We start from the raw sequence: 1,153,433 nt of genomic DNA on the forward strand, positions 1-1,153,433 counted from the left end.
TCAGAACATGGTTTTATAAAATAATAAAATAATCCTGACAGTTTCTTTAATTTTTTGTGTCCCTTTGTTCCCTCCTTCCCCTGTCATTTGTTCTTGAGCCCAATAGACAGACTGTGAAACATTTATATGAACCTATTTGACACATCTTAGTTTTAACCTTCTTTACCAAGACTTTTTGTAAATATAAGCCATAAATGTTCCAAACATTGTATTCAGTTTAGAGCAATTTACTGGTAATTACTCAGACATATCTTCTCTTAGAAATTAAAAATGGAAAGAAGGAAGTGTTGCCAGGTAGAATTACAATTCATTGGTAAAACAATTAACATTTGTAAGGTGCAAACACACAGTTAAATTTCATATAGACTAATCATTTCTATTTCACTGTTTTGACTTTTCAAACAAATTTACCTAACTTTTAAAACAAAATTGAAAAAGTTAGCAGCCTTAACTCATTTAAAATCAGGTTAGGGCTTCCTGGTGGCGCAGTGGTTAAGAATCCGCCTGCCAGTGCAGGGGACACAGGTTCGAGCCCTGGTCTGGGAAGATCCCACATGCCACGGAGCAACTAAGCCCATGTGCCACAACTACTGAGCCTGCACTTTAGAGCCCACGAGCCACAACTGCTGAGCCCACCTGCCACAACTACTGAAGCCCGTATGCCTAGAGCCCACGCTCCGCAACAAGAGGAGCCACTGCACTGAGAAGCCCACACACCGTGACAAAGAGTAGCCCCCACTCGCCACAACTAGAGAAAGCCCGTGCACAGCAACCAAGACCCAACACAGCCAAAAATAAATAAATTTATTATTTTTAAAAAAAGCATGTTAAATGTGCCATGATTAAATGGGGTAAGTCTTTAATGGATAATTCAGAGAAATACTTATATACACCATAGGGCTGTTAAAACTTAACTTGTACTTATTGTGCTCAAACTAATCACCCTATTATCTTCATTTTACAATTCTCTACACTTAGTTAACAACATGGCTCACAATATATTAAAGAATGATGCCTGAAAATAAGAATTAGATAAGCTTATGATATGATCAGTAAATCAAATTAAGTTGACTCTAGATTAAAGATAATAGGAGAAAAACTATTCTTACAAAGAGATAATGAATCAAGAATGTTAAGTACTGGGACTTCCCTGGTGGCACAGTGGTTAAGACACCACACTCCCAATGCAGGGGGCCTGGGTTCAATCCCTGGCCTGGGAACTAGATCCCACATGCATGCCACAACTAAGGAGCCCACAAGCCACAACTAATGAGCCCACATGCTGCAACTAAGGAGCCCACCTGCCACAACTAAGGAGCCCACCTGCCGTAACTAAGACCCAATGCAACCAAATAAATAAATATTTTTTAAAAAAAGAATGTTAAGCACTTAATACTTTCTGTGTTGTTATTTATGGAGTATTTGTACCCTACAAGTAAGGCTGAGATTGCCCCTTGACCTTGGCTGTAGTTACAGGTTACTCAAACCTTTGCTCCTCCTGACTTGTTTTAGAAACAGAGAAAGGTTTGTGTGTTGGGCTGCTAGGAGGTATCTTGCTGGGTCCCCCTTCTGCCCGATGAATTGATTTCCCTGGCACAGTGGTGGATCCGGGCATGAGGGCACTATTTGTGCCACCTTATTCCAGGAGATGGACAAATGACTCAAGGTGAACTCATTGAAACTTCCTCATGATCTGAGATTTCCTTTCTCCTGATAATATAAATAATTTTAAACAACCTGAGTCATGGGTCAAAGAAGAGCTATAAACTGAAGTTGCAGAATTTCTAAAATGCAATGATAATGAAAACTATATATCAGTGCTCAAAAATGTCATAGCCCTAAATATCTACATTACTTAAAAAAGAAGGAATAAAAATAAATCAATTAAGCTATTAACTTAGAATAAGTTAATTTTCATTTTGTAAATGGCTGTCAGCCATGAGTCATTCTCAATTCTCAACCTTGAGAGACCCCTGCAGTTCCTTGCTATGTTGCCCCCTTAGAGGACCTCTAACAACAGAGAGTTTTGCTTCCTTAAGGTCAGCAGAAGACTCTCTGACATCTAAACCCCTTATTAAAGCACTCAACTGATTAGGTCAGACCCATTCAGGACAATCTTCCTCTTGATTAATTTAAAGTCAACTGATTAGAGACCTTAATCACATCTACAAATCTATTCACTTTTCCCATGTAATCTAATCTAATCACAGCAGTGAAACCCATCATATTCACAGGTCCTGTCCACAATCAAGTGTAGGGGATTATACAGGAAGTGTATGTTGAAAGGCAGGAATCTTGGGGGTCATCTTAGAATTCTTCCTAATTCCATTTGAAGTTAAGTGAAGTATCTCACTTAATTTTATCCAGAAAGCACCGCATTTTTTCCAACACCACTCACTGAATAATTCTTTTTTTAACAGGTTTCAGATGACACATTTATCATATATTAATTTATAATATGTTTCTCAGTATCTATTTGGCTGTATTTCTGGAATTTTTATTCTGATTTATTGGTTTGTCTGAAGACCTTGTAATATTTTAATATCTGGTAGGGCTAGTTCTACACCACTATTTTTTTTTTTTTAAAGAATTTTAACGTTTTATTCTTGCTTTTTAATTTCCTAAGTAAAATTTAGGAACAACTTGTATAGAAAAAAATAAATTTGTTGTATTTTTACTAGGACCACATTAAATTAGCAAATTAACTTAGCAGAAACTAATTTGAATCCTAATCAAGCATATGATATGTCTTTCCATTAATTCAAGTGCTCTATATGTGTCTTTCCTTTGTATTTAAATGTTTTATTCATAGAGGACTTGCAAACTTATGAAAAAAATAGGTTTGGGATTTTACTTTTTTCCATTCTTGGAATAGTTCCAATAGCATTGGAGTTACCTTTTTTTAAGATTTTATGAAATTCTTGTAAAATTGCCTGGGTCTGGTAATGTTTTTAGACGATCATGCTTTGACAGCTGCTATTTCTTTTTGAAAATTGGTCTGTTTATATATTCATTATTTTTTATGGTAATTTATTCATTCCATCCAGGTTTTTCAGTTTGTTTGCATAGAGTTAAGCAGAGTAATCTCAGAATTCTTGAAAGTCCTCCTTTCTGTGGTTACTTTCCTACTGTCATTTATCAATCTATATAGTTATATTTTCCTTATATTTTTCCTTAACTCATTTATGTACTCTGTTATTTTCCACAAAGACTGAGGTTTTAAATTATTTATCACTTCAATTTTCTATTTTTTAAATTCATTAATTCTGCTTTTATCTTTACTAATACATCCTTCTGTTTTCTTAAGTTTATTTTGTTTTTACTTTTCAAACCTTTTTAAGTTAATAGCTTAATTGATTTATTTTTATTCCTTCTTTTTTAAGTAATGTAGATATTTAGGGCTATGACATTTTTGAGCACTGATATATAGTTTTCATTATCATTGCATTTTAGAAATTCTGCAACTTCAGTTTATAGCTCTTCTTTGACCCATGACTCAGGTTGTTTAAAATTATTTATATTATCAGGAGAAAGGAAATCTCAGATCATGAGGAAGTTTCAATGAGTTCACCTTGAGTCATTTGTCCATCTCCTGGAATAAGGTGGCACAAATAGTGCCCTCATGCCCGGATCCACCACTGTGCCAGGGAAATCAATTCATCGGGCAGAAGGGGGACCCAGCAAGATACCTCCTAGCAGCCCAACACACAAACCTTTCTCTGTTTCTAAAACAAGTCAGGAGGAGCAAAGGTTTGAGTAACCTGTAACTACAGCCAAGGTCAAGGGGCAATCTCAGCCTTACTTGTAGGGTACAAATACTCCATAAATAACAACACAGAAAGTATTAAGTGCTTAACATTTTTTAAAAAAAATATTTATTTATTTATTGTTCTAATTCTGTGAAGAATGTCATTGGTAATTTGATAGGGATTGCACTGAATCTGTAGATTGCTTTGGGTAGTATAGTCATTTTCACAATATTGATTCTTCTAATCCAAGAACATGGTATATTTCTCCATCTGTTTATGTCATCTTTGATTTCTTTCATCAGTGTTTTATAGTTTTCTGAGTACAGGTCTTTTGCCTCCTTAGGTAGGCTTATCCCCAGGTATTTTATTCTTTTTGTTGCAATGGTAAATGGGAGTGTTTCCATAATTTGTCTTTCTGCTCTTTCATTGTTAGTGTATAGGAATGTAAGAGATTTCTGTGCATTAATTTTGTATCCTGCAACCTTACCAAATTCATTGATTAGTTCTAGTAGTTTTCTGGTGGCATCTTTAGGATTTTCTATGTATAGTATCATGTCATTTGCAAAGAGTGACAGTTTTACTTCTTCTTTTCCAATTTGGATTCCTTTTATTTCATTTTCTTCTGTGATTGCTGTGGCTAGGACTTCCAAAACTATGTTGAATAAGAGTGGCAAGAGTGGACATCCTTGTCTTGTTCCTGATCTTAGCGGAAATGCTTTCAGTTTTTCACCGTTGAGAATGATGTTTGCTGTGGGTTTGTCATATGTGGCCTTTATTATGTTGAGGTAGGTTTCCTCTATGCTCATTTTCTGGAGAGTTTTAATCATAAATGGGTGTTGAATTTTGTCAAAAGCCTTTTCTGCATCCATTGAGATGATCATATGGTTTTTATTCCTTAATTTGTTAATATGGTGTATCACACTGATTGATTTGCATATACTGAAGAATCTTTGTGTTCCTGGGATAAAAATCACTTGATCATGTGTGATCCTTTTAATGTGCTGTTGGATTCTGTTTGCTAGTATTTAGTTGAGGATTTTTGCGTTTATGTTCATCAGTGATATTGGTCTGTAATTTTCCTTTTTTTTTTGATATCTTTGTCCGGTTTTGGTATCAGAGTGATGGTGGCCTTGTAGAAAGAATTTGGGAGTGTTCCTCCCTCTGCAATTTTTTGGAAGAGTTTGAGAGGGATAGGTGTTAGCTCTTCTCTAAATGTTTGAAAGAATTCACCTGTGAAACCATCTGGTCTAATATTTTTAAATTTATTTATTTTATTTTTAATTTATTTTTGGCTCCATTGGGTCTTCATTGCTGTGCGTGGGTTCTCTCTAGTTGCGGCAAGAGAGGGTTACTCTTTGTTGCACTGCATGGGTCTCTTTTTGCGGAGCACGGGCTCTAGGCACACGGGCTTCAGTAGTTGTGGCTCACGAGCTCTAGAGTGCAGGCTCAGTAGTTCTGGTGCACGGGCTTAGTTGCTCTGCAGCATGTGGGATTTTCCAGGACCAGGGCTCAAACCCATGTCCCCTGCATTGACAGATGGATTCTTAACCACTGTGCCACCAGGGAAGACCCATTTCTAATTTTATTGATTTGCGTCCTCTCCCTTTTTTTCTTGATGAGTCTGGCTAAAGGTTTATCAATTTTGTTTACCTTCTTAAAGAACCAGGTTTTAGTTTTATTGTCCTTTGCTACAGTTTTCTTCATTTCTATTTTATTTATTTCTGCTCTGATCTTTATGATTTCTTTCCTTCTCCTGGCTTTGGGTTTCCTTTGTTCTTCTTTCAGTAGTTACTTTAGGTGTAAGGTTGGATTGTTTATTTGAGATTTTTCTTGTTTCTTGAAGTGAGACTGAATTGCTATAAACTTCCCTCTTAGAACTGCTTTTGCTGCATCCCATAGGTGTTGGGTCATCATTAATTTCTATGTATTTTTTTATTTCCTCTTTCATTTCTTCAGTGATCTCTTATTTAGTAGCACACTGTTTAGCCTCCATGTATTTGTGTTTTTTATGGTTTTATTCCTGTAATTGATTTCTAGTCTCATAGTGTTGTGATCAGAAAAGATGCTTGATACGATTTCAGTTTTTTAAAATTTACAAAGTCTTGATTTGTGACCCAGTATATGATCTATCCTGGAGAATGTTCCATGTGCACTTGAGAAGAATGTGTATTCTGCCACTTTGGGGTGGGATGACCTATAAATATCAATTAAATGTATCTAGTCTTTTGTGTCATTTAAATCTGCATTTCCTTATTTATTTTCTGTTTGGATGATCTGTCCATTGTTGTAAGTGGGCTGTTAAAGTCCCCTACTATTATTGTGTTACTGTCAATTTCCCCTTTTATGGCTGTTAGCATTTGCCTTATGTATTGAGGTGCTCCTATGTTGGGTATATATATATTTATAATTATATATATTTACATATATATATTGGATTGATCCCTTGATCATTATGTAGTGTCCTTCCTTATCTCTTGTAACAGTCTTTATTTTGAAGTTTATTTTAACTGATATGAGTATTGCTACTCCAGCTTTCTTTTGATTTCCATTTGCATGGAACATCTTTTTCCATTCCCTCACTTTCAGTCTGTATGTGTCCCTAGGTCTGAAGTGGGTCTCTTGTAGACAACATGTATATGGGTCTTGTTTTTGCATCCATTCAGGCAGTCTGTGGCTTTTGGTTGGGTCATTTCATCCATTTACATTTAAGGTAATTTTCGATATGTATGTTCCTATTACCATTTTCTTAATTATTTTAGGGTTTTTTGGGGGGGTCTTTTTCTTCTCTTGTGTTTCCCACCTAGGGAAGTTCCTTTAGCATTCGTTGTAAAGCTGGTTTGCTGGTGCTGAATTCTCTTAGCTTTTGCTTGTCTGTAAAGCTTTTGATTTCTCCATTGAATCTGAATGAGATCCTTGCTGCATAGAGTAATCTTGGTTGTAGGTTTTTCTCTTTCATCACTTTAAGTGTATCCTGCCACTCCCTTCTGGCCTGCAGAGTTTCTGCTGAAAAATCAGCTGATAACCTTATGGGGATTACCTTGTATGTTATTTTTTGCTTTTCCCTTGTTGCTTTTAATATTTTTCTATAAATTTAATTTTTGTTAGTTTGATTAATATGTGTCTTGGTGTGTTTCTCCTAGGGTTTATCCTGTATGAACTCTCTGTGCTTCCTGGACTTGGGTGGCTATTTCCTTTCCCATGTTAGGGAAGTTTTCAACTATAATCTCTTCAAATATTTTCTCAGATCCTTTCTTTTTCTCTTCTTCTTCTGGGACCCCTATAATTCGAATGTTGGTGCATTTAGTGTTGTCCCAGAGGTCTCTGAGATTGTCTTCAATTCTTTTCATTCTTTTTTCTTTATTCTGTTCCTCAGCAGTTATTTCCACCATTCTGTCTTCCAGCTCACTTATGCATTCTTCTGTCCCAGTAATTCTGTTACTGATTCCTTCTAGTGTATTTTTCATTTCAGTTATTGTGTTGTTCATCTCTGTTTGTTCTTTAGTTCTTCTAGGTCTTTGTTAAGCACCTGTTGAATTTTCTCGATCCATGCCTCCATTCTATTTCCGAGATTCTAGGTCACCTTTACTATCATTACTCTGAATTCTTTTTCAGGTAGGTTGCCTGTTTCCTCTTCATTTATTTAGTCTTGTAGGTTTTTACCTTGCTCCTTCATCTATAACATTTTTTTTTGTCATCCCTTTTTTTTTTTTTTTTTTTGATGGGTGGGATTGTGTTCCTGTCTTACTGGTTGTTTGGCCTGAGGCTTCCAGCACTAGAGTTTGTAGGCTGTTGGGTAGAGATGGGTCTTGGTGCCGAGATGTGGACCTCTGGGAGACCTCACTCTGATGAATAGTCCCTGGTCTGAAGTTCTGTGTTAGTTCAGTGGTTCAGACTTGGAGCTCCCACCACAGTAGCTCAGGCCTGATTCCTGGCTCATGAATCAAGATCCTGCAAGCTGTGCAGGGCAGCAAAAAAAAAAAAAAAAAAAAGAAAGGGAAAAAAGAAAAAAAGGAGGAGAACAATAACAAAGAGTAAAAAATAAAATAAGATTAGAAAATTAACAGATAGGTTAGAAAAAATAAAAATATAGAGGAAACAACAACCAGAAGGTAAAACAAAACCAAATAGCAAAAAGGAGAAAAAAAAAAAAAACAGAAAAGGCCTTGGCTGTTGGGGGCATGGTTTAGGCAGCAGGTAGGGTCTAGGCTTAGAACCCATGCCACTAGAAAAGGCCCTGGAGGCGCTGAGGGGCAGCGCTTAGGCTCAGCATGGCCGGAGGGGCCCCAGAGTGCCTCCAGCCTCAGTGGGTGGAGGACCAGGCCCAGGACCCCAGCAGGCTTCCGGGGGCCTGAGTGGGTGGGGGAAACTAGGCACATCTCCCCTGATCCTCCTATCCTGGAGGGTCCCTCCCCATCTGCCTCTTCTCTTCTTATCCCCCTCCCTCTCTCCCACACCCTTAGGACTCATGCGGCTGGAGCGGGCCTTGAAGGGCATTGGACCTGCCTTTGGAGCCAGCAGGCTTCCCGGGGCCCAAGTGGGCAGGGGAAACACCAGCTACACTTCCCCTGATCCTCCAGTCCTGGAGGGTCCCTCCCATCCATCTCTCTTCCTCTTCCCCCCTCCTCCCTCCCTCCTATGCCCCTAGGACCCACACGGCCAGAGGGGGCCTTGGAGGGTGGAGGACCATGCCTGGGAGTCCAGCAGGCTGCCCAGGGCCTGAGTGCACAAGGGAAGTGCTAGGTGCATTCCCCCCGATCCTCCAAACCCTCAAAGATCCCTCCAGGTATGGGAACTCCACTTCCCCAGCCACCCCTCAGGATCTGGCCTCCACTTCTCCTCCCCCCTCATTCCCCCCACATCCTACCCAGTTGCTCAGGGTTTCCTCCCAACCCCTTGGGTGTCAAGGTCCCCCACCAGGGTCTGGTAGGTGCCCTAGTTGTGGGGAGACACCTATTTTATACATAATAGTTTGTACCTCTTAATCCCCTTCTCCTATCTTGCTCCTCCCCCTTCCCTCTTCCCAATGGTAACCACTAGTTTTTTCCTTATGTCTGTGAGTCTGTTTCTGTTTTATGATATTAATCCCTTTGTTTTATTTTTTAAATTCCACATATAAGTGATAACATAGAGTATTTGTCTTTCTCTGTCCGAATTATCTCACTAAGCATAATATCGTCCAGGTCCATCCATGTTGTTGCATGTGGAACCAGGTCCTGGGCCCTCTGGTGGACAGGGCCATGTCCTGGGGTGGCTGTGGGCTTAGGGTGTCTTTAGGCAGCCTGCCTGCTGGTAGGTGGCTCTGTGTCTCCACCTCACTAGTTGCTTGGCCTGAGGCATTCTCAATACTGGTGCCAACAAGCTGATGGAAGGGGCTGGGTCCCAGTGCTAATAAGCTAGAGGGAGGATTCCAAAATGGCCCTTGCCAGCACCAGTGTCCGTCTGGTAGAACAAGCTCCCAGAATGGCTGCCTCCAGCATCTGTGTCCCCTAGGTGAGCTCCAGTTGCCTCCTGCCTCTATGGGAGACTCTCCAAGATCAGCAGGTGAGTCTGACCCTTTCAAATTACTGCTTCTACCTTGTCTCCCAGAACATTTGAGAATTTGTGTGTGCCCTTTAAGAGTGAAGTTTCTATTTCCAACAACCCTCTGGCTCTCCTGAAAGTAAGCCCTCCTGACCATCAAAGCCAAAGTGCTGGGGGCTCATCTTCCTGGTTCAGGACCCCTGGGCTGGGGAATTTCATGTGAGGCTTGGACCCATTGCTCCTTTGGGAGAACTTCTGAAATTGTAATTATCCTCTCATTGTAGGTTTCCCACTTGGGAGTATAGGTATTTACTATACTGTGGCTCCACCCTTCTTACCCATTTCATTTTGGTTCCTTCTTTATACTTCTTTATAGTTGTAGAAGATCTTTTCTGCTGGATTTTGGTCTTTCTCATCAATAGTTGCTCTGTAAATAGTTGTAATTTTGGTGTGCCTGTGGGGAGAGGGGGGCTCAGGGTCTCCATTTTGTACTCACCAACTTAGCTAAGTTCAATTCTTTGCGGTTTATTTCACAGAAATAATTATTTCTTTTACCATTTAAAAAATATTTATTATGAAGTGCTTAGTACCAAATATCAACTATTCCATGGCATTATTTTTGGAGAGTATTCTGTTCTTGATATTGCTAATCACTTTTATCTTTTTCTATAGTATCGTTTTATCAATTCTGTGTCAGTTTCTTTTCTGTCAGTTTTAATGAGTGAGATTTCCCTGTACTGGTTATTTGCAGTTGTTTCCTATGGAAGGGTTCAGAGCATTGCTATTAAATCTACACTGCCAAGGATACCTTAATTTAACACCATGCAATTAAAAAAGCACTTTGACACATGCTCTTATTTTTATTTTCATCCTACTACAACCTGGTGAACCAGATAGGATAATTATTATATATTTTTCAGAGGTGGATGTTTGAGATCAAACAGATTGCAAAATGTTTCCAAGTAGTAAGTGATTAAAACCTAGTCTCCAAGTCTAGACTTCACTACCAAGTATATGGAAATTAATACCTCTCTTTGTACTTAGCATAAGTATCCTTCTTCTAGGTGCTTTTAGCCCATCTTAAAATTGGCAGTGAGGGGGCTTCCCTGGTGGCGAGGTGGTTGAGAGTCTGCCTGCTAATGCAGGGGACACGGGTTCGAGCCCTGGTCTGGGAGGATCCCATATGCCGCGGAGCGACTAGGCCCGTGAGCCACAACTGCTAAGCCTGCGCATCTGGAGCCTGTGCTCCACAACAAGAGAGGCCACGATAATGAAGAGGCCCGTGCACCGCGATGAAGAGTGGCCCCCGCTTGCCGCAACTGGAGAGGGCCCTTGCACAGAAACGAAGACCCAACACAGCCAAAAATGAATATAAAAATAAATTAATTAATTAATTAAAAAAAAATTGGCAGTGAGACATAACTTTTGTTATTGTTATGAAATGACTCAATAAAAGAGTAAATTTATCTATTGTTCATTTCCTTCTTATATGAACTTTAAATTATATAGAATTTGGGATTATCTAAAGGAAATATTTGCTTAATTGACATTAATAGGATCTATTTCCTATTCAGTGGATAATTAGCTGGTTATTCAACTTCATGGATCTCAGTTTCTTTACCTTTATAAGGCCTAGGTTTAAACCCAAATATCTAAAACTAATATTCAATGAGACTAATTCTCAATACGTACTGAACTGAGACAAAACCATGGCATCTTGAATCAAACACAAGATTGAAACACAAGATGAGACTCTCATAACCCTACCTTTCTGCAAGTATAACTGGACATTCTATGGACCACCCCCACTGTGTCATTCTCAGCCTTAGTTCTCCTCCCTGCACAAAAGGGAGCATCTCAAGGTAAGACAAATTGAAACCAATGTCCGAGGTAATTCCATGGGGCAGAGAATGCGAAATCCTCTTCTTCCTTTTTTCCCCACCATTTTATTCTTACCTCTCTGTCTCTCTCCTCATTGCCTTTCTTTGATGTAACGTTGAATACTGTTGCACTTCTTTGACTCAACAAACAAGTAGTTTATGCCTACCACATGCCAACACGGTGTTAAGTACTGGAGTTCGTGATTGAAAACAACTCTTATTGAAAGTTATAAGACTTTGAAGCCTCTTACATAGCCTCATCTACCAGAGAGCAGACAGCAGAAACAAGAAGAACTACAATCCTGCAGCCTGTGGAACGAAAACCACATTCACAGAAAGATAGCCAAAATGAAAAGGCAGAGGACTATGTACCAGATGAAGGAACAAGATAAAACCCCAGAAAAAGAACTAAATGAAGTGGAGATAGGCAGCCTTCCAGAAAAAGAATTCAGAGTAATGATAGTGAAGATGATCCAGGACCTCGGAAAAAGAATGGAGGCAAAGATCGAGAAGATGCAAGAAATGTTTCACAAAGACCTAGAAGAATTAAAGAACAGAGACAACTGTTTGAATACAATAACTGAAATGAAAAATACACTGGAAAGAATCAATAGCAGAATAACTGAGGCAGAAGAACGGATAAGTGACCTGGAAGACAGAAAGGTGGAAGTCACTGCTGCAGAACAGAATAAAGAAAAAAGAAAGAAAAGAAATGGAGACAACCTAAGAGACCTCTGGGAAAACATTAAACACACCAACATTCGCATTATAGGGGTCCCAGAAGGAGAAGAGAGAGAATGGACACAAGAAAATATTTGAAGAGATTATAGTTCAAAACTTCCCTAACATGGGAAAGGAAATAGCCACTCAAGTCCAGGAAGTGCAGAGAGTCCCAGGCAGGATAAATCCAAGGAGAAACACACCGAGACGCATAGTAATCAAATTGACAAAAATTAAAGAGAAGGAAAAATTATTAAAAGCAACAAGGGAAAAACAACAAATAACTTGCAAGGGAACTCCCATAAGGTTAACAGCTAATTTCTCAGCAGAAACTCTACAAGCCAGAAGGGAGTGGCACAATATATTTGAAGTGAAGAAAAAGAAGAACTTACAGTCAAGATTACTCTACCCAGCAAGGATGTCATTCAGATTCAATGGAGAAATTAAAAGCTTTACAGACAGGCAAAAGCTAAGAGAATTCAGCACCACTAAACCAGTTCTACAACAAATGCTAAAGGAATTTCTCTAAGTGGGAAACACAAGAAGAAAAGGACCTGCAAAAACAAACCCAAAACAATTAAGAAAATGGTTATAGGAACATATATATCAATAATTACCTTAAATGTGAATGGATTAAATCTCCCAACCAAAAGACACAGGCTTGCTGAATGGTTGCAAAAACAAGACCCATATATATGCTGTCTACAAGAGACCCACTTCAGACCTAGGGACACATACAGGCTGAAAGTGAGGAGGTGGAAAAAGATGTTCCATGCAAATGGAAATCAAAAGAAAGCTGGAGTAGCAATATTCATATCAGATAAAATAGACTTTAAAATAAAGAATGCTATGAGAGACAAGGAAGGACACTACATAATGATCAACAGATCAATTCAAGAAGATGACATAAAAATTAGAAATATATATGCACCCAACATAGGAGAACCTCAATACATAAGGCAAATGCTAACAGCTATAAAAGAGGAAATCAACAGTAACATAATAATAGTGGGGGACTTTAACACCTCACTTACAACAGTGGACAAATCATCCATACCGAAAATTAAGAAAACAAAAGCTTTAAATGACACAATAGACCAGATAGACTTAATTGATATTTATAGGACATTCCATCTGAAAACAGCAGATTACACTTTCTTCTCAAGTGCACATGAAACATTCTCCAGGATAAATCATATCTTGGGTCACAAAGCAAGCCTCAGTAAATTCACAAAAGTTGAAAATGTATCAAGCATCTTTTCTGACCACAACGCTATGAGATTAGAAATAAATTACAGGGAAAAAAATGTAAAAAACACAAACACATGGAGGCTAAACAATACATTACTATATTACCAAGAGATCACTAAAGAGATCAAAGAGGAAATCAAAAAATACCTAGAGACAAATGAAAATGAATTCACGATGATCCAAAACCTATGAGATGCAGCAAAAGCAGTTCTAAGAGGGAAGTTTATAGCAATACAATCCTACCTCAAGAAACAGAAAAATAAACAATTTAACCTTACACCTAAAGGAACTAGAGAAAGAAGAGCAAACAAAACCTAAAGTTAGTAGAAGGAAAGAAATCATAAAGATCAGACCAGAAATAAATGAAATGGAAACAAAGAAAACAATTGCAAAGATCAATAAAACTAAAAGCTCGTTCTTTGAGAAGATAAACAAAATTGAGAAACCATTAGCCAGACTTATCAAGAAAAAGAGGGAGAGGACTCAAATCAATAAAATTAGAAATGAAAAGGGAGATGTTACAACCGACACCGCAGAAATACAAAGCATAAGAGACTACTACAAGTAACTCTATGCCAATAAAATGGACAACCTGGAAGAAATGGACTAATTCTTAGAAAGGTATAACCTTCCAAGACTGAACCAGGAAGGAACAGAAAATATGAACAGACCAATCACAAATAATGAAATTGAAACTGTGATTAAAATCTTCCAACAAAGAAAAGTCCAGGGCCAAATGGCTTCACAGGTGAATTCTATCAAACATTTAGAGAAGAGCTAACACCCATCCTTCTCAAACTCTTCCAAAAAATTGCAGAGGAAGGAACACTCCCAAACTCATTCTATGAGGCCACCATCACCCTGATACTAAAACCAGACAAAGATATTACAAAAAAAGAAAATTACAGAACAATATCACTGATGAATATAGATGCAAAAATCCTCAACAAAATACTAGCAAACAGAATCCAACAGCACATTAAAAAGATCATACACCATGATCAAGTGGGATTTATCCCAGGGATGCAAGGATTCTTCACTACATGCAAATCATTCAATGTGATATACCATATTAACAAATTGAAGAATAAAAACCATATGATCATCTCAATAGATGCAGAGAAAGCTTTTGACAAAATTCAACAACTATTTATGATAAAAAACTCTCCAGAAAGTGGGCATAGAGGGAACCTACCTCAACATAATAAAGGTCATATATGACAAACCCACAGCAAACATCATTCTCAATGGTGAAAAACTGAAACCATTTCCACTAAGATAAGGAAAAAGACAAGGATGTCCACTCTCGCCACTATTATTCAACATAGTTTTGGAAGTCCTAGCCACAGCAATCAGAGAAGAAAAAGAAATAGAGGAATCCAAATTGGAAAAGAAAAAGTAAAACCGTCACTGTTTGCAGATGACATGATACTATACATAGAGAATCCTAAAGATGCCACCAGAAAACTACTAGAACTGATCAATGAATTTGGTAAGATTGCAGGATACAAAATTAATACACAGAAATCTCTTGCATTCCTATACACTAACAATGAAAGATCAGAAAGAGAAATTAAGGAAACAATCCCATTCACCATTGCAACAAAAAGAATAAAATACCTAGGAATAAACCTACCTAAGGAGGTAAAAGACCTGTACTCAGAAAACTATAAAACACTGATGAAAGAAATCAAAGATGACACAAACAGATGGAGAGTTATACCATGTTCTTGGATTAGAAGAATCAATACTGTGAAAATGACTATACTACCCAAAGCAACCTACAGATTCAATGCAATCCCTATCAAATTACCAATGGCATTTTTTTACAGAACTAGGACAAAAAATCTTAAAATTTGTATGGAGACACAAAAGACCCTGAATAGCCAGAGCAATCTTGAGGGGGAAAAAACAGAGCTGGAGTAATCACACTCCCTGGCTGCAGAATATACTACAAAGCTACAGTAATGAAGACAATATGGTACTGGCACAAAAACAGAAATATAGATCAATGGAACAGGATAGAAAGCCCAGAGATAAACCCACACATCTATGGTCAACTAATCTTTGAGAAAGGATGCAAGAATATACAGTGGAGAAGACAGTCTCTTCAATAAGTGGTGCTGGGAAAACTGGACAGCTACATGTAAAAGAGTGAAATTAGAACACTCCCTAACACCATACAGAAGAATAAACTCAAAATGGATTAAAGACTTTAATGTAAGACCAGACACTATAAAACTCTTAGAGGAAAACATAGGCAGAACAGTCTTTGACATAAATCACAGCAAGATCTTTTTTGACCCACCTCCTAGAGAAGTTGAAATAAAAAGAAAAATAAACAAATGGGACCTAATGAAACTTAAAAGCTTTTGCACAGCAAAGGAAACTATAAACAAGATGAAAGACAACCCTCAGAATGGGAGAAAATATTTGCAAACTAATCAACAGACAAAGGATTAATCTCCAAAATATATAAATAGCTCATGCAGCTCCATATATAAAAAAAAAACAAACAACCCTATCAATAAATGAGTAGAAGACCTAAATAGACATTTCTCCAAAGAAGTCATACAGATGGCCAAGAGGCACATGAAAAGCTGCTCAACATCACTAATTATTAGAGAAATGGAAATCAAAACTACAATGAGGTATCACCTCACACCGGTTAGAATGGTTGGGCATCATCAGAAAATTTACAAATAAATGCTGGAGAGGGTGTGAAGAAAAGAGATCCCTCTTGCACTGTTGGTGGGAATGTAAACTGATACAGCCACTATGGAGAACAGTATGGAGGTTCCTGAAAAAACTAAAAATAGAATTACCATATGATCCAGCAACCCCACTCTGGGCATATACCCAGAGAAACCCGTAATTCAAAAAGACACATGCACCCCAATGTTCATTGCAGCACTATTTACAATAGCCGAGTCATGGAAGCAACCTAAATGCCCATCAACAGATGAATGGATAAAGAAGTTTTGGTACATATATACAATGGAACATTACTCAGCCATAAAAAGGAAAGAAACTGGGTCGTTTGTAGAGATGTGGATGGACCTAGAGACTGTCATACTGAGTGAAGTAAGTCAGAAAGAGAAAAACAAATATCGTATATTAATGTATATATGTGGAATCTAGAAAATGGTACAGTGAACCAGTTTGCAAGGCAGAAATAGAGACACAGATGTAGAGCACAAACGTATGGACGCCAAGGATGGAAACTGGGGTGGGGTTGTGGTGGTGGGAGGAACTGGGAGATTGGGATTGACATATATACACTAATATGTATAAAATAGATAACTAATAAGAACCTGCTGTATAAAATAAAATAAAATAAAATTCGAAAAAAAGTTATAAAACTTTGATCTACATATTCTGAAGAAAAAGCTATGGAAATTTAATCAATAAAGTAGGGAGGCTGTTGTACTATAGCTTATTGTTATCTCCAATCTGCAAATGTAACAACAAACATACTTTGTGGCTTTTATTTATTACATATCATTTTCTCCTTCAGCCAGATTTGTCGCTTATAAAAATAACCAAATATTTGCTTACAAATTGTTATAATGAAAATCTGTAGTCTGTTGCAGTAAGATTCATGATCACAATAACTTTGAACGCATTCATTTGCTTTTGGAGTGTGGGGGAATAATTTAAATTTAGATTTTTTGCATAAATTATATATATGTTGAGTCCAAGATGCAGTGCAATTATGACAACATTTTTTAGAAGTTTAAAATTTATAAATACCTCTTTACATTTTGGTGGCACTAGATATTGTTTTCTAGAAAGCTATATTTTTTGTTGTTTGAATAGCAGTCAGCTGTTTTCACTTTCTCTAACAGATGGAACCAAAGCATTGTGAACATTTTTATTAAAACAACAAATGAAGCTATGAAAGAAGTGTCACATTGCCAAGTATTCATCTTGCAAATTAAATTCTACAACTTAGCAGGTGGTTTAAGTTCCCTTTAGAAATTTAAAATCAGCTTATTTCATTTATCTGTGGTTTAACAGGGACACAGGTTCACTGCTGTATTCAGTTTCACAGAATCTCTTTGCCTGTTTCTTAGAATTGACAGTTGGGAAAATATTTGCCAACTCTCACTCAAAACAGCTCACAAACGCCACACTCAGATGGCTGAGTCTTTGATTTCTTTCACTGTTAAAGTCTACTATTTGTCTCTGTAATCAGTTTCAAGGCCCGGATGGATCCAAAAATTTAAAGCCCACACTCGGTATGTTTTTTGGTTTTTTTTTCTATCATTTTGATAAACATTATCATTCAGGCACTGGCACTATACTATCCAATACAGAAAATTCCAATATTAGATAGTAATTGCTATAGACAGAAAATTTGTGTCTCCCCAAAATTCATATGTTGAAAACTTAATTCCCAGTGTGATGGTATCAGAAGTTGGAGCCCTTGAGAAGTGATTAAGTCATGAGGATGGAGCCCTCATGAATGGGATTAGTGCCCATATAAAAGAGACTCCAGAGAGTCTCCTCTCTCCTTCTGCCATGTGAGGACACAGTGAGAAGGCATCATCTATGAACCAGGATCTGAGCTCTCACCAGACACTGAATCTTCTGGCACCTTGATCTTGAACTTCCCAGCCTCTAGAACTTTGAGAAATAAAATTTCTGTTGTTTATTAGCCACCCAGTCTACAGTATTCTGTTAGAGTAGCCTGAACTGATTCTAGCTTAGAGAACAACAGTGAAGCAATTGACACTTCCAAGTCTCTACAGGGCTGTACTGATGAACTATCATAAATTAGATATATTAAAGTACTGCTTTCTGCAGTCATTTCAGAGGTGATGAAGTAAACCTACCTTTTCTGCTTCTAAGTCAGTGCCATAAGATTAATTTCACAAAAACATCATTTTTCCTCCAAAAAAGTTTTTAATGTTTTCCCACTACCTACAGAATAAAACTTAGATTCATCATTCACAGACTTCAATTTTGCCTCCAAACTCTTTTTACAACTACCTCTCAAAAGATCTTCTTGTTCCAGATAAACTGGTCTATTTATTAATTATCTCCCAAGCAAGTTGGTACTACTTTGCCTGCCCCTCTTTTCACTTTTTATATACCTTCCTCCTCCTCTTTGATTGTCTAAATCATTCTTTTCCCTGCAGGCACAACTTAAATCACAACACAATGAAATCCTTCTTAACCACACTAGATTATATTTGTTTCTTCTTTAAACCTCTCTAGCATCACTTATTACATGATAGCTTGTATGGTTCTTTATATTCCATGTATACATTCTACCTCCCAATTAGAATGTAAGATCCTGAGGGTAGAGATGCCATTTTACACACCAGTACCTAGGACATAGTAATCAATAATATGTGTTGATGTTGGCAGGCTACATCAAAAATATAAAACATACTTATTGGTAGCTCATAGCCCTTGGGGTTTAAAATTATAGCTGAAGTTTTGCTTGTCTAGCATGCTTTCTCACTTCCTTTCTTCAGGCTTTTTTGGGGACTTCACCCTCACTCTATGTGGAGTTGTCAATTTTAGTGTTGAATTTTTAAGAACAGGCTAGTACATGAATTTGGATATGAGTAAATTCAAGCAAAAGTTGAATTCTCACTCACACTGTGCCCAGAGTGCTTTGGTTCTGAGCTTTTCTCCACATTATCCTTACTGTGGAACCCAGGCTAAGATTTCAGTCCCTATCTGGAACAATGAAGAAGCAAAGAAATAAAGTGTGGCAAATTGTGCACTGGCTCTTAAAACTTGCTAAGGAAGTGACACACATGCACTGGCAGAAGGCTAAACATCAATGAAATAGAATTGAGAACCCAGAATTAAATCTTCACATTTATCATCAATTGATTGTTGACAAGGATACAGAGAAAATTCAATGGGAGAAAAATAGTCCTTCTAACAGATGGTGTTGGGGCAATTAGATATCTGCATAAAAAAGAATAAAGTTGAACCACTACCTCACACCATATAGAAAAATTAATTCAAAATGGATCATAGACCTAAATATAAAAGCTAAATGTGAAATATGAAATAAAAGGTAAATGTAAAATGTAAAGTTAAATGTAAAAGCTGAAATTATGAAACTCTTAAAAACAGGACTAAATCTTCAAGACCTCAGGTTTCCTATATATGATACAAACAAAAATGTTTCCTTATATATGGCACAAACAAAAGAAAAAAAATAAATTAAACTTCATTAAAATGAAAAACTTTGAGCTTTAAAAGACTCTATCAAGAAAGTGAAAAGACAACCGAAGGAATGGGGAAACGTATTTGCAAACCATATATCTGACAAGGGACCTATATCCAGAATATATAAAAAGTCTTACACTCGACAATAAAAAGACAATCCAGTTTAAAATGGGCAAAAGATTTAAATAGATGTTTCTCCAAAGAAGATGTACAAGTGACCAATAAGCACATGAAAAGATAGATATTCAACATCGTTAGTCATTAAAGAAATGCAAACCAAAATCACAACAAAGTACCCTCAAGAACAGTTAAATTTAAACGATAGAAAATAAGAAGTGTTGGTAGAGAAACTGAAACCCTTATACATTGCTGGTAGGAATGTAAAATAGTTCAGCTTCTTTAGAAAACAGCTTAGCAGTCCCTCAAAAAGATAAACATAGAGTTACCACATGACCCAGCAGTCTCACTCTTAAGTATATATGCAAAAGAAATAAAAAGAAACAAAAGCCTGTAAACAAATGTTCGTAGCAACATTATTCATAATAGCCAAAATGTGGAGACAACCAAAATTTCCATCAATGGGTGAACGGATAAACAAAATGTAATAGTAAATCTATACATTGAAATATTACCCAACCATAAAAAGGAATGAAATACTGATTCTGCTACAACTTGGATGAACCTTGAAAATATTATGTTAAGTGAAAGAAGCCAGTTATGAAAGGCCACACATTGTATGAAACATCCAGAATAGGAAAATCTGTAAAGACAGAAAATAGGTTAGCAATGTGCAGGGGCTGGTGGGAGAGGAAAATGGGGAGTGACTGCTAATGAATATGGGGTTTCATTTTGGAGTGATGAAAACTTTCTGGCATTCGATAGAGGTGACAGATGTACAACTCTGTGAATATACTGAAAACCACTGAATCATACAATTGAAGATGGTGGATTTTATGGTTTGTGAATTATTCCTCAATAAGGCTGTTATTTTTTAAAGTGATATCCATTACTTCTGCTCCCTTTCATTGGTCAAAGTCACATGGTCATAAGTTACCCCCAGTGAAACAGGGAAGTGCAATCCTACATTGTGATGGAAGGAAAGTGGAAATATCTGGTGAACTGTATTAATGTCTATAAGCAATGCCCTCAGCCTTTAGTTATACAGGTAAGCATGAGTCTCAGGGTAGGCCAATCATGACCCTACAACCTCCTGGACACAGTGATTGGTCCTGTAGTGGGCATGTAGCATAAGCAAGGACAACAAGTCCTTTTATGGCATGGATGTATGTTACAGACAGAAAAACTGAGGTATTACTAAACAGGAGGATGGGAGTTGGGGAGTATCAGAAGCCATATATAAGATATCAGCCTTGTGGAGAGAACGTTCATCCAGCTATGACTTTTCACCCCCTGGATTTTCAAGACGCAGAAGAATTCTGATTAATGAGTCATTAACAAAAAATCAGGATTCTAATTTTATAATTCTTTGCTCAACAGATGTGTCACATGTTTCCTGAGAAATTCTGACAGTGTTTCTTCTTTGCCACCTTCTGGGATCTGCTCTCTTCCCCTCACTGTTTCCAATGCCTTAAGGGAAGGATTCTCCTTCTACCCAGGCTCTCATGCTCCCCCTTGCCTACAACCTCAGAATCCATTTTTGATGTTGCCCCAGATTGAAAGATTTTTAATGGGGCTCATTCCTTCTGTGTTTTACTGCCTTTGCTGAACAGCTTCTAAAATGGCTCCCAATGATCCCCAACTCTTCGCATATGTATGTGTGAGGGTGGGCTGGACCCTTGAGAGTAGGCTGGACCTGGTGACCTGCTGCTAGCAAATAGAATGCCGCAAAAGTGATGGGATGCCACTTCCAAGATCAGGTTATAAATGACTCCAATTTCTGATTCGCTTGCCCTCTCTTGCTCTCTCTCTTGCTCACTCCGATAGATGGAAACACCTTGTTGTCAGTTGCCCTGTGGAGAGGCCCACGTGGCAAGGAACTGAGGGCTGCCTCCAGCCAAAAATCCACAAGAAACTAAATCCTGTCACCATCACTTGGGTGAATATGGGAGTGGACATTCCCCAGTTGAGCCTTGAGATTTCTGCAGCCCAGCTGATACCTCGATTACAGCCTGTGAGAGACCTTGAAACAGAGGCCCCAACTAAGCCATGTCCAAGTTTCTGACGCATACAAACTGTGAGATCATAAATATTGTTTTAAGTCACTAAGTTTTGGTGTAATTTGTTATGCAGTGATAGATAACCAATATAGTGCCCCTTCCTCAAAATCTTGCCACAAAATTGGGAGTCCTTATGTCTAACTTTGTCCTAAACTACTCTCAAAAATTATCCCTTCCAGGATTCCCTGGTGGTCCAGCGGTTAGGACTTGGCACTTTCACTGCCTGGGCCTAGGTTCAATCCCTGGTTGGGGAACTAAGATCCTGCAAGCCACGCAGCAAGGCCAAAAAAAAAAAAAATATCCATTCTCGTTGACTCCTTACTCAAAGCCCTGAACCAATCAGATTTACCCTGCTTCTCTTCCTTTGAGTGAACTGCTTCCTCACCTCAGTATGCTGCCTGGGGAGATTAAAATGGGCCTCATGCCTCCTTCCTTGCTTGGTGGCCTTAACCCAGAGTTTCAGCCCAATGTGCCCCATAGTTTATTTTCCCAGATGCCACAAGGCTGCTTTCATACTACTAGAGCCTCATTGCTCCTGGACACTCTCCAAAATGCTCCAATTTGCAGTGAGCATGTAGCTAATTACCCATTATAGGAATCTCATAATAATAAGTTTTGGGACTGGATAGAATCAGGATAGTAGTAAAGTACAGAATAGGCTTAAGTAGGCTTCTTATATGAGCAAGTGTTGGTTCTACAATAAGCATGTGATGTCATGGCTACTTTCAATCCTCTGGTGGCCCATCCATCTCTACAGTAATGCCCCAGCTACTCAGCATTCTCCCTCTCATGCTGCCCCCACCATCCCTCCTCACATCCTGGGTCCAACCATGCTGCATTCCTTGGCAATCCCTAGACTTGCTAGGCTCTCTCATGTCGGGTGTCTGGCATATGGTTCCTTCTGTCAAGAATACTCATTTCTAGATTACCTTGTGCTTCAAAACTTAGCTCATACAGCACTCTCACACTCTCCAGGAATGTCAAGGCTCCTCTCCACCCTGTCCTTCCTCCACAAACTCTCCCCCAGGGTAGAGCAATATTGTTAAGATTGGTCATTTAAAGGCATTTTACTGATCACCATGAAAGGAAAGGAGCTTTTCCTTGGGCTGAGCAAAGGGGTCAAAAGGTGAATCCACATAAGGCAGTACTGTGGTCTCCTGATGTATTGTGAAGAGGTGCAGAGAACTCAGAACCTGCTCCTGCAGCCTTAGCCTGCAATGGCCTGAGCTAGGTGGGAGCCAGGGTGAAGGATAGAAGGAGGCAAAGGAGGACTTTGAGGCCACTTTCGTTCTGAGCAACTTGGCTTATGTAATTCCCATGGTCTGTCCTAATTCATTATTTCAACTGATTTAGGGCCAAATCTGATCATTAGTTTCTGTGCATACATTTCTCTGTGGAACATTGAAATGAGGGACTACTGATTAAAAAAGGATTGGGTAATCCAGGTCCCAGCTATCTGTGTCTTTCTATATAAATGTATATGACATCCCATTTGATGGGACTTTCTTCCTCTGGGAGGCTCTCTGTGGCTCCCAGGCTGAGTTGGGTTTGTTCCCTGGCTCCTGTAAGACTTCGTACTTACATCTGATATAACACATTACACTTTGATTATTCTTTAACTCATGTGTTTCTCCACCAGATGGGGAGGTTCTTGAGAGAAGTGATCATGTCATTTAACTTTGTGTCCTCAGTATCTTGTATGGTTCTTGTCCCATGGTATTTTCTCAACATTTAAAATATTTAATATATGAATTATACATATATGAATATATAGATGTGAATATATTTAATATAGGAATCAATGCTATATGATTCCTTAGTTCTTTTTTAATTTTTAATTAATTAATTAATTTATTTATTTATTTATTTATTTACTTACTTATTTTTATTTTTTTATTGGGGTATAGTTGTTTTACAATGTTGTGTTAGTTTCTACCGTACAGTGAAGTGGAATTCCCTGTGCTATACGGCAGGTTCTTATTAGTTATCTATTTTATACATATTAGTGTATATATGTCAATCCCAATCTCCCAATTCATCCCCCCCACCCCGGATGCCTTAGTTCTTATCCCATCTTTGTCACATGATAACAATTGATCATTACAGTATCTTGACTTGTTCTGTTATTAGTTAGCATTTTCAAGTCTCATCCCTCCATTCAGAAATCACATTCTGTCCATTTCCATTTGATGTCAATTCCTGTTCCTGTCTTATCCCCTTTTTAGGTGGTCTTGATGACTCCTCATGTCTACAGTCTGCTTTGTGCTGCTTCAAAATTAAATGATATGATATTGAATCTGTATATCAATTTTTTCATCCAAGGAATCAATAGAGTGTGAAATATTCAAGCCTGAGACAGGGTTGGTAAGTGAGCCCATGAATCTATCTAGGAGAACCCTGTAAATAATTGGGGTTGAGGCTGCTTAACTGGCTCCTTCTGCTTGGGTTTCTAGGACTCCTCTATCTTGGCCAACCCCTCCCACACATGGATACCCACTCACACATTCAAGTTGAACCACAGTGGTCAGAGCCCTGGCTCCCCAGGGAAGCTCAGCCAATGTGTCCTGCCAGCAGCTGGGATCTGCCCATTACCTTGCTCCTGCCAGCCCTACCCCAAGAGGATTGGGCCCAGCCTGTCCTCTCTTGATTTGGTGTTACTAGTAACATAAAAGACTTAGCCAGTGTCTAAAATATAGTAGACAGTTATCATTTCACTTCTCTCATGTAACAAAGTGGTCACCTGGGGCCGCTTCCCCTCAGACAGTGGAAAGTCCTGTCCACAGGCCAGTGCCCATCTGGACCCTCCCTGTGGTTCCCCACAGCCTCCTTCCCTCAACTCCTCTCAGAAGGCTGAACATCCATCTCTACACTTACACCAGTTTCTACAAGAAATCCAACCAAATGAAATAGGCTGTGATTGTCTGTGGATTTTTATTCAAGCTGGGAGGCTCTGGGAGCATGAGGGTCTCCAATGCAGCCTTTACAGTCTGAATCCATCTGCCTTTTTCACCCCCTGGTGTCCTCCCAGGTGACCTAACATGCTGAACACACCCCCAGGGACATGTGTCTGGCCCTTGTACTCACAGCAGTGCCTCTGCCAGGAGTTTCCTCCTTCTCATTATACTTGTTTTGGATGCACTTTCGAGTATGATTTGGCACTGTGTCTGATAACAGTTCCTTTTCTCACCTATTCAACCACCTTCCTCCCTTTTTTCTGATGCTGGTTCTAGAATTAGGCTGCATTTGCCATGCCTTGGGTGTGTTGGCCTGTTCCCCGGCATTTCGCATCCCCTTCCCCAGCTGATCCTGCGTTGTTTACCACTAAACCCCTGCTTTGGGAAAACCCTAACAATTGACTGGGACAGCAAAGCTTTTTCCATTTCATTGATGTGCGTGCTGAGCCCGAGGCAGTGTTTTCTCCTAGATCTGCATGCAGGAAGGCAGATTAATCAAAAAGATCTTAAGCAGGCACTGTTTGTTTTGCATGAACAAACAGCAATTGTTCTTTGTTTAAATTTAATAGTTAAAAATGAACAGTTCCGGTGATAATTACCACATATTTATATTGGTATTTTACTTTTTAATCTCTAGAAGAACAGCAGTTTAACTCAATTGAATCACATTTATCAAGCCAAAGGTTAAGTACTACTACTGCCTTTTAACACTAGAGAAGACAGAGAATTTAGTAAGAAAATGCCCAATAATTATGCACAATATACATCTCTTTTGTGGGGGAGGGAGTGAAGCGAGAGCTAAGAGGAACTAACAGTAGATCAAAGGAAATAAGTATAACATTTATCTATTAATATTGGGGAACATACATAGGAAATCATCTTTGTTGCCCACATTTGCATATGGCTAACTTCTGTCATTGGATGGATGAAGCACGTTTGTCTTAAAAGACACCAGTACAAACCAAATACTAAGCACTTCACACCACAAAACTAATCCTGCTGATGCAGCCCTTATCACGCTGTAAGTGAGAATGTCGACAATGGCATTTTTAATAAGAATATTGTTAATGATAATCTCATGATTTATGAAATACATTGCTGGTTTTAGAGTCATGCTTAATTTTAATCCTGTTTCTAGGCACCAGAAAGAGGAAAGTTTCTTTTTTCATTGTGACAGTCTATTTGCACCTCTCTTTAAAATATGTCTTTCCAGTGCATGGCACACAGGTATTTAATTAAAACTCATCCATATGAAAGCTTTCTACCTGCTCCTAGTAAATAATTACAAATAGAAATGTTTGAAAGAGACTGAGTTATGAAAAGAAAACAATTACCAATTTGGAATTAGAAATAGTAGATTACATAGAACACGTTTATAAAAATGTGCCTTTAGTTATTTTCACTTTAGAGATTTAAGATAACAACTTAAATTATAGAATTACGGAACTGGAAGAACTTTACAGGTTACCAAGATCAACCTCTCCTCATTCTCCTTAGATAAGGTAACAAGAGGTTAATTATGTATCTGAGACTACCGACCTGGTGGGAAGGGTGGAACTAATTCAAAAAGCTCCTGATTTCTAGATGAACATTCTTTCTACAACCTCCACTAGTGTTCCAGTAGTAAATAAAATTAATTTGAAGTATTAAGTTTCATTGTATTTTAGTAGATCGATTTTCTCAATGAAATTAAGATATCAATATTTCAACCAGTCAAACCATTGACTTTGTGTGCATATATTTCATGTTTATAGTATTTTGCATATTTAAAATTCAAGATGTTCTTTTCCTAGACCTAATTTTCAATCCCTACAATTACTCAAGGTGGAGAGGGATAAGGCATAGACTTTCAATATTTGCATTTTTTCTGCCAAATGAGAGTTTAAAAAATTAGTTCCACTGAGGTTTTAATAAATGTGACTTGATGTTTTAATAAATGTTTTAATAAAATATGACTTGAATTGTAGAATACATTAAAAGGAAATATATATCCATTCTAAGGTAAGTAAAATGTTTAATCAGTTATTCCTAAGCTGATTTCTTTGTTGTTGTCTTATAAGATTAGGTTGTAGATTTCCTTTTATTAGAAAAGTGCTTTACAACACTGGTTGAAGAATACTTCACACAAATAATCTTTCTTGAGAATTTGTAACAAATCGGTGACTGTCTGACAATTAAAAATAGAAATCGCCTTCATATTTCACTGTATCAGATAAGCTGCTTCCAGCTACAAGTAACAGAAATCCTAAATTAAACTGATGAAATAAGGAAATGTATTAGCTCACAAACAGAAAGTTTGCTTTGGTTGATTTTGCAGCTCAGCCGTGTCATCAAGGGCTTTAGTTCCTTTAATCTCTTTGCATGAGTGTCCAAAGAGCCACCTTCATCCTCTGTGAGGTAGGTACTAGCATTATCCCCATTTTACAAATAAGGAAATTTATGGCCTTAAAATTATGACATCATGGTCCTTTGTGGTCATGATATGACCTCCAGTAACAACAAGGGCTATATTATTTCCATCCAGTGGGAGAGACAGACACTAGCTTCCTATTGTTCTCTATCAAAAGAAAAGAAGGATGTTCACGTAAGTCACTAGTACACTTCTAGGATCTTATTGGCCAGAACTGGCCTCACATTCATTCTTGTAGCAAACATTGCTGGCAGGGGGTGGAGGACGTGGGGAGGGTTACTTTAACTCAGTCAGACCCACCCTTGAGTTAGGGTCAGTTGTTCAACAAGGCATTGCTGCTACTCAATGAGGAGGGGAGAGGTTCTGCATTGAGCAGAGGGGCCCCAACTTCCCCTCTGAAACACTCTACCCTCTTAATTTCCATGACCTCACTCTTAGCTTGCTTTCTGCCTCTCTCGTTCCCACTTCTCAGATTCCTTTTCAGGCTCCTCTTCCCCTTCCCTTTCTCTAAATGTTGGAGCTACCCATGCCCCAATCCTCAGTCTTCTTCTCCTCCTTTCTCTGACTCTCTCCCTTGGTTATCTCAAGTATTCCTGTGGCTTTGAATAGCACCCTAAATTGATAATCTCCCACCCACAACTTTCTCCTGAGCTCCAGATTCATATGTCCAGCTTTATGCCATGTGAACATTCAGGTACTTGGGTTTCTTCCTTTTATGTCTCCTCTTTCACCTAAAATAGTGTTTCTCAAACTTGAGCATGCATCAGAATCACTTGGACTAAAACACAAATTTCTTGCCCCCATCCTCAGAATTTCTGATTCAGTAGGTCTGTGTTGGGACTAGAGAGTATGTATTTCTGACAAGCTTCTGAGTGATGCTGACGCTGCCCACCTGGGACAACACTTTGAGAGCAAGTGTCCTAGAGTGTTGTCCTCATACAACTGTCCAAAGCTGAGTCACTGCCACAAAGAGGGTGCAGCCGGTGGGAAGGGATAAAAAGAGAGGATAAAGGAAGCACATCCATTGTCTGAGGCATTGTCTCTAAAGGATTATCCATCATGCCTACTGACATTCTATTGGCCCCACATAAGTGAAAGGAACCTGGGAAACACAAAGCAGTTGGGCATTCGTTTACCCAGCTACATTGTAGTGCTGTAAAAGAAGAGGAGAATGGGTTCTGGTAGACAGCCATAAGTCTTCACCTTCTCCAATCTTGTAATACCAACTAGTCAACAGCCACACTTGCTTTCTTTTATTTTCTCCAGTGTTCATCAAGTGTATTTGCACTTGCTTCCACACTGCTTAGTGTCCAGGTGTTAATTTATGAAGGTAGCTAAGTGACAACATGGAGAAGTTAATGCCATTGAAAGAAGATTTTTATTACTTACATTTCCCAAGAGAGAGGGGCACATGCACCACAGCACTGAAGGCAAAGGGAAAGTGCTAGGCTTTGGTCAGGCGGCAGAAGACAGGAGCCAGAGGAAAGCCTAGACCAAAGCCTTTATTGACGTTTCCACAGGAAAGACAAGGCAGGGCAGAGTAAAGAGTTGAGGATCGGCTAGTTTGGCAGGCTTTGAGCTAGAGGAGTGGTCTCTAGTTGCCTAGTACCTGGCCCTGGGATGATTTAGAGCAGGGGAAATATTGACTTGGTGTGTGAGAACTAGATAAAGGGGGTGTTTGGGTGTACAGATTGAGGTTGGTTGCTTGGTTTGCATATGAAAGTCATGCTCCAGCCCAGCCCTTTGCTGTCTCTAAGAATTGGCCAGCCTTGGGAGGGGCAGCCTTTCCCTGGATCTGTAAGAACCCAGAATGTGAAAACATCCTAAGACGCAAAAAATATAAAACATGATTAACACACACACACACACACACACACACAAACACACATTCCTCTGTGCTCTGCATGTAGTTGATTCATTCTCATCTTTGGTCTTAATTTATATGTCACCTCAATAGAGAGGTCTTTCCAGAAACACCTTGCTTTAAGTAGACATCAGTCTACTTCACAGATCCTTGTTTATTTCTTTCTCATCATTCATAGCAATGTATAATTTTACTTTTTAAAAAATTTTACTATCTTGCCAGGGGTCAGCTTCATCAGGACAGGATTTATGCCCCTTTTATTCATCTCTGTATTACTCATTTGGAAAAACAATTTTTGTTGGTGACTGAAAACCATTTCCCTTCCCCTCTTTCTTACATAGCAGACTCTCAATTTAGCTCAGGTTTCAAGAGATTCTTGATCTCAGGGAAGGTGGGACTAGTGGTCTAGGAGCAGGTAAGTCATCCAATTCTAACCATTGAGATACAACAAGAAATTTGGAAAATCTTCTGTAAGTTATATGAAGATGTGATATCTGGAGTTGCAGCAGCAGATTGTAATCATGAGGGAAAGTTCTAGCAAATTGCAGAGATACCAATCCGGAGACCCAACATCATTAAGCTGCTGCACATACCTAGCAAACACCAACCAATTGTTAAGGGAGATAATAAAGACCACTGTAGTTTAAGCTGCTTTCTATCACAGTGGTTAGATGGAGCCCAAAGTATTATGATTTAGCACCCTGCTTGACACATGCAAGCAATATGTGCTCAGTTAATACAGGTATTTGTTTTTGTTGAATGAATAAAAGACTACATAGCTAAGGCAAAATGAGAAAGGTTGTGGGAGGTATCCAGATAATATTATCTATATTAAAAACACAATTTTGTTTCTCGGGGTTAATCTTAGGGGGGAGAGAAGCAGGTGCAGGGCACATATTATGCAGACTGGTGATATTTATTAGCCAACTTATACAAATATTCTTTCATTCATTTAAATAAAAATGTAATGAGGACTTACTGCTTTGAAAAGTATTACATTAAGGAGGCACACAGTATACTGTTTGAAAATACAGGCCACTAAATACTTAAACACAACCGCTTAAAGTCTGGTGACCTTAAGTTGTCACTAAATCTCATTTAACTTCAGTTTACTCCTCATCATAAAGGAAATATTCACACTTTTAAAAGGTTAGTGTGATGAGATGATACATGTAAAGTGCTCAAAATGTCCTACATGCCCATCAAATAGTAAATAATAAAGTTTTATAATTGTTATTATAATTATCAAGCATAGCTGACAGAAGTGGGACATAAAGGTGAAAAATATATCACCTCTTTCCATAATAAAAATAGCACAGAATATTTAAGTAACATAAAACAACATGAGGGGGACTTCCCTGGTGGCCCAGTGGTTAAGAATCCGCCTGCCAATGCAAGGGACGTGGGTTCGAGCCCTGCTCCGGGAAGATCCCACATCCCACATGCTGCAGAGCAACTAAGCCCATGCGCCACAACTGCTGAGCCCGCGCTCTGGAGCCTGTGAGCCACAACTACTGAAGCCCTCGCGCCTAGAGCCCGTGCTCCGCAACAGGAGAAGCCGCCGCAATGAGAAGCCCGCACACCACAACGAAGAGTAGCCCCTGCTCGCCGCAACTAGAGAAAGCCTGCGCGCAGCAACGAAGACCCAACGCAGGCAAAAATACATAAAATTAAAAAACAACAACAACATGAGGAATGTGAAGGAAGGAAAGGTCTTTCTGCTCTGGAGGATAAGACAAGTTTTCAGTAGAAGAGAAGGCATTTGATCTGGACCTTTAAGAAAAGGTTGAATTTTTACATGCAGAGATGAGCAGGGAAGCATGTATGTCACGGTGGTTGGAAAGGGAGAACTGACAAACATATTACAGGCAATAAGACATGGGGAGAGGAGGGCAGGAAAATACAAGGCAGTGTACGTCATGGCTGATAGGATGGCTTGGAACCAGAATAGACTTAAGGAAGAGGCCCATGGAGGTGAACCCATGGAGAAAATGGAAGGGCCGCATCTCATGGAGGAGTCTCAATACCTAACTAAGAAGGCTAGAGCTTTTTTGGCAGGCAATGAGGTGCCATGAAAAGGTTTTAAAGCAGGGCAAGAAAGTGACTTGATGAAAGTGTGGCAGACACTATTAATACCTCCCCACCTCCATCCTTCCTTTGGTTTGCCCAGCCTCAAGGGATGAAGACCACCAGCTCTGACAATGTAACCCAAGTCTGAGCAATGAGTTGTGAGGAAAATCTACTGAGTGCTTCTGGAAAATAAAATTTTTTAAAAGAGAAAGATATACAAAGGGAAAATCATTTTTGTTCTCTCCTCCATCTTGTTCCCCTTGCTGAACTCATCCTGTGAATTCTGTTGTGTACAGATACCGTGCTTAGAGCTTCAGCAGCAATCTTGAAGAAAGATCTCTAACATACTGAGGATTTGAGAAGCCTGGGTCTTTGATGACATTATTGAACTGTTGAATCAATTCCTGGACTGCCTACTCCCAGATGACCAGTTAAGTAAACAGTAGATACATTATAGTTTAAGCCGCTACTGGTTAGGTTTCCTGTTATTTGTGGCCACACCATTCTAACTAATGCTGAGAGAGGTGTTTTAGGAAGATTCATAAGGGATCAATGGGATGAATTGATGCAGTGATGAAAATAAGGACAGTCAGTAGAAAAACAATTATTGAGCACATCTTGTGTGCATTTTTTAAATTAAGAAACACATGCATAACACTTACAATGCACCAAACACTATGAAGCACTTTGCTCATTTAATTCTCATTAAACCTTTACGAGGTAAATACTATCATTATCACCATTTTTCAAATAAGAAGACTGAGTCATGGACTGGTGATACAGTTTGCCTAAGGACACAGAGCTAGCAGCAGTGGAGCATTTACCCAAGCAGTTCAGCTCCAGAATCTGTGCTCCTAGCCACTAGTATACATTTAATTTACACACAAGCACTATCCTATCCCTATGTGACAATTCTATGAGGGAAAATGCCACCATTATTGCCATTTTTCAAATGAGGAAACTGAAGCAGAGAGGGTAAGTAATTTAGGGTCATGCATATAACAAGGAATGGAGCAGGAAGTCAAGGCCAGTTCCACCCGACACCAGAGACACAACCTTGGTGCCAAATTTCCAGCACTGAGACTGTTCCAGACTTCTGAATCAGAGGAGTGCCTCTACAAAAGTAAAAGGAGAAACTTATGCAAGACAGAGATTAGGCAAGAATTAAGGGTAGATTTTATGTTAGGGGAAAGGATGAAAGGTGATTCTGGTTTTTCAAAGCTAAGTTAAAACACAGGGATACTTTAAAAAAAATTTTTTTTATTGAAGTATAGTTGATTTACAGTGTTTACAATGTTGTTAGTTTCAGGTGGACAGCAAAGTGATTCAGATAGATAGATATATATTTTCAGATTATTTTCCCATATAGGTTATTACAAAATATTGAGTATAGTTCCCTATGCTATACAGTAGGTCCTTGTTGTTTATATATAATAGCAGGTCTATGTTACTCCCAAATTCCTAATTAGGGATACTGTTTTTAAAAAGGAAGCCTGGAAAATGAACATTTTAAATTTATATTTTGAGAGAACACTTCAAAATCCTTGTCAGCACACCCCAGTGAGTTAGGTTCAACTCCAAAAGCAGATATTAAGATGAACTATCTTGTTTAAGCAGCAATTTCTACGTGCATCTAAAAATGTGGTCCAGGAGGAACAGGTTAGGGGCCTCTTCCACTTAATCCTTTTGCAATTTCAGATCCCTGAGGCAATTCTCTAAACAAAGCTCCCTGACAACCTCCCTCCTCTAGAAGTAGTGCGGGATTGCCTGTCCCCCACTCAGGCCTCTGCCACTACCACACATGGTCTCCCTCAGTGTAGGACACAAGGAATCATTTGTTTTAAGAACATAATACATGTAGTGCTGTGGAAGGAGTCTCATGATAGGAGCTATATTCACAGGGTCTCTGTGGGCTATTTCCTGGGCTTCGCTCACAGGGCCACTTGCATCCCAGCTCCAATCCTCTATTTTTCCTCTTACAGAACCTTATTTCTACCCCTTGGACAAGGCAGATGAATTTTTTTAGTTTCTGTAGTCACTGTAGAAGTTTAGCTCTAGGTGAAGGCTTTGGTTTGGCGTTAAAATGCCATTTTCCATCTCCACCTGAAACTCTGTTTGGTGGCCTCCAGGAATTCAACTTAATTCATTCAATAAACTTCCATTAAGCATTGACTAAGTGCCAGGCACCATGCTAGAAGCTTAAAGTTTAGGAAAGCAGTGCTTCTCAAACTGACTGCATAAGAAATACCTGGGCATTTGTTAAAACTGCAGGTGCAATAGGTCAGAGGTGGGGTTGAGATTCTGCATTTCTAAAAGTCTCCCAGGTGAGTCCATTTTGAATAGCCATAGAGGAAGATTGAAATATAAACAAATAATAAAGAGTTACAGATGCTATGATAAATATGTGAGAAACTGAGAATGGAAAGAGGTTTCCCAAATTTCTCTGGTCTGCACTGCTTCCTCAGTAACCTCCCTTAGACTGCTCCTGATTCATTTCAGTATTTCTGGTCCTGCTTTAAACCTCTGCCATCAACTCCTACTCTAAGCATTTGCTACACACCTACTCCAACTAATATTCTCCTATGTCTACAAAAGCATCTTTCTGCACCACTATTTCCCTCATACTTCTCTTTTGTTTCACTTAAACCTTTGCAGAATTCCTTCATCCTGGCTTCTAATTTCTCATCCATGGTTATCAGTCACCCTCAGGAAATTCAATTTTCCAGGCATACAATGCCAGATTCTATGATCTCATCCTTATGAACACTAGTAGTATATAAACATATACATGTTACACATTTACACTTATATGTTGATTTTTTGTATATAATCATAATAATAGTTAACATGCATGAAAAGCTTAAAATATGCCAAGCACTGTGATAGCTCATAAAAGCCTATGAAATGGGTACTCATATTATCCCATTTGAATAGAACTGAAACAGAGAGATTGAAGTCACATTACCATTAACTGGTGGAACCATAGTTTAAATATTGTATCAGCAGTTAGGTCTTCAGAGGATGGTGCCATTTAAAATGAAACTAGTTACAGCTAAATCTACTCACTACTGTGGTAAGTTTGGGAAGGTGTGTTAGCCATTCCTGTGGTGTGGGAAATCTTCTCCATGAGGTGGAAGGAACTGGACATTTTCTCCTCTGCCTATGAGTAGAAGGAGATCTGGTGTCTATCAAATGTGCTTTCAAATCTGGTTAAATGGCGTGTCATGGCAACTTATGGCTCTAGATGAGTCAAACTCTTAAATTCAGCTCTGCCTTATGTAGATGAAAGATTCACTTTTATTTGATGCTTTATGTTCTGATCAAGCCTTTCAGTCGAGTGTCTCAAAATGCAAATACAAATCTTGGTTTTATAAAATCATCTGGGTTTAGCAGAAGATCTGATCTCACTAGAGAATTGTATCATGTTGGGTTCCTTTTATGCTGTCTCTATAATTGAATCGCCTTTTCACCAGAAAGATTATTTTGAACTCATGGAAAACTTCTTAAAAAAATAAATGACAATGAAAGCCCAGAGGACATTCAATATGAAACCAAATTATTATAGCATTAAAGGATCTAAGTTAAATCCATGAAGGCAAGAAAATTCAAAGCAAGTTTTTAGGAATAAAATTCCTTCAGTTTCATGCCTCACTGCATGTGCAGGACCACTTCCTTAAACATATAGGAGGGAGTGGAGGCAGTGAAATTATTTATCTGACAACTCCCATGGGCCTTCAAATCAGTGAAGGAACTCAAAATATTGGCAATAGGAGCAGGATCAGAAGGAAATAATCCAATTTTGTTTTTCAAATGAAGTCTTTCATTATTACTATTCTCTCGTCTTTTCTTTATCCTTGGTGTTTTCTTCAGCATACTTCCCAGAAGCTATCTTTTGGCCGTAAAAATGATACCACAAAAGTGAGATTCCATTTTGAGTGCTATTACCACCCGTTCACCTGACCTAATCACCTCCCACCTCTGACCCTCACTGCTTCCCAGATTCTGTCTTCTCGTCTTCATTTTCTTTCTCTCTGTTGGCCCATCCTAACAAGAACAATTGTAAGCAGCTTTTGATAGGAAAGAGCTCTTTCTCTACAGGAGGCCCCTTCTGCTTTGTCACTAACCTTAAACCAGGTGCCCCTACACTCTACTCATCTTCCGCTGAGCACACCTTTCAAATGTTTTGGTCACACAATACCTTGCCTAACCTGTTGGCTCTTCCCACAGATAAAAGAAGTAGAAGTAAAGAATAAGTAACTAACAGATGACCAGATCTCTTCCCTAGCTTTCCCTTCAGTAATCTTGCCAACTGTGTGAACAAACTGAGTGAACAAGAGAGCATCTAAAGAAAAATAACAAGAAGTCAATAAGCCTGCAAACAAGCCTGCACACAGTGGGGGATGGCAATGACTCTGACCCCCATCTCAATGATTAACTGAGATTACTTCCCCTTTTCCCTTTAAATCTTTCATGGCCAAGCATAATCTTCGAAGGTGTTTTTGGGGGACACTGAGTCCACCATCTCCCCAGATTGCCTGCATTCAATTGAAAGCAACTTTCCTATCTACCAACATTTGCCTCTCTCGAGTGTTGATCTTTGAGCAGCGAGCAGCCAGATCTGATTCGGCAGCACAATCTTTCTTTGTTCTTTCCCTTTAGCCCCCTGTTGAACCTCAAATTCAAATCCTTCTCCAGATCTCTGCACCACCCAATGACAATGTCCAGCTGTTTCAACATGCATGCATGTGGGGGGTTCTAATATAAGCAGGCAAGAAGAGTGCTCCAGAATCAGCGGGCAAGTAGCAGTTTGTATCTATTGTATCAAATCATTCAAAGGCCCTGGAACTTAGCGTGCTTCATATTGAGCCTAAAAACAAATATTTCCTGGCTCTTCCTGTAACAAAGTAAATATTCTGGAGTCACTTTTATTCATATAGGATAACTCTTTTCTGTAAGTTACAATAACCTCTGTCAGCTCCCCAGATTTCTTTTCTATGACAAGTAGAGGGTGTCCCTGCCTCATATAGGCTCTGGTGTGTACACAGTGCGGGCGTTTATCCAGAGCAATTCTCTCTTCTCTCAATTGTGTTTAGCAACCACTTTGGTTCAATCATGTACACAGCTTTGCAATTCAGAGCATCAGGCATAATTTATTTCTCTTCTTCTTTCTCCCTTTGGAATCAAAATGGTCTGAAATTTGGTAAGTCCTCTTGCATGGTTTCAATTCAGTACGTTAACCTTTCCTCTTTGGCTATTATCCATGCTGCAGAAAAATCTGGGAGGGTGGAAAACCCACCTACATTCTATTTCTTTTAACATTAAGTCTAGCTAAGTTAACAGAAATATGCTGATTAATCTTTATTATACACAATTCTAGCTCTATAGCCCTTTCTCTACCTATTTCAATTTAGTCAAATAAGGTAATACAATGCAGTTCTGCATCTTTTTCACAAGATGGCACTATAACTTTCTGTATTTATTATTGAGCAAGGAAATACAATAGAATTCTAAAATTTATAGTTTAAATTACATAAATTGTAGTTGAATACTAAAGAGAATATAATGGCACAAAACTATATTATAATCTATTTTTCTTTAAGGTATTTTAACTCCCTTTAAAAAAGTAACAAGTGAAAATCAGAACTCTTTTTAAAAAATTTCTCCCTTGTTTTTAATATCTATTAAATCAGGAAAGCCTTTTTTTCTTTTAGAATAATATGATATGGTATTTCCACTGAACAGAGATGCTAGACCTTTACTTAGTTTCTGCTTTCTTGGTTCAATTTTTCTAATACTGTAATAAATTCTTATCTGAAGTTCCATTGTCATTAATATACAAAGTGTCAGATTTTATTTTTTCCCAGAAATTTAGGCTGGGGAGAAATCAGAACTATCAATTCAAATTGGGATCTTATTACCATCTATAAGCACAACCCTATAAAGGGTAGACATTTTTCTAAAGAAGATAGAGATAATGGAAGTGATAGGGGAAATAAAAGAGAAAGTAAAGAATGCATAATTACTTAAATTCTTCTGTGTCCGTGCCCTGAGGTGTGCATTATATGCAACTCTATGCAATATAATAGAGAACATTTATTGAGCTCTTATTCTATGCTAAACATTATGTTGGATTCTTTACAAGGATGAGCTCACTTGATTCTCAAAGCCCTATAAGGTGGTTACTATTATTATTCATATTTTAATTGGGGCAAACTGATATTCAGTAAGATCATGCATTCATTCATTTCGTCTTTCAGCAAGTGATTATTGAGTGCCTATTATGTGACCTGAACATTTGAACATGGCACAGTTAGAGTTAAACCCAGAATCTACTGAGACCAAAGCCCAAGACTACTTCACTTAATTACAGAACTATAAAGAATCAATTTCTCAGATAAGCCTAACAGGCAATTAAGTGGTGAAAAAGAGAAAAAGAAATTCCACTATAAAATGAGTAAGCAAATTGACACACCACCAAATCAGCACTGGTTTCTTGCTCTATGTGTTTTTCATAATGTTGATTTGAAGCTCCTTTATACAAGGTTCAAATTGGCCAGAATACAGTGTATACATTAATTATAGAACAATTTGAGAACCATTTCTTGCACACCAAATCTCTCTCAGAGTATAAAACATTTGGGGCAGAAAAAAAGGCCTGGAATGACTTCCAGTTAAAATGGTAGGCTACACAGAAGAGGAAAACCCCTCTATTTCTCCAACAAAAACGAAAATACAAACATCTGAATAAAACGTTTTACATTACTTTAATAGTATGTAGCCAACCTCAACTCTAGAAAAAAAATCTCCAGGCTACATAAATGAAGAAGGAATTGAAAGGCTTAGAGTAAAAAGAAATAAAGTTGCACTGTCCACGAGGCACCAGGATACCGTAATCAGGGTCTTGATGCTTTGTGGACATGAGACTCAAAGTGCAGATCCTTGCACAGCAAGAACTCCATTCCCTGCCTAAAGGTAGAAGGTGAGAAAGAATTGTCCTGCCACGGGTCTGACAGCCCCGAGACAGCCATCTGCCTGGGATCAGGAGGAAATAGTCCACACGGAGGAATCAAATCTATGCTCAAGTGAAAGGATCTAAATTCACTCTACCCACAATATGCAAAAAAACTAAAAAACATGATAATTAGTTCAGAACCTCAGTCCAGGCAATGTGAAACCACCCCTGAGGAATGACTTCCAGGCCCATGTGAAACTGCCAGGAAAAATGAGTCTTATGAGTCTAAAATTACAGTTGTTCAAGACACACCAGAAATACTGCATGTTAAAGAAAATCAAAAGAATTCCAGCTCGGTTTTATATAAAGAAGATGTCTCACCAGGAACGGCGATTGGAAAGACACCTGAGATGATGAGAGTGAAGCAAACCCAGGACCATATTAGCTCGGTGAAGTATAAGGAGGCGGTTGGACAAGGAACCCCCATCCCAGACCTGCCTGAAGTGAAGCGCGTGTCAAGGAGACACAGAAGCACATCAGCTCAGTTTTGCACAAAGAAAACTTGGGAACAAGCATTCCAACCCCTGTCACTCCAGAGGTTGAGAGAGTCAAACACAATCAAGAGAACTTTAGCTCGGTGCTTTATTCTGATAGCTTCCAGAAACAAATACAAGGCAAAGCTGCCTATGTCTTGGACATGCCAGAGATGAGACAGGTGAGGGAGATCCAACGCCACATCTCAACAGTGAAATATCATGAAGACTTTGAGAAACACAAGGGTTGCTTCACACCAGTTGTGATAGACCCCATCACTGAACGAGTAAAGAAGAACACACAGGACTTCAGTGACATTAACTACCGAGGTATTCAGAGAAAAGTGGTAGAAATGGAACAAAAACGGAATGACCAGGATCAGGAAACTACTACAGGTTTACGTGTCTGGCGTACAAATCCTGGCTCAATTTTTGACTATGATCCAGCAGAAGACAACATTCAGTCCCGAAGCTTACACATGATTAATGCACAAGCTCAGCGCCAGAGCCGGGAGCAGTCTCGATCTGCCAGTGCACTGAGCGTCAGCAGCGGCAAGGAGAAGTCCGAGCATTCAGAAGATGCCCACCTCTCCACCTACAGTGACGGGGGCGTCTTCTTCTCTGCAACCTCACCAACTTACAAACATGCAAAAACCACAGACCTCCCACAGCAACGATCATCTTCAGTTGCTACCCAGCAGACAACGGTATCCTCCATCCCATCTCATCCATCTACTGCTGGAAAAATCTTCCGTGCCATGTATGACTATATGGCTGCAGATGCAGATGAGGTGTCCTTCAGAGATGGAGATGCCATTGTAAACGTTCAAGTTGTTGATGAAGGTTGGACGTATGGCACCGTGCAGAGGACTGGCAGGACCGTCATGCTCCCAGCCAACTATGTTGAAGCTATTTAGGAACTTCAAAGCACTGCACCTGTCTACAGCATCTACAATCTTGCCGTCAGTATTTCAGTTTAGACTCTCCACTATTCCCCGAGTTCTGAAGCTGCCTAGTGGTTTTTGTGTCAATATGATTCATGGTTGTACCATCCCTTAACTTGTTTCTATATGTACCCCAATAATTCACCAGTAAAACAAAGGTTAGTACAACTAATTTGTCCAATTATTAAACTAGACTTCTATCTTCTGGACTTGCACATAAAACTTGAGACAACATTAAACCCATAGGTCTTTTAATTGCCATTATTAAATTTTCCTTTGGGTTTTAAAATGTTTAATTTCAGAATAGACATTTTTAAAGTTTCTGTATTGTTGTTATATTATTGCTGCATCAACCCAGAATCTTTCTCCATTATGAAATGTTTAACAGTATTTCTTTTCTAAATCAAGAGTTCTAAACATGTTAAACACATTTTTTTTAAAAATGGCAGGTATTCACCTTTTCCTTGCTGACTGCTGACAATCTTATTTCTAATCCAGTTCTGAAGTTAGTTATAAAGCTGATAGTCAATATAAACTGGTGTTAAGCTAGTAACTAATAAAATCTGCAACAAACAAACAAACAAAAAATGAGTCTTATGGAAAAATGAGTCTTATAAGCAGTAATTATATGAGAAATTTAGTGGCCAAAAAGAGAAGCCGAAGGGGATAAACCAAAGCCCCACCAAAAACTGGAGATTTCACAAATATGACAATAAAGAAATCTAAAGGGGACTTTAATATAAACAATTTAAAAATGCTCAAAAATATAGTGTGTGTGTGTGTGTGTGTATATATATATATATATATATATATTTCAATGAGCAGTTCATTAACACTGAAACAAGTTAGACTATTAAAAAAATGATAAAAAGGAAAGAACAGAGTCACTTAAAAAAATCAATAGATGCTAAATAATAATTTAGATCTCTTTAGATAGAAGAAAAATTTAGTGAATTGAAAGATAAATCTATGGAGATAACTCAGAACACAGCACAGAGAAATAAAAAGATATATGATATTAAAGAAGAGTTAGAAGAAGTAATAGATAGAATAAAAAGATCTGGGCATGAAGACAGATGGCTAAGAGATCTTTCCAGAAGTGAGTAAAGGAGCACACATTATTCTGAACAAGATAAATAAAAATAAATTACTCTTAAACATGTAGTAAAATTGCAGGATAAAGTAACCAAACATAAGAACCCTGTGAAAATCTTAGAAGTAAACAGAGAAAAGACAGATTAACTTCCAAAATGGGCATTAACTTAAGCACTGACTTTTCAGCAGCATGAGAAGATGCATTGAAAAAAAGAAAAAGTGCCAACATGAAAGATGCTCATCACTGCTAATTATCAGGGAAATGCAAATCAAAACTACAGTGAGATACCACCTCACATGGGTCAGAATCATATAAAGTCTACAAATAATAAATGCTGGAGAGGGTGTGGAGAAAAGGGAGCTCTCCTACGCTGTTGGTGGGAATTTAAATTGGTGCAGCCACTATGAAGAACAGTATGGAGGTTCCTCAAAAAACTAAAAATAGAACTAACATATGACCCAGCAATTCCACTACTGAGCATATATCCACACAAAACTATAACTTGTAAAGATACATGCACTCCTATATTTACAGCAGCACTAGTTACATAGCCAAGACTTAAAAACAACCTAAAAGTCCATCGACAGATGAATGGATAAAGATGTGGTATCAATATATATACACAGTGGAATACTATTCTGCCATAAAAATAGAATGAAATAATGCCATTTGCAGCAACATAGATTGACCGAGAGATTGTCATACTAAGCGAAGTAAGACAAACAGAGAAAGACAAATACCATAAAATATCACTTGTATGCAGAATCTAAAATATGACACAAATGAACTTATCTGCGAAACAGAAACAGACTCACAGATCTAGAGAACAGACCTGTGGTTGCCAATGGGGAGGAGGAATAGGGGGAGGGATGGATTGGGAGTTTGGGATTATCAGATGTAAACTCTTATACATAGAATGGATAAACAACAAGGTCCTACTGCATAGCACAGGGAACTACATTCAGTATCCTGTAATAAACCATAATGGAAAAGAATAATATATATATGTATATATATGTATAACTGATCACTTTGCTGTACAGCAGAAATTAACACATCATAAATCAACTATACTTTAATAAAATAAATAATTTTTTTAAAGTGCCAAGAAACAATAACTGTACTGAGCTAAATTTTATCCTAAAGTGAGGGCAAATTAAAGACACTTCCAGATTTATTTATAACATCTAAAAGAAGTGTAAGTTGACCAACATTTTCCTCTTGCACAACCATGGTTTTCTTTTCAATGGAAAACTTGCCCAAAGTGGAGATAACTGACAAGTACATACAGTAAAGCCACTTGTGGTTAAGGGAATGTGTATTGTCTGTCTTGCTAAAAGAGGTTGTTAGTTGCCTTCTTAAGAAACCTCCTGTTACATGAGTGAAAAGTAAACTAAAAAAAAAATTTGTTTCAGTGAGAAAGAGGGTTAGAGAGCCATAGACTTTCAGGCTTCAAAATATCCCCAATAAAGGTCTTCCTTGAAGAATTTTGTGTATAGCTACAAACCCAATACATTGCTTTTTCTCCAGGTGCCATATCTATCCTTTGGGCAGGAGTAGACTGTGGACATGTAACTTTTGGTGTTTAAATTTGAAGCAAGCCAATTCTTCCTTGTGTAGATCTGTTCTGTGCATTGCAGTGAGTTTGGCATCCCTGGTCTCCACCCACTAATTGCCAGTAATTCTCTCACACCACACCAGTTATTTTGACAACTAAAATCTCCCCCATATTTTTGGAAACCCAGTTCCACTGCACCACAGGACTAATTGCTTTTCTTTACCAGAGCTACCATCAGCACAGTGCTTATCTAAAGACCTTCTTTAGAAGGTCTTATCACCTTCATCATCCATTGTCTTACCACCTAAGCATTTAAACAATGCTGGCTGCAACCAGAGCAGCAGTTTGGTTCTGACTGATGCTAATTCCCAGTCTCGGCCCAATTATAGCCAATGCAATCTATAAATGTAAATAATGTTCCCTAATTAATCAATCATACTGAAGTCAATACAAGTTATGAAAACTCAGGTTGTAGCTGAGAGGTTTGCACCCTTGTCACCTCTGCACTGTTTCTGTTCCCCTGTCCTTTGACAACAAGTCCTTCAGCTTGTCTTAATTCTGAGCCCTGAGTACAAAGCCTTTCAACTTCTTACACCCTGTTTGCACCTAGAAATTCAGCCTCAGATTCATATTGTGTAGAATACATTAGGTCAAGAGTCTGGAGAAATCAGTATGTAAGCCATTTGAAAGTCGGTGAGAACATTTGGGAAGAGTAGCATTACCTCGCTCCTAGGGTAAGAGAGCATTTTCAAAATCTTAAATAAATAACAGGCAGAAAGGAGGAAACGTTTCCTGCTGACCCCCACCCCCGCTCCATTCCAGGCATAACTGAGCCATGCAAGTAAGGATATGATAAAGATTCTCAGATAGAAAACCAATCTGTCCTTTTATAACAATCTTTCCTCATGCAGATAAACATTCTCTCCGGTTAAAGAATAGAGTGAGAAAAATGCTATTGGTGAAATCAGTAACAAAGTGATGAGGTTGGCTTACTTCAGCAGACAGGGTCTTTTTGAGGCCTGTTGAGACTGTGGAGCCTTGGTATTGGAGACAGATAACACAGAGAGACCTATGTAAATAAAGGGAGAGGAAATGCAGCCAAGTGTCAGACTGAGCCGAAGCTTAGGAAGAAGCCTGCAAGGGGATGACGGTGGGCAAAGTAACAGCCCCTCCATTCTGTGCTACACAGGTAAGGCGAGTATCCAGGACAAAACATGCAGGAAGACTAAGCTGCCGAAGGAAAAAGAAAGAGGAAACAAAATTGTGCCTACATCCAGGACATGTATACCTAGGACATCAAGGATTAGGTAATATCAAATGATTCATTCTTTCACCCAACCATTCATTTATTCATTCAGCAAGTTTTTATGGCGCTGTTATTACATGCCTGGCACTGTGCAAGGTGCTGCACAAAGATGAGCATAATAAAATCCCTGTCCTTCAGGTTTTAGTGAGGAAGACTGACAAACAAGCAGGTACAAAACAATGTGATCAAATGCTTTAGCAGAATACAGGATGCCATGGGAACTTAGAGGAGAGTATGACTCTTTACTGGAGTCATAGAGAAGGCTGGAAAATACTTCAGAGACCATGTCTTTAAAGGGTGAATAGAAAAGCATACGACAGAATGCTGAGATGTAGGAGCTGCAGTTGATCCATGATGATCAGAAGCCAAATTGCCTGTGAGACAAGGTAGGGAATGAGGCTAGAGAGGTGGGCAGAGGAGGTCTTTCATGAAAGACTTGTGCCATGATGAGGAGTCTTGATTTTATGTTGTAAGAAATCCAGAGAAAGTAAAGGATTTCAAACAAGGAGTAATATGGCCAACACTTATTAAAGAACTAACCAACAGTCATTCCTAACTTCCTCCTTCCTTGCCCAATTCTCTCTCTCTAGAAGCTGAAAAAAACTATATATTTTCCTGGTCTCTCTTGCAGCTTACACAGCCATAGGACCCAGTTCTGGTCAATGTGACATTAGTGGAGGTCTCATGGGTAGGCTTCTAGGAAAGATTTGCCTCCCTGGCAGAAGCAGACAGGCATGTGCGAGGAGCTCTCTCACCACAATGGCCACTCTGTTGCTTCTTAGTTCTGAGGCCTGGGGACATGATGCTTGTGCTGTGGGGAAGAAACATCAACTAAGTGCCCTAAAATTTGAAGCTGCTGATCTAATCCCCAAACCATGTGCATCCAGGTTTTTATTACATAAACAATATTCTTATGGCTTAAGCCATTTAAGCTTAACTCCAACTTAAGCTAGAGTTTTCTGTAATGTGCAGCCCAAAACATTCTCCTTACAGATAATTACTAAAACGTGGTAATTCATAAACTAAATTAAATGTATTCTAGAATTTACTGAGCACTCTAAATCAGTATTCTAGTGGCTCTTATCTTCTCAAAGTGTGTTGCAGATACCTGAAATTCCTCCTACTTTCTGAAAGTATCCTTTATTGTCAGTGTGTCAACTGTGTGATGTTGGGTTGGTCCCAGTTCTCATTCACTACTACTCTTACTCTTTAATTATAGGCATATCTTGAGGATATTGCAGGTTTGGTTCCAGACCACTACAATAAAGTGAATATCACAGCGAACACACGGAGATTTGGGGAGAACAGCAGCCTGGAAAGGGCGTGGGAGCTACGAGCCCTCTCCTTATACCTTGCCCTCTGCATCTCTCCCACCTGGCAGTTCCTGAGTTTTATCTTTCGTAATGAGCCAGTGATCTAGGTATAAATGGACCCTCTTTAAAACCATTTCTATGGGAGAGGACCTTCATGATGGCGGAAGAGTAAGACGTGGAGATCACCTTCCTCCCCACAAATACATCAGAAATACATCTACATGTGGAACAACTCCTACAGAACACCTACTGAACGCTGGCAGAAGACCTCAAACCTCCCAAAAGGCAAGAAACTCCCCACGTACCTGGGTAGGGCAAAAGAAGAAAGAAAAAACAGACAAAAGAATAGGGATGGGACCCACACCAATGGGAGGGAGCTGTGGAGGAGGAAAAGTTTCCACACACTAGGAAGCCCCTTCACTGGAGGAGACGGGGGTAGGTGGGGGGGGAAGCTTCGGAGCCACGGAGGAGAGCGCAGCAACAGGGGTGCAGAGGGCAAAGAGGAGAGATTCCCGCAGAGAGGATCGGTGCAGACCACACTCACCAGCCCGAGAGGCTTGTCTGCTCACCTGCCAGGGCGGGTGGGGGCTGGGAGCTGAGGTTCGGGCTTTGGAGGTCAGATCCCAGGGAGAGGACTGGGGTTGGCTGCGTGAACGCAGCCTGAAGGGGGCTAGTGCATCACAGCTAGCTGGAAGGGAGTCCAGGAAAAAGTCTGGAACTGCCTAAGAGGCAAGAGACCATTGTTTCGGGGTGCGTGAAGAGAGGGGATTCAGAGCACCGCCTAAACGAGCTCCAGAGATGGGGGCGAGCTGCGGCTATCAGCACGGACCCCAGAGATGGGCATGAGACGCTAAGGCTGCTGCTGAAGCCACCAAGAAGCCTGTGTGCAAGCACAGGTCAGTATCCACACCTCTCCCCAGGGAGCCTGTGCAGCCTGCCACTGCCAGGGTCCCATGATCCAGGGACAACGTCCCCAGGAGAACACGTGGCGCACGTCACACTATTGCAACATCACATTCTGCCGCTGCAGGCTCGCCCCGCATTCTGTACCCCTCCTTTCCCCCACCCTGAGTGAGCCAGAGCCCCCTAATCAGCTGCTACTTTAACCCCATCCTGACTGGGCAGGAACAGAAACCCTCAGGCTTCTTGGTTATTTACTAGTGTATTGTTTAGCATCCACGTGTTCTTAGTTTTACAGTTTTTTTCCTGTAATTGATATCTAGTCTCATAACGTTGTGATCGGAAAAGATACTTGATACGATTTTAATTTTCTTAAATTTACCAAGGCTTGATTTGTGACCCAAGAAATGATCTATCTTGGAGTATGTTCCATGAGCACTTGAGAAGAAAGTGTATTCTGTTGATTTTGGACGGAATGTCCTGTAAATATCAGTTAAGTCCATCTTGTTTAATGTATCATTTAAAGCTTATGTTTCCTTATTTATTTTCATTGTGGATGATCTGTCCATTGGTGAAAGTGGGGTTTTAAAGTCCCCTACTATGATTGTGTTACTGTCGATTTCCCCTTTTATGGCTGTTAGCATTTGCCTTGTGTATTGACGTGCTCCTATGTTGAGTGCATAAATATTTACAATTGTTATAGCTTCTTCTTGGACTGATCCCTTGATCATTATGTAGTGCCCTTCTTTGTCTCTTGTAATAGTCTTTATTTTAAAGTCTATTTTGTCTGTTATGAGAATTGTTACTCCAGCTTTCTTTTGATTTCCATTTGCATGGAATATCTTTTTCCAACCCCTCACTTTCAGTCTGTATGTGTCCCTAGGTCTGAAGTGGGTCTCTTGTAGACAGCATATATACAGGTCTGATTTTTGTATCCATTCAACCAGCCTATGTCTTTTGGTTGGAGCATTTAATCCATTTACATTTAAGATAATTATCGATATGTATGTTCCTATTACCATTTTCTTAATTGTTTTGGGTTTGTTTTTGTAGGTCTTTTCCTTCTGGTGTTTCCTGCCTAGAGAAGTTCCTTTAGCATTTGTTGTAAAGCTTGTTTGGTGATGCTGAATTCTCTTAGCTTTTGCTTGTCTGTAAAGGTTTTAATTTCTCTGTCAAATCTGAATGAGATCCTTGCTGGGTAGAGTAGTCCTTGTTGTAGGTTTTTCCTTTTCATCACTTTAAATATGTCCTTATACTCCCTTCTGGCTTGCAGAGTTTCTGCTGAAAGATCAGCTGTTAACCTTATGGGGATTCCCTTGTACGTTATTTGTTGTTTTTCAGTTGTTCGTTTTAATATTTTTTCTTTGTATTTAATTTTTGATAGTTTGATTTATATGTGTCTTGGTGTGTTTCTCCTTGGATTTTTCCTGTATGGGAATCTCTGCACTTCCTGGACTTGACTGACGGTTTCCTTTCCCATATTAGGGAAGTTTTCAACTATACTCTCTTCAAATATTTTCTCAGTCCCTTTCTTTTTCCCTTCCTCTGCTGGCACCCCTATAATTCCAATGTTGGTGCATTTAATGTTGTCCCAGAGGTCTCTGAAACTGTCCTCAATTCTCTTCATTCTTTTTACTTTATTCTGCTCTGTGGTAGTTATTTCCACTATTTTTTCTTCCAGGTTACTTATCTGTTCTTCTGCCTCAGTTATTCTGCTATTGATTCCTTCTAGAGAATTTTCAATTTCATTTATTGTGTTGTTCATCATTGTTTTTTTGCTCTTTAGTTCTTCCAGGTCCTTGTTAAACGTTTCTTGTATTTTCTCCATTCTATTTCCAAGATTTTGGATCATCTTTACTATCATTATTCTGAATTGTTTTTCAGGTAGACTGCCTATTTCCTCTTCATTTGTTTGGTTTGGTAGGTTTTTACTTTGCTCCTTCATCTGCTGCATATTTCTCTGTCTTCTCATTTTGCTTAACTTACTGTGTTTGGGGTCTCCTTTTTTGCAGGCTGCAGGTTTCATAGTTCCCATTGTTTCTGGTGTCCACCCCCAGTGGGTAAGGTTGGTTCAGTGGGTTTTGTAGGCTTCCTGGTGGAGGGAACTGGTGCCTGTGTTCTGGTGGATGAGGCTGGATCTTGTCTTTATGGTGGGCAGGACCACATCCGGTGGTGTGTTTTGGTGTGTCTGTGAACTTATTATGATTTTAGGCAACCTCTCTGCTAATGAGTGGGGTTGTGTTCCTGCCTTGCTAGTTGTTTGGCATGGGATGTCCAGCACTGGAACTTGCTGGTTGTTGACTGGAGCTGGGTCTTAGCGTTGAGATGGAGATCTCTGGGAGAACTCTCACTGATTGGTATTATGTGGAGCTGGGAGGTCTCTGGTGGACCAATGTCCTGAACTTGGCTTTCCCACATCAGAGGCACAGACCTGACACCTGGCCAGAGCACAAAGACCCTGTCAGCCACACAGCTCAGAAGAAAAGGGAGAAAAAAAAAGAAAGAAAGAAAATAATAAATAAATAAAATAAAATAAAGTTATTAAAATAAAAAAAATTATTAAAATAAAAAAATTAAAAAGTAATTAAAAAAAAAAAGGAGAGCGCAACCAAACCAATAAACAAATCTACCAGTGAAAACAAGTCCTAAAAACTATACTAAGATAAACATAAAAATCAGAAACTGGTCAGTCACATACAGCAAACCCCAAGTCTACACTTGCTCCCAATGTCCACTGCCTCAATTTTGGGATGATTCCTTGTCTAGTCAGGTATTCCACAGATGCAGGGTACATCAAGTTGATTGTGGAGATTTAAGACCCTGCTCCTGAGGCTGCGCTGAGAAATTTCCCTTTGTCTTTTTTGTTCACACAGCTCCTGGGGTTCAGCTTTGGATTTGGCCCTGCCTCTGCGTGTAGGTTGCCTTCTGGCATCTGTTCTTCACCCAGAGAGGAGGGGGTTAAAGGAGTGGCTGATTAGGGGGCTCTGGCTCATTCAGGCCATGGGGAAGGAGGGGTTTGGAATGTGGGGCAAGCCTGCGGTGGCAGAGGCCAGCATGATGTTGCAACTGCCTAAGGCATGCCGTCTGTTCTCCCGGGGAAGTTGTCCCTGGATCATGGGACCCTGGCAGTGGCGGGTTGCACAGGCTCCCGGGAGGGGAGGTGTGGATAGTGACCTGTGCTTGCACACAGGCTTCTTGGTGGCTGCAGCAGCAGCCTTAGCGTCTCATGCCCATCTCTGGTGTCCGCGCTGATAGATGCCGCTTGCGCCCATCTCTGGAGTTTGTTCAGGCGGTGCTCTGATTCCCCTCTCCTCACGCACACCGAAACAATGATCTCTTGCCTCTTAGGCAGTTCCAGACGTTTTCCCCGGACTCCCTCCTGGCTAGCCCCCTTCAGGCTGTGTTCACACAGCCAACCCCAATCCTCTCCCTGGGATCTGACTTCCGAAGCCCAAGCCTCAGCTCCCAGCCCCTGCCCGCCCCAGCGGGTGATCAGACAATCCTCTCAGGCTGGTGAGTGCTGGTCGGCACCGATCCTCTGTGCGGGAATCTCTCCACTTTGCCCTCTGCACCCCTGTTGCTACGCTCTCCTCCGTGGCTCTGAAGCTTCTCCCTCACCACCCCCAGTCTCCGCCAGTGAAAGGGCTTCCTAGTGTGTGGAAACCTTTCCTCCTTCACAGCTCCCTCCCACTGGTGCAGGTCCTGTCCCTATTCTTTGTCTCTTTTTTTCTTTTTTCTTTTGCCCTACCCAGGTACGCGGGGGTTTCTTGCCTTTTGGGAGGTCTGAGGTCTTCTGCCAGCGTTCAGTAGGTGTTCTATAGGAGTTGTTCCACATGTAGATGTATTTTTGATGTATTTGTGGGGAGGAAGGTGATCTCCATGTCTTACTCCTCTGCCATCTTGAAGGTCCTCCAAAGCTACAGAATCTTGAGAAAGTTACTTAACCTCTCTGACTCTAGGTTCACTCATTTAAAAATGAGGTACGTTATGCTTCATAGGATTATCAGGGAGATAAATGTGAAAATATGAAAAGCATCTAGTACAGTACTAGATATACACTAGGTGCTCAATAGATATAACTTCTTCTTTTTAGTGATACTTTATATAGCAATATGAGATTATTTAATCTTTTTTCTTTTCTTTTGTGCTTCGTCTAGTTTCACTTGCTCACAGGGAGCCGTGGGCAGAGGCCTCATGCCAACCCTTCAGACCAGAGTTCCTGGTGCAGAACTGCATTGCCAACACCTCAGCTCATGGGAAAACTTTTTAGAAAAATTCTTTGTGGTCTTGCCCAATTTGAGCACTGGTCTTATGTTAATTTTTTTTTTTTTTTTTTTGCCCCTTATATTTCATCTCAACTGGCACAAATACTGATTGACAGCTTAAAATCCGTGTCCTTCTCTTGGAGCGAGAATTGATATAGGGATTTTGAAACCCCAGCACAGGGTTAGAAATCCACTGGCTGCTACGAATTTGAAGTCCAACAGAACACCTGGGCCAGATGGTTTAAACATGTCTATTTACTAATCACTCAGTACAAAGAAGAAAATAACTCCCTAGCTAGATAGCATGTTTCAAATGGTTTTAGAGATGGAATTAAGGTAATGAAAACCAGGTGAATAAACCAATTTTTCTCCTTAAAAATGCAGGTGGTACTTTCCAGTGCAGCTGCTATGTCTTAGGGGAAGATAATAGTAATGTACTTTTCTTATTTTACTATTTTGAAACTTGATTTTTCTTTGGGAAAGTTTGAAACATTACACAAATACAGCAAGTTATGACAGTTATTAATGTTATTAACATTGACATTATCATTTGTATTAGTTATCAATTGCTGTGTGACAAATTATTCCCCAACTTGGTACTTAAAACAACAATACTTATGATATCATCGTCTCTGTACGTCAGGAACCTGGGCATGGCTTAACTAGTTCTGCTCAGTCTCTCACAGGCTGCAATCAAGATGTCAACTTGTTTGCAGAAATCTCAAGGCTCACGTGGGGAAGGAGCCACTTCCATGCTCACTCATGTGGTTATTGGTGGGAATCAGCTCCACATGAGCTGCTGGTCGGAGGCCACCCTTTGTTCCCTGCACTGTGGGCCTCTCCATAGCATAGCTCACAACATGGCAGCTTGCTCCATCAGAGCACGTGAGCAAAGGGGTAGGAAAGAGCGCCAGCAAGCAAGAGTGTTATTAAGACTGAAGTCACAATCTTGCATAATCTAACGTCAGAGCGGCATCCCATCACTTTTGCCATATCTTGTTTGTTAGAAGCAAGTCACTAGGTCCATCCTATACACAAGGGAAAGGGATTACATACAGGAGTGAACAACAGGAGGCCAGGAACGTTGGAACCACTTTAGAAGCTGTCAGTCTACCATACCATTATTGCTGTAGGTATGCTGAGGCAATGTCCTACTGCCCATAAGATCACAACCTTTGAAGTTGGAGAGAAGAAATTGAGGCCCAGATCTGTTATTTATTAGCCATGTGACTGGACACTTCACTTGACCTCTGTAAATTTTCATTTTCTAATCTCTAAAAATCATAATACTCCATAGGATCAGAAGGAGGATTAAATGAAACATCAAAGTAGAGCACTTAGCACAGTACTTGTCACCTAGTAGGTGCCAAAAATTAATAGTATAAATTATTATTGTTATAATATGAGACCATACAAGTGGCAAGGCCATCAATATTTAGAAGGGATTTGTGTGTGAAAAGCCCAAGAGCCTGGATGATGTTGATCTCAATATGCCCTATGTTGGCAGCTGAATCAACAATCCATCATTAGGTCCCATGAATTCTACGTCCAAAAATATACCTTCATCTATAGGTTTCTTCCTCTCTCCTTGGACACATTCTCCTACCTGGATGACAGTGATATCCTCCTAATTGGTCTCCCCTATTCCTCTGTTTAAGACCCTACTGTGAAACTTCCATACAGCAATCAAGGTAATCTTTAAAATATTTCAAAAGATCAAATCACTCTCCAGCTTTAACACCTTTCAGTGGCTTCTCATTTTATATGAGATTCAAGTATTTTACTATGACCTACAAGGCTCTGCCTATCTTTCCAACCTCATCTTCTCCCACTTCACATTGTCCTTTTGACTCAGCTTGAGTCCTTGACCTTGTTGAGTTCCTGCATGCCTCAGGAGCTTTACATGTGCTCTTTTCTTTTCCTCAAATGCTTCATCTTGCTGACTCCAGCCATCCTTCAGGTCACAGCATACATCATTCCCTCACTATGGGCTTCTGTCACCTTCCTCTTCCAATTCAATTGGGGCTTTTCCATTATTATTTCTTACAGCATCTTACTCCTCTCCTTCGCAGTTTCTAACTTTATTTAGGAGGATTATATGTTTAATGTTTATCTCTTCTGAGAGGGCTGAGCCTATGTCTGTTTTAGTCCCCATTATATGTTCGAGTCAAACACAATCCCTACTCATAGTGTTTTTTTTTTTTTAACGTTAGTTCTATATATTTTGAGAGACACTTAAGTACACAAGGAAGTGTGGAATGTTAAACAATAATAAGGGCTTGTCTAATGGAGAATCCAGTGTCCTTTCAAGATACTGAAGATACTCAAAAGTCACTCCCCAATTTCTATAAACAACCTTCTAATAATGAACCTCTCCATTTGATACAAATATACAAATTTAAAATAAGTGTGTAGTTCAGAAAAGCCTTCCATTTTCAGATTGCTTATGTCCCAGAAAATATACAGTTAAAAAATACCAGAGATGTAGAGCCAAAGGCTCTCTAGATCTATACAGCAAAAATAAACATCACTTCAGTAGGTAGCAATTTGTGGAGAACGTGGCATCCTCGGAAACTAGTAGCACTGAAAGATGGAAGATCACAAATCTTCCAAAGATAAGATGTATATTAAGGTCCATTTTCCCCAGAATGATATTCAAGGACAAAATCTCAATACTTGAATTGCAGTGTATATCCTAATACAAAACTTCTCTCCTTAGTTGTAGCACCTCACCCTACCTTCGGCGTTATATCTCCCATTAAAATAGGCACCTAGGCTTTCCACGTCTCAGAAATGCCTATGGGCACTAGAGAACAGCTTTCTCCTATTTCATTCCACTTTATGAGAATAGTATTTGATACTTTCTAAAAGTACTTAAAGAATCAGAATAGCCTAATTTTAAAATTTTATTTTATATTTTATCTATTAGCTGAAATAATAATATTGAGGGATTTTCATAGAGTCAGATCTTTCAGCGATATATACAATACTTATAGATGAAATGACACAATGTCTGGGAATTACTTCAAGTGATTTAGGGCATTGGTGGGGGCTACAAGTTCACATGAAACAAGACTGATAATTTTTGAAGTTGAGTGATGACACGAGAATGCTCATTACGTAACAGCGAAGAGCCAGTTTTGACTCCATGTTGGATCTGTTTCTTTGACGTTAACTTTTGCTTTTCGTTGCTTTTGTTATTATAATCACATATAATGGCCTGCCCAGGGAACCCTGCCCCTCTGCCTGAATGTTAAACTAAAGTGCCTTTGTTCAGCTCACAGGGAGACAATCTGACCCTGCCCACCTGTGAATGGCTGCAGAAAAGAAGAAATTAACACTTCCCCTCCCTGATGCTGGCCAAGCCAGGAAAAACTAATGGCCTTCTTACTTTACTTCCTCACCTCCTCCCCTATTCTATAAAAGAAACTGGCATCCAGACCCCGATAAGATGGTTTTCTGGGGGACCCTAGCCAGCCATCTTCTCGGACGCCTGGCTTTCCGAATAAAGTCGCTATTCCTTGCCTTAGCACCTCGTCTCCTGATTTATTGGCCTGTCGTGCGGCGAACAGACCGAGCTTGGACTTGGTAACAATTATACCATTCTCTTTATTTTTTTATTTGAAATATTAATAATAAAAAATTTAGAAGAATTCTTACAAAATATCATTAAAAGCTCCTAGATTCTATACGCCTGCTTTTCTTTTCCCAGCCCCACCTTAGGTCACAATGCTGGCCATATGGATTTAAAACCCTAGTGACTGAGAGTACAGTCTGGTCAAAACTGCTACAGTTCCAAACCTGGCTCCACCACTTACTACATGTCATATTGGTACATGCTGAAAGAGGCAGCATACCCTTTCTGTGGCTCAGTTTCCTTTTCTGTAAAGTGGGGAGAAAAGTATCAATCTCAAATTATTTTGAAGATAAATAAAATAATGAATGTTAAATGCAGAGTCTAGCAGATAGTAAGTGCTTATTCAGCTAATAATGACAATCATCTACAAATTAATTCAGTTGATTATTTATTGAGTACTTTTTGTGGAGCACTGTTCTAAAGGTAGCTATTATTATTCTCAGACTTAGCTATCAGCTATAAATACACAGGAACACTGAATAAGAGGAGAAATTTGCAGAAACTCTAGAGTTGGACTGAAAAAGGAAAGGCATTGAAGAATCAGAATGAGGGAAAAGAAAATAAAGTCATGGGTGCTAGTTTGACTATGTTTTCCTCCTTTGTCCCTGTGTCTTTATACAATGAAGGAAAGATAAGAGGACATCTTTGGTTTTTGAAGGACTTAAAACTTCATGGGCAGAAGATGTCCTTTGAGGGTCCTCTTTATAATGGATAGGAACACAATTAAAGCCTGGTTAAAAAAATACATCTATTCACTGGGGACCCTTATCCAATCTGTAAGAACAAACCCAGGAGAATTTTTATCTCAAATTCAAATCCTTAGGGGAAAAGATTCATGAGGATTTGATATGCATTTCTTTTTCAGGCTGCATCTAAGGAAAAAGCCCCTCACCTCAGTCATGTGTCTGTGTTGCTTATTTATCCCACAGCCACCCTGGCTTGAGAGAGACTCAGAAGCAAGGCAGACAGGAAGTTTTTTCCAAGGATAGAGCTACTCTGATGTGGTGAGTTCCTCCCTTCTCCATCTGCAGTTGCCCAGTCCTGTCCCTGTGCACTAATTCTCCCCAACTTCCACCTCTGGTCAGGGGCCTCAGATCCCAAGGTGTCTGAGCCCGTCTTCTGCTGCCTGCCTGTCCCTGGCCTGCCTGCTCTGGCCCTGCAGCCCTCCCACCTGGCACTGTCCACCTCTCTGCCCTCCAGGTCAGCAGTTCTGTGCACCTGCTGCCACCTTGGGCTATGCTGCTGTCAAGAGAAAGTGAGAGCAAGAATCATAGCCTTGGAGAGTAAGACTCTTAACAATAGCAGAGTTATTTGGAGTTGTATTACAGTCAACAAGTACAAAAGAAAAACTTTTAAAATAGCATATCAGTTTCTTAAAATGCGGAAATTTTGTTTAGGAAAATAATTCTTTTAGAATTCTTTCAGAGTGCATTTGAAAGAATACACTCTCAGAAAATATAAACTTTTACAGTAAGTCTCAACTACATTACTTAATTCGGGGTGAATGCAGGGCAGCTTTGCTTTTCATGGAGTCAGGCCTCCTCTCACCTCACCATATGGTATCTGACAAAAGAAGTTGACTACTGTATTCTTTTAAAAGTCATTTCCTCCTTTTTGATATGTGTCAAGATCTGAATTAAAGACTTTTTATTTCTTTTAATTTCTTCTTTTCTTTCTTTGATTTCTTAAGTCAACAGTTAGGGAGAGAAGGAGAATCATCCCATAGTACTGAACAGTGACACTTGTTAGCAGTTACAGGGGAGAAATTGAAACTCAGTTTGGCTGGTGTGATCTTTCAAACGTTGCTTGGAATTTTCTAGAATAAATGATGCTTTCAATGACATCTTTCCTAATTTGGGTGTAGGGGAGTAGTGGGAGTTAGTAAAATGCCCACTTTTAGAATCTTGGGGGAAATGGAAGAATTCAGTGGTCTACAGGCTCAGTGTTGGTCAGTTAATATCCATCCCATGTTGATTTCCTGTTGACATCACCATTGCAGCCACTGTGGATATTGCCAACTCTCCTTAACACTCCCAAGTCCCCCTACTCCTTCCACTCTCTGCTGCTAATATCACCACTTTTCTGGAGAAATCCGGTCTCTAGAAAGTGAGCTTTCTCAGCTTTCTTCCCCTCCACTGTGATTTTCAATGTCTATATCATCTCAGTGAAGATTAAAATGTATGTGTGTTGGGGAAGACAGGTGAGAATTTTTCAAAAATACCAGCAGTGATATTCTCTAGTGGGGATATTAATAAGGGATTGCTACTTCTTAAAATTTCCATCCCTTGCAAATTGTCAAGGAAGGCAGTTAATAATATTCTGATCAGAAAAAAACTCTGTTTTGCAAATGACCTGAAGAAATACTTTTTCTCTTCTCTTCAGTATCTCTCCCCTTTTACCTCTTCTGGCAATCCCTTCATCCCTTAAAAGAGAGCCAGTATCAATTTCAGAGCAACGGGGGGTGGGTGGGGAGGGAACGTTTATTTTGGAGACCTCAGAAGAAACCGTCCTTTCCCCTTGGCTCAGTTGTCACAATTTCCAGGGGCCCAATTTCCATGTATAGTCACAAGACTACCTTCCCTCCAATTTTATCCCTCGTCCCCTGGTCTTGTTCTCAGTCCCTTTTCCAGACTCTCTCCCTCATACAACGCTGATCTTGCCCAGTCCCTCACTTTTCCTGTTCTCTCTCAGCCCTTCATATGCCCTGAGGAATTCTAGAGCCATGCTCAGCAAACTCCTCTCTGCCTCTAACTTCTTGAATATACCTTGCACTTCTGGTCTAATGAAACCTGGCTGTTCCCTGAGGACACCACTCCTGGCAACCCTCACACTCTTTTTATCTCAGGGCTAGAAGTAAAGCATAGAGTGCTCTTCATTTCCATACGCAAGCCTTTTTTCTTCCTTCAAAGCCCAGATCCTTTGATTCTCCTACCTTCCATTTTGCTACATTTTCTTCACTCCTTTGGCTGTCATCTACTGACCCCCTTCCTAGGCTCCTCTCTTTGAAGATTTTTGCTCACTGTCTTCTGATGCCTACAATTGTCACCACTCTCACTTATTCTTGACATCCACAAGGATGACACATCCTGGCCTTCTGGGCCTTGGCCTCCCAGCTCCAGTAAGCATTACCTTTACCCCACCTCAGAGACCCACACCCAAGGTCAGAGTCTAGTCCTTGACCTCACAGTAATGGCACCAAAAATCAAACTTGAATATGCTTCTTCTTAAATACCACCTCCTACCTTTCCAGCTCACTGTTCCGCTACATACACTGTAGTAATACTTTGACACTCTTAACATTTTTAAGTGATCACTTTCTACTGTTCATCGTTCCTCTTCTGTTTTCATGTCCCTGCTTCCCAGTTTAGATTTCACGGTCTGTCACTCCCAACAACCACCTTACACACACTTGCCCCTCTCTTCTTCCATCACATTCACCTGTCAAAACCCTAACCTGCTTAAACACATATCAGCACCAAAGTTGCTAATGGCTGCTAGGAAAATGATGCAGAGGACTTACGCGGTGACTGGTGGCATCCAAATCATGATTACAAACCCCTGTTGAAATAATTTTCTAGGCCAAAGATGGAGCCACTTCTGCCTGGGGTGCACATCAGCAAACTGAAACTTAGATAACTTCTGTTTTCTTGTAAATCCTCCCCCTGACCAGAAACACAGTCTATTCAGTCAGCCAATCCCTAGACACCAAGCTGACTCTGGGCCTTCTCACCCCAGAGTTGACAATATGGGCTCAGCCAATCAGATATTTCATTTGTCTCTTCCTTAGTCTTTATTCTTTATCCTATACAAGCTTCCTGCCTTCCACCCCATCTTGCAGTTGTCCGAAAGGGGACTGTCCACATCATGTAGTGTTACATAGTTTGTTTGCATCATCTAAATTGTCTTTTTAAACCATTTTTTAACACCCTAACGGGCATCCAATTGCACCCAACAATCCCACTACATTTCCCCGGTGAGTTTGCTGCCCCGATATCTGAAACCGCTCTTTAGTTCACACCTTCCCCTCTCTTTCCACACTTTCTTACTCCCTCACTCCAGGATGACCTTTCCTGATTCTTCATGGATAAAATAGAAATAAGAACTCTCCCTTCTTTCATGTTCTTTGCCTTCCTCATTTCCTCTTCCTCTTACTACCTTCCTCTGTGTCTTGGCCACCATCTCTCTTTTTCTCAGACTTTGTTCCTTTGACTATTTCCTCTCACTGCAGCATCATCAGTCTCTCCCTTTCTACTGGCTAGTTCCCATCAGCACAACAGACACGCTCTGGTGTGTCCTTTTTAAAACATCAACCTTCCTTTACCCAACATTTCTCTCCAGCTTTCTCCTTATTTCTCTTTTGCTTTTCACTGCAAAATACCCCCAAACATGTTCTACACTTACTTTTTCTCACTTCTTACTTCTTTTTCACTTCTTCATTCCCATTTTCTCTTCAAGTAATTTCACTCTGGTATCTGCCTCCACCATTCTTTCTACTTCAATGTCTACTGTGCATCTAAAAACTGACTTGTTCAAAGCCATCCCCATCCCTTGAAATCATCTACCTTCTGGTCTTCCACAGTTTGGACAATGGAACCACCATCTGCCCAGATGCTCAAGCCAGAAATCTAAGGGACATTTTGTTTCATCCTGTTTTCTCCTCCTCAATCCAATCCATTAGCAAATCCTGTCATTTCTTCCTCCAAATATATCTAGAATCTGCCCATTCCTCTTCCTATTTACAATTGCCACTGTCTTCCAGGATAATGCTTTCTTTCTTTTCTTTTCTTTTCTTTTATTTCATTTTTGCCTGTGTTGGGTCTTCATTGCTGTGCACAGGCTTTCTCTAGTTGTGGCGAGCAGAGGTTACTCTTTGTTGCGGTGCGTGGGCTTCTCATTGCAGTGGCTTCTCTTGTTGTGGAGCATGGGCTCTAGGTGCACAGGTTTCAGTAGTTGTGGCATGTGGGCTCAGTAGTTATGGCTCACAAGTTCTAGAGTGCAGGCTCAGTAGTTGTGGCTCATGGGCTTAGTTGCTCCACAGCATGTGGGATCTTCCCGGACCAGGTGGATTCTTAACCACTGTGCCACAGGGAAGTCCTGATAATGCTTTCTTAAGTGGTCTTTTGCTTCCACTCCTCCCCTTCTTCAATCTATTTTGCACAAAGCATCCAGGAAGAGTGATCTGTTTAAATGCAAATTGGATCTTTTAGCACATCCTTTAATGGCACCCATTATACACATACAATACACTCCAAATCACCTTACCTCTTACTCTTCCCTTAGGGCACAGCCCAGATGTCACTTTCTCCAGACCTGTCTTCTTTCACTCCACCCCAAGTCTGAATCAGTTGCCCCTCCCAGAGTCACAGAGCAGCCTTCCCTCCTCCCATGGCTCTTCCCCAACCACTCTATCCTACTATTTTTTCTTCTTTTCTGCCTCTCTCATTATGCTACAAATTCTTTTAGATCTGGGAATATGCTTATTTGCTCATGATTACATTGAAATCTTTTAGTAGAGTGTCTAGCAGACAGGATGTCCTTGGTAAATAATCAGAATATGAACAGATAAATGTCCCGGACTTTCCTGGTGATGCAGTGGTTAAGAATCCACCTGCCAATGCAGGGGACACAGGTTTGATCCCTGGTCCGGGAAGATCCCACATGCTGCAGAACAACTAAGTCCGTGTTCCACAACTACTGAGCCCGTGCTCTAGAGCCCACGAGCTACAACTACTGAGCCTGCATGCCGCAACTACTGAGCCCGCGTGCCGCAACTACTGAGCCTGCATGCTGCAACTACTGAGATTGCATGCTGCAACTACTGAAGCTCACACACCTAGAGCCTGTGCTCCGCAACAAGAGAAGCCGCCACAATGAGAAGCCCACACACCACAACAAAGAGTAACCCCTGCTCACTGCAACTAGAGAAAGCCCACAAACGGCTATGAAGACCCAGTGCAGCCAAAAAGAAAATAAATAGATAAATGTCCCTCCCTACTATGTATGTCTCTCCCCTGTAACCACTGAAGTTCACCTATAAAAGTCACTCTGGTAGGTGCTTCTCCTCATGTTGTCCAACCCAATGATGAAATAAACTTCATATTTTATGGCAAGACAAGAAAATTTTAAACATAAAATTTTAACCATAAAATTTTTCTCTGCCCGTTTAGGCCTCCGCCCTCCCTTTTAGTGTGTGTTGTGCATCTGCACAACATCCATCTTAGGAGATAATCTTCCTTCTGAATCTTGTAAGGGCCCATGAAGACACATGCCCCACTACTTGCTTTGTACATGTAGACCTGAGTTGTGTAAACTGTCAATGTCATTTAGTGTACAGCCCTCTTGTTTCAAAAACTCATATAACTGTGCTTTGACCACTAATGGGCAAACAGTTCTTGGAGCTTTCTGAGAGGCTGTTCCTGGGTTATAACCCAGGCTCAAATAAAATTTTCCATTTCTCTCTTAGATCTACTGATTAATTTTTTTGTTGACACCAAGTCCATGTGCCAGACTTGTGAGGTCAAACAAACCAAAACATTGGAGTTTGGAGCAGAGAAATGTTCATTGCAGGGCCAACAAAAGAGAATGGTTGGCTCCTGCTCAAAAAACCCAAGCTCCTCAATGGTTTTTGTGGAAGAGTTTTTAAAGGCAACATTTGGGGAAGGGCTGCAGGGTACATGACTTTCTTCTGATTGGTTGGTGGTGAGGTAACAGGGTAGAGTTCCAGGAATTTCAATCATCCACCTTCTGGTTGCAAACAGTCTAGAGTCTCAGCATGTGGTTACCATCCTCCACCTGGGTGGGGGTCTTTTAGTTCCTGCAGAATAACTCAAAGATGTGTGTCAGATTGTTACATATATACATACATACCTCCCTTGAGGAAGAACTAGGACTCTTTTATCACTGAACTAGTGCTTCTTAACTGTTTTTCCTTTGTTTCTGCATTCCCTCACTTCCCTAATGAGTAACTACTTGAATCCACTCTTTGGAACCAAGGGAAGGTCTAGGAGACTAAAGTCTTTTACTACAAACAAGAAATGTAGGACACAGAAAGGCTTTTGTAGCTGGGAGGGCCTTGTAGGGTCCTGCTTGGTTTCACTCACATGTAATTGATAAATAATCTCGTTACTGATTTAAGAGAATGTTTAGTCAATATAAATTTATTGACCTTTATTTGTTGAACATAAGGCAAAAAACAGAAGCAAACAATTTTTGCAGTCTGTATAAGATTTGGAGACATGAAGGGTTCTGTGAGGGAATTTTCTCCTGTAGTGCCAGCTGCCATAATTAAAAGTGAAATGGTGACAAATATTTAGGACTTTTAGCTTTATGTTGCTAATCACACAAAGATCTATGGGCCTACATCCAGGAAAGAGAATCAGTGAAAAAAATAAAATTATAGTCACAACTACAAGAAAAAACTTTCAGCTTGACAGTTTTTCTTCTAGGTGTTGAAAAGAAAACCACAAACCCAAAATGGCATCATTCGTGCTGAAAGCCCAAGATACCAAACCTAGATTTAATACCTGATCTAATTGCAGTTTCAACCTCTCCCAGAAATGTAATCTTAATTGACCAGTCTGGAATTGTCTAATCAAGCACCAGTAAGGTAATCAGTCATGTGGGCCCTCTCCATCCCCCAGAGAAAGAAGAGGTAATCTGCATGATAAAACCCTTGCCATTCCTTTCCCCCAAAAAAGAAGATGTCCTGGCCTAAAAATAATCCTTTCTTTTCTTTCACTAAAATCTCCCTTGGGTTCACCCTTCTTCCTATAAAACCTTCCATTTTGTACAACTGAAACAGGAAGGAAGAAGGCAGGAAACAACCTTTGAAAGAATGACATAGCCTAAGGACACAACATAAACTGATTAGAACCAAATAGGTCCAAGATGGCAGATAATTGACTTCCACTAGACCTTGAGCCTCAGTATGTGCTCATTGTAACACATCATCAAGCTAAATGACACACCCACAGGCGCCATGATATTTCCAAGTCCGACCATAAGGATCAAAAAGTGGGCAGTGGCCCAATTCCTGGAAATCCCCACCCCTTCCCGAAATAGCTGGAATACTCCTCCCACTCATTAGCCTATGAAATTACCCACCCCTATAAAAATTATCAACCCCATACCCTGGTATGGGCTCTCGCCTTCTGAGATGGCCCACACTCTGTCTGTGGAGTGTGTTTCTCTCTAAATAAATCCACTTCTTACCTACACTTTGTCTCACTGAATTCTTTCTGTGATGAGACATCAAGAACTTGAGCTTCATTAAGTCCTGAAACCAGGTGTGTGATCTCAGTTGGAAGACCGTAGGTTATGGCCAGGTTCAAGTCCTGGATGCTTGGGTTCAAGTCCCAATCTGAGATGCATGTTTTCACAACCCCTTGGATCATCCTTCCAGTTGCTCTTTGGGATGCTTCTGGATTCATGAATCTTTGAACAAGCCAATTAGGTCTTTAAATTTACTCTATTTAATTTTGTTTTTTAACATAGGTATAGCTTAAAATTAATCCAAAGCTCAATGAAAAGTACATTTGAGTTCTTTTGAACTCATTTGAGATCTTTTGAAGTTTAATTTTTTAAAGACACCTACAATATATATTAAAGAAGAAATAGTTTATTGTTTTAATCCATTCATTCATTTATACAATCAAGAAATATTTAATGAGAGCTTCTACATGTCAGGCATTGGGCCAGGTACCAGTAATAAGCAGAGAAAAAGACCTAAAGTGTATCTGCCCTCAAGGAGTTTACATTCGAATAGAAAGATAGATGCTAAACAACTAATTATATAATTCATTTTTTAGCTTTAATTGTGACAAGTGCTATAAATAAGAAACCAAGAAACTATGAGTGCACATGGGGGTGAACAATCTCTCTTTGCCTTTCATATGAGTCCTCTCCCTGTTACCACAGCTGTTGTTCCAGAATCATACCCCTGCCTCTCCCTCCAATAGAAACCAGTTACTCTTATCTGAGTTTCAGGAGGAAGCTGCAAAGAGAAAAAAACAAGAACTGGTTAGAACCAACTGGGCCCAAAATGGCAGAAGATTCGACTTCCAGTAGACCATGAGCCTTATTATACCCTCATTGTAATCCATTAGCTAAATGACACACCCACCAGTGCCATGAAAGTTGATGATTGTCATGACAACAATAGGAAAAGCCCAGACAAGGACTGGAAAGGAGAGTTGCCTCAGTTCTAGGTCCAAACCACACCCCTGTTCTCAGAAAACTCATGAATATTCCTCCCACTCTTTCCAAATCCCTCCCTTTTACTTTGACCCTCCTATATATTTGGTGTCTCTGCCCAAATTGGGTTGAGGAGTTGATTTGTGAACTAGGTTCCAGCTTCTCCATTCTTTGGCCAGTGAATAAGCTTGTGCTGTTCTAGTCTCAGCATTGGTTTCATAATTGGCTGTGTGAATCTGATCGGAAAAAGAACCTCCCTGGAGGAGACAAGGGTCTTGGCCTGGGCTAGGACCCCAGCATGGGTCCACTTGACCAATTCAGTAACATCCCTTCTCTGCTCTGCTCTGGCCTGGGAGGCTGACCTCTTTGGGCTACACCCATGATTCCTTGCTCTCTGGCTTCCCTTTGTGTTCATGAGGATATAGGAGAGCAGAAGGGGATCAAGGTCAGGGTAACTACCTCCCAGGCCCCCCTCTCAGTCCAACCCTGGCATGGCAGTAGTTATACTGCTCTCTTTAGGTCTTGGGAACCACTTCCTTCCCTTGTCACCCAGGCCTAGCCATGGGCACAGCTCCCACGTGACAGTCTGGCTGTCCTCACTGTACCGTAACCCTGCGTGCACGTGGTGAATCATCTTCTTCTTGAGCTCATCAGTTTTCCACGTTGAGTGTGCCACCTATTTCCTGTTAGGCTCCCGAGAACTCGGAGCAGATAGCTGGGGAATCTGACCAAATTTATTTATTTATTTATTTTTCAAAATTTAGATAGAAAGGGTGAGGACAAAGATGGCTTCCTTGAGGAAGTCATGCTTAAGCTGCCGGCTAAAGGGTGTTGCTCTCCTGGTTGGTTCTTCTTACACCTCCTCTCCTCTCCACATTAACATCCACGAGACCAAAGAAAAGTAATGGCGTCCGTCATCGATTGTTCTTTATCCCTTTGATTCCACTGCCCTCCCTCAACCCCAGCAGTAAACACTTTCTCTTTCTGTTTTCACTAGAATGACCCCTCCTGGGACAGGTTATCATGCGCTCTGAGATCTTTCCCCCTCCTTACTCTTTCTCCTTAATCCTCCATCTTTCCTGTCCTGTCAAAATCCCTAAAATATGTGCCCTCCATGTGACCATGCTGTGACATGTATGCCTTCTCTCACTGCTCCTGTGTATTCAGTCACACTAGACAGTTTGCTGTTCAATGCCTTTGTTCACAGTTTTTCTTCTGGATCACCCTAACCTCATCTGTCTCTTCTGTTGAAATCCCTTCCAGTTTAAATGCCACCACTGTGCAAAGCCTTCCTAAAGGTCTCAGTAGGAAGTATTCACGTCCATTATTTTTTGTTCCCATAAAGACTCTTTTTTTTTTTTTACCTTTTTTGTTCTTCTCACATGATTTATAGTTTTGATATTTGTGAAAATGTCTTATTTCTCTCCCATGATTTTCAGCTCTGAGAAGGCAGGGACTAGTTTGCCTATGGAACATTTACAACACTACATCTAATACAATGCCCAGCACTTAGTAAGAGACTCTGGCTTTTAGTATCCATTGATACATATTATTTACCCTCTGTTGTAGAAAATCATAATGGAATCATTCCCTTACACAACAAAATAAATGAAAATGTTAGTGTGCTCTCTTTGTTTGTGGCCCCTGGCATGGTTACTTGCATAGTGTGCTTTTTATTGCAATGTAATTAAATCGTACAGTTAAAACAAACATAACTAAGGGAAATAGAGCTAAGAATATTGCCTCCAGTTACAACTTGGAAGGCCTGATTTTATCCCACCATTTCCAATCTTCTAACATTCAAGAATCAGTTATGTCACAGTATTTATCATCTCAGGAAAAAATAAAATAAAAATCTTTTAAAACCCTCCAGATACCATATAGCTCCATAGAGCTGGATAAATAGGGACAAGGCATAGACAGATTAATTCAGGGGAAATAAAAATATGTTTCCCTTAGATTCATGTTCCACACTTCAAACTGAGATTTCTAAAAGTTCTCCCCTAGGAGGCTTTTGTTATGTCTATTGTTTGGTTTGATAATGTTGGAAGATGAGGAATTTGGGAATTTTAACTCCAAAAAGACTTTTCAGTTCTATGTATTCTGTGAAATTGAACTTGGTTTTAAATGGTAGTTTCTATACGTTAAAGATATATTTAAAATAAAGTAATAATACTAACTACCATTTATTAATCATCCAATAACTCTTTTAACCTTATAACTAGCTCCAATGCAGATATTATTGTCCCCATTACATAGATGAGGAAACCGAGACTCAAGATGTTCACTGCCCTGTTCCAGGGCACAGTTTTCAGGTGACAGCTCTTCCTTGGTCCAATGCTCATGTTCTTAAATACTACTGTCTACCTCCTCCTGGCAATATCACTGGGGTGATGCACATTTGTTTGGCCATCCTCTGTGTATGGTACAAATGTTCTACAACCTTCTGAAACTTGTATGATCTCAGAAAGCATCTTGCTTAGGGAGCAGAGCTGCACAAAGAGCTGGAGAAGTGATGGCCTGGAGGAAACATGACAGGGAAATGGACCAGCCCTATTCAGAGTACTGCTAGGGCTTCCTTTGTCTTTTAAACCAATAACAGCTGGGAAATGAGCCTGTTAATCTGCTGGGAAAGAGAGTCTCTGGAAGGACGAGGAAGGACTTTCTGCCCTGCACACATAGGTAAGCATGCTCTGAGAGCATATATCATCTTCTATTTTAAAAATCACTCCCGAGAATGTGTGTTTTAAAGTGGTTGGGTGGTAGATTTTTTACGTTGCTTTCTGTGCATATTTAAATACATTTTTTGGAGAATACAAAGGAGAAAAGATAGTCTTTTCAATAAGTGGTGCTGGGAAAACTGGACAGCTACATGTAAAAGAATGAAATTAGAACACTTCCTAATACCATACACAAAAATAAACTCAAAATGGACTAAAGACCTAAATGTAAGACCAGACACTATAAAATCTTAGAGGAAAACATAGGAAGAATACTCTTTGACATAAATCACAGCAAGATCTTTCTTGAACCACCTCCTAGAGTAATGAAAATAAAAACAAAAATAAACAAATGGGACCTAATGAAACTTAAAAGCTTTTGCACAGAAAAGGAAACCATAAACAATATGAAAAGACAACCCTCAGAATGGGACAAAATATTTGCAAACGAAGCAATGAACAAGGGATTAATCTCCAAAATATACAAGCAGCTCATGGAGTGAAATATCAAAAAACAAACAACACAATCCAAAAATGAGCAGAAGACCTAAATAGGCATTTCTCCAAAGAAGACATACAGATGTCCAAGAGGCACATGACAAGATTCTTAACATCACTAATTATTAGAGAAATACAAATCAAAACTACAATGAGTTATCACCTCACAACAGTCAGAATGGCCATCATCAAAAAATCTACAAATAATAAATGCTCTAGAGGGTGTGGAGAAAAAGGAACCCTCCTACACTGTTGGCAGGAATGTCAATTGATATAGTCACTATGGAGAACAGTATGGAGGTTCCTTATAAAACTAAAAATACAATTACCATATGAGCCAGCAATCCCACTACTGGGCATATACCCTGAGAAAACCATAATTCAAAAAGACACATGCACCCCAATGTTCATTGCAGCACTATTTACAATAGCCAGGTCATGGAAGCAATGTAAATGTCCATCGACACATGAATGGATAAAGAAGATGTGGTACATATATACAATGGAATATTACTCAGCCATAAAAAGGAATGGAATTGGGTCATTTGTAGAGACATGGATGGACCTATATACTGTCATACAGAAAGAAGTAAGTCAGAAAGAGAAAAACAAATATCGTATATTAACGCATATATGTGGAATCTAGAAAAATGGTAGAGATGAACTGGTTTGCAAGGCAAAAATAGAGACACAGAAGTAGAGAACAAACCTATGGACACCAAGGGGGGAAAGTAAGGTGGGGGGGATGATGGGATGAATTGGGAGATTGGGACTGACATATTTACACTAATATGTATAAAATAGATAACTAATAAGAACCTGCTGTATAAAAAAAATAAATAGATAAAATTAAATTAAAAAAAGTGAAGTGGTTGGGTGGTAGATTTTTTACATTGCTTTCTATGCATATTTAAATACATTTTTCTCCAGCTGTTAACGAAAGTTGTTTAAACATCAAAAGCTTCAAAGACATAGAGACCCAAGAAAAACATTTTTTATTGAATTGAAGCTATATTTTTTTCATCGAGAAAGCAGTCATCTAAATGGTTTTTTCTATTTTCTATCTCACATATAACACCTCAATAGTAATATGAGAGACAGTATTCAGAAAGCAATTCCAAACACATTAAAAAAGCTGCTTTGGAAAAATGAGTCAAGTGAGTTTTTTCCCTCTAAAGGCCACAAAAAGAAACACCCTCCTCACAGGGCAATAGGTTGTAAAGCGGATAAGTGCTAGGACTCAATAGCTCATCTAAAATCTTGCAGGAAAGAACGTTTATTACTGCAGGAAGCAGAAGGTGAGCCTAGATTATAAATGAGATCCTGCAGACAAGGGAGATGTATCTTGCTGAAGTATTACTGTACAGAACGAACCTTTAAAGCTTGGACTCTGAAGGCATAAACCATTGTCAAATAAATCTAAACTGATGTATTCATTTTTAATAAAAGAAAATGCAACATAGCATGGCCACAATAATACGTAATTTCATCCTTGCATTTCAGTTCTCAAGGGTTATTTAATTTTCCTTAAAAATTACAGAAAATACAAGGAGTTAGATGAAAATAAATATTCTCACCTAGAATGATAATTATTTCATCAGCATTTTCCCCACCAATGAGAAACAATAGTAGAATACGCATATAGGAAGGCCTGTCTATAGTTTATCTATACAATAATTTCAAATATCCCGATTGACATATAAATAGTTAAGAGAAGGGATGGCTAATTTTTTTCTTTTAAAATTATTTAAAGGTCTTTTATTTGAATATTTAAATTCTCTATAAAGAAGGTAAGTCCCACAGGAAATACAAATATTAATTGTGAAAAATAAAGAGAACCGAACTGGTATAGGAGTATTCTATTAAAAATGGTTCTCATGTGAAGAATCCATGGGGTTAATTGCAGCCATGAGACAAATGACTGCCAAAGCTGTTTTTAAAAAATGTTTTCATGGGCTTCCCTGGTGGCGCAGTGGTTGAGAGTCTGCCTGCTAGTGCGGGGGACGAGGGTTCGAGCCCTGGTCTGGGAGGATCCCGCATGCCGCGGAGCAGCTGGGCCCGTGAGCCACGGCTGCTGAGCCTGCGCGTCTGTAGCCTGTGCTCCGCAACAAGAGGGGCCGTGATGGTGAAGAGGCCCGCGCGCCACGATTGGGAGTGGCCCCCGCTTGCCACAGCTGGGGAGGGCCCTCGCGCGGAAGCGAGGACCCAACACAGCCAAAAATAAATATTAAAATAAATAAATAAATAGAATTTATTAAAAAATAGAAAATCTCACTCTTAAAAAAAAAATGTTTTCTTAATGTGACATTGCGTTTTTGATCTCAGTTTTTTCTCTCTCTCTCCTTTTTCCTCTTCACTGTTTTCCTTCTTGCATTCTTCTGCTGTTTTTAAAGTAGGGCTTAAATTAGTTATATTAAAAACACATAAAGAAGGTGGTAAATAAAATAGAAATAAAAGTTACCGGAAACTAATGACTTTACTACAATCTTCTACAAAGATTGTAGAATCTTTCTGTGTAACAGACAATGCAGCTGAGTGAGTTTTATGGTGACCCAGGTAGATGTTAGGCATTCTTTTTTTTTTTTTTAATTGAGGTATAGTTGATGTACAATACTATGTATCAGGTGTATGACACAGTGATTTACAACTTTTAAATTTATAGTTATTATAAAATATTGGCTATATTCTGTGTTCTGTACAATATATCCTTGTAGCTTATTTTATACATAGTAGTTTGTAGTTAATCCCCTACCCTTATGTTGCCCCTCCCCTCTCCCCACTGGTAACACTAATTTGTTCTCTATATCTGTGAGTCTGTTTCTTTTTTCTTATTTTCACTAGTTTGTTGTATTAATAATGCTGCTATGAACATTGGGGTGCATGTATCTTTTTGAATTAGTGTTTTCCTTTTTTTCAGACATATACCCAGGAGTGAAATTGCTGGGTCATATGATAGTCCTATTTGTAATTTTATGAGAAACATCCATACTGTTTTCCACAGTGGCTGCACTAATTTACATTCCCACCAACGGTGTACCAGGGTTCCCTTTTCTCTACATCCTTGCCAACATTTGTTATTTGCGTTTTTTTGATGATAGCCATTCTGACAGGTGTGAGGTGGTATGTCACTGTGGTTTTAATTTGCATTTAGATATTCTTTTTTAATGACCAGAATCATCAGTTACTTCCTCTTCACCAGTGCCCAACATATCAGGGGAAATTCTGTTATATAATCATATTTAATGTAAGGATGTCTTTCTGGAAGCTTGTATCATGTGTCACTCAAAGGAACAGATATAATTAATCAAATAATGATTTTGATTCCAAAAATCTGGATGCAATTCAAGGGATACTGACTTTCAGGGATATAGTGTCCACAACTTTAGTTTTTATGTTGAATAGAACCTTAAAAAGTTAAAGAGGAAAACAGCTTGGCAGCTTCTCAAAAAGTTAAACATAGAATTACCATACCACATAGGAATCCCACTCTTCAGAGTATATCCAAAGGAACTGAAAACAAGTACTCCAACAAATACATGTACATGCATGTCCATATCAGCACTATTCCTAATAGCCAAAGGTGGAAACAGCTCAAATGTCCATCAATAGATGAATGGATAAACAAATTGTGGTATATAAATACAATGGAATATTATCCAGCCACAAAAAGGAATGAAGTACTGATACATGCTATGGCAAGGACGAACCTTGAAAGCATTGTGCAAAGAGAAAGAAGCTAGACACAGAGGTCACATATTGTATGATTCCATTTATGTGAAATAGCCAGAAGAGGTAAATCCATATAAAGACAGATGCAAACCGGTGGTTGTCAGGGGCTGGGAATGGGGAGCAGCTGCTTAATAGGTGCAATGTGATAAAAATGTTTCAGAACTAGATAGAGGTGGTGGTTTCACAATATTGTATGTGTTCTAAATGTCACTGAAATGTTCACTTTAAAAAGGTTAAATGTTATGTTGTATTAATTTCATCTCCAAAAAAAAAGAAAACCTTCCAGAAAAATAAGGAATGAAAACTCAAAGTCACTGAAACTTAAATTATAGCTCAGAAAAATATGGACAGGAGGCATTGGACATTCAGAATTTGATGTAAATGAACATGTGATAATATCAGGAGACAGAGAAGAAAAGTGAGCCCAATAGCAAGTATATTATGAACAAAAAACTTCAATAGAAAGACATAGTCAAACAAAAGCAAACCCTCTCTAAAGCAAACTTAGGAAAAGCTCTTTTTAAATGAGTGAAACATAAATAGTAAATACGTTTTTAAATTTTATATTATTGAATCAATTACATAGTTAAAGTCCAAAGTTGATTTTTGTAGTAGTTAATAGATAACTCATTTATAGTTTATTAAATTACATAATTATTATCAAATGTATAGTGTAATTCAATGAGTTGAAATATGCTCCCTCAATCTATTTTTTTTGAAGTATAGTTGATTTACAATGTTGTGTTTCATGTGTACAGCAAAGTGATTCATATATATATATGATATTATAAGAATATATAATACATATATTCTTTTTCAGATTCTTTTCCATTATAGGTTATTACAAAATATTAAATATAGCTCCTTGTGCTATACAGTAGATCCTTGTTGTTTATTTTATATATAGTAGTATGTACCTGTTATTTCCACATTCCTAATTTATTCCTCTTCCTTTTTTCCTCCCTTCATCTTATTTACAGTAGAGTTTTGCTTCATATGGCTTATTTTCAGAGAGTAACGCAAAGGAAATTTTCAGTCTGTCTTTGGTCTGTTGTCAAAAAAAAAAAAATCTGAGTAAGTTATGTTTAAATATTTATAGCATGCAAAACAAAGGACTGTATCAGAATAAAAGATGTAGAGCAACTCTTAAATACAAAAAGAGGACTATAAAAGCCCACATGTTGGGTCTGAGTTATAGAGATAGTATGATATAGTTATTTCAAATAATTTTAATGATTAGGGTAAGTTAATACGAAAAAAGGAGAAAAACAATTTGAAAAACTGGAGACCATGTTGAGTACAATACAGAAGGATAAGAGAGCAAATGGGGAAAGGAAATGGAAGTGTTCAGGAAGCAATTACTCGCTATCCCAGGGTTCTGTGAATGACCTAGCAGTAGGTGCCCAGGAGTGGAAAGGGGCCACTGTGAGTGAATAGGACCTGAAGGAAGTAATCAGAGATAAGAATACGAGTATCAGAGGCACAGATACAGAATTGAGAGAGAGGATGACAAAGTTTACAGCCTGAACTTAAAGACATTGCACAATAAGAAAGAAAGCAAAAGCTGAGAATGGAATGAGGGGTCTGCTCACAAATATTATGAAAACTTAAGATGATGGAATACAAGCTCACTGAAGGAGGCAGTAAGGGCATGTGAGAGAAGCCAGAATGAGGGGCAAAAAGCAGTAGCATTATCAAAAGCATAAATGAATTTTTAGATTTCATGTTCAAATGCGTAGACAGGAAAGGTGAATAGGTGCTGTGGTTCAGAATATAATTCTCAGAAGAAACAATTTTGGAAAACCACAGTCTCATTTTAACTGAAAAATAGAAAATTAGTCACGGGCAATCAGGGACATACTGGGGCCAGAGTTTCTGTTCTAGAAGTTTCACAGAGATGCAGTTAACAGAAACTAAAACAGAAAAACTTAGAGCCTTTCCCAAACACCGACTCTGTATTTGGGAAAATATGAACAAATAGCACCAAGTAAATATTGGGAAGCTAATAACTAATAAAAATTCCATTAGAAATCATTTATTATCACATATCACATTTATAAACAAATGTGAAAATCAAGGAGCATATTTAACTATTTGAATTATACCAGAAACAGTTCTACCACCTCACAACCCCTTCAAAAATATTTATCTATGTTTTACTGTTTTAAATGTCAAATGATATGGTCTTACATACAACCTTGTCTCTTTCCAGCTGTGTCCCTAATATTCCTAAGTCTCAGTTTTCCTATGTGTGGAGAGGAGGTAACAACACCTGCATAAATGAACGTCACTTGTCATCGAAAAAATGGCATGAGATAATGTCAAGATGCACTCTGCAACTTGAGAAAACACTACATCACTATTAATTTTTTTGTCACTCATCACTAATGGTCATATTGCCAGTATGCCTCAGTCAAATAACATGGAAAGGGAAAAAGGAGGTTATGGCCAAAAACAATATAAGTCTATTTATTGTAGACTTAACATGATACTAAAGAAAATAAAAGCTCACTTTTTTTACAGAATTTTTAATTAAATGTTATATTTTTATTAATAACCATATTTTGGCATAAAAGAGGAAAGCTGCACATTAAAAAAATGCTTCAAAGAGAAATTAGTCCAGTGTAATTACTCTGAATTGTTGAAATACCAGCATATAAGAGTATATGTGCCCTATTATAAAAACCAGGTGTTTAAATAAGATAAAATTGCCTCCTGAAACAATAGGGGACTAGAGTTGAGTTGTGCTTTTCAAATATAGAAAAGATTGTTTCTAATTTCTTTCTCCATAGGTACCAAATTTGTGCATTTTATAAAAATGTTTCAAAAAGAAGTTATCAATGCGATTGTGAACATTTGTACGCATTCAGTCACTCTGGATGTATCTTTGGCCCTAAGAAAGAGAATTTAAATATCAATCTAGTATAGAATAATAGATAGAAAAATGCTAAACAAAATAGACGGGAAAAAATTTCTCCCAGAATCTTGAATTTAGCATAGAAATTTCTTCATAGTTTTGAATCTTAGGAAGGACATGTAAAGATGGAACAAGGTCCTGAAAGAGACAGAAAGTGACTGGCTCAAGAGGCAGGTGGTGGTTTTGGCCTTATAAAAGGAGAAGGAAAGACAGGAGCCTCTGAGACAGGCTGAAAGGAACTGAGTGCAGGTGTGAATGCAAATAGTTTATACATAGCAGGTCAGGATTTAAGAAAGGTCATGCTCAATGGCCTCAATTTTCTTGATTAATTGGGAGGCAAGATTGTCTTTTTGAGAGTGGAGCAGGCAGGGGCAAGTGGGGGAGGCTAAAACCAAAAGCAAAATGAAATGAAGCATTAGTCATTGTCACAGATCCAGGACTGGGATTAACCCCAAGACATGGTAAACTTTCTTTTCCCTTTTACATCTTTGCCCAAAGATGTAAAAGATCACACTCTTGACTAACTTTTTTAGTCCTTTAACTGTCTCTGTAGATTTCACATACTTTCTCTCATATATATTCTTCACTAAACTGCTAGAGATACACATAGTTTGTATCCTGCTCTGGTGGAAAAACCAATGCATTCATCTCCAGTTCTGCTGTGTTATCCATTCTTGCAAAAATTGTTCACCTCAGATTGATAACAGAGGTCATTCCCAGGGCCCCATATATGCATGAGGCTGTCTCTCAGCAATCACATCATTATGAAACCTTGTTTCCTCCTGAATGTCTTAGTCTCTGAAGATAATATTCTGGGGAAAATGCCTGCAATTTCTACTCTAATTACTGCAGTACTCCAAAGGAAACTCTGTTTGAAGGTGAAGTCAATTGCCCTCCTCTTTCAGTTTGCCAGGAAACAACTTAAGGATCTTGTCCCTTCTATTTTTACCAAAAAAAATTGTAAGATAAAGAGATGTTTTAAGTATCCTGCCAACAAAACTTACCTGTTTATTTAGCAATAATAAGCATCTTTTCACCCCTCAAACACTGACAAAGATTCTCTTCTTGAGCAAACTCTAGTCAGGCTCCTCTGAGCTCTATTTCAACTAGGTCTCGACTTTTAGAATTCTCTGTTCATCTCTGCAATGTCCAGTTTTAACAAGAATCCTGCTAAGTCCAAGTTTAGCCAGAATCCCTCATTCTCCATATCTGATCAGCCTCAATATCTAATCTCATCCTCCCCCATTCAGGTGATGTCTGATCACTCTGACGCACCTTCAGTAAGAATCCTGTTAGGTCGGTTTAGTCAGAATTCCCCTTTACTCCTGATGTTTCCTCATAGCAATTTTCCACCCACTGACCCCCACCCTGCTCCTTGACTCTAAATTCCCACTTTTTGTTGTTGTATTTGGAGTTGAGCCAATCTCTCTCCCCCACTGCAAGACCCCATTGCAGTGGTCCTTGCATCTATCACTATAGTCCCCCTGAATCAAGTCTGCCTTACCATTCTTTAGTGTCATCCATTTTTTTCTTTAATAATATCAACAGTTAAATGTGGATTTATAAAGTGATCCAAGCCTCAGTCCACATAACATAAACTGGACAAACCACAGTGAAGTGCGACCCATGATACTGTGACACCAGGTGAAATAATTGTCTTACTTTTGGACAAGTCCTTTAGGTGGATCCAAGATATTTCTATCAGTTTATGGCTACATTCAAGGCAAACAAGATGTTGAACCCTCCAGGAGAAAATGTGCCACTTCTACAAGGGAGCCCCCTTGAGTCTTTGCTTAATCTTCATGAAGTCCTGGAAGAGTTGTTCAAAACAGCAGGTGCAAGAAAGCTTTTGGACTTCAGGGGCTGTAATGTATGTGAAACTATTAAACTTAAATATTATACATATGTGAGGAAGACAGGAGAATATATACCGCCTGAGTCTAACCCATACTGAAAGCACAATTTTATCACCCACCTCCATCTATAGCCAGTTCACATGGAAATCAAATTTGTGGGTTGTATAGACTGCAATCATAAAGCCTAGATGGATGGTTAAGAGAAAGGAAATGATGAAGCTGCATGATGTCCTAGAAATAGCTGGGGCTGATTCAAAGCAATGGAAGCTCCATTAGTTAGAGCACAGCTTGTTCTTTACTAACAATCAGCCCATGAAAGACTTGCTGTGGTTGGTCTGACACATGTCTGAGCCTGGGACTCTGTGGTTTGATAGTGAGCATTGACTTGAAAATCACGCATGCATCTCGGAGATCAAGAAAAACCCAACCAAACGGGAACACCCAAGGAGAAGCAAAATGGGATGCCATAATTGGGTTTAAGCACATTTGCTAACTCACCTTCCAACCATCCTTTTTTTTTTTTTTTTTAATTTAGTAAGAGAGGAAAATGCAGAAAAGAGCCTGCAGCTCAGAGGCCCTTTGTTTTACCCTAGGCAAAAACAAGTGTAATCTACGATGGAAGTTCTTCCTTTTTCCTTATAAAATAAGATCCTTCTGTCTGTTAATAGTAGTCTATCAGTGTCAACTTCTTGATTTTAATAATGTATTATGTTTATGAAAGAGGCTATTGCCAGGGGAAACTGGGTGGAGGATACACAGAAACTCTTTTCCAACTTCTTATGAGTCTTGTATAAAAAGGTTTTAAAAACCAACCAAACAAAACAAAAAGATCTTTCTGCATACAAATTAGTCTCAATCTGTCCCCAGTGACCTATTAGTCAGAAAAAGATTATCTACATTATCAGCAGAGGAAGTGATTCTCTTTCTGTCCTCCTTCTAGGAGATTTCCACCTTATTTATTTTCTCAAGATGACATAAAAGAGGTGTGAGGAAAAGGACTGGTCTATGTGGGTGCAGCTTTGGGACAGAAATGTATTAGGGCTTTTATGTAGTTGTCATCTGTGGGGAAACAAAGTTCACAAAGCCCATGGCACAGCTGGGCCCGGACTGAGCACAAAATATATGTCCCATACCAGGGACTGGCATCCCTCTCCAGGGTCAAGGAGAGAGGGAAGGCCAACCTGTCAGCCCTTCTACCTTTTTCATTTCAGCCCTTCTACCTTTTTCATTTCAGCCCTTCTACCTTTTTCATTTACGTCCCTGTCCTCCCCACACACCCCTGCTCAACCTCCCCAGCTAGACAAAACCAGCCCAGGACTCAGTGGCTCACCCCATTGCCCAGAGGCTGGCAAGAAAGTGTCCTTCTCTGACTGGGAAATGCAGACCCATTAGGCTCCTGTGGAATCCCCACTGCTCAGTACTCCAGCCCCACCCCATGGCCAAGCCCTTCTCCAATTTCCCACCAGGCCAAAGCAAGGCCCTGTTATTAGTCAGGATCTAGCTGCACAATTTTTTTTTTTTAATTTGGCCTGTCTTGTCTGTGATTACTGCATTTGAAAGGACTGTACTACAGCTACTTGGATCACCTGGTACACATGATCAGTTCATCAAAGTATGTAGAAGAAAACATTAACACTGTGCTGGTTAGCTGGCTATGTGGTTTGGCCAATGTAGACACTGGTCCTGAGTCTCCAGGAATATGCAAGAGAGATCACTGGTAGAAGTAGGGGTCTTCATCTCCATATGCATCTGACTCCCACAATATTTTTACTGCTTAGTTTCCATGTGTGGCTGGTGTGGGAAAGATCTCAGAAAGGCCATGACTAAAGCATTGGAAGAGAGTATCAGGAAGCACACTGACCAAGCCAGTTCTTCACTGAGATGATGGTATTGAAAAGTGTTGGGTGAGTATGAGGAATACAAACCAGAAATGATACAAGATGTGAGAAGACAGAAGGAGGCAACAGATAAGAAACAGAAGGGTGATGTAGACATAAAGTTGAACCATATAAAATAGCCATTTGTGTAGGTCAAAAACAGAATATCAGCAATTTCAGTGTTCAGCCTAATAAAAAGAGGCTTGGTATGGTCTCAATTATGATTTACTTCAAGAAATAAATAAGCTATGTCATGTCATTGATTAGCTCATTTATTTTGTCATTCATTTAACAATGATTTATTGAGCTTCTACTATGTTCCATGTAACATTCCAGGCACTGGGATTCAGCAGCAAGTAGGACATCCAAATACCTCTGCCCTCACAGAGATGACATTCTGGTAAAGAAAGACATGCAATAAATAAATTATACATATACATATACATACACACTCAAAAGCATTAAATATACAATATGGTATGTTGGTAATATATATGTACACCTATGTATGGTTAGGCCACTCAAGATGGCTGCTCTCTTGCTCTCTGTACATCCCCTGCTTGACCAATGCCTGCCTCACCTACACCCTGCTCACCTGACTGACCTTCCTACATACTTGCCCCAGGCCCCAGCTAGTGATTGTTCTTATCAAAGGGGCGGTGAGGGCAGTGCCCCTCTGCTGGTTTCCCTGGTAACCGATGAGCCAACCTGATGTCAATTCCCCCTATAACAGCAATCTCCCCTTCCCTCAGAAGTGAAGACTGCCATGTGCTGCCCACCATCTGCTGCACATGGTGGGTGTCGCTCCAGGACCTTGCTTCAGACGTGTAAGATCCCTTTATCCATTAAACCATTGATGTCTCTGTTGCTGACTCTGGGCTCTTTCTTTGGTCTTGAAGCTGGGCAAGCAGAGGTCTTGTAGGCCTGTGGGTTGCAGCCCAACAATATAATATTACTATCTATCATAGCATTATTATCTAACATAAATCTAACATTTTATATAGCATACATATGTATATGTACATATATTTATGTATATATAAATATATATATATATATATATATATATATATATATATGCACAGATAGTAAAATGTACTATAAAGAAAAATAAATAGGAAAGGAAGATACAGAGTGACAGGAGGTTATACAACTGTATGCAATTGTAAATAAGGTGATTAACAAAGGCTTTATTGATAAGTTGACCTTTGAGCAAAGATCTAAAGGAGATAATAGAGTAAACAATGAGGATGTTTGGAAGAAGAACTTCCAGGAAGAGGGAACAGCAAAAACACTAGGTGACTCCAGTGCAATGAGCAAAGGGGAGAGTAATAGGAAGTGAGTTCAAAGAAGTAAAGGGAGCCTATCCTGTGGGGCGCTGTAAAGCTTTTGTCTGTTGCTCCGAGAGACAAGGGAGTCATTGGAGGGTTTTGAGCAGAAAAGAACGATGCTCTGACTTATATTTTTAAAGAATTCTGGCTATTCTGTTGAAGAGACTCTTTAGGAGCAAGGGTGGGAGCAGAAAGAGGAGTTAGAAACTGTTATGGTGATCGAGGGGAGGGAGTGAGTGGTGGTGATGGAGATGGTGAGAAGTGGTCAGGCTCGAGGCATATTTTGAGGGTTGAATGAATAGTGTTTGCTGTAAGATTGGACATGGGATGTGGGAGGAAAGAGGGTCAAAGAAGACTGAAGATTTTTGTCTGAACAGCTGAAAGTGATGCCGAAAGTCAGCCTCTGTGCCCTGGTGCTGAATCAAATCTTGGAGACAGAATTTTGGGTGAAGTAGAAAAGAATAGCTTTATTGCTTTGCCAGGTAAAGGGGGACACAGTGGGCCCATGCCCCTCAAAACTGTGTGCCCCAACCTAGGAGTATTTGATGAGAAGTTTTTTGGGTTATTTTTTGGCTGCGTTGGGTCTTTGTTGCTGCACGCGGGCTTTCTCTAGTTGCGGCGAGCATGGGCTACTCTTCGTTGCGGTGCATGGGCTTCTCATTGCGGTGGCTTCTCTTGTTGTGGAGCATGGGCTCTAGGCACGTGGGCTTCAGTAGTTGTGGCACGCAGGCTCAGTAGTTGTGGCACACGGGCTCTAGAGAGCAGGCTCAGTAATTGTGGTGCCCTGGTTTAGTTGCTTCACAGCATGTGGGATCTTCCCGGACCAGGGATCGAACCCATGTCCCCTGCATTGGCAGGCAGATTCTTAACCACTGCACCACCAGGGAAGTCCCTGATGAGGAGTTTTATAGCAATGGTGCAAGGGTGGGGTTGCTGATAAATATCAGGGTGTGTGCAGAGCCTGCATTCCTTTAATCGGGCCTCAGGTGGTCTCCTGCTGAGTTTCTGTGGTTCTCAAGGTTATAAAACTCAGCAGGACATTCTCTCTGGAATGAAGAATGCTTCATCAAGTAGTTAACATCTTCCATTTGTTGGGGGTTTTAGTTCTGCAGAAGAGCTCGAAGATATTGTTATGTGTATCCCTTGAGGCAGGACCAAGATCCTGTCCCAAGGCTGCACTATTGTTTCTTAACTGCTCTTCCCTTGTCTCTGCATCCCCTCCCTTCCCTGATTAGCAACTGTTTGAACCAGCCCTTTGGAACTCAGGGAAGGACATGGAGGCTGAAAGCCTATTCCCTGAACAAGATACGGGGAACACAGAAAGGCTTTCATGCCCAGGTGCTCCACAGGATCCTGCTCAGTTTCAAAAGCATGAAAAACTGAAAGAGTAATGTGGGGAAAACTGCCATAGAAGTGAAACTGCACACCTCAGATGGGACTTGAACCCACGTCTAGGACTCAAACCCAGCCAAAACTCAGATTGGGACTTGAACCCATGGGCTGAGAATTTTACTCAGCCAAAATGTAGACTGGGACCCATGATCTTTTAACTGAAATCACACACCTGGTCTCAGGACTTAATGAAGCTCAGGTTCTTTATGTCTCCTCACAGAATGAATTCAGCAAGAGGCAAAGTGATTGGTAGATTTATTGAGAGAGATACACACTCCATAAACAGAGTGTGGCCATCTCAGAAGGTGAGAGACCCCCAAATATGGGGCGATTAGTTTTTATGGGCTGGGTAATTTCATAGGCTAATGAATGGGAGGATTATTCCAACTATTTTGGGGAAGAGGCAGGCATTTCCAGGAGTTGGGCCACTGCTCAGTTTTTGGCCATTTATGGTCGGCCTTGGAACTGTCATGGCACTTGTGGGCATGTCATTTAGCATATGCTAATGTATTACAATGAACATATAATGAGGCTCAAGGTCTACTGGAAGTCAAATTTTTGGCCATCTTGGACCTAGTTGGTTCTAACCAGTTTATGTTGTATCCTCAATGGCTATGTCATTCTTTTAAACGTTGTACCCTGCCCCCTTCTCTTCTGTTTCAGAAGCCTTTCGAGGCAGGGTGAGGGGAAATAAACTATGAAGAGTTCAGTTTAGATTGTGTTGAATTTGAGGCATCTATTAGATATCTAAGTGTTACCAAACACTAATGGCCAGTGAAGCCAAACAAACTGAAACATCAGAGTTTGGAGCAGATACGTTTATTGCACGCCCAAGCAAGAAGAAAGGGTGGCTCATGCTCAAAAACCTCAAACTCCCTGATAATTCTGGGGGAAAAGTTTTATAGGAAAAATTTGGGATGAGGACTGCAAGGTGTGTGACTTTCTTCTGATTGGTTGGTGGTGAGGTAACAGGATGATGTTCCAGGAATTTTGTGCTCAGTCTGAAGTTACCATCCTCCACCTAGGTGGAGGCCTTAGTTCCTCCAGAAGAACTCAAAAGTATTGTTATGTATATTTCTTCAGGAGGAACTAGAACCCTGCTCCAAGGCTGCAGTATTGTTTGTTGACTGCTACTCCTTGTTTCTGCATTCTCTCCCTTCCCTGATCAACAACTGTTTGAATGTGCCCTTTGGAACTAGGGGAAGATCAAGGCAGCTGAATGAAGCCTATTTTGTACAAACAAGAAACTGGGAACATTGAAAGGTCTCCCTGTCCCAAACAGGGTCCTTCTGGGTTTCATAAGGGTCATAATATTGCTACCCCAAATCTGGATGTGCCTCTTGGTGGGTGTCAAGCCAAAAGACACAACCAAGCCAAAGATGGGGAGAAGGAAGGATGTATTACTTGCAGCAAGTAAGGGGAACACCGGGGATCTTTCCCAAAGCTGTGTCTCCCTGAACAGCAAAATTGGGGAAGTTTTAAGCTAAGGGCACATGCGTATTCATGAAGGGGCTTGAGCAGAGGAGAATTCAGCATAGAATTGGGGCAAATGTTGACATAGTCCAAGCTTTAGTTGATTGAAGTCACAAGGGTCAGAAAGGGTCAACATCATCATTCCTAAGGTTCGACCAGTCTGGGGTCTCAGCAAGTAGTTACCATCCTCCACCTGGGTGGGGCCTTAGTTCCTGCAGAACTCAAAGATATGTATCAGATTGTGATGCATATCCCTTGAGGAGGAACTAGGACTCTGTTTTATATCACTGAACCATTGTTTCGTGACTGCTTTTCCTTTGTTACTGCATTCTCTTAAGATCATTAATTACTGAGACCTGTTCAAGGGCAAGCATTGTGGCCAGGCTTAGATCACAAAATGACTTAGGCCAAAAATGGCTTCTCTTATGTTAGGAAAACCATTCCTGGTTCTTTCTCAGGGGACCTACTAACCTAGACAGAATAACCTACTATTACAAAATGATAGTATTCATTCCAGAGCCAGGTCCACAAACATTTTCATATATTCATAATTTTTAAGCCCCCTCTAATGATTGCTTATATGGTTATATAAATATCTGGTGGTTTAAAATTAACTTTATTTTCATGTTAGCCCATAAGTTAACATATTCTTTTCCCAAATGAATAGGAATTATAACAACTGACTGCAAAGAGTGTTTACAAGAATAAGAAAAGGTAGAATTTGATCCAACTTATTTTGCATACTAATCACATAATTTGGAAATCTTTGCATTAAAAAAAAAAACAACACATTCTTCCATTCTGACTAATGTCGATTTCACTTCCAAAGTCATCTGTGTTGTCAAGACTATGAAAATTGAAAACTATCGATCCTAGTTTATCCACATGTACTTGAGAAATAAAATCTGGCTCATTTCTAATTTTTTTTAAAATTCATGAGCTTATATCTGGCGTTCAGTCATGCAGGACTGTAATTTGCTACTCTTATATTCTCTTCACTTTAAAGTCAGCTTATTTGACTCTCTGGTGTCAGAACAAATGTGTCCAGAGTTCCAAAGCATGTACATCATCCCTTTCATTTCACAGAGTCCCAGAGAAGTCTGGATCTGAAGCTACTAAGAAAACAGATTGTGCTGACCCCAGGCCAGTGGGTCATGGTAACCCTCATGCCTGTGGATCAGAGACAAATGGATCTGTAAAGCAGAAATACAATTATATTCATGTCATTATTTCTGTGATTCAACTGATTTAACTTGGGCATTTTATCACATTTTTCATTTGTTTCAACAGCCTTTAGGTAAACAACAGAAGAACCTTGGATTTCAATTAGCAGGAGAAATTCTTAGATGGCAAAAAGAATGAAGAGAGAAATGAGGGAAGGATGCAGTTCAGGATAAGGATAGAATATTTTTAAAAGAAAAGAATGAAGGAAGGTGGGAGGGAGGGAGGAAGGAAGGAAGGGAGGAAGGAAGGAAGGAAGGAAGGAAGGAAGGAAGGAAGGAAGGAAGGAAGGAAGGAAGAAAGGAAGGAAGGAAGGAAGGAAAGAAGGAAACCAAGGACTCCTGCAAAACCAGCTTTGTGTTTATTACATTTTCCCATTTTTTGCTGCCTCTCATTTCCTAGCCACTACTGTGCTAGGTAGTTTTCAGACTCTGACTAGGCTGACTTTGTGATTTCTGTCCATTTAATCATTCCCTTTTTTTCCTATTAACCCTCCGAAAGCTTTGAAACAGATAAGTTTGCCTATTGACCTAAACATAACATTTTGATCTAAGCAAAAATCCAGAGTGAATAGCTGATTATACAATTAACAGCATACACCATTTTAACCTCAAGATTACCAGGGGTTCCTTCCCAACCTCCTAAAGAAGAAACAGGTTCCTCCTAGTCAGCAAGAACAACAATAAATCTGCAATCTTATGCTTGGGCTGCTATATGAGAATAAAATGTGTTTGAACAGGGAATGCTGCAGACTGGTATTTTTAAACTAAATTATCCAGATAATTGCACAATTCTTCATATCATTACGCTATTAGCAGCTTAAGCTGATATAAGCATCAACCAAGCTAAAGGCTTGTCTGCAATGCTAACTTTTTATTCTGCTTAGGTACAATCATTGAGCTTTCCTATGTTCTTTTTTAGTCACTAGACTTAAAAGTAAGGAAGAAAAAAAAAGCTAGAAAGAAGAAGGAAAGATGAGTGATTTGATCATCACAAACCCCAGAACCCTGTTAAAAAGTATTTGTACTTTAAAAAGTCTTTTTTGCTGAAAGCTTTTTCAGGAGAAATAAATTATACTGACTCTATATAAATAAAAGCAGAAAGAGCAAAGACGAACATGAACATATATTACCAATGCCATTCATCAAATATAGTTGACACTTGAATCTAATCCAGCAAATGAAAACACAGAAGTTTATAGAGTCATAGGAAGTAAGCAATTTAAACATACCAGGGCATGAGGTCATCTAACAACACAAGAAGGAAGATGATCCTTTTTCTATTCTGTTTTTCTCTCTTGCATCCTTCCACTTCTCTCAGATACTGATTGATATCCATGTTTCTTGCAGGGTAAGGTGATCTTCAAATCAAATAATAATAGCAGTCCAAATGTTCCTGAACAATCCACCTTCCTCTAATGTCATAAAATAAAAGGACTTTTCATGCATTTCACACCATCATTATGGTGCAAGGTTTCTCTCTCCATAATAAAGTAATACATTTCTTAACTAATTAGGTCACTAATTTTAAATGTGATTCCCAGTAAAAACTCTTTGAGATAGTTAATCTTTCTTAAAAGTGTGTGAGGTTGTAAAAAGTTCCCCAAGCACTGTCACCACCAATCATTAATGGTCTGAATAGGTGAGGAAATACAGAGCTGCGAAAACACATCTCATTTGTTTTTGAAAGCAAACTTCCAAGGCCACTTTATAACCAGAAATCACATCCATGTCATGAAGAGGCTGTGGTAAACTTTACAGTTCCAATTAGGAACGGACAGTTTTCAATGCACTGTTCAAACGCTTTGCTAGTCTATATGTAAATACTTCACTAAAACCACTGAACAGTGATGGTGTTTAATATTAATATCACAAATTAAAGATGACATCTGAATGCCTACTATCCAGAAGAGTGATCAGAGCTCATGGCAAGGCAATAATCAGCGGCTTAAGCAACTTTCAGGCACAAAGGGGGAAAAAACAAATGTGATGGAACTTGGAAATTCCACTGGTGCATGAAGAACATACCATATTAAGAGCAACTGCCGATTGACCTGGTGATGAAGTGGAGGATACGACCATATGTTGCCATAAAGGACATTTGGAAACAGCTTCGAGATTGTCCCCCGAGAGCTCATGACTATTACCTGGTGGATTCCCATTAATTGACAATGTAAACTTTATCTGTAACTGTGAAATAAGCTGTCAAAATAACTGCCTGTCCTCCTGGGAGGAAAAAATTGCCTGAATAATTATCACGCCCAACACATTTTCCCGACAGAAATACTGAAGGTTTATGATGTCTGGATTTACCTTAAGTTCTGTAATCATTGCCTTGGAGAGAGAAATGGTTTCCACTTCTGTACTCAGATAAACTGGATGGGGAAAATAGGTATGTTAACATGGAAATAGAAATATAAAGTCATAAGAGAGGTAAGACACGATCAATGAAATTTTATAATCCCAAGCATGAGACCCTTTGCCATATGCTAAGGATACTACTCTGGGCCTGCTTCCTTTGGTAAATCATATTTTACTTATAGAAACCAATCATACAAAGCAAGTAAGGGAGTAGGCACTGATGGTCCCAGGCATGAGGCCTAAATCCAAGAATCTCCCCAAAGGAAGCTATGAATCTCCCAAGACACTGCTCCCCCATTTCGTCCTTCATGTTGGGAAAATGTCAAGAAGTGAAAGTGAGCACAAATGTAAATAGACATTATTTTCTCATGACAGTGTGTGCTAGGGTCACAAGAACAGACTCTGCGGGAAAGGCTGCTGGAGTTCAAATCCTGGCCCTGCTACCTCCCAGCTGTGTGGCCTTGGGCAGGTTACTTAATCTCTCTGTGTCTCAGCTTTCCTCTGTAAAATGTGGCTACCTCACAGACCAGGGCCTGTTCTATGTCCTATAGCTACTACCTCTTATTATTGTCTTCCTGAACCTAGAACAGTGTAGGGACATGTTGAGAGAGCAAATAAAGGATCAAAGTTTGTTCTGGCCTCAGTTCATCCTCTCTCTGCTTCAAAAATGAGAAGGGGAAATTTTTTTTTAATGTCCAATGGATGAGTTGGGTTTTTTTCTTTTTTTAACTCTTATTGTTGGATTCCAAATTCCATTTATTTATTTACATACTTACTTACTTATTTTTGGCCACACTGCAGCATGCGGGGATCTTAGTTCCCTGACCAGGGATCAAACCTGTGCCTCCTGCAGTGGAAGCGCAGAGTCTTAACCACTGACCGCCAGGGAGGTCCCAAGAAGGGGAATTCTGAGGCTCTCTCATGATCCCCTTTGGCTGTGTCTACTGGAAAATCCTCACCCTGGCTGCTGAACCTGGACCCAGGCAGGGATGTTCCTCCACAATACCCTCTCCACCTGGGCAGAGACCTGGATGGCAGGCCAGGACCACAGTCACCTCTTCTCCTGCTGCCCTTCTCTGCACTCTGTCTTCCCACGACTCCTCTACTCCCAAGAAGGGGGAGACAGATCCAGCACCATGTGGAAAGTGGGGCCATCCCACCACTGACACCTGTTTCCCCCATGTCCCCTACCACTATGGGAAGCTCGAGTCGTCGGATCCCGAATGGCACCACCTCCCCTGGCTTCCTGGGGAAATTTGCATTAGAATCCTTGTCTCAGGGTCTTCTTCTGGGGAAACCCAAACTAAGACCCTCAGTGGGTGTCTTCTGGTGCTGTCACTAGAGTGTGAAATAGGTTAGGGAACTCCAGTGGTTACACTGATTTGGGTCAGCAGCAACCACAAAGCAGGCACCTGTGAGCAGGTGAACAAAGTAGGAAATGACCATAAACACTGGCATGCTATACTAATCCTCATGACTTTTATTTGTGGCCTACTCTTTTTCTGAATATTCTTTTGTTCTAAGAGGCTTTCAACTAGGAGTATGAAAAGAAAAGAAATGGGATACGGAAACAGTACCAAGAGAACGCTGCTTTATGCTATAATTGCTGTGAGCAGAGAGGTTACGAAGAACAGATGCCATGTCGGGTTGAGATTCTCTCACCTGCACCTTTTCCAGGAGGCTGATGCAAATGGGAGGATGTGACATGAGAGCAGTGTCCCTGTAATAACAATCTACCATGACTGTACAATCCATAATAGATGTAATAGAGAAAGCAACAGTAATAAAGGCACATACCTTGCCTCTGTGAGATCAAACAATGCTCAGATTGATGGAGGGTACACTTTAATGTGTCCTGAAAAGTCCATATTTCTGGATATCACTGAACTACCAAAGCTTTTCCTAAGGTAAGGTTAAAAAAATAATTGTGGTTTAGGCTTCTGTTTCAAAAGGAGAACAAACTGCTATTTAAGTTCTGTGTAAGAACAACAGAGACCCCGAATACAGGCAGTGTCTCTGACCCGCTGTACAGCAGAAGAAAAATAAAACTGGGCCATCCATTAATACCTGCCTTGAATTCAGGAGTAGTTGGAGTGGATAGAACAGGCAGGAGGTATTATTACTTCTTAATGGCTACTTTACCAGAGATGTACACATGAGCATTCTTCTTGGGGAAAAAGCTTCTATTCTCTAAGACACTTGTCACTCTTCAATTAAAAACATATTTATCATCAAGGGGTAGTAGAATATTGGTTTCCTTCCACCTGTATTTTGTCTATTGTTGAAAATCTTACATAAAGAAAAAGTTAGATGCCCAGATGAGCTTTTTCTAAGTCCAGAGTGGGGAAATACTGCCACTTAAAAAATACCATTTCTGAAAGAAAGCAGAGGTGTCAGAGACAAAGAGAAAAAGGGGGAGATGTGTCAGTCAGTCAATAGTCTTTATTGAACACTCACTGTGTGGGGAGAACACAAAGGGCATAATATACACCGTGCTTATTCTCCAGGAGCTTGGGACCAGATGGAAGGACAAGCATTAACACGAGGAAACACGCTTAAAGCATACAACTAATTGCAACTTTAAAGAGCTGTGTGTGAGTGAATGAGTGTGTGTGTGTGTGTGTGTGTGTTTAAAAGGAGCTTGAAAATAACACACAGACATAGTAATGAAATCAGAGAATAAACACCATTGAACATAGGAGAAATGATACAAGAATACAAATTATCCTGTAGTACTTTTGTCTTTCAGTTGACTCTTCCCTGAGTGTAAATCAGAAGTAGAAATATAACACAGGATACCTTTCTTGTCATTGGGATGTCAAGTAACTGGCATCCTCCCATGTCTGATAGCTAACGCTTCAAAGATATGCATCACATGTATTACTGTTCCACCTCATGGAAGTGACTTGACTTGAAAATGCAATGACAGGGAGCCATATTGGGGAACAGAAATTGTTTACATAATTGCTCGGTCTGTTGGTGAATACAAGCCTTCATTTAGAATTCATTATTTTATAAACTGCACAAAGGGATTTCCAAGTTGTCAAGCTTGGTTTGTAAAAAATAAAATAAAAAGATATGATAAAATGTCTGGCACCAGCTTTTCTGACTTTAATTTTTTTTCCTCCGTACTATTCGTCTTCCCAGTTATAGCGGGTACTCCATCAGCTGTGATAGCTGCTATTTTCTCTGGATTTAGATCAAACAACCTCAGAACATCCATCAGGGCCATTTTTACATCCTTTCTCCTTTGATGCCAAACCCCAAAGATTCCCCATCACGTAGAGTCTGAAAGTTGTTGGACTGACAAGCATTAGTAACCTTCGAATGTCACCCAGACACCAGCTTTCATACTGGAGAAGGCTAATGAATTTTGCTGCAACCAACTTGGTCTTGAAATGATTTTTCTTTAGGTCACCTTTCATAGTTAAAATAGTTTGCTTTCTCATAGTTTACTTTTTGTCTGCCAAGTGAAGGTGGCAGAGAGGACTGAGCTGGAGGACAAGAGTCTGGAGCACAAAATTCTGCTAACATGCTTTTAACACTGTATATTTTTAAATCATCTCCGCAAAACCCTAATTTCTTACACACATATATCAAAATTATATTAAATGTATGTATATTGTATGCTTTTATTTTTAAAGATCTTATGCTTAAAATATTGAAAACTCTAAAGTGTGGACTATACTTTTATAATCATATTTAGCAGATGAGGACCATCTAAGAAATTTAAGTTTTGTCCAGATGATTAAAAAATACAGTGTTAATAGCACATATCAGAATTTTGTGCCCCAGACTCTTTTGTTCTGGGGCTCAGTCCTCTCTGCCACCCTTACTCAGCAGACAAAAAAAAAACTAGAAGAAAAGAAAATGATTTTAAGTGTGAAAAATGACCTAAAGAAAAATCATTTTACACACACGCACGCACCCCTACACACACACACACACACACACACACGAGACTTTTGTCAATGCAATTTTGGCATGCATAAAAATTGGCTTGTCCTTCAAAATAACTGAGTTCCCCGGGTTTGAGAACCACTGGTCCAGGGCTATAATATGCAAAACTATTTCTGGTCTATAATGTGCTCACATAGAGAAAAGTGCCCATGTGGCCAAGTCAAGAGTTGAAACTCAGGATTCACTCTTTTATGTAATTAATAATATTTGTTGAAGACTAACCACATGCATTTCATCCACCATTGCTCAGGGCAGAAGAGGAGCTCAAAATTTCAATCAAAATAAATTAAAGAGTATATGTAACTTAAGTTTTCTTCTCTCTCTCCAGTTTCTAGCTACTAGCCAAACTACCGGAATAACGGGTTCCTGCCCTCACAAGCGTATAGCAGGCCTCGGGCCACTTGAAAGACCCACCCACCGGCTCTGTCTTTCTGCGCCTGCGCCCTGCGAGGGGCTCCCACGCGGAGTCCGGCCCTTGTCTCCCTCAGTGGCCCCCCCGGATCCACTGGAGGGCGCCAACGCGCTCCATCAGAAGGCGCACTCGCCCGGCTTCCAAAGCCGCAGACTGGTTATCTCAGAGGATTGTCGCATTCTTTGCGTCACACTTTATCCGCTAGGCATCCGAGGAGATGTCTCACCTAACCCCGCGTGAACGCGGCTCCCACAGCTTTGCCTGCAGCCACTCCCACGAGCGCATGAGGAATATCTGAGGAACCCAGATCTGAAACTCTCCGGAACTCTCCTCCCTATGCTCACCCCCTCCCCCTGCTGCCGCTTCTGGGACAACTACAGCAGGGGCTCGGAAGCTTTTATGCATCTCCATCACCTGGGGATCTCGTTAAAAAGCAAATTCTGATTTAGTAAGACTGGCCTGGGCCTGCATCTATCAGGGCTGGGACTAGGCACAAAATTTAAGGGAGTGACAAAAAAACTTAGTAATCAAGATAGATAATATTTTAATGCAATAGTAATAGTATTTAATGCAATACTTTGAAATATATTTATTAAAATTAAATATTTCTATTTACTAAATTATATTAATATTTATTAATAATTAAATAGTAATATAATAAACATGTATATAAATGTTTAATTACTGCAATACTGATAATATTTAATGCAATATTTTGAAAAATACAAATTTTACCCAAAAATCCATGATGAGCAAAATATCCAAATTTTTTTTTTTTTACTTTAATGACACCCCTGCCATGTTTGCAACACTCTTCTGGGCTCTGGGATTCGTCTTTTTTTTTTTTTTTTTCTTATTAGTCATCAATTTTATACACATCAATGTATACATGTCAATCCCAATCTCCCAATTCATCACACCACCACCACCACCCCCCCCCGCCGCTTTCCCCCCTTGATGCCCATACGTTTGTTCTCTACATCTGTGTCTCAATTTCTGCTCTGCAAACCGGTTCATCTGTACAATTTTCTAGGTTCCACATATATGCATTAATATACGATATTTGTTTTTCTCTTTCTGACTTAACTTCACTCTGTATGACAGTCTCTAGATCCATCCACGTCTCTAAAAATGACCCAGGGGCTTCCCTGGTGGTGCAGTGGTTGGGAGTCTGCCTGCTAATGCAGGGGACACGGGTTCGAGCCCTGGTCTGGGAGGATCCCACATGCCGCGGAGCAACTGGGCCCGTGAGCCACAGCTGCTGAGCCTGCGCGTCTGGAGCCTGTGCCCCGCAACGGGAGGGGCTGCGATAGTGAAAGGCCCGCGCACCGCGATGAAGAGTGGCCCCTGCTCGCCGCAACTAGAGAAAGCCCTCGCACAGAAACAAAGACCCAACACAGCCAAAGATAAATAAAAATAAATAAAAAAGAAAAAAATTAAAAAAAAAAAAAAAAAATGACCCAATCTCGTTCCTTTTAATGGCTGAGTAATATTCCATTGTATATATGTGCCACATCTTCTTTATCCATTCCTCTGTCAATGGACACTTAGGTTGCTTCCAAGACCTGGCTATTGTAAATAGTGCTGCAATGAACATTGGAGTGCATGTGTCTTTTTGAATTATGGTTTTCTCTGGGTATATGCGAGGCAATATTGATCTGACCACATTTTTAGCAGCAAGGCCCCATAGTCAAAAACATGTTGATTTCCTCCAAGAGGTAACACCCACCCCCCATTTTACCGTGTACCAATCTGCTTAATTTGAGCCCATGCTAGGACCACTGATACCTATACAACATCTGTCTCACCCTTACAACAACCTTGTGAAGTGGTAACTACAATTAGCTGAGGAAATACACTCTAGAGCAGTGGTTCTCAACTGGGGCAGATTTAGCAGTGCCTGGGAACATTTTGGGTTGTCACAGATCTGAAGGGTCTACTGGCATCTGGTAGGGAGATGCCAGGGATGCTACTGAGCAACATACAATGCACAGGACAGCCCCCCACAGCAAAGAATAACCTGGCCTCAAATATCAGCCCTGCCACGGCTGAGAAACCCTGCTATAAAAACAGTATACCACATGTAGATTATACCCCAGATAATAGAGGGCATAACTGAGCTTGAACTCAATTTTCTGACTTTTAAATGTTTTTCTGCTCATCATCTCCCCTCTCCAGAAAGAAAGCATTTCTACTTCTGACACTGGGCATTGAGTCAATAAATAACACCTCTTTATGTATAGACGGACAATGTAAGAAAATACTCTGGAAGTTTTAGGGGAACAGCCCATTGGATGAAAAATAGAAGAGGTTAGGAAGAGTTGCTACATGTTACTGATTTAGAGCCAATTGAGGATGCAAGCTCATTGTGGTCCTGTAGAAAGTTGGCTTCAATGATGCTTAATGAAAGTAAATCTTGAACCAAGTTCTCTGGTGTGGAATTTGGAAAGCTTAACCCTTCCTGAAATTTTGTAGCATGTTATATTTGAATCCAATAGAAACTCATCTAACTTTCTAAAATGTTGTTGTATCTGTCAGCTGACTCATAAGATCAGTTACAAAAAAAAAGTTTAGAAACATAATTTAATATATATGATATATAAATATTATATGTATTATTGCATAATATATAGTTATATATACTAATTTATATCTAATACATAACCTTATTTATAATGTTAACAGAGTATTTTCATCTCATAATAATCTTTTAGGAGTATTACAAATGATGGATTCAACCTTACTCTGTACCCTTGTGATCCCAAAGCTCCAAGGCATAAAACAACTACAAATGGTTTTAAAGAGTCTTAAAGTAAATTTTGTCTGCTCTGTACAAAAATCTAAGCACACAGGTACTATATTAATTAGTGATTATTGCAGAGCTCTGGACTGGTGATTTGCATACTGTCTCTCAGCTCCAAAGCCACCTTTCTGTGACCGGCTCTGTGATGCTGGGGCAGAGATTCTATGAACGGCACTTCCCAGGCTACTCTGGGTCCACCTTCTGTTAGGTTCCCTAATGGAGGCAGGAGGAAGGGAGAAGGTATCTATCTCGTTCTCCAGCTCCAACAGCCCCCAGTCCAGCCCCAGGCTTTTTTGGCACTCCCAGCACCTCAGGAGACCAACACCAGCTGTAGGGTGAAGTGGAGGCCCCCCTGAGGTCCTAGGTCCTGATGATCCCCTTCCCCTCTCTTTGGTTCCCCCAGGCCTAGGGATGGTAACTGCTTCCAGAAGTTACTAACACTAGGGCTACTTCAGCATTTTCTCTCTGCTCTTTTAGACTTCAAACTCGTGTAAATAATTCCCTGTATGAAATTCCTCTGCTTGAAATACTTATTCTGGCGTCTATTTTCCTGACTAAAAACTAGCTGATATAGGCTATTTTAACAATAAAAATAGAGACTATATAAGACACAACAACAAAATGCATGCAAGTGTGACTACACCTTTTCAGATACAGCTTATCAATTGTGCATTTCTCAGTGACCCTACTAGAAATAACACATGTAAAACATTACATTGCATGCTTGGAACAGAAGTGCTCATAAAAGGGGTATATTTCTTTGCCATTTGTACTGTCTTTTTTCTCCACCAGAGGAAGCTGAAGATTAGGCAGATCAAAAGTATTAAGAAAAAAAAAAAAGATTCCAGCTGTTTGACCAAAAAAAGCAATGTCTGGAATGTATTTCAATAATGTACCTCAACCAGATGTGAACTAGAGTTTTCTCCTTTTTAAAGAGCAACGATGCCTGTCCAAGAGGAAACACTTTAATCATCCCACTCTCCCTTTGGGACTGTGGGAAATTGTTGCTTGCAGATGCCACAGGCCTCATTGATCATGTGTGGGTATATGTAAGTGACTGTGTATAACTTCCATTACTCTATTTCTGACTTGCCTGTTTATTTTTAACAAATTTTCTATACTTTTCTATACATCCTAGATGTTTTCTATACACTTTTCTATACATCCTAGATGTTCTTAAGTCTCAAGGAAACTTGAATATTTTGGCAGCCTGGCTTCAGTCACTATGCACAACTGTGAATGTTTTTCCTAAAATACAGAATCCTAGGAAAGTTGAAATTTTATGAATATTCTGACAACCATTTTATTCTATACAAACACAGCAGTTAGTGATTTTTATACCACTCCAATGACACTTGGTAAGTAGGTAGAAGATAAATAAATAACTGCATCTTTATAAAGCCAGTTAGACATCTTAAAAAATATAATACCCATTGTTTGTAATATTCCTGTTAGAGGAAAATGGTTTTTTGCCCCCATCCACATTGACTGAATTCAGTGAAGTCTACAGTTCTATTTATATGGCCACTTTCTGCAGGTTACCAGTGGTCCAACACCATAAACTATCCAGTGAATGTAAAACAACATCTTGGATGCTAGTAGGAGTACCAAAGGGACATAAGATATGGGCCCCGCTTTCTTAATCAATAGTCTCCAGCAGGCAGTGATGGGATAATCGTGTGTCTTTATATCAGTGTGGTAAACTTTGTAAATATATGCACATGCAGAGGGCTCTTTGTGCTGCACTGAGACATGCTTAAGTGATAGATAATTCATGGAAGAGAGGCCATGTGGAACTTAGGGGAATAATTGCAGTGACCTGGGATGTTTGCCTGTAGTCTTAACCCAAGTTCCTCCTAGGAAAACAAAGCCTGAGCCCTAGGCTTTTGTGCAGGTAGTTTATTCTGGTAAGTGATCCTAGGGACCAAGAGTGAAGAACAAGGGAGAGTGAAAGCAGGAAGGAGGAGAGGACAAATCAAGTGTTCATGACTGAGTTGGCCACAACTCTGGAGTACTACCCTGCGGGCACCTCCTGAGTGGCTGAGTGGAACGGTCCACTGAAGGATCACAGCCTTTATCCACTGGCTCTAGGATCTCCCTTGGCACTCCTTTGGTTGAGAGTTTCCCACTGGGAGTTAACTCCTTCCCACTCCCGAGGCCATAGATGTCCCACACCACAGGCAGGGAGCCCAGAGCAGGTGAAAGAAGCAATTCTTTCAGCATAAGATGAGTCAGAGCTTGTGCAGACCTGTCCACAGTAGCCATGGCTTCAGTGGGAAGCAAGACAGAGGACACGGGGCCGCGCTCAAGGGGGAGTCTGATAGGGCCAAGGAAGTCTTCTACAAAAGAGATTTCACCCTCTATGCTACAGTAAGTGTTTTCATCATAAGTGCCTATCAGTAGGTCCTGATTTATATTTTCTTTTTTTTGTAAAACATTTTATTTTCCCAGACATTTCACTACTAAGAATTAATTTACTTCTTAGCTCCTGTGTAAGTGATATCTCATCAACTTTGAAGAAAGGGAACCATCCTTGTCTTCTTTTAATCTGGCTAGAATTTTAATTCTTGTTGTTTACCACAAGGCCATCCCTACCTTGGGATAGGGGGAGGCAAATATTTTTTCAAAGAGAAGCTGTCTATATAAACAACTTGATTTATCCAAAATCAGCCTGGCAGCATCATTCTGGTAACCCATACATTCCTTTGACAGAAAGACTGAACTTTTTGCAAGAACAATTTGCTCACGTGGCTGCCCTCCAGGAATGGGCAACCAGCCTCAGGGCCCCAGGACAAGCCCCACTAACGTGAGTCCAGCAGTTCCCCAGAGCATCTGGCTGACCCCACACTTGGGGGCTGGGAGGTGAGGATTGGAGAGCACCCCAAAGAGGAGCGATGGAGCCTGGGGCCCACACAGAGGGGTCTGGGGCAGGGCACCCTGCTGGGATGGCACTGCCATTTGGGCTGGTCACAGCCACTGGAGGAGGACTTAGATCGTTTGAGGAGGTGCTCCAAACACAAGGGGGAAGGAGGAGGGAGGAACCGAGGTCCCCTGGCCCAAAGTCCAGAGCTTTTTGTCCAGGTCTAAGGGCAGAACTAGTTCTCCTAGTCACCTGCTTTTTCAAAAGTATCTTTTCTTGGGACCAAATCACTGTTATCCTGGCAGTCTAAACACTTGGAGAAATGGACTTTTCCTTTGTGTGCTAATGCCAAGTGTTTATAAATTGGGCTTCATGCAGTACAGAAATATGTATATATATCGGGAGCCCATTTTTATCTGCAATACAACCAAGGAAAACTCATTAGCAGTATTGAAGCACCATCTTCATGCTTTATATATTACTCTCCAGGATTCACATTACACTTAGAAGACATTCCTGGTTTGAACAGAATGGAATGTATCTCATTTTCATTTGATCTGTAACAGAATCTATAGGTAACACTGTATATTTTCTTCTTTAAAAGATGCCTCTTTGTTATTTTAACACTTGGTTAATATTTCTTACAACCTATATTTATATCACAGATTCTACAGAAAACACCATTATCAACGTCAGGCAGTGCAGATATTATCACATACACCCTTTCTTAAGAAGACAGCATTAATGCTGCTGTTATTGTTGAACTGTTTCCGATTCATGAGGTTAACATATAAAAATGTATTATTCATGAGAGAAAATGCATTACATATATTTGCCAATTGTTACTATTGTTCTAGAGGGGGAAATAAATGAAAATGGTAGTAGTTGTAGAACTGCATCCTTATTAGGAACTTAATATACAATACCAATTTAGACTACTTACCTTCTTCAACTTTACATCTTCCATTAAACTGCAAAACTTGATGTCAGCTAAACTCTAAATGTTAATTTAAGGTCAAGGTGCTCCTGGGAAGCACTTGAATGCTTAGAGCAAGGCCCAAGAAAACTTCTTTTCAAAGATTTATGGGATGATATGGCTCCTTTCTGAAAAATAGGAACTCTATTTCTACTTTTTCTAATCACTTTCTATTTCAGGCTCTAGGAGACACTTTCTTTTATGGACCTTTCTGAGATGTTTAATAGCATTCTGGAGATGTTAAAATGCAAATATTTTCCCATGTGTAAGGTATAGAGTCTCTCCAATTTAATCTTCATTTAGTAATGGCAAATGCTCTGTATAGTGAGGAATGAATCATCCAAAACTTGGGAGCCCCTTCGTCCATAAAGTAGCCAAGACACAAGTGCATCATTTTCAATATCTAAATTATCATGAGGTAGGGTTTTTAGCCAGTAGTCTCTTTTTCTGAAACTAAATCACATACCAAAATGCATTTAAGGTTTGGTTCAAAGAGGCCCAGGGTCCATTTTTCTTTGTTGCCTAAGTTACTAAATGAAATAAAGTTGGGCACACAGGAATCTATACATGTTCCCCCTTTTTAGCCTACCGAAGTTTCTTTCAACAGGGATCCGGAATCTTTCTGGGGGGTGGTCAGGGGGAGCAGAACGGTTTATTATTTGCCTGGAAGCCATGAGGTCACTCCGTTCCATGCGTGAATGCAGGCTGCTGAGAGCGAGGGGACGCAACATCGCCTCATCCACACGACTCTTTGGGATTCGGACCAGACAGGCCACGTTCACTGCTCTCCTAGGAACCACACACACACCTCCCCCCCCCCCCGGCGCCCCGCCCCAGCCACCCAGCTGCTGGTCAAGGAAGGCAAGTCTCGATGGTCTCTTAAGCATTTTATGTGACATTTTATGTAGCACACCATCTCCTAGAGCAAGTGATGGAAGGCCAGCAAATATATAGGTTCCCCAGAGGTTTATTAGGTGGTTTGACACAACAGCTTTCTCCAAAAAGGGATAAAGCAGGGCAATGAGATTTTTCTCTCAGAAATTTGAAAGTGAAAAAAGCAAAACCCAGAACTGAGCGATTAGCAGAGGGGTTGGAGGTGAAAGGATACACAGAGAAGGCTGTTTGGAGAGGCCATGAGGGCAGTAAAGGTTGTAAATAAGCAGAAGCTCTAATAATGCCAGAGTCATAAAGCAGAAAATGGACATTGGAGAGAAATTCCTACAAAATACCAGAATACAAACCGTCTCCATGAGGCCTAGTTGTAAACCTTTTCTTAATTCCCTGAAATACTTGTTGTCCTCATTCCCTGTCTTTCTTGTTAATTGAGATGACCTGAATTTTTTGCTCAGGACCAACAAAAGGGGGCATGCAGATAGCTTAGGGAGCTTCCAGGTAAAGCTTGGAAATTAACTAAGGAATCTTTATCTTCTGATGGGGGACTCTTGGAATCACATGACTGACAAGAGTTTGAATCATGCAGACTTAACAATAGTCAGTACATTCCTGAGGAAAGTTCTGTCTAAATAGCACCTCTTTTCTTGGTGGGGCTGGGGGCAGCTGGGGGTTGGCATGGATGTGACTGCCCACAGCAGCTACAGGAATCTGGAGGCGGCAGATTAACCAATACCCTGCGGGCCTGGGGAAAGGAGGCCATCCTAGACACACCCTAGTTGACACTATGAGGCCTGGCTTTCTAGATAAGAGCACATCTTGCAGCCTCTCTTGGTTATCTGAGAGTGGAAGAAAGACTCCAAAATGAAACCATCTCTTGGAGGCCTTGACACTAAAAATTTGCTGCAACCTGCGTGGGCTGCCCATTAGGAACTTGTTCTCTCAGGGAAAATCTGGTCTATGATCAGAATCAAGAGGGTAGGAGTGAAATTCCGGTGACTCATCGAGCCTTGTTTCTGAGGTTGTGGGATGCGGTGGAAAGAGCACTGGGGCGAGAACTGGGAACCCGCTTGGAACTGAGAGCGCCTCACTGCACTTCTTGGGCCTCAGCTTCATCACAGGTACACTGGGTGGTGGGATTAGATAAACATTAAGATCCCAGTTCTGAGGTCTCTGATTTGACGCTGACACCTCCGCAGGTTTTAGAGTTCTGTTCACTCTCCCTGGCACATGCTCAGGGCTGGAAAGGAATATTTTTCTGCTAAGAGCTTTGTAATTGCCGGCTTTCATTACCATACGGTAACTTCCGAGGTTGTAGACAGGTATGTAAATATTGATCCATAGTCAGCTCAGACTCTACAGTATTTTGGCCTAATCAAATTTGAAAGATGCATGAATATGAGAAAGGGTAGAGTTCTCTTTAGTAGGCAACATAAACGGCTGATCATCACACAGGCTAGAAGAGCCAGGGAATTGACTCCCCTCTTGAACCCTCAAGCAAAGTCTGACCAGAGCTGGTATATAACTGCCCCTCAGATAGGATAACTTTAAGGCACATGTCCTGCCCTGGGTCCCAGAGTTTTCCTAGTGGAATTTGGCTCCAGCTGCCCACAGTTTAACCACTTCTGTAAACCTGGCCTGCTGAGCCAGGGTCCACCCCCCAATCTCCTGCCTGCCCAATATATCTGTATGTGTGAAATCTGAGGGCAGGTTAGTTAGTTTCAGAGAGAGAATGCACATGTGCAGAGACCCAAGGCACAGAAAGCAATGGTGAGTTAGGAAAATGGTAAGTAGATCATTGTAACTGGAGCTTAAGGTGGGAAGCAGTGAGAGACGAGATTAGATATGGAAGCAATGGCCAGTTATGCCTAATAAGCCAGACTGAGGGTTTGGATTTTAGTATGTGGTAATGGGGAGTGACTTTTTAGGGGGGAAATGACATGACCAATTTTCCTTTTTGGAAAATTCCTCTGGCTGCAATATGGATAAACAAGAGGAAGCAGCAAATGGGAGACAGGAAGACCAGCCCTGAGTCAGCTGGAGAAGTTTAGATGAGAGACCCTGGGGTTTTGGATGAAGTGGTGGCAGTGGGAATGGAGAAGAGTAGACTGTTAGTCAAGCTTTCCTTGTCACCCCCAAGCAGATACAGGCGGGTTTCCTCTATTCTCTCTTTGAAAACTATTCATCTCCCTGTGGTTACATTTAACATGACCAGTTATAATTGTTTGCTTGAATGTCTATTTCTTCACCAGACAGTAATTTCCTTGAGGTGAATAAATGCTTATTTTCATCTTGTGTCCAGTCTGCCCACTCTCTGCCTGGTACAGAGTAGTTTCCTAGATGTTTGTTGAAGGAGAAATGTGTATCCCTTATACATTCCACCCATTTTTCTAGTTCTACCACTAGGCAACTGTAAGGAATACATTTAAACCCGTTTTGAAAGATACATGCACCCGCTATGTTCATAGCAGTACTATTCACAGTAGCCAAAACATGGAAACAACCTAAATGTCCATTGACAGATGAATGAATAAAGAAGATGTGGTATATATAGACAAAGGAATATTACTCAGCCATAAAAAAGAATGAAATAATGCCATTTGCAGCAACATGGATGCAACTAGAGATTATCATACTAAGTGAAGTAAGCCAGAAAGAGAAAGACAAATACCATATGTTATCACTTATATGTGGAATCTAAATATAGCACAAATGCACCTATCTATGAAACGAAAACAAAATCACAGACATGGAAATCAGACTTGTGGTTGCCAGTGGGGGTCGGAAGGGAGGAGAGGAATGGATTTGGAGTTTGGGGTTGGTAGATGCAAACTGTTATATTTAGAATGGATAAACAAAAAGGTCCTATTGTATAGCACAGGGAATTATATTCAATCTCCTGGGATAAACCATACCTATTTGCAGGGTAGGAATAGAGACGTAGACATAGAGAACGGACATGTGGACACAGTGGGGGAAGGGGAGGGTGGGACGACTTGGGAGATTAGGTTTGACATAAATACACTACCATGTGTAAAATAGATGGCTAGTGGGAACCTGCTGTATAGCACAGGGAGCTCAGCTCCATGCTCTGTGATGACCTAGGTGGAGAGGGAAGAGAGGGGCGGGAGGTCCAAGAGGGAAGGGATATAGGTGTACATATAGCTGATTCACTTCACTGTACAGCAGAAACTAACACAACATTGTAAAGCAATTTTACTCCAATAAAAAAAAATGGGACACACTAGCCATTTTTCAAGTGCCACTTTTCAAGTGCCACTAGCCACACATTGGAGGCGCAGATAAAAAACATTATCCCAGAGCCCTGAACCAACCAATGATGGAGTAGAAGGATGTGCTCTCACTCCCTCTTGTGAGAACACCAGAATCAAAACTAGCTGCTGGGCAATCATCGACAGGAGGACACTGGAACTCACTAAAAAAGATACAGCCCATCCAAAGACAAAGGAGAAGCCACAAGGAGACGGTAGGAGGGGCCCAATCACAGTAAAATCAAATCCCATAACTGCTGGGTGGGTGACTCGCAGACTGGAGAACAGTTATACCACAGAAGTCCACCCACTGGAGTGAAGTTTCTGAGCCCCACGTCAGCCTTCCCAACCTGGGAGTCTGGCAACAGGAGGAGGAATTCCTAGAGAATCAGACTTTGAAGGCTAGCAGGATTTGACTGCGGGACTTTGACAGGACTGGGGGAAACAGAGACTTCACTCTTGGAGGGCACAACAAAGTAGTGTGTGCATCGGGACCCAGGGGAAGGAGCAGTGACCCCAGGGGTGACTGAACCAGACCTACCTGCTAGTGTTGGAGGGTCTCCTGCAGAGGTGGGGGGTGGCTGTGGCTCATTGTGGGGACAAGGACACTGGCAGCGGAAGTTCGGGGAAGTACTCCTTAGCATGAGCCCTCCCTGAGTCCGGCATTAGCCCCACCAAAGAGTTCAGGTAGGCTCCAGTGTTGGGTTGCCTCAGGCCAAAAAAACAACAGGGAGGGAACCCAGCCCCACCCATCAGCAATCAAGCAGATTAAAGTTTTACTGAGCTCTGCCCACCAGAGCAACAGTCAGCTCTACCCACCACCAGTCCCTCCCATCAGGAAACTTGCACAAGCCTCTTAGATAGCCCCATCCACAGAGGGCAGAGAGCACAAGCAAGAAGAACTACAATCCTGCAGCCTGTGGAACAAAAACCACATTCACAAAAAGACAGACAAGAAGAAAAGGCAGAGGGCTATGTACCAGATGAAGGAACAAGATAAAACCCCAGAAAAACAACTAAATGAAGTGGAGATAGGCAACCTTCCAGAAAAAGAATTCAGAATAATGATAGTGAAGATGATCCAGGACCTCAGAAAAAGAATGGAGGCAAAGATCGAGAAGATGAGAGAAATGTTTAACAAAGACATAGAAGAATTAAAGAACAAAAAAACAGAGATGAACAATACAATCACTGAAATGAAAACTACACTAGAAGGAATCAATAGCAGAATAACTGAGTCAGAAGAACGGATAAGTGACCTGGAAGACAGAATGGTGGAATTCACTGCTGCGGAACAGAATAAAGAAAAAAGAATGAAAAGAAATGAAGGTAGCCTAAGAGACCTCTGGGACAACATTAAACACAACAACATTCGCATTATAGGGGTCCCAGAAGGAGAAGAGAGAGAGAAAGGACCCGAGAAAATATTTGAAGAGATTATAGTCAAAAACTTCCCTAACAACAGGGGAAAGGAAATAACCACCCAAGTCCAGGAAGCACAGAGAGTCCCATACAGGATAAACCCAAGGAGAAACACGCCAAGACACATAGTAATCAAATTGGCAAAAATTAAAGACAAAGAAAAATTATTGACAGCAGCAAGGGAAAAATGACAAATAACATACAAGGGAACTCCCATAAGGTTAACAGCTAATTTCTCAGCAAAAACTCTACAAACCAGAAGGGAGTGGCATGATATACTTAAATTGATGAAAGGGAAGAACCTACAACCAAGATTACTCTACCCCACAAGGATCTCATTCAGAGTCTATGGAGAAATCAAAAGCTTTATAGACAAGCAAAAGTTAAGAGAATTCAGCACCACCAAACCAGTTCTACAACAAATGCTAAAGGAACTTTTCTAAGTGGGAAACACAAGACAAAAAAAGGACCTACAAAAACAAACATATAACTATTAACAAAATGGTAATAGGGACGTACATATTAATAATTACCTTAAGCGTCACTGGATAAAATGCTCCAACCAAAAGACACAGGCTTGCTGAATAGATACAAAAACAAGACCCATATATATGCTGTCTACAAGAGACCCACTTCAGACCTAGGGACACATTCAGACTGAAAGTGGGGGATGGAAAAAGATATTCCATGCAAATGGAAATCAAAAGAAAGCTGGAGTAGCAATACTCATATCAGATAAAATAGACTTAAAAATAAAGAATGTTACAAGAGACAAGGAAGGACACTACATAATGATCAAGGGATCAATCCAAGAAGAAGATATAACAATTATAAATATATATGCACCCAACATAGGAGCACCTCAATACATAAGTCAACTGCTAACAGCTATAAAAGAGGAAATTGACAGTAACACAATAATAGTGGGGGACTTTAACACCTCACTTACACCAATGGACAGATCATCCAAAATGAAAATAAATAAGGAAACAGAAGCTTTAAATGACACAATAGACCAGATAGATTTAACTGATATTTACAGGCCATTCCATCCAAAACCAGTAGATTACACTTTCTTCTCAAGTGGGCATGGAACATTCTCCAGGATAGATCACATCTTGGGTCACAAGTCAAGCCTCAGTAAACTTACTAAAATTGAAATCATATCAAGCATCTTTTCTGACCACAATGCTATGAGATTAGAAATGAATTACGGGGAAAAAAACGTAAAAAACAAAAACACATGGAGGCTAAACAATACATTACTAAATAACCAAGAGATCACTGAAGAAATCAAAGAGGAAATCAAAAAATACCTAGAGACAAATGACAATGAAAACATGACAATCCAAAACCTATGGGATGCAGCAAAACCAGTTCTAAGAGGGAAGTTTATAGTTATACAAGCCTACCTCAAGAAACAAGAAAAATCTCAAATAAACCATCTAACCTCACACCTAAAGGAACTAGAGAAAGAAGAATAAACAAAACCCAAAGTTAGCAGAAGGAAAGAAATCATAAAGATCAGAGCAGAAATAAATGAAATAGAAACAAAGAAAACAATAACAAAGATCAATAAAACTAAAAGCTGGTTCTTTAAGAAGATAAACAAAATTGATAAACCATTAGCCAAACTCATCAAGAAAAAGAGGGAGAGGACTCAAATCAATAAAATTGGAAATGAAAAAGGAGAAGTTACAACAGACACTGCAGAAATACAAAACATCCTAAGAGACTACTACAAGCAACTCTATGCCAATAAAATGGACAACCTGGAAGAAATGGACAGATTCTTAGAAAGGTATAACCTTCCAAGACTGAACCAGGAAGAAACAGAAAATACGAACAGACCAATCACAAGTAATGAAATTGAAACTGTGACTAAAAATCTTCCAACAAACAAAAGTCCAGGACCAGGTGGTTTCACAGGTGAATTCTATCAAACATTTAGAGAAGAGCTAACACCCATCCTTCTCAAACTCTTCCAAAAAATTGCAGAGGAAGGAACACTTCCAAACTCATTCTATGAGGCCACCATCACTCTGACACCAAAACCAGACAAAGATACTACCAAAAAAAAAAAATTACAGAACAATATCACTGATGGATATACATGCAAAAATCCTCAACAAAACACCAACAAACAGAATCCAACAACACATTAAAAGGATCATACACCATGACCAAGTGAGATTTATCCCAGGGATGCAAGGATTCTTCAATATACGCAAATCAATCAATGTGATATACCATATTAACAGATTGAAGAATAAAAACCATATGATCATCTCAATAGATGCAGAAAAAGCTTTCGACAAAATTCAACACCCATTTATGATAAAAACTCTCCAGAAAGTGGGCATAGAGGGAACCTTCCTCAATATAATATAGGCCATATACGACAAACCCACAGCAAACATCATTCTCAACGGCGAAAAACTGAAAGCATTTCCTCTAACATCACGAACAAGACAAGGATGTCCACTCTCACCACTATTATGCAACATAGTTTTGGAAGTCCTACCACAGCAATCAGAGAAGAAAAAGAAATAAAAGGAATACAAATTGGAAAAGGAGAAGTAAAACTGTCACTGTTTGCAGATGACATGATAGTATACATAGAGAATCCTAAAGATGCCACCAGAAAACTACTAGAGCTAATCAATGAATTTGGGAAAGTTGCAAGATCGAAAATTAATGCACAGAAATCTCTTGCATTCCTATATACTAATGATGAAAAATCTGAAAGATAAATTAAGGCAACACTCCCATTTACCATTGCAACAAAAAGAATAAAATACCTAGGAATAAACCTACCTAGGGAGACAAAAGACCTGTATGCAGAAAACTATAAGACACTGATGAAAGAAATTAAAGATGATACCAACAGATGGAGAGATATACCATGTTCTTGGATTGGAAGAATCAATATTGTTAAAATGACTATAGTAACCAAAGCAATCTACAGATTCAATGCAATCCCTATCAAATTACCAATGGCATTTTTTACAGAACTAGAACAAAAAATCTTAAAATTTGTATGGAGACACAAAAGACCCTGAATAGCCAAAGCAGTCTTGAGGGAAAAAAACAGAGCTGGAGGAATCAGACTCCCTGACTTCAGACTATACTACAAAGCTACAGTAATCAAGACAATATGGTACTGGCACAAAAACAGAAACATAGATCAATGGAACAAGATAGAAAGCCCAGAGATAAACCCACGCACCTGTGGTCAACTAATGTATGACAAAGGAGGCAAGAATATACAATGGAGAAAAGACAGTCTCTTCAATAAGTAGTGTTGGGAAAACTGGACAGTTACATGTAAAAGAGTGAAATTAGAACACTCCCTAACACCATACACAAAAATAAACTCAAAATGGATTAGAGACCTAAATGTAAGACCGGACACCATCAAACTCTTAGAGGAAAACATAGGAAGAACAGTCTTTGACATAAATCACAGCAAGATCTTTTTTGATCCACCTCCTAGAATAATGCAAATAAAAACAAAAATAAACAAATGGGACCTAATGAAACTTCAAAGCTTTTGCACAGCAAAGGAAACCATAAACAAGACGAAAAGACAACCCTCAGAATGGGAGAAAATATTTGCTAATGAATCATTGGACAAAGGATTAATCTCCAAAATATATAAACAGCTCCTGCAGCTCAATATTAAAAAAACAAACAACTCAATCCAAAAATGGGCAGAAGACCTAAACAGACATTTCTCCAAAGAAGACATACAGATGGCCAAGAAGCACATGAAAAGCTGCTCAACATCACTAATTATTGGAGAAATGCAAATCAAAACTACAATGAGTTACCACCTCACACCAGTTAGAATGGGCATCATCAGAAAATCTGCAAACAACAAATGCTGGAGAGGGTGTGTAGAAAGGGGAACCCTCTTACTCTGTTGGTGGGAATGTAAATTGATACAGCCACTATGGTGAACAGTATGGAGGTTCTTTAAAAAATTAAAAATAAAATTACCATATGATCCACCAATCCCACTACTGGGCATATACCCAGAGAAAGCCATAATTCAGAAAGACACATGCACCCCAATGTTCATTGCAGCACTATTTACAATAGCCAGGTCATGGAAGCAACCTAAATGCCCATCAACAGACGAATGGATAAAGAAGTTGTGGTACATATATACAATGGAATATTACTCAGCCATAGAAAGGAACGAAATTGGGTCATTAGTTGAGACATGGATGGATCTAGAGACTATCATACAGGATGAAGTAAGTCAGAAAAAGAAAAATAAATGTCGTATATTAACGCTTATGTGTGGAACCTAGAAAAATGGTACAGATGAGCTGGTTTGTAGGGCAGAAATTGAGACACAGATGTAGAGAACAAACGTACGGACACCAAGGGGGGAGAGTAGTGGGGGGGTGGGGGGGGGGGTGGGGGGGGTGGTGTGATGAATTGGGCGATTGGGATTGACATGTATACAGTGTTGTGTATAAAATTGATGACTAATAAGAACCTGCTGTATAAAAAAATAAGTAAAATTCAAAAATTAAGAAAAAAAAAACATTATCCCAGAAAGCCCTGTTAGATAGCACTGATGCTTCACATGTTTGTCTATTTCATCAGTGAAGGCAGTGCTCTCTGTGATTGGATTTTTCAAGTAAGTTATTCCAACTTTATGTTAAAAAAAAAAGGAATAAAAAACCATAATGAAAAAGAATATTAAAATAGAATGTCTGTATGTGTATAACTGAGTCACTTTGCTGTACAGCAGAGATTGGCACAACACTGTAAATCAACTATACTCCAATTAAAAAAAAAATTTTTTTTAATAACCCATTTTGTATTTAAAGTCTCTTCAGAGTTCCCCTTTCCTCTTCCAGGTTCAACAACCTAATGCTTTCAATGGTTCAGTGTCTGACTTGGTAGTGAATCCTTCACCATCCTAGTTCACCTAATTATGCTAAACTCCTAGGACTGGGCATTGCACTTCTGGAAACTTGAAAGAGAAAAGTCATGCTCCAGAAGATGAGACTGAAGACTCCACCCAGTACTGCCTTGTTGATCACTGTCTATTTGCTCCCTGCATGATCATTTTCTCCAAGGGCCAAGCTAGAGACTAAAGTGAAAAGGAAGTGAACTTCCCCGGGGAAGTGCTCCCCAGGGAAGTGAACAATTTCCCCATGTATTCCACAGTACTGTCCTTCATGTAAAGATTGGGGAGGGGTGGGGAGACTGTAGAGGAAGGGCCAGATGGGCAAGAGTGGATCTAGCCCCTAGCAAAGAGGACAAGGACAAACAGCCAGTTGAAATAAGAACCCCAGGGAGTCTGTGTTGCAGTTCATCCCTTTGAGGCCAAAGCACAGAGTATCAACTTCAATCCCATTCACAAGTTACCAATCCTCTCCTTCCTACAAAACTAAAGTATTTAACATTCCTTGTCATTTTCCTTTAGATATACATGTATAAGCACATACTTTTGACAGGAGCAAGAGGGAGACAGCAATATTGAAGAAGAAAAGTTCCATTGTTCTGTTGCTTCTAAAGTAAATGATGGAAAATTATAAGCTAATTTACATATGGGAGATTAGCAGAGTATCCCTTTATTCCTATTAATATATTTTCTCTTCCTAATTATAAAGATTTGAATCTTTTTAAAACAACTTTATACAAAACATTTGTGTGGATATAAGAACTGCATGTTAAATGCTAATTCTGGATGAGTTATTTGCATAATCTCACAAAAGAGCTAAATTGCTTGTATTTAATAATAAATAGAGAGTTTAAAAGGATTGTGGATATCTTGAGAGAATGTGAAACAGAGAAAAAGTTTGCTTCTATTTTAAGATATCTACTGTTTTTTTACCACTTTGAATTTAAAACTACTCGCTGCCCTCTAGGGAAAACTTGTCCTAACTTTTCGATAAGCTTAATATTTCAAGGTTCCGACAACATAACAATTCAAATACATTGAAGGTGAAGAGCTAATATGTTTTAAAATGAATATGGATAGTTTTCAAAAGATAATAAACTGCATCTAAAATAGTTCTACATTTGGAAAGTGGAGACTTTTGAAGACTGTAGATTCTGTGTATGACAACAAAATGGAGAGAATTGTAGAAGTTATCCAGAGAATTCAGGGAGAATCAAAATTCATGAAGAAAGAATAGACAGGAGACTTTTCTTAAGAATGTGATTTGACAGTGTTATGACTCAGCAGTTGTTATTTCTGCAAGTGAGCAGGAAAATCATGCTAGCAGGTAAAACACATGAAATAACAGATGCTAAATATATCTAATTTTGATTTGATGTTTATGCTTTTTGAAGTCAGGAACCAGTCTCGGTGGCATTCAATACAGCAGACCCTTCACCTTTCTCCTTCTCCTCCCCTCAACTCTTTGCTTTCTTGGTTTTCCTTCTGTCTCTTTGCCAATTCCTCTTCGGACTCTTTTGCAGACGCCTCTCTCTCTCTCTCTTTGACCTCTAACTGTTGACCTCTCATTCAGTCCTAAACCCTCTTTCCTTTTCTCTTATCCCCCTCTCTCTCGGTGATCTTTTCAGTTTCCATGGCTTTAAATTCTATCTCTATGCCTCAAATACCAAATTTACATCCTAAAACCTGTCCTCTGAGTCCTGGTTTACAGATGCTTGTCAGCCTCCTCGTTCAGATGTCTGCCAGCATCTCAAATGCAACAAATCAGTTTAAAACTACACTCTTGATGTGACCCACCACCCATGTCTCCCCAATCTTCTCCACTTCAGCAACTAGCACCACATGCACCCAGTCTAGCTGCTTGATATCAACACACTTCCTCTGTCATTTCATTGAAAAAACATGTCAAATCCTTTCACTGGTCTTCATTTGCACCACTGTCACCATAGTCTAAGTCACCATCTCACATAGACTATTTTGTTGGCTTCTCTGCTGGCTACTGACACTCATGTCTCCTCCAACCAGTTTTTTCTCCAACGAGTTTTTCCCACAACAACAACAAAAAGTAATTATATGTCATTAATTATTATCAGCTGCCTTTCCTTAGAATTAACAAGCAGATTCTATAGCTACTGTAAAATAGCTACTCTGGGTTGCCACAAGTCTGACCTGGTCTATGAACATGTCACTTTTCTATTAAAAAGCTGTCAGTGGCTTCCTATTACATAAGAATAAAATATAAACTCCTGACAATGGTGTTATATACCGAATGTTTGTATCCCCCCAAAATTCATATATTGAAATCCTAACCCCTAACATGATGGTGTTAGGAGGTGGGGACTTTGGGAGGTAATTAGGTCATGAGGTTGGAACCCTCATGAATGGGATTAGAGCCCTTCTAAAAGAGACCCCAAAAGCTTCCTCACCCCCTTCTGCCATGTGAAGACACAGCGAGAAGATGGCCATTTGTCATTCAAGAAGCTGACCCTCACCAGACACTAAACCTTCTGGCACCTTGATCTTGGTCTTTCCAGCCTCCAGAACCATGAGAAATAAATGTTTGTTGTTTAAGCCACCCAGTCTATGGTATTCTGTTATAGCAGCCCAAATGGACTAAGACAAATGGTCTACAAAGACCCCACGTGATCTAGCCCTTGCCTATCTGACAAAATTCATCTCCTGCCCATCCACTTTTCTCACTTTCCTCCACCCACACTGACCTTTCAACCCCTCAGATGTTCTGTGTTTTTTCCAGTCTCAGAGACTTTACACATGATGTTCCTTTACTGAGAATACCCTGTCCCCTACTTTTTATGTAACTGACACTTTCAATTCTCAGCTTAAATGGCACTCCCTCAGAGGTCTTCCCTGCCTACCAGTCCCGAGTAAGCCCTTCTCTACAATGTACCGTGTATCACTCTACCCTCTTTGTTTCTTTCAAAGCACTGATCATAATTTGTATTTTATATTTTTTTATTTACTTGTGTATTGACAACCTCTTCTACTACACTGCTAATACGCTAAGGACAGAGATTATATTTGTTTTATTATCTAAAGAGCTTAGTACAGTACCTATCACATCCTAGGCCTTCAATAAATATTTGTAGAATGACTGAAGAGTAAATCAGTGAGCTGAGGGCAATTACAGAGATAATGTTTTCTATAAAACTTTTTGGTGAGTGAGCAAAACTAGTCAGCTGCTCAGTATCTGAAAACTCAGTGGTGGATGGCTGTAGTTTGCTACCTGAAAACTTGATATATAGTTTCGACAGCGATCTTTCCATGTCTGGAGAATATTAAAAGTTTTGGAAAGTAGCCTTTCAAAATGTCAAGTGCCTATTGTATTGAGGTTTTTAATGTTTTCAAATGATTTAAGCTAATTTGCATTCTCATTATTTATTCCCCAAACACTTGCATGGCCTGAAGGAGTAGAGTCAAGCCCAACAAATGAAGACAGGGACAGCACACAGAGACTGAAGTGGGCCGTCTGTGCCAGTCTCAGATTTCCCTGATAGGAGACGTAGAAACACCACGGCCAGGTGACTCTGGAGTATAATTACTCACCAGTGTGGGTTCAGACCAAGTGGCTTGAACTCTGAGAGTATGCGATTCAATGACTCTCAACATAGTCAACGAGTTGATATAGCTCCTTGGGCTTCTATGCTATTTTCTCTGTTCCAGTACAGTTTTTCCTTGAGTTTTAAATATTGCTTCTGTAGTTATCTAATAATTAGCTATGCAAGGATGATGTAAAATCCTTGGCCATTCAAAAAAAATGTTTTGCAACCTGCCAGGGAATAGCCTCTGCCCTGCTGATTCCACTGAGTGACATTTCAAAGCTGATTACTTAGTCCTATTCAGACAGATATCCCACTGCAATCAACATCCTTCTTGTGTTTACCTCAATAGGGATTTTGCCTTAATAAGAAATATAGAATTGGGTTCTTAGTGATAATTATGATAATAATTTTCAAAGGACAAGTCTTTCCCTTAATAAATAATCTTTCTCTAAGAGCAAGCATCCTTGAATCTTATCTCTGCTGTTTTTCAAATGAACATTCTTAAAAATCAATTTTGATACTTGAGACTTATGCAAGGATAAGTGGAACTCAGAAATGACAGATTCTGTTTTCATGTGGCTATAGATGTTTTTCTAATGCCAACAGTAGGGGAAAAATAAATAAATTTGTTTATTAAGGTCCTCTTTAATCTTCCATTGCCAAAGATAACCTCAGATTCATATTAAATAAATATTCCACCATTGTCCTAAATTAATTAATTAAAATCAACAGAGGCTGCCATATCAGCATATTGTTATCATTGGAGTTTAATACAAGGCAGGCAATGTTTGGATGGCTTGAGGCTATTTAGCACCTCCTATTTCCATCCATTATCCCCATCCACCTCCAATAATATTTAATTAAGTAAAAAGAGAGCATTTGTTAGTGTTTAATCCCTCAGCCCTCCCTTAAATTCACACTGCTGCCTCTAAGCTGCTCATATGTGGGAATTCTGGACCCATCAGTGAAGACAGCAATATAGTAAGTTAGCTAAGACTGTGTAAATGTTCAGAAGGAATACGTGTAAAGTAAAATACGTGGCCAGGAGGCAGTGGGAGTCTGTACAGGATTCTCATAACACTGTCTCTGCACCATCACAGTTCAAGGCAGAAGCCTGCATTTCATTGTCACAATGGTGAGAACACTGAACAAAGAGTTGAGCAAGCAGGAATCGAATTCAGTCATTCCACTAGTAGCTGTGGATCCTTACCCAAGACTTCAATTTCCTCATTTTAAAATTGAATGTATTGGATTTCTGCTCCTGGGAACATAGAGTAAACATCATTTCCCTGTTTGTCATATAAAATAAAACTTTAAAACCCTGAACATTTTATATAAATCACATAGGAAGTCACTGAAAGGTGGAGAGAAAAAGGCAGACAAACAAGAGACTTTGGGACATGAGACAAAACATGGTGGTGGGTTCTCTAAGTTTTCTTTTAACTTCATATATCCAGACTTGGAGCTGAAGAAGCCAACAATATGGGAATGCCAATGGAGGCAAGGAAAAAAGCCACAACAAAACCTGCTTTCTCTAGCCAAGCAATAAAAAAAGGGCAACCCAACAAGACAGAAAACAATAAAAGCCAAGCACCCTAGAAAAGTCTGTGGCCCTACTCCACCCATGCTGGCAAAGACTGAGTGGAGTGAGGAGCTGGGACTTCCACTCACACACACTATAGCAAAGTGCCCCAACACCCCGACTAAGGTGATGTCTGAGAAGGCCAAGCAGGAAGATGGAACATTTACCTCTGCTGACCAGTAATGAGCCCCCTCTCTTACACAATATCCCTGGAGACCATGTGAGAGTCTGTAGTTCCACCCCGATCCAGCAATAATTAGGCACTCCTCCTCCTCCTGTTAGGGCAGTGTCAGAAGAAGTCTAAGGAAGTGTGAGGACTTTCACCATCAACCAGCAGTAACAAGGCCATCTCCACTGTGGTATCAGTGGAGATCGCAGCTGAGCTGAAAGTCCCACTCATCCAGTGAAATGAGGATCCCTCTGACCAGGTATCAATGGAGCCTGGATGGCCACAGAGGCCACCTCTATCTGGCATTAACAAGGAAGTGCCCTCCTCTTTCCCCAAAAGAACAAGTGTCAGAGAAAGAGAGTTAGAATAAAAGGAGTAAATAAGATCCAGAGTCTTATAACAAAACACAAAAATATTCAGTTTTCCATTGAAAATTACTCATCATACCAAGAACAAGGAAGATCTTAAAATGAATTTTAAAAGACTATCGATAAATGTCAACGCTGAAATGGCAGAGATGTTAGAACTATCTGACAAAGATTTTAAAGTAGCCATCGAAAAATGCTTCAGTGAATGATTACAAACACTCTTGAAACTTTTGAAAAATAGAAAGTCTCAGCAAAGAACTAGAAGATATAAAAAAGACCCAAATGGAAATTTTAGAACTGCAAAATACAATCACTGAAATAAAGTGGAAAAAACAGCAGAAAAGAGGTGACAGAGTAAAGAATCAATGAACTGGAAGATAGAACAATAAAAAATTACCCAATTTGAACAAACAGAGAGGAAATAAGCTAAAAAATAAAATGAACAGAGCCTCAGATACCTGGGGGACAATAAAAAAAGATCTAACATTTGAGTCATCCAAGTCCTGGAACAGAGAAGAAAATGATGAGATTAAAAAAGTACTCAAAGGAATAATTATTGGAAACTGCCTAAATTTGGCAAGAGACATAAAACTACAGATTGAAGAAGCTGGGTAAAGCCCAAACTGGAAAAACTCTATGAAATCCATGATAAGACACATCATCATTAAACTTCTAAAAGCTAAAGACAAAGACAAAATCCTGAAAGCAGCCAGATAAAATAGCACATTATCAATGAGGGAAAATAATTCAATGACAGTGGATTGCTCATCAGAAATCATGAAGGTCAGAGGAAAGTGGAAATCAAAAAATACAATGAACAGAATGAAAAGGAAAACACAACATAAAAGTTTTATGTGACACTCCTAAAGCAATGCTGAAAGGGAAATTTATAACACTAAAATCTCTGTTAATAAAGAAGAACATTCTCAAATCAGTAATTTAACATCCCACCTCAAGAACCTGGAATAAAGAGAGCAAAGTAAATCCGAAGCAAGCAGAAGGAAAGAAATAATAAAGAACATAAGTTGGTGAAATTCAAAACAGAAAAACAATAGAGAAAATCAATGCAACAAAGAGCTGGTTCTTTAGAAAGATCAATAACATTGATGAACCTTTATTATGACTGAGACAGAGAAAGACAAATACTGTGTGATATCACTTATATGTAGAATAACAAACTAATGAATATAACAAAAAAGAAACAGACTCACAGATATAGAAAACAAACTGGTGGTTACCAGTGGGGAGAGGGTAAGGGGAGGGGAAAGATAGGTGTAGGGGATTAAGAGGTGCAAACTACTATGTATAAAATAAACAAGCTACAAGGATATATTGTACAGCACAGGGAATATAGCTAATGTTTTATAATAACTATAAATGGAGTATAACCTTTAAAAATTGTGAATTACTATGTTGTACACCTGAAACATATAATATTGTAAATCAACTACACCTCAATAAAAAAAGAGAAAAGAAAAATAAATAAATAAATAAACATTTACCACCTCCACCCTGAAAAATAGTTCACCCTTGAACAACATGGGTTTGAAGTGTGCAGGTCCACTTATGCATGGAATTGTTTCAATTGTAAATACTACAGTACTACACAATACACAACAGGTTGAATATGCTGATGTGGAATCATGGATATGGAGGACCAACTATAGGTTATACATGGACTTTTGACGCATGGAGAGTTGGTGCTCCTAACCCCCATGCTGTTCACAGGTCAACTGTACTAAAAACAACTCTACACAAATAAATTTGACAACTTAGAGAAATGGACAGATTCCTCAAAAAACACAGATTACTACAAGTCATCCAATATGAAATAGATAATGTGAATAGCCCTAAAGCTATTAAGGATATTGAATTCATAATTTTTTAAATTACCAAAAAAGAACTCTGATCTTAGATGATTCTACTGGAGAATTCTACCAAATGCTTAAAAAAAAATTATCACCAATTCTACACACAAGCTCCTCCAGAAAATAGAATACCAAAGGATAGCTCCCAATTCATTTTATGAACTAGTACTACTCTGATACCAAAGCCAGACAAAGACAGTAAAAAACAAGAAAACTGTACAACAGTACAACAATATGCCTCATGAATATAGATGCAAAGTCTTTAACAAAATATTGGCAAATAGAATTCAGCAATATATTTTTTTAAAAAAAGAATTATATACCATGAGCAAGTGAGATTTATTCCATGGATGCAAGACAGTTCCAATATTTGAAAACCATTCAATGTAATCAATTTGACATAATCTACTATATTTAAAAAAGAAGAAAAAATAACATGATCAAATCAATCAATGCAGAGCAACCATTCAAAAAACTTCATGAAAAATAAGAATAAGGGGGAATTTACACAACTTGATAAAGAACATCTACAAAAAAACCCTACAGCTAACATTATGCTTAATGATACATGGCAAGGATATCTGCTTTCACCAATGTTATTCAACGTAGTGCTGTAATTTCTAGCCAGTTCAATAAGGCAGGGAAAGGAAATAAAAGACATACAGATCAGAAAAGAAGAAATAGAACTGTCCCTATGACAGAAGACACAATTGCCTTTGTAGAAAATTTCAAATTCTACCAAAAAATCTCATAGAACAGATAGGTGAATGCAGCAATGTGGTAAGATACAAGATCTACATACGAAACTTGATTTTTTTTATATACTAGCAATGAACATATGAATACTGAAAAACACAATACTTGTACAATAGCTTTAAAAAATCCTTATGTGTAAATCTAACAAGACATGCATAGGATTTGTATGCTAAAACTACACAATGCTGATATAAGACATTAAGGATTTAAATAAGTCAATAGAAATACAGTGTTCAAAATCAAAAAAAAGAAAAAGAAAAGACCAGGTACATAATAGAAACTATCTTATTAACATCCATGAACAGTAGTTTGATTCCTATAAAATAATTGCATAAAAAAAAAGAGGGACTTCCCTTGTGGTCCAGTGGCTAAGACTTCACCTTCCAATGCAGAGGGTGCGGGTTCAATCCCTGGTGGGGGGCTAAGATCCCACATGCCTCGTGGCCAAAAAACCAAAACATAAAACAGAAGCAATATTGTAACAAATTCAATAAGGCTTTAAAAATTGTCCACATCAAAAAAAATTCTTTAAAAAAAAAAAAAAGGACAAGGAAAACAGTGTTCATGGATTAGAAGAGTCAACATAGTAAAGATATCAATTTTCTCTAAAGTGATATACAGGTTTGACACAACTCCTATAAAAATTCTAACAAGATTTTTTGTGAGGAGATATATATATGTGTGTATATATGTATATACACACACACGTATATATCTCCTAACTTTTATATGGAAAGGCAGAGGAACTAGAATAGCTAAAACTTTTTTGAAAAAAGAAGAATAAAGTTGGAGGAATCAGTCTACTCAGTTTCAAGATGTATTACATAGCTACATCAATCAAGACTTTGTGGTATTGATGGAGGCGTAGACAAACAGAATAGAGAGCCCAGAAATAGATCCACAAAAATATGTCCTATAGATTTTTGACAAAGGTGCAAAAGTAACACAATGGGAGACAGAGTCCATTCAACAAATAGTGCTAAGGAAAGTGGACATCATCTGTAGAAAAAAAAAAAAAAAGACCCTTGACCTAAGTATCACACCTTGTTCAAAAACATTAACTCAAAAGGTATAACAGACAAATTTGAAGCTATAAAACTTTTAAGGAAAAAACTGAAAAATCTTGGATAACTAAGACTAAGCATAGACTTCTTTGAGTTGATGCCAAAATCATGATCCATAAAAGGAAAAATTGATACATTAGGCTTCATCAAGGTTTTTAAATGTTTGCTTTGTGAAAGACCCTGTTAAGAAGATGAAAGGACATATTACAGCCTGGCAGAAAATATTTTCAAATCACATATTCAACAGAGGGTTAGTATCTAAAATATATAAAGCACTCTCAAAACCAAAGAGCAAAAATCCTATTAGAAAATTGACAAAAGACATGGAGAGACATTTCACCAAAAAGGATATAATGTGGCAAATAAACACATGAAGAGATGTTCAACCTCATCTGCCATTAGGGAAATGCAAATTAAATCACAATTAGATATCACTATATACCTATCAGAATCCCTAAAATAAAGAATAGTGATAACACCAAATGCTGGTGAAGATATGGAGAAACTGAGTCACTCATATATTACTAGTGGGAATGTAAAATGGTACAATCACTGTGGAAAACAGCTTAGCAGTTTCTTAATAAAGTAAAATAAATATGCAACTACCATATGTTCTCTAGTGGAGAACAGATTAGTGGTTGGCAGCCGATAAGGAGGGGGTGATAGTGGAGGGGAGGAGCAGTGAACCTATACAGAAGCAACATGTAGAATACTTGTGGCAATAGAAGGGTTCAGCATCTTAGTATTTTGATCATGACATTGCATTATAGTTTTATAAGATGTTACAATGGGGAGAAACTGGATAAAGGGTACACAGGATTTCTCTGCATTTTTTCTTACAATGTGAATTTACATTTATTCTGCATGTGAATAAACTGCATGTGAATTTACAATTATTTCAAAATAAAAAGTTTAATTTAAAAAAAGAAGGTATCAGCTGGGTAGTTTCTCATATAACTTCTCCTGAGAGACTGTCTCTCAGTTATCATTTTAGTTGAAAGACTGTAAATACACAGAAGTGTAAACGTAAGACACAAAGCTAATTTAAGCTAATACATTTTTGGCATTTATGATTGAAGTAGAAATAGGTCACTAAGTTGAAAATTAATAGACTATATTCAGAATGGTAAATTCTTGCATATTTATCTCAGGTTGAGAATAGCAAATATAGGGTCAGCTTGTGAAATACTATTTGGAATAACGCAAAAAATCTCATGTTCATTTCATATAATCCTGCAAAAAGCCTGTAGAAAAAAATTCTATCACAGGCATGTGGCCTAGGGTTAGACTAAGAAAGAGTGAAATGACAATTTCCCATTCTCCACAAAATGTCATTCTAAAGAAACACAAGGTTATATAAATACTGTGTTAATGTGGCAAAAGCAAAGAGAAAACAAACTCTATACATCAAAACAATATAAAAATAAAACAAAAAACAACGACCTATTTCCACAGTATAGCTTTCCCTAAACATAATTCATCCACTCCTGACTGCACTCTTCTCTTTCATTAGCCCAGTTTGACTAGAGGGACTGAGGACCGAGGAGCTCCCGGTGCTCTGTCTAGTGCTGAACTGAGGTCAAGAATCGGCACTCAGGGTCAAGATTAATAGAAAGTCAGGCAGGCAGTCTAACTGGTTTCAGTCCCAGGACCCAAAATGAGAAGCCAAGTCCAGATGTGAGGCAGCAGGTAAGAAACCAGGGGGAGCAGAAATTCCATCCAGAACAGAAGCCTGGAGAGACTCTCCACATCATTGGGGCAAAACCAAAGACACGTTTACAGGGTGCCTGCGATTTCACTACAAGTGAGAGAACTGCTAAAGGTTCAGGTCAGTTCAGACACATTTATTCGACAGCTATTTACTAGGAACCTGCCTGTGTGCCGGGCTTTGTGCTAAGTATTGAGGGAGCAAAGGCCATTAAGTGCTTACCGTTCAGTCGAAGAGAGGGATAAGGTAACAATGACCAGGACCTGTGAAAAGATGGAGTAAGCACTGGGTGAGGTGGGTGCCCCCAAAGAGGCATTTCTGTTGATCTGTGGGTTTGTGATGGTAGAGGGATGGAGAGGGGGGCAGGCCAGAGAAACTGTTCCTGAGATCATACCACCTGAACCGGGTCTTGAAAGGACAAATGTGAAGGAGAGAAGGATTGGGAAAGAAATTTCAGGCAGAGGAAAGGAGAAGGAAGCTGTGTGAGACACTGAGGCTTGAAAAACTATGATGCCTCAAGAAATTTCATTTCTGAAGAAATCGACCACGTTGGGGACTTGGGGGACACTAGACAGAGACCCTGATGAGGGTGAGGCACAGAACCAAAAGCAAGGGCATTACACTGCACAAAGAAAGGTGGATCTTCCAGCCCTACTCTTCATGCAGAATGCCAGCCTCCAGGCTCTTTCGCCCGAGGCGGAGGTTCACTCAAACGTTAACGACATATGATTCTCTAGGGGATCTTGCTGAAACGCAGACTCTGATGCAGTAGATTTGAGGATGGGCTTGAGATGCTGCATTTCTAACAGGCTCCTGGGATGATGCTGATTCTGCTAGCCCATAAACCACACTATGAGCAGCAAGGGTTTAGAGTGCACTAGTCTCCAGAGTGGACATGGAAATGTTCTACTGGAGTGAGGGAAGGAAATGTTAAGACATATCTATAGTCTTTATCAAAAAAGGAGGAAATTAGGAGAAGGCTGAGGTGGCGGCAGCTCTGGAGGCCACAGTTGCGGTGCTGGCTTCAGCCCCAGCAGCACCATGGTGCTCGTGCACCAGGAGCTCGTGCTCCTGGCCGCCCTCCTAGCCACGGTCTCAGGCTACTTCGTCAGCATCTATGTGCATGCAGAGGAGTGCTTCTTCAAACGGGTCACCTCGGGCACCAAGATGGGCCTCATCTTCGAGGTAGCTGAGGCGGCTTCCTGGACATCAACATGGAGGCTACAGGGCCTGAAAATAAAGGAATTTATAAAGCAGACAGGGAGTCCAGTGGGAAATACACATTTGCTGCTCACATGGATGGAACATATAAGTTTTGTTTTAGCAATAGGGTGTCCACCGTGACTCCAAAGATAGTGATGTACACCATTGATAATGGGGAGACCCCCTAAGGACAAGACGTGGAAACAGAAGCTCACCAGAACAAGCTAGAAGAAATGATTAATGAGCTCGCAGTGGCAATGACAGCTGTAAAGCATGAACAGGACAACAGGGGAGTTCGGGAGAGAACACACAGAGCAATCAATGACAACACAAACAGCAGAGTGGTCCTTTGGTCCTTCTTTGAAGCTCTCGTTCTAGTTGCCATGACATTGGGACAGATCTACTACCTGAAGAGATTTTTTTTGCAGTCCAGAGGGTTGTTTAAAAAGCCTTTTCCTGATGATCCCAAACTCATAATTCACTGTTTACCAAACATCTTGGTCATAATAATGTCATTAGTTTCTACGTTTTTATTTTCTGAACTGTACATTCACAGCTTCTGTTTCTTTGTGATTAACAGATATTGGGGGAAAACACTTTTTTAGGAAAGTTATAGTGAAATTTAACATGTGATTGGCATGATTTCATATTTGAATTCTGCCTTCATTATACAGGTCCTTCCAGAACTCAAGCACTGTAAGTGGAATATAGGTGTATAGTCCTTATTATACCTTCTTTCCTTTTGTTTTCATCATAAAATACAGTTTGTTCAGGATAGTACTTTACTAAAATGACTGCATTCTTGGGATCCCTTATCCTGCAGTTCGAGTCATTAAAGATTCATTTTGTTGAGTCCTTATGAGAAACAACAATCTGAATCTTGACATTTTCTTCCCAGCCTAATGGCAGAGCTCTGTGACTAGAATATGCTACCAGGTTGGTACTTCTCTACCTTGTCTATCTTGTTTTTGCTTTAAAGATAAGACTTAAACCAACAACCTTTTTCCCCTTATAGTTTTACTTTGAACCCTAGAACTCAATCACCTCCACTTAAAATTGTTGACACAAGCAGCTAATAACCATTTTTTTGGTTTCTGCCTAACCTGGTAAGAAGTCTCTATTAAAGCCAATTCTCTGGGTGTTTCAGTGAACGATAGTTCTTTTTCTTTCTATGCTGGCACATCCACTTTCTCTACTCTTGGCACATAGGAGGTATGCATTCAAGTAATTGGAAAAATCTGGATTTCTGATGCCAAAGGGTTAAAAGCCTCTTGGATTTCTTTGCAGTGATATACAGCCACTGTTTTATTTTTGATCAGTGGCATTTTGGCCACGGTTTAATTAGAGTACTGAACATTACTGGGTTTTTGTTTTTGTTTTTCTTGGGTCTTTCTTTTATGGCACATGTGAATTTTGTTTTGTATAAAATAAAATGACTTTCTCTTGGTCTCTGATGATGGGTTTAAAATTAAAGAAGCATCTGGTTTTGGTGTGGATTTGATTTGGTGTGAAACCAGGATTATGTTGTAACTGATGTATATTAGTTACCTGTACATTTTTTTTTATCTTTGCAAGGGGAAAACTACAAGTAACGAGTTTTATATGACTAATTTAAATTTATTAAAAGTTTTTATGTTCAGGATAAGCAATTTTTCAACCTTGGGTGAAAATACTTGCAACAGTTTAAGGTGACTGTGTTTTACCTTAGGACAACCGTTGCATGCCAATTTGTGTGCGTGTGTGTGTGAAAACACTTCAAAACTGAGTTAAAAGATGTAAATTTAAAATTGGTTGTGTATCTAATCTGCCCGAGGTTCAGTAAATAAACAATTATTTTTAAAAACAAAAAACAACAAAAAGAACAAAAGTAGGAAATTAAATGTTGTAAAGTAATATATAGATCAAATCTGGTACCTTCACTCACTCTGTCTGCTGGACAATGGCATGTGTAATATGTAAGAAATCCTGTGGGGGGGTGGACATTCTGTAACTTGGAGGAATTGACAATGGCACCTTGTCTCCTATGTCAAATTTCAACTTATAGTCACATACTGCAATTGTATTACGCAGTGGATTTCTGGATTATATTACCTAATGTTAACTGAGCTTCCTAAAATGGACAAGCGGCTTAAAAGGATTCCTACACACAAACTACTGATCAAGAATTACACTAGGAATATAAATACAGGTGAACAATCAAGTGGCAGTGATAATGTTTCTACTGTTCCTGGAATGAGGTCTTGGTAGCTACACAGTAACATCAAAATAATGGTTCCAAGATCTGACTCCAAGTTTGTTAAAAATAAATCCAAATTATGAATAAAACTATTTGCACTATGTGTTTACATGTACAAGTATTAACAATTAACCCCACTATGACTGTATCTTGTTCCTTGGGATATTAGTGAAGCCATCATGATTAGCAGGACTTTTCAAAACAAAGCATTTCCATGCAGCAAACCTGTACTATTTTTCAGCTGCATTTAAAGACATGCAACTCTCAATCTGGGACAAAATTTTATTAAATTTGATGTTACATTTTTAGAAACCACTTTAGCATTTTCTTACATAATAGCGGAGACAAAAAGTCATGCACTGGGGAGTGACTTAGTCTTTCTGGTGTATTTTACCACCAAAAATGTACATGAAAAACAGTATGGTAACCAACACATAGAATACCAACAGCGACTCAAGGACTCCCCATCCTCTAGGTGCCAGGGTCATCTCCATTCAGCTAAAAGTTGAGAATAGTACACAGGATATTTCTGATGGGCCTAAAAATTGGCTTACATCACTTTTGCTCAGCTTACATTGACCTGAACTCAAAACTTGACTGCAACTAACTGCAAGAGAGACTGGGAAGTATTGTCTACCAAAATTTTTAAAAGAGCTGTGTTTGAAGCCAGTATCTCTGGTGAGTAAGTAAAGCTGAGAAGAAGTGGGCCAAAGAACTATTGTATATCATTATACTTGATGGTTAAACTGTGTGCATGTTGGCGTTTTGAAAATTATTTCAAAAAATAAATTAAAAACAATAATAAAAGTATAAAATAAATGGGCATCCAGTCAGACATTTAGGACTAGCAGCCAATCTGATTTGTGTATGTGATTTTCTTTTTCAGAGTTTTGTTTTGTTTTTGAGGATATAGCAGTGTCTAGCCCTATTTGAAAAATGTACATAAAGAAACAAACAGGGAAAAAATGCTTAAGGTCAGCTAGCATCTTACTCAAAATACATATAAATGACTTTTTACCAGATTCCTACAAAACTAATGACACATTAATAGATATTAGGGTGTATTATGAAGACTAAACATCAAAATCTATGAATCTAGATGGGTTTACTTTCTTTTAAAATTAGTCTACAAACTAGTATATAAAACATACATTTCTGAATGCTTAATTGGTATCTAATAATATTCTCTAGAATTTAGGGAATTAATCTAATTAATTTTGCTAGGCTGACAACAAAATCACAGAAAACAACTCAAGAAATGCAGACCATATAACAGATGACTGTTCTTATTATCTCTGGATATAATCGTCCCAGGGAAGATAAAACATTCATCATACTGTTGTAAAATGAATGAAAGCTGCAAATTAAAATTCCAAATCCTGATAACATAACCATACAAGAGGGAAAAAAGTGAAATTTACAAGGAACAATTAGAAAAATTATAAATACTTAGGTTTTCTAAAATTATTTTATAATGTATTTGATTGCTGAACTATTAAGATTTTTCTCTCATAAAATTACAATAAATTCTAGGCAGTCTGAAAATCCTATCAGCAGGAAGCATGTGTCTTTTTTTTTAATTCAATGTGGCTTTAAAATGAGCAATTCCCAATTATTAACCTTAAAGCATCCCAACAGACAGAAATAGAGATAAATGCTTTGTTTTTCTAGAGCCTCACACCATGCATTTTCATCCTCTCCTTCCTTCATAGGAAGCAATTAAATCTTTGCATAGAAGATTTACAAGTCTTTAGAAAAGCAAAATCATTAGAACAAAACAGTGTGGCCATTTGAAAAGCATATCAGGGTAGGTAATAACAACTGAACTTTCAGTTATTAAGGCAATAAATTTTTTAATCAATTTGGGAAGTGTGAGTATCTGAAATCTTTACTTGGCATTAAATGATTTTTCTCTCCTAAGACAATCATTCTGAGACTGACCTCTTAAGGTTTCTTCAAGACCTAACTCAATTATTATTTTTTTCCTCAGACTTTCTAAAGAAATAATGTACTTTTGAAAATCAGTATGGAACAGAGTAGTAGTTACCAGAGGGGGAAGGGTGTGGAGGGAGGGCAAAATGAGTAAAGGAGGTCAACTGTATGGTGATGGATGAAAGCTAAACTTTTGGTGGCGAGCATGCTGTAGTGTATACAGAAGTCAAAGTATAATGTGGTACACATGAAACATATAATGTTATAAACCAGTGTTACCTCAACATACTCATTATGGTATTTGTTTTATTTTGTATAATTCTTTTTTTTCTTTTTTTTTTTTTTTTGGCCGTGCCTTGTGGCATGTGGGGATCTTAGTTCCCCAACCAGGGGTTGAACTCATGCCCCTTGCAGTGGAAGTGTGGAGTCTCAACTACTGGACCTCCAGGGAAGTCCTTATTTTGTGTAATTTTTATAGAAGTTAGCTATCATATAAGTCTTAGGATATTTATAAAAACACTTCTCCTTTTTAACCTGATGCAACGTTTAGAGTTGCTAGAAGCAAGAGCACCATCACTTATTGTTCTAAGTAGAGTTAAGGTTAATACATGATGATGTTTGACAGGTCATAGTTGATGACATTATGGTGAGATGGTCCCAAAAACAAAGGAATGAAGCAAGGCACTTCAAAGGCCCAGTTTTAAAGTAAGCATACTTGAGGATGCAGACAGGAGCTCAGAAACCAAGACTGGAATTTGTTTCAAGTCTCTTGGGAAACTCTTTCAGCTAAAGAGGGTGCAAACGTACACACACACACACACACAAACACACACACACACACACACACACAAATCTTTCAGTTGTTGGACAGCTGAGTGCTGATGAATGTACACCTGAAGGGCTCACACCAGCAGATTTGCTGGATATGGTACTGTTTGGGGGAGTCAGCACAATACTATGTACTTACAACCCACCAGAGTCTAAGGATGGGCCATAGCCCAAAGATATAGACAGCAAAAGACACAGTTCAGAAACACACGACTATGAGTCAAGACCAATTCAAAAATGCCCCAAAATATTTTCAAACGGATAGAACCATTTATTTCATGGTTACTTTTAGGAAACAAATAAAAATCCTGAAAATACTGCCTCTATCTTTGGCCTGACCTGTATTGGTCTAATTTGTGTTTTGTTTTGTTTTTTAATTTATTCATTTATTTATTTTTGGCTGCGTTGGGTCTTTGTTGCTGCGTGTGGGCTTTCTCTAGTTGCAGCGAGTGGGAACTACTCTTTGTTGTGGTGCACGGGCTTCTCAATGTGGTGGCTTCTCTTGTTGCGGAGCACAGGTTCTAGGCACACAGGCTTCAGTAGTTGCAGCATGCAGGCTCAGTAGTTGTGGCACACGGGCTTAGTTGCTCCACGGCATGTGGGATCACCCCGGACCAGAGCTCGAACCCGTGTCCCCTGCATTGGAAGGCGGATTCTTACCCCCTGCGCCACCAGGGAAGTCCCGTCTGATTTGTTTTTATCCCCCCAAGCTCATATTTTGAAATCCAAACCTCCAAAGGTGATGGTACTAGGAGGTAGTCCCTTTGGGAGGTGCTTAAGTCATTAGCTGGAGCCCTCATAAATGGGATTAAAGCTCTTATAAAAGAAACACCACAGAGTCCCTAGCCCCCTTCCACCACATCAGGACACAACGAGAAGGCACTGGCCGTGACCAGGAAGAGGGCCTTCACCAGAACATGACCAAGCAGGTGCCTCTAGAACTGTAAGATATAAATTTCTGTTGTTTATTAGCCGCCCAGTCTGTGGTTCTTTGTTATAGCAGCCCAAACAAAGACAAACCCCTTATACCTCTTACTAGGATTATTGATGCAGCCCTTTATCTCCTTCAGTCTCTTCCATGACTTCTCAAATTTCAGTGTGAGCTCGTGCCAAGCTAGTCTTCCTAAAAATATTATTTCCCTGTTTCCTTATCTTTTCACAACATCTGTACCTCAGTGAGGTTGACCCATGTGGAAAACTGTTTACAAAAATGTCCACTCCTTGTGGTCCACACCCTTTGCCCAGTGATTTTGTAGCTCTTCCTATTAAGAGGAGTGTAATTCCCCACCACTTTAGTCTGGCTTTGTGATTTGCATTGACCAACAGAACGTGGCAAAAATGATAGTGTGCCAGGTGTGAGTCTGGGCCTTGGCATACTTCTGCTCTTCTCTTCTCCCCTGTACCCCTACCAGGTGAGGAAGAGCACAGACTAGCCAGCCGGAGTATGAGAGACCAACATGTGGAGACCAGCCATAGCCCTTCAGCCAACAGCCAGCAAGCCTAACATGTGAGTTTTTCTAGACTAGCCAGGCTCTAGCTGACCTCTTAGCAGACTACAAGCCTAAGTGAGATCCACTAGGCCTGGCCCAGATCAGTAGAACAATAGGCAACAGCAAATGGCCTTTAAGTTGGGAGGTGATTTGTTACATAAGCAACAATGGATGAATGTAGCCCCCACACATCCATGCTTATTTCCACCTCTTTGATTCTATCCTCACATTGTTCTTCCTAGAATGCCTCCTTCCCTCTCCTCCACCTTCATCTGTCCAAACACTTCTAAGACCCATGTCAAGTGCTATCTCGCAAAGCCTTCTCTGACTACTTCAATCTATACACATATCTCCCTTTAGTTTAGTAAAAAAAAAAATTTTTTTTCTCTGTAATATTTCATGTATCCCATATTCGATTATACAGACCCTGAGTTGCCCCAGTCCCTAACACAGAGCTAGCTCATATTGAATGCTTAATAAAAATTCACTAGCTGAAAGCAAACAGATCTGATAGTCTTTCCACCCATCCAACCTGTGGCCTGGTTTAGGCATCAATACAATTCCCTCAACTGACTGTGTCTTGGAACTGATTAACAGGTACAAAACTTTCCCTGTTGAAGCTCTTTATAAAGAGAATTGATGGCTATATAACTACAGTTTACTTAAACCATCAATTTCCTTTAAATAAGAGAACTGTGTTTTCATATATATGTATATAAAAGCTTAAGGGAATTCCTCCTTTATTAGGGCTATCAGTTTCTGTTTCTGCTTATTAAGGATGCACTTCATATTCACTTTACTTGACACTACAGGAAATTGTGCATGTCTCAGGCTACATAATTCTGAGCTTACTTCTGAAATGCTTTGTCTATTATTTCAAACTGTCACAAGGCCAGTTGACTCTTAACATGTGTCAGGTAAAATAAGAAATATGTATATACATACTAATTTAAATTCCATAATAAATTCCTATATTCAGTATTATCCATCACCAACTCATGTTGTAACATCACTTTTTTTTCAGAATGTATGATACTTATACAAGATACTGCAAAAGTTACAACATTGGAGTTTTAGTGCAATAAACAATTATAGCATATTTACCACTTTGGATTCATTCGTTACCTCAATACAATTCCAACAGTGAGACTGAGTAATTTAACTATTTAAAAACTAATTTCTTTCAGTGTAGTTTTTCTTTTACTGGCTTTTTCTTAGAAATCAAGAAATGCATGCTCATTTCTTTTTTTTTTTTAATAAATTTATTTATTTTATTTATTTATTTTTGGCTGCGTTGGGTCTTCATTGCTGCATATGGACTTCCTCTAGTCGTGGTGAGCGGGGTCTACTCTTTGTTGCAGTGCACAGGCTTCTTGTTGCAGTGGCTTCTCTTGTTGTGGAGCACAGGCTCTAGATGCATGGGCTTCAGTAGTTGTGGCACGTGGGCTCAGTAGTTGTGGCGCATGGGCTTAGTTTCTCTGCGGCATGTGGGATCTTCCCAGACCAGGGCTCAAGCCTGTGTCGTCTGCATTGACAGGTGGATTCTTAACCCCTGCACCACGAGAGAAGCCCAAGAAGTGCATGCTCATTTCTAAAAAACTTTTCTCAGCTCAAAACTCTTATGATAAGATTAGTGTTAAATAATGATATCACTGAATATTATATAAAGGCCCCTCAAGAAGTCAATCTAAGCCAATTTACAGTTTACAACTTGGCTCATGCAGAAATAGTCATCTGTTAGAAGTAGTACTAGTTAGAAAGAGTAAGAGTAGCTCTTTCTAATTTGTGGCAACAATTTACTGAGTATTTACTATGCGTCAGGTACATGGAAAGAACTTTAGCTTTATAATCTGATACAATTCTCACAATAATCCCACAAATAATATTAGTCTCACTTTCGCCAATAAGGAAACTGAGGTTCTGAGAAGTTAAGTCGCTTACCCATAATCACACGGATAATGAACCATGTTTTTAATATTGCATTCCTCCCAAGTTGCTCTTGTTTTCCAGAAGTCCAGTACTATCTTTAATATTCCTCTTGATCACACGGATAATGAACCATGTTTTTAATATTGCATTCCTCCCAAGTTGCTCTTGTTTTCCAGAAGTCCAGTACTATCTTTAATATTCCTCTTGAGATCACTGTGATGGCAAGTCTTCTTCCTGTTTTCACACTGTATCCCCTTTATCCAGGTAAGTGCTGCCTTCTGTGCACAACCAGCCCATGAGAGTGGGTGTGCTGCACATGTAGTTTCTTTACATATATAATTTTAATTCTTATGTCTTGATATGAGTCTGCTAAACTCAGTGCTAAATTATTAGAAACTTGAGTATTAAATTTTGAAAAATACTTATGTTTCAAAAGAAGGTATTCAAAGAGGAATTGCTTATCCAAAGGAAGCAGTTACTAGTAGTAGAACTTTAGGCAGCTGTGAAGATGTAGGAATAGATCAGTGGTTCTCAGTCTTGGCAGCACATTAGATCACTTGTAGAGATTTTTAAAAAATCTTTATCCAGTAATCCCCAGAGGTCTGATTGAATTGTTTTGTATGGTAGATTACTAGATAGCAGTCTGTTTTATAAAAGCTTCAAAGGTAATGATAATGGTGAACCAGGGCAGAAAACCAATAGTTCATATAAAGAGATCACAAAATACCTACATATCTAAAAATTTGGATTTGGCCTTGGTTTTTCTCAAATGGTGTGTCATTCTGTGGCACTCAGCTTGCTCTCCCAATGAAACACAGATTTTTTTACCAACATGTGGGTAGGTGCACTTCAAGATTTAAAAAAAACTTTTTCTATAGTGCTAGAAAAAAACATGGGGAGAAATGTTTGTAATGCTGAAGTGTGAAATATCTGAGTTAGACATAAATCCCAGAAACCAAGACAAAAAATTTATAAAGCTACAATACAAGCAATTATTTTTGCATAGGCAAAATAACCATAAATAAAGTCAAAAGAAAAACCTCAAACTAAGATAAGGTATTTGCCACATGTTGACAAATGGATAATTTCTCAAAATATAGAGCTTGAAAGAGCTGAGAGGGCTGTGAGCAACAACACCCCAACAGCAACGAGCACACTTGGAAACCAAATCTTGGTTTCTAAATACCATCCTCCATTAAAAGGAACTAGGCTCCTTAGAGAAATGGCTGATTCCAGCACTAGAGCAGCAAAAGGATGAGGTAAGCCTGGAACATTTTTATGCCAGAAAGTGAGGAAATGTTAAAAGAACATTGATAAGATGTCAAAAGGACAGAGGAACCAGCTTCAAGAAGATCCCACTGGCTAAATCTGGGACAATTTGAGTATCAAAATAAATACAGTAACTTATTATAATCCATTTAATAAAATAGGAGTCCACAAGTCCATGCTGAAATGAATGAATGAGTGAATGAATAAATAAATAAATAAATAGAAACTTAGATGAGGAACAGGATATTTTTGTAATCTTAAATTATCTCCCCACAAAATACTTATTAATTAAAAAGGGAACCTGTAACTTTACAGACACCACTGTAATCAAATGATCTAAGTTAACATCTTCAGTAATGAGATAAATCAAAATCACATTCCATCTGCTAGAATGCAAGGAGAACACACCTCAGTTCTCTGGTATTACTGCCAAAGATGTGTAACATCAATCTTATCATGGGGAAACAAAATGAAGGGGATTCTGTTTAAAAAAATTAAAACAACAACAACAAAAAAAAAACCCCACAAAAATCTACTGGATTGTAATCTTCATAAGTGTCAGGATCATGAAAGTCAAGAAAAGACTGAGAAACTGTTCTAAACTAAAGGAAACCATGGATACATAACAACTAAATGCCACACTTCATTTCATACCAGATCCTTTTTCTATAAAGGACATCATTGGGACAGTTGGCAAAACTTGAACAGGGTCTGAGGACTAGATGGTAGTAAAATATCAATTTTGATCTCCTGACTTGGGTACTTGTTGTTATATAGGAATATAACCCCTAAAGTATTTTGGGGATTTTAGGACATCAGGTCAGCAACTTAAGCTCAATGGTTCAGAAAAAAATCTTTGTACTGTATTTGCAATTTTTCTGTAAGTTTGAAATTGTTTCCAAAAAAATCCAGTGCACTGAGATTTATTAGGAAACTCAACGAGGTAGAGATGTGAATCTACATATTTCCCCCAAGAAAAGCAGGAATAATAACAACTCTCTAGATACTAGTTACGGCTAAACTATAGAGAATTTTCTGGTATCAAAAATCCTACCTTGAGGTTCCACCAGTGATCTTACCTTGCCTTCTAACATTTAGGACTGCTGGGAGTAGAGGGATTTCTTGTAAAGGAAATGACTTTTATGTCCTTCTCAAAATTCAGTGGAAGAAGGAAGGAATCTATAAAGAGAAATATATATAAATAAATAAAGCCCCAAAGTTCCATAGTCTGAACATTTATGTAACTGTGGTTTTTAAAAAATGTTTTTTTAAGTACAGACACTTACGAAGTTTCAACAAATATTTCGCCAGTACAGTTTTTTTTTTCAGAAGTACACTAAGTTTTTTTAGAATGCTACCTCTTATCAGAGATAAGAAAAACATACTGTTCATTGAATTAGACCTTAAAGAGACCTCTGGAGCTCATCTGACCCAAATACCTCCTGCTGGATTATAACCCCCATCCCTTTGCTCTGTCCTGGTAAGAGAACAGATAGAAGTCATCCTTTGATCCTGTGAGCTCTGGGGTCTGCAGACAGAGAGCCTGCCCCCTGTGCAGACCTGTGCAGGCTGCAACCATGCCTGATTCCCCACGGATCTCCTCCAGCCAATGTCGATATTGATGTTTCATGGTTCACAAGCTCCACGGGCAGCAACCTCTTCAGGACAGCAATGCTTACCTCCCAGCTGGTGTTGTTAATCTTCTTGAACTGTGTGGCTTGTGGACCAAGCTAAATGCAAAAGGGCAGAAACTGCCTTTCATTAGACTCTGAGGATATCTATGGGACACAAAATGGTCATATTTCACCCCTTCCCAGAGTGTAATCATCTTTCAAACAAGATTGCTTCTTAAAGTTACCTGTCCAGCTTCTCTTCCCAGACTTCACATACCCTGCAAAGAGGACATGCATTCAATCTCATGCTCCTCCTTCCTTACCTATCCTTCTGTAAGATGTATCAACCAGTCACCCATCAAGTGGACTGACTGAATTACCCCTACATTTTTTCCTGTCACCTGATAGGAGATGAGGGCCCAATGTGGAGAGCGCCACAGGAGAGGGAAGCCAAAGACAGAGATAATGCTAAAAATAGAGAAATAACTGGGGAAATCTGTCCCTGGGAAATCTGAATTCAAATGTTTTATACCTGAAATAAACCACAGGAAATCAATGAACCTTCATAAAACCACAGAGTGGGAAAAGACTTTATAGTCACTTGTTCTGGCTGAATCCTGTTCACCATGGATATTTACAGTTCTTGAGCTATAATCCACACTCTTCATTAGCAAAAGCTTTTTTCTTTCCTCCTTAGATCCAGAAGAAGCAAGTTTGTGTAGTGTGGCCTGGTCCCTATAATTTATTAAGTCCTTAACTTATGCCTGGATAAGGATGTATAGATTCTATATTTCCTAAGCCTCTCAACCTCCTTATGAATTAGGAGCTACTATTTTCCCCTCTTTCTCAGATGAGAAAATTGATTCTTAGAAAGGTGAAGTGATTTATCCAGGGCCACACAGCCTGAGTGGCAAGTCCAGGATTTGAAGCCAGAACTGTCTGATTCTGACAAGTTATTTTAGTAATCTCATTTTGAAAAGTAATTGTACTATATGATATGTATAGAAGAATATATGTGACATATTTATAATATTCTGGTTATTTATTGCAAACCATGTGGCTTAAAACAGCAATTTATTACTATGGCTCACAATTCTGTGCATTGATTCAGCTCAGCAGGGCAGTTCCCACTTGGGGTTCTGTATGTAGTTGCAGTCAGGTGGTGCCTGGGGCTGGTGTCATCTGCAAGCTTACCTGTGCTGGACACCCATGATGATTTCTTCACTCATATATCTGGTGCCTCAGCTGGGACAGCTAGTCAGACATCACCCTGTCTCTATGCAGCCTCTCCTGTGGCTAACTTGGGCTTCCTCACAATATGGTGGTCTTGGGGTAGTTGGACTTCCTACATGGTGGTTTGCTTTCCCAGTGTGTGTGCTCTAAGAGGCCAAGAAGGCAGATACAAAGTTTCTTATGACTTAGGCTTATAAGTCACATAGTGTCACTTCTGCTGCATCCTCTTGATTACAACCCCAGGTTCAATGTGGGAGGGGATTATACAAGAGCATGAATATTGGGAAGCATGGTGCATTGGAGGTTCATCTTTGGAGACTAGTTACCAAATATAAGTCATAATGCATAATCAAAACACCAACAGCCGTCAAGCCACCCTTCAAATAAAGAAGCAAAACATTACTAACACCATTGAAGCTATTGTTTGTTTCCACCTAATGCATCCTTGCGCTCTGCAAGTGGTAAATACTATCCTAAATTGTGTGTTTTTATTCTCTTGCTTGTTAAAAACAAAACAAAACAAAAAAACAGTGTGTGTATACAAACTGTTTAATAGTGTTCATTTTAAAACTATTTGAATGGTATCATATAATGTGTAGTCTTCAGTTACTTGCTTTTTTAGTCTCAGAACTCTATCTTTAAGTTTCACCTATTCTGCTGAATGTAGACAATACTCACTCATTTTTACTGTTGTAGACTATTCTGTTTTTTGAAAGATATCACAATTCATCCATTCTCTTGTTAGTGGATATCTGGGTTGTTCCTGTTTTTTGCTACCACACACACCACAGTTATGAACATTCTTGTGCTTGTCTCCTGAGGTACATATATTGGATGTTTTCTCAGACACATACACAGGAAGGGATACTGGGTCATGGATCACTGGAAAGATAGTCTTTCAATCATTTTCTCTGTCCCCAGACTCACACCCCTCTAGTCCATTCTCTACACACATGGTACAGTGATCTTTCTAAAATACATATCTGGTGTTATTCCCTTATTTCAGGACCTTCAGTGGATGCCCACTGATGATACCAGTTATTCTCAAATTTTGTGTATGTTGGACGCAAACTTTGTGTATGTTGTCAAAAACATTAGCGTCCTGGTCCTGCCACTGAAGATTCTGATGCCATTACTAAAGGGAGACATGTGTGTTTTAACAAGCTCCCCATATAATTCTGTTGCATATCAAAATTTGAGACTCCCTGGATACATGATAAAGTCCCAACTCTTTACTATAATGTTAAAACCACTCCACAATTTATTTCCTGCCTATGACTCCAGATTTATCTTTACCCCACCTTGTCAAACTCTCTCAAAGTCAGCCAGACCAAAGGGCTTAAAGTTCTCGAAATGTCTCCTCTTGCCCCAATCCCCATCCCATCTATTTCATATTGTTGCATCTGTAATTCTACAGTATGATTATTTTTACAGTCTCTCTTTACTAAGGTGAAAGAACTTGGAAATCAAGGAATCTTTCCTATTGCCAAAGTATCTCCAACACTGTGTATAGTATCTGGGTGCTTAAGGAATATTTGTCAAATTCATTGATTTTCTCAAGGTCACAAAACCAGTTAATGGTGCATCTGGAACAAGAACCTAGAGGTCTTCATTTCTAGTCCAACGATATTTCTACACCATGTAGTCAATCTTAATGACCAAACTGCACATTATCATAGTGTTCCTGGTATCTGGACTAAAAGAATGGTGACCTTCATCCCCATTCTTAAGAAAGGACTGCATATTCACTCCTGAAGGAGTATATTGAAAAGAGTATGGGAATCTATGTAAATCCTCAGACCTCAATTTCTTCCCCATAGACTAAATTATGATTCTCCAAATCATAGGAAAGTTTGGTTCTATTAGCTTTGGTAAATATTTTACTTTTGAAAATTTATCAGTGCTTTTAAGGTTGCCTTTAGAAAGGTCCTATCTGCTTATTTTATCACCTTATACATTTTTCTGTATTATTTATGGTTGTTTCCATTGTTTTAATAAAAACCCAAGCAGACATGTAGGACCTATACAAAACTGCTCATATTTAATAATGCATTTCAGGGAGATGCTTTTTGGAGATTCCCCATAGAGCAGAATGTGAATGGAGTTGTTGATGTTGTTGTTGTGTTGTTATTGATTTGGCTTCTAGCTTTAGGGTTCTCTCCAAATGCTTTCTCAGTCAGACTTCTCGGTTCTTCTATAATTTAGTGTTTTCATGTTTCTGAATTGCTGCTTTGTAGAAAAGCCATGCTGTATGCAACTTCAAAAAATATATAAACAACAAAAAGATTTTTCTGAAAAATCAGTTAAGGTGATTAACTGGTTAAATGAGGTTAATTCCACGCTGAAATAAGCCAAGATATTTCCCTTTATCGACAGATCCTATTTTACTAATATGAATTCTTGCCCTGACAGTGAGCCACAGAAGACAATTTGAGACAAGAATAATTAATTAAAAGATACATTTCACGAAGCAGATGACATTGACAGAGTAAGAAATGAACAAAGCAGAATTCACAATCTGAAGATGAGGCACTAAAAAAAATTCAGCCCCTTCAAGTGGTATAGGTATTTTCTTCTGATGCACAAAAATGCAGAAGGCATTTCAACCCTTTAGAGGTCTGTTTTTCATCAGCTTTGATCTTAAAATTGAGACAAGTGTTTGGAGTACTGTCGCTGATAAGGAGCAAAGTGAGGGCTGGAAGCACACTCGAACAGAATGTGGTTACTCACACCCGGAACGATTAAACACTCACGCATTTTTTTAAAAGCGAATTCCACAAGTCACACAGTTTCAGAAATCATTACTGAGAAAAAGAACACCACACACAGTACTTTCATAAGAGCAAAAACTGTCATGACCACAGAATACCAAAGCATAAGCTCTGCACATATTCCCAGTTTCAGCTTTAGTTTTTCTTATTTGTTTCTAGACACTGTTTTCTCTGCCACTGACAGTGTTTACCGTCCCTGCCTGTCACATAATGAAACAGAAGCAGAAAGCCTTACTATGGGGCTAGTAAGGCTTTAGAAAGATACCAACATAGCTGGGTATTGGATTTCCTTTGTTTTATTTTATTATTTTTTAAATTCTCTCTCCTGGGACATGCTATTTTCTTGATCTGAGGATTCTGAGGAATCCTAGGTCAGCAGGGTTTTGGTAACTGAAAGATCACGTTCATAGCCAGTTGCATGGTTGAGATGGAATCCAGTGAGACCTAAAGTATTAGTTTGTCCCCTAGAAGAGGAAGAGACATCCCATAAGCCAACCCCTCCTTGCAGTTCTAAAACCTTAGCGACCAGGCAAGGGGTAGATTGATACAGAGTGGAACTTCCTCAACTGTCCATTTCATTCAGTGCCCCTCTCCATTTCAGGGAGGCAATACTTCACACTCCACAGCTGAAAAACAGAAACTTCTCACTTAGCTATTGGGCTTTAGTTTCCCGTCTTGCATTAGCAGAATGTGTGAAATCTCTTAGTCGTTGCACCTTTTCGATATTTGTGCTAAATGTGCATGTGAGACAAAGTATAATTCATGAAATCATTTAAACATTACTCAGCACCCACCATGCAGCAGATACTGCAAAGCCGTGGAAGCACAAAGGGGAATACGACATAACATGCCAGGCCTCAAGCAGTCAAGGTCTAGTCAGGGAGACAGAACGGCAAACACCTAATTACAACATAATAACAGAAAGTGGGAAATGCTATCATAGGGCCTATGTGGGGAGATGGAGGAGCAGAGAGAAGCATGAACTCATTCTGCTGAGTTTCAGGGAAAAAGGAGCCCAGGACACTGTGACAGAGGAAGAGATGTCTTTATCACCTGAGCTGAGCTCTCCAGGAAGAGAAGGCATAGAAAGCCATTCCAGAAACAGCAACCTACAAAAGCCAAGGCTAGTTGAGTGTTTGAAAAGGTGTGTGGGAAACAATTCGTTTGGAAAGTTTGTTATCAAGTGACCTTCTCGGATAAGGGGAAACCTTGGAGAAAAGAACTAATTCCCGTCTCTAACACTGGCATCCAGAGGAAAGCAGACAAAATTGACATTAGAGTTGCTTTGAAAGGGGAAAGAAGAGGTAGAGATGGTGCAAAGAGGCAACAGGCGGTGTGGGAAGGAGGGAGGGAGGAGTGTAAGAGGATGTGAAGCTGGCCCCTGGCCAGTGCCCTTCTGTTTACATACTGTTTCCATGTCCAGACCTTTATCTAGTGGATTCTTAAATTTATTTATTTATTTATTTATTTATTTATTTATTTTTGGCTGCGTTGGGTCTTCATTGCTGTGCGGGCTTTCTCCAGTTGCGGCGAGTGGGAGCTACTCTTGGTTACGGTGCGCTGACTTCTCATTGCGGTGGCTTCTCTTGTTGCGGAGCACGGGCTCTAGGCGCATGGGCTTCAGTAGTTGCGGCACGTGGGTCCAGTAGTTGTGGCTCGCAGGCTCTAGAGCACAGGCTCAGTAGTTATGGCACACGGGCCTAGTTGCTCCCCGACATGTGGGATCCTCCCGGACCAGGGCTCGAACCCGTGTCCCTTGCATTGGCAGGCGTGTCCCTTGCATTGTCCCTATGCACCACCAGGGAAGCCCTATCTGGTGGATTCTTTTTCATTTCTCCACACATTACCCTAGTGATGTGGCCTCTGAAGCAGCACTGACCCCATGAGTGACTGGAATCAGAGATGTTCCTGGCTTTGCCATATCCTAAGGACAGTGCTGTCTAAATCCCAAGAGAGACATGCAGGCTTGAGGTCTCTTCAGAAGAACAAAAATAGAAGAGAGACAAACACTACCTCCATAAAGTTGGGATCCTGAGGAGATCAACTCCTTGGAAGAACTGAGCCTTTGACAGCAGTGAAATTGGGGAGAAAAGCAGAAGCCTATTACCTGAATGACCAGGAACACTCGGCCAGACTTACTACTGATGATGGGAGGAGTGACTGAGGAGAAAGAATTTCTAATCCAATGGGGACTTGCTGAAAACATTCAGGACAGATTGAAATTTGAAAGGAAGAAAGACACGTTCTCACTCATCTCCAGGTCTTGTTACTCCTTCTACCCCAACTGACACTGTATCACTGGTTTTTGTAAATTTAAGTTGTATTGAAACACAGCCATGCTCATTCATTTAAACATTGTCTACTGCTGCTTTTTCGCTACAGTGGCAGAGTCGAATAGTTGTGACAGAGCTTTGTAGCCCATAAAGCCTAAAATGTTTACTATCTGGCCCTTTCCAGAAGAAGTTTGCCAACCCCTGCTCCAGATCTATCTTACAATTTTCAGGAAATACAGTGGATATAAGATCAAGTTAAAATGGTACAACAATGATGCAATCAGCCAAATCCAGAATGTGGCACATTCTACCCAAGTTTCTTCAAGAAATCAACTGCATTAAAAAGAGGGGAGGGATATTGTAGTATACAAAAGACTTAATGAACACAAGTGCTTACAAGGGGCCAAGGAGATAAGTAAATGGGTAAAATTTGCCAAATGTAAACAAGAAGGAATGAGTGGCAGGACCTAAGTGAATTCAAATGCAGTTTTCTAAAAAATGTAATGGACCCAACAAAACATGTTGACTGAATTGACCAGGCACAACTTGTGAGCTGTTTGTGTAGGTGATGAATGCTCCTTAATGCAGCTGATTATTATTATTCTTTTATTTCTCAAGCTTCTTCAACTTAAATATCTGTGATTTTACGGTATTAGTTATTATGAGGTCTATTTGTCACTCCCAAGCCCTGTAGAATTTTATCCTCTTGGATTTCTTTTGACTTGAAATACTAATGTTTTCCCCCAATGAACATTAGTTGGTGTTTTCCCAAGATTAATCACGTCATGATTGTTTACCCACACATTTCTAACCTTGTTAGTTCCATATGTACCATGTTTCTATTCTTTCCTCTGTTGAAAACACCTCATTTAGTATAATCTGCAAAGTTTAATAAATTCTTTATTTATTCTCTCATAGAACTAATAAGAATATTAAATGAAACCTTTTAAATAGTAACCAGAATTTGCACAGCTCAGTCTTTGACTCTGTATGCGATCTTAGTAAAGCTGTTTAATCTCTAGGTACTTCTCCATTTTGGTACTTTTCACCATTGCTTCATTTTTTCCACTTATTTTATTTATTACCTTGAGTGCAATGACTTCTAAGGCTTTCTCCTGCTTTTTATAAGAATGAGTGTCAGAATTATAGAAGGGACAAGTTGATATACCTTCTTCCTTAAAAATATTTTTTCGTTTGTTCTCACAAAGTAAATATCTCATGAAGGTGTTGCATGAGGGAGTCATGCATGAATTTGTTTCTTTGATTCTGCTGTTGTCATTTAGCCACATTGTGATCAAAATGTGTTTGTAAAATGCAAGCAATATAACTACAAAAAAATATGCAAAGTGCTGTTCTAAATTCCTTCTAAGGGAAATATGGATGATATAAGTTAAATGAAACTATATAAGATAATTGAAAATTTATCACATAAGCATCAGAATATGTACAGAATTTCAAATGACACACCTATAGAAAGAAGCCTAAATTGCCCTATTGAAAATTGAGGAATAAAGGACTAAGAACTTTGTAGAAAAATGGAGAAAAGACACAAACACAATTCACCAAAAAGATATAAAAATGGTTCATAGTATATGAAAGTAAGTTCAATAAAAATATATTATAAATATTAATTAAGTGTTTTACTCATAATTAGAGAAATTCAAATTAAAACAACACTTGAGATACAAGTTCTCGCTTATGTAATTGGTGATATTAAAAAGTATGACAAAAAAATAAAATTAAATTTAAAAAAAAAAAGTATGACAACATATTCTGTTGGCCAAGCTATGGAGAAATAGGAACTCTCATACATCGCTGGGAGAATGTAAACTAGTACAACCATTTTGGGGAGAAGTTGGCAATTTCTAACAAATTCATATATATGCTTACTTTTTGACCTGATAATCCCACATCTAGGAATTTACCCTGGTGATATATCTCCAATAATATGAATAAGTACACTCACACAGCTATTAACTTCAGCATTATTTATAACTGCAAAATATTTGAAACAACTTATGTGCCCCCACATCAAAGGGTGGTTGAATAAGTATGGTATAGCCACACAGTGAAGTACTATGCAGCTGTAAAAAAAAAAATGAGGAGGATCTTTATTGACTGATATGGATTAATTTCCAGGATATACTTTTTTTTTGAATTTTATTTTATTTATTTTTTTATACAGCAGGTTCTTATTAGTCACCCATTTTATACACATCAGTGTATACATGTCAATCCCAATCTCCCAATTCATGACACCACCACCACCACCCGCCACTGCTTTTCCCCCTTAGTGTCCATACATTTGTTCTCTACATCTGTGTCTCCATTTTTGCCCTGCAAACTGGTTCATCTGTACCATTTTTCTAGGTTCCACATATATGCGTTAATATGCGATATTTGTTTTTCTCTTTCTGACTTACTTCACTCTGTATGACAATCTCTAGATTCATCCACATCTCTACAAATGACCCAATTTTGTTCATTTTTATGGCTGAGTAATATTCCATTGTATATACATACCACATCTTCTTTCTCCATTCGTCTGTCAATGGGCATTTAGATTGCTTCCATGACCTGGCTATTGTAAATAGTGCTGCAATGAATATTGGGGTGCATGTGTCTTTTTGAATTATGGTTTTCTCAGGGTATATGCCCAGTAGTGGGATTGCTGGGTCATATGGTAATTCTATTTTCAGTTTTTTAAGGAACCTCCATACTATTCTCCATAGTGGCTGTATCAATTTACATTCCCACCAACAGTGCAAGAGGGTTCCCTTTTCTCCACACCCTCTCCAGCACTTGTTGTTTGTAGATTTTCTGATGATGCCCATTCTAACTGAGGTGAGGGGGTACCTCATTGTAGTTTTTTTTTTTTAATTAATTTATGTATTTTTATTTGTGGCTGTGTTGAGTCTTCGTTTCTGTGCAAGGGCTTTCTCTAGTTGCGGCAAGCGGGGGCCACTCTTCATCGGGGTGCGCGGGCCTCTCACTATCGTCGCCTCTCTTGTTGCAGAGCACAGGTTCCAGATGTGCACGCTTGGTAGTTGTGGCTCACGGGCCTAGTGGCAACGTGGCATGTGGGATCTTCCCAGACCAGGGCTCGAACCCGTGTCCCCTGCATTAACAGGCAGATTCTCAACCACTGTGTCACCAGGGAAGCCCCCTCATTGTAGTTTTGATTTGCATTTCTCTAATAATTAGTGATGTTGAGCAGCTTTTCATGTGCTTCTTGGCCATTTGTATATCCTCTTTGGAGAAATGTCTATTTAGGTTTTCAGCCCATTTTTGGATTGGGTTGTTTGTTTTTTTAATATTGAGCTGCATGAGCTGTTAATATATTTTGGAGATTAATCCTTTGTCCGCTGATTTGTTTGCAAATACTTTTTCCCATACTAAGGGTTGTATTTTCGTCTTGTGTGTAGTTTCCTTTGCTTTGAAAAAGCTTTGAAGTTTCATTAGGACCCATTTGTTTATTTTTGTTTTTATTTCCATTACTCTAGGAGGTGGATCAAAAAGGATCTGGCTGTGATTTATGTCAAAGAGTGCTCTTCCTATGTTTTCCTCTAAGAGTTTGATGGTGTCCAGTCTTACATTTAGGTCTCTAATCCATTTTGAGTTTATTTTTGTGTATAGTGTTACGGAGTGTTCTAATTTCATTCTTTTACATGTAGCTGTCCAGTTTTCCCAGCACCACTTATTGAAGAGGCTGTCTTTTCTCCATTGTATATCCTTGCCTCCTTTGTCGTAGATTAGTTGACCATAGGTGCGTGGGTGTATCCCTGGGCTTTCTATTCTGTTCCATTGATTTATATTTCTGTTTTTGTTCCAGTACCATATTGTCTTAATTACTGTAGCTTTGTAGTATAGTCTGAAGTCAGGGAGTCTGATTCCTCCAGCTCCATTTTTTTCTCTCAAGACTGCTTTGGCTATTCAGGGTCTTTTGTGTCCCCATACAAATTTTAAGATTTTTTGTTCTAGTTCTGTAAAAAATGCCATTGGTAATTTCATAGGGATTACATTGAATCTGTAAATTGCTTTGGGTAGTATAGTCATTTTCACAATATTGATTGTTCCAATCCAAGAACATGGTATATCTCTCCATCTGTTGTTACCATCTGTAATTTCTTTCAACAGTGTCTTATAGTTTTCTGCATACAGGTCTTTTGTCTCCCTCGGTAGGTTTATTCCTAGGTATTTTATTCTTTTTGTTGCAATGGTAAATGGTGTTTCCTTAATTCCTCTGTGAGATTTTTCATCATTAGTGTATAGGAATACAAGAGATTTCTGTGCATTAATTTTGTATCCTGCAACTTTACCACATTCATCGATTAGCTCTATTAGTTTTCTGGTGGCATTTGTAGGATTCTCTATGTATAGTATCATGTCATCTGCAAACAGTGACAGTTTTACTTCTTCTTTTCCAGTTTGTATTCCTTTTATTTCTTTTTCTTCTCTGATTGCGTGGCTAGGACTTCCAAAACTATGTTGAATAATAGTGGCGAGAGTGGACATCCTTGTCTTGTTCCTGATCTTAGAGGAAATGCTTTCAGTTTTTCACCATTGAGAATGATGTTTGCTGTGGGTTTGTCATATATGACCTTTATTATGTTGAGGTAGGTTCCCTCTCTGCCCACTCTCTGGAGAGTTTTTATCATAAATAGGTGTTGAATATTTTCAAAAGATTTTTCTGCATCTATTGAGATGATCATATGGTTTTTATTCTTCAATTTGTTAATATGGTATATCACATTAATTGATTTGTGTATATTGAAGAATCCTTGCATCCCTGGGATAAATCCCACTTGATCATGGTGTATGATCCTTTTAATGTGTTGTGGGATTCTGTTTGCTAGTATTTTGTTGAGGATTTTTGCATCTATATTCATCAGTGATATTGGTCTGTAATTTTCTTTTTTTGTAGTATCTTTGTCTGGTTTTGGTATCAGGGTGATGGTGGCCTCATAGGATGAGTTTGGGAGTGTTCCTCCCTCTGCAATATTTTGGAAGAGTTTGAGAAGGTTGGGTGTTAGCTCTTCTCTAAATGTTTGATAGAATTCACCTGTGAAGCCATCTGGTCCTGGACTTTTGTTTGTTGGAAGACTTTTTTTTTAACATCTTTATTGGAGTATAATTGCTTTACAATGGTGTGTTAGTTTCTGCTTTATAACAAAGTGAATCAGTTATACATATACATATGTTCCCATATCTCTTCCCTCTTGCCTCTCCCTCCCTCCCACCCTCCATATCCCACCCTTCTCAATTTCATTACTTGTGATTGGTCTGTGCATATTTTCTATTTCTTCCTGGTTCAGTCTTGGAAGGTTATAACGTTCTAAGAATTTGTCCATTTCTTCCAGGTTTTCCATTTTATTGGCATAGAGTTGCTTGTAGTAGTCTCTTAGGATGTTTTGTATTTCTGCAGTGTCTGTTGTAACTTCTCCTTTTTCATTTCCAATTTTATTGATTTGAGTCCTCTCCCTCTTTTTCTTGATGAGTCTGGCTAATGGTTTATCAATTTTGTTTATCTTCTCAAAGAACCAGCTTTTAGTTTTATTGATCTTTGCAATTGTTTTCTTTGTTTCTATTTCATCTATTTCTGCTCTGAGCTTTATGATTTCTTTCCTTCTGCTAACTTTGGGTTTTGTTTGTTCTTCTTTCTCTAGTTCCTTTAGGTGTAAGGTTAGATGGTTTATTTGAGGTTTTTCTTGTTTCTTGAGGTAGGCTTGTATAGCTATAGACTTCCCTCTTAGAACTGCTTTTGCTGCATCCCATAGGTTTTGGATCATCGTGTTTTCATTGTCATTTGTTTCTAGGTATTTTTTTATTTCTTCTTTGATTTCTTCAGTGATCTCTTGGTTATTTAGTAATGTATTGTTTAGCCTCCATGTATTTGTGTTTTTTAGGTTTTTTTCCCTGTAATTCATTTCTAATCTCATAGCATTGTGGTCAGAAAAGATGCTTGATATGATTTCAATTTTCTTAAATTTACTGAGGCTTGATGTGTGACCCAAGATGTGATCTACCCTGGAGAATGTTCCATGAGCACTTGAGAAGAAAGTGTAACCTGCTGGTTTTGGAAGGAATGTCCGTAAATATCAATTAAATCTATCTGGTCTATTGTGCCATTTAAAGCTTCTGTTTCCTTATTTATTTTCATTTTGGATGATCTGTCCATTGGTGTAAGTGAGGTGTTAAAGTCCCCCACTATTATTGTGTTACTGTCGATTTCCTCTTTTATAGCTGTTAGCAGTTGCCTTATGTATTGAGGTTCTCCTATGTTGGGTGCATATGTATTTACAATTGTTATATCTTCTTCTTGGATTGATCCCTTGATCATTATGTAGTGTCCTTCCTTGTCTCTTGTAACATTCTTTATTTTAAAGTCTATTTTATCTGATATGAGTAGTGCTGCTCCAGCTTTCTTTAGATCTCCATTTGCATGGAATATCTTTTTCCATCCCCTCACTTTCAGTCTGTATGTGTCCCTAGGTCTGAAGTGGGTCTCTTGTAGACAGCATATATATGGGTCTTGTTTTTGTATCCATTCAGCAAGCCTGTGTCTTTTGGTTGGAGCATTTAATCCATTCACGTTTAAGGTGATTATTGATATGTATGTTCCTATGACCAGTTTCTTAATTGTTTTGGGTTTGTTTTTGTAGGTCCTTTTCTTCTCTTGTGTTTCCCACTTAGAAAAGTTCCTTTAGCATTTGTTGTAGAACTGGTTTGGTGGTGCTGAATTCTCTTAGCTTTTGCTTGTCTGTAAAGCTTTTGATTTCTCCATCAAATCTGAATGAGATCCTTGCTGGGTAGAGTAATCTTGGTTGTAGGTTCTTCCTTTTCATCACTTTAAGTATATCATGCCACTCCCTTCTGGCTTGTAGAGTTTCTGCTGAGAAATCAGCTGTAAACCTTATGGGAGTTCCCTTGTATGTTATTTGTCATTTTTCCCTTGCTGCTTTCAATAATTTTTCTTTGTCTTTAATTTTTGCCACTTTGATTACTATGTGTCTCGGTATGTTTCTCCTTGGGTTTATCCTGTATGGGACTCTCTGCGTTTCCTGGACTTGGGTGGCTATTTCCTTTCCCATGTTAGGGAAGTTTTCGACTATAATCTCTTCAAATAGTTTCTCTGGTCCTTTCTCTCTCTCTTCTCCTTCTGTGACCCCTATATTGCGAATGTTGTTGCATTTAGTGTTGTCCTGGAGGTCTCTTAGGCTGTCTTCATTTCTTTTCATTCTTTTGTCTTTATTCTGTTCCGCAGCAGTGAATTCCACCATTCTGTCTTCCAAGTCACTTATCCGTTCTTCTGCCTCAGTTATTCTGCTATTGATTCCTTCTAGTGTAGTTTTCATTTCAGTTATTATATTGTTCATCTCTGTTTGTTTGTTCTTTAATTCTTCTAGGTCATTGTTAAACATTTCTTGCATTTTCTCGATCTTTGCCTCCATTCTTTTTTTGAGGTCCCGGATCATCTTCACTATCATTATTCTGAATTCTTTTTTCTGGAAGGTTGCCTATCTCCACTTCATTTAGTTGTTTTTCTGGGGTTTTATCTTGTTCCTTCATCTTGTACATAGTCCTCTGCCTTTTCATCTTGTCTATCTTTCTGTGAATGTGGTTTTTGTTCCACAGGCTGCAGGATTGTAGCTCTTCTTGCTTCTGCTGTCTGCCATCTCCAGGATATACTTTTAACTGAAAAGGCCAGGTGCAAAAGAGTGTCATAGTATGTATAATATAGTATGAGAAATATTCCCATATCATCTCATTTGTGCAAACAGAAACACAGGAAGGATAAACCAAAACTAATGAGTTTGGTCACCTAAAGGAGGTGGGTGGGCCTAGATGCAAAGAACAGGAAAATGGGGACAGGGGAAAGGCTGAGGGAAGAATGACACTGCTCTGAGTGTACCTTTTTTTTTTTTTAAATAGCTTTGACTTTTGGAATCATGATAATTCTAAATGTAAGTTATACTCAATAAATAGTTAAAATGAATCAGGGAGTAGAGGAAACTCAAAGTACACACAGCAAAAATTTGGAAAACAGTGTTTGGACTATGTATTGTAAGGCTAACTACAAAGAACTGAACAATAGTAAATATTGTTACTAAATTTGTTTTTCACTGGGGTATTGGTTAGCAATTCAATAACTTCTTTATGTGCCTTCTAGAATTGATTAAATAAATAAATATATTGTGGATAATGAGAGTCTGGTTTCTCACTGCTGGAGAAAGAAATGAGGCAGGTTAGGGATTTGGAATCAGAGGTATCAGTGTGAATTCACAGTTTTTAATATATTTAGAGAGAGAGAGAGGTAGAGGGGTGTGTGGGGAATGTATGTGTTAGGCACACATGTATTTCTTATCTTTTTTCCCTACAAGAGCCTAGAAACAGTGACATCTCAGCATTGAGGCCACCTGGCACTCAGATCTTGGTTTTGTTTTTAAACCATTGTCCAATAAAAGCAGAGTGCATATTCTTGGCTGATTCCAGGACTGAGGCAAGAAAGATGCAAGAGGAGTCTGAAGTATATATTGTGGTGCCAGAGAGTGAGGAAGTGCTCCAAAACTGATGGGGGCATGTGAAAAAGACACAAGAGTTCACCTGAGGGAGCTCCCCTGGCCAAAGTTTGGGAAAGCCACAAAATAAATAATGAGACTAATAGAATATAACCTATAGAAGAAAATAAAATACCGTGATCCATACTGAGAGAAAGAAATCATTAATATTTTTATGTGGACCTATTTTCCCCACAGTATCTTCTTCTATAAAAATAGGGCTAGAAATATTTATCTTGCAATATTGTTGTGAGGACTAATTGAGGGACAGGGTTTGAAAGAACAGTTCAAAATACATGAAAGGTGCCTATAAATTATTTTTCTGCGTCATTTTCTTTTTACATAGAAAACCAGAATATCACAATTTTGAAGTTGAAAAACTGTAGTTTTGATTTAGTTTTAGAAACATGGTCTTAGTCTTTTTTTTTTTTAGCAGCTTCCTTCAAAATGGAAGCATCTGGGCTTCCCTGGTGGCGCAGTGGTTGAGGGTCTACCTGCCAATGCAGGGGACACGGGTTCGAGACCTGGTCTGGGAAGATCCCACATGCAGCGGAGCAACTAGGCCCGTGAGCCACAACTACTGAGCCTGCGCGTCTGCAGCCTGTGCTCCACAACAAGAGAGGCCGCGATAGTGAGAGGTCTGCGCACCGCGATGAAGAGTGGCCCCCACTTGCCGCAACTAGAGAAAGCCCTCGCACAGAAACGAAGACCCAACATAGCCATAAATAAATAAATAAATAAATAAATAAAATTTTAAAAAAACAAATGGAAGCATCTACCTATTGACTTGTCAGTGATAGTTAACCTATTGTAGAATAGTCTTTAGGAATTCATCATCATTTCCCTGTGCATTCTGCTCCAGCTGCTTCTTCCCTTCAGGTGAATTGTGGAAGTGATGCTGAGACTTGAACGGTCAGAATGCTGTGATTCTGCGGCATGCCCTGGACAGCTGGCCGTTAGGGAGCACTGCAGGCTTGGAAGAGGCAACTTGTTCCCTCCTTGGAGTTCCGCTCACTACGTAGGCAGCTGTCATCTGAACAAAGACACTGATCTCCCATGGAAGGAGTTTTAGCTTGGCTGGAAGAGGCCTTTTTCTGTCCTAATATTTGGGTCGTCCTACTTTTAGGGTTGTTAAAAGGAGTTTGATGAACATATATTTTCTATGCATGTCGTCCTCTCCTTAAAGTAATATAATTCTTGAAGGCAGAGAATGTTTCTACTTTTCTTTGATAATCCCTTAACATCTAATTTAATAATCTGCACACTGGACTTGATGCTATCCATCCAGTTTTGGGTGCAAACTAATCCTAAGAAACAGATATAAATCCAATCTTCCTCTGTTAGAGGGAGATAACACTACTTGCTTTTTACCTATTATATAGAGGTGTGTGGTAGCATCATTTCTAAAGTTAGACAAACACACTGTGATTTGTGAATAAGTGCTTTGGACTCTGGCATAAAGGCAAATAACTCATTGAATACACTATTACTTCACTTATTCAACAAATATTTACCAAGCTTTCATGATACCCCTGGCACTGTGTTAAGTAGTGAGGATGAATAAGACTTAGGGACAAATAAATGATAGCATCTGCCCTCAATGGGCTTGCAGTCAAGTAGAGTGTGATGGTTGTGTAAATACGTGTAGCAAAGTGCTGTGGTATATGTATCATGATAACCACCTGTACAAGATACACTGGGACACAGGGAAGGTCCAGCAATTCCCCTGAAATTATTGAAAAACTTTCACCGAGAAACTATCAATTTGAGCTATGTTGGAAAGATAATCTAGCAACAGCATGATGAACAGGTAAAAGGGAGGCTTGACTGCAAGCAAGGAGACTAGTGAGGGGAAAATTGCAATAGTCCAGACCAGAGAGAGTGAGGTCTGGAGCAGCAGATGGGTGAGCACCAGCACTGTGCAAGGCTCAGACGAGGGCCTGAGTCAACATTTATAGAATGTGTGAAAGAGGAAACTAATAGATACAATACATGTTAAAGTAGATGTGACAGCAATTAATCATTCATTTATTTAACAAATATTTACTATGCATCTACTAAATGTCAGACACTTCTAGGTGATAAGGATATAGAGTTTATAAAACACACTCTGCTCTCAGGAAATGTACATTCTGATGGGGAAGGTACAGTAAACAGACAAATAAGTATAAGTCAGGTGTGTATAAGTGGTATGATGAAAAATGAAGCAGGATAGGGCACTAGAGGATAGCAGGGGAGTGAGTTGATGATTTTATGTCAAGTGGACAGGGATGGCCTTTCTGATGATTTTTGTATCGGCAGAGAGCTGAAGGAAGGAAGGTAGGGAGTCATGTGAGTATCTGGGGGCAGAAAGGTCTGGTGGAAATAAGAAGGCTAGTATTTCTGGCACAGAGGGAGTGAGGTGGAGAGAGGCAGCAGATGAGGGCAGAGAGGAAGAGTGGGATGACCTGGGCAGATCATGGTGGGATGTCCTTCCAGGAGCACAGGTGTTCTATGGGTCTGTGCGCAGATATTGAAGGGGAGCCCTGGGGGCCTCCGCTGGCAGCTCCATTGATGGTGGAGGTGGCGTCTCCTAAAGAACATGGGGCTCCAGAGCCCTAGACCATTGAAAGGGAAGACTCAAGGGTGACTTCACCTTCTTTGTTGGATTTTAGTGCCATTCAACCAGATATATAATATAGGAAAAGCAGACTGGGAATATGGCAAATGATTTCAATTTGGATATGTTGAGTTTGAGGTTTCTAGGGGACAGCCAAGAGAGTGAGTGGGTGGTTTACGTAGGAATCTGTAGCTCAGGAAAGACTTCAGAGCTGGAAAGGAGAGTCATGTGCTTATTAGTGATAGTGATCTCAGGGGAGTTATGTGGTCACCGAGGGAGGGAGGAGAGGACAGTGCAGGTGTCAGAACTCGAGGATTATCAACATTTTAAGACAGGGCAGAAATAAATGAGCCTGCAAACAAGTCTGAGAAGGAAAGTTGGAAAGCAGGAGGGGAATTGTGGCATCATAGAAGTCAAAGGAGAAGACATTCCTCAAGAAGACAGGAATAATCAACATTGTCCAGTGAGCAAATGCCAATGGGAGGTGAGAACACAAAGACATTGAGCATAGACTGTTTTTCAAGAAACTTTGGTATAGGGACTTCCCTGGTGACACAGTGAATAAAACCCTGCACTCCCAATACAGGGGGCCCTGCATTGGGTTTGATCCCTGGTCGGGGAACTAGATCCCACATGCATGCCACAACTAAGAGTTCACATGCTGCAGCTAAGGAACCCGCCTGCCACAATTAAGACCCGGTGCAACCAAATAAATAAATAAATATTAAAAAAAGAAAAAAGAGTTTCAAAATCAATATTCAAAAAGAAAAAGAAACTTTGGTGTAAAGGGAAGATCAGGGAGGTGCCAGCTGTTGCGGAGTCAAGGCAATTGAGGTGAGGCAGTCTTAGCTTTGTTTTTATTTTAAAGGTAGTTGCCACTTAAGCAGTTTGTTGGCTTTGGGGAACAAATCTTCCTTAAGAGGAAGCTGAAGATCTAGGAGAGAGAGGAAATAGCTAACTGGGCAAATTCTCACCAGAGACATGAAAATGGGAACAAGAGCTGTCCACTTGGAAGACTGGTTTACAAGTGAGAACACCCACTCTTCTTACTAAACTATAATGCTGTCATTATTTAAAATTTGGATATTTCATAAATTATGGATTTTTGCATTAATTTTGATATCTTGAAACATTGCATTAAAATATTATTTATCTTGATTATGAAGTTTTTTGAAGTTTTTTCTTGCCCCTTAAATTTTGCACCAGAAGCAAGTCCACTTGCCTCAGCCTAGTTCCAGCCCTATTTGAAACAGACACACACCTTATCTACCAAGGAAAATGTTGTTAGGATTAATCATCCAGGAAAGAAGTTAATTCTAGAAAAGCACTGGGAAATAGGGATACATTATGGACTTAAGCAGAGATGGACACTGTCTGGGATTCAGAGGTGTGAAGAGCTTGGATTCCAGGAAAGCAGAAACACTCGATTCCATCCCTAGAAGGACACTATACAGAAAGGCACCCACAAAGAACCCATCCCCCCACACACAAATGGGCCTGGCTTTGAATGTGAGCACATATGATAACAGCCATTAGATGTCCACTAAGTCATTCTTTTATGATCTAACCCCTCTAACTTCAGTAAAGTCTTCTTTCTACCAATGACAAACTGTTTACTGCCCAGCAAAAATATCCCAGACTCTAGCTAATGAGTTCACATTATTACCAAATTATGAACCCATGCAGTACATTTCTTTCTTTTAATACATTCCTTTCCTTTCACACAACACAATTTATGTCCTTCCTCTTGTGATAGCTTCTTCTCCATCTCTGTCTGATATATTCATGCAACAGATTTATGAGTTTCATATCTTTACCACTTTTCTAACAGTATAAGGTGTTACCACACAGTTGGTTGACGTAGTTTTTATTTCTTGTTGAAACCTAACTTAATTCTTTACTGCTACTGATTTACAGTGTTCATTGGTGAAAAAGAGAGAACAAGAGACTCCACTTGTGATTATCGGAGTTCACAGCATTATAAAAATAGCTAGTTAATAGTGAAATGTCCCACTAGCCAGTCATGTAAACTTAACTCAGTGTTTTGTTGGGCATCTGCAAAGGAATAGACATCCATTCATACTGTCTTTGCCAAGAATGTGATGGTAAACATTTAACAACTAGCTCTCCAGAAAATTAAAAAAGCCCTAAGTTTGTTGTGTTCAACAATTTCCATGGCATAAATGTTCTTACCATGATTGATTTCAAGTTGCCAACCTGAAATCACTGAATGTAGAATGGGAACGAGTCACAAAATAACATAACTGTCTATGAAATTTCCACCATACGCATACAATGAATGCATAAAAGTACAGGTAGTTGTAAAATAACTAGGAAGTGATGAATTTTGAGTGTTTATTAGTTTAAAAAAATTGCTTAGTTCTAAGTTTACACAATTTAATTTTTAAGAGTGGCTTGCAAAATTTTTGAAAATTTAACAGTCAGCCCTAATGAGCCTTTGTGACAGAGCTCCAGGACAACCCTACTCCTTACTACCCTTAGTGAAAAGGAGTAGGTTATGAGGAGACAGACCTGAAGCAAAACTTCCTTGTTGATAGGACTAGCAGCAGCTTGGAGGGATGGTGGCTGCCTGCATTGAAGGAACAATGGCAGAGGAAGTACAAGACTGAGGAAAAGGAGCTTTTTGATGCAAGGGTTCAAGAGTAAGATATATTATCATGATTGTCTTACCCTCGGAAAAATTCTTGATGCTTTGACATATCGAGTTTTGTGCTGCACAAGTAGGACCATGCTACTGTATCTGCCCTACTCCACTAGTCTGCTGGGTAACTTTGTTTAGAAACTTGAAAAGTTTTCCCCTCTAGGTTTGTAAAAACCAAGGATCCCACTCTGGAGTTGGAAAATGGGAGCTCATCATAAAGATGGTTAATTTTCTCAAAAATAATACAGGGGGTTGTTATTATAAAGTAATGCCTCTAGGATCAAAGCTCCTTTTAACGAAATAAGATTTAGCATCCTTGGGTTGAGGAAAAGTTCCATTCTCCCCAGTTTTATGTCAAAGTCAGAGCAGTTTAGGAGAATGTCTTTGTGCCATCTCTGCTAGAGGTTCCTTCCAGATGGGCCATATTCTGGAACCACATTTCCAGTGATCAGTCACCAGGATTGAAAGGCCTGGACCTAGGACATGTACAAATTCTAATTACTGGGGGGATGCTTACTCAGGAGAGAGGCAAGAGAGCCGACTGCTTATCATGGGTTGTTCCAGAGCTCCAGCCCATCACACCTGAGGGAAAGTAGAGAATGCAGACTTGAAAATGCAGTCTTGAACCTGCAGCCATTTCTATTCCTAGTGGCAAGGCATAATACTGTAATGCAACTTTTTCACAAATGTAGCTATTATACTTTATTATTTTCTATTTATGTGCTACTTAACAAATTTCCATACTTTGAGCAAATTACATTTTGATTGCTTCTCTATTCTGGCTATGAAATCTGCCAGTCAAACAAAGCATTCTTAGCATAGGGCAGTGGTTTTCCAATGATCTTCCTGATAGCAGACACTTCCTGAGCAGTTCCTTTCTGCTGTTGAGTTCTGAGTAGGGTTTTATTTGATAAAATAGTTTCCTCAGCTCAAAAGTCAAGTCAGAAACCACTGGTAAGCACGAAAAGAGTCTGTACCTGTGTTACATGACAAAAGTAACAAAGAATTAATCTGGAAGCATTGGAACGTCATTGTTGGAATTTAGACTATGATACAAGCCAGTTGGTTTAAAGCTAAAAGAGATGTGGAAAAAGCCCTCAATATTAAATTGAAGATTGTTGTCCTGATAGCATTCTTACTCTAGGACTATTGACTTTTTTAAAAATCAAGCTGTTTAAAAATGTTGTGCTAAGGATGAGACCATATTCAATGACAAATGGACTGCATAAACTGTCTTCCTGGGGCCTTATCAAAGTTTTTCACATGGTGCTTGGATGGTTTGTTTTTTGATGGGCAGAATCTGAGTCATTCACCCTTATCTGGCTTCATTATTATGGATATGAACATGGTTCCCGAGACTCTCACTGATTCCACAAAAGGAGATTTTTTTAAAAGGCAGCCTGATAAATTCCCCATTCAATGAGAGCTGAGAACCGTTTTATTCCACTGTACTGCAGTTTAAAGGCATGTGACCTGAGTTTCTGCAGGAAGTTGTTTTCATAGGGAGAATATTTAGGTTACAAACCTTGACTATTACTCTCCTCTCCTTCTCCTCCAAACCTGGTTTAAGTGCTTTTTCCCCCACATTTATTTATGCAGGAGAACCTGGAATGAAAGAAAGGGATCAGGAAAGAAGGAATTGAGAGCCCTTTCAAACACCTGGAAAAGCATTTTAGAGGAATATCCAGCTCACTTCATCGCTGTATGAATTCAGATCCATCCAACTCACTTTGAAAAAAGATTAGTTTTTGATCTGAAGCCCCAGAGGACCACATTTTCTACTGTTGATGCTCCCCAGTTTGTGCCATTGATCTCTTATGTTTTTTTCATGACTCAGAAGTTGAAAAGGACTTAACTTGTAGGTCAGGAAAGAAAGAAGCCTGTTACTGGGGTGAGTAATATCAGGCAAGGATATTCACTACAGGCTGGGCATTATGCTAAGGTTATCTGATTTGTTTCTTATAACAACTCCAAGGAAGGAAACCTTATTATCTCTACTTTGTAGATTAGGAAATTGAGATTTAGAGAGATTATATGATTTACCCAAGGTCACTCAGCTAAAAGAAGGATGTGACAGCCCTAGCAGTGGGATTCCAGTTCTGAGCACTTCACTGCAGATCCTACCACAGTGGAGTCAAAGGAGATGGAGGAGCAGTGTGACTCCATCAATGCAGGGATTAAGAGACAGCAGAAGGGGAAGAGCAGTTGCCCTTTTCCTCGTAGGGGCTATTTTAGGCCTTGCTTCTTAGCATTCATCTATACACTAGAATACTTTTCATTTCCACACATAATGCAAAATTTTCTGTGTCTCTAAAATTTTATTATGTGTCTTATGTAATAATTTGTATAAGGTCAAATTTGCATAAGTTGAGTGTTGAGCAACCCAGTGAACATCTGTACATCATTATGTGTAACTAAATAGAAAGGGAAAGGAGAAAGATGGGTAGAATAAGTTTTTTATTCGGAGGCTGAGAGAGAAAGGATTATAGGGAATAAAGAAGTAGGGTTGGAGAGGAAAACAGAGACTATGAGAAAGGAACCCGGTTGAAGGGGAGAACTAAACTCTTACTCAATTATAAAAATGCACGTGCTAGCCTTGATCCTGCTCACTTCTTTCTCTCTTTCTTTCTCCCTCCCTCCCTCCCTCCCTCCCTCCCTCCCTCCCTTCCTTCCTTCCTTCCTTGTTTTGTTATTAAGCTCTTTCAGATTCTCAGGAACATAAACGTGCTCAGGGCATCTTAACTATGGTAGTTACTTGTAAGAATACTGGAGAAAATAAGGAAACAAGGAAAAACGGGAAAAGTCCAGCATTTAAACTACCAGGTCTTGGGAATAATAGCCCTCCGTTCACAGAGTCAGACCTTGAGGAGAACGGGAACAGCGCTCATCTGCTCACTGGGTCGCATCTCATCATCTGCCCTCCCCCACATCAGCAAAGCCTCTGGAGTCTCTGTCTCAGCTTCTACTTCTCTTGCAACCACGGATTCTACTTACTCTCTTCCTACCTCATGGCTTTTTCTTACTCTTGACTTTGACTGCCTCATGGCTTTGTCTTCCTTCTGTATATATCACAGCTTTTGACAAACCATACAAGAAAGTCTAGTTTACTCATTCTTTTATTCAAAGAATATTTAGCATGGATTAGACACCTCTCTTATATGTTCCCTTGACACCCATTTCTTCCCTGTATTAAATACTTTTTAGAACATCTGACCAGTTCACAAGAATCCCCTTAACTATCCCATCTACCCCCTTGTGGACCCAACAGTCATTTTGTACATGCCTATCAGACAGACCAGTCCCAAGATCAGCCAATCAGAGTTTCTTTTCTGGCAACATGAAATAGGAGCAAAGAGAATGAGTCTCTCCAGGTGGCTGGGCCACTAACTTGTGTAACTTGGATGTCTTCCTCTTGCTTATTCATGGACTGTCTCATTTTGCTCCAACCCAGACAGAACTCAGCTCTCTATCACCATTTCCATTACAAATATCTGGTCATTGAGTATCTTTTAACTTTTGTAGTCTTTGTTGTTAATGAGGTGAAGGGTAGAGAGGTCAATCAGTCTCTTCTCTCCTCCCTCTCCTTCCTAACTGTCTCTCCTGGGTCACACCCATTCTTCTTGTTTTATGCATAGAGTTGACAGCAATCAGCTTGTGCAATTCAAGCATGCCCTGAGGGCTCACCCACTCAGCCTACTTATCCAAGGATTACTTCAAACTAGATATTCCTCCTCAGAGGAATTCTGGTCAGTTTGATTATCTTCCACAGACAGGTTTGTTCTTGGAAGCTGTGACCAGCTTTATAACTGTGACCAGTGCTTTAGAGCAGCACTCAGACTGGGGAGCAGTCTTTGGGAAAAGATAAAGAGAAGCAGAGAGGAGAGTCAGAAAGAACACTTCTGGGTGGACAATGTCTCTCCAGTTCTTGTCCCTGTCCTCTCTAAGGTTAGGCTGCATTCTTCCCCTTGGGTTCTGTGAAATAGCCCGTTAGTTAGTAATTCCCTTCTTTGTGTAGATTAGCTATGCTATCTATTTGTCACCCAATAACCCTAATTAAATACTCCTCTATCAAGCATCACTTTTTATTACCATTGCCGGTTATGTCTGTGCTCTCTCTTGATTGAAAGCTTCTTAAGGGCAAGGACTGCAATTGTCTTGCTCACTGTTTTATTCCCAGCACTTAGCATGTTTCCTGGATACTTAATAAATGTATTTGGAATGACTCTACAGTTATTGATTACAAACTGTACCAAGCACTACTTCATGCACTGCGATTATAAAGATGAAAGACATGATCCTTGACCTCACATTGCTCAGAGTCTAGTTACTTCCAAATCAGTCCAGTTCTACTTCTACTTTAAGTGTCTCTTGTATTAGTTAGGACTCTTTGAGCTTTGGTGAAGGGGGCAGGGTTGGCTCAAGTGACCAAATCTCACAAGGGCCAAGGATAAAACTGGGCCATGGGAACAGCTAGAACCAGGGACAAATGTGGTCAGGACTTTTCTCCCTCTCTTGTTTCTATCTGTGGGTTGACTTTTCCACGTCAGACTTATTTCCTCCTGAGTATGGAAGAGTAACAACCAGCAGTTTTCACTCTTACATTCTTCCAGCTTTACCATGATTTTCCATGTTTCCAATTTGAAAAATCCTGGGGAGGCCTTCCAATTGGCGCAGATTTTGTTAAGGGTACTTCTCTGGGCCAATCACTGTGGAGAGAAGGCACCAGGATTATTTTACCTTGGGTTTCCATCACTACACCTATCAGAACCAGCAGGACCTGTCAGATGGTGGCATGTTCCAATCTTAGCCACATGAATGGGGCCTGGCCAGAAAGGGGGTGGGAACTCTTCTGGGAAGACAAACTAATAGATGTCTGCCTACTCCATCTCCTTAGCCTCACATGCATCAACTCCTTTCCCTGACTTTAACAAATATCTATTAAATGTTCATTTAGTGCAAAGCATTGTGCTAGGCTCTTAGACTAAGCATTTACGTTTTATGTATCAAAATTAATTTTTTTAAAGGAAAGCAAACATCTTTCCTTAATCCCCGCAGTCATAACCCAATCTTTCCTGCATTTATTTTTCAGAGTCACAGTATAGCAAAACCTTCAAGCACTGGTTTATTTGGACCAATTCCAGTGCACATGAATCAGGTGATTTTTATCTTTTGTTCCTATCCTTGCCATCCCTAATCTGTCAGGCAGTCCTGAATCTATACCATCGGGCTTGTTTGTTCTACTTCTCTATCCTTTTATCATGGTTCCATTAACTCACATCCAAGGATGTCAAGAGAATAAATAGCCCAATAAAACAAAAGAATATACTTCCAGATTTGAAAAGAAAGAAACATAAGAAATACATAAATCATACTGTATGACAATAGCCTAGAAGATTGCATGGGAGGATTTTCATGTTTTCTGTAGACGAAAAGAAAAATGGAATTTTCATGCCTTGCATCAGCACTTGACAGCTGTATATTGGACACTAAAAGGAGGGATGGGCATTAGGAATAATTTTGCCTAAAATAAGCACAATTCCATGGAGGATGACTGCACATTTTCTCTGGTGGTCATCTCATAACTCAGGAAAATTTAAACATGAGCCTAATTTTGCCTAAGAAATTCTGAATCATGAACATTTCCTTCTCATAAAACACGGTCCCTTACAACATGGGCTTGGCATGCCAACTTCCTATCACTTAATGTCACACCTACGTAATGGACATTCTTGTCTCAATGAACTCTTCCCAGATAAGCAGAAGGCTCTTGTCCAAGAGTAATAAACACCTGGTACACAGGTTGCTAAGAGCACAAGTAAAGATAAATTTGTTAGTCTGACCTAAATGTTCTCTGGATCTCAAATTAATCTAATGTTATCTGACATTTGGCACTTTCTCTATCTATCCCAAAAAGACCACTCTATTGTCAGGGTCTCATCACTCTTTTTCAAGAAGTAATTGTTCTTTTGCCTCCTGGTGCTTCTCTGCCGCTTCAGTGAGATACATTGTGAGCTCCAAATGTAGCACCCAGATTCAAGCAGAATATAATTCAAAGTTATTCAGAATCAAATGTTTGGTTCCTGGAGTCAATGCTGTTGTAAGGCTAAGCTTAACATCTAAGGGGAATTTTTTTTCTTTTTTGAGATTCTCTATATGGCTTGAATTAGAAATAAATTATATCAGCATTTAAACATGCGCTTTAGCGTTCTCAATTTAAAATCATAGTTTTACAGTTGAGGAAACTAGACTCCAAGATCTAATTTCCCCAAGGTCACACAGACCTTAGTGAGTGCCAACTTATGCTGGAACATTCAAAATATGTTCTATACATCTTAATATGTTTAGTTATGACAAACAAAGAAATTTTCTCTGTCAATAGAAAGCTGGATTGGTGAGCAGCCAACAAGCTTACCTGCCAGCTTCTATAGATTCACAAGTCAATAATTACTTTACCTTTCTAGGAAATAAAGATTCCGTACACCAAGTTCTGAGAAGAAGACAATGCAGAGGCGAGAGGAACCACTGAGAAGGTCACCAGCTGTAGGTACAGAAAACACATGCCCCAATCTCCCCATTAAATAAGAACAGACTTACACACTAATATTATTACTACTATTACTATTTAACATAATCTAACCTCTGATGTCCTCCCAGAGCAAGCTCTGAAATGTGGTTTATAGCTCTTAGGAATTGATTCTCCTTTTCCAACCTAAGTCTGTTAGCTGTGGTCTGGAAGCCTGGTGTTTGAAAACAGCAGCTTACTGACAGCTAATACTGAAATGAAACCTTTTCCTCATCACTTCTACTTGAACCTAATCTAATCTTCTGCCTGAAACAGGCAAGATGGCTGTACAATAAGACAGAACAGACCACTGGAGTCACACTGCATGTGCCTCAAACCCACAACTCCAAAGGGCCGTGTGATCACTATGTGCTCCCTGCAAACCTTCCTGGACTTGCAAATTTCCCTTGTTTACCACTTTGGCCAGCTGGTCAATCCCTCTACTTCATGGCTCTGCCTACCCTCTCCACAGGATTATCATACAATGCTACAGATTTTCCCAAACATCTGCCCGTTTTATTTATTCAGGAGCAACAGCTCTCCAGCTGACTACATCTGACGTCTTATCAAGACCAAATACTCTTAGGGAAATTCTTTTTTTATTATTTTAAACTTCCTCCTCTTAAGATAGTTTACTTAATCATGCATGTGTTTAACATCAGAGTGAAATTTAAATAAAAGGAAATTCGTTAGTCTTTCTACATTCTGCAGGAGACAGATTACAGGAATTGTAAATCCACATTGTAAATTGACAATACTACACAGCACTGAAACAGAACGGATTCCAGATACATGCATACCATGGAGGAATCTCCCAGATGTAATACTGAGCAAGAGAAGGGGGCACAAAAGAGTACATGTTGAATAATCCCATATTTGTCAAGTTCAAAAGCAGCAAACCTAAGTCTATGGTGATACAGGTCCGATAGTCGTTGCCTTTGGCTGGGTTATCAACTGTGAGTGGGCACCAAGAGCTTGCTGGTACTGCCAGAAAAGTTCTGTCTTGATCTGGGCAGTGGCAAAATTAACTTATACTTATGTAAATATCCACCTAGTTGTAGGCTTGAATTGTGTACTTTACTATATGTAAATATGTATGCAACATGCTGTAATATTAAAAATTGTAAAAACATGTTATATCTTAAAAACTTCTGTTTAACTTCCGTTTAAAGATCCAGTGATGTGCTCCAGTCTCTGATTCATATAAGAAGCATTCCTCAAGGTCACCATTCTTGTAATTATAAATTTCCTTTTCATAGTACACAGTCTGTTGTCCTAGCCTTGGTCAGTGGGAAGGCCCACATCTCACCCCCCCGGCCTGGCTGCACCTCCAGGAGACAATCTTGGCCAGGCTGCTCTGCAGAGGATGTAGGCACCCCACCTCACTGCACTTGGCTACATCTTCCAGTTTTGCTATGATCCTTGTCAGGATCATTTTCTAGACTGAGTACCCACACATCTTTCTGGATATGCTAGACATATCCAAAAGAACACTCAGAAATCCTCCTTCAAGTATTTTCAAAATATTTTAAATATAACGGCATCACAATACTAAAGAACATTGTGGTTGATTCATAATCTTCATAATTAATGCAATTATGAGGAGGAGTGGGATACCAACGATTATAGCATGCTAGTGAATCACTTGGTTTCCTGTGTCCATGTTCTTTGTCCATCCTTGTATATATATATAAATAATTTAAAAGATATAATCATATCATATTGTCATTAAAAATAGGCACATAGATCAATAGAACAGAATAGAGAGCCTTTCCAATTTGGATTACTTTTATTTCATTTTCTTGCCTACTTGCTCTAACTAGTACTTCTAGTACAATATTGAGTAGATGTGGTAAAAGCAGATATTCTTGTATTATTCCTGATCTTGGGGGATTTAGTTTTCCATCATTAAGTATGATGTTAGCTGTGGATTTTTAGAGATAGCCTGTATTAGGTTGAGGGAGTTCCCTTCTACTTTCAGTTTATTGAGTGTTTTTTTTCATGAAAGGGTATTGGATTTCACCAAATGCTTTTTCTGCGTCTATTGAGATGATATGTTGTTTTTTCCCTTCATTGCATTAATGTGGTATATTATATTTACCAATGCTTTTTTGAGATAAATCCTACTTGGTCATGGTGTATTATATTTTTATATGTTGCAGGATGTAGTTTGCTAGTATTTTGTTGAAGATTTTTGCATCTGTATTTATAAAAGATATTGGTCTGTAGTTTTCTTGTGATGTTTTTGTCTGATTTTGGTATCAGGGTCATACTGGCCTCATAGAATGAGTCAGAAAGGGTTCCCTCCTCTTCTAGTTTTTAGAAGGGTTTGTAAAGGATTGATGTTAATTCTCCTTTAAATGTTTGGTAGAATCCACCAGTATATAATTTCCTTGACACATTTAAATGGTATGGTATTAACACAATGTTATTTTAACTTGAATTTCTTTGGTAACTAGCAAGGTTAAACATTTTCCCATATGTTTGCTTGCTAATTATCTCTGTTGGTATGTACTGTTTGTTCATATCCTTTGCTCATTTTTATATTGGGGTCTCAGTGTTTTTCTTATCAATTTTAATGAGCTTTTTAGAGTAGTAACCCTCAGAACATTATATTTTAATCTAGTAATTTTTCATCATCCAGAAATGTTAATGTATTTTAGGCATAGGGAGGATAAATCAGGTTTTAGAAGCACTTCTGCTTACAATAATTTTCTCACAACTTTATCCTGTTGGCATGCAAAAATATTCCATATTTAATGGGGGAAACAGGAGGTCTCAAATCTAATTAAAAATAAATTTAGATTCCTTGATGTCCAGGCCAATTTTTTAAAATTTATTTTCTTGAATATTTATTTGTTTTTACTATGCCAAGCCAGGCACATATATCAGACATACCCAACCCATAAGGTTTTATCCTCCCTCTGAATTCTTGCTGATGGTTCCATTTAGTGAGTCTGACTTACTGAGTATCATGCCTACATGCTCAGTTCAGCATCTAATTCAACTTCCCCAACTTTTTTTACCCTAGGAAAACATCAAAATGGGAACCAATTTAACCAATAAGTACCTTGAAAAATTAATTCTGTTCACTATTCTAATGAAAAACTAATGAAGAGGATTTGATGAGTCTTCTATAGTGTCAAGCATTTGTTTAAGAAGGCCAGTTGGCATAAGGTCTGCTTAAAGGATTTTTAGCTAAAATATCATTCCCTACAAGCCTATCACAATGCCTGGACATCCCCCATTAGAACTGTATTATTTGTGATTAGATTTGGAAAAGACTTAATCCATATATATTTTGTGTGGGTTATGTGAGTGTGTCTGAGGGTGAGTGGATTGTAGGTGTGTGAGTTTAAATGAAGGAAAAGGGAATAAAACACACAGAGGCACAAAGGTGTATTTTTGCTAGCACAAAGTAGGAATCAAATCACTCTTAAAGTCAGCCTCAAGAAAGTAATTTAAACTACCTAGTGTAGATTTTGCTTGGCTCTTTGCACTGTCATTAGAAACAAAACTGCTGTTTGTGTTAGGAGATTTTTATCTCCTACTTTCTTGTCATTTTAGATAGTACACAGTTATACAATGTCTTTTCATTCCAAACCTATAGAAATAATAAACATGCTGAATGTATGGAAGGTGTTTTAATCATTCTAGTGTTTTTCACTCCTCTTTGGTCTATTTCTTGTGATCATAAATTGATGCTATTCCTATACATTTTATTCCTTTAAGAAGTATCCCCACATATTTTTATGTGTAATTTAATAAAGTATAGCTATCTCTAGAAGCTTGCTAGACAATGTATTAAATAAAATTCTACTTTTTCTCCCTAAGTTATCATTCTCATTCCATTTTTTGAACTATACAAGGCTGCAAGCTCTATCATTTACGTCTATGTGATCCTTGTACAAAGTACCTAACCTCTCTGGGTCTCAGTTTCCCCATTCGTAGTAGGATGATAACCCTTTCAAGGTTGTTGAGAGGTTCTACCAAACTTTTGCTACAGCCATCTTAGCAGATGTTGCAAGAAGAGAGGCCACTGTCCAAAGGGCAGCAGCATAGGACCAAGGAACATCATCAAGGACAAAACCCTGTCCTCTCTGCTGTCCAGATGATTCATAGCCCTTGCCCATTAACTGAAAAATCACCCTGGGTGAAGGGAAGGAGAAAAGAGAGAAAAAAAATCCTGAAGTGCTATGTCTATGGCAAACCATGAGTAACCAAGAAAACACTGGACTGACTGAGTCCACCATGAATTGCCCAGATTGACTTTTCTACATTAACCTGCAGTTGTGAGGCTCCTTCCTTGGAGACCAATAAATACCAGCAGTCTATTCTCTTCATTCACAGCTGGATCTAGTTTGACAGAATGGTTGGAAGATTTGGGGAGGAGCGTTTAAAGACTGTTTCTGTAGCCTTTCTCCTTATTATTATATCTTTCATGGATATCCTATCCATTACTAGATCCTAAGTGTTGACATCAATACATAGACACCCGCTTCTTTTTGAAGCAGCCAAGTGTGTGAGTCACTGCTGAAAAACTTTTCTCCAACCTTAAGTCACGAGGAGCTTCAAGATGGCGGAAGAGTAAGACTCAGAGATCACCTTCCTCTCCACAAATACAACAGAAACACATCTACATGTGGAACAGCTCCTACAGAACACCTACTGAACGCTGGCAGAAGACCTCAGACCTCCCAAAAGGCAAGAAACTCCCCACGTACCTGGGTAGGCCAAAAGAAAAAAGAAAAACAGAGACAAAAGAATAGAGACGGGACCTGCACCAGTGGGAGGGAGCTGTGAAGGAGGAAAGGTTTCCACACACTAGGAAGCCCCTTCGCGGGCGGAGACTGCTGGTGGCAGAGTGGGGGAGCTTCTGAGCCACGGAGGAGAGTGCAGCAACAGGGGTGCGGAGGGCAAAGCGGAGAGATTCCCTCACAGACGATCGGTGCTGACCAGCACTCACCAGCCCAAGAGGCTTGTCTGCTCCCCTGCTGGGGCAGGCGGGGGCTGGGACCTGAGGCTTGGGCTTCGGTTGGATCGCAGGGAGAGGACTGGGGTTGGCGGCGTGAACACAGCCTGAAGGGGTTAGTGCACCACAGCTAGCCGGGAGGGAGTCCAGGAAAAGGTCTGGACCTGCCGAAGAGACAAGAGACTTTTTCTTGCCTCTTTGTTTCCTGGTGCGCGCGGAGAAGGGATTAAGAGCGCCGCTTAAAGGAGCTCCAGAGACGGGCGCGAGCCGCGGCTATCAGCGCGGACCCCAGAGACAGCCATGGGACGCTAAGGCTGCTGCTGCCGCCACCAAGAAGCCTGTGTGCAAGCACAGGTCACTATCCACACCTCCCCTCCCGGGAGCCTATGCAGCCCGCAACTGCCAGAGTCCCGTGATCCAGGGACAACTTCCCCAGGAGAACGCATGGCGTGTCTCAGGCTGCTGCAACGTCACGGCAGCCTCTGCCGCCGCAGACTCACCCCGCATCCGTACCCCCACCCCGGCCTGACTGAGCCAGAGCCCCCGAATCAGCTGCTCCTTTAACCCCGTCCTGTCTGAGCGAAGAACAGACGCCCTCAGGCGACCTACACGCAGAGGCAGGGCCAAATCCAAAGCTGAAACCCAGGAGCTGTGGGAACAAAGAAGAGAAAGGGAAATCTCTCCCAGCAGCCTCAGGAGCAGCAGATTAAATCTCCACAGACAACTTGATGTACCCTGCATCTGTGGAATACCTGAATAGACAACGAATCATCCCAAATTGAAGAGGTGGACTTTGGGAGCAAAGATATATATATTTTTTTCCCTTTTTCTCTTTTTGTGAGTGTGTATGTGTATGCTTCTGGGTGTGATTTTGTCTGTATAGCTTTGCTTACACCATTTGTCCTAGGGTTCTGTCCGTCCGTTTTTTTGTTTTGTTTTGTTTTGTTTTACTTAAAAAAACTTTTTTTCTTAATAATTATTTTTTATTTTAATAACTTTATTTTATTTTATTTTACTTTATTTTATTTTATTTTATCTTCTTTCTTTCTTTCTATTTTTTCTCCCTTTTATTCTGAGCCGTGTGGATGAAAGCTCTTGGTGCTCCAGCTAGGCATCAGGGCTGTGCCTCTGAGGTGGGAGAGCCAACTTCTGGACACTGGTCCACAAGAGACCTCCCAGCTCCAGGTAATACCAAACAGCGAAAATCTCCCAGAGATCTCCATCTCAACACCAAGACCCAGCTTCACTGAACGACCAGCAAGCTACAGTGCTGGACACCCTATGCCAAAAAACTAGCAAGACAGGAACACAACCCCATCCATTAGCAGAGAGGCTGCCTAAAATCATAATAAGGCCACAGACACCCCAAAACACACCACCAGATGTGGACCTGCCCACCAGAAAGACAAGATCCAGCCTCATCCACCAGAACACAGGCACTAGTCCCCTCCACCAGGAAGCCTACACAACCCACTGAACCAACCTTAGCCACTGGGGACAGACACCAAAAACAACGGGAACTACAAACCTGCAGCCTGCAAAAAGGAGACCCCAAACACAGTAAGTTAAGCAAAATGAGAAGACAGAGAAACACACAGCAGATGAAGGAGCAAGGTAAAAACCCACCAGACCTAACAAATGAAGAGGAAATAGGCAGTCTACCAGAAAAAGAATTTAGAATAATGATGTAAAGATGATCCAAAATCTTGGAAATAGAGAAAATACAAGAAACATTTAACAGGGACGTAGAAGAACTAAAGAGCAAACAAACAATGATGAACAACACAATAAATGAAATTTAAAATTCTCTAGAAGGGATCAATAGCAGAATAACTGAGGCAGAAGAACGGATAAGTGACCTGGAAGATAAAATAGTGGAAATAACTACTGCAGAGCAGAATAAAGAAAAAAGAATGAAAAGAACTGAGGACAGTCTCAGAGACCTCTGGGACAACATTAAACACACCAACGTTCAAATTATAGGGGTCCCAGAAGAAGAAGAGAAAAAGAAAGGGACTGAGAAAATATTTGAAGAGATTATAGTTGAAAACTTCCCTAATATGGGAAAGGAGATAGTTAATCAAGTCCAGGAAGCACAGAGAGTCCCATACAGGATAAATCCAAGGAGAAACATGCCAAGACACATATTAATCAACCTATCAAAAATTAAATACAAAGAAAAAATATTAAAAGCAGCAAGGGAAAAACAACAAATAACACACAAGGGAATCCCTATAAGGTTAACAGCTGATCTTTCAGCAGAAACTCTGCAAGCCAGAAGGGAGTGGCAGGACATATTTAAAGTGATGAAGGAGAAAAACCTACAACCAAGATTACTCTACCCAGCAAGGATCTCATTCAGATTTGATGGAGAAATCAAAAGCTTTACAGACAAGCAAAAGCTAAGAGAATTCAGCACCACCAAACCAGCTTTACAAAAAATGCTAAAGGAACTTCCCTAGGCAGGAAACACAAGAGGAAGAAAAGACGTACAATAACAAACCCAAAACAATTAAGAATAATGGGAATAGGAACATACATATTGATAATTACCTTAAATGTAAATGGATCAAAGGCTCCAACCAAAAGACATAGACTGACTGAATGGATACAGAAACAAGACCTGTATATACACTGTCTACAAGAGACCCACTTCAGACTTAGGGACACATACAGACTGAAAGTGAGGGGATGGAAAAAGATATTCCATGCAAATGGAAATCAAAAGAAAGCTGGAGTAGCAATTCTCACATCAGACAAAATAGACTTTAAAACAAAGACTATTACAATAGACAAAGAAGGACACTACATAGTGATCAAGGCATCGACCCAAGAAGAAGATACAACAATTGTAAATATTTATGCACCCAACATAGGAGCACCTCAATACATAAGGCAAATACTAACAGCCATAAAAGGGGAAATCGACAGTAACACAATCATAGTAGGGGACTTTAACACCCCACTTTCACCAATGGACAGATCATCCAAAATGAAAATAAATAAGGAAACACAAGCTTTAAATGATACATTAAACAAGATGGACTTAATTGATATTTATAGGACATTCCATCCAAAAACAACAGAATACACATTCTTCTCAAGTGCTCATGGAACATTCTCTAGGGTAGATCATATCTTGGGTCACAAATCAAGCCTTGGTAAATTTAAGAAAATTGAAATCGTATCAAATATCTTTTCCGACCACAACGCTATGAGACTAGATATCAATTACAGGAAAAAATCTGCAAAAAATACAAGCACATGGAGGCTAAACAATACACTACTTAATAACCAAGAGATCACTGAAGAAATCAAAGAGGAAATCAAAAAATACCTAGAAACAAATGACAATGAAAACACAACGACCCAAAAGCTATGGGATGCAGCAAAAGCAGTTCTAAGAGGGAAGTTTATAGCAATACAATCCTACCTTAAGAAAGAAGAAACATCTCAAAGAAACAACCTAACCTTACATCTAAAGCAATTAGAGAAAGAAGAACAAAAGAACCCCAAAGTTAGCAGAAGGAAAGAAATCATAAAGATCAGATCAGAAATAAATGAAAAAGAAATGAAGGAAACGATAGCAAAGATCAATAAAACTAAAAGCTGTTTCTTTGAGAAGATAAACAAAATTGATAAACCATTGGCCAGATTCATCAAGAAAAAAAGGGAGAAGACTCAAATCAATAAAATTAGAACTGAAAAAGAAGAAGTAACAACTGACACTGCAGAAATACAAAGGATCATGAGAGATTACTACAAGCAACTCTATGCCAATAAAATGGACAACCTGGAAGAAATGGACAAATTCTTAGAAGTGCACAACCTGCCAAGACTGAACTAGGAAGAAATAGAAAATATAAACAGACCAATCACAAGCACTGAAATTGAAACTGTGATTAAAAATCTTCCAACAAACAAAAGCCCAGGACCAGATGGCTCCACAGACGAATTCTATCAAACATTTAGAGAAGAGTTAACAGCTATCCTTCTCAAACTCTTCCAAAATATAGCAGAGGGAGGAACACTCCCAAACTCATTCTACAAGGCCACCATCACCCTGATACCAAAACCAGACAAAGATGTCACAAAGAAAGAAAACTACAGGCCAATATCACTGATGAACATAGATGCAAAAATCCTCAACAAAATACTAGCAAACAGAATCCAACAGCACATTAAAAGGATCATACACCATGATCAAGTGGGGTTTATCCCAGGAATGCAAGGATTCCTCAATATATGCAAATCAATCAATGTGATACACCATATTAACAAATTGAAGGAGAAAAACCATATGATCATCTCAATAGATGCAGAGAAAGCTTTTGACAAAATTCAACACTCATTTATGTCAAAAACCCTGCAGAAAGTAGGCATAGAGGGAACTTTCCTCAACCTTAAGTCACCATTTATGTTTGACCTATTGCTAATGGAAATATTCTACCCAAAGTCCAGGAAAAATATACTCTTTACTCACCTTACTCACATAATCATGAAATTTTGAAAGTATCTACAGTCCTAAGCATATCAACATTGCCAATAACTGCAACTAGGTCGTCAGAACTTGAAATAGATAATAAGCATTATCACTGGCAAGAGCCCATAAAACAGAGGTCAAGAGTTAGTTAGGTTTTCATACAAACTAAAGCTTTCTAAAATCTTTAACATAAGAAACTGTTTTTCAGCTCTTTCCATCCAGTGACATGGATATGTTTTATTCATCTATGGAGTACACATTGATGCTGTGAAGCAAGCACTTCCTTCCCTATAGACAACTTTCTTATCACCATTAGTGATGAAGCTTCCGATAAGAGTTAACACAGTGTCTTCACATTATCTCTTTCTACAACTGTGAGCCCTTCTCAGCACATCAGCAAGAGCAGGCAAATGAAGAGCAAATGAAAACCTGAAAACAAGTTGGAAATGGAAGCACCTCATTTAATTGAACTGAAAAGTTTTTCCTAAGCTTGCTGCAAACTCACTTGGCAGCAAAGCCTGAACTGATATAAGACTGTTTAAGGACTATTTATCCTACTTATAGTATGAGTATTCATTCAGTTTTCTGCAGAAATAACAATATGCTTGATTATAGGGCACAGACCTGTTGGGGCTGTTATATTACATATCAGCACATTACATAAGTTATATGCATTTAATTACCTTCTGAAACTCAAAAATCTCTGAATTCTAAAATACTTGTAACCTCAAAGCTTTTAGATAAGGAAGTATGAATTTGTACTCATTTTTCTAATTAGGTTATATAGAATTATTCTAGACACTTTTATTTCATATGGCAATATATTTGGTCCACATTCCTGATTCTAGTTTCCTCATCTGTATCCATAACTTATATCTCATCTTAACTGGAGTACTAGGTAATTAATGATAGCTAAGCACTTAACATGATAATATGTGTATATACATATATAAAACAGATATATGTTTATGTGTATACAAATACACACACAGAACTGCTATGGAAAACACTTCAAATTTAGTTAACACAGGTTTATAATTGATACTTTCAATCAACAATCTATTTCTCAGAAGCAAAGCTTAAATCAAGAACCCTGGCAGTGATAGCGTACCACTGAAATGTCTGGTTTTAAAGAGGCTATCTTCAGGCGGAGAACTCCCAGATCTCTCTTCAAATTGCTGAATACCTTAAAGGAATTTGATAGTCATACTGGAAATCAATCTATCTGTATATTGTTTAAAGAGCTTCTATGTGACATCCACATCTACACTTAGCACTGCAAGCATTTCTTCTTGATTATATTGCAGGAATAGCTTAGGTTTATATTATGTTTTTCAAAGAACTGTAATATGTATTTTCTATATTCAATTTTGTATAATGAGGATAATAATAGCCACATCAAGAGTTGTTTTGAGGGTTAGATAACACATTAAATGTCAAGCCCAATGCATTCCACATGGTACCAATGTGAGGTAGTATAGCTAGCATCATTGTCCCCAGTTTTCAGATGGGGCCCAGAAACTGTAGGTGGCTTGTTCAAGGTCACATGACTAGCACACTGGAAAACTGACACTTGATCTCATTTTGCCAGCAGCAAGTTCAGTGTTCTATCCACACCATCTCACTATCTAAAATAAATGATAGTATTTTTACCATAGCTTTTTGCAAAATGGAAACAGCTTTGTTATTTTTGCTGATTATTCAAATAATACATACGCATTGCATAAACAATTACACAGATCTAAAATTGGATAGGTGTAAAGAAAAAGAGTACAGAAAAATCACATCCTCCAATCAGCCAGAAAGACCCAAGTTTAATTAGGAGCATAAACTTTACACGTTTTTCTATGCATAAACACATGTAAATACAATATAGCAATTAAAATAGGATAACACATATTTTCATAGTGTGTTTTTTCATATAATAAATTATAGCTATATTTACATATTAATAAATGTAAGTTTTAGTTATTAATTTCAAAATATTTACTAAAGTGTATGAAACTTACAGTAAAATACTGCTTAATTTATTCTGAAGACCCACAGATAGTAGAAGAGTCAACCTCGGCAATTCATGGTGGACTCAGTCCACTGTTTTCTTGGTTACTCATGGTTTGACATAGTCACAGAACTTCAGGGTTTTTTTTTTTTTTCTCCTTCGCTTCACCCAGGGTGATTTTTCGGTTAATGGTCAAGGGCTATGAATCATCTTGGCAGAAGAAAAACCAAGGTTAGATCCTTAATGATGCTCCTCTGTCTTATGCTGCCTTTTATCTGCCCTTTAGGCAGCAGTTTTCATTCTTGTCACATCTGGTCAGAGGGTTGGAATCATTCCTTGACATCTGGCTGTCAGATTGTACATTCTCCATCCACTTTACACCAAACACAAGGTCTCTTCAAGTCTGCCCACCAACCCATCTGCCTTAGCCTGCTATAACTGAATATACTATAGACTGAGTGGCTTAAACAATAAACATTTATTTTTCGCAGTTCTGGAGGCCGGGAAGTCCAAGATCAAGGTGCCAGTAGATTCAGTGTCTGTCGAGAGCCCACTTCTTGTTCATAGACAGCTGTCTTCTCACTGTGTCCTCACAGGGTAGAAGGGGCAAGGCAGCTTTCTGGAACTTTCTTTATAAGGGCACTAATACCATTTATGAGGGCTCCACCTTCATAACCTAATTACCTCCCAAAGGCCCCACCTCCTAATACTATCACCTTTCGGGATTATGATTTCACAGACGAATTTTGAAGGGACACAAACATCCACTGTTTAACATCACCTGTGCCCTCTCAGCTGTTTTTCCAATGCCAAACTGAGGTTACCCTTGGGACCACCTGCTGACACATCTAATACAGTCATTTCTATTCTACTGCTAGTGTACCATGTTATAATGGCCCCCAAAGATATTCACATTCTCATCATCAGAACTTGTTATTATGTTACTTTACATGGTAAATAGGACTTCACAGATGTGATTAAGTTAAAGATCTTTATAAACAGAGATGATATTGGATTATCTTGGTAGGCCCAACATAATCATAAGACCCTTATAAAAGGGAAGCAGGAAGATCAGAAGCTGAAAAGGAGATATAATAATAGAAGCAGAGAGAGGGAGAGGCTGGAAGATGCTACACTGCTGGCTTTAGAGATGAGAAAGGGGTCTTGAGCAAATGAATGTAGGTAGCCTCTAGAAGCTAGAAGAGGCAAGAGATAGATTCTCCCTTAAAGACTTCAGAAGGAATGTAGCCTTCCCAACAACCTTGATTTTAGCACACTGAACTAATTTTGTTCTTCTGACCTCTAGAATTATGAGGTAATAAATTGTATTGTTTTAAGTCACCAAGTTTGTGGTAATTTGTTATAGCAGCAATTTGAAACTAATACACATACTAAACATAGAGTTTCTTTAAAAGACCTGCAGTGTCCCTGGGCTGTACTTAGAGAAGTAAAACCTAGGTACCCTCTTCATTGGTGCACCTTAATTGAAATTGGATTTCTATTCTCCTCACTCATCCCACTTTTAAAGCTTAGCCAACAGGAATGCAGAGAACTATATTCCTTCTCAGAGACCACTGATAGCAGCCAAGTTTATTACTTTACTCATGTCTGTGAAAAATAAACTTGTTTCTTTGCCCAGAAAGGAGAAGAAACTCACCAGACAATCATCCAAATCTATCATTTGTTTTAACACTTCAGAGCTTTGGCTTCTAATATGCAAAGCCAAACTTTTCAAACTAAACATCTTTCTCTCACAAACTCCAGCTCTTAAAAACCTAAACTTTTTTTTTTTGCCTTTTATTTTATTTTATTTTTATTTTTTAACATCTTTATTGGAGTATAATTGCTTTACAATGGTGTGTTAGTTTCTGCTGTATAACAAAGTGAATCAGCTATACATAAACATATATCCCCATATCTCCTCCCTTTTGCGTCTCCCTCCCATCCTCCCTATCCCACCCGTCAGGGTGGATACAAAGCACCGAGCTGATCTCCCTGTGCTATGTAGCTGCTTCCCACTAGCTATCTATTTTACATTTGGTAGTATATGTAAGTCCATGCCACTCTCTCACTTCGTCCCAGCTTCCCCTTCCCCTTCCCGTGTCCTCAAATCCATTCTCTACGTCTGCATCTTTATTCCTGTCCTGCCCCTAGGTTCTTCAGCACCACTTTTTTTTTTTTTTTTTAGATTCCATATATATGTGTTAGCATATGGTATTTGTTTTTCTCTTTCTGACTTACTTCACTCTGTATGACAGCCTCTAGGTCCATCCTCCGCACTACAAATAACTCAATTTCGTTTCTTTTTATGGCTGAGTAATATTCCATTGTATATGTGTACCACATCTTCTAAAACCTAAACTTTTTGATTTAAGTTTAAAATTTCATTCACATACATATGTATTATGTTATATTTGCCTTCCTCCTGAGCCACTAAATGCATTGATTCAATGATAGGTGGAGAGAGAACCTGGGTTAATATCATCACAATTTAACTCTGTTCATATAAACCTCCATCAACATTTTTTTTTATTGAAGTATAGTTGATTTACAATGTTGTGTTAATTACTGCCATACAGCAAAGTGATTCAGTTTATATATATATATATATTATATATATATATATATATATATATATATATAATATATATAGTATATATATTCTTTTTTAAAATATTCTTTTCCATTATGGTTTATCATAGGATATTGAATATAGTTATCTGTGTTATACAGTAGGAACTTGATGTTTATCCATTCTATATATAAAAGCTTACATCTGCTAACCACAGCCTCCCACTGCATCCCTCCCCTAACCCCCTCCCCCTTCACAACCACCAGTCTGTTCTCTATGTCTGTGATTCTGTTCCTGTTTCATAGATAGGCTCGTTTGTGTCATATTTTAGATTCCACATGTAAGTGATAGAATAAGGTACCTGTCTTTCTCTTTCTGACGTACTTCACTTAGTATGATAATCTCTAGGTGCATCCTTGTTGCTGCAAATGGCATTATTTCATTCTTTTTTATGGCTGAGTAGTATTCCATTGTATATATGTACCACATCTTCTTTATCCATTCATCTGTCATCCATGAATATTTTTAATGATAGTAGAATATTCTATTATATGGTTACTCTGGAATTTATTTACCTAATTCCCTTTTGATGGACATTTTGATTGTTGCCAAGTGTTTACTAATATAAAAATGCAGGGACTTCCCTGGTGGTCCGGTGGCTAAAACTCTGTGCTCCCAATGCAGGGGGCCCGGGTTCGGTCCCTGGTCAGGGAAATAGGCCCCACATGCCACAACTAAGAGTTAGCATGCTGCAACTAAAGGTCCCGCATGCCTCAACTAAAGATCCCACATGCCGCAACTAAAGATCCTGCATGCTGCAACTAAGATTGAAGATCCCACGTTCCACGACTAAGACGCAGCACAGCCAAATAAATAAATAAATATATTTTTTAAATGCAGAAATGAATTCTGATCAGTTATGAAATCGTTTATTTAAAAAAGAAAGCCTTAGGAACAGTTTTTCTAGGTCAAAGTGTATGCACATTTTACACTTGGAAACTTGTTACCAAATCTATTTTCTTTTATGGTGGAAGTAAAAATGAATTGTCCCTTTCATTGTACCAATTTTTCTTTTGTGTATACCCAAGTGTATGAGAGTCCTAGTTTATCCACACTCCGTCCAATCATAGGAGTTAATAATTTTTCTTTATCCACAATGGATCAACAATAATATCAAATTGTTATTTTACTTTTTATGTCTTTGATTATTAGATTAAATGTTTTCTGGTCATTTTTATTCCTTCTCTAGATTCATCAATCATATCCTCGGTCCAGTTTTTTACATTGCCTTCTTCATATAAGCCTTTACATGCCATCACAACATTTTTCCCCATGCTTGTCGCTTATCTTTTTCTTTTTATTTTTTACTTTTCATTTTACTTTTATGGTTTCTCTGCCCCCATGAGATTGTCAAGTATGTCAATCATTCTTTTAAATGTTCTGATTTAGCTAGTACTTCAGCTTTTAATTTTAGTACTGTTTGTGATTTGTGGAATGTGATATCTGAATGGATTAAGCAGGAACATTTAGAAATAAAAACTTTTCCTTTTTTTCCCCCCAGAGAATATTTATTTATTTGTTTGTTTGTTTGTTTGTTTGTTTGTTTGTTTATCTGACATGGTTGCATTTAGGTCTCCAATCTTACTATTACTTACTTTTAAAAATTGAATTATAATTGACATACAATATTATATTAGTGTCAGGTATACAACAGAATGATTTGATATTTTCATATATTTCTAAAATGATCACCATGCTAATGTTCAGTTACCATGTTGCCATACAAAATTATTACAATACCATTGACTATATTCCCTATGCTGTATACTATATCCCTATGACTTATTTATTTTATAGCTGGAAGTTTGTACCTCTTAATATCTCTCACCTATTTCACTCAACCCCTTACCCTTCTCCCCTCTAACAGTTTGTTCTCTGTATCTATGAGTCTGGTTCTGTTTTGATTCACTTGTTCATTTGTTTTGCTTTTTAGATTCCTCATAGAAGTGAAATCATATGGTATTTGTCTTTCTCTGCCTGACTTACTTCACTTGGCATAATATTATCTACATCCACCCATGTTGTTACAAGTGACAAGATTTCATTCTTTTTTATGCTGAGTGAAATATTACATATATATGGAATATTATTTATTTATTATATATATATATACACCACATTTTTTTTTCCATAGTGGCTGTACCAATTTACATTCACACTAAAAGTGCATGAGGGTTCCCTTTTCTCCACATCCTCTCCAACACTTGTTATTCATTGTCTTTTTGATAATAGCTATTCTGAAAGGTGTGAGGTGATATCTCATTGTGGTTTTGATTTGCCTTTCTCTGATAATGAGTGATGTTGAGCATCTTTTCATGTGTCTGTTGGCCACCTGTTTGTTTTCTTTGGAAAAATGTCTATCCGGATCTTCTCCCCATTTTTTAATCAGGTTGCTTGTTTTTTTTTTTTTATGTTGAGTTATAAGAGTTCTTTGTATATTTTGGATATTAACCCATTATCAGATATATTGTTTGCAAATGTCTTCTTCCATTCAGTAGGTGGCCTTTTTGTTTTGTTGAGAGTTTCCTTCATTGTACAAAAGCTTCTTAGTTTGATACAGTTCCATTTGGGTTTTTCATTTCTTTTTCTGTCTTTTGGGGTTTTGTGTCTGTGTGTGTGTGTATATATGTGTGTGTGTGAGTTTGCTTTTCTTTCCTTTGCCTGAGGACATAGACTGAAAAAAACTTGCTAAGACCAATGTCAAAGAGCATACAGCCTATATTTTCTTCCAAGAGATTTATAGTTTCAAGCCTTACATTTAATTCTTTCATTCATTTTGAGTTTATTTTTGGATATGGCATGAGAAAGTAATCCAGTTTGATTCTTTTGCTTGTAGCTATCCAGTTTTACCAACGTCATTATTGAAGAGGTTGTCTTTTCCACATTGTATATTCCTGCCTCCTTTGTCATAGACTAATTGACCATATAAGCATTGGTTTATTTCTGGGCTCTCTATCCTGTTCCATTGTTCTAGGTGTCTATTTTTATGGCAGCACCATACTGTTTTGACTACTGTATCTTTGTACAATAGTTTAAAATCAGGAAGCATGATTCCTCTAGCTTCGTTCTTCTTTCTCAAGATTGTTTTATCTATTCTTGTTTCCATAAAATTTTAGAATTATTTGTTCTAGTTCTGTGAAAAAATGAGTTTGGTATTTTGAGAGATATTGCATTGAATCTGTATATTGCTTTAGGGAGTATGGTCAATTTAAAAATATTAATTCTTCCAACCCATGAACACATTATGTCTTTCCATTTGTTTGTAGTTTTTTCAATTTCTTTTTTCAACATCTTACAGTTTTCCAAGTATATGTCTGTTACCCCTTTGGTTAGATTTATTCTTAGGTATTTTATTCTACTTCATGCAATTGTAAATGGGATTGCTTTCCTAATTTCTCTTTCTGATAATTCATTGTTAGTGTATAGAATGCAATAGATTTCTGTATATTAATTTTATATCCTGCAAATTTGGTGAATTCATTTATTAGTTCTAATAGTTTTTGGTGGTGTCTGTAGGAATTTCTATATATAGTATCATGTCATCTGCAAACAGTGACAGTTTTACTTCTTCCTTTCCAATTTGGATTCCTTTTATTTCCTTTTCTTATCTGATTGCTGTGGCTAGGACTTCCAAAGCTACATTGAATAAAAGCTGTGAGAGTGGCCATCTTTGCCTTGTTTCTGATCTTAGAGAAAATGCTTTCAGCTTTTCCCTATTGAGTATGATGTTAGCTGTGGCCTTTATTATTTTGAAATGTGTTCCCTCTATACTCACTTTGTTGAGAATTTTTGAGAAATTTTGAATTTTGTCAAAAGCTTTCTCTGCATCTACTGAAATGATCATATGATTATTATCCTTCAGTTTGTTAATTTGGTGTATCACATCAATCAATATGTAGATGTTGAACTATACCTGCATCCCTGTGATAAATCCCCACCTGATTATGGTATATGATTCTTTTAATATATTGTTGAATTCAGTTTGCTAATATTTTGTTGAGGATTTTTCATCTGTATTTATCAGTGATGTTGGCCTGTAATTTGTGTGTGTGGGTGTGTGGGTGTGGTGTCTTTGTCTGGTTTTGTTATCAGATAAGATGTAAATTCTGGCCTGGTAGAATGAGTTCAGAAGTTTTCCTTCCTCTGCAATTTTTTTGGAATAGTTTGAGAAGGATAAGTGTTAACTTTTCTTTAAATGTTTGGTAGAATTCACCTGTGATGCTTTCTGGTCCTGGGCTTTCATTTGTTGGGAGGTTTTATTGTTTTGTTTTGCTTTCTAACTCAATTTAATTCTGTTCATATTGTGTATTTATTACTGATTCAGTCTTAGTAGATTGGGCATTTGTAAGAATTTATCTATTTCTTCTTGGTTATCCACTTTATTGGCATATAATTGTTTGTCATAATCTCTTATGATACTTTGTATTTCTGTGGTGTTGGTTGTAACTTCTCCTCTTTCATTTCTAATTGTATTAGGGTTCTCAATCTTTTTTTCTTGATGAGTCTGGCTAAAAGTTTATCAGTTTTGTTCATCTTTTCAAAGAAACAGCTATTAGTTTCCTTGATCTTTTCTATTTTTTTAAGTATTTATTGAATTTGTTACAATATTGCTTCTGTTTTATGCTTTGGTTTTTTTGGCCACAAGGCATGTGGGACCTTAGCTCCCCAATCAGGGATTGAACCCACACCCCCTGTATTGGAAAGCAAAGTCTCAACAACTGGACTTCCAGGGAAGTCCCTCTATTTTTTTTTTAGTTGCTATTCCATTTAATTCTGCTCTGATCTTTATGACTTCTTTCCTTCTACTAACTTATATTTGGTTTGTTCTTAATTTTCTAGTTCCTTTAGGTGTAAGCTTAGGTAGTTTATTTGAGATTTTTCTTGTTTCTTGTGGTAGGCCTGTATTACAATAACCTTCTCTCTTAGACGTGCTTTTGCTGCATCCCACAGATTTTGGATCATTATGTTTTTGTTTTTATTCATCTCTAAGTATCTTTTATTTCCTTTTTGATTTCTTCAGTGACTGGTTGTTTAGTCATGTATTATTTAGCCTGCAAAAGTATATATATATATATATATATATATATATATATATATATATATATAACATTGTTCATTATATATATGTAAAACAGTTAAGATTATGTAATGTCTTTTGTGTCTTATCATAATCTTTCTTTTTTAAAGTCTATTTTGCCTAATATCAATATTCCTACCCTAGCTTTCTTTCCTTTCATTTTGCATGGAATACCATTTTCCATCCCTCACTTTCAGTCTGTGTGTCTTTTTTTTTTTCCTTTGGTCATGCCACATGGCAGGTAGGATCTTAGTTCCCCAACCAGGGATCGAACCCGTGCTTTCTGCATTGGAAGTGTAGCGTCTTAACCACTGGATGGCCAGGGAAGTCTCCTGTGTGTCTTTAGAATGAAGAGAGTCTCTGGTAGCACATATATGGGTCTAGTTTTTGTAGCCATTCAGCTACCCTATATCTTTGGATTGGAGTAATTAATCCATTTACATTTAATTATTCATTAGGTATGTACTTATTTTCATTTTGTTACTTGCTTTCTGGTTGTTTTTGTAGTTCTTCTCTGTTTCTAGCTTCTCTTGTTCTCTCCCCTTGTGATTTGATGACTTTCTTTAGTGCTCTGTTTGTATTCTTTTTTCTGTATTTTTTTGTTTATCTGTTATAGGTTTTTGGTTTGTGGTTACCATGAGACTCATATATACAAGCATATATGTGTGTGTGTGTATGTATATCATCAACTTAAAATAATTATGTATATATATACATATTGTATTATACAATTATATATAATTATGTTTATATATATTATATATAATATATATAATATAATACATAATATATATTAAGCATATATAATGTCAATATTATTATGTACATAATATATTATGTACATATATTATGTATATTATATATGTATATTTTACATATACATATATAATACACATATATGATATTTATATATTATATATATTAATTTATAATATTTAATTATATTTTTATTATATATAATTATATATGATATAGTATATGAATAATACACTACATATTATTTATAATATATTATTATAATATATTATTTATAATTATAATTATATACTATACTATATATACTAAAATAATAGTATAGTATATATACGAAAATAATACTATTTTAATTGCATAATTATATATATTATAAATATTATATTTATTATATAAAACATTAGATATTTCATATAATATATGATTATATATTATTATATGTTATACAATATAATTATATTATTTTATGTATAATTATATATCATATTATATTATATATTAAATATAATATATAATTTTAATGATATATAATATATATAGCATAATATTTAATATATATTACACATACATAAAATAATATTTTATATATAATGTATATTTATATATAAATATATATACAATATGTTTTATATAATATATTATATATATACTATATTATACTTTATTATGTATTATATATAATATATTGTAGGTAATATAGTTTTTAAAATATATAGTATCATATAAATATTATATATTATATATTATGTATATTATTTATTAATATATTATTATATAATATATTATAAATATAATGTTTACATATTATATTTCATAATATACAATATCATATAATATTAGTATGTTATATATTATCATATATATTATATATATTACAATATATAATTATATATAATATATATAATATATGTTATAGTATATATAATATCTATTAATATATAATATATAATTTTAGTGTGTATTTAATTTTTATTATTTTTATTATTAATATTTATAATATAATATATATTAATATATAATATAATTATTACATTATAATGTACATAATATATAACATATATGACATTATGCAACATGTATAATATACATAATATATATTATTACATTAAAATATATATTACATATAGTTATATGTAATATTTTATATTATTTATAATATATTATTATGTTAAATTATAGTATAATATGTAATTTACTTTATTATATATAATTTATATATAAAATTTATAAATGATTCATAAATTATATATATAATTTATATATATAATTATATATATAGATTATATATAGAAATATATAAATTATGTATATAAATTATATACAATTTACTCAATATATATAATTATATATGTAAATTATATATATAATTATATATACTTGATTATTTTCAGGTAATTATTTCTTAAGGTTGAACAAACTCTAACAACCCTGCATTTTTACTCTCCACCTCCCTATGTTTAATGTTTTTTACTTCGTATTTTAATGTTTTGTGTCTCCCTTAACTACTTATTATGGATTTAGATGATTTTGCTGTTAATACTTTGTCTTTTAACTTTCTTACTAGCTTCCTAAGTGGTTTTTCTACTACCTTTACTATATGTTTGCCAATGAGATTTTTTTCTTTTCATAATTTTCACATTTCTAGTTGCAGTCATTTACGCTTAGCGAAGTTGCTTTAACATCTCTTGTCAATCCATTTTAATGGAGCTGAGCTGTTTTAACTTTTGTTTGTCTGTAAAATTCTTTCTTTTCTTCAGAGCTGTATGATGTCCTTGCTGAGTAGAACATTCTTCTTATAGATTTTTTTTTTCTTTCATTACTTTTATTATATTATTCCACTGCCTTCTGGCCTGCAAAATTTCTCCTGAAAAGTCAGCTGATAGCCTTATGGGAGTTCCACTTTACCAAAATAGTTGCTTTCTCTTGCTGCTTTTAAGATTCTCTCTTGATCTTTAACTTTTGCCATTTTAATTAGAATGTCTTGTTGTGGACTTCTTTGGGTTTATCTTGTTTGGGATTCTCTGTGCTTCTTGGACCTGGATGTTGTTTCCTTTCCCAGTTTAGGAAAGTTTTCAGCTATTGTTTCTTCAAATAATTTCTCTGCCCTTTTCTCTTTCTCTTTCTATTTTTTGATATTTTAACACACTGTTGCCCTTGGTTCTCTGAGGTGTGTGTGTGTGAGTGAGTTTATGTGTGTCTGTGTGTATGTTGGGGAGATGTAAGTAGTAAAGAGAGAAATCCATGCATGTAATTGTTTTATAGATAAAAGTGTTTTGACATGGGATTTTTTATTCAAATATCAGTAACTCCTTCAAAGACAGTCTTGATGAACTGATATGAATAAACAATTATCTAAATAAACACTACTATAATTACATTCCAGATAACTTACATGTTCCTACTTAAAATAACTAAGTAAACAATACTGTAGAATATTACATAGCTATTAAAAAGAATGAACATAAATTTAAAATTCATACTTGTTGAACTTTTTCCCTCATGTACGTCTAACAATTGAAACTTACTTCAGCCAACTGATAAACATATTCAAGAATTGTCAAACTATGAATGGAAACAAATGCACTTATTTTTTAAAAAATAACATTGACTCAAAAACTATTATATTGAATATTTCTAATTCAATCTAATTGAATTTCTAATCTAATTTCTATCTTCAAAACTAGATATCTTTAATTTAATTTTGCTAAAACAGCTTGGTTAAAAGTTGAGTACTATGTTTTTTCCGCTGATAAATTTAAATAGCTTGTATGAAAAATATGATATATTTTCATCTTATAATCTTTACTACAGACATTCAGAAAGCTTTGATTTCTCTTGACCACATTCCATCTAAATCAAATTTATTTTGTCCAATAAAATGTTCAGGAAGGCTGCATGGAAATACTATGAATGTTGAGATACCAGACATTTTCTAGATAATTCTATAGAAAAGATAATTCTGAATAGGATTTTTTTATCTTGATAATGTGCTGTTATTCATTTTTCTTGGAACCATTTTTTTCTAATACATAGTCTTTCTCCTGTAGTGGTGAAACCATTATTTTGCTAATAGTTAACAATATATCTCCCAGATGGTCATTTCCTCTGCTTTGGTTCCTTGACCTTTCTCTTCAGCAGTGAAAAATTCTTTTCAACAAATTCTTTCCAAAGATATCCACTAGCTTTTAACAATGAGGTTTGCGAGGAACCCAACAAACTCTGTCTAATTGCTTTTCACCTCTGACCAGCCAGGCATTTTTGGCTACTGATTTATATGTGTCCAGAATACCTAAATTCCTTATCATGCTTGTTATCACTTGTTACTTTGGCAAGATCTTCATTATTTCTAAATTGCAAAAATTCCTCTTCACTTTCCTTGTTAAAGAAAAATAAAAAAAAAAAACAATTTCAGTGTCATAGGACATAATTGATTTCATGCTTGTTCTCATTTATTAGTAAGCTTGCTTCCTTTCTTTGTAATTCCTTCCCCTGATATATTTGTTAACACCCTGCTGATTAGTGTTAATCCTTTATATTACTAGAATATTTTGCTTACTTGCAAACATATATCTTTTCAACTAAAGTTGTCTCCTTATCTGATGTGTTTACTTTGCTTCCTTGTCATCTCATTTCCCAAATACATTTCATTTGTCAAAATCTTTTAGTGGTATGTGCTCAAGCCACTTGTTCTATAGAGTTCTCATTCCTTAAGGAGTTAAAAACTATGCTGGGTTTTCATTAAAATCTCTTAGATTGAACATTTCCTTCACACCTCTTGATTTTAACATATTTTTTCTCTTCACTTGGATTAGTTGGGTATTTTTTTCATGAATTATTATATAATCAATTCTCTACTGTTATACTGGAGTCATTAATTTTCTCTACTCATATCTGCTTTTATATCCATAATGTTGCATAAAATACTTATTTATATTTCAACAACAGTATATCTTTTAAAATTCCTAAAAAGACAGGCATTGTCCTCCATTTCTTCTGCAACACCTTAAGAATCTAACATTTAAGATAAAGAACTAATTTAAGAACATAATGATTCATCTGAGGATTATTTGGATTTAACTTGTTGAAATAGAAAAATCACAAAATCTATTTTAAAAAAATGTTTGAGTCTTAGTACTGCAATTTACTAACTATTATCTTGGTTGGGTTACATAAGTGATCTGTGTCTAGTCCTCATCTATAAATGTTAATATGAAGTAATTTTGAGAATAAAATAAGCACATGTTATTGAAAGAGCTATGTAAGTTGCAACACATTCTACATAAATTAAGTTTTATTAACACTCCCTCGTTGTTTATGTAAGGGATCAGGAAATCTGATATTAATTGATTTATAGGTAAAGGTTTGACCTGGGGGAAAGTGTACACATTAAAATAAGATTAGGTGTTGGAGGGAGGGGCAAGATGGCGGAAGAGTAAGACGCGGAGATCACCTTCCTTCCCACAGATACATGAGAAATACATCTACACGTGGAACTGCTCCTACAGAACACCCACTGAACGCTGGCAGAAGACGTCAGACCTCCCAAAAGACAAGAAAATCCCCACGTACTTAGGTAGGGCAAAAGAAAAAAGAAATAACAGAGACAAAAGAATAGGGATGGGACCTGCACCAGTGGGAGGGAGCTGTGAAGGAGGAAAGGTTTCCACACACTGGGAAGCCCCTTCGTGGGCAGAGACTGTGGGTGGCAGAGGGGGGAAGCTTCAGAGCCACGGAGGAGAGCGCAGCCACAGTGGTGCGGAGGGCAAAGCGGAGAGATTCCTGCACAGAGGAGCGGTGCCGACCAGCACTCACCAGCCCGAGAGGCTTGTCTGCTCAGCCGCCGGGGCGGGCGGGGGCTGGGAGCTGAGGCTCCGGCTTCGGTGCTAGCTGGGAGGGAGTCCGGGAAAGAGACTGCAGCTGCCGAAGAGGCAAGAGACTTTTTCTTGCCTCTTTGTTTCGCGGCGCGCAAGGAGAGGGGATTCAGAGCGCCGCCTAAACGAGCTCCAGAGACGGGCGCGAGCCACGGCTATCAGCGCGGATCCCACAGCAACAGGGACGCAGAGGGAAAAACGGAGAGATTCCTGCACAGAGGCTCGGCGCCGAGCAGCACTCACCAGCCCGAGAGGCTTGTCTGCTCACCCGCCGGGGCAGGCGGGGGCTGGGAGCTGAGGCGCGGGCTTCGGTCGGATCCCAGGGAGAGGACTGGGGTTGGCTGCGTGAACACAGCCTGAAGGGGCTAGCGCACCACAGCTAGCCGGGAGGGAGCCCGAGAAAAAGTCTGCAGCTGCTGAAGAGGCAAGAGACTTTTTCTTGCCTCTTTGTTTCGCAGCGTGCAAGGAGAGGGGATTCAGAGCGCCACTTAAACGAACTCCAGAGACGGGCGCGAGCCGCGGTTATCAGCGCGGACCCCGGAGACGGGCGTGGGACGCTAGGGCTGCTGCTGCCGCCACCAGGGGGCCTGTGGGCGAGCACAGGTCATTCTCCACACCGCCCCTCCCAGGAGCCTGTGCAGCCCGCCACAGCCAGGCTCCCGTAATCCGGGGACAACTTCCCCGGGAGAGCGCACGGCGCGCCTCAGGCTGCTGCAACGTCACGCCGGCTTCTGCCGCCGCAGGCTCGCCCCGCCTCCTCCGTACCGCTCCCTCCCCCCCCCCCCGCCTGACTGAGCCAGAGCCCCCGAATCAGCTGCTCCTTTAACCCCGTTCTGTCTGGGCGGGGAACAGACGCCCTCAGGCGACCTACATGCAGAGGCGGGTCCAAATCCAAAGCTGAACCCCGGGAGCTGTACGAACAAAGAAGAGAAAGGGCAATCTCTCCCAGCAGCCTCAGAAGCAGCGGATTAAAGCTCCACAAACAACTTGATGTGCCTGCATCTGTTGAATACCTGAATAGACAACGAATCATCCCAAATTTAGGAGGTGGACTTTGGGAGCAGGATATATTAACTTTTCCCCTTTTCCTTTTTTTGTGAGTGTGTATGTGTATGCTTCTGGGTGAGATTTTGTCTGTATAGCTTTGCTCTCACCGTTAGTCCTAGGGTTAGGTCCGTCCGTTTTTTGTTTTTTTTTTTACTTAAAAAAATTTTTTTCCCTAATAAATGTTTTCTTAATAATTTTCCCTTATTTTCTATTTTTAAAAAATTAAAAAAAAATTTTTTTTAATAAGTTTTTTCTTATTTTTTATTAAAAAAAATTTTTTTTCTTAATAAATTTTTTCTTAATAATTTTTTCTTATTTTTAGTATAAAAAATTAATAAATCTATTTTATAAAAATTAAAAAAAAATTTTTTTCTTAATAAATTTATTCTTAATAATTTTTTTCTTATTTTTTATTATAATTGCTTTATTTTATTTTATTTTATCCTCTTTCTTTCTTTCTTTCCATTTTTTCTCCCTTTTATTCTGAGCCGTGTGGATGAAAGGCTCTTGGTGCTCCAGCCAGGCATCAGGGCTGTGCCTCTGAGGTGGGAGAGCCAACTTCAGGACACTGGTCCACAAGAGACCTCCCAGCTCCACGTAATACCAAATGGCGAAACTCTCTCAGAGATCTCCATCTCAACATCAAGACCCAGCTTCACTCAACGACCAGCAAGCTACAGTGCTGGACACCCTATGCCAAACAACTAGCAAGACAGGAACACAGCCCCATCCATTAACAGAGAGGCTGCCTAAAATCATAATAAGGCCACAGACACCCCAAAACACACCACCAGATGTGGACGAGCCCACCAGAAAGACAACATCCAGCCTCATCCACCAGAACACAGGCACTAGTTCCCTCCACCAGGAAACCTACACAACCCACTGAACCAACCTTAGCCACTGGGGACAGATACCAAAAACAACGGGAACTACGAACCTGCAGCCTGTGAAAAGGAGACCCCAAACACAGTAAGATAAGCAAAATGAGAAGACAGAAAAACACACAGCAGATGAAGGAGCAGGGTCAAAACACACCAGACCTAACAAATGAAGAGGAAATAGGCAGTCTACCTGAAAAAGAATTCAGAATAATGATAGTAAGGATGATCCAAAATCTTGGAAATAGAATAGACAAAATGCAAGAAACATTTAACAAGGACGTAGAAGAACTAAAGAGGAAGCAAGCAATGATGAAAAGCACAATAAATGAAATTAAAAATACTCTAGATGGGATCAATAGCAGAATAACTGAGGCAGAAGAACGGATAAGTGACCTGGAAGATAAAATGGTGGAAATAACTACTGCAGAGCAGAATAAAGAAAAAAGAATGAAAAGAACTGAGGACAGTCTCAGAGACCTCTGGGACAACATTAAATGCACCAACATTCGAATTATAGGGGTCCCAGAAGAAGAAGAGAAAAGGAAAGGGACTGAGAAAATATTTGAAGCGATTATAGTTGAAAACTTCCCGAATATGGGAAAGGAAATAGTTAATCAAGTCCTGGAAGCACAGAGAGTCCCATACAGGATAAATCCAAGGAGAAACACATCAAGACACATATTAATCAAACTATCAAAAATTAAATACAAAGAAAACATATTAAAAGCAGCAAGGGAAAAACAACAAATAACACACAAGGGCATCCCCATAAGGTTAACAGCTGATCTTTCAGCAGAAACTCTGCAAGCCAGAAGGGAGTGGCAGGATATACTTAAAGTGATGAAGGAGAAAAACCTACAACCAAGATTACTCTACGCAGCAAGGATCTCATTCAGATTTGATGGAGAAATTAAAATCTTTACAGACAAGCAAAAGCTAAGAGAATTCAGCACCACCAAACCAGCTTTACAACAAATGTTAAAGGAACTTCTCTAGGCAAGAAACACAAGAGAAGGAAAAGACCTACAATAACAAACCCAAAACATTTAAGAAAATGGGAATAGGAACATACATATCAATAATTACCTTAAATGTAAATGGATTAAATGCTCCCACCAAAAGACACAGACTGGCTGAATGGATACAAAAACAAGGCCCATATATATGCTGTCTACAAGAGACCCACTTCAGACCTAGAGACACATACAGACTGAAAGTGAGGGGATGGAAAAAGATATTCCATGCAAATGGAAATCAAAAGAAAGCTGGAGTAGCAATTCTCATATCAGACAAAATAGACTTTAAAATAAAGACAATTACAAGAGACAAAGACGGACACTATATAATGATCGAGGGATCGATCCAAGAGGAAGGTATAACAATTGTAAATATTTATGCACCCAATATAGGAGCACCTCAATACATAAGGCAAATACTAACAGCCATAAAAGGGGAAATCGACAGTAACACAATCATAGTAGGGGACTTTAACACCCCACTTTCACCAATGGACAGATCATCCAAAATGAAAATAAATAAGGAAACACAAGCTTTAAATGATACATTAAACAAGATGGACTTAATTGATATTTATAGGACATTCCACCCAAAAACAACAGAATACACATTTTTCTCAAGTGCTCATGGAACATTCTCCAGGATAGATCATATCTTGGGTCACAAATCAAGCCTTGGTAAATTTAAGGAAATTGAAATCGTATCAAGTATCTTTTCCGACCACAACGCTATGAGACTAGATATCAATTACAGGAAAAGATCTGTAAAAAATACAAACACATGGAGACTACACAATACACTACTTAATAACGAAGTGATCACTGAAGAAATCAAAGGGGAAATCAAAAAATACCTAGAAACAAATGACAATGGAGACACGACGATCCAAAACCTATGGGATGCAGCACAAGCAGTTCTAAGAGGGAAGTTTATAGCAATACAAGCCTACATCAAGAAACAGGAAACATCTCGAATAAACAACCTAACCTTGCACCTAAAGCAATTAGAGAAAGAAGAACAAAAAAACCCCAAAGCTAGCAGAAGGAAAGAAATCATAAAGATCAGATCAGAAATAAATGAAAAAGAAATGAAGGAAACAATAGCAAAAATCAATGAAACTAAAAGCTGGTTCTTTGAGAAGATAAACAAAATTGATAAACCATTAGCCAGACTCATCAAGAGAAAAAGGGAGAAGACTCAAATTAATAGAATTAGAAATGAAAAAGAAGAAGTAACCACTGACACTAGAGAAATACAAACGATCATGAGAGATTACTACAAGCAACTCTATGCCAATAAAATGGACAACCTGGAAGAAATGGACAGATTCTTAGAAATGCACAACCTGCCAAGACTGAACCAGGAAGAAATAGAAAATATGAACAGACCAATCACAAGCACTGAAATTGAAACTGTGATTAAAAATCTTCCAACACATAAAAGCCCAGGACCAGATGGCTTCCCAGGCGAATTCTACCAAACATTTAGAGAAGAGCTAACACCTATCCTTCTCAAACTCTTCCAAAATATTGCACAGGGAGGAACACTCCCCAACTCATTCTACGAGGCCACCATCACCCTGATACCAAAACCAGACAAAGATGTCACAAAGAAAGAAAACTACAGGCCAATATCACTGATGAACATAGATGCAAAAATCCTCAACAAAATACTAGCAAACAGAATCCAACAGCACATTAAAAGGATTATACACCATGATCAAGTGGGGTTTATTCCAGGAATGCAAGGATTCTTCAATATACGCAAATCAATCAACGTGATACATCATATTAACAAATTGAAGGAGAAAAACCATATGATCATCTCAATAGATGCAGAGAAAGCTTTCGACAAAATTCAACACCCATTTATGATAAAAGTCCTGCAGAAAGTAGGCGTAGAGGGAACTTTCCTCAACATAATAAAGGCCGTATATGACAAACCCACAGCCAACATTGTCCTCAATGGTGAAAAACTGAAACCATTTCCACTAAGATCAGGAACAAGACAAGGTTGCCCACTCTCACCACTATTATTCAACATAGTTTTGGAAGTGTTAGCCACAGCAATCAGAGACCAAAAAGAAATAAAAGGAATCCAAATCGGAAAAGAAGAAGTAAAGCTGTCACTGTTTGCAGATGACATGATACTATACATAGAGAATCCAAAAGATGCTACCAGAAAACTACTAGAGCTAATCAATGAATTTGGTAAAGTAGCAGGATACAAAATTAATGCACAGAAATCTCTTGCATTCCTGTATACTAATGATGAAAAATCTGAAAGTGAAATTAAGAAAACACTCCCGTTTACCATTGCAACAAAAAGAATAAAATATCTAGGAATAAACCTACCTAAGGAGACAAAAGACCTGTATGCAGAAAATTATAGGACACTGATGAAAGAAATTAAAGATGATACAAATAGATGGAGAGATACACCATGTTCTTGGATTGGAAGAATCAACATTGTGAAAATGACTCTGCTACCCAAAGCAATCTACAGATTCAATGCAATCCCTATCAAACTACCACTGGCATTTTTCACAGAACTAGAACAAAAAATTTCACAATTTGTATGGAAACACAAAAGACGCCGAATAGCCAAAGCAATCTTGAGAACGAAAAATGGAGCTGGAGGAATCAGGCTCCCTGACTTCAGACTATATTACAAAGCTACAGTAATCAAGACAGTTTGGTACTGGCACAAAAACAGAAATATAGATCAATGGAACAGGATAGAAAGCCCAGAGATAAGCCCACACACATATGGTCACCTTATCTTTGATAAAGGAGGCAAGCATATACAGTGGAGAAAAGATAGCCTCTTCAATAAGTGGTGCTGGGAAAATTGGACAGGTACATGTAAAAGTATGAAATTAGAACACTCCCTGACACCATACACAAAAATAAACTCAAAATGGATTAAAGACCTAAGTGTAAGGCCAGACACTATCAAACTCTTAGAGGAAAACATAGGCAGAACTCTGTATGACATAAATCACAGCAAGATCCTTTTTGACCCAGCTCCTAGAGAAATGGAAATAAAAACACAAATAAACAAATGGGACCTAATGAAACTTAAAAGCTTTTGCACAGCAAAGGAAACCATAAACAAGACCAAAAGACAACCCTCAGAATGGGAGAAAATATTTGCAAATGAAGCAACTGACAAAGGGTTAATCTCCAAGATTTACAAGCAGCTCATGCAGCTCAATAACAAAAAAACAAACAACCCAATCCAAAAATGGGCAGAAGACCTAAATAGACATTTCTCCAAAGAAGATATACAGATTGCCAACAGACACATGAAAGAATGCTCAACATCATTAATCATTAGAGAAATGCAAATCAAAACTACAATGAGGTATCATCTCACACCAGTCAGAATGGCCATCATCAAAAAATCTAGAAACAATAAATGCTGGAGAGGGTGTGGAGAAAAGGGAACACTCTTGCACTGTTGGTGGGAATGTAAATTGATACAGCCACTATGGAGAACAGTATGGAGGTTCCTTAAAAAACTAAAAATAGAACTACCATACGACCCAGCAATCCCACTACTGGGCATATACCCTGAGAAAACCATAATTCAGAAAGAGTCATGTACCAAAATATTCATTGCAGCTCTGTTTACAATAGCCAGGACATGGAAGCAACCTAGGTGTCCATCATCGGATGAATGGATAAAGAAGATGTGGCACATATATACAATGGAATATTACTCAGCCATAAAAAGAAATGAAATGGAGGTATTTGTAATGAGGTGGATGGAGTTAGAGTCTGTCATACAGAGTGAAGTAAGTCAGAAAGAGAAAAAGAAATACAGTATGCTAACACATATATATGGAATCTAAGGGGAAAAAAAGGTCATGAAGAACCTAGTGGCAAATGGGAATAAAGACACAGACCTACTAGAGAATGGACTTGAGGATATGGGGAGGGGGAGGGGTGAGATGTGGCAGGGTGGGAGAGTGTCATGGACATATATACACTACCAAATGTAAAATAGATAGCTAGTGGGAAGCAGCCGCATAGCACAGGGAGATCAGCTCTGTGCTTTGTGACCACCTAGAGGGGTGGGATAGGGAGGGTGGGAGGGAGGGAGATGCAAGAGGGAAGAGATATGGGAACATATGTATATGTATAACTGATTCACTTTGTTATAAAGCAGAAGCTAACACACCATTGTAAAGCAATTATACTTCAAAAAAGATGTTTAAAAAAGAAAAAGATTAGGTATTATTTACTGAGGTTAGAGAAACAAGGAAAAAGAGAGGCCTTCCCATTCTTCTTTTGAAGACTTAGTTCTCTTTTTTTCTCTTCTGAGTGGTTAAAGTTAATTAAGAGAGCTTCTCTATTCTCTCCCACTATCTCTCTTTTCTACCTAGCCCATGTCTCAGAACAGCTGTTACCTCGAGCTGGAGAATGCAGCCAGGGTATACTGACTGTATAGGACAGGGTGTCACTTTCCCTGCCCCAAAGATCCTTTACATACATTTTATACCTAATCACTTCTCCCACATGAAAGTTTAGTAGTACAGATTTAGTGTATATCTGTTTCTGTACTGTGGCCCTTTAGACAACCACAAACCATTGTAACTAGCTAAATATGTTTTTGCCCTTATGTACCAATTTTCACCCTCTACAAGGTTATTATTTCCTCTGTGGAGAATATGTGCTATGGGGGACACATGGGAGGATTGGTATTTCAAGCTCATCCTCCCCCTCTGTCCATTCTCACAGTAAATCTCCCCTTAGCTGAAAACAACTGAAAGCCAGGGGACAGAGGAGTTCACAGATATAGTTTATTCAGGTCACCCTCTTAGGGCACAGGGCTGGGTAGAGAAGGGTGATGAGTAGACCTGGATGGGTGAATAGAAGATATTAACACAGACAACACACCAGTAGCCATGAAATACATCTTCTATGTGTGGTGGCTTTGAGAACAGGCAAAGTCAAAAGTCAGAGGAGGTGTGTTCTGAAGGAGACAGAGCAGAAAGGCAGTCAGAGTAATAAAAAGAGAGCTTAACACACAAAAAAAGCTAACAGCAATGGCTAGGATATTTCAAGACCTAGTTCTTCTTCCCAAACTTTAAATGCATGAGTCCTTAAGTCTCATGCTAGGATTGACACTCTCCTGCTCTTGTCTTGATGGGCTCTTAGTTCATTAAGGTTCTGTCAGGGATGTGGTACAAATGGGTTGAGTACAACATTTCATTTAATGAAAGGATTAATGAGGCTTAAGAGAAGACGTGATGTGGAAGAATTAGAACTTTTGTCTAATCTCTAATAGACCCCAGGACCTTCCTGGTATATCACATTATACCACTACATTTCTCTGACTGACCCAAATTTCCCAGCTCGCTCCCTTCTACTTAATTCTTTCCCATTTCACTTGAATTCTCTTTAGATTTTACAAATAGTATTAACAGTTATAAACTTTTATGTTGGGAAATTACACCTAATAAATTATTCTCAAGCATTCACACATTTGACTTTTTCAATTATCACTAATTATGAATGACCCCAAATTTGCATGTCATATAATAATTTGTCATTTTGCTAAGGGTGTTATTTTTAGTTCTTTGTCTTACAATGTAGCTGTCCCTTAGAGAGTAAGTAAGGCTAGCTTACCAACCCACATACACATTTAAATGAGCCTTGTGTTTAGCAACTTTCAGGGCCACCCATAAAGTGACTCATAAACACAAAACATTTGTGTGCAGTGATTTATATATCCATTTTCTGGTGCAAATTATGCATAAAGATGGTTTTTAGAAATAGAGCAATTTGCAAAGATATAGTGAGGGTCCACTATAGTTGAAAATCTAAGGTTATAAAACAAAAAAGAATGAGATTTCTAACAGGATTTTAATTCTGTTATTTTTTTTAGATGGCACATAAGAGAAGTCTTCAAAAAATGCAGGTAGAAAGAAAAAAGGAGAGAGTCTTAGTCATTATTCTCTTCCTGATAAAGTCCTAGAACAAACAGAGTTTTCTCAATTTATCTAACACTCTTTATAAGAGGCACAAAAGTGAAACAAATGGTAATTTTAAGAGAATAAATACTGACTCTGTTCTGCTTAAAATAAAATTACATATTCCCTTGTAAAAGAAAAGATGTCAGAGTTAGCAAAGAAGAATGAATTCATGTTATTAAGGATTCACAATTAAAATATTAAAATTCTGACATTATAAAAATGCTCATAAACCCACAACCATCTTTTGATGTCAGGATGATATTATAGTCATTAAAAAATAATATTACCTAGAAATTCCATCTGAACAAAGAAATTACACAGAAGAATTTTATTAAATAAAATTAGCATTCCTAAAGATGTTTGAAATCTACTTTGAGTAACTTTTATGATTGTGAACTGTAAAAATGAGCATTAAGTACATATTTCAACCTGGTGAGGTACAATCACTTTTTATTTTGATTACATCTTGAGATCTGCAATTTGTAGGAAATACTAGCAAATTTATATTCAGATAAGCTTTCAATGTTTTTGAGTGTATTTAAACATGTTAAAGGTACATTTCTTAGCAACGTGACACCTCAATAGGCACTATATATAGTGAATTTAGCACTATGGGTGAATTGTATTCACCTATATGCTCATCAGTAAAATACAGAACATGCTTATTTATTTGTTTTTGTCTGCATGGTACAGTAGCATTGGCAGATGGTCAACCTTTAAATGAAAGTCTGAACCTATCCTTTAGCTTTACTTTATCTGGCATTAGAAGCAAGAATTGATTAGTGAAACAGTTTATACAGAGTTGGAAATATGTAATATAACTGCAAACTTATTTACTAACACAAATGATAGTATAACAATAATAAATGGACATTTTAAAATTATATTTTTCCCTATGCCATGTAAAATAGAAAAATTCTTCTACAGACCATTATGAAATTTCATTTGCCAAGTTTCCTTCTATTCTGTGCTGTATGTATTAGCAATGAAATTCTCAAAATTTGTTAATGGAGGTATTTTTCTGTGGAAAAATGTCTTTTTCCCTTACGATGGAGAAAATGATATTCACCACTTCACAGAATATGACACTTGGCTTTATCATACTGCAAATGTGGAAATAAGGATTTTATGATTTTAGGGGATGGTTAAATTTTGTATAACAAAATTATCATTTTCAATATACTCCAGTAAACTGTTATTTTCACTATCTTCATACATATATTGACTCTCTAAGGAAACATATTTGAAATCTCAGGGTTCATATATTCAGTTCAACCAGAAATATCTTTGCAAAGCTTACCAAATTAATTTTTTCCATGCCTACTTTTAGTCCTAGTAGTATACATTTCTTTGAGGTAACTATCTGCCTTAATTTGTAAATGAGACAAATTTATAAATTCTGCTATAAGAATATTTTAGTTACTTATAAGTAAAATATCTGAGACATAGGACATCCTGTCCCCAGTTATTTATTCTACCTCTATGATTAAGAATTAATGTTCTATGCTTTCATTTTCATTGCCACCTACATAATACCTTGCTCTGCTTGGTCAAGTATATTCCTCACATTCTTCACCACCTTACTGAAATCCTACTGAGGCAGGAGATAGATGGGCCCCAAGTTAGACATTTACAACTGCCCTTCTGCTTACATTTCATGGGGCAGAAAAAAGTGGGCTTCAGGCCAGACACTTACAACTAGTCCCCTGTTTGCGTTTCCTGAGACAGGAGATAGATGGTCTCCAGGTTAAACATTTAAAATCAGCCTCCAGTTTACTCTCTGAAATGGAAGCAACAACAGAGACAGGGTAAATAGCCAGGCTTTGTCTCTTATGGATGCCTTAATATAACAGTCATGGCAAGAACAAAGAGGGGGCAAAACCTTGTTTGAGTAAAGGATCAAGGGCTCTCCTCTTCCCCCCTCCTTGGGGCAAGGGAAGCACTACACATGCGCAGAAAGGCTCCTCGGGGATCAAAAGTCAGGGTACAACACCAGGCCATAACGAGTCTTGCTTTCCCCAGACTCCTTTGCATCGAGATCCATCTTGGCTGAGAAGTGCATGTGCACCTAAGGGAAGTGTCCTGAGACAGACTAGCCAGGGGGGACAAAGCAAGATGATTGGCCAGAAGGAAGACAAAGACCCGGAAAACTGCCCCCTTATAAAGGATTTAAACTCCCCAAAGGCGCGACTCTCTGAGTTCGCCTGTGTGTCTTTCCGCATGTACTTTGCTTTTCCAATAAACTTTTTACTTTTCTCTTTACCTTCTGCTTCCTTGCCTGAATTTTTTCTTGACAAGGCAGGCAAGAACTGGGGATCCGGGTCCTAGCCGCTGGCCTCTGTGGTCTAGTGGTTAGGATTCCTGGTCCGGGAACTAAGATCTTGTTTCCAGCTACTGCTCCCTGTTGCTTGTGTGCATACGAAATCACTATCACCCTTCCATAAACTTTTTCCAAAACTGTAGAATTGTACAATTGCCTTTCCTGCTAAATGGCAATGGGTATTGACCACTGTGGAAGGCAGAATAATGGCCCCACAAAGATGTCAATGTCCTAATCTCTGGAATCTGTGAATATGTAAATTTACAGGGCAAAAGAAAATTCAGGGTGCAGATGAAATTAAAGTTGCTAATCAGCTGACCTTAAAATAATGAGATTATACTTAATAATTGGGGTGAATCCTTAAAAACAGAGGACAAGACTAAAGAGTCAGTGAGAGATATGATGACACATGAAGAGGCAGGTGAGATTTGAAGCATGAGTGGGATTTGATCTGCAGTTACTGGGTTTAAGATGGAGGGAGAGGGCCATGAGCTGAGGCATGTGAGTGGTCTCTAGAAGCTGGGACCAGCCTTCAGTTGACAGCCAGGAAGAAATGGGAATCTCAGTCTGCAACAGAAAGACATGGATTTTGCCAACAACTTGCATGAGTCTAGACATGCCTTCTCCCCTAGAGCCTCCAGAAAAGAATGGGCTCTATTGACACCTTAATTTCAGCCTAGTGAGACCTATTTTGAACTGACTTCCAGAACTGTAAGATAATAAATTTCCGTTGTTTTAAGCGTAGTTTGTGGTAATTTGTGTGACGATAGGAAACTAATACAATCACATTCACCTCCAACCATTAATGTATTAATTAATTTAGTTATTCTACAAGCATCCATTAACTGTCTTGTAGATAGATTGGGTTGGTTCTGTTCCACTGTGACCAACTGGGTGAAGGGATTTAGCTCCTATTCTTCCCAGAATTCTATTGAAATATTAGTAAAGAGGCAAATAGGAGAATACATTCATTAAAGAATCAGAAAGAAGAGTGGGAACATCAACAGATAAGAGACTTTAGAAGATAGAGAGTAGTTTGGAGCATATTTATGAGTAATCTGGACTGGAAGAATGTACAGACCAAAACCTGCACAGGAAATCTTATAGGGGGAATGAGTATGGTTATTTCCTGCCAAGTCCTGGGAGACTTCAGATTCTGTATTGGACAGTTTAAAAATAGAGTGAGATGGAAATCAAGGTGATTATGTGAAGCAAAGTCTATAGATCAGCTGTGCAATTTTCCTCATTTGCATCTCTAGGTTAAAAATAAATGGGGTAACCTGCCAGAGGAGGGCTAAGGATCTAGTGTGGGGATTATCCACCAGAATAAGCCTCCCTCAGACTGAAAGATGGGAGAGAAGAGGACTCCCTGCCTATTCCTTCCCTTAAAGTGAAGAGAGTCAATAGATGTAATTATATTTGTCAGGTAAATGTTATAAATGTTGACAATGTAAAGACAGTAATCTAAATGATAGAAATGGCGGGGGGGCGCTGCTGAGAGAGGTGGAAGGAACTAATTTCCCCATTTTATGGTAGTTGAGAGATGTCATCTAAAGATGTTGAAATAAGAAACAAGATTTAAGTATGCATATTATTTAAAATTATGAATGTAATATATTGTGGTAGGCAGCCTCTAAGTAGCCCCAGTAATCCCTATTTCCTGGTATTCACATCTTTGTGTTATCTCCTCACCTTGAGTGTGGGCTAGGGTTATTGATTAACTTCTAATAGAATACAGCAGTAATGACAGGATGTGAATTTGAGATAGGTTATTAAAAAAAGACAGTGACTTTAACCCTGAGTGCTTCCTTGGATTGCTCAGCTGCCAGGTTGTGAGACAGTGTGGTGGAAAGGGCTGCAAGTGATCCTTTCCCCATCAGTGAACCTTCAGACAACACTGATGTCCTGGTTGGTAATTTGACTGCAACCACAGGAAAAATTTTAATTTTTGTACAGTCAAATATATCTCATCCTTTTTGCCAGAAATTTTATTTTCCTATCCATAGATTATACATAGAGTATCAAAGATTTTTGTGTAAGAATGTTTTTTCAGTTTTACAGCTCTAACTTTAATGCATATGAAATTTATTTTTTGTCTAGAAGAGTTTCCAATTTGACTTTTCCTGTATGCCTAGTCAGTTTTACCAGAAAAATTTATTAAATAATCCATCATTTTGCCACTTATGTAAACAAATAAAATAAATTTAGTCAATTATCATATGTACTTGGATTTGTTTTTGAAGGCTATTCTGTTATACAGATCTATTTGTTTCTTCCTATACCAACCAATATCTTACTGATATGCTGAATGCACATTCTAGCTAATTAGAAAAGCAAGTTCTCACCCCATCCAAATTGCTTTTCTTTCTACATTTATTGGCTAGTCAAACTATAATGTACAAAGAGCTCAAGATGGACAAGAAAAAGACACCTCAATTTTTTAAATGACCAAAGAACACACAAAAAGATTATTTACAAAATAGCAAATTCAAATGACCAACAAACATAAAACTCTCCAATATTCAAAAATAGTCAATTAAATTAACAATAAGATATAACCTTACCCTATCTGACTGACAACAATTTAAGAGTTCTAATTTCTATTTCCAGTGAGAATGCAAAGTAAAAGGATACTTACCTTAGTGACAAGGGACTGAAATATGCATTGTTACGGCCTTTGGTGAAGCTATCTTGATATCTAAGAGTATACATTTGACCTAGCAGTTCCACTCTTGGGAATCTATATCATAGAAATAAATCAAATAGTACTTAAGACTATTTCTATAGAATGTTTATTCAGCAATGATCATTGTGGCACAAAGCTAAAAACGTTTTTCATGACCATTAGTAAAAGCATAGTTCAAGAAATCATAGTACATGTATATTATGAAATTTTCAACTATTTAAAAAGAATCTCTTACAATTATACTAGTCAATTTAAAGATATTTCCCCAAAATATGAGTGAGAAGATGAAAATGCAGAAAAGTGTAGGTAACATGATCTCAATTTTGTAAAATAAACAATGACCAAAAGAACTTCTACAGGTATCATCTCTTTGCATGTAGAGTAAGACCATAAAAAATGACTGTGCAAGCTGAAACCATACACATTGGTTTAATAATCAATAGAGAAAACTAAGATTTTTCTGAAACCCTTAACAAGTTTAGTCAAAACATTAAAATTGCTCTTACTATCAATTAGGTATAAATGTATAGAGAAATTAGCAAATGTAAAATGATATACTTAGTGCACTGTAAGTTAAAACATTAGGAGCATTAAGAATTAAATCGTTTTTGGAGTTAGAGTCTGTCATACAGAGTGAAGTAAGTCAGAAAGAGAAAAACAAATACAGTATGCTAACACATGTATATGGAATCTAAGGGAAAAAAAAAAAAGGTCATGAAGAACCTAGTGGCAAGATGGGAATAAAGACACAGACCTACTAGAGAATGGACTTGAGGATATGGGGAGGGGGAAGGGTAAGATGTGACAAAGTGAGAGAGTTGCATGGACATATATACACTACCAAACGTAAAATAGATAGCTAGTGGGAAGCAGCCGCATAGCACAGGGAGATCAGCTCTGTGCTTTGTGACCACCTAGAGGGGTGGGATAGGGAGGGTGGGAGGGAGGGAGACGCAAGAGGGAAGAGATATGGGAACATATGTATATGTATAACTGATTCACTTTGTTATAAAGCAGAAACTAACACACTATTGTAAAGCAATTATACTCCAATAAAGATGTTAAAAAAAAAGAATTAAATAGTTTTATTTCATTGTAAAAAACTTATTAAAACAAACTTATCAAGGATGATTGGAAGACTACTGCCTTCTCCATTGGATAACTTACTATATGGAGTAAGTATCTTTTCTATGCCTTGGCAAATTATCATTCTTCTTTTTTTTGAATTTTTTTTTTTGGCTGTGCCATGCTGCTTGCCCTATCTCAGTTCCCTAAACAGGGATTGAACCCGGGCCATGCCAGTAGGCCACCAGGGAACTCACGTCATTCTTCTTTTTAAGATTGATTCAGCTTCTGACATTTTATCCTTTCAGTGTTGTGAAATATCTCCAGAAATGCTTTTAACGTGAAGTTTTTTTTATTGGCATCACTTCCTCAGGGACATCATTCTTTTTATTACAATCACTTTCCTTATTTATGTTGATAAGTTCACCTTCACTAAGTCCTTCTGGTTGCATAGCTAGAGTCTCTCGAATGGCAGCAGTGTCAGCATCCCCATGGCCAGTTATTTCTTTCATAACTCGATTTATGTTCAGTTGGAATTTCACTACCAGCATTATGACTTTTCCTTTTTTTGCTGCACTTTGATCTTTGTTGCCCATTTCCATTTTTGATTGTTCATTTTGTAAAATGTCGTGTAGTTTTATCACGGGGAGACAAGGAAACAACACACTACATGCTTTGCTGTCTGTACATGACCTGAATAAGAAATGTGCAGTGACCAATCAATCACCAACAGATTTTGAAAAAAGTACCATGATTGGTTATGATCATGATGTACATTTGTTATTTACGAGATGGTTTGTAGACTGACAAGTTAGCAGTGAACTTTGTACTTTTTTTATATATAAAATTATTTATTTTTGGCTGCATTAGGTCTTCATTGCTGCTCGCGGGCTTTCTCTAGTTGCGGCAAGAGGGGGCTACTCTTTGTTGCGGTGTGCAGGCTTCTCATTGTGGTGGCTTCTCTTGTTGCAGAGCATGGGCTCTAGGCGTGCGGGCTTCAGTAGTCGTGGCATGCAGGCTCAGTAGTTGTGGCTCATGGGCTCTAGAGCGCAGGCTCAGTAGTTGCAGCACACGGGCTTAGTTGCTCCCTGGCATGTGAGGTCTTCCCGTACCAGGGCTCGAACCTGTGTCCCCTGCATTGGCAGGCGGATTCTTAACCACTGCACCACCAGGGAAGTCCTGAAGTTTGTACTTTATGCAATCATTCACAGTTAATATACTGTGGCAACTGAAATTCAAACCATGTTCTTGGGAGACTGGTGCTATTCAACTGAACTGTGGTAAGTGAAATTTGTTTATGTAGGAACTGTGCAAAGTGAAGACTTCCTATATATGAACATATGTGTATGATTATATAATCAAGTATTTTTAAAATTTCTAAATTTTGGTAAAAACACATAACATAAAATTTACTCATTCCAACCATTTAAAGTGTGTAGTTCAGTAGTGTTAAGCACATCCACATTATTATACAATAGATCTCCAGAAATTTTTCTTCTTGCAAAACTGAAACTCTATATCCATTGAGCAATGTGTATGTTTTACATGATTATAAAATCATGAAGAAATATCAAAAGATTCTTTATAGGCTGTAAACATTTGTTAATGGAAAGGGACTGTGTTTCTGAATTAAGGGAGGGAAAATTAGGCAAAAAAAAAAAAAAGAAAGAAAAAACTGCACTAAGATAGAACATATACCATATTATCACATTTATGTATTTATTATAAATGTAAAAAAAATTTGTGTATATATGCAAATAAAAATAAAGGTAACTAATTAAACAGAAATGAAAGTTAAATTAGCAAACCTTGGAGTGAGGAGATAGCAGAAGGAGTAGGGGTAAGCTAATTTTCTCATCTTTCATGATAGAGTCAGTTGATACTGTTGAGTACTAATAAATTGCAAAAACAAGACGTAAGTGTAATATTCAGTATTACAGAAGTAATGACCAAAGGAACTTGAAATAAAAACAGTTAAATGTGGTTATCTCTGCTAAACAGATGTAGGAGTAAAGAATGGGAGATTTTTGCTTTGTGCTTTATAATCTTCTGTAAACTGGATTTTTTTATTACCATATTTATTTTATTTTTATAACTTAAAAAAATGGTAAACTTAGTACATGTTCTCTGGGTGATTACCATCAAGTTACACACCACATAAGAATTAAAGTACCACACATGGCAGTAATCATTCAACTGCATAATTATCTGTTTTGAAATATGTATATAATATAATCATTTTTCCTTAAGAAGTGAAGTTTAGTAGCAGCATTAATGAGGAGAGAGGAGGCACTACATCTAAAACTTCTGTGATCATTATGCAGACAGTGATGTCCAACGCCATAAAATACTAAGATAAATTAAGGTAAGTAGCAGGACAGCAGTAAGAACATTAACCTAACATTTGAAACCAATTTAAATATTCTATGGTCAGCTCTACTATATAATGGAAAACCGTGTCAGTTTCCTCATTAAGTGGCTCAAGGAACTTTAGCATTACTACTATCAGGCAGACATAACAGAAAAATGGATCCTGATCTAAAAGGTTTTCTAAAACATGCTTGATGTTGAGTAATTTTAGTAGAAGTCATTCATTTCCTTCAAAACTAGTCACATTTAAATCATGGCTTTAAACATAATTGTGGGCAAATTTCCAGACTTCCAGAGAATGTGTGAATATGCATGAATATGGCGGGGGTTGGAGGAGTGACTGAATTTGCCAGAATTTGTGAGTAAAGATAAGATAAACTTTTATAGATGTTAAATACCTTGGAGAGCATGATAGTGTGATAGCAGCTGTGTTTGTTTGCTTTCCTGCTGCTGTTCTTTGAAGAGTGTGTGTTGGTATTTTTGTATGGAGCTGAAGAATAAAGATTTTTTATTTGTGCATGATATAAAGTTGTGGTTGGTAACAAACATTCTTCTCTCTAAGTTTTGGCATTGAAAGATGACATATTAATGTGAGAAATTAGATTTTGTTTTTCAAGGGGAGCAGAAGATTCAATTACATTTTCTCAATACTCATTTTCAGAATGGATCATGTAAATGGACAGAAAGAATGAAATAAATTAGCAAACCACATGTAAGAAAACATCTGTTGTCTAATCTTATACATGACAATTAAGGCAAATAGACTATTTGCTTGGTCCCAGCTATCTCTGAATGCATGTGAAAATCCATCTTGCAGCTATGACTGTTGCTTTTCCAGAACTATTACAAAAGCGTTGACTCCTCAGAGTTTGAGAGAGAGAGAGATTGGTTATATATTTAACATTTAGCATGATTTCTTCATGAAAAAATAAAGGATTAAATATATACAGAGGAGGTTCCATGAATCAGTGCATATAAAACTATATTTTCAATTATATGATTTATTTTGCAACCACACACACACAAACCTACTAATCACCTACCATGATTGAAATTTTTTTTCCTTCTTACTTTAGTTCTCAAGATATAGTCCATATTAACAAAAGTAAAGCAGAGAAAAGAAGCAAGTTAGTTAAATCGATAATTTTCAAAATGTTTAGCTTTTAAGATGACTGGCTATTTACATTAGTGATTGTGCAGTTCTCCTTGTTATCCTGACTATGTAACAAAAACAAAATGTTGATTCTACCTTTATGTTTTTCTTTTACCAATTCTCTTGTCTATAATAAATTCCCTATTCAGCTCTTCCTAGAAATTAAACTTAATTCCTTTCTCTCTGAGAGTGTGAAGAGCCTCTTTCTATTCTTCATAAACTTTCAATAATGCATGGGCTAAGGTGTAGCCAGTATACCCATGTGTAAAAGAAAGGAAACTCTATATAGTTCAAAAGCTGACTGAAAAAGGCAAAGAAATAAAACAGTCTGGATACCTGAATAGGTAATGGCAGGTAGGGAACGTCTATAAAAGGGATACTTAGGAAAGTTATACTTGGTAAATTTTAAAAATTCCCTCTTGTTATTTCCAAATCTTCAGAAGAGATTTGTTTATCATGGCAGACTGTCCATCTGTACTGAGGGGAATTAAGGGACAGATCAAATCTTTACAAATAATGTGCACTGGCTCTACTTATGAAACCTGCTCTGGAGAAGAGTCATAGTCTTCACATTGTAAACACAAGTTTCTTGTCACTGCCCTTCCACTTGTCCTCTAGCTTCCTCTCAACCGTTTCTTATGTGAGTTCTGCAGAAAAGGTTTAGAGCCAGCCAGACTCACTGTGCAGTTTATCTTTTATATATAAATCCAAAAACTGTACCACTATCCCAAATTAATGATGACATTTTTTATACCCTGTGATGCACACTAACATTAGAGAATGTAAAATAAACTAATATTTACTGAATGTCCATACTATAGTATTAATCATCTCACATAATCTTTACACTGTGGATCAGAAAGATTAAAAAACTACAAACAATAAGGATGACAAGTCAAACCCAATGGGTTTTATGTGGATATTTCAGTTTTGCCTACTCAGGATACTGTTCCATCTCATCTTTATTAGTGCGAGCATCCCAATTTTCTTTAAGGAACTCCACAACAATTCCTTGTGATTTAAATGCATCTGCCCACCCCATTCTCTCACTTGGGTAACTCCACCTCTCCCCTGCTGGGTCCCCTCAACAAACCTAGGCATTTCACTCAGATATGACCATTTGGAGCCCTCTCTAAACTTTATTTGCTTGAATTAGCAAAGAAGACTGGCTCAGCCATTGCAGTAGGAAAGAATGAGGAAAACATGAAAAAAGAAACAGAGAAAAGTGAATGTGAGAGATGTCAGGGAGAAAGAGAGAAGGAAGGTCCTGGTTGACTTGAATCTCTAGCACACCATCTTCATGGGCATACAACCTGCATGTCACACAGGATTCTGAACTTGGAAGGGCTTCACACATAATGTTGACTGCTCTGCTGTAGTCATCTTGAAATTCTTAATAATTTTTAAACAAGGCATCTTGCTTTTTCATTATGCAAATTATGTAGCCAATCCTGATCTCCAGGCCCAGCTTCTGAGATCTAGTTCTTTTTATTATGTGAACTTCCTTAGTATTTTTTTGTTATACGAAAAGACATGCCCTTCTGTGCTTCAGCTAGTCTGAGCTGAGAATTTGTGACTTGCAATGGAAACAGTTGTGACAAACATACCTTCAAACCTGCACTTTCTATCAGTCTTCAGGTTGTGATACCATCATCACTTGATCATATGTGAAGGATAAGGTATTCACTTATGAATGATTTATGACACAGTTTTAACACCAAGTGCTGTTTTCCGGCCATCTGTCATGCTTTCAGCTAGCTTCACAACATCAATTTGATAGTCCATGGAATGAAAACTAATGTTAACAACTCCTAAAAATATATATGTTTCATTTATATAAAATATAAATACTTAAAATATATTAAAAAAAATAAAAGCATATCTGATACCTATATAGCAGGTGGCAAATACATGCCAGGGAAAATTATAATATATATACTTTAGAGTGATTTTCAGTTTATAAAATGTTTATACATACAACATATTACTATAAGAAGTTCTCTATTTTGAATAGAGCTACTGGGCCTATTGATAGGTAAACTATTTTGCATTTTAGTATTTTAAAAACAAATGAAAATTGTATCCACTGCCTTACAGAAGCATGGTTTACCTACATCTGAAATTCATTTTGTGGTACTGGTAATTATAAGTTAGTAAAGATTTGGACAAGTAGGGAAAAATCCATCTATGATCAACCAAAACAGCTGAAGGGGTTGGGTGCTGCTGTACTGAGACAAGAACTCAAAGACAGGAATTCTTTCAAGTGGAAGAGAGAAAACTAAGAGAGGACATGGTCAAAATACACGAAATCATATATATGAATTAGATCAAAAAGAACATGTGCTTTACATTCTGAAATATTAAAATGAGGTCCTGTCTTCTAAAACCTCAGTTTAGAAAGTTAGGTTGAACTAGAAGTACTACTTAATTTCAAAAAGCATTTGAGCAAATTTATTAAGCACAGAGAAACATGTGGTTACTAAAAGTAAACAGACTAAGACTGAACACTAAGGTTTAACACAGGTTTGATGGAGGGCTAATACATGTTTCCATAGCCTTGTGGTTTTATCTGTCAAAAATATAAAAATTAGGAAAAAAAAATTCTGGGCTAGAGTCCCCTGTGTGTCCATCCCACCTGAAGACTTTAACAGGGCCTGGTGTACCCAGCTGTCTGTTCAGCCTCCTTCTGAGCTCTCCTCATTTCTTCCTTTGCCAGCCTAGTTTGTCCTTGCTCAAGACCACTTTTCAGGAAATGGGTGAGGTGCAGCTCTTCCTTGTCATAGTGTAAATGAAGAGAGGATGTTTTATTTTGCTTACAACAGTTCACTCCCTCCTGGTAGTAAGAAGTGAAAATTAGGTCTAGGGAATCACATAACTGAGAGAGGTGAAAATAGAGTTAGAGAAATGGCAGGACCTTAAAATGAATTCAGGATTTAGTAACCATCTGAAGGACAACAACAGATGGTAAGTTTAGAGGTGTACAAATATAATGGGAAGAGGTCAGATGAATTTCGATAGCAATCGCAGGAGAACTGCGTGATAGTTTTGAGGAATAAAGAAGAGAAGAGAAACCATACGGTGAGATGATAATTAGGCTCCAGCATTTGCCTTTAAGAAAAGAAAATTCTTGGAAACTTATTTATGAAGACGTAACCTGAGGTAAAGGTAAAGATTTATTGGAAAATAGAAGAAAGAGAGATGACATTATGGGTCTAAATTGCAGAATCTTGAAGAGATTTTACAGTAAAATTAAAACTAGGAAAATGAGTAAAGGAAAAATAGTAATTTAAACAACACAGAACTATGAATCAGGCTTCCTAATGACAGGAAGAGTAGAAATAGTACTGAGAAATTGAACAGAGTTCCCCAAGAAATTTTTTATAAAACTAACCCAAACCATTTTGACACTGAAAATAAACTTAGTGAATTATCTGCTTATTAAAATACAGATCTCTTCTTCATGTCCAGGAAGAAAAGCAAACATCTTTTCAGTGCAGAGAAAAGTCTCTGCGGAGTGTGGGTGACTGGTTAAACGTATTAAGAGCTTGCTAAACTCGGGGATCACTCCATTCCCTAGGTTAGGCCCAAGTTTTCTTTTAAGGTCAAGAGAAGGTAGATGTTTCATATCAGGAAACTAGTTAAAATGTTTTTCCGCTGCCCATTCTCCAGTCAAGGCAATGCGTATGCCACATTGGTTTATGGCAGTTTCTGCTTGAGAGGTTTCCAGTCTTATTCTTCTGAGGTATCAGAGAGTTGTGATAGCTGGAGGAGCTGGATTTTAAACCTGAGGAGAAACTAGGCAATCAGATAACCTTTTCAGAGAGAGCTCTGTGGCAGCAGCCTCTAGGATGCACTGGTGGTACCAGAGCGGAGTCTGAGAAGGCAGTCAGAGGCTGCTTCAGCCGTGCAGGAGAACAGTGTCTGACGCAGGGCAATGGTGTGGAGAGAATGGATTTGAGGCGTGTTAAGGACTAGGAATTGACAGGATTTAGAGACTGGATGCAAAAGGGAGCAGGTTTCTGCTAAGGTAAGTGGGTAGGCCATGTTGCTATCTGCTGAGGTGACTTGACTGGGTGAGAGGCAGGTAAAGAGACAGAGATGTTGATTTCACTTTTGTATGTGTTGGATTTTAGGTGTCTATGGGATAGTCTCATTTTTTCCCCTCTCCACTTCTGACTGCCCGCCTTCTGATGAATATTTTTCTTTACATGGATTAATATACTCATGAAGTCAAAGTTATCAGTCCTTTAACCTAGGAAAAAACCCAACAGCTTCTGATTATATGTTAATTTAATTAGTTTGATTATCAGAAGGGCAAACATTCCTCCTTTTCAGATTTTGGGGTGGTGCTCACTGTTCACCCTGTACCACCTTGACTTGGGTGTAATTTGTCAAAGAGAAGAAACGTCAAAGAGAACTTTCAGGATTGCTGTCTGGAATATTGAAGAACAGCGGTGGTGCTGGCAAACATTAACAATTGGGGTGGAGATTGTGAGAGGTTCAGTTTTGTTATATGCCTAAATTGGGAATATACTAGAATTGCGATATCATAGAATGTCAACATGGATGGGACTTTCAAGGAGAAGGAAAAATAACATTGAGCATATAATATGTACCCAGCACTTTGCTAAAACACTTTCATATATGTTACTTCAATTAATCTTGATAATATGCTTGTAAATTATTTCTCCTGTTTTGTAAATGGAAACAGAGATTCTCAGAGGATAGTAAGTAGCTCAAAGTCACCCAGTTAGTTATGTAGTGGATTATTTAGAGCATTTAGAGGATGGGAAGGGAGCCGATATCACCCTTGGTACCTCATGCCAAAGGTATGAAAACTGGTTCTTAGGGGACAAAAAAAGGTCTCTTTTTATTTCTAAAGCACTGATAAATACATGGTATATCTAAAGTATTAAAATTTTACAGGGAGGCAATTAGGAAAAATGTCTACAAAGTCTCCTTAAGGGAATGATAATAAAAAGAAAGATTGAGAAAAACTGATTTAGACTCCATTTCATTTAATAATTTTTTTACTTTTTTCCAAATCCTTTTTTGTTCCACATGAAACCTCATGTTGAAGAATTCTATGTACAACAAGTAAAAGCAGTGTTGGTTTAAATGTCTCTTGGGAGAGGGCCCAGAATCATTCCATTTCCTTTTCCCTCCCCTTCAGTGGTGGCCCTGGAGGTATTGATATGAAAGATTAGAGCTCTGAGCATCTTAGTTGGAATATCTGAAGAACAATTTAACCTCTTCATTTTGCAGATGAGTAAACTGAGGCATGCATGTGCCGCAGAAGCATGAACTCCGCCAGTCATTTGTTATTCGGAGGCCCTGCAAAAAGTGGAACTGAATCAGGTTTTCTACCTTGAGGCATACTATAGGGTGAGATGCTATCCCGAGCAAAGGTCAGGGAAAGAATGTTTAGAGAGATGTTGAGAGAAATAAGCGAGTAGAGATGTTGAAGAAGGATACTCATCACAAGAAAAAAATTTTTTTTGTAACTGTATAAAGTGACAGATGTTAAGTAGACTTATTGTGGAATCATTTCAAAATATATACAGGGGATTCCCTGATGGTCAGTGGTTAGGACTCTGTGCTCTCACTGCCAAGGGCCCGGGTTCAATCCTTGGTTAGGGAACTAAGATCCCACAAGCCACGTGGCACAGCCAAAAAAAGAAAAAAAAATATATATATGTACAAAATCAAATCATTATATTGTATACCTGAAACTAATACAATGTTATATGTCAAAAAAAAAAAAATTAAGAGAATGCTGTTATCAATGGCAGCAAATGGAGAGGTGATCAAGGATTGAGACCTGACAGCATAAAATTTTCTGGTCACTTGTGACTGCAGTTTCAGAACAGTGTGCAGGCAGAGCTTGATTTCACAGGAAATTGTAAATATTTCAGACATCATAGGCAAAAAACCTAAGGATGCTAACTTTGTTAACCATTGCAACTAATTATACAATACCCTCTCATGACTGGATAGAGACATCAATAGATTAATCACGGCAAACTGACAAAACTGTATTTATTCTATTGTATTAGGATGGGCTCAGCTAAAGAATTAGAACCAAAGCAAATAATGCACACAAAAGAATGCCTTCAGAAGAGAGCTCAATAAAGACAGGCTTTATGTACATTTGATTTTACAGAATGTCCAAAACACAGAAATTCATCTGAGGTTAAAAAAAGAAAAACATATATGGTGATGAGAAAGAGACATTAATGAAAGAAAAAGAATATTTGAAAATCTCTATACGGTACCATAGAATTCTAGCTTATTTTACATGTATTTTTAGCTTTGAGTTACGTAGTTACTATTTGCTATTGTTAGACAAATTATTATCCAAGTGACTCAACAAATTATATCTGGGCGTTAGTAATTGTGTTTTAATATGAAAGAATTAAACTGTAATCTTACAACAGTCTTAATGATTTCTTAATTCCTTTTTGCTACTTATTTCAAATATTGGGAGTACGATCTGGTAGTGACATCTAACACTTTCAACTGAACCTTAGTTAAATGTTAATATTAGTTAATGTAAGTTAGTTAATATTAAGGAATACTCCTGTTCCCTTTTAAACAGCTCTATCATCTACAAACATGGGCAAATTAATTTTCTAATCAAAACATCCTGGTAAACTATTAAGCATGACATTAAACTGTGTTAATATGTTAACTATATTCCCTATGAAAAATTTCTATCTGAACTTACAGCATAAGGCCCTGGAGAAAACTTAGCAGAGCACAAATTACTTAAATGTGTTTTAAGAAGAATCACATATCTATATAATAATTTTCCTTTTCACACCTACCTTGAATCAACTGTTCTCCACAGTGACTCATTATGGTAGCAAGATCTTCTTGGCCTTGCTAAACAGACTTAAAAAAAACTGTTAAAGCCTGTGTAAGTGTGTAATACAGCAAAGGGAAGAACTTGGCTCTATCATGAACATTTGTCTAAAATTAATATTTGCTTTTTACTGGAATACTACTCTCATTGAAGAAAAAGAAATAACCAAACCAAACAAATTGTGATACACCAAGGGGGAAAAATAATTTAGCAGGGGTCAGAAAATATTTTTCTGTAAAGGGCCAGATAGTAAACATTTTAGGCTTTGCAGGCCATATGGTCTCTGTCCCAAGTACGCTACAGTTGTAGAGCAAAAGCAGCTACAGACAATACGTAAAAGAACAAGCATAGCTGTATTTCAATAACATTTTCTTTACAAAAAATAAGCAGCATATCAAAATTACAATGAGATACCATTCCACACACACTAGCATGGCTAAGTTCAAAAAGTCAGGTAAAAAAAAAATTGTTGGCAAGGATGTGAGGAAATTGGAACCATCCCTGCTGATGGGAATGTAGGATGGTGCAGCTACTTTGGAAAAGTCTGACAGTTCCTTAAACTGTTAGCATATGACCCAGCGATTTCTCTCCTGTGCGTGTATCCAAGAGAAGAAATACTTATGTCCACAGAAAAACTTGTACATGAATATTTATAGCAGCATTATTCATAATAGTCAAAAGGTAGAAGAAAATCCAAATGACCATCAACTGATGAATGGATAAACAAAACGTGCTATATCCATACAGTGAAATATTACTCAGCCCTTCAGGGATACTTGGCCATGCTTGGGGAAATTTTTGGTGACAACTAGTGGGTAAAAGTCAGGAATGCTACTACACATCCTACAGTATATAGGACAGTCCCTCCCATAACAAGGAGTTATCCAGCTCCAGAAGTTAATGTGACGAGGCTGAGAAACACTGGTGTAGACACATACGTTATATAACTGTATCAGTGGTCATTCTGTGGATGTGATTTGCTTTTTTCTCACCTAACATTCTATTGTAAAACAGCAGCAATTTTAACCAAGACGGACAAGCATGTGGAAAGTGTGGAAGAAGCCATGCCTCATATCCTGTCCGGGAGGCAACACTGTTTTATCTTGTCATTGAGGGTTCGGAATGAAAGCGCAAAGTCCGTGCCTAACGGCCAATTATCTGAACACACCGTCATTAAGCACAAAATGCTACAGAATTTATGTACAGTGAGGCATTCCTCCACTGTAGTCAGGTGGTAAAGCAATGATGAAAATGATAAAGTTAAATTACTTAAGCTTGAATTAGGCTTGTTATTAAGTGGTTCTTGTTTTAATGCACTGACCACTTGGAAAGTACTCATGGCAAAGAACTGAATTTGTAGTTTAACTGAAAGAGGGAAATGTAGCGGTTTTCCTTGTTTCCTAGCTCTCCACCTCTGTGCTAATTTAAGGGAGAGAAGGGAAATGCATGTGAGAAGAGAGGACAGAAAAAAAAGTGGAAAGGCAGGTGGAGGAGGAAATATGACTGATTACTCAAAATTAAAAAAAAATTAAAGTCATCCTAAAAGGAAATTAATTATTTCATTTTTCCTTACATGAACTTAATAGCTCATTGTGGTCTCAATGCCATCAAACTAAAATTTTCTGAAGGAATGGGAAGAGTTAAGGGAGCTATTTCTAAAGTTACTTTATTTCTGTTAGCTTATGTATTTTGTTAAAAACCTTATATATAAAAAACTTATTTTCAAACCCCCAAAAAACCCTTAATATGAAACATTTCCAATAAACAGAAAATTACAGAAAATAATAAAAAATAAAATAGACACAAATATACCCACCAGTGAGATTAAATATGTGTTAACATTCTGCTAGATTTACTTCAGATCTTTCACTTTTAATAGATAAAAACATTTACCGATACTTCAGCTATAACATTTCAGCTTTAATTCCTTCCTTCTTCTTCCTTTCCTCTTTGGAACTAGATGACGTTGTTGTGTTTATTTCCCTCATGTTTTTGCAGTGTTATCACACACATACACATTACATTTATATATATATGTATATATATATATATATTTTGCCACTTGATTTTCCTCTTTATTTTTGAGATTTATCCACATATTCCCTGACTGCAGGATGGCTAAATGCTTTAACCTTTTTTGCTCTTACAAATGTTCAGGAAATACCTTTGTACGGCATCTTTGGCCTTCTCCAGGTAGACTTCAGACATGGAATTGCTGGGTCATAGGTACATGTACCTTCACCATTACTAGGTGTTTCCAAGTTGCTGCCCAAACTGGCTGTACCAGTTTTGCACTCTTATCATCTACGAAGAAATCCCTACATCTTGGTCAAAACTTGATGTGGTGATGTGGAACTTTGTAATATTTGCCAGTCTGATGAGGGTAAAATGGTATCTCATAAAATTGTTTGTCACTAAAAAAAAATTTTGAATGGGAATGATCCATCCCTTCCCTCAACTTTTCACAACTTTCTCTCTTATATAGTCATTAAGAGTGAACCCTCACAAGGACTGCATTACTAATTGTCTAGATGTTTAGAATGAACAGATATGATAAAGGAAAGAAACATATTCCTGGATTCCAAGCTTCTCCAGGTCTGCCTTTGGTTCCATTCAACTTTGTCCTAGCCCTGGGTACCAAGGCTGGCACAAGGTTGCACTTCCAAAATTGTTGACTCAGTAGGGTATATCATATCCTTCTTGTTGGGGCATCAGAATGAGGGGCAGTGCATGCTGTTGTGATGTTTAAATAATAAACACATATAAAATGTACTTTAAAAATGTGAAATTTAGACAAATGTATTATTTTCACAGGTGCATTGTGGTTGCAAAGAATTTCTATGAGAAGAATGTCAGAGAGCTCTATGCAAAGCCTGAAAATAAATTATAAGAGCTCCTGCTTATTTATATTTAGTACCATCTACATGCCAAGGACCTGAGAATGAAAAAAGCAGCCCTTGACATCAGGGAACTAGTTGCCACTTCCAGCTGGGCCTCAGTGTTTTTAGAAGCTGGCCTGACACTCACAGATAGGCCCTGTTGTTCTTCTCAAGGAAATAACCAATCTTACAGAATAAGGTCAATGGGCAAATCACTAAATACCAAACCTCCCGAGACTATCAATGACTGTTCCTCCTTTGTCAGTTACAGCTTTAGCCTCATTCTTTAGCCTGCCATCCTTCTAGATAAGATTTACTAAGATGCACACTCATCGAACTGTCCCCAATCCCTGACAGCGCTGAAATTCAGAGTAACCCTTCTCATTCTTTTTCTGGAGTCTTCCAAAATCACATAACCGAAGTCCAAATCCTTTAAGTCCTTTCTAACACCCTCTTACTGAGAAACCCCATCCCATAGTGCATGTCCCATTCTTTATGAGTAACAAACTCCACTGGTTCAACTACACACGTTCCTCCTGGTGGTCTGTGGTGGGAGAGGCTTTCACAGACATTTCTAAGAACTTTACATATGCTATCTCATTTAAGCCTGACAACACTGCTTGTTAGGTATTATCATCATCCCCTTTTGCATATGGAAAGGTAAAAGAAAGAAATTTTAACATCACTTCCAACATCACATAGCTAGTAAATAACAGGCATAAAATTTGCATCTGGGTCTAACGGTAACCAATACATAGGAACTACTTGCAGTTCTCCTGAACTTTCTGTTCTCCTCAACTTTCCCCTAAAAATAAGGTGCTTTCTGAGGACAGAGACTGGCACAGAAATTTTGGTACAGTAAACAAATATAAAAACAAATAAACATAGAACAAACAACCCCCCGCCAAAAAAAAAACAACAACAAAAAACTGTAGTGTGAAGACTTACTTGAAACTAAGGCCCATTTTCTCAACCTCTGTGCTAATCTCCTGAGTTCTTAGAGTTGTTTCTTGTACCCAAATCAGTTCTGCATGTTTACCCACACCACCTCCATGGGTAGCAGATGGGTAGCTTAAGGAAACAGTTCAAAGGGAGAGGCTGCTTTTAAAGGGGAAAGAAAGCACGCTTATGTGTGGGAAAACCGCTTTGGCCTTGTATCTCGACTTTGGCTATACACAATAAACTCTTCGGAATGGTTTCAGCTCGAGGCCCTTCATTACATGCCCTTGAAGTTTTTTCAACTCTTTGTTCTTCACTCCTCTTGGCCTTGCTCCTGCCTGGAACGTCTTTCATCTGAAAGTCCTGCCACTCTTTTCTGTTCAGAGAAAACCTAGGCATCCTTTCTTTCGCCTTTCCAAATGCCCTCCTTCAGATTTAATATCAATTCCTCTCACTTTTGTTCTCAATGAACTTTTAAATTAACTGCTGTAACATTTACATTATTTTGTTATTTGTGTAAGGATTTGTGAAGCACATTAGACTGTGAGCTCCTTAAGGGCGTTGCCCAGCGCTGATTTTTGGTGGCCGTCTCTGCCACCCTGAGCGGGCTCGCAGCACTCCGGCACTCAGCAGGCGTTTTGACAATCTGTCGAGAAAGCACCTTATGGAGCGCCGTGGGCGCTGTGGTTCTCTCCCGCTTAGCACCCCTTCAAGTACGGGTCCCAGAACTACTTTTCCCAGTGGCCATCGCACCGAGACCTCCCGAGACGTGCAGAGAAGGTTAGCAGATGATTTCACATCCCAGCGCTGCTCAAATGGTGGTGTAGGGCGGGTCTCGCCAGACTCCCAGGTTAGCAGGAACCCATTCTCCAAATTCCAAATACACCCAGACAAGAGACTTGCCCGTAAATCCTCCACGCTTCCCCAAACCCGATCCCACCCAGTCCTCTTAAGGTGGGCTGCCTGGACCAACAGAAGCTTGAGCAGCGAAAGGAACGGGCGGAACAGCCAATCACGTTTCTTTTTGCCCGGAAGGGGCGGCTCCCGGGAGCGTCACTGACCGCGCAGCGCGGGATTGGCGGGTCCCGGGCGGTCAGCGGCGGCGGGAATTTTCGGATGTGTTGGCTGCGGCGCGGGATTGGCGGGTCCTGTGCGGTCAGCGGCGGCGGGAATTTTCGGACGTGTTGGCTGCGGCCCGGGAGGCAGCGGTTGGGCTGAACCTAACTGGCGGCGTGGGCGGCGGAACCGGGAAGGCGAGTGCGCCGCAGACCCCTGGGCTCCCGCCTGTGGCTTGTAGAGCTGCCGCCTTCTTTCCTCTTCTACTCCCCCGGAGCTGCCTGGAAGCATGGATCGGTACCGGCCACGGCTGCATTCCGCGGCGCAGGGCTCGGCCGCCGGGGCTCCCTATCCCTCCTCCGCCTCGTTCCGCAGCTGCCGGGACAGCAAGATGCCGCGCAGGAAGGGCCCCCAGCACCCTCCGCCGCCCGGAGGCCCCGAGGAGCCTGGAGAGAAACGCCCTAAGTTTGTAAGTTAGGCCTGAAGCTGGGGTGGGGCAGCTCCCACAGTGCCCGTAGGCTGCGGCTCGGTCCCGGGTCCTTCAATGTCATTCAGCTCTGACCTGACTGACAGCGTGGGTGGGCCCACAGGGCCTAACTGGGGGCTACATTTTGTTCTAGATTGTCAGAGCTGCCAATCTCTTCATAGATTTACGACGGCAGGGTCCAACTCTATTTGGATCCTTTGACAAATACCCTGATCAGTGTGTTGCCCCAAATTTTTTAAGGCTGACGTGAGAAGCAGTTCAAATGTCTGAGTACTGACGTCACTATGGACTTTGCATTTTTTTAAGTTAAACTTTTCCTTTCCCCCCCAGCATCTGAGGGTATGAGATATATCAAAGTGAACTTTTAGGTGATAGTATTTCTTTTTCTGCTTAATATTTAAATCCCAAGAAGAATTTTTAAAAGTAGATTATGGTTTTCCAAGTTGAAACAGCTCGTTTAAAAATTGGCGGGTCATGTGGTCACTGCTAAAGAATGTTTTGTTTAGTTTGGAAAGAAGTCTAAGTATTTGAAACCTGCTGTTCTGGTTGCTTCTCTTACTTCAACAGTCAAAGGAAGTGTCATGATTAGCGCCTTGTAAATCCTTCTGTTGGCATCAACTAGTGAAAGAATAGACAATGAAGATTGTTTTTGTTGTGTGTGTGTAAATAAATCACAAATTAATCACATAGAGAGTGGATACATTTGGGGTGAGACCAGTGGAATTGAAAATTTAATACTAACCCCTCCATTTTACGTAGGAATATGGAAAAACATTTTAGTCATAGGTGAAATTTTACAGCACAGCATGTGCCTTCTGTGAACAAATGAAAGTTGTTAGGAATGTAAGTCAGGATACACAAATTAAGGAAATAAAGTCTTCTGGAGGAGGAGTGAGTAGCTACATATAACAATTAAAAATGATCGATGAATAAAACTGAGAGCAGAGCTAAGAGATGTATCAGAATACTGAAAATGAGGGACAACATGGATTAATTACACAAAATTAAGTATCAAGATGGCCATAGGAATGGTGAAATTTTGCAGAAGGATCAACTATGTTGTTGATTGTTATCTTGACAGAGCTGAGGAATAAATAAGATAGGGTTAGATTGGCAATGAAAGATTCTATCCCATATGAGAAGAATCCACTGGGCAATGACTTTTCTTCCTTTTACAGTTTACTCTCTGGGTTAATGTTGTCATTCCATTTTGTCTCCGACTTCTGTGCTCCAGAATACATGAGGTGTAATTTTCTGTGACTCATTCCAGCACGGAGGTCATGAAAACAGAACCTAAGATAATATTTAAGTTTAGTTTCCTTGAGAAAAGTATCAGGTGATGTGAGTTCTAGGGTCTGTGCTGTTTTTCATTTCTTAGGTATGTTGTAAAGATGAAAAAATGTCTGAAGACACTTTTAAGCCTTAAATTTAATAAGCATCTAAAATACTGTGTGTGTTTTTAGATAGGGGTCTGATTTGAATCAAAACTTTAAATTAATTTAGAAGTAATTTGGATTCTTTGTAATCTCGCAAACTAATTTAGATTCTTGCTTACATGGTAATTTCTTGGTATTTTACATTTCACTAATTTTGTTATCAGCTATGTCTAATCTATTTAACTTGTGAATATGTGCGTTATCAATTATTTTTTTATTTCTGTAAGTTCCATTTGTTTCTTTTTCAAATCTGCCTGGTTACTGTATTCCTGATATTCCTTGTTTCTTATTCTTTTATTTCTTTAGACAATTCCTACTTTACTCTTTTTATTTGGCAGTTCTGGTATGTGCATCTTTGGACTGTCTGACATTGACTTGCACCTATGGTATCTTGGTCTCTCCCTCTGCACTTGTTAAACTTTGTATTTCAATAATTGCAAATTCAGTAATTTCATTGCTTTGTCTTAACCTGTCTTCTAGGAGGCCTAACTGGGGAGGCTTTTCTCTGGAGACGATCTGAGTCTGTTTCCACCAGGAGCCTGGGGTGCCACCTCCCTATTGAACTGGGCTCTTAGAGGGCCTGGGGTTCCAGGCTTAGCTCTAACTCTGTCCTGGCCTAGGCTCAGTATCCCAATCTCAAGGTTACCTTCTGAGCAGCCCTTCCCAGTCTGCCTACTTCTCACTGTTCTCAGTCCCATTCCAGTAACACTTGTTAATGGGTTGGAGGGTGATCTTTGGAGACCACCTCTTCCTCACGAGATCTCTGCAATGCCTCAAAAAATGATTGTTCAGTTGTTCAGTCTGCTGTACTGTCAGACATCAAGTTGGTTCTTGGCTTTCTCTTGATTTGGGATGAAGTGATGCTAGCTAGCCTGAATCTCTTCAGGTCACCTAGTCATTAGGTCACGTAGTTGCCTGGGGCAGCTGCTTTTGACTGGAACAAGTAATACAGGTTGGTGATGGGACAGGAGTAGGGATAATGTAGGTACTTGGTGTTTGCAACCACAAAGCTACAAACTGGTAGTGGAACTCAGGGCTAACCTGGCCACTGGCTCCTGTCTTAGTGTAAGAAGGCAGGAGCTCTGGTCCCCACTGAAGTCCTGTTTTACTTTGAACCTGGATAAAGCAGACAAACAAATCCTTGTCTTCTACTGCATGTTTGGTTGTGGGCCTCAGGTTACTTCTGAATTATGTATAAACATCTCTAGCATAGAACTTCTCCCCATAGATGTGTGTAAATAGTAGAAGTTTGTCTATTATAAATGTAGGATAGTTTGGCTGCGTAATGAATCAACTTCTTTTGGGCTGCTTGCGAACTAACCAACTTGGTTTCAGCAGAGAATATGGCAAGCAGTGTGTGTGTATTAAGGTACTGGGATAGTTACTGGGAGATGGCTTGCAAGTAGTGGAGGCTGGAAGGACAATGCAGGAACCTGGGTGAAGACTGTGAAGGGGAATAGAATTCAGTAGGATCATTAAACTTGTACCTGCCCTAGGTCACACCGTCAGTACCTGGATCCGAGTCCTATTTCCCTTCTAGAACAAAACAAAACAGTTTCTTACTTGTTGTGAAAAGCCTGTCAGTGATTCTGGGCATTCCATTCTTACCTCCCACTATTAGAAACACACAGTACGCACAGTGGTGGCCACCAGATCCAGAGTGAGAGCAGGACGTGTGGCTTCTGGAGAAGTTTCCATCTCTAGGATGTGTGCCAGCCCTTTGAAAGGGGGCCAGTAAATTCCATGATTCAAGCTGGAAGAGTAGCTCTTCTTTTTCAATTAGGAATATCCTTTAAGTTCTCACAGACTTTAGTGTAAATCTGGCATCTGTCTAATCATGGTTTCCATTGTATAGATTGTTATTGTCCAGTTATGTCATTACAGTACCATCAGTTTGGGTTGTGAGAGGTTTTTCACCATGTCCATTAATATCTGTATGTCTGCTGTGTTTGGTCATTGTTAGCAATGACAGTTAACCTTAGGGAGCCGAGCACTGTTCTAGGTGCTTCATAGCTTTCAAATGCTTTAATCCTTATAACAACCCTATGAGGTAGATAGTATTAATTAGCCTTGTTTGCTAGAAGGGGAAACTGAGGTACAGAGGTTAAATTGCCTTTGGTTGCACAGCTGCCAGTGGGCGAGGCTGGGATTTGAACCTAGGCAAGCTGGCTCCAGAGTACACATCCTTAGTCACTATCCTGTATTGCTCTCCCATGCTGGTGGGAGTTTTACTTTTACTGCTTTACTGCTTCTTTTTTCATTCAGGAACCATTAACAGTAGTTAGTAATGCCTTTAATGAATATAGAATTAGTGATTTCCTGATTATAGGCAGATTGTGAGGTGGGAAGAGGTATTAGGTTGGAGAACTTTTGCTTATTGTACTGGGAACTTGAGAGTTGAAATCGGAGTGGGCTTGGTGAGAATAGTGCCTGCTCGCCTTATTTCCTTGGGCTTATTTGGAGGCAGGTGTGGTAGGCTGAATAATGATCCCCCAAAGTTATTCACGTCTTAACATTCACGTTAATTCCTGGAACCTGTGAATGTTACCTTATGACAAAAAAAGGACATTGTAGGCATGATTAAGTTAAGTTTTAAAAAATGGGGATATTTTCCTGGATTATCAGGGTGGACCCTAAATGCAAACACACTTCCTTATGAGAAGGAGGCAGAGGAAGATTTGACTACAGAAAGGGAGAAGGTGAGGTGACTACAAGGCAGAGATTGGGGATGCAGCCACATGCCGAAGAATGCTGGCAGCCATCAGAAACTGGAACAGGCAAGGAACCCTTCTCCCATATTGGGAGATCGGCCCTGCTGACACCTTGATTTTAGCCCAGTTGAACACATTTCTGCTGTTTTAAGCCATCAGGTTTGTGGTAATTTGTTACGGCAGCCACAGGAAACTAACAGCAGTTATGAGGATGACCACATTGAAAGTTTTGGTTTCACAGTTTATAAATGTATGTTTTAGGAGAACCATCAGATTCATTTAAATCTCTTCCTGTGGTATCGTTTATTTTGGAAGATTTGTTATTTGAGCGAATATTAGATAACCACAGTTTGGTTTCCTGGAATAATGACTAGAAGCTTCATTCATCTTGCTGTGCTGTATCATTATCATAAAGCAACTATGATAATGACACCGGTGATTTCTGTGTGCTCTTTTTGAATTTATTTCTTCATTGAGTCCTCAGCTAAAGTGATGCTCTCAGTTGTCCTAGAGTTGCACTGTCAAGAATTGGAGATGGTGTTCTTAGTTGAAGGCTTTAGGCACCTGAGTTTTATTCATGTCAAAATTCCACCTAACCTAGCAGGCACTGAAACCTTCATAAGGTAAAAATCACTTTATTCAGTCCAGTCTTCTAAGTATAGTCGTCCTTCGGTATCCATGGGGGGGTTGGCTCCAGGACCCTCCTTGGATACTGAAATCCATGGATGCTCAAGTCCCCTACATAAAATGGCATAGTGTTCGCATATAACCTATGCACATTCTCCAGTAAATCATTTCTAGATTACTTATAATACCTAATACAATGTAAATGCTATGTATATAGTTGTAAATACAATGTAAATGCTATGTAAATAGTTGCTAGCGTGTGGCAAATTCAAGTTTTGCTTTGCGGAACTGTCTGGAACTTTTTTTCCCCAAATATTTTTGATCTGTGTTTGGTTGACTAGTCAGATTCAGAACCTGCGGATACAGAGCGTTGAATGTAAATTGCTCTGAATCATCGCAGACTTTCTTTTCTTCTATCCTTCTAACAGGAAAAATAAGTTTACTTTTGTTTGTTAATAGATGATTTATCAAGAAAACAAAATATATCAAGTGGCTTTTGGGGAGTATATTTAGCTGCTGAAAATGGATAATATATGGTATTTATTACTTCTGGATCACTCTGGATCTTTTCTTTGTGAGTAAAAAGGGGTGGGAGCAGGGATAATTGTCTTAGATTTAGAGCAAGGCTTAATTGCTTTTTTCAAAGACTTGGGTCTTTAATTATGAAGAAGCAAACTGACATACATTTATTGCACTGTGAAACCTTGCATCTCATCTAGTCTGTCTTGTAACAATTGCTTCTGAACAGATGTTACCTGAAACACCTTTGTGCAGTTGGTAGAATGCTAAAATTTGTCATGCTTTTATTATTGTTGTCTTAAATTAACTCTACTTTATGGCATAACTTTATTGCTGTGTCCTAGAATCTTTATATATTTATTGCCTTATAGATTGGATTTAAAATTGGCTTTTTACATAGAATGTAAATTAACCTGTGTATAACTTGTTTATGCTTGCAGAATAATACAAGAAAAAACTGCTGTGTATTACACTAACGTAATTGTCTTTAACTCAGCACATAGTATCCTCCAAACTAGGAATGAAATGAATGCTACAGAATATGCTTACCATCACACTCTGCTTGTTTATCCCAGAAACTAATTTGACTTTTAGATCTATAAAATATAGATTAAGCATAACCTTTTACTTCATGAGATATTAAGGATCAAAGCACGAGCTTTCTTTGAACAGGATCTACAAAGGTAACTTTCTCTCAATAGCAGGAGGGTGGCATTGAAATACCTTACCATTGGGAGTAATTTTCTCAAATAGCAAATCACATAATCATTATTAACTTAGAGGAGAATTTAAGAGTTTCAGTAAGTTAAGTTTTGGTGCTGGAGTATTCAAGTTTCTATCTAATTAATGAAAAGTACTCGGAAATGCTTTGCCATAGATTTTATTCTTCAAAAGACCCACTGCCAACCTTTCTCACAGTTTTTTGTAGAAGAGGCATTATGAATAATGTTTATGAGCAGTGACTTGTACCATTTTTAGGGCTTCGATTCCAGCTATGTCACATATTAGCTGTGTGAACTTGGGTGAGTTATTTAGCCTCTCTATGTGCCTGTTTCCTCATGTGTAAAATGGGGTTGTTGGGAAGATTAAAAGTTAATGTCATGGGCCGAGAACAGGACCTGTAACAGCACTGTAACCTCTAAATATTTACCATTTATAGGTTTGTTGTTGTCATCATTAGCAGTAATAGTAGTAGTAGTAGAATTTTGGTCTAGATTTTAGGGCATTGGGGATGTTACATTGGATATATGAATAACTTTCTTATACTGGGAAATCTTAATTGGACCAGACTTTTTCCTCATGTTGAGGCGGAGGCATTCTGTTCCCAGGTCTTATCCTGGCAGGTCAGGTGACATGTGCATTGATGCAGACTTCTGATTCTTATGGCTGAAAGGTCAGAGCAAGTTTCTGAAGCTTTCTGAGGGGTATGTTCTTATTTGTAAAACGAGTTTTATGCAACTATGAAACTTAGGTACCAACGAAACCTACAAAAAGAAACTTGCAAAGGAAACGACCTCAAACTTAGGAAAAAAAATTCTTGTGATACTCCATTGTGGATTGAGTGATAGTAAAAATAATGTTACTTATCTATGTACAGATATAAAACCAAGTATAACTCTTTATGCTTATGGCTCTTTTACAAAACAGATTTACACATAAAATCCAAAACAAAACTATAAAACCCATAAAATTTAAATTAACAACATTAATTTAATGTGATTGATAATTATTTTTGTTGAAATTAAGTCATCATTGTTGGATTTAATAGTGGAAAGATATGTGTGAGGTTTGCTGTTTTCCTTTTTGTCAACTTGACTCTTGGATAGAAATGGAATTCCAGAGCTGAGGAGGCTAAGCACAGACTGATGGCTCCAAAGATCTGGCTCCACACTGTTGGTGGAGGCCTGTTATCTAACATCCCTGTTTTTTTCACAAGGTCTGGACTTGAGGTTCTGGGTGAAGTAATGAACTCTTATGATAAAAAGAAAAGAGCCATATGTAAATTTTTTTGTTTTGTTTTTTTTAAGTAAATTATATGAAACTGTTGAAAAAGAGCAGAAAGAATTGGAGCCAAGACCACCAGCCTCTATATTCATTTTTCTCTTGAAATTTAAGTTTCCATAGCTTTGGGTATATCGTTCCTTGAATAGTGTCATTTTGGAATTATTAGAGCTTTTCGAAACTGAATTCTTCTTAAGTGCAGGAGCTTGTGAACCGTACGTGGCATGATGTCTATGTTGTTGGGCCTGCTGATACCATATTGGTAGAGCACACAGATGCAGGCATGGTCACCAAAAGTGCCTGATGGAACGTGGTTCTAGAGGGGTCATTCAGATTGTACAGAACGTGCTTGCTTTATTTCTAACGTTTAATATAATCTTGGAAAAATACAAAGTTTCAAAAGTCTGATAGAATTGGAGAGTCTGTGGAAGGGCCCTGCAGACCTCAGTTGGAGGAACCTGGAGATGACTTAAGAGGACGTTAGGAGAGTCCTTGAACAGGCAAAGGTTTTGCACCTTTGTTTAGTCTTTTGTTTCATGATGAGCGAAAAGTGATTAGCAAGTGTTTATCAGTAGTGAAGGATGCATACAATGTGCTTTAAAACAGTTTACCTCTAAGTGCTTTTCTAAGGGTCAACATTTCCCTTGCAATCTTTAAACAATATACTTTATCATACAAAAGAGGTATAGAACACCATGTAACTGCTCACCAGTAAGCTTCAGAAATGAAACATCATAAATTCTATTGAAATGTTCATTTCTTCCCTTTCTATTTATATCTCCTTATAATGTTTACTCTTCATTTCTTTGAAGTAAGGGCTTACAGGATTTCAATTTTTAAAAAATTTTGATTAATATTTTTGTTGTTGTTGTGGGGGGTTCCAATTTATATCTCTCTCTTTTCCCTGAAAATAGATCCATGAATGGAATTACTACCTAATAACTTTCTAATTCCTCCATCTTTGAGCATCATAGCCCATCTTAAATACCAGAAAAAAAGGGTATTTTTCCCTAAAAATAGATCCATAAATGGAATTAATACCCAATAACTTTCTAATCTCTCCATCTTTGAGCATCATAGCCCATCTTAAATACCAGAAAAAAAGGGGCCACTGGGATTTAATGTATCAAACATGTACTAAGAGCATCCTGTGAGCTGAGGGCCTTGGGGTATACCCAAATAGCTGTGGTCCACGTCAAACCTTCATGGATTAAAGATGGCTAAATATCCTGCTCAAAGCTCTCCAAGGAAATTATTGCCAATTCTAGGTCATTCTAGATGTTAAAAAAAAAAAAAAAGTATATGCGTTTTTTTGGGTTAAGGTGTAGAATTTCTTGAAACTCTCAGTAAGATACATGGATTAATCTAATTGTAAGATCTGTAATGTTACATTTCTTTAGCTAATTTTATTGTGAGGTGTCTTCCCAAGATGCGGGGGAGTTTACCCTGTAATTGCTGCATTTTCCTGAGGCAGGCTGTTTATTTGGGTGTCATAAAAATGAAACTTTGTAACATTCAATTTTTAACCGGGATTTACAAATTGGTGACATTGATTATGGACTGTACTGTAGTATTAAACTGTTTTTGTTTATCAAAACATTGGATAGAATGCAATTCATAATGACAGTTACAATTCATTTCTAATGAAAAATTGACAGCCCGAGAAATGAACATGAAAAATAGAGTGCACATAATCTACATTCAGAAACTCAGTATGACAGTTTCATTTCTTTATAAAAGGTGATGGTCTTCATTAAAACCATGTTCTAACTGCACTCATCCTATCTTCTGAGGGTATCATTTTGCTCTTATTGATATGTTATCTCGAGCCTGCTTTCAGCTGCTGTATGCATATGTTTGTAAGCTTTTGGAAGTCACTTTCTCTCTTGGTGGTGCCTGATACAGGCTTGAGCTTATGATGTGAACACTTGGCTAATTGAAAATCTATGCAAAACTACTCTTGTAACCTTACACCACCTGGTTCATTAATCTATTCATGATTAATTTTAATTTAAATAATATTGATATACCCTAAATGTCTATTTTCTTTTTATAAAAGATTGCAGTGGTGGTGGGTGAGGACATGTAAAGACTACCAGAAACATATCTGGGTCACTGGAGAACTGAGCCTGCCGACTCAAGCTCCTCCAGGGGCCTGGCAGCGTGGCTTTAGAACACCCCCTCCAACCCTCCAACCGCTGTGATAAAGAGGGCTTGGGCTGGATTCAAATATGGCTGTATGTCCTTGGGCAAATTAACTTCTGTGCCTCAGTTATCCTATCTGTAAAATGGAATAGATAATCGTAGTATTGTGATGATTAGTTGAGGTAATGCATGTTACAATAGCTTGGGCACAGAGCCTAGTAGTTAATACATGACAGCTGTTATTCCAGATCTTTCTGGATTTACCATGCGGCTGGGGCCCGATAAACCTGTTGTAAGTTGAAAATATAATAAGTCACAAATGCATGAAATATGCCTAACTTACTGAACATTATAGCTTAGCCTAGGCTACTTTAAACGTGCTTGGAAAACTTACATTGGCCTATGGTCAAGCAAACTCATCTAACACAAAGCCTATTTTATAATAAAGTGTTGAATATCTCATGTATTGAATACTGTACTGAGAGTGAAAAACAGACTGGTTGTGTGGGTCCAGACTGATTGTTTCTCTCGTGATCGCATGGCTGATGGGAGCTGTGGCTGCCGTCCGCCCAGCATCACAAAGGAGTATCCTACCACCTATCACTAGCCTAGGAAAGGATCAAAATTTAAAATTTGAAGTACAGTTTCTATTGAATGAGTATAGTTTTCACATCGTCGTAAAGTTGCAACTTTGTAAGTGGGAGACTGTAGTTTTTATTCTTTTGGTTCCCGAACCCCAAAATAGGGGAGATTCCACCTCTGTAGTGTTGAATTCTCTCAGGCTGGTCATCTTGAAGGGCATGTTACATGATCTCAGTTATTGACAGCATTTTGACCTTTCTTCTGCTTCCCACCTCCCTCCCTCCTCCTTCCTCCGTTCCTGCTGGACACCTGCATTGTGTCCAGGGACCTGACCTTAATTCCAGTGGGGAACATGCCAAGAGGCTTGGTCCCTGGACATATATCCCCTCCTTTCTGTTTCATCTAGACCTCCATTCCCTTGACCTTGCCTCTCTTTCTTTCTCTGTCAGCCTCCTGCTGACAACATTTGCTCTACACTAAACCCATACCCTATGAAAGTAACCCAGGGCTTCCTTTTGAACTAGGATGCCTTCACGTTCCTCGCCTCCTCAAACCTGACATAAGGTAGAATATAAACAAATAAAGCAGCTCTGGCCTTCTTGTCCACTTGCTTCCTATCTCCAAGACTGGAACAACCTGATAGGCTTCTCTGTGGCTGACCCGTGCTGCTGCATCCTGGTGGAAACCTCTCCAGCTCTGTGAACTGATGCCCTTAGACATCAGGAATCTATAGACTCACTGATGAGCGGGGTCTTCAGAGATGTTGATCACAGTCATCATCATGATAGATAGCTATGCTTATTCAGCTCTCTTGGTGGGCTGGGCACTCTTTTAATCACTTAATCCTAATACAATGCTTTGAAGTAGGTACTCTCACTACCCTTGTGTTACACTTGATGGAACTGAGGCAGGGAGAGAGGTTTGGGGATGGTCCCGAGGTGCTGCAACTGGGAACAGGGAATGATGGATGTGAATGCAGCCAGGCTGGGCCAGAGCCCTGGCTTTGAACTAGCTTTTAAAAAAAAATTTATTTATTTATTTATTTATTTTTGGGTGTTGGGTCTTCGTTTCTGTGCGAGGGCTTTCTCCAGTTGCGGCAAGCGGGGGCCACTCTTCATCGCGGTGCGCGGGCCTCTCACTGTCGCGGTCTCTCTTGTTGAGGAGCACAGGCTCCAGACGCGCAGGCTCAGTAGTTGTGGCTCACAGGCCTAGTTGCTCCGCGGCATATGGGATCCTCCCAGACCAGGGCTCGAACCCCTGACCCCTGCATTGGCAGGCAGATTCTCAACCACTGCGCCACCAGGGAAGCCCTGAACTAGCTTTTTGGTTACGTCCTTTTTTATTTCTCTCAGCATTTATGCTGAGACTGTATTCACTCTTTTTACCTTCTCTATGGGCCTGATTCCTTTTTGTTGTAAATAGTTTTTTAAATTGAAAAAGTAATGTATGAAACTCTTAAAAAGCCCAACAGTGTAAGAGTTCAGAGTGAAATTCACTAAGACTCCCTTACATCCCAGACCACCAGTTCAGATTTTCCCCATACAGAGGCAATGATGACTTTTATTATTTTCTTTTGGATCCTTTAATGATATTCTCTGTGTGTGTGAAGCTCCCACTTGGTACTGCACAGGAACGTGCCACAGCATTTGCTGAAATGATCTTAGAGATGGTTTCTCCTGACTCTTCACACTCACCTTGACACCTTCTTCAGAGAGAAAATAAGGGCCGTACTGCTTGAACTGGCTCAATTTCCTGCTATTGCTGCTGTAATCTTCTATATCTGCAACTCTTCATCCTTTCTCTTCCAATATCCACAGAAGAAGTGTCTGTTTTTCTATTCAAGGTTAATCCCTTTGCCACTGATCTTGACCCAGTCCCATTCCATGAAGCTGTTTCACTCTTCACAGGCTCCATCCTGTAAGAATGCTCAAATATCTTCCATTCTGAAAGAAAAAGCAGAAGCAAAACCAAACAACCTCCCTCTCCAACTTTCCCATGACCCTGTGACCTTCCCAATACCATGCTGTTTCCTTCCCTTATAGCCAAATTCTGTGAATTAGCTGTTTTCATTTATTCTGTAAATATTTGAATGGCCTTTAATACCAAGCATAGCACAGGTGGGCACAGTTTGGTTCTTGACTTCAAGAGGCTCCCATTCAGTCTGGCATGGAGAATAGTGGTACAGACCAAGTGTGTGGTATTACCAGGGAGTCCATATTGTGTAATTTTAAAGAACTCGGGCCCTGAAGTTAACCTGGGTTTAAGTCCTGGCTCTGAAATTGGTAGCTGTGTGACCTTGGGAAATTACTTTTGTTGTTGTTGTTTGTTTCTTCATCTATGATGTGGGAACAGTAGTACCCGTATTATAGGTTAGACATGATGTTTCAATGTGTTATAATGGGGGTTAACATGTAAGTACTAAACAGCTCTTAGCTTGTTGCTGCTGTCATGATGGCATCGGCCAAGGGTAGAGTGTGCTCATAAGGGAGGGATTCAGACACCTCCCATAGGCTCCTCAACCTTGTCTTTGCTTCTGTCATTCCACTGAAATTGCTTTGGCAGATCAACAACTGCCAACCCAGTGGCCGAGTTTCAAGCTTCGTCTTACTATACTTCATGGTATTAGCACTGATCCCTCACTTCTTCAAACCTTTGCTGTAACTTATTCTTCTCTTCTAATCTTTGCTCATCCCTCTTCCTACCCTGTTAGTGTTCCCAAGTACTATCTCTTTGATCTTTTACTTTTTTTACTTGATACCTCCTTCTAGCATGAGCTCATTCATTTCATTAGCTTTTACTACCACCTAGATCAGCGCTGTTAAGTACAACTTTCTGTGATGATGGAAATGTTCTGTTCTGCTGTGTCCGATTTGATATTCACTAGTCATATGTGGCTAATGCTACCAAAGGGCTGACTTTTTAATTTGAATTAACTTTTGAAATAGCCATATGTGGCTAGTGGCTAATGCTAGACTTTGGCCCACATTCATGTTTAAATGGACTGCCTGTGGCCTCAGGCACAGGCCATCTACAGGTCAGACTGCCTTCCAATGATGTGACAGTTTATTCCTGCTGGATAACTTGCACATCTTGTTCAAGCAAAGATGATATACTTTCTTAGCCTCTGAAGCTACCCTCAATGATGGGTTTATGAGCAAAACGACATCAACGATGACAGAAACAGGCATGGGATCACACCTGTTAGAATGGCTGTCATCAAGAAGAGAGAACAAGTATTGGTGAGAATGTGGAGAAAAGGCAACCCCTGTGCACTGTTGGTGGGAATGTAAACTGGTTCAGCCACTATGGAAAACAGTATGGAGGTTTTTCAGAAATTAAAAATAGAACTATCATATGACTCATCAATCCCAGTTCTGGGTATATATCCAAAGGAAATGAAAACTGGACCTCAAAAAGGTATCTGGACTCCCATGTTTATTGCAGTATTATTCACAATAGCCAAGATATGGAAGCAACCTAAGTGTCCATCAACAGTTGAATGGGTAAAGAAGATATGGTATATATATATATATATATATATGTATATATACACACACACAATGGAATGTTTATTCACCTGTGAGAAAGAAGGACATTCTGCCATTTGTGACAACATGGTTGGACCTTGAGGGCATTATGCTAAGTGAGATAAGCCAGAGGGAGAAAGACAAATACTCTATGATATTACCTATATGTGGAATCTGAAAAAGAAGGGTGGGGGAATGTGTTAAGGGAGATAAACTTTGGGGAGATGAGTTAAAGGGTATAAACTTAAAATTAGAAGATAAGTTCTGGAGATCTAATGTACAGCGTAGTGATTATAGTCAACCATACTGTATCATAAACTTCAGAGTTGCTAAGAGACTAGATCTTAAGTGTTCTCCACACAAAAAAGAAATGATAATTATGTGAAGTGATAGAGGTGGTTAGCTAAAGCTACTGTGGCAATCATATTGCAAAATATAAATGTATCAGATCAATACACTGTATGCCTTTAACTTACACAATGTTATATGTAAGTTATACCCGCAGTCCTTGGTCATTTGCACTAGGTTATTAGGATCACTGGGGGCCTTCCTGTGCCTGTGGCTGTCAGCTGCTGACTTCCCCATAACCCTTGTTTACTCGTTTTATTAGTGTGCTTGAATCGTGTGATGATCAATATGAAATGTGAAATTATGAATATGAATCAATATGAAACTATGTGCTTTCAGAAGTCCTTTACAAATATACTTGGGTTATTACTAGAGAGTCATCGTTGAAGTCTCCTTGGTATTGTTGGAAGATTGCCAAGGGCAGTTTAGGCTGTAGTTGCTTGAGCCTGCAGCTTGACTACAGAAATTGGTGTGTTCAAAACCTAAGTTGTGACATAGAATTTTATGTGTTGGAATTTCACTATGTCATCGTGTGACATAGTGTAAGTTTGATACAGTATTGGACTGCTCTGTATGTAACCCCATTCAAGGATTTCTCTCTCCAAATTCCCCAAATTTCTTTGGATGAGAAGTGCAATGAAAAGTATTAAGGTGAGGAACCCATGTATTTCTGCGTGTGTAGCACTGGCACGATGGTTACTTATGTTATATTATTTTTTGAATCACTGAAAAGGGAAAATAAGTGACCCAGGTTATTTATTTTTTCCTCTAGAACCTATTGAATTGTAAACTCCTTCAGGGCAGGTGCTGTGTTTTATAGTTCTTTATATACCAGGGCGGGCATGATGTTTTGTTAGCTTAGATGCTCAATAATGATATCTAGCTTGGTTAGTATTTCTAAAAGAGATGTAAAACATAACCACATTTTATGTATAGTACTGGGACTGCATGTAAGAGCTGGAATTGTGCTCTTTTTCCTCCTTTTTCAGATATTAAATGTGTAAATATGCAATCATCTTTTTGACTCATTTTAAGTGACAAAACAATTTAGAGGGTAGTAATAAAAAGTAGTAATCAAATTATGCAGGAAAACTTAGTGGTGATTTAGTTATTTAAAAAAGAGTTTAAACTTATCAATAATTTAAAAATTAAATTTAATTAGCTTTTGCCCTGTAATTAATTTCTGACAAGTATGTGTGTGTGTTTTTTTGAATGATATTTTGAAATGTGGATGCTTTTGTGGCTTATGTTTAGTCTGATTTGGAAGGACATGGTGTATAAGGCTTGCGGCATGTACTAACGCGTAAATTCTACAAATAACAATATAAAAACTATTGATTACATTTCTATTTTACACTTAAGCAACTTTAAAAAAAATAAAAGGGGAAACTCCCTAGCAAAACATATATTTTTGTGTTAGTCAGTTTTCAGAAATTACAATCCCCCCAGCTTCTTATCACCTCAACTTTTAAGATAAGACTTTGTACTCAGTGTTATAACACTTAATAACCGTCCAATTGGAATTATACTTATTTTTCTTTTTATTTATTTATTTTATTATTTTATTTTATTTATTTTTTTTGGCTGTGTTGGGTCTTCACTGCTGCGTGTGGCGAGTGGGGGCTACTCTTCGTTGCGGTGTGTGGGCTTCTCATTGTGGTGGCTTCTCTTGTTGCGGAGCATGGGCTCTAGGTGCGTAGGCTTCAGTAGTTGTGGCACGTGGGCTCAGTAGTTGTGGCTTATGGGCTATAGAGCACAGGCTCAGTAGTTGTGGCTCACGGGCTTAGTTGCTCCGTGGCATGTGGCATCTTCCCGGACCAGGGCTTGAACCTGTGTCCCCTGCATTGGCAGGTGGCTTCTTAACCACTGCGCCACCAGGGAAGCCCTATGCTTATCTTTCTTGTTAAGATTTCATTTCCAATTTCTTTGCCTCATAAACAACTCAGAAACTGCTTCATTTCTACTGTAAGTCTTCCTCCCTAGGTTTGAAACAGCTGCTGTCCCATGGAGCAGCGAGGACTGAGGGAAGGGAAGGGAAGGGAAGGGAAGGGGAGGAAATTGAGCCTGGGTTTGGGGTCACAGTGACCAAGGTTCCATTCCCAGCCTGGCCACTCATCCGCTCTGGCAGATCACTTTTGTGACACTCAACTTACTGATCGCTAAGATGGGATAATGGCTGATTTATAGGATTGTTGGGTGTATTAGTAACTATGGTAATGCTCAGTAGGTGATGGTGGAAATGGTAATGAGGTGGGCTATATCATATGGGTACCTAGGGATCCATTTTGCAGTCTTGGGTTCTGTCTCAGTCAAGGCCTCTTTTGGCTTAAAGGAACATAACAATATCTAGTTTAAGCTTAGAAAGGGCAGTTGTAAAGATGCACAGGGCTATCTCCTGGGATCAAGCACAGTGAGTTCAGCTGCCTCCCTTGGATTGGAGCTGAGAACTGAAAACGGGCAGCTTGTCTCATTCCCTTTCCTGGGATCATACATTTTTGTGGTGCTTCTTACCAGGCATTGCTCCACTGTTGTATCTCTGCATTGTATTGCTTCTGCTGCCTTGATTTTCACACAGCCAAGCCCAGAGCCTCACAGTTCCAGGTATACATATATGTTCTTGGTCCTGATTCTCTTCTCTGAATCCCAAGTCCACATTTCTGGGAGAGTGAGGATTTAATTGGCTTTGCTTGGATTTAAGTGTTGAGCTCTGCTCACCTCAACTGTGGCAGGGCTGGCTCACAAAGAACAATGAAGATTGCTGGTCCCACCCCTATGACATAGAGAAGGGATTGTGTGCACGAGACAGATAAACCCAACAGGTGTCTGCCATATCTGCACATGTGGGACTTTGGTGATGCTAGGCACTAGAAGACTGAGCTTGCCCAATTTAGTGGTTTCTACCCCTGGCTGTACATTAGAGACACCTTGTGGGTAGCTTAAGTACTTATGGCAGGCCCTATCTTTGGGTATTCTGATTCAGTTGGTTTGGGATATTACTCAGGTATTTGTATTAGGAAAAGAAAACAAAAACTCTTCAGGTGATTCTCATATTCAGATTGAAAAACCACTGGCCTAAATGTTCCCTGCGCTATGGTATGTCTAGGAGTTCAAAGATAAGGGAAACAAGGTCCCTGCCACTTCTAAAAAAAAGGAAAGAAGAAAAAAAGACAAACCCACAAACTGCAAGACAGTGAATGATCAATGACCCAAAGGAATTTTTTTTTTTTTAATATACACAGAACATTTTTATTACAGGATAAGGATATAGCACAGCAATAGCAGAAGGATATGCAGTGAAAGGGGTCTGGCGATCTCAGGCATAGGCTGACACACAGGACACGTGCTGTCCGCAGGTCTTGAACCACCACCAGCATACATGCAAAGCATTTTGGTACCAGGATGCCCCGTCTGTTCATGCCGGGGGTCTCTTACCTACATGACCAGCTTCCCCATCACCACCTGAAAGGAATAAGAGGGACTCAGTGGGTCAACCTCTTTTTTTTGGTAAGTCAACTATTTTATTTATTTATTTATTTTATTTTTGGCTGCGTTGGATCTTCGTTGCTGCACGCTGGCTTTCTCTAGTTGCGGCGAGCGGGGGCTACTCTTCGTTGCGGTGCGCGGGCTTCTCATTGCGGTGGCTTCTCTTGTTGTGGAGCACGGGCTCCAGAGTGCAGGCTCAGTAGTTGTGGCGCACGGGCTCAGTTGCTCCGCGGGAAGATCATGTGGGATCTACCAGGGCCAAGGAATTGTAAACAAAAGGGCTATGGGCGACAGAGGTGGGATCATCATTCCTTGATGATACTGAAGGTTCACCCACCCTTACTGTAAATTTATATGTGCAATACCTACTCAGTCTGTTTTCTTCCCTCACATTGTATTCTCCCCTTTAGCTGTCAGTCTCCTGAGGCCCAGGCAACATGCTGGCTGTAGGGATGGTGCTGGGAGACTGCCACTGCTTGGAGTTCTCAGCCCCAAAGAAAAATCACAGCATGTGAGAGGCCCCAGCAGCTGAAAGGAGGGTGGTCCAATACAACTGACACCCAGCAAAGCAGAGCTGCTGGCAAAGTGGTTTCAACTGTTATTTACTATTTAAGTTGATTACTTATAACATGTTTTTATACTTAAACATTTGTGACTGTTCTGTTAGGGAATAAAAGCCCATGTCCTTAAGATGGCCTGGGACGGATCTGCCCCTCCTTCCTCTTTGATTTGTTTCATGTTGCTGTTGCCACGCTGGCTCCCTCCTTCCCTGAACCCTAGAGGTGCTCTTTCCTAATGGCCTTTGTTCTCGCTGCTCTTTTATCTGAAACACTTTCCCTGATTATCCACACAGCTACCTCCTTAGTCCACTCCAGTCTGCTCAGATGCCACCTTCCCATTCAGACTTATGCCTACCCCAATTCCCACGTTTAAAATTGCAACCCTGCTTTCTGGGCCTGCCTTACTTTGCGCTACTTTTCATTTTTAGCAGAGCTCTCATCACCTTCTAACATCCTCTATAACTTATTAATGTGTTTGTTGTCTGTTCCCCAATAGAAGGTAAGCTTCTTTAGGACAGGAATCTTTGTTTTATTTACTGATGGTTCCCTTGTCAATAACATAGAAACGTTTAATAAATATTTGTTGAATGAATGAATGTTTTAGGAATCTCTCATTGTGTAAGAAGGACAAATTCTGTACTACCAGTTTTACCTAAATCATGGCTAAAACTTAATTTGACTTTAGTTTTAGATCATTGCTATAATGTTTGCATGTTCATTAGCAAGTATTTACGCACATATGATTAACAATGCTGCCTTTTCTTCCTGTCAGCATTAAATACCTCTGTTATGGTGCTTATCCCACTGTCTTGCATTTTGTTTATTCAGCTACTCGTCTTGCTGCTCCTTTGGTTGTAAGCTCATAAGGGCAGGGACTGGGTCCTCTTTATTTATATATACACACACACATATATATATATATATATATGTGTGTGTGTATATATACATATACATTTTTTTTTTTGGCCCTAGACACCCCCCATCCCTTATGTCTCTGACTCCACCTCCTAGCACTCTTCTTCTTCTTCGTTGTTTTAAAAAAATTTTTTTTTAATTTATTTATTTTTTGGCTGCAGTGGGTCTTAGTTCTGGCACGTGGGATTTTTCGTTGCGGTGCATGGACTCTTTGTTGTGGCGTGCGGGCTTCTCTCTAGTTGTGGCGCTCAAACTCCAGAGCGCATGGGCTCAGTAGTTACGGCATGTGAGCTTTCTAGTTGTGGCACATGGCTTCTCTCTAGTTGTGGTGCACAGCCTCTTTGTTGCAGCATGCGGGCTTGTCTCTAGTTGTGGCACGTGGCTTTTCTCTAGTTGTGGTGCATGGGCTTCTCTCTAGTTGTGGTGCATGGGCTTCTCTCTAGTTGTGGTGTGTGGGCTTCTCTCTAGTTATGGTGCTCAGGCTCCAGAGCGCACGGCCTCAGTAGTTGTGGCGCATGAGCTCTCTAGTTGTGGCGTGTGGCTTCTCTCTAGTTGTGGTGTGCAGGCTCTTTGTTGCGGCGTGTGGGCTTCTCTCTAGTTGTGGCGTGTGGCTTATCTCTAGTTGTGGTGCACAGGCTTCTCTCTAGTTGTGGTGCTCGGGCTCCAGAGCACACAGGCTCAGTAGTTGCAGCGCATGAGCTCTCTAGCTGTGGCACGTGGGCTCCAGAGTGCATAGGCTCAGTAGTTGTGGCGTGTAGGCTCCAGAGCGATTGGGCTCTGTAGTTGCAGCATGTGGACTCTCTAGTTGTGGCACGCAGGCTCAGTAGTTGCAGCACGTGGGCTTAGTTGCCCCGCGGCATGTGGGATCTTAGTTCCCTGACCAGGGATCGAACCTGCGTCCCCTGCATTGGAAGGCAGATTCTTAACCACTGGGTGGGTCTTCTGTGTATTTAATATAGTGTCTTGCACATGTTGGCAGCCTAATTGTATTGTGTAGTAGAAAAATAGGGTTATGAGGGACTTCTCTGGTGGTCCAGTGGTTAAGAATCCACCTTCCAATGCAGGGGACGTGGGTTTGATCCCTGGTCGGGGAACTAAGATTCCACATGCCGCAGGGCAACTAAGCCTGTGTGCTGCAACTGCTGTGCCCCCGCACCACAACTAGAGAGAAGCCCACGTGCCGCAACGAAAGAGCCCGCGTACCACAACTAAGACCCAACGCAGCCAAATAAACAAACAAACAAACAAATAAATAAATAGAAGAAAAAAGAAAAAAAGGATTATGAGACTAGGTCTTACTTGAAAAATCATGTCTTATTTCTTATGCTTTGGTATCATGTCTTCATTTGCATTGAGTTATCAAGTGAGTGGTATTTACCTTAGCTTTCTTAAGATGGCATGAGATAGTTTACATTTACAATAAGGAAAAATGATAGATTTTTTTTTATTTCTGACATTAATAAGTGTCAAAGTAGAAAAATAAAGCTAAGTCATTATATTATTGTTGCCACAGAAATTGAATTTGTGTCAAAAGGATTTGTGCTTGTGATGTAGTGATTCATATAGTTTTCTTGGAATTAAGTCTCTAGCAGGTGACAACATCAATAATTCACAAAACCAAGGAGCCTTTTGAGATTGGTTAATTTATATATGTGGATTAGAAAACAAATGAATAATGTGCTTAATGTATTCTGATGTATTTGAAAATATGCATTAAAAATCCAGCCTATTAAAAAGTCTCTGTTTACAGTATTTATTAGATTTTTTAGATTTTTATTTTTATTTCTTTTACTGTCTCATACATACATTTTTATTTGAAAAGGAACAAATCTATATTTTCTGCTTAGCGTGAAAAGTATTATCCATAGTAATTAAAAAAAACTTTTCTCATTATAAAAATAAATATGCTCATTCCAGACAGCTAAGAAAATACAGAAAAATGTAAAAAAAATTGTTTCAAATCCCACAATCCAGATATATAAAATTAACAATGGTTCCTGTCTGATTTTTTTCCATAAATGTGTATATTAATGAAGTTAGAATTATATTGCAAATGCAATTTTAAATACAACTTTGTTTCATGTAACATTATATTGTAAGCATTTTCACTATGGTAGGACTGTAATTTAATCTTTCACATATTCTGGGAAGTTTTAGGTTGATTACAATTCTAGCTATTTAAAATAATGCTGTAGTGATATATATCTATGTATAAGAATACTTGATTGTATTTCTTATTTCCTAAGTATAGATTCTACAAATAGAATTACTAGGTTAAAGAGTAATTACTAGTAGAATTACTAGGTTGAACATAGGATTTGTTTCACCAAATTGTTCTCTCAGAAGGTTTAACCAAATTTATTTCCTTATGGTGATGCTAAAATGTAAACAAATAAAATCCTTCTCAAATATAGAGCAGTGTGATGCGTGGTACTATATAAGTCTCAGGAATATCCAGTCTAAATTCGTGTCTTAGACATGACATCTAAGAGGCTGAGGCACTCTCAGAAATAACATAGTAATTAGAAAGCTTCAGGGTGATTCTGGAAGCTCTGGGACCATTTAAAATCCTTCTACAGCTTGTATCTTACTTTTCAGCCTTCTCCAGATAATGAAAAAGGTCTTGGGTTCTGATGACCTCGAACCAGACCTAACTTGTAAAGGGGTTCAGGGATTTGAATTGTCTTTTCCTGGACCCATTGGAGAAGAGTTTTTGGTCTGGTAATTTAGGTGAAAGATACTGGAACAGCTGAAGAGAATATCTTAAAATAGGTATGAAGGCTGTGTTACTAGGATTAGTCATTATGTTTTCTCTTTGAAGGAAAAGGAACACTAGAGTTCTGCTAGAATAAAAAATGACTTATTAGGTGTTCAGCCCCTGTGATGTGTAATTCAGGTGAGAGTTACAAGTAGCAATTTGAGAATTGGTTTTTCTGGAGAGGTGGTTGTTTTCGAGCAGTTATGTGGCAGACTTTTGATCCTTTTGAAAACCTTGTGCCCTCTTAGAAATGAATCTTTTCTTTTCATGTCTGTAAATGGTTGAATGATGCCTCCTTCTGAAACCTGGTCTTTCACAAAGAAGGAGTTATGGAGAAGGCAGGTCTGGATTCTTGGATGCTAAGAGCGCATAAGCCTTGGAAAATGGGCAGTGGACAGGTGTTTATCATCCTAAGATGGGCAGGATTACAGTTTTGAGTAAATGAACAGATTAAAAGATGCTGGTGAGCTTTTTCTGATTCTCACCTGTTCGTAACATCTCCTCTCTCACTTTTCTCCACCTCAAACTAAAAAAATGACCACATGAAGAGCGAGGCAGCTTAAAAGCTTTACTTTATAGTATCAAAGAGCCAGCTCTACTCTTGTCCTCAGTGCTGGGAAAGCTTCAGTATTATTTTTGGACCCTCCTGAGCTGTTAAATCTGGGGCCCTTGAAAAACAATATTTTCACATCTAGGTGTGTCTTGTAGTTGCTAGGGAGATACCTCTTAGACCCATCCACAGGTGTGTTTAGTGTCACAGTTGCTGGTAGTATTATTTCACATTGCTACAATCTTTATAATTGGCATTGATATTAAAATAAAGACAGGTGTGTGGACAAGAAATGTTACTAGATTAAAATACATATTTATAAGTGTATTAGTGGAAGGGAATAAGCTGGACTTTAAAACAAAACTTTGAGCAGATTATAATTATGATTAAACAGATTACGATTAAGAGAGGACTGAGCCTGGCCCTTTCCCCTTAAGGTGTAACTGTGTTCTGTTGATCAGAACCTGTCACCCATTTTTTCAAGCAAATAGTGTCATGTCGTGGTTTGATATAATGAACAATTTTTGATACTTAAGTACTAAATATATGCTTATGAGATTGAATTATTGTACCTTAGAGACTAAGTATTTGAATAAGTGATGCAATTGGTGATTCATCCTGCACTCAGAGATTGTTGAATTTTCTTAAATCAGTGCTAATTGGTGCCAGTCACTTCAGGGCACTAAAGCCTGTCCCAACTGTACCAGCTCCCTGTCTCTCACTTCTTTAAAATCCTCTGTGCTTCCTGTCTGCACCCTTTTTTTCATTTGTTTCAGGGACATAGATTTTAAATGAGGCACGTGACAGACATTGGTCTGTGTGCAGCCCAGGGGATGTTTAATGCTGATAGTGGTGGAGTGTGGTCCCAGGCTCGCTGCAGCAGCAGTGCCCTCGAGCCCCTTAAGTGTACAGGTTCCTAAGCCCCACTTTAGACCTACTGCACCAGGATCTTGGGAAGCTGAGGTCCTGCCATCTACTTTTACAAAGAAAGTCTTGGTGTTTTTCTTGTGCACACTAACAAGCTGAAAACCACTTGGTCTGGAGGGTCTAGTTTATGAGAATTGGGTCCAAGTCACTTGTGTTCGGAGGCTTTAATCTTTTTAATTTTTCCTCTTGTTGGTAATTTCTCATAATGACCCAGTTAAGTGGTGTAAACTTAATAGAATTAAATTGCAACAGCTAAAGATTATTCTGAAATATTACTGTGTATTGCCTCTGCTGACAGTGATCCGAGCCTGCTAGCTTGATGCCCGGTGGGCCTTCACGTGTCTAAGGACATCAGTGGACAGAGCCTTTGCTGTCTGCTAATCCATATGTGCCAACCAATGAAAGAAAATGTAAAATTTGCTAAAACCCTTAGGTTACAGCTTTGAATCTTTTTTTCATTGCATGTGAACCTCAGGGGTTTGTATGTTGCTTTGTATTACATAATTTATTTGGTCTTTGTTACTTATTTGTCAACTAAGTTGGTGGTGGTGTTCTCCATACCTCGATATTGACAGCATGTTGCACAGTGCTCTGAAAGCTCTGGATCTATTTTTTGACATCATGTACTGTCTTCAATAAAGGTTTTGATGCCTTGCTTAAATGGGAATATAGAGGCCTATGTTCTGTGTTTCTGTCAAAACTGCCCCCACCCTCTTTTTGATTCTATGTTCTTTTGAAGAAAAATCTATAAAGACTTGTTCTCTCTTTCAATTCCAGAGTGATCCTCTTGACCATTCATCCTAGGAACTGTCATTAGCAGAAAACCTGTCTACATGTAGAGCTGCTTTCTTTTTAGGGAGACATAGAATTAGCAGTTTGAGAAACATAGGACCACAGGAAGAAGGGTGAGGTTTGGCTTCGGAAAAGAGCCCCAGTGTGCTTTAGTACCACACTGTAACCAATTACCAGTGGTCCTGTGTTCAGAGTTGTTTATATTTTGATATTATCACCACTTTTATTCTATCTCATTGTCATAAAGCATTATTAACACTATAGAGTCATAGGCTAGATAATGTAACTAAAGGTCACAAAGTCACATCTAGGTGTAAGTGTTTTAATATGTCTAAAATTGTATGCTTTTAACTTTTTTCCCCCCTGGCAAATATAACCCTAATGTTGCTATCAGGTTGTTATTTTTAAAAGTGTTCCTATTTGATTCCATTTAATAGTGGTTTTATGTTTCTGTTTCCTACTTGTTGTGAATATTAGCAGATTCTACTCATGAACTGGATTGATACGGGCAGTTCCTGTTTTCCCCAACCAGACCATATAGTAAAGAGCATGCTGGTAGCTATAAAACAGACATACTTCTTCATTTTTTAAAATAATTAATTAATTAATTAATTTATTTTTGGCTGTGATGGGTCTTCGTTTCTGTGCGAGGGCTTTCTCCAGTTGCGGCAAGCGGGGGCCACTCCTCATCGCGGTGCGCGGGCCTCTCGCTATTGTGGCCTCTCGCTATCGTGGCCTCTCTTGTTGTGGAGCACAGGCTCCAGACGCGCAGGCTCAGTGATTGTGGCTCACGGGCCTAGTTGCTCCGCGCTATGTGGGATCTTCCCAGACCAGGGCTCGAACCCGTGTCCCCTGCACTAGCAGGCAGACTCTCAACCACTGCGCCACCAGGGAAGCCCCTCATTTTTTTAAGTGTCTTAGTTAACCAGACATTTGAGCAGTACTTCAAGTACTAGTATAAAAGCAATAATTTTTTATAATAAAGTTTTTTTTCTTTTATACATTAAGGATGTCACCCTTGTAGTTTTGTATCTCCAAAAGCAAGGCCAAAACCCCACAGAGTCATCTGAGGATTTTATGCCAGTCGTTCTCTTCTCCCTCTCCCTCCACTTTTTAGAAGTCTGTAATCTAAACAGGTAGGACTTTGAGATAATGTAAACTTTACGATAAACTTGAATTAATGTTAGCATTCAAAGATCCTACAAAAGGATGCCACTTGATCTAACCTTTACATCTTTTCACTAAATATTTAGTGTTTCTTTCTTTTTTTCCCCCAATCATACTGGAAGTGGACTGTGATTAGACATTTAAGTTTTTAGGGGAAATTACTCACACTTAGATCTACTCAAATTTTTTAATGCTAGCTTGTGTTTAGTGGTTTCTTTCAGATTGCATGTGGGTAAACAAATACCTATGTAATCTCTGTTTTCTGAAAGCTGAATCTTGAATTGAAACTTATTCTGTCTCTACTGTTTGGATATAGAAACCAACATTTTTAGATGAGTTTTCCAGGTGTTTACTCTGTTAGTCAACATCTCTAGTCCTGTCATGGGCCCTTGAATTTGCTGTCATCCTGCCCTACTGGCTTCTCTTGCTGATGGTGAGAATTGATAGGTAAGTGTTTCCCAGAAGAGAAGGAATAGTGAACCTGACCTTAACTTCTTGCTTGTCTCTCAGACTGTTAAACTTCCCACGCTTACATCCCTTTGAGTTTTCTTATTTTTCTATGTAAGCATTATAATTCTGTTGTAATTCATTGCGTGTTCTTTTTTGTGAAAGATTGTGTATAATAATATAGTTTGTAATTGGACTTACATGCATGCCTGTGTAGTTTTTAAAAAACAGGCGGAGCATTTAACAAATTAATTGAGTTGCTAGATCCTCAATGAAATAGTTTAAGGATATTAAAAAAAAAATTAAAAAAAAACTATGACCAAAAAACTGAATCCTTATGTGTCTTGTTTCTACTCAAGAGTGACTACTCTTTTTCTGAAAGTTATGAGTCCAACTCTAAATTAAAGCCTGTCCTATTTTAGGCCGTTGAAGGTAAATAAAAACGTTCCTCTTGGTTATTTACATCTTCTGAATTTTACATCATGTAACCTACATTCCCTACGTTTTCTGTATAATACTTTCTGTTATCTTCTGTGCAGTTTTTAGTTCATAAACCTTACATAGGCCCTAGTCTCATTTCTCTTAAAATTGTTTGTCTGCTTTCATTGTTTCTTCTCTTCTTTAACATCACTTTATGGCATTTTCCTCAAAGCAACTCAAACTGGCATTTTGGAATATTTCATTTGTGTAAGTACATGTTTTCGCTTTATTGTGGCATCCTATTCCAAGTAGGATTTCTGCATGATACTCTTTCATTAGCCTTACTTTTCAAGCATTAGGCCACTTAGAATGCTGTTGTGTCAGAAGTTGGCTCTATTCCTTTTTTCTTGTCAGAGGAACTTGAAATGATCCCTTTCAGGTGTGATGTGAGTTGTGACTGGGGTGATACCTCTGGTTGGAGAGTGAGAGAGCCATGTGGTTAACCAAATGCAGTGGGCTGGAAATCTCTACTGGTGGGAAAGCACACATACAGTAGGCATGTGGATTTGGGTTCAATTCTAGTCATGGTCTCTGGGATGAGATTGTGACCCTAAGTGCCTCAGGATCACACCCACTCTCACGGGCCTCTGTGCATACTTGTTAATTTCAACTGCTGAAGTTAATAGTGATTAAAAGTAAATTTTACAGTGCAGGATTCAACATTAAACTTTTGTTAATCCAGTATTATTACTTCGTTGCTCCTAGGTCAACATATGTGGTCTCCTGATCACATAGGTCAGTCTAGAACTGGCATGGTCACTTATCCAGCTGCATTCTCTTTGGTATAAGCAAAGCTCAAGCTGTGTCCATCCAGTTACTGTTTTTCCTGCCCTAGAAGAAGGAACATCTTCTCTGAAAGGGTGGAGAATCTGGAATAGTGATTTACACTGTACAGATTTTTAACCTGGATCAACATCGAGGTAGATTCATTAGCATAAAAGTGCCATCATCAAAAAAATCTACAAACAATAAATGCTGGAGAGGGTGTGGAGAAAAGGGAACCCTCATACACTGTTGATGGGAATGTAAATTGATACAGCCACTATGGAGAACAGTGTGGAGGTTCCTTAAAAAACTAAAAATAGAACTGCCATACGACCCAGGAATCCCACTACTGGGCATATACCCTGAGAAAACCATAATTCAGAAAGAGTCATGTACCAAAATATTCATTGCAGCTCTGTTTACAATAGCCAGGACATGGAAGCAACCTAGGTGTCCATCATCGGATGAATGGATAAAGAAGATGTGGCACATATATACAATGGAATATTACTCAGCCATAAAAAGAAATGAAATGGAGGTGTTTGTAATGAGGTGGATGGAGTTAGAGTCTGTCATACAGAGTGAAGTAAGTCAGAAAGAGAAAAACAAATACAGTATGCTAACACATATATATGGAATCTAAGGGAAAAAAAAAAAAAGAGGTCATGAAGAACCTAGTGGCAAGATGGGAATAAAGACACAGACCTACTGGAGAATGGACTTGAGGATATGGGGAGGGGGAGGGGTGAGATGTGACAGGGTGAGAGAGTGTCATGGACATGTATACACTACCAAATGTAAAATAGATAGCTAGTGGGAAGCAGCCGCATAGCACAGGGAGATCAGCTCGGTGCTTTGTGACCACCTGGAGGGGTGGGGTGGGGAGGGTGGGAGGGAGGGAGATGCAGGAGGGAGGACATATGGCAACATGTGTATATGTGTAGCTGATTCACTTTGTTGTAGAGCAGAAGCTAGCACACCATTGTAGAGCAATTATACTTCAATAAAGATGTTTAAAAAAAAAAAAAAAGAGTCATGTACTGCAATGTTCATTGCAGCTGTATTTACAATAGCCAGGACATGGAAGCAACCTAAGTGTCCATCAACAGATGAATGGATAAAGAAGATGTGGCACATATATACAATGGAATATTACTTAGCCATAAAAAGAAACGAAATTGAGTTATTTGTAGTGAGGTGGATGGACCTAGAGTCTGTCATACAGAGTGAAGTAAGTCAGAAAGAGAAAAACAAATACAGTATGCTAACACATATATATGGAATCTAAGAAAAAAGAAAAAAAAAGGTCATGAAGAACCCAGGGGGAAGACGGGAATAAAGACGCAGACTTACTAGAGAATGGACTTGAGGATACGGGGAGGGGGAAGGGTAAGATGGGACAAAGTGAGAGAGTGGCATGGACATATATACACTACCAAATGTAGAATAGATAGCTAGTGGGAAGCAGCCGCATAGCACAGGGAGATCAGCTCGGTGTTTGTGACCACCTAGAGGGGTGGGGTAGGGAGGGTGGGAGGGAGGGAAACGCAAGAGGGAAGAGATATGGGGATATATGTATATGTATAACTGATTCATTTTGTTATAAAGCAGAAACTAACACACCAGTGTAAAGCAATTATACTCCAGTAAAGATGTTAAAAAAAAAAAGTGCATTCTAGTTACAAGCATGAGTGATAAATTTCATTCTGTCAATAAATATTGAATTTATTGATACCTATTTGCCACTTATTCCGTTAGATGATGATTGCTAACACATGTCCTTTTATACTTTTTGTAGACCTGACCTGATTTCCTGTTTAGGAAATGTGCTTGACACTTTCTTTGCCCTTTTAAAGGTCTAATGCTACAATGAATAAGAAGAAGGAGAATTGGAAATTGATTCCAGCTACTTAAATACAAAATCTTCCCCAACTCCAGAATTTATAAAACTTGGATTGTTTTTTCCCCCTAAATGCTTAATTTTGCTTTTGAACTCCACTTTGCAGGAAACTAATTTATTCACTTTCTAAAGTGGCCTTGTGTTTGTCTAGCAAGGAAATTGGCAAAAGGGTTCTCAAAGAAGTAGCAATGAAATTGAAAAGTGTCTACTGTCACCAACTGGTGATAAATCAAACCGATGTTAAAGATGCAAATAGTCATTCCAGTACTCTCTTCTCTTTTATTAGAATTAAGTTAATTAGCCAGCAGAGTACTTCATTATCTATTATGCTGCATGCTAATGGCAGATTTAAAGTTTCACTTTTATAATTTGAAAAATTTTCTGAAAATCGTATTTAAACCCCTATATCCATTGCGTTCTAAGTCTGTATGGTAGCTAATACTAATACTATTATTTGGGAGAATATATTTATTGTACTACAGTGAGGTTTCTAGTTTGTGAGGTTTACAAAGACAAGAAATTTTAGGAGACTATCACATTCAAGGTAACTTTTGTCCATCTATTTGAGAAAGTGATTAAAACAATATATAATGCATTTTTATTAGACTGTCAGAAATTGAATTACATTCAACTTAGCGTTGTAGAATTTTAAATGTACTCTATTAACTAAAATTAAAAAAGCTGTTACAAATTACTGATATGATTGGTTTCTTTCATTTGCAGCATTTAAATATTAGGACACTGACGGATGATATGGTAAGATTATCCTTGTTGTTTCCTTTGTTGTGAATCTTAACTAACCATGTAATGTTGATGGTGTGCTGCATTAACACCTTTGAAATTGCTACAAACTGCATGTTTTGGAAATGGACTCTTTTTATAGTGCTAAAGTAAGAGGTAGAACTGGTGAAATACATTAGATTGTTGCTTTCAAATAGTAAAAGGGACTAGTCAATATGTTCATTTAAAAATTTTGTTTAATCACAAGTTGTTAGTCAACTTGGAATCATTCAAATCACCTCTCTTTCTTTGGGGGTGAATCGCACACTTCAAAAAGAGGTACAAAGGATAGCTAAAGACATGTCAGCTTTTCAAAAATATGTAGTTGCTAATTAAAGTAAACCAGACTAAAATATCACACATATATTTTTAAAAAGTTTTGTTTAAAAACGAGAGAACTAAGCATGCCTTATCCTATATTCTGCATGCTGAAAATAATCAGCTTTCTTATAAGTACTTAACATTTTATATCACCGTTACAGATTCTTATATATTCAAATGAATTTTTCTGAGAAGTATATTTTTGAATGTAACTCTTGGTTAACGGTAAAAAATAACAATGAGAATAACAACAAGACCCAAATAAACAGTAGCACCAAAAATACAGAAGCATGATATAGAGGACCAAGCACAGCACTTCGATAACTAGGATTTGAATTCAGCTTCACTTTATGTCAAATAATAAACAGTGCCTAGAACACACTGAGCACTCAAAAAGTGTTTAGCACCCCCGATATCCAAAGTACCATCTTAGGCACATGGTTTAGGTGGGCATACAAAGATGAATGAGATGTAGATCTGGACACGCACGATTTAAAAAATTGAATCAGAATGCTATGTTTTATTCCTCTGGATAGTATCTAAGAAAAGGATATTTATGTAAACTTTTCTGGGTAACATTTATTTCTCATAGGATAATATGCAGAAACGGTAGTAATATTGAGCACTTATGCAGATTATGTATATAACTTCTCACCCTGCAAGGTGGGTGATGTACTTACTTTAGTGCTGAGTGCATCGGGGCTCAGGCAGCCTAAGTAGGTAGCTTGCCCAAGTATGCACAGCTCTCAGGTGGTGTAGCTGTGGCTTGAGTCTTGTTCCATGTAGCTCCAAACCCACACACTTGCTGTGCTGACTTAGCCTTCAGATGGCTCCTAAGGCCAATAATAAAACCATGTGCAATTATTAAGTATGAACTTTTATGAGAATCTACAGTGGTATATTTGCAAAGCCTTATTGAGGTATAATTTACATAGCATGTAGTTCACCCATTTAAAGTGTATGATTCAATGGTTTTTAGTATATTTGCAGAGTTGTAAAACCATCACCACAATCAATTTAAGAACATTTTCATTACCCAAAAAGAATATATATATTCTTTTTATATAGAATGTACTATATAGAATTTTTATATAAAATATACTATACCTGTGAATAGTCTCTCCCGAATTATTCCCAACTCGCTCAACCCTAGGCAATGGCCAGTCTACTTTCTGTCTATAGATTTGCCTCTTCTGGACATTTTATATAAATGGAGTCTTACGTGCTCTTTTGTGACTGAATTCTTCCACTTGGCATAATGTTTTCAAGGTTCATCCATGTTGTGGTGTGTGTGAGTGCTTCCTTTCTGTTGCTGAATAGTATTCTATGTTATGATATTCTTGAGGTTTGTTCATATTTTATGGGCACTCTACATTTTTTTTTTCCTCTTTTCATTCAGACCCCACCCTTACCTTTGTTTCATGACTCTGTCTTTGCACTTTGCCAACCCATAATCTCTATCCCAAGTTCTAGAAACAGAGTCATGTTGTGGAGTGGCTTCAGTGGGCCACTCTGGAAGCTATCGTACTCTGATCTTACATTAGTAAATGGGTTCCTCCTCAGTGAAGACTTTCTCTCTCCATCCTGTCTCCATTCCTTGCCTCTCCCCTCATCCTTGCCCCTGGGCTTGGTAGGGTCAGAACTTTTGGGTTTTACCATAGTCCCCTGTGCATATTTTTATCAAAGCAGTACATGATTTATGGTGTGTCTGTCTTTTTTTTTTTTAATTTTTATTGGAGTATAGGTGACTTACAATGTGTTAATTTCAGATATACAGCAAAGTGAATCAGTTATACATATACATATATCCATTCTTTTTCAGATTCTTTTCCCATATAGGTTATTACAGAATATTGAGTAGAGTTCCCTGTGCTATACAGTAGGTCCTTATTAGTTATCTATTTTATATATAGTAGTGTGTATATGTTAATCCCAATCTCCTAATTTATCGCTTCCTGCCATATTTCCCCTTTGGTAACCATAAGTTTGATTTCCAGATCTGTGAGTCAGTTTCTGTTTTGTAAATAAGTTCCTTTGTATCATTTTTTATTAGATTCCACGTGTAATGATATCATATGATATTTGTCTTTCTCTGTCTGACTTACTTCACTTAGTATGATAATCTCCAGGTCCAACCATGTTGCTGCAAATGTCATTATTTAGTTCTTCTTTATGGCTGAGTAAAATTCCATTGTATATATGTACCACGTCTTCTTTATCCTTTCCTCTGTTGATGGATATTTAGGTTGCTTCCATGTCTTGGCTATTGTGAATAGTACTGCAGTGAACTTTGGGGTGCATGTATCTTTTCGGATTATGGTTTTCTCCAGATATATGCCCAAGAGTTGGATTGCTAGATCATATGGTAACTCTATATTTAGTTTTTTAAGGAACTTCCATACTGGTCTCCATAATGGTTATACCAATTTACATTCCCAGTTTACAGTGTAGGAGGGTTCCCTTTTCTCCATACCCTTTCCAGCATCTATTTGTTTGTAGATTTTTTTGATGATGGCCTATGGTCTGTCTTTCTCACTGCTTTAAACCTTTTGAACCCAGAGACAATGTGTTGTTATTAATACTTCCAGGCATGTTGTCAGGCACATGTTAAGCATTTTCATAAATTTGTTCAACAAATGAAACAACATGTCTCTCTTTTGATAACCTGCCTGGTATTGTGGTTTCCTGGGATCTGGGCCTGTCTTGGTCCTGGTCAAGCTTCCTGGAGATGGAGTCTTGCCTTTGCACAGAGTAGAGAAGCTTTGTCCAGGACCTGTTGTCAGCCTTTCTGACCACCTGGCTGGATTTCTGACTGTGGCCTTGACCTACCTTCATCTTAGATGTTCACATGATTGACTGTCCTGGATTTCTTGCTACCCTCTCCTTCCAGGGAAGGATTGAGCAGGCAGTCTAGTTTAGGCAGCTGGCCCATTGTTGTGGAGGTCAGAGAATAATCATGGCTGTCTTGTACAGGAGACACTGACAACTCAGTTCTTTCTTGGCCATTGTTGATTGATGCTGTGTGGAAAAAGATTTGGACTTGGAATCAGAAGACTCTCGTTAGAAGACAGAACTTCACCACTTCTTAGCTCTGTGACCTTGGCAGATCAATTATTAGATTGTTCACTTATCAGTAAAGCAGGACTAATTTTATACCTTCTCTGCCTTCCTCACAGGGTTTTGGTGAGTCTCATTTAAGCTCAAGTATCTTGACTACTGCATTCAGTTCTGTCCATTTTTACCCCCTTTAAAAAATACTTCCCAATGTGTGGACAGAGGGGTGGTGTGACTGACTTATTTGCAGTTGACCCTTACAGGGTATGTGTGTTACAGAGCAATGCAGAGCTTTGAGGAGGGAGAGGATAGCTGGATATTTTGAGGGCTCTTTTTAAACTATTTCTGGTGAGTCAGAGTGCAGGGAAACATTTGCCATGATGCTTTGATGTGTGCTAGTGATATGTTTTGTAATTAAAGTTTGCCATCCCTGCAACATGTGTTGCATGTGTGCTTTTAATTTAGAACTTCCTAATGTGAATAGCCTTTTTTTGGCAGGACTTGAGAGAAGAAATATAAGAGTGGCGTCTGCTGTAGTCATATGTTTGAATAACAGTATTTTAAAAACATTAAATTGAAACATCCTGGGAAACATTAATGTTAGAAACCCATCTCTTTAGGTTGCTTTTTGTTTAAAGGCCTGCAAAAGTACTTCACATTTCAAGGTTATTTCTTAAATTACTATCAGAATTTAATTTCATAGGACACTGTTGGGTTAAAGGAATGAAGTATTACTGTAGCCTTGAGGCCCCTAGGCAGATTTAATATACTTTAAACAGCGTTTGCTCTACGAATATTTGGGCACCCACTATGTACAAAGTGCTGTCCAAGGTGCTAGGGTAATATAAAGGTGAAAAAAAGCATTTAGCTTACAACACTTCATTGTTTATACCTGGGTTGAAAGGAAAGCTTTCCTTGTAGAGGCAAAAAGGTTGGGAGGAGGACAGTGAAGGGGGGCACGTGTGAAAAGGTAAGCTGGACGAAACTGAATGTGGATGTCACAATGCTGAGTTTTCCATCCAAGTGTCCACTGGGTGTTTTTGTGGGGTAGGCGTTATTTTTGACCTGCTTTTTTCTCCCTTGTCCCTCAACAACTATTTATCTAAACTACAGTGCTCCTGCTGGTCTTCATCTCTCCTTTCATCTCTCTGCAGCCAACATTACTATTGTAATCCCTTGTGTGGCCTGCAGCAATGGTTTTCAAGCTTTTTTGACTAGGACCCACAGTAGGAAACACACTTTATTTTGTAGCCCAGCACACATACAGAAATTCTCTCTGTCGAAACAGAAGTTTTTTTAAGAACCAATATTTAATGTTTCTAAGCATAATGAACTCTAATCATTTTCTTTTCCTTCCTTTCTACTCCTTTTTACTCCTCTCCATTCCATGAAAAAAAAGAAAGGTGATCCATTCCACTAAATTGACTTCAAGACACCAGATAGTCCACAATTACAGCTAGCAAAACAGACATCGTCCTGTACAGCAACTAGAGGAAGTTCTGAGATCTCCATTAGTGTCTGCTCTTCATTACATGTAGGTGAATGTAGGGGAGCGGGGTTCGGGTGCCAGCTCTGCCATGTACTAGCTTTGAATGTCATTTAGCTTTTGAGCCTTGGCATCCTTGTTTATAGGGGTTTTTATAAGAGCTAAATTAAGTAATATATACTAAAATGCTTGGTAAACCATGCATTCACAATATTAGTGATTAGTAATGTGCACTTTTAAAAATTGAGATATGATTTACATATAATATAATGTATTTTTAAAAGTGCAGTCTGAATTTTGACAAATGTATACAATCATGCATACACTACAGTTATATAAAACATTTCCATCACCTCAAAAAGTTTCTGCTGTGTCCTTTGCAGTCAATTCTCTTCCCCCTTCCCAACTCTTGGAAAATACTGATCAGTTTTCTGAACTATACTATTCATTTTCTAGAATTTCATATAAATGGCATTACATTGTATTTTGCCATTGTGTCTGGCTTCTTTTACTTAGCATAATGCTTTTGAGACTCATCTAGTGATTGGGTGTATCAGAAATTTGTTCTTTTTATTACTGAATAGTATTCCCTTGTTTGGTAATACTAAAGTTGGTTTGTATATTCAACAGTTTGGGTTGTTTCCAGTTTTTGGCTGTTAGGAAAAACTGCTGTGAACATTTGAGTGCAATTGTTTTTGGACATATGTTTTCATTTTGGAGGGCAAGTCATGTGGTTTTAACTTTATAAGACACTGACAAATTGTTTCCTCCAGTGACTAGTGATGTTGGACATCTTTTCTCCTGCTTATTTGCCATTCCTATCTTGTTTGAAATGAAATGTCTATTACTAAATATAGGACTATTCAAATTTTCTATTTCTTCCTGAGTGAGACCTGGTAGTTTGTCTTTTAAGGAATTTTTTTTCATATTATCTATGTTGTTGAATTATGAATTATTTGTGATATTTCCTTATCTTTTTAATGTAGGATCTGTATTTATTTCCCTCTTTTCCAATTCTGATATTGATAATTTGTCTTCTGTTTTTTCCCTGATTAGTTTGTCTAGAGGTTTGTCAATTTTATTGATCTTTTCAAAGAACCAGGTTTGGTTTCACTAATTTTCTTTATTTTATTTTCATTTATTTGTTAATCTTTATCATTTCTATACTTTTGCTTTATTCTTTTTCTGGCTTCTTAAGGTGGAAGCTTAAATAATTGATTTGAGAACTTTGTTTTCTAATAAGAATTTTATGCTATAAATTTCCTTCTGAGAGCTGCTTTAGCTGCTAGTCTTCTGAATATTCAAAATAGTTTTAAATTTCCTGTTGATTTCTTCTTTTACCCATTGATTATTTAGATATATGTTGTTTAATTTTCAAATATTTGAAGATTTTCCTGATATCTTTCTGTTACTGATTTGTAATTTAATTCCCTTGTGGCCAGTGACCATACTTTGTGTGATTTCAGTCTTTTTCAATTTGAGTCTTGCTTTCTGTCCCAGAATGTGGTCTGTCCTGGTGGATGTTCCGTGTGTATTCTGCTTTTGTTAGAATTGGTCCATAAATAGCTAATAGGCCAAGTTGGTTGATAGTGTTGTTCACATCTTGTATATTCTGATTTTCCGTCTGCTTTTTCTAAAAATTATTGAGGAGTGTTGAAATCTCCAAGTATAATTTTGGATTTTTTAATTTTTCTTTTTAGTTCTTTCAGCTTTTGCTTCATGTTTTATGAAGCTCTGCAACTGAGTGCATATACATTTTGGATTGTTGTTTCAGTTTATCATTATAAAATAATCCTTTTTATCCCCAGTGATATTCATTACTTTTTAGTCTTTGGAAATTTAATGGATTTCTCTGCTCTGCCTGATACAGTTATTTCCTTCCTCTTTGAAAAACAAAGATTTCTTGGCTTCTGTGGCACCAAACTTTATAGGTTTTCATATCCCTCTGATTTTTCCTTTTCTGTCTCTATTGTGTGTGTTTTTCCTTTGCCTATTTTAAAACTATTGTCATTTCTCAGGTTGCTTTCCTGAAGCCATTGCTCCTCTCCTGTGTGTATAGTACTTGACTTAGTATATCTTTGTGTATATCTTTGTGTATATCTCTGTCTATGATCTTTCCCTCAAGTTGAGACATTCATGCATTGACCTAGAATACCTTCACATGGATGTCTTATTTTTACTTGAAACTCTGTGTGCCCCAAATTAAACGCTTTACTTCCCTCTTAAACACATTTCTATTCCTATATTTTCATAGACGGTAACTTCACCCTTCCAGTGTTTCTGATTATTTCTTGAATATATTCTCTTCTCTCAAGTCTTCTATGAGAGCACTAGTCCCTTTATTATCTCGTCAGGGCTCTTCACAACTTTCTATTGCTTCCTAAAAAGCCAACTTCCTGCACAGCAACCAGAGTGACCTATCTAAATTGCATGTCTGACCATATTTTATCCTATCTGAAACTGCTTAATTGCACCTGTTATCTATAGGTCAAGCCTAAAGCTTTTTGACGTGGCACATAAGGCCTCCATGGTAGGACCCTGCTTCTCTAACTTGGTATACGTCTCTCAGTCAACATGCAGGAATCTTCCAGGGAATAGAAAGATGTAAGATAAGTTGCTGGAGAATTTACTTAGAGAACGTAGAAACACAGCTGCTGATTGGAAAAAGGAGTGTTATGTGATAGTAAGGACAATTAATTACTAGCTATGTGCCAAGTAGCGTTCCATATGTTAGCTTTATAAACACATTCAGTTTTCACAACAAGCCTCTGAGTGGGCATTATTATTATTCCCTTTTTCAAACACAGAGAAACTGAGGCAAGAGATAGTATAAGTAACTTGTTCAAAGTCACATGAGGCAGCCAGGAAAACTGGCAGACTGTCCCCAGAGAACATGATCTTTACCAAGAGAGTTATACTGCCACTTAAGTCCTATCCCTTTCTCTACTCAGAGTGCCAGTGTAAAATCTAGACGTATTCAATACATCTCCTTATTTTCTGCTTTTCTCTTGCAGCCACCCATATGAGACTACTGACCTTGAAACTGACAAGGAAAAGTTGTATCATAGCCATCGATCTTAATCCTGAGAAAATTATAATTGTAAAGACATATTGTATCTAAGAATTTTTCTGTGATAAGAAATGAACTGTTTTGAATATTTCTAGTGAACAAAACTGAAAAAGGTCTGTCCCAAAGGAATAATGATGTGTGTGACTGAGAGATGGCAACAGGTAAAGGATATAAGTTTTCTTAATTGCAAAGGACGTAGAAAAACTTCTGTATGGAAATCACAGATCTAGCAACAACGGCAGCCTGCTGCCAGGTATACGTGCAGGGTTTCCCGGTTCCCCTCCAAGTTCCCCACGGGAATGGGGTCTTAGAGATGCTGAGGGGTTCATGGTCTGGGTGTGCATTCTGATGAGTGCTTTGAGAAGCTTTCCGTGTTCTCCATGGGCCTTCAGACTCACTCAGTATAACTAACTGCTGCCAGACCACTCCAGCATATTCCTGGGTGTTTTCTGTGAGACTGGTTCACTCGAAGATGAGTTTCCAGATGGATGTGCCTGACACGCCTGGATTTTGTCTACCTGCAGACTATTCCTGTGCCTACCTAGATGTGCTGTGTCTTGTGAGATATATGTTAACTTAGATGTCATACTTATGAAAGAAAATAAAATGATTTTGATTATCTGAATTTGTGTCTAACTCGCAAGTGCGGTCACGGGACCTAAATCATTGACTTTAAAAAAAAGCTCAATGGAAAAGAATAATTTAAAATAATTTTATCATATTGGCCTAGTAAGATATAAAGCTTTCTGTACTGTAATTTGTTTATTTTGCACTTTTATTCTTATTTTTCCTTTTTAAGTTAAAAACGAATGATAAAGCAAAAAGTATGATAATATATTCCATAGCTTTTCTGTAAAACTGTATATTCAGTATATTCTGTGTAAAGTAGATATACCAGCATGGACTGGGACAACTGAATAAACGTGAAAATAAGTTCTATAAAACTTAAACTGTTTACTAAGTTGGGTGGGCCTTTCTGAGTCCATTAATATGAGTTAATTAGAGCTTCCTGTACTTAGATTTTCAGTAGTAATACTTAAGTGCTATCTTGGACTTTTTAAATATTTATGGGCTGGTTTAGAGAGCTCCTCTTCAAATCAGTAGAAACTTGGGAATAAGATCAAGAGCTCTCAGAGTTGAATATGCTAAGATGTAGTAGGGTATGCAGACTTGTTTATTCATCCTTTTATCCATTCATTCATGAAGCCTTTATTGAGGGCTTAGTACTATTATAGGAATACAGAAATGAATAATCTGTCTCTGCCCTCTGGGAACAGTGGGGAAACAGATGTGTACACAACCAGTATACAGTTGTAGTGCAGTGATATGGGCTGGAATGGCACAGTGGTAAGGTCAACTTTGGTCTTTGAGAAGACTTCATAGAGTAGGTGACTTTTCAGCTGAGTTTTAAAGGACAGGTTGGAATACAGGCTGGCAGGAGTGGTAGTAATTTTTTTACCCTGTAATAATTTTACTTCCTGGATATCAGTGGAATGGATTCCTAGTGGAAGTGTCAGGTTGGCAAGTAGAAAGCCATTGTTGATGTCTTCAGATAATTTTTGTGTATGGGTAGTATTGGTCTGTATCTTAAAAATAGTCTGATACTTATTTACAGAGCTAATTTATATTTCCTTTCAAGCATATAGTATTATAATGTTTGAATATATGCAATTAGAAACTGTATTTGAGTAGATGTGGGTATATATAACTTTGAGGTATTTTGAATATTAAATTCTTTTAAAATGTATTTGTGCTCTTTTCCTTTGAGTGGGTATTTTCCTTACTATCTTATACCATGGTATTAAATTACAGAAATTCATACTTGTTTTTAGTGTAGGGGACCGCTCTTTGAAATAACATTGTTGGGAAGAGTCTGGGTTTTTAAATTTAATATATAAAAGGCATAATGTCTGGCATTCTCCGTGATACGCTGTGTTAATTATTCCTTATTTAAAATATAGTTGAGAAGGATTTAGAAGTGCAAGATGCAGTAGCTTGTGTCCTGGGCATGGAAGGTAGGAAGCTATTCATTAATTAACTCAGTTAACAAATATTAATAGAACACCCACTACATGCTTAGGACCATGCCAAGTTCCAGGAACATTTAGTAAATAAAATAACAATTCTTGTTCTCAAGGACTTAAAGGTTTGTTGAGTAAACATATGTATGATGAAAGGCAGTTTCAGAGTAGTATACATACAATATAATGGAAAGCACTAGGTCTGTGGGCATCTAATCCAGTCTTGAGGTGTCAGAAAGGCTCCTATGTGAGATGTAGTTCAAACTGAAAGCTAAGGATTGAGTTGAAATTAGCCAGATAAAGGGGATGGGATAGGAGTTGTGGGTGTGGATAGATTCTAGGCACGAGGGATAGCTTGTGCATGTGTAGAAGACTCTAGGTTATTCATTACATCTAGATCATATAAGGGTAGTGGAGTAGTGAAGAGATTGTCTGGAGAGGAAGTAAGATTTAGATTAAAGTGGACCTTTGAGCCATGGTAAGATATCTGAGGGTCATCCTCTGAGTAATGGGGTTACAAAGGCTGAAGGTTTTAAGCACAGGAGTGAGGGACATGATTTGATTTGCATTTCAGTAAGATCAAATTGACATCTGTGCAGAGAGTAGCCTGGGGAGGGGTAGAGGTAGGGGGCAGTGAAGACACAGGGGCAAGTTAGGAGGCTGCAGCAATTGTCCAGGTGGCCTGAACTAGGGTAGTGGCAGTAGGGGCAGAGGGCAGAGAGAAGATAAATTGAGAAGATACAGTCCATATGGTTTGATTTACGTTTCCTAGTTAATTTTCATTAAAGTTATTACAATTAAAATCACTTTTCTACTGACCAGAGTCAACATCAGAAGTCATAATCAATCCACATCTTCATTAAGCACCTATGTGCTTCTCCCCCATCCAGGTCTGTTTATTTTTCAAATCTGACAGTATCTCCCAACTTCTCCAGCCTTCGAAAACCCTCCTACTGTGCTCTTTGGAACTCAAAGCCTGTTATCTTTGAATGTTTGCTTTCCTCTTGCTCTACTTGAAACCTAGGGGTTATTTGAGGACTTTATTTTCCTGGTAGCTCTTCATTCAAAAGCTTCCAGCTCTTCTTGAGCATTTTTATTTCATTTCTCCATGTTGGTCTCAACTGTAGGTCATCTAGTCCCTCCCATTGATTCACTGCAAGCATTAGAACTTGAGTTACTTTCTTTTCCACCACTATTTCTGTTATTATTCCATATCTACCTACCAGGAACTCTTAACCTGTGGTCCATGGACCACCAAGGGGTCTGTGGTAGAATTCATGGTGTTATTGAACTTAATGGGAAAGGATTAAATCTTTTTAATTAACCTTTAAGTGAAACTTAGTATTTAAAAAAATTATAAACATAGGCAAAACAAAAAAACAAATGAGCAACCGAACACATGCACGGTAGGATTGGACATGTGACTTTATCACAGATAAAGAAAGACTGAGGCCTTCGTTCTTCCCTACGTGGGCATTTCCATTGGCTGCTCTGCACATGGCACTTGGCTGTGGAATACATATTGCATGTGGTAACTTATTTTCAAGCAATTTAAAGGAATTTCAATAATATAAGTATGTTTCTCATTTAATAATATTAAAATACTATATGAAATCTAAATGTGAGCAAATCATTGTAAGTGGTTAATTTTTTTTGGGGGGGTGGTACTTTTTCATCTTTTCAGAGAAGCGTCTGGCTAAAGAACTTTTCATAAATTTCAATAATACAAGTTAAAAGTGGGAAATGCCCATTTGTAATATTTAGGAACATTGAAGGTAGAATGAGGTAGTTGGTGGGTTTGTGGGAATTGTTATTGGGTGATTGTACCTATGACTGGTGTGGTTAGCTTATCACACCTGAAACAATGAACGGCCAGTTTTCCTCCCCACAACGATGTCTCTTTGTAACAGTGATGTCACTAGCATTTTAGTAAAGACCATGGAACAACACAGGTACACTGCTTAGCTTGTAACATGCACCATCTCCTGTAATTCTCATATCAGCCTCACCAGGTTCCCTGTGTATCCCCTTTCCAAAGCCTCTCTTGAGGTTCCTTCTCAACCCCAGAATTAATCGCTGGTCTCTATCTGTTGCTAATTTACTTAAGATTTTCTTGAGGGCATTTACAATACTTTATTTATAATTTGTTATTATATTTTTCCCTTAAGTGGTAAACATTTGTGGGATGGCACTATGTTTTATTTGTTTTATCTCCAGTAATTGCTTATTTATCCATACCTTCAAGTACTTATTGACTGCTAGCTTTCTGCCAGCAACTGTTCCATAGGCTGAACACACAACAGTGGCTGTAACAGTTACCTGCTGCTGTGTAACAAACAAAGCCAAAACAGCAAACATTTATTATCTCATATTGTTTCTGTGGTTCAGGAGTTTGGAATTTGCTTAGCTGGGTGGTTCTGACTTGGTGTCTCAGGAGGTTGCGGTGAAGATGTTGTCTAGAGCTCTCATATCTGAAGGTTTGACTGGGGCTTCCGGGATGGCTTAAGCACATGGCTGTCGGCAAGATGCCTCCCTGCTTCTCTAGCTTCTTTAGCTCAGTTCTTTGCCCTTTGGGCCTCCCCCTAGGTCTTCTTGAGTGTCCTCATGATCTGGCAGCTGGCATATCCTAGAGTGAGTGATCCAAGAGGGAGCAAGACAAAAGCTGTAATGTCTCTTATGACCTAGTCTTGGAAATGACACTCCATAATTTTCACAGTGTGCTGTTGGTTACACAAGTCAGGGGATCATTGGGGGCTGTCCTAGAGACTGGCCACCACAACTAAGACAGTTGATAGTTTGCCTAGCATGGAACTTACATTTTGGTGGGAAAGAGGCAAAGTCAACAATTACAAAATATATGAAAATTATAGGTTTTCGTAAGTCATATGTCAGGACGTGTGAAGGAAATAAACCGTGTGCTGTGACAGAGAAAGGGGAGTGGGTGAGCTCATGTTCTACTTTAGATAGAGTGGTCAGCCTTTTAACCTGAAGCTGAAAGGTGAGAAGTAGTTTTATTTCCTATTAACAACTCACTGCCATATTAATTAAGTGTGGTGTACCACCTCCAAATAGCACTATAATAGAATTCCCTCAGTCTTCTGTGTATTTAACCAGTTCTTCACCAAAGATACTGTCGTGGAAATTTTAAGTAGTTTGGTTAGGGTAACCCAGCAAGCGAGGGACTGGGCAGGATTCAGAAGTCAGATTCTGGAGCCATGTTTTTAATCAGCAAGTTGCTTGGTTAGTAATAAAGCTAATTAAAAAGCCAACTTATTTTAGCTGTTAAGTTTTTTCCTTCTCTTAAATGTAGTAAAGATTGCATGAAAATTGATAATTTTAAGCGATATATTTTTCTGGATTTCAGGTATATGTGTTCAAATAGAATTAAAAGAAAAAAATTTTATTTATTTATTTATTTACTTGGTTGTACCAGGTCTTAGTTGCGGCTCGCCGGCTCCTTAGTTGCAGCATGTGGGCTCCTTAGTTGTGGCATGCGAACTCTTAGTTGAGGCATGCATGTGGGATCTAGTTTCCTGACCAGGGATTGAACCCGGGCCCCCTGCATTGGGAGCACAGGGTCTTAACCACTGTGCCACCAGGGAAGTCCCTCAAATAGAATTAATTCATTACTTAAAATGAACTTTTATTTGCTTAATAATTCTCCTGGGTTGCATGAAAATACTCCCTTCTGGGTTCCAAGGAAGTACGTTAATGATCACAAATAGTTTTTCTGACTTTTCAAATTCTAAGATGACTAATAATTACATTTCTTCCTTTTTTTTTAAACATCTTTATTAGAGTATAATTGCTTTACAATGGTGTGTTAGTTTCTGCTTTATAACAAAGTGAATCAGTTATACATATACATATGTCCACATATCTCTTCCCTCTTGCATCTCCCTCCCTCCCACCCTCCCTACCCCACCCCTCTAGGTGGTCACAAAGCACCGAGCTGATCTCCCTGTGCTATGCGGCTGCTTCCCACTAGCTATCTATTTTATGTTTGGTAGTGTATATGTGTCCATGCCACTCTCTTACTTTGTCCCAGCTTACCCTTCCCCCTCGCCATATACTCAAGTCCATTCTCTAGTAGGTCTGCATCTTTATTCCCGTCTTGCCCCTAGGTTCTTCTGACCATTTTTTTTTTTTTTTTTTTAGATTCTATATATATGTGTTAGCATACGGTATTTGTTTTCCTCTTTCTGACCTACTTCACTGTGTATGACAGTCTCTAGGTCCATCCACCTCACTACAAATAACTCAGTATTGTTCCATTTTATGGCTGAGTAATATTCCATTGTATATATGTGCCACGTCTTCTTTATCCATTCATCTGTTGATGGACACCTAGGTTGCTTCCATGTCCTGGCTATTGTAAATAGAACTGCAATGAACATTGAGGTACATGACTCTTTTTGAATTATGGTTTTCTCAGGGTATATGACCAGTAGTGGGATTGCTGGGTCGTATGGTAGTTCTATTTACAGTTTTTTAAGGAACCTCCATACTGTTCTCCATAGTGGCTGTATCAATTTACGTTCCCACAACAGTGCAAGTGCAAATGCACACCCTCTCCAGCATTTATTGTTTGTAGATTTTTTGATGATGGCCATTCTGACCGGTGTGAGATGATATCTCATTGTAGTTTTGATTTGCATTTCTCTAATGATTAATGATGTTGAGCATTCTTTCATGTGTTTGTTGACAATCTGTATATCTTTGGAGAAATGTCTATTTAGGTCTTCTGCCCATTTTTGGATTGGGTTGTTTGTTTTTTTGATATTGAGCTGCATGAGGTGCTTGGATGTTTTGGAGATTAATCCTTTGTCAGTTGCTTCATTTGCAAATATTTTCTCCCATTCTGAGGGTTGTCTTTTGGTCTTGTTTATGGTTTCCTTTGCTGTGCAAAAGCTTTTAAGTTTCATTAGGTCCCATTTGTTTATTTTTGTTTTTATTTCCATTTCTCTAGGAGCTGGGTCAAAAAGGATCTTGCTGTGATTTATGTCATAGAGTGTTCTGCCTATGTTTTCCTCTAAGAGTTTGATGGTGTCTGGCCTTACATTAAGATCTTTAATCCATTTTGAATTTATTTTTGTGTATGGTGTTAGGGAGTGTTCTAATTTCATTCTTTTACATGTAGCTGTCCAGTTTTCCCAGCACCACTTATTGAAGAGGCTGTCTTTTCTCCACTGTACACTCTTGCCTCCTTTATCAAAGATAAGGTGACCATATGTGCGTGGGTTTATCTCTGGGCTTTCTATCCTGTTCCATTGATCTATATTTCTGTTTTTGTGCCAGTACCATACTGTCTTGATTACTGCAGCTTTGTAGTATAGTCTAAAGTCAGGGAGCCTGATTCCCCCAGCTCCATTTTTCTTTGTCATGATTGCTTTGGTTATTCGGGGTCTTTTGTGTTTCCATACAAATTGTGAAATTTTTTGTTCTAGTTCTGTGAAAAATGCCAGTGGTAGTTTGATAGGGATTGCATTGAATCTGTAGATTGCTTTGGGTAGTAGAGTCATTTTCTCAATCTTGATTCTTCCAATCCAAGAACATGTTATATTTCTCCATCTATTTGTATCATCTTTAATTTCTTTCATCAGTGTCTTATAATTTTCTGCATACAGGTCTTTTGTCTCCTTAGGTAGGTTTATTCCTAGATATTTTATTCTTTTTGTTGCAATGGTAAACGGGAGTGTTTTCTTAATTTCACTTTCAGATTTTTCATCAGTAGTGTATAGGAATGCAAGAGATTTCTGTGCATTAATTTTGTATCCTGCTACTTTACCAACTTCATTGATTAGCTCTAGTAGTTTTCTGGTAGCATCTTTAGGATTCTCTATGTATAGTATCATGTCATCTGCAAACAGTGACAGCTTTACTTCTTCCTTTCCGATTTGTATTCCTTTTATTTCTTTTTCTTCTCTGATTGCTGTGGCTAACACTTCCAAAACTATGTTGAATAATAGTGGTGAGAGTGGGCAACCTTGTCTTGTTCCTGATCTTAGTGGAAATGATTTCAGTTTTTCACCATTGAGGACAATGTTGGCTGTGGGTTTGTCATATATGGCCTTTATTATGTTGAGGAAAGTTCCCTCTATGCCTACTTTCTGCAGGGCTTTTATCATAAATGGGTGTTGAATTTTGTCGAAAGCTTTCTCTGCATCTATTGAGATGATCATATGGTTTTTCTCCTTCAATTTGTTAATATGATGTATCACATTGACTGATTTGCGTATATTGAAGAATCCTTGCATTCCTGGAATAAATCCCACTTGATCATGGTGTATGATCCTTTTAACGTGCTGTTGGATTCTGTTTGCTAGTATTTTGTTGAGGATTTTTGCATCTATGTTCATCAGTGATATTGGCCTGTAGTTTTCTTTCTTTGTGACATCTTTGTCTGGTTTTGGTATCAGGGTGATGATGGACTCGTAGAATGAGTTGGGGAGTGTTCCTCCCTCTGCAATATTTTGGAAGAGTTTGAGAAGGATAGGTGTTAGCTCTTCTCTAAATGTTTGGTAGAATTCGCCTGTGAAGCCATCTGGTCCTGGGCTTTTGTTTGTTGGAAGACTTTTAATCACAGTTTCAATTTCAGTGCTTGTGATTGGTCTGTTCATATTTTGTATTTCTTCCTGGTTCAGTCTCGGCAGGTTGTGCATTTCTAAGAATCTGTCCATTTCTTCCAGGTTGTCCATTTTATTGGCATAGAGTTTCTTGTAGTAATCTCTCATGATCGTTTGTATTTCTGCAGTGTCAGTGGTTACTTCTCCTTTTCATTTCTAATTCTATTAATTTGAGTCTTCTCCCTTTTTCTCTTGATGAGTCTGGCTAATGGTTTATCAATTTTGTTTATCTTCTCAAAAAAACAGCTTTTAGTTTTATTGATCTTTGCTATTGTTTCCTTCATTTCTTTTTCATTTATTTCTGATCTGATCTTTATGATTTCTTCCCTTCTGCTAGCTTTGGGGTTTTTTTGTTCTTCTTTCTCTAATTGCTTTAGGTGCAAGGTTAGGTTGTTTATTCGAGATGTTTCCTGTTTGTTGATGTAGTTTTGTATTGCTATAAACTTCCCTCTTAGAACTGCTTTTGCTGCATCCCATAGGTTTTGGGTCGTCGTGTCTCCATTGTCATTTGTTTCTAGGTATTTTTTGATTTCCCCTTTGATTTCTTCAGTGATCACTTCTTTATTAAGTAGTGTATTGTGTAGCCTCCATGTGTTTGTATTTTTTACAGATCTTTTCCTGTAATTGATATCTAGTCTCATAGCGTTGTGGTCGGAAAAGATACTTGATATGATTTCAATTTCCTTAAATTTACCAAGGCTTGATTTGTGACCCAAGATATGATCTATCCTGGAGAATGTTCCATGAGCACTTGAGGAAAATGTGTATTCTGTTGTTTTAGGGTGGAATGTCCTATAAATATCAATTAAGTCCATCTTGTTTAATGTATCATTTAAAGCTTGTGTTTCTTTATTTATTTTCATTTTGGATGATCTGTCCATTGGTGAAAGTGGGGTGTTAAAGTCCCCTACTATGATTGTGTTACTGTCGATTTCCCCTTTTATGGCTGTTAGTATTTGCCTTATGTATTGAGGTGCTCCTATGTTGGGTGCATAAATATTTACAATTGTTATACCTTCTTCTTGGATCGATCCCTTGATCATTATATAGTGTCCTTCTTTGTCTCTTGTAATAGTCTTTATTTTAAAGTCCATTTTGTCTGATATGAGAATTGCTACTCCAGCTTTCTTTTGATTTCCATTTGCATGGAATATCTTTTTCCATCCCCTCACTTTCAGTCTGTATGTGTCCCTAGGTCTGAAGTGGGTCTCTTGTAGACAGCATATATATGGGTCTTGTTTTTGTATCCATTCAGCCAGTCTGTGTCTTTTGGTGGGAGCATTTAATCCATTTACATTTAAGGTTATTATCGATATGTATGTTCCTATTCCCATTTTCTTAAATGTTTTGGGTTTGTTATTGTAGGTCTTTTCCTTCTCTTGTGTTTCTTGCCTAGAGAAGTTCCTTTAACATTTGTTGTAAAGCTGGTTTGGTTGTGCTGAACTCTCTCAGCTTTTGCTTGTCTGTAAAGCTTTTAATTTCTCCTTCAAATCTGAATGAGATCCTTGCTGGGTAGAGTAATCTTGGTTGTAGGTTTTTCTCCTTCATCACTTTAAGTATATCCTGCCACTCCCTTCTGGCTTGCAGAGTTTCTGCTGAAAGATCAGCTGTTAACCTTATGGGGATTCCCTTGCGTGTTATTTGTTGTTTTTCCCTTGCTGCTTTTAATATTTTTTCTTTGTATTTAATTTTTGATAGTTTGATTAATATGTGTCTTGGTGTGTTTCTCCTTGGATTTATCCTTTATGGGACTCTCTGTGCTTCCAGGACTTGATTAACTATTTCCTTTCCCATATTTGGGAAGTTTTCAACTATAATCTCTTCAAATATTTTCTCAGTCCCTTTCTTTTTCTCTTCTTCTTCTGGGACTCCTATAATTGGAATGTTGGTGCGTTTAATGTTGTCCCAGAGGTCTCTGAGACTGTCCTCAGTTCTTTTCATTCTTTTTTCTTTATTCTGCTCTGCAGTAGTTATTTCCACTATTTTATCTTCCAGGTCACTTACCCGTTCTTCTGCCTCAGTTATTCTGCTATTGATCCCTTGTAGAGTATTTTTAATTTCATTTATTGTGTTTTTCATCGTTGCTTGGTTCCTCTTTAGTTCTTCTAGGTCCTTGTTAAGTGTTTCTTGCATTTTGTCTATTCTATTTCCAAGATTTTGGATCATCTTTACTATCATTATTCTGAATTCTTTTTCAGGTAGACTGCCTATTTCCTCTTCATTTGTTAGGTCTGGTGTGTTTTGACCCTGCTCCTTCATCTGCTGTGTGTTTTTCTGTCTTCTCATTTTGCTTATCTTACTGTGTTTGGGGTCTCCTTTTCGCAGGCTGCAGGTTCGTAGTTCCCGTTGTTTTTGGTATCTGTCCCCAGTGGCTAAGGTTGGTTCAGTGGGTTGTGTAGGCTTCCTGGTGGAGGAGACTATTGCCTGTGTTCTGGTGGATGAGGCTGGATCTTGTCTTTCTGGTTGGCACGTCCACGTCTCGTGGTGTGATTTGGGGTGTCTGTGGCCTTATTATGATTTTAGGCAGCCTCTCTGCTAATAGATGGGGTTGTGTTCCTGTCTTGCTAGTTGTTTGGCATAGGGTGTCCAGCACTGTGGCTTGCTGGTTGTTGAGTGAAGCTGGGTCTTGTTGTTGAGATGGAGATTTCTGAGAGAGTTTCGCCATTTGGTATTACGTGGAGCTGGGAGGTCTCTTGTGGACCAGTGTCCTGAAGTTGGCTCTCCCACCTCAGAGGCACAGCCCTGACGCCTGGCTGGAGGACCAAGAGCCTTTCATCCACACGGCTCAGAATAAAAAGGAGAGAAAATAGAAAGAAAGAAAGCAAGAGGATAAAATAAAATAAAATAAAGCTATTATAATAAAAAATAAGAAAAAAATTATTAAGAAAAAATTTATTAAGAAAAAAAATTTTTTTTGATTTTTACAAATAAATTTATTAATTTTTATAATAATAAATAAGAAAAAATTATTAAGAAAAAATTTTATTAAGAAAAAAATTTCTTATTTTTTAAAATAAAAAATAAAAAAATTATTAAGAAAAAAATTTTTTAATTTTTTAAAATAAAAATAAGGAAAAATTATTAAGATGAAATTTATTAAGAAAAAAAGTTTTTAAGTAGAAAACAAAAGAAAACAGAAAAAAAAACGGACGGACTGAACCCTAGGACAAATGGTGAAAGCAAAGCTGTACAGACAAAATCTCACCCAGAAGCACACACATATACACTCACAAAAAAAGGAAAAGGGGAAAAATTAATATATCCTGCTCTCAAAGTCCACCTCCTGAATTTGGGATGATTCGTTGTCTATTCAGGTATTCAACAGATGCAGGTACATCAAGTTGTTTGTGGAGCTTTAATCCGCTGCTTCTGAGGCTGCTGGGAGAAATTTCCCTTTCTCTTTGTTCGTACAGCTCCTGGGGTTCAGGTATTTGGACCCGCCTCTGCGTGTAGGTCGCCTGAAGGCGTCTGTTCTTCGCTCAGACAGGACGGGGTTAAAGGAGCAGCTGCTTCGGGGGCTCTGGCTCACTCAGGCCGCGGGGAGGGAGGGGTATGGGTGCGGGGCGAGCCTGCGGTGGCAGAGACCGGCGTGACGTTGCAGCAGCCTGAGGCGCGCCGTGCGTTCTCCCGGGGAAGTTGTCCCTGGATCACGGGAGCCTGGCGGTGGCGGGCTGCACAGGCTCTCAGTAGGGGCAGTGTGGAGAGTGACCTGTGCTCGCACACAGGCTTCTTGGTGGCTGCAGGAGCAGCCTTAGCGTCTCATGCCCGTCTCTTGGGTCTGCGCTGATAGCCGCGGCTCGCGCCTGTCTGTGGAGCTCGTTTAGGCGGCGCTCTGAATCCCCTCTCCTTGTGCACCGCGAAACAAAGAGGCAAGAAAAAGTCTCTTGCTTCTTCGGCAGCTGCAGACTTTTTCCTGGACTCCCTCCTGGGTAGCTGTAGTGCGCTAACCCCTTCAGGCTGTATTCACACAGCCAACCCCAGTCCTCTCCCTGGGATCCCACCGAAGCCCGAGCCTCAGCTCCCAGCCCCCGCCCGCCCCGGTGGGTGAGCAGACAAGCCTCTTGGGCTGGCGAGCGCTGGTCGGCACCGATCCTCTGTGCGGGAATCTCTCCGCTTTGCCCTCCGCACCCCTGTGGCTGTGCTCTCCTCCGTGGCTCCGAAGCTTCCCCCCTCCGCCACGCGCAGTCTCCGCCCGCGAAGGGGCTTCCTAGTGTGTGGAAACCTTTCCTCCTTCACAGCTCCCTCCCACTGGTGCAGGTCCCATCCCTATTCTTTTGTCTCTGTTATTTCTGTTTTCTTTTTTCCTACCCAGGTACGTGGGGAGTTTCTTGCCTTTTGGGAGGTCTGATGTCTTCTGCCAGCGTTCAGTGGGTGTTCTGTAGGAGCAGTTCCACGTGTAGATGTATGTCTAATGTATCTGTGGGAAGGAAGGTGATCTCCGCGTCTTACTCTTCCGCCATCTTGCCCAGCGCCCTTTATGACTTTTAGAGATTTTTATTTAAAAAAAATTTGACTTTTGGTGAAAACTAAAATTTTGATTTCTTCTACCACTGTTGGAAGTTAAGTATTCACAAATTAGCTTGTGGATTGCTTAAACTTACTATTCCCATTCATTGACATTTTTACATTTATAATATTGATGTTGTATTAATGATGTTTTGCTTAATTTCACTTCATTATAAGTTTAGCATATTAATTAACTTTGTGTGTGTGTGTGTGTGTGTGGTGTGTGAAGAGGAGTTAGCATAGTTTCTACACTCAAGAATTGATATTACATGTATAGAAATGATGGCAATGAAGTAGTGATTCAGAAGACAGACAGAGGAACCAGCCCCATTTCTTAAAACAGCTGTTGGGTGTCCCTAGTTTTTAAAAACAAGTATCAAGGATTGGAGTACTGATGTACATAGAGACATAACTTCTGGACATATATTCATGTGGAGATAATTTTATGTTTCTGGGTTATTTCAAAGCAGGGAAAGTTTATGTTGGTGAGTTAGATGCCCCTCTTCTTTGCTACTGTGATACACTGTATACACTTCTTGCTACATTGTCTACATAGCTTTATAATTACCTGTCTAGGTGCTTGTCTCCTCCACTGGATTGTTATTTGTTATTTACGTTCTAAATAGCTCATTTATCTTTGTATCACCAGCTTCTAATAAAGCAACCTCTCCATTGCTCTTCATTCCTTTTTGTAAATATGGGATTCCGTATTCCATATTGATTCCATCAATTCTGCCTGAAAAGCTTCTTTTGGCACTTTTTGTAGAGGAGATCTGCTGCAGACAGATTCTTTAGCTTTCGTCTGTCTGGAAATGTCTTTCTTTTGCTTCTATTTATGAAAAGTATTTTTACTAAACATAGAATTCTAGGATAAGGGTATTTTTCTTTCAGTACCTCAAAGATGCCATTCCATTGTCTTTTGCTGGCATTGTTTCTGGTGAGAAATTTTCATTTGTATCATTTTTGTTCTATGTATAATGTCTTCTTTTCTCTGGCTGTACTTTTGTGGTTTGCCATTTATTTTTAATTTTCAGCAGTTTGACTATGAGGCTTGTAGGTGTTTTTTTGTTTGTTTGTTTTTTGTTTGTTATTTTGGTATTCTTTCTGGGGTTTGCTGAGCTTCTTGGATCTGTGAATTGATATATGTATATGTCTATCTATCTATCCTCTCTTCTGCTTCTGGACCCCAGTTACCCTTGTGTTACATTTCATATTGTATCATGGATTGTGGTTACTCTATTCTTTTTTTCCCCTTTTCCCGTTTTTTTTTCCTTTTTCTTTCAGTTTAGATACTTTCTATTGATATGTGTTTAGGTTCACCAATTCTTTCCTCAGCAATGTTCAGGTTCTGTTAAGGCCATCTAATGAATTCTTCATTTCTGATACATTTTTCATTCTAATAGATTAAAAATAAATAGTATCCATGGTTTGCTGCTGAAATTCTCCATCCTTCATGCATGATGGCCACTCTTCATTATATCCTTTAGCATATTTTTATAAATCTTATTTTAAATAGTCTGTTTAGTAATTCTACCCTCTGGGCCATCTCTAGGTGATTTCTTTTGACTATGGGCCACATTTCTTGCCCCTTTGTGTGTCTAGCAATATTTGATTGTATGGTGGACATTGTATTTAATTACATTAGAAATTAAATAATATTTGCTTCCAAGAAAGGGCATGCATGCCCTTCTTTCAGGCTGTTGGAATGGGGTCTGAGTCACTGTGATCTCTAGTTGAGCTGGATTTGGTTTCCTGCTGCTTCAGTTTTTTATTCAGCTCACCTGTGGCCTCAGATGTTTTGAGGGCTTAGGATCTGAGTGCTAATGAGATTCTGGCAATCTGCTTTTTGACATTACAACTGAACTTTAGCTCTGAAAACCGTGGAATATTTCTTTCTGCTTTAAAGTCCTGATGCCCATTTTTAGGGTTACTGTAGCATTCTCTTTTTTGTTTTCAGTTCCATTGCTGGCTCTCTGTTTCTTCAGAGAGACCTGTTATCCTACTCCCAGCCTTCGTGTGCTCTCTGTCAGCTGTGCTCAGCTGTTGTGTGCTCTCTGAAGGCCTGGATTTCTCTCAGGTCTTCTGTCTGGTCCAGAGCCTTCGGAGAGCAGCTGCTTTGCATTGGGAGAGACCTCTTATGCCTCAGGGAGCAAGCATCCTGCTCAGCTTTCCAGCTCTGCCCCCAGGCATTGGCCTCCTACCCCATGTAGCTGGTGAAGACTTGAGGGAAAGAGTTGGTAGGAGGGTGCAGACTTGCTCCATGGTTGGGGCTTCATGACCGAGGCCCTTGGAATTCTAATCTCTCATGCCAGTACCCATGCAGCTGTCAAAGTTCATAAAAAAAAACTTGGCTGGTTTTTCTTTACCTTTATTTTTCTTCAGCTGTTCGTCAGGGATAAAAGCAGGTTGTCACGTCCCAGTATTTAGTTCTTACAGGTTTTCTTGTTTCCTCAGCTTCCTGATGGGTTGAAAACAGTAGCAAGTACAATTTTGTAGGGTATCTGGCTTCTTTTGTTGTTAGGATGAGAGCAGTGGTGTTTTGTGACTACTTTGTAATCCTGCCAGAAGCTGTCATATTGTTAGTACTTTAATGTTTACTTCATGTTAGATGGACCATGTGTGAGTGTATAGTAAATGGTGTTTTTCCTAGGGATTATCTCCAAAGTGAACTTAAAGACCTATTTTGAAAGATAAACATTATTAACTTTGCATATCATTATTTGAAAAAAGTCCTATTTCTTTAGTGAAGTGAACAATCAATACTGTGACTTACTGTCCTTTTAAACAGAGAATTTTAAGTGTTTTATTTCTTTAATGGGCTCTAGTAGCCCTATCCAGTAGAACCTTCTGTCATGATAGAAATGTACTTTGTGTGCTTTGGCCAATATGGGAGCCACTAGTCTCTTGTGGTTCTTGAGCACTTGGTATGTGACTAGGGCAACTGAGGAACTGAATTTAAAAATTTAATTTACATTTAAATAACCACACGTAGCCAGTAGCTGCTACAATGAATAGTACAGGACTATGTACTACACGTATATATGGCGAAAATAGTAGCTTAATGTGTGCACAGTTATGCTGAACAATTCCAGAATCATTGTGCTTTTTAAGTACACACTTCTTTACCTTTTTTGCTGGTTACCACTTGAAACACTGTATGTGTCTGGGTTCTCTATTAGGAGTAGAACTTGTGAAATTCAATCAATTTTCAATGAATGAACAATTAACTTTGTAAACTAATCTATGCATTTTCAAATATCCGTGGACTATTTGATGATATAATTGTAGAAGAAATCTCATTGCAGCCAAAATCCACTGTTATTTCCTGAGGCTTTAGCTACTCTATAGTTGTTCATGAAGTTCAAATACAGACCAACCTGAATAAAGAGAAATGTGATGTCTATCAGGCCAACAAGTTATGGAGGTGTAAGTAAAAGTCAATTTTTAAAATGCCTAAATCATGCCCTGCTCCCCCACCTCCCCACCCCATAGTCTGTACTATGAAAAGGACACTGGATGAGGGGCTGGGGGGCAGGACACTGAGTACTAGTTAGATTGCCAACCACTAAATTAGCTAAGTTACCTTTGTAAAAATGCTTAATTTGTTAATCTGTAAAGCAAACGTCACTTATTAGACTCTTAATTCTATAATCTTAAGATTAGAAGGAATCTTTTGAGGTTGTGTATCTCTTCTGCCTTTAGACAGGATGGTTATGAAGACTCTTATTATTATATTTATTATTTCTTTTAATTTTAAAGATTAAGTGCTGAATTAATTGAATGCCTCCTGATGAAATCACAGTGATAATGTAATTGACCCTGTTTGTTTTTTCATTTTGGGAATTAGGTAAATATTGTTAGAGAAGGGAATACTTACGTGTGCTATTTATTTTATCTTTCTTCATAGCTGGACAGATTTGCCAGCATAAGAATTCCAGGGAGCAAGAAAGAAAGGACTCCACTTTCCAACCTGAAGACTGCATTTTCAAGCAATGATTGCTCTTCAGAGATGAATGAAAACATTCCAAAGCCACTGTCCGAGAAGGAACTCTTAGAGCTTTTTGAAAAGATGATGGTAAGAATTTTGATTCCTTATAAAACGTTTGATGTAAAAAAAAGCCTTTGCTTTGACTCATGTTAATGGAACCACACATGTCTGAAACTCAGGTTCCATAGGTGATTTCTGATGTCATTAAGATAGTACTTAAGGCATAGAGAGTTTTAGGATTACAAAAATAAGAATCCGAAGAAAAATGTCATACCAGTTGTTTTACACAGAAATACATAAAAACATAAACCTCTAAAGTATCAAATGATACACTTTTGCCTTAAATAGATTATCTAAGTGGTCTGTCTGGGTCGGTTGCATTTGAGAATGACGGTCACAGCTCTCTGCTGTGTGCATTGTTAAGTGTGCTGATTTTTGGACCTTGTTTGAGTCCTTTCTCAGTTCTCATGATAACCAGGTTTGCATAGTCCTGCAACAGTTAAATCTGCACTTGAACTCACTGAATTTGCGGTGTGCCTTTGTAATTCTTTTATCACCACAAGTTGATATAATTTCAATCTAGAACAAAAGAATGTAACCATGTTTGCTAGCCTTTGCATCTGTCAATGAGACTTGTATAAGGTAGATTTCTTCAAGACTACCTTTGAGGACTCAAGATAATAAAGTGCCCCCTCATTCACGTATCATATGTGGAACCACTACCTAAATTATCCGTGAGATTCTGGAATGGTACTTTTTTGGTTCACTTGTGACTACCTTGTTAAGAAAAATTTTTCTTTTGGCTCATAATTGCTGGTGTCATCTGAGTAAGTAAAGCAAGTAGGCCAGTGATGTTAGACATTTATGGAGGCTTACAGCAGCTAGTAGTTGTTAAAGTACAACTACCTAGGAAGTACAGAACATAGTTGATCGTATTCTGTTCTGAACATGATGACTTTAGAAGTATTTTTCTGTTAGTCTTTCTTACCCTTCTCCTAGCTAAGAGTATCAATTTTAATTGTATGAACAGGGCAGATGGATTTTGGCATTTTTGAAGTGTTTACACATTTAATAACTGGGCCAGATCACTTGTTAAATCTTTTTTTTTTTAATTTTAAATTAATTAATTAATTAATTTTATTTATTTATTTTTGGCTGTGTTGGGTCTTCGTTGCTGCCTGCGGGCTTTCTCTAGTTGCGGCGAGCGGGGGCACTCCTCTTTGCAGTGTGCGGGCTTTTCATTGCGGTGGCTTCTCTTGTTGTGGAGCACAGGCTCTAGGCGCGCGGGCTTCAGTAGTTGTGGCTCGCGGGCTCTAGAGCGCAGGCTCAGTAGTTGTGGTGCACGGGCTTAGTTGCTCCGCGGCATGTGGGATCTTCCTGGACCAGGGCTTGAACCCGTGTCCCCTGCACTGACAGGCGGATTCCTAACCACTGTGCTACCAGGGAAGCCCCACTTGTTAAATTTTAAACAGGTCTCCTTGTTGGCAGAAGATCTTTTGCATTCAAGCTCACTTTACTCAGCAGAAGTAAAATGAATTATTGCTTTCTCAGGGCTGCCCAATTTGCTAATGAGTGAGTTTGTCACAACTACAGGCTTTAAAAAAAATAAAGAATAGGTTTTTTTTTTTTTTTTTTCTCCTTTTCTGTTACCTTGACCATATCACAGTGGTCAATGCAGGGAAAACCTGCTGGAGATTCTAAAGCTGAGAAGGGTCTTTCTCCTTTAAATGCGGACTAGTGATATTTCTCAGGCTTGTCAGGTGGGATACCACATCTTTGACAAATTTAAAGCTGTTTTTGTGTCTGGGGAGGATGCTAGATTAGGTTGGGTTTTATTTTTGGCTTGCACCTATCCATACCATTTTTATTAATAAAAATTCTTTTGAGGAAGCAACATTGAATAATCTGCCATATTCATTTTTTGGCATTTGCCAAAAAGAGGTTTCATTTAGAGGTTGTACCTAGATTCTTTGTTTTGGCATTGTACAGTTTAAAAAAATCTTGTTTAACGTTATCAAAGGTACTTAGATGATTTTTTTCATGAAGTAAAATCTTTGTTTTGAAGAGCACCTCTTTTCCCTCCTCAAGACGGTCCTTTGAAAGACAGTGTGTTGACTTGATTACTTAATGAATGCGAAGTACAGTGTAATCCTTCCACATTTGTACTCATTTCACTTTTATTTAGGAAATTAATTTAGTTGGTCGCTGGGTAACATTTTCAGTGCACTTTTTAAAAGTAGTGATGAATTTTTAGTTATGCTACTTCTTAAGGGCTTTTTTTCCTGTTTGCCATCCAGTGAAAGCAGAATTTTTATCTGAAAGCTCATCTTGGTTTCTCTTTAGATCTTAGATATGTGAAATAGTTGTGTGAGCATTGCTGTGTATACAGCTTTGATTTATGGACGTCAAATTTCAGTGGTTGCTCTTGAACTCACAGTAGATCTGTGTAGCTGGCTTTTTGACCAAGGTGAACATGGTAGGTACAGATTGAAAGTGACTTGTTTGTTCCAGCCATTGCCCCTTTAAACCAGCTCTTTCAGCTTATTCTTTCCTGCCCCTGGATAAAATTCACCGCAGGTCCCAGAGTTTTCTGTTTGCTTTCAGATAATGAAAACCCTAGTTTAATTTAAATAAGTTAACTTTTATCCAGAGAAAGCCTTTCACCTTCCCTCTTTCAAGGCTGCTCCACTTAAAGCCTCCAGTGCAGGCTGTGGTCGTGGCTGTGCTTGGGGCCGTGGTCGTGGCCGTGGTCGTGGTTGTGCTTGGGGCCGTGGTCAGGCCCATGCTTGGGGCTGTGCTTGGGGCCGTGGTTGTGGCCGTGGTCGTGGCCGTGCTTGGGGCCATGGTCAGGCCCCTGCTTGGGGCTGTGCTTGGGGCTGTGGTCGTGGCCGTGCTTGGGGCCATGCTTGGGGCTGTGGTCAGGGCTGTGCTTGGGGCCGTGGTTGTGGCTGTGGTTGGGGTCGTGGTCATGGCCGTGCTTGTGGCCATGCTTGTGGCTGTGCCTGGGGCCGTGGTCAGGCCCGTGCTTGGGGCCGTGGTCGTGGCTGTGCTTGGGGCTGTGCTTGGGGCTGTGGTCGTGGCCATGCTTGAGGCCGTGCTTGGGGCTCTGGTGGGCTCTGCTCTGTTTCCCCACACTGCGTTTCCCTTCTTTCCTGCTCTCCAGACTGAACCTATCTCCTCCAGGATGACATTGGAGATGAGGGGAGGAGGAATAAAAATACTTTGCTGGCCGAGGGTATTTATAATCTGGCACTGGTGCCGTGGGGTGTTGTGTTAGTTTTATTGCTGGCCATGACAAATTGCCACAGATTTGGTGGCTTAAAACCACACCACTGTATTGTCTCATAGTTCTGTAAGCTGAAGTCCAGGTCGACTCAGCTGGTTTCTGTAGGCTGACAAGGCTGAAATCGGTGTCAGATGGCTGGGCTCTTCTCAGAGGCTTTGGGGAGAATCCTCTTCTGATTTCATTTTGTTGGCAGAGTTCCCTGATGTTGTAGGACTGAGGTCCCAGTTTTCTCCCTGATTGTCCTCTGGGGGCTGCCTTAGCTTTGAGAGGCCTCTTTCCTATCCTTCACATGGGCCCTTACATCTCAGATACATCAAATCCATCTCACACTTAGAATTTCTCTGAATTCCCCTTCTGTGGCATCTCTTGCCTCCATCTGGAGGAAGTCCTCTGCTTTTTAGGGTTCATGTATTAGCTTGGGCTCACCCAGAAAATCCAAAATAATTTCTCTGTTTTAAAGTTTGTAACCTTAATTACATCTGCAGAGTCCCTTCTGCCATGTCATTCGACATATTTACAGAAGCCAGGGATTAGGGCATGGATATCTTTGGGGGACCATTTTGCCTGTCAGAGGTATTGGGGATTACAAATGTGGATTCCTTTCTCCTGTGGTATTTTCATGGCTCCCCTGCTCCCAGTCTCACCTATAATTCCCTTGTCACTGGTGACGTCTCCTTTGGCCTTCTGCCCCAGGCTTCCATGAGACCATTCCTCTGGTGGGGTCACCTTTGGGATGCAGTATCTCTTAGATGGCCCGGGCCTGCTTCTCTCTGGGATCCATATCCTGTCCATGGGAAGCTCATGTGTCCTTTGCCACAGCTCCTGTCCTTTATCTTGTTCCATTCAGAGCCTGTCCTCCACAAAGAATAGTTTACTCTGGCTCTTTCTACCAGTAGCTTTTCATTTTTGCTGTTGTTTTGCTGTAGATGTTTACCCCTCTAACTGTAAATGGCTTTCCAATCATCAGATCCTGTTTGCAACATGTAACACAGCACGGCTGTCCTCTTGTTTGTGTTTCTCTTTTTCCTTTGGGTACCGTGACACTTTTTTCCTTTTCCTGATTTTTCTCCTCTCTAGCCAATTCATACCAGTTTACTTTCCATGCCTCCTCTTCTTTTTGTTTCCTCTGAGTGTTGCCTCTGTCCCTCTTGTCCTTTCTTTATCAGTTGTTCCCTACACACTCCTTCTAGGGGATTGGAGCCCTTTCATACTGTAGAATATTCCCTATATTCTGACCCTTTGCTGTGTCTTCTACAAAGAGCAGCTGTAATCGAGCTCTCTAAGAGATGTTAAACCTCAACAAGCCAGAAACTGAATTTATTTTCTTATTTTTTTCCAGTTTTATTGAGATAAAATTGACATTTAACATTGTGTAAACTTAAAGTATACAATGTGGTGATTTGATAGAGGTATATTTTTTAAAATGATTGCCACAATAAGGTCAGTTAACACGTCCATCACCTCACATAATTATCATTCTTTTCCCTGTGGTGAGAACTTTAAGGTTTACTCTGAGCAACTTTCAACTATATAATATTTTTTTAGACTAGAGTCACCATTCTGTACAATACATCCTGAGAATTTATTCATTTTATAACTGTAAATTTGTATCCTTTGACTACCTTCACCCACTTTCCCCACCCCTCAGTCCCTGGCAACCACCAATGAACCCTGTTTCTATTAGTTTGGTATTTTTAGATTCCACATACAAGTGATAACACACAGCATTTTTCTTTCTCTGCCTGATTTATTTCACTTAGCATAGTGCCCTCAGGGCCTATCCGTGTTGTCACAAATGACAGGACTTCCTTTTTTACGGCTGGATAGTATTCATATGTATATGTATATATAGGAATGCACACACGCACACCACAGTTTCTTTATCCATTCATTTCTCAACAGACACTTAGGTTGTTTCTCTATCTTGGCTATTGTAAATAATACTGCAGTGAACATAGGCATGAAGGTATCTTTTCAAGTAAGTGTTTTTGCTTTCTTCGAATAAATACCCAGAAGTGGAATTGTTGAATCATATGATAGTTCTATTTTTAATTTTTTGAGGAACCTCCATACTGTTTTCCATAGTGGTTATAACAATTTACACTCCACCAGCAATGCATAAGTGTTCTTTTCTTTCACATCCTCCCCAGCACTTGATATTTTTTTTTTTGAAAACAGCCATTCTGACTGTGTGAGGTGATATAATCATTGTGGTTCTGATTTGCATTTCCCTGAATGATTAATGATGTTGAGTCCCTTTTCATGTACTTGTTGGCCATGTGTTTAACCTTTTTGGAAAAATGTTTATTTAGTTCTTCCCATTTTTAATCAGATTTTGTTTCTTTGCTTTTGAGTTATATGTGTTCCTTATGTATTTTGGATATTAACTTCTTACCAGATATGTGGTTTGCAAATATTTTCTCCCATTTCATAAGTTGCCTTTTAATTTTGTTGATGGTTTTTTTTTTGCTGTGCAGAAGCTGTTTAATTTGATGAAATCCTTCACGTTTATTTTTGTTTTTGTTGCTTGTGCTTTTGGTGTCATGTTCAGAAAACTCATTGCCAAAACCAACATGAAGGAGCTTTTCCTCTATGTTTTCTTCTAGGAGTTTTAGAGTTTCAGGTCTTAAATTTAAGTCTTTAATCCATTTTGAGTTAATTTTTGTGAGTGGTATAAGGTGGAGTCCAGTTTCTTTCTTTTCTTTCTTTCTTTTTTTTTTTTGCATGTGATTATCCAGTTTTTCCTCCTTTACTGAGGAGACTATCTCTCCCCATTGAGTATTGTTGGCTCCCATTTCAAATATTGGTTGACCATATATGCATGGGTTTATTTCTGGACTCTTGATTCTGTTCTGTTGTTCTTTATGTTTGTTTTCACACCAGTACCATAATGTTTTGATTACTATAGCTTTGTAATATAGTTTGAAATTGAGAAGTGTGATGTCTCCAACTTTGTTCTTTTTCAAGATTGCTTTGGTTATTCATGGTTTTTGGTGGTTCCATACAAATTGTAGGACTGTTTCTATAAAAATGCCATTGGAATCTTGATAGAGATTGCATTGAATATATAGATGGCTTTGAGTAGGATGAACATTATAACAATACTAATTCTTCCAACCCAAGAACACAGAACATTTTTCCATTTATTTGTGTCTTTTGCAGCTTTTTTCATCAGTGACTTACAGTGTTCAGTGTACAGACATTTCACCCCTCAGAGCTGCTTGTGTATAAGTCCCTTGTGTAATTTATCCTTTATTTATTATTATTATTATTATTATTTTAATCAGTCATCAATTTTATACACATCAGTGTATACATGTCAATCCCAATCGCCCAATTCAGCACACCACCATACCCACCCCACCGCGGTTTTCCCCCCTTGGTGTCCATACGTTTGTTCTCTACATCTGTGTCTCAACTTCTGCCCTGCAAACTGGTTCATCTGTACCATTTTTCTAAGTTCCACATACATGCGTTAATATACGATATTTGTTTTTCTCCTTCTGACTTACTTCACTCTGTATGACAGTCTCTAGATCCATCCACATCTCAACAAATGACTCAATTTCGTTCCTTTTTATGGCTGAGTAATATTCCATTGTATATATGTACCACATCTTCTTTATCCATTTGTCTGTCGACGGGCATTTAGGTTGCTTCCATGACCTGGCTATTGTAAATAGTGCTGCAATGAACATTGGGGTGCATGTGCCTTTTTGAATTACGGTTTTCTCTGGGTATATGCCCAGTAGTGGGATTGCTGGATCATATGGTAATTCTATTTTTAGTTTTTTAAGGAACCTCCATATTCTCCATAGTGGCTGTATCAATTTACATTCCCACCAACAGTGCAAGAGGGTTCCCTTTTCTCCACACCCTCTCCAGCATTTGTTGTTTGTAGATTTTCTGATGATGCCCATTCTAACTGGTGTGAGGTGATACCTCATTGTAGTTTTGATTTGCATTTCTCTAATAATTAGTGATGTTGAGCATCTTTTCATGTGCTTCTTGGCCATCTGTATGTCTTCTTTGGAGAAATGTCTGTTTAGGTCTTCTGCCCATTTTTGGATTGGGGTGTTTGTTTCTTTAATATTGAGCTGCATGAGCTGTTTATATATTTTGGAGATTAATCCTTTGTCCGTTGATTTGTTTGCAAATATTCTCTCCCATTCTGAGGGTCGTCTTTTCGTCTTGTTTATGGTTTCGTCTGCTGTGCAAAAGCTTTGAAGTTTCATTACGTCCCATTTGTTTATTTTTGTTTTTATTTCCATTACTCTAGGAGGTGGATCGAAAAAGATCTTGCTGTGATTTATGTCAAAGAGTGTTCTTCCTATGTTTTCCTCTAAGAGTTTTATAGTGTCCCGTCTTACATTTAAGTCTCGAATCCATTTTGAGTTTATTTTTGTGTGTGGTGTTAGGGAGTATTCTAATTTCATTCTTTTACATGTAGCTGTCCAGTTTTCCCAGCACCACTTATTGAAGAGACTGTCTTTTCTCCATTGTATATCTCTGCCTCCTTTGTCATATATTAGTTGACCATAGGTGCGTGGGTTTATCTCTGGGCTTTCTATCTTGCTCCATTGATCTATGTTTCTGTTTTTGTGCCAGTACCATATTGTCTTGATTACTGTAGCTTTGTAGTATAGTCTGAAGTCAGGGAGTCTGATTCCTCCAGCTCCGTTTTTTTCCCTCAAGACTGCTTTGGCTATTCGGGATCTTTTGTGTCTCCATACAAATTTTAAGATGATTTGTTCTAGCTCCGTAAAAAATGCCATTAGTAATTTGATAGGGATTGCATTGAATCTGTAGATTGCTTTGGGTAGTATAGTCATTTTCACAATGTTGATTCTTCCAATCCAAGAACATGGTATATCTCTCCATCTGTTGGTATCATCTTTAATTTCTTTCATCAGTGTCTTATAGTTTTCTGCATACAGGTCTTTTGTCTCGTTAGGTAGGTTTATTCCTAGGTATTTTATTCTTTTTGTTGCAATGGTAAATGGGAGTGTTTCCATAATTTCTCTTTCAGATTTTTCATCATTCGTGTATAGGAATGCAAGAGATTTCTGTGCATTAATTTTGTATCCTGCAACTTTACCAAATTCATTGATAAATTCTAGTAGTTTTCTGGTAGCATTTTTAGGATTCTCTATGTATAGTATCATGTCATCTGCAAACAGTGACAGTTTTACTTCTTCTTTTCCAATTTGTATTCCTTTTATTTCTTTTTCTTCTCTGATTGCCATGGCTAGGACTTCCAAAACTATGTTGAATAAGAGTGGTGAGAGTGGACATCCTTGTCTCGTTCCTGATCTTAGAGGAAATGCTTTCAGTTTTTCACTGTTGAGAATGATGTTTGCTGTGGGTTTGTCATATATGGCCTTTATTATGTTGAGGTATGTTCCCTCTATGCCCACTTTCTGGAGAGTTTTTATCATAAATGAGTATTGAATTTTGTCAAAAGCTTTTTCTGCATCTATTGAGATGATCATATGGTTTTTATTCTTCAATTTGTTAATATGGTGTATCACATTGATTGATTTGCATATATTGAAGAATCCTTGCATCCCTGGGATAAATCCCACTTGATCGTGGTGTATGATCCTTTTAATGTATTGTTGGATTCTTTTTGCTAGTATTTTGTTGAGAATTTTTGCATCTATATTCATCAGTGATATTGGTCTGTAATTTTCTTTTTTTGTAGTATCTTTGTCTGGTTTTGGCATAAGGGTGATGGTGGACTCTTAGAATGAGTTTGGGAGTGTTCCTTCCTCCGCAGTTTTTTGGAAGAGTTTGGGAAGGATGGGTGTTAGCTCTTCTCTAAATGTTTGATAGAATTCACCTGTGAAGCCATCTGGTCCTGGACTTTTGTTTGTTGGAAGATTTTTAATCACAGTTTCAATTTCATTACTTGTGATTGGTCTGTTCATATTTTCTGTTTCTTCCTGCTTCAGTCTTGGAAGGTTATACCTTTCTAAGAATTTGTCCATTTCTTCCAGGTTGTCCATTTTATTGGCATAGAGTTGCTTGTAGTAGTCTCTTAGGATGCTTTGTATTTCTGCGGTGTCTGTTGTAACTTCTCCTTTTTCATTTCTAATTTTATTGATTTGAGTCCTCTCCCTCTTTTTCTTGATGAGTCTGGCTCATGGCTTATCAATTTTGTTTTTCTCAAAGAACCAGCTTTTAGTTTTATTGATCTTTGCTATTGTTTTCTTTGTTTCTATTTCATTTATTTCCACTCTGATCTTTATGATTTCTTTCCTTCTGCTAACTTTGGGTTTTGCTTGTTCTTCTTTCTCTAGTTCCTTTAGGTGTAAGGTTAGATTGTTTATTTGAGATTTTTCTTGTTTCTTTAGGTTGGCTTGTGTAACTATAAACTTCCCTCTTAGAACTGCTTGTGCTGCATCCCATAGGTTTTGGATCGTCGTGTTTTCATTGTCCTTTGACTCTAGGTATTTTTTGATGTCCTCTTTGATTTTTTCAGTGATCTCTTGGTTATTAAGTAGTGTATTGTTTAGCCTCCATGTGTTTGTGCTTTTCACTTTTTTTTCCCTGTAATTCATTTCTAATCTCATAGCATTGTGGTCAGAAAAGATGCTTGATATGATTTCAATGTTCTTAAATTTACTGAGGCTTGATTTGTGACCCAAGATGTGATCTATCCTGGAGAATGTTCCGTGCGCACTTGAGAAGAAAGTGTAATCTGCTGTTTTTGGATGGAATGTCCTGTAAATATCAATTAAATCTATCTGGTCTATTGTGTCATTTAAAGCTTCTCTTTCCTTAGTGATTTTCATTTTGGATGATCTGTCCATTGGTGTAACTGAGGTGTTAAAGTCCCCCACTATTATTGTGTTACTGTCAATTTCCTCTTTTATAGCTGTTAGCAGTTGCCTTATGTATTGAGGTGATCCTATGTTGGGTGCATATATATTTATAATTGTTATATCTTCTTCTTGGATTGATCCCTTGATCATTATGTAGTGTCCTTCCTTGTCTCTTGCAACATTCTTTATTTTAAAGTCTATTTTATCTGATATGAGTACAGCTACTCCAGCTTTCTTTTGATTTCCATTTGCATGGAATATCTTTTTCCATCCCCTCACTTTCAGTCTGTATGTGTCCTTAGGTCTGAAGTGGGTCTCTTGTAGGCAGCATATATATGGGTCTTGTTTTTGTATCCATTCAGCAAGCCTGTGTCTTTTGGTTGGAGCATTTAATCCATTCACGTTTAAGGTAATTATCGATATGTATGTTCCTATGACCATTTTCTTAATTGTTTTGGGTTTGTTTTTGTAGGTCCTTTTCTTCTCTTGTGTTTCCCACTTAGAGAAGTTCCTTTAGCATTTGTTGTAGAGCTGGTTTGGTGGTGCTGAATTCTCTTAGCTTTTGCTTGTCTGTAAAGCTTTTGATTTCTCCATTAAACCTGAATGAGATCCTTGCTGGGTAGAGTAATCTTGGTTGTAGGTTCTTCCCTTTCATCACTTTAAGTATATCCTGCCGCTCCCTTCTGGCTTGTAGAGTTTCTGCTGAGAAATCAGCTGTTAACCTTATGGGAGTTCCCTTGTATGTTATTTGTCGTTTTTCCCTTGCTGCTTTCAATAATTTTTCTTTGTCTTTAATGTTTGCCAATTTGATTACTATGTGTCTCGGCGTGTTTCTCCTTGGGTTTATCCTGTATGGGACTCGCTGTGCTTCCTGTACTTGGGTGGCTATTTCCTTTCTGATGTTAGGGAAGTTTTCGACTATAATCTCTTCAAATATTTTCTCTGGTCCTTTCTCTCTCTCTTCTCCTTCTGGGACCCCTATAATGCGAATGTTGTTGCGTTTAATGTTGTCCCAGAGGTCTCTTAGGCTGTCTTCATTTCCTTTCATTCTTTTTTCTTTAGTCTGTTCCGCAGCATTGAACTCCACCATTCTGTCTTCCAGGTTACTTATCCAGTCTTCTGCCTCAGTTATTCTGCTATTGATTCCTTCTAGTGTAGTTTTCATTTCAGTTATTGTATTGTTCATCTGTGTTTGTTTGCTCTTTAATTATTCTAGGTCTTTGTTAAACATTTCTTGCATTTTCTCGATCTTTGCCTCCATTCTTATTCCGAGGTCCTGGATCATCTTCACTATCATTATTCTGAATTCTTTTTCTGGAAGGTTGCTTATCTCCACTTCATTTAATTGTTTTTCTGGGGTTTTATCTTGTTCCTTCATCTGGTTTATAGCCCTCTGCCTTTTCATCTTGTCTATCTTTCTGTGAATGTGGTTTTTGTTCCACAGGCTGCAGGATTGTAGTTTTTCTTGCTTCTGCTGTCTGCCCTCTGGTGCTTGAGGCTATCTAAGAGGCTTGATTGGTGCCTTTATTTATTATTTTGATATGTCTCTCTGCTAGATTAAATCCATGCAGCATCATCCAACTGGTTTATCATCCCAAATAACTGCCTGTTGAATTAGGTGCATCTTTCTAACTTTTAAGTTTTCTAAGACTTTACATTTCTTTTCACCTTCAGTACTGTGTTTAGGTGGAAATTAGCTTTAATTGCCAGTTTGCTAAATAATACAAAAATGTTAAAATAATGAATAGGAAGATAGATTTCACGCATTCATATCTTTTTTTTTGTTTTCTCACTTTCACTATCTGTTGAGAGAACGAAAGCTGCAAGAAAGGTCATCTATCAAGATGTGATCGTCAACAGGCATTAAATAAATGCCAATGATGACAGAATTACTCTGACAAAAATTATTTAATTTCTGGACTTCCTGTCATCATTTGTAAGCATGGAAGAAATGGTCTAATAAAGTTGCACAAAGTACTTAAGTATGAATAGTAATGCTCTAATCTTTTCTTGGGAAGATGTTTACTAGGCTGTATTGTAATGTAGGAGGGAGCACATTTATAAAATGCCATCAGCATTATCTCTTAAGCATGTGTTTGAAGTGTTTATTGGCGTTAAGAACTTAGATGACCTTCTATTTAATACATATTTTAGCTTTTAGTGTGGGGAAACATAGTATAGATAATACTAAAGGCATTCAAAAGTTAATTTTGAAGCAATTTTCAGGATGTACTGTCAAGTTGAATCTATTTTTGTTCAGTGGTGTTTTTAAATAGGATATGTGAGGTATACAAAAAAGGATAGAACATAGATAATTAATTGAAATACTTCGTGTACTCCTTTCAGTCACATTCTTCTTTAATTCCCAAAGGTGAACAATACCCTGAATCTGTTGGTTTTATTCCTATATGTTAAAAAAAAAGTTTTCTGTGTCTTTAATGATAAATGTACAGGAAAAAAACTTTTTTTCTGAACTACTTGCTGGTAAGTTGCTGACTCAATGCCTCATAATACCTTAATATTTTAGTATTAGTCTACAAAAAAGGACATCCTCCTACTCAACCACAATAGAACCACCACCATCAGGAGGCTAACACTGATCAATTTCTGTCAACTAATCCTCACACTCTTAAGTTTTACCAGTAGTACCAGCAGTGCTCTTTATAGCAAAAGAATCCTGTTCAGAACTGTGTGTTGTATTCAGTTGTCATGTTTTAAAATCTCCTCAGTCTAGAAGAGGTCCTTAATCTTGTATCTTATGAATTTGACACTTGAAGATTCCACCTGATTAATTTGTAGAATGTCACTGAGTTTGCATTGGTATAATAAGGCTTTTTAAGTTTTGAAAGTCTGTTGGATATAAACAGGTTACCTAATACTTTAAACAATTTTTTTTTTCTTTGATCATAAGTGAGGTTGAACATTTCTTCACACAGTTATTGGCCCTTTGGTTTACTCTTCTGTGAATTTCTTGTTCATATCTTTTGCCAGTTTTTTCCATTGAGGTTTTTTTCTTTTTCCTATTGATTTGTAGAATTCATCGCATATCCTTAATGGTCGTGTCAGTTTATGTGAGTTGTAAGTATCTTGTCCCAGTCTGAGTCTTGTCTTTTTACTTCCTTTTGGGGGTGGTAGGATGGATGAAAGTACAGAAATGTAAAAATCAATGTGGCCAGATTTATAAATCTTTTTATGGTTTCTGCTTTTTGTATTGTTAACCAAAATTTCAGAAACAGAGACCTGATTGAATAAATAGGTGTTTATTTAGGGTTTGTTAGGATTGCAGCCCAGGAGATAAAGATTCAAGGACCATTTGAATTGTGTTCCTTTGGACTACAAAATGGGGGAGGGTTATAAAGGCAAAAAAACTGCAAGGTTATTTACATAAGTTGTTTGTCAAGAATTAGGACTGGAGTTGGAAAGAAGTAAGGGTGCTTGTTAATCAGGGATTGGCTGGGGTCTGAACTGATTACATAGCAGTGAAGGGGGACGGACTTTGAAACTGCTACGGAGTCCAAGGTGCTAACTTGCTCCTTGCATGACAGGCCAGTAAATGGAGAGACTGAGACGTTGGGGCAAAGAATAGTGACTTTATTCAGAAAGCCAGCAGACCTAGAAGATGGTGGACTAGGGTCCCAAAGAACAATCTTACCCGAGTTAGAATTCAGGCTTTTATACTAAAAGAGGTGGAGGTGTGGCTGGCTGTTGCAGACTTCTTGGTGCAGGAATCCCTTGTTCTTGCAGCTGTCCACTTAGGTCTGATCACAATGTTCCTGTAAATCCTCAACAACACAAATGTTATTTCTGTTCCGGAACTTTTTATCTCTATAGGAATGAAAGTTTTATACCTTAAAGGTCAAGCCTGGGAGGCAGACCCTCAAGAATGGGCTATCATGTATATTTCAGGCTATAGACAACTTCTTTTACAAAGGTGCAAAGTCAACATGACTAAGCAAGGCAACAGAGCACAAAGGTTAGAGCTAAAGGAATAGATACAATATGGAGTCAGGTTTGTTCTTCTCTGTTAGAAAACTACAAGGGTGCAGCTAGCAGATACTAGGAGATATTGTTTTGAAATGACTGGTCCTGTTCTTGAGTTTGATACAGTTCAGAGAAAATTCAAGTTCTTACAGATGCAGGAATGTATCTGAAACCACATCAACAATGGTCTGGCTCCATTTTGGATGCCTGAGCCATAGTTGCTCCATTTTGATTTTTAAACAGTCTTAAATATGTCATAAGTATATTATTTAAGAAATCCTTCTCTATCCTGACATCATAGATCTGTTCTTCTATATTCCTAAAATTGTTAGAATTATGATATCTTTATGTCTGACGTGAGAGATTGGATCCAGTACTTTTCCTACATGGATAACTAGTTTTTCTAGCAGCATTTATTGAATAGCCATTCTTGTCCATCATTTGTAATATCTCCACTGTTATACATCAGGGTATTGCTCATATGTGGGTTTGTTTCTGAGGTTTGATTTTGTCCATTGGTCTGTTTGTCTAGCTCTGCATTTATATCCATTGTCTTAATTAATATAACTGTATAATAAGCCTTCATATCTAGGACCCCCTTCCCTTCTTCAAAATTGTCCTGGCTCTTCTTGGCCCCTTTGTGATTTTATATTAATTTTACAATCAATTAGTTAAGTTTTATTATAAACCCTGTTGGGATCTTGATTGGAATTGCAATAAATTTATTGATTTAGACAGGATAAATGCCTTTGTAATATTAAATTTTTCTGTGAACATTGGATATCTTATATCTATCTGTTTATTTATTTCGATTTTCTCTGTTCCTGAACTGTATAAGTTTATAATTTTCTCCCTAGAGGTCGTGTACATCTTTTATGAGCTTTATTCCTTGGTTTATTTCTAAAATGTAACTAGTATTTTTAAAAAATTAACATTTTTACTAAGATTATTAATTTGTGTGTTGCTTTTGGTATTCAGTAATCTTATTGAATTCTCAGTTTTTATTATTTGTAGAGTTCCTCATATTTTTCTATGTATGTAATCAGAATATCTGTGACTAACTTTTGTATCTTTTCCTATTCTTATTCCTTTCTTTTTCCTTTCATTGCACGGAGTAGAAAGCCCCAGAAAAGAGTTAATTTTTTTTTTTCTTTCCTGTTCCTAAAGTATTTGGTAAAGGCCTTTTTTTCATTTTACATTTCAGTTATTTGAATTAAGTTGGCTAGCCCTTCACTACATTCGCCTTCCAATGAGGTAGACATGTAGTTCTGCTAATTTTTATCCTTTAAACTGAGTATATCCTCCATTACTGATTAAATGAGTGACTATGTATGATACATTTCTGTTTTCTTTTATTTATTATGTCATTAGATCAGTTTTCTAATCTTTTCATAAGAACTCTATTTTATTGAACTATGAACATTTAACTTTATTCATCTTTGTTCCCTTCGTGTCTTCACAGTGCATACTTCATGTATTGTTGAATGAGTTAGTCTGTTTCTTCCGCTTTGGTGAATACCATGTCTAAGCAAGAAAATATATAAATTAGTACACATAGAGTTAAATACTGAGATGTCTTTGTGTTCTTAGCTTTGTAGTCAACTCAGATATCTTTGAAACTAAGGTCCAGAGGAAGAAAGAAGAGCTCAAGTGAACAGATAAAATTGAATTTGATATTTTTTGGTACAGTTGGTGGGAGGAGGGTTCTTATTGCTATCTTTATTCCACATTGCCACTCTCTGGGTACACGCTAAAGATAATTTTTCTTTTTTCATTTTTAATCTTTTTTTCCGCTTTCATTGTTGGTGTTAAAGATTTATGCATAGCTATTTCTTCAGTCAGACAAATGAACACCTATTGGGTTGGATGTGTAAGTGATGTCTTAAGGGTCACCAGGAGTCTGAATGAAACACCAAGGAAAACTCATTTGTGTTAGTTCTTTAAGTGCTAATTGACTGCTATAGATTCCTACTAGCAGTTCGCTTATTTCAAGTATTAGCATTTTTTACAAATCTAATTTTCTGTTTCATGGGTGTTTTTTATTTCTTATAAGCTATAAAAGTATATTTTGGGTTGACCAGATAAAACGAGAGAGGTTCTATGGTAATGCTTTGTTCTGATCTATTAGTTGTCACCCATCTTCCTCTCCTTCAGGTAGAAATTGAAAAATTCAGGGAGAGGTTGTTTAAAAGCAATCCAAATAATAATCCAAATGGGAGGAGGAGGAAGAGAGGGTAGAAGTGTAAGGCTATTGTCAACTTGATTCATGGGTTGTGTTTGTCAGGGGGATAATGTCAGTGCCTCGTTGTTTCTTCTAGATCCAGATAAATGAGAAAATAAATGATTTAGGAGCCTTAGATTTTGCCTGGTGGGAGTTCGTGGAACCAGTCAAATGGTTAGAAAGGAGAGTTTTAAAAGGATAAAGGTTATGTTAATGTTTAAGCTTGCTCTTTCACTAATTAGGAAGTGTGCAGGTGCAGCCTTTCCGAACGATGAAGGCTTTTTTTTTTTTTTTCTGCCCGACAACCTTTTATTACATCAGAAAAGCAACACTAGGCACTAGATCTTGCAAAATGTTCTGACCAACTCTAAACTTTCTGAAATTAAATATGCGTAACCACTGTAAGGTTTTTAATGAACAAAACAGTTAAATACAAATTTCATAGGCAAAATAGACTACTGTATAACTGGCAACCTCAGAGCCAAGTACTAAATTTTCTTGCACAGATTTCAGTGGCGGTGGAATGGGGAAATGTAAATACTAATGAGTACAAAACTTAATTTTGGCTTTATATATAGAAAAAGAAACTTTGAGGAAAATAGCTTTAAACTGAATAGTATCTTTTGAAATACACATCTCAGGCCAGCCCTTACATATCTGAGGCTTATACTCAGCCAGATCTGGGATGAAAATGAAGATTTAGGGTTTACAGTGACTTCAAATCCAGTTTCAAGAGTAGCCAAGTCACCTCATTTCCAGAAAGGGAAGTCTCTTTAGGATGACCACGACAGTCTTCTGAAGACAGTTGGATAGCCAGAGTTCCTTGGCCACAGTTCCACTTTTCCACGACACCGTGCCAATGCTGTAGTGTGGAACTTCCTCTGAAAGGCAACCAAAGCCCTACACCACAGCGCTTCTCCTGGCATTTTCAAGCCTCAAAAGAAAGAAGACCTCCTGCTTCAAGTCGGCAGTTACTGCTCCAGCTAGAGAAGTTAATTAACCCTTCCTCCCCCCACTGCTTTCCCTCCTGATCTTCAGCAGGGAGTGGCAGCTTAACATTCCTTTCAGAAATAAATAGTTCAAATGAGAAATTTAGAGTTAACTTTAAAAGAGCAGCAGAAAACAGCCACTGCCCATTATGTTTGCAAATGAGTGAGTGAATGAATACATGTGAACACACAGAAAAAACAAATCATAGAATAAATCCTGCATTTCCCACATTCATAGGGAAAAAAAAAAATCTTAAAAAAAGTATTAATTAGCGTTTGTTCTTGTGTGGGTTGACAGTCCAGGGCTCTGAGCAGGCACGGCCTTATAAACAGGGTTGCAAGCAGCCCTCCACACACCAAGTCAGGACTAGGGTGCAGAGAGGGGCCTTCATGCACTTCTAACAGCTCAGTACCTGTGAGAGAACAGAGGTGATGCAGGGACTTTTTAACCCACAATGCATGAGGTATATGGAAACGTCCATCCGTGAAAGAACCACCAGCAGCGGGAGGGACTGTGGCAGGGCGTTCTCACAGCAACTGCTGATGAAGGATTTCCCACACCATCTTCTTCCGGAACAGAGGCATCTGGTGCTGAGTAAATGTGATAGGTTTGTCCCTAGAGATATAATCTGCATATTTACAAGTAAACATTCCACAATCACTCCCATTCAACTGTTGAGGAATCTCATGTGGCTTCATGCTGTAGTGGGTCCACTCTAAAACATTCAGGTCAATATTTCTTTTGGTCTTACTTTCATCCTGTAAATACTGAAGGAGAATCTCACAGATCCTGTGGCCCTTTTGTCCCATAGAATCCAGATATTTAAGACACTTTTTTCTTAGGTCTATCACCACCAGGCTCCAATGTACCTTACGATGAATAGGCACCAGAATAAGTTCCTGTTCAAAGAGATTGACCCCTTTGGTCCATCTTTTCACTGCTTGGTAACCCCCAGACTTTAATTTCGGATAGAAGAAAGTACTGAATGCATAAAGTGCTGGATACCCTTGTTTTTTATTTCTTTCCACCAGGAGATTCATGTAAAAATTAATGACTTCATCATTGAGCCAGTGATAGTTCTTCAAGGTCTGGATATCTCCTCGAGTGATTCGTAATTTGAAAGCACTACTTAGGATCTCATCCTGTGGGCCATGGCCTAGAGCATTACTGATTTCCTTTTCCATGTCCTCTGTAAGTTCAAGAAGATCATCTGTCCTTTTATCCCTCTCTTTGCTTGAGCAATTTTTTTCTTTTGTCTCAAGTATTGACATCTTCCTGCTGAGTAAGCCGTTGCTTCCACTGCCCAGGTGGAGTCGGGCTGACACTTCTTCAGATAAGTCAGGTTCCAGCTGGAGTCCCCTCCTACCTTCATTTTCTAGTCTGATTCCAACTGTCTTCTCTGTATCAGAAAGTTTCCCCTTTGAACACCTCTTTTCACTTCTCACTGAACATAGAGGTCCCCTTGTTTCAACAATTCTATATTGTTTTGGAACAAACTGAGTTGTTTTGACTCCATGACTTTGCTCTTGCCCCCAGCCTTTGGTCTTTAATGTGTCCATCTGACTTCTTTGAGAACTATGATGAGTTGAAGTTACAGGAGGAACAGAGTTTCCATGACCACCTTCTTTAAGTCGCTCCAATAACCTTCTGTATTTCTCTCTTTCCTCTTTTTGAACACCCTTTTCCTAATATGATTCCTTTTTCTTTCTTTTACCTGAAAATTGACTCCTCCACAGTACAGTGGGGACGCCTCAGACCCTTGCCACCCTCTTCAGAAATCATCTCTGTTACAACCTGTTCCTGAGGCTTCCACATTAAGGAACTCTCCAGATTGCCTTTGCTATGGCGACGGCCACCTGGTCTTCTATTATAGGCTTCTGAGCTCAAAGTAAAACCAAAGGAAGGCAGGACTCTGCGTGGCTGATCTCGAGTTACTGTCACTCTGATCTTTGGATAGTCACTTATTCCATTAGGAGATTTATTACCCAGTTTCAGCATGTTGTTCCAGGATCCGGAATCTGTCAGTTCAGAAGATGAAGAGTTCGAAAATACCTCTCCTGAAGGGACCACATTCCGTGTTCCATTACAAGCAGAAGTCACTATGGGCTTTGTGGTCAGCTGGAATGGGAATCCAAATAAGCTGGCAGCATTGTAGAGACTGTTTTTCACTTGGTGAATAAAGCAACCTAATCTCGGTCTTTTGGCTGGTATTTCATCAGTGTCCACTGTAGAAAGCAGAGTGCTGTTCGAGCGCCGCCTCTTCAGGAGGGCCCGGGCAGGGGGCACCGGCCGATCACAGAAACGGAAAATGGTGCCGAGAATCCTAACCAGCCATTTGTACATACCAGGCCCAAGCAGCAGCGGCGGCCGACACACCCCGAGACGCAAACCCCAGAGCTGTCGCCGCCGCTGCCGCCTTCGCTGCCTCGGCCACCAACGCCAAAGCTCCAAGGCTTTTTTTTAGTCTTATTTTCTTCTCTAGAAAAGCCAGCCTTTGTGCTTTGTGAAATAACCATTTTATCCTTTATGTAATTTACGAAGAAATGGCCATTTGTTTAGAAAAGTTGAAAAGCAAATAAGTGAATGAAACCCTTTTTATAAGTAGCAGTGTTCTTTTCTGCTGGATTACATAACAGTTGCCTGTGATTGTAGGTGCTTATGCATAAGCTTGAACAGTTTCAGCCAGATTATATTCCAAAGTAGAGTTGTGCAGCATGCTGTATATTCATCTCATTTCTTGTCTATTCTGCTAAAATTTATAGCATGTGAGAAAAAAAGTGATATTTAAGTTTCTTCTGTGTTTGTTTATTCCCTGATACTGGCATTAGGTTAAATTGTAATTTGGTTTCAAATTGAAATAGTTTGCACTCTTTCTGTAAACTCCAGTTAGAATATTTGGTTGAATAACAACGTTTATGAGTTTGTTGTCAATCTCTGGGTAAATGCTATTTTCTGGCTGCTGTCCTGTTAATGAGCTAGCTGTCTGATTTCCTTTTAATTTTAATTGGGATTAAGTAAGGACATTGTGGATAGAAGAGTGAATCCAACTCCACTATTGGTGAAACCAAAAAATCTGACCTCTTTATAATCACAGTTATGTAAAAAAATGAAAGGATTATATAAAGGTTATAAAACCTTATATAAAGGTTTATATAAGAACGTAGTAAAAATGATGGACAAAGAAAGATAAGCTGTTTTATAGCTTTAGCATATTTATGGGCCTCTTCAATATAAAGTAGTAATAAAGTTAATTCCAAGTTTCAGGGTTTTGGTTGTATTTATCTTTTACAGGTTTTCTAATTTTACTTAAGCCTAATCTAAGAATATAATATATTAAATTGCAGAACTACATGAGATTCAGTTAATGTGCACTATTTGGGAGTATATAATTACCTGGAATGAGATCATGAAATCTTTGATGTTTTTCATTTGGCACTAAACCACTCATGGTAGTAAGAACATTCCTCAGTAGGGATAAACATCAGCAAGACCTTTTGACATTGTGTGATATGGAAGATGAATTCCAATGTGGTGAAGAACAGAATTATACTTTTAGAACAAGTATGGGTAAAATTGCTCTTGTAGGATGTTGAGCTCTGAGGTCTCAGGAGAAGTAATTAGGGGATCACTGTGGACCTCTTAAAACGTAGAACCAATTTGTGGCTGTAGTGAAAAAAAACATTAGCAAAACTGCTACCAAGAACAATTATTTTGACTTTAACCCATGAAACAAAGCATTGAACACTACTGAAATGAGATGATAGCTGTTGACTTAATGAGAATGTTTGGTTTTGATATTGCTGTGCTTCCAATTTTTACCTTTTAATATTATGCTTATTGATCCTTATGAATGTTTTGATCCGTTATTGTACTGTTTTTCCAGGATTGATTTCATAACTCTAGTCATGCTTCTGCCTGTCTGTAGTGTTTTTCCTCTCTGGGTAAATTTCCTCACACCTGACCATCTTCAATTTGCTGCTTGTATATTCACTTAATTCTCCAAATAAGTCAATCATTTTAAATTTAGTCTAACTCTCCATGGCGTTAACTATCCCACTCAACTTGATGTATGTAAATTTAATGAACATGCTGTCTTGTAAAATCCACATCCATGAATGAACATAGTGAGTCTAATGTTTGTAATTCAGTTGAAAAAATGTCCACTCTCTGTTTGCCATTCTCTGCTTGATTACTCCTTGGTGCTCACTAGTTGCATGTATGTGCATGAGTATTAAGATTACATCTTTTTTTCTCTCTCAGTTTTGCCAGAGAAGACGTAGAAGGTATTTCTTTTGTGTTGGTGTTTTATCAGCCTAGGATGGAGTCAAGGTGTCTAAAGACAGTAGCAAACTTGGATTTTCCTGGTTTGTGGGAACTTCTGGCCCCATCTGACACATAGGAAAAATCCTTTGGAGCATCTTAAAAGCTGCTGGCTTGACTACATGTCACTGACCTGGTTTCCAGGTCAGGGCCACAACTACCCATTTGGTGTCCTTGTGCAAGTTAGAAAAATGTGTACACCTTCTTTCCTCTGAGAGGACACAGCACCACACAAAGTCACACAGCCTGGTGAGTGAAGTCTTGGTAGGATCTCAGCGCTATTCACCTCTCAAGCAGGTGCTGCTTTGCACAGCTCAACCACACATTGACGGTTCCAGGTCACAGAGGTTGTGTGTGGTTCTGCTAGTGCTCCCTGAAGACATGATGGATTTTAGCTTGGCCAGTTTTACCTGTGCCAGTACCACTGCCTGGAGACCCTGCCTCTGGAGCTGGACTTTGTTTCCATTACTGTTCAAGGCTGGGGCTGTGAGTATTATCTCTGGCTCCAGCTCCATTTCCCAGAAAATTACCTGCATGTCATGTTTGTCCCAAAATAGGATTAGCAAATTCTATTTGGGAAGTTTTATTATATCTCATTTGACAAATATCTAAAAAGTATATGCAATATAAAAGAGACAGCAAGTGTAGAAAAAAGTTCTTTTAAAAATTATCTGTGGGGGCTTCCCTGGTGGCGCAGTGGTTGAGAATCTGCCTGCCAATGCAGAGGACACGGGTTCGAGCCCTGGTCTGGGAAGATCCCACATGCCGCGGAGCAACTGGGCCTGTGAGCCACAACTACTGAGCCTGCACGTCTGGAGCTTGTGCTCCGCAACAAGAGAGGCCGCGATAGTGACAGGCCCGCGCACCGCGATGAAGAGTGGCCCCCGCTCGCTGCAACTAGAGAAAGCCCTCTCACAGAAACGAAGACCCAACCCAGCCAAAAATAAATAAATAAATTAAAAAAAAATTATCTGTGAAGGCGGAAAAAAAAAGGCATATACAAAGGAGAGCTAGGTTTGAGGGGAGGCTTTTTTCTTTTAATTTTTAATCCATTAAGGATTAACATGTTTATATACTGAGACCCAACCAACTGAGAAGAATTTAGTGAAACGGGATTAAAACAGGGTAATTGATGTGCAGTGCCCTTTTAGGAGGTGAGAGGAAAGAGGATCCAGAGCATAAATGAATGGGATTATCTTTGGACAGAGGCAAGAGTTGGCACAGAAAAATTAGTGTGCAAATAAATTGGTAATAGAGGAAAGAGGAAATTGAATTATAGGTTCCTTTTCATGGAGGAAATTAAAATTTGCTTACCGAAAATGGTAGGTAGAAGCAATGGTTTCATAGCTCCTGGAGAATGGCAAGTTTGAAATGAGTACTCTAGGGAATGTGAGGAGAGACTACTAGGATTTCCCATCAATGTTGTAGGAAGTGATGGACCATAAGAGCCTAATTGGGAGAAAATGGAGGGGGTCACGACACTGGAGGTTTTATTGAGGTCAAAAAATAGGTGGCTTGGGAGTGGGAGAAGTGAAAAGATAGAAGATTGAGGTCAGAGAAAAGGATCTTGGAGATTATGATGACACTAGAGGTGGAACAGTTTTTAGCTAATGAAAAGGCCCAGGTGTGGTCATGAAGACCGTGGCTGAGGAAAGTGGAAATGAAGATTGCTTGTTGTGGGTGTGAAGGCATGGGCTGGCAGAGGAGTCAACACAAGGTGTTGGCTGCCGAGCATGTCAGATGGCATTAGCCCCAGAGGAAGTGGGATTTTAGATAATGAAGATAAATAATATGGAAATAAGAATGGAGAGACAAATCTAAGCTACAGGACTGTGGCCAACTTACAGGATTTCCCTAAGTTTCAGTTCTCTCATCAATAAAGAGAGGATAGTACATACCTCAAAGTTATTACTGAGTATTAAATAAATTGTGCTTATAAGTGTTTAGCACAGTGCCTGGCTCAGACTTAACCGTTATTTAAGATTATAGAAACACCAGGTCCTTGTGAAAAGGTATAGCAAGTGTTGCTGGGAGAATGAGTGAGAAGGATGGTTCAGAGAGCAGATTTGGAATGAAAATGGGAAGACATGTGAGCAACTTGAACTTTGTGTTTTGGAAAATTCCGAAGGATGCCTGACCTTTAGGTTTTGAATGGACTTCTGTTACCTGTGTCTTAACTCTTCCTCTCGGTAGCCTCAGATTTGTCTTGATAGTGGTTTCTTTACTTCCCTCTCCTCCATCAAGTTTGTGTGTATTTATTGTGGCCAGTACACTACAAACTTTTATTTAGTGGAGGTTTAAAAAACTACTGTATTTTTAAAGAATGTAGGATGTTCCATTTTTCTTGTTCTTTTCAAATTATTTTTTAAAGCAGAATTTTTATGAATATTTTAATTTAGTTTTTAAAAAACTTCATTTTGAAATAAACTTAGACTTACAGAAGAGTTGCAAAAGTAGTACAGAGAATTCTTTTATACCCTTCACCCAACTTCCTCTAATGCCAGCATCTTATATAACTTTAGTGCCATTATTAATACTAAGAAATTAATGTTGGTACAGTAGTTACCAAACCACAGACTTTATTCAGATTTTAGCAGTTTTCTCACTCATGTGCTTTTCCTGTTCTAGGTTCCAGCCCAGCATCACATCTTATGTTTGGTTTGCCATGTCTCTTTCATCTCCTGATCAGTGGTACTTCCTTATCGCTCATGACCTTGACACTATCCAAGAATCCTGCTTATTTTTTAGCATGCCCCTTAATTTTTTTCTTCAGTATTTCTTCCCTGTATTTCTGAAATCTGCCCCTAGTGCCAGTCAGACTCACATAGTGAAGTAGCACAGTGATTCAATTTAAGTATAGTTTTTAATTAGAAAGTAATTAACTAGAGGAAAATTACTTTTTGATGCTGCAACTCCCAATTTCCCCAGGCAAAAAACTGTGTTTAAGCATGTATATGAAGGTAGTGCTATAAGTGAGTTAATTCATAATGTACGTTGCTAAGGTATTAATAGAACTTTCACAACAAAACCTCTTCAGATTGACAGACACTAAAGTTTTGATTGATGACTACTCAAAAAATATTTTTAAATGAGCTATATTCAGTTAAATAGCCAACTGATAAGGTTTTTCCATTTAAAGAAATAGATATTTATCTCATATCCACTGAAATATTAGCCTCATTCAAATCATTCCTCAGGCCTTGTACAATTATGTGTTCTATGTATTTCCTGTTTATTATTTTATTTATTATAGATATTTATTGAGTTACATATATATCAATATATAGATATATATTGAAGTAAACTGTTTTTCAGGGCTGTTATAAAATCTGTAGCTACAGTATCATTTTGTATCTATACAGTGTACTGCATGTCCTGACCTATGTTTGAATGGAAGAATTGGTTAACACACAGAGGTTTATATTGCTTGTGTAGGCCATAAATGTGGGTTTCTGTATTATTCAGTTCTGCTTAGAAAGAAGTCTTATTATAATATAAAGTAAGTTATTTTCAAATGGTGTAGTGGACACTGTTGGTGCCCCTCCAAGACCCCCTTCACCAGGCTGGTTGCGGGCGTACCCAGGTGTGAGTGTTGGCTCCTGGTGGTTCCCAGCTGCCCTCTTAATCCAGAGATTTGGCCTCAGGGAACTGGGGTCCTGCAGCTAATGGCTGACTGACTTGGGTGGTGTCAAGGCTGGCCTCTCCCTCCAGGTACTATCTACTGCTGTGCATTTCAGGCTGAAGCGAGAATCCAGCTGAGGCCACATTTTCGAATGTCCCTGTCTCAGTCCCCTTTTCCTGAGAGCATCCCCCTCATTAATCACCTGCACCTGCATCCCTGTCCCAGGTCTGCCTCTAGGGAACGTGACCTAAGACAACGGAAATGCGATATGATCATACTAACCAGCTGTGAACTCACTAATGTGAAAACTGATGACTTGCTCACACGAGACCCTTTACAGTTATCTGGAAACTGTACTAGACTGGGTGTCTGGGCTCCAGTTCTCAAGCTTCTAACAACCAGATAGCTCTGAAAAGTCATTTCATTTCTATGGGCCTGTATTTTCTGTTGTGTAATACATACATGGAGTTTAGACTATGTGATATTCAAAATCTCATGCTGAAGGTTTTGCCTTACGGCAGGGGCTTATTAAATAGAGGTACTTGGCTCCCCCATTGCCTCCCACCTCCAGGTTCTTGGATAGCTTTGGAAGATGTTCAGCTTAACTTGAATTGGAACTGTAACATAAAATATGGATGTGCATTTTCTAGGAAGAAGCTTCCAATACATTTCACTAGGACTCTGTGACCCTCAGAGGTTCAGTGTCAGTGTCTTGTAGAGTTTTCTTCTTTTTTAGCCCTGTTCTCCACTGATAAAGATTCAAAATCTATTCTAAAAATCCTGTACCCTATTCCATAGATACATACATATTTTTTTTCTTTCCATCACGCCCTTATTTCTCTTTTTCCTTTTGTAAAGGGCAGAACTTTTCTTACTCTTTCGAGTGCCATTTCTTCTGGATGTAAAGAGAAGGACCATCTGTTAGATGAAGTTACGTACCTAGTGAGCGATCCTGGAAGGTTTGTGCGATTATGTAGTTGATTCCAAACTTCTCTGTAGTGTCATTTCTTCTTTGTTTCCTCTTGTTTTTAAGCAGGCACTGTCATCAAACTTTTGTTATGGAGTTGAGTGTCATATTTAGACAAGAGAGGTGGGGTAAGCCAGAGGAAAGAAGTTGGGAGAACTCTGGGTTTCTTCCTTAATTCCAAACATACAACTTTTGTGTATAAGCTCATGTCATCTTGAAGATGCCTTTGCAGAAAGAAAGCAGTAGCCTTTTCTTTCTTACAACCCTCCACCTTAAAATTTTATTTTGATTTCAGCCACAGCTAATGGGTTTTCTGTTTTTTAGTTTTCTATATCTATTAAGTATTTTAATTTGCTGGTTAAAGAGGCTGGGTCACATTTGGCCATTAGACAGAAAATAAAAAATTCAGTGAATAATTTAAAACAGATGTTCTCAGTGCTCTTAGGTGCCCCCCACACACAACTTTTATAACAATTGCTCCTTAACTTCCTCATTACTTTTTCTTAGTTAAATTCTTTATAGATTATATAAGCTGTCTCCACTCATAATTTAAAAAAAATCAACATATAATGCCTTACTGTACTATATAATAAAACAGTATGTATTTCAGTGTAAACAGTTGGCCATCGACTACTCAAGAAGGCACAATAAAGTCACATTCTGGAGTCTTTGCCTCATGTCACTGTGGGTACAACAGCTACGATGTAGGTTGATGTAGGTGTGCTGTTCTGTTGATTCAGAAACCACAAGCAGCAAAAGGTGAAGGTTGAGTAAGCTAGATCCTTCACCTTTTGCTAGGATTGTCCTGGGATACCTAAATTTCAGAAATGGAACACAAATGATGGTAAAGCTTAAAACAAAAACAGTGTAACTATAATTTACAGAGTAGTTGGATTCTTGGAAAATTCAATGTATATTAAGTTACATAATATATGAAGTATTAAATATGTAACAATTTACATATTAATTCTGTTGTACATCTAATTTCATTGAATTAGAGTCTAGGCGTAGATAATTATAATTTTCCCTCTCTTGTTCTCTCTGTGTATCTCTCTGTGGGATGCAGGACAGTTTCTTATTGTGTAGGATTAGCTCATGTGTAGCAGAATGTCTAGCACACCTTTCCCCTGTAAATGCCGGTAGCGGCACCTCAGTCACCATGACAACCAAAATGCCCCGAGACATTTCTAGAATGCTTCCTAAGTGGTGTTAAGGCGTATTGAAAATCACTGGCTTAGAGAAAAAAAAAAAGAAACAAAATAAACCATTATTCACATAATAGGATATTTCTAACCAGAGTAGCCAAGAGTGACATTACTAATTGCTACCTTTTATTGGAGTGTCAAATGGGACAACTTCTAAGATCTTAAATTTTATATCAAGGTGAAATGAAGGGAATTTTGACTTTTAATTGCTTCAAAGTTTTGGTAGCCAAAAACTGAGTCAGCTAAATGCATAAACTACAGTGTCTGAATTGTAGGACCCTTGTAAAACTTAGAAGAAATTTAACTTTCTGGGCTCCCTAGGTGATCCAAAGTCCTAATTTTTATGGGCACTTTTCTGAGTGGATATGTAGTTTATATACATTAAGATGTCCTACATTGCACACAGATGACCCAAGGCTAAGATCAGGAGGAAATCCAGTTGAGCTGCCCTCTCCTTCAGCCATTTCTGTCTTACCTCAGCCTCCCTTCCTTTGTCAGCTGAGCTGATAGATTCTGGTCGCAATTCATATCTTTATGTGGATATTCTTGACTTGTATTTTTAGTCAGAATTAAGCCTGTAGCAAGATCTAGCTTACTTAAACCTTTATTTTGATTGGTGCTGTTGAGAAATGTTAGGTTTTTAGGTGGTACTTCTTTTTATGAGTGCCACTTTTATGTGATTTAGAACATGCAATAAATTAATTAATGAATATTTTTGATAGGGGTGGAGAAGAGACAGTTAAAACTGTAGGATGCTTCACCTTTTGCTAGGATCAGTATTAGGTATTTGGTATGTGCTTGTAGCTTATCAGAATCTGGAAAGGGATTGGCTTATTTACCTTTTAATTCTTATGATATATGGAGCAGCGCTTTCAGAATGGTGCAAGATGGCTTCAGGTACAGCTGTTGTAAAAATATGTTTATATTTTAAAATATATTTATCTATATAAATTATAAATATTATATATTACATATAATACATAATATTTATAATTTATATAAATATATTTTTATATGTAATATATACATTTCACAATTATATATAAATTGTGAATTCTAATAAGCTTATGGAAGGCAGAAATCTTTAACTGTCTAATTATCTATAGTGATGTGAATGTAATTTTACTAGCCTGCTGTGAATTTAAAAAGTTTTTCTGGTAAGTGTTTTACCTGCTAAAATGATCTAGAATACTCTGTTCTCTGTGTCTCCAGGTCCTTTCTCTTTTTTTCTCCTGGCAGAGCTACATGTAAATCATTCCAAAACAGTTAATGCTGCTTTAGTCACAAATTATTGATTTTCTGTTCATTGTGTATGTAGAATTGTTGCTCTACTTAGATTCTAAAACGAGGCTTTTTAATTGTGTTTTCCAGGAAGATATGAATTTAAATGAAGATAAAAAGGCACCATTGCGGGAAAAGGACTTCAGTACCAAAAAAGAAATGGTGATGCAGTACATTAATACTGCTTCCAAGACAGTAAGTAAAACTGTCAAGTTGAGAAGTACTGCTGAAGCATGTTGTGGTATGGAAAACAATACATTTGTCTAATGAAGTGCCTAAGTTTGCGGGCAACTGTAATCATAGAGCTTTTGTATGTATAATTAAAGGTACAAGTATTATAATAAGTTTGTTTAATTTGAAAGTATTTCTTACCTTATAACTTTTAAACTGCTTTTGCTTTTTGGCCACTCACACTGTTAAGAAGCACTGTGGTTGCTTGGTCCACTCACTCTAGGACACCCCTCCATGTTAGTGAATTAAGATGGGTATTGATTTCTAATGTCACTTATAAACTGGGATAATACTTGTATTGTAGAAAAGTGAGACTGATTTTACTCTAACTACCTAAATCAGGATACATAATAGTGGCTTAGAGGCATATCTTTAATGTGAGTTTCCCTGTGGATAAAATTAGCTTGTAACAAATTATAAATGTAGACACTGAAAGGAGCATTAAGAATCCACGTGGCTGCCACTTTTCTAGGGAAACATGAAATATGTGAGCGGAAGTAATAACTAAATGTCTGAGAAACATGACCGGCACACAGAATCAATTATATTTATTTCATGGAACAACAAATGAGCTTTGTTGTCATAAAAAAAATTGCGACTAAGTGGATTGGATGAAAAATATAAAATGGAAGCTAATGAAGAAGAAAAGGCTTGGTAGAAAGACAGTAGAAAATGCTTTTGGCTGAACGTAAAATAGAATTGGATTGGAGAAAAATAACTAAACACACTGTAGTTTTCACTGGATACTTTAACCCAAGGCCAGCTTACAAGAATATAAGTTATTTATACTTTAACTCCATTTATCTACTAGACTAGTCAGTGATTCTGAGGTATTTCTTTTGGAAGAAAGACTCAAGTGATGTTTAATTTTTAAACATGTCTCATATTTTGGCTGCCTGATGTTCAGATGTAGAATTCACTGAGTACTATGCTTTTCCCAGTTCTTTCTATGGGCTCTGTATCTTGCCATTGAGATGTGAATTGCTTTTGTCCCTTGATGGTACTTGGCCATCACAAATTAACAGTGGGGATTTAGGAGTCAGAGCTCCGTGATTTGGATTGACTATCCTCTGTTTGGTCTTGGACATCTTATTTTATCTTTCTGATCCTCAATCCCCTCCATAAGATGGGGCTAATACCTACACCATAGGCTTGTTGTTAGAATTAAATTGTTTATTCTGTGATTAGAACGTAACAGATTTTTTTTAAAAATTCTTATTTATTTATATTTATTTTTGGCTGTGTTGGGTCTTTGTTTCTGTGCGAGGGCTTTCTCTAGTTGCAGCAAGCGGGGGCCACTCTTCATCGCGGAGCGCGGGCCTCTCACTGTCGCGGCCTCTCTTGTTGCGGAGCACAAGCTCCAGACGAGCAGGCTCAGTAGTTGTGGCTCACGGGCCTAGTTGCTCCGCGGCATGTGGGATCCTCCCAGACAGGGCTCGAAACCGTGTCCCCTGCATTGGCAGGCAGACCCTCAACCTCTGCGCCACCAGGGAAGCCCCCGTAACAGATTTTTAACTGGTGGCTGCCTCTTGTGGTAGCAGTGGTTGTAGTAGCAATTGTTTGTTTTTTATTTTTCTTTGTGATTTACTGTCGAAATTCTTACTGTTGAAATCATTACACCACAATTAAAAATATAAGTAAATGTACCTCAGTAAAAATACAAATTTCTTATTAGTGAGTCTACATTTCTAAGAAGTTCATTTGTTCACTCAACACATTTATTAAGCATCTGTATGTCAGGCACTTAATAAAAGTGTCTGTATTTAAGGCCCTGGCGATTGAGCACCAAGATAGTGTGTCATTGTATCCTATGGAGCAATGAGACACAAATGACAGAAACACACAAACACATGTAATGGGAGGTGAAATGTGATGTGGGGAAAAAAATGCAGGGGGAGTGGAGATGGTGTACCTGTTTTATGTAGAGTCATCAGGGCAGAGTCTCCTGTTAGGGAATTTAAAATCCAACAAGCATGAATCCACTTAATATAATTACAAGAGATAATACATTAGTTAGAACTGGTATAGAAAACCCTAGCATAATAGTGCAGTTTAATTCTGGAATTTCAGATAAACAGACTTTTTAATAGAATAAACCATTTTGAACTTCACAGTGGATCTGTTTCAGCTTACATTCACTGATTTTAAAGTTTAATCCTCTAATTATTTTGGACTTGGGCTGGAATTTATTTACCAGAATTAAGTAATTAGATTATCAGGATTGAAATAGATTAGTTATCTAAAGTATGATTAAAGCATTTAATTGGTGTGTGGAGAGTCATGGCTTTTCCTAGGAGGGTTCTGAATAATTCAGCAAATGGTTAACATTGTAGAAGGTTCAAGCTGACCAGTCATCTATTTTTGCTCTGGAAGTAAAAACACATTTTATTAACTCTAGGATATGGACTTTGTTACGCCAGTATATTTAGGTTAATGAGTACTGAAAAAGTTTCTCTGAGAAAAACAAAGTTCCTAGATAGGTTGTTCTAGGGAGGATGTGGAGACTTTGTCAGGTGTTAACATTTTAGCCTTAGAATTTGCTTTGAGATTCTCTTTTGTGGGTAAGCATTAACATTATTTTTTGGAAAATAGTATTGATGCCTACAGTTGATTTTTGAAAACGCTTTTGAAATGTTAACACTCAAACTAGCCCTAAAGTAGATCAGCTTGGTTTTAAAATAGGAAAAAACAAAAAAACAATAAAAACCATTGATCAAACTAGGTTGTTTCCAAGATCTTAGTAGGTTTCAGTTTAGGTGGCCAAATAGTAAGACTGAATTTCTTCAGTTAGGAAAGATTATTAAAATTTACTAAGCAAATATTATATTTGAGGCTAAAAATGCCAGATTGACGTGTTTCTAATTTCCTAGGGCATGGGTATGTGATCCAGGTTTGGCCAGTACAGTCTGATGGCTAGGTCTGGTGGGGGCTTCTGAGAAAGGTTTCTCTCCCTCATAAAAGGGTCCAGAGCAGGAAAGCTGCCTTTCCCTGCTACTTGTCATGGCTGTGAGGGTGTGTGGGGTGCTTGACGCCTGACGTCATGGAGCTGCTGCTCTGGCCCAGTGCAGTCCTGCCTCCAAACTCTTCTATTATGTGAGGTGATGCCAGTTCTTATTGAAGCTGCTTTCAGCTGGGTTTTTGCTTTGCTGCTGTAAACATCCTGATAGACCATCCAGATACACTTTGGCCTATGTGGGCTATCTCTTTAATTCACTCTGGAAATTTCTCTTTCCATCCAAAGGAGTATCTTAAAAGATCTTCCCCTCACCCAGTATACTCAGAGCATAGATGGGGAGGCACTACAAGGCCAGGTGCCCATCCCTTGGTAAATGACTTGTGCTTAGCAGCAAGTTTATTGGAGAAAACTTCTTTCAAAAAAGAACGGTACAGATTTTACCTATGTACGATTACTTGCTGGAGGGTAGGACTATTCTGCAATTAGTGGTAAGGACCTTATAAGTAGGATGTGACACAATAGTCCAAATGGAAGAGAAACCACAGTTCCTGAACAAGGTAGGATGAAGAAAATTCTAGAACAAGAGAGGATCTCTTAAACCACAGTTGCCAAAGAATTTTCCTATTTTCTAAATGGAAGTGAGCTAGAATTTAAAATACAAGTCTACCACATAAATGTATTTAATTATGCTTAACCCAACTGTGAGTATAATTTTCTTTTATTATGTGTGGTTCAATTATTTTTAATCCTTTTTTTCCTTAAACATTTTTTAAAGCCCCCTTCAGATATTAAGTTATGATTTTTGTAGTCAAGATTCTTGTGCTTTGAGTGGAACCAACCAGGCTTGGGAGATATATCCTAATAGAGTTGCTGCCTTCACCAAGTTTTCCTTTTCTTATTTCTTTTTTGTTTAGGTATATCATACCCTTTATCTGTGACATCAGTGTATATGTTGTGTTTATTTTCTGGGTGTATTTTGTCTGGGTAATATGGAAGTCTCCCATGACAGGGTTAACAGAAAACCATGGATTAATTTATATGCAACTAAAGAATGTGTTAAAGAGGATAGCTGTAGAGAGTAGGATTTAGATCAATGAGTTGCCTACATCCCCCTACTCCCACCCCAACCCGTTGCAAAGGATTAGTAAAAATAAAATCTCTTTTCTATTTGTTGAGAAGAAAGAATTTGCTGTTCCACTTTTAGGCTTTTTCAGGGTGATGCGTGGCAATTCAAAACTAGAGACAACTTAGAGAGGCCAAAACCTATATCCCAGAAAGTGAAAGGAGGAAGAGGAGAATCAGCCAGGCGTGTTTAAGCGATAGGACAGGAGAACCAGAAAGATGTCTGGTCCTCTGTGGGGAGGTGGAGTTTCAGGGGGGGAGAGAGAGAGACATTTAAAGAGTTTTGAGGGACATTTTGTTTTATGCTGTGTAGTATAACACCTTTATGATGTCTTTAAGAACGATTATGTCTCTAAGAACCATTCATCTTGTTTTTCTTTTTTTCCTAATCTATTTTTATATATTGAGATGACGACACTGTCCAGGCAGTTTACTTCTATACAGACTACAACCACTACAACTACGACCTATCAGCACATGGTCTTTTTTGGCTGTACCATTAGGTGTGGATATAATGCTTTAAAAATCTCTCTTCAAAATGTATACTTCTAGTTCCTGAGGATTGCACTAGGTTGGAATCCAAAGTTCTTACAGGCTCCTTGACATCCCCCGCCGCCCCCCAATATGTCATTGGAAACTGTATCCCAGCTGCAAGTAACAAGCTCATTTTAGGTGGGCTGACATGAAATAAAAAGGGCCTAATCTCACATTTCTAAGGTGCATAATTATAACATCCATCCTTTATTCCCTATTTGTATTTAGTTTTTTCCTTTCTGATTTCTTTTTCCAGGGAATGAAGCAGAAATCCTCTTTTATAAGTGCTCCTGGAAGTTTACTAGCTTCCTTTGACTTTGTTTCTAATTTTTTTCTTTCCTAGTCAATCTAGACTGCAGTCAAGTGACTGCAAGGGCTCCTCCAAGGCATTTGTTAGAAAAGTTTGGATGGCGTTTAGCTTTACTCCTTGAATCCTTTCTGAAGTATTTCTGTAGTTCTTGCTTAGTCTTCTTTGATAAAAAATAAAGTTAAATAACAAGTATTATAGAACATAATTTTAAAAGGCACATAGAAAGATTGTAACAAAAGTTTCTCAAAAAGCATGATGAAATGACTGAGTGTAAATTGAGTTCGTAAGCGCAGGATTATAGACTTTCACGTATGTGTATGTATAGAGGTGTGTATATGTAGTGTTCAAAAGTATTTTGAAAGGTATTATCACTTGTTCTAGCTCAGTAGGTCATGGTGTTCTCAAACATGGAGGACAGAGTTTTCTGCAGTATCAGCCTTCTAGGCATATTTTGATCAGAAGAGAACTATGTTTTGAGAAAATATTAGTTGTGTGTTCATTTGTATGTATGAATGTTTTCTCCAAGTAGAAAATCTAGACTTGATTGAGGGTGTTTTCATAACTTTCAGTGTGTATTTTATGTTTTAGATTTCAGTTTCATATGTACATTTTGGAAACATTGTCAGATACAGGTAAATCAAGTTGTTGTTGTCCTTGTTTTATTTCCTCTATTTTTTGTCATCGTTGTTATTTAAAAAGCTTATATTTTAACCACTAGAAACTTAGATGAACCATAAATAGTTATACATTCTTGGTAAAATAAACATGGGTTATTTTTTGGCTTACGTTTCAGGTTAGGGATTTGATCAAAGCATCCCTGCCACACAAAAGCTTGGTAAAAGTGGCTGGTACTCAGTATTAGACACTTACCTGTTTATCATCAGTACCCTTACAATACTTTGCCTGTTTGTCTCCAGGTCTTGCTTGCTGACTAGGAGAAAATTTCAGAGCCTCAGGGCATGAACCAACTTCTTCTTAAGAGTATTTCCTAATCTGTCTGGCATTTTAATTTCCATTTGTGCCTATATAGGACAGGTTTTATTTGTGTACAATTAAAATTATCTTCTAACAGCTCAGATTCATCCAGCTTTCTTACAAGTTGTTCTGAGCAGCACCAGTGGTTATAGTGTTCTCTGCTGTTACTGCATTGTGTTTTTGTTTAGGCAGGAGATGAATATGAAGAAAACAGTCATCTTTTCTTTTTTTTTTATAGGATGAAATTATATTAGGTTCAAACTAGAACTGTGTATTTTTGGTCTTTTAAAAATCTTATGGCTCGTTAAGACATCTTTTCTTTCATTACAGCACTTTTTAAAAGATTCGCCAGATACAGAAACATTGTTATTTACTAGTAAAATTTACTAGAATTTTAGAGCCTGACAGGGCCAATGGTGCTTATACCAGTTGTGGCATTAGAGGTCATCTGAGGTTGTTTTCATCTTGGTTATTGAGTTGTTTCTTGATCTAAGATATTTTTCTATGTTCATGATTACTTTTTAGACTTTAATGAATATAATTAAGCTTATGTCTGATAACTGCAAAAGTAGTGAAAACTTTGAAAGTGCCAGAAAGAAGAGGCATGTGATTATAATGGAGATGAAAGTGAAGAGCAAATATCCATATGGAATGAACCTTTTGAAAGAAGGAACAGTTCTGAAGGAATAAGTGAAAAATTGAGAAAAATGCTATGTATTATGTACAATTGTTTTTCAGTGAATGAAGGGAAAAGGTATGTCAGTGCAAATAATCAATAAATGATCTATAATGGGAATAGAAAAGAGTTTTATTTGAGCCAAACTGAAGACTATAGCTTGGGAGACAGCCTCTCAGATGACTCTGAGGAACTGCTCTGGAGAAGCACGGTTTTCAGCACAGTTTTATGTCTTGTCAGAACAAAGAACATCAAACAAGTCAGGGATACATTCCTTCAGGGTTTCGAAAAAATACCCAAAACACAGATCAGCATGTACACAGTATGGCCTTGGCATCTGGGAAGGGAGTCTTATCATTTAAGGAGTATCAGCATTGGCCTCCGAGGAAGGGAGGCATTTAATCTTTATTTTTAACATGGACATTCTTTACTCCTGGTCAGTGCACACTTTTCTTTAATGATTAAAGCAGATGTACAGTGTATGTTTGATAGGCCACAAACAGGCTGTTTTAGTCAGCATAGAATACAAATTAACTCACGTATAAGCCAGAACAATGTCCCCATACCTCAATATGTGAAAATTTCTTCTATTAGGTAATTGAAGAAATAGGAAAAAAAGTTGCCAGGTACAGTGGCGCTCAACATTGATATCCATTAGAATCATCTGGGGAGCTTTAAAAATCTTGATATCTGGGTCCTGTCATTTACAATTAAGTCAGGTGGGCCCCAGGCATCAGTATTTAGTAATGTTCTCTCAGTGTTTCTAGGGTACAGTCAGGGATGAGAACTACTGGGCTGGACAAGATGAGAGTCTTTTAGTGTAACGTTAATTCAGCCAAAGACTAGAATTTAATAGGATTGAAAGGCTGAACATGGTGAACATGACTCATAAAACTGTTATCAAGCCATTGTGGGTTCCACGCTAGTTTGCGCATGCATAACGTCAAAATGAATGTTCAAAGGGCATACTGTAGTTATGAAGAAATTCTCCGACCCTTGGCCTCTTGTAAAAGTCATCAAAGGGGGGAAGGTTATCTACTGTAACAGATGGAAGAACTTGGTCTTTTTTGGAAAAGGATGCCCAGTAGAACAGGTATGAGCAAGGAGGAGAAGAGTGTGTCTGGTTTTAAAGCTTCAAAGGTGGCAGTAAACTTAAACCCCTCTTTATTTTGGTTTGTACTTGAGAGACATCCTTTCAGTTCTTACTTATTCCTAAAGAGAATAAATTCTATACATACTTTAAAAATCCATAATGGGTTAATCATCTTGATATACAAAAGGCATTCATTCCTAATTTCATGCTTCCCTGATTTACTACCATTTCCTAACTGGTACAATATAACGGTTTTTCCCCACCCTCAAGAAAATAAGTGTGGTTGGTATAGCTTCTTACCCTCAATGTAAAAATTATTTCAAATTCTTTTACTGTCAGAAGTTTTCCAGGGTAGGTTACATAAACTGGGAACTCTGCCCTTGGGATTCTTTGAGGTATGAAAATAAAATTGTCTGAAAGAAAATTCAGACAATCTTAGGTTTTATCTACTCCTTGTATATTATTACTGTTATGCTAGATTTTTCTCTCTTTTTTTTTCCTTTGGTAGCCTTTGGGAAAGCTGTATTGCATTGTTTTGGTGAGTTAAAAATCATCTTCTGCCCCTTTTTTTTTTGTTAAGGATGGCTTTGTTATACTCTTTCATTTAGTAGAGATTTTTGTAGTTACTGAGGTGGTTTTTTATTTACATTACGTCTGGAATTATCTTAGAGCATCTCTACATTTTGCAAATGAAGTGTGCGACAGCCCCCAGTTAGTAGCTAGGACTAGAAACCAGGGTTTCTGATTTTTTTAACTTTTGATTTATAAAATAAAACACAGTTATAGAAAACACCAACAAATAAATATGTAGCTTAATAAGTTATCATAAGAACACCACCCAGATCAATAAAAAGAACCTTGTCAGGCACCTTAGAAAGCCCTCCATCTACCCTGTCTCAAATCTTGCTTTTTTTCCTAAATCACTACCTTGACTTCTATAGGAACTACTTCCTTGACTTTCTTTAATTTTATCTCCCAAAATTATACCACCAGACACCATAGTTTATTGTTGCTTATATTTTAAAATTGGAATATCTTTAACTTTTTTTAATCTTCAAGTTCCCTTTATTTTATCTAAGGCAGTCTGTATTTTGCCGATTGCATACTCGTGGTAAAGTTAACATGTTTCTCTTTCCTTTGTATTTCCTGCAAAGTCGCAGCTAGATCCAGAGGCTTGATCAGACTCAGGTTTGATCCCTTTGGTAAGACTGTAGGAGGTACGTTCTGTATTAGGGAGTACTTCATGTCCAGTTTATCATTAAAATTCTGTAATTTTATTTTCATTTATTAGTTGGAATATATTTATAAAGAGACATTTTCTCTCAAATACTGATTGCCTTATGATATAGGAAATTTAGGATAAATGCTTGATTCTTTTATTTGCCAGTTTTCAAGATATTGAATTGGTTCCCTATCATCCTCTAAAGGTGGTATATTATTTTTAATGTTATTATTCTTAGTGAAGCTGAAATTGTCCCATCTTCAACCAGTGGGACCTTGTCCAGTTGGCTTCTAGTCATTTTGGTTGGCATGGCCCTGTTATTTTACATTGTTTCATTTCTATCTGGTAAGGTAAGATTACTGCAGACTCCCCTCTTTTCCCACACTAGACCTGGAATCTGTCATTTCTTTTAGTGGGAAATGATATTTCAAGAACAATCTGGGGGTCAAGGATACTTATTGCTAGCGGGTTAATCACTGTTTGTAGGCCTTTTCAGTGGAGAGAGAGCAAAGGAAAAAAGTATGCGTATGTATTTATGTGTATGTATTTAAAATTTTTTTCTTTCGCATGTGCTGCCCACATCTCCAGCTGTTGTTTTTCTTGTTGTACTATATCTACATGGAGCATATAGCCATTACATTTTATACTCCTTTAGCATTTACTAACTGTATTTAACCCCTAGTTAGTCTTTAATTCTGTGAGTAACTATATTTTAATGCTCACAACCAGTCCTTTTTTTAATATTTCTCTTAGTCATTTTGTTTGTCTGAAGTTTGTTCTTTAGTAGATTTGTCTGAAGAGGTCATGGAAACAGTATTCCCTGAGTTTTTCATGTTGATAACAGTATTTGCCCTTTATTGTTTAGTCAGTTTTACTGGATATAAAATCTTTGGCTCACATGTTTTTTTCCTGCAAGATCTTAAATTTACAATTTTTTTCTTTTTTCTTTTTTTTTTAATTTAATTTTTATTTTTGGCCTCGTGGCATGTGGGACCTTAGTTCCCCGACCAGGGATTGAACACATGCCCCCTGCAGTGGAAGCACAGATTCTTAACCACTGGACCACCAGGGAAGTCCCACAATTTAAAAATTTTTCTAGCATAAAGCATGACAGCATTGCTCTTAAAAGGTCTGCAGATAACTAATTTTCATTCCCTATAGATTACTAGCTCTCTTTATTTATATGTCTGACTTGGGATTATAAAATATGCAGATACCCTTTCATTATGTACTTGCTTTGGTTTTCTTCTTCATGGATCCTATTATCAGTATGTTGGATTTTTATATATCTTCAATATGCCACTTTTTCCCAAATACTTTTACCTTATTCATTTCTTTTTGATTTTTTTTGAAAAAAAATTCTGTATTTCATTTCTGAATCTCTTATAATATGATTTATTATTTTTTGTTCTTATATTTCTTCTAGTTCAGGCTTCATTTCTGAAGTGATTTATTTCCATTCTTTTTCCTGAGTTTTCTCACCTCACTTGTCTGAGTTTTTCTAATTCTGCTTTAGGTATTTTTTTTCATGTTTTATATATTTTTTAAATGTCTCTTAGTTCATTTTGAAATCGTAAGTTGCAGTTTGCCGTGTTTTATGGTTATGTTTTTGTGGTCAGTAGGAATGTTTAGCTCCGTGTTGATTTCACTCTCAACACTTTCTCCACATTGTGGGGTCCTGTCCTGGAAGGGAGCCCTGACCTCAGTGTTGGGACTCAGAGGACATTGACAGCTCCAGCCTCTTCAACTCTTTTCTGCTTCCTACACTCACCCACAGCTGGCGTGGGCCAAACCCCACTCATTTTCAGCTGCTGTTCTCAAATTGCTAAAGAATACCTCTGGGCTACTTTAGAATTCTCCTGTTTTCACATCATCAGACATCTTGTTTATTTCTCTGCTTCTTTCCACACAGACCTTGATGCTGTGCAGATCGTGTGACTGTTAGTGGTTTCTCTCCAGCTGCTTGTATTTTGAGGATCATGGAGATAACCTTATTGCTCGATATTGTTGGGTTTTTGGTTTTGCTATTTAGTTGTTTTGTTTCTTTTTCTGTGGAGATCCAGGCACTTTCAAAAACTATGCTGCTGCTGCTGCCATCTGCCCAGGTCCTCTAGTCTTCTGATTTTTGAATTTTGTATTCTTTTCCTTATTTTAGGTCAGTTTATGTGTTTGGTTAAAAAACCATTTCTGGATTGTTAGTATTCTTCCTCTTGCTCGCCCCCAGCCCCTCTTGACTTTCAGGGTAGAAAATGATGATATATTAATGCATGACTTTTTCCTATGTAATGTCAACTGATAGCTCTAGATTTTGCTGTTTATTTCACCGGTAAACTGTCATCAAACCTCTTAATGGTCCATGACCTACAAATAGAATTAAATAAAACACTAGTTTTAGTCTTAATTTCTATATTGTTTGTGCAGTGCTATCATCTTATATAATTTAAGTAAGTTATGCAAAATGCATTCTTTTTTATATCCCACTGATAGTTGGGAAATTCAGACTGCCCTTCAGTACTTTAACCACACCCCTGGAAAAATAGGTCTCATCTGCTTGTGTGTGTCTATAAATTAGTGAGTGTGTTAAATCTATCACAGCATGAAATCACTTCAAGTGCTGAAAGACTATCTTAAAGAATTTAAATTGATTGCAGATGTTGGTGCAATTAAGCAGGCCTGATGAGCCTCAGAATCATGTTTCTCAGATTTGAATATGAATGCATTTAAAAAATTATAGTGATGTACTCCATGTAAATGGAGTTCATAGGCATCTGAGAGTTTCTATCACCTTGTGCTTTAAAATGGTTTAGCAATGTGAGAAGTGATGTGTGACCCCTTATGCAGATACCTGTATTACTTAGAATGAAAATGTATTATTCATCTTACGTATGTAGTTCCGTGCCATCCTTAACCAACTAGAATTGACTTTGACTGATTATTTTCCTTCGTTATTTCATTTGTCTACCAACTTTTTCTACCTTTTATGCCTGTAATTCATTTGAAAATTATTCTATAGACAGAGAAGGAAGTATAATGTTACTTCATTCCCATTTTTAAAAAGAAAAAGAGTATAACAAACAAGCCAGATGTGTTGGTTTAGATAATAAAAGCATAGGACTTTTTTTCCCCTTGAGGTCTGATCTTTTGACTAGTAGGACTCTTCTTACCTTTAGTTGCTTTGGCTTTAAACTGCTGAGATGTAAAAGAAAGTTTTCTATTTATTATTTTAAAATATAACCTACTGGGTTGCAAATTAGGAAGTGAATTTTGAAACAAGTTTGTAACAAGATTAAGTAGAGTGTACGACGTGCTCATTTTCAATTTATTTCAAATTGATCTGTGAACATTAAGTAATTAAACTCATCAATTTCTGTAACACATTGTAAAATGTTATGGACATTAGGACTTTATTATATATATAGTAGTAAAATAAATTACAAAAATGGTGAGTATATTTAGATACTATTTTTAAATACTAAGAAAATTACTGAAATAGTATAGTAATATTAATGATTTGAAATAGGAACAAAGAATACATTATATTGTTTTCTGGATGGTGTGAATTAAAGCTGTGTTCTGCAATATTTTATAAAAGGTTATTTTATTCATCACGGCAGACTATACTTTGTTTTTAGGAGTAGAGAATCCAGCTTTGTTACTTTTAACTTTGTGATTTCAGAAAATTCATTATGCCTCTTGAAAACTTAGTTTACTAAATAATACAATTTAGGAGTGTTTGTATGGGAATTATGGGATGAGAAGTAGGGCAATGATTAAATAAAGTCTCTTATGTTATCTTTATCTTAAGTCTCTTGATAAGTCATCTTATCAATGTTTAAAGTGTAAAATGGGACTGTGTGAATGCTACAGATGAAGCATTCTTAAGTCTGATTATATTGGAATAAAAAGTTGAGTACAAATTATTAAAACTGTCATCATAAAAAAATACATAGTCTTCTTTCTACTTAGAACCTAAAATTATATATTCACATCTCAGTATTTGAATACAGAGCCAAGCCCTTTTCTTTGAGTAGGAGTTGTTCCTACTTTGATTTTTCCTACATAAAGCATGAAGCATCATCTGTGATCTCCGCTTGTGTATTTTAATTCAGCCAAGAATTTATATTTGTAAAAACAGTCTAAGTTCAGACCTATGAGAATTTGTATGATTTTTACAGTGAGATCTTTTCAGTTCTCTTGATCATACCTAATTTGAAAACAAGTTTTTTTAAAGCAACTCAGCCTAATCTTGATGTTTCTAAGCATTAATTTGTCACAGAAACAACTCTTTTCATTCTCGTATATTATTACCTTAACAAGAACAATATTATCATACATCATAAACAGTTTGGGGTTTATTTAAAAAAATCACCTCTTGGTATTTACAGAATTTGATTCATAGGAGTAACTGTGTCACCTACAGCATACTTCGGGCATCAATCACTCTGTTACAGACTAGTGGAGAGCCTGATACTGGAAGTCTGTCTCTAGCACCTTAAACAATTCACACTCTGGTGAACTTTATTTTTTTCTTTCCTTTCTCTCTCCAGTGGGGTCGTAAAAATACAGTTTTCTGTAACTTGTTTTATTTGTTACCCTATGTGAATGTTCTACCCTCTGTTAGAAGTGACCGACTCAACTCCAAGTGACTCAGAAAAACAGGAACATGTTGGTTCCTGCATCTGGGAAGCCCTGGGATATGCTGGCTTCAGGCAGGCCTGGATCTGAGTTCTCAGGTGACGTAAGGACTCGGTCTTCCGTATCTCTTAGCACAGTTTCGCTGTGTCTTGGCTGCATTCATGCAGGTTCTTTCCATGGTATATCTAGATGGTTAACAGAAGCTTCTGGCTCGTTTCCTGTATTTTAGGTCAGTAGTCTCCAAAAATTTTTGATCACTTACCCTATCAATTTAAAAAAAGCTGATCATATATGCCACTAAGCCAATAAACGTTTATTATAAACATGTCCATTGTATTAATACTTCATATATATTACAGGAAGTCCCCTACATACGATCGAGTTCTGTTTGGAGGGTGCATTCATAAGAGTCCAATTTGTTTGTAAGTCGAACAAAGTTAGCCTAGGTACCCAGCTAACACAATCGGCTATATAGTACTCTACTATAGTAGGCTTATAATACTTTCCACACAAATAATACATTAAAAAACAAACACAACAAATAAAGAAAACATTTTTAATCTTACAGTACAGTACCTTGAAAAGTACAGTAGTACAGTACAACAGCTGGCATACAGGGGCTGGCATGAAGTGAACAGGCAAGAAGATTTACTGACTAGAGGAGGGGAGGGAGGTGGGAGATGGTAGAGCTGAAGGATCGTCAGAATAGGAGACGGAGGGCAAGCTGCAGTTTCACTCACACCTTACATGATTGGACATGCGAACGCACGTTTGCATCTTTGAAAGTTCTCAACTTGAAGGTTCGTATGTAGGGGACTTACTGTAATATAAATTAATGTGTTAATATTTTATCCCTAATATATAATATGAATTGAAGATATCATTAAGATATAAATAAAAGTTTTAATAATTCATTACAAAATTTTGCCTCATTCACAAACCCATTTGGTTTTTCTTTTTTTGTTTAGTTTTTATCACACTTTAACTATGCTAGATTCATGGCAAACAGATAAATATGCCTTTTTTCCCTACTCACATATTTTTGCACAACCTACAAATTACTCGATGACTTCTTATTTTCAAGAACTATACAACTTTCTGGGCTTGGTGCCTTTTTAAAAGTAAACTTTTAACTTAAAAATTTTTTTTTATCAGTTTTCCTCTAAAAATTATACTCTAACCCCCAATTTTAAATCTCCTTTTAACTTTAATTACCCATTATATTCATCCTCTTATAACGGAATCTATCATACCCATTCAGGAATGTTCTGGGAGCATGTCCAAACCTGCAATAACCTTTGTTCATGGGGAAACCTTTGTTCCCTGAAGTTCCTGTTGACTTCCATCTTGTCCACATCAACTCTTTCTTGTTCTTGCCTGTACTAGTTCCTCTATTCTTGTACCGCTATCTAGCTCCCATCCTCCACTTAGCCACATTTAATTAAAGACTCAGTTTGTGCTGTTTTGACCTCAGTACTGCCACTCTCTTTGCCAATTTGGTTAGTGCTTGAGGGCCCAGAGAAGGTACAACGTGCCCTGGCTCTGCCTTTGTGTACTGTACTTGGAGGAAAAAGACAGAAGAAAGACATGCATCGACCTAATGTGTTATCTGGACGAGATAGATTCCTTTGTGACAGTATTACCTTTGTGAATTCATGACTGTCTACAGGTGATGGATTTTGAAGCCTCACAAACTTGACCGGTCAGCATTCTAAGACTCAGTATGTATTTTGTGGGCAGGTATACAATCTAAGCTAATAGGGACTGATGTATTAAAATCCAAATATCACTTTAACAATCCGTAATCAGAAATACTATTATTAAGGAGAAAATGCTTATATTTTCTTCTCTCTTTTTAGGCTAGTCTATATTAGATGCCAAATGGCAGAGAGTTGCTTACTTGGTTTGTCGGATGATCCACTATGAAGATAATGGGGTGTGTGCCCATAGCATCATATGCTTTTCCTGTCTGAACTGTCCTCATACTTCATGTATGAATTAAATTAGTTGAGTTAATGTGATGGACTAGAAACCCCATGAAGGCAGGGAATACCTGATGCAGCACAAATTAGATGATTGTGTTAATATTTCTGGCACCCCTTTTCCTGGGGAGTCTTAGTGGGGCACTCTGAAGAACTCTGGGTCTCTGGACATGTCTGCAGGTAGGCCTGCAGACTGCTTCCTCTTATAGCACATACTCACCACTGTTAGAGTACCCTGCAATTCTGGAGGCCATACTTTTTATTGTAATTAAAATAAATTCATTTTATCTTGAGGTCATACTTGATCTTGGTGCACATGTGTAATCTCTTGGGTCATTTTAATAGGAGGCTAATTATCGGTTATATTTTGATTTTCCTAATTCATTATCTGAAGTCAGTTGTAATTTAAGATATGGGGGTATCTTAACAGTTGGTAAAATGTACCTCCCTTGAGGTTCACTTCTTAACTCCTTTTAGAGGAGAATGTGACAGGAACTGGTGTCCTCATTTTACTCTTTCACTAAGAATTTTTATTTTTATAGCTTGTGATCTTTATATATTTCCCCCTGTCATTTTAAAAAATTTTCTTAGGAGACAAAGGCTGTTTAAATAATCAAAATGATTAGAAATTCTAAGATCAACTTATTTAGTAATCAAGTAACATTCTAAGTGTCATTCATTTATTCAGATGCTCAAATTTTAAATTATTAAAATCAAAGATACATCTTAAAAAGCTAGAGTATCACTTAATGAGGTGGTCTTTAACCCATATGGTATAATTTCTTACTATCCTGTTGTTTTGTCTGTTCTTCCTTACTGAGAAAAGTATATGATTTCTAAATACTTTTCACATTAAAAGTTCTGTAGAGGCCTGGTTTTCTTGTAAGATATGATCAGAATTCAAATATCATCTTAATACAAAATAGAAATAAAAAAATGAATGAATGGAATGGCTGTAAGCAATTATTTACTTTTGTATAAAGCTTATTTAAAGTTAATAACAAAATCTAAGTTAAGAATGTGACTAATGGGGAATGGACTGAATAAAGGTACTTAAACTGTAACAATTCTAACAATCTTTTTTTTTTCTTATTTCAAAAAAAATGCATTGTTACAGAAAATTTAGGAAGTATAAGACATCATAAAGAAGGAAAGAAAAAAAATCTATCAACCCAAAATAAGGCATTCAGCTACGGTATTAAGGCTGTTTTGATTCTGAAAAAGTCTAAAAAGGAATTATTATAACAGTAAAACTAAGGTTTCTACAGCAGAAATATTAAATGTGACTTCTCCTACTGTGTTAGCATTTTGGTAGAAGTACAAAGGCCAAGGATAGCAAGTGGGATAATGATAGCAGATACCAGAGCAATGTGACCATGAAAAGTGATTGTGAGATGGATTGTGCTACCATTAGCTCATTCAATTCCAGGCTCAATAAGAATAGGTTAACAAATATGTAAAAAATAGAAGAATGATAGAGAGGCTTTCTTTGGAGATACAGGTGTCAGCTATGGCATTATCTCCAACACCTTTTAAGGGAGTAGAACCAAATGAGTGGACATTTGAGAGAACCACTGAGAAGCTGACTGTATCCTTTCCAATTTAAGGACATAGGAATTAGAAACTGACTCTATTTGTGAATGGTGGCTCTAAAGGTAAGGGCTATGTGAACTGCTTTGGTGGCAGAGCAAGGAGAAAGGCTTAGACCTATTGTTGGAACAAGTTGGACTTGTACCAGAACATTGACTGGATGTGGACCTCTCCGAAGGGAGTTGACTTTGAGTTGTCTTGGAAGGAGTTTTGCCCAAGGGGCCCACCTGCACGTGCAATGACCCCCAACAGAGAGAGTCTAGGTGGGGTGGACTGCCAAGTCTCAGCAAGGGAGTCTGAGTAACCCACATGCGCATCCCACAGAAGGAGGCAGCATTTGCCTATCAGCCATATCCAGAGGACAGTGGCACCCGAGTGTGACAGTGATACCTGATTACAGCCGTTTTCTACATCTTAACTTTCTTTCCTCCCTACTCTCTCTCTTTTCAGCCCTGAAGGTGTTGGAGGAAACCTGGTGAGTAGGGATGATGGAATTGAAGGACAAGGTGGAAAGATAGTGAAGATCCACAGCCCTGTTCAACATTATAGATTTCCTAGTCCGAGTGAGGGCCTCACTGAGGAAAGGGGAACTTTAAGTTAGTTAAGATTGAAGTTTTAAGATTAGGCCTATCTCTTCAGTAAGGAAAACTCATCTTTGCTAGGCTGGGTAAGTTATATGAAATGTAGAATATCATTCTGGGGTGATATTACTAAAAATAATTTTGGAGTGAGACAGTGTTTTTAAGCAAGTTTAAATCCAGAAATTGTAAAGGAAAAGATGGATACGTTTGTTAATATAATAACTCAAAACTTCTATATGGGCAGTGACAGGGAGAGAGAGGGAGTAAACAAAGTTAGAAGACATAAAAAACTGGAAGAAAATAGTTGCAAACGTATCACTAACGTGTAAAGAACACCTACAAATCATTAGGATAAAGATGAATAACCCAATAGGAAATTTTTTACTTAGTATGAGTAAGCAATTTGCCCAAGAAAAATACAAATGGCAAACAGCCACTTGAAACGATGTTCAATCTCAATATGTAAATTAAAATAGGTATGGAGAGCATTTTTCATCTGTCAAAATAGAAAAGCTAAAAAAGAGTGCTGACAGTAAGTGTTTGGTGAGGGTGTAGAAATATAAAGCAATTCAACCTTTTGGGAGTATAATTTGGCAGTATCTTTCAAAATAAAAAACTTGCATACCCTACTGATCTAACAGTCCCAGATTTTGAATCTATTTTTATCAATAGCTTTAATATATAAAGATCTATGTATGAGGTTGTCCCTTGTAGCACTGGGTAAAATGTCAAAGAAATTTAAAATAACCAAAATAACCATCAATGGAGAAATGATTAAGTAATTTACAGCACCTTCATGTAGTGATCGATAATACAGCTATTAAAATGAATGAGTTTATGATTTGGAAAGTTAGCTGATATAGAAAATGATATAGAAGCACATGTATAGTATGAACCACTTTTTGTTTAAAGGAAGTTGTTGTGTGAGGATGTACATGTATATGTGAATGAGTTGGTACCTGTGTGTATTTATTCATTTAAAGGAAAACTCTTTATGTATTCTAATCAAACTTGTTAAAAGCACTCACAGTCGTCTGTCATTTTGGCCTAGAATTGGAGAAACTGAGGCAAGAATTCCCATTTTGTCTCATCCTCAAACAAAAAGGAGTAGTGGGATTATGGGTGACCTACTTTTTGATGTTTTTGTGTATTTCTCAAGATGAACAGGGTTGTTTTTGGACAAAAAGCAAAGAGGATGATGTGGGGGGAAGAGCGGGACAACCATCTACCAGATTATATCAGACTTTTGCATGTTGCCAGGTGCTTGCTGCTTGATTTTAAGCTGTAGTAATCTGGTCTTTCTTCTACTACATGCGAGAAACTTGGGGAAGCTAATGTCAGTTAAGACAAGGTCTCAAGTACATCAAGGAGCTCACAGTTTAGTAGAGACAAAATGTATTGGCAGGTGAAACGAGTACAGTGGAATACATGGGCCCTAAGTGCATGTTAAAGTGCTGGATTGTTGCCTGCAGCCATGTTGAGAAAGCCTCATACTCTGTCTTGGGGGGGTTAGTGGGGAGACCCTGGACTCTCCGCAGTCTCCTACAGGCTGCTCCTACTTCGGCTTCCTTTATCCAAGTTTTCGGTATTGGTACCAGAAACTGTCTTTTTAGAATAATATTTTCTTGGCAGAAACAAAATCTGATGTTGTTGCTAACAGAAAATACCATTTTTATCTTGTTTACCAAGTCATTTTGCCATGGCGCAGATGGCCTGATAACACGGACCACATTTCAATTAGGAAAATAAAAACAAATCAGCAGAGCTAATAGTATGCTGTTTGCAGAGCTTTTAAATGTAACTTGGAATAGTACACAGATTCATTTTACATTCTTGTAGTAAATTGGCACTCATTTAATAATCACTTTTATTTACAGAACTTAAGTTTTGGAAACATCTGGATAAATCTATGAATAATTTAAATGTTCAGTTTGTGATCATTGCCAAATAGTGTTTATTAAGCACTTACCTATGCGTGACAATGCTGGATGATGCAAATACCATAATAAATGAAAAATATAGGAAACCTTGGAGACTTGACTCATAAGAGGTGTATTACTACATTAACATATATGAAAAGAATTATTTATACTTGAAGTATTTCATGTGATTTTTCTGTCTGCCTTAGAATTTATTAAGTATTACTAAAATTGATTTTTTTTCAATATGAAAAATTAGGGGGCTAGATCTGATAACATCTAAGTTGCTTTTCATTTCTGAAAATTCTTTGATTCCTTCCTTTACCAGGAAATGTTTCTCAGTTAGATTTCCTGCTTTCAAACACTTGATGTCTTCATCTTAATATGTTTTCAAAAGTAATATATAATCATTGCAGAAAATACATATAAACCAAAAAGAAAAAAATGAAAACCATCCACAATTTCTTCACCAGAGATAACTGTTGTTAAACATTTTTGGTTACTTTTATTCAGAATGGAAAATGTGGTTGAGAATACCAACCTCAAGATGTAGTTGTGGAAAGAATGAAATACGGAGTGTTATTACCACACACATGGTGTCTGGCATATATGTTAGGTAAAGCATCTAGTAGTACTAATGAAAGGTATATTCTTTGTTTTTTAAAGTGTCAGCATTATTTCTGATGTTTTTCTTTTTTTTCTTTTAATGTTGTCCTAATTATGTTACAACTCCTTTTGTTCTGAGACTGGTTAGAGACCCTTAGTAACTGTAATTTATAGTAAGTAGTATAAGATACTCTTTGTAAAAAATACATTTGTCCTCTAAGTGTTTTTTGGCATTATCCAATGTCCCATTTCAAGAAAATTTTAGTGTTTGTGTATATAAAAGTTCGAGAAGTATGTATTTTTTCCTGAAATTCAAGAAATTGGTCATGGCATGTCAGAAATTGGTCATGCCGGAGATTAGTTTTCATGTTCCTTGGTATAAAGACATGGTTGAAAACTTCTCAATAAAGTTAACTTAGCAAGAAGAGAGAAATGATGGAACCATTGTGAAAGCTTCTGTTAAGTGGATAGAGGAGGAGATTCTGGAAAGGTGCTACAGCTGTATCTTCATCTAGAGATATGATATAGATAGCTAGAGAAGAATTAGAAGGGATAGTCTAGGGAGAGGAGGCTCAGGTGGAAAAATACAAAAAAACGTTTTGCTTCGGGGAGACTAGGAGAGGGGGACCGAGAAGAGACATGGGTTAGGAGTTCCCTGATGGTCATTTGTAAGAGAAACTCTGGGAGAGGGCTGATGAGGGCAGAGGTAACCAAATCTATGAAGGCTTAAGAAGTGAATGTATATTGAGGAAGGGGGGAATAGTGAATACACACCATACTTGTCAGTGTTTTAGTGGTGATAGAAAAAAAGAAATAAATTAGTAGCCTGAGGGGAAGCAGAATTGAGGGAGGTTTGGGTGAGAGGGTGGGTCTGGTTGAAAGGTTTGTAGAAAAGGACTCACTACAGAGACAGAGGGAAATAAGGACTGGGATTAGACTGATGGTTTAATGTTAAAAGTCATAAGAATAAAGAAGCACACATGTTTTTCTGGGCAGGGAGTCTGGTAAAGATAGAAGAAAACTGGTTTCCTTGATGGAAGAGGAAAGTTGAGTCAACTGCCTAGTTTCACTGTTCTTAGTGAATTAAGGGGCAAAGTCATAACGCTAAGAATAGGGCAGAGATAGGGATAGAGCTTTGAAAAGAGCCGATGGGATTTAAACAAGTATTGAAGGAATGGAATATGAATAAAAATATCTGAAAACTTCTTGAGGGCCCATGTGAGGTTGGAAAATATAAACAACTACTAATGAAAATTCTCTTTAGTGTAAGAACCTTTTTGTAACTATATAGTCTTATATAGCGCCCTCCCTACTCCCCCATCATATCTCAAAGATAAAAGTGGATCTGTTCTGTTGAAAAAGAGTAGTGGGCCTTAGAGGCCATGGTTAACCCTCCTGTGGTCAACTCTGACCACGTCTACAGAAGCCTAGAGTTCCAGGGGATACAGTACAGACTGATACAGCCTGTCCTGATAGGGGACAAGTAGAAGGCACAGTAAAGGAAGATGATAAATTAGAACCTTGATATCATCTTCCCTTTGACTACAAATAGGCCAGAACAATTCTGATCTGGCAAATAGCACCAATTCAAGTGACTCCGAGGTTAAGGCCAGGCTGAGGAGCAAGTAAATACCAGAAGGTCAAGTAAGAAGCTAGAATACATGCCTAGGAAATCATCCAAAGAAGGAAACAACATGTGGTTCTGAGGGGTTCATGTTAAGCAAGTGCTTCCATGAGTCTGGGAGTCAAAGAGAAGTAGTGCAGAAACAGTATAACGGATGAGGTCAGTACCAAGTGATTGGCCGTCATCCCATCTTCGTGATACCACTGGGTATGGATAAGTCTGAGTGTGGTGTGTGTGTTGGGAATGAGGTCTGGGGACTAAAGACAAATGTTGCTTCTGGATTTATGTTTGGCCATTGTTGGGAGGAGGTGTCTGGAGGCTTCCTCAAGATCCCATTGCGTGGGTGCTGCAAACAGCACTCAGTGCTTCCGTGAGTCTGCTGCCGCCTTGAAGTGTGGCTTGTAAAGCTCAGGGAAGGCGTTGCAATAGCCCATCAAGTTGTGTAAATGCAGTGTGAGCTTTATGAAAACTTCCTAGAGATCTTGATAGGGGTTCGTGGCTCTGTTTTTGCCCAGATTCAGAGCTCCTGTGTGCTGAGCCTGCGTGTCTGAATTCTCACTCCTTTCCTCCCAGCATGAGATGATCTCAGCACTGGGTATTTGGGGCAGGAAAATGTTGACATAAATTTTGCCTTATGTGGTTGTTATTAAATGGTTATTATGTAGCCCAACTTTCTTTTCTCATCTTCCTCTAATTGTGAAGAGGAAGAATGGTAGAATTATATATATAGGAACAAAGCCTTCAGGAATCTAAGTTTTAAAATGAGAACAACCATGTAAAATTGTACTTTCTAAAACTAAGGATTAGCCATCATATCCATAACTTTCTAGCCCAGTATCTGGAAATGAAGCTTGCCTCACTTATGGTATAAAAAGATAGAAAATTCAAAGGATAAAAATTGTGTGAAATTGTGTGCTAAGAAAAAGACACATTTGTCAAATGGAAACTCTGAGTGTACTATTACTGTAGTTCTTAAGGGTAATTTAAATAATACTGTCAATTATACATAAGTTTCAAAAGCTTTAGCTGTTGTGCATTAAGAAATAATTTGATTCATTTTTCTTAAACCATGTAGTGATATTTTCTCTTTATAAACATGTGGAGACTTAGGAACATTGACATGGGTAATGAGAATAGGAAATAATTTATATAGTACTGATTTTCTGGTACTGTCATAAAACCCACCTTGTATCAAACTTAGCAATTCATTTGGATAAGAACATTGCAGTATCAATCAAATCTCTTTTAGTTGTCAGTGATAGAAGCCTACCTTGAACTAACTTGAGCAGAAAAGGCAATTTATTGATTTATTGACTCCTACCTGGAAGAGAAGGGATAGCTAAAAGGAAGATCTAATGCCAGGACCTTCTCTCCCCTTTCCCCTTGGCCTCTGAACATTGGTGTTGTCTTCTGACTACAGAACATCTTTCTCCCAGAAATGGAAACCTTGAAACTGTAAAAGAAAACATAGGCATAATCAAGTGTTCAAAGAAGAATTTGTATAGCAAACTAAGCATAGGTAAAAGACAATAGATGTAGTAAAAAATATTACTAATGATTTTGACAAAGGACTAATATCTGTTACCCTATGGTGAGCTTTCATGAGTTGACTAGAAAAAAAATCCAATAGAAAAATGGGCTAAGGACAATTTAAGAAGAAAAAATCCAAGAAGATAAATACATATGTAAAGATTTGTAGTTATGGATATTCAAATTAAAGTAACTGTATCCATCAGATATTTTTACTGTTTAAGTGGGAATGTGGGGAAAAAGTACCTTCATATGTTGCTGGTGGAGCTGTAAAATGAATACAGCATTTTTGGAAAGCTATCTTAAATGTTTATGAAAAAGGCAAATATACATGCTCTTTGACCCAGGGATTCCACTCCTGGGAATCTGTGAGGAAGGAGCAAAAGCACTAATAGATGAGGACATATGCACAAGGATGCTTCTTTCATTATTATTTACTAAGTTAAAAACTTGGAAACAAAAGGCAATGGCTAAATAAATTATGGGTAGCCATACCGGGGAGTATTATGCCAATATTAAAAAGAATGAATTAGAGTTATACTAGATAATTTGAGAAACTTCCATGAGGTGTGAATCAGAGAAAAGCAAGATGCAGAAAATTATGTAAGACGAGGCGCGGATAGCTCTCCCTACTAGGAAATCTGTCAGTGGGTGCTGGGACCTGCCCTGCTGGCCCAGGAGGGTGCAGATAGGTGCCCCCACTAGGAATTTTGCCCAGAGGAGGGGCTGAAACCACAGCTGAGCCCCAGGGGCCATGTGACTAAGGAAAAAGAGCTGAAATCTCTCCTTGTGGCTGCATGAACTGCAGAGTTACACCCCTGCTGATGACTTCCAAAATTCAGCGCCTGCGAAACATCCGAAAGGACAACAAGTGCTCCTGCAGCTGGGACGGGTCTGGCTTTAGCAGCCGTGGGCTCTGTGGGCACTTACACGTGGGGGTTGGGCCAGGCCAGAGTTCAAGCGGCCTCCATAGCTCCCACAGCGGGTCCAGGTGCATGACTAGTGCAGCTCTGGGACCTGATCTCAGTGGACCTGTGCTGGTGGCCGAGTGAAAACAACGCCTGAGGGTCACCAGGGCCAATTGCTGGCATAACCCCAGTTAAGGCAGGACTGAGAGCAGTGCCAACAGCAGTGTACTTTGTGTACCCGCACAACAGGTGAAAGGGGATGCAACAGAGCACATTCACAGGTGAACAGCTCCAAAGGAAGAAAACTCAGTGGCTTCTCTCCTAGTGGGAGTGCTCCAGTCCCACTTACCTTGCACCATAGATCAGAATCACAGCTGAGAAACAGATCCAGGGGCCTCAACTGCAACAACTAGGGAGCAGCCCCCGCCCCTGACAGTGACAACCACAGAACAAAGGGGAGGCCCCACTCAATCTCTAGGGCAGGCCCTGGTCACCACAACAAAACCCCCCTATCAAGGGGATAACAGCACAAGCCTCTGGATCAACCTCACCCACTAGGGGGCAGACACCAGAAGCAAGAGGAACTTCAATCCTGCAGCCTGTGGAAAGGAGACCACAAACACAGTAAAGTTTGACAAAATGAGATGATAAAGAAATATGTTGCAGACAAAGGAGTAAGATAAAAACCTACAAGAACAACTAAATGAAGAGGAGATAAACAATCTATCTGAAAAAGAATTCCGAGTAATGATAGTAAAGATGATTCAAGATCTTGGAAAAAGAATGGAGGCACGGATTGAGAAGATAACAAGAAAAGTTTAACAAGGACCTAGAAGAACTAAAGAACAAACAAACAGAGATGAACAAGACAATAACCGAAAAGAAAACTATGTAAGATGATAACATTAAAAAATAAACTTTCTACCTGTATAGTTGTGTGTGTGTGTGTGTATGTATGTATGTATGTATATATGTATGAAATTATGTGAGCATGGGTTAAAATATGGAAGGCTATATATACCAGGCTTTTTGCATGGGTTACCTTACAATGGGAAGGTGGGGAAAGAGCAGCTAGGTAAAAAATTTCACTTTTATGGATTTATGAGAAGTTTTATATGTATATGTATACACACACACATGAATAAAGAAATTAAGAGTTTTAAAAATTACAAAAACCTTATCAAGACTGCAATACAGGTTTGGTTATACTCAGAAATTATACTAAAGGATTACAGAATGTCACATGTATCAATAACGTTTTACATTGAAATATAGTTGATGTACAATATTGTATTTCAAGTATACTACAAAATGACTTGACATTTGCATACATTATGAAATGATCACCATGATAAGTCTAATAACCATCTGTACCCATGCAAAGTTATTACAAATTATTGTCCATATTCTTTATGCTGTGTATTGCATCCCCATGACTTATTTATTATATAATAATAACACTGGAGGTTTGTACTCCTAATCCCCTTCACATACCCACCCCCACCCCCCAGTTCCTTCTGAGAATGCTATGTTTTAAATCCCACTGCTCACATTAAAGAAGTTGAGAAACATTGAAGACCCTGATCTTTGGGCATAAATTGAAGATGACTAATAGATTTACTGTGAAGGAAATAAACTTGAGGCAATGACATATCTTAATCACTTTTGTATCTTCTCATCCTAGCAAGGGGTCTGCTATCAGTATATATATGTATATCTGGCATTTAATAAATGTTGAATAAAGAAATGTATATGCCTAATGAATCTCTGTCTCTCTCTCTCTCTCTCTCTCACACACACACACACACCAGGCATGCTCGTGCCCCCCCCCCATATATAAAATGCTTAATAATATTGGTTGAGTAAATGTATTGGAAGATGCAGATTAAAAGAGAATCAGACTTTTAGCAAGAAAATAATTTAAAAAAATATAATTTAGAGTACTGATTACATACATGTAATAAGCATAAAACTCTTAGGAAGAAATGTTTAATTCATTGTCACTTTGCTATATTTAGGTTAACTTGTTACTTAATATTGAGACAGGATGAAGTGAGATTGGTGGTTGAGCAACCTAAAATGAATATTAGCTGTTGCAAATGTGAAGATGAAAGAAATATGTTTGTTTTAGATTTTTAAGTAATTTGAAATTCACATGCCATTGTGCCATTCCAATTTTCACAAGAACTCTAATTTCACTGAAGGCAGGAATTGTGTAATTTTTATCATGCCTCCATCCAACCCTCAATGTAGCGTATGTACAGTAAGTTACGGATGAATAAATCCATGATTTGTAAGTACAGTATGTGCCAAACACAAATTAGTCTAGCACAGTGTATTTTTCACTGGTGGTGTAGAGCCAGTTTCTCTGTCACATTTAGTGACATTGCATTTGTTGCTTGTAATCGGCCATTTGGGAGTATTTACATCCCATACATTGGCAAATACTACCAGTAAGTTGTTTTTCTTTCCCTGAGAGATGGTTGTAAAACATTTACCAGCAACGCCACTGTATTTAATTATAAATCATGACCTGTGAGGTGGTAGCTGTAAAAAAGGGGAAACCAATTATATATCCCAGAATTTAGTTTTTTTAATCAGGAATTCAAGTGTAACATATTTATAACATATAGGATATTTGCTTTTCTTATACTTAAAGCTTTATAATTTTGTTTTATGCATTCTTACTTAAAAATTCAAGTGTGAATTTATTGCTTTTCCGTTATTACATTTGGGTGTGGTAGTACTTCAATGACAAACCCAGTTTATGCTTAGTAAGTGGCCTATGCTTATGATACATATCAGTGAATGGAAATGGCATTAAAATTATATTCCTGTAAATTAATATTATCTACTTGAATTTTCTTAGCCTATTTATCAAGAAATATGTTTTATTAAAAGTCATTTTATTTTGCTATTTAGTAATAATTTGTAGGGAATGTGTAAGTTTCTGCAGATCATGAGCATTATTCATCATTCTGGAATATATCAATCAAAGCAGTGATTAAATAATGCCTTTTCAGGACCACTGTATTTTCTCATTGGTTTTCTGTTGACAAATTAGATACTTAATTACCTTATCTCCTTCCTATACCCGAATGTGTACAGTTCTTTATGGAGCACTGTGTTTTGTTGCTCAAAGCTATGATGAGTGGATTTACCCTCCTCTTGTGTTAGCAGTGATGACAGTACAAGTTAATGACAGGGGCTGGGAAGGTAGCCTATTTATAAACTACCCAGGGGATTTTTTGAAAAAAATTTTTAAAAAAAATTTATTTATTTAATTTATTTATTTTTGGCTGCATCGGGTCTTCGTTGCTGTGCGGGCTTTCTCTAGTTTCAGCGAGCAGGGGCTATTCTTTGTTGCGGTGCCTATGGGCTTCTCATTGTGGTGGCTTCTCCCGTTGCGGAGCATGGGCTCTAGATGCGTGGGCCTCAGTAGTTGTGGCATGCGGGCTCAGTAGTTGTGGCTCGCGGGCTCTAGAGCACAGGCTCAGTAGTTGTGGCATGTGGGCTTAGTTGCACCACGGCATGTGGGATCTTCCCGGACCAGGGATCGAACCCGTGTCCCTGCATTGGCAGGCGGATTCTTAACCACTGTGCCACCAGGGAAGCCCCGAAAATTGTTTTTTAAGATCCAGTCCAGAGATGAAAAATGTTGATGGATTGACACAGGGCTGGTCTCCAAGTCATGATCTTTATTTTGAGTCATTATAGTAGCAGTGTATCTCTTAGAATAATAGAGATGTTTAACTCTCATTCATTCGTCCATTCATTCATTCATTTTTTTTTTTTTCTTTAAAGAAATATTGCTCTGTGCCTGGCAGTGTTCTAGGCAGTAGGGTTATTGTGATGAACAAAGCTGACCATATCCCTGCTCTCATGTAGCCTGTACTTTAACAGAGGAGACAGATAATCAATAAATATGTAATATAAGGTTGGGTCTGAGAACGCGAGGAACTTGTATTAATTATTTTTTACTAGTAGTACTTTTGTTCATGTTCTTCCAGAGTACCACAGAGTTTGAGAATCTGACATGTTCATCCTTTCTACCAGGACAGATATTCTTATTTATCCATAAGGTTCATGAGGGGCAGTGCTTGGTAGATACCTGAAGGAAAGGTTTAGGAGGTAATTGAAAGGAAATATACTGAATCACTGTCTAAGTAGTAGTGATACTGGAACTACTCTGGGAAGGAAAGAATTACCTACCAAATAGGTAAAAATCTCAAGAGTATATTTCCAAAACTTAATAGGAATTTTTGATGGTTTTGTTCATTTCACTATTTTTAACATATAGAACACTGCCTGCATGTAATAGATGCTCTGCAAATATTTTTGAATGAATGAATGAGTGTAACTATTGTTTTAACCAACTGCCCTAATGTATTAATAGTTTTGATGAAGGTAAGATTTTTAAATTTCTTAAATGGTTTGAGTTCCTGTTTTCTGGGATGCATATAAACATATAAACCCAACATTTATCTTATTCCCAAGGAGTTTTTAATCTGGTAGAAGTCATAAAATGTATAAATATGTTAATGAAACCAGGCAGAATAATTAAAGTACAATAGGAGAAATAAGTGAATAAGAAAGTGGGAATTTGGAGGTTTTCATGGGAAGGTGGCATGAGTAAGAATGAAGGACAGGTAAGATTTAAACATTTGGAGGTGCAGGGATGTGGAAGTATAGCAGGCTGTAGGAAGCACACGCGCAAAGATGCATGTATGTGGGGAAAACTGTGATGTGCACATGTGGATGGGAATTTGTTCTTTTGTCTGCAGTGAAGTTCCTATGAAAGAGAACAGTGGGATATGGGGTTGAAAAGGTAGGCTTGGAAAAAGATTTTTTTTTTGGTAGAGCATTGAATATTTTTGAGAAGAGTGGGATGTTTAGAGAGAGAGTCCTTTGTGTCTAATTACAGGAGAAACGATTCTTCCTGTATTTTGTCTCTTAAGTGCCTTGGAGACAGAACGTGTTAGGTTTCCGTAATGTGAGGTGAACCCACTTTCGTGACCAACTCTAGTAACTCATTTGTTCATCCCTCCCTCCTTCCCTCTCTCACCTTCTCTCTGCTTTTCTGTCTGTCTGCCTCTTCCTTTCTTTTTAAGGTTATAATAGAGCTGAGAAGATGAATTCTTTCTTACAAGTTCTGAACTGGCCTTGTCTCTCTAACCTTATGAGCGTTCTAGAGGCTCACGTTTCTGCCTTCCTCACTATTGCCAGAGTATCTGTCTAACATACAGCTTATTGTATTTTATTTCCAATTCTGCAGCGACTTCCTATTATATGTGGGTGAAAGTCTACTTTCCTTGGTGTGAAGTAGGCACCTTGTGTGTTCTGGTTCCTGTGTATTTTCTGACTGCATTCTCTCTCCTCCCTACACCACCAGTGATGTATGTAGACATGTAGTTCCTGAAAGGCACTGGCTCTTTCACCTAACTGTTGTCTGTGTTATTCTACTTTGCATTCCCCATCCTGTAAGACTTGGTTCTTGAATTATCTCTAATGGGCAGCCTTCCCCGATTATCCAGATGACAGTTGGGACATCCTCCCTTCTGCTCATTGAGAATGGATTCATATCCAGCCTCCCCTATCTTATAACTGTTTAGATGCTCTTTCTCGCCTGATGATGAGCACCTCATGGACAGGATTTTCTCCTAACTTGATTTTGAGTCTCAGTGTTCATAATAATGGTTGGTACATAAAAGATACAGATGGTTATTATTGAATCAATTCTTAGATGGATAGATAGGTTTTATAGAACATCCTAGAAATTATAAACTTATAAAATTGTTACCGTGCTACTATCAAAGTTTTTAACCTTTTTTGGATGTTGTTAGCAGGAGAACAGTAGTTGCTCAGTCAATTCAGATCCATTACCCTCTTTACTTTCTCATTCATTTAAGAAGCATTTATATAGTATCTGCTTAGAACATAATAAGGCCAGGGATTCTGGGAAATACTAAGAAATTTGGGACAGTTTCAGCCTTTTCATATCTATATACTTAGTTTCAAGGAGGGTGAACATCTAACCCCTTTTGGACTTGAGTTGCTTCTCATTTTGATGAATTCATTAGTTCATGTGGCTCCTTCTCTCACCCACCCTACAGACTGTGAGTCCTTCCTTCCTTTGCTTTGATCTGTATACTGCACAGCTTTAAAACCTAATTTAAGAGAAGGGAATATTTGTTTATTATGACAAAATCAGATAATACAGGTATATTTCAAGTGTATTTCAGTTGCACAGCTTCCTCCACTCTATAAGCACTGTAAATATTTTACACCGAGGAAATCATAGGTCAGAGTGGAATGAGATTCTGATGCAAAGATCTTGTTTCTTCCTCTCTGCTATTTATTTTTGTTCTATATATAGCTGTTAATGTTATTTATAAGAAGAATAATCTCAGAAGTGTAATAGATTTTTTTTTTGACATCTTTATTAGAGTATAATTGCTTTACAATGGTGTGTTAGTTTCTGCTTCATAACAAAGTGAATCAGTTATACATATACATATGTTCCCATATCTCTTCCATCTTGCATCTCCCTCCCTCCCACCCTCCCTATCCCACCCCTCTAGGTGGTCACAAAGCACCGAGCTGATCTCCCTGTGCTATGCGGTTGCTTCCCACTAGCTATCTATTTTACGTTTGGTAGTGTATGTATGTCCATGCCACTCTCTCACTTTGTCACAGCTTACCCTTCCCCCTCCCCATATCCTCAAGTCCATTCTCTAGTAGGCCTGTGTCTTTATTCCCGTCTTACCACTAGGTTCTTCATTACCTTTTTTTTTTCCCTTAGATTCCATATATATGTGTTAGCATACTGTATTTGTTTTTCTCTTTCTGACTTACTTCACTCTGTATGACAGACTCTAACTCCATCCACCTCAAAACAAATAACTCAATTTAGTTTCTTTTTATGGCTGAGTAATATTCCATTGTATATATGTGCCACATCTTCTTTATCCATTCATCCGATGATGGACACGTAGGTTGCTTCCATGTCCTGGCTATTGTAAATAGAACTGCAATGAACATTTTGGTACATGACTCTTTTTGAATTATGGTTTTCTCAGGGTATATGCCCAGTAGTGGGATTGCTGGGTCATATGGTAGTTCTATTTACAGTTTTTTAAGGAACCTCCATACTGTTCTCCATAGTGGCTGTATCAATTTACATTCCCACAAACAGTGCAAGAGGGTTCCCTTTTCTCCACAACCTCTCCAGCATTTATTGTTTCTAGATTTTTTGATGATGGCCATTCTGACCGGTGTGAGATGATATCTCATTGTAGTTTTGATTTGCATTTCTCTAATGATTAATGATGTTGAGCATTCTTTCATATGTTTGTTGGCAATCTGTATATCTTTTTTGGAGAAATGTCTATTTAGTTTTCTGCCCATTTTTGGATTGGGTTGTTTGTTTTTTTGTTATTGAGCTGCATGAGCTGCTTGTAAATCTTGGAGATTAATCCTTTGTCAGTTGCTTCATTTGCAAATATTTTCTCCCATTCTGAGGGTTGTCTTTTGGTCTTGTTTATGGTTTCCTTTGCTGTGCAAAAGCTTTTAAGTTTCATTAGGTCCCATTTGTTTATTTTTGTTTTTATTTCCATTTCTCTAGGAGCTGGGTCAAAAAGGATCTTGCTGTGATTTATGTCATAGAGTGTTCTGCCTGTGTTTTCCTCTAAGAGTTTGATAGTGTCTGGCCTTACATTTAGGTTTTTAATCCATTTTGAGTTTACTTTTGTGCATGGTGTTAGGGAGTGTTCTAATTTCATACTTTTACATGTACCTGTCCAGTTTTCCCAGCACCACTTATTGAAGAGGCTGTCTTTTCTCTACTGTATATGCTTGCCTCCTTTATCAAAGATAAGGTGACCATATGTGCATGGGTTTATCGCTGGGTTTTCTATCGTGTTCTGTTGATCTATATTTCTGTTTTTGTGCCAGTACCATACTGTCTTGATTATTGTAGCTTTGTAGTATAGTCTGAAGTCAGGGAGCCTGATTCCTCCAGCTCCATTTTTCATTCTCAAGATTGCTTTGGCTATTCGGGGTCTTTTGTGTTTCCATACAAATTGTGAAATTTTTTGTTCTAGTTCTGTGAAAAATGCCAGTGGTAGTTTGATAGGGATTGCATTGAATCTGTAGATTGCTTTGGGTAGTAGAGTCATTTTCACAATGTTGATTCTTCCAATCCAAGAACATGGTATATCTCTCCATCTATTTGTATCATCTTTAATTTCTTTCATCAGTGTCTTATAATTTTCTGCATACAGGTCTTTTGTCTCCCTAGGTAGGTTTATTCCTAGGTATTTTATTCTTTTTGTTGCAATGGTAAATGGGAGTGTTTTCTTAATTTCACTTTCAGATTTTTCATCATTCGTGTATAGGAATGCAAGAGATTTCTTTGCATGAATTTTGTATCCTGCTACTTTACTAAATTCATTGATTATCTCTAGTAGTTTTCTGGTAGCATCTTTAGGATTCTCTATGTATAGTATCATGCCATCTGCAAACAGTGACAGCTTTAGAAGTGTGTTAGATTTTGTGCTGTTATATCTTTTTGAGATTTTTACTAACATAAAGAGATTAGATTTGTAGGCTAGCATGTATATATGAAGAGGCAGGGTGGTTTTCTTCTATAAATCAAGAAAAAGAAAGAAGAAACAAAGGAAGATGGGCTTACACTATAAATGTGACAGTGACACTTGAAAGTAGTATTCAGAATTGTGGAGGCAAATAATTGTGTAATTACCTTGAGGGGTGGAAAAACAAATTGCCTAATTTTAAAGACTGGAACAGCTGGTGTTTTCTAACCCCTCACCCCACCACAACCTTTTTCGGTAAATGCCCAATGAAGTTTTGTTGTGTTTTTTCTTTCTACATAAACATAATCAACACAGTGAAGAAGATAAGGAACCAATGACTTAAAGCATCAGCACATTTTGTTCTATCTGTTCAGATATGCCAAATAAATCTTTATCCTTCATTGAACCATCAAATAGAGACTGGCAAATTAGAACATCCATGTTTATTTAATCAGCTCCCTCCACCCCCAAATTTGGGCTTTTTTCCCCCCAGTTCCAAAAAATATACTGAAGATGCTAAACAAAAACAAGTTGGCCTTATTTGACTTAGTGTAACTTTTTTCATTTAATTTGATGTTTTAGCAAGGAAATATACAATATTCTGTATAAAATATTTTAAATGGCATTTTTTTTTAACATCTTTATTGGAGTAAAATTGCTTTACAATGGTGTGTTAGTACCTGCTTTATAACAAAATTAATCAGCTATACATATACATATGTCCCCAAATCTCTAACCTCTTGCATCTCCCTCCCTCCTACCCTCCCTTTCCCTCCCCTCTAGGTGATCACAAAGCACCGAGCTGATCTCCCTGTGCTATGTGGCTGCTTCCCACTAGCTATCTATTTTACGTTTGGTAGTGTATATATATCCATGCCACTCTCTCACTTTGTCCCAGCTTGCCCTTCCCCCTCCCCGTATCCTCAAGTCCATTCTCTAGTAGGTCTGTGTCTTTATTCCCATCTTGCCCCTAGGCTCTTCATGACCATTATTATTATTTTTTTTAGATTCCACATATATGTGTTAGCATACGGTATTTGTTTTTCTCTTTCTGGCTTCACTCTGTATGACAGTCTCTAGGTCCATCCACCTTACTATAAATAACTCAATTTCGTTTCTCTTCATGGCTGAGTAATATTCCATTGTATATATGTGCCACATCTTCTTTATCCATTCATCTGTTGATGGACACTTAGGTTGCTTCCATGTCCTGGCTATTGTAAATAGAACTGCAATGAACATTTTGGTACATGACTCTTTTTGAATTATGGTTTTCTCAGGGTATATGCCCAGTAGTGGGATTGCTGGGTCGTATGGTAGTTCTATTTTTAGTTTTTTAAGGAACCTCCATACTGTTCTCCATAGTGGCTGTATCAATTTACATTCCCACCAACAGTGCAAGAGTGTTCCCTTTTCTCCACACCCTCTCCAGCATTTATTGTTTGTAGATTTTTTGATGATGGCCATTCTGACCGGTGTGAGATGATATCTCATTGTAGTTTTGACTTGCATTTCTCTAATGATTAATGATGTTGAGCATTCTTTCATGTGTCTGTTGGCAATCTGTATGTCTTCTTTGGAGAAATGTCTATTTAGGTCTCCTGCCCATTTTTGGATTGGGTTGTTTGTTTTTTTGTTATTGAGCTGCATGAGCTGCTTGTAAATCTTGGAGATTAATCCTTTGTCAGTTGCTTCATTTGCAAATATTTTCTCCCATTCTGAGGGTTGTCTTTTGGTCTTGTTTATGGTTTCCTTTGCTGTGCAAAAGCTTTTAAGTTTCATTAGGTCCCATTTGTTTATTTTTGTTTTTATTTCCATTTCTCTAGGAGCTGGGTCAAAAAGGATCTTGCTGTGATTTATGTCATAGAGTGTTCTGCCTGTGTTTTCCTCTAAGAGTTTGATAGTGTCTGGCCTTACATTTAGGTTTTTAATCCATTTTGAGTTTACTTTTGTGCATGGTGTTAGGGAGTGTTCTAATTTCATACTTTTACATGTACCTGTCCAGTTTTCCCAGCACCACTTATTGAAGAGGCTGTCTCAACTCCACTGTATATTCTTGCCTTCTTTATGAAAGATAAAGTGCCCATATGTGCGTGGGTTTATCTCTGGGCTTTTCATCCTGTTCCACGGATCTAAATTTCTGTTTTTGTGCCAGTACCATACTGTCTTGATTACTGTAGCTTTGTAGTATAGTCTGAAGTCAGGGAGCCTGATTCCTCCAGCTCCATTTTTCGTTCTCAAGATTGCTTTGGATATTCGGGGTCTTTTGTGTTTCCATACAAATTATGAAATTTTTTGTTTTAGTTCTGTGAAAAATGCCAGTGGTAGTTTGATAGGGATTGCATTGAATCTGTAGATTGCTTTGGGTAGTAGAGTCATTTTCACAATGTTGATTCTTCCAATCCAAGAACATGGTGTATCTCTCTATCTATTTGTATCATCTTTAATTTCTTTCATCAGTGTCTTATAATTTTCTGCATACAGGTCTTTTGTCTCCTTAGGTAGGTTTATTTCTAGGTATTTTATTCTTTTTGTTGCAATGGTAAATGGGAGTGTTTTCTTAATTTCACTTTCAGATTTTTCATCATTCGTGTATAGGAATGCAAGAGATTTCTTTGCATTAATTTTGTATCCTGCTACTTTACTAAATTCATTGATTAGCTCTAGTAGTTTTCTGGTAGCATCTTTAGGATTCTCTCTATATAGTATCGTGTCATCTGCAAACAGTGACAGCTTTACTTCTTCTTTTCCGATTTGGATTCCTTTTATTTCTTTTTCTTCTCTGATTGCTGTGGCTAAAACTTCTCAAACTCTGTTGAATAATATTGGTGAGAGTGGGCAACCTTGTCTTGTTCCTGATCTTAGTGGAAATCGTTTCACTTTTTCACCATTGAGGATGATGTTGGCTGGGGGTTTGTCATATATGGCCTTTATTATGTTGAGGAAAGTTCCCTCTATGCCTACTTTCTGGAGAGTTTTTATAACAAACGGGTGTTGAATTTTGTCGAAAGCTTTCTCTGCATCTGTTGAGATGATCATATGGTTTTTCTCCTTCAATTTGTTAATATGGTGTATCACATTGTTTGATTTGCGTATATTGAAGAATCCTTGCATTCCTGGGGTAAACCCCACTTGATCATGGTGTATGATCCTTTTAATGTGCTGTTGGATTCTGTTTGCTAGTATTTTGTTGAGGATTTTGCATCTATGTTCATCAGTGATATTGGCCTGTAGTTTTCTTTCTTTGTGACATCTTCGTCTGGTTTTGGTATCAGGGTGATGGTGGCCTCATAGAATGAATTTGGGAGTGTTCCTCCCTCTGCTATATTTTGGAAGAGTTTGAGAAGGATAGGTGTTAGCTCTTCTCTAAATGTTTGATAGAATTCGCCTGTGAAGCCATCTGGTCCTGGGCTTTTGTTTGTTGGAAGATTTTTAATCACAGTTTCAATTTCATTGCTTGTGATTGGTCTGTTCATATTTTCTGTTGTTTCCTGGTTCAGTCACGGAAGGTTGTGCTTTCTAAGAATTTGTCCATTTCTTCCAGGTTGTCCATTTTATTGGCATAGAGTTGCTTGTAGTAATCTCTCATGATCCTTTATATTTCTGCCATGTCAGTTGTTACTTCTCCTTTTTCATTTCTAATTCTATTGATTTGAGTCTTCTCCCTTTTTTTCTTGATGAATCTGGCTAATGGTTTATCAATGTTGTTTATGTTCTCGAAGAACCAGCTTTTAGTTTTATTGATCTTTGCTATCGTTTCCTTCATTTCTTTTTCATTTATTTCTGATCTGATCTTTATGATTTCTTTCCTTCTGCTAACTTTGGGGTTTTTGGTTCTTCTTTCTCTAATTGCTTTAGGTGTAAGGTTAGGTTGTTTATTTGAGATGTTTCTTGTTTCTTAAGGTAGGATTGTATTGCTATAAACTTCCCTCTTAGAACTGCGTTTGCTGCATCCCATAGGTTTTGGGTCGTCGTTTTTTCATTGTCGTTTGTTTCTAGGTATTTTTTGATTTCCTCTTTGATTTCTTCAGTGATCTATTGGTTATTAAGTAGTGTATTGTGTAACCTCCATGTGTTTGTATTTTTTACAGATCTTTTCCTGTAATTGATATCTAGTCTCATAGCGTTGTGGCCGGAAAAGATACTTGATACGATTTCAACTTTCTTAAATTTACCAAGGCTTGATTTGTGACCCAAGATATGATCTATCCTGGAGAATGTTTCATGAGCACTTGACAAGAATGTGTATTCTGTTGTTTTTGGATGGAATGTCCTATAAATATCAATTAAGTCCATCTTGTTTAATGTATCATTTTAAGCTTGTGTTTCCTTATTTATTTTCATTTTGGATGATCTGTCCATTGGTGAAAGTGGGGTGTTAAAGTCCCCTACTATGATTGTGTTAGTGTCGATTTCACCTTTTATGGCTGTTAGTAGTTACCTTATGTATTGAGGTGCTCCTATGTTGGGTGCATAAATATTTACAATTGTTATATCTTCTTCTTGCATTGATCCCTAGATCATTATGTAGTGTCCTTCTGTGTCTGTTGTAATAGTCTTGTTTTAAAGTCTATTTTGTCTGATATAAGAATTGCTACTCCAGCTTTCTTTTAATTTCCATTTGCATGCAATATCTTTTTCCATCCCCTCACTTTCAGTCTGTATGTGTCCCTAGGGCTGAAGTGGGTCTCTGGTAGACAGCATATATACCCGTTTTGTGTTTGTATCCATTCAGCCAGTCTATGTCTTTTGGTTGGAGCATTTGATCCATTTACATTTAAGGTAATTATTGATATGTATGTTCCTTTTACCAGTTTCTTAATCGTTTTGGGTTTGTTATTGTAGGTCTTTTCCTTCTGTTGTGTTTCCTGCCTAGAGAAGTTCCTTTAGCATTTGTTGTAAAGTTGGTTTGGTGGTGCTGAATTCTCTTAGCTTTTGCTTGTATGTAAAGGTTTTAATTTCTCCGTCAAATCTGAATGAGATCCTTGCTGGGTAAAGTAATCTTGGTTGTAGGTTTTTCTCCTTCATCGCTTTAAATATGTCTTGCCACTCCCTTCTGGCTTGCAGAGTTTCTGCTGAAAGATCAGCTGTTAACCTTATGGGGATTCCCTTATGTGTAATTTGTTGTTTTTCCCTTGCTGCTTTGAATATTTTTTCCTTGTATTTCATTTTTGATAGTTTGATTAATATGTGTCTTGGCATGTTTCTCCTTGGTTTATCCTGTATGGGAATCTCTGTGCTTCCTGGAGTTGATTAACTGTTTCCTTTCCCATATTAGGGAAGGTTTCAACTATAATCTCTTCAAATATTTTCTCAGTCCCTTTCTTTTTCTCTTCTTCTTTTGGAACCCCTGTAATTCGAATGTTGGTGTGTTTAATGTTGTCCCAGAGGTCTCTGAGACTGTCCTCAATTCTTTTCATTCTTTTTTCTTTATTCTGCTGTGCAGTAGTTATTTCCACTATTTTATCTTCCAGGTCACTTATCCGTTCTTCTGCCTCAGTTATTCTGCTATTGATCCCTTCTAGAGAATTTTTAATTTCATTTATTGTGTTGTTCATCACTGTTTGTTTGCTGTTTAGTTCTTCTAGGTCCTTGTTAAACGTTTCTTGTATGTTCTCCATTCTATTTCCAAGATTTTGGATCATCTTTCCTGTCATTATTCTGAATTCTTTTTCAGGTAGACTGCCTATTTCCTCTTCATTTGTTAGGTCTGGTGGGTTTTTGCCTTGCTCCTTCGTCTGCTGTGTGTTTCTCTGTCTTCTCATTTTGCTTAACTTACTGTGTTTGGGGTCTCCTTTTCACAGGCTGCAGGTTTGTAGTTCCCGTTGTTTTTGGTGTCTGTCCCTAGTAGGTTTATTTGGTTCAGTGGATTGTGTAGGCTTCCTGGTGGAGGGGACTAGTGCCTGTTTTCTGGTGGATGAGGGTGGATCTTGTCTTTCTGGTGGCAGGTCCACGTCTGGTGGTGTGTTTGGGGGTGTCTGTGGCCTTATTATGATTTTAGGCAGCCTCTCTGCTAATGGATGGGGTTGTGTTCATGCCTTGCTAGTTGTTTGGCATGGGGTGTCCAGCACTGTAGCTTGCTGGTTGTTGAGTGGAGCTGGGTCTTGGCATTGAGATGGAGATCTCTGGGAGATTTTCACCATTTGGTATTATGTGGAGGTGGGATGTCTTTTGTGGACCAGTGTCCTGAACTTGGCTCTGCCACCTCAGAGGCACAGCCCTGATGCCTGGCTGGAGCAGCAGGAGCCTGTCATCCCCACGGCTCAGAATAAAAGGGAGAAAAAAAAAAGAAAGCAAGAAAGAAGAAGATAAAATAAAATAAAGTTATTAAAGTAAAAAGAATAATTATTAAAAAAATATTTTTAAAAAGTAATTAAAAAAAAAAACGGAGAGACAGAACCCTAGGAGAAATGGTAATACCAAGCTATACAGACAAAATTACACACAGAAGCATACACATACACACTCACAAAAAGAGGAAAAGGGAAAAAAAAATATATATCGTTGCTCCCGAGGTCCACCTCCTCAATTTGGGATGATTCGTTGTCTATTCAGGTATTCCACAGATGCAGGGTCCGTCAAGTTGATTCTGGAGATTTAATCCGCTGCTCCTGATGCTGCTGGGAGAGATTTCCCTTTCTCTTCTTTGTTCGCACAGCTCCTGAGGTTCAGCTTTGGATTTGGACCCGCCTCTGCGTGCAGGTCGCCTGAGGGCGTCTGTTCTTCACTCAGACAGGACGGGGTTAAAGGAGCAGTTGTTTCGGGGGCTCTGGCTCACTCAGGCCATGGGGAGGGAAGGGTACGGAGTGCGGGGCGAGCCTGCAGCGGCAGAGGCCAGCGTGACGTTGCACCAGCGTGAGGCGCACTGTGAGTTCTCCCGGGAAGTTGTCCCTGGATCACGGGACCCTGGCATTTGTGGGCTGCTCATGCTCCTGGGAGGGGAGGTGTGGGGAGTGACCTCTGCTTGCACACAGGCTTCTTGGTGGCGGCAGCAGCAGCCTTAGCGTCTCATGCCCGTCTCTGGGGTCTGCGCTGATAGCCGCGGCTCGCGCCCATCTCTGGAGCTCGTTTAGGCGGCGCTCTTAATCCCCTCTCCGCTCGCACCAGGAAACAAAGAGGCAGGAAAAAGTCTCTTGCCTCTTTGGCAGCTCCAGACTTTTTCCCGGACTCCCTCCCGGCTAGCTGTGGCACACTAGCCCCCTTCAGGCTGTGTTCACGCCGCCAACCCCAGTCCTCTCCCTGGGATCCGACCGAAGCCCGAGCCTCAGCTCCCAGCCCCCGCCCGCCCCGGCGGGTGAGCAGACAAGCCTCTCGGGCTGGTGAGTGCTGGTCGGCACTGATCCTCTATGCGGGAATCTCTCCGCTTTGCCCTCTGCACCCCTGTTGTTGCGCTCTCCTCCGTGGCTCTGAAGCTTCCCACCTCCGCCACCGCAGTCTCCGCCTGCAAAGTGCCTTCCTAGTGTGTAGAAACCTTTCCTTTTTCACAGCTCCCTCCCACTGGTGCAGGTCCTGTCCCTATTCTTTTGTCTCTGTTTTTTCTTTTGCCCTACCCAGGTATGTGGGGAGTTTCTTGCCTTTTGGGAGGTCTGAGGTCTTCTGCCAGCATTCAGTAGGTGTTTTGTAGGAGTTGTTCCACATGTAGATGTATTTTTGATGTATTTGTGGGGAGGAAGGTGATCTCCACATCTTACTCTTCCGCCATCTTGAAGCTCCTCCTAAATGGCATGTTTTTTAAATGTAATTTAAAGATTTAAAAGGAATTCCATTTGCATGTACCTATCTAACCTTAGGAATAGCATAAGGCATCAAAATTAGCAAATTTAAAAATGGATTTTTAGTACTTTACATTCATAAAGTCCACATATCTTTAGTGTAGTGCTAGATAAACTATTACAGAGTAAGTGCACCCATGTAATCAGGACTCAGCTGGAGAACTAGGACAGCGCTAGGAAGCTCCAGTGTCCCAGTCATTCCCCTTCCTCCTCCCCAAGATATTTCCTGTTCTGACTTCTAACACTAAAAATTTATTTTTTTCTGTTTTATAAATTTTTTTTAAAGTTTCTTGTGGTAATATAAAATTCATCATTTTAACCATTTTAAAGTGTACAATTCATTGGCATTTATTATCTTCACAGTGTTGTGCAACCATTGCTACCATCTAGTTCAAGAACGTTTTCATCAACCCCAAAGGGGACCACATGTCCTTTAAGCAGTCATTCTACATCCCCTATCCCCCTGTATATTTGACTAATAGAAACCCTTTCAAGCTGGTCTTTTGTCCTTCGGCATATCCCCTTCATTCTTTGAGCACTTCCTTACTGTCTTGCATAAAATCTTCCAAGATCATCTTGTTCTGTCCTAGCCCTTATCCTTTTTGTGGAGAATGCAATTTAAACATCATTATCTGGGTGCTAGGTCTTCTACTAATAGAATGGCTTTACTTCTAGGCCCTTCAGACAGAGCTAGGACATAAACATGTGTATGTATGTGCATGTAGACAGACATACATACATGTATATGCTTGTATGTATGACACATATATATACTTTTGTGCATATTTGGATATTGCATATATGTATGTATAATGTATACATATATAATATATGTATATCCATATGTGGAAAACACATGATATGTGTATACAGACACCCATCTTACATATATTTCTTTCCCTATCTTTATCTATCTATGTATCTCTCTGTCTATCTATCTATCTAAATACCCCCACCTCCCAAAACCACACCTTCAAATTTCATATTCTGGCTTATTTCTCTGCCATTACTATCCATTTGAAATCCATTTGTATTTGGATTCATTTCATTTTAGGATTTCCTTCCCATTGTTCTTGATTTTTTTTCTTTTTGAGTATATGAAACATCAGCATAGTTCCAAAAATCTGAACTATACAAAAAGGTATATTCTGAGACTTGTCACTTACCGTCCTTTCTCTTAGGTGTCCTACTCCCCCATCTTATCTACCATGTTCCCTTTCACCTCTGGAAGGGATAGTCTCATTAGTTCCTGGTTATTCCTTCCTGTGTCTTCCTGTACAAATAAACAGATATATGTATATTTTCTTATTTCTCTTTTATAATATACAAAGTATTATACTATAGATGTTCTTTTATAATTTTTCCACTTCAAAATATGTCCTGATAAGCCTGCCATGTCAGTTCGTAGTGATATCTTCATTCTTTATAACTGCATGTTGTATTTCATGCTATGTGTTCATGGTGTGTGGTGCTATAGTTTTTGCACTGTGTCTGTTGGGTGTGGCTCACTGTGGTTTATTCAGTAACTATCCTCTGGTAGAAGCAGCTGACTGTTAACTGTTATGGTATATCCTTTTTGAGGCTTAAAAGCTAAAGAACACCTTAGTTCTGGTCATGGTAAGCAGGTGGAAATGTTATAATGCATTCAGCAGTTGGAGCAACACTTTTTAAATACATAAAATTGTCTAAATAGTCAAGTGTCTTTTGAAGGCAATGGGCCAGCAAAGGAAAGCTTTCCTGTGAATGGAAGGGAAATCGATGCTAGTTTAGGTATTGATGGATAATAAGAGAAATATAGTGTGTTGAATTTCTTTTATTATTTATTCAAGTTAACTTCTTAGTGACTAAAATTAATATGGGGTCAATCAGTTTCTTTTTTTTCTCTATAAAGATGTTTTAGAAACTGAAAGGGGAAAGAGCAGTAGATTTTCTGTATTTTGTCATGTTTCTTTGTAAAATGTACTTGGTAATTCTAAACTTTTAACATATGGTATTTTTACTGTACACTAAAAGCAGCCTTCAAAATTATAGGCAGAATTTTTGGTTCATAATGGTGTTCATTAAATGCTTATGGAAAAAATAACTCTTTAAGGGAGTTCTTTGCTAAACTTAATTTTGTTAGTGAATGCTCCTTTCTGCAGTACTTTTCATCGCTCGTTGTTTCTACTATGAAACAATATCGTAATATCATAATATAATATAGCATAATAGCATAATATCATCTCTGAATGACAGGTTTTATTGGCAGTGGAGATCTATTGGGATCACAAATGTTCTGAAAACAAGTAATTCATACTGCAATGACACAGGTTGGTGTTTCTTTTGATCAGTAACATTGGAGATGCTAAAAATCATTTGAAAAATGCAAGGAAATTGTCACAATGCATTTTAATAGCAATACACATGATAGTAATTTAGATTTTAATTACCCCCTTGGCAGCAACTGTGCTACCCCTTTTTTGTACAGTGCTGACTCTGCTGTTTTCTTAAAATGTTGTCATTATCAATGCAAACTTTTTCTTTAAATAGTCTCCATATTTCATATCATCTTATTTATCTTCACAAGTCTCATTATCTGAATAGGGACCAAGAATTTGGGAATTGCAATGCTAAAGAGAATCTGAGGCAGTTAATTTGTTACTGACATAAATAGACAGACATAGAGATAGACATATACACACCCATGCAAGAGTACACATACTCATTACTATGAGAACTTAGGTGTTTTGGCTAGTTTGGCTTTATGTTGATGGAATTTTTCTGTATTCTGAAGTTAACCTGCTGAAAATTACAAAGTGAATGTCATGGAGAAGGATCTTGAGTCTAGTAACTCTTCATATCTTCATACAAAAAGCGCTTAAATCTGCAATCTATTCTTACAGTCCCCCAATATTTTAAGTTTTTAATCTCTAGAGGCTATATTTTGGGTCTTCATGTTAAGAAATGCTGATTTTTCTTGATAGGTTTAGGTATAATAAAAAAACTAAACAATTCCCTGCAGTTGGAGATGCTGCACGGTGAATTTTGGCATAGGCTACCTACTTTCTGAGAGGAATAAGATACGATTTAACAAGTTGAGTGATAGTTTACAGTGATTGGAGTAGTATTTTAAGGATACAGTTTCTGAATTCTGTGATGTCTCAGATAATGTAGGCAAAGTTTTGCTTAAAGCAACCTACCGTGTGTTAAACACTCTACTAGGGACTAAAAGGCCATTGTCCTCACCCACATGGGCATTATGCTGTGTCGGCTTCCTGCAGAGCATGCAGACTTTCTAGATTTAGCTTTTTACTTTTATTATTTTAAAAATCAGGTCATCATTAAGTGGTGGATTCTCCATGGTTGTATAGAAATAATTCAGTTATTTGAAAAAGGAAAGAAAGTCAGCTCTTTAGTACTTTTCACTAGTAACTCGGAAATAAAACAAAACAAAATACAGTATTTTTAATTTGTCATAGAAATGGTATTCCAAAATACTCTGCAAACAAATAAATGAGACAGAATAATGAAGAAATATGCTGAATAAGTCTTACACCTAAACCGAGATGAAACGCAGGCATCGAGGCAGGTACAAATGAATCTGCTCTAAGACAGGTCAAAGGAAAAAATGGTTACTATTACCTTTAATAGTTACATAGCAAAAGAATGAATGTTGATTTTAGAGAAATAGAACAGGTAAGGGAAATAAGTTGTGAAAGGGTATATTACTTTTTGTACCTTAGGATATTTTTAAATAAAAAATATGACAAGAGCAGTGTATGTACTTTTCTTTTTATCCTGCATATGGTATTTTAGAGTAAAATTTACTAAGGGATTAAAAAAGGTTTAAAAACTATGTTGGATAAATATCATTCTAATTTTTGTGATGTCAGGCGGACATCCTTCTCTCGCTAATGTGTTTTGATACCACAGGGGATAAAGCTTTCTAAGTATTTTCGTCTTCATGGCTAATGGACTTAGAGGTACGCAGACATGAGTATCCTCCTCCTCTTCCTGGCTGCTTCCTTTGAAGTTATGTAAAATGAAAGAAATACTGGAAGGGCTGTGTTTAAAAGGAATATTTCTGATTATTCATGTAACATAATATTTTCTCCCCTCAATTTCCTTTCTTTTGTACCTGTATTTTGATAGTAATATAATAAAAGGGGGGAAATGGTGCTGAAAACTAATCTCCCAATTATCTGGTCTATTTCCTATGTCTTTAAATTGAAATAGCCCTTTCTAGCTAAGCATTCATTCTTCAGAATTTTTTTTTGGTGTGACTTATCTGCCTCTCCTTTCTTGTTGTAATCCTTAGTCCATGTGTGCCTTCCATTTTATAACCTCATTCATTCATTCATTGAATGCTAGGCACTTTACCAGGGACTGGTGATGCAGTGCTGAATTAGGCTCCCAGAAGCAGACGCTGCCCTAGTAGATGTGTTCTAATGGAGAAGATGATACCACACAGAGGTGCTGACTATTCCCAGGAGGTTTGCTGACCTAGCTTATTGCTTTTCTTCCTGCTCCCTCCACTGTCATCATCCTTCCTGACTTGATCATTCACATAGATGATCAATCTAATATTCCATCCTCTTATTTCCTTGACTTTATCACTCCCAACAATCTTTGTTTTTCCACCCAATCTCACCCACCCATTACCTTGGATAATATTGATAAAATACCACCTCTAAATATGGTTTACAAACTTCCTTTCCTTTCCTGACCTACTTACTTACTTAATATTCCCACTTTAAGACTTCTATAACCCTTTTAGAACTGCTAATCTATTGACTCTACCATTTTTTCATGTCCATCTCCTCCCCACCCTCACCATGCTCTTCTTGTCTTATTGACCTTAGACACACAGTCCTTTATTATCTTACATAAATCTTCAGTTCATTTGCCTCTCTGTTCATATAAACTCTGCCCTTGGTTAAATGGAACTTCCCACCTCCTCTGCATTTGCACATCAGCACAACATACATCTGGGAGGGAGCACACAGCCACACTGACTAGTGTTTTCTGAATGACCACAGTTGACAAAGTGAGCCTTTAACAGATACGTTAACAGATATTCTACCACATGGCCTTTGTCAGCGTGCTTTTTTACTTTCTGAAAATGATTTCATATCTCCTCTCATACCTTTAGCTCTGCATCCTCACTTTTAGCTGATTATATTGCTGCTTCTATCACCGAGACTGTTGACATAATCAGAATAGAACTGCCACACCTTACTTCCTAGTCACCAGATCTAACAAGCTACCTGAATCTGTTCCCTTAGATTCTGCTTTTGCTCTTCTTAGAATGATCTACTTTCCCTGCAATTGTGTAAGGTCAATCCTTCCTCTTGTATAGTAGGTCACATCCTCTGTCACCTACTCAAGGGTTTTTTGTTGTTGTTCACTTGTTTGTTTTCCTGCATCTATACCTACCCTTTGCATCATCAATTTCTTCCTCTTTGCTTGGTTATTCCCATCAGCATGCAAACATGTTGTGGTTTTCCCCCCAACACCCCAAATCACACCGCAGGTTCCTTTCTAGCTACTGCCCTTGTTCTTTGCTCCCATTTACAGAATCTTCTCAAAAGAGTTGTCCATTCTTCTTCTTGCTTTCTCCCTTGAATTTCTGATCAGGCTTATCTCCAATCCACCATTCAAGCTGCTCTTGTCAGGGTCACAGTAATCAGTAGATGGTGACACCATTCCCTTAGTTGTTGAGACCAAAAGCTTTGTCATCATCTTTGAATTTTAATTCTTTCACACCTCACCCCTCACACCCAAACTATCAGTAAGTCTGATCTGATCTTCCTTCATATTGAGCAAATCTATGCCTTCCATCACTGGCATCATATACTAGGCTGCTGTCAACTCTTCACCAGACAATGTAGAAGGCTTCTAATTTGTTTCCTTGTTTCATGTTTTGCCACTTAGAGTCTGGTGCCACACAGTAGTTAGAATAATCTTCTAAAAATGTTTGTTCTGTCTTATAATTTCTATGCATGTTTTTCCATCCACTTAGAATAAAACCTAAAGTCTCTACCAAAGTCTCTACCATGGTTTTTAAGACCTTATCAGGGGCCAGTAAACTTTTTCTTAAATGGCCAGATCCTAAGCATTTTAGGCTAGGGTGTTATGTATGCTTTTAGTTGTTTCTGCTGTTGTTTCTTTCTCTTCTTTCTCCATCTTCTCCTCCTCTTCCTCTTCTTTTTTACAAGCTTTCAAAATGTGAAAACCATTCTTAGCTCAAGTCATACAAAAACATTTGGCTGTGGTTTATCAGTCCCCTGCTTCCAGGATTAGATGTCTGCCTGTCTTATCTGTCCTTGTCATCTATAACTCTTTGTCACACTCACTGGGATTTAGTTGAATCTTCTTGCTGTCCTTCAAATATGCCGAGTTCATTCCTACCTTAGGGCTTTGTATTTGCTCTTCTGTTTGCTTGAAATACCCTTCTTCCAGAATGCCCATGTTCCCTGCTTTTCTTTATTCTGGTCTCTGCTCAGATTTTATTTTCTTAGACAGAAAAAAATGTCATTTGATCAAACTTATGACTTTTAAATAGCTGCTTCCTCTATTACTCATTCTTTTTCTTCCACCTTTTCCATTTAAGTAGTTAGCACTACATTTTGGCTTAAGCCCCAAACCTAGGAGTCATCTTTGACTTTTATTTCACCAGTGTAGCCACATCATATAAACAATGTCGGCACACAGTAGGTACTCAATATATCCTTTAAGCAATAAATAGCAATTAAAGTTATTACAATACAGAGTGGTGAGTGTTTTGAAAAAGGAATCCATAGATGGGGTGGGGGGACTCAGTTTGTGTGGCTTATAAAAAAGTCCTCCCGGGAAGTTAGTTTTGGCCCAGATCTAACTGATGTCTGGGAGTAGCCAGTGTGAGGAGCCTGCATAGTAGTGATGCTGAGGGTTTGGGTAAGAGGGGAGGGTGTCAAGGCAGGAATCTCAGATGAAAATGCAGAGGCCTTTACACAGTAAATGTTTCAAACTGGAAAAACCTAATATGGTTGAAATAAAGAATTATTTTTTCCCAGTAAGTTTATTCTGTTTTTCCCAGTGTTCATTGGGAAAGTCTACTTGCTGCCCCATTTAAGATGTTGTCTGCCTTTACCTTCATTGTCTAATCAAACACACTGATAATTAACAGCTCAGCTTCTATGTCTTGAACCAGAGTGGCCCCAGAGAAAAGATTGACAGATTGGCCTCGGTCTTTCCTATAAAGGGAACCAAACATTATGTTCTCTTTTTTTTGTTTGACTTCTTTAACTCAGCATAGTTTTTTGGATTCATATATCTTGTTGCATTATCAGTAGTGAAATTTTTTTATTGTTGCATAGTATTCCATTGTATGGATATAGAACAACTTGTTGATGAATGCTTGCATTGTTCCCAGTCTTTGGCTTTTATGAATAAAGCTGTTCTGAATGTTGTATGGATTTTTTCCCCTCCTGCTTAACACCTAGTTGTGCACTTGCTGAGTCAGTGTCTATTTAACTTTAAAAGAAATCTCTAAACTCTTTTATAAGTGGTGGTACTGTTTTACATCTCCACTAGTTGTGTAGGAGAGTTCCAGGTGCTTCACACCATCACCATTCCAGGAGGTATGTAGCATTATTTTGTTTTTGGTTTTATTTTGCATTTCCCTGATGACAAATGATCTTGAACATCATTTCATGTGCTTATTGACCATTCATACATCTTCTTTTGCAAAGTCTGTTATTCATGTTTTTAAATGGACTGTTTGTCTTATTACTATTGAATTGTAGGAGTTCATTAAATGGTTTGAATAGAAATCCTTTATGACAGGGGTCCCCAACCCCAGGGCTGTTAGGAACCGGGCCACACAGCAGGAGGTGAACGGCAGGCAAGCGAGTGAAGCTTCGTCTGCCGCTTCCCATCATTCGCATTACTGCCTGAACCATCCCCCCAAGCCCCTCTGTCTGTGGAAAAATTGTCTTCCACGAAACTGGTCCCTGGCGCCAAAAAGGTTGGGGACTGCTGTTTATGAGATATATTTATCGTTGGGAGAGACAGTCTACCATGGGCCCTGGATATCCCTGTATATTCTTTCTGGTTATGCCAACATGCAAGGCCTGACCATTCTTTATCCAGGTCATTTCTCAGGACTGCGTTTACAGTGAAGCAACTTTAGAGATGAAGTTATATCTCTGTGGATAATGAGTGGGTTTGTTACTGTTCACTATGAAAGTGGTGATTCCCCCAAGCTCAGTGTTCTTCCCTTGTTATACAGTCCACTGCATGTGTAGGTATCCATCATTCATCAGGGACCTCTGCATCATCCCTGTGGGTTGGTGGGTTAGGGAACCAACATGTATAATAGAGTCCTTTTGTCTCTAACTGAGGAGTCTTGTGTTTTCTGTCAGAATTCATGAAATAGTAACAGGCTAACTTAGCTTGTATGTAGGGTAAAATCTCAGCCTCTGCACAGTTCTTGACAGGTATTGCAATGTTTTCTCAGTCTGTGGCTTACCTTTCATTTTCTTAATGAAGCTATCTTAATAAAAAAAGAGGCTTTTGAAACGTGGAAGGTTTACATTTTGATGAAATCCAACTTTATAGTTAGTGCTTTTGTATCCTAAGAAACTTTTGCCTTCCTCAGGGTAGTGAAGATTTTCACTATGTGTTCTTCTAGACATTTTATAATTTTAGCTTTTACAGTTAGGTCTAGAACTTAGGTCCACATTCGTTCATGTGAATGTTCAATTATTCTAACACCAGTTGTTGAAAAGATTCTTCTTACCCCATTGAATTACATTGAGATCTTTGTTGAGAATCATTGACTGCATAGATTCAAGTATATTTCTGTACTCTCTTCTGTTCTGTTAATGTTCCATTAATTCTACTTTGATTACTGTAGCTTTTCAGTAAATCTTGAAATCAGATAAAGTAAGCCCCCAACTTTATTCTTTTTCAAAATTGTTCTATTGTAGGTTCTCTGCATTTCCATATTAATTTTAAAACCTGCTTCTCAGTTTCTTCAAAAAAGCTTGCTGGAACATTGATGGTGATTATATTGAATCTATAAATTATTATTTTTTAAATGTATTTATTAATGGATTTCTTGATATTGAGTCATCTGATCCAGGAACATGGTATAGCATCTTCATTTATTTAGGTCTTCTTTCTCTCCACAGTGTTTTATAGTTTTCAGTGTATAGATATTTCCCTTCTTTTGTTAAAAATTTTCCTAATGATTTTGTATTTTTTTGATGCTGTTAGAAAATGATATATTTAAAAGTTTTATTTTCTAATTGCTGGTAGTAGTTAGGAAAAAAAAATGTTTTTCTGTATTGAATTTTATTCTGTGAGTTTGCTAAATTCATGTAGATAATCATCTCATTTGCTAATAGACATATCTACTTCTTCCTTTCTAATCTGTGTGTCTGTTGTTGTTACTGCCTTACTGCACTATCTAGGACCTTCACTACAATACTGAATAGGAATGGTGAGAGCTGACATTTCTTCTCTTGTTCCCAATTTTAGGGGGACCAACATGTTGATTTGACCAACATGGAAGTTATAACAGCTGGAAGACTTTATTAATGGGGACATTCTGTTCATTAAGTGCCCTATTCTGGGTCATTAAAGCAAATTAAAGCATTGTTCGGGTTTTTGGATGCCTGAACTCATCTCTTTAGGAACTTTGCTGTAAGGACCCCATAGAATGTGGATTCAGTTAGCTCCCATTTCATGGAATGGCATATTTTTCTTTAGTAAATTATGACTTGCTATTGATGAAAATCACCTGTTTCCCAGGGCTAATTTGTTTTGCATTATTGGGAATGTTTCCTTGTGCAACATTGTAGCAAATTAATAAAAATAAAAAGAAATGAAAAAATACATCTAATTTCCTACCATCCCAACTTAGCTGCTTTTGGGCATGTACAGTTCCTTTTCTTCCCATTAGATTTGTAATCTGTAATTTAAATAGATATTATTCTGGAGTTTATTATTAGTTGGGCATCCTCATCATTTCCCATATGGACTACACACATACCTTCTCAACAGGCCTTTCTGCTTCTGATGCTTCTGATCTCAGAGTAAAAGTCAAGTTCTTTGGTGGCCTGTAAGGTCTACAGTCCCCTCCATCACAAATTTTTTCCAGATATCTGCATGTTTAGAGCGCTCACCTCCTTCAAACCTTTATTCTAACATTCAGGTTTGAGGCCTTCAGAGTCTTTTCTGTGAAGCTTTCTTTTTTCTTTGACCACCCTGTTTGAAATTGCATCCCACCTCCTAATGCTGCTTATTCCTCCTCCTGTTTTTATTTTTCTCTATAGCACTTAACACTACAGTGAGATGTATGTTAATTATTTTACATTTATTGTCTGTCATTCTTTATTCTTCCCCGTGGAGAATAAAGCTCCGTGCAGGTAGGTATCTTTGTCTCTTGTTCACTGGTCTTTTTTCAGCACTTAGCACAGCGACAGGCACTTAGTAGGGAATTAATGTTTGTTGAATAATGAATGAACTCCAGCTCTTCTCATATGTATTTCATACTGCTGCCTGTGTGATGCTTCCAAACCCCCTGGAAAAGCTGTTTGTGTGGCGGTGCTCTACCACTCCAGGACCTGGCGTCTATCTTCAGTTGTGTGTGCTATGTGCTTTTGTTTTTCTTTTTGGGTGTGTGCTTTTGTGTGATGTTTTAGTCTGAAAGGTATTCTTGTCTAAGTCTTTGCCTCCCTAACTCTTACATACCTTCCCTTTGGCTTCCCTTGTCCGTTCTGCCAAGTTGGGTGTTCCTCCTTTGGTCCCTTGGTGGCATGTTAGAGGAATTAGACTGCACTGAATAGTCCTGTTTCCTTGCTTGGGTTTCTCCTTCCATACTTAGGTTTTGATAATCTCTGTGTCTGTATTGCCTTGAACTAGATGCTTAATGATTTACAGCTTTTTCTGTGTTGCTTGGAATATTAATTTTAATAGGGTCATTCTTGTATTAAGTTTTGGTTTTTATTTTGCATGTGCCTAAAACACATTGGTATATTTTCAGATATTTCCTATGTAGTCTGGATTTGACAAAGCAATTATTTTAATTTGAAAACCTTTTGATATTATGTTGCTATCTTTTGTGGATACCATGGATTATAGATTTATGGGCAGAAGTAAGGAAATCATCCTCTCAAAATAATGCTACTCAGAGTAGTTGTGTGCCACTGTTAATATGAAAGGTGGGATTAATGTAGTTACTATTTTAATGGATAATCTTCACACAACATGAATTAAATTTTTTTAACTTATTTTACAGGGAAGTGTTAAGAGTAGTCGACAGATCTCACCTCAGGAGTTCATCCATGAACTGAAGATGGAGTCTGCAGATGAGAGGCTCTTCACGTGCCTGGAGTCCCTCCGTGTGTCTTTGACGAGTAATCCCGTGAGGTAATTGTCTATCTGAATATGAGGGCATATTACTGAATTAAACAGATGCCATGATCTGCCACTTTTATGCAGTACTTCATGGTGCCTGTGAGTAAATAGGTGGTCTATCTCAACAACTTCTCAAGGTAAAAATTGAATACATAATTTTTATATGCATGTGGAAATACAGTCTCAATAGTACCTTTTGTGTTTATTACTGAGTGATATATAGCCTGTGGACTTTTAAAAAAGTCATTCTTTTTTTTTTTGCTTAGAATTTTTAAAAGCTTAAGGTGTTTTTCAAAAGAGAACAGTCATCAGAAACTGTCAATTTAATGGGGCTGAGTTTCACTCTGAATTTTGGTATTATACATATATATTGGCTCATTCCTGTTTGATATAGCAAGAAATACTATTAATTTATTATTTCCTTTATTAGAATTGGTATCTTTATAGGAGCCCATAGGTTAGCGTTGTCAGACTTAGCAAATAAAAATATAGGACGCCCAGTAAAATCTGGGTTTTAGACGTAGTTACGTTAAAAAATTATTTGTTGTTTTTCCAGAATTCCAAATTTGACTGGGTGCCCTGTATCTAGCTACTGTAACTACAATAGGTGTCTTGATAAATCAGTTTTTAGACCTTTTAGTCCAGCATATTCTTGAAAAATTTTAAGTAGGAATTGTTATAAAATGTCTGAACAGTCATAGAATCAGAATTTCTGAGCTGCAAGAGTCTAAGGTAGATTAGTTTTGATTTCTTATTGTATAATGAATGCTTATTTCTGCATAAATATATATAAATATTTTCTAGCCCTCGCTCTATATACATATATATGTATATATATATGTATGCATATATGTGTGTGTGTGTGTATAAAGTATAGACAAAGGGCTAGAGGGCCAGAATGAAAAACTATGATTGGAGGTTAATGATATATATAAGAATTTTTTTGATATTCTGATATTCCGGATGTTTCTGAAGTTTGGCTACAGTATGATAAAGATCCTTGACAGTATAAGTGTTTAAAATAAAAAGACCCTACCTGCTGAGAGACATGAAAGTGAGGTTTAACTAAGGAGTATGAAGAGTGAACAAAGAATCTCTATTATTTCAATTTTATCTTTATTTTTCCATATTTTACCACTTTCAGTGTGTTCTCTAGGCTGTAAATTAATGGTGGGCATGAGACCAGGGATTTCATATGTCTTATATACCTCTCTTTACCAGGCACAGTGCTTTTAGCACATAGAAAGTGCTAAGTGGAGATTTGTTGATTGAAACAATTTTAACCTTCTTCAGTCTTATGTTGGCTATTGCTAGAAACTAAGTTGAATTAGGAGTTTATTTATTTGACAGGTATAGTCATACATGAAGAGCTCTGGTCTCCAGCTTAATCTTTACCTGTTAAATGTTTTCATTTAAAAAATGGTTATTGAGCACCTGCTGGTTTCCAAGTACCAATGTTTTGTTTCCAAGTACCATCTTAGATGTGGGGCTTGAGTAAATAGCAAAGCAGGTCCAGGCCCTATTCCTGTGGAGTTTAAATGTAGGAAGAGGGTATTTTTGGGTCAACTGGGGAGCTACAGTCATATTTCAGTTTATCTGGCAGCTACTGGGCACTGGAAATAACCATGGAATTTCAGTATAATAAGAAATAGGCCCTGCCATTACCTCTTCTAATTTTTCATATTTTGAGTAGATGAACATGATAGTGAAAGAATAACTGTGAGAGGATTTTATGTATGAATTCAGGCATATTACAATGGATACAATTATTTATTGTGATTCCATATAAAGACACTGGGAAATAATGCTGTATGTTTCTTTCATTTGAAAGAATAAATATTTTAAAAATAAAAATTTGTGGAATTATTTCCCTGAGAGTGGCCAGTTCTATTGAGCCAATATACATACAATAGAATATATTATCAGCAATTCACAAGTGTTGCTGTTTCCTACGAAGTAGTCTTTTTAATTGGAGAGAATAGAAAACCATATCATTGGAGAAATTTTTCTGAAATCATGGCACTTTACGTAGATGGAAAATTGAGACACTCACGAGTATTTCTGTGCCCAGTGCTCCAGTCAGAGGAATGACTTAGCTGAACATGTAAAACTTGAAGCTATTTCTGATCAAATCTTTGGACTTTGCAGTTAGTTATGATGTGTCTGCTGATAAAGTCAGTTTTTCATATTTTCTTTTTTATGTACAGTATGTGACTAAATTTCAAGAGAGAAGGAATTCCAACTTTTTGTAAGCTTTTGAGATTATTATTAGATCTGTAGTATTATTGAGAAAATCAGAGTGAAATTCTTTAATGTCTGTGAATACAATTGAAAAAGAAGCAAGTGAACTAATTAATGACAGTTCTCCAATGCTGGTTTGGGATCAGGATTTATTTAAATAAAAAATCAAGGAAAAAGTAGACCACCCCTGCACCACCCCATCCCTGATATGCAGTATTTTAGAGCCACTCACCAACCTCTGAAACTCTGCGTAGCAATTATGAGACATGTCATCCTTTGACTATCTGCATAGTGAATTATGTGAAAACCAGCACTTTAAATACCAAATTATTGGCCTTGTTTTATAAAGAGTTGATTTGAAGATCACATAGTTCTTCTGTTTGAAGTTTTATTGATTATTCAACATCAAGGACAGTTTTGAGCTTAAAGACATAGTAGCTTTATTTTTGGAACACAAGTGAAAAGACCAATTTCTTCAAATTATCAAACATAACTTTTAGTGGATCTCAACATAGTCAACAATTATGTTTGAGCTTTCAAATACGTGGTGGTAGAAACATAAAAAGGTAGACACTAACATCATTATGATTGATATTAAGCGTTTTAGTCCGTACTCATCTTTGCATATAGCAAATTAGTTATAGAACGCATCTTCATTTGCTCAAGTTGATGTGGCCATCAAGGATAAGGTTTCTGTCTCAGAAATACCAGTCTTCTTAGATCTTTGTGTTTTGTGATTTTAGGCATTATCTTCCTTTACTCATGCTTAACGTGTGCATTTTGAAGTTTACAAGAAATATTTTACAATTTATCATTTTGTTAGAAGATTTCTAAGGAGGTTTTGGAACTAGATTTGATTAAGTTAATAACTGTAACTTCGAGAAGATCACTTTAGAAAATTTTGCAGTAAAATATATGTTTACTGCAGAGCAAGTAAGCAGCCTGTATGTGTCATTATTCCATTTAATCAGTGCTATGTTTGGAGTGTAGTTTTCCTGCATTTCTGGGCTTGAAAACATAAAGCTGGTAGGAGAGCTTATCTTTGGAGTTGCTGAATGTTTTGTGCCACGTACTGCACGTGAGGATAGAGACAGGAGGCTTGTGGCAAGCAACGAGATCACTGTATTCCTTGGTGTCAACCTGATCTGAAGAGAAAAAGTCAAGACAAAAATTTGAAGTTACTAATAGTTTGACTTACTATAAAAGTTATTTTTATAAAATGTTAAACATATAAAAAAAGGCTGTTTGTCATTACAGTGAAATAAGTGCCCACTCACCTACTAATGAGGCTAGCATATAGATTACAGCCTATAACTTTGAAGCTTCTATGCCTCCCTCCTTAATTCAGTGTCCCTTTTTTGCACTATTCCGTGGTGACCACTGTCCTGAATTTTGGATTTCTTTGCATTATAGATTACCATATATGTATTCCTAATATATTGCTTGGTTTTACATCTTTTGAACATTATTTAAATGGCATCATCTTCCATGTACTCTTTGAAGACTTGCATTTTCCTCTCAGTATTTCATATATTTATGTATGCTGTGTGCAGCTACTCACATTTTATCACAATTAATCATTGTTCATACCTTGTTCTTATATTTTAGGAACATCCATTGTAAATAGTACATGGATGCTTTTTTAAAAAAATCTTGTCTGATAATCTTTGTTCATATCAATTGTAGAAATATATTGGGATTTATATGACATTTCATTTTGAATTTTCAGTTTATGCTGCTTTTTCCATGTTCCTCTTCCTCCTCCTCCTGCTCACCCCTCCCCCATTCTTTTCTGTATTCTTCTTCTTCCTTCTTCCTCAAATTCTTTTGATAGGTTTTAAATTTCTCATTTCATTTTTCCTCATTTACTAATTTGGAAGACATTCTCTTCGATCTTAAAACAGAAGAGAAATTTAACATGCACACACTTAAAAAGGAAACTGTACATGTGTGTACTTAAAAGGGACACGAAAAAGCAGTCTCTCTTCATCTGAACCTAAAATACGTTAACACCAATCATCCTCTCTTGATTTGTATGCTAGTTCTGTGTGATATTTTAATTTTCTCTTTTTTCTTTTTTTGTATTGTAAGTTAGCTATTGTTACTACTGAGATATTCTACAAATGTGCATTTATGTATATATGTTTATACACATACGTACTCATCATTCCTTTTTGGTTCTTGCGCATTTTTTTCTGATTTTACTTTTGCTCAAGTATATCATTACATTCCTCTAGTGAGAGTCCTTTGATGGTAAAACTTTCTTTTATTTGTTTGAAAGTGACTTTATTTGCCTTTACTTTTGAAGAATAGTTTTCCTCAGGGCATGAAATTGAGGTTTTTTGATATCTTTTCTTAGTCCATTGAAGATATTATTTTTTCTTCTGCCTTACATTGCTGTTTTTGAGAGGTAGGCTCTTTTATCTAAAACTCGTGCTCTTCTAGGTAATCTGCCTTTTCTCTCTGGTTTTGTTATGTTTTGTTTTTGGTGTTCTATAGTTTGTTCTATGTGTCTAGGTGGAATTTCTTTCTTATTTGTTTTTACTAGGGATTTTTTTGGGCTTCCTGAATATGATTGGTGTCTTTCATAAGTTCTGTGAAAATTTCAGCCATTAACTCTTTGAATATTGATTCCCCCCTCCCCCAGTTTTGTATGTGTTAGAGCTTCTTACTCCATACGCCATTATTTCCTAATCTCTTTGAAGTTTCCATCTGTTTGTCTCTCTGTACTGTATTCTGGAAATACTTTGTAATATCTTCTGGTTTCCTAATTATTTCTTCACCATTGTCTAATCTGCTATTTAATTTATAAGTTGTATTTTAAATTTCCATTATTATAATTTCATCCTCATAATATTTTTGGCTGTTTCAGAACTCCTTATCTTTTTTCATAATTTTTCATAATGCTCCTTGCTTATTTTTATCCTGTTTATTATTTCTCTAAACATATTAAATATTTTATATTCTCTGTAATTTTAGTAAATAAAGGTTTCCTAGGCTTACTTCTGGTGTTGGTTATTTGTTTATTTATTTTTTCACCTTTACTCATTTCTTATTTCTTTGTGTGTTTTGTAATTTTAGAGTGTAACCTCCTATTCCTTGGAACTTTTTCTTTGAGATTTATTTTGAAGATATTTTGCTAGAATGAATTAATATTTTTCTACTACTGGGAACGTAATGATCCAGGGCCGCCTTAAACTAAAATGACCAGCTTGAGGTTTTTGTTTTTTGGTTTTTTTTTCCTCCACATATATGTGTGACTGGGTTATGAATTATCAGAAGAAATTTGCCTTGATGTCCCCCTTTACTGGGCAGGTTTGTTGCTAGGTCACCTTCTTACTTAAGGTGTGGCCCTTTGAGAGCCTTGCTTTTTGCCGGTGTTTCTCAGGCTTGATGGTGGGCTTGAGGCTGTAACACTTGTTCCATTCGCTCTGCTCAGCCACCACAAAGGAGATGTTGGGTTTCCAGGGCTTCCTGTTTTTCCCCCTGAGCAGATGAGGCTTGAGGCAGGCTTACCTGTCTAAATTCCTCTCTCTTTCTCTCTCTTTAAATTTTGCTTTTGAGGAGACTGTACTTTCTTGTCACCTCAGACACAATTTTAAAATCATGTCTCAGTGACTGTTGTTGGGAGGGTGGTTGTGGATATTTAGTTTAATACCAGGAAAAAAAAAGCTGGATAAGAAATTTTAAATTATAAAGGCATTATATTCTTATGTCAAAAATCTGAATTTCTTAGACGGGTATAACCAGAAAAGAAAAAGTCTTCATCTCTTTTGTCATTTGATTATCAAAGCCTGCTGCTCAGTGGTGAACTGTTAATAGGGTCTTGTGTGCCTTTGCCCTAAATTTTTAATGCATATGTTAGTATTATGTTATTTTACCTTACTGTTGCTTGCTTTTTTAATTTTTATTTTTTAAAGATAAACCCCAGAAGTTGCAGGTTTATTGCCCTGCAGGATGTTAATTAGTTTTATATTTAAATTGTTGTTCTTCTTCTACTATCCTTTCGTTAACTCACTATATATCTTGTGATGTTTTTCCAATTCTTTTTGAACCAGCCTCACCATCTTGCTGGTTCTCTCATTAATGTGGTAAGTATTTGACACTGCTGACTTTATTTGGGTGAGCAATGTTTTTATCTTTTTGAAAATCATACTTTGACATTAGACATCTGTGGGTGTGTTAATATTCCTCAGAAACATCCAAGAAATTCATGGAGAGAGTGAACCCGGTAAAAGCCTGGGTTTCCTACATCCTCTCTCCCTCCCATAGTTGGGGGAAGGGACAATGAATATGATGTAGAGATTGGGTATTACTTGAGTGAGGAAGGCTTCTTGTCCCTCCTTTATTATCACTGCCAATCCCCCCAGGCCTTCATCCTTCAACCGTGCCTGCAGAGTCCCTCCTCTTGGTCAGTGGATTCTATCAATGACATTGTGGTGGGGTAAGGGTGGTGCAGGCTCTTTAAAGCACTCAAACTAAAACATCTACAAGTCAAACGTTTCTCTTCTTAAAGCTTTATTATACCATATTATGATTCTTAAAGTTTCTGTTCCTTTCCTTGGTCTTACCAAAGATGCTTTCCTAGGAAGAAGTTGGAGATGAAATCAGAATCAAACTGTAATGCACATATATGTATATGTGTGTATTATACATGTTGTCAGGGTCCTAAGAGGAAAACAGGAACCAGAGTGCATGCTATATGCTTTTTAAAAAAGAAGTTAATGCCAGAAATTGGTTAAATAGGTGATGGAAAGACTGAGAAACCAAATAGGGAGCAGTGAGGTAGTGGAGGTTAGCAACAGCCGGAAGTTGCTCCACCCCTGTGCTGGAGGGAAAGGCAATGCTCTGGAAGCTCACAGCCTGGTGTTGAGTGGAAGAAACTGGATCCATGGGGAAGATGCAACTGTTGCAGAGAAACTGCCAAGGGAGAGAGAGAGGGAGAGAAACATCCTTGTTGTTCTTTCTTCACCTTCCCTCTGGTCAAACCTAGCAGAGAGCAGTTGATTACAAAGCCTGGGAACTGCAGCCTGCAGGTTCAGCCCCTTTGAGACAAGAACAGAACAGAATAGAAGTGGGGAAGGGGAGTGAGAAGAAATGGGCTGAGTACCAGTGCATTATTTATTGGGATACATAATAGGTCAATAAGTGTTAAATTTTTGTGTTTTCCAGTTTTTAGTTTCATTGGACATTTAGGTTCTTTATTTTAGTATTAGAATATATAAACAAAAGTGCTTTTATAATGTGCCTCAGGACTTGAATCAGGTCAAAAACTTTCTAAGATACAAAGGGTTACCCTGCTCTGAATTTCTTGAAACGACCTCTATTTAAGCACAGTCAACTTGGTCAAGTGAAATAAACAGTCATCTCTCAGGTCCTGCATTTGCTTCAGCACTTTTTCAGTATCTGTCTTTTGCTTGGCCTCCCAAAGTCTTCTTTCTCTGTGACTCACCTCTAAATCCCACAAAAAGAGACCTGTTACCATTTATTCAGTTTCCTGTAATTCAACTGCTGTCCAGTTTGACACATACACATGCAAAATACTGGGTTTTATGATGATGCTAATTACACCGTCTTTTTGCTTTTGCATTCTGAAATACATTTAAAAAGTAGATACAGAAGCAGGGTAAGAAACAAAATCAGCTGTACTGCCGGAAAAGCTAGAGTGAAAAGCAAAACTGGGGCTTGAAGGTTAAATATACCTCTTACTTCTTCCCACTGAATCACTTACCATGTAGTCATAGGTAGAGAGAATAGGTAACTGCAGGCCAGGTTCCTATGCAGGTAGGAGCATTCTGTTTTTTTCTCCACTTTCACCAATTTGATAAAGTAATTTTTCTTGGGGGATATTCCAATAAGGAGGTAGAGGGAGTGACCAGAAGTAACGCCCAATGTTGCTTTATGGGGAATATAGTAGAAGACCTCTCCCTTTGTAGAAATGAGGGAAGGAGGATAATGTTCTTTAATAATATGCTCCAGTTTATTTTTATTCTCATGGTGTTTTGGAATTTAAATAAAGACATGAGATAAAAAGTTTTTTTTAAAAATCAGGCTTAGAAAAACTAGCAGTTTATACAGATTTACAGTGACAATTTCTGAATGGGCAAGAGGAGTAAAGGTGTTCCTTGGTAATGTACATTCTTGTAGTTTTCCTGTCTTTCCTTTTCCTTTCCTTTCTTTCTCTTTCTTTCTCTTCAGTAATGATGTCAGGAAGGTAAGTAATGTAGATGACTCTGTGTTTTCTTTCCTGTGCTGTTCAATACAGTAGCTACTAGTCACTTGTGGCTATTTAAATTTAATTAATTAAAGTTTAATGAAAAAAAGGGCAACATTTCACGTGCTCAGTAGACACATGTGGCTGTGGCTACCATATTGGACAACACATACATACCATTTCTGTTATATTTTATTATACAGTGCTGCTTAAATGCCTTGGTTCTTCTGAGTAGCTGCATATTTCTTTGATATATTTATTGCATGATTATTATATTCTCAAAGTTATGTTCAAGACTATGGGAATACATATGAAGTTAAAGTCTTAAAGATTAAAGCTTATTTTTTAAAACCTCCAAGGATGAGTAGACATTCATATCAAGAGAATCAAAGAGTGATTAAGGGAGGCTGCCTACAGCAGGGACTATAGTCTTGGTGGGATAAGGCTAAGGGAGTGGGCTTCATACCAACTATAAAAAGTAGGAAAGGAAAGGAGAGGCTGGTCTGACACGCAGTGCTATAGCTATGGTCCATGGTGGCCTTCACTTTGGCTACCTGTGGTCAGGATGAGGAAATTGGCAGTATGGCACATCATAGAAGTCATAGAAACATCCCCTTTGGTAGATTAAAAATATTAGTGAGGTTCATGTTTTTTTTAAACAGAAATTTCCTCAGAGATGTGCTTACTTTTACCTCTTACAAGCATTTTTTCCAGGTTGTTTTCCAGTAAGAAGTCAAAGCGTAAGGTAGGATGTTAATATTCTTCTTTACCTCTTTAGACATTGCCATATATCTTGGGATATGCCTTGCATTATTTATGTGTAAATTATCATTCAGGATTTGTAACTTTTATGACAGTATTGCTTATTAAAGAAATATTTGTTGAGAATTACCTCTAATTTTAGACCATTTTGCTTGCTGTTCTTTCCAAAGTGCTTTAAATGAATGAAATATTAATGAAAAATGCCCTGGAAGAAAATAGTTAATAATGTTTTCAAGTGAATACTAACTTGACATTTTTGAAGGGCAAGCCATTACTTTCCAATGCATTTTTCACAGCAGCTCCAAAGCTGGTGTCATTTTTCTGAGAGACTCTCTAGAAGGTTGAATGTTCCCCACTAGTTGGGAGTCTTTCTCCTTTGTGTATTGTCATTCATACTGTAGCTTGGTTTTGGCTTATAGATATATTAAAATGTATTATAATTATTTGGTTTCAAAGTTAACTTTACCTGTATCTTAAAGCTTTGACTTTGAATGCAAGGTTAACAATAAAAATAGAGTACATCGAAAATAGAGTAATTGCTTTTAAAAGAGAAATACATATTTTCTGCAAATGGTGAATACGAGCTATATAGCTCAATTTATACTTGACATGAAAAGTCCTAGAATTCTAAAGTGCTGCCAATCTATTTTAAAATATATGTCTCCCAGTCTATTCAAAGTGAAATATAAATTGCTGTTTGAATAGCCAAGATTAATTAAAAAAATCCTATTCAAATATAAAGTCAGTTACAATGTAACATAGGGTCTCAAATTTTTGCTTTTAAAATAGAGTAGTTTGATATTCAGGCATAAAAGGGAGAATATATGAATGAAAACTAATTATTTGAAAAGATTCGATTACTGCAATTTGGGAAAAAAAACTGCTGTTAATCTTAAACAATTTCTTATGGATGTAAAGGCAAAATATAAGAAACTTTCTTCTTTTCGGTGATAATTGTCTGCGTTTCAGAAACGTAAACCTTCTGTGTTCAAATCTATAATAGCTATCAGTATGATGTTATTTACTGAATACTTTGGTTTCTTTGGTAAAGATAAATATTTTCAGTGGAAAAATTATTTGTACTGCAGGCACTAAAGCTTCTAGTTATTTGGTATCCTACAAACGAAAATTTATATAGTTTAGTTCTGAGACTAATTTTTTGGTCTTGACATTGTGTGTTGAGTATATTGCTGAGTGGGTTAAGTAAAGAATTTAAATAAGATGATCCTTGTCTTGATATTCTCTGACATAACTATACATAGAGAAATATATAACTATAAATAAAGGCCTTAATATTAAAGGAGGCACAATATATTGGCAATAGAAGGAAGTTTTAATTTCTTTGATTCAGAAAATCGTGTAGAGTAAAACTCAATTTTATACTGGCTACAGACTTCTGTTTATTTTGTTACAGGGGTAATGTACATCAGAAAGAAATAGGTATACTTTTCATATGTTAAACATCTTTTGTATGTTAAAATTTATAAAAGGTAACAGAAAAGAAACACTCACATTAAGGTTAGAACTAGTAAGGTCACCTGGAGTGTCTCTGCAGGGCCAAAGAGAAATTAAGCTCATTTGAACAGAAGTCCAGTAACTTTGTACAGTGATGGAAATGCTCTTTGTCTGTGGTGTTTCGAACTCATCACAGGTGGCTATCAAGCACTTGAAATGTGGCTACTGTGACTGAGCAATCAAATTTTAATTAATTTAAATTTAAGTATCCACATGTCACTAGTGGCTACCTATTGGACAACACAGTTGTAGAGATCAGAAATTCATGTAGTTTTCCTTGTGCATTTGTTTTGAGCCTTGGCACTCTTGAGTCTAGGTATGGCTGCTTCCTCTGTCATGCTGTGAATTTCTGAGGAGGGGGACAAAATGTTCTATTGTTGTAGAACCTTAACATGGGGCTCAGAAGAGAAGATCAGAGTGCAGGTTAAATGAACTTGAATAGTAAGGAGAGAACAGGGAAATTAAAGCATGAAATGAAGTGATATGCATGAGCCTGTCTTGCTCATTCTTCAGGATAGAAGGCCAGGTATTTGAGTGTCTATATGGACCTCCCTGTTACAAAACTAGAAGAGGTGCAAGCACTTCTCCTGGTCCTCACATTGCTAAGATTCCACTTGGAGAGAAATGTCTAACAAACATTAAAGAATAAATGTACCACCAGCTCTTATCTAATTAAGTCCTTAAGTATGTGACATGGATAACATGCCACTAGAGTACAGCCGAGGGTGTAATATTCTACCTGTTTGAGGTACCACAGTAACAAGAGGCATACTGGGGAAAGTCATAGAAAATAGAAGTAAATAAAAGATATCATCAGTTCAGTCAAGAAAAAGTATGGGACCAACAGTAAAGCATAGAGAGCTTTTAGATGCAAGCTGGTCAGAGAAAGTCTTTCTGAGATGGTGAAGTTTAAGAGATCAGAAGGACAAGGAACTAGATAAGAGAAGCTTAGGCATTGGTGCTCGGCCTGGAGCATCTCTTGGGCAGCAGAGACCTGAGGTGGAGAAACAGTGGCAGGCAGATGGGACCGTCAGAGAGGGGGGCAGTGGCCAGGTCATGAGGGTCTTAAAGTCATGGTAGGGAAATTGGATTTTTATTCTAAGTAAGTGGGAGGCTCTTAAGGAGTTTAAAGCAGGAAATGATGTATTCTAACTTACCTGTTTAAAAAGATCACTCCTGCTCCTGTGGAGAGAATAGATTCAAGATGGGAGAGAGTGGACAGGGAGAGCAGAAGGGAGGCTGTGGAAGTAGCCACAGGAGGGATGAAGGGGGCTTGGATAAGGATGGTAGTAGTGGGCGAGGAGCTGGGTAGATTTTGCAGATAAAGTGAAGTAGAAACAGTAGGACATGTTGATGGATTGGATGTGGGCTGTGAATGAAAAGGAGAACCCAAAAACGGTACCTGGATTTTTGACTTGAGCAAAGAGGTCGATAGTAGTGTTGTTAACTGGTGTTGACTGAAAAAAAATTGCACAACCTAAAAGTTGAGAATTATGTTTTATTTAGCAGACTTACTGAGGACTTAAGCCCAGAAGACAGCCTCTCAGATAGCTCTGAGGGACTGTTCCGAAGAGGTGAGGGAGGAGCCAGGATATATAGGCGTTTTTGTAAAAAAAAAACCCCCAGGTAGTCAGAATATCAAAAAATAACTGCTAATTAAAGAAAACCAGACATCTCAAGTTAATAAATTTAGCAGTTTTCTGTGTATGGGAAGATGCAAGAGTCTGGGCTTGTTGAAATTGTTCCTTTGATATACACCTTAACAATCCAGGGCCAGTATCATGTTTTTCTCCATCTTGAATCCCCTCAAGGTGCCCCATTGGGGGTGGCTACAGAGGCTGATGTCTACAACATCCTTTGTGCATGGCAGGCGACATTCGTCATCCATGCTGGGAGAGAGGAAAATGATTATTACTGATTCCATGCATTTTGGAGAAGAAAATCAAATATCTCTTTTAAACATGTTAAGTTTGATATGTCCAAGAGTTTCACAATTTGAGATATTGGGCAAGGAGCCAGATATGTGAGTCTGCAGCTCAGTGGAGAAATGTGGAGTGGAGATATGTACTGTTGTTTATATGTGGATTGTACATAAAGCTCTGAGAGTGGCAGAGATCCAGGGTTGGGGTGTGTGTATGTGTGCACATGCATCCAGAAAGAGCAAGGTACAGAAGAGTTCCTGGAAGAAGCTCTGAGGAGCTCAGCAATTATTCATGGCCCAGAAAGGGAGGAGAAGCCAGGAAAACAGATTGAGCTCTGGCTGGTGGGGAGGAGGAAAAACCAGGAGGCTGGTTTCCTGAACCTAAGAGAGGAAGAGTGTTTCAAAAGAAGGGGGTGGCAAACCACATAGAATGCTGCTGAGGTGGGGCGAGGTAATACAGTGGGAATTAGCAACGGGAGGGCTCTTAGTGACCTTTGAGAAAAGTAATTTTGTGGAGTCTGCGTGGCAGAAGCCAGATTGAAGTGAGATGGAGTGAATGGATGAAGATGTACTGATTACACTTGTGATGAAATCATTTGAGACCTTCTGCTATAAAAGAAAGGAGAGAAATAAATGAGCAGTAACTGGAGGAATATCTGGGGTCACGGGAATGAAACCCTTTGAGCAAATGGAGAAACTTAAATTAATGAGAGTTCAAACAAGGAGGAAACTTGAACTGGCCCTTGAAAAATGAAATCGTTTCATTGGTTAGAGAAGAGGTAATTCAGTGGAGGGGAGCATTATGAGTGAAGCTAGGAATGAACTTGACAGAATCAAGGGCAGATTATGGACTTAATAATTAAATTTATGGACTGATCTGATCTATTGGACTAGTATTGGGCAGTAGTAGCAAGTATTTAGGGTGGGAACAGGTGGTGGAAGGCCTGAAGTGTGATGACAATTTTTCTTTCCCCATTTGTTGGCTGTCAAATTAGTTTGTATTTAAAATGAATAATTCAGTTAATGCTTTCCTAAAGTAATGATACATTTGATACTAAGAAATTTGCTTACTAATACTTAAACTATTTAATAGTTTTAAACTATTTCAGTTTCTGCAATATGTTACTTTTAATAGTAGGCTTAAGTTTTCATTAGAGAGCATAGTGATATATGTTATTTTAAATCTGTAGTTCTCCTACTATCTTTTCATCTAAAGATAAAGAACTCATGTTTCTTGTATAAGGTGCTTTGTTTTTCATCATTGCAGTTCATCTGGTTTTCTTTACGTTTTATTTGGAATACTTTCTCTAGACATTTTATCCCCTTGAATATGTTGTAGCTAAAAAGTAACTATGAGAATGGATTATTCAGTTTGTTACTTCATTATTTCATCTAATATTAGAGGGGGGAATAAACAGCTAGTTTTAAATACATAATTTCTTTAAAAGTCAATTCCTAGAAAATATACATGTTAATGGTTGTATTTTGAAGTTTGACAGATTTTACAATCAGAACATTACATAGTTCCTGAATTCCCTGTCCGCCTGTATAATTTAGTGTCATTTTTGTGGATGGACTGTTGAATGGGATGTAGATGTATGTTTGTTTTGCCTTACAGGGCATGTTAATTGCTTTGTACTCTCCCCAGAACTCTTCATCTTAAGTAATTAGTCAGCTTGCTAAGAGTAGGTAAAAATGAAAGCTTAAAATAAGCTATAATTATATTCAGCATTGGTGATATATTGCTCTGACATAGGAATGTAAATTGGATCTGGACATTATACGTATTAAAGCTGACCTTCTAAGTTTAAGGTCTGAAATTTGTTACTTTGTCGCATGTGACCAGTGATGTATTTTTTCGTCTTTCAAGAAGCTCCTTATGTTGATTTTTAGCAAAATAACTTTGTGGTTCCCTAGGCGTTCATGTAAAATTATTGTTTTTGGTAATTAAAAAATGCTGTCTTACTATTAAAAATATAAATTTATGACAGGACAATAAACAATACACAAAAGCAAAATGAAGGAGAAATGAATAGCATCACCTACTTGGACACTGTAACTTCTTGGGTAGGAGTGGGTGTGTGTGAGGAGGTTCTCTTGTTTACCTCTATTGCTGTTTATTTGAAAAAAGTTGGTTAAAGCAGGGAATCATAAACTAAATGATTCACATATACCCTTTTTTTAAAAAAATTCAAACATAAACATCCATTTTTTTCTGTAGATATTCGATGTGGAACCCAGAGCTTTTCTTGGAGGAGACAAAGGCTGACTGCATAAACCATAGTCATGATGCATTGTCGCCCTCATGATGGTGTTTTACTGGGGAACAGGAAAGTGGGGGCTCTACAAAGTAACCTGAGGATAGAATTCTTACTCTTTAAAAAAAAGTCTTTTTGATGATCTCTCAATATATTTATGCTTGCGTCTACATCTACTTCTATAGCACTGTTTAAATGTCATCTTTTTAAAAATGTTTCCAAAGCATTAGACTTAATTTTCATAGAAACAACTCTTTTCCCAATGATACGTTGTCTGTTTATGTAATTTAAATTACATAATTATAGTAATAAGTACAACTGGCAAAAATGGATTTGGAAACCAATCCAGCTGATTCTTGGTGGGAGCAGAAGCATGTGGATGTATGAGAGAGTAGAACACTTGCCTGGAATGCTCACTTTGCCATGGACGTTAGCCAGTGTTTCACACATGGAATGGAAACCGGCAGGTGAATGAGTGAGCTGATTAGGTAGGAGATAATTAAGAATGTGTCTGTATAGCTCCGCATACGTGACACATTTCCTATATATGAACAAAAACACATATTTTTGAAAAAAAGTAGAAATTACCGTATTACCATATCTGCTTTTTAAACTGAAGATATGTTAGCATCTTTCCATGCGAAGATTGTAGGCATAAAATTTTCTTTGATTGAGGATTTTTTTCTAGCCCCTGCCACGTTAGGTAGTTACCTTACCTGCTTCTTTAGCATCCTTTGCTTACATTTGTCCTAATGCTTGTTATACCCTATTTTAATTATTTGTTTGTTTACCTCTTCTTGTTTCTCCTTCAGATTTTTCCCATCAAATCTTTATCCCCTATTACGTTTATTATGTCTATTCTAACCACCCTTTTTCTTTTTCTAATTCTTCTGCAATCAGGATTTTACTAATACAGAGTTATTTATAAACTGGTCTTGAATTCAGCTTTTAATGGTTCTTTTCAGTTTTTATTTGACCTCACTTCAGCAGTTGACCCTTGACTCTTATCTATTTTCTCTCTTCTTATGATTTGTTTTTTTAAAAAAATTTATTTATTTGTGAAGTATTGATTTACAGTGTTGTATTAGTTTCTGGTGCATTCCTTAAGATTTGTTATATCATCTTCACTGCCTTTTCTCAGGTGCCTTGGTTGGGAGTTTCTGCCGATTCTCACATGTTAACTGTAGATGTTTCAAACTTGTGTTTCTAAGAAGATGGAGTAGATGTACTTTTACCTATTCCTCACTAAGCACAACTAAAAAAATAAGACATTGTATATGAAATAAATACAAAATGGCACATAGGCTAGGAAACTTGGGACCCAAGGAACAACATGGTGGTGAGTTCTGTGAATTTTCTTTTTGCCTCTTCTATCCCAGATTTGGACCTAAAGAAGCCAGCAACCTAGAAATACTAATGAGCATAGACAAAATCCCAATAAAAGGCTACTACTACTCTTAAGCCAGGGGACCATGAAAGGGGCAGCCAGCAAGACAGAAAACTATGACAGTAACCAGTGTGTGCCTACCAAATACCACAGAAGAAAAATAGTGCCCCATCCCCACCCCCACCATCAAAGCCTAGTAGGGAGCCTGGACTTAGACCCCCAGACAGCAGTAGCGAGGAGCTCTTCCCTTGCCCCACTGCGATGGTGTCATAGGGCACCAAGTAGAGAGTCAAAACTTGCACCACAATCCATGGGTAACAAGATAACCCTCCTCCCTACCTCCCTTGTTGGTGTCAGTGGAAGTTCCATGGAGAGAATAATGAGGCAGTCCTATCTTTCCCTGCCAGGGAGGTACCATGGAGGCCAGGTGGGGATCCCACACACCCACCATGTCCACAGTAACAGGGAACCTCTCTTCAGAGATGTGAGTGGAGGCCAGGTGCAGAACCTGGACTTCTGTTCCCACCTTGCAGTCTTGATGTGCTGCCTCTCCCTCCTCTACTGGAGCAGTATCACAAGAAGCCAGCTTAAAAATAAGAGATTTAAATAGGTCCAAAGTCTCCTAGCTTAGTACCCCAAATTTCCAGGATTCAATATAAAAACCTGTCATCCCAAGAAGCAGGAAGATCTCAAACTGATAAGATAAAATAGATAATTAATAGATGCCAATACTGAGATGACATAGATATTAGAATTATCTGACAAGGATTTTTAAAGCAGCCATCATAAAACTATTCTAATGAGCAATTATGCATATGCTGAAACAAAAGAAAAAATAGAAAGCTTCAGCAAGGAAATAGGAGAAACTTTATTCTTCTTTAAAGGTCCAAATGGAAATTGTAGAATTGAAAAATATGATAACTGAAATTAAAAAAAAAACAAACTTACTGGAGGGGGCTCAATAGCAAAATGTAGGAATGAGAGGAAAGGATTGGTGAACTGCAGTATAGGATAATAAAAATTAAAAATTACCTAATCTGAACAATAGAGAGAACATTAAAAGAAAAATAAGAACAGAGCCTTAGGGGCCTATGGTACTATAACTAAAGATCTAACATTGCTGTCTTCAGAGTCTTGGAAGGATTTGAGAAAGAGAGCAGGATAAAAAATTACTTGAAGAAACAATGGCTGCACACTCCCCAAATTTGGCAAAAGACATCAACCTACAGATTCAAAAAACTGAATGAACCACAAACAGGATAAACCCAAAGAAATTCACGCTAAGACAAATCATAGTAAAACTTCTGAAAACTAAGATTTTTTAGAGAGAAAAATCTTGAAAGCAGCAAGAAATGACACTTTAGTTATGTGAAAAAGCAATTTGAATGACATTGGATTTCTCATCAAACTGTGGAGGCCAAAAGCAAGTGGTAAAAGTTTTCAAATGAAGAAAGAAAAGAACAGTCAGCTCAGAATCTTACATACTGTGAAAATATCCTTCAGGAATGAAGGGAAAATCAAGGCATACTTAGACGAAAGAAAACCAAGAGAATTTGTAGCCAGTAAACTTAGCCTAATAGAATGACTAAAGGACATTTTCTAAACAGAGGAAAAGATAAAAGAAGGAACCTTGGAATATCAGGAAGAAAAAAAAGAACGCTGTAAGTAAAGATAAGGGTATATACAATATACTTTCCTTCTCGTGATTTCTGTAAATTATGTTTGATGGTGGAAGCAAAATTTATAATGCTGTCTGATGTAGTTCTGAATCCATGTAGAAGAAATACTTAAAAAACAATGATTCTATAAATGGGAAGAGTAAAGGGAGAGCTGTCATAACAATATACTACAGAATGGATGACTTAAACAACAGAAATTTATTTTCTCACAGTTCTGGAGGCTTGAAACCTTAAGATCAAGGTGCCAGCAGGGTTGTTTTCTTCTGAGGCCTCTTTCCTAGACGTGTAGATGGCCACTGTCTTACTGTGTCCACACTTGGCCTTTCCTCTGCATCCCTGGTGTCTCCTGCTCTTGTAAGGACACTAGTCATACTGGATCAGGGCCCTACCATTATGACCTCAATTAACCTTAATTACCACTTTAAAGGCCGTATCTACAAATATAGTCACATTGTGGGTTTGGGTTTTGACATATGAATTTTGAGGGACACTTTTCAGTCCGTAACAGGAGGGAAGATTTCTATAATTCACTCAAACTTGTGAAATGGTGACACCAATAAACTGTGATATATTATGACATGATGTCTAGAGCAAACACTGAAAAGGCCATACAAAGAGATATACATAAAAAACACATTAGGTAAATCAAAATGGAATGCTAAAACATGTTCAAGTAAACCATGGGAAGTCAGGAAAAAGAAGATAAAACGAACAAACAAAAACCAAAAAATAAGTGGTAGGCTGAAGCCTTAACGTATCAATAATTACATTAGGTGTAAATGCTTATATGCTAATTAAAGGAGATTTGCAGAGTGGATTAAAAATATCACTAGTTATATATTTTCTATTAGAAATTTACTTCAAATATATTGATATAGGCAAATGGAAAGTGAAAGGATAATAGACATATATACAAATGTTAATCAAAAGAAAGCAGTTGTGGCTATTTTTAATATAATTTAGACCTCAGAGTAAAGAAGTAAAAGAGATTGATTCTATATAATAAGAGTCAAACCACCAAAAGCTCAATCCTAAACGTGTATGTGTCAAATCACAGATGTGCAAAACACACGAAGCAAGAAATAATAGAACTGAAAGGAAAAATAGATAAATCCACAATTAGATATGGCGACTTAACAACTAAGTCAACAATTGATACAACATGTGGACAGAAAATCACTAAGGGTATATAAAAAATTCAACACCACCATCAAGTAAAAGTATATATTTATAGAAGACTCCATCCAATGATAAAAGAATACACATTGTTTTCTTATTACCACAGAACATATACCGAGACAGACCATATCCTGGGCTACAGAGCAAACCTCATCAAATTTAAAAGAATTGAAATCATACTAAATGTGTTCTCTCACCAAAATGGACTCAAACTAGAAATCACTAACAGAAAGATAACAGGAAGACTTCTGAACATTTGGAAAGTAAACAACGCACTTCTGTATAGTCCTTGGGTCAAAGAAGAAGTCTTGAAGGAAATAAAAAATATACCAAACATAATGAAAATGAGAATACCACATTTCAAAATTTGTGGGACACATCTAAAGCATTACTGTAGCACTAAACACATACATTAGAAAAAAGGAAAAGGCTCACATTAATAATTTTAGTTATCACCTTAAGAATCTAAAAAAAATAGGGAATTCCCTGGCTGTCCAGTGGTTAGGACTCCGTGCTCTCACTGCCAAGGCCTTGGGTTCAATCCCTGGTCAGGGAACTAAGATCCCGCAAGCTGTGTGGTGCTACCAAAAAAAAAAAAAAAAAAAAGAATCTTAAAAAAAAAGAAAAGCAAGTAAGCCCAAAGCAAGCAGGAGGGAAATAATAAACAGCAGAAATCAATTAAATTTAAACCAGAAAAACAATAGAGTAAATCAATGAAGCAAGGAGCTGGTTCTTTGGAGAGATTAATAAAATTGACAAGCCTTTGTTAATACTGATGACGAAAAAAAAGGAAGACACAAATTACCAATATCAGGAATGAAACAGAGAATATCACTATAGACCCTACATCAAGAGGGTAATAAGGGAATGCTACAAACAACTGTAAACACACAAAATTGACAACTTAGTTGAAAAAGACCAATTCTTTGAAAAGCATAAAGTACTACAACATTCCCAATATGAGATAGAAAATTTGAATAGTCCTTTATTAAGGAAGTTGAATTACTAATTTGAAACTCCTTGAAAGATCAAGTACAGATGATTTCACTAGAGAATTCTACCAAATATTTGAAGAAAAATAATATCAATTCTACACAGTCTCTTCCAGAAAATACAAGAGCAGGGAACAGTTTGCAATTTATGAAGTTGGTACAGATAGTAAACCAGACAAAAACAATAACAAGACAAAACAAAAACAAACCTGAAACCTCCACCTTTACAGAGCAATGTCCATCATGAATAGAGACACAAAAATCCTTATTGTAATATACTATATGGACAAGGCTAGAGAAGAACAGTTGCATGATCATATCAATTGATGCAGACAAAGCATTTGATAAAACTTAACCCCTATTTCATGATAAAAACTGTCAGAAAAATAAGAATAGATGTTATGGATTGGATTGTGTTCCCCAGAAAGATATGTTTAAGTCCTAACTTGCACCTTAGAAATGTGACTTTATTGCAGATTAATTAAGATGGGATCATAGGGAGTAGAATGGACTCTTAATCTGATATAACAGGTGTCCTTATAAGAAGAAAAGAGACATCGAGAGCACACAACGTGATGACAGAGGTATGGGAATCCTAGGTTAACAGCTACCACCAGAAGCTAAGAGGAGGCAAAGAAGGATTCTATCCATAGCCTCAGTGGGAGCCTGATTCTGCTGAGAATTTAATTTTGAGCTTCCAGCCTCCAGAACTATGAGAATAAGTTTGTTGTTTTAAGTCACCCACTGTGTGATACTTTGTTATAACAACCCTAGGAAACTAATACAGAGGGGTACTTTAACTTGATAACATGAATCTACAAAAATCCTGTAGCTACTATAGTATATAGTGGTGAAACACTGAATGCTTTTCCCCTCTGACTGGGAACAAAGCAGGGACTTCCCCTCTTAACACTCTTGACACAGTGCTAGAAGTTCTCGCCAGAGCAATGAGGCCACAATGAAATAAAACGCATATGAATCAGAAAGGAGGAAATAAAACTGTCCCTATTTACAGGTGACATAGTTGTTTACACAGAAAAGTTCTTTTTGAACTAGAACTAATCACTGAGTTCAGCAAGATTGCAGGATTCAAGATAAACAAAAATCAATTGTGCTTCACAAGAGGAAAAGTTTTAGAGCTCTGTTGTACAACAGTGGAAATGCAGTTGACAGTACTGTACTGAACACTTAAATATTCAGAGGGTAAATTTATATTATCTGTTTTTTACCTGAACAAAACGATCAATTGTGCTTCTATATTCTAGCAATGACTTTTGGAAAACAACACTATTACCACTGCTCCAAAAAAAGCAAACAAAAAAAATACTCTGGTGTAAGTCTAAACAAATTGTGTACAGGACTTTTATGCAGAAAACTACGAAATCATGGTGAAGGAAATCAAAGAAGGTCTTAATAAATGGAGACATATTGTGTGTTCAAGAATGAGGAGACTCAGCCCTGTTTGCTTGATCATTTGGGTTATTAGCAGAATTCAATTCCCTGCATTCATGAGACTGGCATCCCTGTTTCCTTGCTAGCTGTCAGTTTAGGTTTGTCTCAGCTTTTTAGATTCCACCCACATTCCTTGGTTCATATTCCCCTTCCTCCATCTTTAAAGCCTGTAAAGGCACGTTGAGTCCATCTCATGCTTTGAATCTCTTCTTTCTTCCATTTCATCTCTCTAACCCACCTGGGAAAGGGTCTCAGCTTTAATGAATTACGTAATTAGATTTGGTCCATATGGATAATCTAGAGTAATCTCCCTATTTTAAAATCATCTGGTAGCAACTTTAATTCCGTTTTTAATTCCTCCTTTGCTATGTAGGGTATTCATAGGTTCTGATGTTAGGACATGGCCATCTTTGAGGGGTAGGGGTGGGATTACTCTGTCTACCACGTATGCCTAACCCTGTAGTGGCTTCTTATTGCCCATGGCATTGTTTAGTCATCCCTTGGTATCTGCGGGGGATCAGTACCAAAATCTGAGGGTGCACAAGTTCCTTACATAAAATAGTATAGTATTTGCATATAACCTAGGTACATTCTCCTGTATACTTTAAATCATCTCTAGATTACTTATAATACCTAATAATGTAAAGGCTAGGCAAATAGTTGTAAATGCAACAGAAATGCTACGTAAATAGTTGCTGGTGTGTGGCAAGTTCAACTTTTGCCTTTTGAATTTTTTTGATTTTTCTTTTTTTCAAATGTTTTCGATCTGCAATTTGTTGATCCCATGGATATGGAGTGCTGACTGTATATAGGTTTTTCACAAGCTCCTTCCTACCTGTTTGGTTTTATCTCAGATACAGCCACTTGTGCTTAGGACAGGCCATGCCTTTCATATTTAATGTTTTTGCATGTATTCCCTCTGGCTTAGCGACTTCTCTTTCTTTCTGTGTCTTATCCTTCAAGACTCAGGGCAGACATCAGCTGCTTTGTTCCCAGGAGAGGTAGATGCTGCACCTTCTTTCTGTTCCCTTAGCACCATGATCATAGCACGTCTTACATTATGGAAATAATTTTGCTCGACATTTGTTTCAACCAATAGTCTGTGAATTTTTTTAAAGGGCAGAGAACATGTTTTATTCAGCTTTGTATTTCTCACCCCTAGTGCAGTATCGAGCACACAGTGAGCCCCTACTAAAGGCTGACTGACTTAGTTAATGAGCATTTGTTTTAGTAGTGGTGAAACATCATCCTTTGAGCAGCAGTCAGTCAAGTCCTAAAGTGTGATGTAGGACAAGGACTCAGATTTATCCTCCTTGGTTAAGTATGTATAAGTACCAGTTCTAGAATCAGAATTGATGTTTCTGGCATGAAGATTGAAACAGTGTCAGTGATGCTGTGTGGAATGCGTCATCACTTGGTGCCTTTTTCTAAATATATAAAGTTAAGGTCATGAGCCAGGGCATGCATCGGCAGACTTAGTGCTATTTCTAAGCGACCTGAACTTCTCTCTGTGTCCCTTTCCTTATACAGTTGACCCTTGAACAACATAGGTTTGAACTACATGGGTCCACTTATAAGCAGATTTTTTTCAATTGTATATACTACTACACTACACAATCTGAGGTTGGTTGAATCTGCGGATGCTGAACCGCGGATATGGAGGTACTGCAGATGCAGATGTGGAGGGCTGACCATAAGTTATACACCGATTTTTTGACTAAATAGAGGGTCAGTGACCTTAAGCCCTGTGTTGTTCAAGGGTCAACTGTATATAAAAGTGGAAGGAGTTTCACTTTCATTCCAAAACTATTTTAGTGCTTAATCTGTGCTAGGTGCTGGGATTTAAAGACAAATAAGAAATAGTCCCTATCCTGCAGGTGTATGTAACAGGTGAGGTTGCCCTTATTATCTGGTAGGTTTATTCCACCTCTGACAATCCATGATGCATTTGTCTTTCTCTTCCTTAGAGCACACTTGGGAAGAGAGGTAATAACTTTAACTTTAGTCTATGGGAAACATATATAGATAGTGATTTGTTCCTTTGGCCAGGAAGTAAATTTGAGACCTGATTACCATTTCTGCTTTATGAGGTGACTGTATTTGCTTTATAAACCCAAAATTACACTGGAAACCACTCTGCACTTTTGATTTCATCCTCTGTCTCTGGAAGCAATAACAATTTCCAAGCCTAAGCTGCTTTGAACATTTGAAGGTTGTTTGAACATTTAATCCTAGAGACCAGTTGCCCCTCTCCCTCCTCTTTTTAATTCTTCTGCTACCTTTTCACCTCTTCTTTTCTCCTACATTGAGACCCCTACTAGGAAGTGCTAAATGGAAATACACTTAGAAGTTTTTCTTGAAGCAATTAAAAGAGAAGAGTTTGGTATTTCCAGTTATGGAACTTTTTTTTTTTTTAACATCTTTATTGGAGTATAATTGCTTTACACTAGTGTGTTAGTTTCTGCTGTATAACAAAGTGAATCAGCTATATGTGTACATATATCCCCATATCCCCTCCCTCTTGCGTCTCCCTCCCACCCTCCCTATCCCACCTTTATAGGGGGTCACAAAGCACCGAGCTGATCTCCCTGTGCGATGCGGCTGCTTCCCACTAGCTATCTATTTTACGTTTGGTAGTGTATATATGTCAGTGCTGCTCTCTCACTTCGTCCCAGCTTACCCTTCCTCCTCCCCGTGTCCTCATGTCCATCCTCTACGTCTGCATCTTTATTCCTGTCCTGCCCCTAGGTTTGTTAGAACCATGTTTTTTTTTTTAGATTCCACATATATGTGTTAGCATATGGTATTTGATTTTCTCTTTCTGACTTACTTTACTCTGTATGACAGACTCTAGGTCCCTCCACCTCACTACAAATAACTGAATTTCATTTCTTTTTATGGCTGAGTAATATTCCATTGTATATGTGTGCCACATCTTCTTTATCCATTCGTCTGTCGAGAGACACTTAGGTTGCTTCCATGTCCTGGCTATTGTAAACAGTGCTGCAATGAACATTGTGGTACTTGACTCTTTTAGAACTATGGTTTTCTCAGGGTATATGCCCAGTAGTGGGATTGGTGGGTCATATGGTAGTTCTATTTTTAGTTTTTTAAGGAACCTCCATACTGTTCTCCATAGTGGCTGTATCAATTTACATTCCCACCAACAGTGCAAGAAGGTTCCCTTTTCTCCACACCCTCTCCAGCATTTATTCTTTGTAGATTTTTTGATGATGGACATTCTGACTGGTGTGAGGTGATACTTCATTGTAGTTTTGATTTGCATTTCTCTAATGATTAGTGATGTTGAGCATTCTTTCATGTGTTTGTTGGCAATCTGTATATCTTTTTTGGAGAAATGTCTATGTAGATCTTCTGCCCATTTTTGGATTGGGTTGTTTGTTTTTTTGATACTGAGCTGCATGAGCTGCTTTTATATTTTGGAGATTAATCCTTTGTCAGTTGCTTCTTTTGCAAATACTTTCTCCCATTCTGAGAGTTGTCTTTTCATCTTGTTTATGGTTTCCTTTGCTGTGCAAAAGCTTTTAAGTTTCATTAGGTCCCATTTGTTTACTTTTGTTTTTATTTCCATTTCTCTAGGAGCTGGGTCAAAAAGGATCTTGCTGTGATTTATGTCAAAGAGTGTTCTTCCTAACTTTTTCTCTAAGAGTTTGATAGTGTCTGGCCTTACATTTAGGTCTTTAATCCATTTTGAGTTTATTTTTGTATATGGTGTTAGGAAGTGTTCTAATTTTATTCTTTTATATGTAGCTGTCCAGTTTTCCCAGCACCACTTATTAAAGGGGCTGTCTTTTCTCCATTGCATTTTGCTGCCTCCTTTATCAAAGATAAGGTGACCGCATGTGCATGAGTTTATGTCTGGACTTTCTATCCTGTTCCATTGATCTGTATTTCTGTTTTTGTGCCAGTACCATACTGTCTTGATTACTGTAGCTTTGTAGTATAGTCTGAATTCAGAGAGCCTGATTCCTCCAGCTCCGTTTTTCTTTCTCAGTAATGCTTTGGCTATTCAGGGTATTTTGTGTTTCCATACTAATTGTGAAAGTTTTTGTTCTAGTTCTGTGAAAAATGCCAGTGGTAGTTTGATAGGGATTGCATTGAATCTGTAGATTGCTTTGGGTAATAGAGTCATTTTCACAATGTTGATTCTTCCAATCCAAGAACATGGTATATCTCTCCATCTGTTTGTATCATGTTTGGTTTCATTAATCAGTGTCTTATAGTTTTCTGCATAGAGGTCTTTTGTCTCCTTAGGTAGGTTTATTCCTTGGTATTTTTTCTTTCTGTTGCAATGGTAAATGGGAGTGTTTCCTTAATTTCTTTTCAGATTTTTTCCTCATTAGTATATAGGAATGCAAGGGATTTCTGTGCATTAATTTTGTATCCTGCTACTTTACCAAATTCATTGATTAGCTCTAGTAGTTTCCTGGTAGCATCTTTAGGTTTCTCTATGTATAGTATCATGTCATCTGCAAACAGTGACAGTTTTACTTCTTCTTTTCCAATTTGGATTCCTTTTATTTCTTTTTCTTCTCTGATTGCTGTGGCTAAAACTCCCAAAACTATGTTGAATAATAATGGTGAGAGTGGGCAGCCTTTTCTTGTTCCCGATGTTAGAGGAAATGGTTTCAGTTTTTCACCATTGAGAATGATGTTGACTGTGGGTTTGCCATATATGGCCTTTATTATGTTGAAGTAAGTTCCCTCTGCCTACTTTCTGGAGAGTTTTTATCATAAATGGGTGTTGAATTTCGTCAAGAGCTTTTTCTGCATCTATTGAGATTATTGTATGGTTTTTATCCTTCAGTTTGTTAATATGGTGTATCACATTGATTGATTTGCGTATATTGTAGAATCCTCTCATCCCTGTGATAAACCCCACTTGGTCATGGTGTATGATCCTTTTAATGTGCTGTTGGATTCTGTTTGCCTCTATTTTGTTGAGGACTTTTGCATCTATGCTCATCAGTGATATTGGTTTGTAGTTTTCTTTTCTTGTGACATCTTTGTCTGGTTTTGGTATCAGGGTGATGGTGGCCTCGTAGAATGAGTTTGGGAGTGTTCCTCCCTCTGCTATATTTTGGAAGAGTTTGAGAAGGATAGCTGTTAGTGCTTCTCTAAAAGTTTGATAGAATTTGCCTGTGAAGGCATCTGGTCCTGGGCTTTTGTTTTTTGGAAGTTTTTTTTTTAATAAATTTATTTATTTTATTTATTTATTTTTGGCTGTTTTGGGTCTTTGGTGCTGCCTGCAGGCTTCTTGTTGCGGTGGCTTCTCTTGCTGCGGGGCACGGGTTCTAGGTTCGCAGGCTCAGTAGTTGTGGCTGACGGGCTCTAGAGCATAGGCTTAGTAGTTGTGGCATACGAGTTAGTTGCTCCGTGGCATGTGAGATCTCCCGAGACCAGGGATCGAACCCATGTCCCCTGCATTGGCAGGCGGCTTCTCACCCACTGCGCCACTAGGGAAGCCCTGTTGGAAGAGTTTTAATCACAGTTTCAATTTCATTACTTGTGATTGGTCTGTCCATATTTTCCATTTCTTCCTGGTTCAGTTTTGGAAGGTTGTACTTTGCTAAGAATTTGTCCATTTCTTCCAGGTTGTCCATTTTGTTGGCATAGAGTTGCTTGTAGTAATCTCTCATGATCCTTTGTATTTCTGCAGTGTCAGTTGTTACTTCTCTCTTTTCATTTCTAATTCTGTTGATTTGAGTCTTCTCCCTTTTTGTCTTGATGAGTCTGGCTAGTGGCTTATCAATTTTTTTTATCTTCTCAAAGAACCAGGTTTTAGTTTTATTGATCTTTGCTATTGTGTCCTTTATTTCTTTTTCATTTATTTCTGATCTGATCTTTATGATTTCTTTCCTTCTGCTAACTTTGGGTTTTCTTTTGTTCTTGTTTCTCTAATTGCTTTTGTTGTAAGGTTAGGATGTTTCTTTGTTTCTAGGTATTTTTTGATGTCCTCTTTGATTTCTTCAGTGATCTCTTGGTTATTTAGTACTGTATTGTTTACCCTCCATGTGTTTATATTTTTTACAATTTTTTTCCTGTAATTGATATCTAGTCTCATGGAGTTGTGGTCAGAAAAGATACTTGATATGATTTCAGTTTTCTTAAATTTACCAAGGCTTGATCTGTGACCGAAGATATGATCTATCCTGGAGAATATTCCTTGAGCACTTGAGAAGAAAGTGTATTCTGTTGTTTTTGGATGGAATGTCCTACAAATATCAGTTAAGTCCATCTTGTTTAGTGTGTCTTTTAAAGGTTGTGTTTCCCTACCATACGACCCAGCAATCCCACTACTGGGCATATACCCTGAGAAAACCATAATTCAGAAAGAGTCATGTACCAAAATATTCATTGCAGCTCTGTTTACAATAGCCAGGACATGGAAGCAACCTAGGTGTCCATCATCGGATGAATGGATAAAGAAGATGTGGCACATATATACAATGGAATATTACTCAGCCATAAAAAGAAATGAAATGGAGGTATTTGTAAGGAGGTGGATGGAGTTAGAGTCTGTCATACAGAGTGAAGTAAGTCAGAAAGAGAAAAACAAATACAGTACGCTAACACATATATATGGAATCTAAGGAAAAAAAAAAAAAGGTCATGAAGAACCTAGTGGCAAGATGGGAATAAAGACAGAGACCTACTAGAGAATGGACTTGAGGATATGGGGAGGGGGAGGGGTGAGATGCGACAGGGTGAGAGAGTGTCATGGACATATATACACTACCAAATGTAAAATAGATAGCTAGTGGGAAGCAGCCGCATAGCACAGGGAGATCAGCTCGGTGCTTTGTGACCACCTAGAGGGGTGGGATAGGGAGGGTGGGAGGGAGGGAGATGCAAGAGGGAAGAGATATGGGAACATATGTATATGTATAACTGATTCACTTTGTTATAAAGCAGAAAGTAACACACCATTGTAAAGCAATTATACTTCAATAAAGATGTTTAAAAAAAAAAAAAAGGTTGTGTTTCCTTATTTATTTTCATTTTGGATGATGTGTCCATTGGTGAAAGTGTGGTGTTAAAGTCCCCTACTATGATTGTGTTAGTGTCAATTTCCCCTTTTATGGCTGTTAGTATTTGCCTTATGTATTGAGGTGCTCCTATGTTGAGTGCATAAATATTTACATTTTTTATATCTCCTTGGATTGATCCCTTGATCATTATGTAGTGTCCTTCTTTGTCTCTTGTAATAGTGTTTATTTTAAAGTCTATTTTGTCTGATATGAGAATTGCTACTCCAGCTTTCTTTTGATTTCCATTTCATGGAATATCTTTTTCCATCCTCTCACTTTCAGTCTGTATATGTCCCTAGGTCTGAAGTGGGTCTCTTGTACACAGCATATATATGGGTCTTGTTTTTGCATTCATTCAGCCAGTCTATGTCTTTTGATTGGAGCATTTAATCCATTTACATTTAAGGTAATTATCAATATGTATGTTCCTATTACCACTTTCTTAATTGTTTTGGGTTTGTTTTTGTAGGTCTTTTCCTTCTTTTGTGCTTCCTGCCTAGAGAAGTTCCTTTAGCATTTGTTGTAAAGCTGCTTTGGTGGTGTTGAATTCTCTTCGCTTTTGCTTGTCTGTAAAGGTTTTAATTTCTCTGTTGAATCTGAATGAGATCCTTGCTGGGTAGAGTCATCTTGGTTGTAGTTTTTTCTCCTTCATCACTTTAAATATGTCCTGCCACTCCCTTCTGGCTTGCAGAGTTTCTGCTGAAAGATCAGTTTTTAACCTTAAACCTTATGGGGATTCCCTTGTATGTTATTTGTTGCTTTTCCCTTGCTGCTTTTAATATTTTTTCTTTGTACTTAATTTTTGACAGTTTGATTAATGTGTGTCTTGGCGTGTTTCTCCTTGGATTTATCTTGTATGGGACTCTCTGCGCTTCCTGGACTTGACTGACTATTTCCTTTCCCACGTTAGGGAAGTTTTCAACTATAATCTCTTCAAATATTTTCTCAGACCCTTTCTTTTTCTCTTCTTCTTCTTGGACCCCTATAATTCGAATGTTGGTGCATTTAATGTTGTCCCAGAAGTCTCTGAGACTGTCCTCAATTCTTTTCATTCTTATTTCTTTATTCTGCTCTGTGGTAGTTATTTCCGCTATTTTATCTTCCACGTCACTTATCCATTTTTCTGCCTCAGTTATTCTTCTGTTGGTTCCTTTTAGAGAATTTTTAATTTCATTTATTATGTTGTTCATCATTGTTTGTTTGCTCTTTAGTTCTTCTACGTCCTTGTTGAATGTTTCTTGTATTTTCTCCATTCTATTTCCAAGATTTTGGATCATCTTTACTATCATTACTCTGAATTCTTTTTCAGGTAGACTGCCTATTTCCTCTTCATTTGTTTGGTCTGGTGAGTTTTTACCTTGCTCCTTCATCTGCTGCATATTTCTCTGTCTTCCCGTTTTGCTTAACTTACTGTGTTTGGGGTCTCCTTTTTGCAGGCTGCAGGTTCGTAGTTCCCGTTGGTTTTGGTGTCTGCCCCCAGTGGGTAAGGTTGTTTCAGTGGCTTGTGTAGGCTTCCTAGTGGAGGGGACTGGTGCCTGTGTTCTGGTGGGTGGGGCTGCATCTTGTCTTTCTGGTGGGCAGGGCTGTGTGAAATGGTGTGTTTTGTGGTGTCTGTCAACTTATTATGACTTTAGGCAGCCTCTCTGCCTAAAGGGTTGTTTTCTTGTCTTGCTAGTCATTTGGCATGGGGCGTCCAGCACTGGAGCTTGCTGGCCATTGGGTGGAGCTGGGTCTTAGGTCTCTGGGAGAGCTCTCGGCGATTGATATTACATGAGGCCAGGAGTTCTCTGGTGGTCCAGTGTCCTGAACTCTGCTCTCCCACTTCAGAGGCTCAGGCCTGACACCAGACCGGAGCACCAAGACCCTGTCAGCCACATGGCCAGGTACGTGGGGATTTTCTTGCCCTTTGGGACATTTGAGGTCCTCTGCCAGCATTCAGTAGGTGTTCTGTAGGAGTTGTTCCACACATAGATGTATTTTTGATGTACTTGTGGGGAGGAAGTTGATCTCCACATCTTACTCCTCCACCATCTTGAAGGTCCACCCTAGCAGTAGTTTCTTAAAGGATAGTTGCATTGTGAAATCTCTAGAAAATACAGGTTGCTCACAAACCACAGGATAAACATCTGAATGTCCTCTCTGTGATCACCCTGTCTGAGGAATGGGGACAGTAAGCATCCCTCTCTCTTCAAAAAGAGGGCTTCTAATAGTAGCTGCTGTCCGGTTAAGGTGCCCGAGAGAGTTGTTGTCACTTTTCATTTCCCAGATTCATCCTTGATGGAATCAAGACATAAAGTTTCCTTCTAATTTGCTGCAACGTTCTTCCAAAGTCAACACTTTCTGCCGATCCTCTTCCTGTGAAAGAAGTTGTCTCTGATGTACTGCACCCATATCATTGAGCTCTCTATCTCGATCTTTCAATTCTCCAGTGAGCAGCTGCAGCTCTTTTCCATTGTTTCTCGACAGTGGAAATCTCACCTTCTGTTATGAAATTTTAAGAGGTAGATTTTGTGTTAAATTAGTACTTAGCACATTACTTTCTGCTGTTTTAAAGCGTTTTTTTTTTTTCCTTTACACATGTCATACTAATCTGTGTCATTTCTATTCACAAATAAAAAACATTTGCCCAGTGCTTATTCATCCATGAATGCAGGTTTTAGTTAAACCACATAATGCCCTATGGCACTATGCTGACAGGCACAGAGTAAATAGCACAGATTTTGTTTCCTGAATATTGATCATTTATAGATCAGTTGATAATTTTTTTCCAGGTTGCTTCTTACATTGATGATGAGAAATTTTTCACTTCTGTAGAAAGCTATTGATTTTAATAAACCTCTGTCAGCACTGCAGACCTGCCTACTCAATATCACTTTTTTATCTTGAACATCTTTTCCAGAAGAGATAGGCAGTGATATTTGCTCCTATTCTTAAAAATAGCATTGCTGAAAATAGCAGGGGTGAGGGCAAGGGTTTTGAGAGAATGGGTTTGTGAATGATAACTTGTTAATACAACAATATGTTGGCCTTGCAAATTTTTAAGAAAAACATGGAAACTTTTTATGCACATTTAGTTTGTATTATAATATTACCTTTTCAATAAGTACTTTCATCAGCTTTCTTTTTATGTTTACATATTAGTGTTTCTTTTGTTATCAAGCATCTTGTCTTCCTTTCCCTGCACCCTGTCTGACTTTCCTTGTTATTGATATGTTTTATGATGTAAAGTATAGTCTGGCTTTCAGAAGGCTGTTGCCAATCTCTCTGATTTTATCATTGTCAAGAAATTAATTCCCACCGTGAGTTAAAAGGTTGTAATGTAAAGTAATTGGGTATAATGCTTCTTTACATTCAACCTTAGTAAGTTTCTTTTATAATTAGTTCATATGTAATATGCATGAGTGGACGTAAGTTTTACTTTAATGACTCATGTTCTACATTGTAGAAGAGAGTTATTTAGTGGGTTCAGAAATAGTTGATTTGAGAAATTCTGTGGGTCCCAGTATTCTATAGTTAAATAGTTGTTATAATAGGGGTGATACATCTTCAAAATAGCTGTGTTCTATTATTTATTACTCAGACTTGATTTACCTGGATTGATATGCTTCCTGAATTTTATAGTGGGCTCCAACATGAGCATATCATGTGCAAGAAAATCTTTTTGTTACATTAACATAATTTTAAAATACTTTGTATATTTTGTTATAAGGCAGTTTTAGGAATAGTAACTTTATTCTCTATGATGATTGAAGATGATAGCAGCATGAAGAATCCTAAACCATTTATATTAGCTTTACGATATCTTTATGGATATACTTTTGAATATAGAGATTGTTGAAACACTTCAAACAAAATACTGAAGTCTTACTGTGAGGTACTAAGACAGGAGGGTCTGATGAACAGAGTTTGTCCACACATCTCAGTGCCAGTCCAAGCAAAACCCTCAAATTACTCCTTGTGTGTTTGATTTCAAGCTTCCCTGCTGCAAGTGAAATAAGAATAAATACAGAATTGGATGTCAACAAGGCATACAGTTAAGTGGGATGCTATAGGCGTTTTCATGAAATATGAAAGCAAGATTTGAAATGCCTACAAGTAATCTGTGCGATGCTGATAGCGGAGAGTAAACTCTTAACTTTTGAAGTAGCATCCTGGTTTGAAAACACCAACTTATATTGAACTTTTTTTCTTCACCTTAGCTATAATAGTGATCTTCAGTCTTTTCTTTTACACGGGAGTATCTTTCCTGTTTAAGTGCATTCTTGAATTAGTTATTCTGTGGTTTTCATAGAGAAGAGATGAGTAAAATAGTCTGAGATGAGTCTGCCAATCTAAATGGCAAATTCTTTTCTTGGGGGCGGGGTGGTTAAAATCAGAAACTCTGACTATTTGTAGGTGATTAAGCCATGTTCACAGAAGTGTACAAGTGAAGAAGAGGGAATTTTTTAAAAAAATTTTTGGCCGCACAATGCCAAAAATGTGGGATCTTAGTTCCACAATAAGGGATCGAACCTGCGCCCCCTGCAGTGGAAGCGCCGAGTCTTAACCTCTGGACCGCCAGGGAAGTCCCTGGAATTTTTAAAATAATATTTTTATTTTTCATGCAAATATATTACATTTGGTGTTTACTCTTATTTTCTAAGGAATGTAATACTGTTTCTTAAGTAAGAAAATGGTATTATATTCTGGTATGTGACTTAAATTTTTTATTCTTTATAACATCCTGCTTTTGATTATTGGATGAAAGTTTGTTATTAATATTCCATTTTTCAAAGGCTACACACAGACACACATACACACATAAAATCATACATACAAACAAATATGTATACAAGCACATATATACAAAGAAATACACATATATATCATATTATATCTTTTTCTTTCCCCCACTTTTTGGAAGACGGATTGTTAACATTATTTTATTTATTGTGCTAGGCTTTCCAAATCAACACTGATTTCTCCTAAGGTAGTTTTTCTATAATCAAGGTGAGCTGTTGTCTATTGGCAGTGCTATCCTAATTACATACATACTTTGATTATATTAATGGGTTTAATGGAATAGAGGTGGTTGGGTCAAGATGAAAATATTCATTTAAAAATAATGATAAAGCTCTTTTTAAAAATACAACTGAACTTTGAAATTTAAGAAATTGTTAACATTTATAAAGATGTATTTTAGTGGTTTGGAAAATTCTCCTAGAACATGCTTTTACAATATTTTGACTAATTTTTTTCAGTAATCTTTTTCTTTATGTAGACCGGAATCTTTTCTCTTTAAATATTGCTCACTTGCCCAATTTCTGCTCTTTGGAATAGTCCAGAGTGAGGCTTGTCCAGTGGTGTGCTGTTAAATGTTTAACAACCAGCTCTGGGTGAAGGGATGCTCTGATTGGCAGCATTTGCTGATTTCTGTAGTGTCAATACTTCCAACATGGCAGGTTTTAAGCTACTAACATGATGTCAATGGACATGGGGCATGGAAGAGCTGGGCACACTCAGCTCTCACAAGCCAAGTGCAAGCTGGGTTCAGCACATCACTGGCTTATCACATCATCGCTCCTTTTTTCACAAAGAGTATGAATCATAAATGATTTTATACATAGTGTTATTCTTTTATTGTATTTATGACTAGAATATAACAAGTGCAAAATATTTGTGAGTATATAGCATTATTGTGATATTCCAAACTAGAATACTGACTTAATATATGACTACCCTTTCTTCTGTTTTTCAGTTGGGTGGAGAGCTTTGAACATGAGGGGCTTGGATTATTACTGGACATTTTGGAAAAGCTGATTAGTGGCAAAATGTAAGTATTGCTAATCATTATTTTTAATTAAGCTACATTTGCATGTCCAATGATGATTCCAACATTGATATCTTTTATGCAGACAAGAAAAAATTATAAAGAAGAATCAGCACAAAGTCATACAGTGTCTAAAGGCCTTGATGAACACCCAGGTATGTACATAGGTAATTGTATTGTAGTTGTTCTTTACCAGTTCTTACAGAAGTTCTTATGAAAGAAGAGTTATGTAATATAGAATTTGCACTAAAGTGATACATTGTTTTGATAAGCTCTTCAGTATATAATTGCAAAAATATTGAAATATTGATTTCTAGTTTTCTGTCAAATCAACTGTCTCTCAACAGGAGAAACTTGGGGATGAATAGATCCTCTTCTGGTGCTTAACCCTTCATGTGCAGATTAATTTTCTTTTCCTCCTGTCCTTCCTCCTTACCTCTCTACCTCCCTGTCTGTCCTCTTTTTTCTTCCCTTCTCTTCCTCCCTTCCTTCTTCTCTTTTAATTTTCAGAAGTATAGCATGAATCAGCTTTGAAATCATACACGATTATTAAATGTGGTCTGCAGTAATACTTATTACCAAAGAATTAAGTTGGAAAGACTTAGTTTTTATAGTCTAGAGATTTGAATTTTTAATGAAATTAATGTGAACAGATATGAACAGGTCCCAGAGGTGGAGGAGCAATGATGCTTAATGCAAGTACAGTTGGCCCTTGAACAATATGTGTTTGAACTGCACTGGTTCACTTATATGTGGATTTTAAAAAATTAATATATATTTGTACTGTAAGTGTATTTTTTCTTCCTTCTGCTTTTTAAAAATAACATGTTCTTTTCTCTACCTTACTTTATTGTAAGAATATAGTATATAATACATATAACATACAAAATATGTGTTAATCAACTCTGTGTTATTGGTAAGACTTCTGGTCAAGAGTAGGCTATTAGTAGTTAAGTTTTGGGGGAGTCAGAAATTATACTCGGATTTTTGACTGCATGAGGAGTTGGTGCCCCTAACCCCTGTGATGTTCAAGAGTCAACCGTAATATTGAAACCAAATATAATATGGCAGGTCTGCAGTTTGAATATTTAAAGAGGATACATAGGAAGAGAGAAATGGTTTATGCTCTGTACTGAAGCTGGGTTTATCTAACTGTGTTTCCTTTTTTTCATACTGTTAATTGCAGAAATTAGCTTTATTCCATGCCATGTCTCTAGCTCTAACATCTAAACATATCTACCTCATGATGCGTGCAGTAATGATAGGTGTTTTCATTCATTAGACAGCGGGAGAGGAAATTTTACCTATGTTGGGTGATTTGTGTTTTATAGCAAAACTGTGTATTTCTGATTAATTTTAATTTTTAATATTTTTGCCTTATCCTCATTTTTAAAATAAACTTTTAGAGAACTTTGTACTTAAGTACTTGTACTTAAATTATTAACATTTACATTTCTTTTTATTAAATGCAGCAAATATTTATATTTTCTAATTATTTTTTAAATTGAATTATTTATGGATTTTTCATCATTTTCTGGAGTTAAGTTTTCTATTTTTAACCAATGAAATATTTTTCACCTCCCTGCTTCCTCCAATCAGATACGATTTTCAGGGAAAATATCTGATGTAGAAACCACAAGTACTTTCTGTACTGAACTCACTGTTCTGTGAGAATTCGATTTTAGATATATTATGTAGCCTTTGTAGAGTATGTTTTAAGAGTGAGTGAATAAAGGAATCAAATTGCTCATAGGGAGACATCTTTTCACACTGAGTGTATAACACTTGCTTTCAGGCGGGGTGGGGGGGCTTCTAAAATAAGAATATAGAAACTGGAAATTTCATTGGTGATGGGAAGGCTAAGAGTAGCGAAAACCCAGGAATGTTTTTCCAAAACAAAGGGGCACGGGGCATTTGGATCATAATTTGAATTTAAGAATGTCATGGTTAAAGTGAAGTGGTATATAGAAGATAATATTCCTACTTGGTTTAAGACTGAATTGGAAAGGGAGTAAACTATGTATTTATATTCTAATTAATATAATGTGATTTATTGTTATAATAATGGATTATTTTGTTTATAGTTTATGTGGAGCTGGAATATATTGTCATTTGCATTTATTACTGTCATGCTGATACGAATAAAAAGTTACTGATACTTGGAATTATAATGTCTGAATTCTAAACATAATTATATGTGAAATTTTTTGGTAAATATTTTTTTTTTCCAAGATTGGTTGATGCTTTTTCCTCTACCTTACTGTGCAGTCTTTATAAAGTTCATTGAATGATGAAAAATATAGGCTTTAAGAGAAAAAATGTATGTACTAATACCTTATTTGGTACTAGTAATTAATTATATAATTGATATTATGAGTGAATCTGATATCATTGTATGAAATTGAATTTTTTTAAAATACTAAATTGAACTTTATGGTAGTGTTTAAATAGAAGACGATTTTGAATATTTATTAGGAAGAAAATAAAAGTCAAGATGAAAAGTTAAATACCTTTAAATTAAGAGGTAGTCAGAACAGGGGTTTCATTTTTGTCAGTTAACTTTTTGTGTTAAGGTGTGTACCCCCAACGAGGGTGCCTTGTTCCTGAAGCCAGCCCCCTCCCTACGTTATCTCTGCTGCTGGTATTAACTCACCGTGGGTAGTCATTCAGCACCAGTGTTCATGTAGGGCATCTGACACAGGGATTTAGGGTATTCGCCTTCCCCTGCCTAACACACCGTCGGTGGCCTGCAGTTCCACCTATTAGGTAATAATAGGCCTCAAGTAGAATGCAAAGGGAACCTGGCACTGGTCCTCAGTTTAGAACATGTGAGTTTTCCTAAAATCTGGAGTGGATCCTTGACATTCAATGGAGAGACATTCTTAGACCTTCCAAAATTTGTCACCATCTCTCTAACCTTGTAATAGCCTTCATTTAATGCACTTTAAGTGCCAGCACTGGTAAGTTGACTATTTCTCTCACAGAGTCAACGGGTTTAGTTTTGCTTTGTTTTTTTAAATAATTGAATGAGAGTAATTTTATACAAGTAGGCAGCAGTTCAGTCTTTAATTCTAGATACTCAGTAGTGGTAATCTGGCCTCATTCCAGTCTCAAAATGAGCACCGTACAATTTTCCATTAGCGAAGTCAGAGAATATTGCCAGTGATGCAGCTTTGAGTTCACAGGACACTGGTCGAAACTAGGAGATCAGAGAATGCTCCTATTCCACTCTTGACACATGGTTTAGAGTAAGAGGGCCTGACAGAGAAGGTAGGTGGTATCCCTTAGAGGAAATCAGTATGAGGGCAGGTGCTGGCTCAGGCCAGCCCAGAGTGGGGGAAGTGAAGGAGGAAGTGCTGAAGGCAAGCTTTACTCAGTCTCAGGTTTATTAGGACAGAGCCAGCCCTTTGGTACTTGGTAATCATTGGCTGATTGACTTTTTGAATTGGGTCTAAGTGGTACATTACAAAACTCTGACAATTCCCTGGAATGATTGTCGAGGCATATTGTAGTCTCTGGCCCCATGCCTACTTTTCTTTGTTTCCAGTTATGAAACAGCCCAGGGTATCACAAAAGTGAGCATTTCCTGGCTGGTTTAGCTGTTTCCTGGTAAATGTTTCCCTGTCACCAATAGGACAGAGAAGTCCCTTCAAAAATCATACCCTGGGGCCCTTGACCCTTCTGTTTGTACTTCCTTCTTTGTACCTGTGTTCTTTAGATAGTGGTTTCAAGCAAGTGCAATATTTCACCACAGTGTGAAGCTTCTTTACGTAAATGCGATATACAAGACAGGAAACTTATAAATAAGTTTTCATAACATTCATAACGTTCAAAGCATTTGGATCTAAGCTTGTTATAGATTTTACTTTGATACCAATACCTCGTGCTAATTTTGAGTTCATAGGTCTGTAATTGGGCTTAAGTTCCTTTTTAGTGCTTAGTAGTAATTCTAATCAACTAAATTCTCACTCTTTAAAAGGATCCTCTGGGATGTATGGTAGATAAATAGTACTGTTTTATTGCTTCTCTTCATCCTCTGTTATTTGATACTTATCTTCCATAGATTGTAAGTGGACCCTAAGAGATGTATACATCCTTAAATCAAAACACTAAGTCGTTAACATAACTCCTTATCTTCCAATTGAATGTGACATCCTGGCAGTAGCAAACTTTGGCCTCATTCTAAATCATTCCGTTTATATAATGTGTTTACAACTGCATTGTCTTTCTGATAACAAAATATCGTTCAGATCAGAATACACATGTTCTTATGGCAGTTTCTACATGGTATCAGCCCGAATCACCCTTCAGCTTTTGCCTGTTTATGAACTAAGTGTTACTATCTAGGCCCACACTGTGTAATGTGGTTGCCACATGTGGCTACTGAGCCCTTGAAATGTGGCTAGTCTGAACTGAGATGCACTGTAAGTGTACAATACACACTAGATTTTGAACACTTAGGAAGAAAAAAAAGTAAAAATATCTCATCAATCAATGTTTTATATTGATTATATGTTAAAATGATAATATTTTGGGTATATTGGAATAATTCTATTAAAATCAGTTTTACTTTTTGTTTGAAATTTTACATTGCACATGTGGTTCACATTATGTTTCTCTGGGACAGCGATCTGTGCATTTATTTGTGGTACCTCTTACCAACCTTCCTTCCCAGGAGAGCTCCTCACGGCCTCAATGTCTGGTTCAGTATCAGTCTGTTCATTTTGTATGTTCCTGTTGGGAAATCTCAGTATTCCTCACTGCTTCTCTCTTTCTCTAGTTGGCCACTTATCTATCTTAGTAATTATCAGTCATATTGCTGTAAAATTACCTTTGAGGGGTTATCTGTATTTGATTGATTCTCATAGTTCTTAATGTAAAGGGAATACTTCTATGAATTTTTTTAGGATGTTATGCATTCTTTATATTTTCTGGCTTTACTACATGTACACATATATTATCTTATAAACATTTTAAAAATAACTACATTTCCTTCAGGGCACTATTTTTTCAACTAACCACTAAAATTTAACCTCTTATTTCCAAAATGTTGTAGTATGGCTTGGAAAGAATTATGAGTGAAGAGAGGAGTCTTTCTTTGTTAGCCAGAGCCATTGATCCTGAGAAGCCCAGTATGATGACGGATGTGGTTAAACTCCTTTCTGCAATGTGCATTGTAGGGGAGGAAAGCATGTAAGTCTTCTCAACTTATTTCTCTCATTACATAATAATTTAATACAGTTTCAGTCACATAATGTTTTCATTATTCTATTTTAGTCTAGAATTTACTTTAAGAAAATGAACTATACTTAAGCAGGTGATTTAGATTTATATTGGCTGAACAGAAATGTTTGAGTAGTAATTTTTTTCTCTTAATCAATACAGTAGTTATGGGCTAACATGTTTCCATGAAAAATGGATTTCTTCATTATATTTAAACTATTCTGAACTCAAAACCTAAATAAACATCCTAAATGAAGACTGAAAAATATACAAATTGGTTCTGTTTCTTATGATTTTTTTTTTTTTTAGATAGAATTAATTCAATAATAAGTGAGTAATTGATAATGTAATGGTTGAGGGTGCAAGGTCCTTGACAGTAAAGTACATACTAAAGTTTTAACTTTAAAGACATTATCCACAATTGCTAGAGCTGTAACTAAAAGACCATTACATACATATTAAAAGATAAATAAAAATAAACCTGTTTTTCTTTTTAAGGAAGATTAGTGTTCTTATTACAAGAAAGCATTTAAAAATTATTTAAAATACTTTTTATAAATGATAAAGATATACAAACTGAACAACCAAAAGAACAAACAGAAATGGCCCTTCCTTCTATAAGGGTAGGCAGAGCCCTGTAAGTGAAACCTCCTGCACGCATTTAAAAATTGTCCATGTAGAGGTCCTGTGGGGCTGATGACTGTTGCGCCGCTCAGTTTGGACTTAGTTGGAGAGTCAACAGGCACCACTCAGCCCTGGCCCTCTGCCCCCATATGTAGCTATAGTGTGTATCCCTGGATGAGGCCGTGCCTGCTGCAGTCCCAGCTGCAAAGCCAGGCGTACAGCTTCTGCACTTTCCCATTTTAAAAAGGCCATGTTAATTTTGGTGCAGAAACCTAAGTGTGAATTTAATGTTGACACATAAGATACTTCCTGTTCTCCCCCAACTCCTTTCTGCTCCTCCTCCATCCTCCTCCCTTGGCTTCCCTCCTTCTTCTTTCACCCTCCCTCCCTTACTTCTTGTTTCTTCTATCTCTTTTCTCTTCTTCCCTTTTCCTTCCCTATCCCTTCCTCCCTCCTTTCCTCTCTTCTTGTCCTTCTCCTTTACCTTCTCTTTCTTAATCCTCTTCCTCTTTTTCCTCCTCCCTCTTCTACTCCTCTTCCTCCACTTCCATATTATTTTTATTATTTCTTGACTTCAGGATAGGTCATCAAAATGAGTAAATAACTCTTAGGACTAAAATGTCTACGTCCACAAACTGTGTGAGTTTTTACAGTATGCTGGGTACTGTTAGCATAAGCATTCTTTAAAGAAGTAGCAAGTATACTCTTGCATAACCATTATTCTTTATATTTGACTGTAATTCCTTAGTACTATATGTTTTTGGGCACCAGAGCTTCATTTATTTATACTCAAGACAGAGTAGGGTTGTAGTGGTTAAGAGCATTTATATAGTGCTCACTACACAGGTGGTCTGGTTTCAGATCCTTGCTCCACCACTCTACCATTTAGTAGACGTGAGACCTAGACAAATGGCTTAACCTTTTTCTTCCTCAGTTTCCTAACCTATAATATGGGATAAAAATAATTATCCCATATTATAGAGTTCATAGAATTATATACATTAAAAATGGTTAATGTTTGTAACCCGGTTTAAATAGTGCCTGATGTGTAGTAAGTACTATATAAATGCTTGATAAATAAACATGATCATAGGGTTATTATGAGGAATAAATGAATTAAAACATGTAACATAGTTCATGCTTGATATGTGCTATATGATTAGTAAGCTACTTTTAAAATGTTATTGGTTGCCTAGGAGTAGTGACTCTGGAGTTTAGTAGATTAAGCTGTTGTATTGGGTTATTTGGGTTATTTGCTGTTTGCAATTTACTTTATAATTTCAAATTTTCCAATAGCCTTGAAGAAGTTTTAGAAGCTTTAACATCAGCTGGAGAAGAAAGAAAAATTGACAGATTTTCTTCTATTGTGGAAGGTCTTCGGCACAATTCAGTTCAATTGCAAGTAGGTTTCATGTTTATCATTCATACTGTGTTTTGTAACTGTTTCCTGACTGACTTACATTTAATACTGTAGTATGAAACCCCACATGCCATTTAATATTTTATAGCATTTTTAATAAATACAGAATTCTAACATATCATAATTTATCTTATAGATACAAATTTATGTACACCTATAATTATTTCCTTAGGTTCCTAGAAGTTGACTTACTAGATTTCTCTGTGAAATATATAATCATAGTCCATGAATTGTTATCTCAATTGTTGACTTTTATAATTTTTTAAGAAGTCTAGGCAATTGAGTGAATTGTGGCTTCTCGTTGTGTTAGTTTTATATCTGAAAAGTTGAGAGTGTTCATGAGTAAAAACACCAAGATACACTTAGAAAAATCCTTTCAAAGATTTTTAAGTGCTCCCAAAAAGTCACATTTAGACTTGAAACATTATAGTACCCAAGCTGCATGTCTAATATTCATTTAATTTCTCCCTTTTTTTAAAGACACAAGAATTTTATTGCTGTAACTATTGTTACAGTCATTGCTAATCAAACCTAAGTATTTTTAAGGAATTATTGATGCCTGATTCCTACCTTCAAATTTTAAAAAATTTAATTGGTGTGGTTGGGACCTGGCTATTGGGAATTTTGAAAGATCCTCAGGTGATTCTAATGTGCAATAAAATTTGGAAACCAAGGTGCTAATAGCTATGAAGTAAATCTGTTTCACACTTAATAGTAAAATATTATAGTTTTAATTTTTACTTGAAAGCTCTGTGTACCTTAGCCATTTAATTGTTTCTCATTGTGGTAGGAATAGAAAAGCCAGATCTTAGTGTTAAATTAATAAAAAATAAACATGGTATTTGATGAAAAATCAGAAAATGTTAGGGACTGTCAAATTAATAATTCATTATGACATTTCTGAAGACGGTATTTTGTGAATCTGCTTCTGGTGACAGTGTTTGTGAATGGTGGTGAGCAACCCTGTGTGACTGGTTTCTCGGGACAGTATGCAGACTTGAAGATCTGAGTACGTGTATGGTCACTGTTGCGTGGGTCCAGTTCCTGGAGCTTCTGGAAAAGAGCTCCTCCTTCCACATCTGGGAGTGGGGGCATGGGCTTTGTGTCCACCGCTGACCTCAACCCTGCTCCTTCAGTTGCTCCGTGGGCTGGGGCCTATTAATCCATATACCATTACCCTCATTTCCCTTTCCTTCTCATTTCTCATTGGCCCCAGATTTCCTGTTCACCACAGGACTAATGAAGAGTGAGCCTAAAAGAAACTGTGTAGAGAAAAGCTGAACAATTACTTTATCTGGGTTTTCCTCTAGTACTCATGTAACTTTTACTTGCACAGTGTTTGTGCAACTACCAGTAGGTTATTAGATTAATTTTGGTAATTTGTGCAGCTTATTAGAAATTATGTCTAGTTTAAAAATCTCACTATGAAATGTAATAGTCCCTTGTAAAGTTTATCCCCTAAGTAAAGACCTTTTGGTCCTAATACATACTTTTTGTATTTAATGACACACGTGTTACAGGAATGATGAAAACAATAGAGTTCTGAGTCAGGCAGGCTTGAATTTGAGTCCCAGCTCTTCACATCATAGCTTTAGTGACTCTGGATCAGTTCCCAAATCTTTTCTATACTTCAGTTTTCTCAGTTGCAAGATGGCAATAATCTCAGTACCTAGCTCATTGTTGATGCAAGGATTACATAGGATATAGGTTTAAATGCTTAGTACGCTGCTTGGTTCATTAGCAGAAGCATTCAGTAAATGCTAGCTTTAAAAAGTAATTTTGGTAAATTAAAAAAATAAAGTCAGTGGAGATTAAATGTGATATTCATTTTTTAAAGAAACATTACCAGTGTTGATATTAAAATTGATACTTAACTATACAACCCAGCATTTAATGAAAACTTGCTAATGAAAACTTATTTTCACACAAAAATGCATGCACAAATTTTTATAGCAGGTTTATTTGTCATAGCCCCACACTGGGAACAACCCCGGTGTCCCTCAACAGGTGAATGGTTACACTGTGGTACACCGTACATATAATACTATTCCGCATCCAAGAGGAATGAACTACTGACTTACGCAACTTGCATGAATCTTCAGAGAATTATGCAGATTGAAAAATGCCAGTCCTAAAAGGTTACACACTGTGTGATTTCATTTATATAACATTCTTGAAATAACCAAATTATAGAGAACAGTTCTCTAAGAACAGTTTACTGCTTTACTGGTTGCCAAAGATTTGGAATGGGGTCCGGGAAAGTATTGGGTGTGGCTGTAAATAAATAGCAGGAAGGAGTGTCATGCAATTAAAGCAGTTCTGTATCTTGATTGTGGTGATGGTTACACAAATCTGTACACGTGATGAAATTGCATAGAACTGTACACGCATACACAGATGCGTGTAAAGCTGGTAAAATCTGAAAGAGCTCTGTGGATTGTACCAATTTCAACTTCTTGGTTTTGGTATTGTACTATAATGATGCAGGATGTTACCAATGGGAGGAATTGTGTGAAGAGTACTCAGGACCAACCTGTACGTGGTTTTTTTTTTTTTTTTTTTTTTGCAACTTCCAATGAATCTATAATTACTTCAAAATAAAAGGTTTAAAAAAATCTTGATAAAATTGGGGTTCCAACTTTTTTCACAACAGTATTACATCATTTGATGTTTGAAAGCTGTGAGGGAAAGGATAAAGAAGGGCTCGTTAAGAACAAAGTCAAGTTTTGCCTAGGTAAATGACATGATTGACTCATTAATTGGAAAGTTTGACTATTGCGACCTTAAAATTCTTGGTTATTTGGCATATTAGATTTGTTTTGGCTACCAGACATTAAACTAAATCTATCTGGTCTTTTAAAATCCTGATTACTGTATGAACTTGAAGGCAAACTACATGAATCAAAAAAATTCTTGGGTAAATTTATTCATTTGTATTATGGGTAGTTACTCTGATTTTACTGAAGGTGCTAAGTTATAGAAAAAAAATTTTATAGTTACGATAAAATATGATAAAGAGAACTATTAATTAAAAACTGAAAATTAAGATTACTATTCCATAGAAGACAGTAAGACTTGAAGAAATGAAAATATATTCGTCTAGAGAATTGATATAATTTTGAAATGATTTTTTTTAACAGTTTTATTGAGATAAAATTTATTCATTTAAAGTGTGCAATTCCATGTTTTTTTAATGTATATTCAGAACGGTGCAGTTTTCACCACAATCAATTTTAGTACATTTTCATCATCCCCAAAAGAAAGCCCTCATGCCCTGGCCGTCACCCCACGGTGCCCTCATTATTTCTAGCTGTAGGCAGCCAGTACTCTACTTTCTCCCTCTATAGAGTTTCGTATTCCAGATGTTTGGTATCAGTGAAATCACAGAGTATGTGGTCTTTTCTTCCTTCTTTCACTTAGCATAGTATTTTCAAGGTTCATCCATGCTGTAGGATGTATCAGAGCCTCATTTTGTTGTGGTTGTTGTTGGTGCCATATATGATGCTGCTGTATGGTATCCCGCATTTCGTTTATCAGTTGTCAGGTGGTGGGCATGTGGGCTGTTTTAAACTTTTTGGTTATTATGAACAATGCTACTGTGAATATTTGTGGGGATGATTTCTTTCTTAATGACGGCTTATTTGCCATATTTAGTGTTAAGGCATTAAGGATAGAGAGGAGGGGCTAGCAGCAACCTCTTTCTGGACAGCTGTGGAAATTGCCTGAGGAATTTTTATCAGGATACAGGTGGCTGATTATATTAGCTTTTATGAAACTAATTGCTTAAGTTGTAATTAAGTATATTTTCTGTTACACTTAGTAGTGTTGTTATTTTTTGATGTCCTATAAACACTAAAATTTCTTGATATAATTTTTAAAGTTTAATTTTCAGTGAGAAGTGAAAGGTCATTTTAGCATCATTTAATTTCATTTCTTTCTTATTTTTCTGATAAGTTCAGGTTAAATTTGTGTGGTCTTGATTAAGAATAGACAATGGAAAGAATTGTTCTCAATTCTAATATTCCCTGCTAAACCATTTTGTTGTGCGTTTATACTCTAATGGATGTTTCTTCTTCCTATTAAGCCAAATGTATGAAATAGCTAGCAGGTAGCAAGCTTAAGTTAAGAGTAAAGTTATTGTTTTCCTGATAGCTAACGTAGGGGGAAAAAAGTAAGTAGATTCTCTTTTCTGGGGTTGCTAATTGTGTTTTATTTCCTTTAAAATGATCAAGCAGTACTTTAGTAATATCTAAATACTTTTCTCTCTGGGTGTTTCTAAAGTTAACCAAAATAAAAAATATTTTAGAACTAGCTGGTTATCAATTTTCCCATAAAGCTATTGCTCTAAGTACCGATTTTATTCCATTAGCTATTTAAGTTGCATTTATTAAAATGTACTAGTCAGGGGTGATATTAGCAAATCAAATTAAAAATAAAACTTGTTTGTCTCTGAATAAAATAGAAACCAATTGTTTGCTTTTAAATTGGAGAAAATAGGAGATAGTAAAATTTTAAAAATCCTCATTGTTCTTTTAGTGCAAAGTATATTTATTCCAAAGTACTTTTTAAGGGAGGATTGTTACATTTACTTAAGTCTGCTAATAATAATGATGAAGATAACGTGACTACCTCTGATTCTGATAGGGTCCAGTCTTCATGTGTGTGATTAGCTCCTTGTGTTGGCTGGGTCTTAGAAGAAGGTTGGAATAATGTGAGTGCACCAATCTCTAGTATCTGTCACACTTTGATTTTCATTGTTATTTTCATTTCTCTCCACTTATTATTATTTTTTCTTTCCATGTGTGTCTTCTTTCTTCTCTTGTTAGAGCCATACTTTGCTCGAGTGTCCGCAGCATTATCTAGATCCTAAAGAGTTTGTTCAAACCCATGTTGTTGGGCATAGGGCTGATGGAATTGTGGTAGATTTTTGTCAGGAAAGGAATCAAAGTGTGGGAATCCTGGAGTTTTTGGGGTTGGCTATTTGACTTTTCCTCTGCATCTGTGTCCTCAGTGACGGCACGCTGTACCTTCCCTTCCTATGGTGTCTTCCTGGACTTCTGGAGTGTCAAGAACACAAAGGAGCTGAGCTTTTATGCCACTTTTAAACTACCGTGTTAGTCTGCCACACTTGTATGGGTGCTGCTGTCAAAAGACACGAACTCCTAGGTCAAAAACAAAGGACTTCAGTTACCCACAGCCATAGCAGTAGCTCAAGTATCAGCTTTGTCAACCCCAGTTTCCAGTTGCAGTGGGTTGTGTTATAGGGACGACACCCTGACCTTAGAGGATCCAAGTCTGCTATCATGGGCAGCAGTTACTCTGACTGATACAGGCTGTGATGAGATCCATTCCATTTGTCTCCTAGAGTATTTAATTAAGCCTGCTGGTCAGCAGTGCTTCAAGCAGCAGGTTGAGGCTGCCCTGCAGTACTGACCTCAGGCATGCCTTCCAGGTCCCAGATCCCGTCAGCTGAACAAATCCCGTAAACCATCAGGGTCTATCTTAGGACACCAGGAGGCTTTCTTATCTTCTTCTGTTGCTCTTTCACTCGGCCTGAGGTATTAATGATTGCACAGACTTCCCTTTGTTCAGCAAGGAGGACATCTGGGGCAACTCTTTCATCCGTAACAACCCTGCCAGTGAGTTAAAGCTGACCTGAGTGCCTTGCAGGGCTGACGCAGTGTCACTGATCACTTCAGCTAAAACCAGGGACACATTTCGTATCATCTGTTCTAATTCGGTGACTCATTGTAGGGATAACTGTCTGCAGGTGCATGTATGTAATGATCAGTGTTCTCTCCAGGAAACTGCCCAGAGTAACCAAAGTTGGCCTGGGTGTGGAGAGATGGCCACAGTTGTCTGAGGCTGCACGTGTGCTGGTACTGTTTCCTCACACACCTGAGCATCTCTTATGAGCACCTCTGAGGTGTAAGTCATGGTGTTTTTGGAGAGAGAGGCAAGTTAATGCCTGGCTTTCCCACAAGATACATAGTTTTGAAGGTGCACATGGTGTTCCTGGAAGGAACATATTGTTTATAGTTGTTGGGGACACCCAATTGGGATCTCTGTCGGTTGGGGGGCTACCAGGTGACAGTGCTTTCAACAAGGCCTCCCAGCCAGCTGATAAACTTTTGGGTTCTCAGTTCAGGAAATAATTGAGTCCAGTCTTTATTTTGGAGGGACTGTCTGAAGACATGGCTGCAATGGCAGGTTGTGTTACAGGAGCTTGGAGAACACAGATCTTTCAGAATGGGCTGTGGGTCTGCCTGCCCTTTTGCTCTGGAGGGGAGATGCTGTCTCTGTCTTCCAAGGTGGTTTGCTATACAGACATCCTTGTCAAGGTCTTGCAGAAGAAAAGCCATCTGTACCTCTACTTGCAATACATGCAGAGACACAGAGAGAATTGCCTGGCAGCAGAGAGCAGACCTTTGCACCTCCTTCTGTAACCTTTTTGGCTTCTTTTCCTTCAGCCTGATGCTCCTGGTGTTGTTCCTGTATACACAAAGGTGTGCATTTGTTGTACCTTGATGTTGAGTGAATGGAACAAAACCTTCACTAATTTTGGTTCATGTGATACTATGGAGTACTTATTTTCCCTACACTAGTTACTGACTAAAGGGAAAACATGTTTTCTAAAGTTTCTTAATCAGAGAGGAGAAGAACGAGTTCTGTCAGAGACCAAACATGAATAAGGGGAGAGCTGGGGATGCTTGTTTCAGAGGGGCAAAATTCTTGTTCTTTTGTCTTTGGTGCTTTGATGTCGACCTGCAGCAAGCTTAGTTTCTGAGCTTGATCACTTAAAATATACTTAAATCCTTTTATGTAATTGCCTCCTGGTTTCTCAAAATTTGACTTAGTATATTCTTTAGATACTTATAGTTAGCTGGATTTTTGCTGTATTTCTGCAGACCACTTATTTTTATTATTACCTAGTAAAAATAACCCAAGTCTTGTAATTTCTTTACCCACTACTGAAACACATAGCCATTATTCTTTTTAGGATTTTTTTTTTTAATTTTTTTTTATTGTGGTACAATATACATAACATTAAATTTACCATTTAAACCATTTTTAAGTTTACAGTTCAGTGACATTAAGTACATTCACATTATTGTGCAACATCATATCTTTGGGCTTTTAAAAAAAATGTTTATTTATTTATTTATTTATCTTTGGCTGCATTGGGTCTTCGTTGCTGCACACGGGCTTTCTCTAGTTGCAGCGAGCGGGGGCTACTCTTTGTTGCGGTGCACGGGCTTCTCATTGTGGTGGCTTCTCTTGTTGTGGAGCACGGGCTCTAGGTGCACAGGCTCAGCAGTTGTGGCGCACGGGCCTAGTTGCTCCACGGCATGTGGGATCTTCCCGGACCAGGGCTTGAACCTGTGTTCCCTGCATTGGCAGGCGGATTCCCAACCACTGCGCCATCCAGAGAAGCCCCTCTTTGGGCTTTTTAAGATCTAGTGAAGATGTTAATGAAACAGTGGACAAGGATGGTAGATATATCCTTCTAAGATTCAGTGGACAGGAGTGGTTGGTAGATCCTTTTAGGATTCCTATGGTAGATATTTCTCTATTCTGGAATGTATTTTCCAAAGAAGCAAAAACTAGGAATATAATCCAAGTCTTCGGCGTCTCTGGAACTGTTACTAGAGGAAAATTATGTTATAGACACATTCAGGTCTTAACAAGTATCTTATGGTTACATATGAAAGTGCAGAGGGTGGTCACATTTAGAGAACAATAAGAAAAATTGAAAGTGTTCTGCTAAATATGAACTTCATTTATAATACTTATGAGTTAGACAATTTGAAAATGATACTCTTGCTGAAACTTTTTTTATGGAACCAAGACTGTTCATCTGGGTCCCTTGAGAAGCAAGGGATTTGATGTGCAAGGGACTAAGGGAAATGCCTTTAAGGGAACCTGAAGAGGGAGTTGGGGGAAGCTGGGGGATGTCAAACTCAATGCGGATCTGACCCCAGGTGAAGGAGAGAGGGAAGGAAGAAGCGTTGGGTGGAAGTGTCATAGGTTGCTGTGCGTTTCTATGAGGACTTGGCAAGGTGGTTGGGGAATCCTCCAGCCAAAGTCGTGGGCATCCCAGGATCAGGCACATTTTAGTATTCTTGCTGTGATCAGAAGTTGGCTGGGGGAGCCCATGGGAAGTGCGGCTCCAGCTCACCTGTTGTGATGGATGTCATAGGGCAGCAGCCAGGGCTGTTGGTCATTTATACTCACTGCAGTCAAAGACTGAAAGTGCATTCTCATGGCTGCCGTAAAGACAAAGTTTTCTTAACTTAAAAACGAAACAAAACAAAACAAAAACCCCAAAAAACCTCTTCACTCTCTGTGGATTTCATTGAGTTCAATTACAGAATAGATCTTTGAAAATTTGATTGGATCGAATTTCTTCCATGATAGTAGGAAAAAATGGTGTTTTTTTAATATTAAAAAATTGAGATATTTCCCCCATTATATAAGTAGTTTAGGTTCATTAAAATGTTAAAACCAGAGTAGGAAAAAAAATCACTCTTAGTTCAATTATCACTGTACTTTGAAATATGTTACTTGGCAATAATCGACAAATATGACATTGAAACAAATAAGTTACAATGCCTTTTTGAATTTAGCCAAGTTTATTAGCTTCTGTTGTTTCCCTTACCCCTTAAATGCTCAAAACGTACCCAAGTTTAATTTTGCACGAGACCAAATGAAGGTCTTCTTATAATGAATAGTCATATCTTGATTTACTGTTTCTTTTTGTATCAAGTATCTCCTACCCCCTCAAAAAAGTCAATGTTAACTAGAGTTATTTTTAATATCAAGTAAGTCGTTCGCACATTTAATGAAGGACCAAATGAAGAATACAGAGTATAGTAGAACGTTTATCTTTAGGATCATTGTTGGGGCATTCCAGAAGGATGCAGAGATCAATTTATTTTAATTCCTCTCTTTTTTTTACCACTACTTTTATTGAGGTTTGCAGCATTTTGGTTAGTGTATCTGTATGAATCAAAATGTTAAACATATTAAAATGGACTAGTAAATAATATGCCATTAAGCTAATAAACATTAAAGAAACAGAGTAAAATAATATAATAACGTGAACTCATATTGTCATGTGGAGCACACACCTACTAAACTAAAAAAAACATTTTTTTCCTAGAGTATACTGCCAATTTTCTGAGTCTGTGTAATACATTTTTTCACTTATGCTACAATAGACCACCAAAAAGATACACTTAATTCACGACTCAAGGTAACTGCAAAGTTTCATAATTAACCAGTCAATTAGTTAATTATTCAGAGATTACCGTTCAGGGTTCTGCTAGATATTAGAACTATAAAGATGAATGAAATACACTGCTTAAGTCCTTAAGAAGCTTATACTCAGGAATTTATAGCTGGCTAATGTTTCATATGAAAATTGCGATACTAGGAGTTTCAACAAAATGGGAGAACACAGAGGAAATTCATGATGTCTCAGGGGGAGTGTCTGAATAAACATTTAAAAATCCAAGTTCTGTCTTGAATCCAACTGTTCCTGTTCATATAAATTAGGGCCTCTTGAATCCTTCAGTTTATTTCTCTGCATCTGTATGAGATATATGCAGTTACCTCAAGCTCTGACTTGTCCTCTTACTGTGTCTATCATTTACCGAATATTTAATTGGAAACATAAGTAAAATTATAGGACTTTACATATGCTAATATACTTCACTCTTTCTGTGTTTGTCTACATAATGTAGTAGTCTATTTTAGTTTATATTCTGAATTAGCACATGAGATTTTAAAATTCTTTGGAGTTTCTTTAGTTGCACTGGAGGCAAGATATTTCTCTATAAGCATCATTTACTCATTTTAACTTGATAATGTAGAATTTGATTGTGCAAAGAGAGACAGATGATTTCTGCTATGGGGTAGAGAAGATGAATAGCAGTCTAACCTGTGTCTTCCAGGCCCAGATAGTAAGTATTCACAGATTCTGATAGAATTTTTATTTAAGTACTTTACTGGTGCTTGTTTCCAGTATGAATTTAGCTTAGGAAGCTGATATGTTTTCATTGTAGTATAGCCATCATTTTACATGTGAAAACATGTTATATTCAGGATGAATATGTTGACCAAGTGTGAACGAATGTTTGCTTTTGCTGTTTGTTGGATACCTTTTCAATTCCTTCCACATAATCATGGAGAAAGCATCTGTGCTGGTGGCCTTTGAAAAACCTGGACAGGCCTGTGTTTGAGGCTCAAGAATCACTGCTGTTAGTATACCTGGAATTTTGTGCTTAAACTTGTTTGTCTGAAAAGGGTTGGGAACCAAAGGTTAAAGATGCATAAAGTATTTATTTTTTCTCCTGTTTGTGTTGCACATAGTGATAGCAGTAAATTAAATTGTGTACTAGAAGAAATTTAGGTGATACATATTCACACATGAAGAAACCTTCTCACTTCATTTTCAAGGGCAGAAAGCTGCTTTGCTGATTAAGTGATGTAAATTCCGGCATGTGTCTTTGTCTTGCTGTTTAACCTCTTTCTACTTCTAATGATTTTCCTTTGATCATTTGCCTTGTTCTTAAGATTGCCTTTGACAAGCTCTATCCCTCATATTGAATATCTTTGAGATTTTTGCTTACAGTTTATCTACTTCGTCCCCTGTTATATGTCTTTACCCCTCTAGTTTACAACATTGCTGACATTTGTCCCACTATTTGTAATTACTGTTTTGGCTGCTTATTTTCCTAATCCTTGGCTCTGTGGGGTTTGCTGGTCTCAGCTTTTGTAGGACATTTTCAGTCTGTTGCTGCTCTTGAGGAAATCCTCAACTGTCCTGAATTCTAGCTGGATATGTGCGTGCCTGTGTGTGCAGACACATCTTTACAGCTAGAAGTTATGTTAAAAATACCTTTTCTCATGTGAGCCTCCTTTTTATAATTGGGGCAAGAGTAACAAATGAGTTTATAGCATTTACTTTCCAAATCATTAGAACTGAGTACATATCTAACACCTAAAGATATGTCTTACTTATAAGCCTTGTTTAAACCAAAGGTTAATAAGCAGTATTTCTAAAGTATAAAGGTACATATGGAGCAAGGAGAATATTTTAGAGCCAATTTTAATTGTATGCTTTCATTTACTGGTTGCATATGGTACATGTGAGAAGGAAAATGTTTTCCATGTGCAACGGCAGTTCTGTCCCTTTGTAGAAACTTCTCTTCAAGTCACCAATTTGCCGGATGCAGTGGTAATTATCTTCTTTGACCTATTAGAGCATTTGACACAGTTGATCACTCTCCCTGTTGACACACTTTTCTCCCATTCTTCCAGGACACCACAGTGTCTTCATTTATCTTCTACCACGTTGATAGCTTTTTACTTTTCTTTAAGTCATTTCCTCAACCTTCAAATCAAAACCTACAATTGAAATGTCCCAACCAGTTCTTGTACCTCCTCTTCTCTCTCTCTTTACTACTCTCTCGATGATTCCATCTAAGATCTTGGTTTTTACATACAAATGCTATGGTAATCTCTTTCTCCAACTGGAGTCTCCTATATCCAATTTCCTTTTCTAGTTTTTTCGATGAGGATCAATAATAGACAATATTTCCAACTTAACATCTCCAAAACTTAAGTCCTGATCTTTCTTCCCAAGCCTGTTTCCTCTGTTTATGCTGATTTTTTTTCTATCTTAATAAATGTCAGCCTTTGAATTGCCCAGGCAATTCAAACTGTGGATTCAATCTTGCCTCCTCTCTTTCTATAGTAGTGATTTCTGTCTTTTTCATTTCATAGCTGCATCCCTAGCACCAAGAAGTGCTTAGTAGACATCATTAACAGGCTTGGAAGGAATGAAATGCATGAGCTAGTAAACAGAGAAGGTCTGGTACCCAAAGATAGAACCTTCAGATAACTTAGGATGCTCCCAGAAGGGCAGAAACTCTTGTTTTCTTACCCTCGTCAGTTCCAGAGGAAGGTAGCTTTTGCCTGCTGTTGCAACTGTTAGTATGGCATAATTAATGCATATTAATGGAGATCATATATGCTACATTTTTGGAACATCAAACAGAACATAGTGATTAATTCTTTATGATGAATATCACAATTTCATTATTTCCTTGAGCTTCTGTTAATATTCCAGCATTCACTAACTAATTTCTTAAATGAATGTATGATTCCTAATGTACATTTCAATCTCAGAATTTTAAAAGCAGGATTTATCCTATTCTCCTGTGAAATTTGTTTCTTTCCTTGCATTTTATGTCTCTGTTAATGGTCCCACGTCCTATCTAGTTGAACAACAAAGGTGGGAGGACTTGTAAATTCTTTTCTTTTGCCTCAACCGCATGTTCACCCAGCCATCAAATGTTTTTCAAATGTTGTTCAAGACCTCCTCATTGCTCAACGAAGCTACTTCTATGGTAGCTTCTTAACTTGAATCTATTACCTCTATTATCGCCGTTCCTCTGCATAAAATCCTTTACGATTTCCCCTATTTCCACCTGAGTCAGAAAGTTCTGACTCGGCACATGAAGCTGTGCCTCATCTGTCTGGCTTCATCTTTATTGAGTCCTTCCCCTGCTCTCCCACTTCCCGCCTTACAAATTGCTCAGGAAATCTGAATTCCTTGTAATTCAGCAAAAGAGCCCAAGTCTTTGAACATGTAAATTGCTCTGCTTTAAACATCTTGGTCCTCCTTTTCATCTGGCTGTCTCCCTATTAATCCTTAAGAGTCAGTACTGTTCCTCAGCTGTCCTTGTTTTTATTTACTGTCTCCACATTCTCATCATATACTGAGCACATCTCTTACAGTACATAGTATATTTGTGTTACTGAACCTACTTATCTTCGCTAGGGTAGGCAACATGTCCTATTTTACCTTTTTAGTTCCTGAGCCTTTTCTACTGTCTCTAGGAATTGAGTTATATGGGATAGATGCCAGATTGGCTCTCACTTATGCTGGTATGCTCTACCAGTGTGAAATCATGTGATAAAAAATGTCTAAATGTCTCAATATATGTATTAGAAACCTAGAAGGAACTCTTTGGTCTTTACCTTGATTATAGAATTTTTTTATCTGTAAGGACATAAATCAATACATTTTACTGTATGTAGACATATGTTTACATGATATAAATTAATCAAAGAGTGGTTGTAGGTCATGATAGTGGCAAATTACTGTTACAATTCGGAAGGGATCCGAAAGAATTAAATTCATTATTTCAGCTTAAGTCAGTTCCTAGTTTTCCTTTTGTGAAAAATTGCCTTTTAAAACGTTTCCTGGGAGTAATTTGGATGATTCTTTTCCCTTCTTTTTCCTCAATTTCATGCTAATATTATTCTACACATGTCAACTTTCCATTTAGGTGATATTTGCTGCTAATTTTTATGTTGTTTATTTTTGCTGCTTTCTTTGAGTTGTCTATAATTTGCATCTTTTCCTGGAAACCTGGTGACTAATACTAATTTAATTTCTCTGAACGTAGAGAAATTAAATTAGTATGCTAATTTAATTATTTGTATGCTGTTTGAGATCTTTCAAAATGCTGAAGAAAACATTTGTGGGTATTGGGTAATGACTGGCAAGGAAGTGGAAAGAAAGCATTTTAAACTTGACTTTTTGACATGAACTGGTTACAGCTGAGTGAACGTGTACTGGAAAGGTAGACGCCGTTTTAAGTTTTTTCTTTTTTTCTTTTAAATATGTTTTCCTTTTCCCTCTTTTTCAAGTTTTGACAGTAGAGGCATGCTGGCCAGATTTTAGTGCTTAGATATCAAATAGAACAATTACAGTATATTTCAACCAGCAGGAACTGAGACCCCTGTTGGTGTCTTAATCCCAAAATGGCATTTTAAATTCATATAAACCTTGCCTTAAGGGATGGAGAAAGGACAATTTAGGGAACAGCATGAGGTTAAACACATTGATCAGTAAGCTGGTCTTTCTTGTTAGATTTTGGTAGAATGTGGACTTAGAAAAATAACATCATCAACAACAGCAAAGAATTCTTTGCTTCTCTAGAAGCAACCTCTTTTGCTTCCATTATATAGATTTTGGATAATGAAAAGATATAATTAAGCCAGGGATTTAAAAAAAAGGAGATCCAGGTTGAAAGTTGGAGTGTTAAATATGAATGGGAAAATACAGCGATTTTTAATTTTCATCATTTAAGTTATATACTAAAGCATTTAGTTAGCTATGTTATTCCTTTATGTCTTCTCAATAAGCATAACACACAGTAAGCTGAATTTTTGTCAAAGTGTAGGAACCATTGCCTGATAAGTTAACGTCTAGTAATTGGCTGTGCAATGTTCATAATATAATTTTTGGTTATAACAACCCCATTAACTAGTTTCAGGCCTTTGTTAACTCTTGTTGACTTAAAGTCTTTGGGTTCCTCTTGATGAATGGGAAATTATTTTATTATCCTATTTTAGGATGGGATCTATCTATGGATATTTATAGTTTTTCAACTAGTGTGTGTTCAGTTTACGTCTTATGTGTATGGAATGATATTTTTGGACAAGAACTTAACTTTTGGTTGGAGTGAATTAAAAATTCCACTGCAACTATATTTCTTGTCTAATTTATAATTGACTAAAATATTTTACATACAAATTATCGTTTTTATAGACTCACCTGTGAAGGAAGATATTTGATAATACTTGGAACACAGCCTTGATGTTTCAGTTCTATTACTCCTTCTTTAATGTCAGAATCCAAGTCTAAGTCTTGCTGTGTAATTTATTGTAGGTAGCATGTATGCAGCTTATCAATGCTCTTGTTACATCTCCTGATGATTTGGACTTCAGGCTTCACATCAGAAATGAATTTATGCGTTGTGGATTGAAAGAGATATTGCCAGTAAGTGTCCTGCAGTCTCCTTATTAATATTTAAATTAGAGAATTACTTGAGTAGGGGGAAATTTAGATAAATTACCTTCAAGAATAATTTATCTGTGGGAAAAAAGGCTTGAGTATAAAATCTATTTTTGAAATAGATGATAAGGTTTGAGTATTATTTAACACTTTAAGTGTTTGAATGCTGTAAATCAAGTTGAATGGTTGGTTTATTGTTTATGTTTTTCATTAATTTTTTGCATTGTTAAAAACAAAACCGTTCCTTATAATTCCTATTTAATATTTCTAGAATTTAAAACGTATTAAGAATGATGGCCTGGATATACAACTTAAAGTCTTTGACGAGCATAAGGAAGAAGATTTGATTGAGTTCTTCCATCGCCTCGAAGATATTAGAGCTGAACTTGAATATCCTTTTGTTCTGAAGTCTAATCAAATATGTAAAATTACTGCTAACCCTTAAACAGCCCCCACCCCATAAAATATTAAACTTCTGAAGCCATTTCTAGATAAATGATATAAAATCAAACCTTTATTGAATCAGAAGGATGTTTGTATAAACCTTTTTTATTTTATTAGTTTATGTGTGTTTTTGTGAATACATGCATATGCAAATGGATGTTACAATCTACAAATGGATGCTTTTTAGAGAAGCCTCTTATGTATACATGTACAATCTGTTCTTTTTGTTTGGCACCTCCCCTCCCCCTAGTGCCTTCATCGTTAGGAATAGGTGCCCTTAGCCTGCTGGTTAGTTCCTACCCCGTACCTTGGGTGTATCCTCATATGGGCCTTTGTTAATTCTGTGCATCTGCACCTGTCTGTGCTTGTCCAGGGATCTGCCACCTTTCTGTCTTCCACTGGGGCTGCCCCATGGTAGGTAATGCCTAGCACCAGCCCTCTTGGTCAGGGCTCCCCCAGAACCCAAAGACTTCGTTCACAACCAGCTGCCCACTACTCTTTCTGCCAGCAGTATCTTGGCTCAAGAGAGGAATATTGGTTGGAGTTGATTGTGGAGGAGAAGCCAGGAAGTGTCAGGTCAAGTTGTCATTTGCACATAGTTTTCCCTCTATTCTCATTCCTAACTACATGTGTTTTATTATATGCTGAGTATATATGATGCCTATTTTAGGTTAAGATACACAATAATCTTTTGAAGCCTTACAGAGCAGATTCCGTGTCACATTATTGCAGTTGTTCGGTATAGAGGATAAATAAATCCACATATTCCTTAATCAGTTTACTGAAGCGAATGATCTTCACAACATGGTGTGGAACACAGTTAAGGAAACCAGAGCAGAGGGATATTTCATTTCAATTCTGCAGCATCTTTTGCTGATTCGAAATGATTATTTTATAAGGTAAGAGAAAGCTATATTCTAATATTTTCTTTCACTAATAAAACTATTTTAATTGTGAAATTTACCTGATGTTTGATTTGGGCAAGCAGATATTTTTAAGTTTTGTATTTCTTTCATAATATTGATTCATAGAATGCACTGTTTCATCTGGGCATATATTTAGGTAGAAGATGGTATAAAATGATACTACTATTACTTTCTAAGCTCCAGCAGATTCTTGGTTACAACTTTTCAGCTGAATAAAAATGCAAACTAGCAACAAATTACTAGTTTACTGCATGATGAATAATGTTTTCTGGTTAGTCCCTAGGCAGTAGGAATGGCAGATACTAAACATCACTTTTATTAGTGTTTAAGTAGCTAGCAAGTTCCTTAATAATGCAGTTGTGTTTAATGTTGCTAATGTATCAGAAAGCTAGACAAATGACTTTTCAAGTTTGATTATATCCTAGGCATCTTGAGCGTAACAAATTGTTTACAGAAAATAATTGTTTATCCATGTCTATCTGTAGTTATATATGGATAGTAACACTTAAGCTGCTGGATTGTTATGAAGATTAAAATGGTAACATGCGTGAGACTCCTAGCCAAATATCTGGCATATGGTGTATGCTCAATAAATGTTCTCTATACCCTCTTAACTCTTTTATTACTGTTTTATGAAGGAAGCTGAGATCTTTGAATATAAAACCATTTTGGCCACCTTTAATTTAATTTTGCTGAAATTTTATTCTCAAATACTATGGGTAGTATGTCTTTTCTTACTCTAATTTCAAGTAGAAGGAGTTGCTAGACAGTCTCATTCAGGCTGTGTCCTCTAGGTGATGTCAGAGGGTGTAATTTAGGTTTTTGATGTACCTAACAAGTGAATAGAATAAAAGTCTAAACACGGTAAAACTTTAGGTTCTTCGAGATGAGTACAGATCATCCACCCTACCTCTTTCCTTTGTAGAATTGGGAAATCCCAATGGTATTCTAAAATAGAGTTCAGGAAGCTGTTTTGAGACTTCATTTGCTTCTTTCTCATATTTTATTAAAATAAGACACTTTAAATATTTAACCACTTTATAAATGCTAGGTAAAAAATACTAATACTTGATTAATAATATTTTTAAGTATCATAGGTACCCCACTAATTGTAATACTGTACTCTCCTGAAGACTTACCTAAAAATAAACTTGGAACTTCCATTTATTCTAAAGTAGCCCCATCCTTTTCTTGATACCTGTGTGGTTGGTCCTGTCAACCTCTGACTTTTTGCCGCTTGAATTTCCAAGAATTTAAGACTGCTGTTTGCTTTCGAAGCATTGAATGTGTCTATAGTGTTACAAAGGGGGTTATTTAATCCCTTCGTCTGTGTTCCGGGGGGCATGTGGTTGTGTCTAACTTCAAAGCAGATTAAAAAGCACAACTGTAGTGGGGCACGCTCAGGCGAGCCTTTCACTTTAGTGGAATCAAGAGTCTAAAGAAATATTACATTGTAGCATTACCAAAGTGACATTAGTGAGGCATAGAAGTTCATCTAGTTTGGTCATTTTTTGAGCAGCACCTTTTAAGTTTGATACTCCTCTATGTTGCCTTCTTTCTTGGCTCTTTAAGCCCGAGGCCCTTGGTCTTTGTTCCAGATATGGTTGCTATGAAGGCAGAATTCTTCGCATGACTGCTGTAGTGAAGATGATCCCATCGATTCTTTCCTATGTTCCAAAATTCTCAGTTATTTATTACTATTATTGTTGTTGTTGATTCTTAGAGTGAGTATACATTTATTACAAGATAGAGTCAGAATTGTGGTCACTTACATAATATTTTTATTATAAATTCATCCTTTTAATTAACATACTGTAAATTTTACTCTTTTTGCTGTGCAGTCCAAGATTCATAAATCTTGTTCTTTTGGATTTACCTTCATTTTTCAGTTTTACTATCTCGAATGGACCTAGATTTCACCTTTCAGAAATATTCAGTTATCTGAACATTTTCGATTGATGAACATTTAAAATTAATATTGACATTAATAAGTACAATTTTTGAAGTTTTTTATAAGTTAATTTTCATTGTAGAATGCAAAATATTCTCATTTAGAAGAATTAGTGGATAGGAAAATTAAAATCTTTGCTTATTTTCACATCTGGAACGAAAGGAAATTTTACTGAAATGGAACTCGATTGGAGAATGTACATCAAAGGTCCCCAAGAAAAATCAAATGCAGTAAGATAATTGGAAGGTGGATAGAAGATCAAATTCAATTCTGTAACAAATTATTAATGGCTTATTGTGTGCAAAATAGCATGTTAGTTGAATGTGCATGGGAGATAATTTCTGATATTTGGTAAAAAAAAAAAAACTGCAGAGAAAGTGAAGGTGATTTCAAAATATTCTCCAACAAAAATGACTTTTATTAATGAAGTAATGACATTTATGTTTATCCCTTAATTAGGTTGTTTACATATTCCTCTGACATATTCACTACCTTATCAATATCACTCATAGAGATTATTTTCTAGATTTACATTTCTGGAATCCAGAAGTACATTGTTCTTTACTAGTATTGCCTTACTGAAAGAGTTTTTGCATGAATTTTCAGCTACATTATAAATGAGCTCATAATTTAGGGTGGTGGAAGTGAGAAAACACTTAATGACATTATGTTTTTTTAAAAAATTACACACAATAACTTGTGTTAATTTAAGCCTTGTTTTTATTAAAACAACATCAAGATAACATTAAATAAGAGTAAAAAAGGGACAGAGTGCATCATCTCAGTTTTTAAATGTGATAGATAGAAACATGTGTGCAATTTATGTACCTCAAGTGTAAATGTGGTTATTATAGCTAAAATATTAGGGAATGGGAGATTATTTCATTGAAAGAAGTTGAGAAAATTGAGGAAAGCATTGATAATACCTTCTTGCTTTAATTTGTATCCAAGAATACTATGTCTTGAATATTTTTACTCTATGACAGTTAATGAACATTGTCTTATTTGCTAATGTTAAGCTGTAGTGAATTTTATTCAGCATAATGGATGGTTTATTAGGTACCAGGTAAATAGGTCCAGGGCAGTAGGTCATAGTATACAGGGAAGGAAATCTCAAGTAGCTGGAGGCATCATCTCATACGTGGTGAGAAGGGGTTGGAGAGGAAAACTGTGCAAAAAGTCACTGAGAAGAAATAGTCCTAAGTGGTGGTTTGGATGGAGGACTGTACTCATTAGAATATTACCCACCCTCTCTATCACTCTCTCTATCACTGTAGTTTGGTTTTGTTTGTAAAATCTTCTGGATATTTCTATCACATTTGTTGGCTTGAGTTTTAAGCGATGTTTTTTAGCTTATTACTAACACAGGTGGATTGAACTTAATTGTACTAACACATGAAGCCTATTTGGGGATTTTAATTAAATTTAAATTTTGGACAAAAATTGTTATACTGAATTTTTCTAGCTTTCTTTTGAGTAAGGAACGTTCATTTGATATTGTTTATAATTCACAGTATCACAAACATTCTAAAAACAGTGAACTGTATGGTTTTAAGAACCTTCCAGATAATTTTTTAGAAAATATATCTTTTGGTTTGTATTAATAAAATGAATTAATGGTAGCTCTTTCAGTATGGCACAGTGATAGGTTGATGGTCTCTGCTGAGGACTGCTTTTAAGTACATATCACTTCATTTTAATATTCTCTTTCTTACTGCCTACTAATTAAGTCAAGATTCTGACTTTTGTAAGAAAATGATCTTTAAAGCACACTGTATTTATAGCTAAAAGATCATAAAAAATATAATGTGTTAAAATCATTAGAAGAAAAGTGGCAATTGTATTTACTCTCACTCCCATGTTAAATCTATATGTCAACTGTTGAAACTATACAATTGTATATTATTGAACTAGAAATCAAGCTACTGAAATATTTTGTTTTGATGTAAAGCTACACTAATAGAGTGTACATTTATTCTTTTCCTTGGTTCTAGGCAGCAGTACTTCAAGTTAATTGATGAGTGTGTATCCCAGATTGTACTGCATAGAGATGGGATGGATCCAGACTTCACATATCGAAAAAGACTAGACTTAGATTTAAGTCAGTTTGTTGGTGAGTGTTTCTCTGTTACTTAAATGGAAATACCTTATGCCCCTTACCCATGGGTTAGTGCTAGAGTGTTGTTTCTCACAGTGTGGCCTGTAGACTCCAGAGGGTCCTGGATACCTTTTCAGGAGGTCCTAATAGTCAAAGCTATTTTCATAACAATACTGAGACAGTTATTTGCCATTTTTATTCTGTTGATATTTTCAGAGCAATATTGGGAAAACTGCTGGTACTTTGTTGTGAATCAAGACAGTGGCACCAAACTGTATTGGTAGCCATGGGATTCTTTATTCTCAGTAAAACAAAAGAAATGAAACAAAAAAAGTGCCATTTTTTATTTAAGAATGTCCTTGATAAAGAACTAAAAAAAGTTAATTTTATTAAATATTTACCTTTGCACACACATCATTTCAATATTCTGTGTGAATATATTCAATATTCAATATATAGTGTGTGTGAATCACTTGTGCTGCAAACCAGAGTCCAATAGGAAATACTTGTGTAATTGTCTGAGTTGCCAGCTGAAATGCCTGCTTTTTTTTTTTTGAACTTTGAAAAAAGGGTTGTCATACAAATTCTGGCTACTCAGATGTGAGTGTTTGGCACACGCTTTCCTACAAATGAAATGAAATGTGTCTGTAACTTCAATGAAAATGATAGAATATGTTACCAATGATAAAATTGGAATAGTCAAGTAAATATTTGAGTTTTGGAAAACTTGTACTTGCTGCCATCATCTTGGCAGCTTTGCAGTTCTAAATTTTTTTCTGATGAGATCAGTGGTGGTATTACCCTATCTGATTATTTTGATATTGTATGATGAGATGTGTCACCATTTGGAGGATCTGCATGACTCTGCAAACCACTCTTTCCCAAATGACCAGGGCTTGATGTGTCTAAATGATTTAAAAGTAACAGAGTACAAAATGGTCATTGACATCATACCCGATTCTACATTGTAACTAATGTTTAAGAAGTTACCATATGTCAAATCTTGGTTTAGCATTAAAAAGGAATATCTATTATTTGCTTGAAGTTGTTTTTTCTTCATATAATATTTGAGTTCAGGAAGAAGTGTGGAATGTATAGAATGAGAAAGGAGTAGATAATACTAGTGAGACTGATAAAGTGAATACTTGTTTCTCTCTGCAGGAGAGAAGAAATTAGGAGTTCCTGGGGGTGGGAGGGACATAGAAATGAAGAAAAATATGCTCTAAATATGTAGCAAACTAAAATGTGGAATGATTCTGAACAGTGTCTGAAGAGAAAACTTTTTCTACCTGGACATTAGGAATATTTTTTCTTGAGTAGGTGAGAGGTTTTGACATTGAATTCTTGAGAAGGAACTACTATATAATCTTTGAATACTTCTTGGCTACATAAGTGAAACATGTTACATAGTTATAATAAGTTCATTGTGTTTATTGATTGTAAATGTTTAGAATAAACTTATAGACACAATGCAGAAGACTTAAATACAGAAGAGAGTGTCCCTGTATTTACACGCTTAGGTGAGAGAAGACAGTAGGGGAGACATGTTGGAAAGTATAGGGCACAGATAACTCCATATATTAAAGAGGGATTCAAGAGATGCTGTCTGTGCAACAGGAATCAGAGGATTAAGTATTAATTTAGTGCTACAGAGCCAGCCAAATGAAAGTAAAAAATTATCAAAAATTGGGATTAGATAGGAAACAGTGTTTTCTTATTTCATAGTAGGAAGTTATCTATAATGTCCTAAATAGTTAAATCAGAAAATAATGGTGTACACACTTTATTTAGAGTTAGGAAGCTAACCACCAGAGCTGTAAGAGGAAGCATTTAGGAAGCGGGACTGAGTTTTGGACACAATGATTTGGTTGACTCTTGCTTCTCCTAACTTGTTCTGTGGTATGTTTTCTTAAACCATGTTCATTATTACTTTCATTAAAAAAAGAAAGAAGGGATACAGTACATTCATGAGACATCCATAATGAATTCATTCATAATATGAATTACTTCTCCTGCAAAGTATCCCATCATGTGGATACATATCAGAGCTTATTAGTCAATCTATTATTGGTGGACATTTAAGTTATTTGCAGTTTTTTGCTAACATAATATTTTAATGAATATTCTTGCTTAAAGGCAAAGTCCTAGAAATACATTACTGGGTGAAAGAAAATACTAATTTTAAGTTTTAGTACATATTGCATAGTTTCTCATCAGCAAAGTTCCTTAATTATACTTCCACTGTTTTTAGGAGAGTAGGGTTCCCTGTGCTATCTCCAATACTTGACATTAGGGATCATTTAATCTTTGCTTATTTCTCATTAAAAATTTTTATATTTTCATATTACTAGGGAAAATCAAGTATCTGTTCTTACGATTTAGCAATTTTTAATTTTTTTATTCCTAATTTTCTGCTCATTACTATTGCACATTTTCCTAGTTGGTATTGACTATCCTCTTCTCCTCTTTTTTCAAAATATTTATGAATTGAGGATAGCAACCTTTCAGTATTGTATGTTACAGTTGAACTCCCTCCTCCTTTTGCCTAATACAAGGTTAGAATTGTAATTGGGTTTATCTTTCTCCTTATATTTTGTGACCTTGGTATCATGCTTAGAAAATCCTTCTCCATTCCAACATTATATGTTTCACCATTTTGTTTATTTTGTTACTGACACTATTTCTAATTTTTCTCTGCGATTTTTTTCTTTCTCAACTTTTAAAGTAACAATGAATTTAAGAAAAATTTTGTCATTGCAATTTTAGATATTTGCATAGATCAGGTGAAACTAGAAGAGTTTGAAGAGAAAGCATCAGAACTTAACAAGAAAGTAAGTAATTTGACTAACTTCGCAAGACTATATGGGGGCTCCTGCAGCTCTGCTTCTGCCTCATGGCCTCTGTGCCTTCTACTCACTTCCTTCTTTACCTCCTTCAGGTATTTGCACAAATGCCATTCTCTGAGGAGGACTTCCTGGACCATTATATTTAAACATTTAAACTCCCCACTCCCAACTCTGACCCTCCCTGTGCTTCTTTTCTTGTTTTTCTACTGTTGTATTTATCACCATCTGACATGTTGCATCATTTAGGTATCTGTGTGTGTATATGCAAATGTCTTGTCTATTTCTCCCTCTGGAATAAACTTTATGAGGGATTTGTGTTTGCTTTATTCACTATCCTGGCACCTAGAACAATCCCTGGACTGAGAACTAAAACATATTCTTTGAATGAGTTGAATGAATAAATGATTGACAATGTATAGAGTCAGCATTTTAAGATTGGAGTATTTCTCAAGACATCATATAATTCAGGCCCTTAAGATTGAAATTATGTCTAAAAATTTTAAGAGAAAAAGTTTAACTTGCTTTCTGTTTTGATTAAAGTTACTTCATTAGACTAAGTGGAACCACGTAAAATTGTCATTTTCATAGATAAAAAGTATTGGATGTCAGCAGTTTCATTTGTTTCTGGCCAATAGTATTGCTGACCATCTAGCCATTCCCCACTTTTCTTTAAGGTAGTGTTTTGTGCTTTTATCTCTACTTAATGGGTATCTATTAGACTTTTTCTCTGTTTTTTAAATTTTACTTTTAAATTTTATTATTTTTTTGTTGTTGTTGGATTCTTTACATTTTAAGTAGTCACTCTGATTTGAATTCTTAGGGCTGGTTCCTCACATTTGAGGAATCATGGTAATTACTGCTACCACCACCTCAATGAACACATATGAAAGGAACATTTACACTGAGTTAGGCACTATGCCAGAGACTACATTTTTGATGTGTCAGGCCCTAAATGAATCTTGAGAGAATTGTACATTTTTTATAGACTTTTAAGATAAAACATAACTTGCAAATGGTAGACACTTTCATGAGTTATTTGTAACTTATGAAAAACTTTGTTAAGTGTCCTGTCCAAGAAGTCCTAAGTTTCACCAAATACTTGGTGAGAGGATATTATCTCCCAGGCCTTTGGCTGCAGGCTTGGATTACAGCTGTGGATATGATATCGCCATTGCTGCGAAGCAAATTTGTTTACAGGGGGAAACAAATTAATAGATCCTTTAAATTAAGTGTCGTAAGTGTTCCAGTTGATAGATGTTTGTGTTGTATGGTGACCTTTCACCCCACTGACTCTGTATTCCAAGCTCAGTAAATACTTCAATTCATCGTGGGAAAGTAGTAGCAAACTTTCAAGTGTTTGATTTGAATTCATCCCAGACAGTTTAAATTTGCTTTCTTTTTTTTAATATCTTTATGGAGTATAATTCCTTTACAATGGTGTGTTAGTTTCTGCTTTATAACAAAGTGAATCAACTATACATATACATATATCCCCATATCTCCTGCCTCTTGTGTCTCCCTCCCACCCTCCCTATCCCACCCCTCTAGGTGGTCACAAAGCGCCGAGCTGATCTCCCTGTGCTATGCGGCTGCTTCCCACTAGCTATCTATTTTACATTTGGTAGTATATGTAAGTCCATGCCAATCTCTCACTTCATCCCAGCTTACCCATCCCCCTCCCTGTGTCCTCAAGTCCATTCTCTACAACTGCGTCTTTATTCCTGTCCTGCCCCTAGGTTCTTCAGAACCATTTTTTTTTTTTTTAAGATTCCATATATATATGTTAGCATACGGTATTTGTTTTTCTCTGTCTGACTTACTTCACTCTGTAGGACTGTCTCTAGGTCCATCCACCTCACTACAAATAACTCAGTTTCATTTCATTTTATGGCTGAGTAATATTCCATTGTATATATGTGCCACATCTTCTTTATCCATTCATCTGTCGATGGACACTTAGGTTGCTTCTGTGTCCTGGCTATTGTAAATAGAACTGCAGTGAACACTCTGGTACATGACTCTTTTTGAATTATGGTTTTCTCAGGGTATATGCCCAGGAGTGGGATTGCTGGGTCATATGGTAGTTCTATTTTTAGTTTTTTAAGGAACCTCCATACTGTTCTCCATAGTGGCTGTATCAATTTACATTCCCACCAACAGTGCAAGAGTGTTCCCTTTTCTCCACACCCTCTCCAGCATTTGTTGTTTGTAGATTTTCTGATGATAGCCATTCTGACCAGTGTGAGGTGATACCTCATTGTAGTTTTGATTCGCATTTCTCTAATGATTAGTGATGTTGAGCATTCTTTCACGTGTTTGTTGGCAATCTGTATATCTTTTTTGGAGAAATGTCTATTTAGGTCTTCTGCCCATTTTTGGATTGGGTTGTTCGTTTTTTTTGATATTGAGCTCCGTGAGCTGCTTGTGTATTTTGGAGATTAATCCTTTGTCAGTTGCTTCATTTGCAAATATTTTCTCCCATTCTGAGGGTTGTCTTTTTGTCTTGTTTATGGTTTCCTTTGCTGTGCAAAAGCTTTTAAGTTTCATTAGGTCCCATTTGTTTATTTTTGTTTGTATTTCCATTTCTGTAGGAGGCGCGTCAAAAAGGATCTTGCTGTGATTTATTTATGTAACAGAGTGTTCTGCCTATGTTTTCCTCTAAGAGTTTTATAGCGTTTGGCCTTACATTTACGTCTTTAATCCATTTTGAGTTTATTTTTGTGTATGGTGTTAGGGAGTGTTCTAATTTCATTCTTTTACATGTAGCTGTCCAGTTTTCCCAGCAGCACTTATTGAAGAGGCCGTCTTTTCTCCATTGTATATTCTTGCCTCCTTTATCAAAAATAAGGTGACCATATGGCCGGGAGTTTATGTCTGGGCTTTCTACCCTGTTCCATTGATCTATATTTCTGTTTTTGTGCCAGCACCATACTGTCTTGATTACTGTAGCTTTGTAGTAGAGTCTAAAGTCAGGGAGCCTGATTCCTCCAGCTCCATTTTTCGTTCTCAAGATTGCTTTGGCTATTCGGGGACTTTTGTGTTTCCATATAAATTGTGAAATTTTTTGTTGTAGTTCTGTGAAAAATACCATTGGTAGTTTGATAGGGATTGCATTGAACCTGTATATTGCTTTGGGTAGTATAGTCATTTTCACAATGTTGATTCTCCCAATCCAACAACATAGTATATCTCTCCATCTGTTTGTATCATCTTTAATTTCTTTCATCAGTGTCTTATAGTTTTCTGCATACAAGTCTTTTGTCTCCTTAGGTAGGTTTATTCCTAGGTATTTTATTCTTAATGTTGCAGTGGTAAATGGGAGTGTTTCCTTAATTTCACTTTCTGATTTTTCGTTGTAGGTGTTTAGGAATGCCAGAGATTTTGTGCATTAATTCTGTATCCTGCAACCTTACCAAATTCATTAATTAGTTCTAGTAGTTTTCTGGTGGCTGCTTTAGGATTCTCTATGTATAGTATCATGTCATCTGCAAACAGTGACAGTTTTACTTCTTCTTTTCCAATTTGTATTCCTTTTATTTCTTTTTCTTCTCTGATTGCCATGGCTATGACTTCCAAAACTATGTTGAATAATAGTGGCGAGAGTGGACATCCTTGTCTTGTTCCTGATCTTAGAGAAAATGCTTTCAGTTTTTCACCATTGAGTATGATGCTTGCAGTGGGTTTGTCATATATGGTGTTTATTATGTTGAGGTAGGTTCCCTCTGTGCCTACTTTCTGGAGAGTTTTTATCATAAATGGGTGTTGAATTTTGTCAAAAGCTTTATGTGCATCTGTTGCGATGATCATATGGTTTTCCTCCTTCAGTTTGTTAATATGTTTTATCACATTGATTGATTTGCATATATTGAAGAATCCTTGCATTCCTGGGATAAACCCCACTTGATCATGGTGTATGATCCTTTTAACATGCTGTTGGATTCTGTTTGCTAGTATTTTGTTGAGGATTTTTGCATCTATGTTCATCAAAGATATTGGCCTATAGTTTTCTTTCTTTGTGACATCTTTGTCTGACTTTGATATCAGGGTGATGGTGGCCTCGTAGAATGAGTTTGGGAGTGTTCCTCCCTCTGCTGTATTTTGGAAGAGTTTGAAAAGGATAGGTGTTAGCTCTCTAAATGCTTGATAGAATTCACCTGTGAAGCCCTCTGGTTGTGAGCTTTTGTTTGTTGGAAGATTTTTAATCACAGTCTCAATTTCAATGCTTGTGACTGGTGTGTTTATATTTTCTATTTCTTCCTGGTTCAGTCTCGGAAAGTTGTACTTTTCTAAGAATTTGTCCATTTCTTCCAGGTTGTCCATTTTATTGGCATAGAGTTGCTCGTAGTAAGCTCTCATGATCTTTTGTATTTCTGCATTGTGAGTTGTAACTTCTCCTTTTTCTTTCTAATTCTATTGATTTGAGTCTTCTCCCTTTTTTTCTTGATGAGTCTGGCTAATGGTTTATCAATTTTTTTATCTTCTCAAAGAACCAGCTTTTAGTTTTATTGATCTATTTTATTGTTTCTTTCATTTCTTTTTCATTTATTTCTGATCTGATCCTTATGATTTCTTTCCTTCTGCTAACTTTGAGGTTTTTTTGTTCTTCTTTCTCTAATTGCTTTAGGTGTAAGGTTAGGTTACTTATTTGAGATATTTCTTGTTTCTTGAGGGAGGATTGTATTGCTGTAAACTTCCCTCTTAGAACTGCGTTTGCTGCATCCCATAGGTATTGGGTTGTCGTGTTTTCATTGCCATTTGTTTCTAGGTATTTTTGATTTCCTTTTTGATTTCTTCAGTGATCTCTTGGTTATTATTAAGGAGTGTATTGTTTAGCCTCCATGTGTTTGTATTTTTTACAGATTTTTTCCTGTAGTTGATATCTAGTCTCATAGCGTTGTGACTGGAAAAGATACTTGATATGATTTCAATTTTCTTAAGTTTACCAAGGCTTGATTTGTGACCCAAGCTATGATCTATCCTGGAAAATGTTCCATGAGCACTTGAGAAGAAAGTGTATTCTGTTGTTTTTGGATGGAATGTCCTATAAATATCAATTAAGTCCATCTTGTTTAATGTATCGTATAAAGCTTGTGTTTCTTTATTTTCATTTTGGATGATCTGTCCATTGGTGAAAGTGGGGTGTTAACTTCCCTACTATGATTGTGTTACTGTCGATTTCTCCTTTTATGGCTGTTAGCGTTTGCCTTATGTATTGAGGTGCTTTTATTTTGGGTGCATAAATATTTACAATTGTTATATCCTTCTTGGATTGATCACTTGATCATTATGTAATGTCCTTCTTTGTCTCGTGTAATAGTCTTTATTTTAAAGTCCATTTTGTCTGATATGAAAATTGCTACTCCAGTTTTCTTTTGATTTCCATTTGCATGGAATATCTTTTCCATCCCCTCACTTTCAGTCTGTATGTGTCCCTAGGTCTGAAGTGGGTCTCTTTTAGACAGCATATATACGGGTCTTGTTTTGTATCCATTCAGCCAGTCTGTGTCTTTTGGTTGGAGCATTTAGTCCATTTACATTTAAGGTAATTATCGATATGTATGTTCCTATTATCATTTTCTTAGTTGATTTGGGTTTGTTATTCTAGGTCTTTTCCTTCTCTTGTGTTTCCTGCCTAGAGAAGTTCTTGTAGCATTTGTTGTAAAGCTGGTTTGGTGGTGCTGAATTCTCTTAGCTTTCGCTTGTCTGTAAAGGTTTTAATTTCTCCATCAAATCTGAATGAGATCTTTGCTGAATAGAGTAATCTTGGTTGTAGGTTTTTCCCTTTTATCACTTTAAATATGTTCTGCCACTCCCTTCTGGCTTGCAGAGTTTCTGCTGAAAGATCAGCTGTTAACCTTATGGGCATTCCCTTGTGTGTTATTTGTTGTTTTTCCCTTGCTGCTTTTAATATTTGTTCTTTGTATTTAATATTTGAGAGTTTAATTAGTATGTGTCTTGGCATGTTTCTCCTTGGATTTATCCTGTATGGGACTCTCTGTGCTTCCTGGACTTGATTGACTATTTCCTTTCCCTTATTAGTGAAAATTTCAACTATAATCTCTTCAAATATTTTCTCAGACCCTTTCTTTTTCTCTTCTTTTTCTTGGACCCCTATAATTCGAATGTTGGTGCATTTAATGTTGTCCCAGAGGTCTCTGAGATTGTCCTCAATTCTTTTCATTCTTTTTTCTTTATTCTGCTTTTCAGGTTATTTACCCTATTTCGTATTCCAGGTCACTTCTGCGTTTTTCTGCCTCAGTTATTCTGCTATTGATTCCTTCTAGAGAATTTTTCATTTCATTTATTGTGTTTTTCATCATTGTTTGTTTGCTCTTTAATTCTTCTAGGTCCTTGTTAAATGTTTATTGTATTTTCTCCATTCTATTTCCAAGATTTTGAATCATCTTTACTATCATTACTCTGAATTCTTTTTCAGGTAGACTGCCTATTTCCTCTTCATTTGTATGGTCTGATGGATTTTTACCTTGCTCCTTCTTCTGCTGTGTGTTTCTCTGTCTTCTCATTTTGCTTAACTTACTGTGTTTGGGGTCTGCTTTTTGCAGGCTGCAGGTTCATAGTTCCCATTGTTTTTGGTTTCTGACCCCAGGGGCTAAGGTTGTTTCAGTGGGTTGTGGAGGGGACTAGTGCCTGTGTTCTGGTGGATGAGGCTGGATCTTGTCTTTTTGGTTGAGAAGACTGCGTCTGGTGGTGTGTTTTGGGGTGTCTGTGACCTTATGATTTTAGGCAGCCTCTCTGCTAATGAGTGGGGTTGTATTCCTGTCTTGCTAGTTGTTTGGCATAGGGTGTCCCGCACTGTAGCTTGCTGGTCGTTGAGTGGAGCTGGGTTTTAGCGTTCAGATGGAGATCTCTTGGAGAGGTTTCGCCATTTGATATTACATGGAGCCGGGAGGTCCCTGGTGGACCAATGTCATGAACTCAGCTTTCCCACCTTTGAGGCGCAGTCCTGACACCCGGCCGGAGCACCAAGACCCTGTCATCCACACGGCTCAGAAGAAAAAGGAGGAAAAAAAAGAAAGAGAAAAATAAAATTAAATTAAATAATTTAAAAAAATTATTAAAAATAAAAAAAGTTAAAAAGTAATAAAAAGAAGAAAGAAAGAAGAGAGTAACGAAACTCAAAAACAAATCCACCAATGATAACAAGCACTAAAAAACTATACTTAAAAAAAAAAAAATGGACAGACAGAACTCTGGGACAAATGGTAAAAGCAAAGCTATACAGACAAAATCACACAAAGAAGCATACACATACACACTAAAAAAAAGAGAAAAAGGAAAAAAATATATATCTTTATATAAAAAAAGAAAAAGGAGGAAGAGAGCAACCAAATTAATAAACAAATCTACCAATGATAATAAACTCTAAATGCTAAACTAAGATAAACGTAAATCCAGGAACAAATTAGATGCAGAAAGCAAACCCCAAGTCTACAGTTGCTCCCAAAGTTCACCGCCTCAATTTTGGGATGATTCGTTGTCTATTCAGGTATTCCACCGATGCAGACTACATCAAGTTGATTGTGAAGGTATAATCCGCTGGTCCTGAGGCTGCTGGGAGAAATTTCCCTTTCTCTTCTTTGTTTGCACAGCTCCTGGGGTTCAGCTTTGGATTAGCTCCGCCTCTGCATGTAGGTCACCCTCTGGCGTCTGTTCTTCGCTCAGACAGGAAGTGTTAAAGTAGCAGCTGATTCGTGGGCTCTGGCTCACTGAAGCCGGGAGGAGGGAGGGGTATGGAATGCGGGGGGAGCCTGCAGCGGCAGAGGCCGGCGGATGTTGCAACAGCCTGAGGCGAGCCGTGTGTTCTCCTGGGGAAGTGTCCCTGGATCACCGGACCCTGGCAGTGGCGGGCTGCACAGGCTCCCGGGAGGGGAGGTGTGGATAGTGACCTGTGCGTGCACACAGCCTTCTTGGTGGCTGCAGCAGCAGCCTTAGCGTTTCATGCTCGTCTCTGGTGTCCACGCTGATAGCCGTGGCTTGTGCCTGTCTCTGGAGCTCGTTTAGGTTGTGCTCTGAATCCCCTCTCCTCACCCACCTGGAAACAATGTCTTGCCTCTTAGATATGTCCAGACTATTTCCCGGACTCCCTCCTGGCTCGCTGTGGCCCACTAGCCCCCTTCAGGCTGTGTTCACACAGACAACCCCAGTCCTCTCCCTGGGATCTGACCTCCAAAGCCCGACCCTCAGCTCCCAGCCCACACCCGCCCCGGCGGGTGAGCAAACAAGCCTCTTGGGCTGGTGAGTGCTGGTCGGCACCGATCCTCTGTGCGGGAATCTCTCCGCTTTGCCTTCTGTACCCCTGTTGCTGCGCTCTCCTCTGTGGCTCCGAAGCTTCCCCCCCGCCACTCCCCGTCTCCACCAGTGAAGGGGCTTCCTAGTGTGTGGAAACTTTTCCTCCTTCACAGCTCCCTCCCAGAGGTGCAGGTACTGTCCCTATTCTTTTGTCTCTGTTTTTTCTTTTTTCTTTTGCCCTACCCAGGTACGTGGGGAGTTTCTTGCCTTTGGGATGTCTGAGGTCTTCTGAACAGATCTTCTGTTCAGTTAGGTGTTCTGTAGGAGTTGTTTCACATGTAGATGTATTTCTGATGTATTTGTGGGGAGGAAGGTGATCTCCACGTCTTACTCCTCTGCCATCTTGAAGGTCTCCCCTACATTTGCTTTTATAATCATTTTTAGGTATACAGTATTCATATATGACTGGTGTTAAACTTGATAACTTTCTTAAGACATTGTTTTAAAATTGTAAGCTTTTCATGTAAATAGAAGAAAGACCTTGTTCAAGGTTAGTTTTCTCCATTTAGTCAGCAGTTATATGTCTTAGGTATATTCAGAAAATATTGTTTGCTCCATAGAAGATTTCTATTGCATACCATTTTGTATGTGTCAGCAAGAATTTTTTTCTGATAGCTTTATAAGGACACATGTAAATACTTTGCTTTAGGCAGGAAGCTATCATGGTTGCTAGACACATTCTTTATTTTAGTGCATAAATTTGAAAAATGAAGACCAGAAATGTCAGAAAGTACATAGAGAATATTGAGTTATCCACCTTCTTGTACAGATGCACTAATACATTTACCCTAGGGAATGAAATTAAGCAGAGCTTCAACCTTAACTGTGTTTCTTGACATTTTTGCGTGTAATTTTGTAAGCATAATACTGCTCTGCTAACTCTTTTGGAGAAGAAGTCTATCATATCAGTTTTTATAAAGTACGTCTTTAATGGAGATTCATTTTATCCCCAAGGCTACTGTGATTTGACTATAGATATAAAAATGCTAAAGCACACTTTATATTTCGTCTGATCCTTTTATAGGGGAAGTTGTAGAAATTTATCTCTTTGATAAGTAATACGGATACTCTCAGTATGGTCAAGTTAATTTAATAAGTTTTCTTTGAGTGTACTAATTATGACCAGTTGTTTTGATAGTTTTATTTTTATTCCTATAAATAATTCTTTTTCCATTTGCATCTTATTCTAAGGCCTATAAGATAGGATAGTGTACATATTGATATTGTAAAAAAGACTTCTTCATTCTTACTCTCATAAGAATTTAGTTTTTTATTTCTTGCTAAGTAGCAGGAAACATTGGCTGAGCAGTTGTATAAAGGAGAGTAGAGAAAATGACCTGTCAAAGATTTTTGAGGCTGGGAGATTGAGGACCTTTACTATATGATATTGACATGGTTATACAACATATAAAGGAAGGTGTGACAGAAACAGGCTCATGACTTCACTCAACAAATACTTATTGAGTTTAATTATAAGTATAAAGCTTTGGAAAGGTGATGAATAAAATAGAAAAGGTTCTCGCTATTAGTGAGCTTCCAGGTTGGTGGGTGTTATTGAGGTGTGTGATACTACCTTTTGATAATTTTGTATTACAGTGTGATAATTGTTGTGGTAGGAAAACCCTATGTGGTTTGTAAGCCTATAGATCTTGTGTGGCCAAGGAAGACTTACCCAAGGAAGTAAGAGCTAATGTGAGCCCTGATGGATTAGTGTGAGGCAACAAGGTGAGATGGCCGAGGAGGAGGCATATATAAATTTTTTTTTTAAATAAATTTATTTATTTTTTATTTTTATTTTTGGCTGCATTGGGTCTTTGTTGCTGTGCGCGGGCTTTCTCTAGTTGTGAGCGGCGGCTGCTCTTCGTTGTGGTGCGCAGCCTTCTCATTGCAGTGTCTTCTCTTGTTGCAGAGCACGGGCTCTAGGTGCGTGGACTTCAGTAGTTGTGGCACGTGGGCTCAGTAGTTGTGGCATGCAAGCTCTAGAGCGCAGGCTCAGTAGTTGTGGCACATGGGCTTAGTTGCTCTGTGGCATGTGGGATCTTCCTGGACCAGGGCTCGAACCCATGTCCCCTGCATTCGCAGGTGGATTCTTAACAACTGCGCCACCAAGGAAGTCCTGGAGGCATATATAAATTTATTTTGAATTTCCCAAAGGTACCTGAAGCTTAATACCTCCAAAACCAAATTCATCGTTCTTGCCCATAAATATGTCATTCCCTCAAATTATAATACTTTGTTGCCAGCTTGCAAAGCAACAGAACAATGTTGTGATCTTAGATATATTCCCCTCACTCATTTCCTTTGTTCAGTCAGACATTAATATTTTGGATTGTGTTAATATATATATATATATATATATATTTCTTTCCATTACCCTATTTTCTACCTTCATTTAGGAAGGGCTTCAGTTCTTGCTTGGATAACTTCAGTAGCTCTACACTCATTTCTATGCCTCTAGTATTTATCTTTCAGTCCATTGTCCACACTGCTCCTGGTTGGGTTTTCCAAAGTGCAAATTTGATTATGTTGTTTTCTTATGATAAATACTCTAATAGCTCTCTATAGTTTTTAGTTTTTACAAAAAAGAAGAAAGCTTCTTGGTTTATTGTGAAATTTCTTTCCACAGTTGCACTCCTATGTACCTCCAGCTTCATCCTGTGCAGTTTGTTCTCATACCTCCTTTTGTGCCCCTTACAGGGGATGGCTTGTCATTCATGTACACTCTGTGCTAATCACTCTATTTGAAATGCAAGCTACACTTCTCAGTTAATGACTCAAGTTCTTTAAACCTGAGATCAAGCATCATTCCTCCAGGAATGATGCACATGCCTCCAGTCTTTCTCTCTTTATTGCTGGTAATTTTCATAGATTTTGGGTGGTTAGTTTGCTTTGACTTTGCCACCAGACACTATGCTTACTAAACACAGTGATCATACTCTCCTAAACTCTGTACCCCTAGTCCCTGCTACTCTGAGAAACACATAATAGTCATGCTATTAGATATTTATTGAATAAAGGAAAATGATGGTATGGGACCAGTTATCAGGGTGTACTTAGATATTAGGTTAATGAGTGTGGCTTTTATAATGAAGCCACTAAAGGTTTAAGAGCAAAGGAGTCATGATATATGTGGTATCTTTTAGATGGAACAGCAGTATTCAAAAAACAAAGTTTGTAGAGAAGAAGATAATATTGGCTTTGAAAATACTGGAATGCTTTCTTAGTCTTGAAAAATGTTCATTAAGTTGGAAATATATTTATAGACTGGCTTACAGTCTGGAATGCAGATGTGAAGCTGAGCTGGTGATAGGGACTTGGAAGCCATCAGTGTATGGAGCCCCTAACCCTAATCCTAACCCTGAGCCCAACCCTAACTCTCTCAAGGCTACATTTGTGAAATATTTGTATTTTTTTAAATGATTATTTTTTTATTTTATTTTTAAAAGGCAGTCAAATACTTGTTCTTGATTATGAGACAGTACTCTATTTGAATTCACCTCTGCTAGTAGAGGTTTTTAGTCATGATGATGGCAAGGTGGAGCTGTTTGAATACAGGATGGTGACTTGTGATGAGTGACTGTATCAATTAGATAACTCATTGGATTCACCAAATTTTATTATTTGCCTTCCTCCCACAAAGTGTTGCACTAAGGACTTGAAAGACTAACTTATCATTAATTTCCCAAAGATTAATGATAAATAAAATGGACTTTATCCTCTTAAACTGTTGTTGAAGGTTAGAGCCTGCATCAGGTCCTTAACCCTCATGATGTTGTAGTAAGAAAAAAGAAAGTAATTGATGCATTTACAAAGTGGAGTTATTTATTAATAAAATATTAAAGTGGAATTCTTTTAAATCATGTTGATAAACTTAAGACAAGTTTCAAGTATAAGTTTTTGCAGGTAGGGGTCAGGGAATTCAGTACAATGCCTAGCTCTCTATTATTTTACACAAAGTTGCAATGATATTTAGGGACTTTTAAGAAAAATGCCAGGGTTCTGGATAACTGTGGGCCCAGTTTGTTCTGCTGAGAGGAGATGGTCACAGATTTCATTTCTGGCTTTGTCTGCTCCTTTGCAAATGAATGATTTTGGTGGGACCTGGAGGGACCTAGAGAAAAGCTGTGGGTGACTTAGCAAAAACCTACCACTCCTTTCATAAAAGTTTATGTTCTACCAACAGATCATTAGAATCAAATTTCTAGATGAAGAATAGTGCTTTTTATTTTCATCTTTCTCTCTTTCTTGTGTGTTTTTGTTTTTTTTTCTTTTTTCCTTTTCAGTTTGAAAAAGAGTTTACCGACCACCAAGAAACTCAGGCTCAATTGCAGAAAAAAGAGGCAAAGATTAACGAGCTTCAAGCAGAGTTACAAGCTTTTAAATCACAGGTAAAATACCATCAACCTGGAGTGAATTTGGGTATTGAAAGCTCACCAGGGGAACAAAGGTCGTATCATATCTTCATAGCATCAAAATGTTGAAACTTTAATTTCCCTTGTATGTTTTCATATTATTGTTTATATGTATTTCTATTCTGCTGTGTTTATTTTTAAAATTATTTTGCCCCTTTTTTTCTGTTTGCATTTTTAAGAATGTCTAAACTTTTACTAATCTGCTTCCTTATGTTTCGTTTGGGTTTTGTACCTGATGTCATGTGTTTGCTAGGTAATTAAGCATTAAGGGTAAGAAAGTCTTTTATTCTTAGATTTGTCATTCATCACTGATCTTTATCCCACTACAGAAAATTATTGCTCAAGCTATTTATTTTTCAAAACCTTCAGCCTATGGGTACCTTGCAGTGAAAGATAACCTCTAGCTGAATGAGAACATTTTCTGATAATTTTTCAATTTCCAAAAGTAAACAGATTTAAAACATGACAAAAAGAGCAAATCTGGATTATGGAGCAGATAATACATACACTCACATACGCTCTCTACACATAAAGCATTTAGGTAGCAAGAAATACATCATCTGCATGTTTTAAATGGATGAAAGTAAGGAAGTAGAATTTTCACAGCTAAATTTTTTCATGTAGATTTACACATAAGATGATGAGCAATAAGTATAGTTTTGCTGTTTTCCTTTCATCCTAATTTATGGTTATGTTGAAAAAGTCTTAGGTATACTATTTCCTATGTTATTTTGAGAGTTTGTTTTCTTTTATACTTTAGTGTATAGTTTTGTTGCAGAGTCTGTCTGAAGATACCCTAAGAGCTATCTGTTAGTGTTCAGTTTTGGAAAAAAACAAAATTAGAATCTATCTACAAGAAAATTCTCAATGATCATCTTTCTTTAGTGCTGCAAGAGAAGGTACCACAATTTATTGAAAGTTTTCATCTTTCTTATGTGGCTCTTTGTCTCTCATATTAAAGAATCATTTGTGTTTTTAAATTTCAGATTGAGTTATAGACAATGGCTGAAATATTCATGAAAAGTTTTTCCTGGTCTGGGCTAGTATAAATTTAGACTTTCCTTTCTTTTTAATTTTTCCCAGTTGAAGCATTACTCGTAAATCTACTCTAGAAAATTTCAGTTTATAGAAAACATATTCACCATCCTTGGATATGTTATTGCTGCATGTGCTTTTATATAAAATGGGAATATATTTACATTTTGAAACAGATTAAATCAAGGAATCTCCTGTGTTGTTTTAAATTGTGTACAATGATGACCTTTGTTTATGTCTATTAGAGGAAAGCCTGTAATTAGAGACTTGACACTGGACACAATATTCATTTTTGAATAACAACTGACAAATACTTCCTTTGGATAAGTTTGTATTTCTCATGAAATCTATGCATTTGTCTCAATATACTTCTCTTTGATCAAAGCTATGCTGATTATAAAGGTTATGAATAAAATATGTTTTATTATCTGTGACTTCATTCCTTCAGTCACTTAACAGCCAAGTACTGTTAGGTGCTGGGGATAGAATGGGGGGCAAGGTGGTCACAGTGTCTGGCCCCCTCAGTGATAAGTCTGTCACACCCATCAAAATCTAGAGCAGAAATTCAACCATACCTTTGTTTTAAGACATTAATTGTTAACCATAAATGTATACTGAGTGTGAGTATAATGTACATACATCCTTAACATTGAGAGGGCTGTGCTATTCATGATCACAGCAACCCAGCATAACACTAAAGTGATTCTTCTTTATACTTAATGTTTTTTGATAAGGCATGTTTTTTGACTGTGGTCTCAACTTCTCTTAAATACTTTTTCTTTGTGCTGACCTTGGATATCGATTTCAAGCCTTTATACATGATCTATTTTCCATAATTGTGCCATAAAACTTTTAAATGATTTATTAATACTCCTATAGCTATATGGCTCAGAGTTGAAGTTAGTAATTTCAGGAAATAACCATATCACAAAAAATTATTTATCAACCCAGATCACCTTTATGATAGTAAAAATGCATCTATTGTTATTATGCCATGGAAACATAAGGACAGAAGTGCCTAGTGGTCACAGGGACCAGATCGTGACATGCTCTTGCAGGTCCTACTAAGAATCTTAGATTTTTTTTCTCAAGGGCAAAGGCACGATGTGGCAATATTATTTACCTCTCCTTTTCTGGATCTTATTTTTTTTCACTTACCACTTAAATGCTGGTGTCCTGTAGAATTCTGTATATAAACCTTTCCTCATGCTACATACTCTGGGTGAACATATCTACACCCATGGCTTCTTCAGCTGTCCTATAGAGACTGCTGACTTTCAGATCTTTTAGGCCCATATTGCCATTTGCCTCCTGGACATCTCCACCTGGTTGGCCATAACTACCTCAAAACGGGGAGTAATATTTCTGACAATTACATTTTTATGGAAACAAAAGCTATAATATTCTTAAATTGGGAAAAAATATCTTTGAAATTTTGTTTTTAGGTTAAACCACATGATGTTACTGAAATTCAGTTGTTTTTGGTTTAAAATAATACCTTATTTTTGAGAAAAGTGTACTTCAGCGTGTTTTGTAGAGAGTTCTTTGTCATATTTCTTCTTTTTCCTTCCCCTATAGTTTGGTGCCTTGCCACCTGGTACCTATTTGCCTTCTTCAAAAGAAAATGAAACTGGCAACGCAGCACTTCCTCCACCACCACCACTGTCCTCTTGTGGAGGTGTGCCCCCTCCACCCCCACCTGCACCCCCTCCCCTTCCAGGAATGCCCATGCCATTTGGTGGTGGTCCTGTGCCTCCACCACCGCCCCTGGGATTTCTCAGTGGACGAAACTCTCCCCCACCACCAACCCTGCCTTTTGGGTTAAAACCAAAGAAAGAATTTAAACCGGAGACCAACATGAGAAGATTGAATTGGTTAAAGGTAAAATGGAAATAAATAGAGAAATAATACTGTTACCTAGATTAAAACTTAAATATAATTGTATATAGTTTCCAATGGGAACCCTATTCAAAATGACATTAAATAAACAGGCATTATTTTAAATAAAAATGTGGAGTCAAAGCCCTTTGCTATTGACTAAAGCTCTCTGGTTTATAAATTGGGTAGGAGTTGATGTTAGTTGTTACAATGGGATTTGATTGTAATTAAATTGGCAGTTCAACATTATTGTGGTTATACTCTGTATTTTGAAGTGTTTTTCAAAAGTACAAAAAAATTAGTATTCTTAGGAACTTTTTTATGTTGGTAGCATTGGGAAAAGTATTACTACTTGTCAGAAGTGGATAGTTAGTCGAAACATAGGAATTCTGAATCCTGCAGAATGATGGTTTCATGGTCACATAAATTGAGCATTGCTAAAGACTAGGAGAAGTATAATTGAGAAGAAACAAACTTCATTTCATTCAACTTCAAATCCCCAAGTATTTGAGAGTGGAACCTTTTTTTTCCCTAATAACACCTTAACTTCCTGCAGAACTTGTATTTCACTGAACATACTTTGGGAGAAAATCTTACAGAGATTACTTCATAAATATCTGCTGGCAGCTCTGGGGCACTGGGTGTATACATGGTGATTGGGTGTGGGAGACAGATGAAACACTCAACTGTTTGTGAATCTGTCTTCTCTCTGGCTGCAGATCAGACCTCAGGAAATGACTGAAGACTGTTTCTGGGTAAAAGCAAATGAAAATAAGTATGAAAATATGGATTTGCTTTGTAAACTTGAGAATACGTTTTGTTGCCAACCAAAAGGTAAGTTTAATATCTTGGTTATTTGTTACTCTTAGTATTTTAATATTGTAACTTTTTATATGCTTACCTTTAGAAAGTATTATTTGTGTCATATAAATGGTATTTTTATGTTACTAATGGATAAATGAATAATCCAATGAATAATCTGAAGTTAATTTTTTATATAGAGTATCACTTGAACAATTTTTAAAATACAAATGATTTAATACAAAACTTAAAAAAATTTCTTTATAATACCTTCTTTGAAGATATTCTAAATTAGACTTTCATAAAGGAGGGTATTTTCAGAGAAAATTTTGGTGTGAAAATTCCCTGTAGTCAATGAGAAATAGAAAAATGAAAACAAAATGTAAGTCTTCCTCTAGTCAGAATTGTCCCACCCTTTAATGTTACAGTGACTATCACATAATTAATTAGTATGACTCACATGGGATAGAAATATCAAATTTATAGAGTATCTTGAAAATTAGTTTGAAATAGAGTCTATGAGTAGATTATAACATCTTTTCATTAAATGCAATGGAATTCACTTTCAAAAGCTATCACAGATAGCTTTTACCTGTACAATGTGATTTTTCTCTTTTTAACAATTATATTTAGGAATTACTCTTGTCTGAAATTTGATTTTGTCTCATCCAGTGTCATGGGCCTACCACTTATGTTTCAGGGCTGATATGCACATACACTGTTCAGTTCATTTTTAAGTAACACATTTTAGGTTTGTAGTACAAGGCACTTAGGTCAGTCATTATCTTTTTTTGTTTGTTTTAATTATTTTTAAAAATTATTATTATTATTTTTTTAATTTTTGGCTGCGTTGGGTCTTCGTTGCTGTGCACGGGCTTTTCTCCATCTGGATGGAGATGGGAAGGCTTGGTGTAGACAGAAGAATTGACTTCTTAAAGTGCCCACTGTGTACTAGGCACCATGCTAGATGCTTTATATACGTGATTTAACTTGATCATCACAGCAACCAAAGGATGTTGGCAGATAGCAAAAAAATCATTTGCTTTCCTTTGAAATGCTTTCTAAAATATAAATTAAAAACTTTTAAAAAAATAATTGTAAGTTAGAAACTCTAAAAGGTAATTGTAAATTAGATTTCTAGAATTTGTGTTAAATCCAAAGCCTTTATCAGATATTTTGGAACACCATTGGTCTTGACCAAAATAGTAAAAATGATATATTTTGATCTTTGAAAACCAGGGGCATTTTCTTAGCAAGCTTATTATAGGAAAACTTGTGAAGTAAGCAGATCTTAATTTTATCTTTTGATTATGGAGAATCAAAATTTTCTTTGAATAAGATTAGTGCACTCTTCAGGCAATCAAGGAAAATATATGGCAGTTAAAATGTGTATTTACATGTAAAACACTTCAGAATTTCAGATTTCATAATCTGGAATTGATTAGTTTTCCCTCTGCTTTTCTAGTAGGTAGAAAGGGTGGTACCTAAAAGCTATTTAAGTAATTCTGCGATCCAGCTTCTCTCTTTTTTTTCCCTCTTTACTCTGATTACTTTCTTAATTAATGAGGCTCAAAAGGGAAACTTGTTAGCATGTCTTTGATTTAGCTGTAGTGTTAGCCCTAAATGAAATAATTGGACCTTTAAAAAATTCTTGTCATCTAACTTTACTCTGACGATTTAAGGTTGAAAAAAATCAACATATTTGCTCAATCTAATACTAGTTGTAAAGGTTAAGGTGAGGAAATAATGATCCTTTTCTGAATATTCCATATATCAGTGCCTCTCTGGCTTGGTGCATGCATCCACGCTGCCCTGAATCTCTCTTTGGTTTGACTTAGAGGCTGGCAGAGGCTATGACTTCTTTTCTCTCAGCTCAAATGCTGCTTCCTCTTTTCTGGGACAGTAGACGATATTTCCATGATCAACAGAAAGATGGGGAAGCCCAGGGTTGTAACACGGGACAGTGCCAACATTTCACAATGCCAACAGGTGGTGAGCTGAGAAGGTGACTATTTTTTGGTTTGGATTTTAAAGAATAATTCCTAGAAAGCATTATTTGAGGAGCCTTAAGTGTTCTTTTTGGAATTATTAGTATTTCATTAGAAAAGGCTATTAACTGCTGCTTTCAGAAAGACAGGACTTCAGTAGATATTTTATAGGAAAGGTCAGAAAGGAAGGCAAGAGAAAGGTGCCTAGAAAATTTTGACAAGACAGAGGGCTGGTGGATAGGTTGCTCCTTGTCTCTTTATTCGTGGCCTGGCTGCTAATATTTGCCTGTTTCACGTGACACCAAAGGTTACTTTGAATCAATTTTGTCATTTCTGCAGAATTCAAAATTAAACCTATTATTCATTGTTGAGTTCCAGGTAGAAATATAGTTGCTCTCCACTCTCTAGCAGGCAGGGGGAGATAGAGGCATGGGCTGCTAGTTGATTGTCATCATTGGCTTGCATCACAACTTGGCAGGGAAGGACAAAGAATTCAGATTACTGAAGAATTGTGGATTTTTAGAGAAAAGATTTTTTTTTTTTTTTTTTTTAATTGAAGTACCTGTTTGGACTAAGAACCAGGGCTCTTTCTCTGACATAGTTGAATGTTCCATTCCAGGCATTTTAAATGGTAGATGCCAATCTTTGTGCTTCCTAAGCATTTGAAATTGGCAGAAAGGAAAAAAAAAAAAAAAAAAAGGAACTGAATCCAATAATCTAAAAAGAACCTTGGGATTTTCTCTCATGTTCTTTATTTTTTGTCACTAAGTATGGCTATTTATTTTACACTGCTTTAGGTTTATGAGACATTTAGGTTAAGATTGTTGGGTTTCAGAGGTCTCATACCCTGGGAGTTGGAAAAGGAAGAGGAACTAATAACCCCTACTGAGTACCTGTGGTATACCAGCCCTGAGCTGGGTCTTCTTCATGTGACATTGTTTAATCTTTACCACATCTCTGCTGAGGTTTTTCTCTTGGTCTACGATTGCAAAACAGTTCTAACTCCCCACAATAGCACCCTGCCCCACTGTCTCATAGATGGAGCAAGGTGTTCTTGGTAAGCGAGTTGGACATTTCCTCTTAACTCATGTTGCCCTTTATTATAGTTCTTCTTTTTTTTCCAGTTAGATTTTACTTACTTTGCTTTCTAAACTAACCCCCTCCCTGTGACTTTTATAGCATTGCTTCAATGGGGCATGTCTTGTGTCATATCTGAAGGAGTACGGAAACCCCCGTCTAAGCCATTTCCTATGAAATCAACATTTTTTTTTCTGATTCAGTAGTATCATTTTCTTTTTTTTTTTTAATTCATTATATTTGTTTATTTATTTATTTATTTTGGCTGCATTGGGTCTTTGTTGCTGGGCTTTCTCTAGTTGCGGCAAGCATGGGCTACTCTTTTGTTGCGGTGCGTGGGCTTCTCATTGCAGTGGCTTCTCTTGCTGCGGAGCACGGGCTCTAAGCGCACGGGCTTCAGTAGTTGTGGCTTGTGGGCTCAGTAGTTGTGGCACATGGGCTTAGTTGCTCCGTGGCATGTGGGATCTTCCCGGACCAGGGCTCGAACCCATGTCCCCTGCATTGGCAGGCGGATTCTTAACCACTGCGCCACCAGGGAAGCCCATCATTTTCTTTTTTATACTTTATTTCCCTATTAAGTATCTCACTTTGTTTTCCTTGCTTCTCTCCATCCTAAACTTCTGAGATACATCTTAACTTTCCATAGTTTAGATTCTTTTGAAAATAGCATGTAGGCATTTTTCCTGATCATCTTTTTCTTTTCTTTTTCTCATCTGCCTCTTTAATTTCTTCTGCTTTTTCTCTTTATCCTATTTGGCTACCGTTGTTCAAGTCGGCAAGTATTTACAGGGAACACGTTGTATGTGAGGGCTTGTGTTTAGCACTGAGGACGCTGTGGTGAGGGGCCCTGTACTCATGTTACTCTGTGGCCTCGGTGAAGTGCAGTCAAGTTCGCAGGTGAAGTCTAAGAACAAGGAGTGGGACAACCAGTGCTAATCTTGATTGTAGAAAAGACTGCCATGTTTTACTGTCTCTGGCTTCTGTTAAGACTTAACAAGGTTATAAAAAACATTGTTTGTATATCTCTCAGAAATTTAATCACAGTGTTCATATACTATATTGAACATTTGGTATCATCAAAATAATGCTAATGACCTGCATATTTTTTACCAGAGTGGAAGCATCTGTTGGTTAATTTTTACAGGCTGTTGGAAAATGGATTAACGTATACTAACAGGTTATTGGTGTTGGATTTATCGACTAAAATTAATATTAATTACTTTCATTATTCACAAACTGTTAACTTAATAGGGATTAAAGGGCTTTCTGAAAGTATATGAATAGTCTAATTCTCGTAGACTGATTTATTATGAAAATGTGATTCCACAATTGTTAACTTTCTGAAGTAATCAAATTTTATAACAGGTGCATCATATTTGCCAGATAGGGCCAATAAACTGGTTTATAAATAATTTCTCAACTGAACAGTTATGGCATATGGAAACAGTTAATGGATTATGTACTTAAAAACAAATCAAGCTTAGATTTCTGACATCATAGTTCAGTGGACAAAGTATTGAGGTAGGGAGTGATAAACCATGGAGTATCCCAGTGACTTGGCTGTGTTCAGTTTGTTGCTTTGTATCTGAAACACAATTTATTCCTCTGTATGAACCAAAGTGTATAAAAAATCCTGAACTACCTCAGAAGCCTACATTAAGATGAACAATATAATTTATAACAGAAATATGATTCTTGGGAGCATGTTAATACAGAGATGATGCCAAAATGAATGTAACATATCTTCAACATCTTAAAGGTTTCTGAAAAGACATTTGACAAACACTAATTTGAGAAGATTGGGGAGGAAGTCAGTGGCGAATTAAATATTTTCTCTAGGGATTTATTTTGGTTCTTGTCTGTGGCTGAATCTCAAAAGAACTTAAGGAAATTATGAGATAGGTCAGGAATGTCTTGCTTGTTTCACCATTAGAGAGTATCTCATTGTTAGCAATTATATTCTCTGTTGGGTTGCAAAAGAAACAGAAATTTATTCTGAAAGCCTTAGAGAAATAAAACCTAAAGAGAGAGCGTAAAGAAAGGGGTTATTTAGGTTGGAGCCACAGGCAACTTTCAAGTCCACAAAATGCTTCAGTTACACACTTAGTTACCCAGCATATCTTTGGCATGGTGTGATAGAAGGTTTAAGGGTCCCTGTAAATAGACATGTTTCTTATATATTGTACTGATGCTATAAACAGAAAAGGAGGAGGCTTGGAATTGTGTGTACTGTATTGGGGGGGGTATGCGCATAAACATGGCTTTTTTTCTTTCCTTTTTTTTATTCTCTTTTTTTCTTCTTCCACTGGAGAAAGGAATGGTATTAGGGCACTGGATTCAACTAGTGTCACTTGACTAGTGGTAGATTGGGGGATGCTGTCTCCCTTCCGTATTACAAGTAGCTCATCTTGGTATTTTAATTCTGGTAGCAGTTTTCAGTGGTGCGCCTGTAGCTGTCAAACCTTAACAAAATTGTAAAGTCATTACATTCCATTGTCATCGCTTAGGATTTTGTCTCTTAGGATTTCTCTTCCATTTCCTGCATCTTCTGTCTTCTTCCCCATTTACCCTGGCATCTCTTGTTGCCCTCTGATTGCTCAAAGTGCATTTTTCGATTGCCTTGTCTGCAGTCTGTTCTATCACTCAGGACTCCCACTCATAGTTAGTGCACACCATTACTCTCCTGAAAATATAAATGAAGCTCCTCCTTCTGAATGTGCTATTTTAATCTTAAAATAATATTTTGTAAATCTAGCCATTCACTTCCTCTCTTCTCTACTCTCTCTGACCCCCATGCCCTCCTCCACACACACCACTTGCCAGGCTTGGAAGAGAGAGAATCACATGGAGTTAGCACTGTACCTGGATCCATCCCTGGAGCACAAGGAGGGAGTGGGATCGTGGTAGGAGAGTCATAAGGAGATAAGCGCTTCTTGCTGGATTCCATGCTATAGGAATTCGATATTAAATAAACAGTGTAGAGGGCAGACAGCAGAAGCAAGAAAAACTATAATCCTGCAGCCTGTGGAACACAAACCACATTCACAGAAAGATAGACAAGATGAAAAGGCAAAAGGGCTATATACCAGATGAAGGAAAAAGATAAAACCCCAGAAAAACAACTAAATGAAGTGGAGATAGGCAACCTTCCAGAAAAAGAATTCAGAATAATGATAGTGAAGATGATCCAGGACCTCAGAATAAGAATGGAGGCAAAGATCGAGAAGATGCCAGAAATGTTTAACAAAGACCTAGAAGAATTAAAGAACAAACAAACAGAGATGAACAACACAATAACTGAAATGAAAACTACACTAGAAGGAATCAATAGCAGAATAACTGAGGCAGAAGAACGGATAAGTGACCTGGAAGACAGAATGGTGGAATTCACTGCTGCGGAACAGACTAAAGAAAAAAGAATGAAAAGAAATGAAGACAGCGTAAGAGACCTCTGGGACAACATTAAACGCAGCAACATTCGCATTATAGGGGTCCCAGAAGGAGAAGAGAGAGAGGAAGGACCAGAGAAAATATTTCAAGAGATTATAGTCGAAAACTTCCCTAACATGGGAAAGGAAATAGCCACCCAAGTCCAGGAGGTGCAGCGAGTCCCATACAGGATAAACCCAAGGAGAAACACGCCAAGACACATAGTAATCAAATTGGCAAAAATTAAAGACAAAGAAAAATTATTGAAAGCAACAAGGGAAAAAATGACAAATAACATACAAGGGAACTCCCATAAGGTTAACAGCTGGTTTCTCAGCAGAAACTCTACAAGCCAGAAGGGAGTGACATGATATACTTAAAGTGATGAAAGGGAAGAACCTACAACCAAGATTACTCTACCCGACAAGGATCTCATTTAGATTTGATGGAGAAATCAAAAGCTTTACAGACAAGCAAAAGCTAAGAGAATTCAGCACCACCAAACCAGGTCTACAACAAATGCTAAAGGAACTTCTCTAAGTGGGAAACACAAGAGAAGAAAAGGACCTACAAAAACAAACCCAAAACAATTAAGAAAATGGTCATAGGAACATACATATCGATAATTACCTTAAACGTGAATGAATTAAATGCTCCAACCAAAAGACACAGGCTGGCTGAATGGATACAAAAACAAGACCCATATATATGCTATCTACAAGAGATCCACTTCAGATCTAGGGACACATACAGACTGAAAGTGAGGGGATGGAAAAAGATATTCCATGCAAATGGAAATCAAAAGAAAGCTGGAGTAACTATACTCATATCAGAAAAAATAGACTTAAAAATAAAGAATGTTACAAGAGACAAGGAAGGACACTACATAATGATCAAGGGATCAATCCAAGAAGAAGATATAACAATTATAAATATATATGCACCCAACATAGGAGCACCTCAATACATAAGGCAACTGCTAACAGCTATAAAAGAGGAAATCGAGAGTAACACAATAATAGTGGGGGACTTTAACACCTCACTTACACCAATGGACAGATCATCCAAAATGAAAATAAATAAGGAAACAGAAGCTTTAAATGACACAATAGACCAGATAGATTTAATTGATATTTATAGGACATTCCATCCCAAAACAGCAGATTACACTTTCTTCTCAAGTGCTCACGGAACATTCTCTAGGATAGATCACATCTTGGGTCACAAATCAAGCCTCAGTAAATTTAAGAAAATTGAAATCATATCAAGCATCTTTTCTGACCACAACGCTATGAGATTAGAAATGAATTACAGGGGAAAAAAACGTAAAAAACACAAACACATGGAGGCTAAACAATACGTTACTAAATAACCAAGAGATCACTGAAGAAATCAAAGAGGAAATCAAAAAAAAGTAAAAAATAAAAAATAAACAGTGTAGTAAATTCTTTTGTAACAGAATAAAAAACTTTCTGTGGAAATAACTTTATTGTAATTTTATAACTTTGAATTTCATAAGTTAGGTTTGGAGGTGATTATATATTCATGTGTTTAGGTAAGCTGGGTGTTGTTGTTGTTTTTTTTTTGGTCCCTTAAGGTTAGGTCATTTGAGCATATGCTCTGATACCTTGAACATTTTCTATGTTTACCACAAGCTTTCTTGGCTGTCATCGCATCTGAGGAGAATGCCAGTTTAGAGACCTTTGCTTATCACAGCTCTGACTTGTCTAAGTAGGTGTCTGTGCCTTAAAAGAATGGATATTTCAAAGTCAGACACACACTACGCCAGGAGTTCTTAACTTGTGGCCTATGAACTTGGATAAGAAAAAAAAAAAATAGCATCATCACTTTCATTAACCTCTAACTGAAATTTAGTTTTTCGTTCAATGATAAATATAGGCAACAAACACAGCAGTACCTATGTCGTTTTTACCTGTAAGGTTCATAGGTACTTTCATATCACATGAGAATTGCTTCAGGTACATTGAAATATCATTGAAACTCATCACTACTTCAAAATTAGAGTAGTTATTAGACCTGCAGCTAGACCTTGTTACTTAAGACATTAATAAAGAAGCATATTTTGTCTGTTGGGTCCTCCAGGAAGCAGATGCTGAGACGTTGAAGTGCAGGAGGGTTTTTTTAAGGGGCAAGGGATGGGTAATGCATGTGAAAGGTAAAAGGTGGTTGAGAGCAGGACTAGGCAGGAAGAACCTGGGACTATGATGCAAATCTGAGAAATTCTCAGCCAACGCAGCTGGGAGGGAGTGCTGGAGCCCAGAATGCCTGCCAGAGGAATCCCAGGTTGGGCCCTGATGGCCAGGCCTGGCTACTTCTGCCATGCTCAGTCCTTGGCTGGGGCTCCAAAATTGAGGAGGGTCCTGAGGGTGCTCACGGCTTGGAGCCTGTCAGCTAAGTGTGCTCCTTTGTAACCGAGTGGAAAGTTCTTTCCTAAAGGGAGATCTGAGCAGTCCATCTCCATGGTTGCCAGACATGTTTGTTACCAGTCCATAAACAATGCATTTTAATAACTGCGTTCGAGAACAATTTGCTTCCTTTGAAATCTTATGTACTTAAATTATGCATTTAAAAATTATTCTGAGAAGGGGTCTACTTCTCTGATTGCCAGTGGGCCTCCATGGCAAAAAAGGTTATGGACCCTGCTGCAGCATGTAGAGGTGGGAGTGAGGTGGAGGTCAGGGGCCTCGCCTCAACTGCTGCCTATTCACAGGTATGTGGTTTTTAGGTTTGTTTGTTTTGTAATTGAAAGGGCTAGTGTGTTATTTGTAATGAGATATTTCATCCAACTTAGAATAATTTTTTATGGTGGTTCCAACATCTGACCATCCATTTTTTAAATCCATGTTAATAGACCATAATGCATTTGTTAATAAAAGCATATATCAAAAATGGAAAAAAAAATAGAAACTTATTCCCTAATTAGACAGTAATAAAACAACAGTATTAATAATGTGTCTTTCTTTTTAGCAGTTATGTTTACTTCATTTATATCATTTTATTTGCTCCCCAAAACAATCCTGCGAAGGGGCCCAGGCAAATGTTGTATACATACATTTTATCGGTTAGAAAAAGTTGTGCTCTTCAAGTGAAGTTCAGCTAAAAGGAGCCGCCTCTGTGAATGGAATACAGATCTGAGTGTAAAGCCATCTCTCCTTCTGCTATGCCATGCTGCTTCTCTGATTAAAAGAAATCCTATTATGTTTTATTTAAAGTGCTCTTCTTTGATTTAAAATAATTTTCCTCTCATCTCCTGCCACCTTACCACTTGCCCCACAGCGGTTCATCCTCATCCTGCAATTTATATTAAAGGCTTTAAAAACCTGCCGTTTTTTATTAAGACCATCTTTCATCATTTGGTACCTCTCTTCACTTCTGTAAGTATTTGAACTGTAAATACTAACATCACGCTGTGGAGTCTGCAGGAGAAGTGAGGCACTGTGGAGTCCACCTACAAGTGTGCGACCCCAGCCCTTACAGCTGTAGCTCTTTCCTCTCTAAAATGGGGGAGATAAGATCTAGCTCATAAGTTTATTGTGAGGATTATATAATGAATATTTTAAAACATCTTTTGCAATGCCCAGTTCATTGTAGTTGCTCAGGAAATTTTAGCTGAACTTAAATTCTGAGAATGCAGGCTCACTTTTACTTGTAATGTTTTGTGTATCATCTCTGAATCTTCCATAATGGTAACAAGTTAAATGACCTCCCTCCAGCTTGGCCTCACTTCCTTTTTTTTTTTTTTTAAATAAATTTATTTATTTATTTTTGGCTGTGTTGGGTCTTCGTTGCTGTGCGCGGGCTTCTTCTAGTTGCGGAGAGCTGGGGCTACTCTTCCTTGCAGTGCGTGGGCTTCTCATTCTGGTGGCTTCTCTTGTTGCGGAGCACGGGCTCTAGGCGCGTGGACTTCAGTAGTTGCAGCATGCAGGATCAGTAGTTGTGGCTCGCGGGCTCTAGAGCGCAGGCTCAGTAGTTGTGGCGCACGGGGTTAGTTGCTCTGTGGCATGTGGGATCTTCCCAGACCAGGGCTCAAACCCTTGTCGTCTTCATTGGCAGGCGGATTCTTAACCACTGCGCCACCAGGGAAGTTCCTGGCCTCATTTCCATATGAAGCTTTCTAAACCATGAAACTGCTCTGTTAACGGACCTATGTTAATAGCCACTTATGAAGACTTTTAGAATACTGGTCTGTACCTCTTGTTTCTTTCATTTTTGTGTACATCTTAACTGTCAAATGCTTTATTAAGTTTCTGTAGAGAAGGATCTGTTGAATCAGGAATAAATGTAAAGACCTGTTTGGGATTTTATTTCCCTCTTTTTTTAAAAGTTTTTCTGTGATTTTTTTTTTTTTTCTTTCAGTTTATGTCGTTAATGGAGCTGGTGCCCATTAATGGAGCTGGTGTGTAATTTCATGAACTTTAAAAATTGAAAAATTTAACTTTGTTTTTCTTGGTGTGATTCTGTTTTAGAGCATTGAGCTGATGATTCGAGAGTGATCTTGGAAAGCTCATTCAGTTCTTTATAAAACCTTACTGGATCGTGTTAATAATTCATTATTTTTGACACTTATTTACAGTTTCAACCTAACGAGGATGGTACGGACAGCTTAATGTCATTGTGGAACTGGGGCGCATTAAGGCGTAGGGAACCTTTAGTTGATAGGCAAATAAGAGTACCAAGTAGAACTGATGGCCTAAATTCCCCCCAGGGTTTGCAGGAAGGATGATAACTGTTCATCTTCTTCGTTTCATAGAGTCATGATGTTCACAGGAGTGATAATTTCTCAAGAATAGGTTACTCCTCCAGCTCTGTGATGTAAGCTAAAGAAATTATTTAGGTCACCTGTATACAGTTGTATTTTATACATATGGTTTAGCCTAACTCTTGTTTCCTGAACTGGTGACAAATTAAGGAAATACATGAACAGATGTCTGGAACTTAACTGAAAATGGGTGTTGGTATTTCTTCTTCTCTGACAGCCTGTCTAGTAATAGATAGAGGAGGCAAAACTCTTGAAGTGAAAAGTGTTTATCTCAGAATGACTCACAGCCCCCAAATCTAAGATTGGATGATGAACTTAGAAACTTACATGCTGCATTAGTGTATGTAAATTGATCTTTTCTGGTGACTCTGTGAGAAAGTTTGCCTGCGGGAGACAGTACCCAGTTAAAAGTGACTTAAAAGGGAAGTCGGGTGGTTGGTAGTCCCAGAGTTAGTAAATTCAGTATCCCAATGATGTCAGGACTCTAGGTTAGCTTCTCATCCGTTTTCTTCTCTTTCCCTCCAGTTTCAGCATAGTTTAGCTGGCAAAGGTGGGAGGAATTATTATGCTCACAGGTGGGGCTTTGTCTTAGTTTTTTATTGCTGCTCTAACAAATTACTCCAAATTTAGCAGCTTAAATAACGCAAATTTACCATCTTACAGTTCTGTAGGTTAGTCTCACTGGGCTAAAATCAAGGGCTATGTTCTGGAGGCTCTCAGGGAGAATCTGTCCCTTGCCTTTTCCAGCTTCCAGAGGCTGCCCACATTCCTCAGTTTGTGGCCTCCTTCTAGATTCTTCAAAACCAGCAGCAGTGAGATGAGTCTTCTTCACCTGATTTCCTTGAGTACATGTTTCTCAGACTCTGACCTATGTCGGGAGAGGTTCTTTAAAGACTCATGTGATTAAATTGGGCCCATCTGGATCGTCCAGGAGACTCTCCTAATCTTAGGGTCTTTAACCTTAACCACACTGGCAAAGTTCCCTTTTCCATGTAAGGTAAGATGTTCACAGACTTCAAGGATTAGGACGTGGACACCTCTGACAGAGGAGGACGGGGGTTGGGATAACTGGATGCCATAAAATTGCTGCATTTCACAAGGTACTTGGCCCTGTTGATTCCGCTCATTAAACTTATGTCAGTCTCCTTTAGCCCTGCATTCCCTTTATAGGAATGTCATTTTTGGGTCCTGGGGCATTTTGGCTTAACTGTTTAAATCATTTGTTCTGTTCACTAAATGTTTATTGAGCTTTGGATCTTTACTAATTACACCAACACATGTTTTTGTTACCACAGCCAAGTGCCTTTCCGGAGTTTTAGGAAAAATCCTCATATCATGTCTAAGTGCCAGGAATGATTTTTCCTCTTCTTTATTTAAATATACTATATTTAATTAATGTGAACATGTATCACAGCCTACTGTATATTTTCCAGTTTGTAATGTATACTATTAATTTCATTTTTTCTAAGATGTTAGTAAATTCTGTATATATGTTTTTACTTAATTTTTTTTTTTTCCAAGCCAGAAATACCCTTCAAAAAGCTAGGGTAAAGAACCACTAGTATTTAAAAACAAATTGGTTCTTGACTTTCACTTGTTACTATATAAGGAAGAAAGAAAGACTGGTTCTAATTTAGAAAAAGAAATGTGTTACATTTTATACATTATAAACTTTTGGGAGATGACTGTTTCTATATTGCTTTGTTGAAAAACTTAATTCCCTCACCTTAAAGTTTAATTATATTTTAAAGTACAGATTGTTACTCTTGTTTTACGATGTTTCACAACATATTTTTATCTGAATAATATTTATTATATTTATGTAACATTTATATATTTATAAATATTTATATAATATTTATATAATAGGGACTTCTGGAAGAGGGACCTTTTCCTAGTCCAAATATTACTCAGACCTAATATGAACATACAGTTTCATTACAGGCTGGGAAATATGTTATTATAATTGCATATTTCACTGGATAATTTAAATACAATATATAAAAAGTTTATTTTAATTGGAAAAATTTCACCACTGAGGGAAATCACATTTATCAAAAGATCTAATACAACCACATTTCACACAAAGTAAGCAATTTATTTTAATTTAATTGTTGGCTCAGTTACTTGCCAGTCTACTCTTCTGTCATCATCTTGCCTGAGACTCATTCCTCCTGAAGCAGAGGAAGGGCTCTTCTCCCTTCTTTAATCTTCTTTTCTTTTTCAATTAGAGAACCAATTATTTTTGAGGGTTTCACAGGTCACAGTGGGATAGTTTGGCGTTCTTGGTCCCGTTAGTGTGAGATTCAACCCAGAAGCGTTGAAATAGCCAGTGGGATAATTGTGTTTGTTTTTAAATGATGGACATTAGTTTTTAGAGCTTTTAAGTTTTTGTTTAAAAACTATCCGTTTTCTGAATAATATTTTTTAATTTTCCCAAGTTTTATTTAACTTCATTTAAAATCTTATCTATCTGTAAAAGTGAATATGAGCTTTTAAAATTGACCAGTCATTTGTATTTCCATTAAACTTATCTGCTTTCAGTACCAATAGCAAGGAAAACAGCAGTTTGTGTCAACTTCAGTGTGGTGACAGTACTTTTGTAATAGAATTTACTCTATATGTGTGTATATGTACATATATGTATATATACACATATATGTATATATCTGAAAGAATACTGTTCCGTAGACTAGGCAATCCAAAAATGACTAATCAGTGGATTACTGGTTTTTTTTTTTTTTTTAGCTATCATTTTTCCTCAGCAAGATTGTTGAGTGCAGAGAACGAAACTGACATGATAGTCCCATGCCCACTTTTGTACCTCTGAGGTGTGCTTTGTCAAAAGAGCCATTTTCGTCAGTGTGTTCTTGATGAATAAGTATAACCTACAATCTCAATAAATCAAAATTTCTCATTATTCTTGATTATTCTAGAGTTATAAGAAGGCCAGAACAGCTGGTGGAAGCAAAAAAGAATGAGAGAAAGGAACTGACTTACAAAGTAAAGGGGAAGTGGGTGCTTGCTCAGCTCCTAACCAGGCTTGGTCCTCACATTATAAGAATTAGTGTGAGAAGCTGTTGCCTGGAGAAGTTAAAAATCTAATCCTCAAGGTCGCATCATTAGAAAGAAGTTGAAAGTCAAGGGTTTACTTCTTCTTAACTTCATGCCTTGTGTTCGTTCCTCTCTCTCCTGTTGGGACACTAGAGAAAAGGAGGGAGGGAAAGGCGCGGGAGCATATTGGGGGGAGCCTGGGTGGAAGTCGATACGCATTGGTGTGGAAATGACCTTGAGACCAGCTACCTTGACTAACAGTGCAGCATAATGACATATCTTCTGTTTTGGTCCTTTAAACTTTAGAAGCCATGATAGCCATTTCACTCATTATGTACTTTCTTCAAACCTTTTTTTCGTATTGTTTTCTCATAGTCTTTCTGTTTTTAAGACAGTAATATAAACTGTCTTCAGATTTATCGTCCCTACTGATCTCCCATATGTGCACTCATTCTAAGGGATTAAAAGAAAAAAGGCCTTCCCTGTCTGGCATTTGTAGCCTTCTGCATTCAGGTCCAAATTGTATTTTTAGCTGTATACTTCTTGCTATTTTTCTATTCTACACACCATTCTCCAGTAAATTTGGTCTACTTTTTCCATTAAATTTGGCCATGCATTGCATTGCCTCTCTCTGTGTCCTCATCACTTACTCTGAATGTTTTAATTTGCAGTCCCTACCCATTCTTTATCTCCTAGGAAAATTCCCCATGGGAGCCGCTGCTGCCTTGTTGCCAATGTGTCATTCACCAGGTTAGCACTGGAGAGCCTGCCTGGCCTCCACCTCCGTGCAGCTGTCCTGTCTGCCGTTACGTGGGCCAGCCCTTTCTGCTGGGAGAGGGCTGAAGCTTTGGAAACTATTCTCGCTCCTGCTCCTCTGCTTTCTCACTTCCTCTGCTGCAACCTTCGTCTCAGTTCTTTCACTGCAGTCACACTGGAGAGCCTCTGTGGTTCACCTCAGACATACCAGGTAGACTCCTGCCTTGGGCTCTTTCCTGCCTGGAACACTGTTATTCCAGGTATCTGCTCGAGTCAGCCCCTTACCACCTCCAAGTCTTGATTTAAATGTCACCTTCTCAATGAGGCTCCTGTACTTACCCCCAGTTTAGTACTGCCACACTGCCTGTGTTCGCCCCGAACCTCTCCAACCCAATTCTCCCTACCTTGTTTTTCTTTTTTTTAAATGTCATTTATCACCTTCTAACATATTGTTTATTACTTATTTAGCAGGTATACATTTGTCTTTTTCTCTCTCCGCGCCAATTGGAATTTAAACCCCTTAGGAGAGGGATCTTTGTTTCGTTTACTGATGTAAACGAAATGTTACTTAGTCCCTAAGTACCTAGGGGACTGCCTGGCACCTAGTGGGCACCAAATTAATGCTGGGTGAAATTCATGTTTTTTTATTCCTTTAAAGCAGAAATATAATAATTTCAACCTCTTCAGGCAAACTGTCTTTTTTCATTTTAAGCAAATAGGAATTTTGGAAGGAAAGTAGAATTATTTAAATGATCTCGATTCTCGATCACATCCTTGCTAATATTTATTTTTCTTTTTTTTTTTTTTTTGATAAGTATTGATTTTGAGCTTTAAAAAAAAAATTCAAAGTTTACTGAAAACCATCCTTTTATAAAGATTTGGGCACAATAAAAAAAATGAAGTATGTTAACTCCTTTTCTTATAGACGCTAATAAAAGCTTTAACCAAGCAGAGAAACCTCAAGATACAAATAATATTTAAATATAACAAATTTATTGAGTGAAATGTGGTATAGGATTCAAAGGTATTATAACTGGGAAGCTTGCAATTTTACATGAAAGATAAATGTTATATGGGTTATTCTGTATTATAACTATAAAGTATTATATGTGTGTTAGTAATCAACAAAATATTACTTATGTTTTTATTAAAATTATGTAAAGATAATTCACTTAACTATTTAAACTGCTATAAAACTATTATGTTAGAGAAAATTTAGAAGTGGCTGAAAGAAAAAATACTACCCTAAACTCTACTACCTTACTTGAATTAATTATAGGATTTGACTGTTTTTCCTTTTATCCTTTCAAGATTTGTATATGCAGTATAATTTTTTGTTACTTTCATACATACTTTCTATGCTAAGTAGCTTTTATCATATCTTGACTGACCATATTACATCAAGTCATTATATCACACTATTAGACATATTTAAAAATCTGTTGATTTACACTGGGGTAATTAGAAAAGACCTTGTGAAGGAGGTAGCTTCACCTTGCTGACCCCATACATAATTCATTTCTTGGCTTATGTGTCATTTTCTTAGAGAAATGCCTTCTCTAACGTCCCAGATTAGGGTAGATCCCTTTGTAATTCAGTCCCACATTGCCCTTTGTTTTTCATTCATCACACTGGTTTGTGATTCAAGTAAAATTCATGTCTGTTTGTTTATTTAATGTTCCTTTTCCTATTAGATTGTAATCTTTCCATGCACAGATACATGTCTTCTCCCTACTGCATTCCCTTCACTCAGGCCAGTACCTGATGTTAATTGTGCTTTATAAGCCAGTTGGATGGATGAGTGAATGAACACACAAAGAGAGGGAGCTGAAACTGTGAACATGTTTGCTGGGCATGTTTGGCAAATATGTAGGCTTGGAAGTTAAGGGTACTGATGGAGTGTACTTCAGTCTCTGTGGAGATGGGGAGATGGATAGGGCAATGATGAACCTGGAAGATGAACCTGGAAAGAGTCGTGTTAATATTATGGAGGTCTTTATGTGCAAAATTCAGGATTTAAATTTTGTTCTGTCACTCATTTATATATATTAAGTTAATAATTTAAAATATTAAATTCTATCACAAAGGTTGGACTGTTTTGAATAAATGTATAACATGATATAATCTACGCTTCGGCATGAAAATTCAGTATCAAGATGCTCTGTGACATAGTAGAAAGTCCAGGGGCTGGAATATCAGTTAAGAGACTAATTTAATTACCAGGGGATTGGTGATGAAGTCCTGAATCTAGGATACTTCCATGGGAATGCATACATATGAGAGAGATCTGTGGATGTATAATCAACCAAGTTTAGATAATCATCAGCTGATGGACTTTGGAAAGAATTGTAGAACCACGGGGTAATTTAGGTTTATAGCATGAATTAGGCTGGTGTCTGCAGATTCTAGGCTGAAGACAAATGGGTTTTTATCCAGTTGACTTGAAATGCTGTTATGGATCTCCAGCATAGGGTGGCAAAGCTTTTCTATAAAAGGTGAAATAGTAACTATTTTAGTCTTTGTGGGCTTATAGCTTCTGTCATACTTATGCCCCTGTGCTGTTGTAGTACAAAAGTAGCCACAGACTCTATTTTAACTATTGGTCATGGCTGTGTTCCAGTTAATACTTTGTTTACAAAACAGGTGGCAGATGGGCCTATAGTTTGCTGACCCCTGGGTTATGTTACTGAGGTCTTATTTTAGATTATATTGAATATTATTAAAGCATAGTGGATCCCAATGTAGGTTATGTGATTTCCTTCAACAATGATCACTAATTGGAAATAGGACTGCAGAGAAACGGACATTGTATTTACTTAGGTTTGGTGATCCACCTCCCAGACATTTGTGGTTAAATGTCAAATAAGCAAGATGGAAAAGACATAGTAGGAGATACCTTAAGAAGTTTGATCTGGAAATCTAAGGTGGGTGGTGAAAGAAATGAAGGCTGGTGAAGTGTGAGAGGGAAACTAGGTAGAAGTACAGGGTTAGAGATTTTGTGAATGCTAAGAGCAGGTTTCTTGGACATGAGAAGAGCAAACTGTGGAACATTAAGTGCTGTGTCTTGGAATGCAGTAAGTCCCCTACATACGAACCTTAACGTTGTGAACTTTCAAAGATGTGAACGTGCATCTTGTTCCAGCAAGGAACCAGAACCTGTGCCATCAATGTCAGGCGTGAGTGAAATTGCAGCTTGCTCTCTGCCTCCTATTGCTGATGATCCTTCAGCTCTACCATCTCCCACCTCCTCTTCCTCCTCCAGTCAGTCACTCTTCTTGCCTGTTCGCTCAATGCCAGCTCCCGTATGCCAGCTGTTGTACTGTACTACTGTACTTTTCAAGGTACTGTAAGATTAAAAATGTTTTCTTTATTTTTTGTGTTTGTTTTTTTATGTATTATTTGTATGAAAAGTATTGTAAACCTATTACAATACAGTACTGTGTAGCCAATTGTGTTAGTTGGGTACCTAGGCCAGCTTTGTTGGACTTACGAACAAATTGGACTTATGAATGAGCTCTCGGAACGGAGCTCGTTCATATGTAGGGGACTTACTATAAAAATCTTGCGGAGATAGGTCTAATTCTAACAATTGTGCAGCCAGAATATTAGAATGAAATAATGGAAATAGAAACAAGAGTCTAATGCAGAAATTACCAGTGAAAACCTTCAGCTTTGGAATCAGACTGCCTGATTGGTATCCTGTCTCTCTGGTTTTTTTTTTTTTCTGTTTGTTTGGGTTTTTTTTGACTTTGGATAAATTTTCACTCTTTTTCAGATTAACTTCAATTTTCTCATTTGAAAAAAGGTTAATAGCTTCTTAAAGTATTATTAAGAGACTATGTCTATTGAATACCTAGCATGATACCTGATTCACATTACTTCGTAAATGGCAACTAATTTATCATTATCATATTAATTTCATTTTATTTGTATTGCATCATGGCAAAGAAGTAGCGTAGCTGTTGAAGCTTTTATTAATGGGACATTGGACTGGATATTCTCTAAGTTCCCTTCTATATCTAGGATTTCTTTTTTATTGATAACATTCCAGGTTTCTTCAGTGGTATTAATTTCTCTGAATTCACATTTTTAAAGTATAGTATTTAGTCCCACTTTTTTTAATAAACAATAATCTTATGAGATTTATTACAAAACAATGTTATTAGAAAGATGTGAAACTCTCCCTTCCCTCTTGGTAGTCTTTAAATTAGATTATAGGTTTAGATTATGTCTGATGGTACTGCATCAAAATTATTGCTTCTATTAATGCAATGGTGCAGTAACTGGGGTTGATGGTTGCCATTGGTTTATTTCAAAACAGTAAAGTGTTAAAAGAACCAGACAGTGGGCCATGCAGAGTTAAAGTTAGGATTGCTGTTTTTGCTAATGACATTTTCTTAACTTTTTTTGAAAAGTATTGAACATGAGCATATGAGTTTTTATACTAATTGTAATGCATTACTGTACCCCATAATCTATGAGAGTGTTCACCTCTGCACTCTGCCTGTCCAGCTGTTGTCTTGAACAATTATCAGCGAATTATTATTCTGGTATGAGCTGTGTCATGCTTGAAAGTGGTATGAAAAAAATGTTAATGAGTGTGCATGAATGTTGGTTGATGAAGGTTAAGTGGTTGCAGATATGCTCTCTGCATTCTTTCCTGTGAATGTTCAGACTGAGGCAATGGGTTCTGATGAGGGATTACAAACAAATGGTGCTGATTGACAGTTTTTGATTGAACATTATAGTGGTATCTAAAGGCAGATTGTGTGTTTCAGCTGAACAATAGACACAGTGTTGTTGACCCCCAGTGCAGCACCACACTTCAGCCATCAGTTTTATTTTACAATTTCCATTTTTTTCTATTGTACTAGATTTTCACATTCTCTCATTTTATATTACACATTATTTTAAAGATGTGCCTGTCAGTGGTGGTGTCGTTTAACGGATTTTTCAACATGTCTATTATGTACTTATTTTTTTAGACTAATAACTGCAATTTTAATTATGATCAAATTATTGTATCCAGTAGCTGTTCATGTTGATAAGCCTGGGCCAATATTCATCAGCAACATGTCCTTTCCTTTGTGTCTGTTTGCCTGTATTTTGTTATTTGTATACTAATTAAAATTAGCTGTGTATATATTCTTTTAGAATCTTTTGGGTTGATTTTTGCGAACATTGCATTTCATGTGCTATATATTGAACAAGAACTGTACAGTTTTTTTGTTTTGTTTTTTTTGAAGAAATGACAGTATAAGGAACAGTATGAAGTAGTGTTGATAGGGCTTTTTTTTCCTCATCATTTTCTTCATTACTGATAAACTAGAACTTGGTGTTCCAACTGGAAACTATGCTTTGTAAAGTGTAAAACGTTATACAGATACTTGTTTTTAACCTTTTTAGCCGAAAGGACCACCCATAACGATCATAGTGCTTTGCATCTTGTAACAGAAAAAGTAGGAATGTTTGTTAAATAAACATTAACTGGTAAAGTTAGTAGGATGTATAGTGATCATTTTATCATTTAATAGGTGAAAAATTTGATGGCTAAACGTAGTAGACTTAAAGCCTTTGCCAATAGAACCATCATTGGATGCATTTGGGTTATTTGTTGATCATTGAGAAATATTTTCTTTCTTTTTATATTCCCTATAATTCATTGCCTATTTAATGTAAGAGTTTTTAATAATAACCCAAAAGGTTATTCTTAATTTTTTTATGTAAGCATATTTTTAATGTGTAAAGCTTGCTTTTAAAAATTTAATTTATAGGTTTAAATAAAAATTAATTCATAATTATTATAGAAAATGCTCATGCACACACCCTGAGTTCTGAAAGAAACAGGACAGGAATACCCACCCGTTCCTCTTGGCACTGGTTCCCACATCTATTCTGCGGATCGATACTCCTCTGCAGAAGAGGGGCCTTCTTATCTCTAGCCCAGTAGCTTTGTGCTTAAGGACTATTTCTCCTCAGAGCTCTGTAATCCCTATTGTATTAAGTGCTTAAGTTTTCGTGCTCCTGTGGCTTTTTTTCTGTCAGTGAGTGAAATTGGATATACAAATCATACTCCCTCAGGGCTAGCTACTTCTTAATTCTATGACTAGGATTGCAGTTATCTGCCATCAGCAAGCAATGGCTCTGGTTTTGGTTATTGAATAAATCATGGCAAATCATGCAGCTCAGTCGACCAGCCAGCTGACCAAACAACCAGTCAGCCAAACAACAAATAATATTGGATGTCTCCCCTATAAAAGGTACTGTGCTATCTCCTGAGATGCAGTGCTGAGCAAGACAGATACAGATCCTGCCTTCGTGTAGTGTATTTTCAAATGGAGAAGATAGAAAATGAATAGGTAGATAAAGAAAAATAACCATAGTTTTTGAATGTGCTCTGAAAGTAATGAGCAAGTTGTGATAGGTGCTGGATTGGAGAGGATGGTCATGGAAAGCCTCTGAGGTCATGACATTTAAATGGAGACTCAAAAAGAAGTAGGAATTTGCCAGGCAAGGGATCAAGGGACAAGATCTCCAGATGTAGGAAATCGCATGTTCAAAGTTCCTCAGGTTGGAAAGAATCTGTAACCTAGGATCCATCAAGTTCAGTATGGCTTGGGCATATTATGTGAAACAGAGAATGGCAGGAGATGAAGTCTGAAGCCTGGACTGTTTGGAAAATCTGAGTTGTTCTGAAGAATGACTATGATTTTTGAAAGCAGGGAGGAAGGAGAACGCTGTTCCTGCAGAAGGAATGGTGGGGGCAGAGGAAGAATTGACACACTATTGAAATGCCTGCTAACTTAGGCATAGGAAGGTAGATGGTGATGATGATGGCATTGCTGGCCAGGTGGGGTGGTGGTGGTGTTACAAAGCTAGGAAGTGGCCTGCTACGAGCCTAGAAAGATTGATGCTAACGGCGAGTTCTTTTTAGAGGCTTTGCCTCGCTTCTCTTGAAAGAGGTGAAAAGGTCTATAGCCCCTTTATTTCTAACACACAGAAAAGTTTGGTTGAAACTAATTAGTTTTTGACTCAACTCTGCATTAATAAATAAATATATTTAAATAAATAAACTATCAAAAATCCCATTGCATACAAATCATGGTGTCCATTGCTTTAATTCTGCTTCCCTGTAAGGATTGGTTTCTCTTTTGTCTCAGAGATTCACGAGGAGTTCATGTGTGATAATAATTCTTAAATTAAACCCTCTTGTTCTGCAGCTGCCTTAAGTGGAATAAGACTGGAAACAACCGAAGCTCTTGCCCTTTGGATTTGTTTCTTACTCAACTTTCCTTCTACATTCTATAGAAAACTTATTCAGGAGTATATTTTACTATATTGTGTGTGTATACAAATTCATATATTTATATACAGAAAGCGACTCTTTATGGGGGTGAGAGAAAATGAATGCATTCTAGTCCTGTCTATTCATTTTTTTAAAAAAATTAATTAATTAATTTTTTTATTTATGGCTGTGTTGGGTCTTCGTTTCTGTGCGAGGGCTTTCTCTAGTTGCGGCAAGTGGGGGCCACTCTTCATCGCGGTGCGTGGGCCTCTCATTATCGTGGCCTCTCTTGTTGCGGAGCACGGGCTCCAGACGCGCAGGCTCAGTAATTGTGGCTCACGGGCCTAGTTGCTCCGTGGCATGTGGGATCTTCCCAGACCAGGGCTCGAACCCGTGTCCCCTGCATTGGCAGGCAGATTCTCAACCACTGCACCACCAGGGAAGCCCACTGTCTATTCATCTTTTAAGGCCCACATCCGATACCCCTTACTCCATAAAGATTTCCCTGATCAATCTGGCCATATGTTATTCTTTTTGCTTCTCTGAACCTCCATGCATCGTTTTTCTTGATTGGCCTCATTTCTTTTAGTCATTCAAAATTTTACTAATTTTTCAATAAACTCTTTTACTGGGCTTTTGATTGGATATGTATCAAATGATCCTGAAGTCTCTAAAACTTTCCACTTTATGTAAGTGATTGTATTATTCTATAATTTTATCTCTGCCTATCTTATTGCTCCAACTTTAACTAGAATTCTTTAAGGACAGAGACTGTTTTACTTTCTCAGTTCTTCTGTGGATAGCCTCAGTGCCTTCTGAGTGAATGAGTGAGTGAGTGAGTGAGTGAGTGAGTGAGTGAAACTTAAGATTGTCTTTATAGTGGCAAAGGCATCCTTGGGGAGCTCCATACTGACAACCATTACAGGTCCAGTTGTTATCACTGCTCTAACAGGGCTCTCTGCCCTGGATGTCCTCTTCCAGGAAGTGGAGTATGGTACAGTGAGAATGGCCTAGAATCAAGCTGGATTCTAGTCTTGAATCTACCACTAGGTAGTTGTATGGTCTTAGAGAGGTTAGTTCTCCTGGCCTCAGTTACATATCAGTAAAATCAGAGTTCATTTTAGTTTAACATTTATAAGCTACCAAAATAAATTTTTAAAATCTGTTTTATCCAGGTAGTAGAAGAACTGTGCTAATAGTGATAAATTGATCATACTTCTTTTTTTCTTATAAGGGAACGAGATTATCACTTAGGCACAGTTAAAAGTAGACACAACAAAGCTTATACACATAGGAAAAAATATATGTATAAGGATGTTCACTGTAATGACATTTTTGATAGCAAAAGTTTAGAAACAACTTAAATACTCACCAATAAGGAAAATAGTTAAATTATCATATTGTTGAATTACGGTACCTAGGAGATATACTATGAAGCTGTTAAAAAGAATGTGGTCAATCCATAAATATGAATACGGAAAAATGTTAAGGGTTTATTGCTTTGTGAAACAAGTAAAATATAAAATATTATATGTGGTAAAAGCTAATTTGGTTAAAAAGAAAAAAAAACCTAAAATGTAGTTTGGTATGCACATAATATACATCTGTTTGTGTTTATACTCATAGCCATTTTATGTGTAGCCTTTTAGAAGACTACCAGTAGCAGTTTTTTTTACCAGTATCTATCATTACCAGTACTAATTTTCTTTGGGGAATATTTATAGTAACGTGTAAAGGAACCTTCACTTTATGTACTTTTATACTGTTTGAATTGTCTTATAATGAATTTTAAAATTAATTTCTTTTTCCTAGAGAACAATTCCAGAATAATTTGGCAATTAGCTGGAATAGTATGTTCAGTCTTTTTTAAAAAAAATTCTTATATATTTTATATGTGTATTGTTTAACCAGAAGGTAAAAGGGTGACTTTGCCTTAGTCAATGTAAATGAATCCCCAAAATTGTAACAAGATATGTAAGTCATTTGTTTTATTTTTAAACAGTCACAGCTTAGGAATGACCTTAGCTTTCTGAAGTGGAAGAAATTTTTGTCAAGTATATTACATACACAAGGTTCCATTAATTCAGTAAACTGCATTCAGAAGGCAATATATTTGATAGTTAATTATTCCAAATGGTGCCAGTGATCAAAAGAGACGCCCATTTGTAATACAGAGAATCTGTGTAATGTTTATTCCTGAAGAATGTTTGCTCAACTGTGAGGACAGAAGTAATTGATGAAGTGAAAAGTTGCATATATCTTCCTCAGGCTTAGAAGGAGCAGCTTGTGAAAAGCTGAGAAAGTATTGTGAGTATTCAAGTAACCTAGGAGGACTAAGTATTGGGATAAGATTTTAAATTTGATAATTTGAGGTCAAGTTTTATATGTCAATAGTAAAGTATATTTTATATGTTACTTTTCTTTGGGGCATTTGTATGTACATATTGGGAAGAAACATTTTTTTGCAGTTCCTCTCACCGACTTAGTCTTTAAAGTTTAGAATATAATATTTGCTGCTAGTATAGATTGTTTTCCTATTAGAATTGCAGGGGAATTTACATCCAGTGTGAATTTCTCATTGTTTGAGAAGTCTAATGTAGTATAGCACACATTTCTGAAAATATGTCTACTGATGCTTTAGCACTTGCACGCCCCCATTTACAGAGCCAGATACTCTTACAGGTGCCCTCACTGTCTAAATGTGCGGGCGCCATTCTTCTCCAGAGCTTGCCCTGTGTTGGTAAAAGGCCACTGAGAGACAGTCTGCTCTGAGGTTTCCAAACCCTCTTTGGTGTCTCTTTACTCCCCAGGCCTCTCCCCCAGCCCACTTCCATCGGTGGGAGGAGGAGGGGAGCACACCCTCTACAGTGGGTCTAAAATCTGATCCCCTACAAATTCTCCATTGGCCCAAGAAGGGCTTTTTTGTCTTTCCTGTGTCTAAGACTTTGTGCTTCCCTTACATTCTGCATCTTTCCTTTCCACTGCTCATGGGATCCTGTCCTCAGTTTTATGTAGTTAAAGGAAAATTCTGCAAATGCATTAAAATTTTTTTCCCTCTAAGTACTCAGTTCTTGCAGTTGAACCACATAGCTTTCAAGACTTTTGTCTCACTGTAGATATTAACAGTAATCTAATTTTATACTCAGTGTTGAGGGATGATGACCTCTTATTCTAAGTGTTATCTTTCCCCCAGAGGAAATAAATGCCATTGATCCTGAAATGGCAAGGCTGTGGGAAAAATCTCAGCAAAGAAAAAAAATTAATCTTCAGTTATCATCTCCACTTATTATCTGGCTCTACTTTCTCTGCAGGGTAGGATGACTCTCCGCCTTTAATTCTGTTCACTTCTCACATCATCACATTTGCAGTTTCTACTGATAGGTAGACTAGATAGGTTTCAAATGTCCAGGATAGTAAAATTTCCAGTGGAATAAGTACAAGAACAGGAGTCTGGAATCCTGATGTGCATTTGTCAGACTCTTAGCCTCACTCTGCTTTAGTTTTCTTATTGTAAATTGAGATTTTTATTAGATGATTTTTTTACTATCCATTTTAATTGGGGAAAAACGGATTTGAAGCTTTCAGAAATTCAAGTAATCATTTGATATATGGAGTTGCTGTTTCTAACATGAAGTGAAATAGTCTTAAGAATAGAAATACAATATATTAAAACATTTTAAAGATTAGGAATTTTGACATGCACCAGAGAGTCCCAATTAATAGGTGTTCCTAGATGTCAAAATTGTTGTTTTGTTTAATATTTCATTTCCTGCTCTGCATTGGCTTGTTGGTATATGTCTTTTGATCATTAACTTTTAATGTCTGAGATTTTCATGCAGCATTTAAACTAGAGATAGTTTTTAATTAGTAAGGTTAGATGGTTTACAGTAAGTGATGTTTCAGTTCCTGTAAAGATTCTTCTCCACTAAGATGTTAATGCTTCTCTGCTCAAGTGTCAGGTGGCCCAACATAATTGTGAAGTAATTGAGTTTAAAGTGAGATTCTCTAATAAGATTTAAGCCACTGCATTCCCATTAATGAAAGATTTCTTCCCTTCCCCTTTCACAGAATGGTCTGTTAAGTACTTTCTTTTTTCCTTTTAATAGCACATTTGGTTAGTCCACTAAAGGTAAGATGGTTTTCAGGAGGCAGGCTGGAAGACATTGGGAAATTATGATTTAAAAACCAGTAACTCTAAATATAGACATTAGGAAGGAGGTGGAAATTATGTTCCTCTTAAATTCTTAGGAATTTTTATTGGGCTTGGAGATTATAAAGCATCAGGGGTTTCTGAATCCAGTCTTGGATCAGCTCTCCTTTTTCCTTGGTAAGACATACCCATAGGGATCCACACACAGCACAGGAAGATAAAACCATTTTATTACAGTGGCTCTTGTCTGAATATGCTAAATAGGACTCTCTGGCCTCAGGTAAGTGGTTTGAGGCTAAGAACCCATGTAGCAGCTGCCTAGATGGAGCAGCAAGCAAGGAGATGAGAGGGTCAATTCCAGTGCTGGAAAATGTCAGGCTCTCTTACCTGTGCCAACTCTTAAGCAAGGAAGGAATTAAAAGGCAGGAGGACTATACTCTGTGCCTAACCTCTTAAAGTGGAGGGATAAGAAGAAGTGAGAAGAGGAATTAGATCTCCTTTTGTATAAAAATCCACCCTTGTTTTCTCACTTGTCATCTCTAATTGCAGAGTAGTTGACGTAGGCTACCATATTCTTAGAAATCTGAGAGCTGGGTTGTGACATTCAAGAAAATGGAAATATGATTAGGTACTTAAAACACTGAATCGCCTAAGAATTAAATTCCTTGTGCAATTTGAAGAGATAATCCAGGGTGAGGGGTAAGAGAGGAAGGATTCTTTTGTAACAGTATTTTCTGTGTCATCAGAGAAGTAGTCAAACCACTGTATATGTGTGGGGGTATTGTGCAGAGTAAGTACCATCTTGGCCTCACCACTTCTTGGGAAAGTGGGAAAAACCATACGCATTTTAAGTGATCCCAGCTTGGTCTGGTTGAAGAATTTTGGAATCACTTAGATTTCTGTTTCTTCTTTTAAAAAAAAAAGTTTGTACTCATTCCTACATATATTTCCAAATCAAGAAGAGGTCAAATTAATATTATTTTAAAAATGGTTTGAAATCCAGCCTTAATAAATAGTTTTCCTATTTTTGAAAATTGTGGTTAATTTACATAACAGAATTTTACAATTTAAATTATTTTGAAACACAGTTCTATGGCATTAAATACATTCACATTGTTGCACAGCCGTTACCACCATCCATCACTAGAACTTTTTTGTCTTCTCCAACTGACACTCTGTACCCATCAAGCACTAACTCCCCAATTTCTTGTCTGCCAAATAAAGATCATTTTTAGAACATTTCCCCAGTCACAGTATAACATGTACCCTCCTAGTGCTCCCTTAACCACTTCCCTATAGTGGAAAGGTATATATGGAACATTTGGGTTGCATCAAAGGAAGGTGATGCACTGGAAAACAGGTGTGTACATGAGCCAAAGTTCAGGTGGTTATGGGAAGGAAATTAGCACGTAATAGTTGATTCTAGAAAATAGCCCAGACAAATAATGGAGCTCCATTTAGGTAGAGCACCTGGAGACCAGAATGATCTAGAACATGGGCAGTATCCTGGAACACAGAGGAATAAAGATTCAATAACTGAGAAATCAGGGCAATAACTTGAATTTTCAACTGAGCTATCAGAGACAGGAATATAAAATCAGAGGGACAGGATAACTACTTATCAGAAAGGCTGTATAATTAAGGTTGAATTGAATTGAATAAACATCCAGGCATTGTCTCCATCTCTTCCTCCCTATACTGGCTCCCGTGCGCGCGCGCACACACACACACACACACACACACACACACACACACACTACGGCATTTTTTTGATCAGAGACGACATATATACCCCCTTCCCAGGGCAATGCCAAGCCCATAGTTGGAGACAAGTCCAAGGTTTTTATGATAGAGTACCAGAGCTTCATTTTTCTTTTCCTAACACTAAAATGTTAATGTGAAATTTGTGTGTATCCTCCACACTCTGATTAGTTTTTTGCAAAAATACAAGATCCTGAAGAATGTAAGCATGCTGTCATTGAATAGAATTATGTTCATTGTAAAATTCTGCTTCTTAAACCTGAAATTCTTTCTCAGTATTTTGGAATAATGGTCATTTTTATGTCTGATCACATTTCTCGTACCAAGTTTTGGATAGTCTTGCAGGCCACTTTGATGAAACTCTGTGTTGTTTTCCCTGCACACTGATACATCAGGGATGACCTGCTCCCTATTTATTTATTTATTTATATTACTGGTTTTCTTTTTTTTTTATGTTTGCTTTTAATTTTTTTTTTCTTATTAGTCATCCATTTTATACACATCAGTGTATACATGTCAATCCCAATCTCCCAATTCATCACACCCCCCCGCGACCCCCTGCCTCTTTCCCCCCTTGGTGTCCATATGTTTGTTCTCTACATCTGTGTCTCAATTTCTGCTTGGCAAACCGGTTCATCTGTTCCATTTTCTAGGTTCCACATATATGCGTTAATATACGATATTTGTTTTTCTCTTTCTGACTTACTTCACTCTGTATGACAGTCTCTAGGTCCATCCACATCTCTACAAATGACCCAATTTCGTTCATTTTTATGGCTGAGTAATATTCCATTGTATATATGCACCACATCTTCTTTATCCATTTGTCTGTCGATGGGCATTTAGGTTGCTTCCATGACCTGGCTATTGTAAATTGTGCTGCAGTGAACATTGGCGTGCATGTGTCTTTTTGAATTATGGTTTTCTCTGGGTATATGCCCAGTAGTGGGATTGCTGGGTCATATGGTAATTTTACTTTTAGTTTTTTAAGGAACCTCCATACTGTTCTCCATAGTGGCTGTATCAATTTACATTCCCACCAACAGTGCAAGAGGGTTCCCTGTTCTCCACACCCTCTCCATCATTTGTTGTTTGTAGATTTTCTGATGATGCCCAGTTAAGTGTGAGGTGATACCTCATTGTAGTTTTGATTTGCATTTCTCTAAAAATTAGTGATGTTGAGCAGCTTTTCATGTGCTTCTTGGCCATCTGTATGTCTTCTTTAGAGAAATGTCTATTTAGGTCTTCTGCCCATTTCTGGATTGGGTTGCTTGGTTTTTTAATATTGAGCTGCATGAGCTGTTTATATATTTTGGAGATTAACCCTTTGTCCGATGATTCATTGGCAAATATTTTCTCCCAGTCTGAGGGTTGTCTTTTCGTCTTGTTTATGGTTTCCTTTGCTGTGCAAAAGCTTTTAAGTTGCATTAGGTCCCATTTGTTTATTTTTGTTTTTATTTCCATTACTCTAGGAGGTGGATCAAAAAAATATCTTGCTGTGATTTATGTCAAAGAGTGTTTTTCCTATGTTTTCCTCTAAGAGTTTTATAGTGCCCGATCTTACATTTAGGTCTCAAATCCATTTTGAGTTTATTTTTGTGTGTGGTGTTAGGGGGTGTTCTAATTTCATTCTTTTACATGTAGCTGTCCAGTTTTCCCAGCACCACTTATTGAAGAGACTGTCTTTTCTCCATTGTATATCCTTGCCTCCTTTGTCATACATTAGTTGACCATAGGTGCGTGGATTTATCTCTGGGCTTTCTGTCCTGTTCCATTGATCTATGTTTCTGTTTTTGTGCCATTACCATATTGTCTTGATTACTGTAGCTCTGTAGTATAGTCTGAATTCAGGGAGTCTGATTCCTCTAGCTCTGTTTTTTTCCCTCAAGACTGCTTTGGCTATTCAGGGTCTTTTGTGTCTCCATACAAATTTTAAGACTTTTTGTTCTAGTTCTGTAAAAAATGCCATTGGTAATTTGATAGGGATTACATTGAATCTGTAGATTGCTTTGGGTAGTATAGTCATTTTCACAATATTGATTCTTCCAATCCAAGAACATGGTATATATCTCATCTGTTGGTATCATCCTTAATTTCTTTCATCAGTGTCTTATAGTTTTCTGCATACAGGTCTTTTGTCTCCCTAGGTAGGTTTATTCCTAGGAGGTATTTTATTCTTTTTGTTGCAGTGGTAAATGGGAGTGTTTCCTTAATTTCTCTTTCAGATTTTTCATCATTAGTATATAGGAATGCAAGAGATTTCTGTGCATTAATTTTGTATCCTGCAACATTACCAAATTCATTGATTAGCTCTAGTAGTTTTCTGGTGGCATCTTTAGGATTCTCTATGTATAGTATCATGTCATCTGCAAACAGTGACAGTTTTACTTCTTCTTTTCCAATTTGTATTCCTTTTATTTCTTTTTCTTCTCTGATTGCCATGGCTAGGACTTCCAAAACTATGTTGAATAATAGTGGTGAGAGTGGGCATCCTTGTCTTGTTTCTGATCTTAGAGGAAATGCTTTCAGTTTTTCGCCATTGACAATGATATTTGCTGTGGGTTTGTCGTATATGACCTCTATTATGTTGAAATAGGTTCCCTCTATGCCCACTTTCTGGAGAGTTTTTATGTTAAATGGGTGTTGAATTTTGTCAAAAGCTTTTTCTGCATCTATTGAGATGAGCATATGGTTTTTATTTTTCAGTTTGTTAATATGGTGTATCACATTGATTGATTTAAGTATATTGAAGAATCCTTGCATCTCTGGGATAAATCCCACTTGATCATGGTGTATGATCCTTTTAACGTGTTGTTGGATTCTGTTTGCTAGTATTTTGCTGAGGATTTTTGCATGTATATTCATCAGTGATATTGGTCTGTAATTTTCTTTTTTTGTAGTATCTTTTTCTGGTTTTGGTATCAGGGTGATGGTGGCCTCATAGAATGAGTTTGGGAGTGTTCCTTCCTCTGCAGTTTATTGGAAGAGTTTGAGAAGGATGGGTGTTAGCTCTTCTTTAAATGTTTGATAGAATTCACCTGTGAAGCCATCTTGTCCTGGACTTTTGTTTGTTGGAAGATTATTTTTTTAAATTTATTTATTTATTATTTTTGGCTGTGTTGGGTCTTCGTTTCTGTGCGAGGGCTTTCTCTAGTTGTGGCAAGCGGGGGCCACTCTTCATCGCGGTGCGTGGGCCTCTCACTATCGCGGGCCTCTCTTGTTGCGGAGCACAGGCTCCAGACGCGCAGGCTCAGTAGTTGTGGCTCACGGGCCTAGTTGCTCCGTGGCATGTGGGATCTTCCCAGACCAGGGCTCAAACCCGTGTCCCCTGCGTTAGCAGGCAGATTCTCAACCACTGTGCCACCAGGGAAGCCCCACAAAGGTTATCTTATGTCATCTTCTCAACAACTGTGCCAAGTGGGATTGGTATAGGTCATTCTGTCTTCTGCAGCTGGGTCACCAATAGGCTGTAAGGCGCCATTTTGTGCACTGACAAAGATGAGGTCGCTTGTTGGAAAATCTTTAATCACAGTTTCAATTTCATTACGTGTGATTGGTCTGTTCATATTTTCTATTTCTTCCTGGTTCAGTCTTGGAAGGTTATAACGTTCTAAGAATTTGTCCATTTCTCCAGGTTGTCCATTTTATTGGCATAGAGTTGTTTGTAGTAGTCTCTTAGGATGCTTTGTATTTCTGTGGTGTCTGTTGTAACTTCTCCTTTTTCATTTCTAATTTTATTGATTTGAGTCCTCTCCCTCTCTTTCCTATGAGTCTGGCTAATGGTTTATCAATTTTGTTTATCTTCTCAAAGACCCAGCTTTTAGTTTTATTGATCTTTGCTATTGTTTTCTTTGTTTCTATTTCATTTATTTCTGCTCTGATCTTTATGATTTCTTTCCTTCTGCTAACTTTGGGTTTTGTTTGTTCTTCTTTCTCTAGTTCCTTTAGGTGTAAGGTTAGATTGTTTATTTGAGATGTTTCTTTTTTCTTGAGGTAGGCTTGTATAGCTATAAACGTCCCTCTTAAAACTGCTTTTGCTGCATCCCATAGGTTTTGGATCGTCGTGTTTTCATTGTCATTTGTCTCTAGGTATTTTTTGATTTCCTCTTTGATTTCTTCAGTGATCTCTTGGTTATTTAGTAACGTATTGTTTAGCCTCCATGTGTTTGTGTATTTTACGTTTTTTTCCCTGTAATCGATATCTAATCTCATAGCATTGTGGTCAGAAAAGATGCTTGATATGATTTCAATTTTCTTACATTTACTGAGACTTGATTTGTGACCCAAGATGTGATCTATCCTGGAGAATGTTCCATGTGCACTTGAGAAGAAAGTGTAATCTGCTGTTTTGGGATGGCATGTTCTATACATATCAATTAAATATATCTGGTCTATTGTGTCATTTAAAGCTTGTGTTTCCTTGTTAATTTTCTGTTTTGATGATCTGTCCATTGGTGTAAGTGAGGTGTTAAAGTCCCGCACTATTATTGTGTGACTGTCGATTTCCTCTTTTAGAGCTGTTAGCAGTTGCCTTATGTATTGAGGTGATCCTATGTTGGGTGCATATATATTTATAATTGTTATATCTTCTTCTTGGATTGATCTCTTGATCATTACATAGTGTCCTTCCTTGTCTCTTGTAAGATTCTTTATTTTAGAGTCTATTTTGTCTGATATGAGTATAGCTACCCCAGCTTTCTTTTGATTTCCATTTGCATGGAATATCTTTTTCCATCCCCTCACTTTCAGTCTGTATGTGTCCCTAGGTCTGAAGTGTGTCTCTTGTAGACAGCATATATAGGGGTCTTGTTTTTGTATCCATTCAGCAAGCCTGTGTCTTTTGGTTGGAGCATTTAATCCATTCACGTTTAAGGTAATTATTGATATGTATGTTCCTATGGCCATTTTCTTAATTGTTTTGGGTTTGTTTTTGTAGGTCCTTTTCTTCTCTTGTGTTTCCCACTTAGAGAATTTCCTTTAGCATTTGTTGTAGAGCTGGTTTGGTGGTGCTGAATTCTCTTAGCTTTTGCTTGTCTGTAAAGCTTTTGATTTCTCCATCGAATCTGAATGAGATCCTTGCCGGGTAGAGTAATCTTGGTTGTAGGTTCTTCCCTTTCATCACTTTAAGTATATCATGCCACTCCCTTCTGGCTTGTAGAGTTTCTGCTGAGAAATCAGCTGTTAACCTTATGGGAGTTCCCTTGTATGTTATTTGTCATTTTTCCCTTGCTGCTTTCCATAATTTTTCTTTGTCTTTAAATTTTGCCAATTTGATTACTATGTGTCTCGGCGTGGTTTCTCCTTGTGTTTAACCTGTATGGGACTCTCTGCGCTTCGTGGACTTGGGTGGCTATTTCCTTTCCCAGGTTAGCAAAGTTTTTGACTATAATGTCTTCAAATATTTTCTTGGGTCCTTTCTCTCTTTCTTCTCCTTCTGGGACCCCTATAATGCTAATGTTGTTGCGTTTAATGTTGTCCCAGAGATCTCTTAGGCTGTCTTCATTTCTTTTCATTGTTTTTTCTTTATTCTGTTCTGCAGCAGTGAATTCCACCATTCTCTTTCAGGTCACTTATCCATTCTTCTGCCTCAGTTATTCTGCTATTGATTCCTTCTACGGTATTTTTCATTTCAGTTATTGTATTGTTCATCTGTGTTTGTTTGTTCTTTAATTCTTCTAGATCTTTGTTAAACAATTCTTGCAACTTCTCAATCTTTGCCTCCATTCTTTTCCCGAGGTCCTGGATCATCTTCACTGTCATTATTCTGAATTCTTTTTCTGGAATATTGCCTATCTCCATTTCATTTAGTTGTTTTTCTTGGGTTTTATCTTGTTCCTTCATCTGGTACATAACCCTCTCCCTTTTCATCATGTCTATCTTTCTGTGAATGTGGTTTTTCTTCCACAGGCTGCTGGGTTGTAGTTCTTCTTCTGCTGTCTGCTCTCTGGTGGATGAGGCTCTCTAAGAGACTTTTGGAAGTTTCCTGATGGGAGGGACTGGTGGTGGGTAGAGCTGGCTGTTGCTCTGGTGGGCAGAGCTCAGTAAAACTGTAATCCGCTTGTCTGCTGATGGGTGGGGCTGGGTCCCCTCCCTGTTGGTTGTTTGCCCTGAGGCAACCCAGCACTGGAGCCTACCCGGGCTGTTTGTTGAGGCTAATGGCGGACTCTGGGAGAGCTCACGCCAAGGAGTATTTTCCAGAACTTCTGCTGCCAGTGTTCTTGTCCCTTGGTGAGCCACAGCCGCCCCCCACCTCTGCAGGAGACCCTCCAACACTAGCAGGTAGGTCTGGTTCAGTCTCCTATGGGGTCACTGCTCCTTCCTCTGGGTCCTGATGCACACACTACATTTTGTTTGCCCTGAGTGGAGTCTCTGTTTCCCCTAGTCGTGCGGAAGTCCTGCAATCAAATCCCGCTAGCCTTCAAAGTCTGATTCTCTAAGAATTCCTCCTCCCGTTGCCAGACCCCCAGGTTGGGAAGCATGACGTGTGGCTCAGAACCTTCACTCCAGTGGGTGGACTTCTGTGGCATATGTTTTCTCCATTTTGTGAGTCACACACCAAGCAGTTATGGGATTTGACTTTATTGTGATAGCGCCCTTCCTACTGTCTCATTGCGGCTTCTCCTTTGTCTTTCCACGTGAGGTGTCTTTTTTGGTGAGTTCCACTGTCTTCCTGTCAATGATTGTTCAGCAGTTAGTTGTGATTCTGGTGTTCTCGAAAGAGGGAGTGAGAGCATCGACCTTCTCCCTATTTAATATGGCATTGCTTTATATCTGTCAGTTAATATAATTTATTGTTACTTTTTCTATTCCAAGGTTACTTAGCACTGTGTGTACAAATACTAATAAGTTGGCTTATTAAGTCTTTCCATTCTACGGCATGCTAGATATCCTGAATTACCTGTGTCCTCATTTGGACTTAATCCTTCTTTTAAATTAGGAATGTACACTGAGTTCTCATTCTTTTCATAATAGGGTTCTTTTCCCCTTCAGTTGATTCTCTTGTGTATGCATTAGCATGTCATACATTAACTTTTAGCCTTTGCTTTGTAATTTCTTTAGCAGAGGTATATTTCTACTTTCTAATATCATCAAAGGAAATATGGGAGTAGCTTGTGCTGGCAAAAACAATAGTTAGAAAAATTATTTTTTATGAATACACATATTATTCCATGACCGGGAAACAGCAACATTCAGAAATAATTCATAGGGGTAGGTTCTAGAAACATTCCTTATAGTGGGGAGATATTGAGGATACAATTTAGGGATGTTTTTATAAGAAGTTGTGATGAGCCAAGATAGATCATGTGAGAATGGGCTTCATTCTCTGGTAGCTGAGTGTTTAACTTTTTCATGATTCCTTTTACTTTCTTCCCTCATACCTATGGTTTATTGAATCAAAACTCATCTCAATTTGTAACTAATTTAATTAAAACAATTAACACTAAGATATACATGATAAATAGGCTTAACTGTCCTAGGTTTATTTTTCACCCCAGCAAAGCTTGTTAAGTTAAAAAAAGTTGTTGAATATGTGATTTTGAAGGGTGTTGATAATTTTATTTGGTTTGAACTCCTGTTTTTCTGCTATCTAAGTCTTTGGTCACGAAGGGGTGTTTACACACAAGGGAACCTGAAGAAAGTGGTTCTTTTAGTTTGTAGTGGTAATACTTTTGAGATGAGCGATATTGCTAATTTCTGTGGTTGCAAAGGTCCTTAGAGATCAAGTAGTTTCCATAACAGTTTGTTTTGATCAGCTTGTTTTTTCATATAGGAAAAAGAGATGTAGAAAACAAATGCTTTTAGTTAAGTATGTAGAAATCATGTGATCATTTTGAGTATATGTTTTAAGTTTTTTATAAAGTATATTCTCAATGCCTTAACAATCCTTTTGTACATCATTTAAAAAAAAAATCTAGCTACACCTCTAGTTCAAGGCTTGTTAAGTAGTGAAATCCTTCTCCCTTATCCATATAGAACTTGAGTTATAGCGAAAAAATCCTTCAAGAAAAGTTGTTTTATACCCTTGTCTTCTAATCGTATAGAGAAATGTGCATTTATTTGCTATACTTTTGATCGTTACTGGTGTTGAAATCATCTATTCCATAAGATTTTATTTAGTGCTTCAACTAGTCTTCTTATATCCTATATAATTCTTAGCCTTGGGTTGCCAAACAGACATCTTTTTGCTAGTAAAATGCTCTGATTAGTTATGGCAGTCATATATTAATATTTGAGTAAAAAAATAATTTGTTTCTGCCCTAATTATTTTCTTTGCAGTTAGGCACATAGCCATTTATTTTTGTGCCTAGAAATATTAAAACTGGGTTTGACAGATCAGATGTGAGTAAAGCTATTTATACAATTATCGTTTTCAGTACCAAAGTATTTACTTTGATATTTTGCCAAGGGGATAGTGCCAACTTAAAAAATGCTAATTTATTCCAAGTTTTCACTTTTTTCTATGTATTTTGTATCTTCTGTCTTCGAGCTGCCTAAATCTTCCTTGAAGCCATATCGTCCTATCACAACTCCAACAGTACTAACTCTAAGAAATCTGCTTTCTTTTCTCAGCCATTCACCTGTTCTCAATACCACCCCTAAGACTCCCAGGTCCATTCCGTTCACCCCATGTAGCTGAATAACTGATCCTCGTCCAAAAGGAGCCACCATGTGAGAGTAGTGATGGGTGAATTCTCGACTTTCCCTTTGGAAGTATAGTTTTTTCCCATAACTTTAAATTCTGCTCATTGTGTTCAGGAGACCAAGCATTTCTCTTCCTTCCCCAGGTCCACTCACTGCCTTACCTACTCTCCCAGTGAACATGTGCAGCATGGGAAAATTCCATTACCTGAAAAAGCAACGCTTGGGGAGTTAACTTCCTCTTATGTGATTGGTTGCAGACTGTTTTCCTGCTGCAGAGTCCCTGCCCCAGAGCTTCTCTGGGCCTGTGATGCAGTGGTCAGTGTTCTTGTCTGGGATCTGGTGACAGCCGAGGCCTTTGTGTGACCTCGGGCAAGTAACTCATATTTTCTCTACTTAGGTTTCCTCACTGATAGATGAGGTAGTTAAACTTCATATTCAAGGTCTGTTTGCTTCTAAATTTCAGCCCAATAAATTTTTGATACTCTTTATTGGCCTCCTAGAACCTCAGTAGTTAGAAAAGTCAGGAAGAAAAACAACCACAACTGTGCAAATAATCTCTAGTTTATAGCTCTCTCTCTGCCCCCACCTTTCACCCCATTTGAAGATTGTGGTAGGCCTCAGTTTTCATTTCCTAATCATATGATTTATGTTCGCTTTATTTCTGTAGTTGAGATGATTTTTATTGGCTTCTCTCAGTGTCATAGAGAATGGTTATTTAATCATTCAGTCACTTCCTTTTATCCTCTGAAGGCTAGTGCTATAATAATCTAATGAACAAAAAAAAGGTAATTTATTTTAAACATACAACATGTAAAATTTAATAGCACTTGTACTAAATGAAAACCAGAAAAAAATTAAAATGCTTAGTATTTTAAAGACATTGTCATAAGATAGTTACCCAGGAAGCTCTGACAAAAATAGAATAAAAAATTATTAGTCACATTTACTGATTTAAAATACTCAACTGTGGAAAGAGAAACTATAGTATTTATTACATTTTGTGCCTCTACTAGCTACTCACACATTTAGAATTGTGAGAATTGTGCATATTCTAGAATTGTGCATATTCTAGAATTGTTTGCAGTGGTTAAATAATATACTGTAAAATTTATGTGGAATCCTATTCCTAGAAAAAGGTCACATTTTTAATCAATCTGATTAGAAAATAATGGAAAATGAACTAGAATAAGATGTATAACCATGTACCATGGAACTGTGATATTTAATGGAAAATTTAGTATGAAAGAAAAGATTTTGAAAGAAGATTCTTTATATAATTTTGCTGCTATTTTTGAAACTTTGAAAATAGGAAAAGAATAAAGAGAAAATATAATTAAAAAAGACTTTTTCAGTTCATGGCTCTCGGCAACATAGAGTTTTGTCATCTTTGACTTCTTTCTGACATAAAACCCTCATGAAATGCGGCATATGCTGTGTTAGTGATCAGAACCATTCTTGAACAGGATTAATCTTCTCTCGGAAAAATGTAGCCTTACTCAACATCTCTAGGAAGTAAGGTTAAACACGGACTTATAATGGCAGAAAAGCTAGATAACAAGTACAGATGGCACTAATAATCTGACTTTATGGCTCATACTTGAAGAGAGCTAGTCTTTTAGTGAAAATGTATTGGTACTGGGTTTAGAATAGGAGCTCCACCAGTGGATGGGATGAGTCTAAAATGTGCTCGCCTCTGGGCTCCTGAGCTGTGGTCAGGCACTCTGTTTCTTATCCCTTATTTCTCTGTCACTGCAGAGGTAGGGGATGGTTTCAGGAAGGTAATGATCATTTCACTTCATTCTCACAAGTCCTTAGAGGTCCAGTGTCTCCAGGTGAGGGATGTAACCCGCAGTGGACTGTGTCTGGTACTCTGTGGGGCCAGGATGCAGAACGTGGCATTGAGATTCCAAGCCTGAGTTCCCTGCAGAACCCTGCACTCTCCTGGCTAGTATTCCACAGAGATACTGTCAGCATGGGAAACTGAAATAGGATTTTGTGAAAAAATTTCATTCCCGCTAAACAGCCTCCTTTATTCTTATTCCTCTTTAATGCATCCCTGTTGTTGTCAACATGTATATCCTGCTTTATCAGTGACCTTTGCATAAACATTTTCACTGGTTTTACTCTGATTTGAGGCAGTCCATTATCTGGCTGTATTTTTTTCCCCAGCAGTACTTTTCATTATTTCTCAGTATGAAAGATTTTAACCAAATCAGTCTGTTTGGATAATAAACTGATTATCTGGTTTCATATCTACATAAGCATATTTCTACCTTTTTTTTTTTTTTTGAATCTTGTTTTCTATCTTAGAAAACTCTGCTTCTTCCTCCCTTTACCCTATTTCCATTCCATCTTTCCCCAGCCATCCTTTGACTATATGGAGCAGAGAAGAGAGGAGAAAGCCATGATTTCATTGCATTATGGGTATGCTGATACATTAAACTCAATGAGTCTAATTTGTCGTTTTTATAAAAAAGCAGAATTGGTTAAAATTGCTTCAGTTTCTGATTTGCAGGTTAAAGTGGTCAACATTGCTAGATAAACTTTTTTCTTTTTTTAATGTGACACCTAACATATTTTACAACTAGTGGAAAGAATATTGGAGTCAAAGTGTAGTGACCCTTATTCTTTTATCAGATCTGTTGCTTTTAAAGCTACTTACCTTAAGCATTATCTTTCTCATCATGATTATGATGATGATGATAGTAGTCACAGAAATAGTATTACTCTTATGAGAATTATATAAGCAAGTGCAACAGAAAGTGTTCAGTGCAATGCCTAGTAGATGTTCAGTCAATATTATTTAAAATTTAAGGTTATTCATTTCTTTGACTTTTTTCTTTATGTAGACCAGAAAGTGTTTCAGAATGTGACAGGTTACTGCTGTTGAGAGATAAACTGATTTTTAAAAACTTAGAATCAGCCTTTTTCTTGAGGATAAAGATAGGAAAATAAAATGTATACATTTTCTAAAGAGTAAAGGATTGCCATTTGGTCAGGTTAAGGAAAGGAAGTTCACTAATAAAATTTTTACTCGCCTTCATCTGAAAATTTTAACCAATATAACAAGACAAGGAAAAGATTTCAATACTAGCAATAAGGAGACAAATGTATCATTATTTGCTGAAACCTGGAGAACTTGTGATAGTCAGTAGAATAATTATTAGGACTGATACGTGTATCACTGTTTCAGGTTTCTCTTCTGTACATTCAGCTGCCTCTTGTACGTGACCGTGTGGAGGTAAAAGAGCTCCTCAAACTACACATGTTTAAAACTGGACTCGGTCAAAACTGTTCCTCATTTGTTGCTGAATTAAATAAACAGCACCATCATCATCTGCCTGGTTGCTTAAACCCTTCTTTCTCCTTTAGTCTGCAGGTACATACATACCTACATACATACATCCAACAGACATTTACTGAGCTTCTGCTATGTTCCAGGCTTGGTGCTCAGTATACAACGGTGAACAAAGTTCCTGCCTCTAACAACTTGCTTTCTAATAGGGGAAGAGAGACAGTATCAGATTTATGATATGTGAGGAGTAAGTCCTTTGGAGGAGAAAAAAGGCAGAGTGATGGTGATAGAGAGTACTGGGCGGGGGTCGGGGTGCTATTCTGTATAAGGAAGTAAGAGAAGTAAACCTTTTCTGTTAAGGTTTAACAGGAGTCTTTTGCTGCGTTGTGGTGAAGAGACTGCAGTTGGTCAAGCTTGGAAATGGGGAGACTAGTTAGAAAGCAATTGCGATCCAGGTGAGAAAGGACGGTAGCCACAAGCAGGGGAGTATAGTAGCCCCCACTTATTTTAGTGAATATTAAATTTTAAATTTAATATTAAACATTAAATTTTAGTGAATATTTTAGAGTTAGAATTGATGGGGTTCACTGATGGACTAAATGTAGTTTTGGGTTAATGGAAAGAGGATGACTTCAAGCTTTGTGACTTGAGCAATTGCAATAAGAGCATTCCCATTTCTAAGATGAGGAAAATTCCAGGAAGAGCAGCATGGAGGTGTGTGAATGTGGGTTTTGGACACGTGAAGTTGAAGGTGCCCATTAGACATCCAAGTAGAGGTGTGAGAGTAGGCAGTTGGATAGTCAAGTTGAAACTCAGGAGATGGGTCTGGACTGGATTCTGCTTTGAGGGCTCATCCATTCTCTCCATCCTGGTGGTCTGGATGAGGTCCCATTTTTTTCTCATTTGGATTACTACAACTCCCTTCTGTTTTGCCCTTCTACCATTATTTTTGCCACTCTTTCAATTCACCTTCAGTAGGCTGAGTTTTTTCTAAAATGCAGTTCTTTTGATGTTTCTCTCATACTTAAGCCTTCACTGGCTCCACATTGCTCTGAGGATAAAAGCCAGAATTCTTATCATGGCTTAAAAGGTCTTGCATGATCTGGTGTCTGATTAATTTCTGGTGTCATTTATTTACACCCAATATTCTTTGCTCTTCTTCTTTTTCTAAAAAAATTAATTAATTAATTAACTTTTGGCTGCGTTGGGTCTTCGTTGCTGTACGCGGGCTTTCTCTAGTTGCAGTGAACTGGTGCTACTCTTCGTTGTGGCGTGCAGGCTTCTTATTGCTGTGGCTTCTCTTATTGTGGAGCACGGGCTCAGTAGTTGTGACACGCAGGCTCAGTAGTTGTGGCTTGCGGGCTCTAGAGCACAGGCTCAGTAGCTGTGGCACATGCACTTAGTTGCTCCGTGGCATGTGGGATCTTCCTGGACCAGGGATCGAACCCTTGTCCCCTGCATTGGTAGGCAGATTCTTAACCACTGCGCCACCAGGGAAGTCCAGCTCTTATTATTCTTAATTCTTTCTGTGCCCTTCAAGTTCTTGCAGAACCTGAAACACTATCCTTCCATTATCTGTCTGTGTCCTTCCTTCCCGCACCCTAAAACTTTCTCACCTGGCTAACTTCTTTTTGCTTTCTAGCTTTTACTTAGATATCATTCATTCCATGAAGACTATCCCTGGCAAGTATGGGTTAATTTTCTTTAGTATCCTGTGGTTCTTACCCAAACACTGAAGATATATCTATGTACTGTAATTGCCATTTACTTTGCAGTCCTCTCGATTGGTCCTTAAATTCTTTGAGACCAAGACATCTCCATTTTGTCTAGCATGGTCTCTTTTAGTTGGTGCTTAATAAATACTTCTTATTTGAATGAAAGAATAAATAAGTAAAGTGCATGATTATAAAACATATATGCAAAATTCAGCAGTTTCTGTATTCCAGCAGTAACTAGTTGCAAAGTATAGTGGGGAAATGTAGAATTAACCAGTACCCCCTAGGAGTATAATAGGAGTGTAATAGACATACTTAGGATACCTAACACTAACAATAAATATACAGGATGCCTATGCAGAGTGCTGTGTTAAGTTGAAAAATTATAGACACATGTCATGTTCATGATTAGGAAGTTTAGAAATTGTCAACATATCAAATTTGCCTGAATCTGTTTACAAATACCTTGCAATTCAAATACAATTCAAGTGGATTTTATTTTTGGAACTTCGGAATTACTCTAAGGTTCCTGTGGAAAAATAAATGAGAAAAGTGAAGCAAGTTTAGAAAAGGAAGAAAAGTAATTTGAACAGCCAATTATATAGTAAGATATATCATAAATCCTATAGTGCTTAAGACAGAATGATAATAGCACAAGAGTAGTACATGGAACAATGGAGCAGAATTAGAAGTCCAGGAAAACACATAGAATAAAAGTGTAATATAAAATCAGTTGAGAAAGATGGCTGATTATTCATAAAATGATAGAGATAATTAGTTAATAAATATTTTGAAAAATATAAAATTTGATCCCTATTTCACACTATGTACCCAAACATGTAATTATAATGCTTTTCTGATATACAAAGAATTTAATTATAATGTGCTATCTTGTATATGAAGATTGTTTTCGAAGTTATTCTTCCTCAACATTAGTGATTTATTTGTACATATCTAACTAAACAATTTGATCCGTTGTTCTTTGTTATCAAGATCCTAATTTTGTAAAGATGACTTACTTTCATCAGAAGTGCTGTCAATGTATGCAAAAGAGGGGAAAGATGACAGGTTCACTTTATTGGTTACAGCTGTTAACCTTGACTGTCAGGTGCTGTGCTATAATCACAGTTCATATATTGTTGTTTAGCATGATGTATTTATTCTCTTACTTATTTTTTAGCAAGGACAGAGAGGTTAAATGCATTTGCTGATTTTTAAAAGCTCAGATAAAGTAGGTTGAGTATCAAAATTTGAATATTTTTCAAAGATTTGGAAAACAAATTGTAAACATTCTACTCTTCGAGTTTTATATGAGCTGTCTTTTTAAATGAACAAGGTATATCAAACGTAAAACAGTTAGGTGTTTGTCTTTGTTTAGCACTCTTAGAGCTAACTTCTTAACCTATCCTAAGTGTAATACATTTACTTTTATAATTGTGTACTGTACATTGTTCAAAGGAGCTAACTGTACTTATTCTTCACCTGATAGCATTGGTTTCCATAGTGCACATCAGCTTTGTTTTTGTTTTTGCTGTTTAGACCTCTAAATATTTACTCTTAGTAGTTTTTCTAGAGAAAGAGCCGCCACTCCCCATCTGAAATAGTTTAGGTCTTTGGATATCTATTATTCTATTATTTTTATAACTGATTGAAACGATTTATATCTTTTTTTAGATTCTTTTATGACAAAGTTCATATCCTGTCTTTTGGCAATTGAGTGCCTACCACCCTTAACATGGATCTATCCTTGGTTTTACAGAGAGAAGAGAAGAGGAAGATTTTGAAGAGAAGAAAGCTATTAAGAAAAGAATTAAAGAACTTAAATTTCTAGATTCTAAAGTTGCCCAGAACCTTTGTAAGTATCAGATTTCAATACAATTAAATTAGCAAAACACACCACTGAACACACTGGTTCCTTTAAATTATTTCATTTTCTTTTTGACTTGCTTTTCATTTTATGTTAATTTTATTATTATCATTTATAATAAATTCAAAGATAATTTTCCTTTCCTTTAGGTAAATTATGAGTTAAATTCTTCAAAAGATTAATGCATATTAGAAGATAAAACTAAGAAAGGGAAGTATATTTCCCGTAACTGAAAAGACACCTACCCTTTAAAGTCTTTCTTTTAAGTATAACAGTAAAGAATTATGGAATTTAGGTGATGACATAATATTTTGAAAAAAATTGGTAGTGGATTATTTCTTCTATACCGCTGAATCTCTATTATTTGTGATACTTGATCACACACAAAGGAGGTTGGAATGTTAATGGAAATAAGGATGATGATTAAAATGAATTCTGTTATCCCATCTGAGCAGTTCAAAGCCTTTCCTCAAAAGTACTAACTGGAAATATTTTAGATTTAATTATTGTTACAGGAGCTAAATTCTTAGTATTGAATTGTTTTCCTGACTGAATTATTGTGGGAGAAGAGGGCAAATAGTTTTGCTTCTGACTGATTTCTAACTGCATCTTAAATGCATCAAAGATAGTTCTATTTGGAACTGAGATAGTATGATCTGGATATATTACTTTTCTGTTGCGATAAGAGGGATAAAATGTGGAGAGTCTAGAGGCATGAAGAGCTAACATGGCTTTTAGTCTGCTTTTCAATTATTACATGCCTCAAGTGAGCTTTTTGCAAGTATTGGGACAAAACAATTCTTGATGAGAGGATAAAGATCCATGCTATTGATTAAAGAGGGAGTTAAGTTAGTGTACAGAGAAGGCAGAGTTGACATTTCTTTTGTGAAAGCTTTGGAACCCTCTTGCTTTGCAACTCACTATGGCAGAGGGCCATCTCTTTTTCTGCAGTGTAAGCCTGACAGGATCCCCATGGGTAGTGTGCAGACATTAGTGCTATTGGCCAATACACAGTTTTCTGGGCACATACCTGCCCCTTTCAAGTTAGGTGGTACCATGTGACTTGCTTGGGCCAATGAAAATATCAGTGGGGATGAGGTAACTTTTGTGTGGAAGCATTAATTGCTGATGGGAGCAGCTCCAGTGCTCTCTGCCCCACACCCAGAGTGATGTTCATCATCCCGATATGAGGGTGATAAGTAAAAGAGCCTGTCTTCCTGGTATGTGATGGACATGTAGTCTGAATTAGAAATATGTTTTGCAGGGGAGGTTAGACCAGTGAAATTTTGGGGTTTGTTATGTGATACAGATATTTCAGGGAATTTCCCTCTTAAAGGAACATTGTCTCTGTTAAAAGCATTAGTAACTTAGATAATGTCAAAAAGTTCTATACTCTGTGATTTGAAAGATGATTTTTGTCTTAAAAAATGTTTATGACCTGCGTTACAAATTGTCCTGTTAGGTAGGTGTCCTAAAGAAATATCATTTTGAGTATAATTCTTTTTAGATGGGTTAGCCATGATAAGATAGCCTAAATAGCCATCTCAAAGTTGAATAATTGACTTGTTGAATAGGGTTCTACTTACATATTACACACATGTGCTAAATGGGATTTCAAATTTAATTGTAATAGCTGATGTGCTAGTTCTGTATTTGGCTCTTTAACCTTTACTACAGTCTCATCATGTAGGTAGTAGTATTGACATTGTAAGTAGGTGGGTGTAGCAGTTCTGGTAGCAGTTCAGTGTAGCAGTTCTGGTGGGTGTAGCAGTTTAGTGACTTGAAAAAGATTGCTGATTTTGAAAATGGCCAGTAGGTATAGGGCATATTTATTCCTGTTTAGAGATAACAAAATTATATTATCGTAAAGAAGGATATTGTTGTCTGGGTTGCTGTAGCTAGAGCATATGTATCCATTCATTTAATTGTTATACATGTTTTAAAGTATAAGATCAAAAGGTCAGAATTCACACCAGGTCATCATATTATGAGGTAATCCATCTCAGATTATTCTTACCCTCTCTGATTGTAGCAAGTGTTATGATTTAAGCTTTAAGAAGCTTTAGCAGCCTATAATCTTTACTGTAATTATAGTCTGATTCACAGCTGGTTTTTGTCTAGGAAATTCAGAGTCTTCTGAGATACTGAATTCTGAGAAGATACTTTCTCTTAGATTTCCCTTAACTGAAATATTTCACAGAGTTTTGAGGAAAGGATCTAAAATCCACAGATTTATTTACCTATTTATTTAAAGCTGGGTTGGGATCCCTATATTTTGAGTTTGTAAAGGTTTTGGCAGACTCTGGGCTCAGTGTAAAAGATAGAATTCTAGCCATTCTAGGATCAAGAGATGGCTCGGGAGTTTTACAAGGTTCATATGCTTTACCAGATTTTTTGGAGTGGGTAGTAGAGCTATAAAGGGAGGAACCCTGAAACCTAGGAATTAATGTAAAGGTTTAAATATTTATAAGTTCCCTTGCAGAAAACATGTGTGACTGGTTCCAAAATCTGCACACTTTACACCCCTTCACTGCATTCAAAGCTTCCCACTGGGATCAATATAATCACATTTTGAAGGATAAAATGCATGTTAGTACAAAGATTCAGTTTAATGGATATTTTTTAAGCTTTAAATGAGTATCTCATTATTCTCAATAACTTTTAAATTTTTCTTTTTAAAGGTCTATGCTTGTTTTCTGATTTGTGTGTTATGCATTAGGCCATTTTCAACTCTTCTGTAGTTTATTTGCCCTTAGTTATAGCAAATGTTTTCCCCAAAACTTATTCATAAACTATAAAAAAAAACATAGTTCAATCTTTATAAATATATCTGTTTAATATATATGTTAATTATGGAATAATACCTGAAAGTAGTGGATGAATTACAAATATAGAAGAAAGTTAAGGAATAAGTTACGTCTGTCTGCAAAATAGATTTTTCTATTCACATTTAATTTTTTCTTTCATGTGTTATTGTATGTTGTTAAACATGTATTATTAATTGTACATTATGTTATTTATGTTTATATAACTACATAATTGTATAAGTGAGATCATATAGTTGTTTTATTTGCAAAGTTAGGGGGTCCCCAAGACTACCTTCACTTCTGACACCAGTTGCAAATTTGGCGGTCCCCAAGACCACTCTTAAGTTTGATAATTTGTTAGAAGGACTCACAGAATTGACTGAAAGCTGTTTTACTCATGGTTATAGTTTATTACAGCAAAATGGTACAGATTAAAATTGGCAAAGGGAAGAGGCATGTGGGGCAGAGTCCAGGAGAGTTGTAAGCGTAAAATTTGTAGTTGTCCTCTCCCAGTGGAGCCATGGACAGTAGTAGCTTCTCCCAGCAACGATATGTGACATTTCTCACAGATTATTGCCAATAGAGATGCTCACCCTAGCCCTGGTGTTCAGAGTTTTTACTGGGTCTTGATTATAGCTGAACCCCCATATGATGGCCTTAGTTCCCAGCCCCTCCACAGTTCAAGCTAATATTGTGTGACCCAAAGCCCCCACCATAAATCACATTATTAGCATAGACTGTCTGGTGTGGTCCAGTGAATGCCCCCAGTAAACAAAGACACTGTTATCACACAGGGCATTCCAAGGGCTTACAGAGTACCTCATAGGAGCCAGACCTTACTTGGGTAAACTTAATCCTTTACCACACAGTATGTCACCTTTTTCCACCAGATGCATTTTGTTTTCATATTATTCATTTAAATTTGTTTTAAATATATTGTTATGACATATTACACATATGAGAGAATATATAAAATGCATGATATATAAATCAAACATTCACACCTAAAGAAATGGAACATTACTAATACTTAGGGACTTATATACGACCCTCTCTAATCTTATCCCCCTTCCTGTGAGAAGTAACCTTATCCTGAATCTTGGGTTAAATATTCCCTTCCTTTTTTCTCTACAGTTTTACCGACCACATACATGTTCCTAAACAATAAGTTGTTGGTTTTGACTAATATTGAATATTACATGTATAAAATCATACCATGTTAATGCATCTAGCTATAGTGTATTCATTTTCATTGCAGTTTAGTGTGTATAACATTCTTTGAATATTATACTTTATTTCATTCGACCTCTGGGTTGTTTCCTACTTTTGGTGATACTAATGGTGTGGCATACTATAGTTCTCAGGCTAAATGTCGTCCATTGCCTGTTTTTTAAAATAAGTTTTATTGGAACTTAGCCAGGGCCGTCTTTTACATATTATCTATGGCTGCTTTTGGGCTGCAATAGCAGAGTTGAGTAGTTGTGACAGACTGTATAGCTCACAAAACCTAAAATATTTACCATGTAGCTGTTTACAGAAAAAGTTTGGCTTTTCTCTAAGTATACCTCTACCCTAAGTATATACCTGTTCTGCATTCGTACCAATTTTCTCTTCCAGTATCAAAGCTTGAGTGTTCCCACTGTACAAACTCTCCCATGCTTGGTGTTTTACAAGAAGCTAATGTAGCTTTAAAGAAAAAATAATGTTTAGGACTTGTTGAGCCTCCTTGTTCTGATGATTTGTCTCTCTCTAAAATTCTGGAAAATGACATTTCTCTTTAAATATGCTTCTTCCGTGGTGTGTGTGTGTGTGTGTGCACATGTGTGTGTGTATGTGCATGTGTTCCTTTTGGAACTCCAAGAAGACATTTTTAGGTGTCCTTACTCATCTTCTGTGTCTCTTAACCTAGTACTTTTCCACCTCTTTGTCTTTGTGTTTTGGGTAGCTTCTCTGCCTATGTCACCAATTTTCTCTTTATCTGATGTCTAATCCATGTGAGTTTTCTATTTCAGTAGCTAAATATATATATTTTTATTTTTAAAGTTTTTTTCTCCCTCAAATCTTTGTTTCTTTTTATTAATGTTCTTTTCTTTCCTGTCCAGTGTTTCAAACTTTTCTTTCATTTCTTTAAGTAATTATTTCATTTTCTCCAGGATTTCTATTTTCCTTTCTTTCACTATGGCTCAGAAATAGATCTAAGATTAAGATAAAAAATAACTTTTTAAAAATATTTCAAGTTTCTCTGTCCACTTTGCCATGCTGCCTGAAATACAAAACTATAATTTCTTTCTCTCAATTACTATATTATGCCTCAGTGTAATTCTTTCCTTTTAATCTTTCTATTTAACATTATAACCTTTTCTATGTTTTGTTATTGTGTCCATGGTTAGGTTTCTTGAGTAGAATTTACTGTCTCTCAAAGGGAATTTTAAGGATTCTGATTAATCTTACTATCTTTCTAAGTTTGCAATACAGGTACTGTCTTAACAATTTGCCTTCTCAATTTGCTTACTTCTGATCTTTAACATATTATATATTATTTTTTTGTAATTTTTTTCTTATTCCTTTGAGTTTTCATACATTTTTCTCATTTTCCTATTTGGACCTCATTGTATTCTAAATGAAGTGGGAGAAAGCCCTCTGAATTTTGAGGCAGGTTCATCCCCCCAATTTCCTTGCTTTTTAATTGTTTTAAGCGCTTTTAATTGTTTTAGTGTTTTCTTTTTATTTTGTCAGATATCAATCTTTTCATATGTTTTTCACTGATTTTTATGATTAAGAAGTTCTTCTCTAACCATAAATGAGCTAATTTGCCATGCTAAATTTCTTTTAGTATTCCTATTTGTTAATGTTTACATTTAATACTACAATCATATGCAACTTGTTTTTACATGATGTACAGATTTAGATTTTATTCCCTCTATATCAATTATTCATTGCTTATCTCTTTGAGATCATATAGTTATTATCTTTTTGTGCTTTCTAGTGTCTACTATGGGGTTATCCTTTTATAATTCCACTAATCTCTATCTTTTACAATATCATTTAGCTCCTTTGTTCCATCTTATTCTTGGGATATTGAGGATTATACACATTTATAATTTCTAGCACTATTATCCCACATTTATGACTGTGTGAGTTCAAAATGTGTGAATGAAGCTGATGATAAGAACACAGATGGTGCTCTCGTTGTTCATCTGTAGTTGATCCATGGTATCCTCAGGAATACAGCCTTGCTCCAAGAAAGAAGAGATCATGTTTTCTCTATCTTATGTAAAATAGTGTTTTTATATGAAAATACCTACAAATAAAATGATATGTTTGGTATATAAAACAAAGTAGTAGGTAGTGGTAGCAAGGTCTGAGTGTGTTCAAGAAGTGACATCTTTCACTGGACAGAAGAAACAATACTACTAGTAGAATAAGGGGGGAAACAGTAAAAGCCTTAAATCTAATGCTATGAAAATATTCTTATATACTTTTGAGATCATTGTGTTTTAACATAAGATGTATGAGGTATAAAAATGTAAATAATGTTGAAATTCTCAGTAATAACATATTATCCCATCTAGTCCATTTGGACAGTTTTCCATTGAAATTTGTGTTCTAATATTGCATATTTAAGCTTTAGTTACATAAAAAAGGTATTTCTCTGGCATATTGTCTACAATATTTCTGAACAGTGAAGTGCTATTACAACTTGGAAAAGTGTTAATGCACTGCTTAGCAGTTTTCTTAAAAAAATTTTTTTTCTGGACTATTTAGTAAGGCCAGAAGATATTATGCAGGCTAATAACACACATGTGTAGATAAATATTACATGTACATATTGGGGTTTTATGATTCTTTTCATTACAATGTGATATCTCTACAGTGTTCTAAACATATTTCAGTTTTCTAAAATCACATCAAAATTGGCACCATTCCTATGTTAGGCTAATAACTAAGCATTAAAAATCAACCTCAGAACCAGCATAATAATACAGGACTGTTGTTTAAACACTAGTTCTAGAACTGGAGAAGGGTATAAAATGTGCTAATGAAAGTTTCCCCCACAGTAATTATATTAAATAATTAAAATCTCTCACTTTATGAATTATTTTTGATTTTATATATAGAACTACATCTCAAATTGTTTTCTTACCTTCTTCATTATGAACCTCTTTTTTTCCTCCTCCTCTTAGCAATCTTCCTGAGTTCTTTTCGGGTGCCATATGAGGAAATCAAAATGATGATATTGGAAGTGGATGAAACACAGTTGGCAGAGTCTATGATTCAGGTAAACAAACAGGCAGAGAGCTTAAATTCCAATATTTCATTGCAAGCTTCTCATTAAATAGAAATCTGTAAGTGAAGCAAAATTCTTAAACTAAATCATTCAACTGGAAAATCATTGCTGCATAATTAGTTTGAGCATAACTTCTGCATTGCCAGGAGATAAAGCTCTGCATCTTCTCTTAACTGCAAACTAAATATAATGCTATCAAATGATTACATTTCAATTATTTCAAATGACTGTTTTTGAAAGGCAGATTGTTTACTTTTACACTTATGTTTATGTTTTTGTTACAGTTAAGGCTAGTAATATGCTAATTTAAATTTATTTGTATAATCCTTATAGAATGTGTTTTTCTTGGGCTTATATGTCTTATAAAGGTGTATTATTGTTTGGTATAGAAGACTGAAGGAATTTTCTCTTTATTTAGAGTTACCTTGATTAACAACCCTTACTTGAGTCATTTGTGTTCCCATGAATTCTAGAAATTTGTTTGCATGGTATTCTGAATCATTCAGAAGGCTGGAAGATTTTTAAAATATTTTCTACTCACAGGATTATTTAACGAATGCTAGTATGGTTTCAGAATTACTTGCTGAATTCTATACATAAGGTACAGTAATGCATGTCTTGATAGAATTTAAAGTTGGAGAAGCAGACCACAAATCATACAGTGAGAGAATAATATCTTCAGTTTGCTATCTTTTATTCTTATTAGTTAGTGTTAACAACTGATTAAAAATATTCTAGATGTTTTAATCCATCAGTAAGTGGTATCCTTGGAAGTTCTTGGTTTTGTCTGTCCTATCTTCTAAGTGTGGTGGTAATATATAATCCCATCAGTGATTTGTGCTGAGTCTCAGACTCATAAACTACCTAATTCAACAAACCTTCTTCAAGAGTTTTCTTTTTTTTTTCTCTACTAGTTTCTCTTTACTATATTTTGTCTTTATTCCTGTTGATTGTGAATGTGCTTTGTTCTTGAGAGTAGATTTCCAAGTCCCTTCAATAAAATATTTCTACTTAATGCATATGTAGTTTTTACAATGTATTTGTTAAATATTTACAGAGTAGCTTTTAACTTAATTATATGAATATTTTGGATGATCATGTGGCTTTTGTTGTTTGAGATGGAAAAAAGTTTGCATTTTAAAATTCATGTCCTAAGAACATTCAGTTCCATATAATTTATTAATATATTAGTTTTCTATTACTGCTTTAACAATTTACCACAAATTTAGTGGCTTACTATAAAACAAATGTATTACATTTTTGTAGAACAGAAGTCTGGTGTGGGCCTTACCGTGCCAAAGTCCAGGTGTTAGCAGACTTGCATTGCTTTCCGTAGGCTTCAGAGAAGAGTTCATTCTTTGTCTTTTCCAGCTCCTCATGGTTGCCCGCATTCCTTGGCTTGTGGATGCCTCCCTTTAATTTCAAGCCAGCAATGTTGCAGCTCTCTGTTCCTGTCTTATATAGTCACATCTTCCTCTTATTCTATTATTCTCTCCCTCTTCCACTTTTAATGACCTTTGTGATTACATTGGGCACATTGGATACTCCAGGATAATCTCTCTAGTTTAGGGTCAGCTGATAGCAACTTTAATTCCATCCCAAACCCTAATTCCCTTTGTCATGTAACCTAATATTTCACAGGTTCTGGGGATTAGGTGTGAACCTCTTAGTGGGATTGGGGCATTATTCTGGTTACCACACTTGCTAAATGTTAAACCAATCTTATGAATTTAAAATCTAAAAATTTAGTTTGGACATATGCAAAGTCTTCATATATTCATTAACAATAAGAATTTTTTTTTTTTTTTTTTGCGAGGGCTTTCTCCAGTTGTGGCAAGCGGGGGCCACTCTTCATCACGGTGCACGGGCCTCTCACTATCGCGGCCTCTCTTGTTGCGGAGCACAGGCCCCAGACGCGCAGGCCCAGCAGTTGTGGCTCACGGGCCTAGTTGCTCTGCGGCATGTGGGATCTTCCCAGACCAGGGCTCGAACCCGTGTCCCCTGCATTGGCAGGCAGATTCTCAACCACTGCGCCACCAGGGAAGCCCAACAATAAGAATTTTATGCTATTTGAAGACTTGTTTTTAATTTTAAAAATACTTTCTAATTGTAAAGTGAAGAACTTGCCTGTTTTGAACAGGGCATGGAAAAAGCATTACTTTGTAATAATCATTATTTTGGTAGGCTTTGTTCATTGTCATGATCTTATTATGGCATATCTAGTTATTTATTCATATAACAAGATGTCAGTATTGATGTCATCTTTGCATGTTATTTTTCCACCTCATTGTTTACCCATTTACCTTTGTCCCATCAGTCTTTAATTAATTAATTAATTAATTAATTTAGCACGTATTTCATAGTGCTCACCATGTGCAGGGCGTGGTGTTAGGCTCAATTGGACATAGACTTTACCTTTCTGGAGTGGCAAGGGAGATGGCATTTATATATAACTATAATACAGGATAAATATGGCTGTGTTGAGATTGTTTTAGAACTAGATAATGTGCTAAGTGTGCGTATCTGTGTGTAAGGGTCCTTAAAGGTTGAATATGGCACGTATGTAGAAAAGAGCAGAGGGATCGTGTGAGGGAAAAGCTGGGTGTGTGGGGGCAGATGAAGAATTTAGTTCGATAGGAGCTTAGGATGGGAAACATGATAAAGGGAGAGACAAAGGAAGGTCAGGCCTGTACTCTTACAAATCACAATAGTTTCATTACTTAAGAAAGCAAAAATAATGAAGTGAAAAATTAGTGAATTTGTGATGAAAGATTAAAACTTAAGTATATATTAACTAAAAATATTCAAGGGGATATGATGATTATCTAAAAGGATGCTGAAGAAACTCAGAAGCCCAATGTAATAAATCGATCAGATGTCACCTAGAATGATTAAAAGAAAATATTAATAACCAGGTGTTTTGGTCTCAGGCAATTCTACTAAGAGAAACTTCTGTTTATATGGGAAAATCATATACCTTTATTGTTTTTATTCAGTTTGATAGTATTAATCGTGAATACTTTTTTTAGGGATGATCTTAAATTGCCACTTTTTTGTTTGTTTTTGGCCAGTCAATCAAGTTTATGTCCAAAGGTACACAGTGAGTCAAAAACTTGTTCTTTGATCTAACTCTTTGATATGTAACATTCTCTAACATTATTTTTTAACTAATAACACCTTTGAGGGTTTTTTTCCTCCTTAAATATATTCAGCATGATGTAGGGTTAATTATAATTTGTACTTGACTTTGGGCTTGTACAGAGTTTATTGATGGTGTAATTTGGAATTGTGAGCACCAACCACTCTTTTCTTTCTTAATTTTAATATCAGTATACTAACTCGCTATAATACTATTATAATCGATTATATTTTGATACAAAGGATCTATATAGACTTTGTCTAAGGGATGGTTTAACAGGGAAGCGTAATTATATGTGTTCCCTTGGTCTTTCTCCATTGGGAGTGTTTCTGTTGTCTAAGAGTGTGGCTTGGGAAAGGCTGTGCATGGACAAAGGAGCCAGAACAACCAAATGAACCTGTGGTTTCTGGGCTGCAGATGATATAGGCAAAGGGCTGTTACAGCCACGCACTTAAGTTCTCTCTATATGCTTTCATCTGCAAGGTGTATCATCCTATGTCTTCAATGCCTTTTCAAATTTTCTTTCACATCAGAAAAGTTACTTTGTCTTTGTCTTAGAGATATCTTCAGTTTTATTATTAAAACTGTAATCATATTGGTTAAATCTTGCAAGTGCTGTCATTACAATTCCCTTGATTTCTTTTCCATTCTTTCCCTTGCCTATTAGTAGCAATATGATGATTTCTTTTATCCCCGTGAGTGAAGTGTTAAAATATGTTTGGCTTTGCCTGAAATTTCTGACATTTAATTCCCTAAAGCTGAAATGTAATTGATCACATTTATCCAGGTGAGAAAGCTGTTCCTTTGGTATAGGTTGAATTCTTCTTTCTCCATTATATAGCTAATCAAATAAACATTCAGTACTGCTTGATTTGAATATATAATAACCCTGGATAGAGAAGAGGAAAATTGGTTGCTTTCAAGATGCAGAGAGTGTAGCTTAAGGTTTAATATTAGGGAGGTTACCTAGAAATAAAACTAAAGATTAACTTCTTCAATGATTTCCTTCCCATAGTTTATTAAAAATTTTTCCTAGAATTTAAGAAGCACATTTAGTGAAGATATTTTCTTTTGGTTTTAATTTTTAGAACTTAATGAAGCATCTTCCTGATCAAGAACAGTTAAATTCACTGTCTCAGTTCAAGAGTGACTATAACAACTTATGTGAACCCGAGCAGTTTGCTGTTGTGGTAAGTACTGTCTCTCAGTGTCAGCTCTCTTTGGAGGGGATTTTTATACAGTGCGAAAACAGAGAAAAGGAAATGTAAGGCTTTTCACATCATCATTGCTCAAAAACCATCTTGCTTTCTTTTTTTAAACCTGAGGATATTTATGGGAAATTATCTTGATTTTAAAATATATATTGAAATTCTAGCCGTAAATGAAGTCCAAGGATTTTTTTCAAAAGCATAAACATGATTTTTTTTTAAGTTCTCTCTTTAATGTCAAAATGTAAAATGAAACCTGCACTCCTAAGACTAGAGAGTATATTTGTGATTTATTCTAGAGCTGTGTATTCCAACATATTGCAAGAGTAGCTTCAGTTTTTCGTTCTAATCATTCACTTCAGTTCATCTCATATTTTAGACTCTGAAATTAGAAATGTAGTCTCTTTCTTGGCAATGAGGGTGAAAAATGAATACGTTTTAGAATATCTTTGAGACACCTTGATAATCACCTTGTTCCGGCCTCCTACTTTATAGAAGGTGGGGTCTAAAGAGGTGAAAAAAGACTTTCCAGTGTTATATATTAGCGGTATTGTAACTAAGATTTTTTATCAAGCTTTCTTTTCTCCTGCTCTTTCCTTCTACCATTAAATTATCATTTTGAGATTGGTTACACTCAGCCATCATGATGATATTTTAGAGTAGTATTTCATTTTTTTAATATATAAGATTATTTTTTTCCTGCAGTCTTCAGCTATATTATTACCAACTTCCAGGGACATGATGGAATTGTATTTGATACAATTTTGAAATTTTGGGTTGGATAACTAAAGGACTATGTCTACATACTATATTTGGCATGTTGTCGACGTTTGCTCTTAAACTCCTTCCTATGTCTTCATGAACCCATTCTACTCAGCCCTCCCTACAGCACCTCCCCTCCTCCCTCACCCTCCATCCTGCACCCAAAGTTCACAAACTCAGAATAGAACTCAGAAGAAAATAAAGCACCTTTTTCCTGTTCACAGCCTTATAATTTTTATTATAAAACTTTTAAATTTATTATCTTTAGAAAAATGCTTTTTTTTTTTACCCAATTCTCCAGAGTACTCTTTCCTCCTCATCTCTTTTTTCTCTTTTCTTTTTTTTTTATTTCCTTATTTATTTTCTTTCACCTGATCACTCTGTCTTTCTCTTGATCCTTATTTGACACAATCTCTTCCATATGAGAAATGGGAGAATTTGCATTCATTTTTAACCACAGACTACTTAGAGTTTTGATTTTTGCCCATCTTTTTTGACTCTTGAATGAAAAGCATAACATGTAAAATTATAATTTTGAAATATTCCCATCCACATTAAGCCTGAAACACATACAAACTTATGTGAAAATGTCTATTTAACGAGTAACCTTTTATGTTGCATATCATCACAGAGATTTAAAACTATTCCCATGTTCTTTCTAGTGATTGTCACAGAAGAATGAACTCAAACTTGCAGATATTTCAGGTTTATTTAAATAGCCAGGTTATGCCCGCCTTTGAAAACGAGAGTTCACATCAAAGAGGTATGATTTACAAGCAGTGTGCTCAGAGGGGTCAGAAAGTTAAAACAATTGTATTCCCAGATAGCAGGGCTAGAGGTTATAGTTTTGATTTTAAGACAGAAATGGATCACTTCCATTTCAGGACATGTCAACACAAACTTGACCTTGACTCTACACATTCTATGCTGGATCATATCTGACTACAAATGGAATATAATGAGAAAGGAGTGACGCTGTTGAAAACCATCTGCTATGGAAATATGAACAGAGCTTCATTACCTGTTGATTATGAATATTCCTAAAAATATTGTTTCAAGTTCTGGTTTGTGTTGTACTAACATTTTAAAATATAATTGTTTTGGTGAAGAAAGGAGAAAGACAGTTGAAGAAAAAATGAGAACTTTCTATATACTCTTTTTTGGGGGAGGGGGTGACAAACGGTAATGTTCTTCAACTTCACCTTTTTTTCCATATCAATTATTCACCATTTCCAATCTGGCTTTCCCTACTTCTCAAACTCCCACCCATCCCCCAAAAGACAGGAAAACTTGCTTAAAGTTCTAAACAATACTTGAGAGTTAGCCAAAAAATGATGAACAGCATGGAATGCCTTGAAGTTTTCTGTTCTCCTTTCTGGATTAAAAGCTCAATAAGTTCACTAATTCATTAAAGAGTGATGTGTTTTCAATTTATCAACATTGTATAAATGATATAAATTTGGTGGTTTTAGGAAACTGATTATAATTACCAGGTACATTTTTAAAGATTCCCATAATGCTGTTTTATTTTTAAAGTGATATGCTTAATGTAATTGTGTGTATGTCAAAGACGGGCTGTTATCTTGAGGTAAGCTAAACTGCAGATTCCTACAAGACTTTTCTCTTGTAGAAAAGCCTTTACTTACTGACTAAACCTAAAGTGCTAATAATTTCTAGATGAAAAATCATCACAGAGTCATAAACAAGAGTCAAGGGTTGGGATAGCCTTTGCACCCCAAATAGGGCCAAAGCTTGCCTTTTTATTTGTTTTCACCATAGATGGACTTGCTGTTAGCTCTGTTTCATCTTCAGGTTCTATACACTGATACTGTGATTTCTAGCATTGTTTTCATTGTAACAAAAATCAGTTAAAACCCTGCAGTTATGTTACTTGCCAGTCAGTTTACATTTTTCTTTTATCCAGTTATGTAAATTCATTAATTTGACTCATGTGAATTACAGATGTATTCTATTTAAATAAACACTCAAATTTGATACAATCGATAAAGTCACTAAGGTTGTTTGCATTATATAATCAACTTTAATTCCACACAAGAATTATGCAAAATAGTAAACAAAATGCAGCTTACCTCAACATCTGTGTTCGTTTACGTTATTTCTCTTTGGTAGAAAGGCAGTGTTCAAAAGTAACACATCCAAAATGCTAATAACCAATGTCAATTAAAGACCAAATAGAATGTATAAAATATAACATGTAAATTAGAAATATGTTTTACTTTTGTCATGTATTACTTACATACAACTATCCAGGGTTCTATGTTCTTTAGAGTATGGTATACAAATATAGTATTCAGAAATATGTGAATATCCATTAAGTTGTACGTCCTTGAAGCTTTCTTTCAACCACTAAACTATTTGCTATGTCTATATTCTCTCCAGGTTTCCTGTAATACAGAGTTTCATATGAACTTTTATTTATTTCTCCCTTGAAATTGGAAGCAAAATTCTTTAATCCTGATATTATCTCTATTCTTTAAAAAACAGTCTTAATGCAGGAGTACTAGACCTGGGTACTTTTATGGTTCTAAGGGTTTAGTCACTCATCTGTTATTACTGGTAATTCAGAATCTTAAGGTATCTCCCTGAACTAATTCTCCCTGCAGCCCTTCTGACTCGGGCATTGGCCAGTTTGAGCAGGACAGTTCTCAGGTGTTCCAGAGCTGGCCCTGTCTATGCCTTGTAGTCTAGTAGTGGTGTTGACATGGTTGTGGCTGGTACCTTTTAGAACTGATAACCAGTGCTGTGAATTCAGGACCTAATAGTTTAATGCTATTATTGACTTGTTTTGTGGCTGATAGTATATTTATATGTCCTTTGTTTTCCAGGGGATTTTGGCGTAAGAAAAACAATAACCCATCAAAAAGTCTGAACAAGCTGTCATTTAATGTTGAGAGACTAAGTGTTCTAGTCAAATGGTATTTTGTTATTTTAGAGGAGTATTCTGGGAGGTGGTTCATCTCTATATCTTTCTGTGTGACTTGAAATGAATGAGACAGTTTACATGCTAATTTTATTTGTTGGTTTAGGTTTTGGGCAGAAGACACTGAGTACTAACCGATGCGCTGAACTTGAAATATTCTTTTCCCTGGATAGTCCAGGACACAACTTTTTGCTGAGAAATTGGTTCATATTTGGCATGTCCTTGCCTCATGCTTTATTCAACTTAATTTTCTATCAATAAGATTTAGAAATGAAAATATTCTTCCTAGAAACTCTCACTCATTGGATCAGTTACCTGTCTGTTTTCTTGGATTCTTCCCTTCCCTCTTTAGCCCCAGAACCTTCTCATTTATTTCCCCAAAATATTGCCTACTTACCAAAAGTTGGTTCCCATTGTGTAGAACCTGATTTTAGTTACATGACTGTATTTTTTATATTTGCAGTGATCTTCTGATCAATAAGCCATTAGGTAAAATCACTGTACTCACAGTGGCAGGGTTAACTGTGTGAGAAATAAGATATGTAAATATTTAATGGGATCACAAGATTTAGCTGAAGCTTAGAAAGAGACCTAAATTTTGCATTTGAAACTTGGTATACTAGACTTTCTTTGATTAAAAGTTCTAGGTTTTTGAGTATTTGTTTCTACATTATTTAGTTCTGTTAAGCTGCCAATTCTTCAAAGGAATCATAATGTTTATAGGAGATTGAATTGAACAATGTTATGTTTGTGTACTGTATTTTGATCTGCCACCATTTGGTGTCACTGTAGGGCAGGGCTTTTAAACTTTGTGCAGTAGAGACCTCCTGTTTTTTTTTTTTTTTTTTTAATCAAAAAATGTTGTAGGAAGTTCATGCAAATTTCCCTGCATTAAAAATGCCTTATTTTAAAATACACCTAAATATTCTTGTTATAAAACATTTAAATAGCATATAAAAATATTGAATACAATGTAGAAGCTCCTTGTATCTCACTACCCACTGCATTCCATATAAATGATCATTTTTAACATTTTGTTGACTTTCTGATCCTATTTCTTTGTATTTACAAATGTATGCATGTTCATATGCACATTGTTCTGAAACTTTTCACCGTGAAATATGTTTTGGAGGCTTTTATTTTTATAATGTGTTGTTTTGAAATTCCTATGTGGTATTTCATGGTCCCTACTATGACTTTTTCTGTAACTATTCCCTTAATGAAGGATAGTTGAAAGAAAGCTTCAAGGACGTACAACTTAATGGATATTCACATATTTCTGAATACTATATTTGTATACCATACTCTATAGAACATAGAACCCTGGATAGTTGTATGTAAGTAATACATGACAAAAGTAAAACATATTTCTAATTTACATGTTATATTTTATACATTCTATTTGGTCTTTAATTGACATTGGTTATTAGCATTTTGGATGTGTTACTTTTGAACACTGCCTTTCTACCAAAGAGAAATAACGTAAACAAACACAGATGTTGAGGTAAGCTGCATTTTGTTTGTTTACTATTTTACATAATTCTTGTGTGGAATTAAAGTTGATTATATAATGCAAACAACCTTAGTGACTTTATCGATTGTATCAAATTTGAGTGTTTATTTAAATAGAATACATCTGTAATTCACATGAGTGAATTGAAGATCCAGGTTACTTACTTAAAGGAACATTCTGTGTTTTGGGACAAGCTTGGTTCTTTGCACATAATAGGAACGTGATAAATAGCAGTTGATTAAGTCTTTCCTTTGATTGTGTGGAACATCTTGTAAAGTTGTAAAATAAGGAGTGAAATGCCACTGACCATCCCTCACTGGCTCCCTAAGCTACTTCAGTTGCTTACCATAACTTTTACGTGGATGTCTAAAATTCTTAGATTGGCATTAAAGTGTTAAAAACAAACAAACAAAAAAAACTTCATTGAGGTATAATTGACATACAGTAAAATGCACATATTTAAAATTTGTAGAATTTGATTAATTTTGACATAAGTACACACATGAAACCATCACCATAATTAAGATAATGAACATACTGATCACCCCCAAGTGTTTCCTCAGACTTCTCCATAATCCCCTCCTTCCTAGCCACCCAGTCACCCAGCATTAGGTCTTTAAGGAGGCAATTCCTGCCCTGCCCCCTGTCTTACTTTCTCCCTGTGCTTCATCTTTCCTCCACAACTTGCTGTGCTCTCAAGGCACCACACTCAGGGCTGTCAATAGGCTGCTTTCCCTTTCTTTTTGCTTTGAGGAAGCCCTTTCTGGAATTCTTTCCCTAGCATTTCTGTTATTCCCTGTAGAATTCAGGATCCTGCCTCTTTGTTACCATAATGCCCAGTGTATATATCTAAATGGTTCTTATTACCCTGGAATATAGTCATAGTATTCATTTATGCTTGGAACTTTTTGACAGGCTGAAGTATACCATGCTTATCTTTATATTCCTGACACATGGCCCATCTTCCAGTACATGGTGGCCACATGATACTGGCTAAGTGATTATATGAAATAAGGAAGAGATGAACAGAAAGGAGGGAAAATACATATAGCAAGAACAGTAAAATAAAAACAAAGTTAAAAATTGTTTTTAAGATTATACTTTTTAGAGCAGCTTAAGGTTCACAGAAAAATTGGGGGCAAGTTACGGAGATTTCCTATATCTCCCCACCCTCCACCACCTGCACAAACCTCCCCCTTTATCAACGTCTCTCACCGTTCATGAACCTACACAGACACATCATAATTGTCCAAAGTCCATAGATTACCTTAGGGTTCACTCTTTTTTTTTTTTTAACATCTTTATTGGAGTATAATTGGTTTACAATGGTGTGTTAGTTTCTGCTTTATAACAAATTGAATCAGCTATATGTATACATATATCCCCATATCCCCTCCCTCTTGTGTCTCCCTCCCACCCTCCCTATAGGGTTCACTCTTGGTGTTGTGCATTCTGTGGATTTGGACAAATATATAATGACATGTATCCATCATTATGGTATAATACAGAGTATTTTTTTAAAATCACATTTTGAAATGAAAATGTTAGATGCTTTTGAGATAGTTATTTTAATTTTTGTTAAAATGGGTCTCCAGACAATTATTTCTCTGGGTAAGAATGGGTTAATTCAAAAGTAGACCAAGTAACCAACACTTTTGGGCATAAAAGTATAAATTCACACTTTTTTTCAAAACAGAATATAATCACCCTATATGATTCTGCCACCTAACTTGTAGACTTGTCACAGTATTCCACTTTTCTCCTGGTACCACACCTACGTTGGACCTTTTCCTGATCCTTCTTTAACTCAGAAGGCCATGGTGTTTAAGTCTGTCAGTACTCAGGTACTCAGTGGTTGTATATTCTAAAAAGTGTTGAGGAAATTGTGATTTGGTATAAGAATCACAGCTTATTGAAACAATTTAAGAAAAGACTGATCAAGATTGGTGAGGGACCTGAAAGAATATGTCCACTGAGCCATCGCTTTCCCAGATTTAAAATATCCATCTCTCTCATTCCTCAAGTGTTGATTATTTTGAGTGCTTTGCAAATGTCCAGATAAAAAATCATTCATGTTTCACAGAATTACCACTTTAAAACTTAACAAAAGACATGGAATTAGTGCACTACAGTGTCTTCTTCAAGGACCCATTTTGGCTTCTTGTAATTACTATTTCCTTTTCTCTTTAATAATTCATCTTCAATCTTGTCTGTCAATGACATAAATCTTGCCAGTCTCTCCTCCTGGAAAATACGAAATTCTATTTGTCTTCAGTTGCTGCTTTTTGGTACCTGTCCAGTTGTCCCAGGACCTTCACATTTCATGATGTTCTAGATAGCACTCTGGCAGTCTCATCTGCAAATCTACCCAGGAGGACATTTGTTTAGAATAATAAACTGTTATAACTCTATCCATAGCTATTTAAATCTTAGAGGTCTGCTTCTTTTAAGATCACAAACGTTCAGCTGTTGTTCAGTTATTCTTGTCACTTTGCTTTGCAACCTTCTTGACATGCTTCTACCAGGATCCAGGACTTAATATAGGCTCACTAGCGCAGATGGCTTTTCTTCCACCTAGTTTAGGGCTTATTAATTTAGCTTGCTTTCAATTGTCATTGATCTGTAGCCTGAAATTCTTCAGACATGTAATACTTCTATCATTTTCCTTACGATCTGATTTCTGCTTTTCATCTCCTTTAGCAGTCTAAGTCAAAATGGTCACAGTGCCATTTGAATTTTTAGTGAAACCTATAAAAATTCTGTTGGCTTAAGTAGTTAAACATCAGTTGTCAGCTAATGTCTGTTGGTTTAAGTAGTTAAACATCAGTTGTCAGCTAATATCTGTCTTGCCCATGCTAGTATTTTCTCTGAAGATCTTTTCTCTCACAGATTACTTCTTAATTCTGCCTACATATGACACAATGGGGGTACATGTTGACAAAACTCTTAAAAGGCCATTTACACCTTTTTCTTTACATGTTTAACAGGTAGTATAAAATAATGTGTAACAGATTTATCGATTTAGGCAAATATACTGAAATTCACAGAAAATTAGAGGCTTTTTTATGGTTGAACTTAACATAGCTTCACTGCTGATAGACTGAGTATATTTAAGAACATCTCTAGTATTGATCTGAGTTCTCATTAGATGCTTCTGAGGAAATGGCTTCGGGTCCATTAGTGTTGCCTCAGCCTTTTGGTGTTACAGGGGTTTGGATTACCAGATGTTTTATGGATGAATTTAGACCTTGAGATTATATTGGTAACTGTACTGCTGTCTCATGTGTTTTATTTCAATACCTGTCTCCTTGTTTCAGCAATGATTCATTCGTTTGTTCATTTATTTGGCAAATATTTATTGAACACCTACTGTGTGCTGGGCATTGCTCTGGACTCTGAGTTTGTTGCAGTGAACATGTCTCTTACTCCTTCTTGGTCTTACATTTTGGCTGAGTATAGTAACAATATACACAGAAACAAAAACGTGATGTAATATCAAGTAATACTAAGTACTCCTCAGGAAGTGGTGGCATGAGGGCAGTGGTGGCATGAGGGCAGTGCATACGTGTGAGATTAACATGGCTGGGGAAGGCCTCTCCCATCTGAGCAGAAGCCTGTGTGGCTGTCTTGGGGAAGCATGTTATAGACAGAGGAGACAACAAGAGCCAGGCTTTGAGGGATAAGTGAGTGTGACACAGTTGAGGCCGGGGCTGTGGCAAAGTGAATGAGAGGGTGTGGGAATAGGAGGGGACATTAGAGAGATGCCACCAGGATCTTGCAGCCATGTTGTGAGGCCCGTGGACGTTATCCTAAGAAAGCCATTGGAGAGTTTTAAAGAAAGAAGTGAAATTATCCTATCTGTGCTTTAGAGTTAGATCAGATTGATTATTCTGGCAGCTGTGTGAGGAACAGATTGCGGGGTGGGGGCATAAATTGAAGGCAATGGCCAGTTAACATGCTATGACAATGATTAAGGTGAGACATAGTGGTGGCTTGACAGGCTTGATGGCAGTGTCTCTGGTGAGAAGGGCAGATTCCATATGTATTTTGTAAGTAGGGAAGCCGGGATTTCCGACAGATTGGATTTAGGGTATGAGAGGGAGTCAAGGATGACCCCCAAGGTGCTTGGCTTGTACAATTTGAAAGATAGGAGATCCTGTTTACAGAGAAGAGGAAAAGACTTGTAAGAGAGACAGACTGTGGGAGGGAAGATCACTTAAAACACCTATAGACATCTAAGTGGACCTATGAAATATGTAGTTAGGATGTTAGCTGGGAGTTCAGGGCTGGAGGCATAAATTTGGGAGCCAGTCACATACATGTGGAATTTAAAGCTGTGGGACTGGATAAGATCAGCCAGGGAGTGAATTAGAAATGTAACACAGGAGGCAGTGAAGGGTAAGGCAAAATATGCAAACCTTACTGGTTTTCTCAATCTTCTCCCTTGAGAGAGACTCATCATCAGCAAGGTTTTGTTTGTTTTTGCTGCTGGTTACCACCTCTCTGAGGAAAATTGCAATCCATGGTCTAGGGAATTGTACAAGGTGATTTTATAATGTGACACTATTGCAGTTTGTTTCAAAAACTAAGCATGAGGAAGGGTGAGAGGGCTGTTTGGCATTTGTGGGATATAATTCATCAGGGACCTTTGGAAAGAAGCTAGTGGTCATGAGAATGTGTATCTGTGGAAAGGAAGAAAAAACTACCTTTGCCTCTAGATTTTGCTCTCATATGAAAGAAAATGGAATGATCTCTAATATATCATAATAATAAATGTATAGTGCCTATATTATGACCTAAGATAAAGTTAAAATGCCAAAAGTGTGCAGGCATATTCTGTGATAAAGTCTCATTTAATCAAGGGATTGAGTTCATTTAGTTCAAATCTACATCAAAATAGTAATATCAAATCCTGCCATTAATGGGAAAAAATCACTTACATACTACCAATTGTGTTCTCTGTAGAGTGGGAGGATAAGTGGAATTGAACTCTGAATGAATTCTCTTAAGAGCTTTTGTTACCTTTGTTCCCCTGAAATTAGTAGAATGTCAGCTATATTGAATAACTTTGCAATTCTTTAATTTATTAGAACGAATAAAAACACAGCATGATCAGAATGATATGCTATTTCAATGAGTTGCCAACTCTAGTGAGTTTCTCAAAAACTTTGAATTTTCAACTGTGATTTATATTGATCTTACCCCTTTTTTCATGTGGTGGCAAAAGGTACGCAATTTTGTTTGTGTTCTATCTGACATGAAAGTAAAATGTAAAATGTTGTGAAATAATTTGATAATATTAAGAAGTGATATCTGTATCAACTTATCTATATCACAGTCTGTTCTTAACACAGCAGCTAGTGACATAAGGCAGATAATGTTCTGTCTCTACCTGTAACCTTATACTGGCTTCCCACCTCAGAGGAGGAGCCTAAATCCTTGCTATAGTTGACAAGGTTCTGCATATGTGCCCCTGCCTCGCTGTTTTGTGCCTCATTTTCTACCACTCTCCCCTAACTCAGCTTTAACCACGTGGCCTCTGTACTGTTCTTCAAACATGCCAATCACATTCTTGGGAGGTTTACATTGGCTGTTTATTCTCCTTGGACTTATTTCCTACATATATCCAAATGGCTTGCTTCCTCATGTCCTTTTGATCTTTCTTCCTATGTTAACTTTTGGAGGTCTTCTCTGAGTACCCTATTTGAAATTGCCCATAGCACTTCTTTTCCTCTTCCCTGCTTTATCTTTCCCTCAAGCACTCATTACCTTCTCATTTACTATATTATGTTCTGTCCATTAACCTGTCTATTAGTTTATCATAAGAATGTGATCATGGCAGGAATCATTCTCTTAGACACCTATTGGTGAATTTCTAATGTCTTGAACAATACCTGGCATGTAATAATCACTAATAAATATCTGATAGATGGATAAATAACTTTCCCTAAGGTGCTTTATGGTGCTTTATTTTAAATACTGAAAAACTAAAACCATTTAGCTCTTGGCTTACTGAGACTTGCCATGCCACATGTTCCTAGTACTGAAACACAAATGTGGGTTAAAATGACTTTGTCTTGGTATTCCAGGTTCCTTCAAATATCCTTCATTGCATTTCTAGTCTAATTAGACAGACCTGGGTTTGAATTCTTAAGGTACCATATACTAGCTATAAAATTTTGGGGAAGTTTCTTAACACCTCTCAATTTAATTTTCTTTTTTTATAAAATGTATGTGAATTTAGAGCCTATCTCATTAGGTTGTAGTGAGATTTAAGGGAGAGCGTGCATGTGTGGAGTCAATAGTGAATAATAAGTGCTCAATTCTGTTAGCTGTTTCATACCCTCCTCTTTCTCAATGATTTTATTCACTCCACAATTGTTTTCTAATAACTCTCTTTGACCATTTTTTTAGATCTCCCAGGCTTTTTTGTACTTTGACTTTTAAATATACACAATTTAATGTCCAAAGCAGCAAAGGTCATCAGTTAGGAATGTGGCCTAAAGGCCAGTACTGACTCATGAACCATCTCAGTTATGATCAGCTATCATGACTTCAGGTCTCATGATGAGATATGATGCTGGAGTATTTATTTTCTGTTCATGGGACCAGTTTTCAAGGGGACAATTCAAATTACTGAAAACCTGATTAGGATGAACGTCTCGTATTAGTGGCACGTGTTGGAGCCAGAAATAACCTCTAGCTCTCTGACTAGGTATATCCAACTGAGGGTCTCCGCCTTAGGAATCTCCTGAAATTAAAATCACCCAGTTGCATACAATAATAGCTTGATGGTTATTATAGAAAATGTGCTCAAGGACCAAAAAATACTCCAAATTCATTTTAATTATCTGAGATATTATAATATAGCAGGTTAACCTTCTGCTTGTAAATCATGTCATGCAATAGGAGAGCTAGAGGAGATTAAAAACTTACTCTACATTAGTTTAGTCTGATTATTTTTTAATATGGTATCTGAGACTTATTACACTTAGAAGACGAGAGTTTGGATAATAGGAGCAAGGAGAGAGATTAATTTTGGAGTTTCAGGTCAGTGACACAGGTATTGTATCAAATTAACAACTATACCACAGTCAAGTAATTACATGACAATTATATTATTTGGCTTTAGTGATGCACAGTTCACAAGGTATATTTATGTACATTTACTTGGTACATCTATCCCTGTGATACGACAGCCTCTTAGGCTTATAAGAACTGAAACTCATATAGAAGAGGTGACAACCCAGAACCCCCCCACCTCATAAACAGAAGAGAAGGATTCAGACTCAGGATTTCTGACTCCACATTTCCATATTTTATTTTGTTTCCTCCATACTGTGTTGCTTCTAAATACAAGATTCCTGATCTATTGGTAAAGAACGCAGGAGGGAGGAGATGTGGGAACGTATGTATATGTATGACTGATTCACTTTGTTATGAAGCAGAAACTGGCGCACCATTGTAAAGCGATTATACTCCAATAAAGATGTTTAAAAAAAAAAAAGAATTGTATATATACGAGAGGTGGAAAGGCTAATGAATGCAAAGGGAAGGTTTATTTATTTATTTATTTATTTATTTTTGGCTGGGTTGGGTCTTCGTTTCTGTGCGAGGGCTTTCTCTAGTTGCGGCAAGTGGAGGCCACTCTTCATTGCGGTGCGCGGGCCTCTCACTATCGCGGCCTCTCTTGTTGCGGAGCACAGGCTCCAGACGCGCAGGCTCAGTAATTGTGGCTCACGGGCCCATTTGCTCCGTGGCATGTGGGATCTTCCCAGACCAGGGCTCGAACCCATGTCCCCTGCATTGGCAGGCAGATTCTCAACCACTGCGCCACCAGGGAAGCCCGGGAAGGTTTTTAAAGGTAGACTTTAGCCTACATTGCATTTTTGCTCAGGACTAGTCCCATCCCTGCTTTACTGAAGTTTTGTGCTATGGGCAAGTAGAGTCTTTCAGCCCTATTTTATCAGTGTTTACTTTGTAAGTAGCTCCACTTGGAACTACTCACCACAGTAAAGCACCTCAGTCATTCTGATCAATTGAATGCTGGTATATTCTGAAAGGATTTAAGGTTCCAGTAGCTTTGTATTATGGGTTTCCTTGACACTATCGTTATTTATGCTTTTTCTAATTTCTGATCCAGAATTTTTTGAGGCATTCTATATTTTGAATGCAATTAAGAAGAAACTAGTTCAGTTAGCTTCATGACAGTCCTTTCCTTTATTGCTTAATTGTCTGTTATTCTGTTCTCATTCTATTACTTTATGCACTCTTTTTGCCTTTTTTTTTTTTGCTTTGCTTGTTCTTAGCCTCATTTCTTAGTGGATTTTTATAATCTGCTTTGGAACTCTCTCATTCTGACTGTTGGCTTTAGTAATTACTTCTTTTGCCAGTTGAAGACTACTTTTTCCCCTCAACTTTAACCACCCCAAAATTCAGGTTTCCATCTATTTTTTTCTAACCATGGGTCTTAGCTGTAGCCTAATCCTTTGTTAGTTATGTGCCTTGTCTAAATCCTGCCTTCAGACTTTCCTTTGTCTTACCACACCTTAGTCAGTATCCACGTAATTCTCCCATTTTGCCTGTAGTGCAGATCACAGACCTGGGCCCTCTGTCATCTTCAGACAAAGCAATAGACATACTTTATTACTGAAGGGCAGAAGAGTTGCCTGAAAAATGGATCCGGGTGATTTGATTTGAACGCTCCCAAAACGCACCCACCAAATCAATGGCTTGAACTGAAGCATGAACCCAAACACTGAATGAATTTCTGAAAGGCCATTGATTTATTTTTAGAAGCCCCTGAATGAACTTTATTTGTCCTAATGTAGAAACAGAATAAAAACTGCAAACAATCAATACTAAGAAATGCAGCAAGGTGTCATTCCTAACGGGTTTCAGTTTGGAATAACTACAGAAACACCTTTGCCATTAATATTCTGGTATTAGAGAAGGAGCAAGAATTTGTAAAATGGCATAGGAAAAAATAAAGTCGAGGCAAAGAGTCGGTCATTTAAGAGTATTTTGAGGAGAGTTATTATTTTAAAATATGACTTAGATAACAAATGTTACTGGAAAAGGCCCTCTTATTACTTTTGAGTAAGCTAATCTATGCCATAGTTTTTCCTGTGTCACTTTCTTTTACTTCCACTACCCTGACCCTGCCACCCTGAAGTACCACCCCAAACTTTAGTGCCCACTGGTGAGGTCAGCTTCTGGAGATAGAGATAAAAGGGTCAGCTGGCTGGCATCGCATCCAAGGATCCAAGTTCGACTTTTTGATGTCCAGCTCCAACTTTCCCTTTTACTCTGTGACTAACCTTTACCTGGTCCACTGATTAACCTTGAACATGTAATTAATTAGCCACTTGTGAGTTTAGGGGATTTAGCCAAAGTGCCTCTTGAATGTAAGTATCTTGTTTATGGTATTTTAATGATTTCTCATAATCCCTCTTTTGTTAAATGAAATTCTGAAAGTCAGGCAGAGGTTGCCACGCCTAAGGTGCTTTTGTTTCATACATGTTAATAAATGGCAACGGGAAGACAAATTTAAAGTAGAATAAAGCATGGGTATTCATTTTAGAACAATATTGTTGAGAAAGGATAAAATCTCAGGGGTGGTGATGCTGGGTCAGCCCATCATAACTGTATATATTTTTGTGTTTGCCATGTGTTGATAACCTATTGTGTTTCAGGCCCTATGCCTCATGTTTTGAATGCTCTGTCCTTTTCCACATAGCAGCTAGAGATCTTTTACTATAAAAGTAAATGTGATTATGTCACTTCCAAGCTTAAAATACTCTAATGGTCTGAAGTTTACTTTGTGTTATATTAATATAGCCAGTCCAGCTTTATCTTGATTAGTGATAACATGGTATATCTTTCTTTGTCCTTTTCCTTTTAACCTACTGTTGTTACAGGCAGCATATTAGTTGAGTATTGCTTTTTTTGTTTTTAAATCCAGTGTGATGATTTCTCTTTTTTAACTAGAGGGGCCATTTTCTGTTAATGTGGTTATTGATATGGTGGGATTTGAATCTCCCTTCTTGTTATTTATTTTCTATTTATCTCATCTGTTCTTTGGTATTCTTTTGCTCTTGGATTGAATATTTTAATAACTTTATTTTTCTGTTGGTTAATTAGTTATTACTTTTTGTTTCATTTGTGGTTGCTTTAGGGTTTACATAACATATTTTTAACTACCTTCCAAGGATATGATACCACCTTAAGTGCGGTGTGAAACCTCACAACAATGTTCTCCCATTTTGGGCTGTGTGCACTTGTTATCACACATCTTACCTTGGCGTATGTTTAAACTCATAACATGTTGTTATTTTTACTTTCAGCAAATCAGTTGTCTTTTTTATATACATACTCCAGCATTCTTCACTCTGTTGTGTACATCTTCCATCTGGAATCATCTTTCTTCCGCCTGAAAAATTGCCTGTAACATTTCTTCCAGTGCTAATGAATTCTTTCAGTTTTTATATGTCTGAGGAAGTCTTTTTTAACCTTCCTTTTGAAGTGTTTTCATGGGTATGAAATTCCAAGTTGATAGTTCTTTCTTTCAGCACTTTAAACATGTTACCGCACTGTCTTCTTGTTTGAATTATTTGGGCAGGAAATCTGCCATCACCCTTAACTTTGTTCCTCTGTACATGTTTCTTTTTTTCTCTGGTTGCTTTTGAAGACTTTCTTTATCGCTCGTTTTGAATAATTTGATTATGATGTACCTCGGGTGTAGTTTTCATCATATTTTTGTCCTTGGGTTTCATTGAGTTTCTTGGATCTGTTGGTTTATAATTCTCTTTAAATTTGGAATTTTTTTAGCCATTATGTTTGTCAGATATCTTTTCTATACCTCCCTTCTCTCCTCTATATCAGAGACTTAAGTTACACATATATTATTTTATTATTACACATATGTTAGGCTTCTTAAAGTTGTTCCACAGCTCATTGATGCCCTTTTTATTTTCTTTTTCCTCTTTTTTCATTTTGGACATGCATTTCAGTTCAATAATCTTTTCTTTTATGGTGTTTAATTTGCTGTTTTTCCTATTTAGTCAGCTCAGATATCATAGCTTTCTATTCTAGAAATTCAGTTCAGGTATTTTTGAAAAAATATCTCTCATGTCTCTGCTTAAAATCCTTAATCTTTCCTCAACCTTCTCAAACATATGAAATATAATAACTTTAAACTTTCTCATCTAGTATTTCTATCATCTGTGCATTTGTAGGTCTGTTTTTATCAAATTTTTTCCTCATTGTTTGTATTTTCCTGATCCTTTGGGCTCCAAACAAAAATTTTACCATGCTGTACTCTAGATACCTTTGTATTCTTATAAATATTCTTGAACTTTGTTTTAGGAGGCAGTTAAATTACTTGGAAACTGTTTCAGACTTTTATGGCTTGTTTTTAAACTTTGTGACATGGTATCAGAGTAGCCTTGAGTCTAGAACTTATCTTTCCCCACAATTAAGGCAATACCCTTCTGAGTACCCTACTCAATGTCCCATGAATTATGAGGTTTTTCCACTCTGCCTGTTGAGAACAAGTAAGTGTTCCCAGCTTTGTCTGAGAATCGGGCACTATTACCTCCAGTGCTTTTGACTGATTCTTTCCCCAGCCTTCAGTAGTTTTCTCATATGCATGTGGTGGATACTACAGTTAAAGACATGAGCGGGAAACTCTTGAGATCTCTGGAGCTTTCTGTCTATGCTACTCTTTCCTTTCTGATACTCTGTCCTGAGAACTCTAGCTGCCTTGGCATTCCCAGACTCTCACCTCCCTCTCAATCATGGGCACCTCCTGCCTCCACCTGGGTTCCTTCTCCCTGTGCTGCAGTTTGGAAACTCTTTCTAAACAGTAAGCTGGGACGGTCATGGGGCACACCTGTTTCCCCTTTCTCAGGCACCACCATCCCACACTGCCTGGAGTCAGTGCCTGAAAACTGTTGCCTCGGGGCGGCAGGGGGAAGGGAGATAAGTCCAGTCCCTGTTTTTCCATCTTTGGCCAGAAGGGGAATTTCCTTCTGGTCATTCTAATGGTTTCTAGTTTCATTATAATTTGTAAGATAATCTTGTGTCTGTTTCTTCAGTCTTATATTTTACCACTGCCTTCATTGTCCACTGTGTTTCAGCCACATTCGTTTTTTGCTCCCACCTCAGATTTGCACTTACTCCTGCTGCAACCTCTGCTTCAGCCCAGGTGCCACTTTCCTGTGGTAGGGCTCATCATCCTGGTGTCCCCCACCATCATCCCACTTATTCATGAGCACTTATCCTTAACTACAGTGATCCTGTCTATTTGTTTTATTGTTTTTCTGTCTTTTTCTCTCCCTTTCTCCATCTGTTTACTTTAGTACAGCCATTTGGACCAGGTCCCTGTCATCTTATTTTCAGTGTGATTCCCCAAGGCCTTAAACAGAGTTTGGTACATAATAAGTATTCAGTAAATACTCTGATACATAAATAAATGAGTAATTATATCTGACTCTCACATAACTCCAGAAATAGGCATTACCATTACAGAGCTGAGGCAACTTGTTCACTCAACTAGTAACTAGTACAGCTCAGCTGTGAACCATAGTTTTATGACATTAAAGGACGTCCTTCATTTTTTATGGTGGCAGTCACTCTTGTGTGTTTGTTTGCCGTAGGTGCCCACTGTACTTGAAGTTGCTTTTAGCACTGGTTTCTGTATGCTTCATCACTGGAGCAAATTTATTTTTGATATTTAAAGATTAACTTGAGTTAATAATAAGTACAAATTACTTAGTATGTTTATGTAGGAGCTTAAATTATTGAGCTGTTGAACTTGAAATTAAGTGTTTGGAAATTTTGTCAGTTACTCCTTTTTCTTCTTTGGGATTTTAAATCTTCTAAATAGGCAACTAAAAAGTGGGGCATTTGAGTCCGTAATAGGAATTATGGTTGTTTTTTGTTGTTTTTTGGTATAGAAACATGATGCTTTCTAGTTAGACCATCTATGTAGTATTGAAATTTTATGGCACAATCTGCTTAATGTGTTTCATTTGCAAAAAGAAAACAAAACATCATTATAGTCACATACTAATTACTAGCCGTGCATCATTCATTTGAAATAAAGCCTAAAGCATTTTGTAGCTGTAAGCAAAAAGGTCTCTTATGATTCATCACTTTGCAAACAACATTGTTTTAAGGTTGCTTTTTAGATCTGAGTATCATCTAGTGCCTGAGAAGCATTTCCTGTATTCTGCAAATCTCATCATACAGGTCTCGATATTCTCTTCTAAGACTACTTTGGAAACATAATGGAAAAGGGAGACTGGACTAATGAAACTAAGTTACTGTAGAGTTAGGCAGTTTTATCGCAGTGGTGGCTTAAGGTGTAATTGTTGTAGATATAGACTGGTTTATTTTATATCTCATTCTTGATGCCATCTAGAAAGGTCTGTAAAGTGCATTTTTAATAAAGTTCACTAAATACTATAACTGGTATTCTACTTAACGGCTCTCCCCATTAACACAAAGGTGAAAATTTGATGAAAATAAATTGTATACATACTATATTTATATAGTCTCAAAGCATCTTCCTGTAAGTAACTTATTAATTATATAGGGAAGATGTTGTAACTTTACATTGATTGGAAAAACTGGTGGACATAACCTTAGCTAAATATTTATGTATTGTATTATAGTATATATACACATATGTATTTCCTTTATAATACATATATATGAAGAGGAAGAGAGAGAATATGATGGAGCAAATGACACAAAATGGAAACACTTGGTTAATCTGGGTAAAGAGTTTTTTGTATTCTTAAAACTGAAATTGTAATAAAAAGGTTTTAAAATTCCATTTACAGTAACAAAACTATAAAATACTTAGGAATAAATTTTTAAAAAGCTGTGTAAACCACTAACAATGATAAAATGGATAAAATATTCAGGTCCTCCGTTTTAAGGCCATAGACAACCAGTAGAAGAAAACTGCAAGCTTTGGGAGAATAGAAACTGCATGAACTTGTGAATGCCCAGCTTTTGGTCTGGCGAAAGTTTTCCGATAATAGCACAGAGAGCTGGGGTTTGAGCAGAAAGTGTGGTTTTCTCTGGAGCGCAGAAGCAGGGATCAGAATTTATAGCAGCTGAAACAGGGCAGGCCATTATAGGGGAATGAACTGTGCAGAAAGGGACTCCAATTTTCTATGTGGGAGTCTCCCTGGAGTCTGTGCCTGGAGGCTGAGCTGTCCATATGCTGAGCAAGATTTGCCAGATAGCACCTGCTGCACGGTGAGGGTAGAAGAGAGATACTAGGGGTCCACATTCCTAAGAGGCATTGGAGTTCTGGCCCTGCCAGAATAGAGATAGCTTCTTGACACCTCATTAGCTTACTTGGCATTCACTCAAACAACTGGAAAGGTTATACCTTAGGAAAGAAGCCCAACATCCTAAAGGAGTACCTACTCTAGACTCACCCTAAGAAAACCTATAATCGAGTCTACAGGCTTCTCTGGGAAGAATGAGTCCTACGAAGTTAGAGGGGCTAGAGAAACAACTCACACTTTCCACAGAGCCACACTAACAAAGTGTAAGCTCAAGCCTATTAAGCCTATAAATAAGCCTACCGAGAAATTTAAGGTGACCACCCAATGATTGATTTGCCTGCTAAAACAAAAAGGAACATTCTTCAAAGGAATATTACAACTCAAGAGTTGTTATAACATTTCATCATTTAATTAAGAAGTAAAGATTAATAAAATAGGATGTATTGTAAAAGAAAAAAAAAACAGTCAAATAAACAAGACGGCCCAGGTTTTAGATTTCAAATGCAAAGACTTTAATGTGGATATTATAAATATGTTCAAAGAACTAAAGGAAATTATCTTTTAAGAATTGAAGGAAAACATGATCTTAATTAAGGAATCTTTGCAGGGAAATGAAAACTATAAAAATTTGCCATATGGGAATTCTCAAACTGAAAAGTTCAATAACTGAATTAAAATATTCAGTATATGGGTTAATAGTATATTGGAGATAAACAGTCTAAAACACCTGTAATTGTAGTCCCAAAAGGAGAAGAAAGTGAGATTGTGGCTGGCAAAATATTTGAAGAAATAAGGGCCAAGAAATGCCAAATTGAGTGGAAAATATAAACTTAGGGTTCAAGAACCTCAGCAAACCCCAGTCAGGATAAATATAAAGAGAAAGACATTTTGGCACATTCCAGTCAAACTGCTGAAAGACAAAGACAAAGAGAAAGTCATGAAAGTGATTTGAGGAGGGGAAAACATATAAGAAAACAAGGAGAGAGATTTAGCTGACCTTGCAGAAATAATGGAAAGCAGAAGTCAACAGAAGGGTGTATTTTAAATGTTGAAATAAAGAAACTCTGTAAACTCAAAATTCTCCATTTAGTAGATACCCTTCCCAAAATAGGGTAAAATAAATACATTTTCAGTTCTGTGAAAACAGAGAGTTTGTGACCATCAGACCTGCCCTACAAGAAATGCTAAAGTTGACCTGCAGGCCAAATGGAAATGATACTAGATGAAAAGTGATATCCACAAAAAGGAATGGAAACCATGTGAAATAATCAATGAACTATGTTTTCTTTCTTCTCATAATTTACTTAAAACTAATAATTAAAAAAATAACATCGCAGGATAAGGTTTATATGTATATAGAAGTAAAAGATATGATAGTAGCACAAATGATTGGGTAGGACAAATGGAATTATGCTGTTGTAACATTATAACACACATGAAATGAACCAGAAGGTGGGAAGTGTGAGTGAAATGCTGGAAGGGGGAGGCAGGAAATGAAACCTATGAACCGGCACAATACTGACTTAATAGTCACTCTAAATAGACTACATAAAGATGCATATTGGTAGTCCTAGAGCAACCAGCAAAAATATAGTAAAGAGATATAGTTAAGAAACCAGTAGAAGAAATACAGTGGAATACTAAAAATTGCTTGATAAACACAAAAGCAGGAAGGGATAAAAGAGAGGTAAAAATCAGAAAGGACAAATGGAAAACAGATACTAGACAATAAGAAAAGTAGCATAGCTTTGTATATTTCAGAGACTGTATATTTCAAGACAAATCATATTATAAGAAATAGAGGCATTACACAAGGATACAAGGAGTAATTTACAAGAAACAATCATCTTAAATATGCATGCACCTAATAAAGAACATTAAAATTCATGAAGCAAAACCTGTAGAATTAAATGGAGAAACAGATAACTTCACAATCATAATGAGACTTTAATGCCCCCTTTCAGTAAATTCTAGAAAAAGTAGATCAAGAAACAAATCAGGAAATAATTAGAAAATCAAGACAGTTCTATCAACCAGCTTATTCTAATTGGTATTTATAGAACATTGCCTATATAACTGCAGAATATACATTCGTTTCAAATACACGTGGAACATTCACCAAGGTAGACCATATGGGAACATAAAATAAGTCTCAGTAATTTTCAAAAGACTGAAATCTTGTAGAGTATGTTTTCTATGTAAATTGGAATTAAATTGGACAACAACAATAATAGAACATCTCTCACTGTTTGAAAATTGGATAACAGTTTTAAATTATTTGTGGGTCAAAGAAGAAATAATTTTAAACCTAATGAAAATGAAAGCACTGAAAAAGAAAACTAAATTCTCATATTTGCATCAGGAATCAAAGAAGGGAATCTACTACAGAAAATTAGAGACCCATATAATACATAAACATATATACAAAAATTGTCAAAACATTTTTGTATCAAATAGTGCAGTGCCTAAAAAGCTCTGTGTCATTACCAAGCTGTGCAAGGTTGGTTTAACATTTGAAAATTAATTAATGTAGTTGACCATATTATCAGAAAATAGGGAGAAAAATCATATAATTATCTAGATTCAAAATAAAAAGCATTTGACAGAATTGTATCTTGTTTATGATATATAAAAACTCTTAACAAGTAGAAATAGAAGGAAACTTTCTCGACCTGATAAAGGACATCTATGGAAGACATGGAGCTATCCTCATACTTAGTTGGAAAAGATTAAATTCTTTGTCATTTATGATTGGAAACCAGGCAAGGATATCTATTTTTATCACTTTTCTGCATTATAATATATGTTCTAACTCGTGTAATAAAAGAAAATGAGATAAAAGGCCTGTACATTGGAAATGATGTAAGTGAACTTATTATCTATGTAAATACGTAAGAAATCTGTAGTAAACTTTGTTAGAAGGTCACAAAATAGTCACTGTACCAAAATCAGTTGTATTTTTCTCTATAAACAATGATATATCGGAAAGCGAAATAAAAATAGTACTATTTTCAATAGCATCAAAAAATGTAAAATACTTAAGGATGCATTTCACTGAACATGTGCAAATTTTCTACACTGCAAACTACAAATTATTGCTGAGGGAACTTGAAGAAGTTGTAAATAAATGGTGATACATACCATGCTCCTAGAGTGGAAGACTCAATTTGTTAAGATCTCATTTTTCCCTCAAATGATCTATAGATTCCTAATACACATACGATACACATTCTCAATCAATCCCAGCAGGTCTTATAATAGTAACTGACAAGATATCACAAAAATTCATATGGCATGCAAAGGACCTGGAATGGACAAAATCAATTTTGAAAAAGAACAAACTTGGAGGACCTAGACTACTGATATGACATCAAGACAGTAAGGTTTTGGCTTAAGGATATATAAATGTTTTTCTTAAAAGTATAGAAATAGATTCACAAAGATACCATCAATTGATTTTTCAACAAAGACTTTAAGGCTAGTGAGTAGAGAAAGGAACTTCTTTGTACCAAATGATGCTGCAAAACTTGGATATTCTATTGACTAAAATGAATCTCAACTCCTTCATCACACCACGCAGAACAGTTAATGAGGGATGGAATATAGACCTAAATGTGCAAAGATAAAATAAAAGCTTCAAGAATAAAGCATAACATTGGCAAAGGGGGTGTAAAGTGTCATAAGCCACTTTGTAAAAAGTTTGACAATTTCTTATAAGGTTAAGTATGCATTTACACTATACTATTTAATGGAAATGAAAAGACTCATACAAGAATATTCATAATATCCTGTATTAGTTTCCCTGGGCTGCCATAACAAATGTCCACAACGTTAGTGATTTAAAACAACAGTAATTTATTCTGTCATATTTCTGGAGACCAAAAGTCCTACATCAAGCTGTTGGCACGGTTGGTTCCTTCTGGAGACTCGGAGGAAGAATCTGTTCCATGCCTCTCTCTTAGCGTCTGGTAGCTGCTTGTAGCCTTTGGTATTTCTTGACTTTTAGCATCACTCCAGTCTCTGCCTCCATCTTCACAGTCTTCACATTGCCTTCTCCTGTGTGTGACTTTCTCCTTTCTTGTAAAATGACATGGCATTAGATTTAGGGATCTCCCTGAATCCTGCATGATCTCACCTGGGGATCTTTAACTTAATTACATCTGTAAAGACCCTATTTCTACATAAGGTCACCTTCACAGGTACCTGGTTTAGGACTTATCCTTCCAGTGCTTATTCATTCCAACCCACTACACAGCCCCAAACTGGGAAGAAACCAAAAAGTCCATCAACTTTTTGGTTTAGGAAAGAGGCTAAACAAATATTGGTGTATTCTTGCAATGAAATATTGCTCATTAATAAAAAGGAACAGTACTCAATCATACTAACATATGTGTGAATCTCAAAGTCATTTTATTGAGTGAAAGATGCCAGACACCAAAAGTGTTTCCTGAAAGTTTCATTTATATAAATTTCAAGAACAGGCAAAACTTAGTTATAGTGATAGCAATCAAAACATTGGTTTCCTATGTTAGGGTGGGGATTGTCTGGAAGCAGACATGAATGAATTTAAGACACCAGAAAGGTTCTGGGTTTTATGCCAGCTTTTTAATTCATCAGATATGAAACTTATGTGTTGAGTGTTTGCTAAGACTGCCAAATTAAATAAGAAGTCTCTCGCTCTCTAACTTTACCACTTTCAGATCCTGAGTATCTGCAGAACTCATTTGGACCTCCTGTGAAATCCTTTGTGGTCCAGAATTGATAAGCATTTGTAGACAAAGAGAAAGCATATCTGATGTCTATAGCTAATTGTCTATTTCTTGACTACCTGGAGGAATATACATTTTATCCTTTTAATTTTTTTTTTTTTTTTTTTTTGGTATAATTCTTGGCTTTACCTTGCTCCTTTGGAAAAATATAAAAAATGCGACTTTGCCACAGCAAAGTACAAAAAATGTACTTTGCTGTTGTGTAGTTTTAAAAAAATAATTTTAGCTTATGAGTTTTATTATCATAAGGGCACATTTATTTTAAAAATACTCTTGATATTCCGAGCACTACCCAGGCATAAGGCACTTGAATAGCTATGTTTTTGATGCCTTTCCTAAAGTGAAATGAACTTTTTTTTCTGAGAATTCTGGAGATTATGAAAATATTGGCCAGCTAACAGTAAAGGAAGACATTTTTCATATAGTTTAATTAGAAAAATCAAGTTCAAAACTTTTTCCTAAGTGTCTTAAGTCTGTTGTTAGATCACCTTCCTTTCTCAGATGTCACTTTTCTCCCTCAACCCTTTGTCGTTTTCTCTAGTCTTGTCTTTCACAAAGATGCACTCGTTTTTCCACAGTCTCCTTGCTTCTCACACCTCTCTTACAGGGAGTGGAAGAATTAGCAAATATGGAAATAAGAGTGGAGAGTGCAGTGTAACGAGACAACAAAAGTGGATCTGGAAACATACAGGGGTAGTTAGGTATACCAAGAAGAAAGAAAGAAATATGAAGTAGTAGCAGGCAGAGCTCACAGCAGGTCAACCTGTCTCCATAGTGTTTTGTCTAATAACTACCGTGGGGAAATTAAAGTCTGTTCCTACTCATAGGAAAACATTGTAGAAGTATTGATAGTTTGAGTATCAGGTGGCTTTTAAGTTGCGGTTATTAATTTCCACGTTGTGATTCTCTGAGTGGCATGCACAGTTAGCTGGCAGCAAGTTAGCTCTAGGCTCATGCCCTATTGTCCCTGTGACCTTGAAGGAGTCATTTAACCTTACAGAAACGCCGTCCCATTATTCCTTATAATTATGTATTTACAACATGTATAACGTAAAGGTTTAGAGTAGTAAATCAAGTAAAACTCAAGCTAGTAGCTTTTCAATCAGCAGGTTACTTGTATTAGAAGGAAAGTTGAATGATTAATTAGTCTTACCACAACCTTAGGGAAGAATAATGAAGATATAGAGGATGTTCTCAAATTTCTTTTGAGGTGCGCCTACACGAGGCTGCAGGCAAGAAGTGGGGGAAAACCCAACAAGTTTTGAATAAGTTGGCTCCTGAAAATCTCATATTTATAAAAGAAACTGAATAAAGAGGATATAGTGTTAAGTGTAGTTGGTGTAAAAATGTCAGATGGATTCTGTTTTTTCCCCCCGTGAAATAATGGATAAAATTAAAATTATATGAGAAAAAGATAACCATAGTGAGATTATGGGAGATTACATCTCCCTGAACACTTTTTCTCCTTTTTGCCCTTTAAGACAGATGGAGAGAATTCAGTGATACAAGGGCAGCAACCACCACTTCTGTGCCTTTTGCAGCACTGAGTGGGCACCCAGTCAATCAATGCTTGTTGGTTCACGGATTTTCTAAAGGTCTTTTCATCTTACTTTGTACCTGCTCCAACAACATGTATATTGCCAACAAACAAAATTTTGAAATAAAAATTACCCTTAGTGTTCTGGATATTGTTTGTTGATTTTATCCAGTCACTGTTCTTAAGGTTTTTTCATTCTGGCACATGACATCTGTGGTGGTGTGATGGGGTGGTTGCCGGAGTACTGCTGCCTGCTTTCAAAAAATAGTAATAAAACCAAAATATTTTTACTTTCTTTTTTATGCCTTTAGGTTGATCTTCAGACTATAACTCATTATTGTCAGATTTTGGTGCTATGTGTTTACATTGCTAGGACTCTGTAATAATAAATGTAAAGGATACCTCTGTAAAAATGAATTCTAATTTCTTCTAACATTCTAATTATTAACTATCTTACAGTTAAACTTTTGCAGTAACCCTTCCTTTCTTCATCTTTTTTTTTATGACTTTCTGTTACCATTGAGAATATTATTTGAACATCATAGCACTCCATTTATGCATTCAGTCTAGTCTTTTGCAGACAAGTCATAGTTCTAGTTTCTTGGGCAAGCAAACAGAATGCAAATGTCCAGTGTTTTTTTTGTTTTTATTTTTTTAGATATTTATTCATTTGTCTGCATCGGGTCTTAGTTGTGGCACGTGGGCTCCCCAGTTGTGGCACGTGGGCTCCACAGTGCACAGGCTTAGTTGCCCTGCGGCACTTGGGATCCCAGTTCCCTGACCAGGGATCGAACCCACGTCCCCTGCATTGGAAGGCCGACTCTTAACCACTGGACCACCAGGGAAGTCCCAGCAAATGTCTAGTGTTGATAGAATATGTGAGGGGGTGAAGAAACATTCTTCAGGATTTAAACAATATATATATTTTCCCTCTTTTTACCTTTTTTCTTTGATCCCATCTGAAGAAATAGAGTTTGATTTGCCCAGTGAGAAAAATAACTCTGCTATTATCTTCACAGATTACAAGATTTAGATGTTAGAACATTAGCTTTCATTGACTTTTTTTTGTTGTTGTTATTTGTAAAATAAAATGGGCAGCCATTTGGCCTAGGGGATTAGCGTAGGCTAAATGGTAGACCCTGTACAGGATCTAGTTCTGGTGGTCTCTCAAATTCCTTTCCAGTGCAGTAATTTTGTTCACTAAAATGCATTTGTTTCTTATCAGCCAAAATACTAACTTTTCAGAATTTGGAAGAAAGAACAATATGAAAAGGACATCTAATTTAAAAAGGTGTTCAAAGATCTGTTTAGGTTACCCTTCCTGACTTGCCTTTTCAGGGTATCTGATAAACTCATAGCACTTTGTTCTGCATTACATCATAGACTTACTCTATTTTTTCAAGGTACCTGTCCCTAGTGCCAGGTAGACTCATTACTCATACAAATCTAGGTTATATTTTTCTAGGAAAATTAATTACTTTGTACTGGCTATATATGGTTAGCTTGTCAGCAGGAAAGCTTTAACATACTTCGGCGTAGTTTAATGTAGGCATTTAAGTAGTCTTTTTTCTCTTTGCACATGAAGTAGTACATTAATATATGTTAAAATTAATATATTTTGCAATACTAATGTTTTGCATGGGGTACTGGAGAATTCTTCTCTTGTTTATTGCAAAGTACCAAATACCTGATTTCATAATCATGAATGAGGGCATAGGCTGAAAGCAGAGATGCCGTGGGCCCATCATACACCTTCTGAATGGCCATAACTGTATGTGCTCATGTGAGTGCTCCCTTATATGTCTTAGTATTCTAAAGGATAAATTAAATGTAACAGAGCATGGTACAGCATTGGTCCAGTATAATATGAATATGTACAAATATTACATTTGTAATATTTAAGTAAGGGTACAAATTCCAGGTAAGTGAGTCCATTTGGGAGCATTTTAAAACAAATGAAATGACTTTATCAGAAGTAATCACTGCTTACCTCTACTTTGTGTGCTAGACATACAATGTCCAAACAATGATTTGTGCCCACTAAGAATTGGTATTCTAATAAGGTCTCACTTTGTCTTTCATAAATTTTTATATTACTAAAATTTATTTTATAAAGCCATTATTAGTAATGTTTCTTTGTACTTTAAAAAAATGTCATTTTTGAGCTTACAGTTTCTTTACTCTCTTCTAGGAGAAAAAAATTTATTTTCTCTAGATGGGATTTTGAAGACGTTTCTTGAATTCAAGGAATTTTAAGACATTCCTTAGAATACTTTGTAGAGGAGACTTCTTACTAATTATATTAGTTGAGCTTTTAGAATCTTGGTTGCATACACATAAGCATTTAACACGTCAAGTTGCTGGGGAGAATGCTATATGTAAATTAGATATATTATTTGCTGAGAAACTATTTAGTGACTGTAAGAACTTGGTTCCTCTGAAGATATTCTCTCAGAGGTATCTACTGAGAGCTTTTTATTGCTCCGATTTTGTTAGATGAGTAAACTGGGTTATGTTGTTAAGTCATTAAGGCAGTATCTGTAGTATCCTATTGGAATCTAATAAGTTCAGGCTTTTGTATGGTACATTTTATTTTAAATAACAATCGTTATATTATGAGCAGATAGTTTTTAACAGAAATCCTATAAGCTTCATGTGGCATTGTTTTTTAGCTTTTCAGGGTCAGTGATTAACAGAACTATTCCCTATTTTGATCCTATCATGTTCTGTCACTTTTTTTTCCTGACCTTGCCTCAAAGTGCTTTTGATGTTTATAATCGTTGTTCAAGTTCACCTGTTTTACCGCTGCTGCCCCATCAATCTGTTTTTGTTTTTTTTTTAAACATCTTTATTGGAGTATAATTGCTTTACAATGGTGTGTTAGTTTCTGCTTTATAACAAAGTGAATCACTTATACATATACATATGTTCCCATATCTCTTCCCTCTTGCGTCTCCCTCCCTCCCACCCCTCTAGGTGGTCACAAAGCACAGAGCTGATCTCCCTGTGCTATGCGGCTGCTTCCCACTAGCTATCTATTTTACGTTTGGTTTGGTAGTGTATATATGTCCATGCCACTCTCTCACTTTGTCACAGCTTACCCTTCCCCCTCCCCATATCCTCAAGTCCATTCTCTAGTAGGTCTGTGTCTTTATTCCCGTCTTACCCCTAGGTTCTTCATGACCTTTTTTTTTTTTTTTTTTTCTTTCTTAGATTCCATATATATGTGTTAGCATATGGTATTTGTTTTTCTCTCAAATTCCTAACATGTTTGGTCAAGGAATCCACATCTAACTTAAATGTGGTATGTCTCCAGCCTTCAGGCTCTTCCGCCTCACGTGTGTTGCTAGCACATGGTTTCGGGGGTAAATTTAAGGCAAGAACTTGCTGACCCTCTAGCCCTTTTTTTCTTTCAACATTTTCAACCCCCTATATACCCAGTAAGGAAACGCAGAGTCCCAAATGGGGCTAACCTGGCACGTGGCAGACCTGTGGCTTTGCACCGCTTCTGTCTCCTGCTCTGCCCATGTTTTCTAACTCTGACTCTGCTAATTTAGCATGTGTCAGGAGTCATTCTGCTGTCCTGTGTTTCTGAAGAAAGTCAATTTAGCACAAATTGGGACCTATTTACTCTCCTTCAATCTAACACATACTGTTAGTCAGCAGGGCTCCTGTGGACAGCAATTGCCATTTGAAGAAACAAACCCTCTTTAGACCTTTCTGAATATGTTTTAAACATGACCCAGCATATTTCAGTATTGAACAAAAATGAAAGCAGTGCTATGAATGCTTTGTAATTTGTTGCCTCTGTATCCTGTTACCTTTTAAAAATTCAGTTTTTTTAAAAAAAAGATATATGTACTTTATTACTTAAACTTTGCCATTTAAGTAAAGCTCTCTTTTCATCGAACATCTAAATTTTTTTTTTTAAACATGGATTTAATTAATTAATTAATTTATTTATTTTTGGCTGTGTTGGGTCTTCACTTCTGAGCATCTAAATTTTTAATGTTTTCTTTGAGTGATGACTCAGGTTTCCTCACAAAAACACGCAGGGCTTTTCCCTCTTCCTGCTCTCAGTTTTAGGGGATATATTGCTTTTTCCGTACTGTCATACCAATAAATCATCCCAGATTCCTTGCAGCCGCACATTACTAAAGTATACCATGCATTTTAAAGGAAATCTGCTATTTTCTTTTCAATCAGATGAGCAATGTGAAGAGACTACGGCCACGGCTCAGTGCTATTCTCTTTAAGCTTCAGTTTGAAGAGCAGGTGAACAACATCAAACCTGACATCATGGCTGTCAGTGCTGCCTGCGAAGAGATGAAGAAGAGCAGGAGCTTTAGCAAGTTGCTGGAACTTGTGTTGCTAATGGGAAACTACATGAACGCTGGCTCCCGGAATGCTCAAACCTTCGGATTTAACCTTAGCTCCCTCTGTAAAGTGAGTTTGTTTTTTCAGAACATATAATCTGCCTGAACACTTATTCTTAAATGTCAGCCCTGATGACATTACTTATTTTTTATTTTGATGTGCTCATTGTCAAGAACTTAAACTGAACCATCAACCCCAAACCCAGAGTGAACTGAGCTCAACTCAGCCTCTGAACTAAATCCAAATGCTAATTTTCTCTGATCTGCAAATTCAACTGAAGAATTTTGTTTAACAGCAAAATTATGTTGTAAACCTGTGCTTTCTCAAACTGATGAAATGGAACATCAAAATATTATTTAAACCTAATATTCATTCAGTATAAATACCTGCATATGACAGTATATATATTGAGCATTGCTTGGAATTGCCACTAAAATCTTTACCTTTAACTATTTAAATATTTCTTTGCATTTTTCTTTTTTGAAAGCTGACTAAAGGAAGAGAAAAGTGAGACTGCTTTATATAAAGGGAAAATCATTATATTAGGAATAGACATAACTCGGATGTCATTAATTATTTTGAAATGCTTCTATCTAAATATAATTTTAGAGGAGATGAAAATTGAGTAAGCTTAGAGATTTTTTTTCTTCCAGGTTGTTCCATAGTTTAAATTTTCTTACAGCATATGTATTCAATGTTGTGTATAACAGAGCTCTGTCTTAAGAAGTGAGCCATAGTAATAGTGCTTTATTGATCAGCTTACAACAAATTCTTCTCAGTTACACATCACAAGAAAAGCTTTCTCTTGTTCTTGACCTCGTAACATCTACGCTCCCTGATTAAGGAATTTGATTATTGCTATTACCAGTTAGATTGGAAGGTGAGAAACAAGTTCAGCTTTAGCTATGGGTTTACTGAATAGTTGATCTCTTCATGCTTTCATGGCTTTTCTTACACAATTTCCCTGGCTTATGGTTTCTGTTGGTATCGGTGACTTGTGAGCTTTTCCCCTCTCCCATCTCCATCTTTTTATTTTCCTCTCCTTGTTTTCTTAGCCTGCTGTGTTCAGTTAAGATTCCTAGCAAGTATTATGATGTGATTCATAATACCTGTATTAAAGACTGCACATTTATAGAGTGCTTACCTACCCCTGTGCCAAATGCTTGACCTGATCATTTCATTTAATGTATGTGATTAATATTTACCTGGGATAATGGGACTCATATTTTTCACATGTAAGCCATTAATTATGCTTAGATATTTTAATGGAGCTCTATACTAAAGTTATGGCAGCAGAGTTAAGAGAGAGTGGCTAGCTTGGCTAAGGAAGGGCAGTTTCACACTCAGAGAGGATCAGGAATTTGAGCTGGATCTGGAAGGATGAGTGGATGTTCCCTGAGAGGAAAGGGCATTCTAAGCAATGTCAACAGTTCACATTAAGGGTTATATATCATGGCACAGTTGGAGCCTGGATGGGAGAGGAGTGGAGAAAATGGAAATGTGATAGTAAATAGCTCTAGATGGTGAAGAGCTTCAAATGTCACACCTTATATTGAAGGTTTTATGGAGACATGTTACTTCTGTAAGTCAAGTGATATTATCATCTGTCTTCCAGGAAGATAATTCTAACAGCAGTATGGAAGAAAGGTAAGCTGCACTTCCCAGTACTGTCACCATTAGCCATACATATTTAAATTTAAATCAATTACTATTTAAATAAAATTAAATATTTAATTCCTCACACTTACCATGTTTCAAGTGAGTCAGTGTCCATACATGCTGGCAGCAAATATGGCATATTTCCATCATTGCTGGAAGTTCTATTGGACAGTGCTGGGTTGGGGGTGGGGGGTAGAGTGGGGAGAGAATTGGTGATTGGCTGACCTGTGTCATGTGACCTGGGAGGATGCCAGAGGAAATGGAGCTAAGAAGATAGATGGGAATGGTGAAGGAAAACGGGAGGGGTCAAAGATAACTCCTTGCTACTGACATGTTTGAAGTAGTTGCTCAAAAGAGAAATGAGTTCAGGCTGATTTTGGTGTGTCCTTCTCCTAGCTTACCTCAGTGTCTTAGAAGGCACCTGACTGAAGCTGCCTTACTCAAATGTTTTACCAAATATTTGAGTGTCCACTATGAAACTGTCACTGTGCTTTGAGATGTTGGAGGTCTGAGCTAAGGTAGTGGTAAAGGGGTAGAAGGGGAAAGGGGATGGAGGGCAGTGTACACATTTAAGGAACATCTAGTTATTGTCAGGGCATGGTGATTATGAACTTGGAGGCTGAAGGACGAGGAGGCAAGTAAGACTGCCAGGTTCAGGCTTTCTCTGAGAAGGGAAGCAAAGGAAGAAAAACAGGATGAGGAGCGAGGTGGGGGGAGAAGTTAATTCCACACGTACAGACCTACTGGAGTTTGTTTCATAGTGCCAAGTGTCTGTTCCTCTTTAGATTTTGCATCTCAGAACTACAGCCAACTCACAAGAAGTTGACCACATGCCCTCCCTTATTTCTTCCTTGAAAGAGAAGTGTAGACAAGAGATTAGGTCTGATTAATGAGGTGGAATTCCCTAATACAGTACTTGGTACATAGTAAATACTGAACAAATAGCTGTTGAATGGATAACAGTGCAGTAGACACAATGCAGTACATACAGTGTTGTGTAGAGACAATGTTATTATGTAGCTGAAAATAGAAATCCTCTCATGTTGATATACAGTCACTGATGCATAGTGATTTAAAACCTCTTACAAATACAATGCATGCTGCTACTATTTTACTATAGTCATGCTACAAACCATTTAATCTGTCTCCAGGTAATAGAGTTGACTGTATTTTCAGTCAACGATACTGGCTATTTTGATCATCCCTATAAGGAACCTTATGTTGTACAAGAAACAAAATAAGTACTACAACTTCATATTTTTTATTAGCCTACATGTCAAGTTGAAAGCATATATTGAACAAGATGATATCTCATCATGTTTGTCATCAGAAGTAGCAGCTTGATCGTTGACAATTGTGATTTTCACACCGAGTGTAAAGCATTTGGTTTGATGATAAGCCCCCACACAGGGAATTCCATATTTATTTGACAGTAGAAAGACAGGGTAATATTTTAATCTGTTCGAACATGCTGGGTAATTATATGACATTTACTATTCTATATCCAAAATCTTTACTTTTAAATGCCCTTTATAAATTTAGCTTAAGTATGAACAGTGTGTGAAAATTCATATTAAATTGTTAACTTTGCGTTGTTTAGAAATAAATACATGAGTCATGAATCCTGTATGCATTGTAGTTTGGTTTTAGGGTTTATATTATATCTTTGTATACATTTGTAATTGAAATGACTAACTATAATAAATGAGTTCAGAGAGAAAAGATTTTACTTTCTTTTACTTAAAGATTCAATAGGGTCTATGATAAATAAATGTAAAAGTAAAATATGAGATATAAAGTAACCATAGACTAGAATATATTAAGATGTAAGCATAAATTAAAGTAGACGTATAGCTTTGAGGCTTTCTGATGGAAAAAGTGAAGTGCAAAACATGGTCATGAAACTTTTCATGAGCTGAAAATTGTGGTTTCTCTTATTAGCCACAGCTGAACTTCACGAGAAATTTTGCATTTGTGTCATTATAAAGGGAAAATACAGTGTTGAGCAGTGTTCTTTTAAACAGCAAATGAAAAAATCCGTTTCATGAGGTTCTTTCTTTTAGAACCATCTCCCCTTCTCTGCTCTTCCCCTCCCCTACCCTGACAAATATGTACTCAGAGCCTCTTATGGGGTAACACTCCAAGAGAACCCTCATAGTAAGATACATATGTACTTTTCAGTTACAGTAATGCTATCCCTAGTTTAAGCAAAATGGTGTTAAGTATTCAATACCTTGCTTTCTGGCGGCTTGGCTTTTTAAAAGGATAAACCTCAGACTATATAGAAGAATGGACAGACTGCTTGTCATTCATAAAATCCTCCAAAGATATTACTAAACTTTAGATAAATTTGGATAATAAGCAGTTTGAGATTATGTTCTTTTTTCAGGACCTGCTATTGGTTAATTCGTAACCTTAGAAATACAAGCAGCAAATAGTAGGTGCTTGCCTGACCAAAATGCCCACCTAGAAAAATTTGTATGTCATTAGTGTTGAAATTAGTAATTGTAGTGAATCTGTGTGTAGAGCCAAGTAGATCAGCATTCTAGCAAAAAATGAGTTGACTCAACCATCAAAGTTTAACACCATATTAAATATATGAGATGATTTTAACTTGTTATTTAAAAAGCAGATGTTATTAATCCATGCACAATGACTATAACATGTGTTTGATAATGTTTACTAATGTCTACTGAAATGTTTGATTCCTGAATAACAAATCATCTCAATCAATACAACTGGATGATGGAGCTGTAAATTGTAGCTCTTTGTTCTATGTAACAAAATAAAGTGACTACCTGTATTGGGATAGTAAATATAAATTTTGAAAGAGTTTACCAATTGTAATAACTTATTTCTATCAGTTATGCTGTTATTTGGGGGGAAAATTGCAGAAAAATACACTATTGATTTCCTCTATAAATTTATCCATATCATTACTTTGTAGGAAATTTTCTGTTATCAATAGAATATGCAATTAGTTCCTCTCAAAGGTGAAATTATCAAAGGATACATAGTAATGGGGCTGTTGGTGTTAGGAGTTAGGTGATAAAAGGCAGTGGTGGCAGGTCAGATTGATTTTGGTCTAAGTTATCTTTTCTTAGTGCATGAAATTCTTATCTGGTCTGTATATTTCTTTCATGAGCACAGGCTAACCAAAAGTAGAATAACTTCACCAAAGTTGTGATGGGGAAGATTTTTTAGAAAAAATGTTTAGTTTCCTCATTCTTTAATGCTGTCACCAACTCAAGTGAGTGATTCTTAAAGTTGTGAACAGCTCTCCTTGTGGGACATCGATTCTCAACCCACAGTGCCCTTTAAAAAATACTGATGCATCAGCCTCACGTCAGATCAATTACTTCAGCATGTATGCATGTGGATCCTGATTAGTGGCATTTTTAAAAAGCTCCCCCAGGTGATTTTAATGCACAGACTGAACTGAAAATCACTTTGTCTGTCTTCTGCCCTGCTTACTTATCCCAGAATGAAAAACCCCCAATTGGTGGCCTGGAACCAACCAACCAACAAACACACAAAAGCAAAACCTAACCAACACAAGAACAAAATCAGAAATGAAACAACTCTACTTCCTCACTTAAGGATGAGAGATGAAAATATTTCCAAAACTGCTACTTTTCTTTCATGCCACGCTGGACATTATTCTGAAAGGGAAGAAAGGGAGTGAAAGGAGTATGAATCTCAGGCACATGGTGGAACTGAAATAAGTTGATGGTCAGTGTTCTGAGTTATTTTGCAGGACTTGACCTTGGAAAGTAGAGTTTCAGTGATTATGAAAAGCAGGAGGCAAATCCCTCTGCCTGTCACAGACAGTTTCTATTTCATAAGCCTGTCACAGTCACGTGGGTTGCCACTGTGAATCTTTGTGAAATTTTGATTCTTGTATATCACCTTTTCCTTTACTCCATGAAGTTATTTTTAAGAAAGACCTCTCCCAAACAAATCCATTGTTCCATCTGCATTTAGTGTTTTATAAGGATTTTAGAGGGATTTTTATTCTTTATCAGATTGGAAAACCACCCTAGTAAGTTTTGGCACCCTTCGAAAATAAAGCAGTTTTTGGCCAAAGACTTACAGATAACAAATGCCATTCTTGTTTTACATCCAGCCAACTAAATCACTGAAAAATACTGACTTCCAAAGCAATGTGAAACTATTTAGAGTCCTTAACCCTCTTTGACTCATTCGTTAACACATTTAGTCTATAGCATTTTCCAGGAATTATTTAATTAGCTTTACTAAGTAGTGTTTTTGGTAAATTTATTCACATTACCTTTGTTTTTTCAGTTACTATTAAACCTTGTAAATTAGAATTATTCCTTTAGTCAAATTATAAAAGATAAATGGCTTTGCTCATGAACAGCAAATGCACTGCTTATGTGTTGGCGTCTCACCACTCTCAAAACCAGCATTGCTAATCTGTCAAACTTCCTTTCCCTGAAGCAGACAGCCTCAGAATCCTCCTTAACACCATGCTTAGAGATAGCTACTACCCATCAGAGGTAGTAATGAATCTTACCAGCCATCTTTGGTTCAATCTAGTCTCCTGTTTTTACACATTTTATAAATGAAAATAAAAAATTAAACAAGATACCCCATTCCTGATACTCTAGGAAGCTTTCTTTTATCAAAGGTCTGGATCAGAGACAAAACATGCAACACTATTATCTGTATAGTAATACTTAACGAATAGTATTTGTGAACATATGTGCTTAGGTAGCAGGGAAGAGTCTGATGATGAAATGAGTGCACACCAAAACCAGACAAAGACATTACAAGAAAGGGAACTTATAGACCAATATCTCTTATGAACATAGATGCAAAAATCCTCAAGAAAATATTATAAATCAAAGCCAACAATATGTAAAAAAATTAGATACCATGACCAAGAGGGATATATTGCAGGTATGGAAGGCTGGTTTAACATTTGAAAATCAATTAATGTAATTTATCAAATCAACAGGCTCTAAAGGAGAAAAACCATTTGATCATATCAATATATGCAGAAAAGACAGCTAATCAACTACAATACCCATTCATGACAAAAACTTTCAACAAACTAGAAATACAGGGGAATTTCCTTAAGTTGATAAAGAACATCTATAAAAACTACAGAGAGCATCATACTTAATGATAAGAAACTAAATATTTTCCCCCTAAGATCAGGAACAAGGAAACATGTCCCTTCTCACCATTTCTATTCAGCATTGTACTGGAGGTCCTGGCTTAATGCAACAAGACAAGAAAAGGACATAAAAGTATACAGATTGGGAAGGAATAAATAAAATTGTCTTTGCTCATAGGTAAAATGATTGCCTATGTAGAAAATCCCCCAAAATTGACCAAAAAAAAAAAAAAAAAGGAAAGAAAGAAAAACTCTTTCTGGAACTAATAAGCAATTAGAACAAAGTTTCTAGATATGAGATTGGCATTAAAATGTTGACTACTTTTTTAATATCAGCAATGAAAAATTAGAATTTGAAATTAAAAATGGAATATCATTTACTTTAGCGCCAAAAATTTTCTACAATATTTGTATGAGGAAGATGACAAAACTTTGATGAAAGAAATAAAAAAAAGATCTGATAAAGAAATAGATATCCCATGTTCATGGAAAGGAATATTCAATATTGTTAAGGTATCAGTTCTTCCCAGCTTGATCCATATAGTCAATGAAATTCCAATCAAAATCTCAGCAAGTAATTTTGTGGGTATTGACAGATTGATTCTAAATTTTTTATGGATATGTGAAAGACTCAGTCATTACAACACTGAAGAAGGAGGAAGAAGAGGAGGAGGAAGGGGAAGGACTGACTTCAAGAATTACTATAAAATTACAGTAATCAAAACTGTGGTATTGGGGGCAAAAAGATAGATAGTCAGTGGAACAGAATAGAGAGCCCAGAAATAGACCCACACAGGTATAGTCAACTGATCCTGGACAAAGCAGCAAAGGTAATTCAATGGAAAAGAATAGTTTTTTAAAGAAATGATGCTGGAAAAACTGGACGTTTATAATTTAGCCACTATTTGAATTTAAAAACTTCTGCTCTGTGAAGTGAAAAGACAGTCCATAGAGTGGGATAAAATCTTTGCAAAACGCCTATCTGACAAAAGACTTGTATCCAAAATATACAAAGAACTCTAAAACTCAACAATAAGAAAACAACCCAATTTTTAAAAAAAGGCCTGAACAGACATCTTACTGAAGATTTACAAATGGCAAATAACTGTATGAAAATATACTCAACATCATATGTCGTGAGGGAATTGCAAATTAAAAAAACAACGAAACACCATTACACATCTATTAGAATGGCTAAAATCCAAATCACTGACAGCACCAAATGCTGCTGAGGATGTGGTACAACAGGAACTCTCATTCACTGATGGAAGGAATGCAAGATAGTACAGCACCTTTAGAAGACTGGCAGTTACAAAGCTAAATGTAGATTTAACATAGGATTCAGTAATCACATTCCTGTTTACCCCAAGGAGTAAAAAACCTGCATACAAATGTTTATAGCAGTTTTATTCGTGGTTGCCAAAATTTGGAAGCAACTCGAGAAGTCCTTCAATAGCTGAATGGATAAAACCCACTGATATAGTCATACATATAGTCATACAATAGACCAGCGATGGGGAGCGACAGGGGGTGGCAGATGAAGCTTCCCTTGCTCGCCTCCCCGCTGCTCACCCCCTGCTGTGTGGCTAGGTTCCTAACAGGCCGGGGACCCATACTGGTCTGTGGCCTGAGCGTTGGGGACCCCTGCAATAGACTATTAAATCAGTCATAAAAAGAAAGAATCTCTTAAGCCAAGAAAAGACATGGAGAAATGCATAATACTAAGTGAAAGAAGCCAATCTGAAAAACCTCCATACTCTGATTCCAAATATATGACATTCTGGAAAGGACAAAATTATAGAGATAGTAAAAAAATCAGTGGTTTCTGGAGGTTTTGGGGGAAGGGGAAGAAGGAAGAGATGAATAGGTGGAGGACAGGGGATTTTTCAGTATGCTGAAACTATTTCCTATGACTCAGTAATGGTAGATACGTGACATTATGCATTTGGCAAAACCCATACAACTTTAGAACACAGAGTGAACCCAAAAGTAAACTGAGGTTAATAATTAATAGTTAATAATAATGTATCAATATCATCAATATCGGTACATAAATTTTAACAAATGTAACACATTAATGCAAAATGTTACTGATAGGGGAATTTGTGTATGTGGAGGAGAGAGTATATGGGAATCTGTCTTTTCTGCTCAATTTGTCTTAAAGCTGAAACTGCTCTAAAACATAAAGTCTGTTAATTAAAAAAATTAAGAAGTATAAAAACCATTTAATTTAAAATTAATGTATTTGATCCATTTATATTAACTAAAGAACACTGAGCTATTTTAAATCTCTTGTGGAATAAGGGAATAGTGTAAATAAATAGAACATTGAACAATATAATAATGCAATAAGATAAAATTTTACTAAAATGCAAAAATGCTTTTCATGCTGAAGTGCTCACTAAAATCCAAGAGAAATATGTTTAAAATATAATTCAGAGATAGTGTGTCTATGGAGATATAGCAGAAATCAGTTTAATTATAGAAGTTGACATTATTTAAAGCATTTTCTTCCATATTTAATGTTTCAACTCTCATCATTTTAAAATGAAAACTAAGCAATAAATATGTTTTTTAATATGTGAATGCTATAAATTTATCTAATATCTATTTTACCTCATATTAGTTTATCGCTACCTATCTTTAAAATCACTATGGAAGTTTTATTATAGGTATTAACAGTTATGGCAGTGACATAGATAATGCAAAGCATATTGTTTATGTTAAGATTTTAAATTTCCATTCATTTTGGAGGGATACACAGTATTTTTGAAAAATTTAATCAGCACAGTGATTGTTTTTAAAAAATGTATTTATACATATCAGGAAACAGTTCATTCTATAATTGTAGTTGGTTTCACTAGTGAATTTGAACCTACGCATTGACTTTTTGAGCTTCATATCTGAGCAATTATGATATATTCTTTGGCAGTTCATATTCACACATCCATTTTCATGTGGGTACATGTAACTTACATTTAGAGATGTTTCAAACATATACAAAGCACTTTATTCTGCAAATGATTTAAGATGGAATATGATGTTAGTAAATATACTTGGTTGGGTCTGTTAAAGATGAAACTTTACAGTTTCATTCAACCATATTTTTATCATATTTTGTGAACACTGATCTATTAGCAGTATGGAAAGACTTTGCATTTGAGGTAAGATTCAGGTAGCATTTTATTAATTTTATAGATAAAACAGTAGAAAGAATGCTATGCTTTTAGAACTAGAAGTGACCTCAGGGTAGGGGTGTAGAGGCTTTCCAGGCTAGAATTAGCAGGTTATAGGGCTTCAGTTATTTAAATTGCATTAATGAACACTATTTTACTGTCTTACTACTATTTTTATCCACTGTGTTTTTGAGAATTTTGTTTCTTTTGATGCATAATAATCTATATTAAATAAAGATTTTGTAGAGGAACTGCATTTTATAGTGGTTAAGAGCTTTGGATTCACACAGAAGTGGGTTCAAATAAATCTTGGCTCTACTGGATAGTAGCTATGTGATCTGGGGTATGCTACATGATGTTTCACATCTCTTTTGCCCTCTTAATAGTGAGTGTAATACCAGTTCCTTCCTCATAGGGATGGTGTGTGTTTCAGGCACTTAACAGGTATTGTATTATTTGGCCAATCCCTGTATCCTAGTAAGTGCCACACAAATAAGAGTGGCTGCTCTTGTCCTCAGCATTCATACTGTTTACAAGGTAGGGTCTTCTAGAATGTTCATGGAGCCATTACAGACCCTCATAATTTTGTCATTTTTCTGGTGTTCAGCAATGTCTACAACATCCAAAGAGTCACTGCTGTCTGGATAACATAATTGAAGTATAGGAACATGATAATGGGGAACAGCTACAAATTTGACAATATTCTTAAGATAAAGTTTTATTATTCAGAGTGTAAGGGGTTGTAGTTCTTCGGATTCTGAAAATCACCAGGACGATACTTAGTTTTTATTTTAGGAATTTTCTTTCTTGTGGCTAAAACAATGGAATTTTCTTTAAGTGTCATCCAAATTCGTGCTGAATAGCTTAAAAATATTCCCAAACCTTGCACTGTAGCTACAAAGGAGTTCTATCCAGACTGACAACTAGGCCATGATTTATTACAGGATCTGCTTTTAACATTATTTTGTCTGGAATGAACAGAGTGGTTGAAGAAACTCCATCCATCTTTTTGTTTATTTGACATCTATGCCACATTAAATGTTCCTTAAAGAAACAATATATAAACAAGAAATTCTCCTTAACAGTGATGATTACTCATCAGTAAGATAAATCTCTTGACAGTGATACCAAAGGAATCCTGTCAAGCAATGTCGGTGAAAATTTAAATAAAGCATATTTTTTAAACTTAAGAATAAATTTTTAAACCAGATATTTTAGCTTCATTTTCTTTCCAAGAGTTAGCACTACAGAGTATGCTCAAGTTGTTTTTTCTCTTCAACAAAATTAGCACCATCTCTCAAGCTTCCCTTGTTCTAGCTCAATCGCTGATTATGTATGATATGAATAGTAGAAATAGAGTGTGCCCTTTTTGTTGTTAATGTTTATCAAAAGGTGAAAAAATATTGAGCAAGTAAATGAAGACTGTGATAAATATATTTTGCTGTGCTTTCATATATTTTCATGTGCTTTCTGGGAGGGTTTTTTTGTTTGTTGGTTGGTTTTTGTTTTGGGTTTTTTTTTTTTTTTTTTTTTTTAAGTGATTTGGGGGAGGGAAGGAAGGAAGGAAGGGAATAGTGTAATTGAGGCAGGAAGAATACCTTCCCGGCATTGTGCAGTTTTTCCTGAGAACGTTAGGAACTGAATGAGGAATCTCTGCCCTGGAATTTAGAGCAACTAGTAGTTTATGAGTAACCATGCATTGTCAACAAATGGTCACTCTCTGTGTTTCTTTACTCCTTATCTTTTATTAGGTATATTTTCAGATTTATTTATTTGGGAATTTGAGTGTTTTTTTTTAAGTCTCCTGGTTGTTAAATATAGATTCTGGAGGGATGGGAGACTTCTACTTCTATTTATTATTCAGTGAGTATATTTTAAATATTAGGCTGTGACCAGTATGTGAGTTGCTAACCAGCTGATGTTTTCAATAGTACAGCCAGGATAGCAACCTCCTCCATAAGTTAGTGTTTAGCTTTATGATTGTCTCTAAATATTTGAATCTGTGTTTGACCTGCATCCTTAACATTTATTAAATTGGTAGATGCTATAGCCTATAGTATGTTCCAGAATTCTAATTCTGAATTCTTATTGCTCATGAATAAAGATCAAGATTGATCCAGTTGCTTATTGTTGGATCATAGAGATTTCTTGATATATTAATCCTAGCAATTGCTGGCCATTTAGCTATATCACAAATAGCCCTGGAAAGCTCTTTCCAGGTGCTTGTCTTAATCAACATTCCACACAGGACATGTGTCTAGTTTCACATGAACAGAGCATGATAAGAAAGGTGTAAACTGGTGACAGTCAGGAACTGGGAGTCCACCAGAGGAACAGTATTCTCCAGTCATTGCTATAAAGAGGGAGGTGGGGGAACAGAAGAGTTAACCATTAGAGTGCTTTAAAAAAAATAGCAAAATTAAAATCAAAGGACAGTTTTTATACTGACTCTTGGTTGTACCAGGGAAAACTATTATATTTGTGAAAGTTTGCTACTTTTACCCTAGCCTTATCCATTGAAGATGATAGTATGAATGAAATTGTAGAGTTGAAAGGTAACTTTTATAAATCAGATTAACATTCTCAGTGTATGTGAAAGCTGAAACAGAACGATTTTAACTGACCCAAGCATGCAAAAATAACTTCTGAACTGAGATTATAACTAGGTTTCTTCATTTTTATTCTAGTGTTTTTTTAGAATAGATTTTGCAATGTCTACAAACACAAGTCCACTGTAAAGTATATTTAATATTTTTGGAGTGGAAAGTGAATTTAGAGTTTCCTTTTCCTGTCCAGTTCCATATTCTCACTTTATTTATGTGAATCTGAGGTCCAGTAACTTGCCCAAGGCGACGTAGCTAGTTAAAGGCCAGTTTTAGTGTTATGTTTTAGCAGGTCGTTCACACGTTAGTGGCAATCAGTCTAGCTAGTGATCAGAGTCAGTTTTTGAGGAATAATTTTTCAGAACACTCAGATGAATGTTGTGATTTATGTTCCTTTTAAGAGGCATCAAATAATGGACTCTGTTCATATCAGTTTTTAAAGTGCCAGGAACCATTGCTGCTGAATGGTTTGCATGCTGAATAGGCCAGTGCAGCATTTGAACCTGTTATAAGAGTAATCATGTGAAAGCCTGGCTGTCTATAGTAGGGTAGCTCTGTGTTTCCAGGGACAAGACAGTTTGTGCATTAATAAGTCATGTGTGTTAATATTTGTGATGGCACAGAATATCTCCTTCTGCCACAATCGGATAGTAGCTTTCATTTGATATTTTTCTGATAGTGATATAATATTTAGTGACATAGAATTTGAAAAAAATACATATGGATATATATGTGTATGTGTGTGTATACACTTATTTTAAGGTAGGAAATTGTTGGAAAGGAAGCAATAGGGTTGTGCACAGTTAAGTATACCAAGAATTTCCAACTCTAAATTAAATCCTGGTGTGAAAAGAGTGATTTTTTCTCCCATTATATGTGTATCTGATCTGGATGATTACTCATTTGTAGGGAACACTATCAGATTATGTATTTGCTCTGTGTTCACACCCAACACTCCATACCCCCATCACTCACAAAACCTAAGCTGACCTCTATTTGTACCTAGGTTGTAGCCTAGCCCTTTCTCCCTTCTGATTCATTCCTCGGCCTTTTCAGGTTAGGATTGATCCATCCTGGTCTTCTCTTCAAGCCTCTGTTCTCCTTTCTTTTATTCTGTGTACTTATTTGTGTTTATTTGGTCAACTTTTTAGCTTTGGAGGCTAAGAGCTCACAAACCGGTACTCCTAGAATAGTTCACTCCTCTAAGTTCTCACTATGTATTCTCTACAGTTTATCACCCTCAAGGGATGGAAAATTGGTTCTTGGGGAGCAAAAATATCTTTCCTTACTGTTTTTATGTGTAAAGCACAGATGTACATGCAGTATATAAACAGATATACAGTATATGTATCATTTTAAAATTTCATAGGTGCAAATGATTCGGAAAAATATGCCTAAAAAATCTTAGCCAGCAATAATGAAAAAAAGGTTGACAACACTGTTCTACACCTATATGTACCTATGTCCTTTCCCAACGTCTCCACTTAGATGTTACGCAAAAACGTCAAGTTCATTTGTCCCAAACTGAAACAATTCTTTTTTCTCCACCCCACCCAAATCTTTTTCTCATTCTTTCTGTCCAGTTTCAATAGATGTCATCATGTGGGTTTCCATGCCCTCCCTGTCCCATTATCTCATGCCTAAGGCATGACCTCATCTCAGGCTGTTTTCTTTCCCTGCCTGGATTATTGCTACAGCTTTTAAAATGATTCTTCCTGCTCTGTTCTTACCCTTGCTCTAATCTTTTATCCACACTGTGCGAGAAGGAGCTTTCTAAAATGTACATCTGATTAGCTCTCATCTAGTTTAAAACCTCCCAGTTCTTAGGGATCAGAATCCTATATCCATAGCATGGTCTGCCTTTCTTTTAATTTTCTGTCCTTCTCCTCAGATTTCTTTCTACTCTCCCTACTTCCCCCTCCCCGCAACATATACTTTTATTTTGGAGTCACTTGGACTCCTCTAAAGTGCCACTTTCTTCCTCATCTATGGTCTTTTTCAAATGCTGCTCCATCTGCCTCTGATACTGTGCCTTTGAGTTTTTTCCTTCCCTTCCCCAACCCATACAACGTCCTGCCCGCTGGTGTTCAGTTCAGGTGCCCTGTCCTCCTAGGCATACTGTATGATTATTTTTACTATACTCTTTGTCACACTGGGGAAATGCATATTTTCTGGGGTTTTTTTCCCCCCCCCACTAAATGGCTTCTTGAGGAATGACTTATTGGTTGTTGCGTCTCCGACTCCTGCAGTACCTAGTAAGCATTCCATAAATCCGTGCCAAATGAAAAAATGAGCAAGCATGTGGGACTGTTTTAAGTGCTGATATTATATACGTTCCTAGGTTGTCCTGTTTTCCTGGGCATTTCACCATATATTTTTTTCCCCATGAAACATTGCATACTACATTGAATTAAGCTTATTCCTTCTTTACAGTAAATATTAATGACTTAGACCAAACAACAGTATATGAAGAGTAGCTTTTCAAGTGTTTAAATAGTGGCTTTTCAAAAATAGCATTAACTAATTTTACAGCTCATTTATTTCTTATCTATAAAAAACAGTATTAACATTATTTAAGTAAAGAGACTATCAAAATATTTTTGACTCTCTGTATTTTTTCTCCCTCTCATTCTATTTAGCTAAAGGACACAAAATCAGCAGATCAGAAAACAACACTACTTCATTTTCTTGTGCAAATATGTGAAGAAAACTACCCTGATATCCTCAATTTTGTGGATGATTTGGAACACTTGGACAAAGCTAGTAAAGGTTTGTGCTTTTACAGAAAAGATTTTCATGCTCTGGGTCTTCAGTTGGTACAGAAAATAATGCCTTTTATTTGAACATACTTGCCACTTTGTCACTGTGTTTTCATACTAAATATGTCATTTTAGAAATAGAGAGAAAGTTGTAGGACATTTACTTTATCAATTGTCATTATTGGAGCTATGAGTTTAATTTTTTGACTGGATAATGAGGCCCTATATTCAAAAACACGTAGTTTTGCAGTTTGTTTTTTTTTTTTTTAACATCTTTACTGGAGTATAATTGCTTTACAATGTCATGTTAGTTGCTGCTGTATAACAAAGTGAATCAGCTATATCTATACATATAGCCCCATATCTCCTCCCTCTTGCGTCTCCCTCCCACCCTCCCTATCCCACCCCTCTAGGTGGACACAAAACACTGAGCTGATCTCCCTGTGCTATGTGGCTGCTTCTCACTAGCTATCTATTTTATATTTGGTAGTGTGTATATGTCCATGCCACTCTCTCACTTCATCCCAGCTTACCTTTCCCCCTCCCCGTGTCCTCAAATCTATTCTCTACCTCTGTGTTTTTATTCCTGTCCTGCCCCAAGGTTCTTCATAACCATTTTTTTTTTTTTTAGATTCCATATATATGTGTTAGCATACAGCATTTGTTTTTCTCTTTCTGACTTACTTCACTCTGTATGACAGACTCTAGGTCCATCCACCTCACTACAAATAACTCCATTTTGTTTCTTTTTATGGCTGATTAATATTTCATTGTATATATGTGCCACATCTTCTTTATCCATTCACCTATCGATGGACACTTAGGTTGCTTCCATGGCCTGGCTATTGTAAATAGTGCTGCAATGAACATTGTGGTACATGACTCCTTTTGAATTATGGTTTTCTCAGGGTATATGCCCAGTAGTGGGGTTGCTGGGTCATATGGTAGTTCTATTTTTAGTTTTGTAAGGAACCTCCATACTGTTCTCCATAGTGGTTGTATCAATTTACATTCCCACCAACAGTGCAAGAGGGTTCCCTTTTCTCCACACCCTCTCCAGCATTTATTGTTTGTAGATATTCTGATGATGGCCATTCTGACCAGTGTGAGGTGATACCTCACTGTAGTTTTGATTTGCATTTCTCTAATGACTGGCAATGTTGAGCATCCTTTCATGTGTTTGTTGGCAATCTGTATATATTCTTTGGAGAAATGTCTATTTAGGTCTTCTGTCCATTTTTGGATTGGGTTGTTTGTTTTTTTGATATTGAGCTGCATGAGCTGCTTGTATGTTTTGGAGACTAATCCTTTGTCAGTTGCTTCATTTGCAAATATTTTCTCTCATTCTGAGGGTTGTCTTTTCATCTTGTGTATGGTGTCCTTTGCCATGCAAAAGTTTTTAAGTTTCATTAGGTCCCATTTGTTTGTTTTTATTTCCATTTCTCTAGGAGGTGGGACAAAAAGGATCTTGCTGTGATTTATGTCATAGAGTGTTCTGCCTATGTTTTCCTCTAAGAGTTTGATAGTGTCTGGCCTTACATTTAGGTCTTTAATCCATTTTGAGTTTATTTTGGTGTATGGTGTTAGAGAGTGTTCTAATTTTATTTGTTTACATGTAGCTGTCCAGTTTTCTCAGCGCCACTTATTGAAGAGGCTGTCTTTTCTCCATTGTATATTCTTGCCTCGTTTATCAAAGATAAGGTGACCATATGTGTGTGGGTTTATGTCTGGGCTTTCTATCCCGTTCCACTGATCTATATTTCCGTTTTTCTGCCTGTACCATACTGTCTTGATTACTGTAGCTTATAGTACAGTCTGAAGTCCGGGAGCCTTATTCCTCCAGCTCCGTTTTTCTTTCTCAAGATTGCTTTGGCTATTCAGGGCCTTTTGTGTTTCTATACAAATTGTGCAATTTTTTGTTCTAGTTCTGTGAAAAATGCCATTGGTAGTTTGATAGGAATTGCATTGAATATGTAGATTGCTTTGGGTAGTATAGTCATTTTCACAACGTTGATTCTTCCAATCCAAGAGCATGGTATACCTCTCCATATTAACAAATTGAAAGAGAAAAACCATATGATCATCTCAATAGATGCAGAAAAAGCTTTCGGCAAAATTCAACACCCATTTATGATAAAAACTCTCCAGAAAATAGGCATAGAGGGAACTTACCTCAACGTCATAAAGGCCATATATGACAAACCCACAGTCAACATCTTTCTCAATGGTGAAAAACTGAAACCATTTCCACTAAGATCAGGAACAAGACAAGGTTGCCCACTCTCACCACTCTTATTCAGCATCGTTTTGGAAGTTTTAGCCACAGCAATCAGAGGAGAAAAAGAAATAAAAGGATTCCAAATCAGAAAAGAAGAAGTAAAACTGTCACTGTTTGCAGATGACATGATACTATACATAGAGAAAACTAAAGATGCTACCAGAAAACTACTCGAGCTAATCAATGAATTCGGTAAAGTAGCAGGATACAAAATTAATGCACAGAAATCTCGTGCATTCCTATACACTAATCATGAAAAATCTAAAAGAGAAATTTAGGAAACACTCCCATTTACCATTGCAACAAAAAGAATAAAATACCTGGGAATAAACCTACCTAAGGAGACAAAAGACCTGTATGCAGAAAACTATGAGACACTGATGAAAGAAATTAAAGATGATACAAACAGATGAAGAGATATAACATGTTCTTGCATTGGAAGTTTGGCGGTTTAAACCTTGTGAATACCTGCCAGCCCCACCCTCTGCTGCTAAGCCCCTTCCACTGTGTCCAGTGCAGTTCTCTTTGGATGAGTCATTCATAAGCACCTGGGATGATTATGCATCTGAGCCAAGCACCTGTAGTCAGTGTCCCCCTTGGCCTGATTCTGAATCTCCATCTGCCTGCCTTGCAGGTAGGGCCTGCTTCCTTTGCCCCAGTAGGCACCAAACTGCCAGAGATTCCAGTCACCCCTTCCTAATACCTCAGTTTCTAAGCTCCTTCTTAGCCCCTGCTGTGGGCTTAGATCTGGTTATAGAAAGGGTCAGAGATAGGATAGGCCTATTATTTATATTTGGTTTGAATATGACTTATGCAGTTTTTTGAACATCTGAAGCATCCAGGTTATATATCACATCAGTTCTGTGGGAAAAAAAAAACTTTACTTGCCTCAAAAAAAAAATGAATTTATGAATACACATTTGTATGAATATATACAAATGTATGGATATACATTTTGGAAGACATCTCATTTGGTCTGGGAGAGTATCTGTATTCTTTTTGTATAAGCCACTGATCATTTGTCAGCTTAAAGAAGGATACTTTTTTCCAGTATTATAGTGAATTTTTCTTCTTAAATTAAAAAAAAATCACTTTTATCATTTCATACCCTGTTTATTTTTTATTTTTTTAAATTTTATTTTATTTATTTTTTTATACAGCAGGTTCTTATTAGTCATCAATTTTATACACATCAGTGTATACATGTCAATCCCAATCGCACAATTCATCACACCACCACCCCCACCCACCCTCCGCTTTCCCCCCTTGGTGTCCATACGTTTGTTCTCTACGTCTGTGTCTCAATTTCTGCTCTGCAAACCGCTTCATCTGTACCATTTTTCTAGGTTCCACATATATGCGTTAATGTACGATATTTGTTTTTCTCTTTCTGACTTACTTCACTCTGTATGACAGTCTCTAGATCCATCCACGTCTCAACAAATGACCCAATTTCGTTCCTTTCTATGGCTGAGTAATGTTCCATTGTATATATGTACCACATCTTCTTTATCCGTTCGTCTGTCGATGGGCATTTAGGTTGCTTCCATGACCTGGCTATTGTAAACAGTGCTGCAATGAACATTGGCGTGCATGTGTCTTTTTGAATTATGGTTTTCTCTGAGTATATGCCCAGTAGTGGGATTGCTGGATCATATAGTAATTCTATTTTTAGTTTTTTAAGGAACTTCCATCCTGTTCTCCATAGTGGCTGTATCAATTTACATTCCCACCAACAGTGCAAGAGGGTTCCCTTTTCTCCACACCCTCTCCAGCATTTGTTGTTTGTAGATTTTCTGATGATGCCCATTCCAACTGGTGTGACGTGATACCTCATTGTAGTTTTGATTTGCATTTCTCTAATAATTAGTGATGTTGAGCATCTTTTCATGTGCTTCTTTGCATTCTGTATGTCTTCTTTAGAGAAATGTCTATTTAGGTCTTCTGCCCATTTTTGGATTGGGTTGTTTGTTTTTTTAATATTAAGCTGCATGAGCTGTTTATATATTTTGCAGATTAATCCTTTGTCCGTTGATTCATTTGCAAATATTTTCTCCCATTCTGAGGGTTGTCTTTTCATCTTGTTTGTGGTTTCCTTTGCTGTGCAAAAGCTTTGAAGTTTCCTTAGGTCCCATTTGTTTATTTTTGTTTTTATTTCCATTACTCTAGGAGGTGGGTCAAAAAAGATCTTGCTGTGATTTATGTCAAAGAGTGTTCTTCCTATGTTTTCCTCTAAAAGTTTAATAGTGTCTGGTCTTACATTTAGGTCTTGAATCCATTTTGAGTTTATTTTTGTGTATGGTGTTAGGGGGTGTTCTAATTTCATTCTTTTACATGTAGCTGTCCAGTTTTCCCAGCACCACTTATTGAAGAGACTGTCTTTTCTCTATTGTATATCCCTGCCTCCTTTGTCATACATTAGTTGACCATAGGTGTGTGGGTTTATCGCTGGGCTTTCTATCTTGTTCCATTGATCTATGTTTCTGTTTTTGTGCCAGTACCATATTGTCTTGATTACTGTACCTTTGTAGTATAGTCTGAAGTCAGGGAGTCTGATTCCTCCAGCTCCGTTTTCTTCCCTCAAGACCGCTTTGGCTATTCGGGGTCTTTTGTGTTTCCATACAAATTTTAAGATTTTTTGTTCTAATTCCGTAAAAAATGCCATTGGTAGTTTGATAGGGATTGCATTGAATCTGTAGATTGCTTTGGGTAGTATAGTCATTTTCACAATATTGATTCTTCCAATCCAAGAACATGGTATATCTCTCCATCTGTTGGTATCATCCTTAATTTCTTTCATCAGTATCTTATAGTTTTCTGCATACAGGTCTTTTGTCTCCCTCGGTAGGTTTATTCCTAGGTATTTTATTCTTTTTGTTGCAATGGTAAATGGGAGTGTTTCCTTAATTTCTCTTTCAGATTTTTCATCATTAGTGTATAGCAATGCACGAGATTTCTGTGCATTAATTTTCTATCCTGCAACTTTACCAAATTCATTGATTAGCTCTAGTAGTTTTCTGGTGGCATCTTTAGGATTCTCTATGTATAGTATCATGTCATCTGCAAACAGTGACAGTTTTACTTCTTCTTTTCCAATTTGTATTCCTTTAATTTCTTTTTCTTCTCTGATTGCCATGGCTAGGACTTCCAAAAGTATGTTGAATAATAGTGGTGAGTGTGGACATCCTTGTCTTGTTCCTGAGCTTACAGGAAATGCTTTCAGTTTTTCACCATTGAGAATGATATTTGCTGTGGGTTTGTCATATATTGCCTTTACTATGTTGAGATAGGTTCCCTCTCTGCCCAGTCTCTGGAGAGTTTTTGTCATAAATCAGTGTTGAATTTTGTCAAAAGCTTTTTCTGCATCTATTTAGATGATCATATGGTTTTTATTCTTCAGTGTGTTAATATGGTGTATCACATTCATTGATTTGCGTATATTGAAGAATCCTCGCATCTCTGGGATAAATCCCACTTGATCATGGTGTATGATCCTTTTAACGTGTTGTTGGATTCTGTTTGGTAGTATTTTGTTGAGGATTTTTGCATGTATATTCATCAGTGATATTGATTTGTAATTTTCTTTTTTTGTAGTATCTTTGTCTGGTTTTGGTATCAGGGTGATGGTGGCCTCATAGAATGAGTTTGGGAGTGTTCCTCCCTCTGCAATTTTTTGGAAGAGTTTGAGAAGGATGGGTGTTAGCTCTTCCCTAAATGTTTGATAGAATTCACCTGTGAAGCCATCTGGCCCGGACTTTTGTTTGTTGGAAGATTTTTAATCACAGTTTCAATTTCATTACTTGTGATTGGTCTGTTCATATTTTCTGTTTCTTCCTGGTTCAGTCTTGGATGGTTGTACCTTTCTAAGAATTTGTCCATTTCTTCCAGGTTGTCCATTTTATGGGCATAGAGTTGCTTGTACTAGTCTCTAGGATGCTTTGTATTTCTACGGTGTCTTTTGTAAGTTCTCCTTCTTCATTTCTAATTTTATTGATTTGAGTCATCTCCCTCTTTTTCTTGATGAGTCTGGCTAATGGTTTGTCAATTTTGTTTATCTTCTGAAAGAACCAGCTTTTAGTTGTATTGATCTTTGCTATTGTTTTCTTTGTTCCTATTTCATTTATTTCTGCTCTGAGCTTTATGATTTCTTTCCTTCTGCTAACTGGGTTTTGTTTGTTTTTCTTTCTCTAGTCCCTTTAGGTGTAAGGATAGATTGTTTATTTGAGATTGTTCTTGTTTCTTGAGGTAGGCTTGTATTGCTATAAACTTCCCTCTTAGAACTGCTCTTGCTGCATCCCATAGGTTTTGGATCGTTGTGTTTTCATTGTCATTTGTCTCTAGGTATTTTTTGATTTCCTCTTTGATTTCTTCAGTGATCTCTTTGCTATTTAGTGATGTATTGTTTAGCCTCCATGTGTTTGTGTTTTCTACGTGTTTTTCCCTGTAATTGATATCTAATCTCATAGCATTGTGGTCAGAAAAGATGCTTGATATGATTTCAGTTTTCTTAAATTTACTGAGGCTTGATTTGTGACCCAAGATGTGATCTATCCTGGAGAATGTTCAGTATGCACTTGAGAAGAAAGTGTAATCTGCTGTTTTGGGGTGGAATGTCCTGTAAACATCAGTTAAATCTACCTGGTCTATTGTGTCATTTAAAGCTTGTGTTTCCTTATTAATTTTCTTTTTAGATTATCTGACCATTGGTGTAAGTGAGGTGTTAAAGTCCCCCACTATTATTGTGTTACTGTCGATTTCCTCTTTTATAGCTGTTAGCAGTTGCCTTATGTATTAAGGTGCTCCTATGTTGGGTGCATAAATATTTACAATTGTTATATCTTCTTCTTGGATTGATCCGTTGATCATTATGTAATGTCTTTCCTTGTCTCTTGTAACATTCTTTAAAGTCTATTTTATCTGATATGAATATTGCTACTCCAGCTTTCTTTTGATTTCCATTTGCATGGAATATCTTTTTCCATCCCCTCACTTTCAGTCTGTTTGTGTCCCTAGGTCTGAAGTGGGTCTCTTGTAGACAGCATATATATGGGTCTTGTTTTTGTATCCATTCAGCAAGCCTGTGTCTTTTGGTTGGAGCATTTAATCCATTCACGTTTAAGGTAATTATCGATATGTATGTTCCTATGGCCAATTTCTCAATTGTTTTGGGTTTGTTTTTGTAGGTCCTTTTCTTCTCTTGTGTTTCCCACTTAGAGAAGTTCCTTTAGCATTTGTTGTAGACCTGGTTTGGTGGTGCTGAATTCTCTTAGCTTTTGCTTGTCTGTAAAGCTTTTGATTTCTCCATCGAATCTGAATGAGATCCTTGCCGGGTAGAGTAATCTTGGTTGTAGGTTCTTCCCTTTCATTACTTTAAGTATATCATGCCACTCCCTTCTGGCTTGTAGAGTTTCTGCTGAGAAATCAACTGTAAACCTTATGGGAGTTCCCTTGTATGTTATTTGTCATTTTTCCCTTGCTGCTTTCAATAATTTTTCTTTGTCTTTAATTTTTGCCAATTTGATTACTATGTGTGTCGGCCTGTTTCTCCTTGGGTCTATTCTGTATGGGACTCTCTGCACTTCCTGGACTTGGGTGGCTATTTATTTTCCCGTGTTAGGGAAGTTTTCGACTATGATCTCTTCATATATTTTCTCTGGTCCTTTCTCTTTCTCTTCTCCTTCTGGGACCCCTATAAAGTGAATGTCATTGTGTTTAATGTTGTCCTAGAGGTCTCTTAGGCTGTCTTCATTTCTTTTCATTCTTTTTTCTTTATTCTGTTCTGTGGCAGTGAATTCCACTATTCTTTCCTCCAGGTCACTTATCCGTTCTTCTGCCTCAGTTATTCTGCTATTGATTCCTTCTAGTGTAGTTTTCATTTCAGTTATTGTATTGTTCATCTCTGTTTTTTTGTTCTTTAATTCTTCTAGGTCTTTGTTAAACATTTCTTGCATCGTCTCGATCTGTGCCTCCATTGTTTTTCCGAGGTCCTGGATCATCTTCAGTATCATTATTCTGAATTCTTTTTCTGGAAGGTTGCCTATCTCCACTTCATTTAGTTGTTTTTCTGGGGTTTTATCTTGTTCCTTCATCTGGTACCTAGCCCTCTGCCTTTTCATCTTGTCTATCTTTCTGTGAATGTGGTTTTTGTTCCACAGGCTGCAGGATTGTAGTTCTTCTTGCTTCTGCTGTCCTCATACCCTGTTTAAATTGTTTCTTCTATAAAGTGGGGATTGTAGCACTTTTTTTGCAGAGAGGCATGTGATTGGATGAGATGTTCTTTCACACTTTTTCCTGACATATATGTTTCTTTGAAGTGTATATCATATAGTCTGTTGGAAAAAAAAGTTGGAAACAGTTAATCTGGATTTTTAAGGCAAAAATTAAATCTTTTAATTTTTCACTCTTGCATCCTAATGTTCTAATGGATTACTCCTTACTTTTCCCTTGTGCTACCTTAAAATGTTCATGGCATAAGAAGATAATGTCCCTGTGTATAGTTGTAAGTGTTTTAAGGGAATTTAAAAAGGGAAAATAATCCAAATCATCTTTTCATATTAAACAGTGTGATACTGGCCAAAAAGGCACAGAGGAAAAGAACATTAAAAATAACTCACAGATACTCACCGTAGCTTTTAAGTGATTAGTTCATTAACTCAAGTAAGGCACCTTTCTTAAAATGAGATTTCTGGAATTCTGGAATAAAATTTAAGTAAATGGGATGAAAAAGAATTGAAAATGCGTGTTCTTGATGAATATTAAGCTTGATAAGTAACAGAGTACTAGATGAAGAAGTGCTACCTTCAAATGCCTTGAAATATAGAGGAATTTCTTTTTCTAGGGAAAAGATGGTTGAGTAGTTAATAGCTTACATCAGCATTAGGTTTTTAGCAAAAATAAAATCAATGTGGGCATTTTCTCATAATAGCAGTTTGCATTTCTGGTCACTTTACTATTTTTCCTACTCGTTCTAAAACAAAATAGTAATCTGGAACATACTTCTCTTTCAGATGTATTTTTTATTGTATAATATATTTTCTAGCAGTTTTTGCTATGAATTAAGATAAATGTCATTTATCTATTTTGACTCATTTGATTGTACTTAAAATTCTGTATAAATATTACAATATTTTGCTTTTCAAAAATATTTAACTTTCATAAGGGTTTGCTTGCAGTGTTGTAACTTGGTAATGATGTTTTTCTGTTTGTTTTCTTTTTTGGTGTTTCTGTGGGGCATTCTGGGGCCTTGGGGGTTTTAGTTTCCATCTGTTATAGCGGAGGCATGCATATGTGTATGGGCCAGCAGATAGTGAGAATGTGTTTCACAGGGAGCAGCCAACTTCATATTTGAATTAGAAAAGCCAGCACTGTGAGATTTTTTTTACAGTGTAGGTGTTTGTTGAGCTAGATTTCTTTTCGTGAGTTTATTACCCTATTAATGGATGGGATTTTAGAGGAATAAATGTAATGTTTTGGATGAAATAAGCCTATGTTTTCTTTGGAAAATTTCAGTGCTCTTATATTATACATCATCATTTGAAAGTTTCCAGATTCGAAATCTCCTCAGTGAGCTATCACATGAATTTAAAATACCTTTGTTTTTGAGACATAACAAATCCTGGCCGTTAGGTACTCCTGGATCAGCAGGGGGAGCTTTCATTGTAACTGATGAGCTTACCCGTATGACAGTGTTCAAGAATCTACTTCATTAGGGCTGCTTCTTTGCTAAAAGATAACGGCTTACAGCTTTTCTGTTGTATTTCAGTGAAAATATTTTGGATCATTATTGTATTTCTGTATACCATTGTAATATTTCTTTCCTTTATGGACTTCTAAGGGTTGAATACGTTTTTCCCTTGTCTAAACAGTTGAAATTAACGAACTCTAATCTATGATGGTTTTATTGATTATTTCACAATAGCCTGTTTCATTATTAATTTGGAATGGTATTTTATTAATGAATAGAAAGTATGACCAAACTTTGGGGGTTTTGGAGTGTATTAAAATAATACCAAGGTAAATTTACAGTGTCACCTTGTTCAGCCCATGTCTTTTTTAAGGTATTATAGCTCTTCCACATATTTCCATTTTTCCCTAGATAGTTAACTCTGAATTCTAGAGATACCATGCTAGTCTAGTCTGTAACTCACTTATTCACTCATTCACTTAACAAGCATGTGTTGTGTGATTACTGTGTCAGAAACTGTGCTCTGTCTTGCTGCTGGTCCAAGGTGTGGTTTCTGTGTCTTGGTGCAGCCCCAGTTACCTCACTCACAACTGTCTCCTCTCTTTATATATGCAACTTCCTCCCCTTTTTCTATGCACCCTCTAAGTATTGCTTTTATTATTAGCCTAATACTGAGTCCTTCTCTTTTTTCTCTCTGTAGCTTCTCCTTAGGTGACCTCTTTAGTCTCCAAGGGCTTAAATAGCATCGTTACATTAATGACTTACAGATTTATATCCCAGACTTACTTCTGAGCTCCACACTTGCATATCCAACAGCTTACTTGCCATTTCCAGCTACACTTCAGTGTGTAGATCATGATATGCTGTAAAATGTGGCTCTTGATTCCTACTCCCTTACTCTGTCCTCCCCAGATTTTATTTACTTGAGAAAATCCTTTTTGGCTCACTTTCTTCTGATTTCCTTTTTCTCATTTCCCCTGCCTCCTAGCCTTCAGTACATCAGCTGAGAGCTGTGTGGTAGATTCTGTGGGAAGTGGCAGCTGTGGCCTAGAATGTTGTCTAGATCTCTCCTTTGTCAGGTACCTTAAAGTAAATGTCCCTTTCCCTTTGGTACTTTTTCCTGGTGCTTGCTGGGAACCTCACCTAAGTTTCTGTGTATTCCAATCTTTCTTTAAGGATAAATTCATAGGTTTTCCAGAAAATCTTAGACCACTATTCAAGAACTACTACTCTAGATTAGATACTATTCCTGGAACTGCTGGGAATGAAATTAGCTTCTTGAGGAAGGACAATATTCAGTGTATTATCAGAGTGGATTTAATGATTGCCCATTTCTAATTTTTTTCACTTTTTCCATTTCCACATTTTCACCTTTCAAGAGCATTCTTTGATGTTTTATATTTGAGTTTTTGTTTGCTCTATTTTATAGACCTCTCTGCTTTTAAGACTGTTTGTTTGCTTTTAGCTAGTAATACCTTGGTCTGGCCCAAATATTTGTCTAGTCAAATACATCTCCTGGTTTTCAATTCCTCATGACGTTCCAACACTTTATGATAAATGCCTTACTAAATACTGAATGCTTGTCTTTTATTCACCTACTGTGAGCACTTAGAACGCTTAATTTCCAGGTGGCTGCCACCTGGAAATGCATAGTGTTTGAAAATTTCAAATTCATCTGCTGTAACAAGCAGAACGCATTTTCAAAGGCTTCCATTAACCTCCTTATGCTATAGACTTCCAAAAATGCTAATTAAAATGTATTAGCAAGTTGGATATATATTTTAGATATTCAGTATTAGTTATTAATTCAACTGCATTTTATATTTTAAGTGTATATTGTAAATATATAAAAATATTTATTATGCAACAAAATTAACAACACAACCAACATGGTGTTAGTTGGAACCATTATGTCATGGAGATTAAAGTTGGGGCCTCATAATTTTGCAAGATAAATAAATTCTTTTGGTATTTTAAACCAATTGTAAAGTATTAAGAGTTTTATGAAAATACACATTCTTAGTGTATATTTCTGCCAATACAATGAAATAATTTGACAGGACACATTGTTGATGGTGGGGGCATTTATAGTAAGATAATTTAGTTACAGAAGACAACCATGTAGGATATTGCTTTAATTGTCAATAAAGAGCACAAAATATATTCTGTTATGGGCTGAATTCTGTCCCCATATATTGAAGCCCTTTGTATGTTGAAGCCCTGACCCCTGGTACCTCAGAATGTGACTCTATATGGAGAGAGGGTCTTTAAAGTGGTGCTTAAGTTAAAATGGGACCCATAGGGTGAGCCCTAGTACAATCTGACCTGTGTGCTTATAAGAAGAGGAAATTTAGACCAGGGAGACATCAGGGGTTTACATACCAGACCAGCCATGTGAGGACACAGAGAGAAGGTGGCTACCTGCAAGCCAAAGAGAGATGCTTCAGAAGAAATCAAACTTACCAACATCTTGAACTGTTAGAAAATAAATTTCTATTGTTTAAGCCACCCAGTCTGTGGCATTTTGTAATGGTAGCCCTAGCAAACTAATCCAATAATTTAAGACATTTTTCTTGCTTAGTTTTTTGGCTTTAGAATAGAGTGGACTATACTGCATGATTTTTGACTTTATCAGATAATTTGAAGAAACAGTCCTAGACCTGCTGTGTTGGATGTTCACTAGTAATCAATTTAGGAATAGCAAAGGTTCTTACACAAACCATGAATTATCACATGATTTTAAATAATTCCAAGTATGCCTCAATTCCTTTTTTTAAATAGATGACACATAAATTAGTACATGTATGAGGAAATATGGAGGCATTCTAAATAAATATATTCATGAGCATTTACATTTAATTTTCATGGTGAAATTTCTGGCATCCCCTGGATCTTATTTTATTTTATTTTATTTTATTTATTTATTTTTTTAAACATCTTTATTGAAGTATAATTGCTTTACAATGGTGTGTTACTTTCTGCTTTATAACAAAGTGAACCAGTTATACATATACATATGTTCCCATATCTCTTCCCTCTTGCATCTCCCTCCCTCCCACCCTCCCTATCCCACCCCTCTAGGTGGTCACAAAGCACCGAGCTGATCTCCCTGTGCTATGCGGCTGCTTCCCACTAGCTATCTATTTTACATTTGGTAGTGTATATATGTCCATGACACTCTCTCACCCTGTCACATCTCACCCCTCCCCCTCCCCATATCCTCAAGTCCATTCTCTAGTAGGTCTGTGTCTTTATTCCCGTCTTGCCACTAGGTTCTTCATTACCTTTTTTTTTGTTTCCTTAGATTCCATATATATGTGTTAGCATACTGTATTTGTTTTTCTCTTTCTGACTTACTTCACTCTGTATGACAGACTCTAACTCCATCCACCTCATTACAAATACCTCCATTTCGTTTCCTTTTATGGCTGAGTAATATTCCATTGTATATATGTGCCACACCTTCTTTATCCATTCATCCGATGATGGACACCTAGGTTGCTTCCATGTCCTGGCTATTGTAAATAGAGCTGCAATGAACATTTTGGTATATGACTCTTTTTGAATTATGGTTTTCTCAGGGTATATGCCCAGTAGTGGGATTGCTGGGTCGTATGGTAGTTCTATTTTTAGTTTTTTAAGGAACCTCCATACTGTTCTCCATAGTGGCTGTATCAATTTACATTCCCACCAACAGTGCAAGAGTGTTCCCTTTTCTCCACACCCTCTCCAGCATTTATTGTTTCTAGATTTTTTGATGATGGCCATTCTGACTGGTGTGAGATGATACCTCATTGTAGTTTTGATTTGCATTTCTCTAATGATTAATGATGTTGAGCATTCTTTCATGTGTCTGTTGGCAATCTGTATCTCTTCTTTGGAGAAATGTCTATTTAGGTCTTCTGCCCATTTTTGGATTGGGTTGTTCGTTTTTTTGTTATTGAGCTGCATGAGCTGCTTGTAAATCTTCGAGATTAATCCTTTGTCAGTTGCTTCATTTGCAAATATTTTCTGCCATTCTGAGGGTTGTCTTTTGGTCTTGTTTATGGTTTCCTTTGCTGTGCAAAAGCTTTTAAGTTTCATTAGGTCCCATTTGTTTATTTGTGTTTTTATTTTAATTTCTCTAGGAGCTGGGTCAAAAAGGATCTTGCTGTGATTTATGTCATAGAGTGTTCTGCCTATGTTTTCCTCTAAGAGTTTGATAGTGTCTGGCCTTACACTTAGGTCTTTAATCCATTTTGAGTTTATTTTTGTGTATGGTGTCAGGGAGTGTTCTAATTTCATACTTTTACATGTACCTGTCCAATTTTCCCAGCACCACTTATTGAAGAGGATGTCTTTTCTCCACTGTATATGCTTGCCTCCTTTATCAAAGATAAGGTGACCATATGTGCGTGGGCTTATCTCTGGGCTTTCTATCCTGTTCCACTGATCTATATTTCTGTTTTTGTGCCAGTACCAAACTGTCTTGATTACTGTAGCTTTGTAATATAGTCTGAAGTCAGGGAGCCTGATTCCTCCAGCTCCATTTTTCATTCTCAAGATTGCTTTGGCTATTCGGGGTCTTTTGTGTTTCCATACAAATTGCCAAATTTTTTGTTCTAGTTCTGTGAAAAATGCCAGTGGTAGTTTGATAGGGATTGCATTGAATCTGTAGATTGCTTTTGGTAGTAGAGTCATTTTCACAATGTTGATTCTTCCAATCCAAGAACATGGTATATCTCTCCATCTATTTGTATCATCTTTAATTTCTTTCATCAGTGTCCTATAATTTTCTGCATACAGGTCTTTTGTCTCCTTAGGTAGGTTTATTCCTAGATATTTTATTCTTTTTGTTGCAGTGGTAAACGGGAGTGTTTTCTTAATTTCACTTTCAGATTTTTCATCATTAGTATATAGGAATGCAAGAGATTTCTGTGCATTAATTTTGTATCCTGCTACTTTACCAAATTCATTGATAAGCTCTAGTAGTTTTCTAGTAGCATCTTTAGGATTCTCTATGTATAGTATCATGTCATCTGCAAACAGTGACAGCTTTACTTCTTCTTTTCCGATTTGGATTCCTTTTATTTCTTTTTCTTCTCTGATTGCTGTGGCTAACACTTCCAAAACTATATTGAATAATAGTGGTGAGAGTTGGCAACCTTGTCTTGTTCCTGATCTTAGTGGAAATGATTTCAGTTTCTCACCATTGAGGACAATGTTGGCTGTGGGTTTGTCATATATGGCCTTTATTATGTTGAGGAAAGTTCCCTCTATGCCTACTTTCTGCAGGGCTTTTAGCATAAATAGGTGTTGAATTTTGTGGAAAGCTTTCTCTGCATCTATTGAGATGATCATATGGTTTTTCTCCTTCAATTTGTTAATATGATGTATCACGTTGATTGACTTGCGTATATTGAAGAATCCTTGCATTCCTGGAATAAACCCCACTTGATCATGGTGTATAATCCTTTTAATGTGCTGTTGGATTCTGTTTGCTAGTATTTTGTTGAGGATTTTTGCATCTATGTTCATCAGTGATATTGGCCTGTAGTTTTCTTTCTTTGTGACATCTTTGTCTGGTTTTGGTATCAGGGTGATGGTGGCCTCGTAGAATGAGTTGGGGAGTGTTCCTCCCTCTGCAATATTTTGGAAGACTTTGAGAAGGATAGGTGTTAGCTCTTCTCTAAATGTTTGATAGAATTCGCCTGTGAAGCCATCTGGTCCTGGGCTTTTGTTTGTTGGAAGATTTTTAATCACAGTTTCAATTTCAGTGCTTGTGATTGGTCTGTTCATATTTTGTATTTCTTCCTGGTTCAGTCTCGGCAGGTTGTGCATTTCTAAGAATCTGTCCATTTCTTCCAGGTTGTCCATTTTATTGGCATAGAGTTGCTTGTAGTAATATCTCATGATCGTTTGTATTTCTGCAGTGTCAGTGGTTACTTCTCCTTTTTCATTTCTAATTCTATTGATTTGAGTCTTCTCCCTTTTTCTCTTGATGAGTCTGGCTAATGGTTTATCAATTTTGTTTATCTTCTCAAAGAACCAGCTTTTAGTTTCATTGATTTTTGCTATTGTTTCCTTCATTTCTTTTTCATTTATTTCTGATCTGATCTTTATGATTTCTTTCCTTCTGCTAGCTTTGGGGTTTTTTTGTTCTTCTTTCTCTAATTGCTTTAGGTGCAAGGTTAGGTTGTTTATTCGAGATGTTTCCTGTTTCTTGATGTAGGCTTGTATTGCTATAAACTTCCCTCTTAGAACTGCTTTTGCTGCATCCCATAGGTTTTGGATCGTCGTGTCTCCATTGTCATTTGTTTCTAGGTATTTTTTGATTTCCCCTTTGATTTCTTCAGTGATCACTTCGTTATTAAGTAGTGTATTGTGTAGCCTCCATGTGTTTGTATTTTTTACAGATCTTTTCCTGTAATTGATATCTAGTCTCATAGCATTGTGGTCGGAAAAGATACTTGATACGATTTCAATTTTTTTAAATTTACCAAGGCTTGATTTGTGACCCAAGATATGATCTATCCTGGAGAATGTTCCATGGGCACTTGAGAAGAAAGTTTATTCTGTTGTTTTTGGATTGCATGTCCTATAAACATCAGTTAAGTCCATCTTGTTTAATGTATCATTTAAAGCTTGTGTTTCCTTATTTATTTTCATTTTGGATGATCTTTCCATTGGTGAAAGTGGGGTGTTAAAGTCCCCTACTATGATTGTGTTACTGTTGATTTCCCCTTTTATGGCTGTTAGTATTTGCCTTATGTATTGAGGTGCTCCTATGTTGGGTGCATAAATATTTACAATTGTTATACCTTCTTCTTGGATCGATCCCTTGATCATTATATAGTGCCCTTCTTTGTCTCTTGTAATAGTCTTTATTTTAAAGTCTATTTTGTCTGATATGAGAATTGCTACTCCAGCTTTCTTTTGATTTCCATTTGCATGGAATATCTTTTTCCATCCCCTCACTTTCAGTATGTATGTGTCTCTAGGTCTGAAGTGGGTCTCTTGTAGACAGCATATATATGGGTGTTGTTTTTGTATCCATTCATCCAGTCTGTGTCTTTTGGTGGGAGCATTTAATCCATTTACATTTAAGGTAATTATCGATATGTATGTTCCTATTCCCATTTTCTTAAATGTTTTGGGTTTGTTATTGTAGGTCTTTTTCTTCTCTTGTGTTTCTTGCCTAGAGAAGTTCCTTTAGCATTTGTTGTAAAGCTGGTTTGGTGGTGCTGAACTCTCTCAGCTTTTGCTTGTCTGTAAAGGTTTTAATTTCTCCATCAAATCTGAATGAGATCCTTGCTGGGTAGAGTAATCTTGGTTGTAGGTTTTTCTCCTTCATCACTTTAAGTATATCCTGCCACTCCCTTCTGGCTTGCAGAGTTTCTGCTGAAAGATCAGCTGTTAACCTTATGGGGATGCCCTTGTGTGTTATTTGTTGTTTTTCCCTTGCTGCTTTTAATATGTTTTCTTTATATTTAATTTTTGATAGTTTGATTAATATGTGTCTTGGTGTGTTTCTCCTTGGATTTATCCTGTATGGGACTCTCTGTGCTTCCAGGACTTGATTAACTATTTCCTTTCCCAGATTAGGGAAGTTTTCAACTATAATCTCTTCAAATATTTTCTCAGTCCCTTTCTTTTTCTCTTCTTCTTCTGGGACTCCTATAATTCGAATGTTGGTGCGTTTAATGTTGTCCCAGAGGTCTCTGAGACTGTCCTCAGTTCTTTTCATTCTTTTTTCTTTATTCTGCTCTGCAGTAGTTATTTCCACCATTTTATCTTCCAGGTCACTTATCCGTTCTTCTGCCTCAGTTATTCTGCTATTGATCCCATCTAGAGTATTTTTAATTTCATTTATTGTGCTTTTCATCGTTGCTTGCTTCCTCTTTAGTTCTTCTACGTCCTTGTTAAATGTTTCTTGCATTTTGTCTATTCTATTTCCAAGATTTTGGATCATCCTTACTATCATTATTCTGAATTCTTTTTCAGGTAGACTACCTATTTCCTCTTCATTTGTTAGGTCTGGTGTGTTTTGACCCTGCTCTTTCATCTGCTGTGTGTTTTTCTGTCATCTCATTTTGCTTATCTTACTGTGTTTGGGGTCTCCTTTTCACAGGCTGCAGGTTCGTAGTTCCCGTTGTTTTTGGTATCTGTCCCCAGTGGCTAAGGTTGGTTCAGTGGGTTGTGTAGGTTTCCTGGTGGAGGGAACTAGTGCCTCTGTTCTGGTGGATGAGGCTGGATCTTGTCTTTCTGGTGGGCATGTCCACGTCTGGTGGTGTGTTTTGGGGTCTCTGTGGCCTTATTATGATTTTAGGCAGCCTCTCTGTTAATGGATGGGGCTGTGCTCGTGTCTTGCTAGTTGTTTGGCATAGGGTGTCCAGCACTGTAGCTTGCTGGTCGTTGAGTGAAGCTGGGTCTTGATGTTGAGATGGAGATCTCTGAGAGATTTTCGCCGTTTGGTATTACGTGGAGCTGGGAGGTCTCTTGTGGACCAGTGTCCTGAAGTTGGCTCTCCCACCTCAGAGGCACAGCCCTGATGCCTGGCTGGAGCACCAAGAGCCTTTCATCCACACGGCTCCGAATAAAAGGGAGAAAAAATAGAAAGAAAGAAAGAAAGAGGATAAAACAAAATAAAATAAAGCTATTATAATAAAAAATAAGAAAAAAAAATATTAACAATAAATTTATTAAGAAAAAAAATTTTTTTTTAATTTTTTAAAAATAGATTTATTAATTTTTATAATAAAAAATAAGAAAAAATCATTAAGAAAAAATTCAAGAAAAAAAAATTTTAATTTTTTAAAATAAAAAATATGAAAAACTTATTAAAAAATTTTTTTAAATTTTTTAAAATAGAAAATAAGGAAAAAATTATTAAGGAAACATTTATTAGGGAAAAAAAATTTTCAAGTAAAAAAAAAAAAAAAAAAAAAAAAGGACGGACGTACCCTAGGACTAACAGTGAGAGCAAAGCTATACAGACAAAATCTCACCCAGAAGCACACACATATACACTCACAAAAAAAGGAAAAGGGGAAAAATTAATATATCCTGCTCCCAAAGTCCACCTCCTAAATTTGGGATGATTCGTTGTCTATTCAGGTATTCAACAGATGCAGGCACATCAAGTTGTTTGTGGAGCTTTAATCCGCTGCTTCTGAGGCTGCTAGGAGAGATTGCCCTTTCTCTTCTTTGTTCGTACAGCTCCCGGGGTTCAGGTTTGGATTTGGACCCGCCTCTGCATGTAGGTCGCCTGAGGGCGTCTGTTCTCTGCCCAGACAGAACGGGGTTCAAGGAGCAGCTGATTCGGGGGCTCTGGCCCAGTCAGGCCGGGGGGAGGGAGCGGTACGGAGGAGGCGGGGCGAGCCTGCGGCGGCAGAAGCCGGCGTGACGTTGCAGCAGCCTGAGGCGTGCCGTGCGCTTTCCCGGGGAAGTTGTCCCGGGATCACGGGAGCCTGGCCATGGCGGGCTGCAGTGGCTCCTGGGAGGTGCGGTGTGGAGAGTGACCTGTGCTCGCACACAGGCTTTTTGGTGGCGGCAGCAGCAGCCTTAGCGTCTCATGCCCGTCTCTGGGGTCCGCGCTGATAACCGCGGCTCGCGCCCGTGTCTGGGGTCCGCGCTGATAGCCGTGGCTCGCACCTGCCTCTGGGGTCCGCGCTGATATCCGCGGCTCGCCCCCGCCTCTGGGGTCCGCGCTGATAGCCGCGGCTCGCACCGGTCTCTGGAGTTCGTTTAAGCGGCGCTCTGAATCCCCTCTCCTTGCGCGCCGCGAAACAAAGAGGCAAGAAAGTCTTTTGCCTCTTTGGCAGCTGCAGACTTTTTCTCGTGCTCCCTCCCGGCTAGCTGTGGTGCGCTAGCCCCTTCAGGCTGTGTTCACGCCGCCAACCCCAGTCCTCTCCCTGCGATCCGACCGAAGCCCGAGCCTCAGCTCCCAGCCCCCGCCCGCCCAGGCGGGTGAGCAGACAAGCCTCTCGGGCTGGTGAGTGCTGCTCGGCACCGAGCCTCTGTGCGGGAATCTCTCCGTTTTTCCCTCTGCGCCCCTGTTGCTGTGGGATCCGTGCTGATAGCCGCGGCTCGCGCCCGTCTCTGGAGCTCGTTTAAGCGGCGCTCTGAATCCCCTCTCCTTGCGCGCCGCGAAACAAAGAGGCAAGAAAAAGTCTCTTGCTTCTTTGGCAGCTGCAGAGTTTTTCCCGGACACCCTCCCGGCTAGCACCGAAGCCCGAGCCTCAGCTCCCAGCCCCCGCCCGCCCCAGCGGCTGAGCAGACAAGCCTCTCCGGCTGGTGAGTGCTGCTCGGCGCCGATCCTCTGTGCAGGAATCTCTCCGCTTTGCCCTCCGCACCCTTGTGGCTGCGCTCTCCTCCATGGCTCCGAATCTTCCCCCCTCTGCCACCTGCAGTCTCCGCCCACCAAGGGGCTTCCTAATGTGTGGAAACCTTTCCTCCTTCACAGCTCCCTCCCACTGGTGCAGGTCCCGTCCCTATTCTTTTGTCTCTGTTATTTCTTTTTTCTTTTGCCCTACCCAAGTACGTGAGGATTTTCTTGCCTTTTGGGAGGTCTGACGTCTTCTTCCAGCGTTCAGTGGGTGTTCTGTAGGAGCAGTTCCACGTGTAGATGTATTTCTACTGTATCTGTGGGAAGGAAGGTGATCTCTGCATCTTACTCTTCCGCCATCTTGCTCCTCGGTGGATCTCATTTTAGAATGCATTCATTTACACTGAACTAAGTGTACTAAGTTTTTGTTTTGTTTTATCATGTCTTTTACTCATTATATCCCTACATGTATTTCTTTACCACTTCTCCCTGTTTTGCTACTGTAATAGTTGTAATTTTCTTATAAGCAAGTAGCTAACGAAGACTAGTAACACTCTGAACTATCTGTTGACAGTTTTCTAAACATGAGGTATGAATAGATGGTTTTAACTTTCTTTTTTTCATTGTCCTGTGGAAATAGTGAAAGTATTCGATGTCTCCTACTTGTGTACCATTGATTCCACATATAGATGAAGAGTAAGAAGCTATGTCTGGAAAGCTAGTTTATGACCCCTATGTAGTTATATCTCAAGTATTTTGACCATCTGTAGCCATCTAATACATATACTCAGGGACTGTAAAACAATTTTAATATTACTACAATCTAAATATAATTTAAAAATAAATGTATTTTTAAAAGGCAATCCACATGTAGGTTTCCATATACTTACTAAAAGGGCTATATATGTAAAATTTTACATTCAGCAAATTAACACTTTTAACATAAAAAGGTATGATGAAATATAACTGAACCATTCACAAGGTAATTGCAGGATTTATGAAAAATATTTATAGTGTACTGGGAGTGCAGTGTACTGGTAAAGAGCCACTAGGTCCAAGTTGTTTGATGAGCAACATTTTATTTAAGTCCTGCCAGTTTATTTCCAAGGATTATCTATGTAGAGTTGGCATCAAAAGTTTAAATTGGAGACCTGAGTGTGATAAGGTTGTATTACACTATTTTATGGTGCAAATATAAACTATTTTGGAAGGCAGCAGAAAGGAATATAGACAGAACATGGCCAAAACTCTAGAAGGATTAAGGATTCTTTAGAGTGACATTGAAGAACACTGGCGTGGAGGAACTACTTGCAGCTAAAGATTGCTTTTTGAGATACTGAGCTAGGAACATTTCCTGAATTGGCTGCTGCTTGGGCTGATAGATGATGATGAAGAAGAAAAACACACCAGGAAGACCTCTGTATCTTTTTTGGAGGTTAGCAGACTGAAAGTGGCATCAATACAGCATTAATCTTTTGAAGAAACTAACAGTTTACAGTGTTTGCAGATTTTTGGCCAGCTACAGATTTGAAATAGCTATTTGAATAGTTCTATCAGTGTCACCTATGAGCCATAGGTAACATCAAGTAACAGGACAGGATCAACAGTGACGACCAAGGTCTTGGAGCTTTCTTAGACTGCTGGCTGGGAAGCAATATTTACTGTACTTCAGTTTTGCAATATGAAGTGAGAAATTACAAACCAGGTAGATGAAAGAAAATTTCCCAGCATTTTGAAGGATAGCTTAGCATAACAAATCTGTATACTATAAAAATATCTAAGCAGTGGATGGAGCAAACACAGTTATGGCTCTCTGTTGAGTCTCATTGCTCACAAAATTGACAAGTAACCAACTGGGTGAAGAGGCATGGAGCTGATATGATGCTGAAGGTAGAATTGCCAACTGCTTCCCAAAACCAGACTGTGTTTATATAGCTTGCAAAATCTTGAATTAGTAGTTGTTTTAGTTTCCTAGGGCTGCCATAAAGTATCACCACATACCAGGTCACTTTAAACAACATAAATTTATTCTCTAACTGTTCAGGAATACAGAAATCTGAAATCAAGGTGTTGGTAGCATTGGTTTCTTCTGTAGTCTCTCGGGAGAAACCATCCAATGCCTCTCTCTAAGCTTCTAGTGGCTGCCAGCAATCCTTGGCATCCCTGTGCCTCTATTTTTGTATTGCTTTCTTCTCCATGTCTTTGTATCCTCACCTCTCTTTTTAAGGACAGCAATCACTTGATTCAGGGCCCACCCTATATCCAGGATGATTTCGTCTTGAGATCTTTAACTAATTCTCTTTGCAAAGACCCTGTTTCAAAATAAGTCACTTTCTGATGTTCTGGGTGGACATGGAGTTTGGGGGACACTATTCAACCCACTCCAGTCATCGTTGTCATCCATCCTATAAGTGCATGGAGGCAGCACCATCATCTCTGAGTATTATGAAATAGTTAAGGGTAACTGCACTGTTAGCATTATATATAGAAAACGTTTATATTATGTTGTGAAATGTTTTGGTGTTTAAGGGTTATTGTTGATGATGAGCTGCGAAATACCTTTTTCTTATATCGTCATATGCAAATACTGAAGCAGTTAAAGCTGAAATTCATAATATGCCGCTGAATTTAAGGAGTTTTTATTGACAGGCAGTGACAATTACAATAATTCCAATAAATGATTTCAGTGGGTGAAATAAAAACATGATAGAGGCATTATATTATAGGAGAGGCTATTATTACAATCATGGACTCTGAAGCTAGACAACTGGGGTTCAAACCCCAACTCTGCCCATTGCCAGAGGAATAACCTTGGATGAGTTTCTTATCCTCTCTAGGACTCAGTTTTCTTATGTATAAAATGGGGATAATAGTATTTTTTTTTTCACACACACTGTATTTTATTTTTACAAGAGATAAATAGACTGACACCAAGCATTGTACATGGATGACCACAACAAAAGCAACAATGATTGCAATTACCAAACATGAAACACACTCATACTATGTCGTAGTATTGACATTCAGTCCAGTAATCCTCCACTGCAACAGCTCCTTTACTTTGCAGTGAAAATTGATTTGTATATTCTTTATTAGTATTAGTATTAGTATTAGTATACTATTAGTATTAATAGTATTATTAATTTAGAGGTTTGGTGTGAGGATTAAATAGGTTTGTATGTGTACATATTTATAAAGCTTGTATGTAGCACCTAGTTAGCACTATGTAAATATTCTCCACATTTGTTGTAGTTGTTGTTGCTGTTGTTTTTCAGTGATTATTTCTTTTTTTTTTTTAACATCTTTATTGGAGTATAATTGCTTTACAATAGTGTGTTAGTTTCTGCTTTATAACAAAGTGAATCAGCTATACATATACATATGTCCCCATATCTCTTCCTTCTTGCGTCTCCCTCCCTCCCACCCTCCCTATCGCACCCCTCTAGGTGGTCACAAAGCACCGAGCTGATCTCCCTATGCTATGCGGCTACTTCCCATTAGCTATCTATTCTACGTTTGGTAGTGTATATATGTCCATGCCACTCTCTCACTTTGTCCCAGCTTACCCTTCCCCCTCCCCATATCCTCAAGTCCATTCTCTAGTAGGTCTGCTTCTTTATTCCTGTCTTGCCCCTTGTTTACACACATCTGCCTATGCTGTCATTAATGATGCAGGTAAACATAGATCTAATATATTATTATAGAATTTTAATATATATTCTCGAAAATTGTTTGAACGGATTCCAACTGTGTCTTGCCTAAAACTCATGCAAGCTTTAGAGTACAAGGCCAAGAATTTTGTAGATTTGTGTTATTGAAAAGCTGTTGTACTTTCTAAAAATTAGATAATAATATACATATAGGAAATTGCACAAATCATAAATGTACAGCTCAATGCATTTTCTCCAATTGGACATAATAGCATAAGGAATGGAATTTGGAAAATGGATTCTATTTACCCTTCTGTGCTTCAGCCTGACACTTTTTAATTCATATTTTGAACTTTGATAAAAGATTTCTTTTGAAAAAGGGTTCCTACTACTAAACAACCTTTGAAAACAACTAGTCTCCAGCAACTCTTCAACAACTTACAGTTATTTTTTTTCTGGAGGTGTTTGCATGTTGTGTAAAATCAAATTTATCAGCCCAGAATTATTGAGGAATGCCATATGGAAATATGAACTAATACTGAAGATAGATGGTAGAAGTAATAGAAACATCTAAACAGATGTTTACTCTCCTTCATAGGAAAACGTAAAGAAAATGTCTTCTTAGATAATCTTCCCCTCTGTCCTCAGAAGCAAAGGTTTAAAACTGATCAGTTGGGAGACCCTTGTGTCATGTAAATATGTCTATCACCTTGATGGCAGCTTCTCAGTAGCTGTCTGTCAAACTACATATTTTACGGAAAAAAGAACTAGTGCTCATTAATAGTTTTTGATGTTTTGACCCTACAAGGAAAGAATTCTTTCCAAAAAGTTTATTGAACTCTTGCTGAGTGGCAGACACTGTCCTAGGCACTTGTATTAATAAGGATTAGACAAACACAAAAAACAAACACCAACCAAACAAAAAAGAATAAGGATTAGACTGACTTTGAGTGACAGAAAAAAAAGTAACGGTGGCTTACATAAGATTCATTCATTCAGTATTTCATGAGTTGTTTTCTGAATGCCTCTTCTGTCTCAGGTACCATTTGAGGTACTGGATAGAGTAGTATATGAACACAAAGGAAATGTCTCTGCTCTCTTGAAATTTACATTTTAGGTAGTGGATACAGAACAAAGAAAGAAGTCAATGTATATTATGTCAGGTGGTTAGCTGTGGAATCCTAGGCCAGGTGTTTGTTTTTGTTTGTTTGTTTGTTTTTTGGAATGTAGGTTGGGAGGTCAGAGAAGGCCCCATAGAAAAGGGCTTTGCATGAAAGCCTGACAGAGGAGTGAGGAGGCATGGCAAGGTATGTGAGAGAAGCACTCTAGGCAGAGGGAGGAGCAGGAGCCTAAGCCCTAGATATGGATGTGAGACTGGATCAGAGGGAGGGAGGGAGGGGGAGGGCATAATAGGAGATACGATCAGAAAGGTAGCAGATCCAATAGGACATTATTGGCCATTATAAGGATTTTGACTTTGTTCTGAGATGGGGAGCCATTGGAAGGGCTTTGAGCAAAAGAGTGACATCTGACTTGCATTTTCAAAGGATTGCTTTGGCTGCTTCTTTGGGGAAAAATGTAGAGGAACAAAGGGGAGATGCAGTGAAACCAGTTTGATGCTGTAAGAATAATCCAGGGGAGAGAGCATGTTGGCTGGGACCAAGAGGTTGCAGCAAGGGAGGTGAGAAGGATTTCAGCAATGCACCTACATTGAAGGTAGAAATCAACAGCATTTACTCTATGATTGGGTGTGTGGGGTATGAGGGAAAGAGAGGAGTCATAACACCAATCATTTACTGAGGTGCAGGAGCAGACTCCAGAAGGAAGATCAGTTCCAATTTGAAAATGTGAGTTTAAGATGCCTATTAAATATTAAGTAAAGATATTCAACGGGCAGTTGGAGTTCAGGGGAAAGATCTAAGCAGGAGAAAAAATTTGGAATTTTTCAAGTTTAGAGATATGCATGCAGTCCAGGACTTGTTAGGCTGCATCGTCTCCAATAGCCATACATGAAAACTCATCTCATAATTTGCATGTCAGTTAGTCTATCCTTAATACTTATCATGGGACACATTAAAAGCAGCCACACCTCCCTCCCACAAACATGCACACAAAACCATTATCTTGAGGGAATATTTTGAATATTGTTATAAACATCTCTATTATGGGCCTCTTTTCTTTAATATTTAACATTTTCTTGAACATCTTATTTGCAGAAAGGAGTTTTCAAATTCTTATAGGTAAACATGATTTTCCATTAGATAGGCTTCTCCCACTAATATTTTTTTCTCTTGTAAAAATGTTGTTATGCCTTTAACACCCTCTTTATAGTCAGAGAGGACAAGGCTACTTCTTTTCTGCCCAGAGTGGGGGAAATGGGTCAGCAGAACCGACTGGAGCCCTTTCACTGGTTGTGCTTGTCATTTCCTCTGCTTGCCTTCTGCCTACCTGTCCTCTCTCCAGACTCCATAACAAATATAGGCAATTCCCTTGCAGTGTGATGTATATAAAAAAGGTAACAACAAAACCCTCATTGCATGTATAGATCTTCCTTGACTTATGATGATGTTACATCCAGATAAACCCATTGCAAGTTGAAAACACCATAAGTTGAAAATTCACTGAATACACCTAACCTGCCAAAGTTCATAGCTTAGCCTGGCCTAACTTACATGTGTTCAGAACACTTACATTAACCTATAGTTAGGCAAAATCATCTAACACTAAGCCTAATTTATAATAAGGTGTTGAATAGCTCATGCAATTTATTGAATACTGTGCTGAAAGTGAAAACCAGAATGGTTCTCTGGGTACAGAATGGTTTGTAAGCGTATTGATTGTTTACTCTTGCATGGCTGACTGGGAACTGCGGCTTGCTGTCCATCATCACAAAAGTGTGTACCACATATTGCTGTCCCGGGAAAAGATCAGCATTCAGTGTATGAAGAATGGTTTCTATTGAATGCATAGCTCTCCCCACCATCGTAAAGTTGAAAAATCGTTAAGTGGAACGTAAGTCAGGGGTCCTCTGTAGTACTGGGTTGGCCAAAAAGTTTATTCGGATTTTTCTGTAACATCTTATGGAAAAACCCAAACGAGCTTTTTGGCCAACCCAATATAATAAATTAATTAGGGGATGCAAATTATAATGTATTATTATGTGGAGTTCCATCAAGAATCAGAACAATGGGAAGAAGGAAAAGCTGAGCAGAAGGCAAGCTGAGGATGACTGGCCAGTCACTTAACATTGCTTCTTTCAGTTTACACCTTTGCCTGTTATGAACCAAACTGCAATTTATTTTGAGTTTCTGCTTTTTTTACCATCTTATTTCAGTTTTATGCTTTTCCGTCAACTTAATGAATGTTATAATAATACTGTAGATCTTAGATTTTGTCTACGCCTACTTAATGTTAGGGATTTCTTTAATGGTACTGAGGTTTTTGTCCATCTTGTCCATTCATTTTATTATTTTTAACGTGCATTTGTGAAATATTCTTACAGCTTTATTAATACCTTTATTATTACAATCGTCTAGGAAAAATCACTATGTTGAAAGCTTGAAATGCTATAGGCCCTAGTTTCTCTCACAAAACAATTGTGTCTAGGAGCATAGGGAGGGTAATTTAGTTTGAATGTTTACAGTTTTTTGTTAATAAGTTGCTGTTTAAGCATTCTTTAAAGGAATCAACTTCCCTGTAATGTATCATGGTATGTAAGAATGACTGTGACATTTCTTAGTAAGCTTGTTATAAAATAATGACCAATACCTCCAGGAGATATTCATAGACGATTATTATTTAATTACAGAGATTACTTAAACGTATACAATTTCTCCTTTTTTGTTTGAAATCTTAACGTGGTAAATCATAGAGACCATCGTATTACAGAGAGCCTATATTCATGATTTCTGTAAATCTAAATATTTGTGGTTGTGATTTTGACTTTTATTCAGAACTTTTCAAACACCTCTAGTGTATAATTATCATAATAACTAGGCACTTGGAGAAAAGTCTGTGTCTTGGATTTTAAGGTTTTAGATATTTAATCTGTTATATTTTCCCATTTTTAATGCTTTTATCTCAAGAGGTTAAAGTTAAATACAAAATCCATTCCTTCAACAAACATTTGAGTATCTGCACTATGTTATGTAACCCAAGGTACAAAGATGAATAAAATATGGCTCTCTTCCCTTAGGAATCCCCAGTTAGTTGGGAGAGGAAGACACATAAAAAGATAAAAGTAATAGAGTGTAGTAATTGCAAAGATGAAGATAATTACCAGGTATGACAGGTAGGGAGGACACGTCACCAGGGTCCTGACTGGGGTTTTGGACTCTTATTGTAGAGTATGAATAAGAATGACTTGGGTGGAGTGGGCAAGGCAAATAGACACAGTATTTCCAGCATCAGGTACGGAATAGATGAAAGGGATTGGGAGGAAGGCAACTACGAGCAGGACTGTTGATTTGGGAGTAAAGTGTGGCTGGTTAGGAGGTAGAACCAAGTTGTGGGTGGAACTCCGATGTTGTCATGTAAGCAGTTTATTGTCTGTTTTTTAAGCAGGGAAGGGACATCTTTAAATTAATGTTTGTCTGGAAACTTCCATGTACAGTGTGGATATGGCTCTGACAGAAACAGTAGGAGACAAGAGGGCAGAGAAAAGTGTTCCAGATGCCTTGAATAGTGTTCAACCTAGCAAGGAAGTAGGTCCTATTTGTCAAGTAAAATGCGAGGAATGTCACGATCCTTTGGATCTGAGGGTTCAGGAGAGGGAAGGGTCAAGACTAGCAGGTTTCTAGCACAGGAAACAGAATTTATGGTTCTGCTGCCCACTACGTGTGGAGATTACAGATGGGCAGTTAGTTGGGGACAGAGACACATGATATCTGAGGTGACTGAGGGACATCCCATCTGATTGAATATTGAGTAAAATGCAAAAATTGAAATTGCCTTTAAAAAATCTAGTCAATTCTGTTTGATGATGGTTATGTTTTGTTACTTCTAAATAATGAAAAGGAATTAAAAATAAAAAATAAGATTAATTTCTTGGTCAAGAAATGTGACAAAGTTGAAAGATAAAATTCATACACAGGTCAGATACAGAGACACCAGTAAATTAACACTTCTTTGAGGGTGTACAATTTAAAATTCTCTGCTCCAGTTGGGATTTCTAATACAAAAAATTATAGTCACTGACCTCAAAAAACTTGACACATGAGAAAAATATGGCTAAATTATGTTCACGGATGTATAAAGGTGCTATCTTTGTAAATATAATTGCTGAAAAAGAAAAACACCAAAGAAATTCTTAAATACTCTTTAGTTTTACCCATCAGATGGCCCCAAACATTGGATTATATTTTATTCTCCTAGAACTTGCACACACGTTTCTTTCTTTCAGTTGTGCTTTGGTCTTCATTTAAAAACCAACAGTGAAAAGTAGATCAATCACACTTAAATTCTCTTAACTATAATATATAAATGTAATCAGATAGTGCTGATGAAGCTTAAATAATGGCTTAATGGGATTTCCATCTGTAGAGTAGCCACAGAACCATTTTTTAAGACAACCTTCTTACTCCTTATGATGTCAACCTTAAATGTTTGAATATGCCCCAAAGCTTCCTAACATCCCAAACATTTTGCTCTTGAAATTAGCAGCTTTTCTTTTTAGCCTGAGTTCTACAACACTGTTCCTGGCATGATGATGATGATGATGATGGTGATGATGATGGTTTTTTTTTTAAGTTTCCTTTGATTCTAATATTACTTACTTTAATCTTTAAGGTCTTCATGTCTTACCGAGTTCTAAGAATAAGAGTAACATCTCATAATCCATTTTATTTAAAAAAAAACTCTTCATCTTATATCATAGCATTTGATCTTTATGAAATATCAGTGAGGTAAAGGTATGAGGCGAGATTCTTCCTATTTCACTCATGTGGAAATTGAGCCAGTGAGAAGTTGCTTCATATCACAGTGATAGAACGTAGTCCCTGACCCACTGCTACCAATGAGTTGGAAGAGGCTCAAAGGATCCCCTAATAAGCCTTTCTTCTGAACCTGAAGCCCTTCTCTCATCCCACTGAGAAGCACTCACTCACTGGGATAGCTCTATGTTCAATTACAAGCAGCTGGTCTCCTCTGAGGGCTGCCCAGGCTGTTAGGCAGCTCTGAGGGTGACAACTCATAAATCAAAAACGTACTCATCTTATACCTCCTCACAGGTACTGGAGTTCTGCCTTCTGACCAGACATGCACTTCAGTGTCCATGTGGCAGAGTTAAAACTATATATTGGGTATTTTTCCTGATTCCTAAAATCTTTCTTAAATGATGAGAGTGTATTTTGTGTGCTACTGAGATGACTCAAGGCAAATGGGGGGAGGGCCAGCTTAGGGAGCTTCAGGATGGGGGTACTGGTTGACAGAGGTACCAACCATGTGATTAGAGGGTTAGAACTTTGAGCCCACCCTCTGACCTCCAGTTCAGTCACCAATAGCCAGTGATGTACTCAGTCGTGCCTGTGTTGTGAAGCTTCGATGAGACTGAAATGACGAGGCTAAGGGAGCTTCTGCTGTAGTGAGCACAGGGGTACGCTGGGAGGGCAGCATACCTGGAGAGAGCATGGAGACTGTGCTACCCCCTCCCTCCCCATTCCTTGCCCTATGCCTGTCTTCCATTTGGCTATTCCTGAGTTATATCCTTTGTAATAAAAACTGTAGTAGCAAGTATAGTAAGTACTTCCCTAAGTTCTGTGAGGGAACTCACATTATAATTTTTCACATTATAAAAACTAAATGGGTTGGTGGGGAGGGCATGGGAACCCTTGAGTTTATCATTGGTTAGAAGTATGGGTGATCCCTGGGGCTTGTGACTGTCCTGTGAAGTGAGGGCAGTCTTGTGGGATTGAGTCCTTAAACCTGTGGGTTCTGGGCTAACTCCAGGCAATGTGTGTCAGAATTGAAGTGAATTGGGAGACACCCAGTTGGCGTTGGAGAATTGGAGAATCGGTAGCTATTGGAATGAAGTATTAGGTGTCAGAAAAAAACAAATAATCCATCTATGTTCCTTCCCAGTGTTTGCCTTGTGCTTTTTGTTACATGGGAGTTCCTCAGATTTTATTTGTCTTTTCTCTAGGTGTTTCCCAAATTTGATGTGTGTGTGTAATAAAATTTGATCAGCAAACTTAATCATAATGTTTTAAGTGTGTGATTTTGTTCAATGGTGTGCTAACACATTAAATTTAAATGTTAATTAAAAATTATAGTATATCTATCTTCCATCCAGCCATCTATCCATCCATCCTGGGTTTAGCTGTATGTGAATCACTTGTGATTTGCACTAAGCAAGAATGTACACACAAAAAAATCTTTATTAGTTAATAAACACAGATTGTCCTCATAGTACCACTAAAGAAAGTTTGACATTTGTTTCACATGTTATTCAAATAACCCCTGATACCTTTTCATTCCTGTCATGGGGGACCTTGAACAGAAGAGCATACTTTCCCCATCTTTTCCATGTATATTTTATTTTTCCCTCTCAAAAGATCATGATTTTGAAAAATGCTAAAATTATATTGAAATAGTTTTAATTTTAAAAACATTGTCTTTCTTTGCCTTCTTTTTCTGAATAGACTGTTTATTTTGTTGTGTTTGTTGAGGTCAAGGACTCTGATTTTCAACAAAAAGTATTTCTTAAATGTGGTTTGTACATGTGAGCTTTTCCTAAATTTCATCTTCTGTTTTAAATAATCTTTTATTAAATTGTCTTCATTTCTGGATTTAAAAATCAAAAAATTTAAGTGAAATTTACCTTTCATTTATTTTAGTGGATTTCCATTATTATTTTAAGGTTTTTCACAAATGTTTTGTTTCTAGAGTGTTTTACTTTTTTATATTATAATTTTGTCCTTCTAATGCATATAATATTCTCTCTCTTAGTTTCTGTAGAAACGCTGGAAAAGAATTTGAAGCAGATGGGAAGGCAGCTTCAACAGCTTGAGAAAGATTTGAAAATCTTTCCCCCTCCTGAGGACTTGCATGATAAGTTTGTGACAAAGATGTCCATATCCTTTGATATCTAAATAGCTTAAGTCACTAGTCAATTAGGAGTACCATTTACTTAACATTTTAAGTATACTTGCATAACGAGAGATAACCCTACAGAGCCAAATTATAGAAGGTTTAACCTTTGCCTTCTTGCAAGGAAGTTTATCAAGGCTTTTACCTATCAAGAATAATATAGAAGTTTATTGATTTCAATCCTTTTTTCCTTTGTATCAATCTGAATAATACGTTGTCTCATCTTTTTCCTTCCATATGCCCTATTTCCTTCTGATGTTCATGGTAAACTGAAAGGATAGGGAAACTCAATTTGAGGAAGTTTGACTCTAATGTCATGTTGTGATTTAGACACTTTTGAAATGTTTTAGGAAGCAGATGAAGACTTTATAAATGGTTGTGACTAGTCAGCTTAATTTCAAGAGTTGTTATATATTAAAAATTAACTCATATTCAAGAAACTTTAAAATCTCCTTTAGAAATACTACATAGTTCCAAAATCAAAACGGAACCTATCCCAATCACTACTGGTGTAGGTATTCTCTAGACCCAAAATAACATTGACAAAATATGTGTGTGTGTATGTTTATGTGGAAGTGTGTGTGTGGATATACATATATACATAAAAACTAATAGCATTAGGATTGTGTCCTGCTTAATTTAAGGTTCCTTTAAATTCAATTATCTTTGGTTTCACTAAGTTTGTCAGTTAATCTCTAATGAGTAATTGAAGTAGTATACTTTTTTTTTTATTTCCAGAAACTAATGTTGAGTTGCTTTCCAAACCATTCTGTGAAATTGGATATCTTTTGCCTTCTAATAAAGTATTACTACTATGCATTATTAAAATTCCATATGGACTGCAGAATTCTATATGAAAGGATAACCCACTTCTAAACGAGCTCTTATAAATAGATATTCCTAATATTTTATTTTAAACTGTGATACTTGAAATAAAGTAACTACTTTTCCTCTTTCTATCTCTTCTCCCCTGAGACTTGGCAAATCACAAAATTATTACCTGGCTTGTCATAGATTTTATTGTATTATATACTTTCAGCTTAATTGTGAATTAGTTCAATTTTAGCTTTCTTCACTGTCTCTTTTGGGAAATATCATAAAAATGCACTCCAGCAACAATCAATTCAGGCTAATGTGTTTGTTTCCTTTCATATGTTTCCTACCCACCCAGTTTCTTCTTTTATTACGCAGGATGCCTTTATCACTACATTTGAGAAGGTTGTTTTTTTAAAACTGAAGTCTGTGTTTATCCATCAAATATGTATTTGCCACACCTTCTAATTTGGCAAAGTATGCTTTTTAAACAAAATTTGTTATTGCAGAATTGTATCAGATTCATCATTCTTAGCTTCCCCCCCCTCCAATTTTATCATATTAAAATATTCATATGTGACAATTTATTGTAATCATTAAGAACTGTTCACTGAGGCACTTTTTATTGTTCCCTATAGATAGAAAGCATTTTATAAAAGGTTTTGCTTGCATACAGTTTCTGGTAATACACTGTACGTGTACTAATTATGAAGCTCAGTTACCTGGAACATAGGACCTGAGATAAATTCCTGAGCTTAGAATAAAGGTGGTAGAATCCTGCTCAGCAGATGATCTCAGGACCTATGCATACTTGTGTTCATATGACACAGAAGCTGAATGATGTCAGCTTCTTGAAAGGTATGTAGCTCATAAAAAGCAATGAGCAGGAAATCAGAAATAGGAAGGATGAAGCTTTGTTGGAAACAATTTTTCACTCTGAGTACAATTATACTCCATGGACAAGAAAGCTCCTACATCCTGTCGCTAAATATCACAACCTAGAAGCCTCTAATGAACTGATTAGCATTCATGTATCTCTTGGAAGTCAGATATATGAACAGTTGGTGCACTTCGCTATTGACAAAGCTTATAATCATAAATATTCTTTGCTGAGATTAGATTGCACTCGTTTGCTTTTCATCTTAGTTAGACATACTAGTTTCAAAGTAATTAAATTCATTCATTGCAAAGCTTTGTTTACTTTAATTAGGACTGACAACAAGTCAGATTTTGAATATTAAATGCATTTATACAGATCTTATTAAAATGGCAAATTGTGAGCTTCTTAACATCTTAGAAAGTGGAAGATTTTGGAAACTAAATGCACAATGAATAAAAATGTGTTTAACTAAAGTTTGGATTGTTAACACTGGAATTTTATGTTTTAAGTATTAGTGCTTATTAGCTGAAGCACATATCAAATGTTTGGATCATCAACAAATTCTGAAAGAATATTTATGTTATCTAAGTTGTTAAGGATGCATTTTTGCAAATAGATATTTACATTAAACAATCATGATTTAGGGAACGGTTAATCTGTTAATTGAATTGTTTTAAACTATAGTGTACAATTTTGTTATAATTTTACGAAATGAAATTTCACGAATAGCACTCAACTATAGTATACTGTATTTTTATTCTGCGAGTACTTGCTTTCTTTACATACACTTCTTAATATTAAAAAATACAAATTTAGTACATTCTTTAAAAGGCATGCACAATTATTTCATATATATCACATTGACTTTTTAGTAATAATTATGTTACTTTTCGATTGCAAACCTGGTCAAAAGTATAATTAGAGTAGAGTAGTTTCACTGTAAATATTTGCTTGAAAATGTATAATGTGTTTTGTGGTAGGGTCACCAATATTGTTATATATAAAGTATTATATGTGAGGTACACACACTTATTAAGTTCTTTATCAGTGAGAAAATTAGGGAAATGCCAGGATTGGTGTCATGCGATGCTTTTTCCTTTCTTCTGACCTTTACATTCTGGAATATATGTTATTTTGAGGAAAATAACAAATAGATCCTAGAGCATCACCCTTGAAATTCTCCTTGCACAAGCCTTTACCTTTCTCTTTTCTCCTCATCCTACCCCCTCTCCCAAGTCTCTTAGAAAAAAATCATTTTGCTAGACATTTCTATATTTTTGTATTTGTCACAAAACTTACGTGACACGTTATTTGACTCTTTTCCATTTTATAGTCTTTAAATTTCTTCATTGTTATCTCACTTTATTTTCACACTTTCTTTTTTGTTGTTACACTGTATAACAATATTTTGGATGCTCCTGAAATTACTACGTAGATGCTAAAACTGAGAGAAAGACTTGCATCTTACTTATATCTATATTCCACACAGCATAAAGCACAGCATTTTTCAGGTAAACGAATTTAGTACATTTTTATTTAATTGAACTGTGGTTAGGAGTAAAATAGAAGAATGGAATGGGTGAGATGTAAACTAGTATAAGACATGATCCATTTGCAAGAGTGGGAAGTTGCGTAATTGAGTGATTTGTAAGAGCAGATTTTTTCTTTTGAATTAGTCTTCTTTCCTCCCTCGCCTGTTTTCTGCTTTCTCTCTCACCTGTTTTCCATTTAACCCATTCTTAATAAACTTTTAAGACTCAGATTAAAATATCCTGCTCAAGAGACCTTCAAGATGGCAGATGAGTAAGACGTGGAGATCACCTTCCTCTCCACAAGTACATCAGAAATACATGTACATGTGGAAAAACTCCTACAAAACACCTACTGAACGCTGGCAGAAGACCTCAGACTTCCCAAAAGGCAAGAAACTCACCACGTACCTGTGTAGGGCAAAAGGAAAAATGAAAAACAGACACAAAAGAATAGGGATGGGACCTGCAGCTCTGGGAGGGAGCTGGGAAGGAGGAAAAGTTTCCACACACTAAGAAGCCCCTTCGCTGGTGGAGACGGGGTGGGCAGAGGGGAAGCTTCAGAGCCACGGAGGAGAGTGCAGCAACAAGGGTGCAGAGGGCAAAGTGGAGAGACTCCCGCACAGAGGATCGGTGCCGACCAGCACTCACCAGCCCTAGAGGGTTGTCTGCTCACCCGCCGGGGTGGGCGGGGGCTGGGAGCTGAGGCTCGGGCTTCGGAGGTCGGATCCCAGGGAGAGGACTGGGGTTGGCTGTGTGAACACAGCCTGAAGGGGGCTAGTGCGCCACAGTTAGCTGGGAGGGAGTCCGGGAAAAGTCTGGAACTGCCTATGAGGCAATAGTCATTGTTTTGGGGTGCACGAGGAGAGGGGATTAAGAGCGCCGCCTAAATGAGCTCCAGAGATGGGCGCGAGCCGCGACTATCAGCACGAACACCAGAGATGGGCATGAGACGCTAAGGCAGCTGCTGCAGCCACCAAGAAGCCTCTGTGCAAGCACAGGTCACTATCCACACCTCCCCTCCTGGGAGTCTGTGCAGCCTGCCACTGCCAGGGTCCCGTGATCCAGGGACAACTTCCCCGGGAGAACACATGGTGCACCTCAGGCTGTTGCAATGTTATGCTGGTATCTGCTGCCGCAGGCTCACCCCGCATTCCGTACCCCTCCCCACCCCCGGCCTGAGTGAGCCAGAGGACCCTAATCAGCTGCGACTTTAACTGTGTGCTGTCTGAGCGAAGAACAGATGCCCTCAGGCAACCTACAGGCAGAGGCAAGGTCAAATCCAAAGCTGAACCCCAGGAGCTGTGCAAACAAAGAAGAGAAAGGGAAATATCTCCCAGCAGCCTCAGGAGCAGCAGAATAAATCCCCACAATCAACTTGATGTACCCAGCATCTCTGGAATACCTGAATAGACAATGAATCATCCCAAAATTGAGGCAGTGGACTTTGGGAGCAACTGTAGACTTAGGGTTTGCTTTCTAATTTGTTTTTGGTTTTATGTTTATCTTAGTTTAGTATTTACAGTTTATTATCATTGGTAGATTTGTTTATTGATTTGGTTGCTCTCTTCCTTTTTTAAAAAATATATAGATATATATATTTTTTACTTTTTCTCTTTTTGTGAGTGTGTATGTGTATGCTTCTTTGTGTGATTTTGTCTGTGTAGCTTTGCTTTTACCATTTGTCCTAGGGTTCTGTCTGTCTTTTTTTTTTTTTTTTTTTAGTATAGTTTTTAGCACTGGTTATCATTGGTGGCTTTGTTTTTTGGTTTGGTTGCTCTCTTCTTTCTTTCTGTCTTTTTTTTTTAATTACATTTTAATTTTTTAAATCTTTAATAACTTTCTTTTCTTTTCTTTCTTTCTTTCTTTTTAAATCCCTTTTCTTCTGAGTCGTGTGGCTGACAGGGTCTTGGTGCTCTGGTTGGGTGTCAGGCCTGTGCCTCTGAGGTGGGAGATCCGAGTTCAGGACATTGGTTCACCAGAGACCTCCCGGCTCCATGTAATATCAAACAGCGAAAGCTCTCCCAGAGGTCTCCATCTCAACTCTGAGACCCAGCTCCACTCAACGACCAGCAAGCTACAGTGCTGGCCACCCTATGCCAAATAACTAGCAAGACAGGAACACAACCCCACCCATTAGCAGAGAGGTTGCCTAAAAGCATAATACTTCACAGACACCCCAAAACACACCACTGGATGTGGTCCTGCCCACCAGAAAGACAAGGTCCAGCCTCATCCACCAGAACACAGGCACCAGTCCCCTCCACCAGGAAGCCTACACAACCCATTGAACCAACCTTACCCACTGGGGGCAGACACCAAAAGCAACGGGAACTATGAACCTGCAGCCTGTGAAAAGGAGACCCCAAACACAGGAGGTTAAGCGAAATGAGAAGACAAAGAAACACACAGCAGATGAAGGAGAAAGGTAAAAACCTACCAGACCAAACAAATGAAGACGAAATACGCAGTCTACCTGAAAAAGAATTCAGGGTAATGATAGTAGACATGATCCAAAATCTTGGAAATAGAATGGAGAAAATACAAGAAACGTTTAACAAGGACCTAGAAGAGCTAAAGAGCAAACAAACAACGATGAACAACGCAATAAATGAAATTAAAAATTCTCTAGAAGGAATCAATAGCAGAATAACTGAGGCAGAGAATGGATAAGTGACCTGCAAGGTAAAATAGTGGAAATAATTACCGCAGAGCAGAATAAAGAGAAAAGAATGAAAAGAATTGAGGACCATCTTACAGACTTCTTGGACAACATTAAATGCACCAACATTCGCATGACAGGGGTCCCAGAAGAAGAAGAGAAAAAGAAAGGGACTGAGAAAATATTAGAAGAGATTATAGTTGAAAACTTCCCTAATATGGGAAAGGAAATAGTCAATCAACTCCAGGAAGCACAGAGAGTCCCATACAGGATAAATCCAAGTAGAAACATGCCATGATACATATAAATCAAACTATCAAAAATTAAATGCAAAGAAAAAATATTAAAAGCAGCAACAGTAAAACAACAAATAACATACAAGGGAATCCCCATAAGGTTAACAGCTGATCTTTCAGCAGAAACTCTGCAAACCAGAAGAGAGTGGCAGGACATATTTAAAGTGATGAAAGGGAAAAGCCTACAACCAAGATTACTCTACCCAGCAAGGATCTCATTCAGATTGGACAGAGAAATTAAAACCTTTACAGACAAGCAAAGGCTAAGAGAATTCAGCAGCACCAAACCAGCTTTACAACAAATGCTAAATGAACTTCTCTAAGCAGGAAACATAGGAGAAGGAGAAGACCTACAATAATAAACCCAAAACAATTAAGAAAATGGTACTAAGAACATACATATCGATAACTACCTTAAATGTAAATGGATTAAATGCTCCAACCAAAAGACAGACTGGCTGAATGGATAGAAAAACAAGACCTGTATATATGCTGTCTACAAGAGACCCACTTCAGACCTAGGGACACATACAGACTGAAAGTGAGGGGATGGAAAAAGATAATCCATGCAAATGGAAATCAAAGGAAAGCTGGAGTAGCAATTCTCATATCAGGCAAACTAGACTTACAAATAAAGACTATTACAAGAGACAAAGAAGGACACTACGTAATGATCAAGGGATCAATCCAAGAAGAAGATATAACAATTGTAAATATTTATGCACCCAACATAGGTGCACGTCAATACACAAGGCAAATGCTAACAGCAATAATATGGGAAATCGACAGTAACACAATCATAGTAGGGGACTTTAACACCCCACTTTCACCAATGGACAGATCATCCAAAATGAAAATAAATAAGGAAACTCAAGCTTTAATAGACACATTAAACAAGATGGACTTAATTGATATTTATAGGACATTCCATCCAAAAACAACAGAATACACTTTCTTCTCAAGAGCTCATGGAACATTTTCCAGGAGAGATCATATCTTGGGTCACAAATCAAGCCTTGGTAAATTTAAGAAAATTGAAATCATATCAAGTATCTTTTCCGACCACAATGCTATGAGACAAGATATCAATTACAGGAAAAGATCTGAAAAGAATACAAACACATGGAGGCTAAACAATACACTACTAAATAACCAAGAGATCACTGAAGAAATCAAAGAGGAAATCAAAAAATGCCTAGAAACATATGACAATGGAAACACGATGACCCAAAACCTATGGGATGCAGAAAAAGCAGTTCTAAGAAGGAAGTTTATCGCAATTCAATCCTACCTCAAGAAACAAGAAACATCTCAAATAAACAACCTAACCTTACACTTAAAACGATTAGAGAAAGAAGAACAAAAACACCCCAAAGCTAGCAGAAGGAAAGAAATCATAAAGATCAGAAATAAATGAAAAAGAAATGAAGGAAACAATAGCAAACATCAATAAAACTAAAAGTTGGTTTTTTGAGAAGACAAAAAAGATTTATAAACCATTAGCCAGACTCATCGAGAAAACAAAGGGAGAAGACTCAAATCAATAGAATTACAAATGAAAAAGAAGTAACAACTCACACTGCAGAAATACAAAGGGTCATGAGAGGTTACAACAAGCAACTATATGCCGATAAAATGGACAACCTGGAAGAAATGGACAAATTCTTAGAAAAGCACAACCTTCCAAGACTAAACCAGGAAGAAATAGAAAATATAAACAGACCAATCACAAGCACTGAAATTGAGACTGTAATTAAAAATTTTCCAACAAACAAAAGCCCAGAACCAGATGGCTTCACAGGTGAATTCTATCAAGCATTTAGAGAGGAGCTAACACCTATCCTTCTCAAGTTCTTCCAAAATATATCAGAGGGAGGAACACTCCTAAACTCATTCGACAAGGTGACTATCACCTTGATTCCTAAACCAGACAAAGATGTCACAAAGAAAGAAAACTACAGGTCAATATCACGGATGAACATAGATGCAAAAATTCTCAACAAAATACTAGCAAACAAAATCCAACAGCACATTTAAAGGATCATACACTGTGATCAAGTGGGGTTTATCCCAGAAATGCAAGGATTCTTCAGTATATGCAAATCAATCAATGTGGTAAACCATATAAACAAAGTGAAGGAGAAAAACCATATGATCATATCAATAGATGCAGAAAAAGCTTTCAACAAAATTGAACACCCATTTATGATTAAAACGCTCCAGAAAATAGGCATATAGAGAACTTACCTCAACATAATAAAGGGCATATATGACAGACCACAGCCAACATCTTTCTCAGTGGTGAGAAAGTAAAACCATTTCCTCTAAGATCAGGAACAAGACAAGGTTGTCCACTCTCACCACTGTTATTCAACATAGTTTTGGAAGTTTTAGCCACAACGATCAGAGAAGAAAAAGAAATAAAAGGAATCCAAATCAGAAAAGAAGAAGTAAAGCTGTCACTGTTTGCAGATGACATCATACTACACATAGAGGAAACTAAAGATGCTACCAGAAAAGTACTAGAGCTAATCAATGAATTTGGTAAAGTAGCAGGATACAAAATGAATGCACAGAAATCTCTTGCATTCCTATACACTAATGACGAAAAATTTGAAAGAGAAGGAAACACACCCATACACTACTGCAACAAAAAGAATAAAATATCTAGGAATAAACCTACCCAAGGAGACAAAAGACCTGTATGCAGAAAACTATAAGACACTGATGAAGGAAATTAATGATGATACAAAACGATGGAGAGATATACCATGTTCTTGGATTGGAAGAATCAACATTGTGAAAATGCCTATACTACCCAAAGCAATTTACAGATTCAGTGCAATCCCTATCAAACTAGCAATGGCATTTTTCACAAAACTAGAACAAAAAATTTCACAATTTGTATGGAAACACAAAAGACCCCGAATAACCAAGGCAATCTTGAGAAGGAAAAATGGAGCTGGAGGAATCAGGCTCCCGTACTTCAGATTATACTACAAAGCTACAGTAATCAAAACAGTATGGTAGTGGCAGAAAAACAGAAATATAGATCAATGGAACAAGATAGAAAGCCCAGAGATAAACCCACACACATATGGTCACCTTATCTTTGATAAAGGAGGCAAGCATATACAGTGGAGAAAAGACAGCCTCTTCAATAAGTGGTGCTTGGAAAACTGGACAGCTACATGTAAAAGAATGAAAGTAGAACACTCCCTAACACCATACACAAAAGTAAACTCAAAGTGGATTAAAGACCTAGATGTAAGGCCAGACATAATACTCTTAGAGGAAAAATAGTCAGAACACTCTGACATAAATCACAGGAAGTTCCTTTTTGACCCACCTCCTAGAGAAATGGAAATAAAAGCAAACTAATGGGACCTAATGAAACTTAAAATCTTTTGCACAGCAAAGGAAACCATAAACAAGATGAAAAGACAACCCTCTGAATAGGAGAAAATGTTTGCAAATGATACAACTGACAAAGGATTAATTTCCAAAATATACAAGCAGCTCATGCAGCTCAATATCAATAAAACAAAAAACCCAATCCAAAAATGGGCAGAAGACCTAAATAGACATTTCTTCAAAGAAGATATACAGATTGCCAACAAGCACATGAAAGGATGCTTAACATCACTAATCATTAGAGAAATGCAAATCAAAACTACAGTGAGGTATCACCTCACACCAGTCAGAATGGCCATCATCAAAAAATCTATAAAGAATAAATGCTGCAGAGGGTGTGGAGAAACGGGCACCCTCTTGCACTGTTGGTGGGAATGTAAATTGATACAGCCACTATGGAGAACAGTATGGAGGTTCCTTAAAAAACTGTAAATAGAACTACCATACGACCCAGCAACCCCACTACTGGGCATATACCCTGAGAAAACCATAATTCAAAAAGAGTCGTGTACCACAATGTTCATTGCAGCACTATTTACAATAGTCAGGACATGGAAGCAACCTAAGTGCCCATCGACAGATGAATGGTTAAACAATATGTGGCACATATATACAACAGAATATTACTCAGCCATAAAAGGAAACGAATTTGAGTTATTTGTAGTGAGGTGGGTGGAACTAGAGACTGTCATACAGAGTGAAGTAAGTCAGAAAGAGAAAAAGAAATATCGTATGCTAACACATAAATATAGAATCTAAAAAAGAAAAAAAGAAAAAAAAAAAAAAGGTCAGAAGAACCTAGGGGCAAGACGGAAATAAAGAAGCAGACCTACTAGAGAATGGACTTGAGGATACGGGGTGGGGGAAGGGTAAACTGGGACAAAGTGAGAGGGTGGCATGGACATATATACACTACCAAACGTAAAATAGATAGCTAGTGGGAAGCAGCCGCATAGCAGAGGGAAATCAGCTCGGTTGTTTGTGACCACCTAGAGGGGTGGGATAGGGAGGGTGGGAGGGAGGGAGATGCAAGAGGGAAGAGATATGGGAACATATGTATATGTATAACTCTTTCACTTTGTTATAAAGCAGAAACTAACACACCATTGTAAAGCAATTGTACTCCAATAAAGATGTTAAAAAAAAAAAAGATGCAGACATAGAGAATGGACTTGATGGGGAAGGGTAAGCTGGGACGAAGTGAGAGAGCAGCATGGACATATATACACTACCAAATGTAAAATAGATAGCTAGTGGGAAGCATCCACATAGCACAGGGAGATCAGCTTGGTGCTTTGTGACCACCTAGAGGGGTGGGTTAGGGAGGGTGGGAGGGAGATGCAAGAGGGAAGAGATAAGGGGATATATGTATATGTATGGCTGATTCACTTCATTATAAAGCAGAAACTTACACACCATTATAAACAATTATACTCCATTAAAGATGTTAAAAAAATATATATCCTGCTCCTCATCCTCTATGAATCCTCAAGTCTATGATGATCTCTTCCTTCTCAGAAGTCTTAGTACATTTACAACGTCGTGTTCACGGCTTCTTGACAGTCATGCTTCAGTCACTGCCACCTTCTCTGCCAGGACTTCCCTGACTATGCACCATAAGTTAGCCTCTGTCACTGTATACAATATCACACACAAACTTCTGTTTTCTTCATCATGCTTATTATTGTCTGAATATCTCATTAATTTACTTCTTTATTACCTGTCACCACACTCTAGAATTCATGTTTCATGAAAGCAGGGACTTTGTTTACCTTGTTAACTACTGGTTTTCCTCATGTCTAGAAGAGTGGTACTTAGTGGTGTTTAGTGACTACTTATAGATTGGCTGCCCACCTGGCTGGCTGGCTGGCCGGATCCTGGGTACTGAAGAAGATCTATAAAAGGTTTTAGACTATGAAAGTTGTAGGACTGATTGAAGCTGGTCCTTGTAAGACGATTAATGGAAGTAATAGACATCCTTGGTGGGGAAGGTGCAATAATGGGGGCAAAACATGAGAATAATTGTAGAATGTATTTGTGCTGAGTGGCTTGGGAATAAACAGTACTTGCTAACCAGGAGTTAAATCCCACATCTCATTCTGACTACTTAGTTGGCCAACACTAAACATTTGTGGTTCAATGTGTGTGAACACAGATCTGGTTGTCATGTACCTTCAAATGGGAAAATTATACTTGTTCAAGTAGAAATTAATCAGAATTTGGCCTTAGTCCTGGTAAAGGAAAAGAAAATAGATTTTACAAAAATATCAAGTAGTTGGATATATATCAATATTTCTGTAATGAATTTTATCAAAGTTTAATTTTGTTGTATAGCTCACCTATTTTTCTAAAGCTCTTTACAAATATAGAACTTTCTGGGGATAAAAATAAAGCCTTATGACTACTATGGATATGGGCATTAACTTCTAACTGGAGTTTAACAATTGGCACAAGAACACCTGTGTTTGTTTTTTCTTTTGGATGATGATGATTTTTTATCTGAATGTTCCCCCATCTCTTAATGAGAAAGTACCTAGCAGTAATGATGTAGAGTGCCTCATTAAGGTAACCATTTATTCCATTCTATCAAATAGTCATTTTAAACTTCTGAGAATTTATTTGGCTATTTCCAGAATTGTTTCAGTTCAATCACAATTTTACCGTTTTTGTGGGTAATTCCACTTATTTAAAGCTCTACTTACTTTCCTTTGGGAGTAAATTGTTCTGTAGATAACAATGATAAGAAAATTAACTTATAAAGCTCTCTAGCTGCTAAAACAAGACCATGTAGTTTCCATGGTTTGGGCTCTTGGTCTTCTTTCCCATCACATCATTTAATAGAATTTTACTGTTTTATTTAAGTATGCTCAAGCATATTTCTGATATGTCATTAACTTTTGATTCTTAACCTGACAATCTAAAAAGTGTTATTGAATAATAGAGCTTTATTTTAACCTATTTGCCAAACTGATTCCTGTGAATGGGCATATTCCCAGGTATTAGAATAAAATTACTCATTTATTAAAACTCAAAGCCTTATAAGCAGTGATAAGGGCAAAAAAGGAGTAGCTGTAGAACCATACAATTAGAAACACCCACCATAGTAGTGCAACCTGTTGTCCAGGGTAACTACTTTTTAGGAACTCTGTTAGCTCTTAACATTACATCCAAATTGTGTGTGTTCGTGTGTGTGTGTGAACGTGTGTATGTGCAATTTTATGAAGAGAAGTTCCTTGACTTACATCAGACTTTTGAGGAGGCCTGTTACTCTTCCCACTGAAGTCTGAGTGATGACAGTAGGGTGAAATAAGTCTTTGGCACCAATGTAGTTGCAGATGATTAGACTTAATACAGCATCTAGAGAAAGGGTTGATAATCACAGGTGATCACGTGGCAAAACCAAAATACTACTAGGGGATAGGACTAGAAGGGAAAACAGAGAACTTCATTACAGAGATACCTGGACTAAAAGTACTATATATTCAGTGGAAGAAATGATCACTCATAGTTCTAGAGATTAGAGAAGGCAGCTTCATGGAAGAGGAAGAATTGAACCAAACTTGGAATGATAGGTTTGGACAAGCAAAGGCAGAAAATGATTCCTCTTTTAGGCAGGAGTTAAGGATATATAAATAATCAATGTGGATATAGTCTCTATCTGGGACATAAATTTTAGGTGAGAGTTTATAGATTGAATATCTAAACCAATGTTGATTTCTGAATTTGCTAGGTAAATGAAGGGATACTTACTGCACATTACAAATCAATCACCATATGTTCCATTTAATGATAGTTTCTGAATGCATTTCAAATGTGATTTTTATTTACATAAATTTACTTTACCTAGAGCATTTCACAAATATGGATGTTTCACGTGACAAAGTATATGGAAACATGTGACTGTATTATAATTTCTTATGATTTTGTGATTTTACTAATACAAAATCTTTTGTGCATCCAAGGATTAAAAAATGATGCTACATATAAATGCATCGACCACTGGTACTATTATGATCTAGATTCTTAGAGAGTATGAGGAGGCATTTTGCTGTTTAAACTAGCCAAAGGAAGATCCACAGATTTTCTAAGCTCATTAGAAAAAAAAAAATCAAAATCACCTCTTGCATTAGAACCTAGACTCCTTACATTCTAGTCTATTCTTTCTTCTAAAATACTATATATTTAACTAAGCAGAGCATAGTATTAAAAAAACAAACAAAAAAACAGGCATGGAAGGGCAGTATGTAATCTGTGGATTGACTGTAGACATGGGTACAGGTGATTGATGGGGATGCCTTGTTTCCTTGTGGGAGCAGCATTCTTCTCTGCCCCAGGTTCACCACGTATCTGGCAGCAGTGCTACCTCTTTCTTTCATTCTTTTTCTCAAAACAAAGGGCCTGGATCATTTTCCTTATTTCATCCTCTACTGGAGAATGCTCTGACCAGAGGAACCATATCTTTTTGAAATTGTGGAAATTTTTTCTTTTTAGACATAAAGATTCCATTTTTTTATTTCTTTCTCTCAGTCTGAGTCTAGTTGTTCTTATTTTCTGACGTCTGAAAAAATGTGTTAATATCTGTTTATCCTTTTGTGTTAGAGACAATAGAATGACTTCAGTAAGTTTAATGTCCCAGTTTAAAAGAGCCATAGATAATTATGACTGATGCTGTAGCGGAGTCATCTTTTCAGAATGTGGTGTGGAGATTTTTTATCTGGCTACCGCAGCAATCTGTCACACCACAAAGGAAATTCTATTGTTTGTTTAGAAAATGTGTTCTAATGCCACCACCACATTCACAGAAAGTTAGTCTTCTCAGTCTCAGTGTGCTTTCGACTAATTGTCATAAATAAGTGAGAAAAGAACATTTCTGTGTGTGTGCATAATCATGATTTTAAATCATGTAATTCATAGAAGAAATTGTATACCAATTTTCCAAAGAAGTTAAAACATGAATTTACTTACACAATATAAGAAGTTTTTAATGTAACTTTAAAAAAATTTATTGCTTTTAGAACCTTAAGTAGAGCTTAAATTGAATAAGTGGGCAATAATAAGACCAAGTATTTATATGTATGATGAAATGCCATTTATTTTTCTAAGAACTTTGTATGTATTAACTCATTAGTCCTCACAACAGCCCTATAAGTGATGTTATTATTATTATTCCCATTTTACAGGTGATGAAATTGTGGCACAGAGAAATGAAGGCATTTGTCCACAGGCACAATACTACTAAGTGCAGGAGCTAGAAATTGACCCCAGGTTGTCCACTCTAACTACTATGCACAATGCCTGTGTTATTGATTTCAATATCATTGAAACTACTGAACTATAATTTTAAATCATATTGCGTGATCTGATAAGATAGGCAAATTGGAAGAAAAATTTCCTTGAACTTAATTGTAAAAGAGAAATATTAAATATATAAATAACTTTCCTGATAATTTCGCCAGTGTTAATTAGGAAGCACACTTAAGATTTCATCACTGTACAGTGTAGATTGAATTGTAAGATTGGTTAACTATTAGAGCTAATTTTGGCATTTTGGAGATATGTAATAATGGCTAACAATTAAATTAAAACATTGGACTTATAGGATTTTTTCCCCTAAAACATTACTTTGTAAATTTCAGAATACCTTAACTGTAATATACAGCTTTGTTATCAGTGCAAAAGAACACTATGAGAAACTTTCAAAATTACATGAAAACATGGACAAGTTATACCAGAGTATAATGGGGTACTATGCCATCGATGTGAAGAAGGTGTCTGTGGAAGACTTTTTGACTGATTTGAATAACTTCAGAACCATGTTCATGGTATGTTAAAAATCTTAATTTGTTTTTTAAAAGTATTTGTATCTATATTACTTCATCTATTATTACTCTTATTACTTCATTCTACTCCTGTTCTCTGTAGTAAAATCTACCTTTTCTGATATTGAAAGTTAGCTTTAAAATTTTCAGATTTTTAAATCTATTGAAAAATGTGTGTTTTGTTCTTTTTTTGGCCTTCCCAACATTAAGCTGTAATCAGAAATTTTGATTGAAAAAGTGACAAATTCTGAAGTTTTTCGTAAAGACTCCCCTCCTGGCTGACTACAAAGCACTTTTGTAATAAGTTTTTGGCTATGAATTTGTTTCTTTATACTTAAGATCAATTTGTATTTTTGTGGTATAATTTTACCAAATTCTGTGCAGTTCTTATGAAGCTTTTTTCCCCTTTTCTTTTCTTAATGCATTGTATAATAAGCTACCTGCAATTTGCCTTTGAATGGATTTTACATTCCTAGGGTTTCCTTTAGATACTTTAATAGGGAGGTCAGGTCTCTGATGTGGAATCCTTTCATTTAGGCATTAAAAAGATCTTTTGAAAAGTATTAGTTGATTAGATGGGGGAGAAAACCACACAAGTATTAGAGTGAGAAAGCATTGTTTCCTCTAGGGAAACTGGTAATACATTTCTACAACGAAAAATTACGTTATTCTTAATAGATGGGTGAGTCACTTTTGTGTTTCAGCAAATGTTTGTGGGGATTAAAAAGTTTTGAGGTGTAAAGAAAAAGAAGGTTGAATTTAAAGAAGGTTGAATTTCTTTTTAATCTCAGGAAAACTTTATTGCTGAATTTATTGGACTTGATTATAATCACCTGGTTGTGACTAGATACCCTTTCAATAAAAACTCAATATTTTAAATGAAAGCTGGTCTACAATAAGTGCACATTTGCTCACAGCTCTAGTTTATTTCCTCCACAAATTCAAAGTGATTTTTTAAATTATTTTTTCACTACCAGAAATGAATCTATTAAATATATTTATTATGTGCCTATATTTGTGATGTATAATATACTACTTTAATTTTTATAATATTTTATGAGGCAACATGGCTTAGTGGAAGTAGCAAAGGCTTTGCAGTTTGAGAGAGCAAGGTTTGGATTCCACACTAGTTAATATATGACTATGAATACTTTTAACCTTCTCGAGCCTCAGTTGCCATATTTGTAAAAGGGGATGTTAATTCCTTTCTCATGAGAGTATTTAAATATTAAATGAGATAATATATATTAAGTATCATAGCTCCTGGTGCATTGTAGTTGCTTAATAAATTGTTATGCAGTAAGGGGTTAACTCAGTAGGCTTGAGGTACTCAAACCCTGTACATTTTAGAGAAAGTAGTGGCCCTTGACTGGCTCTGGAGAGAGCAGCTGTAAGCCTTGGAATATCCTGCCCAATATGGCCATCTTTGTATACCTGGGGCCTTGGGCCAAGCTAGATAGTTTATGCAAAAAATGTGATTTACGGTGAACACCTATTTTTGTTCACCAGGGGCCTTGGGCCACACTGTGTCAGTTCGTCGTCTGTGGGGTGCTGGAGACTGAGTAGCCAAGGTCATTCATGCAGGGAGTCTATATTCATGCCTGTATGACTGACCTCAATAACTCTTATTTATTTATTTATTTATTTAAATTTTATTTTATTTTTTTGGCTGCATTGTGTCTTAGTTGCGGCACGTGGGATCTTTTGTTGTGGTGCATGGGCTTCTCTCTAGTTGTGGCATGCAGGTTTTCTCTTCTCTAGTTGTGGCGCACAGGCTCCAGGGTGAGTAGGCTCTGTAGTTTTGGCATGCGGGCTCTCTAGTAGAGGCACCTGAGCTCAGTAGTTGTGGCACGTGGGCTTAATTGTCCTGAGGCATATGGGATCTTAGTTCCCCAACCAGGGATCGAACCCATGTCCCCTGCATTGGAAGGTGTATTCTTTACAACTGGACCACAAGGGAAGTCCCCTCAATAACTCTTGACTTCAAGGCTTGGGTAAGCTTCCCTGGTTGGCAGTACATCACAAGTGTTGTCACACATTGTTGCTGGAATAATGAAACTCCACTGGGAGAAGACAACTGTGATTTTAATCTATATCCATTCACTGTAAGAAACTGTTAACAGTGAGTGTAACAACTTTCTGAGTTCTGTGAGTCCTTCCAACAAATTATCAATCCTGAGAGTGGTCTTGGGGACCCATGACACAATTATGCATAAAATTATAAAATGCATATATAAAATAATAATACCCATCAGATATTGAGTATTTTCTATGAACCAGACATTTTTCCAAATGACTTACATATATTATCTCAGTCAATCTTCATGATACTTCTGTATCTTTTTGCTGTCTCTATCCCCCTTTGGCAAATGAACAAAGAGACCAAGGCCGTATTGTCTGGTTTTGAAACCAGATCTAATTCCACATCTTCCAGAGATCTGGTAGGAGTTCTCTGGGTAACTTGGCATTTCTGTTACTAGGTGGTGGGCAGAGAGAGAAAGTGTTTGAATGGAGAAGGGTTCAAGGTGGAGGGTCATAGAGTGACAGCTATACTTTGCCTATTTCAGAGTTTACATGGGTCCTAGAAGTAGCTGCTATCACACACACATACATACAGACACACACACACACACTCATATACACATTGTACTAAATTAAAATCATTAGAGCTAAGTATAAAACACTTTATCTAAATAAATAATCTGGAGAGGGAATTTTCTTTAGAATAAAAATAAGCATAAAGATAAAAAGGACTGGCGAGAGGAACCAAGATGGCAGAGTAGAAGGACGTGCTCTCACTCCCTCTTGCGAGAACACCAGAATCACAACTAGCTGCTGGAAAATCATCGACAGGAAGACACTGGAACTCACCAAAAAAGATACCCCACAACCAAAGACAAAGGAGAAGCCACAATGAGACGGTAGGAGGGGTGAAATCAGAGTAAAATCAAATCCCATAACTGGAGGGTGGGTGACTCACAGACTGGTGAACACTTATACCACAGAAGTCCACCCACTGGAGTGAAGGTTCTGAGCCCCACATCAGGCTTCCCAACCTGGGGGTCCAGCAACAGGAGGAGGAATTCATAGAGAATCAGACTTTGAAGCCCAGTGGGAATTGATTGCAGGACTTCGACAGGACTGGGGGAAACAGAGACCCCACTCTTGGAGGGCGCACACAAAATAGTGTGTGCATGGGGACCCAGGGGAAGGAGCAGTGACCCCGGGGGAGACTGAACCAGACCTACCTGCTAGTGTTGGAAGGTCTCCTGCAGAGGCAGGGGCTGGCTCTGTTTCACCGTGGGGACAAGGACACTGGCAGCAGAAGTTCTGGGAAGTACTCCTTGGCGTGAGCCCTCCCAGAGTGTGTCATTAGCCCCACCAAAGAGCCCAGGTAGGCTCCAGTGTTGGGTTGCCTCAGGCAAAACAACCAACAGGGAGAGAACCCAACCCCACCCATCAACAGTCAAGTGGATTAAAGTTTTACTGAGCTCTTACCACCACAGCAACAGTCAGCTCTACCCACCACCAGAGCCTCCCAACAAGCCTCTTAGATAGCCTCAACCACCAGAGGGCAGGCAGCAGAAGCAAGAAAAACTACAATCCTGCAGCCTGTGGAACAAAAACCATATTCACAGAAAGATAGACAAGATGAAAAGACAGAGGGCTATATACCAGATGAAGGAACAAGATAAAACCCCAGAAAAACAACTAAATGAAGTGGAGATAGGCAACCTTCCAGAAAAAGAATTCAGAATAATGATAGTGAAGATGATCCAGGACCTCGGAATAAGAATGGAGGCAAAGATCAAGAAGATGCAAGAAATGTTTAACAAAGACCTAGAAGAATTAAAGAACAAACAAACAGAGATGAACAACACAATAACTGAAATGAAAACTACACTAGAAGGAATCAATAGCAGAATAACTGAGGCAGAAGAACGGATAAGTGACCTGGAAGACAGAATGGTGGAATTCATTGCTGCAGAACAGACTAAAGAAAAAAGAGTGAAAAGAAATGAAGACAGCCTAAGAGACCTCTGGGACAACATTAAACACAACAACATTCGCATTATAGGGGTCCCAGAAGGAGAAGAGAGAGAGAAAGGACCCGAGAAAATATTTGAAGAGATTATAGTCGAAAACTTCCCTAACATGGGAAAGGAAATAGCCACCCAAGTCCAGGAAGCACAGAGAGTCCCATACAGGATAAACCCAAGGAGAAACACGCCGAGACACATATTAATCAAATTGGCAAAAATTAAAGAGAAAGAAAAATTATTGAAAGCAGCAAGGGAAAAATGACAAATAACATACAAGGGAACTCCCATAAGGTTAATAGCTGATTTCTCAGCAGAAACTCTACAAGCCAGAAGGGAGTGACATGATATACTTAAAGTGATGAAAGGGAAGAACCTACAACCAAGATTACTCTACCTGGCAAGGATCTCATTTAGATTTGATGGAGAAATCAAAAGCTTTACAGACAAGCAAAAGCTAAGAGAATTCAGCACCACCAAACCAGGTCTACAACAAATGCTAAAGGAACTTCTCTAAGTGGGAAACACAAGAGAAGAAAAAGACCTACAAAAACAAACCCAAAACAATTAAGAAAATGGTCATAGGAACATACATATCGATAATTACCTTAAACGTGAATGGATTAAATGCTCCAACCAAAAGACACAGGCTTGCTGAATGGATACAAAAACAAGACCCATATATATGCTGCCTACAAGAGACCCACTTCAGACCTAGGGACACATACAGACTGAAAGTGAGGGGATGGAAAAAGATATTCCATGCAAATGGAAATCAGAAGAAAGCTGGAGTAGCTATACTCATATCAGATAAAACAGACTTTAAAATAAAGAATGTTACAAGAGACAAGGAAGGACACTACATAATGATCAAGGAATCAATCCAGAAAGAAAATATAACAATTGTAAATATTTATGCACCCAACATAGGAGCACCTCAATACATAAGGCAACTGCTAACATCTATAAAAGAGGAAATCGACAGTAACACAATAATAGTAGGGGACTCTAACACCTCACTTACACCAATGGACAGATCATCCAAAATGAAAATAAATAAGGAAACACAAGCTTTAAATGGCACAATAGACCAGATAGATTTAATTGATATTTATAGGACATTCCATTCCAAAACAGCAGATTACACTTTCTTCTCAAGTGCACACGGAACATTCTCCAGGATAGGTCACATCTTGGATGACAAGTCAAGCCTCAGTAAATTTAAGAAAATTGAAATCATATCAAGCACCTTTTCTGACCACAACGCTATGATATTAGAAATGAATTACAGGGAAAAAAACATAAAAAACACAAACACATGGAGGCTAAACAATACGTTACTAAATAACCAAGAGATCACTGAAGAAATCAAAGAGGAAATCAAAAAATACCTAGAGAGAAATGACAATGAAAACACAACGATCCAAAACCTATGGGAGGCAGCAAAAGCAGTTCTAAGAGGGAAGTTTATAGCTATACAAGCCTACCTCAAGAAACAAGAAACATCTCAAATAAACAATCTAACCTTACACCTAAAGGAACTAGAGAAAGAGGAACAAACAACACCCAAAGTTAGCAGAAGGAAAGAAGTCGTAAAGATCAGAGTGGAAATAGATGAAATAGAAACAAAGAAAACAATAGCAAAGATCCTGTCCCACTGTGGCACCAGGGAAGCCCATGGGTGGCATTTTCTAATAGCTAACACATATACTGCCAACCAAGTGCCAGGTGTTCTCATTCATTTTGTCCTTACAACAACAAACAGATGTGGTATGTGTACTGTAATTATTCCCATTTTACAAATGAGGAAACTGAGGCTTAGATAGTGACTTGCCTGTTGTTACACAGCTAGCAGGTGACTGAACGGAGATGCTAAGCCAGGGAGTCTCACCAGTGTTAACTAGGATCTCTCAACTAATTTGCATAGATATAGCTGTTCAGCTTCTTCCCTTCCTTCCTTCCTTCCTTCCTTCCTTCCTTCCCTCCTTCCTTTTTCCTCCCTGAGAGACTTTTTACAATAGCTAACAAAGGAACATCTGTTTCAGTATGCTGCCTCAAGCCCAGTAGACCAAGGGGGGAAGCTTTCATGATCTTGTGGCTTCCTCTGAGGAACAGCTGTTCATTGTGACAGTTTAACTTACCCCTCTTCTATCATCTTCAACCAAATACAGCTGCCACTGATGGAATTGCTAAGACCCTGTGCTAGGTGCTCTTCATGTGTCATCCCACTTAGTCTTCACAACATTTTTATGAGGTACAGTATGTTACCTGGAGGGAACTGCAGGCTAGAGAAAGAAAATCCGTGCCTTGGCAGACACACTTCAGAATTGGCAGTGGCAGGATTAAATGGAGGCCTGGCCTGCCTGACTCCAAAGCCTGTAGTTTTCTTTTTTTTTTTTTACCATTTCCAAGTACATTGCTGCTCAGAGAGTTTGTAAGAACAATCAAAATGTAATTTTTAAGGGTGTTTTTTATAACTTACTAGAGGGAATCAGAACAAGGCACACCTTATTTCCTCATCCCTTGATAGAATAACTTTCTATTTACATTGATGAGCTCACGATAGAAAAATGTTTGCAGGTCTGGTTCTATTTCAAAGCATAAAATGTTCACTTTTAAAATTAGAGGCCTATTAATGCAAAGCCTTGTGGCTGGGATGAGGGTTAAGGTGAGCAGTAGAGAGCACCTCTCTGTAATAGATTTTTCTTTCTTTAACCGGAATTATTAGCACAGTACAACAACACTCTTAACTCCTTGAGCAAATTTCACCTGACACCTCATTTATTTTACTTAACATCTCATCTTAGAGAAATACTTCCAAATGCTTAGGATTCCTTTGTTATTTGTCTTCTTATAAGTAACATGTTTGAAAACAAATTTTCTAATAAGTTTTACTTATTAAGAATATATCATTTTTCTGTTTTAATTAGACATGTAACTATGTAGACCCTTTGAGTTTACAGTATTATATATTCATGTATAGAATTGATGTGATTACACTTAAAGAAGTCAGACTTTTTGGTTCATGTAGCTTTTGTCCTGAGTACATGAACATTCTCTGTTGGGATGTTGAAGTACTGGAAAAGTCACTAGACATCGTTCTTTATTAATAGGTTCAAAGACCCTGCATATCTGGACACCCCACTTTAGTGTTAGGATTTTGAGGACAGCAGAAAGCAATCCCTGCCTTAAAAGGGATTACTGTTGCATACACAAAAGGTGGAGGAGCCTTGTATTTTTTTTTTTTTTTTTTTGCACTGGGTTTAGATATATGTGCTGAACTTTGCAGTTATTAAAGTCCATAAAGTCCAGTTTGTTTCTCCCTAAATTTTGTTTTCCACATATATACCTCCCATCTGAATTATGTGTGATGACAGTCAAAGAAAAATAATTTCCTCTGATTTCTTCACATTTTAAGTGATTGCTGAATTCTGCCTATGATAAGCCTCACCCTTTGTTTGTTTTTAATAGTGATGTTTTTCCTGTCCACGTCACTACTGGGGAGACAGCAGTGGCTGGGAGTGCAGGCTTGGCATCCGAGTGCCTTGGGTGTTATGACTTTGGCAGATTACTTAACTTCCTGAGCCTCAGCTCCCCATTAATAACAGCATGTGTTTCTTAGGGATGTTACAGTTTGAAGATCAAATAGCATAATGTTCATATACCCTCAAAATAAGTGATCTCTCTACAGAGAATAGAAGTAATTTTTACCTTTCCCATTTCATTCTAACAAGATCGATAGTTTAAGAATTTTATCTCTTTTTTATTTTATGCTTCCATATAGAATACTCTGAAATAAATAAATGGCTACCTATTTTCCATCAATAGCTTTGTCTTTAGATTATATCTACAGTTTTGTTAAAGTTATGTTTCATCTAGTTAAAGATTTATCATTCATGTTGTTTGCAGACTTTAAGTTGATTTTTGGTTCACACAATTGAAAGATACCATGTAGTAAACAAATATAAAATCAGTTATAACTCATTTTGTCTTGCTGCATGTGTTGATCAAATACAATTTATCCTTCTAGTGAATACTCAGACTAAAGTAGTGATTTGCCAAACAAAAATGAAATCATCCAATGAGGGTATTTTTAGTGTAAATTTTTTTGATATAGAGTACAGCTAGAACAAAACTCATTTTGCCAAATCATTTAAATTACCCCAATTTGATGCTTGTCAACTCTAAATGTCATTTCTGATGATTACTATATAGACCAACTAGGTGACCAGCAGGAACTCCAAGGCATTGAGCATTTTCTGTATGCTCCTTAAATCTTGTAGATGGACTCATTTTACACTATCAGAGAAAAAAAAATCATGTAAAAGTCCTGTGATTGGATGTTGAGCCAGCTTATGTAATTATAATAGGAAGTATCTTCTATCCTTGCTGATTTGGGTGAGGTTACGACTTGAAAATTATCTTCACTGGCACCATTGTTATTCTGAGATCATACTTAGAGGTATAAAGCTTAGAGGTGTAAAGCTCCAAACCTAGAACAAAATAAATATTATAACTATAGGATCTTCTTTTCTTCTTACCCGTTAGCATCTGTTTATTTAAAGAATTAGATCAATTCCAGGTGCTGAATATTTGGGTTTGCAGCTTTGAAAATTAATTCTGTTAGGTTCTTCTAATCTTTGTTCTTTAGGCTTTTCACAATAAAAACACATCTAGATTACTTGGCTTAATTTTTCTCTTTACTGATTAGATTTATTCTTAGTATGCATTGCTTAGTGGGATAATAAATGCATTTGACTGACAGATTTCTGTATGACTAAATGACTGGTGATTTGTATATCCCTTTTACATTTTAAGTATTTTGTTTATGGAAATAATATAGCAAAAAGTAAAGACTGGATTATCTTAATACAGTAATAAGAACAACAATTGATAATGGAGAAAAAAGGAATCAACTACATAACTGATACAGCATAATAAGTATATTAACCCATGTAATTGGAAAGATAGCACTAAACTAGGATACCACAAATGAAAATGAATAAAATGGCATATTCTTTGTACATCAGATATACTGGTCTTCCATGTCCTGGACAAGAGAGAAGGACAGAAATACCACTATTGGCTTAAGGCTACTTTTTATGTTATGTTTAAACATTACCATGTTTATATGGAATATTGTTGGGCTTTGGTTGGATGTTTTCCTTGAAGAGCTGATTAGCAATAGCTCAAAAAAAAAAATGCTGTCCTATCAACAGGCCTATCTTTAAGCACCATTCTTCATGGCTGCTGTCTTGTGCCTAATCGTGCCTTTATTTAGCCTCATGATTGGGAGATAAAAAGAAAAAGAATATTTTTATAGTATATCACTTCAGAACACAAGAGAAGAGAACATATTTAATGGAAAAATCAAGTTCTACTTTGGGAAAACCTTAATTATGAACATTTCTTACTTTATTTATTAAAGACATTGTTTAATAGTTTGAAAAATCTCATTTGCTTGAAAATTTTACAAAGTACTTGGACGAATTGCAAACAAACTCATGGCATAATTATGAAGGGCCAGTAATGTTAAGTCCCTGATGGGCTAATAAGTAATTTGGTGTTTCATCTGAGACTGACTTTACAATAAAGAGCAACTTGAAGCTAAAACTGTTTAATCATCAGCACCTGCACATCCTTTGGGACATTCTCAAAGGATAGTTTTCCATTTTCATAAGTTTCACGGGTCGTAGAAAGTTCAACTAAAAACACTGTCTTGAATGTTAAGATGATGAAGTGTTGGTGCCGGTGTATAGTATATCATGCTTTCCTGTTCTCACTGATAGCATTTTTTAATTGGATTTGGTAGTACCAGAGAAAATAATTTGATTAATTTTTACTGTCATTCTAGATTCCTTTCTAAAGCATCTACCTTGTAATTATTGCAAATAAAGGTTTCTAAGAATAAACTTATTTTCCATGAGGTAGTTATAATCTATTTAGTTAAAAGAGTAATTTTGATGGAAAACTGATAAGTAGATCACATACCTTTTACATTCTTAGAGACTTTAATGACTGGTATTAATTATCTAAATGTTTTTTCTTTCATGTTGCGTATATACAGGAGTACAGGAATGCATTTTTAAGGTAGTCAACAGGAATTTCTAGGAAGCAGTCATTCCATATGGCTGAGTGTTGCCTCTTCTTAAGGTTAGGTAAAGTCCTAACAAGCATTTAGTGGGAATGTGCTGGACTCTTATGTGGTTGTTTACTTTGAGAGAATTAGCCTGTGTCTTCATAGTCCTAACATCCATCTCTTTGGAAAGCATGCAGATTTAAATTCAGTTTGTCTAATCTCATTTTAGGGACTTGAGACAAAATTGAATACTTAGGCAAGAAGAAAAGATTTTTGAGTTTAGTAAAAACTGTACTAAGAGACCCCTGGCTTACATAGCTTAAATATCCATTAATGGTGAAAGAAATATAGCTCTGAACAAGAAGACACTTATAAACTTAATATTTTTTCATTTAATAAAATTGCCACAAATTTTCTGTTACAAAAATATACAAGACATTATCATATGTTGAAAAATGTTGAGTTGGGCAGATTAAACTATTTAAATAGGCTAAGAATCAAATGGAGAAGTGCAATCAAAAAGTCAGGATCTGTGGAAGTCTGCTTGTGTCTTATACTCAAAATTTTATTTTACTACAATTTTATCTTATAACTTAAGGCTAATATATTTGTCAAGTAAAGGCATAGTTGGAATATAGGCTATTTCTTAGGCTTCTTTGGGAGGGGGTAATACGCACATTGATTTTTTAAAATTTTACTTTTGGGGAAAATAAAACAACTATTAATTGTATCATTGGGCAATGTTTTAAGTTAGTTTATCAGAAAAGTCAAATTTCAAGTGAGGAATTTATTGGGGGGAAGAACACAGGAAACTAAACTCTTTTCCAGAAAAAATCTCTTAAAGCTTATTAGAGTATTAAAAACAATGTGTGTGTGTGTGTGTGCCAGGCACTTCTGTAAACCATTTACATGTATTAGTTCATTTAATTGTTAAAATATCCCTATAAGCTGTGTATGTGTATATTTATATATAATTCATATATATATATGTATTAAATTTTTATCAGTAAATAGCTAGACTTGAGGTCAAGAGTATATCTAGCTTCCATATTTAGTTCATCTTTTTATCTTCCCTGCCAAGTAATCTAGCTGTATTGGATGCATGTTTTGATGGTACTTCCTATCAGCTCCATGTACAATCATATTCCAATGTCTCTGGATGGAAGAAATTTATATTCTCATAAGATCTGTGAAAATTGTCATCCCCCCTTTTTCTTGATAGAAACATATAAATGATGTAAGCTAGAAATGGCTCTTCCTTGGTTTGTTACTGGATAAATAATTGTGTGTTTGAGGTATTTGGTTAATGACATAGTAATAATGAAAATAATTTTATAAGTTTGTAATAATATAATATTACTAATAATAATATTACTAATTGCTAACATTTATATAGAGCCTACTATGTGCCAGGCACTTCTGTAAGCCATTTTCATGTATTAATTTATTTAATTCTTACAATATCCTCATAAAGTAAGTATTATTTTACCCATTTTACTGAAGAGGAAACTGAGATACAAGTCACACAGCTATTTAGTGTCAGGTGGAGATTCAAACAAAGACAATATGACTTCAGATTTCCTCCTTCTAACCAGTATGCTCTTTCTAATATACAGTAATAAGCTCAGATAGATTTTTAAAAATAATTTCTGAAAGCAGTGAAATGTCATATTTACTGTATTTTTTAAGACATTCTTTTCATTCAGCAAACTGTTTTGAGTGCCTGCCTAGGACTGACTTTATATGGCTGTGCAATGTTAAATTGTTTACCTTTAGATTCTAAAACATACATGTATAATGTACCCAGGGAGAAATATACAGTGTATAAGAACTGCCACATTATACAAAAGTATTTAAAGATTTTTTTTTTTTTAATTTATTTATTTTTGTTTGCGTTAGGTCTTTCGTTGCTGCGCGCAGGCTTTCTCTATTTGCTGTGAGCCGGGGCTATTCTTCGTTGCAGTGTGCGGGCTTCTCATTGCAGTGGCCTCTCGTTGCGGAGCCAGGGCTCCGGGCACGCGGGCCTCAGTAGTTTTGGCATGCGGGCTCAGTAATTGAGGCGCATGGGCTTAATTGCTCTGCGGCGGGTGGGATCTTCACGGACCAGGGATCGAACCCGTGTCGCCAGCATTGGCAGGTGGATTCTTAACCACTGTGCCACCAAGGAAGTCCCTACGAACGTATTTAAGAAATAAAGATATATGTGTTGGTCGCCCTTCTAAAAGAACAAACTTTTGAGGACTTTGCTTTTCACAATATGTTAATAGGGATACCTTTTTTTTTTTTAACATCTTTATTGGAGTATAATTGCTTTACATTGTTGTGTTAGTTGCTGCTTTATAACAAAGTGAATCATCTATACATATACATATATACCCATATCCCCTCCCTTTTGCATCTCCCTCCCACCCTCCCTATCCCACCCCTCTAGGTGGTCACAAAGCACCAAGCTGATCTCCCTGTGCTATGCGGCTGCTTCCCACTAGCTATCTATTTTACGTTTGGTAGTATATGTAAGTCCATGCCACTCTCTCACTTCGTCCCAGCTTACCCTTCCCCCTCCCTGTGTCCTCAAGTCCATTCTCTACGTCTGCATCTTTATTCCTGTCCTGCCCCTAGGTTCTTCAGAACCATTTTAAAAATTTTTTTTTAGATTCCATATATATGTGTTAGCATACAGTATTTGTTTTTCTCTTTCTGACTTACTTCACTCTGTATGACAGACTTCACTCTGTATGACAGACTCTAGTTCCATCTACCTCACTACAAATAACTCAATTTTGTTTCTTTTTATGGCTGAGTAATATTCCATTGTATATATGTGCCACATCTTCTTTATCCATTCATCTTTCTGTGGACACTTAGGTTGCTTCCATGTCCTAGCTATTGTAAATAGTGCTGCAATGAACATTGTGGTACATGACTCTTTTTGAATTATGGTTTTCTCAGGGTATATGCCCAGTATTGGGGTTGCTGGGTCGTATGGTAGTTCTATTTTTAGTTTTTTAAGGAACCTCCATACTGTTCTCCATAGTGGCTGTATCAATTTACATTCCCACCAACAGTGCAAGAGGGTTCCCTTTTCTCTACACCCTCTCCAGCATTTATTCTTTGTAGATTTTTTGATGATGGCCATTCTGACTGGTGTGAGGTGATACCTCATTGTAGTTTTGATTTGCATCTCTCTAATGATTAGCGATGTTGAGCATCCTTTCATATGTTTGTTGGCAATCTGTATATCTTCTTTGGAGAAATGTCTATTTAGGTCTTCTGCCCATTTTTGGATTGGGTTGTTTGTTTTATTGATATTGAGCTGCATGAGCTGCTTGTATATTTTGGAGATTAATCCTTTGTTAGTTGCTTCATTTGCAAATATTTTCTCCCATTCTGAGGGTTGTCTTTTCATCTTGTTCATTGTTTCCTTTGCTGTGCAAAAGCTTTTAAGTTTCATTCGGTCCCATTTGTTTATTTTTGTTTTTTTTTCCATTTCTCTAGGAGGTGGGTCACAAAGGATCTTGAAGTGATTTATGTCATAGAGTGTTCTGCCTGTGTTTTCCTCTAAAAAAATGTGTCTGGCCTTACATTTAGGTCTTTAATCCATTTACAGTTTATTTTTGTGTATGGTGTCAGGGAGTGTTCTAATTTCATTCTTTTACATGTAGCTGTCCAGTTTTCCCAGCACCACGTATTGAAGAGGCTGTCTTTTCTCCATTGTATATTCTTGCCTCCTTTTTCAAAGATAAGGTGACCATATGTGCGTGGGTTTATCTCTGGGCTTTCTATCCTGTTCCATTGATCTGTTCACATGGATTCTTAAAGGTCCATTCCACTACAATACAACAAAGCATTTTAAAACATGGCTGTTTTTTGTGAAAACAAGGGAGATCTCTGAGGGTAAAAAGGGTTAAAGAGAAAAGGACAAAACTGAAACTTACATGTTGAACATAACATAGATACACAAGGGGGAAAACCAGGCTTGCCCTGGGATGCCAAGATTAAGACCAGGGCTAAATGCAGGTTAGGTACACTGCGTAAGATTTATATGCCAAGCCTAGGACAAAAGGAAATTAAACTTATACAGGTTACAAATGATACCTGCTTATTTACAGAAGCAAATTAAAAACTCTGTGCAAGAGGCAATTACAATTTTGATCCTCTAGATTCTTGCAAATTAAGTTTATTCAAATAAGAGCACTTAATCGCAATCAACAAACACACAAAGAAACAAGGCGTTGTATGATGAAATGATCATGATAGAACAGTAGATATAAACCCCCAAGACTCTAGATATTGCATAACAATTTGTGATGTTGAAGTAAATAACAGATGAGATTAAAGAGAGAGAAAGAAACAGGAAATTACCAAAAATGATGAAGTAGGTTTGAAAAAGAATTAAGATAGAATTTAAGGAAATGGAAGCATGATGGTTGAAATTAAACATGTATTAAACAGCAGACTACATTCAGCTGAAGAAAGAAATGGCGAATTAGACAATAGATCTAAAGAAATTGTCCAATGCAATCCAGGGAGACAATAAGATTAGAAGTGTAAAAGACATGTTAAGAAACATGGAGGACAGGGTGAGAAGGGCTACTCCTTGTACCATGAGAGTCTCAGAAAGATAGACTCGAAGGAATGAATGAAAGACAATATTCAGAATGATGGCTGTGAGTTTTCCAGATCAAGAATCCGTAGAATAGGAAGTACAACATATACCAAGCCAGATGAATAAAATGAAATTCACTTAAAAAATATTGTGATGAAACTGTAGAACACTAAAAGACAAAATCTTAAAAGCAGCCAAAGAGAAAGATACAATCACTAATGCAACAATTAGATGCAGATGACTTCTCATTAGCAAAAAGGGAAAATAGAAGACAGTGAGATATTTTCAAGTGTTGAAAAAAAATTACTGTTCTCTTAATTTGGGGTATTCAGCATAAGCTCTTTATAGAACAAGGGCAAAATTAAACTAATTTCAGATAAACAGATAATAAAGGTGTTTTCTGTGAATATCCCTTTGTTAAAAGACATTCTAAAGCAGAAATTGGCAGACTTTTCAATGGGCCAGATATTAAATATATGCAGCCTCTGTTGCAACTACTCAGCTCTACTATAGCCATGCAAAATCAGCCATGGTCAGTAGGTAAATGAATGGGTGCAGCTATGTTCCAATAAAACTCCATTTACAAAAATAGGTGGCTGACCAAGTACTGTAGTTTGCTCACCCCTGCTCTAAAGGATGCATTTAAAGAAGCAGAATTTTTATTTAAAGGAAAATTTGAGAGACAAGAAGGCATACCTACCATGAAACTAAATGTATAGAAATGAAGTATACAATAAAACAATGTGTAGCTTGTTTTGCAGAGAAGGGGAGACAGAGCTTAACTATTGGACAAATTGTTAAGTAAATTGAATGAGATATTTGGAGTTCAGGTATTTTATATTCTCTGTATTGTTCAAAGGGGAGGAAGGGAGGTCAAGATATCAATTAACTTTAAACATCATTAATTTGTATATTAAAATTACAAGTATAGTCAGTAAAAAATAGTATAAGTTCCAAACTATAGGGTGAGAAATGGACTAAGAAAGACATATGAAGTAAAACAAACAGACAAAAACTGCATGTAAAAGGAGGATAGATTAAACAGGACAAATAGAAGAAATAATGTAAGTTGTGGACACAAATATTTTACAAATTATAATAACATTTTAAAAGACCATAAGGTTGGACAAAAACCAAAATATAGTCTTATGCTGTTTATACGAAACTAACCAATAACCCAAGGATACGGAAAAGTTTGAAGTAACAAAACAGTTAATGAAATACAAGGCAAATATTAATTAAAAGAAAAAGGGAAACTATGTTAATAACAGATAAAATAGACTTAAGGGAATATTATTTCATGATAAAAAGCTTAATTCACCAGAAAGATACGATTCAAAAATTTGCATGTGCATTATAACGTCATCAAAATAAACATGTAAATTATGACAAACTATAGGAATAAGTTGACAGATAGCATTATATTAGAAAACTTCAACAAAGTTCTCTAACTTATTGATGAGTCAAGCATAAAAATATTGCTAAAGATATGGGAGCTTTAAAGAATTCAATTAATAGATTTGATTTGATACATGTGTATAGAACCCAACCCAGCAATTAAAGAACACATATTCTTCTCAATCACAGGTAGACCTTTTATCAAGTTAATCACATACTAGAGATTGTGAAACAAATCTTAATAAATTTGTAAGTTTCAGGTTTATTCATTGACCACAATAACATGAAGTTAGAAATAAAATTTAAAAAGGGTGACCTTTTAAAACCTTTTAAAAAAATTCTAAAAACATACTAAATAATTCATGTATCAAGGAAGAAATCATAGAAAAAGACAGACCTGAAAGTACTGAAAATACATCAGAATTTGTGGGCCAACATAATAGTGGTGTAAAGAAATTTATACCCTAAGTCTTTATATTAAAAAATCAGAAAGACAAAGTTAATAAGGTAAACATCTGACTTCAGAAATTTAAAAACAATTATACAATCCAGAAAAAAAAGAAGGAAGGAAGTGAAGGGGAAAAAATGACTTTAGAGAATTTTTAAGAACCAAAATATTCTTATTTTGATAAGACAAGTTAATTAGATAAATTTCTGAAGAGATTAATCAAGAAAAAAGAGAAACAATATTGAGAATGTAAGAAGGAATATAACTATAGATATAGAAGATACTAAAAAAAAGAGCATACTGTAAAAATTTGTAGGCCAGAATTGGAAAGGTCGATAAAATGGATAAGTTCCTAGGAAAAAAATTACATATTGAAATTGACTTTAAAAGAAATAGAAAGCTTTAATAGGTCTATGACTAATTTTTAATTTAATGACTTCAAATCTTCCAACAAATTAAATACTTGGCCCAGAAAGTTTTACAACTGAGTTTTCCTAAATTTTAATTAAACGATTATTCCAAACTAACAGAGTGTAAAAAAAAATTATGACCAAATGTTCAAAAAGGTAAATTCTTCATGTCCAAGTTGAGCTTATCTCAGAAATGGAAGTGTGGTTTAGAATTAGAATATCCATGTCACTACATTAAGAGTTTCAATAGATTGAGAAAACATTTGATAAAATTCAACCCTTGTTCAGATTTTAAAACAAGAACAATAAACTGGTTGAACCCTCTATCCCTCAATATGAAATGTAGGACAAAGGGAACCATCTTTACCTAATAATGGAAATTTAACTTTTAGCTAGTACAGTACAATAAGACAAGAATGAAAAGTCTAAAAACTGAAAAGGAAGAAACTAATCATCCATTATGTATTTCTTATTTTCAATAATTTTAATAATTTTCCTGTAGGTTCCTTTTTGCATTATTCATAGGAATAATTCATAGGAATAATGCAAAAATGAACCTACAGGAAAATTATTAAAAATAAGAAATTTTATCTATGGTATGTATAGAATCAACTACATTTTTACACATTAGTTACAAAATATTGAAAAATCATAATTTAAAAAAAATACATAATTTATAAGAAATAGGAAGAGAAGATACAGACAGTAAATCTAACAAAAGATGTCCAAGACCTGAATGGGGTAAATTCTAAGTTTTGTTCAATAGACTTTTAAAATGAAACATAATGGAGAGCCACATCATGTTCATAAATAGAAAGATTCAATATTGATATAAAGATATTGATATAAAGATATCAATTCTCAATTAATCTACAGAATCAGCAATTCTGTTCAAAATCCTAATAAGCTTTTTCAAAACGCTTAATAAGTCTATTCTGAAATATAGATGACAAAGCAAAGGCCCAAGGATAGTGCAGTCATTTCTAAGGAAGAAAAGGAAGAAGAAAAAGAAGATATAAGCTATCATAATTAAGACAGTGTTATTGGTGCAAACATGGATACATTGATCAAATGTACTAAAACAGCCCCAAAACATCAACATGTATATGGACACTTGAAATCCAGAAGAGATGACTTTGTAGATCAGTGGGGGAAAGGATAGGCTACTTGTGAAATTGTTATGGGTCAACTCATTTTTCATATGAAAAAATTAAATCGGATTCCCAGCTCATTTTATTCACAACTGTATTCACAAATGTTGATCCCAGTTAAATAAAGTAGGTACTGAAATGTGAACATCATTTAAAATTTTAAGAAGAAAATATGGAGGAATATTGTTGTCTTTGATGTAGGGAAGGATTTCTTAAATAATATATTAAAGGTATCAACAATAAGGGAAAAGAGATTTTTGACTACTACATAAATTTGAGAACTTCTGTTTACTGCAAGACAACATACATGAAGTACAATGACATTTACAATCCAGGATATAATTAAAAAGCATAAAGCTAACAAAAGATTAGTATCCAAAATATTTAAAGAACTACAGTCATTAAGAAAATGATAACCTAATGGAATAGTGGATAAGAGATAGGAATAGGCATTTCATAGAATAGGAAATACAAATATTTTATAAACATGTGAGAAAATACTTAAATTAATAACCATAGATATACAGGTTAAAAGTATGATGTGATACTATTATATACCTGCCATATAGGTAAAAACTGATGATAACAGTCTTGGTGAGTATGTAGGCTATGGTTATATACTGATGGTGGGGGTGTACTTTGGCTCAACCACTTTGAAAACACTTTCACATCACCTAGTGAGACTGAAGACAACCCTCTCCTTTCATTCATCAGTTGTGCTCCTATCCTAGAAAGCAGTGGCTTTCAAACTATTTGACCCTAACCCACATTGTAAAATAATATTTTATAATGGGACCCAGCACTCTTATATTTATATATTTTTTGAACAAAAACAAGCAATACTTATCCTCACTGCTTATGTTCTAAAGTGTTCAGTTCTCTTTCACTTAAAGAGTATTTGTCAACAATTTCTAAACAGATCTAAGAACCAATGAGACCTGCCATTAGAAAAAACTCTTACACATATACACAGGGAAACATACAAAAATGTTTGTAACTGCATGGTTCATCATAGCCCCAAATTGGAAAAAACCCAAATCCCACTGATAGGAGAATAAATAATGAAACACAGTTTATACATAAAAATATGGATGAATCTTAGAAATGTAACGTAGAGTGAAAAAAGCAAGTCATAGAAGTTTACAATAAAGGATAATGCAAATATAAAAAAACTCAAAGATAACATTTATGATAATAGCCACGATTTATGGAGGATTATACTCTGCAAGACTTCTAAATTTTACATACATACACATACACACATTCATTTAAATTTACTGGCTTTGGGTTATTTTGCTTTCTCTGAGAGAAAATGTGTTGTATAATGCTATAATGTATATTTAAACTAGTTGTGGGAAAGTTCTTGTTATTACATTTAGTTATGCAGAAAACAAACTATAGGAGGAAAACAACTGTGAACTGGTGTATTTTATTTTCTTCCAAAATACACACACATGAACACATACAGACACACGTATATTTGTTAACATATATCTATATATTTTTGTATGTACGTTTATTAATATACCTTTGTATTTTTTAGAGATATTTTAGAATCTTCTATTACCATAAAAATCACATGAGCCTTGGGAACCCAGGTTAATTATTGGTTATGCCTTTGAAGTGAACAGTCAAAATGTGACTGACGTTTTAAAATCCTCTAGACTGGTAAGCCCATAGATCTTTCAGACAAGAGCATGTACCAGGCTGTGTCTGGAAGTTCTGCAAGCACTCAAAGAATTTGTTTTGGCATTACATAGGTGAAAGTAGTTAGTGGCAGTGCAATTTACTGACCAACTGACTATATGGAAAACCAGGTCAAGAATAAGTTGATTAAAAAAGAAATTGTTGTCTTATAGCTAACTATGTATATGGCTCACCCTTAACTTTCCTTTCTGGCTTCAAATTTTAGAATTGAAGTAACTAAGAGGCAATTATATCTAGAGTAATGCAGCTTTTCTAAAATTTCTGTTTTAGGCTGCTTTTACTTCTCAAAATTTAGGATAAAAGAAAACTCCAAATTACTATTTGAACTGAGATAGTATTTTCAGACTAACTGCCTATTTCTGTGCTGTCTGTTGGTATTTTTCCAGCTAAAATTCTTCTAATAGTTATAATGTTCGAATAAGATACGTTTTCAATGAGATAGGCTTTTAAATGAGACTCTATAGTGCATTTTCCATAAAACAGAATAGCTTTAAGAACTACTTCAGACCTTATTTCTAAAGGTAAACATTATTTTTATAGATCCTAAGAAGTAAATTTGACTTTTTATTGCCCAATGGAATACTAAAAGGGTGTGGCACTTATATCTGGCAATAGGTGATCTATTCAATGTTCTCATTGAAATGCATCCAGTCATTAAAGTAGAAAATTCACATCTGGAAATTGTATGCTTTAATAAGTTTGAAAAATAAGCTACATGATATATTTTTTATCTATTACCCGTTCCTCTTACTCATTTCCCTCAAACAAGAAATAAGCTTTGATTCCCCAATATTTGCCTATCCTTTGTCCTCCACAATCCACCTTTCCTTTCCTATCTCCCTTATACATACATACACGGGTGCACATGCACACACACATACAGATATACACACTTGTCTGTGAGACCACACTTCTTTTCTTTTCTTTTTAATAGATCTTTATTGGAGTATAATTGCTTCACAATACTGTGTTAGTTTCTGTTGCACAACAAAGCGAATCAGCCATATGCATATACATGTCCCCATATCCCCTCCCTCTTAAGCCTCCCTCCCCTCCTCCCTATCTCACCCTCTAGGTCATCGCAAAGCACCGAGCCAGCCGAGCCTATCTCCCTGTGCTATGCTGCTGCTTCCCACGAGCCAACTATTTTCCATTCGGTAGTGTATATATGTCTGTGCTACTCTCACTTTGCTGCAGCTTCACCCTCCCACCCCGTGTCCTCAAGTCCCTTTTCTATGTCTACCTCTTTATTGCTGCCTTGCAACTAGGTTCATCAATACCATGTGTTTTTTGTTTGTTTGTTTGTTTGTTTTTTAGATTCCATATATATGTGTTAGCATACGGTATTTGTTTTTCTCTCTCTGACTTACTTCACTCTGTATGGCAGACTCTAGGTCCATCCACCTCAGTACAAATAACTCAGTTTCATTTCTTTTTATGGCTGAGTAATATTCCCTTGTATATATATATGCCACATCTTCATTATCCATTCATCTGTCGATGGACACTTAGGTTGCTTCCATGTCCTGGCTATTGTAAATAGTGATTCAGTGAACATTGTGGTATATGTCACTTTTTGAATTATGGTTTTCTCAGGATATGTGCCCAGTACTGGGATTGGTGGGTCATATGGTAGTTCTATTTTTAGTTTTTTAAGGAACCTCCATAATGTTTTCCATAGTGGTTGTATCAATTTACATTCCCACCAACAGTGCAAGAGGGTTCCCTTTTCACCGCACCCTTTCCAACATTTATTGTTTCTAGATTTTTTGATAATGGCCATTCTGACCGGCGTGGGTTGATACCTCATTGTAGTTTTGATTTGCATTTCTCTAATAATTAGTGATGTTGAACATCTTTTCATGTGCCTCTTGGCCATCTGTATGTCTTCCTTGGTGAAATGTATGTTTAGGTCTTCCGCCCATTTTTTAACTGGATTGTTTGTTTTTTTGATATTGAGCTCCATGAGCTATTTGTATATTTTGGAGATTAATCATTTGTCTATTATTTCATTTACAAGTATTTTCTCCCATTCTGAGGGTTGTCTTTTTTATGTTTTCCTTTGCTGTGCAAAAGATTTTAAGTTTAATTAAGTCCCATATGTTTATTTTTCTTTTTATTTCTGTTACTCTAGGAGGTGGGTTAAAAAGATCTTGCTGTGGTTTATGTCAAAGAGTGTTTTTCCTATGTTTCCCTCTAAGAGTTTTATAGTGTCTGGTCTTACATTTAAGTCTTTAATCCATTTGGAGTTTACATTTAAGTCTTTAATCCATTTGGAGTTTATTTTTGTGTATGGTGTTAGGGAGTGTTCTAATTTCATTCTTTTACATGTAGCTGTCCAGTTTTCCCAGCACCACTTATTGAAGAGGCTGTCTTTTCTCCATTGTATTTTCTTGCCTCCTTTGTCATAGATTAGGTGCCCATATGTGCGTGGGTTTATCTCTGGGCATTCTATGCTGTACCACTGATCTATATTTCTGTTTTTGTACCAGTACCATACTGTATTACTGTAGCTTTGTGGTATAGTTTGAAGTTGGGGAGCCTGATTCCTCCAGCTCCATTTTTCGTTCTCAAGATTGCTTTGGCTATTCGGGGTCTTTTGTGTTTGCATATGAACTGTAAAATTTTTTGTTCTAATTCTGTGAAGAATTCCATTGGTAGTTTGTTAGGGAGTGCATTGAATCTTTAGATTGTTTTGGGTAGTATAGTCATTTTCACAATACTGATTGTTCCAGTCCAAGAACATGGTATATTTCTCCATCTGTTTTTGTCATCTTTTATTTCTTTCATCAGTGTTTTATAGTTTTCTGAGTACAAGTCTTTCACCTCCTTAGGCAGGTTTATTCCTAGATATTGTATTCTTTTTGTTGCAATGGTAAATGGGAGTGTTTCCTTAATTTCACTTTCTGATTTTTCGTTGTTGGTGTATAGGAATGCCAGAGATTTTGTGCATTAATTTAGTATCCTGCAACCTTACCAAATTCATTGATTAGTTCTAGTAGTTTTCTGGTGGCATCTTTAGGATTTTCTATGTATAATATCATGCCATCGGCAAACAGTGATAGTCTTACTTCTTCTTTTCCAATTTGTATTCCTTTTATTTCTTTTCCTTCTCTGATTGCTGTTGCTAGAACTTCCAAAACTATGTTGAATAATAGTGGCGAGAGTGGACATCCTTGTCTTCTTCCTGATCTTAGTGAAAATGCTTTCAGTTTTTCACCATTGAGTATGATGCTTATTGTGGGTTTGTCATATATGGCCTTTATTATGTTGAGGTAGGTTCCCTCTATGCCCACTTTCTGGAGAGTTTTTATCGTAAATGGGTGTTGAATTTGTCAAAAGCTTTTTCTGCATCTATTGAGATAATCATACGGTTTTTATTCCTTAATTTGTTAATGTGGTATATCACATTGATTGATTTTCGTATATTGAAGAATCCTTGCATCCCTGGGATAAATCCCACTTGATCATGGTGTATGATCCTTTTAATGTGCTGTTGGATTCTGTTTGCTAGTATGTTGTTCAGGATTTTTGCATCTGTGTTCATCAGTGATATTGGTCTATAATTTTCGTTTTTTGTGATTTCTTTTTCTGGTTTTGGTATCAGAGTGATGGTGGCTTTGTAAAATGAATTTGGGAGTGTTTCTCCATCTGCAATTTTTCAAAAGAGTTTGAGAAGGATCGGTGTTAGGTCTTCTCTAAAAGTTTGATAGAATTCGCCTGTGAAGCCATCTGGTCCTGGACTTTTGTTTGTTGGAAGATTTTTAATTACGGTTTCAATTTCATTACTCGTGGTAGGTCTGCTTATATTTTCTAATTCTTCCTGCTTCAGTCTTGGAAAATTCTACCTTTCTAAGAATTTGTCCATTTATTCGTGGTTGTCCATCTTATAGGTTGCCTTCTCTTTTCCTAACTTATGTTGGCTTTTTAGCAGTCGTCGTCTTATAGCTGGTGCTTAACGTATGTTGCATCAATATGAAGCCACATGGTGGAAAAAATATAAACTGTAGATAGCTTTCAAGTCTTGCTTCTGCCTGTTACTTTCATTGTAGTGAACAAGCACACAATCATTCTGAGCCAGAATGGAGGATGCAGATTCCATTTTGAGAAAAGGAGGGATTGCATATTAAAATATGTATTATTGCCGCTGGTATTTCATAGCTTAGCAATAATATTTAGTGTTACTATATATCATGAACTGTGAAGAGTCTGAGAATTTATCAAAGTTTCATGATTTCCATAGTTTCGTAGATGTTGGTAAAGACAAAAGACCATGGGGTCAGAAATGAAGAATGGTCTATTACAGCACTAGTCATAGCTAGAGTAAATAATTTCGTAGATTCCTGATCTCAGGTTCCCACAGGGCAATGTGAAGAGGGCTGGGTTTAATACCTACACACATAGTGCTTTGTATTACTCAAAGGAAATCCTGAATTTAGGGAACCCAATCTTTTTTCAGAATTAGTAAGACTATTTGACCTTTGCCCCAGTTTATCATACTGGACAGTAAACAAATCCATTTCCTTAAGAGGTAGACACTACCTCTATCTTCCAAGAGTGTTCATTATATAAATATCTTTGAAAAGATAGTTTGGAACAAAGGTGCTTCATTAGTACTTGTATCTTAGAGTACTTAGTTTTGCACTCTCTTACTTGAAAGTCTTTAGTTGTTTCCTCCTTCCTCGAAGGAAACTCTAACCCCCCTATCTTGTTCTAGAAGATCCTAAATGATCAGGCCCCAGCATATCTTCTGACCTTATCTAACACCACCATACTGGCCTCTTTCTTCTCTCTCCAACCCACCAACAGCCTTTGCATTTGTTTTTTCCCAGATCATTATCTGGGTAGCTCCTTGACTTTGAGCTTGCATCAAATCAGAGAGGGAGGCCTTTTCTGACCACCTAATGTAAGTTAACTGTCCAGGCATTCTATCACATCATTCTTTTAATTTTTTTTGTAGTACTATATTTATTAAATATTTTAATTGTTTATCGTCTGTCTTTTTTTTTTTTAAAGGAATTCCTTTATTTTTATTATTTATTTATTTATTTATTTATTTTTGGCTGTGTTGGGTCTTCGTTTCTGTGCAAGGACTTTCTCTAGTTGCGGCAAGCGGGGGCCGCTCTTCATCGCGGTGCGCGGGCCTCTCACTATTGCGGCCTCTCTTGTTGCGGAGCACAAGCTCCAGATGCGCAGGCTCAGTAGTTGTGGCTCACGGGCCCAGTTGCTCCGTGGCATGTGGGATCTTCCCAGACCAGGGCTCGAACCCGTGTCCCGTGCATTAGCAGGCAGATTCTCAACCATTGTGCCACCAGGGAAGCCCTATCGTCTGTCTTTGCCTCCTGTCCCACCCTATCACACAGAATGTAAACTTGTTTTAGAACTATATCTCTATTTCCCAAGTCTTTAGGTTAGTACCATTTACTATTCAGTCTCTCAGTAAATGTTTATTGCATGGATGGATGGATGGATGAGTCTAATATTCCCTCTTTCTGTGCTTTTTGTTCCTCCTTTTTTCTTTGCAATTTTCCTTTTATTGTTTTGATCAATAATACTAAACTTTATTTTATTTCTAATGAAGAACTTGCATTATCCCTAGGGTAAAGAGAAAAAGAAGAAATTAAAGCCTCCCCCCAAAATAACATGCCACCTACTTGTTAAAGTTTAATTATATACTCTTCTACTTAATTCTATTAGTGATAAACTAGCAATTAGATAACCTGTTTGGATTCATTGGTACTGAGAATATGGTCTCCACAGGAGAGTGTAATATGATGCCATGCTGTTTGTTGGCACTTTGAAAAATCTATGATTACCTGCTAATTCCCACAGATGCCAGATGAGTGGCATTTCTTGATTTGCATAAAACTTTAAAAAATAAGAAAGTAACTAATCACATATCTATTGAGATCTTCTTATGGTTCACATGTCGTTATTGGTTTTGATGAACAGTCAGAGGGCCTGACTTTGAAATGCCAAATATTTCTTTAGTCATCCTTATGACACTTCTCTCTGTATGAAAGAAATTGTTAAACAATGGTTTGTAATATAAGGTAGCCATTACAAAATTTCAGCTCTTTTCTATCATTTCTTCCGTGATTATTTTTCTTGTACTCAATAGTTTACTTAGCAGAGGAGGTATGGGAGACTAATACATTTCCTAGACACTCTTTTGGAAGTATGTATAGGAAAATGGTTTTGATTTGTAAATTAAATTTTCTTTTATCTTTAGTTTCTGTCTTCCTTCTCTTAGTTGATTTCACTAACATGCAGGTGCTTTAAACATAACAGTTGTATTTTTACATACATAACACATTTAACAAAGGTTCATGTGCTAATATTTTAAAAGATTGTGTTACTAATATAAGAAGTAGCCATTACTTAAAGGACATTTAATCACAATTCTACAGATTAATAATTTTCCATTTTCTTTGTGGAATCACTGTGGTTAATATTGATCATTTTCCAAAATTTGTTTGTAATAGCAAGCAATGAAGGAGAATTTCAAAAAAAGAGAAGCAGAGGAAAAAGAAAAACGTGCCAGGATAGCCAAAGAATTGGCAGAGAAGGAAAGACTTGAACGCCAACAAAAGAAAAAACGCCTTTTAGAAATGAAGACTGGTGAGTACTATCAAATTTGCTATTTATACTGTGTACACCAAGATTAATATGGGTTACTTTATCAGCAGTTTAATATACTTCTGTGAAAAGGGAAGACATGATCGCTTATTTGTATAGCTAAACAGTAGAGCAATTCTTTCTTTTATGGGCTTTCCCCACTTTAGTTTACTAACAAGTAGTGTTTTCATTCTGACATTGGTCATAGGTGATTTTGGTCCTCTGGTGTACTGTTGTAGTTCCATTATATTAGCAGTTCTTTGGCTACTACTTAAATAACCAATCTGCAATAATTTGTCAGTGAATAAATTAACTATAGGAAACTGTGGGAAATTCTTTGGGACAAGTAACCTGTTTTCTTTAAAAAAATACTCTTAAGGAAGGGGAAAATATGATGGAGGGGAAACTTACTGATTAAAAGAGACTTAGAGACATATCGACTAATTGTAATAAATGAAACTTATATATACTCCAATCCAAACAAATGTAGAAAAAAGTAGTCTGAAAAATTTGAATACTTTATTTTTTCTTGTAAACATGACAACATTGTTGTGAATATGTTTTAAAGTCTCTTTTAGAGACTCGTACTGAAATTTTACAGATGAAAAGATATTATATCTGGGATTTCAGTCAAAATAGCCTAGCATGACTGGAAAGTAGGCAGGTGTATAGATGACACAAGATTGGCTATAAATAATACTTGGTAAAGTTGGGTGATGGGTACTTGGAGGGTAGGGTGTGTTCACTATACCATTTTCTCTACTTTTGTATTTTGAAATTTTCTGTTTTTTAAAAAAATTTATTTATTTTGTTTATTTATTTTTGGCTGCGTTGGGTCTTTGTTGCTGCGCACAGGCTTTCTCTAGTTGCCGCGAGCGGGGGCTACTCTTCATTGCGGTGCGGTGGCTTCTCTTGTTGCGGAGCACGGGCTCTAGGCACGCGGGCTTCAGTAGTTGTGATACATGAGCTCAGTAGTTGTGGCTCACGGGCTGTAGAGCGCAGGCTGAGTAGTTGTGGCACACTGGCTTAGTTGCTGTGCGGCATGTGGGATCTTCCTGGACCAGGGATCGAACCTGTGTCACCTGTATTGGCAGGTGGATTCTTATCCACTGCGCCACCAGGGCAGTCCCTGAAATTTTCTTTATTAAAACGTTCTTGGAAAAAATTTAAAAGAAAAAGTAGAAAAACTACTGTTTTACAGAGACGTATATGTATATTTTCTAAAGCTAAAAGTTACCACTAAGTTAGAAGCAAAAGAATTAAGTAAATTGTAGTTATATTTTTACCCCCTCAAAATTCTGTCTCTTCCACCTCCAAGCCACTAAGGATTGCAGAAGACTTTAATTAAAATCCATCAACTTCACTGCTCAATTACCATAGTTTACAACTCAGGGCTGCAAATTCACCTAAGGTTTCCCTGGGGTAAACCGAGATGCCTTTTTTGCCTTCTTTACTTTCACTTTTACAGACATATTTTATCTTTAATAAAGCAAGATGAGTAGCTTAATGTATTGTACATGTTTCTTCTAGGGGAAAAAATTATCCAAGCACAATTTCTTGTTCACAGGAGTACATTTGAAATTCAGGAAGTGTTCTCAGAAATATCTTAAAGTGTTAACAAAATGGAGATCAGGAAAACTTAGCACTGATTTTTAAAAGAAACTTCTGGATACCTTTTTAAAATAATGTATTACTGCCTAATTTACCAGACATTCTGATATTTGAACATTAGCTCATTTAGTGTTGGTTAACAAGTCATCTAGATGAGTTACTTGATGGCAGATTGGCTGTGTACTGTTTGTGGGTTTTACCTAAGGGTCTGTCACACAGAGCCTTTTTAGCAATCAGTCTGGAAAGTTGAAACCTGACAGGAAGCAAAAATTTTAATGAAACCTCACATCCAATGTAATCTTAATAATGTTTTCATTTAATTTTCTATTTCTCCTGAAGGAAGTTTCCATTTTTAAAAATAACTAAGTTTATTTTATTTTCCAATTTGAAAATAATATTTTCATGTTATAGAAAATCACCTAAAAAGTAGTGGATCAAAGACCATTATCCATAATCCAAAGAATCACTGTTAATATTTTGACACATTTTTCCTTCAGTTTTAAAAGCTTGTACCTTTTAACAATGTGAGTTTAGTGTCTCACATTACCTTGCTGAACTTCCTGAATGTTTCATGTGTTATGTAACTTGTGATTTTTAATTTTTAATTTGTAATATCTATGTCGTTGCCTCCACTGGATATACCATGTCGCATTAGTCAATGTGAGGTCATAGAACAATAGTTATTTCCAACTTTTCAGTGTGATATTTATTTATGCATAACTAATTGAAAATGTTTTTAATTATTAGAATATGGAATAGAAAAGGGTAAATATTTTTAAGACTTTTGGTTAACGTTACCAAATTGATTTCCAGAAGTATTATTCTAATTTCACCAACTTTTAACGTTTAGTTTATGAATGTGTCTTAGTTGAGTATTCTCATTTTTTAAGGTTTTTGTTAATTTAATAGATTAAAAAGTTGTATTTTATTATCTTCACTTGCATTTCTTTGAATATTACTGAATCTTGACATTTTTTCAAGTGTTCATGGTGCATTTGTATATCCTCCTTGGTGAATTGTGTTGTCTTAGTCTTTTTCCTAATTGATTTATGTGTTAGCTTATTATGCATCAATATTTACCTTTTAAATAGATTTTCTCAATTTGGCTTTTTATTTTTATATCTTGACATGTGTTTCTTTTTATGTAATGTTTTATTATAATCTTTGTTTTCGTGATTTTTTTTCTATCATCTTTAGGTTTAGAAAATCATCCCTTCAGCAATTTCATATTCTGCTTCAATCTTTTTTTAGTTTAAGTTATTCATAATACTATTCTGCTCCATTTATTTGTAATTCTTTCTTAGTCATTCATATATTTGATGTATAATTTTTAATATACTAGGGTCTGTTTCTGAATTCTATCAAAACTGTTCTAAAATTTGATGATCAATTATGGCTAATAGCTGGTTTATGTTGTTTTCAGATAGGTAATTTTATGTTGAGGTTGTTACTTTTCTATTCTTAATTATTAAAATAAATTTGAATATTTTTGATTTTTCAAATAAATTTAAGGAAAGTTTTCTATTACATCTTTTGTAAATTGGAGCTCATCTTATTCGACCTATTGGATTATTTTATGAAATTTTTCTATACTATCTCTTCCCAAACATGGTCTGGAAATTATCGTAGATGGGTTTCAAATAAATGTAAGGCTCTCACTTGATGGGAGCTCCCAAAGCCTTTATATGCTGAGGTCCATATGTACCATACATTTTGACATTTTCCGGGAGAGTATTCTTCAAAGGATAGTCTGGCTAACATTGATTTATATAAACAATATTAAATAAATAATTTAATACTATATATTATGTGAATATTTTAATAGATTTAATCAATCATTTGATAAAAGATCATACAGCATTTGATACAATAGAAAGCTATGATGCAGTTCTTTTGAAAATTTTGGAAATCAACTTTGAATTATTTTCCTGTAGACTGTAGAATTTTAAAGAATTTAGGGCTATATCCCAAATTTCATAGCACCTAAATATATAATTTTCTCACCAAAGTAAAAGACCTCTTCTAAAATCCCAGTAAATGATGATTATTCTGAATGGTCTTTAATTTTCCTTTAACCATAACATGATTATTAGCATAGAAAAACAAAATATTCAGTCTCAGTATTAATGTAGTTGTTATAGCCAAGTAAGTCATATAAGAATCAAATATATTATTACTTATTTGTTGATACCTTTTTTCATATTTAAAAATAGTACTGTTTTAAAAATAGTACGAATATGAAGTCACCTTTTTCTTTCCATATTAGATGTAGAACATGCTTTTTGTCAATACATTGTATTATTATGAAAAATATAATTGCTGTGGTCTTCCATTATTATTTTATTGGTATAGAAAAAATTAATAGCTAGGCCACTTTTGTTTCTTTTATTCATCAACAGTTTTTTTTTTCCTATATGCTGTGATTGCAGTGATAAATAAGGATAAATAAGGTTTCTGCTGTGATGAAGTTTAAAATTATAATGAGTGAATCAGACAACCACATATGTAAGATAATTTCAGATTATAAAAAGCTATGAGAAGTAAAGTAAGACAGGATAATGAGATGAAAATAGAGACTGGCTGTGTCGGTGTGTGCTGGAGATGAAATTTGGTCTTCAGAACTAAAGAGAATATTAATGTATATCAGACTTATTCATTTAAACTATTGGTTATAAAACTCCTTATAAACTGATAGGATAACCAGGCTCATGTATATTTACTATGCTATATATGCTAATAGTGTGAAGTTTTTAAACATCTTATTGTGAGGATCAGCTAAAACTTTATATTATTTTTCTTTCTGGGTGTTATATTTTCATACAGAATATAGTATTGCTCTAATCTTTGTAGAAGTTGTTGCCCTGGCTTTCTTCAAAACAATGTAGAAGGGCAAATTGTTGAATTTATAGTAGTGTTTTGTCACCTCTCTGGACCAGGAACTTCTTGTTTTTTCTTATTCCTGTATGTAGAACACATACTCCTGAATGATAGAGAAGGGAAAAATCTTCACATAACCCTACCCTAAACCCACAGGAAGCTTCCTTCCATATATTTTCATGACTTTAGCATTTTCACCATACAAATAAGAACTGTTTTTTCACAGACGTACAAATTTTTGTACCATCACCCGAAGCAGTAGAGTAAATTCAATCCCTGCTCTTTCTTATCCATCATAAATTGCTACTTGCCCTTGGCAAGACAGCAAGCAACTATTTTCAAGTCTACTATTTATTATCACTATGATTTCAGGATTTTTTTTGTTAGTAGAATGAAAATAAACATGGGATAGTGGGCTGTTTCCCTAAGAAGAAAAATGAAGCATTAAAAATCCTTTTGAGCAGCAAAACTAAGAAGCACAGCATCTTGTATTATGTAATGGCATTAAAAGGTCATTTGTCTCATTTTTGTTTTCTTTAAAAATGATGAGCCTGGAGGTCCCTTAAATATTCACATATGCAGTTGTGGATATTTCTGTTGAATGATTTGGTATTACATTAAACAAACAAGCAAATTAACTACATTTTCATGATGTCCTTGTTTAATTGGTTGAATTTTGAATACATTCTCTGAGGTTGATGTTTAAGTTTGAATTATTTTTATTTAGAAGATACTGAAAGTATTAAATATCTGATGTAGAAATTGGTAAGTATAGACAGTGAAATTTATTTAAAGTGCGTAGCTATCCTTATGTGTGATCATTTCTAGTAAGACAAATAGTGATTTTATGTGATTATGTTCAACTTTTTCAAAGCTGCACTTCTGTTTCTTAATCATGGAAACGAATAGGGCATTTGATAATAGAATTCAAATATTATGCTTTAAGACTTCCTGAGTATGTAAGTTGATTCACTTAATTTTTAAATAGCACATCAGAATGGTCTTGAAATGGACCCAATGTTGTATAATTATGTTTTGTGAAGGAGGTAAATAAGAGCTTATTTAATGGAGCAATAAAAACTATATGAGCAGCTTCTATATTTTAGTCTTTAGGTTACAATTTATTATTTATTAGACTTAAATGTCTCATTTGGTACAACTTCAGTCTATTAAATAAAGAGATAATTAGCTTTCAGAAATCTGTTGTTTACCCACATGGCCAAAACTGCTCCTTTGTTTTCCATTCTGCAATTTAGAATAACTAAGCAATTAGGCCTCCATTTTAGAGGAAATACATATTACAGAAATACTACTTGGGAATGTCTCTGCCAGTCTCAAAGTTATGCAATTAATGTGTGTACTTGCTTTCAAAGGCTTGACAATTACCCTGTCCTCTCCATATATCATAAAACTTAGATTATTTTCCATAATTGCATATATTCTAGTTTTATAGAGTAGTGCTTTCAGTTTTTTAGCATCTTTTGGCCATTTATGCATATAAAACAGTAGTTTTAATTATTTCTCTACTTAGAAGAATAAATAAATTAGATTGCATTGGCATTGATTATTTCTCTTTTCTTACCTTCATCTTTTAAGGAATAATAATTATTATTATTATAATAATAATAATAATAAAAGCAACAACACCCACTACTACTACTATCATTACCACTACCACCACCATTTTATGTGTCACATATTATTTGCCAGGCTCTGTATGTGTTCATTATTGTATGTAATAGTTGCAGTGATCTTAGAAGACTATTTTTATCAAAGAGTCAGTTAATTCCTTTTGTACATGGTCACAGTTTTAGCAAGCAGTGAAGCCAAGACTCATGTTTTCTGACCAGAGGTCATGTTTTTATTTTTAGTTCTTTAAATTTTTTTAATTGAACTATGGTTAATTTACAATATTGTGTTATTTCAGGTGTACAGCTTTAGATTCTTTTTCATGATAGGTTAATACAAGATATTGAATATAGTTCCCTGTGCTATACAGTAAATCCTTATTATTTATCTATTTTATATATAGTGGTGTGTAGCTGTTAGTTCCATAATCCTAATTTATCCCTCCCCCTCTCCTTTCCCCTGTGGTAACGATAAGTTTGTTTTCTATGTCTGTGAGTTTGTTTCTGTTTTGTAAATAAGTTGATTTATATTATTTTTTTAGATTTCATCTCTAAGTGATATATTTGTCTCTCTCCATCTGACTTACTTCACTTAATATGATAGTCCCAGAAGTCCTATTTCTAACTATTGTGCTGTTATTCCTTTACCACTGATGACTTAACCATAATGCAGAAAAAAGGGACCAAAACAATTTTAGTAATTGGTGACTGGCACTAGACTATACCTATGTATTGTATACCTTTGTTGAGAATTGTCTTCCCTGAAAACCTGTGAGAGGGACAACTATCTCTTTAGTGCCATATCAATGGTTTTAAACTAGATAACCTCTTCCTTTGTCTTGGGAAGTTTTGAGAGAATTGCCAAATTAGGAATGTTTCCCAAATGCTTCAGATTCTACTTTGATTCTTCTGCTTATCCAAAGATTTGTATATCCCAATGCCTAGAACTAGCACCTCCCTGCCCCACTTTTTCTTTTTAATTTTTTTATTGAAGTATACTTGATTTACAAGAGGTTTAATTTTTATTTATTTTTATTTTATATTGGAGTATAGTTGATTTACAATGTTGTGTTAGTTTCAGGTGTACAGCAAGGTGATTCAGTTATACATATACATATATCCATTATTTTTCAGATTCTTTTCCCATATAGGTTATTACAGAATATTGACTAGAGCTCCCTGTGCCATACAGTAGGTCCTTGTTGATTATCTATTTTATATATGGTAGTGTGTATATATTAATCCCAAACTCCTAATTTATCCTTCCCCCCACCCCACATTTCCCCTTTGGTAACCATAGTTTGTTTTTGAAGTCTGTGAGTCTGTTTCGATTTTGTATCATTTTTTTTGAATTTTATTTTATTTATTTTTTTACATAGTAGGTTCTTATTAGTTATCTATTGTATACATATTAGTGTATATATGTCAATCCCAATCTCCCAATTTATCCCCCCACCCTCACCCCACTTTCCCCCCTTTGCATCCATACATTTGTTCTCTATATCTTTGGCTCTATTTCTGCCTTGCAAACTGGTTCATCTGTACCATTTTTCTAGATTCCACATATATGCGTTAATATAAGATATTTGTTTTTCTCTTTCTGAGTTACTTCACTCTGTATGACAGTCTCTAGGTCCATCCACGTCTCTGCAAATGACCCAATTTCGTTCCTTTTTATGGCTGAGTAATATTCCATTGTATATATGTACCACATATTCTTTATCCATTCGTCTGTCGATGGACATTTAGGTTGCTTCCATGACCTGGCAATTGTAAATAGTGCTGCAGTGAACATTGGGGCACATGTGTCTTTTTGAATTATGGTTTTCTCTGGGTATATGCCCAGTAGTGGGATTGCTGGGTCATATGGTAATTCTATTTTTAGCTTTTTAAAGAACCTCCATACTGTCCTCCATAGTGGCTGTATCAATTTACATTCTCACCAACAGTGCAAGAGGGTTCCCTTTTCTCCAAACCCTCTCCAGCATTTGTTGTTTGTAGATTTTCTGATGATGCCCATTCTGACCAGTGTGAGGTGATACCTCATTATAGTTTTGATTTGCATTTCTCTAATAATTAGTGATGTTGAGCATCTTTTCATATGCCTCTTAGCCATCTGTATGTCTTCTTTGGAGAAATGTCTATTTAGGTCTTCTGTCCCACCCTGCCCCTCTTGAAGGAGGGATTTTTCAATAGTCTAAATAGTTCTGGGCCCAGAGCTCAACATCTCTGAAAGGGGTGAAAACATCTTCAGTATTTTCACTGTTTGACCCAGGTTAGAAGTTAAGGACCCAGGGAACTTGCAGTATAGTATTTTTGAAAGGGCACAAACACCTTAGTGTGCTTTACTGGAGCACAAATGCCCTGAGACACCCCATCTCCACCCCCATCTCTACCATGTGACATTTTTTTTTTCTGATGGTATTAAGAGACTGAGACCCCATGAATAGTATCAAGGGGTGTCTGGTGGGAGACTTTTCCTAGAGAGTCTCACTAATAGTTATACAGGTTTTCATTTGTGTGCAGGAGTCTCTCACTGGAAAACACAGCTTCAATTTGTGGAAACTCTAGAGAATAGCTTTTGTGTGCACTCATAGATGGCTTCTCTGTGTAGATGTGCAAGGCTCACATACCATTTTGTCTCCTTCCAAAATGCCCCAGAGAAGAGAAATTAGGAGAGGAGGCTCTCAGACTTCTCCAGCACAACATATCTTGAAACCTTGATTCTTTTTTTTTTTTTTTACTTTGAGTTATGTGTGTAGTTCTTTGTTAAACATCATTATGGTACATCCTCACACTGATTGGTTTACTTCTCATCCAGTATTTAAAAACCATTTTCATTGCCCTTCTTATGAATATTATATAATATTAACTACATGCCAAGTAGAAAATAGACTCCAATTTTTGTTGTTTAGGTTTGTTTTGGAGTGAGAGATTAAATGCCAATCATCGGGGGAAAATCATTTAAATCTTTATTGTATAGCACAGATTTCTTTTATGAATTTTACCAAAGAAATCTTTATATTAACATCACTTATTCATAATTTTTTTTATTACTAAGCCCAGATTCACCCTGTTTATATTCTAGGCAGAAATCATATCAATCAGTACTTTTGATCTTATTACAATATGGAGATGCTATAACTTTGATAACATCAGTTACACTTATTGTACTGTAATTGAGGACTCAATCACAGTAGCATCTTCTTTGTGTATAACACTGAGTACTCCTTAGATAACTGTCTCCCTAATCAGTAGTTATTTACACAGTGTACACTTTCCAAGCCAGTGGATTGTTGTCACCATGAGCCCTTCCAAGTCAGATTGTCAGTTCTGAGTGGAATTATTATTTGTATTTGATGAGAAGTTGTTCTCTTCAATTTCAGAGATAGACATTGAATGTTGTCTTATTTCAGGCATAATCACAAATCTCTTTGTCTTTTAACAGACTTATCTTGTTTCTGTAATCTAATGTATTCCCTTTAAACATTTTGTAAACACACACACACGTACCAGGGATGGTATAAATTTCACCTTTTTTCCAACTGTTATATATATGTATATATGTGTATGTATGTGTGTGTTTGTGTGTATATATGTTTGTGTGTGTGTGTGTGTGTGTGTGTGTATGCTAGTCAAAAAAACTATAGCAACCAATCAGACAAAATTGCAACCAAAACAGAATTGCTTAGGTCCTTCAAGCAGTTAAATATGTCTACATCCCCTTTTATAATTCAAAAATGCAGGATGCTCTGAAAACCAAAATTTTTAAAGTAACTTTAGTGTCCAAACTGATTTGATGCCAAATCTGACCTGAACTGATAAGAGGTTCCATCAAATGTGAATATTCATGCTGCAGAAATAATAAAATTTTTAATTAGAGGATGCTGCTCTAAGTTGCTCTGGGTGTGTTATGATTTTACAGCGTATACACATTTTTGACCTTTCTACAGTCTGAAAAACTTCAATTCTGAAATATCTGACTGAAAAGGTTACAGATAAGAGACCATGAACTTGAAATTCTCAGTGACTGTCCTCTGTCTCTGTTGAACTGGTTATACTATCCAGTGTACCTCTGGCATAGTTATTCCTACTTCTCTGAATTTATTTCTGATGTTCTCTCTGCCATAAATACCTTTTCTCTAATTCTTAACTGACTGAATCTAACAAAATGTGATTTAACAATTCTTGCATTCTCCAAAAAGTCTTCTCCTAATATTTGCTCTTGATAATAGTCTATTTTTTATAAACCATTATAGTCTTGCCATATAAATTATGTATAGAATATTTGGTTATCCTCATTTTATTTGCTTTAGTCTTGTGCTTCTAATAGATTGTGCATTTTTCAAGAATATGGCCTTATGCATTCTTCTCGTAGGACCTAGCACACTGTGTGCACATAGTAAATACCATGGAAGGCACTCAGAAGATTTGCCAAACAAATGATACATATTTAACTGGCTGAAAGACATCTCTTCCATTTTGTGTTCAGTTGAGCATATTGTTATTTATATGTAAAGTAAAAATGTAGGTCAAACTACAGCCCTTGAGCCAAATCAGCCTGCACCTCTTTTTGTAAATAAAGTTTTGTTGGAAAATAGACACACTCATTTCTTTACATATTGTCTGTGGCTACCTTTTTGCTACAAGTACAGAGTTGAGTAATTGGGACACAGACCATTTGTCCCATATTTGCTATCTGGTCCTTTACAGAAAAAGTTTGCCAACTCCTAATATAAATAATCTATGGAGACTATTCTTTTGAGTTTTATGACACAGAGTAAAAAAATTGTTCTGTTAACTTTTTTCTTATCTTCCTATAGCCAAAGCATGCATTTGCAAAATGGCTGATCTGTGTTGCAAAACGAGGATCTAGTAGTTAAATGAGTAAAAATATTGACAAAAATCATGGTAATTGTTAGGGAAAACTTAATCTTTCAACACATTTCCAACAGCAGAAAATTACCTGACTTTTAGATTCTGTTAATTTGAAATTGAAAGTTGTGCAGTTGAACTTTTGAAATGCTAGCAAGAGCCTGGGCTGTCAATTGTTCCAGTAACCAACCTAGCACAACCATTGTGCTCTTATCCTTTTATCCCAGCTTTTGTCCCCAGTATTTCTATGCTATTGTTTGTATATCTTTTGAGATGAAAATATCAATGTGTCAAAAGGTCATGGGGGAGCCAGCTTTCTATTTCTTTATTAATAGGCTGTCTCTTTTCTCTTCCTATTTTTGGTCATTTTGACATTAAATTCTTGAAGTTGAAGGAAATCCATTCAGTGGTGTTGAACTTGGTCATGAAGGTTGCTCAAAGTCTGAAGTGATTATCTTGCTGAGTAAAAGAGGAACTCAATAGTATTTGGCTTTTGATGATAAATAAGTATACCCTAGGGCAGACTGGGAAAATTAAGCAGAGAAATTGAATATTTATGTGTTACTTGAAAATGGTATAAATAGGCATTAGTGTTTAGATGAAATTAGACATTATTTTGTGATAGGATTTTAAAATATTGTTTCCTGAATAGCTTCCTTCCTCAGGTACCCAATGTTCTTCAAGAAAATTAGAAGCAGCATAATATTAACGAAGTCAACATCAAGGGCAGCCTTAACACAGGAGAGGATGCCCCAAGGCAGGAAGAATTTGACAGACTAGTGTAATACAGAAAACAGATGACTGACTGTTTTTGGAACAAGCAACTCTTGGGAGACATTACTGGCTAGAGTAAATTGTGTCACCATAACACTTTCACCAATAATTATCATTAATGGGTAAAAGTGACAGTAATTTTAGTAATATAATCCTTTTAATGTTCATTTTTAAACTATTAGTGGTATTCATGCAGCAACTCTTGCAAAGCGGAAACATTTTTTGTCAAATTAGTGTTGAGTCAGAGGCTCCATCACTAACTTTCAAGAGGGTTGTGTAAAGGATCACTGCATTAGGAGGCTGGATAGTTTCCCTCCAAAGTCATTCCCACTCTGACTCTTTGGCTTGCCATTAGTTCTAACCTTCTAGATGTGCAACAGTTCCTGTTTTTAAGCTAACTACAGAATAGCCTTCAAATGTCATAAAGTCAAGAAGATTGGTGAACAAAAGGGACTCTCTTTATTCAAAAGCTAAGAATTAAGAAAAAGGGGGTTTTTCTATTGCACTTCAGATATATTTTATAACTATTGATTGTGTTCGTGCTGAATTGCAGTTATTATCTCGTTTCCAGTGGATATTCTCAATGCTAATTAGATGGTATTTTCTGTTGGTTTCATGAATGAATAAAAGTACTTTCTTTTCTTTCTCTTTGCCCTCCATTATTTATTTTAAATGGAACAATGTTAAGCTCTCAAAAAAACATGGCAACTTTTGATAGTAGTCACTCACTATTTCCTGTTTGCATGGAGTATTTTTATTAGATAGATATTAGTAAGTGAATAAATAGATCTATTAAATGTTTTAATAGATGATTCTACCATTTTGCTGTGCCTCTATCATTATCCTCTGATTTCAACTTTGGTAGATGAAAATATCATTTATGATCATTGGAAGCACTTTTCCTCCCTGCAGAAAGACCCTAAAGTTGCTCACCTTCCCTGTAGACTGCAGCCCTTGGAGAGCTTTTCCATGGGATGCTCAAGGAACTTGGTCCAAGGAAACATGGGGTTGGGGTTATACTGTGTTCTAACTGATTTGCCCATTTCACTTTACTGTGCCCAGCATTGCAGTCTGAGGAAGTGATGTTTCCTAAATCATCTGCTGGGATTGAACATAAAATGGCTTCATGTTATATTTGGAGGCATAGTAGGGAGTTTATGAACTGTTCCTTCTCTGCCTGGAAAATTAGAAGAGCCCAAGTGATATCCAGCTTTGTTCAGAACTACTGCACTCATGTCACAGGGGAGAGCTTGGGAAGGAGTGTTGTTTTTCCAATCTTTCCTCCTCCCAGGGAGGAAATTCCCATTTTATGTTTGGCACCATCCTATTCCTAAAGCAGTGCGCTTTGGTGGAATAGAAATGGAATACCAACTCAGTTGCCATCTATCGACTCTAAAAAGGGAAAGGTAAGAAGAGAAGGGAGAAATATCTGCAACAGTGTTTACACTGTTAGAATCTGAGGAACTCTTCAAGGTAGAAAAATTTCCATCTGAGTATTACAGCTTAGCTAAGGGAGGCCTGTGTGTGTGTGCATGCTTTTAGCCTTCTCCACTTTGAGGTCAGTTAATTATGAAAATAAAAATCAAAAAATTTGAGAATTTGTTGTATTCCTCCTAAAAACTTATCAGAGGCCTCTTTGGAGTAAAAGGTTTATCTCATTTCATTAATTAGATGATATTTATCTTCTGTAAAATGTGAAAAAAGAAGAAAATAACAGGAAACATTTGCTATAGTTATTTGGAATGATACTTCAATTAATGTTCTGATTTAGCTATAAAAAATCTGCTTCTTTATACATGAAAATCAAACATACTATTATTTCTCAAGAAATCTCACAAAAATAAAATTCTTTCATACAAAATTAGTCATGTTTAAAAAAATCAATAAACCTTTCAAAGTGAGTTTCTGTTTCTAATATAGTATCTTTCCCTAGCAGGTATTCAATAAGCACTTTTAAAATATTTATGGAATTCATGTCTGCAGGACAAAAATTCCTCAATTGTACATATTCTATTTGAGCAGACTCACTTAAAGGTAAATTGACCCAATCCTAGGACAAGATATGACATCTGTCACGTTTGTTTTGTTGCTTTTATAGTATTGGTAGCAAATAAGTATTTCAGTCAAGAGAACAAATTCATGTGTAATATTTCTATAGATGTAATAGAAATATTACATGCAAAGATGTAATATTTCTATAAATACAGTTTAATTTCTGACTCTGAACCACCAGCCTGCCTAATGGTAAACAATTTAGTCAATTCTCTGTCTCTGTGTGTTTTAGCTCAGTAATTCCAGTGTAGAATTCAGTTATTCATGTTTGAAATTCCCTGCCAAGCTCTCTCCCTAAAGGGGACCCCAAGCTTGAAAGTCGGCTTGGGGTACATATCTAAGAATGTGCATTCTTCTTGGTGCTGTTCTGTCTGGGCCCAGAACACCCTCCCTACTTCTACATAATTTCTCCTGCCTGCTTTTGGTAAAGGTGATGTCTGTTTTGCTCTTGAATGGTGACCCGGCAGATCTGTCAGATTGCTCATAGATACCTACCTCCTTTGCTCCCTGACATTGGTGATTCTCAGGAGTATATCCATGTTCTTTGGTTGGACTTTCTCTCTAACTTCCTTTTCTCCCCAGCCAGTGCCCATAGGGAGTTCCTGTGTTCCTCCCACAGCTCTCAAGTCCTAGGGGGCCTTCTGCAGCCCTCTTGTGCCTAGACTTGTTCCCGGGCCACCTCTCGGGAGCGCATGGTGCATCCGCACGATGCTTCCCTGGATCCGCCGCTCTCCTAGATCTGCTCGTTGGACACAAGATGCTTCCACTCTTGGATTCCACTCTCTGTGACTCCATGGGAAATTCTGCCCTTTAGTCCCATATCCTTCTGGAATGAGGAGCAGTGTGCTGGGATCCTATGCTGCATGGACTCTCCTTATTTTCTAGTCTCTCTCCCAGCAGATGGGGGCATCTTTTTCATTTATAACCCAAGTATGGGGACTTCCCTGGCAGTCCAGTTGTTAAGACTCCATGCTTCCAACGCAAAGGGTGTGGGTTTGATCCCTGGTCAGGGAACTAAGATCTCGCGTGCCGCATGACCAAAAAAAACAAAAAACAAAAAAAACCCAAGTATGTGGTTTGCGTCCTCTCTTATGTAGATAGGTCCTATATTTTAAAGGTCCTTTTGGCTTCCACATTATGGTGGAAGAAGGGAGGTGGGCTGACATCTGAGCAATAGTGGTCAGACCTCTACTGGTACTTAGAAATCCAGAATCTTGAATTAGGTGGATACCAAATGAACACAAACTGAAATAAGTCAGGGCTTCCACTGAGCCTCCCAATAAGCCTCGGAATCCACTGGGCTAAATTGAGACACAGAGGCATGAAATTCATATTTGGACAGCAATAAATAGTGTAGCAGGCCTGGAATGATCGTTGAGTAGAGCTGTGGGAAAAGATGAAGCTAAATTGGAAGACAGGGGAGTGTGCTGTGTTTTGGATTTTTGCTTCATCCTCCAAGGGCATTGTGCAGAGCGGTGATAGCGTCTTCTTTTAGAGAGATGGATCTGATGGCAAAAAGGCAGATGGATTAGAGTATGTGGAGGGAGTAGAAAGACTGAGACCAGTTAGGAATCTGTTGCAATTTTGCAGGAGTTAAATGCCAAAGGCCCGAACTAGAATGCACTGAAAATGGGAAGACAGGATAGATTGGAAAGGCAGTTAGAGGTAGCACCAATAGGCCTGTGTCGCTGATTGGGTGTGGGGAGGCTGGGAGAAACTTTCATGACAGGGTGGATGGTGCCTATACTAGCTTTAGGACACGTTGAGTTTGCATCTCCAATTTAAAGCCTTTTTATTTGGGGGGTAATTTTATCTGAAAGGGCCTGGCATAGATTATGAAACACAACAACTGCACATAAATGTTAGCTTCTTTCTTAGAGGAAGGAAACAAACTTCTTTGTTAACAAAGACAGTTTAGGTGTTTTAGTAACTACACTAACCAAGAACATTTAAAAACAAATCATGTTAGCTCATAAGGATACTCTGGGGGCACCCTTCCCCTGGAGGCTGACAGAGGCTTGGGATGCGGGTAAAGTAAGACAGAGAACGTGTCCCATTCTCCCCTTTGAAGGAAAATGGGTCACTCCTCCTCCTTCCACTTCAGCTGGTATCAGCTCAGATATTCAGTTCCAAGGCTCTGGGAGTCTCAGTATTAAAATTTGTTTTCTTGTTTATTTACCTGGCATATGCGATGTTTCAGTATTTTGTGATTTTTTTAAAGCATTAATCACACCTTATCTAGCATAACAAAAGACATTCCTAAGGTTCCTGTGTGATTTGCTCTTGTGGTTTTAAATTTCTGACAAAAAATTTATAAAAATTGGCAATGGAGTGCCTTCCTTCATTAATAGAATTATTACTGTAATGGTGAAAAATATCCTTCCTATCAAAATGTTGCCTTCATTTAGCAAATATTTATTGAACACATATTATGTCACGGCACTATAAAATGAGCAAACATCCCTGCCACTTGTGGGCTTGTATCCTGGTGGAGAAGACAGTGTTTAAGATATATATACTATAGTGTTAGAAGTCAGTAAGTTCTGAGGAGAATAAAATAGAGCAGGGTCGTGGGAACTGGAAGCGTGGGAAGGAGTAACATTTTAGATCGGGTAGTTTTTTTCATTTGCCCCAATTCACCATGTTGTGGACAGTGTTGTTATCACCTTGGACTATGGGCAGCCTGGTATAGTGCTGAGTGGCCCAGCCTAGTGGTCAGCGTGACCAGGTTTCCAGCCCTGGCTCTACCAGCAGCTAAGTGACAGTGAGCAGACCAGTTAGCTTCCCAGAACAAAAGTCTTCTCATCCATAAAATAAGGTTCCTTTGGACTCTGAAATCTCATTTATATTCTGAAAATTAATTTTTAAGTAAAAAAATGAGCCTTGTTAGAGCCCAAGCAATCAAACTTTGTTTAGTTCTCCACTCACTTATCCTATAACACTGTCCTCTATTAAAATACAAACTCTATTATAAGACTCTTTCCATTTGGCAGTAAATAGGAGTCTCTCTCCATGTGCAGTGTATTGTTTTTGTTTTTGTTTTGCTTCCCATTCGGTTATAGGACAAATGTATTTGAAAGTTAACCTGTTTCGAACGTTTTCTCCACATTTTTGATCAGTAACATAGAGACATAAGTTTAGAAAAAGTTACTGATATGGGGAACTTAGGGAAATACGTATATATGCAGATATGTATGTATGTATGTATATATATGGACAAATCTTTTCAGTAATGAATTGTCTCATGTCAATTACTAGTTTGCTTCTATGCTATCTTAATTTTCTGAATGGAAAGTGTTTCGTATGTATGTAGAACAGAAATGAAAATGCTATTTATTATAGAATCGGTTGACCTTTTTACAGATTGACAACTTCTCATTTTCCCTGACAAATACTCAATCAGCACTTCAGTCTATTAAGAGCAGAACTCATTAACATGCATAAACTAGCAGCCTGATCTAGTTATAATGCATCTTTAATGTGTGACTTCTACAGCGTAGTGTAGGTCCTCAGTCTTGTAATAAAATGTAGAGTAGCCTCCAGTGATCAACAAGGTTCCGAGATCAATTTAACCTGGTTAAAACCTTTATCCATAAAAACCGTCATTAGGAATGACTAACATTTCACTAATTAGCTCACCATTTACAACCCATAAGCTTCTCACAGATGGTGAATGTTTATAAACACCCACAGATGTGTGCACAGCTGACTCCCAGTTATCCGCAGGAGTAGGGGACATAGATAATTTAGATTCGCTTACAATACAAACCCCTCATTTTAGCTAGTTTCAAGCTCCTTTCTCTTTGGACTTTTTACCACAGCTGTTAATGAAGTAGCAAATTAACTAATCTAATTTCAGCTTCTCCTCTTACTGATGCATATACCCCCTGGTGAAAGCACTAATATGTACAAATGTGATCACAAGATGGCTGGCAAGAGGATGAAAATGGGAAGTTCAGGCTTAGATGAATATATGGAGCATGGAAAATCATCATATACGTTTGTAGCTATGTGTATAGTAAGAGGTTTCAAGTTGTGAAAGCACAGCAAGGCTCCCACTTCAACAATGTTATACCTAAACTCCCAGAAATAGAAGAGAATATCTTCTCAAATTTGAGAAAAAGGAAAGGACACCATTTCCCTTTCCCATCAGGCAGTCTGATCCTGTGTTGTTTCTTTTCCAATAACTCTTTCTGTAATTTGGTCTCAAGTTTTCATTGTAACTTAAGCCTGTTTACTGTCTGGTGCTGAATTAAGATAAGGAGATGTAAATATGATCACTTGAGTACCATGAAGTTATTTATTTCCCTTATTTTCTTCAGCCTAAAGAGTCTTAGATCTTGCTCTTCTCTTGTAGGTTCTTAATCTGAAACTTTTCTTCATTCTCCTTTGTGCACTGGGCTGTATTTTACTTGTCCAAGCAGTTTAAAGGCATTGTTTGATTGAGCACACCCAGAGTCAGGAGCCATGTGGAGATAACTGAGGTCTACAGACCATTTACAGCAGTGCTCCCCAACCTTTTTGGCACCAGGGACCAGTTTCATGGAAGACAGTTTTTCCACGGAAGGGGGGTGGGGGGATGGTTTCAGGATGATTCAGGCACATTACATTTATTGTGCACTTTATTTCTATTATTATTACATTGTAATATATAATGAAATAGTTATACAACTAACCATAATGCAGAGTCAGTGGGAGCCCTGAGCTTGTTTTCCTGCAATTAGTTGGTCCCATCTGGAGGTGATGGGAGACAGTGACACCCGAAGTCTGTTGCTTATGTCCAGTCTACTCCGTAAGATGCAGCTTAATTGTCACTTGCCACTCACTGATAGGGTTTTGATATGAATCTGCAGGCAATTGATTTATTATGGTCTCTGTGCAGTCAAACCTCTCTGCTAATGATAATCTGTATTTGCAGCTGCTCCCCAGTGCTAGCATCACCACCTCAGCTCCACCTCAGATCATCAGGCATTAGATTTTCATAAGGAGCACACAACCTAGATCCCTTGCATGCTCAGTTCACAATAGGGTTTATGCTCCTATGAGAATCTAATGCTGCCACTGACCTGACAGGAGGCAGAGCTCAGGTGGTAATGTGAGTGACGGTGAGCGGCTGTAAATACAGATGAAGCTTCGCTCACTCACCCTCGGCTCACCTCCTGCTGTGCGGCCCGGTTCCTAACAGGCCATGGACTGGTATCGGTCCGTGGCCCAGGGGTTGGGGACCCCAGATTTACAGAATAAGCTGTGAAGGGCAACCATTTTGCTTCCCGGTGACCTGCAGGATATGTACCATGTCTTCAGGCTGAGGTATTCATAAGTTAATACAAGCTGTTTCCCAGAGTTTCCTTACTTGAGAAACATTGCTTTATTTTAGCTTATTGAAGAGGAAAATTAACCATTCCATAACAGCATGTTAGAAATATCCAAAGGAATTTAAAGAAGAAATTTTATAATGGATTAGATGGTGATCAAAATTAGTGTCAAGAACATGAATGGCAAAAGAACGTGGCACCGAGGAAAGAAATGTTGCCCCACTGGAGCTCTCCAGTAGATCTGTAACTTTTCAGACAAAAGATACATTACTTTTTGTTGTTTTTTCATTGGGGAGAATTTGTAAGTGCTAACAGGTTCTATAGGAATCTTATTGGATATTTCCCCAGTAAGAAAAGAGACTGGGAACTCAGTACTTTGAGATAGAGAGATCCTTCTATGTATACCTGTCTTCAACAGTTGCCATCTGACTTTAACAGGTGGTACCATTCACTGAGATAAGGAACACCAGGACAAGATGAAGTTTGGGGGAAATAGTGATGAAGTATCTGTAGGACACCTGAGTTACCATGTCTAGTGAATGATTGGGTATGGTCTAGGGTGCCCAGCTCATCCCAGTTTGCCTGAGACTTTCCCAGTTTTAGCACTGAAAGCCCTGTATTCCAGGAAACCCCTTAGTCTTTGGCAAATGGGGATTGTTGGTCACTGTAGCCAGAGCTCAGGAGTAGAGCTTGTGCTCTGGTGATGGAAACTTGGAGTTCTCAACATGCAAAGCTGTGGGAGTTAATAAAATGCCAGTGGAGACTGTGAGGAATGGTGTAAATGTAGGCAGAGGAAGAGGAGCCAGGAAGAGAGTGTGAGAAGGAGTCACCATGGAGGTGGGAGGGGAACTAAGAGATTCTGGTATCATGAAGCCCAGGGAAGAGACCATTTCAAAGGAGAAAAGGTAGTCAGTATTGTCAAATGCTGCAAAGAGATCATAGAATAAACAGACTGACAGTTGTCCCATTGACATCAGCTCGAAGGAGAGGGGAGAGGGTTGATAAATGAGTATGGGAAGGGAGACTGAGATGTAAGAAGGGTAGTAACTAGAGGGGTTTGGTGTCGAGAGGGCAAAGCAGATGTTTGAATTTGTTTAATTGTAGATTGGGAAAAATGAGAAAGGAAAGGAGGTTGGGAAAGAATGATACTCAATAGAGCAAAGTCCTGAGGGCAGCCAGAAAGAGTGCGGAGGATGAGATATCAGCACAGGTGGAGGAAGTTGTCTTGGAAAGTGACATGCTCTGCTAATGTGATGAGTGGGAAGGAGAAAAAGCTGGGCCCAGGTGCAGATACATTTGTAGATTTGATGGTAAGAAGTTAAGGGTTTTTTTCATCAAGTAGTTTCTATTTTATATATGAAATAGAGCAAGTGCTCTGCTGAGGAAGGGTAGTCAGTTGAAAGGCTTGAAAGAAGCGTTGAAACAGCCCCTCTCAGGGAGTGAGAGTGACAGCCTCCAGGTAAAACATAGACGGTGTGTTGGATAGTACTAAGAATCCAGTTGAGGTTGGTAACTGTGATTATGTACCAGCCCTGATCCTGCAGTATTATTTTTCATCACAATTATTTAGCAGCTAGTGTATAGTGCCAAGAAGATAGAATTTTCAGTTCATTTAAGTTTTACCAGTAGTCTGTGAAAGGACCGTAATGGAGGAGGAAAGTAAGATATTGGACAGTGAACAGTGGTCAAAGTGATGAACCACGGATAGGCAAGGAAGTGAAGACAGTGGAGCCGGAGCGTAGGAGATTTCCGTGATAGATGACAGGATGAGGGTTAGGGGGAGGGAGAGGGACAAAGAGAGAGAAAATAAGGATAGATAGCTTGTATGAATCCAAATTAATAGAAACAAAATAGTTGTGGATGGTAGTAAAGTTCAGATTATGGATGTGAGAGTGGGTGATGGAAAGTAGGGAGAAAGGATTCTTCCCTGGAGATGAGGGAGGTCAAGGAACTCATTTGCTGTTGGATTAGTAGTTCACATGGAGTTGAATTCATGCAGGATGATGGCAAGACTTGACTGGCAGAGGAAGACTGAATCAGGTGACAAAGTCAGATGACAAAGAAGTATGAGAGGATGAGCAGTGTCAGCTAGAAGGGGGCAGGGAGATCATCCCTCCAGTTTTCCAGTTGCAGTGAAAGGAGTGTTCATTGAAGACATCAAGATAGTAGAGAAGTTGCTTATGTTAATAAATACTGGAAGAAATAGGGATCAGAAAGAACTTATCTCTTAGACGGAGTAACTGAGAATGATAGTGATAGTGGTTTGACTGGCCTCAAGGCTTTAATCCAACTGTAGCAGTCATCCAGTAGGTGGCTTGTAGGGAGGGACCAGGAGGCCACTGCAGACTGTACTGATTCTAGTATGTCCAGGTACTCCTGGTCCTGGGAGAAGGAAGATGTCTCTGGCCTTTCCCTATAAGGAAGGAGTCATCAGTGACCTGCATCTCATTTATCACCTGGTTCTGGAGAAAGGTGCCTGGCTCCCAGTGAATTTGGGGACGCCTAATCTGTGCTTGTTGGTTGAGTTCCCAGCTATGAAAGCCACTGTCTCTTTGTGCCCTGAGGCATTTCCTAAAGCAACTCTAAGTACAGCTCAACAAAGCTGAGGATCTGAGTACTTCTCAGTTATCACACAACACAGATACGGAGTATCAAGAGGATCGTAGTATATCAGTGTGTCACAATACAGAGGGTCAAGAAAAGTGAGTGTAATGGAAAGAATGTCAGCTTCAGAATCAAAAGATTTTGGTTCAAACCTCCCCTTTGCTACCTACCTGTTGTAGGGCTTTTGGTGCATTACTTTACCTCTGCGAGCTTCAGGTTCCCTGGCTTTAAAATGGATCTGGTAATAGCTACCTTGCAGGGCTGGAGACTTAAATCAGAAAATCTAGGTAAAATGCTCCACACAGATCCTAGTATATGGGCATTCAATGATGTTTCCTCATATATCTAACTCACATTTAGTTTATGTTCTTTTTGTTATGCAGTTTTTCTTTTCTAAATAAAATTGTTCTCAAACTTACCTAATATCAGTTTTTATTTGAGGGCTTCTGTATTCATTTTGTCAGCTTTTTGTAGCTGAGGGAAAAACTTCCATTGTTCTCTTGAGAGAGTTTAGCACATTTTTGCCTCCAGTTTCTTTGCAATTGTTAATGAGTTAATCAAAAGTTCAGTTGTCTCCCATTTTCATTTCTTTTCTGTGTTATTTGCTTTCTCAAAGCATATGTCAATTCCTTTTCCTCCTCACTTTCCACTCATTCAGACTTGCCTTATTATCTTTTCTGACTTCCTTTCTTTCAAAAATATGTTGCTGTTAACCTGATTAGGATTTTCAAATATCTTCAGTTTGTAATATTAATGTCATAATTCCTGCATCTGATTGGGGAAGGAATACTATATTTGTGCAGAAGAAATCTGTATTTCTCCTTTGAAATGAACTGAAAAAATAATGAATACTTAATACTTTGAACCACAAATTCATATTCGAAATGAACCTAGAACTTGAATCTAGTAAAATTACTTTGGGCAGGATCGGCAGTAGTGGGGTGGCACTTGACTAAGCATTCTTGGCACCCAAAATACTAATACACAAATTGCAACTGTTTACTGTGCTATCTATAAGGTCGTGTGTTTTAAAGTACAAGTAAAACCTATCTTCAGAAATTTAAGTGCAAATACAAGTACAGGTACCAAAGAATAACCCCTGAAATCATCACTGGGCAGCCATAGCTATACCTCTAACCTACTGCCTCTGTATTAAGCAATTTCATACCACTTGGCTTTCTTTTTTGGAACATTCGTCATACAGGTAGTGACGAATTATGTGTTGAAATTGCCCTAAGACTGCAAGTCCCATGAGAACAGGGCAGGGGCTGGTTTCAGTGCCTGCCGCATATCCCTTAGTGCACATTTGTAAGATTGAATTGAACTACAGACTTTATAGTTTTATATTTCCAACTACTTCCTGGACAAAAGAGTTTGACTATTCTGCCAGCACCTCAAAATCAGTTCATCTAAACCTAACTTGTCATGTTCCACATAAAACCTGATTTTTATGTTCTCATTTTGGGTTAATGATATCACTGTTTTCCCAGTCACCCAGGCTTGACACCTTCACACTGTGCCAGCTTTAATCATAGTGAAGTCCAATTTTGATTATTTCACACCTTTCAAAAACATTCTATGGCAGTTCTTCAGCCTTGAATCCAAGCTCCCTCAGCCTCCCTTCCTGACCTTATTTTCCCCTTCTTCCAGTATGCACCATATGCTGCTGTCACAGCATGACTGGTGGTTCCCTCTGGGCCCTATTCACTCTTCCAGGTACCGCTGGTTGAGAGTGGCCTCTCATGGCCTCAAGTCCATTTGTCCCAGCTTCTCCTGAAAGAAAATTTCTGCAAAATCACCTCTATTCCCTAGCTTAGCCTCCCCTTGATTCTTGGTATTGAATAAGCATTTTTATTTTCTCTATCTGAAATCATTTCATTCTTTGTTCAAAAACTTCATGAAGAACAAAGCCATTGAAAAGTCTTTTCAAAATTTTCTAATATATGAAAATATTAAAACAAGTTTAAAATATATCTAATATATTTTCAGCAGGAAGTAAGCAATTGCCAAGCTTAAGCACTGTCAGACTAATTTCTCAGAATAAAATGAAGCTCTTGTGGGTGACAAGTTAAGCTTCTGCTTAGAATGGTGGTGTTCTACTGTGTAATTAACCTTTTCCTCTCTGGGTTACTCTGTGATTATAGGGTCATGGGTGTTCACTGTGAGTGAGAGTCACATCTTGTTAAATGTCATTATCATTTCACATCTACATATGTATTTAAATAGATACATTATTTTTCCCCAGACACTCTGTACTTTTGCATCTGAAGACCTCTGTTCAGCACCCTCAGCCCTGTACAACACACAACTTTGGCAATGTTCTTTTTGCCAGGGAGTCAATACTGGTTTAAATTTTATTTTCTTTAGTAATTGTTAGAATAGGTCACTGTGAACAAGCTAATCAGAGTTGGTCACTTGGATACTTACATGGGAGATATTTTAACAAACATTTAACACAGAAAGAATGATTAGGTAGTGCCTTTCTTCATCATCATGTGGTGGAGTAATTGCTAAGCAGGAAGTCAGGAAATTTATCCTCTGCTTTGTAGCTAATAGCTGTGAGTGATCATAGAAAGGTCTGTACTCAATGTCCTCATTGATAAGTGATTGGCTTTTTTCACTTACTATGTTTTGGATATGGTCCATATCAACAATTTAAATATGCTTCATTATTTTTTCCTCATCTCAGCATATTTTAGTATATGAATGTCGTAGTTTATTAAGTCTGTCTCTTGCAGATGGGCATTTAGGTCGTTTTCAATCACTTGTTATTATAAACATTGTAATGAACATCCTTGTACATATGCCCTTGCACTCATGAGTTATAAGTAAGATAATTTTCTTAGAAAAAATTCATTTCATCAAATGGTATGTGCAATTTTATTTCTGATACAGATTGCCAAATTGCATTCCCAAGAGGTTGCATTAGTTTTATATTTCCACCAATAATGTGTGGAATGATCTGTTTTCCAACCTTTACCAATTATCCTCAGTTGTTATTATTGCCATGCTGATAGGTAAAAATGATCTCTCATTGATGTACTTGGAAAATCTTTAATTATGAATGATGTTGTGGATTATATCCTCTATATAAAAGCCCTATTTGTTTGTCTTTATGATGGATTTCCTGAACATATTATTTGCCTGATTTTTTGTTATTTTTTTATTGATTGTTGATTTTTTTTTTTTTTTTTCCTGAGTCATAATGTTCTTTATTTCAAGAAAAACAGTTTTAGGGAATACCTGTTTTCAATTTTTTTTTTCCTGGTTTCTCCTTTCATTGTTTATGTGTAGACTTTGTTCTTATTGTTCTTGTGATTTGTAGACATTTATTTTAGTACAAACTATATGACATTTGGGTATTCAGATTTTTCCTAGGAAGATCTTCTCCTTTCAGAACTAATGAAAAATATACTTTTCTATACTGTCTGCTATACTTTGCAATTTAATTTTTTAATTTTGAAATAGTTGATCCACTTGGGATTTATTTTGGTGTAAGTAGCAGGGTGGGATCCAAATAAGCTACCATCATAGTAGTTATTGAATCTTTTCTTATCCTCTACTGATTTGAAATGCCACATTTATCATGAATCATGAATTGAGTTTTCGTAGTCAATGTGAAATTCAACCATGAATTTCGTTTCAATACTCAATATGAATTGCCAAGAGCGATATATACTATACATTATTTTCCAGGCATATCTGACAACAGAACCGCCCCACTTCCCCCACAGTACACACACACGGACACACACACAGAGCTTCTCATGGGTCCTGCGTTCTGTGGTACACATTTTGGGAAATTCTGTCTGTCTGATTGAAGTTGTGTTTTGGTGTATTTTTTTTTAATATTGGATGTCTATTTAATACAGCACAATTAAGTTTTTGCTATAATATTTCATAATGACAAACTCATTCATTGACTATATGGTTTGTTTAAATCTTGTGCCTTAAGTGTGCTTACATTCCAAAAGTGGTTGTGCCCTTTTTATTTGAGAGGAGAATTAAATGAGCAGACAAGTAACTTATTTTTCTGGAATTTGGTCAATTGTTTATATTAGTTTTTAAAATGAAAGAACTTTCATAAAAAATTCCAGAAGAAGGTAAATTAGATATCTTCATGAGTTAAGCTGAATGACTATGATGCCAAAATTATTTTCTTACAACAGAATCTAGATCATAAGAAATTTGGAAATTAAAAGTTAATAACAATACACTTTGATTTATGTACAACAGTATATTTATTTTACCGCTTTTTCTTGGTTGTTTGTATAATTAGAATAGAACCACGCTTTATACATGACATCCAGTAATGGATTTTTTTTTTCTTTTTGAGACTGGAGAGTTCATATAAGAAAAATTCTTTATTTTACAAATATCTCTATAACTCTACTTACTATAAGACATGAAATAATTTAGATTCCAATCTGAATACAATGTAATAAATAGTATAATAATTATGGTTTACACATTCAAATGTATCTGCAAAATATTTTTCACTCAAGCTTTGAAAAATATAGCCTTATATTTTATCCAGAGCAACTAAAAGAGTGGCCCCGTGGTCTGTGCTCAGAGTTATGATGACTGTCACAGGTCCAAGCATATTCAAGGTAGCGAGAAGGGGTAGCAACGTGCGATGGCAGCCACAGCTGTCACAGCTCCAGTAGATATTCAAGATAGGAGGAAGGGGGAGAGTGGCTATCAGCATCTGCCTCTTCTCTTTCTAGCAGCACCATACAGGTGATCACTTACACTTTATCAGTCAGAAACGCATCATAAGGCCACCCTCAGCTTCACTACAAGGAAGCTTTGGAAAATGAGGTTTTAACTTTTCCAGCCTCTGTAGCGGAAGCAGACAAAGAGAGGGTAGGGAATGGATGTGTTGCACTGGCCATTCAGCAATGTGTGCCATATTAGTGAAAAAGAAGAGTCATCATAATATTAAAAATAATGGTAATATTTATTGAAGCCTTACTGTGTGTGAGGCATTATCCTAAGTTCTTTACATGTATTAGCTCACTTAATCCTCACAACAGCCTTCTGAGGAACGTACTATTATTATCCCCATCTTATAGAGGAGGAAATAGGGAGGCACAAGATGGTCTTTAAGGGGCACGCAGCTGGCAAGAGCCAAGATTTAAGCCCAACAGTTTGGCTCCTTGACCTTACTCTTAATTTTTTTTTGGAAAAAAGAAAAACAACCTTACTTCATTGTAAAAGATTCTACATTTTTCCTTCTAACTTGTAACAGGAAATATATTTAATTCAAGATATGCAAATAATGAACAATAGTGAATAAAGCCAGAAATATTAAAGTATTGGGTTTTTAAATATAAAATTCCACTTCTCATGGTTGAGCCAGTCATTATAATATACGAGAGAACTGTTCTAATTATCGTTTTATCAGTTAAATCCCAATGAAAATTGGCTTTCTAATTCCCTTGACTCAAATAAATTTTCAGTTTCACATCTAGATTAAGACATGTTCAAAGATGTTCTTTTACGTTATTCCTGTCTTTTTGCTGTCTGGGTTAAGTAGTATTTTGAGCTTTGTTCTAGAAGGTTAAAGACTGAACTAGGTTAGCAAGTAAATCAAATACAGCCTTGTCCCCAGAAGGTCTATAACTAGCAGCATGAACAGTAAATTCATGTAATTTTGTTGGGGCAACTGTCTTGTGTTTCTTTTAGAAAGAGGTGGGTTAAATTCTGAGTCTCTGAATTTTGAGTATCAGCTGCACACTTTCAACAATTCTTTGGAGAAACTGAGCTTTCCTTCCCTATCCTCATGCCAAATTCCAGGTGGTTATTATATGTCTTACTACTACTAAAGTCATATCAAATGTGATGAGACTTAAAGAAAGTGTGCCAGAGACTGTGGGAGTGAAAAGGGGAGCTCTGGAAGCACATGCAAAGTGAACACAATGGAAAATGGTCACGGGTTGAGAACAGTTGTTTCCTCCTAAAATCCCCTTTGCATATTAGCTTGCCATGTGGCTTCCCCTCAGCTCTTTTCTTATGTCTACACACACCCTTCCTAACAGAACTCATGCTCTGCCATAACATCAATAATGACCACAGCAAAGATTAACTGTTATTAAGTTCTTATGATGTGCCAGGCACTCTGCTGAGTGTTACACATGATTTATCTCCTTTCATCCTCCCAATAATCTTGTGAAGTAGGTGCTATTATTAGTCACACATCAAAGTTGAGGAAAAAAGAATGGAGGTTAGTAAGGTTAAGTAATTTGCCCAAAGCCACACTGATTTCTAATTGGAAAGCCAGAATTTAAATACAAGTTGTCTAAATTCAAAACCTGTGTTCAATACCATTTCACTATGTTTATGTTCTTTTCTATAGCTTCCAGTATGACCAGTATGCTTCTAAGTTCAACTTGTTGGTATAACTAATTCCTCTCCCCCAAGTTTTAAACCTGTGAAACCATCATCCTTCTAGACACCTATAATCACCTGCAGTTGGATATCTCATGAAGATCTCAACATATCCAAACTGAATTCTTCTCTTGCCTCAGCCCCATTCTACCATGAAACAAAAATAATTCAGTACTTGGTGAATAACACCAACATATATCCAACTGGCCGAACCGGATACTTGGAAATTAGCCTCGACTTCATTTTTTAGTACTCACATCAACGCAGACCAAGATTTTTCTGTTTTTCCTCCTTTCTCTTTTCGTTTTTCACCGCTTCTGTTCTTTACCTGATTCCCACAATCGCATTTTGCCTGGACTTAAACCAGGAAACCTGCCTTCTCCTTATTTTCCTTGCCCTTTGTCTTGTCTCTTCTCAGAGTGATCTTTGTAAAGCAGAAATTTGACCATGTTAATTCTTCATTTAAAACAAGTTAATGGCTCCCTTCCAAACTCCACAGTCTGGCATGTTCAGTGCTTGGTGATTTGGCCCCTACCTGTCTCCTCAGCATCACCTCTCAGTAACCCCTACTGTAACCTGCCCTCCATTCCCATGGACATGGGAGTTCTCCCAAGTGTTTCATGTCCCCTGTACAGCTGTTCTGTGAACTCTGCAGGGCCTTCCCTCTTCAGGAAGCTCTGGCAAATGTAAAGACTTCTTTAAGTCTTAGGTCTTCAGGAGGCCTTCTGTGACGTCTTTCCCTTCTCCCTCTGCCCTATGCCAGGTGTCCTTCCTGGGTGGAGATCTCCATCACAATGCTCATTATTGTATATTGGACCATTTGTTACCTGTCTTCTTCCCCTTGTCATAGGAAAGCACGTTGAGGTCAAGAAGCAACCTCTTTCTCTCCTCTTCCTCCTTCTTGGTTGCCTCATCCTGTCAGGAAGTTTTTAGTTTCTTTGTGTTTATCAATGTGATTTCTGCACATTCCTAAATGAAGTACAGTAGGCTTATAGCAAAATAAAATACACTCTCCTTCACCGTCTCAACTCCCTCCCCTTTCCCAGAGGCAACCACTTTTAATTCTTAGTGGGTTTTTTTTTTCCTGATATTTACCTCTTCCTTATTTCTAGATAATGTACTTAGATTATTATTTGTCAGTTTTTCATTTTAGACATTGAGTTCCTAAGTGGTAGAAGGTTTAGTTCCCTTATACCCTCTCCCCGCTTATACTTTCCTCGTATACCCCTTCTCCTTTACCTCTGCTGTCTTCACATTATAATTTTATCATACCTGATGGTCAAACGAATAGCCAGTGTTTATAGTAGTGCAATGGTGTAAATTTTCCTCACCCCTCCAGTTAGTATGCCATGATTACTTCCTATTGGACAACAATATTATTTCTAGGTTTATACTAATATTTTTTTTAAAAATTTGCTTGGTATTTGTGTATACCTCTCTGACAGGTCTGTGAAATAAGGAACAATCCTTTTTCCAAATGGTCAACCCAGCAGATTTGCTTTTAGTTTCTCGGCCACTGTTCTCTCCTATGGCCCAGTTGTCTCCCCTGTGATCTCCTTAGCAGATCCCCCTCTGCCTGTCCTCACATCCTCTTGATTCTCCTTTAGAAATATCTCATCCCTAACTCTCCCTTCTCCATTTCCCTTGATGCTGTGTGACTTCTTAAAATACGATTTACAAATTAAGCAAGGTGATATGTTATTCACACAAAGCACAGCTTTGACTATTGCAGTTAGTCTATTTATTTAAAAGAGTTTTAACAGCAGGAGAGAGACTATAATAAATATTTTGAACATCAATTGACTTGTAGTTAAAGAAGTTGAATTCTAGTCTACAATAAAAATGGCTAATTTTTATTTATCTGGTTTGTATTAGAATAATGTAAATATGAGTCCTTTAAATACTTTATTATACCTCACTTTTGTTTTTATTTATAACTTTTGCCTTTGAACCTGCTATCTCTTCTGCCAGGTATGCTGTTCCCTCCCCAGTCCCTGCCATGGCCAACTCCTGCTTGTTCACCAGGTCATAATTCACTAGGAGAACTTACATCTCCGATAGAACCCTCCCATACCTAGCACGCTGTTCTGCTTCTGGAGAGCTGAAAACATTTCTTGTTAATTCTTGGGACCTAGATATCCTTCATGCCTAGTAATGTTCTGGCGCATCATAGCCCTCAATAAACATGTGTCAAATGAATATTCTAAATGCATTTTCAGCATTTGGAAAAACATCTTCATTTTCTGTCTCCATCTTACACATTGGATTATTTTAAGAGTCTACCTGTATTTCTGATCAGAGCTTCCCTTAGAAATGATGTTATTAATCACATATGCTATTAAAGAGTTATTTAATTTATAATGGATCTAAAACAATGCTGAAAACCTAATCAGATATTACATAAACTTCCTATAGTGCACTATGGAGTTCATTTATGAATTTATTTCCCTACGTTTTTTATCTCTTAGCAATTTACCACTGCTTTCATTTGTATGATCTCATTTGATCCTCTCATCAACCCTAGACAGGTATTATCTCTATTACACATGTCAGGAACATGTAGGAACTTGTAGCCAGTTGACAGCTCAGACTAGAATGCAGATCTTCTTTCTCTGATACACTATTCTTTCCATTGTGGGAGTGGGGAATGAAGGCCAAGCAAAGCCATTAGCTCTGGGGGACAAGACCAAGGATAGAAGTTCCAGGTAGAGACTGATGGATGGGAGAGAAAATGTTTGTGGAGAATCACAGGCAGTTGCCTTTAGCTGAAGAACAGATTGTGATGTTGGAAACCAGAGATAAGACTGAGAAAGCAATTGGAGTCAGTGTCAGGGCCAAGTGAAAGGGTTGGGACTTTATATTGTGGGAAGTGAGTGATACTGAAAATTTGTGACCAGGGTATCATAATTCTGCTTTAGTGCTCTATGGGATGAACTAGAATTAGGGAGAAACTAGAAGCAACATCATTTTAGGCAACTCATGCGATATTTCAGGTGAAAAATAATTCAGTTCTGGACCACCAACATTAAGTGTAGTCAGAAAAGGAAACAATGGATCACTTCTTGGGATACTGGCATGTACATGAACAAGGTTTGGCAACTGAATGGTTGTGTGAGCCCAGGGAAAGGAGGGAACAAAGCTGTGCTGTTTACAGTGGTGGTGGGAATGTACTCCCGCTCGTTCCCTCCCCATCGTGACCTTTATTCTTCTATGTGGTGACTCCTTCCAGCTGACCATGCTAGTGCTTCATTTGTTAATATAGTCAGCATACGTTAATGAACACTTTCTTTGCTGGTATTAAAGATAAATGGAAACCACAATCCCTGCTCTCGACAAATTCTCTGTGGTAGAAACCATCAAGTAAACAATATTGTAAAGGATTTATTGCTATATGTACCACAAGTCATTAGGACACAGAGGGGCACCCAGTTCAGCACACACAGGTCAGGAAAGGATTCTCAGTTATCTCTCTTGAAGGAGAAGGAGTTAGATTGGTGAAGAAAGTGGGAAGGATGTTCTGTGTAGACAAAACAGCATGATCAAAGGCGTGAAATTGAGAACGTGGAACTGTGATATAAGTTGTTTACTGAGCTTGAACATGTCAGCATCTGTCTCCTAAGAACAGTGACATTATCCTCCCTGATCATAATATAATTATCAAACTCAGGTAACTAACATTGGTACAATATAATTATTTAATACCCAGCAAATTTTAAAATTTGTCTAATTATCCCAATAATGTCATCTGTGACTTTTTTACAACCCAAGAGCTAATGGAAAATTGTGTGTTGCATTTAGTTGCCATGTCTATTTAATCTCCTCTAAGCTAGAATGCTGCTTCCCTAAGCTTTTCTCCTCTCTTTCTCTCTCTTGGTCTTTCATGATATTGATGATTTTTAAGAACCCAGACCAGTTGTTTCACAGAATGTCGCTCACTTTGGATTTGTAAGATTGTTTCCTTACGTTTAGATGCGGGTTAAATTTTTTTATTGTTTGTTTGTTTTTGTCTTTTTTTTGGTTTGTTTTTGTTAAAGATGGTTTTAAGCTTTTGTTTATTTATTTGTTTATTTTGGCCATGCCGCACGGCTTGTGGGATCTTAGTTCCCCAGCCAGGGATCAAACCTGTGCCCCCGGCAATGGAGGTGCGGAGTCCTAACCATTGGACCTCCAGGGAATTCCCAGGTTAAATATTTTTACACAGTTTATATTGTGTCCATCTCAGTGCATCACTTCAGGAGACAATTATTGTCAGTGTGCCCCATTACTGGTGATGTCAAATTTGATTAGTTGGGTAAGGTGATATCTTTGAGATTTCTCCATACAATGTTCCTCCATAACCTTACATACAATGGGTTTTGTAACCTTTGATGATTTCTGCCTAATTAATTCTTACTGTGTGAGTTGTGATATGGTGAATTTTCTGTTTCCCTTATCTATCTCTTATATTAATGGAACTCGGTCCTCTTTATATCTTTGACATCTATTGGTTGACATTCTTATTTAAAGCAGAGCTTTTTCTTCACCCGCATTTAATAAATTTTAAAATTTTCAGTATCAGTATGGATGTATGATTCTTTTTTCCAATGTGTAATAATGATACCTTTAGATCCAATCCAACACTTCATGGTTTTTCCTCTCCTTCTCCCACTGCATATTTGTATCTCGCATCCCACAGCAAGCATCCCTGTTGCCAACAGCATCAGCATGTTTACCCATCTGCTCAGACTTATAATACACATGTAATACTTTCACATCACTTCATCAGTACCACTAACAACAGCAAACTTACTAAAGAACGTTCAGTGTTTCCTTTCACTAATGAAATATATTCACAACCTTAAATATTTAGCTTTACCTGCAGTTCTTTTTAGAAAAAATATAGTTGAGTTTGAGTGTAAATTTTCAGATAGTTACTAATTAAAGTGTCTGAAATATTTGACGTATTTTAATTAAAATAGCCATCAAGCCACTTTAGAATTAAATTTACATGTAAGTTAACAACCTCCAAATACTCTGTTTCTCACCCACCTGTTTTTGGATTACACCTACGAGGTTTAGTACTTCTCTAAAAATGAAACAGAACCAGATTGAAAAGGGCTGACACATGTTTATATTCACATATCTGTTTATAAACTGTAAATGAATGTGTTACTTTTACGCTACTGCGTTCATTTGTCATCTGTTCCCTATAAAGGGATTGCGTTTCAAAAAAAGAAATAAAAAATCCAGAGGAAAATAGTTTTCTAGTACTTTACACATGACTGTATACCAGCCATACAATTTCATAGAGAATGCCTGAAAATAACTTCTCTCTAAGGGACAAAAAAAATCTTTGGCATTTTCATGAATTTAGGTTGATCCAATGGTTTCTTTGAAGCTTTTTTTTTTTTTTTTACCACTTCCTTTAAATAACATTTAGCATTGACAGGTATAAATAGCTATAGATTATTACAAGATAACCAGATAGAGAGAAATGGCTCTATAACCACATCTTCATCAATTATATACAGAATATCAATTTAAACTAATCATAAAGTGATATAATCCTTTAGATTTTTGAGAGCCTCTTTTGGTTTATTTTTCATTATAGAAGACAAACTTCTCATACATTCTGTAAAAGTTTGCAGTGATTGTTCTGTGTCACCTAAAGTCTGGGGACAATTACCCTGATATGAAGAATCAATCGTTGGGAGCATGTTCACAGAAATTAGCCTGGAAATATAATTTTGTATGATAAGTTTAGACAGCAGAATATCAATAACGACAACAGAAACACTCTCCCACACCTGGTCGATTTTAGAAAAGGAGCCGATGCCTTGAAAATAACCCATTTCTACAAGGAAAATGTGATTTATGATAACCTGAGACACAGATATGACTAGAACCACCTTCCATTTAAAGTTATTTTGCCGCCAGACTATAAAAGCAGTGCTCTGAAGTGAATCAGTGGAACTCGGTTCTCTTTAGTGGACAGTAACACGGGCACTAATGAGGCAGATTTCATTAAAAGATATTTGATTTATGAGAGAGTTAAGTCCTATCATATTTTGAAATTGCTGGCTTAGTCCTGGCATCTGATCTTTTTTCCCCCTACCATACCATCACCAGTTTCTGCGCATGCTTTGACATTGCTATGGTAACCCTGAGGGCTGATGGAATTCCCTGCATCTCTTTTCACAGAGGGTGATGAGACAGGAGTGATGGATAGTCTGCTGGAGGCCTTGCAGTCGGGGGCTGCCTTCCGCGACCGAAGGAAAAGGACACCGAAGCCGAAAGGTGAACATTACACTTGTTTCGTGTTCCTTTCTAGGGGACTATCACAAAGAACAACCCATCCCCCTCCACACCCTGCGCGTGCCAACATCCCTCCCGCCCCCGCTTTTTGTAATTCTTTTAAAGTCATGTGTCAAGAATGCAGTGCTGTGGGCAACAACTCTTCAGAAGTTTTATAAGTTTGTTTAATCCTTCCCTTGCAATGACAAGTGTCAGAGAGAGAAGCGTTCCAGTTGGCCAGTGTCAGTAGCGCATTAACAAATCAATGCACTGAACCTGGAAAAGCCTGATTAGTGAAACAGGTCTCATCTAAAGAACCATATGTACCTTATCCCAGTGGAGTTCACAGTAGCATAATTAAATGAGAAGTAAAAGTCATAACATTATTGCTTCAAGTATTTCAGGGTATTGAAGCATTGTTTCACTTCCAGAAATACTTAACCTTGGAAATATGTCTAATACTATTATACTTCCTGAGATGAACAGACCTCCATATTAAGATTCTTTTATATATATTTTTTAACAGATATTCGGCGAAGTCTCAGTCCAGCGTCTCGGCCTGTCCTGAAAGTTTGTAACCATGGTAATAAACCGTATTCATAAATTGCACATTCTCCTTATCTACTTTTATCCTGTTGATTTGTGATTTTAGTAGGCTGCTGTGAAGTTCTCGAGTTTCAGTATGACTAAAATAGTAAAAATGTGTGGATGTACATATTTGCAATGCGATTGTGCACTCATATTTTCCATCCTTCCATTATTGCCTTGAGGTAGTGTCGAGGATTCTTCTTTCAGGTCTCAAGTTCATGTTTTACTTTTATTATTATTATTTGAAGTTATCTGACACATTTCTGATCAGTGTTGTCCAGTGTATCCTTTCAAAAGCATTGTGCTTTCTTAGTACTATTTTAAGTAGTGGATTTGCTTTACATTAAGATACAATTTGAAATATTGAATTGTTAGCTGTTTTACTGTACCGTATTTGCCAGTACAGTGTGAAACACTGTGACCAGCATTTTGGCAAAATCTTTAATACAGATGAGCTTCATGTGATATTATTGTGGCGGGATGTGCTAGAATCACTAAAAAGAAGGTGAGTTAACTTAGTCTCCGATATTTATCTGAGACTGACTCCTTTCAGACATCTCAAACTGGCTCCTGAACACCCAACCTCATGGAGCCCTCTTCCTGTCTTCAAGATGCCATTTTGTGTTGATTGGGTTTTATTTACTTTGGTTCCCTTTCCCTCACTGTTATGTATTACAGGGTTCTGCTTACCTTTCATAGTCAAAGTCAAATTCATCCATCGTGATTGCCGTTTATTCAGTGAGATTGTTACCAAAGTTTACCATATTTAGAAATGAAAAGATACTTGACAGATTTTATTCAAGAGTTGTTTTGGGTACAGATGAATTATGTTCTAGAAGTATTAATGTCTGACTGAGTAGAGAAACTTAAGTCGAATTTCTAGGATAACATAAAAAAAGAGTATGAGGTAAGTAAGAAAAAGACATGAATGTAATGATCTTTTAATAGCTGTGTAGATCCTTACTGCTCAAGGTAAAGTATACATAATACATGCTTAATAAATGAGAGAAAAGGTAAAAATCTACACCAAAATTTTAAATAGATCTTTTGACTTTTTTCAATAGTATGTTTTTATTGTTTTGCCTTTCCCTAGTCTAACAATAGGAAGAAAAAATTGTAATAAGTCAGAAAAATTCATTGTGGATAATTAATCCCTAGCTTTGGGTTATTATTTAGAGTCATTATGATATACTAAATAATGGCAAAAACTGTAGAGGACAGAGAAACTCAGAGAGGCTGAAAACTTTCTAAGAGTACAGAGCTAGTTAGTGACACAACCATAATATAGTTTTGATTTCCATCATGTTTCTTGTTTGATTGAATATAGGTACTTAGATTTTTAAATTATTATTATCAATACAATATATGAAATAAACAACTCAGCTCCCATTGTAAGTCATTAAAGAAAAGACCCACAGCCATGATATGATATGATTATAATGGCATACAGATACCCATGCTGTGTTTAATTTAAAATAAATATTTTGGCCATTATGTAGGGGGAAATTATTTAAGATAAGTTTGTGTACTGGCCTTGAGAAACACAGTCCTTCTGTGACTGTAATGTTAGTAAAGTGTCCAGGCTACAAAGGTTCATCTATAATTGTAAATTGTGATACTTTTGGTCCAGATGAAAAAAGCAGGTGAGCATTACACTTCTATCGCTACCAAGGCCAATGTACTATCTTAAGTTCTAAGGCTTTTGTGATAATTAAGCAAGTAGATTATACAGCAAACCAAAGGAGATATACCATAAAGATCAAATTCTCTGTTCTAATAAAAATGTAGTGGATTAAAGTATTTTAAAAACGTATTTTCATTGATATTTCTGTTGTTTTCCCTTTATACTTCTAACCAAGTAAAAAAAATTCAAACCACCAGATTAATCTTTAAAGATTGTATGTATAAAGATAGATTTATCAGACTAGACATTGAAAAATGCAGAATTTGGTTAAGGACATTGCAACAAGCATCATGCGTATTTTTAGAAAAAGATGACATTTCAGAGTTCATTTTGAAATCTTTTTCTAAAAATTACTGTGTTTTCACTGAAAGTACTAACCCTACAACTGAACTATGCAACTGAAATGTAACATGGAAACCCCTTTTATTTTTTAGTTTGCTTTCATGGACTTAAACAAAACTAACACCTGATATTTATATTTTCTAAAAATATATAGTAGTTGATATTATCTCATTATTTTTAAAAGATATATGAGATTTTCTACAATTACTTTAAATTTGTTTGCATCCTAAGTAAAATAATATTAATAGTAATAATAATAAGTTAATATTTACTGTTACTTTGCTTATTGAGTTATTTAAGTTAAAAGCCAAGCAATATGTTGAAATGCTTTATACATATCCCATTTAATCTTCTCAATAATCCTATCAAATAGTCAATGTTTTTATCTCTATTTTATAGTCAAAAATAACCAAGGATTGAACAGGTCTGATAGTTTGTGTCCAGTCCTATGGCCAAATTTCAAACCCAGGTCCGCCTGACTTCTGAGTCCAGGCTCTTAATCTCTCTGCCATGTCGTGCTCTGAATACAACTGCTTGAATCCCTATCTTTTCCTCTTCCCATCATCTGGGAGAACCATGCGTGTACATTTTTTTCTCTTGTGACATAAGTTCGAGCTATTGAGATACACCCTCACACCCTCTCAGAGGTTTTATAGCCTCTGGTCTATTTTCTCCCTTGTTCCCAGATTGAACAACTAGATAGCATTCTTTTCTTTATCTGAGGCTTGGATTACAAGGATAAACCACCTTCTTGAATGAGGACCACTGTTTATTTCTTTTAATAAACTCTGTATTAAAATATCTAAATTAATCTAATAAGTTTATACTCTGTTAGAAAGATCATGGAAATTTTAGATTATATATAGATTATAAATATAGACTTAGACTATATATGTGTGTGTGTGTGTGTGTGTGTGTGTAGAGAGAGAGAGATCATCTTTTATTTCAGAATGAGAAAATCCTGATAAAGTATCCTCTGAGACCTTGGGGCTAAAATATCATGGAATATACTTTGGCAAAAGATGACCTCAAGTATTCTAACTCCAGAAGTTGTACACACTGAATAATCCAGCCCTTGTGTTGTGCTCCAAATCTCTACCCAAAATACTTTGGTTAAAACCTTTCCCTGTTTTATCTTTTGCTTTGTCTGTTAAGACCTAGGAAGAAATTAAGTGTTTGGTATTTTTCCTTGCTAAACCTTCACTCATTCATTTATTTAGCAAAATGTATTAAGCACTTGCTAGGCACTTAATATGTAGAGATTCCCTCTAAGAATCCACCATCCAGTTGGGAGACAGATGAGCAACAATTCTCATATATCTGGTTAATGCCAAGATAGCAGTAATGCACAGAGCTTTTGGAACACCAAGAAGTCTGAAAGACCAATCCAGACTTTATGAGGACAATTCAAACTTGGCTTCTAGAAGGACCTGAAATCAAAGCTGAGTTTTGAAGGGTAAGTAGAAATGAGGCAAAACCCTGAGGGCAAGTGTGAGCCAAGAAGCAGAAGCAGCATGTACACACTTTCCCAGGAGGTCTTTTCTAGACCTTAGTCTGAGCCCTGTAAAACTGTATGCTCTTATAAGCACCTGTATGCTCTTACTAGCACCCTGGTTTTTCCTATTATGCAACACGCATTTGCCTTAAAATGTTCTTATTCAGTGTCTGCCACACTACTTCTGAGTCCCATCAGGGTGCAGACAAGACAATAAAGGAAGGTTTCTGCCTTGTTTACTGCTGTAACCCCAGTTCTTCGATGGGTTGGTGCCCGACACGTGGATATTTAGTAAGAATGTGTTGAATGAACAGACATGCTTATGTTTAGGCTTGCATAGAACAATTAGTGTACATTGAGCAAAATCGGGCCTGCGGTTGTCACCCAAATAAGTAGGACTTAGTATGCCAATTGCTAAAGCTCTAGCTGTAGCTAGAAGGAGTTATCCTTCTCATCTTCTCCCTAACATGTTATCTGTCATCAAAAGGAGATATTTGATTGTCACAGGTTTGAAGGTTGTTGCATCAGATGTGTAGGGTGAGGTTCAATCTTGATTGGATTATTTACTCCTTAGCAGTGGAGAGTTACTTATTAATTAGATTTCTTTCCCTTGCTTAATCAAGCAAAGTTTAACAACAGTAAATAAATGAAAGCATCTGCTAATGAGTACAGGGCATTATCTCATTTCTTTACTTAATACAGTGCATTTGAAATCTAAAGATTTTCTATAGTTTATAGAAAATAGTAAGTCAAGATAATCAAAATATTTATTAACGCATTTTAATAAAATCATACCATATTTGGGTGTTAGTGAATCAACTGGCCTGGTTAAAAATAAAGGACCAGATAGAGAATAAGTATATTGAGAGTCTGATGCCAGACCAAGAACTTGGACTACTGAGGTTTTTGAGCAGGAAAATGACAGATCTGAGCAGTTTGTATGGAATCGAAGTGACAAATGTTAGAGAGAAGAAAGAATCGAAAGGACTTTGTAGCCGCTTTGAGCCGACATGGTTTGGCTGCAAGGAATGGGGAGAGTTAGAGAGCTGATCAAGGTGCGAGGGGAGAAGCCAAGTCTAGAGCTCTGTGTTGATACCCTCACAAAGACTTGCTAACACTGCATAAGCAGATCTTCAAACCTAGAGAATGCAAGTCAAGGACTGAGCCTCAGGAATGGACACAGGTGCGTAACAGAGTGAGTGAGAGGCAGAAAAAGGATGAAAATGGGAAGGATTGCATAATAGTGGAGCCTACATTATGAAGGTTGAAAGAAGACTTTCAAGGACTTGGTTTCCCCCATTTCTTTTTCTTTGGTTGTTTCTGTCTTTTTTTCTTTATAAAACTGAGTGGTATTACCACTGAGTGACTAGTGTTTTTCAGGGTACAGTGATTTCTACTCTCTTCAGGGACTTCTTTTCCCTTATAGACTCTGTAAAACGTTTGTGGCAAAGTTTTAACAAATATGAATTGTTCGGCCACACCTTATGGTGCATCTGCCTGCAGTTTGATTATATCTCATTAGATGGTTCTCTTTTCATTAAGTGGTACAGTGGGATTTTTTTTTTTTTTAATTAACTGGATATAGAGTAATCAGAAAGAATTCTATAAACTGTATGCAATTAAAATCCCTAATGATAAAACTATTTAACTGTGACAAGATAAGATAAAACATAATCAAAATTTTAGGCAAACAAGGATTACACATTTTCAGTGAGCATCCATAACCTAAACAAAATCTTGCTATATTATCTTTACACCAAATCAATTCTTAATAGCCTTAATTTGGATTTGATTATCTATTTTGACTCTTCCACTTATATATGGAGCTTTGAGAGATTTTTACAGAAATAAGATTGTATTGCCTCCAGGCACAGCTGCTCTGCCACTCCAAGACTGGAAGTCAGAATTAAATGTGAAACTAGGTAGATATCTTTGAATTGGCATTATTTCCCACAAAATAACACTAAGGGGGGGCGCACAAGACAGGCTTTGTTGTTGATATATTAAAACTTCACACACAACCATCCCCCCTCCCTGCTTCACTCAGCCTTGGGTCCCCTTATTTCTTGACCTACCTTTTTCTGAAACAGCAAGAATTTGTCTTGAGGCAGAATTATGAAATTTGTAAGGTTTTCAGTGGTGTCTATTGAGCACTAACTACCATAAGGCTTTTCTGAAAACAGTGAGGACAACACCAAACCAGTCTTTGTCTAGAAAACCTTATCTATCAAAGTAGTAAATGGTGACAACTACCATTTCCATTTTTTTAAAAACTGTATCCTATTTTAAAGTAGAAAGAGCATAAAGAATAATATAGTCAAATTATATGATTTTGCTAAATGTCATTGGCTTCTTTTCTTGAGAATCTTTTTTGTTCTCTTTCTGATGAATTTGTGCCTGCCTAAGGAAGGGAACTATTAAAATACTAATTGTTTTTGACACCCTTACACTTGGGCTTTCAAGCAGAATTAAGTACTACCTGTAAGTGTCAAAAGACTTAAACATTTTTTAAGGAGACTTTTGCAGGCAAAGAATATAAAACAATTTGGGTGATTTCACATTTTATTCAAACATCAGTCTCTGCTATTTACTATGTAGTCAAGCAAAAGGAAGAACAAACTCAGCAGGGCTCCTGCCTGGGTAAGGATGCCCTGTGGGTAGACAGAAAGGCCTTTCTAATTTATAGTCAGGGCAGGACAACCTTTTGGCTAATCATTATCAAACAGACCCTTAAGCATGAACAGGTTAGAAAATTCTCAAGTAGTGAGGACCTCAAGTTGTTTTAAAAGGACATTTATGCAAGAAATAGCAAATGCCTTTCATTTAATGAGCACTCACAGATATAAGTTGAAGGCTGAGACTAAATTGAGTGAAAAGGAGATAAAGAACTATTGTATAAGGAAAGTTATGTCCTTGACTTCTCTGAAATAGTTGTTATGATGAATATGTCTCTTGTTCTGTTTATGTTACACAGTGGACTATAATTGTTATCTTTAAATTTTGGGGCCCATTCTAAATCTCTCCTTTTCTTATAGCATAGGTTCAGAGTCTGGATTTATAAGGAGTCAATGGATAGACTCTAGAAGCTCCTTTAACTCTGTACTTTCATTTTAGATTTTGTGCTTGGGCATATTTTTTTTCCTGCTAAAAGGATCTGTTGATTTTATCAAATCTCCAAAGAATTAAAAAATAATTATTTTATTGTTTGATTACTGGTTTGTTACAAATTTTCTCTATTTTTACATGTTACATTTTTATGCATATATACATGACGTGTTTTCCCCATTTGTGACTATGTCAATAAGAGTCTAGTTCTCAAATGACTTTTACTGTTATTTTTTTGTCATTTGAAAACTAAACTTTCATTGACATAATCACAAATGTGGAAAACATATCAAATGGTTGGTGGATCTACAATTTTAGTGACAAATAAATTGTTTAGGATAAACAGTTAAGGTCCAGTGAACTTGTGCTACTGTGGAGGTTCACTCAGGATGCAGGGAGGGGAAGACATCACCTGTACCCAAGACAGTCATTAGTCTTGCTGGATCTCCCAGGCAGGAAGGTGTGCAGGGCTCACTGGGTTATGCAGCTGGGAAGGAGCAGTCTCCCAGAGGCCAAGAGAAAGAGCAGTCAGCAAAGCCACAGGCTTCAGAAAGGCCAGGTAAGGAAAGGATGGAGGAGCACCCAGGCACAGATTGGACTGAAGGACACAGGTGTCATTGTTCACCTCTGGAAGAGCAGTTGTGGTAGAATAGTAGAAACTGAAGCCAGACAGTGTTGGTTAGAGTAGTGGAGGCTATCCTTTCTAAAAGCCTGGGTATGAAAGAATGAAACAGAAGGGAAATAGCTGGAACTAGAACAGGTTGTAGTTCAATGAGGGGGTTGTGTTTCTTTGCCTTTTGTGTGGCTCTGGCTTTACTGTCTGTATTCTGAAGGGAAGGAGCTTAGGAGGGGAGGGATGAGTGTTTGGTGGGGCAGTATTGTGGGTGAGGTTGCTGGGGGATGGGATGGGAGAGCACAGGTGCGAAGCACCTGGATGGTGGAAAGAAAGGATATATGGAGAGAAGTGGATACAAATATTGAGTAAGGGAGTTTGGAGGTCTCACCTGATGACATCTTTTTTCTCTGAGAACTAGGATATAAGGTCTCCCCCTGAAAGTGACAGTCTCTGGGTGGGGGAGGAAGGCAAGGGCAGTGGAGGATGGCATGTCTCCTAGACAGATTGTGAGAGGTTACTGCTCAGGGAGATGCAAGATAATGTTTGCATCAATGGCCCAGCTGAAAAAAGAGGCTATTACTTGTGTAATAATAGCTGTCTGTAAAGTCTGAGGGAAAGAAAAGTAGCCAAGGTGCTTCACAGGCCCTGTGACAAAGGGTATTTTGTTCTCCAACTGCCTAAAAGTTCTAAAGGTTAATCTCCAAATGTAACCATAGGGATCAGTTTGGCAGTAGGCCAACTGAGTGTGCTTTAGAGCAGGAGTCCCCAACCCCCAGGCCTGTTAGGAACGGGGCTGCACAGCAGGAGGTGAGTGGCAGGTGAGCGAGCGAAGCTTCATCTGCCGCTCCCCATCGCTTGCATTACCACCTGAACCACACCTCCACCCACCATCCGTGGAAAAATTGTCTTCCATGAAACCGCTCCCTGGTGCCAAAAAGGTTGGGGACTGCTGCTTTAGAGCACCAGCCAAGCAGGTCATCCCTTTTTTAGAGGATAAGGTATTTCATGTTTTAAAATAGTGTAGTAGTTAATTAGGAAAATAATGGACACTCTCTTGGAACATCTATACCATCTAAACACAATGCTGAAACAATGTGTTTCAGCATTGTTTGGGTGTCGTGCTACATATGAGGAAGGCATTCTAGCAGGGATGGTGGGGACCCTAATGCAGCTGGTTTTCCTCCAGGCATGTGCCAACTACATCATGTGTCTGAGATCTTTTCCTACAAAAACAACACTTGGTGCTAAACTCAATATTTCTAAGGTACTACTAGATTTACGTTTATATTTTTTTTATTTGCCCTCATTAAAGGTTAGTCTGGAGTAGCCACAGATACAGAAACCACTTTTCAAGATTGTCATCAGTATCAGAAATAAAGGTTTTGACAAGTGCCTGTCAGGTATAGTAGTTACTTAAAAAATAGCAATAGCTGTTCTTACTCACTGACTATTTGTGAAAGCATAAAACTAGCCAGATTCTTGAATCCTGTTTATAGAAGCCTTGGGTGATATGGTCAAACAGTATGACTTGAAAACAGCATGGAGTCAGGCTCAGGCTTTAGAGGCAGACAGGCCTTGGTTTGACTTCTTGACTTAATAAAAGGGTGACCCTAGCAGCTTATTTAACCTTTGGATTTCCTTTTCCTCAGCTGTAAAAAGAGAAATTACACTATGTGCTTCATAGACTATTTGGAAGATTAAATAGGGACTATACTAAAGTACCTACAGTTGAGTAGATATTTAATAAATTCAATAGACGTTAGTTCCTCCTCATTCTTCCCCTTCTCTGCCTACCTCCCGTGATGCATGTGTCAATAGAAAGTTTTTATAAATTCTTGAGCAAAGTGACAGTAGTATGCAGAATGGGTGTGCTAATTGGAGAGATTGAAATTAATTCTCTTACTATGAATAGTTCCTATACCGCACTTGAAGTGCATTAATTGGTATGAACTAGTTTAGAAAAGAAAAAGACAAAAAATTAAAAGTCTATAGAGACTTTTGGTTTTAAAATAAAATAATAAAGGTATTTTTAACCTCCTTTTCCCCATGGGAGTCACCACAAAGCCACAAGGAAAAGGAGTAACAAAAACCAGTGTCAACTTCTATGAAGTCAAGACATGTTTAACCAGGAACAACCGCATATAAAGACAGGGAAGCAGTTGATGCGGGAGAGAGGAAATTGGAATCCAGGTGTATTCATTTCCAAGGCTGCCAAACAAATTACCACAAACTGGGGGCCTTAAAACAACAGAAAATTGTTCTCTCACAATTCCAGAGGCTAGAAGTCCGAAATCAAGGTGTTGGCAGTGTTGGTTCTTCCTGGAGACTCCGAGGGAGGACCCGTTCCCCCTCTCTCACTTCTGGAGGTGGCCGGCAGTCCTCGGTGTTCCTGGGCTTGTGGCTGCGTCACTCTCATCTCAGACTCCATCTTCTCATGGCCTCCCTGTGTGTCTCTGTGTCTTCACATGCCCTTCTTATACGGCCACGAATCATTTGGTTAGGGCTCACCCTAATCTAGTGTGACCCCACCTTGGCTTGATTACATCTGCAAAAGCCCAATTTCCAAATAAGGTCACATTTACAGGTACCAGGTGTTAGGACTTCAACATAAATTTTGAGTGACACAGTTCAACCCACAACAGCAGGTGATCCCAATGAGAAACAGACTGATGTGCTCCTCACAGCACCACATAAGGGCTCAGGAGTTACAGGTGCCAGGAACCACTGACAAGAGGAATGAGACATCCATCTGAAAGTGGGGATGATGGCAAAGGAGCAGGTCAACCTCCATCCGGGCAGCATGGCTCCCAAGTCCAGACTTGTGACCCTCCAGCTGCACTTCCCTCCCTCCCTTTCCTCCTCCCCTCCAGGAGGTGGGAGGTACAGATGTTGTTTGGAAAAATTGTGCTGGAAACTCTATAAATGGGGTGCAAGCCAGAGGTGAGGTGCTGCACTGGAAACAGGGGTTACCTGAACACAGAGGTGGATCTCCAGGAGAAAAGAGGAGATGTGAATGGCACAATCCTCTTCTGGCCCCAACCACCACTCAGTGTAAGCCAAACTTATACTCCAAGCAGATGACAGAAGATTTTTCTGGAGATAATGAACACTCTAGAGAAAAGGCCTTCAGATACTGGCATTATGGGCCCCCTTCCCTCAAAAAATGCTAACTTGCTGCAAGAGCATTCCACAGAGAAGCCCCCTAGTTAACAAGCCTACTCACACAAATTTTTTTCTCTGAAATATTAATTTGGCCCAAAGACTTATCAGCTGACATTTGAGGAAAACATTCAACATGAAAAAAGAAGGGAAACAAACCAGAGGAACTCTTGGTAAACAGAGAATAACACCATAATAATTGCAAAGATGTCAAATATTTCAATGATGAAAAGAATAGTATATGTCATATATATAAGATATATATATATTTATATATGTAAAAGGATTAGAAACAAAAATCTTTTGGATATGAAAAATATAGTAGCAGAAAAAATAGTACAGTATTTGAAAAAGCATAAACATACAGAGTTCTAGGGAAGATAAGGGGGAAAATGTAGAATTTACAGATAATCTGATATATCTGACTACAATTTTTATTATATTTGTATAATTGTATTATAAAGCTTTGGGGACAAGTATGGAAAGAGTGATAGGCACTAGGAAAATAAGAGGCAATTGTTAATTCTAGAAAAAAGTGATATACAGTTGACCCTTGAACAACATGAGTTTGAACTACACGGGTTCACTTATACGCGCATTTTTTTCAGTAGTAAACATTATAATACTACACGATCTGCTGTTGGTTGAATCCATGAATGTGGAACCACAGTTGGGAGGAACCTCGTGTTTGGAGGGCTGACTATAAATCATATGCAGATTTTCAAATGCGTGGAGGGTCAGGGCCCCTATCCCCGTGTTGTACAGGGGTCAACCGTATAATCATGGTACACTACTGGAATTTGGCATGGCCTTGTATGCTATTTTACAGTCATAATAGTAAAAGCACTGTGGTAGGCAGATTCCAACATGGCCCTCAGTGATCGCTGCCTCCTGTTGTTCTTTCTCATGTAACCCACCCCCCAAACATTTTCCAGCATTAGTTTGTATAACCAGCGGAATAGGGCAGAAATGATAGTATGTCACGTCTGAGATTAGGGTACAAAAGATACTGTGACTTTCGTCTTGGGTGCTGTGTCTCCCCGTTTCTTGGTTCTGGGGGAAGCTATGTTGTGAGTAGCCCTATGGAGAGACCCAAGCTGTGAGGATATTAAGCTTCAATCTATCACAATAGAAAATCAATAAGTAATGTCTATAATTGATGAATCAAGAGATAGCAGGAGAAGCATCAATAAGGCAGAGTCAGGGACAATGGACTGCTGTATTTCATTGGAAGCCTTTTGGATTTCTTTATAAAGTAACCATTAACTTTAAAGAAAGTTAAAGTTAGAAGTATGAAACATCTAAATGAGCAGCAGGTGGGCAGTCAGGATGGCAAACCACCTAATGACTCAGTTTATCCCTATTGAGAATAACCAGAAGCTAAAATCTCTCGTTAGTTGTCTATCTATCGTCTTCTTTACTAAAATACACAGATTTTACTTTTATTTTTCATTTTTCTTTTTCACTTTCTCTCTTCTAATACTGTGTATAAAGGAGACTTCTCTCTGTTCTAGCTTTCAGCTTTTCATTTTTATGTGATCCAGAGACTAAAGTGCTCTTCACTGTGCGTTCTTAAAGAGTGATATGGGTGATGAGAGTCAGTAACGGTGGTACCTCTAGCTCAGGATAATGACTGTGCTTCTCCATATAAATCAGACAGTCTTCCCACTTTTTTTGTGTCCTGTAGATAGCATTGGCCAGTGATTTTGCAGCACATATCTGAATATATTTGTCCTCTGTAATTCTTAATGTGAGAGAAAATGATGGCAATGCATAGTAGAGAAAATCAAGCACCACTCCACTTTTTTTTTTTTTTTTTTTGGCCTTTTAGAGCAAAAGTAGCCTTCCAGTGCTGCATAAGAACTTGATGGCTAATCTGTATTCACTGAATCCTTAGAAAGCAAGAGAATGGGATGAGATTTGCATTTGGAATTCATATTAGTTACAGTTATTGAGTGAGTGTTTGTAAATAAGTGTCTTAATACATTACACTGGCCTCATGAAAGCCAAGGATGTAGCTAGTGTAGCTAGAAGAACTATTTGTGCTTTGGAGGGGAATGGTGGTATGACTACTTGTTATGTAGTCTAGGTAAGGAGATAAATATTTTTCTACTTTACGAGGGTCTATAAATTTATTTAAGAAAGCACTGACATGCATTAAGAAAGCTGCATGTCCCACTGATTCCCAAGTAAATTAGAAATTATTAGTGTTAGCCATGATGTACGTTATTGTGATATGACAGCATTTGGCTTAAACAGTTTCACCATTTATTAGCTCTGATATTAGAATAAATGATAATGATCATTAAATGCTATGTACATTATCATTTAACCAATTATGCTTGCAATCTCCTTCTATTAGTCAAAAATCTTTGGGTTAATTAGAGGAGCTGCCTAATCCCGATTTCTAGAGGAATAATGAAATAAAGGAACATTGAAGTGTGCTAAAGAAAGTGTTAGTGCATCACCGTTTACCTCATATATTGACTTCATTTACCCTCACCCAGTGCATTATAGTAGCCTCAAGGTTAAAAGATTCTGGCAATTCTTTTTATTTTGAAATATGATTAGGCCGTTAAATTATATGTTCATACTTTTCCCATTAAAGCATGTATGCAACAGAAAAGTGCTAATATGCAAATGAAAACAAAATTCTCATTTACCAATATACCCATATTGAAAGATGAACCAAAAAACACTGTTTCGATTAAGCATTAAAAATGTTAATAACACCTTGTACTTTCTGACAAGCTAATAACTCAAAATCCATAGAATTTTAAGGTTAAAAGTATAAGACACAACCAAGAAACTTTTATTATTAGTCCTTTTATTTCTTATTCTTGTTAATATAGTTAGGCTAAGGGATTCTTAAGCTGATGTTTGTTAAACCATGAGCAGGGTTTTATTTAATCCAAAGTATATTTTATCATTAGGTGAAAAGTATAATTTCATCCCTTTTTCTTAGTCTTCCCCATATCCCAAAGGAGGAGAAAAAAAGAGAAAAGGATCTTTTAAAATTCACTGTGACCTGTCATGAGGCAACTTCTCAAATAATGATGATGAGGCTCTATTTTTGAACGTGCAGACAGAAATAAATGAAGGGCATAGGACGTGAAGAGATAACTAGTACAGTCTCCCAGGCAGAGAGAAGCACTGCCCAAGAGAGCCCCTGGGATCCCTGCTACACTTGCAGCCGTTGGCAGTAGCATCCTCTCTAATAAGTCTCAAGGTTTTCATCACTTCCTAAACACTGCTCTCTCTGTTTGCTACTCACTTGCTGGGAACTGGACGAGGCCTATTACTCTCCATTCTGTTAACCTCCTTTCTCTTCATTCACTGATCCCCATTCCCTTTCCTCACCTAAATATAAAAAGACATGATCTGCTCAGGGTGAGAGATAAATATATTCAGTAATGGAACGAAGTAGGCAGAGTCAGTATCTCTAGGTACTATGTCATAGTAACTTGTAATGTTTCCTAGAAATTAACTCTGTGTCTTCTACATATTTGTTTTAAAGCCAGGAAAAGGGAAGGTTTTGAGAGTAATGTTTTTAATTATTAGTTTGTGATGAGTTTTCATGTCCTGCTCTCTTTGTTGTAGTTTCTTTGCCCCCGGGTCCATGCCTATCTGTTTTGAAAAGTGTGATTTATTTGTTTCCATGTTGTAGACCTATAGGGTTAGTCACGTGTTCCTCTTCTAAACAGATCTGTAGTCCTACCTAGAATCTCTTTATAGTTTTACACTAAGATTTTCTTTAACCCTTCACTGTACTCTTTCAAGAAATACCAAATACTATTTCTACTTTCTTTTTTAAAGTAAAATTATTTTTTATTATTTGAAAAAATTTTTAATTTAATTTTTATTTTATATTGGAGTATAGTTAATTTACAATGTTGTGTTAGTTTCAGGTGTACAATAAAGTGATTCAGTTATTGCTTCTCAGCCTTTTGGCTAAGATAAAGTGTAGTATCTGTTCTTATTAGTATTTCAAAATCAGGAATAAAAGACTTATAAATGTTCAAATTACTGCCTCAGCAAAGCCCTCTCTTTGTTTCAGTAAAGTACTTGGCACTATGCATTTCATTGCACTGGGAAGTATTATATTGTTTTGTTTAAACATTTCTTATACTCTTATACTTCTTACTGCATTTTAAATGTATACTGTATATAGAAGAATAACATATAGAAAAGTACACACTTCCTGAGTATCTGGCTTGATGAATGCTCATAAAGTAAGCTTACCTATGTAACCAATACCCAGATCAAGAAACAATGTTATTAGAAACACAGAGCCCCTTCCAGATTCTCCCTTTCATAACCTCACATCCCACACATATCCTGACTGTGACAGCAGTAACTACACTTACTTTGTCCTTTTTATAAATATAATCTTACACTTTGTATCCAAGTTGTTGTGTGAGGTTGTAATTTGTTTGTTCTAATGGTTATTTAGCATTCCACTCTGAATATGTGAATTTTTTTTCTTTTGTTCGTGGATATTTATATTGTTTCTAGATTTGGGCTATTACAAATAGTGCTAAGAACATTCTTATACATGTCTTCTGGCTCTGTCAGAAATATACCTATTGAGCTGCATGAACTGTTTGTATCTTTTGGAAATTAATCATTTGTCTGTTACTTCCTTTGCAAATATTTTCTCCCATTCTGTGGGTTGTCTTTTTGTCTTATTTATGGTTTCCTTTGCTGTGCAAAAGCTTTTAAGTTTCATTAGGTCCCATTTGCCTATTTTGGTTTTTATTTTCATTACGCTAGGAGGTGGGTCATAAAAGATCTTGTTGTGATTTATGTCAAAGAGTGTTTTTCTTATGTTTTCCTCTAAGAGTTTTATAGTGTCTGGTCTTACGTTTAGGTATTTAATCCATTTTGAGTTTATTTTTTTGTATGGTGTTAAGGAGTGTTCTAATTTCATTCTTTTACATGTAGTTGTCCAGTTTTCCCAGCACCATTTACTGAAGACGCTGTCTTTTCTCCATTTTATATTCTTGCCTCCTTTGTCATAGATTAGTTGACCATAGGTGCATGGGTTTGTCTCTGGGCTTTCTATCCTGTACCATTGATCTATATTTCTGTTTTTGTGCCCTACAAACAATAAATGCTGGAGAGGGTGTGGAGAAAAGGGAATCCTCTTGCACTGTTGGTGGGAATGTAAATTGATACAGCCACTATGGAGAATAGTATGGAGGCTCCTTAAAAAACTAAAAATAGAACTACCATATGACCCAGCAATCCCACTACTGGGCATATACCCTGAGAAAACCATAATTCAAAAAGACACATGTGCCCCAATGTTCATTGCAGTACTATTTACAATAGCCAGGATGTGGAAACAACCTAAATGCCCATTGACAGATGAATGGATAAAGAAGATGTGGTACATATATATAATGGAATTTACTCAGCCATAGAAAGAAATGGAATTGGGTCATTTGTAGAGATGTGGATGGGCCTAGAGTCTGTCATACAGAGTGAAGTAAGTCAGAAAGAGGAAAACAAATATCGTATATTAACGCATACATGTGGAATCTAGAAAAATGGTACAGATTAACATATTTGCAGGGCAGGAATAGAAACACAGAACTAGAGAATGGATGTGTGGACACGAGGGGGAAGGGGAGGGTGGGATGAATTGGGAGAATAGGTTTGACATAAATACACTACCATGTGTAAAATAGATAGCTAATGGGAACCTGTGGTATAGCACAGGGAGCTAAGCTCAGTGCTCTGTGATGACCTACATGGGTGAGATGGGGGTAGGGAGGGAAGTCCAAGAGGGAGAGGATATATGTATACATATAGCTGATTCACTTCACTGTACAGCAGAAACTAACACCACATTGTAAAGCAATTATACTCCAAAAAAAAAAAAAAGGAAATATACCTAGACGTGTAATTGCTGTTTCAGTGGATAAGTGTATCTTCAGCTTTAGTAGATACTGACCAACAGTTTTCTAAAATGATTGTACCAGTTTATACTTCCATCAGCAGTGTATGAGAGTTTTCATTTCAACAATTCTGGTAGGATAGCTCATTGTGGTTTTGATTTGCCTTTCCCTCATGAGTAACTTGAATACCATTCCATGTTCTTTTGGCTTTTTGAATATCTTATTATGTGACGTGCCTATTCAAGTCTTTTGCATATTTTTCTATTGGCTTGTAGGTGTTTTTCATATTGAGAATAAATAGATTTTGATACAACTTAGAACTCCATGTCAAACTGCCCATTAAAGGAAAGACTGTGTTACTTTCTAGTAATATAATATTCTACATCACTCAGATCTTCTAGTGAGAGACCTTAGAATGACAGGTCTGGTCAATATATGTTAAAAGAGCAAGCATGTTGTAGAGTCTGCTGCCTATTTACCCTCTTCTGTTAAATTCCCTTTGGTGTACCTGTCCATTGTCTTTTCCTCCTTGTTGTCATGTGAGAGCAATCCAGAGCCCCTCTAGCTTTTCTGACTGAACTGGGGACACTACAAAAACATTATTCTAGAAAAGCTGACTATGTCATGGTAAAACTTCAGAAAACCATTTGTAAAATGAATGAATGAATAAATGAGTGAATGAGTGAATACATGAGTGAATGTGTGAATATGTGAATACATGAAAGAAAGAATAAACACATGATGGCATAACTGGGTCTTGAAGTTGGGCCTTCCAACGCTAATCCTGGTATAAATTCCATTATGCTCTAATATTTACTATTAATCAGGAAATATTGAGTGTGGTAAACTATTGCCATAAAACCTTGTCCTCAACTTGTAACTCACAAACGTGTATCAGAGGTGAACTCTCAAAGTAACAAACTTGAAATGCATTTAGATTTAATTTTATGATAAAATTTGAGTAGCTTTTTTTATAAACTATTTTTGAATACATAGTCTATTACCAAAGAAAAAATTCAGTTCAATGCACGTGATTCTACTATTGATGAGTTAGATCCAGATTAAGTGAATAAATGTATACATTTCTCCTAGAAGATTACTTTCATTTATATGTCAACAAAAAATGTATCATATCTTCCAAGGTCAAATATCAACATATTAATTAAGATAGTTTTAAATTGATACAGAATTAATATGAATAGAAGCTACTCTTAGTTTTTATTTTTTTTTAATTAAACATTTTTTTAATTGTGGTAAAAAAACACATAAAATTTACTATCTTAATAATTTCTAAGTGTATAGCTCAGTAGTGTTAAGTATATTCACATTGTTGTACAAACAGATCTCCAGAACATTTTCATCTTGCAAAACTCAAGCTCTATAACTCATTAAACAGCAACTCTCCATTTCCCCCTTCCCTCAGCCCCTGGCAACCACCATTCTACTTTCTGTTTTTATGAACTTAATTACTTTAGGTACTTATATAAGTGGAATCATACAGTGTCTGTCTTTTTGTGACTGGCTATATTCACTCAGCATAATGTCCTTAAGGTTCATCCATGTTGTAGCATGCGTCAGGATTTCCTTCCTTTTTAAGGCTGAATAATATTCCATAGTATATATGTACAACATTTTGTTTATCCATTTATCTGTTGATGAACATTTGGGTTGCTTCCACTTCTTGGCTATTGTGAATAGCACTTCGATGAACACAAGAGTGCAAATATCTCTTCAAGATCCTGCTTTCGATTCTTTAGGCTCTATACCCAGAAATGGGATTGCTAGATCATATGGCAGTTCTATTTTTAATTTTTTGAGAAACCACCATACTGTTTTCCATAGCAGTTGAACCATACTCTTAGTTTTTAAATGTTGATTCTAATTTATGGAAGGGGGAAAAAGATATGTAGTTTACTAAGTATGTGTTCTTAAGTTCATTACTTACTATGCTTCCTTCTCTATAAAATGTGGTATTAGACTATCCTATAGTAAGGATGGGCCCTACATTTTTAACCAGCTTCTTTAGGGTTTTACCTTTACATGGTTTAAAATTTTTTACCGTTTAATAAACAGCACTATCTATTCAGGACAAGTTAACAGATATGAACAATTTTAAGGCTTTGTTATTCATATTGCCACACTGACGTGGGAATGGTGAAGAGATTATACTAATTTATACTCCTACCAGCATCCAGTGACTGTGTCCATTCCTCAAACCTTCAACAGCACTAGATGTGTTTCACAATTTTCAGCCATTAGACAAAATAGTATCTCATTGTTTTGCATTTTTAATTAGCAATTAAATTATATCTTTTTCTGTCTTTTATTATAACTGACAAAATGTGAGGGGCAGGGAGATCAGAAACAGAGGGGGAGGAAAGAAACTTTCTCAGTATTTCTTATCAAAATATATCATCCATTAAGGAAAAACCATACATTTTAATGTTGTTTATCTCTTCTGTCTTATTTCTCAGCTAGGAGCAGTTATTATTACTGTTTATCTGTGATGATTTTTCAATGCTGCTAGTCCAGGAGTAGGTTTTATTTTTACATTTTGGTTGTTAATAACAATACATATAACCAACTCTTGATTTATTGGAGTAATGAGGTAGAGATAGAGGGATGGAAATCAGAGACAGACCTAAATCCCAGTGGCCCGTAAGTGGTAAAGGGAAAGCTAGAATCTCAGGTGGACTCACACCTCCTTCCCTGTGGGGTCATTAGGCAGCAGCTAATAGATGTGTATAGATGCTTGTGACTAAACTTAGTTGACTTGATGCCAGCAGAGCCTGTTGAAAGGTAAAGAAACTGAGCCAACCAACAAACTTCTTCGGGACAATTTTGGCAGCAACTTTAACAGATTTTTTTTTCACTGAATTTATCACATGAATCCTTTTAATAAAAGATATTTCAGTAATGAAGGTATTGTACATTATGAGCACTTTGCTAAAATGTGATTTTTTAAAAATTTATAATTTATATACCTTACTTACTTCTAGGAAGAATTTGGGATGGCTTACAAAAGAAAGCATATAACAATCCTGTAATTATAATAGAAAACAGATGCTGTAAGAAAACAGAAGAGAGTTGACTCCTTAGCTTACAGCTTTGGTTCTCAATTTTAGCATCTATCAGAATCCTTTGAGAGGCTTATCCAAACACATGTTGCTAGGCCTACCCCAGAGTTACGGATTCAGGAGGTTTGTGGTGGGCATGAGAATTTGCATTTCTCATAAATTCCCAGAGGCTGCTCATCCAGGAACCACACTTGGAGAACCACAGATCTTCGATCATCATGTTTCTTGAGTATTTGGAATCATGATTGATTAATATTAGATTTTTTTTATTAAATAGTTTCTTTTTGTGAACATATATCTCACTATCTGATCACACATAACAGCTATGTTATTATTTTCATAAGGCTCTTCATATGGATATAAAGGATATGATTGGTTATAATTTCCAGTCATTTTGAACCTTGGCCACATTAAATTCACCTAGAGAGTTTTTAAATAACACCAATATGGAACCTTATTTCCATGGATTCTGATTTAATTGGTCCATGATGAACAATATTTTTTAAAACTTTCCTTGTGATTCCAAAGTGCAGCCAGAGTTGTAAGACACTGATAGGTAGAGAGAAGAATAGCCCATATTGCCAACAGATAATCAGGTTGTTTCATTTGTGGCTTGGGGGTTTTCTTTTTTCCCCCCATCAATTTGCCTAGCTACTCATTCCCATTTTTATCTGTGTGGTATGCTTTTGGTTCTTAAGTATGCTGTTTTGTTCTTCTCTTAATTGAACTTCATCTGTTTTTGAAGAACTATTTCTCTAACCTATCAAGGTCATTTTAAATTGTATTTCTTTCTTCGAAAGTGTTTAACCCCTGCCCAACTAAGTATCATCTACAAGTTTAATGAGCAGATTTTCAATTTCCTAATTGAGATTGTACTCATTAAGTTTTAATATTTTATAATTTTATTGCAAATTATTTCTAGCATGCGTGTGATGCTACCTTGACTTTGCCCTGGCCGTGCACATTTTCTTCATTATCAGTGAACATTTATTTAGTGCTTAGAGGTTGTGTGTTATTGAATCAAGTTCCATGACTTCTAAATAGTTGAAAATAAGTGCTGAATCTGACTCTATGTAGTTCTACCTCTAAGGAGAATGTGTATATAACATAAGCTGCATGAACAACACAGGACATATAAGCATTTAAACACAAAAATTGAACATTGAATCAACAGTTCATTGGTCAGGCGGATATTGTAACACTAACTGTGGCTGTAGAGAATAGAGGTCAAGAGTACCATCTGCCTCTTATTTGTGTAACCTTGAGCAAGTTACTTGCTCCTTGTGCCTCAGTTTTGTCATCCATAAAATGTGATTTTAATCATTCCTGCCTTGGTTTGTTGTAAAAATTTGTGTCAGATAATGCATGGAAGATTCTCAGCGGAGCCTAACACATAGCAACAGTTCAAAGAAATAGTAATGATTAAGAATCAGTTAATTGAGGAATTGATAGTAGAAGGTATTTAAGGTTTGGTTTGACAAGACTGATCATTAACAATTTAAGTGACACAGAGGTGATTGGTCTGGGATCTGTCCCTAATCTGGAGCTTTTGGTTTTTACAAGTGTAAGCATGTTTTTATGTAAGCAAATAGTTTAGATTTTCATTCTCAGTGTACTATGTTTATTATTAGAAAGGGTTCTTTTGCAGATAATTATAACTACTGAGTGGCAGAGCCAGGATTCAAACTCAGGACTTTTGTCTACAAGATGCTAATTGCTAAATGGTAGAAACAGAGAGAATAGATTGCCCCAGACATAAAGGGTGAGAGGAGTGAGAATCTATTTCAAAAAATAAGATTCCGTAAAGAATAAAGAAGCCAGTATTTGACCACTTACTACGTGTTAGACATTGTTGAGTACATTATTTACATTGTCTCATTCAGAGGCTTAAAAAGGTTAAGTAATCCTTGCCCCAAATCATAAAGATGATAAATGGTAGAGCTAGGAATTGAACCCAGATATGTGACAGCAAATTCCGTTCTCTGAATCCCTTCAATAAACTGCCCATCCTTGAATAGAATCAGATTACTTTTTTCTAGAATAGAAGATGCACTCAAAAATATGATTTAGAGTACAGAAAGATATGATGGAGACAAAAGTTGTGTTTACTTCCTGTTTTGTGACAGAGTAAATTGGAACAATCAACTGAGGAATTTTGTCTTGAGTTTAGCATGTATTTAAATTGGTTAAAAATAGCTGAAAAGTGAAGGTGTCCCGGGAGAAGAAGGCTGGAGATGGCCTAGATGAGGGTTTTAGAAATAGAGATAGATTGGAAGGGGTGGGTTAGAAGCGGAGGCAATTTATGTACTTCATCTTCTTTTCTCCACTGATTTACTTAAAATAAGTAAACATCAAGAGTGATTTCTTTGAGCTTTTGAAAGCTAACACATTTTTGATGAAACACATTTTTATGTCACATTTACAGTTTTGTAAATTTTACAATTTTGCTTCTATTATCCTAAAATATCCATAAGTACAAGAAACATATTTATACCAAATTGAATAGAAGCTACAACTGCACTGGAGTTTCTTTGCATGTACCTTTTTAATGTGTTTATTTCATTATAAATGACGTTTAATTATGGTCAAATTAAACGTAGGTATTATTTGGGAAATACTGGCCATCAGGCAGTGTCATGGAGGATCTTGCTTTTCTCCCCTGTCATTTTACACGTTGTTTTTCTATCTCAAAAATCTCGATACTGCCACTGCTCAAACATGTTCAAAATGAAGTAATTTTCCCTATGTAATACAGTTTTGAGTCCCAAAATATCAGCTTGATAAAAAACTGTATTTTTCAGGCTTCCATTACTATAGCATTTTTTATGACTATAAAAAAAGAGCACTTTGTACTGCATTTTGTCTGAAGTTTAATGATTTACAAAAACTCTTGTTTTCTTAAATTAGAATTACATAAATAAATATCTAGTGATTCATGAAAGTAGAAGCTGAATTTCCTGGAAAGTCTTCTAATATTTGCCCTTTACCATTAGATTGGACTAAAATTAGACTTAGTCAAGTTATTTATCTACATATATAAACAATTTTTTTAACTCTAAAATTATTTGTTTTTGTTCTTTGACCTGGCATTAACTGAAGTGCTAAGTAATACTGTATGACCTGAACTCTGGAGATATCATTTAAAAGCTATAAAGCAGGATTATTTCTACCAGACAATAAAATAATCTTACTCTTCATTAACAGCTATTTACTACTAATAAAGTGTTTACTTTTTAAAATAATCTTTTATGGGCTTCCCTGGTGGCGCAGTGGTTAAGAATCCGCCTGCCAATGCAGGGGACAGGGGTTCAAGCCCTCGTCCGGGAAGATCCCACATGCCGCAGAGCAACTAAGCTCGTGCGCCACAACTACTGAGCCTGCGCTCTAGAGCCCGTGCTCTGCAGCAAGAGAAGCCACCGCAATGAGAAGCCCACGCACCACAATGAAGAGTAGCCCCCACTTGCCACAACTAGAGAAAGCCCACGTGCAGCAACGAAGACCCAACGCAGCCAAAAATAAATTTAAAAAAAATAAATAAATTTAAAATAATCTTTTATAAAATGAAAATAAATGTCTACATAAGTTAAGGGACACAATTTCTGGTCAGATTGTTTATATGTATGTTTTCAGACATTTTGTACCAAAACCAGTAGCTAATATGCTCAGTGAGAGTTCATTTCTCTCTCTCTTCACACCGACTAATCCACATCCCCAGATAATTAAGAAATCTGACTAAATTGAGCATCATTATGCTTATTATATGTACTGCTAATTTTGTTTTCATTTAGACTTTTCCCATTTTAGAATTTGTACTTACTGTTGTTCTCAAAAAAGACTGAAGCTTTAAAATTACTACATTAGTAGTTGTGGTGTAACACAATATAGCTGAAATAAAGAGAATACTATAGGATAGACCTAGTTTTGAATTTCAGCTTTTCTGCTTATATGCTGGCAGTTACTGAATCTCTTTGCACCTTGGTTTCATCATATGTCAGTGGGTGGAAATTATGCCCACCTTACAGGGTAATTGTGAAAACTGAATTTAACAAGCCATACAAAACACTGTGCATGCAATAAATGTTAACTGTTATTATTGATGATAATATTTGGTCCCGTGCTGACAGGAATGTTGGTTTGGGAGGGGGAAATATTTGAGTTTTGAAAATTTTAGAAAAGAAGATCGTCATCTGCCAAATAATAGCAACTAGCCTCATTGTCCCGTGCTGCCTGCACATCCTCCCCTTCATGGCTCATTAAAAAGTGCTCCTGAATCAGATCCACGGAATGGTTTACATGACTATGAGTGGGGCTGATCCAATTATGTAGCTTGACTGCAGAGCCATTTAATGGTAGCCAAGGTAGCTTATTTCTGTGTCATTTAGATTAATTTTTTCCATTTTACTTGTACTACTACCAAACCGATTTCAAGATATTTTCAGCTTTCTGCTTTAAAAGTTTACTTTAAAAACAGTGATAAACAGGCTCCTGTTTGATTTTAAATGATTTTCTATAACTGTACGATTATAGCTCTTGATATAAATTGCTTAGATATTGTTGTTCTTTCCTTCCTAAAATTACACACATCTAAGGCTTGGTTGAACATCCAGGTGTAAGGAAGCTCATGTTAATTTTTCAAACATTGTATACATTTCTATCATAGCAACTGATTGAGGGAAAAAATGAGTTTGTAAATAACACTGTTGCAGCAATATAAGTAAAGGCTGCCTCTCTTAAGGTAGGAAATAGAAAAATCAAGTTAAGACGAATCTAATGTGATCACTCTAATTATTTTACTGGAGTTTTAAAAGAATGGATCAATAATGATATTTTGTTTCAGGCTATTAGCAGCCAGAACCTTGTCTTACAAAATTAAGAAATCAGCTCTCGTTAATTAAACTTAAATATGGTGGCAGAGATCTTTGTGCCGTGAAGCGAGAGCCTGATCTCTGGCTATTTTGTTCTGTACTTGGTATAATGCAGTACACTATTCTCAGCCAAAGCCCGATGTTGTCTCGGCAACTCCCGTTGCCATAGCAATGAAATTATTTTGCGGGAGCAGGGCGAATGCTAATTGTAGCCATTTGTTATTCCTTCTGTCGATCCCTTAACTAGCACAGTTGTAGAGCAGCCAGAGACTCTGGGTGAACAGCACGAAGTGCCCCCAAAAGCATTGCTGCTGAAGGCAACCGGCTGCTCTGCTTAAAAAATCATTTGAGTAGCTGACAGTGCCACTATGTGGGCAGAAGCACAGCTTGACTCAGACCCTGACAACTGTTGATCTGGGACTTAGAGAAAAAGAGAAGACTGTTTAAAACCTGTTGAGAAGGTACTGATGACATGGAGATTAATTTGACACCAGTCCCTCAGAGGTAGGTGGTAGGCATATCATAACAACTGTTTATCCAGGCTAAATGCAGTACTGGAATGCCCAGAGGCTGTAGGAGACAGATCAATGGTTCTTCCTTTTATTTCGGTCTGAAACTGCAGTACTGTGGCCTAAGGTAAAATGATTCATTTGTCTGGAACCAACCAATTGTAATTCATACAGGTATTAGATTCAGTTAATACTGGTAACTCCCCCCTCTCTTTATAAAACCTTATTTTTAGAGACTTATGATTTAGTTGCCAGAAATGAGTTGAAACTGAAAATCAACTCAACATAAATGAGAACAGACCCCTTTTGAAAAATAAATGACCTAGTGATATCTACCAACTGTATGGTCTATCATGCTACTTTAATTTGAGAAAATGTTATTAACCTGGCTCATAATTCATTGTAAAGCCTAATTGCTAAAGGTACTTGGGGAAGAAAAAAATATTATAATGGTAAGAGAAAACATGTGAGGCACAATTATACGATTATATCTTCCCTTTAAAAGTGTATTGATCCTTGGGGGCTTCCCTGGTGGCGCAGTGGTTGAGAATCTGCCTGCCAATGCAGGGGACACGGGTTCGAGCCCTGGTCTGGGAAGATCCCACATGCCGCGGAGCGACTAGGCCCGTGAGCCACAATTACTGAGCTTGCGCGTCTGGAGCCTGTGCTCCGCAACAAGAGAGGCCACGATAGTGAGAGGCCCACGCACCGCGATGAAGAGTGGCCCCCACTTGCCGCAACTAGAGAAAGCCCTGGCACAGAAACGAAGACCCAACACAGCCATAAATAAATAAATAAAATTTAAAAAAAAAAAAAAAAAGTGTATTGATCCTTAAAAATGGTCAAGTTCATGAGATTTTTTAAAGCAGCTACTGTGTAAACATAGTAATAAATTTCAAAGTATTTTTTTAGGTATAAATTTAACGTATGTGCCTCTTAATTGAATAGACTAAAGGTACATCCTGGCTGAAATGTCCTTAAAATGTAGAGGAACTAATATCATAGGCTTGTTTTAGCAAGCTATTCCTCACCATAGCTTTATATTTGTTTGTATTGAGATAGTCAAAATTGGTATAAAGATAGCCCTATCATAACTACAGATTCCTCTTTTTACTGGCAAGTAGGAAAAGAAGGCCTTTCAATTCAATGTTTTTTTTTTTCCTTGAAAGAACTCTATGTGTATTTAATATTTTTATTGCTTGTCCTGCTCTTTCCAGGGAGGCAACTACCTGAATATCATTCCGTGCCCTGAAAGAAATTAGTGTCCTATGATAGTGATCATAATAAGTCATTTGTGTGCTTCAAACACTAAACAAAGTAGTCCCATCCCATTGGTTAGATATTCAGTCCATAAATTCCAAGGAGAAAAGACTTGAAATTTATTTGTTGAAATTTTCTAAGACATACTGTTTTCTTCTTTTAATAATTTTTAATTAAGACAAGAAAATACCTATAAACTATATAATAAATACTATTTTTTAAATGTATATATCTTTTTTGTGAATTTTATATGCAAGGTATCTCAGATATTCCTTAATAAGCTTTTTTGGAATATTCTTTTAAAGGTTATTTTTACTAAATCCTCAACTTTAAAATATTTGGTTGTACTTCTAAAACACTGCATTCTCAGTATAATAAATGAGAAAAGAGCTTATTTATTATTAATGCTCTTAATTCCTCAGTCAACAGAGTTCCTTACTGTCAAATTTACTACCAATCATGGCTTCTCCCATAGTGTTCAGAGAATAAATGAAGTCTAACCTTACCATGAGGCTGCACATCCATTTTTTTTCTTTTCTTTTTTTGGTAGAGAGAATTTGTCTTAACATATAGCTTAGCAGTGGACTGGATGATAAATGGCACGATAGATTTCCATCATGATTGGTCTACAGTAGCCCTCTGGAGAAATCAGAGTAGACCATCCATCCTCACTCAACCAAAGTTCTTTCTCTTAATGGCCAGAGAGATGAAAGTCCTAAAACCTGAATATGGGATGAGGAGTGCTCTGATATCAAGCAGTGTTCTGAAAGCACATCATATGAATATTAGACCTCATCCAGAAAGCCGGCTCTTTGTGGTACCTAGAGCCCCCACCAACTTTCTTCCAGGGGCAGAACCAGACAACTGCTGATTGTGTTCCAGAGCCTCCCAGTGTAGAAACCTGCAGCCCAGCTTGTATTATTGGGTCCTCTGTAGGCCTTTGTTTTTAGTGATACAGCATGCCAACATCTTGCTCACTTGGGCCAAACAAACCAAAGAATTCCCAAACAACTTCTAGTGGAAGTGACAGTACACAGGCTTTTAGAATCAGGTTACTTGATTGGAGTGAGTCTTACAACAAGGACTATCACCTGGGAAGGAGGAGCTGAATATGAGGAGATGGAATCCAGGGCCCAAGCTGCTTCTCCTGGCCTCAGTCTGGTGTGGGTGACAGGATAATCACTTCCTGAAATGATAGATCACATGTGAGATAGTTGGCCTCTCAAAGAGAGAGCGCCTCCTAGGGTGTGTGTCAGGAAACCCAAGAGGAGATGTGTCTGAGCACTCACGAAGTTAGGTGGCCCTCCATTTCAGCCTGAGATTTCTTCTGAGGTGGGCGTCAGCGGGGAAGACAGAGCCTGATGGCTTAAAAGAACCACCCCACTGGGAAAATGAGGGAATGAGTGACCTAAATTTTAAAATTCGTTTTTAAACCCAGCTCAAACCACTCATTCCTTGTCCCTCCTTTTAAATCAAGGAAGCTCGAAGAAGGTATGTCCCACTGTGATTCTCCCTGGAAGGCTGATGAACCATTCTAGCAATACATAGACAGAGGCAGCCTGATTTAAAAATCTAGCTGCAAAATCTGTACCTCATATGGGTATTTATTAGAAGATTCTTGATCTATGCCACAGTCAAGCCTTCCCAGGACATTATCGGGAAGTCCCTTCCTTAAGTACATACACCTCACTGACAGTTCTGAATAATGGTGGCGGTTTTTTTTTTTTTTTTCCATGTATTGGTAATTGGTAACATGGATCACCTTGGCAACCTGTTAGATATTTTTTAGTAGTTTTGTGGTTTACAGTTTGGCTCATTTTTTTTTTTTTTTTTTTAAGTTGAATCTTTTTTTTTTTTTAATTTAATTTATTTATTTATTTATGGCTGTGTTGGGTCTTCGTTTCTGTGCGAGGGCCTTCTCTAGTTGCGGCAAGTGGGGGCCACTCTTCATCGCGGTGCGTGGGCCTCTCACTATCGTGGCCTCTCTTGTTGCGGAGCACAGGCTCCAGACGCGCAGGCTCAGCAACTGTGGCTCACGGGCCTAGTCGCTCCACGGCATGTGGGATCTTCCCAGACCAGGGCTCGAACCCGTGTCCCCTGCATTGGCAGGCAGATTCTCAACCACTGCGCCACCAGGGAAGCCCCAGTTTGGCTCATTTTTACAGTTATTTCTCAATTATTTTTAGCCAAACATGTCTTATTCACAGTTCAACATTCTTTTTCATTGTGCCCAGCATTAAGCAATTTGCTCCTAAGAATACTGGTGAAAAATTAATTATTCTACCTACTAATTATATATTCTTTTTTCCTTTTTTTTTTTTTTGAAACTTAGCATGATTTTATAACTTTTGGATGATAGTTCAAGTTTAAATTTTTAAAAGTTAGACTCATTTTTCTCCTTGTCAGTCATTACATGAAAATGATTAGTCAAAAGCCAGAAACTAGCACTCTATAAATTATAAATTATACATAATGAGAAAAACTATCACTGGTTCCAAACCTTGCTGTGTGTCATAATCATTGGGAAGCCTCATTCCAGACCTACTGAAGCAGAGTCTCTGGGGGTAGGTTCTCTGTTTTTAAACAAATTTCTAAGATGATTATTGTGTTCATAAGATATCCCTAGTTGGAGAAAGAACATTTTGGAAACAATGGTCTGGGGGTAATCTCTCTCACTTTTTAATATCAGGTTTCAATGTGAAAAAAAGTCTTAAAATGTTGATGTCAATTCCAGGAATATTCACAGCTAACTGGCTCATATTTTTCATTTTGGTTCTTTTTTGATGTTTGTTTTTCTCTAAAATGAAAATATTTCCAATATCTGATTATAACAGATACATAAAATAAAAAACGATGTTAAATAGGTAATGTAAGTCTTATTGACTGGAAATAAATTTTTAGCAATGCAGAACATGGACAGATTGCTGTTTTTAAGGTATAAAAAGTTCTTTAAAAAGCACACCCCAGAGTACAAAAAAAATAATTGTGCCTGCATGAACCAGTAGATTGGAAAGATTCATTTTCAATCCATATCCTTCCAGACTATTTACTTAGACTAGCTTGAAACATACTTTCAACATTAGTGAAAACTGCCAAACAAACAGAGCAGACATAATTGGCTGAAATTTCATTAGAAAATTTCTTCGTTTAAAAAATAATTTTTAGAAAACCCTAAAGTGTGCATTGATTATATGCATTCATTATTAGTCAGTTTGCTAGTGACAGTTCACCTAGAGCTGAGAAGGACAACTCTAGGTCCAGCCTGCAGTTTCCGAGCTAATAGCAGCTCATTGTTTCAACAAAGTCTGGGCTGTTGGGGAATGGGACAATACTGAGTGACAACTTAATCTATATTTATGTGTAGGAGCAACCTCGTTTTTGTTTTTGTTTTGTTTTTTTTAAATTTTTGAATTTTATTTTATTTATTTATTTATGCAGCAGGTTCTTATTAATTATCCATTTTATACATATTAGTGTATATATGTCAATCCCAATCTCCCAGTTCATCACACTACCCCGCGACTTTCACCCCTTGGCATCCATACGTTTGTTATCTACATCTGTATCTCTATTTCTGTCCTGCAAACTGGTTCATCTATACCATATTTCTATGTTCCACATATATGCGTTAAGATACGGTATTTGTTTTTCTCTTTCTAACTTGCTTCACTCTGTATGACAGTCCCTAGATCCATCCACATCTCTACAAATGACCCAATTTCATTCCTTTTTATGGCTGAGTAATATTCCATTGTATATACATACCACATCTTCTTTATCCATTCATCTGTCGATGGGCATTTAGATTGCTTCCATGACCTGGCTATTGTAAAAAGTGCTGCAATGAACATTGGGGTGCATGTGTCTTTTTGAATTATGGTTTTCTCTGGGTATATGCCCAGTAGTGGGATTGCTGGATCATATGGTAATTCTATTTTTAGTTTTTTAAGGAACCTCCATACTGTTCTCCCTAGTGGCTGTATCAAATTATATTCCCAGCAACAGTGCAAAAGGGTTCCCTTTTCTCCACACCCTCTCCAGCATTTGTTGTTTGTAGATTTTATGATGATACCCATTCTAACTGGTGTGAGGTGATAATACCTCATTGTAGTTTTGATTTGCATTTCTCTAATAATTAGTGATATTGAGCAGCTTTTCATGTGCTTCTTGGCCATCTGTATGTCTTCTTTGGAGAAATGTCTATTTAGATCTTCTGCCCATTTTTCGATTGGGTTGTTTGTTTTTTTAATATTGAGCTGCATGAGCTCTTTATATGTTTTGGAGATTAATCCTTTGTCCGTTGATTCATTTGTAAATATTTTCTCCCATTCTGAGGGTTGTCTTTTCATCTTCTTTGTAGTTTCCTTTGCTTTGCAAAAGCATTTAACTTTCATTAGGTCCCATTTGCTTATTTTTGTTTTAATTTCCATTACTCTAGGAGGTGGATCAAACAAGATCTTGCTGTGATTTATGTCAAAGACTGTTCTTCCTATGTTTTCCTCTAAGAGTTTTATAGTGTCCAATCGTACATTTAGGTCTTGAATCCATTTTGAGTTTATTTTTGTGTATGATGTTAGGGAGTGTTCTAAATTCATTCTTTTACATGTAGCTGTCCAGTTTTCCCAGCACCACTTATTAAAGAGACTGTCTTTTCTCCATTGTATATCCTTGCCTCCTTTGTCATAGATTAGTTGACCATAGGTGCATGGGTATATCACTGGGCTTTCTATCCTGTTCCATTGATCTATGTTTCTGTTTTTGTGTCAGTACCATATTGTCTTGATTACTGTAGCTTTGTAGTATAGTCTGAAGTCAGGGAGTCTGATTCCTCCAGCTCTGTTTTTTCCCCTCAGTTCTGCTTTGGCTATTCGGGGTCTTTTGTGTCTCCATACAGATTTTAAGATTTTTTGTTCTAGTTCTGTAAAAAATGCCATTGGTAATTTGATAGGGATTGCATTGAATCTGTAGATTGCTTTGGGTAGTATACACATTTTCACAATATTGATTCTTCCAATCCAAGAACATGGTATATCTCTCCATCTGTTTGCATCATCTTTAATTTCTTTCATCAGTGTCTTATAGTTTTCTGCATACAGGTCTTTTGTCTCCCTAGGTAGGTTTATTCCTAGGTGTTTTATTCTTTCTGTTGCAATGGTAAATGGGAGTGTTTCCTTAATTTCTCTTACAGATTTTTCATCATTCGTGTATAGGAATGCAAGAGATTTCTGTGCATTAATTTTCTATCCTGCAACTTTACCAAATTCATTGATAAGCTCTACTAGTTTTCTGGTGGCATCTTTAGGATTATCTGTTTATAGTATCATGTCATCTGCAAACAGTGACAGTTTTACTTCTTCTTTTCCAATTTGTATTCCTTTTATTTCTTTTTCTTCTCTGATTGCCGTGGCTAGGACGTCCAAAACTATGTTGAATAATAGTGGTGAGAGTGGACATCCTTGTCTTCTTCCTGATCTTAGAGGAAATGCTTTCAGTTTTTCACCATTGAGAATGATGTTTGCTGTGTGTTTGTCATATACGGCCTTTATTATGTTGAGGTAGGGTCCCTCTATGCCCCCTTTCTGGAGAGTTTTTATCATAAATGGGTGTTGAATTTTGTCAAAAGCTTTTTCTGCATCTGTTGAGATGATCATATGGTTTTTTTTCTTTAACTTGTTAAGATGGTGTATCACATTGACTGATTTGCATATATTGAGGAATCCTTGCATCCCTGGCATAAATCCCACTTGATCGTGGTGTATGATCCTTTTAATGTGCTGTTGGATTCTGTTTGCTAGTATTTTGTTGAGGATTTTTGCATCTATATTCATCAGTGATATTGTTCTGTAATTTTCTTTTTTTGTAGTATCTTTGTCTGGTTTTAGTATCAGGGTGATGGTGATCATAGAATTAGTTTGGGAGTTTGCTTTTCTCTGCAATTTTTTGGAAGAGTTTGAGAAGGATGGGTGTTAGCTCTTCTCTAAATGTTTGATAGAACTCACCTGTGAAGCCATCTAGTCCTGGACTTTTGTTTGTTGGTAGATTTTTAATCACAGTTTCAATTTCATTACTTGTGATTGGTCTGTTCATATTTTGTATTTCTTCCTGCTTCAGTCTTGAAATGTTATACCTTTCTAAGAATTTGTGCATTTCTTCCATGTTTTCCATTTTATTGGCTTAGCGTTGCTTGTACTATTCTCTTAGGATGCTTTGTATTTCTGCGGTGTCTGTTGTAACTTCTCCTTTTTCATTTCTAATTTTATTGATTTGAGTCCTCTCCCTCTTTTTCTTGATGAGTCTGGCTAATGGTTTTTCAAGTTGTTTATCTTCTCAAAGAACCAGCTTTTAGTTGTATTGATCTTTGCTATTGTTTTCTTTGTTTCTATTTCATTTATTTTTGCTCTGATCTTTATGATTTCTTTCCTTCTGCTCACTTTGGGTTTTGTTTGTTGTTCTTTCCCTAGGTCCTTTAGGTGTAAGGTTAGATTGTTTATTTGAGATTTTTCTTGTTTCTTGAGGTAGCCTTGTATTGCTATAAACTTCCCTCTTAGAACTGCTTTTGCTGCATCCCGTAGGTTTTGGATTGTCATATTTTTGTTGTCATTTGTCTCTAGGTATATTTGGATTTCCTCTTTGATTTCTTCAGTGATGTCTTAGTTATTTTGTAACATAATGTTCAGCCTCCATTTGTTTGTGTTCTTTACGTTTTTTTCCCCTGTAATTGATTTCTAATCTCATAGTGTTTTGGTCAGAAAAGATACCTGATATGATTTCAATTTTCTTAAATTTACTGAGGCTTGATTTGTGACCCAAGATGTGATCTATCCTGGAGAATGTTCTGTGTGCACTTGAGAAGAAAGTGTAATCTGCTGTTTTTGGATGGAATGTCCTATAAATATCATTTAAATCTATGTGGTCTATTGTTACATTTAAAGCTTGTGTTTCCTTATTCATTTTCTGTTTGGATGATCTGTCCATTGGTGTATGTGAGGTGTTAAAGTCCCCCACTATTATTGTGTTACAGTCTATTTCCATTTTTATAGCTGTTAGCAGTTGCCTTATGTATTGAGGTGCTCCTATGTTGGGTGCATATATATTTATAATTTTCATATCTTCTTCTTGGATTGATCCCTTGATCATTGTTTGGTGTCCTTCCTTGCCTCTTGTAAAATCCTTTATTTTAAAATCTATTTTATCTGATATGAGTATTGCTACTCCAGCTTTCTTTTGATTCCCATTTGCATGGAATATACTTTTCCATCCCCTCACTTTCAGTCTGTATGTGTCCCTAGGTCTCAAGTGGGCCTCTTGTAGACAGCATTTATATGGGTCTTGTTTTTGTGTCCATTCAGCGAACCTGTTTCTTTTGGTTGGAGCTTTTAATCCATTCACGTTTAAGGTAATTATCGATATGTATGTTCCTGTTACCATTTTCTTAATTGTTATGGGTTTGTTTCTGTAGGTCCTTTTCTTCTCTTGTGTTTCCCACTTAGAGAAGTTCCTTTAGCATTTGTTGTAGACCTGGTTTGGTGGTGCTGAATTCTCTTAGCTTTTGCTTGTCTGTAAAGCTTTTTATTTCTCTGTGGAATCTGAATGAGATCCTTGCTGGGTAGAGTAATATTGGTTGTAGGTTCTTCCCTTTCATCACTTTAAATATATCATGCCACTCCCTTCTGGCTTGTAGAGTTTCTACTGAGAAATCAGCTGTTAACCTTATGGGAGTTCCCTTGTATGTTATTTGTCATTTTTCCCTTGCTGCTTTCAATAATTTTTCTGTGCCTTTAATGTTTGTCAATTTGATTACTATGTGTCTCAGCATGTTTCTCCTTGGGTTTATCCTGCCTGGGACTCTCTGCACTTCCTGGACTTGGGTGGCTATTTCCTTTCCCGTGTTAGGGAAGTTTTCAACTATAATCTCTTCAAATATTTTCTCAGGTCTTTTCTCTCTTTCTTCTCCTTCTGTGACCCCTATAATGAGAATGTTGTTGCGTTTAATGTTGTCCCAGAGGTCTCATAGGCTGTCTTCATTTCTTTTCATCCTTTTTTCTTTATTCTCTTCTGCAGCAGTGAATTCCACCATTCTGTCTTCCAGGTCACTTATCCGTTCTTCTGCCTCAGTTATTCTGCTATTGATTCCTTCTAGTGTATTTTTCATTTCAATTATTGTATTGTTCATCTCTGTTTGTTTGTTCTTTAATTCTTCTAGGTGTTTGTTCTTTAACTCTTCTAGGTCTTTGTTAAACATTTCTTGCATCTTCTCGGTCTTTGCCTCAATTCTCTTTCCGAGGTCCTGGATCATCTTCACTATCATTATTCTGAATTCTTTTTCTGGAAGGTTGCCTATCTCCACTTCATTTAGTTGTTTTTCTGGGGTTTTATCTTGTTCCTTCATCTGGTACAAAGCCCTCTGCCTTTTCTTCTTGTCTGTCTTTCTGTGAATGTGGTTTTTGTTCCACAGGCTGCAGGATTGTAGTTCTTCTTGCTTCTGCTGTGTCTACTCTGGTGGATGAGGCTATCTAAGAGGCTTGTGCAAGTTTCCTGATGGGAGGGACTGGTGGTGGGTGGAGCTGGGTGTTGCTCTGGTGGGCAGAGCTCAGTAAAACTTTAATCTGCTTGTCTGCTGATGGGTGAGGCTTGTTTCCCTCCCTGTTGGTTGTTTGGCCTAAGGCGACCCAACACTGGAGCCTACCAGACTCTTTGGTGGGGCTAATGGCGGACTCTGGGAAGGCTCACACCAAGGAGTACTTCCCAGAACTTCTGCGGCCAGTGTCCTTGTCCTCATGGTGAGCCACAGCCACCCTCCCCACCCCACCTCTGCAGGAGACCCTCCAACACTAGCAGGTAGGTCTGGTTCAGTCTTCTATGGGGTCAGTGCTCCTTCCCCTGGGTCCCGATGCGCACACTACTTTGTGTGTGCCCTCCAAGAGTGGAGTCTCTGTTTCCCCCAGTCCTGTGGAAGTCTTGCAATCAAAACCCACTAGCCTTCAAAGTCTGATTCTCTAGGAATTCCTCCTCCCATTGCCAGACCCCCAGGTTAGGAAGCCTGATCTGGGGCTCAGAACCTTCACTCCAGTGGGTGGGCTTCTTTGTTATAAGTGTTCTGCAGTTTGTGGTCACCCACCCAGCAGTTATGGGATTTGATTTTGTTGTGATTGCGCCCCTCCTACCACCTCACTGTGGCTTCTCCTTTGTCTTTGGATGTGGGTATCTTTTTTGGTGAGTTCCAGTGTCTTCCTGTTGATGACTGTTCAGCAGTTAGTTGTGATTCCAGTGCTCTCGCAAGAGGGAGTGAGCACACGTCCTTCTACTCCACCATCTTGAACCAATCTACAACACCAAGTCTTGATCCTCAATGGAAAATCCGAGCAGTCATGGTTTCAGATCCTTCTAAGCTGATTATGGTTCTTAGAGGTAAGGGAACCAAGGCTTTCCATAATCCAGACAATGCAGAGCTTGTCTTTTGGACTACCAGCACTGGGTAAATACTAATCAATTCGCAACCTCGTTTTGCCTCATATATTACATACACTTGGGAACTGGTAACCATTGGCTTGCAGGTAATTCTCCGTTGAGCAAGGACTATCTCTATTGCACACACCAGGGTCAGCTGAAAAAGAAAGAAGAAAAGAAAGCACAGAAGGCTGCAAGTAAGAAAAGAGTTTATATGCGGTCTTAAGAATTATAATTTGGGAGACACAGATTCAGGGAAGAGAAATAGTTGGGTTTATAAAGCAATAGCCGTGAAGCTGTACTCTGACGCAAGAAAGGAAATATTTGTCCTTGAGGAATGGCTGTCCCAAGTTGTTTCAGGACAAGAGTCTGATAAGTATTTTGAGTTTCTGGCTAATGTTCTGGATGCCTTAGTTAGGACAGTAAGTGGTAAAAAGATGAGATTACATCCAGACTGGGACATGTGTAAGCTATGCTTCCTCAATGGCTTCTGGCCTCCATCTTAGAGAGTTCACTTAGCAATACTGTCTCCATTGTGAGTTTCCTTCCACACCAGCCATTAGTGAATCCGTTTCTTCCCTTTACCCACTAAAATTATAAGAGAACTCAGTACCCTTGAACCATTTGTCTGAAATACTTATTCCAAGTGCTCCTCTAATATTGGAAGGATCACCCTCCAGATATAGCAGAAGAATTGCTAAAACCTTTTGCATTCTGTTTTTAAAAGATAGTTAACCCCTAGGTTAAACAGTATTCACACTTGAAATAGTACTGGCCCCTGCCGTGTTGGGTTTTGGTCCTTTCTCCCATCTATTTTGCCATCTTTTTTTTTTTCTCTTTCTTTGTTCTTGTTAAACATGCTGACAAACCTCAGGCTGTGTGTTAAAGCCAGAGGAAAAAGAAAGACAAAAAAGTAACTAAGTTTTAAAATACTTCCTTTCAGGCAGGCTAAAGTTGTCAGGTCTTATGAAAGCAAGTGCAGCAAGAAACCTTTCTGGAACAAAAAGGCCCCGAGTTTTACAAGTTGTCCATCAACTCGACTCTACTCGTCCCTAACTAAAATACTTTAGTCGCTCCACATCTTACTCCCTGAGATTCTTTTTCTCCCTTGTCAGGCACATTCATCGTTTCAAAGCTCCCTTTCAGATGTCACCTTCCAGGCCCACCTCCCATCCCACTCCTGGTCAGAGAAAAATAATCCCAGCTGCTCTGTGCTGCCATAGTGCATTCTGTCCCTGTGCCACCTGGTTAGTTGTCGATGCAGTTGTCATTCTTACTGGAATATGAACTCCTGGAGGGTGGGGACCATCGTCTTCATTTCCCATTCCCTAATACCTAGCAGAGTGCCCAGAAGATATGTGTATTAAGTGACCTTAACGGTTATTATTATTTCTACCCATAATGTCATTTGTCTCTAGATCATATTTTTTCAGACAATTGACTGGTATCAGAATCCAAATATTGGATATTACATCTTCATGGGGTATCACACTTTTAATCATCTTTAAAAGTTGAGGTTTTATTTTTAGTTGCTGCAATTTTCTTATTTAATTTTTCATACATGCAGAAGATGCACAAATCATGAGTTCAATGTATTTTCTCAAAATGAACTCACCATGTAACCAGCACCCATATGGTTTTTCAGCAGTATAGAAACTTAAAGAATTGATTCTAATACAAACTTAGTATAAGAAATGGTTTGCCCCCGGTTTACTTGATTGTGTGTGAGTGTGTGTGTGTGTGTATGTTTTGAGACAAGGAAGTGACAGTGATACCTGTAGTGTGTAGAGTTTTTTCCTCTATTAAAGTGCTTTTAAAATTCTCCCTTTTGCATTCCCTTGGCAATTTCAAAGGAAATTGAATTTAAATGTGTTTTTCTAGCTGCATTTAAATGTATGTAAATGGATTGTAAATAAAAACTTTAAAGGAAATGAAAATGTTTTACAAATATCCCATTAATTCCCCAAGCATCCCTATATGACTCTGAAAAGAGCAGTTGTCACAGAATCAAAAGGCTACAAGAGACCCTTCAGTAGATCTATGAGTAGCCATTACAGAAAGATAATTGGCCACTTTCTCTTTAAAATGTTCAGAAAAGGAAATTTCATACTTTTTCAGGACAGTCCTCAGTCTGGGCTGTCATGCAGACCTATAAGTGTTGAGGCTAGGATGAGAGAGTTCTCTCCATGGGGAGTCATTCCTCAGGCACCTCCACCATATGGTGCATCTGGAGCCTCTTATCCTACATCCTAACGCCTGCCAACCCAACCTTTATTACCATCCCTATGATGGAAACCTCCTCCCTTGCTTTGTCACCTCCACTACCACATGCACACAGCATTCGTCACCAAGTACAGTTTATCCCACTTCCATGAGGTTGCTCACACCTGGCCTTCCCTCTCTTTGAGCACCACTGCCTTCTTCCCGTCCATCCTCATTTCTAGACGGTTGGTTTTATTATAGTATCCCCATTACTCTCCTTCCCTCCAGGTTTCCTCCCATCCACTTCACTCCTCTGCACTACTACTACTAAAGAGATCATCCAAAACTACAGACATTTTCATGCTCTGTGTAAATGCCAGTGGTTCAGAATGTAACCCCTCACGTGATCCTGCCTGTACCTCCCCAGCCTCACCTTTCTGCGCTCCATCACCGGACTCCACCACTTGGCTATACTTGAGCCATTTGCAGTTCCCAGTGTGACCCAAACTTTTCAACTTGTGCAGTTTCTTCATATTCTCGGAATGGTGCCTCTGTATTTCACATTCAACATTTCATTAAGATTAAAAATGTGAACTCCCACTCTGAGCACTCCCACCTTCAAAGTCTATCATTTCTTCAATTCTGAAGAATCTTGTCATAATTCGTGAAGGGTGAATTGTCAAAGCTGCTTCAATATAAACATAAAATATGATAAAATAAAGTAAAAACATCACCTACTGTGTTGAGTAGACATGTCTTAATCTGTTCTTTTTCTCTTTTTTTCCCTCCTTTTAGCAGGATCTGTATTCAGATCACATGCTGGTCTTTTTAGATTACTACTCATTTGTGGATTGCTGGAGATAGTACGAGGAGGGATTGAGATGGGTGGGTGGTGACAGTGAGTTCGTGTAGTCTCAGGCTGAGATTCAAATCTCTTCAAATATTTTCTTATTGCCCTGGGTCTTCTCTTGCTTTTCAGTGTCCAGGTAGTTGTGGCTTGTGGTAATGCTTCTTATGTCACAGGCTTTTTGTATCAGAACCTAGTGTTGTCACTGCTTTGCCTGTAACTGTCTCCCGTGGCTAGGAAGGTGGTATGTCACCATTATTTCTCCTTCAAGCCCACATTCTGTACTGTATTGTGGTGTCTGACTTGTCTCTCCCTTGCCCCAGCCATTTCTTCATTTGGCTTTTGAATCAAATACTGTTCAGGACTCTGAAACTTAAATTTAGAGAATTTGTGTTTGCTGAAAATCTGCAGGGGTATGTGTCAGCAATTAGCATCCTCCATTTCAATGTTTTACAGATAAGCCTTTTAGTGCATTATGATTCTTTCCATTATTTCATTGAAAATTGAGGATTTTTTTACATTGTCATTTAACTGTTTTCTGCTTTAAGTTTTAATGTGTTGTTTCATTTTTGAACTTCTTACTGAAATATTACATACATGCAGAAAAAGGTACAAATTGTAGAAGTATATAGCTCAGTATATTTTCTCAAAATAAACACACCATGTAACCCCACTCATACCAAGGAACAGAGCATCACCAATACCCCCAGAAGCCCCATTACTAGACCCTTCCAGTCCCTAACTCCTCTGCTCCCTCCCCCCACCACCACCTCTCAAGGATAACCATTCTGTGCCTTCTAAGACTATCGGGTACTGTTGCTTCTTTTTGAACATCGTATAAATGGAGTATTAGTCTGTTCTCTTTGGAATTTGCCTTCTTTCACTCAACATGTCTATTACAGTCAATCGTGATGTTACACAGAACAACTGTTTGCTAATTCTTACTGCCAATATTCCATTATTTGAATGGTCTATAACTTGTCCATTCTGCTGTTGAAGTACCTTTGGTTGGTTTCCAGTTTGGAGCTATTCTGAATAGTACTACTGTGAACATCCTCAAACATGCCTTTTGGTGCCCAGATATATGCATTCCTATCAAGTAAACACCTAGGAGTGGAATTGCTGGATAATAGTGTACGCTAATGTTTAGCTTTCACGAATACTACCAGAAGATTTTCCAAATAAATCTTACTAATTTATACTTCGATCAGCAGTGAATGAAATTACAGTTGCTTCATATTCTCAGCAACACTTGGTGTTGCCAGTCTTTTAAAGTTTTTTTTTTTTAAATATATATTCCAATGGTATATTCTCGGCATTTGACACTTTACTATTTCTTTTTTTTTTTTTTTACATTATTCATTTTTTAATTAATTAATTTATTTATTTATTTTTGGCTGTGTTGGGTCTTCGTTTCTGTGCGAGGGCTTTCTCTAGTTGTGGCAAGCGGGGGCCACTCTTCATCGCGGTGCACGGGCCTCTCACTATCGCGGCCTCTCTTGTTGTGGAGCACAGGCTCCAGACGCGCAGGCTCAGTAGTTGTGGCTTACGGGCCTAGTTGCTCCGCAGCATGTGGGATCTTCCCAGACCAGGGCTCGAGCCCGTATCCCCTGCATTAGCAGGCAGATTCTCAACCACTGCACCACCAGGGAAGCCCTGAAGTTCTTTTTTATTTTAACCATTCTACTGGTGTGTATTTGTGTTACATTGGGGCTTTAACTTGTATTTCCTTTAATTTTGTAACCTCTTTCATGAAATGCCTGATTAAGTCTTTGTCCCTTTTTCTATTAAGTTGTCTTTTTCCTATTAATTTGAGAAGTTCTGGATATATTCTGGACCCAAGTCCTTTGGTGGATATATGTAATGCAAATATCTTCTTCCACCCTGTAGCTTGCCTTTTTCGCTTTTTCAGTGGTGTTCATTTTTTTAAAACAAAAAGACCTTAATTTTAATGTAGTCCAATTAACTGAACCTTTCTTTATGGTTAACACTTTTAGTGTCCTGTTTAAGAAATCTTGCCTACCTCAAGGTCATAAATATGTTATTTTCTTCTAAAAGCTTTTTTAAAAAGATTTTTTTAAAATCTTCTATATTTAATGCTACTATTCAGAATATGAAGTCTTTAATCTTCTATTTTTTTATTCCTTTTATTTACATCTTTATCTTGTATTTTTCATCCTTTTTCTCATATATATATATATTTTACTGTAGTAAAATATATGTAACATAAAATTTATCATTTTAACCATTTTTAAGTGTACAGCTCTGTGGCATTAAATGCATTCATATTGTTGTGTAAACATCACCACTCTCCATCTTCAGAACTTTTCAGTCTTCCCCAACTAAACCCTCTCTCTACTCGGTAAGCATTAGCTCCACATCCTATGCATATATTTTAAACAATAATACTTTTAATTCTTTCCACTTTTCTTGTAACATTAATACCAGATCTGCATACAAAAACATATTTTAAGCTCTTAATTCCAAATTTTTACAATTCCTAATTCATAACTTTAAAGTGCAAACTGTCAAAAAAGAGCAAAGTGTAAATATTTGAAAATTTTTTGTTGTTCATATGTTTTTTACTTTACATCACATGATTTTGATTTAGCATTATTTTGTTGAAACTACATAGAGGAGGCTGAAAAGTATTCTTATGTCAATTTAAGGCAGTGCTCACAACAAATATCAAATAAGAAACCATGAGTAATTTCCCCAGTAATTTCCACAGACTTCTTTTCTTCTATTTATAAATCATGTTACATTGAATAATATTCAAATAGGTCCAATTTTGGAATTTAAGAGACTTTATTTTTTAGACTTTTACTCTAGGCATATTAGCTATATTTGAATTGGACTAAAGATTTTATTCTTGTATGAAATCTTTATCAGTCTACCTAATCATTTTTAATTTATTTAAGATTATGTAAATAATTTAGCATTATAGAGTGGAATATGTCTCTAAATAAGTAACATTTTGCAACCCTGTCTCTAATTGCTAGCAATACTTAAAATTCCCTTATTACTAGAAATTCCTTTCATTGGTATTCTTCTTTCTAAAATACTCTTAAGTCTGTAATATTAAATTTGTAGTATTATGTAGATATGAGAAATTCAAATAAGTAGTATAATAGCATAAGGACTATAAGAATTTTTTCTTTTCCCTTTATATTTACTCACATTTTCTCTTTGTGTTTTTGTCTTCCATGCACGTACGCCTAAAATATCCCTGTAATGGGAGGAAATTCAAGGAGAAAAAAACACCAACTTTTCTGTGTATTTCTTCTTTCCTAATTACCCTATCCCGTTTACCTATTATCTTTCTTTTAAATAGCACCTGCTTGATTTTAAATTTTTCTTTAAGGTGATCATGTTTGTCTTGTCAGGGATGACAGGTGGTTAAACTGTAAAAATGACCTGTTAATGGCTAGAGTGGGGCACAGGAAATAACTAGCCCCCTTGCTCCCCTACAATTCCAGGTCACCTCTTAACGTCACCCCAATTTGCTCACCATCCCCATTGTTCCTTTTCCCTTCCCGGCCTTAGTTGTGGATACCTAGAGCTACTCCACTATTCACCAGCTCAGAGAAGATGCCCTCCGTGCTTTTGGGCTACACCTTCTCTGTTCATCTTCTTGTTCCACCATCCCCTGCTCCTCATCCCTTATAGTGTGAAAAATATGAGAGGAGGAGTAAATATATTGTTTCTCTAATATAGATCAAATGATTCTAACTTATAAAAGAAAGATAGATAAGTTATCTAAGCAAACTCGTTAAAAGTTTCTTGAACGTTTACATGCAACTTGATGACGTTTTTCTCAAGATACCGAAGCTAGAATTTAACTTGCTTTCACTTTCTTCCATGGCATTTTTATTACTTCTTAGATGTTCATCGTTTGCTAATTTTACAGTTTCTAGAAGGCCTTAGTCCAGGGTGTTAGACATAGCATGTGGGAAATGCCAGGACACAGGCTAATTAAATGTCATTAGTACTATCATTGTAATTAATATTAGAAGGTACCATTTACTGAGCATTCTCTATGTGACAGGCACTGTCTACTTACTTACCTTAACTCTTACAATGATGCTGTGAAGCAAGTCAGACTATTCCTATTTCCAAGGTAAAGAGTGGTGAAATCATTAATATATGGTCTCATAGGTAGAGTATGGTAGGGATGGATTGGAACTTGGATCTTTCTGACTCCAAAATAGGTATCTGTTCAGTTCTGTGCTTAAAATGTCCCTTAATTGTTCTTAGACAAGAGTATCTTTTCAGAGGAAATAAAGAAAGAATATTCTGAGATGATTCTGCAACCTACCCTTGAATAAGTAGGTGAGAAGGGTGCATACACGGTATCAAAAAGGTGCATGGTGCATGTCTGCTAAACTTCCATGATTGGCATGTAAGTACGTAAACTCTTGTTTATTTTCCAGTGCCCTTGGTTGCATTTTTGTAGTGCTTAACAGGAGTTAATGTAGCACTGTGGTAAGAAGATATGCATTGGGATAAGCAGACCGGGGTTCAAATCCCAGCTTTGATATTTACTTAATGTTTACTCTCTCTATGCCTCAAGTATCCTCATCTTTAAAATCCATAAAATGCATGTATTTTGTAGATTGCTGTAGGTATTAATTAAATTCTGTGTTTCAAAGCTTTTCACAGAATGCTTGGTCCAGATGATACTTACAGACATGAAAAACCATAGATGGTATTGTACTTCTGATGCTACTGGTACTGGTGGTATTGTCATTGGTCCTCTGAACAGCACCAGGAGCCACACATGTTGATATTAGTAATCCCAGTTAATGAATGAGAAAATGGGTACTCGGAGTAGTTAACTGACTATCTCACGTGGCTACATAGAGAATAAAGAATTTCTAATTCTTGCATCTAATGTGGGGTTCCTACTATACCTTGCAGCTTCCAGTAGTTCTGTATTAGAATGTCAAATACATTCAAGATTCAAATTACAATTCAGTATGTCATTAGTTTATTTTCATACAGCATGTTATTCTAGAGGATCACCTTCTTAACAAAATGCAGATTCAAAACTTCAAATCCCTTTAATAATCCCTCTACTAACAGTGGTCAGTTTTGATACTTTGGACCTAAGCATGAGGGATAGATCCTTACAGCATGGTCAGGAGAAATGGAAGGCCAGTAAGGAGAGAATTTAAACTTCTTCCCTGAAATGTTCTTAATATATGAAATTGAATTGCTTCACTGCTGTTTGACCAAAAAAAAGGAAAGAAAGAAACTTCCAGAAGTGGGAAAGCCATTGGTTGTGAACACAGTCAAGTTTTTGTGGACAGATGATGTATTGGTAAAAATATTTCAGTATAAAAGAGACATAGGTAATAACGTTCAATTGTCAACTGACTATCTAAAATTTAGTAAGAGAAATTCAGGTCAATCTGTAACTGTTATTGTAACAGATGCAGAACTGACTTGATCTACAGAATTCCCTTATGGCACTTAAAACTATCTTCATGGGTTAGTGGAATTATAGGTTTTAATTATATAATGTTGAGGAATATAGTCTCCTGTGCATATTTTCTTCTTGGTAGTCATAGTATTTGACAGTCTGGCAAATCTTTCCCAGTTGGGGGCTGCCTAACGTAACAGCCCCTTTCCTTTCCAGCAGGAGAGAGGAAGTGCACTGAAGGGAACACGACCAGTCTTAAGCAGCTTAGGTACTGCTTTGGCAAGTCCGCATCTTCTGGGTCTGGCCAACACGTAGAGCAGAGTCCCTCTAGAGGCAGCTCTGCTGAACCCTTCCTACTTCTTCAGCAGCCACTCCAGGTGCTGAGACCCCATTCTTCACCCTCTTACTGCTGTGGTCCCTGCACTTTCGCAGGCCACCTTCTTGACAAAGATCTTTATTAAAATGACCTCAAACCATTGTTACCACGGGTACCAATTTTGGTCAGGGAATTCTATAAATCAGGTAATTTTACATTTTAAGTGAAGAAGGTAGGTCTTGTACGTTTCTGAGGATTGGCAACTAAACTTGGAAGGTGTTTGAAGGTGAGGATTTGTGTATAAAGGGGAAGTGAAAGTAATATTTAATGAGCAACTATCAAATGCCCAGTGTTTTCTTGAATAGGTTAATTCATTTCAAACTCAAATCAACCTTTTTGAGGTAAATTCATTTTTATAGGTGAGAAAAAGGCAAGCTAGGAGAGTAGCTTATCCCAGATCATGTATCTAGTTAGCTGAACTGAGATTTAAATCAAGCTTTGTGAGTACATACATCTTGGGGTTTGGAGCTGGTAGAACTGTTACTGCCTTACTCACTGCGATGCTCTCTTTTTATATCCATGGCTGCTACGACCTCCTTGGTTTGGTGTCTGTTTTGTTTACCTGTAGTCCCCATGCCTGTGTTTTATTCATTTTCCTATGTCTGATGCTTAGTTTAGCATAGAGCACATAATAGGTTCTCAATTAGTAGTAAGTAAATGATAAATGAACATACAAAGAATATAGGCATTGAAATCAGGTTGAACTGACTTCAAATTGTTTGACATGCCCCTATGTTCTTTTTTGAAAATTGGAATAAAAATGTCTACCTTAGGTGTTTGAGGAGCCAATGAAATCATGTATATAAAGGCCCTATCAGTGCCTTATGTAAAATAGGTCCTTAATGTTTCTTCCCTTTCCTTTTCCTCTCCCCTTATATAAATGCTTGTGTTATTATGAATGATCTTTGTTTTATTTTTATTGTGCAAGATTCCTGCAAGGATCATTCATTCCCACTTAAATGAGCTTGCTACCTAATGCGATGCCAAATGTATCCAGGTTTTTTATTAGGTATTTTTTGATGTTGAAAATTGCATAGTGAGGTGTTACAAATTCTCAAAGTGTTCTCCAAGTTCTACAAATTCAATCAGGGTTGTTTTCTTTTCCTTCAAATGACTCAGTGTTATTCAACTCCACAAAATATTTAAAGTGCACTAGTCTTAGTCCATAAGTAATAACTTTTTCAGAAAAAAATTATGTATTCATATCTGCAAAGTACAGTCTTCTACATGCAATTAATATTCAATGCTTATTGACTGATATTTGCTTATAATATTGTATTTAAATGTTTAGTCCATTTTATAATGGCATAGCTAAATAGTAAAAAAAAATCTGGTTTGGGGAGATTTTGTTGAAATATTTCTTAAATAGTCATTTAAAAACATGATGTCGGATCTGAAATAATCTAAAAGGAAATGTCATTTGTCTCTATTATATATAAAATTGTAGCAATTGAATCTAAAATTTGCTCTTGCAAAGTTTTAGTGGTGTTTTAGTCATTCACCTTAAAAATCAAATTAAAGAATAAGAACATTATGTGGTGTTAAATTATGAGATTCCTTACATGTAATATTAGACACTTCAAGAAATAAACTTTGGGCATTAATCTACCTTTATAGTTATATTTTTTAAATTTGAAAAGAAAATGAGGCCAGATGGACTAAAGAGAGTCGCGAACACCTTCTGCCTGGTGGAATTGCTATTGATTTATGACAAATGCCAGTAAGAGCAGGCTGGGACTGGTTTGTTGCTGTCAGATGAGAACTGAAAGCAGACAGGTTTTGTTATCAATCACTGGTTGGCCGTGTCAGACAGCGATGGCTGTTATAATTGATTTGATGGCTCTGAATGACTTGAGCTTTAGTGGCCAAAGCAGATTGTGGCAACTCAGCCATGCAAGACATTGACATGAAGAGGAAGTGACACGAGCCCTCAGAGGCAAAGTCAGATGATTTAGAGGGGCAAATTTACTCACCAGTTCAATAACTCACAAACTTTAATTTTTGATATGAGATGATGTTGATGAGCAAAAAGAGAAAATTAGGTTGTTGTTTTTGACAGTTAGACTTTATGGTGCTTTTTGTTGGGTAAGACTAGCCTTTCATGTTTTTCTTTTTACCCCAAGACTCTGTTACCTATAAGTAATACTTAACTATATTTGTTTTAATGCAGAACATCATGTATTATATATCACTTCCATTACTAAGCCATTTGATGGGAATGTGTGCTTTAATGGGGAGCAAAGAAAGGGAGATAATATGGACCAGATATCTACCTTCATATATGACCTTGATTCCTGAATTTGAAGAATATAGATAAGTTGAGTTTCCTTGAATAAAGCAACTTCAGGAACTAAACACAGTAGAAGGTTTGAATTACTGACTATATCTGCTTCGTTGTCTAAATGAAAACAGATTTCTGAAGGCATGTATGTATCAGTCAGTTGGGCAAACATACAGGTGTGTGTCTGTATGTGTGTGCATGTGTGTTGACAACCTGGTTTCCATGCCAAAGTTTTCAGACATACGTGGATTATGATCTGGGCCAGATGTCTGTGGTGGATGCTGAATAGGGAAGGGAAACATTTGCCCTCTCTGGATGCACCTTCGACCTGTTGAGGTTGATAGTGGAAAGAGATTGGGGTGAATATTTGTTTGGAGTTTTCTTTTCCTAAGTAAACATATGTCAGAAATTTAAGAGACCACTGATACTGCAGGCACAGAAGACTTAAATTAAATATAATTAAACCACCATATCTTGGATATCATTCTTCAAATTTTATCTGCAATGAATTCATCAGAGGTGATATATTTTTCTTTTTTTAAATTTATATTTAACTCTTTTTTAATATAAATTTATTTATTTATTTATCTTTGGCTGTGTTGGGTTTTCGTTGCTGCGCGTTGGCTTTCTCTAGTTGCGGCAAGCGGGGGCTACTCTTCCTTGCGGTGCATGGGCTTCTTATAGCGGTGGCTTCTCTTTGTTGCAGAGCATGGGCTCTAGGCACGTGGGGTTCAGTAGTTGTGGCATGCAGGCTCAGTAGTTGTGACTTGTGGACTCTAGAGCTCAGGCTCGGTAGTTGTGGTGCACAGGCTTAGTTGCTCCGTAGCATGTGGGATCTTCCCGGACCATATATTTTTCTTTTATAAGGATGTCTTTCAGAAATCTTTCAGTATATTTTTATTTTAAACTTAAGAATAAGATGATGGAACACGCTAGTTATACACTACTTTTTCAATAGTAGCTTTTATTATTTTCTTCTCAGTAGTTATACTAGATTATGGTGTTTTAAATTTATTTATTTATTTATTTATGGCTGTGTTGGGTCTTCGTTTCTGTGCGAGGGCTTTCTCTAGTTGCGGCAAGTGGGGGCCACTCTTCATCGCGGCACGCGGGCCTCTCATTATCGCGACCTCTCTTGTTGCGGAGCACAGGCTCCAGACGCGCAGGCTCAGTAATTGTGGCTCACGGGCCTAGTTGCTCCGCGGCATGTGGGATCTTCCCAGAGCAGGGCTCGAACCCGTGTCCCCTGCATTGGCAGGCAGATTCTCAACCACTGAGCCACCAAGGAAGCCCCTATGGTGTTTTAAATTGAAAATTTTTATGGAAATTAAGTTCTGGCTTTGTTTTGAGAAAAAGGAATTGCAAGGAATCTATTTCTTTCAAGTTTTACTCAGTAATGAACATTTTTTTATTCTTTAATGTGCTTATCCATTAGAATTTTTAAAAAAGTCTCCTTTGGATAAAATTACATCTAATTCAGGAATAGTTCTTAATGAGCAGTGATGTAAGAAAAAAGATTAACACCTAAGTGAATGCCTTAGAAATTACAGAATGTAGATATTGAAGAAACCTAAAGATCTTCTATCCCCAGTGACTTTTGAACTTATTTGACTTAAACCCACACTTAGAAAAACATAATACGAGACCCACTACATATACATGCACACACACGTATTTCAAACCAGAAAACAAAAAGTTCAGTTTTTACCTTTACTTCATTGTGATGTAGTCTATTTTCTTTTCTAATCCAATCTCTTCTAATCTACTGTATTTCATTAAAAATAAAATATGTTGCAGCAGTCTTGATGGATAGAAACCTGATATTTTAGAAAATACTTTTCTAATTTTATTCTCTCATTTTACTGATTAAGACGCTAAAGCCAAAACTGAGAGGTACTCTTTGTAAAAAAAAAAAAAAATTAATTATATTAATAAGTTAGGACTTCCCTGGTGGCGCAGTGGTTAAGAATACGCCTGCCAATGCAGGGGACACAGGTTCATGCTCTGGTCCGGGAAGATCCCACATGCCGTGGAAAAACTAAGCCCGTACGCCGTAACTACTGAGCCTGTGCTCTAGAGCCCTCGAGCCACAACTACTGAGCCCACGTGCCACAACTACTGAAGCTCACATGCCTAGAGCCCGTGATCCTCAACAAGAGAAGCCACCACAATGAGAAGCCCGCACACTGCAACGAAGAGTCGCCCCTGCGTGCAGCAACAAAGACCCAATGCAGCCAAAAATAAATAAATAAATAAATAAAGTAATTAATTAATTATTTTAAAAAGTTAATGCAAACCCCACAGTCTCCTGTTAAGATGTAAGAGAGGAGGGAGGGGCAAGATGGCGGAAGAGTAAGACGCGGAGATCACCTTCCTCCCCACAGATACATGAGAAATACATCTACACGTGGAACTGCTCCTACAGAACACCCACTGAACGCTGGCAGAAGACGTCAGACCTCCCAAAAGGCAAGAAAATCCCCACGTACTTGGGTAGGGCAAAAGAAAAAAGAAATAACAGAGACAAAAGAATAGGGACGGGACCTGCACCAGTGGGAGGGAGCTGTGAAGGAGGAAAGGTTTCCACACACTGGGAAGCCCCTTCGTGGGCAGAGACTGCGGGTAGCAGAGGGGGGAAGCTTCGGAGCCACGGAGGAGAGCGCAGCCACAGTGGTGCGGAGGGCAAAGCGGAGATTCCCGCACAGAGGAGCGGTGCCGACTAGCACTCACCAGCCCGAGAGGCTTGTCTGCTCAGCCGCCGGGGCGGGCGGGGCCTGGGAGCTGGGGCTCGGGCTTCGGTGCTAGCCGGGAGGGAGTCCGGGAAAAAGACTGCAGCTGCCAAAGAGGCAAGAGAATTTTTCTTGCCTCTTTGTTTCGCGGCGCGCAAGGAGAGGGGATTCAGAGCGCCGCCTAAACGAGCTCCAGAGACGGGCGCGAGCCGCGGCTATCAGCGCGGATCCCACAGCAACAGGGACGCAGAGGGAAAAACGGAGAGATTCCTGCACAGAGGCTCGGCGCCGAGCAGCACTCACCAGCCCGAGAGGCTTGTCTGCTCACCCGCCGGGGCGGGCGGGGGCTGGGAGCTGAGGCGCGGGCTTCGGTCGGATCCCAGGGAGAGGACTGGGGTTGGCTGCGTGAACACAGCCTGAAGGGTCTAGCGCACCACAACTAGCCGGGAGGGTGCACGAGAAAAAGTCTGCAGCTGCCGAAGAGGCAGGAGACTTTTTCTTGCCTCTTTGTTTCGCGGCGTGCAAGGAGAGGGGATTCAGAGCGCCACTTAAACGAACTCCAGAGACGGGCGCGAGCCGCGGCTATCAGCGCGGACCCCAGAGACGGGCATGAGACGCTAAGGCTGCTGCTGCCGCCACCAAACAGCCTGTGGGCGAGCACAGGTCATTCTCCACACCGCCCCTCCCGGGAGCCTGTGCAGCCCGCCACGGCCAGGCTCCCGTAATCCGGGGACAACTTCCCCGGGAGAGCGCACGGCGCGCCTCAGGCTGCTGCAACGTCACGCCGGCTTCTGCCGCCGCAGGCTCGCCCCGCCTCCTCCGTACCGCTCCCTCCCCCCGGCCTGACTGAGCCAGAGCCCCCGAAGCAGCTGCTCCTTTAACCCCGTTCTGTCTGGGCGGGGAACGGACGCCCTCAGGGGACCTACATGCAGAGGCGGGTCCAAATCCAAAGCTGAACCCCGGGAGCTGTACGAACAAAGAAGAGAAAGGGCAATCTCTCCCAGCAGCCTCAGAAGCAGCGGATTAAAGCTCCACAAACAACTTGATGTGCCTGCATCTGTTGAATACCTGAATAGACAACGAATCATCCCAAATTTAGGAGATGGACTTTGGGAGCAGGATATATTAACTTTTCCCCTTTTCCTTTTTTTTGTGAGTGTAGATGTGTATGCTTCTGGGTGAGATTTTGTCTGTATAGCTTTGCTCTCACTGTTAGTCCTAGGGTTAGGCCGTCCGTTTTTTTTTTTTTTTTTTTTTTTTGGCTTAAAAATTTTTTTTTTCCCTAATAAATGTTTTCTTAATAATTTTTTCCTTATTTTCTATTTTTAAAAAAATTTTTAATAAGTTTTTTCATATTTTTTATTTTAAAAAATTAAAAAATTTTTTTTCTTAATAAATTTTTTCTAAATAATTTTTTTCTTATTTTTAGTATAAAAAATTAATAAATCTATTTTTAAAAATTAAAAAAATTTTTTTTTCTTAATAAATGTACTCTTAATAATTTTTTTTTCTTATTTTTTATTATAATTGCTTTATTTTATTTTATTTTATCCTGTTTTTTTCTTTCTTTCCATTTTTTCTCCCTTTTATTCTGAGCCGTGTGGATGAAAGGCTCTTGGTGCTCCAGCCAGGCATCAGGGCTGTGCCTCTGAGGTGGGAGAGCCAACTTCAGGACACTGGTCCACAAGAGACCTCCCAGCTCCACGTAATACCAAACGGCGAAAATCTCTCAGAGATCTCCATCTCAACATCAAGACCCAGCTTCACTCAACGACCAGCAAGCTACAGTGCTGGACACCCTATGCCAAACAACTAGCAAGACAGGAGCACAGCCCCATCCATTAACAGAGAGGCTGCCTAAAATCATAATAAGGCCACAGACACCCCAAAACACACCACCAGACGTGGACGAACCCACCAGAAAGACAATATCCAGCCTCATCCACCAGAACACAGGCACTAGTTCCCTCCACCAGGAAACCTACACAACCCACTGAACCAACCTTAGACACTGGGGACAGATACCAAAAACAACGGGAACTACGAACCTGCAGCCTGTGAAAAGGAGACCCCAAACACAGTAAGATAAGCAAAATGAGAAGACAGAAAAACACGCAGCAGATGAAGGAGCAGGGTCAAAACACACCAGACCTAACAAATGAAGAGGAAATAGGTAGTCTACCGGAAAAAGAATTCAGAATAATGATAGTAAGGATGATCCAAAGTCTTGGAAATAGAATAGACAAAATGCAAGAAACATTTAACAAGGACGTAGAAGAACTAAAGAGGAACCAAGAAACGATGACAAGCACAATAAATGAAATTAAAAATACTCTAGATGGGATCAATAGCAGAATAACTGAGGCAGAAGAACGGATAAGTGACCTGGAAGATAAAATGGTGGAAATAACTACTGCAGAGCAGAATAAAGAAAAAAGAATGAAAAGAACTGAGGACAGTCTCAGAGACCTCTGGGACAACATTAAATGCACCAACATTCGAATTATAGGGGTCCCAGAAGAAGAAGAGAAAAAGAAAGGGACTGAGAAAATATTTGAAGAGATTATAGTTGAAAACTTCCCTAATATGGGAAAGGAAATAGTTAATCAAGTCCTGGAAGCACAGAGAGTCCCATACAGGATAAATCCAAGGAGAAACACACCAAGACACATATTAATCAAACTATCAAAAATTAAATACAAAGAAAACATATTAAAAGCAGCAAGGGAAAAACAACAGATAACACACAAGGGCATCCCCATAAGGTTAACAGCTGATCTTTCAGCAGAAACGCTGCAAGCCAGAAGGGAGTGGCAGGATATACTTAAAGTGATGAAGGAGAAAAACCTACAACCAAGATTACTCTACCCAGCAAGGATCTCATTCAGATTTGATGGAGAAATTAAAACCTTTACAGACAAGCAAAAGCTGAGAGAGTTCAGCACCACCAAACCAGCTTTACAACAAATGCTAAAGGAACTTCTCTAGGCAAGAAACACAAGAGAAGGAAAACACCTACAATAACAAACCCAAAACATTTAAGAAAATGGGAATAGGAACATACATATCGATAATTACCTTAAATGTAAATGGATTAAATGCTCCCACCAAAAGACACAGACTGGCTGAATGGATACAAAAACAAGACCCATATATATGCTGTCTACAAGAGACCCACTTCAGACCTAGAGACACATACAGACTGAAAGTGAGGGGATGGAAAAAGATATTCCATGCAAATGGAAATCAAAAGAAAGCTGGAGTAGCAATTCTCATATCAGACAAAATAGACTTTAAAATAAAGACAATTACAAGAGACAAAGACGGACACTATATAATGATCAAGGGATCGATCCAAGAGGAAGGTATAACAATTGTAAATATTTATGCACCCAACATAGGAGCACCTCAATACATAAGGCAAATACTAACAGCCATAAAAGGGGAAATCGACAGTAACACAATCATAGTAGGGGACTTTAACACCCCACTTTCACCAATGGACAGATCATCCAAAATGAAAATAAATAAGGAAACACAAGCTTTAAATGATACATTAAACAAGATGGACTTAATTGATATTTATAGGACATTCCACCCAAAAACAACAGAATACACATTTTTCTCAAGTGCTCATGGAACATTCTCCAGGATAGATCATATCTTGGGTCACAAATCAAGCCTTGGTAAATTTAAAAAAATTGAAATCGTATCAAGTATCTTTTCCGACCACAACGCTATGAGACTAGATATCAATTACAGGAAAAGATCTGTAAAAAATACAAACACATGGAGGCTACACAATACACTACTTAATAACGAAGTGATCACTGAAGAAATCAAAGGGGAAATCAAAAAATACCTAGAAACAAATGACAATGGAGACACGACGATCCAAAACCTATGGGATGCAGCAAAAGCAGTTCTAAGAGGGAAGTTTATAGCAATACAAGCCTACATCAAGAAACAGGAAACATCTTGAATAAACAACCTAACCTTGCACCTAAAGCAATTAGAGAAAGAAGAACAAAAAAACCCCAAAGCTAGCAGAAGGAAAGAAATCATAAAGATCAGATCAGAAATAAATGAAAAAGAAATGAAGGAAACAATAGCAAAAATCAATGAAACTAAAAGCTGGTTCTTTGAGAAGATAAACAAAATTGATAAACCATTAGCCAGACTCATCAAGAGAAAAAAGGAGAAGACTCAAATTAATAGAATTAGAAATGAAAAAGGAGAAGTAACCACTGACACTGCAGAAATACAAACGATCATAAGAGATTACTACAAGCAACTCTATGCTAATAAAATGGACAACCTGGAAGAAATGGACAGATTCTTAGAAATGCACAACCTGCCGAGACTGAACCAGGAAGAAATAGAAAATATGAACAGACCAATCACAAGCACTGAAATTGAAACTGTGATTAAAAATCTTCCAACACACAAAAGCCCAGGACCAGATGGCTTCACAGGCGAATTCTATCAAACATTTAGAGAAGAGCTAACACCTATCCTTCTCAAACTCTTCCAAAATATTGCAGAGGGAGGAACACTCCCCAACTCATTCTACGAGGCCACCATCACCCTGATACCAAAACCAGGCAAAGATGTCACAAAGAAAGAACACTACAGGCCAATATCACTGATGAATATAGACTCAAAAATCCTCAACAAAATACTAGCAAACAGAATCCAACAGCACATTAAAAGGATCATACACCATGATCAAGTGGGGTTTATTCCAGGAATGCAAGGATTCTTCAATATACGCAAATCAATCAACGTGATACATCATATTAACAAATTGAAGGAGAAAAACCATATGATCATCTCAATAGATGCAGAGAAAGCTTTCGACAAAATTCAACACCCATTTATGATAAAAGTCCTGCAGAAAGTAGGCAGAGAGGGAACTTTCCTCAACATAATAAAGGCCGTATATGACAAACCCACAGCCAACATTGTCCTCAATGGTGAAAAACTGAAACCATTTCCACTAATATCAGAAACAAGACAAGGTTGCCCACTCTCACCACTATTATTCAACATAGTTTTGGAAGTGTTAGCCACAGCAATCAGAGACGAAAAAGAAATAAAAGGAATCCAAATCGGAAAAGAAGAAGTAAAGCTGTCACTGTTTGCAGATGACATGATACTATACATAGAGAATCCAAAAGATGCTACCAGAAAACTACTAGAGCTAATCAATGAATTTGGTAAAGTAGCAGGATACAAAATTAATGCACAGAAATCTCTTGCATTCCTGTATACTAATGATGAAAAATCTGAAAGTGAAATTAAGAAAACACTCCCATTTACCATTGCAACAAAAAGAATAAAATACCTAGGAATAAACCTACCTAAGGAGACAAAAGACCTGTATGCAGAAAATTATAGGACACTGATGAAAGAAATTAAAGATGATACAAATAGATGGAGAGATATACCATGTTCTTGGATTGGAAGTATAAACATTGTGAAAATGACTCTGCTACCCAAAGCAATCTACAGATTCAATGCAATCCCTATCAAACTACCACTGGCATTTTTCACAGAACTAGAACAAAAAATTTCACAATTTGTATGGAAACACAAAAGACCCCGAATAGCCAAAGCAATCTTGAGAATGAAAAATGGAGCTGGAGGAATCAGGCTCCCTGACTTCAGACTATATTACAAAGCTACAGTAATCAAGACAGTTTGGTACTGGCACAAAAACAGAAATATAGATCAATGGAACAGGATAGAAAGCCCAGAGATAAGCCCACGCACATATGGTCACCTTATCTTTGATAAAGGAGGCAAGCATATACAGTGGAGAAAAGACAGCCTCTTCAATAAGTGGTGCTGGGAAAATTGGACAGGTACATGTAAAAGTATGAAATTAGAACACTCCCTAACACCATACACAAAAATAAACTCAAAATGGATTAAAGACCTAAGTGTAAGGCCAGACACTATCAAACTCTTAGAGGAAAACATAGGCAGAACACTGTATGACATAAGTCACAGCAAGATCCTTTTTGACCCAGGTCCTAGAGAAATGGAAATAAAAACACAAATAAACAAATGGGACCTAATGAAACTTAAAAGCTTTTGCACAGCAAAGGAAACCATAAACAAGACCAAAAGACAACCCTCAGAATGGGAGAAAATATTTGCAAATGAAGCAACGGACAAAGGATTAATCTCCAAGATTTACAAGCAGCTCATGCAGCTCAATAACAAAAAAACAAACAACCCAATCCAAAAATGGGCAGAAGACCTAAATAGACATTTCTCCAAAGAAGAGATACAGATTGCCAACAGACACATGAAAGAATGCTCAACATCATTAATCATTAGAGAAATGCAAATCAAAACTACAATGAGGTATCATCTCACACCGGTCAGAATGGCCATCATCAAAAAATCTAGAAACAATAAATGCTGGAGAGGGTGTGGAGAAAAGGGAACACTCTTGCACTGTTGGTGGGAATGTAAATTGATACAGCCACTATGGAGAACAGTATGGAGGTTCCTTAAAAAACTAAAAATAGAACTACCATATGACCCAGCAATCCCACTACTGGGCATATACCCTGAGAAAACCATAATTCAGAAAGAGTCATGTACCAAAATATTCATTGCAGCTCTGTTTACAATAGCCAGGACATGGAAGCAACCTAGGTGTCCATCATCGGATGAATGGATAAAGAAGATGTGGCACATATATACAATGGAATATTACTCAGCCATAAAAAGAAATGAAATGGAGGTGTTTGTAATGAGGTGGATGGAGTTAGAGTCTGTCATACAGAGTGAAGTAAGTCAGAAAGAGAAAAACAAATACAGTATGCTAACACATATATATGGAATCTAAGGGGAAAAAAAAAAAAAAAAGAGGTCATGAAGAACCTAGTGGCAAGATGGGAATAAAGACACAGACCTACTAGAGAATGGACTTGAGGATATGGGGAGGGGGAGGGGTGAGATGTGACAGGGTGAGAGAGTGTCATGGACATATATACACTACCAAATGTAAAATAGATAACTAGTGGGAAGCAGCCGCATAGCACAGGGAGATCAGCTCGGTGCTTTGTGACCACCTAGAGGGGTGGGATAGGGAGGGTGGGAGGGAGGGAGATGCAAGAGGGAAGAGATATGGCAACATATGTATATGTGTAACTGATTCACTTTGTTGTAAAGCAGAAGCTAGCACACCATTGTAAAGCAATTATACTTCAATAAAGATGTTTAAAAAAAAAATAAAAAAATAAAAAAATAAAAAAAATAAAAAAAATAAAAAAAAAAAATTTGATGTATACTGAAAAAAAAAAAAAAAAAAAAAAAGATGTAAGAGAAATTGAGCTCCAGGCCTTCAAGGAATGTATAGACTGAAATGTAAACAGGACGAACACAATTGTATATATTATATCATTAACAACCAACCTTCTTAATACCAGATTATAACAAATAAAATTATAAATACTTAGGTTATACTAACGAGAAAGCATATGGATAGACTAAAAATCTTTATAAACAAAATGTTATTTGAACTACATTTTGGAGGAGTAGAGAAAGGTAATTTTTTTTCTGGAAAAGGACTGCTTAGGAAAGATGTTTTAATAGCATTCTGTACAGATAAAGTAAACATGACAAATCAAATTTTAGAACAATGAGGGTCAAAGTTGGAGATTGTTAACTCACTGTTGTGGTTCTAAATTACTCTAATATCCTACAACGTTTCAGCATAGTTTAGCACAATGATCAGTTCTCATAATAATAGGCTTTTAAAATATTTTCAGTGACGTAGACACCAAGATTCTGACAGATGATCAGTAAAGACTATCTAGATGTTAAAAGTCTTCAAATTCAAGTAAAACAAGCAGAAAATAAGCTAGAAATCTTTCTAAATTTATGTACAAATATTTTCCTTTCAGCTAAGAAAAGGCAAGCAACCTGACTTTTTGGTTCTTCTTGCTGTTTTCCTTTTTTTTTTTTTAATAATTATATTGAACTATAGATAACAAGCAGGCTTGTATGGTCTTTGAATATGGCAGTTATGTCTTTTACGTTGATTTACTAGCTCATTCTCTTTCTAAGCTTTTTAACTGTGGTGATCGTTGTAATTACAGAGCTGCCTCTATTGTGTGAAGGCACAATTTGTAGGTCAAAAATGTTATACAAAAGTAGGTATGGTGGCTGTCTAATTAGATTGCTTAATATTTTTCAAAATGGCACTCTTTTTTGTTGTTGTGCTTTGCTTGTCTCAGTGTTCCAAATGTTCTTTTTTAATATAATTACATGATTGGATTTTCTTTTGAACTTTATGAGACATTAATTAGGGTTAAACATTTAAGCTTGAAATATGATTTGCTGTTTGACAAAATTCTACAGTTTCTTCATCAATGTTTTGTAGTTGAATGCTGAGAATTCACTCAATAGATAGATGTTCATTGTGCAGCTCCCAGTAGCATCTGTCATAGATGCTGGGGCTCTAGCTATTTTTGCCATTATTGGCTTTACAAAGTTCACCTTCTCTTGCAGCAGCATTCTGCATTGGTGGAAATTCTAAAGTCCACACCTTGCCAGGAAACCTGGTGCTTTTTTTCTTCACTATGTGAATGTTTTGGTCACAAGCTGTTCCAACTTACTCCACCAAGTGCATTATTGTGCCTTCTGAGTATCTCATGATTAGTGACGTCCTCCAGAGATTTCAGCTCCCTGAAGCTAAGAGCAGTTCAGTGAGCAGAGTCTACTCTCCTCCCAAAACACTGGTTTATCTGACCTCTTGCAGCCCTTCTTTGGAACTCTTCCTACTTCTTGCAATATATCCTGTCTTTGTGGAACTATGTTCCTTACTTATAGTGCCCTAAATAGATGCTTCTCTATTTTATACAGATGGAGAAAAATTCACCTACATAAGTGTATTGGCTTTTTTTCATTAAGTATAAATACTTCCCTATGGAACAGGGATCAAACCCAGTTTATAAATCATATATACAGGAGATGTAAGATGACTCCCAAACACCCCATCCCAGACACGTGGTCTTGTGTTGTCAGTGCAGTTGGTGGCTGGGCCTCCCTTTAACATCAGTGTTCAGAAGAGAGTGCATTGTATTGTTCTCAGTCAGGGACAGAATTTAGAATCTTTGGTATTGACCGCTGAAAATCAGGCCATTCGGTTGTATGCATGATCTGACTCAACCCAGTCCCTTCTGTCACAATTAATGTTTTCTAGTTACATTAAGAGCATTAAATTTCCACAGGGCAGATTCCCATTTCAACAAGGTGCGTACAACACACTAATGATGTTCTCAAATGAGAAAGCGGTGTGCATCCATACAAATTGAGATCACACCTCCATCCTTGGAATATAGTTGTGATTACATTAAAGACATATTACAAGTCAACAACAAAAAACTTCCCTGTGTATTAAATTAGTGAAAAATTATATATCTTATTATAGTCACCTGTTTTTATATTACTTCATGTCCTATATATTAATTTTCCATTTTAATTGTCACAATTGACTACTGTTTATACATACTTAACTTGTTCTACTAAGCCATGATTATATTTATTTTATAAATTTCATTTTTAATAGATAGTACACTCTTATGGTTCAAAATTAAAAATTTATAAAAATTTCACTCCCACCCCTGTCCTTTATACACAGTTTCTTTTCAGAGTCAACTAATGTTACCAGTATCTTTTCTCTCTTTTATTTTTTATATATCTTACATCTCTTTATATCCTTTTCCCATTTTTGTTGTGTTATTTGGTCTTTTTCCTACTTTTTTCTAGGAATTCTTTATGTATTTGTTCATAAAGATATCAGTCAACATTAAGTCATTTACAATAAAATTATCCATAGAATTTTTTTTAGAAATAGATAAGCTAATTCTAAAATTCAAATGGAAAAACAAAGAAGCAAAAACTAGAAAAAATATTAAAAAAAAAAGGGAGAGAGAGAGAGAGAGGCCAGTGGAGGTCTAGCCTTACCAGATGTTATGACACAAAGCAACAACAAGAAACTCAGAGAATATATTTCAACTCACAAAAGACTAATTTCTCTGTTTTCTTTTTGATGCCCAAATTGTCAGACTTGTCCAGTAAGAACCCTCTTCAAGTTTCTGTATCCTTTTAACACTGACCCAGGCTTTTTTTAATGTGTCCTTACATTTTGGCAACAAGATGCTCCAGGCTCATTTTGACTATTTTTTTTCCCTGCTGTAGAACTTGGAATCAGTTACTCTCCACAGCACTCACTTTCTTTAATGGAGAAGACTGTTAGAGACCAAAATGTGAACATTAGTGCTGCACGTCAAATTATGTACAATTGGCCCTCCATATCCATGGATTCAACCCAGTTCCAGAAAGAAAATATTTTTAAAATTCCAGAAAGTTCCAGAAAGCAAAACTTGAATTTGCAGCAGGCTAGCAACTATTTATATAACATTTACATTGTATTTACGACTATTTGCATAGCATTTACATTGGTTCAGGTATTTTAAGTAATCTAGAGATGAGTTAAATTATACAGAGGATATTGGAGGATGTTCCAGGATTACGTGAGTTATATGTAAATACTACGCCATTATATATAAGGGACTTGAGCATCCATGGATTTTGGTATCCACAGGGTTCCTGGAGCCAGTCCCCAATGGATACCAAGTGACAACTGTATATGGTGGTAGGCTGGCTGCATAAGACCATAACCAGGCCCCTTTAATAATAGACTAGACAAGAAATTCCTTTTTTAAGTGCATAAGTTCACGATGGTGTATTTTCTCTACATCACATCTTCCTAACGATAGAAATAACAGCCAACATTTATATAGCTCTTACTATAGCTAGGTAGTGTTTTGCCCTTACATATAGTAACTCATTCCATCATCACAAAAATCCCATAAGGCATAGGTATTTATATTTGTGTGTGTGTGTGTGTGTGTGTGTGTGTGTGTGTGTGTATAAAAGAGGAACTTCACAGAAAGTTGCTAAATAACTTGCTCAAGTTTAAATAACTAGTAAATGTCCAAGGTGGGATTCAAACCCATGCATTTGTGCATATCCTTTACTTGAGAAAAATGGATGAATGAGTATAAGGACTCCTATGGGAAAGAGTTCCAAATTCCCTGGCTCATTTCAGGCAAACATTTGGGAAAGAGGCTGACTGTGTGTCAGCCCAGACAAGTTCTAATAGTCCTCTTCCCTGAATATTAAATAATTGTTTACTATGCTTTATGTGACCTCAAGGATATAAGACCTAATTATTATCCCAGTTTCCTAAACAACAACCTGTACCCCTAAGGATTTGACCACCTAGCTGTTGCCAGGGAGAAACAAACACCCCTTTGTTCCTGCAGGTTACACTGACCTTGTAAGAAATCCACAGAGATTGGCTTTGTTTTTGAAGAGGCTTCTTTAGATAGAATTAATTCACTGCCTCCATTGAGAGACACAGTAAGGAATAAAATATTTAATGTGAAAAAGAGACCCTCTTTCTTTGAAGGTCTTCAGTCTTTTTGTAGAAAAGATAATTTGTATGAACTGCCTTTATCAACTGAGTACATTTTATTATCATCATTGATTTCTAGCCTCTAATCCCTAATACATTCATTGGGAGCTCTTAGCCAAAAGTCATACATTATTATTTTTAATGTGTTTGTGTTTACTTCTCTGTATTACCTAAGGCTAATTTTATTATTAGTAGTAGTACTATCATTATTATTAAATTGCATTTTAACACCCACTTGCCTGTTTTTCTCAAATGTCTAGTGAGGATAGTTAACTATCAGTTGGACACTGAAATCCTGAGACAGGAAGAGTCCAAAAGATCAACACTCTTATGAGTGAGGGGTCGCAAGATCAGCCAACTGAAGACTCTCACACTAGATCTGTGCCTCAGTGAATTGGAAGAAATACATAAAGGGTTGGGGATTCCTTGGTTGGTTAACTGGACCAGGAGGCTCAATTATCTCATGAGGCCCTGAAGTAGATATCAGGATCTATACACATAGTACAGAGCCCAGCGATGGCAAGGTCAGAGAAATGAGAGCAGGCAAATGGACCCCACCACTGCCTGGGGCTGATGGTTACCCTATCCCGAGGTGTTATGTTTAGATTAGCTAGTTCTATCTGTGAACAACATATTCACAGAAATTCAGAATCATTTGATTCATTGATTCCTGTCTTATTGTATGTGCATGCTGGAGAAAACATCAGTTACATATAAAGAATTACATATGTGTATACATAGGTAGGTCCATACATATACATGCACACACAGTTATTATTTATATAGGGGTGGAAATAACTGGCTTTGTACAAAATTCTTTCTATCAATTTGGTTATATGAAATAATATACGTAAATCTATATATTTAATTCTAGAATACAACACTTGTAAAGTGAAGTTCTAGTTTATGTGATAGAATGGACTTCGTAATCTGTTAAATATGGCAGCTATGTTTTCAAAAGAAATACTTTCTCCCCAAGTTAATAATAATCAAGGTTTGAGTTTTAATAAGTAATTATAAAATTTTAGCAGAGAAAAGACATTGGTCAGCAAAGCGTATGATGCTATTTATTTCCTGTCTTTTACCTTTGTAATAAGCCATTTTTCTTAAGTCACTTTCTGCCGTTGAAAATGGTAGTGTTCGTGTTCTAGCAATAATTGTAGAGGTTTGAGTTATTATAAACTTTGAATATCAATTCCTCCCCTTCTGTGACAGTTCTACCACTAGGGAAGTCAGGCTTGCAAGGTCTAATTACTGCAGCGTTTTGATATCCCCAGCTACAATACTGGCAGGAATTTAAGCCATGGTAGAATTCATTGGTGATACCATTGTAACTAAAAAGCACAGAATCTGTTTTTAAGCTTGTTCAGGGTGGAAAAAAGTATTGGATGATGTCAAATAGTCTTGCTGTAAGTTCAGAAGTGCCTTGGATGATTCTAATATGAAATGCTAATTATTTGCAATAGGATGTAAATAAGGTGGCTCCAAGTCTTATTTGCAGTGACTAATGAAAGCTGTTGTACTGTAATCAGTGAGATACAGAGCAACAGGGCAATTCATTAGGAAAACCATAGTTGACAAGCAGTTAATGCATGCCAGTCTGGACCTTTCCTCTTGCTTCTGTTTACTTCTATTATTTCTCGTTGATAATAATAAGTCCCATATGGAAAACATATAACAGGGATAAGAAGAAATTAGCAATTAAATTTTGCCAAGCTAGGCCGAATATCTACAGGCTGTAAGTCTCCCTTTAGCTTTTCTTTGCCTATGAAAAACAACTGCCATATTAGGCTGATTGAAAATACAGTGATTTTCTAGTCAGCAAACTGCTAGTCTGAGAATTTTTCATGTTATCTCTCCAGACTTGAGCAAAACTTAACTATGCTGCAAATTATTTTATATTCCAGATATATATTACATTTCAAAGTTTAACCACATTTTCACTTCTTGTACTTTAGCAACAGAATACTTTTAACAAATAAAAACACAAAATTGCTTGATATACTGCTCTCTTCTCTGTGTTATCCAGTACATGCCTTAGTAAATAAAAGTTGAAACTCTGGAATAGCTTTTCTGCTCTGGGTTGTACGTTCATCACAGCAGCAATAGTATAGGATACTACACTCTTTTAAAACTTGTATAGCCAAATTTCTAACATATAGCTATTAAAGTAAAGGAAATAATTATGTTTTATTCCCCACAGGTGGAAAAATTAGGAAGGTGACTACTGTTGTCTGTAATTTTTCGAGCTGTTTCTTTCACTGATTATCCATGACTACCAGAAAGGAAAGCCAGCTCATTTGATTCAGTGAGCATTTTATGGTCCCTCTCTTTTTAAAAAGATTTTAAGGTACCTTGTCTATTTAAAGCATGGAGAAGTAACTGAAAAGTCAGTACTGTGATTCATTTCTGAGCTTCCTGACAGCCAGGGGGAAGAAAGGAAGCAGAGCTGGTTCTAGAGTACCAAAACTTGGGCTGCATCCTCTGAGCAAGAGAATACTTGAATCTAGGTTCAAGGAAACAAAACCCAGGAAATACCAAGGGTCTAAGGCCAATGGAGGGTTTAATTTAGTCTTTATTCCCCATTATTTAAAATGCCATGAATTGTCCACACTGAGCTCTTTCGTTTTATCTGGAGGTATCTTAAATCCTTTAGACAATCTCGAACCCCTAAGCTGGTATAGAATAAGATCACTCTGCAGTGGTAGTGAATGCAAGGGGTTTTGCACAAGTAGGATTGCCAGATAAAGCACAGATGGTCAGTTAAATTTGAATTCCAATAAACAATGAATACTTTTTTAATATCAGTATTTCCCATAAATACTTCAAAAATATTATATAAATATATCCCAAATATTACATGGGACATACTGATACTAAAGATATTATTTGTTATTTATCTGAAACAACTGTTAACCTGAAATTCAAATTTTTGTCCTAAATCTGGCAACCCTACCCACAGCCTGCAGGTTAAGCCTCACAAATTGTAATAGGGAACTGTCCCTTTATCACAAAAACTTAGTCTTTTTTTTCCTTCTTTTAATCTTTGTTGAGATGTTGATGGTGATAGATAGAAAAACCATTATTTTCTAGCAAAGAGAGACTTAACAAAGGAGCTTTAGGCCGTACATGATAATCAACCCAAAAAGGAAGCTTTATCAAGGGGCTATTTCAAGTGAGCTATGGATTGGTGGGGAAAGAACACACACACACACAGAGTACAGTTAAATTAAGTTTCCAGTTAAAATTGTCACAGAGATAGCATCTTATGGGAAGTTGGATGTCTGCGTGGTGGGAGTGGATATAGCGTATCTCAATACCTCATTTCCTCCGGGAACTAATGGGGGCCTGCAGCTTCCAGAACACAGTCCTGGGAAGTAGGGTCTCACTGACTCTGAGAAGCTTAGTTCTTATTGTACTTACTGTTCTTTTATCTTTGGGGTTTTAAATCTTGGATATTATTCTGAAAGTACTTCTACTAACAATCTGGACACTTTGCATCAAGGAACTGTTTTAAACATTGGCCTGTCATCCTTGAACACATGTCAGTGTCACCAAGAGCACAAAAGATTCTGAGTGCGGGAGAGCCGAGTAGCATCCTTTAGTCCCTGAACATTATTTTGAAGTGCTCCCTTTCCTATAGACTTTGAACCCTGTATTGCTCTTCCTCTCCACTACAAACGGGAAATTTATTTCTTGGAAGGAGTATGTATGTGCTGGCATGTGTTTAGATCAAGGTTCAGCTTGAGACCAGAATTCAGTTTAAGCAGAAAAGTATTTATAATGGCATATTAAATGGATTGCAGTATCATTGGGAGAAATGAAGAAGCACTCTAGATTGAGTTTTATGAATAATATCCAAAGCCAGGACACAGGCCATCAAGGCAATTGCTCCCTCCTCTGTGAGACAGAACTGCCTGCTGAATTGGGAAGCTGCTGCTCTAGAACCTCACTGCCACTCCTGACAAGAAGTCCCTATGATCTGGAAGCTACTGTCGTTACTGCCAGCTACAGAACTGCTCAGGGCCCTTGCTGTCTACCCCAACATAGCAGATACCCATCTTCCCTTTCAGCACCCACAAAGCTAGTGACCAGATACTGGGAACTTGCTGATGCTTCCAAAGTCACATTTGTGAGCAAAACCAGCAAAAACACGGCCTCTACTTTACTTCCACCTTTCTAAACCTTGAGCAGTTTGGAGACTTGCCAAACCAAATCATATCCAAACTGCGAGAGGATCTTTGAGATGGTTCTTAGCTTTCCAGCCAGTGTAATACAAGAAGGCACTGTAGTAGGTGGTTAAAATGGATGTTGACTGTCAGTTCTCCATAACCTTGTTTACAAGTAGTTGTCACATCTTATTAATTAATCTGCCCCCTACAGAAGGGAAAAATCAATAAAGGCCATGTCATAAGGCTGTCAGACACTTTTTGGAAAATGTTTCTGAAGACCTTCTGTAAATTAGATCATTAGTATTTCCGTCTGTAAGGTCATATACCAATTCTTGAACAGTGGCAAGTTTTTTTTTCTGGCCTTGAATTCCTAAGGGCTTTGAACACAGAATCTTTGAGAGGGGTAATGACATGTCTTATGGACAGTGTTCTGACAACAGTTTTATGTCAAACGTAAAAGCTTCTTTATAGGGTTGTATCTTTATTCAGAAGTATTTGCCTTGCTTCTGATGCTCCTGAAAGGGCATGAGCTGCTAGCACTATTCTGGCCGTAACTTTGATGGTGCTCAGAAACTATTTTCAGAACTAATCTACCTTGTTTCTGCTTTGGTTCCTCCAGACACAAGCAAGTAACCTGATGGGACTGGAATTCCTTCCCTTTTCACCTACTGTTATGGCTGGATTGATGCCAAGTGGGGCATACGCAAATCCACCCAAGTTTTCTTTGGTTTATGGTACATCCTCTTTTCTCTGTCAATAACCATTATTTTTCAAATGGACCCAAAGCGAAAAGGTTCCTAAGGCAATGGTGAGAGGCAAATAGGGTAGAATTAGTGATAGTCCAGAAATACTTATAGGGCTATTTACAGGACTGGATTTTCATTTGGTAGGAAATAGAGAAACCCACATCATTGATTCACCTGGTTCTTATACAGTTGTGGAAATGTTGACAAATAACTTTAAAAGAAACATGAGTTAACAGCTTGAGTACTGAAGTATGGTTCCTCCTTTTATATTACTTGAGGAGCCATTGCTGTATAAAAATCACAGTGCAATAAATGCAATAAAAATCATCTCTATTTATCAAAATAACATTTATTACCAAGACATGAAAAAAAATGAAACTGACAAAGTAAGTTACACATTACTATCAATCTTTTGCAAGTTTCATGGATTCGTTCAGTAAAAAGGCCATACTTGCAAATTCCACTTGAGCTTTTCTAATCAAATTTTCATATAAGTTGGTTATAATTGTTAACAATCCCTTTTGGGAAAACGGATGATTTTTTTCTTAAATAGAACAAAACAAGATGTGCTATAGTATAAATGTAAAATATAATTCAAAAATCTTGACTTATATAATGTTTAGAGAGTTATTTGTGGAATTTTTCAATATGAAAATTCAGCCAAGTATACATTTAGTAAGTTGCATTATTTTAGATTGCTTTAATAGGGTAAAAATCTTAGAAAAATAAAAACCATGGGAATTAGGGCTAAGTTCCTACAATACTTCTTTAATAGCAACTGTATGCCTCACCCCACATAAATACTTCTTAAACTTTCATTTGGGATTGTTACATATGCTAGTCAGTCAATGAAAATAAGTTATTGGGGCAGATAAATAAATGGGCTTAAAATATTTACTTACTAGCTTAAATAACTACCAATAACTGTGTTCTGCTAAGCTTTGAAAATTCTAGTCATTTTCCTCTGTTTGCCTAAAGTCTTTCTCATACATTCAGCTTTATAGATAACTGACAGGCACATACAGAGGAGAACCCTTGCAGTGGTGATATATTTTATGGCATTTTATTCGTTCAACCAGCATTTTTGAGCACCAACCACATGTGGAACCTGCCTTGGTTACAAAGGTGATACAGTGTTTCCTGGCCTGATGTACTTCCGCGTTTTACAGAAGAAACAATTGAGGTTTATATTATTATACATTGCCCATATTTATTAAAATGTTATTTCCAGATTTTTATGAACTTTTTTCATAGAATAAACCTAAATGTTTTCATTAAATGTTAATAGTTTGTAATATTTCAGACATAGTATTTTATTAATTTTTTTAGAATCTATGTTTTAATTAATCTTAATGTAATTTAATTTTGGCTAAGTAAAACATTCACATGGTTCAAATTGAGAATTTCAAAAGAAAATGCAGTGAACAATTCCCCTCCCCTTTGTCCTCCAATCAACCAGTTTCCCCCTCCCCAGCAAAAATGCATATTGGTTAAGATTAGGTTCAAGTGCATATAAGAGAAAACTCAAATATCATTGACTTAAATACTTCAGTTCGAGAAATTCAAAAGTATCGGTCTGATGCTTATATGGAAGTTCCACAATGTCATCAGGGACTTGGACTCCTGTCTTTTTTGTTTGTAGTTTTATAACTTTATTTGACAGTGGTTAGCTCTCATCCACACTGACTGTAGATTTTTGAAGGTGATGACAGGAACATTAATAACCAACATATAGAGCTTGTTTGGTAAGTCTTCATCCTCATTACGTTTTCTGAACAACCACACATGGATCCAGTATGGGACATTCTGATTCCTTTGGCCCAGACAGCTTTGTTGAGCCTGGTGTCAATGTGCACATCTGGAGTTCCCATCTCCTTCATGGAGAACTTCCAATGTTTTTGAGTGTCTGAGGGGTAGGCGTCTTGAACCCCAGTCCATGGATGTGCTTGTGAATGTCGATGGTATATTCTCTGGTCACCGCTTCAATGATGACAGTCCCTCTTCTTGCCACCCTTCTTTGCAGGAGCCGTTCTTCCAGGCCCAGGTTGGAAAGGATGAGGGTGGGGGATTATCTCCTTCGGTCTTTATGCTTACAATCTTTATCCTTTAGCTTTTAGTCTGAAGGCTGCCCCCTGGTCCAGTTTGGCTACTGGGATGCCATGTGATTTCTGTATTCCAGGGAGGAGAAAGAAGTCAATAAGAGCCAAAAGTCATGGCTCTATAAACAGCTTTCCCCACCATGAAGAAGAGGAGATGTAGAGAGAAGTTTAGCTCACAGGGTACCCATGTGAAAGAAATGCCTGTAGCAGATAGGACATGAGCAGCTTGAAAGAAAGTATTCCCTGGAATGGAACATCACCAGGGACAGCAGTGGCCAAAGGCAGAGTTCACGTATTTTACTTTTTTGTTTAGGACCAACCTTTTAAAATAACTTACATGTATCATAGTTTGTTAATACATTCTTCATCAAATCATAGTATCTTATTTGTAAACTGAAATTTTACCTAGAAATGTGACATGGAACTGATATTAAATGTTGTATTTGATAGATATTTTCCCTAAGTAAGAATATGGCTCTTTATTCATTCTACAGTTCAGCCCAAATTACATAAGTACCCGGGTCCCATTTCACAAATACACTGTTTTTCGAGCAGGACATTTTATTTCATGGCTTAATTTCAAGGGGAAAAATATTCTGGAAAGAAGGCATTATATGAGGTGTTACAGAAAAAGAGCAGCCTACTGTTTTTGTACTAAAGAAAACTGAGAGCTTTTTAGAAAGATATGTTTCTTATTAGAGGCAGACCATGAGCTAAATCTCAGGTAAAGAGATGCACTATCAGTGGTTGTCACAGTATACTTGTTTCAGGTTTGGATTCTGAATATACTTTCTATAAATTATCAGTAGAGTTGGGGGAAAAAAGCTTTTTGTGAGGTGGCACTGTCATTAAAGTATATGAATGTGAGGTATCTGCTACTTCTCACAGAAGCTGTAATAAAATATATGGAAAACTATTCTCCAGTCTTTTTTCAGCTTTAATGAGTTACAATTGACATACAAAACTGTAAGATGTCTAAAGTGTACAACGTGATGATTTGACATATGTATACATTGCAACAGCACACCCATTGAGTTAATTCATGCATCCATCACCTCACATATTTCACATATTTACCTTTCTTTCTTTTTTGGCAAAAACATTTAAGGTTTGCTTTCATAGCAAATTATGATTATACAATGCAGTGTTATCAACTGTAGTCACCATGTTATACATTAGATCCCCTGACCTTATTCATTTTATTACTGAAAGTTTGTGCCCTTTTACCAATCATTCCCTGTTTCCCCCACCCCCACCTCCCACTCCTGGAACCACTTTTTTACTCTCTGTTTCCATGAGTTTCTTTTTTTTCTTTTCTTTTTTAGATTCCACAGAGAAGTGATTCCATGTGGTACTTTCTGCCTAGCTTCTTTCACTTAGCATAATGCACTCCAGATTCATCCATGTTGTCAGGATGAAATGGCAGGATTTCCTTATTTTTAAGGCTGAATAATATTCCATTACATATTGTATATGTGTATGTACACACCACATTTTATTGATTCATTCATTCATTGATGGGCACTTAGGTTGTTTCCATACCTTGGCTATTGTGAATAATGCTGTAATGAACATGAGAGTACAGATATCTCCTTGAGATAAGGGTTTCGTTTGCTCTCTAATCTTTTTGATAATTAAAAACCAGCTCAGAGCCAGCTCTACCCACCACCAGTCCCTCCCATCAGGAAACTTGCACAAGCCTCTTAGATAGCTACATCCACCAGAGGGCAGACAGCAGAAGCAAGAAGAACTACAATCCTGCAGCCTGTGGAACAAAAACCACATTCACAGAAACATAGACAAGATGAAAAGGCAGAGGGCTATGTACCAGATGAAGGAACAAGATAAAACCCCAGAAAAACAACTAAATGAAGTGGAGATAGGCAACCTTCCAGAAAAAGAATTCAGAATAATGATAGTGAAGATGATCCAGGACCTCGGAAAAAGAATGGAGGCAAAGATCGAGAAGATGCAAGAGATGTTTAACAAAGACCTAGAAGAACTAAAGAACAAACAAACAGACATGAACAATAAAATAACTGAAATGAAAACTACACTAAAGGAATCAATAGCAGAATAACTGAGGCAGAAGGACGGATAAATGACCTGGAAGACAGAATGGTGGAATTCACTGTTGCAGAACAGAATAAAGAAAAAAGAACGAAAAGAAATGAAGACAACCTAAGAGACCTCTGGGACAACATTAAATGCAACAATATTTGCATTATAGAGGTCCCAGACGGACAAGAGAGAGAAAGGACCCGAGAAAATATTTGAAGAGATCATAGTCAAAAACTTCCCTAACATGGGAAAGGAAATAGCCGCCCAAGTCCAGGAAGCGCAGTGAGTCCCATACAGGATAAACCCAAGGAGAAACACGCCGAGACACATAGTAATCAAACTGGCAAAAATTAAAGACAAAAAAAAATTATTGAAAGCAGCAAGGGAAAAATGACAAATAACACACAAGGGAACTCCCATAAGGTTAACAGCTGATTTCTCAGTAGAAACTACAAGCCAGAAGGGAGTGGCATGATATACTTAAAGTGATGAAAGGGAAGAACCTACAACCAAGATTACTCTACCCAGCAAGGATCTCATTCAGATTCCACAGAGAAATCAAAAGCTTTACAGACAAGCAAAAGCTAAGAGAATTCAGCACCACCAAACCAGCTCTACAAGAAATGCTAAAGGAGCTTCTCTAAGTGGGAAACACAAGAGAAGAAAAGGACCTACAAAAACAAACCCAAAACAATTAAGAAAATAGTCATAGGAACATACATATCAATAATTACCTTAAACGTGAATGGATTAAATGCTCCAACTAAAAGTACAGGCTTGCTGAATGGATACAAAAACAAGACCCCTATACATGCTGTCTACAAGAGACACACTTCAAACCTAGGGACACATACAGACTGAAAGTGAGGGGATGGAAAAAGATATTCCATGCAAATGGAAATCAAAAGAAAGCTGGAGTAGCTATACTCATATCAGATAAAATAGACTTTAAAATAAAGAATGTTACAAGAGACAAGGAAGGACACTACATAATGATCAAGGGATCAATCCAAGAAGAAGATATAACAATTATAAATATATATGCACCCGACATAGGAGCAACTCAATACATAAGGCAACTGCTAACAGCTATAAAAGAGGAAATCGGCAGTAACACAGTAATAGTGGGGGACTTTAACACCTCACTTACACCAATGGACAGATCATCCAAAATGAAAATAAATAAGGAAACAGAAGCCTTAAATGACACAATAGACCAGATAGATTTAATTGATATTTATAGGACATTCCATCCAAAAACAGCAGATTACACTTTCTTCTCAAGTGTGCACGGAACATTCTCCAGGATAGATCACTTCTTGGATCACAACTCAAGCCTCAGCAAATTTAAGAAAATTGAAATCATATCAAGCATCTTTTCTAATCACAATGCTATGAGATTAGAAATGAATTACAGGGGAAAAAACGTAAAAAACACAAACACATGGAGGCTAAACAATGTTACTAAATAACCAAGAGATCATTAAAGAAATCAAAGAGGAAATCAAAAAATACCTAGAGACAAATGACAATGAAAACGTGACGATCCTAACCTATGGGATGCAGCAAAAGCAGTTCTAAGAGGGAAGTTTATAGCTATACAAGCCTACCTCAAGAAACAAGAAAAATCTCAAATAAACAATTGAAACTTTCACCTGAAGGGACTAGAGAAAGAAGAACAAACAAAACCCAAAGTTAGCAGAAGGAAAGAAATCATAAAGATCAGAGCAGAAATAAATGAAATAGAAACAAAGAAAACAATAGCAAACATCAATAAAACTAAAAGCTGGGTCTTTGAGAAGATAAACAAAATTGATAAACCATTAGCCAGACTCATCAAGAAAAAGAGGGAGAGGACTCAAATCAATAAAATTAGAAATGAAAAAGGAGAAGTTACAACAGACACCTCAGAAATACAAAGCATCCTAAGAGACTACTACAAGAAGCTCTATGCCAATAAAATGGACAACCTGGAAGAAATGGACAAATTCTTAGAAAGGTATAACATTTCAAGACTGAAGCAGGAAAAATAGAAAATATGAACAGAGCAATCACAAGTAATGAAATTGAAACTGTGATTAAAAAACTTCCAACAAACAAAAGTCCAGGAGTAGATGGCTTCACAGGTGAATTCTATCAAACATTTAGAGGAGAGCTAACACCCCTCCTTCTCAAACTCTTCCAAAAAATTGCCAAGGAAGGAACACTCCCAAATTCATTCTATGAGGCCACCATCACCCTGATATCAAAACCAGACAAAGATACTACAAAAAAATAAAATTACAGACCAATATGACTGATGAATATAGATGCAAAAATCCTCAACAAAATACTAGCAAACAGAATCCAACAGCACATTAAAAGGATCATACACCGTGATCAAGTTGGATTTATCCCAGGGATGCAAGGATTATTCAATATATGCAAATCAATGAATGTGATACACCATATTAACACATTGAAGAATAAAAACCATATGATCATCTCAATAGATGCAGAAAAAGCTTCTGACAAAATTCAACACCCATTTATGATAAAAACTCTCTAGAAAGTGGGCATAGAGGGAACCTACCTCAACATAATAAAGGCCATATATGACAAACCCACAGCAAACATCATTCTCAATGGTGAAAAACTGAAAGCATTTCCTCTAAGATCAGGAAGAAGACAAGGATGTCCACTCTAACCACTCTTATTCAACCTAGTTTTGGAAGTCCTAGCCACGGCAATCAGAGAAGAAAAAGAAATAAAAGGAATAAAAATTGGAAAAGAAGAAGTAAAACTGTCACTGTTTGCAGATGACATGGTACTCTACATAGAGAATCCTAAAGATGCCACCAGAAAACTACTAGAGCTAATCAATGCATTTGGTAAAGTTGCAGGATAGAAAATTAATGCACAGAAATCTCGTGCATTCTTATACACTAATGATGAAAAATCTGAAAGAGAAATTAAGGAAACACTCCCATTTACCATTGCAACAAAAAGAATAAAATACCTAGGAATAAACCTACCTAGGGAGACAAAAGCCCTGTATGCAGAAAACTATAAGACACTGATGGAAGAATTTAAAAGTGATACCAACAGATGGAGAGATATACCATGTTCTTTGATTGGAAGAATCAATATTGTGAAAATGACTATACTACCCAAAGCAGTCTACAGATTCAATGTAATCCCTATCAAATTACCCATTGCATTTTTTATGGAACTAGAACAAAAAATCTTAAAATCTGTATGGAGACACAAAAGACCCCGAATAGCCAAAGCAGTCTTGAGGGAAAAAAACGGAGCTGGAGGAATCAGACTCCCTGACTTCAGACTATACTACAGAGCTACAGTAATCAAGACAATATGGTACTGACACAAAAACAGAAACATAGATCAATGGTACAAGATAGAAAGCCCAGCGATAAACCCACGCACCTATGGTCAACTGATCTATGACAAAGGAGGCAAGGATATACAATGGAGAAAAGACAGTCTCTTCAACAAGTGGTGCTGGGAAAACTGGACAGCTACATGTAAAAGAATGAAATTAGAACACTCCCTAACACCATACACAAAAATAAACTCAAAATGGATTTGAGACCTGAATGTAAGACCGGACACCATAAAACTCTTAGAGGAAAACAGAGGAAGAACCCTCTTTGACATAAATCACAGCAAGATCTTTTTCGATCCACCTCCTAGAGTAATGGAAATAAAAAGAAAAATAAACAAATAGGACCTAATGAAACTTCAAAGCTTTGCACAGCAAAGGAAACCATATACAAGACGAAAAGACCACCCTCAGAATGGGAGAAAATATTTACAAATGAATCAATGGACAAAGGATTAATCTCCAAAATATATAAACAGCTCATGCAGCTCAATATTAAAAAAACAAGCAACCCAATCCAAAAATGGGCAAAAGACCTAAATAGACATTTCTCCAAAGAAGACATACAGATGGCCAAGAAGCACATGAAAAACTGCTCAACATCACTAATTATTAGAGAAATGCAAATCAAAACTACAATGAGGTATCACCTCAAACCAGTTAGAATGGGTATCATCAGACAATCTACAAAGAACAAATGCTGGAGAGGGTGTGGAGAAAAGGGAATCCTCTTGCACTGTTGATGGGAATGTAAATTGATACAGCCACTATGGAGAACAGGATGGAGGTTCCTTAAAAAACTAAAAATAGAATTACCATATGATCCAGCAATCCCAGTACTGGGCATGTACTCAGAGAAAATCATATTTCAAAAAGACACATGCACCCCAATGTTCATTGCAGCACTATTTGCAATAACCAGGTCATGGAAGCAACGTAAATGCCCATCGACAGATGAATGGATAAAGAAGATGTGGTATGTATATACAATGGAATATTACTCAGCCATAAAAAGGAATGAAATTGGGTCATATGTTGAGACGTGGATGGATCTAGAGACTGTCATACAGAGTGAAGTAAGTCAGAAAGCAAAAAACAAATATCGTATATTAACGCATATATGTGGAACCTAGAAAAATGGTACAGTTGAACCGGTTTGCAGGGCAGAAATTGAGACACAGATGTAGAGAACAAATGTATGGACACCAAGGGGGGAAAGCCGTGGGGTGTTGGGGGTGGGGGTGTGATGAATTGGACAATTGGGATTGACATGTAAACACTGATGTGTATAAAATGAATGACTAATAAGAACCTGCTGTATAAAAAAATAAATTTAAAAATTAAAAAAAAAAAAGGAAATCATGTTAGACACTACAAGACCAAATACATAGACTTTAATGTGGGAGAAATCAAAATGCTTTGTATGCTAAAAGTGCCTCAAGAAAAGCTGGCCACACTTTCTCTCACTTCCGTTAAAACTAATCAAAATTATCTTTTTTTTTTTTTTTTACATCTTTATTGGAGTATAATTGCTTTACAATGTTGTGTTAGTTTCTGCTGTATAACAAAGTGAATCAGCTATATCTATACATATAGCCCCATATCTCCTCCCTCTTGCGTCTCCCTCCCACCCTCCCTATCCCACCCCTCTAGGTGTTCACAATGCACCGAGCTGGTCTCCCTCTTTTATGTGGTTGCTTCCCACTAGCTATCTATTTTACATTTGGTAGTATATATAAGTCCATGCCACTCTCTCACTTCGTCCCAGCTTACCCTTCCCCCCCCCAAAAAAAAAACAGCTCCAAAGGTTACTGTATTGGATTACAGTCTACCAAAATGATTTAACAAATAATAATTACTTTTTTAAACAGATATTACATTTTTCTGCCTTTCTCAACATTTCACTGTCAAAGATGTCTCAATTACACATACTGTATAGTATATGCAGAGTATGTCTTTAAGAGATATTATTAGAAGACAGTACCATCTGACTTTTGGAAACTTGCTTATGGTGATCTACTTTCTTCCTCGTATCATCTTAACAGGCTCATGGCATTAAGCTATTTCTTTTAGCACTTCACATTCAGTAACTGTGAATAGGATTAGGTAGTCTGTTTTATTTAGGCCAGGAACACTTTGGTGTTTATAATTTATAATGCTTTTCCTTGAATAAAACACTATCAATGTTTCTGAAAATTTGGATGGATTGTCAAGTGCTAGACAGCTTTGATTTTCTTTTTGAGCTATTCAAAGATAGAACTTAGAACAAGAGGAATTTAGCTTTGTAATTACAAGGACTTATCACAGTACCTTCTCTAAAGTTTTAGGACCTTGTTAGAGTGGTTTATGTTCAATAATATTCTTTTTAAAGGGAGGAAAGTTGAGTGTGAGTTTTTCCTCACCACAGGCAGCATGGTGTCAGGAAGGTTGCCAACAACCTAGCCTTGACCTTTAAGCCTGTTTCCTCACCATAACACTGAAATAACAATTCCAACCATAAAAGATTGTTATGAGTCTGAAAATGAATATATAAGTGACCTGGCTAGTGCCTGGTATATGCCAGTTCAGTAATTATTGATTTTTCTTTCTTTCTGCTGTTAAATTTCCCTGTTGTGGTTTAGTGTTCTCTGTAGAGATGGATTAGAGATTAAAAGTTCAATATGATTAGTGACATATAGAACTGTCTATTTTAATAATTAGTTTTTTGTTTTGTTTTGTTTTGTTTCTACCCTTGGAACTCGGAGGCTAGCACTTTGGAAGATTTATCCTCCTATACATATAATTCTCTTCGTTGCTATCAACTCAATGGTGGTAATATTGAGGTGGGTTTATGGTTATAGGGAAAAGTCACCAGTGTTTCTCTTGCATAGGTAACTGGAAACATAATGTAACCTTTATGGGTTTTGTGGGGGGTTTAGTTCTATAAAGATAGTATTTTCGTTATATAATATTCATTATTAAGTACATGGCAAAAAAGTAAGATTTGTCCCAAAGGGTCTGAGTGAGTAGTCAGACTTGGCCTTGGTTGGACCAGGAGGAGCGAGCTGTTGGGTGACAAATTAATGCAGGACTTGGAATTAGATGAAGCAACAGAGACCACAAGTTCCTTCCACCATGGATCACTGGATGGCACTGAAGGTGGCTGGCTGACAGATGGCTACCCTCTGTGCAAACTGTAAAGTAGGCCCCTAAGAAAGTGCTTGCAGCTTAAATAAATGCATATAGATTAAAAGTTGAAAATTTAAAAATTGTACCCCATATATTATAAATTTTTAACATTTAAATGATGTTTAAGAGTTTTAATTGTTTCACAGCAAACTCAGAGTAGTTCTAAAGCAGTGTTTTTCTAAAATTATACCAGCCCTTGTTGATCCTGTGTTTTGATTACTATTTAAAATGTCAACCCTCCTGGACTGTTATGTTGCAGAGCTTTTGAATATATCTTGTCAGTGGTTTTGAAAATATTACATATGTGCTTGATATATACCGTTCTGTGTTTCTGGGTGCATTTTGTGAGAGTTACTCCAGTGTACAAAATTTTTTTAAAAAATTAAATTAGAATGTTTTTATTAGTATTACCTTTTATTTTTTTAATAGGCACACCAGTCACTAGTCACAGTTATCATTAAGGAGAGATGATGTAATAATGTAAAGTAGTCACGTATTCCCCTATTGGTAGATAATCTCATTTAAAACAGAATTCAGTGAGTGAATATATTTTATAATAATTCTGTCAGACCCACTTATGTTATGTGTTAAGGAACCAATAGAGGGAATATAACATCAAAGACCAGGTTTCAAATTCAGCCTCAGCCACTTATAGTGTGACCTTATTTGAGTTAATTAAGCTATCTTAGGTTCAGTATCATATTTATAAAAAGGAAATGTTAATAATAATAGCTACTTCAGAAGGTTTCTGTGAGCACTTAAAGCTATTTAGATGTGAAGAGTTTGGTATGTTGCCTGGCACAGAGCACTTCTCCATGAGAGGTACCTGTATTTTTGTTGTCGACATCATCTTCATTATCATCGCTTTTGAATTAACATTTCTTGGATGTCCAAGTCCAGCATTATTCCTGTGAATGTAAGAAAAGTGGAATCACGAATATTTATGCATTTCAATATAAAAGTTTTCATCAAGAGACTAATATGGCTGTAGACATTATAACCCACTGCTTGTCATATGTAACTGAGGTTATTTGGTAAATGACATATCTGTGCATTAAGATTTTAAATCTAATTGATATTAATGTGGCTGGTCCACTTTACAGTGTAGTTTTTGAACACTTACTCTCATCCTTTTGCAAAGGGTAATCTTTAGAAGTGCTCAGTGGTGTCATACTATCTTCGTGCACACCTTAAAAAATCCTTACATGCCAGCAAGCACTGTGTGTGCTCACTTATGTTATCTCATTTACTTTTTACAATGAATGTGGCAGGTGAAGATTATCATTCTCATCTTAGATAAAGAGAACATCAGTCTCAGATTGTTTATAGAACTTGTTCAAAGTTTTACCTCGTCTTGTGTCACTAGGTCACTCTTAATTCCATCAAACCTCCACTACTTTTCTTTAAAGTGCCATAATTGGGACAGACTATGGGAATTTCCTCTCTGTTAACTGGGGAACAGATTTTGTCTCACTCTAAAGAAGACCATTTTAACAGTCAGGACTGTATAATGACAGGCTGACCTCCCTTAGCACGGAACGACCTCTTTACCAGTTGTAAGATTCAAGCACAGGCAGAATTGTTGTTTGGCAGGAATGTTATGAAGAAATTGAGGTTTATATGAAGGACTGGGTTTTGTATCTAGTAAAGACCTTCCAAAGCTCAAAATTGTACCTTCTAGTGATTTATTTCCTCGCCCCCTCCTCTAATTAGATGCTGTAACCTGAAGATTTTACCTTCACAAAGTTTCAGAACCCTCACAAATATTATGCTAGAGAACAGATGCATTAAACAAATATTTGATTGCCTACCATGTGCTGGGAACTTTGCTAAGCAGATAATTTGTGATGTCTTCTTAAGGTGAATCCTGAATAATTCTTTGAGGGTAGAGAAAATGATATGCTCTCATTAACATCTAAATAATCGATGGTTATATGATGAACAGTAGCAAATATTGGATGGATGAAAGGAAGGAAAACAACCATATGCCTCATATAGATAGATAAAGGGGGAAATAGGGTCTATCCTACTTGCTGGTACATAAGCATCTCAGTTTATAAGAAGTTTTCATTAAAAGAAAGAAAATTATTTCAGTACTGCCCCTCCTCATTTGTCTCCCTGTTTTCTTATTGTATTTGGGGGAGGGGGAATTTAATTGGAGAGTTTTTTTGATAAGTAGAATACTTATTTTTGTTCATTTTTCGTATAAAATTGAGCTGTATGTTACATGTTAGAAAATGGGATTTCATGCTCTCCATACCCCAGCCAGCTCCCTGAGAGCCCCAGTCAGCCATCTCATGAAGCCAAGAAAGCTGAGATATCTTGATAACTGAGATAATAAATACACCTCTTATTTAAGTCACTTTAATAAGTAATGTGTCTCTTGAAGTTGGAGCATCCTAACTGATTTGGATGGGTTGAGTGGAAAAAGCCCTGTGAAGGTAAAGTTGAGGATATGACATCTTATTGGAGGAAGGGGGACAAGATCTTTGTCCCTCAGAGGTTTAAGATCTCGGCTTTTTTTTTTGTTTTTTTTGTTTTGTTTTTTTTTTTTAAATTTATTTATTTATTTTTGGCTGTGTTGGGTCTTCGTTTCTGTGCGAGGGCTTTCTCTAGTTGCGGCAAGCGGGGGCCACTCTTCATCGCGGTGCGCGGGCCTTTCACTGTCGCAGCCTCTCTTGTTGCGGGGCGCAGGCTCAATAGTTGTGGCTCATGGGCTTAGTTGCTCCGCGGCATGTGGGATCTTCCCAGACCAGGGCTCGAATCCGTGTCCCCTGCATTGGCAGGCAGATTCTCAACCACTGCGCCACCAGGGAAGCCCTCGACTGTTTTTTTAAAGTAAAACTTATTTTTAGTTTAATTTTTATAAAGCCTTCAACAAAGTCATCAAGGATTTGGACTCTTTTTAACCTTCCTCTTTGCTCTCCATGGCTGTTTTTTCTTGGGCTCGTCAATTTATGCTTGCAAGGTAACTGGCATCACAGCCACACACAGCCATGTCCAGAGATGTCAGGGTCTGGGAAAGGGATCTCTTCTTTTGAGTCTCTGCTTTCAGGAAGGAAAAATCTTTCCCAACAATCCTTTAACTGACTTCTCTGTCAGAACTAAAACACATGGCCATATGGGAGGCTGTCTCTGCCATTAAAAAAGCCTCTCACCTGTAGTGTTCTAATTGCACCCCAGCTGCTCTTCCTTCTTCAAGTCTTAACACTCCTTAGTCCATCCACTGCCACCAAATTTTTCTACCTAAAACACAGATCTGATCAGGTCATTCTACCGCTTAAAGATTGTCAGTGGTTTCCCTTTAGATACTGAAGGAAGTCTACCTCCCACCCCTTCCCCATCCAGATCACTCTGCACGGTACATGCATGATGTCAGTCCTCCATGGAGGTGGGCTAGTTTCTAGTTCTGTTTGTAAACACTTTCAGATCATACCTTGAGTGTTTTTTTTTTTTTAGCTTTCTAGAAACAGAGACCTTCAGAATACTGCAGATGACGTATTATGTGAAGAAATAGTCATCAGTATTTATTAAGCAAATATTTATTGTATACTTCTTCTGGGTTAGGCACTGTACTTGGAGTATAGGATTGAACAAAACAAACACAGTATTGTCTTCAAGGAGCCTGTGATCTAGAAACAGAGACTTGTTAAATTGAACAAGTAATTCTAAGTCAGTGTGACAAGTGTTAGAAAAATAGTGAGTGTCAAAAGACCCACTAACAGGAGGACCAACCCCACTCTGAAGGTGAGCTTCCCCAAAGAAAGTGTTTTAAATGAGAGATGAGTAAGTCCTAGCCAAGTGCAGAAGGTGGGGCTGGAAGGCCAGCCACGTGGAGAATGGATGGAGATTGGCTGGAACTTGCCGTGATCCAGACAGGAGATGGTGGTGGGCTCGACCAGAACTGAAGCAGTGAGGATAGAGAGAAAATACAGAACACGATACGGGATTGTATGTGGGGAATAAACATCTGACTTGAGCAGGGGGATGAAACTGTTGTATTCTGAGGAAAGGATTGGTGCTTGGTTGGCAAAAGAGGAACCAGAAAGAGTTTGAAAGAGCACGCTGGCAGCCTCCGCATCAGTCAGCCACTTGGAGTACAGAATGATGTTCAGGTTATTGCCATTGCCCCAAGGGTGCTGTGCCATCCAAATGATGTGTCCTCTGTCTCTGCCGCTGTTGTTACTACCAGCAGATATAATGCTTTTTACCTTTTTGGCTTATGTTTACACCGGTTTTCTTGACTTTATGACTCTAACCCACTGCCTTCTCTCTTGTCCTTTTAGTGTTCCTATACTATGTGTGCCCCTCTCTATGTGTTTCATTGTCCCACAAAAGGAATTTACAGGGTGAGCTAGATAATATCAAGTCTAGAATATCCTGTGGGTCAGCATCTCCTGCCAGTTGTCCAGTGAACCATTACCACTGCTTCATGACCCAAAGCGTGGCAACTTTTATTTATCCATTCATGCAACAAATATTTTTTTAGCATTAGCTCTGTGCCAATGATACACTAGGCCATGGTAAGAACATGTGCTTTGTAGTTATTAAAACTTTGATCTAAATTCTGGCTTTCTCATTCACCAAATACATGAACATAGGCCAAAAACTATTCTTAAGTTCTCTGTGCCTTGATTTCCTCATCTATAAAACAACGCATCTCAAGTCGTTCTGAGGATTAAATGGAATAATGTAAGTAAAGGGCTTAATTTATTCATATCCATCATGAGGAGTGGTATAAGGGTAATGGCGGTGGCTGTGATAGCAGGAAAGGGAATCGTTGAGGCAGTGGGAACGTGTGGTGGGAATGGAGGCAAGGGTAGAGACTTTGATCATGAGAGGTGAGGGGGTGGCGATAGTTGGTTACAGGCACAAAAACTGCCCTTGGCTGCTTTGCTCAGAAGAGCTGTGGAAAAGAAAGGTGCTCAAAGCTTCAAGGACTGTCCAGTACAAAGGAGTTTTTAAATTTAGTTGGGCTCTGTTGTTAAGAAACAAATCACTGTGCTCACTTAAACTTGGACCTTGGAGAGTATATTTTATGAGTTCAACACTGAATTACTTTCACAGTTCAAGAACACTGACAAAGTGACTTAAAAGTATACAACAATTATCTACTTCAGATGGGGGGGAAAGTCTCTATTAAAATGGAAAGAACAGTGCTCACCTGCATGTACTTTAAAGAGCAAGTTAAAGCCCCGCTTCTTGGCCAGGGTGCATTATGGTCGTTCAGTTATATCTTCTGAGCATTTTGTCGTTTTGACAGAACAAACTGATTTCAAAGTATAGCTTTGTTCTCTGTAATGAACTGTATTGCTTAAAAACTTTCAGACAGAATTCAGAGCTCAGTGTGAATATTCTCTTTGTTTTAATTATTTTTGTTACTTGTTCATTTGAATAGTTCTGGTGAAAAAAAATTTCTTAGGAAAAAAAACAAGATGTAGTAAACAAATTTAAGAAATTAAATATAATGGTAATAATAGCTAATATTTGTTAAGTCCTTAGTTTATAGATCAGGCACTGTGCTAAGGTATTTATGTGTATTATCTTACTTAGTAATCACTGTCATGAGATGAGAGCCAGCCTTATCTTCGTTTTACAGATAAACTAAAGCTTAGACTGCCCCATGCTCACACAACTTGGAAGAGACAGAGCCAGCATTCACACCCCATGTTTTTAACCATGTTGTTAGTTGAACAAGTTCTTTATTATTCCTTCACCCTTGTTTGTTTAGCAATAATTGGATAAGGATTGAGTTCAAATTCAGTCGAAGTTGGATTGTATACTTTTTTGAGAGTTGAATCACCATTTTATTATTATATCCCCAATCTCCTTCCATGTTTTAAATTGCATGCCTTTTTCAAATTGCAGTTTTGATTATCATGTGTTGTGTCATTTTTTAAACTAACTTTAAATGTAGAGAGTACATTTGAAATAACAATAATGAAGGATTTTTTTCCTTGAAGTCTGTAATAAGATGTTTACAGATATACTGTAATTTTTTAAAGCACAAATTTTCTGTCATCCATCTGTTATTTTTGAAAAAGACCAACTTAATAAAAGTGAATCATGTTAAACTAATGCTTCTATAAAATTACAGGCTTACTCAGAAATAAAAGTTATTCAATAAAAATATGAAAGAGCACAAAATTTTGTGCCCATTTAAAAACATTTTATTAGTTACTATTTTGTTTCAAATGGGCATAGATCCTCTTTATTTCTTCATAGACTTTAATGAATTTGTATGTGTCTGAATATAGTTAGACCTAGGTTATGGGAGAACAGGTGATTTATTCATTTTTATAGCCCTCAGAAAATCATACATGTCGATAAAGGTTTTTTGAATGAATGCACTTTTAAATTAGTTTTTTTTTAATAAATTTATTTTATTTACTTACTTTTGGCTGCGTTGGGTCTTCGTTGCTGCGCCTGGACTTTCTCTAGTTGCGGCGAGCGGGGGCTACTCTTCCTTGCGGTGCGCGGGCTTCTCATTGCAGGGGCTTCTCATTGCGGTGGCTTCTCTTGTTGTGGAGCATGGGCTCTAAGAGCGCAGGCTTCAGTAGTTGTGGTGTGTGGGCTCAGTAGTTGTGGCTCATGGGCTCTAGAGCACAGGCTCAGTAGTTGTGGTGCACAGGCTTAGTTGCTCCGCGGCATGTGGGATCTTCCCTGACCAGGGATCGAACCTGTGTCCCCTGCATTGGCAGGCGGATTCTTAACCACTGCGTCACCAGGGAAGCCCTATATTAGTTTTTGATTGTCCACAATAAATAGAGCCCTTTTTTTTTTTTTTTTTTTTTAATCCAGAAGAAAGGCAGCATGAGAGGTGGGGGGAGATTATAAAAACAATACATCTTTAAAATATTCAGAACATGCATTCCAAATATAGGTTAGGCCTGTGGAGGTATAAATTTGGGAATTCTCAGTAGGCAAATGGTATTTAAACAGTGAGACTGAGTAGCTGACTTTGGAAATAAGGGTGGGCAGAAAGATAATGTTCAGGGCCTGAGCGCTGGGACTGGCTAACATTAAGGTCTCAGGATGAGGAGGAGACACATCAGAACACTGAGCAGCAAGACGAAGCATTCTGATGTCCTGGAAGCCAAAGGAAGGTGATCTCAGGAAGGAGGCAGTGACGCCTGTGTCCACTACTGCCGAGGGGTCAAGTAAGGTGAGAACTGAGAAGTGACGGTTGGATTTATTATCATGGAGCTGACTGTGCAGTGGGTAGGATGGATACCTGATTGAAATGGGTTCAAAAGGGAATAAGAGGAACTAGAAACTGAGATTATATAGATAACTATTTCTAGGAAGCTTGCTATAAAAGGATGGAGAAAAATGGGTTGGTAGTTTGAGGAGGAATTGGGGTCCAGGAAAGGGCATTTGTCTGTTTTAAGATGAGAGAAACAGTGGCACGTTTGTTTGCTAAAGAGAAGAATCCAATGACGTGGGGAGAAATTGATGGTGTTAGAAAATGGTGAATGGGTCTCTGGAGTCTTGTCCTTGAATGAGAAGCTGTGCGGTCTGGGTTGCAGGGGACGGGTTGGCCCTGTTAGAGCTCGGACAGTTCATGGGTGGAAATGAGAGGGAAGGTAGAGTGTGTGGGACAGTGAGGTAGGTGGAAAGATGTCACCAGTGAAGGGAGTTTGTGGAAGTTCTTGTCTCACTGGTTTATACGTAATTTTCATTTCTTCTCTTCTAGTTTAAGAATTTTATGAAAAGCTTTTTCTGAATTTTACAGTTTATTTAAACTACCTTCATGGAAATATTAAACCTTGATATGAAATGTATCATCCATTCTTTTAAGTTGTAAACTGTGGGGGATTTAAACTTTCCAGAAATACCAGATTTTTACTTCAATCCCTTTGAGTCCAATTGCCTTTAATGTGTTCACCCAATTTTAGCTTTCTAAAGCCTTATTCAGCAGTTTTCTTCCTGATATGTTGTAACTGCGAGAAAGTCCATTTTATTTCTCTGAACTTTCACAGTTAACTTGAGAAAGCCCTGTTTTCCAGATATTTAACCAGTTTCTAAATTACTTAACCAGGTGCCAGCGTACTACGTTTAATGTACCAAGTAATGATTACTGATTGCTGGTCAATCCATATTCTAATTGCCTTTCTCCTCAAGGTATTGTTCTCTTGGGGGAAATTGTCAGCTGTTCAATGTTTTGAGACCAGAAACATTAAAAAATGCATGAAAACTTAAACTCTGAGCTTGGTAGAAACACATTTAGCTGGCTTTACTACTAGGTTCTGATCATTTTTTTCATGTAATGAATATGACTTCATTTTGTGTTGAAGTCTGTTTTCTCAGACAGATGGATATAACCATTTTCTGATATTATTTCCACAATAACTGCTAATAATAGAATCATAATTACTTCCTTCCATTTATATGTATGTGTCAATTCTTCTCAATCAAAATATTCCCATAGAAAATGTTATTAATATAAATATTAATATTTTTGTTGATAGTTTCAACTTGAAGAAATCAATTTAACTCTCTTACTGTCCAAAAATGCTCATATGACTAATCTAAATTATCGATAGTAATCTGAGAATGACTAACAGGAGAGAGAAGGAAGAGGTGACCTCTCAGGGTGCTACTTTATTTCCTGGTATTAGTAACAGATCTCTCACAGCTAAAGCTTATTTTGTTCAAGAATCTAGGTAACAAAAGAAATAGCCTCTTAAAGTGGTAGTGTGTGGCTTTGGACACTTTTGAGTATCTCTTCATTTTGGGTCTTCTCATAGTTTATAAATTAAAATATCAGAACATTCTTCAAAGTATATTAAGAAAATATACTGAAGTAACTTAAGCACCATTATTTGCAGCCAACTTTCAGCTTCATAGTTTGTATTTTACTCATGTTCTTAATGATTCTCATTTCTTTCTTCTTCTCTGTTTGATCTAGTAACTCCTCAACTGAAGTTGGGAAGAGGTGGCTTTATTTCTTTACTTTTTTTTTAATATGTATTATTAAGTTTAACTTTGAGGGTGATTCAGAATTGTAAGATGTAAAAAATACATGCACACTTGTATCTAAGTGGATAACAAAAATATCAACTGTAAGGAAACCTATGAACAGTATGGACACAGTTCAGCCTCATGAAACACAGAATAGAATTGTTAGAGACCTGCTTAGTGACACTAGCACAGAAAAGTGTTGCATTCTAAGCTGGGACATACAGACTTTGTTTGTTTGGTTTTTTGTGGGGTGTTTGGTTTGTTTGTTTGTTTTGCTCCATCCTTTTTTTTAGTTGAAATATAGTCGATATACAATATTATGTTAGTTTCAGGTGTACTGCACAATGATTTGACATTTGCATACATTGTGAAATGATCACCACGATATCTAGTAAAGGTTTTGTGAACTCTAAATAATTTCATCTACCATAACAATATCTAGACTTCTCTGTATTCTTAATATTTTAGTTCTTCTGTGTATTCTTAATTCTTATCTTCCAATGGGCATTGTATACTTTGAAAATTATATGTTTAACCATAGGACTAAACTAATGAAACAAAACACTAAAATACTTACTTCAACAGTATTTTCACTCTTATGAATTTTCAAGTTTCTTGAAATTGCCTTCAGAGCCAGTTTACAAACCACACAAGAATTCCCAGGAGCAGTTTTTCAGAGCTATCTGAAACACTGTCTCCCTGGCTGCAGTCCTCATTTTGCCCCAAATAAAACTTAACTCCAAAAAAAAAAAAAGAATTCCCGTTTACCACACAGTCTTCCCTCACTGATCAGAAATGATTTTATGAGTTTCCTTTTTCATCAAACCTCACTCCAAAGGGATTCTATTTTTTTTTTCTAAAGCCAAACCTACTTTCAAGGGGAAAATGTTTCACCACCATTGAAAATTAAGATGCTGCTGGCCCTGAAGGTCATTATAGAAAAATTGACAGATTGTTCTGAGCAGAATCAGAGGGACGTCAAGGTAGTGAGAGTATAACTTCCCACAGGAACTTTTGAAGGGGTTGTTGTTAATCAGGGTCCTCAGAGGTTTAAAGATTCATGGTTGCTCTCTTGTCATGCCAAGAAAGTACATTTTGGTTTTTTGGTAGAATGAATATTTCTCGGAAGGGTAAATCAGTTCGTCTTTACTTAAGAATCACTTTTTTTTTTAAATTTATTTATTATTTATTTATTATTTATTTTTGGCTGTGTTGGGTCTTCGTTTCTGTGCGAGGGCTTCCTCTAGTTGCGGCAAGCGGGGGCCACTCTTCATCGCGATGCGCGGGCCTCTCACTATCGCGGCCTCTCTTGTTGCGGAGCACAGGCTCCAGACATGCAGGCTCAGTAGTTGTGGCTCACGGACCTAGTTGCTCCATGGCATGTGGGATCTTCCCAGACCAGGGCTCGAACCCGTGTCCCCTGCGTTGGCAGGCAGATTCTCAACCACTGCGCCACCAGGGAAGCCCAAGAATCACTTTTATTCAGACTTCTCTTATCTTACCGATGCAGTGGTTACAAATTCATTCTTTTATTCTTTCCATGTATTTTGAGAACTGAAGATGCAGATGTAAAACAATAGACAAAACTCCAGTTCTCCTGGAGGATACATTCTACTGAAGAGAGAAGGTAATAAAATAAGAAAATAAAATACATAGTGTGTTAGATGGTGAAGTGTGCTCTGGAAAAAATAATAAAGCAAACCTCTGCTTCTGGGTGAGGGTGAAGCTGGTGGCAGGTCATCATCCCTAAGGCTGGAGACTGGAGGCTGGGAATCTTGCCTTGGCCCCAGAAAGAGGGCAGCTACTTCAGAGCAGCAAAACCAGCCAAGTTCTGGCAGTTGTGTGGTGCTGGACTGGCAGGAAGGGAGCCTGGAAGGTCCTCAGCACAGAGCCAGTTTCCCCTTTGTGACGTTTACTGTATTCCGAAGCTGTGGGAGGTCAGGAGTTGCAGGAGACTAAAAGTCTAAGCAGAAAATACCTTGTTGAGGACATCACAACCTGCCAGGCTATCATTCAAAAACTCTAGAGGGCAATGCCCTAGGAACTGGGGAAATCAGAGTAGACTGAGTCTTACTAAAACTACAACTTAGGCTGGGGTCAGTTCAGTCCCTGATTGAGTGAATCCTAAGGTAGTCACTCACTCATTCTTCCTAGGAGAGGAGAGTGTGAACTCTCAGGGAGAGGCATTATCATCAGGGCATAAGTATATACTTAACATATAGATTGCAATAAAATGTTTCTAGGTATGACAAGAGATAAGGACACACACACTAGAAATAGATACACAGATGATCCAGACGTTAGAGTTATTAGACTAGGACTTTAAATGAGATTAAAATATTCACGAAAATAAAGGAAAAGAAAAATAGATAAGAAGATGGAGTGTTTTGCTGAAAAATTAGAATCTATAAAAAGAATTAAATGGATATTCTAGAGTTGAAAAATACAGAATGTGAAAACAAGTTGATGGGTAAAATGATGGTTGAAATGTCAATATAGACAAAACAGAATTGGTGAACTAGAAGACAGGTCATTAGAAAATATCCAATCAGGAACACAGAGAGGAAAAAAAAGGAGAAAAAATCTAATGAACATGAGACACCCAAAAATGTTTAACAGCACTGTCTAATAGACATAAGATGGCAGAATACATATTAACTTAAAGAGTTGAAATTAATTTAAAAATATTTTTTATTTGATCCATTATTTAATAAAATATTATTTCAACATGTAATTAATATGAAAATATTGTTAATCAGACACCTCACTTTCTTTTATTCATGCAAAGTCTTTGAAATCAATATGTGTTTTATACTTGGCCGCATCTCATTCTAGACTCTCCATGTGGCTGTCACATGCAGCTGTGGCTGCCATATTGGCAGCTCAGGTTTACATGTATGTAATTAGAACCCCAGAAGGAGGAGAGGAAAGGAGTCAGAAGCAATATTTTTTTGAAGATTAGGTAGGAAAAGGGATAGAGAATGCTAAATATTGGTAGTGGGGACATGAGGAGGTATATGGTTTTAAAGAAAGAAATGAGGGAAGGCCTCCCTAAGAGCAATATTTGAGGATAGACATGAAGGAGATGAAGGAGTAGGTGGCTTTTGCAGATGGAGAAGACAAGAAGATTGAAGGCAGGGTCCTGAGGCTGGAGTATGCTGGCATTTTTTAAAAAACATCAAGGGGCCTGGTATGTGATGGAGGGATTATCTGGAAGAGAGAAGATTTAGGTCAAAGAAGCAAAGAGGGGCCGAGCAAGTAAAGCTTTGAAGCCTTGATAGACTTTTTAAAGTTTATCTAGAGATAAAGAATATATGGGCATACCTCATTTTATTGTGCTTCACGGACACTGTGTTTTTGTGTGTGTTTTGTTTTTTTGGTTTTTGGGTTTTTTTTTTACCAATTGAAAGTTTGTGGCAACCCTGCATAGAACAAACCTATTGGCACCATTTGCTCGCTTCATGTCTCTGTGTCACATTTGGTAATTCTCTCAGTATTTCAATCTTTTCATTATGATTATATTTGTTATGGTGATCTGTGATCAGTGATCTTTGATGTTACTGCCACTCACTTGAAGGCTCAGATGATGATTTTTTAGCAATGTTGTATTTTTAAATTAAGGTATGTGCATTTTTAAGACATAAGGCTATCACATTTAAATAGACTACAGTATAGTGTAAACATAATTTTTATATGCACTGAGAAACCAAAAGAATTGTGTGACTTCCTTTATTGCTTTACTGCAGTAGTCTGTAACCAAACCCATAATATTTCTGACATATGCCTTATGTTTACATTTTTATGTTTTGTTTACTCACTTCATATTGTTGATCTAAAATAAATAGACTGCCAGTTATTTCTCCACCAAAAATGGGTTTGTTCGGGATCAATAAAGAATTGTAATTCAGGATTTGCAACCATGGCAAGCCATGTGCAAGTTCCCACACAGCAAGGAGGAGAGGACTCTTTTAAAAAGGGAAAGGAAACTGGGAGGGCTATAGTAAACAAAGAGTCTATGTGAGGATTTGAGGATTTGAGAATTTGAGGTATAGTGGCTTTTCCTTGGCTGAGTTGTGATAGTCTCTCATTGTCTGAGACCTTACCAGGCAAGAAAGGTAGTCTTTCTTCTTCCTATTGAGCTCTGCTATCGTCATAGGGTGTGAGAGCTACCGCTTTGGCCTCCCAATTCAATTTTAAGTGAGGTTTCTGTTATTAAGTTTTACAATATTAAGGGGTGGGGGAAATCTTAAGCCTTAAAAATTAGCTTTGGTTTTTCTTCTGTTGTTAATTAAAAAAATACTTCCTAAGAGTGACTGACTGGTAGTCACGTGATGCCATCATAAGTGTGCCACTAAATACGCAGTGTGAAGAGTCAGGGAAAGCGTGTGTTTATTTTCAGGTTGGCTTTCAGAAATCCTTTTCCCCTAGTCCCTAGGATATGATCAAGCCTTGTTAGCACAAGTTTTTTTAAATAACAACTTTTCCACACTGTGAATGTAATAACTAGCAAGAAAATCAATACAGTTATTCATTTTTTAAATTCTTACATTTTGTTTTCTATTTTAAAGATTGAAAATAACCACATTCAATTAGTTAAGCATGGATTTTTTAAATTATAAATAGCTTATTCTTCAGTATATTGTATGTTAGGGGACAGGAAGATATCTGGTTAGAAGGATAAGGCATTTCTTCTGACAAATGAAGATATTAAAATGAAGGATGCCTGAGTGTTATATATTGTCTTCCTGCTCAAAGATGTGTAAATATGTAATTCCTATAGCCAAGATGGGAAAATAAATATGAATCTTCATTTGCTGAGGTTGAATGAGAGGATTAATTATGGTAAAGGAGCTTTCTTAGACAAGGAAAACAAAAGATAAGAAGAAAAGGTTGAGAAGTTTAAGGACTAGGTCTCTTCAGGGATTGATATTAGCTCTAGGCTTACTTAACACTTTTATAAATAATCTGGAGAAAAACAGTTCTTGGTCAAATATCAGAGGTTTTAGAGAACGCCAAACTTTCCAGTAGGAAAGAGTCAATAAATTGGTGAGTGTCATCAGGGAGGCCCAGGCAGCTCGGTGGAGGTGGGCAGTAAGTGTTGAAATGGGCAAATGCAACAACACAGGGCTGGTCATCGAGAGTCCTGTGTATGTGTGCCTGTGTGTATGTGTGCGCGCGCGCATGTGTGTGTGTGACGTTAAGGCAGTGGCTTTTTCCCTTTTTGAAGAGTACCCAGATGCCTCTGAAAATCTGATTAAAGTTATGAATCTTCTCCTTAGGAAAAAGCTAATAATCCCCACAGTAAGAAGTCATGTTCCAAGGTGGTGGTCTTGAACTAGCTTAAAAATTCAAAAATAATTTTCCTTAATCTATTCAGTGCGGGAGCAAATATTTATTGAGCTTCAGTTATAATCTTGGCCCTATATTAAGTACTGGAAAGACAAACTTGGTATCTGACCTCACATAGGTTACAATTTGGGGACAGAGATAGATAATCAAGCATTTGTGCTGTAATGTGATAACTGTTCCCATCCCCATGCTAAAGGGCTGTGAGAGACCCTGGAGAGGCACCTAATTCAGACGTTAGAGGAGAAACGGAGATTTCAGAGATGGCTGTGAGGGGACATCTAATTGACATCCAGGGGTTACCTTCAGTCAAAATTTCACCCAAAAAAGTCCAGAAACAGAAATTTATTATAGCTATATTGCAAACATTTAGTATCTGTAGGTCTGATACACCTCAAGATAGGTTCAATGGAATAAAGCAACTAATATGAACAGAAGGACAAGAGCAATTTTTTTTTTTACTTTATTTATTTATTTTATTTTTGGCTGTGTTGGGTCTTCGTTTCTGTGCGAGGGCTTTCTCCAGTTGCGGCGAGCGGGGGCCACTCTTCATCACATTGCGCGGGCCTCTTACTGTCGCGGCCTCTCCCGTTGCGGAGCACAGGCTCCAGACGCGCAGGCTCAGTAGTTGTGGCTCACGGGCTTAGTTGCTCCGTGGCATGTGGGATCTTCCCAGACCAGGGCTCGAACCCGTGTCCCCTGCATTGGCAGGCAGATTCTTAACCACTGCGCCACCAGGGAAGCCCCCAAGAGCAATTTTTAAGTGTGATTTTTTTGGACTAGAAGGCAGAGGCTAAGTAATATGTGTATACATATATACACACACACACACACACACACACACACACACACATTTGAGAAAACAAGAGAGTCAATGTAATGTTAGCAAAGACTTACTTACCAAATCCCTCAATACTAGAATAAAAGATATATAGCCTTGAAACTTGATCTGGGTAACTTCCTTTACTAAGTAAAGAAATTTCTGGACTCATTATCCTAAAGATGATACCAGAAGGAAATATTAATGGAAATTAGGATTTTAGACAAATTTTAGAATGACACGAGTACTAAAATAATCTATTTCACCTTTAAGGTTGACTTACCAAGGGTACCCAATCTTTATTAGTCAGGGTAATGATGACTTAACTGTCATAGAAAACAAATTCTGGAATCTCATTGACTTAACACAGTACAAGTTTATTTCTCTCCCACATGAGGTCCAGCGTAGGTTAGGAGACCTCCTTCCATCATGTAGCTACACTCTCTGGAAGACCACAGTCTCTGCCGAAGGGAAGGAGGAAAGGAGGAGACACTTTGGCTCTTAACTGCCTCATCCCCAATGTGACACACATCACTTCAACTCATACTCAGAGACCAGAACTAGTCACGTGACCCCAACATAATTGCAGAGCATTCTGGGGAATGTAGGAATGCACATGGAATATTTGGTGAGCACTGTATCTGCCACACCTTCCAATACTACATTCTTTGTGGACAGTTGTCAGCCAAAATATCACTGTGGCCTAACAAAGGAATTTGTGTGTACCTGTGTGTGCACCCCTACACACACACATGGCTCCCTCTTTTCTAGGGTTCTCCAAAACAAGAAGCTCCTGCCAGAAAAATATCTGGCTACTATTACAAGGAGTTCTACTTGAGGGATTGCTGGATAAAAGGGAAGCGGACAATTTGTTGTAGAGAAATATGCTGTTAGAATTCCTGTTCCCTCCCCTTTGTCCTTCCCCAGGATAGAACTACTGTAAGGGGCTAAGCAGGAAAATGGCAGTACCACTAAACAAAAATGTGAAGGTAAGGAGGAAGAGCAGGTGTTTCTCCCAGGGAGAAAATAAGTCTGCTTTTAGACATGAGGAATTTGAAGGAGAAGGTGGCATTCTATACACAGATAGAAACTGATATCTGCAACTCAGAAAAGTGTTTAGCATAGAGGTGTAAAGTTTGGAGCCAAAAACCTACAGTTGAAACCATGGGCATAGGTGAGCTCTCTAGAAGAAAGTGCCAACATTTAAGGTTGACAGAGAGAATGTGAGATTGGAGCTCAGAGGATCACAGGGTAAAAGAAGTGAAGAAGCCATATGACTTTAGTGGCAGCAAGGATATAGCAAGAAGTTTGGAAGGAAAAGGAAGAAAAAGAATAGCTCTTTCCATCCAATTTAGAAATTAGAAAATCCAAGTGAAGGAATTCCCAGCGGTCTAGGGGTTAAGACTTTGCCTTCCAATGCAGGGGGTGCAGGTTCGATCCCTGGTCGGGGAGCTAAGATCCCACGTGCTTCATGGCCAAAAAACTAAAACATAAAACAGAAGCAATAATGTAACAAATTCAATAAAGACTTTAAAAAATGGTCCACATCAAAAAAAAAAAAGAAAAGAAAATCCAAGTGAGGCCGTCATTCTAATTCCGCTCCAGCAGTCAGTGCAAGGTCACTAACTGCCCAGCGGGCTCTGCTTCCCTGGAGAAAGTCCAGCTACAGATTGAGATGGAGTGGATGACTGAAATCACTTTCTAACAGAAACCTGGAATTAAGACCAGTCTCTGCCTAAAAGAATTCCTCAAAAGAGTGGGATGCTGGGAAATAAATTTAAAAGTCTATTAAAATGATTGCTGTTGAATCGACATCTCACGTTTTCTCTGGATCTCTTAGGAAGGAGAGCAAATCTAGTCACATCATCTGTCACGTGGATTATTGGAATCCCCTCTTAACTGGCCTCCTGGACTCCACCCTCGTCCTCCTCTGGTCTGTTCTGAACACAGCAGCCAGAGTGAGCTTGTTCAAGTGTAGGTCAGATTGGATGCTCTTCATCTGAAAACCTTCCAGTGGGATAAGAGACCTACAAAGCCAAACCATCCACCCTCCTCATGTCTCTGACCTCATTTCTGCTGCTCCTGCCCTGGCTTACTTGTCAGCTGACCCAGCCACCTTGCTACCCCTAGAACACGTTAGTCTGTACCTGCTATTCCTTCTGCTTGGAACGTTTTTCCTTCCAAAATTATGCATGCTCCTTCTGTTTCCCTGCAGATCACCGCTCCGTTTTCTCTTGATCTGAGAAAGTTATTCTGACCATTCTTTGTAAAATAGCCACCCCAACCCTCAGTGCATTTACTTTGCCCTTTTCTCCATTATGCCAACCACCCTCTGACATATGATGTATTTACTTGTTTTGTTTGTGTCTTGTGAGCCTACCCACTGCCTTCCCCCAGAATTCAAGGTCCATGAGTGCAGGAACCTTTTCAGTTTTGCTGTCTGTTCTTTCTAGAACAGAGCCTGATGAATAATAGGAGTTTAGTTGCTAACTGTTGAATGAATGAACGAATAGAAAAATGATCCTTTGTAGTCACCTATATTTCATTTTTTTCTTTTTTTTATTGAAATATAGTTGATTTATAATGTGTTAGTTTCAGGTATACAGCAAAGTGATTTAGTTATATATATATTTTTTCAGATTATTTTTCATTATAGGTTATTACAAGATATTGAATATGGTTCCCTATGCCATTCAGTAAATCCTTGATGCTTATCTATTTTATGTGTAGTAGTTTGTATCTGTTAATCCCAAATTCCTGGTTTACCCTCCCCTCCCTCCCACCTTCCCCTTCGGTAACCATAAGTTTGTTTTCTATGTCTGTGTCTGTTTCTGTTTTGTATATAGATTTATTTGTATTATTTTCTAGATTCCACATATAAGTGATATCATATAATATTTGTCTTTCTCTGTTACACATATATTTCACTTTTAATAAGAATATTTTAACACCCCCAAGAAAAGGGCATATGGTAATTTTAAATTTGTATAAATTTAGCTTCAGGAATCATTATTTTTGTCATTTTGCCTCAGTGAATACTTGCGAGCACTGTTGGGGACCTCTTTACCATGCCATCCTAATTCTCTTAGACCTATTAGTCCTTGCCATGTAGTATTTGTGTTGTTCATAGGAAATAAATTGCTTCAAGCTGATTTAAGGAAATAAGAATATTACTTACTTCCTATTTTTAAGGAAAGCAGGAATATGGCTTATTGTGCTATTCTTTTTGTCAAAATATACAATTACAATACTTTTTTATGCACTAATTTAGCAACACTTGTTTTTAGCATAGTCATTCCATAATGTTTTCAAGACAAATTTTAGAAAGACAGATAAAAGGAATATTTACTGGTGCTTTGTTATCTTTAGTATCATTAAATATTATTTTCATAGTCAAGTTGCTTCAATAACTGCTGTGTTCTAAAGTTCTGATTTCCAGATGTAGCAGGTTGTCATAGAAAGTTTGTTGTTAGTACTTTTGTTTTTTCTCCTTTTCTTTTATTAGTTGTTTTGAGGCAGTAAAATAGTCCTGTGTTCCTTCATTAGAAAGACATCACTTTAAGTTATTTTAAGTCCTTGAAAAGACCACTTTACCATAGGGAATCAGAGACGGCAGACGGGAAAAGAGTTTAAAACCCCATATTAGGCTCAGAGTGAAATTGTAATCAGACAACCAATTATTTAATTTTCTTAATGATGCACTTTATAAATGTCAGTGCAATAACTTGTAGAGAGAAAAATAGTAAGAGTATGAAATATATTGATAAGTATAAAAAGGAAGAAGACAGATCTTTGAAAGATGCTGCCCCTGTTTCAATAGTCGTAAAATAAGCTTTCTTTGGTTTATGCATATTTGGGCAAATGTAGTTTATTGAACTTTCCTAGGTGTTTAATTCTTACCAACACATAACAGAATTTTCCTTTCTTTGACTACCAGCACTTAAAATATTAGTAGAAAAAAAAGCCAGGAGCATTATTTATTTCTAAACAAAATTTTATATAGAAGTAACCATTTTATAATACAAGCACAATTAACATCTGACAATGAAAGCCTAATCATTCACTATTTCTAACCCCTTTCTTGTAAATATAAAAAGGTTAGTGTAATAAACATGTAGTTGATAATTAGTTGGGTGATTTAAAGTTGTTTTTAAACATCATGAACGCTTGTCATTCTTTGCTTTTATCAAAAGGTAGTCTTTATTCATAGTTTGTATGGAAGTGAAACCTCAGATTCCAGATTGTTCCATTGGTAAGCCTGAAACAGGAGTCACAGTCATGAAAGGGAGGATTGATTCTTAGATCTGTCACATGTTTACAATACATGTCTGTTGCAGCCAAAGAGGCAATATAGTCTCCTAGTAGCTATGATGAATAATGGGCACTCACACATTGCCTGTTTGTGGTGATATTTAAATATACTGTGTGTATATATATACATATATACACACACACACACACACACACACACACACACACACACATAATTATAGATGTTGGTACATGAACTTCAATTCCTTCTTTGAAAAGCCTTTCTGCCCTCTTGCCTGTTACTGTCAAAATGTAGAGTACTATGAGGAGGTATTACTAATCATATTTCATATTGATGTGTCTGAATTTTTACAACTATCATTGGGTTATATAGCCTTAATATACCACATGCTAGTCAAGTTAAATGATTCAGAGATTTAGAATGAGATAATCCAGATCTCTTGGGATGTGATTTCTTAATCTATTTGAAATACAATTAAAAGTTTTATTTTACAATAGGATAGAATTACAAGCCTGTACATCTCAATTAATACATCTTAGCTAATAAAATGAGAAGATTTTTTGGTTTCTTTATTAAGGGTTTGCATAAAATCAGGACCCTACTTATCACATACAAATGGAGAAAACATAAAGCACTGTAGAAAATTCAATTTAGCATTACAGAGATTACTGCAACACAACAGCTCTTTATCTATACTAGTATATAAAAGCACCCCTAACAGTGCATCAATTTTCACAGCCATTTAGTAGATTAGAAAGCAATTGTAAACAGTGTAAAACCCACATTAACTCTTGTCAACATCCTGCCTTTTTGCTCAGTTATGGATTTGTTTGAAATAACAGTGAGATCTAAAGTGATTGCATCGACATCACAGATTGTATTATAAATATGAATGAACCCACTGTAACAGGATGCATAGCACTATATGGCAGTCATTTGTCCTCCCTATCATGGTAACAGGTTTGTGACATAAGGGAACATGGCATTGTCTCCAAGAAATAACTCCACATGTTCTCAAATGGTAATCATATCGACTGACAGGTTTTCAGATTGCCCCAAATTTTGTATTCTAATATTGCACCATTAATAATCATCTGTTGTTTAATGTTTAAAAATCAATCTAGATGATATGAAATCCATTGAGCTATTTCTCAAAAGTGATTATTAATTTAAATAATATGCCATTTTGATTTTAGTAGATTATCTTGATTGATCTCTGGCTAAAAGCGTAAGATCAAGTAACCATCTCATCTGAATAGAAACTAGTGAATGTGATTGGGTACAGCTAAAATGGAAATTCTTTTGAGTGAAAGACAAGAGTTGCTGCATCCTTACCTTTCAAGCTTCAGTAAGGATTTAGTAAGCTGCTGTTTTCTTGTGTTTGGAAGATGAGAGTATATCATAGTCTCTGATTTTTGTTTTGTTTTTAAAGATAACCACACTGAGAGGATTTGGTGGTGGAACAAGGAATTATTTTTAAAGCCATTTTTTCCATACTGTTAGATTAGAAGAAAGTGTACCAGTGCATATCTTTTTAATTGCTTGATTCAGCTTGAATTGTCATTCTTTTTTTAGATAAGGGTCATTTTATCCTACTACTTAATGTCCTTTTGTTAGAATACTCTTACTCTTATAAAAGGTTAGTGCTAACTTCTTAAGTACATCTTTTAGTCTTCAGAAACAATAAATGCTCGTTTTAGTATCAGAACCGTGAATCCAATTGGGTTGTGACAGTTCACTTAATAGGGGATGATTTACCTAATTGCTGACCTCTCTTCTTTGTTAGGAACTTTGCTGTTAAGTTTTCTGATGCTTAGCGGGGGGGGCAAGTGGGCACCTGATGGAAATATTTGTTTCATGACTTTTACATGAGAAGTACCATGCTTAATGCTTTACATACATTCTATTATCTCATTTAATACAGTCTCCTTTTAACTTGTAAATATTTGAAGGGGGGAATTATCTGAACATATTAAACAGTGGGTTATTTCCAAATACACAGTTTATTTGCAAAAGCAAGCCCCAGGAGAGAGAATATAGGATTTAGTATTACTCTCCCTGGCTTTTCTCATCCTAACTCTAGCCATCACCTGAGTTCCAGAACCAGGGAAGATGAGGAAAACCCCACAGTGCTGATCATCTCTGAGGGAGAGACACCCATGCTTACCTTCAAGTAAACATCAGCTACACCCAGGAATATTAACTCCTACCCCCCTTTCCCTGTAGATGGGACTGGCCGAATCATATCTACGGGTATCCTGTTCTTCAAGATGAGACCACATGCACGATGAAGCCTAACTAGAAACCTACAAAATATATTCACTAGACACTGTGGCAGTGGTTCAAAGTTAGAAAGATGATTAGTATATTCATTTTTATCCACTGTAGTACTTTATGATGCTTATGGAAATATTCTTGGTAAATTATTCAATCAAATAAATTTTGCATGAGGGTTTTACTAACAAGTCTAAAAAATTATTTTCAACTAAATTCAGTCAGACAGATGGATTTTGTTCTCCAGGTGCTTGTGTATTTTTTGCTTGATAACCTATTTGGCAGCACCCTTTTGAACCTGTGAATATTTATATTTCAGGGCCCTCTCAATAATTAAGAAATCCACATTCAGTGCCAGATGTTTCAGATGACTAAACAACTTTGTTTCACTCTAGAACTGTAACTTTTTTTTTTACTCTCTTTTTTTGTTGTTTTTCGTAACATTTTCCTAAAAATTGGAAACTAGGCAAGTATTTACTAAAGTCTTATATTCACCAAGAAGCTATGTTAAGGCTAATTTCCTTTATTAAGTAGAAACATAGGTATCCCAAGAGCATTTTTATTTAACAATCAGGTATTTTAGAAGCTATAAATATCAGCTGGTTTATGATATTTTCAGTTCTTAGGTTGTTAAAGTACCCAACTAAGAAACAAATTTAACTTTAGAAACTATGAAAATATGCTTTCCTCCAATGTATTATGTAACTTTTTGATGTAGAGCTTTACATTTTTCTGTTAGGAATTGTACTACAAATAAAAAATGACATGTCCTCCTTTCTCATAAGCTAGACAAAAATCAAAATGTATCAACCTCATAAACTTATTCCTAGAATAAAAACCCTAACCTGAGAAGAGATTCTTGATTCCTATAGCAAATAAATCTTGAGTGTCCTATGGAGGTTGGTGGTCATACACAATTCTCTGAGTTTTTGCCAGTCTCTGGTTTTGTTTTACCTTAATTAGATCCATTCAAAGACTTTTCTCTTTTTTTAACTTTAATTAGTTAATTAATTAATTAATTAATTTGACTGCATCGGGTCTTAGTTGCGGCACGTAGGATCTTTGTTGCAGCGCGCGGGCTTAGTTGCCCCGAGGCATGTGGGATCTTAGTTCCCCGACCAGGGATCGAACCCATGTCCCCTGCATTGGAAGGCGATTCTTAACCACTAGACCACCAGGGAAGTCCCAACTTATTTTTCTTAGTATTATTGAGGTTGATTATTGGTTATTAATTTCAAGGCCAAAAAATTTAATAGCGTCTCATATCTGTCTTTCTCTACGAAGGTAGGCAAATTGAAGGTGGAGTATTTGGCACCTATGGTTTATATATAGCACCACAAGAATAATTCAGGATCACCAAAATAAAGCCACTTATTTGAACAATCACATTTCAGGATATTGCTAAGGATTTTTCTTTATGGTGAATTTAGAACGTTGTATACTAAACAGATTGTCATTTCATAGTTTATTTCAGAAAGTATTTCACTGAAAATTCACTTTTGGCCTTTTAAAATAAGAATTATAAAGATCCTTTAAAATTCAGATTAGAAAATACAATTTCCAAAGTCTATGAGTCTGTTTCTGTTTTGTAAATAAGTTCATTTGTATCACTTTTTTAGGTTCCACATATAAGTGATATCATACATTTGTTTCTGTCAGACTTACTTTACTTAGTATGATAATCTCTAGCTCCATCCATATTGCTGCAAATGGCATCATTTCATTCTTTTTTTATGGCTGAGTAATATTCCATTGTATATACGTACCACATCTTTATCCGTTCCTCTGTCGATGGACATTTAGGTTGCTTCCATGTCTTGGCTATTGTAAATAGTGCTGCAATGAACATTGGGGTGCATGTATCTTTTCGAGTGGGATTCCTGGCTCACAGATTTCGAAAACAAACTTATGCTTACCAAAGGGGAAAGGTGGGGGGGGATAAATTAGGAGTTGGGGATTAACATATACACACTACTGTATATAAAATAGATAATCAACAAGGACCTACTGTATAGCACAGGGAACTCTACTCAATATTCTGTAATAACCTATATGGGAAAAGAATTTGAAAAAGAATGGATATATGAAAATGAATCACTTTGCGGTACACTTGAAACTAACACAACATTGTAAATCAACTATACTCCAATACAAAATAAAAATTAAATTTAAAAAAAGAAAAAGAAAATGCAATTTCCAACATAAATTATGGCTCCAGGTTTACTTTGCAACTTGTAAGATACTCAAATTTGTCATATAATTTTGTAACAATTTCCTTTGTCTTTTTATAAAAAACACTATATAGTTTTCACTATTTTGAAGATATCACATACTTTGTGAACTTTGCACGAGCTTTGTTACTTTTCTCTAAGATTGGGATGTACGCTATTTTTGTTCTGCAGTTTGTTTTCATGTTAGATTGCAACACTAGGATACTTTATATGATGCTACATAACGACTATCAAAAGAGCACTTGCCTTGAATTGTTGTTACAAATAGGAGAGAAGATTTTGCACTGTTAACTCTATTCATTCTTTGGACTTAGGACATATACTTTAAAAACTGAGTTCTAGTCGGTTATCCATTTTAAATATAGTGGTGTGTACCAACAAGGACCTACTGTATAGCACAGGGAACTCTGCTCAATATTATATAACAACCTAAATGGGAAAAGAATTGGAAAAAGAATAGATATATGTATATGTATTACTGAATCACTTTGCTGTACACCTGAAACTAACACAACATTGTTAATCATCTATACTCCAATATAAAATAAAAAGTTAAAAAAAAACCCTGAGTTTTATGACAAGGACCATCAGAGAAATGCATGTCTGGATAGGTTGCACTCCTGCTTAACATCTGTTAGTGGCATCCCATGGTTCTTGGAATAAAATTCCAGACCTCTGCAATCTCAGTTGAGTGAGTCACTCTTACTTTTGGTCACTACATTCTAACCACAAGAGCCTTCCACCCAAGGGCTTTATGTAGATCTTTCTGCCTGGAATGCAGTTCTCCCATTAAACCTGTCTCGCTAACTCTTTAATTATCTTTCTGGTCTCAAGTATTATTTTCTCACTGAAGCATTCCTATAACTGCCTTGTCTCTGAAACGTAAGTCAGGTCCCCTGTTACACTTCATAATCGCATCCTTTACTTTTCCTTCATTGCATTTACAAATTATAATTACATATTTGTTGGATTTTTTGTTTAATACCTGCCTCTCCCAATAGAATATAAGCTCTGTGATTAAAGAAAGAGTTGGAGTCAGAGGAAAGACTTTATTATATTCAGTATTTCATACTTTTGACTGGTAAATGAGACCAATATAATTCCTAGGGAGCAACACACAGCCCGCAAACCATAAAATCAAGGAGAGGCTCTGTAGTGTCATTGAGGTGCACAGACTGATTTTCAGAGGCCTCATAGAGGAAGGGGTGCTGGTGGTAGGTGTGTTTTATATGGAAAGCACGTACCATGACTGTTCATTTGGGGCACGTCTCTTGACCACTCTGGGCTTCAGTTTCCTTGTCAGTAAAAGAAAACCTAAAGTTCCGTGACCGTAATATTGTCAGCCTCAAACAGAATAGAGTGAGGCTTGGGCTCTAGTACTCTTTGGTTTCTAGAAGGTGGGTTATAGTTGGGAACCATGCTAAGGATTCCAGACAGCCAAGAATATAGAGCTTCTTGCAGGAGGGGTGGTATGTAGAAGGGCTGGAGGAGGGACACAACTAGAAACTAATAACCTCTTTGGCTCCAAATTTACAATGAGTTATTTATCATTCACACCCCTTCTTAGCACACTAGTCCTAAACCTCAACCCTCCTTTTTGTCACCAAAATTTCATTGATAAATTCTCAGGATTCGGAAAAACAGCCATGAAAGCCAGTAATTTCTCAAAGCTATGAGGAATCTGTACCAAGTAAGATAGGAAAAACATAAAATTTCATTCTGTTTTTAGTTACCAAAAACATAGAACAGATTACTAACCACTACAGCTGGGGTATCCTACATTCTAAATGCTGTGAGTGGCTTTTTAAAATGCTTTTTAACTTGCCTTAGGCTCAATGAAGTCCTAACATGTACCTTGTGTAAGCGTTACACTGAAGGGTCAGGATTATTTTTAACTAGTGTTTACAATGGATCAGTGGACTGTATCCTTTTGTTTATATTACACTTGAAAGAAATATAGTTTACTTAGTCCTAAACACTCTCCTTCAGCCGTCTGCAAATGGATCATGTACTTGAATATTAAAAAATTCCTTGTAAACTTAAAAGGTACTTGAGCTGAAACATTCTTTCCTTTTTGTTTCCTTCTTTCCCTTTCTCTAGCTTTGCTTCCTTTCTTTTGTTTATGTATATGCATTAACTAAAATTGATCTGTGTGCAGACTGAAATGTTGGATGAACTTTTATTCTGAATTTTCCTGAAGCATGTGTTTACAGTGAGACAGTTTCATATAATGAAAAAGATCATAATTCTGCTAATATAAAGCACATTAGTTTAACAGAAGCAAGCATAAGGAAATGGTTAAAATATGCCAATTTTTATTTTAAATGCTGATCCTTTATCATATTTCCTAAAACACTAAATATCATTAGGCAAGCTTCTATCATCTTTGATTTGATATAGTTCAGCAAAAGATTGGTGACAGTTAATAATACAACACATGGAGTTAAAAACAATACTAATGAAATGAGTAGGCAGAAATCTCCATCTTCTGTGCAAGCCAGGGATCTATGTAACTTTCTTGATCTAGCCATCCTCTTTTCTTTGGAAAATCCAAGATGATAAGATAGTCCAAGAGGCCCCAATATGGACCAATTTTGCTTATACACTAATTTTGATCCTTTCTTTTTTGGGGGGTAGGGGTGGGGTTCACTTTTGCTAGAGAGTGAATTTTTTTCTCTGTATTTTAAGAAGTATAGTTGATTTACAATGTTGTGTTAGTTTCAAGTGTACAGCAAAGTGATTCAATTATGCTTATGTGTGTGTGTGTGTGTATATATATATATATATATATATATATATATATATATATATATATATATATTCTTTTTCAGATTCTTTTGCCTTATAGGTTATTACAAATTATCGAGTATAGTTCCCTGTGCTTCTTTCTTATTCCCTGCACACCTTAAGCACATTTTATAGTCTGCATTTCACAGATTACCATATTTTTTTTCTTCTTGGTATCAAGAAAAAGGTCCTTGTTGATCATCTATTTTATATATAGTAGTGTGTATATTTTAATCCCAAACTCCTAATTTATCCCTTTCACCCCTCCGCCTTTCCCCTTTGGTAACCGTAAGTTTGTTTTCTATGTCTGTGGGTCTGTGTCTGTTCTGTTTTGTATATAAGTTCATCTGTATCACTTTTTTTTTTTAGATTCCATATATAAGCGATATCATATATTTGTCTTTCTCTGTCTGGCTTACTTCACTTAGTATGATAATCTCTAGGTCCATCCATGTTGCTGCAAATGGTATTATTTCATTCTTTTTTATGGCTGAGTAATATGCCATTCTGTCAATATACCATATCAACGTACAGAATGGAAGAAAATATTTGCAAACAATGTGACCAACAAGAGATTAATCTCCAGAATATACAAACAGCTCATACAACACAATATCAAAAAAAAAAAACTACCCTCTCCCTTTTTTTCTTAATGAGTCTGGCTAAAGGTTTGTCAATTTTGTTTATCTTTTCAAAGAACCAGCTTTTAGTATCATTGATCTTTTCTATTGATTTCTTCATCTCTATTTCATTTATTTCTGCTCTGATCTTTATGATTTCTTTCCTTCTACTAACTTTGGGTTTTGTTTGTTCTTCTTTCTCTAGGTGCTTTAGGTATAAGGTTAGGTTTCTATTTGTGATTTTTCTTGTTTCCTGAGGTTAGATTGTATTGCTACAAACTTCCCCTTTGAACCCCCTTTGCTGTATCCCGTAGGTTTTGGATCCTTGTGCTTTCATTTTCATTTGTCTCTAGGTATTTTTTTATTTCCTCTTTGATTTCTTCAGTGATCCATTGGTTGTTTAGTAGCATATCGTCTAGCCTCCACATGTTTGTGTTTTTGACAGGTTTTTTCTTGTTGATTTCTAGTCTCATAGTGTTGTGGTCAGAAAAGATGTTTGATATGATTTCAGTTTTCTTAAATTTACCGAGGCTCGCTTTGTGGCCCAGCATGTGATCAGTCCTGGAGAATGTTCCATGTGCACATGAGAAGAATGTGTATTCTGCTGCTTTTGTATGGAATGCTCTATAAATATCAATTAAGTCCATCTGGTCTAATGTGTCATTTAAAGCCTGTGTTTCCTTACTGATTTTCTATCTGGATGATCTCTCCATTGGTGTAAGTGGGGTGTTAAAGTCCCCCACTATTATTGTGTTACTGTTGATTTCTCCTTTTATGGCTGTTAGTATTTGCCTTATATATTGAGGTACTCCTATGTTGGGTGCATATATATTTACAATTGTTATATCTTCTTCTTGGATTGATCCCTTGATCATTATGTAGTGTCCTTCTTTGTCTCTTGTAAGAGTCTTTATTTTCTTCTTTTTTTAAAAACATTATTCTTATTTCATTGCTAGAATCTTCCCCCCATATTTTAGACCTTAAACTAACCTAGCACTAACCTTCTATTTTGATTCCATTGTTGACAAATACAGAGCACTAATTTTTTGATAACCACATGACTTACTCCCTTATTTCCCTCAAGTCTTTTTTTTTTTCAAGTATCCAATTATATTCTGGGGTGAGCATAAAAATAAACATCACAACACAAAGTTTTAACAGACAGTTCCACTATAGAATAGCTGCTGCAAGCACCAGACATTATTGGAATCTGTGGGGTTTTTTGGGGGGGGTGGTTTTTTGTTCATTTTTTTTTTTAACTTTTTATTTTATACTGGAGTATAGCTGATCAACCACGTTGTGATAGCTTCAGGTGCACAGCAAAGCGAAGAGTCTTTATTTTAAACTCTATTTTGTCTTCTATGAGTATTGCTACTCCAGCTTTCTTTTGATTTGCATTTGCATGGAATACCTTTTTCCATCCCCTCACTTTCAGTCTGTATGTGTCCCTACATCTAAAGTGCGTCTCTTATAGACAGCATATATATGGGTCTTATTTTTGTATTCATTCAGCCAGTCTGTGTCTTTTGGTTGGAGCCTCTAAACCATCTTCGTTTAAGGTAATTATTGATATGTTTGTTCTTATTCCCATTTTGTTAATTGTTTTGGATTTGTTTTTGTATGTTTTTTTTTCTTCCCTTCCTCTTTTGTTCTCTTGTGATTTGATGACTGACTTTAGTGTTGTGTTTTGTTTGATTCCTTTTTCTTTCTTGTGTGCATATCTGTTGTAGATTTTTGGTTTATGGTTACCATGAGGTTTTGATATAGCAGCCTATATATAAACAAGATTGTTTTACGTTGCTGGTCTTTTAATTTCAAATGTATTTCCAATATCCTGCATTTGTGCTCTCCTCTTCTCACAATTGCTGTTTTGATATCATGTTTGTGTGTAGATGATTTCCTACATTTACTATATGTTTGCTTTTACCAGTGAGCTTTTCCATTCATAATTTTCTTGTCTCTAGTTGTAGCCTTTTCTTTTCTGCTTAGAGAAGTTCCTTTAACATTTGTTGCAAAGATTTTTCAATATCCACAAATCAATCAGTGTGATACACCACATCAACAAGTTGAAGAATAAAAACCATATGATCATCCCAATAGATGCAGAAAAAGCTTTTGACAAAATTCTACACCCATTTATGATAAAAACTCTCCAGAAATTGGGCTTAGAGGAAACCTACCTCAACATAATAAAGGCCATATGTGACAAACCTACGGCTAACATCATACTCAATGGTGAAAAGTTGAAAGCATTTCCTCTCAGATCAGTGGACAAGGATGTCCACTCTCACCACTTTTATTCAACATAGTTTTGGAAGTCCTAGCTACAGCAATCAGAGAAGAAAAAGAAATAAAAGGAATCCAAATTGGAAAAGAAGAAGTAAAACTGTCACGTTTTGCAAGTGACATGATACTACACATAGAAAACCTAAAGATGCTACCAGAAAACTAGTAGAGCTCAACAATGAATTTGGTAAAGTTGCAAGATACAGAATTAATACCCAGTAATCTGTTGCATTTCTATACACTAACAGTGAAAGAGCAGAAAGAGAAATTAAGGAAACAATCCCATTTACCATCGCATCAAAAAGAATAAAATACCTAGGAATAAAGCTACCTAAGGAGGCAAAAGACCTGAACTCCAAAAACTGTAAGATGCTGATGAAAGAAATTGAAGATAACACAAAGAGATGGAAAGATATACCATATTTTTGGATTGGAAGAATCAATATTGTCAAAATGACTAAACTCCCCAGGGCAATCTACAGAGTCAGTGCAATCCCTGTCAAATTACCAATGGCATTTTTCACAGAACTAGAACAAAAAGTCTTAAAATTTGTATGGAAACACAAAAGACCACAAATAGCCAAAGCAATCTTGAGAAAGAAAAATGGAGCTGGAGGAGTCAGGCTCCCTGACTTCAGACTATACTGCAAAGCTACAGTCATCAAAACAGTGTGGTACTGGCACAAAAACAGAAATATAGTTCAATGGAACAGGACAGAAAGCCCAGAAATAAACCCATGCACCTATGGTCAATTAATCTATGACAAAGGAGGCAAGACTATACAATGGAGGAAAGATAGTCTCTTCAATAAATGGTGCTGGGAAAACTGGACAGCTACATGTTAAAAAAAAGAAAAAATTTAGAACATTCTTTAACACCATACACAAAAGTAAACTCAAAATGGATTAAAGAGCTAAATGTAAGACCGAATACTGTAAAACTCTTAGAGGAAAACATAGGCAGAACACTCTTTGACATAAATTACAGCAATATATTTTTTGAGCCGTCTCCTAGAGTAATGGAAATAAAAACAGAAGTCAACAAACAGGACCTAATCAAATTTACAAGCTTTTGTACAGTAAAGGAAACCATAAACAAAAAGAAAAGACAACCCACAGAATGGGAGAAGATATTTGCAAAACAGTGCAACTGACAAGGGATTAGTCTCCAAAATTTATAAACAGCTCATACAGCTCATGCAGCTCAATATCAAAAAAACAAATAGCACAATCAAAAAAATAGGCAGAAGACCTAAATAGACATTTCTCCAAAGGAGACATACAGATGACCAAGAGGCACATGATAAGATGCTGCTCAACATTTCTAATTATTAGAGAAATGCAAATCAAAACTACAGTGAGATATCACCTCACCCCAGTCAGAATGGCCATCATCAAAAAATCTACAAACAACAAATGCTGGAGAGGGTGTGGAGAAAAGGGAACCCTCTTGCACTGTTGGTGGGAATGTAAATTGACACAGCCACTATGGAGAACAGTATGGAGGTTGCTTAAAAAACTAAAAGCAGAGAACAGTATGATCCAGCAATCCCACTCCTGGGCATATATCCAGAGGAAAACATGGTTTGAAAGGATATATGCACCCCAGTCTTCGTTGTAGTGCTATTTAGAATAGCCAAGACATGGAAGCAACCTAAATGTTCATCGACAGATGAATGATTTTCTTTATTAGTCCTTTCTCCAGCAGTTAAATTTTTATGAATAAAAAGCATCTTGACAGTTCACAGCCCAACTCCTTCTGCCAGTATTCCTGCCATCATTTCCCCAAACCCACCAGACCCTTTTCACATCTGGTATTTTGTTTCTGCTCCTTCTACCTGAGATGCCCTCCTCCTTTTCTTTATGTGATAGACTTGAACTCATTTCTCAAGACTTGACACAAATGTTACTTCCACCATCAGTCCTTTGGAGGCTTAGTTCCCCTGTCCTCTTTGCTCCAGCAGCATTTTTCCCCATAACTCTGTTTTAGCACTTGTTTATAATTTATTTGTTTTAATAATGTGCTTCTCCCTGCTAGATAGGAGTGCCTCAAGGTCTAGGACCTCCTTCACCTTTGCATTCCCAGCCCCAGCACCATGACTGGTAGGTGTGTAGTAGGCAATCTGTTACTGTTTCTTTGATGTATGAATTAAGTAACCAATTATATGGAATGTCTGAGGGACAGTCTTCTGCTTTGAAACCACTTGTATTCCCAAAGTTAATTTTTAAATCAGTTGTTTTGGAACTCACAAAGCAACTTCCCACAGAAACAATGTTATAAATGTTACAAATGGTGGGTAGGTTCCCAGGCTAGACCTCAAGAGTCTGTTTAACCCATAATGTAGCCGAAACACTATGCAATTGTAATGAAAAATAGCAGAAAGCAACAGTGGTACAAATGTGCAGTATTTTCATTACATTAAGTAAATAATTTCCTCTTCTGTGTAGAAACTGCATTCCGGGGCAAATTATACCGATGGGCAAGCGTAACGTGACCCAGCAACAAGAGCTGCATATAGGCCAAGCTTCTTTCACTAACTTGCCTCATAAGTCGCTTGACTTGACTATCCCTGAGTTTCTACATCTGTCCCCCCCAACTTGGTATTTCTTGCCTGCTCCCCCTGAAGAAAGAGCAAGGTATAAGTACATATTGAAACATATAGGGGGAACACTGTATAAATGCAATGTGTGTCATGGTATAAATTACCTACAGACAAATGAAATTAAACTGAATTATGAACAGTTAATGGAGTAAACCTGAGGTTTAAACCTCATTTGGCCTGCCCCCGAAGCTGGGAGTTGGACAACCATCATGTTACCCTCCTTGCATAATGACCAGCTCTAGGACCTTTGAGTTAATCTTTCTGGGCCTTAGTTTCCTCTTGGGCAAAGTGACACTGCAGTTGATGACCTTCCAGTTCTGAATGTTGTCTATACTTAATATTATTTGGACAGAGTGGTAACTTTGGTAGGATTTTAAAATGTCCTGGAGGGCTAATAAATATGCTCTGAGTTTCTTCAGTTTTCTCTTCTGTCATGGGTTTGCTTCAAGTTCCACTTGCATACTTTATATCTTCACTGCTTTATACAATTGTTTCCTTAGTGTGCTGAATATGCCTACCTTAAAAGCAATGTGTTCCCCAATATCTGCCATGGGAATCTACATAGAAACTAACTTCTGTCACATAGCATCTCCACCCAAACTTAAAGAATAGCACTCTTCTTGTTCCTTACCCAGAATTCTGGTTTCTCCCAGGAAGAAGAAAGTCTCTCCATTGATTCTGGAACAGTAGATACATGCTCCAACTAACTGTCTAATCCAACTTTCTTCTCTATTAGGAGCCATCTGTTTGCCAATGACTACTCTGCTTGTTTTTTATTTTAGTGCAAGCCATTTTAGCTCCTTCGTCTGTTTTTACCATGCCACCTGTGCTTCCCACTTTCCCAGCTCATTCATTCCTTCATTTTGTGTGGGTGCCGGAGGGGACAGAGTGTGATGGATCAGCAGGGGTCTGCTGTCCTCCAAACAAAATGCTGGAGGCTCAACCCCTTCTCTCTGACTGGCTGGAATGCTTCCGTCCTCAGGCTGTCCAAACCCTCTTTATTTTCTGCCCTATATTTAAGCTTCCCCAGAATATTTGTGGCTTTGAAGAGACTTTCCTGGAACAAAAGAAAGAAGTTGGTAAATTCTTGAAATTTTTAACTTTCTGTAACAAGAGATTCACATTTGTCTCTCCCTCAGTCATTGCTTTCCTTCTATGCCTGAGGGTCCAATAGTACGTAATAAACGTGTAACCCCTTCTGTGGAAACAATCGTTATTGAGTCAGACACCATTAGAAAAACGTTTTCTGTGTGATATTCCTGACACAACTTGATATTAAAAATGTTAGTATTCGATGACCCATGTTATGTTTTCTTGATTGCCTTCATATGTTCATCTGCATGAGTGTCACTTGTCCTGAACCTTAAGATCTACTAGGTCGGACCTTTGTAACATTTTTTAGTAAATTTCCCCTTAAGTGGGATGCCCTGCAAATTGTTTCTGAAGTGTCTTAAGTCTTGTTTTTACTGCAAAGCTCAACTGAGTCCCTGCCATTGTGAAGCCTGCCTTCACTTAAACTATCCCCAGGTACACCTCACTCCTCTGAAATCCTAGTGCGTTTGCTGTGTGCACAACTCATCTGGTACTTACCTAACACTAAAAAAATGAGCCCAATAAGCACTTCTTTTGTCCACTGTCCCTTTCAGACCAACAACAGTACCTTCAACTTCTTGATAGTATGTAACTCTGTAGCTCATACATGTAGGTGCACTATAAACTTTCATTGATTCATTATTCAATTACATATTGACTTATTTGTTAAGTTGAAGTTTTCAGTGGCTTCATTTTTTGACCTTTTCAGTTATTAGTTTTTTTGTCAGTGTTTTTGATTACTCAGTTGCATTTTTGCCATCAATAGGTTATGTCTATAAATAGAGGTCTAGAGACATTTTTAATGTGTTTGTGAAGAAGTTCAGATTTTAAAATTTCAGATAAATATTGTGTTAGTGATTAACTGGAGCAAACATATTTTTTTTAAACACCTTTATTGAAGTATAATTGCTTTACAATGGTGTGTTAGTTTCTGCTTTATAACAAAGTGAATCAGTTATACATATACATATATTCCCATATCTCTTCCCTCTTGCATCTCCCTCCCTCCCACCCTCCCTATCCCACCCCTCTAGGTGGTCACAAAGCACCGAGCTGATCGCCCTGTGCTATGCGGCTGCTTCCCACTAGCTATCTATTTTACATTTGGTAGTGTATGTATGTCCATGACACTCTCCCACCCTGCCACATCTCACCCCTCCCCCTCCCCATATCCTCAAGTCCATTCTCTAGTAGGTCTGTGTCTTTATTCCCGTCTTGCCACTAGGTTCTTCATGACCTTTTTTTTTTTTCCCTTAGATTCCATATATATGTGTTAGCATACTGTATTTGTTTTTCTCTTTCTGACTTACTTCACTCTGTATGACAGACTCTAACTCCATCCACCTCATTACAAATACCTCCATTTCATTTCTTTTTATGGCTGAGTAATATTCCATTGTATATATGTGCCACATCTTCTTTATCCATTCATCCGATGATGGACACTTACGTTGCTTCCATGTCTTGGCTATTGTAAATAGAGCTGCAATGAACATTTTGGTACATGACTCTTTTTGAATTATGGTTTTCTCAGGGTATATGCCCAGTAGTGGGATTGCTGGGTCGTATGGTAGTTCTATTTTTAGTTTTTTAAGGAACCTCCATACTGTTCTCCATAGTGGCTGTATCAATTTACATTCCCACCAACAGTGCAAGAGTGTTCCCTTTTCTCCACACCCTCTCCAGCATTTATTGTTTCTAGATTTTTTGATGATGGCCATTCTGACTGGTGTGAGGTGATACCTCATTGTAGTTTTGATTTGCATTTCTCTAATGATTGATGATGTTGAGCATTCTTTCATGTGTCTGTTGGCAATCTGTATATCTTCTTTGGAGAAATGCCTATTTAGGTCTTCTGCCCATTTTTGGATTGGGTTGTTCGTTTTTTTTTGTTATTGAGCTGCATGAGCTGCTTGTAAATCTTGGAGATTAATCCTTTGTTAGTTGCTTCATTTGCAAATATTTTCTCCCATTCTGAGGGTTGTCTTTTGGTCTTGTTTATGGTTTCCTTTGCTGTGCAAAAGCTTTTAAGTTTCATTAGGTCCCATTTGTTTATTTGTGTTTTTATTTCCATTTCTCTAGGAGCTGGGTCAAAAAGGATCTTGCTGTGATTTATGTCATAGAGTGTTCTGCCTATGTTTTCCTCTAAGAGTTTGATAGTGTCTGGCCTTACACTTAGGTCTTTAATCCATTTTGAGTTTATTTTTGTGTATGGTGTTAGGGAGTGTTCTAATTTCATACTTTTACATGTACCTGTCCAATTTTCCCAGCACCACTTATTGAAGAGGCTGTCTTTTCTCCACTGTATATGCTTGCCTCCTTTATCAAAGATAAGGTGACCATATGTGTATGGGTTTATCTCTGGGCTTTCTATCCTGTTCCATTGATCTATATTTCTGTTTTTGTGCCAGTACCAAACTGTCTTGATTACTGTAGCTTTGTAATATAGTCTGAAGTCAGGGAGCCTGATTCCTCCAGCTCCATTTTTCGTTCTCAAGATTGCTTTGGCTATTCGGGGTCTTTTGTGTTTCCATACAAATTGTGAAATTTTTTGTTCTAGTTCTGTGAAAAATGCCAGTGGTAGTCTGATAGGGATTGCATTGAATCTGTAGATTGCTTTGGGTAGTAGAGTCATTTTCACAATGTTGATTCTTCCAATCCAAGAACATGGTATGTCTCTCCATCTATTTGTATCATCTTTAATTTCTTTCATCAGTGTCCTATAATTTTCTGCATACAGGTCTTTTGTCTCCTTAGGTAAGTTTATTCCTAGATATTTTATTCTTTTTGTTGCAATGGTAAACGGGAGTGTTTTCTTAATTTCACTTTCAGATTTTTCATCATTAGTATATAGGAATGCAAGAGATTTCTGTGCATTAATTTTGTATCCTGCTACTTTACCAAATTCATTAATTAGCTCTAGTAGTTTTCTGGTGGCAGTTTTAGGATTCTCTACGTATAGTATCATGTCATCTGCAAACAGTGACAGTTTTACTTCTTCTTTTCCAATTTGAATTCCTTTTATTTCTTTATCTTCTCTGATTGCTGTGGCTAGGACTTCCAAAACTATGTTGAATAATAGTGGTGATAGTGGGCAACCTTGTCTTGTTCCTGATCTTAGTGGAAATGATTTCAGTTTCTCACCATTGAGGACAATGTTGGCTGTGGGTTTGTCATATATGGCCTTTATTATGTTGAGGAAAGTTCCCTCTCTGCCTACTTTCTGCAGGGCTTTTATCATAAATGGGTGTTGAATTTTGTCAAAAGCTTTCTCTGCATCTATTGAGATGATCATATGGTTTTTCTCCTTCAGTTTGTTAATATGGTGTATCACGTTGATTGATTTGTGTATATTGAAGAATCCTTGCGTTCCTGGAATAAACCCCACTTGATCATGGTGTATAATCCTTTTAATGTGCTGTTGGATTCTGTTTGCTACTATTTTGTTGAGGATTTTTGCATCTATGTTCATCAGTGATATTGGCCTGTAGTTTTCTTTCTTTGTGACATCTTTGTCTGGTTTTGGTATCAGGGTGATGGTGGCCTCGTAGAATGAGTTGGGGAGTGTTCCTCCCTCTGCAATATTTTGGAAGAGTTTGAGAAGGATAGGTGTTAGCTCTTCTCTAAATGTTTGATAGAATTCGCCTGTGAAGCCATCTGGTCCTGGGCTTTTGTTTGTTGGAAGATTTTTAATCACAGTTTCAATTTCAGTGCTTGTGATTGGTCTGTTCATATTTTCTATTTCTTCCTGGTTCAGTCTCGGCAGGTTGTGCATTTCTAAGAATCTGTCCATTTCTTCCAGGTTGTCCATTTTATTGGCATAGAGTTGCTTGTAGTAATCTCTCAGGATTGTTTGTATTTCTGCAGTGTCAGTGGTTACTTCTCCTTTTTCATTTCTAATTCTATTAATTTGAGTCTTCTCCCTTTTTCTCTTGATGAGTCTGGCTAATGGTTTATCAATTTTGTTTATCTTCTCAAAGAACCAACTTTTTGTTTCATTGATTTTTGCTATTGTTTCCTTCATTTCTTTTTCATTTATTTCTGATCTGATCTTTATGATTTCTTTCCTTCTGCTAGCTTTGGGGTTTTTTTGTTCTTCTTTCTCTAATTGCTTTAGGTCCAAGGTTAGGTTGTTTATTCGAGATGTTTCCTGTTTCTTGATGTAGGCTTGTATTGCTATAAACTTCCCTCTTAGAACTGCTTTTGCTGCATCCCATAGGTTTTGGGTCGTCGTGTCTCCATTGTCATTTGTTTCTAGGTATTTTTTGATTTCCCCTTTGATTTCTTCAGTGATCACTTCGTTATTAAGTAGTGTATTGTGTAGCCTCCATGTGTTTGTATTTTTTACAGATCTTTTCCTGTAATTGATATCTAGTCTCATAGCATTGTGGTCAGAAAAGATACTTGATACGATTTCAATTTTCTTAAATTTACCAAGGCTTGATTTGTGACCCAAGATATGATCTATCCTGGAGAATGTTCCATGAGCACTTGAGAAAAATGTGTATTCTGTTGTTTTGGGGTGGAATGTCCTATAAATATCAATTAAGTCCATCTTGTTTAATGTATCATTTAAAGCTTGTGTTTCCTTATTTATTTTCATTTTGGATGATCTGTCCATTGGTGAAAGTGGGGTGTTAAAGTCCCCTACTATGACTGTGTTACTGTCGATTTCCCCTTTTATGGCTGTTAGTATTTGCCTTATGTATTGAGGTGCTCCTATGTTGAGTGCATAAATATTTACAATTGTTATACCTTCCTCTTGGATCGATCCCTTGATCATTATATAGTGTCCTTCTTTGTCTCTTGTAATAGTCTTTATTTTAAAGTCTATTTTGTCTGATATGAGAATTGCTACTCCAGCTTTCTTTTGATTTCCATTTGCATGGAATATCTTTTTCCATCCCCTCACTTTCAGTATGTATGTGTCTCTAGGTCTGAAGTGGGTCTCTTGTAGACAGCATATATATGGGTCTTGTTTTTGTATCCATTCAGCCAGTCTGTGTCTTTTGGTGGGAGCATTTAATCCATTTACATTTAAGGTAATTATCGATATGTATGTTCCTATTCCCATTTTCTTAAATATTTTGGGTTTGTTATTGTAGGTGTTTTCCTTCTGTTGTGTTTCTTGCCTAGAGAAGTTCCTTTAGCATTTGTTGTAAAGCTGGTTTGGTGGTGCTGAACTCTCTCAGCTTTTGCTTGTTTGTAAAGGTTTTAATTTCTCCATCAAATCTGAATGAGATCCTTGCTTGGTAGAGTAACCTTTGTTGTAGGTTTTTCTCCTTCATCACTTTAAGTATATCCTGCCACTCCTTTCTGGCTTGCAGAGTTTCTCCTGAAAGATCAGCTGTTAACCTTATGGGGATTCCCTTGTGTGTTATTTGTTGTTTTTCCCTTGCTGCTTTTAATATGTTTTCTTTATATTTAATTTTTGATAGTTTGATTAATATGTGTCTTGGCGTGTTTCTCCTTGGATTTATCCTGTATGGGACTCTCTGTGCTTCCAGGACTTGATTAACTATTTCCTTTCCCATATTAGGGAAGTTTTCAACTATAATCTCTTCAAATATTTTCTCAGTCCCTTTCTTTTTCTCTTCTTCTTCTGGGACACCTATAATTCGAATGTTGGTGCATTTAATGTTGTCCCAGAGACTGTCCTCAGTTCTTTTCATTCTTTTTTCTTTATTCTGCTCTGCAGTAGTTATTTCCACCATTTTATCTTCCAGGTCACTTATCCGTTCTTCTGCCTCAGTTATTCTGCTATTGATCCCTTCTAGAATATTTTTAATTTCATTTATTGTGTTTTTCATTGTTGCTTGGTTCCTCTTTAGTTCTTCTACGTCCTTGTTAAATGTTTCTTGCATTTTGTCTATTCTATTTCCAAGATTGTGGATCATCTTTACTATCATTATTCTGAATTCTTTTTCAGGTAGACTGCCTATTTCCTCTTCATTTGTTAGGTCTGGTGTGTTTTGACCCTGCTCCTTCATCTGCTGTGTGTTTTTCTGTCTTCTCACTTTGCTTATCTTACTGTGTTTGGGGTCTCCTTTTCACAGGCTGCAGGTTTGTAGTTCCCGTTGTTTTTGGTATCTGTCCCCAGTGGCTAAGGTTGGTTCAGTGGGTTGTGTAGGCTTCCTGGTGGAGGGGACTAGTGCCTGTGTTCTGGTGGATGAGGTTGGATCTTGTCTTTCTGTTGGGCACGTCCACGTCTGGTGGTGTGTTTTGGGGTGTCTGTGGCCTTATTATGATTTTAGGCAGCCTCTCTGCTAATGGATGGGGCTGTGTTCCTGTCTTGCTAGCTGTTTGGCATAGGGTGTCCAGCACTGTAGCTTGCTGGTCGTTGAGTGAAGCTGGGTCTTGATGTTGAGATGGAGATCTCTGAGAGATTTTTGCCGTTTGGTATTCCGTGGAGCTGGGAGGTCTCTTGTGGACCAGTGTCCTGAAGTTGGCTCTCCCACCTCAGAGGCACAGCCCTGATGCCTGGCTGGAGCACCAAGAGCCTTTCATCCACACAGCTCACAATAAAAGGGAAAAAAAATAGAAAGAAAGAAAGAAAGAGGGTAAAATAAAATAAAATAAAGTTATTATAATAAAAAATAAGAAAAAAATTATTAAGAATAAATTTATTAAGAAAAAAATTTTTTTAATTTTTAAAAATAGATTTATTAATTTTTTATAATAAAAAATAAGAAAAAAATTATTAAGACAAAAATTTATTAAGAAAAAATATTTTAATTTTTTAAAAATAAGAATATGAAAAAACTTATTAAAAAATTTTTTTTAAAAATAAAAATTAAGGAAAAAATTATTAAGAAAACATTTATTAGGAAAAAAAAAATTTTTTTTAAGTAGGAAAAAAAAAACAAAACAGACGGACCTAACCCTAAGACTAATGGTGAAAGCAAAGCTATACAGACAAAATCTCGCCCAGAAGCATACACATATACACTCACAAAAAAAGGAAAAGGGGAAAAATTAATATATCCTGCTCCCAAAGTCCACCTCCTGAATTTGGGATGATTCGTTGTCTATTCAGGTATTCAACAGATGCAGGCACATCAAGTTGTTTGTGGAGCTTTAATCCGCTGCTTCTGAGGCTGCTGGGAGAGATTTCCCTTTCTCTTCTTTGTTTGTACAGCTCCCGGGGTTCAGCTTTGGATTTGGACCCGACTCTGCATGTAGGTCTCCTGAGGGCGTCTGTTCCCCGCCCAGACAGAACGGGGTTAAAGGAGCAGCTGCTTCGGGGGCTCTGGCTCACTCAGGCCGCGGGGAGGGAGGGGTACGGATGCGGGGTGAGCCTGCGGCCGCAGAGGCCAGCGTGACGTTGCAGCAGCCTGAGGCGCGCCGTGCGTTCTCCCGGGAAGTTGTCCCCGGATCACGGGAGCCTGGTCGTGGCGGGCTGCACCGGCTCCCGGGAGGGGCGGTGTGGAGAGTGACCTGTGCTCACACGCAGGCTTCTTGGTGGTGGCAGCAGCAACCTTAGCGTCTCATGCCCATCTCTGGGATCCGCGCTGATAACCGCGGCTCGCGCCCGTCTCTGGCGTCAGCGCTGATAGCCGCGGCTCGCGCCCGTCTCTGGAGCTCGTTTAGGCGGCGCTCTGAATCCCCTCTCCTTGTGCACCACAAAACAAAGAGGCAAGAAAAAGTCTCTTGACTCTTCGGCAACTGCAGACTTTTTCCCGGACTCCCTCCCGGCTAGCTGTGGTGCGCTAACCCCTTCAGGCTGTGTTCCCGCCGCCAAACCCAGTCCTCTCCCTGCGATCCGACAGAAGCCCGAGCCTCAGCCCCCAGCCCCCGCCCACCCCAGTGGGTGAGCAGACAAGCCTCTTGGGCTGGTGAGTGCTGCTCAGCACCGATCCTCTGTGCGGGAATCTCTCCGCTTTGCCCTCCGCACCCCTGTGGCTGTGCTCTCCTCCGTGGCTCCGAAGGTTCCCCCCTCTGCCACCCGCAGTCTCCGCCTGTGAAGGGGCTTCCTAGTGTGTGGAAACCTCTCCTCCTTCACAGCTCCTTCCCACTCACTGGTGCAGGTCCCGTCCCTATTCTTTTGTCTCTGTTATTTCTTTTTTCTTTTGCCCTACCCAAGTACGTGGGGATTTTCTTGCCTTTTGGGAGGTCTGACGTCTTCTGCCAGCGTTCAATGGGTGTTCTGTAGGAGCAGTTCCACGTGTATATGTATTTCTACTGTATCTGTGGGAAGGAAGGTGATCTCCGCGTCTTACTCTTCCGCCGTCTTGCCCAGACCCCGCAAACATATTTTGAAGCAGTTTATCTAGCTGAGAAAAAGACAACAATAGAACCATCCCTTGTGACTAGAGTTTCAATGGCTTCCTTCAAAAATAGTCATTTTAAAGTTTGTGTTTCCTTTTCTTTTAATCTCTCATGTCATGAATAATATTTAGTTGAACTCCCAAAGCAACTGGGGAAATAAAATCTTTGCTGTTGATTTTGGATAAAATATGAGACATTTACTTTTGTGAATTTTAATCTCAGGAGACTTGAACACAATCTTTTGTTCTTTGGTCTCTTGGGTCATTCAAAGATTTAAATTTAAATCTTTGTGTTTTTGACCATAAGAAAGCCCACTGAAACACGTAAGTATGACAGTTTTAGTTATTAGTATCTATAGAAGTTCAGTACTCTTTTAGTTACCATTTTAGCAACTTCCAGATGGGTAATGCCTGTCCTTCTATAGGCAGTTTATAGAATAATCATCCTAATGTTATACTATGTTGCAGTTCATTATTTCTCTGAGCTTTTTGTTTTACTCATATTTGCTTAGCAGCCAAGTTAATTGTTCAAAAATTATCATTCTAATTAATTATGCTCTGAATCCTTTAGATATATCATTTCAAAGCACTGAGATGTCAGATTTTGTCCTGACTTGTCAAAAGAGTTAAAACTCTACTTCCTACATTTTTGACCTTATAAAGTCCTTTCTTGCTACAAATTTCAAAACCTTATTGATCACAAAGCGCATTAATAGATCTGAAATTTCATGTGTTCTTTAAAAATATATACTTGTTGAGGACATACATTAGATCGAAAGTTTTGTCAGCTGTAATTCCGTTTTATAATTGTTTTTTAAAAGTCCAAACTAAGTTACTTCTCTCTGGTTTAAACATGTTGGCTGATTTTTAGACTTGGATGAATTTCACTGTAAATTGCTGTTTGATGTGACTTGAGTACCCAGGAGCTGTCAGGATGGCTCAGTGATTTAACGTTGGTGTCCTGCAGCTTTGCCTGTAATCAGCAGATGCTGTGGTATTACCATAAATGTTTTCCTAACTGCTTCTGTCAAAAAGAGAAAATTCTTCCTGCCCCGAGTCTGCTGCTTCTTATTAAATTCAGTTTGCCTTCTTTTGCATAATTAATATCCCATGATGATCTCTAACCTTTTGTTTTTAATATTGCCTTTTGGTCTAGACTCACTCTTTCTGGGGAGGCTCCACTAAGAGCAGACAAGGAGAAAGGGATGTTGCTTTTACTTGAACCCCCAGCACCTCCATGGCTCTGAAGTTGTTACTGTTTTCATACCGTCACTTGTCAAAGATCATGAAAGGTTCTGGTCTTTGCAATGTTTTTCATTGTTGTGCCACTGCTCTGTTCTACTTCCGAAGGCTGTTTCTGCAATGCTTTGGTGCACATGGTTTTACCTGAGGATGTGTGATGATGGAATCTGCTTTAGAATGTGCTCATCCTGGGTGTATAAACTGTGATAAACTTCTGGCACCAACGAGGCAAAAGGCTTCCTAGTCTGCAAAACTTTCTGCACCTCTAACCCAAAGCAGATCACAAAACTGTATGTGGCACAACAAAGTAAATGTCTACAAAATATAAGTATGTTAAAAATGAATGCCCTGTTTTGTCAGTGAAAGCATTCTTTATACTATCTCAATGGGAAAAAGGTCCTTGAATTTCTTAAATAGCAGTAACTTTTCCCTGAAGAGCCCAAAGTGCTTCATCATTTTCCTATTTATTCTTTTAGAACCTGTGAGTACTCCTGCTGGTAACCACCTGTGATTGTTTTTTCTTTTCCTAGTAGAACATTGATGTAAATAGATAGCCTTTGTGATGTTATTCTTACAGTGTAAGGTAAAAAGTATACGTGATATCTCTAAGGTACTAAATCCAGCCAAAGTAACTGGCAAATTTACAGCTTAGAAATAGTCTGTCATCATATCATCTGAAATTAGGATTCTGCATGCTTCTTTGTTTCAGAAGAAAGGATAAAAGGCTGAGCTTCACATTTTCTGTGGTTTATCTACTTCTTTCTCATATTGGAGATTCTACTAACAAATATTTATCACATTATTTTTAGTATCATTTTCTTCATTGAATCAAAGAACTTTAAAATGGAAAAGGATCTTAGAAAAGCATTCCTTTTGGCACTGACCAAGCTGAGCCTAAATGACATAAAGCCACAGGTAGTGGCACATTTCGTTTGGGGATTTCCAGCTCTTAACTATTGAAATGTTAACTTTGAATATAGTTTTTTGTTTATCTCAGATTAAAAGCAAATAAAAGAGAAACGGGGGAATTTCAGAATAAACCTATCGATCCCCAAACAGATTCCTCATAAAAGCAAGAGTTATGATCAACAAAACTCATTTTTTCTTACTCAAGCTCTGTTGCTACAAAGTCTTTAAGCTCATAGCTGCTTAGATCTCCTGCAACTCCACTATATTCTTTTTTTTCCTACACAGCCACCAGCAGTACCGCTTTTCCATATCTGTTCATATTAGCCAACCACTTGTACAATAAAGAGCACTCCCTTCAGCAAAACAGCTAATCTGTGACCCAGAAGACAATGGCAGGGTGCCACATAAGACAGAGAGACTTTTAAGTGTTCATTCTGCCTCTGCTTTCTCCTCACTGTGCCACTGGAGTAATCCACTTAATGTCTGGGCTCAATTTCCTTGTCGGTAAATGGAGATAAACAATAACCACCTCACAGGAGGATTAAGTGGATGCCATGTGTGCTAATGTGTCCACACACCTGCTTCTTTGAGACCTGTATTTGATAGCCAAGGAGAATGAGGAAGACACTTGGAAAAGGTGAGAATACAAGAACAAGAGTGCTTATATTTAATTAGAGATTTCAATGGTTCTTCTTAGTCTGTTTCCTCATTCCCAGTTTATTCGTGGACATAATGTTCTTTACTACTCAAAAAGACAAAAAGTCACAGATATGTCTCTTTCAGGTTAGTTGAATGTGAGAGTAGAAGGAAGTCACTTAGAAAAACTCCAACATTTTAGAGAAATGTGAACTATTTCTCTGGCTCTAAGAATGAAAAATCTCCTTTCTACCCCAAGTGCCACCCCCCCCAAAAAAAAAGCGTTTCATAATCTCTTTCTTAATAGGTAGAGGCCCTGAAATCCTCAAATTTGATTCTTAAATATATTGCTGTTATCATGCTTTAAGAGGAAGCTGCCAGCTTATTTTAAATGACAAAGAGCTATAATTCATAAGTAGTGCAGCTGCCATTCTCATGAGATATAGTCAGAATTCGGATATCCACCCACCTATTCCCAGAAAATTAACACATAAATACACATGAGTGGATTTATGACTTTAACCACGAATTTAATGATATTACATGTAAGTATAGCCAGTTTGCTGATGAAAAGGATTATGCTGAAAATATTAGAAATGAATTTTTCTTTTTGTTTTTTATATTAGAAGACATATCTTGATCAATTATTCCAAAAGCATCTATGCCTCTGTTTTTACTCAGAGTTATATGACTTCCGGAGTATGTGTTACTAATCTTTCTGCTGTAACTATCAGAGACGAGGCTGAAACACAGCCACTTTCAAGATTTGTGATGAGTGGACCCTTACAATGCTGTACATTTGTGTGGTGATCTGTCCGTCTAAGAGCTTTCATACATATTGTTTTTGTCATAAATATCCTGTGTAGATTTGGCTTATTTAATCATGGCTAGTAAACAAAGAAAGATGCTGAAGTTAACAGAGATTAAAAGAACCATTCCAGAATATAAAAAGTGAATGATAGTGCTAAGAAGAAACCCTTACAATTTTTCCTTTTAGATATAAACTAACCCCATAATAGAGCAACCTCTGACCCAAGTTGTCACAAATGTGGAATTTGCAGCTAACCAGATGAGCCAGGGAAAATCAGTGTTGGTTCTCTTTCACGTAAATCCAAAGAAACAAATCAATGAGCATACAGCTTGATAAATGAAAAGGCTGTTCCATGGCGGTAAGCTCAGTTAAAACCAAGTCGGTAGAAACAGCAGTGAAAGGAGTAAAGCTAAACTTGCCTCCCACAAAAAGGCCTTTAACCTGCCTGAGGAGATCATCACAGACTCTCCAGGAGACTGGGAAGAGTCACAGCAGCAAAGCCAAGAGCATTGTCATGGTCTGACAGATTAGTGGCTGACCTCTTGGCCTTGATTTTCTTCCTGTATAATGGGGATATCAACAACAGCTTCGCAGAGTGTGTGAGAATGACCTGGGGAAATGTTATTAAAGACCCCTCCAATCATGACTAGCACACAGAAGCATAATAAATGATAGCAGTATCATCATTACTATTTGGCTGAGACCCGGTGAGAGATGTTTTTGGTAGAATGTAGTGGAGAAAACAGATATTAAATATGCAATTACACAAACACATCGTGCTTATGGTAAGTGCAGAAGGAAAAGAACTGTGAGAATAAACAACAGGGGTGGAGGGGCAGGGGTTAAGGAGGCTTCCCGGGGAGTGACTTCCTGTGCCAAAGCACTTTCACCTGGTTTCAGACTGACTGGAGAGAATGGAAAACTGCAACACCAGTGTCTTAAGAGTGGGCCAGGTGGAATGATGAATTCAGGTCATACTTCTCCCTTTTAATACAGTGTTGACATCAAGGAGAATAATAGGACTTTAACTGCAAGGAAAGAACAGTGGAGGCAGCCACCATTCTCAACTACATCTGGAACAAAAGTGTCTCGAACTCAGAACTTCTGATTACAAATCCATCTCCTTCTTCATATGGTATTCCCCAAATCCTGCCCAATTCACCCTATTCCTGATTTGATCAGCTCCTTACCTGCATTTCTACATAGCCTCTTTTTTTCCCTCCCTGTCTCTTGCCTGTCAATCCATCCCGCAAGTAGCCTAGTTCATTTGCTCTCCTTAGATTTTCTCTGATTAGGCCCTGTTACCTTCAACACTGCTTCTGTTCCCTTCTTCATCATCTGCTACAAGTGACATATCCCCCTGCACCCTACGCATTCTCTTTTGAAATCTAACACACCCACAGGACTTAAACATTTGTGTTTATTATTTAAGAGGCATGGATCCTAGTTTTGCTAAAAGCCGTAACAGATACCGAATCCAATAATGCATTAAAAAAGTGAGAGACATAATTGACAGCTCAGAACACTTTGAGCAGTTCTTGCTATTTCTCTTTGTTATATATGGAAGATAATAAGGAAATATCTCTATAAATATAGATATGTCAAGGCAGTTAGATTGTAGGCTTCCTGAAGGCAGGAGCCATGTCTGCTTATTCTCTGCTGTATTCCTGACACTTAGCATAGCGTGGCCCACTGTACATACTCAGCGTTTTTTGACTAAAGGAGTGAAAGCAGTTGTCCATCTTGTATCCTACATCATGCCCAAAAATGATGGAACATAGACTCTGCCCCCTTGACTCTTATGATGAAATACAACACACATCTACATATAAAGCACTGCTTCTAACACCACGAGGGATTAGAAGAACACAGATCCTACTTCCAGTAGTTTATGGTCTTGTCACTCGACTCTGGCCTGTAGCAGGGACACAAAAAACTATAACACTAAAAAAAAAAAAAAAAAACTATAACACTAAGCAAACAGGATGTGTAACACATGAAAGAAGTACAACAGAAGGCAAGGGACGTCACGACCTTTTGAGAAATCAGGAGGTAGCATTTGATGAGACTCGAGGGATTATAGATTATTGTAGGCAATGCTTAGGACAGAGGAATAGAGACGGGTAGAAGAATTGCATATAGAGTTCACTGCATAAGTACAGCTAAAAAAATGCATGTCTTAGTTTAAGGAATAGTAATTTCCTCAAATATGGATTGCTAGTAAGAGAAAAACTATATGCAAAAATTTTCTAATTTAAGATAGAATTGAGGCATTTGTGGTTAGTTCATTTTATTTTTTTAAAAACTAGAAAATTTTATAACTCTGGACTCTCCTTGGTACAAATTGGGTAGTATCAATTAAAATGTAAAGTTATTACATGTAATAATGTCAAAATAACTAGCTTTACCTATTTTCTAATGTACTAGTGAATCTGGGCCATAGATTTTGCTTCTATGAAAAACTAGTTATATTGCAGTTTTAAGTACAGGCAGTACTTTATACCATACAAGCAAAAACCCTGGAAAAGTATATTCCTGGTTCATTTCAACTAGAGAGCTCAATAAATTGTTAAGGTATTTGTCAGAAACAATATCGGTAAAAGTGAAGTGTCTCATAGTTCCTTTTTGGTTCCTTGTGCTAATATAGGAATACTGTCTGCTTCTCCTTCAGCATTTGTAGCTTTTTTTTTTTTTTTTCCAGTTAGATAACAGTGCTATAGTTTGAAGCCTGGAGCTGAATCTGGCTCCAATTGTGCTTGAATCCTCCCTCCACCCTCACTTTCCTCCTGACCTTGGGCAAGTTTCTTAACCCCTCAACGCATCCCTTCCTCAACTGTGAAATGGGGAGAATAAATGTCACACTCCATTAGATTGTATGATGACTCATGTAAAACACCTCGTGCAGGCGGGCACTTAACTGCTCAAACACATTAGTATTGTTTTTATTATTAGTCTTTTATAAAACAAAACCTGAAGTGGGGGGGGGGAACCTTACATACAATTATTTTATTAATTGTAATTTTATTCATTATAATAAGATGGTGATAATGACTATATTTTTGTTAGAACTAAACCTGAGTTCCATCTTCGCAGATTGTGTTATAGTTGAAAATTTTGTTGTTGTTTTTTTTAACCAATATTTTTGGTTTGTCACATAGTAAACCTCATTGGACAGATGAGGAGTGACCCACCCCTTCATTATGATTACTTCTTTCCTCTGATAAGATATAAGATGATAAGGCTTGTATACTCCACGAGGAAACAGACAAAAGCTATTACATTAGAGAAATAAAGTTATTCATGTTGGAAGGGCCGTGACTGTTAGGGTCACCAAATGGACTTGGTAAAACTGCAGAACACAGCACTTCTCTGTTATAGTCCAGAAGAACCCTTTTTATGTTGTGGGATTCCATTATTTGCAATGGTTTCTTTCCTCTTCCAATCAAGTGAGAGCCCATATGGAAAGCTGGTACCACTGCAAAATCTAAGACCATTAGAAATAGAATAGTCAATTAGCAGACATATTATTACTATATTGTAACAGTTGTAAAAGAATGTATTATGTTCCATATTTTTAAGTCACTAAAAGTTATTCAAGGTGCTATAATACCAACTTAATTAGTGACAGGTGTAACTGTCTGACCTCTAGTGGCTATAGCTCATTGCTGCATCTCAGTTGATGGGTTAAAAAAACAACAACAAACTAAGACTATGGAAAGAAATCTCAGCTCCTAATAATAGAGTTATACAAGTGAGTGTATAGAAAATTTTATAACTAGAAATTATAGTTGCTCTGAATTTCTGCTGCTCTGATTGTTGGGGTGCTGCCTCAAAGGACAGAGTCCAGAACCAACTTTGTGAATCTCTGAGTTCAGGTGCTTGAAATGTGTCAGCAGATGCTCCCCTGAGGCCCAGTAGTCAGGTGTTCTCTACAGCATTTTTAATAGACATTCTGAAGTTCATAGCAAGCTTCCAGCATCGATGTTCAGCATTATTTTATAGGTTTGCATGAAATTTTTTTAGAATAGCTATCAAATGTCTATATGAATAATATGTCTTTCATAATGTGCAGATGTTATAGGTTTATGTGAATATTTTCTGATTCAGATTGAACAGCATTACCGTTCCTTATATACTTCATCACAAGTTAAGGATGCTGTTTGTAAACAGGAAGCAGATTGGAATTGACCAACAATTTGGGGAGATGAACTGATTATACTAAAACACTGAACTAAATAGACTTAGATATTCCGTTTAGTATGGTGCCCCAAACTGAAAAAAACTAAGAAAATTCACATTATCTTAAGGCTGAATAATAAAAAATGAGAACATTCTGCCATATGATAGTAACATATTTTCCTGTCTTTAACATAAACCATTTTGGAATATTTGATTTAATTTTTTTCTTTTCATACTTGGTATCTCAATTAACTGAATACTTTCATCTCAATAGTTTAATGAACTATAAATTGCTGGACATATATGGCTAGTGTGGATCTGCAGTAATTTTTTTAAAATTTCAAATACCTTGTGGATTATAAAGTTCCATATACTTTAAGGCTTCTTCTGTGCTAACACTTGTAGCTCTTTTAGGAGAATATACAAGAAATGGGACAACTAACAATTGCTCCATCTTGTCCTCTGTCCATTTTCCTGCAGTCAGCACCTTCTTTAGCTTGCCAAGAGTACTGCACTCTAATTTCTTTCTTTTCTGCCTGCTGTACGGTACATTTCTGCTGCTTTGTGTTTCGTGTTACCATAGAGACAGGAGGTGCTCCAAAGCCCTGGGAAGATGGGTAGAAGCGGGTCTTTGAGGAAACAGTCCCTGCTGGCTAGCGAAGCCTGAGGCAGGAATCTATAGCAGTAAATGGAAAGAGGGAATTACGTGGTCAGATCCAACTGTGCATCCATAGGGTCTTAGGAAGTGCAGGCCCAGCCTATACTGCATTCAAAATGAGTTGTTTACAGAAACCAATTTTTCAGAGATCTCAGTGTAGCGTGGGGTTTCATAGGAACCAAGCTTAGGGTTTTATTTGCAAGAAAATAACTGAAGTGACATTGACTTATTCCTTTTACTGTTTCCTCATTAAAAGGGAGCAGCTTCTAAGAAAGGTCTTCTTTGCCTGACTTATTTTGCCAATCAAAAATTTCACCTTTAAAATGCAGATCAATATTCTTTGACTCAGCCAAAACCATCAGAAGTCAGATTGCAGGCTGAGCACAAGCGACTCTACATCCAGCACCCAAGTCATTGATCCAAATATGCTAGTTCTAAAAATGAGTAGTTTTTACCCTAAATTGTCATGTACCCCTTCCATATTTTAGAAACATAACTTTAAGCTTTTAAACATTTCTGTTCTATGTCCTACTATATTATTTTAGCTCATACTTGTTAATATTTTTTATTTAGGAGAAATCTGCTATAATATTTCAAAATAATATAGTTTTTTTTCTTGCCTTTTCCTTCTGATATGTATGTGGGAATTATTGTTAAAGGCAGCCTTTTATTTTTTCTTTTTTTTTTTTAGTGGATAAGATCCATACTCAGAGTATTTGTTGGATTTTTGTCACATATGTAGTAGTCTAAGCCGGGAAAGAATTCAGAGAAATTCAGAAAACATCAACATATCTTCCTAGGTTACCAGTCCAAGGGCATAGTATGCAGAATTTTACTTTGGACGAAGAAGGCCAGTGATCTGTAAATCTGTATAAAAGGAATATGGTTGAGTAAGATCCTCTGAGGTACTTCTTTCCTCAAACTGACAGTAGGAGGCAGTAGTTTACTAGCCTGAGCTCCTCTCTAAGGTAATGGCAATGACTCATGCCAAAATTTTTTTTACTCATTTTCTAGAAATACAAGAAACCAAAATCTTAGAAGTAGTTTAAGATTTCATAATGAAACTTGGTACCATCAATACAGTACATGATAATGCTGCTGGGCTATGAATAGAACAATCAAAAAAGGCAGGTCTTCCAGCCTTAATAGTGGCACCTCTGTGCACCTGGCCCCAATGTAGGTCCTGTTCCAATTTGAATAAGAGAGTGGCAAGAAATAAAGGTCAATCTCGTTTTGGAAAGAAGGAGAGTCACATTTAATGTTAGATCCTTCTAATTTTCACTGATTTACTAAAATGTCTACAGAACTATGAAGTAAAAATAGAAGAGTCTGAATGGTAACCTGGTCTCCCTATGCCTTGGGGGCTAGATAAACATATGTCAAAACAGAGATAGTAGAAAACAGTAGGTATGTCATTATAGCAATCAATTTCACGATTGCATTTTGAATCTTTAGCCATTGTCTGTTTTACCATTCACAGAAGCTACGTAAATCCAAATTACCTAGGAATGTACAACTGTGTCTTCCTTTCTGTATAAAACAAGATCACAGTGAAATGCTAAATTTTGGAACATTGCATTCTTTCACTTGATTGTTTTTCATGTAGCTAAAAAAATAATGTTTGAAAGCATTTTCCTTCTGTAATAACTGATTCCATTCATACTTTATCTTTCACTTACTGACCTAATCTCAATAAGGTATGTATTTTTGGATTTTTTTTCCTCAGTATTTGGGTTGTATTTATATCTGCAATTCATTTCCCTATGTAATTCAAACAGCACATATTTATTTGATAACTAATTATGATTATTATACAATCTGTGACCATAGAACAAAGCTAAGATTACTAGTCTGAATTACACAGGGAAATAAATTGCTGATATAAATGCATCCCTGATACTGAGGAGAAAAGTTCCAAAGTGCATATCCATATAAGTTTGGGGCCTGTGATCTTGATATTACTTACTTTTGCTTTAGCCCTGTGAACCATACATCCCTATATAGTGCCTTATAACAAATTATAGAAGTATTTTTAGTAAATATGGGGAAATGAACAATATTAATTTCCATTAGGATATGAATTATTCCAATTTGAACGTCTAACTAAAGTTTAAAAAATTATAATTCCTGAATTCTTTTTAATAATAATTATTAGCTTTCTAACAGTACAAAATCCAACTGAGATTGTTTCTCATCACTGTAATTTTCTATGAAGATATCTGACTCAAAAATTTACAGGTATTAACACTAGGAACTCCAGGTTCCTATGCTACCAATATAGTAGCCAATAGCCATATGTGGCTCTTGAGCTCTTGAAATGTGGCTAGTCTGAATTAAGATGATCTCTAAGTGTACAATACATATTTGATTTTGAAAGGCTTAGTACAAAAAAAAATGTTAAAGATTTCATTAATACATTTTTTATTTTGTTTACATATTGAAATAATAGTTGACATTTGGTTAAGTAAAATATATTGTTAAAATTAGTTACACCTGATTTTCTTTCCCAATATTTAATGTGACTACTAGAAACTTTTAAGTAGCTTATGTAGCCCGCGTTCATGACACTCATATTTCTATTGGACAGTGTTATTCTAGACTCAAGGCTAGGTCCTCAAGAGGCCAGAAAGCACAAAAATATACATTAAATAAAAATGACATGTAATCAGTTCGTTATTCAGGGAATGTTATTCTGAAGTGTTTTCTTTGGGAAGGATTAATATGAAACAAGGTGGTAAAATTATGCCATGCTTAGGTTCAGTCACTCAAGAAATGATGTTTTAAATACTCGTTATAAAGCAGGCACTATTCTAAGTACTGTTTTATTCTAAGTGAATAAAACAAAGATGTTTGCCTTCATGGAGCTTACATTCTAGCAAGTTAGATCAGAATTAGATGGATATGAGTTTGTTTCTCTTGCTCTTTGAACATATTACTATCTCCTGGATATAGCTAGTGGCATTTATATTTACTGACAAGCTGGGGAGAAGTAAAGGAACATTTCTATATATAAAGTCATACATAAAATTATTTCATTTAAAATCATCTTCATTACAAATGTATCCCAGGATTGAATTCTCTAATTAATAAAAACACGTAGTTTTAAGCAGCTTTTATTAGGCTGAAATTCAACTTCAAGTTTTTTGTTTTTTTTTTAATTTTTTAATTTTATTTTATTTATTTTTTTATACAGCAGGTTCTTATTAGTCATCAATATTATACCCATCACTGTATACATGTCAATCCCAATCGCCCAATTCAGCACACCACCATCCGCACCCCACCATGATTTTCCCCCCTTGGTGTCCATACGTTTGTTCTCTACATCTGTGTCTCAACTTCTGCCCTGCAAACTGGTTCATCTGTACCACTTTTCTAGGTTCCACATACATGCGTTAATATACGACATTTGTTTTTCTTTTTCTGACTTACTTCACTCTGTATGACAGTCTCTAGATCCATCCACGTCTCAACATATGACCCAATTTCGTTACTTTTTATGGCTGAGTAATATTCCATTGTATATATGTACCACAACTTCTTTATCCATTCGTCTGTTGATGGACATTTAGGTTGCTTCCATGACCTGGCTATTGTAAATAGTGCTGCAATGAACATTGGGGTGCATGTGTCTTTTTGAATTACGGTTTTCTCTGGGTATATGCCCAGTAGTGGGATTGCTGGGTCATATGGTAATTCTATTTTCAGTTTTTTAAGGAACCTCCATATTGTTCTCCAGAGTGGCTGTATCAATTTACATTCCCACCAACAGTGCAAGAGGGTTCCCTTTTCTCCACACCCTCTCCAGCATTTGTTGTTTGTAGATTTTCTGATGATGCCCATTCTAACTGGTGTGAGGTGATACCTCATTGTAGTTTTGATTTGCATTTCTCTAATAATTAGTGATGTTGAGCAGCTTTTCATGTGCTTCTTGGCCATCTGTATGTCTTCTTTGGAGAAATGTCTATTTAGGTCTTCTGCCCATTTTTGGATTGAGTTGTTTGTTTCTTTAATATTGAGCTGCATGAGCTGTTTATATATTTTGGAGATTAATCCTTTGTCCATTGATTCATTTGCAAATATTTTCTCCCATTCTGAGGGTTGTCTTTTCGTCTTGTTTATGGTTTCCTTTGTTGTGCAGAAGCTTTGAAGTTTCATTAGGTCTCATTTGTTTCTTTTTGTTTTTATTTCCATTACTCTAGGAGGTGGATCAAAAAAGATCCTGCTGTGATTTATGTGAAAGAGTGTTCTTCCTATGTTTTCCTCTAAGAGTTTTATAGTGTCCGGTCTTACATTTAGGTCTCGAATCCATTTTGAGTTTATTTTTGTGTATGGTGTTAGGGAGTGTTCTAAATTCATTCTTTTACATGTAGCTGTCCAGTTTTCCCAGCATCACTTATTGAAAACACTGTCTTTTCTCCATTGTATATCCTTGCCTCCTTTGTCATAGATCAGTTGACCATAGGTGCGTAGGTTTATCTCTGGGCTTTCTATCTTGTTCCATTGATCTATGTTTCTGTTTTTGTGCCAGTACCATATTGTCTTGATTACTGTACCTTTGTAGTATAGTCTGAAGTCAGGGAGTCTGATTTCTCCAGCTCCATTTTTTTCCCCTCAAGACTGCTTTTGCTATTCGGGGTATTTGTGTCTCCATACAAATTTTAAGATTTTTTGTTCTAGTTCCGTAAAAAATGCCATTGTTAATTTGATAGGGATTACATTGAATCTGTAGATTGCTTTGGGTATTACAGTCATTTTCACAATATTGATTCTTCCAATCCAAGGACATGGTATATCTCTCCATCTGTTGGTATCATCTTTAATTTCTTTCATCAGTGTCCTATACTTTTCTGCAAACAGGTCTTTTGTCTCCCTACGTAGGTTTATCCCTAGGTATTTTATTCTTTTTGTTGCAATGGTAAATGGGAGTGTTTCCATAATTTCTCTTTCAGATTTTTCATCGTTAGTGTATAGGAATGCAAGAGATTTCTGTGCATTAATTTTGTATCCTGCAACTTTACCAAATTCATTGATTAGCTCTAGTAGTTTTCTGGTGGCATTTTTAGGATTCTCTATGTATAGTATCATGTCGTCTGCAAACAGTGACAGTTTTACTTCTTCTTTTCCAATTTGTATTCCTTTTATTTCTTTTTCTTCTCTGATTGCCGTGGCTAGGACTTCCAAAACTATGTTGAATAATAGGGGTGAGAGTGGACATCCTTGTCTCGTTTCTGATCTTAGAGGAAATGCTTTCAGTTTTTCACCGTTGAGAATGATGTTTGCTGTGGGTTTGTTGTATATGGCCTTTATTATGTTGAGGTAGGTTCCCTCTATGCCCACTTTCTGGAGAGTTTTTATGATAAATGGGTGTTGAATTTTGTCAAAACTTTTCTGCATCTATTGAGATGATCATATGGTTTTTATTCTTCAATGTGTTAACATGGTGTATCACATTGATTGATTTGCATATATTGAAGAATCCTTGCATCCCTGGGATAAATCCCACTTGATCATGGTGTATGATCCTTTTAATGTGTTGTTGGATTCTGTTTGCTAGTATTTTGTTGAGGATTTTTGCATCTACATTCATCAGTGATATTGGTCTGTAATTTTCTTTTTTTGTAATATCTTTGTCTGGTTTTGGTATCAGGGTGATGGTGGCCTCATAGAATGAGTTTGGGAGTGTTCCTCCATCTGCAATTTTTTGGAAGAGTTTGAGAAGGATGGGTGTTAGCTCTTCACTAAATGTTTGATAGATTTCACCTGTGAAGCCATATGGTCCTGGACTTCTGTTTGTTGGAAGATTTTTAATCACAGTTTCAATTTCATTACTTGTGATTGGTCTGTTCATATTTTCTATTTCTTCCTGATTCAGTCTTGGAAGGTTATACTTTTCTAAGAATTTGTCCATTTCTTCCAGGTTGTCCATTTTATTGGCATAGAGTTGCTTGTACTAGTCTCTTAGGATGCTTTGTATTTCTGTGGTGTCTGTTGTAACTTCTCCTTTTTCATTTCTAATTTTATTGGTTTGAGTCCTCTGCCTCTTTTTCTTGATGAGTCTGGCTAATGGTTTATCAATTTTGTTTATCTTCTCAAAGAACCAGCTTTTAGTTTTATTGATCTTTGCTATTGTTTTCTTTGTTTCTATTTCATTTATTTCTGCTCTGATCTTTATGATTTCTTTCCTTCTGCTAACTTTGGGTTTTGTTTGTTCTTCTTTCTCTAGTTCCTTTAGGTGTAAGGTTTAGATTGTTTATTTGAGATTTTTCTTGTTTCTTGAGGTAGGCTTGTATAGCTGTAAACTTCCCTCTTAGAACTGCTTTTGCTGCCTCCCATAGGTTTTGGATCGTTATGTTTTCATTGTCATTTGTCTCTAGGTATTTTTTGATTTCCTCTTTGATTTCTTCAGTGATCTCTTGGTTATTTAGTAACGTATTGTTTAGCCTCCATGTGTTTGTGTTTTTTATGTTTTTTTTCCCTGTAATTCATTTCTAATCTCATAGCATTGTGGTCAGAAAAGATACTTGATATGATTTCAATTTTCTTAAATTTACTGAGGCTTGATTTGTGACCCAAGATGTGATCTATCCTGGAGAATGTTCCGTGCTCACTTGAGAAGAAAGTGTGATCTGCTGTTTTGGGATGGAATGTCCTATACATGTCAATTAAATCTATCTGGTCTATTGTGTCATTTAAAGCTTCCGTTTCCTTATTTATTTTCATTTTGGATGTTCTGTCCATTGGTGTAAGTGAGGTGTTAAAATCCCCCACTATTATTGTGTTACTGTCGATTTCCTCTTTTGTAGCTGTTACCAGTTGCCTTATGTGTTGAGGTGCTCCTATGTTGGGTGCATATATATTTATAATTGTTATATCTTCTTCTTGGATTGATCCCTTGATCATTATTTAGTGTCCTTCCTTGTCTCTTGTAACATTCTTTATTTTAAAGTCTATTTTATCTGATATGAGTATAGCTACTCCAGCTTTCTTTTGATTTCCATTTGCATAGGATATCTTTTTCCATCCCCTCAATTTCAGTCTGTATGTGTCCCTAGGTCTTCAGTGGGTCTCCTGTAGACAGCATATATATGGGTCTTGTTTTTGTATCCATTCAGCAAGCCTGTGTCTTTTGGTCGGAGCCTTTAATCCATTCACGTTTAAGGTAATTATCGATATGTATGTTCCTATGACCATTTTTTTAATTGTTTTGGGTTTGTTTTTGTAGGTCCTTTTCTTCTCTTGTGTTTCCCCCTAAAAGAAGTTCCTTTCGCATTTGTTGTAGAGCTGGTTTGGTGGTGCTAAATTCTCTTAGCTTTTGCTTGTCTGTAAAGCTTTTGATTTCTCCTTTGAATCTGAATGAGATCCTTGCCGGGTAGAGTAATCTTGGTTGTAGATTCTTCCCTTTCATCACTTTAAGTATAGCATGCCACTCCCTTCTGGCTTGTAGAGTTTCTGCTGAGAAATCAGCTGTTAACCTTATGGGAATTCCCTTGTATGTTATTTGTCATTTTTCCCTTGCTGCTTTCAATAATTTTTCTTTCTCTTTAATTTTTGCCAATTTGATTACTATGTGTCTCAGTGTGTTTCTCCTTGGATTTATCCTGTATGGGACTCACTGCGCTTCCTGGACTTGGGTGGCTATTTCCTTTCCCATGTTAGGGAAGTTTTCAACTATAATCTCTTCAAATATTTTCTCTGGTCCTTTCTCTCTCTCTTGTCCTTCTGGGACCCTTATAAGGCAAATGTTGTTGCGTTTAATGTTGTCCCAGAGGTCTCTTAGGCTGTCTTCATTTCTTTTCATTCTTTTTTCTTTATTCTGTTCCACAGCAGTGAATTCCACCATTCTGTCTTCCAGGTCACTTATCCAGTTTTCTGCCTCAGTTATTCTGCTATTGATTCCTTCTAGTGTAGTTTTCATTTCAGTTATTGTATTGTTCATCTCTGTTTGTTTGTTCTTTAATTCTTCTAGGTCTTTGTTAAACATTTCTTGCATCTTCTCGATCTTTGCCTCCATTCTTTTTCCGAGGTCCTGGATCATCTTCACTATCATTATTCTTTTTCTGGAAGGTTGCCTATCTCCACTTCACTTATTTGTTTTTCTGTGGTTTTATCTTGTTCCTTCATCTGGTACATACCCCTCTGCCTTTAATCTTGTCTATCTTTCTGTGAATGTGGTTTTTGTTCCACAGGCTGCAGGACTGTAGTTCTTCTTGCTTCTGCTGTCTGCCCTCTGCTGGATGAGGCTATCTAAGAGGCTTGTGTAAGTTTACTGATGGGAGGGACTTGTGGTGGGTAGAGCTGGCTGTTGCTCTGGTGGGCAGAGCTCAGTAAAACTTTAATCTGCTTGACTGTTGATGGTTTGGCCTGGGTTCCCTCCCTGTCAGGTTGTTTGCCCTGAGGCAACCCAACACTGGAGCCTACCTGGGCTCTTTGGTGGAGTTAATGACAGACTCTGGGAGGGCTCACACCAAGGAGTACTTCCCAGAACTTCTGCTGCCAGTGTCCTTGTCCCCACAGTGAGCCACAGCCACCCCCCGCCTCTGCAGGAGACCCTCCAACATTAGCAGGTAGTTCTGGTTCAGTCTCCCCTGGGGTCACTGCTCCCTCCCCGGGTCCCGATGCGCACACTACTTTGTGTGTGCCCTCCCAGAGTGGAGTCTCTGTTTCCCCCAGTCCTGTCGAAGTCCTGCAATCAATTCACACTAGGCTTCAAAGTCTGATTCTCTAGGACTTCCTCCTCCCGTTGCTGGACCCCCAGGTTGGGAAGCCTGATATGGGGCTCAGAACCTTCACTCCAGTGGGTGGACTTCTGTCGTGTAAGTGTTCTCCAGTCTGTGAGTCACCCACCCAGCAGTTATGGGATTTGATTTTACTGTGATTGCACCCCTCCTACCATCTCATTTTGGCTTCTCCTTTGTCTTTTGATGTGGGGTATCTTTTTTGGTGAGTTCCAGTGTCTTCCTGTCAATGATTGTCCAGCAGCTAGTTGTGATTCTGGTGTTCTCACTAGAGGGAGTGAGAGCACGTCCTTCTACTCTGCCATATTGGTTCCTCTCCAACTTCAAGTATTAAGTCTACATGGAAATTTTTTAAAGGTTATATTCAAAAGGATTCTCTGAGCAGATTATTCTTTTGTGTTATAGTACTGGATACACTAGTTGGGTTTGGGTTTTTTTCCGTAATTTTGAACTACTAAATGAATATGGTTTTGTATGTTCATAATAGAAATGACAGGACCCTAAATGTTTCAAGGACTCAGCACCTAGCATGGTGGATAAGTACACAGCAGGTTAACTAATGAGTTGACTTAACCATAACTTCAGCTCATGATCTCTGGAGGGACAGTTGAAGAAATTGTGGCTGTTTGGCTTGGCAAAGATTTGGGGAGTGTGATAGCTGTCTTTAAGTATTTGAAGGGCTGGTGAGTGGAAGAGAAATTAGACTCTCTTAATATAGCCCAGTGAGAAAATCAGTAGGGCTAGTGACTAAGATTTCAGGGGAGCAAACACCAGATAAATATAAAGTAAAACATTTAATTAGTAGAGGAATATATTACCTTGTGAGATTGTGAGGCTATGACTGGAGGTCTTCAAACTTAGGCTAGACTGCCACTTGACAGGATGCTGAGTAAATGGAATTCAAGCATTGGATAGGTGGTTCTACCAACTAACTAAGGGCTTTCCAATCCTGAGGTTACATGATTCTATATTATATGATTCTATGAAAGTGAAATGGAGTTGAAATAGCATACGTTACTCATTCAGAAAAAAAAATCTGTACATTTGAAATATCTAATAAATATTGAATTAGGATATATAAAAAATAAAGAAAAATACTTGAAAGCACACTGTAAGATACTACTTAGAAATGGCTTCAGGAAAACACCTTCCTTCCTGGTCATTAGCACTGGGAATAGGCCTGTCTTCAAACCCCAAAATATAAAGTGCTCTTTACTTTTCACAGTATCTTTTTGCCATGGTCTCGTCGTGTGCCCCCAGAGCCATGGGGGAATAAGATTTGGATTGGGTTTCCCAGAAGCAAATATCAAAGTCTGTGTGGCCTTGACAGTTCATGAACTTCTCTAAACCTCAATTTCCTCATTTATGAAACAGTTGTTAATACCTATATTTTAGTGTTGTTAGAAAATTTTTAAATAACATGTAAAGGGTTTAATATATAGTATATGTTCAATAACTGTAATATCAAACCGTATCCCTGTGTAATTTTCCTACCTTCTTGTCCTTATAAACCACCAGACCAACCGATTATTTATAATTTATAAATAAATAAATTATTTATTATCTGGTATCTATTAGCTGACAGGCAATTGCATACTTTAGAAACCATTTATTTAGTAGCTGCTAAGCCACACACTGGTGACCACAAGTGCCTGGTAGCTGAGACAGCTGTCAGTGACAGATAGCAGGACTGGTAAACAGATGCTATGATTGGTTTTGGTATGTTAGTGTGAAGAGGAAGTTGCTTTGAATGTGAAAGTTTGACTCGAAAATGTGTTGTGTGATTATGGTAGGGCGTTTAGGTGGAAATGCTGAGGTAAGCACAGTACCAAAGCTCTCCCATTAGGGCTGGAGATGCGGATGTGGGCGTCTCCTTCCTGGAGGAGATGGTTGAAGCTGTGAGATCTTGGTAAAGAGAATGTAGAAAGGACAGAAATGAGCCAAGGATCTAACCATGAGAAATGGTCACACGAAGAGAGGTATCCTTGTGTTTGGGAGGTCTGAGAAGGTAAAGTAAATTAGAAGACTAAGAATGAATCATCAATAAGTGGAAGAGTAAGCATGGTAAAGGGCCTTGTCATGATGGAAGGTGCTAACCAGGGGTCTGAAGACTTGAGTTTTGTCTCTGGCTCTGCCTGAAAGTTATGTCTGCTGCCTCAACTCTATGTAAAACAAGGTAAATACATCCATGTCACTTATCTCACAGGAGTGTTATAAGAGTAAAATGAGTAGATGTGTGGGGAAATTGCTTGCAAACTATAGCATATCTATGCATACGGGTAAGGCTATGATACTGATGTTAAGTTATAGATAACATTCTGTAATGACTTATGACGCCAGCTGTCCGGAGTGAGGCCAAACTTTACAAGTCACAGTCCTCTAAAAGACTGCCCTTACTTCATACACTAGCTGCAAGTTTGAGGGTTCCCAAGTCCTCCCACACTTCTGACCAGCTGGGTACAAATTTAGGAGTTTTCACTCTCCCCTCAGATTCAATAATTCACTAGAAGGATGCCTAGAATTCAAGAAAATGCCCTACTTACTATTGCAGCTTTGTTATAGCAAAAGGACACAAGCCAGAACCAGCCAAACAGGTTCCAAACATAAAACTTCTGTTGTCCTCAGGGATATATTACCCTCCACCCTACAGCGCATCAGTGTGTGACAATATGCATCATATTGTCAGTGTGTGATGAGACTTATTGCCAACCAGGGAAACTCACCTGATCCTCAGTGCCCATAGTTTGTACTGAGGCTTCATTACTTGGGCATGATGGATAGGCCACATGATTGAACTCAGTCTCCTCCTCCCAACCCTCCAGTCACATGATTGGTCTTTCTGATTTGGCCATCCCCCATTCTGAATCACTCATTACCACAACCTAAATAGGGTCCCATCATGAGTCACCTCATTAGCATAAATTATTAGGCATGGTCTGAGGGGCCCACCGTGAATAGCTGTTAATTCAAGGGGTTAGAGGCTACCTCCCAGGAATGGGAAAAAGACTAACCAAATTCTTTATTACACACACTCTGAAGTGTTGCAACTGTAAGAGAAAATGAGGCATGGGAAAATTCCATTGAGTTGAGGGATTTTGAGGCTTCTGATAATCTTGTAAGGAGCAGTTTTAACAGAGAGGTATGGCTGAAAGCCAAATTAGAATTTGCTAAAAACTGGGTAGAAAGGTGAGAAAGAGGGAAGCAAATATAGAGTGGGACATTCAATTCAGGTAATATATTACAAATCAGAAAGATAAGCAGTTGACTGGAAGGGTTTGCATTACTATTCCCTTTAGAGAAAAGAGCTGGATTTATCCTGGTTGTCCTGTGCCCAGGAGCCTGCAGCATCTCGAGTTCCTTCTCACACTGTGTCAAATTAGGAAGGCCAGTATAGGAAATTGTAAAATGGCAGTGCTGTCTTTAAATTTTTATTTAAAGGGCAGTGAAATAGACCAAGACTGAATAGAAGTGTATATATGACGAGTTTATGCAAAAAACCTTCTAATTTAATTGTCAATTATCTCCTTTATTCAGAAATAACTTTTGTCTATCATCTCTGTCTTGTTTGTTTTGTTTGAATTAGGGGAGTAACTGCTTTGTTTTTTTGTTTTTGTTTCTACATAATTGGTTTCAATAAGAGTTTCTTGGCACTCCTAAAAGACTTTAACTATATACAAAATGCCCTTTTTGCTCTTTTTATCATTTTTATATATTTTCAATACAAAAGATAAAATAAACAGCAAAATGAAGCAAAAGGAAGACAATTATTTATAGCATCAGTAAATCAACAGTAAGAAAAACCACAGGGATATGGGCTGCTGGCGGCCAGCTCTAACTTCAGTTATTGCATAGATTAAAAACATATTTGTCACACATTTTACTATCATGTAGACCCAGTAGTGCTTTAAAAATTATATTTATGTGTCATTTTCTTCTCCTGTCAAAGTAATGGCATTGCTGGGGTGAAACAAACAGCTACTTAGTAGGTCAAAGTAATAGTTAAGAGCAAAAGGTAAAGAATTGTAAGGAGAGATCAAATTTCAGGAAGACTGAAGAGATGCAGTCAATTTAGAACACCAGAGTTCTATATTCTTCCTCCTGTCAAAGCTGCCACAGGCTCACCATTGACCACAAAAGGCAGGAGCTCAATTTTATATTTCATCTGAGAGTTGGCACTTCTGAGAAGCCAGTGCCCATTAGAACCACAATGTGATGGAGGATCAATACCGACTTAAAGGGAATAATGCCTCTTTCTGAACCATAACTGAGATTTCCTGTAGCAGAGAGGGTTTTCCCCAAGGGCTGTCAGCCAGGGCCTTAGCCTTGCCTTCTTAGCTCAGGAAGCATAACAGCTGTTGGCTGAAATATTTTCTCATTTAGATGCCAAGTTGCATATGTTTATATTTTCATTTTTGTCAGCAACTTTCCCGGTTCCTATGTCTTTTGTGTTACTTAAGAAACAATGCAGGGACTTCCCTGATGGCCCAGTGGTTAAGAATCTGCCTGCCAATGCAGAGGACACGGGTTCGAGCCCTGGTCCGGGAAGATCCCACATGCCGCAGAGCAACTAAGCCCGCGCGCCACAACTACTGAAGCCCGCGTTCTAGAGCCTGCGAGCCACAACTACTGAGCCCACGTGCCACCACTACTGAAGGCTTTGTGCCTAGAGCCCATGCTCCACAACAAGAGAAGCCACCACAATGAGAAGCCCATGCACCACAAAGAAGAGGAGCCCCCGCTCGCTGCAACTAGAGAAAGCCCATGCACAGCAACGAAGACCCAACGCAGCCAAAAATAAATAAATAAATAAATTTTTTTTTTAAAAAAAAGAAACAATGCAAAAGTTAGCTCAGGATGGTGGGTTTGGGGGTGGTTTTTTGTTTGTTTGTTTTTAGCTTTCTTTGTCATCCAAATCTGTAGTCTGCCAAGGTCATGTGGGATCCAGCCCCGGATGTGGTTTAAGGCTTTTATTCTCTCTCTCTCTCTCTCTCTCTCTCTCTTTTTTAAGTCTACTGGGTTCTCTGTATTTGAGAGCCATTCAACTTTTCAACAATTTTCAACTTTTCATTTAATTTCAGGAAAAAGCTGTTGTGGGACTCCAGAATCAATTCTTATAGTAAGAATCATATGAGGAATTAAATTGATATAAGTGAGTTTTCCTATCTTAAAGGAAAACAGCATGTATTCTCACCCTGTTTAATATTTCCACAGAAACATAAATACAAGATGTGTGGATTAGATTCCCTTACTGACCTAGCACTAAGAAAGGCAGCTGGTCCTTGCCCATCTGTACTCCAATCACCAGGGGCCTGGATATTGGCAATAGTCCTAGATAGATCATACTTCTCTTCACAGACGTCAATTATAGTGTCTTAAAGACAAAAAAAAAAAAAAAAAGCCTTGGATTCAGTTCATAAAACAATAGCACAATCTTCCTATCTTTGGAGAGTTAAGCAATCATTCTACTTTGCCTTAATGTTTTTTGTTTCCATTTAAAAATGTGTATTGGTAAGGATTTGACTTGAGGGGAAATAGAAAATTCTTCTCTTTTTATTGACACCCAGCTTTATCTTCCACTGAAAGAGTCCATGTGTCCAAGTGTGTCATCTTGTATTTGGAACTACTTTCATATAAAAAAGGTTATGAGCCCACTGGCCTCCAACTACAATTTATTTCATACCTCTGAACACCTATATAGGGTTTTCGCCAACTCACAGGGTTGTGGTATCCCCCTGATGTTTGAAGTGAACTATTTATAAACTAAGTGCATGTTTTTATGTAGAATTTGCGTCTCCAGTTCAACCCACATGAAACCACTAATAGTGGACTCTTAAAATAATAGTAATGGCAAAAGACATCTGGTCTTGAACCAACATTGTAATAAAATTTCTGTATAAAATTGAACTTGCAACTTGAGAGCTTTCTCTACTTGTAAACATTTTCTCTAGTTTGCAGTGGGACAGGAGATTCATTCTCCAACCCAACTTCATTTGTCATTTTGCAGTTTAGGGTGTGACTCCCTCAGTTCCACAGTTTGGACCTCCCAAGGCTGGGGACCCAGATGGGGACTGTTGGGATGCTGAGAGATAAATGTGAGGGCTGGAGTGAAGAAGTGTTATCTAGGAATTTCTAACAGCTATAAGCTCATTCTAAAATAAGCCCCTTACTTTCTTTTTTATTTCTTCAGTGGTCTCAGGAATGACCTCTTTCCATTTTATACTATCTTGTCTATTGCTTCTCATGAAAGATTCTCCACCTAAAACCACAGAAGAGTTACATGCCAGCTTGGTTTTTCTTCTTATCATTTTGTCCCTAAAGCTAGCCCACAACTATCTGGAGTTTTCTCAATAGGGTGGAAACACTTTTGCCTGCATTGGCCACCCATTGTTATCCACCTCAGGGTCCAAAGAAGTTCAAAGAGCAAACAGTAAAGAAAAACCCATAGGTCGAGTAAAGGAGGACAAAAATATCCAAGTGAGTATACAGGTCTTGTTTTTGGCAACACTAGTTAATTAGTGGCCTTGACGAGAGCTGTTTCAGAAGAGTAAAGTGTCAAAAGCATGATCGGAGTGAGTTCAAGAGAAAAATGGGAAGAGAGGAAATGAGACAGTAGTATGGGCAATTCTTCTGAGATGTTTTGCTACAAAGGCAGTCAACAATGGAAGCAGTAAATGGAGCAAGATGTGGAATCAAATAGAGATTTTTTTTTTTCTCTAAAGGTTGGGACTGTTACTACATAGTACTTATATGCTGAGGGGAATGATTGCATGAAGAAGGAAACCTTTACAGTGCAGTAGAGAGAGGGCACAGCTGCCAGAGGGATGGACAAGCTGGCACCCACGTTGAGGGGTTGGTTGTCCTCAGAGGGGAGCACAGGAGATCCCCAGGAGGGAAGAAGTGGGCGTGCCTGCAATCAGCAGATAGGTGTCAGGGGCACAGGAAGCTTATGGGGGTCCTCTTCTGATTGCTTCTATGAGTGAGTGAAATGAGAGTGAAGGAGAACAGGTTGGACGTTTGATGGGAGAGAAGAAGGGCTGAAAGGGTTGTCTAGGAGAATGGACAATGAGTGCTAGGGAACTGTAGTGGATAAAGGTCGAACTTGAAGTTCTCAGTCAGGAACTTAAGTAATACCAGGAGAGAAAAGGAGTCTATGTGTGACCTTGGAGATACAGTGCTGAGGTAGTTTACATAGGTATACTATCTGCTTTACAAAGTTATTGGGCGTATTAAATGTGTCAGAAAGCATTTTGAAGTATAAGTACAGGCTATCGTTATTATGAAACTTAGCTTTGAATTACTTAGCACTTTTTCTTGGCAAAAAGCTTTTTAAATTTCTTTAAGACAGCCTTACTATCTCCAGAGACAGCATTTGGCTTCTGCCACTGATTTACTCAGTAACTAAGTCTAAGCAAATGACTTAACTTCCTTTTGCTTTTTACCTCTCAATCTATAAAATGACGGTGGCAATGTTTCAAGTGCAACAGATGCTTTAGAAATAAAGGTGCTACATAAATACAAGCTATTAATAGAATGGCTTTCAGCTCTCATGGGTATGGTCACCAGAAAGTCAGAACGGTCAGAGCATCTGAACAAGCCTTGGGTGGTAGAAGTCTCCCTTGGAAAGCTTGGAGGGAGGTACCTCAAAGGAGGTGTCACCCACATCCTTTCCTTTAGTTCTCTTGGAGATTGATTATTAGAACCTGAGACTCAAAGAGGTGAGATAACTTGTTAGGGCCAAGGGGTTGGATTTCAACCCAGATTTACCTTAAAATCCCATGCTCTTTTCACTTTGCCACATGTGGAATTGGGCTTGATACATTATAGCCAGGGAAGGTGTGTAATACTTTAGTTATGTATATTACAGACCCATATTTTAGCCAATTTAATCTCTTCTCTGTCATCAAAAATGTAATGAGAGTTGCCCAGCAGCAGAATAAACTAGTTTGTTGGAGATATCATCATGATGGAGTCGTTTACAAGAAATCAAATGACAAGAAAAGGTAGGAACGTTTTGGGGGAAGGAGCAGTAAGCTGACTAAAAATTTGCACTTAGCTACGATGCAGTTTTCAAACACCTTGGGGCAGGAGAGTGGGTGCTAGAAAAAAAATAAATTTGTGCAGTCATGGAAACTGTAGGAATAGAGTGTCAGCTGTGCTTTTTTACTGCAAACATGATATGTACATTATAAACTATAGAGCATAAGAGGTTCTAAGAGAAAGTCACTGAACTGTTAGTAACTTCTGAGTAACAATTGCCCACCTGATAGGGAAGGTGATGATAGGAAAAGTGTATTTATTTTCTTCCAAGAGCTAAAAAGTGATCAGACTTCTAAAATTTGTTGAGATTGTCCAGGAAAGTGTGTAAAATACTCATCCATCACCGGAGGCCCCTGGTCAGGAAATGACAGTGCAGTAAATATCTTCAGCAGCCACCTTTTAAAGTACAAGCTGTTTTCGGTTGGAATTTTCAGCACTCACATAAAACACACTGTCATGAGTGACTGCTTCTGCTCCAAAGTCATCACTACCGGGATAATGGAACATCTCTCTGCAAATAACCAAAAAACTTTAAATGTCATGTCAAGTTTGTTGAAGCCATTTTCAAGCTCTGTTCAAGGTTACATGAATATTGAGGGTGTCTGGTTTTTTTTTTTAAATTTGAGATCTACGAGAGAGATCACTCATAAGGTTGTGCAATGTGAGAGTCAAGTTAATTAAAAGAAAATCTGTTGCTCTTTGGGAAAGTCAATCAGCTAGCACCATTTAGCCGTTAGCTATTACACCTCTCTCCTCACAGCCTGGATAAGTCCGGATCACTGTCACTTACCAATGAAAGAATATATATGTGTTTATAGGTTACAGGTCTGTATGAATATATGTGTACGTATTTGGCAAATTATGACATTATTTTGATTTGCTAGGAAGTTTTAACAATTTGCCTGCCAAATTCAGTATTTTTTTTTAAAAGAAAGCATTGAATTTTAAAATTCCTATTAGAAACTTTCCTCCTTGGATTTGTTTGAAAAGGAAATTAATCTTTTTATTATTCAAACTAACGTCTGTCTTGGGTCATAGAGTGTGGAAATAAATTCTTTGCCCAATGCATATTTACTGAGCATCCGCTGTGCTCCACGGCCATCCTAGGCACCGACGTTACAGCAGTATTTAGAACAATGTCCTTGCTATCTCAGAGCTTACATTCTAGTGAAGAGATAGACAACAGACAAGTAAACAAGTATATGATGTGTCCGGTGGTTATAAGTTCTGTGACGGGAAAGATGAGTGTAAGAATATAGAGCGATGAAAAGGTGAGTGCTATTTTAGATGGATGGTCAGAGACGGCCTCTCTCGATAGCATTTGAGCAGAGACCTAAATGAAATGCAGAACCAAGCCTTGCTAATAAATGAGTGATGGGCATTTCAGGCACAGAAGAAGTAGGAAATAAGTATTAATGCTAATGAAATAGTTGTCTATTTATATTTTTTAGCTTATTCTTAACCTCTGCGTGTTTATTTTAAATCTACCTTACTCTTTTGAATATTTTTTACTTTAGTCTGTCTAAGAGGACTTGTTTGTTGACAATAATTACTTTAATGTTTCATAATGTGCACAGTGCTTGCTTATCACAGTGATATGTTTTATGTTTCTTTCTTCCTTACTGTAGAAAATCAGAAGTTGCAGTTGACAGAAGGGTCACATTCACACTACAATATCAATTGCAGCTCAACAAGGACTGCAGTCACCAAGGAGCTTAATTATAATCTAGACACTCACACGTCTACCGAGAGGATCAAGGCAGCTGAGAAGAAGGAAGCCTGTAATGTAGAAAGCAACAGAAAAAAGGAAATGGAACTTCTTGGCTCGGTTTCTAAAAACGAATCCATTCCCGAAGTTGAAGCCCTGCTGGCAAGATTACGAGCTTTATAAATTAAAGTGGTAAAAATGATTAAGCCAAATATAAAGCCATGCTCTAAGCTATACCACTTGAAAAAATTGCTTCTTATATAAGTGACTTTATATGGTTTTAAATTATGATATATATTAGAAAAATAAAACTCAATACATGATTGCAGTGCTTTTCCTATGTACTTGAGGTCTTGGCTTACTCAAGATTGTAATGGGTTTTAATGCTTTTTTTGTCTCCTGGTGTTCATGTGTTCTGTATTTGGTGGTTGAATTTTTATATAATGCTTTAGAGAGCAGGCAGGTGACCATGTGTTCAGCAGTGTGTCCTTAAGAAAATACCATCTTCCCAAGTCACTGTAATTTTTACTTTAGTATTTTCCAACATTAATGAACATCAAATCATCAACCTCAAGTCTTGCTACATACCCATGTATATTTTGTTTATGTTATTTATATAGGCCCAGGTTTCTCTTTAATTGGGATCTGTATGCTATCAGCATAGCACGGAAAACATAAAACTGAATATAACAGCTATGAGGAAATGATTGGTAAGCTCATTATCATCATTGTTGAATTCATGTTAATTAGACCCTGTAGGAGACTATACAGCAATTGAACACAGTTCCAAGAATGATAAATAGGAATATATGCTCTCTCTTTGCAAAATGTACATGCCTTTGTATAAAGTGGATGTACACAGTATTACAGTGCTGCCGAAACTCTTAGCCGGGAGAGCATTCCCCCCGCGCCACCCCGCCCCCGCCCGGTAATTATGACTCTAGGACCGAATTGCCATTTTGAAACTTCCCAAGTAAGGAATTTTTTAATTTCTGTGAACAAATTTGAAATTGCAGATTCTCTGATGTGACAATCAATAACTTTAACAAAGATCTGAAGTGTTTCAAGGAAAGCTTTCCTATGCAAATGTTGCAATTTTACCTCATTGGGGGCATGAAATTAACTCTGTTAATTCTATATCGAAGAAAATAAACTTGTTACTTGCACTAAATGAAAAAAATTGCTTCTTTTTTTTTTGTAGTTACCATATTCCATGGATTAGCTGGAAACAGACTGTGCTCTGCAGTCTATCTAAGCATCTCTTCTGCTTTATGACGTACAATAAGCAAGTGACTGTTCTTTTACCTCCAATTAAAAAGCAGTAACATGGAACTAGTCCTCGAGGTCCACTGCCTTTTATTTCCTTGTTTAAGTTGTCACCTCCTTTCAGCTCCAAGTTAATAAAGTTAATTAATTAGAACTATGAGCCAGGTCCTGGTTATAGACATTGGGGAACAGAGTGTTATCCACAGCCAAGGTGGGAATAAATTGTTCTCGTCTGTATTGCTGAAATGTGCATTTTGCCCTCCAGTTGCAATTCCTGTTTTCCTGAGAGCAAATCTTAAAAATGAGGAAAGGTGAAGGACATTTATACATTTAAGCAGGTGGAAGCCCTAACCACAAGGAAAGAAGTTAAATGAAGGAATTCTGACTGTTCTTATCATAATTTTGCAAAGACTTGGGATTTTCAGAAATAAAACAAATTCAACCCAGTAGTTTGGACACACCAGATGGCAGGTAAATACTCTGTCAACTTAGGGCCGGGGAGCAGACACAGGGGAGAAGCAGCCTGGCCAGTAAAGGGAAGTGAAGATGACACAACCTCCCAGGGGCGGAGGAAGGCAGGGAAGTCCCGAAGCTGAGCAATCAGCCCCCAGAGCATCTGTCTGCAGAGGCTGAAGGACAGCCTTCAGGCGAGGGCCAGGAGCCGGGAACTGTACACACCTGTACTGCCTCGCCCTCGCTGAGGGAACCTGTTCTGAACAGGCCTGAATAGGAGGGCTATAGCTATGAGAAGGAAAGCACAAAACAAAGAGTTGACAGAGGTAAGAGCCAACCAAGAAACATTGGTTTCTGTTGCAGATATTTCTTTCAACAATAGATGGGGGTTATAATTAGGGTTTTAAAATTCCTAATATTCCTTTAGTCAACTACAGATGGAAACTGTAGAGATGACCTTTAATTTGAAGGCAGACATTGAGGTACAAGTGTGTGTTTCTGAGCAAACAGATTTTGTTCATTTGAATTAGTGGATAAAAGGCACACTGGTCAGTGCCTTGGTGAGGATGCTCCATCCAGGCTAGTGACAAGCCCCTAATAGATTCCCTTCCCCTTTTTCTCACATCAGGGGAGAGAATTTGGCAAAAACACAGACAGCTAAGTGATCACTGAGTGGTCCAAAAGCAAAGACTTGTTGCTAACAAGTTTCCCAATCAAATATTTAAAGTAATTTAAAAATAAGGGGGCAATCTAATCATATATGCATGTATGTCCTTTTGTTAACATACTCGAATATTTAAACAAAATGGGCCAAACACCTAGTGTTTATATGAGGAAGTAAACATTTCAGTAATTTATATGAAAAAAATTCTGCTAAATCTAGAAAATGCAATTATTTATACCAAGTAACTCCAAAACTCTTTTAGTTGTTACCATACAACTAAAACCATTATTCAAAAACAGGAGTTATTAATGACTTCAAAATGTTAGTTTAGCTGCAAATGATTATTTCCTGGGTGATTCGTTCTCATTTTAAAGTATCATAATCCAATGTAGATCTGAGTTTACTAGTTAGAAACTAAATCTATAATGTACATATCTGTGCTACATTTCATCTTATTAATTAAACTTTCATTTATAGATAAACGGGTGGGCTGGGAGCATATTTGGTGATTAGTTTTGTGACAACCTTTTGTACAGAATGTAACTTTTGGAAAGTTGTAAGTCCTAATATAAACTGCTAATATGAATGAAAATTTTAAAAAGTGGCATTCATTGTCTTTTTCTTCATATTAATTATTAAAAATTTTGAGATCCAGGAATTGTAGCTGGCAGTGACCCGGTCCTCATTTTTGTCTGGTGAATTGTTGAATGGGAGCTGTTACATGCCCTTGCCAGGCATGACTGTTCTTAAAATACGTCCTAGGGCCAAACTGTTCAACCATTTTGCTCAAGAGCTACTGTTTAGCAAAACACGTGGAGCTGCCAAAGAACCACAGAGACTGGATGGCATTTCAGAATTGAATCCAAATCTCCCTATAAAATGAAAATAATGGAACCTTAAACCATAAAAATTCATGATTCCTAAATAGACCATTGCCTTTTAAAATAGGTATGAAGGAAGAGGTTACAGCTAGGGTGGGGGTGGGGTTTGAGGTAGAATGAAAGTTAGCTGTGCCCCTAATTAGGGTTTGGTTGTGGTAGTCTCTTCGTCTCCTACTCACCTAGTTAGAGTTGAGTGTCACATTTGTCTGCAACCATACTCTCCCTTCAGCATCTCCAAGAGACAAGAACTTAAAAGGAACCTTAATTTATTTCAGGAAACCTTAAAATGGTAGATTTTTTCCCCTCTACTATCCATTTTGAAACTCCAACCATTGGATAAAAAATGTTTTGAAAATTCCAGAAATTGCCTCCTTCCAATGAATATCACTAACATGCTCCAGGTTCTGGCAGATCTATGTTGTTATACATTTTTTTTTTAATTAATTAATTTATTTATTTATGGCTGTGTTGGGTCTTCGTTTCTGTGCGAGGGCTTTCTCTAGTTGCGGCAAGTGGGGGCCACTCTTCATTGCGGTGCGCGGGCCTCTCACTATCGCGGCCTCTCTTGTTGCGGAGCACAGGCTCCAGACGCGCAGGGTCAGTAATTGTGGCTCACGGGCCTAGTTGCTCCGCGGCATGTGGGATCTTCCCAGACCAGGGCTCGAACCCATGTCCCCTACATTGGCAGGCAGATTCTCAACCACTGCGCCACCAGGGAAGCCCTGTTATACATTTTTTAAAGCTATTTGAAATATAAGTTTTTTAAAGGGATTCTGATGATGAAATTAGAAGCTGAATTTTTGTATTATCACTTCAGGATTGCCTATTCATTTTCTTTTACAACAGCCTTTTAACATATTTTAGTAAGTCTATTATTTACCTTAGTTTTTTTTTTAATTGTATCTAAAGTTTGAGACTTTACATTTTTTCTTGGCATTTTTATTCCATGTCATGTTTGGATTAAAAACCTATTTATAAAAATTTCTCCTTTTTCCTTGTTTTCTAACTATGTGTTATTAAAAATTTATTTTAAACATGAATCTCCAATGACAATCTAATCTTAATATTTTATGTATAATCTGGGTGTGATTGATGGTCAAACATTAAGATGCCAGAATAAAATAATTAAACAGATTGAATCAAGCATTCTGATGAATTATTTCTTGAGAGGGAGACCAAGTCCTCAGATGGGTATATTCCAGTTAATTTTTCCCCAAAGTATCTGTTTTCACAGGCATGGCTGATCCTGGTGGAACAGGTCTATCTTTGCATAAAAAAACAAATATTTATGGTATATTAACCATAAATATTTAATAACATGCATATTTAATTTAATATACTTAACATGTATAAAGGCAAATTATAGTTGATACAGATATATTAATAATATGGATATTTTTATTTACATGCTTTGTCATAATTTTAAAGTTCGATATGTGTAAAGCATTCTCTGTTAAAATATACCACAATCTGGCAACAAAATTTAGACATCATTATTAAAGTATCCGACCTCTGAGGGAAGGTTGATTTTAAAATGAGGTATTTCTTCCCTTCCCTTCTATCAGGCACAGATACTTGGCCCTTTCAATGCAAAACCAAGCAGTTGCCTAATAAAAGAAGCAAACAAGTGCCTCTCCAGCCTGAAAAAAATGGCATTTCTTTGGAGGGTCTCATCTTGACTCCTTTCCTTTCCTTAATGACCTAACAAGGGCCATTCTGCTGATGGTGAGAGCCGTGACTGACATCCCACACCTGTGGCCTACCCAGAGCGTCAGAGTCCAATTTTGACTGGGATAATAAATAAAATCTTGTCGTACTATTATAGGATGTTTGGCAAGGACAAGAATTAAGGCACTTTTATAACTCCCCAAGGAATCTGGTGATATTTCTAACGTGATCTCACACATCATTCTGTCCTGCCTGACCTTCCTTGTATCACCCTCCTGAATTATAGCTTGTATCCGTTACCCTCCCCTCCTTCCACAGCCTCTCCCCCAAATAAAGGAGTGCTGACCCGAAGAAAACAAATTTGATTTTTTTTTTAACTTTTTAAGAAAGTCAGTTAAAATGTCCTGGAACTCACTCCATATGTTTTCTGCAGAACATTTACTGCCCCCATTAGATTAAATGTATGTCTCACATTATGAAATGAATACTGAAGGTCTCTTAGAGATTAAAGGACCTCACTGAGAAGTGTCCAGCTTCATGCCTTAGTAACTTCTGGGGTCTCAGGATGTTACAGGAAACATTATGTATTCACTGAGTTCACCAATGTACCACCCACTTTTTCAACAATTAGTTCCTTTATCCTGACAGTCACTTGGAAGAGTTGCCTCTCAGGCACTTTCTCATGATTCCACTTCGGGAGTTTTTTGATATGTTGTAATAGCTTTCTTCATACTCTCCAGAGAAGCTTAACAGCTTCTGTCTGATGAGCCGGAGGAGAACACACTTACGTAAGAACAGGCACACTTCAAGGACACTGTTAAGCATAAAGATATTAGTGGCTCATGGGGACGGCAGCCATGCCTGTGGAGACCAGATGCCTGTTCAGGAGGGTGACCTCAGGATGACCGTTCTCTGGGCATGCCCCAGGTAGAGCATGAGGAAGGCAAGTTTGATTTTGATAAACCCCAGTGTTCCTGAGAAGCTGGGCTTCTGCCATCCTTATGGCTTCTCCTCCTCTATACTTGAACCTCCTTTGAGTTCTTTAAGTGTATGGTAACAGCAGTGTTACCCTTCGTTGAGGGCATATGCATTTTACATCTGACCTGTAAGGGTTGAAGGTCTACTGATGGAGAACTGAGAAGCGACAAATTGAGGGAATCTACACCCACACATTGAATGGAACACTGCATCCCAACTTCCCCTTGTTTCAGTCTGAATAGCATTGTCGCCACCATCTTGTCTTCAAGGGGAGCCAATTCCCCTTTAATGCTGAGGTCAAAGCATGGACAAGAGTCCCTTTCCTCCATCCTCCTGCAGAGTTGAGACAAGATAGGATTTTGAAAACACTTCACAAAGCTCTGAGTAGAAAAACAGAGGGATAGATAGAGGCAGGAAGAAATAGAAGGGCATCCAAACGAATAAGCAATAGTTATCCTCCACAGCAAACACATAACCCCCCCCACGCCATTTTCAGGAGAAGCTGGTGGGCACAGTCCTCTGGTAGGACAACACATGAGGGAGGGGTCTAGTGGCCCATTTCTTAGGAACAACCCAGCCCTCTTACAGCTTTGGATATCCTACAGAATAGCAACCAGATTCATTCCCAGAATTATGGCCCACATACCCATTGGAATTGTCTGGGCATTTTGGCCTTCCCTAAAGCTCAGAAACAAGACACCATGCCTTGCCTGAACTATAAAGTGTTGTCAACCAACACTATACAGACCCTGGGTTGACATCTTTGTTGATTTGGGTTTGGGATGGTGCACTGACTGGAGAGTGGGTGGGAACAGAGGCCATGCACACATGTGGGGACTTAGGAGGAGGGCAGAATAGGCCACCGAGATCAGAAGAGGTTTGCTGAGCGGTGCTAGTAGGGAGGTCTCCATGGTGAGGGCTGGAAGCAATACTGACGCACAGTGTGTCTGCGTTCAGAGCACGGGAGGACTCAGAGGACAGGATAGCTGCCGTCAAATCCTTCAAAGATTAGTATGGAAAAGATAATGAACGTATCCTGTGTGTCTCCAGAGGATAGAGCAGGGGCCAACAGCCTATATGGAAAAGTATTTTAACCATAGAGCTGCCCAGTGAGAGGCTATCCTTCAAGGTTATGAAGTCATCGAGACTTTTAGAATTCAAACAAGTCCTTGTGAGGGGCGTTGGAGGTCATCTAATTCAAACCCCTTGTTCTACATCTGAGGGATGAACGGACTTGCTCCCCCATCGGAGCCCCTGTCTCCTTGCTCTTTGTACCCCTCGCCCTTATCACACAGCCTCCTTCACCAAGTTACTTCAGCAAGCAAAGGCCAGTAGAGAGGTTTGATTGGGAGGTAATGAAGGAATCTATTATTCAGGTAGAAGGTTAGCATATATGAGCCCTGGAGGATTTTATCACTCTCAGAATCTGTGTTCTGTGACTTTATGAAATCATAAGTGGGCACCCTAGCCTTGGGCTTATCGCCTTCGAGCCATCACACACTCTGCTTGCTTATCTGAGGGTCATAATAACTGTCCTGGTTTATTCATGTACCTGCACCAGGTCTTGCAACTGAAAGAAATCAGCCCTATCCTAGAAAGAAGGGGTCTGGAAAGGCAAAAAGCCTAGTGGGAAAGCATAGCTGCTAAGGATCTGGGCTGGTGTGCTGCCTTGGTCTGAGCAATAGAGCAGGTCATTCCCAGCATGTGGAAAAGATTAATGTGGGGTAAGCACTGTTCCAAGCATGTTATGTGTCTTATCTCACTTTATGTGGGTAACAGCCTCATGAAGAAGAGTTGCTTTTGGAGTCCATTTTACCAGTGAATGAGTAGAGAAGTTAAATAATTTATCCATGGTCATCAGCCAGTAAGGATTGAACTCAGAATTAAAAATCTAAGCATTCCAAAACTCCAGACCCTGTGATCTTAAGGCATACTGTCTCCTTTTGCGATTCTAAAATGGCTTCTAGAAAAACAGTGGAGATGTAAGACTCAAACACCCTGCCTGCTCCATGTTTTGCAGACAGTTTTGTAGTTGCCCTTAGAGATGACTCACCACTCAGCTTCATTATTTTGTTTCAAAATGCTATGATTTCCCAGAATCTCCTATACCTATATATCAAAGATGAAAATAGATAATTTTATAAAATATTTTCTCATTTGAATTCCTGTCATCAATGCTTCTCTTTGAGTACAGTATTGTCAAATAATCACACATAAGGCGACTAAGTTTAAACATGAACATTTGCTGCCATTGTTGGTCAAAGACAGAAATGTTGGGTCCTCTGAGGTTGGCTGACTTTGCAGACACTGCTCCCACTAGGAATGCTTTTCCTGCACAGATGAACAGCTTGTCAAGCCCTCCGTGTTTTGAAGACTCATGAGATTTCTGTTAGTATGGTATGTACAAAAGATGAGTTCTTCCCAAACCGTTAGCCTCTCAGCAAAATAACAATGTACATCATTTTTGTTTTTCCCTTGCCTTCCTTTTTTCTTTCTGAATTTAGGGGGAAATGGAAGTACAATACACAAGTTGTAACTTTGATAAGACTTATTTTTTGCCAAAACAATCACTTTGTTTAAAATAGGCCTTTTAATAATATCTAGAAAATTGAGTACATTTGAGCTTGGGGTTTTTTTAAAAAATAAATTCAGAATGTGTAAAGTTTTTTAAGTTTTCAGTCCACTCATCAAGGTATTTCTCATACCTTTGATTAGTAGTAAGCTGTGCATTTTGGATTAACATTTTTTGAGAGATTTCTGAATTCCATTATTTGGATGAGCAGCAATTTATGTTCCAATCATACTGAAGATAAGAGATTTATTGTACATGAACTGAACTGGGTATTGGCCTCCCATAAGTATGCTTTTTCCATTCTATAGTCAGCAATACTAACAAATAAATAATTGAATTTTTAAAAGACAACTTAAATGAAAAGCAAACTTGCCTGTTATTACTAAAACATTCCAATATAAAGTTTCTATCTGTCCATGCTTTTTGCTCCCAAATTTAATCCTTTAAAGTTAAAAGTTGCTGACATTATCCTTACACACAAATCTAGTGGCATACGTCTCCAGTATCTGACTTGCTTACAGAAAACAAGCTCTATGTTTTGTTAATTACCGTATCTTCAGTGTCCTGCATGATACCATAAAGCTTAATAAAATTTACTTCAATTGTGTTGCAAATAATTAATGAACAATTCGTTTAATGAAAGAAGACTGAAGGATCTGTTAGAGAATGATCCTGGTTTATTCTTGGACAACTCTGACCGTTTTGCTAAAGTCCAGCTATGCATATAAAATATCAATTAGATGCAAGAGCCAATCATAAGCTGTTCAGATATCAGTCCTTACCATAAACCCACTCATTCAATAACGCCAGGGACTCTGCTAAAAACTGGGGATATAAGGCTCAAGAAACAGAGCCTCTGCCGTTGAGGGGTGTATAAGTCACCAAGGAAGACAAACAGAGTAAGTGTGCTTGGTCTAGGAAACAGGCTTTAGGACAATGGGAGGCTAACTGTGTTGATGGGGGGTCAGGGAAGCTCTCCTGGGTAGTGACTTAATTCACGCGGAAGAATGGTAAACTAGGCAGGCAGAGAGAGCTCCAGGTAGAGGGAACAATATAGACAGAGGCCCTGAAGATGGAAACAGCATGAAATTTTCATTTGGGGGCACAAAATAAGTCTGAGGTTGAGCGGCAGCTAACCAAGCCAGCATCCTACTTTGTCTATAACAACACACAGACATATATTTTTCTTGAACCATTAGAATTTTTTTTTTAATTTGACAGGAGGTTGTATAAATTTTGTTAAGCCACCTACAAAAGGAAAATAACTAACAATTACTCATGCCATCAAACATCCTAAGTTTTGTTTCATCTTCATAAAAGCAAAATCTAACTAAATTAGGAGGCTTCAAATTTTTATTAATTTTACATGCATCAAGATTTATATTTGAGATATTCCAAGGTGAACATCTGTTACTGTATTAATTATGGCAAAAAATTAGTCTGTACTAAATTATCTTGGTATTTAAGGCAAGCATATCACCTTCCTACCTGATACATTTTCAGTATATGCTTTCATGTGTTTATTTTAGAAAATAACCATAGCGTTTGAGATTGTCACTCTAATTTTTTTTTAATTTATTTATTTAATTTATTTATTATTTTTGGCTGTGTTGGGTCTTCGTTGTTGCACGTGGGCTTTCTCTAGTTGTGGCGAGTGGGGGCTACTCTTCGTTGCAGTGCACGGGCTTCTCATTGCGGTGGCTTCTCTGGTTGCAGAACACAGGCTCTAGGCACACAGGCTTCAGTAGTTGTGGCGCACGGGCTCTAGAGCGCGGGCTCAGTAGTTGTGGTGCCTGGGCTTAGTTGCTCCGTGGCATGTGGGATCTTCCCGGACCAGGGCTCGAACCCGTGTCCCTTGCATTGGCAGGCAGATTCTTAACCACGAGCCAGGGAAGTGACAGGGAAGCCCTGTCACTCTAATTTTTAACACTACTGGTACATGCCATTAGATCACCCACATCACTGTGGGACATACATTCTTTAGAAATGATGGGGAGAAAAATAAGAATATGTAGAAATAAGCATCTTGTCTGATTTTTCAGAGAACTGAAAAAAAATTTTTTTTTTTCTCCATAGATGCATACTTTTCTGACAACTGCTAACAGTGGTGTTTTATCTAAGATCCATGCAGGCAAGGTTGTATCCACTAGGGAGCTTCCCAAAGACAGTCATTTTCGAACAATAGAACAACAATGCACAGATCAGCCAACTAATTTATGCTTCATCAATTTTACACACCCAGAAAGCATGAAACTTTAATATGATCTCACCAAAGTCAAATAAACCAAACAGAAGCTACCAAAACAGCCCTGGCGCTTTTATCTAAACAAGCTTCTGTCATGCGGCCTTGGAGAGCACAGTGTGTTCTGAAAGGGCAGGCCAGCCTTGCTCTTACACGCATGTTCTATTAGACGGCAGAGAACTACAGAGGACACTCAGAGCAAAGTGTCTGGGAACCCAAGCTGATTAATGTGTAGCTTTATTTCACTTCAGGGTAAAGCACTAGAGGGAAAAAAGACCATAAGCTCATTTGACAGCTGTAAAGGTCACAAAGGAAATGATTGTAGGAAACATGAAGTTGTCAGTGAGGCCGGGACCCCGCACTCAGAATGCGAGGCAGAGGCTCCGGGAGTGAGTTGCCAGGCGGGCTGCCAGCCAGTGAGGGCTCGAAGACAAATGAAAAGGGCAACAGAAACATGAGCCCCCTAGAACACCAAATTCTAGTTCGTGGCCCTCTTCCCCAATAAGTGAAATGAAGCGAATTGTCTGACACTAGGATTCTCAACTCCTAGGTCTTCAATGTGGTCAGTGTATTGTAAGTGCCTGACAGTAAGCTTTTGATTGCTGAGCATCCATTTCACAGCCATCCACCTCAAATTAACATATTGCCAGCTACACAAGTATGTAAGGAATCAGGCCACCCCACCCATGAAGTTCTCCTTTGAGAAAGCCCTGCATAGCTAGATAACTGACCACTTAGGGGACCCTGTTTCTCTCTTCCTGTGCTCTTATGTTTTAAATTTGCCAATAGAGTGAACCCCTGACACCCTAGACACCCCAGACACCCCACCTTTGGACCCTAATGAAGGCAGGCCCCAGGTCCACATTCTTTCCCTGTGCCATGTACCCACCAGGACTTGTGAGTAATAAATCTTATTCCTCAAGTTCCCTGATGATTTGTTACTAGAGGGCATCCTGCAGTCATAAGAACCACAGGGGTTGGTCCAGCCACCACATTGGCCCTGGTGGCAGTGGGGAGTGTTCCCTGGGGCTCACTACAAGTCCTGTGGGCATTCCTAGCTGAGAACACTGCTAGCATTAGACTGGGGCCAAACAGAAAAGGCAGATATCTCCTAATCTCCTGCTCTCACTGGCTCATGGAAATCAGCTTGACACAGACCTCAGGGTCACTGAGAGCTAGAAATGGTAGTGCTAGTTAATCCCCATCATTCCCTATTGCAGAGCTAGAATTTGGACGGAACCACAGACATCAGAGGGCTAAGACAGGCACTCCCACTGGTTTGCTTTTTGTCTGCAGACAAGGAAATACCCTGTTCCTTTATTTCTCTAAGTCTTCAGGCAAACAACCTGAAGAGGTACCTGTCCTTAAAGATCGTATAAAGATGGACAAATGAGCCTTACACAACCTTGCTTTTAGGACCTCCATAGAATGAGAGTCCTGGGGAAAATGGAAATAAACTGAACAATTCCCAGCCCCTTCTGTCAGTGGCCTGGAGCATTAGCCTCCCAAACTGGTAACTAAGAATTACAACTGACATTGGTAGAGATCAAAGCCTCACCCCCAATTTCTGGGCCTTGCACTTCCCTAAAACCTTCCCAATTCATTTAGTTAAGGGCTGTGGGTCTGTTGGAGAACTAAGAGCTTCTTCCTAAAAAGTGGAAAGAGCATAGAAAAGAATCATCTGATCAATACAACCCCACAAAGCTCACATATCAGTATGATAGGGACAAAAAAATTAATGTGGAAGAATTCACACCCTCTTTCCTACCAACCCGCATCCCTTTGCTTGGATATTTCCACGGAGATCAGGGAGCTGAGCGAGGGGTGGATATTTGGGGAATCTGTAGAATAGGGTAGCAGGATTTACACTGAAAAGAACAGAGAGGGATGAGCAAAAGGCAGGAGAGGATAGAGGAGGAAAATGTAGAGATTTCCACAGTGAGAGGTGCTTTTGCAGCCACTGTAGGTATTTGGTGGAGATGGAGGGTGAAGAGGCATCAGAAGGCATTTTTCTGTGTGTACCATGTTTGAAGCCCTGCAGCGCTCCTTCCTAAAGACCTTTAAGAAATATCCATATGATTTCTCAAGGCATCCGGTGTCAAATTTGTGGGGTGTGTATAAACGGCTCAGCTATACTTGGATAACACCTGAGACAGGCTCAAGAAGAGCCATCAAAACAGGAGACGACTCTTCTGAAATTCCTGCAGCCTATTCCAGAACAGCCCATGTCATTTAGTTTCTGTTGTAATTGTAGTTTTAAACCTTTTGTTTCCTCTAAATATATGACTTGTTGCTGCTATTTTTGCACTTTCAGAATTGCAGCTTCAGCTTCCAGATCACATTTCCATCCGTAATTGTAACAAACCAAATTGTTCTAGTGGAAAATACCGCTCTGCTTAACTTTTGGCATCTGAGATGTACCCCACAGAGTGTGCCTCTGTATCACACTGAGTGAAAAGACGAACAGTTCCGCACCCAGGAGATCAAATTAACTAATGAGGTAAATCTGACATTCATGGGTGAAACACCACACAGTGTTTAAGGATTCGTCTGAAAAGAACTTTAGAGAAAATCATTAGAGAACAAAGCTTCATTCTCAGGTTATTAGGAGCAACTCTTGAGAATTTGCCACTAGTTGAGTTAGGGTAGGCAAGACAGTGCGAACAAAGAGACCCGAAGACTCAGGGCTCAAGACGCTGGCAGTTCACTTCCTGCTCCCCTCACAACCCCAAGAGGTTAAGGGTTGGCCTGCAGGTGGGGCAGGATGCCCCACAAGTCTTTCAGAGCCCAGGCTGGCGGTGGCTTTGCCACTTCAGCATCTGGCTTTGGGGTTGCTGCGGGTGAGGAGGTGGGGAGAGTGGGGGGGCAGGCAGCTTAAGGAGAAAAAAGACCATGAAGGAGGGGCCACCGGAGGTGTTCCTGGCCAGGCCTGGGAGTAGCAGACACCATTTGTGTTCACGTCCCAGTGACGAGAAACGAATCACCTCACTACAGGGAAAGCTGTACCGTGACTGTGCACCCAAAGGAGGGGAGAAGAGTGGGAAAACGGATGATCTCCACCACAGCCGCTTCCCTGATCTTCCCTTCTGCCTTTAGGGATATTATTTACTGGAGAAAGTTATTTGTATTTAATATTGAACAGCTAGTTATATGTATAAAGGAAGGGGAAGAATCATGACTCCTGGCCCAAGAAATTGAAATGATGATGGTGCCATCGATGAAAATGAAAGAACTGGGAAGTGTGCTCGTGTGTGTGTGTGTGTGTGTGTGTGTGTGTGGGCATGTGTGAGTGTTGGGAGGGAGGGCTGAAAAGGATGGAGAGTAGAGGCGTTTTGGCAATGAGGAGAAAATAAACAACAGGATAGTAGTTAGAACAGGTAAAATGATCAATAAAATATTATTTACATGTATTAATAACTACAGAAGGCCCACAATATGGGGGTCCTCTGTTGTAAGATGACATAGTTTTAAGATGTGGTTAGATGACACATTCGTGTCGCAGCATGACTGTGGTTTTATTAAAATGATCTCTTGAGAGAAGAATGATTGCTAAATACTAACCCACGCAGGAAAGGTAGTGATAACAGTAGCATAGATGGGGCTTGAGAGTTTATAAAGCACAGCCCACCTTCGGAAATTCAGTTAGAACATTAGAAACTCCAAAAAAAATATTTTCAGGGTGACTTCTAGGGAATTACAAACATTGGCCCTTTCAAAACACAGAAAATTCCCTTTGTTATGTCCTGCAGTCAGATAAATTTAGTTTCATACATATCTTAGTTTTTATGTAAATATTATAAATACAAATATGAAGAAACTGACAAATACCTGAAATTTCACTAGAAGTCATCACCACTAACATTTTGGGATGAAAGTGCTGCTGAAAACTGGTCCTCATGCCCCCTCCTCCCCAGCTCTGCCCTGGGTAGTCCAAGTCCATCCTGCTGGCAACCCCACTGAGCCCAGACTAGCGGTCACACTTTGTGTCCAGTCTCCACAAGCTTTCTGAATTTTGTGTTCACTGTCCTCTCATATGTCTCTGTGGGTTTTCCTTATGTGTATATATTCCTAAAAATTGCATTTTAGTCCTGCTCTACCCCACCCCCAACTTTTCTCACTTCATTTCTTTCCTCTATATGTTTGAAAGTTACATTCTATTCTTTTAGTAGTTTCCCTATTTTGATAGTTTTATCTTTAAAAGTTAATTAATTATTCTTTGTAATTGAAAAACTCAGTTTTTTTCTTCCTAGGTAGGGAAAAACCCAATTTTTCACTATTGCGTTTTTCTCCTGTGACTCTCATTTACTACTCACACAGAACAGTTCTGACACTTCTGGTCACCAAATGTGTGGGGTTTTCCCACAACAACAAGCAAGTCGCAGACACCAGCTGGGTGTCCTCCAATTTAATTTGATTCTGATACTATCTACCTGGATATCCCACATCATATCCCACAGGTTGAGGGCTCAGTCCCACAAATTACCACCCCCCCAAACACACACAACACACACACATGCACACTTTAGAACTCAGTCCAAAGCCCAGGTTATCACCTGTTCTTCTGACCAACCAGCTAGAGATCAGAGGCTCCAATGACCCCCTCCCTGGGTTTGCTTAATTTGCTAGAGCGACTCACAGAACTCAGGGAAATGCTTACCATTACCAGTTTATTAAAGATTATCATAAAAGATACAGACAAACAGCCGAATGAAGAGATACATAGGGCAAGGTCTGGGAGGGTCCTGAGCACAGGACCTTCTGTCCCTGTGGAGCTGGGGTATGTCACCTTCCCAGCATGGATGAGTTCATAAACCTAGAAGACTCCCCAAACCCCCAATTATTGGGATCTTCATGGAGGCTTCCTCATGTAGGCATGATCAATTATTGACTCCATCTCCAGCCCCTCTCCCCTCTCTGGAGAAAGGCGGGGTGAGGCGGCCAATTCCAAGCTTCTCATCATGGTGTGGTCTTTCTGGTGGCCAGCCTCCATCCAGGAACCCACATGGAGTCACCTCATTAGAACAAAAGATGCTCCTGGTGCTCTTATCACTTAGGAATTCATAAGAGTGTAGGAGCCCTGTGTCAGGGACAGGGTCAAAGAAAGACTAAATGTTAGGACAAGGGATGCTCCTTGCGCTCTTATCACCCAGAAAATTACAAGGGTCTGTGCTGGGAACCACAGGCAGAGACATATATATATATATATATATATATATATATTTTTTTTTTTTTTCATTGTTTAACTCTTCTTCCAAATAATACAACTTCTTAAATACTTTAACATCAACTAGACCCTTCGAAACTACATACAATCTTTCTTTTTAACTCCATAAATTAGTGTTATCACTGTTTTACACATTTTTTTCATTTATGCTATATTTATCAGTATCATTTTTTCTTTATTTCAAACTCTTCTGGAATCATTTTGCATCTACCTTCAGAATTTCCTTAAGTAAGAATCTATCAGTAGTAAACAGTTTTTGAGAAGTTGTCTTTATTTCACTCTCATTCTTGAAAGACGTATTTTATGTTTGCATATTTTCTTTTAGCACAATGATGGTATCATTCCACAAATTGCATTTTTGCTATTGAGACATTGGTTGTCAGTCTAACTACTGTTCTTTAGAGGTAATCTTGCTTTTCTCACTGAATATTTTTATATTTATCTCTGAGGTTCTGCAGTTTCACTATGACATATATAGGTATGGCTTTGTTTTTATTTATTCTCCCCAAGATTCATTTAATTTCCTAAATTTGAGCTTTGGTGTCTCTCCACAATTCTGAAAACTTCTGGCCATTTTCTCATTGAGTATGGTTTCTCTTCTGTTCTATCATCTTTTGGAAAATTAGATATGTCCAAGATGTTGTGTATCTTCTATGTCTCTTAACTGTGCTTTTGGATAATTTCTTCCAATCTATCTTCCAGGACAGTAATTTCTCTCCAGCTGGTGTTAATCTTCGGTTTAATCCACCCACTGTTTCTAACATTAACTATTATATGGTTCATTTTAGAAATCTGTTTGCTTCTTTTTCTGGTCTGCTTGGTTGTATCTAGTAGCCTGTTGTTCCTTTCACATTTTTATTCTCTTTTATTTACCAACACATATTAAATACATTATTTAAGAGTTTGTATCTGATAATTCTGATGTCTAAACATTTTGCAAGTTTGTATCTGCTGGCTCTTGCTTCTGGTGCCTTGTTTCCTTTATTTTTGAATGTGAGCTTATTTTCTTTGGAATCTTATCTCTAAGAGTTCTCTGAGGCTTGGGTTGAATTTTCATGCCTTCAGAGAGAATCTATACTTGCTTCTGCCAGTTGCCTGGGGCCACTGCCAGCTGGAACCTTTTTGGACTAACTGTACCAGATAATGATAATTCTGGGTGCAGAACCCCAGGAAGGCTGGCAAATCCTCAGGGTAGGATTTTTCCATTCAGTGGAAATGGACTTGTCCATGTAGTGCCAAGGCAGTGACAGGCAAGTTCCCCTGATCTCTCCTTCTACACAACAGGCCTTAGTTCTCATTCACTCGTACAGTAAAGGTATAGCCTTAGTGGTCCCAGTCAGGCCTTTGCTTTATCTTGTCCCCTTCTCCTTGTACAAGCAACAAAAAGAGAACCTTTGGGTCTGAGGGTGTTGGCAGACACCCTCAGAATGAAAACTGTTTCAGTCCTCACTTATCTCACAGGGTTCTATTACAATTCCACTTTTTTTTTTTTTTTTTACAATTCCACTTTTGACCTCTGAAAACTCCTTATTTTTATCCCAGCTCAGTAATATATTTAAAGAGCTTTAACAATTTTTAATCCAGCATTTTTAGTTGTTTTCAGGAGAAAAAAATTTCAGGCTATGTATTCCACAATACTGCCAGTAAGTTCTCTATACATAGATAATCCTAAAGCTCCACCAGACAACTACTAGAGCTAATCGATGAATTTGGTAAAGTTGCAGGATACAAAATTAATGCACAGAAATCTCTTGTATTCCTATACACTAATGATGAAAAATCTGATAGACAAATTAAGGAAACTCCCATTTACCATTGCAACAAAAAGAATAAAATACCTAGGAATAAACCTACCTAGGGAGACAAAAGACATGTATGCAGAAAACTATAAGACACTGTTGAAAGAAATTAAAGATGATACCAACAGATGGAGAGATATACCATGTTCTTGGATTGGAAGAATCAATATTGTGAAAACGACTATACTACCCAAAGCAATCTACAGATTCAATGCAATCACTATCAAATTACCAATGGCATTCTTTATGGAACTAGAACAAAAAATCTTAAAATTTGTATGGAGACACAAAAGACCCCAAATAGCCAAAGCAGTCTTGAGGGAAAAAAACGGAGCTGGAGGAATCAGACTCCTTGACTTCAGACTATACTATAAAGCTACAGTAATCAAGACAATATGGTACTGGCACAAAAACAGAAACATAGATCAATGGAACAAAATAGAAAGCCCAGAGATACAGCCATGCACCTATGGTCAACTAATCTATGACAAAGGAGACAAGGATATACAATGGAGAAAAGACAGCCTCTTCAATAAGTAGTGCTGGGAAAACTGGACAGCTACATGTAAAAGAATGAAATTAGAACACTCCCTAACACCATACAGAAAAATAAACTCAAAATGGATTAGAGACCTAAATGTAAGACTGGACACTATAAAACTCTTAGAGGAAAACATGGGAAGAACACTCTTTGACATAAATCACAGCAAGATCTTTTTTGATCCACCTCCTAGAGTAATGGAAATAAAAACAAAAATAAACAAATGGGACCTAATGAAACTTCAAAGCTTTTGCACAACAAAGGAAACCATAAGCAAGAAGAAAAGACAACCCTCAGAATGGGAGAAAATATTTGCAAACGAATCAATGTACAAAGGATTAATCTCCAAAATACATAAACAGCTCATGCAGCTCAATATTAAAAAAAAACAACCCAATCCAAAAATGGGCAGAAGGCCTAAATAGACATTTCTCCAAAGAAGACATACAGATGGCCAAGAAGCACATGAAAAGCTGCTCAATATCACTAACTATTAGAGAAATGCAAATCAAAACTACAATGAGGTATCACTTCACACCAGTTAGAATGGGCATCATCAGAAAATCTACAAACAACAAATGCTGGGGAGGGTGTGGAGAAAAGGGAACCCTCTTGCACTGTTGGTGGGAATGTAAATTGATACAGCCACTATGGAGAACAGTATGGAGGTTCCTTAAAAAACTAAAAATAGAATTACCATATGATCCAGCAATCCCACTACTGGGCATATACCCAGAGAAACTCATAATTTAAAAAGACACATGCACCCCAATGTTCATTGCAGCACTGTTTACAATAACCAGGTCATGGAAGCAGCCTAAATGCCCATCGACAGATGAATGGATAAAGAAGATGTGGTACATATATACAATGGAATATTACTCAGCCATAAAAAGGAATGAAATTGGGTCATTTGTTGAGATGTGGATAGATCTAGAGACTGTCATACAGAGTGAAGTAAGTCAGAAAGAGAAAAACAAATATCGTATATTAATGCATGTATGTGGAAGCTAGAAAAATGGTACAGATGAACCGGTTTGCAGGACAGAAGTTGAGACACAGATGTAGAGAACAAACGTATGGACACCAAGGGGGGAAAGCGGCGGGGGGGTGGAGGTGGGGGTGTGATGAATTGGGCGATTGGGATTGACATGTATACACAGATGTGTATAAAATTGATGACTAATAAGAACCTGCTGTATAAAAAAATAAATAAAATAAAATTCAAAAATTAAAAAAAAAATTTTTTTTTCTCGTATATATCCTGTGGGTTTTTTTTTAAGTATACAGAATTTTGTATTTTACATAACAATTAGGAATGAAAACTATATTATTTCATATTTTCTTGATATGCTTAGAAACAACCATAAACAATTGCTCCAAGATTATAAATATATGTTCTAGTATTTTTATTGTTTGTTTTTCTTTCCGTTAAAGTCTTTGATTTTTCTGCAATTTGTTGTGATATAAGTAATGAGGTTGGGAATCCAGTTTTTATTTTTTAAAAATGGCTGGCCAGTTACCCTAACACTTTTTGCTAAATAATCATTATTTTCCCTAATGATTGGGAAATGCTACCATTTTCATACATTCCTGAACACTTGCCCCACATTTTCTTGTGTGGATTTCTAGACTCTCTATTCTCTTTAACTCATCTGTCTTCTGCTCTTGCACAAGTGTTAATTTGTTTCAATTAGTGAAATATTAAAATCAATTGACATATCTGCTAAATTGAAAGCTCTTTCATTGCTTTTGCTTTTTAAATATTTTTTCAGTAATTTTTGGACAATGTTCTTGAATACTTTTTCTTCCAGATGAAATTCAGATTTTTTTTTTTTTTAAATGTGCCATTTTAACCACTTGCGTCGGCACCAATTCTTGGTCTTTTTTTTTTTTTTTAATTAATTAATTTATTTATTTATGGCTGTGTTGGGTCTTCGTTTCTGCGCGAGGGCTCTCTCCAGCTGCGGCAAGCGGGGGCCACTCCTCATCGCGGTGCGCGGGCCTCTCACCATCACGGCCTCTCCCGTTGCGGAGCACAGGCTCCAGACGCACAGGCTCAGCAATTGTGGCTCACGGGCCCAGCCGCTCCGCGGCATGTGGGATCTTCCCAGACCAGGGCTCGAACCCGCGTCCCCTGCATTAGCAGGCAGACTCCCAACCACTGCGCCACCAGGGAAGCCCATAAACAGTAATTTAAATTCAAGAGTACCTGGAAAGTGTGCAGAGATCAGCAGGTGAAGATAAATTGGGCCCTTTCCAGGAAAGGTTATTTGGGATCTTTGCTTTCCTCCTTCTGCTAATTTCTCTGATGGCCTAACCACATGAATCTGCAGTCAAATGCCTTTGACTTAGAGAGTGAGAGGTAAAAAATCCAGTGAAATCAGCCTTTGTCAGTCCCCTGCCGATGGACATCACCCCTCCTGATTTTAGCTAGGACCAAGGAGGATGCTGAGCCTTTGTTCTAAGAACAAACACAGCCCACTCTTCCTGGGAATGCAGGGCAGCGTGAGAGCACAGTGCCAATAGGCTTCAGCTGAAGGACAGACGTGAGCTGCAGTGAACTCTCCACTCTCGCATTATCGCCAGTCATCTCCCCTGTTATATGCCAACAGGGTGGTATTAACCACGAGCCATTGTTTTCTGTGGAAATAACCGCCTTCGGTCATGATAATGAGCTTTGGCATCAGAGCATCAAAGCAAATGCAGAGAATGCCCCTGTGCAACCCCCGGCTGCTCTGATAAATCACCGATCAATGGAGTCTCAGAGAGAGACTATAGCAAATGAACAGATTACTGAATTTTTTCAGGTCATTTGACATATGCAAGGCTGCCTAGGATAAAGAAAGCAAATAGGTCTGTCGCTTTTCTGTGTCACGTTCGTTCTTTTTTTTTTTTTTAACCTCTGCATTTTATTTATTTATTTATTTAACATCTTTATTGGAGTATAACTGCATTACAGTGTTGTGTATTTTCTGCTGTATAACAAAGTGAATCAGCTATATGCATATGTAAATGCCCATATCCCCTCCCTCTTGCATCTCCCTCCCACCCTCCTTATCCCACCCCTCTGTGTGGTCCCAAAGCACAAAGATGATTACCCTGTGCCATGCAGCTGCTTCCCACTAGCTATCTATTTTACATTTGGTAGTGTGTATATGTCAATGATACTCCCTCACTTCGTCCCAGCTTACCCTTTCCCCTCCCCATATGCTCAAGTCCATTTTCTACGTCTGTGTCTTTATTCCTGTCCTGCCCCTAGGTTCATCAGAACCATTTTTTTTCTTTTTAGATTCCATATATATGTGTTAGCATACAGTATATATTTTTCTCTTTCTGACTTACTTCACTCTATATGACAGACTCTAGGTCCATCCACCTCACTACACATAACTCAATTATGTTTCCTATTATGGCTGAGTAATATTCCATTGTATATATGTCCCACATCTTCTTTACCCATTCATCTATCAATGGATACTTAGGTTGCTTCCATGTCCTGGTTATTGTAAATAGGGTTGCAATTAACACTGTGGTACATGACTCTTTTTAAATTATGGTTTTCTCACAGTATATGCCCAGTAGTGGGATTGCTGTGTCATATGGTAATTGTATTTTTAGTTTTTTAAGGAACCCCCATACTGTTCTCCAGAGTGGCTGTATCAATTTACATTCCCACCAACAGTGCAAGAGGGTGCCCGTTTCTCCACACCCTCTCCAGCATTTATTGTTTGTAGATTTTTAAATGATGGCCATTCTGACTAGTGTGAGGTGATACCTCACTGTAGTTTTGATTTGCATTTTTCTAATGATTAGTGATGGTGAGCGTCTTTTCATGTGTTTGTTGGCAATCTGTATATCTTCTTTGGAGAAATGTCTATTTAGGTCTTCTGCCCATTTTTGGATTGGGTTGTTTGTTTTTTTGATATTTAGCTGCATGAGCTGCTTTTATATTTTGGAGATTAATCCTTTGTCAGTTGCTTCATTTGCAAATATTTTCTCCCATTCTGAGGGGTGTCTTTTCATCTTGTTTATGGTTTCCTTTGCTGTGCAAAAGCTTTTAAGTTTCATTAGGTCTCATTTGTTTATTTTTGTTTTTATTTCCATTTCTCTAGGAGGTTGGTCAAAAAGGAACTTGCTGTAATTTATGTCATAGTGTGTTCTGCCTATGTTTTCTTCTAAGAGTTTTATAGTGTCTGGTCTTACGTTTAGGTCTTCAATCAATTTTGAGTTTATTTTTGTGTATGGTGTTAGGAAGTGTACTAATTTCAGTCTTCTACATGTACCTGTCCAGTTTTCCCAGCACCATTTATTTATATTTATTTTTTTAATTAGTCATCAATTTTATACACATCAGTGTATACATGTCAATCCCAATCGCCCAATTCATCACACCACCATCCCCACCCCACCGTGGTTTTCCCCCCTTGGTGTCCAAATGTTTGTTCTCTAAATCTGTGTCTCAATTTCTGCCCTGCAAACCGGTTCATCTGTACCATTTTTCTAGGTTCCATATACATGTGTTACTATACGATATTTGTTTTTCTCTTTCTGACTTACTTCACTCTGTATGACAGTCTCTAGATCCATCCACATCTCAACAAATGACCCAATTTCGTTCCTTTTTATGGCTGAGTAATATTCCATTGTATATATGTACCACATCTTCTTTATCCATTCGTCTGTCGATGGGCATTTAGGTTGCTTCCATGACCTGGCTATTGTAAATAGTGCTGCAATGAACATTGGGGTGTATGTGTCCTTTTGAATTACGGTTTTCTCTGGGTATATGCCCAGTAGTGGGATTGCTGGATCATATGGTAATTCTATTTTTAGTTTTTTAAGGAACCTCCATATTGTTCTCCATAGTGGCTGTATCAATTTACATTCCCACCAACAGTGCAAGAGGGTTCCCTTTTCTCCACACCCTCTCCAGCATTTGTTGTTTGTAGATTTTCTAATGATGCTCATTCTAACTGGTGTGAGGTGATACCTCATTGTAGTTTTGATTTGCATTTCTCTAATAGTTAGTGATGTTGAGCATCTTTTCATGTGCTTCTAGGCCATCTGTATGTCTTCTTTGGAGAAATGTCTATTTGGGTCTTCTGCCCATTTTTGGATTGGGGTGTTTGTTTCTTTAATATTGAGCTGAATGAGCTGTTTATATATTTTGGAGATTAATCCTTTGTCCGTTGATTCGATTGCAAATATTTTCTCCCATTCTAAGGGTTGTCTTTTCGTCTTGTTTATGGTTTCCTTTGCTGTGCAAAAGCTTTGAAGTCTCATTAGGTCCCATTTGTTTATTTTTGTTTTTATTTCCATTACTCTAGGAGGTGGATCAAAAAAGATCTTGCTGAGATTTATGTCAAAGAGTGTTCTTCCTATGTTTTCCTCTAAGAGTTTTATAGTGTCCGGTCTTACATTTAGGTCTCAAATCCATTTTGAGTTTATTTTTGTGTATGGTGTTAGGGAGTATTCTAATTTCATTCTTTTACATGTAGCTGTCCAGTTTTCCCAGCACCACTTATTGGAGAGACTGTCTTTTCTCCATTGTATATCTTTGCCTCCTGTGTCATAGATTAGTTGACGATAGGTGTGTGGGTTTATCTCTGGGCTTTCTATCTTGTTCCATTGATCTATGTTTCTGTTTTTGTGCCAGTACCATATTGTCTTGATTACTGTAGCTTTGTATCATAGTCTGAAGTCAGGGAGTCGGATTCCTCCAGCTCTGTTTTTTCCCCTTAACATGGTTTTTGTTATTCAGGGTCTTTAGTGTCTCCATACAATAATAGGGGTGAGAGTGAACATCCTTGTCTCGTTCCTGATCTTAGAGGAAATGCTTTCAGTTTTTCACCATTGTGAATGATGTTTGCTGTGGGTTTGTCATATATGGCCTTTATTATGTTGAGGTAGCTTCCCTCTATGCCCACTTTTTGGAGAGTTTTTTTCATAAATGGGTGTTGAATTTTGTCAAAACTTTTTCTGCATCTATTGAGATGATCATATGGTTTTCCTCCTTCAATTTTTAAATATGGTGTATCACATTGATTGATTTGTGTATATTGAAAAATCCTTGCATTCCTGGGATAAATCCCACTTGATCATGGTGTATGATCCTTTTAACGTGCTGTTGGATTCTGTTTGCTAGTATTTTGTTGAGGATTTTTGCATCTATATTCATCAGTGATATTGATCTGTAATTTTCTTTTTTTGTAATATCTTTGTCTGGTTTTGGTATCAGGGTGATGGTGGCCTCATAGAATGAGTTAGGGAGTGTTCCTTCATCTGCAATTTTTTGGAAGAGTTTGAGAAGGATGGGTGTTAGCTCTTCTCTAAATGTTTGATAGATTTCACTTGTGAAGCCATCTGGTCCTGTACTTTTGTTTGTTGGAAGATTTTTAATCACAGTTTCAGTTTCATTACTTGTGATTGGTCTGTTCATATTTTCTGTTTCTTCCTGGTTCAGTTTTGGAAGGTTATATCTTTCTAAGAATTTGTCCATTTCTTCCAGGTTGTCCATTTTATTGGCATAGAGTTGCTTGCAGTAGTCTCTAGGATGTTTTGTATTTCTGCAGTGTCTGTTGTAACTTATCCTTTTTCATTTCTAATTTAGACCCACTTTAGACCTAGGGACACATACAGACTGAAAGTGAGGGGATGGAAAATGATATTCCATGGAAATGGAAATCAAAAGAAAGATGGAGTAGCAATACTCATATCAAATAAAATAGACTTTAAAATAAAGAATGTTACAAGAGACAAGGAAAGACACTACATAATGATCAAGGGATCAATCCAAGAAGAAGATATAACAATTATAAGTATATATGCACCCAACATAGGAGAACCTCAACACATAAGGCAACTGCTAACAGCTATAAAAGAGGAAATCGACAGTAACACAATAATAGTGGGGGACTTTAACACCTCACTTACACCAATGGACAGATCATCCAAAATGAAAATAAATAAGGAAACAGAAGCTTTAAATGACACAATAGACCAGATAGATTTAATTGATATTTATAGGACATTCCTTCCAAAAACAGATTACACTTTCTTCTCAAGTGCGCACGAAACATTCTCCAGGATAGGTCACATCTTGGGTCACAAATCAAGCCTCAGTAAATTTAAGAAAATTGAAATCATATCAAGCATCTTTTCTGACCACAATGCTATGAGATTAGAAGTGAATTACAGGGAAAAAAACGTAAGAAACACAAACACACGGAGGCTAAACAATACGTTATTAAATAACCAAGAGATCACTGAAGAAATTAAAGAGGAAATCAAAAAATACTTAGAGACAAATGACAATGAAAACATGACGATCCAAAAACCTATGGGAGGCAGCAAAAGCAGTTCTAAGAGGGAAGTTTATAGCTATACAAGCCTACCTAAAGAAACAAGAAAAATCTCAAGTAAACAATCTAACCTTACACCTAAAGGAACTAGAGAAAGAAGAACAAACAAAACCCAAAGTTAGCAGAAGGAAAGAAATCATAAAGATCAGAGCAGAAATAAATGAAATAGAAACAAAGAAAACAATAGCAAAGATCAATAAAACTAAAAGCTGGTTCTTTGAGAAGATAAACAAAATTGATAAGCCATTAGCCAGACTCATCAAGAAAAAGACGGAGAGGACTCAAACCCAGCACCACTTATTGAAGAGACTGTCTTTTCTCCATTGTATACTCTTTCCTCCTTTATCAAAGATAAGGTGACCATATGTGCATGGGTTTATCTCTGGGTTTTCCATCCTGTTCCGTTGACCTATATTTCTGTTTTTGTGCCAGTACCATACTGTCTTGATTAATGCAGCTTTGTAGTATAGTGTGAAGTCCAGGAGCCTGATTCCTCCAGCTCCATTTTTCTTTCTTAGATTGTTTTGGCTATTCAGGGTCTTTTGTGTTTCCATACAAATTGTACAATTTTTTGTTCTAGTTCTGTAAAAAATGCCATTGGTAGTTTGATAGGGATTACACTGAATCTGTAGATTGCTTTGGTTAGTATAGTTATTTTCACAATGTTGATTCTTCCAATCCAAGAACATGGTATATCTGTTTGTATCACCTTTAATTTCTTACATCAGTGTCTTATAGTTTTCTGCATACAGGTCTTTTGTCTCCTTAGGTAGGTTTATTCCTAGGTATTTTATTCTTTTTGTTGCAATGCTAAATGGGCGTGTTTCCTTAATTTCTCTTTTAGATTTTTCATCATTAGTATAGGAATGCAAGAGATTACTGTGCATTAATTTTGTATTCTGCTACTTTACCAAATTCATTGATTAGCTCTAGTAGTTTTCTGGTAGCATCTTTAGGATTCTCTATGTATAGTATCAGGTCATCTTCAAAGAGTGACAGTTTTACTTCTGCTTTTCCAATTTGGATTCCTTTTATTTCTTTTTCTTCACTGATTGCTGTGGCTGAAACTTCCAAAACTATGTTGAATAATCGTGGTGAGAGTGGGCAACCTTGTATTGTTCCTGATCTTAGAAGAAATGGTTTCAGTTTTTCACCATTGAGAATGATGTTGGCTGTGGGTTTGTTATATATGGCCTCTATTATGTTGAGGTAGGTTCCCTCTATACCTACTTTCTGGAGGGTTTTTATCATAAATGTGTGTTGAATTTTGTTGAAAGCTTTCTCTGCATCTATTGAGATTATCATATGGTTTTTCTCCTTCAGTTTGTTATTATATATCACATTGATTGATTTGCATATGTTGAAGAATCCTTGCATTCCTGAGATAAAACCCACTTGATCATGGTGTATGATCCTTTTAATGTGCTGTTGGATCCTGTTGGCTAGTATTTTGTTGAGGATTTTTGCATCTATGTTTATCAGAGATATTGGCCTGTAGTCTTCTTTTTTTGTGACATCTTTGTCTGGTTTTGGTATCAGGATGATGGTTGTCTTGTAGAATGTGTTTGGGAGTGTTCCTCCCTCTGCTATATTTTGGAAGAGTTTGAGAAAGATAGGTGTTAGCTCTTCTCTAAATGTCTGATAGAATTCACCTGTGAAGCCATCTGGTCCTGGGCTTTTGTTTGCTGTAAGATTTTTAATCACAGTTTCAATTTCATTACTTGTGATTGGTCTGTTTATATTTTCTATTTCTTCCAGGTTCAGTCCAGAAGGTTGTGCTTTTCTAAGAATTTGTCCATTTCTTCCAGGTTGTCCATATTCGTGACATATAGTTACTTGTAATAATCTCTCATGATCCTTTGTAGTTTTGCAGTGTCAGTTGTTACTTCTCCTTTTTCATTTCTAATTCTGTTGATTTGAGTCTTCTCCCTTGTTTTCTTGATGAGTCTGGCTAATGGTTTATCAATTATGTTTATCTTCTCAAAAAACCAGCTTTTAGTTTTATTGATCTTTGCTATTGTTTCCTTCATTTTTTTCCCATTTATTTCTGATCTGATCTTTATGATTTCTTTCTTGCTGCTAACTTTAGGGTTTTTTTGTTCTTCTTTCTCTAATTGCTTTAGGTGTAAGGTTAGGTTGTTTATTTGAGTTTTTTCTTGTTTCTTGAGGTAGGATTGTATTGCTGTAAACTTCCCTCTTAGAACTACTTTTGCTGAATCCCACAGGTTTTGGGTCATCATGTTTTCATTTGTTTCTAAGTATTTTTTGATTTTCTCTTTGATTCCTTCAGTGACATCTTGGTTATTTAGTAGCATATTGTTTAGCCTCCATGTGTTTGTATTTTTTACAGATTTTTTCCTGTAATTGATATCTAGTCTCATAGCACTGTGGTAGGAAAAGATATTTGATACAATTTCAATTTTCTTAAATTTACCAAGGCTTGATTTGTGGCCCAAGATATGGTCTATCCTGGAGAATGTTCCATGAGCACTTGAGAAGAAAGTGTAATCTGTTGTTTTTGGATGGAATGTTCTATAAATATCAATTAAGTCCATCTTGTTTAATGTGTCAATTAAAGCTTGTGTTTCCGTATTTATTTTCATTTTGGATGATCTGTCCATTGGTGAAAGTGGGGTGTTAAAGTCCCCTACTATGATTGTGTTACTGTCGATTTCCCATTTTATGGCTGGTAGCATTTGCCTTATGTATTGAGGTGCTCCTATGTTGGGCGCATAAATATTTACAATTGTTATATCATCTTCTTGGATGGATCCCTTGATCATTATGTAGTGTCCTTCTTTGTCTCTTGTAATAGTCTTTATTTTAAGGTCTATTTTGTCTGATATGAGAATTGCTACTCCAGCTTTCTTTTGATTTCCATTTGCATGGAATATGTTTTTCCATCCCCTCACTTTAAGTCTCTATGTGTGTCTAGGTCTGAAGTGGGTCTCTTGTAGACAGCATATGTACAGGTCTTGTTTTTGTATCCATTCAGCCGGTCTATCTTTTGGTTGGCGCCTTTAATCCATTTACATTTAAGGTAATTATCAATATGTATGTTCCTAGTACCATTTTCTTAATTGTTTTGGGTTTGTTTTTGTAGGTCTTTTCCTTCTCTTGTGTTTCCTGCCTAGAGAAGTTCCTTTAGCGTTTGTTGTAAAGCTGGTTTGGTGGTGCTGAATTCTCTTAACTTTTGCTTATCTGTAAAAGTTTTAATTTCTGCATTGAATCTGAATGAGATCCTTGCTGGGTAGAATAATCTTGGTTGTAGGTTTTTCCCTTTCATCACTTTAAATATGTCCTGCCACTCTCTTCTGGTTTGCAGAGTTTCTGCTGAAAGATCAGCTGTTAACCTTATGGGTATTCCTTTGTATGTTATTTGTTGCTTTTCCCTGGATGCTTTTAATATTTTTTCTTTGTATTATTTTTTGATAGTTTGATTAATATGTATCTCAGTGTGTTTCTCTTTGGGTTTATCCTGTATAGTACTCTCTGTGCTTCCTGGAGTTGATTGACTATTTCCTTTCCCATGTTAGGGAAGTTTTTTACTATAATCTCTTCAAATATTTTCTCAGACCTTTTCTTTTTTCTTCTTCTGGGACCCTTATAATTCGAATGTTGGTGCTTTTAACATTGTCCCCGAGGTTTCTGAAACTATCCTCAATTCTTTTCATTCTTTTTTCTTTATTCTGCTCCCTGGCAGTTATTTCCACCATTTTATCTTCCAGCTCATTTATCTGTTCTTCTGCCTCAGTTATTCTGTTATTGATTCCTTCTAGAGTGTTTTTAATTTCAGTAATTGTGTTGTTCATCACTGTTTGCTCTTTAGTTCTTCTAGATCCTTGTTAAATGTTTCTTGTATTTTCTCCATTCTGTTTCCGAGATTTTGGATCATCTTTACTATCATTACTCTGAATTATTTTTCAGGCAGGTTGCTTATTTTGTCTTCATTTACTTGGTCCTGTAGGTTTTTACCTTGCTCCTTCGTCTGTAACATGTTTTTTTGTCGTTTTTTTTTTTTTTTTTAATGGGTGGTGCTGTATTCCTGTCTTACTGGTTGTTTGGCCTGAGATGTCCAGCACTGGAGTTTGCAGGCAGTTAGATTGAGCTGGGTCTTGGTGCTGAGATTAGGACCTCTGGGAGGCCTCACTCCAATTGATATTCCCTGGGGTCTGAGGTTCTCTGTTAGTCCAGTGGTTTGGACTTGGAGCTCCCACCACAGAAGCTCGGGTACAACCTCTGGCCTGGGGACCAAGATCCCACAAGCCGGTAACTGGGCATTCCTCCTGTCCCCTTAGGTGTCCATGGTCCTCCACCAGTGCCTGGTAGTTACCCTAGTTGTGAGGAGATGCGAATTCCACATCCTCCTAGTATGCCATCTTGCCTCCGCCCCTCATGTTCATTCTTGAATAGAACAGAGTGGTGCCAACCTTAAGGCCAGTCTCACTCTGGCTAATTTTTGTGCATCATTTCTGGTTAATGCACCATGTTGTGAATATAGTTTAAAAAATAATTCCAGAAGCAGATTTGTTTTTTGTTGGTTTTCTGGACAGGAATTTGTTTGGGCCTGATTTCACCTTTCCTTGTGGAACCTTCCCTGTTTGCTTCCCGTGGCCTCTGCTATGCTGGGTCACTTACTAACACTTTCTTCCTCCACACGGTGTCTCAGTGAAGATCATCTCCAACATCTGTCCTCAGGCACCAGGCCCTCCCTCTTTCCACTCACTCAGGCTTTCACCCAAGTCTGCATCCACAGCACGAATCCCTAGCTTGAACCCTAAATTTTCTCTCATCTGTTATATATCCCATTGTATGTTCTCCTCTTACCTAAACTGCACATGTGGGAACTCAGCTGGCCATTCTCCCTCAACACCAAAGCTCTTCTTCCTCCTCACTTGCCTGTTCCTTCCCTACTAGCCTTGCACTATTTTCTAATACCCGGGATGAAGACCTCGGACTTAATATTTCAGTTTCCCTTATTGCTTCATGTTCATTCTTTTCAAGTAAGGCTCTTATCATCTCTTACCTAGATTATTATTATTACAATAGACTCCCAACTGCTCCTCTCTGTGTCTCTAATCTCTTCCGATTCAGTTATCAGAAGATGCTGCCAGATTAACCATACTAAAAAATCACTTTAATCACATACCTTCTTTACCTAAAAACTTGCTATGGCTTTTTGGGCCATATGTGGGCCTATTACCTGTCTGGTAACTTATTGAATCCACAGTTTAGGATTCAGGGTGCTGTACCAGACTCAAATGAATGGTAACCCTCTCATTATTCCCTGGACCAAGGACCAGCAAACTGCAACCCACTGGCCAAATTTGGTCCATCACCTAATTTTTAAAAATTAATTAATTAATTAATTAATTTTTTGGTTGCGTTGGGTCTTCATTGCTGCACGCAGGCTTCCTCTAGTTGCAGTGAGCAGGGGCTACTCTTCGTTGCATGCACAGGCTTCTCATTGTGTTGGCTTCTCTTTGTTGCAGAACATGGGCTCTAGGCATGCAGGCTTCAGTAGTTGTGGCTTGTAGGCTTAGTGGCTCCACGGCATGTGGGATCTTCCCAGACCAGGGCTCGAACCCATGTCCCCTGCACTGGCAGGTGGATTCTTAACTACTGCACCACCAGGGAAGTCCCCATCACCTATTTTTGTAAATAAAGTTTCGTTAGAACACAAGCCCACCCACCTGTTCACATGCTATCTCTGTCACCTTTCACACTGCAGTGGCAGAGCTGAGTAGTTGCCACAGAGACTCCATGGCTCACAAAGCATAAAATCTTTGCTATTCAGCCCCTTACGGAAAAGTTGGTGAATCCCTGCCCTAGACATATCCTTATATTAAACTAAACTCTGTTATTTGCCACATTCCAAAGAGTAAGCCCTGAACTTCCCATTTATACATTATTCACTCTTCTGGAAGGTTTTTCCTGCCCCAACTCTACCATTTCTTCAAAATTCTCCTCAAATGTCACCTCCTGCAGAAACTTTCATATGGTTGCTCTTGTTCTTTCATCATTGAATCACTTGTTTGGCAAATGCCTTTATTGAACATTTATCATCCAGGCATTGTGATAGGCCCTGCGGGCATTGTGGGAAATAATAGCCCTGATGAACTTGCTGTTGAATAGCAAAGAACCACTTCAAACAACCACACACCTAGGTGTGTGACGGTAAACTGTAATAAATGGTATAAAGAAATGTTATGGTGCTATGAAAGAATCAAGAGAGTCTTCTTTGAGTCTGAGACCTAACTGGTGAAAAAATTGGGGGTTAGAGGGTTCCAGGCTCGGGGAGTAACTGTGGAGGTGGCCCTGGGGCAGGACAGAGCTTGGCATAACTGAAAAACTAAACATGGATTCATGTGGTTGGTGCCTTTCCAGGAAGCAAGGAAGAATATGTACATGACAAGGTTGAGAGGCAGGCAGGGGCCCAGTCAGAAGAAGATTTGAAGGCCATACTAAGAGTTCAATTTTTTTTTTTCATGAAAAACCACTGTATAGTTTTGAGCCTGAAAGAACATGCTCAGATTTTTTAAAAACTTATTTTGGCTTCTTTGTGGAGAATAGATTGGAGAGGATGGCAAGGTACATTCTCTGTCATCTAACTCCCAGTGCACTTTATTAAGCCTCTTTTATGACCTCCATCACCTTCTACCTTGTCTTATTTTTAGTTGTGTAATAGTTATGTGTGAACACATCCTGTGGCCCTGCTAGATGCTCACAAACTGGATCCTGGATTCTCTTACCCATCTTAGAATCATCTGCACCATCCACCACAGTGCATTGCACAAAGTAAACACATAATATTTGATGAATTAGGTTGAATTAGTTGTCCAGATTGCCCTGAAGTCACAAACTTCCAAATTTTTCTGACCCCAAATTTTTAGGCTCAGCTCAATTCATTAATCTCATTGGAAAGGAACTGAATTTCCCCTGGATATCTCCATAGGCAGAAGCAGGACTGATGGAGGAAAGTTATAGAGAGTCAATTTGGGCACAATATTCGGCACAGTAAGGAGACTCTCTTTATGAATTTGAGTTTAGCAAAGACGGAATCACCTGCCTTGTGAGAGAAGGAGTTGCTAATCATTACAGGTTTGTGCTGTGATGGCCAGAGACACCATGGATGATGTTGTGAGTTGAATGGTGGCTCCCAAAAGATCTGTCCATGTCTTAACCCCAAGAACCTGTGAATATGATCTTATTTGGAAAAAGGATCTCTGCAGATATAAATAAGTTAAGATCATCCTGGATTATCTGGGTGGGCACTAAATCCAATGAGAACAGTCCTTGTGAAAGACAAAAGGTGAGAGGATGCAAAGCCAATGGAGAAGGCCATGTGAAGATGGAGGCAGAGATTGGAGTGATGCTGTCACAAACCAAGGAATGCCTGAAGCCACCAGAAACTGGAAGAGGCAGGAAAGACTCTCCCACAGAGCCTCTGGAGCAAACTGGCCTTGCTGACACCTTGATTTCAGACTTCTGTCCTCCAGAACTGTGAAAAAATGAATTTCTGTAGTTTTAAAGTTTGTGGTAATTTATTACAGCAGCAATAGGAAACTAACACAGAGGGGGTTCCTGGATAGGGAAATATGTTTCCCTAGATCTATGGTTTTCAAGCAACTTTTTCAAGGTTTAGATCCTTTAGTTCAAGTGGAATATTACCTGGAAGATGAGAGTAAAACACATAGAAATTCCCCTGCTCTAGCTGAAGAAAATGGCCAGAGTCCTGCTTTCTTGCCCTTCCTCCACCCTCAAAGGTCTGTCAGGAGCTAGATGATTTGGAAGGTCCTGTGCAACTCTATGATTCAATAGGAAGACAGAAGTCCAGGAAACATGGGTGAGTTAGGTTGGGTACCCCCAGAAGCCAACCTTGAGTTTATTTGGGAAGTTATTCCAGGAGGGGACAACAGGGAGTGGGGAAGTGAGATTGGGAATTGAAGGAAGCTGAGACAGGGTGCTCAGAGGACAGGTTACTTCTGTGGGTGACTGGGTTGCATCCTCTAAGGGGCCTCTGGGAGATGGTATAGAATATGCCTCAGAAGTATTCTACCTGAGAGGCCAGGAGGGTGGAACACTGATCCACTCATCCCAATTCACGTCTGGTTAGGACTGCATCAGCGGTGGTCACTCCCCAGTGCCTCTGACAGTTCCTCCTCTCAGGCTGAGCATGCTTGTGGCCAGCGGGAACCCTTAGAGCCCGGGGTGCTGGCAGTATGAAACCACTGGCACAGACTGGAACGATCTGAAGTGAGAGGATACGGCTGGGGCTCGGCTGGCAGGTCTGGGAAACACTCCAGTTGGTGCCCCACACCCTGTGTGAGAAACAACACTGTGTAAGACCACCTACCCTGTCCAGGAGGGAACAGGCAGAGCAAGCCCCTTGTCTCCCCATTGTTAACATTAATCCTGGAATGGAAACTTTGCTCTAAAATGTGCTTCTGTGCAGCTATAGTCAATCAACTATTTGTATAACTCACAGAACAACTGAGCATTTGCAACACACTTAGTGACACATACAGCATATGGGCATAGGAAGAAAGACATAGAAAACGTTAATTATCCAAATAAATTGACTACCTTTGTTTTAAATAAGTTCTCAGGAAGAAGAACTAGGAACAATGTCCCAATATTTTTATTAAAGTTTGTTGAGGATAAAATGCCCTAAACAACAGGGGCAGCCTAATTCTAGTGAGGCTGCAGGAGTGACATACCGAGATTAATGCCTGTACATAGTGGGGCTTAAAACATCATTTATTCACCTCTGTTGTTTGTAAGATTCTCAAGACTTTGGTTCTATGTTGCTCAGGGACACACAGCTGAGGGAACAAGCAGAGAGAAGGAGATTTTGGACCTCACACTCCTGCAAAGGCACAGGGCAGGGGTAAAGATTTTAAGTTACTGTAGTTTTCTATCGAGATGTTCAAACCTGAGGCATAATCAGTGGTTGAAAGCATGTCAAGCAGTGGCTTGAGAGCCAGGGTAAAATCAAAGCCTGTAGAAAAAGAGGAGTAACCTCTCTGCCCAGGAACATGACTTCCCAAAAGGTTTGGAGTTCCCTGGTCTGACTGTTCATAATTATTTTAAGCAGATGTAGTGGAATTAACAGAAAATCTATTTATAGGGTTTTTCTCTTTAGGAACTTGAAGATAAAATTTGAGCGATGCAGAAGTCCTCCTAGAGTTATTTCTGTACCTGCAGAAAGGTTGATTAGCAAGATGACTGTTGTCTGATGAATGGCGTGAATCGTCTTCGGGCTAAGATCTTGGCGTTTCGGTGCCAGCTGTGAGGCCAACCCACTGGCAGGCCAAGGCAAATTGCTGACACTCACTGTGCCTCAGTTTTCTCATATGCAAAGTGGAGATAAAAATTTACCTCTCCAGTGGGGATGTTCTGAGGATTAATGAAACAATATCATGGAAGCATTTTGTGGTGTTATATACATCAAAAAGTATTACAATTATAAAAATGCACAAGGTAAGGCTCTATATTTTACTTTGTGACTTTGATGGCATGAACAAACTTCACCCTCCAGCTTTTAAAATATGATTATAAGCCCTTCACAAGAATACAGCTTTCACACTGCACAGCAGGATACATAATATTTCTTATAAATTTAATTTAGAAAACGGCAGGAAAATAATGTTAAGGATTTTCCTTAACCCTACTAAAGCAGGGCAGCTCCGTTAGTACTGCCCCTCCATCTCTAACTCCACACACTGTGCTGTAAGATGACAGTCTTCTAAGATCCCTGCTATTCTTTGGAACAATAAAGGTAAACTAGAGATATAGGACACATTTTGTCTCTGAATTTGTTTTGCTAAAGCTGCGCAGTCAGATCCCTAACGACGCCCTTCAAGTTTAGCTCTTCTTTTGAAGTAGTAGGCTGAAAAGTTCTAAGGTAAGTTTCACATTGACTTCCAATAATGGATGTTCTTCCCTTAACATTCTGCTGCCCACCCAGGGCTTATGAATGCCTATGGCCACAGAGGAGCTGGTCTGAATAGCATATGCCACAAGAGAGAGTGGAATTGGGAAGCTTTTAGCTTTTGGTAAAAGATGAGAAGGTGCTCTCCTCAGAGACTGAAAAATGATTCACTACTTTGGATAAATTATCCCTGGTGGGAGGGCATCTGGATCTCCACTTCAGAAGGGACCTGTATTAGTTTTTTGTGGCTGCTGTAACAGGTGATCACAAACTGAATGGCTTAAAACAACACACATGTATTATCTTACATGTTCTATAGATTATAAGTCCAATGTGGGTCTCACGGGGCTCCAGTCAAGGTACCCACAGGGCTGTGTTCCTTCTCCAGGCTCTAGGAGAGAAGCTGTCCTTGACTCTTCCTGCTATCTGTATTTCTTGCCTCGTGGCCCCCTTCTCCCATCTTCAAAAGCAGCAGTAGGGGTCAAATCCGTCTTATATCATCACTTTGACCTCCTCTGCGGCTTCCCTCTTTTACTTTTAAAGATTTTTGTGATTACATTTGGCCTACCCAGATAATTGAGGATAATCTCACCTATCTCCAGGTGAGCTGATTGAGACCTTAATTCTATCTGTAACCTTAATTCTCCTTTGCTGTGTAATTTAACATATGCAAAGTTTCCGGGGATTAGGACATGGACAACTTTGGGTGTGGGAGCTGTTATTCTGCCTATCACAGGACCCAAGTATATTCCCCAACTGTTGTTACAATGGGTGGGCCTCACAAACTCCAAGGATGGCACCATGGGATGTTTTTCCCCGGTGTTGGAATGTGGGATGGACCACTGATCTTCACCACTGCTTGAGTTTCTCATTCCATGGACAATGCTGTATTTCTTTTCAGTCCTTGCACCCCAAATCAAACCTTCACTCTACTCATGGGTGAGCAGCTCATAAAATCCAGGTCAATGCCCTTATAGGCATCTCATGTAGACAACAGTTATCATCTTACAAGTGGTCTGAATGCATTTTGAATGTTCTAAACACTTACTGATGAAACGAGTCCTCATTATAGACTTCTGCCCTACATTTATTGAAATAACAACTGATTTATGTTTTTGTGTTCTTGACTGAAGCCAAGTCGGGTCATGGTTAAACTCACTTGGGCACCCACTATGCACAGGCACCCAGCACCCTCATACACCTTGAGACACTTAGAATGCCTTCTTTGGTGCCTTTTTCCATCCGTTTCCCCTTATTTTTGTGTGGAATCTGTCTTAGAGCAGACTTCCGGGTTGGAAGCAATTGTTTATTTACCTAGGAATTTCTTATCCTTGGAAAGAAGCCCTAAGGAGCAAAAGAAAGGAGTAGGGGTAGGTTCCCACACCCTGACACCTGACAAGAAGATGCCTTCGGTCCCCAGGGGTCCTCAAATCCTTCCATAACGCAGCCATCTATGTTTCAGCCACAGTTCATTCCACATGGAAGAAAATGAAGTGGAAACTTCCCTTCTGTGAGATTCTATAGTATTCAAGGAGGAAAATGAGTTAGATTGACTGGCAACCAAAGATTAATTGGGTCTGTGTGGGTAAGTGGTTGATGGGACAAGGTCAACTTCTGCTCGGTGTTGGCTTGAAAGGGGATGTGGGGAGTGGAGCCAGGAGGCTGTGAAGGGCGGCCTCAGGGTCAGAATGACAGCAGCTCGGGGAAGGCTCTGGGCTGTGAAGTAAGACAACCACAAGTGTAAATGACCCGGGGCTCTGATGATGTGTGGCAGAGATGTTCATGCTTTTAGACTGACATTCAAATGACTGAAATATCACCCGCCTCGGCAGCGTGATCTGCACTAAGGGAGAGTGAACTCAGATCATCAACCAAGGGTTTATCGTTTACTAAACAGAGTGTTAAAAGGTTTCTGGGTCCCTGAGGTTTGAAGCCTCTGTGATAATGCCACAGTAAGGTGCAGTTAAGGCAACGAGTGGGTGGCCCATTTAAAATATTTACCTCTAAATGAGCCCATTAAATTTCTAAAAATATTAAGTCTATAACAGATATAGCTCTTTCCCCCAAAGACAGATTAAAAGAAAAACACATGAAATGTCTCAGCCGGTGTCACTCCTGACCCATTTGAAGCTCAGAACTGTAAAACGGCCCCAGTGATTTCTCATTCTATGAGGATATCCATCTTCAAGGGAAGATTTGGGGGAGGGAGGTAAAAGAAAAATAGAAAATTTTCAGTATTGGAAGAGTTATCATGTGGAAGAGTGGTTAGAGTCAAAGCACGGGAGTCCATGTGCACAACTGGGAATGGCTGTCCAGGACAGCTTGGGGTTGCTCTCCTGGGCCTGGGCCTTTGGTGCTGCAGCCATTGGGCAGGGCCTGGACAGCAGCCTTGGAGGTCCCACACCTCTGTGTTTGGTTTTTCCCAGAGAGGAATAAGTTCAGGGGAATGATTCAAGCTAACAAAACTCAAAAGAGACTAAATGTAAACATGGTGTTATCTTATTAATATTCATCAGGAAATATGCTTTTATTGGCAGCCAAGGATACTAATGAATCAGGTATGTAGGAGGTCAAGTTAATAATCAGAGAGTTGCTTGACTTGCAGAGAATCGTATCGAAAGAGGCGGAGGCTATGGAGGTGTAGTTCATCCCACTCATGGGGTGACATATTAGAAGCGTTCAAGCCCATAACAGAGCATGCCTAATAATATCACATTAAAACTAATATTTATTTAGCATCCACACATAACAGGAAGAAAGCTGAGCAGTTTATATGTTCACAGTTGTTATTCCTACTTTACAGAAGAGGAAATTATGGCTTAGCATTGATAACTTGTGCTAGATCACATAAACTGCAGAGTGACAGATTTGAGGTTAAACCCAGGTCTGTCTGACTCCAAGCCCAGACTCTTCACCACCATTATATACTTCCTCTGCACTCACTAGAATGTTCCGATCCTCAGATTTACTGCTTCTTCCCTGACAGTGCTGGAAAAAACACTGACAAATCCTTGCTTTCTGACTCCCCTTTGTTTAAGCTGCCACACTGACCATTCCTTTCTGTTAGTGTAATTTTTCTCTCTTCTAATTCATTCTTTATGCTGCAGCCACAGTGATCTTTCTGAAACACATATCTGATCCTGCTACTTCCCTGCTTAAAATCCTTAACTGGGTTCCATAGGGTAAGGCACAAATGCCTTTGCTTGGATTTCAGGCATCTTGAGGATCTGCCTGCCGCTCACCTCTCCTTCCTCATCTCTCCACCCTCTTCCCCACCCCACTTTATTCTCCTGCCATATTTAACTTCTTTCCGTCCTTGGAATCTCAGTCTCAGTTAATTTCTCTCACAGTCTCTCTGGCTCTCACTCTTCTTCCTGCTCTGTCAACATCTCTCCAGATCTTTCCATCTCTCAATCTCTCCTCCTCTCCTCACCTCCTCTCCCTCCAGTTCCTCATTCTGCCCCCCCCTTTCTAGCTGACATCATTCATCCTTTTATTCCACAAATATTTATTGAGCATTGGATACATTATCAGGCACTGTTTCAGGCACAACGAGATAGACATGGAGCTTCCATTTTAATGGTGGTAGACAAACAACAATCAAATAAACCAATAAAAAGGGATACCCCCAGAGTGTGATAAGTGGTATGTGGAGAATTAAACTGGTGGTGATATGATGGTAAAGGGAGAGCTCAAGGAAGATGTCTGAGGCTATAACTCTATGCTGTGATCTGAGTGATGAGGGAACCAGCCACGTAAAGATTAGGAGGACCAGCCTGTACAAAGGCTCAAAGTGGGAAGGAAGTTGGTGAATATGAGGCACAGAAAGTCCAGTATGGCCAGGAGTGGGCCATCATAGTAGGAGTTGAGCTTGGAGAGAAAGACAGGGACTAGATCATATGTGCTTTCATGGCCCCAAAAAAGGAGTTTGAATTTTATTCTATACAAGGGGAGCCACTTTGCACTGATAAGTGGCACAATCTGGTTTCCTTTTTTTTTTTTTTTTTTAAATTGAGATGTAATTGACATACAGCTGGTTTCCATTTAAAAAAGTTTACTCTGGCTGCTGAGTTGGAAATGGATGGTGTGTGTGCTGGGGTTGGAAGGGCAGAGCAGAGGCAGGGAGCTCAGTTAGGGCTCCACCGAGGGCCAGACGAGAGGTGGCAGGGCTGGACAAGAGCAGTGACTGCAGACTGTGAGACAGTGTACATTCCGTGTGTTTTGGAGTTGGCCAAGTTTGCTTCTGAATTGGGGGCGAGAGGTCAGGGGAGGTTTGAGGTTGAAGGAAAGAGGTGAGTCAAGGATGATTCCTGCTATTTGGTCTAGGCAACTGAATGGATGTGGGGATATATTCACAGCTGGGAAAACTGAGGGAGACACTGGTAAATAAGTGCTGTAAGTTCTGTGAGGGCACGGAAAGGTATGCGAATGATAAATACATGATATATGAGTAAGTGAATTATTTCACCTTCTTCAATTTACTGTATTTGGATTAGTTAATATCTCTGACTCAACACAAGTGATTGTGTACTGGTTAGGTGTTGTAACATCTTGGCCATGCACAGATTATTTCTTGAGGTCAGTCCTTTCTCTATGTAAATAATCTCACCTCCTAGATTTTGATTCTGATTTTACATTTAGCAGCATTGAGGGTCCTAGGGAGAGCAGGGTTATGCTTTATTTGTTTTATCACCAGCCCTTAGTGTGGTATCTAACATGTACAGATGTTCAGTAATAATTTATTAAATGAATAAACTGACCAATGTCTAAAATATACATGAAGGCAGACTTCAGCTTTATCAAACATTTTATAACAATTGGGGCATTGGGATTGCCAATCTGTCATCTCCCAAATCTGAGTTTTTTATAATAGAGATGGCTGGGTAAGGTGATAAATGAGCTTACAAAGGGATATTATTTAAAGGAATGTATTATTTACAGCAACATAAAATGAAGTTTCAAACATTCCTATGACTCTATTTATTATCTTCTCTTTTCTTATGGGAAAATCACTTGGAAACTGAGGAGGCTCCTGGGAACAAGACGATATTCTGAGTGTCCCGAGCTTAGATTTCCAAACCAATTTCAAGTAGCTCAACTCTTGTGCTTTAGCGCAGAGGATCATATTATTTCCTACTTTCCACCCACCTACTTTAGGGAGACCTTGATATGAGGATTAACTGAGAGATGAGCATAAACAACTTTGCCTTAGTAAGTGCTGGGTGTTATATTGTACCACCAATTTGAGCAATGTCCATATTTATCCAGTAAAATTTGCCTTCTAATAATAAGTATTCAATTATCCTGTAATACCAGGGCTTGGGTCATTTTGGTTACAAGTTCTAAGTCTGAATAAATACACAAAGCAGCCTTTGTGTATTTATTGTGAAATACACAATAATAAATGTGTGGAATAATAAATAATGTGAAAGCTTTGGAGTCCAGAACAGCTTTTGTCTCCATTTCAATAATCAGACTCAAGAAACACTAGTTTATTAAACCATCATATATTGAGTTTCATTATGGTTGTAAAGTAGGTGGCAAAAACCCAATAAACACTTTAGGATTCAGAGTAAGCACTCTTTGGGAAGTAACAAAAGTTTAAGTTCGTTCCGAGAGTAATTATAGGTTTTTAACAGAAAGGAATGATGAGTAAAGATTCCGGTCTTAACAAAACTTTCCCCAGTGACACTGAAATGACTAAAAGATCATGTAGGTAAAGCAAGCAAATTATACCTAGTACTTTAGATTTATCTATAATTTCTGAAGTTTTTGTTTCCTGGCAAGAAGATAGAAATCTCTGACTTAGAGGATGTATATGAAGATAGACTAACCAGGTGACTAGGGAATTATTTTTTTTTGTAGCAAAGGAGTAAAAAACAAAAAGAAGCAGGAGTTAACTTGTTTTCCATACAGGAAAACAAACAAACTCCTTCACTATAGCTAAGTCTTGATGATTTTTTCTTCCAACAAACCCCCGAACATACATAAAGTGCTTCAAGTGCCAGTTTGAATTTGGCAGGCAAGTTGGGCTGCAAATAATCTAATTTATCTCCATTCAAATCAGCTTAGCAGATTTGGAAGATGCTACATGAAAATAGGTAACACAGGAGTCACAAACACATGAATTTTAAGGTCTTTAAGTAGCAGTGACTTCCTAGGACAAGCTGCTTCCTGTTATCCTTCCAGTAAACAGTACACACGGAAACCAGGGAGATAGGATAGGCTACTGGGTAGAAAGCTTGCCTATTTAAATGCTTGGCTCAAAAATAACAATTACAAGCCACCTGCCTCCTTTTCAGAAGGAAAGAAACTTTCAAGAGGCAACAATCTAGCTGAAACCCTAGGAAGAAGTGGGAGTACAAAGAGAGGCCGCAGTGGGAGAACACAGTAATTATTCAATAATTATTGGCAGTGAATAAAATGCATGAAATGCAGGTGTAAATTATAATGCAAGAATGCCATAATATTCTAATGGCAGTGCCTCCTCAGTCCAGAAAAGAGCACCCCTGTGGATTCCTTTTCCAAACCCTTTACTTTGCTAAGGGGAGATTTAGAAAGGGCAGCAGACTGGGGTTTATAAAAGTCACAGCACATTTAGTAAGAGGATTGGGGCTCAGGTCACTGAAGAATTTTAGAACTTTACCTTCTCTTTTTTGAGTTTGGCAATTTTAGTATAAAACATAAGCAATAAATGGGAGGTTTGGTTCCTTAACCTAAGAACAATGATGAAAAACAGTAACACAGGGACTTCCCTGGTGGTCCAGTGGTTAAGACTCTGTCCTTCCAATGCAGGGGGCATGGGTTTGATCCCTGGTCAGGGGGAAAAAGGATCCCACATGCCGTGGGGCACATCCAAAAAAAAAAAAAAAAAGGAAGAAAAACAGAAACACAAAAGAAAACTGAACCCCAAAATGAGGCTTTCAGACATGGGCAAACTGATTGCTATTTCTATGGCAATTAGGGCCACTGAAAACCCGTGATTAGTGTTATAGAGTGCCTTATGTTGGTGTATTGCTTTATGGTTTACAAGGTGCTTTTATATCTATTTCCCGTGGCTCTCACAGCAACCTTGTTTTAGGTAGGAATTATTAAACGAAGCAAGGAGTATGCAAGGTGTCTGGCATATACTTGGCATGTAGTTGGCACTTTACAAGTGAGAACGCTGCGGGGCAGAGAGGTTAAGTGAGGAACCCAAGGTCACATGTCCTGTTTGTACCTAAACCACCTCAAATTCAGGTCTTCAGATTCTCAGCACAAATCACATTTCTACTACCTCATACTGATTTTCTGGGTTCTCAAGGCACAGAAAGAGACAACCTAAAAACGTCCACTTATGCAAGAGTTTCCATTAGTTTCTCCACAGAAGCTGTTAATTGGTAGTAATGTTAAATGATTTCATTTCTTTGTCCTCTTCTAGAGGTGATGATGGGCAGAAAAAATGACCCATCAAAAGGAGAGAGGGAATTTCAACCCTCAACTCTTTAATCATTGTGCTCTACTGAAAAATTGCTGGAGATTCAAGACTTTTTTTCATGCACTCATTCCTCGGTTATACAACCTCAAACAAGTAGTGCATTTATCTGATCTGTGCACAGTGGAAACTTTCCATCTCATACTTTTCAGAATCTTGGTGCCCATCCAGCACAAAATGAGGATGGGATTTAGAAAACATGGGATTGATTTTATCAATATATAAAACTGGAAACCATTTCTGCCTGCCCTTAAATGTTCCCAAGGGGATTGCCTTCAATTAAAGCCTGAGTGAGACTTCAATTTATCCTTTACCCAAGGACAGGGCCTTTATATGTCCCATCCAGACATCTTGTGAGCTCCAGATCCTAATCCAACTGGTCATCTCTACTTGGATGTCTCACAGACGCTTCAAAGTCAACATCATAAATGAAACTCAACATTTTTCCCTCAAAAATGTCTCTCCTTCCTCACTTGTGTTTTGGAGGGTGACCACACCATTTACCCATTAGTCTAGCTAAAACCCAGGAGGCCACAGCAGGGTCTGAGTGGGCCCACAGAGGTCCAGATGCCACAGGGAATACCCAGCCCTCACCCTGCTGGCAGGATGCAGGGCCCTAGAATAACATGAACTCTCCGTGAGAATACTATTCCCACCACCCTCCTCTGACCTCAACCTGCTTTATCCCTGCAACCACCCAGATAACAGTCCTCAAAACTCATCAACCAACTCCACCTCAGGCAAGGGTCAGCTAACTGCCAGTTTCTTCTAATGAAGTTTTACTGGGACTCAGCCACCCTCATTCGTTTACGCACGTCTAAGGCTGCACTGCCAGAGCTGAGTGGTCGTCGTGGCAGGGAACTTATGTTCCACAAAACCTGTCTGGCTCTTTACAGAAAATGTTTTCTCGCTCCTGTCCTGAGAGAACATCAGACTAATCCCATGAGTGCCCAGGGCATTATCCCCATCATGGCTCTGTGCAGCTCTCTCCCGACCCCAGTTCCTACACCTCGGAGCCTTAAACTTGGCAGCTGTATTTTCTAGAACTCACTGAGTGTCATCAGCAAAATCCCCTAAATCCTAAGCTTCAAAGTGTCTTCCATCTTCTCGTTCCTAAGGAAATCTGGCTGTCCCTTGAGGCCAGTGTTTTCCCTGTAGCTTTCTCAAATGATGGCTCTTTTCCTTCCCACCACCCCATGGACCACTGGACCTAGAGTGGTAATACTCTTCATTCCCACTTCCAGACCATCATTCCCCTGCCTCCCCGACCCTACCCAATGTCTTTGACTATGCTATTTGGTACCCGTCTTTTTAATAATCACTTACCATCCTTCTAATCTTTTGCCTTAATTAGTTGAAGAATTTAGGCCCTGGATTACTGGAAGTTTCCCTATCCCTATTCTATTATTATCCTTTGTGTTTTTATATCTATATGGATAATTTGTCCAACACTTTGTCTTTACTTCTAATGTTCTTGTCTTCCATTGCACCTTAGTTATCCAAATCCATGGTATGCTTTGTTACCCTTACATGTATCTCTTTCAAAATCTCAATTTGAAGCATCCCTCTCTGATCATTACCTCCTATTTTTCCATCTCACTCTAATACCCCCATACCAATAATTTTTTATCCCCCTGAGACCTTCTATCCATTGACCCTACCTCTTTCTGCTGTCCTTCAGTGCCCCATGTCCTCACTTTGCTCCTTTATATAACTTAAATGCCAGAGTCCATATTTATAATTGTTCCCTTACACACCCTCAAATCCCTTCTCCCCTTCTCTCTCCATTGTGTTCACATTCAAAACTCTAATCTTGATCAAATACAACTTTTCATATTTTTCATTACTGTTCCCAAGCAGTTGATCATGGCTGAAACCAAAGCATGCATGCAATGTTGCTGGCTTTAAATTAATGACTACAATCCTCAAGGGGCTCTCAATAGTGCCCAGGGGACCTACAACATTTCCATAGCCAAAACATTCTGTCACTCTCAAATATTTCACTCTTATTTTTCTCCTGTAACAATCCCCCCCCACACACGCATTTAGCAATGCCCTTGCTTCTTATTCCACCAGGGAAATAGGTGCGGTGTACTGGTCTCCCTACATCTGTCCCTTCCCTCTGTTTCTACATTTCCCACCTGTTAATGAAGGAAGAATGGTCTCTGTTCCTATCGTACATTAACCCCTCCTCTTGTGCACTGGATCTTATTGCCTTCTTGCCCAGCCAAGGACTTTGCCTCTGCTTTTAATCCCTTCTCTTCCTGTATCACCCATTTCCCCTTTACTAGTCTACTCCCACAGGCACATAGACTTGCTGGTATATCTCTAATGTGAAAAAATGAATAAAAACAAAAGCAACAACAACACCTCCTTTGACCATGCATTGTCCTTCAGTCTTTTTTTTCTGTTCTTCTTTGGAATAAAATTCCTTAAAAATTTCTCCACATGGCATCGAAAGTAAACCTTCAAAACTGTAAACCAAGTCATGCCACACTTGGCCAATCCTCCAGAGTTTTCCCTACACACTGAAAATAAACTCCCAAGTCCTTACCACAGTTTAAAAATCTTACATAATCAGACCCCAATTTGACCTCTCCTTTTATTCCTTTTCTCCCCAGTCATACCTTCCATCTGCTTATCCTGCTTTATTTTTCTTCATAGTAGTCAGAACTTCACTGTGGTTGGATGAATAATGGTCCCCAAAGATGTCACATCCTAATCCCCAGAATCTTTCATTAAGTTTGTCAGTTTACATAGCAAAAGGGATAGAAAAAGGGACTTTGCAGATGTAATTAAGTAAAGGATATCAAGACGAAGAGATCATCCTGGATTGTCTGAGTGGGACAAGAGTACTTATGTGAGGGAGGCAGGAGGATCAGAGTCAGGGAGGGAGATTAACAGGGGAAACAGAGGTCAGAATGAGGCTGCTGTAGGAAGGGGGCCATGAGCCAAGTAATGCAGGTGGCCTCGAGAAGCTACAAAAGGCAAGGAAATGGATTCTCAGAATGCAGTCTTGTTGACACTTTGATTTTAACCCATAAGATCCATTTTCAGACTTCTAAACTTCAGGACTGTAAGATAATGAATCTGTGGCATTTTAAGCCACTAAGTTTCTGATATTTTGTTACAGCAGCAATAGGAAGCTACTATACAGATATTATGTTGTTTCTTTACCTGTCATTATCTGTCTTCCCTAATATAATGTAAACCCCATGAATTGAGGGGTTTTCTTTCTCTTTTTCACTACAGTATGCCCAGCAGTCAGAATGATGGATATTTGTTGAATTAACAAATGCCTACCTCACTATAGAAAAATGAATGAGAATCACTTCCTCCCTGGCTCAAGCGTGTCCTTCATGCTTCCTTTTGGCCACATGGCCGTGGTCTCTGGGACCAAAGACCACAAGAGACAACCCAGGGTACTCCTTTGACCTCCATGTTTCTGGATTTCCACACAGGGTCTAACAGTATCAAAGAACAAGTCCTGAACTCTCTCCAGCACCCAGATAATTTGCCCATGGATCACCATCAGAATGTTAAATTAAGGAGTTCATCTTATTTTCTGGAAAATTGTCCATTTCTCCTGTATACTGCCTGATATATGAGAAGATGGATTAATAGAAAAGGCATTAACTAGAAATTGAGTCTTAAACTCATTTAAACCCATTTGTTTTTCTTCCTCACTAGAATATAAGTTCATGAAGGACCAAATGCCTTATTCATTGCTTTATCCTCAGGGCTCAGAAACATGCTTAGTACTTAGTAGTCTGTCAATCAGAATTTAATGAATGAACAAGTTTTCTTTAATTTCTCCTCCCCTCAACCTAAAATGCAGGCAACCTCCAAATCCTGTAGATTATCTTCCCTAGCACATTTAAATCTTCCCTCCATGCTCCATCCCTCCTCTGTCTGGCCTTCATTCAAGGCCCCTCACCCTCCCTACTGGGATGAATGGAGTATTCCCAGGGCTTCTGCACACTGCTGCTAGAAGGGCTGTCTCAGATCTGATCATATTAACTTCCCATGTCCCCTCTAAGACCACTTCAGTGGCTTCCCCATTGCCCATAGAATAGGCTGCACCCCTTGGTATGGCATCAACAACTGTCCATATCCTGTGCCTGACCCTGCAGCCTTATGCCATGCTTTCCTTCTATCCCCTTTCCTCAGCTTCAGTGAGCCTGTGATGCCTGAAGTCAGGTTGTTGTTCAGTGACCCTGTGCTGTTACTTTGGTTCCTCCTTTGTGTTCTAGTTTCTACTGCTATGTAAGAAGCTGAAACTGCACAATTCAGATGGGGACTGGAACCCACAAGCTGGGACTCAAACCCAGCCAAGACCGACATTGGAATTTGAACCCAAGGGCTGAGACTCAAACCCAGACAAAACCCAGATTGGGACTTGAACCCACTGTCTCTTAATTGAGATCACACACTTGGTCTGAGGACTTAATGAAGCACAGGTTCTTGATGTCTTGTCACAGAAAGAATTCAGTGAGAGACAAAGTGATAGGTAAGAAGTGGGTTTTTTTTAGAGAGATACACATTCCATAGACAGAATGTGGTCCGTCTCAAAAGGTAAGAATGGTCCTGGGAGAAACATACTCCACAGACAGAGTGTGAGCCATCTCAGAAGGTGAGAGGCCCCAAAATATGGGGTAGTTAGTTTTTATGGGCTGGGCAATTTCATAGGCTAATGAGTGGGAGGATTATACCAACTATTTTGGAGAAGGGGTGGAGATTTCCAGAAATAAGGCTATTACCCACTTTTTGGCCTTTTATGGTTGGCCTCAGAACTGTCATGGTGCCTGTGGGTGTGTCATTTAGCATGGAAATGCATTACAATGAGTGTATAATGAAGCTCAAGGTCTGCTGGAAGTCGAATCTTCTGCCATCTTGGACCTAGTTCATTCTAACCAGTTTTTTTCATGTCCTATGGCTATGTCATACTTTTAAAGGTTGTGCCCTGCCCCCTTCCCTCCTGTTTCAAACCACCCCAAAACGCTCTGGCTTAAAAACAACAGTCATTTACACACAATTATTTTCACTCAGGATGGTAGAGGATGACTGGGCTCAGCTAGGTGATTCTGACCTGTGTTCTCTCATGAGGCTGCAGTCAGACAGTTGCTGGGGCTGGAGTCACCTCAAAGTTTCCTCATTTATATGTGCCGCAATTCATAGTGGCTGTGAGCTCAGCCAGGGCTGAGAGCTGGGTCCTTGGCTCCTCTGCACACGGGCTGCCCCATGAGGCCTGGGCTTCCTCATAATATATAGTGTCTGGGTTCCAAAAGCAAGCACCTCATACACACTAGGTAGAGGTGGCATGGCCTTTTTTTATCTGGTTTTGTAAGTCACACAGTGTACCTCTGCCCCTTTCTACTAGTCAGAAGGGGTCACTAAGACCAGCCCATATTCAAGGGTTGGGAAATTAGATCCAACTCTTGATGGGACGAACATCATGCAGGTATGAAGTGGGAGGGAATTGATGGTGACGGTCTTTGGAGACTAGTGGCCACAGTCAGGAATGCTTTCTTCTCTTCCTCTTCACTTCTATGAGCAAAATCCTTTACCTTTGAAGATCCACTTCATCTCTGACTCACAGACCTCAAAGAAGAATGAAGCCCACCCTCCTTTGTAAGCCTACTCTTCCCCTGTGGGCTTCTCATTTGCCATCCACACATATTGTTTAATTACTGCTTGGCACATGCACCTCTCCTAAGCACTTCTAGGAGCCCGAACTTTCCATTAGTCTTCAGGGAAGAGCTTTTATGGGCAAAATCTGGTGGGGAGGGCTGCAGGGTGTGTGACTTTCTTCTGATTGGTTGGTGGTGAGGTAACAGGGCGGTGCTCCAGGAATATCAATCATCAGCCTTCTGGTTCCAACTAGTCTGGGGTCCACTGCTTGTGCTCAGCCTGAAGTTACCATCCGCCACGTAGGTGGGGGCCCTAGTTCCTGTGTGACTCAGAGCTCTGTATCAGATTGTTATGTATATTCTTTGAGGAGGTACTAGGGCCCTTTCCCCATTGCTGCACTATTGTTTCTTGGCTGCTCCTCCCTTGTCTCTGCAGCCCCTCCCTTCCCTGATTAGCAACTGTTTGAACCTTCCCTTTGGGACTCAGGAAAGGTCAAGGAGATTGAATGAAGGCTATTTCCTACAGATAAAAAAACGGGGATACCGAAAGATTTGTACTGGGAGGGCCCCACAGGGTTTTGCTCAGTTTCAGTAGTTCCATTTGTCGAATGGAAAAAAAATCTGTTTGTTCTTGAGAATTAAATTAATGAGAAATATGCTTCACATGATTGGTATTTAAGAGAAGAAAATTCAAATGGAGATGCTGACAGGGGAGCCCTAGGAAGCTCATCCTTGTGGCACACATACCTGGTTCTCCCTGCACATTGGGATTTCATAGGATCCTGGCCATATTTAAGATAAAAGGGGAAAAAATTACCTCAGTGTCAGGAGGTATTTTAGACTCATTTGAAGAGGTCGAAGATCATAGCTGTAAATGGAACCTTCTGCTGAAGGAAAGGGGAATTTTGAATGTCGCTGAGCATTTCAAATGCTCCCAGGCTGGAAATGCCTTTGGAGGTAGAAAGAGCTTTAGTGCTCTTTTTTCCCCTCAGTGGACTCCAGCTGTTTGTGGTGAGTGCCCACGGGGCGCCAGGGCACCCACAGAGATAATGGGCAGGCTCTGGAGCTCCAGCTGACACCACAGCTAGGAATTATCCCCAAAGTTTACCGACTGATCAAGTGCATAATAAATTAAGGAAACATTTAGCCAGGAGTGATAAGAAAGTCTAAAATACTTCTCTATTCAGATTTAATTTTCCAAGCAATAGTTTCTAACATTAACAAGGTGGTGGAGCTCCTAAATTATTTTTTAAAATCTTTTAAGATTTCTTTGAATATCTCATTCCAGTGACTAATCAGATGACACCAAAATAGCAGGTAACTTAAATTGTTCCATCAGTATTACAAAGCCAACATTTTATGGATTCAGTCCTTTTGGATTAGATTTCTTAATTAGCTTTTAAAAGAGAAATACAAAGGTTAAAAGCTGCTGCCTTTCTAGAATTCAAGTATTTAAAACTCCACTGCCAACCTGAAAACTTAATTTCAAAATTAAACAATCTGCCCAGAGCATCTAAATAAAAATCTGATAAAATCTTTTTATAGGTGAACCAAACTAAATCTTATGACAAATCTTGCTATGATCTGCTCCTTTTTAAATTCAACACTTTGTGGGTATAAATAGTGTCTTCATAAACCCTATACTAAGGCTTATTTCATGCTGATGGCAAGGTGTGAAACAAATTTTATGTATATGTCTGATAGTCTTTCAACTGGTTCTTTAGATCAGATTAACAAACAAGAGGTTAGAGGACCAGAGAAGAGTTATAAATGGGGAAGGGCAGGCAAGTTTGGAGACATAATGACTCATATTTTTTCAGAATCCTATCTATATAGTACATTTTCTTATTTAGTTTGACTCACCAAATTATAAATATTTTCACCCATCAAGTGTATTAATCCTTTCCTTTGATTTCTTTCATGATTTTATATATAGAAAGCTCTTCCAAATCCAGATTTTAGAGCATATGCACCCATGTTTTTTTCTGTAATTTTATATACTTACATTTTTATTGAGGTGAAATTCACATAACTAATCATTTTATTATACATATTTATTATATATTTTAATGTTTATGTATATATTTTATATATATGAATAACCATTTAATTTATAAAATATATGACTTAGTATAATGTGTATGGAGCAAAACTTGCCACCCCAAAATGTGTTTCTTTGGCATGAGGATTAATCTAAGCAGATTATTTTTAAGACCCCAAAGACTCAGGAAGAACCTTTGACCTTCTCCATAACTGCCCAGAAGAATGTAAGACTTGTTCCACCAAGGGAGCCATCACCATAGATAATATGAACTAGACAGATGTGGTCGACAGAGAGGAACCCAGCAAAGTCTATTTGTTAAAATTACTCTCTTTGTCCCACTGTCTCTGAATAGCCCAGCAGACATTTGTTTACCAAACATTTGCTTTTCCATCTGCAAATGAATTGCTTTCCTTCCCTTGGAAGCCCCAAATCCCTAGGCCCAACAACCTCTTTTGTCTTTAGCTAAAGATGGTATTTAAGGCGAGGGTGTCAGCCATTTTGGGGAGTTAGTTAGTTTTGGGGAGTTATTCAGTTTGGTCTCTCCCATGTATGCATGTTATTAAACTTTTGTTTGATTTTCTCCAACAGGAGAAAATCCGTCTCATGTCAGTTAATTCTTAGACCAACCAGAAGACCCTAGAAGGGTAGAGGAAAAATTCTTCCTCCCCAACAAATATTTTTTAGGTTCATCCATCTTGGAGCATGTATAACTGTTACCAAATTAAGTCATATGGACCCCTGCTTGAGCCCTAGACTTCTGCCTTCTTTTTCTCTTGGGTTCATGCAGCCAAAAATGAAACCAAAACTGAGATTGAAGCAGTGCAAGTTTTTTTTTTGTTCTTTTCAAAATTCCTTTATTTTATTATTATTTTTTAAAATTATTTATTTATTTATTTTTGGCTGTGTTGGGTCTTCGTCTCTGTGCAAGGGTTTCTCTAGTTGCGGCAAGCGGGGGTCACTCTTCATCGCGGTGTGCGGGCCTCTCACTATCGCGGCCTCTCTTGTTGCGGAGCACAGGCTCCAGACACGCAGGCTCAGTAGCTGTGGCTCACGGACCTAGTTGCTGCGCAGCATGTGGGATCTCCCCAGACCAGGGCTCGAACCCGTGTCCCCTGCAATGGCAGGCAGATTCTCAACCACTGCGCCACCAGGGAAGCCCGCAAGTTTTATTCAATGGCCAGAGACTGGAAAAGTGGGAATTTATTTCACAAATCAACTTCTCTCCTTAATGGTGAGAGGAATTTATTTTAAGGACTAAGGACATTATGGGGAGGAGTGAGACTAATGATGGGGAGGCATAGGCATTAGTTTTCTGGGAGAGAGGCAGGGCTTTCCTGGAAATGGGGTGCCACCCATTTTTTGGTCACTGACTTCCCATTGTGGTGCTTGTAGGTGTGTTATTTAGTTTGCTAATGTAGTAAAATCAGTGTAGAATGAGACTCAGGGTCAGTTGGAGGTCAGATTAATCACCATCTTGGTTTTACCGGGTTCTCTCCAGTTCTTCCTATAGCTTCCTTTCTTTGTGTACAGACCTGTGACTTAAAAATATATATTAGCTCCTTTTCAAGGGAGGAGTTGTGCAAGGGTCTGGTGGCAATCCTGGTAACATAACCACTTCAATCCTTTGTATGAATAGTATTTCATTATATGATATACCATATATTTTTAACCATTCATCCATTGGTATACATTTGGGTTGTTTCCACTTCTGGCTATTGTGAATAGTGCTGTTGTGAACAATTTGTGTACAAGTATTTGTTTGAATATCTGCTTTTAACTATTTTGGTGTATACCTAAGAGTATAGTTTCTGGGTCTTGGCATAATTATATTTTAACTTTTTGAGTAACTTATTTTTATGTTTAATTTTTTAAATTCATCTGTAATGTGAGGTTCTAAATGGATTGTTTCTAAATTGTTGATGTAACCAAAATTATTTATGGAATAATTTATTCCTTATCCCATAAATTTGCAGTTCTATTGTTTCATCTGAATATTTTCTCAGAATTAGACACTTGAAAAATTATTACTGTAGCTCTGAAGATTTAAAATATCTGGTAAAGAAAACCCTCCTTCATAATTTATCTTTTTCAAGATTTTCTCAGGTAGTCTTGCTTTTTAATTTTTCAGTTTAAATTTAGAATCATCTCTGTCAAATTTTTTAAAAAGTCATTGCTCTTTTAATTGATATTGTATTCAAGCTATATATATTATTTTGGAAGAAATTGAGATTAGTTAGTGTGCCTTTCCACTTAGTCATATTTTCTTTGGGATCTTTCTGTAGACTTTATAGTTTCACTTGTAGGGGAGGAAAAAACCCTCTTCCTCTGCCTTCATAGGTTCAATGGCTAGGGTCTGAGATTCACACTGGTAAAGACATTAAAGAGAGAAAAAACAATTTTTGTTACTTATGATGACTGATGTCCAGAGTTTTATAAAGAAACGAGTCTCAAAGTGGTGGCCAGATGACTGAGGCTCTATACCATCTGACACTTAACAAAGGAAAAGGGGTTTGGGGCTTCAGGGCAAAGAGGCAAGTTATATAGGAAGGGGAGGGGAGAAAATAGATGGTAAATAAGTGTTGTCTTATGCAGGTAAGAGTCTCAGGTGATAAGGATTATCTCAGAGGTAGCTCTCTTCTGGGTGTGGAGACACGTTTACAAATGAAAATTTCCTTTATAAAAGGGGTTGTTTCTACAGTTGACCCTTGAACAACATGGTTTGAACTGTGTGCATCGACTTATATGTGGATTATTTTCAATAGTAAATACTACAGTCCTACATGATCCACTGTTGGTTGAATCCATGGACACAGAACTGTGGATACAGAGGGCAGACTATAATTTATACGCAGATTTTCCACTGCATGAAGGGTTGGCGCCCCTGACCCCTGAGTTGTTCAAGAGTCAACTGTGGTCTATTTTTAGGCAGTTAGGGAGAGGTAAATAGATTGCCCTGCCTTTGCTGGATCTCAGTAGTCTGGCCCCAAATAATCCATATGCCAAAGAGTCATATTTTGGGGTGGCGTATTCTAGTACTCTTCACATTCATTCTGGTGTCTGCATATTCCTTGGTAAGGTACTTAGTTATTTTATCTTTTTATTACTTTATGCATAATATTTCCTCCCAATATTAAGTTGGAGGCATTTATGTTTTTAATTTCACATATTAATTCTAGTTCATTTTCAGTTTATTATCTGATATTTTCCACACAAACTACTGCCTACGTAAACTTACATGATTTGTAAGTAACAATAATTTTCTTTCTCTTTTCCAATAGCTATATCTTTATATCTTTTTGTTTGGTGAGAACTTTCCAGACAACAGACTTTATTTTGTTCATTTTTATACCCCCAGTGCCTAGAAAAATGTATGCGCTTAATATATATTTTTGAATAAAGAAGAGGGATTTTTGTGTAATAATTATTGTAGTAGGCATTATTGCTTCATTCAGATTTTAATAGAAATGTTTACAGTATTTTACCATTGACTATGATATTACCAATTGGTTTGAAATAGGTATTCATTATAGGAAAATAGTTTTCTATTCCTAATTTTTAGAGACCTTAAAGTTAAGAATAGGAATAAATTTTTATCAAACACCTCTTCCTAATGTACTCTTATATTTCCTACTTATTTTGACGTTTAAAATGTTATATTAATAAATTTACTGTAACAAATTATGCTTGATGATAGTGAATTATTATTTTAATGTACTGTTGAATTTAATTCACTAGTACTATATTTGGAATTTTCATATAAGCTTTCAAAATTAATTTGGAGGGTGTTAAGTTCAAAGGCTTGCCTCTGAGCTCACTTCCTGCCTCACTTCCCCTCAGGGTGTGGTCCATATGTTCCTGGAAGGAATGGAATTAATATCAGAAAGGATAGGATTAGCACAGCCCCTAAGGAAATGGGGCCCTGGTATTGCACATTGGAAATCAATCCTCCTTGTTTTCTTCAAATTCTCGGAAACCACAGACTGGCGTCAGCTAAGGTGATGTCTGGCGCCTATTGTTAGGTTAAAGCATTTGCACCAATCCCTCATTGTCTACAGATTTTTCTTTCCTTTTCCATGGTCATTTCCTTGAAGGAGACTCAAGCTATCATAAAAGTTGCATTTTCCCATTTCATGGGATGGTTTTATTGTTGTTGTTTCCTTGAGATAAGTTCAGCACTGTTATTTGCATACACTTTGTTGGGCATTAGGAGTCAAAACCCTTTCATCAGAAGCCAGAATAACTGGTAGAAAGAGGATTAAACAATTCATATGTGGAGCACACCACACAGGGTAACCTGAGAAGAGTGCTCCCTGGCTCACTGATAACCATCCTGTGTCCTAACACCACAAGCATGGTGCAAGAATGGATAGCACGGAGAATGCACAATGCAGTTTACCATGCAAGTTTTTGCTGCCTCACAGTATAGAATAGTGTTCAGGGCAGGGGAAAATCATCCAGTAACCTTTAAAAAATGTTTCTGCTATCGACAGAACACTTGTGTCCCCCTCTCCCCCAATTCATATGTTGAAATCCTAATGCCCAGTGGATGGTGTTAGGAGGTAGGACCTTTTTGAGGTGCTTAAGTCATGAGGTGGAGCCTTCATGAATGGGATTAGTGCTTTTATAAAAGAGACCCACAGAGCTGTCGCTCTCCTTCCACCACTTGAGGACTAAGATTGTTTCAGACATAGTTTGTGACTAATCAGTGCTTGCCGTGACAGCATTAAATCGAATATGCATGTTTCAGAACACACCTCAAAGACAAACAGAAATGATTATTTTTAATAACATACCAACTTGAATAATAGAAAATATTATTACCTCCTTGTAGATAATGGAAGGTTGATTATAATCTAGGTTCATTTCTATATGAACATAGTAGATTTGGAAGAGGCTAAAATAACTTGTCGGTGGCTAAACATTATCTTTTTGGCCATACTGTGGGTGGAGTTGTGGAAACATTTTCCACATTCTCAGGTGGTTAGGACCTGCCTAAACAAGTTGACCTGACCAAAAGTTAATACCACATCCACCAGATACGGTGTTCACAGTGCCTGGCACATTCTAGGTGTTCAATAAATATTTGTGGACTAAATAAATGAATGGATAGTTTTGGTACCAAAAGATGCAGCTGATTATGTTTGGATAAGTATGAAGAAAGTGACAAATATTTTCTACCCTTTCATGTAACACTGTAATTTTTAACATAAAGAACTGAGAAAAAAATTACCTATTTCTGTGAAGTTACTTTAAAGACCTGGAGGAGTAGCCCCCAAAGTTATACATTCAAGGTTTCTGTTGACACATCCCCTTCCCCTCATGTCCTCTTAGTAACAGAGATGGGGACAGGAGTGGGGTGGAAATTGAAAATGGCCTTCAGGGAAGAGCCATAAAAATGATGAGCAGGTGGATATATGACTATGGGAAAAGGCTGAGGGGATCGGGACTTTAGATGGGTGAAAGTAGAATGAGGAAAACTTAATATTTTCCTTCAAGGATATGAAAGGTTATAATGAGGAATGTGCTGATCAGCTGCACTTTACTGTCACAGAGGACGGAACTAAGAAAAAAGAGGGACACTTTATAGAGAAGTAGGAGAACTTCATGGTGAGGCCTATTAAATACTTGGCTCTATTACCGAAACGGGGAGTGGGGAGGTAGGAGACATCAGTGGTTCTCAATGAACCAGTGTTCCTAATGAACCAGCATTATCAGCATCACCTGAAAATGTGCTAGAAATGCAAATTCTGGAACCGGGTCCCAGACCTACTGAATCAGAAACTCTGGGGTTAGGGCTCAGCAACAGGTCATTTAACAAGCCCTTCAGGTGATTCTGATGGACTTTAGGTTTGAGAATCATTGGGATAAATAAATTCTCACGGATGCTTAGCTTCCAGATATCCTTGAGAAGCAAAAGTCTTGAAGAAATGAAGACTTTAAGCCTCTTCCAGCTCAATATTATCTGTATTTTATCAAGAAGACACCCTCATTATGGTAGTTTATATTCATCAATGCTAGAAACCTCAAGGAATAAAGGTTGTCTATTGGAAGATAAAATTATTGGTTGTTTTGGGATATAAACTAGATTGTAATCAACAATAGTGAAAACTGCCCCAGAGTAAAAGGGAATTCCTTTGCTCCAGAAGTTACTAAAGGTACTTCACAGAGACTGTCACCTTAGGAAAAAAAAAAAGAAAAAGTAAACCACTGGCATTTGAATGTCAAAATTTCAGGATCTGGCAAGAGGTGTGGACACACAGAGTGATGATTATGATTAGGGATGCTCTTATGAGACAGCGTTAATGAAGAAATGAAGAATAGTTTGTACTAGGGAGGGTGCTATAAAATAGGCACTCTTACACTGCTAGAAAGATTGAAAAAGCTACAACCATAGTCTTTCTGGAGAAAAATTTGGCAGTGTGCATTAAGAAGATGTTCTACCTCATTAATTTACTAATTTAACTTTTCGGAACTTAACCTAAGGAAACAATCAGAGGTGTAGACTAGAATGTTTGTTGCAGTCTTATTTGTGGTTGCAAGAAATTTTAAAGCAATCCCTAATGGCCTGCAGATTTTTCCTGTATAGTCAAAGAAATAAAAGTGACAATATATACAGGATATATATGTAAAAGAAGTATTCATATATTGTTTGTAGTGCCAAAAACACACACAAAAACCCAAAAAAACCCAAACAAACAAAATCTAGAAACAAGTGAATGTCCTTCCTTAAGAGAATGGTTAAATAAACCCTGGTAATTTCATGGAATATTATGTTGACATTAAAAAGAATGAAATTTAAACCACTGTCTTAGAGGATTTTCCATAATGCATTGTTAAGTGATGAAAGCAAGATGAAAGGAAGAATTCATATGTTTTCATTAAAAACAACTCATCCATATATGTGTACATGTTTGATTATATTAGAATGTATGAATGTGAAAGCAAGCCAAAATATGTGTTTAAAAAAACATGGCTATGATAAAATTAACATGCATAATAAGGCCCTGTTTATGTAAAATTATACAAATTTATGTGTATTTATTTGTAGTAAGATATTTGAAAGTTTGTTTACTGACTGTAGTTCTCTTTGGGTTGTAGGATTTAAGGTGATTATTGCTTTAATCCGTATTCTTTTGTATACTGCTTGATTTCTTTGTATAATGAGCATACAGAACATAACATTTTTTGTTGTTAAAAAAAAAAAAACCCCACCAGTGGAAGTATAATAATGAACAGAATTTACTCTCTGTCATCATTTAGGAACTAGGAAACAGAGGAAAAGCTGTGTTGGAAAGTATGAATGACCAGAGACGGCTTTCATAGAGAAGTGTTGGATGAGGCTGAACAGAGGGGAAGGAGTTAAGGAGAAATGGTGGAGGGGGCATCAGACACAAGAGTTAGAGGTGGTCTGTGCAGAAAAGGGCTCTGAGAGCCTAGAATTGTTTGCATTCTGAGAAGAAGGAATCCATGTACCTAAGGTCCACTGAGATGACTACACCAGCTCTGTTGGCGGCGGGGGAAGGTATGAGTTGGGGTATTTTCAGGAAGCTTTCCTGTTGATCCCTGGCACGCAAGTTACCTGTCCCTTCTGACTGTTAATGATTCCTATTATCTACACTCCCTCGAACATTCTCCGCTCTGCCCTGCTTGTACTTCTGGACAACTGAGGCAGTAAGACTGGGAGAAAAAAGCAGGAAAGGAGAGCCCTGACTCCTGAGTCTCCCTGCCTCCTCCATTCTTGGGTCTCTGGTGAGAGGAAATGGGTTTCCCTTCTTATTCTCAATCAAGCACCCTGTAACTGGCTTCCTTATAGTGCTTACCAGTTTCTAGTTTCTTGTTGTTGTTAGTGGAATTATCTTTAAAGTTTTTTAACATTACAGTCTGATATTATAAGATGTAAAATTTAGGTTAAGCCCATATCCAGGGATTAATTTAGAAAGCACGGTCAAGACTGGTCAGCTAGGATGCTAATTAAGTACAGCTGAAGGGTCAGAAAGCACTCTATCAGAAAGGACCACACTCCAGAGGTAGCTATTGCAGGCCCTCCAGTTATCCACATCTCCATCAACAACAGATTGTTTCTAATTAGCATATTTGATGTCAGAAATAGGTTTCTATTTGCATAAAATGCAGCCTGTTGTTTAATGTGAGGAATATTAGAAAATGAGCTGTCAGTTGTGAAATTAAGGAATTTAATATCCAATGAATGTTTAATAAATAGCATAAATAGGGTATAAGAATCCAGCAAGGTTTGTGACTGTACCCTCAGGGACTGCACTTGAAAGGTCTGGTTTGTAGCCATGAACTCTAGACTCTGTCAGGCTATCAGGGTGACAGAATCCTGCCTCTGGAAACTTGGCATTGTCCTAAAATGAGCCTTTCATGCAAGTTAGTGGTTAAAACATCTGAAAGGGAAGAGAATGGAGGCCTTCTCCAGTCTACAGAAGTCATATGAATTTTTTTTTAATACTTGCTTTGCTAATAAAATTTTAATTAATAAACATCTATTGGTCTGACTTGCTTTAAGCATAACTTATTGTCTGGAAATGGCTGACTCTCTCTACTTGAAACTTCTTTGGTGGCCACCATTTTCTATAAAAGACCCTAAGAATTGTGCATGTGGTCAATAGGTCAGTTTGCAGTAGTTGGCATCATGTTTGTTGTCTTCCTCTTTCCTCAGTCTGTAAACTCCTCATTTGGTTTATACACTGACACCTAGTGCAGGGGCTGCTACTGTAAGTGTGTAGAAATAACTAGGTTGTGAATCAGTTGGCTGTGCTCTCCAGTGCTCCTTCCTACTCTTCTCCAATCTTCCTGCTGAAAGTAATCAAAGAAGCTGGACCTTTTGACACTGCCCAGAGCACGACCCAAAGCTTCAATGAGTTCAGACAAGGAAAAGGGACTCTCTCCAGGCTGAGTTATGAATTTTATTCTTGGCCCTTAGGAAATATGTATTGTGGCCACATGTTTACACAAACTTCTTTTTAGGAGTGATTGTGAAACCATGCACCTCAGATTGGGACTTGAACCCGTGTGCCAGGACTCGAACCCAGCCAAAACTCAGATTGGGACTCGAACCCGACCAAAACCCACAGTCTTCCAATGGAGATCACACACCTGGTTTCAGGACTTAATGAAGCTCAGGTTCTTAATGTCTCATCGCAGAAAGAATTCAGTGAGAGACAAAGTGATAGGTAAGAATTGGATTTAATTAATTAATTAATTAATTAATTTCTTTTTGGGCTGCGTTGGGTCTTCATTGCTGCACGCAGGCTTTCTCTAGTTGTGGCAAGCAGGGGCTACTCTTCGTTGCCTGCACAACGACTATAGTCACGGGCTTCAGTCACGTGCATGGGCTTCTCATTGTGGTGGCTTCTCTTGTTGTGGAGCATGGTCTCTAGGCACATGGGCTTCAGTAGTTGTGGCACACAGGTTCAGTAGTTGTGGCACATGGGCCCCAGAACGTGCAGGCTTCAGTAGTTGCCATGCCTGGGCCCAGTAGTTGCGGCCTGTGGGCTCTAGGGCACGCGAGCTTCAGTAGTTGTGGCACATGGGCTTTAGAGTGCAGGCTCAGTAGTTGTGGTGCACAGGCTTAGTTGCTCCACAGCATGTGGGATATTCCCAGACTAGGGATCAAACCCATGTTCCCTGCATTGGCAGGTATATTCTTAATCACTGTGCCACCAGGGAAGTCCTGAAGTGGATTTATTTAGAGAGAAACATGCTCCACAGACAGAGTGTGGGCCACCTCAGAAGGTGAGAAAGGCACCAGGGTATGGGGGGTTGTCAGTTTTTATAAGGGTGGGTAATTTCATAGGCTAATGAGTGGGAGGAGTATTCCAGCTATTTCGGGAAGGGGCAGGGATTTAAAGGAATTGGGCCACCAATTTAAAGGAATTGGTCCACTTTTTGATCCTTATGGTGGCCTTGGAACTGTCATGACGCTGGTGGGTGTGTCATTTAGCTTGCTGATGTGTTACAGTGAGCATATACTGAGGATCAAGGTCTAGTGGAAGTTGACTTGTCTGCCATCTTGGACTCATTTGGTTCTAATCAGTTTATGTCATGTCCTTGGGCTATGTCATTCTTTCAAATGTTGTGCCCTGCCCCCTTCCCTCCTGTTTCAGTTGTGGCAGATTGGACAAGTGGAAATGAAATAGTATGGTAATAAAAAGAGTGGTCGTAGAATCAAACAGCCTAGTTAAACTCTGCTCCTCTTCTTACTGGTATGATTGTGGGCAAGTTTCCTCATAAAAGCAGTAGTGGCTTACAGGTTTGCTGGGAGGATTAAAGGAGATAATACATGTAAAATATTTAGAAAAGAACCTGCTGCGCCTGAGGTAAGCTCTAGGTGATAATTAGCATTTCTTATTATCGTCATTATTTATACCAGGAAACAGTTGTGAATAAAGTGTTTGGGTATCAGGTGCTCATTTCTCTAAGTAAGTGTTTTCAAACTGGGAAGAACATTGAATCATCTGGAGAGCCTGTTAAATATTTGGATTTTTATCCCCTGCCCCTGGAGACTGATTAAAAGTCTCTGATCTGTAGTCAGAGATTCCCCTCAGGTGATCCTTCTGTTAAGCCAAGTTGGGGAACACTGCTTTAAGTGAGTAAGGAAATGAATTTCTAAGCACCTGCAATCATCTAGTTTAAAGTTGGTTTCTGATTAAGAAACTTGCCTGGGGCCATCTTTGGTGCCTCAGGGCACCTTTTGGTAGAGAGAGCTAATTTTCTTCCTTAAAGCAATAAGAATTTGGACTTCGGACTCTAAAACAGTTGGGTTTGAATCTGTTACTGGAGTGTGACCTCCAGCCTTTCTCAACTTCCATTTCCTTGTCTGTAAAATGTAAACAATAACAGTTTCCTCCCCCTGGGATTCTTGTAGGATTAAGTGAGATTATCTATTTATCTACTTACCTACCTACCTATCATCATCATCTACCATATATCTATCTATTTATTAATCACCAAGCAAATTACTTTACTGAGCAAAGGCTCAGTAAGTAATTATAAATCATAATTAGGATTAGTCATAATCTGACCTCCCCTTCCAGTGTGGCTTGGGTAACCCCTACTGAGCCTTACCCTCCTGCTGGTAACAACTATAGGTTCTGGACAAAACTGAAAAACCAGTGACCTAAAGGCATGAGAGAATGAACAAAAGCAGGCAGATTCTGGAGAGAAGCTGACACTTTTAAAAAGCGAACTGCATGGATGAATTACCCATTTTCCAATAGTATTTAGTCTGAGGGCAGGCCAAAGTTGGCATCAAGATGTCACTAAAACTCTAAAAGAAAAATTTCAATTTTTCTGGCCTAAAGAACCAGAGGACAAGTTGGGGCAACCACAGGTATTGACAAATGAAGGGGAAATTCCAGAGACTTTGAGAGGGAGAGCTCCAAGTTCTGTTATAAAATCTGCCCAAATCTCTGGCTAAATGTCAAACCATGCATGGGACAGATTCCAGCCAAATATTAAAGAACTGAACTAAGTTTTAAGGTATTTTCCAAGAGACAATGTTTTCAGTTTGACTCCAACCAAGTAATTGTTTACTAAAACGAAAATTTACACTCTTCAGAGGAATATAAAAGAATTCAGTTTCTAAAACACAATACTTACAATGTTGAGGATACAATCCTGAATAACTAGACATTTAAAGAGCCAGGAAAATATGATCCATTCTCAAGAGAAAAGACAAATTCTGAGGTGGGCAAGATGCTAGAATTAGCAGGCAAAGATTTTAAAGCGACTATTTAACTATGCTTAAGAATGTAAAGAAAAATATGTTTGCAATTAATTAAATATAGAAAATCTCCGCAAAGATAATGAAAAACCATTTGGATACTATAGAAATAAAAATACCATATCTTAAAATTTTAAAAAGTTACTGAAGTAGACTGTAGCTTAGCAGTAGACTGCAGATGACAGAGGAAAATCAGTTAACTTGAGATAGATTAATAAAAACTATCATCAAATCTGAATCATAGGAAAAAAGATTGAAAAAATTGAATGGAGCCTCAACGTACTATGGGATGATATAAAAAGTCTAACATATGTAAAACTGAAGTCTCAGAAACCGAGGAGAGAATGAAATAAATCCTAATTCTAACCCCAATGTGAGTAAATAGAGATAGGGTAAAGATGTAGAAGGAGGCATGAAGAAATTTACCAGAACCTCGCCCTGTGGGAAAAAATTCTTTTAGATGTCTTCCTCTATCATCTATTATAATCTTTCTAAACTTTCAAAATGCAAATAGCATCTCTTACTTGAAATGTTGATTCTTTTAAAAGTTCTCTCTCTTTGTTTTTCTCCCTTCCTTCTTTCTTTTTTCCTTCCTTCCCTCCATTCCTCCTCCTCCTTTTCCTTCTCCTTCCTCTACTACTACTACCTCTCCTCCTCCTCCTTCTTTTTCTTTCTCTCTCTCTCTCTCTCTCTCTCTCCTCCTGTCAGCAAATGTTTATTGAGTTCTTAATACATTTTCTGGAGAACAAGAACTTTATCTAGTTCCTATTGCTGACCTCCTACTGGAGAGTACCTATAAAGCTCTTTTCTTGGTTTTAAAGGTTTAATGCATGCTTGGGTTGAATTGGGGTGGGGTTCGATTCAGCAACATTTTTCTCTTGCCTAATAGACTTTCCTGTTTTCCTTGCTCTCTGAAAATATATCCCTTAATCTTCTCCTTTGCTGTGCAACTGGAGTGGGTTTTAATATCTTAACACTGTTTTAAAATTTCAGTGGCTCATAGTTACCTTCCCAACAGAGTCTAAGCTTTTTATTTTGAGATCTAGGCTCCTTGTGGCTTCCAGGCTCACCTTAAGCTCTCACCAACTCATTTATACCCCACTGTGCCCTGTTGCTCCATGTCTCCATGTTTTCTCCTCCCCCTCCCATATCTGCCTGATGGAGACCTATCCAGCAATAAGACAACAAATGAACAAAAACATATTCAGGTATGACCTCTGAGAATCAACCCAGACCATCCTAGAGAAAGTTAATGATTCTTTCCTTCATACTACCATATTAGATCAAATCTAAAACACAGTTTTTCCCCTACATCTGATCATTTCTGAAATCAGGGAGCCTTTATCATTGCTGGTATCTTCTGATCACTGGTGGCCAGGCAGACAGCAGTTATAACATTGTTGTTGTTTTATGCACATACTTAAAGTTGGTTATTATTTATGGAAACATGACTGAACAACTGCAAACCTTCATTGTAAACACACTATTTAAGGAAGGCTTTCAAAGAAGGATCATGAATCTTGTTTGAAATCTTTTGTTGACAACTTCTCCATAAAGTCAAGAAAAAAACGAGCAGATACTTGCAGAAAGAGTATCAGCAACTTGAAAGAAAATCCTACACTGTGTTGAAAGACATAAACATGAAAAACTCTGACTCAAAAAGTAATATTGAAAAGATAAACTCTGAATTGGAAGAAATTTCAGGAGCATATTAATCAATTTATTTCACTTATATTTTCCTTTTAATGTACATACAGTATAAATATGTATGTTCAAAATATATATGCAATGATATATAAGCTCTCTATGCACAAAGTACAGTGTCATGTATATAGGAGATTTTCATAAATATTTCTTAAAATAAACAGAACACAACTTGTAAAGGAGACCAAGAACTGACAAAACCAGCATTAAAAAGATCAAATGGGTCAGAAGCAGTCCTAGGTCAAATGTGCTTGAGGCACAAACCTCCTTGACTAATCGTCTCATTCACTTTTTGTTTAGATTGGCATTGAAAGTCTATTATCTCCACACCAAGAACACCTGACTCTAAGACTAGCCCTAGGAAGAATCCAGTAGTGACTATGATAGAAGTGCAAATAGAAGAGGAGTTGAATCCTACAAATCTAGTGTGAGTGGCTATGTAGCCATGTGGTGGTGATAGATGGTCAGCACCCAGAGTGGTCTGGGACCATTGGGAAGAAGGTCAGGTCTGAGAGATGCTGGGCTTATGGATATGGTCTTCAAACATTTTTTGCCCTCCTATGTATTTTTAAAATGACCTGAAAGATTTTTTACCATAATTTAGATAATTGCAAAAAGATGCAGTTTCTGGTATTTTCTAAATATTGACATTTAAGTGTGAAACTGTTACATCATCCTTTTAGATGTATCCAGTGGAATCTAAATACCATAATGATTTAATATCCATTATCATCCAGTTTAAATATATATAATTATGCTCTTAAGTTTAGAAACTTTTATAATTTTCCCTGTCTCCTTGAACTTGAGTTTCTGATTTCAGGAAAGCAAAGTATGCCAAAAAGATTCTATCAGACTTATCAAATGACAATTAATTGTACCTATTATTTTAAAATTTATAGGCACCCTGTTTACTCAAACCCTATCCTTTCTGAGTGTACACTCAGAAAGGATAGGGAAACTAAATATAGTGTTAATTTTATTCCACTTTTGCCAGTATTATATTTTGATAAAATACTTTTATTTTATCATGTGGCTTAAATAGTTTTTCATCTAAAACTTAGAGTAGAAAATTTAGCTCATTAATGATCAACATAGAGATTACTTAAAAAGCAAAGGCACATTGTCAAACTGATTAACTTAGACTTAACTTCATCTCAGAAGATGTCTAACTTCATTTTTTTGGAAAAAAAATTTTAAACATTTTTAGATCATTATAGATTCACAGAAAATTCCAAAACCAGTAGAGAGAGATCTCATGTACCCTTGACCCAATTTCCCCCACTGGTTACATCTTACGTATCAAAACCAGGAATGTTAGATCTTTTGTTATAGTCACAAATCTTTAAGGCTCTGTTAATTGTTTTCAGTTCATTTTTCTTTCTGTTGCTCAGACTGTGTAATTTCTATTGTTCTGTCTTTTAGTTAACTGATTCTTTCCTCTGTCCTCTCATTCTGGTGTTGACCCCATACACTGAGCTTTTAAAATTTCAGCTATTGCTTTTTTTGGTTCTAAAATTTCCATTTGGTTCTCTTTTTTTATATCTTCTATTTCTTTGCTGAGATTTTCTATTTCTTTTCTGAACCTTCTTATTTCTTAAAATTTGTTTAAATCATGTCCATAATTGCTGCTGAAACATTTTTATCATAGCTGCTTTAGAATCTCTATCAGATAATGCTACCATCTGTCATCTCCATGTTGGGGTATGTTTATCTTCACTCATTTGAGTTAAGAGTCTCCTGGTTCTTGGTATGATGAGTGATTTTTTTTTACTATATCCTGTATATTTTGAGTATTGTGTATTAGACTCTGGATTTTATTTAAATATTTTGTTTTAGCAGACTTCCTCTGACAGCATGCTGGTGGGTAAATGTGGACACCACTCTGTTGCTGTCAGGTGCAGGTAGATGTCCAGATTCCATGAACACTCTGGGAGAGGGTGCCTTTGTTACTGTTGGACAGGGGTGGATGTTTAAGCTCCTCATATGGCCTCCACTGGGATCTCTTCTTACCACTGGGTGGCGGTGAATGTCCTGGCTCCCTGCTTACCCTTGTCTGACACCACCCTGGCAGTAGGAAGGCACACCTTGGGAGTGGGAGTATGGCCTTGACTTTTTTCATGGTCTGTGGCTGGAGTAGGGCAGTATTGTCTAAAAGTTTTCTTTCTTGCTGGGTAACCCTTTCCTGGCCCTTTGGCTAGAGAAAGCAGGCTTTGGGGGGGATTTTTTTCCCCCGTACCTGTTGGTGTTTCTGGCTTCTCTGGTGCCCAGTCTAGAATATATAGAAGGCAGACAGAAAAACTAGGGAACTTATCCCTGTGCTGTTTCATAGGTCCCAAGGTCCCTCACCAGTCCACCTTCTTCCTTTCAGAGTCTTCTTGTTTGTTTTTTAATATAATGTCCTGAATTTTAAGTTGTACTTAGTTGGTGGAATATAGAGAAGTGTGTCTACTCCATCTTTTCCTAGAATTGGAGATCTCTTTGACTTCATTTTTAAATTAAATAAATGTATCAGTAAGTGGGTTTTGAAGTATATAATGGAAACTCTGAAGAAAGAAATTATAGAATACATCTTATATAAGTGATTAGTAAAACTGTTAAATCAATACTTAAATGTTTTTGATTTAATACATCTAATTTATCCATTTTATACTAAGACATAAAAACAAAATAATTCAATATATAGTTTATCATTACTTAATTTGTAACAATGTAGTGTAATGTATAGGTAAAATTATGTCACCAAAAAATTAGAGATTATAGTAAAAGTCATGACATTTCTTAGGTAAATATGTGTGCATGTGCATATGTGGTGTGTGTGTGTGTACATCATATTTTGGTGTCTGGTTTTTAAGTATAATTAAATAATATTCAGCTATACACATAAGTAATAACTCCATTAGTTTAGTTTGATACTATGATCAAAGTTCCTACATATGAAACAAAAGAGAAAGGTATATAAACTGCTGAAAATGAATCAGTCTGGCAGCTAGCATAATTTTCTATTTTATTAATAGCAGGTAGAAATACTAAACTTTTCATAAGATGAAGATTAGAATAAATATTTCAAGATATGAATAGATAAAGTAGTTTTAACTACCTTATTTAATAATACACACTAATTTCTGAAAGAAATCTTATAGAGGTTTACATGTGGGTTTTACCTAATCTATCTTGCAAAATTTGGAATCCTAGGAAACATTCCACTTGCATTTAAAAGATCTATGTCACTAACCCATACTGTTTAGGCTGATCGAAGGTGCTTTTCTTTTTTCTGATGCAAGCTGCTTTTTTCCCAGCTAATAACATGTCTTAGGGATGAGCACTGAGAATAGCTGAAAAGAAGTGCTTATATTTAAATACATAAAAAGAAGGGACCATTTTTAGACTTCAATATTTCCCACAGATATTCCTTTTGCCTTACTCTCAACAGATTCTCCCTCATGAATAATGAATCTTTTGATAATAATCTGAGTATAAAAGAAGTAAAGTCATTAAGCAAAAATGATCGTTACTCCCACATTATTTCATTTTATTTTTATTATCATTGGCCCCACTTTATTGTATATGTGGTTTTAGAACATACAAACAGGGACCAACATTTTTCATTTTTAATGCCCACCCTCATTATTATCAGAAGTACGTAAAAAAGAGGAAACGACTGGAAGCTGTAAGAACTTAGAGGGTCTTGCGTAGTCATGAAAGAAGGTCCTCTGCCCTGATGATTCTTACAGTGGGAGTGGGGAGTGAGGCTGTGGCTCACTTTTGGTAAAGCAAGAAAGGGGCTCTTGGTGAACCCAGGTGCATTCTCAGGCAAATCCTTCTTAGGAAAGGGTATGAGTGGAGTCTGAGAACCTGGAAATTGATTTTCTTAAATCTATAGGGGGATTCTGGTTCAAGGTGGTGACGTAAGAGGATCCTGAGCTCATCTCCTCCCACAAACACACCAAATCTTCAGATACATATAGAATAACTTCCTCTGGATAAAACCTAAAAACTGGCTACACATCAGGCTCCTACACATCAGACGAATGAGAGGAGGCCCACATAGCTCAAAGCACGTAGGAGAGGCCGGGACACAATCTAGTCATAAACCCCACCATGGTATGGCAACTATAGTTAATAATACTGTATTGCATATTTGAAAGTAGCTAGGAGAATGGATCATGAAAGTTCTTATCACAAAATATTTTTTTGTAACTATATGTGGTGATGGATGTCCAGTGAACCTATTGTGATGATCATCTTGCATCTTGATACAAATATGGAATCATTACATTGTACACCTGAAACTAATGTAATGTTATGTCAATCATACCTCATTTAAAAAAAAAGGAATGCCAAGACAACTATAGGAATTCCCATACCCCTTGGAAAGCTTTTATACTCCCAGGGCTACGAGTATCCCATTTGACCATCCCTGCTCAGATCACTGCCTTAGCGTGTGGACCTTGGGACATGGGAGGGAACGAGAGAACTGACATGATATCAAAGCCCTAGGAAGAGTGCCTCTTTCAATAACTGTTAGATTATCAGTGTGTTTGGTGATAACAGTGACACAGAAGTTGTGAGAGATATCAGGACACACGCTGAGATTGAGAACTTAGAATTGCTTTTTTTTGCATTGGTTAGAATAACCATACATTCCCTTTTTGTGCACTCTTGCTTATTTATGAAATTTTGACTCTTTTCATTAAAATTATATGGGGTAATCACCCATTGATAGAGGTTTAAAATTAGCTGGAAGGGTACAAGTGTCACTATTTGGATTAATTAATTCAAACAATGATGCTCTCTCAGGGCTAGTAATACCGCACTATGCTCCCTTTCTCATGTGACAAGTTTGACTTTTGTGGATAACATTGGCATTTGTGTATAAAGGAGACAAAAAACTTGCAAGTTGCTTGTACAGCAGTTAGAGAAATCCTTCGGATTTTTGTAGCTAGAATGAAGAAGATCTATTGGTTAGGGATCATTAAAATTGTAAGTCAGAGATTGGGAGCTGATGTTGCATAACATCCTTGAGTAAAAAAGAATGAATTGATATCATCATTGCATCTAAAACGACAGAGTAGAAATTTTATGTCAGGACCTACAGGCATATTATCAGCCTCCAGGTCCTCCCCATCCCCTTTCATTCAGGCTCAGTGTGGTTAGTTTGCAACTTGTCATTTCCGTCATTTGCAAAGTCTGATGAGAAGCTAGATTTGAAGGTGATGGAAGAAGGAAATTATATGGAGTAAGGTCCGGGAGGCCAACAGCTAGGGTGGTCCTCACTGAAGTTAGAACTCCCAGTTTCCTGAAGAGAAATTATGCATTGGAATGCACGGTCTACGAGTCTGGACGTCACCCATTCACCCACCTGGTTCTGTATCCAGTCAAGGAGCATCACTTTGGGAGCTAAATTTCTATCCACCTTGGAAGAACCCGTCTGAATCAGGAGTGGGATGGAGTACTTGCTTCTTTTATTTAAAGTATTCCCAGGTCTCCATTTACAATTTTGTTAGGTCCTTCATGAAAAATTCCTTTGGATAAGCTATAATTAATTTATGCCAGAAGAACAAGACAACAGAAATTGTGCTTCTTTTTACATGTTATGTCTGACTGAATTGATTCTAATCAGTAAATCTGTACATTTGAACTTAATTTTGGTGCTTTTCTCAGTAAGCCCATAGTAGTTATGAGCTTGGGATGGAGGGTTTATGGAGAGATCTTTTAATGGCCTTGATGTAAAGTACCAAGGAAGTTTATAATAATTTTAATTGATAATGAGGAAGCAGAGGAGCAGAACAGAAGATAGTTTCTTAGTGTATAGAGACCTTGAATTTATTGTTTCCTTTGCAAATTCTATTAGTAACCCCTGACAAGAAGCCTGCAAGTTCAGGTGTTTGCAGTTGCCTAACCCTTCAAAGCTACTCTTTGTGGGCTCTTGATCTGGCCTGGCTGCTGGAGGCTCTGGCTATTTTATATTTATTATTTGACTGAAGACTAAACAACTTTATTAAAGAGGTATTTTCCTCATTGTGCAGCTGGGAAGTGGGAATCAGTGAGAGTTGACCCACAGGTCACAGCTGTTGTCACTGTCAGAGTTGGGATTGACCTAGGTCTGCTCAACTCAGCTGGACATACATTTTCTACTACATTTATCCTATCCACCATCCACTGAAACAGGGGCAGAGTGAACCCAGACTAAGGTTCTCAGGAGCCAGCTGACATTGTGTGTCAGAGAGGACTGAAGGCAGGTAAATCTCCTCCAGGACCATTGCCCACTCCCCACTGAGCAGTGAATCTCAGGTGGTTCCTGTAGTCCTGGCTGGTAGAAGAGGGTTGAACTCTAAATTTGGATTCACAGGCCTAGCTCTTTGCCTCCTACCCATCCTTTAGAGCTTTGCCTAGACTTGATTCCCTCAAGAAAACCTTCTCTGGCACTCCTATAAAATGGGTTTCCAGATCATAATGCTTATCAAATCATGTTTACTTATCTCTCTCCCATTAGACTATAAGATTTGTGAGGCTAATCTGATCAGCAAACACAGCTAGCAGGTATCAGAATGTCACACGGTCATTAGAAACAGGAGAATATGTTAGCAATTGTACTTAACTCATTTAACCTCAAATAAACTCAAGAAAGATTTTCTCTTAAAAAAAAAAAAAAAGATTTGTGAGTGCTTTGTTTATTGTTGTTTTCACAGCATCCAGCAAAATGTCCAGAGCTCAAATATTTGTTGATAAATGAAGAATGTCATTAGCTCTCTGAGTGACTTGGGAAAGATATGTGTCCAGGTCTTAATTTCCCCTAATGAAAAATGAGAATGTTTTCTTGTATGGTCTCTAAGATTATGTCAGATATAGGGTTCTGATAGTAGCTATGCATGCTGCTGGAAGATATTTGACCTCCTTGATAAATTGCAGAATGCTTTTCTTGCTTACTGATGCAGGGAGAGGAAGGGACTCTCTTTTATCCCCATTGTTTCCCAGAGCCCATGGTATAGGCTCAATATATATTCACTGAATGCATCGATCTTTAGTCTTTAGTTCTTAATATATAATGTCCAAAGACAACAAAATCTACTTCATCAGCATGATCATGTGGCCTTGTGAAGGCAGGATTCTACCTGTGTCTCTGAGACAAAGTCAAAATGCTCCATTGTGGCCTTCATTTAAAGATGTCTAGTTAGGCTTGGTGGGCAAAGGCTCAGTTCCACTAAGCCATAGAAACTTAGGCCTCTAGTGACTTTCAATATTTCATCAACATTTCACAGCTGAGATTTCCTTGCAACTGGAGTGATTTTTTCAGGATCACATAGGCAGGTAGTGGCAGAGCTGGAACTCAGTGCCAGGCCTTCTGACCCCAAGTCTAATACATTTTTAATCCCACATGTTGTTTGCAATAAGTTGATTATCTTGGATCACCAAGACTAGCATCCTGAATATGCATGTCATTGATCACACACAAGAATGATTTACTGCAAACCCATCACCATTGCTTGAAACAGTGGCAGACACATACCCTGCCCCTTAAAAGGCCCCATTAAACAAGGATAATGTTGAGAGGGGAACATGCTCTCTGGGGCTCACAGCCCCTATATCACCTTTCTTTAATGCTCTTGAAATTCCCATTGGCAACCAGGAATTTCCTGCTACTTCTTACCTCCTTCAAGAAGAACACCAAACTAGAGTGTTCTGTCAACCAGTATCTCTGTCTATTTTCTCTCTAGACTGTCAGATTCCTAAGGGCAGTGACCATGAGTAGTCCCTTTGAAAATTTCTGTCTATTACAGTAACTATCGCATTGAGACATCCAACCCGCAGATGCTGAATGAATGAAAGGGCCTAGAGAACTGAAATGACTTGTCTAGATGGAATTAACATCGAGGAAGTTAAGTAAATATTGCATTATTGAAGCAAAATAAAAACTTAAATAATTGCTTATTTTTTGAAATGCCAGTTTCCTTCACTGTTAGGGGCCTCCTCCAGGCTTGCTGAATTTGACTCCCTGAGACTGTAGTTTCATTTGCTGCAATTTTGTGGATCTGGTCTTTCCTGCTCCATCAGTTGTCAAGCTGCTTCTCTTTTAATGCAGCATAACAAACTATTTTAATAATGCATTTGTTGTACAATGAGGTCCTCTTAAATCTAGTTCTGATGGCCATTTGGAAGCACAATATGCTTATATTCTCAAATTTCACTGTTAAAGAAAACTGAAATCTGAATAGTTCCCTATCATTCTGATAAATTTCCATCATGGACCCTCATGTGAATAGTACAATTTAGCCAATGGCCTCCTATGGATAATAGAACAATATATCAGAATTAAACAGAGCCGAGTCCATGCATCTTTTAAAATTGTCAAATACAAAGTCCTCCTGGTCACATAAATATACATGAAAGCTTGATTGTATCACAGTCTGCAGGCATATAGCAAGCGTGTGTTATGATAGCCACATGCCAGCATACACTATTGATTATTAAAGTCAGATATGAATTTTTCCAGCAGCGTCTTCAGAATTTGGACTCTAGTTTTTTCTTGTTGGCCACATTTTATAAAATCTATATATTTTTTCCTTTTATATGCAGGAGGGAGGGATCTTTCTTAGGAGGCCAGGACAGTGCTTTGGGTCTAGTGGGAGGGAAATGGGTTCTCATATTGCCATGTGCTGGCACTGTGTCCTCAGCACAAGACCACCATGGTCCTTGGTGGGGTGGTCCTGGGAAGCTGGAGGAGAATTCTGCACTACTGCACTGTTTCTGACACAAGCTAAGCTGCAGATGTCTTTCCTTTGGTCTTTTCCAAGCAAACCCCTAACTTTTTCAGATTACCTGTCATTACTCCTTCAACCCAACACAAATTTTGTGGAAGGGAGAATCCTCAAGTGGAGTAGGAGGAATGGGGGATTCACAGAGGTGTTGCAACAGGTACATTCACAGAAAGAATGGCTCAGATTGTTTTTCTTGCCTATGATCTCAGAAAAGGACACACTGTAGATATCAGTGGCTCTAGAATTTCTACAATATTAAGTTCAACCATGTGAAACTGCTGACATGCAACCATTCTTGACATGTAAAAAGGGTTATTTAATATGGTTCAAACTAATAGAAATGGCTTAGGGACAGCAAGGTGGTTGGAGGTGGGAACTTGGGAGGCTCGTAATTGGGCTTGCTAAACAAAAAATGAAATCACATTGTCTTACGTATATATATGTTTTTATTGTATTTTTATATGGATTGCTTAAGGGAAGCACTAATGGAGATTATCAGTGGGTGCTAGGGGGCCAAAACCCTCTCAGTAGCCACTCCCTATGCTGGGTTTGATGGAGAGAAGGCAGTTGGGTGAAGGGCCCTGATATAACCCTCAAGAGTTAACAGTAGTTCAGATTACTCTCATACACACACTCGTTTCCTTTCCTTTGTTTTTGTGGTTCTTCTATTTTTCAATTGGTCAGTGACCTGAAGAAGAGAGAAAGAGGGAATTTACCAGAAATTAGAAAATATCCCCCAAATATATCAGCTATAAATAGAGTCAAAGTTCAGTGAAGCAGAATCAGACATATGAATCATAAGCTGTGATTTTACTAGGGTAAGCACTTATGGGAGCAATTTTTCAATATGAAAGAATGTATTCTGAAAATCAAAGGAGACATACTTTAGGCACTCAATGGCAGTGCATTCTATGTAGCACAAGAATCCTGGTCAAACAGACTGTAGGTGTGTGGCACTGATAGGGGAGCACTTTCCGTTTTTGGTGCTTAGTGTGTGTGTGTGTGTGTGTGTGTGTGTGTGATGTGGGAGACTACAAGGACATTTATAGGTGTATAAACTTTGTGAGTCTCCTTTCTTTACTTCATCCCCCTCAATTTTTCTGCTTCCTAAATTCAGTCTTGGCTGTCACTTAGTAGAAGGAAAATGTCATGTGATGAGGCTGTGTTCTCAGCATGAGACCACCCAAAGCCCTCAGTGGAGTGGTTTTGGAATGCTAAAGCTGTTTATTCTACAATTTCAATCCTCCGTAAAACACCAGTACCCCTAAGAAGGATGGCACACTGACTTTTCCATCACTTCCAATCTCCACTCCATTACCAAGTCCTGTGTTTTTTATTTCCTACATGTTTTTCAATTTTTTTTTCTCTTTGTGCTATATCTATCATCACTGCCTTAGTTCAGTCTCTCGTCCTCTTTGTCTTGGACTTCTGTCACCACCTCCCAGTGGGGGTTCTGCCTCCAGCACTCTGGTCTCGTCCTCCTCAAATGCCCTCTCCACACTCTGGCCGGGGTGACCTCTCTGACATTCGAAACTGACCAGTTAATCTACCGTGCAAAACCCTTTCTCCACAGGGTAAAGTCTAGGTGCTGGTCATTACATACACCAGCCCCCTCCCTACCCCCATGGAGTGATCCCATCTCTTGCACTGCCCCTTCACACTGGTGATTTGCCACACAAAGCATGGTGCTTCACACCATCTCTCTTTGCTCTGCCCAGAAAAGTCTCTTCTGTCTAGAATGACTTTCTCCAAACCTGGTCCCACAGTATTTTCACATAGTCACACTCATAATGAGTTGTGCTTGCTTCATTCACTCATTCTTTCTTTCTTTTTCTGCTCTGTCGTAATGGACATAAGGTTAAATCACAGGTAGTACTGACCTTACTTCTATATCAGGATGAATACAGTAGGCCCTCTGTATCTACAGGTTCTGCATCCATAGATTCAACCAACAGTGAATTGAAAATATTTGAAAAAAATTCCAGAAATTTCTAAAAAGCAAAACTTGAATTTTCTGTATACCAGCAACTATTTACATAGCATTTACATTGTATTAACAGCTATTTATATATAATTTACATTGTATTAGGCATTATAAGTAATCTAGAAATGATTTAAAGTATACAGAGGAAAGATATATGCACACTTATGCTCATTGCAGCATTATTTACAATAGCTGAGATATGGAAGCAACCCAGGTATCAATAGATGAATGGATAAAGAATATGTGGTATATATATATATACAATGGAATATTACTCAGCCATAAAAAAAAGAATGAAGTCTTGCCATTTGCAACAAGATGGACCTAGAGTGTATTATACTAAGTGAAATAAGTCAGACAAAAACAAATACTGTATGATTTCATTTCTATGTGGAATCTAAAAGACAAAACAATGAACAAATGTAACTAAACAGAAAGAGAGTTATAGATACAGAGAACAAACAGGTGGTTGTCAGGGGTGGGGGTGGAGCATGAGAGAAATAAGTGAGGGTGATTAAGAAGTACAATTTTCCAGTTACAAAATAAATGAGTCATGGATATGAAATGTACAGTGTGGGGAATATAGTCAATAATTATGTCATATCTTTGTATAGTGACAGATGGTAACTAGACTTATCATGGTGATAATTTTGAAATGTATAGAAATTTTGAATCACTATATTGTGTACTAGGAACTAAAATAGTGTTGTAGGTCAATTATACTTCAAAATCAAACAAACAAACTTATAGAAAAACAGATCAGATTTGTGGTTACCAGAGGTGAGGGTTAGGGGAAGGGGGATTGGATGAAGGTGGTCAAAAGGTACAAACTTCCAGTTATAAGATAAATAAGTATTAGAGATGTAAAGTACAACATGATAAATATAATTAACACTGCTGTATGTTACATATGAAAGTTGTTAAGAGAGTAAATGCTAAGAGTTCTCAACACAAGGGAGAAAATTTTTTTTCTATTTCTTTTATTTTGTATCTATATGAGGTGATGGATGGTCACTAAATTTACTGTGGTAATCATTTCATGATGTATGTAACTCAAATCATTATAGTGTACACCTTAAACTTATACAGTGCTGTATGTCAATTATACCTTAATAAAACTGGAAGGAAAAAAATCCAAACACAAACAAATAAAATAAATAAATAAAGTATATGGGAGGCTGTGCCCAGGTTATACACAAATACTATGGCATTTTATACAAGGGACTTTAGCATCCACAGATTTTGGTATCCATGAGAGTCTTGGAATCAAACTCCATAAATACCAAGGGACAATTGTACTAAATTTCAACCAATGGGGCTTTGGAGCAAAAGGGGAGCAAGAAGGTATTTTGACTTAATTATCTAATATTATTCCTTAGAGATAGGTTGATGGGTTCTTAAGTTGGGCTCCATGGACCTTGTGTATCAATGTATTTCTGTCTGGGGAGAAATCCATAGCTTTATTTAGATTCTCAAAGGAATCCAAGACCCAAAAGGATTAAGAGGAGAGTGTGTGTGTGTTTGTGTGTGCATGTTCCAACTACATTTTCTTATTCTTAGAAAATTTCCTTCTATTTTAGACCATTTCTACTCATATGCTTTTTGCAATAAATTGCTTTTTCTTTTATACATTCCCATTTACGCCTCAATTGAAAAATCCTTACTGAAATTTTAGGCAATTCTTTATCTTTTCCATAAAACCATATTATTAGTTAAAACAGATGTCTGACAGTCAATAGAGAATGTTTAAACTTGGGCTTCAAAGTTTTTGAAAGATGTCAGATAACAGAAATAATGATTACTTTTATCATGGATCTATTACTAAAGATCAAAGTCACAAAATAAAATTTGTCAAAACAAGTTAGAAAAGGGTAAAATAACAATAGCAACACAGATAAGAAAATATCCAAAGGGGTTAAAAGTACTGTTCTTGGAAATATGCACTTAAATCTAACACAGTAAAACAAATATAGAAATATGTAGACAGATTAAAAGCCTATCAAATGCTCAGTTTAAAACACAATTATCTAATGAGACCATGGATGTGAAAGAGGGTTTTTATTTTGAAAGAAAAATTATCTTAGATAGAAATTGAAACTGAGAAAATTTATAAAGATTGTATTAAGGAATTTGCAAACACTTCCTCTGATATCTAAATGAATAATTTTTTTAAGTGAAAGAATCAAAGCTTGAACTTTTAAAATAAAGACAAATGAGAAATGTTTTTATGCTAGGAAGAATAATTTAGTGTAGTAGTCTTAAGGTTTGTTTGTTTGTTTTTTCTGAATGTTCTAAGTTACAGTATGCCTGGGGGTCAAGTGGGATAAAGGTTGCTCTGGGAAATTTAGGTAGGAATTGGGTTTCTCCCCATTTGGAAAAGACACTAGGTGGCTGAAACTACAGAAATGATAAAGAATGTCCAAGGTGAAGGAGGAGAAGAAAGAATTAGCAAAAAAAGGGAGGAAGAAGAAAAGAGAGGGAGAGTGAAAAAATAATAATAACAAAAAGGCTAAAAGAAAGGAAGGAGGGGGAGGTGGAGGGAGGGGGGAGGAGGAGAAGGATAAGCGAGAGGAGGAGAGGAGGAAGGAGGGGAAGGTAGAGAGACTGGAGATACAAGACTGCTATAAACTTGGCCTCTCAGAACCCTGCTGGGCTGGAATATCTTACTTGTGATTGCTATGTGATCCTGAGGAATCTTGAGAATCATGTTCCCTGACTCCCTAAACTGCCTGGAAAAGGGTCAGGGGAGAACTTTGTGGAGGCAAGATCCCAGTGGTTACCCATTTGAGAAGTGTATGATGATTGCCTTTTCCCAAGGTCTTAGCTGGGGCCAGAATTTACAGAACAGAGAATTTATTTCAGAGCAAAAGACATGAGCCAATGTGCCCATGCCATAGGATTCACTGGCCCTACTGTGTACCCTGACATTCAGAAACAGCTGGCCTGGTAGCTCAGTGGGATGGTCCATGAAGACTCAGTTACCACTCTGGTTGGGTGACAGCTCTGTGTGCAGGCTGTGTGTTATTTTACAAGATGTGGTTTTGACCTGAGCCAGTGACCAATATCTGGCGCCGTTTCCTCCATAGCCAGAACACAGGGGTCCTGAAACCAAGGAAGTGGGTAATAGTGGCATATTTCACTATTATCACCAAATAACTCTAACAGTCTTTACTTCCTCTCCTTGGGTTACCGAAGTCAGTTTTGGCTGCTCATAGCTCAAAAGTCAATACCTGAGAGACAAGTGTTGGTAGGAATGCAAAAGTTGCTTTATTCAGGAGGTCAGCAACCAGGGGAGAAGGTGGACTAGTGTACAGAAGCCAACTCCCCGCTGCCAATCAGGGAGCAAGACCTTTTAAAGGAGGATTTTAGGGGTGTATAAACAGAGGGAGGGGGCTACATGCAGAATAGCACAGTCGGCTCTGGCAATCATCTTGAAATTAGTCATGTGGTGGTCTGATCAGTGCCATCTTGATTGTTATTAGTACAGTTAATCTTCAGATCCAGTATCAGTTTGATCCCATTTCTTTGAGGCCAGTTCTTGGAATTATGTAAGATGGAGCAACTTATGTCATGGCTGCACTCTGGCCATCATGCAGTTAACTTCTTCCACCTGGTGGGGGTTTCAGTATCTGCAAAACAGCTCAAAGGATACAGCTCAGAATATTAGCTGTAGCCCTTGAGGAGGAACTAAAGGTCCTTGACTTTGTTTAATAACTAAACTATTATTATTTTGTCCTGTTTGACTGCTTTTCTTTGCTTCTTCATTTTTTCATTTCTCTGATTAAATTTATTCAAAAAATCATTGCCAAGACCCATGTTAAAGAGCTTTTCCCTGTGGTTTCTTCTAAGAGTTTTATGGTGTCAGGCCTTACATTTAAGTCTGTAATCGTTTTGAGTGAATTTTTGTGAGTGGTGTAATAGAAGGGTCTAGTCTTATTCTTTTGCATGTGAATATCCAATTTTCCCACAACATCTTTGTCGCTGTTAAATATCCCTTTTAAAAACTTCTTATTTCATCACCAGAGCTGGCTTTGTTGTATGTAATCAAGAGCTCTGCCTGATATCATCCATTGCCCACTTCCTACCTTACAAAACTAGTATTTACAAAACTAATAATTTATGAAACATTCACTTAAGTGACTAGGAAGATTCTTAGATCTTGGAAATTGTAAGCAAATGACAGTTTCTAGACATTATTACGATATCCATTTTTATAGATGGGAAAACTGAGGCTTATAAGAGTCAAGTAACTTAATCAAGATATCATACTACTATGTGGCAGAGCTGAGGCCTGCCAATGATGTGTTGCTCTGTCCTGTAATTCTTTTACCAACAACTATCCGGAAGAGATGAGAGGAGAAATTGTCAAACCTGAGAGTTTGTCATAACTGAGTTGTGAGTTCACTGTTGTCAGAATGTATCAATATTCACTTGAAAGTTTTGTCTATTCTTAGTACACTTGCTGCTGTGATGAATAACCTACCTGTCACTACAGGAGAGTTAATTCTTAGAGGACACCAGGAATATGGGTCAGAGATCTCTTCTAAGCATTTCCTTTGATATGTGAATGGAGTCTTTTCTGCTCATCCTTTCCAGGACTGGAAGGAGGAGTTCTGGAAATCACAAGTCTTCCTTATTTGTTTGTAATGCATTCTCTTAGCCGCATAATCCGGGCCCAGAGCTCCCTATCTCAAAGCCCTCAGAGGCCTTTGTTGGTGCTACTGAGCCCTAGGGTCCTGATTTCCCTGCTCTTTGCTCACTGGTGGGCTAATGTTTTCTCTTAAACTACCTTACAATCCTTCCCACTACTTCTCCTCTTCCCCACAGAATGGGAAGTTCTGGAAGAATGTTCTTTGCACCTATTGCTTAGATCTAATAGCTTTTGTGGATGGGAAAAAAGTTTCCTGATATTTCTGAAATAATGCCACACTTAACTTCATTATTTCTAGTTACAAGCCTTTCCCCAGGCGAAATAATTGCTATTCATGGTGTTTGCACCTTCCAAATAATTGCAGACTTTTCTTTAGTCTTGAAATTATAAATATGTATCCCCATTAACCCTTTTATTTGCATCACACTTGGTGATTCTCCGTTCAGCTTTGTTCTCTATTCTCAGGCTTTTCCAGATTGAATACAGGGCTCCAAATTAGACATGCTGTTCCAAGTTCAGGTCCATTAGAGTTGTAAGGAAGGGACATGGAATTTCCTCTCTCCATGAGCCAGTACCTTCATATTTACCCTAAAACAGGTCTCCTTTTCAAGGGGCATGGTAGCTCTCACATAACATTACAAGACAGGCATATTCTGTATTGCTGTCATATTTGTATTGCATATTCTGTATCTCTTCCTTCTTTTTGCTTCCCTGTATTTTTAACCATCGCAGGTTTATTTATTACTGTGTTGTCTTCACTGGTATTAGCAGCAGCTCTTAATTTAGCGTCATCTGTAAATTTCATTTAAGTACCATTTGCTGTCTCTGCAAGACCATTAATAAAGATGTCAGCCATAGCATCTTAGACAGTCACTACAACACTTCTTCATCTTTAGGAAAAAGGGAAGATGTAGAGGAAGTTTTCCCTGACATAAAATATTGAGCTCCTCTCCTTGTTTGATTGACTTCTGAGGCCCTCCCAAGTGTCTGCGGAGAGGCGGCCACACCATTAGCAGGGACCTGGCTGCATGCTGCTTCTTGTCATGTTTTCATTGTGTTAAAATGAGTTTTCTTAAATTAAAAAAAAAAAATCACTGGTTTGTATTAAATCAACAGGAAAAATGTCAAATATTTCTAAAAATTTGAAATGTTGATGTTTGGGAAGTCAGATAGGCAAAGAACTGAGAAATAAGAGATTTGATTCTCAAAAACCTGATTTTGAGCCAGTGAGTTCTATTCTCTCAGGAGGTGGATGTGGATAGAAAGCAGCCTAAAGAAAGAAAGGGACCCATTTACCTGCCCTGGGTGTGATTTGAGTGAAATTTATATTTTTCCCTCTTTGCCTCTTCTCTGTTCTGCTCAGGCCTCCCAAAACTATTCCACGTCCATCTGCTGGCCTGGGTTTGTGTAATAAATATAAACCCTCCAAGCTTTATGACAGCCTCCAGGTTCTTTATCTTAAACCAGGGCAAACTTTGTGGGTTCAACAGTTAAATGAGGAACCTCTCCTTTTTTCACTGTGTCCTCTTGCCACTCTCCTTTTCTTCTCCTCCAGAAACTCAGACATGGACACATCACTTAGGTGCAGGTTAGCTGACCTTTCCAACTCTCCAAAATCTGACCAGTAACTAGGAACCAAGCAGAAAAGAACCTGCCAATTTAAAACAGATAGTCCACGTACCGAAGTACATCCATTCTGATTTTACACACAATTCCAGTAAGTTGGTGGCAAAATAAGTGATTCTTCGTGTGTGTATTTGCTGTGTTTTCCCCTCCTCTTCCATTCTAAGCAGGTAGAAATTTTGCAGGGTGGAAAGCAAAGCCTGCTGAAGGCTGGAGCCTTTTCTGTCATTTGCAATGTTAGTCTGGACTTCAGGCTTTCACAATACTTCCCTGAACGTTACTGTGGGAGAGAAGAAAGGTTTATACAAAACTGGGATGGTCAAAGCAGAGCTGGAGGCCTTGCCTGCAGCAGTCTTGGGACCCAATCCCCGGCAGGGCTGGGGTGGGGCTGGGAGCTGATGGTGGAAAGATCCCAGAGGTAGGGCCTGTGCTGGGCACACGTGGCCTCAGAAATACTCCTGGGCTCTTTGCGCCGTCCAGAAAGCATGGAGTCTGGCACCTGGAGGAGACCTGCACCTGATGTACAATGACAGGTGATGACCACAGGGACTCAGGGGAAACTTTGACACAACCCTGGGAGAAGAGACCAGTAATGCCAAAGAGTGAATTTCTTGCCAGCCAGATGGCATGGGGCTTGGAGTTAGATTTAAAGAAAATAAAGGAATACAGTTACTTTTTCCCACCCAAGTTTGTGGTCTCCTTAGATTTCTCCTTTGCTCCATTTGACTACTTGCTCAATGAACAGTAAACTAAAGTGGGTAACTGGTTTACTGACAGTCACAGAGTGTTTCCACTACTGACATAAGGAAAATAAAACCCTTAGATTTGGAGGGAACAGTTAATAAAGGATCCCTGGGGACCCAGCAGATGTGGAAGAGTTTATTGTCCCCAAGTATCCCTTCTCTCTTTCCTTCAAGTCATAGAGCACATCCCCTCCCACTGTATTTCCCAGCCTCCCTTACAGCTAGGGGCAACCATGTGACCAAATTTCGGCTGCTGGGATATGAGCAGAAGACACTTTGCCACACATCCTTAAAAATAAAGTAGAACTTGTTCTCTTTCCTCCTTCCATTAGGCTAGAACAGGGACGTGGCACCAACTCAGCTTTGATCATGCAAGAAAAAAGATAAGCTGGAGGAAGGTGAAGAACCAAGATAGAAGAAACCTGGTTTCCTGAATGACTTTTCAAAGAGAAGCTACTCAACAAGCCTACACCACCCAGATGAGTACATGAGAGAGAAATAAACATCTGTCTTATTGAAGCCTTTGTATTTTTGCTGTCTTTTTGTTACAGGAACTTAGCATTTACTTTAGCACATATAGCAGATACCAATATTGGCTTGCTATATCTTTTGTCAAACATGTAAATAATAATGTTAACATCTTCTGTTTAAGAAGTAGAGAGTGAATTATAAAAATTCTGAAGATTTGATGCTTAAGTTTCAGGCAGTACCATATGCATAAACACTAGCTTTGTCCTTGAATTTTATATTTAATATATAATGAGCAGCTCCACCTCACCTCCCCCCACATCACCAAATATTCTCCAGAAACATTCTTTTTAATGACATAGCATCTGTATATACGTAATTTATTAATGAACCTCAAATTGTTAGGTATTTAAATCATTTCCAGGTTTTTGTGTTATTTGCAGCGCTGCCATGAATATTTTGGTACAAAAATCTTGGTCTTTATCTTTTATAATTTCCTAAGGATGGAGTCTTAGAAGTAGAGTATGCTATATCACATTTCCTCTTTTTTCCAGTCCTGGACCACCCAAGACCCATCTTCAAATAGCCCCAATACCAAAACTTCTCCTTATGTACCCCCAAAAGAAAATATTTTAAACGATGTCTTGTCCAAATTTTCCTCTAGAATGAAATCTATTCTCTGTAATACAGACTACAGGACCCTCCTCGATTACCAATTTACCTTTTACAAACTTATTTTTAAATTACACTTGTATATGAATACTCTGCTTCAGTTCAAAAACTCTACTCCTTGAATGCACCTTAATATTTCCTATCTTCATGCCCTTTTACTTGAATGGAACACCCTTTAATCTTCTTTCCATGTCATCGTATACCCATTCTTCAAGATACCACTTACTATTCACCTCCTCTATTCAGGCTTCCCAGAGCTTCCGCCCACATGGATATCTACTACCATGGAAATGTTGGAGCACTTCCCTTTTTACTACATATTTGGCGTATACCTTACATGGCACCACTGGGGTAGCCCTAAATGCCTTTGAATGGCATGTATATATATGTAAAAAGGATATATTTGGAGGTGCTTACTTTCCACAGCCCTATAAAGCCCTAGGTGCTCACAAACCTCCAGCCAAACTGATAAACAGATGAGCTTCTGAGTCAAGGGCAAGCAATGCAGAATGACTATAACGGTAAGGAGGATGCCGCCCAAAAGAAGTGACAGACACAATGCTGGTCACATGAGGCAATGGACCCTAGAGTTCAGAGTCAAGCTGTGTTGGGCCATGTTCAGATATGTGAGCAGAGGAAACCAGGCAAGACAGAAAGTAATTCAGAGTAAAAGATTCATGAAAGGTAGAGTTTAGAGATCTTATCATCAAAAGAGGGAGAGAGTAAGTGCCTGCCTCAATTCCTAGCACCGTTCTGATTTCCAATCTAGTTTACATGAGGCTCAGCCATATTTCCTTTTCTTGTTTAAGATAGCCTTACAATAAATCACAATTTTATTTGAGTTCTCTTGAATGAGTTTCTGTTTCATATGATTTAAAGAAACTTGAGTAGGACAGGTCCAATCAGGGGTCTAAGTTCTTTAACAGTAAGAACAATACCCTATACTTTGCTATCTCTCCTGCAGCTTTGTCCTATAAATTGGTTCAAGCAATTTCTTTAAAAAATTTTTTGTCTCTTCACAATCTCTTATTTCTATCATAAATGGTATCCTCTCCAATGTATCATATCATTTATATATTCTTACAACTTTAACATTTACATGGGTCTGATTGGATTTGAGTCCCAATGCTACCATTTACTAGCTGTGAGATCTCACTATGAAGTGAGAAGATTATACCAGCAGATGGCTAGAAAGCATTTATACCACTGGGATTAGGAACCATCATTAACCACCAGGGAAAGAAATTTGAGTTAGTGGTCTAACAATTACATTCATAATTTTCCCACTGAGCAAGTGCCATGCATGGGATAAAAATATAGCATTTTTAATAAAAACTAAGCTCATCAGCAGAGCATATGAAAATATTATGCTATTTGGGGTTGGAAGATGTAGCACTCTATTCAGATACAGTGTGTGTTTGTGTAAAATATTTAAAGGAAAACAAAACAGATGTAAAATTGGAAGGTAATTGAGACAATGCTACTGGATAAAATAAAAAAAAGAAACCCAAGACAGACAATGAGATCTTTAAGGTGATGCATTACTCAGTTTATTATGAATGTTCATTATTAACTGATATCTTTATTTGGGGAGAGTAATAGCAAGAGCTCACATTTCTGGAGTTCTTACTTTATGATCAGCATTTTACTTACTATATGTCATATACAAATCAACCTCAAACAGTCCTATGATGTGAATTCTGTAATAGTTTCCATTTTACAGAAGAGAAAATTGAGGTTTATGGAATAAAATGATCTTTCCAAGAATTTGAACATAAATAATCTCTTTGATTATTCACGTCAAACTATGTCACTTCATTGATGGCTCCCTTTTGACATGTAAGAGTGAAGAAAACAACAAAACCTTGTATATATCATGGTGTTTCTTGCTTACACCTGCTAGAATGGGACCTCCAGAGCCTTGTAAAGTTCAGCCTAGTTACTTCTGGCAGTGTCCAGAGGGTGTTTTGTATGTGTTAATGACCAAATCTGATGGACCACCATGGGATGCACCAATTACTCCGGGTCAGATAATTGAAAGGACTTGAAGGACTCTAACAGGGTATGCTCATGAAAGATTTATTACAAGCAAAGGATACACGGCACCAGGAGCCAGAAAGCACAAAGCAACATTACAGAGGCTGGAACACCTGGGCACAGCTTCCACGGTCCTTTCTCTGTTGTGCAGAATATGCTCCGTCTCAGGATCATGGTCTACCAATATGAGCACGAGATATCTGTTTCAGGGAAGACAAGGCACCAGTTTGCTTGGAGATCTTTCATACCTCACTGATCACACAGCCAAAATCAGGCTGAGTGACCAGGTAAACCCGGTGGGGTACATCAATCTATACAATGTCGCTAAACAATGCAGACAAGCTGGCACTGGGCAACTCCAGGGGAATTTTGGGCTTTAAACAGCACATCATAAATCATTAGGTAGAACATTTCATTGTTATCTTGGCCAAGGGTCTGTACCATAACTCCAGGCATCCCTGGAGATGCCTGTAGTTGAGCTGTAATTTAATCTTATTCCTATGTAATGTGGATTTGTCGCTTAAGAAGTTCTTCCTTTGCTCTAGCCCAGTGCTAAAACAATAAACTTTCTGTAAAGATGAAAATGTTCTTGATCTGTGATGTCCAATACGGTAACAATAGCTGTAGCAACTCGTGGCTACTGCACTCTTACTATGTGACTAGTGTGACCGAGGAACCGAATTTTAAATTTTATTTAGTTTTTATTTAAGAGCCACCTGTGGATATTGGTGACCATATCAAACAGTGCAACTGTAGTCTGTCCCTGTGCTGGACTCAGCTACCTCTGTTGGACATCATTGTGTCTGCTGGCACCACTGAGGCTTCCATTTGGTACCGCCTTTCCATATGGGTACTGCTACCTTTGGTAGGCATTGCTGCTACGTCTGCTAGTATGGCTCTGTCCACTGGCACTGCTGTGCCCTCTGTGGGGTATGGTGGTGGATATTCTGAGCCACCCAAGGTAAGGGGTAGGCACTGTTGATTGCTTATCCAACCCCCCACTTGTTTGCTGGCAGAACCTGCCTCCCACTCTAGAGACTGAAGATTCTAGATTCTCATTTCCATCCCCCTTTGTACTTATGGCATAAGCATGTAACCCTACCCTGGTGAATGCAACCCAAAGGAACGTCTGCTTTAGTTGTTAAGATAGGTTTCCTCTGTAATAAAAGAGGTGGGTTCGAGGAAACAACTCTTTTCTTCAAGCTGATACTGGGACTGTGGCATCCACATGGCACTGCGAGGGGCAAATCTCCTCAGACTGACCCAGTCAATGCTCTGAGGATGCCAGTGTAGAAGGAGCCTGGCTCCTGGTGACAGTGTTGCATGACTGAACCAAACCTGGAAATTGCTACTTCCTGATTTCTCATTATGTTTAATGATGAAATTGTGCTGTAAATCTCACAGTGCTTTAAGTTATAGCTTCCCCTCTCCAAAGATATGATGGCAGGATGGGCGGAGGTAAGAAACAATTTTAATTGATAACACTATATTTTAGTCAGAATATAATCCTACTGAGGCATAGTTACTTCAAAAACAAGAAAACCCTTAAGAGTGGATGGGAGGTAAGAAAATGGAGACTCAGTGTGTAACAAACCCTCTCAGGAAGCTTGATGGGGCAGGAGTCTAACAGGAGGGAGGTGTAGTCCTTGCAAGGGCACATTGGAATGCTGGTGGAAAGACCAAGCAAACAACACTCAAGACAACAACAACACAGCAAAACAGAAAAAAGAGAAGTGAAAGAAGACTCTACATGGAGGGGCCAAGTGTTGTCAGAAAAAGGAACACAGCTCTGATTTTAAAGTTATGATTGCTCTTCATGTTTATCCTTCTCTTTCTCGCATCTCTAACGTCTTCCTGATTTGTCTAACTGGATTACTTCACCTCGTTTGCTTAGGAGACATTTTTTTTTTAAACTGATATTTAAAATTTATTAATTTTAATTAATTTTAATAAATTATTAATTTATTAATTTATTTATCTTTGGCTGTGTTGGGTCTTCGTTTCTGTGCAAAGGCCTTCTCCAGTTGCGGCGAGCGGGGGCCACTCTCCATCGCGGTGCGCAGGCCTCTCACTGTCACGGCCTCTCCCGTTGCGGAGCACAGGCTCCAGACACGCAGGCCCAGCAGCTGTGGCTCACGGGCCCAGTTGCTCCGCAGCATGTGGGATCTTCCCAGACCAGGGCTCGAACCCGTGTCCCTTGCATTGGCAGGCAGATTGTCAACCACTGCGCCACCAGGGAAGCCCAGGAGACATTTTTAGAGAAATAAAACATTCTAGAGTGAAGGCATTCCTGGCACTGCTCTCTGACCTCATTGTCCTCCCTCCAAGAGACCACTACATTCTGAATTTGTTGTTTATTTTTGCCACACAAGTCTTTGTTCTTTAGTACATATGTATGCATGTATAAATAAAACACAGTATTGTCTTCCATGTTTTAAACTTTTTATGTCTACCACACTCCACATCTCTTTCTGAAGTTTGCTTTGTTTTGTTTTCTTTGTTCCACATTATTATTGAGCTTTATCCACCTTAAAACATGAGTCCCATCTGATTACTTTAAGAGCTATACAAAATCTACCGATTAAATTTACCATTTGGTTATTTTCTTACTGATGGAAAAATATTCATTATTCTTAAAATTTAACTTAAAAAAATCAAAGTTTTATACACACTCGGAGTTTAAAAGGGTCGCATTGTTCCATAAGGCTTCTTAAATGACTCTTCCCACCCTTAATGCGGAACACCCTGACACAACCATGTTCAACTTTTGCAGCTGATTCATTTGGTATTTGCCTCTAAAACTCTAAATGTTTATAGCACTACTTATTTTTAGACTTTAAGCTTTACATATTATTGTTTGATTTTCCACTATCGGAGACAGTTTTAGCTCTCTTTTCCACAAATACCCACCTCTTCCACACACTGCAGTTCTTACCCTCCATCTTTTCAGTATATGTAGTTCTATCATAATTTTTAAAATTTTTAAATGTTTATTAAAATTAAAAAAATTTTAATGCAATTTTTAAAGGTTACTTTCCATTTACAGTAATTACAAAATATTGGCTATATTCCCTGTGTTGTATAATACATCCTTGAGCCTATCTTACACCCAATACTTGTACCTCCCACTCCCCCCACTCCTCTATTGCCTCTCCCCCCACCACTAGTTTGATTCCTATATCTGTGAGTCTGCTTCTTTTTTGTTGTATTCACTAGTTTATTGTATTTTTTTTAGCTTCTAAATCCTCTGTTTATTTTATTTTTTTAAATTAATTTTTATTGGAGTATAGTTGCTTTACAATGTTGTTAGTTTCTGCTTTACAGCAAAGGGAATCAGCTATACATATACGTATATCCCCTCTTTTTTGGATTTCCTTCCCATTTAGGTCACCACAGAACACTGAGTAGAGTTCCCTGGGCTATACAGTAGGTTTTCATTAGTTATCTATTTTATACATAGTACTGTAGATGAACTTATTTGCAAAGCAGAAATAGAGACACCAGACATAGAGAACAAACATATGGATACGAAGGGGGGAAAGGGAGGGTGGGATGAATTGGGAAATTGGGATTGACATATGTACACTACTATGCTGTATTTTTTAGATTCCCCATATAAGTGATATCATACAATATTTGTCTTTCTCTGTCTGACTTATTTCATTTAGCATAATGCACTCCAAGGTCATCCATGTTGCTGCAAATGGCAAAATTTCATTCTTTTTTATGGCTGATTAGTATTCCATTGTACATATATACCACATCTTCTTTATCCATTCATCTGTTGATGGACACTTAGGTTGCTTCCACATCTTGACATTTGTGAATAATGCTGCTATAAACATTGGGGTGTGTGTATCTTTTTGAATTAGTGTCTTTTTTTTTTTTTTCAGATATATATACAGGAGTGGAATTGCTGGATCATATGGTAGTTCTATTTTTAGTTTCTTGAGAAACCTCCATGCCATTTTCCATAGTGGCTACACCAATTTACCTTCCCATCAACAGTGTACAAGTGCTCCTTTTTCTCCAGATCCTCGCCAACATTTGTTATTTGTGTTCTTGGATGATGGCCATTCTCACAGGTGTGAGGTGATATCTCATTGTGTTTTTGATTTGCATTTCACTGAGGATTAGTGACATTGAGCATCTTTTCACGTGCCTGCTGGCCATCTGCATTTCCTCTTTGGAAAAATGTCTATTCAGTTCTTCTGCACATTTTTTAATTGGGTTGTTTGTTTTTTTGATGTTGAGTTGCATGAACTGTTTATATATGTTGATATTAATCCCTTATCAGTCATATCATTTGCAAATATTTTCTCCCATTCAGTATGTTGTCTTTTCGTATTGTCGATGGTTTCCTTTGCTGTGAAAAGCTTTTAATTAGGTCCCATTTTTATTTTTGCTTTTAGTTACTCTATCATAATTTGATTAGATCAATGTATAATGTTTATTATGACTTTGAGACCATTATCAGAGTTGAGTCATACAGTGATCAATGATTACTTTTTTTTTTCCTGCACAACTTTTTGTTCCTGTTGGAGTTAATAACAGTCATTTTGTTTATTTGGATAGTTTTCTGTGTAGTTTTGTGTTTTCTGAATCCATGTAAACATAGTTGATATTCTCTCAATCTCATCTTCCTGAAGCCGTTTCTACCAAAACCTTGTGCTCTGCTCCAGTCTGGAGTGGGTGCCCTGTGTGCTGTATGACTTGCAGGCTTGGTATTTTGTTTTACCATAATCTGAGTTCTAAGAAATGGAAACTAATTCCTGGTTTCAGGATTCTATGTCTTTTTCTTTCTTGACTTTCTTTCTCATTTTGATGAAGCTCACTGTTGGTTAGCTTCCTGAGAAGAGGTCAGTGAGAAATAACATTTTTGAGACATTATTCACTCCTCACTTTTATTTCATAATTTGGCTGGGAACAGAATTCTACATGACAAATACTTTTCCTTCAGAATTTTACCAACATTGAAAAATTGTCATGCAGTCTCCAGTCTGTTGATTGCAAAGTCTGATGCCATTTTGATTCTTGATTCTTTATGTAAGTTAGGGGTTAGCAAAGTATGACACACTGCCTGTTTTTAATGAAGTTTTATTGGAGCACAGCCATGCACATTCATTTGCATATTGTCTATATCTGCTTTCACACTATAACTGCAGAGCTGCATAGTTTTGACACAGATATTATGGCTTGCAAAGTCTAAAACATTTATGATCTGGTTCTTTACAGAAAAAGCTTGCCAATCCCTGATATAAGTCCTATGTTGGTTTCCTCTTTAAAGGCTTGTAAGAGTTTGTTCCCAGTGTTCTAATGTCTCTTGGTCCATGTTCATTCATTGTGTTAAGTACAGTGTCCTTCATTTCTGGTATATTAACTTGAATTATCCCCACTATAATTTCTTCTCCTTCTTTTATAATTTCCTCATTTCTCTATTTTTGGAGCTTCTATTATGTGGATCATCCTCTATATTTTCTCTCCTTTTATCTTTTTAAACCTCTTTGTCTTTTTACTCTAATTTCTGGGATATTTTTGTAACTATTTGCTAAAGTTTCTACTAAGAAACTTTAAAAAGCAGAACTTTTTTGGCTCTGCTACCATACTTTAATTAAAAAATAGTTTTCGGTTCTCGTTTCAATATACCCTCCTTAGTCTCTGAAGATAGTTGATGATAGTTTTTGTTTTTGACATTTTTCTCTTTCCTTTATAGCCTCTGTCTTCCATGTTTTTTGTTTGTTTTGTTTTTTATTTATTTGTTTATTTTGGGCTCTGATTTTTATATTTGTTGCCTTCCTCAAATGCTGGTGATCCTTGGCTGTTGCCACTGTGGGCTTCTCTATAAAGTGATCTGACAAGGACTTTTTCTGGGAGAAATCCTTGATAGAAGTATCTCTGCAGCCTTTTCTTTGGGGCTGGTCAGGTTTTCTAGGGAAGGCTCTTACAATATCTGGTCTGGGGCCTTAAACCTAGAGTTAAATGGAAGAAGAGGTCTGGGGGGGACCTCAACATTTAATATGTTCAGTTTCTCTAACCCTCCAGTTTTAAGAACGGTCTCCCAGCTATCAGCTGACTCTAGTGCTCCAGTCAAGAGACCATCTGTCCTACCCCTCATCTTCTGTCCGCAAGAGGAAAGGGTGATTTCTCAGTTGCACGAATGGGGAATGGGGTCTGGGAGGGACTACGTGTTGAACAGATGTAGAAACTCAGCTTCAGTACTCTTTCTGTTCTCCTTGCTATCATGACTCTTTTGAACTCTTGCTTGTATTGGAGGAGCTAGAAGCCCAGGAACTACATTCCCAGCATTACTTGCTGGCCAAGTTCTGGATTCAAGTCTGCCAATGAGAGACATACCTACAAGACTGGAAAGCATCAAAAATGTGGAAACCATGTTATTGCCCTCTGGCAGTTGTAGGGAATTTTGTGGACTTCAGCATATATGAGATTTTACAGCAGCCTCAGAGTATTTTCTTGCAAATCATCTACTATGATGCTTCAGACAGCTGTGATCATCTTTGGCAGTTTTCTGAAGTTTTTGCAACTTCTTGATTTTCTGAAAACTAACAGCGAAACTGAGAAGTAGCCACGGCTTTCTCTGACCTGCACTTCTCTAGTTTTCCCAATAGTTTTGTAAGCAGCTAATTCTCTGTATTGAATCATTTCTTGACTGGTACAGAGTTTCTCTGATTCTTGAATGGGCTTTCAACCAATCCTTCTGTTTTTAGATTCACCTTTACCCCATGTCTAGAGGTAACTTGGTAAACTGGGCAAGTTCTTCACTTTCCTCACTGCAGACTTTCTCAGAGTTGATAAATCAATTACCACTTGCTCACATGCTTTTCAGACTCTATAAAATTTTGATGCCGTTTGTCTCTTCTGCATCTTTCTTTGTTCTTGGGGTTTATGCCTTTTATAAAAGATTTATTTTCTGTCATTTTATAATGAATTTGGAGAGGAAGCAAAGGAATTCAATCTCGCATTCAATTCACTACTAGTTTATATCAACTCCTCTATTCACTCTTCAATCACTTCAGTCTGGACAGTGGCCTCATCTCCAGACTCATCTTGTACCACTTTCTCCTTTACTCCATTTACACTGACCTTGATGATATTCCTTGAACCCACCAAGGTCTTTCCTGTTTCCAGATCTTTTGCATATTCTGTTACTTTGCCTGGTCCCTCTTCCCTCTACTTGATGAGTCTAAACTTGCACCTGTTCTTTACATCTCTCAGAGAGTCCGTCCCTGACACACTCACATATAAATAATGTTATCCCCTTATTTTCTCTAATGGAATACAATTCTTTTCCTTTATTGCACTTATGTTTTATGGTCATATTTATCTGTTTATTTATTTAATGTCTATCTCTTTTACAAGAATATAAACTTTATACATAGTGTACATAATAGAATCTCCATCAATAATTGAATAGAGAAAAATTGTTTTTAAGAAAAATTACAGAAAAGGAACATTATGTATTGCCTGGCCTGTCTGTTGCAGTATCATTCAAATAGAAAGGACATTAGAAAAGATTAATTTCTTAAAAGACTCACCCTCAAAATATAAATTTCCCCATCCTCTTTTAATTCTACAAACTAACATCAAGGATAAAAGGAAAAAGGACCAATTTATAGGCTATATGGCTTAGTATCCACATAAACCCTTTCTTTCTTCCTTTCCTTTGTTTTTTAACTGAAGAAACTCATTCATTTCCTTTTTTTCATCCCCTTAGGCTTGAGCCTGTGGAAAAAACTTCCTTAATAGTGTTCAAATGAAAACAAAAAAAAAGAAAAAAGAAAAGAAAAAGTGATGAGAAAATTAATATAATGAAATAATCAATGCAAATGACATTCCGTTGTCCAGAAAAAAAATCCTCAATCAACTCTCTTAGAATTACAGAATCTGATGAGCAATTGTGGCTTAATCTCTAATTGTAAGATCAAGGCACATTGTCAGGAGCACTGCCAACATTAAATAGACATTTTATAGTGCTCATTTTAAGGTAGAACTCTAAAGAAATTGAAAACCATTAATCAAAAACATAAATCACCTACACCAAGTATTCACTGAAAATCCCTAAGTCTGGTAAAACTAAAATTTACATTCATCATCAAATGACACTCATCAATGCTTTATTTTTCTAGAGTCTTCAAGAGTAGGAAAAGTTTGGAGAAAATTTTTTATAATAATTTCAAACTATATCCTTATCAGATGACTGAGTGTGAAGTGTGTCCACACAGCTAAAGAATCAAGGTTTTGGGGGTGGGGGTTGGGAAGGGGAAGACATTTATTTATAGTATTTGTCTTATGAAAATATGTAACAATGTATACATTGCTTAAGTTTTTCTTCTATGTTGTTTGGGAAAACAATTTAATAATATTTTGTATATGCACACCACAGCAGTTTACAATTTTGAAAATGCTTTCCCATGTATTACTCATTTTATGATAAGTTTTATTTTTGTAATGATTTCTTAGCCTCATTAGGTCTTAACAAATGAAGTGGCCGGGGTAAGCAATCATTAAGGGTTTTTCCAGCTTTGAATCTATTATGTTTTCAAACTATGGCTCTGCCTAATCACAAGCACAGCTCAGTAAATTCCTCTCCTCTGTGTGTTTCTGTTTGTCTCCGTCACTTTGGCGTTCTCCCAGTAGACACGTCAAAGGGCTTGCTGATTAAATTAGTCAAATTAACTCTTTGCCTGACTCGATCCTCATTAGGCTAATGAGCAGACTCAGGAGTACATCTGTGTGTCTAAGTTGTTCTAGGTCAGAGGTATCGTCACTAGGAGCACCAATGAAAAGTTGTAATTGTGACACTCTTTAGGAGTTTTTAGCTGGCAGCTCATTTTCCTTCCTTTCTCAAGAGGGAGCATGTGGCTCCGCTGAATAGAAGCTGTAATGTGTTGGGTGATCTCATTTTCTCTGCTGGATCATTGTAAAGGAGGGTGTAATTTTGTTTCCTCCTGCAGGAAAGAGTTTCTTGGGTAAGCAAGTGTGAGAGTTGTTGAACAAGCATTCATCAAAGGGGAGAAATTCTATTACAGCCATAAGGTGCTGGTAAGTGATTGATAGATCTTAATGATGGAGTAGCCATGCGAATAGTTGCTCCACGGGTTTGTTTTGATGAAGTGTGTGTTTGTATGTAGGGGATGAGAGGAGGTGACTTGGAGATGGGTGTGGGGGAAAGATGGATGAGGAAGGGAAGTGGGGTCGACCAGCTTTGAAGGTTGAGTGTCCTCTGATTCTAAAAGGCGTGCGTCCCGGTCCAAATGACACAACAGGGCAATTTATTTGACTAAAAGTCAGCGGTCCCCGACCTTTTTGGCACCAGGGAACAGTTTTGTGGAAGACAATTTTTCCAAGAACGGGGGTGGGGGATGGGTAGGGGGGATGGTTCAGGCAGTAATGCGAGCGGTGGGGAACAGCAGATGAAGCTTCACTCACTTGCCCGCAGCTCACCTTCTGCTGTGTGGCCGGTTCCTGGGGGTTGTGGACCCCTGGGCTAAGTGACATTTCATATACATATTAAGCATGGATCTAAAATTTTCACACTGACCAAATAATTTTCAGCGTTTGGGTACATTTATAAAACTTAAAACACTGAAGATTGATAGCAAAGTGGCCTGCACATGGTAGGTGCCAAATTCATGGGTCTGAGTGGTCGGAAGGCCACTGTGAGCCACAGTTGTGTTTAGATATCACCTCTGGCGGAGTCCCACTGGGGGCTGCAGTGGCCTATACAATAGCTTCCTCTGGAGGAGCAAATAGTGTGGTTGAAAAGATAGCAATATATCCAGGGATTGTGGTCCCTTTATGAGGGAAGTCCTTATTGGTTTTCTAGAAGGAAAAAAAAAATTTTCTCTAACCCTATGAGTATTGGGTGAGGCAGAAGTTTCTCTCCTTGGGGCTCTCAGGTGAAAACTGTATCATCACGTAGGCCTGAAAGTAAAAAATATGCATATACACAACCAGCAAATGTCTAATGTTCTGGAAATTATGTGAAAACTGTGAGTCCTTCAAAAATGTTAGACAATTTTTTTTTCAGTTATGGTTTGTAGGGCACAAAACCCTTTTTTCAGTTCAAATCTGAATATTTCTCAGTGTGTGACATTCTCCTGGACAGCTCAGAACATTGATCAGTAGATTCCAGAGCTGTGTTTATGGCTCTGTGGCAGCTGAGAAAGTTGTCTGCTGGGAATCATAACTGATCCGAGGAGTGCCTGGCAAAATTTCTGTAGCAACAAAACACAAGTTTCTATACTTTTTGACTTTTTATTTGCCCAGTTCTTGCCAAGATGGTTAGCAACTGCAAAATATCTAGATCCATCTTTGCTGTAGGGATCAGGCATAGCACAGGGACAAGTACCATGGGAAAAACAAAGGCTTTCAGTAATGGAACACTCTTGTCACCACACTGTTTCAGATTTCACCAGGAGGTTTATGTCCTGGCTCCGCATTCTACCATCTGTCTGTTCTTACTGTCAGTCTCCCCATCCGTAAAATGGGGATAATTAAACTACCTACATCATAAGGTCATTGTGAGGATTAAATGAAGTAATCCATGCAAAATGATAATACTCTGCCTAGCACATAGTAAGCATTCAATAAATGTTAGTTGTGATTACACATGTAGCCCGTTGGAGCTAGGGCTGGCATAGTTGCTTGAATCTTTTTTTTTAAATTGCAGTATAGTTGATTTACAATGCTGTATTAGTTTCAGGTGTACAGTAAAGTGATTCAGTTATGGAGTAATTGCTTGAATCTGGAAGTATTATGGTGATTAGTGACAACTTTTTTTTTATTTGACAAAATACAACTTTTTTATTTGATGAAATAAAATCTTCCTAGTCAAGAGGAGGTCCCTTAGCTACTATGGGCCCATGGAACTATAATGATTCCTTAAAGACTGATTTCAAAGTTGTCATTCTTGCAAAATGTGGAGGATGCTCTTTCTCTATTTTTCTCCATTGGAGGGAAGGGCTATGCCAGCAAAATGACTTATGCCCCACAGTCTGAGTTTGGTGATGTAGCTCTCTTAGTGAACACTAGCCTATGCAGTGGGCACAGAGGAATGGACTTTTAAAGTGGTACTGAAGTTTCACAGGATACGGCGAACATTCCAGACTGAACCGTGCTCAAAGGCGAAGAGCAGGCTGGGGAAATGTGAGGAAGAATTGTTGGTGATGCGTGAGCTGGGGCCACAGTGAGCTGCAGCCCAGGAACCTGGAAAGATTACCCTCCAAGTGTTTCTATGAAACAAACACTTAATATATCAGAGCAAAGATATATGATTACCTTACAGAGGCAGAATGCCTCCCAGGCTAAAATTGAAGGGAAGGTATTCATGTGGCAAAGGGAAAAAATGTCTTAATCTGAAAGCTGATTGGTCAATAATAGGGCCAGTCAAAGGGGGCGAAGATGGGCTCTTCATCTCCAGCCCTGTCTGGAAGACTGGATGTCCTGAACCATGAGCCCAAGGTCCTGGCCTGTGCAGTGCAGGTATCTCACAGCAGATGTTCAGGTCAGGCAGTAAGCTTCTGACTCTATATCCATCAAGCAATCTTCTGGTGAGCATTGCCCTGCCTGGATCTACCCATTCAGAGGGACAGTTTTGCTGTAAGTGAATAAATTGGCGTTGTGGATTCTTAACATCAGACTTGGGAGCTGGGTTGGTGTGAGTATGTCTCTGAGTCCAGTTACCTCTGGATGCACTGACCACTGAATTTCCAACCTGAGTATCCATGATCCAGACCCCTGGTAACCACATGAAGGCTCTCCTTCCATGTGCAAACTTGTTGGAGGTTAGTTGGCTTTTCCCAGGAAGTATTGCTTTATCTTTTTCAAACTACAGTATGCATTCGACATAACCATAAGGGGAAATCAAGGCCTTTGTCACTGCAGTTAGTGTTAATATTGTTGTTGCCATTACCATAGAAATACTTGGGAAGGGGATTTAATACTTGCCTCTGAATTTGAACTTCTTTCCAAAGTCTTCCAAGTACTAAAAAATGAGTCTCTACAATAGGACTTTTCCACTTACAACAAAACAAAAGACAAGTCCCTTTGCAAAAACCATCTCATCTACTATTTTTTAAGTAGGAATGTGTTAAGACTAAGTTTAAAAAACAATAAAATTAATATGCATGCCATAAATTGTAATGAAATTTGAGCTTTGAGCAGATGCAAGAATGATCTCTGGTACCATAGATAAACAAATCTATCAATGGTTTAAATCTTTTCTAAAGTTCTTTTCCTTCTTTCATATAATTTGATACTCATAACAACCCAGTGGGGTAGTAGATAAGTGAATATTATTATATTATTCCCATCTGAAAGTTGAAGAAACTAAGAGATAGGAGTTTATAGGGCTTCCCCATATGGGACATCAAGTGGCTGGTTAGTGGAAGAGAAAAAAAGAGGCTCAAGCCTCACCTCGATTCCTTGGGTGTGTCCCTCCACTGCTCCAAGCTGTTTGCTCATGTTCACTTTGGCTGTTGACAATAATCACGGATGCAGAATTGATTGCAGAACAATCTCCACAGATAGTAACAATGAAGACTGTGCCATAATCCACTCATTTCTTGTCTATAGGTAGTTGTAGCCTAAGAAACCTCCAGCTCAAATAATCATTCAGATTAGTTCATGGGACTGTCCTCAATTGACATGATCACCCTGACCCTTTATTATGCATTGTTTCTCCACAGATTGTGATGGAATCAACTCTAAATAATCAGGTCCATATTTCTAGGTCTTTTCAAGATTTTTAGCCAGGGATGAAAGTCTGTTTCTTGTTGTGGAAAAGTTTGGTTCCCATAGAGGCATCAAATCTGTAATTCTGGTCTTTTCATTATAGCCTCAGGTAAAAAAAAAAAAAAATCACCTTATCCCTTCCAACACAACTCTCAAAATGGCTATTTATTCTTTTATAAACCCTTTTTTACTTTGCTGCAGTTTCCTTCTGAGACTTCCCTTCCTGCTTTTCACTGATTCCACTCTGGTCAGTTGAAAATGCTAAAACATTTTTCTTTTTCAGCAGATCTGTTCTCTTCAAATTCCTCTGCTGCCTTTTGAAACCACATTTAAACTTTGTGGGATTTTTTTTTTTCTTTAAGATTCCTACCAAATTGAATTTTTAAACCGATCAAAATGAATAATAACTATAATACAAATTTTCAATTTTCAGCAATAAATAATTCTGGCAATGAGAAGGAAAAGAAAATTAAACTAATGAGTGCATTTCCATACTATGCTGAGAAGAATAACCGTAGGAAATTATTATTATTATTATTATTACTCTGTAAATTATTATTCACAGAGTCTCTTCTGTGAATGTGTTAGTATAGAACCTGGCATTCTGCTCTGTTCCCCGCCCCCCCTCCGCCGCCGCCCCCCAACAAAGGGTGTGAATTATCTAGTCAGAAATTTCGTAAAGGTAAATATGAATCAGGTAGTATAAATAGAATAAGAAAGGGAGTCAGGGGGGGGGAGAGAAAGAGAAAGAGAGAGAGAGAGAGAGAGAGAGAGAGGGAAAGATTGGGAGGATTGGAGAAAGAGAAAGCAGTGCTTAACACAAGTTTGTGTTACGCAAATTCTCTGATATGATACTGCCTAGGAGAAGGATCAGGCAGGATTTTTCTACATCCATAGAAGCAAGGAGCTCTGACACTTTCCAGCTTCTTTAGAACAACATGAGACGGCTCTGGCTCCTACAGTTCCTGTGTTTGTCCCAAGGAATAGGAACTGGTGTGTAAGGAACAACCATAGTTCACTGGAGACTTTTGTTTGTAATCAAATTAAAAACTTGAATTTGAATTTTCATTCTTCTCCCATTTTAGAAATGCACCACTTATTGAACAAAATGACCAAGGCACTCCACAGTGCTTTGTAAGTATTTCTATAGGCCTTCGTGAAGGATATTGCCTCTGGAGACAAACATGGTGTTTTCTATAAATACAGCTCAGGTCAAGACTTGTTAATCTTTTTTTTTTTAATTTTTCGTTGTGTTGGGTCTTTGTTGCTGTGCGCAGGCTTTCTCTAGTTGTGGCGAGCAGGGGCTACTCTTCATTGCGGTGCGCGGGCTTCTCTTGTTGTGGAGCACGGGCTCTAGGTGCACGGGTTTCAGTAGTTGCAGCGCATGAGCTCAGTAGTTGCAGCATGCGGGCTCTAGGTCGCCTGGGCTTCAGTAGTTGTGGCTTGCGGGATTAGTTGCTCTGCGGCATGTGGGATCTTCCTGGACCAGGGATCAAACCCGTGTCCCCTGCACTGGCAGGTGGATTCTTAACCACTGCACCACCAGGGAAGTCCCAAGACTTGTCAGTCTTTTTTTTTTTTTTTTTTTTTAAACATCTTTATTGAAGTATAATTGCTTTACAATGGTGTGCTAGCTTCTGCTTTACAACAAAGTGAATCAGTTACACATATACATATGTTGCCATATCTCTTCCCTCTTGCATCTCCCTCCCTCCCACCCTCCCTATCCCACCCCTCTAGGTGGTCACAAAGCACCGAGCTGATCTCCCTGTGCTATGCGGCTGCTTCCCACTAGTTATCTATTTTACATTTGGTAGTGTATATATGTCCATGACACTCTCTCACCCTGTCACATCTCACCCCTCCCCCTCCCCATATCCTCAAGTCCATTCTCTAGTAGGTCTGTGTCTTTATTCCCATCTTGCCACTAGGTTCTTCATGACCTCTTTTTTTTTTTTTTCCCTTAGATTCCATATATATGTGTTAGCATACTGTATTTGTTTTTCTCTTTCTGACTTACTTCACTCTGTATGACAGACTCTAACTCCATCCACCTCATTACAAACACCTCCATTTCATTTCTTTTTATGGCTGAGTAATATTCCATTGTATATATGTGCCACATCTTCTTTATCCATTCATCCGATGATGGACACCTAGGTTGCTTCCATGTCCTGGCTATTGTAAACAGAGCTGCAATGAATATTTTGGTACATGACTCTTTCTGAATTATGGTTTTCTCAGGGTATATGCCCAGTAGTGGGATTGCTGGGTCATATGGTAGTTCTATTTTTAGTTTTTTAAGGAACCTCCATACTGTTCTCCATAGTGGCTGTATCAATTTACATTCCCACCAACAGTGCAAGAGTGTTCCCTTTTCTCCACACCCTCTCCAGCATTTATTGTTTCTAGATTTTTTGATGATGGCCATTCTGACCGGTGTGAGATGATACCTCATTGTAGTTTTGATTTGCATTTCTCTAATGATTAATGATGTTGAGCATTCTTTCATGTGTCTGTTGGCAATCTGTATCTCTTCTTTGGAGAAATGTCTATTTAGGTCTTCTGCCCATTTTGGATTGGGTTGTTTGTTTTTTTGTTATTGAGCTGCATGAGCTGCTTGTAAATCTTGGAGATTAATCCTTTGTCCATTGCTTCATTTGCAAATATTTTCTCCCATTCTGAGGGTTGTCTTTTGGTCTTGTTTATGGTTTCCTTTGCTGTGCAAAAGCTTTTAAGTTTCATTAGGTCCCATTTGTTTATTTGTGTTTTTATTTCCATTTCTCTAGGACCTGGGTCAAAAAGGATCTTGCTGTGACTTATGTCATACAGTGTTCTGCCTATGTTTTCCTCTAAGAGTTTGATAGTGTCTGGCCTTACACTTAGGTCTTTAATCCATTTTGAGTTTATTTTTGTGTATGGTGTTAGGGAGTGTTCTAATTTCATACTTTTACATGTACCTGTCCAATTTTCCCAGCACCACTTATTGAAGAGGCTGTCTTTTCTCCACTGTATATGCTTGCCTCCTTTATCAAAGATAAGGTGACCATATGTGCGTGGGCTTATCTCTGGGCTTTCTATCCTGTTCCATTGATCTATATTTCTGTTTTTGTGCCAGTACCAAACTGTCTTGATTACTGTAGCTTTGTAATATAGTCTGAAGTCAGGGAGCCTGATTCCTCCAGCTCCATTTTTCGTTCTCAAGATTGCTTTGGCTATTCGGGGTCTTTTGTGTTTCCATACAAATTGTGAAATTTTTTGTTCTAGTTCTGTGAAAAATGCCAGTGGTAGTTTGATAGGGATTGCATTGAATCTGTAGATTGCTTTGGGTAGCAGAGTCATTTTCACAATGTTTATACTTCCAATCCAAGAACATGGTATATCTCTCCATCTATTTGTATCATCTTTAATTTCTTTCATCAGTGTCCTATAATTTTCTGCATACAGGTCTTTTGTCTCCTTAGGTAGGTTTATTCCTAGGTATTTTATTCTTTTTGTTGCAATGGTAAACGGGAGTGTTTTCTTAATTTCACTTTCAGATTTTTCATCATTAGTATACAGGAATGCAAGAGATTTCTGTGCATTAATTTTGTATCCTGCTACTTTACCAAATTCATTGATTAGCTCTAGTAGTTTTCTGGTAGCATCTTTTGGATTCTCTATGTATAGTATCATGTCATCTGCAAACAGTGACAGCTTTACTTCTTCTTTTCCGATTTGGATTCCTTTTATTTCTTTTTCGTCTCTGATTGCTGTGGCTAACACTTCCAAAACTATGTTGAATAATAGTGGTGAGAGTGGGCAACCTTGTCTTGTTCCTGATCTTAGTGGAAATGGTTTCAGTTTTTCACCATTGAGGACAATGTTGGCTGTGGGTTTGTCATATACAGCCTTTATTATGTTGAGGAAAGTTCCCTCTATGCCTACTTTCTGCAGGACTTTTATCATAAATGGGTGTTGAATTTTGTCGAAAGCTTTCTCTGCATCTATTGAGATGATCATATGGTGTTCCTCCTTCAATTTGTTAATATGATGTATCACGTTGATTGATTTGCGTATATTGAAGAATCCTTGCATTCCTGGAATAAACCCCACTTGATCATGGTGTATGATCCTTTTAATGTGCTGTTGGATTCTGTTTGCTAGTCTTTTGTTGAGGATTTTTGCATCTATGTTCATCAGTGATATTGGCCTGTAGTTTTCTTTCTTTGTGACATCTTTGCCTGGTTTTGGTATCAGGGTGATGGTGGTCTCGTAGAATGAGTTGGGGAGTGTTCCTCCCTCTGCAATATTTTGAAAGAGTTTGAGAAGGATAGGTGTTAGCTCTTCTCTAAATGTTTGATAGAATTCGCCTGTGAAGCCATCTGGTCCTGGGCTTTTGTGTGTTGGAAGATTTTTAATCACAGTTTCAATTTCAGTGCTTGTGATTGGTCTGTTCATATTTTCTATTTCTTCCTGGTTCAGTCTCGGCAGGTTGTGCATTTCTAAGAATCTGTCCATTTCTTCCAGGTTGTCCATTTTATTAGCATAGAGTTGCTTGTAGTAATCTCTTATGATCGTTTGTATTTCTGCAGTGTCAGTGGTTACTTCTCCTTTTTCATTTCTAATTCTATTAATTTGAGTCTTCTCCTTTTTTCTCTTGATGAGTCTGGCTAATGGTTTATCAATTTTGTTTATCTTCTCAAAGAACCAGCTTTTAGTTTCATTGATTTTTGCTATTGTTTCCTTCATTTCTTTTTCATTTATTTCTGATCTGATCTTTATGATTTCTTTCCTTCTGCTAGCTTTGGGGTTTTTTTGTTCTTCTTTCTCTAATTGCTTTAGGTGCAAGGTTAGGTTGTTTATTCGAGATGTTTCCTGTTTCTTGATGTAGGCTTGTATTGCTATAAACTTCCCTCTTAGAACTGCTTTTGCTGCATCCCATAGGTTTTGGATCGTCGTGTCTCCATTGTCATTTGTTTCTAGGTATTTTTTGATTTCCCCTTTGATTTCTTCAGTGATCACTTCGTTATTAAGTAGTGTATTGTGTAGCCTCCATGTGTTTGTATTTTTTACAGATCTTTTCCTGTAATTGATATCTAGTCTCACAGCGTTGTGGTCGGAAAAGATACTTGATACGATTTCAATTTTTTTAAATTTACCAAGGCTTGATTTGTGACCCAAGATATGATCTATCCTGGAGAATGTTCCATGAGCACTTGAGAAAAATGTGTATTCTGTTGTTTTTGGGTGGCATGTCCTATAAATATCAATTAAGTCCATCTTGTTTAATGTATCATTTAAAGCTTGTGTTTCCTTATTTATTTTCATTTTGGATGATCTGTCCATTGGTGAAAGTGGGGTGTTAAAGTCCCCTACTATGATTGTGTTACTGTCGATTTCCCCTTTTATGGCTGTTAGTATTTGCCTTATGTATTGAGGTGCTCCTATGTTGGGTGCATAAATATTTACAATTGTTATACCTTCCTCTTGGATCGATCCCTTGATCATTATATAGTGTCCGTCTTTGTCTCTTGTAATTGTCTTTATTTTAAAGTCTATTTTGTCTGATATGAGAATTGCTACTCCAGCTTTCTTTTGATTTCCATTTGCATGGAATATCTTTTTCCATCCCCTCACTTTCAGTCTGTATGTGTCTCTAGGTCTGAAGTGGGTCTCTTGTAGACAGCATATATATGGGTCTTGTTTTTGTATCCGTTCATCCAGTCTGTGTCTTTTGGTGGGAGCATTTAATCCATTTACATTTAAGGTAATTATTGATATGTATGTTCCTATTCCCATTTTCTTAAATGTTTTGGGTTTGTTATTGTAGGTGTTTTCCTTCTCTTGTGTTTCTTGCCTAGAGAAGTTCCTTTAGCATTTGTTGTAAAGCTGGTTTGGTGGTGCTGAACTCTCTCAGCTTTTGCTTGTCTGTAAAGGTTTTAATTTCTCCATCAAATCTGAATGAGATCCTTGCTGGGTAGAGTAATCTTGGTTGTAGGTGTTTCTCCTTCATCACTTTAAGTATATCCTGCCACTCCCTTCTGGCTTGCTTGCAGCGTTTCTGCTGAAAGATCAGCTGTTAACCTTATGGGGATGCCCTTGTGTGTTATCTGTTGTTTTTCCCTTGCTGCTTTTAATATGTTTTCTTTATATTTAATTTTTGATAGTTTGATTAATATGTGTCTTGGTGTGTTTCTCCTTGGATTTATCCTGTATGGGACTCTCTGTGCTTCCAGGACTTGATTAACTATTTCCTTTCCCATATTAGGGAAGTTTTCAACTATAATCTCTTCAAATATTTTCTCAGTCCCTTTCTTTTTCTCTTCTTCTTCTGGGACCCCTATAATTCGAATGTTGGTGCGTTTAATGTTGTCCCAGAGGTCTCTGAGACTGTCCTCAGTTCTTTTCATTCTTTTTTCTTTATTCTGGTCTGCAGTAGTTATTTCCACCATTTTATCTTCCAGGTCACTTATCCGTTCTTCTGCCTCAGTTATTCTGCTATTGATCCCATCTAGAGTATTTTTAATTTCATTTATTGTGCTTGTCATCGTTTCTTGGTTCCTCTTTAGTTCTTCTACGTCCTTGTTAAATGTTTCTTGCATTTTGTCTATTCTATTTCCAAGACTTTGGATCATCCTTACTATCATTATTCTGAATTCTTTTTCAGGTAGACTACCTATTTCCTCTTCATTTGTTAGGTCTGGTGTGTTTTGACCCTGCTCCTTCATCTGCTGTGTGTTTTTCTGTCTTCTCATTTTGCTTATCTTACTGTGTTTGGGGTCTCCTTTTCACAGGCTGCAGGTTCGTAGTTCCCGTTGTTTTTGGTATCTGTCCCCAGTGGCTAAGGTTGGTTCAGTGGGTTGTGTAGGTTTCCTGGTGGAGGGAACTAGTGCCTGTGTTCTGGTGGATGAGGCTGGATGTTGTCTTTCTGGTGGGTTCGTCCACGTCTGGTGGTGTGTTTTGGGGTGTCTGTGGCCTTATTATGATTTTAGGCAGCCTCTCTGTTAATGGATGGGGCTGTGTTCCTCTCTTGCTAGTTGTTTGGCATAGGGTGTCCAGCACTGTAGCTTGCTGGTCGTTGAGTGAAGCTGGGTCTTGATGTTGAGATGGAGATCTGTGAGAGATTTTCACCGTTTGGTATTACGTGGAGCTGGGAGGTCTCTTGTGGACCAGTGTCCTGAAGTTGGCTCTCCCACCTCAGAGGCACAGCCCTGATGCCTGGCTGGAGCACCAAGAGCCTTTCATCCACACGGCTCAGAATAAAAGGGAGAAAAAATGGAAAGAAAGAAAAAAAGAGGATAAAATAAAATAAAATAAAGCAATTATAATAAAAAATAAGAAAAAAAATTATTAAGAGTAAATTTATTAAGAAAAAAAAATTTTTTTTAATTTTTAAAAATAGATTTATTAATTTTTTATACTAAAAATAAGAAAAAAATTATTTAGAAAAAATTTATTAAGAAAAAAATTTTTTAATTTTTTAAAATAAAAAATATGAAAAAACTTATTAAAAATTTTTTTAAAAATAGAAAATAAGGAAAAAATTATTAAGAAAACATTTATTAGGGAAAAAAAAATTTTTTAAGCCAAAAAAAAAAAAAAAAAAAAAAAAAAACGGACGGCCCTAACCCTAGGACTAACGGTGAGAGCAAAGCTATACAGACAAAATCTCACCCAGAAGCATACACATCTACACTCACAAAAAAAAGGAAAAGGGGAAAAGTTAATATATCCTGCTCCCAAAGTCCATCTCCTAAATTTGGGATGATTCGTTGTCTATTCAGGTATTCAACAGATGCAGGCACATCAAGTTGTTTGTGGAGCTTTAATCCGCTGCTTCTGAGGCTGCTGGGAGAGATTTCCCTTTCTCTTCTTTGTTCGTACAGCTCCCGGGGTTCAGCTTTGGATTTGGACCCGCCTCTGCATGTAGGTCCCCTGAGGGCGTCTGTTCCCCGCCCAGACAGAACGGGGTTAAAGGAGCAGCTGCTTCGGGGGCTCTGGCTCAGTCAGGCCGGGGGGAGGGAGCGGTACAGAGGAGGCGGGGCGAGCCTGCGGTGGCAGAAGCCGGCGTGACGTTGCAGCAGCCTGAGGCGCGCCGTGCGCTCTCCCGGGGAAGTTGTCCCCGGATTACGGGAGCCTGGCCGTGGCGGGCTGCACAGGCTCCCGGGAGGGGCGGTGTGGAGAATGACCTGTGCTCGCCCACAGGCTGTTTGGTGGCGGCAGCAGCAGCCTTAGCGTCTCATGCCCGTCTCTGGGGTCCGCGCTGATAGCCGCGGCTCGCACCCGTCTCTGGAGTTCGTTTAAGTGGTGCTCTGAATCCCCTCTCCTTGCACGCCGCGAAACAAAGAGGCAAGAAAAAGTCTCCTGCCTCTTCGGCAGCTGCAGACTTTTTCTCGTGCACCCTCCCGGCTAGTTGTGGTGCGCTAGACCCTTCAGGCTGTGTTCACGCAGCCAACCCCAGTCCTCTCCCTGGGATCCGACCGAAGCCCGCGCCTCAGCTCCCAGCCCCCGCCCGCCCCGGCGGGTGAGCAGACAAGCCTCTCGGGCTGGTGAGTGCTGCTCGGCGCCGAGCCTCTGTGCGGGAATCTCTCCGTTTTTCCCTCTGCGTCCCTGTTGCTGTGGGATCCGCGCTGATAGCCGCGGCTCGTGCCCGTCTCTGGAGCTCGTTTAGGCGGCGCTCTGAATCCCCTCTCCTTGCGCGCCGCGAAACAAAGAGGCAAGAAAAAGTCTCTTGCCTCTTCCGCAGCTGCAGTCTTTTTCCCGGACTCCCTCCCGGCTAGCACCGAAGCCTGAGCCCCAGCTCCCAGGCCCCGCCCGCCCCGGCGGCTGAGCAGACAAGCCTCTCGGGCTGGTGAGTGCTGGTCGGCACCGCTCCTCTGTGCGGGAATCTCCGCTTTGCCCTCCGCACCAATGTGGCTGCGCTCTCCTCCGTGGCTCCGAAGCTTCCCCCCTCTGCTACCCGCAGTCTCTGCCCACGAAGGGGCTTCCTAGTGTGTGGAAACCTTTCCTCCTTCACCGCTCCCTCCCACTGGTGCAGGTCCCGTCCCTATTCTTTTGTCTCTGTTATTTCTTTTTTCTTTTGCCCTACCCAAGTACGTGGGGATTTTCTTGCCTTTTGGGAGGTCTGACGTCTTCTGCCAGCGTTCAGTGGGTGTTCTGTAGGAGCAGTTCCACGTGTAGATGTATTTCTCATGTATCTGTGGGGAGGAAGGTGATCTCCGCGTCTTACTCTTCCGCCATCTTGCCCCTCCCTCGACTTGTCAGTCTTGATTCACTGGTATTTCAAGCTGTGTTACCAGAAGTCTGGGGTGGGTGGGGGATGACTGAGCAAACACCAGTCAATCCTGAACCCACAAGGTATATTGAACTTGATATTCAAATACTCAGGATAGAAGACATTTGTCATGTCGGTCTCCCACCAGCAGGAATGAATGCAATAAGCTTTAGCTTTTCAGAATTACTTTATGTAAAATGACATAAATCAGAAATTAAGTTTAGGAATAAGTACAATTTTGACAACAGTACATTACAGTTAGCATTAACTGTATTGACTGGTCTATGACACAGCACCGTTTACCAAAGCAATCAAGACGCGTCTGCTCTTCTGTAACTGCTTATTTAGGTGGAAGTTTATGAGGTTTCTATGCTAAGTGTCTTGCCTTAAATCTCTTTTTCTTTCATGTTGGTAAATAGAAATAAGAAGTTTTCTTCTTTATAAATACAGACCCGAAAGAGATCAATAGAAAGCCAGTAATATATTTTTCAAGATTAACAGATGTTACTAAAATGAGGTAATAAAATTGCTAATTGGATTTGGAAGGCAGAACTGTGGCAAGGAATATTTTTTAGAGGGTTTAAAAAAATTATTCTTTTTATTCAAAAGAGGTAGATTAGAAGACAACCCTGGCATTGGGATCTGGAACGGGCTAATTTTCCTTGGAAGGTCTCAACTTGTTGGTTTATTGAATCCTGTTTTCATTAACTTCTTGGAACAGGGTTCTCAGTTTTCTTAGATTTTCTTCTCTGTTGCAAAATGATTAAAACTACTTGATTTCAATGGATAATTTTTTCTCTGGAAAGCTGCAAAAAAGGCAGCAGGCAGCAATTATTTATGCATTTACTATTTCATTGTTAGTGCCCATATACCTGCTACAAATAAGCTTTTCATATTTGCCAACCTTCACAATGATACATTGGTCTTATCAACTACTACTGCCTTTTCATATGTGTGTATATCTGTACATATATGTCTTTGCAGAAAAGAATATCCTGTATACTGTTGGAAGAATTTCAATTAAAAATGGTTATAACTTCAATTTTCAGATAGAATGCAAGGAAATATATTTTTAGTTTTAGCCTATTGTCGAGATAATTTGAGGCCTAGAAAATTACAAGCCTTTCATTAATATACTTATTGGAAGAGAAATTCCTCTCTGAATATTTAGTAGGTTGAAGATTCCTGGACAGTGAATGAGTCTTATATGCCTTTTTTTTTGCCACAGCATCTAGTAAGAGTTCTGTAATTTGTAATCTTCTTGCTTCAAAAAAGTATTGAATGTAGATTACCACTGAAGACACATGTAGAGTAGAATTGCTAAAGATAAAAGGAAAGAATTAAAATGTGATAGGCAGGAAGAGAATTATATCCCAAACCTGGGCTAATATTGAATTCTGCAATTTTAGCTCTAAGCTTCCTAAGACAAGAAATAAAACATAATGGATAAATATTTTTCATTATTGAATACAAGAAAGTAAATCATTTTGACAAGAGCAACAAGCTTTCACTGGTAAAAAAATCTGAAATAGATTCATCATATGGATCTGCAGGAGGAGACTACTGAGCTACATGAAGTCTATCTTAAAGAGGATTTTTTTTTAAAGCAGAAATGTTCTTGGTATGATTATTTCTTATACTGATACATGAACAAAAATAAACTTGCTTGCTTATTACGAAGACGTAACTCAGCAGTCACCATGGACAAAAATGCTACATGGAAAGATTGTCATATCCTCAAAATTAGATGGCTGCTTAGAGTTACACAAACAAAGAAGAGCTGGAAAGAGTTCAGCACTATAACAGCAGCAACAAAAATACACTCAGGCAAAAGCTGCACTAAACAAAAGCCTCACCCTGGCAAGCCACTGAGGGAAGTTACTCAGACCAGGCAGAACCCTTCCTGAGAAACCTCTTCTTCCTGGTTGGAAGCCTTTCCTCCAAATCCTAAGTTTTCCAGTCATTTTTTGAGAATTTTGCCCAGAGGGACATTTGTTGGGCTCCACGTACCTCACTGCCCCCTGATCCAGACACCAGGTGAAGGAGCTCTCTCTTACCTCAGTGCCTTGGCACATGCAACTCCTCTGCTAAACGCCTCCATGGCCACCTCCTCTCCCTGCTGGGCCAAGACCTACTCAGCAGTCCTGGGGTAGTCTCTGCTTAAATACACTTCCTTCACAGACTCGTCCTTGACTGCCCAAATCCAAGATAGGTGTCCCCAGATCAGTGGGTCTTATCCCTGGCTACATGTTAGAAACACCTGGTATGCGTTTGAAACATGTCAAGGCCCCATCTCCATTTTCTCAGATTAAAACTAGAACACTCTGCTTTGATTGGTCTGGGTGAGGCACAGGCAGAGAGAGTTTTTAAAAGTCCTCCAGGTGATACTAATAAGCACGCAATGCTAGGAACCTCTGTTCCATATGATCTCTTAGTTCTCTGACCTTCCCTATCATGACACTCACCAACAATTCAATTTAATTCAATACTAATTTATTGAGTCTTTTCTATGTGTTTAGGATAATTTGGTGACTACTTAGTGAGTGAAACAGGCAAGATCTCTACCTTTATGGAGCTTACAGATGAGTAGGGAGACAAATACTGAACAAATTATTTATAAGTGCAATGAATAATTAAAAAGGAGCAGTACAGGGTACGATGGTTAGCTGTAACAAAAAAGTAATCTAGTAGAGTAAATTGAATCATAGTTTGCCATTCTTGACATTCATCCTGTTATAAGCAGACTGTGGAACTTGGCAGTGCCCTCCCACAGTGGTCACATCCTGTTGCATTGACGTTGATGTTGCACTGACATTGGCCATTGCTTTGGCCAATAGAAAGTTAATGGACGTCATGGAGCAGAGGATTTTAATGCATTTGACATTTCGTGCTTCAGCAATCCACCATGAGGAGAGCATGCTTTGAGAAGTCTGTGCCCCAGTATGAACACAAGTGTCTTAGACCAGAACCCAACTCACAGTGAGGAGCGAGGCCCAGCCAAACTTCAGCCTGAAGCAGAATGTCTGCAGGAACCCAGCCAGGATCAAGCAAACTACAGAGAACCTGCAGACCTGTGGGCAGGAGAACACATGCTGACTGTTGTAAGCCTCCAAGTTTTGGGGTGGTTTGTTATGCAGCATCACAGTGGAAATAACTAACTAATGTACCAGTCTGGGGATCAGACCACATTGCATTTGCTGAAATAAACCATGTTTACTTGTTCATCATTGTTTTTCCTGTTCCTGTCACACTGTGATATGTAACAGGTGCTCAAAAAATATGTGTTGAAGGAATGAAAATGTGGTTCCTGGCCTCTGTGACCTCTTAGGCTAGTGTGTGAGACAGGTCTGTGAACAAATAGTTACAATGTGAAGTGATAAATGCAGTAATAGAAGAGCTATGATCACATGGAGGTAGAAAGCCTTCAAGTGTGGTGTTACCTACAACAAGGGAAAGTGTCAAAAACCAAGCACTCAGATTTGAACATAATAAGAACCACTTACTTTATCATCAGAAGCTTTTGTTAAGCTTCCTGATGCAAGCCGGGGTACTTTAAAAGTCACATAAATAGACGTATAGTTTCTCCCATGACTCAATAAATTGTATGTGTTTAAAGATTTCCAACATATATACTATATATATATATGTATATTTTAGCTGGGTTTGGGAAAAGAGAGGGCCAAAGTGTTTGTAGTTAATCTGCCATTTTTCAAACCAGAAATCCAAAATATTGTTCATTATAACTAAAAATCGGAAACAACCTATATTCCTCCAAAGACAGAAGTTGTTGGATAAATTAGGTATATGTGCATGCCAAAATAACATGTAGGCACTCAAAATCATGTACTGAAGATTATTTAATGACAAGAAGAAATACTCAGAATAGAAAATGATTGCAAAACTCAGAATATAGAATTCTCTTTACAGTGTGACCTACCTCAACTTTTTCACTCACATATCAAAATAATAGTTCTTAGTATATTTGGATAAGGGGATTGCATCAAATTTATTTCAAGACATTCAGCTTTTTAAATGTTACTTTTATAATGAGAAAAATAATTTTAAAAACCTATACCAATATTTTCTTCATATCTAATTGTTTAGCAAATCTCTCCAATCTTGACTATGAATAATTTTATCTGTTGGTGAATAAAGCAATCATAATCTGATTATTTTGCCATCCAATTACCAGATTGATTGATTACATAATTTTTCAAAGCCTCAAATTCCCAAAATGTACATGCTTAAAAATACCATTTCTTCTAGGACATTTTCCTGCTTCCCACCACTTTCCAGATGAATAAAAAAAGGTAGTGGGGTTATAGAGAGAAAGGTCTTCAAAATTCAGCATTACTAACACAAATACACTTTTTCAGTCAACTGCCCTTTTGCATTCAGCTTTGCACAACTGGGTATGAAAAGCATTCCCATTTCATCTATATTAAGTGTTCTAAATTACATTCTCAAAAGTCCCTTAGGTGTACCTAACTAACAGTCCACTAATAATTTCAAACAGCATGACCAAAGCAGGAAGTTGCATCCTTAAATAAAGCAGGAGGTTCTGCTTAAAGCCTCACCATGGGACATTTCATTTCTTCTGAATCTGTGTGCCATGATTTGTTCGTTTCTAAATTTTCAGATTGCAAGCAAGTCTTCTAGATTATAGAGGTGAGAGTACTAACATTTTCATCTAGGTTGTTACATTTCTTAGCTCAAGTGAGAGGGTATGTACATCTATAGTCAATTACCTTAAATGTCATGGTAGTTTTTTTTTTTTTTTAAAGTCTCTTGCCGTTGAATAAAAATCCAAACTCTTCGCCATGTTCTTTAAGGATCTGTTGTGCAGTCTGTAAAGATAACGTTAAATAAATGAACAGGTTTAGTGAGGGTCTTGGAGGATAAGAGATGGGATAGTGTGGAGAACCCAGAGCTTGTGATGAGACAGAGCTTGGTTTTTTCAAGGAATGGCGAGAAAGCCGCTGTGGCTGAAGCACAGGGAGCAAGATGGAGAATCATATGGCTCTTCAACAATACAGTAGCCGCCCCCCCCTTATCTGCAGGGATGTGTCCCAAAACCCCTGGTGGATGCCTGAAACCGAGGATAATACGGAGCCCTATATATACTGTTTTTTCTTATACGAATGGGCAGGTGGTGTGTTCAGCATGGACACACCAGGCAAAGGGATGATTCAGGTCCTGTGGGATTGAGGCCAGAGATCTCATCAAGCTACTCAGAAAGCAGGCAATTTAAAACTTATGAAGTGTTTCTTTCTGGAATTTTCCATTTAATATTTTCAGAAAACTGTAGACCATGGCTGGCTGAAACCACAGAAAGCAAAATTTTGGATAAAGGGGGACTATACCGTATTGTTCTTGATTAACCCAGATCTCTGAGTTGGCTATAGTGCCTCCTCCCTAAAGTGTTGATCCAGTGCCCTGTGTTCTCAACAGCTAACATCACGGCCCTCCCGCCCAGCCTTGTCCCCAGCAGGCTGGCACTACAGCAGGCCAGCAGGGACACTGGGGTGTGCTCTGACCCCAGGATGGAGCCCCTAGAGCAACCTTCCCTGCTGGCTGAAGACAGTCCTAGACTTGGAGTTACTTCTTACTGACTCACAGGACCACCCTGCCCGCAATTCAGACAAGAGAGAAACTTTGAGATAAGCAGAAAATAACTTAAGAAAGTAACTTTATTCATTCAGTAAACATGCAATCCAACTTGTGAGAAATTCATGTACTTCACCACAAAGAATAGGATGAATGGGTGTGAGATATGGGGAAAAAGACTAATTGTCTGTTTGGTCTCTTCTTGTTAACTTCATCTGTGAAGACTAGAAGTACGCCTGGCACATGCAGGTACTAAAATAATGTTTGTGATATGTATGAATAAATGGCTGATGGTAGGGCTGGGACAGAAAGGTACAAGATGAGCCTGGACCATCTTGTTATGCCAGAAGTAAGGAAGTGATCAAAAAAATGCATGGACATAACAAAAGCATAGGTAAGCAAGCCAGCTTGAAGAAGTTTTGCTGGCCAAATCTGGGACAATTTTAAGCATCACAATAAATAAGGATAGTAACCCACTGAATAAAATAGGAACCTGTGAGTCTATAATGATAATATTAATATAGTAAAAAAAATTGGAAAAGGGAGGGTTCTTCCTTTAAGAATAATTCAGACAGATAAATGTGGATGGAATAGTGGACTTGGAAATTCACCATTTTCCAATTATCATAATAAAGATTGATTTGGGCAAGAATCATTAATGGATGCTAAATCTTGGGGGAAGAGTGTGATGAAGAACAGGATTTTTATACATTCTTAATATGACTACTTCCAGGTTGCTTATTACTTGTGCCGATAAATTCAAAGAAATGGCATGACTTTGATTAAATGCAATCTAAATGAACTATGTGATCTTGAACTGGATCCTGTGTTAGAGGTTACAAAAAAATTATAAAGGACTTTATTGGAATAATTGACAATATTGGAATATGGACTGCTTAGATAAAAAGTATCATATCTATGTTAAATTTCATGAAGTTGATAACTGTACCAAGGACACATAAAATAATAGCTTCATTCTTAGGAAATACATACTGAAATGCTAAGGGATAAAGGGGCATGATAAATACCACCCATCTGAAAGAAGTTCATGAGGGAAATATTGGACATAACACATGCCTACAGAGAAAGGAAAAAATACAACAAACATTGCAATGTTAAAATTTGTTTATCTGTGTAAAAGGTATTATGCTTTGTATTATTTTGGCAACTTTTCTGTGAGCTTGAAATATTTCCAAATAAAAAGTTAAAGAGGGGGTCTGGGCAAGATGGCGGAAGAGTAAGACGCGGAGATCACCTTCCTCCCCACAGATACATGAGAAATACATATACACGTGGAACTGCTCCTACAGAACACCCACTGAACGCTGGCAGAAGACGTCAGACCTCCCAAAAGCAAGAAACTCCCCACGTACTTGGGTAGGGCAAAAGAAAAAAGAAATAACAGAGACAAAAGAATAGGGACGGGACCTGCACCGGTGGGAGGGAGCTGTGAAGGAGGAAAGGTTTCCACACACTAGGAAGCCCCTTCGCGGGCAGAGACTGCGGGTGGCAGAGGGGGGAAGCTTCGGAGCCACGGAGGAGAGCACAGCCACAGGGGTGCGGAGGGCAAAGCGGAGAGATTCCCACACAGAGGCTCGGCACCGAGCAGCACTCACCAGCCCGAGAGGCTTGTCTGCTCTCCCGCCGGGGCGGGCGGGGGCTGGGAGCTGAGGTTCGGGCTTCGGTCAGATCCCAGGGAGAGGACTGGGGTTGGCAGCGTGAACACAGCCTGAAGGGGTTAGCGCACCACAGCTAGCCAGTAGGGAGTCCGGGAAAAAGTCTGCAGCTGCTGAAGAGGCAAGAGACTTTTTCTTGCCTCTTTGTTTCGCGGCGCGCAAGGAGAGGGGATTCAGAGCGCCGCCTAAACGAGCTCCAGAGACAGGCGCGAGCCGTGGCTATCAGCGCGGACCCCAGAGACGGGCATGAGACGCTAAGGCTGCTGCGGCCGCCACCAAGAAGCCTGTGTGCGAGCACAGGTCACTATCCACACCGCCCCTCCCGGGAGCCTGTGCAGCCCGCCACGGCCAGGCTCCCGTGATCCATGGACAACTTCCCCTGGAGAACGCACGGCGCGCCACAGGCTGCTGCAACGTCACGCCAGCCTCTGCGGCCGCAGGCTCGCCCCGCATCCGTACCCTTCCCTCCCCCCCACCTGAGTGAGCCAGAGCCCCCAAAGCAGCTGCTCCTTTAACCCCGTCCTGTGTGAGAGAAGAACAGACGCCCTCAGGTGACCTACACGCAGAGGCGGGTCCAAATCCAAAGCTGAACCCTGGGAGCTATAAGAACAAAGAAGAGAAAGGGAAATTTCTCCCAGCAGCCTCAGAAGCAGCGGATTAAAGCTCCACAAACAACGAGATGTACCTGCATCTGTTGAATACCTGAATAGACAACGAATCATCCCAAATTTAGGAGGTAGACTTTGAGAGCAGGATATATTAATTTTTCCCCTTTTCCTTTTTTTGTGAGTGTATATGTGTATGCTTCTGGGTGAGATTTTGTCTGTATAGCTTTGCTTTCACCATTTGTCCTATGGATCGGTTTTTTTTTCTTTTTTTTACTTAAAGAAATTTTTTTCTTAATAAATTTTTTCATAATAATTTTTCCTTATTTTTTATTTTAAAAAATTAAAATTTTTTTCTTAATTTTTATTTTAAAAAATTAAAAATTTTTTTCTTAATAAATTTTTCTTACTTTTTATTATAAAAAATTAACAAATTTATCTTAAAAAAATTTTTTCTTAATAAATTTTTTCTTAATAATTTTTTTCTTATTTTTTATTATAATAGCTTTATTTTATTTTATTTTATTTTATCCTTTTTCTTTCTTTCTTTCTATTCTTTCTCCCTTTTATTCTGAGCCATGTGGATGAAAGGCTCTTGGTGCTCCAGCCAGGCATCAGGGCTGTGCCTCTGAGGTGGGAGAGCCAACTTCAGGACACTGGTCGACAAGAGACCTCCCAGGTCCACGTAATACCAAATGCAAAAATCTCTCAGAGCTCTCCATCTCAACATCAAGACCCAGCTTCCCTCAATGACCAGTAAGCTACAGTGCTGGACACCCTATGCCAAACAACTAGCGAGACAGGAACACAGCCCCATCCATTAGCAGAGAGGCTGCCTAAAATCATAATAAGGCCACAGACACCCCAAAACACACCACCAGATGTGGACGTGCCCACCAGAAAGAGAAGATCCAGCCTCATCCACCAGAACACAGGCACTAGTCCCCTCCACCAGAAAGCCAACACAACCCATTGAACCAACCTTAGCCACTGGGGACAGATACCAAAAACAATGGGAACTATGAACCTGCAGCCTGTGAAAAGGAGACCCCAAACACAGTAAGATAAGCAAAATGAGAAGACAGAAAAACACACAGCAGATGAAGGAGCAGGGTCAAAACACACCAGACCTAACAAATGAAGAGGAAATAGGCAGTCTATCTGAAAAAGAATTCAGAATAATGATAGTAAAGATGATCCACAATCTTGGAAATAGAATAGACAAAATGCAAGAAACATTTAATAAGGATCTAGAAGAACTAAAGAGGAACCGAGCAATGATGAAAAGCACAATAAATGAAATTAAAAATACTCTAGACGGGATCGAGGGCAGAATAACTGAGGCAGAAGAACGGATAAGTGACCTGGAAGATAAAATAGTGGAAATAACTACTGCAGAGCAGAATAAAGAAAAAAGAATGAAAAGAACTGAGGACAGTCTCAGAGACCTCTGGGACAACATTAAACGCACCAACATTCGAATTATAGGGGTCCCAGAAGAAGAAGAGAAAAAGAAAGGGACTGAGAAAATATTTGAAGAGATTATAGTTGAAAACGTCCCTAATATGGGAAAGGAGACAGTTAATCAAGTCCTGGAAGCACAGAGAGTCCCATACAGGATAAATCCAAGGAGAAACACGCCAAGACACATATTAATCAAACTATCAAAAATTAAATATAAAGAAAACATATTAAAAGCAGCAAGGGAAAAACAACAAATAACACACAAGGGAATCCCCATAAGGCTAACAGCTGATCTTTCATCAGAAACTCTGCAAGCCAGAAGGGAGTGGCAGGATATACTTAAAGTGATGAAGGAGAAAAACCTACAACAAAGATTACTCTACCCAGCAAGGATCTCATTCAGATTTGATGGAGAAATTAAAACCTTTACAGACAAGCAAAAGCTGAGAGAGTTCAGCACCACCAAACCAGCTTTACAACAAATGCTAAAGGAACTTCTCTAGGCAAGAAACACAAGAGAAGGAAAACACCTACAATAACGAACACAAAACATTTAAGAAAATGGGAATAGGAACATACATATTGATAATTACCTTAAATGTAAATGGATTAAATGCTCCCACCAAAAGACACAGACTGGCTGAATGGATAGAAAAAGAAGACCCATATATATGCTGTCTACAAGAGACCCACTTCAGTCCTAGGGACACACACAGACTGAAAGTGAGGGGATGGAAAAAGATATTCCATGCAAATGGAAATCAAAAGAAAGCTGGAGTAGCAATTCTCATATCAGACAAAATGGACTTTAAAATAAAGACTATTACAAGAGACAAAGAAGGACACTATATAATGATCAAGGGATCGATCCAGGAAGAAGGTATAACAATTGTAAATATTTATGCACCCAACATAGGAGCACCTCAATACATAAGGCAAATACTGACAGCCATAAAAGGGGAAATCGACAGTAACACAATCATAGTAGGGGACTTTAACACCCCACTTTCACCAATAGACAGATAATCCAAAATGAAAATAAATAAGGAAACACAAGCTTTAAATGATACATTAAACAAGATGGACTTAATTGATATTTATAGGACCTTTCACCCAAAAACAACAGAATACACATTTTTCTCAAGTGCTCACGGAACATTCTCCAGGATAGATCATATCTTGGGTCACAAATCAAGCCTTGGTAAATTTAAGAAAATTGAAATCGTATCAAGTATCTTTTCTGACCACAATGCTATGAGACTAGAAATCAATTATAGGAAAAGATCTGTAAAAAATAAAAACACATGGAGGCTACACAATACACTACTTAATAACGAAGTGATCACTGAAGAAATCAAAGGGGAAACCAAAAAATACCTAGAAACAAATGACAATGAAGACACGATGACCCAAAACCTATGGGATGCAGCAAAAGCAGTTCTAAGAGGGAAGTTTATAGCAATACAAGCCTACATCAAGAAACAGGAAACATCTCGAATAAACAACCTAACCTTGCACCTAAAGCAATTAGAGAAGGAAGAACAAAAAAACCCCAAAGCTAGCAGAAGGAAAGAAATCATAAAGATCAGATCAGAAATAAATGAAAAAGAAATGAAGGAGACAATAGCAAAGATCAATAAAACTAAAAGCTGGTTCTTTGAGAAGATAAACAAAATTGATAAACCATTAGCCAGACTCATCAAGAGAAAAAGGGAGAAGACTCAAATCAATAGAATTAGAAATGAAAAAGGAGAAGTAACAACTTACACTGCAGAAATACAAACGATTATGAGAGATTACTACAAGCAACTCTATGCCAATAAAATGGACAACCTGGAAGAAATGGATAAATTCTTAGAAATGCACAACCTGCCAAGACTGAACCAGGAAGAAATAGAAAATATGAACAGACCAATCACAAGCATTGAAATTGAAACTGTGATTAAAAATCTTCCAACAAACAAAAGCCCAGGACCAGATGGCTTCACAGGTGAATTCTATCAAACATTTAGAGAAGAGCTAACACCTATCCTTCTCAAACTCTTCCAAAATATTGCAGAGGGAGGAACACTCCCCAACTCATTCTACGAGGCCACCATCACCCTGATACCAAAACCAGGCAAAGATGTCACAAAGAAAGAAAACTACAGGCCAATAACACTGATGAACATAGATGCAAAAATCCTCAACAAAATACTAGCAAACAGAATCCAATAGCACATTAAAAGGATCATACACCATGATCAAGTGGGGTTTATTCCAGGAATGCAAGGATTCTTCAATATACTCAAATCAATCAACGTGATACATCATATTAACAAATTGAAGGAGAAAAACCATATGATCATCTCAATAGATGCAGAGAAATCTTTCGACAAAATTCAACACCCATTTATGATAAAAGCCCTGCAGAAAGTAGGCATAGAGGGAACTTTCCTCAACATAATAAAGGCCATATATGACAAACCCACAGCCAACATTGTCCTCAATGGTGAAAAACTGAAACCATGTCCACTAAGATCAGGAACAAGACAAGGTTGCCCACTCTCACCACTATTATTCAACATAGTTTTGGAAGTGTTAGCCACAGCAATCAGAGAAGAAAAAGAAATAAAAGGAATCCAAATTGGAAAAGAAGAAGTAAAGCTGTCACTGTTTGCAGATGACATGATACTATACATAGAGAATCCTAAAGATGCTAACAGAAAACTACTAGAGCTAATCAATGAATTTGGTAAAGTAGCAGGATACAAAATTAATGCACAGTAATCTCTTGCATTCCTATACACTATTGATGAAATATCTGAAAGTGAAATTAAGAAAACACTCCCATTTACCATTGCAACAAAAAGAATAAAATATCTAGGAATAAACCTACTTAAGGAGACAAAAGACCTGTATGCAGAAAATTATAAGACACTGATGAAAGAAATTAAAGATGATACAAATAGATGGAGAGATATACCTTGTTCTTGGATTGGAAGAATCAACATTGTGAAAATGACTCTACTACCCAAAGCAATCTACAGATTCAATGCAATCCCTATCAAACTACCACTGGCATTTTTCACAGAACTAGAACAAAAAATTTCACAATTTGTATGGAAACACAAAAGACCCCGAATAGCCAAAGCAATCTTGAGAATGAAAAATGGAGCTGGAGGAATCAGGCTCCCTGACTTCAGACTATATTACAAAGCTACAGTAATCAAGAGAATTTGGTACTGGCACAAAAACAGAAACATAGATCAATGGAACAGGATAGAAAGCCCAGAGATAAACCCACGCACATATGGTCACCTTATCTTTGATAAAGGAGGCAAGCATATACAGTGGAGAAAAGACAGCCTCTTCAATAAGTGGTGTTGAGAAAACTGGACAGGTACATGTAAAAGTATGAAATTAGAACACTCCCTAACACCATACACAAAAATAAACTCAAAATGGATTAAAGACCTAAATGTAAGTCCAGACACTATCAAACCCTTAGAGGAAAACATAAGCAGAACACTCTATGACATAAATCACAGCAAGATCCTTTTTGACCCAACTCCTAGAGAAATGGAAATAAAAACACAAACAAACAAATGGGACCTAATGAAACTTAAAAGCTTTTGCACAGCACAGGAAACCATAAACAGGACCAAAAGACAACCCTCAGAATGGAAGAAAATATTTGCAAATGAAGCAACTGACAAAGGATTAATCTCCAAAATTTACAAGCAGCTCATGCAGCTCAATATCAAAGAAACAAACAACCCAATCCAAAAATGGGCAGAAGACCTAAATAGACATTTCTCCAAAGAAGATATACAGATTGCCAACAGACACATGAAGAATGCTCAACATCATTAATCATTAGAGAAATGCAAATTAAAACTACAATGTGATATCATCTCACACCGGTCAGAATGGCCATCATCAAAAAATCTAGAAACAATAAATGCTGGAGAGGGTGTGGAGAAAAGGGAACCCTCTTGCACTGTTGGTGGGAATGTAAATTGATACAGCCACTATGGAGAACAGTATGGAGGTTCCTTAAAAAACTAAAAATAGAACTACCATATGACCCAGCAATCCCACTACTGGGCATATACCCTGAGAAAACCATAATTCAAAAAGAGTCATGTACCAAAATGTTCATTGCAGCTCTGTTTACAATAGCCAGGACATGGAAGCAACCTAAGTGTCCATCAACAGATGAATAGATAAAGAAGATGTGGCACATATATACAATGGAATATTACTCAGCCATAAAAAGAAATGAAATGGAGTTATTTGTAGTGAGGTGGATGGAGTTAGAGTCTGTCATACAGAGTGAAGTAAGCCAGAAAGAGAAAAACAAATACAGTATGCTCACACATATATATGGAATCCAAGGAAAAAAAAAAAAAAAAAAAGGTCACGAAGAACCTAGGGACAAGATGGGAATAAAGACACAGACCTACTAGAGAATGGACTTGAGGATATGGGGAAGGGGAAGGGTAAGCTGGGACGAAGTGAGAGAGTGGCATGGACTTATATATACTACCAAATGTAAAACGGATAGCTAGTGGGAAGCAGCCGCATAGCACAGGGAGATCAGCTCGGTGCTTTGTGACCACCTAGAGGGGTGGGATAGGGAGGGTGGGAGGGAGGGAGACGCAAGAGGGAAGAGATATGGGAACATATGTATATGTATAACTGATTCACTTTGTTATAAAGCAGAAACTAACACACCATTGTAAAGCAATTATACTCCAATAAAGATGTTAAAAAAAAAGTTAAAGATGTAATATAGCAAATATATAAAACAAAATAAGGTCAGAGAGGGTATAATCTGAGTACTACTGCTGGTCAAATAATGGGAGGAATTTTGACCAGAGGAAATGAGAGCGCAAGGAGGTCTTTAAGCCAGGAAACAAACAAACAAAAACAAAGGACAAAAAATGTTTACAGGAGCAGAGATATGGAGGAGAAAAATAAAGGCATAGGGAGAAAAGAGTCCTGTTTAGCTAGGTGTATACAATTATAGAGAACAATCAATAATGGTAATTTGGAGATATATTATGAGAATCTATCTTGAATGTCCAAGTACAGATTATCAACTCAAATCCAAACAACTATATTGTAAGTAATACATCCTATCTTCATATATTATAAGTTACAATAAAGGCCATAAAGGAAGATTTTTTAAAAGTATCATTTCAGAGAAGAAAAGATTATTTCTAGCTCTTTCTATATAGAAATAAACACTAATCAAACAAAAAATTCAGAATATGCTGCTCACATGTTTAGTTATAAAACTAAACCCCAAATATGCTGCTCAGAAAATTAAAAAAAAAGTGGAGACAAGTTATTACAGTGAACTTTGGACCCAATTCAAATTCCCTCAGAATTTTCATTTTATTCAACTATTTGTTAAGTTGATGAAAAATTATTCGCAAGAAGATTTGCATTTTCTAATCATAGGCAGCTCTTTTCTTTCCTCAAGTTTCTTCAGCCTGCACAATCAACCCTTTCAAATGAAAAGGATTCTCCTGTCAAGGCTTCTCTCTCTGAGCTGGGAGGTACTTTGTAGCAAGCAAAATATGGCGAGTCAGCTGCATGCTGTTCTGCATTCTGGGCAAAAGAACACATTCTGCCTGGTCCTTGCAGGAGTTATCAATGGACCCAAGGAGAGTGTTTCACAAGATCAAAGGGAGCTGTGAGGTCAAGGGGGCCCGGCTGGTGCAGAGGTCAGGAGGCTGAGCCCCCTGGAGGAGGTAATTGGTAGCTTTGTGTCTCAATGGAGTGAAGTGGGTAAAAGCTGGATTAGAGAAGGTCAAAGAGAGAATTGAAGGAAAGAAATTTACAGGAACAGGTGTGAACTTTTAGCTAAGAGAAATTATTTAACCAAAAGAACAAGGTTAAGAGGAGAGATAATCAAAGCCCAAGGAGTCAACAGGGAATATGGTACTCTCCCTGGACAGGGCTCAGAGCCTGGGCACAGTGAGCATGAGGGAGCTGGCAGTACCACCAGATGAGGGGGGTTGAAAGTCAAGGTTAATTGAAAGCTACCTATTATGAAACAGAGTGGGAAAATCAGACTTGGAGAACTTGAATCCAACAGAGTGTAATAAGAAGGGCATTTAAATCCGTATGTCAGAGTGGTTAATGGATTAGAAGCTGTGAAAAGTATAAGTGGGACAAAGATAAAAGAGGAAAGAGTGTTAAGAAAAAAGAACAGAGAGAGGCTTCCAGGAAGAAATATTTTATGTTAAAAACAGTGGCTAAGCCAACAAAAGGAACTCAGCACAATGTTCTTTTATATAGGTGTCTATAAGATTTGTTATTTAAAAAGTTTTAATCATAAAATATTTGCTTCATAAAAACTCTACATTTAATATACATATAAAATGTAAGACATAATAATCAAATGAATACTCACAACACTACCACCTTATGTAGGAACTAACACATTACCAACTTCCTGTAAAAGGGAAGCCTGAGCTCCCTCCCCTGCTTCCCTGCACAGAGGTTATGTGGAATCATGCATGTGGGGCTTATCTTTTCCTTTGTAAAAATATTTTTTCCACATATGTATATATCCCAAAACATTATATTGGTTGGTTTTCTCTCTTTTTGAGCTTTATAAATATGGTAACACAGTACCAATGGATGTAGTTTTATATGTTTTTATCACTGATGTTTATGCATTGTGTTAGTCAAGTTTCTCCAGAGAGGCAGATCTAATGGGAGGTAGATATATATTTATTAATTTTAAGGAATTGACTCATATGATAGTGGGGACTGGCAAGTCTGAAATTTGTAGACCAGGCTGCCAGGCTGGAAATGGAAACTCAGGCAGGGTCTCTATGTTGCAATCTTGAGGCAGAATTCCTTCTAAAGCCATATATGACAAACCCACAACCAACATCATTCTCAATGGTGAAAAACTGAAAGCATTTCTTCTAAGATTAGGAACAAGACAAGGGTGCGTACTCTCACCATTATTATTCAACATAGTTTTGGAAGGTTTAGCCATGGCAATCAGAGAAGAAAAAGAAAGAAAAGGAATCCAAACTGGAAAAGAAGAAGTAAAACTGTCACTCTTTGCAGATGACATGATACAATACATAGAAAATCCTAAAGAAGTCCCCTGGAAAACTACTAGAGCTAATCAATGAATTTGGTAAAGTAGCAGGATACAAAATTAACGGACAGAAATCTCTTGCATTCCTATACACTAACAACGAAAGATCAGAAAGATAAATTAAGGAAACACTCCCATTTACCATTGCAACAAAAAGAATAAAATACCTAGGAATAAACCTACCTAAGGAGGCAAAAGGCCTGTATGCAGAAAACTATAAAACACTGATGAAAGAAATCAAAGACTATACAAACAGATGGAGAGATATACCATGTTCTTAGACTGGAAGAATCAACATTGTGAAAATGACTATACTACTCATAGCAATCTACAGATTCAATGCAATCTCTATCAAATTACCAATGGCATTTTTCACAGAACTAGAACAAAAAGTTTTACAATTTGTATGGAAACACAAAAGACCACGAATAGTCAAAACAATCTTGAGAAAGAAAAATGGAACTGGAGGAATCAGGCTCCCTGACTTCAGGCTATTGTACAGTAATACAAGGCAACAATAATCAAGACAGTATGGTACTGGCACAAAAACAGAAATGTAGATCAATGGGACAGGATAGAAAGCCCAGAGATAAACCCATACACATATGGTCACCTTACCTTTGACAAAGGAGGCAAGACTATACAATGGAGAAAAGACCGTCTCTTCAATAAGTGGTGCTAGAAAAACTGGACAGCTACATGTAAAAGAATGAAATTAGAACACTTCCTAACACCATACACAAAAATAAAGTCAAAATGGATTAAAAATCTAAATGTAAGGCCGGACACTATAAAACTCTTAGCAGAAAACATAGGCAGAACACACTATGACATAAATCACAGCAAGATCCTTTTTGATCCACCTCCTAGAGTAATGGAAATAAAAACAAAAATAAACAAATGGGACCTAATGAAACTTAAAAGCTTTTGCACAGCAAAGGAAACTATAAACAAGACGAAAAGACAACCCTCAGAATGGGAGAATATATTTGCAAACGAAGCAACTGACAAAGGATTAATCTCCAAGGTATACAAGCAGCTCATGCAGCTCAATATCAAAAAAACAAACAATCCAATCCAAAAAAGGATGGAAGACGTAAATAGACATTTCTCCAAAGAAGACATACAGATTGCCAACAAACACGTGAAAAGATGCTCAACATCACTAATCATTAGAGAAATGTGAATCAAAACCACAATGATTTATTAGACAAAGAAGACATCTCAGTGGAGTTGGAATAACTAGGCTCCAGTTGTGTCCATGGGCCAAGCATGTCCCCCTGTGACCTCAGCTTCATCATCTCCAAAATGATTAGACTCAGTTCATGGGACCTCTTCCAGCTCTAACATTCAATGATCCTATTATGCCCTGTCTCTCCATTCCTACCCGACTGCAGAGCACAGCAAGAAATAAGCTTCCTTCCAAATAACGACTTGGGACACCTCCACCCCTGTCCGTGGGCAGCCCCACCACAGTGCTCTGGTAGACCAGGAGAAGGTTTAGGCCCCTGCCTCCCCCTCGCTGCTCCCTCTTCCCCTCCACTTTTCCCCTCCACACCTGTCTCCAGACCTCGACTTCCTGGGTCACAGTGGGAAACTCCCACCTACCAGCTGGGTTGGTTTTATTCTTGAGAAAAGAGAACAGCTGGGTGATTTAAAGATGGAACTAACGACCCACTTAACTAGTCAACTCTAGTTGTCAAGCCCCAAAGCTGTATTTAAGGATAGGAGTTGTGGATGTGACATGAAAGCCAAGAGGCAGTATGGGACAGATGCATACGATCTAGACCCTGGCATTAAAGACCTGGCAATATCACTGGGGAGACAGTATAATAATATAAACAACTTATAACAAATAATGTTGCCAGGCACAAAAGTCCTTATTGCTACACCACCGAATATGCTGAATGCACCTGAACAAGGTACTTAACCTCTCTGTTTCTTGGATACTACCTCTGTAAGAAGATATTAAATATTTACATACAGACAAATATAGGTAGTAACTAATAGAATTAAATATAAAAATTTAATATTTAGAGAACTTATGCTCATGGCCCTGGGGATGGGGAGAGAAAGTCTACAATTTACTTTGGAACTTTCCGCAACAGGGCTGCTCACAGATCAGAGAGAACACTGAGGTTCTACTGTGGCATTTACCCTCTCCTGCCCCTCCCTCAAAACAGGGTCCTTCTCTGACCATCCGTCTTTGGGGTCTTACCTCTGATGTAGCCTTTGTGATAGACCCCCATACTGCCCTTACCCAAGACCTTGATAAAGGGTGTGTTTCTCTCACTCTTTGAAGCACCCAAGGTGACAACATAACTAGTCTAACAGAGAGTGATCCGTGTTAGAAGGTGAGGGTCAGAGATGAAGTAGCTACTCTTCCTTGTCCTCCCCTTTGCAAGGTGACAAGTGAATTAGCAGGTACCTTGGTGGTCTAAGCCAAAAAATGAGACAAATGATAGTAACCGAGGGCTATGTCTTGAGAACTCTGACAATCCTTTAAGGATTCCTGAATTGATTCAGTGAGTCCCCTTGTCTAAATATAAACATTATGCAGTCAGGTGTAGAACGGAGCTGGGAAACCTGGGTTTTATTCTTCCCTCTGCCACAGCTGTGTGATCTTGGTGGGAACTTATATCTCTGATTCCCAGTTTCTTCACCTTTAAAAGGAGACAATTTTTTTCTCTGTGTGACCTATAAGGTTAAGGGACTATAATGAAATAATGTATGTGAAGGCACTGACTATGAAGAATATCACACCTAGGAGAAAAGGAACCCTCCCACACTGGTGGTGGAAATGTAAATTAGTGCAGCCACTATGGAAAACAGTACAGAGGTTTCTAAAAAGCTAAAAGAACTACCATATGACCACCAATTCCACTCCTGGGTGTATACCTGAAAAAAAAGAAAAACACTAATTTGAAAAGGTACATGGACCCCAGTGTTCACAGCAGCATTATTTACAATTGTCAAGATATGGAAGCAACCTAAGTGTCCATCAACAGGTGAATGGATAAAGAAGATGTGCCATTTGCATCAGCCTGGATGGATTTGGAAGGCATTATGCTAAATTAAATAAGTCAGAGAAAGGTAAATACTGTATGATGTCACTTGTATGTGGACTCTAAAAAGAAATACAGTAAACTAGTTAATATAACAAAAAAGCAGACTCACAGATATAGGGAACAACCAGTGGGGAGATGGAAGGGGGAGGGGCAATATAGGATTAGGGGATTAAGAGCTACAAACTATTATGTATAAAATAAGCTATACAAAGGATATGTTGTACAACATGGGGAATATAGCCAATATTTTGTAATAACTACAGACTATAACCTTTAAAAATTGTGAATCACAATATTGTACACCTGTAACATATAATGTACAGCAACTATAGTTCATTAAAGAAAGAAAAAGAAAAAAAAACCCACAATGAGGTATCACCTCACATTGGTCAGAATGGTCATCATAAAAAAAATCTAGAAACAGTAAATGCTGGAGAGGGTGTGGAGAAAAGGGAACCCTCCTGCACTGTTGGTGGGAATGTAAATTAATACAGCCACTATGGAGAACAGTATGGAGGTTCCTTAAAAAACTAAAAATAGAAGTACCATATGACCTAGCAATCCCACTACTGGGCATATACCTTGAGAAAACCATAATTCAAAAAGATACATGTGGGACTTCCCTGGTGGCTCAGTGGTCCCAATGCAGGGGACATGGGTTCGATCCCTGGTCCAGGAAGATCCCACATGCCACGGAGCAACTAAGCCTCTGCACCACAACCACTGAGCCTGCACTCGAGATTCCGCGAGCCACAACTACTGAGCCCACGCACCTAGGGCCTGTGCTCTGCAATAAGAGAAGCCACCTCAGTGAGAAGCCTGTGCACCACAACGAAGAGTAGCCCCTGCTTGCCACAACTGGAGAAAGCCCGCACGCAGCAACGAAGACCCAATGCAGCCAAAAAAAAAAAGATACATGTACCACAATGTTCATTGCAGCACTTAGCCAGGACATGGAAACAACCTAAATGTCCATCAACAGATGAATGGATAAAGCAGATGTGGCACACATATACAATGGAATATTACTCAGCCATAAAAAGGAATGAAATTGAGTTATTTGTAGTGAGGTGGATACCTAGAGTCTGTCATACGGAGTGAAGTAAGTCAGAAAGAGAAAAACAAATACCATATGCTAACACATATATACGGAATCTAAAAAAAAAAATGGTTATGAAGAACCTAGGGGCAGGACAGGAATAAAGATGCAGATGTAGAGAATGGACTTGAGGACACAGGGAGGGGGAAGGGTAAGCTGGGACGAAGTGAGAGAGTGACATGGACTTATACTACCAAATGTAAAACGGATAGCTAGTGGGAAGCAGCCACATAGCACAGGGAGATCATCTTGGTGCTTTGTGATCACCTAGAGGGGTGGGATAGGGAGGGTGGGAGGGAGGCTCAAGAGGAAGGGGATATGGGGATATAGGTATACATATAGCTGATTCACTTTGCTGTACAGCAGAAACTAACACAACATTGTAAAGCAATTATACTCCAATAAAGATAAAAAAAAAAAAAAAGAACAGAAGCTCTTCCTAATTTCCTGGATCACAGAAATGCTGCCATTCTGTTCAAGCCTAAGAAAGCGGGGAGCAGATGTTGAAAATTACAAAAACAAAAACAAAAACGAAACCTCAGTCTTTGCTCTTAAGTCCTTCAACAGATTGGTTGGGGCCCACCCACATTATGAAGGATAATCTGCTTTACTTAAAGTCTACTGATTATACATTTTGATCACATCTGAAAAGTATCTCCACAGCAACAACTAGACTAGTGTTTGACCAAACCACTGGGCACCATAACTTAGCCAAGTTGACATGTAAAACTAACCATCACATGTTTCTAAGATTCACCCTTGTTTTGTGAAGCTTTAGTTCATTTCAGCTCACTTGCCATTCCATTATTTTCACATTCTCTTGTCAATCAACGCTTAGGTGTATCCATTTCTCTGGTGTTGTGAACAAAGCTGCAATAAACATTCATGTGCCTGTCCCCTTGTGCACATATGCAAGAGTTCTTAAAGAGTGTAGGAATGGAATTGCTGGTTTGTAGACTATGTTAATTCAACTTTAAAGGATAGTGCTAAACTGTTTACTAAGGTGATTGCATCAACTTACATTCTTTTAAAACATTTAATTAGGTGGAGTTGTGGTTTTCAAAATTCGAATTCCAAAAACAGGTGTAGATACACGAAGTGTCGAATTCATTTGCTGATTTGACCCCTTTCCACGCTTTCTCCCATTGTACCTCCATATCCACCTCTCAATTATTTAGAAGCTGAAATGAGAAGTGAGGCAAGGTTTATGAAGAGCTTTTAATAAAGACATAGTAAGGTACTCCTTCATGCAGCAGGAGCATCTGCTATGTACCCAGCACTGTGCTAGGCATTGGGCAGGGTATGTAATGTTGGATGATGCCCCATGCATGCTTTCATAACTGAGTCTGGAAGGGACATAGATGTATCAATAGGCAATTATAACTGCTAAGATTGAGTAAGTATACATATCAGGATACAGTAGGAGTACCTACTTATAGACTTGAGGATTGGAGGACATTTCATAGGATATTTAACCACTTATGGTAACTAATAATATATAGGCATTGGTAGACATGGGTAGATATATGCATGGGTAGATATGTGGCATTAAAGCTATTAAATATTTGAGTTGCTATATAGTGTCCACTGGAGACTGTACTAAGCCTACCTCCCTGGGGTAGTATAAGACTTCTCACATATACAGAGAAGTTCAGTGAAGGAAAATTTCAGTTTTCCATAGTAAGAAATCACTACCCTCAAGGTGGGAGAGACTAGTATTAGGGACCCCAAATTCTCCTGATCATGTCAAAGCCATCTCTGAACATTTCTTTTGGAAGCTTCTTCTTATCCCTTTGAGCAAGGTACCAAGGAAGCTGTAGAAGTGAGATTTTTCTTGATCCTGACATGAGCGTAACTTGAACCAAGAGTTTAGGAAGAGAGCAGAGAGACTTTTCATTCCCTCCCAATGATGGCACAAGAGCAATTGCTTTTCATCTGCTTGAGTTGTAGGATGTCATTCACATAAGTTTGCCAAATGATGTGGTTTATTTCTAAATGATACTCTTCTTAGAATAACAAGCATTTATTTCTAGGGTAGTGGCTCTTAGCCTGTTGTTTCTTTGCTGCATATTTGTTAGCAAGTATATTGATTAAGAATGCAAGCTCTTTTCTTTGCATAATTCATTTTCTGTAGCTACTCTTCCTAATCAGGTCTTTGCATTCTGTAATAAGCGTCTTTATAGGACTGCATGACTATAAAAATAGGCTGAAATTCAATACACAGAAACAGTGAGCTTCAGACCAGCTAGCAGGAAGATTTATTTTAGCAATATAGCTCTATGGAGGCTGCTGCTTGGTACTTTTTATCCAGCTTACAACACTTTATCTCCTTATGTTGGCCAGAGTTAGTCCTAAGAGTAGGATTCATCTTTAGGAAACCTTAAGTGTCAATAAACTGCATTGGTCTTGCAGAAGTCTCCAGCCCCATGAATTCTGAGGAATATGGCATACCATCGCAGTAACATATCAGTTCCTTCAGACTCTATACTTTACCTGCCTCTTTTGTCAATTTGTCTGTCTCCCCTCTCCTAGTAACACTAGGCATCATAGTACTTGCAGTGGGTGGGACACAGAGCTGGAAGCAGGGCCATTAAAATGCACTAATCTATGGAATCCTCCACAGTTCGCTGTCCTCCCTAATCCCTGCTTTTCTAGAATGCAAATGTAACTACACAGGACCCTATGGGGTGTTCCCAGGGCAGACCCCTCTCCCACATCCTCTGCTTTAGCTCCTCTCTGAAGTACCTAGATATTAGAATCTGATGCATAATTCCTGAGTTGTTTTACAGATGCTAAAATCCCCACCAAATAGAAGAAATTAACTACTTGATGACCATGAGCACATAGACCCCAGACCTCCTGGTGCCTAAGGATTGATAATGGTAACCCCTGTGACACCATCATCAATCAATCAGAGAATTGTGCACGAGCTGATCACATACCCTGGGATGCCCCTCCCTCATCTTGCCTTTAAAAATGCTTTGCTGAGGGCTTCCCTGGTGGCGCAGTGGTTGAGAATCTGCCTGCCAATGCAGGGGACACGGGTTCGAGCCCTGGTCTGGGAAGATCCCACATGCCACGGAGCAACTGGGCCCATGAGCCACAACTACTGAGCCTGCGCGTCTGGAGCCTGTGCTCCCAACAAGAGAGGCCGCGATAGTGAGAGGCCCGTGCACCGCGATGAAGAGTGGCCCCCGCTCGCCGCAACTAGAGAAAGCCCTTGCACAGAAACGAAGACTCAACAAAGCCAAAGATAAATAAATTAATTAATTAATAAAATTGTGCAATCTTTAAAAAAAAAAAAAATGCTTTGCTGAAAGCCATAAGGAAGTTTGGGCTCTTTGAGCACTAGTTGTCCTGGGCTCCTTGTGTGGCGCCTTATAATAAACACTGCATTTTCTTTCACCACAATCCGGTGTCAATAGATTGACTTTACGGTGTGTTTGTGAGTGAAACCACGCTTGGTTGGGTAACACTAATAGTCAGTTTTATGATGCCTCTTCACAAAATTCCCCTGCCCCCAGTGAGGGATTAGAGAATTTTTAAAGAAACACAACTCTTCCAGAGAAGGGATCTCCACATACTATTTCTCTTTTACCAAAAGGCTTGTTTTCTTCAGAGCTAAACATCACCAGTTTAGCTCATGAGCGGACAAGTCATGCCCATGTGCACCACACTCCACTGATGGACAAGTCATACTCGGGAATGCTGAACTTCTAATCAGCAACTTTGAAATTGCCAGCCTTAAATGTGAATGTTCAGCCAAGGATCACTATATATTTGAGGAATGCATCCAACATGAAAGAGAAAAACAAACAAACAAGTAAAAAAGGTCCCATAAAACACAGAGACAATGGGAAGAAAACAAACAAAAATCTATATTTAATATCTTCAGAACAATAAAAGATACTACATCAATAAAACAAACACAAGAGGCTATAAAAAAAATCAACGGATTAGAAAGAGCCCTTAAAATTAGAAATATGGTAGTAGAATACACAATTCAATAAAACGACTAGAGGATGAAGTTGAGGAACTCTCAGATAATAGAACCAAAGGGGACAGAAAATGGAAGAAAGAAAAGAAAATTAGAAAATCAATCCAGAAAGTCTAACATCAAACTAGTAAGAGAGACATAAAGACAAAGATGAGGAAATTATAAGAGAAATAATAAAAGATTTTCCAGACATGAAAATACTTAAAAAAAAAAAAGATCTTCCCTGCTTCCCTTCTTGGGAGGCAGCTGGAAGATGAGCTCAAGCAAAATAGGGAGTAAACAAAGAGGAAGACCAAGAAAAATTGGTATCCATCTAAAATGAGAAGGAAGAAAGGGAAGCCCTAGATGTGCTTGGGAGGAGGAGCTGACTACTTGATCTAGATCAACGTCTAGATAAACACTGGAAAAATAATAGGGGGCGTTGTAGAGAAAAGGAGAAACTATTAACTTTAGGAAAAATGTTGTACAAGACAGGAAATGTAATTGTAGCACACTTCTTGACTCAGTACAGTATTTATGTAGCTATGATAATATAAAATAAAGATTGTGAGATAATATTGGGAGGAGGAAGGGACAGGAAGTAAGGATGAGTGGGGTTGGGGATGATGCAGGAGAGCTGAAGTCTCAGCCACCATAATAAGATCAGTATATTATGTCTACAGTTAACGAATCAAGAGGTAGCATGATAGGCATATTATTTTAAAATACGAGTTACACATCAGAAGAAACCTATCGAAGTGTGGAAAGAGATGGAATCTATGGAATGGGCTCTGAGATGGGAAATAGGGGGGCAGGGGTGGCTATGTTCACCATAAATCTTATAACTCGCTTCCTGTTTAAACTATGTGCATACATTCCATTGATAGAAATAAAAATTAACTTTCAAAATAATGCGATAGGGGTTCTTTTACATAAATTAGTATGCATAGCTCTAATTTTTTCTTTAGGATTGATCATTAGAAATAAAATTACTGGATCAAAGGACTTGATCATTTTAAGGCCACATATATATCTATAGATCTATATCTCAATCTACTATCTATCTATCTATCATCTATCTATGTATCTATCTAACTAACTATCTATCTATCTATCAGTTTTCTCCCTGGCTTACTGGCAATTCATAGAGTACCTGTTTCCTCACATGCTCATCAACGTGAGATATCCCCATTAAAAAGTTTTTGCTGGTCTGATGAGTAAAACTATTTTAAAATTTGTTTAAAAATTATTTTAGTCTCAATATTTTGATTTATTTTAGTTTTTGGTAGTGCCATAGACAAACAGTGTAATACATCTATGGTAAATGATTCAAGCCTTACATAAGCAAAGATTAAACAAAGAAGGTAACCTTTCAATCCCTTTCTAGTCTCCACTCCCCTACCTAGGAGTGACCAGGCTTAACAGGTTTTAGTTTATAGATAAAATAGATATACAAATAGTTATTTTTATATAAATGGAATAATACAACCCTTGTTTTACAAATTGCTTTCTATGCTTAAGAATACATCTTGGCAATTTCCCCAATTCAAGTTTTTAAATCATATTTGCTCTTCTGCGTTTGGAACAAGGCATTGTGGTCCATCCAGGGAGGCAGGTGGACCTCCACCTCAACTGTGATCGTGATGACATTACACAGGCATCAAGAGGGTGTAAAAATGTTTATTACTCACATAATAAGGCTCTCTGTGGAGAACAAAGCAGGCTCCCGAGCTGGTCTGAAAAAGGCTTGAGAAGAGAAGGGAGATTCTAGGGTGCTTAGGGAGCTGTGGCCGGGGAGGGGTGGGGTGATGTTCCCCACCTCCGGACTGTGGCTTGTGTGGTTTGAACTTGGCTGCGAGCGCCAATGGCTTCCTCGTCAGCTTGCTGGGATGTGGGGCAGGGGAGAGGGATGGGGGCGCCTGGAGAGCTGTCAGCAGCCAGACATCAAATGTGGAGTCTGACTCGTCCTTACAAAATGTTAGCTGTTCCTCGAGAGCTTCGCTTGCACGGGTCCTCTTTACTCTGGGAAAATAATTCTCTGGCTTCCAAAGAGTAGATGGAGCTAAGAGACAGACTAAGGCAATGACTTCGTGTTTGTTGTTGCTTTAGTAACCTCCCAGTTTGCCGACCACGCTCCTGATGGCCGAAGAATGGCGGGCGACGAGTCAGGCTGGCCCGCCCGCACACGCGGTGCCCCCGCGGGTCTCCATCCGGAGAGGCTGAAGCGCGCTGCTCTGCTCTGGTCTCGTTTTACTGCTGTGTGCGAACCCACCCACCTCGTTCTTGATAGGCCGCGTTGCCGGCCTGGTTGTGACCAGCTTCCTCATGTGGCCTGATGTTGCTTCAGGCCTGTTTTCCGCTAGCCTCTGAAGGGCTTTCTCTGTCTCATTTATGGAAGTGAGTTACCCTCTGCTTTGGTCCCAGGAGGAGGACTCATCTTTGGCCCTCCCCCCTCAGAGCTCTGTAGGCAATGAGATTAAGAGTGGAAGGAGGCCTCATATGTTCCGAGTCTCAGAACCACATGATTGACTATTGTCTACTCAGCAAATGTGAAGGGCTAAGTGAGAGTAACCAGAAGGCATGATGACTGAGGTCTAATCACTGAATTTTGGGTAAAAGCTTGAAAATGGCCTGTTGATAGTACATAATAGCCAGAACAATTGTTCTCACCCTTGCAGAGAATTCTAATTAATATGGAAATGCAAAAGAAAAGGCTGAGTTGAGAACAGAAGGTCTTAAGGCATCAAGAGCTTGGCTTGATGCCTTAAGCAGAATTTACAGCCCTAGGAAGTATTTAGGCCCAATTTGACATTTCAGATCGAGCAGATTAAAGTCCAGGGTTTTTTCCACCTGGCATAATCCCAGCCTGTGGAAGCCACAGTTAATAATTATTTCCCTGGGCCTAGAGAGCGTTTCACAATAGAATCTCTGACCCTGGCAAGCCCAGGGTGGGTTGTGGCCAGCGTTTTCCAAGCTGGCAGACAAAGGCTTGGCCTGCTCTGGGTGAAAAAGTCTTCAGCATGAAGTGCTGGTGTTCCTTTGTCCCCTGCCACTTTTTGACCACCTCTGCATCACTAATCTCTCAATTCCACTTGCAGTCGTGGCATTGAGAGTGACTTGGCACTTGGAGGAACTGGCCGGCATGCGGAGGAACAGGAGGGAGAGTTTTAATGGCTGTGCATATCGGGATAGATCGGCCAAAGGTCTACAGTGGGTCTGGATCTGTCAAGCACTCTGGAAACTTGAATTGCTGACAAACTGAAGGGTAAGGATTTGGTCCCTCACTAATGACAACAATGCGGGGTCACTCGGGATGCAAGAAGTTACAATCCAAGGCGAACCCACACACGAACATTGGGCACCTGTGCTGTCAGCATGCTGTGCCAGATATTAGGAGACACTCAAAGCCAAGTTGATAAAATGGCAGGTAATGTTCCCAGACGAAGGAGCTTTAAGGCAGAGTTCCTGCCATTGACTCACTGCTATCAAACCACAGGCCCCAGCTTTGCTTTGTCATCCGTAATTGATGCACTCTTGCTCAGTTCCTTTTCCTAGAGGTAAGTCTTAGGAGACAGGTACTAATCTACTAACGATTCCAGTTTCTTCCTGGAGATGTAAAATCACAAATACCATCAAGTAAGGTAATGTATATATCACAGCACTGTGCTGGGGACACAGTGCTCACTTAACTGTTATCATCATCTACCCAAAGGTGCATGTCCCAGCCCTTCTCTTTCATCCATTTACTTCTTCCCTTCCCTCTCATGCCTCTTCTGCATTCCCTTCCTCTCCCCTTTCCTCCCTTTGCCTGATCTTGTTATTTTTATTGGCTATCTCTCTACATAGATGCTCTCTCTCCTGCACTGGATTGGCAGCTCTTGAGAATAGGACCTGTGTTTCTGGGTTTTGCTCTCTACTTTCATTGACTAGCACAGGGCCTCACTGGTGGATTCACTTATACACACCAGAAAATGACCTGCATCTCAACCTTAGTGGAGGTTACCTACTATGGGAATTGCCTACCTTATTATATCATCACCCAGTTTAAAGCAGGGCAGGATTGGTCCCAGAGCCCCTAAGTGTTACCATAACCACTGTGTCCAGCCTACATGTATAAGGTATGCAGGTGGAGAAAAGGGGAGGGAGGCAGAGGTGCCGCTAGGCAATAGCTGCAGCTCTTTTCCTGTATTTGTGGACTTCAAAACTGACCAAGGCCGCCTTGAGGAAGCTTTGTAGCAAAAGGATGGGAGGAGGATGGTTGTTTGGGAGGTTTCTCCCTGCTGCCTGAACTCAGAAGATTTTCTCAAACCATGGCCTTTCTAGCTAAGGGATTGAACACCTGTATGTAATACATACTTAGAGAAAACCTTAGGCAAAAGTGCCTAAGAGAGATGCAGAAACTTTCTTCCCGTTTCTGAGAAAGAAAGGGATGAAAAAGTAAAATGCTTCTAGGAGATATAGCTCTTCTCCAGAGAAGGAAGTACTGGTCATTGGTCATTATTCATGGGTCCTTAGTGTGTCGGTATCAGTCACCCACCTACTCCAATGCTCTTTATCAGTCTCTTTCCCTCCATTTCCCCACCTATTATAAATACTCACTCTGCCCCTCAGAGGCATGTTTACTATCCAGACCTTCAGATTCCAGGTACCCAGCATGGCTCTGTACCAGGCCCAGGGTATCCTCCCTCATCCCATTGCATCAGTTACCTCTGTCAAATATTATCTGTCTTCTGTCCCACTCATTCAGGCCCTGATTGCTGACTTGAAATCCACACTTTCTTGGGCCATTTCAGGGGACAGCCTCTGCTGTCTAATGCATTATTTCCATTTAAACCAGATTCTCCTTGGAACCCAATGGTTTAAATCCAAAGAAGAACTTCTGATGGTGAGGTTTTCAGGCATAAAGCCAGAGTAGTAGGGTTGGTCGATCTGAGTGGAGAAGAAGACAAAGCTTGAGCCCTTGGTGTTCCATTGCTCAGGTTGGAACAAAGCTTCAGGCTTCACTTGTAACTCTCAGCTACCATTTCTGAGATGTGCTCTAGTACATGTCTAAAATTATTTCTTGGGTAGGGTGTCAGAAAACCTGAGTTCCAGGTCCAGGCTACTGCTATACAGCTGTAATATTAGGAGAGTCTGGGTCTGAGTTTCTCATCTGTGAAATGAATGTGAAGGATTAGGTCACCTCGGAAGTTTCTTTCAGCTGTGATTCCACGACTTTCTGATACGAAACTTTGTAGGACTTGATTTAAACATGGTAGTAGGAGATTATCAAATGGTACCTGGAGAGGGAGGCTGAATGAATATGAAATGCCAGGGTAAATCTGGTCGTTTTGTCGTCTCTGTGTGAAAGGCAACTCAGAAGGCAGTCCTTCCCTAAGCAGCTCTAATTTGTGTGGAATTTCTGTTGCTGAAGTAGAAACACTCATTGCTAACACTTTCAATTAAGTTAAATGACTTCATGTTCTGTTAAGTTCAGGCTGGCTAGGAATTTCATGACTTTTCCCTGAGTTCATTACAATAATGCTTAGCACTAGGTTCACATGGGTGATGTGTACTTGACAGTATTTTCATAATTGTGCAGCTATCATCAAATTATGTTGATTCATGGCTGGATGAGAAATGACAGTGAATAGCATACTTGTGAAACTTCACAAGGCACTGACATTTGTGCTTAAACCACAGAAAAATTCAGCAAGTAAGACTACTACGGCGGGAGTGCAATTGTGAAGACTTCGTGAGAAAGTTCACGGATTCAAATGTAATTAAGCATGAATTAAACATGGTGAGCTACAGGGCTAGTTCTAGCAGTGCCGAAGCTACATTATGGAAAACCTCTTCAGAAATATGACCAGCTCCTTTTTAAACATATGTCAGATGCCTAACATATGGTCTCCTAAGGCCTCCAGCATACCTTGGGTGAGCCAGGGCAGTCAGCATATGCTTGGCACTGTTGAAGGTCTAGCTTATCAAGCCAAGAAGCCAGGGAGCATGATGGGGAATCAACCCATGATTGTCAGAATCTCACTTCTCCTTTAGAACAAGTATTATATATAAATTCAAAGAGAAGTTTGAGCCTTTGTAGGATATAGTGCTGTGTTCCAACTTTTCATGCTGGTGCAAGAAGCAACAAACCATGAAAGTAGGCTAATGTCTATTTACAATCAGTTTACGGGGATGATAACAAAGTATAGAGAGAAATTTCATAAGCTACGCTCACTAATGAAATCAATTGACAACTCTATACCTTGTATTGGTTGAGGGACAGAGGTAACCTGGAAAACAACATCCTTATAACTATCTCTCACCCCCTGACCTCTCTCACATCCCTGTCCCCCGGTCTCCTTTGCACCCTCCTCTCAACCTCAAAGAGAAAAAGTAAGAAGCTAGGAGTCTGAAAAGCAGAATTGCATGCTCAAACCTTCCACTGACTGCCGCGGGGGGGTGTTGATCAGCTTTCGGGATCACCTTCCTTATATGTAAAATTAGGATAATTATGTTACCTTTCCTACCTCACAGGGCTACTGTGTGAATGTGATGTGATGACTGCAAAAGACCTTCATCTGTATCTGTCTATATTTATATCACCTAAGTAGAAGATAAAGTTATGATTGGCTCTCTTTTCTGGTCATATCCCTAGTAGACTATGGGAGATAATGATCAAAATGATGACAATAACAACAGCAATGATGACCATGTATTATATTATTCTGTGCCAGGCACCATACTAAACATCTTATATTTGCTTTGTGTATTTATAGAGAGAATTTAATTGTATGACGCGATCCTTTCTGAATCCTAGAACCGTAAAGTGTAAAAAGAATAAAAGTATCTAAAATGTAATAGCTAGTTTCTCTTAAAAATAACATACTTTCCTGGCTGTAATTACTGAAGTGAAATATGTTTCTCCATTATTGGCAGTGTTTTGCGGTCTTCATGTTGAAAGTTGTGGCTGTATCCTGCCCCAGTGAAAGGTTTTGGGAACATTAAGTATTTTTAAAATCATATCTCATAGTTGTACAAAAGAAGTTTCCTCCATCCAGCCCTTTGTTTTTTTTCCCCCCAAATCCAGGTACACAGAATAACTTTCTTTCAACTGGAAAGAGGTAAATTTGGAACTTGAGAAGCTCACTGCCCTAAAATGGTGGAGGATACTAATCACATAAACAGCTTGCAGGCCTAGTTTAGATAAATAACAATGACAGAGCATTAATGGAAGTTCAGGTGTGTCTTGGAGGTTGATGTGGAAGAGCACAGAGACATCCTTTTGCAGCATAAATTTCAGTGCCTCTGACAGAGACAGGATCTGCCACCTGGGACCCTGCAAAACAACTGTGTTTTTATGTAAAATCTTCCTTAAGGTAACAGGGGTTAGAGGCTTCTTTTGGCAAGCTTAGGTAATATAGGTGGGGAGGAGAAGAAACTGTTTATTAGCATCTTCACTGTCATCATTTGATCATCTTATCATCAGTTACCTAAGGAACATCAGTTAGAAGTTGAGTTTCCACTGTGTGCAATATAGTTCTTGCCCTGTATGTGTCTGTACTCAAAGGTTTCAAAGAAGTGAACAAGCAAAGAAGAATGTGCAAATGAATCATCCCCAACGGAAATAAAAATAAGAAACCAAAAAAGAGATCTCACAATTAATGTGATTTTTTTTATCCCAAATTGATCTGCAAAACCCAAGAATGCGGTCTTTGGACCACCGAGGCTCCTAACTGGCATCATGTTAGCAGTTGCCTCCCCCTTAGCCTGGAATCTGAGGTCTGCTGTGCTCATATTTAGTTTCCTGTGCCTACAGAACACTGGGATGCAAACCACCAAATCCTCTGCTGAATGTCTCAGTTATTTATTTATCTATTGAACACTTACTGAATTCTTACTGGAATATTCTCTAATTTGTCTGAGTACTCTCTTTGTATGAGATACTTTTCTGACCATTTTATATGTACTAACTCATTTATGCCTCACAAAAACCTTATGCAGTAGGTATTATTAATACCCAAATAACATACGTATTAATAGGGGTGGTAATTGTGTTCTTCAGATTGAGAATCATCTGTATGACATGCTAGGAAGTTTTGTTATTTTCCCTATAGTATGTATTTTAAGGGATAAAAGCAGAGGAGAACTCTTTAGGATATATTTAAGGGGGAGCAGAGGAGACACAAGAAAATACATCAGGAGTCCAGTGCTACATTTCAGGAAAGTAATGACCAGAGCCTAACCATAGCATTGAAAGTGGAGGTGGACGTGAGTAGAGCTGTGCAGAAGTATTTAAGAGGGACAATCAATAGGATTGGGTGTGAAGGCAAAGGATAGGAAGAATCTCGATGGCCTCTCAGGCTCTGGGTTTGGGTGACTAGGGGTGAACTGAGAAGCCATCAGGGACAAGATGTTTTTTGTGAGGAAGCTTTATTCAATTTGGGATGTGATGAGTTAGACATAGTTCTGAGCTGTCTAAAGAGAAGCTTTTAGTAAAGTCGTGGACAGAGGGGTCTGGAACTAAGGAGAACAGGATTGCTATTTGAAAGTCCTCTGTGTATAAGTGTTCAGCAATGGCTGGTGTGGGTGAGATCTTGTAAGTAATATGTGACGCTGAGAAGAGAAAGGTAGCAGAAGAGAAGTCAGCAGGAGAGACTACAAAGGGATGGAGAGATTGAGAGGTGGGGTCACAGGAGCTGCAAGAATAGAAAGTGGCCAATGGTGTCAGATGCAGTGAGTGAAACAGAGACAGAAAAGTGTCTGTTGGGTTGTTGTTGATTTGGTGAGAGTTGTTTCAGTTATGCCAGGTGAATCAGAGGGGACAAAGTACAGATCGTTAAGTATAAAAGAGGCCTTTTAAGTCACCTGTGAAAGTGGGGAAGGAAAGAGTTAAAGGGATAACAATTCTTTTAAGCAGGGAGAGACTTACCTGCCAAGAGTGAGTAGCCCAGGAGAAGATGAAGACAGAGGAAGGGAAGGGAGGCCGTAATCGATGGAACAGGCTCTGTGAGGACTTGGATGAAATGTGATCCTGAGCGCATGGGGGGTGGGGGGTGGCTTCGCCTTCTGCAGCAGAAGAACCACCTCTCCTTCTGAGGTGGAAAAGAAGAGAGCAATGATCCAGACACCTTTTCAGGTCAAAAAGTAGGGACAGGAGGTTGAGGTGTTTCTTTTCCTATGGCTTTTATTTTCTCCATAGAATAGAAGGTGTAGTTGGCTGAGAGTCAAGGTGGGAATGGGATTTGATGGGAGCGGAGACAGTTCAAAAGACCCCGCTCAGATGTTGACATTTTTGGACGGGATCTGGAGAAAGGTGACTAGGTGCACCGGGAGCTCAGATTGGGGGCGGGGGGTGGGGGGGGCTCGTTAATTGGGAATTGTACCATTCTACACAGTTAGGAGGATTTTCTCCTGAGTTATACAGTCGTCAGACCAAGTATGTGAAAAGAGAGGTAGATGGGTGAATTGATCCAGGAGGTTTTCCTGGCAGGTTCATCCAAGGGACAAAGACCAGAAGATGACTGATTAAGAGCCTGCAGATAGAATCTCAGTAAGATTCAAGGGCAAGTGAGCGTGATAAGGTAGGGGGTCAGCCTGGTCAGCTTTATCCTCTTTGTTTCTCAATTCTCTCCCTCCCCCTATTCATGAACCATTTGCTTGGCCATGGACCTTGATTCTACCTGCCTGATTCCCACTATCCCTTTTCTTTGCATTGAATCCTGCCTCTAGCATCTTTCACTGTCCATGCCTCAGGCACGACCTATGCCCAGAAATTCTGCCACCTGGAGACCCCTCGTGGTGTCAGCCAGGCCCCTGGGACCAGACCCCTGCATGTTGCTCCATTCCAGAGCAGGCAAGCCTTCACTGCACACCCTGGGCCAGTGTTCCTGAGCTCTTGGCTCCTTCCTGGAGGTGGTGTGTCTCCTCTCCAGGTGGGTTACTCTCCTGCCTCCATGTTCCAAGACCAGAATGTGATATTTTTGTGGGAACAAGGAAAGAGAGGATCAGAAAGCATTACCCTTATTTTTACTAAATATCTTACTAAAATATGTCACCTGGAAATGGCGGAAAGAAGAAAAATCACCATTGAAACATTTAGTCTCCTGCTTTTTGAGACTAAAAAGATGATCGCACATTATTAGGTCATACAAGAGTGGCTGATAAATGGTCATATATTCAAATATTGGTCATATTTTCAGCTTTTCTGGAATAATTCCAAGAAATCAGCCCATTCCTTTTCTCCATCTGTACCATGTTTTACTGCACCTGAGAGGGTCAAAGCCAGAGCTGGCCTTGTATTTTATGGATGTCAACAGGCTGCTGGCTTTCTGCCCTGGAGTGTTCTCCTGCTCTCTGCTTTGTATGCAGGTCGTACCTGAGAGCCCTTCTATGAGGCTGCTGCAGGGTTTCCATCTGTCTTGAGCTCAGCAGAACTTCAGGGATCACAGTAGGAGATTCACGTGCAATGACAGGATTTTTATTTCACCTGCTGTTGACAGTTGATAAAGACAAAAGTGAAAATTCTATATATTCAGGCTATTCCTTTTCTTTCCAGAATTCATTGAATAAATATTTGTTGACCATCTACTAAGTGCCAGACACTCTCCTTGTTGCTCAGGATGCTAGGGAGAACCCAAGTAGACATAATTCTTGATAGTCCAATGGGGGTAGAAGGAGAGTAATTAAATGATTTTGGAAACAAATGTAGAATTTCAGCTATAATCAGTGTTACGAAGAAAAAGCATATTGTGTTTTGAGAATAGATGAGAGGTACCCTGCCTTACTCTGTGAGGTTAGGGAGGATTTCTTAGAGGAAGTGACATTCGAGTTTAGATATGAATGATGAGTAGGAACTAACTAGGTGTAGAGTGGGAGGGATGGGTAAAGGCTGAATGGAACTGAAGGATTGTTATGGGCATGAGTTCAGAGACTGAGGTGAAGTGTGGGGCAAGATGAGTCCCCAGAAGGAAATGGGAAACTTTTAACACTTTTAAATTGTTCTTTAAACAAAGGAGTAATATTATTAGTTAATATTTGTGAAATATCACTCACTTACTGCAGTACAGAGGATGGATTCAAGGTGGGAAAAATGGATATTGGGATAACAGTTAAGGGACAACCTCAGTGGTTCAACTAATCACTGTTAGTAGGCTGGATTAGGATTGTGACAGTAGAGACTGAAAGGTGTAGAAGAATTCATGCTGCACTTTGGAGACAGAACTAATAGGACTTATTGATGGATTAATGTGCCCCAGGGCAGAGAGAGTGAGGAATGACAGATGATTTCCAGGATCTGGCTTTGGCAACTGTAGGGATGGTGGTGACAGTTTGTGTTCAATCTGAAGAAGACTAGAAGACTAGGGGTGAAGCAACTTTGGTCAGTTATGTCCTAAAATTAATATAATGATGTGGGATTTTTTCCATTTCATGTAAAGTTCAGAACTTCTAAATTATTATTTTCAGTTTTTTAGAATTTGGAAACAAATTATTTGTGAAATTTGTATTTGTGGGTCATTTGAAATCATGATTGGAGATAATGTGTAGTCAAAGATAGAACAACTGCGTTTGCAGCAAGAGATATAATATATGTATAGAAATATGTAGGACAAAAACTCAAAAGGAAGTGGGAATTTAAGGCTCTCCATAGAGGAGTGTGTGTGTGTGTGTGTGTGTGTGTGTGTGTTGGCTGTATGTAGGAGTATATGTGGGCAGATTATAGTCAGTAGATGAGCTTATTTCCTTAGCTACCACATCTATAAATTTGCTATAGTCTTCCCCCACCTTGGTGTGTCATGAGTATAGTAGACCTTATCCTCCTGTGTAATGATAAATTGAGACAAATTTTTCCTTCTTGGTTTCATGGCTATTTCTTCTCTCTAAAATCTGGAATAATGTTTTTTCTTTAAGTTACTGTAAATAGTCATTCAACTTCAATGCTGAATATTCCAGCTCTTTTTCCCCCCTAGTTCATAGCTATTGCTATTTTGTGTAAGATGGGGAACTGGGTCCAATTATAGCTTTGCATTTAATTATAAACTTTGCATATGTGTGCATTAATTAGAAGATTTTATTGCTTTGTATTTTATGGCTGGAGGTTGTGAACTATAGCAATCCAATATACCACTTAAGGGGATAATACAAATTTAGAATAATAAAAAGAAATTTATAATGATCATCTCAGGCATCCAAAGTATTGTATAGAAAAATAATAAAGCATAAATGCAATATACACAAGACTCAAGCCCATTCTCCATCTTTAATTAAGAGGTTTAATCTTGTAAAGAAGACATTTAAAGATCTGGCGCAATATATATTTGACACTTGTTTAGGCTAAGGATCTGAAAGTAGGACCTTAGAAGTGTGTTTAAATGTGCCTGCTCTTTAGAAGAAAAGGGATCATTATGTTAAAACCCAGTGCTCTAAGGTCATGTGTACGTGAATAAAGGGTCCCATGCCTATGAGAAGGGACACAGGTTGCTTGAAGAAGCCTTCAGTCAAGAATCTTACTGCTAGAAAAGAGTGAACCTAAGTAACTTTGTAAAAGAGTATTCTGACTGAATACTGGAAGACTAAAGACAAAAGTAACTGTATACAAATGCTGTAATCTAGTTAGTAAATGTGCTTCTAACAGGGGCATGGACTAGAAATCCTGAAACACTTCATGTATACACTAGAGATGAACAAAGGAGGTCATATATTCACTTATAAATAATAAAGTAGACATTAAACCAGGTTTCTCATTATTGGAGGAAGGGGGAAGGCTAAAACCTATAATGTTGGCCTGGAATTGGAGGTATCAGTATAAACTCATGGACTTGGAGATATATATATATATATATATATATATATATATATATACACACACACACACACACACACACACATACACACACACACACACACAGATGGATACAAAAATACAGATATGTGTGTATGCATGGGTTAGTATACACGCAGGTATTTCCTAGCTCTGTCTGCTGAGAGAGCCTAAGAAGCAATGGCACTGCAATAGCAGAGTATGCCTGGTGTCCAGATCTTGGTTTCTGAACTCCGTTCTTCAATAAAAGGAACCAGAGCTTCATAAAGAAGTGATTGATTCCAGGGGTGGGGCAGGGAAAACACAAGATTAACCAGGATCATCTTGTGGCACAAGGAAGTGCTGAAAAAAAGGAAGCATGCTTGCTGTAAGGACATAGGAGGAGTTAACCTGAAGGGACTCTTAATGCCCAAAGCTGGAACAATTTGAGCAAGAAAATAAATAATGGAAACACTGATTATAATTAGGGTTTCCTCAGAGGGTGTCTTTGAGAAGAGCTGGTTCTAGAGACCATAAGGAATTTCAAGAAGGAGCTTGAGGATCCAGGGGAGGAAATTGGGCAGAGTTGTCTTTGGTTTGGGAAGGAAGTAGCCCCCTGAAGGAGCAGAGCCTTGGAAGAGGCAGTGATAGCAACAGCTAAGAGGGGTAAGAGGCATTATTTAGGCAGAATAGGTCCAAGTGGGAAGAAGACTCTGAGCCTGGGTTATGTTGGGTCACAGTGTCGCAGGGTTGTCCCCCTCTAATGATTCCGGATAAACAGACCACATAGTCCCTTTGTTTTCTTTGCAAGGACAAAGAAAAATTTTGGGAATGAGAGTGGGAAGGGGTTTTCAGGGCTGGCATACACAAGGTGCTTGTCATGTATCTCTCTGCAGTGAGTATATTGACTCCTCTCTGAGGGAGGGGGCTCCGGAAGGAGGCCTGAGAGACCTGGTGTTCCCCTCCCTTGCGGCTCTCAAGAACTCCGAGAGCAGAATGTGATGAGGAATATTATGAATTATGCCACATGTGAGGGATAGGCTCACCTGCTGCCTTTCTCCAAACTCTGCTCAGGCTTTCCTCAGTGGAGTAGTCTGAATAGCCAGACACCAGCCTAATGGCTTTCCTTAGTTCCTTTTATTGTCTCAACTAACTGCTTTAGATTATCCTGATTATTTCCAGGATAAAACCCCTTCTTATTACTATGTAAACTTTAGGTAGATTGCTTCCTCAGAATTATATGGGTAAAATATATAGTGTTCCAAATATTAAAGTAGCAAAAGATTAAATAAAGGTCAGTGGACTTGATAACATCAGTAATCTTCCCTTCTACCCCAAACGATGCTAGGATGCTAGGACAAATGGATCTGTGAAGAGAAGCTTCTATGAGTCTGGTCCTTATACCAAGACTCCTTGGAAGATTACCTGAAACCAGTAAACCGCTTTAAGATTCACTATGACCAAAGTCTCTGTCTTTTCAAAGTTCCCCAGGCCAATAGGTGATGGTGTTGGTGAGGAAATGGGGTTAAGAGTGAGGCTGTCAGTTGCCTATCTAACATTCACTACCTATCTACCCTTAACATAAACTCACTTTTGTTCAGTACCCCACTCACCCCACTGCAGCCAAATGGGGAAGTGGATCTTACCTCCAGCTCCAAAGACCTGATTGGTTCAAGGGGTATCACATTTGTTTAACAAACATTGAGGGAAACTTATTATGTGCCATGCCTTGTTTTAGGTAAGTAAGGAAGTTCCAGATCCCTGACACAATGAAGTTGATGTTATAGTATGTGTGAAAAGAAAATGTACAAATAACAGTTCAAGACACATGGTGATAAAGACTAAGGAGGAAAATAGGGCCTTGGCAGGGCCAGAAGGAAATGTAGGAAGATGGTGTTGGGGAGAAGCTGCTATTTTAAAAGGATGATCAGGGAAGGGCTTGATGAAGTGACATGTTCTCCTTCCCATGTCCTGCTTTAAAATGAGGTCAGTTCTGCTAATGAAACCAGGGGGCAGTCTACTGGGGAACCTGTAGGAAAACGTTTCCTCACAACAAAGATAGAGACTCAGGAGGAGGCGATCTCTCTTCTTCCTCTGGATGTTACAGTTGTATGTGATGCCAGGAAGAGCAGCAGACACCTTGCTACCAGCTTGATGACAGCAAGAATGGCAGGGTTGAGAGAGAGAGAACAAAATTTGACCTCGATTATTTTTTTGAGCCACAGAATTAACTAACCCCAAAGTCTGATCTGTGTCTGTGCTTCTTGTAATGTGAAATAGTAATTTTTCATATTGTGTGTGCCAGTTTAAATCAGGGTTTCTTTTTCTTGCAGCTGAAGTCATCCTAACTGATATAGAACAGGTTCTGGTAGCTCTAATGGACTGCAATAAACCAGTTTGCAAAATTCTAAGTAGAGAGGTGTAGGAACTTGTGACATTGCTCATAACACTGGCATTTTTCCTGCACACAACCTTAGAGGTAAGCTTAATAGAGTTTGAAGCAGTTGGCTAGAAAAACGACTACCCGTTAGAGATCATTTGCCCAAGACAATGACAGAAGGGAATCCAGACACCATTCTTAAAAATCTTGTGTTCAGGGAATCATGGTCCACATACCCTAATTTCCAACTAATTGTGTATAAGAGCTACATAGACGGAGGAGTACATGGATGTGGGTGAAAACTACTCTAGAATAAATAAATGACGTAGAAGCACTGGAGTGGATATGATGGTGGTTATGGTGGGGAAGTGGCCACATTGAGAGTTTGGAGCTAGCCTTTCAAAAATTCCCATTGTAACTGAGAGCTGGTAAAGAACTACAGCCTCTGATTTCATTGCCACAGGTCGCTAACTGTGGTAGGCAGAATAACAGACCCCTTTGTTGTGCAAAAGCTTTTAAGTTTCATTAGGTCCCATTTGTTTATTTTTGTTTTTATTTCCATTTCTCTAGGAGGTGGGTCAAAAAGGATCTTGCTGTGATTTATGTCAAAGAGTGTTCTGCCTATGTTTTCCTCTAAGAGTTTGATAGTGTCTGGCCTTACATTTAGGTCTTTAATCCATTTTGAGTTTATTTTTGTGTATGGTGTTAGGGAGTGTTCTAATTTCATACTTTTACATGTACCTGTCCAGTTTTCCCAGCACCACTTATTGAAGAGGCTATCTTTTCTCTACTGTATATTCTTGCCTCCTTTATCAAAGATAAGGTGACCATATGTGCGTGGGTTTATCTCTGGGCTTTCTATCCTGTTCCATTGATCTATATTTCTGTTTTTGTGCCAGTACCATACTGTCTTGATTACTGTAGCTTTGTAGTATAGTCTGAAGTCAGGGACCCTGATTCCTCCAGCTCCATTTTTCGTTCTCAAGATTGCTTTGGCTATTTGGGGTCTTTTGTGTTTCCATACAAATTGTGAAATTTTTTGTTCTAGTTCTGTAAAAAATGCCAGTGGTAGTTTGATAGGGATTGCATTTGCACAGCAAAGGAAACCATAAACAAGACCAAAAGGCAACCCTCAGAATGGAAGAAAATATTTGCAAATGAAGCAACTGACAAAGGATTAATCTCCAAAATTTACAAGCAGCTCATGCAGCTCAATATCAAAAAAAAAACAAACAACCCAATCCAAAAATGGGCAGAAGACCTAAATAGACATTTCTCCAAAGAAGATATACAGATTGCCAACAAACACATGAAAGAATGCTCAACATCATTAATCATTAGAGAAATGCAAATGAAAACTACAATGAGATATCATTTCACACTGGTCAGAATGGCCATCATCAAAAAAATCTAGAAACAATTAATGCTGGAGAGGGTGTGGAGAAAAGGGAACCCTCTTGCACTGTTGGTGGGAATGTAAATTGATACAGCTACTAAGGAGAACAGTATGGAGGTTCCTTAAAAAACTAAAAATAGAACTACCATACGACCCAACAATCCCACTACTGGGCATATATCCTGAGAAAACCATAATTCAAAAAGAGTCATGTACCAAAATGTTCATTGCAGCTCTATTTACAATAGCCAGGACATGGAAGCAACCTAAGTGTCCATCAACAGATGAATGGATAAAGAAGATGTGGCACATATATACAATGGAATATTACTCAGCCATAAAAAGAAACGAAACTGAGTTATTTGTAGTGAGGTGGATGGAGTTAGAGTCTGTTATACAGGGTGAAGTAAGTCAGAAAGAGAAAAAGAAATGCCGTATGCTAACACATATACATGGAATCTAAGAAAAAAAAAAAAGGTCGTGAAGAACCTAGGGACAAGATGGGAATAAAGACACAGACCTACTAGAGAATGGACTTGAGGATATGGGGAGGGGGAAGGGTAAACTGGGACAAAGTGAGAGAGTGGCATGGACATATATACACTACCAAACATAAAATAGATAGCTAGTGGGAAGCAGCCGCATAGCACAGGGAGATCAGTTCAGTGCTTTGTGACCACCTAGAGGGGTGGGATAGGGAGGGTGGGAGGGAGGGAGAAGCAAGAGGGAAGAGATATGGGAACATATGTATATGTATAACTGATTCACTTTGTTATAAAGCAGAAACTAAGACACCATTGTAAAGCAATTATACTCCAATAAAGATGTTAAAAAAAAAAAAAATAGAATAACAGACCCCACCTTCCTCCAAGATGTCTAAATCCTAATTCCCGGAACCTGTGAATATGCTATGCTATGTGGCAAAAGAAATTTCTGCAGATGTGATTGCAGAAGTGATAAAAGTTATGGAGATGGGGAGATTATCCTGGATTATCAGGGTAGGTCCAATCTATTCCCATGAGCACTAAAAAGCAGAAAACTTTTCCACCTGGAGTTAGAGAAATGTGATGGACGAAGATGCAGGAGAGATTCTAAGTATGAGAGGGACATCACCTTGCTGGCTTTGAAGATGGAGGAAGGAGCTAAGACGTGTAGGTGGCCTCTAGAAACTGGGAATGGCCCTTAGCTGACAGCCAGCCAGGGAACAAGGTTGTCAGTCCTCTAGAAGCGAGGAACTGAATTCTGCCAACAATCTGAATGAGCAGGAAAACATAGTCTCCCCTGGAGGCTCCGATAAATGAGCACAGTCCTGCCGACACCTCGATGTTAACCTGGAGACCTGTGTCAAACCTCTGACCTACAGAAGTGTGAGATCATAAAGGTGTGTGGTTGTGAGCTGCTAAGTTTGTGGTAATTTGTTATCACAGCAACAGAAAATGAATACTCCCACCTACTAGAGAGCTGTGTCCTGCGCGGATGAGCATGGACTGAACTACTGGGCAGTGTGGAGGGGGAGGGTAGTGCAGCTTTGAAGCGGCCCAAGTAAGCCGGAGGCAAGGGGGTCAGTCTGAGTGGTGGGGTGGAAAAGACATGGAAAGTGATGGAGACACAGTGGGTATATATTCTGTGTAACAACTACCCGCGAACTTAGTGGCTGAAAACACCAACAGTTGCCCATGGGTCAGCAGTTAGCACAGGTCAGTTCTTTGGTCCTCCCGCTGAGCTCAGCTGGGCCCTCCTGCATTCGTGGGCAGCTGCCTCTGGGTTGACTTGTGGGCTGGGGTGACAAGATGACTTGCCGTGTGTTTCTTACCATCCAGCAGAGTAACCCAGACTTGTTCACAGGGTTGCTGGCAGGGATCTCGAGTGCAGCAAGAGACACTTTTCCAGTCTCCGCTTGTGTCGTATTTGTCCTGCCCCACTGGCCCAAGCGAGTCACATGTGTGGCCCAGAGTCAGCATATTAGTTTGCTCAGGCTGCCTTCACAAAACACCACAGACTGGGTGCTTTCAACTCACAAAACACCACAGACTGGGTGCTTTCAACTCACAAAACACCACAGACTGGGTGCTTTCAACTCACAAAACACCACAGACTGGGTGCTTTCAACACAGAAATGTATTTTCTCACAGTTTTGGAGCCTGCACCTTCAAGATCAAGGAGGTGGCAGGCTTGGTTTCTTCTGAGGCCTCTCTCCTTGGCTTGCAGGTGGCCTCCCTCCTGCTGCCTCTTCACATGATCTTTTCTCTGCATGTGCTTCCCTGGTGTCCCTTCTTCCCAGCTAATTTGGATAAGGGCTCCACCCTAACATAATCGTTTTAACATAATCACCTCTCTTGAAGCCTGATCTCGAAATATGGTTACATTCTAGGTACCCGGGGTTAGGACTTTAACATATGAGTTTTGGAGAAACACAATTCAGCTCATAACAGTCACTATGTGGGGAGACTGCCCAGAGGCACGGCTAGTGGAAGGCACAAAGAGATTGGGGGTGGGGAGGGAATTATTACTCTAACAATCTACCATAGAAGGTTATCGAAATGTGGGCTAAGAAATGAAAATTCACAGTATTTCCCAGGGTTGACTTTAAGATACAGTATTTTAGAGAAGAGAGTCTGCAAACTATGGCTGTGGGCTAAATCTGGCCCTCAAATTATTTTTGTAAATAAAGTATTATTGGAACCCAGCCACACTCACTCATTTGTGTCTGGTCTGTGGCTGGCTTGCTTCCTGCTACAATGGCAGAGTTAAGTAGCTGTGACAGAGACTGAATGGCCTATTAACTTTTAACCTTTTCACTATCTGCCCTTTTTTTTTTTAATGTTTATTTTTTATTTATTTATTTTTCTTATTAGTCATCCAATTTATACACATCAGTGTATACATGTCAATCCCAATCGCCCAATTCATCACACCACAACCCCACCTCCCACCTCGTTCCCCCCTTGGTGTTCATACGTTTTTTTCTCTACTTCTGTGTCTCAATTTCTGCTCTGCAAACCAGTTCATCTGTACCATTTTCTAGGTTCCACATATATGCGTTAATATACGATATTTGTTTTTCTCTTCCTGACTTACTTCACTCCGTATGACAGTCTCTAGATGCATCCACATCTCTAAAACGACCCAAGTTCGTTCCTTTTTATGGCTGAGTAATATTCCATTGTATATATGTACCACATCTTCTTTATCCATTCATCTGTTGAGGGGAATTTATCTTGCTTCCATGACCTGGCTACTGTAAATAGTGCTGCAATGAACATTGGGATGCATGTATCTTTTTGAATTATGGGTTTCTCTGGGTATATGCCCAGTAGTGAGATTGCTGGATCATATGGTAACTCTATTTTTAGTTCTTTAAGGAACTTCCATGCTGTTCTCCATAGTGGCTGTATCAATTTACATTCCCACCAACAGTGCAAGAGGGTTCCCTTTTCTCCACACCCTCTCCAGCATTTGTTCTTTGTAGATTTTCTGATGATGCCCATTCTAACTGGTGTGAGGTGATACCTCATTGCAGTTTTGATTTGCATTTCTCTAATAATTAGTGATGTTGAGCAGCTTTTCATGTGCTTCTTGTTCATCTGTATGTCTTCTTTGCAGAAATGTTTATTTAGGTCTTCTGTCCATTTTTGGATTGGGTTGTTTGCTTTTTTAATATTGAGCTGCATGAGCTGTTTATATATTTTGGAGATTAATCCTTTGTCCGTTGATTCATTTGCAAATATTTTGTCACATTCTGAGGGTTGTCTTTTCGTCTTGTTTATCGTTTCCTTTGTTGTGCAAAAGCTTTTAAGTTTCATTATGTCCCATTTGTTTATTTTTGCGTTTACTTCCATCACTCTAGGAGGTGGATCAAAAAAGATCTTGCTGTGATTTATGTCAGAGTGTTCTTCCTATGTTTTCCTCTAAGAGTTTTATATTGCCTGGTCTTACATTTAGGTCTCAAATCCATTTTGAGTTTATTTTTGTGTATGGTGTTAGGGAGTGTTCTAATTTCATACTTTTACATGTAGCTGCCCAGTTTTCCCAACACCGCTTATTGAAGAGACTGTCTTTTCTCCATTCTATATCCTTGCCTGCTTTGTCATAGATTAGTTGACCATAGGTGTGTGGGTTTAGCTCTGGGCCTTCTATTCTGTTCCATTGATCTATATTTCTGTTTTTGTGCCAGTACCATATTGTCTTGATTACTGTAGCTTTGTAGTATACTCTGAAGTCACGGAGTCTCATTCCTCCAGCTCCGTTTTTGTCCCTCAGGACTGCTTTGGCTATTTGGGGTCTTTTGTGTCTCCATACAAATTTTAAGATTTTTTTGTTCTAGTTCCATAAAAAATGCCATTGGTAATTTGATAGGGATTGCATTGAATCTGTAGATTGCTTTGGGTGGTATAGTCATTTTCACGATGTTGATTCTTCCAATCCAAGAATATGGTATATCTCTCCATCTGTTTGTATTGTGTTTGATTTCATTCATCAGTGTCATAGTTTTCTGCATACAGGTCTTTTGTCTCCTTAGGTAAGTTTATTCCTAGGTATTTTATTCTTTTTGTTGCAATGGTAAATGGGAGTGTTTCCTTAATTTCTCTTTCAGACTTTTCTTCATTAGTATATAGGAATTCAAGAGATTTCTGTGCATTAATTTTGTATCCTCCTACTTTACCAAATTCATTGATTAGCTCTAGTAGATTTCTAGTGGCATCTTTAGGATTCTGTATGTATAGTATCATGTCATTTGTAAACAGTGACAGTTTTACTTCTTTTCCAATTTGTATTCCTTTTATTTCTCTTTCTTCTCTGATTGCTGTGGCTAGGACTTCCAAAACTATGTTGAATAACAGTGGTGAGAGTGGATATCCTTCTCTTGTTCCTGATCTTAGAGGAAATGCTTTCAGTTTTTCACCATTGAGAATGATGTTTGCTGTGGGTTTGTCATACATGGCCGTTATTATGTTGAAATATTTTCCCTCTATGCCCACTTTCTGGAGAGTTTTTATTATACATGGGTGTTGAATTCTGTCAAAAGCTTTTTGAGCTTGATTGAGATGATCATACGGTTTTTCTCCTTTAATTTGTTAATATGGTGTATCACATTGATTTATTTGCATATATTGAAGAATCCTTGCATCCCTGGGATAAATCCCACTTGATCATGGTGTATGATCCTTTTAATTTGTTGTTGGATTCTGTTTCCTAGTGTTTTGTTGAGGATTTTTGCATCTATATTCATCAGTGATATTGGTCCATAATTTTCTTTTTTTGTAGTATCTTTGTTTGGTTTTGGTATCAGGGTGATGGTGGCCTCATAGAATGAGTTTGGGAGGGTTCTTTCCTCCGAAATTTTTGGGAAGAATTTGAGAAGGATAGGTGTTAACTCTTCTCTAAATGTTTGATATAATTCACCTGCGAAGCCATCTGGTCCTGGGCTTTTGTTTGTTGGAAGATTTTTAATCACAGTTTCAATTTCATTACTTGTGATTGTTCTGTTCATATTTTCTCTTTCTTCCTGGTTCAGTCTTGGAAGGTTATACCTTTCTAAGAATTTGTCCATTTCTTCCAGGTTGTCCATTTTATTGGCATAGAGTTGCTTGTAGTAGTCTCTTAGGATGCTTTGTATTTCTTCAGTGTCTGTTGTAACTTCTCCTTTTTCTTTTCTAATTTTATTGATTTGAGTCCTCTCCCTCTTTTTCTTGATGAGTCTGGCTAATGGTTTGTCAATTTTGTTTATCTTCTGAAAGAACCAGCTTTTAGTTGTATTGATCTTTGCTATTGTTTTCTTTCTTTCTATTTCATTTATTTCTTTTCTGATCTTTATGATTTCTTTCCTTCTGCTAACTTTGGGTTTTGTTTGTTCCTCTTTCTCTAGTTCCTTTAGGTGTAAGGTTAGATTGTTTATTTGAGATGTTTCTTGTTTCTTGAGGTAGGCTTGTATAGCTATAAACTTCCCTCTTAGAGCTGTTTTTGCTGCATCCCATAGGTTTTGGATCGACGTGTTTTCACTGTCATTTGTCTCTAGGTATTTTTTGGTTTCCTCTTTGATTTCTTCAGTGATCTCTTGGTTATTTAGTAACGTATTGTTTAACCTCCATGTGTTTTTGTTTTTTATTTTTTTTTCCCTGTAATTCATTTCCAATCTCATAGCGTTGTGGTCAGAAAAGATGCTTGATGTGATTTCAATTTTCTTAAATTTACTGAGGCTTGATTTGTGATCCAAGATGTGATCTATCCTGGAGAATGTTCCATGTGCACTTGAGAAGAAAGTGTAATCTGCTGTTTTTGGATGGAATGTCCTATAAATATCAATTAAGTCTATCTGGTCTATTGTGTCATTTAAAGCTTGTGTTTCGGTAGAAGGACGTGCTCTCACTCCCTCTTGCGACAGCACCAGAATCACAACTGGCTGCTGGACAATCATTGACAGGAAGACACTGGACTTCACCAAGGAGGATACCCCACGTCCAGGGACAGAGGAGAAGCCACAGTGAGACGGTAGGAGGGGCGCAATCAGAGTAAAATCAAATCCCATAACTGCTGGGTGGGTGACTCACAGACTGGCGAGCACTTATACCACAGAAGTCCACCCACTGGAGTGAAAGTTCTGAGCCCCACGTCAGGCTTCCCAACCTGGGGGTCTGGCAACGGGAGGAGGAATTCATAGAGAATCAGACTTTGATGCCTAGTGGGAATTGATTGCAGGACTTCGACAGGACTGGGGGAAACAGAGAACCCACTCTTGGAGGGTGTACACAAAATAGTGTGTGCATCGGGACCCAGGGGAAGGAGCAGTGACCCTGGGGGAGACTGAACCAGACATAACTGCTGGTGTTGGGGGGTCTCCTGCAGAGGTGTGGGCTGGCTCTGTTTCACCGTGGGGACAAGGACACTGGCAGCGGAGGTTCTGGGAAGTACTCCTTGGCATGAGCCCTCCCAGAGTCTGCCATTAGCCCCAACAAAGAGCCCGGGTAGGCTCCAGTGTTGGGTTGCCTCAGGCAAAACAACCAACAGGGAGGGAACCCAGCCCCACCCAGAAACAGTCAAGTGGATTAAAGTTTTACAGAGCTCTGACCGCCACAGCAACAGTCAGCTCTACCCACGTCCAGAGCCTCCCATCAAGCCTCTTAGATAGCCTCAACCACCAGAAGGCAGACAGCAGAAGCAAGAAAAACTACAGTCCTGCAACCTGTGGAACAGAAACCACATTTACAGAAAGATAGACAAGATGAAAAGGCAGAGGGCTATATACCAGATGAAGGAACAAGAAAAAACCCCAGAAAAACAACTAAATGAAATGGAGATAGGCAACCTTCCAGAAAAAGAATTCAGAATAATGATAGTGAAGATGATCCAGGACCTTGGAATAAGAATGGAGGCAAAGATTGAGAAGATGCAAGAAATGATTAACAAAGACCTAGAAGAATTAAAGAACAAACAAACAGAGATGACCAATACAATAACTGAAATGAAAACTACACTAGAAGGAATCAATAGTAGAATAACTGAGGCAGAAGACTGGATAAGTGACCTGGAAGACAGAATGGTGGAATTCACTGCTGTGGAACAGAATAAAGAAAAAAGAATGAAAAGAAATGAAGACAGCCTAAGAGACCTCTGGGACAACATTAAACGCAACAACATTCGCATTATAGGGGTCCCAGAAGGAGAAGAGAGAGAGAAAGGACCAGAGAAAATATTTGAAGAGATTATAGTCAAAAACTTCCCTAACATGGGAAAGGAAATAGCCACCCAAGTCCAGGAAGCGCAGAGAGTCCCATACAGGATAAACCCAAGGAGAAGCACACCGAGACACATAGTAATCAAAGTGGCAAAAATTAAAGACAAAGAAAAATTATTGAAAGCAGCAAGGGAAAAATGACAAATAACATACAAGGGAACTCCCATAAGGTTAACAGCTGATTTCTCAGCAGAAACTCTACAAGCCAGAAGGGAGTGGCATGATATACTTCAAGTGATGAAAGGGAAGAACCTACAACCAAGATTACTCTACCCGGCAAGGATCTCATTTAGATTTGATGGAGAAATCAAAAGCTTTACAGACAAGCAGAAGCTAAGAGAATTCAGCACCACCAAACCAGCTCTACAACAAATGTTAAAGGAACTTCTCTAAGTGGGAAACACAAGAGAAGAAAAGGACCTACAAAAACAAACCCAAAACAATTAAGAAAATGGTCATAGGAACATACATATCGATAATTACCTTAAACGTGAATGGATTAAATGCTCCAGCCAAAAGACACAGGCTTGCTGAATGGATACAAAAACAAGACCCATATATATGCTGTCTACAAGAGACCCACTTTAGACCTAGGGACACATACAGACTGAAAGTGAGGGGATGGAAAAAGATATTCCATGCAAATGGAAATCAAAAGAAAGCTGGAGTAGCTATACTCATATCAGATAAAATAGACTTTAAAATAAAGAATGTTACAAGAGACAAGGAAGGACACTACATAATGATCAAGGGATCAATCCAAGAAGAAGATATAACAATTATAAATATATATGCACCCAACATAGGAGCACCTCATTACATAAGGCAATTGCTAATAGCTATAAAAGAGGAAATTGATAGTAACACAATAATAGTGGGGGACTTTAACACCTCACTTACACCAATGGACAGATCATCCAAAATGAAAATAAATAAGGAAACAGAAGCTTTAAATGACACAATAGACCAGATAGATTTAATTGATATTTATAGGACATTCCATCCAAAAACAGCAGATTACACGTTCTTCTCAAGTGCGCATGGAACATTCTCCAGGATGGATCACATCTTGGGTCACAAATCAAGCCTCAGTAAATTTAAGAAAATTGAAATCATATCAAGCATCTTTTCTGACCACAACGCTATGAGATTGGAAATGAATTACAGGGAAAAAAAAATAAAAAACAAAAACACATGGAGGTTAAACAATACGTTACTAAATAACCAAGAGATCACTGAAGAAATCAAAGAGGAAATCAAAAAATACCTAGAGACAAATGACAATGAAAACACGACAACCCAAAACCTATGGGATGCTGCAAAAGCAGTTCTAAGAGGGAAGTTTATAGCTATACAAGCCTACCTAAAGAAACAAGAAAAATCTCAAGTAAACAATCTAACCTTACACCTAAAGAAACTAGAGAAAGAAGAACAAACAAAACCCAAAGTTAGCAGAAGGAAAGAAATCATAAAGATCAGAGCGGAAATAAATGAAATAGAAAGAAAGAAAACAATAGCAAAGATCAATACAACTAAAAGCTGGTTCTTTGAGAAGATAAACAAAATTGACAAACCATTAGCCAGACTCATCAAGAAAAAGAGGGAGAGGACTCAAATCAATAAAATAAGAAATGAAAAAGGAGAAGTTACAACAGACACCGCAGAAATACAAAGCATCCTAAGAGACAAGCAACTTTATGCCAATAAAATGGACAACCTGGAAGAAATGGACAAATTCTTAGAAAGGTATAACCTTCCAAGACTGAACCAGGAAGAAGCAGAAAATATGAACAGACCAATCACAAGTAATGAAATTGAAACTGTGATTAAAAACCTTCCAACAAACAAAAGTCCAGGACCAGATGGCTTCACAGGTGAATTCTATCAAACATTTAGAGAAGAGCTAACACCTATCCTTCTCAAACTCTTCCAAAAAATTGCAGAGGAAGGAACACTCCCAAACTCATTCTATGAGGCCACCATCACCCTGATACCAAAACCAGACAAAGACACTACAAAAAAAGAAAATTACAGACCAATATCACTGATGAATATAGATGCAAAAATCTCAACAAAATACTAGCAAACAGAATCCAACAACACATTAAAAGGATCATACACCACGATCAAGTGGGATTTATCCCAGGGATGCAAGGATTCTTCAATATACGCAAATCAATCAATGTGATACACCATATTAACAAATTGAAGAATAAAAACCATATGATCATCTCAATAGATGAAGAAAAAGCTTTTGACAAAATTCAACACCCATTTATGATAAAAACTCTCCAGAAAGTGGGCATAGAGGGAACCTACCTCAACATAATAAAGGCCATATATAACAAACCCACAGCAAACATCATTCTCAACAGTGAAAAACTGAAAGCATTTCCTCTAAGATCAGGAACGAGACAAGGATGTCCACTCTCACCACTATTATTCAACATAGTTCTGGAAGTCCTAGCCACGGCAATCAGAGAAGAAAAAGAAATAAAAGGAATCCAAATTGGAAAAGAAGAAGTAAAACTGTCACTGTTTGCAGATGACATGATACTATACATAGAGAATCCTAAAATTGCCACCAGAAAACTGCTAGAGCTAATTAATGAATATGGTAAAGTTGCAGGATACAAAATTAATGCACAGAAATCTCTTGCATTCCTATACAATAATGATGAAAAATCTGAAAGAGAAATTAAGGAAACACTCCCATTTACCATTGCAACAAAAAGAATAAAATACCTAGGAATAAACCTACCTAGGGAGACAAAAGACCTGTATGCAGAAAACTATAAGACACTGATGAAAGAAATTAAAGATGATACCAACAGATGGAGAGATATACCATGTTCTTGGATTGGAAGAATCAACATTGTGAAAATGACTATACTACCCAAAGCAATCTACAGATTCAATGCAATCCCTATCAAATTACCAATGGCATTTTTTACGGAGCTAGAAAAAATCATCTTAAAATTTGTATGGAGACACAAAAGACCCCGAATAGCCAAAGCAGTCTTGAGGGAAAAAAACGGAGCTGGAGGAATCAGACTCCCTGACTTCAGACTATACTACAAAGCTACAGTAATCAAGACAATATGGTACTGGCACAAAAACAGAAACATAGATCAATGGAACAAGATAGAAAGCCCAGAGATAAACCCACGCACCTATGGTCAACTAATCTATGACAAAGGAGGCAAAGATATTCGATGGAGAAAAGACAGTCTCTTCAATAAGTGGTGCTGGGAAAACTGGACAGCTACATGTAAAAGAATGAAATTAGAATACTCCCTAACACCATACACAAAAATAAACTCAAAATGGATTACAGACCTAAATGTAAGACTGGACACTATAAAACTCTTAGAGGAAAACATAGGAAGAACACTCTTTGACATAAATCACAGCAAGATCTTTTTTGATCCACCTCCTAGAGTAATGGAAATAAAAACAAAAATAAACAAATGGGACCTAATGAAACTTCAAAGCTTTTGCACAGCAAAGGCAACCATAAACAAGACGAAAAGACAACCCTCAGAATGGGAGAAAATATTTGCAAACGAATCAATGGACAAAGGATTAATCTCCAAAATATATAAACAGCTCATTCAGCTCAATATTAAAGAAACAAACACCCCAATCCAAAAATGGGCAGAAGACCTAAATAGACATTTCTCCAAAGAAGACATACAGACGGCCACGAAGCACATGAAAAGATGCTCAACATCACTAATTATTAGAGAAATGCAAATCAAAACTACAATGAGGTATCACCTCACACCAATTAGAATGGGCATCATCAGAAAATCTACAAAGAACAAATGCTGGAGAGGGTGTGGAGAAAAGGGAACCCTCTTGCACTGTTGGTGGGAATGTAAATTGATACAGCCACTATGGAGAACAATATGGAGGTTCCTTAAAAAACTGAAAATAGAATTACCATATGACCCAGCAATCCCACTACTGGGCATATACCTAGAGAAAACCGTAATTCAAAAAGACACATGCACCCGAATGTTCATTGCAGCACTATTTACAGTAGCCAGGTCATGGAAGCAACCTAAATGCCCATCAACAGACGAATGGATAAAGAAGTTGTGGTACATATATACAATGGAATATTACTCAGCCATAAAAAGGAACGAAATTGAGTCATTTGTTGAGACGTGGATGGATCTAGAGACTGTCATACAGAGTGAAGTAAGTCAGAAAGAGAAAAACAAACATCGTATATTAACGCATGTATGTGGAACCTAGAAAAATGGTACAGATGAGCCGGTTTGCAGGGCAGAAGTTGAGACACAGATGTAGAGAACAGACATATGGACACCAAGGGGGGAAAACTGCGGTGGGGTGGGGATAGTGGTGTGCTGAATTGGGCGATTGGGATTGACATGTATACACTGATGTGTATAAAATTGATGACTAATAAGAACCTGCAGTATAAACAAACAAACAAAACAACTAATACTAAACTTTCATTGGGTTATTTGTATGGAAATATGTTAATATAAATGTTTCAGACATTACATGAAATTTCTAAAAATCTTAAAAAATAAAAAAATTAAAAAAAAATAAAGCTTGTGTTTCCTTATTAATTTTCTGTTTGGATGATCTGTCCATTGGTGTAAGTGAGGTGTTAATGTCCCCCACTATTATTGTGTTACTGTCAATTTCCTATTTTAGAGCTGTTAGCAGTTGCCTTATGTATTGAGGTGCTCCTATGTTGGGTGCATAAAAATTTACACTTGTTATATCTTCTTCTTGGATTGATCCTTTGATCATTACATAGTGTCCTTCTTTGTCTCTTGTAATAGTCTTTATTTTGAAGTCTATTTTGTCTGATATGAGAATTGCTACTCCAGCTTTCTTTTGATTTCCATTTGCATGGAATATCTTTTTCCAACCCCTCACTTTCAGTCTGTATGTGTCCCTAGGTCTGAAGTGTGTCTCTTGTAGACAGCATATAGATGGGTCTTGTTTTTGCATCCATTCAGCAAACCTGTGTCTTTTGGTTAGAGCATTTAATCCAATCACGTTTAAGATAATTATCAATATGTATGTTCCTATGACCATTTTCTTCATTGTTTTGGGTTTGTTTTTGTAGGTCCTTTTCTTCTGTTGTGTTCCCCACTTAGAGAAGTTCCTTTAGCATTTTTTTGTAGAGCTGGTGGGTGGTGCTGAATTCTTTTAGCTTTTGCTAGTCTGTAAAGCTTTTAATTTCTCCATCAAATCTGAATGAGATCCTTGCTGGGTAGAGTAATCTTGGTTGTAGGTTCCTCCCTTTCATCACTTTCAGTATATCATGCCACTCCCTTCTGGCTTGTTGAGTTTCTGCTGAGAAATCAGTTGTTAACCTTCTGGGAGTTCCCTTGTATGTTATTTGTCATTTTTCCCTTGCTGCTTTCAATAATTTTTCTTTATCTTAATTTTTTGCCAATTTGATTACTATGTGTCTTCGCATGTTTCTCCTTGGGTTTATTCTGTATGAGACTCTCTGTGCTTTCTGGACTTGGGTGGCTATTTCCTTTCCTATGTTAGGGAAGTGTTCAACTATAATCTCTTCAAATATTTTCTCCGGTCCTTTCCCTCTCTTCTCCTTCTGGGACCCCTATAATGCAAATGTTGTTCCAGAGGTCTCTCAGGCTGTCTTCATTTCTTTTCATTCTTTTTTCTTTAGTCTGTTCTGCAGCTGTGAATCCCACCATTCTGTCTTCCAGGTAACTTATCCGTTCTTCTGCCTTAGTTATTCTGCTATTGATTCCTTCTAGTGTAGTTTTCATTTCAGTTATTGTATTGTTCATCTCTGTTTGTTTGTTCTTTAATTCTTCTAGGTCTTTTTTAAACATTTCTTGCATCTTCTCGATGTTTGCCTCCATTCTTTTTCCAAGGTCCTGGATCATATTCACTATCATTATTCTGAATTCTTTTTCTGGAAGGTTGCCTATCTCCACTTCATTTAGTTGTTTTTTTGGGTTTTATCTTGTTCCTTCATCTGGTACATAGCCCTCTGCCTTTTCCTCTTGTCTATCTTTCTGTGAATGTTGTTTTTGTTCCACAGGCTGCAGGATTGTAGTTCTTCTTGCTTTTGCTGTCTCTACTCTGTTGGATGAGGCTATCTAAGAGGCTTGTGGAAGTTTCCTGATGGGAAGGACTGGTGGTGGATAGAGCTGGCTGTTGCTCTGGTGGGCAGAGCTCAGTAAAACTTTAATCCACTTGTCTGCTGTTGGGTGGGGCTGGGTTCCCTCCCTGTTGGTTGTTTTGCCTGAGGTGACCCAATACTGGAGCCTACCTGGCCTCTTTGGGGGAGCTAATGGCGGACTCTGAGAGGGCTCACGCCAAGGAGTACTTCCCAGAACTTCTGCTGCCAGTGTCCTTGTTCCTTGGTGAGCAATAGCCACCCCCAACCTCTGCAGGAGACCCTCTAACACTAGCAGGTAGGTCTGGGTCAGTCTCCTATGGGGTCACTGCTCTTCCCCCTGGGTCCTGATGAGCACACTACTTTGTGTGTGCCCTCCAAGAGTGGAGTCTCTGTTTCCCTCAGTCCTGCCAAAGTCCTGCAATCAAATCCTGCTAGCCTTCAAAGTCTGATTCTCTGGGAATTCCTCCTCCCATTGCCAGGCCCCCAGGTTGGGAAGCCTGATGTGTAGCTCAGAACATTCACTCCAGTGGGTGGACTTTTGTGGTATAAGTGTTCTCCAGTTTGTGAGTCACCCACCCAGCAGTTATGGGATTTGATTTTATTGTGATAGCACCCCTCCTACCATCTCATTGCGGCTTCTCCTTTTTCTTTGCAAGTGGATTATTGTTTTTGGTGAGTTCCAGTGTCTTCCTCTCGATGATTGTTCAGCAGTTAGTTGTGATTCTGTTGTTCTCGAAAGAGGGAGTGAGAGCATGTCCTTCTACTACGCCATATTGAACCAATCTCCACTATCTGCCCTTTTACAGAACAAGTTTGCCAATTCCAGTGTTAGAGAATTACAAGAAAGCCATGAATCGAGTAGAAGTAGGGTAAAAGAACCAGACAACCAGCAGCAGGACACATGCAGTCCAAGGAAGGTAGAGGCAGAATTTCCCTTGCTGACTTCTGGTGAACAAATTACCAGAGAAACAACAGGTCAGGAATTGTTACAGGGATTGTTCCTAATGTGCCGCTTGTGAAGTTGGCGGAAACGCTTTCTTGGAATGCTGTTTCACACAGCCTTGGCCGCCTACCCATCTGTTGCCCACACATCTTAGTCCTTTCAAGTATTATCTAGAGATATCTAGTTGTCATCCATGGAGAACAAAGAGTCTCCGCCTTGACAGGGATTTCTCCTCTTTTGATATTTCATGCTAAGCCTCATTCACACCCAATACGAAGGCCGGGCTGCTTTTAAAACCCACTTCACATTTTAAAACCAATTCTGTTAAGCATGACTTCAGCTGTCACTTCTTGTTATTTTTGGAGAAGCCTGACGCTCATGGGTTTGAAACATCCCATACATTTGTTCAATGGACTTCTGATAACTATCCCTGCCCAAATTAGTATGAAGTCGACACCAATTATGCATCTGACCACCTTCACAATAGAGTGTTTTAGAACAGGCCACGATGCCTGGTCATTCCTTACCATGTGTGGATGCATCGTGCTGGAAGACCTTGGAAAATGGTGCCATTTTACTACTGCTGCAAGTGAAGAGTGCAGGGGGATTCTGGGAATGAATGAAAGCTGAGAGTCGGCTGAGGGCTGTCTGCTCTGCAGACATGGTCCATAACCCCTTTGGAATCAAGAGAAGCAGGCTTTTCAAACCCTTGCTGCATAAGCCTTGTTATCGCCAAAATAGACCACTTGAGATGGAAGTACAGACGGATTTGCTGCTGATGACAGCTCACCAGGACCCAGCTCTCCATTCAGGTACATTGATATGCATATTCGCTCTACTGGAAAAAAAATATCATCTCTTCTTCTACCCTGGGATGCTGCTTCTGTAGGCTCAGAATCTGCTATTTTATACCCACCTGCTGCTCCAGTATAAGCAGCCGCAATAGGCGTCAAGCTATGAAAAGCTCTGAGGACTACTGTTGCCGTGAAAATTGCTTCCTTGTTCGGTACTGCTTGGTGATTGCAAGACGGATTGCCAGATTAGCATAGGCATGTGGTGTTTGTGTAAAGAACAGGGAGGGCGATTTTCCCCTGCTTCTCCCACCAGCTATTTCTTACCAGTCCCTTTGCTTCCTATAAAAAGTGAGGTATTTGTTAATGTCATTTCTTAGTGGAAATTCAAAGGGCAGAATCACTGACTCAAGCCCAAAGTGAAACTACTCTGTTTCTTTCTGCCCTCCTACTGCCAGATAAGAGCCTCTCAGGCTACTGGAAAAAGAGGTCACTGACCTATGCCACTGCCAGCTCGTGGAAGCTTTCAACACAGTGGTTTGCAGCCTTTTGCTGTTTTATATCATGAACTAACTAAATCAACATAGCTACCTTTCCTGAATGCAGAATGTTGTTTCCAAACACAAAAACAAGTTGATGAAACAGGTAGAACTACAGGCAGCCTGGAGGCATGGAGGCTGCCTCATTCTTTGGGAGACTTGTGCAGCCTGTGTGGGTAATCTGTGTTAACATCTTGTCTTCAAGATGCTGACCTCACTTGGATTCAGACATTCTAGAAAAGAATTCATTTCTTCCCCATTTCAAAGCTGTTTATCTGACTTAGAAAATAGCTGCTTTAAACAGAAGCCTTTATACTTGTCTGGGTAAATTCTGTTCCAATTTTTGCTTTGGCCACAAGTCAAAGATAACAGCTGTGCACTTGTGGGTTCACTGAACTCTACGTGCTTGTTGGCTGCATCACCAACCAGAGGGAATAACCAATAATTAGAACATTTCAGGTCATCTTGGGAAGAACAGAGTTTTCTCATGTTTGGAAAGGTGACGCGACCTCCCTCTGATTTTCCTGAATGTGGATCTCTCTGTGACTACATGTGGAGCTGAATATACAAGCCTGGACTCACAGCCACTGTGTCCTCCCTTTCCCAAAATATCGCCTGATAAATGGAGGCTTAAAACTATATTTAATGTTTTTCAGCTTAACTCTAGCACTGCAACAGGCCTGACCCATGATAACAAGCAAAAGTCCTTGCGTATTCCTAGTACATCAGCATTTCTGGTCATAATGAGTTGTGACTCAGACCTTGAAAGCTGTGGGGTTTCTTCCTAGTTGAATCAATACAAGTTTACGTAAATATATGTTTCTGTTTTCCTTTTGTTCTTGCTTCAGCATTCATGTTTGCTCGCTGGCAACAACAGACTCTGGGAGGGTGGTGAAAAGAGAAATGGAGCAGATAGAGAGACAATTCAGAAGAAATTATTTGGGCGGGTTCTAACTTCTTTCCTGATTATGACTTTTTTGTTCATTTCATTTATGAAGGGTAATGTGTTGGAATTTTCATTTGAAAAGGTAAAATATATCCCATGTATTTAAAGAATATAATCGTACATGTCTTACATCTGATTGTAAACTAAAGCCATTCCTACACGAGCTGCTTGTGTCAAGGTGTTTGGCGTGCTAGCAATTTTTGTGACAGCACTAGGTGTCCCAAACCATTAATCCAACAGTGAAGGAGAGGCTAGTTTGTTACAGATGCAAAGAACCAAGTGATCATTCCCTCTGTCTTCAAAATCCCCCCGGTCAAGGAGACAAGGTTGGCAAGAGATATGGTGGTTATTTTTTGCTTGATTTTATGCCATGGATGGGAGAACTTTTCACTTCCACTTGAATAACCACAGGATGAGGCAGAGGTTACCTTTTTGAAGACTCACCTGTGGGACAGTCTCTATTACCAGCACCAGCCTATCCAGATGCCTTCTTTCACTCTGCTGTGAGATGTGCCCTGTGCACACAGAGGCTGCAGCTCTCTGTGACTGCGCTGCTTGTGAAACATACAACACCCACTGAAGTCACAAGTGGGATCTAAAATTCAAACCCCCTTTCTGCTCAACAAACTCTGGGCCCACAGGGCTGCCTCTGCTCAGGGTTGGGGCAGGGATCCGTCTACATTTTCCATATAGGCTAGTGGCAGCTCTGAGCATGTTTGTGCTCTTGGTATGAGTTTGAACCCAAGACCCTCTACTTTAATCATCCCTGACTTCCCTAGCCTTCAATCCTATGTCAATAAGAGAGTAAATGAACAATTGTTGTTATTAGTTAATATTGATACATTTTCTGTCTGGGTTCACTTGGGTAAAGCCCAGCTACATATAGATATTTGTGTGGGTTATCCCCATATCTCCCAGTTATTTCTTTAAGAATACTTCCGATGACATTTTATACTCGGAGAGAAACACTGGAACTAACTAGAAGGCTATGTGCATATATTATATCCACTCTATTAACAAGCATGTGACCACTGAAATAGATTCTTGAAATCTAACCTAGATCAGGATTGATATTACTGGTTGCTAGCAAGGAATCCTGCCTAAAAAGCCACGATATGAAAATATCCATAGCTTGTCTTGATTCCTGAGGTTACATACTCAGAGCACAGTGGGTACCACCAAGCCGTTTACCGGCTGTGTCCTGAGGGCTGTTTCCTAAACTGGTCCTGAGAACAAAGAGCTCCAAATGAGCCAGGACTGTTTAAATTTTTCATCAAAGATGGAACGTGTGAGTTCAACTGGAGGAGACTGAGAACCACTCATCTTCCTGAAACAAGACACAAACATGCTGCCACACTTCTGGGTCACATTTCCGGTCTGCTGGGAGCATTCCTCTAGGATTGAGGGAACAAAGGGAGGTGAGAGGGACAATTCACCAAATCTCAGAGATGTCTGTGCTTGCAAATTATTTGTGTGTGAAGATTTAGAATCTGGGGAAAGACAGGAAAGTGTGCAGCAGCGACTTCCTTTTTTCCTCTTCAGCACTTCTAGCAATGGACTGATTGATGTGAGAAATTAGCTGTCCTGCTGAGGAGTTAGGTGTAGCATCATAATCGGTCCTTCAAGTGAGCCTCTGTTTCTAGTGTATTGGTCTTTTAAACAGTGGGGCCTTTCCTGTAGTTTTCCTCATTACTCTCCTCGCATTGTCACACAAGGGGTATAGTAAACAGATGGCGGGTCTGTATCCACTAATATGTAAAATCTGATTAATTTTTATGCTAGTGCTTTTTCTCTTTTATTACTCAAAGTGGCTTTATCTCCTTCACTTCTGTCCACACCACATAGGTGCTCATTTAACAATGAAAGAGGACCTCCAGGACATCTCCTTCTGTTGTGTGGACTTAAATGAATTTAATGACTGCAGCAGGGCTGATTTCCTCCTAACACACAGGAGTAAATTATGATTACCTTTTCTAGGGACCTAAAGAGAAAAACATAGGTGTTTCTATTAAAGAAACAGAAGGCACTTTGCCTATGATCTGAAGTTAGATATTATTAGTAATCATTACTATTATCATTGTCATTTTATTCCTACATAGAAGTCATTCTTTCTGACCTATAAACATCATGAGAAACAAATATTTGGGGAAGGAATAAATCAGTAGATATTGTATAGGCAGCAGTGTCTTAATGCTAGAACTGATTCCCTGCTTCCCATTAGCCTTTAACCTTAAATTATTAGTCCCTTAACAGTGTTTAGTAAATGCTGTCTTTAGCTTAAGGAAAGAAGAAAGGAAATAAATCTTTTAAACAACCTACTATGTGTCAGGTGCTATGCTAGCTGCTTCTTATTTGTTATCTCAGTGAATACTCATAACAATCTTGTGAGGTGGGTGGTGTTTTTGTTTTACAGATGAAGAAACTGAGTAAAATAGAACTACGTGGTAGGGGGGAGCAGGAGGACCAGGAACTGGGGTTCCAGTTCTTAGTCATTTGGGCTCTGACTTTACTACGCTTTCTGACCTCAGAATTACAGTGGCCCCATGTGGCATTTGAAAGGGGCAGAGCAGAGTTGTTCCTGCTGGGAGACCACAGGAGTACTTTTGGATCTGAGGGGGAGCAGGATTTGTTACCCCCAAATACTCCTCTTTGGCATAAAGATGATTTTAGGCTGATTATTTTTAAGAAACAGCAGACAACGGAGAAGCTCTGAAGACTGAGTAGCACTTACCCTTTTCTAAGAGACATTTACATGCATAAGGGAACTCTCCATTTCTAAGTGTGTTTTCCCTTCTGTACCAGGAAGAGGAGGATAACCGAATCTCTAGAAACTCTTATCAATGGAGAAGGCATAACTACCATGCCCTTGTTTACTGCACTTTTCCCGGTAACGGCCTGTAACTAGCCTTCCCCCTACTCCCCAACATCTTTTGTCTTTAGCAAGAGATGGTATTTAAGGTGGTGTCTTGGGTCATTTTGGAGAATTGCTCAGTTTTCCTGGGTCTCTCCCATGTATACAGGAGGTATACATGTTGTTAAACTTGTGGGTATTTTTCTCCTGTTAATCTATCTTTATAACGGGGGTTCTCAGCCAAGAACCTAGAAGAGTAGAGGGGAAAATGCCCCCTTTCTTTAGGAATGAAGTAGCCCCAACAGGAGAATCTGCTGGCGAGAGCATAGGGTGTGGGTGCTGTCCATGCAAAGGCTTTATTTTGGTCATATGGTGACATAGCTCCAGCCAACTCCAGAGCATGCAAATATTGTATAAATAATGACTTACACTTACTAAGCACACACTCTGGGACAGGCACTGTTCTAATGGCTTAACATTTCATCCTCAGAACCCTATAACGTAGACAGTAATATTATCTCCATTTTACAGAAGGGAAAACTGAGGTAGCTATTGAGTAGCATAGAGGATAAGTCCCCTGTCAAAAGTCACAAGTAAGTAAGTGGAAGTGGGGTTTTCTCAGAGGCAGGCTGGCTTCCGAATGATGTTCTTCACCACTTCTGCTCTTGCCTTACACCCAGGCCCTCAGGGCTGTCCTTGGTAAGGTTTACTTTTGGGGATAAGGCTCCTGTTCCTATGACTGTTTTTATTCACCTCCTCCTTCCAAGTTGCTGCCTTCTGACTTACTTTCATTTTGGAGGGATCTCTCCTTCTTTCTTAGAGGGACTTCAGCTCTCTTGAAACCCTGTTTTCCTATGTTCTTGTAGAGTGGATGACCCATTATTGGGTTCAGCATTTTTTGAACCCAAATTGTTAGCAACCGGTAAGATAGCTTCCCTTTCTTGGAGGGCAGGGAGATCTCAATCTTCACATATTCTAGGAGGTGAGTAGAAATGTTTGCATTCCATCTTTTTAATGTAGCAGAGGAAAAAAAAGCCAATAAGACAGTAGCATTTAGACAAATGACTACATATCCTGCCACAGAGATAATCAAAGGGTAGTTCACAGAACTATAGTAAAAGCTTGGGTTTATAGCTCCACTCCTTCACATAACTAGCTGGCTGTGTATAGAACCACTCCAAGTCCTTGGCTTGTCATCTATAAAACAGGTTTAATTTCTAGCTCATTGCATGGTTGTGAGAATCAGTGAAGATGTTGTATAGAAAGTGCTAATCACAGTGCCTGGCTGTAGTAAGCTTTTAATAAAAGATATTTTTATTAATTATTATTATTAAAGCCCTGGATGACTAAAAAACTGGCCAAGGCTATTGTATCTTAACTCTACAGATGTCTTGAAGACACTCAATGTGACTTGGAGTATCTTAAATCAGTTTGGGACTTGCCATGCTTTGATAGCCCCTTTCTTATTGAACACTTTGCTACATGGGAAGCACTGTGCTAAGTGCTTTTTACATACTCTCTAAACTTCACAAACTAACGTCTTATGGGCCTTGTCCATCTCTAGCCTTATTTCACTTTTCCAAGCTGGGAAGGGGCAGAGGTGGGATTTGAATACAAGCTTCAAATCCTCACCATTATATTTTGCTTGTGGCCAGAAACAGAAGCAAGATGACTCCTTACTGGAATCCAAGTTTTGGGTGCAGACCCTTTGACTCAAATTCTTTTTTTTTTTAAATTGAAGTATAGTTGATTTACAATGTTGTGTTAATTACTGCTGTATAGTAAAGTGATTCAGTTATACTTATATATACATACTTTTAAAAAATATTCTTTTCCATTATAGTTTATCATAGGATATTGAATATAGTTCTCTGTGTTATACAGTAGGACCTTTTTGTTTATCCATGCTATATATAAAAGCTTACATCTGCTAACCCAAACCTCCTTCTCCATCATCCCCAACCCCCTCTCCCTCAGCAACCACCAGTCTGTTCTCTATGTCCGTGATTCTGTTTCTGTTTCATAGATAGGTTCATTTGGGTCATATTTTAGATTCCACATATAAGTGATATCATATGGTATTTGTCTTTCTCTTTCTGACTTACTTCACTTAGTATGATAATCTCTAGTTGCATCCATGTTGCTGCAAATGGCATTATTTCATTCTTTTTTTATGGCTGAGTATTATTCCATTGTATATATGTACCACATTTTCTTTATCCATTCATCTGTTGATGGACATTTAGGTTGTTTCTATGTCTTGGCTATTGTGAATAGTGCTGCTATGAACATAGGGGTGCAAGTTATCCTTTTGAATTATAGTTTTGTCCAGATATATGCTCATGCGTGGGATTGCTGGATCATATGTTAATTTTATTTTTAGTTTTCTGAGGAACTTCCATACTGTTTTCCACAGTGGCTGCATCAACTTACATTCCCACCAACAGTAGGAGGGTTCCCTTTTCTCCACACCCTCTCCAGCATTTGTTATTTGTAGACTTTTTAATGATGGCCATTCTGACTGGTGTCAGGTGGTACCTCTTGTAGTTTTGATTTGCATTTCTCTAATAATTAGGGATGTTGAGCATCTTTTCGTATGCCTATTGGCTATCTGAATTTCTTCTTTGGAGAAATGTCTATTTAGGTCTTCTGCCCATTTTTGGATTGGGTTGTTTGTTTTTTTGTTGTTGAGTTGTATGAGCTATTTGTATATTTTGGAAAATAAGCCCTTGTCGGTCGCATTGTTTGCAAATATTTTCTCCTATTCTGTAGGTTGTTTTTTCGTTTTATGGTTTCCTTTGCTGTGCAAAAACTTGTAAGTTTGATTAGGTCCCTCTTATTTATTTTTGTTTTTATTTCTATTGCCTTGGGCAACTGACCTAAGAAAACATTGGTATGATTTAGGTCAGAGAATGTTTTGTCTATGTTCTCTTCTAGGAGTTTTATGGTATCAGGTCTTATGTTTAAGTCTTTAAGCCATTTTGAGTTTATTTTTGTATATGGTGAGAGGGTGTGTCTAACTTCATTGATTTACACGTGGCTGTACAACTTAGACTCAAATTCTTGATAGCTAAGTGAGCCTAACTCCTCTGAACCTCTCTGACTCTGTTTTTTCAACTAGAAAATATGATAAGATGACCAATCCTGCAAGGCTATTTTGAAGAAACAAATGAAATAATGATCGGGGTCTGGCGTGGATGTTAAATGGGCCTGATGTTGAAAAAGACCTTTGTTTCCCAGAGTATGAAACATTTGGAGCCAGATGGCTGGGGTATTTGTTGTTGTTCCACATCAGGGAAGCTGAGAAATGGGTTTACTCAGGAAAATGAAGGTACTTTAGGAAAAAGTGCTCAGCTGGCAAAATAGCAAGGCAGACAGTCTACTTCCCCCAAAACTCACTTTTCAAATTGCAGGATATGACTAAGAGAATATTCTAAATATAGAAGGCATAACCATGAATGATCAACTATCTCTTTAAAGAGGTAAACTGATTCTTTTATGATGTGAGACTGTAAATTAGCTGCTTCTAGTTCAGCAGTTAGAATCATGTGGTCATGAAACTAAGGATGGGCTAGATCTAGAAGGCATGAGTCTGAGGTTAAAAGAAGTCAGTTTAGGGCAAGTGAAAACATGGATACATTTGTAAAATATTGCCCAAAGAGCCTGAGTTTTCTACTTGTTCAGCCTTTTGATGCCATTACATGTATCATTTTTTTTCTTTTTTTTTTTTAAATTTATTTATTTATTTTTGGCTGTGTTGGGTCTTCGTTTCTGTGTGAGGGCTCTCTCTAGTTGCGGCGAGTGGGGACCACTCCTCATCACGGTGTGCGGGCCTCTCACTATCACGACCTCTCTTGTTGCGGAGCACAGGCTCCAGATGCGCAGGCTCAGTAGTTGTGGCTCACGGGCCCAGTTGCCCCGCGGCATGTGGGATCCTCCCAGACCAGGGCTCGAACCGGTGTTCCCTGCATTGGCAGGCAGATTCTCAACCACTGCGCCACCAGGGAATCCCTACATGTATCATTTTGACAATAAGCATAAAAGAGTGATTTGAGTAGGTGAAAATTTGCTTCCTTGCAAAGAATTTTACTGGTTGGATTTCAAATATGTAAGAAAGTCTTATTCATGTAATATTTGAAATAAAAATTTTAAGTGTGACTAAGGTGGTAATGAAAAAAAAAATCACAATTCTCTAAATGTCACTTCATTCAGCAGTGCGCATTGTCTGCATTTCTTCTCAGCAAGTGGGGAAATGAAAACTGTCGTGTACACACAAGGTTGACAAATTGATTTTTCTTTGTGAGTACACATCTCTGCGTTAAGAATCAAGAAAAAATATTTGTACTTTATGTATTTAATGCTGAATTTATACCATTTGGCCCATTTAAAAATGGCTAAGAAGAGAACAGAGGTAAGACATCAATATCTCTGTGATGTTTCGATATTTACTGGCAATGCTTTCTTAAGTGTCACCTGCTCCAATGAAGCTGAATTCAGAAGGTAAATAGTAATTTTAAGCATTATTATTTATTTTCAGCATTTCTAGATAGAAAATGTAAAATGTTAAAAATAATTCAAAATGACTTGATGTGTAATTTTTGCTCTTTCAGAAATGGCTTGATGTATAATTTTTGTTCTTTCTTCACTCAGAATTTCTAAATCCACATAAGGTTTTGCTCTAAACTCTGCTCCTGTAAAAGCTCACAGCCCTCAGAATAAATATCAAATATGTAATTTTCCCCCTGAGGCCATCTGTAAGATGATTTCCCAAAAGAACAAAAAAATTGTTTCTAAACAAAGGATAAACATGGAGTTTTGGAAACTCTGATTAAACTTCTTTGAAAGTTTTAAGCCAAGGCAAAAGGGGACAAGTGAGACTATAATAGAATTCATCTTGCCAGCAGCATCATATAGCATTTGGTCTCCTGCACACTGATTTCAGCTGTGATTTATTAGGGGACCAAGTTCATGTCATTGCGCCAGATCTTCAGAGACCTGGCTTCAAATCCTGATTTTACTCACAATCGAAAATGAGGCTGGTGGTCAGGTCCTAGCCTCCTTTGACATGATTGTCAACCTGCACTTGGGAGAATTGCCATCTGGACAAACAGGGAGTGTTAACTTGTGGGTCAGGGACTCAAGTGTGTATCAGTGGAGTTTTTATCTGCAGTGAGCCTGGGAGGGGCTGTGTCTGTGGCTCCTGACCCTCTCAGTGGGAAGCTTATTAAGCTGCCTGACAAAGTAGGCTAATACAATCCTAATATCCTCTGAAGGAAGCTTTTGTTCTTTCTTCTTCTTTTTTTGGGTCGAAGCTTAAGAAAAAGACTAATTATTAAAATTTTGGAAAAGAAATAGCTCTGGGACTTCGAATGTCTGTGTAAAATCTTAAAGGCAGTCAATTTTGCTTCCTGGCATTTACTTGCCCTGTGCAGCTTATAAACAGTTTCCATGTGGCTGCTGCTTCAGTGCAGACCTCTGATAAGACGATGGGGAAATTAGTTTTGTGGAAGTCTGTCAGTCTGCGGATAATGTGTATGCCTAAGTGTAATTGTTAAAAAAGAAAAATTTTTGAGGAGTCTAGAGAAGGAAGGTTATTTGCTAGCTTTTGTGGAGAACAATAGGAAAAACAGAAGATTTATGATAATTAATTTTATAATGTAAGACAAAAAAGCCAATTAATGGAATTAATTTCAATGTTGAATTTAAGAGAAGAGAGATAAAAAAGGATATGACTATAGTTCAATGCTAACTTGTTATCAGATCTTGAGATCTCTATTCCCATGAGACCACCTCTTACTTTTGGTTGAATATCTATTTCATACAAGAAGGAGATGATGGGCCCCACCATGGCCAGTCTCTTGGGAAAATGTATGCCATTCATTCACTGGAGGGAAGGGGACATGATTTGAATATAATCCTAGTGAATCTTTTTTGGTAGAGAGGAAGGCTGCTTCAGACAGATGCTCTCTTTCCCCCAGAGAAAGGTCATTTCATCTATAGGAAAGCAGGTATTATCTGGAATGAATTATGGTTAGCCACCCTGTCTTGATAGACATTGAATGGGGAAAGGGCTCATGATACTGACTTTTATTTAACATAACCTTTCAAAGCCCTTACTAAGGGCCAAGCACTATTCTGAAAACTATAAAAGTATTAACTCATTTACTCCTCATACAACCCTATGAAGTAGGTGCTATTATTATCCCCATTTCCCAGATGAGGAAACTGTGACACAGAGAGGTTGAGTCAAAGGTCCAATATGTGGTAAATGGGGAGCCAGGTTCAAACCCAGGCAGTCCATTCAGATCTGTGGCCCTTGCTCATTCTAAAGTGCTTGATAGTGGTGAACCCCGACTAACTAGTCTTTCCCACTGAACCAACCACAGATTTAGCACACAAGAACTTTCTACAGATGCTCAGGGGTCATCCTGACTATGGGATTCAATCCATTTTGAATTCTGCATGTGGTGCTGGGGTAGCTCATCTTGTGCAAGAACACAATGGTTTAACTTTAAATGCTTTTTTAAAATTGAAGTATAGGGTTCCCCTGGTGGTGCAGTGGTTAAGAATCTGCCTGCCGATGCAGACGACATGGGTTTGAGCCCTGGTCCGGGAAGATCCCACATGTGGCAGAGCAACTAAGCCTGTGCAGCACAACTACTGGGCCTGTGCTCTAGAGCCGGCGAGCCACACTACTGAAGCCTGCGCACCTAGATACCATGCTCCACAACAAGAGAAGCCACCACAATGAGAAGCCCGTGCACTGCAACAAAGACTAGCCCTGCTCGTTGCAACCAGAGAAAAGCCTGTGCGCAACAATGAAGACCCAACGCAGTCAAAAATTAAAAAAATAAAATAAAATTGAAGTATGATTAATTTACAATGCTGTGTTAGTTTTATGTGTACAGCAAAGTGATTCAATTTCATATATATATTCAAGTTTATGCATATATACATATATTCTTTTTCAGATTCTTTACCATTATACATTATTACAAGATATTGAGTATGGTTCCCTTTACTATACAGTAGGGCCTAGATTGGTTCAAGATGGTGGAGTAGAAGAATGTGCGCTCACTCCCTCTGGCGATAGCACTGTAATCACAACTAACTGCTGAACAATCATCCACAGGAAGACACTGGAACTCACCAAAAAAGATATCCCATATCCAAAGACAAAGGAGACGCCTCAGTGAGACAGTAGGTGGGGACAGTCACAATAAAATCAAATCCTATAACCACTGGGTAGGTGACTCACAAACTGGAGAACAATTATACCACAAAAGTCCATCCACTGGAGTGAAGCTTCTGAGCCTCACGTCAGGCTTCCCAAACTGGGGGTCCAGCAATTGCAGCAGGAATTCCGAGAGACTCAAACTTTGAAGGCTAGCGGGATTTGATTGCAGGACTTTGACAGGACTGGGGGAAACACAGACTCCACTCTTGGAGGGCACACACAAAGTAGTGTGCACATCAGGACCAAAGGGGAAGGAGCAGTGATCCCATAGGAGACTGACGCAGACCTACCTGTTAGTGTTGGAGGGTCTCCTGCAGAGGTGGGTGTTGGCTGTGGCTCACCACGGGGACAAGGAAACTGGCAGAAGAAGTTCTGGGAAGGACTCCTTGGCGTGAGCCCTTCTGGAGTCTACCATTAGTCCCACCAAAGAGCCTGTAGCCTCGAGTGCTGGGTCGCCTCAGGCCAAAAAACCAACAGGGAAGGAACTCATCCCAACCCATCAGCAGACAAGTGGATTAAAGTTTTACTAAGTTTGCCCACCAGAGCAACACCCAGCTCTACCCACCACCAGTCCCTCCCATCAGGAAACTTCCACAATCCTCTTAGATAGCCTCATCCACAAGAGGGAGGACAGCAGATGCAAGAAGAACTACAATTCTGCAGCCTGTGGAACGAAAACCACATTCACAGAGAGAGAGACAAAATGAAAAGGCAGAGGACTATGTATCAGATGAAGTAACAAGATAAAACCCCAGAGAAACAACTAAATGAAGTGGAGATAGGCAAATGAAGTGGAGATAGGCACCTTCCAGAAAAAGAATTCAGTATAATGATAGTGAAGATGATCCAGAACCTCAGAAAAAGAATGGAGGCACAGGTTGAGAAGATGCAAGAAATGTTTAACAAAGACCTAGAAGAATTAAAGAACAAACACCTAGAAGAATTAAAGAACAAACAAACAGAGATGACCAATACAATAACTGAAATGAAAAATACACTAGAAGAAATCAGTAGCAGAATAACTGAGGCAGAAGAACAGATAAGTGAGCCGGAGGACAGAGTGGTGGAATTCACTGCTGCAGAACGGAATAAAGAAAAAAGGATGAAAAGAAATGAAGACAGCATAAGAGACTTCTCGGACAACATTAAACACACCAAGATTTGCATTATAGGGGTCCCAGAAGGAGAGAGAGAGAAAGGACCCAAGAAAATATTTGAAGAGATTATAGTCAAAAACTTCCCTAACATGGGAAAGGAAATAGCCACCCAAGTCCAGGAAGCACAGAGAGTTCCAGGAAGGATAAACCCAAGGAGAAACACACTGAGACATAGGAATTAAATTGACAAAAATTAAAAACAAAGAAAAATTTTTAAAAGCAACAAAGAAAAAATGACAAATAACATACACGGGAACTCCCAGAAGGTTAACAGCTGAGTTCACAGCAGAAAGTCTACAAGCGAGAAGGGAGTGGCATGATATACTTAAAGTGATGAAAGGGAAGAACCTACAACCAAGATTACTCTACCCGGTAAGGATCTTATTCAGATTTGACAGAGAAATCAAGCTTTACAGACAAGCAAAAGCTAAGAGAATTCAGCACCACCAAACGAGCTCTACAACAAATACTAAAGGAATTTCTCTACGTGGGAAACAAAAGAGAAGAAAAGGACGTACAAAAACAAACCCAAAACAATTAAGAAAATGGTAATATGAGCATATATATTGTTAATTACCTTAAATGTGAATGGATTAATTGCTCCAACCAAAAGACACAGGCTCACTGAATGGATACAAAAACAAGACCCATATATATGCTGTCCACAAGAGACCCACTTCAGACCTAGGGCACATACAGACTGAAAGTGAGGGGATGGAAAAAGATATTCCATGCAAATGGAAATCAAAGGAAAGCTGGAGTGGCAATACTCATATCAGATAAAATAGACTTTAAAATAAAGAATGTTACAAGAGACAAGGAAGGATGCTACATAATGATCAAGGGGTCAATACAAGAAGACATAACAATTATAAATATATATGCACCCAACATAGGACCACCTCAATATGTAAAGCAAATGCTAACAGCTATAAAAGAGGAAATCAACAGTAACACAAAAAGAGTGGGAGACTTTAACACCTCACTTACACCAATGGACAGATCATCCAGACAGAAAATTAATAAGGAAACAGAAGCTTTAAATGACACAATAGACCAGATAGATTTAATTGATATTTATAGGACGTTCCATCCAAAAACAGCAGACTACACTTTCTTCTCAAGTGCACATGGAACATTCTCCAGGATAGATCACATCTTGGGTCACAAATCAAGCCTCGGTAAATTTAAGAAAACTGAAATCATATCAAGCATCTTTTCTGAACACAACACTATGAGATTAGAAATAAATTACAGGGAAAAAAACATAAAAAACACAAACACATGGAGGCTAAATGATATGTTACTAAATAACCAAGAGATCACTGAAGAAATCAAAGAGGAAATCAAAAAATACCTAGAGACAAGTGACAATGAAAACATGACCATCCAAAACCTATGGGATGCAGCAAAAGCAATTCTAAGAGGGACGTTTATAGCAATACAATCCTACCTCAAGAAAGAAGAAAAATCTCAAATAAACAATCTAACTTTACTCCTAAAGGAACTAGAGAAAGAAGAACACACAAAACCCAAAGTTAATAGAAACAAAGAAATCATAAAGAACAGAGCAGAATTAAATGAAATAGAAACAAAGAAAACAATAGCAAAGATCAATAAAACTAAAAGCTGGTTCTTTGAGAAGATAAGCAAAATTGATAAACCTTTAGCCAGACTCATCAAGAAAAAGAGGGAGAGGACTCAAATCAATAAAATTAGAAATGAAAACTGAGACGTTACAACAGAAACAGCAGAAATACAAAGCCTCATAAGAGACTACTACAAGCAACTCTATGTCAATAAAATGGACAACCTGGAAGAAATGGACAAATTCTGAGAAAAGTATAACCTTCCAAGACTGAACCAGGAAGAAATAGAAAATATGACCAGACCAATCACAAGTAATGAAATTGAAACTGTGATTAAAAAGCTTCCAACAAAAAAAAAGTCCAGGACCAGATGGCTTCAAAAGTGAATTCTATCAAACATTTAGAGAAGAGCTAAGATGTGTCCTTCTCAAACTCTTCCAAAAAATTGCAGAGGAAGGAACACTCCCAAATTCATTCTATGAGGCCACCATCCCCTGATATCAAAACCAGACAAAGAGACTACAAAAAGAGAAAAGAAAATTACAGACTAATATCACTGATGAATATAGATGCAAATATCCTCAACAAAATAATAGCAAACAGAATCTAAAAACACATTAGAAGACTCATACACCATGATTAAGTGGGATTTATCCCAGGGATGCTAGCATTCTTCAATATACGCAAATCAATCAATGTGATACGCCATGTTAACAAATTGAAGAATAAAAAACATATGATCATCTCAATAGATGCAGAAAAAGCTTTTGAAAAAATTCAACACCCATTTATGATAAAAACCCTCCAGAAAGTAAGCATACAGGGAACCCACCTCAACATAATAAAGGGCATATATGACAAACCCATAGCAAACATCATTCTCAATGGTGAAAAACTGAAAACATTTCCTCTAAGATCAGGAACAAGACAAGGATGTCCACTCTAGCCACTATTATTCAACATAGTTTTGGACATTGTGGCCATGGCATTCAGAGAAGAAAAAGAAATAAAAGTAATCCAAATTGGAAAAGAAGAAGTTAAACTGTCACTCTTTGCATGTGACATGATACTATACCTAGAGAATCCTAAAGATGCTACCAGAAAACTTCTAGAGCTAATCAATGAGTTTGGTAAAGTTGCAGGATACAAAATTAATGCACAGAAATCACTTGCATTCCTATACAATAGCAATGAAAGGTCAGAAAGGGAAATTAAAGAAACAATCACATTCACCACTGCAACAAAAAGAATATAATACCTAGGAATAAATCTACCTTAGGAAGCAAAAGGCCTGTACTCAGAAAACTATAAGACACTGATGAAAGAAATCAAAGACTATACAAAGAGATGGAGATGTATACCATGTTCTTGGATTGGAAGAACCAACATTGTGAAAATGACTATACTACCCAAAGCAATCTACAGATTCAATGCAATCTCTATCACATTACCCATGGCATTTTTCACAGAACTAGAACAAAATATTTCACAATTTGTATGGAAACATAAAAGACCCCGAATAGCCAAAGCACTCTTGAGAAAGAAAAACGGAGCTGGAGGAATCAGACTCCTAGACTTCAAACTATACTACAAAGCTACAGTAATCAAGACAGTATGGTATTGGCACAAAAACAGAAACATAGATCAATGGAACAGGATAGAAAGCCCAGAGATAAACCCACGCACATATGGTCACCTTATCTTTGATAAAGGAGGCAAGAATATACAATGGAGGAAAGACAGTCTCTTCAATAAGTGGTGCTGGGAAAACTGGACAGCTACATTTAAAATAATTAAATTAGATCATTCCCTAACACCATACACAAAAATAAACTCAAAATGGATTTGAGACCTAAATGTAAGACCTGACACTATAAAACTCTTAGAGGATAGCATAGGCAGAACACTCTATGACATAAATCACAGCAATACCTTTTTTGACCCACCTCTTAGAGAAATGGAAATAAAAACAAAAATAAACAAATGGGACTTAATGAAACTTAAAAACTTTTCCACAGCAAAGGAAAGCATAAACAAGACAAAAAGACAACCCTAAGAATGGGAGAAAATATTTGCAAACCAATAAATGGACAAAGGATTAATCTCCAAAATATATAAACAGCTCATGCAGCTCAATATTAAAAAAACAAACAACCCAATCAAAAAATGGGCAGAAGGCCTAAATAGATATTTCTCCAAAGAAGACATACAGGTGGCCAAGAGACACATGAAAAGCTGCTCAACATTACTAATTATTAGAGAAACGCAAATCAAAACTACAATGAGATATCCCCTCATACCGGTCAGAATGGCCATCATCAGAAAATCTACAAACAAGAAATGCTGGAGAGGATGTGGAGAAAAGGGAACCCTCTTGCCCTGTTGGTGGGAATGTAAATTAATACAGCCACTGTGGAGAACAGTATGGAGGTTCCTTAAAAAGCTGAAAATAGAATTACCATATAACCCAGCAATCCCACTACTGGGCATATACCCTGAGAAAACCATAATTCAAAAAGACACATGCATCCCAATGTTCATTGCAGCACTATTTGCAATAGCCAGGTCATGGAAGCAACCTAAATGCCCATCAACAGATGAATGGATAAAGATGTGGTACATATATACAATGGAATATTACTCAGCCATAAAAAGGAATGAAATTGGGTCATTTGTAGAGACGTGGCTGGACCTAGAGACTGTCATACCGAGTGAAGTAAGTCAGAAAGAGAAAAACAAATATCGTATATTAACGCATGTATATGGAACCTAGAAAAATGGTACAGATGAACCGGTTTGCAAGGCAGAAATAGAGACACATATGTAGAGAACAAATATACGGACACCAAGGGGGGAAAGTGCAGTGTGGTGGTGGTAGTGGGATGAATTGGGAGATTGGGATTGACATATATATACTAAGATGTATAAAACAGATAACTTATAAGAACCTGCTATATTAAAAAAAATAAAATAAAATTCAAAAAAAAAAAAAGGATTTTACTGTCAGCAATCCCTCCATGGTCATATTCACAGTTGCGGAAATAAAACTTAGCCCTCCAGCATGCACAGAAAACTAACTAACTAAGTAACTAACTAACTCACTAACTAGAGATTTCTTCTCTGGGAGATAACAATCAAAGACACTCAAAACCAAAATAACTTAGACAATACAAAGTGAGAAGGCAACAATGGACTAAATAATTCTCACTTATCCAGGCTGTTTATATGTTTTTGAGGGGCATAGCTGAGTCTTCCTTAATTGTTTTTTTCTCCTCCAATTGGCTACCTGCCTATTCCTTAAGTCAAATAAATCACTGTATTACTATTCCTAATAAGTGGTAGACAAATTTGAAAGTAGTAGTAAAGGTAGGAATTGGAGATAGCAAGGAAAAAAAAACAAAACAAAAAAATACAGTAGGTCCTTGTTGTTTACCTATTTTATATATAGTAGTGTGTATATGTTAAGGCCAAACTCCTAATTTCTCTCTCCCAACCCTCCTCCACCCCTGCTATCCCCTTTGGTAACCATAAGCTTGTTTTCTATGTCTGTGAACCTGTTTCTGTTTTGTATATAATTTCACTTGTATCATTTTTTTAGATTCCACATACAACTGATACCATATGATATTTGTTTTTTGTTCTCAGAGCTGGTTAACCCTGCCTGGGCATCTCCAGGTCGACTGAAATCCTCCATCAGAATGAACTTCTAAGAACTAAATTTTGGGCAGATTTTCCCCCTAATTGGTCAAGAAGCTTTTCCCGACCCTTTGTGGGTAGCTGTCCTGTATTGATTTATAGTGATAAACCTGGATTACAATGACCCTTTCCTTGATTGCTTCCCTCATATTATATAAGCTTTGTGAGACAGGGTTTATGCCTTATTTGTCTTCTCTCAACCTCTCCCTAACAAAGCACCTGATCTGCAGGAGGTACTCATAGGGATTCAGAGAGGTTTCTGACAGCATCGGACCAGCTGAGCTTCACTGTCTGGTTTCCAGGTACCTCCAGGCTGTGCCAATGAACAAAGACTGTCTCTTCTCTACCACAGGGGATATAGTTTGTGACTGATTTTATGAAGTTAGGAAGTAGCTTTACTTGTGGCATTACTTGTCAAACTAAATTTACTGATTGTCAGAGATCTTAAAATAGAAATGGGGAAAAATGGAATTTTTATTTGGAGAAACTCCCCAAATAGTTATTAAACATCAATTTCACAGAAGAAACTAGAGGATTTAATTGCCTCTGGACACATTTTGCCAATGCTAAGGTGCCTTAAAAAATGAAAATAGTGCCAAATAAGAGGTTATTATGAACATAGAAAAAGTGGTTTTAGAGTATAAAAGCTTCCCTCATATTTGTCCTGTTTGTCACTTGTGATATCTAGATTACAGGAAGTGGCGTAGTAATGAACCTCCCTTGACCTAAAGTCCAACATTTCCCAAGTAATCTAAGTACGTAGTCTAACCTCTTAGACCTCGCCCAACACACTTACTCACTCTAATCATCTCTGCCCCCAGAGTCTTTCAAGTCCTGTCTCCTTGTTGTCATCTGAGGTGATTTTCAATTTTATGTGGTTGTCTCTGCGTCCTTCCCACATGACTGTGTGCATGCATGCGCACGCGCACGCACACGTAGAGTGGAGAGATTTTACCTTCTTTTAGCTCTTTCACTTCTCTCCTCTCCGCAGTTTCATAGTAAAGATCATAAGATAGCAGGGCTGTTCTGTGGATGTAGAGGGAGGAGATAGTTGAGGATTAAAATTGGCTACCTCTTGCCTTCTAGATGCGTGGCATTTTCTTATCTGCTTGTAGGGGAGGGTTAAGGTTTGCTCAGCTAGTAAGGAGTTATTTTCAGGAGTCCAGAGGATTTTCCAATAGGAGTGGTTTAGACTGTTTGCTAAAGCAGCGGAGATTACAAGCAACCTAGGGAGGGTATTTGTAGTACCGATCTCCAAGCAGGGATGCACATGTTAGCTGTGGCCTGGCTTTGAGGTTTCTAGGGCTAGGCTGTTTCTGCATCTGGTGGGTACATCACTGTTTAAGAAATATACTAAACCTTTGAGAATAACTGCATCCTTGACAAGAGGTATCCTTTTCTAAGGAGGAATAATGCAGTTATCTAACAATGAATTACAACACTCCACAGCTGTATGGGCAGGTAATGAAAATTATCCTGGCTATCTCAAAACGAGTGTTTGGAGAAGGTGGGAGGGTCCAAGAGTTGCTACAGACTATTCTGGATTTAGGGCGCTGAGCCTGCCTGATTAATTTTATCTCATATTACAGGGTCCTTGGCTATTAGATTTCAGATAGCTTTAAAAGATTTGAACCATCTAAAATCAAACAGCATGGTTACATAGATTCCAGACCTATGAATTAAAGTGAAAAATATGTCTACTTTTGGCAGTAGGAAGATTTCCCTTCATCTTCCCATTCGATGAATAAATTTCATTTAAAAAATTAATATCTGAGTTACCTCAAATTAAATGTGATGGAGCTATGACAACTGGGGTATCATTTAATAATTATTATTCCAGAAGACAACTGGTCTTATTTTTATAAACAATGTGGTCATTGAATAACTGCTCATCCAATGGCCATTTTGTGTGCCCTCCATACCACTTCACAAAGTTGCATTTCCCAAGCACAGCTAAGATCAGACTACTCCTCTTCCCTAGAAACTGTCAATGGCTCCCCCATTGTCCTCAGCAGTGTTTTTTGAAACCATAATGTGCAAAGATTCACCTGGGGATCTTGTAAAATTGTAGATTCTGGTGTGATTGGTCTTGGGTGGGACCTGGGCTTCTGCACATCTAGCAAGTTCCCAGATGTTCCTAAGGCTCCTGTTCTTTCGAGTGCACTCTTTTTTTTTTTTTTTTTTCCCTTCGGCCATGCTGGGCAGCTTACTGGCTCCTAGTTCCCCGACCAGGGGTTGAACCTGGGCCACAGCAGTGAAAGCGCCAAATCCTAACCACGGTACTTCCAGGGAATTCCCTCGACCAAACTCTGAGTAGCAAGGGTCTACAGGAGGACCCCGACAATTATGGCAATACATTTGGCTTCCAACATCTTCCCAGGCTGATTGCCCTTAATATTCTTGACTCTGCACAGTCACTCTACGTTTGGCCTTCCCAGGCTATTACTATTTCTCAGATGCATACATGCTTTCTTCTATGCTTCTGGGATGTTAGTTCCTATCCATGTCTTACTTGCCTTTATTTACCCCAAGAACGCGCATCTCTACAATCCCTTCTCAGACTTGTCTCTACACTGCCTATCGTTAGAATCACTCTTTTCCTCTCCTACTCTCCTCTTGCATTTTAGTTGGAGATCGATTTTGCAACTTAACTACTGTCTGCCAGATCATGCATATTGGGTGTGTGTCTGTCTTTCTCAATGAACTGTGAAACTCCGGTGGGCAGCAATCCCATTCTATACCGCTCTGCCTCTTCTGCAGCATTTTGCACAATTCCTATGTAGAGCAGGTGCCAATAAAAGTTTGCTGGAATTGAATAAAATTCACAAATTGTGTACAATCACTCCTCTAGATGGCTTTCTCTTGAAAAGCTGAAACTCACCAGCATTCAGAGAAACCTCTTCAGTGTTCTTTCCTGAGAAGGTATGTCTTACTCTTTGGTAGTTAGGAATCATTACTACCAAATAATGGGTGTTTTTAAAAAAGGTTTTGATTTAGAGGATCTCTGAATGTGACTATGTGGGCTAAGCTACTTAAAGGGGCAACCAGCTGAGAATCACAAAAGAAAGCTGAGGCTGCTTCCTTTGCTGACCATACAAACTGGCTTTTCCTTGTTGCTAATGAGAGCCACTTGTGTTGACTGTCTAACAGGAAGTACCTTAATTCTTTCTCATTAGACTTCTAAAATTAGCCTTATCTTGCCCTGCCCAAAGAATGATGAGATGTGACACTTTTTCAGTTTCAGGCAGCATGATGGGAGAATTGGTGGTCCATGCCTAGAGTCTGGGAGGACATTCCTAGCTGGGCAATATTAATGAACAAGCTTTTTGAATCATAGTGACCTGGGCTCTAATTTTGGCACTGCAATGTGTTAGCTTTGTTATCTTGAACACAATATTTAGCCAATTTGAGCCTCATTTTCCTCATCTCATAATACAGTAAATCATACCCACCTGAAGGATTATTGATATTAAATAGAAGAATGTGTATAAACTGCTTGGCCCCATAACAAATAGTGGTGGGTGTTATTACAATCAGCTTTCTGACATCACTGGTCAATCTTTCAGCACTTGAAGTCCATCATCCATGTTTATTGATTACATCTCAACTATTAAAACTTGGGGATGAGAGAGGGGTTTTTTTTTTTTTTTTTCAGGTTCTTCAGGAGGCAGGAAGCCAAGAATAACACAACAAGTTGAGTTGGCACCATAGAAGACCGGGATGCAAGGATGGAGAGAGTTACCCAATCCTCCCCCAGTTCATTTTCCCTGCTCAGGAAACCCTAGAGCAAAGACGGCTATCTGAGGCAAAGAGGGAAGGGTGGTTTGATAACCTTTCCTATTATATCCTGAGCTGGGAACTATTGTCTTTCAACCATATCTGGGTTTTTGATATAAAATGGTTTCTAAGATAAAATGATGATCTCAATAAAGTTTACAGTGATAGTGAATAACATTCCAAGTTAGGAAACTTCTGTTTTGGATGTGGAAGGGAATTTGCCCAAGCAACAAGTACACTGTTCGCCATTTATCTTGGTCCAGGTGGTAGATCTGTGTGCAGGGCTGACTTGCATTAATAAACGTTAACACAGTGGATGTGGAAACATGTCCAGGCCTTGCTCATCAGTTCCCATTTTCATACTTCTTGCGTAGGCTGGGAAACATGGAAGGACAGCATGAATTCAATTTAACACTCCAGTAAGTGCCAAAGAAATGATCACATCTCTGAAACTACGTGTTTTAAACAAGATTTTTCAGATGGTAAGAAAAGACAAATCCCTTGTTTAGTAAACAACAAACACTTTAAACATTAATCATCCACCAGACATTAAATGTAATCAAAGGTTCAATTTTAGTTCAAATACAACTGATGTTCCCCAATTAATTACTTACAGGACTATGTAGTTTGCATTTTTAAATGAATTTTCTGCTTCCCAGATGTCTTCTTATAGGGATGCTGTGACCCTTCATAGAGAGGCTGGTTCTCTTATCACAGTGTTTTCAAGGCCCCTTGGGGTGTGAAAAAATACGATTTAAGTACCACCTGCCATATTGGACTGAATAAGGAATTCGTGATGTTGGAATGCAGTTCCTACACTTAAGTAGGTTATATTCTTGGCAAAGAGGCTGAGTTGAGATGATGTAATTCAAATTTGATTTTTTTCCGGAGAAACATTATTATAATGGAGTTATTTTCTTGACCAAGGGTCAAGTCTTAGTGGATTTGCAGAAATGAGACTATCATACTAGTAAGAAACAGAATAATCTGGGTCAGTCCTCTTTCTTGAATCAGAAAAGTGCTATTCTCACTTTTCAGATGAGACAAGTGAACTTTATTTAGAGGCTAAGTGTTCTGCTAATATGCCAACTAAGGGTGGGGTTTTTGGAGGGTGAAGAAAGGATCTAGAACAGCACTGTCCAATAGAACTTTCTGTAATGATAATGTTCTATATCTGCACTGCTCAACACAGTAGCAACTAGCCACATGTAGCTATTGATCACTTGAAATGTGACTAGTGTGACTAGAAAATGGAATTTTCAATTTTATGTAATTTTAAATAATTTAAATTTAAATATAACTAGCCACATGTGGCTAGCACAGGAAAACTAAACCTAATTTTAGGCATTTTGAAAAGCAGGGGCTAGGTAACAAAGTGAAAAGCATAGCCAAGAGAATAAAATCTGATGAGATAACTACCTTGCTGACTGAATTGGTTATTTCATAATGACGTTTAAGGATCATCAATCTGTTGGTCAATACCAAGGAATTTAAGTGGTTTATAGCATGGTAAAGTCTCAGAGCTATTTAAAAAATTTTATAGTACAGGGAAGAAAAGGCACACAGAGAATCCTAAGGGCATGGACAAGTATGGAATAAAACATTAAAACTTAGGGCAAGAAACAAATACCATATCTCATGACAGAGTTAAGAATTTTAAAGAAAGATTTCCTAAGGACAAAGGAGGGAGTTGCCATGGAAAATTATGGAATATATTTCAAAAAACAAAACTATACATGGTTTTCACTGTGGCTGGCCGTAGGTCTAGAGGCAAAAATTACGCTTCTTATAAATCCTTTCACTAGTTAGCTTTTACTTTCAATTTTAACATATACCTACCTTTAAAAAAAATTGTAAAAAATACACAAGACATAATCTTAAATTTTTAAGTGTACATTACAGTATTGGTAACTATAAGCACAATGTCATACAGCAGATCACTAGAATTTTTTCATTTTGCATGACTGAAACATTACACTTATTGAACAACAATTCCCAGTTTCCCTCTTCCCCCAGCCCTGAAACCACCATTCTACTTTCTGCTTTGTTTGACTGCTTTAGATACTTCATATAAGTGGAATCATGCAGTATGTATCCTTCTGGAACTTATTTCAATTAGCATAAAGTCCTCAAATTTCATCCATGTTGTAGCATAGGACAGGATTTCCTTTCTTTTTAAGGCTGAATAATATTCCATTGTATGTATATACCACAATATCTTCATTCATTCATCAGTCAATGGACATTTAGGTTGTTTCTACCTCTTGGCTAGAAGGTTTATAAACAATGCTGTAATAAACATGGGAGTGCATACATCTCTTGGAGATTCTGAGTTTAGCTTCTGTGTGGGGGATAAATGCCCAGAAGTGGTTGCTGGATCATATAGTAGTTCTATTTTTAATTTTTTAAAGAACATCCATACTGTTCTCCATAGTGGCTACACCATTTTACATTCCTACTACAGTGTGTCGGGGTTCCAATTTCTCCACATCCTGACTCATACTTGTTATTTTCTGTTTTATTTATTTATTTATTTTTATAATGGCCATCCTAATAGGTATGATGTGATATCTCATTGTGGTTTTGATTTGCATTTCTCTGATGATTAGTGATGTTGAACATCTTTCATACACCTGTTAGCTATATGTATGTCTTTTTTAATTTAAATCTTTTGCCCATTTTTAAATCAGGTTATTATTATTTTTTCCTATTGACTTATAGGAGTTCTTCAAATATTTTGGGTGTTAATCCGTTTGGAGATATACAGTTTGCAAATATTTTCTCCCATTCCATAGATTGCCTTTTTACCCTTTTGATTATTTTGTTTACTTTGCAGAGCTTTTTTGTTTGATATAGTCCCACTTATTTATTTTTGCTTCTGTTTTCTGTGTTTTTGGTGTCATATCCATTGCCAAGACCAACATCAAGAAGTTTGCCCCTATGTTTTCTTCTAGGAGTTTTACGAGTTTAGATCTTACATTTAAGTCTTTAATCCATTTTGAATTGATTTTTGTGTATGGTATAAGATAAAGGTCCTATTTCATTCTTTTATGTGTGGTTATCCAGTTTTTTCAACACCATTTGAAGAAATAATGCAATCTCCATTGAATATTCTTGGCATCCTTGTTGAAGATCAGTTGATCATATATGCATGGGTTTATTTCTGGACTCTCTATTCTGTTCCATTCATCTATATGTCTGTCTATCTGCTAGTACCATACTGTATTAATCACTGTAGCTTTGTGATATGTTTTGAAATCAAAAAGTGTGAGGCCTTCAGCTTTACTCTTTCTTAAGATTGTTTTGGCTATTTAGAGTCTTTTGTGGTTTCATATGCATTTTAGGATTTTTTTTCCTATTTCTGTGAAAAATACCATTGGGTTTTGATAGAGATTGAATTTAATCTGTAGATCACTTTGGGTAGTATGGACATTTTAATAATGTTAAGTCTGCCAATCAATGAACGTGGGAGGCCTTTCAATTTATTTGTGTTTTCTTTAATTTCTTTCAGCAATGTTTTGTAGGTTTCAGTGTACAGGTTTTCCACCTCCTTGGTTAAGTTTATTCCCAAGTATTTTATTCATTTTGATGCTATTGTTAATAGAATTGTTTTCTTAATTTCCTTTTGGATTATTCATTGCTAGTGTATAGAAACACAACTGATTTTTATTTGTTGATTTTGTAGCTTACAAGTTTTCTGTATTCATTTATTAGTCCTAACTTTTTGTGTGTATGTGTGGAATCTTTAGGGTTTTCTACATATAACATCATGTCTTCTGTGAACAGAGATAAATTTACTTCTTCCTTTCTGATTTGACTACCTTTTATTTGTTTTTCTTGACTAATTGTTTTAGCTAGGACTTCCAGTACTATGTTGAATAGAAACAGAGAGAGTGGGAATCTTTGTTTTGTTCCTGATCTCGGAAGAAAAGTTTTGAGCTTTTCATTGTTGAGTATGACGTTAGCTGTGTGTTTTTCATGTATGGCCTTTATAATGTTGAGGTACAATCTTTCTATTCCTAGTTTGTTGAGTCTTTTCATGATGAAAGAGTGTTGAATTTTATCACTTTTTCTGTGTCTATAAAGATGATCATGTAATTTTTATTCTTTATTCTGTTAATGTGATGTATCACCCACATTGATTTACTTTCATATGTTGAACATGAACATCCAGGGATAAATCCTACTTGGTCATAATGTATGATCCTTGTAAGGTGTGTTGAATTTGGTATGCTAGTATTTTGTTGAAGATTTTTTTTAACCTATATTCATCAGGAATATTGGCTTTATAGTGTTTTTTCTGGCTTTAGTATCAGCATTAGCTGGCCTGATAAAATGAGTTTAGAAGTGTTTCCTTCTCTTCAATTTTTTTGAAGAATTTGAGAAAAATTGGTGTTAATTCTTCTTTAAATGTTTGGTAGAATTTACCAGTGAAGTCATCTGGTCTTGGGCTTTTCTTTGATGGGAGGGTCTTGATTACTGATTCAATCTTCTTACTAATTATGGGCCTATTTAGATTTTCTATTTCTTCATGAGTCAGTCTTGGTAGACTGTATGTTTCTAGGAATTTAACCATTTCTTCAAGGTCATCCAATTTGTTGGAGTATAATTGTTTATAGTTGTCTCATCATCCTTTTTATTTCTGTGGCATCAGTTATTAACTTCTTTCATTTCTGATTTTATTTATTTGAGTCTTCTCTCTTTTTCTTGGTCAGTTTAGCTAAAGGTTTGTCAATTTTTTTGATCATTTTGAAAAATGGACTCATTTTTGTTGACTTTTTCTGTTGTTTTTCTATTTTCCATTTCTGCTCTAATCTTTAGTATTACTGTTCTTCTGCCAACTTTGGGCTTAGTTTGTTCTTCTTTTTCTAATTCTCTGCATTGTAAAGTTGTGTTGTTTACTTGAGTTTTTTTTTTCTTTTTTAATATAGACTTTTATCCCTATAAACTTCCCTCTTAGTACTGCTTTTGCTACATCTCATAAGTTTTGGTATGTTGTGTGTTTTGTTTGTCTTGAGATATTTTCTAATTTCCCTTTTGATTTCTTCTTTGTCCCACTGTGCAAGAGTATGAAGTTTAATTTCCACATATGGCAAATTTTCCAGTTTTCTTTCTGTTATTGATTTCCATTGTGGCTGGAAAGATACTTGGTATGATTTCAATTTTCTTAAATTTGTTAAGACTTGTTTTGTGACCTAACACGTGATCTGTCCTAAAAGTGCTCCATGTGTGCTTGAGAAGAACATGTATTTTGCTGCTGTTGGGTGGAGCATTCTATATATACCTGTTAGGGGCATTTGATAATTTTTTTCTTTGTTAAATAAATTTATTTATTTTATTTATTTATTTTTGGCTGCATCAGGTCTTTGTTGCTGCATGCGGGCTTTCTCTAGTTGCAGCAGGCGTGGGCTACTCTTTGTTGTGGTGCACGGGCTTCTCATTGTGGTGGCTTCTCTTGCTGCAGAGCACGGGCTCTAGGCATGTGGGCTTCAGTAGTTGTGGCACATGGGCTCAGTAGTTGTGGCTCGTGGGCTCTAGAGTGCAGGCTCAGTAGTTGTGGCACACAGGCTTAGTTGCTCTGTAGCATGTGAGATCTTCCCAGAGCAGGGATCAAACCCATGTCCCCTTCATTGGCAGGCAGATTCTTAACCACTGTGCCACCAGGGAAGTCCCAGGACCATTTGATCTTTAGTGTTAGTCAAGTCTTCTGTTTCCTAATTCGTCTACTGTTTGGATATTTTATCCATTATTGAAAGTGGGGTATGGACAACTCCTACAATTATTGTGTTGCTGTCTATTTCTCTCTCCAGTTCTGTCAATGTTTGCTGTATGTATTTAGGTATATATACCTCTGATGTTGAGTTATAATTGTTATATCTTCTTGTGAATTGACTCTTTTATAATGATATAATGTTTTGTCTTTGTCTCTTTTGACAGTTTTTGACTTAAAGTCGATTTTGTCTGATATAATTACGCCCACTCTTGATTTCTTTTGGTTACCATTTGCACGTAATATGTTTTCCATCCTTTCATTTTCAGCCAATGTGTACCCTTAAATGTAGAATGAATCACTGTAGACAGCACATAAGATTTTGTTTGATGCTTTTTAATTAATTCAGCCTTTCTATGTATTTTGATTGGGGAGTTTAATCCATTTACATTTAAAGTAATTATTGATAGGAAAGGATTTACTATTGTCATTTTGTTAATTGTTTTCTGTCTGTCTTGTAGTTCTTTGTCTTTTACCTTAGACTTTTCAGGCTGCTATTAAAAAATGTCACAGACGGGGTGGCTTATAAACAACAGGAATTTATTTCTCATAATTCTGAAGGCTCAGAAGTCCAAGATCAATCTGGGGACAGGTCAATTTTTTCATGTTGCTGATGTCGCTCTTCTGCATACCTGATTTTGATTGTGTTTAGTGCTCTCATCTAGGCCAAATGATTGAAAAACACTGTATTTAAAATTTACAAATGATTTCCTATCAAGTATATTAGTCAGGGTTCTTCAGAGAACTAGAACCGTCAAGAAATATATATACAATTTTTCTTTTTTTCTTTAAGGAATTGTCTTATAAGATTGTAGGGGCAAGTTTTAAACCTATAGGGCAGGTTGGTATACTGAAAACTCAGGTAAGAGTTGGAGTCTTGAGTCCAAAACTGGTAAGGTAGTCTAGAAGACTGAACACTCAGGCAGGGTTTCTCTGTTATAGTCTTGAGGCAAAATTACTTTTTCTCTGAGAAACCATAGTTTTTCTCTTAAGGCCTTCAAATGACTGAATAAGGCTCACTTACCTTATTGAGGATAACCTCCTTTACTTAAAGCCAACTGGTTGTAAATGTTAATCACATCTATAAAAAATATCTTCACCACAACATCTGGATTAGTTTTGACCAAACAGGTGGACACTATAGCCTAGCCACGTTGACACATAAAATTAACCATCACAGTACATTACTGTATATGAATTGACTAACCTAACCTCACAGAGAATCAAAGATGTCAGGGTAAGGACGCTGTGACCTAGCTTAGCGACAGGGCTCTCCCTGGTGATGGTGCTGCAACAAGATGGTGGATGACAGAGACAAAGAAGGCACAGGGTCTTGGTGCTCCAGCCAGGTTTCAAGACCATGCCTCTGAGGTGGGAGAGCCAAGTTCAGGACATTGGTCCACCAGAAACCTCCTGGCTCCACGTAATATCAAATGGTGAAACCTCTCCCAGAGATCTCCATCTCAACGCTAAAACCAAGCTCCACTCAACGACGAGCAAGCTACAGTCCTGGACACCCTATGCCAAACAACTAGCAAGACAGGAACACAACCCCACCCATTAGCAGACAGGCTGTGTAAAATCATAATAAAGTCACAGACACCCCAAAACACACCATGGGATGTGGTCCTGCCCAGAAGAAAGACCAGATGCAGTCTAATCCACCAGAAAACAGGTACTAGTCCCCTCCATCAGGAAGCCTACACAACCCACTGAACAAACCTTAGCCACTGGGGACAGCCACTGGGGGCAGACCAAAAACAACAGGAACTATGAACCTGCAGCCTGTGAAAAGGAGACCCCAAACACAGTAAGTTAAGCAAAATGAGAAGACAGAGAAATACACAGCAGATGAAGGAGCAAGGTAAAAACCCACCAGACCAAACAAATGAAGAAGAAATAGGCCATCTACCTGAAAAAGAATTCAGAGTAATGATAGTAAAGATGATCCAAAATCTTGGAAATAGAATGGAGAAAATGCAAGAAATGTTTAACAAGGACCTAGAAGAGCTAAAGAGCAAACAAACAATGATGAACAACACAATAAATGAAATGAAAAACTCACTAGAAGGAATCAATAACAGAATAACTGAGGCAGAAGAACGGATAAGTGACCTGGAAAATAAAATAGTGGAAATAATTACCACAGAGCAGAATAAAGAAAAAAGAATGAAAAGAATTGAGGACAGTCTCAGAGACCTCTGGGACAACATTAAACGTACCAACATTCGAATTATAGGGGTCCCAGAAGAAGAAGATTAAAAGAAGGGACTGAGAAATATTTGAAGAGATTATAGTTGAAAACTTCCCTAATATGGGAAAGGAAATAGTCAATCAAGTCCAGGAAGCACAGAGAGTCCCATACAGGATAAACCCAAAGAGAAACACACCCAGACACATATTAATCAAACTATCAAAAATTAAATACAAAGAAAAAATATTAAAAACAGCAAGGGAAAAGCAACAAATAACATACAAAGGAATCCCCATAAGGTTAACAGCTGATCTTTCAGCAGAAACTCTGCAAGCCAGAAGGGAGTTGCAGGACACATTTAAAGTGATGAAAGGGAAAAACTTACAACAAAGATTACTCTACACAGCAAAGGTCTCATTCAGATTCAACCGAGAAATTAAAATCTTTACAGACAAGCAAAAGCTAAGAGAATTCAGCACCACCAAATCAGCATTACAACAAATGCTAAAAGAACTTCTCTAGGCTGGAAACACAAGAAAAGGAAAAGACCTACAATAACAAACCCAAAAGAATTAAGAAAATGTTAATAAGAACATACATATCGATAATGACCTTAAATGTAAATGGATTAAATGCTCCCACCAAAAGACAGAGACTGGCTGAATGGATACAAAAACAAATCCTGTATATATGCTGTCTACAAGAGACCCACTTCAGACCTAGGGACACACACAGACTGAAAGTGAGGGGATGGAAAAAGATATTCCATGCAAATGGTAATCAAAAGAAAGCTGGGGTAGCAATTCTCATATCAGAAAAATTAGACTTTAAAATAAAGACTATTACAAGAGACAAAGAAGGACACTAAATAATGATCAAGGGATCAATCCAAGAAGAAGATATAACAATTGTAAATATTTTTGCACCCAACATAGGAGCACCTCAATACATAAGGCAAATGCTAACAGCCATAAAAGGGGAAGTAGACAGTAACACAATCATAGTAGGGGACATTAACACCCCACATTCACCAATGGACAGATCATCCAAAATGAAAATAAATAAGGAAACACAAGCTTTAAATGATACATTAAACAAGATGGACTTAATTGGTATTTATAGGACATTCCATCCAAAAACAACAGAATACACTTTCTTCTCAAGTGCTCATGGAACATTCTCCAGGATAGATCATATCTTGGCTCACAAATCAAGCCTTGGTAAATTTAAGAAAAGTGAAATCGTATCAAGTATCTTTTCTGACAACAACGCTATAAGACCTGATATCAATTACAGGAAAAAGTCTGTAAAAAATACAAACACATGGAGGTTAAACAATACACTCCTTAATAATAACCAAGAGATCACTGAAGAAATCAAAGAGGAAATCAAAAAATACCTAGAAACAAATGATAGTGAAAACATGACGACCCAAAACCTATGGGATGCAGCAAAAGCAGTTCTAAGTGGGAAGTTTATAGCAATACAATCCTACCTCAAGAAACAAGAAACATTTCAAATAAATAACTTAACCTTAAACCTAAAGCAATTAGAGAAAGAAGGACAAAACCCCCAAAGTTAGCAGAAGGAAAGAAATCATAAAGATCAGATAAGAAATAAATGAAAAAAAATGAAGGAAATGATAGCAAAGATCAATAAAATTAAAAGCTGGTTCTTTGAGAAGATAAACAAAATTGATAAACCGTTAGCTAGACTCATCAAAAATAAAAGGGAGAAGACTCAAATCAACAGAATTAGAAATGAAAGGAGAAGTAACAAGTGACACTGCAGAAATACAGAGGATCATGAGAGATTACTATAAGCAACTATATGCCAATAAAATGGACAACCTAGAAGAAATGGGCAAATTCTTAGAAAAGCACAACCTACTGAGACTGAAGCAGGAAGAAATAGAAAATATAAGCAGACCAATCACAAGCACTGAAATTGAGACTGTGATTAAAAATCTTCTAACAAACAAAAGCCCAGGACCAGATGGCTTTACAGGCGAATTCTATCAAACATTTAGAGAAGAGCTAACACCTATCCTTCTCAAACTCTTCCAAAATATAGCAGAGGGAGGAACATTTCCAAACTCATTCTATGAGGCCACCATTATCATGATACCAAAACCAGACAAAGGTGTCACAAAGAAAGAAAACTACAGGTAAATATCACTGATGAACATAGATGCAAAAATCCTCAACAAAATACTAGCAAACAGAATCCAACAGCATATTAAAAGGATCATACACCATGATCAAGTGGGGTTTATCCCAGGAATGCAAGGATTCTTCAGTATACTCAAATCAATCAATGTGATACACCATATTAACAAATTGAAGAACAAAAACCATATGATCACCTCAATAGATGCAGAAAAACGTTTCACAAAATTCAACACCCATTTATGATAACAACCCTCCAGAAAGTAGGCATAGAAGGAACTTACCTCAACATAATAAAGGCCATATATGACAAACCCACAGCCAACCTAGTTCTCAATGGTGAAAAATTGAAAGCATTTCCTCTAAGATCAGGAACAAGACAAAGTTGTCCACTCTCACCAGTATTATTCAACATGGTTTTGGAAGTTTCAGCCACAGCAATCAGAGAAGAAAAATAAATAAAAGGAATCCAAATCAGCAAAGAAGAAGTAAAACTGTCACTGTTTACAGATCACATGATACTATACATAGAGAATCCTAAACATGCTCTCAGAAAACTACTAGAGCTAATCAATGAATTTAGTAAAGTTGCAGGACACAAAATTAATGCACAGAAATCTCTTGCATTCCTCTACACTAATGATGAAAAATCTGAAAAAGAAATTAAGGAAACACTCCCATTTACCATTGCAACACAAAGAATAAAATACCTAGGAATAAATCTACCTAAGGAGACAAAACACCTGTATGCAGAAAACTATAAGACAATGATGAAAGAAATTAAAGATGATACAAATAGATGGAGAGATATACCATGTTCTTGGATTGGAAGAATCAACATTGTGAAAATGACTATACTACCCAAAGCAATCTACAGATTCAATGCAATCCCTATCAAACTACCAATGACATTTTTCACAGAACTAGAACAAAAAATTTCACAATTTGTATGGAAACATAAAAGACCCCGAATAGCCAAAGCAATCTTAAGAAAGAAAAATGGAGCTGGAGGAATCAGGCTCCTGGACTTCAGAGTATACTACAAAGCTACAGTAATCAAGACAGTACGGTACTGGCACAAAAACAGTAATATAGATCAATGGAACAGGATAGAAAGCCCAGAGATAAACCCACACACATATGGTCACCTTACCTTTGATAAAGGAGGCAAGAATATACAGTGGAGAAAAAACAGCCTCTTCAATAAGTCGTGCTGGGAAAACTGGACAGCTACATGTAAAAGAATGAAATTAGAACACCCCCTAACACCATACACAAAAATAAACTCAAAATGCTTTAAAGACCTAAATGTAAAACTGGACACTATAAAACTCTTAGAGGAAAACATAGGCAGAACACTCTATGACATAAATCACAGCAATACCTTTTTTGACCCACCTCCTAGAGAAATGGAAATATAAACAAAAATAAACAAATGAGACCTAATGAAACTTAAAAGCTTTTGCACAGCAAAGGAAACCATAAACAAGATGAAAAGAGAGCCCTCAGAATGGGAGAAAATATTTGTAAATGAAGCAACTGACAAAGGATTAATCTCCAAAATTTACAAGCAGCTCATGCAGCTCAATATCAGGAAAACAAACAACCCAATCCAAAAATGAGAAGAAGACCTAAATAGACATTTCTCTAAAGAAGGTATACAGATTGCCCACAAACACATGAAAGAATGCTCAACATCACTAATCATTAGAGAAAAGCAAATCAAAACTACAATGAGGTATCACCTCACACCAGTCAGAATGGCTATCATCAAAAAATCTACAAACAATAAATGTTGGAGAGCGTGTGGAGAAAAGGGAACCCTCTTGCAGTGTTGTTGGGAATGTAAATTGATACAGCCACTATGGAGAACAGTATGGAGGTTCCTTAAAAATCTAAAAATAGAATTACCATATGATCCAGCAATCCCACTACTGGGCATATACCCAGAGAAAACCATAATTCAAAAATAGTCTTCTACCACAATGTTCATTGCAGCTCTGTTTACAATAGCCAGGACATGGAAACAACCTAATGTCCATCGACAGATGAATGGATAAAGAAGATGTGGCATATATACACAATGGAATATTACTCAGCCATAAAAGGAAATGAAATTGAGTTATTTGTAGTGAGGTGGATGGTCCTAGAGTCTGTCATACAGAGTGAAGCAAGTCACAAAGAGAAAAACAAATACCATATGCTAACACATATATATGGAATCTAAAAAAAAAAAAGGTTCTGAAGGACCTAGGGGCAGGACAGGAATAAAGACACAAACATAGAGAATTGACTTGAGGACATGGGGAGGGGGAAGGTTAAGCTGAGACAAAGTAAGAGAGTGACATGGACTTATATACACTAACAAATGTAAAATAGATAGCTAGGAGGAAGCAGCCGCATAGCACAGGGCGATCATCTCAGTGCTTTGTGACCACCTAGAGGGGTGGGATAAGGAGGATGGGAGGGAGACACAAGAGGGAGGAGATATGGGGATATATGTATATGTATAGCTGATTCACTTTGTTATACAGCAGAAACTAACACACAATTGTAAAGGAATTATACTTCAATAAAGTTGTTAAAAAAAAAAGATGTCAGGGTAGTAAATGACATGGGATACCATACAGTCTTCATTTTACAGGTAAGGAAAGTGAGGCACAATAAGGTGAATTGACTTAGTGGAGGCAATGTGAATTAGTGGATAGGATTTGAGAGTCAGAAAGATATAAATGTAATGGGCAGGTTCATCTTTTATCAGTTGTATATCCTTGGACAAGATATTAACCTCTCTCTGTCTCAGTTTTAACATTTGGGAATTATCTACTACCCTTAGAGTAACATTTTGTAAGAATAGTCTGTTGCTTAATAAATGGAAATTAACTATAGTCATTATTGACAACAACACGGATACTTAAAAGGTGGCTTTCGACTTGCTTAAGAACTCAGCTAAGTGGCAGAGAATCTCACCTTCCTAGATCTTTGTTCTCTATCATAATGGTGCCGTCGTTAATAATAAGAAATTATATTAAATGTGGTAGACTATCCAGTCAACTGCATATACTTTTTAATCCATGCCGTCCTCACTTATTTAGACTGAAATAAAATCAGGGAATGTTTTGTCAGTTGCAGATTCTCATCAGGGTTAGGAGATTCTAGAAGTTTTTCCCATTACTACAGAAAAGTATTTGGAGGACTCTTCTGGTAAGGAGTCCTGGATCCACGCTGGTGAATTTCTGAGGTGTTGATCCAGGGTTGTTTGTTTTGTGGCTTTTGTGTTCTTATCATGAACACAGCTTTGCAAGCCTGGGGCTTGGAGCTCACGGTGCTGTCCTCTCTGTTTGGAGTCAGAATGTCTGTTTTTGCTGACTTGAGCCACTGGCTTGCCAGCTTAGCCGCTTCCCCGTGCTTGTGGATGTAATGCAGAGAATACCTACATTGGCAGAACCTGAACTAACCCTCCCTTGTGAAGAAATCTCCATCCTTTGATCCTTTACCATGCTGTTGCTTCACAGTGTTGAGAGCCTAAAATCTTTGGTTTGAATGGTAGCCAAATGTACAGGCATTCAGGACTGAGCTTGATCCTTAATCTACAAAATCAAAGGTTCTCGTCTCTCAGCCACAGGTCCTGCTTGTTACCTTATAAAATTGGATTAGTACTGTCACTGGAACACTGTCTTTTCCTTTGTCAGCCCATCTAAAAACTTCACTGCAGGTGTGCCAATGAAATATTGAGACAGCCCCCACTCCCCACAAACACAGCAGAAAAACTGCCAACTAAATCTGTCTTTGGAAGTCATTTTTCTTCAAATATTGTTGAAACTCACTTCTTAGAAATTTTTTTAAAATGCCTTCTAGTGACAGTTTTAACAAAAGAGAAAAATTAATGTCATTATGCTAGAGTCAGAGGACATTCTTCTAGGCTTTACGGTATTTTCCCGCTTCATTTCTCCAGTTTTTCTTGGAGGATGGGAGGTGGAGGAAAGAATGGGAGAGTCAAAGCTAAGGAGTCAGACAGAAGCTGGGGGACCTGGATGGAAAGCATAGTGTAATGTTTCTCAAACTTTAATGTGCATGAAAATCTTTGGGGATCATGTCAAAGGGCAGATTCTGATTCAGTAGGTCTAGGGTGGGGAGTGAGGGTCTACATTTCTAACATGTTTCTAGGTGATGCTGCTGCTGGTACATGCACTTTTTTTTTTTTTTAAATTTAAGTACAGCTTATTTACAATGTTGTGTTAATTTCTGCTGTACAGCAAAGTGATTCAGTTATACATACATATACATTCTTTTTCATATTCTTTTCCATTATGGTTTATCATAGGATATTGAATATAGATCCTTGCACTATGCAGTAAGACCTTGTTGTTTATTCATCCTATACATAATAACTTACATCTGCTAACCCCAACCTCCCACTCCATCCCTCCCCCAACATGCCCTGTGCTTTAAATAACAAGAACACAGGGAAAGGAGGGAGCCAAGGTATCAGGAGCACTCTGGATGAGACATTTTACAAGTTCACTCAGTCACCCCTCACCACAGCCCTGTAAGGTTAATTTTTCCCTGTTACAAATAAGGTTTCAGACTCAGAGAGTTTTGGTAGCTGAACAGAGTTGGGGTACAAATGCCGATCTAGCTGACATCATGGATCACAGGTGGCCTCCTCTCAGCCCAGCCTGCCTTCTGATGCTCAGCCCTGCCTGCCTTCTGATGCTACTGATGTTCAGTCCCCAGCGAGGTGCATACATTCTGCTCCATGGAGGTTTCTCACATCAGCTGTCCCTTTCCACTCTCACTCATCCAGGGGCTTTGGTTTGGCTACAGCCTCCTTCCCTACCTCTATCTCTTTTTCTCCTCCAAGCACTCTACACAGAGCTGGCAGAGTGATTTTTAAAGTGCATCTCTCATCAAATGCTCTTCTGCTCCAAAACCTTCTGAATATATGACATGCTCTTTGGCTTGACATTCAAGACTTTCCATGATATCATCCTTCCTTCCCAGGTCTCTCCTGCATATCTGCTGTGCTGCCACCAAATGGGGCCACTCCCGTTTGCTTGAATAGACCCTGAACTGCCCTGCTGCCCAACCTTTGCTTATCTGATCTTTCTCCTGTGATGTTCAACCCTCCATCTCAGCACGTTAAGATCCTTCCTGTGCCTAGTCTGTCCCCCTCAGCCAGATACCAGTGGAAGTTCCCAGAGTCTGTCCCTGATTAAATGTTTCTTACTCATGTGGTATCAGCTCATTTGTTTGTACCAATCCCATTCTAGAGTAGGATGCAAGGCAGTCTTCATAGGTGTCATCATCATTTCATACTTAACCGGTGCTCACCCTGCCTATCAGGGGCCCGGGGAGCAGAACCAGAACTAAACAATATTTCATGAATTAAGTTGCATAATACTGTGAGACTGAAAACTGTGAATAGGATTAGATGGTGAGTGAATTGTAAGTTAAGCACCACTGGAGTATTGGTTCTTAGGTTTTTGTGTTTTTGTTTCTTTTGAGACTCTAATGAGCTAACTAAAGCTCAGAATCAAACCTATGCATGAAAACAGAATGTAATGTGTCCAAATGCTCATTCTCATCATTATCTGTAAAATGCAATAAATAAACCCCTGGCTCTTAAGATTGCAGGTTGTTTTTTTTTTTTTTCTCTGAATCTGAGGCCATAGGATAACTAGCACAGTGCCCGGCATATAGGAGAGGTTTACCAAATGTTGATTTCCATCATTGCTCTCTAACTTAATTGTATAGGACTGCTGAAGGGATTTCTTTGATCTAGAAATCTTGCATAGCAGTGAGAAGGGAGTGCTCAGTTTTCTGCGTTTATTTAACTGCTAGATGTAGAAACATCTTGTGAAGGAGAATGTGGGAAGCCACATCTTCCTGGAAACATTTTTAGTACTAGACAAATCAGAAGAGCAATGAATAGCCACTGATAATAACAATAACTCACTAGGCATCACATGCCTTTGTCTTAATGGAATGTTTTCGAATGATTGTCAGTCTTCGAGTTCTTCCATAAAGCAATCTTCTTGCTATGATTCAGTTTGAGGGAAGACTACCCCTTCTTCATCTATGATGGAGACTAAAGAAGGAAGATGAAACACAGTACAGACACCAACTTAGTGAGAGCATTATTCAAATCACTGTCCTCTTCCCTCATGTCACTAGCATTGATGTCAAGATAGAAAAGATTATTCCCTACATGTATTGACAACAGTGATTGTTAAATTAAAATGTGCATAAGAACCTGGGAAGCTTTTTAAAATGTAAATCTCTGAGAAATTCTGATTTAGTGGTTATAGAGTAGGACTTAGGACTCTGATGCAAGTGACTCTTAGATTACTTTACAGTGTTTATATACAGTTGAGGAAATTGGGGGTCAGAAATGCCATGTGATTTTCCAAAGGTCACATAGGTAAGAAATATAGAACATCCAGGATTCCAGCCTAGGTGGTTTTTTTTTTTATGCCATTTATATTTATTACTTCTAACTCACAGTTGCCTCCAATTATCTAGGGATATGCATCTCAAAAATTAATGTACATAAGAATCAACTGGAAAACTTGTCAAAATGTAGATTCTGACACAGTAGGTTTGAGGAGGGGCCAGAGATGCTGCATTTCTAATAGGCTCCTGGGAAATGCTGCTGCTGCTTGTCTGTGGAGCACATGTTGATAGCCAGGGTCTAGGACATCACTAGGCATGGACTGAAATATTTACAGAAATGAGAGCTGGCCGTGGGCTAAAATAAATTGATCCTTTCTGGCTTGTAGCCTCTATTGTGGATAATACAGGCCTGAGTAAACCGAAGGCTACTAGATAAGTAAAAATAATATTTAGTTGCTGCAAGGCCCAGGGGAATCAGTGAGCCTAAATTTAGGTGGTGGCCTGAGTAAAACTTGCCTTGCCTCTTTTTTTCCCCCTTTGGTTTAGTTTTCATGGTGATCTGTTTCCCTGGGAAGTGAGTGAGTCTGATGAAGGCAGATGCTTTTTCCTAGAGAAATGAGCAAAGTAGCAAGAAATAGAGAAGATGCATGGGAAGCAATAGAACACAAAGCATGGCTGGGATTAATGTGGATTTTTAAAGTTTCTGAAATGACCTAAAAACAAAAAATGAAATGAAAAACATTTATGTGTTTTCATAAGTACAGGTAACAGGTTTTCAAAAAATATCATAAAATTAGGTTGTGGAAGTAAGATTATTAACCAGAAAAAGAAAAATGGACACATAAAATTACTTGCTACTTTTTCTGAAGTTTTTCAGAAGACTAGCTGTTTTATACCTTTTCAGAAAAGGGAAGAGAAATAAAAATTTGCATTGCAGTAGAAGTATTTCATTTGGCATAAGAGAAAAGTTCAGAGTCTCTAAAGTCTGAAAATAGTGTATTGGGGGAGGATATAGACACAACATTCCCAGAAATTTTTAGAAAGTAATGTTTCTTCTCTGAAGAACTTTAATCAATTAAGATTTGGGTTCCTATTATGTGCCAGGCACTGGGCTGGGCACAGGAATACTGCAATGATAAGAACTGGCACAGGAGACAGGAAACAGATATGCAAATAGAGAATTACAGCACAATGGAATGAGTGCAGTCTTGGAACTGTGATCAAAATGTGGGAGATCAGTGGAGGAAGTCACTCTGTCCAGGGCAGTTAGGGGAGTCTGCAGAGAGGATGTAATATTTAATATAAGCATTGAAGGATCAGCTAGAGATGGTCCAGAAAAGTTTCTTAATATTTACTCAGTAAATATTATTTACTGGTACACAATGTGGATAATGAAAGAAGATGTCCTACGGAAGCTGATAGTCTTGAGTTCAAATCCCACCCTACTGCTTCTTCATTGTATATTGGTCACATTATTTAATCTCTCTGAGCCTAGATTTTCTCATTTGAATAAGAATATGGTATGTCCTATGAGGAAATAAATGAGATAAATGAGAAAACAGTAAATACATGCCTTTCAGTCTTCTAGATATGCCTGAATTCCAAGGTTAACAGATTTAGTGTCTAACTGGGATCCTAACTGCATTCCTGAACACATGATTCTTTGGAATGAGGCTGCTCCTCTTGGGTTGAATTCTCTATTCTAAGATTTCCATTTATTTCCTGGTCTAGATTTTCCCTTATGACATTTGTGCTGTGTTAAATAGTGTCCCCCACAGAATTCATGTCCATGCAGAACCTTAGAATGTTATCTTATTTAGAAACCATGTCTCTGCAGATATAATTAGTTACATTACGATCAGGTCATACTGAATTAGGGTGGGGCCTAAAGCCAGCATGACTTGTGTCCCTAGAAGAAGAGAAGAAGACACACAGAGAACCTGGGAAGAGGTCATTTAAGACAGAGGTAGAGACTGGAGTTATGCTGCCACAAGCCAAGAAACACTGAGGATTGCTGGCAACCACCAGAAACTAGAAGCAAGAAAGGATTCTTCCCCGGGCTCCAGAAAAGCCATTGGAGGAAACGTGGTCCTGCTGACACTTTGATTTTGGAATTCTAGCCTCAAGTACTGTGAGAGAATAAATTTCTGTTGTTTTAAGCTGCCCAGATTGTGGCACTTTGTTACAAGAGCCCTAAGAAATGGACGCAACACCTATACACCGTCCATGTTCAGTTAGAATCACAAAGGCAGTTCTAAAAACATGTTCTTGCTCTGCAGCATGTCGACTTGACCAGGCTGGGCTGCATTTGCCAGAATCCCCCTCCTTGTATGTTTCTAATCAAGGCAGGTACAAGAGATATTTTTGTGCAAGCTTTAGGGGGCACAACTGTAACAACAACTACCCTATTGTTTTTACGCTTGGAAGCCCGGGCAGGGTCACCAGGTCCTTTTGTCACTCCTACACAGAGGTGCGCATTTGCTCATCCACTGCCTGGGTGACGGGCAGCAGCTGGGTCTACAACTGCTCCGTCTTCTGAATCCTTCTGCAGCTTCTCCGACTCCTGGCCAAGTGTGAGTTTGTCCCTGTGAGGGACTCTCCCCAGATTCCAGCTCATCCTCCCTCTCTCTGCCCACTTTACATTCACCTTCCCTTCTGGGCTGCCTGCCCTCTGCACATCAGGCTCCAGCATCAGATGCAAAGACAACAGCTTTGCAGAGACTATTTACCAGCTCCCTCAATTTTGTAAGTCAAATCCGCACAATAAATTGCTTTTCTGATTGGACCCTCACAGATACAGGCACTCAGAGCCTCATAGTTTAGTCCCAAGGTTTCAGGCAATCTGTCCCTGTCTGAAGATGAGACGGCTGTATTTTTAAAATCCTTGCACCCGAGGTTCTTGAACACACAAGGTGAAACGCCAAATGGTGTTGGAAGTGAACTTAACCTATTGCGGTTTTCAAATTCCAGTGAATTTAGCGGCTCAGCATAAAGATCTTCCGTTTCCTCTCCCTTCTGTTAGTGACACTTCTCCTTGCTCTGCTACCACAGAAAAAGAAAATTACAGTCAGTTCCTACCATTCCCTGATTCTCCTCTTACTGGAAGCAGGAGGCTCCAGGCCTTTTCAGCCCTTGTTCAGGCCGACTTTGGCTCGACTCTCAGCTTGGTGCGTGGTGTCTGCAGCTGGAGCCTCAGAGGAATCCCTGCCTCTTCAGTGACACCCCTTCCCTTCAGCCTGGCCCTAGATTTTTTCCCCAAAAGCCAGATAACCTAATCTGAGACATCCTGGTGCTGATGGGAAGAAGATGAATCACAATGATAATGGATGTTGACTTTTTTTTAAACTCCCATTCACTTTGTGCATAAAAGCTGGACATGACATTAGCAGCTGGCTCTACCATCCCGCTGTCCTCGTGCCAGCCCTGAGTATGCTCTCCTAATGCAGCCCACAGTGAGAGCTTCCTGCAATTATAATGAGGATCCTGTAGTTGGATGAATGACTCCATTCACTGCAAACATAGAACTTGCTATGGATGTTCAATTACATGAGATGCCTCCTGGTTGGTGTAGAAGGGGAGGTGAAATGGTGATATCAGCTTTGGGGAGGAAGGTTAGTATAAGCAAAAGGAGCCTTGCTGTTCTCAATTCATGCCAGCATGCCAGTAGAGTGGTGTCTGCAACCTGGAACTCTGCTCCTAATAGGTTGTTGATAACAGTTGTTACTCACTGTTTTTAGAGGATCCTTCCATATCTCCCTTGGCCCACAGGGCTGAGTGCAGTTCACTAACCTAGCATACAGACCCCTTCCCAACCCAGTCCTGATGTAGTGGCTCTAAACCATTGACCATTCCTTTAGAATACCTGTGGTCTGTATATTTTTCTACCTTTATTTACCCTATGCTTTCTTCCAAGACATTTCTTGCCTCTTTTCTACTTTGAAAACTCTTACATTTTAAGAACTAGCTCAAAGATTACTACCTTTGACATCCTCAGATAAAACTGAGTTTTTTTCCACTGTGTTCCTGTAGCATCTTCTTTGAACTTGTATTACTATCCACAGTACTAATCATGTAATTATTGACTTACCTGTCTAACTTAAAAATTTTGAGTTTCTGTGGACTTAACTGATTCATCAGAATCGAGAACAGTTTCTGGAACTAATGCAGAATTAAAAGCTTTTCTTTTTGAAGAGAATTAAATAGTGTTGGGAAGAGGGCAATTGACTTCACCAAAGAGCTTTAAACTAGGGATTTGGGCTCCTGGGTTCTAATCTTAATTTTGTTTATCTCCATATGACCTTTGAATGACTGGCCATAGTTGAGTGACACTGACAACCATGGAAAGTCTCAATTTCTTCTTGCCTTGATTTCTTCATTTGTCCATTGGAGAATGTGATATTTACTTTTGCTAACTCATAGTTGTGTCTTAAAAATCAAATGAAATAAAAAATATAAAAATAATCCCCCCCACCTCTATCCCCAGAGAGCATTGAGAAATGCTGGTTATTTCAAATAATTCTTTCCTCCTTTCTTCAAAGGTCACTAATGCTCTGACAGTGGGCTGTTAGAACAGGCTGACCTGGACAGAGGGTTGGTTTCTCTGACAACCATGATTGGTGGGGAGGAGGTCCAGTGAAGGGCAGTGGCTTCCAAGACTTAGGAGCATGAACTTTGTTGTGTGGCCTGTTTGTTGTGGGCTTTCCTGCTCTTTCCCCAGGCTTCTAACATGTGCCAGAACCTTGGTAAAAATAGTGGTGATCAAGAGAAAGACATGAGCTTGAAATCCCAGGTCATTTAATGGACTGAACTCCCCAAGAATGATCATTCAAAGAACATTTCTTGGGAGGCTCTGGAGGGTTACTGAGGGACAGTGTAGCTCTTCAGAGGTCTTTACAAAGGAGAGACTCTTACTGGCCCAGGATGGACCAGGGTGCCTCTTATTTGAGGCTGTTTCTACCTCCTGCCCAGATATAAGCTGACATAACTATTTTCTTTGGCAGTTGGCTTCACTATAACCCAGGAAAAACTAAAAAGCAGGTAAAAGTGGCCACTGGTGTCTTCACATCCCCTTATGTACTTTCTCCAGCATTCCTACAGGCTCTTTTCCTTTACTTTCTAGCATTCAGGGGCCTTATTTTACCCCTTAGCTGTCCAAAAATCACTGCTCCCTCTTTTTCCTTTTCCCAAAAAGAATTAGTAGCTTATTGTTTTAATTATAAAAAATGCTTACTCTTTTATGAATTGGTATATCTTTCTCCTCTATCTCCAGGCTTTTATTGGGAGTAATATAGTACAATTTCAAAGCAGACTATAGTGATACAAACCACAGAGGAATGTTTTTCTCTGATAATTTCAATATCTGTGCTAATTAATAGTTGTAGACATCTGCACATTTGATTGTGATGTGTATTGTCAGAGTTTTAGTGATTTCTCTTGTGTCTATAGAGAAGAGGTGAACTTCAAACACTTTCCAGGTAGAGGCTTTTAAAATCAGGAAACAATTCATGCCTCTAGGCCAAGTCAAAATAAGACAATCATTGTGTTTGGGGGTGGGGGCAGTGGTAGATATAAGATAAAAGGAGCAGATTTTGTTTTGCTTTTGTATTAATAACACAGATGGTGACACTACTGAAGACAGTCACATCTTAATAAATTGTAGTTACACTGACAGCAACAAAGAAACTTAGAATGAATACAAAGCAAAGGCAACACACTTCTTCATGCAGTAATAAGAGTTGCCATTAACATGATGAGTTTTCAACTGGTCAGGTAAAAATAAAGTTTGCTAATGAGATATGACAACATTAAATAAGGCACACGTAGTGAATTCACATATTAGGTACAGAAAAAAATGAGTTTTCTAGTTATAAACACAAGATATTTGTGTCTCATTAGCAAAAAATAAAACTTACTAATAGGTGATAGCCTTGTTATATCAGTGACATCAAGAGTGCCTTAACTGTTGTAATGCTGTAGAAGTGCCTTCTATGTCTATTAGCAAAATAAACTAAAAATATCCCCCTGTGAAAATGAGTGATTTAGTGCTATTCCCTAGACAGGAATAGTTTCATTTAAAGCAGTAATAAACACCTGGCACGTGCTCATCTCTGCTTTCTCTTTCTGTCCAGCTTCTCTCTCCATTTCATAGACTCTTTTTTTTTTTAAACATCTTTATTGAAGTATAATTGCTTTACAATGGTGTGTTAGCTTCTGCTTTATAACAAAGTGAATCAGTTATGCATATACATATGTTCCCATATCTCTTCCCTCTTGCATCTCCCTCCCTCCCACCCTCCCTATCCCACCCCTCTAGGTGGTCACAAAGCACCGAGCTGATCTCCCTGTACTATGCGGCTGCTTCCCACTAGCTATCTATTTTACATTTGGTAGTGTATATATGTCCATGACACTCTCTCACCCTGTCACATCTCACCCCTCCCCCTCCCCATATCCTCAAGTCCATTCTCTAGTAGGTCTGTGTCTTTATTCCCATCTTGCCACTAGGTTCTTCATGACCTTTTTTTTTTTTTTTTTTCCTTAGATTCCATATATATGTGTTAGCATACTGTATTTCTTTTTCTCTTTCTGACTTACTTCACTCTGTAAGACAGACTCTAACTCCATCCACCTCATTACAAATACCTCCATTTCATTTCTTTTTATGGCTGAGTAATATTCCATTGTATATATGTGCCACATCTTCTTTATCCATTCATCCGATGATGGACACCTAGGTTGCTTCCATGTCCTGGCTATTGTAAACAGAGCTGCAATGAATATTTTGGTACATGACTCTTTCTGAATTATGGTTTTCTCAGGGTATATGCCCAGTAGTGGGATTGCTGGGTCGTATGGTAGTTCTATTTTTAGTTTTTTAAGGAACCTCCATACTGTTCTCCATAGGGGCTGTATCAATTTACATTCCCACCAACAGTGCAAGAGTGTTCCCTTTTCTCCACACCCTCTCCAGCATTTATTGTTTCTAGATTTTTTGATGATGGCGATTCTGACTGGTGTGAGATGATACCTCATTGTAGTTTTGATTTGCATTTCTCTAATGATTAATGATGTTGAGCATTCTTTCATGTGTCTGTTGGCAATCTGTATATCTTCTTTGGAGAAATGTCTATTTAGGTCTTCTGCCCATTTTTGGATTGGGTTGTTTGTTTTTTTGTTATTGAGCTGCATGAGCTGCTTGTAAATCTTGGAGATTAATCCTTTGTCAGTTGCTTCATTTGCAAATATTTTCTGCCATTCTGAGGGTTGTCTTTTTATCTTGTTTATGGTTTCCTTTGCTGTGCAAAAGCTTTTAAGTTTCATTAGGTCCCATTTGTTTATTTGTGTTTTTATTTCCATTTCTCTAGGAGCTGGGTCAAAAAGGATCTTGCTGTGATTTATGTCATAGAGTGTTCTGCCTATGTTTTCCTCTAAGAGTTTGATAGTGTCTGGCCTTACACTTAGGTCTTTAATCCATTTTGAGTTTATTTTTGTGTATGGTGTCAGGGAGTGTTCTAATTTCATACTTTTACATGTACCTGTCCAATTTTCCCAGCACCACTTATTGAAGAGGCTGTCTTTTCTCCACTGTATATGCTTGCCTCCTTTATCAAAGATAAGGTGACCATATGTGCGTGGGCTTATCTCTGGGCTTTCTATCCTGTTCCATTGATCTATATTTCTGTTTTTGTGCCAGTACCAAACTGTCTTAATTACTGTAGCTTTGTAATATAGTCTGAAGTCAGGGAGCCTGATTCCTCCAGCTCCATTTTTCGTTCTCAAGATTGCTTTGGCTATTTGGGGTCTTTTGTGTTTCCATACAAATTGTGAAATTTTTTGTTCTAGTTCTGTGAAAAATGCCAGTGGTAGTTTGATAGGGATTGCATTGAATCTGTAGATTGCTTTGGGTAGCAGAGTCATTTTCACAATGTTGATTCTTCCAATCCAAGAACATGGTATATCTCTCCATCTATTTGTATCATCTTTAATTTCTTTCATCAGTGTCCTATAATTTTCTGCATACAGGTCTTTTGTCTCCCTAGGTAGGTTTATTCCTAGATATTTTATTCTTTTTGTTGCAATGGTAAACGGGAGTGTTTTCTTAATTTCACTTTCAGATTTTTCATCATTAGTATACAGGAATGCAAGAGATTTCTGTGCATTAATTTTGTATCCTGCTACTTTACCAAATTCATTGATTAGCTCTAGTAGTTTTCTGTTAGCATCTTTAGGATTCTCTATGTATAGTATCATGTCATCTGCAAACAGTGACAGCTTTACTTCTTCTTTTCCGATTTGGATTCCTTTTATTTCTTTTTCGTCTCTGATTGCTGTGGCTAACACTTCCAAAACTATGTTGAATAATAGTGGTGAGAGTGGGCAACCTTGTCTTGTTCCTGATCTTAGTGGAAATGGTTTCAGTTTTTCACCATTGAGGACAATGTTGGCTGTGGGTTTGTCATATACGGCCTTTATTATGCTGAGGAAAGTTCCCTCTATGCCTACTTTCTGCAGGACTTTTATCATAAATGGGTGTTGAATTTTGTCGAAAGCTTTCTCTGCATCTATTGAGATGATCATATGGTTTTTCTCCTTCAATTTGTTAATATGATGTATCACGTTGATTGATTTGCGTATATTGAAGAATCCTTGCATTCCTGGAATAAACCCCACTTGATCATGGTGTATAATCCTTTTAATGTGCTGTTGGATTCTGTTTGCTAGTATTTTGTTGAGGATTTTTGCATCTTTGTTCATCAGTGATATTGGCCTGTAGTTTTCTTTCTTTGTGACATCTTTGTCTGGTTTTGGTATCAGGGTGATGGTGGCCTCGTAGAATGAGTTGGGGAGTGTTCCTCCCTCTGCAATATTTTGGAAGAGTTTGAGAAGGATAGGTGTTAGCTCTTCTCTAAATGTTTGATAGAATTCGCCTGTGAAGCCATCTGGTCCTGGGCTTTTGTGTGTTGGAAGATTTTTAATCACAGTTTCAATTTCAGTGCTTGTGATTGGTCTGTTCATATTTTCTATTTCTTCCTGGTTCAGTCTCGGCAGGTTGTGCATTTCTAAGAATCTGTCAATTTCTTCCAGGTTGTCCATTTTATTGGCATAGAGTTGCTTGTAGTAATCTCTCAGGATCGTTTGTATTTCTGCAGTGTCAGTGGTTACTTCTCCTTTTTCATTTCTAATTCTATTAATTTGAGTCTTCTCCCTTTTTCTCTTGATGAGTCTGGCTAATGGTTTATCAATTTTGTTTATCTTCTCAAAGAACCAGCTTTTAGTTTCATTGATTTTTGCTATTGTTTCCTTCATTTCTTTTTCATTTATTTCTGATCTGATCTTTATGATTTCTTTCCTTCTGCTAGCTTTGGGGTTTTTTTGTTCTTCTTTCTCTAATTGCTTTAGGTGCAAGGTTAGGTTGTTTATTCGAGATGTTTCCTGTTTCTTGATGTAGGCTTGTATTGCTATAAACTTCCCTCTTAGAACTGCTTTTGCTGCATCCCATAGGTTTTGGATCGTCGTGTCTCCATTGCCATTTGTTTCTAGGTATTTTTTGATTTCCCCTTTGATTTCTTCAGTGATCACTTCATTATTAAGTAGTGTATTGTGTAGCCTCCATGTGTTTGTATTTTTTACAGATCTTTTCCTGTAATTGATATCTAGTCTCACAGCGTTGTGGTCGGAAAAGATACTTGATATGATTTCAATTTTTTAAAATTTACCAAGGCTTGATTTGTGACCCAAGATATGATCTATCCTGGAGAATGTTCCATGAGCACTTGAGAAAAATGTGTATTCTGTTGTTTTTGGGTGGAATGTCCCATAAATATCAATTAAGTCCATCTTGTTTAATGTATCATTTAAAGCTTGTGTTTCCTTATTTATTTTCATTTTGGATGATGTGTCCATTGGTGAAAGTGGGGTGTTAAAGTCCCGTACTATGATTGTGTTACTGTCGATTTCCCCTTTTATGGCTGTTAGTATTTGCCTTATGTATTGATGTGCTCCTATGTTGGGTGCATAAATATTTACAATTGTTATACCTTCCTCTTGGATTGATCCCTTGATCATTATATAGTGTCCTTCTTTGTCTCTTGTAATAGTCTTTATTTTAAAGTCTATTTTGTCTGATATGAGAATTGCTACTCCAGCTTTCTTTTGATTTCCATTTGCATGGAATATCTTTTTCCATCCCCTCACTTTCAGTCTGTATGTGTCTCTAGGTCTGAAGTGGGTCTCTTGTAGACAGCATATATATGGGTCTTGTTTTTGTATCCATTCAGCCAGTCTGTGTCTTTTGGTGGGAGCATTTAATCCATTTACATTTAAGGTAATTATCGATATGTATGTTCCTATTCCCATTTTCTTAAATGTTTTGGGTTTGTTATTGTAGGTGTTTTCCTTCTCTTGTGTTTCTTGCCTAGAGAAGTTCCTTTAGCATTTGTTGTAAAGCTGGTTTGGTGGTGCTGAACTCTCTCAGCTTTTGCTTGTCTGTAAAGGTTTTAATTTCTCCATCACATCTGAATGAGATCCTTGTTGGGTAGAGTAATCTTGGTTGTAGGTTTTTCTCCTTCATCACTTTAAGTATATCCTGCCACTCCCTTCTGGCTTGCAGAGTTTCTGCTGAAAGATCAGCTGTTAACCTTATGGGGATGCCCTTGTGTGTTATTTGTTGTTTTTCCCTTGCTGCTTTTAATATGTTTTCTTTATATTTAATTTTTGATAGTTTGATTAATATGTGTCTTGGTGTGTTTCTCCCTGGATTTATCCTGTATGGGACTCTCTGTGCTTCCAGGACTTGATTCACTATTTCCTTTCCCATATTAGGGAAGTTTTCAACTATAATCTCTTCAAATATTTTCTCAGTCCCTTTCTTTTTCTCTTCTTCTTCTGGGACACCTATAATTCGAATGTTGGTGCATTTAATGTTGTCTCAGAGGTCTCTGAGACTGTCCTCAGTTCTTTTCATTCTTTTTTCTTTATTCTGGTCTGCAGTAGTTATTTCCACCATTTTATCTTCCAGGTCACTTATCCGTTCTTCTGCCTCAGCTATTCTGCTATTGATCCCATCTAGAGTATTTTAAATTTCATTTATTGTGCTTTTCATCGTTTCTTGGTTCCTCTTTAGTTCTTCTATGTCCTTGTTAAATGTTTCTTGCATTTTGTCTATTCTATTTCCAAGATTTTGGATCATCCTTACTATCATTATTCTGAATTCTTTTTCAGGTAGACTACCTATTTCCTGTTCATTTGTTAGGTCTGGTGTGTTTTGACCTTGCTCCTTCATCTGCTGTGTGTTTTTCTGTCTTCTCATTTTGCTTATCTTACTGTGTTTGGGGTCTCCTTTTCACAGGCTGCAGGTTCGTAGTTCCCGTTGTTTTTGGTATCTGTCCCCAGTGGCTAAGGTTGGTTCAGTGGGTTGTGTAGGTTTCCTGGTGGAGGGAACTAGTGCCTGTGTTCTGGTGGATGAGGCTGGATCTTGTCTTTCTGGTGGGCACATCCACGTCTGGTGGTGTGTTTTGGGGTGTCTGTGGCCTTATTATGATTTTAGGCAGCCTCTCTGTTAATGGATGGGGCTGTGTTCCTGTCTTGCTAGTTGTTTGGCATAGTGTGTCCAGCACTGTAGCTTGCTGGTCGTTGAGTGAAGCTGGGTCTTGATGTTGAGATGGAGAGCTCTGAGAGATTTTCACCATTTGGTAGTACGTGGAGCTGGGAGGTCTCTTGTGGATCAGTGTCCTGAAGTTGGCTCTCCCACCTCAGAGGCACAGCCCTGATGCCTGGCTGGAGCACCAAGAGCCTTTCATCCACACGGCTCAGAATAAAAGGGAGAAAAAATGGAAAGAAAGAAAGAGGATAAAATAAAATAAAATAAAGCAATTATAATAAAAAATAAGAAAAAAATTATTAAGAATAAATTTATTAAGAAAAAAATTTTTTTTAATTTTTAAAAATAGATTTATTAATTTTTTATACTACAAATAAGAAAAAAATTATTAAGGAAAAATTTATTAAGAAAAAAAATTTTTTAATTTTTAAAAATAAAAAATATGAAAAAACTTATTAAAAAATTTTTTAAAAATAGAAAATAAGGAAAAAATTATTAAGAAAACATTTATTAGGGAAAAAAAATTTTTTTAAGTAAAAAAAAAAAAAAAAAAGGACGGACCTAACCCTAGGACTAACGGTGAGAGTAAAGCTATACAGACAAAATCTCACCCAGAAGCATACACATATACACTCACAAAAAAAGGAAAAGGGGAAAAGTTAATATATCCTGCTCCCAAAGTCCACCTCCTAAATTTGGGATGATTCGTTGTCTATTCAGGTATTCAACAGATGCAGGCACATCAAGTTGTTTGTGGAGCTTTAATCCGCTGCTTCTGAGGCTGCTGGGAGAGATTTCCCTTTCTCTTCTTTGTTCGTACAGCTCCCGGGGTTCAGCTTTGGATTTGGACCCGCCTCTACATGTAGGTCGCCTGAGGGCGTCTGTTCCCCGCCCAGACAGAACGGGGTTAAAGGAGCAGCTGATTCGGGGGCTCTGGCTCAGTCAGGCCGGGGGGAGGGAGCGGTACGGAGGAGGCGGGGCGAGCCTGCGGTGGCAGAAGCCGGCGTGACGTTGCAGCAGCCTGAGGCGCGCCGTGCGCTCTCCCGGGGAAGTTGTCCCCAGATTACGGGAGCCTGGCCGTGGCGGGCTGCACAGGCTCCCGGGAGGGGCGGTGTGGAGAATGACCTGTGCTCGCCCACAGGCTTTTTGGAGGCGGCAGCAGCAGCCTCAGCGTCTCATGCCCGTCTCTGGGGTCCGCGCTGATAACTGCGGCTCGCGCCCATCTCTGTGGTCCGTGCTGATAGCCGCGGCTCGCGCCCGTCTCTGGAGTTCGTTTAAGCGGCGCTCTGAATCCCCTCTCCTTGCACGCCGCGAAACAAAGAGGCAAGAAAAAGTCTCTTGCCTCTTCGGCAGCTGCAGACTTTTTCTCGGGCTCCCTCCCGGCTAGCTGTGGTGCGCTAGCCCCTTCAGGCTGTGTTCACACAGCCAACCCCAGTCCTTTCCCTGGGATCCAACCGAAGCCCGCGCCTCAGCTCCCAGCCCCCGCCTGCCCCGGCGGGTGAGCAGACAAGCCTCTCGGGCTGGTGGGTGCTGCTCAGCACCGAGCCTCTGTGCGGGAATCTCTCCGTTTTTCCCTCTGCGTCCCTGTTGCTGTTGTATCCGCGCTGATAGCCGCGGCTCGCGCCCGTTTCTGGAGCTCGTTTAGGCGGCGCTCTGAATCCCCTCTCCTTGCGCGCCGTGAAACAAAGAGGCAAGAAAAAGTCTCTTGCCTCTTCGGCAGCTGCAGTCTCTTTCCCGGACTCCCTCCCGGCTAGCACCGAAGCCCGAGCCTCAGCTCCCAGCCCCCGCCCGCCCCGGCGGCTGAGCAGACAAGCCTCTCGGGCTGGTGAGTGCTGGTCGGCACTGATCCTCTGTGCAGGAATCTCTCCGCTTTGCCCTCTGCACCCCTGTGGCTGCGCTCTCCTCCGTGGCTCTGAAGCTTCCCCCCTCTGCCACCCGCAGTCTCTGCCCGCGAAGGGGCTTCCTAGTGTGTGGAAACCTTTCCTCCTTCACGGCTCCCTCCCACTGGTGCAGGTCCCGTCCCTATTCTTTTGTCTCTGTTATTTCTTTTTTCTTTTGCCCTACCCAAGTACGTGGGGATTTTCTTGCCTTTTGGGAGGTCTGACGTCTTCTGCCAGCGTTTAGTGGGTGTTCTGTAGGAGCAGTTCCACGTGTAGATGTATTTCTACTGTATCTGTGGGAAGGAAGTTGATCTCCGCGTCTTACTCTTCTGCCATCTTGCCCCTCCCTCCCATTTCATAGACTCTTAGTTGGGAAGGGTCCCCTTGTTCATCCACTCATGTGATGCTTGGATATTTTCCAAAGAAGAACAAACAGAAGGGCTTGGACTGCGGTGGTGAGTGCCCTCCTGAGGTGGCCCATTCTGAATTTGGATACCCCTGACTTCTCAGAGTCCTCCCTCTCTGCATCTCCTTTGCACTGACCCTGACTCCACTTACTGAGACTACACAGAATAATACCAGCCCATCCTGAAAATGACAGCCCTTCAAGTATTCATCAGGTCATATGGAGCCTTTTTTCCCCTCAGACTAAACATTCTGCATCTTTCTATCATTCTTCACAGGACAAAGTTCAGAGTCTCTTCACCGTTCTGGCCACTTTCTTCTGGTTATCCATGTGCTTCTTAAATGCGGTATCAAAATGAAATGCAACTCTAGATGTGGTCTAGCCAAGGAGAGGAGGACTATAATTTTCCTTAATTTATATTCAAATGAACGTATATTAATGTTGCTTGAACTTAAATTAACCCTTTCAAAGTCATATGAAATTGACTGGAATCAGTGACTTTTAAAAAATCATAGAGCTGCTAAACAATGGCTTCACTTCATCCTGCCCTTGTACAGTTATTTATATGGATCCACATATCAGACCTTTTATTTATTCCTACTAACCTTCATTTTGGACTTTTGATTCATTATTCCTACCTATTACACTTTTTTCAAAATACTTTCAGAGTATGAGAAAAACGTAGAGATCATCCAATCCAACCCCAGACAAAGAATCAAAGTCATTGACTCCAGTGACTGACAGTCAGAGGTTTCCCTGCATCCTCTTCTCTGTCTTGGTCTCTTGTAATAATCTCTGTGCTCTCAACAATGTTGCCTTTTCCCTTTGAGTTATTGAATGACTGATTTTAAGAGCCCACTAACTTTCATTTGGATAACTACTGTAAAGCATTATTGTGAAAGATACTTTCACGTTTCCTTTACAGAAGAAGTCCTGAGATGAAAACCATTTCCTGTTTGAGATCTGGTCTCCCATTGACCTTTTGAGAGACAAAGTTAATGATCATGCTGATTGATCAGCACTTACCTCAAATTGCAATTGCTTTAATAATAATAATAATAAAAAAGATGAACCTTCTTACAGTGTTGAGATTCAGGAAATGTTCATTCTAATCCTGGCAACTCCTTGGGCAAGGGAGTTCATGTCTCTGGGCCTCAGTTGCTGGAACAAAAAGAGCCGGATTGTGTTTTGTGGCCTCATGATCAGTGCTTCGACTATGTGTAGAAACACCATAGTTTCTTTATCAAGGAAGCAAGTTTAAAATTTCATCATTAGAAATTGGGTCCTCTGTGCTAAGGCAAGAGTTTTCCATTCAAGCCTAAATACTCCATGGGAAAGTTCACACATTTAAATTAGCTGCTAGTACTTTAGAGTACAGCTTTGTGGCAGGTGTCCAATGGAACAGATAGTTGAAGGAAGCTCTGAACTGGATGAGATTCATAGTAGGAAAGTATAGGTGAGAGATAGCTGAAAAGGCCCACGCTGGGAAATGGAAGGTCTCATGTGCTTTATGGGGCCTCTGGAGGTAGGCTTAGAAGCTGTGAGCCCAAGTATGGAGAGATGAAGACACATTATTGTGGGAACTGGAAAGGGAGTTAATGAAACCATCCAATTCAATCCCCTCATTTTCGGGATGAAGAGACTGAGCCCGAGGTTGCCCAGCTGTTAAGCGGTGGGGTCAGGTGCCTGATTCTGGTGCAGTGCTTTTCCTCTAGATCATGAAGACAAACTACACCATTTTGCCTAAAATGGCATGCTCTCAGGTTCCAGCACCATGCAAAGTGAGCAAGATTGATGAGGTGGTTGAAGCAGTCTCTCTGGGAGTAGAAAAATCCTCTCCCTGACGCTGCATGGCCATCGTCTCAGCAACGTTCGGGTAAAAGCATCAGTGTGGTCGGTCTCTGTGGAGATTGGCAGAGACCACAAAATAGAGTCCTCTTATATTGCTCTTCTGTGGAGGCAGATCGTACTGATTAATTGGACTCAAAGTCCTGGTTGAGGACATTCACAGAATGATTTTGTGGCTGAACATGTAGTCCCAGATGTAGATAAATATTACCAGGCAAACGGATCCTAGATGAGAGGAGAATGCTCATGGAATGACACGAGAAAGCCTTTAGGGAGGTAACAAGCTCCATTGTCTCTGCTCTCTCCCAGGGTACGTGCTGAGTACTCTCAGTATTAGCATTTTCAGGATTTATTCCTGAAAGGTTTCCTCTTTAGGATTTCTCTTGAAGCTTCAAGCTTGCTCATTGTTGCTGAATAAACACTGGTCATCTCCTTCTACCATCCTGCCTCTCATTTTAAAGGAAGGCCTCCAAGGATAACACTCCCCCCCTCCCCCCCACCCCTCAACCTAACTCTGCAGACTTAGAGCCAAGGGCAGCCTTGTTTCCGGAGCAGCCATCTGTGGTGGTGCTTTTCAAACACACAGGTGCATATGAATCACCTGGGCATCTTACAATAATGCAAATTCTAATTCAGTAGGTCTGGGATGGGACCCGAGATTCTGCTTCTCAAACAGTCTCCCAAAGTATGCTGATACTGCTGCTCTGTGGACCATACTTTGAGTAACGAGGCAGAGCTCCATCTTAGCATCAGCTTGACATGGAGAGAAGCTTGTGAGGTCTGCTTAGGTGGGCTTTTCCCCACTCCATTCCTAGAAGAGTGTTTAACCTGGACTTTCCTGGGCCCAGAGGGAAAATTATTGCGCCTATTAGGCACTAACAGTGAACACGGATCTTTGCACCTAAGCCTTCTTAATCAAATCTGCAATATTTGTGGGTGGGACAGTTTGCTTGCACAAACACCCTACACTTGCCCACATTAATTAGGTAATTGAATTGCAAACAGTAATTAGCTGCCTAACTGCCTACTTGTTCATGCAGGTATCCAATTTGCTTTTGAAATGTGGGCTTATACTGGTGAAAATGGAAGCTACCTTTATTATAAAGACTCCAGACAGGATTAGGAAGACCCACTGAAAAACCAATCCTGAGTTAGCGGCTGATGACTACTTCTCCCTTATATATATATGTTTATTTTCTCCCTATTCTACTTACTCCAATTACATTTTTTCTCTGTGGACTTGGAGAATCTCAGTTTCATTGTATTACTTAGGTGAACGGAGAGGTGGTATTGGATGTCTGTTTTCATGTTTTCGGGATAAAATTAAAGACTAAGTGTTGTGCAATAGAGTGACAGCTGGTCCGCTGCTTTCTTAGTGAACTGACAAGCTTGTTTACTTCTCAAGAGCTTGTCTCTCTGCACAGCCCATCAGAAAACAGGTGAGGGCTTCTGCTGCCATTTCTCCCATCTCTCCCATACCTGTGGGATTCGTGCTTCAAATCGTGGCCCAACAAACGCAGTTCTCTTTTAACCTGTGCTTATTTTCATAACAAAGGGAAAGCTAGAAATCAGAAACATCTGCTTCTCTGATGCAGCGGGTTAGCGTCCAGGCTTCCCAAGAAGCTTCAGTGAGGACATGAGGCGATTTCCTCCCACTCTTTCAGAATCCTTAATTTTTTTAAAACATGTCTCACAATCCTGTCATTCCACCCACTTCTAATGTCTAAGACTAAGACTCCTCTGTATCCATGCTGTGGGTCCCTGAGCATCTGAGTGCCAAGCTCTGCTGAGGTTGGTATGGTTATCTAATTCACATCATGCTCTGGAGCTCTTCAGAAGCTGCTTCTAAGGGGTGACCTTGAACCTGCTGACCTACAAAACAGTGTTCAGCTAAGCCGGCTCATCCTTTCTAACAGGTGAAAATCTTTGGAATACACAATTATTCCAAGTGTAGAACAACAGAGAGTTTGGTTAGTGTGGTGCAATCTTTGTAAATTATATTACAATGGTATTCATCTACCCACACTGAATCGTGCCTCTTTTCAGTTTTTTCATGTAGCAATAATTTTGACCAAATTTTAGCAGAAGATTTAAATTTTTAGGGGGAAAAGTATCTTGCAAAACTCCCCTCTTTTTAAAAAAATAATTGGCACAAAGACCATTGTGTGGTCTCCAACTTTAAAGGATATATATAAAAGAGGATGTAGAAACATTAAGTTGAAATCTATTTAGTTTTAATTTTATTATGAAGTGTACTAAAGGGCCCATGGTCAAGGCTGTTACTGAGCTTTTGAAGGTGGAAATCTGAGGTGTCATCAGAAAAAAATGAGAAGAAAGAAACACCAAGGGTGTTTTTATATTCAGTGTAACAGAATAAAATTAAGATACAGAAAACTATGAGTTTTAGAAATCATGAGGCAACTTACACATTAAAATGAGAAATTAGAATATTAATGACTGTTGCTCCTATAAGATAAAGAAATAAGGTGTATAATTTTAAGGTCCTCCCCACTTTTTTCCCCAGTAATCTTCAACAAACATGAAGACTCCCTAATATTGTTCTTTATATAATAGGGGCTGTGAAAATCCCCAGAAGGATTCCTTGAGGGGTCTACTTTTGCTTTGTTTCTTGACAAGAGGAGAGTAACTTTTCGCAGTGTATCATTCTGAGTACAACATTCAACTTGGGTTTTCCTCTCCGTACCTACTGGATTTGCTTTAGTTTGGTCTTCATATTTCTTTGCTGGATCATGGCAATCCCACCAAATTGTCCCCTCGTCTTTTTTCTCTTCTTCTGCATATTGTCCACACTGTCACCAGGATTATTTCTTTCAAACAAAAACATCACATTACTGCAAAGGGTTCCTGTTGCTCAGATATGAAATCCATTCCATAACATATAAGGCTATGTACAGCCTGGCTCCTAACTCATTAGGCAGACCTGTTGGCACCCCTCTGCCTAGTTGTGCACCCAGCACCCTCGTCATGTTCAACTTCTCAACCTTCCCTGAATTCATGCCTCTTGTTACACTCTATCCCCTGGTCCAGTGGACAGGGACCCAGACTGGGATAAAAACAGGGACCAGTTGTAGGGTATGGTCCAAGCTCTGATAGAAGGGAAGAAATTATGGCTAGATAATTGGGAGTGATTGTACTTTAATCCTTTCAAAGGTTTATTGAGTAGAAAGAACACTTGTCTAAATAAGCTCAGTGCATAGCAGTTATCCGTATCACATTGCTTTATAACCAACATTCAAGGAATTATATTAGCCTCCTGGCTACAGAACATATGGAAGTCCAGATGGGTGTAGGTTTTTTTCCCTTTTCATTTTGTTCCACTTGTGCTGACAGTATCAGATTTTCCATCTCCAGAGTCGTAGCTTGTACTTGTAAACATAGTGGGTTCAGTGGAAGAAGAGAGGGAAAGGCAAAAAATGTCTTTTGTGAGGAGAGAACAGAGTTCACCTTCCTTCTTAATGTCTAGTAATAACATGGGTATCCGTGAAGATCAGCTCCTCTCTGACAGGAAAAATTCAAGGTTTGGTGATCTTTAAGGAAGAGTCCATTTATAAGGTCTGCAGCTTCACAGAGCTGAACGGATTTTTTGGTTGACTGAAATTTTCCCTTTAGATAATCTGTAATCTGGGAATGAGAGTGAATTCCTGGAAACAGCATCCAATCTTTTATTTTGCTGCTTATTCTGTCTCTATCTTGTGACACTCAGAGCAGGGCAGGGACCCTTGGTCTTCTAGCAAAGAGGAATGACCTCCATTTCCAGGAAGCTGGAGAGGGGAGGGCCAGGGGAAGCAGTGCTGGTACTGAGATTCCTCTTGTAGTTGAGAGAGGCCTCTAACACTCGGTCCACGTTTCTTCCCCGGGAATCTTGGCAAACGAGGGGAGTCTAGGAGTCCTCACACTAGGAAACAGGACCCGGCAGGCATGCAGACTTTAAATTTGCATAGACCGCAATAAAAATGCACATGGACATGGTTGCCTTTCGGTCACAGTTGTGTGACTTATTGTAAGTGAGTGCATGTTCATTAGGAGGACACTTTGTGAGAAATTTAGTGAAATGGATAATGTCAGATGTTTAGTTAGAAGAAACAAAATTTACCTTGTACTATGTAAAGTATAAAAGCATATAAACCCTTACTGCCAGCTGCACTCCTGTGAAGGCCCTTCCTTGATTGCAATTCAGACGAATCAAACCAGAAGCAAAGCCAATCAATGGAAAGTCAATCCTGTTTAGAGTTTTCTCCTTCAGCTAGATAATGAGACTACATAGAGCAATGGGGAAAAAAGTGAAAACCCATGACTGAGAAGCTCAGACTACCTTTCTCTCAGCAAGAATGGGCAGACAATCTGAATCAAATTAGTTGGAAAAGCCAAAGGCAGTGATTCAGGAAGCTTAAAACTTGCCTCACCTATGACTGTGGTAGCCCTAGAGCTGCCTCTAAAGGAAAAGATATATTCACTCATCAACAGGCTTCAGTTAGAGTTGATATTTGAACAACATGGGTTTGGACTTCACAAGTCAACTTATTTGTGGAGTTTTTCAGTGATAAATATTGCAGAACTACATGATCCATGGTTGGTTGAGTCCACAGATGTGAAACCGTGGATATGGGGAAATGTGTATACAGAGGGCCAACAGTAAGTTGTAGGCAGATTTTCCACAGTGTGGAAGGTCGATGTCCCTAACCCCTGTACTGTTCGAGGGTCAACAGTACTATGTATCTACTACCATGGCTAGAACTGGGGAAATCTAGTGAATGTGGTACATCTCTGCTTTGATAGGGGTTGCTGTCTGCTGAAAGATACAAACAAGAAGGAGTATGACGGAGGCCAGCTTACTTAGAGATACATTATTCAGGTAGCTCCTGACTGTATCAGACACTGTGGTAGACAAGGCTTTAAAATCTCCCAGTGGACCCAGTATTCTACTTTGAGATTTCTAAAGCCTTGACTCTCATAAACCACACTGCATTTCCTCTTTATTTCAAGAGCAGAAGGGAGAGGCTGACAGCTTCACGTGCTGCAGTGGGGAGTGCTGCATTAACTGTCAATATTGTGCTAAGTCTTTTTATTCAGGCAGATCAAAGTTGTAGCTTGTGCAGTTGGATAAGATGATGCCTGGAGCTCTACCCACCACCAGTCCCTCCCATCAGGAAACTTACACAAGCGTCTTAGATAGCCTCATCCACTAGAGGGCAGACAGCAGAAGTAAGAAGAACTACAATCCTGCAGCCTGTGGAACAAAAACCACATTCACAGAAAGATAGACAAGAGGAAAAGGCAGAGGGCTATGTACCAGATGAAGGAACAAGATAAACCCCCAAAAAACAACTAAATGAAGTGCAGATAGGCAACCTTCCAGAAAAAGAATTCAGAATAATGATAGTGAAGATGATCCAGGACCTCGGAAAAAAGAATGCAGGCAAATATCGAGAAGATGCAAGAAATATTTAACAAAGACCTAGAAGAATTAAAGAACAAACAAACAGACATGAACAATACAATAACTGAAATGAAAATTACACTAGAAAGAATCAATAGCAGATTAACTGAGGCAGAAGAATGGATAAGTGACCTGGAAGACAGAATGGTGGAATTCACTGCGGCAGAACAGAATAAAGAAAAAAGGATGAAAAGAAATGAAGACAGCCTAAGAGAACTCTGGGACAACATTAAATGGAACAACATTCACATTATAGGGGTCCCAGAAGGAGAAGAGAGAAAAAAAGGACCTAAGAAAATATTTGAAGAGATTATAGTCGAAAACTTCCCTAACATGGGAAAGGAAATAGCCACCCAAGTCCAGGAAGTGCTGTGAGTCCCATAAAGGATAAACCCAAGGAGAAACACACTGAGAAACATAGTAATCAAATTGGTAAAAATTAAAGAAAAAGAAAAATTATTGAAAGCAGCAAGGGAAAAAAGACAAATAACATACAAGGGAACTCCTATAAGGTTAACAGCTGATTTCTCAGAAGAAACTCTACAAGCCAGAAGGGAGTGGCATGATATACTTAAAATGATGAAAGGGAAGAACCTACAACCAAGATTACTCTACCTGGCAAGGATCTCATTCAGATTGGATGGAGAAATTAAAAGCTTTACAGACAAGCAAAAGCTAAGAGAATTCAGCACCACCAAACCAGCTCTACAACAAATGCTAAAGGAAGTTCTCTAAGTGGGAAACACAAGAGAAGAAAAGGACCTACAGAAACAAACCCAAAACAATTAAGGAAATGGTCATAGGAACACACATATTGATAATTACCTTAAACGTGAATGGATTAAATGCTCCAACCAAAAGACACAGGTTTGCTGAATGGATACAAAAACAAGACACATCTATATGCTGTCTACAGGAGACCCACTTCAGACCTAGGGACACATACAGACTGAAAGTGAGGGGATGGAGAAAGATATTCCATGCAAATGGAAATCAAAAGAAAGCTGGAGTAGCAATACTCATATGAGATAAAATAGACTTTTAAGTAAAGAACATTACAAGAGACAAGGAAGGACACTACATAATGAGCAAGGGATCAATCTAAGAAGAAGATATAACAATTATAAATATATATGCACCCAACACAGGAGCACCTCAATACATAAGGCAACTGCTAACAGCTATAAAAGAGGAAATCAACAGTAACACAATAATAGTGGGGGACTTTAACACCTCACTTACACCAATGGACAGATCATCCAGACAGAAAATTAATAAGGAAACAGAAGCTTTAAATGACACAATAGACCAGATAGACTTAATTGATATTTATAGGACATTCCATCCAGAACAAGAGATTACACTTTCTTCTCAAGAGCGCACAGAACATTCTCCAGGATAGATCACATTTTGGATCACAAATCAAGCCTCGGTAAATTTAAGAAAATTGAAATCATATCAAGCATCTTTTCTGACCACAACGCTATGAGATTGGAAATGAATTACAGGGGAAAAAACGTAAAAAACACAAACACATGGAGGCTGAACAATACGTTACTAAATAACCAAGAGATCACTGAAGAAATCAAAGAGGAAATCAAAAAATACCTAGAGACAAATGACAATAAAAACACGACGATCCTAAACCTATGGGATGCAGCAAAAGCAGTTCTAAGAGGGAAGTATATAGCTATACAAGCCTACCTCAAGAAACAAGGAAAATCTCAAATAACAATCTAACCTTACACCTAAAGGAACTAGAGAAAGAAGAACAAACAAAACCCAAAGTTAGCAGAAGGAAAGAAATCATAAAGATCAGAGCAGAAATAAATGAAATAGAAACAAAGAAAACAATAGCAAACATCAATAAAACTAAAAGCCGGTTGTTTCTGAAGATAAACAAAATTGATAAACCATTAGCCAGACTCATCAAGAAAAAGAGGGAGAGGACTCAAATCAATAAAATTGGAAATGAAAAAGGAGAAGTTACAACATACACCGCAGAAATACAAAGCATCCTAAGAGACTACTACAAGCAACTCTATGTCAATAAAATGGACAACCTGGAAGAAATGGACAAATTCTTAGAAAGGTATACCCTTCCAAGACTGAACCAGGAAGAAAGAGAAAATATGAACAGACCAATCACAAGTAATGAAATTGAAACTGTGATTAAAAAGCTTCCAACAAACAAAAGTCCAGGACCACATGGCTTCACAGGTGAATTATATCAAACATTTAAAGAAGAGCTAACACCCATCCTTCTCAAACTCTTCCAAAAAATTGCAGAGGAAGAAACCCTCCCAAACTCATTCTATGAGGCCACCATCACCCTGATACGAAAACCAGAAAAATAGACTACAAAAAAAGAAAATTACGGACCAATATCACTGATGAATATAGATGCAAAAGTCTTCAACAAAATACTAGCAAACAGAATCCAACAACACATTAAAAGTATCATACACCATGATCAAGTGGGATTTATCCCAGGGATGCAAGGATTCTTCAATATATGCAAATCAATCAATGTGATACACCATATTAACAGATTGAAGAATAAAGACCATATGATCATCTCAATAGATGAAGAAAAAGCTTTTGACAAAATTCAACACCCATTTATGAGAAAAACTCTCCAGAAAGTGGGCATGGAGGGAACCTACCTCAGCATAATAAAGGCCATATACCACAAACCCACAGCAAACATCTTTCTCAATGATGAAAAACTGAAAGCATTTCCTCGAAGATCAGGAACAAGACAAGGATGTCCACTCTCACCACTGTTATTCAACATAGTTTTGGAAGTCCTAGCCATGGCAATCAGAGAAGAAAAAGAAATAAAAGGAATCCAAATTGGAAAAGAAGAAGTAAAACTGTCACTGTTTGCAGATGACATGATACTATACATAGAGAATCCTAAAAATGCCACCAGAAAACTACTAGAGCTAATCAATGAATTTGGTAAAGTTTCAGGATACAAAATTCATCCACAGAAGTCTCTTGTATTCCTATACACTAACGATGAAAAATCTGAAAGAGAAATTAAGGAAACACTCCCATTTACTATTGCAACAAAAAGAATAAAATACCTAGGAATGAACCTACCTAGGGAGACAAAAGACCTGTATGCAGAAAACTATAAGACACTGAAGAAAGAAGTGAAAGATGATATCAACAGATGGAGAGATATACCATGGTCTTGGACTGGAAGAATCAATATTGTGAAAGTGACTATACTACCCAAAGCAATCTACAGATTCAATGCAATCCCTATCAAATTACCAATGGCATTTTTTATGGAACTAGAACAAAAAATCTTAAAATTTGTATGGAGACACAAAAGACCCCGAATAGCCAAAGCAGTCTTGAGGGAAAAAAATGGAGCTGGAAGAATCAGACTCCCTGACTTCAGACTATACTACAAAGCTACAGTAATCAAGACAATATGGTACTGACACAAAAACAGAAACATAGATCAATGGAACAAGATAGAAAGCCCACCAATAAACCCACACACTTATGGTCAACTAATGTATGACAAAGGAGGCAAGGATATACAATAGAGAAAAGACAGTCTCTTCAATAAGTGGTGCTGTGAAAACTGGACAGCTACATGTAAAAGAATGAAATTAGAACACTCCCTAACACCATACACAAAAATAAACTCAAAATGGATTCAAGACCTAAATGTAAAACCGGACACTATAAAGCTGTTAGAGGAAAACATAGGAAGAACACTCTTGGACATCAATCACAACAAGATCTTTTTTGATCCACCTCCTAGAGTAATGGAAATAAAAACAAAAATAAACAAATGAGACCTAATGAAACTTCAAAGCTTTTGCACAGCAAAGGAAACCATAAGCAAGACGAAAAGACAACCCTCAGAATGGGAGAAAATATTTGCAAATGAATCAATGGACAAAGGATTAATCTCCAAAATATATAAACAGCTCATGCTACTCAATATTAAAGAAACAAACAACCCAATCCAAAAATGGGCAGAAGACCTAAACAGACATTTCTCCAAAGAAGACATACAGATGGCCAAGAAGCACATGAAAAGCTGCTCAACATCACTAATTATTAGAGAAATGCAAATCAAAACGACAATGAGGTATTACCTCACACCAGTTAAAATGGGCATCATCAGAAAATCTACAAACAACAAATGCTGGAGAGGGTTTGGAGAAAAGGGAACACTCTTGCACTGTTGGTGGAAATATAAATTGATACAGCCACTCTGGAGAACAGTATGGATGTTCCTTAAGAAACTGAAAATAGAGTTACCATATGATCCAGCAATCCCACTACTGGGCATATACCCAGAGAAAACTATAATTCAAAAAGACACATGCACCCCAGTGTTCATTGCAGCACTATTTACAATAGCCAAGTCATGGAAGCAACCTAAATGTCCATCAACAGACGAATGGATAAAGAAGATGTGGTACATATATACAATGGAATATTACTCATCCATAAAAAGGAATGAAATTGAGTCATTTGTTGAGACGTGGATGGATCTAGAGACTGTCATACAGAGTGAAGTAAGTCAGAAAGAGAAAAACGAACATCGTATATTAATGCATGTATGTGGGACCTAGAAAAATGGTACAGATGAACCAGTTTGCAGGGCAGGAGTTGAGACACAGCTGTAGAAAACAAAAGTATGGACACCAAGTGGGGAAAGCCGCAGGGGGTTGGGGGTGGTGGTGTGCTGAATTGGGCGATTGGGATTGACATGTGTACACTGATGTGTATAAAACTGATGACTAATAAGAAAGAAAAAAAAATGACGATGCCTGCATTCATCCTTCAAGCAAGAAGAATGTGCAAAACTTTATGAACAGCAGAGTCATGATCACTGAGCCCAATAGATGATCCCCATCTTTTGCTGTTATGGGCAGAATTGTTTCCCCCCATAATTCATTCATTGAGGTCCTACCCCCCAATATCTCAGAAGATGACTTTATTTGGAGATAGGACCTTTAAAGAAGTAGTTTAGTTAAAATGAGGGTGTTAACATGGGCCTTATTCTATCTGACTCATGTCCTTGTAAGAAGAGACTAGGACACAGAGAGACACACCAGGGGTGTTCATGCAAGGAGGAGAGACCATGTGAGGACATAGCGAGAAGGTGGCTTTCTGCAAGCCAAGGGGAAAGGCTTGGAACAGACCCTTCTTTTTTTTTTTTTTTTTTTTTTTTTTTTCATTTTTTTTTTTTTTTTAAACATCTTTATTGAAGTATAATTGCTTTACAATGGTGTGCTAGCTTCTGCTTTACAACAAAGTGAATCAGTTACACATATACATATGTTGCCATATCTCTTCCCTCTTGCATCTCCCTCCCTCCCACCCTCCCTATCCCACCCCTCTAGGTGGTCACAAAGCACCGAGCTGATCTCCTTGTGCTATGCGGCTGCTTCCCACTAGTTATCTATTTTACATTTGGTAGTGTATATATGTCCATGACACTCTCTCACCCTGTCACATCTCACCCCTCCCCCTCCCCATATCCTCAAGTCCATTCTCTAGTAGGTCTGTGTCTTTATTCCCATCTTGCCACTAGGTTCTTCATGACCTCTTTTTTTTTTTCCCTTAGATTCCATATATATGTCTTAGCATACTGTATTTGTTTTTCTCTTTCTGACTTACTTCACTCTGTATGACAGACTCTAACTCCATCCACCTCATTACAAACACCTCCATTTCATTTCTTTTTATGGCTGAGTAATATTCCATTGTATATATGTGCCACATCTTCTTTATCCATTCATCCGATGATGGACACCTAGGTTGCTTCCATGTCCTGGCTATTGTAAACAGAGCTGCAATGAATATTTTGGTACATGACTCTTTCTGAATTATGGTTTTCTCAGGGTATATGCCCAGTAGTGGGATTGCTGGGTCATATGGTAGTTCTATTTTTAGTTTTTTAAGGAACCTCCATACTGTTCTCCATAGTGGCTGTATCAATTTACATTCCCACCAACAGTGCAAGAGTGTTCCCTTTTCTCCACACCCTCTCCAGCATTTATTGTTTCTAGATTTTTTAATGATGGCCATTCTGACCGGTGTGAGATGATACCTCATTGTAGTTTTGATTTGCATTTCTCTAATGATTAATGATGTTGAGCATTCTTTCATGTGTCTGTTGGCAATCTGTATCTCTTCTTTGGAGAAATGTCTATTTAGGTCTTCTGCCCATTTTTGGATTGGGTTGTTTGTTTTTTTGTTATTGAGCTGCATGAGCTGCTTGTAAATCTTGGAGATTAATCCTTTGTCCGTTGCTTCATTTACAAATATTTTCTCCCATTCTGAGGGTTGTCTTTTGGTCTTGTTTATGGTTTCCTTTGCTGTGCAAAAGCTTTTAAGTTTCATTAGGTCCCATTTGTTTATTTGTGTTTTTATTTCCATTTCTCTAGGACCTGGGTCAAAAAGGATCTTGCTGTGACTTATGTCATACAGTGTTCTGCCTATGTTTTCCTCTAAGAGTTTGATAGTGTCTGGCCTTACACTTAGGTCTTTAATCCATTTTGAGTTTATTTTTGTGTATGGTGTTAGGGAGTGTTCTAATTTCATACTTTTACATGTACCTGTCCAATTTTCCCAGCACCACTTATTGAAGAGGCTGTCTTTTCTCCACTGTATATGCTTGCCTCCTTTATCAAAGATAAGGTGACCATATGTGCGTGGGCTTATCTCTGGGCTTTCTATCCTGTTCCATTGATCTATATTTCTGTTTTTGTGCCAGTACCAAACTGTCTTGATTACTGTAGCTTTGTAATATAGTCTGAAGTCAGGGAGCCTGATTCCTCCAGCTCCATTTTTCGTTCTCAAGATTGCTTTGGCTATTCGGGGTCTTTTGTGTTTCCATACAAATTGTGAAATTTTTTGTTCTAGTTCTGTGAAAAATGCCAGTGGTAGTTTGATAGGGATTGCATTGAATCTGTAGATTGCTTTGGGTAGCAGAGTCATTTTCACAATGTTGATTCTTCCAATCCAAGAACATGGTATATCTCTCCATCTATTTGTATCATCTTTAATTTCTTTCATCAGTGTCCTATAATTTTCTGCATACAGGTCTTTTGTCTCCTTAGGTAGGTTTATTCCTAGGTATTTTATTCCTTTTGTTGCAATGGTAAACGGGAGTGTTTTCTTAATTTCACTTTCAGATTTTTCATCATTAGTATACAGGAATGCAAGAGATTTCTGTGCATTAATTTTGTATCCTGCTACTTTACCAAATTAATTGATTAGCTCTAGTAGTTTTCTGGTAGCATCTTTTGGATTCTCTATGTATAGTATCATGTCATCTGCAAACAGTGACAGCTTTACTTCTTCTTTTCCGATTTGGATTCCTTTTATTTCTTTTTCGTCTCTGATTGCTGTGGCTAACACTTCCAAAACTATGTTGAATAATAGTGGTGAGAGTGGGCAACCTTGTCTTGTTCCTGATCTTAGTGGAAATGGTTTCAGTTTTTCACCATTGAGGACAATGTTGGCTGTGGGTTTGTCATATACGGCCTTTATTATGTTGAGGAAAGTTCCCTCTATGCCTACTTTCTGCAGGACTTTTATCATAAATGGGTGTTGAATTTTGTCGAAAGCTTTCTCTGCATCTATTGAGATGATCATATGGTTTTTCTCCTTCAATTTGTTAATATGATGTATCACGTTGATTGATTTGCGTATATTGAAGAATCCTTGCATTCCTGGAATAAACCCCACTTGATCATGGTGTATGATCCTTTTAATGTGCTGTTGGATTCTGTTTGCTAGTATTTTGTTGAGGATTTTTGCATCTATGTTCATCAGTGATATTGGCCTGTAGTTTTCTTTCTTTGTGACATCTTTGCCTGGTTTTGGTATCAGGGTGATGGTGGCCTCGTAGAATGAGTTGGGGAGTGTTCCTCCCTCTGCAATATTTTGGGAGAGTTTGAGAAGGATAGGTGTTAGCTCTTCTCTAAATGTTTGATAGAATTCGCCTGTGAAGCCATCTGGTCCTGGGCTTTTGTGTGTTGGAAGATTTTTAATCACAGTTTCAATTTCAGTGCTTGTGATTGGTCTGTTCATATTTTCTATTTCTTCCTGGTTCAGTCTCGGCAGGTTGTGCATTTCTAAGAATCTGTCCATTTCTTCCAGGTTGTCCATTTTATTAGCATAGAGTTGCTTGTAGTAATCTCTTATGATCGTTTGTATTTCTGCAGTGTCAGTGGTTACTTCTCCTTTTTCATTTCTAATTCTATTAATTTGAGTCTTCTCCTTTTTTCTCTTGATGAGTCTGGCTAATGGTTTATCAACTTTGTTTATCTTCTCAAAGAACCAGCTTTTAGTTTCATTGATTTTTGCTATTGTTTCCTTCATTTCTTTTTCATTTATTTCTGATCTGATCTTTATGATTTCTTTCCTTCTGCTAGCTTTGGGGTTTTTTTGTTCTTCTTTCTCTAATTGCTTTAGGTGCAAGGTTAGGTTGTTTATTCGAGATGTTTCCTGTTTCTTGATGTAGGCTTGTATTGCTATAAACTTCCCTCTTAGAACTGCTTTTGCTGCATCCCATAGGTTTTGGGTCGTCGTGTCTCCATTGTCATTTGTTTCTAGGTATTTTTTGATTTCCCCTTTGATTTCTTCAGTGATCACTTCGTTATTAAGTAGTGTATTGTGTAGCCTCCATGTGTTTGTATTTTTTACAGATCTTTTCCTGTAATTGATATCTAGTCTCATAGCGTTGTGGTCGGAAAAGATACTTGATACGATTTCAATTTTTTTAAATTTACCAAGGCTTGATTTGTGACCCAAGATATGATCTATCCTGGAGAATGTTCCATGAGCACTTGAGAAAAATGTGTATTCTGTTGTTTTTGGGTGGAATGTCCTATAAATATCAATTAAGTCCATCTTGTTTAATGTATCATTTAAAGCTTGTGTTTCCTTATTTATTTTCATTTTGGATGATCTGTCCATTGGTGAAAGTGGGGTGTTAAAGTCCCCTACTATGATTGTGTTACTGTCGATTTCCCCTTTTATGGCTGTTAGTATTTGCCTTATGTATTGAGGTGCTCCTATGTTGGGTGCATAAATATTTACAATTGTTATACCTTCCTCTTGGATCGATCCCTTGATCATTATATAGTGTCCATCTTTGTCTCTTGTAATTGTCTTTATTTTAAAGTCTATTTTGTCTGATATGAGAATTGCTACTCCAGCTTTCTTTTGATTTCCATTTGCATGGAATATCTTTTTCCATCCCCTCACTTTCAGTCTGTATGTGTCTCTAGGTCTGAAGTGGGTCTCTTGTAGACAGCATATATATGGGTCTTGTTTTTGTATCCATTCAGCCAGTCTGTGTCTTTTGGTGGGAGCATTTAATCCATTTACATTTAAGGTAATTATCGATATGTATGTTCCTATTCCCATTTTCTTAAATGTTTTGGGTTTGTTATTGTAGGTGTTTTCCTTCTCTTGTGTTTCTTGCCTAGAGAAGTTCCTTTAGCATTTGTTGTAAAGCTGGTTTGGTGGTGCTGAACTCTCTCAGCTTTTGCTTGTCTGTAAAGGTTTTAATTTCTCCATCAAATCTGAATGAGATCCTTGCTGGGTAGAGTAATCTTGGTTGTAGGTTTTTCTCCTTCATCACTTTAAGTATATCCTGCCACTCCCTTCTGGCTTGCAGCGTTTCTGCTGAAAGATCAGCTGTTAACCTTATGGGGATGCCCTTGTGTGTTATCTGTTGTTTTTCCCTTGCTGCTTTTAATATGTTTTCTTTATATTTAATTTTTGATAGTTTGATTAATATGTGTCTTGGTGTGTTTCTCCTTGGATTTATCCTGTATGGGACTCTCTGTGCTTCCAGGACTTGATTCACTATTTCCTTTCCCATATTAGGGAAGTTTTCAACTATAATCTCTTCAAATATTTTCTCAGTCCCTTTCTTTTTCTCTTCTTCTTCTGGGACCCCTATAATTCGAATGTTGGTGCGTTTAATGTTGTCCCAGAGGTCTCTGAGACTGTCCTCAGTTCTTTTCATTCTTTTTTCTTTATTCTGGTCTGCAGTAGTTATTTCCACCATTTTATCTTCCAGGTCACTTATCCGTTCTTCTGCCTCAGTTATTCTGCTATTGATCCCATCTAGAGTATTTTTAATTTCATTTATTGTGCTTGTCATCGTTTCTTGGTTCCTCTTTAGTTCTTCTACGTCCTTGTTAAATGTTTCTTGCATTTTGTCTATTCTATTTCCAAGACTTTGGATCATCCTTACTATCATTATTCTGAATTCTTTTTCAGGTAGACTACCTATTTCCTCTTCATTTGTTAGGTCTGGTGTGTTTTGACCCTGCTCCTTCATCTGCTGTGTGTTTTTCTGTCTTCTCATTTTGCTTATCTTACTGTGTTTGGGGTCTCCTTTTCACAGGCTGCAGGTTCGTAGTTCCCGTTGTTTTTGGTATCTGTCCCCAGTGGCTAAGGTTGGTTCAGTGGGTTGTGTAGGTTTCCTGGTGGAGGGAACTAGTGCCTGTGTTCTGGTGGATGAGGCTGGATGTTGTCTTTCTGGTGGGTTCGTCCACGTCTGGTGGTGTGTTTTGGGGTGTCTGTGGCCTTATTATGATTTTAGGCAGCCTCTCTGTTAATGGATGGGGCTGTGTTCCTCTCTTGCTAGTTGTTTGGCATAGGGTGTCCAGCACTGTAGCTTGCTGGTCGTTGAGTGAAGCTGGGTCTTGATGTTGAGATGGAGATCTGTGAGAGATTTTCGCCGTTTGGTATTACGTGGAGCTGGGAGGTCTCTTGTGGACCAGTGTCCTGAAGTTGGCTCTCCCACCTCAGCGGCACAGCCCTGATGCCTGGCTGGAGCACCAAGAGCCTTTCATCCACACGGCTCAGAATAAAAGGGAGAAAAAATGGAAAGAAAGAAAAAAAGAGGATAAAATAAAATAAAATAAAGCAATTATAATAAAAAATAAGAAAAAAAATTATTAAGAGTAAATTTATTAAGAAAAAAAATTTTTTTTTAATTTTTAAAAATAGATTTATTAATTTTTTATACTAAAAATAAGAAAAAAATTATTTAGAAAAAATTTATTAAGAAAAAAAAATTTTTTAATTTTTTAAAATAAAGAATATGAAAAAACTTATTAAAAATTTTTTTAAAAATAGAAAATAAGGAAAAAATTATTAAGAAAACATTTATTAGGGAAAAAAAATTTTTTTAAGCCAAAAAAAAAAAAAAAAAAAAACGGACGGACCTAACCCTAGGACTAACGGTGAGAGCAAAGCTATACAGACAAAATCTCACCCAGAAGCATACACATCTACACTCACAAAAAAAAGGAAAAGGGGAAAAGTTAATATATCCTGCTCCCAAAGTCCATCTCCTAAATTGGGGATGATTCGTTGTCTATTCAGGTATTCAACAGATGCAGGCACATCAAGTTGTTTGTGGAGCTTTAATCCGCTGCTTCTGAGGCTGCTGGGAGAGATTGCCCTTTCTCTTCTTTGTTCGTACAGCTCCCGGGGTTCAGCTTTGGATTTGGACCCGCCTCTGCATGTAGGTCCCCTGAGGGCGTCTGTTCCCCGCCCAGACAGAACGGGGTTAAAGGAGCAGCTGATTCGGGGGCTCTGGCTCAGTCAGGCCGGGGGGAGGGAGCGGTACGGAGGAGGCGGGGCGAGCCTGCGGCGGCAGAAGCCGGCGTGACGTTGCAGCAGCCTGAGGCGCGCCGTGCGCTCTCCCGGGGAAGTTGTCCCCGGATTACGGGAGCCTGGCCGTGGCGGGCTGCACAGGCTCCCGGGAGGGGCGGTGTGGAGAATGACCTGTGCTCGCCCACAGGCTGTTTGGTGGCGGCAGCAGCAGCCTTAGCGTCTCATGCCCGTCTCTGGGGTCCGCGCTGATAGCCGCGGCTCGCGCCCGTCTCTGGAGTTCGTTTAAGTGGCGCTCTGAATCCCCTCTCCTTGCACGCCGCGAAACAAAGAGGCAAGAAAAAGTCTCCTGCCTCTTCGGCAGCTGCAGACTTTTTCTCGTGCACCCTCCCGGCTAGTTGTGGTGCGCTAGACCCTTCAGGCTGTGTTCACGCAGCCAACCCCAGTCCTCTCCCTGGGATCCGACCGAAGCCCGCGCCTCAGCTCCCAGCCCCCGCCCGCCCCGGCGGGTGAGCAGACAAGCCTCTCGGGCTGGTGAGTGCTGCTCGGCGCCGAGCCTCTGTGCGGGAATCTCTCCGTTTTTCCCTCTGCGTCCCTGTTGCTGTGGGATCCGCGCTGATAGCCGAGGCTCGCGCCCGTCTCTGGAGCTCGCCTAGGCGGCGCTCCGAATCCCCTCTCCTTGCGCGCCGCGAAACAAAGAGGCAAGAAAAATTCTCTTGCCTCTTTGGCAGCTGCAGTCTTTTTCCCGGACTCCCTCCCGGCTAGCACCGAAGCCCGAGCCCCAGCTCCCAGGCCCCGCCCGCCCCGGCGGCTGAGCAGACAAGCCTCTCGGGCTGGTGAGTGCTGGTCGGCACCGCTCCTCTGTGCGGGAATCTCTCCGCTTTGCCCTCCGCACCACTGTGGCTGCGCTCTCCTCCGTGGCTCCGAAGCTTCCCCCCTCTGCTACCCGCAGTCTCTGCCCACGAAGGGGCTTCCTAGTGTGTGGAAACCTTTCCTCCTTCACAGCTCCCTCCCACTGGTGCAGGTCCCGTCCCTATTCTTTTGTCTCTGTTATTTCTTTTTTCTTTTGCCCTACCCAAGTACGTGGGGATTTTCTTGCCTTTTGGGAGGTCTGACGTCTTCTGCCAGCGTTCAGTGGGTGTTCTGTAGGAGCAGTTCCACGTGTAGATGTATTTCTCATGTATCTGTGGGGAGGAAGGTGATCTCCGCGTCTTACTCTTCCGCCATCTTGCCCCTGCCAGTCCCATTCATTGTTAAATAAACTAAACTTTTCAGAGGAGAGACAAAATTCCTTTTTTTTTTTTTTTTTTTTAAATTCCAGAAGGAAGGAGCAGGTAGGAGACAGCTAAATATACAAGTATCTCAATGGCTTCTTAAGTAATGGGGAAGATGTGATGCGTGAAGGACACCAACTCAAGTCTCACAGCTCGTGCAGCACCTCCTTGCCGCAGAGGCCCAGTCAGGTGCAAGGGAAAGGCTGTCGCTCTCACGTCGCGCAGGTAAGAAGCCCGCGAGTCCGGCGCAGGACGCTGGCGCAGGACCGAACTGCGCATGCCGGAACAGACCCTTCTTTCACGGCACTCAGAGGAAACCAACTCTGCCAGAATCTTGATCTTGGACTTCCAGCCTCCAGAACTATTAGAAAATAAATTTCTGTTGTTTCAGCCACCCAGTCTCTGGTTTTTTATGGAAGTCCTAGCAAAGTAATATACTTGACTTTGTATCCTTTGAGTATTCTGTGGTCCAGTAACTTGACAGACTAACCTTTCAGAAGAGACGGACTTTACTTTTCCTTAGTTGCCACTCAGACAAGGATTATTTTTCCATCACCTCCCATGGCCACCAACCTGGACTCATTATGAACACTATATTTACTATTTGGTAATCTCCCAAGTACAAAGAGGCACTATTAACTTGCCTTACATGGATTGAGTTTTTTAAGAATGGAACCTGAAAAGTCTGCTAATATTTGATATTTTAATATTGACATGCTTGAAGAGAGGGCTAGGAAATAAATGACCACTTCAGATCTGTTCTGGCTCAGTGATCCACAAGCATACCTTGAAAGGACTTTGATCTTCTCCAAGGCTCTATGTAAATTCAAAGTACATAGTTAGTATTTCTAAAATATCATCTGCGACTAAAATTATTTTTCTATTGGATGTGGTTGAAAATCACATAGATAATATTTAATAATCAGGAGATTGATATGTAAATCTCTATTGTTTGAAAAAGCTCACTGATGCAAAGATGTAATTTTCTCTCTCCTCCCTAAACCAGTAAGAAAGCAAATAACAACCTTCTTGTAATCCTGTGGTTAATAGATTGAAGATTTGTGTTGGGGAATATTAGAAATGCTATTTTTCTGGAGCTTTCTGGTTGATAAAGTGTTAGATAATGCAAGCTTTTTACCGAAATTCATTTCCTCTGCTTAATGACTAATTGCAGCAGAATAGACATGTCTTCAAAATCATGTCTTTTCTATTTGCATTTTTTCCTTCTGATTCTTACTTAAAATTCCAGTTGTGCTAGAAATCATGATATGTCTAACACTTTTTGGAAATTATATAGATCAAAAGAGAAAGCATGTTCATAAAAAGCTTTGAGAGTCTCCTTCTAATAAACCCCCTTTTAGACATTTTTAATTTACACAGAAAAGTAATGTTCAGTTGGGAAATGCTCAGATATTGTGGTTTAAAGGCTTAATTTATGTGATCAGTTTGATTCACATGGTGCACATTATCCCTAACTGTTGGCAGAAGGAAAAATTTAGCTTGATAATATTTTCTACCCTTTGTGAACAGAGAATATGCTTATTAGGGAACCCAGGAGGCAATGCTGAGCTGCTGCTAGCACAAGTACTAGCCCAATGTGTGCTGAGTTACTATGATTTGGCTAAGGAGACCTTTGCCTGTCCAATTTTCTGCTGCTCTAGTCCCTGAGAGATCACTAATTCCTTTCTTATTCTATAGACAAATCCAATAGCAACAGAAGACAACATCTTTATTCAATGGGTATATTTTTGTCAGCTTACATTAAATAATTCATTACAAATGTTTGTAGGGCTGAAATTAGCCTTTATTCAATATAGAAGCAGGCATCATCACCATTCCCTGATGAGAGCAATCAACCCCTTTAATGATTCCTCTCTCCAAGTGCTATTGTCAGGACTTTACATTTTTTTAAAAACATTTCTTACTCACCAATTTTTATGGTTGGAATTGTGTCTCCCCCCAAAGATGTTGAACTCTTAAACCCCAGGACCTGTGAATTCAACCCTATTTGGAAACAGGATCTTGAGGATCATCAAGTTAAGACGAGGTCATCAGGGTGGGCCTTAATCCAATGTAACTGGTGTCCTCATAAAAAGGAGAAATTTGGACACAGAGACAGACATGCACATACAGATGCTTCCAGAAGGAGGACAATGTGAAGCCACAGGGAGAGTGCCATCTACAAGCCAAGGAATACCTGTGGCTACCAGAAACCAGGAGAGAGGCCTGGAACCAATTCTCTCTCACAGCCCTCAGAAGGATCCAACCCTGCTGATGCCTCGATCCCAGCCTACTAGTCTCTAGACCTGTGAAGCAATACATTTCTGTTGTTTAATTCACCCAGTTTGTGGTTCTTTGTTAAAGCAACCTTAGGAAACTAATGCACCAACTAAGTCTACTGTACCAGGGTTAGGACAATTCCACCAATTAGAAGTCTTTGAGTAGATTACATGTGCTCCCATGTTAAATTATCACCTCATGTAAAATTGCATTCCCAGACACTTCTTATGCCCCTCTATTTTATTTGTCTCCTTAGCACTTATTGTTTAACATGTAATATATTTTATTTATTTGTTCTTTTTTCATCTTTCCCCTCACTAGAATGTGATCTTCACAAGGGCAGGGAGTGTTGACTATTTTCCTAAATGATATCCCCAGCTTGTACAAAGGTGGTACTCGGATACTGTGAAATGAATGATTAAAAGAATTAATTGCTTCCTCCTCTTTCTCATCTCTCTCCATTCTGTATAAACCTCAACACCCATCCTACTCTGAACACAACCACTCCACAGAGACCACTGCCAGTTAAGAAAAGGAAGAGGAGAAATGAAAGGATGCTGTCTATGAGATGCTGGAAAATTTGCCTAATCTAGGATCTATTTCATTCCAAGTCACAGGTTGTAGGAGAGTAAAATGACTGTTCTTTAGGACAGATCATTTTATCTTTCATTTCTGTTCATCCCTATGCCTTGGGGTCAGCCCATTTCAAGTCTATGAGATTTCAGTAATTTTTGAATAAGTAACATTTATTTCCTAAGGGATGGCACAGCAACTTGGAACGTCCATGTTGAAATCTCTGTTTTTTAGATTAACTGCTCATAGGGAAAAGTCATGAAGTTATAACCTGCTTGGGTTCAGATTTCCATCCAGTACACTTCAGTAGGCACTATGTGTGAACAAGCAAATCATCAAGCCCTAGCTTAAGGTTCTGAGAGGGTTTCGTGTCTGTGAAAATACTGTCTTATAAAAGAGAGAGCAAGGCTCCATCACACTGGCCCCTGTGGGCAGGAAATTCATTTATCTGGTTAAGGTTACAATGTCCCAGTCTGAGCTCCTTCCTCAACTTCTTCTAACCTAGAATAATGTGTTCTGGGCTTTCCAGGGGTTTTGTTCAATTTCTCTCAGGGTTAGCCCAATATAGTTATACCTAGTTTATCACCATGGTTTTACACTGCTTAGACTGCAATATATAATTCACTTGTGGGTTATATTTCCAGTCCCAGAAAAGAGAGGAGCAATGGTCTGGGATCAGAAAGTCTTACCACTCTCTGTCATGGGGTCTTGGGCAAATTATTTTGCCTTTTGAAGCCTATGAAAAAGGAATAATAGTAACTAACCTTACAGGATTATTGTTTAGAGAGAAAAGAATATGTAAGGCTCTGGAACACGATAGGCGTTCCGCAAATGGCAGATTGCTATTTCCCCTGGAGGCTGGCAATTCTGATAATGTATTTACTTAACCTATGGGCTCTGGGCTGCTCAGACTTCAGCAGAAGTATTAACAGTGGAGCTCTTTCCCACTGGTGGTGGGGCAGGGAAGGATGCCTCTGATCGAATTGGCTCTTCTGCGTTGTAGATCTGGATGTGATTCTGTGCAAGAAATTCAGGTTGCAGGTGCCAAGAGGAGGAGGAGGAGGAGGGATGTGTGTGAACTCTCACAAAGAGCCTCGAGGGCTCTCTGATAGAGTCTTCCATAAAATCCCACTTGGAAAACTCCCCAGGGACCAAAAACCTCTTGCTTTGATAGTCGCTGTGATTGTCCTGGGCCCAGCAGGGGCTTTGTGAGTCCACTGCTGTACCCCTTGGGCAGAAACACTTCGACATCCTTGAGCAACAACCTCACCTGTTTTTCCAAAAACCACTGACTCCCAACTCCATTGAGATGGTGTGAATGTTCATTAAAGCACTTCACCAGCATACAGAGAAAAAGGAAATCAACTTGAAAGATAATTGATGAGCAACCTTTTTCAGTGTTTGAAAATATGCCAGCACATCTAGCAGAAGCCACTCAGGTTGTTATGGATTTTTTGTTATTGTTGTTTGTCATTTTGGTATGATAACCACCTGTAGTCATTAACTCTCCCTGTTTCTAGCACAGGGTCTCAAACATCTGCTGCTGCCGTCAAAACGTCCCTCAACAGACTTAAACTTTATGTCCCTGAAATGGGAATTTCATCTCCCATTGTTGGAATTATGCATATGTCTTCCTCAGCCTGCAGTCTGGTGATTCTCAACTTCAGCTCTGTGCTCCTAAAGCAGTTTGCGCCACCCTGCTCATCCTCGTAACTGGGCTTTTGTTTTTAGATGTTCCCATAAGTGTCTTATCCCTCCTGCTGGACTTCAGGCTCACTGAGGGCAAATATGAAGCTTCCTGCAGTTTTATGTCTCATTCTGAACCTAACAGAGTAGGGGGCTCAGTAAATGCTTCTTGAATATATTTTGCATGCAGTTCTGTAGAAATAGTGACACTGGACAGTCGACAGATAGGAAAAAGGGAGGAAAGGGAAGAAACTAAAAGAAATCACTTTGGTTGTTTCTTTCAATGAAATTATTCCTAGAGTCATACATTGGTCATAAGTCCTAAATTACTGCAGCAACTCGAATTATTCATACTTATGATAAAGTGTGAAAACTCTACACTGATATATATTGGAGGTTTTTTTCTTCCGCTCTAAATGTAGGTTCTCAAAATAAAGGATGCTAGATTTTATTTTCCCTGCAAATGGTTTATTCCAGAAATCCTTTTCTCCTAAGCACAACTCTGGGTATTTACAGCTGCTGCAGCTTATTGGTCTCACTTCAGTAAATTATCCTGAGAGATCACAATATTGCATCTCAGAGGTTTTAAAGATATTAACATTCTAGTATGACACTTTTTTTTTTTAACTGGAAAGAAACTGATGTAATTTGACTTAAAACTATGAAAATGTGATCTTCCATTCAGACCAAACAGAGGCTTCATATCTCATGGACCACATTTCCTGTAAATGTTCTATGTGTGTTCTAAAGGATGTGTTTTTCATGGTCCCTAAGTGAAGCTTAAATCGCGTGCACTCAAAAATGTTTTGCTTTCCAGAATTTCCTGAAGGCTCAAAGAAATTTACAAGTATTAATCACAATATGAGTATAATTTACCACCTAGGTGGCAGTTATTTTGAGTAAAAAAAAAGTTTTTATTTTGTATAGATACAGATATATTATTCTTATAAATGATGAAATTATACATTATGTTAATTATAAAAAGAAATGTAGAAAAATGAGACATAAAGAAAACTGCTTAAGTTAGTCTCCATATACTCAGGGGGATCCCCTGGCAGGCTGGAGTCACTGTCTTGGTCTATAGACTGTCTTTCTCCAGGCTTAACACAGACAATTTCTAAAAAGAAACCAGATGAAACTCGGGAAACCAAAATGTATTGGTTTTTCTTAATTTACGGCATAATTGGCCAGGACATCATCTGCAGTAGCTGAGTACAATGCTGCCCAAAGTCCCTTTTGGGGCCTTTCCAGATAGCCCTCCTGGCATGAGCACTGAGCTCAGAAACACAGAGTCTTTCTAATGTCAGGTCATTAGAAATAGAAGATGAAGGAGATTTGCAACATTTCTTTGCTGCAGGCTCAGGATTGCTGACAATGTCCAGTCTGTCAGAGAACAGAAAATAAGTGATGTAAAGTAATTTTAGTGAGCATTGCCTTTTTGAGCTCATTTACCTCATGATAGAAGCCAGGAAATGAATGTGAGTACGTGTCAGTGTGTTGGTGTTGTGAGTGTGTGTGGTGTATATATGTGTGGTTTACATGTTGTATGTGTGCATGTGGTGCTAGTGGGTGTGTTCTGTGCCATGTTTGAGTGTATATGTACATATATGTATATGTGGGATATGTGTGAATGTCTATGTGTGGTACATATGTATGTGCCTGTGATGTGTATTTGTGTGTACATGTGTGTGTGTGGTGTGTATGTATGTGTACATGTGTGTGTTTGGAGTATGTGGTATATGTGCATTTACGTGCTGTGTGCGGGTGTGCAGTGTATTATGTGAGTTTTATGCATGGTATGTATGTGTGCACAGGGTTTTCTATAAATAAGTTTTTGTTGAAAGAAAAGTCCCTCCAAATTTTATCCCCTTCAATCCATGCTCCTCTTTGCTTCAGGGTTATCTTTCTAAAGCACAAAGCTGAGTTGAGCTTATCTCAAGAAAAAAAAAAAAAAGGAAAGAAAAATATGGCTCCCCAAAGCCTAGAGAGGGCAATCTAAGGAAGGCCTTTCTCAGCCTGGCCACAAGCTGCTTTTCCAGCTCTCCTTAGACAGAGGGAATGATAATAGTACCTTTTCTCCTTGAAGAATGAGGATGTCACTGTGAAGATGAAAGAAGTTAATATATAGAATGCACTTAGGACAATGTTGGGGCAGCGAGTGAGTGCATGTAAGACTCAGTGATTATTTGTCTCCATGCATACTAGCCTCCATGTGTACATTTTTCCCTTTGGAATGCCTTTTCCTCTCCTACACATGTTAAATACCTTTGGGAATCAGCAGTGTTAAAGGAGCCTATATATGGGAACACTTTAGTGGAGCAGTCCCCTCCACTTTGGATTCCTTTGGCGTTTTTTTCTTCTGGATGCATACACCCAATTATCTGCCTTGTGTTTTCCTTACCTTAGTGCATGTCTAGATTGCATCAATTATTTTTCTTTCCCTCCTTTGACTAGTACAGTGTTATGTACTAGCACTGAGTGATACACCCTCAAAAATATTTGTGGAATAAGCCAATAATGAGAATGAAAGAGGAGTCAGAAAGTGAATCATGAGTTTCTAGGGTCAGCCTAAAAGCCATTACTGTAAGAATATATAACGATATTGATAAACATTCAAAGAGCTGCCTTTAAAAGTTTCATAGCTCAAAGAGACCCTGAAATCTTTGGAAGGCAAAAAAGACTTTTAAGAACATACTTTAATTTGTTTTCATCCCCATTTCTTTTGTTGTCATGTGGTGAAGAAGGCTGATTCTCAGGGTCATAGCAAATTGATTTTGTGCTGTGCACTTAAAAACTGAAGTGGGTTCTTAGAGTTTTGTTCACTATTATTGCTCCTAAGGATTCTCATGCTGATCATTGATTTAATATTTTTTCGGTAATAGCTTTTTGAACTACAACAAAAAATTATTTTAGCAAAAATATTAGCCCTGTGGATAATTGTTAAGGGACTTTTTGGGTGTTGTAAATATATGTGTCGAAATACTGTAAATCATATGATTTTCAAACATCAAATTTGTGGAGTGCAATAAATATGGTATGTTTCTGGTAGTTATATTTTTTAACGCCTTTAAAGGTCTTTTTATAATCTGTTATGCAAATGTTCATGATCTGTAGTAGTAGTCAAACTGTAGACAGTAAGAGGGAATGTGTGTAAAATGTTATATTTTATCATTTTATTATTTGTATACCTCTCTTTGAGTGTTTCAAAACTGCCATTTCTTAATTTTTCTCATTGTACTTGAAAAGGGCTTTCACACTGCCTCTTCTAACAGTTTACAGCAGAATCCAACAATCACCTTTGTAAATATCAGAACTGGTACATAAACTCCAGAGGGACCCAATCTTTAGCAGCCCGAATTGATCACTAGGAGATTGATTTTATGAATTGGTATTCAAAGTGTTTCTTGCCTTAATAAAATGTAGTCTCTTCATCCACCTGAATAGGGTTCTATAATCCACCATTTTCTCAGATTCTTCAGCTGTTTTTTCAGATACTATTCTGCTGGGAGGCTGTGTCCAACCATCTTACACAACAGTAATAAATGGACTGTTTGCCCTTTGCTGTGGTTTTAGTCAGCACCTTGGAGAATAGAGGTTAAACCTTAAAAAAAGGAAGTGATGGAAAATAAAAAGGGAAATTTCACAAGGTGATAAAAAAATCATTCCAATTATAAGTGGGTGATGTATACGAATGCTCCATTGATGAAATGGCTTTCCTCACTGTGTGTAAATTAAAGAATCCTTGGACCCAAACCCCTTTAATACCCCCAAATAAGACTCCTGCTACAGCAGGAAGTCAATTATCTCCATGGCAACCAAAACAAATAGTGAATATTGCCTTAGCAGACAAGGTGGATAAAAGGTGCATCTAAAATTAATTTATGTCTTGGGATCGGACGCTTGAGATGAGAGAACTGGTCCATAAAGTACCCAAGAGGAGCTATTAAAAGAGAAACAAAATAAGTCCCTTGTTGAGTTCCCAAGAGAGCTGTGGCCAAAGCGTATAAATCCTTTTTGCTCTGCCTTTAAGGGGGAAAGTTGTCAATATGTCCCCATTTACATGGCTGCTTTGATGATGGTCCCTGTAAATCTTAGGCCTGCCAAAGAATGTTTATTAAGAAGTGCCTTCAGGAGTGATCTCTTAATCCATCCTCTAGTACAGTGGGGATATTTTTTATTATTATATACATCAATTCTAAGATGCAGAGATGCTCCCAAAGATTAAAGTTCAGAAGATTTTGAGTCTATAAAAATCTTGCATTAAAAAAATAGGAAGAAAGAAAAAAGCTCTTTCACAAATACATAGAATCCTCAGAAGCAAACGTGGAGCTGTAAATTTTTCATTAAGTGCAGAAATTATAAACACTAATTAAACCACTGTTTGGAAAATAACTCCAAATATTGAAAGGAACTTTTCAGGGGGAAATGTGTCTCTGCATTTCTGTGCCTGGAGCTGTGGCTCTTGAAGTCAGGGGGACTCAGGTGGGTACCCGCTTTGTGGGGAGTCCATTTCTTACCCTAAGCAGGGACATGAAGGCTGAACAGGATGCTGACCCCAACCCCTCCCTGTTAGGGCAGAGCTGTTCTCCCCAGACTGGAATCACACTTAGTGCTTAACCTGACTCAGCCTTCCTCTTTGTAGTAGATTTCATCCCGTCCCACCCCTCTACCATTTCTCTAAGATCACAGTTTCCTCTTTTACATGCAACTTTCAATCAATCCCAGAGTGCAGCTGTTTCTTTCTTCCTGAGACTTCTTGCCAATTTCCCTTCCTTTCTATCCACACTTATTATTGCACAACTTGATGACTATAATAGTCCCCTAATTTACTCTGCCATCTTCTTGCTCTCCCCCGTCCTATCTTTCCTATACACTGGTTGGATTCATTCAGAAGATCATTTTATTATTCACTCGTTTCTAAAAAACGTAATGACTTCCTGTTGCCTGTAGAATAAAACTCAAATTCTTCTATGTGGCATTAATGGTTCCCCACCAGCTGACCTTAATCTGTATTCTAACATATCTTCCCACTAATTGCTTCCACAAATCCATTGTTCTAATCATTATCATTTACTACAAATGCCTTATACTTTCCCGAGTGTCCTTACTTGTGCAATTCTTGTTACTAACTGGAATAGCCTCCCCCATGGGCATTTATTTCTTCCTCTGCAACACGAAGAGCAGGTCTCATGCATCCTCTTAAAAGCCAACTCCTGTTTTATATCCCTGAACACTTTCCAACCTCCCAGTCCTCATGATCTCATTTTCCTCTGAACTTCCATAGTACTTAATACCTGTGGTAGGCAGAATAACCTACAAAGATGTCCATACACTAATCCCTGGAATCCATGATGTGTGACCTTATGGGACAATAGGAATTTGGCAGGTGTAATTAAAGTTACAGACCTTAAAATAGGGAGGGTATCCTGGATCACCCAATCTTATCACCTGTGATAAGATTGACAAGGGCTCAGTCTTATCACATGAGCCCTTATAAGAAGAGAACTTTCTCTGGCTGCAGTAAGAGAGATGGGGCAGAAGAGGAGACAGGTGAGATGCAGCAGAAGGAAAAGTTAGATATAAGTGTGAGGAGGATTTCATGCACTGTTGCTGGCTTTGAGATATAGGGGCCCACATGGAAGGACTGGAGAGAGGCTTCTAGGAGCTAAGTGACTCTAGGCTGACAGCCAGCAAGAGAATGAATCTTCAGTACTTCAACTGCAAGAAACTAAATTCCTTCAACAACCCAGATGAACTAGGAAACAGATTCTTTCCAGAACTTCCCAGTAAGAGCCCAGTCTTCCAAGTACTAACCAGGCCTGACCCTGCTTAGCTTTTGAGATCAAATGAGATTGGGCGCATTCAGGGTGGTATGGCCATAGACAACATATAGAATGAGAGAAAATATTTGCAAATGACGCGATGGACAAGGGATTAATCTCCAGATTATACAAATAGCTCATATAGTTCAATATTAAAAAAATAATTAACCCAATCAAAAACTGGGCAGAAGACCTAAATAGATATTTCTCCAAAGAAGACAAACAGATGGCCAACAGGCACATGACAAGATGTTCAACATTGCTAATTATTAGAGAAATGCAAATCAAAACTACAGTGAGGTATCACCTCACACCAGTCAGAATGGCCATCAACAAAAAGTCTACAAATAACAAATGCTGGAGAGGGTGTGGAGAAATAGGAACCCTCTTACACTGTTGGTAGGAATGTGAATTGGTACAGCCCCTATGGAGAACAGTATGGAGGTTCCTTAAAAAACTAAAAATAGAGCTATCATATGATCCTGCAATCCCACTCCTGGGCATATATCCAGAGAAAGCCATAATTTGGAAATATACATGCACCCCAATGTTTATTGAAGCACTGTTTACAATAGCCAAAACATGGAAGCAACCTAAATGTCCATTGACGGATGAATAGATAAAGAAGATGTGATATATATATATACAATGGAATATTACTCACCCATAAAGAAGAATGAAATAATGCCATTTGCAGCAACATGGATGGACCTAGAGACAATCATACTAAGTGAAGTAAGCCAGACAAAGACAAATATCATATGATATCACTCATATGTGGAATCTAAAAAAAAAATACAAATGAATATATATACAAAACAGAAATAAATCCACAGACATAGAAAACAAACTTATGGTTAGCAAAGGGGAAGGGGTGAGGGATAAATTAGGAGTTTGGGATTAACATATACACACTACTGTATATAAAATAGAGAACCAACAAGGACCTATTATATAGCACAGGAAACTATACTTAATATTTTGTAATAACCTAAAAGGAAAAGAATCTGGAAAAGAATATATAATTGAATCACTTTGTTGTACACACCTGAAACTAACACATCATTGTAAATCAACTATACTTCAATTTAAAAAAAAAAGAACTTGAAAAAAATAGAGCCCAGTCTTGATTTTGGTTTTGTGAAACCTGGAGCAGAGAAACCAGCCAAGGCAACCCAAGCTTCTGACCTACACTACTGTGAAATAATACATTTGTGTTGTTTTAAGCCAATATTTTTGTGGCGATGTGTTATGTCAGCAATAGAAAATTACTGCAGTACCTAACAGCATTTCACAAACTGTGGTGTTCAAGAGACTGGGATTTGGATTTGACTGCTTGGGCCTGCATTCTGCTTCAATGCCCTCAAACTGCATGACCTTGGTCAAGTTACTTAACCTTTTAGGTACTAAGGTTTCATCATGTCTACTAATAAAACCTATTATCACTCAAAATAATTCATAGGATTATAATGAATACTAAGATAGATGATACATATAAAGGCATTAGAAACTTGCCTCACACATACCAGTAAAATAATGCTATGTCTGGTGGCAATTTATACTTATGATTTCTGCAACTAGATTCTAAGTTCCTGAGATAGGGAGAAGTGATGGATTAAAAATGATCACCAACCCTTCACAGCTCTTCCCACAAAGAGATGAAGCCTCTTTTTCCTCATCACTTACATCTGAGTGGGCCTTTTTCTCCTTTTGTCCCAAAGAGCATAATAGACTTGATGCTGTGGAAGTCTCAAGGAGACTGCAGATTTTGGTTTTGCTCTTGCTTCTTTGAAATGCTCTGCCATCACGTGAAGAAGCCCAGGATGAAAGATCAAGTGGAGAGAGGCCCAGCCATCTCCGTTACTTTAGACATTCCCACTTAGACCCCAAGCCATCAGAGCACCCAGTGCCAGCCAAGCCACCAGCCTACTGCAACCCCAGAGTCCACTTGAGATCAGCAGAACTGCCTGGTCAGCCCACCAAGGGGGGAAAATGGCGGGGGTGGCGGTGGTGGTGGGATGAATTGGGAGACGGGGATTGACATATATACACTAATATGTATAAAGTGGGTAACTAATAAGAACCTGCTGTATAAAAAATAAATAAAATAAAATTCAAAAATTCAAAAAAATAATCTTGAAGTACAATAAATTGTTGTCTTAATCTGCTCAGCTTCATTTTTTGTTTTGTTTTGTTTTGGCAGCAATACATAGCTGATGCTGGAGGTTACCTTAAATTTCTTTGCATTTGCCCCATTATCCTCCTTAGAACTTAGCCCAGCACCTTGTATATTATAAACACTCAAGTGTTTGTTAATGTAATTAGTACCTGCTTTTTCCTTGATCTTTTAAAATATTTAACTTATTGAATTTTATTTAATTGTTTATTAAGTTAAAATTTTTAGTTTACTCTGGTTATAAAGAAGCCTGACCACATATTTGCAAACTAGTTTCATAATTTGAATAAAAATAGACTTATCTTTAAAACTGTGTAGACAGGGTAAGGCAGGTAAGAAAGGTATCCCTGACTATAATAACTGGATAAATGTGTGAGTCGCATATCTTTGACTTATGCTGATTTTGCATAAGTCATATAACTTCCTGGGCCTCAGTTAGCTTGTCTAAGCTGAGAGGTCTGGATCAGAGGATCTCTACTGTCTTTTCCAAACATTCTATTTATAGACCTGGCTTAGATAGTTTTGGCCATAGGGGCAAGAACGGCTGAGTTCATTCCAAGTTTAAAGTAGTTGTCAAAGAGGAGAAACTGTTGCCTTCGGGGTAGAAGCCAAGACCCAGTGGTCACCAGTTTCATGATACGTTTTGTCGTTTGTTGGGAAGGAAATTAATTGGTGATCCTTGTCTAGCTCCCTCCATTTACATCACAAAATACATCACAATTGGCAGGTGGCTGGCAGCCTCAGCAGGGAGAAGAGAACACGGAATCATTTTAAGAATGAATGGGCCTCGGAAGGAAGGCTTTGCTCCTGCAGATTCCAGTGCCTCATAGCCGACCTGCTACTGCTTTCCCCTGGGTACTGGGTCAGAAATGATGAGTTGCTTTGACCTTCAGGAAGGATTAGATGCAGTCATTCTTTAAGCTATCCTACTGGAGGTGTCCTGCAAGGTTGGATATATGAGGCTCAAAAGAGGGATCTGGGATGGAGATACAGATGAAAGGAGTCATTATCATACAGAAGAGATGGATCCCATGTCACATTTACCATGTAGTACTGCAGTCTCAAGCTCTTTTACATTAAAAAGAGCTGCCAACCAAGGAGCCTCAAGTTATTTGGACCACATTCAAAGGACTGTGTACTGAAAATGGCTTCCTAGTTCTCTGCACTCAATTATTCTAACAACAAGAAAGATCTCTCTAAAGACAGAGTAATGAAGACAAGCAGCAGACTGCGAGAAGCAGTCTGTGGGACCTCCCATACATAAGAGAGAAAAGTCAACAATGGTCTGGTCATGGTGAGGAAAGGAAGTTTCACAAAAGTTCAACGAAGAGGAGAGACAGGAACAAAAAGGCAACCAGGCACATTTTCTGACTTATTGGTCTACAAAACTGAAGCCTAATTTTTCCATTAGTCCAAGATAAATACCAACTTAGCTTTGGTTGTAAATTTAAATTACTGTAGTCTGCAAAGGAATACTCAGACCCCCTGTCTTTTCAGAGCTCCACTAGGCCAGCAGACTTTGTTGTAACCGAAGGCTGGCCACCCCGGAAAATCTCGGACAATGACGTGTTTCTTGAGCAACCCTAGGAAGTAAGGAAGGTAATCTCCATTTTACAGAAGTAACAGAGGCTCACGGGGATCCAAGAGCTTGTCCGTGGTCGTCCCTCAAACACCTTCGAGTCTGTCTAGCTCCTTTGTCCACACTTCACAAACAGGAGAGACTATGCTAGATGCATTCCAAAAGCCAGTTAACTAAATGCTAGGAGAGTGAATTTTATGTTGTCCCTTAGTATCCTCAGGTGATCAGTTCCAGGACACCCCCAAACACCCATCCCCATGGATACCAAAATCCGGACATGCTCAAGTACCTTATATAAAATAACTAGTGTCATTGGCCCTCTGCATCCATGGGCCTGACTGTACATTCCTCCACAGGTCTACACTGAAGTTTCAAGAATTAGAAAATAAAGTTCATTGATATGCTGTATTATTTCAATCTTTTAGGAAACCATCTTGAGTAATTGGCATGGCACAAGGAATATCACAGAAGTAATGTTAACCATGATTTTAAGTACTTCAACAATCTCTAAATTAATCTGACAATTGTAAATTTCTTTTCCGAATCTCAAAATAAAAATTCAAAAATCAAAAAAAAAAAAAAGAATGAATGGGCCTCTTACACCTTGCAGAGTGGCAGTTTCTGTCACATTTCTGTTGCAGTAAACACATGTTGCAGCAGTGCTAGAAAATGCCGAAGCTTGTTCTATGTTTGGTCAGTAAGAGGAAGTAAAAAGATAATTTTCTTAATCTAAACTAATCTAAATAATGTCTTATGCCTTAGGGAGATAATTTATGAGTACAAATTTCTTTTCTGTTGTTGTTGTATGATTACTGCTCTCTCCTAGTAAATGCGTGCTGCTGATCACAACAGAATGAAATGATCTGTCCCTCTGGATGAAGTATTTAATGCCCACTAATGGAGGGGCAGAAATTGCTAGGTTACAAGCTGTTCCATCCACTCTCAGGCCTGAGGATATACAAGCTGCTGCCTCTAACCTCCTGATCTCTAATTCAGACCTTCTTATTGTGGCTGGTTTATCTAGTCTTCATTCCATAGCTTAGGAACCTGAATACTTCATTCTTCCTCTTGGTCATTCCCACCTGCCTCTCCTGATTCTAGTCCAGAGACCTGCAGTTTGAGAGCAACTGACCTCGCTCCTCTGAGCCTAGTCCACATTCTTGGAACTAATACCTTATCCCTGTTTTGGGAAGGAAAGATAAAACATCTTTCAAAGTTTCATAGCAATAGAGGCAAGTATAAAAGTTCTCTGTATCTCTAGCCTGCTTCATGCAGATGGAATACATCTCCACGTATGAGATAGAAATAACTTCAATGTCATTCACAAAACCCAGCAACTTCCAGTTCTTTCATTGTGGATCTTGTTTCAGACAGTCATGTGTCACACACCTGCACATTGTCCATAACTTTGGTTCAGTGTACTTCCCACAGCATTCTTACAAATAATTACCAAATATTTTTAGACTTAAAAATAAAGTCAGCATTATAAAAATCAATGGTCACCAGGCCACCTGCAAAATGTTAATATAGATTAAAAATTATAATACTTAAAAAATTTTTTTTGATAACCCTCTCTTCTAAATCAGTATAAATTGAGGTATATTGAGGAGCTTGCCGTATTCACTGAACTTTAAACATACAAACACTAGAGATAAAAATACATTTCAAAACTCTTGCAAGTACTTCTTCTTCCAGCTATAACGGAACACAGGGACCAGAACTACTCTCCCTTCTTAAACTACTAGAAAACTGGACAAAACATATGAAAAAATGATGTTCACCCATTGGAAGATAGGTACTTGGACAGTGATTCCTGGAGAAGCAAAACAAATGAGGTATTTTCTGTAACTGACCCAGTTTACTGACTGGAAAGGGTGTTCCAGCTACACAGCAGGGAGGGAGAACCAGAAGCAAGCCTGCAGGTCCCACTGACTTGAGGATACAGAGTTCAAAATTTAGGAAGGACAGGATCAGGGCCAGGACTAGGGTGAGGAGAGTAAGCCACTTGTCTCAAGCACAAGTTTAAAGGGATGCCAAAAAACTAAGTAATCAAGATAAATAATATTTTAATCCAATATTTTAAAAATTAAAATTAGTATAAAAAATTCATGATGAACAAAATATCAAACTTTTAAATAAAGACAGAAACTGACTCTGAAAGTGCATGATTTGGCTGCTCTTGCCTCACCCTCATCCCGGCTCTGTCAGAGATTTTTAATTTTGATGAAGTCCAACTTATCAATTATTTTTTGTGTTCTGTTTATGAAATCTTTGCCTATATCAAGTTTACAAAGATTTTCTCCTACGTTTTCCTCTAGGAATTTTGTCTTCACTATTAAATTTAGGTATGAATTTTATCAAATTAATTTTGTATATGGTGTCAGATGCGGTCAAGATTCTTTTTTTTTTTTTTTTCATACAGGTATCTAGTAGTTTCAGCACCACTTGATGAAGTGAATATGTTTCTTTATTTGATGACATTTTGGCTTTTGTGAAAAATCAATTGGCCACATATACGTATATCAGTTTTTGGACTCTATTTTATTTCCATGATAATTTTGTCTATCATTACACCATTATTGTATTGTCTTGACTAGTGTAAATTTTAGTAAGTCTTACAATGAGATGGTGTAATTATTCTAGCTTGTTCTTTGATTTTAAAATTGTTTTGACTATTCTAGGTCCTTTTATTTGTATATCAACTTTTGAATGAGCTTATTAATTTCTACTGCTGTGACTTTTAAGTGAGATTGCTTGAATCTGTAGTTCAAATTTGGGGAGAATGAACATCATAATATCAAGCCTTCCAGTTTATGAACTTGAACTTGTAATATTGTATATTTCTCTCCAGTTAGTCCACTGTAATGTCTGTCCATAATGCAGTATAGTTTTTAGTATAGAGATCATGTACTTTTTAAATTAAATTTATTCAATTAATTTTAACTTTCCAGTTTGTTGCTAGTGTATAGAAATACAATTGATTTTTGTGTATTAAATTTTGGTAGCTAAATTCACTTATTAATTTCAAAAAATTTTGTAGATACCTTAAGAATTTTATGTAGAGAAAATCATATGGTCTGTAAACAGAGATAATTCTGCTTCTCCATTTCTCTTTTCAAATCTTTATGTCCTTCCTACCTCCCTCCTTCCCTCTCTCCCTTCCTTTCTTTATTCTGTCTATATCGATCATCTATCATTTTCCAATTGTAATACTTGAGACCTCTTGGGGCTCTGTTCATTTTTCTTCAGTATTTTCTTCTTTCTGCTTTTCAGGTTGGATTATCTCTCTTCATATATCTTGAAGATCACTAACTCTTCTGCCAACTCTAATATGCAGTTAACCCCATTTTCTCATTTTAGTTGTTCTACTTTAAGTTGTACAATTTATATTTAAAATTTTTTAAATTCTCTTCTGAGATTTTTCTATCTATTTACTTATTATGACCAACCATATTTTCCTTTACTTTTAAAATAATTTTTCTTTAGCTCTTTGAACATATTTATAGTCACTGCTTTAAAGTCTTTGTCTGGTAAATCAAACATATGAGTCATCTTGGGAATGGGTTTTTTTGGACAGCTTTTTTACTGACTATGACTCACGTTTTCTTGTTCTTTATGGATTTGTTTGTTTGTTTGTTTTTTAAAAGTCTTTATTGAATTTGTTACAATATTGCTTATGTTTTATGCTTTGTTTTTTTGGCCCTGAGGCATGTGGGCTCTTAGCTTCCTTACCAGGGATCGAACCCGCACCTCCTGCGTTGGAAGGTGAAGTCTTAACCACTGGTCTGCCAGTTTTATAGCCATCATCTTTGATAGTACATTGTTGAGACTCTGGAAAATGTTGATTTTATTTTAGCAGGCAGTTCAATTATTGGCTGATCACCTTGCATTGTGTAACCTTAGCCTTAGTTATATGCTTTGTCAGGATAGATGTTTGGAAAGGTGTTTGGAGGTGTTTTCTAACCTCCTCTTGATGGGGCTCAATTTCTGCACTCTGTCTTCCAGCTGATCTTGTCAGAGTTTGGTTTTAGGTTTTGTTTGGGTGGGTATGGAGTAAGGCAGAGGCTTTACTTCTAAAAGGCAGTTTTTTGTTGCCCTGGAGGATATCCAAAGTGCTAGTGACATTTTAACAAGCACTGCTTGACCACTAATATCTCTTTTCCAGGTTGAACCCTGTAGCAGCTGCTCTCTGGCAAGCCTCATGTGATATCATTTTGACCATGCACAGCACAGCCCTTTGTCATGCGGTGCATGAGGAAACCCCACTCAAACTTTTAAAGTCCCATGCAGCTTCTGCCTCTGGGGTCCTGGTCCTATAGATTCTAGCTGCTTCAGTTGCCCCAAATCTGATCTCTGGCTCCTCAGCTCAGATAGATTGCCTTGATCTGCTTGGACTCCAGCTCACTGCACTGTAATCAAGAATTTGTCCCTAGTCAGACAGCTGGGCTATTATGAATGAGACTCACATCGTGAGTTCCTTTTTCAGGGAGCACAGCCTTACACTGCTTGCAGACCAGTGCCGGAACCAAGTTGCCTCATATATTTGCCCCATTATTACATTCGTTTATGATGGGAGTGCTACTTTGGTACTTGTTACTGCACTATTGTCAGGATCATTTTAATCTTTATATAATATTAATGAAAGAGCTCATTTATATTTATTTGACATAGTAGTTTTTAATCATACATCCCTCCTGTGAATACATGTAAAACAAAAATGTAAGTGAAATGAATTGGATATTATTCCTAAAACTTCAAATTCTTTTGAATGACTTCAGCTCAAAGTTGTCAGTGCTTGTAGTTTTCCACACCACTGTGTGGCTCTCTGGGCCATTGAGATCACTAGTGACACGGCATTCCTCAAATGACTGATCTATTGATTCTGTGATTCTCTTCCAAGTTGCTGTCACTTCTGCATTTTGATGTTGACATGTTTAAGGAGTGTAAATGTTCAGGCAGCGTCATATGTTATGACTGCCACCTGGTCCACGGTAATTATGAGATGTCATGGACAGTAAGAAGGTATCCAGATCTCCAAGATATTAAAATGTGGGTAAATGTGCAGACTTGAATCAGTGTCATACAGTATCTGACTCTTAAACTATATGTATCTTAATTGTGAGAAAAATAGAAACTAACTCTTAAAAAAATAAAAACATTTTTCTTATGGGGACTGTATTTAGCATGACTCTAGAATTAATCACCAGTCTTTACTATTGTAACAAACATTGGATATGTAATGTAATCAAGTAGTAATTTTTATTAATGTAACTAAATAATCAAAGTTAATTTTGAATGTCAATGTGAGAAAAAGTGTGGAGAGGAAAGAAGAATATCTACCTACAAGTATCTATCTATCTCCTGTGTTAGGGCCAAGGGCAGGCCACCCCAACACATACCTCAATGGCATACTTATTATTTTGAATTAAAGTTAATTGAGAAACAGCTGGTAAAAAAAAAAAAAAGATATGTAAAAAACAGTCTTGGGCTTCCCTGGTGGCGCAGTGGTTGAGAATCTGCCTGCCAATGCAGGGGACACGGGTTTGAGCCCTGGTCTGGGAAGATCCCACATGCCGTGAAGCAACTAGGCCCGTGAGCCACAATTACTGAGCCTGGGCATCTGGAGCCTGTGCTCCGCAACAGGAGAGGCCGAGATAGTGAGAGGCCCGCGCACCGCGATGAAGAGTGGACCCCACTTGCCACAACTAGAGAAAGCCCTCGCACAGAAACGAAGGCCCAACACAGCCATAAATTAAATAAATAAATAAATAAATAAATAAATAAATAAATAAATAAATAAATAAATAAATTAAAAAGAAAGGAAGTAAGGAAGAAGGAAAAAAAAATCCTCAGACTTTAAAACAAAACAAAACAAAACATTCTTACCCCCCAACTTTCCCCTAAAAGCAGGAAATAAATCTCCCATGTGAAGGCCTCCTTCCTACACCAGGAGGATAGAAAGCATTCTTATCAACAAAGTTAGGGAATTCAAGGCTAAGAAAGCTGTATAAACAGACTTTGTTATTTCTGCATTAGTCTGCTACCCGAAGCACAGCCCCTTTCATAAATACTTTTTTCTTTGTCTAAAAATGATATATAAACAGCCTACTTTGGTCGCTTTGGGGGTCCTATTTCTATGAGAGCTCTGTGTGTATGAATTAAATTAGTCTTTTTCCCTTGTTAATCTGTCTTGATCAATTTAATTATTAGACCAGCCAAAAGAACTCAAGAGGAGTAGGGGAGAGTAGGGGAGAAATTTCCCCTTCCTGACACTTGACAAGAATTTAGGAGAAATGAGTTCTAAACTTGAATAGCTAACGTACTGGCACTGTTCTGTGGACTTTCAGTACAAGTTTCCTTGACCACCTGGATTGAGAAGACTACTTACCTTTCTCCATATCGTCTGTAAAGCACACTGACATACTTAAGGCACATCTTCAGGAAGCTGACCAAAATTGCTTCTCTAAATCAAGGTACATGTTATCGAGTCAGAGATATTTGGACCCAAATCTGATTATACCAGTTGCACTTGTTACAACAAAACATATTTTTATTAAATATAACACAATTCAATGAAGTAAGAATCCCAGTAGAAAAGAAGGTTATGTTTATAAAAACTAACTTGAATGTATTGGGAGGATTCAATCAATATGATATATTTTTCAAAAAGGTGTTGAATTAGGTACAGGTAAGACAACAACTACAAATTTGGAAACTGTAAAAATCTAAAGGAGTTCTGTGTTTAGATGGACTTACAATGTCTTTAAAATGCTTGCTGTACTTTGAAGGAATGGAACCTTTATGGATGACTGTAAACAAAGTTGGACGACTTGTACTCAAAGAAAAGGCCTTGGCCCTACATGAAAGATGGATAAATAAAATAAATACTTTTTAGGTTAAAATAAATAATTTATTGTGTATTTTTTAATGTATCACTGCTTACAATGACATTTTCATACAGTTGTCTTTATGACATTGAATAAGAGGGCTTCCACTCTGCTATTATTATGTCTGTTTTACAGATGAAGAAATTGAAATAGAAACCTAGAAAGATTAATAAAGAAACACGCTATGCTCACATAGTCACCAAGTGGTGGAGGGGGGATGCCCAGCAGGCAGTACAATTCCAGAGCACCCACCCTCAAGCTTAACAGCCTCCCACTGATTTACCACATGTACTTAGAAAAATCATTCAGCTTCTCCAAATGTGAATATTTATATCTGTAAAATAAGGGAGTTGTATCAGATATCTTAGTTCCCATTTTAATTCTAAAAAAATTAACTTCTGTGACATAATTCTCTACCACTTGAGCATGGCTCTGATAAGTTCTTCATGAGTACTTTTACCAGACAGGAGCAGGTGAGGAAAAACACTTTCAATCTTTATTTGAATTTTTACAACATCATATGGATAACAGCATGGCTAAACTGGGACAGTCCTACTAAGAGATGCTGAGCTCCTCTTTGATGATTTTATACTTACTCCAAGTTTCACACTCATTTCTAAGGGCTCAAAAATCAAGACAGTGACATTTCCCTTGTCAAATGTCCTATAACTAAGGCTGTTCAAATTTTTGATACCTAAATTCAAATATCCTTTCTGAATAATTGTTACACTCTGTTCCTTTTGTGGCCTCATAAATCTTTCCTGGCCTTAAGTAATGAATGGCCTTTGGTGGGCATCTAAGAACACCCTCTGATAGCACCTCACTGTTCTGGAATCTTCCAACAATCTCTCTTTGTTGGTCAACATGTATTAGGCATTCTGTTTCACTTTAATCATAACTAAAAAATCTACCACTATTTGGTAAGCTTCTCAAAAGATTTGACATTATCAGTGTCTACTGGGCAATATATCAAAGATGGTATTTTTCCATAAAACTGTACATGTTGGGAATCCTAAGTGTCCTTATAAGTAGAGTTGAGCTAAAAATGTGTATAAAATAAATGACGATGATTAGCATAGAGTGCCATTAAAAAAGTGTATAATACTACATAATAAAACAGATATACTCAGGAAAGTACAATTTTGCAATGTATGGAAATAATTCTATTTTCACATAATTTATAATTTGATTTAGGTCAGAGAATTTTATAATCAATTCCCAATCAATTCTTGGCACAGTTTGTTGCTTTTACTTCCAGAAGATAAAGTGCATAGCAAGAATAAGCTATTTCTGAATTTTTCCATGTTCTTGAATTCTATTACTTTAGCCCTGCATTTATCTCTATGTGTTCATGTACAATGATCTAAATGAAATTTTTGTGATGAATATTAGTTTTTCACAACATACCAACATCTGTTCCCAATAGAGGTAATAGGGTTATAGTCAATGGGATATAAACTACTCATGGAAGCATTCATGTTGAGAAAGAACCTTCTGGGACAATTGAAAAATGGATCTTCTGTTTCCTAGGTGAGTGCCTTCCACTGGAGGCTGGGGAAGCATCGGACTGGATGACAACACAGATCAGCACCGATACAAAGATGAATCTCAGACACAATCTGAGATCAGCCACCCACAGAGCTTTGTTTATTTTTAAAATGGTTGTTCAGATATGGCGTTCCTTATGTGGAAAAATGTAGTAAATGAAAAGACAGAGGGAGAAGTGTGACTGTTCACAGATAAGCTTGAAACATTTATTAAACCTTGTTTTATCTTAAGCATTTCACTAGGAAAGTATGTGTAACTTTGACTTAATATCAGGGTAGTGACTGAGGAAACTAAACAAGTGTATCTCAGAATATATTTCTTTAAATAGATTCTTCATTTATTTATTTAAAGTCTTTTTTAAAAGAAGACTTTGTTTTGATCCATATGACAATTTTAGATTTGAGGAACAAAGGGAACCACATAGGATAAGTTATTAGCAAAGTGAACAGAAGTAATTACATATGCCTTCTTGCCTTTTCATATTTATCAAGCTTGTTTCATTCTATTTTAAAGCACTTTTGTGTCAAATGGAATATTGGTAATTAGTTTCGATGTAAAATCTGAGCAAGGGTGAGGTGGCATGTTCTGGGATGCTCTGATCTCAGGACGTTTTCTTGCTGTTCTGAGACAGACACTATAGGAATGTTTGCTTCATCTCTCTTCCTGGAATCCCTCACTCTCCAGCAGAGACCACAAACTACACCTGAGGGTCTTTGGCTTTTTTTTTTTTTTTAACATATTTATTAGAGTATAATTGCTTTACATTGTTGTGTTAGTTTCTACTGTATAACAAAGTGAATCAGCTATACATATACATATATTCCCATATACCCTCTCTCTTGCTTCTCCCTCCCACCCTCCCTATCCCACCCCTCTAGGTGGTCACAAAGCACCTAGATGATCTCCCTGTGCTATGCGGCTGCTTCCCACTAGCTATCTATTTTACATTTGGTAGTGTATATATGTCCATGCCACTCTCTCACTTCATCCCAGCTTACCCTTCCCCCTCCCCATATCCTCAAGTCCATTCTCTAGTAGGTCTGTGTCTTTATTCCCGTCTTGCCCCTAGGTTCTTCATGCCTTTTTTTTTCCCCCTTAGATTCCATATATATGTGTCAGCATACGGTATTTCTTTTTCTCTTTCTGACTTACTTCGCTCTGTATGACAGACTCTAGGTCCATCCATCTCACTACAAATAATTCAATTTCGTTTCTTTTTATGGCTGAGTAATATTCCATTGTATATAGTGTCACATCTTCTTTATCCATTCATCTGTCGATGGACACTTAGGTTGCTTCCATGTCCTGGCTATTTTAAATAGAGCTGCAATGAACATTTTGGTACATGTCTCTTTTTGAATTATGGTTTTCTCAGGGTATATGCCCAGTAGTGGGATTGCTGGGTCATATGGTAGTTCTATTTTTAGTTTTTTAGGGAACCTCCATACTGTTCTCCACAGTGGCTGTATCAATTTACATTCCCACCAACAGTGCAAGAGGGTTCCCTTTTCTCCACACCCTCTCCAGCATTTATTGTTTGTAGATTTTTTGATGATGGCCATTCTGACTAGTGTGAGGTGATACCTCATTGTTAGTTTTGATTTGCATTTCTCTAATGATTAGTGATGTTGAGCATCCTTTCATGTGTTTGTTGGCAATCTGTATATCTTCTTTGGAGAAATGTCTATTTAGGTCTTCTGCCCATTTTTGTATTGTGTTTGTTTTTTGATATTGAGCTGCATGAGCTGCTTGTAAATTTTGGAGATTAATCCTTTGTCAGTTGCTTCATTGGCAAATATTTTCTCCCATTCTGAGGGTTGTCTTTTCATCTTGCTTATGGTTTCCTTTGCTGTGCAAAAGCTTTTAAGTTTCATTAGATCCCATTTATTTATTTTTGTTTATATTTCCATTTCTCTAGGAGGTGGGTCAAAAAAGGTATTGCTATGATTTATGTCATAGAGTGTTCTTCCTATGCTATCCTCTAAGAGTTTTATAGTGTCCAGTTTTACATTTAGGTCTTTAATGCATTTTGAGTTTATTTTTGTGTATGGTGTTAGAGAGTGTTCTAATTTCATTCTTTTACATGTAGCTGTCCAGTTTTCCCAGCACCACTTATTGAAGAGGCTCTCTTTTCTCCATTGTATATTCTTGCCTCCTTTATCAAAGATAAGGTGACCATAGGCACGTGGGTTTATCTCTGGGCTTTCTATCCTGTTCCACTGATCTATATTTCTGTTTTTGTGTCAGTACTGTACTGTCTTGATTACTGTAGCTTTGTAGTATAGTCTGAAGTCTGGGAGCCTGATTACTCCAGCTCCGTTTTTCTTTCTCAAGATTGCTTTGGTTATTCAGGGTATTTTGTGTTTCCATACAAACCGTGAACTTTTTTCTTCTAGTTCTGTGAAAAATGCCATTATTAGTTTGATAGAGATTGCATTGAATCTGTAGATTGCTTTCGGTAGTATAGTCATTTTCACAATGTTGATTCATCCAATTCAAGAACATGGTATATCTCTTCATCTGTTTGTATTGTGTTTGATTTCATTCATCAGTGTCTTATAGTTTTCTGCATACAGGTCGTTTGTCTCCTTAGGTAGGTTTATTCCTAGATATTTTATTCTTTTTGTTGCAGAGTAACTGGGAGTGTTTCCTTAATTTCTCTTTCAGATTTTTCATCATTAGTGTATAGGAATGCAAGAGATTTCTGTGCATTAATTTTATATCCTGCTACTTTACCAAATTCATTGATTAGCTCTAATATTTTTCTGAGAAAATCTTTAGGATTCTCTATGTATAGTATCATGTCATCTGCAAACAGTGACAGTTTTACTTCTTTTCCAGTCTGGATTCCATTTATTTCTTTTTCATCTCTGATTATTGTGGCTAAAACTTTCAAAACTATGTTGAATAATAGTGGTGAGAGTGGGCAATCTTGTCTTGCTCCTGATCTTAGTGGAAATGGTTTCAGTTTTTCACCATTGAGAACGATGTTGGCTGTGAGTTTGTCATATATGGCCTTTATTATGTTGAGGTAAGTTCCCTCTATCCCTACTTCCTCAAGGGTTTTTTATCATAAATGCATGTTGAATTTTTTTCAAAAGCTTTTTCTGCATCTATTGAGTTGATCATATGGTTTTTATCCTTTAATCTGTTAGTATGGTGTATCACAATGATTGATATGCATATATTGAAGAATCCTTGCATTCCTGGAATAAACCCCACTTGATCATGGTGTATGACCCTTTTAATGTGCTGTTGGATTCTGTTTGCTAGTATTTTGTTGAGGATTTTTGCATCTATATTCATCAGTGATATTGTCCTGTAGTATTCTTTTTCTGTGACATCTTTGCCTGGTTTTGGTATCAGGGTGATTGTGGCCTTGTAGAATGAGTTTGGGAGTTTTCTTCCCTGTGCTATATTTTGGAAAAGCTTGAGAAGGATAGGTGTTAGCTCATCTCTAAAAGTTTGATAGAATTCGCCTGTGATGCCATCTGGTCCTGGGCTTTTGTTTGTTGGAAGATTTTAAATCACAGTTTCACTTTCAGTGCTTGTGATTGGTCTGTTTACATTTTCTATTTCTTCCTGGTTCAATCATGGAAGGTTGTGCTTTTCTAAGAATGTGTCCATTTCCTCCAGGTTGTCCATTTTAATGGCATATAGTGGCTTGTAGTAATCTGTCATGAACCTTTGTATTTCTGCAGTGTCAGTTGTTACTTCTCCTTTTTCAGCTCTAATTCTGTTGATTTGAGTCTTTTCCCTTTTTTTCTTGATAAATCTGGCTAAGGTTTATCAACTTTGTTTATCTTCTGAAATAACCAGCTTTTATTTTTATTGATCTTTGCTATCGTTTCCTTCATTTCTTTCGCATTTATTTCTGATCTGATCTTTATGACTTCTTTTCTTCTGCTAACTTTGGGTTTTTTTGGTCTTCTTTCTCTAATTGCTTTAGATGTAAGGTAAGGTTGTTTACTTGAGATTTTTCATGTTTCTTGAGGTAGGATTGTATTGCTATAAACTTCCCTCTTAGAACTGCTTTTGCTGCATCCTATAGATTTTGGATCATCGTGTTTTCATTGTAATTTGTCTCTAAGTATTTTTTGATTTGCTCTTTGACTTCTTCAGTAATCTCTTGGTTATTTAGTAGCATATTGTTTAGCCTCCATGTGTTTGTATTTTTTACAGTTTTTTTTCCCCTGTATTTGACATGTAGTGTCATAGCATTGTGGTCGGAAAAGATACTTGATACAATTTCAATTTTCTTAAATTTACCAAGGCTTGATTTGTGACCCAAGATATGATCTATCCTGGAGCATGTTCCATGAGCACTTGAGAAGAAAGTGTATTCTGTTGTTTTTGGATGGAATGTCCTATAAATATCAGTTGAGTTCATCTTGTTTAATGTGCCATTTAAAGCTTGTGTTTCCTTATTTATTTTCATTTTGGATGATCTGTCCATTGGTGAAAGTGTGGTGTTAAAATCCCCTACTATGATTTTGTTACTGTCAATTTCCCCTTTTATAGCTGTTAGCATTAGCCTTATGTATTGAGGTGCTCCTATGTTGGGTGCATAAATATTTACAATTGTTATATCTTCTTCTTGGATTGATCCCTTGATCATCATGTAGTGTCCTTCTTTGTCTCTTGTAACAGTCTTCATTTTAAAGTCTATATTGTCTGATATGAGAATTGCTACTCCAGCTTTCTTTTGATTTCCATTTGCATGGAATAGTTTTTCTATCCCCTCACTTTCAGTCTGTATGTGTCCCTAAGTCTGAAGTGGGTCTCTTGTAGACAGAATATATATGGGTCTTTTTTTCATATCCATTCAGTCAGTCTATGTCTTTTGGTTGGAACATTTAATCCATTTACATTTAAGGTAATTATCGATAGGTATGTTCCTATTACCATTTTCTTAATTCTTCTGGGTTTGTTATTGTAGGTCCTTTCCTTTTCTTGTGTTTCCTGCCTAGAGAAGTTCCTTTAGCATTTGTTGTAAAGCTGGTTTGGTGGTGCTGAATTCTCTTAGCTTTTGCTTGCCTGTAAATGTTTTAATTTCTCCATTATATCTGAATGAGATCCTTGCTGGGTAGAGTAATCTTGGTTGTAGGTTTTTCCCTTTCATGACTTTACATATGTTCTGCCACACCCTTCTGGCTTGAAGAGTTTCTGCTGAAAGATCAGCTGTTAACCTTATGGGGATTCCCTTGTGTGTTATTTGTTGCTTTTCCCTTGCTGCTTTTAATGTTTTTTCTTTGTATTTAATTTTTGATAGCTTGATTAATATGTGTCTTGGCGTGTTTCTCCTTTGATTAATCCTGTATGGGACTCTCTGCACTCCCTGGACTTGATTGACTATTTCCTTTCCATATTAGGGAAATTTGCAACTATAATCTTTTCAAATATTTTCTCAGTCCCTTTCTTTTTCTCTTCTTTTTCTGGGACCTCTATAATTCGAATGTTGGTGCATTTAATGTCCCAGAGGTCTCTGAGACTCTCCTCAATTCTTTTCATTTTTTTTTTCTTCATTCTGCTCTGTGTTAGTTATTTCCAGTATTTTATCTTCCAGGTCACTTATCCGTTCTTCTGCCTCAGTTATTCTGCTATTGATTTTTTCTAGAGAATTTTATATTTCATTTATTGTGTTGTTCATCATTGTTTGTTTTCTCTTTAGTTCTTCTAGGTCCTTGTTAAACGTTTCTTGTATTTTCTCCATTCTATTTCCAAGATTTTGGATCGTCTTTAGTATCATTACACTGAATTCTTTTTCAGGTAGACTGCCTATTTCCTCTTCATTTGTTTGGTCTGGTGGGTTTTTACTCTGCTCCTTCATCTGCTGTGTATTTCTCTGTCTTCTCATTTTGCTTAACTTACTGTGTTTGGGGTCTCCTTTTTGCAGGCTGCAGGTTCATAATTCCTGTTGTTTTTGGTGTCTGCCCCCAGTAGGTAAGGTTAGTTCAGTGGTTTGTGTAGGCTTCCTGGTGGAGGGAACTGGCGCCTGTGTTCTGTTGGATGAGGATGAATCTTGTATTTCTGGTGGGCAGGACTGTGTCTGGTGGTGTGTTTTGGGGTGTCTGTGATCTTATTATGATTTTAGGCAGCCTCTCTGCTGATGGCTGAGGTTGTGTTCCTGTCTTACTAGTTGTTTGGCATGGGGTGTCCATCACTGGAGCTTGCTCATTGTTGATTGGAGCTGGGTCTCATCTTTGAGAGGGAGATCTCTGGGAGAGCTCTCGCTGATTGATATTATGTGGGGCCGGGAGATCTCTGGTGATCCAATGTCCTGAACTCGGCTCTCCCACCTCAGAGGCCTGACACCTGACTGGAGCACCATGACCCTGTCAGCCACAGAGCCAGGTATGTGGGGAGTTTCTTGCCTTTTGGGGTGTCTGAGGTCTTCTGCCAGCCTTCAGTAGGTGTTCTGTAAGAGTTGTTCCACATGTAGATGTATTTTTGATGTATTTGTGGGGAGGAAGGTGATCTCCATGTCTTACTCCTCCGCCATCCTGAAGGTCCCCCATCTGAGGGTCTTATAAGTACCTGCCCACATCTTGGGTCTGGCTGAGCTTCCTTTGTCACCACTGCTCTAACAGTGTGACTGGCTCAATTTCCTTATTATAGAAAGAAAAAAGTGTCTTTATTTGTTGAAGCGTGATAGCTTCTGGAAGTATTTTTGAATAAACATCATTTTCACTAAGATGAGTTTTCTCCCTGTATCTCTTTGTCATTCTAGGCTATTGTTCTCCCAGAGGCTTGGCTTTGAGGTTCTTCTGTTCCAATTGTGCTGACAAAACCAGCCCGTGTAGGTGACCCTACCAGGGGTAGTACTGCTTTCTCAGGGAAAGCTCCTTGGACACTTATTTAAGATTCCTTAACCTACGCACAACTGAGAACTTCTCCTCCAGTTTGAACGTATACACGTCTATGGAAAATAATCTTCCCTCTGCCTTCATCCATTCCTGTGTCTCCCCATCCTTAATAAAAATGATCTACAGGTTCTGAGAGGCACCTCCTGAGCTGTTCGTCTCTCTCTGCTTCAAACCTGGGATTTTGAAGCTGGGATTGTCTTTAACCAGAAATCTCAGAAGTGAACTCTACAAAGAAAATGTGTATGTGTGCATGCATGTTACAGGATGATAGGAGAATAATACCTTTTACGAATTTCTTATAATAAACTGTTAATTAGAAAGTTTAAGAGTTCACTTAGGTCCTAAGGGAAGTACAGAGACAAAAGTAGGCCCCCAATTGTTGGAGTCTCCTGGGACCTAAATTATAATCTTAGAGTTTTATCAGGTGGTTTTATCCTTTAATTATAAGAACAATTTTTGAACATGGGTTAAATCCTGGGAGGTGTCACTTAATTCATTGTAGCAGGAATTTCAAAAATGGCAGCCTGGTGACTTGACAGGTTTTATGCCATTTCAAAAGGGCCAGCCAAGTTTATATTCAGACCCAGGAAAAATCTGGAATGTTATCTGCATATACCTTAATCAGCTACTTCCTCTCAAAGAGACCTCAGTGACCAGTGTACTACAAAACCAGGGCTTCTGAAGATGTTGTCAATGTCACCTCACCAAACTCCCAGGAGCAGTGACCGTGGTTCACCTTAAAACCATCATGCCTTTGCTCTGTGTTTTACAAGGTCTTCACCTCCACTATGCGATTTCACTGCCAGGCTCTTCACCTCTGTGGAGAGAGTTAGTGCCAGTGCCTGCATCAACATTTCAAGAGGGTAAAGGAAGAACTCTCAGCATGGTCAGAGGTGTCAGAGACCTTAACACCAGGCCCAAGGACTGAAATCTGGTCTGAATGTGACAAGTCAAGAGGGAATGGCCAGCACTGCAATACCCTCACTTACCAAGTCACTGTGATTTAAAAAAAAAAAAAAAAGCCTTTTAGAGAACATATTGGCATAACACGGAATGGGAAAATGTCAAGTTTAAGGAGAAGGTATAGAGAAGGTAACTGTTGCATTTTCAGAACCATTGCCATGAGTTTCAATGATTTAAAAGTTGTGAGTTCTAATCCTACTTTCAAAGCTTTCTTATTCCTTACAATTTTGTTTCCCCATTTATGGTAACATCTTCCTTAAGACATTATGGTGAGAAATAATTCAAATGCATTTAAAATTATTTTTTTCTTTGGGACAAAATCATTGCTATTTAAATGTGAAATAAAAGTTTCTGGTTTCATTATTTATTTTTCTCCATCTGAGGTGTTGAGCCAGTTGGAAACTAAAACTACCAACCCACTAAAGATCCAACAGAATCATGTTCACTGTTCAGCCTGGGTTGCAAGCAGTGTTTCTAGTGCAAATGCTCAAGAGACATTCAGTAGAACTACTCACGCTTCAAATTCTGTAACACCTGGCTAGTGATCAAACCTCTTTTTAAAAAAGTAACTGAAAGAAATATCAATTATAGCAGATATTTTAAACCCTTACATTGTCTGTTCACAGCAGACCTTTAGATTGGTAGATTTCCAGAGAGAATGAGCTACTCCTTTGCATGGGATGGAATACACACAGACTCAGTGAGTTCAGCCCACAGTATACTGGATGCCTTGTGCAATCTGCATACATTCTTTCCCCAACTCCCATTGCCTAATTACACATAATAAATGTGTTACAGAGATTTGACTTTCTTCCCCTGACCCCAATGAAAAAGAGAGCTTATGTTTTCCATACTTATGCACATGCTCATGATTTTCCTGCCCTTCCATGTATGGCACGTTTTGGTCACAGGACAACCTCCAACCAAATTCTTGTAGCTAAGAGCTAGGTGACGAAATCTTCGAGGGAAACTGCTTTTAGCTGGAGCTCTGTCATGGGACTACAGGACTCTGTGGGAGTCTAGGTATATTCACAGGATCTAAGTATTGGTGGTCCATTCTGACTGGACCTGTCTTCCTTCCCGGGAAAACAGACAGCCACTGTTTAGGATGATTTGGGAGTATTAGGCTTACTATTAAGAAGGATAATTTTTTGTTGCGAATGACTGTCCTGTGTCTTGTAGAATGTTTAGCAGCATCAATAGCCCCTCTCCTCTGCTCCCAGTTGTGACAACAAAAAGTGTCTCCAGGCATTGCCAAATATCTCCTGGGGGGTAAAATCACTCCCAACTCCACTCCCCTGAAAACCAATGGGTTAAAGGACTGTTTGACAACATCCTGCTGTTAGTACTTGGAATTTCAATTTCACCTGAGTTAACACATTAGTAGCAGTGTATTGCATTTATAATTTGCAAAGTGTTTTTCACATAGAAGTACTATATTTAACTTTCCCAACAGCCCTAAGACATATTTGTTGATATTCTTCTTTCAAAGAAGTAGAGACAGCTCAGGGATGGTAGGTGACAAACTGTTAAAGTGACAGGTGACAACATACTTATGGTGGGGTTTCTGGGACACTCCCCTTGGCCTTCAGCCCCTACATTCCAGTTGTTCAGTCTGTCTGCTATAACCATGCACTGGGTTGTCTTATTAATTTCTCTTATGTTAGGGATGGAAGGAATCCAAAGGTTTTCAGGTCCATCTCTTCTACTTTAGAGAGGAGAAAACTGGGTTGCAGAGGACATAGGTGACTTGCCCAGATAACTAATGTGGCAAAGTCAGGACAAACCCAAGTCTTCAAATTTCCTAACCAGTGTCCTTTTTATTAGGTGTTGCTGGATCAATATTCCATGAGTGGATGAAAAAACAGGATAAAAATAAATACATTTGTGTGTGTGTGTGTTGATGAAGGCAGAGCTCCCCTGTGTGTTCTCCAGTGTTGGAAATCGTTGTGGCTGCCTCTCCCAGTATTATCAGGCGGAATATTTGTGCCTTGGAATGAACATCAGAAGAGAAAGAGGTGTTGGGACGAAGGGAGTCCTTTAAGGAAAGATAAATTATTGTGCTTAAGAAGACAGCCTTCCTAGTAAACCTCACACCCCAGCTCCCTAACCTCTCTCCTTACAGTAGATGAGAAATCGTCAAATCCTATAAACTCAGCGCGTGGGCGGGGGCGTGGGGGGGTAGTAGGGAGGGGGGGAAGGTACCGGTGGTTTGCCGGCCCCGCTGTCTGGAAATCAGAATGCTCTGTGCTAACAGCGCTCCGGTCCTTCACACTGATCCTTTGTTTCCAAGCCCCCAAAGTCTTTGCTTATGCAAATCAAACCACAGGGGCACTTGAACATGGAAATCACATAATCTCCCTCACGTGGGATGAATTGACAGGGTTTGAAACTCCTTGACTGCTGGGAGGTGATGAAGGGTACTTATTTAACCGGCATCGTTGCACTGGGCACATCTCCCACACCGGGCTTTCCTCGGTGGTGCCGCCCTGCCAGCGGAGAGCCGCCGATTATGAACATCGCTGTCAAAGGAATCAGAGGGCCTCGAACCTCAGAAATTCTAACCCCCTTTGAGGAGGAAAGTAAGTCATTCCTCAGAAACTGTTCTGAGCTCTGTGTCTCCCTTGAGGGCGGGTTTTTCTTTGATTACGTTGAATGAACATTGAGTCTTCCTGGAAAAGGCTGTTTGCGGCCTGTTTCACAGTTAAAAGAGCCAAGGAGAGTTAAAGGGACATTTCAGGCCCCGCAGCCCGGAGGGAGTCCCAGGCGGAGGCTGCGGCAGGGGCAGGCCCGCTTTCCCAGCTGCAGGCTGCAGCCCTGATCCTTCCTCACGCCAGCTTCCTTCGTATGACGGGGATAATGCTGGGGATGGAGGGAGCAGTGACCAGACAGCTCAGTAATGACAGCTGAGCTGCTTGGGCAAGATGTGCTTGTTCCAGAAATGAAGTGCGATTCCATTAAAACGTGTGACCTCTAGAGACAGCCTACCTTGTTTTGGAGTGTGTGTTACTGGATTTATTTGTTGGGAATAAATTGATGAGAACAATATTTTGGCCCTCCAACATGAGTTTGAGCAACTTCAGCTTTTAATCGGCTGGTTGCTCTTCCTCTGTGTATTTGAAGGATTTGACGATTGTGACGTGCTCATTTCAGCCACTACCTGTGTGGCAGTCCCCACCTGACAATGTTCCAAGACTTCTTTTGATCTGAGTAGTTGGAACTCAATATACATTTTCCCATAGAAACAATGGCTGTAAGCCTTCTTGGATGGTGGACAAAAATTCATTGGACCAGAATGTAGCGGAAATACTGTGCGTTTTGCATTTCAAAGTTAGCAAGAGAAATTAGAAGTGAGTATTAGAAATTCCCTTTTGTAAAAAATATTACAAAATGTATTTAAACCTATCTAAGCACTGCAGAATTTAAAACTACACGACCCTTGGCCTAAGCTGCCTGCCTTAGTCTGATCCTTTTGGAGGAGTGGAAACAAGAGCCCCCTTGGGGCATTTCCTTAACATACCACCAGAGTTTAGGACGGAGGAGGAATGAAAAGGGGATGCTGACCTAAATGAGAGGGGAGAAAATGTGACTTAATCACCCTAAGTCAGACTCTCTCCATCCCTCGCTGCTCCTCAAATTATCGGATGAGAGGGTGTGGTCAATGCTGTGGGGCACCATCCACGCCCCCTTCCAGTGAAAGACACCAGTCCCCCAGATTCTGGGGGTGTTGATGCTGAAGACTCACAGCCGAGTGCCTCCCCAGGAATCGCTCTCTATCTGCTGGTGCTGCCTTACCCAAGGCCAGGATCACTTCCTAGAGCAGCCCTCACCTAAGAACCTGTCAACTGAGGAATATAAAGCCCTGGCCCCCTTGCCATAATTGGGACAACTCTGAAGGCCCATGCTAGCTTCAGTGCTCTCTGTAGGGCTGGCCCCCAGTGTGACTACCTCCCAATTCATCTCCTTCTTCTTACCGTGAACCCCTTTCCTTCACTTCTGTTCTTCACTTCCATGTGTACGTCGGTCCTAACTGCATCCCCCAATAAAACTGTGTGCAAGTCTCTGTCTCAGGGTCTGTTGCCAGCAAACCTGACCTAAGACAGACAAGCAGACAAAGACAAGTGAAAATAAAGAAGTGACCGGTAGATACGCTGTCCATTACTGGTGGTAGAGGGGCTGGTATCTGCCCCAGAGGAAAGAAAAGCACCTGTAAGGATTCTAGCAGAGTTAACCCCTCACTGAGGTGAGAACAGTTATTCAGGCAGAGTAGGCACTTAATATTATTTCTATGTGAAATAGATCCAATGACTTGGCCAAAACCATCTTTACACAGAGTGGTGAAGAATTCAGGTGAGCTGCACTCGCTGATCTTCCTCTAGAGTTTCAGGAGGTTGAGTGACATATCTGTTTCTGAAGCAATTTGGATGTCTCATTGCTTTCTCAGGAAGACTCTTTTGTTGAGTTCTAAAGCCTGATATTTCTGAATAGGATGCTCAAAGATTATTGATCACAGAAACACCTTTCCTCCAAATGACTTCTTGCTGCCAGCTCAATCAGCAGTGGTACCGTATTGGGGTGGGGGTTTGCTCACGTTATCAGCCTGAGTTTATATGGCTTATAGTGTTCCTCATCCCATGGCTCCAATTCTTAGTTTTATCACATTGACATTTTTCATGTGCATCAGATACACACTAAAAAATGGGCAGTATGAAAAAGTATTTTCAAGATTTCTGAGAGCTAGCCCTCTTCTCCAAATGCTGAGATTAAGGTAAGTCCAGCAGGCAGTGGACTCCCAGCAGCCGTGAGTTCACAGTGCTGTGGGAGGACGTTGGAGAAGGGCAAGGACCCCAAGGTCAGAGTGTAACTATCTCCCATGTTAAGGAGCTGGCTGTCAGGGTCCATCAACTCTTGTTTTCAAAAAGTCTGTTTTCCTGAAGACGAAATGTGGTGCAATGCTATTCAGGGAGTTCACAAAACAATTTGAAGGCCCAAAAAAAGGGAGAATTTGACCTGACATGCTCAGCAGACCCCAAACAAAATATTATTTCATGCTCTGATGTTTAGTTATTGTTTTCCAGAAGGATAAGAAATGTAAAATGGTAGTGGTGGTACTCATCCACGGATCGGCAGCTTGCAGGAGGAGCAAGAATACAGAATTGTTCTGGAGGCCAGAGTGGATGGTTTAAACCTGACCTTCACAAATCCAGCACTGTGTTGGCTGATCTGGTGATGCAAAGGCTGAATTTTAGGAGGCAACCTGACTGCAAGCCTGAATTTTAAGCAGTTATTACGTGGGTTTCTTTAGAGAAAGGCTTTTTTACCATGTCAATAAGAGGTCATTAAAAAACCCTTTGATTTGGAACCGTGGGTACATTGCGATGGTAAGATGAGGATCATAATATCCTCAGAAAAGGACTAAACCCATCATTTGTTAAACAAATGTCACTGACGGCTCACCATGTGGTGCTGAGCAAATGTTTGAAAAACTGCAAAAGTGAAAATTTCCTTCCAGATTGCAAATTATTTTTCATAGAACAAATGATTCCAGTTATTGTTAATTTTCATGATATTAGGAATATTACAGCATTTTTATGGATCTGTGGGTGAAATCCAAACTTCTTATGAAGGTTTATAAAAGACCTGTGTGACTGTGTCCTGCTAATCCTTTTACAGCTGCACCTCTCTCGCTCAGTGTGGACCGTGACTGTGTCCTGCTCTCTGTATCTGCTCCTCTCTTTGCCTGGGAAACATTTCCACACGACACCTTCCCCCAGCCCCTCTACCAACTCTCCCTTTGACTTGCTAACCATGACTCATTCCTTGGATCTGATATTAAATTTCATTTTCTCTTGGGAGGACTTCTATAAACCCTTATGATTGGGTTAGGTGCTCCTATGATGCTCTGTGATTTTCCTATTGAATCAGTCTGCTAGAACTGACATCACAAAATACTACAAACTAGGTGGTTAAAGAACAGAAATTTTCTGGAGGCTGGAAGTCCCAGACCAAGGTCCAGCAGGATTGGTTTCTGGTGGGAGCTCTCTCCCTGGCTTGTAGACAGCCACCTTCATGCTGTGTCCTCACAGGTGAGGAGAGAGCAAGATTGTGAGCTCTCTCCACTCATGTCTCTTCCTACAAGGACACTAATCCCATCAGATGAAAGCTCCAACCATGTGACCTCATTTTACCTTAATTACCTTCATAAAGTCTCTGTCTCTAAATATAATCACCTTAGGGGTTGGGGCTTTACATATGCATTTCAGGGAGACACAAACATTCAGTCCATAACACCCATTATATTTCTTATCCAGAGCACTACTCACATTGCAGTTTGTGAAAATGTCCTTCAGGGAAAAATGTAAATGTCCAGGTACACAGACTACAATGTGAGTGGTGCCCTCCCAATACTGCACTCATCATACTGTATTGCAATTGATTGTTTACTTGTCTTTATCCTTCACTAGAACTAAAGCTTCATGAGGGTAGGATCATGCTTATCTTGTTTATTACTGTCTTCTCAATACTGACCACAGTGCTTCATAAATATAGAAACTAAATGAACTCATTGAGTAAATGACCTTGACAACAAAACACAACCAGATCAAATCTGTTTGTGATTTTGTTCTAGTCATTTGAGGACAGCTTATTTACTTGGATCATGGGTTCTGGTGCAAAGCCTTTAGCTATGTCCTCTTGTCCTATTGCTTTTCTCAAATGGATGTGTTTATCAGTTGTACTTTCTCTAGAATGTACTTTAATTATCTTCCTTCAGACATAATATTTCTTCTCCAATGTTGTCTTCCTGCACCAGCCAGCTTTTTCCTTCTGTGCTTCACAGGTTCTGAGTATCTTGACTTTTTTTTATAAAGTATTTTTAAATTAAGGTGTATGTACACTGTTTTTTAAACATTTTTATTTATTTATTTATTTATTTTTAAGATTTAATTTAATTTTTATTTTTGGCTGCTTTGGGTTTTTGTTGCTGTGGGCTTTCTCTAGTTGCGGTGAGTGGGGTCTGCTCTTGGTTGCGGTGCACAGGCTGCTCATTGCTGTGGCTTCGCTTGTTGCAGAGCACGGACTCTAGGCACGTGGGCTTCAGTAGTTGCGACATGCGGTCTCTAGAGCACAGGCTCAGTAGTGGTGGCACACAGGCTTAGTTGCTCCACGGCATGTGGGATCTTCCTGGACCAGGGATCGAACCCCTGTCCCCTGCATTGGCAGGCAGATTCTTATCCACTGTGCCACCAAGGATGTCCCATGTATCTTGACTTTTAATCTTGGCCTCTCCACATATTTCTGTGAAGGTTTTTACAGACAGAAAGAGACCCACAGAGGTTGAGACTTTCCCAAGGCCTTTTGGTAATACAGAGGCAGTGCTAAAACTAGAACCTGGAAGAGTTCTAACATTGCAGGACAGAAGCATTCTCAGGAGATTTCCAGGCCTGTTTGGTCAAGGGGTGCTTGGAGTTTGGTAGGGGAATGGGGAATAGAGAGGGCAGTGTAGTGCCCTCTCTACACTGGGTGTGAAAGAACACCCAGCAAACCAGGAGATATTTGAATAGTTACAGCATACAAAGCACAGGGCTAGGCGTAGTGGAGCTATAAAAAAAGCATAAACCAAGATTCTTGGAGATTATAACCATTTGGAAGATATATCAATACATTCATAAAAAGTTTATATTCAGTACAAGGCAGAATGTGGGAAAGACTGAATGATCATCTAGAGAGTGAGAATATTAGGAGTTAAAAGGAGAAAGATCATCCTGGGCAGGGGTAGTCCAGAAAAGAGTCATGTATAAGGTGGGGCTAGAACTTTTCCTAAAAGGATGGCTTTAGATAGATTGACTTCTAAATGTCTTTCAAATTCATCCTTTCCATTCAAGGCCACAGAGTTGAGTCACTTGGTCATTATTTCTTAAATTTTCTTTCTTTAAATTATACAACTAAGAGGTCTCATTTAAAAAAATTCAGGCAGAATATAATAGTAAAATGTGAAATGACACATAAGCACATAAATAAAGAAGGTTTTAAAAATTAAACAAGATTATATTATACAAATTTTTTTGCAACTTGGTTTTACTGTGAAAAATATTCCTTGAAGTTTTTTTTTATGACAGGATATACAGCTTATTCTTTTGTCTTCCCTTTTTGCTTGGACTTTGGTGAAAGACTATTCTATTGACTTCTGGCCTCTTCTAGTACATTCTTTTCCCAGTTCCTACCAGTAATATTTTAATAAAATGTATATACAATTATGCTACTTCTTTGCTTAGAGTCTTTCGTTGGCACTTGTATTAGTTAAAATCATTTGGTGGAAAGAAACAGAAAGCAAAACTCAAACTGGTTTAAGTAATAAATAGAATTTTATTGGTTCACATCACCAAAGATCCCAAAGTAGGTGGACTTCAGTCAAGACTGGACCCAGGGATTCAATAAAGTCATCAGGAGCCTGGTTTCTTCTTCTTACTCCAGTATACCTGCCAGGGTGTCCGCTTTATTCTAAGGCTGTCTTCCCTTTTAGCCACAGTGCATCCTGTATAGTGGTCTCAGCATTATCAATAACATTTTTGGGTTTCATTCTGTTTGGACAATCCCTGGAACTATCTCCAAATGGACATTGGAGGCTGATGGGAAATGGAGAAGGTATGCTAAGGCAGCAGTCATATTTGCACTAAAGCTCTTTGTTGTTTGAGAGTAAAGTACAAATTACAGTTGACCCTTAAACAGCATGGTTTGAACTGTGTGGGTCCACTTATATGCAGCTTTTTTTTTCAGTTGTAAATATTAGAGTACTACACGATCCACGGTTCATGGAATTTGAGGATGTGGAACATGATATGGAGGGCCGACTATAGTTATATGCATATTTTTGACTGTGTGGGAGGTTGGCGCCCCTAATCCCCACATTATGGGAGAGTTAACTTCATCTGGCATGGTTTACAAGGCCTTTCACCACATGGTCTCTTTTTATCTTTTCAACTTCATTTTTTGGTCATATGTGTACTCCACCTACTATGGCAATGGTGGTCTTGCAATTCCATATTCATTTCATATATTCTTATGCACTTTTTCTCTTTTCTGGAATGGCCTAGATTTAATGTCACCTCTATGAAGCTAGTATTAACCTTTGTCTGTTACCAGCAGGATTGCTGTGGATGGCTTCTCAGGTGGTACATTACACAGTGCTAGGAGTTTCATCACTCACAGACACTGTGACATGAATGTTGCCCCCTGGATTGTGCAGTGTAAAACCTTCACACTGTCCATGGTGGCCTTTGAAGGCTTTCCATAATATCACACTACATTCTAATGGTTTATTTAAATGTCTACCAACCTTCAAGTCTGTGAGTTTCATGAAGGCTAGCACTGTATCTTAAGAGTATGGTTATATTAATTGCTTCCTCTAGATCTGTAACTTTCTTGTCTGTCAAATGCTAAAAACACTAAAATAGTGAATATTTTATTCACTAGTGAATGAGTCAATAAATAAATAGCTATCATTTTTGAGTGTAAGTTAAAAAAAAATTATTTAACCATCAAACCATTCTTAAGAGTCAGGTATTACTTCCCTTATTTTGCAACTGAGGAAACCGAAGCTCAGAGAAGTTGGGTCATTCGTCTAGGGCCACACAACTAGTAAGTGAAAGAGCTGAATACTTCTCTCTTCCTCTCTCTCTCAAGTCGGAGTTTTTCAGTTCTGATAAATGGTAGACATAAAGTTTCAGCATTGAGAATGATGTCTTGTTCCATTGCTTTAACTGCATAATGGAAAGATGAACCACTCAATCTACCTCACAGAGTTCCCAGGATTAATTGAGATTATGTCTGTGACTATGCTCTCAAGCACAGAGGTACATAATACTATGTAAATATAAGATATCATAAGGTTACCTTGGTATTAATAGCTTCAACTTCATAATTAGCTTAGGATGCACACTTTAAGGAGGTGCATATTTTAATACTTTTATGGATGTGAAAATGGAATCTTGAAATACATTTGCAGAGCAGTGCTGTAGTCCCGAAGGGAAGCAAGGCAGCCTAATTTTATGGCCCATGTACAGGGCCAAGACCAAGAAGCCTCACAAGGCATCTTCCTTTTGCTCTTAGTTCTCATTAGCTGAATTCAAATTCCAGCGGTGATAATACACAATTCTTCAGCTGCATATAGATTCTGACTCTACAAAAGGAAAAAAAAATCTTTAAATGTAAGCATCTCTCCCTTGTCAGCTAATGTACCACAGTAGTAACTATAAAACGGTTTTCTTTAGGTGCTTTTGTGCGATTTATTCCTACTGGCATGGATCGGGATATGAGCAGCATTTTGTTTCAATAGAGCCTTTCTGTAGCTTTTAACCAGTTACAAAGGGTGTCTCTCTATACCTGGACACAATCCTGCAATAGAAGTGAAACAGGCTTTTAAGTCTTGAAAGAAAGGAAAATAGAAGGCCAGTGGCAAATTGTCATTTCATCATCTTGTGGGGCAAATATTATATATCTGGGAAAAAGACTTTTTAAAAGTATGTAATTTAGGAGTGTGTAAAGGTGTTTTGTTAGGTCAATTGTGTACCAGAAATTTAAAAGGAAGGTCCTATAGATCTTTAAATGTCCCCCAGATAAGGGGAGCTTAATCTATTGTAAATTATACTTCCCACTCCCTATCTAGGAGAAAGGTTTTCTGTCTTGCTTTCAGTATTTAAAATCTGAAATAATATAGACCCAACTACCCAGGGGTCTGCCTCTTGGCCTGATGCTTTGTCACCATAATTGAGATGGGCAGGCTGGAAGCAGCGGCATGTCCCCCAGCGTAATTCACGGGAGCGAGAGACAGTGTTGTCTGCGTTTTTTCCAGAGGCTGGCTGGAACTATACTCCCCTTGAGTTTCCGCCAAAGCACATCACTAAGTAAGAGGGAGGTAAAATAAGGATAAGATTTAACTGCTTCTTTACAGGGAGGCTTGGAGACAATCTCACTTCCTTTTTTAAAAGTTGGAGGCAATTTTATTTGTTTGGGCAAATGTTATGGGAAATGAATAAGTATCAACTGACATGCTTCAGTAAGCTGAAAATAGATCCCAGTACACGATTTCTTTTTTATTTATCAGCCATATGTATTTATTCCAGGTTTCCTTTTCACAGCCTCCCAGACTGGGAGAATCAGAGATAGTAATAGCTAGCAGGCACAGATCATTTTTAGTTTGCTTGTTTTGGAGCTTACCTCCCAAATTTTTAGTTTGAAAAATTTCAAACCTACAGAGTAGTTGAAAGAGTAATATAAACATTTTGCACGTTTGCTTTCCCTCTCTCTGTCTTTCTTTTTGCCTAAAGTTTGAAAGTAAGGTTCATGTAGAATCATGACAGTTCATCTATAAATACTTCAGCATATATTTTCTAAGAACAAAAACATCTGATTATGATCATATCCAAGGAACTTAACATTGATATGATGATATATTGTAACCTACAGTCCATATGCAAATTCCCAATTGTCCCAATAATGTCCTTTATGGCTATTTTTTGTGGTTGAACTCAAGATCCAAGAAAGGATCACACATTATATTTCATTATCTTGTCTCTTTTGTCCCCATTCATCTAGTACAGTCCCCCTTGCCTATTTTTTCAGTTTTAACATTAATATTTTTGAAGATTCCAAGACGGACACCCTATAGAAAGTCCCACAATCTGGATTTGCCTGATAAGGTCCTACCAAGTGTATTGTCAAGACTACAGTGTTCAAAACCTTCTGCTTCTCTGTGGGGTTATGTCATCAAGTTGATATATGGTTAAGTTCATTTGTTTCTGTTTGTATTCAATTTTAGAGCTTGCTTTTTGTAAATCCTTTTTCATTTAAATTTAATTTTTGAATATGTAAAACATATGGTTCAAAAGGCAAAACTGCATAAAAAAAAATCTACTCAGAGAAACCTTATTTCTATTTCTATCTTTCTCCCAATTTCCATCTACCACTTATGGGTAGTTGTTTTCATTAGTTTCTGGTTTATTCTTCCTATATTTCATATTGCAAAAGTGAGCAAATAAGTTACATATGAATATGTGTATCAATATTTGCATAGGTATACATGCATATGTATATGTATGTGTTTCTATATATGTGTGTATAGATACATACATATTTCTGATTTTCTGTCTTATGATGAAGGTTTTACATATATATCATAATATTCTTTTGCATTTGCTTTTTTCACTTAGTACGTCATAGAAATCCCTTGATATCAGTTCATACAAGTACTTCTCACTCTTTTCACAACTGCATAGTGCTCTATTGTGTCAATCAGCCTTCTGCGGTGGCACATTTAGATTTTTTTCAATACTTTGCTATCACAAACAAAGCCTTGACAAGTAACCTTGTGCCTATGCTGTACTCTACTTGTGAAGGTGTACTTGTAGGTGCAATGCTAGACCAAAAGGTAAAATACACATGTGGTTTTGTTACATATCCTCTCCATAGGGTTGTATCATTCTGCACCTCCACTATGTGTGAGCGTGTGTGGCACAGATATAAACACTTTGCATTATCTCACTGAATCCTCACAACAACTTTTTCAGGAAGACTGTTTTATTACCCCCATTTTATACCTAGGAGGATAAGGCTCAGAGATCTTGACAAATATCTCCAGGTTCACATCGCTAGTAAATGGTATAGCTAGGATTTGAACCCAGACTCATGCAACTAACCACCTCACTGTACCATGTGTTGCTTGCATTAAGCTGCATGAATCATATTTTGGCATCCTGATAAAATTAATGAGAAATCATTTATTTCTGGAAATGAAGTTCCTGAAAATATCAAGAAATACTAGAGAGTCAAGAAAATTTACCATCTCAAGGAATGTTGGAGGAGTAAGAAAACAGTCTTCATGTTCAGCCTGTTTCTTAAGGAGGTGAATATTCAACCAAAGTTCCTAGGTCCAAGCCAAAGATTCTGATCTAGTGAGTGTAGCTTAAAGATAAGAACTTTTAGGAAGGTCCCTTTGTGAAAACAAGGCATGAGGGTACAGGGAGCCACATCTAGTTCTGAGACAGAAGGTGCTGGTAGGAGGAAGACAGGCATCAGGGCCAAACATAAACATGTCAAGATTTGAGGCAGGCCCCAGTCCCAGCAGAGAGTGGGAAAACAAATCAGAAAGCAGGAGAGAATCTAAGGACCACACTTAGATGGTCATAATGGAGGAGAAGGCCCAGGGAAGAATGAGGCTATTCAGAGACTCAACCTATGGCAGACAACAAGGAAATACCTGATGTCAGATACAGATAAATGCTATGATCCAAAGAAATGGAGTAAAGAGCAGTTAGAATTTTAGAGCAGACCTCTCGAGGATGTGACATTTGAGGTAAGACTTGAATAAGAAGGAACTGGTCATCCAAAGACTTGGAGGAACAACCTTGGTGGTAGAGGGAACAGCAAATGCCAGGGTTCTGAGGGGAAAATGAGCCTTGCGAGTCATGTAACATGAAGACTGGTATGGCTGGGATATATTAAATAAGGGAGTAATAATTGATGAGTAATTGACAGATCAGCAGGGCCTTGTCGGTCAGGGTAAAAGAGTTTGGATTTTCTTCTAAGTGCATCTTGGTATTCTTGGGGTAGGCACATTCCAAAGGACTTTTGGAATGAGTGGCATTTTAGTAATCTGAGAATGTATTTAAATTCAGTTATGTGAGATATGATGCATTCCAAGGAAATATAAATAGAAGAAATTGTTATTGATGGTCATATATTTATTTATTTTTAAGTGAGAGTTATTTTTTTTAAAGCAGCCTATAAAGTGAGGCTGAACCAGAAGTTTGGCCAGCAGTGTGGGTTAAAGGACATTTACAAAAATAAATACATTGCTACTTACATTTACCACCTCCAGATGACTCATCAAGAGAAGCATGTTCTTTACATTCAAGTGTGAATAAACTACTTGTTTCAGTAGTATATGTATAGTAAACATATTTTATTTCATGGAAATAAGCAAAAATTTTAAAATATCTTGTAATGTGCCACATGTGAAGCTCAGAATGTGGGCCACGGATGGATTTAAATAGGCAGTACCACCCACCCCCACCCTGTTCATCAAATCTTCATTTTTTGGTGAAATCAGGTAACAGAAACTTTCTTTTGATTATATCCCTCATTTTTCCCTCAGTATTTTTATAGATTCCTGAAATCAGAGAGATTTGTAACATTAAGTAAGAAATCAAGCTAAGTTAAAAACATAAATCCTCGAGAAATAAAGAGTGAAAAAACTTGAAATATGCCATATCCTAATCACAAAACAGCTAAAACAGAGTAAATGGCAAGAGCATAACTGAGAAGAAACATAGAAGTGAAATGAATGAAAGTAAATATATTTAAAGTCGTGACAGACACATCAAAAATAAGGATAATTTAGTACCAAGTCAACTTATAAGAAAAAAACCCCAAACATAATATTTAACATTAAAGCCAAATCATAATTAGCCAAGTAAAAATTCAGTAGGAGCACTAAAAATATGGAAATGTGTTTTACATGTCTTAATTTTCTTTCTTCCTTAGGCTGATCTATAAGATATGCCAATGATCCAAGTATCTTTAAATATCTAGGTGTTTGATATCATGTAGATCAGAAATGCAGACATTTGACTGAATTTTCTATTTTTAGCTGGCTATTTAGAATCATATAGAAATAACCTGAACAATCTCTTTAAAACTTATAAATTAGGCATAGATAATTTTCCTTGTAGGTAACATATCTTATGGAAAAACCAGAACGAACTTTTTGGCCAACCTTATATAATGTAATAAAACCAAAAGAGTGACCATCCAAAAAACTAAAGATTGTAGTTGTTTGTTTATTTAAGATAGCCATCATAGATTTATTTAATAAGCATTTTTTAAAACAGCTTTTTTGTATAAATTTATCTGGTGTATATGTGTGGTTGATGGAAACACCCATTGAGACAGGTAAAGTATTCAAATTCTTTTAATGCAGGTAAAGGACTCAATTTACTGTACATAAATGGCCTTCTACAAAGGGGCATAGCAACCTCTGGTGTCAAAGAATGAAGATTTCCTGGCCCTCAAACAGTCCTGAAGATGTCTGTGGCCCCTGACAGCATGTAACTGAGGTGAGGAGCATTACAAGCTCTTCCAAAAGACTTGCTCCATTTCTGGAGGGATTCCCTCTTGGGTTTTACCACATTCTATGGAGATTATGGCTTCTCATCTGCCATTTCCCCAGCACACCACATTCCAGAGTGTTTGCTTTGAGAGTGGCTGAACCCCAGGCCCACTTCCCACGCATCCCATTTCCCCAGTGGGAATACCTGCAGACTGTTACAGTCTAATTGGTTGAAGCCATCTTAATGATACCCAGGGTCTAACTTAAGAGTTTTTTCTTGATCTGGTAAGCAATAGGGAGTCATTGTACCTGCTTGAGGAAGGGAGTGCTAAGATGAAAATCATGTTTGAGGAAAATACTGATGGCTTCTTTGGAGTGACCTGGAGGTAGGAGAAATGGAAGAGAGGCAGAATACGTGATAAAAACATGATACATATGGGTCTGTGTATCCTTCTCTACTACCTTTGGTTTCAACAATTTTCTCAGCTATGTTACTAGCCTGAGTCAAATACCTATTACAGGTGATCTCGGTGGGAGGTAGGAAGTGAAGGGAAATGGTTGGTGGCACTCAGGTAAAACACATGTGTCTGTCTCTAAGGGGCCAGTGGACGTGAATGGAAAGATCAGATGTAGTGACAAGTGTTACTTTGACAGAGAGCCGTGGTTAGCCTGAACAGTCATGGGGATCAAAGTTATTTGAGAAATGCCTACATTGAGTAGGTTGGTGCAGAACTGACTAAGCTTATGGTTCAAGATTATTCCCAGAAGGGATCCTGGGATAGAGTCTAAAGAGGACTTTAAGAAGGATGTACAACCCATGTGTATCATTCAGAGTCCACTCAAGAGGTAAAATACACACCCATTATTTTAATAGAAAGAATTTAAAATAAAGAACTATTCGATACCTATTGTTAACAGGTACTGCAGAAATAAAAAGGTCAAAAGGGAACACTGAGCACAACCCCAGGACCACAGGAAGAGGGAAGAGATTGGGATTATTAACACTGAGTGGCTGGGGGAGGGGCTCTGCAGAGCTGCTGTCCTTGAGTCGTGTGTTGAGGCTGGTTCTCTGAGTGTTGTAGACTGAGATCAACGACTACATTGGAAGCAACCATCAGGGTGAAGAAGGGCTGTCAGAGTGACACAGAAGAGGAAAGTAAAGCAACAATAGAAAACCAAAATGGAAGCAGGATGCAAACAGGAAGGAGCAACTTCCCTCTAGCGTCCCCTTGTGGCAGAGCCTAACAGGGAGTTGCTGGCAAAGGAAGAGGAAGGTTTTTAGCGTCTCAGCCCTTGTGTTGCCAAACAGAGTACAGAAAATAGGGTCCGATGCTGAGAGACAACAGTTTAATAATTAGGAAACTGGGACATAGATACTGATTGGTGGAATGGGTGTCACGAGGAGAGTGGAGTGATCAGTAGAAACTGGCCATGGACATTTCTTTGACAGAACGTGATTGAGACAAATGATGAGCTCAAGGCCTCTTCCAGAAGGAAGACCTATTTATCTTGAAACTATGAACAGCTAATGGTGAGTAATAAAAATACTATCAATAGCATCACTTGATGAGTACTTTTTAATGTGCAAAGTTGTGAATATAATCTCATTTACTCTTCACAACCATACAGTGAGGATAGGTATTATTGTCCTCATTTTGCAGATGAAAAAAGAAGAATCAGGAAGAAGAACATCCAATATGATTGGCAGATTTGTGATTCAAACCAGAGTCTGTCTGATTCTAAAGCCTAAGTAGTAAACTACTACTTGAGTTTCAGTGATTTTCAGCTCCATCAACTCTCTTAAAAACAGCCATCAGTGATTGCTTTAGTAAATTTCAACTATTCTGGGAGAGTATGTCAAAAGAATGTGGGCAAAGTTGAATTTTGTGTTGAAAATGGGAGAACTCATTCAAAAAACCTCCACTATTTTATGTGGTGACTTTGTGAATGCTCCACAGATACTGTTTTAAAAAAAAATGAACCAATACTCTCTTTTTCTTATGTGTGTTTTTGTTTGGATCATTTTGTCCCTTGGTGGTTTGTTTGGGCATGGTGTAAGCTTTCTTAAAGAGTTTAATGATCTTTGGTTGATTATTCACACTTTGGTGTGAGGTACTGAAAACCTGATGAAACCTGCATTTTGCTGATAGAGTTTGTTGACTGGGGTCTTCTGCTGGTTAACTGATTTTTGGGGGGCAGGAGAAGGATCTTTAAATATTGGTATCTATAGGTATTTTCTCTGGCTACCAAATTAGAAAAAATTTCAAATTTAGAGAAAAATTTTAAGACTAGTGAATATACCACCCCCCTCTTTTTCTTTTTCTGTATCATTTGAGAGTAAGTGGCCTACGTGGTACTTTTGTGTGTATTTCCTGTATACAAGGACTTTTCCCTATATAACCAAATTGTACACCAAAACAAGAAATTAAGATTGCTGCTGTTTAACCTTAAGATCTCATTTAAAATTTCCCATAATGTCCATTATGGGAAGAATCCAGGCCAGTCTCATATGTTGCCTTTTGCTGTCATATCTCTTAGTCTCCTTCAGTCTAGAAAAGTTCCTCAGTTCTACCTTAACATTTATGACCTTAACATTTTTGAATGTCAGATATTTTGTGGAATGTCCTTCTATTTTGCCTTTTACTAATGGTTCCTCCTGATTATTTTCATGTTATGTGTCTTCAGCAGGAATATCACAGCAGTAAACTTCTTACTGCATTCTATCACGTGGTGGTGCACAATTTTGATTTGTTCCGTTATTAGTTATATTAAGTTTGAACATTTGAGTTAGGTGGTGTCTGCCAGGATTCTCCATAGTAATGTCACTCCTTTTCCCTTTTAATTAAGATGTGTTTTGTGTGGGAGGTGCTTCAAGATTTTGTAAATATCCTGTTTTTCATCAAATTTAATTCATTAGTTAAGATCAGTAGGAACTCACAGATTTCTATTTTGTTGAATGGTTATAATTTGTTGCTACATAGTTTTCTATTGATGCTGAAATTTTTCCAGATTTGACAAGTAGGAGCCCCTTCAAGATGACCTCTATATCCTTTTGACACAGCCCCATTATTCCTGGAGCACTTCTTTTTGTCCTTGGCACAAGATCATCTAGAAGCCAGGAATCAGCCCTGGAATCAGCCCTTGTTCCTTTTAGCAACAAATAGTGTTTAGAAACCCTGATCTTTATGCTATGTATGCTCTACTCAGGTTCCAACATGCCACTCCAAGCCCCCTCCCCAACCCCTCAACTCTTCTCTTCCTACTTTGTTCTAATATCCCCTGTGTTGCTGCTGCTTTGCCTTCCCTCCTTCCCCAGAAATGCAAAACTATGTATCTGGTTTGGCCCCAGCTACTGATTTGAGGTCAATTTTTCAAGAAGAGAAGAGAAAAGGGAGAGCTAAGGCCCGTATTCTAAAGGAACCTCTCAGAAGAATGGAGAAACTTCTGGAAGTTGGAGTGGAAAGGCAGAACCACGCTGCTGAGTTCCACTATGATTTCAATTCTAAGAATACACACATACATATAAGTAATATAAATACATATAAGTAATGTACAGCCTTCAAGCCAAGTCAGTTACTTTACTAGGTCCTCAACCAAAAAGAAACAATTTATTTCCACATTTTATTGAAAGAAAATATACAGTTTTATTGAGAGCTCTTCTTGGGTTCCCGGAGCTGACTTAGAGACAAAGATTCAAGTGTAAGTGATGTGTATGGGAGGTCATCCCAGGAAATACTGGGAGAATAGAGAAGTGAATGAAGGAGATGAAGACAATTAAAGGTGTCCTCTGAACAGTTATCTCTGAGGATATCTGGAGTTCAGACCCTCAAGGGAACTCTGGAGGACAGTGTGAACATATTTCATTTGTCCCAACTGATGGCCAAGGAATAAGTGACATTTACCTATCAATTGCTTGTCATTTGTTGAAGATTCTGAGAGGCATTAACTCTCCAGACTTCTGGCTGACCCTAAACATGGGCTAAGGGTGGGCCCACAGACATATGAAAAGTCCTTCAGCAGAGAGTTGCAGGTGTTTGCATGCAGTAAGGATATCAACAGGGCATCGACCGTGTTTGCTATAGATGCTGTGTCTTTTCAAGGCTCTGTACCTAAAAGAGTACATACTACCTTAGGGAGATTTTCAAGGGCATGTTAGGTTATGCTATAATTTGTGTTACACCCCAGTGAGACTCCAGTGAACCAGAAAAAACCTAATAATATATAACATACATATATAACATATATAATAATAGCTTACAATATCCCATATTTTGAGTACTTACTATAGTGCTATAATATTTTATACAGTTAATCTTCAAAGGAACTCTTTAAGACCAGTATTGTTAAGTATTTACATTTAATGTATAAGGAAACTAAGACCTTGAGAGGATTAGCAAATTTCTCAAGGTGGCAATGCTGGTAAGTGGTGCTGTTGGGTTATAAACGGAGGCAGGGAGGCTCCAGAGCTACCTCGTAGCCAATTTCTCTGTTTGTTAAAGCAAAGCCATTGGAGCTTCCCCAAAAGCAATAGAAAGAAGACTTCTGGGGAGGAACCACTAATTGATTAATCATCTAGTGAAGAAACATCGATTTAGTGATGAGGAAAGCTTGGATTTAGACCGGAGGTCTATAAATGCAAGTAGTCAGCCTTAGATTCTAGTTGGAACCCTGGTGTAAAATTTTACCCCGAAGAAACCTATTGAGTTCAAAGCATCAGTCATGGCTATGGAACTCACTTCCAGCTTCCAGAAACTGCTAATGAGAGAATCCCAGCAAATGCAACAGGGATCTAGAGGCTGGAGAAACACCATTTGCTATTCTAAGACCCTGACCTGAGAGTTGATATGAGTGAGCCATACACTTGGGATCTTTCACTTACTTTTCAGTTTAAAAAAAAAGTTACCATGCTTGTTCTTTTTGATTCAAATTCTGACAGCGTAAAAATTCTTTTTTTTTTTTTTTAATTTTTGTAAATTGAAGTATAGTTATTTTACAATGTTGTGTTAATTTCTGCTGTACAGCAAAGTGATTCAGTTATATATATCCATTATGGTTTATCACAGGATATTGACTGTAATTCCCTGTGCTATACAGGAGGACCTTGTTGTTTATCCATTCCATATATAATAGCTTACATCTACTAACCCCAAACTCAACCTCCCACTCCATCCTTCCCCCAACCCCATCCCCCTTGGCAACCATGAGTCTGTTCTCTATGTATGTGAGTCTGTTTCTGTTTCATAGATAGGTTCATTTGTGTCATATTTTAGATTCCACATATAAGATATATCATAGGGTATTTGTCTTTCTCTTCAGAGTAGAAATTCTTAATGCAACTAAAACTCTTCTTTGCAACATAGAGAATTACTTCTTGTCTCCAAAAAATCTAGGAAAAAAGGAAGATGAGTATTGATTGTAAAGTCAATCTAAGTTTAATTCCAAATGGAAGTGATTGAAAACCACGTTAAGATGCTACGAAATAACTTAAATTGCATTTATTTTTTATTTTTATTTTTTTATTTATTTTTGGCTGTGTTGGGTCTTCGTTTCTGTGCGAGGGCTTTCTCTAGTTGTGGCAAGCGGGGGCCACTCTTCATCGCGGTGCGTGGGCCTCTCACTATGGCGGCCTCTCTTGTTGCGGAGCACAGGCTCCAGACGCGCAGGCTCAGTAATCGTGGCTCACGGGCCCAGTTGCTCCGCAGCATGTGGGATCTTCCCAGACCAGGGCTCGAACCCGTGTCCCCTGCATTGGCAGGCAGATTCTCAACCACTGCGCCACCAGGGAAGCCCTTAAATTGCATTTTTAAATGTCTTTAAGAAGCTAAAAAACTGTCCTTGGAACACAGGTGCAGTATGGTTAAATGGTTAATATGTTTTTGGTTGAAACTACGCCACTTTCTATTTTAACTAGGAAGCTTTTGTTTCAGCTTTAGTGTATTTTTAAATACAGTATTGAAAAATGCATTTGTTCAGAGGCATTATTTATATTTGAGCTTATGACCTCTTTAAGTGTGTGCCTAGGAAAATGAGTAGAGCTAAGAATGTGATTAATGTGGATCTGAATTGAAGAAATTTAAGGTGTCTATTAATCCAAATCTAGAGGAATCATTCAACAAGAGGAACTAGACAGAAATTACCAGGGATAAAAATGTAACCGTGCAGAGGACAATACTAGCTGGATTAAAAAACTTTCTACCATCTATACCACTGTTCACAAGACTTTACAGACTATGAAGATACAAGCAATTATCTAAGTTTTCAGGCCCTGGACTGAACTGGTGAATAGTCATTTAGCTTTGGTCACTTAGCTAGGACTCAAATGGATCAGGAAGACATGTTTTGATTGTACTCAAGCCCAGTCATGTGTTTTGTACAAAAAAAAATTAAACTTTTTTTTTTCTTGTGGAAAAATACATTTTGGAAGAGCAGATCTTGGCTTTACTGAGACATATGCTCCATACTCCAGTGATCTAAGTGAGTAAACACTTCTCTTCCCTCCATAGATTTTGGGTAATTGTCTTTGCTTCTTTCTTAGCCCTGTACAAGGAAACTTTCAAGTAGTAACCACTAAAATCCCAATAAAGTAAAGAAATAATAAAAACAAATGAAAATGTTTCCATCTGGAATCTCTTCAGATTTCAGGGTGAATAAATTGGCACATACCTGGTAGAGCCCTGGAGCCAAAAACTGAGCTTATTTTGTTTCTGTTTTCATGTCTCCTTTTTCCTCCTTGTTAGTTGAATAAAACCTCTGCTGATTTTCTGGAGACTCAAGCCTTCCTGATGGCCATTTGTCACTCCCTCAGCTTCCATGGCTGCTGGCTGTGGATACCAAAAAAGCACCAAGGTGAAGAAAAAAGAAATCAGGAAATAATGTTTAGTTGAATGTTGTCTTCCAGAATTTCAACTAAATTTGTAAACTGAAGCCAAGTGGCAAAGTAAAGATTTTCTTCCCATGGATCTTCTAATTGCCCCCAAAAGGCAGCCCTTGGGGTCATTGAGGATTTTAAGCATTCAAGGTGTGTTGACTGTAGGCTGATAGTCATAAGGCAGATGGCAGGGAATCTGCTGGAAGGCTGAATTTTCACTGGTGCCAAGTAGAGCTGACTGCACAGTAGTTAAGTGGGGTAGCTGTCAAGGAAAGAGACGCTTTCCCTCCCCTACAGGGACAGTTGAACCACACAGTTCCCCCGTTCCCAGTTGCCCTGGGCATTTTTCTCTGTTACAGCATTTCACTCCTGAAATGAATGGCACTTAGCAGGGAAGGTGTCTTTGGTAAGTATTTTACAACAGTGCAGGAGTTAACAGTTTCTTTTTTCATTATAAGTGAGTTTTGGTGGCTTTGTGACTGGCAGCCTGGAAACTTCTTACTTCCCTTTGATGCAGTGATCTCATAAAGGGTCTCCTTTTCTCAGACATCTGCCAAAGAGAAGGTTATGCTTCTTTCCTCTCATTCTTCTGCCTTTGTTCCCTGCTCCTCTTCCCTCCCAAGAGTCATAAGAGAGATTTTTGTAAAATCCCTGTGAATATGCAGCAGTGTTAGATGTTAGGTAATACCATAAATACCACCATCAAATGATTTATTTAGTAAGGTGTGTGTGTGTGTGTGTGTGTGTGTATGTGTGTGCATATGGGAGAGAGTTTCAAAATAAACTTGGGTGACATAAGAGATAAAGTTATAGCTCATTGAAATAGATAACATAAAGGAGAGGAGACGAGAAAAATAGTAGTCATTTTACAACATCAGTGGACATACCAATTGTTATTTTTTAAAATGTAGATCTGTTGCTGTTAATATTCCACTTACAGCCAATTAAATATTGATAAGGTAATTCTATTGCAAGGGGGATAATATACTGTTCCAAAGTCAGAATGTGTCCTCCTTAAGGACAGGCATTATATCACACTTATTACGACTGCCCAGAGCTTATCATGGGGCTTGGCACAAAGAAGGCGCTAGATAAAGATTTGTTAAGTTGAATTGAAAAAAAGTTAGTAGATCACTACATTATGAACTCTGCAAAAGTATTTATGAGAATTAAGGTAGTGATTATATGTAAGTGGAACCTGATTTATCTGTTATCCTTCTGACCTACACTTCTTTAGCACAATCACTCTTCTGCAGGATGATGCACCTGAGACGTTAGCAGGGCTTAAAGTATCATCTGAAGCATCCAAGAAAAATTTCATTATATTCTGTATAATTTGAGTACTTTTAATCTTAAGGGTATTTTACTGTACTTTAATTATTTGAATATTAGCAAGCCATTAATGATCCATAAAATAAATGGCTAGAATCAGTCTCTAATTAACTAGAGCGCCGAATGTGCATCAATTAAAAAACTGTTTTTAGGTGGACAGAACTGGGGTGGAAGGCTGATTTTGCAGTTGCTAGCTTTGTGATCTTGGGCAGGTCCTTGAACCTCTCTAAACACTGGATTCCTCTTCTCTATAAAATGGGAAGAATAACACCTCCTCCTTCCAGGGCTGTTGGGGGGATGGAAGAAGATAATGGCTGTGCTCAGCACAGTGCCAGGTACTTGAAAACCGTTCCGTAAGTAGTAGGAGTCGGCGTCGTAGCAGCCCTGGTGTCTGTACCATGTTCCACATTGGCTGTGTCCTGCCCTGTGATTATAGTATGGAAGATATACTAGGAGAGAGGAAACTCTGGGTGTGCACCATTGGGCTTCCTATATTTCTGCTTTAAGGCTTAGAACTTTATACTAAGAAGGAAAGTGATAGGTAGGGGATAACTTTTCCAGTGTTTGGCAGCATGTTATTAGTATCAGGAGTGAATTAGTCTAGATGTATATTTTTCCAAATATAATTTGTTACTTTCTAAGGTGGATCTATACACATACCTGTGTTTTTCCTCCAGTCCCACAGGCAATTTGACATCAGTTCAGTGAAAATGCCATCTGTTCTTTGTAGTCAGAAATGAAAAGAAACTGAGTTTTCAGTCTCACTCTGAGATTTGCATTTGAATAATAGGTGTCTGGTACACTGGTACCAATTTCTTTGAAGTGTGAAGTTAAATGCTTGTGACTTCACTCAGTGTTGGGAAGCAAGACATTAATATCATAATTATCTTTTTCCTTAATCAGATGATATTGAGAAGCAGGTTTAGGAAAACTTATCGAATAAGATGCTGAGAATGAAGGAAAGATGAGTTGGCTGGATTGTCTTTCTCTCTCTTGGTGGGGCTTACATTGGAAAGAAGAAGAAGAATCCATATGTTGTTGCTGAGAAGCTCAGGCTACCCTTCTTGGATGCCTAGACCCCTTTCTGTGAGCTGGATAAGGGCTGAAAGTCTGAGGAGCTCTGTCTTCTGACAATAGTTGGCTTTGTAGGGCTAGAACCCTTAGAAAGTTATTGCAGAATTTCTAAAGCATTACAGATTCTCCCCCCATCCCTCTGACCTTCTCCACCTGCAATTTCAGGGGTCCCCAAGACCATCCACAGGTTCAATAATTCACTAGAAAGACTTGGAGAGCTCAGAAAACCTGTTATACTCATGGTTTGGGTTTTGTTATAGTGAAAAGGTGCAGATGAAATCAGCAGAAGGAAGAGTTGCAAAGGGGAGGGTCCAGAAGATAAGGAATGGAGCACCCAGTTGTCCTCTCCCAGTGGAGTTGTGTGGACAGTGCCTATTTCTCTCAACACCTGGAGTACTGCCAGCAGGGAAGCTTACATGACCTTTAATGTCCAGAGTTTTACTGGGGCTCAGTCATATAGACATAGTTGACTGTCCATGTGGCTAACCTTAGTCTCCAGCCCATCCAGAGATTGAGCTGATGCCATGTGGACAAAGCTCCCCACCATAAGTCACTTCGTTAGTATAGACTATCTAGCATGGCTCAACCATCCCACCCCAACCCCCAACAAAGACACTCTTATCAGTGAACATTCTAAAGGTGTAGAGATTACTTCCCAGGAGTTGAGGGCAAAGGTCAAACCTCGATCTGGGCAAAATTAATCCTATACTGTATACTACTCTGCCCTCCTCCCATACAGAAACATAATTTTGATCCTGATACAGAATTCGAGTGAGGTGGCTATATAGAGCAAGTTGAGAAGCAGCATATCCAGTGTAGGTTCAACTTATTTCTGGCCCCTTGATTTTCTGAAGGAACTTGCAATTGTCAGTGACACTTTCTATGTAGGTACAATTCTGCCAGAATTAAGGAAATGGACAAATTCTTGTAATCTTGCTGCCCTTTTGTACTCAGACGTTACCTTACCATAGCATAAAAGATACCCTGATAACCTATGCAATTTTATTTAAGGGCTTACTTATAAATATTATCTTCCTGATCCTTGAATAAAATTTAACACTGGAAAGCAACATCCCCCTGTTTGGGAGAAAGTGAATATTCCTGCTAGCTTCTATTAAAAGAGAATTCTTCTAAGAATGCAGGCTCACTCATCCCAAACACTGTAGAAGGGTCTCTTGGGAGTTATCAAGAAAATAGAATGCTTCCTTTCCTTAGTTCACCTTATTTTTTCATCCATACAGAGAAGGTGTGGGAGAACGAGCCCTGAAGTTTGCATTTTCTCACTACATTTCAAGCAAATCTATTGTTAGGATGTATTGAGCTATTATCAAAAGTTCATGTCCCTCCATATCTCACCTCCCTTTTTATACTCAGTTATGAATCATAAATACAAATGCCTATGGAACTAGGTGAGTAATATAAATGTGTGAACTAGAACAAGCAAAACAGGAGGGAAGGGGACAGGGCACAACCTTTAAAAGAACGACATAACCTGACATAAACTGATTAGGACCAAATAGGTCCAAGATGGTAGACAAGTTGACTTCCACTAGCCCTTGAGCCTCAGTATACGCCCATTATAACACATCAGCAAGCTAAATGACACACCCACAGGTGCCATGACAGTTCCAAAGCTGACCATAAAGGTCAAAAAGTGGGCAGTGAGCCAATTTCTGGAAATCCCCACCCCTTCCCCCAAATAGCTGGAATACTCCTCCCACTCATTAGCCTATGAAGTTACCCACTCCTATAAAAACTGACAACCCCCTACCCTGGTGCCAGAGGAGGGGCAAGATGGCGGAAGAGTAAGACGTGGAGATCACCTTCCTTCCCACAGATACATTAGAAATACATCTACACGTGGAACTGCTCCTACAGAACACCCACTAAACGCTGGCAGAAGACGTCAGACCTCCCAAAAGGCAAGAAACTCCCCACGTACTTGGGTAGGGCAAAAGAAAAAAGAAATAACAGAGACAAAAGAATAGGGACGGGACCTGCACCGGTGGGAGGGAGCTGTGAAGGAGGAAAGGTTTCCACACACTAGGAAGCCCCTTCGCGGGCAGAGACTGTGGGTGGCAGAGGGGGGAAGCTTCGGAGCCACGGAGGAGAGCGCAGCCACAGGGGTGCGGATGGCAAAGCGGAGAGATTCCCGCACAGAGGATCGGTGCCGACCAGCACTCACCAGCCCGAGAGGCTTGTCTGCTCACCCGCCGGGGTGGGTGGGGGCTGGGAGCTGAGGCTCGGGCTTCGGTCGGATCCCAGGGAGAGGACTGGGGTTGGCTGTGTGAACACAGCCTGAAGGGGTTAGCGCGCCACAGCTAGCTGGGAGGGAGTCTGGGAAAAAGTCTGCAGCTGCCGAAGAGGCAAGAGACTTTTTCTTGCCTCTTTGTTTCACGGCGCGCAAGGAGAGGGGTTTCAGAGCGCCGCCTAAACGAGCTCCAGAGACGGGCGCGAGCCGCGGCTATCAGCGCGGACCCCAGAGATGGGTATGAGACGCTAAGGCTGCTGCTGCCGCTACCAAGAAGCCTGTGTGCGAGCACAGGTCACTATCCACACCGCCCCTCCCGGGAGCCTGTGCAGCCCGCCACAGCCAGGCTCCTGTGATCCAGGGACAACTTCCCTGGGAGAATGCACGGGGCGCCTCAGGCTGCTGCAATGTCACGCCGGCCTCTGCCGCCGCAGGCTCGCCCTGCATCCGTACCCCTCCCTCCCCGCGGCCTGAGTGAGCCAGAGCCCCCGAAGCAGCTGCTTCTTTAACCCTGTCCTGTGTGAGTGAAGAACAGACATCCTCAGGCGACCTACATGCAGAGTCGGGTCCAAATCCAAAGCTGAACCCCGGGAGCTGTACGAACAAACAAGAGAAAGGGAAATTTCTCCCAGCAGCCTCAGAAGCAGCGGATTAAAGCTCCACAAACAACTTGATGTACCTGCATCTGTTGAATACCTGAATAGACAACGAATCATCCCAAATTCAGGAGGTGGACTTTGGGAGCAGGATATATTAATTTTTCCCCTTTTCCTTTTTTTGTGAGTGTATATGTGTATGCTTCTGGGTGAGATTTTGTCTGTATAGCTTTGCTTTCACCATTTGTCCTAGGGTTCGGTCTGTCCGTTTTGTTTTGTTTTTTTTTTTACTTAAAAATTTTTTTTTCTTAATAAATTTGTTCTTAATAATTTTTTCCTTATTTTTATTTGAAAAAAATTTTAAAAAATTTTCTTAATAATTTTTTTCTAATTTTTTGTTTTAAAAAATTAATAAATTTATTTTAAATAATTAAAAATTTTTTTCTTAATAAATTTTTTAATAATTTTTTTTCTTATTTTTTATTATAATAGCTTTATTTTAATTTATTTTATTTTATCCTCTTTCTTTCTTTCTCTCTTTCTATTTTTTCTCCCTTTTATTCTGAGCCATGTGGATGAAAGGCTCTTGGTGCTCCAGCCAGGCATCAGGGCTGTGCCTCTGAGGTGGGAGAGCCAACTTCAGGACACTGGTCCACAAGAGACCTCCCAGCTCCACGTAATACCAAATGGCAAAAATCTCTCAGAGATCTCCATCTCAACATCAAGACCCAGCTTCACTAAACGACAAGCAAGCTACAGTGCTGGACACCCTATGCCAAACAACTAGCAAGACAGGAACACAGCCCCATCCATTAACAGAGAGGCTGCCTAAAATCATAATAAGGCCACAGACACCCCAAAACACACCACCAGATGTGGACGTGCCCACCAGAAAGACAAGATCCAGCCTCATCCACCAGAACACAGGCACTAGTCCCCTCCACCAGGAAGCCTACACAACCCACTGAACCAACCTTAGCCACTGGGGACAGATACCAAAAACAACGGGAACTACGAACCTGCAGCCTGTGAAAAGGAGACCCCAAACACAGTAAGATAAGCAAAGTGAGAAGACAGAAAAACACACAGCAGATGAAGGAGCAGGGTCAAAACACACCAGACCTAACAAATGAAGAGGAAATAGGCAGTCTACCTGAAAAAGAATTCAGAATAATGATAGTAAAGATGATCCACAATCTTGGAAATAGAATAGACAAAATGCAAGAAACATTTAACAAGGACGTAGAAGAACTAAAGAGGAACCAAGCAACAATGAAAAACACAATAAATGAAATTAAAAATATTCTAGAAGGGATCAATAGCAGAATAACTGAGGCAGAAGAACGGATAAGTGACCTGGAAGATAAAATAGTGGAAATAACTACTGCAGAGCAGAATAAAGAAAAAAGAATGAAAAGAACTGAGGACAGTCTCTGGGACAACATTAAATGCACCAACATTCGAATTATAGGTGTCCCAGAAGAAGAAGAGAAAAAGAAAGGGACTGAGAAAATATTTGAAGAGATTATAGTTGAAAACTTCCCTAATATGGGAAAGGAAATAGTTAATCAAGTCCTGGAAGCACAGAGAGTCCCATACAGGATAAATCCAAGGAGAAATATGCCAAGACACATATTAATCAAACTATCAAAAATTAAATATAAAGAAAACATATTAAAAGCAGCAAGGGAAAAACAACAAATAACACACAAGGAAATCCCCATAAGGTTAACAGCTGATCTTTCAGCAGAAACTCTGCAAGCCAGAAGGGAGTGGCAGGACATATTTAAAGTGATGAAGGAGAAAAACCTACAACCAAGATTACTCTACCCAGCAAGGATCTCATTCAGATTTGATGGAGAAATTAAAACCTTTACAGACAAGCAAAAGCTGAGAGAGTTCAGCACCACCAAACCAGCTTTACAACAAATGCTAAAGGAACTTCTCTAGGCAAGAAACACAACAGAAGGAAAACACCTACAATAACAAACCCAAAACATTTAAGAAAATGGGAATAGGAACATACATATCGATAATTACCTTAAATGTAAATGGATTAAATGCTCCCACCAAAAGACACAGACTGGCTGAATGGATACAAAAACAAGACCCGTCTATATGCTGTCTACAAGAGACCCACTTCAGACCTAGGGACACATACAGACTGAAAGTGAGGAGATGGAAAAAGATATTCCATGCAAATGGAAATCAAAAGAAAGCTGGAGTAGCAATTCTCATATCAGACAAAATAGACTTTAAAATAAAGACTATTACAAGAGACAAAGAAGGACACTATATAATGATCAAGGGATCAATCCAAGAAGAAGGTATAACAATTGTAAATATTTATGCACCCAATATAGGAACACCTCAATACATAAGGCAAATACTAACAGCCATAAAAGGGGAAATCAACAGTAACACAATCATAGTAGGGAACTTTAACACCCATACCCTGGTGCCGCTCTCGCTGTCTGAGATGGCCTACACTGTATCTGGGGAGTGCATTTCTCTCTAAATAAATCCACTTCTTACGTATCACTTTGTCTGTCACTGAATTCTTTCTGTGATGAGACATCAAGAACCTGAACTTCATTAAGACCTGAGACCAAGTGTGTGATCTCAGTTAAAAGAAGGTGGGTTCAAGTCCCAATCTGGGTTTTGCCTAGGTTCAAGTCTTGGCCCGTGGGTTCAAGTCTCAATCTGAGGTCCATGGTTTCACAAGTAGATGACTGGATATTACTGGAGATTATGGCAAAGTGGAGATTATCAGTCTGCTACAGAATTCATGTCCAGATTTAAAAAATATTTTACAGGAAAATAAAACACGTCTTTTGGCAGACATGGCCCATGAACCTCCAGTTTGTGACTCCTATAACAAAGGGATACAGGAGCAAATGTCCGTATATTTTTAGGACAGAAGATAGGGTTTACCTTTTTGCTCAACATTTCAGATATTTTCAGATTATGCAATCTGGCTTGATGTTAACTATAAAAATTCAGTTTTCCAGTTTTCATAAAAAATGTAAAAATAAAAGCTAAACAAAGAAATATACTAAATGGCGGATGGAGACATCAAGCAAAAAGAATTATGATTTCATCCTATTCATTTTTCATTCTTTATGGTAAGGACTTGACCAGGAAAGGGGGAATTGAAACAGAGCAGGACCCTGTGAGGCTCCCAGGTCAAAACGTTTCTATGTCCCTTGTTTATTGTTTGTAGGAAATAGGCTTCATTCAGCCTCCTTGATCTTCCCTGAGTTCCAAAGTGCAGGTTCAAACAATTGCTAATCAGGGAAAGAAGGGGAGGCAGAGACAAGGGAGGAGCAGTCAAGAAACAGTAGTGCAGGTTTGGGGCAGGGTTCTGGTTCCCCCTCAAGGGATATACATAATAATACCTTTGAGTTCTTTTACAGAACTAAGGCCCCCACCCAGGTGGAGGATGGCAACTTGAGGCTGAGCACAAGATTCCTAGAGCACCGCCTTATTACATCACCACCAACCAATCAGAAGAAAGTCACACACCCTGCAGCCCTCACCCCACATTTTGCCTATAAAAACTTCTGCCCCCTAAACCATCAGAGAGCTTTGGATTTTTGAGCATGAGCTACCCATTCTCCTTGCTTGGCCTTGCAATAAACATTTCTCTGCTCCAAACTCCGATGTTTCGCTTTGTTTGACCTCACTGTACATTGGGCACACAAACTTTGTTTGGTAACAGAATCAGTGAAAACTTTTGATTAGAAGCACCTAAGCTGCTCTGTGATAGGGATAATGGAAATATGTATTTTAAGGTAAAGAAATTAAACAACAATATCTAATCTTTAAATTCTAGACAGTGAAGCAAGAGTGGTAGGGAGACTTACACAGTAACATTTTTGACATTTCTAATCTAATTTAAGGTCACAAAGTATACAGTCTATAAAATGTATTTATGAAAAGTAAGTCTTTGACTATTTCATTGAGATTGAAGTAAAGCACAGCTTCCTGCACTTCTATCATGTAGCAGGCATTTAATAAACCTTTACTGAATGAATGAAAAAATGCTTGCTTGGGTCTCTCCTCAGTGCCCTACTGGGATTTCTAATCATGTATAAAGCCCACCTCCCATGAAAGAAGATAAATTGTGCATAGTAAACAATGGCCCTCTTTTCGTCATACCCAGAATTAGAAGCAGAAAGGCTAGTGTTTGAGGGGAAATTATTCTCTTGATAAAATTCCAAGAACTTGAACTTTTATAAGGCCGACTTTCCCAGTGAGATTTTTAGATCCAGAGTTTTAGTAAAGAATCAGCATAAGCACTCACAAGTTTGGGTGCTTATCCAAACTGAAATTAATCTCTGAACCTTTTAAGGTTTTCTGAGTTCTAAAGAAAGTTGAGAAAGCCAGAGAGGGCAGAGAAATCAGAGAAGAACCAAGGAGAGTGATCATAGGAAAAGCTTTGGAAGCCAGAAAGATCACAAGGGTGAGTGGAGGGCAGGGAGAGCAGAGGAGGGCAAGGAAAGGACTACTGAAATATAATAGGATAACGGAGGAGCAGAGGCAGCTTGGAGAGAGCCAAAGGGGCCAGAGCAGAAGAGATGCTGGGGGCAGGGAGAGCACTAAGAAAACAGAGCTGAGTGGAGAGATTACAGAGAGGAGAGCAGGGGTAAAATTGTGGACAGAGCAAGCAGCACAGAGGAGGAGGGGCAAGAAACATGTTCTCAAGAAGGGCTAGACTCTCAACTTCTGTTTACAGGGAAGGTGTTTGTAAGAACTTTTATTTTGATAGTGACAGTCCAAAATCTTGAAAAGTTTCCTCTCCTTTCCTTTTCTCTTTTCTTCTCACCTCCCTTTGTTACATTTCCTCTAATAGAAGAGTAGAAGAGGAGAGAAAGGGGGTGATTTGAATTTTTCCTAGATACTTTGAAGTTTGATTATTGATACGTCATGTGAGACTTAGAATGCAATGCAATGCAAGACTGAAAAGATGAAACTGACTTGAAACAGAATATATCTTTCTTCTTTCTGAAAACTCCCCATCTTTCTTTCTTCTGAAAATTCAATGTGAAGAAACTACTATATTTGATGACAAGGAAAAAAGGATTTTTAAAAAATATAAACAAAATGCTGGTAATAATACAGCAAAAATAAGTGTTTGTGAGTTCATTACACAGTAGTATTGTTTACTGGACAGAATCCCTTTATCACACAATGAAAGAAGAGCTGGAGTAAAGCACATCAGTGTAATACAATGTGCTGCAAGATCATTTTCGTATGTCACAGTGCCTAGAACTCCAGTTTTAGCTGATTTTGGAGTTTATATCTCTTCCTAATTCAATCCCATCTTTTACAGATGAAGAAAAAGACATTCAGAGAAATTGGCATAGTGTCTTAAGGCCATACACTACTTAACAGTAAGACTATAAAGTTTGTAGTAAACAAAATTCTGATAAGATGTGTAACATTTTATAACTTCTTAGGTTCTGAATCACAATTTATCTGTAGGTTATGTTGAGGTAAACTGTCATATGTAATTGAAATTAAAAGCAGAAAAGCAGCTATTTTAGTGTGACCCCTGAAATAACCCCTGGGTCTAGTTCCTGGGTACTTATGGTGGGATGTCTGCCTGATTCTGTCATAACATGTTGATAAGAGCCAGCTCTCTTTCTTTTCCCCAGACAGCTCTCACATGTACAACTTAACCCAGTCCATTGGGATTCATTTTGTCTTGTTTTTTTATTGTAGATGTGTGATGTTTATTGAGAGGGAAGGTAAGAGGGAGGGGTCAAATAAGAGAGTAGATGAGTAAGCCGTGTCTATCACCAGTATAAAGACATGCAACTAAGATCATAACAGGTAAAGGCAGTAATCTTCATGTTAGAAATACAGTATAGAATATTTTTTTAAATTTATTTTATTTACTTATTTTTTTTTGGCTGTGTTGGGTCTTCTTTGCTGCCCTCTGGCTTTCTCTAGTTGCAGAGTGCGGGGGCTACTCTTCGTTGCAGTGCGTTGGTTTATTGTGGTGGCTTTTCTTGTTGTGGAGTACAGCCTCTAGGTGCGTGGGCTTCAGTAGTTGTGGCACAAGGGCTTAGTTGCTCCGCGACATGTGGGATCTTCCCAGACCAGGGCTCGAACTCGTGTCCCCTGCCCTGGCAGGCAGATTCCTAACCACAGCACCACCAGGGAAGTCCTTAGAGTTTTTATCATTATAAAACTTTCCTTTTCTCCAACACAGCCTTACTACCAAACAAGAAACCAAGAGAGTACAGTGCTTACTCTTCCTAACTTCTTCGACTGGCTGGGTAAGGATGTGCTACACTCAAACTCCATCATACTCTCATTTCAGATCTTGGTCTTGAGTTCATACAATGGAAATTTGTATTAAAGTTACTTCTAACTTCCAGCAGCAACTGGATTACAACAGCTCCTTCACCTACAGCATTACCCTACCCATCAACATTAAATCCTCTCCATCTGTTCAAGCATCTTACTCAATGATTTCATTGTGCTCTTTATTCTTTTCTCAATAATAACTTTAATTCTTTCTTTAGCAATAATCCTGTAAGTAATCTAGTGGATATTAGATTAGCAGACAGTTACTTTTTTCAAGTATCAATATTTTATTGGGAAATAAGGTGGAGCTGTGTTGGGAATTCCCTGGTGGTCCAGTGCAGGGGATTTGGGTTTGATCCCTGGTCAGGGAACTAAGATCCCACAAGCTGCACAGCAAAAAAACCCAAAAAACAAAACGATGAAGCTGTGTTAAATCTTTTTCTTTTTTTTTTTTAATTTATCTATTATTTATTTATTATTTATTTTTGGCTGTGTTGGGTCTTCATTTCTGTGCGAGGGCTTTCTCCAGTTGTGGCAAGCGGGGGCCACTCTTCATTGCGGTGCGCGGGCCTCTCACTATCGCGGCCTCTCTTGTTGCAGAGCACAGGCTCCAGACGCGCAGGCTCAGTAGTTGTGGCTCACGGGCCTAGTTGCTCCGCGGCATGTGGGATCTTCCCAGACCAGGGCTCGAACCCGTGTCCCCTGCATTGGCAGGCAGATTCTCAACCACTGTGCCACCAGGGAAGCCCTCTTTTTCTTATTTATATGGTCTTACGTGCATATCTCTTCTTCAGTTATAAGTCCTTTAAAGTTAGAGACTTCGGTTCTCCTTATCTAACTCCCCACAGTCCATGGTATGGTATTCAGAAAACAATAATTGTAATTTCTGGGCTAATAAGCCTCTGCCTAGCCTCCCTAGGATCTTAAGCAGTTTGTCTGACTTATTCAACAGTCGTTATGGGCAAGCCAACTTCTTCAGTCACAGCATCTATCATTTTTCCATCTTATTCTTTTATTTTTCAGAATGGATCCGATTGATTATTGTCTTTCATTTACCCATGCCTAGTTCTTTGTCTTTTCACTCTGAGAGAATAACACCTATATTACTTCATGGACTTGCTGTGAGGACCAAATGAAATGCTGTACACATTTGAACAGTAGGTATAGAATGCATTACAAGTAGATGTTAGTTTCATAGAGTTGTTTCCTTTAGTGTGAAAGTAGAGAATATAGGCAATTTATTTGTGAAGCAGGGTATAAATATATTATTCATAAGTTTGGCATATGGAAATGTTAGAAATTCTATACATTATAACAATTAGAAACACATTTTTATCAGGCCAACTCTCAGTAGCAGTAATCATGAAAAACAACAGGTAATAGAAAAGCAATTTTGTTTCACTGTTCAGTGGACCAGAGATATACAATTAGATGCAAGCACCACTTATATGTGCATGATGCAAGATCACATGCCCACTCAGTCATCCTCTCAGGCTCAGGAAATATTGTCAGGCAGGAGCATGGACTCTGGAGCAAGACTGCCTAGGTCAGAATCTGGCTCTTCTACTTAGTAGCTGAGAGTTCTCTCTGCCCCCTTGTTCCCTATCTGTAAGAGGGGTTATGGAAATAAGAATACCTAACTTTTGTGATGATGATTAAATGAGCTATCTATAAAGGGCTTAAGAATGTGCCTGGCATATAGAAAACTCTATATAGTTGTTAGCTGTTAGTACTCTATTATATCAAAACATCTGATTGAAAGGTGAGAAGTGCAGCCAACCATTCTGGGTTTTGTTCTCCCAGACATTTAACATCAGGCTTTGTTTGTGAACGCGTAGATGGTAGGCAGTACTTCTCGCTCACTTCCAATCCTGGCTGAGCTTTCCTGGTGAAGACCTCAGATTCCACTCAGTGAGGAGGGTAAGGAGGAGCAAATAGTAGATAATAAGTGAATATTTTATAAGATGAAATCAAACTAGATAACCTGCCATTGCCAAATGGCCAAGAGCACAGGCATTGGAGTCACTCCTGGGTTCTCATCCCAGCTCTTCCCTTGAGCAGCCAGGTGGACCACACGTTCCAAGCTGGGAGGCTGCGTCATGGCACAGCGCGGAGCAGAGGGCATGGTGGGTGACGCACCCTGCACGGATGTTAGTTTCTGTTCAGTTTGGCCAACTACACACGGTTCTGTTTTGTTTAAACTCTCTGGCTTTGCTTTAATGACTTGAGAGAAACAGCAGATTTCCACTCCTTTTTGCGAATATTTTAGCACTTCAAGATTATCATTTGCACAGTTATTACATCGATAACAAAGCAAGCCTGAGCCCCGCTGGAGCAGGGTCTGTTCCCGGGGAAATAGCCTGTCTGTTTCTTCTTTGCCTCCTCTGCTATGTATATTTCAGTTGTTAGTTGGAGATGGAAATGTTTCCAAGTTTTCTTCCACCCTAAGTATTGATCTTTTTGGTGAACATAAAGTCTTAACCCCTTAAGCTTTATCACCATGCTTTCTCTACCTTATCAATTCAGATGGATTTAGCATGTATTATCATTATTTAGATTTTGACTTTCTTTCTACTTCTTTCTCCTTTAAAGCAATCTGTTTAGCTGCAAAGCTCTTGTTAGAAGAGATTATATGATTGTTCTTTTGGGTTTTAATCTGTTTGAAGAAGTGGCGGCACACTTGAGGATTTAAAATGATGTCTCAACAGGAAACAGCTTCTCTGTTGAAAACCTGATTTCTCACAGTACTGCTTTGTCTTTCTTTATAAAATTTTTTTCACATTTGATCACATTGCCACCAGGATATTTGGTTTTATTTAAATGCAACAGCACAAACATCACTAATCTGGTTTACCCAAATTCATTTGTGCACTCCCTGTCAACAGTGGTTTTATCAGCCATCAAAATCTAATTGAAATGGCAGTGCTGCATGTAGTCATCCAATAATTAGAAAATAAACAGACTGAAAATTCAGATGCATTTGAACAAAACCATCAAAGTAACATAAACAGGAGAAAAGGTAATTAAAGAGCTTTCTCTCTTCAGCTTTCAACATTACAGGTTTATTTAAATGCAGCAGTAGCAGGAGACATGAGCTGGATTGATTGGCCAAATTTGTTGGCTGATGCTATTCTGAAATGTGCCCCATTAAAAATGAGGCAAAGAAATTTAAAAAGCACGATGATCATAGTACCTCAAAATCACACTTTACTTCCCCTTTGAGAACTTCCGTGGTAATGCACACATGTGACAGTTAATAATAGATGACAAAAGGCACTGCCCTTTATCATCTAAACACCAAATCTTCAGAGGCTTGGGCAAAAAGAGCAGTCTGGTCCCTGACTATAAAATTGTGGCGTCAAAAGATTGCTCTGCACAGGCTGCAAACCTCCACTTGGGTTTTTCACCTGCTGGAGAAAAGGAAGCTGCCTGACTATCAGAGACTGTAATGCATGAATGCAAGCAGTTTAGCAATAAGAGATTCAAACTTTTGAAAGAGAGGTAACAAAGCCCTAAGAATAAGCCCTGGTCATGAATGTATATATAGTCCTGGAGCTGGTTGGCATAGCAACTATTTCTGAGAACCCTGGTGCTGCTTAAGTAAACAGCTGAAGCACAGAGCATGCCTCAGCTAAGCTGGGTCCATCTGTAGTATCAGCATGTGAGGATCAGAACAGGAACATTTTCTCCAGCAAATCAATGATATTTTGGTATTTCTTCCTAATAACTCTATTGTTCTCAGAGCTTCATGGCAAGCCTCTGGTTCTCTCTGTTTTTTCATATGGCTATTTTGTTGAACAATCTCAACATAGGTGAATCTGACTGAGTTGGTTTGGGGATAACTAAGAAGGGTCCAAGCCCAGTATCTTTCATCTGTTATTTGCCAAGAACTTCCAAGGAAAACGAATTGATGATTCAACAGCAACTTATTATGATGATTCAACAGAAACCACAGCTGCTGAAGTTTTTACTGCAAAGTTCAGCATACTAGGTAATTGTAAAGGTTTTAGAATCAAACTTAGCTATAGTTTCTGGCTCCACTATGAAAAATGATGTGACATTGGGCATATCACTGATCCATTAGGCATATTATTGATTCTTTCCACAACTGTTTTCTCATATGTAAAATGAGAATAGTAATAAATAGCTCATGAGTATTTGAAGATAAAATAAAATATTGTATTAAAATGCTAAATGCAGTACTAAAGAAATGACAATGCTAACAGACCCTGCTGGGTTCCTACCCAATGGACATTTTAGAACTTAATGTATTCAGTGCCCACCCCTTCCCACATGATTCAGCAATAAATCCTGACTTGTCCTAGCCAAGTGTGGTAGATTAATTCCCCTCACCAGTGGCTGGATATGTCACCAGAAGTGGATGTGTGAGCCCAAGCTTGTTCTGCTTGCCACATGACAGGCCAATAAAACAGGAGATGAGGTGTTGGAGCAAGGAATAATGACATTATTCGGAAAGTCTGAGAAGATGGCAAATAACATCCTAGAGAGCCATCGTACCCAAGTCAGAATTCAGGCTTCTTTTATGCTGAAAGGGGAGGGGGTGTGGTTGGTTGTTGCAAACTTCTTGGTGTTGGAATCCTTTGCTCTTACAGCTGTCCAGGTAGGTCAGGTCAGATGTTCCTGTAAACATCCAACAAGACAAATGTTATTCTCTATTCTGCAACTTTTTATCTCTATATGAATGGAAAAGTGTTACACCCTTAAAGGTCAGAGCATTGAGAATAGTCTATCCTGTACATTTCAGGGTATAGGCAACATTCTTAACTCAAAGCAAAAGCAATAGAATACCAACGTTAAAGCAAAAGAAATAGATTTAATATGGAGTCAGATATGTTCTTTCCTATTACATGACCTCATTCTAGCCACTGATATAGGAGGAGAATTCTTGGTAAACAGGTGAGTGGTAAGAGAGTATATGAACTTGGACTAGCGTAGTAGGAGGCTCCCAGGAGTTTCAAGGTTATAGAATAGACAAGTATACACATTATGAGAGGTTTTATGCACTTGTAAGCAGATACACTTAATATATGGGATTTGTGAGTAGTGATTGGAAATTCCTGTTTGCGCTGGACTTCATTAGAAGTGATACTTTTTGGGAACTGCACTATGCAGACTATTGCTTTATAAGCATTTTAAAAGTATACACACTATGATGCTTTGAAAATATATGTAGTTGAGTAATTCACCGGTGTCTTGTTTCTGTGGAGAAAGGACACAAAAGAAAAGCTCTGTCTCTTGGAAATGTTTGAGGTCTTCCTGGAAAACACTTTTTAGCTCTTGAGAGAATGTGAACAAGGGTTTTAACTGACAGACTGTTTCCTTCCTTGGGGGTCTGCTCTACCAGACCTGATGAGGGAAGAAATTTCTGATGAGGGAAGAAATTTTAATGAGAAAGACTCAGTGGTGAGGTCAATTTGAGTCTCTTTTATTGATATCAAAAGAACTGTGCTTCCTGAGAAAAATGAACTGAGAATCATTGAGAACTTCTGAAGTCTGGAAAAGAACTCTGAATGTTTTATTGTCAGACTCCCATTCCTAGATACCCCTTATAAATCTTTACCCCAAACTAGTCCTTCTAAGTTCAAAATGATTTATTTTTATCTTGCTTTTACCCTTGATAATTTTAAAGTTTTGTGTTTCCAAGAACTTGGAGTGTTTTCATGAATCATGCCTTTTTCTGATCATTATAAGTTAAGATTTTTCTTACTCTGTGAAATTCAGGAGTTTACAAAGAAGGATGAGCTAACAAAGGATGAAACCTAGCATCTGTCTGTGAGCTGCAGTTTCCTCTCCTTGGGAGTTTCACTGAATAAGCTGCCACTAATATGATGCATGATATTGTCTTGTCAGTTTATTATTTTGAGGCAATAGAACACAACACATTGGAAGGAGCTATCTTGATCTATTATATCAAGAATCTACAATTTATAGTTCTGTCTATTTGGTAGTAAAAAGACACTCTCTGAGAATTAGAAGGATTGTAGGTATATGTAGTGATAAGAATATGGTCCTTTAAAATATTTTGATATCATTATAAGGATGCTCAACATCACTAATCATTAGAGAAATGCAAATCAAAACTACAATGAGGTATCACCTCACACCACTCAGATGGCCATCATCAAAAAAATCTACAAACAATAAATGCTGGAGAGGGTGTGGAGAAAAGGGAACACTCTTGCACTGTTGGTGGGAATGTAAATTGATACAGCCACTATGGAGAACAGTATGGAGGTTCCTTAAAAAACTAAAAATATAACTACCATATGACACAGCAATCCCACTACTGGGCATATACCCAGAGAAAACCATAAATCAAAAAGGGTCATGTACCACAATGTCCATTGCAGCACTATTTACAATAGCCAGGACATGGAAGCAACCTAAGTGTCCATCGACAGATGAATGGATAAAGAAGATGTGGCACATATATACAATGGAATATTACTTAGCCATAAAAAGAAATGAAATTGAATTATTCATAGTGAGGTGGATGGACCTAGAGTCTGTCATACAGAGTGAAGTAAATCAGAAAGAGAAAAACAAATACTGTATGCTAACATATATATGGAATCTAAAAAAAAAAAAAAAGGTTCTGACAAACCTAGGGGCAGGACAGGAATAAAGACGCAGACGTAGAGAATGGACTTGAAGACACAGGGAGGGGGAAGGGTAAGCTGGGACAAAGTAAGAGAGTGGCATTGACATATATACACTACCAAATGTAAAATGGATAGCTAGTGGGGAGCAGCCACATAGCACAGGGAGATCAGCTTGGTGCTAGAGGGAAGGGATATGTAGGGTGGGAGGGAGATGCAAAAGGGAGGGGATATGGGGATATATGTATACATATAGCTGATTCACTTTGTTATACAGCAGAAACTAACACAACATTGTAAAGCAATTATACTCCAATAAAGATGTTAAAAAATATTTTGATATCATCACATTTGAATCGTATCTATGATTAGGGTGAAAATTCCTTTGTTTACAACCTTATATTTTATATAAACATGAAATATGTGTATTTGTTAGATGTACATTATTATATTTAATCTCCACCACAATCCTGTAAGGTGAATTATATGAATTCTCAATGCACAGATGAAGAGCCTGAGGTACAGAGGAAGTTAAACAACTTGCCTAAAGCCACATAGCAAATGAGTGACAGAGGGACTCAACCCCAGGTCTTTTGATTCTTAATGGTGCTGTTTATTTTTCTTTATTTTTTTACAGCTGCTTCTGTGAATATCTGTGGTTTGGCCCAGGGCTAATCCTATTTTTTCATAAACACTTGTAATTTTTTTGGAGATGCTGTGCTCACCCAATTCTATAAATTTATTTATTTATTTATTTTTGGCTGTGTTGGGTCTTCGCTTCTGTGCGAGGGCTTTCTCTAGTTCTGGCGAGCGGGGGCCACTCTTCATCGCGGTGCGCGGGCCTCTCACTGCCGCGGCCTCTCCCATTGCGGAGCACAGGCTGCAGATGCGCAGGCTCAGTAGTTGTGGCCCACGGGCCCAGCCGCTCTGCGGCATGTGGGATCTTCCCAGACCAGGGCCCGAACCCACGTCCCCGGCATTGGCAGGCAGATTCTCCACCACTGCGCCACCAGGGAAGCCCCATGTGCTCACCCAATTCTAAGGCCATGGCTAAAGTCTGGTCAGTTCCCCTTCTCAGAACTGGTCAAGTCCATATCCCAACCATTTCCCTTATGGAGCTTCCACACTCCAGGGCTAATATGCACCCACCCTAATTGCCCCAGACCCAGATGCTAGACAACGAGGGCAGCCCCTATACCTGGGAACCCACGGAATTATTCAAATTAGCTGATCCACAGGAAGCTTGAAAAATCTAGCTCAGCCCACCCCACTTGCCATACTTACCCTGCCTCTGTCCCCAGCTTGTTGTCATTCTTCCTCTATCCAGCAGCTAAGTGGCCTTGCCTGATAACCTTCTCTCATTCGATGCTGAAGTGATAGAGTTTGCTTTTCATCTCATCTATCCAGCTTTCATTGCACTATGTCTCGTCCTCAAAAGATTCTTTAAGTCCTTATACAGCACCACTTTGGAGTTTAAATTGGTTTCTAACCTTCTTAGTTGAACTGTGGTATATCTGGAAGAGCTTTGGCTAGAAGGACAAGTAACTGGTCTTCTACTACAGGCTTTGCTTGGCCTTAAGCAGGTTTATATGACCTCTCTGAACCTCAGCTTTCTCACCTGTAAAATAAGTGACAACCCTCAATGCAATGATTCCTGTTTTGGGTTGGAATTCTAACGTTTTGTGCTATAAATTGGTCTTGCCAAAGTACAAGGGTATCTGGGGACAAATTGAAAGAGAAATATTCAGTTAGAAGGCAGAGCCTACATTCTATAAATGTGAATCATTCAGTATGGTTCATCCACATTTAAGTCATGATAACATGACAAAAGATGTCATGAAGAAATCCTTTTGTCAGAATGATAGAATAGCACACAAAACTGGACTCTATCTAATAAAACAATAATGATCAGTACCTACCTAGGCTGGTTGGTAGCCCATCATTATAGTCCCAGAAACTTGCTTGTTATGGGGTTCTGAGAGTCTCCTTTCCAGAACGTAACTTATGAATTATAAAACCATGTGTTTTTGTTCCTTTGAAAATGTTTTTCCTTTCTCTCTCTCTCTCTTTATTAATTTCTTTTTCTCTGGTCAGGAACTTCAGAAGATCCTGAAGCTGCAGATTTTGGGGTCATTAACCTGCCTTCCTCTTTGTTTGGCAGTTGATGAATCCTTGGGGAGAGGTGTCTGCAACCCTGTCGGAGAGCAAGAAAATAGAGTTTCTGTGAACAGCAGCCCCTGGAGGCCTGATTTTTCTAGAAGATAGGCTCTTGATCAGGCAAGCAGGGGCTTAATGATTTATGCCTTCATGCTCAACTCCAGATAAATTTAGACTATATCATAAAGTGTATATAAGAGGAAAAGCTATTACAACACTTTACTTGTTAGTGATAAATTCTGAAGAAAAAAAAAAAGAGAGAGAGAGAGAAAGAGAAAGAGACATATTATTAAATAGCTTGTATTTGAAGTGGTTTCCAAATTTTAGTAGCCCAGGAATAATGATAATAATAGAAGAGGGAGTCTTAAAACACTTTAGGGATTCTCATCCTCTTCCACCAGGCTTTCTTTTTATTTAAGATTTAGCTCAGAGTTTTATGCTGTATTTGTACTTTAGAAACAGAATGGGTGAAAAAAAGCATGTCTAAGGTTTAGAAGAAGCATGAGATTTTTCTAACCTTTCACCAGCTCTTTTCTAAAGACAAATGATTGTGTTTTAATAACCCCCAAAAGAGGTGGGCTTAAGATCCTGCCTTGGGATTAGAAATAGAATTAAGAGTCTAAGTTATAATATTGAATCATTCTAGAGTTCCTGAGAGGTTCTACCAGTTTTATAATTGGTTAATCATCTCAGATTCTGTAAAATACTTTCTCCTTCATGTCTAGTCCAATTCTAGCTATCCCATAAGGTTCCTTACAGGTGATGAGCCTTCTCCTTGAATGGAACTTTCCCTAATAGAGCAGACCTTGGTGCTCTATGCAGATGACCTCAGATCTCTTCACCATTTCTGTGTTCTCACTTGGTTTCAGCGTGTTCTTTCTTCTGACCGCTGACAACTGCAGCTGTCTTTTGAGGACTTCCCTCAGGCTACTGCAGCCACTTCTTTGCAGTTCAAGGGGCCCCAGCAGGAGCTGGCATGCCTGGGAGCTTCCCTGTCTTTCAGAGGCCCTTGGCCAATGGGTACAGAAGTACGGAAGCTCAGGACTCTCTCTCTAAGCCGTTCTCATATTCCTGACTTATCATGTAGGATCAGGTTGAAACCATCTTCCATGAGACTTTCAAAAATTTCCTGGCTTGGTTTCTTCCCTTTCCCTGTCTTGTTTTCCTCATTTTCTTAACAGTTTATTTTGAGGGCACTTTTGTAATGCAAATCCTATCTCAAGGTCTGCTTCTGGGGAATTTGACCTAAAATACAACTTTTCTGGTATCCCTTTCCTTGGAATTCTAACAGCAATCTCTGTGTGATTGAACACTAGTAATAGACTGTGTCACATTACTTGGTCTCTCTTCTCTCCCATGAGATTGTGATCTCTCTGATGGTGGCTGGAACCCTATCTTAATGTCTGCTATTTTTACTTTGTTGTTTTATCCTACATCTATTTCCAAAAAGGCTTTAGGAGCTTTACAATAAAGGAGTAAGAAGAATAAAACCAAAATCAGAGGACAGAGGACAAAGGATAGGAAACAAAAAATAAAGGGGAGGGGGGGAAAGAAGATAAATCAATAACTATAGACTGAGAAAAGCAACCAAAATCAAGAATAATATTTCACTTACATTTCTTAGCAGCTAGGACAAAGATGGAAACATGATTTCCTTGCTAGTTTTCAATGTTTAGTAGTATGAAGTTGCCTTAGTTATCTATTGTTGTGTAACAAGTTACCCCCAAATTTAGCAGCTTGAAACAACAAACATTTATTGTCTCTCACAGTTTCTCAGGGGCAGGAAGCAGGGAGCAGCTTAGCTGGGTGGTTCAGGCTTACATTCTCAAGCTGCAGTCAAGCTGTTGGCAACAGCTGCAGTTGAATCAAGGCTTGACTGAAGCCTGAGAATCCAGTTCTAAGCTCACTCATGCGATTGTTGGCAGGCCTCAGTTCCTCACTGGCTGTTGTCCAGAGGCTTCCCTTCCCACCACATGTGCTTCTTCACAGGTGGCCTGAATGTCTTCATGACACAGCAGCTGACTTCCCCCAGAGTGAGTGATCTGAGAAAGAGAAAGAAAGCCAAGACAGAAGATGCAGTCTTTTATATGTACTCTGGGAAATGCTAAGCCATCACTTCTGCTCTAGGTCACTGGTCTCACAGACCAAGCCCAATACAACACAGGAGGGGACTACACAGAGTGTGAATGCCAGGAGGTGGAAATCATGGGGGTCATCTTGGAGGAACATGACCACAGAAGTATATCACATATATTCATTTCTCCTGAAAGCTAAGAGTAAAAAAGATACTTCAAAGGGAGACCACATATGTACTTTTTTTTTGTATGCTCCATGTTCTTGTCATATAAAGGGTTTTCAATGAATATTGATGGGTATTCAAAACCTACTAGTCTTCCAGGATGTTTTCTCCATAAAGAAGAGTAAGTCAAATAAAACTATTGAGGATAAAATACTCTGCACTGGATACTATCAATACATTGGACACTGATTTAGGTACTTGTAAATCAATCTTCTTTTAAAAAATGCGGTAGGTATGTCACTTCCTCTTCATTTCTAATGCTAACACTCTAAAGCAAATGATTAGATTTCTTCAGCAGCTTCTCAATGAGCCTTCCTTTGTCTAAATTCTCTTCATCCTATATCTCACTTTCATCATGTCATTATTGTTTAATGACTCATTACTAATAGAGTAAAGTCCAATCCCCTTGACTTTTCAAAAGCAGAATTTATCTATCCAAGTCTCTATTCCATAGCTTCCATCATGAGCCCTTTACTTCAACCTGGAAGTACTCTCACTGTATTCCAAATATCCATGTTAATTTTTAACTTGTAACTCATTCTTGTTGCTATTTAACCTGCTGGGAATTTCTTATTCTAACATTTGTTATCTCCAAGTGCTTGTTGAATTGACCTCCTCAGTATTTCCTTTTCTCCATCACCTTTGCCTTAGTCTGAGATCTCAGTATTTCTTAGCTGAATTATTATCTTAACTGTTTTTTAAAACTTTCTGGGTTCTTTCTTATTCAGTCAATCCTCTATATTGCTCCATTGTCTTTTACAACATGTCACACTGATCACACCATTTCCTTGCTTAAAATTAACAAAACACTTTGAGGGCTTGGCACTTAGTGAGTACTCAGTAATTGTTAATTGCATGAATAAAAGGTCCAGGTAAAGTCCCACTCTCTATGTTCATGAAGTTTTCCTGTAATTCTGCCTCTCACTTTGATCTTTCCCTCTTTTGAAGCTCTGTGATCATCTGTATTGTCTGGGTCACTAATTTTGATGTTCTATAATGTGCTTCCTCCTATTATCACTTAACTCTTCTCTTTCATTCATTTATTCATTTATTAATTCAACACATTCTTTGAGTACATATGATATGCCACACACCATGCTAAGACTTGGGGAATACAATGATTAGGAAAAACAGACAGGTTTTCTGCTTTCATGGTCTTTAGAGCCTAGTGGCAGATAGGGACAAAATTAAGTAATCACATCAAAGAGAAAAGTGCTACAAAGGAAGGGCACATAGTTGTATAAAGGCACGTTACACAGAAACCAGCCCTAGACTCAGGCTTTAGAGAGAGTCCTCTAAGGAAGTGACTTTTGAGCTAAGATCTGAACAATGAGTAGAAACCACATAGCAAAGAGAGCTGGGGGGAAGAGTGAGGTTAAGAGAATATTTTAAGTGATGCAATGACATGCATAATGGCTGTATGATGGGATAAGCATTTAAGAGAAGGGAAGGGTGATTAGACCCAGGAATAGAAAAAGGACATTAATGAAAAAACTGGTGAAATCTAAATAGTGTATGGAGTTTAGTTGATAGTAATGTATTAATGCTAGTTTCTAAGTTTTGACAAACATATCATAGTAATATAAGATGGTAACGTTAGGGGAAACTGAAACTGAGTGAGTTGTGTATGGAAACTCTCTACTACCTATGCAACTTTTCTGCAAATCTATGATTATTCCAAATTAAAGTTTATTTAAAAAAGAAAGCCAGAATGGAAGAAGCTCATATATAAAGGAACAACGGTGCAAGATAAGGCTGAAGATTTCCAGGGACCTTGTGCAGTCTTTATCTTGCAGTGAGGGGAAGACACAGAAGAGCTGCATTTGAAAATATCACTGGCCTGGGGGCAGTGTGGAGAATGGATTAGAAGGGTACTTGGGTGGGTAAAGGAAGCTAGGTGTGACACTCTTATAGTTATTCAGACAAGAACTAAGCTACATTGGGACTTCCCTGGTAGTCCAGTGGTTAAGACTCCATGCTTCCACTGCAGGGGGCATCGGTTCAATCCCTGGTCGAGGAATTAAGATCCTACATGCTGTGAGGCCTGGCCAAAAAACAAAAAAACAAAAAAAAGGTAGATTAAGGTGGGGCAGACTCTCCTTAGCAAGATATATATGTTTTGGACTGCTTTTATTTCTCTTTAGTGTCTGTCACAGAATTCTGTACATCATATCTATGAGTTACATATTTCACAGATGAATAAATGAATAGATAAATAGATGAATTAATGAAAAAGGCTCAGCTCAGATGAAATCAGCCCTGGAGTCAGCAGCCCCTTGGCAGTATCATGGTGACACTCCCAAACTCAAGGGCTGGGACTGGTGATTTCTGACAGAATCAACAGACTATTCCTCATGTTTTTTCCCTTAATTTCATGGACCCTTATTCCAGAAGTGGGTGATTCCTTGTCTTATTTTTGGAATGCCCAGTGCTTGCACAAAAGTTCTGGGAGGAGCACTGAATGTAAAAGCAGAGCCTCAAGATACACTTTGAAAGAAAACTTGAAAGTGTTTGATACCAGAAAATGTAAGAAACAAGTCAAGGTGTGGTGAGACATCTGCACAATGGCTTCTTCTTTTGAACAAGTTCATTCTGCGTATAATTTGTGTTCTTTTGGCAATAGTAGCAATCTTAGCTTTCTTAGAGCATCCATAATTAGGAGATCTTCACCTCTTGGGGGAGTTTCTAATTTCCCAACAAATAAAGCAAGCCTGAGGAAGGGTTGTGTACGAGGAAGGTGCCAGACCAAGAGTTTTGTTTGCTCACTTTGGTGAGAAAGAGGAGTTTGGGCAGGGGCAGGTCTGAGTTTTCTGCAAGGCTTTCTCATTTGAAAAGACACTCGACGGTTTTTTAAGAACCATCTCTTGAACTAATTACATTGGAAGATCAGGAGGAGACTGCTGGGTTGCTTTCGATCTAGGGGAAGAAGAAAATAAGAATGATTAACATTCCAAGATTATTTCAGCCAGGCAACCCTGAAGATCCCAATTTCCCTCCTAGAAACTTTGTTCTAACATCTGAGCTCAGTGTATAGAGAGGGTTATCGCTATCTGTGTTTGGTTTCTAACACATGACTAGTTTTAACCAATGGAGTTTATATCACGGATCTCAGAGGTTAATCTTTTCCCTTTCTTGTCTCCTCTCCAACCCCAGACATGCATTCATTTGACTGACAGCCTGGAAAATTGAAAAATGCCACAGAGGTTATTAAGGTTGAAATCGTTTCTGCTCTTTGAAGCTCTGCAAGCTAGTTATTGCTGCACCTATAATATTCAGGCATCAGAACAGCACATATTGTTCTTAGCTTGCTTCCCACAGGCCCATCTCAGCTGTAACACCCAGATAGAATGAAGGGGTCTCAAGATGTCATTTCTCTACTCTGAACTATATCTTCAGTAGATTAAAACAGAGTCCCTGAAGTTATTAGAATGTATTCTGTGTCTTTGTGCACACACGTTTGTTTTACTTTTGTTCTTATTAAAAACGTAAGCCTAGAGAAAAGGAGAAAAGAGAATCTTCCATAATCCATATTTTAAAAATTGCCTGAGCGCAATTTACTCTACAGAGACTTTCCTGTTTCTGTAACTATTTACTTGGCTCCTTTACGAAATGTGTATTACTTACCTGGCCTGGTAGACCATGACACAGCTTCTGGCCTATCATGTAATCCTGCATTTGGCTCCCCATGAGCCATTATGGCATGTCAAATCTGTCTGTAAGGTGGAGTTATTATTTTAAGGGATCTTTTTTCACAATAATGGCTCCAAATTGTATAAATTGTATTGAATCATTATGATGTCAATATATAAATATTAAGAAAACCATCGGGAAAAAGTTACTGTGTAATTGAGATAGCTTATTTTCCAATGTTAATAACTTCTTCATTAATTTTTTTTCTCCGTAAAAATATTGAGGGAGTTTAATGCACATTTAAAACTTATAAACATTTGTTTAAAAAGAAGAAATCATTTCTCACCCCACCTTAGTAACAGGAAAAAATACCACCCCTCCATAGAAAACTTCCATTTCTTTGTCATTTAAACAAAACAAAGAAAGAAAAGAAAAACACTCCAAAGCCAAAGTACCCCATGGTAACAGAAACTTCAGAGATTCTTCAGGAGAGAGAATTTGTTTCTATTTAGCTTTAGGGCAATAATCTTTTTCACCATGTTGCCCCAGGCAAATGATTCAATATTAATAGTAATGTCTGTTTATGACTAAGAACAGGAGGATGGAAAATACTCTACAATAACAAAAATCCCTAATCCTAAAAATGAACTTAAATCCTTGTCCTTCAAAAATTCCATGCACGTAGTTGGTTTACTACTATACTGGTGTATCAATCAGGTTCCCTGCAAGAAACAGAATTCATTCCAGATGGTTCAAATGAGAAGACTTTAATAAAAGGCATACTTATAGGGGTGTGGTCGCTGGGATCAAATGAGAATGAATGAAGGATGGACAGGTGCTCCACTCAGGGGTTGAAAGCAGGAAGCCATTCCACACCCCGGGCTGAGGGACTGAGGGGAGGAAATATGTAACTGGAACCCAGTGAGCATTGGAATTGTGGAGGGAGAGGGCTGCTATCATAGTGAGTGGATACAGTTGCCACCACAGATATGGTATGAAAACGGAATGAGTAGGGAAGAAACAACCCAGCGTCTATCCTGCCAGCCATCTCCTGCTGGTCTCTCTGTTGGCCAATGCCACCCAGAAGGCAGCTAGCAAGAGATTCCAGGAGATGTGGTCTGCAGGGACCAACTCCTGAGCATCAAAGCAGGACAGAGGAAGAAAGGAAGGAGGTGCAAAAATGGAAAATATCCAGAACAGTTGGTTTCTGGATCACTAAAGAGTTAGCATTATTGATGTCTGAAGAACTAAATTATTATCAAGGGATTATGCTTTATACCCTTCATGAAAAAGTAGCTAGAAGTTCCATATTTTCTTCCACATGAGACAAGGATTTCAAAATTATCATAGGCAGGTCTTTCTCTTGCTTTGCAAAAATTTCCCAAATTTATAGGAAATTACCATTTTCAAAGGACTTTTTCCAGACAGTATCTCATTTAACTCTAACTAATGTCTGAAGAGTTAGGCATTATTTGATTTATTTTACAGATGAGGAGACTGGAGCTCAGAGCATAAAGTGACTTTCCCAATATCCTAAGTCAGAATTAGCAGCATCAAAATGCATCAAAATGCAAACCTAAGTTTCTGGACTCCAGCTCCCCGGTTGTTTGTCTTACACCACTCTGCCTTTTTCAAAATAAGAATGTCATAAACTTGTGATAGCAGCTACGCTGAAAGAAGAACAGAACTGTCTGTACCTTGCAGAAAATTGCATTTGCAGGGGAACTAGAATCTTCACATCAGGCAAATGCAGTTTCAGGAAGTAAAGGACAGTCCAAATTATCAAGTTTCCAGTGGAAGGAAATGATGCAGGGAGAGATTCAAGGAGATTTGAGAGGCAGAGACTGGAAAGACACCCCAAGGAAATGGTAAGAAGTAAGGAGGAATCTTTTATGAGGAATGTCCATTCCTGAGAGTGTTTGGTAGAGAGTATTAAGGATGTAAGCAAGGCTTCTCAAGTGTTAAGCAGAAGGCTGCAACATTTCTTAATGTAAGTATTATTCATGGACCACTTACATCAGAGTCATCTGGGTTACTTATCATACAGGTCTGCACGATATCCCCTCTGACTTACAGAGTCAGATCTATTTGAGAGGAACTATGCAGTTGGGCATTTGACATGTCCTCCCCATTAGTCCCCTACCCTGCCCCCTCATCCTCTCCCCTCCTACATATACACAGAAGTGGAGAACCACTGATGCAGAGCAAATTTAGGCAGCTTGACTAAAAAGAGCTCTGTAACAGAACTATAAATATTTGGTCACAGCTCAATTTTCTGGCATGGCTGAACATAAGCCATCTGATTACCTATCTATCATCCCAACTTCTATTTCTTTGCTTCAATCATAACTTTTGAATATGTCTTTGAAAATGTATTTTCTAATTTTATGCTTTCATAAACAAGGTATATTAAACACAAATTGACTTTTCAGACTCTTATACTGCCTTGAGTTTAATATTTTAAGCATCAGTTATGGTGAACATTAAAGATGTAAATGTAGTAAGTTGAGAAAGTGGGTTGACACTGTTCGGATGCTAAGATTGCTTTTATAAAGGAATCCCTAATACCAGAATATGTTCTTGTTATTTAATCTTGTTTTCATAAAAGTAATATGATGAATGAACAACTTGCAAGAACTCGAAGGTGAGATAATATGGTTGCCTTTTTTTTTTTTTTTTTGCAAAATTAATTATCAATAACAGATGAAGTCATTTCCAAGATGTTTTCTAATCGACACTAAAAACTTCTTTTCTGTTTTTATCATCATCCTTTTGCAGCATTCAAAACATTATGTATTGTCAGCTTGCTTTAAGACTCAAGTGTTTGGGTGCCAGATTTCTGGGTTTATAGTGTTTATGGTACAGAATGGAATATTGATCTTCACTGTTTTCAGTAAAGGTTTTTTTGGTCATTTGGAACTTCATTCTGTAGAATATGGATGCTCTACCTTCCTACTCTATTATAACTTTCTTTTCATTTGGAACCCTATAATCTAAGTCATCTCTCAACAAATGGCATTTCAAATCTTGTTTAATAACAGTTTTAAAAGAGTGACTGAGGCCGGCTGTAACTTAACTGCGAATCTATAGGCCATGTCTGCAGATTGGCCTTGCTGATTTATAGAGACGCACAGATCCTTTGTAACTAGTAATCTTTGGTTGAGTTTGAGCCAATTGTAGAATTTCCCTTTGTTTATTGTAATTCAAAATGGCAAATATATTGGTTTTCTTCCCCCTAAATGAAGGTAGCATTATTGATCAACCATAAGAACCAGGCCTGCTGGTTGATTTTTTCCCCATTACTGGGTCATGTTTTAGGGTGGGTCGGTATATTTTGAGTTGTTTTTCCAGTAACGGTCATGGGTTTGAATTGATTCGTTTATACTAGAGAGTAGTCTTGGATTAACATCTGTGGTTTTGATTTGGCTGGCCTGGTTGGAAGCTACAATCTATAGTCATGGAACAAAACCAAAATAAACAGCTTATTTCAGAATTAACTCAAGAGTTTGACCTCATTTGCAACATGCTCTACACCAGAGTTTATTGGTTTTAACCTAATGGCTATTTTTAAAATTAAAGTCCTTATCTTTGGGGACTTTTTCAGAAAATCCAGCAACTACTTTTTCAAATATCCATTATTTCTTCTTGATAAGAGGCAGAAGAAAATATAAGCATCATATATTTTGGTATAAAGATAACACAGAGCAATCGCTATAGTAATTTCCTGTACATTTTTATCAAAGCAATTTAAAGCAAACAATTGGAAAGTGAAAATTAAATGTGATCACTTTTTTTGGAGAGGTGTGTTCACAATGCTAAATAATCAATTGTATTGATTTCCCCCCTTCTGAGCTGACCAGTTGTTTTGTTTCCCTGTAGTGTCACCTCAGCATGTACATCAGAGAGCTGTCTAGGAAGAGAACTAACAGGTGTTAGCATTGGACCAGGCCATTATGTTTAAGATGGTACTTTTATAAGACCTGACGCTGACTTGAGTGTTATTAATTCTTGGATTGGCATTAGAAGAAAAATATCACTCAGCTATTCTTTTAAGATTTAATTACATATATGCATGAGTGTATGTCATTTCTCACACCCAATTTTCTTTGCCATCTGTTACTCTATTACTGGAAAGCAGATGTTGATTATAAATTATATTTCTTTAATATGTGACTAAGTAAAGATATGGGGTTGAATTATTTATTTTTTGAACTTCTGCCTAAAACATTAAACTATACTAATATCAACTCTGCAGAATCTCTTTAAAAATAGGAACAACTGGGATGCAGTATTTCATGACTGAATGCTAAAGCTTTCATATTGAAAGAAAGCCGGGAGGTAAGAACAATTGAAAGACTCTAAGTGCATCATGTCTGAAAAAAACAAAAGACAAACTAAAGCTATCAGGACTTCTTGTCATATTCATTGCTTCTTTCTGTCCAGACAGTAAGAGTACTGTAAGCCAATTGAGTTCTTTCAAAACTCTTGACTGGAAATTTGTTTTCAAGCTAATACAAATTTTTCTATTTTGTAAATAGAGATTATTCTTAATTTGGTCATATCCTGAAATTAAATAAAATTACAGTTCAATACTTTCCCCCAGTTGTCTTTACTTGCACTATTGCATAGAAAAACAGCAATAAAGAACCTGCTGATTTCCATCCTTTCAAGTTGACAGTCATTGCTATTTTTCCTTTTACTGTTACCATTTGAAATTTTGGCATTCTTCCTCTATATTGATATGAAACAGAAAAGCTTGACATGACAGGAAATGGAAACTATATATTTCTTTCCTTGTGGTTTAAAACATACCCTGGTCTCTGCATTAGAAAGCGGTGGTTTTCAATTGAGTGATTTTGTAGCCCCTTCCTCTCTCCCTTCTCCGCCCTCGAAGAGCAGATGGCAAAGTGTGGAGACAATTTTGATTGTCAAGACTTGGGGGTGGGAGGGGCTACAGGCATCCAGTGAGTAGAGACCAGAGATGTTGCCAAACATTCTGCAATGCACAGAACAGCCCCACAAAAAAGAATTATCTAGCCCCAAACAACAATATTGACAAGGTTAAGAAACCCTGTTCCAAAACAACCCCCTCCAAAACTTGGCTTGACCCTTGTATCCATTCTAACTCTGGCTCATCTCTGGCTTTCCACTGCCAGGCTTTCACTGCTTGCTCACCCATTTCCTAGTTCACACTAACAATTCCACTCCACTCCACTCTGCTGTTGGGAGTAACATAATTTTATGAAATTCTAAGGCTTAAAACCTCACCTTCTTTAATTGTGGAGCATTTGATCTTCCTGGTAGAAGATCTTTTTTCTTTTTTTGCGTACTGTTTTTTTTTTTTAATTTAATTTAATTTATTTATTTATTTTTGGCTGTGTTGGGTCTTTGTTGCCGCGCACGGGCTTTCTCTAGTTGAGGCAAGTTGGGGCTTCTCTTCATTGCGGTGTGTGGGCTTCTCACTGCGGTGGCTTCTCTTGTTGCAGAGCACGGGTTCTAGGCACGCAGGCTTCAGTAGTTGTGGCACATGGCCTCAGTAATTGTGGCTTGCGGGCTCTAGAGCGTAGGCTCAGTAGTTGTGGCGCATGGGCTTAGTTGCTCTGTGGCATGTGGGATCTTCCTAGACCAGGGCTCGAACCCATGTCCCCTGCATTGGCAGGCGGATTCTTAACCACTGTACCACCAGGGAAGCCCTTGCATACTGTTCTAAGTGTTTCTTCATTTTAAGCTCACAACATCCCTATGAGGAAGGTATTATTATCAATTAGCCCCATTTTACAGATGAGGAAACCAAACCGAGGTAACTTGGAAAAGGTCAATGCAGCTAGCAAGCCTTATGTTCTCTTGGGTCTTCTTTTCATCTTTCCATCCTCTCAGTAGTCCTAATCTCTGACATCTTCTCTCTATCACATTCCTGTGTGCTCAAACTCTCCCAATACTATATTAATGTGCTTTTTAGGTAGCACTGAGCCCTAGATTGCCCTGTCCTGGGCTGGCAGGGGTGTGGAGAACTGTCCTGCTGACTCTGTTTCCCTCATCCACTTTGGGGTCATACCTTGAAAGGTCCCTGGCCTGTGGAGTATCATCACATGGAGACCATGGGGCTAGCAGAGGGCTCAAGCACTCATGTTTGCTCTCCTTCTAGAGCACCAGCTGTCTGTGTCAGGCACTATGCAAGGTGCTTTGCATACATTACTTCAACTGGGTAGACATTATGAACCCTATTGTATGCAAGAGGAAAAGCAGGCTCAGAGAACTCAGTTATTAACTGAGGACAATGGCTAGTGATATGTAGAATGAGGAGTTGCACTCAGAACTGTTTGGTTCTCACTCTTTCCACGGGATTCTGTTACCTCATGTCCTGCAAATAGTCGGGGACCTCCCAGCATGCTTAACTACTGGCATGCCCAGCATGCCATGACTACTTTTTCTGAACCATAGAATGGCTTTCAGATGACCACAGTGGCTTGAATCAAACTGACCTGGTGCTTTCAAAGTTGGAAAATATTTCATTTGTTTTTACTCTCTCTTTTGAGGCCAGAGTAGAATTGGTTTCATTCACTTATTCAACATCTAACGTAATGCAGAAATTTTGCTAGTTTGCTAGTTCTTGGCTAGTCCCTTAGACTTCCAGAATCAGAGGGTACTCAGGAGAAACCACAGCAGGCTCAGTGGTCTGACGGTCTTGGTTTGGCACCAGGCTGCTGCTCTATGATGTTCCTTCTCAGTCATCTAACTTTACTTCTCTAACCTTCAGGCTGCTCAACTTTCAAATAGGGATAGTAATACTTCAAATCATGGGGTTGTGGAGAGCCTCAAAAGTCCCAATGCATAAAGGCTTCATTGACAGGGAGTAAGCAGAGAGCAAAACCCCCTACAGTTCCCCCTCATTTCAGGTAACAGGACAAGGGTACCCAGCAGGATGTGTCTGCAATTAAATAAAACATCCCCAAACAAGACAAAGTGCCTAGGTGCTACAGAAAGCAGAGGTCACTTGTTTGATAACAGACCAGAGAAGAGAGGTGAAATATGGAACTTCAGTGGGAGATTCTTTAAGTAGATATATTCTATTCTAACAACCCGTTTTTGTAGCTTCACTCTGGTGAAAGTGGTTTCTCTTTTCTTGTTTAACCTGTGTCATAGAATTCCTGTGTGCAGCATGGCCAATTACTGCCATATCCTCTTTCAGAGATGGCTGATCTTCTGTCATGGATAGAAATTTTCCAGTGCATAAAAGTGTGAAAGTGTATTATAAGGGTGTGAATGTTTTTGTAAGCAAGATATTCTAGATATTATTTCTACCCACAATTTACTTTTGTGCTTTCTTTGGGTGCTTTGTAAAATCTTTCAAAATACCATCTAGATAGTTTCAGTCCCAAAAGTGAATCTCTCCATAACCTGTATGTTCTCTTATTTGTCTGTCCAATTGTGGCAGGCACCAATTTTTGGTAGATCATTAGACATTCCCCAGCTCTTTCTGCCAGCCATTCTGGAGATTGGAAAAACTCAAGGCTCACATTGTCAGAATCCCTGTGTGGTCCTGAGAAGCACTTCTAGCTAATAAGATACAAGTAGAAGTCTTCAGGGGGGTTGGGGGCTTGGGGAGAACTTTTACTTTTCCTAGTAAAAGTGGCATATACTACATATACCATGAGTACTAATCATTCCTCCTTTCCTCCCCTCCCATCCTCTGTCATCCTTTTATCCTTTCTTTGCTTTGTTGTTGTTGCCTTGAATGAAGTTATGATGACTGGAGCTGCAGCAGCTATCTTGTGATCAGGAGGGAGGATCCCCCAAATCACAGAAATTCCAGCTCTTATCTTTTGAGACTGCAGAATTAATACCGACAGCTGCCTATCTCTAGGCTTTTTGTTATGCAAAACAAAGAAATCCCCATTGCTTTGAATTGCTGTCCATCACAATTTTTTGTTACTTGTGGCTAGTTAAATTCTGGGTATGGTAACGTTGAACAACATGTTCCATTCACCTGTGAATTCTCATAGATCTCCATCACTCCTTGTCTGTTAAAAACTCCTCTTTCAGGAAGACATAAATGATTGAACCCACATCTGCATCACAAGTATATTCTTTTCTTTTTATGGTAATTATTAAACACTGTATTAGGCATCCCTTTACTTCTTGACTTTGCACTGTTAATACATTGCACTTTGCAATATGAATACCTTCTATTTGTTGCTATGTTATCCTGTAGAGATATTCTTATGTTTTGCTTTTTGTCTTTGAGTCATAAAGTCTAGTTTTTTTGTTTTTTTTTAATTTAAAAAAAATTTTTAAATTTAATTTATTTATTTTTGGCTGCGTTGGGTCTTCGTTTCTGCGTGTGGGCTTTCTCTAGTTGCAGCGAGTGGGGGCTACTATTCATTGCAGTGTGCGGGCTTCTCATTGCGGTGGCTTCTCTTGTTGCAGAGCACGGGCTCTAGGCACATGGGTTTCAGTAGTTGTGGCATGCAGGCTTAAGTAGTTGTGGCATGCGGGCTTCAGTAGTTGTGGCTCATGGGCTCTAGAGTGCAGGTTCAGTAGTTGTGGCGCATGGGCTTAGTTGCTCCGTGGCATGTGGGATCTTCCTGGACCAGGGATCGAACCCATGTCCCCTGCATTGGCAGGCGGATTCTTAACCACTGTGCCACCAGGGAAGCCCTGTTTGTTTTTTTATTCCCTTAAGATGAGTAACACAGAGCTCTCTTCTCATTAAACACTTCAGTAGGTATATTTGATGGATGGACACACTGCCCACTGAATTCTGCCAGCTGCTACTAGGCAACCAGAAAGGGTGTCTGTGTGTGGTGGTATACACACACAGAGCTAGGCCTAGATGTACTTTCATAGTGTCACTTACTTCAACTGGGAAAGAGCCAGAATTGTAACTAGATTTGCCACCCGCCCCCGCCCCCCACTTCTTTAGCTCAGAACTGCTTTTCTCAATAGCTCCCCACTGCAGGATTCCTTTCAGAGCTCAAGCTCTGAACGTTTATGTGGCATGTATATTAAGAGAGTTCTTTTTTTCAAAGTGCAGATCTTTTCTCCTTGATTTGGCATCTGACTGTGGTTATTTCTATTATTAAACATCAATGATTCATATTACATAAGAGTAGTTATTCAGAATGAGAAGGTATGATACAAAGTAATAAGGTACCTTCAGCTATGCATTGCTTTATGGTACATGGATGATTTAATTTTTTTTTGTATTTCATTTCTAGCTGTCCCTATCATTTCCACTGAATTGCACACATAGTATTTTCTTTACATAAAAATTTGTCTTCTTTTTCCTTAAAGGAAAACATTGAAAAGGGCAATAGATTCCGACCCTTTGAATGTCAACTTCTTTTTTTTACACAAATGCTTGAAAACCCTCATTAATTAGAAACAAAACAGCACTGCCCACATTCCTTTTGCTTCTCTGTGTCATCTCTGACAGCTATGAGAGACAAATACGTTTCCTCTCATTACTAGCACTGTTCAAGCAGTAAAGCTCAGAGAGAAGAAATGCAAACAAATGCCAGGCCATGGACATCAGTTGTATATGGTCATGGGCTGACCCAAACATGATTCAATCCTAGAGACAGGAAACTCCCAACATCATCCTATTTTTCCATATTATCAAGGATTTGAAGTTTTAAATAGCTCTCCTATGTCATTTCTTCATGAACTGATTTAATATCCTTATTTCTGATTTGAAATCAATAAGGGGAAGACAGAAAACCTGCCTTTTCCTTTCTGAAATTCAAAAGGAATGCTAGCTGGGAAAGACTGGTTGATTGGAATGAATTGTTCAAGAACACGACAAAGACTGTAACACATCTTTAAAAACTCTGAAGCCGTCTTTGTGCTCAGCACAGGGCTAGCCCACTGTCATCCTCTTAGCATGTATGCAAAATCAAACTTCCGGATGGCTCCCATTTTGCAGTCTTCCAGCCAGATTCCCACTTGAAAGGCAAGAAAGCTGCTGACAAATGCATTTTCTGTACAACAGTCCTATGAGATGAAATTTTTGTGGATGTAGGACTGTTATCACACCCCTCGCAGTCTCATTTTCACTTGCACCTCAGCTATACATTCATGGCTTCCTGACAATCCACTTGATTACAGTGTGGAAATGTCTAGGTTCAAAGCCAAGCTTATGTCCCCATCTACTCATGTAGCTTGTTTTCCCTCCCTTTCTCTATAATGCTTTGTTTTGACCTCTTTTAATTAAAGAAGCAGAATCTTTGACTTCTGCAATCTGTATTCCACTCACTTTTGTTGTTGATAAATGGATATGTCACAGCAAGGCTGCCTGGAGATGTGTTGCTGAAGAGAATACAGCGCTGGCTGCAAGACACATCTGGGCATGTCTGCCTGAGACATCTGTCCAGAGATCAAAGTATAGCAGCCCATGGCGGCCAAGCCAGACGCTGCCACCATCCCCTCTTCCTGCTTAAGCAACATTTCATAGTAACCACTCCTCCCAGCTGCTGTTTCCATCTTGCTCCACTCAACCATCTCCATCCTTATAAACATCGCAGGGGCACAAGTCGTGGGCACTGAAGCCTCCTAACCAGCTTACCTGACTTGTGGCTCTCAAAGGGGGATGTTTCCTGAGAACATAGTTCCTTGGAGTGAGTGGGAGAAGATGTTTGAGAATTCACTAATAATAACAGCTGTCATTAACACCTGGAAGCCTTTTATACCTAGGGTACCATTTCATACAGCATCTCACTTGACAGTTACACAATCCCTCACAGGAAATGTTATTAATAAGGTGGTGTTATTATCCCCACGTTAAAGATGAAATGATACCTTTAGAAAAGTCACGCAACTCATGAAGTCAGGACCGAATTGAAGTCTGTTGTTATTACCTACTTTTGACGTGTTATCCCACCTCATTTAGAATAGTGATTAATGACCTTTTTGAGGCCATCAATGCCTTTGAAAATCTGGTAAAAGCTATGAACTTTTTTGAAGAAATATGCACAAATACTTCTGTATGCAACATTTTCGTATAAGGTTAAGGGGTTCAACTGCGCCCTAGCTCATGGGCCCTGATTAGGAGACAAGCGACCACATTTGGGGATGGGGAGGTGGAAACCCGGATGGGACAACCCAGGCTACCCATCAAGCCTATCAGGGCAGGGGAGCCATGCCAAAGCAAACCAACTGCCTATGTATTTCAAGAATTATTTTGTTTATGTAATTACATATTATTTTTATTGGGCGCTTATTTGTGTCAGATGTTCTGCTAAGTGCTTTTCAGGGATTGTTTCATCCCATGCTCATCGCAACTCTATGAGTTAGGTACCCATATTGTCCCGAGGTTTAAGCAGTGTGTCCAATGTCAAGATTGTTGAGCTGGTCAGTGGTTGAGCTGGGATTTGAACCCAGGCTGTTTACCTCCAGATCCTGCTTCCTTGTCTATTATACAAGTCTTCTCCTTGAGTTGTGATATGAAGCCAACCACATGGGTTTTCTGAGGTCTGTCTTCATTATGATTTAAAGGCAGGTGTGCTGGGCAGGAGGCCCACTACCAAACTTTTGCAGTCAGCACCTGTATTGAGGGCTCTGTGTCCTCTGCCTAAGAAGAGCTCTTTGAAATATTGCATTATTTTCTTCTCTATGATTTTCAATTTACATCATTGCTGTTCATCCTTTGCATTAATATTGTTTTTATGGTGCTAATCTACTGTACTTTATGACTGGGAGAATTTTTCTCTCTAACTTAAATTGCAAGTCCCTTGGGTGGGAACCACGTCTCCATACACAGCATACATTCTAGAGTAGTGCTTCTCAAACTTTACCGTGTATACTAGTCACCTGGGGGTCTTGATAAGGTGCAAATTATGATTTAACAGATCTGGGGCAGGGCCTGGGATTCTGTATTTCTGACAAGCTCCCTGCTGATGCCAATCCTACTGGTCTACAGATCACAATCTGAGTAACACATTCACTGTCAACTTATGCGAGGAGTCAGCAGCTACCTATACACCAGGACCAGGCTTATTTATTCAACAAACTTTTATTGAGCTCTTGTTCTGTTACAGATATAAGAAACAGTAGATTTTAACTCTGGTTCTCCCACTATCCTAATTCAAGGATGACAGAATGGAGAATTTTGTTTCCACTTTTATCCACAATTAGCTGGGAGCCAGTATGGTACACTGAAAGAAGAATGGTTTGGAAATTAGATGAATTTATATTTTAATCCTTCCAATTCTCATGATTTCATAACCTCATACATTTATTTATTCCTGAGTGTCAACAACTTTCATTGTTTACCTTTCAAATACCAGGCATTGGGCTAAATTCTGCAAGTGTAAGGGGCTCGTGGGCTTATTCTAGATACTAGAGAAAAGACAATCAAGTAAATGGAGCTATGAAGGTGAATGTGATAAGTGCTGTGACAGAGGAATGACAGGTTATTTAGGGGGTATAGAAAACCACATCGAAGTCAAATGATGGAGTGAGAAAGTTTGTTTGGGATAGGAGTTAGCGTGAAGGTAGTCTGATTCATGATGAAATTGACTTTGGAGGCAGGTTTCAAGGCTTCGGACCTCAATTCAACTCATGGTTGTGAATTATTGTGTAAGTTAACTCTTTAAGTCTCGGTTTCCTTGTCTGGGAGAGAATAATAACCATCATAGCCTCTTCATGGGGATTACATGAGCAATTCACATTGAGCACTTGGCACAATGCCTAGCATGTGTGAGAACTTGTCACGTGGAGGCTCTGTTAGAAGCTTGTAAGTATGAAAGAGCGTGTTGTATGTGCAGATCTGAAATTGGTTCCATCAGCTGGGTGAAGAGTGAGAGCAGAGAAGAGGCAGGAGATGATCAGAAAGAATGCATTTAAAAGTCTTTTTGTACTAAAATACAGGGTTTGAGCAGAAATGTGCAAAGATGGAAGTGAGGGTGGGGGTGATAATAGGAGATATGGGGACTGATGCAGGAGGAGAGAAGACTGTATAGGATTTGGGTCAACTTTAGTTTCCCATCTGTGATTCAGGAGCCTTCCTGAATTGAGATTGAGCATCTCTCTGTTAATCGAGGCAGATCCACTGGTCTGAGGGCCCAGGTTCTCTTGGCTTCGTTCCTCTGTCCAGGTATCTGATTTTTCTCTTTGCTCTCTTTAGCCTGAATTTCTGATCCTTGCTGCCTGACTCCCAGAAGTGTCACCTTTGGCCACCTGGATAAGGTTATCTGTGAACTCACTGAAAGCAGAGGTTGAATTTGGAATGTTGTAGGTGCTCAACAAATATTTATGACTGTTGAATGGATGAAGAGTGGATATTTAATAAATTCTTGCTGAACACCTTATTTGTCTGCACCTTGTTTAGCCAATGTTCCTAAATTTGACTGGTGCTTAATTTATGCTCCTTATTTGACCACCTCTAATTCAACCAGACTCATATAGAATCCTATTCCAAAAGATTTTCCCCCAAGTTCTAACATGAAACTTTTTTTGCCTGAATGGGGTATATTCTGATATAGTAATTCCTAAGTACTTGAACATTACAAAGGATGGAAAAAAACATTTTTCATCTCCTTTGGGTTCTTTCTGTGGGTTTTGCTATAGTTCTGTCTCTCTGTCTCTCTCCTTCTCTTTCTGTCTTTCTCCTTCTCTCCCCCCTGCCCGCACACATTACATACACACATGCATGTACGTGCACACATGTTCTTATGTCAGGCTTAATGAGGAAAGTGTGACACATTCAGAAGTTTCTAATTTGTGTGTGTGTGTGTGCGTGTGAAGTCCAATATGTTTCCAAAAGGTACTGGCACAAATATGTAATTTATTTGATTTGGTATCTGTGCACTGTGGAGTTTTGTCCTCTCCAGGTTTTCAGAGCGACTTGCTCCCAAGGCTTCAGCTGTCTTCTTGTAAAGACTTACTGTAAACTTTGTTCGTTTGAATTGTGACAACAGACTTCCCTGCAGAAGGAAGTCAGAGATGAAGTTGGAATATGGATGCAGAGAGGAGTTTGTGGAAAATGAGAAGCCCCAGAGAAAAGAAGTCATTCTTATTTTCAGTTTATCTTCCTGGTTGTTTGGCTGATGGCAACTCCTGGGGACAAGTTTGCCTCTTACACTTCCCTTGCCTGGCCCGTCTACATATCCCCTCCAACTACGAAAAAGAAATCTCTCTATTTTAGGTTTCATTGTCTCTGCTAACTGAACAGCCTGGGTTTTCTTCTTCCCCATTTTCTCTATAAGAAAAGATCAGGTAAAAGTTACTGTTCCTAGCTGGCTGCTGAAATCTTGGGGAGTTATGCCAGCCACAGAGCTTCAGACTGGGTTTATGAACAGAAAAAGGAAGGAGGATATAGACACATCTAAGAAAACTAAAATTAGACCCTAACATAGAAATGATTTGAGTGGTTGGGTAACCTGAAGTTTGCAGTCAATTATCTTTTTCCTTTTCGGGTTTGTAACAGAGTGTCCTGTCTGCTATGTAGCTTGTCTTCTTACTAATCATACAAACATTAAATGAGAAATTAGACTATTAAGGTGACAGATTCAGCTCCAATTATTTATATTTTTAACTTTACATGTTATTTTTGAGTCATTAACAACTTCTAAAACATGCATGTTGGATAACTTTATGGTGAATGGAGTGAAATAACTCTATGTGCCACCTAATTAGAGAAATGTTGTCATAGCAGCTTTTTCCTTCTCTACTCCTCATTTTATTCCTCTCCATAAGTCATTCCTCAAACTAGAGTTTTTTTACTAGATAGAAAAAAAGAATAATTGAAATTCCTATTATTTTAAAATTCCATACAAAATTATGTAAAAATAAATTTTTCGTAAGGAAAAAGTATAAATTTTTTTCTACATTAACTGTCAGCATGGCTTGGGATTTTTTTTTCTAAACACGAGACCAGCTCATATACCAGCACCTGGGTGTCCACTGAGAGTGCTCTTGTGCGTGTGTGTGTGTGTGTTGAAATGAGGTAATGAATTTTAGTTCATTCAAAGAACATAAAGATTCTCAACTTAAAATCAACCATTTTAAACTCTATGTTTAAATTATTTTTTATAGGTGAACCAAACCATTAAGTCAATGTATGAAATTTAGTTTGATATTTTGTGTGGCAAAACTCTAGGGATCGTATTTATAACTTGTTAATTTAGTCTACATAGAGTCAAGAAACAAAGATAAAAGGGCTCCGTTGTATATGACTGAGCCCACTTTGCCCTGAAACAAAAGTCAAATTTCTTCTGTGTCTGTATCTTCGCTGTTTGAATGAGGAAATAAATATGTGTTGGTTGGTGAAGTTTGGGGGTGGCAGAGAATCATGTCTAATTTTAATGCTTTCCCTGCATTGACCAAAATGTGTTTCAAATTTTTCTGAAAATGCATTTACTTTTCTAAATTGTAGTTGCCAATGCTTATGCAAATATTGCATAAACCTTAATTTCTTTTTTGAATACTTTCCACATCTGGTCTTTGCCCTTACTTTTATCATTTTACTTCACAAGGCTTAACCTTGCTACAGACAATATTCTCCCCCAAAATTGCTATGCTGAGTAGACTGATTATCATTGCATAAATATCATCTCCAGATAAGATTTATTGACTGCCCACCCATGGAAAGCACTGAACGAGGCCTCGCAATAAATGTTATTGAATAGCTTCCACCTCCGTTCATAAGATCTGTGCTGCTCAAAAAGTAAGGCAAAAATTACTTCATATCCTATTTCCTCTGCTGTACTCTGAATATAGATTTATAGTTGGATTTCTTCTTTCTACTTTGTGATCTGGAAACTCTCATTATGAAGTAGTTGTTCTTTCCATAAACTTTTTAGATCTCTGTGAGCTCTCTTTTATTACTTTTTCATGCTGATATGCTCTGGCATCAAGGAGTCTTTACAAGGGATATCTCTAGGCCTATTCCTTGGTCATTATAGAAAACAAGACTTTTTTTTCCATAAAATAAGAATTTGGTGCAAATGCAAATCATATGCTGAGGTTCTCATTTAAGAGAAAGTTCATCACTATCCATCTATTTGGTAATGTTTCAGGTACTTTGATTTTGAAAATTAGTATTATATATTAAATACACAATTAGATTTTTAAACCTAAACATAAATTTAAAGATAAATTGGGTTGAAAAGAAAAAAAATGGAAAGATGGGTTTGATAACATTAAATGCTTGCTTGACTTTAGCATCATTTAGAAAATATATTAAATGGTTTGTGTGAGAACGTTTTGGAGATGCAGGTAGGGAGTAAATATGCTCATAAGTTTATATCTTCAAGGAGAACAGGGGATGTTGCCTCATTTGCTCGGTTGCTTTTGGAGAGGGTTGCTTTCAGTGTCACACTTAGTGTGGGGCACTGAACAGACTGGTTCAAATCACAGCTTTGTTTTTCTTTACTGCAAGACTTCAGACAATTCAACTTTTCTGACCCTCAGTTTCCTTACCTGTAAAATTGGAGCAGTGGTATCTATTTAGTTGGGTGGATGTTATGAGTATTATAGATAATTCAATGTATAGGTGTAATTTAATGTATAAGTGCCTTATACCTAGTCAATATTAGATATATGGTAACTATTGGTATAGCTTTTAGCAGGTCTTGCAAATGTGTTTAAGAAATCATTTAGGCCCCCAAATTATTTTGGACCTATAAATCTTATTAAACCTACCATGTTTAGAGTGGTATTCTTCCTGCTCCTCTCTTAGTTTTCTTATTACCTTATATTGCTTTCCTTAACCAATTAGTTTATAGAAAATGTGCAATGTGTAATCACAAGTGAATTTTTTAAAAGCCTACCTACCAGGACTTAAACATCGAAATGAGTCCTTTAAAGTGCCCCCATAGGGAAGCTCTCTATTACACCAACATTACTGCCATTGTTTAAGATCATTTTAGAGCTTCCCTTTGAAAATTGCCTTCAAAGTCAATATGCAAGCCATCCAGGAAAATCAATCACATTGCTTTAGAGTCACTCCTTATTCGTATTGAAAAGAAGAAGTGTCATCTAGCTTAGCTCTTTACTTTATTAAGGAAGTATTCACCCTGAATTACGTTAAGTTTTTCTCATTTCCTTTCCTTTCCTTTTTCTTCCTTTCTCTTCCCTCCCTCCCTCCTCCTTCCTTCCTTCCTTCCTCCCTCATTTCTTTTCTTTTCTTTTTTTTGCCTACCCAGTTCTATTTGATTCAACAGATATTTATTAAGCACCTACTATATGTAGCATCAGTGGATAAGAAACCTAAAGATTCCTGCCCCATGGAGTTGGCAGTCTAGAATTCACTTCCCTTTTTCCTAAGCGCACCCTGATTCCCATCGAGGAATTCCCTCTCCTTCATCTCGTGACAACAAAGTAGGGGTAGGTCCATGTGCTTGCTTGCTCACTAGAGAATCCAAAACATCCTTGTAGGCGCCTCCCTCCAGATCCTTCTTCTCACCTCCAGTACTATCAAGCGCAACTTGCCCAGTTGGACACTTTCTTCTGGGAAAATTGAACCTCGAGTGTGACGATGTATGAAAAAAAGATTTTATTAATTCTCGTCACAGCAGTGCCAGGGCGAAACTTCTAGTGTTTCCTGTCACAGACACCCTGTGGAGCTGCCTGCTTCCTGTTTCCATCCTGACTTCACTTTGGTCCTGTGAAAGCCCTCATGTTTTTCCAATATTTTTTTTTTCCTTAGGCTGGTGAGCTATAGTTGCCTTCTGCTGCTGGTATATACAGATGAAATGCCAGCTACCATTTCAGCTTTGATAGTGATGACAGGTTTGTGTTAACAGCAGTGTTTGTATAATTGTTTGAATATCTCATTGGATTGTCCTCACTATTTCCAAAAATTATATTGGAAAACAGAAAAAGCAAAATGCTGATACAAGTAATCAGAAGTAAATCTCTCAAACATTTGTAGATATAGCTGAGATAAAAATGAAAATGTAGCATGCCAACAATTCAGAATCATTAGACCCATGGAATTAAGCTAATTGACTGTATATTCAATTATGAGCAAAAAGAAGAAAATCAAAGAATAGGTATAAGTACTAAAATTATACAATCAAATGTTGTATCTCCAAGGAGAAGGATAATAGAACAGATTTTTAAAAATAAAAAATAATATTTTAACTCTTTAGGAACTTCCCTATAATACATATTTTTAGTCAATTTTTTTTCTGTTGGCATACACATGTTTTCAAGTATTAATTAGGTTGTTATTTAGTAATGAGTAATCAGAATACTTAACCATAGGGAAATGGTTAAATAAATTAGGATACATTTATACAATGAAATACTATATAACCATTAAAAACCTTTTCTCATGAATCTTTATAAGTTTGGGAAAATGTCCACAAAGTGAAGTTACCTAGGAAAGAAAAGAAAGCTAAACTGGATGAAAAATATAATCCAAAATTTTAAAAATAAAGTCTTTATGTACATGCAGAAAAAAACCTGGAAAGAAATACATCAAAATGTTGAGTCTGGGGCTTCCCTGGTGGCGCAGTGGTTGAGAGTCTGCCTGCCAATGCAGGGGACACGGGTTCGAGCCCTGGTCTGGGAAGATCCCACATGCCGCGGAGCAACTGGGCCCGTGAGCCACAATTACTGAGCCTGCACGTCTGGAGCTTGTGCTCCGCAACAAGAGAGGCCATGATAGTGAGAGGCCCGTGCACCGCGATGAAGAGTGGCCCCCGCTTGCCACAACTAGAGAAAGCCCTCACACAGAAACGAGGACCCAACACAGCCATAAATAAATAAAAATTAAAAAAAAAAAAAATGTTGAGTCTGGGTAGTAAATTTGTGAGAAATTTTAGTTTTCTTTTTGAAACATTCTTGTATTTTCCTAATTTTATGAAAAATAAATTTGTAAAATGGGCAAGAATTTTTTTAACAAAGTTAAAAAATAAACATTTATATTTAGAGTTATGATTTGGAAATACACTAGTAAAATTTTTAAATATAAAGCCAAATGAGTTGGACAAGAAATGACAGATAGGACTGATAATTTTTAATAAGTTATTTTTTTTTATATCTTGAGTTCTACAAAATTGCATGTTCCACTCTTCTGTGGTTAACTCTTGTTTTTTAAAATATTCTGGGATAGTCTGTCCCCAAAAGATAAAATTCAGAGGGGGATGAGGAATTACCTAATGAATTAAACTAATTCCGAAAGCTTGGCTGGAAACTTCAGCTGCTTAAACTGATTTTCTACTTTAATATCACTACTCTACCTCCAACTGGACTCATAAATAATCAGTTATCAAACCACCTAAATTAATTCTACCTATGGGAGCAACCCAAAATTTCAGATGCCTTAAACTATTAAAATAAGTCCATAAAGAGTAAACACAGTGAAACTCCACTTGTTATAAACTTAGAAATAGCTGTAATCCAATAGAGCTCAGTATTACTTATACACAATATTTTAAAAAATTAATCAGCACAGTTTTATATGTATCCACAAATTCTTCTTAATATTTTAAACTTCTGCTGTGATCTCTATCTGGATATGTTAATGGACTAGAAAAAAATGAATGCGGCACCTTTCACATGTTCAGATGTAACTTCTTCCCTTTGCTCACTGACTGTACCTGCCGTCGCCTTGGTTGTGACATATTGGGACATTTTGGGCAACTTCATTCTCTCCTATGCGCAGGGCTATTGTGTCACAAAGTACATTGGATTGGAATTTTGGACACGTTGTGTTGAATAGTTAAAACAACAGCAGTAATAAAAGGCATCAAACACCTTAACAAGTTGGGTCTCCAAGCATTTTCCTGAATAACGTGACATGCAACATAGATTGCCCAAACTTCCAAAATAACTCACAATTAAACCATAACTCCCTTTAGGCATGAATAATGTTAGGAAATATCTGGAAATTTAGGCTTTGAAATTTTAAGTAGCACATTTAATTTCCTTGGTCTTCAGAAATTTGCTTGACTAGACAGTAGACATTCAAACCTCTTCAGTTTTCATCAGAGCAAGCTATTAAATGTGAGTTTGTCGATGCCCTCAGGTGTAGAAAAAAAACATTCAGTAGTTAACTTGCTTTTAAGGCATAATAGTCAACTTATTAAAGTTAGAGATTTAAAAACCTAGTTCTTCCTTAAGCTTTTAGTTTTATTTTACAAAATTTACTATATAAGTCTACAATAACTTTTAAAGGCCTTTGAATAACATTTGGATCTGTTTGCAAGTGTATATACCTCTAAATCATTTAAACTTCATTAGTAGATTTAATATTTTCTTTTTAACTGTGTCAATGATATCATTGGCAAGTTTCAAGAATTTTATTTCTTATGAATCTAATAAATTAAAATGACAAATATGAAGAAGTTTGTTTTTTTAAAGTGATCTGATATACAAAATCAAAATTTCCACTTAAAATCATCAATATATTTAAATTCTGGTTATACATTTTGACTCAGAATTACAAGCCTGATCTGTTATTCCAATAAGCTGAATTCCCTTAAACACAACACATATTTAAAATACCAAATGTTTACTGACTCATTGCTCAGTGAACATAATAATACAATGGATATGATTCTAAATCTTTGCCATAATGCTAGAAATCTCAAACTCCACTTGACTATCTACAGACCTCTTAAACTTAAGATATTCAGAACTGGACTCTTGATCTTCTATCCTAACCATGCTCCAATGGCAAACTTCTGTATCTATAAATGCCAACTTTATCCTTATAGTTGCTCAAGCCCCCAAATTTGGAGTTATCTCTGACTCTTCACACTGACATTTGGGCCTGAAATTGTCTTGACACCACCTACAAAATTTGTTCAGAATCATACCACTCTCAACACCTCTGTTACTAGCCTTCTGGTCCAAGCCATCATAATTTCTTGCACATATTTTTCCCCCATTTTAGATTTTTCTTTTTAAAACTGAGATAAAATTCACATAACATAAAATTAACTATTTAAAGTGAATAATTTAGTGGCATTTTGTATATTCACAATATTGTCAACCACCACCTCTATCTAGTTCCAAAATAGTTTCATCATCTCAAAGTACAACCCCATCCCCATTAAGAAGTTACTTCCCAAATCATCTTCCCCCCAACCCCTGGAAACTACTACTAGTATGTTTCTGTCTTTATGGATTTACCTATTCTGGATATTTCTTATAAATGCAGTCATATGGTATGTAACGTTTTGTGTCTGGCATTTTAAAATTTAGCATAATATTTTTGAGGTTTACCTTACTTTGTAGTATGTATCAGTATTTCATGCCTTTTTATGGCTGAATAATATTCCATTGTATGTAAACACCACAATTTATATATCCATTCATCTGTTGATAGACTCTTCTTCTAAATATTTATTTAATTATTTATTTGGTTGTGCTGGGTCTTAGTTGCGGTATGCAGGATCTTTAGTTGCGGCTTGCTGGCTCTAGTTCCCTGACCAGGGATCGAACCTGGGGATCCCTGCTTTGGGAGTGCAGAGTCTTAACTACTGGACCACCAGGGAAGTCCCTGTTGATGGGCTCTCGTGTGTATTTTTGTAATAGATGTCCAACTGTTCTCCCTGCTTCTATCTTTGACCTCCTACAGTCTTTTCTCAATGCAGTAACTAAAAAGATTTTAAAATGTCAGATTATGTCACTCCCCCACTCAAATCCTTCCATATCACTCTATTACTTAGGCTAACACACAAAGTCTTTATAAGACCTTATAAAATCTTTAATACTTCCCTACAGCTGTTACCTCACTCATATCCCATACTCTACTACTCCCTCCTTCACACGCTCCATTGCAGTCGCCATGGTCTCCTCCAAAGTCCTGAAGGCACCAGGCATACTCCTGCTGCAGGGACTCTGCACTAGCTTTCCTCCCTTTATCCCCATGGTTTACCCTTTTATCTCCTCAAGTCTTTGTTCAAATGCCTTCTACCACCTTGTCCCTTGCCTTTAATCCAGATCCTTCTTAATATGTTCTGTGCTTTCTCACAGCATGTATCCTCTTTTAACTTACTATGTAATGTACTTGTTGCCTAGGACAGACAAGTTCTCCTAGAAGCAGATCCTGAGACAAAATTTGAGTGTAAGTAGTTTATTTGGGAGGTGACCCCAAGTAAAACAGGTAGGGGAGTAGGGTGGTGGGTCAGGGAGAGGTAGGTTATCAAGCAGATTATCTTGGTGGACAGCTAAGGCTCAACTGCTTGTCACCAAGAGGTGAGGAGCTGGGGTGTGTATCACCCAGCACCACTTCTGTCTTTGGATGAGGGCTCTTTTCAGGACTTGAAAGCTCATTTCTGCTGTTCCTTGAGTGTCAGAGGACTGTGCTCCTGCTGCTCAGGCAGACCTGCAGTCGTTCATTCACAATTAATAGCCTTCAACCCATGAGTGTGGAGGAAATGTAAACAGGGCACTAGCATCAGCAGCTCTACACATTGATTATGTTTATTATATTTATTCCCTGACCAGAAGGCAGAGTTGACAAAGGGAGAGACTTTTTCTGTTCTGCTCATTAATGTATCCACAGTGCCCACAACAGTACCTGGCCCTAGCACATAGTCAATAGATACTTTTGAATGAATGAATGGATAAATAAATGAACACATGATTATCATAAATACCCTATATTTAATTCTAAATATACATGGCTTGAAGAATGTTTCCTTTGGGGGATGCAGTTTTGTTGCCTCAAACATTCTTTAGAGTGGCTTTCTCAAGAGGGATGTTTTTGGTTGCCTTCTCAGTTTGCTGAAGTTATTAACAATCAGAAGTTCTTTTCAGGAAGCAGCAGATTCTTTGCCTGTGCTGTAGATAAGGTGGACTGACCCTTATATATTGTATGCGACAGTGACTTCACAACTTAAAGCCACAGCTAATCAGATACACCACGAGTCCAATTACTCTATAATCCTCTTTCAGGTGGCTACACCTCTTGATTGAATTTTGCATCTCTTTGACTCTTAAAATATGCAGAATGTTTTTCCTTCTAACATTAGAGACCCCTGAACTTGACAAAGTTGTGCATTTTTTCATATACTTAAAAAATTGTTTAGTATCTCAACTCTTAAGAATTTAGAAAAATATCTGTTTGAATTTTGGACATCTCACATAGCTTCCTAGGTTATTCTACTAAAAGAAAGTTTTTATCAGATAAAACCTTATTTGGAAGACCAGTCCAGCAAACAAATTCTGAGATTCTCTGATGGAAGAAGTGTGGAATTTGGGGCTCTGCCTTCTTAAAACCACTCCATCACTTTAGAAGTCATGGAGGTACAAGGTAGGTCCACAGAAATGGAAGATTGGGAGAGACACTTCTAATCCCAACTTTCAGATTTTCTGTATAAAAATCCATTGCCTTCTTTTGGAATATTCTTTGGCTTTCTAATGCACTTTAACCTGTAATTAGACTATAAACATAATTTTAAAAGCTATCATTCATTGTGTATCTGCTATGTGCGTGATATCATAGTAATTTGATTTCACCTCTAATCTTCACAGTTATCCTGCAACATAAGTAAAGTAGTAAAGTTATTCCCATTAAACATGCTGAAATAGGTGCAGAGTTGTCAATTTATACAGCTAGTAAGTAGCAGAACCAATCCTATCTGTCCTAAACCTTCCTAGGTCTAAACAGTGTGTTGTCAGTTAGTGGATATTCAATGAAGAACAGTGAAGAACCAACATTTTTTATGAAGAATGCTACTGATTTTTTTTTTTTTTTTTTGAGAAGGCTCAGGATTTAGGATCCAGAGGAAGCATGTTATTTTTGACTCTAGTGTTCAATTCATAAATTCACCAGTATTATATGTGAGAATTAAAAATTTTATTGAACAAAAAGCTTTAATCTCCAACATAGGAGTTTTAATGAGAAAATTCCTAAAGCAGAAAGGGAATGATCAGTTATGCAACTTTATCCACAAGGGACAGATGAATGAACCCATTATGAAAGAATACAATGTTGTTCTAAATGCCCTTAAAGACCCTTAGATAGTGGAGAAGAACAGAATAATGGGACAGGTGGGGAAACACCCCCAGTAGAACTGGTGCTACTGCGTACCTGTTCAAGGTGGTAATGGAGATCAGAGTTGAAGGAGGAAGTCCTATATCACCTGTAGGCTCCTTGTTTTGACCAGAAATGAAATATGCTTTCAATGAGACCAGTTCAGGGAAGGGGGAAAGGAAGAAAAGAAACAGAAGAACAAGGCATATTGAAATACCTGGAAGCTATAAGGCAAGAAGAAACTAGTTATAATCATTGTATTTTTATAAGAAGCAGCATTAATATAGTGTCTGTTGTGCAGCTAGACATTCTTTCTTATATCATGAATACATTTTTGAATAATGTTTCTAAATTTGGTATGCTTATACTATGAGTGATACAATTTAGGTAATTGTCATAATCATGACTATGTTCTAGATTGCTTTTCTATTCCCATTTTTAACTGCCTGTTCTTTCAATGGGACCCAAGAGGTGCAAAATTTGGTGGTATGGTTATGTAGCCAGCTGTTTCTATTAATGAGATTAATCTATATTAGACAGAAATTAAATATTAAATTAATCTATATTAGAAATTAAATATTTCCTTAGAAGTCCTCTAGTGTGATGTTTCCAAGCAATGTTATGATTTACATAAATCATATGTTATAAAAGAGTTTGGGAGGACTTAATGTAATAGTCTACATCCAAAAGAAATTTCACTAAATCATCACTAAAAGAAAATCTAAACTACTTAGAATTTTAGAAAGTCTAGAGAGAATATTCCTTAGCCTTCTAAAATGTGTTTTCTAATCTTAACGTCATCCATTAAGTGTAAATTTTTTCTTATTCCTAATTTAAATTTTCTCTTCTGCATTACAAGGTTATTTCTTTAGTCTCCAACTGTCATTACCTATTGATACTGTCATGCTAGCCCATCCTACTTAGCTGTCATGCTAGCCCATTCTACTTATTGCTTTTGAGTCTGTGGTATATTCCTAGGTAACTGAGGGTCAGGATAGCCTTCTAGGCCCTACAGCTAGACTGCTGGAGTTCAAAATTCTGACTGTGGGACCTTGTGGGCAAAATTACCTAATCTCCCTATACTTTAGTTTCTCATTTGTAAATGGAGACAATTATAGTATATATGATAATAATAGTATATATGATTGTGTACTAAATGAGATTTTATAAGTACAAAATACAGGGCAGGGCTTGGTATATAGTAATTTTCAATAAAATTAGCTAGTATTTTCCTTATCTTTTTATTCTGAGATTATTTTTGACAAAGTGGGGATTCAGTGATCCTTGGAGTCTGTAACTTTAGGTTGAATTTCCTCAGCTGTTTCTTTCAACTTTGCTCTATTAGTAAGCAATCTGACTAGATGTCGTATTATATAGCACACAAAACAACTATAAATGTTTGAAGGTGTCTTCAGCCATGTACTCATTAACCAGATCACTTTTGAATGATTGAGTATCCTGATTATTTTGAATACTTCCAATGACTGGGATCCCAGGCATACCATTGAATCATTGCATGCTTGTCTATGTGCTAGGGATTTTCCTTTCTGTTTAATGTAAATCATTGTCTGAAACAACTGGAATCCATTTGTTATTGGTTCTATCACTGCCTAATAAAAGCAACTTGTCCCTATCTTCTTTTTGGATCTTGTTCCCTTTGTGTATTTGGTTTTATAGTAATTATGTCCTCCCTTAGCTGGTTTTGGCTTTGCTTTTGACTGAACATAGACTTAATTCTCTTGATCTCTGAAAGCAAGGCTGGTTTTCTAAACTTTGTGTCTGATAGTTTGTCTGTCTATGTATCCATGTATCTATCTCCCTAACAATCCATATTAATTCATTTATTTTTCTTTGTGTTTGTTTTTTGTTCTCCTGTGAACTCTATACAACACTTTGTGCAATGATTGTGCCCCAATCATTTTCTAATTTTTCTAATTTTGGCCTAACCGACAGTGTTGAGAGCTACTGCTACTGAAAAATTACCTTGCTTGTTTTACATGATATGTCTATTAATGCAATCCGATATAGCATTTGCCTTTTGGTGACAGTGTTACACTGCTGAATCATATTCAATTTTTCATCCATTATTTCTTCCCTGGTAAATTGCAGAACATTTGTCTTTATTAGCTCCCACAATATTGATTTCCGCCCTTTCCTTCTTCTATTGATATCAAACCACATTTTAATCATATCTTCCAAACTAGATTCTTGTGTCTTAACATAAAAAGTATCCGAGTGGGAAAAACATTTTTTAATGAGTTTAGGCAAGCAATGTTCTGTTGTATTACATTGTGAAGTTTTATGTATACAGAATCTTGGGGACAGTAGGAAGACCTCAATAAATGGTTGACACTAATTTTCTTTTGCCCTGAAGAGAGCTTTGTAGATATAAATTGCCAATGATGATTGGTTTCACTTAATTTACCATAGAAAACTAAGTCAGAATTTTATGTTTAAAAAGTCTATAGAATGAGCAGAATCATGTTTATCATCAACCAACATTTTTGAGTGTCTACTGTATGTAGGGCTCCATTCTAAAAGTGATGTTGAATAGCATAGTTTTCTTTCTATGAGGATTGAAAAACATACTCCCAGATTATATGAATGTAACAAGGTCAATTTTGATATTTATTCTTAGCCAATTAAATGTTTATACAACAATTATAGAATGTAATCCTTTTTCAAAATATAAATACTCATGTTATATTACATACTCCAAAGCATTTTCCTTTAGTCTCTACATTTCAGAAAATAATTGTTTCCCACTTTTTATGAAATAATTGGCTATTTATAACTTGGCCATCAGGAACTTTCAAAATTTTAGTCTTGTATGGAAAAAAAACCTTCATTTTGAAAAATGAATATAAAATTAAGTAACTGAGTAGGCTGCAAATTACCAGCTAAGGGTTTACATCTCAATAGAAACAAAACGTTAGAAAGTTTTGTGACAGAATTACTACAGAGAATGATTAATTGGATCAGGTTTCTTTGACATATGACTATGCTTTCTTTATGGCCTCATTTATTTGTGGCCTCTAAAGGGGTGTTTCAGTCATAGTGGCTATAGGCAATTCATTATTTCTTTTAAGAAAAAAAATCAAAATGACAACCTTTTATTTTTAAACGATCAACTGCATTGTCCTTGCTATTTCTAATGATGGCTATTTGTTGAAAGTGACTGTAAAAGCTGGCATAACCTAAAAAGAGTATTGGCTGTATCTATTCCAGCTGTGAAAATGTTTCAAATAGGAAAAGCTTAATTTAATTTGGGTCTCCATTTTTGACATTAAAATTCACAGGAGAACTCCGCAATCCTCTCAGGTGAGCTCAACCAAGGTGCACTAGCTTGACATATTCATGTAAAAATCTGATACCATCTCACAGGGCCACTGCGGTGCAGCTGGTTTGTGCTTCACAGACAGAAAACATGAGGCAAAATCTCTGTCTGTTTCTTTTGAGTATAATTTACTGTGCAACTTAAACTCTGGACCTGTTTAATGGTCCTAACAGCACAGTTTCTAGGCCAACAACTAAATCAGCTACAGTGCTCTGCATTTTCAGACAAGCCTTATGATTTACAAAATTTAATAAGCTGGGCCCTCATGACATTTCCCCCCAAGTCACAAAGGCATATACATATACTCCTCCTATTGGTAATTCATTAGCAATGAATAAATTCTAGAGTGTTCCCCTTGCCAGATATGGTAATACATTAGTGACTTTTTGCATTGCTTTATGGGAGTGATATTTCTTGGGAAGTATTTTTGTGGGTGTGTGCCAAACAGAATACAGATGAAGGTCAGACGACTTAACAGTTTCTCATCTGCACACTGATTCTTTAAGTCAAGGTTTGCCGTAAGTCAAATCCCCTTGTCATAACTTGAAAGTTTATCTTTTGCATTGAGGGAACATACAGTGTTTTGTTTTGATTTTTTTTTTTTTTTTGGCTGTTTGCTTTAAAAAGTACAACTGTTTAGCAGCTTTGCCTAAGAGGTTTCTGTTATATCAGCCTGGATTGCATTGCTTTGTTATATCAGACTGGCTCTTTGGGGACAACTTTGGTTTTCAAACAGAAAAACAAAGCATTCGGATTATTCTATTTCATTCAAATAGATTCTACTCTCACCCATCATGCTTTGCTGGCCTTGGGTGCCCTGGTGTGCCCATTGTGTGATAGTGCTAATTGAGAAGCCTCATCCATCTGGGTTACCTGGCTTGGTTAACAGTCTCCTGGTAACTGGCACACCTGGTGGTGTTATTTGCTATTAAATAAAAGTAACTTATTGAATTAGAAGTAACCCCGAGGTGTCTCTTTTGAAGGGATGTTGTTCCTGTTGAGATTGTGCACAAAAATAATGCATCTCCCATTGTTTTAGGCTTATTCACCCTTCCTTTTAAAGCTAGGTTTCCTGATACCAAAATAGCCACATACTCCAAATCTTTAAATCGGTTTGTCTTCTGTGTCCTGTTTCCTGTCTCGCATTGTTCTCTTCTTTTTATTTCTCCCAATCAACGCCTTGTTTGCTCTGTTACGTGGGCTTGTAGATTAGTTCCACAGCGTTTTTTTCCCATGCAACTCAGTCCCAGGGGATTTGTATCCCTATCACGAATGTATACATTTTAAACTGTTTGGGAAGATTGGCTTAAATATAATGACAAATGTGAGGAAAAACAGATATATCCTATTATCATAACCTGCCTGCTCTATTTTTTTTTTCCACTATAGGGAGTTTTCATAGGCGCATGGCAAAACAAATTGCAATCACCTGGGTGTTTTCCACTCTAGTTCTATCATTCTGAATGATAAATGTATTTATTCTTTAGCTGAGAATTAATATATCTATACATCTATCTACCTATCTATACACACATAGATCTTTCTATATGCATGGGCAGTTGATAAGCCACAACTAAAGAGGACAGGTTGAGAATTTTTTTTTTTTTTCTAGGATCAATGAAAAAATGTTTTATGTTCACATTTAAACGTTTAAGACCTGAGATAAGACAGCTTTTAAGGTCAACCAGAAAGGAAGATTTTCCTCTCCTAAGCATTTATCAACAGTCCTTGGAAGAGCAGTCAGCACTCGCATAATTTAATACGCCTTCTCTGTGAAAAGAATGCCTCTTTGACATCATGTCACAACTTGTGCTTCAACTGAAGATTTTTCTCGTGGTCTGTTTTGCTGTATTGATTTTCCTTTATCATTTAGTCACAAACAGTTTCAAATCCCTTTTTTCCTTATGGGCTCTAGAAACAAGGGAAATAAAGACACCTAAAAATTATGCATTCCTCTGGCGTTCTTTCCACACTGGAAATAAGACGCATTTGCTCCCCTGCAGATGGTTGGCAGCCCTGTTCCAGGCTCTGCTGAGCCCGCGGGTCACCAGGGCTAGACTGTGACATAGCTTGTTGGGGATTTAACCACCAGGCTTGACAAAAACAGCTGATCGAGAAGGGACAGATAAATTGGATGATGCCTTTTACCAGCAGGGGCTGCTGCAGAGTAATAATAGTTGGGGATGTTCATCTGGATAAGACAAAATAAAGTGTACAAGAATGTTTGTTCTGTTGGGGCAGGAGATGTGAGAGAGGGAAAAGGACAGGAGATAATGAAACAATTGAAATTAGCCAGGGAAATAAAGTGTGAGTGTGCACGTGTGTGTGTGCACGCGCACGTGCGCCTATATGCAAATTTCTTGGGAAAAGAAGAATGAAGCAGTATCCAGGGAGTTCAAGGTTAATTAGTACATGTCAAAGCCAACTTTTAAAAAATCTTGAGAATCATAAATATTTTTTATCTTTGCAAATATAACTAGAGATTCCATTTAAGACTGCAGGAAAACGATGCCTTCTTCACCCTCACTCTCCTCCCCCAAAGATAAACCACATGCCTTGAAGATACTGTAGTACACTTTCTTCTGGGGAGGTCCCTATTCAGAGAAATAAATCAGATATTTCTATACCTTTCCATTGTTTGTTTCTCTAAGACAGTTTTCTGTGAACTGTGGGGCTTTAAAAATATATGGCAGTTGCACAGATGGGTAACACAAAGTATATATTTACCAAAGAGACTTGGAATATATGGATTTAGGCTGGTATGTCATATTCAGAAGGGAAAGGTTATGCTATATTTTCTTAGAGTGAGATTTTCTATGTGTTTGGAATATTAAGAGTTGTGAACATAAAGATGCATTCCTGGAATATCTTTTTTCCCCCCAGAATTTCAGTACCGAGGAAAGATGTAGGAAAGAAAACATCAGGACACTGTCTACTGACCACTTCACAATGCTGGGGGTGCAGTTTGTCCTTAAATTTTCATTTTGTATGTAATCCAAAAGAGGCTTATTTGTAAAAATCAGTCTTTAGAGCAATCACAGTAAATTCTTTAATACAGAATTCTAGTTCTAGTAATCCAGCAAGTAAAGGGAAAGAGTACATAGAATGAAGAAGCTGGAGCACCTGTTGGCAAAATCTCATGAGAGACACTGGCTCTAATAGAAATGCATTTGCTTTACCCAGCAGTTCAGGAATATCAGCTGAAATGTCAGGCTAAATGAAGGAAAGGAAATGGATGAAATTGTTGAGTTTAGCTTTATATAAATACTGCAAACACTTACGTATGCATTGGATTTTCTGATATCTAATTTAAACTAGTATTGATCAAAATTCTTTTAAAATAACATTTGGTAACTTGAAAGTGGTCCTGAAAGTCTTTATGAAATGATATGTTATCATTCCTTCCAGGTATGAACAGGGATTAGCTGAAAAACTGGCTGAAAGCTAATGCATGAGTGAATCAGGTTATAAAATTGATACCATCTATGAAGGTCTTTCACGAATTCAGTTCACTTCAGCGAAAACTTGTTTAGCATCTACTAAGTGCCGGATACTATGTTAGGAATTAGCAACTATTAGAAGAATAAGACAATTCTATTGACCTAAAGAGACTTAAAGACTGGTGGGGAAGACACAAGTGATTTTCAAAGCAATAGGAAAGGTACTATGAAAGAGATATTCCCACAGTGCTACAGAAGTTCTGGGTGTGGTGGATCTGTGTCGGGTGTGTGGTGAGTACTTAACCCAGACTGGGGAGTCAAGGCTGGCTTTTTGGAAGAGATGATGCTTGAGTTGATTTTCAAGTATTAATGGCAATGAACTAGGGACATAGGTCTTGAGGTTATCTTCAGAGGAATGATTTGTGTGTTCTACCATCTCAATTTTTAAACACCCTTTTGTATATGTGACTCTATCTTATTTTCAGAACCTTTAAATTAAATTCCTCTAAGGATAGTCTGACATTTCAAGGAGTAGGATTAAATCATTCAACAAAATTTTCTATTGATTTAACTTACTTTAATATGAGAGATGACCATTTATTCATTGACAAGCAACAAGTGAGCATCTACTACATACCAGGTGCTGTTCTACCCACTGGGGTTAGAGCTGTGAATTAAAGACTTTCTCTGCCCTCATTAGTCTTATATCTCATTACATAGGCTTAAACCAAATTTATGAATAACAGCTATTGCAGCTTATAGGACACTTTCACATACATACTTTAATTTTTGTCAACAGTTCTGTGAGATGGTAGGCTGTCTGCCTTTTTTCCCCTCCTTTGAAGCAGACTGCCGCACTTGCACATCTTTGAAGCATTAAACATGAGGTACAGAACCCCAGGACTACCTCTCCTCTGGTTTGATCCCAACATGATCCCAAACTTTATTTTTGAACTTTAAACTGAATCCTGTTGATAAGCTCTTAGTCAAATTTAACATATCAAATTCAATAAGCATTTGTTGTTAACATGGCCAAGCCCTGTTTAGAACTGGAGATACTTTCTCTGGGTTTGGGTAAATTGTTTTATAGTTAAATTTAATATTATGCTTTCACACTTACTTAGCATGCACCAAATACTCCAATGACAATAGCAATTAAAACACCTTCCATTGAGCTTTGTGGTCCAGATGCTGCTACTTTTTCTTCCCTTTCTTTCATAGCCAGACTTCCCTGAACCCTACATCTGCTTCCTTCCTTTTCTCACCAAGTTCATCAACTCCTTTTCGCCTGCTTTCTATCCCAAATAATAATCTCAGGGTTTGTCAGTAACTTTTCAATTATTAAATCCAAATTTTTCCTTAATGACTATTACCTTTAATGATTATAGAATTGGACTCCACTCATTTGACTCCTGTGGCATTTTATCTTCCTGGTTCTTCTTCTATCTAAAGAAGAATGTCTCAGTTGTGTCTATCTGTTTCTTCCTCCTCCCATTCCACCCCTGTGGCTATTTATCAGAGCTTTGTCCTCAGCATCTGTTCTTCCCCCCTCCATCTCTTCCTGGGAGACCTTTCATGACTCCAAGTACCACCTCCATGCAGATCAATCCAAAGTGTATTCCTTTAGTCCTGATATTTCTTCCCAGCTCTAGTCTCATGATTCCAACTAAATTATGCAGAGATTCTACTGGGTGCCCTGCCAGTATCACAAATTTAATAGGTCTAATGCTGAATTAATCATCCCTTGCACTAGTTTCTCTTTTAGTAAAATGACCAGAAGATCATCTGGATGACAACAGAGGTTCCCAAACTTGACTGATAATCAGAACCTTTCTGGTGTGCAATGCCGGACTAGGTATTCTGAAAAGTTCTTCGAGTGATTGCAATGCTCAGCCAAGTTGGAAGCACTGTTCTAGAGAGAGGATCATCAAAGTAACTGACCTCACGCCCTAAGAGGTTATAAATCTATTCTATATTCTCTCTTTCCTCAAATTGGCACTGATATTTAATAACAATGTGATACTAGGAGAGCTGTTTTATTTCCTTGAGTCTCAGTTTTCTCATCTGTAAAATAAATATCAAAATATCTATGGCAGATTATTGTCATGATGAATAAGTGAGGTTAGATGTGTAAAATATGCATTTTAGTGACTTGTACACAACGGGAGCTTTCTAATCTGCTTGCCTCCACCTCTATCCTTTCGAGTCCATTCTACACTCCACTAACAAATTGATTTTCTGTGTCACTTTTATTTTGTCACTCTTCCTCATGACCTCAGTGGTTTTCCATTATCTTCAGCAATGACACTCAGACCCCTGCTCCAAAGGCAAAAATATCTACTTGAGAGCAGTTCGTGGTGTTTAACCACCTTTAATTTCTGATTTAGCATCCATGTAGTTCAAAATTTAGAAACAGATTTCCTTCTAATGTGAATGTTAGGAATTTTGAAATTTGGGTCACATACCCCCATTGAACAATATTAGAAAATAATCCTTATCTTGTCAGGTTAGTCCTCAAAAACACAACTGACCTCTGTAGCAGAAAACCATACACTTGAAATAAAAATATTAAAAATGCGGGAAATAGCAGAAAGCAATTCCACTGAACAATTATTTTAAATACTTTAGCTACATGTACTTCTCTAGCCCAGGAACGTCTGGAAATAGGCCCCTGAGTGATTCAGCCAGGCCTACATTGGCTCTGCAACACATTCCTACTAAGCTGTAAATGACTGATTTCAGATCAGCCTTTGAGCTGATAGCAGGAAGGGAGAGAGAACATGAATATTTTGGATGCCTGGATGGAACACTAGCAAAATAGTAGAGGCGGTAGCAAAAATAACTTAAATGTCTTACTAGCAGAGTTTTATTGTGTTGGCCTCCTTCAATCCATGTGGGTCATTTACTTTTTATATTGTCAGGTGTAATGTCACTTCACTTTTTTCAGTCCCCTTTAATGTTTAGGGTTGAAGAGCACTATTATTAGCTGTTTAGGGTAAAAAGGCTTTTCCCAGAACTCCCCAAGCTTAAATTCCCTCCCAGACAGGAACCAGGACCCTAATGAGGAAAGGTTGTTAGGAGACTATTTCTAAACATTCCTGTTGTAAGTCCACTTTCTTATTTTTAATTGTTGTTTATTGTTCCATGGTATGGCTCTTCCATGGTTTATTTAATACTCCTATTCATGGGCATCTTTTCCCTCAATTTTTTATAGTTATCAACAACGATACAATGAACATCCATGTATACGATGTACCTGTGTGTGTTTCTTTAAAATTGATTCCTGGAAGTACAGAAGGGAGGCTCTGTTCTGGGCAGGAACCTCAACTGTGTAGAGACAATGCTACTGTTCCACAGAGTCACCTTTAGAGAAAAGATGCAGGTGGTAGAGTGGGGAAGGAATTGGAGGTGAGAATTTACTTTTTCTTGTATTTATTACTTACTTCAGCATAATTTCATGTTTTTAAAGTAGAAATTTACTATAAGTTGAATTTCTCAATTAAAAATGAGCAGTATAGGGAGCTCCACACACTCTGGCAGGAAGAAGAAGACACAGTGATGCTTGCTGATCCCTCGGTTTAGGATGGCCTTTCCTGGAACCAACAGAAGAGAAAGAGTTTTTTCCTTTCTCAGTGGAATGGATGTGTACACACACAGACATTGTGTTAACCACTAAATTTGCTTCCCAAAAGGGCGTGTTTCTCCAAATTTGCTTTTGTAAAGAAGTGATGAGTGGGTCCTCCTCTTTTCCATGCTACTCACTTCCTTGAATATTTCCTTTGTTATTCTCTTCCCTCAGCCCTTCCTCGCCCCCCAACTTCTCAATCCTCCTCCCGCTTGCAGACCTGGCATTAAGACCTGGATAGTTTCTGTGAATTTTCCTTTCAAAACTTAGGTTAATGTAGCTTTTTAATATATTTAGAAAGCAGAAAGTGTGATGCCTCCAGTTTTGTTCTTCTTTCTCATCATAGATTTGGCAACTTGTTGTCTTTTGTGGTTCCATATGCATTGTAGAATTGTTTTTTCTATTTCTGTGAAAAGTGCCATTGGAATTTTGATAGAGATTATGTTGAATCTGTAAATTGCTTTGGGTAGAATGAGCGTCAGAACAATATTAAGTCTTCCAATTCATGAATGTGGAATATCTTTCCATTTGTTTGTGTCTTCTTTAAATTATTTCATCAACATTTTGTAGTTTTCAATACACAAGTCTTTCATCTCTGGTGCAACAGCTCTGGAAAAGAGTATTGAAGTTCTTCAAAAAATTAAAAAGAGAACTACCATATGATCCAGTAACCCTAATTCTGAAAATTTATCCAAAAGAATTGAAATCAAGATCTTAAAGAGATATTGGCGACCAGTCCCTCCCATCAGGAAACATGCACAAGCCTCTTAGATAGCCTCATCCACCAGGGGGGCAGACAGCAGAAGCAAGAAGAACTACAATCTGGCAGCCTGTGAAACAAAAACCACATTCACAGAAAGATAGACAAGATGAAAAGGCAGAGAGCTATGTACCAGATGAAGGAACAAGATAAAACCCCAGAAAAACAACTAAATGAAGTGGAGATAGGCAACCTTCCAGAAAAAGAATTCAGAATAATGATAGTGAAGTTGATCCAGGACTTCGGAAAAAAGAATGCAGGCAAATATCGAGAAGATGCAAGAAATGTTTAACAAAGACCTAGAAGAATTAAAGAACAAACAAAAAGAGAAGAACAATACAATAACGGAAATGAAAACTACACTAGAAGGAATCAATAGCAGAATAACTGAGGCAGAAGAACGGCTAAGTGACCTGGAGGAAAGATTGGTGGAATTCACAGCTGTGGAACAGAATAAAGAAAAAAGAATGAAAAGAAATGAAGACAGCCTAAGAGACCTCTGGGACAACATTAAACACAACAATATTTGCATTATAGGGGTCCCAGAAGGAGAAAGAGAGAGAGAAAGGACCAGAGAAAATATTTGAAGAGATTATAGTCCAAAACTTCCCTAACATGGGAAAGGGAATAGCCACCCAAGTCCAGGAAGCGCAGCGAGTCCCATACAGGATAAACCCAAGGAGAAACACACCGAGACACATAGTAATCAAATTGGCAAAAATTAAAGACAAAGAAAAATTATTGAAAGCAGCAAGGGAAAAAAGACAAATAAACTACAAGGGAACTCCCATAAGGTTAACAGCTGATTTCTCAGAAGAAACTCTACAAGCCAGAAGGGAGTGGCATGATATACTTAAAGTGATGAAAGGAAAGAAACTACAACCAAGATTATTTTACCCAACAAGGATCTCATTCAGATTCGATGGAGAAATCAAAAGCTTTACAGACAAGCAAAAGCTAAGAGAATTCAGCACCACCAAACCAGCTCTACAACAAATGCTAAAGGAACTTCTCTAAGCGGGAAACACAAGAGAAGTAAAGGACCTACAAAGAAAAACCCATAAAAATTAAGAAAATGGTCGTAGGAACATACATATCGATAATTACCTTAAACGTGAATGGATTAAATGCTCCAACCAAAAGACACAGGCTTGCTGAATGGATACAAAAACAAGACCCATATATATGCTGTCTACAAGAGACCCACTTCAGACCTAGGGACACATAAGGACTGAAAGTGAGGGGATGGAAAAAGATATTCCATGCAAATGGAAATCAAAAGAAAGCTGGAGTAGCAATACTCATATCAGATAAAATAGACTTTAAAGTAAACAACATTACAAGAGACAAGAAAGGACACTACATAATGATCAAGGGATCAATCCAAGAAGAAGATATAACAATTATAAATATATATGCACCGAATATAGGAGCACCTCAATACATAAGGCAACTGCTAACAACTGTAAAAGAGGAAATTGACAGTAGCATGCTGATAGTGGGGGACTTTAACACTTCATTTACACCAATGGACAGATCATCAAAAATGAAAATAAATAAGGAAACAGAAGCTTTAAATGACACAATAGACCAGATAGATTTAATTCATATTTATAGGACATTCCATCCAAAACAGCAGATTACACTTTCTTCTCAAGTGGGTACGGAACATTCTCCAGGATAAATCACATCTTGGGTCACAAGTCAAGCCTCAGTAAATTTAAGAAAATTGAAATCATATCAAGCATCTTTTCTGACCACAACGTTATGAGATTAGAAATGAATTACAGGGGAAAAAACGTAAAAAACACAAACACATGGAGGTTAAACAATACGTTACTAAATAACCAAGAGATCACTGAAGAAATCAAAGAGGAAATCAAAAAATACCTAGAGACAAATGACAATGAAAACATGACGATCCTAAACCTATGGGATGCAGCAAAAGCAGTTCTAAGAGGGAAGTTTAGAGCTATACAAGCCTACCTCAAGAAACAAGAAAAATCTCAAATAAACAATCTAACATTACACCAAAAGGAACTAGAGAAAGAGGAACAAACAAAACCCAAAGTTAGCAGAAGGAAAGAAATCATAAAGATCAGAGAAGAAATAAATGAAATAGGAACAAAGAAAACAATAGCAAAGATCAATAAAACTAAAAGCTGGTTCTTTGAGAAGATAACCAAAATCGATAAACCATTAGCCAGACTCATCAAGAAAAAGAGGGAGAGGACTCAAATCAATAAAATTAGAAATGAAAAAGGAGAAGTTACAACAGACACCACAGAAATACAAAGCACCCTAAGAGAATACTACAAGCAACTCTATGTCAATAAAATGATAAAATGGACAACCTGGAAGAAATGGACAAATTCTTAGAAAGGTATAACCTTCCAAGACTGAAACAGGAAGAAAGAGAAAATATGAACAGACCAGTCACAAGTAATGAAATTGAAACTGTGATTAAAAAGCTTCCAACAAACAAAAGTCCAGGACCAGATGGCTTCACAGGTGAATTCTATCAAACACTTAGAGAAGAGCTAACACCCATCCCTCTCAAACTCTTCCAAAAAATTGCAGAGGAAGAAACCCTCCCAAACTCATTCTATGAGGCCACCATCACCCTGATATGAAAACCAGAAAAAGAGACTACAAAAAAAGAAAATTACGGACCAATATCACTGATGAACATAGATGCAAAAGTCCTCAACAAAATACTAGCAAACAGAATCCAACAACACATTAAAAGTATCATACACCATGATCAAGTGGGATTTATCCCAGAGATACAAGGATTTTTCAATATACGCAAATCAATCAATGTGATACACCATATTAACAAATTGAAGAATAAAAACCATATGATCATCTCAATAGATGAAGAAAAAGCTTTTGACAAAATTCAACACCCATTTATGAGAAAAACTCTCCAGAAAGTGGGCATAGAGGGAACCTACCTCAACATAATGAAGGCCATATATGACAAACCCACAGCAAACATCATTCTCAATGGTGAAGAACTGAAAGCATTTCCTCTAAGATCAGGAACGAGACAAGGATGTCCACTCTCACCACTATTATTCAACATAGTTTTGGAAGTCCTAGCCACGGCAATCAGAGAAGAAAAGAAATAAAAGGAATACAAATTGGAAAAGAACAAGTAAAACTGTCACTGTTTGCAGATGATATGATACTATACATAGAGAATCCTAAAAATGCCACCAGAAAACTACTAGAGCTAATCAATGAATTTGGTAAATTTTCAGGATACAAAATTCATCCACAGAAGTCTCTTGTATTCCTATACACTAATGATGAAAAATCTGAAAGAGAAATTAAGGAAACACTCCCATTTACCATTGCAACAAAAAGGATAAAATACCTAGGAATAAACCTACCTAAGGAGACAAAAGACCTGTATGCAGAAAACTATAAGACACTGATGAAAGAAATTAAAGATGATACCAACAGATGGAGAGATATACTATGTCCTTGGATTAGAAGAATCAATATTGTGAAAATGACTTTACTACCCAAAGCAATCTACGGATTCAATGTAATCCCTATCAAATTACAAATGGCATTTTTTACAGAACTAGAACAAAAAATCTTAAAATTTGTATGGAGACACAGAAGACCCCGAATAGCCAAAGCAGTCTTGAGTGAAAAAAACGGAGCTGGAGGAATCAGACTCCCTGACTTCAGACTATACTACAAAGCTACAGTAATCAAAACAATATGGTACTGGCAGAAAAACAGAAACATAGATCAATGGAACAAGATAGAAAGCCCAGAGGTAAACCCATGCACCTATGGTCAACTAATCTATGACAAAGGAGGCAAGGATATACAATGGAGAAAAGACAGTCTCTTCAATAAGTGGTGCTGGGAAAACTGGACAGCTACATGTAAAAGAATGAAATTAGAACACTTCCTAACACCATACACAAAAATAAACTCCAAACGGATTAAAGACCTAAATGTAAGACCGGACACTATAAAACTCTTAGAGGAAAACATAGGAAAAACATTCTTTGACATAAATCACAGCAAGATCTTTTTTGATCCACCTCCTAGAGTAATGGAAATAAAAACAAAAATAAACAAATGGGACCTAATGAAACTTAAAAGCTTTTGCACAGCAAAGGAAACCGTAAACAAGACGAAAAGACAACCTTCAGAATGGGAGAAAATATTTGCAAATGAATCAACAGACAAAGGATTAATCTCCAATATATATAAACAGCTCATGCAGCTCAATATTAAACAACAAACAACCTAATCCAAAAATGGGCAGAAGACCTAAATAGAGATTTCTCCAAAGAAGAGATACAGATGGCCAAGAAGCACATGAAAAGCTGCTCAACATCACTAATTATTAGAGAAATGCAAATCAAAACTACAATGAGGTATCACATCACACCAGTTGGAATGGGCATCATCAGAAAATCTACAAACAACAAATGCTGGAGAGAGTGTGGAGAAAAGGGAACCCTCTTGCACTGTTGGTGAGAATGTAAATTGATGCAGCCACTATGGAGAACAGGATGGAGGTTCCTTAAAAAACTAAAAATAGAATTACCATATGATCCAGCAATCCCACTACTTTGCATATACCCAGAGAAAACCATAATTCAAAAAGACACATGCACGCCAATGTTCATTGCAGCACTATTTACAATAGCCAGGACATGGAAGCAACCTAAATGCCCATCAACAGTTGAACGGATAAAGAAGATGTGGTACATATATACAATGGAACATTACTCAGCCATAAAAAGGAATGAAATTGGGTCATTTGTTGAGATGTGGATGGATCTAGAGACTGTCATACAGAGTGAAGTAAGTCAGAAAGAGAAAAACAAATATCGTATATTAACGCATATATTTGGAACCTAGAAGAATGGTATAGATGAACCGGTTTGCAGGGCAGAAATTGAGACCCAGATGTAGAGAACAAACGTATGGACACCAAGGGGGGAAAGCCACGGGGGGCTGGGTGTGGTGGTGTGATGAATTTGGCGATTGGGATTGACATGTGTACACTGATGTGTATAAAATTGAAGACTAATAAGAACCTGCTGTATAAAAATATAAATGAAATAAAATTCAAAAATTAGAAAAAAAAAGAGATATTAGCACTCCCATGTTCATTTTAGCACTATTCACAGTAACCAAGATGTGGGAACAACCTAAGTGTCCATTGACAGATGAATGGATAAAGGAAATGTGTTATATTTTAGTCTTACAAAAGAAGGAAATTCTGCAATACTTGACAACATGTATGAATCTTGAGGACATTATGCTCAGTGAAATAAGATAGTCCCAGAAAGTCAAATATTACATTATTTCACTTATATGAGGTATCCAAAATAGTCAAATTAACAAAATCAAAGAATGGAAAGGTGGTTGCCAGGGACTGGGGAAACAGAAAGTTACTAATCAATGGGCATAAAGTTTTAAGTAAGCAAGATGTATAAGCTCTAGGGATCTGCTGTTCAACATTTTACCCATGGTCAACAATATGTATTGTACACTTAAAATTTGATGAGGGTAAATATTATGTAAAGTGTTCTTACCACAATGAAATAGAATTAAATTAATTAAGTAAGCTGCATAAAAAGGAACTTAAATGAATAGTAAAAGCTAGCTAAGAAACCTGGCCTGCTACTTATGAATTATGCTTACCTGAGCAAGGGACTTAATTTTCCAGAACCTCAGTTTTCCTACCTGTAAAGTGATGATGCAGGAATTCCCATCACACAGGGATATTGAAGGAACCAGATGAGATACTCTATGAAATTTTAATGATATTTATCTATTTTCTAAAGTTCTTCCCATGGCTCCTGGTGCACGCTAGGGACTGGGAACATGTTTTGATGATTTTTTTTTTATCAGTATGTGCATTGGTCAATACCAAATTGCATTCCCTTTTGGTATAACACATCCTATTAATGCAAGAGACAAAGGAAGCAGAAACAGATAGCAGAATTATTGATGATTTATCCTAATTTCCTGAGGTCTGCTTTTACCTTTCTTCTTTGTTTAGACTCTTTTACTTTTAACCCACAGGCAAAACAGATAAACACAGTTTACAAGATATTTGAATTTCTCCATGTGTTTACAATATTTCCATTCACCTTCTCTACACTGGAAAGGCCATAGCAATGACCAAAGTGGCTTGCACAAAAGGAGACTGTCAATGGAGAGCATGTGTCCATTAAGTCACCCAGAAAGAATTCTGACTTGTTAAGGCATTGCTCTGTAAGGAGGGCTGCTTATTTGATTTGATTTGTCTGTTATAAATGTAAAATTCCTCCTCCTATAGTGAAACTGTCTTTATTAATTATTTTTTTCTGATGGACGTATACATGTTCTTCGAAAAAAAATGAGAAATAAAAATAAAGTATAAGAAACCAAAAACGGGAGATTAGCTCAAGATGGCAGAGTAAAAGGAAGTGAGCTCATCCCTTCTTACAAGAACACCAAAATCACAATTAACTGCTGAACGACCATCAACAAAAAATGCTGGAACCTACCAAAGAACATACCCTACATACAATGACAAAGAAGAAGCCACAACGAGATAGTAGGAGGGGCACAACTGTAATAAAATCAAATCCCATACACACCAGGTGGGAGACCCACAAACTGGAAAACAATTATACCACAGAAGTTCTCCCACAAGAGTGAAATTTCTCAGCTCCATGTCAGGCTTCCCAGCCTTGGAGTCTGGCAACAGGAGGAGGAGCCCCCAGAGGATCTGGTTTTGAAGCCCAGTGGGGTTTGATTGTAGGAATTCCACAGAAGTTGGGGAAACGGAAACTCCACTCTTGGAGGGAGCACACGAGGTCTCATGCACACTAGGACCCAGGGGAAAAAAGCAGTGACCCCATAAGAGACTGGGCCAGACGTACCTGTTAGTGTTACAGGGTCTCCTGTGGAGGCAGGGGGGTGGCTGTGGCTCACTGCGGGGACAAAGACACTGGAAGCAGCAGTTCTAGGGAGTACTCACTGGCATGAACCCTCCCAGAGGATGCCATTAGCCCCACCCAACAGCCTGTAGGCTCCAGTGCTGGGATATCGCAAGTCAAACAACCAACAGGGTGGGAACACAGCCCCACCCATCAGCAGACAAGTGGCTTCAAGTCTTCCTGAGCATGACCCTGCCCACCACAGGGAAAAGACCCAGCTCCACCCACCACTGGGCAGGAACCAGTGCCTCCCATCAGGAAGCCTGCACAAGCCTCTTAGATAGCCACATCCACCAGAGGGCAGACAGCAGAAGCAGGAAGAACTACAGTCCTGCAGCCTGTGAAACAGAAACTGCAATCACAGAAGGTTAGACAAAATGAGACAGCAGAGGAATATGTCCCAGATGAAGGAACAAGATAAAATCCCAGAAGAATAACTAAGGGAAATCGAGATAGGCAACCTACCAGAAAAATAATTCAGAATAATGATAGTGAAGATGATCCAGGATCTCAGGAAAAGAATGAAGGCAAGGATAGAGAAGATACAAGAAATGTTTAACAAAGACCTAGAAGTGCTAAAGAACAAACAAACAGAGATGAATGATATAATAACTGAATTGAAAAATACACTAGAAGGAATCAATAGCAGAATAACTGAGATAGAAGAACAGATAAGTGACCTGGAAGACAGAGTGGTGGAAATCACTGCCATAGAACAGAATAAAGAAAAAAGAATGAAAAAAAATGAAGACAGTTTAAGAGACCTCTGGGACAACATTTAGTGCTACAACATTTACATTACAGAGGTCCCAGAAGGAGAAGAGAGAGAAAGGACCCAAGAAAATATTTGAAGATATAATAGCTGAAAATTTCCCTAACATGTGAAAGGAGTCAGTCACCCAAGTCCAGAAGCACAGAGAGTCCCAGGAGGGATAAACCCAAGGAGGAACATGCCAAGACACATAGTAATCAAATTGACAAAAATTAAAAGCAAAGAAAAAATATTAAAAGCAACAAGGGAAAAGCAATAAACAATATACAAGGAAACTCCCATAAGGTTATCAAATGATTTCTCAGCAGAAACTCTGCAGGCCATTAGGGAGTGGCATGATATATTTAAAGTGATAAAAGGGAAGAAATTACAACCAAGAATACTGTACTGAGCAAGGCTCTCAGTCAGATTTGATGGAGAAATCAAAAAAACTCTTACAGGTAAGCAAAAGCTAAGAGAATTCAGCACGACCAGACCAGCTTCACAACAGATGCTAAAGGAAACTCTCTAAGCAGAAAAGAAAAGGCCACAACTAGAACAAGAAAAGTACGAATGGAAAAGCTCACTGGTAAAGGCAAACATACAGTAAATGTTGGAAATCATCCTCACAAAAATATGATATCAAAACTGGCAATTGTGAGAAGAGGAGAGCACAAATGCAGGATATTGGAAATGCATTTGAAAGTAAAAGACCAGCAACTTAAAACAATCTTGTTTATATACAGACTGCTACATCAAAACCTCATGGTTACTGCAAACTGAAAATCTACAAAAGATACACATACAAAAAAGAAAAAGGAATCCAAACACAACACTAAAGTTAGTCATCAAATCACAAGAAAAGAGAAGAAAAGAGGAAGGAAAGAAAAAAGACCTACAAAACAAATCCAAAACAATTAAGAAAGTGGCAATAGGAAGACACATATGGATAATTACCTTAAAGGTAAACGAATTAAGTGCTCCAACCAAAAGACATAGACTAGCTGAATGGATACAAAAAAGACCCATATACATGCTGTCTACAAGAGACACACTTTAGATTTAGGGAACATACAAACTGAAACTAAGGGGATGGAAAATTTTTTCCTTGCAAGTGGAAATCAAAAGAAAGCTGGAGTAGCAATACTCATATCAGAAAAAAATCGACTTTAAAATAAAGACTGTTACAAGAGACAAAGAAGAGCACCTCATAATGATCAAGGAATCAATCCAAGAAGAGGATATAATAAAAAGCTACAGTAATCAAGACTGTATGGTACTGGCACAAAAACAGAAAAAAAGATCAATGGAACAAGATAGAAAGCCCAGAGATAAACCCATGCACCTATGGTCACCTAATCTATGACAAAGGAGGCAAGAATATACAATGGAGGAAAGACAATATCTTCAATAAGTGGTGCTGGGAAAACTGGACAGCTACATGTAAAAAGAATGAAATTAGAACACTGCCTAACACCATACACAAAAATAAACTCAAAATGGATTAAAGACCTAAATGTAAGACTGGACACTATAAAACTCTTAGAGGAAAACATAAGCAGAATGGTCTTTGACTTAAATTGCAGCAAGATCTTTTTTGACCCACCTCCTAGAGTAATGAAAATAAAAACAAAATTAAACAAATGGGACCTAATTAAACTTAAAAGCTTTTGCACAGCAAAGGAAACCATCAACAAAACGAAAAGACAACCTTCAAAATGAGAGAAAATATTTGCAAATGAAGAAACCGACAAGGTATTAATCTCCAAAATATACAATGCCACTCAATATCAAAAAAACGAACAACCCAATCAAACAATGTGCAGAAGACTTAAATAGAAATTTCTCTAAAGAAGACATACAGATGGCCAACAAACACATGAAAAAATGTTCAACATCACTAATTATTAAGGAGATGCAAATAAAAACTACAATGAGGTATCTATCACTTCACATCAGTCAGAATGGCCATCATCAAAAAATCTACAAACAGCAAATTCTGGAGAGGATGTGGAGAAAATGGAACCTGCCTACACTGTTGGTGGGAATGTAAACTGGTACAGTCACTATGGGGAACCGTATGGAGGTTCCTCAAAAAAAAAAAAAAAAATAGAACTACCATATGACCCAGAAATCCCACTCCTGGGCATATACCCAGAGAAAACCATAATTCAAAAAGATACATGCACCCTAAATGTTCATTGCAGCAGTACTTACAATATCCAGGACATGGAAGCAACCTAAATGTCCAGCAACAGAAGAATGGATAAATAAGATGTGGCACATATATACAATGGAACATTATCCAGCCATAAAAAGGAACAAAATAGTGCCATTTGCAGAGACATGGATAGACCTAGAGACTGTCATACAGAGTGAAGTAAGTCAGAAAGAGAAAGACAAATATCGTATAATATCACTTATATATGGAATCTAGAAAAATGGTACAGATGAACTTATTTGCAAAGCAGAAATAGAGATACAGATGTACAGAACAAACTTATGGACATCAAGGGGGTAAGGAGGGGTGGGATGAATTGGGAGACTGGGATTGACATATATACACTATTATGTATAAAAGAGATAACTAATGAGAACCTACTCTATAGCCCCAGGAACTCTACCCCAGGCTCTGTGGTGACCTAAATGGGAAGGAAATCTAAAAAGAGGAGATATATGCATACTATAACTGATCCAATTTGCTGTGCAGAAGAAACTAACACAACATTGTAAAACAACTATACTCCAATAAAAATTAAGAAAAAACAAAACAAAAAACCAAAACATTACAAAAACAACTGTAAACATATATGCAGCCAGCATAGGATCACCTCAATATATAAGGCAAATACTAACAACCATAAAGGGAGAAACTGACAGTAACACAATAATAGTGGGGACTTTAACACCCCACTTTCATCAGTGGACAGATAATCCAGACAGAAAATCAATAAGGAAACACAGGCCTTAAATGACACATTAGACCAGATGGACTTAATTGATATTTATACAGCATTCCACCCAAAAGCAGCAGAATACACATTCTTCTCATGTGTACATGGAACATTCTCCAGGATTGACCACATAGTGGGTCACAAAGAGAGCCTAAGTAAATTTAAGAAAACTGAAATCATATCAAACATCTTTTCCGACCACATTGCCATGCAACTAGAAATCAACTACTAGAAAAAAGAACTGTAAAAATCACAAACACATGGAGGCTAAATAATATGCTACTAAATAACCAATGGATCACTAAAGAAATCAAAGAGGAAATCAAAAAATACCTAGTAACAAATGACAGTGAAAGCACAATGATCCAAAACCTATGGGATGTAGCAAAAGCACTTTTAAGAGGGAAGTTTATAGCAATACAATCTTACCTCAAGAAACAAGAAAAAATCACAAATGAACAACCTAACCTTACACCTAAAGCAATTAGAGAAAGGAAAACAAACAAAACCCAAAGTTAGCGAAGGGAAAGAAATCATGATGATCAGAGCAGAAATAAATAAAATAGAAACGAAAAAAAACAGTAGAAAAGGTCAATGAAACTAAAAGCTGGTTCTTTGAAAAGATAAACAAAATTGATAAACCTTTGGTCAGACTCATCAAGAAAAAGAGGGAGAGGGTTGAAATTAATAAAATTAGAAATGAAAAAGGAAAAATTACAATGGATACCACAGAAATACAAAGAATCATTAGAGACTACCACAAGCAACTATGTACCAATAAATGGACAATCTAGAAGAAATGGACAAATTCTTAGAAACGTACAATCTCCCAAGACTGAACCAGGAAGAAATAGAAAATATAAACAGAACAATCATAAACACTGAAATTGAAACTGTGATTAAAAAACTCCCAACAAACAAAAGTCCAGGACCTGATGGCTTCACGGGTGAATTCTATCAAACATTTAGAGAAGAGCTAACACCTATCCTTCTGAAACTGTTCCAAAAATATGCAGAGGAAGGAAAACTCCCAAATTCATTCTATGAGGCCACCATCACCTTGATACCAAAACCAGACAAAGATACCACAAGAGAAGAAAATTACAGGCCAATATCACTGATGAACATAGACACACAAATTCTCAACAAAATACTAACAATACTAATCCAACAATACATTAAAAGGATCATACACCATGATCGAGTGAGGTTTATCACAGGGATGCAAGAATTTTTCAATATCCATAAATCAATCAGTGTGCTCCACCACATCAACAAATTGAAGAATAAAAACCATATGATCCTCTCAATATATGCAGAAAAAGCTTTTGACAAAATTCAACACCTGTCTATGATAAAAACTCTCCAGAAACTGGGCATAGAGAGAATATACCTCAACATAATAAAGACCATAAATGACAAACCTACATCCAACATCATACTCAACAGTGAAAATCTGAAAGCATTTTCTCTGAGATTAGGAACAAGACAAGGATGTCTACTCTTGCCACTTTTATTCAACATAGTTTTAGAAGTCCTAGCAACAGTAATCAGAGGAGAAACAGAAATAAAAGGAATACAAATTGGAAAAGAAGAAGTAAAACTCTCACTGTTTGCAGATGACATGATACCATACATAGAAAATACTAAAGATGCTGCCAGGAAATTACTAGAGCTCATCAGTGAATTTGGTAAAGTTGAAGAATACAAAATTAATACACAGAAATCTCACACTAACAATGAAAGATCAGAAAGAGAAATTAAAGAAACAATCCCATTTACCATTGCATCAAAAAGAATAAAGTACCTAGGAATAAACCTACCTAAGGAGGCAAACGACCTGTACTCAGAAAAGATACTGATGAAAGAAATCAAAGATGACACAAATAGCTTGAGAGATATACCATGTTCTTGGTTTGGAAAAATTAATATTGTCAAATGACTATACTACCCAAGGCAATCTACAGATTCAATGCAATCCTTATCAGATTATTAATGGCATTTTTCACAGAATTAGAACAAAAAATCTTAAAATTTGTATGGAGACACAAAAGACCCTGAATAGCCAAAGCAATCTTGAGAAAGAAAAATGGAACTGAAGGAATCAGACGCCCTGATTTCAGACTATACTACAAAGCTATGGTCATCAAAACAGTATGGTACTGGCACAAAAACAGAAATATAGATCAATGGAACAGGATAGAAAGCCCAGTGATAAACCCACGCACTTATGGTCACCTAAACTATGACAAAGGAGGCAAGAATATACAATGGAGGAAAGACAGTCTCTTCAATAAGTGGTACTGGGAAAACTGGACAGCTACATGTAAAAAATGAAATTAGAACACTCTTTAACACCATACACAGCCATAAACTCAAAATGGATTAAAGACCTAAATGTAAGACCGGATACTGTAAAACTCTTAGAGGAAAACCTAGGCAGAACACTTTCTGACATAAATTGCAGCAGTATCTTTTTCTATCCACCTCCCAGAGTAATGGAAATAAAAACAAAAATAAACAAATGAGACCTAATTAATCTTAAAAGTTTTTGTACAGCAAAGAAAACCATAATGAAAATGAAAAGACAGCCCACAGAATGGGAGAAAATATTTGCAAACAATGCAACCAACTCTTCAAAATTTACAAACAGTTCATGTAGCTCAATATCATAAAAACAAACAATCAAAAAATCAAAAAATGGGCAGAAGACCTAAGTAGACATTTCTTCAAAGAAGACACACAGATGGCCAAGAGGCATATGAAAAGATGTTCACCACAGCTAATTATTAGAGATATGCAACTCAAAACTACAATGAGGTATCACCTCACACCAGTCAGAATGGCCATCATCAAAAAAATCTACAAATAATAAATGCTGGAGAGTGTGTGGAGAAAAGGGAACCCTCCTACACTGTTGGTAGGAATGTAAATTGGTAGAGCAACTATGGAGAGCAGTATGGAGGTTTCTTAAGAAATTAAAAATAGAGTTACCATATGAGCCAGCAATCCCACTCCTTGGCATATATCCTGAGAAAACCATGGTTTGAAAGGATACATACACCCCAATGTTCATTGCAACACTGTTTACAATAGCCAAGACATGGAAGCAACCTAAATGTCCATCAACAGATGAATGGATAAAGAAGATGTGGTACATATATACAATGGAATATTACTCAGCTATTAAAAGAATGAAATAATGCCATTTGCAGCAACATGGATGGACCTAGAGACTGTCATACTGAGTGAAGTAAGTCAGACAGAGAAAGACAAATATCATTTATCACTTATATGTGGAATCTAAAAACAATGATACAAATGAACTTATTTACAAAACAGAAAGAGACTCACAGACTTAGAGAATGAACTTATGGTTACCAGGGGGACAGGTGGGAGAGAGGTATAGATTGGGAGTTTGGGGTTGACATGTGCAAAATGCTATATTTAAAATAGATAACCAACAAGGACCTACTGTACAGCACAGGGAACTCTGTTCAATATTCTGTAATAACCTAAATGGGAAAAGAATTTGAAAAAGAAGATACATGTATGTGTATAACTGAATCACTTTGGTGTACACCTGAAACTAACACAACATTGTTAATCAACTATATTCCAATGTAAAATAAAAATTAAAAAAAAAGAAACCACTCACAAGACTATCACCTGGAGATTCTTTTAACTAGTACTCACCCTATGAGTATACCAAAACACTTCTCACTACACTACTACTGATAATATCCATGGAATTGTTACAGTTTTAAAAATAATAATGTACGATGCAGTGATGTATATTCATGTACAGCTAGTGTTGCCCATATGTCCAAATCTTTCCTTTCAAGAAATTCTTCCAAGATTAATTTCTCAATGAAGCTATGCATTTCTAAATTACTTTAATACATGTTTCTAATGTGCCTTAAAAAAAGGCAGGTGCCAGATCTCAAAAGACCTTGTAAGTCATTTAAAAGCATTTTAGATTTAATGTAAGAACAGGGTAGACCAGTAAATTATTTAAAGCAGGAATGTGATGTGGTTTGATTTGAATTTTAGGTAGCTGTATTGGTCAGGGTTCAGTAGCAGACAACTGAACAATCTCTAGCCAGTTTCAGCCAAAAGGGATTTATTACAGAGTATTAAGCAGCTTACAGACTTGTTGGAAGGGCTGGAGAAGCTGACTCTAGTCTGAGCTTCCAGAAACAATTGCACAAGTCACATTGCCATGCTGGCTGGCCAATGAACTGCTGCATTTGCTGCCACCACCTCCCATTCATGAATCACACTGCCTTGGCCACACTCAGGAAAGCTGCTGAATCAGGAGCTACGGCTGCTACCATGGCTTGGGCTTGGCAACCAGGAAGTTAGGGACCAGCTAGACATCAAGGTAATTTTTCCCTAACCTGGCCGCTCATCAGCATCCCTTGGAGTGCTTTACAAAGCACTGATGCCGGGCTTGCACCTCCAGAGACTGTATTTAATTGACCTGGAGCAGGGCCCAGTCATAGTATTAAAAATTAAACAACAAAAAACCTCTCCAGGTGATGCTTGTACACAGCCAAGTTTAAGAACCATTGCATAAGGATCTCCAGGAAAGCTGCCACAGGATAACAAATTTGCTTCCCTGTCAGTGCTTTCAAGAGAACTGAGTGACTGCCATTTCATCATACTTACTTCTATCCTCTAGCCTGGAACATAATTCTGCTTGGAAATTCAGTGTGGAAAGCCCAGCTTGAGGGTAGATTGGGAAATGTAGTCCTTAAGCATGCCAGTCTCTGTTCATGTTGGCAGGATTGGCTGACCTGGTGTTAAGGGAGCCAGTCTATTGTATTTTCCATGTTAATTTGTGATTAGTTCAGGTAATTAATGAACAGGGCTGATCTAGGGCACTGATAATAGGGACATAGTGGAGGACCCTATTTAGATAATTTAAGAGATGGAATAAGGTGGACTTGGATGTTTTACATGTGTGAGTTAATGGAAAGGGAAGAGGAAGATAGCTAGCATGTAATAGCTTGGGTAATCTATTGAATGGCTTCATCTTGGGAGGAATGGGTTGGGGTTTAGTTGGAGAGCAATGAATTTAAGTTTAACCATGTTCAGTATGAGATGTTTATAGAACATACAGATGAAGATGTCCAGTAGACAGTTGGATAGCCAAATCTGGATATCAGAAAAGAGAACTGAACAAGAGGTAGAGATTTAGGAATATTTGATCTTTAGATTTTAATGAATGCCTGGGATGAACAAGGCCACCTAGGGATAGGATCTGGAGCAAAGTAATGAGAAACATCAATATTTAAAATATGGTTGGATGAAGAGGAACCTACATAAGAGGGAGGAAAACCAGTAAAGTATGATCTCAGAAAGGTCAAGGGAAAAATAGATATTTCTCCAAAGAGAATAAACAATGGCTAAGAAGCAAATGAAAAGATACTCAAGATCATTAGTCATTAGGGAAATGCAAATCCAAACTACAATGAGATACCATTCCATACCAACCAGGATGGCTATAATTAAAAAGATAGACAATACCAAATGTTGTCAAGGATGTGGAGAAATTGGAACCCTCTTATGTTGCTGGTGTAGCCACTCTGGCAAACAGTTTGATGGTTCCTCAAAAAGTTACATATAGAGTGCCCATGTAACTCAACAATTCCACTCCTTGGTATACACTCAAAGAGAATTGAAAACATATCCACACAAAATCTTGCACATGAATGTTCATAGTAGCCAAAAAGTGGAAACAACTCAAATGCACATCAATTAATTAATGGATGAACAACATGTATGTGATATGTTCATGCGATGGAATATTATTCAACCACAAAAAGGAATGAAGCTCTGATACATGCTACGATGTAGATGAACCTTCAAAATATGCTAATTGAAAGAAGCCAAACCCACATATTGTATGATTTTATCGTATGAAATGAATAGAATAGGCAAATCCAGGGAGTCAGAAAGTAGATTTATGTTTGCCTGAGGAGGAGAGAGTAGGGAGTGACTGTTACTGGGTATGGGGTCGCTTTTTGGAGGTGATAAAATATTCTGAAATTAGATCATGGTGATCAATGCACAACTTTGTAAATATACTAAAAACCACTGAATTGTACTCTTTAAAAGCCTGAACTTTATAGTATGTGAATTACATCTCAATAAAGCTGTTATTTAAAAAAAAAAACCCTCAGGGGAAGAAAGCATTCAAAGGAAAATATCTAGAGGTCAAAATGTCAATTGCTGCCAAAATGTCAAGCTTTTATAGTAACAAATAACATTGGCAGGAACAGTTTCAGTTGTCTGGTGAGGTGCAAATCATACTGAGGAGTAAACAGGAGGTGAGAAAGTATAGACCATGAATATTAGACAACCCTTTCAAGAACTTTTGATGGGAAAAACTGAGAAATAGGGCAACAACTGGAGAGAATATGAAGAAGGATGGATTTAACTTTGAGATATAGTTTTGTTTGCATCTGGGCAGGAGAGAGACTCATATGTGATTCAATGCTGTTGCAGAAGGTCCAAAAGAGTATGACCCAGGAGTGAGAGGAAAATATATAGATTGCAATTCCTGAGAAATCAAGTGGTAGGGTACAGAAGTGTAGAGAATGTTTGAAATAACTTCTTTGAAAAAAAAGAAAAGAGATGACTAAGAAATAAGTCTACTGGGCAGCTCTGAGGGTATCATGAAGGCCTTGAATTTATGGTAACATTCATTCATTAATTCACTCATAATTCACTGAACACCTATACTGGCCCAAGGACAGCATACCAAGTCATATGCCTTTTTATTTTTTAATGGCAATCTAGGGCTGGCATTTTGTACAGTGAGTGCAATGGAAGTACAGTGGGGTAAAAGAATTGAGGGTGTTGGCAGGAGAATGTCTAAAGTGAAAGACTACATTCTTTAAGATAGGTGGAGAGGGAAATGGGTTTAGAAATGAGTTAACAAAGAAGAAATTAAAGGAGGGAAGTCACTAGAGATCTTGTTAATGTCAAATAATAATAAAAAGGACTATGATATACTACATGCTTCCTCAGTAGCATCATGCTAAATGTTATGGGTTATATTATCTTCTCAACAACAACTATTATTTCCAAAAGAAAAAACAAAGGCTTTGAGAGGTTAAGGAACTTGCTCATGTTCATACATCTTGAACATTGTAAAACTGCTGTTAAGCCCAGAATGTCTGCTCCAGAGCTCTTGCTGTAACCATTGAGATGTTTTGCAGTACAGGTATTATGTAAGTAGCTGAGTGAAAGAATTGGAAGGTTAGGAGTTGTGGTTATTAGGTTGTGATGTTTAAATTTAGGAAATCAGACATGAGCATTTCAAGTGATGACAAAGGAAGAGGTCCTATCTATGGGATGTGGGTAACAGAATTAGAATGTTGGGGAAGGTCATTGAAATTATAGAAATAAAGAAATGTTTGAGGACAGTTTTGGATATATTGTTCACCTGTATGGTCAACATTCTGTTAATGATGGTAGAACTTGGAATGGAGAGGAAGACTGTGAATTAGGTTATGAAGTTTTAATAAGTGAGGGACAATGAAAAGGAAGTTGGTGGAGGACAGTGATGCTATGAGGATAAACATTATACAAGATGGTGGGTGAGGAATGGTTTGGAAATGGTAGTGGGGACCATATTCCAGTGTTGAGATCTGTGAAGTCTGAGGAAATTAACAGACTCTACTGGAGAGAACAGGAGAAGAAGAACTATTCCCAGAGTAGAGCTAGGGTTTGATTTAAGGCAGTGGGCCTTGGTTTTTTAAATTTGTATTTATTCCTTTGAAAGTCATTTGAGAATTTGATGAAAGCCACAGACTTGTTCCTAGGAAACTGCATATAAACACAATATACATAAGAACTGCATACAAGTTATTCTATTGAATGGAAAATTGATTTCTTTTCAGAGACAGAATGTAAAATCAATCTCTACAAATAATTGCATCTTTCAGTTTTGCTTTTTCATGCCAACAACAAATGGTGGATTTCCTTAAAAATTAACATAATTGCAAATTATGCAGATTTTAAAAGTAAATTTTAATGTGTTTTAAAGCTTAATGAGAAAGCTCAGGTTTATTCACAAAAAAGAAAGAGAAAGAAAGGAAGAAAAAGAGAGGATGGGAGGAAGGAAGCAAGCTGTAGATATCTGCAAATGTAAAAAAAAAGAAAGGAAGGCAGGAAGGAAGAAAGAAAGAAAAGAAAGAAAGAAAGAAAGAAAGAAAGAAAGAAAGAAAGAAAGAAAGAGAAAGAAAGAAAGAAAGAAAGAAAGAAAGGAAGGAAGGAAGGAAGGAAGGAAGAAAGGAAGAAAGAAAGAAAGAAAGAAAGGAAGGAAGGAAGAAAGGAAGGAAGGAAGGAAGGGAAACTAAGTTCTTTACGGTTTATTTCTACTTAGGTGACCTTAAAATCAAAGCATGAATTATAATTTTCCTGCTGACACTGAGTGTGTCCGTGTCATAGTCCTTCTTTTTCTCTTTTTGAAACATCTTTATTGAAGTATAATTGCTTTACAATGGTGTGGATAGTCCTTCTTGAAGGTAGCTTCTTTTGCTTGAAGACAAGAGAAATGATGTTACATTCATTCATCATTCAATGTTGTTACATCCACTCATCATTCAAATGATGTTACATTGAATTCAACTACTCAACTTGGAGAACTGGGTGATCTCTGTAATTCCCCACACAAGCCCACTGTTATCTGAGGGTGAACTAGGAGAGGGTTGGTTCCACTTCCTGCCTCAGCCTTTGAAGTCAGCATGTTCCATATTTCTTGGCATCAAAATAAAGATAAATGTTTTAGTAATCCTTGGCCTTTTCCACATCAAAGGCACACTACATTTTTCTTCCTTCCTTCCTTCCTTCCTTCCTTCCTTCCTTCCTTCCTTCCTTCCTTTCTTTCTTTCTTTCTTTCTTTCTTTCTTTCTTTCTTTCTTTCTTTCTTTCTTTCTTTCTTTCTTTCTTTCTTTCTTTCTTTCTTTCTTTCTTTTCTTTCTTTCTTTTATTTCCAGGTATCTGCAGCTTTCTGCTTGCAGAGACATTAAAGCTTTGTCACTCTTAATTTTAAACTGTGGAAACACTTCATTAACATTACATTTATATAGTCCTCTACCTCCAGTCTTCTCTTCAAAAGTGAGCAGCTTGACCCAAATGCACATATTCTTGTAATAACCTCCCTGACAGTGATGGAAGACCTTGAGTAAAAAGATGTATCACGTTAATGTGGCCAAACATGGCTTCCAAATAAGGTAAATCATGAATGAACTCTGTTCTGAAAAACTATTAGAGTTGTCTGGCATTTTTGCTCTCTCTCTCAAAAAAAAACAAAAAACAAAAAACAAAAAACCCCACAAAAAACAAAACCCCCCCAAAACCCCAAAAAAACAAAAAGTGAAAAACAAAAAAAACAAAACCCCCAAAACAAATAGTGAAATATCTTCCCAGAGGTTAATCAAATTCTTCCAGATTTGCCCTATGGAAGATCAGAAAACTCTAGTATAAAAGTTAATATTTTCACATTCTGCTTTCATTTCTTGATTAAATCCTCAGGAAAAACTGGTCAGTCATGTTCAGTTTCTGATGAGGTTAATGACTTTCTCAGTGGAAAATAAGATTTGATGCCAATATATACCAATGGGGATAGCAGTGAGTCACATGGACCTATGAGTTTCTTTCTTTACTAAGCTATCAAAAATATCAAGCATACTCGAGTCTCACCTTTTTCACTTGTTCCTTTCACATAGAACATTCTCTTGCAGACATCTGTATAAATCAATCACAAACTCCTTCAGCTCTCTGCTCAAATGCCATCTTCTTAGGGAGGTCCCCCTGATCTCCTCTTATAAATGGCATGGAGCCCTCCCCAGCTGCTGCAATCACATCAACCACACTTTATTTCTTCCACAGCTCTTACAACCATAGGACATAATTTAGGGTATTTTTAAATTGTCCATCTCTTGCACAGGGACCTATGCTCCACAAGGCCTAGGCTGTGGTAGTTTTGTTCACTTCTCTTATCCCCGGCACCTAGAGGAGTGTTATTAACTAACAATATAAATTCATTGAACAAATGTTCCATCTGCTCTAAGTACAAAATTTTGTCTGAGGATCTCCAGAAAAGGAAGGCTTCTATTTTTCCCAGTTGTTGCCCTTCACTGCTCACTCCTAACTACTGCTTGAGGCCCCTCACGTACACTCCTGGCCTTTCCATCACTGCTCTGTGAG

At 37.9% G+C, this 1,153,433-nt stretch overlaps 3 protein-coding genes, 1 non-coding gene and 1 pseudogene across 5 annotated transcripts; 4 read left to right on the forward strand and 1 right to left on the reverse strand.

Annotated features, from left to right (window-relative positions):
* The first annotated feature begins 31,801 nt into the window (after positions 1–31,801).
* Positions 31,802–39,195, forward strand: LOC133076360 (nebulin-like). The gene is given in 3 exon segments (XM_061170913.1): positions 31,802–31,916; positions 37,992–38,254; positions 38,257–39,195. Coding segments are annotated over 3 exon segments (1,317 nt in total).
* Positions 39,196–117,502: 78,307 nt separating this feature from the next.
* LOC133076361 (transmembrane emp24 domain-containing protein 2-like) lies at positions 117,503–118,269 on the forward strand (annotated as a pseudogene).
* Positions 118,270–210,820: 92,551 nt separating this feature from the next.
* On the forward strand, positions 210,821–782,749 carry DIAPH3 (diaphanous related formin 3). 2 transcript variants are annotated; one of them, XM_061171200.1, is made up of 28 exons: positions 210,821–211,139; positions 240,521–240,553; positions 265,569–265,736; positions 294,440–294,544; positions 346,476–346,606; positions 380,984–381,058; positions 381,141–381,210; positions 386,112–386,248; positions 388,199–388,304; positions 403,072–403,182; positions 403,469–403,587; positions 404,424–404,540; positions 408,513–408,631; positions 411,383–411,447; positions 424,056–424,160; positions 426,798–427,100; positions 427,817–427,931; positions 471,591–471,686; positions 478,690–478,784; positions 483,021–483,122; positions 513,178–513,417; positions 528,569–528,698; positions 560,551–560,675; positions 575,943–576,107; positions 602,429–602,564; positions 636,868–636,963; positions 637,487–637,543; positions 782,406–782,749. In XM_061171200.1, the coding sequence occupies exons 1-28, from the start codon at positions 210,960–210,962 to the stop codon at positions 782,666–782,668; spliced, it is 3,564 nt and encodes a 1,187-aa protein (XP_061027183.1). In that variant the 5' UTR covers positions 210,821–210,959; the 3' UTR covers positions 782,669–782,749. The 2 variants fall into 2 exon arrangements, with proteins under 2 accessions (XP_061027183.1, XP_061027184.1); XM_061171201.1 differs by lacking the exon at positions 240,521–240,553.
* LOC133076304 (sentrin-specific protease 2-like) lies at positions 283,138–285,396 on the reverse strand. The gene is made up of 2 exons (XM_061170863.1): positions 284,682–285,396; positions 283,138–284,635 (listed from the first exon to the last, which is right to left on the reverse strand). The coding sequence occupies exons 1-2, from the start codon at positions 285,295–285,297 to the stop codon at positions 283,482–283,484; spliced, it is 1,770 nt and encodes a 589-aa protein (XP_061026846.1). The 5' UTR covers positions 285,298–285,396; the 3' UTR covers positions 283,138–283,481.
* Positions 651,881–652,062, forward strand: LOC133076686 (U2 spliceosomal RNA). Its single transcript, XR_009697578.1, has one exon. It is a non-coding gene; the product is annotated as a U2 spliceosomal RNA (small nuclear RNA).
* Positions 782,750–1,153,433: the final 370,684 nt, after the last annotated feature.

The sequence above is a fragment of the Eubalaena glacialis genome, chromosome 16 (genome assembly GCF_028564815.1).
Source record: "Eubalaena glacialis isolate mEubGla1 chromosome 16, mEubGla1.1.hap2.+ XY, whole genome shotgun sequence".
Taxonomy (NCBI): Eukaryota; Metazoa; Chordata; class Mammalia; order Artiodactyla; family Balaenidae; genus Eubalaena; species Eubalaena glacialis.

Excerpts from the sequence above, each read along its gene's own strand:
- DIAPH3 (XM_061171200.1), top strand. The coding sequence starts at position 210,960 with ATGGATCGGTACCGGCCACGGCTGCATTCCGCGGCGCAGGGCTCGGCC. Across the intron at positions 386,249-388,198 it reads ATTGTAGGGGAGGAAAGCAT|CCTTGAAGAAGTTTTAGAAG; the intron begins GTAAGTCTTCTC and ends ATTTTCCAATAG. Across the intron at positions 411,448-424,055 it reads CATCAGAACTTAACAAGAAA|TTTGAAAAAGAGTTTACCGA; the intron begins GTAAGTAATTTG and ends TTTCCTTTTCAG.
- LOC133076304 (XM_061170863.1), bottom strand. The coding sequence starts at position 285,297 with ATGTACAAATGGCTGGTTAGGATTCTCGGCACCATTTTCCGTTTCTGT. Across the intron at positions 284,636-284,681 it reads TCCCCACTGTACTGTGGAGG|AGGGTGTTCAAAAAGAGGAA; the intron begins AGTCAATTTTCA and ends CATATTAGGAAA.